The sequence below is a fragment of the Gobius niger genome, assembly GCF_951799975.1.
Source record: "Gobius niger genome assembly, chromosome: 11".
Classification (NCBI taxonomy): Eukaryota; Metazoa; Chordata; class Actinopteri; order Gobiiformes; family Gobiidae; genus Gobius; species Gobius niger.
This window is the reverse complement of record NC_136862.1, coordinates 12,072,197-12,940,909: the sequence shown is the minus strand read 5'-3', so window position 1 is coordinate 12,940,909 and position 868,713 is coordinate 12,072,197. Positions and strand designations below refer to the sequence as shown.

The 868,713-nt window shown below is 41.0% G+C and overlaps 27 protein-coding genes and 4 long non-coding RNA genes across 43 annotated transcripts in view; 13 read left to right on the top strand and 18 right to left on the bottom strand.

Annotated features, from left to right (window-relative positions):
- The window catches only part of LOC306970668 (scavenger receptor cysteine-rich domain-containing group B protein), a 5,296-nt gene extending 1,485 nt beyond the window's left edge, over positions 1-3,811 (top strand). Inside the window, exons 3-9 of the mRNA XM_079566697.1 lie at positions 1-9; positions 104-148; positions 1,592-1,666; positions 1,782-2,099; positions 2,238-2,267; positions 2,363-2,461; positions 3,342-3,811. The exon at positions 1-9 is cut by the window's left edge and continues 315 nt beyond it. Of these exons, the coding sequence (XP_079422823.1) occupies positions 1-9; positions 104-148; positions 1,592-1,666; positions 1,782-2,099; positions 2,238-2,267; positions 2,363-2,461; positions 3,342-3,658 (893 nt within the window). The 3' untranslated portion in view covers positions 3,659-3,811. The remainder of the gene's footprint in view (positions 10-103; positions 149-1,591; positions 1,667-1,781; positions 2,100-2,237; positions 2,268-2,362; positions 2,462-3,341) is intronic.
- Positions 3,812-5,975: 2,164 nt separating this feature from the next.
- Positions 5,976-11,700, top strand: ywhag1 (3-monooxygenase/tryptophan 5-monooxygenase activation protein, gamma polypeptide 1). Its single transcript, XM_079565890.1, has 2 exons — positions 5,976-6,220; positions 10,197-11,700. The coding sequence occupies exons 1-2, from the start codon at positions 6,134-6,136 to the stop codon at positions 10,851-10,853; spliced, it is 744 nt and encodes a 247-aa protein (XP_079422016.1). The 5' UTR covers positions 5,976-6,133; the 3' UTR covers positions 10,854-11,700.
- Positions 11,701-17,105: 5,405 nt separating this feature from the next.
- On the bottom strand, positions 17,106-19,421 carry hspb1 (heat shock protein, alpha-crystallin-related, 1). Its single transcript, XM_079566838.1, has 3 exons — positions 18,948-19,421; positions 17,814-17,877; positions 17,106-17,453 (listed from the first exon to the last, which is right to left on the bottom strand). The coding sequence occupies exons 1-3, from the start codon at positions 19,312-19,314 to the stop codon at positions 17,300-17,302; spliced, it is 585 nt and encodes a 194-aa protein (XP_079422964.1). The 5' UTR covers positions 19,315-19,421; the 3' UTR covers positions 17,106-17,299.
- A 2,221-nt stretch (positions 19,422-21,642) lies between these two features.
- On the bottom strand, positions 21,643-132,151 carry srrm3 (serine/arginine repetitive matrix 3). Its single transcript, XM_079565840.1, has 14 exons — positions 131,965-132,151; positions 83,131-83,410; positions 66,598-66,696; positions 46,153-46,236; positions 45,618-45,698; positions 43,354-43,422; positions 35,352-35,387; positions 35,200-35,250; positions 34,240-34,347; positions 30,370-30,505; positions 25,078-25,349; positions 24,729-24,965; positions 24,527-24,652; positions 21,643-22,388 (listed from the first exon to the last, which is right to left on the bottom strand). The coding sequence occupies exons 2-14, from the start codon at positions 83,403-83,405 to the stop codon at positions 22,199-22,201; spliced, it is 1,764 nt and encodes a 587-aa protein (XP_079421966.1). The 5' UTR covers positions 83,406-83,410; positions 131,965-132,151; the 3' UTR covers positions 21,643-22,198.
- A 1,207-nt stretch (positions 132,152-133,358) lies between these two features.
- mlxipl (MLX interacting protein like) lies at positions 133,359-144,650 on the bottom strand (the record flags this gene model as incomplete). The annotated part of the gene is made up of 17 exons (XM_079565836.1): positions 133,359-133,601; positions 133,676-133,805; positions 134,315-134,438; positions 134,520-134,647; positions 135,674-135,796; positions 135,858-135,949; positions 136,030-136,255; positions 136,347-136,417; positions 137,074-137,677; positions 137,742-137,893; positions 139,217-139,297; positions 139,474-139,648; positions 141,339-141,380; positions 141,457-141,546; positions 141,615-141,697; positions 142,346-142,452; positions 144,331-144,650. 17 exons carry the CDS (start codon positions 144,648-144,650, stop codon positions 133,438-133,440), a joined length of 2,712 nt encoding a protein of 903 aa, XP_079421962.1. The 3' UTR covers positions 133,359-133,437.
- A 1,022-nt stretch (positions 144,651-145,672) lies between these two features.
- Positions 145,673-148,270, bottom strand: c1qbp (complement component 1, q subcomponent binding protein). The gene is made up of 6 exons (XM_079565851.1): positions 147,879-148,270; positions 146,841-146,991; positions 146,680-146,770; positions 146,480-146,575; positions 146,270-146,395; positions 145,673-146,180 (listed from the first exon to the last, which is right to left on the bottom strand). Exons 1-6 carry the CDS (start codon positions 148,132-148,134, stop codon positions 146,031-146,033), a joined length of 870 nt encoding a protein of 289 aa, XP_079421977.1. The 5' UTR covers positions 148,135-148,270; the 3' UTR covers positions 145,673-146,030.
- Positions 148,271-148,792: 522 nt separating this feature from the next.
- dhx33 (DEAH (Asp-Glu-Ala-His) box polypeptide 33) lies at positions 148,793-153,521 on the bottom strand. The gene is made up of 12 exons (XM_079565838.1): positions 153,131-153,521; positions 152,675-152,835; positions 152,063-152,290; positions 151,795-151,965; positions 151,531-151,716; positions 151,287-151,398; positions 151,046-151,205; positions 150,817-150,905; positions 150,596-150,723; positions 150,306-150,509; positions 150,135-150,221; positions 148,793-150,062 (listed from the first exon to the last, which is right to left on the bottom strand). Exons 1-12 carry the CDS (start codon positions 153,342-153,344, stop codon positions 149,754-149,756), a joined length of 2,049 nt encoding a protein of 682 aa, XP_079421964.1. The 5' UTR covers positions 153,345-153,521; the 3' UTR covers positions 148,793-149,753.
- A 2,996-nt stretch (positions 153,522-156,517) lies between these two features.
- p2rx1 (purinergic receptor P2X, ligand-gated ion channel, 1) lies at positions 156,518-170,568 on the top strand. Of its 4 annotated transcripts, none has more exons than XM_079565847.1 (14): positions 156,518-156,769; positions 161,134-161,278; positions 163,097-163,168; positions 163,760-163,817; positions 164,833-164,920; positions 164,995-165,075; positions 165,880-166,021; positions 166,122-166,267; positions 166,597-166,687; positions 166,777-166,842; positions 166,924-167,022; positions 167,318-167,407; positions 167,528-167,569; positions 169,603-170,568. In XM_079565847.1, exons 1-14 carry the CDS (start codon positions 156,624-156,626, stop codon positions 169,606-169,608), a joined length of 1,272 nt encoding a protein of 423 aa, XP_079421973.1. In that variant the 5' UTR covers positions 156,518-156,623; the 3' UTR covers positions 169,609-170,568. The 4 variants fall into 4 exon arrangements, with proteins under 4 accessions (XP_079421973.1, XP_079421972.1, XP_079421974.1 ...); XM_079565846.1 differs by having other exon boundaries at positions 163,760-163,829; XM_079565848.1 differs by lacking the exon at positions 167,318-167,407 and having other exon boundaries at positions 163,760-163,829.
- A 1,793-nt stretch (positions 170,569-172,361) lies between these two features.
- Positions 172,362-229,164, bottom strand: camkk1a (calcium/calmodulin-dependent protein kinase kinase 1, alpha a). Of its 2 annotated transcripts, XM_079565844.1 has the most exons (17): positions 228,774-229,164; positions 208,137-208,509; positions 198,325-198,372; positions 196,234-196,287; positions 191,212-191,263; positions 190,081-190,214; positions 187,400-187,436; positions 187,063-187,084; positions 185,073-185,161; positions 183,065-183,264; positions 181,778-181,831; positions 180,317-180,390; positions 177,773-177,860; positions 175,824-175,952; positions 174,862-174,965; positions 173,462-173,509; positions 172,362-173,181 (listed from the first exon to the last, which is right to left on the bottom strand). In XM_079565844.1, the coding sequence occupies exons 2-17, from the start codon at positions 208,431-208,433 to the stop codon at positions 173,109-173,111; spliced, it is 1,503 nt and encodes a 500-aa protein (XP_079421970.1). In that variant the 5' UTR covers positions 208,434-208,509; positions 228,774-229,164; the 3' UTR covers positions 172,362-173,108. The 2 variants fall into 2 exon arrangements, with proteins under 2 accessions (XP_079421970.1, XP_079421971.1); XM_079565845.1 differs by lacking the exon at positions 173,462-173,509.
- Positions 222,937-447,268, top strand: LOC306970034. The gene is made up of 2 exons (XR_013793373.1): positions 222,937-223,055; positions 447,196-447,268. It is a non-coding gene; the product is annotated as an uncharacterized lncRNA (long non-coding RNA).
- On the bottom strand, positions 237,064-281,815 carry atp2a3 (ATPase sarcoplasmic/endoplasmic reticulum Ca2+ transporting 3). Its single transcript, XM_079565835.1, has 21 exons — positions 281,335-281,815; positions 271,881-271,898; positions 271,521-271,603; positions 265,359-265,463; positions 264,536-264,674; positions 254,919-254,999; positions 254,729-254,814; positions 253,958-254,422; positions 246,438-246,526; positions 245,771-245,873; positions 244,845-244,976; positions 243,692-243,808; positions 243,398-243,616; positions 242,894-243,229; positions 242,087-242,307; positions 240,523-240,725; positions 240,229-240,314; positions 239,601-239,734; positions 239,085-239,202; positions 238,832-238,949; positions 237,064-238,259 (listed from the first exon to the last, which is right to left on the bottom strand). Exons 1-21 carry the CDS (start codon positions 281,450-281,452, stop codon positions 238,216-238,218), a joined length of 3,015 nt encoding a protein of 1,004 aa, XP_079421961.1. The 5' UTR covers positions 281,453-281,815; the 3' UTR covers positions 237,064-238,215.
- Positions 284,782-292,957, bottom strand: LOC306970033. Its single transcript, XR_013793372.1, has 3 exons — positions 292,892-292,957; positions 286,130-286,349; positions 284,782-285,180 (listed from the first exon to the last, which is right to left on the bottom strand). It is a non-coding gene; the product is annotated as an uncharacterized lncRNA (long non-coding RNA).
- zzef1 (zinc finger, ZZ-type with EF hand domain 1) lies at positions 303,676-326,444 on the bottom strand. Its single transcript, XM_079565824.1, has 54 exons — positions 325,892-326,444; positions 325,411-325,555; positions 325,136-325,330; positions 324,830-325,013; positions 324,546-324,745; positions 324,192-324,402; positions 324,009-324,119; positions 323,657-323,835; positions 323,454-323,552; positions 323,286-323,377; positions 323,067-323,212; positions 322,869-322,974; positions 322,487-322,705; positions 322,267-322,337; positions 321,949-322,160; positions 321,394-321,527; positions 321,235-321,305; positions 321,052-321,166; positions 320,812-320,977; positions 320,599-320,720; positions 320,153-320,275; positions 319,883-320,043; positions 319,728-319,809; positions 319,452-319,653; positions 319,240-319,373; positions 318,886-319,126; positions 318,714-318,793; positions 318,549-318,639; positions 317,994-318,474; positions 317,756-317,920; positions 317,562-317,681; positions 317,302-317,463; positions 317,101-317,233; positions 316,898-317,036; positions 316,659-316,824; positions 316,321-316,583; positions 316,074-316,246; positions 315,803-316,004; positions 315,567-315,724; positions 315,203-315,483; positions 314,935-315,109; positions 314,732-314,864; positions 314,433-314,650; positions 314,048-314,359; positions 313,861-313,961; positions 313,652-313,787; positions 313,089-313,448; positions 312,872-313,015; positions 312,570-312,738; positions 312,391-312,489; positions 312,150-312,315; positions 311,687-311,834; positions 309,010-309,081; positions 303,676-304,764 (listed from the first exon to the last, which is right to left on the bottom strand). The coding sequence occupies exons 1-54, from the start codon at positions 326,303-326,305 to the stop codon at positions 304,684-304,686; spliced, it is 9,063 nt and encodes a 3,020-aa protein (XP_079421950.1). The 5' UTR covers positions 326,306-326,444; the 3' UTR covers positions 303,676-304,683.
- On the top strand, positions 326,545-327,759 carry cyb5d2 (cytochrome b5 domain containing 2). The gene is made up of 4 exons (XM_079565853.1): positions 326,545-326,847; positions 326,965-327,105; positions 327,190-327,376; positions 327,584-327,759. Exons 1-4 carry the CDS (start codon positions 326,607-326,609, stop codon positions 327,750-327,752), a joined length of 738 nt encoding a protein of 245 aa, XP_079421979.1. The 5' UTR covers positions 326,545-326,606; the 3' UTR covers positions 327,753-327,759.
- ankfy1 (ankyrin repeat and FYVE domain containing 1) lies at positions 327,809-336,846 on the bottom strand. Its single transcript, XM_079565833.1, has 25 exons — positions 336,808-336,846; positions 335,153-335,360; positions 334,953-335,071; positions 334,074-334,209; positions 333,869-333,992; positions 333,461-333,610; positions 333,233-333,398; positions 332,952-333,156; positions 332,803-332,871; positions 332,512-332,714; positions 332,285-332,382; positions 331,973-332,174; positions 331,768-331,866; positions 331,319-331,472; positions 331,010-331,178; positions 330,810-330,928; positions 330,561-330,717; positions 330,293-330,493; positions 330,037-330,213; positions 329,810-329,957; positions 329,640-329,730; positions 329,437-329,561; positions 329,212-329,358; positions 329,037-329,127; positions 327,809-328,953 (listed from the first exon to the last, which is right to left on the bottom strand). The coding sequence occupies exons 1-25, from the start codon at positions 336,815-336,817 to the stop codon at positions 328,821-328,823; spliced, it is 3,501 nt and encodes a 1,166-aa protein (XP_079421959.1). The 5' UTR covers positions 336,818-336,846; the 3' UTR covers positions 327,809-328,820.
- On the bottom strand, positions 337,172-341,543 carry ube2g1a (ubiquitin-conjugating enzyme E2G 1a). Its single transcript, XM_079565854.1, has 6 exons — positions 341,371-341,543; positions 340,518-340,620; positions 340,334-340,431; positions 338,673-338,851; positions 338,469-338,588; positions 337,172-338,349 (listed from the first exon to the last, which is right to left on the bottom strand). Exons 1-5 carry the CDS (start codon positions 341,414-341,416, stop codon positions 338,502-338,504), a joined length of 513 nt encoding a protein of 170 aa, XP_079421980.1. The 5' UTR covers positions 341,417-341,543; the 3' UTR covers positions 337,172-338,349; positions 338,469-338,501.
- Positions 343,714-350,075, top strand: spns3 (SPNS lysolipid transporter 3, sphingosine-1-phosphate (putative)). Its single transcript, XM_079565841.1, has 12 exons — positions 343,714-343,947; positions 344,520-344,585; positions 344,776-344,912; positions 345,752-345,903; positions 345,993-346,059; positions 346,761-346,903; positions 346,975-347,127; positions 347,195-347,384; positions 347,455-347,520; positions 349,270-349,368; positions 349,452-349,623; positions 349,930-350,075. Exons 1-12 carry the CDS (start codon positions 343,734-343,736, stop codon positions 350,004-350,006), a joined length of 1,536 nt encoding a protein of 511 aa, XP_079421967.1. The 5' UTR covers positions 343,714-343,733; the 3' UTR covers positions 350,007-350,075.
- Positions 361,946-444,941, top strand: spns2 (SPNS lysolipid transporter 2, sphingosine-1-phosphate). 2 transcript variants are annotated; one of them, XM_079565842.1, is made up of 13 exons: positions 361,946-362,388; positions 389,038-389,103; positions 409,780-409,916; positions 415,308-415,459; positions 418,596-418,662; positions 422,004-422,146; positions 422,809-422,964; positions 424,278-424,467; positions 426,770-426,835; positions 428,127-428,225; positions 434,717-434,880; positions 439,513-439,549; positions 444,376-444,941. In XM_079565842.1, the coding sequence occupies exons 1-13, from the start codon at positions 362,157-362,159 to the stop codon at positions 444,388-444,390; spliced, it is 1,524 nt and encodes a 507-aa protein (XP_079421968.1). In that variant the 5' UTR covers positions 361,946-362,156; the 3' UTR covers positions 444,391-444,941. The 2 variants fall into 2 exon arrangements, with proteins under 2 accessions (XP_079421968.1, XP_079421969.1); XM_079565843.1 differs by having other exon boundaries at positions 439,513-439,559.
- LOC306970313 lies at positions 440,643-441,179 on the bottom strand. The gene is made up of 2 exons (XR_013793387.1): positions 441,057-441,179; positions 440,643-440,814 (listed from the first exon to the last, which is right to left on the bottom strand). It is a non-coding gene; the product is annotated as an uncharacterized lncRNA (long non-coding RNA).
- Positions 447,269-462,188: 14,920 nt separating the features above from the next.
- On the bottom strand, positions 462,189-465,860 carry ruvbl2 (RuvB-like AAA ATPase 2). The gene is made up of 14 exons (XM_079566897.1): positions 465,771-465,860; positions 465,123-465,177; positions 464,824-464,879; positions 464,593-464,734; positions 464,382-464,511; positions 464,237-464,303; positions 464,051-464,157; positions 463,872-463,965; positions 463,568-463,786; positions 463,370-463,488; positions 462,982-463,101; positions 462,784-462,913; positions 462,578-462,692; positions 462,189-462,414 (listed from the first exon to the last, which is right to left on the bottom strand). The coding sequence occupies exons 2-14, from the start codon at positions 465,175-465,177 to the stop codon at positions 462,389-462,391; spliced, it is 1,380 nt and encodes a 459-aa protein (XP_079423023.1). The 5' UTR covers positions 465,771-465,860; the 3' UTR covers positions 462,189-462,388.
- A 368-nt stretch (positions 465,861-466,228) lies between these two features.
- ftr82 (finTRIM family, member 82) lies at positions 466,229-478,843 on the top strand. The gene is made up of 8 exons (XM_079566896.1): positions 466,229-466,273; positions 474,972-475,586; positions 476,853-476,948; positions 477,078-477,311; positions 477,638-477,797; positions 477,892-477,948; positions 478,103-478,174; positions 478,258-478,843. Exons 2-8 carry the CDS (start codon positions 474,996-474,998, stop codon positions 478,776-478,778), a joined length of 1,731 nt encoding a protein of 576 aa, XP_079423022.1. The 5' UTR covers positions 466,229-466,273; positions 474,972-474,995; the 3' UTR covers positions 478,779-478,843.
- Positions 466,580-474,996, bottom strand: ftr83 (finTRIM family, member 83). Its single transcript, XM_079566895.1, has 8 exons — positions 474,807-474,996; positions 469,581-470,194; positions 468,963-469,058; positions 468,580-468,813; positions 468,340-468,499; positions 468,185-468,256; positions 467,666-467,740; positions 466,580-467,242 (listed from the first exon to the last, which is right to left on the bottom strand). The coding sequence occupies exons 2-8, from the start codon at positions 470,157-470,159 to the stop codon at positions 466,716-466,718; spliced, it is 1,743 nt and encodes a 580-aa protein (XP_079423021.1). The 5' UTR covers positions 470,160-470,194; positions 474,807-474,996; the 3' UTR covers positions 466,580-466,715.
- Positions 478,844-480,625: 1,782 nt separating the features above from the next.
- Positions 480,626-482,497, bottom strand: atp5l (ATP synthase, H+ transporting, mitochondrial F0 complex, subunit g). The gene is made up of 3 exons (XM_079566467.1): positions 482,366-482,497; positions 481,840-482,000; positions 480,626-480,807 (listed from the first exon to the last, which is right to left on the bottom strand). Exons 1-3 carry the CDS (start codon positions 482,415-482,417, stop codon positions 480,709-480,711), a joined length of 312 nt encoding a protein of 103 aa, XP_079422593.1. The 5' UTR covers positions 482,418-482,497; the 3' UTR covers positions 480,626-480,708.
- A 1,747-nt stretch (positions 482,498-484,244) lies between these two features.
- On the bottom strand, positions 484,245-493,642 carry nherf4b (NHERF family PDZ scaffold protein 4b; the record flags this gene model as incomplete). Its single annotated transcript, XM_079566696.1, has 9 exons — positions 484,245-484,283; positions 484,388-484,584; positions 484,659-484,863; positions 484,936-485,072; positions 485,150-485,354; positions 485,428-485,639; positions 485,702-485,766; positions 486,026-486,050; positions 493,627-493,642. Coding segments are annotated over 9 exons (1,101 nt in total), but the record flags the coding sequence as incomplete, so codon positions are not given.
- Positions 493,621-513,083, top strand: cltca (clathrin, heavy chain a (Hc)). 2 transcript variants are annotated; one of them, XM_079565713.1, is made up of 31 exons: positions 493,621-493,929; positions 499,161-499,368; positions 501,247-501,515; positions 501,867-502,028; positions 502,115-502,228; positions 502,616-502,789; positions 504,423-504,620; positions 504,705-504,905; positions 505,129-505,281; positions 505,347-505,469; positions 505,641-505,778; positions 505,868-506,032; positions 506,112-506,292; positions 506,445-506,608; positions 507,296-507,421; positions 507,505-507,647; positions 507,757-507,991; positions 508,065-508,187; positions 508,269-508,414; positions 508,496-508,679; positions 508,751-508,943; positions 509,057-509,214; positions 509,297-509,569; positions 509,646-509,963; positions 510,072-510,203; positions 510,280-510,390; positions 510,473-510,643; positions 510,732-510,953; positions 511,098-511,118; positions 511,727-511,802; positions 512,028-513,083. In XM_079565713.1, exons 1-31 carry the CDS (start codon positions 493,888-493,890, stop codon positions 512,159-512,161), a joined length of 5,058 nt encoding a protein of 1,685 aa, XP_079421839.1. In that variant the 5' UTR covers positions 493,621-493,887; the 3' UTR covers positions 512,162-513,083. The 2 variants fall into 2 exon arrangements, with proteins under 2 accessions (XP_079421839.1, XP_079421840.1); XM_079565714.1 differs by lacking the exon at positions 511,098-511,118.
- Positions 513,084-513,335: 252 nt separating this feature from the next.
- Positions 513,336-514,408, bottom strand: ptrh2 (peptidyl-tRNA hydrolase 2). Of its 5 annotated transcripts, XM_079566416.1 has the most exons (3): positions 514,203-514,316; positions 513,976-514,055; positions 513,336-513,866 (listed from the first exon to the last, which is right to left on the bottom strand). In XM_079566416.1, exons 2-3 carry the CDS (start codon positions 513,996-513,998, stop codon positions 513,350-513,352), a joined length of 540 nt encoding a protein of 179 aa, XP_079422542.1. In that variant the 5' UTR covers positions 513,999-514,055; positions 514,203-514,316; the 3' UTR covers positions 513,336-513,349. The 5 variants fall into 5 exon arrangements, with proteins under 5 accessions (XP_079422542.1, XP_079422541.1, XP_079422545.1 ...); XM_079566415.1 differs by lacking the exon at positions 513,976-514,055 and having other exon boundaries at positions 514,207-514,408; XM_079566419.1 differs by lacking the exon at positions 513,976-514,055 and having other exon boundaries at positions 514,203-514,323.
- An 11,522-nt stretch (positions 514,409-525,930) lies between these two features.
- LOC306970032 lies at positions 525,931-556,594 on the top strand. Of its 2 annotated transcripts, XR_013793371.1 has the most exons (6): positions 525,931-526,302; positions 531,765-531,884; positions 535,461-535,615; positions 544,791-544,845; positions 553,213-553,274; positions 556,458-556,594. It is a non-coding gene; the product is annotated as an uncharacterized lncRNA (long non-coding RNA). The 2 variants fall into 2 exon arrangements; XR_013793370.1 differs by lacking the exon at positions 531,765-531,884.
- A 22,421-nt stretch (positions 556,595-579,015) lies between these two features.
- Positions 579,016-585,145, top strand: rps6kb1a (ribosomal protein S6 kinase b, polypeptide 1a). Its single transcript, XM_079566590.1, has 15 exons — positions 579,016-579,350; positions 579,996-580,042; positions 580,446-580,566; positions 580,909-580,977; positions 581,740-581,887; positions 581,965-582,022; positions 582,310-582,410; positions 582,489-582,579; positions 582,677-582,767; positions 582,973-583,080; positions 583,154-583,216; positions 583,300-583,377; positions 583,451-583,558; positions 583,861-583,973; positions 584,326-585,145. Exons 1-15 carry the CDS (start codon positions 579,267-579,269, stop codon positions 584,585-584,587), a joined length of 1,542 nt encoding a protein of 513 aa, XP_079422716.1. The 5' UTR covers positions 579,016-579,266; the 3' UTR covers positions 584,588-585,145.
- A 173-nt stretch (positions 585,146-585,318) lies between these two features.
- Positions 585,319-589,516, bottom strand: rnft1 (ring finger protein, transmembrane 1). Its single transcript, XM_079566836.1, has 9 exons — positions 589,357-589,516; positions 588,643-589,097; positions 588,488-588,564; positions 588,307-588,407; positions 588,047-588,200; positions 587,814-587,972; positions 587,680-587,745; positions 587,490-587,591; positions 585,319-587,402 (listed from the first exon to the last, which is right to left on the bottom strand). Exons 1-9 carry the CDS (start codon positions 589,383-589,385, stop codon positions 587,268-587,270), a joined length of 1,278 nt encoding a protein of 425 aa, XP_079422962.1. The 5' UTR covers positions 589,386-589,516; the 3' UTR covers positions 585,319-587,267.
- A 52,192-nt stretch (positions 589,517-641,708) lies between these two features.
- On the top strand, positions 641,709-703,158 carry med13a (mediator complex subunit 13a). The gene is made up of 30 exons (XM_079565825.1): positions 641,709-642,343; positions 654,954-655,188; positions 666,901-667,069; positions 683,887-684,032; positions 687,693-687,893; positions 687,967-688,161; positions 688,245-688,407; positions 688,992-689,102; positions 689,958-690,695; positions 690,885-691,098; positions 692,946-692,973; positions 693,135-693,253; positions 693,339-693,423; positions 693,898-694,109; positions 694,192-694,376; positions 695,222-696,120; positions 696,200-696,367; positions 697,637-697,860; positions 697,940-698,126; positions 698,281-698,656; positions 698,759-698,990; positions 699,103-699,294; positions 699,808-700,031; positions 700,174-700,316; positions 700,395-700,553; positions 700,991-701,179; positions 701,297-701,439; positions 701,734-701,898; positions 701,990-702,090; positions 702,166-703,158. The coding sequence occupies exons 1-30, from the start codon at positions 642,278-642,280 to the stop codon at positions 702,296-702,298; spliced, it is 6,402 nt and encodes a 2,133-aa protein (XP_079421951.1). The 5' UTR covers positions 641,709-642,277; the 3' UTR covers positions 702,299-703,158.
- A 534-nt stretch (positions 703,159-703,692) lies between these two features.
- Positions 703,693-712,694, top strand: ints2 (integrator complex subunit 2). 2 transcript variants are annotated; one of them, XM_079565930.1, is made up of 25 exons: positions 703,693-703,986; positions 704,564-704,866; positions 704,953-705,091; positions 705,175-705,277; positions 705,382-705,495; positions 705,769-705,899; positions 706,028-706,198; positions 706,271-706,491; positions 706,612-706,737; positions 706,818-706,889; positions 707,275-707,389; positions 707,578-707,646; positions 707,723-707,857; positions 707,948-708,124; positions 708,208-708,325; positions 708,688-708,792; positions 708,870-709,034; positions 709,441-709,642; positions 710,246-710,371; positions 710,491-710,692; positions 710,766-711,047; positions 711,121-711,228; positions 711,344-711,449; positions 711,834-712,010; positions 712,165-712,694. In XM_079565930.1, exons 2-25 carry the CDS (start codon positions 704,574-704,576, stop codon positions 712,344-712,346), a joined length of 3,639 nt encoding a protein of 1,212 aa, XP_079422056.1. In that variant the 5' UTR covers positions 703,693-703,986; positions 704,564-704,573; the 3' UTR covers positions 712,347-712,694. The 2 variants fall into 2 exon arrangements, with proteins under 2 accessions (XP_079422056.1, XP_079422057.1); XM_079565931.1 differs by lacking the exon at positions 703,693-703,986 and adding an exon at positions 704,131-704,382.
- The last annotated feature ends 156,019 nt before the right edge of the window (positions 712,695-868,713 follow it).

Sequence of the window (868,713 nt, the reverse complement as noted above, 5' to 3'; positions counted from 1 at the left end):
TGACTTGTGGTATGCAAATCTAAATCAATATTTGAATCTTATTTTGAACAAAAACATAAACCAGACAAATAGAAATCAATTAACATGTTATGACCCACCCTAGGTCTTCCAGCAACTGAGCAACCAAGTGGAACAGATATCCCAACAGGTATGAAAATTTGTATTAAATTTAACTTTATCCTAGAGCAATAGCATTATCTGACGCATAAGAAAAACTATTATGTCAAATTAATTCTTGTACTTATGATCTGTAATTTTCTTTTAGAAACAAACCAAGTTACTGTGACTAACAATGCAAATACGCCAACTCCAGCTGCAATCAGCACCTCTTCCCCTACTACCACTTCTTCTACCAATACTAATACCATCATCACAGCTACTCCTACACCCGCTGCTACCAGTGAACCAACTACCATCGCTTCTCCTACCCTCAGTGATCCAAGTACCACCGTAGCAACTGCAATCATCACTAATCCAACTACCATTGCTTCTACGTCCTCTCATCCAACTACCATTGCTTCTACGACCTCTCATCCAACTACCATAACTTCTTCAACCACTCATCCAACTACCATTGCTTCTACGATCTCTCATCCAACTACAATAACTTCTTCGACCACTCATCCAACTACCATTGCTTCTACGACCACTCATCCAACTACCATTGCTTCTACGACCTCTCATCCAACTACCATAACTTCTTCAACCACTCATCCAACTACCATTGCTTCTACGACCTCTCATCCAACTACCATAACTTCTTCAACCACTCATCCAACTACCATTGCTTCTACGACCTCTCATCCAACTACCATTGCTTCTACGACCTCTCATCCAACTACCATAACTTCTTCAACCACTCATCCAACTACCATTGCTTCTACGACCTCTCATCCAACTACCATTGCTTCTACGACCTCTCATCCAACTACAATAACTTCTTCGACCACTCATCCAACTACCATTGCTTCTACGACCTCTCAACCAACTGCCATAACTTCTTCGACCACTCATCCAACTACCATAACTTCTCCGACCACTCATCCAACTGCCATTGCTTCTTCGACCACTCATCCAACTACCATAAGTTCTTCGACCACTCATCCAACTACCATTGCTTCTACTACAAATATACCAACTACCATTACTTCTACGACCTCTCATCCAACTACCATAAGTTCTTCGACCACTCATCCAACTACCATTGCTTCTACTACAAATATACCAACTACCATTGCTTCTACTACAAATATACCAACTACCATTGCTTCTACTACAAATATACCAACTACCATTGCTTCTACTACAAATATACCAACTACAATTGCTTCTACTACAAATATACCAACTACCATTACTTCTACGACCTCTAATCCAAATACCATCACTTCTACGACCACTAATCCAACGACCACCGCTTCTACGACCACTAATCCAACGACCATCACTTCTACAACCACTAATCCAACGACCACTAATCCAACTACATTTACTACCACCAGTGCTCCTACTACTACTAGTGATCCAACTACCACTATTGCTATTACCACTACAGCTACCTCCGCCATTACTAGTGCTTATGCCACAACAGGTGAACCCGGTAGAAACAGGGATTTACAAGATACATCTACCACTGCAACAATAACCACAGGAACCACCGTCCCAGGTGAGCATGCTACGGTTGTTTGCATCAAAACCAATCATTAACACAAAAGAAAAGTTCAATCTTTGCAATTATTAACCAACTGATGTCCTTTTGTCTTTTTTTTGTTGCTGCACAGCGCTAGCCCCTGTTCGTTTGGTAGCTGGCGATCACTGGTGCAGCGGCAGATTGGAAATCCAGTACGCAAATGTTTGGGGGACAGTGTGTGATGATTACCCTTGGGGATTAGTCAGTGCTGAGGTAGTGTGTAGGCAGCTCGGGTGTGGCCCTGCTCTGGAAGCCAAATCTGAAGCATATTTTGGAGCTGGTTCTGGACCAATCTTTATGGACAATGTGGACTGCGATGGGGATGAACAAGGCCTGTCTGATTGCTTTTACCCTGGATGGACTGTGCATAACTGCGTTCACAGTGAAGATGCAGGAGTCATCTGTGCTTGTAAGTAGTTAAAGAAAATCATTGTAATAAACTTGTAAACTTCTTAATGCAATCAAATGCATCAGAAAAAAGCCATGTACGACACAATAATACACTTGAGTTTCCTTTTTTTCTAATGCTCTCACTTTCTCTCAACAGTACCGCCTCTGTCAACCACAGAATCTACAGGTATTGTATAGCATTCTCGCTATTAGACATTTTTATAGTTAAGATAATAAGAAAATATAATTCTTATATCTGTTTTTTTTTTTTGTGTGTGACAGAAGCATCATCTGAGGAACAGGCTCGTATGTTGGCTGTAGCAGGAAACATCCTCACTAAACAAGCGACCGCTGCATCTCCAACCACAACACCTCCCTCAGGTATTTTATGACAACTCCACTTCACTTTTAGAATTACGGGATGCGGGACTTGCAATGTTACTTGAGAACCAGAACTTGCATTGAAAGTCTTTAATAATAAGTACGTAAGTAATATATACAATAATATATACTTTAACATTGTTTCATCTGTTGCTTTTAATAGGCAAGTAAATCCGGGAGGAGATACAATGTGCCTTTCTACCTATGTCTGTAAGGCTCTCACTAATCCAACTACCATCGCTTCTACGACCAGTAATCCAACTACCATCACGCCTATGACCAGTAATCCAACTACCATCATGCCTACGACCACTAATCCAACTACCATGGCTTCTACAACAACTAATCCAACTACCATCGCTTCTACAACAACTAATCCAACTACCATCGCTTCTGCAACCAAGAATCCAACCATCGCTTCTACAACTAATCCAACTACCATCGCTTCTACAACTAATCCAACTACCATCGCTTCTACTACAAATAAACCAGCTACCATAACTTCTTCAACCACTCATCCAACTACCATTGCTTCTACTACAAATAAATCCAACTACCATCGCTTCTACAACCACTAATACAACTACTAATTTACTAATTAACTAATTCTTCAACCTATTTCTGCAGTTCTCTCAAACAACCAGGCCTGAGAGCATGTTGGTGTTATTATGTGTCAAATGTATAATATGTGTAACTGTGATGTTGTTGTGCAGAGAATGTATGTTTTGTATAAGGCACACGGGTAAAAGTCCAAACCAAATTTCTCTATGGGGACAAAAAACAATTAATATGTATGAAAAGTGCTATATTCTGCAAACAGAGTTCGATTGTTAGATGTAATATGTAAAAGCAATATCTAAATGTTCAAATATGTTTTTAGAAACACTTAGGCTTGTTGGTGGGAACCATTCCTGTGAGGGACGTGTAGAAGTGTACCTCAACGATACGTGGGGTACAGTGTGCGATGATGCATGGGATCTCCTGGACGCGCAAGTAGTGTGCCGCCAAGTGGGCTGTGGAAAGGCTGTAGAAGCTACGCAACAAGCCATGTTTGGGGCTGGCACAGGAAGAATTCAAATGGACAATCTCAAGTGCAAAGGAACAGAGATTTCCCTGGTCCATTGCTCCCACATAACGTGGAATGTCCACAACTGTGATCACAGTGAAGATGCTGGTGTAATATGCCTGACGTCGTGATCTAAACAAACAGGACTCAAGACTGGTGTGCCAAGCTTCAACCGTGTACACATTCTGTAAATAATATCATAAACATTACTGTTGCAACATCAGCGACTTTCTCAATAATTATTTCATTATGTGATCTCTTTCGTTGACCTGGCACAAGATTGATGTTACAAAGTGATTAACATTAACACAGCAATATCAATCTGGAATTCCTCCCACTCAAATCAAAGAGGACATACTTTTAGTCGAGCATTTGCAGCTGAATAGATCAAGTGATGTTTTTGGCACAGCCAAGTCTCAAAACAAAAAACTGCACATCCAATAAATATTTAGTTATAACAAATAATCTTTTATGCTTGTAAGTGTGTAGCAGCATACCTTGCGTTTTTACCCTGCCGTCATTGTGTTGTTAAAAAGTATCAATAAAGTGCTTGTTGTTGTCGGCAAATGTAAAAGTCGCTCCTCACGGCATTATTGCCACATGATTGACTCGAACCACCAGTGGTGCAGTTAAATAGAAATCAACAGGAGCTGCACGAGATGGATTCTCTTGTTTGTGAATTCACAGATACCATGATAATTCAGCTTGCAGGCAAGAGGTATCAGTCTTTAAACAATGCACTTTATGTATACATTGTGTATTTATCTACAGAGGCATTAATGAAACACTGTCGTGGACAGTGAGTTGATTATTCGAGCATGATTTATGCTAGATCAAGACACTTAATGGTTATGTATTTTTCACAAAAAACTGTATCTTGTGTATATATTTTGTGTGTGACTGAAAAAATACATGTCCATAAAATCTTCCATGTTACAAAGAATTGTGTAAAATAAATAATATTTTCCATACTTTGTATTGTATGTCCCATTGAACGGAATGTGAAGCCTTTGAAAACAAAGGAAAGGTAATTACTAATTATATATATCAAATTAAACGTCTTAAAAATGTCTATGTTATCTATATGTTATCTTTCCTCAGCATTCAAATGAGTAGACCCTGTTCTCTACATGTCAATTAAGTGAATATTTGTTTGTATATTCAATATGAAATGACATGGATGTAACTGAGCAGCCCTGACTGCAATGAGTGAAAGTGTCAAGTTTTAAAAGAAAAAGTAGTGCTGTGACAAAAGCTTCAGTCTAAATTGTATTATTCTAACTTCAATGAATGTGCACGTATCATATGATAAAGCTCTGTTCTGTCCCCAATGCTGTGGGTTCCAGTGCAGGCGACAACAACTTGCTCCTCCCCTTTTCATCTTGCTGAAAATAAATAAATAAAAAAGTCTCAAAAGAAAAGGTCACATATTTTTATTTCTGATTTAGCCAGAAAAGAAAGAAGAAATCCAGTGATGGAATAACCTGGTCATTCTGGATATTCAGGGAGTGTAGTTTTACAAAATAATAATAAATAGGTCTTTGTTTTTTCTGCACAATCACATTTTTCTATGTTTTGTCTATCAATTTAATACCACATTAAAACCTAAATCATCACTTAATGTTCAAATTATTTAGAACTCAAGTAGTATTTTCACCAAGCATTTTTAAAGAGAGTAATTATTTGGGTTAGGCTACTAAGGCATATTACCTTTCCTCTTACTTAAAGGGGCTAGATGCAAGTTCGTCATTTTATGCTCACTACTGCCACCTCAGGTCTTATGCGCAGCTGCAGCTTCTACATTAAGCTCATGCATGACGGCACTTCAGACCCGAATTAACAACTTTTTGAGTGACAGTGCAGGATTTTAGAGGCAGTTGTGGTGAACAGGCCTGAGCTCATTCTATACATTAGGACATGGCTGGAACATGTAGTAGTAGGAGGAAAATACAACATTTTTAACATTTTTAAACTGTATAGTCCCTTTAAGGACATTTGTCAGCTACAGACGCCTCTGCTGTTGAGTGCAATTAGACCATGTTTTTTGCGTCTTATTATTATTATTATTATTATTATTATTATTATTATTATTATTATTATTATTATTATTATTAATTATTATTATTTTTTTTATTATTATTATTATTAATTATTATTATTATTATTATTATTATTATTATTATTATTATTATTATTATTATTATTATTATTATTATTATATTAACAACAACAATAACAATAATAATAATAAGACTTTAAGGACGCAAAAAACATGGTCCATACAGTAGAAAATTAAACAATACATATTTTTCAAAAACATCTGGCGGGCCAAAGGATAAACGCTCAAGGGCCGAATTTGGCCCCCGAGCCTACCGTTGCCCACCCTGTCCTTTCTCCTCTTACGTCAGTCCGCAAAGACACGCCTTTTGGATAGATGGTGACACAACCAAGGCAAAGTGCTCGAAGGGGGAGGGGTGTCCCGTCGGCAGGCACAGACAGCAGGCAGCAGCTGCAGCGAGAAGATCTCATCTTATCTCTGCTCAAAACACTGATTCTACAAATTTAGGTCCAAACATATAGGACAGTTTAACATAACAGCTTTTAAAATGGTTGATCGCGAGCAACTGGTGCAAAAAGCCAGGTTGGCTGAGCAGGCGGAGAGGTATGACGATATGGCAGCTGCCATGAAATCGGTAAGGCTTCCGTTATAATGATCCTTTTTCATTGTACAATAGATTATTTCTGTCTTGTCTGTGAATTTGTCGCATGCTTCAGTATTTGGTTTGTGAACAGAATACAGTTTATTCCTGTGTTGTAGCACATGCCGTCTTCATTGGCTCACCATATAAAATGGTCTGTGAATTATTAAAATATTATGCCGATAAAGAACCAATTGAACTGATAGCCTATAGATATAAGAACTATAAAAGCGGAGATTGCAAGGCCTTATGCACATATAGCCTACTCGACTAGGCTACTATATCTTGTCGTTTCCCATATTCGCTCAAACAATTGATATGGCTATGGTTTGAACATCACATTTGCCAAAAACGGAGTTTAGATTTGATCCAGAGTGCGCCGCGGTCACAAATGTCTGTGTCTATATATGCGGGCTGTTTGATGTTGGGGCGGTGCCTTCCTACAATCTCCGCAAGAAACCATCAACTTGTCCATGACAGCTTCGGCTGAAAGGGAGATAAATCCTTCTTAAATGCACACCAGTGAAATATATGATATATTTATATAGCCTATATTTTTTAATCTAGTGGTGTAAAACATGACAGTGTGCGGAGGGGAGACTGTGTTCTTGCAATTTCACGTGATGCTGACAAAAGAGCAAGAGAAACGCATAATGGCCATCTCCTAAATATGCTTTTGTGAAGAGATCAGTTGCCTTCCTCCTGCACAGCACACTGATCATGTTGGCTGATGGCTCATTTCCACAGAACGAGAGAAAAAGAAACGAAGCGTTCACCTAACGTAGGTGGTGGTAGTGGGTGTGCTTCCAGAAAGCTCTGTGCATGTCATATTGCAGCAATGCGAATGATATCATGACAGACCGGGCCTTTTTGTTGGGATCGATGCTGCGGAGCAGCCGCATCGCTGTGTCCGCGACCTCTCACAGCAGCCTCCACAGAGGCGTGTCGCAGCGCAGCATCTGCCAAGATGCAGCATAGGCCCGCCCGTATGCACCATTTTACCTCAGCCAGGCTTCACTTAGCTCATACAATGTCAGAACCAAAAGAATCCAATGAGTGCTCAGCTACCGGCCTGAAATAGGCTACAATTAAATAAGGCGTAGGCCCCGGCCTCTTCAGCACATCATTTAAATAAATAATTATTTAAATAAGACCTTGTCAGTCACTGAGACAGAAGGAATGTGGTCTAATTTGACCATAGTCGACATGTGAGCGGATTATGTATAAATGACCAAACGTAGTAGTAGTAAACCACCAGTGGCAGGACCAGAGGGGCCAAGCTCCACCCCTCTATTTGTGCCGAGTCAGAGAGCTGCTCTTTCCCAGCCAGTCTCTCTGCAGCAGCAGGCAGCGGGGTGTGTCTCCTAGCTTGGTCCATCCATTCTGGGGAATCCCTTGCTACTGCTGGTATGGTTATTACAATTTAGCTGCAACTCCACATAATCCACATGACAGCTTCCAAATGGTCAATTGTGAGCAGCACTAATCTGGCACCATAGTCCTTAATGAAATTCATATCTTTTTTCTTACCAGTAAGACAAATAATAGCAGGGCTGCTCCTGCGCAGCGATGGTGAGTGCCGCTGGGCTGTTCGTCAGTGCTGCTCTTTCTAGCCATTGGTAGGATTTCTTGATATTATAAGCCCCTTCAGTTATGTTTTGGTTGTACACCCCATGTAGGGGCTTGTCCCCTGATGATGGCACCTCCAGCACTTCAGCCTCTGTTCCACATTGTCTGAGACATTCACTTAAAACATCATCTGTGTTGTGTTTGTCCTTGATTCGTCCATGAATCTGGGCTGTCAGATTGTGTGTGGCTCTCACATTCGCTAGTCCCCAGCCCAGCGCCAGCTCCAGAACAAACTGACTGCGGGTGCAACAGAGTTTCAAACGGGTGCATCTAGAGATTCTTGCCATCCCGATATTGTGATGCCACTAAAACTGAGGATGCAAAAAATTCAAAATACGGTTGCAGTGCACCCTTTTGCCCCCCTGTAGATCCGTGCCTGCCCCAGCCTTCTTCCTTACAGTTAGCGTACAGTCTCAGGGTTCAGAGGTCTGTTGCAGAGGAAGTTTCTGATCTTTGTTTTAATTATCACTCAGTCATTTGAAAGTTTCACTGCTTAGTGCGAGGATGAGTCACAAACGCACACCCGATTGATAAGCCTTGTGGGTAGACAAAGTCCTATTGTCCACAGCTTCCGTCAGGGCTTTCTGCACGCCCTGCTGAAACAGACAGCCATGTTTTTACAGCCGGGTTGTTTAGTAAGACTTACTGACCTCTCTCTGGCTCTTGTAAAGTCAGAGCGGGTTGACTTGAGGCCTTGGGATTTGTACTTTGGCTTTTAGTAGTCATGGGCTGTAAAATTCTTTGGTATATCAATGTGTGACCAAAGTGCTTCATGAGTGACTGGTTGGGGGCAGGGGGATGTTCCCCTGTGCCTGTGTGCTATCATCTTTACACAATCAATGTCACTTTATTGTGGGGACTGTTTGTTTGCTGTCTTTGTACAGAGGTCATTTTTATTGCCATTGTAAAAAGCCTTAGTTCCTTCGTAACACGTCCAGTGATGCTAGTTAAGGTGTAAAACTAAATACTACACTAGTTTTGTGGGACATGATGGAGACAGTAAAGAAGCCTGCCTTATAGATCCTTGGCTGTGAATGGCCAGCTTCTCCAAAGGAGGTGGCCTGGTCTTAAAAAACAAATATGGCAGTCACCATGGAAACAGATTATTGCATCATAAATGCTCATTGCCCTCTACTCCCCTTCACCCGAGGTCATTTATAGACCATCTCCACTGTCACTACCCAGCGTGGCTTGGTTCGTCTTGGGGCGTATTTACCTAGCCGTTTTTTAGCGTTTTGAATTGGTGCTGCACCTCAGACCTATTTCAGAACCAACTTCCCCTCCTGGGCCATAGGTGCTTACATAGCATGAGTTGACTGAGAGGACAAAAAGACAAGTCAGCCTTCTGTGAAACAGGTATAACATATTTCACAGAGGGCTGTGAAACATGTTAAAGGGGGGGTATTATGCAAAATCGACTTTTTCAAGCTTTACATCATGTTATTATGTCATTCCCTCATTAAAAACATGCCTGAAGTGTTGCCTTGGCACATTCACGTATTTTTGAGTAATCTGTGAAAACTCTGATGGCAGCCATTTTAGGGATAGGTTTGCCTGAGTCCTCCTAGGAACGCCCCCACCTCCTGGAGACGCCGCCGAGCTTTCGTCACCAGCCGAGTAACCAACCACTGCTCCTCAGCAGAACCCCCTCCCCACTGATGCCACAGACAGCGTGTGGAGGGGGCGTGTCGGAAAGGGTCAGAGGTTCTTAAAGAGACAGAGGCCTATTTCAAGACATTCACTACAGCCATTTTGAGAGAGCAATTATATACAAGGCAGTTATTCTAATTTACTGCATTTACAGACCAACAGAAGGTTTCGTCATCATTGTAGTGTGATATAGACTGGTGCTATGTGATTGAAAAAAGCATAATACCCCCTCTTTAAGGCTAGTCGACAGTGTTCACCTCGCACACTTCCCTGGCTTATGTGTCAAAATCAAAAACAGCCTTCATTTATGTGGTTTTCATTCTGTGCAGTGGCTTTTTTAGAGTTTAGACATGGTTTACATCCATCTTTGACACGGTTTAGTCCAATTCAGGTTTACTTCCGACTGCTTTTAGACCTGCTTTTGTCCTGGTTCATATCTTAATCTTGGCTTTACCTGAAAGGTCAAATTTCGTATGAGTTGTTATTTGATGTGAAAAGTTTAAGAACCAATGGAGTAGTGTATTGATTTGCTCTTCTGCATGCTCTAATAGCAAATAATTTGAGGAAAAGCTACAGAGATAGCTACACAAAAACACAATTCGTATTTTTGATGGTTCTGTCATCTTCTGAAAGAATGAAGCAAATACTTAAGCCTTATCTAACAATCCTTATTGTGTGGTTGTTCTTGCAGGTGACAGAGCTGAACGAAGCATTATCTAATGAGGAGAGGAACCTGCTCTCTGTGGCATATAAGAATGTGGTGGGGGCAAGGCGCTCCTCCTGGCGTGTCATATCCAGCATTGAACAGAAGACAACAGCTGATGGCAATGAAAAGAAGATCGAGATGGTCCGCGCTTACAGGGAAAAGATTGAAAAAGAGCTAGAGTCTGTTTGCCAGGATGTGCTCAACCTCCTTGACAACTTCCTTATCAAAAACTGCAATGACACGCAGAACGAGAGCAAAGTGTTCTATCTTAAGATGAAGGGTGATTACTACCGCTACCTTGCTGAAGTGGCCACTGGGGAGAAGAGGGCCGGTGTGGTTGAATCCTCTGAGAAGTCCTACAACGAGGCTCATGAGATTAGCAAGGAGCACATGCAGCCCACTCACCCCATCCGCCTGGGCCTGGCTCTCAACTATTCTGTCTTCTACTACGAGATCCAAAACGCCCCTGAGCAGGCGTGTCATCTGGCCAAGACCGCGTTTGATGATGCCATTGCTGAGCTGGATACCCTCAATGAGGACTCCTACAAAGACTCCACTCTGATCATGCAGCTGCTACGAGACAACTTGACGCTGTGGACGAGTGACCAGCAGGATGATGAGGGAGGCGAGGGAAACAATTAAATCCAAAGCTCACTCTGCCAAACAACACAACACGCGCGCTCACAAATGATGAAAAAATAATAATAGTTAAAAAAAGTTCTTAGTAATGAAAAACAGGGGTGACGGAACTTCGTCTGACGATTTAGCTAGCTGACGGTACTAATAAAGCTGCAGGTTTTTACCACAAACAAGTGAATGAAGGGGGGAAATTATGTTTGAGAGGTTACACAAAAGTAGAATGAACCTTTCCTTTTGCTAGACTCTCTGCAGCATTTGCCAAAACCACAGATTCACATGAAAGGTATATGATACTGATCATGAGCTGAGCATTCTGTAGGTAACGGTACCTCCACACTGGTAGTGACGGTTTATATGGTGCAAATGAAGTTGAGCTGTCTTATTATTTAAGGAAGGAGCATTCAGCAAGTGAGTAGTGCTTAGCAACAAGAAAATTCAAGTAACCTTGAATGTCATGGCCTAGCTTAGAAAAGAAAACGTGAGAGTTACAATGCTGAACCAAGAGGTATCAGGCTCACTTGTGTAACTACGCTGTACCAACGAGGCATCTTCTATTGCAACTCATATTGGTGATTGAAAAGCAGGTTGTATTTGTTATCAAAGTAACATACAAATGTTTTGTTTGCTTTGTGTCAGGTATGTGTCCAGTTCAGTCACACACTCGTACTGTAACTTAAATACAAGTCCATGGAGTAAACTTAGTGCAGCTTGTCCCTCTCATGTGCTGATGTGCTTTATTAAATAAATTAACAGTTTTTGGACACCTAATTTTTACTGTTGATAGTGTCGTTAATGTATCACCCTACAGTGTGTTTACACAATATCAAGATCAAACAAGACTATTTAATTTTAGTATTAAATTAACCGAGCAAAAATAAGAAAACAAGCCAACTGTATTTGTACTGATACAACAAGTCTAAGTAACGTATGTGAGACAATACACAATGTATTATTGTGACCCTAATATCACATTAGGAGGTTTACTTTGTCTTTTCAGATTGATCAATAATTGCACTTGCCTATTACAACAGTATCTTCAGACAGTTCAAATATCTAGAGCATTTCACAATACTGTGCATGCTGATGTATTTATACAGTAGCTTTATCATTTTTATGTTGCAGATGTTATTTATGAAAACCTAGATTTTATATTTATTTCCTATTTTTGCAATTGTCAACTTAATATTATTTTACCTGTGTTCTTTTGCTGCATTACGCTATACCAAACAGTGATTGATGACAATAAATTTATCTGTTCCAGACACCACATTGTGACATGCTATTCTTGATGAAAATATCGATGAACATTCGACCTTGGTATTGAGAGAAGGATCTCGAAAGGTTGGCAAGTGTCTACACATTAATCCTTGAAAGGGACATAAAAGCTGGAATAGTGTTCCGCATTATGTTTATTGGATGCGCTGAGGTTTAAAGCCCGGAGGCTTAAAGCTGCCATCACAATGCATAGAAGTCACATCACATGTTTGACACAAGTTAGCAAAGCACTATGACCTCTTCTGTGTTCTCTTTCTTGTGTTGTTTATAAGATGTTCAGTGACAGTTGGCAAGTTTTTAGTTCAGGAGAGAAACCAAGAAGGCCTATTGTCTCCATGACAATGGTAGTGAAATGCAGAATAAGCAAGGAAGTAAAGTCATGTGACAATTACGAAGATGGCCTTTTCAATTCCACAAGCCTGTAACCCCTAACCCTGGCCATATACAATGTGCCAAATACGTCCAAATTAATGAGAATTTACCTCTTAAATAAATGTTTTATGCTCCATTTCACAAATACCATACTAATTTCCGATATAGTCAAACAACCAGCAAATGGTCAGATTAATCTAGATCCGTTTATCAGATTAGCAGCGATTGTTCATAGGTGAAGCAATATAGGCAACATAAAACTAGTTTAATCTTATGTTGTCCTTCTCACCCCATTCAAGGATTTAATCTACAGCCTCTACTCAGTTCAGTTCAGTTCAGTGTGTTACTGCTGTAAGCCCCTCACCCACAAATCCTCACTACTGGCATCTCTTTATGCTACATTACATTGTTAAATAGGTCTTTTAAACATTCAGAAATACCTTATATATTTATTTCTTTTGCAAATAATACATTTGTCTATTTGAATAGGGCTTGAAGACAATAGGCTTAGTTTTCGGTTACTTCTGTTTCTAACAACCGCAGCCCAATAGCTTATACTTCTGCATAGGCCTACAGATTACAAATAATGGTTGCCCTGTGCATAGTATGAGAAGCCTAGTTGTGTCAATACAAGTGAAGCTGTCCTACATGAAAGTGCCTTTGTCGTCCCCATAACGCTGCGGACACAGACCCCGAGGATGTATGGAAGAACCCGATCATCCCGAGCTTTGCACGAGGCACTTCCCTTGTTAGAAGGGTGAAAAGCTTCTAGAAGGATGGAGAATGCAATAAATAATTCAAGGCCAATATTAGGAATGATGAGTCATTGAGGAGCAAATGTAAAACTAAAGGCAAATGCACAGTTAGAGTGACTTTGGTCTTCACTTGAGAAGACATGGTGTTGGAAAAGACCATTATTAATTGAGTTAATCATGATTAACAAAAAATAAATATAAGTAAATATAAGTGCAGGAGGTCAGTGATGGCCTCAAGTCTGACCCGTGATTCAAAAACCTGTATTTGACTCTCCCTTTAGGTTTGTGTGGGTAGTGAGTTCCAGGCTTTAGTGCCTTGGTCAGTGAAAGCTCAGGATGATTATCCAAAAGTAGTTTTACGCCTCAGGGCTTGACAGTTTCCACTTCTTTTCCAGCTTCTTTGGCCCTGGATCCCGCAGCTATTTAAGTGCAATTAAAATCTTAAACTCAGTCCACTTTGTAGTTTCCCTCGTATCACCCGTAAAGTGCAATATACAAAACGAGCAGCAACAATAAAACAAATCTTTTTCTCCAAATTAACAATTTCATCAGGTTGGTTACAGATGTTTAAATCCCCTTTCACCACATAAAATGATGGTGCATATTTAATGCTTCTTAAATAAGTGTAAAAGCTGTTCTTGGTTGAGCAAATGACTCGCCTCTAATGCGGATAAGTGGCCTATTAGTCACCGGTCTTTATCATTATGTATGAAACGTGGAGACTCAGGAGCTGTCTGCCCTGCGCGGCTGCAGCATGCTCAGTGCATTGCCAGGCCTTCTATTAATAGCCCTCCCCTGCAGCTTAGGAGTCACTGTGTGCATTCGAGGGCGGGCATGTCACATGAACATGACAGGGACTGAGGATGTGGCTGAAGTTTGCAAGTCAGGACAAGAACACCGGTTACACACCATCGACATTGGCTGAGTTGCTGCGGTGAAAAGGGATGGCAATCTTATTTCGTCTAGCGCAGAGATGTAGTACTCAAGTTCCAGACTCGGACTTGTGATACGCTTTCTAAGACTCAACTCAGAAAGACGTGGGACTTGTGAGTTTCTGAGGGGCAGTGACATCATGAGTCGACTTGAGGTTCCTGCAAGGGGACTCAGGCTTGGACTCTGGCTTGACTGGTTTAGCTCCCATGTCCTTGGCCCTGCAAACCTCTGATTAAATGCTTTTATAATGATAGTTAAAGGGAGTTAAAACTCACAGAAGAGTCCACTGAGTTTCACTTTTAAGGGATAGACTCGCCTTAGACTCTGACAATAAAATACACAAAATATACTCATCACCTTTTAAATTAAGACTGGATTGGACTCAGCTTGACTCAGACTAGTCCTAAGCGACTCGAGCGCGAACAATGAGGACTCGAGGGTGATTTAGTTGGACTCGAAAGATTATGACTCGACAACTATCTCTTTTTACGTGACACAACTCACACAAAGCGCGTCAGGTTATTAGACTATGCCGCTCCTCAAAGTTTCAGAAAGATGCGAAGTAGTACATAGGGCTGGGTACCGTTAATGTTTTTCTATACCGGCACTTTAAACGGTACTTGGTTTTCAATACCAATACCTGATACTTTTTCGATTTGTCATAAATAATCATAAAACAGATTAATAATGTTCATTTATTCCAAATTTCTCCCATTTTTTCTCCCCCCCCCCAATTAGTCTATGTGGCAAATTTTCCCAAAATTGTAAAAAAGAAAAAAAAGAAAATACAAAATTCCCCCCAATTCTGCCCCAAATTTTCAATTCCCCCCCCCCCAGGTTTTTCTCCTTTTTATTGTATTTTGTTTATGTTTTGCTTAATTTTTCCCAAATTTGCCTGAATTTTTTCCAATTGTTTTTCCCATTTTTTTTGCACTATTTTTTCTAAAAACGTTCCCCTTTTTCACTTTTTTTCCCCCTCTTCAATTTTAATGAAGAACAACATCAAAACTTGAATATAAAGATTCTATATTTCTTTCGGTTCCTGCTTTCGATACTTTCTACCAGTAGTACCTAAACCTATTTTGCTATACCAGACTGGTATCGTTTAATGGTACCCAGCCCTTGTAGTACTGCAGTGTAGTACACATAGCTGTTCATTCCCATTGACCATTTCAGCCGCACAAATCCTTAACCTCCTTTTGCCTTGTCCATTTACTCTTTTCCCTCTTGGAGCTGAAAACACACATATATATATATAAAGGAGAACTGTCAGCTTTATCCAAATAAACTATGAGCACAAAACAGAAAGAGAAGGAGAAAAATCAGAGGCAAAGATGGCAGAAAAATCACTCGTTCAGAAACCAAAGAACTAAACACATAGTAGTTCATTTCGAATACAGGACTTTGTGCTTTCCTTAATCATTGTTATTTGGACTTCACTCCATGTTTGTCTCGTCTAGCCTTGAAAGAAAACCCCCCAAGTATGAATTATACTGCCATCTTTCCCCTTTTGCAATGCTCTCTACTGTCCAGATTCGTTTGGAGTAGTTTTAACAGGGCTTGTGAGCTGAGTCTGGATTGGAAAGAGTAACGCTCACAGATGTAAGAATTATTCACAGCACAAATGAAGCAACAATTGGCCCAGATACATCAGTCTCTTATCTTTTAACTGTTTGTTTTAACAGTTTCCATGCAGTAAGTTAATGAGTTACTGCAGCCCATGGGAGTGGCAGGGGCAGAAGGTCAACTTCTAGATACTGCACACAATAGGGGGAAGAACAGACTGTGACTGTAATACTGATGCAATGAGTATTTCTGCTGCTTTATTGCTATATGGGACGTGGCATGATTGAATATAGAGACCAGAGGGGCAGGATGTTCCTAGATGTGCACAGATCCACCATTTTGGCTCCAGTAATTTTATAATGTTGTACAATCTTAATGTCATTTTTCATCAACAGAAGAGGTTGCCTGGTCATGCCTTGTCCAGGGCGCAAGAACGTATTTCCATTTCCCTAAACAGTTGTACCTTGTCTTTCTGAATCTTCCTGAAGGGCTCGTGCTCCTGGACCACTCCCTCCTCCGTCAGAAACTTTACAAGAAGCACCTGATCTGACCTCATTTCTGTGATTAAATTGTGATCTTTCTCATTCTTTTTCATAAATATTACTCCTCCACAAGGCTATGATTTGAACATGATTTTTAGAAACTACATGCAGGAACTTTGCTTTACTCGTGCCGCCCCTTTCCCCACGTGTCCGATACTCTTTCCCGGATCATTTCATCAAATAACCCCGTTTGATTAAAGGTGGGGTATTATGCAAAATCGACTTTTTCAAGCTTTACATCATGTTTTTATGTCATTCCCTCATTAAAAACATGCCTGAAGTGTTGCCTCGGCACATTCACATATTTCTGAGCAATCTGTAAAAACTCTGATGGCAGCCATTTTAGGGATAGGTTTGCCTGAGTCCTCCTAGGAACGCCCCCACCTCCTGGAGACGCCTCCGAGCTTTCGTCACCAGCCGAGTAACCAACCACTGCTCCTCAGCAGAACCCCCTCCCCACTGATGCCACAGACAGGTGTGGAGGGGGCGTGTCTGAAAGGGTCAGAGGTTCTTAAAGAGACAGAGGCCTATTTCAAGACATTCACTACAGCCATTTTGAGAGAGCAATTTTATACGAGGCTGTTATTCTAATTTACTGCAGTTACAGACCAACAGAAGGTTTCGTCATCATTGTAGTGTGATATAGACTGGTGCTATGTGATTGAAAAAAGCATAATACCCCCTCTTTAAAAGGAAAAAGTGAACTGAATGAATCCCCGCTCTTTATTATTGAAGCTTTTGCAGAAACATGCAGATGAGAAATTGAATCACAGGCCCATCCTTTAAAACAAACGCTTTAATAAATTCTCTGGTCACATTACTGACAGGCTTACAAAACACTTTGAGAACATAATGTGTGAGCGCTTCAGCTCATTCTACAACATTGTAAGAGACAGACAGAGGAGCCTAATTTATAAGATTTTATTTGTGTCTTTTTTTACTGGAATCTCATCTGGGGTAAAGTGCATAGTCTCCGTTCCTTTCGGGAAGAGGCGAAGTCTGATTTTTACTTCTTTGCTACTGCGCTTTTGTCGACAGTGACAGGGATCGTGGTCTCCGCACACTCCAGGGCTGGTCTGGCGAGAGGCGCCTCCACAGTGAGCAGTCCGTCCGGGGACAGGGATGAGGTCACCTTTTCCACATTAGCGGAGGGTGGAAGCCTGGAAAGACACAGAGTATGTTATTCAAACAGCTAAAGGACGAAAACACTTCAGAGTAAAAGACTGTAGACTGTGTTGCAAACTTGTAACTATTCTGTGAATTTGCCTCTAGATGGCAGCAAAATCTCACTTAAAGCAGACTGGTCGGTCTCTGCTGGAGGAGCACTGCTTGCTTTTCAGAGCATGAAATTCAGCTGTCAACAGCAGCCAGCCCACTACATGTCTAACAAACTCAGAACATGTCTTGATAGAAGAAGCACTCGGCTACTAAATGCAACTCTCCTGATTGGTTAAAACCATAACTCTGACATGTTTAGGATGTGAATGTCCAGTTAAGGCAAATAATAACAGTGAACTTACGTGTATTTTCTGGTGAAGCATCGGGACACAAATCCATGCTCGTCCTTCCTCTCTTCATGTTTGCCTATAGGTCAAACAGAAAGAAGTTCATTTGTTTTCAAATTATAACGACAGTCCAACATCCTTTTCCATTTCTCAGGTCAGATCTCATTCTTCAAACATAAAGACACAATGGCTGCATGAGCCAACTGCTCTGGCATGCATTTATTTATAGGCCTTCCTCTTGTAGCCCCTCAGTAGTTCAGTCTTATTCAGGTCCAATGTGTCATCCTCAGACAGTGGTTGGTTAGGTTTAAGTTGTATTATCAGAATCGTTTTTATTTCCATTTGGTTCACAAACTAGGATTTTTTCTCAGTGCTGACGTGCAACATGATTAAAACATATAAGGCTATAGGGGGCAGTCATACTAAAAACATGGGGAGGCCTGTGTTTGATTATCTTGTAGAGTTGGTTACAATAACACATCATCAGGTGCTCTTTCTATTTAAGATCTTTCCTCTGGCCTGTTCCAAATAAGAGGCTGAAAATCCCTCTTGGACTGAAACCCGTACCTATTGTTATCCGTTAATGTCCAGTCTCTCAGCTGTAAGATAGGATTGCTATTGTTAGGCCTGGAACTGAGGACTTGGAGTTCATCCAGGCCTCTTTTTAAAGAACCAGGCACAGATTATTTCTAAAAGAGAAGATAGACTAACTATTAGAACAGAGATGACAGCTTTATATAGGATGTAGTTCCACACTTGGATTTGGCCTGGCTCCAGGTAAAGGGCTGAGAATCACTCAGACATGGTGCCTTTTTAATAACTTTGGTCTTTTCTCATTGTCAACTGCCTATAGAGAATTAGCTCCCACGTGCTAGACGCTGCATTGTTTTGGATCCAAAAAGCCTCCACCCAACATTGCTCTGGACTGATTGTCTGATATTATGTAACTCTGAGGCAACATATGGCCTAAATGAACAAAGGATTTTTTCCCCATCATCCAACAAGGATACTTACTGAGAATCAGACATTTTAAAATTGTCTTTTTTAAAATCATAATACTGTCACTTTGCACATTCCCAGCTTGTTTCTTTTACTTTCTAGACTGTTTTGGATGTTATATGGCAAGAGAGAAGTCATCACAGTACATACCACTGATCTCCACGACACCATCTTTGGTCTTGACCACCAGCTCCTCAGGTGAGAAGTGATTGACATCCAGGGATACCTTCCAGTTGTCCTGGGTCTGTTTGATTTCGGACATGCCAGTGCTCATCTGGCGGGCCATGGTGCGCGCCTGCTGAGCCACCACGGGTGCAGGATACATCATAGGGCTCATCATGGAGCTCATGTCCGGAGCCCAGGGCCTGAGGTAGCCGGGCCAGTGGGATGTGTGGAGAGCTTCTTCAGGCATAACAGGCATTCCAAAGGCCTGGTCGAAAATGCGACTGTGCCAGTCACGGAAGGGCTCCCAGCTGGGAGAGCGCATCATGGTGAAGGGGATCCTTCTCTCTGCCATGGCTGAAGAGTTGCAGTGCAGTGCTGTGAGCGAGGAGCTCTCGAGTGATTTTGGAAGTCAGAGAATCTGCTGTACACTGTGAACTGGGAGGTTTTATATACGGACACCACCCCAGAGCCCTCCCGCCGGACCCCTACCCTCTCTCCCCCGACATATCTGTGGAACATACTGGAATATCTATTTGTGGAGAGCGTAGTAACCCATTGGAATCTGACAGGAAGGCCCTCCCAGAAACAGCTGACCGACACTGACAGACCTCCTCCCTTACTGTAGTAATGTTTTCAAATAACCATCACTCACTGGGCCTTAAAGAGCCAGAATGATCTGGAGACCTGCTGAGAACCATACAGCAGGAGATTTGGGGACTGAGCAGAGGGTGCTTGAATTAAGTCAGAATAAAAAGAAAAGAAAGAATCCGAATACTGTCTTTTCCTCATTTTGTATTTTTCCTGATCCCTGCACCGAAGAGCACCAAAAATACAAGGTTTTACTCCTCACTCCTATCTAAATCATTGGTCTTTCCAAGTGGATGCGTGACAAAAACAAATACACTGAACTGAATAATCTTAAATCTCTTCTTAAAAGTCAATTATTATGCACTTCTCGATGCTCAATAGCAAACTATGATTATATTGTGTCAAAGGCAATGAAAGACAAGAAAGAATGTTACTGCATTTCTGCCTGAACAACGTGTGCCATGTTTACACAGTGGGTATTTATTAATGGGATCTGCACCATTTATTTATGCCCTTTCAGATGATACTATGTTCTGATACAATGCTCCAACGAGATTTTGATGTTTTTGAAATGACAAAAAGCGATGATTGATAAACTTGTCACTTTATGTGAACAAATTCACAAAGTTGTTAATTACTACATTGTTCCAGAGAATTCCTGTTATTACCAGTTTTATTTACAACATCTAGAAATGCTGATTTTGACAACCCACAAAAGAGTTTCAGGATCATTCATCAGCCTTGGGACTATTCTATTACTAAAGGTACTAGTGCTTAGGTGCATAGTCTCGTAGTTACTCGAAACTTCCCAATAGTGCCATCTGCAGATGACTCCTGGCATTACACATACAAGCCTGGATGGGCAGAGAATTTCCAAGTCTAAGTTTTGTGTCTAAGTAACAACTTATAAAATATATTTAAAAATATATATATATAATTATCCACTCAATGAACCCTACTTTGAGTTCCGATGGAGCTCTTTCTAGTTTCTTACAGCTCTGCTTCTATATTCATTCACGCTATACTCAATACAGCTGTACAACAACTCACCCTCTGTGAAATTACCTTGTCATTCACGTCATTGCTCCACTCTGATACAGCTCCTCTCTGTACATGTTGCGATATATATTTAATTATTTTTCTATCATGTAAATGTGAATACACAGTATCCTCGGTGTGATGTTTGTGTGGCGTCATGACATGAAAAACGAGTGGAGAGCCCGAGGATATGATCGAGTTGCCTCCTACATCTCTGGCGATGGGAAACAGACAACATTACCACAAGTGATTCCCCATGTCCGTTTATTGTCAGTTATAGTAGTTTATACACAACAAAGGATGTCATTGACCTCAATATGGGGCAAGTTGGGTGGAGTCCTGTCAGGGATAAATGTATTACTCTATGGTTGGCCAAAACACTTAGAGGTATCCTTCAGTGCACGCTTTTCAGTGCACAGAATCAGGGCAGCTACGGACAAAAAAGACTCAGGACACAGTATAATGAAGTCCTGGCCTGTCCTTTAGTTCTGTTTGCCATTAAATCAAATGAAAAATACTATCCACAACAGCTGGCATTCTAATGAGCCATTGCAATAGGCCAAGAATGTCTTAACTGCAGAAGCGAAAGAGCAAGTGTGGAGGAGGAAGCTCCCAATGCTCCACTGGCAAAAGTCATAATCATAACGCATCCTCCTCACTTATCTGATAGCAGTGGTGGGCTATCCATCAAAGTAAGATTCAAAGGGAATGCAGCGGCAGCAATCTCATCTTGCAAGACGTAAAAATAGGTCTGCTTTGCAGCTCAAATAAGTTAATAAGTTAAACAATAAATAACATTATAAATAATACAATAAATACATAGCTTTTATAAATAGTAAAATGTGCATGGGTAGTTTGCAGACAGTTTTCCTTCGTACACATTCTTACACATTAAAGTTAGCGACATTATTCAGTTCAAGTGGGAAGAGAAAGCACATCACACACAGTTCGTTCAAAGGGAACAGCAGATGCGCGCTGGCAGCTATTGATAACTTCCCTATGTCAGTCTTTTGCATCATGCTATCCTTCGAACACCCCCATTCCAGGAACTCTATGGAATATACAGTGCATAGTTTACAAAGCCAAAACTTAAAAGATCTATTCACACAAACCTATACAATACATTTTTTAGCATAAAAAAATCTTTTTTTTCTTTTTCCTCTTTTTTTTTTGCTTCCTGTTTGTTCTCACTTTTGTTCAAACCCGTGCTTTGTTGAAATCAAACTATTCGGAGGGAAGTGATTATAAAAGCCCCGAATGGTCCGATTTTAAAACGCACAGTCAATCCGTTCTAATGCATTATGTTCTAATTAAAAAAGACTTGAGTTTATATATATTTATAAATAAGTACATATCTATAGATTTGTTATAGATGTTAATGCTTCATTTTTGGTTGCTTTGTGGAAGAGAAGAAAGTGCTCTTTAACAGATTTGTTCTATAGGCTTCACCAATTACTTTTCCACATGGAATACCTTGGTTAAGATATGAACAAGGATAACCAGTCTGAGATATCAAAGCGTATCCGCCTTTTTGTTCCTCGTATACATAAACATGGAAGTCCTGGTTGGTTCCTCGGCACCACAGTCCAGTCCATTTAAGGTATCCTCGCTCAGAAGCCCGGGCTGTCGTCGCTGCTATAGTAGCTGTGGCGTGTCCGTGAGCGGCTCCGGCTGCGGCTCCAGCTGTGGCTGCGGCTGCGACTGCTGTAACTTCGACTGCGGCTGCGGCTCGACGGGCTGCTGGCGGAGCTCGACGAGGACGGGCTGGGTCTGTAGTATGGGATGGGCCGCTTACGAGCACTACAGGCAGAAGATCACGTGTGAGTGGAGGCGGGCGACAAATGTGCTGTGTTAGTTTGGTCGGGCATGAAGTCAAAATAGTTAGTTTCATTACAGAGATGGCAACACGGCTACATGATTTTGGGGAAAATGCTATAATTATTAAAATACCTAATTATTTGATGATGATTTATGTTTTAAATATAACCCCCACCTTAACCGAGAACATTTCCTCTAGTTTGGCTTTACCCAGATCTAAAAAGTCACAGCCTACAGGCCAGAGTAACGCCTCATTTGAAAGCTAAGACGTCCCTTTTTTCACTTTCTTTTTCTTCCGTTTTTTTGGTCACTTTTCCTTTTCCAAATAAAACAGAACTAACCTCAATTTTAAAATGTATTGAAAGAACTTGAAGTGCACCAAAACTAGCCAAAGCCATATTTAGCCTCCAGTGGCTTCAGTATGTGTGTACCCCTCTATTATTCTTTTGCTGTTACGTTAAAGTTGCAATGATTTAAAGGGGCAAGATGCAAGTTAGCCATTTTATACATCCAACATGGGGGGAGGAAAATACTTAATTTTAACATTTTTAATCTCTGTATAGTCCCTTTAAGGGTTTATAGAAGTATCTAAATCAGAGCGTTAGAGGTGATGATATTTTGTTCGCAAAAGATTTACTGCTGCCAGAATAACTCCTGTCTTTGTGATTTAGTAATTGCACCTTTCAAATTGGGGAATGACATTGGTTGTAGTATTATAGAGAACCAACCACGTAACTACAGGTGCACTAAATGATCATGTTATGACAGGTAAAAGAAATGGTTGGATACAAATTAGTAATAGTTTTTAAAATGGGTCTGTATACATTTTTTTTGTCACTCTTTGATTAGGCAATATTCAATCAGGATTTTTGTTGGTTGAGTTAGTTATTGTTGCCCAGAGTTAGTATCCACACATTTTTGGCACTTAACAAAACCCCAGTGTTAGCTTTTGGTCAGTGCAGCGTCTGAAAGAGAGACAGGTGCGTGTTAAAAAGACAAAGATGTTGGGTGGCTCAGAGTAGACAGAGGCGAGTAGTTAGTTTAAAGCTCCCAGAATGGCTTGTTAGTCGCCACCCGCCAGTGTCTCCTGTAAAGTAATTAGCCATTATCACCCAAATGAGCTTTTTTCTTCTCCGCTGAGCCCCACAGACAAGAAAAAAATCATCAGTCAACAATCAGTGCAAGGCGAGACGGAAACGCTATCAAGGTATTTCTGCTGCTGTGCCCCTCCCTGCCATTTGAACAGACGTTGAGATAAAATTGCCTTTGTCTTCTCTATCTGTCCGGGGAACGCACAGCCGGTGCAATCTTGAGACACCTGCCCAAACGAGCCTTGATAGCGTTTTAATCTCCGCCCCCCAGTGTTAAAACATTAGTGCAGAGGAGCTTATCTATAGATGCAATGTGAATTTGGATGTGGTTAAAGACAGATGAAAAGGACAGAGAAGCCAGGAAGCGGCCAGGTTTTTTTTTTTACTCGGGGGATCTGGGCTGGTTTTGCTTGAGGAGTCAGACTTAGAAGGGGTCCTGCTGCACGGCAACAGTTACCAGGGTAACTAGCCCGCAGCATGATCCGCGGCTTCCCGTCGTCGCCAGGACCTTTACGACTGGAGTGAGAAAAATGACAAGGCACACGTATATAAAAGGCATTTAGTTTCTACAACATTTAGACTTCAGCAATGACGTGATTGTGCAGTCATGCATCATCGTTGAAGTCTGAATGCTGAAGAAAATAAATCAAAAGTAATGATAAGAAATAAAACAGCCTAAAATAACAATCTTAACGGCTTATGTTCATTGGAGAAAAAAAGATTGCTGTGATCCAAATGGAACAGCTTTAACCAGTACATGTATTTAAAAACACTGGCACATTTTCAAACACATTATTAGAATAAGTATCAGACATGTCATTGTAATTGAAAATTGACTAAACAGAGTGTGTTCTATACTGGACAGGGTCTTGTTTTAATGCATTACATTTGAAAGACATTATGGTTTCAGCTCGACTAAAGACAAAGATGTCCCGTTTACAAATGGAATTAGTTTGTATATCAAGAAAGTAGCATACACTACAGTCACTTAGAAACATTTCCATAGTAAAGTCAGAGAGGCATTTATACCTGGTGATCCTGCGCGCCTCCATGAAACTGGGCGAGTCTCGCCTCCTCTTGCGAATGGGCGAGTAGCTCCGTGAGCGGCGTCGTGCTCGGCTGTCTGTGTCTGAGCGGTTGGCGCTGTCCCTCTCCCTGTAGAGCACAGATATGACAGTCACAAACACGCTCATACACTTGTTCCTCTTCAGGCATCAGTCAGGAGTCAGACCTGGAGTTGTTCTGTCTGTGTGGAGACTTGTTCTTGCTGGGCCCTCTGCTCCTGGAGACAGAACGGGACGAGGAGCGAGCACTGCTCCAAGAGCTGCTCCTCTGCCGGAGGCTCCTGCCGCGGGAGTCCTCCCTCTTCTTCCCAGATGAGTGGCGGCCCGGAGACGGAGACGGGCTGCGGTGTGCCTGGCCACGCCCAGAGCGGTGGTGTCTCTTAGAGGAGTGTCCACTTTTTGTTCTGTAGATGAACAGAGTCACAGAGTTATGGGGATTCAACTCATCAAAGCAAAACAATAATCAAAAAGGTATAGAACAAATGACTGCACCTTTTGCAGAGGGATAAGACCTACCTCTTGTGTTGGTGGGATGCCCTGCCTCTGTGGGCGTGGTTTTGCTGGGAATGGGTGGAGTCGCTGCTGTGGGACGGTGAGTGAGAGCTCTTGGTTTGTCCTCGGTGGCCCGTCTTCCGCCCCGACGTTTGGGAAACTGAGTTTCTGCCGTCCAAACTCCCAGCTTCCGACGCCTGTCCTGCCTGGCTCCGGTTGGAGGCGCTGTGCACCTTGTGCTCTCTCAGCACAGAGTTCTGGTGATTGGAGGACCCAGAAGATGGCCCACGGTGCTTCTGTAGAAAAACGATGACCAACAAAGGAGGAAAAAAAGAAAAAAAGAAAAGAAGGACAGAAGCATTAGAGAGTTTCCAGGTGAGTGTTCAAGTGCTACGGTGTACTTGCCAAAAGAAGGTAACATCTAAAAGAAAAGATCAATGTTTTCTCCATATGGCTTAAAGATAGTCCTCTATGGTGCAGCGCATGCAATACTCGGCATGCAAAACCATAATGAGTCGAAGAAATCATAATCGCAAAACAAATAAAAACTAGGAAGAGGGAAGAGAGGAGAAATCAAAAGAAACATGTGAACTGAAAACGCTGAAGAGCAGAAAAAAAAGAGCTACAGATTTGAAGAGAAGAAAACAGAGGACTGCTCCAGTTTTTGTCATGATTCAAAATAAATGAAACAAACAGAAAGAGAAGACAACTGGACGGAACATCACAGAAATGGAAGGAACAAAAGAAAGATCACAATTATCGAATTATTGAATCAGAAAACAAATCGTCTGCTACTCAGTTTTCACTGTCTGGTTATTTTCCTGGAGACAATTGTTGAGATGTGAACAGCGACCCATTTTCTCTGATTTTAATGCTTACTCTTGTTTAACTCCCTTCTGGTTAACATCCACTTACCAATAAAGTGGTATTCCCTCCTTTAGTAGGTAAGGTATGAAGAAAAGGGAAAAGTGGGGCAACATAAGTGCATCATTAGATTCACAAAATGCAAGAGAAAAAGACACAAAACCCTTCCCTGCCAGTGACTCATGAGACATGTATGAAAATCAATGGTACAGAACTGAAAATAAAGAGCACAATGTGCAGGGAATACCTCACACAAAGTCAATCCTCAGGGCCTATAGCCGCCTCCATACACATCACACAGCCACGAGCTACTACGTATAACTATGTTGAAACCCTCCACGCATAGGATTATTTACTGTTTTTAACAGCGACTATGTGAAGGGCACACAGTTACAGTTACTGCTCATGGCATCAATAAAGCAGTGGCCAGATACTGACCAGTAAGTCATGACTCTACATAAAAAAAGGGCAGTGATGCTATGAGACCATTTTCTCCAATATCAAAATCCAGGGACTTGTCTACTTAACTGAGCTCGCCCCCTGACTTACTCCATGTGTTATATTTCTGCACTACTTCATAGGGACTGGACTTCCCTCCAATTACAGAGAGAGGACGGGGCGAGTTTCAACCAAAGCATTCGAAATAATGACCCACATTTGTCTGATTGGTTCACTCTGCACCTGCCAGTTTCACCATAAACTCAAAGCTCTATGGTACCAGACTGTTGTGCTTAATACATGGAGTTAGTCAGACGGCGAGCCAGGCTACTGTTATGTATTACGTTGCTTCTCCCTTTGCTCAGTTTGGCACTGTCCCACATTCTGCACCCTACGGCCCCAGAAGGGTCTCTGTTGCACATTTGTTAGGTGTTACACAGTGTTATTAATGCTGTTTTCTAAGGACAAAGCAACAGGAAACAACAATGTCTGCATCAACAAACTGTTTACCGAAAAGGGACACCTCTAAAATATCTAGTACAAAAATCAAATGCACCCCGATTTGTGAAACTGGCTGTGGTAAAAAATAAAACACTGACGAACAGAGATGCCAGACAAACAGGAACGATGCATTCGACCGAAAAGAAAAAAAGCAGTAAAAAAAATGATTATGAACCTGGAAGATAAAGCGGGACTTTAGAATGAAGATAATAGGAAGAGTTCTATGTACTCCAATCTCTGCAGAGTCAAATCATAACTGATGAAGGAACTTAATTTGACCATCGAGAGAGAGAGAGAAAGAAAGAGAGAAACATTGACGTCACTCAGGCTAGGGTGCTTGTCACATTCTCATTTGTATATATAGATCACGTGCGTAGGCAAAGCTTTACCTACCTTCCATTTCAATCAGTGACACGTATGCAATATCAACATAAAAACAGGAAAGAAAATAAAAATAAAAAGTAGAAAGGAATGTTCTCCGCAGCGAAATGGGAAAAAGACAATGACCTCTTTTAGTATCAAAGCTACAGATTTAAATCCTAAGGAGAATAAAGCAACCAAAAAAAGGGATGAACAAAAAACCATATCAAACCAAAAACTAAAATAAGATGAATATAATAACGCTACATGAGTTGATTTGTCTTTTTCGCTTGTACAAATGCAGCCATATTTGTATCAACATGGAGGGATGAGGAGAGTGGACAGAGTTATTATTAATCATTGTATTAGTGTAGAGACTGATAGGGACATAGAGGGAAGGCATGCAGAGCGGACAGTTGTGACAAAACAGCTAAAAGAAAGTATTAAAAAGCTAGGACACACACATGAGACATGGAGAGGTGAGGGGAGGGGGGGGTTAGAGGGACTTTCGGAGGGTGTACTGAGCTAACTGAGAGCGAGTGAACCCCCACTTCTGGACAAAGGGACCCCAGTCACATTTAGGCAATGGGTCTTCGACTTCCATATTAGTTATTGCAACTGTCTGGGAGGAAAATGGCTTGGGTCCCTTTAGAGTTTATCATTACTGTTTAGGATTTACCAGAGACTCATCAAAAGAGCGGATTAACATAGGAAAGCACATACAAAATAACCGTTGTTTGGTTGAGTTGCACCACCATGGACAGTAAGAACACTGGACCAATACGTTGTTGTTCGAAGTTTAATCTGTCTGTAATTAGCGACAAGTTGGGGAGACCGGGGCTATTTGTCATACGGGGTTATTTGTTCAATTGCTTTGTATAGCCACATTAGAGGGCACTGTATGCTGATACTGATATATAATATGTGTATTCTTCCTCTCTTACAATAATCATTTTCTCATTTGGACTGACGACCTGCGAACTTTAATGCCTTTCCTTTGGTTAGTGCCATAAACAAAATACACTGATCTGAAAGATGGAGATGTTAGCTTTGATTTGAGCCGTTTCTAGCTTACATTGTTCGTAAAGTGGACACTCGGGGTTAGTTGTCACACGGACTGAGGGGTTAGTTGTCACATAGGGCATAAATGGCGGCAAAAAGGTTTATTTTGTGTCTAATATGGTTTTATGGTCACTGTATTCTAACTTTAGCTTTTATAGAGGCCTATGTTTGGGTCATTTTAGTGACTTTGTACATTTTATAACTCATAGAGCATTTTGTTAGTTTAGATGAGTGTTGTGAACACATCTGGCATTGTGACTATTTTGAAATGTATTTTGTCCTTTATCTCAAAAAGCAAGAAAAGGTCACATAGGTGTTAACAGTCGATTTTGTTGTGTTTGACGGTTAATAACTATTTATAGCAATATGATAGAATAAAGTAAGCAATGTCTACTTCAAGTCAAGGGTTCAAGCTTTCATTTAATGCACGTCTGACTCTTGTGGAATTGTCTGTTGTTGAGCTACGATGTGAGTGTAATAGTCCCGGTCTCCCCTAAGTAGTCCAGTTCTTGATTGATATGGTAGAAAAAAGCTGTGCTCTACATTATAGCTTGTACATTAGCACAAACAATATTTCAGCCTCAACACTGAACATGAAGTATCTCTAACAGCGTGTGTGGTTATTGTTTAGCAGATGTCTGAAAAACCCACGAGACACACTCTGCCCCCACACAGTGAAATGTTCTGCTGGTCCACTATTCTTCAACTGTCTCTGGTTGATTTCGTCAGAATCCTTTCACAAAAAGCCCTGGTTATTATCAACGGTCTTGGACAGAATCTATCAGAAACATCGTGGACAGAAGACTGCCCTCCTGGGGGCGACATGCACATTGACAGTGAAGCATTAGTGGAGTTAAATCCTGCAGCACTTGGACGACTGGAGGAGACTAGGATCTAATATCACTGAGCAGAACATGTTCTTGAGAGAGAGAGACAACTGTATTGACAAGAAGAAACTATAAGACATACCCACTTTAACCTACTTGGTCCAGTTCCAAAACATTTGAGTGCTTTTTATATAAACAAGACAGAAAGGGCATTTATTCATGGGTAAATACCACTTACAATGTTAGAAGATGAAAGGAACAAGCAAAGAGAGACAAATAAATAGAGATTTATTAAAGAAACATGCAAACTGGCGTTAAAATAGCAGTTTCAGTCGTGTCTGCAACCCATTCAGGTGCACAGTCGTGTTTTCTTTTGACGCTGATTGCCATTCTGGGCTCACTTTAATGATTCATTTACGTTGAGGACAACCAAGGTTATTACTGTGTGACGAAAAGTGATTTAAAAGCCATCACAGGCCGTAATAATGGACACAGTTATATTTCAGCAGGTATTATCAAATAGACAAGTATCTTTTTGATTTATAATAAACGCAGCCTATGATGATGTGGAAGTGACATTAAAGGAGATCGGACGCTATCGCCTCAGACTCACACCTGGAATGATAAAATGTGGGAAGACTTTTACGCCATTTACAGAAAGTAATAGCTCAGATTGATAGACGACGACGAAAGCAGATGTCTGATCAGGATTATTGGCAAGTTTGTAATATTTTTGATAGACAGAGACCTTTGCAATCTCTGCACCTGCCTCTTCTCTCACTAACTTGTCTCACGGCTTAGCAGGTGGCCAAATTGGAAGAAACAACACATCTTTTTGCTCACTGGAGTGGAAAGACTGCGCCTGTGCTATTCGGATTTCCATTTCCGAGGCGTTCTATGCTAATGCCATGCTCTGACTCACAGCGCCGTGTACTGCATGGAAACACTACAGCTTTGCACTCTTCTGTTCCCTCCCTCTGTCACTGGTAAACAACACTAAAAGAAATAAAAGAAAAGAAAAAATAACAAGATGGCAGAGGAGTCAAAAAAGAGCCAGAAACAAAACAGCAGGAGCGGCAAGTTTTACACACGACAGAAATGTCTGAAATCCTATGGAATGAACTGAGCTACGCGCTAAGAGGAACTAATGAGAGGAGAAGAAAGAAAAAGTCAGTTAAGTCATGAGACACAGACTGATCTGAAGCCCGTGGTAGCACTGGGGGGATGGAGGGGGGTCAGGGCTAGAACAGGGGAGTGTACATACATCATGGACCTTTTCGGCGTCGGCGTGGCTGAGTCGGGCTCGACCGTTACGGCTCTGCTCCCCGTTGTGCCACGCCTTGGGGCTCGTGGGACCAGGAGACACCTTCTGCCCGTCCGCCTTGTGCTTGGAGTTGATTCTGACAGACGCAAGAGAAACGTGCGATTAAATGATATAGTGAACATCAATATCGACAAATACTCGGCATCACAAGAGCGTAACAGAACACAGGAATAAACAATAAAAGCGTGTTTAAAGGAACAGGCCGATTTTACCGTACTGAGATATGTTTCTGAGCTTTGACGAGTTGATGTGTACCTGTTTGGTCTTTGTGCGTGCGCTCAGTCAGGCAAAAAGACTGAAGATGTTGTTAGCATTTAGCCTCTCCTCCTCTCCTCTATGGGGCCAAATGAGGGTGAAATTCGAAGTGACCGAGCTCTTCCACATTTTCACTTTTTAAATGCAGTTACACGATTATTACTTGAGTCCCAGTTATCTTGGGACTCAAGAGACTGTGTCGAAAGACTGAACGCCTGTGGAAATCCACTAAACTTGAGGTGCACAGACTCTATCTCAGGGATCTTGTGTCATCATACAATGTGATGGTTGACAATGCCAGGTCTGAATATATCCGTCAGCTGGTAACATTGAATAAGAAAAATCCCAAAGTCTTGTTTGACACAATAAATTCTTTGGTTTGTCCTGCTGCTCCAGTTACCCCTGTCTTTTGTGAAGCTGACAGCAATGCCTTTTCGAGATTTTTCACAAACAAAATTAAGATGATTAAGGATAAAATCCCGCCCCTTCTGTGTGGTACCCCTGCTGAGTTTGAGCCTGTGTCCAGCATGTGGTCCTCATTTAAGACAGTGACGTTTGCTGATATTTCGGCACTGGTGTCCAAGATGAAGCCGTCCTCTTGTTCATCTGACGCCCTTCCTTGCAGGCTCTTTCAAAAAGTGTTTGAGGTAATTGGCCCTTGTGTTACCAAAATGGTTAATGTGTCTTTGTCAACTGGCGCGTTTCCTAGTGCCTTTAAACATGCCATAGTGGAGCCACTACTAAAAAGAGCAGGTTTAGACCCAACGGATCTTAATAGTTTTAGGCCTATTTCAAAACTCCCGTTCCTGTCCAAGATCCTTGAGAAGGTGGTCTGTGAACAGCTTACATTCTTCCTGGATCAAAATAACATCCACGAGCCATTTCAGTCAGGCTTCCGTAAACAACATTCTACGGAAACGGCCTTACTGAAAGTGTCCAGCGACATTATGATGTCTGCTGACTCTGGGAAACACACTGTTCTAGTTCTCTTGGATCTGTCCTCAGCCTTCGACACTGTTGACCATCAGGTTCTCCTGAAAAGACTGAGGGATCAAGTAGGACTGTCGGGGTCAGTTCTACAGTGGTTCTCCTCATATTTATCGGGGCGTAGCTTTAGTGTTACAGCTAACCAAATAATGTCTGAGTCTGTGGGTTTGTTGTGTGGAGTGCCTCAAGGGTCCGTTTTAGGTCCAGTCTTATTTTTGTTGTATTTGATCCCTTTGGGAAAGATCATCAAAAGGTTCAGTGATGTTTCTTTCCACCTATTTGCTGACGATATCCAGCTTTACTGCTCCTTTAAACCGTCCGAAATCCAGAAGTTAAACTCTCTGCTCCATTGTCTAGTGGAAATAAAACAGTGGCTCAGCGATAACTCTTTGCAGCTCAATGCAGACAAAACGGAAACCCTGGTAATCGCACCTGATGATTCAATTCCAGGGATTAAACAGTTCCTGGGTGACTTAGGCCAGTCTGCGAAACCAAGCCTTCGTAACTTGGGAGTTATTTTTGACAAAGACATGTCATTAGTGCAGCACTGTAAGCAGCTAACCAGGAACTGCTTCTTTCAACTGAGGAACATTTCTAAACTTAGGAATATGGTCTCACGTAATGATTTGGAGCTTGTCATCCATGCATTTGTGTCTTCACGTTTAGATTATTGTAATGGTTTGTTTTCATGTCTTAACAAGAAGGAGCTCTCTCGACTGCAATTAGTGCAAAACTCTGCAGCGAGAATTCTGACCCGCACAAACAGGAGGACCCACATATCCCCTATTTTAAAACAGCTTCATTGGCTGCCAGTGTCTTTTAGGATCAAGTTTAAAGTTCTGGTTCTAGCCTTCAGAGCTGTGCATGGTCAGGCTCCGTCTTATCTCAGTGCTCTGGTCCAGCCTTACACCCCTGCGCGGGCTCTGAGGTCTGTGGATCAGAACCTGCTTAAGGTTCCACGTACTAGTTTTCGTACTAGAGGCGACCGATCCTTCCAGGCTGTTGCTCCCAGGCTCTGGAATGATCTTCCACCCTCTTTGCGCTGTATTGACTCTGTTGATTCGTTCAAATGCAAACTTAAGACACATTTATTTGTTCAAGCTTTTAATTAGCTACTTTTGGGCTGCTATGTTTTCTGTGTTGCTGTGACCCCTTTTTTATATTGTATGTAATTTCTGCTTTTACTGTGTTGTGAAGCACTTTGTGGCCTTTGCCTGTGAAAGGTGCTATATAAATAAAGATTACTTACTTACTTACTTACGATCCAAGTATAGTCACACAAAATTAAACATGTCGATTTTCTAAGCGGATAAAAAGGGGTACTATATTGTGAGGCGTAATAACACCTTAGGAGCACTTTGACATCTGCGCAGTATCTTCACTCCGAAAAAATTCTGAAGATATTACTGTGTGGACGTCTTACAGTATAGTACCCCTTTTTATCCAATTAGAACATCGACATGTTTAATTTTGTGTGACTATACTTGGATCATGTAACTACTCACATGACCTTATTTAAATAGGGAAAACGTGGAAGAGCTCGGTTGCTACTAACTTCACCCCCATTTGGGCCCATAGAGGAGAGGAGGAGAGGCTAAATGCTAACAACATCTTTGGAGTGTAAAGACCAGACAGGTATGCATCAACTCGTCTAAGCTCAGGTAAGATCATATCTCAAAAACGGTGGCCTGTTCCTTTCAAGGGACTATACAGAGTTTAAAAATGTTAAAATGAAGTATTTTCCTTCCCCTACATGTTCCAACAATGTCCTAATGTGTAGAATGAGCCCAGACCTGTTCACCACAACTGCCTCTAAAATCCTGCACTGTCACTTAAAAAGGTGTTAATTCGGGTCCGAAGTGCCGTCATGCACGAGCTTAATATAGAAGCTGCAGTTACACGTATGACCTGAGGTGGCAGTAGTGAGTATAAAATGGCGAACTTGCATCTAGCCCCTTTAAGTGAAAAAAAGGTTTTGGAGAAAAAGCAGCACTAAGTTAAAGGCACTATACCTTATTTTCTAGTAGTGGAACGAAATTAGTTTTGAGCTCCTCATATATTGTAAGACATTTGTGGGGGAAACACTGTGCATCATATTATAAAGCATCTGTATCAATTTTCAGGTTAGTGCTCCAGCATTTCTGTGAAAGTGACCCTGAAAAGTGGCCTTGCATGTTGTGAATCATGCCTATAAACACGTCTCTGTGAACAAATGTGATGCTATAAATATGTTAGGAAAGTCAGGAAGGAGTTGAGACCACAGCTAACATTTTATTTCGGTGGTTTCCTCTCCTCAGTGTTTAACAAAAGAAATCAGCTGAGATGATACTGAATAATAATCATACCGTTTGATAAATTTCAAATGAGAAGCGATCGTTTGTATTACAAAAAAGGCGCTTTGTAAAATATCCCGAACAAAGAAGTGGAAGTTGTTTAATCGCAGTTATTAGGAGACGTTCAGGGAAATCCATTTGTAGCCGAATCTGTGCCCAGGGGCCCCGGCTTAAATGAGAAACAGTCACCTCGCGGCAGCCTCATGTTCATGCGGGTGTGTGTGTATCCGTGTACCTGGTGGGAGACTTGGAGGTGCTGCGTGCCGATGACACCGAGGCGCTGCGGGAGCTACAGCAGCTGCCTTGACGCTGTGAACTCCGACTGGGAGTCTCCCCGGGAGACCTGTCACATGACAACAATATGCACCGATGCACTCTCATTTATATACTGTACAGTCAAGTGTGTACACATGCACCACAGGGTAACCCGCTCATGCACTGATAAAGACTGGCAACATGGAGATCTCAAGCTACAGGGCCTTCCACTAAGATTGTCACTCTACAATACAGCTTTTGACATTTTGAACTTGGTAGAAAAAACACAAACATTGGCTGTATATATTTGTAGGCCAAAGCATCTTTTGATTTTCATTTGGAAGAGGACGTGTGTCGCCTTTTTCGCAAACACAGTTGAGCTATAATTGATTGACCCTGATGTCCCGGTGGCCCACAAAATCCCCACAAATCACTGCTCAGAAAGTACAACACCTACAATACAAAAATGACCTATATTACCACAGATACGGTCACGAGCGCAGGTATTATGACGCCGACCCACGCATGCACCGACAATGTGAATTCTAATGAAAATCCGGTGCAGTGTTTGGCATGGAAATTGTGCTGAACTGGGCCACCATTTGCCGAAGCGGCCCATTCTTCATGCTCCTTAACATTCGCCGGGAGACGGGCCTGAGATAATAGGTGTAAAATAGCAATATAAATTTATGAGACAGTAAGCGTGGGGCCAATTGCACGTATTGTCGCCAACCACGGACCGCCGCCACGGAGGATTGTTTTAGGTTTCTGCGCGCACCTGTGAAGTGCATTTTAACAGGCGCGCTGAATAAATATGGAAATGTGTTTTGCGTTAAAGACAGATATGTGTGTGCCAGCGGTGGACTGTCATTAAAATGCACCTGACGCTTTCATGGTAAATGAATGTGTCGATGTATGAATGAATAAATGCACGCCTCACCTCTTTTTCTGCTTGTTCTTGTCTTTGTGTTTGTTCTTCGGGCTGCTGGAACTAAAACCAGAGGGAGGGAAAAAGGAGTTTGAGGCATCGAAGACAGAAAAGTATTGATTATGCAAATTTGCTTTGAATATGAATAGAATCCAGACACATACCGATTTCTTTTCTTCTTCCTGGAGCCAGACGTTGATCTGGAATTAATAATAAAAAAGAAATACGAATGATTCAGACTGTTTTGACTGGGTTCATGTTGTTCAGGCTTAAGATTTTACGCAATACATACAGGAGTGAATAGATAATTAACCCATTCATCTTCATGTGTGAGTTCTTATTCATCATGTCAACCTGCTCTGTCTCTGCTTCAGTCACAGGTCGGGTGAAGCAGATCTGATCATTATTGTGATGCAAAATATGGCTGGGCGATATGGCCTAAAATCTCTATCACGATATAAAAAAGAAATATCACCAAAACGATACATTTGACGATATAATTGACAACGAATTACTTCAAATTTCCAGCCTTACGCCTCTTTGGAAGATTAATGCAAAGATATTTCATTATTTTTAAGTGCCATACTAATTTCCTCGCACCTGCCCCTGTGTCCTACAGTCAGTGTTTCTGCGGCTCTGATTTGCGCTGAGCGTAAAATAAATTATATTGTGTCCATGGCGATATAAAAAATCACGATATCAAAAAATTATATAACGATATGCGATACGATTTGGCCCCCAATGCAAAATTTATATTTTAGGATTTTTCTCCCACAAAATTCTATTTTTCTGTTTATAAAATGGTGTCTTATGCCATCTGAAAGAATAAAATGTGAGTAATAGGATACCAAAATAATGTGATAAAAATAAAACACTATTTTTGCAATGACGAACCATTGAAAATACAATTGATTTGTCCAGTGTTTTGATGTTAATATTTATGGGCAATACCACTGGAATAAGACACGTTATGTTTTTTTTTTATTTATTTTTTTATATAATTTCACAGTGGTAGCAAATAATGGAAAACAAGTAGCTTCGTGCATTATCAAAAACAGGCAAACCAGACGTTTAGTGTCCTTAAAGGGACTATACGGAGTTTAAACATATTAAAATTACGTATTTTCCTCCCCCTACATGTTCCAGCCATGTCCTAATGTGTAAAATGAGCCCAGACCTGTTCACCATAACTGCCTTTACTCAAAAAGTTGTTATTTCAGGTCCAAAGTGCCGTCATGAACGAGCTTAATATAGAAGCTGCAGTTACACATATGACCTGAGGTGGCAGTAGTGAGTATGAAATGGCCAACTTGCATATTGCCATAATGTATAATGCTCTATACTTCAGTGAAAAACAGATACAAAATATCAAGGCAACAACCATAAAATCTGTATGTGCCTGGGCGTGGTCAAAGATGCACAGGGAATTTCTGGTGTTTCCATGACGATCTAAAAGTTGTTAAATATGAATCTATGCACATGAAGGATTCTGACAGCGAGACACGCAGCGGGAACATGGCTAACGGTTTAAATTCTCCTACTTCATCCTCTAATTAGTCTACACTGAACTTCTGAGTGGGTAAATATCACTTTCCTTTTCCTTTTCAAATGAGTATTTCAACACCAATTTGTTCTTGTTTACAGAGCACAAACAACACATGGAATAGAAGTCCCCGTTGAGAGTCGAGTTTGATGAAGCAGAGTTTTACTGCGACAACAGATTATACTTTCTAAAGCGATTGAAATCAGTGGTTCTCAACGGTGGTGCGAGTCCTAATGATGGTAGACATTAGGGCCAGCTCTGATTGTTTGCATTGTTTGCTTTTATTGGTTTTTGTGAGTTGCGTGACAAAAACGCCAGCTGCAGCCATTTTGGATGTTTCTAATGCAAATAATGTCAAACTGAACCTGAATTGAAATCACAAAGCTACAAACTGCTCCTCTATCCGGCCTTTTTCTCTTTTTTACTGTCACAGAGAGGCAATAGGAATGACCACAAATACGGGGTACTGCACACAATGAATAAAAATAGCTATAATATGAAGTATTTTGGCTATAATGCTAATGAAGGATAAGCAACTGTGATAAGCTTAAATATAATGCAATGGAAGTATTTATAAAACCGTCTTCTTATGATAATGTGTAAAAAGACGTCCAGTGACCAATGGCTCACACCACTATGTTGCTTATTAATTTTATACACTTGGTAATGGTTTGAGAGATAAAACAAATGATTAGTTATTATTCCACAAACCTGATGAAACTGTGATGTCATGATCACTAAATAAACCTAACCCAAACCTTAACCTTAATTGTTTTCCTGTTTCTAAACCTAAGCGTTTTCCAATTCCCCTAACCTTAAACAGTCAGATATTGTTGAAATAGATTGTAGAGACTTCTTAATGCAATTTAAAAGTCTTCTGGCGACTGAAAGATGTTAATGTTTGAAGCTTTAAGTGTGTGTGGAAGTGCTGCAGGCCAGAAAGAGAATTTGTTTTAGTTACGCAGACACGGGGAGAACATGCGAATTCCACACAGAAAGGCCCTGTCCACGTGGGAATCGAACCCAGAACCGCCTTGCAGCAATAATGAACTAATCAAGATTTTAAAAGGTAAACACTGGAGTTATTGTTTACATTAAAACATTTCGACACTATTGTGTTCTAGGCTAGTGTGTTGGTCAAGTTACTTTAAAATTGTAATATATTCTATATTAGTAGTTACAGCTTCAAAAATGTAATATGTTTGTATAACATGTTACTGTTTAAAATATGTTATTGAGTTACACTACTTTGAAATGCACACTGTCGTTGTGTCCTTGGGCAAGACACTTCACCCTACTTGCCTCCAGCGTCTTCGTGCATTGGTGTATGATTGAGAGAGTGAATGGGTGGCTGGTTCCTTACTGTAAAGGGCTGTAAAAGGGCTTTGGGCCTGATAAAGTTTGAAAAGCTCTATATAAGTTGACTCCATTTACCATTTATTTTTCCTTCGCTTTCCCCAGTCTCTTATGTTTTGTTTTGACGAAGTTAGCTACACGCAACTGCAGATCTTATTCACCATTGTCCAACTTGATTTGGTGCTGCATTATATTTGGGCATCAATACAAATTGCACTTGTAACTCCAGTTAGTTGAATTGTAGCGACTACTATGTTCACGTATTTTAAGTAATATGGGAAAGGCTATTCCTCAGTTACTGAAAAAGTAATATATTTTTGCAACTCTTTACTTTTGTAATACGTTTCCCCCCACACTGGTGTTAGATGGATTTACCAGCAGTAAAAAGTCGTGGATATAGGCTTGGCCCTTTATTGTTTGACAAGGAAAAATAACTTGCTCTGCTGTAGAACGATAGTCATGAAAGTCAAACTAGTATCACTTTTTAATTTGATGGTGACAAAAACCTCCATATAAATTCACTCCATATTCATATCACTCCACTGCTCAATCAGAGAAAGCAGCTCCTCTAACCTTCATTTCCTCCGACTGCAGCCATTTGAGTGGATGGGTGGACAGCCTCTCCTCAGCCCTCACAGCTTGACTGACACCTCACGTCTGTGCACCCCTCACCCCCTTTCAGTTTCCATGGTGATTAGCCAGGCAGGTCGGTAAGAATTGTTGCTATTTTACCTGAAGGAGCTTTTTTTTTGTGTGTGTGCGGCAGAGCGTGGGAGGGAGGGAGCCCGGGCAGCGGTGGCGATGGTGGTGGCACAAAGTGTGTTGATTCACTGTAACTGGCTGAAAGCAGTGTAATAAAGCTGTCGCGCTAATGTACGGTATACAGCTGACGTGGGACACAGGGCCGTGGCCCCGGTAGCGCCCTGTGTTTTCCCCAGTGGAGGGAATCAGCTGGAGAGCGTGTGGGCCAGTGTTCTTGAAGGGCCATTAGTCTTGCCTTTCACACAGTCTAGGCGCACTACAGACTCACTCAACAGGGGCATGGTAGAGGGCATAATAACAGAGAAGAGCTCATTGAAGGAGTAAACACGGGATTCCCAAACTTCAAATCCAACTTCTAAAGAATAATCCTCAATAGACCAATCATCCAAGGATAAAACCGCAACAAAATGCACTAAATAACAACAAATGGCTAAAATTGGACTACATAGTATCTGCATGTAGTAACAGACATGGTTTGGGAAAAATGATATAACAATTATGGTGTGAATGAATAATGACTACAGTGTGGCACATCTGAGAAACTTGGTAACACGGGCGCTTTACAAGTGTAAGCCATTAGAATTTTTAGATTTAACAAAGAACTGCAATAGAGGCAATGGGTAAAAGATGCACACACAAAAAAAACTATACAAATTTGCTCTGTCCAAATACAAACAAAAACCATCTGGACTAAACAAGGACAAAGCCAGAATTGCTCTTGGACTAAATTTGTAGCATGGCTGGTCTAAACGTCTTAGCCAGGACTGAACAAGTAATAACACAGTCTCTATCTAGGACTTAGCCAAAGGACGGAAACTAAAACATGGGTTTAAAAAGCTTAAAAAAGCTAGGGTCCGATCTTGTGATTCTAAATACAGACTGCAGCTCCAGACCCGGCGCATTAAAAGGACTGTATGGCTGGACAGGCACCCATGACCAATGGCAATGTTACTGTAGAACAACCTTTTTCCTCCAGCCAGAGTCTTTCCGCGGCCGGGAAGGGTAAGGGAGAGGGGTAGAGGGGATAAACATGTGCTTTTGTTTGGATCGCGCTTCGGCCGAGTGCAGATAGCGGACCGGCGAATAGCCTATAATCTCTTTCTCTCGGGACAGTGTTTAAAGCAGCACTAAGTAACTCTTGTCCCTAGAGGCCATAAGCGCAACTGCAGGTGTCGTAGCAAGTTGCGATTTTTTAATGTTTTTTACATTGAGAGTAAATATCACACTGACAGAAAAGGCGAAAGGAGAGAGGGATATTGTACATCCAATTACAAAACGGAAATAATTGTTTTCTCAAACTTGGCTGTAAATACTATGTAAAGTGGCGCTAGCCCACAGTTAGCTTTGCCTGTTAGCCTATTGGCTGCTCCGGTCCGGTGGCAGTCAAGTTTGTGGTTTTCTGTCCAGAGACAGCAGGGGGAGATGAAAGACCCTCCAATCATCCCATTAACACTTGTATACGAAAAGGACTTATTAAGGTAAACAAGTTATTGCTTTAACCCACGGGGGGACAAATCAAGTATTTAGTTTGACCTATGAGACCTAATAAACGCCTGTAATGCTAAAGACACCACGAGGTAAACAAGGAAAACATGCGAGGCTGTAAGGAGATCAGCGCTCTTAGTGCCACTGGTAATAAACGACGCCTCAGTCGACTTTTTTTTAAATAAGCAACTCCCTCTAGTTAGTGGTGCAGGCACATAGCGCAACAGCTGTGCACATGCAAGATGAACAACTCGTTTGGAGCAACGCTGTCCTTGCACCAGGCGTCAGATCTGACCCCACATTTTCAAGTTATCTTTACGGCCAATCGCTACATGTAAAATACTACATATAGTAAACTAATATGCCGTTATTCCCAATCCCTCGACAGTACAAACATAGAAAACCTAAAATCTTAATATATTTACACATAAATTACAGTATATACACTTTTTTTCAGGGTTCAGTGTCTTTGAGGGAGGCAGGGAAGGAGGAAAGTTCAGCCTCCTGACAGCCTGATGAAGCCGTTCTACAGTCCCATTGATTTCAAGGGCTGTATTGTGAATTGTAAATCCTTCCCCAGCCGTAAACGAGACAATATATCACTTGACTGATCAATGTGACGTCCATAACAGGAGAAGGCTAATGTGAATGATCCCATGAGTAAACAGTTTGAGAAGCACGGCACTATTACTTAACTAAACAAGAGTCTGTTAGCTTTAGTAATATCCGGTGTAAAGAAAGGCGACAAGTGGCTATTCTCTCGAGGGAGAAACCAAGCGTGTTGATCTTTTCTGCCCTCTCCGATACATTATTCATACATCAACCCATACCTGCAATGCGCTTGGAGAAAGAGAGAGAACGAGAGCCTGCGTGTGGTGATGGTGGGGGCATAGGAAACAGGGGGGGGCGCGTGGGGACTAGGATGTGCGTAAGGATGGATGAGAGGAAGGGAATAGGAGGCTAGCCAGTGCAGTGATGCTCAGCAATTTGGTGAGAGGCTCATTTTTCTTGTGTTGTTGTACAGGACCAGGTTATTAGAGCAACTCATTTAGAAGCTGCCCCTCCCCCCCGAGCCAGTCGGCCAATCAGAGGGAGGGCCTGGTGCTATTTGTTATTGTTTGTGAGGCTATCCCAAGGCGCCCCAGCCAGGTTATTAGGCGAAGACTGTTCCATTTTTTCTTATCTGTAAAATGTCCTGCAACTTGTTCATTCCCCCAGCTTGGATCTTTAACTCAACCAAAGATTTCGTACTGTTTTTGATGTTGGTTTGCAAGATTTTAGCAATATAACATGAGATCATTTAGTAACTGACCAGCAATTAAATGACTGGGTGTCTGAGATGTATTGTCCTCTATCTTCAGGGCCGAAAGGTCCAGTGTTTGATTCCCGGACCGTGTGAGCCTTTATTGTGGAGTTTGCTCTCCCTTGTCTGGGTGAGTTTCTCCGTCAACCCAAAACATTCTCTATGTTATATTGTATGTTACTTTGTCAGTGTGACATGTTTAAGTTTGTGCTCCATGCCACGTATATGGTGAAGAGCAAATAAACAAAAAAACAAACAAATTGTAATCTGCTCTGTAATCTAATCTCTTTACCCCCACCCAAACTTTGGCTTTACCCAAATCTAAAATCCTCTGGAAAAAAGAACAACAAAAACGTGTCGAAAAAGGAACAAAAACACCAAAAGAGCAAAAGAAAAGCAATGAAAAGAAAGTCGAAGGTTGCGACAACACGGCAACAAAGCAAGGAAACCGAACAATTAGCGAGTGCTTTAGATCTATCTATGTGGTATTCAACAATGTGAGTAACACACACCAAAAGTGGTAGCACGTTTGGTGTGTGTTACTCCTCTTCTCTCCAGGTATAGATAATAATAATCTACTTAGCAAACAGCAAAAAAATTTAACAAGATTTTCCATACCTTACCATACTCTCATATGTCTCATCTCATACCTGAAGTATGTATGTAATATCCATACATAATATCACATGACTGGGTCTGGGCTCATTAAGCAGAGCCACATTTTTAATCGTATGCCCTGAAGAAGGTTGAACGCGATCGAATGTCCAGCAAATAAAGGACTTTTAAAGTACTGGAATGCCTCGGATTTTTTCCTCTTTTTGAAAGCAAAAAAAGGTCTGTTTAGATGAGGTTTGTAGGTCTTAGCTTTCAAATGAGGCATTACACAGGCCTATAGGCTGCAACCTTTTAAATTTGGGTAAAACTGAATTGGAGAAAATGTGCTCGGCTAAGGTGGGAGTTAAGAGGTTAAAAGAATTGTGTGCCATTACAAGATGATGATATATACTATTACAATATTGTAGGGGGGAAAAGCCAGACATAAAACCAGGACAATAAATGGAGAACTGTTTTTTAATCTTCATTATTATGCTTTGTGTTATGTAATGGTTATAGTGCCTTCATGGACCTTCATTCCAGTGGCTATTAGACAGTTCAATGGATAATAACGTCCACTTTTTTTATAAAAAGAGCTATCTATCTATATAGTAGTACCATCAAACATGATTAACCTCTGTCAATTAATCCATTTTCAAACTGAAATGGACTTCAATGGACATAAATGAGAGATGCATTTACTCCCCGAGCTGGATGGGAAACCCTGAGTCACGTACTTTTGTTATTACAGAGAGCATTTGTCTGAGAACCACAAGATCCCCTGTGAAAAAGTTAGTGTTGATGGATGTCTGTGCTCTCCCAGTGCTGCTTATTTTTAGCGTCCCTTCCCTTACTGTCCCCCTTCATCATTTCCAACATTTCTCATTTGTTCTGTCTGGCTTCCTTCGACTCTTTGCTTCCTTAATTTTAATAGATTCCAACATTTTAATAAGTGCCGCAGCGGGAGAGGCATAATAAAGTTTAACGTTCATTGTAATAAAACTGCGTTGGGATTCTTTGCCTCTGTAAAAAAAAATGCGAGAGCGTGCGCCTCTGAACCCGTCACGATAAGTTCAAGAGCTGGCAACCACTTTGAAACGCCGTATGTACAAACAGCACTCACCTGTCGCGCTTGTGCTTCTTCCCACTCTTCTTTTTCTTCTCACGGCGAGTGGGCGAGGAGCTGCCAAACCTAGTGACAACAGGGAAAGAGGGAAAAACACACTCAGACCGACGCCAAAATATTTCACAGCACACGGGGAATTGCATGAGGTTATAGAGGTGGATTGGTAGATCGGCCCAGCCATCCTCATCCAGCTAAGTGAAGGTGCCAGTTCCCGCTAATGTTTTTTGATTTGTAGCGACTCTTTTATATTCTCTGCAATGCACCTCACTAATAGTCTACGCTGAGTGCTTTTTGTAACTTTTGTGACGCTACAGCCGGGAGGTAAATTTCCTTTGAGACCGATAAAGTATAAATCTAATCTAATTGTTCCCCAGCCATCTTCTCCCCAGCGCAACTTTGCCATCAAATTATAACACACACTAAAGCGTACCGTTCCTCCTCCCATTTGTTTTTATTTCTGGCCAAAGCTTCAGGGGTGTGTCTGGGAATAGCACCGATGTAGACCAGCCCAAGTGCCGCCAAGGCAGTATATATTGGGGAGCAGTAACAATTTTACTGATCATTCAGTTTGACGAGCACCAAATTGTAATGAATACGGAGAAATGGCTCAAGTGTATTTCACCATAAGGATGAAAACTCTCCATTCAAATTTTGCTCAAAGCCTAATGACTTGGGCTGAGTGACCCTGGTAGAGCCCAAAAATAAGTCCCTCCCTTCAGTAATAACCTTAATTACCATGGTATTGCACTTTAAAAGGAGCAGGCCACCGTTTTTCCATACTGAGATATGTTCTTACCTGAGCTTAGACCAGTTGATGTGTACCTGTCTGGTCTTTGTGCCTGTTTTCAGCCTCGCAAAAAGACCAAAGATGTTGTTAGTATTTAGCCTCTCCTCTATGGTGCCAAACGGGGGTGAAGTTAGAAGCCACCAAGCTTTTCCACGTTTTCCCTGCTTAAATATGGTTGCATGAGCATTTACACAATCCAAGTCAGTAGTAAGATATTACTGCGTCGACGTCGAAGTGCTCCTAACGTGTTATTACGCCTAAAAATATAGTACCCCTTTTTATCCGCTTAGAAAATCGCCATGTTTAATTTTGCGTGACTATACTTGGATCCTGTAACAGCTCACGTAACCGTTTTTAAACAGGGAAAACGTGCAAGAGCTCGGTCGCTTCTAACTTCACCCCCGTTTGGCCCCATAGAGGAGAGGAGGAGAGGCTAAATGCTAACAACATCTTCCACAGGTACACATCAACTCGTCTAAGCTCAGGTAAGAACATATGTCAGAATGGAAAAAACAGTGTCCTATTCCTTTAAGTACCATATCACAGTGGTTCCCATCCTTTTTTTTTTGTCTTGGTCTCAATGTTGTGGCAGTTTATTTAGAAAGGCATCACTTAAAGTACTATTTATTTGTTGAAAGACAATGTTGTGTGTTCAAAATAAACCTAGACTTTCTCATAACCATACTTTTTACCACAAAAGTACAGCTTTTCCTTTCAAACTTACATACACGTAGAATCTAATTTCACCCTTCTTTTAAATCTGAAATAGTTCGAAGTACCCCCTGCTTAGTCCTTGAGTACCCCCAACCAAGGGTTTGGAGAAACACTGTCATACTACGCTGCATGATCAAAGATAAAACACGCCACAATGAAAAAAAGTCACTCTAAGAGTTTGTTGGATCGCCTTTAGCTTTGATCCCAGCACAAATTCACTGTGGAATTGTTAAACTTCTGTAATGTCAAAAGATCTTCACCAAGATCTTGTATTGACAATGGGAGAGCCAAAAGGGAAGAAAAAAAGACATTGATGATGGAATAACCTGGTCATTCAGGATTTTCAGATGTGCTGATCTCATTCTTTGGGCACATATGTTGCTAAACCTGGACCTGACCAACTGCAGCCCAGATTATAACAGTTAGTTAAATCAAGGTGGTGTCAGGCCGTGTATTTCCATCCTATTACAAATCCATCACTGCTTTGTGAAGTAAAGTGCTATGTAAATTCTCTCTTGGTAACTCCATTGTAAAATTTTATTCACAACCAAAGCATTAAACCCGGCTAATCTCTCTGTATTGTGTCGTCACTGCACTGAATTCCAAGTAGAACATTAGTAGTAGACTGCATGTAAAATGATGTAGCTTTTTCTTTCAAACTATTAGCATATGATCCGTTAAAATATCCGAGCTTCCACAAACCCTCACTCTGATTAGTTTGGCAAACCTCGCTCCTGCGCTCGACACTGTTCCCACTCACCGGCTCCTTTTGCGTCCAGATTTCTTCTTCTTCCGTTTCTTTGGCCGCGGCGACGGGGAGCTGCTCGATTTCCTTTTCACTCTGAATAAGATCGTTTACAAAAGATGCTGGTATATTACAACGTTCAGCACAAAGTGAGAAAAAAATGATTATAGTTATTAAGTTATAAAAAACAAGGGAAACTTATCAAGAGTAAGCATCAATTTTCTCATTGCCTCAAATCGGCCAGCCACAGGACACAATGTTATTGCAGTGAAGTGGCAGCAGAAACAGGAAATTGCTTTGAGGAAATTACCCCTACACTTAATCTGCTTTTGTCGAGTGACACAGGCAGGAATGTAAGTGGCCATCTCCTTTGTAATTCTCAAACATAAATGCCGGGTTATTTCCATGCTGCAGAGCCAAGACGCCTTCGGAATTGAAAAGCGCTTACGATCAAGTGAACATGCATATTGCCGACACAATAGCGCCGCTAAAACGCTAGTCACGACGCATTACACTCGAATGTCTGGGTGTACAGACATGTGTACAGTACCTGTTATCGCTGCCGTAGTCGTAGTCTCCGTCTTCATAGACAAACTCGGGGTTGTCCTCGTGGTGGTAGTGCAGGTGGTTGACCCTGGAAACACGAAGCAAAGACAGTAGAAAAAAAGTCAGTCGAAAACCACTTTATTGATCGATTTTGGTGTCACAGATACAAAGGCAGTGAGATGTTATGGTCATCGGAGAATCGCCAGACACTTCCACATTTTGAATGAATGAATGAGTTTAATTTTATTGTCGCTTTAGGGGATATTTGTTCTGGGCACATAGAGCATACGCGGCTGCCAACAGACGCACAACACAGGAACAGACAGCGACACAATAGTGCAAAATTGCAAGAAAATGAGTAAGTACAGACTTGGACAGAGCAATAGGTAAAAGGAAAATGTAAAAACCTGATCAATCGACCAATCACGGGCAGACAGTGATACATGAAGAGAATCAGGGCAGATTACAGAGCAGCAGATGAGGGTCTTTTTTCGTGGATCATTGATTTGAAGTTCTTTCGTTGTCTTTAATCAGTACATGTCGTCTGTAAAGGTCGTACAGCACTTTCTTTTTTACTCTGGACACTTTAACCTTTGTTTTACTGTGAAATAACAATAATGTGTCTAAAAATACCCCTATAGCAGGGTTAGTTGAGCACTTGATGGGGGCAATGTTAATTTCGCCGCCTAATATATTTTGTTATATTTTTGTAACTAAAATTGATCCAAAACATTTTTTTTTCATGACACTAAAATAAATATGACCGAAATAAAAATATATATGACTAAATAAAAATATGAAGAAGAGACTAAAATGATCGAAACCTTCAATGACAGAGCCTCATTAAAATCACAGCCAAAGGAACAGGTCTGAGCTTTGTTCATGTGGGAGAAGCTCCATGAAGCAGAGGAACAAGATTAAATATGATTATGATAAATATGATCATGCATATAAGTCATAAGTCGACTAAATTCGTCTTAAATTTAGTCGAATAAATGTACATGCAATTTTAGTTGACTAAAAGTAGACTAAAATTGAAGAGCATTATTTGACTAAATCTTGAAATCTTAAAAGGAAATTACATTTTTAAAGGGAAGGTAGATGATTTTCATTTGATATGGGATCCATTTCTTTAACAAATTCAAACAAGCAAATGTGCGAGTATGGAGAGTATGGAATAAGTAAATAGCCTGGCGAGAGTCGATATATTGGCCGATATTTTATGTAATTTATTTTTTTTAAATGTTTTTTATCTTTCAAATAGCCTACAGTGAAACATATTGTTTGAAACATTCAAAAGTAAACGATCAAGCTCCTCCCACTCCCTTCCTGATTTGACCTGACTGGCTGGTTCACAGGAAAAGCTTGTCTCATTGGTCGACGCGGGAGGATACTAGACTCTGATTAGTTGATGAGATCTGGGGAGGATGGACTTTATAAAAAATAATATACATACATTTTTACTTACTTTATCAAATTGCAAGACCAGGGGATCGATTTCGCACATTTTATAAAATTTGCAATACATTTAGACTAACAGATTATCACTTTAAGCGGTATGTCAGACAAACAAGTTTGGGAACAACAAAGGACAAACTATCCAGTTATAAAATGTATTGAAAATGCCAGCAGAGGGCGCCAGTCTGATCTGCACTGCAGCCAAACAGCAACACGAAACTTATGAAAGTTATGCAGCTAAAAAGCAGCTAAAATAGATGCACTAAACATGAGGGATTACTCAAACAAAGCAAAAAAGAAAAACTATAATTTTGATGACAGACAAAAAACCTCCAAAACGTCAGCTTTGCATAATGTCGGCTCATTACATGTTTTAAAAGATGATGCTTGTTTTTGCAGTCTTGCTGATTTGTTGTTTTGCTACATTTCTAATGGCTAAAGCTGGTGAAAAGGACACACTCTTGCATTAAGCCACAGACACTAAAACTCCTGGAAAAGTGAGGAGGATAATGAGAAGTGACCTGGTTTAATAGCACAGAGCCGGAGCTGGTCGAGTGCTATAATTAGAGTCGAACATCATTTACACAAGTGCCTGGTAATTTATTATAGATCAGACCTTTTAAATGAGGACCTCACTTGGGCAAACATTGATTTATCTTTAATGGTTTAAAGAACCCAGTGTTAAGCATTCAGCATTACTTGAACAATCAGAGCATCGAAAGCACGAATTATCAGGTTTAAGCGGAAAAGTGGTTTCTGCTTTGGAATATCGAGGGTATTTCATCTTCTTTCACAGTCTGGCTTTTATTTTCCTGCTGCATAAAAAACTCCCTTTGAAAAACTATTTTGAGGAACCTTTTAGTCTGCTGAGCCTCAAAATAAAGTAAAACTATATTCAGGCTTTTAGCTGCAAGTGTCCTCACTTTTTCAATGATTGGAAATTTACTGCAGACCAAAACGTTTACGAATTAACATTAATGAACAGCTCTGGGACTTACTGAGGACAAGGGAATGAGTCTGCAGTCATGTAGGGCAAGGATCCTTTTGTTACTGTGAGGATTTAGTTTGTCTATTTTCCTCAAAAAACATATTAAATGTGGATTTAAATACAGTGGTTAAATGACAGTAAACACAATGCAAAAGTGAGTCACACAACCATTATCAGTGGTTCAGGAGCCGTTTCCAGATAGTTTTTTAAAATGTTTATCCACTGAAATGTACCTGAGTCAGTTAAAATGGCTGTTATTGAGTTGTTTTGACCATGATTTCAGTATTATATGTTTATTCAAGGCTTAATCAACAATAACTTGTGTAAAAATACATAATTGTTATAATATTAAACAGATATTTTGGGTTGCCACTTTTATTATGTTCTGTAAATGGTCGCCTTTTGTTACTTGAAACAAGACCGTTCTTGTAATAGTGCTTCGTTCTGTTAATTATATGAACAGTTGAGTTTGGTCTGTGTTAATAAGCTGTTCTGAAAGGTAACAAGTTCTTCTTTTCAGTCAATGAGACTAATCACCAATGATGCGACCAAATGTATGAGCGAACATGTAAACTTATTTTCTTATTATTGCTGTGGAAACTGAAGCTTCAGGGGTCGAGAGTGATTCCAATACATAGAATTATCATTGTTATTGTTGTAATTAGGCCCGAGCGCCATCAGGGCTGGCGAAGGGCCTCTTGTAATCGCGTAGAGTGCGCGGAGCGAAGCGGAGCGCACTCCCCCAAAGTGCGCGGAGCGCACAAAACGAGCGCAAAGCGCTCGCCTCCTATCAAACATGCACTAACGCACTCCTCTTGACATGCACGTTCCGTGCACGTGCACATGTATCAGAAAACAAACATTGTAATTGGACAGTGCGCGGAGCGAAGCGGAGCGCACTCACCCAAAGTGCGCGGAGCGCACAGAAAAAATGAGCGCGAAGCGCTCCCCTCCTCTCAAACACTCACTAATGCACTCCTCTTGTTGTGCACGTCCCGTGCACGTACATATATAATGCAAAAATCAACATTGTATTTGTACAGAGCCCATAAAAGTCAATGGGCGACTGGTCACTGACGGGCACTTCGTGCCCGTCAGTGACCCAGGACCTCTACCATGAGGTAGGAATGCGCGAGCACTTTCCGAAAATATATAGTTTATAGTACCCGCGTAAGCGGAAACACTGTTTTCGTGTGAGAATATTATTAGGCCCGAGCGGCCTGCCGTCGCAAGGGCCTATTGTAATCGTAATCACAGCGCAGTGCGCGCAGCGCACTGAACCTAAGTGCGCGGAGCGCACAAAAACAGCGCGAAGCGCTGTCCCCATGTCAACCGTAAACTCACCGTGTAAAACAGTGACAGCCCACACCAGAGGTGTGGGCCCTTTATACTTATTATTGCATTAAAATGAATGGGGGTATATAGTGTGAATGGGGGTATATAGTGGATGACGAGCGCGAAGCGCTCGTCATCCACCCAGGACCCCCACGGGTGCGTGCGGTTCGTTGAAAGCTTTCCAAAAATGTATATTATGATATCGTCGCGAAAGCGACGATATTGTTTTTGTAAAAAATATTATTATTATTCTTTCTTTCTTCTTCTTCTGCTCTTTGAGCAGGAATTTGACCCCCTGAACATTGTCGAAAACTCACCAAACTTTGCCCAAAATTCAGGTCCGGTGAAAAATTAATTTAAATGTGTGTTTCATATTGGGGGAAAAAAAAATGGCGCGACAGCGCCACCTACATAAATCAAAATACATTGCGCCAATGGGGGAGGGGCCGAAGTAAACTTTGTCGTAGAGCGACGAGATTCGGTACAGACATTCGTCATGTGACGACAAACAAAAAATATTATTGTGGCCACGCCCCCTGACAAACCGGAAGTCCGCCATTTTGACAGGAAGGCCGGAGAATGCTGAGTCAGCGTTTTCGCTGACGTCGCATTTTAACGAACTCCTCCTAGGGCGTTTCACCAAATGAGCTCAAAATCGCTCCAGCTCATCTCCAGATGTGGGGCATCAAAAGTTATTCAAATCATTTGCCTATGTTTTACGGTTTGTTTGCGGCGAAGCCGCAATCTTTACGAAGAATTTTGCTATTCATCAAAAACTAAAAATTGCTCCCATTCGCACAAACAAACTCCGATTAAAAATCGGAAATATACATTTTATTGACCTTTCACCCCTGGACACAACAAATGTGAAAAAGTGACATTGGGCGCGATAGCGCCCCCTCCAGGTGCAGAAGAAAAAATGCATTATGGGAAAAAAATTAGTTTCTCAGAAATGGATAAAATTCGGTACAAAAATAGTTGATGGCGTCCCGATCCAAAAAGCCAATGAGACCCATATCGTATTTTGTACGGTGTTGCCATGGTGACGCCCGGGGCCCCCCATGTTATCCAATGGGGCTGACACATAAATTTCACATTATACAACATTACAGCGCGTTTGCGCCCCCTGTCAGGAGCTTGTGGACAGTGGTCATGGAAGTACGGCCCGTTAGGGCCGTCTGACGCTAATTGTGAAATTAAAAAGATTACGGGCGCGCTAGCGCCCTCTGCAGGCTGGAGCCATTACTCACATGGAGAGGCTAAAAATGTTGTTTTGATGTTTACTGACAACGATTAATGGCACATCAAGGCAATAAAATGCAGTGTGGCAACGCTGGCGCCCTTGGTAGGGTTGTGGCAACAGAGGCGCTAAAGGAGGCACGGCCCGCGAGGGCCGTTCGATGCCGCTTGCGGCTTTAATTCTTTCTTTCTTTCTTTCTTTCTTTCTTTCTTTCTTTCGCGCCGTCGTGATTTTCACCCAGTGAACATCGACGAAAAGTCCCAGATTTTGGCCCAAAATTCAAACCCGATCCGACGAAACTTTTGACTATTTCCAAATTTTTAATTTCAAAATAATGGCGCGTTAGCGCCACCTCCGTTTTTTTTTAACATTGCGAGATAGGACGCGGGCAAAAATGAAGTTTGTCGTAGAATCCTGAAAATCGGTACAGACGTGCATCATGACAAGTTGGGCAAAAAATATTATTACGGCAAGGCCGTCGGCCATATTGGATGTCGGCCATTTTGGATGAAAGCCCGCGAAGCGGGAATCTGCCTCTATTTTTCACTTCGTACAAAATCTATCTCCTCCTAGAGCGTTTATCGGAACAAGCTTATTTTGGGTGGAAAATAATCTTGAGAAGTAGAACTTTAAAAGTTATCCAAATTATTTTTCTAACTTTTACGGTTTTTATGCGGCGAAGCCGCAAACTGGACGAAGTATTTTGCGATTTTACGCAAACAATAAATGGCTCCCATTTGCACATATGAAGCCTGATTTCGTTCAAATTTTGACCCAAATTCAAACCCGATCCGACGAAACCTTTGACTATTTCCAAATATTTAATTTTAAAATAATGGCGCGATAGCGCCACCTCAGTTTTTTTTTGTATTGCAGGATAGGACACGGGCAAAAATGAAGTTTGTCGTAGAATCCTAAAAATCGGTACAGACGTGCATCATGACAAGTTGGGCAAAAAATATTATTACGGCAAGGCCGTCGGCCATATTGGATGTCGGCCATTTTGGATGAAAGCCCGCGAAGCGGGAATACTCATCTATTTTTCACTTCGCACAAAATCTATCTCCTCCTAGACCGTTAATAGGAACGAGCTAATTTTGGGTGGAAAATAATCTTGAGAAGTAGAACTTTAAAAGTTATCCAAATTATTTTTGTAACTTTAACGTTTTTTATGCGGCGAAGCCGCAAACTGGACGAAGTATTTTGCAATTTTTCGCAAACAATAAATGGCTCCCATTCGCACATATGAAGCCCGATTTTGATCATTTTTTTGTCAGGTGTTAAAGTCACAGTCCTAAACACTCTCATTAGGCAAAATTCAAATTTGGCGCGATAGCGCCCCCTATAGGAATTACATGGTGAGTACAAATTTTTGTTTCACGAAAATTAATATAATTTGGCACAAAATTCTATTTGGTCGCTCCGATCAGAAAAGTCAATCACACCTATGCCATATTTTTCACGGTGTTGCCATAGCGATGACCAGAATGTCCCATTTTATTGTGATGGAAAAATGTTAAACTCCATAATTCAGCGACATGTGCTTTTTCTATGTCCTCCGAGGAAAACCTGGTGAAGATCTAGAGAAGTGAGGAACCAAAGGTTATCCAAAGTACTTGGACAAACTAAAAGTATTTTCAACCCTTAGTAAAATTTAAAAATATGCTTCAGTTTGCAGATATAGCGTGATACAAATTCATACACCACACTCCAAATTATTATGCAAATTGTATTTCAGTATCAAAAAGGTAAAAAAAAAAGTTTCAATGAAACTCATGGATGGTGTCGTGTCTCGGGCTCTTTGAATCACTGACATTAATCTCAGACCTGGGATGATTAGTTGTCGGGTTAAGCCCAGTTAAGGGAAAAACTACTGAAAAAGGATGTTCCACTTTATTATGCAGATCATCATTTTCAAGCAATATGGGAAAGAAAAAGGGTCTTTCTGCTGATGAAAAGCATGAAATAGTTGAATGCCTTGGTCTAGGCATGAAAACCTTCGATATTTCATGAAAGATGAAGCGCAATCATCGAACTGATAAGAGATTTGTGGATGATTCAGACACACTCGGGTTTGTGCAGATAAAGGCACAATGAGGACGGTTTCTGACAGACAAATACATCAGATTAAGAGAACAGCAGCTACAAAGCAGCATACAGGTATGTGAAGCTGCTGGTGCCTCTGGAGTCTCCCGAACATGAAGGTGTAGGACCCTCCAGAGGCTGCAGTTGTGCATAAACCTTCTCTCCGGGCCTCCCCTAAACTGTTAATTGAAGCTGAAGCAGAAACGGCTGCAGTGGCTCAGAAATACATGAGACTCATTTTCAAACAGTCTTGTTCACTGATGAGGCCGTGTGACCCTGGATGGTCAGATGGATGGAGTAGTGAATGGTTGGTGAATGGCCACAATGTCCCAACAAGGCTGTGATGTCAGTAAGGAGGGGGCGGAGTCAGAGTCATGGTGAGAGAGCTGGTCGGCCCCTTTAGGATCCCTGAAGGTGTGAAAATGACCTCTTTCTGACTGACCACTTTCTTCTATGCTACAAAAAGAAGAGCCGTGTTTTCCCAAACAAGATCCTCTTCATCATGAAAACACACCATGTCCTGCTGTAAAGAAAACCTCTGCATCACTGGCTGCTATGGGCATAAAAGGAGAGAAACTCATGATGTGGACCCCCTCCTCCCCTGACCTCAGCCCTATTGAGAACCTTTGGAGCCTCATCAAGAAAAACGTCTATGAGGGTGGGAGGCAGTTTTCATCCAAATGGCAGCTCTGGGAGGCTATTCTAACATCCTGCAAAGAAATCCAAGCAGAAACTGTCCAAAAAAACTCACAAGTTTAATGGATTTAAGAATTTTGAAGCTGCTCAAAGAAGGTCCTATGTTAAAATCTAACTTGACCGGTTAAGATGTTTTTGATTGAAATACAGTGCCTCTCGAAAGTATTCATACACCTTCAACTTTTGCACATTTTGTCATGTTTACAACCCTAAACATAAAGATTTTATTTTTATTTTTTTACTGAACGTTCACACATAAGTAACCGACAACTGTGAAGTGAAAGCAAAATGATACATGATTCTGTTATTTTTCAAAAAATAGAAAAGTGAAAAGTGGGGCTTGCATAAGTATCATACAGCATGAATGAATACTTTGTGGAACCCCCTTTTACTGCAATAACAGCACAAGTCTTTTGGGGTTTGACTCTACAAGATTTGCACTTGTAGAGACTGACATTTTAGCCCATTCCTCTTTACAAAACAACTCCAGCTCTGTCACATTAGAAGGAGAGCGTTTGTGAACAGCAGTTTTCAGACCTTTCCACAGATTTTCATTAGGATTTAGGTCAGGACTTTGACTGGGCCATTCTAACACATTAATATGTTTTTATTGAAACCATTCCATTGTAGATTTATCTTTGTGCTCCGGGTCATTGTCCTGCTGAAGGTGAATCTCCGCCCCAGCCTCAGTTCTCTTGTGACTCCAGCAGGTTTTCCTCCAAAATGTCCCTGTATTTGGCTCCATCCATCTTCAAAACTATTCTTACAGTCTCCCCAGTCCCCACTGAGGAAAAGCAGCCCCACAGCATGATGCTCCCCCCCGTATATTTGACACTGGGGATGGTGCACTCAGGACGATGAGCAGTGTTAGGTTTGCTCCATACATAACGTTTGTCTCATCTGACCAAAGCTCCTTCTTCCACATGGAGCTGTGTCCTCCATATGACTTCTACAAACTTCAAACGGGATTTTTTATGTTCTCCTTTCAATAATGGCTTTCTTCTTCCACTCGTCCATGAAGGCCAGATTTGTGTAGATACGACTTATAGTTGTCCCATGTACAGATTGCCCCAGCTCAGCGGCAGGACTTCACAGCTCCTCCAGAGTTATCTTGGGGCACTTGGTTGTATTTCTGACCAGTGTCTCCTTGTTCAGTTTGTTAGTTTAGGTGAACGACCGTGTCTTGGTAAGTCTGCAGTGGTGCTTTACTCTTTCCATTTCTGAATGATGGATTGAACAGTTGCTCCGGGAGATGTTTAAATCTTGGGAAATCTTTGTATAACTTAATGCTGCTTTAAACTTCTCCACAGCTTTATCCCTGACCTCTCTGGTGCTCCTTGACCTTCATTATGCTGTTCAGTGACCAACACACTCCGACCACAGCTCTGAGGGCCTGAAAGAACAGCTGTAGTTATACTGAGAGTAGATTACACACAGGTGCCTCTATTTAACCGTTAGGCCAAGGTGTGAACATTCTGGAGTCATTAGGAATGTTTTAAAGGCAATTTAATGCACTCAGAAAATACTGTATGAATACTTATGCACGCCCCACTTTTCACTTTTCTATTTTATGAAAAATAACAGAATCATGTATCATTTTGCTTTCACTTCACAGTTGTCTGTTACTTGTGTGTGAACGTTCAGTAACAAAATAAAAATAAAATCTTTATGTTTAGGGTTGTAAACATGACAAAATGTGCAAAAGTCCAAGGTGTATGAATACTCACGAGAGGCACTGTATCTTTGATTTCCGTAAATATGACCTCCTAATGCTACAAATACAACAAATGACCATTTTCAGTTAATTACAAGCTTTAAAATGTATTGAAACAATGAGTTGCATAATAATTTGGAACAGTGGATTGAGTTTTAAATACCGTTTTCACTGGGAGATTTTTTCAACCACATTTAACCCTTGTGTGCCCCATAATTCAGATTTACACTCGTGGTCACCTGGGGTCATTTTTGACCCCATTTTGTTTCTCTAATGTCTCAGTCATAAAATAACCTTTTTCAACCAGTTTGGGTTCTATCTGTAGTGTAGCTTCAGACTAATGGCCTGATACAAAAAAAAATGTGTTTTTTATTTATTTTCAGTGTATAGACCTTCTTTATGTAAAAAAAACACCAAATCCTGAACAAACAACAGTCATAAAATATCAAAAATCGAATTCTGAGGATAACTCGGACTATCTGGTCAGTTTCCAAGTGGAAATAGTCAAACTTTTGAGTTAATGCAATTTTTGAATTTTCTCATACATTTACAAATAGTTACACTCGTGGTCACCTGGGCTCATTTTTGACCCCATTTTGTTTCTCTAATATTTCACTCATAAAACAACATTTTGAAATAAATGTGGTTCTATCTTTAGTTTGACTTCATAAAAATGCACTGATAGTAAATTTACCAGTTTTTATCATTTTTTGGGTTGGTGGGACATGTTTATGTAAAAAAAAGTCACATTTTGAGCCAAAAATGGCCCTGTAACACTGAAAATCCTGAAGTGGATATAACTCTAAGTATTTGGTGAATTGGGCACTGGGAGATCCATTTTCAGTGTTACAGGGCCATTTTTGGCTCAAAATTTGACTTTTTTTTAGGTCCCACCGACATAAAAAACGATAAAAACTGGTAAATTTACTATCAGTGCATTTTTATGAAGTCAAACTAAAGATAGAACCCACATTTATTTCAAAATGTTATTTTATGAGTGAAATATTAGAGAAACAAAATGGGGTCAAAAATGACCCCAGGTGACCACGAGTGTAACTATTTGTAAATGTATGAGAAAATTCAAAAATCAAAATAACTCAAAAGTTTGACTATTTCCACTTGGAAACTGACCAGATTGTCCGAGTTATCCTCAGAATTCGATTTTTGATATTTTATGACTGTTGTTTGTTCAGGATTTGGTGTTTTTTTTTACATAAAGAAGGTCTATACACTGAAAAAAAATAAAAAACACATTTTTTTTGTATCAGGCCATTAGTCTGAAGCTACACTACAGATACAACCCAAACTTGTTGAAAAAGGTTATTTTATGGCTGAGACATTAGAGAAACAAAATGACCCAAGGTGACCACGAGTGTAACTCTTTCTCATAACATTGTAATCACTTAATCAAAAAATGTAAAAAAAAAAATTATTAAATATCCGAAAATTCAGACCATTTGATAAAACTATGACAGAGATACACATCGACAAAGTGGCCACGACACAAGGGTTAAATGATCCTCGACAAGTTAAAGACTTTCATTTGAGTTGACAATTTAGGAAATCAGAGAAAAATGTCATTTGCATAATAATTTGGAATGCGGTGTACACATTTTTCTCTGTATAATGTATAAATTAAGAGCAGGGTTCTCAGTATTGTCAAAAAAGTGTTTTTTTTTTTTTTTGACAAAAACTTTGTCAGATACCAAGAGGGCACATTAGCGCATTCCAAAAATCCTAAAACTAAGACCCTCGGGAAAAAACTTAAAAAACAAACATAAAGGCAGTAGCAATACCGTAAATTTTGATTGAGGGAGACCAAAGGGGGCAGGGCGGTCGGCGAGGGCCGCTAATCGCCGCTTGCGGCTATATTTAGTATTACTTCTTTGGGGAAGGTGCAAAGTACATGACAGACATGTAATTTCAGACATGTAATCTTCCTTAACGTCAATGCCATCTTGCCAACCATGACCAGACTGAGCACTTCATCCTGTTTTGCTATTGTTCCTTCTTGTTGTTATTGTTCTCTTTTTATATCAGGCACTGATACACTTTGTTACCTTTTGTGTTCATGCACTTTTCAGTCTTAACACTTCAATAAAGGTCAAATGGCATTTGGTTAATACACTTTGGACACATGACCTGTCACACATTTTAAGGTAAACACATTACTTATCATATCGCAATCATATCAGATCGGCCCCTGTGTATCGTGATATGTATCGGATCGTGACAAAAGTGGATCGTCTCAGCCCTAATGTCTAACAGTCTGGAGACAATTTACTGTTATCAAACTCAACTCAAGTGTTAAAATACAAAGCCTTTTCCAGACTTGAGTAAAGTCTATCCCAAATCAAAATGCTAATCATCTCATATTAGATAATTGTAAAACCTAAAGCCAAAAGCAAAGACCAACTTCTGCATTAAGTTGAAGTTGAGAAAGTCATTTGTTTCATAAAAAAATGCCTCGGTCCATATTTGATGACATGTTGCTGGCTGACATTTAGCCTCTTCCATCACCCCGGCCGGGCGCCTCTCACTCCCAGCTTGTGACATTGATCTCTTCCCACTTGGTATTCACACACTCTGTACTGTACACTCAGACAGATGGCCGCAGCCTTCCTACAATCCTGATCCGCACGTAACCTACTACCCTCGTATACATTCCCCTTCCCCCCCCCCTCATGTTCGCAGTGCAACCCCGCGGCTCCGCAGACCTAAGGAAATGGGGGAAAAAACACTTCACTGACGATTTTATTATATGCAGCTCTGACCTTGTGAAATCCAGCTTTAATATGAAACCATCTGGCCGCACTGAGCAAAGGGAGTATATGCAGTATGTAAAGGCTGGTAATTTTAATGAGTTAAAGTAACCTTCACTGGCTGCCTTAAGCTTTCTCTGGGCTTCACAATGGGACGTCATAGAAATGTAGTACGAAACAGGACTGTAATAAAGAGTTTTTATACTCAGGTATAAATAAAAATACATAATTTGACATGTTCACACTGAAAGCCGGCTGTACTGGCTTGTGTACCAGTATCTGCTAATCCTATACCTCTGAAGATTTAAAAAACGTAATCGAGCGCAGAAAGACAGTTTGGACTGAGCGAGAAACTTGTGAGGGACTGGCGAAAAGCTTAATACAATGAAGAACATTTTAAAATAAGCTAATTGCAGGCTAAAAGCTAGATGGCCACAGCGAGAGGAACAAGTTTGCAAATGAGAGCTTGAATAATGTGCTGCCGGGAGAGGCTTGTCAACGGTGCAGATATGCCTCTAGGCCCAGGTGGTTGCCAAGCCTGGTGCGACTTATACTCTGGAGCGACTTATATATGCTTTTTTCTTCTTCATTATACATTTTTTGACTAGTGCAACTTATACACCGGAGCGACTTGAGTCCGGAAAATACCGTTTTTGAGCGTGACACCAGCCTGACTATTACCGCTATTTGGTATGTCTAAAACCCGCAGGATGATTATTTCCCATTGTTTTGTTATTGTGGCCATTAAAAACATGCAGAAACGTGTCCCGGGAAGCAGACTAAAGATGCTAAAAGAACAGATTTGTTTTTGTGAATGCTGCAAAAACCTCCAGCCCCCTTTTGCTCGTCGCTTGTGAGGGAAATCAAACAAAACGGGCGTGTTGGGCTCCTGTGAGATGGAGAGAAATAGGACGCTAACAATGGGAGAAGAGCTGCTAGTTGAAGTAAATGGTGTCTGAGAGGCGCATTTGAGTGGGGCAGCAGGCTGACGGTTTGTTATTGGAAGAAGATGGGTAACAGAGCCCCTAATTGGCTAAGGACGGCTGAGCACAGCAGGGAAGGCCTCGTACCAGCAAAAAAAACCTGCTTCTGCACCCAAAAGCCTGCACTGCCCAAACGGAGAAGTGCTCCGACAGCAGTCTTCTTCAAGACTCGTCCAGCCTGTCTGTGCTGCTGGAACGCAGGTCATTTTGATTTGTAACAAAAAAAAAATACTGTAGTAAGAAGAAGAGGGAATGGAGGAGCCATGATGTGTTGAAAGTTATGGCTGTAGGGAAAATGATAGAGGGGTGTATGACTGCAGCCGCCAATTAGATCAGCAGTTTGATGCGATGCATTTGATGAATCAATCAATCTATCTATCTATCTATCTATCTATCTATCTATCTATCTATCTATCTATCTATCTATCTATCTATCTATCTATCTATCTATCTATCTATCTATATATCTATCTATCTATCTATCTATCTATCTATCTATCTATCTATCTATCTATCTATCTATCTATCTATCTATCTATCTATCTATCTATCTATCTATCTATCTATCTATCTATCCTATCCTATCCTCCGGGTACTCCAGTTTCCCTATCCTATCCTATCCTCCGGGTACTCCAGTTTCCCCGACCACTAAAAAACAGGTAGCATTAGGATTCTCTCTGGGGCCAGGATTCTGTTGGAAAAGAGATTCTTCATCTCAGGGGGACTTTCCAATTTAAATATAGGTAAAAAAAAAATAAAAAAAAAGATTGTACTTGGTTGTTCAGGTGTTGGACAAAGATTCTGAGGACTTCAAAAACTTCTTGGGAAAATGCTCAGGTTAACGCAGCATGTAGAAAATACATGCAAACGCATAAAGTATTGCCATTGTGGATATATGCATAGGTTTTTCATTTTGAACTATAAATAAACCTTTTGAATCAATGGGGCAGGCGTATCATACTTTGACGGCTGAATGAGGTTAAAGTCACATATTTCCAAATGCATTAGGGGCAAAAAAAAAAAGTCAAATTGAAATAACCATACCACCCATGAAAGTTGCAAATGATCAGCTACAGTAATATTAGCTGAAACTCATTGTCATTGTCTATGCTCACTGCAGGCCTTTATGAATGACGCGCGCTGCCAAAAAAAGTGATTAAACACAATTGGAAGTATCCAGTGCTCCCTGTGCAATGCCATTAACCATACATCAACTAATTCCCCTGCCTTTCCTTGAGCTTTTAATTGATTATGTTGTGGTTTGAGGTTTGAGTTACACAGACGAGCGCTGCAAAGCTTTTAGAGTGCCTTCCCGGGGATGACAGGTTACTTTATTGAGCTCCAGTGTCTATGGGACTTGGCTCTGATAGACTAGACTCCAGGCGGCTGCAGTACAACTCATTCAGTCACTCAGGAAGGAAATTACACTGGATTTCAATGGCTGTGGAGTTATTGGACATTTTGGAGATAGAATTGGACCAGATTGAATGCTTTTGAAAAATCTTGGCTGATGAGAAGAAGCCACATTGTGTTTTATTTTATTTTATTTTATTTTAAATGAAGGCTGAATTATGAATCATTTGTCTGTATTTAATGAATATAAGAAGCATCACCGGTGTTGCTCTCTATGTCAACTGGAAAAAAAATAAAATCCGAAATCAAAATATGTAGCAACCCTTTCGGCTTTCTCTTTCTCTTTCTCTTTGTCAAATGTCACCACAGTGAAGTGAACCAGATGTTGTGCCAGATGACCTTGTTGTCATACAGTGGAGTGGGCACGGGGAGTTAAGTGTCTCCCCCAGAGAGGGATGAAGAAACCACACGGCTCAAGTAAATCACCTTTTGCATACATGGTGTTACAGGACAAGCACGGGGGCCAGGATTGTAAAAAAAAATATCTTGAAAAGCTCTTTAGAGTCACATTTGTATCATTCCATCTACGTTGAGTAATTTGAATCCAATTTACTCTCTGGATTTCTGTAGTAAAAGTTAATGGTATAGAGCAATGTTTCCAACCAGGGGTACAAGGACCTGGGGGTACTTAAGCACATAGTTCAGTGTATACATGGAATTTCCTCAGATTAAAAAAACAAGTTTAATTTCAATATTACTTTCAAAGAAAAGTTAATTTGAACGATGTTTTACATTAAAGTGATAGTCGGTAAGCGAAGTTTGAAAGCAAACAATCAATTTCCTCCCCTCTTTTACCAGATAGTCCTAGTTTGCAAAATGAGGAGAGCAGGAACAGCATTTTCAAAAGTTACTGATCAAGCTCCTCCCCCCTCTCTCCTGATTGGACCCGACAGGCTGCTTCACAGAAAAAGCGTGTCTCATTAGTCAATGCGGGAGGATACTAGACTCTGATTAGTTGCTGAGATCCGGGAAGGAGGGACTTAACAAAAAATAATACATATATAAATATATATATTATTACCTACTTTACATCAAAATGCAAGACCATGTAGACAATTTTTTTATAAAAATTGTAATACATTTAGACTTCCAGACTATGACTTTAAAAGGTTTGAATCTGAGATAAGTTTAGCTTTAGCTTTATTCTGAACACAAAACTAATTACTCTGACTTTCGTTGTTCACTTTAAAAGGGGTACATGAGTCAACAAAAACTTCTACTTTGCTTTAATTTATTTGTCACCCTTGGGAGAACACTGGTATATAGAGCAGTTAACATTTAACAGGGGGTACTTGGAATTATTTCAGAGTATAAAATGAAGGTGAAATGTTATCTTAATGATGTTTTTCAGTAACAGGCTTAAATTTTGAACACAACACTTAACTAAACACAGAATAATCTTGAGTTTCGATAACTTTGTATTAATACTGATAGGGTCCTTGAGGTATGGGTACTTGACTCAAGGGGTACGCAAGACAAAAAAGGTTGGTAACCACTGGTATAGAGGACGACACTGAAGCCAGTGACGGCAGTGAAATATCTTTTCATTCTGGGTCAATATTGAGCACTATCCAAATGTACTTGTACTTTCTGCAGTAATGGAGCTTATCTTTTGAACTAACACCAGCTGCGCCGCTCTCACCTTCAGTATCAAAGACACATTATGATCTTGCTAAATGTAAAGTGAAAAGATAAATATATTTTCTTTTGAATTAAAGGGATGTTTAGATTATTATCTACACCTAAAGTTTGCATCACTGTGTGAAACAAACATACTGTATCTTTGTATACTGTAAACATACTCTGTATTTTTGGTCAATGGAAGATTCAGATGTGAGTCTACTATTTGTATTTTTTACGATGCTTATGGCTTATCGGGGCAGAAAGACAACTTGATATGCAAAAATGTGTGCAGAACTTTTTCTTGTGCAGCCTTTCTTAATAATGGACAGTGAGGAGTCCTAGTGGGAGGTTTACAAGGTCCGTGTTTCTGCTCCACAGCCTGCTCAGTATGCAGCATGCAGGCCGACAGCACATCCCTGTTAGTCTAAATGAAACATATTTTTTGCTCTTTTAATAAAAAATAAAAACATATTTGCCTCAGGCTTTTAGTCAGATATCGAATGTGTGAAACCGGGGGTTAGCTTCAGTATTGATCCAGCTGTGATTGGGCAGACTTAGGAGTGCAAGCCTGACTGAATCTGAGCCACTGCCATCCTTTCTGTAGGAAATCAATGCGGTACATCGGTAAACAGAGTTATGAGCTCATGTGTCCACGCTTCCTGCAGGCTGTTTATTGCTGGTGTATATAAGACTATTAAGCTACTTCTGTCAGGCCTGCGCTGTCAATAGGAACAGTCCCCTCGGAGAATGAATAAAGCTGCAGTAAACTTCAACTCGATACATGCATCTGTTAGCTTCAGATAGTAATAAAAGTGATGCTGTGCTCCCGGTCAGTCATTAAAATCTCAGAGAAAATGGAGACTTTTACTTGCTCTCAATTAACATGGATGTTGGTCATTTTATATTGATCCAGTGTTGCATTAACTTTTCCCCAAGATCTTGTATTGATGATGCGAAAGTGTGACCACAGTGCAAAGCCTTCTCCAGCACATCCCAAAGATTCTCACTGTGGTTAAGATCTGGAGTCTATGATGTCTCATGCTCCTTGAACCCCTCTTTCACAATGTGAGCCCCATGAATCCTGGCATTGTCATCTTGGAATATGCCCATGCCATCAGGGAAGAAGAAATCCATTAACAAGGATGTTCAGGTCGTCATCTGGTCTCATTCTTTGGGCACATAGTGTTTCTGAACCTGTTTCTGTTAAATAAGGCAGTGGTGTTTTTTTGGGATGTCGAACCATTTAAAAAACAGGGCTAGAGAGTTCAGAGACATGTGGGAGACACACCTATCAATGTTACCAACCATTTACAACCAGGAGATATCAAAAATACGCTGAATGCACATTTTGAGAATGTCATTGAAAATACGCTGAATGCACATTTTGAGAATGTCTTTGAAGACCGTTTGCACTTTGCATCACAAAAGTCAGCTCAATTTCTCTTTGATAATGTTTGCTGATCATTTGTTTTAAACTGATGGTAAGTGAAAGACCTTAAAGGGACATTTCAGGATTTTTGACATAGGGCCTCATTTCCTAGTTATCCAGAGATATATATATTTTTAAATTTGTGCAGTCCTTATATTTGAAGACTTTAGTGGCGCTAGGCTAGTATTAGGCTAGCGCATGTCTATGGTAACTAGTAGCCTGTATTAAAACCTCTTCAAAATCATGGGGTCGTCCTCCAAACGTTGCCATATCTGATTTGTAGAAAGCTTCTTTGTGAACTTCAGGTGTAGTAATGTCGGCCACAGGTAAACACACTACTGTAGATCCGGTAACCTAGCAGATCACTTCGCCGCTGCGTAGCTTACAACCAGGAAGCTGATGCTGCTCAAATATAAGTTCTTCTAAATTCAAAATGGTTATATTTCAAAAATGATTCAGTCAACACAGACATTTATATGGGTAGTCTGGTGTTATAAGTGATTTGCCTCAGGTGCACTGTGCTTGAGACTGTTTTTAATGCAGGCTACTAGTTACCATAGACATGCGCTAGCCCAGCACTAGCCTAGCACCACTAAACTCTTAAAATATAAGGAACTGCATGAAATAAAAAAATAAAAAATATATATTATATATATATCCAGAAATCAACAACACTCTGGATAACTAGGAAATTAGGCCCTATGTCAAAAATCCTGAAATATCCCTTAAAGCACGAAACAAACTATTCTAATCAATGGAAAGGATTGGTCAGGAAGAACACTATTCACTATTGTTCACTATTACAATAAATGGACATAATCATGACAGTAGTAAAACATGTCCCCTGCTTTTAGGACAACATAACGTACATTGATGCAGGGAAAATGTATAAAGCTAAGGACAGTCTGTGCCTTGAGAAGAAGTGGATGTGCATGTTAAAAAAAGTCTATATTGGAAAAAGGTTTTTAATGTGGACAGAGGATGTTTACTTGTGAAGAAAGCCGTTGATTTGTCGAGCACTTGTGTGTGGTGAGAGGTGAGGGATAAGCACTCTGCAAATTACAACCGTCTTCAATTTTCCACATCAAGGCCTTTGGTGGAGGGAAAGCTGCGCATCCTGCTTCCGGAGCGCCCTTGAGACGCAACTAATGCCAGCAGAAACTTTTCCTGAACCACCGTATTCATCTTCCCCCCCAACCCCCCCTCAGATGGTCTCCCCTTTGCTGAAAATGTCAGGCCTTGGCTAAAGTGCAGAGCAGGGCCATTAGTCTATTCAGCGAGACAGGAAGTGCTAGCGTCATTAGCGGTTATTAGCTCGAAGACAGCAGGTCACACCACCGTCGGCGCTATGGCTTCACACAGACTCTGGCGGCTGACTCAGGAGAGCAGACACGCCCACACGCTGTTCCTTAATCACACATGGATGAACACACGAGTAGACGGTAATTGCAATATCATTTAGGCTTATGGAACTGCTCTGTCTCCCTTCCCGACAATTACGGTGTCAATGCAAAGCTGTACAGGCTTTGCGGATTTAAATATACATTTGAAAATTGCTTTTGCCGGCGCTACAGGTGTGTAATTGTCAAACACACACCTTTTATTACGCTGAGCAAACTATAATTATGATGCATGATTAAGCATTGAGCTCAGTTGTATTCTTTTTGTTGTAAGTTATTTATGTGAGACAGACACAACGGAAAATAATCAACAACTTATGTAGACATTTTCAGACCGGAACCCACACAAAAAATAATTCCAATAATTGCCACTTTTAGTCGTATCAAGTAATAATTATGTATTGACCTGAGACAACCCAAAAACTTTCTTTAGTGCTGTCTAACTAGGCATCAGGCATTAACCTCTTAAACCCCACCTAAACGGAGCACATTTTCTCCTGTTTGGCTTTACCCAAATCAAAAAGCTTCTTGAAAAAAGCGTCAAAACTGTGACGGAAATGAGATGAAAATCAGGCTGAAAAAGCAACAAAGAAAGTTGGAAATGCAACAAAAATGCCACGAAGGAGCAACAGAAAAGGGACAGAAAAGCAGCAAAAAGTGTGACGAAAAAAGAGACAAAAATGTAACGAAAAAGAGACAAAAATGTGACGAAAAAGAGACAAAAATGAGATGAAAAATGTGACGAAAAAGAGACAAAAATGTGACGAAAAAGAGACAAAAAATAGACGAAAAAGTGACGAAAATGAGATGAAAAATGTGACAAAAAAGAGACAAAAATGTGACGAAAAAGAGACAAAAAAGAGATGAAAAATGTGACGAAAATGCGTGAAGAAAACAAAAGAGCAACAAAAAGCGACGAAAGAGCAACAGAAAAGTGTCAAAAAAGTGGCGGCAACATGAGGAAAAAGATCCATTTCTATCAGTTCTTTATCTTAGCTTTCGAATGAGGTGTTACTCTGGCCTATAGATTTGAATATTTGCCATTTGGGTAAAGCTAAACTGGAGAAAATGCACTTGTTATGGCGGGGGTTAAGAGCATAAGATTTTATAAGCACAAGCTTTTTCTATTTTTATTCTGTATAAGTCGTACTTAATCTTTAGGAGCAGGAGAAAGACAGAGCAATTGACAGAGCAATATAGTGTTTTAAAAAGAGAAACAACTAAAACGCTAGATACATAAAGGATGAAGAAGCTGGACAGAAGAGTGATCGGGGCTGAAAAGGAAGCAAACCATAAAAAGGAGAGTTTTGAAAGCGGACTCACATCGGTGGCTGCGTGCCCTCTCTGGTAATGACACCCTCTTTGTCCATCAGCATCTGCCGGAAAGTGCTCACTTTTTGTCGGATCTCCTCCTCTGTGTACCTGAGAGACGACAGAGAAAAGAGCGCTGTTTAGAAGATTGGCACCAACACACTTGTGGTCACTGAAGACAAAAGGCAGCAAAAGTCTATTTCACACACACACACACATAAGAAATTCATCAAATACTTAAAGCATAAATGTTAGGCAAACCGTTTCAAATGATTATGGCATGAGCTGGATTTTGCCGAGATAGAAAACTTATTCAAGATTCAAATTTGGAGAGGAAATGTCTAATAAAGAGGTGCAAGAATCTGTCGCACTGTGTGAACGATGCGATGGCACAGAAAATACTAATTTCCCGTGTCCCATTTATAATTTCCTGGAGGATAATACTTTGCATCTTTCATTGCCGCTCCTCTGCGTGACGGCCGAACATGAAATCGACCTTTTACGCTTTAATTCCATTGTGAGCGTGAATGTGGGACGGGACATAGCGAATGAATCAAACATGGTTACACATTTTTTATGCATGCAGCCCGCAAGCGCCGCCGAGCAGGACGCGGTGACAGCCCCGGAGAGGTGGGCTCGAGCGGCGCCTCTGTCGGGCTCTCCCGCGGCGGCATTACTGAGCATGAGGCTGAACCACTGTCAGCGCTGTACGTGGTTATTTAGTCAGATCATCTCCTGGCATGTTCACACTTTCCATACATTTTTCCTCGACTTCTGGTAATAAGCTGTGATTACGAACGCAGTTATGAGATGACAAGGGTGTGACAAGGGTGGGGGGGGGGGGGGGGGGGGGATTTAATATAGGAAGAGTCTAGAGCTGCATAATACTGTATAGCACTAGACAGAGCATTGTTATCACAGTATTAGGGGATGCAGAGGTTTATAGGATAATGTGCAGCCTTACTGAGCTTTTACATGCAAGACTGACTCACAGCACTACAGGATATTGGAAAAGAAAAGTTTAGGTACTACTGGTGTCGAAAAATATTATATCTTTAGCGAGCAAGTTTTGATGCCTGTTGGGTCCAGGGACAGCATTAAAGGAAGTCATTGTTTCAGCTCAAATAAATTACACAACATTCAAATTATTTTTTAATGGACCAAATATACATTATTGTTCTGTTTTCTGGTTCTAGATGACACATATTTTAGTATAGGTATATAAAAAAAAAAGTTTCTTTCAGGTATCAGTATGAAAAACCAAGTATCATTCAAGAACCGGTATTGAAAAAAATATAACAGTTCCCAGCCCTACTCTCAGCTCTGCAATCATATTTTAATGAGCATGAGCCAATTGCTGTGAAATACAAAAACACTGGATGGACACTGTCATACGCAGTGTTACCTAGAAAAAGTAAAGTAGCACTGATTTCTGAATACTTATTTAAAGCAGTACTAAGTAACTTGTTTACCTTAATAAATCCTTTTCATTGTTCCTCTGGGGGTAATACAAGTGTTAATGGGATGAATGGGGGGTCTTTCATCTCCCCTTGTGTCTCTGGCCAGAAAGCCATTCTTGCAACTTTCCCTGCCTCGGGGTCGGAGGCCCCAATACACACTAATGGAATCACAAAGAAGAAGCTAACAAGCTAACGGGCAAGCTAAACAGTATTTACAGCTAAATTTGAGTGATTTTTTTTTTAATCCATTGTGTAATTGGATGTACAATATCCCTCTCTCCCTTTGTCTTTTCTATCAGCGTAGTATTTACTCTCACGGACAAGTAATGGGTATAAAACGCAACATGCTACGACACCTGCAGTGGCGCTTATGGCCTCTAGGGGCATGAGTTATTTAGTGCTGCTTTAACCTCACTGATGACTTGACTTTAAAAGTAACTTCGTTTGATTATAAGTTACTGTATTAGTTACATTCAGCAGCGGCCGACAACACCTCCACCGCCTCCACAGACAAATGCCACCACTCACTTTATGGGAAGTGCATTTTAACAGTAACATAAACAACGCTGACACAGACTCAAAATAGAGACGTATTTCCATCTCTCTCCTCCTCCACTACATTTGTGTTGTGAGTTGTCCTCATGTTGCATACATTATGTCACTCGCGAAGAAAAAAGAAATATATCTTTTTACTAAAGAAAATTACAAAATAGTAACTCACAGTGACTTGGATAAGGAACTTTTATCTGATTACTGGTTTGGAATAAGTAATGCGTTATACTCATTACTGACAAAAGTAATCAGATTAGAGTAGTGCGTTAATAACTCGCTACTGGCATCACTGATCATGTGACTCGTGGTTTGAGCATTACACATCTCTTTCTGTAAACCATTTCCTGCTATCAGGCCTTTCTTTTTAGCAGTTTTACACTATAATAATACATTACATAATTTTCCCCTTTGCCCGTAAGTGGTAGAAAAACAACATACAGAAAGATCCGAGGCACTATAACACTATAATTTTGCTTCTATAGCGCCTGCACAATATTATCTTAATGTCACATTTGTATAGCATCGTTTTGCGCAACAGCCTCATAGTCAGATAACATTTGCAGATTTTAAATATGTCAGATAATTGGGCATGCCTTTAGATAGCAAGTGCCTGTCATAATGACCAGCAGCTTGTAAGTAATTGTCTATCCCAAACCCCCCCCTCTCCATAAGCAGTCTGTAAATTACGGCTGCACATTTGAGCGTGAAAAGTGCATTAGCCCGGCTGAGTGTTTGCTCTCCTCGGATTAAATATAGAAGCCCATATCTTGCAGTGGGGCCCCCGGTGCTATCAGTCCGTCGACAGTGGGGAGAATGAGATTAAGGACAAGTGTGATAGAGCGCTGAAATAGCTGGAAGATGGCCCAAAATGCGAGGTATGAGGCAGCCCTGTGACAGCACCATCAGGGCCCGCTGCTGTAACCGCAATCTCTCTGCTCTGGCTCCTGTCAACTCAGCACAATGCGGCCCACAAATATGAGCTTGCTATTCACGGCCTCGCACCACCCATCACCATACGTTAAGGCTTCCATCACTACCGCGTCTGCTGTCGGTAGTGCACTCAAGAAGTCTGTACAATGGGAAGAATCAGAGACACTCCTGGCTGTGCTTTGTCCAAAAAAAACATAGGGCTGTCTCTTTTTTTATCCTTTTCCAACACTGTCCAGTGTGTTAGCGCCCGAAGCCATCCCCGTCGGCAGTCCACCGAAGAAAGGTCAAAAGAGCGAAACCAAAAATCAGTGTTTGAATTCCACCGGCGAAAAGCCCCATGTCTTCTTTGCTCTTTTTTTTTTTTCACAGCCATTTTTTTTTTCAGACAGCTTTCTAGTAACAAGTCTCACATTCTGCCGTTTTGAGGTGAATCAAGGTTCAATTGACAAGCATGCCGTGATGGTTTGAGCAGTCAGACGTTTTATATAGGAGAAAAACAAAATCGATGGTCAAATCAAGCTACAGAAAAACATCCTCAGCATCCCAGTGTGAGTCCAGAAACCATTTTGCAGCAGGTAGCAATTGATAGAGAGACGTGGGGAGAGAGGGGGGGTGCAGCGATGTCAGAGGCAAGCGATGATGCCAAGGATAAAGTACTTTTCTAGCTGTATAAATAATACTCTATTGTACACAAATAGGCCTCATTAACACTGTAAATGACGGTGATATGATATGTAGTAAATCAGACAGAAGCAGCATGAACGTTAATGGGCAGAGAAAACAATCAGTTTGAGAGATCATCTTTTTGACCACACCTGCTAAAGGTTTTTGCACGGTCAGGGTTAAGTTACATTTTTAACTTAATTAAATGTATAATAGCATATAATAATTTATAGTAATACATGGTCTGAGTCACAAGTTTTCAGTAAATATCTAAACACATATGACCCTATGTAGCTGGAGTTAGCAACTTTGAATGTATAGACCAGCCATTCCCAAAGTCCAGGACATCACATGACTTGGAGACTGCAGTACATCCAAAATGCTGCTGCTCGAGTCCTGACCAGAACCAGGAAATACGGCCAGATTAGTCCAGTGCTCCGGTCTCTGCACTGGCTTCTTGACGCTCAGAGAAAAGATTTTAAAACCGCTCTGCTTGTGCTTGTGTAGATACATATAGCTGACATGTTACAGCCATATGAACCACCTCAGGCCTTGAGTTCCTCAGGGAGGGGTCTCCAGGTGGTTCCTCAACCCTGACTATGTTGAAAGAACTGGCCATACTTAGATATGTTCTTACCTGAGCTTAGACGAGTTGATGCGTACCTGTCTGGTCTTTGTGTGTGCCCTCAGTCACGCAAAACGACCAAGAATGTTGTTAGCATTTGGCCTCTCCCAGTATATTCTTATAGCTCCAAACGTGGTGAAGCAAGAAGCGGCCAAGCACAAAGACCAGACAGGTACGTATCAACTCGTCTAAACTCAGGTAAGAACATAATCTCAGTATGGAAAAACGGTGGCCTGTTCCTTTAAGTCCAGGCAGAAAGGACACCTATTTAAAGTCTTAAAGTAGTACGTTTGAGCAAATACATATACATTTCCTTTCAAAATCCAATTTGTTCAATGTATTTGGACACCCGGACCCCACTTTGGGAACCACTGTAATAGACAATATCCTGAGATGTAGCTGTGCAATATCATCCACTTGTACAGATGGAAATATAAAACACAGTCTTGGAGCATAATGAAAGGCTAGGAAACCTCAGATAGACTTCATCATGACAGGTTAAATCCACTCGTTGCATGTTGAAGGCAGACCAAACGAAAAAGTAGTCGGTGAAAAGTGGCTGTGTTTGTACGAGAGCATGAAGCTGTATTAATCACCAGACCAAGACCAAAATGACATTATAACAATCTCTCCAAGATAGCAGGGTCAGATCATTATATTGTCATCATTGTCAGAAGAAAGAAGCGAGGACCAAAAAAAAAGGAACAAGCAGCAAACTCTTATCTGTAGATTTAATTAACACTTATTCCAGCTGTGACGCCCGCTGAATCCCCCCTCACCATCTGTTCTGCCCTGCCACTGGCTAACGCTCGCTACAAAGGAGCACGCAGCAGCTCGGCCACTGTGAACAAAAGCACGCAAACCGTTTTATAAATAGGCTCAGCGTGATTTACTGAAGATGATATAATTGGATTACCTGCAGTTGTTGACGAGCCACAAACAAAACACGGTGGTCTAATGAAGATGCGTTTTTGAGGAGATAAATCGGTTTTAAATTACTATGTCTCGAAGCAAGCTCATTTTATAAAACAAGAGAATGGAGAGTGGTTCAATTATACAAATTGTTCTTCTAAAATTATGCTTTAGCCAATTTAGGCTCATAGATTGAACGAGAGATTGATTGCCTTGCTTCAATGTCAATAACAGCCCGTCTATTTAAAAGTGAAATAAATGGTTTCACAAAGAAACTGTATTCACTAATACTGAAATAAATAGCAAAGGGATTTGGGATCGGGAGACAAATCTTTACTACTTTCATTTTAAACAAGCGCTCAGACTGATTCATTTACATAGATGTTTTAAAACAACCAGCCTTATAAATATGGGAACCGACAGACGCTGAGAGGCTCGAATTTTTAATTAAAATAATCCAGGCTTAGAGTGGAGCTGCTTTTTTATCCTTATTTGTATGTTATGTTTATGTAAATACAGTGAAGAAACAGGTTACATATGCCTAAGTTCTCAGCATAGACAGTAGAATAAGTGTGGCTTCCCCCATAGCCTTCAGCACGCGCGAACTGAAGCTCATTCATGCTAACAATTTGGTTGAGTTTTTGGAGCCAGCTCCTTTATTTACAAAAGGACAACACATAGGATGAGCCAGTTAAGACAATCACGTGGAGATAAGAATGACAAGCCTGTGTTCAATAAAGACTTTTACCATGGTCAGTGAGAACATTAATCACGTTCAATATCACCCCACTGTTTCCATAGTAACGATAAACAATTTAGCTGGAACTGGCTTCAAGTGAAACAACTGAAAAAGTGAAATAAATCGCGCCCAGGACGGTTAAAAAAAAAAAAGCAAACAGGCCCAAATGAACAGTTTCAGTTTGTGGGTCCATGGTATAAGCGGATTAAACAACTCAGAGCCGTGCATTAAACCGTTTTAATGGACTTTTTGACTCCGTGTCGTGCATTAAAACTATCTAGAGTGCGGGAATGTGATGTCATACCGCTAAGCATCATGGGATTAGCAGCAATAATAAACTAATGGAGATTTTAAAAGGTTAGATACTAGAGTTATTTTTCACATTAAAACACTTGGACACCACAGTGTATTAGATGTATTTACCAGTAGCTCGACAGCTAACAGAGTTGTTCCATGGCTTTTTTCTCCACTTTTTATACTGTTTTTAGCTCATGTTAGTCTATGGAAACAGCTGCAAAGATGGCGGATCTCCATGGTAACAGTGGAATTTCCCGAACTGTATGATGCAAGGCTCTGAGTTGTTCAGTCCTTACTTTGACATTGAGAATTAGCTTTGGCCAAAATGTTGTTGTATGTAACATGAGTTTATGTGACATACTTGTCCCTATTCAAATAAACTTAAAAATAAATAAATAAATACTTAAAGGCACACGGCGTAACTTTTTGGACTTTACTGTTCATCTGTAATAAACATGCTCCTACTGACCAGCTCAACACAGAAAATGCTATTTGTGCAGTGGGTAATCAAAGAATGGATTTGGATGTGAACCTAACGTGTTTAAATCTCAAATTCTGCTGCCTTTAGTTGACAGCTCCATGGAGACGAGCTGGAGACATACCCACTCCCAGTAAAATTACTCATGTCTTAGTAGAGCTGGGCTGCTTACAGCAAAAGTACATATTTGTTTGTGCATTCATGAGGCATTTTTCAATTATGAAAATATCTGTCATATAATAAATACTTGTATTTCAATTTTATTTTTTGGGGTAAAATCCTACGCAGTGTAGCTTTAACCTGTTATCTACCATCTTAGGGTTAGGGTTAGAGTTATTTTCTCCATTTATGCATCTCCAAATCGCAAAGCCTATTGCCTGGAGAGCTTGCAGCCTATATGCCAGTGTAATACCTCATTTGAAAGCCAATATCTTCCAGTAAAAATATGTGTATGATAAGTGTAATATGAGTTGAAAACACAATTTATATCAAACTTGCAAAGCCCTAACCCCAGTGATAACCCTAACCCTAATCCCCTGATCAGGGAGGACAGCAGGTAACAAGTTAAAGTGGGACAAAAAAGTTTTAATGGAACTGCCCCCACCTCCTGGCCTTCTGCAGCAAATAGCGATGCTACACTCAGGTTGTTACACTGTTTATGGTTCTCAGCTTTTCCGTGTCAGTCCAGTGCCCCCTTCATGCCCCTCTTCTGGCTCTGCTTCTGCTAAGAGGGCAAAAAATTACCCATTTAATTTCAATATGTAAAAGTACAAAATTGACTGAATAGGAAAATATGTCGAAAATGTTCTGTTAAGAAAGTACATAGAGTAAATTATTTCTTGAAACCTAAAGTGCACCTCATTTTGAATTGTAATTCGATAACAGCAGCCCATGACATGACCTAACTACAGATAAGTACTTCAAACCCCTCTCAGTGATCCAAGCACTGCTATTTTCATGTAGAAAAGTGCCAGCAGTTTCAGGAGTGAGTCAGTGAAGCCTATCAAAGCCATGCTACCTTATTTCCGACAACATCCCGCATTACGGTGATTTGAGCGGGACAGGGTACATTGATTGGTGGCAGGGTCTCACCACCAGTCCCTTCCCCCCGCCATGAATAATCACCACGATTAAAGAAGTTGATTGGAGTAATTAGACAGCTCTGAGCAGCCGCGGATTCCCTCCATTAACTCGCAGTCCTGGGAAATGAATAGTTGCGGCTCTTTCGCTGATAGCCATCGATTTGACGAGCGTGTATGTGGCTATAGCACGACTTCTTCTGTGCAGTCAAGCCGAGCACCTGTGAGACGCATTTTCCAACAAGTCTTCCCCAGGCTCCGTTCCGCGCCTTTAAATCACTATCAGACAGCGATGCGCGGACTCGTGCCAATGCCGTTAGCGAGATTGAACGCTGCTCAGACAGTGGAAGGCAAACCCAGACACCCCCCCCCCCTGCATTTCTCTGGCGGCGGCACAATTAAAGCGACCCGCCCGGTGCCGCAAACTCTCCAGTGAATAGGATTCAATTGGGGGGCCGAGATTCCCTGGTTGGATGGCACGCAGCAACTCGGGCCGAACACAAAGAGAGAGAAAATGAGAGAATGGACTTCCTCTTCTCGACGTAAAGCTGGCCTCTTCACCTCCAACGCGGTCCAAGCAGATCAATGCTGAGGAGAACACACTTGATTGCTCATCCTGTCACTGCCGTCCTTTAGCTCAGCTTTTCCCAGGCAGTTTTGTCTCTCACGGATCGACTGGATTGGCCTTAAGCCCCTCCAGTGACCAGTGGGCAAAATAGGTCATTCTCCCTGAAATGCTTTTCCTCCAATTTAGCGTCTTTACTTCGCACACGGCTTATCGTCTTAACGCAGGCCGGCACTCGTGGCCTTCATCGGCATCGTTGCAGAACTCGCAATTCACCAGTCGCAATTGTATGTCTCCGGTTTCACAGAAAGTGTGTTTCCCTGTCAAAAGTTAGTGTCGTTCTCAAGGGGTTTACATTTTAAAGTAGCCTAATAATTATGTCGCTGAGGTCAATGTAGCTTTTGTGCCATGAAAAGCTGGACAAAATGGATAGAGTTGCATCCAGGGTGGCACTAATGTCTGATTAATATGCAAATCAATGCACATTAGGAGGGAGATAATTAGCTGCGATAGAGGGGAGAGAAAACCTCAAAAGTAAGAATAATGGGGGTTATATATGAATATTCTCGTAATGTATTGAGATATTTCCATTCAAGAAGCCTCCCTCTCCTCAAACACTATCCTCCAGCTCTGCTCGGACTGTTATAATCAATAAAATCAAGCCTTTTAGTTTGAACATAACTACTGAAACAACATTTGCATCTCTGTAAAGTCGTCTCCCATGGCAACACCCCCCCCCCGCCTCACCTTTAAAGCAACACATTAATTTTTCAATATACAAATGCGCATCTGATTTATCTGCTGGGTCAAGCACACAGTGAGAATTACTTTATTCAGCGTGCCCCGTGCCATGCGTGATGTGTACATACACGCTGGGGCATGAATAAGTGAGGCGCGCAGAGATCTGTCGGCGACAACGCTGCAGTCCTCTTTTATATGAGCTTAAGCGAGTAGGAGTAAGGAGTTTTAATGTATGTAAGGGAAGCGGTAGTTCAATCTAAGTAGGGCTCATTACACAGGCTCAAAGACACCACGGGTCAGGTCATGCTCATCGTTCAGTTCAATTACGCCTGCAACAAACATCGCTAATATGAAGTCCAAGCATCTACAGTCAGTGTTAGGGGATACCACACTTTTTAGAATAGACTTGATAATGATCAGCTCTGGATAAACACAGATAATGGTAATAACAGGTGCTCGTCATATAATCAGAATATCATGAAAAAGTTCATTTATTTCTGTAATTCAACTTAAAATGTGAAAGTAATATATGGTAAATGGTATATGGACTCAACTTATATAGTAGTTTTCTACCTTTATCAGGCCCAAAGCGCTTTACAGTAAGGAACCAGTCATATATGATATAGACTCATGATATGCAAAGTGACAAATGTGAAGCCTTTGTTTGTTTGATGATTATGGCTTGCAGTCCATTTTCAAAATATTCAAATTTTATGAGATTTTTTATTTTTTTTTATTTTTTACAGGCTGAGCCATAATAATCAAAATTATAACAAATAAAGGCTATACATATATTATTCATTTATTCATATATTATTCTCACAGTTTTGGTTGAATAACAGAAGTGTTTTCATGATATTCTAATTATATGACGAGCACCTGTATATGGATCAATATCTTATTTATACATAAAACTGGTTATCCAGGTAACACAAAATGTTCAAATAACGTTAGCCTGCGGTTCTCAAAAACAAATGGTTTCTGAAGGCTCCCATAAGGTTATCCGACAACAAAACATTCCCACAGCGTTCAAACAACCATAAATCCAAAGGTTCTGCAGAGGTTGCTGCATCCCCTGTATCAACATTCCCTGGTGGTTTCATTTTGGTTAGTACGAACACACTAAAAAAAAACAACCTTCTGCAGCATATTCAGTCATCTACAGTTTGTACTTTGAAAAAACACTCTCTCGTTTACATCAAATTAAAACTAATTATCTGTATTCCAAAAAGTCCAGTTTGCCAGCTGGACGCTGTAGCTCCGCCTTTCAACAGAGCTTAACCAGTAATAGTTATTATCATATAACTCATTTAAAAATGGTATTACCCCAACAAGCCACTGAACTACATTAATGCGTAGAGAAGCCTAAAAATACCTGAATGGATCAGTCCACTATGCAGCTGGTGAGGGGTGTTTAAACACAAAACATCAAAGTGCCTCATCCCTAACATGCCTATAATTGATGCATGAGTTATTTTATTATTTCATTTATCCATTAACAAAGGATTGATTCAACTACACTCAAGTGAATATCGATGTGGTATCTGTATGGTATTGATCTGCACATCAATAGCCAGTTCAGAAAAGGACCAAAGGTGTTAGCTCTACCCTTCAACCATTTGTCAACAACAGCCTCAGGCCAGATCAACAGTGCAGTGACACAACGCAATGACATTCGCTACAAACAACAAGAATCCTGCCGGAAGAGATTTATGTGTTAGATGCTCTATGCAGAGCTGGTTTTCAAATGACCACATCACAATAACTATAAGACTTTATTATCTAAGTGAGAGCGGGACAGAGTGTCCATCATGACGATGTATATGTAGACACGATAATATCGACAGGAAAATATTGCGATAAACGATATTATTGAAGATCATTTTATGCCTCAGAAACGAACTCTAAAGCTTAAAAATTACAGAAAAAGCGACATGAAATAAACATGAAATGGACTCAACTTATATAGCGCTTTTCTACCTTTATCAATGAAGCACAACGTACTCAGTAGGAGTGTGACAATATATCGATTTTCCGATATATCTCGATATTTTGCGAGACGATGCAATACTTTTTGTTCCGATCTCGATACTTTTGATGACATCATGCATAATAATGAGCACATCATGCATAATAATGAGGCAGCAGTGCTCCACTGTTTTCACAGTCAATAGAGGCCAATAATGATCAAGAATTCAGTCAGGACAGCAGGGGGCAGCACTACAGTTTTAGTACTTGAACCAAACACTCACACGAATATTAATTTTAATGATAATCTTATTTATAATTATAAAAAACAAGTGGGTTTTATTATTCCCTTTAAAATAGGACTGTGGTTTCTAGTTAATTTAAATGTAAATGAAGTCACTGACAGATCTACCCATCTTCAGTGTGTGAGTCAGGGATCATTTATTTACACAGAAAAGTAGGTACAAAGCACATGGAAAGAAATGTAAATGTATGTGTAGTATGTTAAAAAAAAAGGTTAAAAGAGGCATGTGTTTTATCTTTTAATCATGATGTATCATAAGTAATTTTCACGCAATATCGATTATAACAGTATTGGCGTATCGTGAGATAATCGTTATCGTAAGCCATGTATCGCGTATCGTATCGTGAGGTACCCAGAGGTTCCCACCCCTAGTACTTAGACCTTAAAATATGGGAAAAATGTTTAAAAAAAAAATACAGACGATAAATATATTAGCCCAAAAATATATTGTTTATTGATAGTAATTATTGTGACAGCCCTTTGCATATCTCTTCAAATGGGCGATATGGCAAAAAAAATATAATCATATCACGATTTCCTTAGGCCTAGATCACGATTTAGATTTCTATCACCGTGTGCGTTTAGTTTCTGTATATATCACTTTTTAGAGACAACTAGAGACATCTGCTTCTTCTGAAATGTCAAACTTCACTACGGTTCCTCAAAAATTTGCTTGTCACTCAATTTCTTTTGCGAGATGAAGATTTTAATGAATAAATTATTGATTTTGCAGAGTCTTGAATAATGATGACCCTATGCAATGGTTTAACTAGCTGTCCACCGTTCTCATTTCGTCATGAGGCAAACAAAGCCTTTCTATGTCACTTCCCATATTCACTACCTTTTCAAACCCTCACTTCTGAAAATGTAAAGGTCTACTTTGCTGCTTGCTCTTTCCTTTGGTGCAGTGACACCCACTGAACGCCCTCGTGCTCTTTAGATCTGCTCTGAGCTGTGAACAAATGGCTCCGTGTTCGTAACCTCCTGCCCTCGTCATATACATAAAAGGCCAGTGTTCCCCGCGGAGACCTATAGCACTCTGAGGTCCGATATACGGGGTCTGTCAAGCGGCGCACGGCTAAATAAACCCTTTCTGTTAATTGAAGAGAGATTCTAATTGGCTCCCGGGGTGAGGCCGTCGATCCTGACAGCCTATTTGTTGAAGCCTCGGGAGAAGTGCATGCTGGGATAAAATGGGAGAGGTGTCTGCCAGTCTAAAGAGGAGGGCAGACATCCAACAAGCCCCTGAGCATAATCTTCTTCAGTCAGGAAGGGGCGGGGGTGAAGGGGCGACGACAAATGAAAACAGATTCCTTCTTAATTGTGTGTAATGCCCTGGCGTTGTTGTGACATGGCCCAGTGTTTCATCCCGGGGCTCGATCCCTTAATCCGGCACACATGCACACGGCACTCATTTAATATCCACATTAGGATTTGGAGTCGGGACATAAGGGGAGACTGCCAAATGAGATTGCGCTTTTAAAAGAAGAATGGGGTGACTCAGGTGTGTGTCACCGTCGAGATAGGGCCAGTTTTATCCGTCGCTATTAGACAAGATAAGGTAAATTGTTGAGGAAGGATTTTAATGGAATTTACAGGAAGCATCAGTAACGGGAAATGGGTCACAATTAAAGAGTATTGGTTTGAGACAGTGGACTAAATATCAGTCGGTCAATCAATCTAAACGCATGTCGCTTTACATGAATATATTTTTCATCCCTTCCACCCTCTCAACCCATCCCACTATAGGGCTGCGCAATGCTGGTATATTGTCATCATATAGCAAAGTGACACATTTTCCATATTCATATATTTAAAGCCACACTGCATAACATTTCACCCAACAAATAAAATAAAATACAAGCATTCGAAAATGAATACATAAACATGTTGGATTGTGAGCAGTGTACCTGTCCTCAGACCAGGACTGTCTCCAGCTCGTCGTCATGGAGATGTCCACTAAAAACAGCCAAATATGAGATTTACAAGTCCTCATCCAAATCCATTATTTGATTATCCGCTACAAAAATGGTATTTTTTTGCATTTTGGACAGTCCAAAATATTACACAGTGTGCCTTTAAATGTTCCTCCCTTTTATTTGCAAACACAACCTAAATCTAAAAACCACTGTCACTTCAAAATAAGGATAACCCTTTATTTTACACTACCCTTGATACATTGTACCTAGCTAAATTTAGTACAATGTAATGGGCTTTGTAACAATGTGTAATAACTTGTACCTATGGGTTAGATACACAATGGAATAATATGTATTTGTAGTTTGTAGGTACATAATGTAATAAGACATAATTCTAACTCCAACCAAAACCTTAAGCCCTAACCCTAAAGGTCTCGTGTCCTATTACATTATGTACTTACAAAGTACTAATACAAGTTATTCCATTGTGTACGTACTACATAGGTACAAGTTATTACAGATTGTTACAGAGCACATTATATTGAACAAAATTTACGTAGGTACAATGTATCAAGTGTAAAATAAAGTGAAACCCAATTGTGTTTTAATGTAAGGGAACATAATGAGTTGAAATGGTTTATAGAATATCACAAATTTTGTCATATTGTGCGACACTCTACAGGCAGCGGAAAAAACTTAACCTTTACCCATAGTTGAAAACTATCCTAGGAATAAGATAACCCTAATCCAAACATAATTCTAGCCACACACACTTGGTATGTGTATCAACTATCAAGTATCTATCTATCTCATCTTATCTTATTGTATCTGAGGGGGGAAAAAAAATCACACGCCGGCACAGCTTCATTTACACACTCCACTGACACACGCGCTAAATCAGTGAAAATGAGGATAAGTGCCAATGAACCAGGTGAGGAAACACCATCAGAGGAGCTGTCTGCAGCGCATCACCTGCAGCCTTTAGGGCGATGACACAGGGCGCACAACCTCCAGCGCGACCACAGGACAGCGCCCACACAGCCTCAGCCGATCACTGCTCCCAGCTGAATGAGTCAGTAAAATGATTTTAAATATTGTTATGCAGATTCCAAACACTACCTGAAGCCATGGTTGTGGGGATCCGAAGTTAAAGTCGATAATACATACGGTAATGCTCATTTAAGACTAAGGACTAGGGGAGAAGTGAGACAGTGCCTTTCTCTCAACACGACTGGGACTGTCCAGAGAGTAGCTGTCTCGTGTGGTCATTGCGCCTGTCTGCTCACCATGGCTTCTGTCATCATTAGCCGAGCAGCGGGCATAACATAGCAACGGATACATTGTTCTCAGTCCTGGAGCCCCGGAGTCTGAAGGCCATAGAGATGAGGGGTCCTGACAGATGACACAAGTGCACATACTCCTAACCCCTTCCAATAAAGTCCAGCAGTGTCACTCAGCCCACACATTACGGTGAAACCGGGCCTTGTTAACCAGATCCGATTGGACTGGAGTGCTTTGGGGAACAAGAAAGTTTGAAAAAAATGACCCCTTTAGAGAATCATATTGAAACATTACACGACACGAGAACAAACACAGCAGATTACATAATAAGAGAGAAACACACAAAAATAAGGAAGTGTGTACACTCCAAAATGTATAGGTTAATTTAAATACCTTGAGTTGTTTTGAGTAGACAAGATTGAGTTGTACAGTGGTTTGAACTGTGGTTACAGGAGCTTTGTGAACCTCACCTTTAAAACCCGCGTGAGATTTGACGGATGAAATATTCCTAATCTTTTAAAAACGCGTCTTTCTTCATCTGTCCACAAAGAGCACCTGGCACCTCTTTCATTCAGCCCGGGACACACTGACTAATTAGCCTGACCTTTGCGCAGTTACTACCAGCCTCCCCTTAATCTATCAGGGATTATCCGGCTCCTACAAGTGACAAAAGGGATGTGAATAAGAAAGATGTGTGTGGGAGAGGGGTTTCTCATCTCACGTCTCCAGATTATTAATTGCGCCTTCAAACCTCGAGTAGTCGTCCCAGTCGTCGTGTGGGGGGAAAAGCCCTGAGACTGCAACTCAGAGGCGACCATGCGGCGTGCGGGCCCGTAAATTACATGCGTGTGTTTTCAAATGCATGAGGCGGGCCTGGGTGAAATTGCACCAATTAGGGCTGCAGCGGGCAGAAAATTGGAAGTGAAAATGCAACACTGCGACACTGTAGCCGTTGCTTTCGGAAAGAAAACAGTGCGTGTACATGATGTCCTAAGATTTCTGATCTGGAGTTGTGCAAATTGCAGTCTGACGCCCACAATGATTGCCAGTTAACATCGGAGAGGCATTTATTACACACTGAGGTTGGTTGAGTGGGTACGATTATGGAGAAAGCAGGATTTCCAAGCGCAAGGTCATTCTCCAAAAGTGCATTCAAGATTTGCTTCTACGAAAGAAATAACATTATTGACGTATTCAAGGTTTAGCATTACATTTTTAATCTCTTTTCTTTTTAATGCTGACATCTTTCTTTCTAACTCCCACGGCCCCCCCCTGTGACGGAAGCATATGCAGCTCTTATTTTTACCCAGCGGCGAGGATCGTCACCTACACTCTCCGTGGACGTCTACCCAGTGTGTGGTCGGACGCATTGGCATCTGTCAGCACCCGTGAACGCTGACAATTGTGCTAAAATAGGCACCCGTCCTAGAAAGAAGCTCTCTAAAATCTCTGCCAAAGTGATGCGCCGCAGTTGACTTCAGCCTCTCCAAACATCACTTCCTATCATTTTATTCCGGGCTGGTTTTATTCATGGAGTGTACTTGATGTATAGCGTTGTGTTCTTAATATAGTGCGTTGTCGTAGCTATATCGGTAAACACAACAGTGCGGCACTTCTACAAAAATCAGACGTTGTTCGGTGTCCTTTTCTATGCAGTATTTCCTACAATAAAAAATGACTTGGCAGGAAACAGGCTTTGGAAAATCTATGCAATTTGTGTAGCTTATAAGCTCGACCTCCCCAAAGCTACAAGTCAAATTGAAGATTTTACTATTACCAAACAGTGCACTGTGCACTGGATATTAAGTGTTGGTGGGGGGAAGAAGTTTCATTTTCTTCAGTCGCTTCACTTCAAACCTTGAGGTTATATAGAAAATATGCAGTTATCATTCCATCATGGCAAAACAACACAACTCCAGTTATGATTTTGATGGGAGAACAACATTGTTATAGGTAAACAACTCTAAAACTCTAAAAAGGCCATTGTGCATAATACCCCCGTCCCCTTTAAAAGTTTGCACTGTGTCCTCACCCTTGCTCCTCCATCATCTCCTGCAGCTCCATGCACTTGAGCTCCACCCTCCTCTTCCTCTCGTGGTCCAGGATCTCTCTGTGGGGCTTCTTCACCAGGACAGGCTCCACAGTGGCGGGTTCCTCCTCCTCCACACCCGGCTGCCCGTCTTCTCCTTTGAGCACGACCACGCCGGACGTCTGACCTCCCGAGGCCGTCCCTGCTCCTGGAACAGCCGCCTGGGCAACTCCACTGGCACCATCCTTGGGAGACGGCACTCTGGCCTCATCGTACATGGTTACTGCAGAGAGAGAGAGAGGAATTCAGAGGGGTAAGAAGACGCTGGGATAAGAACATTATTCATTCACCATAGAACAAACAGCTGCTGATGTTGTTGTCCCTGCCACATATTTTCATGTTCTTGGGAGGTATATTTTGGAGGGTTGGAGGATGTGTTTTGAATTCAATGCAATTTAAAAAATACTTTGGTGGGATTAGTGTGCGCCTGATGCTATCTCTTTCCTTTTGATGTGTTGATTCAAATGCATGGCACACATTTAAAAGAATAAAAATAAAACAGTCTTTCCTCTGAGGGACTCTTTGTGGTCCCTGAACCCTTGTTTGGCTAACACTTGTATAAAATACATGGAAAAGCTGCCAGCTCACTGCAAATGTTTCCAGGCATAGACAAACACATATTGGTGTTTGGAATAAGTTAGCGCGGGGCTGCAGGGCACACAGTGAATCCGCAGTGAAAGGTGAGTTTGATGGTAATACCTGTGGACAGGCTCAGAGTTGTGCCTGAGCCGAGCAGCGCGCACACGTCAACAAACTGTATGCACAGATATATACAAGCGCACAGGCGCAGAGCGGAGCGTGACTACGTGTAGACATGCATTATCAGCGACAGCGCTGGCAGCAACTTCTGCTCTGTGAGTCAGTCCAGCGGTGCCTGCAGGCGCATTAGGAGGAAGAGGAGCCAGACACACAGGCAGCAGGAAAAGTAGCTTTTCGTTAGTAATAAACTCAAGCAATGATTCACATTATCTAAAGATGTGAACATTTGAATATGTTTAAAACTTTTATAGTGCTTTCATCCAGTTGAACAAGCCTCATATTAGAACAACCTTACTTTACTGTATGACAAATTTCAGATTCAGATTCATTTATTCAGGCTACAGATAAAGAGAGGAAACATTTATACATATAGTCTGAAATGGAATAGGCAGAAGCTAAAGCTTATTGGGCCTATCCCAGTGTATTTACAAAACAAAAAAACAATTGAAAACGCTGACATAAATTTTGCATCCTTAGCATCCATTCTCAACATATTTCTTTTTACAATGAATTGATCAATTAACAAAGATTTTTCATTTCGATGGTTTGCTTTTATCCCACAGAGAACGATCTAAGGTTCACATAAGGAGCAAATGATAATGTGGCCATCTGAGTGGATAAAAGCAGTTAGGAGAGCTGCAGAGCGGACCGCTGATTAAGATGGACTGTCCTATTTGGACCAGCATGCCGAGAAAAAGGAGGGCCTTCCTGATGACACGAACCTTGGCTGTCCTGCGCCTCCCCTCTCCTCCGCAACTAATGGCTTCATTTTTCAACAGGGAGCCAAAAAACCCAGACCACGCCGCTTCATCACTGTCACCATGGGAGAATACGGGACAGGATTCCACCGGGACCAGACAGACACACCTTCTGGACTGCAGATAAACCCATTCCAACTCTGTTCCCCCTTATCGGACCGGAGACTTTGAGATATTTCCATGTGAAGTGGAAGAGTCTTTGTTAATATCGCGGCGTTTGTGGTTGGAGAAGCTGGGCGTGCGTAGCGGCGCGGGTCTGGGCTGACGAACAGGTGGCGGGACAGCAGGAGGCATCATCACTGAATCTATTATACTCTAAATCAGCGCTTGATTTTCCATGACAGCAATCGCTCATCTGCACGCTTGTCACAAAGAGTTGGTTCAAAGAGGGAAAAGTGTGACTTATCAAGATCAGCGTGACGTGACATTGAAGTTAACAGCTAAATACAGCATCGTGTGTGAGACGATACAAGTGTGTTTTCAGATTGAGAGGACGGATTGTGGTGGAGTGAGATTACAGCTCTTGATTTCAGAGGAAGTTTTGTGGTGAATATCATGTACATACAGCAAATTCACCTGAAGATTATCACTCGGGATGCACCGATCTGATAGGCCTCGTGGTGTTGGATATTGGAGCCGATACTGGAACAAATACATTATCGGGTATCGGCTACAAGTATCCGATACTGGCTCTCACCGCTTTAAAGACACAACTTTCACCGAATAAATCTAAGTGAATAGGGGCATGCTGTACGTCATTTTGAAGCTAATATCCTGAAGAGTTTGATCGCAGAGTTATTTTTAACCTATTGCAACGACTAATGAAGATAGAAGTGATAGAAGTGACCTAATATAATAACATTGGTCATGGTCACTCACTGCTAGAGCGGCCAAGTGCTTGTATTTTAGTTTATGAAATGCTGTTTAAGAATAACTGATATAAGATATTTGTAATGCACAAGTTGCAATGATCACATCCCTTTATGTGAGTTATTTATATTAATGTAAAATAACCTCACGTATAGTGTCAAAAATCCAATGACCCTTTTTTAATGTTTTCCCATTAGTTTAAAGGGACTATGCAGATTTTAAAAATGTTAAAACTAAGTATTTTCCTCCCCCTACATGTTCCAGTCATGTCCTAATATGTAGAATGAGCCCAGACCTGTTTATCACAACTGCCTGATTTTATCCTGCACGGTCACTCAAAAAGGTGTTACTTCGGGTCTGAAGTGCCGTCATGCACAAGCTTAATATAGAAGCTGCAGTTATATGTAAGACCTGAGGTGGCAGTAGTGAGTATAAAATGACCAACTTGCACCCGGTCTCTTTAATAATAGATATAATTGAAAATTGATACAACTATGTATTGTTTAATTTTTATGTAAAGGCCCAACTCGGGACGGACATTGAGAATTAGCTTTGGCTAAAATGTTGTAGTATGTAACATGAGCTTGTGTAGCAAACGCGTCCCTACTCTTAAATAAATAAATAAATCATGACAAGAAACGAGATAAGAGGATCATTCACTCTTTCACTCTGAGAAAGCTTTTAAGAAAGTCACTTGGTATCGGTTAATATCGGATATCGGCAGATAATCATACCTCCCGTATCAATATCAGCAGCAAAAGAGCTGGATTAGTGCATCTCTAAATAAAACCATGGCCTTTTATGAACATTATAAAAAATATATCCTTATGCATGTTGTCATTGACATTGAGTACCTAACCAAATGTTTCTAAACACTAGAAAAATAATCACACCTTTTGCATTTGGATTATTGGACACAGTTTATGAAGCTCAACAGTCTCACAGACCTCTCCTGTTCCAGAAACAGAACCCTCATTAAATTTTCTCTAAACTTTTTGAAAAAAAAAAAAAAGAAAAGAAAAGAAAAATCGTTAATTAAGACAAGACTTGGAAAATTAGCAATGTGCTAATGACTGACCTTGGCGTGAATATTGAAAATGAAAGACAATACTTAAAAATACAGCAAAATGGTTTCATTACTTTTTGTTTTATAAAGTTTCTTCTTTGTAAAATTGTGTCAGTGGTTGAGGCTGGGGCACATATGGTGGAAAACTGTTTTGTTCAAAGTGTCGAGGGTTTCGGGCTTGGCTCAGACAATTTGCTGAGTGTGTCTCTGCACTTCACCTCCTTTCACCCCGTGCTGTCCTGTTTAATAAAGGCTACGGGTAAAAAAAAAAAAAAAAAGAAAAAAAGAAAAGCCTCCACCATTCTTTGAAACTCTTAAAATTATGATGTGTTTTTGGAAAGTCTTTGGGCAAAATGAATGGAAAATTTGCCTGCAGAACCTACACTGTTTTTTTTTTGCTTATGTGCATTAGCCGTTCGTCTATCCACAAGAGCACTAAGGCTGGTTTCTCTAGCCAGAGGCGACCGCCACAGCTAATTCCATTTGCACTGGACGTCGTGTCTTGGCCACTGAGACGTTCCGGTAATAACCAAACATCCAGCCATTCCCAGCACGAACACAGCACAACATCAACGGCTGCCTCAATATTAGCCTGAAATAAAATGAGGACGTCGCTCGAGAAATTGGGGAGAAAAATCTCCTCCCATCTCAAATTAAATTCTCCTCTCCGTGCCAGATGTGGGAGTCAGGAGCTGCGGGCCTGGCGTCTGTCTGTGTTAAACCATGCTGTAAATATCCAGGCTGCTCATTAAACTAATGCATCATCATCATTCACAAAGGTTCCCCTGAGGTCCCCACGGGGCGACACACACAAAAAATCCCCTCCTTTCAAGTTAAAACAACTAAATCACTTAATTGTGCAATGAAAACTCCAGCCAGAAAGGGACACTTGTCAGTTGAGGGTTGATAAGGTGCGGAGAACAGGGGTAATTGTGTGGGAGTCCTCCGCCGGGACTCAAGGTTATCTGCGGTTACTGTAATAACTGTGGCACCGAGCCCTTCTGTGTTATTGCCAGGGAGTTTCACACAAACCGGGCTCCTATAGTAGGTTCAGGAAGTTGTTGTTCATGTTTCATGTAAAAAAAAAAACAACAACATTAATTTCAACATAAAAAGTTTCAGTTCAGATTCCGAGTTAGCCATTTTATACTCACTACTGCCATCTCAGGTCATACGTGTAACTGCACCTTCTATATTAAGCTCGTGCATGACGGCACTTCGGACCCGAATGAACACCTTTGTGACTGACAGTGCAGGATTTTAGAGGCAGTTGTAGTAGTGAACAGGTCTGAGCTCATTCTACACATTATAACATTGTAGAAACATGTAGGGGGAGGAAAATACTTAATTTTAACATTTTTAAACTCTATATAGTCCCTTTAACAAGTGTTTTTTTTTTCTGTTCAAATTCCTACACTGACTACCTAATAACGTAGGTATTCAGATCAAATACAACATCTTCTGACCCAATCCTTTGCTCTCAATCATAGTGTCCCTTTTTAAAATTCAATTCAATTCAAATACCCTGTTACAGAAAGATGCAGCCCGTATAACAGAAAAAACAAATAAATTAAACCTTCTTAGTGCCAGACTTGAATACATTAGCATATAGATGAATAGAGGGTTATGAAAAGTTCCCTAAAACCAACCGTAATCACGCTGTTATATCCATCATCAATGGTAGAATTTTGTGAGAAAGTAAAAAAAAGAAACAAATTCTTTCACAATGTAGTCACATTTGAGAGACATTTTCCTTACAGATCGTCATAAAAGTTACCAAGTGAGTCAATGCGCGTTGGTACAAGACAGTTCCTGCGAAATGTGCCAGCTGTAGTGTCAATTAGCCATCTGGAGTGACAACAACACTTCAACATGCCCTGCATTTTTAAACATTACATGCACGAGAATTAATAAACATTTCCAAGACGAATTGTGAATATCGATTTGAGATGAATTCACACTGTCAAAATTATTGTCTGGAGTTTGATAGTTACTTATTACTGGGCACAAACTGTTCAGGTTAAGGGTATGGTTATTAAGGCCACTGATGCTGTTGTGGGAAAGATAGATTTGCAAAATTATTGTTCTCTATGAAACATATTTTTCTATGGTTGTAGTGAGCGTAAGGCCAACACAAACAAAGTGTATAATGTTTAGTGCGTCAGTACTACTATGTTGCTTTCATGGCGTTCATGGCTCAGAACATTACTAGACCTTATGTATCCACAGAACTCTATTGTTAGAGAATTTTCTAGCCCCTGCACAGCTTACCAAGGACGCCTCCAAGGCTTATATTAGATGCAATTATTAATAAGGAATGCCAACAATGGGCAGCACGAGAGGTGTCCTTGGTCGGCCGTGCAGGGACTAGAAAATCCATCAGGAAATCTTTTGGACAGTCCAGGTTCTCCTTCAAAGGGCCTGAGGGACTCTTATGCTACTTTGTTCACACACTTTGAACTCTACGGCTTATACAACGATGCGGCTGATTAATAGAATCATAGAGGTCAACCGATATATCGACCAGCCGATATATATATCGGGCCAATATAAAGATAGAAACTTCTCGCTTGTATTAGGAAGAGCTACATCAGAGTTTTAAAATGTTATCGTTTTTAGTTTTGGAATCCGCTGATTTTTGTCTTTGAAATGAGCTCCCTCTGAAGATCCTACTACACAGGAATGTTTCAAATAAATCAGCCCTATGCCTCTAGTACAGCGCCCCCTGCTGTCTGCTGTGTATATCCGCATCGCCCTATAAAAATCCTCAAAAATCGGTATCGGCCTTAGAAAAACCCACATAGATCGACCTCTAATCAAACTGAATATTGTGTCACGTTATCAACAACAAAGCACCTACATTTAATCCTAGATTGAGCTCTACACAAGTGCTTTAATACAAGAGGGTCCAAAAACACTCGGCTATTTCTCATGAAAGAACTCAGACTAAAGTCGCTTAAGTGTGCCTTGATTTGATCTCATTAGATAATGTTGTTTTACCTGTTGTAAATGAACACATATGCTCTAACGCTCAATATAACTGGTTCATCCAATGTCATTGCTGTGTCCATAGAAAAGGAATACAGATAATAAGAAATGTATAGTCCTGTAAAGTCTTGTAATGTAAAGACTTTGAAAATGTAATCTTACATTTGTCCTTGATTTGAGGCAAGTTAGATGAAAACTTAAATGAAAAAAGATCTCATCGTACAGAAAATGATTAAAACAAAAATCTTAATTTACTTGAAAAAGGACTGTTGTAGATGTTGTTTTTCTTAATTGAAGTGTTATTCAAATCGAGGACACATTTTTGCAGTGTCGCTGCTTGGAAAGGCCCGGAGAACGAGTGGCAGCTTCTGAGCAACTCCTTTAAAAGATCCCTGCTCTACAGAGTGACTGTCAGCTAACTCCTAACCTGCTCAAGTAAAGTTAACAAAGATCGAACATTTCTATTGGGAGAAAGTGGCAGAGTGGTTAGTCTTTTTGCCACTTTGGGCAGGACAACTCGATACCTGAGAGGCGCCATCATCTTGTGTTCATGGCCAAACTGCATGAACAACACACTTTGATTTCTATTTTTGATGTAACATGTAACATTAAACCATTAATGTGGAGTGAGAATAGAAAGTAAGTAAACAATTTCGCTAAAACATTTTTTCCATGTCATTATGTCACTGTGTTATAAGCCAGAGGTAGGACTGGTTAAATTTTTTCCCGATACCGGTAACGATGCTTGGTTTTCGATACCGACATCTGAACGATACTTATTTCGATACTTATGCTAAATTATGTGGCATATAGAACAATAAAAAAGATTAATAATGTTGATTTATTCCTTCCATTTCATTTCTTTTGCATTTGCATCATTAGTTTGAGGTGAAACAACCAAGAAACTGCCTTTAAATACAAAAGGGCAGAAAATACACTTACCAAGTTTTTGTCAATTTTTGTCAATTTTTTCCAAGTTATTATTAATAGTTTTTACCAATTTTTCCATTTCTTTTCCCCAATTTTTCCTCAAATGTTCCCCCATTTTTTATTTATTTTTCTTTCTTTTCCATTTCGTCCCCCCCCCATTTTCGCCACCACTTTTTGATGAACAACAGCATCAAAACTTGAATATAAACATTTAATCTTTCTTTCGGTACCTGCTTTCAATACTTTTTTTCTATACCGGTAATACCTAGACCTTTTTCTTCCATACCGCACTGGTATTGTTTAACTGTACCCAGCCCTGGCCAGAGATGAGGCAAACTCATTTCCTTTGAGCTTTTTAGTGATTCATAAGAAAGTAAAAAGTTGTGGTTACGCATCATTTTCTAAAATAGTCGTTCACACAAAAATCACACATCGCTCCCTAAATATAAAATCCTCAGCTCTGAATCCGAGCGCAGTCTCTCGCAGTAAGTTGCGAATGGCCCACGCAGGAATGATTCACGCGGCCCAGAGATGGACTTAACTCACTTAATACGAATAACATTGCCACATGGCCGTGAAAACTCCCAGCCTAATGAGGAACTGAACGTCACATTAGTCCGACGACAAGAGGGAGGTCTGTCTGGACACGAGCCGCCTCACCATTACAGAGAATGATATTTATGTTTTATGCGGGAGATGATCTAATTATATCAATTACAAGAAAAATTTAATCTGCGCTATACTGTTAACTTCATCAGTCTTTGGATAAACCGATTAGAGACTGACAGCCCATGACATTACAGATCCATTATGGGGAAAGAGGCAGCACAGGGAAAAAAAAACATATACAGGGACAAACAAAGCATTTCTGAAGAGGAGTCCAATAAAACAAAGCACACAGTGATAAATAATTCAGGAGATTGTGACGCTGACATTTATAATCCGTCGCGCTGTTTCTTGGAAAAACTTGTTGTCTTTGCGTGGCATTCATTTTGCAAACGACTATGAGGCCCGCCCAGTTTGGAGACAACCGAGGAATAAATAAAAAGAACACAACCATAATGTCGCAGAGAATCGCTCCGACCAAGCGCCAAAAGTTAAAGCGATATTTCAGGATTATTAGACATAGGGCCTCACCCGGTCCCCTTGTTATCCGGAGTGTTGTTGATTTCTGGAGATATTTTTTTTGTAATTCACGCAGTTCTTATATTTGAAGAGTTGCGTGGCGCCAGGCTAGTGCAAGGCTAGCGCATTTCTATGGTATCAGCTAGCCTGCATTAAAAACAGTCTGACACACACATATCGACACAGTGCACCTGAGGCAAATCACTTATAACCCCAGATTAACCATATAAATGTGTCGATAGAATAATTTTAACCATTTTGCATTTAAAATAATTTATATTTGAGCAGCATCGGCTTCATGGTTGTATAAGCTACGCGGCGGCGGAGTGATCTGTGGGAAAATAGTCCCTCAAAATGTGATTATTCGTGTGATGCAAGGTCAGTTATATTCCAAAAATTATTCTATCGACACAGACATTTATATGGTTAGTCTGGTGTTATAAGTGATTTGCCTCAGGTGCACTGTGGAGCGGGTCAGACTGTTTTTAATACAGGCTAGCTGATACTGTAGAAATGCACTGGCCTTGCACTAGCCTAGCGCCACGAAACTCTTCAAATATAAGAACTGCATGAATTACAAAAAAAATATCCCAAAAAATCAACAACACTGTGGATAACTAGGAAATGAAGCCCTATGTCAAAAACCCTGAAATATCCCTTTAAGCTATAGCTTGCGTTAAAGGAATAGTTCACTGTTTGTCCATACTGTGATATGTTCATACCTGAGCTTAGACGAGTTGATATGTACCTGTCTTGTCTTTGTGCGTGCCCGTGGAGGAACGTGGTAGCGTCTAACTTCACCCCGTTTGGAGCTATAGGAATACTTTGGGAGAGGCCAAATGCTAACAACATCTTTGCTCTTTTTGCATGCACAATGACCAGACAGGTACGCACCAACTTGTCTAAGATCAGTGAGTAAGAAATACAAGATTGGGCCCTATATCTTGAGAAATAGTAAAGAAAATACAAAGGACATAGCTTGTTGGCGCTCATAGCAAATTCCACCAAACAATTCACGGTGCCAAGGTGAGCGTGACCTTCGCGTGTGGCCTTGCTTCTGGCTGGAGCGGGAACACAAGACGCCCATGGCCACACTGTCAGCCGCGAAAGCCATAAATATTCATAGTTTGTGTCTGTGAATTAATAAGATGCGTATCAGGTTGACGTCAAAACAGCAGCTCAAGGGCCGCGTCTCGGTGGCAGCTACATATTGGAAAACGACCCGGGTTTGAGGCACGTCGAAGTTCGGAATTGTTTTCTCTTCCTCGCAGTCTATCTTTGAATAGAGGCCCCCAAAACATTTCTTTCCGCGCCCTACAGACCACATTTATTACACAACATATGTGCAACCATCTGTATTTGAGCATTCAAGCTATTTATGTGAAACACAGTTTGAATTAGGAGAGACAGGAGTGATCTGTATGCCGGTCGTGCCGCTGTAAATTTCTTCATTTTCAGATTTATTGCTCTGTAATCGAGGCTGTGCCAGAATGCAGCTGCACTATTGGATTTTTTATGAATATTGATTAGTGTACTATCGAAGATTTATCATCAATAGGGCGGAATACATTTGGCCGAGGAGACGGTGGCCTTGTTTTTCCGTTGGGGTCTTTTAGCATCCACTTCCTTGTGTCTTTTCTCAGCCCATCGAGGGGTCATTGTGTGCCAGCACAAAGGTTTCAGTGATTGGATCTCTCTCAGTGGTGGCAGCACCTCCGCAATGATTGTAGGGTGGCTGTAACAGGGGGGCCGACCTTGGCTGAAGCTGGCAGAGTGGCTGCAGAAAAGCATCCTGGGTAACAGCTTCCCTTCAGACGCATGGCGCAAAGACGGAGAGTGGGCTGGTAATTCTGGCATTCCGTGTGTTTTAGTACCACCTGGCTATGTCTCTCTGCGCAGCAAAACTTAGCTCCGCTCTAAAATTACCTGGCCTAGTGGCTGGAGGCTTGTTTTGTTTTTAGCACCTCGGCGCCCACAGGAGGTGTTTCACTCTCTCAAGGTCAGCCGGTCCTCATTCTAGGCACGTTGGTTTGCTATTGGGTGCCAGGAAAACAAGCAAAGATTTCACTCTCCTTTTTCAGAATGCTACTTGGATGTTCGGTGCATACGGAATGAGCGGTGCATGTCGGAGGAGCGGGAGGCGGAAAAAAGATCCCCCCGATGCACGCGGTGGCTCTGTTTTTGAAGTTCGCGGCGCGCACCTCTCAGCCCATTTGGACGGCAGAAAGACAGCAAACAGGTGCTTTTGTAAATACGCACCCAGGTTCTGCCAAGCGTTTAGACACTTTCATGCAAAGATACGCGCAGGAAAATGTTTCACTTTCTCTCTTCTGAGGAGCGTTGGGAGGCACAGTGTTGGGAACTCGAGAGCTGCTTGGAAAAAAGAGCAAAAAAGAGATTGTACGTTTCTTAAGGTGATACAGAGGCTAAGGCAGTAGAGGCGATGACGGCGGTGCGAGAGAAAGAACATCAAAAACAGCCATTTCAACACGCACAATCCGATGTTTTATTTTCCACGCTACGAGCAAAAACACTCATCTGGAGCGCGCTGATAAAACGTCTCATTTCGGATGAGTCGGAACTAATGAGTGCCACGAGACACACACGCACACACACACACACACGCACACACACACACACACACACACACACACACACACACACACACACACACACACACACACACACACACACACACACACACACACACACACACACACACACACACACACACACACAAGGAAGATGAATTGACAGAAATAAACCCCTTGCGTCCCATTTTGAACACACGGCGAATCCCCCTCGGAGGGGAGGCGCAGACGCCGCGTGCAGCAGGCGACATCTGGGCCGCCCTAGGTTCAGCCGTGGGTCGAGGCTCCCCCTTCAGAACCACGCTGAGAGCACTTTCGACTTCCTCGGCTCCAAACATGGATCAAAGGCCCCGCCGCTTTAATCTGTCGTCTTTTCTTGAGCGGGTTCACAAGCGCTCACCTGGCAAAGACTCTTGTGACAAAACTCTGCAATGTGTTGGGAGCGCGTCTCCAGGGGCTGATTACAGTAGCACCGCCAACGCCTGCCCCTGCTGCCATTATTTGGGTCAGTAACAGGGTACAGAGAGGCAGAATTAATCACTTTGATTTGCTTTTTTGATGTAGATGTATGGTGCATAATGTAACTTTTTTTTTCTCATAACTTCATTTGAATACTAAAGGTCGACCGATATTTGGGGATTTTATTGGCTCTCGGCCGATCTAGCGCCGATCAAAGCTGATATCTCTAGGACTAAAAGAAGTGAAGAGTGAAGTCAGGGCTTTAAAGGTCCTATATCATGCAAAATCAACCAGAGTGTTTTTTATTATATCATATAATATGATATATTATATTATATGATATAATATATCATATAAATGCCTATACTTTACTGTGGCATGGCTAAAATAGCATCACACAGATCCTTTAAAACAAGTCCTCCCACAACTTCCTGGGCCTGAGGGGAACAGAGAAACATCGTGATGAAAACTGGTTAGCTAGGTTTGTTAAATACAAGTTTCACTAAACCTCAGTCAATATGGCCATGCTGCAAGTCAGGATAATTCAATCACTGAGCTAGTTTTAACCTCCACAATTGTATTTTTGATCGCCGTGCAAAATTCCTCGGCTAGCAACAGTATGCTAATACTAATGGCAGCTAACCAAAGTTGGGACAGAAACTATGATTGAATCACCTAAGCTAATGAAATAAAATTGGCCACTGCAGGAGTGGCCAAGTAGCCTATTTCTGTTTTTATAGGATTAGACCAGACATTTTAAAAAATCGGCAAAAAAGTATCGGCTGTGCATTTTGGTATCGACCAGTACTACCACTATCCATGCACCAGACAACATTAACTTTAACAATTACAATTTTACTACTGAACAAGAGAGCACCACTGATTTGAATTTCTACCAATACTCGGCCAGTCCTGAAAAACGAAAGGTCCCTGGTCCGCAGCTGTGCATTGAACGAGAATGCAGTGTGACATTTCCACATGTCTAACTGGACTTGGACTATTCTTAACATCCACTTCTGACACTCTACTTCAATCATGGCATAATAACCCTGCAGTCCTCGGAGAACAATTTACATAGAAGTGAGCGGATCTCATTAAAAGTTTAGTCTGACTTTTCCCTCTCGGAGCCACTGAGGGAGACAGAACTTCAGATTTCGATGAAAAATGTGAGGCTTTCATTGAAGAGTGCCTTAATGGATTCCGCCTCCGTCTTGTGTCCTTGTTTACTCGCTCGCCAAACCCATCAAAAGCTCTGGCCTTGCTCCACTAATATTGGGCGTAATGTGATTTTGGCCACCAAAGTGGTTTTCTAAATAAGAGTTCTTTTCTTAGACGATTGTATCAACCTAAGATCAACTCTCGCTTAAGACAGGACAAAGTGAGCTGTAAAATTGCATTCTTCCATTTCTATAAGGTTAAGATGAAAGCAATTTCTTCTTCTGCAGCCCTTCTTTTGAGTTTCCCTGTCTGACCGTCTTACTGTGAAATGTCAGAAAGAGTCCAGAGATTAGCCTGTCCTCCCACCATTCATTACAGAACTTATCAGACATCCAACACACACTACGCTCAAATTAGCTCAATACCAAGCTCCAGCCAGACAGTCCTCCTTTCCTTTTAAATATGGTAAATCTTCAAATAGCGATATTCCCACATGATTTATCAAGTCTTTTCCTCCACAAAATATGTTTTAATAATGATCAACGATGCACTACAACTTGGTGGTTGGACTACAGAGCTTTCAAAAAAGGTCTTAACTAATTTACATTATCCATGCAAGGTCAGTTTCCAAGGGAGAAAAGTCAATTTAAAGTTTGCTAAGTGTGGACAGAGTAGGTTGCTTAAAAATAGCACGGAGTGTCCGAAAGGTCTCAAAGCACAAAATTACTCAGGGATTTATCATGACCTCGTCGTTATGCTCCAGAAAGCGTCAGGGACTTAACAAGGCGTTTGATAGATATATATTAAATCCTTATCGTCACCTGTCTTCCGCAGAACATGGCTGAGTGAGCAAAGTGTCTAAAAAAGAGGCTACCCCCGCAGCAAATTGTCCTCTTTTCCACCTGCCGCTCCAGCTCTGCTCCTGCTGCTCTTTAGATGAGGAGCCAAGACTGATCCACATCCAGATACGATGTGATGTCTGTGTGTTCACTCAGACGGATGTTTACGGCCTGGTGGCAATAACCCCCGGACGGTGCTTTGAAATGAATTTACAGAAAACAAAAGCCGCCAATCGAAACCTCTTCTGTGGGTTTGTTGGACACAGAGAAATGTTTTGCTTCGTTCTCGTTATTTTGCCCAATCACAAACTAAAGCAAGTGGTCATGTGACTTCGAAAGATTTGCCACCACAGCTTCCCAACGGTTCCCCAGACCTGAAATTCTTTAATAAAAGTGATATGAAATGGATTTGGCATATTTTTAATACAAAGGAGAGCTCTCTAACACTATGGGTTACGTATAGATTATACTATAACATGTTAATTCTATTTTGAAGGCAATGTAAGGTGGTCAGTTGGATCCTAATTTAGTTGTACAGTGGGGTGCAAAAGTTTAGGCACCCTGATCAAAAATCCTAAAAATGTTGAATAATGAAGCAAGAGGAAGGTGAAAAATGTTCCACAGTGGGATTTAGACGAGCCTCGTGCATTTTGGAGACTAATTTTTGGCCGAAATGAGCAAAGGTCAGTTTCAATGAGAGAACATCTGTCCAGCTGTTAAGCCTGGGGGTGGATCGATCATCCTTTGAGTTTGTATTGCAGCCAGTGGCGCAGAGAACATTTGTTAGCTAAAACGATGAATGGAAATGAAAATGTAAATAGTCTCAACTTATTTAGCGCTTTTCCACCTACATTAGGCACTAAAAGCACTTTACAGCACGGAACAACTCACCCATTCACACTTTCATTCACACATAAATGCACTTCACCTATGTACAATAGGGGAAGCTTCGAGCCAGGTGATACTGACCAGCCTGATCAGCCTTATGTGTTGCTCCAGCGGCATCAAAGGATGGGTCAAATGCAGAGGACAAATTTCCCTACAGGGTCAATAAAGTATACCTTAACCTTAAGTGTCTTGCCCAAGGACACAATGGTAATGTGCACCTGCAGGAGGCGGGATTTGAACCCCCTACCAGTTTTATTGATGATGGAAATGGGAATGTCTCATTTACAACGTTATGCCTTTTGGAGATCTATCTTCCCCTTGCTTCATTATTTACATTCTTAGAAATTTTGAGCCAAGAAGCTTAAACATACTGTACTTGTTCACATTGAGAGATGTTCCCACTGAATCAGCTGAACCTTTTGTATTAGCAGAACATCTGTTCTCTAGTGTTTCTTTAGTGAACATAAACTTTATCTAAAAAAAAAATCTGAATGCAAACTTACTGACTGCCACTTTACCTCCCACGCTGTGCTAACTTACCAGGAGTTTATGGGTGCATTGTTCCGCCAAAGGTTTGATTCTAATTGCAGGTTTATCTGCCTACACCACTTTAGCATCATAATCACCAGCAGCAGCCAGCGGCCCACTACGCCTGTCACACAGTCTCTTATTCAAAAACAAAACTCCACGTAGGCTGATGACTCACAGGGCTCAAAACCTCTGCTTAATTACACCAGGGACTTGGGCTCTGTCACTTGGCTCTGGGCGGATGAGCCAAATGATTGTGTCAGTGGCTTCCCGCACACGTGCACGCACACACACACACACACACACACACACGCACACACACACGCACACACACATACACACACGCACGCACACACACACGCACACATGCATGTTTGTTTGCTTAACTTTTCACAAGACCTACTTCGCTGACGGGGAAATTCATGGCCTGGTTTTTAATTATTAAGTGGGATCTAATAACAGTTTTAACCATCAGTTTCTGTCTGAAATGCGCTGTGGCTTGGCGGTATTTAGTGGATTGGTCGCCCGCTGGTGAATAAACAGCTCGCAGTCACGCAGGAGTGTTCTAACGTAATAAAGGCTGTAAATTACTTCCTATAGTCCTCACAATAAAAATCTGGTTAGCTGCACACTATATCACCAAATTACCGTTACTGTAATTTGCATATCGCAAGAAGCCACAAAAATATTTCTTTAAAAGGGGCTAGATGTAAGTTAGTCATTTTTAGACTCACTACTGCCACCTCAGGTCATATGTGTAACTGCACCTTCTATATTAAGCTCCTGCATGACGGCACTTCGGACCCAAATTAACAACTTTTTGTGTAACAGTGCAGGATTTTAGAGGCAGTTGTGGTGAACAGGTCTGAGCTCATTCTACACATTAGGACATTGTTGGAACATGAAGGGGGAGGAAAATACTTAATTAACATTTTAAAACCCTGTATAGTTCCTTTAACAAAAATCTGATACAATAACACACTTAAAAATGTACAAAAGTTCAGTTATACTCATGATTTTCATAATTTATTTCATTTATAGTCTTCTTTGTCGTTCCGATTTTACTCATTTTTGTTTACATTTAATGGACGACTTTAAAATACTATGGTATAATAAGCGCAATGATATGGTTATTGCAATATTTAAGCCAATTATTGAAAAATAACCCATCTTTTACCTCACACCGTGCAGCCCTAGAGCCGCTGGCTGTGTTTTGAAAACTGTTAGGGACACAAAAAGGTATTTTTGCCTTTGAGGATTGTTTTGTTCTTTCAAGACGTGATTACAAAAAAGCTACATGTAATATCTAATCCTCATATGAGAAATATTCTTCTGTAACAAATGAGATCTTCAGCTCTCGTTCCTCTCAGAATGGCACCGTTTTGGTCCAAGCATCTGCTGGTGAAGTGCAACATATGACTTGGTTTTGGAACAAAGCCAACAATGTTGTGCATATTGGGTCTGGCATGTGAGAAAGGCACATCCTTCATTACAGTAGGCTATATTTAGAGCCGTATGCGCTATGTCCATATGCATAGCAGCTTTACAGTCTAATTAGATGCTGTCTTGGTATTCATACACTTGTGAATTAGTCAACAGCTAAATATAAGGATGTCCTATTTTTACATAATGGTGTTTTAAAGAGATATATTGTAATTCTAAACTAAAACATTTCTCAGTTATTCACAGTGGAATAATAAACAATGTGAGATATTGTAATTGCGCGTGGTTTCAAGTTAAAGGGCAGCGACTTGCTGGTCCTTGATTCCAGTTCGTCAGGCGAAATCATGTAGGAGTGAAAAAGTTATTTATACGCTGTGTTTAATTGGCTTTTTTAACCCCGCTAAATGAGTCTGTGCCAGTTGCCATGGCAATAAGGAAATGTCAGCGTCTCGTGAAAGCACTACAGCAGTTAGTTTGCGTTGGCACCCAGTTGTCCAGGAATAATCCACCCGAAGTAGAAAGTTTTCAAAATATCGTTGACCGGACTGGGTTGATTGAGGCGAGGACGTTATGCTTTGTAATCTACTGGACTACAGCGGTCGTTTATTTAGCATTTTTTCAGGCACTGACTCGGCTTAAGACGCGGAGACAAGCAGTGCAAAAATGTGTTCGTTCTCCCTGCAGTGTAAAAAAAACAACTTAGTTTAATTAAGGTGATGGATTAAAGTCGGAACGGATTTCATATCTAGTTCAGTAATTATGGAAACACATTTAATTTGGGTATTACTCAAGCATCATTGGACCATAGACTGTGAAAAACAGTGATGCAGCATTGCTATTAGCCGCTGGGAGCCTAATAGGAAACGGGGGAAGGCTCCGGAAGTTCCTGGCTCCAATGGACTGTCCACTGAAACTTTTTTGCCCCTCTTTAAAGGTGCATTACGCAACTTTTTATGGGGGAAAAAAAGTTAATTTTAATACGGATTTGACCTTTCAATGTTGCAGTACCTTTAGCACCCTATGTTCCCACTTCCTTGATCCTGGTGGCCTCTGTGAACGCTCCAGGATCAATTGTTTTTAGGATTTCTAGTAGTTTTTTTTCTGCTGATGGATCTGTCTCCATGGTTACGTATACATTACATCCAGAAAACCAAAATCCCTAAAATAAAATTAGTTCTGGAGCGTGCTAGAGGCCACCGGTTTGGAAAGTAAAAGCGCCGGGCAAAGCCTCATACCTAATATCAACTTTTTTTCCAAATCAAAAGTTCCATAATGCGCCTTTGTCCTAACTTGCACAACATCTCCCTGTTTCTTTCTTTTGCTATTTTTATTTTCGGCATTATCCAAACGCTAGAAACTGGCTCTAAAAACCAGGCCAAATTGGTGGAATTGTTAGCAAGAATGAGCTTCAGTTAGCCCGCGGCGAACGCTATGGGGGAAGCCACCCTCACTTTGTCCATCGTTATTCTACAGTCTATGCACTGGACATTGAGCTCTGGCATATCTTCAGTCATCGCACAGGCAGCTGTCAGTGCATGGTCCATGAGCACTTCACTCCTTGTTTAAAAAGACACTGACATGTGTGGCAGGTGGAAGGGACATAGTCTAGTTTTCAGAGTTAAACAATGCTCAGCGCCGGCTCATCCTCAAAATCTACGGCATCAACTCCAAACTATCATTCATTTTTGACAAGTAACTGCAACCTCACACGGGATGAAGGAGACGCCTGCATGGGAATCTCCGCTTTCGTTTATTAACTCTTCAAAGAAAACGGGCGTTGATATTTGACCCAATCTTCAATAGTGCTTGCAGTGCAATCCTGTCGAGAGCAGAGAAAAACCACGGCCCCGGGGGAACTCTTCTCTGATCTTGGACTGGACTAGATAATGCAGCAGTTTCCAACCTTTTCCCGCTTTTTTCCCCCTTACGTACCACTTGGAGCTGTCACTCACTCACTCACCAAGCACGCCCTACCTCTGCGATGTCTTTTTCTTATTACAAAAAAGACATTGCATTGTGTTCATAATAAAGAGCTAAATACTCTCCCTGCACAATTTTACCTTCTTTTAAAATCTGCCCATGCCACATATGTCCTCCCGCACTCCTTATAGGGAACCACTGAGCTACAGTATCAGCCCATGTGCACTTTTTAGGTTTAAAAGGTTGGAGCTACTCAGAGAGAACTAAATTAATTTCACTGCTGTTTTTCCTTTTGTGAGAATTGTATTGAAACTGCAGTTTAGACAAAAGGATACTGGTAAAAGGGAACGTGTACGCCAAGAAAGCAAAGACCAAACACACATCGCAGAAGAAGAAAAAAAACCCTGCCTTTCTCACGGTTGGAGGAGGATACAATTTAATGGGAAGGGAAACGCGAATCAAAGGTAGAATAAGAACACGCTCCTCAAATGAACTACTTCAAAGAACATGATTTATTGCTCTTTGTGCGGCTGGAATTGTATTGATAGGAGCCCGGTTGCGTTTAAAGTCGGCCTACAGCTTGTCAGGAGCGGGACTCGCGCACACAACGCCGGCAGCGGAGTCTCGATATCAGCCTGGGTAATTGGATAAGAGTGAGACAAGCCGCACAGACAGGAACAAGTACAGAGGCCGGGGAAAGATGCGGCGAGAAATGAGGCTACAACAACAACTGTCACATCTGGAGCATCGCGCCGCGCTGCTGATGCCGCGTTTCCTCTTAATTAGAACGATTTTTTAGCTGCGGAGCAAAAAAAAACAACGCAAAAGCCGGGGAGAGCGAAGGGTTCAGGTTGAGAACAGGGTAGAAAGTAAACCCATTAGGGGAGGGGAGGGGGGGGGCTATTAAGGGAGGGTGCTTCGAGAGACAAGAGTCACGCAAATGAATTCTTCACCGGCTTCAAATGTGTCTTTCAAAAGCATCTGCTCTAATTTATGCCATTTTAGGATTCCTTAGCCTAATGTTCAGCGCCAAGTCGGCTTCCGTTCCATTAACGAATCAATGGACGTCAATCAAATCCCACAATAGTCGAAAAGAGGGAGATTTTCTTTTCTTTTTTTTTTCAAGGCAAGCAAAAAAAAAAAAGCAACGTACTTTAAAAATAAAATAAAATGAAAAAGCGCAGGTGAAAGTGTGCGCAGACAAAAGCTCGACAAAGTCAAGCGCCGTGACAACTCCTCAGTCGCCTCACCTTTTCCACGAGCGTTTGAACGACTATTTCTATTTCCTCTACGCGCTTTTCTCTGACAGCTCCGGTGACTTGCACGACGGCGCGCTTCCACCTGTGAGTGTCTCCAAGGCAACCTCTGACGTTCCCGAAACCGAAAATTAATGTGGACGAGAAGCTAACTCTTAAAATCGAGGAGCGCACTGAGACGGCTCGTTTCCATCATTTCGAAGAGAATGGAGGAGGGAAGACAAAACGGGGCAAAGTGTCACTCCATTAAGGCTTGTTTGTAGCCGTGCCATTTCAAATCGCAAGGAATTACTCTTTGTGCGGCTGAGTGCTTGCCATTTGTGTGCGCGTAGGAGGCTGAAGTGATGACACTCCTTTCGCAATCGCTTTCTGTATAAAATATAGTTTCATTATTTACAAAGGGTTGTCCACGCTGTCCGAGTTCCAACTAATGAAGCTAATTGACTATGGGGAAAACAGGGTATAATTTGCATGCGTGGTTCAATTAGAGACATTAGCTGGTTGTGATTGAGGAGAAGCGTTGCTGCAGGACAACATTAACAGGCCACAGACATTGACAAGAGAGAGAACAAGTGTCACATGGAGGAATGCGCTCGGGGCTGAAGAGACTGCCATAGCAAGGCTCCCGTCAATCACCGCCATGAAAAAGTGAAGAGTTTCCAGCAGATTGACACTGTCCACTAATGCGAAGCCAGGTGGAAAAAAAACAACCAAAAAAAACAACAGCATTATGGAAAAGGAAACAGGAAAGTCACAAAGTGCAAACGCAAGATGAACTTAATGTGAACTGCTGTTCTCAGCTCCAACTGTCCAAAGTCTTGGCAGTGATGTGACAGGAATCCTCTGTGCTCTGATGCTAAGTTAGCACTTGGCAGGAGGTAGCTCAGGATCGTGCACACAGACTGCTGCCAGAGTTTTACCGGGTACAACTGTGTCTCAAAGTATATGAATTTTACAGAAATGTATTAAAGGAGTAGGCCACCGTTTTTACATACTGAGATATGTTCTTACCTGAGCTGAGACGAGTTGATGGGTAACTGTCTGGTCTTTGTGCGTGCCCTCAGTCACGCAAATAGACCAAAGATGTTGTTAGCATTTAGCCTCTCCCAGCATATAGCTCCAAACTGGGGTGAAGTTAGAAGCGACCAAGCTCTTCCACGTTTTCCCTATTTAAATACAGTTACGTGAAAAGTTACACGATACAGGTATAGTCACACAAAATTAGACATCTCGATTTTCTTAGCCGATATAAGGGGGTACTATATTGCAAGGCGTAATAATACCTTAAGAGCACTTTGACTTTACTGTGCTGTGGAAGAGCTTGGTCGCTTCTAACTTCACCCAAGTTTTGAGCTATAGGAATATGCTGGGAGAGGCTAAATGCTAACAACATCTTTGGTCTATTTGTGTGACTGAGCGCACGCACAAAGACCAGACAGGTGCACATCAACTCGTCTAAGCTCAGGTAAGAACATAGCTCAGTATTTAAAAATCGTGGCCTGTTCCTTTAAGATTGATATAATTTGACTTAAACAGCCTAAGTTCAATAGATTAGTCTATGGCGGGGGAGGCAAATTTTTCTGGCCGATTTTCTTCATTGTTAAAGGACCAAGCAGACCAATTGTAGGCATCACTTTCTGCTAATGCCAGTGTTGTACATCATATATGGCCTAAATGGGTGTTCTGCAAAGAGATTTTAAAGGAATGAACAGTATTATTCACATTTCTAGAGTACTTTAGCAGGCATCTGTGATTCATGTAATAATAATATTCCTCAAAATCAGCTCAAGGGCCACAGGTGCTATGATGGAGGGCTGGTTTTGGCCCCCGGGCCTGACGTTGCCTACACCTGGTCTATGGTATTTAAAGCCAAAATTCAGTACTTAGTAAATAAACATAATCAAATCTCACTTTTGAATATTGAATAAGAATCAACTTCATTGTCATTGGGCACAACGGAATTCCATTTGAGGCTCGACGTAAGTGCATTAAAAACACAGAAGACATAAAAAACAATAAAAAGTACAGTAATAAAAAGTTACTTCGAGAGTCTTTGGGCCAAATGACTATTCAACGTAGAGATGGCTGTCAGGAAAAAGCTATTACTTAGTCTGCTGGTGTGAGACTTGGCAGCCCGATATCTCTTCCCTGAGGGCAGTAGTTCAAAGAGGTGGTAGCTCGGATGGGAGGGTTAATGTTTAAATATTTCACAGATTATCTCATCCGAAGTACATTTAGTGAGTTGTAATACTTTGTTCCGAATCAGATTTTAAAGTTAAATCTAACTAACCTCCCTAAGGACTCAACATGACACTTTTTAAACAACTTTGTCTTAAAGCAGTACTAAGTAAGTCATAGCATGTTACGTTTTTTTACTCATTAATTGTCCGCAAGAGTAAATACTACGCTGACAGAAAAGACAAAGGGAGAGAGGGATATTGCAAATCCAATGGAGATCATTTTTTTCACTCAAACTTGGTGGTAAATACTGTTCAAGTGGTGCTAGCCCGCAGTTAGCTTTACCCGTTAGCTTCTTCGTGATTCTACTAGTGTGTATTCGGGACTCCGGGTTGGAGCAGGGAAGGCTGCAAGTGTGGTTTTCTGGCCAGTGACACCGGGGGAGATGAAAGACCCCCCAATCATCCCATCAACAATTGTATTAGCCCTAGAGGAACTACAAAAATAATTTATTACGGTAAACAAGTTACTTAATACTATTTTCATGGCTTTATTTGACAGGACAGTCTGGGGTGAAAGGGAGAAAAAAGCGAATTGTTGAAGCCGGGAGTCAAACCCACGATACCGAGCAGAGAACGGTTTCGAAATACCATGGCAACACACTTTCTGGACGCACCAAAGAGAATTCACAATTTCATGAAAATCTTCCCAGACAGCAGTTTAATAACGGAATTTTCTTTTCAGGTTTCATGCAGCATTTTTAAAGGAGACGGCGAAGACTCCCATTGCACTTTTATGTTGATCGCGTGTGTTTTCCTCCTACAAAGGTGGGGGGATGGATAAACAACAGGAAAACCTGCTGACAGATCAGAACGCAGTCCGATGCGGCACCGCGGGGAAGCGATTAGAGAAGCTATTGTCATTTTTCTGAATATGATTGTGGCTTGGTTGTTTCATTTTTTTCACATCCACACAATTGCTGACGGGCGCACTGCCTGTCACGATAAGGAAGCATCCACTTTCTAGCAAGGACACTGATTAACCAACGCTACAGGACAGATAGTGCCAACAGGCTCAAGGTCAACCTGGAAATACCCATTTAATAGTGTTTAGTGAATAATGCAAAAATGTTTCTGTGAGGAGTAGATAGTGTTAAAGACAGATGAGGCCAGATATTGATGGGCTGAAAATGGAGCCGGGTAGAAAGTCAAGCAGGGGGAACCGTGAAAGACAAACTGATTGGGCGATTGATTTATGGGGAAGGAGCTCCTATCATATCTGATCTTTGCGTGACCTCAGATCTAACCGTGTGTCCGACAAACACTCGGAGAGGTGACGCACAAAACCGAACGTCCACAAAAAGATGAAAGATAAAGATGTTCAGACAGGAGCCTACAGAGCCTCGCAGGCGATAGTAACATACACACACATAGACAGAAGTTCAAAAAAAAGAAAAAAAAAAAGAAAAGAAAAGACTCTCCTTTCAACTGTCAAGGTGAATGAGGTCGCTCCCTCCCCCGCTTCCTTCTCCCCCGCTGCTCTATGTCTCAATCCTCCGCGCTCCTGTATCAGCGGCCAAGCGTGACGCGGCCGGGGCTGTGGCTAAAGGGAGATAACAAGAGACAAACCGCGAAGGCCGCAACGGGCATCCCACCTCTGTCCGTCCGCTCCGATCTCGCATCTCCTGCAGCCATCTGTCAGAGAACACTACATGCGATGGGGGCCTTACACGGGGCGGCATATCCCGGCGCCGGAGAGGAGATGCCTGTAATGCCTTTGATTTCACCGGAGGGCTGTTTCCTAACTCCCAAGTACAAAGCAATGTTTCAGGGGCTAATCAGTGTTGAAAATGTGTTTACTTGCCAGGGGAGGGAGATGATACTGGAGTAAAATCTTGCAAACGGGCCCTGTATAATCTGCAAGCTGGGAGCCGGATTACGGCACCTTTCAGATGAGACCCGCTGCGGTAATCCTCGGCTTCTGTACAAACAACTATCTGTATATTGCAGTTTGGGAAAATATTGGTTATTTACATTCTTAGCGCGTCATGCTGTTAACCGGAGGGGAGAAAATAATTACCATTTTTACAGAGATTAAAACAATGTGCAAACACTTTATTTACCTGATGAAATTTGCTCAACAGGCTTTTAGGAATTATTTCCGTAACAGCTCATCCAAGAGGTGTTGACTGTTGACGGTGAGGGGGAAGCCTGGCTCTTATATACTGTCAGCTTTCATATCATTCGGGCCGAGGAAAAGTGCAAAGACAGCTGTGCATGGAGGTCACCTTTATTCAAGACTCCGCCGCGCTTATTGAGCAACCAAAGCATTGCTCTTTACGGATACACAATGCCGCATTTTCTGCCACTTGCACATCAAAGCCAGGGATATTACAATTCACTTTTCGAGTCAAGAAAGTTTGAACCGTAAAGTATAAAGGAAGAATGTGAAATCCTGAATAGGGCGTTCCGAGTTGGTTTTTATGGAGTATTAAGATGGGGGAGTAGGAGATGTTCATGAAAAGTTTTTTGGAGCAAAGATTTGATTGACTATTGCTATAAAAATGGTCTGCCAGGCATCAAGTGTATGGTATTTTGACGATGACCATATTTTATTTGTGTCTAAATGCATGCACGCTTTAGGAAGAACTGTTTTATGCAAAGTACCTCAGATAGTAACCTACTTCTGAACTCAAACTGTCACCTTAAAGTTAAAAGGCAGAGTGCCCGGTCAGCTTTTGCTTGGTTCAGCTGCATCTATAATAGAAAATGGTCTTTGATAGGCTCCATTAGGTTTCTTGAAAGAAGCTTTACCACAAAGAAGATTAGATGTCATACCATAATGCATCAAGGACTGACCAAAGCATTTTTGTGAGGATGGTTTCCACAATAATGCCATAAGACAAGCGTCACTATTTTTAGCCTTTAGTGCACTTTGTATGTCAGTAAGTTCCCAGATGGACTAATCATTATCAGAATGCTATGAAGAGTTCCTGGTTTATTTGCAGAAAAGTATCTAGTGTGGAGCTGAACTGCCTTTTCTCCAGTGCCTTCTCTGTCTGCGCGCCGATGCCCAGAGATGCCCAGAGGCAGGCTGCTGTGGAGGCCGGCCAGATCTCAGGGGACCCGAGGACGGCGGCGCTTTCAGCGTGTCAGCAGTCCACTGGCAGACGGAGACTTGGCCTGTGCATAGGCTCCTATATGGGCCGGTGTGAAAGCACATGGAAAGGTCAGGTGCGCTTGGCTGCTGCTGCTCCTGGACCACTCGGCGCCTCAAAGGTTAGATCGAGCCTTTAGTCGCGCCGACGGTGGTGTGAGAATACATGAAATGTCACCAACACCAATACTGCTCCCAAAAGTCAATAGTGACACAGCGGCGGGCTCACAAAATGCTGCTGCTTTTGTTCGAAAGCAATCAAGCCGAGGTGAAGGGCAGTGCGTCCTCTGGAAAGTAGAAACACAAGACACGGGGCTCGCTTCTATTTTTTTTACGTCTTAAGGTGAGTCACTTGTGTTGTAAAAATAACCACAATACGAGCCCCTACCGTCAGTTAAGTGCTTTCACTAGACTTCTTTCTGCCCTCTATTACCAGACAAAGTGAAGCTGGACGGACACTAACATCTGCAGCCTAAACTGCACACTGCATTAGGCCAGAGAATTGTTTAGCGCCTCCTCGTCCCCCCCGGGGTGGACTCCATATGGGCAGCCGGCCTGATGGGCTTATTAATCCCCTGGGAGGCACGGCACAGAGGATGAGTGTGTCCAGGCTTGCTGTCATATCCTCTGACCACGCGCCGCAGCTATCTGTGCCCTGCACGCCCCCGCTGCCTCCACCACCACGCCATCTGTTTCCTGCCCAGCACTTTGCTGTCCTCCAATGGATAGCCCTCTCCTTATATCCCGCTTTGTGGATTAATGTGCCCCAAGCATCTCTGGAAAGTTAATTGGGTTAGAACTAAAACACCAGGCTTCTTCTTGGTAGATCCACTTAAGTCTATGACACTATAAAATGATTTAGCATAAAACAAATTCCATTTAGTATTGACTATATTTGGTATTTATCACAATATGCCTCAGAGAATGAATTCAAGTTGATTTGCTTAATGGCTCTAATGTATGAGCCACAGCTTTAATTGAGGTTATATCGATGATTAAGTTTAGCAACGATTTACAGTAAAAAATAATGCAGAACGTAGCCTTTCAAGTAAATAACGTAACAATTTCAAGTGTAATTAGTATTATCCATAACCCCAAAACATAATTTACAAAAAAATCTGTGTATATAGAAAAAAAAGAAAATAAACTGAGCTCACGTTTCTTTGTTGCAAGAGTGAACAGTATGTTCCAATCCAGTTGTGTTGTAACAAAATGTACCCTTCACACAACTCCATCCCTCTCTCCTTCACTTACTAACGCTGTCCATCTTCTACAGTAATCACATTTGGTTCCCGTGAAGAAATGTCCAAAGCAAACTCTATCCTTTTATCTCTGCTTTTAACAGGTGCAAGCCATAAAGCCAAGGTCCAAGTCGTCCAGAGGTAGGAGTAAATTTATCACAATCGACGCACAGATAACTATCTCCAAACTGCTGCCTTCGTGGGTGACGACCCCACACACTTCTGAATCATCATGACAAGACACCTTCAGGGCCTATAGGGTTCATGGTTCACAACGTTTAGCTGTATGCCCTGAGGGGGAAGATCTCACCATTTCTCCCTAATGGAAAAAGCATCAAGCATGAAATTTCCCCTGACAGCTGACTCCTTTAAAGTCGGCAAAAGATCTGCTCCACACTGTAGGGTTAATCGATGGGGTTGGAAGATTGGGAACAGAATACAGATGAGAACCTTGTGGAGATGCACAGCCAGACAAAAGAACCAAAATCCAATTCTTCGCCATGGTTTAGTGAAAAATCCACACGTTCAGCCTTGAGCGCTGTGCCACTGGTGAGTGTTTGCGCTGCAGGGCTTTGTGCACTGACGAGTGGGCCAAGCTGTTTGGCTCTGGCCCTAAGTCTGTCCTGGTGCAGCGTCCAAGGACCACTTGCTCTTTCTAAAGGTCACTTCCAACACTGTGACCAACATGTTGCAAACTTTTCAAAAGACAACTGAGGTGTAAAATTGAATGAGTTGAGATTTCGTATTGGGGAGAAATGTTTAAATGCGATCAGTATAATAACACATATACTGCCACAGTGTCTTTAAGTTAGCAAAAACAGGCACTAAATTAAGTTCATTTATATGTTGATGTTTTATGGATTGATTTGATCTATTTTCTTGTAATTTATGCAGCTGTGAAGCACTTTGAATTGCCTTGTGTATGAATTGTGCTCTACAAAGAAACTTGCCTTGCCTAAATATACCTAATATCAGTGTTGCCAGTAGTGGATAACTGAAGTAATCCACTACTGTAATAGATTGCTTTTGGAGTAACATAATAATGTAACAATGTAACAATTGCAAAACTAGTAATTAGTCATTAATAATTACTTTGTCAAGTAACTATTGATCACTTTTTGTAATATTTTTCCCAAAATGGCGGAAATAGGCTTATACTTATTATCATCATCAAACTTTTATTGCTCGAGGTCCAGGTAAAAAAAACAAACACACAACAATTTAGAGCAGACAACTGAACCAGTGTCGCCACGGTTCATTTATTTTATTTTTTATTCCTCGTAAAATGTCTGAAATTTTGAAAAACAACCAAAAACTACAAGTCTGGCTGTAAATACAGACATTGTTTTGAGTTTATTGACTTCTATTTAACCAGGAAAGTCCCGCTGAGATTAAGAATCTCTTTTTCAGGGGAGCCCTGGTCCCAGTGGGGAACCTACTGTACATGTTTTAGTGGTAGGGGAAACCGGAGTACCCGGGGGAAACCTACGCAGACACAGGGAGAACATGCAAACTCCTCACAGAAAAGCCCCGTCCAGGTGGGAATCGAACCTGGGACCTTCTAGCTGTTAAGCATGAGCGCTACATTATTATTACATTGTTATGTTACTCCAAAAGTAATCTATTACAGTAGTGGATTACTTCAGTTATTCACTACTGGCAACACTGATATTAGGTATATTTAGGCAAGGCAAGTTTCTTTGTAGAGCACAATTAATACACAAGGCAATTCAAAGTGCTTCACAGCTGCATAAATTACAAGAAAATAGATCAAATCAATCCATAAAACATCAACACAGACTAAAATAACACATCGTAACTTAAAAATGTACAAAAGTTCAGTTTTAGTCAGGATTTTCCTAATTAAAACAGAATGTAATCTTTCTTGGTACTGGTCTATTCCCATTTTTATTAAATTTTTGTTTAAATTTATTTGAAATGGTGTTGAAATGGAAATGAAACATTCAAGACAGTTTTCCACCATTTTTCCTCCTCAAATAAAGAATGTCTGCCCCATCTGAAATGTAGTTTAAACTTTGAGCGTTATTATAAAGTTGTGTCCCAATTTCAGACAAGAAAGGCCCATCAAACCCCCGACAAAAATTATTCATGGACTGAAAATGTATTTTAATGAGACTTACACTGCATTTTGCAACAGCTGACTTTGAGAAAGGCCTTATGATATTGCATATATGAATCCGCCTCATTTATATTTCCTTCTGATCACCCGGGAGAAGCTTTGAACCCCTCATTTGTCTAGTTCCCACTAATGACATTCAATAACATCAATACCGGCGCCGCTCTACATCACAATGACTATGGGCTGCTGATGTAAGAAAAGCTACCAATCTTGTAACCCCAATTCTCTTCACAATCACGCACTCCGAGAATGCGAATCAACAAAAGACCTTTCTATGGCTATACAGCGGGCCTTGGAGATAGAAAAGCTGTCACTTCGCCTCTTTTATCAGATTGCTTAATATAAGTGGCTCCCTGCGGTAAACAGCGCTGCTTTATTGCCGACGACAAATGCTCCGACTCCGGCTCAAAAGCAATAGTAAAATGTCCCACTTCATCTCAATCCGAGGGCCCTGCCTTGCAGCTTAACAAGGCCAAAGAGGGAGCCTATTCACCTCATACCAAGGCACCATTACCGACACTATAGAACCAATCAAGTGCAACGATCGGCCCGTAGCTGTATGGACAGTCAGGCTATGGGGCTGTGCGTCTCTCAGCTGCCTGGCCCCATTCTGTATTAGCTTTTCCCCCCCCTTTTTTCCGCTCGACTTGTGCTCTTGGGTTGCATTGTTCCCTTGTTGGTTCTGCTCATTACGAGGATGCCGCTGTATTGTTCTCTCTGTAGCCCCTTATCTCCGCCGAATATGAACTCATCCTTTATTGTTTCCTTGTTATTTAGTTTCCAGCCTCAAATGATTTCACGGAATACAGTATAATGGTCTCATTAGCATTACCACTGCAAACTGTATAATTTCTTGATGACTGTCTGAAGTGCAAATTTCCACTGATTGCAGAAGTTGCGTACGGAATCAAAGGCAGAACTTTGGGCAACTTTGATGGCAGGCGTGATCTAATTGCCGTGATGTGTGGGTATTGTTAAGTAAGAGAAAGATGCTCAAAACGACAAACTGGGATATCACATTTAATTAGATGAGATAAAATATAAAAATAGTGAAGTTGTTTTCTGCAAATAATCATTTTCAAACGCAATATTAAAGAAATGTAATAAGAAGCTAACAAGATATACCCGGCATTCTTGCAAAAAAATAAAGCCGTCAGCATATTTAAATGATCAATACATAGATAGTATTGCAGCCAAAGGAGGAAGAGCATTATGAAAAGCCAATAGCCCTGGTAATATCATTCAGCCACACTGCTGAAACGAAATATCATCGTCAACTGCACAGCTGCAGATATAGGCTACTCTAAGTGCTGTGGTCCATAAATACGGGATCAAACTAAAACTCACTCACTGTTGCTAAGGAAGGTTTCTCCTCCTAAAGCGTCAGTTTGTGAGGTGAGGCTGATGAAGTAGTGAGGTTGGAGGTACGGCCGGGCCACCAGTGCCAATGCAAGTTCACTCCAGTTTTATGTCCACTCAGAGCAGATAATTGAAATTACACAGTATTTAGCAAAAACTCAAATAGCAATGCATTTGATGAAGACAGTTTAATAATAACAATAATAAAAAATCAACAAACAAGCGAAGACAACATGGATTATTACACTCACTTTGAAAGTAAGGGTTGTTGCATTGGTCTCTCAGGTAAAGACAGTAAACACTGGGCAAGACAACAGGAAGTAAAAGATTCAAGTTGCAGTTGCAGCTGCAGTTGCTCGTACTGCGTTGAGTGTTTGTGCTACTGGAGCAAGACGATTGTGGTTTTGTAAAATGAAGACTCTGTTCAAAACGCTCATCCAGGCACATTAAAGCTACACCGAGTAGAATTTTACCCAATAAATACAACTGAGATACAAGCATTTATTTTATGACATATGTAAAAATACCTCATAAATGTAACATGTGCTTTTGCTGTGAGTGGCTCAGCTCTCCTAAGACATGACTGTTACCGGGAGTGGGTACGTCTCCAGCTTGTCTCCATGGAGATGTGACTAAAGTCAGCAGAATTTGAGATTCAAACAGGTTAGGTCCTCATCCAAATCTATTCTTGGATTAACCACTGCAGAAATAACATTTTCTGTGTCGAGCATGTTTTGTACTGATGGCAACAATACAGTCCAAAATGTTTCGCAGTGTGCCTTTAAATGGACTAGATACAAGTTGGTCATTTTATGCTCACTACTGCCACCTCAGGTCTTATGCGTAACTGCAGCTTCTATATTAAGCTCATGCATGACGGCACTTCAGACCTGAATGAACAACTTTTTGAGTGACAGTGCAGGATTTTAGAGGCAGTTGTGGTGAACAGGTCTGAGCTCATTCTACACATTAGGACATGGCTGGAACATGCAGGGGGAGGAAAATACTTTCATTTTTAAACTCTGTATAGTCCCTTTAACAAATAAAAAAGACGGTAATATGAACTACATTTTTAACCACAGATTTAGCAGGTTTTATAATGACTTAGACAAAGAAAAAAAAGCGTAAACACGAAAAACGAGACCCATAAGGAGAAAGGATATTTTATTTTTTGCAAAAGTTCATCATAAAACCTAAATCAGTGGTTCTCAACAGGTGGTGGGACCATTGACGGTATATTTTGCAATGGACTGTGTGGGTCTAACCCACCATCAACCGCAAGATGACCTGCTCTAACCCAAATAAGAGTAATAAGATTTACAGTGGGGAAAAAAAGCATTTGGCCAAAATCTAATAGAAACTGACCAAATACTTTTTTCCCCCACTGTATTTCAGAAACAGCACTTTGCACTATAAATTTGTTCTATAATGTATTTTCTTAAAATTGTAAATAAATGTAAATGTAAGATATTATATGTTTTATTTTTGGCTAAGATATTTAAACTACTATATATTATAAAAGGTAAAAAGTGTCTAAAAATCTTCTACTACACGATATATAGTATAAAACAAAAGCACCCCGAGATGTGTGGAGCTCAATAGTGAGGCTCATTCAGAAAAGTCAGATATAGTGAGTGAGGCCTGTCTATATCTGCCTCAAATGTGTCACTGAACTGGACAAAATAAAGTTGTTAAAACAGCCAGGTTTTTGTCTGATCTTTTGGAGAGTGTAACATATAAACCTGCAAAGTTGAAATGGTCAGAAGAGCTCAGCAGCGGTCATTTTAACAGGATGCTGAAAGTATTTGCTTGTCGTCCTATAATTGTGGCATCAGCAAATCATGTGATACTGACTGAGTGTGGACGGACGTGTATATTTTGAGACAAAGCCGCCGCATTCCTTGTCCCGGTTGTGCTGGATATGATCCTCCCCTGTAGTATCAGCCGCCAGCCCCTGCTCCTGACACTAGATCCCTCTGCAGTGCTTGCTTCTCTCTCGTCTCTGTGATTTGCAGACTGTGTGGAGCAGGAAATACAGACCTCAGCGGGAGACACCTCCTTCTCAAACTCACTTCTTCTCTCACATCGGTCTATGAGTACAGACTTCGCAGTCGGGCCCCGGGTCTGCGACACACTGTCTGATACAGCTCCTAAATAATTCACCATCATCTACCCATGTCCATTACCTGGGCACGCGCTCCCCGAAGGGCCTTGTTGCCATAGATACGTACAGTTTGAGGGGTGCAGCCATGTTACATCTTCTCAATGAATCGGCGCACTTTACACACAGCGCTGTATCAATAAGGCCTGCTCCCTACTAGCACAAGAGGGCAATAAGAAGGATGTTTTCTGCCTTTAACTTCTCTGTCTCTGTCTCTCCCTCAAGAGTAAACATCATGCGCTCTGCAGGAGGCCACGCAGCTTAAAGGAAACTACTTATGTGTTGGTAAAGCACTCACGTCAAGTGGGTAATATCCAGCTACTATCTTCTGGCATTTTTACAGGAAAGGTATGAAAATAGTACAAGAAAAGAAAAATGGGTCCAAAAAGCCTGAAATGACATCTGAATTGAGTGTTAAAGGATAATACTAATAAAGAATTGGTTTTATATAGCGCTTTTCTGGAGACTCAAACTCGCTTTACAGTACATTATTCATTTACTCCATACTTGGTGATGGTAAGCTACTACTGTGTTATAGCCAGTAGCCACGGCTGCCCAGAGGCAGACTGACGGAAGCGAGGCTACCAGTCTGAGCCATCGGCCCCTCCGACCACCACCAACCACTCACTCACACATTGCATTCACCCAGGCCTCCTGGTGTTTCCCAAACAGTTTCCATCCAAGTAACAACCAGGCCCTTCCCTGCTTAGCTTCAGAGATCTGACGGGATCAGACATGGCAAAAGCGGTATGGCCTATGATGTGAGATTAAAGGGACTATACAGAGTTTAAAGATGTTAAAATTAAGTATTTTCCTCTCCCTACATCTTCCAGCAATGTCCTAATGTGTAGAATGAGCCCAGACCTGTTCACCACAACTGCCTCTAATATCCTGCACTGTCACTCAAAAAGTTGTTCATTCAGGTCTGAAGTGCCGTCATGCATGAGCTTAATATAGAAGGTGCAATAACGCGTAAGACCTGAGGTGGCAGTAGTGAGTATAAAATGGCCAACTTGCATCTAGCCCCTTTAATGAAGCTGAATTTCACTTGTAATGGCAGCAATATGCACAAGTACGTGGTATAATTTCTTCTGCAAACCACAAAATACACTGCCCGACCAAAAACACGCTTTAAAATATTGTTGGATCGCCGTTAGCATTAACTACAGCACACAATCGCTCTGGCATTGTTTCAATAAGCTTGTGCAATGTCATTAATCTTTCCCCAAGATCTTGTATTGATGATGGGACAGTGTGATCACTGTGCAAAGATTCTCAATGGGGTTAAAAATCTGGACTCTATGGCAGCCAATCCATGTGTGATAATATTGTCTCATGCTCCTGAACCACTCTTTCACAATGTGAGCCCTATGGCATTTTCATCTTGGAATATACCCGTGCCATCACGGTTAGCTCAAAGGTTAAGGCTACAAATCTAATGGCAATTACAATCACTTGTCTGAAAAATCGCAAACACAATTTCCTCCAGAATCACATAGCCCTGGATGTTACGCTACATCACTGGTGTTCACCATAGTAACCAGACTATAATTCAGTAAAACGTCAGTTCCTTGGCAGTAGTTTTCAATGATTACTTAAAAGAAAGGACTCGCGGATCGATAAGAGCCCTTTGCGCTGCAGGTAAATGTATGAAACATTCTCTCAGTCTCCTTTTACCGCTTAAAGCCATAATGTACGTGTGATGGTAAGTGGCCTGTAATTGTGGTTACAAGTGCCATCAAATGATGAAGTAAAACTCAAGCTGCCGGGGAAGTGGCTATGAATATTAAGTTCCTTTGCTGGTGCCCTCTTTCTGTAGGTGACAATTTATCTCAAGATATTATTGTCCGGTTAGATTACACAACGTGAACTGTGGGGCATCCTACACAACACTGCTTTACATAATCGCACGGAGGGGAAATTGATTCTCCCCCTCCCCCCACGGCAGCTGGATGACTATCTTTGACACAGATGAACGATTTGATGTGATTCGGTTCAAATCGGCGTCGCAGAAGAAGAACATAAATCAAACTCAAGCACCTGATTTACATGGAGGTCGATGCAGCGGCCGGAGCTGTTATTTTAGGCCCGCTCCAAATAGCACACACACGGTGACCGCAGAACTCAGGGCAGGTATGAATCGCGGTGGAAAAATGAGAGCTATCAACAGCGGTATTCATCTTTATAAGGTCTTTTTTTCTTCTTTTCTATCTCCTTTTCCCAGTGTTTTATGCTGCCACGTCCTTGGCCTTTTCCCCTCGTTTCTCAGGGGATAAGTAACTGGAACTCCGCCACTCAACGCAGCTCAGAGCGGCTGACATTTTGAAGCTTTCGAGCACTTTCACTATGAGAATCCAAGGCCATCTTCAAGGCATTTGTGCACCCTTGAAATGTTATACAACCGGTTTCTTAATTCACTTTTAATACTTAAGACAATACCCCTAGGAAACAGAACTGTACTGTAGTTATGCAAGATGGCCAGCAGAGGGCGCAAAGCTAAAGGCGACGGTAATGACAGTCTCATACTCAAAACTGAGCAAGGAAGTGAATTAGACCACGCGATCAGGACAAATCTAATGAAGGATTCTAGATTACAACACAGTGGCAAATACGCAGGACTGAAACGAAAGGTTTGATTTTGATAGTGATATAACGTGTCAAAGTGCGTAATATTGAACAGACTTTATTTTGTAAAGTTCAAAGCTGTGATTCACAGGTAAAAAACACATAGCTTTTATAAGAGCATGATGAATGGGGATTTTCAAGGTTCTGTCCTTTTCTTTCGGTGGCAATGGAAAGAAAACATTCACAAAAATCCTCATATTAATTGGTTAATATTCTTTATATACTTTATTTACCCAAAGCTTCAGAAAGCTTTATTGATCCCAAAGACCAATTAATTTGTAGCAAACCTCAGAACATTCCACAAATACATCACAGGCACTGATTAACAATAGTCCTATAACAATAATACAAGTAGAGCACATTTCAAATTGTCTGTGTTGCTTAATAAACACACTCCCTTCAGAATTCAAAGGTTCAGTGGCAGTGAGGACAAAAATAAAAACGATGTCCAGAAGGCATGAACGAAAACTCTGAGGGTGACCCACGATACATTTAGCCTTCTTTAGGGCCTGCTCCTCCCATAGAGAATGTAAGTCTCTTTGTTTAACTCCAATGACTTTAGAGTAGGTTTTGACAAATTTTCACTGCACTCAGGGCCAGTTCTAGCCAATTTGGCAAGAACCCATCCCCCCCACCAAATGCTTTTGGACAGACTTTGGACATGGAAAAAGCTAGTTTTATTTTATTTTATTATGATTATCATTGTTGTACCTATTCACCCATCCTAGAACCGCCACCTTAACGTGGTGGATGGGTTTGAGCGCCCGAATGATCCTGGGAGCTCTGTGGTCAGGAGCTTCATGCCCCTGGTAGGGTCTCCCAGGACGGGTCAGACAAAGATCGGTTCAGAAGCTCCTTATGAGAGACCAACAGGCCCGGTTAGAATCGTGAGGCCGTCCTTCTGTGGAGCCACAACCTGCAGGAAGAGCCATAAGGGGCTGGTACAAAGTGGAAGAAAATGGAGGAATGTTTATCTATTCATTAAAAAATCCAAACATGGGCTTCATTAAATGTGAGCACAACAGTTATATTCGTGGTGGAACCTCTAATTAGTTAGTAACTTTAAGCAAAGAAGGACCATCTCTTTCTGTTCCAAAGTTATGTCCAAAAATAGGCAATGTTGTAGATAGGGTTCAAAAATTAAAGCGCAATTCCACGCCTCCTCCAGCAGATGGTGCCCTATGCGGCCACCTTGTTCGCCTATGCCTAGGCCTATGCCTGACTGCACTGACCATCAACCAGTGGCCCTTCACACAGTAATAGTATACACACATCAATATGCAGCCCTCAATGAATAAAGTGTGGACACCCCCTTTTAAATAAACCAAAACATGAAAGCTTTCTGCTCCAGTATGATTCAACTCAGAATAATCTTCCATTTCTTTAAATTCCAGATAACATCACACGGTTGGCTTTAGACGTTAAGATGGCATTTTTCTATTAAATCTTGATTGATTGCACTGCCATTCAGCATAATTGGCATTGGTATGATTAAGCACGTTTAGTAAATTAGAGATGTTCACACAATGTCACAGGGTTACTTATTTCTAATAGAGGGAGACTACAAAGGCCAAACACCGCATTCCTCCTGAGCCTCTGTTTTTTCACTGGCAGAATCACCTTTTCCCAGTGTTTTACGGCTTCGTGTCCTTGGCCTTTTTTCCATCATCTCTCAGGGGTAAATAACTGGAACTCCGGCACTCGGCGGCGCAGCTCCACACGGGTGACATTCTGCTGCCGTCTTCTGCCTTCGCCCATTACGAACAACAATCACACGGCGCCACATGAGCCTATCAACAATGTTCATCCGAAGAAATTAAAATGATGTTTATTAAAGGAAAAATGGTTTGGATTGTGAACTCATTGCGGTGCATTGCTGTAGTTTACTTGTATAAGAGCCAGGTTATTAGTTTAACAAACAAAGCTTTATGGATGCCTGGTCTCATTTCCTCCTCTGTCAGGGCGCCTCTAGACATCATCTTATCTCTGCACTGATCCCCCTTTTTTCTCCCCCCTTCCTCTCCAGCTCTCCCCCTCCTCCTCCTCTCAGGATTATCACCGCTGTGGATGGACTGCTGAGAGCATCATTCCTCCGCCTCAATATTAGCTCTGTATCCGGCAACACAATAAAAGTCACTGAGAAGAAAAAATGATTTCTACTGTGGGCGCCTGCAATTAAGGCACAAGGCTTTCTGTATTGAGATAAATAGCCATGGTCCAAGTTGCCTTTAAGATCCCGATGTTGCATTGGTTTTGGGATAGATTTATTAATTAAAACAGGCCAAGGGAAGCCAATGCGATATAACACATGGATGCCAGTGAACTAGCTCATCGATCTTTGTCTATGCTGAATAAAGAAACAATTGGGTAGTTAAAGGTAAGGCTGTTCTTTCCCCATTTTATACAAAAGCCAAGAATCAACCGACCACTGTGCGGTTATTTTACAAGAAAGAAAACACTTGAAAATACAGCAAAACTACTTTAGAACTTTTCAGTTTATAACGTTTTAGACAAGGCCTCAATATAAGCTTGTATTTGAAGTCCATGAGTTAGCACATAACGCGTTTAAACTCTTAATATTTAAATTTTTCCGAAAAGATCTATGTTTAAAGCAGTACTAAGTAACTCATGCCCCTAGAGGCCATAACTGCAGGTGTCATAGCAAGTCATAGCGATTTTTTTATTAATTATTAATTGTCCATGAGAGTAAATACTATGCTGACAGAAAAGGCGAAGGGAGAGAGGGATATTGCACATCCAATAACACAATGGAAATATTTTTTTTCACTCAAACTTGGCTGTAAAAACTGTTTAAAGTGGCGCTAGCCCGCAGTTAGCTTTGCCCGTTAGGCCTGTTAGCTTCTTCTTCATGATTATATTGGTTGGTATTGGTGGCCCCGGTCCGGTGGCAGTCAAGTTCCAATTGTGGTTTTCTGGCCAGAGACACAGGGGGAGATGAAAGACCGTCCAATCATCCCATTTTATTTATTTATTGGTTTATTTTTACAGTGCATGTTAATGAACATACATGGGTCTCATGCATCTAAACAAGCCACACCATTAACACTTGTATTACCCCCAGAGTGACTACGAAAAGGATTTATTAAGTAAACAAGTTACTTAGAATTGCTTTAAAATGACGGGGATCCCGGCACATGAGCGGAAGTGGGTGGGACTGTGGAGATCTACTCACCTTATTCTGCCCCGCCCACTTTTGCCTCTTTTTGCCCTGGATCGGCACTTCCGCTGTATTGACACTTCTGGTCGAGCACGAAGTCCGCTCATTAAGTGGAGAACGAGGGAAAATATTCGGCACTATAATCTGATGTATAGTAGAGTGATTTGTGTAAAATGTCCAATGTTCTTTTGCACCAACGAGTCGACACTGGTTTCTCTGCGTGGCCTGAAAAACGGCTTTGTGTCCGTGTAGAACTGATTTTATCTGGACTTCTCCAGCCCTATGTAAACTAATACGAGGGAAGGGGCGGGCACAATTAATGGTGCCACCAACGCAAACTTAGGGCTAGAAATCTTTCCGTTGTTTCACAATGACAAAATTGGTGCTGCTTACTGACCCCTTGTGGCTGGAGGTATACCTTTAAAATAATAGCTGGGTTTAACAGTTACAACAAAACCATTATTCAGCCCTTTAATCATTTCTGACTGTTAAAACTGGAGTGAAACAATACATCCTTGCAAGAAGTTCACACACAGTATCCAAAACAACTGGAGTGACGAAATGCGCTGCTCCACTGTGAGATTTCAATCAAGAAAAGGCAGGTCAGGCTTTAATGGAGACAGATTCTTTAATGCTTACATGATTAGCTGATATTGATGTGAAGGGTCAATGTGCTAATTGACATAATGATTAAGAATAAAATGAAAAATGCGCGATTAAATTGTTTTTGTCAGTCATAATGGGGAAAATGCTGAGCTGCTGTTGCTATGAAGACACCAATGATTCTCAAACCGTGTAGTGGCGAATGGTTGCTCTTTTTGGTGGAGTAATACCTTTTTCATGCCTGTTATTTGAATTAGACACTATTCATTAATGCTATAGTCCTGTAATATGACATGGCTTGTCCTGGATCTCTTGCTTTAGACTTGGCATTATCAAAAGTTGGTTTCGAATGCAAAAATGATGCAAATATCTGTCATAATAAACCTCTATCTTACATATAAATTACAACAACAGTTATACTCTTCTTGCAGACTGCCTAAATAACATAACCACGGTCCTGAATCTTAAGTGGCGTAGATATGATATTGTTTTGAGTACATATGTTCGGGAAAGGGCAGGACGTGCGCCTCCTTCGGTAAGCCCGGCAGATGGCATTGTGTTGGGGATGAGTCGGGCGCAGCAGCTGCTCTCACCATAGGTCTCTCCATTCTCCTCCATCCCCCCCTTCCCACCCTCTAACGCTTGACGGGGGGGCTCCTGAAAACCGCACCGGCCTCACCTGATGGCCCTAGACAGGGATCTGCTCCATTATTCATCAGCCTTGTCCTGACCGGATACACGGTGACGCTAATAGGCCCCGCGTTATAAACAAAACATCATCTCTCTGCGGCGTCCGCTCGAACACCCAGCCCCACACTCCCCAAACAAATGTAGCCTTCAAGAAATTACTCGTATGTGGAATGTCAATGTCCTTTTCACCGCACAAACAAAACACTTCTCCTTCGAATAGAAACAAAAGCCTGTAATTTGTTTACACAGCCACACACTGCTTTTAACAATTCAGCCACATGCAAAAAAAGAATTCAATCCTCCAGCCCACAGTGGTGTTTCTCTGCAATTGTTCAGTAATGGCAAAGCTGAGCCAAACCATAGCCATGAGCAAAATGCAACAATACAGTGAAATGACATAAACTTTCAGCTATGTGAATGTATTTTGAAGTGGTTCTGAATCATTTTTTAAATATCTCTACAACAATAGAGCATTCCTGGATGACTGAGATAACAGAATTTGGAAATATTAAGCTCTGAAAAGCTTAAAAATAAGCATGCGTCGATCCGATACTGGAAAAAAGTACGATATCAGGTATTGGATATCCTACACTGAACCGATACCAGTTTTGTTTCTCAATGCCACAACTTTTAGTTTTAGTTTTAATCTCTGCAAATGTATTTTTGATCGCCATACAAAATGCTGCGGTTAGCATCAGTATGCTAAAGCTACCGGGAGCATGCTAATGCTAACGAAAACTAATCAACGATGGGTCAGAAACTATGATAGAAATACCTAAAGTCGCCTAATAAAATAGGAAATAGCTGATCTAACACATTTGTACTGATCAGATCACTTCATGTGAGTTGTTTATATTAATGTAACCTGAAGTCTAAAACTAAGTCATTTACCCAAAGATATTTTAGTGTAGAAAAGTCATCCTTGTTAAATGTTTATCCAAGAGTTTATCATGATATAATTGGTCTGTAACATCATGACAACAAAAATATTACTTTATTGATCTTAAAATGGAGAATTCAATGTTTCACTTGGAGAAAGCCACTTTTAAGAAAGTCTCTTGGTATCGGTAAATATCGGATATCGGAAGATACTCCAAACCCAGTATCGGTAGCAAATAAGCTGTATCGGTGCATCTCTACTTAAAAAAGTTAATCTTATTTCTTAAAATATCTCACTTTTCTTACAACTACTTTGGGTAAATGTGTAATGCAAATAATTTTACAGACGATAAATATTGAGCCCAAAAATGTAGTGTTCATCTGTCACTTATTGAACGATAAGTTGATATATAATTATCGTGACAGCCCTACTGAGAGCCTACACAAACAAACGTAACGACTGCAACTGCATCTAGAGGCAGATAAAGCTCCAAATAAAGAGTATTCCCAAGTACTATGTATAATAAATAGGCTATAGTTAAAGGAAATTACTGAAGCCAGATTGCTTAAGTTGAAAGAGCACAATTTGATACGAGCTAATAATGCTAACAACTAAACACAGTATTTCTTTTATCCATGTATTTGCTAAATGCATGGTTAAAGTGCATAGGACACATTAAACACAGTTTTTGCTAAAACATAGTTAACACAATTATATTTAAGATTTTGCTAAAGATTGTACCCAGTTTTCTTTAGGTTGGCCATTTTGTAATGTGTATAGATTCACTTCCTTATTGTACACTGTCAGGAAGTGACATAGATGAAGGTAAACAATTTTTATCTGTTGCCATGCCGACCCGAAACTGCTAGGAAATGTTACCTTCTTCTGTGCCACTTCATGTCAGCAGCTTAAAAATTCAATTACAAATGACCTTTCTGCCCAACATTTCTTCATCAAAATTGCTGCTTCCCTGAAATAAAATTCTACTTATGCAACTGATGAACTTGCAACTGATGCTATCCTTCTAAACTAATGTTGCAAGACATTGTACTGAAGAAAAGATGAGATAAGATAAAATAAGATGATTGATCTCAAAATGGAGAAATTCACTTGTTACATCAGCTCTCTAGAAACACTCAGGGGACAGACAGGAGATGTGCAATCAAAGACTGATTAAATAGTAAATAGAGATATCTTATATACAGTACAATGAATGAGAAAAAAGCTTTTAGGGGCAAAAAAATATAAATAATAAAAATTAGAGTAGAGCAATCTGTGTTATTTTATTTTAATGTAAACCTCCTTTAGTTGAAAGTCCTTTCTTTGAGCTGGACAGTACAGAATGAAAGAGGATGAAGAGCAGGGAGAGACATTCAGCAAACTGTCGAAGTCGGGGCCCGCTTCCACGGAGCTGCGGCTGGAAAAGCGTTACACGTGCAGCTATGATCGCAGTCTAACCCACACACAGAATCATTTAAATCCATTTCTTCAAACATCACTTGGATTTGCGTGTTTCCAGTCGTAACAGATGAGCGTTTGAGTCTGGAGTCTGGTAAAGACGGCATTTGTCACATCGCGAGAACGACATCATTTTCAAATTGGCAGGAAAAAAAAAAAAAAAGCCCTAAACATGGGTGGATTGAGGGGATGAGATGATATTACTGTTCCCTCCCCCTTTAGCTCTTTTGTGCCTCTCTTCTCTCCCCCCCTCTTCTCTCCCCCCTTCTTCCCTTCCCTCCTCCCCCTCTCAGCTCCTCTGAGGAAGAACTTCAAAGCATCTCTGAAGTCAGTATAGGGCTCCAGCAAAGGGGGATCCCTGGGGACACGACGGCACACTTCTTTACACACACACATGCACATGGAGCCGAGCGAGTGCACATTGCGATGGCTAACAAGCAGTCAGACAGTGGCCTTTGAGGAGTGACAGCTTCAAACGCTCCCGCTCAGAACAACTGATTCTGAAGTCAGCGTATAGTCTCAAGATGGCGTTGACTTCCGTAATGCGGCTTTAAGGAGGGGGGGCCACCAGAAGAAGTCTAATGAAGCTTATATTTAATTTAGAAATAACAGATCAGAGAGCGCTAATGAATAAAACAACAACTATTATCGCGGAGAGCGGGAGGACAAAGTTCATTAGAAACGCCCCTGCCCATCCCGGCCCCTCAAAGAAAGAAAGAAAAAAAAGTTTGTCTGAATTATTTAGTTTTCGGTCCTTGATCTAAGTTTTATTTAATGTTTTTTCTGCTTCTTGATGAGGATGAAACTGGGGCTAACTCCGCTTTGATCCGAAGATGAAGAAAGGCCCTCTCTTGATCTTCTTGGCTCCGCTTCTCCACAGAGGGCTGACCTCAAACCTAAGTCACGCTGCGGGGAGGTGCGGATGAAAATTGCAGAGCGTCATGGATTTCTGAATGTCAAGTGCGGTTTCGAGAGGACGGGTTTTTGATAGCGGGGAGGGGGATCAACAGCGGCTAAACATAGCATCTTTATCCCTACACAAAGGGACTCAAAGAATGTTTTTGTTGTGGAGATGAGTCACAGTTATGCAAGCCGTGCCAGCGTTTGTGGGCTGCGGTGCCAAGCCTTTTGGATCAACCGCAGAGATGAGATGACACCTGTGTTCCGCTGCAAGACTTGCGCTGTAACGGGATCAAACTTCAAAAGGGATGCAAGGGAGAGCACGTGGGTTCAAACGGGATGGATTAAACATTTATAAACTTTTTTTTTTTTTTTTCACACTGTATACGCAACAGGAGACATGGGAGCTATGCCTCTTTTTAGGGAGACGCTGTCGTTCCGCAGACTGGCGTGTTTTATTAAGATGACATCCTGGTAACTCACAGTGTAAACATAATAGCTACATAACGGCAAGCAGATATATTGGAGATGCTTGACAAGGCCAATATGGAATGAATTACCATTTTAAAATCTCTGTATCAGGTTCCTTTAGTTTGCATAAAGATGAGACGGATGAAAGGAATTTTAAGTTGTTTCCGAGGGGCTTATTTCTTTTTAGTATTTCTTAGTCAGGTCTTTTTTGATGAGAATATGTTAAAACAAAGACCTGACTTTTGCTTGACCTCAGAACCCCCACCTGAACCAAGCATATTTTTCTCCAGTGCGACTTTACCCAAATCTAAAAGCTTCCTGAAAAAAGTGTTGAAATAGCAAGAAAAACGAGAGTGAAATGAGAATGAAAATGCAGGGTGGAAAAAGCATCAAGAGTGACAAAAAAGCAACAAAAAACACGATAAAAAAGCAACAAAAATACAAAGAATAAGTGAAGACAACACGAAAAATCTTAGATCCGTTTTGTAGGTCTTAGCTTTCAAATGAGGCGTGACACTGGCCTCTAGGCTCTAAGCTCCAGTCGAGAAGCTTTTAGTTTTGGGTAAAGCTGAACTGGAGAAAATGTGCTCGGTCATACCGCCTTTGCTATGCCCAATCCCGTCAGGCCTTGGATGCTAAGCAGGGAAGGGCCTGGTCCGTACTTGGATGGGAGACCGTTTGGGAAACACCAGGAAAGCCAGGCGAATGTAGTGCAGACTGGTTGCCTCGTTTCCGTCAGTCTACCCCAGTGCAGCTGTGGCTACAATAGTAGGTTACCACCACCGGGTATGGAGTGAATGAATAATGCAATGTAAAGCGTCTTTGAGTGTCCAGAACAGCGCTATATAAAACCAATGCATTATTATTATTAATAGTAGGTTACCACCATCCAAGTATAGAGTGAACGAATAGTGCAATGTAAAGCGTCTTTGAGTGGCCAGAACAGCGCTATATAAAACCAATGCATTATTATTATTATCACTATTATTAAAGCAGAACTAAGTAACTCATGAGGCCATAAGCGCCACTGCAGGTGTCGTAGCATTTTGTGTTTTTTTTTACTCATGAATCATCCGTGAGAGTAAATACTATCCTGACAGAGAACACAAAGGGAGAGAGGGATATTGTACATTGTGCAACAACTCAATGACACAATGGAGATAGTTTTTTGTCACTCAGACTTGGCTGTAAATACTGCTAAAGTGGTACTAGCCCAACGTTAGCCTGTTAGCTTCTTCTTCATGATTCCATTAGTGTGTATTGGGTCTCCGGGTCGGAGCAGGGAAAGTTGCAAGCATGGTTTCCTGGGGAGATGAAATCATCCCATCAACATTTGTATTACCCCCAGAGGGACAACGAAAAGGATTTATTAAGGTAAACAAGTTACGTAGTACTGCTTTAAGGTGGGGTTTAAGAGGTAACTTGAGTAAACAGTGCTAGCCTGTGTTACACTGGCACTTGTTGATGTTTTGACCTCCAAAAAACCATCTAGTGTTGCCATGATACTGCCATCTTTCCGTTTTGGAGTCGAAATGTCTTGCAGTGACCTCAGAAAGTAAAAAGTAAAGTTATTCCCTGGTAACAACTGTGTGTGTGTGCTCTCTCTCTCTTTCTCTCTCTGATTAGCAATTTCTGATGTTTACTTCAACACCATCTAATTACGAAGTGCCATAAAAGCACAGCTGCTGAATCTACAGATGTGGTTTGTTTTAGAGCAGAAACGAGGACGCTGCAGGATTACTTGTTGATTTCTGTAATGACACTATTGTTTGCTCTGTTCGTGCTTCCGAGAGAGATCGTTTACAGCGAGTCGTTATCAGCATAGCCATCCATCATCAGGCTGAACAATAAGAAGAGGAAACAAGTGCAAAGGGGTGTGCAAATATATACTTGGTTAAGATAATATACACACAATCTCAATCAGGAAATGCGAAGTTTTCAACCTTTCATATATTTGGAGAAAAGGATTAAACAGTCAACCTTTGGGTGCGTGGACGAGCGCTCTACCAGACTGACGCCTACTGCAAGTCTCAGCGGCTGTGTGGCATGACAACGATCCAAATCTGCGTCTGAAACTTTTCAAAGGGAATGTGAAAAAATAAAACCGAAAGTGACTGACGTTTGCAAGACCAAAAGATCACATATCAAAATCTGTGACTGCGACAATACACTGCTTCCCTCTGACAACATGACAACTCCCCTAACCGCGACTTTGCACCCCTCTTTTCACAAACCTCAAATGATTCATCATCAAACAGCTCACTCTTATGGGGACATTGCTTTTTTTATGGGCGTCTATCTAAAAAAAAAGAAGAAGAAGAAGAAGAAGAAGAAGTCCAAATTGGAATAAAGGGTTGTCACAGACTCTCCCTTCTCTCCAATGACGCAGCAGTAGAATTAAAACCACCTCCGCGAAGTGAATCTGAATTGCAGACAGCCACACACACACACTGACAACGCTTTTAAATAAAACATAAAGGAATTACCACCTGCAGCGCTAGCATACAGCCCGGCATCTCGCTCAGAGTCCTCAGCCAAACCGCTAAAGTGCACTTTCAAGGAGAATCGTACAGTTTTCGCGCCTCTTGTCGAGTAGCGCTGGCACGGCTCGCTTTGAATTAGCATAGGCACCCTGGAGAGTCTTGACAGCGCATGGATTTGCAATAACATCGTTTTTTTTCTTTAAGTGAACCTTATCGGACGACACCACAAGGAATTACGGCTATTTTTGTTCCAGATGAAGTTTGCTGTCACTAGTTCGTCAATGGGTCCGTTGAGTGTCCTTTAAGATTGAAAGAAATAGGACATTGGTGTTTGTCTGTGGGATCAAGTGTGGAAGGAAGAGCAAGTGGAGAGGAGGAGCAGAAGAGAAGGCTGCATAAGAGCCAACAGGACAATTTAAAGGCACACAGTGGAACATTTTGGATTCTACTGTTGCCAATAAAAAACATACTCCTAATGACCAGTTCGATATTTAATCAACATCTCTACGGATGTGATAGATATGTCCCCGCTCACAGTAATGTTACAAGTTTGTTTCAAGTTCTTGGGTGTTTTCTATATGTATTGTAGATTTATCAATTGTTGCTATAATTATGTTGTAATATTCGCCCCGGGCAGCACAGAGCGGGACAAAAGGAGGCTCCGTCCTGGGCTCTGGGCTCTGTGGAGGAGGTGAGGGACAGGAGGGTGTTAGGCAAGATCACCTCCATCATGGACAATACCTCTCACCCACTGCACGGGACTGTAGAGGAGCTGAGCAGCTCTTTCAGTGGCAGACTGAGACACCCTCAGTGCAGGAAGGAGAGCTATCGCAAGGCCTTCATCCCCACTGCTGTCAGACTGTACAAGACTGTAAAGTAACTCATCTGCAAAAACTACATGCAATAATCTCTGTATCAGCGTCACTTTATCAACCATCTGCACTAGGACTGTAAAATTTGCAAGGCCACTGCTGACGTTTTACAGTCTTTTATTTTATTTTTTATTATTTATACTTTTTACCCCTTGGAGCTATTTTATCCATTGTATATATAGCAGATGCCTCTACTTACTGTTCATTATTAATTAATATTTGCACATTTCTATTCTGTCTATTCTGTACACCCTGAGTGTTTCTTGAGAGCTGATGTAACAAGTGAATTTCTCCATTTTGAAACTAATAAAGGCTTATCTTATTCATAGTTTTTGTCTATTGTATTCACTTAGGTGCTCATGTGTTTCACTTTAAATGGAGGTAGGCCCTCAGACCCCCTCCCTATATAAGGTGGGTCACTCCTCTGATCCGTCTCTGCACCCTGACGACAGCCACGTTGGCTGAAATGCGTTGGTGCATATTTTAGTTTAAAAAAAAAAAAAGACATTTTACAACAAAGCGGTTTTAATTCTTTCATAATGGACAGAGTGTCACATGTTTGTTTGTTCATTCTTCAATGATGAAACTATCTATAATAGAATAAATGCTTTTATTTTATTCTATTTATTCTGCGATATTTTTTTTCACAATAATAAATGTAAATCATGTTATAAAAGATACCAAATTATGCGTAAATTAGAGGCTTTCAACAGTTTTTATGTGGTCTTTAAGGCCAGTGAATCAAGAGCAGGTTTTTGTTCACAGTACCATAACAGTTCTTTAACAATACTTGGTTTTCGATACTTGAACGACACCTGTATTGAAATATCTGTCATCTAGAACCACAAAACAGAACAATGATGTTAATGTATTCCATAAAAGACCATTTATGCTAGATTTGTGTCATTTATTTGAGCTGAAATAACCTGAAGTAACTTCCTTTAATGTGTTTCCTGGACCCAACAAGTACCTTCAGCACCTACTTTTTGATACTTTTATTTTTTCAATAGCAGTACCTACATTTTTCCCCCAATACCATACTGGTATCGGTGCCCAGCCTGACAGCATACTACATAGATAATAGCATGTTTGGTTTTGAAGAAAGGCACTTTCTAGAGAGCGACTGCAAAAGGCACAAGGCTGAGCCGCACTACTCTCGTTTGTCTATGCGCCGCCTAATACACCCTAATCCCTCTATCAGCCTCTTACCTCACCTGGCTCACAATCTCACCAACAGGAGGGACAAAATGGAAGACTGCCTTTCTGAGTGTTTTACTTCGAACTGGCACAAGTCAAGGATTTGGTCAGTGCTGTCACTGCCCATCGCGCACACAAGCTCTCCTGCAGACTTTCCCTTTCTGCTTCAGCCGCATGTCATGAACCGATTACCGATTCATGTGGAGCCGAGATAAGGTCCGCCGGAGAGAAAACAGATGATTTGGTTTGTCGGCATGAACAGCAGTGGGCAAAAAATATATATACCGAGAGGAAAATTATTAGACTTCTGTATATAGCACAAATACAAAACAAAGCATTGGATTTTTTGATTCAAAAACCCAATTTAATTTCAGGAAACAATACCATGTGTTGAGCTTTTTTTTAATTACTTAAGCCTATCTATAGATCAACTTTAGCTCGGGAAGAAAGTACTCAATATGACTTGAGAAACACTTACCAAATTAACTCATTGTCAACCTGAGGTGTGTACAGACAGTGGACAGGTGGCACTGCACTCAGAGGGGCAGAGCAGCCAAACTCAAATCAAAATGAGGAATAAGCCCGAACATATGCATACAAGTTTGCCAAAACGGTGAAATGTAAGTGTTCACTTCTTGATTCATTTTGCTTAAAGACGTGGACTGGTCCTATGCCAAGCTAGAAAGAGCCCCCCACTGGACCGCCCCAATAAAAAGGGCAGTGGACGTCCTTGTTCTCAACAAACTACCGAACTTTCAGCTTCAGAAATGTAGTATTCCCTATGATTAGCATTATTATCACTACATGCCAGTGTGAGAAGTAATATCCGACTACTTCTATTACAAAATGTTTTTTATCCTTCAATTAACCAGGGAAGTCCCACTGAGATTACTATTCTCATCTCCAGGGGAGTCCTGGCCCCAAAGGGGAACCTATTGTACATGTTTTAGTGGTGGGGAAATCGGAGTACCCAGAGCGAGCCTACCCAGAGACGGGGAGAACATGCAAACTCAACACAATAAAGCTCAGTCCGGGGATCGAACCCGCGACCTTTCTTGCTGTGAAGCCCTAACCACTGCGCCACCGTGCCGCCCGTGCCACCTTTACAGTAGCTATATTTGTAAAACATAAACTTTGTCAGTGAGGTGTGCTACACAGACACAAGCGCGTGCGTAAAGCGCCACTTTCACATTTGGACAGTGCGGTTGAACAGCACAACATTAGCCCGACTATTCAACAAAAGGAGAGCGTGCGCGTGCGGCTGATATCCGATATCACTCAGCGAGGACAGGGCACTGAAAGAAACACCAGCTGGCCACAGTGTAACGTTAGCTTCACTGGGCTCGACTTATACAGCAGCACCATCTGCAAAGCGAGGCATCCCAGTAAAACGTGGTCTCCAAACACTCTTTTACACGGTTACTCTTTCCTCTCGGATACACAGCGATGCAGAGAGAGAAGTGCTAAGAACAGCACAAAAGGCCACCGTAAACACCGCCTTAATCTAGTCATACTGTATTAATGAACCAGGAAGGGAAGAGGGGGCTTGTTGTTCGTGGATGCACAACCTTTAACTTGACTATTCTACGCTGTGCCAAAAGTCTTACCTTTGAGGAGCGGGTCTGTCGAAAAGCCGTGCGTACGAGGCTTCTCTTCGGGCTCTTCCGTGCTGGTGAGCGGGGTCGGGGCTGGTGCTGATGCTGAGCAGAGTGATGGTTCGTCTTCGGGATTGTTAGCCTGCTGCCTCTGCTCGGCTTGTGGTGCTGAAGTGGACAGCGCACCGAGGAGCTCTGGGAACAAAAAGCCTCAGCTGCGCCTTCACGGCACGGGGGCAGAACAGCGCCCCCTGCAGGGTCGGAGGGGCATCAGCGACATGCGGTTCAGCACTGGGACAGCGACACCTCGTGCTGAAACCGAAACGTGTCTTTGTCGTCTTAACCTCTTAACCCCCACCTGAACCGAGCACATAAAGGCTGTAAAAAAAAAAAAGCGACGAAAACGAGGATGAAAACGAAACAATGTGACAACAAAAACGACAGAAGCGGCAAAAACACGACAAAACGCAATGAAAATAAAACATTAAAAAGCAACAAATAAGCCACAAAAGCGTGACCAAAAATCAACAAAAAAGCAACGAAAAATCAGCAAAAAAGCGACAAAAAATCAACAAAAAAACGAAAGAAAAATCATCATAAAAGCAACAAAAAAATCAACAATAAAGTGAGACAAAATTAACAAAAAAGCGACAAAAAGTCAACACAAAAGCAACACAAAATCAACACAATAGCGACAAAAAATCAACAAATAAGTGTCAAAAAAGCGTTAAAAAATCAGCAAAAAAATTGATGCAAAATCAACAAAAAAACTATGAAAAATCAACAAAAAAGCGCTAAAAGCACTTCAAAAGCTATGACTTCTGTAAGTCTTAGCTTTCAAATAAGGAGTTACACTGTTGCTCTCCAGTCGAGAAGCTTTTAGAATTGGGTGAAGCCAAAAATTGTGCTTGGTTTAAGAGGGGGGTAAGAGGTTAAATGCTCAAAAGCTGTAATTTGGGTATTTGTGCGTTATTTGCTCCATCAAATGTATCAGAAATTTACTTTTGAGCTACTTATGCTGCGAAGACACTTGTGTAGCTATGTGACTTAGGTGGATTTACTTGATAATTCTTCAGTTCAAAATATTCAGAAGAAAAAGAAAATGCATCTTAAATGTGACTCATCAAGGGTAGGCCTATGTAGTTATACAGAAAGTCTCTGGAGAGCGACTTGGGAAAGGCTGGAGAGCTACTGTAGCTCCCAGACTACTGGTTGGAAATCCCTGGTCTAACTACAAGTAGCCTACTCAATTAGCATATCAACGCAAATGACACAATATTGCCAAAGACCAAAAATACTTTAATAATTTTAGAGAAAAATTACATTCAAACATAAAAAATAAACGCTAAATAAGTAAAACATAGGCTGGAAACATAACATTCAGTCTTCCAATTATTTAGCGTCATAGTAAAATAGTTCCTTTTAGCATCTGGGGAGTTGTATTTAAACAAGTAAAGATAAATAAAATATGGCGAGTCTCCTGTGTTACATGGGGCGCAGATTCTCCCGAGTGGTGGGTTGTAAGGAGGGGTCCAGAGCAGTAATCGGGGTGCCTCGCGTGACCGCCAGCGTGGCCTGCTCAGGGAGGAGGCTTGGATCTGTCAGGATAGCAGTGCTGGTGCTCAAGAGCCGAAGGGAACTCAGAACCACTAAAAACAAAAAAAAGATTCAAAGATCAAAGACATTTTCCTGACTGACGCGTCTCAAATTAAGTTGTACTTACTGGGTCTGAGGGCAGGAAGGGAGCAGTGCTGATCCAGCCACGACAGAGTGGAGCGGCAAAGGTCTTCAACGCTGGCTGTGGAAACCATGCCATTGTAGGACTCAAAGAGAGGCTCGATGATGATGCTGAACTGATGCTGAGTTAAGAAAAACACTCACATACAAGAGCAAATAGGAGAAAGACAAACAAAAAAAGCCGATCAAGCCAGCATTTCTATACGGACCCTTTGATAGTTGCTGAGAGCCTTAAGATATAATAAGGAAGAGATGAATATTCATGAAGTCAGCTTTGGGGTATTTCTATGCAGACCAAAAAAATAGAACCATGATTTAATCGTCTTATCCTGCAGATCGGGGGGAGGTGGTCATTACAGAAAAGTATTATAGGCTGCATTTGCATATGTTAATGCAGCCTGCGCCTGCAACACAACACATTTATTTCATCTACTTGATTACTCACAGATGCTGAAGATGGAAAATGTCATATTAAAACTGACATTTAAATGCTCCTCTGTCTCTACTTGAGCTGTTTTTGTTGTCTGTAAATGAAGCTATTAAACATGACCGAAAAACAACAACATTATTTTGCTGCGTTATGCATTGTTTTCCAACTGCAGTGAAAACTTCATGAAAAGGATACTATCCAGAACTTCCAGTTTTGCAGAGTCTGTGCCTGCACATACTCTCTGAACTTCTGCCTCATGTGATCAAAGCGCTGCCGTGTGATGGGCACTCCGGTGGCAGGGAGCTGCTGCTGGCAAGTGCTGCATAAACAATAAAACAAAGTTAAGGAGTGTAAAACTAGACGTCTGTCACTCATGATTAAGCAAAGGTCAGGGCCTGACTTAATGGCAGAGTTGAGCAGCTGTATCTCCTCTCGTAGCCTCTGAGCCTCTTCGTGCAGCTGCACTCTCTCCTGCTGCATCTTACTGATGTACTCGGCAGTTTTCTGGAGGGTGGTGGCTTTGCTGATCTGCGCCAGAGGGACATGAGCAAAAAATGTCAATCATTATAATATTGCTTGTATGTATAACATTTTATTACAATAGAAATTAGTCACATACAGTGGTGGAAAGTAACTAAGTAAAAAGTACAAATCATAGGTACTTTTACTTAACTTAAAGAGACTAGATGCAAGTTGGTCATTTTATGCTCATTACTGCCACCTCAGGTCTTACGCGTACCTGCAATCTCTATATTAAGCTTGTGCATGACGGCACTTCGGACCCGAAGTAACAACTTTTTGAGTGACAGTGCAGGATTTTAGAGGCAGTTGTGGTGAACAGGTCTGAGCTCATTCTACACATTAGGACATGGCTGGAACATGTGGGGGGAGGAAAATACTTAGTTTTAACATTTTTAAACTCTGTATAGTCCCTTTAAGTAAATTTTATGATGATGATACTTTTTACTTTTACTTCACTACATTTTAGAGCAGGTATCTGTACTTTCTACTCCACTACATTTTTAAATTGAGTTAAAAGTAAAAGCATTTTGTTTACCTTTCTACAATAAACTGGTTTAGTGCCAGTTTAGTCTTGTTTTAGTGGTTTAGTCCTTTAGACCTCGTTTAGATCTGGTTTAGTTCCTGTTTTTGAGTTAGTAGTTTACTCATTTAGACCTGATTTGATTCAAAAGATTTAAAAAACCTGCAGCTAGTTGCAGTTTGTAGCTCCACTTTAATCCATTTGAACATTTTATTCCATAGTCCCGACAAGTATACACTGTGGAAAAGGATCATTTACATACTGCTGCAATTAATGAAAGTTCAGTGCAGTTTGTGGAAGATGGTGGGTTTGCTGATTTGTGCCTGCATTCAATGCGTAAGCAGAAATAGCTTAAAACCTTGCGCATAGACAAAAGTAAATTATTCATAGGCCGCATTATTAGGGGATTTATATAGCTATGTCGCTGAAACCGGCTGCTCCTCGGAAACGCTCTTTGCTTTTATCCCTCCGCACATCTATGAGTGATGCTGCTGCGCGTCTTGTGAAAGTACCTTTATGCTTGGCTGAGAGCTGAGTGTGGTCACGAGGTTATGTAAAGTGTCAAATCCCAGTCGGATGTTGAAACGCCTCTTCTGTTCTGCAGAAATGTGGGTGATTCTTCTGCTGTCTGTGTGCTGCAAGAAGCCCACTTTAGGAACGGACATATGAATCCCATTTGTTAAAACTGTCTCATACCTTACTAAAATCCAGTTTTCCGTGTCCTGGGAAGGCCGACTGAGGAGATTCAGGGTTTGGTAATTTGTCTAATGGAGTTGGCGATGTCTGATCTGCATGTGAAGTAACATAAAAACAATTATACAAAACATTCTCTTTCTCGAGTTAGATAACCACAAGAAATGTATTGAACCAGTGAGGCTGCTCTGGTCGTTTCCGTAGATGTGCACAGGGGACAGCTTCTCCGTCTTGGGGATGAGCAGAGTGGAGCTGTGGGTTGGCGTGGTGCTGTGGGTGAGGAGGGCGGCCACTGCATTTCCTCGTGATGTCCCAGCGTGGGCAAAGCTTTGGCCCACAGAGACATTCTGACTGAGGAGGGGGGTCAGGCTGGGGATTCCAACAGACCAGGCTGCTCCGTGCTGCTCCAAACATCGTTCGAAAGCAAAACACACATAACTTAATAAAACCGGCCTGAAGAAAATGGCTTAATGCCCAAAATAAAAGACTCACTGTGGAGGCTGTAGGTGACGTCCTCTGACCTTTGGTAGAGACTGTTGGATCAAATCCTATGGATGGTTTTCCTTTTCCAAATAAAATAGAATGAACCTCAATTTTAAAATGTATTGAAAGAACATGAAGTGCACCAAAACTAGCCAAAGCCATATTAAACCTCGTGGCTTCAGTATGTGTGTACCAGTCTATTATTCTTTTGTTGTTACGTTAAAGGTTGCAATGATTTGAAGGGGCTTGATGCAAGTTGGTCATTTTATACTCACTACTGCCACCTCAGGTCTTACACGTAACTGCAGCTTCTATATTAAGCTCGTGCATGACGGCATAATTAACAACTTTTGGAGTGACAGTGCAGGATTTTAGAGGCAGTTGTGGTGAACAGGGCTGGGCTCATTCTACACATCAGGACATTGCTGGAACATGTAGGGGGAAGAAAATACATAATTTTAATATTTTTAAACTCCGTATAGTCCTTTTAACAAGGGTATGGATTTGGCAGGTGTTGTATCTGGTCTGAATGTAATTATTTTTTCTGAACTTTTTTTGTTTCTAAAGTATTATTGTTGTGTAATCAATGTAGAATCTGTACTCAATATGCATGTCATCATTCTTAGCTTGCCATTTAACAACATAGAAATAATGTAAAGAGGTTTGAAAACTGTCTGCATATTATCACAAAGTCAGACGGCTGCTCAAATATATGGAGAGATATAGTCTGACTCACGTTCTGGGGCGCGAGATGACAGCAGTTTGGCCAGGCAGCTCGTCGGGGTGTGTGCTGTAGACGGGGATCCAGGGGGAGCAGGCAGAGCCACAGCACTGACTCCCCCGGTCTTCTGCTTATGCTTCCCTCTGCCCCCGGTACCCGCCACCTGCTCGGGCACAGAGAAGCAGTGCGCCGCCGTGACAGAGGGCAGCGCAGCATGGAGCGGGTCAGACACGCCAGCTGGATAACCCAGAGAGTGGCAGGCGGTTTGGGTGTACGCGCTCCCCGTGTGCATGTAGGTATGGGGCACCAAGCCTGGAGACCCCATCGAAGAGCCGGTGTGGGTGATGACAGTGGAGGTCATGCTGCTGGGTGAATAATAGCCAAACTTGTGGCATGATACGGGATACAAGAAGGGGACACTTGCAGAGGAGGGCTGTGCTACAGGAGAGGTTAGTGCCACTGAAACAGATGGATCCGGGTAGGACTGCAGCATGTAGGGCATTGCTTCAGGTACAATGCTAGACGTAGGGTATTCGCTACAGTCCTGGCTTGACCTGATCTGCTCTGGACAAGGATTGGAGGACGAAGCTTGTGTCAAACTGTCCGACGAAAGGCTGGGCTGAAAAAGGAAAAGTTTTTAAGTACTGATAGTTCAGGCGCAGTAAATAGAGACAGAGCAGTACCGGAGGCAGTTGAGTGTCAATAAGAAGCTGAGGAGTTGTGACCACTGGAGAAGCAGCCGGAGCAAAGGCAGCACTGGAAGAGCTCTCAAAATAGCCACAGTCTGTAAAACTGGTCTGTTCAGAGGACTGGCCTCGGTAGTTCATAAAGATGTCTGAGAAAACACACAGACAGGAAGAAATACCATCATTTAATACAACCAAGTTTGCAGGATAAATGGGTCAGTAAATACTGTAGCTTGGATTCACATAACATCACAACAATAAGAGCCCATAGATTAATATACGTATAGGTTTAATGTATTATCTGCAATAGAGTGAAATATTTAATATTCAATATGCTTTATTTATCTTTTCATTAATCTATTTGTGCAGTTGAATTGCCAATAAATCTGATTGAAATAACAAACTCTTTGTTACTGTCCATACACAAATAATTACTGATAAGGGATGGCATTATCAAGTCACAAAGGTGTGTCTATTGGTGGTGTCTTTTATGCCACAACATTGATATGACAATGTTGTGGACCAAATTCCAAATGAAAAACAAACAAACAAAAACTCAAAAAAATGTGATGACTCTTTAAAATTATATGGAAAACAAACACACAAAGAAATACCTGTGCCTAGATAAAGACTAAATCCACCACAGGCTGGATGTGGCTGTGTAACTTAAAAAATATTTTAACAAGACATACAACATGAACAACTCTAGTTTTGACTGCCAAAGCAAATCAAAGCATTGTTTTCAAAAAAGTATAATTTTACATAATACTGAGCAGATCCATCAGCAGCGTTGGGCATATATTATCTATACACAGCAAATACAGCTGCGATATCTTCACAGTGTCATCTGACCCAAACAGCTGCATCCTCCAACAGGAACAATGTAAATCCATCGGCAAATATTTACCACATACACACCATTAACATCTTGTCCTTGCATATCAAATACGGGAAGCTCTAAAAATGTGCATAAATTAAACCCATGGCTGTCCTCCCTGACAGACCTTCAGCAGCTCTCTGAACCCTGAGACTGAAAGACAAGCAGACAGCTGGCCTCCTCCACACTCGAGACCACACACTCACACAAACACAGGCAGGGGCAGGCTGTCTGGAGATCGCAAAAGGGTCACATGTAGCCACTGGGCTGCTGGGCAGTTGCACTTTAGAAACAAAGGGCCAGACAAAGGACCAGGAAACTTGACAACAACCTGTTCCTGACTTTAGAACCGTCAATGACAAAAACCTTTTAACCTTTGAGGAATCAAATATGACATTTTACAGTGTTTGTAGTAGATCTGTATCTGACTCATTCATAATCAGCATGTATTTATTTTAGCAAAGGTTTTGCACCAAATTTAACCGCCAAATGTCAATAATCTAAGCCTTGCATCAGCACCACCTTCTCTGAAATACACAATATTACAAATACGCAGCACATCCACATAACATATTCAGAAGGATGACATCAGTACCTGGTATATCCATGAAATCATCCAGATTGGGTTGCAGAGGGGTTAGACCCGGCTGGATGATATCAGCATTGCTTGTGTATGCTGGGGATTTAAAATTGTTACAAATTGTTATTCTTTTTCCTTTTGGCAAAACAAACAAGGCTTGAGTAGCTTTTACAGAATGGAAGTGCAAGCCGTGAATAGTAATACAGTCAGTATTTCAATCTCGTGCCTGACATAAATATTCACTGTACTAAGAGAGAAAGTTTTCTACTCACTGTTGTGTCGGTCACTGGCCCAGGGGCAGGGCTTCTGTGTCATGGTGAAGAGTGTATCCGAGATGTCAGACAGGAGACAGTCCAGGTCGAACATGTGGGCCTCTGCCGGTGCTGCCTCAGGCTCCTGGTACATAGGATGGGTCCATTTCTCCAGCTTGCCCTGGCAGATCTGACCCTGGATCATATCAGCCTGTGATCAACACACTTACAGCACCAACTCCTATTAAGGCACATATACACAGTCAATGCCCTGGATGTCCATTAGAGGGCTCCACATACGTGCCAAGGAAAAAGAAATATAAAAAACACTAAAAATGTATAACTAATGATTAAAAAGCAGTCATGTTAAAGATGTTTGTTGCACTCACAGAGTCTGACAGTGTCTTTCCCTCTCTGATCCCTCTCCCTCATCCGCCTGACTCCTGCACATACTCGGAGGCAGATTTTATAGGAGCCCCAGACCAAGCCGGAAACTGTTTTGATTGCGTCTGAACACACGACATCCCTCCATGTAATTTGTTTGTTTCTCAGATTGTCTACTTTGAGGGAGAATATGCGCTGTGTGCAAGTAAAAGCGAGGTAAGATTGTTGTGTGCATATAAAACATGTCTATGTGCCAGGCCTGTCTGTGATGAAAAAGCACTTTTGGGGGGTATTGTTCCAAAACACTAGGCCCTTAGAGGATGTCATTATGTTGCCTTTGTTCATTTCTTTATTTTGATGTCTCACCATTTCAATAAAGGCTCCGGCCCTTTGTCCCTGACCTAATTCCAGCTGTCTAAAGTCACGTGCAGGCAAATGGGGAGACCTCCGGCTCGAGTGGGGAGAAGAAAAAAAATCTTGTTGCCATGTAAAAATATAAATGCAGCATCAAACTGTGCACTTCCGATTGTATCCTTTTGCATTGGTGGGCTTTTTCCTTCTTCGGGTTACACATTTTAATATCAGACGATGGTAAATTTGCAGTAATAGGAACAATATAAGCGCAAAATGATATAAGTGCAGGGGAAATGAAATATTGAACTCTGTGAGATTGAACAATGATATCCTTTTATGGAAGCTTTATGAGTGAAACTAAGATATTGGCTTTGTGTCTATGCCAAGATAAACCGTGTACCTCTTAGAGCACGATAACAGAGTGTGATCTTTGACTTATCTGATAAAATTTTGGGTGGCGCCAACACTATCAGATGGCAAACTTGCCTGATAGAGCCCATGTTTTTGTCTCGTCTTACAATCAATATAGGCAAATGCAGTTCATGGTAATATGAAAAGAAGTAAGTAAGGAGTAAGAAATGAGAAGTAAGAAGAAGGATGATGATGGCCATGTCATCAGGGAACCTACAGCGTTGCACTGAATTCACAAGAAGTAAATAAAACCAAAAGTGTGGCAGTGATTTAAAGTTCAGTCTATCCCTCGACGTGAATGAGGTGCTTCCCCAAACTCTCTCCCTCTCGCGTTTGTGCCACTGTGACGTCAGATTCATTGTCAGCGCGTCCCCACCTCAGCGCGCCGTGGAAGTAGGTCATATTTGATTAAAAAGCATTAAGTTTTCAATCCGCTCAACGTGAATAAACATATACAGCCTGACATTTCAAGTGTTGTCGCTGCTTTGCAATCAGGGTATTGAATTGCTTACACATGCTACAGGATGACGCAGACTGTTTCGATCTTTGCTTATCGTATTGAATGGTTCATCGGGGCCGTCGAACCTTGAACTAAAAATAGGACTTTCTTGCTATGTTTGAGTTTGCGACACAAACCCAAACAATGTTGTGGGGTCAGGGACTGAAACACTGACATACAGTACATGGCGGAATCCTATTTTATTTTATTTTTTTGTGTAGAAATCTGTGCGTCATACCTCTTGGAACATCGAGAGAATATCATCCTTCTTTTTCTGAAGCTGCAAATGAAAGCGTGCACAGATTAAACAAAAAGCAATGCAATATTCAATTGGTATACATGTTTATCAATGTTACCCTCTTCTTGTAATAAATGCGCCATTTGTGGTACTCCTTTATCACCACCTCGATGCGACGCTTCCAGTAGCTGCCCTCCAGGACGATTGCCTATTTCAGCCTTAGTTAGACATCGATAATGCTAAAATACTTCAAACACTGCAGTGAAGTTCACCCACTTCAGGTTTCCGATGTGCGTCTGCCTCGGATCCCTCCAGTGGACTCACAAAGCCACACACTGGGTTCTTCCTTTTCTCCACGTCTAATGAAACATATGTGTATTTTAATGAAACACAGCTATAAGACACATAGGTTTAAACTATTCAGCTACGTAAGATAAAACTCAAAGGGTCTCACAGTGTCATCATTATGTTGAGTTATATGCATATTATACAACACATACAGTATCAGCTTTTCTTTCTTTTCAACACTAATTACATTGTGTGAATCTCATTGAAGGCATTTAACTATGAATGAACACATGGATTTTTTTATTCTTACATTTTCTCAATGAGCTTCATAAGGTCGTCACCTGAAGTCCAAATCCTTTCTGGTGATTGCATCATGAAGTCCATGGGGAGAATGTCAAAAGTGTCCAAAAGCAGAAATCAAAGCTGTTTTGAAGAATCTATTGAATCTTTTTTCGTTTAAAACGTAATTCCATATGTGCTCATTCATAAATGACGCCTTCAGTGAGAATCTACAATGTAAATAGTCTTGAAATGAAAAGGAAAAACAACACATAATAAAGCATTTCCAAACTTTAGACTGGTACTTTGTATGGATTTATGGCATTATGACACAAAGCCCTTTGTGCGAAAAACAAAGTGTCTGCTGCAGACATACAGATTTGATGTGCAACCCGGTTATTTCCATGGGGTGAGGTGTATGTACATGTGAACAGACTCACACTGAATGAACCAGGCTCTCCAGATGGCATTGTTCAGTCGAATCTTGTCCCTCCACAGTAAGCGCAAACCCTTAAAAGACTTCCACTTTGGAGACACTATCTTCCCACTGAAGAAAAAAAAAGTGTGTCAATAGATTTACTTTTTTTTTTTTTTAATGCAGAACTGGAATTCTTCTGAAAAGCTTCAGTTCCCAATACAGTCTGACCAAGCACCATTTCAATCTTTAACTAAAGCTAACTCACGATCTCTGTGCACTCTGGATGAGTGGTGAGAAAAGCCTCCTAATGTGAGATGCATCAGGGAGTTGCTATGGAGCCAAGAAGGTGTTTTTGAACACGCTTTTAACAGGCCAGCATTAGTGCACGTTCCCGGCTTTCAAACAGCCCACATGGTCCATTTAGAGAGAAACAGGAGGTCCACTTAACTAACATCAGTCCTGTTAATATGACAAGAAATCATGCAGTAGGCTAGGGACACACCTGACACCTTTTAACACTTTGTTACAGTAGTCGAGCTCCTGGGCATTTTTAAAATTCTACAAATCTAATCACAATTAAGAGATGTTGAATTGTGGTTTGAAAGCCTTAATTAACCACTCAACATCTGTTTGATGGCCATAGTTAGACTTTTAAACAAAACAGTGATGCTGTGTATTCATCAGCAGCTGTCTGGATCGCTTTCAGGCTAGATAGTCAGATATTTAGGCATGTCACTTACATTGTCTTGATCTACTAAGTCCGACTTAAGTGTGTTTTTACAAACCAGGAGACAACTCTTGCTCCATACAACATCTGGTATGAGGTGTTCTCAATCTGAAAAAACATCAATAGCAATTTGTCTGCATTTTGAGCCCTGAGATAAGGAAATTCACAAGTCTCGAGATTCACTTAATTATTTCATTCAAAATCTCCTGATGAAAGGCAGGTCTGTGCATTTTAGCCAATGGAAATCCTAGGCTACAGGGGAGAGTGGGGTAAGTTGAGCCAATGGGTAAATTGAACCACCTATTACATTTTTATGTAAGATTATAGATTTGAGCTTTACATGATTTGAACTTACCTTAGGCTTACTTTAATGACCACACTGAAAAAGTTTTTTTTTTTTTCACAACTCCAAGTGAAATTTTGGCCTGATCACAAAAACTATCACAAATGTCATAAAAAAACAAATACACGTAGGTCCATTTATTTTTTTCTGATGGTGGTTGATCATTTTGTTAGGTATAAAAGCAGATTAATGGGTAGATTTCTTCTTAATAAACGCAACTATCTTGGTGTTTTCAAAGAAGAATAAATGGTGTAAAATGACTCTGGCTTTGGGGCAAACTAATCCTCTGCTCCATAAGAAACAATGAATAACAAACTAACAGACAAACAGAACATTTTAATGTTCAATTATTTTTGCCTTGTGTATTGCTGGTTCTGGGTCTAATAGAGACAAGCAAATTAAAATCAAATATTACATTAAATTATTTGGGGGGGTTTTGCTAATGGGAAACACTTGATGATTCCCCTTGATGATAAATTTGATGATTCCATTTACCTCCAGGCCACAACACAACTTTTTTTCAAGACCAACATCTTTAAAACCATATTTTCCAGACGATTATTGAGGATGCAAATAACTAGAAAACATCCCAAAATGTATGTAGTACAATTTTACGCTGTTTTTTACCCAACAACCACCAAAGCAAGAAGTGGCTCCTCTTACCCCACACTCTCCCCAATGCCAGGGAATGTTGCACTGCAGGTTTGACGAAATCAACAATTGTTCATTTTTCCCCAGAATATTTTTACACCACAACCTCCAGCAGCAAACAAGAATCAAAGTCCAGTTGAGTTTGTTGAGCAAGACACAGACAAGTCTTTTTCTCAAATCAATGTCATTTGAGGCCAGGGTGAACAGAGTAAAAGCGCAATCCCCTTGTTTTGGGGTTATTATAACTCTTCCTTATATGTCATAAAGTCTGCACCACAGAACTCACCTGTAGGCCAGGGACATGCACTCGAAAAGCCGGGTGAGAGTGGGGTCTATGTTGAGCCTGGCGGTGCTGAGCGGTCCGTAGTGATACGTCTGGCACCACATTCCCTTCACCGTGTCAAAGTCGTACCTCGCCGCGCTCCTGCTCACCGCCGAGTCCGTGTGCGGCGAGGAGACCATGAAGTGTCCGCTGTGGATGACCTGAGAGCGGGGCCAGCACGCGGCGGAGGGCCCGCTGCTGCACACTCCCCGCGCGGCTCCCCGCTCCTGCTCCTGCTCCGAGTCCGAGGAGTCAAGGGACACAACTTTCCCCTTACTCGCCATTGTCTCTTTTTGCTTTCAAAACCCGGGAGACTGTTTTAAATTAATTTATAAGCTGTTATGTCTTTAGATTAAAAGGGCACCACCAGAGAATGAGAAAGCCCTAATAGGAAAGTGCAGCTCTGCAGATGGGGGCGTTGTGAAAGAGCAGACTGTCAGACCTCTGTCAACTTCCCAGGGAGCTAAAGTCCTTAGGAAAGCAGCGGGGGTGGTAATAATTAATAGGAAGTCAAGCATCGACTGTTTTTAGAGGAAATGTTCATAAGGTTAAGGAAAGTCTATAAATGACACTGCTTTACTGCCTGTCGACTTTTTAATGTTGCTGCCATTAATTATTTTTCTTAAGTCATCTTCTGTACTCCATAGATGGAAGTGTACATAAGTACTTGTACGAGTCCTTTCAGGTGTTAGTCCTGAGTCGCCACTGTGGACAAACCTGACAAGCATCTCTTTGGAGGTAGGGGAAACCGTACTGCCTTCAGTGCTCCTTGTCCCAGTTTCAGAGCATGGTGTCCTGCACTGGTCAGCTCCACCACGTTTCGCTTTTTATTCATACTGTAGCACTTTTGAGATTTGCGTGCATAGTGTTATATAGAAAATGCATTATTATTAATATAAGCCAACTAATTCAGAGCATTATGTGTGACTTCTTACGTGTAAAAAAAAAAAAAAAAAAAGTTGATATTTGTGTGTATTTGACCTTGCAGTGACCAAGCTGCCTTTACTTTCCATCACAGTGGTTTCTAGGATACTCCAGGATCAATTGTTGGGAAGGTTTGCACTGCTGACGGACCCTCTCACCAGAAAACCTACAAAATAATTGACCCTGGAGCGTTGTAGAAACCACCATAATCGAAAGTAAAGGTGCCATACTAACCACTCATACAGCCTGTGGGTCCCTACAAGGTCAAAGACACACAAATATCTACTTTTTTGCCACATAAGTTGCATAAAGCACTATAAGAGAATCTACATTTGACTTGGCTGCGAATGACAAACACACATACAAAAGATTACAGTTTTATTGTACAATGTACGATTGTTATTCACACAGTCTGATCTTTGGGAGGAAATTAGTGATAATCAATATCACATCTTGGATAGTGTAAGACATTGCTTAAGTGACATGACACTTTATCTTATTAGTAGAATTTAACCATTATCACAGTAACATTCACATCTGCGCTAACAGAAATTATATTTCAACATGGTGAACATGAAGTACTGAGTCAGCTGAAGGTGGCCCACTGTCACCTGAACCGAAGAGTCTTTTAGAGATCAGTCTGTGTAATAAGTTATGCAACCCCACCTTTTTGCAGTGTAACCAAGGACCTGGACTATGCAAACTGGAGAAAAATAAACTGACTTCATATTAAATACACATTAATTACATTTAACAAACTTCTGTAGGTCATCGAGAAACTTGATGTATTCTTGATGCTCAATGGCAGTGCTCAGCTCCATCAGCTCATCAGCAAATGTGTTGTCAATTCCACGGTCAGCGAGGAAGTCCATTAGGTGGTCATAAAGAGCCTAAGAAACATAATAGTGTACTTATGAAAAAGACATAATATAAAAACAACAAACCAAAAGCAAATAGGAGCAGAAAATCTCAGCCATACCCAGTCCAGAGCGTCTGTGTTCAGAGTGTAACTGGTTTCCTTCCAGTCCTCGTCCCCTTCAGGCTGAAAACTGACCTCGCGAATGGCAAAAATATCACTCTCCTCTTCTCCGTCACCGTGACTAATCTGTAGAAATAAAAAATATACACCTTTCAGTCTGAGCAAAACAAACTATTGAAGACAAAATGCGCTCCACAATTAATATTTTACCTCATCCTCTGGGAAATTGCAGTCAAACACGAGTGAATGCTTGGCACCCTGTTTCATAACTTCAACAACAAAGTTTGGTGTTGAAACGATTTCTGGCTAAAAACAAAATGAGAAAAACATTTGTAATCCTTGGCATTAAGTCTATATTTGACTAACTAATGTTTGATTTGGAAATAATGAATAAATACACGTTTTAGTACCTCATCTTCAGCTGGTTTCTGCTGCCCTTGTTCCATTTCTTCCGCAAAATTAGGAGGGACGCTGTTATTGATATTGAATGTGACCGTAACTCTGGAAAAGACACAATGTATTTCAGCAACATGTGTGAATGTGTTTAGAGTTTTCAGTGAACGCGTCTTACTTGTCCCCAGAAACAAATCGGACCAGCTTTGCCTCTGTGCCGTTCATCTCAAGCTCCCATCCTCCAGACATCTTTGGAAGCACTTTGTTCTTTTGAATCTTCCTCTCTTCTTTGATTTCATCGGAAAGGAAATCACCAAAGGCTTTATCACCTGAATACAAAAAAAAAGAAAAACAAATTAAATATGCTACTGGGCTGCAGTGCAAACATGTATGGTCCATTTTTTGAAGGGATCTTTATTTGATTCATTTCTATTATAGGAGATTCGAAACATAGAGTAAAGTCACTCTATGCAATTGCCATAATGTTAACTGTCAATTTCCCCCCAATATTTGTTCTTGTCTTAATGCATAAACAAACAGGACACATTGACAGGGTTCCTACACACTTTTCAATGACTTTTATGTGTTTAGTAAGTCGATAGATGGATGGAGATAGACAGGGAGGATGAAGATGCACAATCGTGAAGGCTTCTTTTGCCATGTAGAAGTTTAAAATGATGGATAACCAATAGAGTTCGGGAATGTGATGTCATATTGCTAAGCATTATGGGATTAGCAGCAATTGTAAACTAATGGAGATTTTTAAAAAGTTAAAATACTGGAGTTACTGTTCACATTAAAACACATGGACACCACACTGTGTTAGATGTATTCACCAGCAGTAACTCAGCAGCTAACGGAGCTGTTCCACGGCTATTTTCCCCACTTTTTGTACTGTTTTTAGCTAATGGTATTCAATGGAAATGTATGCCAACAGCTGCAAAGATGGCGGATCTCCATGGTAACTGTGGAATTAGATAGACAGGGAAGATGAACATCCGAGCATGCGTCTCAAGGTGAACTGATGCAAAAACCAACTCCTGAAGGCTTCTTTTCTGATGTAAAACTTTAAAATGATGGATAACCAAATAACGTTCCCGTACGTACGTCCTCACACACGTTGAATCCTGATCACGCAACATGACAGGACTTCTACCCCCTTTACTGCTGAGCTAAGGCTAAGCTACACAAGTCTGATCCTAAAAGTCTCAGTTACCTTCTGTGTGCAGTCCACCGCACCCGCATGAAATAGAGGGACTCAGGGCTTTCGAGGCGAACAGTTTGGGTCTGTAACCAGAAGAGGCTCCGCTGTTACTGAGCATCCACAGGGACCGGGTGAAGGGGCGAGCTGTTGCCGAGTTATGGGCACTCAAGACGGGACAGCTGAGAGGCGCAGCTCGTAGCGAGGAGGAAGCGGTGGCACCGGAGAGGCGGACGGCAGAGCCCACGGCACGGACGACTGATTTCAACATGACTTCACAAAATATAGCTACCTATAAAAATAAATGTCAGGAAGAATCTGCAATCTTCTCGCCTGTTCTGGTGCTTCTGGGGGATTACACCGCTACACACGTGTGGAGAGGGCACATTGACCTCCCGCTACTATGACCTCCGCTCCGGAAACGCTTTACTGACGCATTAAACACAAATTAAACAAAATATGTGTATTGCCTGGATAAATGCTTATGAACATTTATAGTTCTAATACTTCGGGCAAAAGAAGAAAGAAAAAAATATGTACAATTGACCGAGCAGATTATGATACATTACACAATCACGAGCGCCCCCTGTGGTCATATGGATAAAGTTGTTTATAAGGGGAAAAAAGTAATTCATATTTTTCAATCGTTTTACAGTGGTGCACATTGACAGTATGTTTTGAAAAATATACTGTCAATGGTGGTGCCCAAAAAATAAAGGTGTGAGACAGTTAAAACTTATCTTAAATAATGTATCCATTTGAATGTTTCACAGGTTTCTGGCCTCAATTCTGTACAAACTTCAAAATATGGTCCTTGATTAAAATTTTTGGACACCTCTTGTTTAAAGTGTCACTTAAATCAACAAAGAACATATTAATCATTAAATAATCATAATAAACAAACAGATTTTTGACCCCAAGTTTTTATTTGTTTTTTTCAATGGCCTCATTAAACCTCTTACAAAATGTTGTACTATTCAGCAGCAACAACAAAATCGCATTTTTTCGCCATAACTTTGAGATTTCTTTTTATACGAGAAAACTTATGATACAATTTTCTATTACTGGATACTTTATTCTGCATAGTACCTGGACCAAATCCTAAAACGTAGTCAAAAAAGTAAAAAAAACAAAAAACTGCAACAACTTGTGCCTGAAAATTATATTAAGAATAATTCAATAAAGATCATGCATGGGTCACAGTCCATGCACATTTTAAAATGTTTGTCAGAGCATTTACATACCGTCTCAAACTTCTAAACAGCTTCTCTTAAACTATACACTACAAAATCTCCACAATTACTTGATTTTTGGCATTTTGAAAAATAGAAATGCTGTGATGCCTCATAATTTACAATCCTGAGTACATTCCTTAAAGAGTGAAAGACCTGAGAAATCAGATCATGAACTACAATCGTCATGCATTGCATCCATAAGAATACACCAGTGCTTTGTCCGTGCAGAGCAAATAATCTGTGCAATGTACAGTATGTACAACAGCAGAGACCACTATCTGCGGAAAAACACATGCGGCTTCTTTAGACGTGCATGTGGAGAGAATTGCATTGATAGGTAGACAAATAATGTAAATACAATAACATTTTGGCTAAGTTCTAAGAAAGGTGGAAGGAATGAAGAAACGGTAAAAAGCAGGTCTGTAAAGTGTAGTAATGGTACATCACATGACGACCCCAGACAAAGTTGTGAAGATAAGTTACAGCACATGTGGAAAGTTGTGGAGTCTGCTGCAGTAAAACATTATAAATGCCATCCACTTGGATTTTTTTTATTTCTTATGACCAATTAGGTACAAACAATAGACCTGCACTTTGATGAATGTGTTTTCCCAGATTACATTTCTCGTCTATAGAGTCTTTAAGTCATTTTTAGTTAACTTTTAGTGAGATGTAGTTTGCGTCCGAAGTACTCTGGTGCTGCATCCAAAAGCCAGTCAGCATCCACCAAACACAGGTCCCTCATGTAGCAGCGTGATGTGTGCAGCAGCTCATTGAAGACCACATAGGCTGGCTTTGCCTGGAAAAGGACCGAGGATGGATGGATAGCTACAGGCTGATGGGTATCCAGTGCTAAATAGGTCCCATCTGGCTGTAACTCCGCAGCGTTGACAAACATGCCGTGTGCAAGACAGCGGCGAACGTTTTCTGTGTTGGCCCCACAAGACTCCAGTTTCAAATTCAACTAAAAAAAAAAAGCAATAAAGTTATATATATTAATGGAAAAAAAGCAAAAAAAGCAAAATGTTTTGTTTACCTTAAGACATATTTCTTTAAGTTGTGATTGAACTTCTTTTACTAGACTCATGTTTCTGCTGTTGACAAAGTTCTCACGACACCAGTCCTACAACAACAAATGTGTCTGTCACAACTTGGACCATTTATTATCCCTTTATTCATTGTTTGTGTGCGTTTCCATTTCACTCACCTTATTGCCACTGACTTTCTTGAAGGCCCTGTAAATCTGGAGTAAAGTCATGTGGTCTCCTTCACTGGAGGTGAACTTCTTTCGCGCTGCCTGGACGTCATCCCGCCGAGCAGGAGGATTGTATAATACAGTATCCACTGACAGTAAAGACACAATGCTAATGACCTCCTCTGAACAGGAAAACTCTGGAGAGATTAGAATGGTCTGAAAGAGCAGAGACAAGATAGAAGGGTTCAATTAAAGATCAGACTGTAAGGAAATGGTAAAGACCTTTACTGAACAGGAGTCACCTTTGCGTATCTTGGCTCTAGAGGAAAGCTGGCCATTTTCTTCCCCAGAGCAGTGAGAACAACTGCTCCATCTTTCTTCTGTACAGCTCCCAGCAGCTCTAAATGCTCCATTGCAGAACGAACAGCCTCTAAAGGGAAACCACACACACACACACACACACAGATTAGTCATTTAGGCCAGGTTTGCAGACATATTAATACCATTGCAACCTGCGTTTTACCTGGAGAGGGTTTGGACATGAAATCGAAATTTGTCACATCTGGAATCCCCAAAGCCATAAGCTGTAGCATTACTCCAGCCAAGTTACACCTGCAGCACACACAGGAGGAGAACGATGTTCAATCACAGCGACCTAAAAACATCTACATAACAATGGCTGAATATTCCCCATCTGGTGTAGCACTGTAGTTTTCTACAGAGTTTTAAACATAACAAACGCATTGTTACACCTTTGTATCTCAGGCACCGTCATGGGGATGAGGTTGTCAAATTCATCCTCCGTGTAAAGACGATAGCAGGAGCCAGAATCCTCTCTACCAGCTCGTCCAGCCCGCTGCCACGCCTGAGCCTTCGAGACCCGCTGAACAGCCAACACTTCCAAACCACTATCTACAGACACAAGAAAAAATGTATAATACCGGTCTGAAAATTATTTCATTCAGTGTTTGATATGATAAAAATTAAACTTACCAGGATTGAAGCGTTTGGCCTTAACCATGCCTGTGTCAACAACAAATTTGATCCCAGAGATCGTAACTGAAGTCTCAGCAATATTGGTTGAGAGAATAACCTTTCTACTCCCCTAAAATACAGCACAAATTGTGTTTATTTTACATATTCTCTAAGTTATCTAAAATAAAAGCCTTTAACATTCTTTTCAATGAGCTTAGACTTTTCGTCTCAGTGGGTCATGTCAGGTTGAATGTGCCTTTACCTTGGGAGCAGGCTGGAAAACTCTGAGCTGCTGCACTGGGGGCAGTGATGCGTAAAGAGGAATAACAACCATAGGACCACAGCCGTCAGGAAGGTGCTTTGCAATGTCTCTACACGTTCGTGCAAGGGCCTCAATCTCTTCTTGGCCAGTCATGAACACCAAAATATCTTGCGACAACGGTGCTTCCTGAAAATGCATAAGACTGCTTTATCTGTCATAACACAAAATCTAAAGTAGCTCACTGGATTTCAACAGAAGCACTACCTGATGTATCTGAAAGATGGTGACAAGTGCAGCCTGTAAATAGTCAGACTGAGGCTGCTTGGTGTAATAGATTTGAATGGGATGTTGCCTCCCCTCCAAGTACAGCACCGGAGACTTGTTAAAATACTCAGAAAATAAATCCACATCCATCGTAGCTGACATCACTAGAACCTGGGATACACAGAAACAAGACCCTGTCTTCATATTTGGAAATTATTAAAGAAACCACAACATAATCCCGTTAGAGGAAGAGAGTCACCATTTTTACCTTCAACGGGATCTTGTTCAAGTCTTTACGGCGTCGCTGAGCAGTCTTGACAACACCAAACAGCACATCAGTGTGAACTGTGCGCTCATGAGCCTCGTCCAAAATCACGACCGAGTAGCGCAGGAGTAAGGGGTCTCCAATAGCTTCACGAAGTAGCATGCCATCGGTCATGAACCTTAACTTTGTCTCAGAAGATGTAATATCCTCAAAGCGAACAGTGTAACCCACCTACAAGAATGACAGAAGATAAAATCAAAAGGGAATGTATAAATCACATTATAAAGAAATTCACCTGGTCTGCAGTATGATGTAATAACAGGTTTAAAGGAAAAGGCCACCGTTTTTCCACACTGAGATATGTTCTTACCTGAGCTTAGACGAGTTGATGTGTACCTGTCTGGTCTTTGTGCGTGCCCTCAGTCATTTGGCCTCTCCCAATGTATTTCTATGAAGTTGGAAGCTACCACGCTCTTCCACAGGCACAGACAAAGACCAGACAGGTATGTAATCAACTCATCCATGCTCAGGTAAGAACATATCTCAGTATGGAAAAACAAGCAACTCAACCTGCAAGGAAAAAACATCTTAACATCTCAACAACAATCGTATTACCAGTTTGCCTAGTTGGGTCCTCTTCTCATCCGCCACTCTTCCTGCCAGTGATATGGCAGCAACCCTACGAGGCTGAGTGATGGCAATGATGCCCTGTCGCCCAATGCCAGCTTCATATAAATACTGGGGAATCTGAGTAGTTTTGCCAGAACCTGTCTCACCTGTGGAAAAAGTAAAACACACACAACAGTCAAGCATAACACAACTAGGACCTTGGGCAAAACTACAAAACTTATTACTGAACACTGCAGGCTGTCATGGGTTTGACCTGAAGTGATCTGTCTACACTGCATCATAATGAGGGCATGGACTATTTATATACTGCAATTACAAGATCAAGGAAAATATGCTCAAATTTACATTCAAACTTAAATCCACTAACAGTCACTTAAGTGGAGTGCAGCTGCGATTAGCACATGTTTAGCATTTAGCCTGACAGCACGAATAGCAACTTACCAATCAAAATAGCGTTGTTGAGCTGTCGGAGCTGGTTTAGCAGCTGGGGTTTAGCCTGGTAAATAGGCAGCTGTTTTCGCTGAACTTCTATAGGCGTGGATGCATTTCCTTTTCTCGGCAGCAGCATGCCAGGTTTCTTCTTATAATTGAGGCTTAAAAGAACGGACCCCGGCTTGAATTTTTTAGCCGGAGGAGGATCGGGATCGTGGGGCATGGTCTAAAAAAGCGTAGATGCAAGAGTCAGACCTTAGCGGCTGCTCCTTGGACTTTTATGCTGGATAACACCATTAAAAGTTCTCTCATGTCCCCCTGTGGCTGACACGCCAGTCTCCCTGGGTTGTTGTTTTGCTCCGGAGACGGGAAAAAAAAAAAAAAACATCCCACGTGGTAAAACGATGTCGCAGTTGTTTGACGTCATTGCATGATTTACGTCTATAATCCCTCGGTCTGGACTGTCAGGAGCGTAATAAGTAATATTTTGGCTGACAAAAAATGGAGTAAAACTAAATTCAAAGTTTTCCATGAGACTAAAACTATGGCTAAAATTTCCAGATATTTTCATCGACTAAAATAAGACGAAATGAAAATGAAAAGAAGAGACTAAAATCATCCAAAACTTTCAATGACAGCCTCAGATCATTTAAATTCTCTGCCAAAGGAAAAGCTCTGTGCTGCTTTGTTCATGTGGGAGAAGCTCCATGAAGCAGAGGATCTTGATTAATCATGATTACAATAAATATTATAAATACAAAGTCGACTAAATTTACATGCAATTTTAGACTAGTCTAAAACTAGACTAAAATTGAAGAGGATTTTTTGACTAAATCTCGACTAAAATCAAATAAATTATTTGTCAAAAGACTAAGAATAAAACTAAACTAAAACATGTAATGCCTCTACATCAAGGGCAATGTCAGGCCCAGGGGCCTAATCCGGCTTTCCAGCATAGAACCTCTGGCCCTCAAGATGATTTTGAGAAATATTATTACACAAATTAAATTGTACTTTAACATTTTTAGAGTTAAAGTACAGTCAGTAACTTTAAAACTTCCAGACAGAACACCCAATCAGGTCATACATTATGTACAACACTGGCATTAGTAGAAAGTGGTGCTTTACTTTGGGCCATAATTGGCAGGTTCGGCCCTTGGTCTTTTTTACAATGAAGAAAATCGGCCCTTCACCAAGCAAGCTTGCCCTACCTTCTACATTTGGCTTTTCCTTTTCCTTGTGGTCACTTAGAAAGTATGCTCTAACTTTGTGGTTGGATGCAAATTTGCAATGTCTGATATTGCAAATGTGTGGTCCTAGAAGTCAAATATTGGAGCCCATATGCACCAGAAATCTACCACTATGATCATTTTTTAGCTTGCGTGCAAAGCCACCAAGGACACCTCTCGTACTGCCCATTGTTGGCATTCCTTATTAATAACACCATCTCTGCCTGGCGTCATCTTAGGGTGCTATTTACCCCTGACAAACACTTATCTGTTTTGCTAGCATAACAAAAGCCTTATAGAAGAAGCCGTCTGCCACGCACTCATCAATGTGCCTCTGCCAACTTGTCTCTGCACCACCTCTGGGACTATTTAAACCCTCTTGCTGTGGAAGCATAGTTTGACTTGAATGACCAATACCACCACGATATGTTGAGACTTTATCTCTCTGGGTCCCGTACTGATGGTAAATAAACTTCTCCTGCGTCAGACATCCAGCATCTCCTGCCTCTATTTGCAACTCTACATTGGAGAGCATCAAATCGAGGTTGATATGGATGATGTTTCCACTACACCCTACTGATCTGACGAAGTAGAGGTGCCGAACAAAAAAGAAACAATCAGTCAATCAATAATCTCCTGGAGCAGCTTTGTTTTCTACAAATGATGCCCTGTGTGTGTCTTCCATTTAACTGCAATGTAGGGTAAATATTGCAATTTAATATAGCGTATAAAGTTTATGCAGTGAAAACAATACCATTTTGAAGTGTGTTCAGCACAAAATTAGCCTACTCCTTCTCTTTTTCATTTATATATTTAGTTGTGTGGTAATAGTGCAAGTTCAAGTATGCCAATACACATGCCCAGGCAGAGCAAGAGTCACCCACTCATGATCCCCTGACACCACAATGACCTCATCCTGTATCAGAAGACTTGCACTAACATGTAATAGGATTGTTCCTCATTGCACAACAATCTAAAAGATTATGTAATTTATGCAAATGCTTTGACTTGTAGAACAAATTTGTTTTAGAGGAACCTGCCAGTCAACCATTTCATTTCATTATAGAATTGTAGCCTGTCCACTACTGCCTTTTTAAGCTCAATTAATTAAGGTTTAATTCACTTATGGTACAGATGATTCTCCTGGACATTCACCCCTCTTGGAGGTCTATTCTTAACGTGCGGACCTCTAGCAGGCGCAATTAAGTCTGTCTCTGTCTCAGTGCTGACCTGCAACACTCATTATTTTTGCCCATTTGTCTCATTTGTTGTGTATTCTTTTTGAAATAACAGGTAAATTATATCACATAAGTATTCTATCTTGCAGAGATTAAGGAAGACCTCTGTCCAAGGTTGCAATAGCTCATTTCCTGTTGCATTTGATGTTGTAAATTTGACAGCTTTTAAAAATCCACACAAAAGCCTCCAATCCTGTGAAATCCGTACAATCCACTAAGCACTGGCACAATACTGGTCCCTTCAAAAGCACAGTATCAGCCTGTTCATATGTTTTAACCCGATTTAGATATTAAAATATGATTATACGATGCCATATAATCGCCACAGACTCTGTAGTTGTCTTTAGGAAGCCCTTTCCTTATCAGTATACAGACACCTGCATTTTACATGTGTTTACTTTATTCTTTATTGCACTTTGATATCAATTGTGCTCCTTGCGTCTTTGAGAAGGCGCAGATTAAGAATGCAAAGAAGGTAAGTGCAAGGGGTGCTGGAAAGCCGGTGCACCGTTCGCCTGTGAGCCCCCCCAAAAAATGTGATAAAATATAAGAAGGCTTAACGTCTCCAAAACGGTGACACGAGAAGAGAGGCGCGCGTACCGAGAGTTTGTTTATGTCAGGGCTTGAGTTGAGTCTATCTGTACTTGCCACACAGGAAGAGTGTGTCAACCCAAAAACGATAAGAAGAGGAAGAGGAGGTGGGAAGTTTAGTACAAAGTCATCTTATGGCCTAATTTTAAACAATGCAGCGAAATTGTGACCATATATTGTGACAAGGCAGGACTGTGAAAGCATTCTTCATGGGAGACAGACCTTGCTCTCAGAAAAGGGAGGGGTTTTGGGAGTGGGAGGGGATCTGGAAGTCCTCCACGAGTGACTTCTGCTGAATGCAAGCAGAAGACCTTACAAGAGAGGACACACACACACATACACACACACGCACACATCAAGAAGTCCCAGAGGAGCTGGAGGAGACAAGCGTTTTGGATGCACCCATAGGCAATAGGACTGACCCGGAATTCCAATATAGGGTCAATGGAAAAGATGAAAAACAAAATTACAAATGCTCTCTCGGACTTCTTTTTTGAGTACGAGACCCCACGTCAGGTGCTGGTGAGGAACAGGAGGGTGGGAGTGGTGTGCCGGTTGATTCAACTTGGAGTTCTGGCTTACATCATTGGGTAAGTTTTTTTTTGGAACGCAATGGAATAAGTGCTTATATAGTCAATGCATTGTATTGTCTGGTGAGTCACTGTGCTCGTAGAAGACCTCAACGTGACACTATTCTAGATAATATAATCTTGCAAAGATGCCACGCGCTCCGACGATGCCATTTATTTCCACAATCTTGCAAGAAGCCGGTGATTGTAGGTGCGTAATTGGCATCAGGGCGCGTATAGTTTTGCCAGTGGTGACTTATTTGGCGCTGATATGGACACAGTTGGAAAAGATAACATCACTGCATTTGTTTCACTAAACAGCTTGTTAGGACCTGCAGGCCTTGTTCGTAAGAAATTCCTACAAAGAGGATTTTCTTTGAGAGGAATTCTTCCCCAAGCTTTGAGACCAGAGGAGGTGCGTGAGATGAACAAGCGGAGGCATATGTTAACTCAGATAACAATCAAAGTGCTGCCCAATTTGCCGGGCGAGCTATTGTTGAGACCTGGTACCTTCAGCTGGTGATGCAAGGGGATAATGGAAATGGTTACGGACAATTGCCAAACGTCAAATGTCGCTAATGGCAAAGAGTAGGCAAACAGGACCCCAAAAAAACAAAGACAGTGATTCAACTTGATGGGACAGCCGCTGGTTATTTGTTATTTTGGTTGTGTGTCAAATTTGAGCATCTTCACCGTGACTGCGCTGATGCTGCGTGAGAGTCGTACTTTCGAATGTATTTGTCAAAACTCTGAGGTAATTTCTATGGAAGCAATTATTGTTGAAAGAGGTGGTCGTCTTCTGTATCGTGTGGTCACCTGCCTTTGAAAGCAGTGCAGCCACATCTGGAGAACCTGTGATTGGCACCTGAGAAGATATGATTATAGAGATGACGGCTGACTTGACCCTTGCATTGTCTGTCTTTTCAATGTTCCTGTTGGTGTTACAATGGTGACCTCAGTGTGGACAATGGAACATGACGGTCTGGATGTGGAAAATACAGTCATTGCATAGAGATGTTATTAAAAAAAACAATATAGAGTCTATTTTCTTCATGATTATGTGGTTGTGATTGTACTGGTTTTACTAATTGATGCCTTTCACACTGTAGCACTTATAATTCATATCTTATAATGAAATCTATCAATAGAACGTTGGTTTCTTTTACATACATATCTATTCACTCTAAATAAGCTGACGTACACTATTAATATTGTCATTAACTAGTTCAGGTTGGATTATATATTGTATATTATTGTATGGAAAGCAAGATAGAGATGAGTGCATCAGTGGGTCCAGAGTAGTGCTCTTTGAGGACAAAACCAGTGAAAACATGTCTTGAGAGGAAAAATACAAAGTCCGAGGCCCTCTGATAGTTTAGATAAAAGTCATTTTCCTCTCAGCACATTATTGTACTTCTACATCACATGGAACTGTTGTATTTGCAGACTTTTCTCTGCGCTCTTAGGGAAATGTGTCCTCTGCATTTGACTTGTCCTTCAACCTGTCAGCAGTGGGTGACCGCGGCGCAGGGCCCGGGGACCCAACGATTTTTTGTCATGATTTTGGTCAGGAGAAAGAGGTTTTTAGCCCTTCTGTGTTTGTTACAATACAAAATACACAGAGTACTTCTCATACTTGAAATTTAGCATTATTTTTATTCCAAGTTCTACGACAAATTTGAAAACAATCAACCCTTTTCCCTGCATTTCACTCATCTTCCATGTTCTCTGGAAGTTGACATTTCCCCGCCGTTGATTTTAATTAGACAGTGCTAAATGTACATTCACATTCACACACCATTATCTCACCCCAGCAGCCCCATTAGGCCAACAAAGCCTTTAATTATTTCCCATTTTTCTCACACTATTGTTTCAGTGTATTTTTTAATTCCTACACAGAATGAGCAATATTGGTGCGATGTGGCGCACAGAGAGGAAGCCTTGAGCGCTGTGTTCCTCTTGTGGCACAGATAGTCATCTCTCTTAGCCGGCTGTTTGAGAAGCACACGCCATTTCACTTCACGCTTTTTTTCATTAACATGCTCCATTTTTCCTCTCTTCTCTTTGAATGTGCTGCTATAAGCTCCAGCGTTGAATAATTTGATTTGTTCAAGTGATAGAAGTTGAGTTGGTGGTTTTTCTGTGTTCATTGTGCCTCACTTGTTTCTTGTCTTTGTGCTTTTGTTGAATAAATGGGAGCAGTTACATGTTTCCAGAGGGCACTTTGCCGAGGGGTAATTGCTTTTCACAAAAAAAAAAAAGTTGCACGCCAACGACCTGTTTGTGCGTACAATATTTGGTGTGTGCACTTGCCAGCTGATGCCTATAGCTCGCAGTCACACAGAAAGAGAAGCTGGACACACTGCCGCTGTTCTGTACAATGTTAAATCTACTCATGAAGGATTCACACATTGTTTTCACCTGTGCAAACACACTTCGATCTGGTACACAAGCAACGAACTACGAGATCATCACAAAGGAATGTGGCCAGTAGGAAGGGCTCAGAGCAAAAACATAGAAAAAGGTTTCAAATGTATCATCAAAAGTAGATAAAGAATGATTTTAAAGCCACACTGCGGAGCAACTACTCTGATATAAAGAAACATACCAGCAATACCAATCGTGCTACTATTTTATTTTATTGGTCGGGACAGTGCATGTTAATGAACAAACATAGGTCTCATGCATGTAAACACGCCTCCAGAAGCCAGAACACCCAGAGGAAACCTATGCAGACACCGGGAGAACATGTAAACTCCACACAGAAAGGCCCCGTCAAGGTGGGAAACTGGGAATCGAACCCAGGACCTTCCATCTGTGAAGCACAAGCGCTAACCGCTGCGCTATCGTGCCGCCCAGTAGGTACTAATGATCAGCCAGACACCGATAATGCTATTTTTGCGGTGGGGTGTCAGAGTAAAGCAAGAGGTCCTTATGTACCTGGCTCTCAGTCAAATCAAAAGCAGCAGCATCTTCATGGAGACGGGCTGGTGATGTCCCGCCCCCAGAAAGTTGTAAGAGCCTGCTTCAAGTGAAGTGAAGAAGCATGTTTTAAGTTTTTTCCAGATATAAACTCTCCTGTAATTGAATGAATGCTTGTATTTCACTTTATTGAGTGAAACTTTAGGCAGCACAGCTTTAACTAAACTAAGCTTGAATAGAGTCTTAAATCTACTTAAAAAATGCTGAGCGTGCAAAACTAGGTAAGAAGGTTGTACTCAAGCATCACTATACAATTTATAGCCAATTTCAGTGGTTCTCAAACTGTGGTGCCCGTACCACTGGTGGTACTTGGGCTTCTTCAGGTGGTTCTTAAGGTCATCATTTATTGTATCTATTTAATTTAATTAGATTATTACATCATACATATTTAGATCCTGTTTGGCCCCGATTTCATCTTGGTTTATGCTTGGCAGTACTTGGAAGGTCAAATATTTTATCAGGCGGTGTGAAAAGGTGGACTACAAAAGCTGACAATGCAGTTTATCATTTATTTATCTTTCTGAATGTTAGGTTTTACAGCGATGTTGCATAAGCTGATTGAATGATTCAATCTAAGGCACCATTCAAGGTTTGCTTTAAATTCCTGAAGCGAAATCTACTCATGGCAAATAACTTTATCAGTAGGGCTGGGGGATCACATCTGATCGGACTTGGATTGCAATGCTTTGTGCTGCAATACCAAGTATCGATACTTTATCAAGTATTGCAATACTTTCAATACATGTGTTTGGAGGCATTTTGATCATACACTCTTTTGTTTTCCAGTAACAATTACACAACACTTTGTTACTTTTTACACATCAGTAAATGGCATTTGGTTTATAAACTTTGGACACATGACTTTTTACACATTTAAGGTGAACTTGTAACTGTATCACAATACGTATCGGGTCGTGACAAAAGTGGATCATCCCAGCCCTGTTAATTAGTGTTTATAAGATTATTTCATCCATAAATGATTTTAGGACAACTCTATTCCACATCCTGGCACCTTGTCTAAATGTTGATGTTGGTGAAAACAAGAATGCGTCTTGACAGTCGGACAGTCAGATTTGTCCTCACAGAAAGTTCGGCCACTGTGACATTTCTGAACCACATCCAGCTGAAGTGTCTGTGTCTGCATTTGTCTCTGGCGCCTCCACACATGTCCCTGCCTGGGGACCGTGGCCATATTGTTGTGTTGGGTGTGGGACAAGGTTTATTTAGATAGCACATTAAAAAAACACTCATCACTGCCCAAAGTGCTGCACAGGTCTGAGACAAAGTGAGACAAACAAATACAAGAGTGAGTAGCAATAGTAGTGGCGGGGGTGTGAAGCAAGGGTGTGGGTGAAGTAACTGCTGACCATTGTGACACATGCATTTCCCTTTGACATTTGTAGGTGGGTGTTCATCTATGAAAAAGGCTACCAGTCCGCCGACACCGCAGTCAGCTCGGTGTTCACCAAAATGAAGGGAGTGGGCTACACCAACGTGAGCAAGGTGGAGAAAGTCTGGGATGTGGCGGACTATGTGTTCCCACCGCAGGTAATGTAAAGTATGTCACATGGCTGCGGCTAATTGAGTCCAAGCAGATGACCAATGTGAGGATTAAAGCCATGTGGGTCAGATGTCTTCACTTTCAAACACATATGAATCAAAGTGTCAGACTGGGTGAGGATTAGGCTCATGCACACACTGCTCACTGAAACATGTAAAGCGATAGAAAAACTACTGGAACAATGACAGTGGACCTTAATGCAGCTTATGACCAGGAAACGCAAACAACAGTGATCCACAAAGAACCATACGATTGATTAACTAACGTTTTAATTCATTATTCTTGTCAATGACCACACAAAGGTTTGACATCTCGGTCGCCTGCGCCATGTTTTGACATAGTTGATTCTGAACACTGACATGGTCATTTCAAAAACATCCACAATGTCATGACACTTAATGTGAGTTCAACAGGACCTTATTATTAGTTTATTTTATTAGGATCCCCATTAGCTGTGCTTCACAGCCAGCCAGTCTTCCTGGGGTCCTTGTTCTTCCTGGGGTTAGTTAGTTTAGTTCAATATAATACTGTTCCCAGTGTGAAGTTTGTAAATTACCAGGACACATGATCAGTATTTTACTTTTCATTCATTTCAGCGTATTACCAAGTTATTATTGTGCTGTGAGATAAAATAAAATAAAAAAAGCTGCAACCAAATCCACCCTCATACTTCTCCTTAAGTTATTGCATTTCACTGGTTAGTTATCGTGTTAACCGTAGCACTGAAATCACCATTAATGACACAGAAACCACTGCAAAGTCTACCTACCACATTGACTTAATTGGTCACTTAGAATTATAAAGAAGGAAAGTTTTAAGTACAAAGAATATGTGGTGGATATGACCAGAGCATTTGAGTAATAGGTCAACATCCTGGTTCCTGTTTAGACTGACATTTCTGGTCTCTGGTTTTGTTGTTTAAGCTTAGGCTATTTAACAAGAAGGCTCTGTTGTCGAGTTTTCTCTGTTGTTAAATCTATACAAGCAGCCAATATAGTTTAAAGGTGCATTATGGAACTTTTTTAATGAATGTAAAAGAGAAACATCTTCCTATTAGTGCACATTTGAGCTTTTAGTGTTAGCGGTTAGTATGGCGCCTTTACTTTCCATCACAGTGGCTCCAGGGTCAATCGTTTTGAGAGTTTCTGGTAGGTTTTAGAAAACAATTGATCCTGGAGCGTTGCAGAGGCCACCATGATCGGAAGTAAAGGCCCCATGCTTCACCACCCATGCAGCCGTAGGGTCACAAAAAGCTAAATTACCCAGAAATGTATAGTTTGTGTCCTTATTATTTGAAATGTCAGTCAGTGTAGCCCCACCTTCCCTCACATGTGCAAACATCCAGTGTGGAATGGTAATTAGTAGGTAAAATGTGGCTCAAGGTGGAGCTTAATACTCATGGGTCAAATACACCACACAAATACTTTACAGAAAACCAATGGACACAGTATTTTGGACACATTTTCTCATATTGTCGTATTTTATAAAATGCTAAACTGGCTCTAGTTGGTTTCAGTGGTTAAAAAAGATATAACAAAGATGATAGACAGAAGATAAGCATGTTTGTTTTTGATAGGTGTGTCCCTTGATACAGCTTTAGCACATGACTGATAAACTATTCATGTGAAATACAACATCTGCAACAAACTAACAGCAGTTGATGTTCTTGAGCCCAACATATGACCCACAAACCATTGCTAATTGCTAATTGAATGCTAATTACATGTAGCATCAGAAGCTAACAGTCTGTTATTACTGCTGGTTAACTCATGCCAAGTGATCTTCTCTTGCACATCTGTCTACAGGGAGACTCGTCCTTTGTGGTGATGACAAATTACATCATAACTGAAGGCCAGTCGCTGGGAAAGTGTCCGGAGGTATTTGGATAAGCTACTTACTTGGTCAGCATGTCTCTCCTCTCTCTGTCCCTCTGAAATACTGCTTCCAACAACAAGTGCTTCCATAAATAGTCAAGTTAAACGGAAACGGTCCTTCATTCCACGACTGTTTGTGTAATTGGCCAATTGTCCTTCAGAAAACTAGCCCTTAAAGTAACTGTGTTTATTAACATGATCTATTTATATGCTACAGCCTGGGATTGTAAGGTTTTTTTAAATTGATATGATGAATAGTGAAAGTGGAAGTTAGCAGCATAATATAGGCTAATATCCAGTTGTATTTGTTGTTAATACATACAGTATGTGTACTACTCCTATAGACAATATAGTCTATGTATGTAAGCATTAATAGTGCCTATTTGGCAAAGTCGGCCTATTATTATCCATATATCAGTTAACTGTCTCCATCTTTTAAGTAGTGAATGATTATTTGAGGAATTATGTGCTCATTCCTTCTCTGCAATTCTATTTTGCAGCTTAAACTTTGGATTTTGACTTGACTTCTGTTTACATTAGGCCTTCGCGTAAACATTGTGCTCTCACTTCACAGTAAATGTTCTTTCCTTGTAGCTTCCTGGCAAGCACAACTGTACCTCGCCAACTCAGTGTGAAGGAGGGAGTTACAAACGTACGGGACACGGTAAATTCTACTTCATAGATTATGACCCAACTTTTCTTAACAACTAACTTTCTCTGTTGTTGGGCAGCGCTCATGTACTAACTCTGTTGATTTAGATGATAAGTTCTAAGAGCAAAATGTATTCTATGCTTTGTGTTGTATTTGTCAAGCAGGCTGTGGCTTCTAAAAACACGTTGCCTTCATTTACTTTTAAGGCAAACATTTAGACATGTTTTCTTTATTCTGGAAAGGGAATAAAGATGGTTAACACAAACAAGCGACCAAGTCCTGTCCTAGCAACCAACTACTAGAGTTTATATTATGACTTGTTGAGTAGAGCAGCATGCCCTGCCTTGAGCAAGCAGACAGTCACATATGCTGCATGTTAGCACAGGGGTTAAGAGAAGAGGACATCCTCCTACTTGTACAGCGTGCAAATAAAGTTTCAAACACACACAGCCTGGCTGCGCTTACATAAATGTCTCATTCTCCAAGGTTATATTAAGTCATCAGCTGTAGCATCTGCTTCAATAAAGCCCAAGTGTCCTAAAGCCTTAGATGTGTCCAGTTGAGAGCAGTCTCATTCACCTTGAGGTGCTCTGAGAAGCGGGAGCTGTCATTATGCTGTAGACAAGTAAACAGAGCTGGGCGCCCCCATAACCATGCTCAAAGATCAGTGGACACTAATAAACTGCCACAGACACACGTTCACGCACACTGACCACAGCAGTAGATTAACTGGATGTGCAATCCAGATGTACATGGCAGAAAAATCTAATTAAATGCTGAAGATTGTATATTGGACTCAAGTGCAGATAAAGAAAGAGTGTTTCAGCATTAGCTCTGCTGCACTTCATATCTCACTGCCTGCTCTTGATGCAAAGTTGAGATAAGGAGTGCACGCAGAAAACTTATAGCTCATGTTTAGAGATGCTTTCTGTCAGTGCCAGTGGACTTTTGTCTGACAGTCGTTCCACCCTGACTCAGATTTAACCACTGGAGCCTGTCATTTGTATATTGTCAGGTACCATGACGGGGGCATGTAATTACACTACAAACACATGTGAGGTGTATGCCTGGTGTCCAGTGGAGGACGATTCACATATCCCAGAGTGTGTATTGAAACAAGATCTTACATAAATATCTCATTTAAATGAATGTCTTACCTATTGTCTCTTCTCCACAGCCCCCCATTGTTGATGTCTGCAGAAAACTATACACTTTTCATCAAAAACTCTGTAACTTTTCCTTTATTTGGGGTCATAAGGTAATGTATCAAATACAACTCAATAGATGCTTTGTCTATAGCAGCCACCAGTTACATTGATAGATCTGTAGTTATGAAGTGCTATTGAAGTGTGGCATATTTCTGGTAACGGTTGCTTTTCAGGGGTTGATGCCTGATGCCTACCATTGCATCTTTTTTGTCCAGAGGGTGTTTAGGGGAGGACCGGGGGGGTCACAGGCCGCCACCCCATCCAGAGGGCCTGTATATAATATTGGGGGTCAATTACAAGTTCAATTACATTTTCACTTATAATATAGATAATAATACATTTTCAAAGTGAAACTAAACTTCTTCATCTCTGCTACCCGAAACAACTGTCTTCTTTTCAAAGCTTGCACACTTTCCTTTCATTCTTGCTGAAACTCTCACATTCAAAACACAGACTGTAAAATGAAGAATAGACTTATGTGACCGACCTCTTCCTGTAACCAAAAGGAAATGGCGGCTGGAAGTTCCTGGCTCTTATGGCCTTTAAATTGAAACGTTTTGTCCTCTCTTTAAGTCATTATTGAACACAGGCTTGTCATTCTGTCCTCCACGTGTTGTATTATATATAGTGGAGCTGGCTAACACGGCTGAGTTATGGGGCACCCTCTGTCCATTGCTATTTAACTCATACTTGAATCAAAATCCATTATCTGCACTGCTATGTTTTTCTACAATGCCATCATACCTAAGACTGCACCAAAACACTGTATGAACTTCTTAATGTGAACATCCACTGTGCTTCTTGTATCATCATCTGGAGGGAACATTAATAGGCCTCTTTTGTTGTTATTTCAGGAGTAACCTGGTTGAAGGTATTGATGCAAAATACATAAGCAATTGCAGCTACCATCCAGAAAAGGCCCCACTCTGCCCAATATTCAACCTGGGAGACATAGTCAAATTTTCCGGCTTCAACTTTGAAACGATAGCTAAAGTGGTGAGTTTGACCTCAGAGCTTTTAAACCAGAATGTCACTTTCCTTTAGTGCTCTGTGATCTTTGTGAATGTGTTATTGTTCCCGGCGTCTGATGCTGCAGGGAGGCGCCATAGGCATTGTGGTGGACTGGACATGTAACTTTGATTACGATGTGCGACACTGTAAGCCTCAGTACAAATTCCACGGGCTGTACGGTAACCCCACAGAGAAGGACAAGGCTCGAGCATCCGTCGGATACAACTTCAGGTTTGGCCTAATCCGCTACTTCATCAATGTGGACGGCATTTGCTCTCCCATGACCCCACCCCCACAGGTTTTTATTGAGTGAAATGTATCTGTGCTGCTTTCATTTTGAGCTGGTCAATTGTGCCCTCACTTTACAATGTTTGCTTGCCTTCATTTCAAAGCCACACTTGTTATACACATATTGAGACGGTTGTGGTAAAAGCGGTTTCGGTTCAATGAGTTTGCAAAAGAACAAATGTTAACTTCCTTTCTACTTTTGCAAAATTGAAAGAGACATGACTATGGGATAGATATAATTTGGAATAACCTGCTTTATAATGTGCTTGTAGGTACGCAAGACATTATTTTGAAGAAGGAGTTCAGAAAAGGACGCTCCTAAAAGTGTTTGGAATACGGATTGACATCATTGTACAATCACTGGTGAGTCTATCTTTTCAATCTAATGCTGTATGCAGGGTTTGTATAGCATTTAAAAGCAATAACATAGAAATATATTATGTCTTTGGCAGGCCAGAAAATTTGACATCATCCCAACATTAACAGCAATAGGCTCCGGTGTGGGAATATTTGGAGTAGTAAGTTTTGCAGCCTGGTTGGTTTAAAAAATCTCCCATTTGCCTGGATTTGTTTCATGTTCTGTTTCCGTGTTTTGAAAGGCAACTGTGGTTTGTGACTTGGTCCTGCTGTATTTGTTACCGAAAAGAGAATTTTACAAGAACATGAAATTCAAATACACGGATCACTCTCAAGACCAGGTAAGACATTGCGTGTTGTTAGAATAACCATCGTGTCCATGGTTTGTTCATTATCACGTTTGAACAGCAGATGGCAGCAGATCAATGCGTGTAATGTAGTGTGCTCCACCAGCTCTTATTTAGTCATATATTATTGTCATTCAAACTGTGGAAGCCATGGCCCGTTTGTTAGTGCCAGATTAGAACATAAATAACAATAGGCCAACCATCACCCCATCATCATCCCATCCCATCTTTTGTCCCATCCACATGGGTTCTCCTTAACTGAAACAGGCGGGACGTTTTGTATCCACAGCCCGACAACGACTCGTTTGATTTAGACTCAAATGCCTATTACGGCCTGGGAGGCAAAGCAGGAAAAGTCCAAGACACTGGGCGGTGCCATGTGAGTTCACGTGTAGCTGCTACATTATAAAAGGAGATTATAGATTGTTCAGGAGGATGTGCTCATTATGTCTTTGCCTGAGTTTTGTAAATGCATTGGTTTGACCTCTGACCTCTACAGGACCCAGAATCAGAAGTTGGTTCCATAGAAACTGACACACCAGTAAGTCTTTCTGAGTGGCGCTAGAGCAGGGGTGCCCAAAGTGCGGCTCGGGGGCCAACACATCACCATAGATGTTCTTGTTCAAGTTTCATCTTTCCACACAAATAAAACCTCAAAAGCGAACATTTTATTGTAAAAAACATCTGGAATTATGGTTCCAAGCCTGAATAAAGGTATGAACTTTTTTTTTAAACTAAACTTAAACCTATAGTTTAATGGCCCCCACTGAAAACCTTTGGACACCCCTGAGCTAGAGAGTAGAGTAGATCAACATTTTTCAGTACCAGCAGAGTAAAAAAAAAAAAGAGTCTTTCTGTGTTTTGAGTACCCATCTACGGTCAATGCTTTATTTGTAGGAGGGCTGCTTGTATATAAAGTATGTGTTAAACAGCGCAGGGCTCATTCAAAACAGGTGAAAAGGCGAGAAACTGAGGAAAAAGCCTTTATTTTGCATGGCTAACTGGATTAAAAAGAAGGCACTCCGGTTCACAGGCCTTCCTCAGGGCAAACTCGAGACGGCTGCCTGAGACCATCTTATAAATTAGTTTGCAGGAGTCACATGCATAAGGTTGGCTGGCACATACCTTGTGCAAGTGTATTTTGTGACTGCAAACTAGTTTAAAAAATGGTCTCAGACAGACATCTCGAGTTTACCCTGAGGAAGGCCTGTGAACCGGAACGCATTGTCTTTTTAATCCAGTTAGCCATGCAAAATAAAGGCATTTTAACCATTCCTACCCTTTTGAGTGCCTCGCTTTTTTGCCCTAAAACTGGTCAGGTATAAAACAAGCACTAAAGTAGAAGAAGACAAAAACATAAATATCTGAATTAAACACACTAGTCCTGCAAAGAGAGATCACCTGATGTAGTCTGGGTCGCAATAGTGGTACCGCATTTTCTGGACTATATGTTGCACTTTTTTCATAGTTTGGCTGGGGGTGCGACCTATACTCAGGTGCGACTTATATATCAAAATATGTAATTTCATATGTTTGTTATTTTTACACTAACAGCCACTATGGGGCGCTCTAGGCTTGTGTAACAGTATCTGCTACTACTGTACCACTGAAGATTTAAAAACTTTAATGAGCAGCAGAAAGAAAGTTTGGAGTGAGCGAGAAACTTGTCAGGAACTGCAGAATAGCAGAGGTTACTCTTACTGCTATGAAAAAAACAAAATCAGCTAATCGCGGGCTAAAAGCTCTAGATGGCCACAGCGAGAGGAACGAGTTCACAAATGAGAGCTTGAACAACGTGCTGCCGGGAGAGGCTTGTCAACGGTGCAGTTGCGCCTCCATGCCCAGATAGTTGTCAAAGGCTGGTACGAATAATACCCCAGAGTGACATATATGTTTTTTTTCTTCTTCATTATGCATTTTTTGGCTGGTGCGACTTATAGTATGGAAAATACGGTACTGTGCCACATGTTGAGAACCAGGAGTAGAGAAATTCCGAACCATTGTCACATAAACTTAATATAGGGTACCACATTCTACTAGTTAATCCCGTCTTTAAAGGGACTAAATGCAAGTTGGCAATTTTATACTCACTACTGCCACCTCAGGTCATATGTGTAATTGCACCATCTATATTAAGCCCGCGTATGACGGCACTTCGGACCCGAAGTAACTACTTTTTGAGTGACAGTGCAGGATTTTAGAGGCAGTTGTGGTGAACAGGTCTGGGCTCATTCTACACCTTAGGACATTGCTGGAACATGTAGGGGGAGGAAAATACATCATTTTAACATTTTTAAACTGCGTATAGTCCCTTTAATCAGAACATTAAAGAGGTCAATTCCACACTGTTGCTACAAAATGCATGTACCTGTTACCACCAAACCACCAACTATATCTCTTTGTGAGAAATTAATCCATGTTAAGCTTTGAACCAAGCAGGATCACTTTCATTCTACTCATTTGAAGTGAAAGGGGAATTCAGAAAATATCTTAAACACACCTATTAAACTTACTTGAAAGCACTCTATTCATTGTTATGCCCAAGGTTTTTTATCTGTTCACTTTTCTTTTTAGAAATGACCAGAGGGCAGTCCTGGCCTATCCCAGCACACCTTTGAAGATGCACCACAACAGACGCCTGCAGCCTCCTTCAAAGAACACTCACTCACACGGACCATAGGGGATTATGGGGACAATCAGCCAAACAACAGATTTTTATTTATTTCTTTTTGCCTATGAACTTGAAAACACTTGGCCCCAGGGACTGCATCTCAGACTCTCAAAACACCTTTCGGTTTTGTTGGTACAGAGCCACCAATAGGCGCCGGCGCTGTGTAGCTTTTGGGTGTAGCCTTCTCACTGTTGTTGTTCTTTCTTTGGGTGTAACATGTTTACTGTGACCGTACGGATGAATGAACAGTTACAATACAATACACACACACACACATTCAGATGACTTCTATTACCTCGTCATTGTGGAAGCCAGAAAACACCTTACTGTTAACAAACCGTACCAATAAAACAGTTGTATTGGAATGCGTGTGGGTGTTTTTGTGGGTGTAAGGAGCACACGAGCAAGCCTTTCCTGCAATGTTTTATTTATGCCTGGTGTACAAAAGCATGCAAAAAATAGCTTCATATATTGGTACATATTTACAATGCATTCCATAATAATAAGCATATGCTGTGCTCGAGTGAGAGACAAGTACATTCAGAAAACAGCACAAGACAATGACAGACAGGCACTCATGACACCTCTGCACATTTCGACATTCCCCGTCTCACCGAGAACGAACATTTGAGCACGGAGACAGAGAAAATACAGGAACTAACGTGAAACTTTTTTTCTTGTTAAATTTCAAGGCTGCAACATCTCTGTAGCAAGGTGCACTTTCAAAACACTTTTTCCACAGTTTTATTGGTTGTGAAGACAATTTTGAGCAGGTCCATTATCGGGAACACTAAGATAAAATGTCACTTTACAAAATGTGGGAAAACTTTAGCAATTTGTCTCCCATTAACTCGAGCTTAGTCAAATATCATTAAGAAATATTCAATGCATTTTTATCAAAGCCTTACTGCTTATCAGGGGTTGATGATCTAGATATAGCAAAATACATGTAATAACATTAAGGATGTTAGTGTAACGCAACAAAACAGGCAGGGCATGTAAACAATCCATGTAAAGTGCTTCATAAATCAACAAAGTAATGCACCATAAATCCCCATGTCCAAACACTATAGGAGCAGGTCATTTTCAGTGATTTATCTGCTCTTTTTTTTTTCATTGAATATATTTTGCGTATCGCCTTGGACACAGAAACATGTCACAGTAAAAGTGCCCTTTTGTTTAATGAATATGCAACGAAAGGATTAGCAGCTGGAACTAAAGTGCGCCACAGTTTCCCGGAACATCTCAAGCTTCATTGTGAAAACATCATTCATATTCGGCGACATGCAGTTACATACCAGAAACAAAACAAGAGAGCCAGGCCAGCTAAGGACAGACATCAAGACACAGTTTACAGGGTCTTGGCAGGCAATGACAGGTGAAATGAAACTATGTACACTTATATACAGTACAAATTAGAAAGCATAATCCATTTTGTCACTCAGAACATATTAGTGAAATAAATTATAACGCACTGAGACAATATTGGACATGTCTGTATAAATAAAAGGTAAAGCCACTTTGAAATACGCTGTTTTTGGTTTTAAAAGCCCTTCATTTTGTTATCCCGGACGTTTCCTTTAAACCACCCTTCAGTCTTCATATAAAACAAACCAAAATCAAGCATAAAGAGGTCGTTCAAAGCCCACAGCCCCAAACGGACACATATCAATCAACATATACATATATACAAATCTCTACATTCTTTCCGACTCCATTTGATAAACATTCTGTATTGTATGCAGATGTGCAGAATCCCAAAGCTCTCAAAACCGAGGCTCAGTATCAGCATGCAAATTGTCTTCCCATCCATCCATCCATCCATCCATCCATCCACCCACCCCTCTGTGTCCTCCCTGCTTCAGCTGGCACCATCCGCTAGAACAGACTGAGCCAAAGATTGATAGAGGAAAGCGCAAAGCAAAGCAGTTCCTGTTTTCTAATCAGCTGCTTTTGGGGACAGCACTGGCTCGAGTGTTGTTTGCAGCTGCAGCCTTAATCACAAAGGCATTGAAATGCTCCTTTTTTTTACTCCCGACTGGGAGATCGGGTTACTCCTCGTGATGGGCACAGAATCACTTCGTTATGTAAACATTGAGAGCTTATTTAGCTAATTCTGATTTACCAAAACGTGACTTGAAGTAAAATTGGATTTAAATAGGCTAAGCTAATGAAATAACCCTGAGCCTAATTCTGCTTTAAAGCCACACTGCGGAACATTCCACGTTTTGCTTTGCTATACAACAAGAACCTTTAAAACTGCAAAATGCTGATAAATAAACAAACATCACAATGCCATGCTTCCTCTAAATGGTCAATTAGACACTGATGAAGCTATTTTTGCGCAATCATCAGCATCATCCAAATAAATAATGATTATTTCGTTTGAAGAGAACATAACATCAAAGCAAAAACAAAACCCTCTCCATGACGAGCTGGTGATTACACGCTCTTAACAAAAGTACGAGTTAAGACTGAAGAGAAGTGAGTTTTTTTGTTTGTTTGGTCATTTTCACCAACAAAAACCCACGTAATTAAATAAATGCTTGTATATAACTCAATCCATGTGTGAAATGTTACACAGTACGGCTTTAACAACCCGTTTAGTGATCTGAAGTGATCTTAGAACGGCATTCCCCCCCCCCCCAAAAAAAAACATCCATTTGCTGCAAGAAAAGTGCAAACTACATTAAAATAAAAGCTCCCATTTGTGGACTTCCAAGTGCACCATCTTCAAGGACACCCACTGACTTGTTAAGCCAAAGGAATACTTGTGCTTTCTGCTCCCACACGTTATTTGTCACTTCTTAAATGCGTTTTAGTTACATAATATACTCTGTTTTAAAGGACACAGTTGGGGAGGGAACAAAAAATAAACAAAAAACGAAAAATAACCCAAGTTGGAATGAAGTTGAAAATAAATAAATAACAGAAAAAGTCTGGTTGACATCTTAAACATTCCCTGCTGTGCCCTTTTTGATTAAATTTCACAAACAATGGCACCCAAAAAGGACAACAACACTGACTCCTATGTACAAGTTTAAATAGCAAAGTAAAGCCCTGTATTTCTTTGAAGAGACTGAAGTGGTTTAAATGCTTAAGGTTCAAAAGCTTTTTTTTCTAAATAGGTGACATTTTCTGAACCACTTTTTGATTTTTTTTTTGTATTTTTAGAACAAACAGGAAGCATGCAAACAACCATCTTGGTATCGAATGTTTACAGTGATAACAGTAAGACCTGGTAACGTCGTGATGTAGGAAGTTCACAAAGCCTGAGTGAAATTATAAATGCCAGAGCAAAAGTTAAGTGTCCCTTGTGTTACAAATGCGTCGATGAGTGCACAGTGGTACGAGCAACAACTTTTTAAGAGGAAGTGGTGTCAGACCAAGCCACTCCGTGCATTAAGGCTCAAGACGAAGGCTCATCTTCATGAAGGTCCTCCAGCTCCCCTTCTCTGGGACCATCCCCTGTACTGGTTTTTCTGTAAAGGGCAGAAAAAATGTAAAATCTCTGTCAGCTTTTGTGAAACATAGCAAACAGGTTCCTCTGGGGATGAAGATTAAAAAATAAATAAATACAACCTATTTCTTTTGTATTTGTATTAGGAGACAGTGGGAGACATGGCAGCGGATTTTCCAATAAAATGACAGCTTGGCACTTTTTATGACAATAAGCAAAGCAGAGGAGACGGTGATGAAAGCAAATGCGCGCAGATTTCGACTTTAGCCACATCACTTGAAGCCACATTGCATGTAGGTTACCTTAAAGAAGGGTGCAGTTTTAAAGATGGCCGGAAAGGCCATGAATCCCTGCAGCAAGTGGGAAAGAAGATGAGAGGTCACAGGTAATAGAGAAAATGTTTGTGGTTTATTGGAAAGACATGGTGCTATTCGTGTCTGAATATAGAGGGGGAAACTTGGAAAATTAGAATATCGTTCAAAAGTTCATTTATTTCTGTAACTCAACTTAAAGGGACTAAATGCAAGTTGTCATTTTTATACTCACTACTGCCACCTCAGGTCTTACGTGTAACTGCAATCTCTATATTAAGCTCGTGCATGACGGCACTTCGGACACAATTAAAACATTTTTGAGTGCAGGATTTTAGAGGCAGTTGTGGTGAACAGGTCTGAGCTCATTCTATACATTAGGACATTGCTGGAACATGTAGGGGGAGGAAAATACATAATTTTAACATTTTTAAACTCTGTCTAGTCCCTTTGTGAAACTAATGATATAGATATAGATGACATGCAAAGTGACATATGTCAAGCCTTTGTCCATTTTCAAAATATTTTCAAATTATTTTATTTTTTTACAAACTGAGCCATAAAAATCAAAATTTAAACAAACAAAGGCTATACATATCTCACTTTGCATGTAATGTGTCATATTCGTTTCACAGTTTAAGTTGAATAACAGAAATGAATGCACTTTTTAACGATATTATAGTTTTCCGAGTTTCACCTTCAAGTTGTTTTATTACATCTCTGGTCAAGGTCAATGTATATGTTCTCCCAGCAGGGGTCAGTGTTGTTTCATATACTAATGGCGACAGTCACCTAAGGTAACTGCAAGCACTCAACCCAATGGAAACCTGATGCAGAAGATGGAAAATTATCTAATAAAACTGGAACACAAGGGAAATAGATCCACCGATACCCAAAGATAAACGTACCACTTGAAACAGTCCTACAGCGGAATATTCTCCACATTTTGAACAATACAATCTTCAAATTAAATTACAACTTAATTACTTTTTATTCATAAGATAAGTTTCGTTGAGGCAAATATCCAAGGTCACTCCACTCCTCTTGCGAGCTTTTCAATTAACCTGTATGTTCATCCCTCTAAACCTTTTAAAGCAGAAAGCAAAACACAAAGAAACACTTATAAAAGCGGTAAGCCCTGGCGCACACAATTATAGAATGAATTACGGTGCTATGGCAACACAAGGCAACAGCTGCTGCCTCGCGAACCCGTGCTAGTTAACCTGATACAGTAGAAAGGAAGGAGAGGCGAGTGTGAAGCATTGTCTCCGGCAAAATCCGAGGAGATTGCCGCCGGCGATTGGATCAGTGGGCAGCCTGAAGAACAATTAAATGTGTGGTGCGAATGTAGGTGGGCGACCAGATGGGCTCTTCCCGGACACTGCGCTTACATGAGGAGGCTGCCAGGTGCGGACATCGACCTCTCCTCCCGCCGGCTCGGACACTCGAACGGATTACTGAAGGAGCGCTTCCTCAGCATCGCCTTCACCAAAATCTGAAACATGGGGGAGACATGTGAGAGCGATGAAAGGAGTGGTGGGTTGTTTATGTAAAGGAAGGGTGTGTAGCATGTGCTCTTGCTGGTTAAAAACGCCACCATGACCACGACTGAACCTGCATACATGCAAAATATGAACATGCCCTACCTTATTGAAAGCTAAGAACAAGAGCTTTAACTAATGGAGGCCTGCATTAGGAAATCCTGATCGGTGACAGGTGCTGGGGACACAAATGTGCAATATTTCCCTCCGAAAAATCAACACACACAACCCATAAGTACGGAAAATGGACACCTTTTTAAATAAACTGCTTTAAAAACCACAGCAATCTGTTGGTGCTTTTCGAACAATTATGGTGCACTCCCTTTAGGGTTAATGCAGGTGTAAAGCAATTATAGCTGCATGTGCTAATTAGCGGTCTGTACAGTCATGCATATATCATTTTCCACCCATTAAACACATGAAAGCAAACTGCCAGGATGTTCTGTTGGAGGAAAAACAGCTACATGTCCTTCATCCTTTAATTAGTGTCGGCAGTGGAGACAGAATCCAAGCTCGATCTACATCATGGTGGTTCAAGTATGGGGCATGGCATGCTCTATTTACTAGGTGTATTGCTAAGGCAGTCAAATCATTTATTACCAGTGCCTCTAACAATCTAATTCATTAGGAGAAGGTTGTCTCTCCCACATGGACAAAACAAGTTGCCCTCTGCTGATTAGAAGCACTACAGCCTTTCATTTATTTGTGCTTGCAGGTGCAGTTTAATTATGAAACTTTCTCTCTCCTACTGAGCAGGACCTGAGCGTGTGCGATCAGTTCAGTTTCTTTCAAGGTCATGGTGATTTTCTTACCACTGCAGATAGGCTGGGCACAAACTTGACGGAGTTCTGGATGTCCTCCTCGGTCACCTCCACCACAGTGCAATGCTCCTCCTCCAGCGGCAGCGGGTCAGCGCCACACTGCGTCACCCACTGGTCCAACTAAAACACACGAGGATTCAAATGAGAAGCACAGGACGTTTTCAGACTTCTCTTGACTATTTTTTTAAGTCTAACACTTAAAATTATGCACATGTATTTACTTATAGATAATTCCTCTGCCCCCTATTGTGTACATATATTTGAGATCACTCTGCGAGAGAGTAACAGTGTTGATGCACTATAAGCTTAACATTTGGTACATTAACAATAAATAAAACTGAACTGCACTGAATTTGAACATTTTTAAAACATATTAATAAACAGAGGGATATGAACATAAGTGCTGATCTATGTTTATCCCAATGGGCGCCCAGTCAAACGCTAGAACTACCACAACACAAATACTTGGATGAGTGTCAGGCTCCATCTTACAATGTCCTGCTCATAAATTCGTCACTCTCCTTATTGAGCTAAAAAGCGGGGAGTTACATTCCTGCTGCAACTTTATAAATGTAGACTGACCGGCGCTCGTATGTGAGAAGAACAAAGAAAGATTTCGTGTTTCATAGGTTTTATCTATTGAATCATTTTGTAATCAGGGCATATTCTCCTGGGTGCCCAAAGATTTGGGGAGGTGCTCGAGCCCTGCAGATCCCACTGGATCAGCACCTATGGATATGAATCTTTCATGAACCCATAGTAAATGGATACAATTGAGGTATAGCATAGAGCTTCCCCAAAAACTGCAGCTGTTGTGAGGTGTTGTGAGGCCAGTATTTCGGCACATCAGATAAACTGTGGGCAGGTGGTCGTAATGTTATGCCTGCTTGATGTGTATACTGTAATGTAGTTAATGCGTTATGGCAGTCTTGTATCTTTAAGCTGCAGTTCTGCAGTCTAGTATTTCATGCATTAAATTCACTGAGCATTTTTTATTTATGATTCACCCATTCCATCACTCTACCGCACGCATTAAAGCAGACATAGATTTATGAATGGGTTCTTCGTGTTCCGGCCAGGCAGCCATTTGTTTTGATTAATTGTGGATTTGCAGAAAAGCTCATCTGAAAAGACATGGCAAACTCGAAACATGTAATCCATCACGCTGTCCAAATGTGTCTTTTTCACCATGTTGATCCACAGAGCGACAACAGAGATTCTAGCATTTATTCTCACGGCAGCAAATGTGACATTTAGGAAGAAGGCTAGAAAAACAATAAGCAAATACGAGCTTTGACTTCAGAATCATGTGGATATTAACGGCAAGTCACTGCAAACTACAAGAAATCAACTTTATACAACTAAAACACTTTTATATTGACAGCCTCACTTCAGTCAGTCTACTCCAGGGCAACTGTGGCTGTAATAGCTTATCATGGAGTGAAGAAAGAAGTAAAGAAATTGTAAGTGTTTATGAGTGTCCAGAAAAGTGCTATATCAATTTCATCATAATCCAAAAGAGGAGACACTGTGGCTCAATGTAATTCAGAAGTGAAGTTCCCACTGGTTCTGAATACACAGTGCTATTAAATATTTGGCAGCTGGTTATAATGTCAGGTTTACCGCACAATAACAGTGATTTTAAAATGTGTGTTGCCTAATTATCTGCTGTTCCATAAACACAGTGTCTCATAGCTGAATGACTGCGCTGTTTCATGGAAAACAGAAGGCAGAATAGGGGAATATTATCAGTGCAGGGGTTGTTGTGGGACCGGCCTGTGTCACTAATACTAACTAAGGGACGGGCAGGTTCTATCATGCCCCGCAGCACGAGAGCACCACACGCTGATCCCCGCAGGACCTCAGAAAGTGCCTTGAATACCAGGAGGGACATCTGTAAAGTGAGTGATATACTGCCATAAGCTCGCAGTAGTTCAAACCTTGATCTCGGGAAGAGTGATTCTGCTGTCGGGGTTTTTGTCCAACATCCGCAAGATCAGAGTTCGCAGCCCTTCACTGACTTCAGGCCTAAGAAGAAAGAAGAAAACACATCAGTGTATAAAATGTGAGGTGAAGTTTGTCTTTTGACTAAAATATCAGTCCATAGCAGCAAACAATCTTTTCATATGAATTTTAGTATCATGTAAATAATGAGCTTTTCAAAATAGCAAATGTATATTCACAAACTGCATTAAATCTGAAGCACAAAAACACAATCCTTGATGGGAAAAAAGCTTGTTAGTTTCTAATGAGTCATAGATATGTTTGTTGCCTGAGAGAAAGTTCAAAAAACTGTATGCACAATAACTGTAAGCCATCCAACATACATATTGTTAATGTTGCATAATGTTGAGCAAATCTCCCTTAAGCCTGAGATGTATTTTACGAGTCTGAGAAACTCACATGAATCACTCGACATGGCCTTTTACAGGCACAATCACCCGGGCCAGATGCTGCACAGAGCCATCTGCACGGATTTTTCACAGCTGTATATGACATCACCAGACTATACACTGTAAGTGCCATGATCAGTTAAACAGCACTCAAAGTCATTAAACAACAACCTACACATGACTTATTTCTCTTGACTTCTATTTGGAACTTGTAATTAAAACAAAATGCACACGGTGGCTACATTTAGATTGTGCAGTAGAAGCAGTGGGAGTAATTCAAACTGAATGTTTTTCCATCCAGGGAAATAAAAGCCAAGTTCATAGTTTTAGGATGAATTAGCATCAGGGGTGTTCAAAATTTTTCTTTTTTTTTTTTGGCTCAAATGTCAAAAGTTCATCATAACATTGATAATAACCTTTTGGTGTAAGACAGACCTAATATGATTTCATGTTTAGTGACCTAATCATCCAATTAAAGCACTGATTTAAATGTTTTAATGCAGTGTTTCCCAACCAGGGGTACAGGACCTTAGGGGTGCTCAAGGACTTAGTGGGTAACTTCACTTGAAGAAATAAATGTTGTAATCAACCGAAAATGTGAACTCTTTACACCTAACCCTATAAATTAAATAAAAAAACAAACCTTTACCATGTTTATTTGTTGATTAATTAACATGTGTAAAAGGTTGACATAACATTTTAAATTAATTTCAGCATGTCCTCTAGTTAGAGGTGGGCAATTTGCCAAAAAAACTATTTCACGAAGTGGTTTATTTCAAAAAATGGAGAAAAAAAAAGGTGAACTTGAATGCTATTTGAGTAAGCTTATTTAAAAATTATATTTTGCAATTATCAACACAAAAGGTCGTCATTTTTTACTGATAAATAATAGTTTTAATTGAGCATTTTATAGATAACCGCTAACATCCTTGAGGGAGAGGGTGCACGGAGCACAAAAAGAAGGTTCAAGGGTTACTACGCAAGTCAAACATTTTGAAAATAAAAAATGCTTTGGCCACTAGTTTATAGTCCTCCACACATGGTTCAATGCACCGCTCTTGATGATACAAACCAAGGAGCAGCTCAGCTTAAGTGGGACTAAGAGTCAAAAGACAGCAAATCATCTTGTTTAAAGGGGCTAGACGCAAGTTGGTCATTTTATACTCACTACTGCCACCTCAGGTCTTACGCGTAACTGCAGGTCCTATATTAAGCTCGTGCATGACGGCACTTCGGACCTGAATTAACAACTATTTGAGTGACAGTGCAGGATTTTAGAGGCAGTTGTGGTGAAAAGGTCTGGGCTCATTCTACACATTAGGACATCGCTGGAACATGTAGGGGGAGGAAAAAACATATTTTTTTCACATTTTTAAACTCTGCATAAACAGAGACCTAGACAAAGTATATTGCCTTGACTTGCTTTGTCCATGTACGAATACTTCTTCGTGTAGAATTTTAAATTGTTGTTGCTGTGCCCAATTTGAAGAGTTAGAATTAAGGCTAGATAATCATCAAATGCTCATTAATCTAGTTCAGTTAGATAATCAACAGTATTTCAAGCATGATATTTACCTCTTCCTTTCTACCTCCTCGTAGACGACTATCATCTGGTGCAGGCTGAAGAAGCTTTTAACAGAGCCTTATTACACCTCATGTCTAATGACAGAGGGCAGTTATCATTAACGACACAACACTCTGTCCTAACACATACACTGGCTGCCACTCACGCGCCCTCCAGATCTGCTGCCTCAATGCCTCGTGTGCTTGTTTCCTGACGGTCTCACATTTACTGTATCCCTGTGACCAACCCAGACAGACCTCAATATTTTTTCCTCTAACCTCTGGGGTCCAAGGTGAGATGAGTGGAGTAATAGAGGTTGCGGGTAACCAAGCCGTCGACACATTTTTTTTTTGATTAGATGCAGGTGACATTTAACGCGCTGTAGCCAGCAATTCATTTCCCCCTCGGAGAAAAGCGTTTTATTTAAAAAGTCAGATAGGGCGACTTTTCTGTGCGGTGTGCTTACGGCAGCAGCACCATTGTCTGTTCTTATTAGAGGCAGAGAGGGAGGCAGGGGATGTACTCACGATTCTGGGAACTCCACGGGCTTGGTCCTTATCTTATTGTGCAAAGCCAATATGTAGTCATCAATAAACGGGCACTGCAGGGGAAGAGGGGAGAGAGTGAGCAGAAAATGAAGGAATTACCACTGAGCTGGAGGACGAGCAGTGTCCCTCGAGACAATCTGAGAGACAAGCAACAACAGCAAACCAGATGAGGATGTGTCAACAATGTTGCTCGACCAGGCATATTAATAATTTAGAATGAGCATTGAACACATCATCTATGCATCTAAAATCCTTGATAGGGCTGCAGAATCTTGGAAACAACCATTTTCTGACCACATGGCAAAAATATTGACTTAAGTAAGAGTAATGTTACTTTGAAATAATTTTACTCAAGTACAAGTAAAAAGTAGTGACCCCAATAAATACTCAAGTACTGTTTCAGTGCAAAATCTGATTTATGTTTCAACTGCAGCAAAAATGACGAGAAACCAAATTGATATTTCCCATGAAAACACCCTAACCCTAACTCATGCCCCTAGAGGCCATAAGCGCCATTGCAGGTGTCGTAGCATGTTGCGTTGTTTTTTGCTCATTAATTGTCCGTGAGAGTAAATGCGACGCTGTCAGAAAAGACAAAGGGAGAGAGGAATATTGAACATTGTGCCACAACCCAATTACACAATGGAGATAATTTTTGTCACTCAAACTTGGCTGTAAACACTACTAAAGTGGGGCTAGTCCACAGTTAGCTTTGCCCGTTAGCTCGTGATTCCATTAGTGTGTATTGCGCCTCCGGGTCAGAGCAGGGAGACACCTGGGGGAGATGAAAGACCCACCAATCATCCCATCAACACTTGTATTACCCCCAGAGGGACTACGAAAAGGATTTATTAAGGTAAACAAGTCACTTAGTACTGCTTTAATGAGCTTTTGTAACTTTAAAATGTGCTCACAGTGGCACAAGTAACTTTTTTTTAAGTAAGAGTAAAGACACTTCATGACAATATTACTCAAGTAGAAGTAAAAAGTACTGAATGCTATAACTACTCTAATAAAAGTTACTGAAGTGCTTGTACCTGAGTAAATGTAACTGAGTACTACCAGCCTCTAACTATACAGCAATTTACGCTTTTAAGAACAAGTTTGTGGTGGTGTAGTTGCTTTTCAGGGATATGTCTCAACACAACTAAATATTTGTTTAAGTACTTCAAAAATACTGTAAATAGTGTCATGCACTAAAACATTCCCCTAGGAGGACCTGTCACCCCCCTTTAGTCCAAGTTAGTGATTAACGATGGACATTTTTGTGCAAAGTAATGCCTGGGTTTGGGTCACCATGGGTCGGTTTGACCGCCATCATCGACTTGGAATACAAGTGGTCTGCCAGTGAGCAAAATTGCCAACCGTTGCTGTACTTGCAACCATTCAGGTTCTGCAGCTCTACCTGACATGATATTCTGTAATACTGTGGATACTTGCCTTTCCGAAGACAAAACAGTACAGAGTGACTCCCATCGCCCACACGTCCAGCGCCTGTAACAACAACAACAAAGTCTAAATCAACTCAAGTCATTACAGCCCTACTCCTGTGCCCTTTCAAGTCCCTAGCAGGGCCAAATTAAGTTATTTGAACGATTGATTGATCGAGAACGACACTAAATCAAGTGTCGATCCAACAATAAAATGGATTGTGTCAAAGGAGAAACGTGCTGCAGGCATCCATTAAGTGTTATTCTTTCCTGCGCTTATGTAAAGAATCAACTGCCCACTCTCAAGGAAATTTACTATTTATACAATCACATTAAATGATAACGCGTTGCCTTGAAAGCTGCACAGCCGGGACCAGCGCCAGCGTGTTCAACTGTGCTGCCAAATGACCATAGACAAAACAGGACCGCGCAGAAGAAAGTAGTAGAACAATGTCTTACCAGAGTGAAATTCAACCTGAGCCGAGTATGATTCTAACCAAATGCAACTGAACAGCCCTCAGATCCCGGAGGCTTTTTGCAATTACATATTCTCTGTTGCCCGAGCGTTTTTATGGGCACACAAGGTCCTTTCTCGGCCAAATTCATCACCTCTGGCAGCTATTGATGGGAGGAAATCGACTGTGTCTGATTGCTCAGAGTGGGACGTTGGGTTTTAAAGCACTGGCTGTAGGCGGATGAGGAGGTCATTTGTGAGTGAATCAGCAAGAAAGGTAAATGCTCAGGTCTTTGCACAATGTATGACAGGCGGAGGCTTTCTTACTTTGACAATATAAGGGATAGGAATACGAGCGTAGCCATAATTTCAACCAATGTTTGTGAACAAAGTGTACCATACTACATACATACAGTACTTAATAAATAACATGGTAAATAACATTCTAGTAAATGTCTTCTCCAATAAAGCGTACGAGACATCTATCCAACAAGAAAAAAACAAAAAAAGACCCAACTCCTGATAGTGAATACTAGTAATAATGAAAATTGTCAAGACAAATCCCTAAAACATATTCACTCATCAACCTGCTGAGGAGCTGTTCTATTTCACTATGTGTAAAGAAAAGCTTCTGAGCAATCAATTTCAGCTAAGGCGTGGGTGAAAAGGAAAGTTTACTCTTCAGATTAGTAAGCCAGAGGTCTAAAATCTCATTTCGACTTCTAATAATTTTCAATTTCAGATGTAGCCTTACTCATTCACCTGCAGAAGCTTAAGCCACAGGAGCATTTATTCACATCAAGTACCATTCGCAGTCTTCTGTGATAGCTTGTGCTAACTTACTTTGCCGCTGAAGCTTTTGCGTTGGTCTGAGAGCGTCTCTGGCGCCATAAAGGCCGGTGTGCCTGCGGTGCCGGACAGTAAGGCATCGTTCCCCTCGAACTGGTTACTCACGCCGAAGTCTGCAATCTTCACATGGCCGTCATCTCCCAGCAGCAAATTCGAAGGCTTGATGTCCCGATGGACGATCTTCTGGTAGTGCACTGGGTAAAAATAGAAAGAAGCACTTTACACAATCAATACGCATTAATAAGTGTGTTCATGTACTGTGGGTCATTGCAGAAATAAATGTGCTTGAATTATAATTTATTATGGCAGATACAAGTACAGTAGCGAAAAGGTGTAGTTTTATGTTTTTACTTCATATACACTTCTGTCAGTGGCAACAAACTACACAGCATTTGCTTCACCAAAATAAGTACATTTTGGATGTTCCTAAAATATGAGAGGTAGTAGAGACTTTTCCCGACTATGGAACGGTCTCCTGTGTTCGTCAAGTCTCAGTCTGTTGGACAGTTCAAGTCTAGTCTGAAAACACACTTCTTCTCCCTGGCCTTCAATAATAATAACTTTGAGTGTATCTTGGTTTTTATCTGTTTTTTATCTCTATGTGTCTCTAATTGTTGTTGTCAAGCACTTTGGTCAAGTGTTGTTTTTAAATGTGCTAATACAAATAAACTTGAAGTGAAGTGAATTTAATTTATACAGAGTACTTGACTGAATGGAGGGCGCCTGAAGCTGATAAATACCTCTGACCTTGGTTTGATTGTTTCTGTGTGTTGCACAAAAGAACACTTCAAAGATTTCACAAGTGTTTTTATATTAATTTTTTCATATTAATTTTTTCATAACTAATAAATAGAAAGAACATTTTTATTGACCATTCTTTCCAAATCAGTATCATTTCTGCACAGGGTACATAGAGCCGCATCATGTAATAAAAGTTCAAAATGTCATGACATTTTTACTCAATTGTGCAATAAAATCACATTTTGAAAAAATGCACCGTGACATTTGTGACAATTCTCTCATTTTGCAAAGTGCTTATAATTCACAATGTTAACTAAAGTGTTTTTGCCAATTCGTTGCTGCTGCAGCTGCAAAGGGCTTAGGGTGTAGTTATTATATTTTTAACAAAATGCATTGAAAGAGTTTAAGACAAGATGCAGCAACAAAAAGTTGTTTCATTACACAATGAAGAGAAAGTTTAATGTGGTGCTGTTACAAAATGTTCAAAGGGTCAAACATATGGGCTGATTCAGTTCATATATAGAACATATTATAAGCTATAAATAAACTGAGGAGTAAAGATATTGTCTTTGGACAGTAGTTAATTAGATAGAACGTCAGGCAAAAACAGTAACAGATAATTTACAAGTCGACTTACTCGTGTTGCATAACGTTTAACTTGTTGCCTTCAATGATGGCTTACACACAACAATTACCGTGTGAGGGACAGCGCTTTAAACAACAGCGGCTCATTAAATCAAGGGTCCGAATGCTGCAGTACATCATTGTTTCTAAGGGTTTCAAGAAGCACCTCGAGGCAGAGAAAGAGGCTGCATTGATCAGTAATGATTGGGCTCATCGCCCTGTGAAACAGATCCACTGCACAAAATGAGCACACAGCAGGAGAAAACGCTGATCAGGTGGACAGCGCAGGTAGGTAGAAATACACTACCTGACCAAAAAAAGAAGCCGTCACAAAAAAAAGGTCACATGCGACAATATTTAATTGGACAGTTTATCTACGTATTTGGTTTTAGTACAGCAGGCATTCTCTGCGGCCTCGTGTCAATAAGCTTCCGCAATAACAAAAATATCTAGTGTGCATCTTTCACCAAGATCTTTTATTGATGATGGGAGAGTGTGACCACTACGCAAAGTCTTCTCCAGCACAATCCAGCCTGTTTTCACTGAGAGCAGCCCTAACAAGCCCCTGAACTGCTCAACAGTTAGGTGGCAACTTTCTTTTTTTTCGGGCAGTATTTCCTCAACAGGAGATACTTACAGTACTCTATGCCGAGGATGACGTCTCTGAAATACTGACGAGCCTGCTCTTCTGACAGAGGGTTTTCTGTGGGCACTTCCATCACTGGACTGAGACAAAAGAGCACAAACCCACATCCTTCTCATATCAATGTCCTCCAAACTACTGTGTGGGGGTCATTTATTAAGCAAGGAGCTAAATTGCAAGTAGCACTTAAAATTAGCGAGTTGCACCTGATTTTCTATGAGAAACTGTGCGTATTATTAGTGCCGCAAATGTGATATGCGGGATGAGCGGCAGGTGAACAGCGGACATACGGCTCGTCAATACGCCGTCGCTGTTGTGCACGGACCTCGCAGATTTCTCAAGGTTTAAAGACTTTAAAAGGACGTGGGACAGACTCGTGGAACCTTTTTAATGGACAGCGGCTGTGAATGCAGTTCGATATACAGCCAAATAATGTTGCACTGTCTTTATAACCATCCAAATTTTGCGCATTGTGGCAAAATTGACTTTGTTTGCATATTCATAAGGACCCATGCACTAAGTTTGCTCTGCGGCCTCTGCCGTTTTTTAGAAACGCAAATATCAGCTGTGCTTTCTCTTTGCTCCATTTTAGTACACTCTACCATGTTTGTACGTGTTAACACGCTCAGTAAATGACCCCCTACTGTATGAGTGAAGTTTCAGATCACAGACAAATAGCACATTTTACACAGCGATACAATACAATGCTCACAAGACATATGTAACATAAAAATGCTTTAGTACCAAAAATGTACTTTGTGCCAGGTACAGTTGTGCTGAAAAGTTTATATATCCTGGCAGAATGTTGTTTTTTTGTGACTATTTTCCAAAGAATATGAAAGAAAATACAAAAAGTTTCTTATCACTCACAGTGAGTGGTTGTGTGAAGTAATTTGTGGTGAATCAACCGAGTTTGTTCTTTTTAAAACATCATGAAAAAAGAACAATCACTAACTATGAGTGGAAAAAAAACCTTTTTGTGTTCTTTGAAAAAACTGTTAAAAACTGTCAAAAATTCTGCCAGAGTATAGAAACTTTTGAGCACAACTGTATATTGTATTTATAGTGTCTTGCCCAAGGACACAATGACAGTGTGCATCTTCAGGAGCTGGGATTCGAACCTATGACCTTTCCGATCATGATACGACCAGTTTTACCAACTGCGCCACGTTCACCCTTTATGAGATAAAATTAAAATATTTTGTAAGTAAGGAAGCAAGTAAGGAAGGAAGTAAGGAAGTGCTTTATTTGTCATTGTACAATGAAATTGCGTTCAGGAGTTGGGTTAGTCCTGAGCCAACCTGGCAACCTGACCAGCATGTTCTTGGCGCGAGGGGAGACCTGAGCCCCCAGAGAAAACCTGGCTGGCTGCCTTCAGTGCTCCTCTGAAATGGTGCAGCGTCTCCTTTGCTTGTCCCTGTTCCAGAGCGTGGTGTCCGCCCTGGTCATAAGGTATGTTTATTGTTTGTCAACCTACTTATCAATAACTTGTTTTTACAGAATTGACTGCCTGTCAAACGCTTCATCATGTCCACATCAGGGAAAACCATTGTTTTCATTTTCTGACCAAAAGCAAGCAGAGTCTGCTTTCCTCTTTAATACTCACATCACACCTATTTATTAACATATGCGAATTAATAACATCCTTCCTCACACTCCCACCTTCATTCACTTGTTAAGTCCTGGAATATTAAACGATCACTATTTTTCTTGCGATGTGGGAAGAAGAAACGAATTGTGAAAGAGAGCGTTTACAGGGCTGACTGCCATTGGTAATAACTGTGAAAACCTAAGAACATTATGAATCGCTTTGAAGCCCTGGCAGGGAATAAACACAGAGGCTTGTCAAACCGTTGACAAAATGAGAGAGAGGGAGAGAGAGAGGAGACGATGGAGAGGAGGAGGATGGATGGGATGGAGGTGGTTAAGGTGCAGTGAGGAAATTCCGGCTGAATTATTTAAAAAGAAGTGTGTCTTGACTCACCCCTTCCGCATCAACTCAAACACTGTCAAGGAAAGAGAAAATCATTAATTCATTTGTCCACAAGCAACACCCCGCGGCATCAGCACATCATCACCACTTCATCTTCACAATCATTTAATTAAGAAGCACAATGAAGAGATAAAGACGGTGACATTTCACACTGACTCCAGGACGTGCCCCGATGGAAACTTTGAACGTAATGTGTTTTATGAGAGCCCTGGGGAGCGAGGCCACACATGCTCTGAATAATGAAGGCATTATTAGGACAGTATGCGCACAGTGCCTTGGAGGGAATATGGAGAGATGGGAATTGGACAGTAGCGTGAGCAGTGCTTACCCATATGAAGGTTGTCCTCAGCCGGATCATCCAGCACCTGGAAACAAGTACATTAGAGTATATTACATTCACTTTTAAGCCCAGCCATACTAGAGAGAGATCAGTCATTAAATAAAAGGAACATCCAAAATACACCATTGTCAGTGCTGTTTTGCGAAAAGAATATAATAGATCTTACCAATGCCACAATGACTTGGGTATTGTACTTAAAAAGTTGTTGAAATATATTACAGTCAGCTGATATATGGAGCTGACATGTGGGTATTTTACAACATCCTGTTTTTTGCATTGGAAAGAGCTCAGTCACAGCCTTAAAATGAGCCCTTCAACTTCCTAGGCCACAGGGGAGCGTAGAAACACTGCAGTGGAAATCGGTCACAAGTTCATATTTTATATATGTTGCGGACTTGTCGTTGGAAGTACCTACTAAACATGAATGTCCTGGATAAATCAGCCCTCTGCTTCTAATTAAGCGCCCCCTGTTGTTACAGCTCAACACTGACACATTTTATAGCTTATAGGCTTCATACACAGGATTATAGACGAGACATTTTCAAAAATCTTGGCGAAATATTGCCTCGGCCAATCCACAAAAATTGGCACCGCCTTAAAAAACCCATATCAGTCGACTCTAGAACTCTCTCCAACAGATATTTAACCTCCAAATTGTCTTGGAACTTTTATAGCATTATGTAACATACCTAATGGAGTCTTATTGCAAAAAGCGGCTCTACACGCCCTCTGTGTTCGGACTAGATTCTTTATTGTCAAACCACAACATTAAACACTGTATTTTCTGTATAAAAATATTCTTCAGCAAAAGCACAGAAATATGATCCATCATTCAACATAAAACCAGACTTTAACCTCTTAACCCCCGCCCGCCTAAACCAAGTGTGTTTTCTCCAGTTCAGCTTTACCCAAATCTAAAAGGCCAGTGTAACACCTCATTTGAAAGCTAAGACCTACAAAACTCATCAAAACTCATCTTTTTCCTCATGTTACTTTATTGACATTTTTTTCAATTGCTTTTTTGTCACATTTTCGTGACATATTTTTCACTTTTTCCATCACATTTTTGTCACTTTTCTATCACTCTTTTGTGGCTTTTTGTCACTTCATCGTCAAGTGTTAATGGGATGATTGGAAGGTCTTTCATCTCCCCCTGGTGTCTCTGACCAGAAAACCACACTTGCAACTTGACTGCCACCAGACCGGCGCCACCAATACACACTAATAGAATCACGAAGAAGAAGCTAACATGCTAGTGGTCAAAGCTAACTGCGGGCTAGCGTCACTTAAACGGTAAGTTTGAGTGAAAGAAATTATTTCCATTGTGTAATTGGATGTACAATATCCCTCTCTCCCTTCGCCTTTTCTGTCAGCGTAGTATTTACTCTCAAGGACAATTAATAAGTTAAAAAATCGCAACTTGCTACAGCACCTGCAGTTGCGCTTATGGCCTCTAGGGGCAAGAGTTATTTAGTACTGCTTTAAGATGCTTTTAGATTTGGGTAAAGCCAAACTGGAGAACGTGTGCTCTGTTCTGGTGGGGGTTAAGTTCAGTTAAATTTGACTAATCTCTTCGGACATGGGCATTTTATACCTAGTGCACTCTAATGTCTGTTTAATGCCGTTACTGCTTTACCAATAAACACTCATCACACACAGGCGCTTCCCTTTCTCTATTAACTGTACCATTGCCCCCACGCTGAGAAAACCGCCGGTTTGGTCCATTTGTCCAGGCGTCTGTGACAAATGACCATATCAGTTTCATCAGCCTCAATCTGTTCCCGTCGGGCCTGCGCTTTGGTGTTTCGAAATAACAGCCAACCAGACCATGATTAGACTCTCTGAGGAATGACTCGAAACAAGCAGTAATGAATGCCATCCCGACCGTTACCTGTGACATAAGGGAAGGCGGTAGAAGTGGAGGAGAGAGCGTTTTCTTCCAATAGTCACTGGAAACTTATTATTAGGGCAGCAGAACAGGAAAAAAATATGATGGGGAATATTTTGTGATTACTATTTTAACAATTCTATGAAATTCAAGTTACTTTCAGCCCCAGCTCTGACTTTCTCTCTTACATGCAGGGGCGAATGAAGGGCTGTAATGTTCCCTTCTTTGTGTATTGCTGCAGTGGCATACGAATACCAATATATCACAGAGGATGTGGAGAAAAGGGGGCAAATAACCATGCGTAGTTAAATCTGTGTATTTTTGGATCCGACTTGGCCCAGACAGCCGTCCCACTCAGTGAAGCTGAACTCCCCGAGCAGGACGAGCGAGCCCCCGCCATCTGGCCCGAAGATTGAAAACAACTCTGATGCTATCGCGAGGGGGAGCGGCCAGTCACACAGTTGAAATGGCGTCTCATTTTTCATAAACAGCCGCCTCTTCGCGAACTCCACGAGACTTTCCATTTAGAAATCTCAGCGGGAGAAAAGAGGCTTTGCGTTTGATGTCGCCGATGTCTCTCATCGATTAAAGTGACAGTGGCAGATGTTGGATACTTTTTGACAAAGTGGGATGATTTTAGAGTGCAGTTAAAAAAGCACTCTGGTATTAAAAGCACAGCGGATGCCAAATGCCAAAAAGCCATCTCCGAGCAGAACACATTTGTTTTATCCCGAGATTATCAAAAAAGAGTCAAAAAATAGAAGAGAAAAAACAGACTCACTTCCACCAGTTTGACAATGTTGACATGGTCCAGCTTTTTGAGAATGGCAATCTCCTGGTAAACCCGCTCCAGAGGTCCTAAGATCTTTGGCTGCTCTCCCTGGGCTGCCTTGGGTCCTCGTGGAGGGGGTCGACCTGTGGGAAACCAGTCACAACATGTTTTAAAAGAATATTAAGTGTATATTAACACATTGAGTGCCACAAATGGAAAAAATAGTTTTTGTGTTTTTTTCCCTTTAAATTACGAAACTAGATGTTCTAACGTGATTTTGGTAGCTCTGTGATGAACAGAAGTGTTATAAATGACAATCAAAAACTTGTGAAAAGTTACGCTCTGGACATTTTATATGTATTATTGCGTTTCTTTTCTTCTTCTTTCTTGTCCGAGGGGGCGTGGTGTTGCGTAGCGAACAGCTGTAAACCCGACACTTCTCTCTCGCTCCCTGGAGCGCGTTTGACAAAGCAGAGCGGCTTCCCATGGAAAGATCAAAACAGTTGAGATTATAACATTTCACTGAGTTTTTAAATGGTCAATATCGGTCCAAAGACGGCTAAGAAACATCCTGTTAAAGTCTTCAATCCAAGAACCAGGCTGTTTAAATGCACACGCGATCGATAACACGCGGTGTTTCAAAACGTGTCAACAATGTTGTCGTTGAAAATTGACTTGAAACGAATATATTTAGGCATTTGCCTCTTCCCATAGCATTAGTGTTTGTCCAGAGAGGAGAGAGTTGGAGAGAGGAGTTAATCAGAGAGGAGAGTGTTGGATAAAACCCCCGTTATCTCAGTTTCTAGAAAAAAAATCTGTGATTTTGATTAAAACTAGCCTCTGTTTAGCTTAGATTTCTCAGGAACCGAGGCACATAGAATTAAACTGTTTTCACCTACGGAGAGCTTAGAGTCTCACCTTTCAAACGAGCCACAGCATGTGTCCATAGCGATGACATAGAATATGATGTGGTGCTACAAATATCATGAAAAATGGTCTGGATTGTTGCCACTCTTCAGCTAAATCCCCAAAACAGCGCAGCACTCAATGTGTTAAGCTGTCGTACAAGTTACTGAAAGTTATGAACAGGAGGTAAATGATCAAGCATATACAAGATGAGGACAAGCAAATTAGACTTACGAGGAAATCCACACTGTTTCATGAGTCTCTTCTTGGACACCAGCTTCATTGCCTGTGAGAGCGAATCAGAGAGTCACAATTTGCATAAAACAAACTTTTTGCATAACACTGAACAGTTTTCAGGAGGTCACGAAGGCGCTACACGATTCTGTCACTGCGTCGCAAAATCCAAATGCAGAATAGCTACTGTAACTGCAGTGACGCGTGTGATTTAAATTTCAAAACAACATGAGGTGACGGTAAGTTGCATTTTTTTCATCCTACGTGCTGTGAAACAAACACAACACAAACAGTAAGTCTGAGGTTACTCATTAGTGATGGCGTATATTTACACGTTCGTAGATATAGCACATTTTACAGACAGGCAGCAGTATGTCAAACTTGTGTTTTAATTACTGAATGTGTATTTCCTCTCTTGTCGTGTGTGTGATCTACAGCTCAGTGCTTGTTTAAAAAGAGTGGTCACCATGGCTATGACTGAGCACAGGCCTGATTTGGCAAGGGCCCGTTCTGCTGGACATGGTTTCCATGGTTTGTTTGTGCTTGCACGAGCATGGAGTTCAATCTAGGGAAATGATCATCTCTCAGACACATCACACAATGTCATTCAGCAGAACAGAGAAAATGTCCAACAACAACTTGTCCAGCATGTGTGGCCAGCCTTACTGGTTGATCAGCTTTTATCAATCACATTATGCTACTCGTCATATTTTCTACAATAATGCCCCGGCAAGTGCATAGTTGACAAAGCCTGATTGCTCTATATTTGATACCAGGGGTCGTGAATGTATTTGCATGATGTGTTAATAGGGAAGATCTTGCCTGACAACAGATACCAACATGAGATTGATTACAACTACTCCCCCCCTGTTTATTGTGGGTGTTAATTTATGGGCAGCACAGTTTTAATATAAGCTGTATTTATGTGTCAATGCACAATTCTATGAAAGTTTTAGCAGTCATGTATTGTGGTGCATTTGGACCATATATTTTAAGATCAGTATTTCTGCTCAAATCCGCATGACTCTCCTGAATCATTAAAAGTAGAAAAATATATGTTCCACGCAGAGTGCCAAAAGTGGCACTCCGTCAAGCTTTGCCGACTGCTTTTCTATAGTGTAGCTACGTATGTGCACTGACCTTCCACATCGATCATGTTTACTTGCCAATTAAAACATCTCTTTTATTATTGTAATAAACTCCAACTATATCTCATACTTAAGCAGCTTAATGGATTGCTAAGTGAGACCAATATTATACTGCGTCAAGCACAGGACTTTATCTTTATAACTGAAGAAGAAAAGACAGATTTCTTTACTTTTTATTGGAGCTGTCACTCAAGAAAATGGCACTTCTGAATGAGGCGTGTGGAGGTTAATGACTCAACCTTGGCTGGCTTTATTTGTTTGTTCTGGGATTCATTGCACTTTCCATATAATAAACCAATGCAGACTTTAAAAGCAGTAACTGTGTGCATAAAAGCACTTGGAGACTATGTACCAGGGGTAGGCAACGTCAGGCCCGGGGGCCAAATCTGGCCCTCTAGCACAGAACCTCTGGCCCCCAAGATGGTTTTGAGAAATATTATTGTGCAAAAAAGAGATCAAATACCTGTTGAAGTACTCTTAAAATGTGAGAAATAGTGTCAGTATTTTAAAAATGTCCTGTCAGAACATCCCGCTTGGTCATATATAAGAATAAACAGAGATTCTCTACTGGTGGGTCGGGACCCAAAAGTGGGTCACGGAACCATTTTCAGTGGGTCGCGAGACTATAGCGAACTTTGTTTCAATATTTTCCATCTGAAACTGCATGGAAACAATAACTGTGTCTGCTAAAATAAATGTTCTTGGGTTATTTTGATCATAATGTCAGTCTTAAAGGGATATCTGCTGCTTGCGTTGAAAATCCAATAATTTATACGATATATGACAGTTTTATTTGGGTCCTCTGCTTGTCATCCAAGGGTAATGGTGGGTCCCAAAGCCCTGCCACTTGGGAACCACTAATGTAAAAAATTGGAATATAATTCTTTACTTTAGGCTACAATGTTAAGGTTCGGCCCTTGGGTGTTTTGGCAATGATGAAAATGGGCCCTCCACGACACAAACTTGCCTACCCCTGCTATATACTAGATTCACCTCATACCGTTTTAGCCATACTAAATCAATAGACATTGCAGTGTTGGCCAAAAAACTAAAGAAAATCCTAAATCTCGCACCTGATATTGCAATAAAACAGCTTAAGTGGTATACTGTGCAATCTTAGCCTAAATTAAACCCCCTCACGCTGTCACTTGCACAGTTAAAGGGGCGTTGAGGATAACCCTGCTGTTAGTGCAAATAAGAGAAGCGCCCCGGCCACAGACAGAGTGACTGGGCAATTATTAAGTGCCGTGTTCCACATACTGAGATAACAGTTACAGTGTTTGTATCATCTCCAGAGAGAGCTGTTCTCATTACGCAAATGAAAAAGAAATCAAATCACTGCCCCCACTTCTGAGAGCCCATGTGGGGCAGTAATTAGCGGTGTTAAGTCACAGTTCCACCAGTTTGACACAGGTTTAAGACGCATGCAGCTAATCCTTGTCCTAAAGGCCACATCATGTTGCCTGAGTGTGAAGCCTATGTGGGTTAACAGGGTGGAAGGCATTTTGTCACAGTTATTACAGGCTGCAAAAAGATGTGACCCAGTTTGACCTTCTTTGCAGAGTCATTTGCAGTTTTCTGTCAACGATTAACTTTTCATCGTAGAGGAGATTTTCAAATATCATCGACTAGACTGGACTGATCGTCAGAAGTCATGCTCTCAAATGTTACCTTTTCATCCAAGCTCTAATACAGTGTGCTGCTCACATGTCAACTTTTAGTCCCCTAATGGCATCATCAGGGAGCAGTGAGACGAAGTGACGAATGAAGAACGTTGTGTCCTCATCCAGGGCACACCAGGAGTTGTGCTTTGAGTCGCTCACAGTAATCCAACATATTTTTTTTCCTCCTCTCCAGAGCTCAAAAAACATGCCCCATCTGATTAAATGCTCAGATAGGTTGCGTTCACGTGACATCACAACATTATAACGAGCCTATAGTTTAAAATTGAGGTGGTAACTATGATGGTAACTATGGTAACTGGCAAATTGTAGTTTTTTTTGTCTTAGTTTTTGCTTAATATCTCAGTCATTACTGGAAAAATCCACATGAAACAAAAACAGCTTCAAAGTTCATTGTCTCCTCTATCAGCACATTTGAACTAATGTGTGAACTATTTTCTCTGAAAGGGATAGAAAGGACTCTCAGACATAAAAATAACATGCCAGGTTTGTGAATCCAATCACTATCAAATACTGATGAGGAGAATCATTTGTTAAAGGTCCTATATCATGCAAAAACTTTTTTGAGCTTTTTGCCATGTTGTTAAGCTACTTCCTTATCAAAACACCCTCAGAGTGGTTTTTGGCTTCCTTCACACAGTTCTCCTGAATCATCTCTCCGCCCTCTCCTGGAAAACGACTGAGTTGTGATGCTCCTTACGGCCTGATTTTAATTTGTAAAACAGCGATTTCTGTCTAAGAAAGAAATAGAAAAATAAAAAAATAAAAAAATAAAAAGAGGAAGTGCCCGACGCTGCCCCTGCAGTGAAAACAAATGCATCCCCTGAGCGTCTGAACAGATGTCATGTTTGCACTGAAAGCTGTGAAGAAGGAGCTCTTTCTAACCTACTCTGGACACACCTATTCTATTTTCTTACCTAACGATAATGTCATGGCGAAAATGCACTTTTGGGTATGGGAATACAGGACTTTAACAAGAGGCCACTCGCCAGAAGTAGGAATTTCTTTCGGGGATTCAGCGACTATTAGCCAAAATAGTGTTTTTCTGTGACTGTCACTGTTGAATGCTTTGTGAACCTTAGCCAGAACCAAAGTAGATTAACTCTTATAACCAGCGATGGTGGAGCGGCCAGAGCGGTGGTGAGGCAAAACGTGTGTTAGCCATTTATGAAGCTGTGTTGCAGATCTCAACTTCTTATAACTGCATTGTGAAGTAACTTCACCTTTTGCTGTGATATTATATTTCTACTATTGCAAAAGTTGCATTGGCTGTATCAACTCGGAGAGAGGGGGCGGAGTTAACTGAATCGAAGCGTCTTGTCTTCCAGGTTTAAAAAATACCCCCAGAAAATACAAATACAAAAATGAGTACTCCATAGTGGTACAGGTACAATATATCATATAAACGCCTATACTTTACTTTGGAAAGCATGATACAGATCCTTTAATTTTAGTTTTGTATATTGTATTTGTATTTCTCCCACAGAGGTGTATTGGCCCCTGCCCTCCACCTGACATCATCACATTCTAAATCGTGAACGTAACCTATTGCCTCCACTAACTACTTCACTTGTAAATACCCCACTATATGCAATCCAAGGGATCAAGCTTAAGGGCTCCAGAGTAGATCAAAAAGGCTGAATAGGACCTTTAATCTTGTTAGAGTTTATTATTTTTATGGCTTAAAACCATTCAAATTCACAGGGCCTGTCACAGCCTGGGGGGTTGGGTACACTAAAGACAATGAAGTCACAGGACTGACCTTTACAGACACAGACATCCATTTACTCACTGTGAACACTTCAAACGAGCACAAATATGTGGAATAATCAATAGTTTGCTTGGCACACACTCAACATGTTATTGTTACAAAGCACATTGGATGCAGTTGCCTAAAATGACCTCATTCTGGCGCCATATTGGCCGTTATCCAGATCGTCAGAGCGGCCTCTTGAAGTGCGTCACTTTGAAGATTGATAATAAAGTCCTGGAGGCTGTTGGAGTGTCACTGCAGGCCACTTTCATTTCCAAGTTTCTGCTGATGGATGAACTGAATGACTACTCCCAGTGAGCCTTTGGAATCAATAGGTCCAGTCAGATTCTCAAAACTTTGTTAGTGGTTTGTCGAGGAGAGGAATCTGCTCTGTTTGTTGCAGAGCGGAAAATCAAACGGAACGTGTGGAGCAACTTACATAATGTCTGTCGTCGTCTTCGTTGTAGGCGAGTTTGACCACACCATAGGAACCCTGGCAGAAAGAATACATGTTTTCAGATTATACAAGATAAGCAAGACAAGAAAACAAATTGTATCAAGAATTATTCATAAAGGCACAGGCGCATTGAGTTGCCTTGCGTTTGAAATGCGCTGTATAAATAAAGTGGCCTTACCATGACTATCTGGCTATAATAAAGCACAAAATCTGTGAAACATGCAAGATGCATGCACTATATTATTGTGACACTTTCCCAAGAAGTTTGGACATACACTGACCACTGTGCAGTGGAGTAAAAAAGGTTTGAGTATATACCTTATATTAAGGTGTACTCGTTAAGATTGCTATGCATTAATAATTTGCTTGTAAAGATATTAATAGGCTGATCATTATATTGTTATCAACAACCATGATACCATGCCATGAATAATATGCTTTTTCATAGCCAACCCTAATCCTAATCCAGGGGTTCACAAACTTTTCAGGTCGCGACCCCCAAAATCACCAGACCAACACCTCGGGACGCCCCACTGTAACATAAAATTACTATTTATAATAAATTCAGGTGCACAACATATATGTTAGCTTAGTCATAAATCCAAAATACATCAAAGTCAATGTCAGAAATGTAAAACATTTGTCAATGTCTCAAAATCAACTTGCAACCCCCACTTTGGGAGCCCCTGTCCTAACCCTCACCTTAATCCTAACCCTAACAAGATTTCTAATGCTTAGTTCGGCTTCACCCAAATCTAAAAGCTTCTGGAGAGCAAGAGTGTTTTTGTCACATACTTTGTCATTTCTTTCATTGCTTTTATTTTGTGTTTTTGTTGCTCTTTTGTATGTTTTTAATTTTGTTATTGTTTCATTTTGTCACTTATTTGTCACATTTTTCTTGTGTTTTCATCCTTGTTATTTTGACACTTTTTTCAAGACGCTTTTAGACTTGGTAAAGGCAAACTGGAGAAAATGCCCTTCAAGTGGGGGTTAAGAGGTTAATCTAAAGTGATGCCAAGATTTGTAATTCATTAAGTATCATATTATGCCAAATCTGCTAAAGGTAATCTGAAGGATGGGGCCTTTTTGTGTAGATGTGCACATTCTAAACATTTACAATAGGGTCCACACTGGGGCTTGGACTCCCCTGTAAAAAGATTCTGAGTCTCAGTTGAACTTTGAGTTAAACAAAAGATCTAATGAACACTCTAAGTATTCAAAGACTGATCTGAACTTTTGGATTGGGTTGAACCGACTTTGAGGGTTTGTGTGTTGAAATGCGACACATGCATCGCTCTGGTGAACAGACGGCAGCACCATACTGGCTGCATGTTCTGAGGGCTGCAGCTCTTCCATTCAAAAACTACATTTAGATTCCCTGGCACAGAAAGGCTCCTCCCACACACTCTGCCGCAGGGCGCGTATTTTCTTCCACCATTTAGTCCGCTGACACACAAAACTGACCTGAATATTGATCAGTCTCTGTGCATTTGATGGAAATCCCCATAGTGGCAGGGACACAACAAGGGGGTTCATTATAAACATTATAAAAGCTCATGAAGCCAATTTTTCCTTCTACTGGAAACTGTTCTGTTCACAATCAATATACATTTAACATAGATTGAACCATTATCCAAGGCCCACATTAAATGCCTTAAATCACAGTTTTGACACAGGGAGATCAAAAAGGCATTTGTTCTGTTGTTTTTTTCCTTTTTCTGGGGAGTCCTCTGTTGACTTATGTTAAACGCTTGGCCATATTTGATCACATACAGCATTTTATGATGAGATCAGAAAAGCCTCTGTGCTGTTTTTTCTTCTGGGAAATACTGCTTCTGAGTGAAACACAATTTGACATCTCTTGTTTCTTTCAAACGTGACAGCTGTACTGACAAACTGCTGACATGCTTCTTTTGTGTGTGCATCACAAAGACACAGAGATAAACACGTCCTCTGTCGACTCGGTTGCTATGCTAATAAGATTGTGCTTCAGATTCATAATTCATTGGTGCAAATCACTGGCTGTGACTTTCGCGACAATGGTTTGAGACATTCTTTAAAAAGTAGGCTTACCTTTCCAATCTCACTCTTGAGCTTGTACTGGTTGAGCTGGATGCAGTCCTGTAACGACAAGGGCAGATAATCGATCAGTGCGTCTGGCCCTAAGTGAAACGTTTCCTGCGATGCGCTCACATTGTCAAAGTCATTTTTATGTTTGACACAAGAGCAGGCCGGTGGTTTCTGTTTACTGTCTGGAAATCCATTAGTGAGCCGCTGCTTAAAAGGCTGATTAGCAGCGCCATAGCAACGGCTGTTCGAGAGCGGAGTCAGACAGAGCCGAGCAGACCAGACCAGAGCGGGACCGGGGGATTTACAGGTCAGGGGCAAAGTTGGAGAACACTTAAGACCAGCAGAACTGTTTTTTTATAAGATCAAATCACAGGATGTGGAAAAATATATATGATGTGACATGACGTTGCAATTGACATAAATATATATCATACAACTCATTATGACTTTGCGTGCTGACTGATTTACTACACAGAGAGTACAGAAAGTTTTCAGACCACAAATTCCTTTGATTTAATTGTGGTACAACTGGATACTAAATTTTATAACTTTATGGCATGTTTATTCCTATTTACACTGATTAAACCATAAAGAAAATCTGAAAAAAACTACAGTCTACAATGACTGAATATTCAGACCCTACACATCCAACTGATGATGGTGACTGATCCTCTCTATTTCAGTCAAACATAGCTGTGATGCTTCTGCGCCTTCACTAGAGACGTCTTGCCTGGCCAGACACTCCTGCTTTTTGTTTTTGTTCAAAAGCAGGACCGCGTCTTTGTAAAGAACAGAAAAAGCGTGTATTGTGGCTGGTCAGGCAAGGACACCTCAGGCGACTTCCACAGATTGGCCATGATTTGGAAAGGTTCAGCCTCGAAAGGAGAGCCTCCAATTCCCTTCTGAAACAAAACATAATCAATGATTATTATCCAACCAGACAGATTCATGGGAAGAGAATGGTCTTTGAAAGAGCTGAGCAGTAACTTTCCATCTGCACATGGGCTCCGAGGAGCTCAGTGGTCTCTTACCCTGCTCTGCTCTCCTGATGGCTCATTGACTCATGAAATTATTCTCTTATTCATGAACTTCTCGTTATATGGCGGAACATGGTTGAGTGGTGAGCATTCTTGCTTCACAGTACACTAAACAGTAAGGTTGGCCCCACACATCTGATCTACATAATTTCAATGTACAAAGACAACAAAAAACACCCTATTCTTCCTTTATTGAGATTTAGAGTCCAGCTGCACCATCATAGAAAACCAAGATTATAAAGGGGGTCTACAGGAAACTTTTATTCACAAGTTAAGCGCTAACGAAGTTTGAAATGTGGCACGACCAGATTTTAACTTTCCGACTGACTTTTCTGAGGCTAATATAGTGAGTTACATAAGCGGCTTGCGCTGAACATGGCTCTAAGTGCTGCAGAGATGAGAGCATTGTAGGCACTATGAGGGTGTAACGCAGTAAAGGCTGCAGGGATTATGACTAAAAGGTGAGGGATAGGAGAGGATTCGCCATTGGAAGGAGCAGTGGGTCTTATAAAAGGGGGCGCTTTGAAGGCTTGGTGAGAGAACAGAGAGTCAAAGAAATAGGCCAGCAGAGGATAAAGAGAAATTAGGTGATTCTAAATCAAAAGAACAGTGTGGGGCTGGGAGAGGACGTTTAACCTGGTTTGCATTTTGGCGACACACACTCGGATATTACACGGTCACTGCAGATGGCCGCTATGAACTGGACATCTTCCTCGCATGTACAGTGCACTGAAACGACTAAGAAATGCTGGAATGAGTGCATGCCTTGAGTTTCTTCCGGCTAAGCAGCTGTGTCCTTGAGTGTGTATTTGCCCAATTATGATTTAGTCATTTTGGTGCTAAAACAATAGAAGCACTTACATAAGGGTTTTCACGCCAGTCCAAATGAACCACATAATGCAGCAAAAGATTCATCTTCAGCGACAACTCATAAGAATAAGAGGGAAACCAGATAATGAGGCAACAGAGCGACACTTAAGAATCAACACTTTTGAACAATAAACCACTGATTAAGGATTTTGAGATTTTGAAAGGCCGAAATGTTTTTGTTAAACAACGTTCAAAAACGTCTTGAAAACAAAAACCTTTTATTACCGTATATAATAAATATTCAAGTCATAATGATGCTGCTTTGAGCAAAATAAAGTAAATACATTTGGCCTCATAAAGTTGCAGTACAGTATTATTATATCAAAACCCAAGTCTGCCAAGTATTGTAACTTTGTGTTTAACTTATTAACAGCAGAATGAAAAACAGCTAAATAGAGCAGTTTCACCATTAAAAAGTGATCTAAAATTAGAAGTGCTTTTTAGGGTGAACGGCTCCCAAGTGTGGACATGTTGGTACACAGCCGAGGATCATTTATTTCACTAATGTGCTGTAAAAACATCAGACCACCATAAAGGCTGCCTCAAGGTTACAGCCAGACTCATTACGGATTCAGTTCTGTGTACACTTTATCAGGCCACACACAAGGTCACACCATGTTTCTGAAGATCGCCATGTGTACACTGTCATAACGGTAGAAAAGTATGTCTTGTTAGTAGCATTGCACCGTGTATTGCAATTTAATCTTATAGCTTTAGTTTGCAGTGACCATTTACACACAAAACAAGGTTGCATGCTCTGATGTTTTGTTGGACTGCCTTTAGCTATGGCATTGTTTCAAAATACCTTCTGAAAGTCAAAAGATCCATTTCAACCTGGATAGACTCAAACAGACAAAAGCAGCGATTAGGAAGATTTATTGACATGTATATTAGTTTTGGTGATCAGACCCCGGTGGTAGACATCAATGTATGTATGAAAGTCAGTATGGATGACCAGCTTGGAGTTAGGGATGTCTTCCCCTGGAGCCTGGACACTGGGGGTGGTATGGAAGACCCGTGAAGTGACAGCAGGTAGAAGCCATTGACGGAAGAGGCGATGCAGCTGGGAAGCGAACGAACCATGATTGCTGGGGCTTAAAATCAGGACCGAGGGCGATGACTGGCTGCTACGGAGGTGCGGCTCTTATATTGATGGTTGAGGTGGAGGTGTGGTCCTCTCGGAAGTAATCTTTGGCTGGAGGTGATGCTGAAATTAGTCTATCAGGTTGAAATAACGCCTAGCCTTTATTTTTCCCCAAGATCTTGTATTGATGATGGGAGAGTGTGACCACGGCGCAAAGTCTTCTCCAGCACAAGATCTGGAGTGAAAATTATGTCTCATTGAACTCCTGAAACACTCTCTCACAATGTGAGTCCAATGAATTGTCCTCTTAGAATATGCCCGTGCCATTGGGGAAGAAGAAATTCACTGCTGAATAACCTGGACGTTCAGGTCATCAGCTGATCTCATAGTGTTGCAGAACCTAGACCTGATCAACAGCAGCAGCCACAGATCATAACAGTGAGTTAAATCAAGGTGGAGACTTAAAGACATGCACAGAGACATGCATTTCAAAACTTGTTGATAGTGCTCCAACAAGGTTAGCACAAGTCTAGCCCAGTGGGACTGTTTTTTTTGTTGTCGGAAGAAAAAAAAAACATTTCTTCCCATCTCCGCCGTGTTTTCTGGCCCTATATTCCTCTGCCATGGCCTCTGCCCATCTGTTCTACAACATTTCTGTCGGTTTCAAATGCCCGTGAGCAGGTTTTTGTTTATTTTCAGCAGTAAAAGAGAAAAGGTTGGCAGTCTCAGATTGTGTCAGCAGAGGTGAGTGAACTGGCACGGCTGCAGGCTCACGGAGCAGCCTTGTGTGGGAGAGTTTAATCCGATAGCAATCTTATCTTAATAGCGCTTCTGTCTTCATCACCCAAGCACATATAAGGCTATATTCAAGTGTGCAGCTTACATGAGCCAAGATTGAGCAAAATAAATAATTACAGTGTCAGTTCATTATAAAAAAAAGAAAGAAGTTTGCACGCTCTCATCTTATACAAATACTGTACAGCAGAGGTAGACATGTTAACTTAGTGTCATCAGGGGGCCAGTGGTTCCATGCTGGAGGGACGGATTTTGCTCCCAGGCCTGACCTTGCCAACCCCTGCTGGTCAGTGTAGTTGCTAAAACATATTAATATTAATACACAAGCCTTTCCCTTTAAGTAGGAGACACTTTTTGTCAAAAAGAAAACTGTTTATTTTATGGCTGCAAAATCGATAACCCCAGAAATAGAACAACCCTTTACTTCGTACGTGCGTCGATGTGATTTCACTGTTGCCAGCGTGGTATCGTAATGGCAACAATAAAACGGTGGCACTAGAAATCATTTGTGAACTCAGAAGATTATTACTACACTGCCAAAGACAGATTTTTTAGCTTAAAGCTTCATTCAAATTAGATTTTCTCCTGGGATAAATATGTCAAATTGAATACAAGTCCATTTTCAGTATCCATTTATCTGCTCCTTGTACAAAAGCATATGACTGACAACCCACTCACCAATAAACCCGGTGCCTCACCCTTTTTTTTTTTTTTTTAACACCTAAATAGCTACCACTCAAGTGATACAGTATTTAAAGAAGCTGTGGAAAATCCTGCTGTGGAAAATCCTGCGGTGGTTCTGCGGTGTCAAAACACGTGTAGCGAGACTTGAACGTTGGAAATACAAGCAACGCGAGTCCTTTTACGGTTCATTGGCAGAACTGCAGCGCTGCTTTCAAATGGGGAAGGACACAATGACAGGTCTGTGAGGCTGTGGCACCAGGCTGTTCAACTCGGGGCTTCCACGCGCCACCTGGCACATGTCATGAATTTTTAATGTCCTGTCTGAATGGGAAAAGTCAGAGGAAAAGGGAGATTTGGAAGTCACATAAAATTGCATAACAGACTTTCTGGTTATACGGTGCAAAGCAAATTGAAAATATCAAAGTTTGTAATACTGATGGTTGGGTGCGTTTTGAACATTTACACTAGATATAAAGTGAATATATTGGGGTTTTTACTCAGTAGAAAAAGGTTTCAGAAGTGGTTATTCGTTTTGAAGGTGTGGCATGCCCTCCAAATATTCATACAGCAGCCTGGCAGCAGTTAACACTTGTGCTTCACAGTTAGAAGGTCCCGGGTTCGATTCAAACCACCTGTGTGGAGTTTACATGTCCTCCCTGTCTCTGTGTAGGTTTCCTCTGGGTTAAAGGGATATATCAGGATTTTTGACATAGGGCCTCATTACCTAGTTATCCAGAGTGTTGTTGATTTCTTGAGATTTTTTTTTTTATATTTTACTTATATTTGAAGAGTTACGTGGCGCTAGGCTAGTGCTAAGCTCGCGCATTTCTACAGTATCAGTATCAGCCTGCATTAAAAACAGTCTGACCCGCTCCACAGTGCACCTGAGGCAAATCACTTATAACAACAGACTAACCATATAAATGTCTGTGTCGATAGAATAATTTTTGGAATATTACTGACCTTGCATCACATGAATGATCGCATTTTGAGGGACAATTTTCTAGCAGATCACTCCGCCGCCGTGTAGCTTATACAACCATGAAGCTGATGCTGCTCAAATATAAATCATTTTAAATGCAAAATGGTTAAAATTATCCTATCGACACATATTTATATTGTTAGTCTGGCGTTATAAGTGATTTGCACTGTGGAGGGTGTCAGACTGTTTTTAATGCAGGCTAGCTGATATCATAGAAATGCACTAGCCTTGCACTAGCCGAGCGTTTCGTAACTCTTCAAACATAAGAACTGCATGAATTACAAAAAAAATATCTCCAGAAATTAGCAACACTCTGGATAACTAGGAAATGAGGCCCTATGTCAAAAATCCTGAAATATCCCTTTAATCGTCCAGCCAGGTGATTCTGACTGTCAGGTGATGGGTTCAAACACAGTATACCTTACCTCATCACGATTTTCATTGAGCCATGATTACAATTTCAATTTCAATTTCATTACTATGCACGTGCACTTGGTATATATATATGTTGCCTTCAAGAGATAGCAAAAATCAATAGCTGCGTCTGAAAATTCACACTTCATTGTCCAGGGTCATTTAAAGGCCAAACACAGAGTGGAAGTGGAAGTGAAAGACAAGGAACATAATAAAAACTATAGCACCTAAACGCATCAATTATACATGGGTTTGAAACGAGCACGTAGAACGCACAGGTTTGTCATCGCCTAGTTACATTTTCATCTCTAGGAGTAAAATCTAATGTTTTGCTGCACAGTCAGTTAAATGTCAGGTGCAGAGGGGGTTTAAAGCTCTGCTATGTAAGCATGTCAAGTTGACGGTAAACTACTTTCCCATGTTTGGGGATGAAAGCGTTGCCTGTAGCTACAACAGCGTAAATGTGTCTCTCCAGAGCGCGAGGCAGCTGAAGTGTGGTGCGTGTGTCGCCAGTGTTTCGCAGTTTACCCGACACAGAGCCGCCACACGTGATTGCTATGGTAAATAATGAGCTGTTTCACACACACTCTACACGCTCGTCTCTTCCAACACTGTCCCGGCTTTGATTAAGGCGTCAAAGGGCTCTCGTCTCATGTATAGCACTGACAGACTGTGATAATGATGAACAGGATATACAGTGCCTCTCGAAAGTATTCATACACCTTGAACTTTTGCACATTTTGTCATGTTTACAACCCTAAACATAAAGATTTTATTTTGATTTTTTTACTGAACGTTCACACACAAGTAACAGACAACTGTGAAGTGAAAGCAAAATAATACATGATTCTGTTATTTTTCAAAAAATAGAAAACCAAAAAGTGGGGCGTGCATAAGTATTCATACAGCATGAATGAATACTTTGTGGAACCCTCTTTTGCTGCAATAACAGCAGAAAGTCTTTTGGGGTTTGACTCTACAAGATTTGCACATGTAGAGACTGACATTTTAGCCCATTCCTCTTTACAAAACAACTCAAGCTCTGTCACATTAGAAGGAGAGCGTTTTGTGTGTCAGGACTTTGACTGGGCCATTCTAACACATTAATATGTTTTTATTGAACCATTCCATTGTAGATTTAGCTTTGTGTTTAGGGTCATTGTCCTGCTGAAGGTGAATCTCCGCCCCAGCCTCAGTTCACTTGCTGACTCCAGCAGGTTTTCCTCCAAAATGTCCCCATATTTGCCTCCATCCATGTTCCCAACTATTCTTACAATCTCCCCAGTCCCCGCTGAGGAAAAGCAGCCCCACAGCATGATGCCCCCCCCCGTATATTTGACACTGGGGATGGTGCACTCAGGACCATGAGCAGTGTCAGATTTGCTCCATACATAACGTTTTGCATCTGGGCCAAAAAGTTACATTTTTGTCTCATCTGACCAAAGCTCCTTCTTCCACATGGAGCTGTGTCCTCCATATGACTTCTAGCAAACTTCAAACGGGATTTCTTATGGCCTCCTTTCAATAATGGCCTTCTTCTTCCACTCGTCCATGAAGGCCAGATTTGTGTAGATACGACTTATAGTTGTCCCATGTACAGATTCCCCCAGCTCAGCGGCAGGACTTCACAGTTCCTCCAGAGTTATCTTGGGGCACTTGGTTGTATTTCTTACCAGTGCTCTCCTTGTTCAGTTTGTTAGTTTACGTGAACAGCCGTGTCTTGGTAAGTTGGCAGTGGTGCTTTACTCTTTCCATTTCTGAATGATGGATTGAACAGTGCCCCGGGAGATGTTTAAATCTTGGGAAATCTTTGTATAACTTAATGCTGCTTTACACTTCTACAGAACATTATCCCTGACCTCTCTGGTGCTCCTTGGCCCTCATGATGTTGTTTAGTGACCAATACACTCCGACCACAGCTCTGGGGGCCTAAAAGAACAGCTGAAATTATACTGAGAGTAGATTACACACATGTGGCCTCTATTTAACCGTTAGGCCAAGGTGTGAACATTCTGGAGTCATTAGGAATGTTATAAAGGCAATTTAATGCACTCAGAAAATGCTGTATGAATACTTAGCTTTCACTTCACAGTTGTCTGTTACTTGTGTGTGAACGTTCAGTAAAAAAAATCAAAATACAATCTTTATGTTTAGGGTTGTAAACATAACAAAATGTGTATGAATACTTTCGAGAGGCACTGTATTAGGGTATCTCTCTGCTTCCTATCAGTCTGTCCTGTGGCCTTGTGCTGTCTGAGCGCCGCTACATTGTACCAGATACAAAACATGACACTTGTGGAGTGATGTCAACGCAGCCTCGTAAACACAGTGAAGATCCCAGCTCACAGACTGCTAGGGACAGAGCTCTGGCAACGGAAAGCAGTCCTCCTCCAAGACGCCAGCCCCATTTCAGTGGTAATTGCGCTCACACTTGGATAATCCTTCTCTTTAGCCACAAAACCCTTTTGCATGGGTAAATAATTCATTCAGTTCGCTTACTGGAATCATGAAACTGAAATTTGTGTCTTCACTTCAGTTTTGCAATGATGCATAATCTATTGTATACACCGGGAAAGCGAATAGTGAAAGCTGCGAATACACTGTCAGACCAAAAAATAAATAAAAATGTTTCCACTTAGTTTTAAACCAACTGTTTTGATCGGGGTTGCTGCTGTTGGTCAGGGTAACACTACATATGTGCGCAAAGAATGACATCAGCTGATGACCTGGACATCCTGAATGACCAGGTTATTTCATCAATGGACTTCTTCTTCCCTAATGGCAGAGTGGTTCAGGGAGCAGGGGAAATCATTTTCAAACATGGATTGGCCACAGAGTCCAGATCTTAACCCCATTGAGAATCTGTGGGATGTGTTGGAGATGGCTTTGCGCAGTGGTCACAGTCTCCCATCATCAAGACAAGATCTCGGTGAAAATTAAATGCAACACTCTCTTGTAGAAGCTTATGGAAACAATGCCATAGTGAATGCAGGATTTAAACAAAGCTAAAAGCAATCCAACAAAATATCAGCGCAGTCAGCAGACAGTGAACAGTATTTTCTGGACTTTTTTTTATTCATACATGTATATATATAATATCACAGGCCACTAGAGGGCACTGAAGGCTAATTGAGCAGCAGAAAGAAAGTTTGGAGTGAGCAAAAAACTTGTGAGGGACTGGCGAAAAGCTGAGGTTACTCTTACCTCAATGAAGAAAGCAAAAAAAGCAAATCAAGGGCTAAAAGCTAGATGGCCACAGAGGAACAAGTTTGCAAATGAGAGCTTGAAAAAGATGCTGCCGGGAGAGCTTGTCAACGATGCAGTTACGCATCCGTGCCGAGGTCACCGAGGATGAAGATTTCAATGGATTTAGTAATTTGGAGTGTTTATGTGACGTTAATGTACCAGACACCTATTTAGTTTGTTGTTTAAAGGGGATGCAAGTTAGCCATTTTTTACTCACTACTGCCACCTCAGGTCATACATGTAACTGCACCTTCTACATTAAGCTCGTGCATGACGGCAATTCGGACCCAAAGTAAGACCTTTTTGAGTGACAGTGCAGGATTTTAGAGGCAGTTGTGGTGAATATGTCTGGGCTCACTCTACACCTTAGGACATTGTTGGAACATGTAGGGGGAGGAAAATACATAATTTTAACAGTTTTAAACTCCGTATAGTCCCTTTAAGCTTCATGTAGCTAACCATCTTTTGTTTTTACGTTAGCAAACCGTATGCCTATTCAGCCTGTTATTTTTTTCTTCATTATGCAATTTTTGGCTATATTCCGGAGCGACTTATAGTCTGGAAAATATGGTATTTAGTAAATATTATGTGCTCTAAAAACAACAAAATAGTCTATTTGTGTAAAATGTATTAATTTTAGTTTTCACCAATATAAAAGTGAATTAGGTACTTTCTCTAAACGGTTTATCGTGTGGCTGCTGACCTGTGCGTCTGATATGGACACCCTCTTGGACTCCACGGTGGGTCTACGGGCCACTCGGGGTGAGGTGTGCGGGGGGTGGTACGTGCCCCTCTCTTGCAGGGACAGCTTCCTCCCGCTCAGGTGAGGCCGTGCAGGCTGTGTCCTCCTGCCCTGGGCGCTTCCTCCGTTCCTCACGCCGTTACTGCTGCTGCTGCTGGTGCTGGTGGTGGTGTCCTTCGTGGTCATGGCAGAGATGGTGTCCGCCAGGCTGCTGGTCTGCTCCTCCACATCACGCACAGGCTCGCCGCTCATTGCCATGGTGAGAGGGACGAAGAGGGAGGAAGAGGACAGGGGGCATCAATGTGAGCCGGGCCAGTCTGAGGTGATGGCGTCACTGGAAAGACAAAGAAATCCAATCAAAACAGTCCCGGTCATTTCAGTTCAAATTGTTGAGTTTTAGCATAGCACTTCCCTGGTTTATAGAGTTGATGCTGGAAAGTTTTATAGATTATTGAGAGCTTTGTGAGCTTATTGAAACAATGCCAGAGCGAACAGTGTGACTTTCCTGGTTAAATAAAGGTCAAAGAAAAACACGTGCTGTAATATCAAAGGCGGTCCAAGGAATTATTAGAGCGTGTGACCTTTTTTCGTGACACTACCCTTTCGTTCAGGCAGCGTATTTCTTAAAATAATTTGAGGGCCCGTGGATATATGCTGCGGGGGGGTGTTTGGCTCCTGGGTTTGACGGTGCCCACCCTTGTTTTAGGGTATTGGCTACACTAGATACAGTATATGTCCCACCATTTGACTATATCTACTGCTTTATGCTTTATATTCTTTTCTCCTCTTATCGTGCACTGTATTGACTTTGCCAAAATTATTTCTAATTTCATGTCATGCTTGACCTGTTGTTCGTTCACATTGGTCACTGGCTACTCTGGAGTTTAACTCTCATATTGGTTTATCTTTACTGCTTCCCTCTTGGGTGGAAATACGGTATCTGTTTATGGATATTGTATTTAAAGGGATATTTCAGGATTTTTGACATACAGGAGGGCCTCATTTCCTAGTTGTCCAGAGTGTTGTTTCTGGAGATTTCTTTTTTTTTATTCATGCAGTCCTTATATCTGAGAAGTTTAGTGGTGCTAGTGAAGGCTACTATAGTCATGCACTAACCTAGCACCACTAAACTCTTCAAATATGAGGACTGCATGTATTAAAAAATATATATATCTCCAGAAATCAACAACACTCGGGAAAACTAGGAAATGAGGCCCTATGTCAAAAATCCTGAAATATCCCTTTAATATAGAGGGTATGCGCATCATTTCCCTTTTAAACAGAGCCCTCAGCGTTCCGGACTGAGTGTCAAAACAAATAATAAAAAATATGTACAAGTTGACAGTCATTTCTGCTTGTGTTTCCATGCTGTGACATCACCTGCAAACCCTCTGCAGCAATGGTTCCCAACCTTTGTCTCATGTACCCCTTGGGTCGTTTATTTACTGTATACCCTGAGTACCCCTACCTCTACTAAACTCAGTTTTATTAGCGATTCGTAGAGTGTTGTGTTCAAAATGAAGCCAAATACTCTCAAATTCAAACCTTTTAGTGAAACGCATGACTAATGTTCACTTTTATTTGAAAGTATTATTGAAATACAACCATGTTTGTGTGAGCGCTGTCGGGCAGATCATGTTACCGCAGTCTGTGTGTGTGTTTACAAAGTGCTTCTATAATGAAAAGAATAAAAGATTAATTTCATTATGTTTACGCCCGAGGTCTGGCTCTAACGCAGACATAAAACACTAGGGACAGTGTACAGTAGTGCGCACATTTAAAAGGGTGTTTATCAGGCTCGTCGCTTTCATCTTTTATCCTGTCACAGGCACGTTGTCCCAGACTGAATATTATCAAAGCATCGCTGTACATCTGGTTCAGATTGAACTGAAGCACAGTTAGTATGCAAAATGATTCCACCAGGGGCAATCCAGGGAGTACCACTGCTCAAGTTTCCTGTTGCTAAATGTGCCCTGGTTTGCTTTTATCTTAAAACACAGCGGACTTTTAATATGCGACATACAAGGCGGTCACACTCTGAGTCAACTCGACGGATGTGTGACAAGGAGGCCTTAAATGGGCCGTGACTTGCTATTCCTGAAGTGTGTCAAGACACAGAGCATCATATTCAAAAATATCACTATGCTCCATTTCATCTACATGGCTCAGATAAATTCATGCAGTGATGACTTAGTGCAGTTTTAGACAGAAGGGTCAAACGGAACCACCACTCCATTAGTGAGGTAAACCAAGGAAGGTCAGTCATTACAATACCCAAATTAAGAAAAAAAAACTTAAACTATTCTCCAGGGATTATTTTGTCATACAGTATGTGTCAGCAGTAAACCCTGTCCTGCACAACTCCTCCCCTCACCTGGTTTTTCCTCCACACCCCTCACTCCCCTTTTCTCACGCTGCCCTGATGATGCATTCAAAGGGAAAAGGAAACCTCAACACACATTTATCAGCAGATCAACATGTTACCGTTTGGCCCCACAGAGGAGAGGAGAAGAGGCTAAATGCTAACAACGTCTTTGGTCTTTTTGCATGACTAAGCGCACGCATAAAGACCAGACAGGTACGCATCAACTCGTCTAAGCTAAGGTAAGAACATATCTCAGTATGGAAAAAACGGTGGCCTGTTCCTTTAAAGACAGGGATCCTACTGAGCATATTTTTAGTAGAGGAACAGAAGCAAACCTATCCAGAGACAGGAAGCACATGTAAACCCCACACAGAAAGGCTTCACCCAATCTGGGAATCAAACTCAAGACCTTCTTGCTGTCAGGCCAGAACGCAGCGCCTCATAGATTTTCATAATCCATTATTTAACTCGGCTAAACACACAAAGCGGAGTACAGTTGTGTAATAAAAGGCTGCTGAGACTTGAGGATCCCATCTGAATATGCTTTCAGTGCCTCTATCTCTCACCCGGTTCACAGCCAATTACAGTAAGAGGAGAGAGCGCTGCCAGGACCGACAAATGAATCCATTAATAAAACCTCTCACCCTGAACCCAACCACCATTTGTTTTGTCTCCGATTTGTTGCCTGTAAACAGACGAGCGAATAGGCTAGGATATAATGTGATTCAGCCCATTGCACACAGAGGAGGGACAAGCACGGGGCGCAGTATTGGTTTTGTAATTCTTTTTTCTGGGTCTCTCCAAAAGGTTAGATCTCGTCCAGCGACTCATCATCATCATCATCTGCAATGTTTTACTTCATACACTTTCCTTAGGGACACTTTAATTAATCCTTTAGTATTGCATTTAAGTCAGGTGTTTTTCATAACTTTACTTCAGTTATCTCACGGTTCGATGCGTCACGGTGCAAGTACGTTACCGATAAAGTTTTTGAAATAAAACCTAAATGTTCATTATTAGGCACTATTTATAATCTCAGAATAAAAATGGAAATGCTTTCTAATTTTTCAAAACTGCTGTATGATGAAATATGCTTTAGGGCTCAAAACCGTGGTTCTCTCTCTTTAAAAAAAAAAGCACCGTTTCTTGTCGGCCATGTGCTTGTTAAGTGTTACGTTTTTGGCTTTGCTTTTCATGGTCGGCAATTAAAAGACACACTGAGCAACGCATTTGATGTTTTGTTTGTATGTTTTTAGAATCAAAGCTTTTGGGGCCGGTCTTGAGTTTCTGTAGTGTTCAGTTTAGCGATGAAGACACACATGCGCTCCGTTTGGCTGTGCGCATGACCAGTGTTGGGCAAGTTACTTAAACATTGTAATATATTCTATATAAGTGATTACACCTGTATTACATGCTACTTTTTCAAAAATGTAGCCGAGTTACCTTTGAGTTACTTCTGGCAAAATATAAACTGAAAATAGTAATAAAGCCACCAATCAATCAATGTCCAACTTCTACAGAGGGACTATAAAGAGCATCCTGACCAGCTCCATCACTGTGTGTCACGGCGCCAGCACTGCCTCCTGCAGAAGGAGCCTCCAGCTCTGAGAGCAGCGGAGAAGATCTGCGGAGCCCGTCTCCCCTCTATTAAGGAGATGTACTCCACCCGTCTCACCCGCAAAGCCGTCAAAATCGCCAGGGACCCTTCGCACACAGTCTCTTCAAGGTTATGCCTTCAGGGAGGAGACTGCGGAATCTACGGGTCAGCTCCAGTCGACTGAGGAACAGTTTCGTACACAGGGCCATCGGGAAGCTGAACTCCCTGCCCTCCCACCCCTCTTCCCCCTCCCCCCGCTGCACAATAACACATGGTTTAACAAATAAAAAATCTTGAATCTCGAATCAAAAATGCAGTAAGAGATTTCCTTTTACTTCACTTTCCCCCATTCTCTTGTGCTTTGTTTTGAGGACATTAACTACAGACTGCAGATCTTATACACCAGTGTCCAACTTGATTTGGTTCTGCATTTTATTTGGGGGGAGTTTGGCTTTTTTTGCTCATACATTTAAATGCTGTTGTAACTCGCGTTACTTGAATTGTATGATATAATAATATATTCCCGTATTTTTTGTAAGTAATGTGTTATAATTACTGAAAAAAGTCATATATTTTTGTAACTCATCACTTTTGCAATACGTTACCCCCAACACTGAGCATGACACGCGCCGCGGAGCTTCTAATTTAGAAAATATAGGTTACAACCTGCACTTTCACTTTGGTACGATGCATTTTGTCGGATTTGGTGCATATTTTTTACCCCTACAGTTGAGGTCAGACCCTTTTAAGACTGTTTACTTCTGATTTGATCTTGATCAAGCACTTGAAAGGTCAAATGTATTTTACGAGCTGATATTTGCTGTGAAGGTTTGAGAAACACTGATCTAGTCTATATGTGCACAGCAAATCATTTTTCACTGAAATACAGCATAAATAATCCTGGATAATGGTGTAAGCTACTGTGTTGGCAAAAGTGCATTTTCTCTTCCCATGCTCCAGTGTAATTGCCCTGACATCACACAGCTTTGATCCTAATGCCTTACAGCGAGTGCTAATTTCCATAACAGCCACAGAAGTCATGACGGTAACACAGAATGAACTCCTGGATCATTTTAGTGCGTTTGGTAATTAGGTTCTGGTCAAAAGTTGAGATCAGAGCCAGGGGCACCATTAGTTAGAATGTGAACCGCGGCAGCTCGTAGCTGCTGCTCGACCATTAGCGTCTGCAGTGAAAAGACAAATGTCAGCATCAACTGAGAGTTTAATTAAAGGGTCCTATAATCAATTTGGAACAAATTAGTGCACATTAGTAGAGTTCTAACGAATGTCATTAAAGGAAAAATTATGAAAGTACCCCTTAGCAAAATAAAATGATAAATTAGTTTATAAATGATTTAACTGTACAGAGTTCAGGACACAAATATCAAAACTTTACGGTAAAATCAGCCATTCTCCTGTGTTCGACATCAAGCATCTCCTGCCTCTCTTTGCACCTCTAGGACTTCTTAGGAGAATATCAAATATCCCACAATCTTCAGAAAATATTCCCAGTGTCGTACTTGCGTTCCAATCCCGAGGCGCTGCTCCCATCCTGCTGTAGGTGCACCCACCCTGCAGGCCTCCCTCCGCCCGTTTCCCTCTGTCACTCTTGATCTCCCTCAACCTTTGTGAGGGTCACGTTCACCGCTGAGAGGAGGCCAGTGAGGAGAACTGGAGGTCCCCGGTGTGTGACTGCACGACTGTGGAACAGCTTGGATCAGCATGCTTCACACGCGCACACAAGCTTATTGCCCTCCTTATAACACGCACCGGAGGAAGAATTATGTTTTCTCATAACGCTAGAGCTGAGGAAGCGGTTGGCTGTTTTTAAAGCCCATCAAGTTGAACCTAATCTCACTTATAATGAAAATACACACAATACGCTTGTGAGAGTTCAAAGAAAATGGGAGCCCAACTTGTAAAACCAACCTTTCCTAATAAAATTCAAGTGCAGTCCAACAGTGATGGGAATGGCAGGGGGGCCAGAGATTTGTTGGTCAGGGGTTCAGATCAAAAGAAATATTATTTGAACAAATCTAATTGAATAACATAATCACATATGATTAAGAAAGGACAGCGTGTGCAGAAAACACTTCAAATTCAACTTTGCTTGCTTGAAATAAATGCTATTTGGTCATTTATTTGATGTTTTATTGCATTAGGGGGGTTGCAGTTTTAAACCGAGGGGGCTCAGCCCGTCTCCATCAAAGCAGGGGGGTTAAACAGCCAGCAACCTCCGTCTCTTTTTCTGCGAACTGCATTTTTAGTTTCTGTGTTCCACATTGTTTTACTGGATACCTTTGTTCGTCTTTGCCGTGTTTTGTGGAGTTCGGTAGATTTTTTTGTACTGCAGAGTCCATAATGGTTCTGAAGAAAGCAGCTTTTTAAAACAGTTATCAGCTAAACTGAGACCAACAAATGTCTTCTTCTGAGACACTAAAGAGGCACTGAGAGCCCGCTGCACCTGCAGTGGCGGCGTCACAAAAGGAGCTACAGGAAACAAGGAACCGACAAACAAGGAGGTATCTGGGCAAGACTCACAGCTACGCCACACATGCTTCTAGTTTTGGCTACTTGTTCTGGCTACGTTCACTGGAGAATAAAACAGACTGCTAAGTTCTTCCCAGCAGATGGTGAAAGACTGTTGTGGAGATGATCCACTGCTTGTACAATTCTTTATAACCATACATGCTCTAATTATTTCTTCAATGGACCATTGCTGATAAACTTGTGATTCTGAAAGGAAACTAACATAATTTTGAGTCTATAATTATATTTCTTTTCCTTTTCTGCAATAAAAATGTCATGCCTCCTGGGGGTCTGTTTTTCAGCGCTGTGGCTTTTAGCTTTGTCTTCGTCCAATAACAAACTGGCATATTCACCAGGAGCTCGTCTCCACCCGGCTGTCAAATTTGGAAGTCTCCTCTTTCTGCTGTCACTTCATCCTGACACACGTCACAACCTCCTCCAGACTCCAGACCGTCTCCTCCTCGCCACCGGACATGTTTCTCACGCAACGGCCATGCAAGCACCTCCTGTGGAAATTATTTATTATTTTCGTCCAGGATTTTTTTTGTGTTTAGGGATTTCTTACTCTGTCCATGATAATGTCTAACTTGTTTTCATTTTCTGTAAACCACAATGAACACGATTCGATGTAAATGGTCAATACCTCACAGGAGACATGTTTTCTTATTTTTCTTTGTTGATGGTGAAGTACATTTTGAGGTTCTCTGTCAGTTCAATTACTATAAAGGATATTTTACTGCCTTTTTATATCAAACTTAAAATGATATTGTGGCAGGTCTACTCGTATCTCACTGAAGACAAAACAAACAACAAATGGGATTGAAATCTGTAAATTGCTGTTGATGTCCCTTGCCTACATGCACATTTGGTTTAGAGATTATTACAGTAAACAAATGTCAGTTCAGCCTCCCACACGAGAGAACAAATGGCATGAACATTTGTCACTGACTGGATATGAACCGATCTCCGTGCCAGTCTCTAGTACCCGCTCGGTTCGGCTTTAGCACACACTGTACACCCCTATAGAGTCCATCAATGAGCAGCGATGCAGAAGAAGACAGCCATCACTGCTCTCTCTCTCCACTCGACGTGCTGATCAATCCGACTGGACAGAAACACACCGCAGGACAATCCCGGGTAAATCCAGAGTCCACCTCCTCTCAGCGGCAGCCCCGTCTCGCACAATAATAAGACCGGGATTACATGGATTCACCGTACGGAGTGGCAAGGTGGAAGAGCCAATTATTTCTCCTCAGCTCCGGCATACGATGTGTCCGAAGTATTCAGTGCAGATGACCTCCAAGGAATGTGAGAAATGCAGCTTCGCAATAAGGTCCCACTAACAAGGACAGGGCTCAGACTGGCTGAGATCCCGCCTCACAAGACAATAGACACATAAAAACATTTGCTGATTGTATTTTCATATGCTGGGTACCCATTGCATTAGTCATCCTCCAGCTGCAGAGCGAAGGACAGTGAGGGCTATTCTTATACACCACGTTTCAAATTATTGTGCAAATGACATTTTTCTCAGATTTTCTAAACTGTCAGCTCAAATGAGAGTCAGCATAATTTTCAAGTCTTTAACTGGTTGAGGATCAATTAAATGTGGTTGAAACAGTATTTTTTTCAAAAATGAATGTAGTAAAACACTCAAAATCTACTGTTCTAAATTATTATGCAACTCATAGTTTCAATACATTTTAAAGCTTGAATTTAAATGAAAATGGTCATTTGTTGAATTTGTAGCACTAGGAGGTCATATTTACTGAAATCAAAAGCTTTTTCAATCAAAAAAAAAATGCAACAGGCCATGTTATATTCTAACATAGGAGCCCTTCTGTGATAGCAGCTTCAAAATTCATAAATTCATTAAACTTATGAGTTTTTGGAGAGTTTCTGCTTGGATTTCTTCGTAGGATGTCAGAATAGCCTCTCAGAGCTGCCGTTTGGATGAAAACTGCCTCCCACCCTCAGATGTCTTTTTTTTTTTGTTGAGGCTCCAAAGGTTCTCAATAGGGTTGAAGTCAGGGGAGGAGGGGGTCCACATCATGAGTTTCTCTCCTTTTCTGCCCATAGCAGCCAGTGATGCAGAGGTTTTCTTTACAGCAGGACATGGTGCGTTGTCATGCATGAAGAGGATTTTGTTCGGGAAAGCACGGTTCTTCTTTTTGTAGCATAGAAGAAAGTGGTCAGTCAGAAACTCCACATATTTTTCAGAGGCCATTTTCACACCTTCAGGGAGCCTAAAAGGGGCCGACCAGCTCTGTCCTCATGATCCTGGCCCAAAACATGACTCCGCCCCCTCTAACGTCACTGCCTTCTTGGGACATGGTGGCCATTCACCAACTATCCACTACTCCACTGATCTGACCATCCAGGGTTACACGGCACTCATCAAACAACAACAACAAGACTGTTTGAAAATGAGTCTTCATGCATTTCTGAGTCCGTTGCAGCCGTTTCTGTTCATCAGCATTCAATTAACAGTTTAGGGGAGGCCCGGATAGACGGTTTATGCACAACTGCAGCCTCTGGAGGGTCCTACACCTTGATGTCCGGGAGACTGCAGAGGCACCAGCAACTCTAAATACCGGTATGCTGCTTTGTAGCCGCTGTTCTACTCATCTGATGCATTTGTCTGGCAGAAACCGTCCAACCCATGTGTGCACTGAATCATCCACAAATCTCTTATCAGTATGATGATTACACTTAATCTTTCATGAAATATCGAAGGTTTTCACACCTAGACCAAGGCACAATTTCACACTTTTCATCAGCAGAGATCTTTTTTCTTTCCCATATTGCTTGAAATGGTGGCCTGCTTAATAATGTGGAACACCCTTTTTCAGTAGTTTTTCCCTTAACTGGGCTTAACCCGAAAACTACTGTGATGAGTAGTTTTCGGGTTTTCGTCTGAGATTGATGTCAGTTTTTACCTTTTTGACACTGAAATACAATTTGCATAATAATTTGGAACGCAGTGTACTATGCTTCCACCGCTGAATGCACAAAAACTAAAATAAATTATGATTATGATCATATTTGATGGCAGCAGCATATTGCAAAAATCCTACTAATGGCAGTGCCTTGATTAGCAGTAATTAAGGGAGGAAATACTGAGCAATTTCAGATTCTCAGCTGACAAGAGCGTTGCAATAACACACTAGATGCTTGTGCTGTCAACACTTTTTATTGTGATTGCCAAGTAATTAGATTCTCCTGAATAGTAATATCGTAAAATGCACAAACAGTGTAGTCACTTTAAAACGTGAGCGTGAGACCTGACGCCAGATATTGGACCGGACCAATATTGCCCCGTCCACGGAGGCACGGGGGAACCCCTGCCTACAGGGACTGGACAAGAAGAACTGAAGCTCCAACAAGGACTGGACGTTCTGCTGTGGTATTGGCTCGTCGGCTGAGGGACTCTCATCGGGCCTGGGTCTATCTATAGTAGGGCAGGGCAATATGGCCTAAAATCTAAATCACAATATAAAAGAGAAATATCATGATAACAATATATTTGACTTCAAAATCCCAGCCTTACGCCTATTGGGAAGATTAATTCAGTGATATATATATATATATATTTTTTTTTAATGGCATACTAATTTCCTTGCAAATATGACCCACTCAAGCAGTTAACATCCCTCATTTCATTTTACTTTTTAAGCACCTGTCCCTGTGTTCTACAGTGAGTGTTTATGCTGCTTATGCTGATGGAGCGTAACATAAATCATATCGTGTCAACGATATAAAAAACTACAACGATATCAAATAACTATATCGCGATGACAATGGGCCCGATCTTGTGCATCAAAACGGAGACGATAGCGTGACATTTTGCGCTCAGTCGGGGCGCACTTTGTGATCTTGCCACTCCAGACTTGGCGCATTTAAGTGGGTTGAGACCATGAGACACACACATTTTCCTCCAACCAGATCGACTCCGCGTCCAGGAGAGTGGTTGTGTGAGAGTGGGGGGTGAACATGTGCTTTTGTTTTGCTTCGCGTTCACGCAGAGCGCGGCCGATCCGCGCCACAGCGGACGCTGTAGCTCTTTTTCTCTCGAGACGTGAACATCGTTTAGCTCACGATGGGGTAAATAAAGTTTTTAGTTTGACCTGTGAGAGCCTAAGGCTTAAGAAAGAACGCAAGACAGCGCAATGTAAACGAGGAAGTGAATGTCAGCCGTGTTTCCATCAGTGCAGTCACCTCCTCTTGTGACGCCCCCTCACAGGTGGCGGAGGCGAATGGCACATATAGCTCCGCCACTCGGAAAATAATTCGCCAAGAGCCTGCGCCGCCCCGTGCGCCGCCACAAGATCTGGCCCAATATGCGATACGATATGGCCCACCCCTACTCTATAGTCTGTCCATCCACGGGACTGGATCTCTCCTTCTGTGGTTCTCCCCGAGGTTTCTTTTTTCTCCCCCTGGGTTTTGAGTTTTTCTTCCTCGCCGTGCCGGAGAGTCTACGGATGGGGGAAACCCACGCACCAACTGACGACGCTTATTTGGACTTTATGTTTGTCTGGATACTTCCTTTGCCTGAACTTTACATTGTCTTATTTACTGTTTTGTTTCATTGCTTTAATGTAGTGATATTGGGCTATATAAAACTATTGAGTGATTGAACAAGCTGAGAATCAAATATGTGTAAAATGTCTCAATTTCAGTGATGACCTGAATAAACTTGATCAAGATTTTACATGAACGCGTTGTGAAAGGCTGACCCTGAACACAAACTGATGTCTTTTTGTGACAGCCTTCCCATCTAAAACCAAGAAAAACTCAGTGTATTTTAGGTATTTTTCCCCTTTATAACTCACTTCATATAATATTAAAAAGACAAGTCCACACAGAGCATTTGGAAATTATACAAAGCGAAATAGGCCATTGCTTTGAATCATTTCCCTCAGCATCATGCTCGAACAACAAACACTCTGTAGGGACAAAGCAGGAGCAGGATTAATCTGCTGCTGCTGAAAATGAGAAACCATCTATCTGCTCCCATGAGAGAAATACTGAGTGACCTTTAAATCTCAGTCATGTCTATCGTCCTCGTCACTTTTACTGTATAAAGCTTTGATCAGGACGAGGGCACACAGCTGGATGAGACCGACGTGACTCTCGCATTGAGGATACATTCAACTTCAACATGTCTGAGAGACAGTCGGATGGTTACGCTACAGAATGTCCATGTAAATATCATTCTGTGCTATTTATTCTAGTATAACAGTTGGCAGCATCAAAGCTACTAACAACAAAAAAATTGCAAAACCTTTGGCAGAAAGCACATACGCAATGCTTCAATCTTTTCCAAAACAATTTTTTAACACATCAGGTCTACACGTGCTTGTGCCTTTCCTAATCCCTAAAGGTGTTACGTAGACCGATTACAGCTCACCTCAGAGTCTTATAACCTTCAAAGTTTGGTACTAATGTGGCCAATTGTTGGGCTTTTGCTGGCTAAGTTATGACTTTACACAGCTAATCTCTCTCTTCGAGCCCCATAAACTAAATGTTAATTCGCTGAGCTCTTATCTTTTGGAAACACGCACATGTGGTTTAAAAAAGTAGGCTGTAAAGACAAACAAAGTTCTATCGTCGCACAAGGAGCTGAAAAGTGACTTTGAGGAAAGGTCACGGGGGGGAATACGGCTGCCAGCGTCGCACTGATATCACAGACGGAGCAAGTGTTTAGCCCAGCAGCTCTGCCATGACTCAGACTAACAACTCTATCCACCTGAACAAAGTGCGACATTACTCATGTTACTGCACTTCACGCGTGTTTAGAGCTGGGGCTGAATACTACCGGCTCTACTGTTACACAAAGAGACACCTGATACAGTAATAGTGGGGAATACGGCTGCCCAATTAATTGCAATTAAACTGAAGGTGAAATCTTATTAGCAGTAATTTTGCATTTTGATTATAATATCTAATATAGACAATCATATCTCCTTGTTAACCCGGTTGATGTAAACAAAATGAATGTGATGGTTGATTAGTTTAGCAGATTTATTTTCCTTCTCTCTAATGTTAACGCTCATGTTATTCTTCAAGGTAGTTTCTGCACACTTTACCCTACATTAAAGATCCCATTGCTGTGGCATTTGAACAATCAGCAGTTTCTTTGAAGTCTGAAAAAGACCCAAGTCTGGCTAAATTCATGGTATATTTCTTTACATAACTTGAAAACTAACCATGGCAAGTTGATGACACTCACACATTGTATTGCTGAGTAATTGTGCTAAGTGATGACATATGTGTTGGTTTTGGAGGAAGTAGTGAAATAAGTGAAATTATAGCATGAAAAAGGAAGGCACCATATTTGAACTTAAACCTAAAGTTAATTAGTTTTGTCTTACAGTATATTCTTGACAAAAGAACCAATAAACCCTAGGACTATATTTTGATGTTGCCAAAGGGTATTTTTAGTAAACATTTTTAGGCAAACAATATTGAAGGTGACTCTTTTAGGCAAACAATATTGAAGGTCACATTACAAAAGCTCTTGTCTATGACAGGTGTGATCATTCAAACATCAATAACACAAAACACAACATCTCCTGAATACCAGCACCCCCGAGGCATGAAAGTACTTTTACTTTTACCAGTTTCGGGCAAGGAACCAAATATGGTAACTTCGCTCACATTGATTTTCTGCATGATAATGAAAAATTTTGAAAAATGTTACAACACTTGAAAAATAGCTTCCGCACACTGTCTCACTCTTTTACTTGGCTTTTATTGCAGCAACGTTTTGAAACATTGCTGCAATAAAAGCCAAGTAAAAGAGTGAGACAGTGTGTGGGAGCTTTTTTTCAAGTTAAGTAATCTATTCTTTTACCTGTCGCCTTCTCGCGTGTGCGGAGCTTCCACATATCAACAGAAATAAACTTGTGCTATATCACCCAATAACACTCTTAAGTTGAAATTATTTATTTCTAAGTATTACAGTGAGTGCCCTATAAAAGGGTTAAGGACAGTGTAGCCCAAATAATAAGATTACTCATCTCATTTGGCAAAAAACATATGCTAAAATCATAATAAATAACTATTAAAGGAGGAGTGACAGCCCTAATGATTTCCAGACGAGGACACATTTAATCAAAGGCCTTGAGGTGTCAATTCAATGGAGAATTTCCCCTGAACTAAAACATACACATGTGTGATACAGAAAACACCTTGCTTTGGTTTGATGTGTCTATAAAGAGTCTGAGCCAAATGCTTGAGTACTTCAGAAGAAAATGTGAGCCGCAGTGTTAACTTCTCTCATTCGCACAGTGCAGGCTACAAAGAGAAATTTTGATGCCTGGGCCAGAAGAGACACGTTGAGGTCGACTCGACTTCAACTGAATTTTTTTTTGACAGGCTTTGTTCATACCTTAAAATACTTCTCTGCGGTTTGTTGTTTGTGTCCGCTGACCCATGCCAGGTTCTGCTTTTTGATCCCCGTTGCAATATAGTTACAAAAAACATTATGAAAGAAAGGAAATATCGGGGGATTTCCGCATCTGCTTGCGCTACACGTTGCTTTTGGCCTCACCAGCGCAAAGTTAGAGTTAAATTCAACATCAATCAAGAGCGGAGGATATCAAAAGAGACTCAAAGGGATGAACAGCTAATTACCATAAAGGGAACTGCTGTGCACAAACTTAAAGAGAAGTGATGAAAGCGAGGGCTTTTCCGACAAATTAAGCGCATTTATGTAACCAGGACAACAAAGCAAGCAGCTATTGTGAAAGATGACAGTGGGAGATAGTTCTGCCAACAGTCTCCAATAGCAGCTTGCAAGTTAATCAGAAAACGTACAATTAGTTTTCGAAAAGATACCGCACATATCTGTAATGCTGAAAAATATTCCTTCTGACCAGCACCGAATGAATTTTACATTGACCTGCAGCACAGCGCTCGTCTTTGTGCGCCACACAGCAGCATCTCGGTCAATAACTATATGCATCGTCAGGAAACATGCTGCCGTTGAGTCTCAGCGGTCCAGTGTACACACAGAATCCTCCATCTGTTAATGCACATCCACCCATCCACTGAAACAACATGAGGAAAGCCAGTGAGCCGTGATTTGTGCCATTTTGTAGAAGAATTGATCCAATCCCTGCAAAGATCACAGGTTTTTAACTAAAGCCGATTTCTTTCATGCACCTAAATCAAAAACAACATGAGGTTCAACGCAATGTTAGCAAAAATAATCACTATAGTTTAGTTTAGTCTATAAAAATGTTCAGATTATGCATTTTCCTCCCCCTACATGTTCCAGCCATGTCCTAATGTGTAGAATGAGCTCAGACCTGTTCACCACAACTGTCTCTAAGATCCTGCACTGTCACTCAAAAAGTTGTTACTTCGGGTCTGAATTGCCGTCATGCATGAGCCTAATATAGAAGGTGCAGTTACACGTATGGCCTGAAGTGGCAGTAGTGGGTATAAAATGGCCAACTTGCATCTAGCCTCTTTAAATTGTGGAATCATGTAAGTTTAGAATAAAATTGAAGGTTTAAGATTCTACACATAATTCAATGTGCCTTCAATGTGGGCAGGTACCGTTAAATGATACCAAGATGGTATCGGAATAAGAGTTTAGGTACTACTGGTATCGGAAGTATGGAAAGCAGGTATGTTTTGACGCCTGCTGTTCCAGGGACAGCATGAACTTAACCCTTGTGTGGTCTTCGGGTCATTTTGGCTGCAGGCTCCAATGGCTAATCAAAATGACCCCAAAGCCATTGAACATTTTTGTACATTAGGGTCTTGAAAGAGTGCTAAATTGAAGGATCACACTGAACCATTTTCTCCAGTTTGACAACAACACGAGGAAAAAGATCCGTTTGCGTCAGTTTTGTAGGTCTTAGCTTTCAAATGAGGCACTGGTTTAAAACTCTCCAGTCAAGAAAATTTTAGATTTGGGTAAAGCTGAACTGGAGAAAATGCACTCGGTTAAAGTGGGGGTTAAGATGTAAAGGAAATTATTTGTTTCAGCTCAAATAAATGACACAAATTTCAAATAAATTGTAATTTTATGGAATAAACTAACATTATTATTCTGTTTTATGGATCTACATGACAAATATTTTAGTACGTAGGTAATATTCAGTTCATGTATCACCGTAGGTATTGTAAACGAAGTATCGTTTAAGTAATGCTATCAGAAAAAAAAATAACGGTACCCAGCCCTAGTCTTACAATGCGTGTTTGTATTATACTGCAGCAACACAAAACATGCTCCAAATGGCCAGCTCGACACAGAAAACGCTATATTTGCAGTTGGTTGATTAAAGAATGGATTTGGATGAGGAAATAACCCATTTAAATCACACATTTGGCTGCCTTTAGTCGACATCTCCATGGAGACGAGCTGGAGACAGTCAAGACTTAGGAAAGGTGAGCCGGTCATGTTTGTTTGGTCAATTTTAAAGGTATATTTCAACAATACAAACGTCTGTATGCTTGTATATTAAACTATCTATTGGCTGAAATGTTATGCTGTGTGGCTTTATAGCTCTTATAAACACGTTATGGAGAGGCTGACGTGTTTAACTCACAGCACAGGGCTAGATTTACAGAACCCTTTTCTGTCTGGGCGTTCTGTTTTCCCATCATCCTAAACATAGAATATACAGTATATGCAAAACCTGAACCTCGGCCAAGATCTGGATACAAGTCTCTGATCCTGACTGTCCTCCTGCATTTGACCCATCCTTCAAACAGTGCGGCTAAAAGAGGACAATATCCACACAAGTGTTACTGCCCTCATCACATTCATAGTTTTCAAACATCCCAGCTTTAACAAATCTAATGTTTTTGTGTATTTCTCTTAATGTCTAAACTGTGTTACAAAAGCTGTGTTTTGGCCGCGGCTCAGCGGAGAGAAGGCTAACCTGATAATGAGGCAGAGCTCCAGCTGTCTAAGCCCACAGGAGCCCAGTGTTTCAAGTGGCCAAGGAGGAACAGTGGGTTTGGTGAAGGGTTTTTGGACAGGATGGGAAGGCATTAAATGTCGCTGGCTTCACCGAGCGGCTCATGCACTGGAGATGATATGAGTTTATAGCATCGTATTCAAGGAAAAACTAAGTAAGCCGGGTCTAGTTGATGGTTTTAAATACATTTTCAGCTGATAAGAATGAAATATGTGATAGATGGTACTTGTTGTTCCGACAAATATTATTTTCAGTACCAAAGGCATCCATCTAAAAGATAAGCTATTAATAAAAATAGATGAACAATTGCACAGATAATTAGTGTCTAACTTGTCAAGGTCTATTGATGAACCAGAAACCCATCAATGCTATTAGCAAACATAATGTAGTCAAACTAATTGGCAACGTTCGCTCTTACAGTCAAGGAAGTGTGATGTGTGCGTGAGCTGGGAGGATACACTGCAGGCAGATGAGGTCAGTTCAAAGCTCTGAGGACTCCACAGCGCATCCTGCCCGTGCTCAGAATTAATGAGATGAACACTAAACTAATGCATCATGTGGCGTTAATGATGCTAAAGAACTAAAAGCTAATCATGCATAGTTACATATATTATTCTTTAGGCTTTATTTGATGAAAACGCTGACAATAGTTGTTGCAAATAATAATGGGTCTCATTCTGGACACATTCTTACATTTTTGGCATTCACAAAAATGTTTCTTGGCTAAAAGTGTTCTCCTGGAGGACTCCAATTCAGCAGTTTTATTATTTAGGTTGAAATGGACAAAAACATTTTAATTAATTTCTTACAGATTTTTACAAATAACAGTTTGATAAAGTACCAGTCTCCATCAGACAGCTGCTCTCAGACTGTCCTGCACAGGTTATGCTCAATGGTGAGTAATAAGGCAAACATATTTACTTAAGAGCAATGTTACAATATTAAATGTACAAAAAAAAACAGCCAAATAATTACACCTGACCTTTAAAACAATGCTGCTTGTTGGGAAATCACACTGTAATTAATGCATGAAATGGTGGTGACTGCATGTACCGTACCTTAGGAAAAGGATTATAATAATCTCGTTTTAGGTGACATAAGACTCTCACTGGATTATTATTTCACATCGTGTCCACTACCTGTGTACTTAGCCTCAACCAATTGTACTGTAGAAATCCTGAGAAAATAAAGTATGCCATCAATAGTGAGTCTACTTGCCACATGCTTCTTTTGGAAAGGAATTAATCTCTTTTAGTTGACACAAGACTCGCACTGGACTATTATTCCTCATTATGTGTATTTAAAAAGGGACTATACAGAGTGTAAAGTTGTCAACATTATGTATTTTCCTCCCCCTACATGTTCCAACAATGTCCTAATGTGTAGAATGAGCCCAGACCTATTCACCACAACTGCCACTCAAAAAGGTGTTAATTCGGGTCCGAAGTGCCGTCATGCACGAGCTTAATATAGAAGGTGCAGTTACATGTATGACCTGAGGTGGCAGTAGTGAGTATAAAATGGCTAACTTGCATCTAGCCCCTTTAAGATTGCACAATTTAGAGAGACAATTCTGAGACAATTCAAGTTGTATATGAAGTCAATTAGGGTCGGTGAAATGGCAAAGAAATTTATATCCCGGTTTACTTTGATCAAGATCAGATCCCCCCCACAAATGTATAAAAACATGAAAACAATTGCTAATAAGTATTTTTTCAAACAAATAGACTGGAATTGGAGTGGTTTTAATACACCTGTAGTCTTTTCTCAGTCATATTGGATGATCTTTAACTTTCTTTATCTTTATCATTGCTCAAATAAAATCATCTATGACCTGACCCTCTGACCAGGCACAGCTCTGCCCCCCCCCCCCCCCCCCCCTGCAATCCCCCACGCACCCCGTAAAGCAATCTTCTTCTTCTTTTGAAAGTCACACACTCAAAGAAGTGTCTGTATTTGAGCTACATAAATCCAAAATGCACTGAAAATCGATGTGACAATGTCTACAAAATAAAGATCCTCACAGGGACCAGATCATAATTTGTTTTCTATTGTGTCGCCCTTCCCTATAGTATTCAGTACATCTGTGTCTAAGAAGAGTTTTCTTTCCCTTGACTGCGGATCCACAAACACATTCTAAGAGTTTCCAGGAACAGAAGTTGCATCCGAAGCTGTGGGAGGACACGGCACCAACAGTTAAGCTTTGTGACAGAACACACGAGCCAAGAGTCATTCTCAACTGTAGCATCAAAGGCTCCCAGACCGTAGACGCAGAGCTCAGTGCACAGGCAGCGACGGAGCTAAACGTCTGAACACTTGAGATGCAAAAGAAGTCTTGCATCTTTGAAGGGAAATAGTGCTTACTCCAGTCTGACCCATTTTAAATCATCCCTATTCAGTGGCTGCACTTCTCTTTGATACTGTCCATTGGCATCAAAGATAAGCGGCTCTGGTTCTGACATTCAATCCTCAGAAACCCAAAACATACTCAATAGGGAGAACAACATAGCAATAGGAAGGTGCTTGACCATAAACCAGGAGATGGGTCTTTGGGCACTGCACTGCGGCTTTATGCTAATCCTCACAATCCCCCCCAAAACTTGTACTTTGGACATGTAAGTGAGGACTGGAGGGGAGCAAAGACTATTGTTGAAGCCACAGTGCACCACAGATATTCTAGAAATGGACTGGTCTTGCAGTAGATACTTTGAATGTATGTGATTAGCTATAACAGGACCATTACAGGACCATTCAGCCGGCGGAGAATGACATGGGAAGAAGAAAAGACTCAAATGTAATGTCCGTCCAACTGCTTTCCAATCACTGACACTGAGGGGCTATTCCTTCCATAAACCAGTGACGGCTAACAGACAAAGAGCTAGAGGTTATTGTGGATTCTTCTAATAGATAGACAAGAACGTAGCAATCATAGTGGGAAGCCTGTTCGGTGTGTGTAGCAGGCACAGACTTCAAAGCACCACTGACTTGGTAAATGTTGAAGTAGAAGTTTAGGCAACAGATCCAGCAGACTGTAGTGAGAAAGTCTTTTATATTGTAAATTGGCAAAAAAACAAACACATCATGTTTTCTAAATTGATGTTGTAATGACTGGAGCCTGGGGAAAGGCTTGGGACGTTTTTACAGACATCAGCACCAAAGGGGACACAAGGAACATGCATGGACTGCACTTCAAAGCTGTTTCTGCTTTGTAAACTGTGCAATGCAAAATACCACTGTTGACATGTTATGGGCAAAATACGCCGCCCCTGTTTTCATACACGAGCAGTCGACAGAGAGGATCACATCAGAGACATAAAATATTAAAGTCACAAAGATTTGCTGCATTTCAAAATACAAACATGTTGTAAGTACTGAACAGTTGTTGTAAAGTAAAACTGTAAAAGGAAAAGAAAACAATCTTTCTCCGTGGCTGTTTTCAGAGCAGCTGAACAAATTGAGCACATCCACTGACAAGGGCCAGCCCCAACCCACATCCCAACACATTATTATCCTTAGGCGCTAATTAACTGTATGACTGTGGCCTGTCCTGTTAATCATTAAGCATGACACTAAAGTCACTCTATAAAAGGAGCTGCACATTCATGGGGAATCAAGTTCACAGGACACTCCAGTAATGTATTTTGCACAGAAAGTAAACATTTGCTCAGCTGTTTCCACATATACATTACTGAGATGTAAAAACCAGACAAGCCAGTCTTCACCTTTACTTTGGGAATTGGTTTACATGCCATGTGCTGGAGAGCTGATTGTGGATGCAGAGAGACTGAAATGCTAATGTGCGATTGGAAACCTGTCAGATCCCTGGCCTGGACTGAATGCTGTTTAAAAATAAGACCCCTCCTTCCCCAGAGGAGCAGGCGCTGAGCCCACACGGGTCCATTATTCAACTGATGCGGAGATGTGACAAGTGGCTTTTATGACTGCTCACTGCTGTCTGCTACTACAACCCACTTTCATACAGGCTGCATGAGCGAGTTTCAGCTGGGTTAAGTGTAGACAATAAGTGCACACAGTGTTCAGGGTCTGAGAGAAGAATACACATCATAACGCACGTGCCTGCAGTTGGCTACAATAGTACTGACTTGGTGATCACTGAACAGCAACTCTTCATAAGCAGATTTTAATCATAAAGTTTGACTTACCAAACGCGTGCGGTGGGTCCTTCCCGCGGCGGATCCAGGGGGGTTGCCCCGTTAGACGCAGTGCCTGCTGTACCGACTGTCAGCTGGGCGCTTCACACGGGCTCGCCCTGCGTGTATCCCGCAGTCAGCGGCTGAACAGGCTCAAGTCCCATGGTCCACCGGCTTTCTTCCGGAAAACACGACCAGTGTAGCCCCAGCCCCAGTGCTGTGCGTGCAGCCCGGTGTGGTGCGCGAGGCGGACCAAGTACAGTGGGCTACACCACAGCTGCCTATTGTTGCAGCAGCAGCACTGCAATGTGCACCGCGAGAGCAACGCCAGGCAGACAACAAACACACACTGCCCTCTCACAGTGACACACCGCACACACACGAGCCCAAGTTTTCTAATTCGACTGAAATGAACCCGGTCCTAAGATCCGCCTTCCCCAACTGCGACCAATGACACGGCACCATTAGAGCGGCGCTTGTTTAGGAGACACGCCTGGAAAATTTCCCTTGAAAAATAATTATGCAAAACACAAACACAAATTTGTTTGAATGACAATATTGGATATATTTTCTCCCATTAAAATTTGCCTAAACGACACAATCAAATGGCGCCTCTAGTGGCAGCTACGTGTTATTGTTCTGTTCTATTTCAGATGAGCTTCTGAAAACAACAAATCCATTATTATTGCCAATACTTAAAATGTTGTGGGTGTCTCGTTGGACGCTGTTTTGCTTACTGCACACGTTTTATGTAGTAAAAGCTCAAATCTGCACCTGTCCTGTCTGCAGCACTATTTCCCATCTTCTTATGGATGCTGTTTTAATTGCTTTATTACTACATGCAACTGCAAATTATTCATGACCACATTTCTTTAGCCACGATAGTAAGGACTGCTGGGAGTGTTTCCTTTTAAAATGTTTCTTAAGGGGTTATCGAGTAAAACTGTCTGTGTAATTTTCGCTTTTCAAACTTCTTCAATATAATACTTAGAGTCTACAGATATTTGTGGCTAATCCTAAAAATCAATAACAAGCCACAAGCTACACCCCAAGACAAAGAAAATGTAACCAGATTATCTTATGCAACATGCCTATTCTTTATTTTTGGTTGTCTCAGTGCATGTATGTCCCACAGATTCATCCTCTCAAAAACATATTTCATAACTCCATTGAACCGAAAACTCCCACTTTTTACTTCCCAAATGTACCACTCTTGCTTTGTTTGACTCACCAAAAGCGTGTAACCTGCTGTTATGCAACTAGGAATGGGTCATCTAAATGTGGCCGTGTTCTGTAGTAGCTTTTCAGGAGGGAAGCACTTTTCCTTTTGAAGCTTTATGGCTGAAGTTCACAGTGAGTTCATTTAGTGTCTTGGCAACAGTTTGGGCCTAAAGAAACAAACTCAATCTACACCAATGCTTTTTTTGTCTGGAGGTCACTTGACAGGTGCACATCCTTGCAGGTGGTTAAGTGTGTGCTGTGGTTTTCCTGTGAGTCATACAGCCTTAAGCCACAGCACTGCCTTGTATGTCTGGGGTGAGATTCAGAACTGACCCTTAAGAAACACAAAACGCACATGCTTATCTGCAAGACGTATGGACGGTTAGAAATAGATTAAAGCTCAGTTTCAGTGATGTCATGTGAATTCAGAGGTGGGCAGAGGAGCCAAAACATTCACTCAAGGAAGAGTAAAATTACTTTAGAGCAGTGGTTCCCAGCTTTTTTGTGCCACATTCCCTTTAAAGTGATAGTCTGTAAGTTTGCAGAGTGAGGAGAGATAGAGGGAAATCTGAAAGTAAACAATCAAATTCCTCCTCTCTTTTACCAGAAAGCGCTTCTTAGTTTGAAAAATGAGGAGAGCAGGAACAGAATTTCTTAAAAGTAAATGATCAAGCTCCTCCCCCTCCCTCCTGATTGGACCTGACAGGCTGGTTTCACAGGTAAAGCTCGTATCATTGGTCGACGCAGGAGGCTGCTGGACTAGAGATTGGTTGCTGAGATCCAGGAAGGAGGGTCTTTCCAAAAAACATATTTATTACATACTTACTTTACATAAAATTGCAGGACCAGCTGGACGATTTTACACATTTTGCTAAATTTGTAAAACATTTAGACTTCCAGAGTGTCACTTTAATGCATTAATTTATACTTCGAGCATCCTGACACATTTTTAACAGAGTGAGCAACAGGTTGGGAAAAACTGCTTTAGAAGTAAAAGTAGAAGTAAAAAAGTATTGACCCAATATTACTCAGGTTAAAAGTCCTAACTACTTAAGTACTGAGCAACTGAGTGTAAAAGACTGATTAATGTTTTATTGTTAGCCTGAAGATTTGAAACCTTCCAAAGCATAACCAGTAAAATGACATATCATAAATAACGCTTAAGATAAGACATAAGAATGTTAATTGTCACATGAAGCTTTTGTCACTTACATTACGTACTCACTGTTACTTCAAAATAACATACCAGAGGTGAGTAGCCAAAGTATTTACTCAAGTAAGAGAAACGTTGCTTTGAAATAATTGTCTCAAGTAGAAGTAAAAAGTAGTGACCCAAACGGTTACTCAAGTAAAAGTAAAAAAAAAGTACTTGGAGAAAATGTTACTTGAGTACTGTGAGTAACCGAGTAACGTAAAGTCTGACTTACTTTCAATGACGCGGCCATAAATTGTGTGAAACAAAACATAAAATCATGTGGAATTTGTAATGTTTCCAAAGAAAATTCCAAGAAAATGGCATGAAAATACAGAAAAACTTCTTCTACTACTTCTTCTAAAATACAGAAAATCTAATTAATTCTAAAGAACACGGCACGTGACACGATTTACATGTATTTATGATCTACATGAAGCATTTGTCACTTAAATATTACATATATATATTATTTTTACTCAAGTAAGAGTAAAGATACATAGAATTTGACTTAAGTAGAAGTAAAAAAAAAGATATGATAAAGCTACCCTGAGAAGTACAATTTCTTGTAACTGAGTACTACCCGCCTGTGAATATTACTCAAGTAGAAGTGAAAGGTTGAAAAGGTGAGAGATTCAGCGGGTAAAACATGTAATCTCAGAACAGTAATGCTAATGTCAGTGAGTACTACCTGCCTCGATGTGAATCTAAACATGACGTTCTCCATGGGATTTCCCAAGGAGTTTACAGTTTCATCAATCTTCATGAAATATATATGAAAATGAAATATGAAATGAAGAATTTGCCAGAGTTTTTCCGGTTACTGGGAGCAAACGTAACACCTTTACACTATTTTGTGTCGCCACCCACTTTTCCAACTTGTGGGGAGCCAGTCACCAACCGTGGCCCTGGAGAATGAATTTTCTGAAACATTATATAAATTATAGACAATATAGATTAGCTGTATCATCTCTCTGCTTATTGATCTACCTGAAAGTCTGAGAATTCTTTATTCAGAGGAAATGTAAAGTATTTGTTGTGCAGTAATGTAGCATCTTTCAAAAGGTGAACATGACTCAAATTACATCTCAGGTCTGTGCCTTCAATGACCACTCAAATGCACAGGCCTAACTTTAAATATAGTTTGTTTTCCATGGTGGTCTGAGAATAACATTTATTGTCTGTTGTATATAAATAAATATTCAGTGTTTAAAATAATGTTGTCTCTTTTGTCTACCTTTTTTATTAGCCTTTTAGACCAACTTATGCTTGTAGGACTTTAGCAAAACAAGGGCTGCAATGACAATCTCGTGTTTACTGTGTATATCAACTTTATTCCAAACTTCTATTATTATTATGTTTTATCTTGCTTTTGTTTCTTTTGTTTATGATTGAACGAACGACGCTGCTGCTTTTGTGCAAGAATGTGTCTTAGTTTGGACAAATACCACTTTTTTTAAAGCCACAAAGAAGCCAATGAAGTCCCTCCACAGTTGTCTCCTCTCATTACCCGGGCCGAGGACGCTGCGTCAGGTCAGGTGCTGCTGTGTTACCTGCGCTGCTGTTTCAGTGGGACGCACGTCATGCTGAGGTCCTCTTTTTACGCCCCCTCCTGGGCCCGCGCGCGATGGAAATACACGCGGCACACAGCCACTAATGAGACGCCCTTGTTTGAGCACCTTTGCCAGGAACAACCACCCCCAAAGGATGTGCGTCCGTCTCTCGAGTGGCTCTAGACTTGCTCAGATTCATAATGATTGGCATAATGGAAGACTGCGATTTTCTATTTGTGCCTGTGCTGCTTTGTCTAGAAGAAAATTGGGGGTTAATGAAGTCTGCATGAACGGTAGTGAGAGAAAGTCGTTGTAAAAAATGACGAAATTGCTCCCTCTGGTGGCCAGGCCTATAAAAAACTGAAGGGATTTGAGAAAACATTTTGTCAAAGCAAATGTTTCCAAGAATTGATAGTAACACTGGTCAAACTCTGGTGGATTGCTATTTTGGCTGGAAACCATTTTACTCTAATGAGCCTTTTCGGCCAAATCAGTTTAGTGTCTATTTCTTATTTTGGAATGAACTCTGGGGGAACTCACAAAAGACCAACCCCCCCCAAAAAATGGAGAAAGAAAAATTATAAATATATTGTAATTTCTCATTTTCTCTCCGTCTGTGAAGCGTATTGAACGGCACTTCTGTAAGAAATGTGCTATAGGCTAAATAATCCTGCCTCACATTACTTTTATATAAGATTCAACATGATACTCTCAGGTTTAAAGTGCATATGACAGGTTTTAAAGCAGCACTAAGTAACTTGTTTACCTTAATAAATCCTTTCCGTAGTCCCTCTGGGGGTAATACAAGTGTTAATGGGATGGTTGGAGGGTCTTTCATCTCCCCCTGGTCTCTCTGGCCAGTAAACCACAATTGCAACTTCGCTGCCTATGGGTCGGAGGCCTCAATACACACCAAGAGAATCACGAAGAAGAAGCTAACAGGCTAACGGGCAAAGCTAAGTGCAGGCTAGCATCACTTAAACAGTATTTACAGCCAAGTTTGAGTGAAAAAAAATGATCTTCATTGTGTATTTGGATGTACAATATCCCTCTCTTACTTCTGTCAGCCTAGTATTTACTCTCACGGACAATAAATGAGTGAAAAAACAGAACATGCTACGACACCTGCAGTGGCACTTATGGCCTCTAGGGGCATGAGTTACTACTGTAATGCTTTTGAAAATATGACTTATTTAGATGGATAACATCAGTTGCAAGTTCATCAGTTGCATAATTATCATTTTAATTCAGTGAATTTTAATTAAGAAGTGTTGGGCAGAAAAGTTATCTGTATTCGAATTCTTTAGCTGCTGACAGGAAGTGACATAGATAAAGGCAAAGTCCCAGAGCAGTTTGACTCATTTCCCATTGACACAACATGGTCGGCACGGCAACAGTTACAACTGTTTGCCTTCATCTATGTCACTTCCTGTCAGTGTCCAATAAGGAAGAGGAACTATAAACATCACAAAAATGGCCAAACTAAAGAAAACTGGGTACAATCTTTAGAAAAATCTTACATATAATTGTGTTAATTATGTTTCAGCAAAAATTGTGTCTAATGTGTCATATGCACTTTAAATTTTGATGGCATCTTCAGCAAATTCAGATTTGCGAGTATCTGGAGCATTTACAAGCTTTATATTTACATATGCGGGTGATGTTTTTTATGTTAATTGTAGAATGTGATACAGTGATCAGTGAATAAAAGCGTTTACATCCTAGCTGTTGTCTTAAAACAATATTCAATAAACATTGTCGCTGTATGTAGAGATACAGTAGAATCTTACCCATCATGCAATTTTCTTTCTCAGATAATTCAGCTCAAAATCACTCATAAATATAATGTACTCTGTAGTGAGATCAATGTCATCAAGGGAACATACAAAAAAATACACAGCTCTGAATAAATAACAAGATAAAGAATCTTTATTTCCACATCTTTGACTTTGTCATTTATAAAATATGTGTCCACATTTCATATTAACAAGGCAGATACAGAGATCCTTGAATTGTCAGTGGTGGAACAGAGGCTCTAGAGACAATGGTTACGGAAACAATGATAAAGGGCTTTAGTTACATGAGGCCAATTCAGTGCCTTGTATTAATGGATCGTTACAATTTAGTCTAAAGCGTATTCATATTTCTAAGACCCTGTGGATTGTCAAGGATCTCTAAAGCCTGTATCCTCACCAAGCCCTTCAAAGTACAGTTATTAAACTTCATATCCCATAATTCCTCACTGCTTCGTGCTCAGTGTAAACCGGACACAGGAACATCCTCACAGCCTTTTATAGTACACCGCAAAACCATCGTTATCTTAAGACTGTAGTTACCATAAGCAGGACTCTTCCCTATTCTAATCACGTTTGTACTCTTCCCCTATGATAAAAACGTAGTACCCCAGCAACTGTAAAAACCAAACACAGAAGAGAAAAGTCAACAAAACAAGTCAGATTCTACAAACCATGTGCTCAAAGAAAATGTAAAAAGGATTCTTGCTGTTCTGGTGTAGTTATGTCCAATGGTGTGAAATGAAAAAAATCTAATATTACATACTGTCTAGGTTATTATTACAGTAACAAATGTCTCGATGGAACAGATCAGTAGTAATTTACAGCATGTTAAAGGGCAATGGAGACCAGGGTCAGGGACAGATACTGCTCTCTCAAACGCCATCTACACATTTGTTTGCACTTTTTCCAAAATAAATAGTTTATACATCAATCGTCAAATCATTTCCTTGTAGTTAATAACAGGCAACAACTTAGTGACGATAAAAATGATATGAACATCTGAATTAGCCAGTGATCCCTAGTGGAAGAATGACAATGATCAGCAAATGCACATTGTTACATTCAAGTCTTTAGTGGTGGGTTTTTCTTAAAATTTTGTCATGCCACGTCATGCGTTTACATGTAATATGGAAGCCATAAAAGTCACCAATTTACATATTGCCCCATTAAATATTCTACAAATAAAAAATTACTAGCGCTATAGACACATAAATATACATTATATATCGATCTATAAAGCACCTTATTGTGAAGCAAAGAAAGAACCCAGGGGCGAAGAGCTGGAGTATGAGCCTGCCCCGTCTCACCGAGCTCCAGAGCCAACAAACCGGGATTAAGACTTAACACACACAATTTATGCCCCAATATGGTGGTTCCTTCAGTCATATAATCATGTATATTATTAATTATCATTGTATTAAAACAGTAAGACCCAAGGGGGGTTGTAAAGCACTGAGAGGAGCTGAGGAAGCAGCCAAAGTGCACAGCAAACAGGCTTTCTAACACCGTTAAAAGGGGAATGTCAATGGCAGGAAAATGCACAGGCAATGTCAATAAATTAGACATGAGGAAAGCTGCTATTATTGCTCATATGTTTTAATTGGTGTTAATAAATTGTTTTTTCCAATAACGTGCGACAACAGCAGTTTCTAAGTTGAAATCTTGATCAAAGCCATTACTGTTGTGTCACTGGGGAAACCACTTATCCACATTACCCAAACCAGTGACTGAATGTGGCAGGAAGCGCATCTGGAGTAAACATCTGTCAAGTGCAACCGACCTGATAAAGCCAACAGCCAAACGCAATTTTACTTTTCCTTAATCATCTCTATAAATATAAACGAATAAATGTGACTTGTTTAACAGTACTTTTTGTACTGACTGAGTCTATAGAACAATGGGTCTCAACCGTTTTTGTCTCACAAGTTTTTTTTCCACTCATAGTTAGTGGTCGTGTGAAGCCATTTCAGTTTGCTTTTTATCAAATAATGAAAAAAGAAAGTACCAAAATGACCCTGATCCAAAGTTTACACACTCTCGTTCTGTGTATTTCCCCCTTTCGCATCAATGACAGCTTTTGGAGAAAGTTCTGTACATAATCTAAAAGTAAAGCGGCCTATTCCTCTTGATCATAAACTTTTAATCAGGGTCACTTTTGGTGCTTTCTTTTTCCATTATGATTTAAAAAGAGCAAACTCCGTTGTTTCACCACAAATGCTAACTATGAGTGAAAAAAAGTGTGTTATCTTTCACATTCTTTGAAAAATAGTCAAAAAGTTCTGCCAGGGTATGTAAACTTTTGAGCACAGCTGTATCTCTAAAGTCTTTCATTTATATTCTGAGTATTCCGAACTCGACTGTGTTGCCAATAATCTAGAAATGTGTCAACTAACCTCAGATTTATCAGTATTAAGTTAATTGATGCGAAAATGAAACCTTGCAAGACAAAACAGAAATGGGCTTTCCTAATACTTCTTTTTTAATCTGAAATAATCCCAAGTACCCCCTGATAAGTGAACACGTACCGCCAAGGATCCCCATACATCTCGCCACAGAACATGAACTGAGCTCTCAAAATGAACATTTCCACAATATTTCAATTGTATGAACAAATGCCTGTGCATCAGGGAGAGGGAGGGGAACACATTCATTTTACCACATGTTTACGTGGCCGTGCAGTGAGCTGTATAAGGCATGGAAGTTCAATGTAAAAAAACAAAACAAAAATCAAGCAGTTGGCACTTTTAATATTTGGTAATTTAAAGCCTCAAAAAGCCAATCATTCAGATACAGTTTAGTGCAATCTTTACAATAACTGACACAAAGTGACGCACATAAATAGATGAATATTTTACTGAGGCAAAAAACACATTAAAATTTAAACAATTATATTCGCTGTGTTTTGTGGCGAGCCAAATTGAAGCGGCAGTGCAGCAGCGGATGGACTCTAAAGTGGGGCCTGAAGGGACCAGCTGATCTTCTCACATTTCACATTTCAACTATATCTTTATCCAATCAACCTCAGTTCCATCGATGAGCCAGAGAGGGCGGCCAAGCAGCAGCAGTGTAAAGCTATTCACACCTGAAAAATATCTACAATCTCCACACGACTAGCCCAACGCAAGGACAAAAGCTGCCTCCACAAACCGAAGAGATAGAGAGGTAAGCCACGAAACTAAATCTAAAAACAAACAGGAGTGAGTGAGTGGTTCGAGTGTGGACACAGAGGGGTGAACGAGGAGCTGTTGTGCTCATAAGTCACTGCCAACACAGCGTGGGTGAAGTCCTGTCCTGAAGATGCAGGTGTTCTCACGCAGTCCACTTTCTTCTTTTGCTAGTGCGACCCTGTGGCCAGCCTCGCCACGCCACTTCTTCTCTCCCCCGCCCCCCCCCCCCCCCCCCACAATCCCCACATTCATTATCTTTTTTTGTTTTGTTTGAATATCCACGTGTATATTTACACTCCAAAGCAACAATAAGCATCTTAAAAAGCAGATCGCTAGGCAGGTTTTCTCCTATTGATGCGTCATGCACACTTACTCATTCACTCACGCGCTCTCTTCACTCGTGCAAGTCCTGCTCATGTCTAGTGGTGGGTGTTGGTCTGTCGGACATGCAGGAGTGAGTGGGGAAAAGGGTCTAGTCGTCCTAAAGGGCAGAGTTCTAGGTGCTGGAGTGTTGTTGGAGAGGATCTAGTTCAGCTGCCATCTCCGCCGATATTTTGTCTCCTCGTCAGCTGCAGATGGAAATAAAAGAGCAATAAATATTACAAGTATTTATGAGATAATACTAAACTATGGCACTAAACTGATGACATTTAATGTGCAGTGGGTTTTAAACAACAACAAGCCGATATTGACAAATTTCACACAACTGCAGTCCTTATTCATTCACTTCACACTCATGGGTGGTTAGCTTCTATTGTAGCCACAGGTGCCCTGGAGTAGACTGACGGAAACAAGTCTGCCAATCTGCGCCATCACCAACCACTCACACACCACATTTACACATAGGTGAGGTGGGTGAGGTGACACAACAGGCTTATCACACGAATGTAATGTGACTGTGTCGGAAACTACAGCTATAAAACTACAGCCACACACGCTAAGGACTACGAGGAGCAAGAGTTAAGTACCTTTCCACAGAGTGGGAGATACAGACTTTAGGCTGCATCAGAAATACAGAGGAGCAGAGAGAGAAAAGAAATGTAATATATGCCTTAAATATACATATACATTTATGAAGACAATAAACTGTTCAAACTTTTGTGTGAAGAATAGTTTGTAGTCGTCTAAAGCATAGATGTACCTTCTAGATGATTCCTGGACACAAATTTTAATGCCTCATCCAGGAGAATGACTGGGATGGATATTTTCAAAACCACAATCCACTGAGACCACCGCAGAGGAGTCACCTGAAAGATAAGCTGCGGAACAGACACACTTAGTGATTATTTGTTTATCTTTGATCTAGGATCATCTTCTCAGCAGAGGACAGAGGACGCCTCTGAGATGAGAGATGCACCACAGTGTGCACAGCTGTCCAACTGAGCAGCACTCACCGGCAGCGGCTCCACGTACAGGATCAGGAAGTGAAGTGACAAGGACAGGACGATAGCTCCCAGCAGCCAAATATTGACCCAGGGAGGCATCCGCAGCAGCGACTGGTTCTCTGACAGACTGTGGCAGTCAGACAAAACATGTATTCAATTTATTCACCAAAACAAAATGAGTTTATGTTTGTCATATTCAAAAAGACCAATCAGAAAACTGTCTACATGCGAACAGGCGTTTCTTTGTATTTGTTTCATTATGGAACATACATATAGTACTCAAATCACAAATGCCATTTTGCATTTATCGTCTCTAATACTCCCCCACCATTTGCATGCATTTCTTGGACAAATGTCTTGCAAAAAATATTGTGCATATTATTATTGTGTGTAAGTTTTGTGATAAAATAAACTCTGGGATATCAATCAACCCACCTCAACATCAGTAAAGCTTATATTCACCACCCTAAATACAGTGTTGGCTAAATCAAAGCTAGTACCACAAAAACACAATACTTGACGAACCTGTTAAGTGCATTGAACATTTCTATTGTGACCAGCACAGACAGAGCCATAGTGGTCGGGTAGCGAGATTCAAACACGTCACAGTCCATGTCCTTAAACATGGGGTTGTCCTCCGTACACTGCATGAAATGTCTCTGAAAGAGGACACACACACAGACACAAACGGTGGTTAGACTCTGGGATGTTCTTGACCCAGCCTGATTGGGCTCACATCCGATGGGGAAACAGCTGGGGAACTTGGCTCTCTCCCCCGTTTGTTTTTCTATTTGTGTGCTCAATGAGAAACAAGCAGCACTTTTTTATTTGGGCTTTTGGGCAACTTACCATCACTTTATCATCATGTACGTATGAGCAATAATGATAATAACTCCTGATTTCTGAACTCATATTGACTGGAATAAGGTCTGCTGGCATGTAGGAAGAAAAGCAGTTTAAATAAAGCTAAAAACAATAACTGCCAGCTATTTATAATTAATCTTGTAAAGCCGTATGAACATCAAAACACACTAAAAGCATCACCTCATGACATCAGCAGGTTGCTCAAAAGCTAGTTGAGTGTAAAATGGGTCCTAGTGAATGCAAATTGGATTAGAAGTACATAGCTAACTACACAGTATTGCCCACTCACCAGCTGATAAAAGGACACTTGTGGACCCTCTTCATCAAACAGGTACCACCACGTGGCCGCACTCACTGTCCCAAGACCCACATATCCTGAAAAAAGATCGAAAGCATTTGGTGCAAGTGTCACAGCAACACACCCGACTGGAGACATGTACGTTAGTTAAGTAGACATCTCTGACCAGTAGCTTGAGAACTGCCTTAGCAAAACAATTCATTGCATGTATCAAGTCACATTTATAGACGTCCTTTGTGTCTTACTACTAGGCACAATTAGAAGCTGTTGCTATGAAGAGAGTACCTCCAATGGCCAGGTATCTGAAAAAGAGCCAGCCAGAGATGAGCGGCTCTTTGGGATTGCGAGGAGGTTTGTCCATGATGTCCAGGTCTGGAGGGTTGAAGCCCAGAGCAGTGGCAGGCAGACCATCAGTCACCAGGTTCACCCACAGCAGCTGCACAGGGATCAGTGCCTCAGGAAGACCCAAAATGGCCGTCAGGAAGATGCTGCATGACACAATACAACATAAGTAGTTTAATACTTAGGTGGAGGGCAGGCAACTCGAGTCTACAGCGGTCAAAATGCAGATGTTTTGATCTGGTTTATGGCTAATGTTCATTAAAACTTGAATTATTAATCCAAGATAACAGTGCCAGGATTTATAGGGCTCACATTGTGAAAGAGCGGTTTAGGAAGCATGAGCCACCATTTTCACACATGGATTGGCCTCCACAGAGTCCAGATGTTAACCCCATTGATAATCTTTGGGATGCGCTGGAGAAGACTTTGCGCCGTGGTCAAACTCTCCCATCATCAATACAAGACCTCGGTGAAAAATGAATGCAACACTGGATCTTTTGAAATTGAAGAGGCTTATTGAAACAATGCCACAGAGAATGTGTGCTGTAATCAAAGCTAAAGACGGCCCAACCAAAATATTAGAGCATGTGACCTTTTGTTTGTAGTGACATTTTTTGGTCCTGCAGTGCATTATATCAGTAAAAAATAACTAAGCAGAGTAGTGGCATGATTACTTTCAGTATTTACAAGTCTATTTAATTGATTTATGCTTACAATCAAAGACTGAATATAAGCGAGAACATGCAATAAAATGTTAAAAACATCATTCTGTTGTGAACTGACAAAACCTCAGCATTGATGTTAGAAATAATGTCTATGTAAGGAAAAGACTGGACTAGACAGGATTTCAAAATGACTTTTGAATAACAAATACAAGCTTTTACTTTTAGCAGTGTGTGCGCAAATTGATTGTGCCGTGAACACACTTTGGGGTAATTTATTAAAGTGCAGCAGAGCCATTTCTGCGTTGTTTTACTCATACGGCATTTTCTTATTTGCATATTCGATTTGTAGGCCTATTACTAGAATACACATCACTTGAAATATTAAATCAGGTACTGCACACCCACAAAAGTAAAAACATCCACAACAGTGTGGAATAAGTAAGTGAACCCCAGTATAAAATAGCTGGCTGACCCTTATTTTGTAGCAATGACTGGTTAGGTGTGCACAACAATCAGGATGAATCTTGGACCATTCCTCTTTACAAAACTGCTGCAGTTCAGCAAGATTCCTGGGTTCACTTACTTTTTCAACCCTGTCCTGTGAATGTTTACATGTTATGGCCAATAAAAATATGCTAACATGTAATTGTTTGGGTGGTGTTTGTATTAGTCTTATGATTTTGATGAAGATTAGACCACATTTTATGACCAATTTAGGCAGAAATGTGAGAAATTCCAAAGTATTCAAATACATTTCCTCCCACTGTAATGTGGATAACAGCCACTGCACCCTCCGTCTGAAATTATGTCACCAAATTCCAAAGTGTGTGTTTTACTCTTACCATACGACTTCTCCTACGTTCGAGGAGATAAGGTATCTGATGAACTGTTTCATGTTATTGTAGATGGCTCGCCCCTCCTCCACAGCAGCAACAATGGTGGAGAAGTTATCATCAGACAGGACCATTTCAGACGCAGACTTTGCCACCGCCGTCCCAGAGCCCATCGCAATCCCGATCTCCGCTTTCTTCAGGGCAGGGGCATCATTGACTCCATCACCAGTCTGATAAAAATATCATCGCAATGAGTTAGCAACTTTTTATTGAATTATGCTTTGGGTACCATTAGGAGCATGTGAAGGCTTTTACAGTTTGACCTGTGTAAATAGTTTACTGTTTTGTCAGTTTGTAAGTGTTTATTCAGAGTTGTTTATCCTGAGATAGACAGGATTAAGTGAACTGAGATCTGTATCAATATCAATAGTGGAAGGGTTTAACAGCTTTGCACTACATTGATTGGCGAGGTAAGTCTGACAGGCAAATGGTGATACTGTCGTCCCGTCTCCCCTTAAGATCACGCTGCCTGCTGAGACATATGTCAGACGGGGAAACTGCACGGCGACTTGGAGATGACAGCTTGTGATAGGAGCAGGGGCGTGAAGCGTGTCACGCCTCAGCTGCCTCCTCTCATGCAAACTGCTCTGCCAAATGTACAGAGGAACGCCGCTGGAGTCTAAAACTGCGTAGAGGAAGATGTTTGCTGTTGTGTACAGAGCAGATACATAAACATGGAGGGGGGGGGCAGATAGAAATGTCACAACAGAGAGGTCTGTATGGCTGTTTTGCCCAAATCAAGCTGTTCCTTCTTACCATAGCTGTAATCTCATCAAAAGACTGCAGGTATGCCACAATCTTGGACTTGTGAGCTGGCTCCACCCGTGCGAAACATCTGGCCCGTTTGACAGCCTCCCTCTGGGCCTCGGTCGACAGGTCATCAAACTCACGGCCAGTGTAAGCCTTCCCTGTCACATCCTCCTCCTCGGAAAAGATGCCAATGCGTCTGCAGATCGCCACAGCTGTGCCCTTGTTGTCTCCAGTGATCATGATCACACGGATACCTGCCTCATTACACAGCTTTATTGAGCCTATCACCTCCTTCCTGGGAGGGTCCAGCATGCCCACGCAGCCCACAAAGGTGAGACCCATCTGAGGCAAGAAAGTGAAGAGGTCAGAATCTTCAGCTACACAGTGTTTTATTAACCTCCAATCAACAAGAACATACTGTATCTATAATATGTATGTAAGAATGCTTATTGGTATTTCTATTATTACTATACGCTGATCGGCAGAATTTGCAGCTCTCAGATATTGTACCTCATACTGTGCAAACTTGGTGGAGTCCTCCAGGTTCATGTCCTCTTTCCGTGGAGGAGAGTCATGAGTGGCGAGAGCGAGGCAGCGCAGTGTGTCCCGTCCTGTGCCCCACTCCCTGATCTTAGACAGAAGCTGGTCTCTTAGAGCAGGGGTTAGTGTGACCCTGGATGACCCCACTCTGACGTACTGACAGCGCTCGATCACGCTCTCAGGTGCACCCTGAGGTTACAAGGGGAAATCATCAAGCACATTGTAAATTTTCCATTTATATTAAAATGTGATATTCAGACATACTTTGATGAACATCTTGCTCTGGGAGCCCGGTTTGACAGGGGTGCAGAACACAGACATGGACTTCCTGTCTCGGGAGAACTCCAAGGTGAACTCCTTATTCATCAACTGTCTGATAACCTGAAGGATGACAGAGAAGGAGAAGTGAAGAATAGAGGAGAGAGACAAGACTCTAAATAGCTGTGTTTGTGGGCAGCTGTCAACATGGCAACTGGTGGGTGACTGAGAGTTTGGGCTACGTTCCTGACAGCTGAAGGATGCCATTTGAGACAAAGCACTCATCCACTTCGTCTGGGCGAGCTTTATATTCCCACAACAACAGTCCCCAGTGATGGCATATAATACAAAAGTGCCAACAGAGCCGGGAGAATGGAACCAGTAAAAGGTTAAATGAGTTACATCTTTATGCAGTACAAGTATTCCACCACTTGGGGTCCTTCTAGTGCAAAGCCTGTGTCAAAACGTTTTCTTTTTTCAGTCAAGACACAGCTTATATCATCTCCCTGTGATGTTAATGTGTCCTGTCAGGGGACGTCTTTGAATGATGATCTGCTATCTGTTGCTGAGACACAACATGAGTTCTTTAAGTTTGAGAAAATCTTGCTTATTCCAAGGATAATGCAAGAAAATGCTCGGTATCTAGTTTTGTAGTTTCTAATAAGACTCATACATCAGCTATGTAGCATACTTCTAGAACATGGTGCATTTTGACATTTGTACAGCCAAAACAGTGTCAAGATGAGCCACAACAAGCTCAAACACGAGGTAGGACATTCTACTGTTTTGCAGCTGTTTTGTCTCCTATACAAATAATCCCAGGTTAACTCCCCGTAGTCAAACATCAGCTTCTATCAACAACCTTTAAATGTCAAACAGTCCTTGAGTGAGACAATGTGAACTTTTGACATGTTGGCGTATAGTGCGGCACCGTGGAGCGCAGCCAAAACAACATTTGCATTTCAAATATATTCAACGAAAAAAGGTATAACAAGGTTAGGTCAATGTGTTCGAAGGGAAGAGCACAGCATACAGAAATAGCATCATAGGAGGAGAATCCAATTAGCCTTCCGCGTAAAATGACTATAAAGAAGATGGACTACTTTTAAGATTGCAGAGAGAGAGATCCCTATCATGCCCGAGTGTTTGTGCAGCTCACCGAGTTGCAGATGCCGGCACGTTCCACCTTGGTGAGTCCTGATAGGTCGGTTTTGAACACGTTCATCTTTTCCACTAGAGTTGTGAGCGCAGTCTCCGTGGCTTCACCAACCTTCTCGTAAACCCCTTTGGCCTGCAACACAACCACAATTACACACCGTTCAACCACCACTGTGAAACTTTGTTGTTGTTTACATTATATCCAGGACTAATGGTGTCAACAGAATAAAACGCAATTATTCGTTTCAACACGTTCACAATTGACTGTAATAAAAAGAAATGACCTTAAAAGCATGCTATTCACAGGACATGCAAGCTGTTATAGAATGCAGCACCTACAGTATTGTGGGAAAGCTTTAGTGAGGTGTGAAAAATGTTGTTTAAGCTTAAATCCATAAATGCTTTTTTATTATGGCTTTATTTTGCCAAAGTCACGAATAGGACAATTATAAAATGAGCTAAAAAGTTGAGTTTGAATGTTCCCCTTCAGGTAGTTTCTTATAAGCTTTAATTTTGTTTAATATTTGCACAGCACAGCAAATATTAAACTGCAAATCTCAAGACCAAAACTACTTTGACGAATGTGACTTTGGTATGTTTCTCTCTCTAAATGTGCCTCTTCAAAAGTGTGCATGCATGGTCAGTATCAGTCTGGGGAGGACATGAGCTGAGAAATATCTTCTCGCTAGCCTTTCTCCTTAGCATGGTTACTATGATACCATGGTGATGACAAAGAGGTGAGAAAACCAATTTGAAGCAGAGAAAAAGAGTAAAATTAACTCATGCAGGAGAAATGGCTTTACACAGCATGTAAAGTATGGAAGCAATTGTTGCTGCTGCAGAAGTGTGAGCGCATAGATAATCTTACACAATATACAGAAATGGTAAAGGTGGACAGAAAAGGAGGGAGTATATGTAGGCTGTGACCTCATTGAAATCGAGTGATGAGTCGTTGCACATGGAACACACTGTCGCCAGCTCCAGGAGTCCATCATAGTCTCCACACTGGACCGGCCTGTCTCCCTTCAGTCTTCAAGAAAACACACAAATTAGTGGCAGCAGGGAAAACACTTGACTCTTCACGACACGTCACTCACCAGAACTTCTTCTATATTTATGAGCAGTGGCTTAGCAATACCAAAGTGGAGAGACAACAGTGACACAGTAGTAAACAGCGTGTACTGTCCCTGACAAGCGCCTGCAGATTGCATGACAACCGTGGATCTTTTCCCAGTAGAGAGCGCAACCGTTGCTAGTGAAGCTCCCACACAATAACCCACACTCCGCTGTTATGAAATCGACAGGTTTACTCAAACTCATCACAACAATGAGATAAATATAAGACAAGCTAAAGATACTGCAGAAGACTGTACTATTGGTCTTGTCAAATGCATTTTACTGGGATGAAATAGTGCTTTCCGTCAGAAAGAGAAGAAGAGATGCCCAGAAGTTAAATATTTCAGCTCCAGGCTCTGACATTTATTTGTCTGTAATAAAAGGATGACTGAACTGGAATCCCTGCTGCTTAAATTTGAAATGCACTTCTGCAAAAGAACATTCATTGACCAGACTTTCGAAGAGCAATGCAACCTACATTTGCCCTTCAGGTGCGTATGTAGATCCTGTTATGTTGAACTCATGGAGGGTACAGCCAGAGTCTTCCGCTTTGTCGGTGACGAACATCTGGAGAGAAAGTAAAGCAAAATCATGATCAAATTTGTAATCTAGACTCAAGGTGAAACTGTGATATTACTTTCTTTTTCTTTTTTTTTTAAATTGCCCTCCCTAACATACACCTCCACAAATAAAGGCATTTCCCCTCGCCTCTGACAGACAGTTTGTGGGGTATTCTCTGGATCGCCAACCCCACTCCCTCCACTGTTTGAGTTTCCAGACACGCAGGCATCATGGGAGTTTGTTCTGTTCACATCTAAAGCTTCATCAGTCACTCACGCTGCCATGCACACTTCAGTAACCTGCTGCAAAACAATGCCCAAGTCAGAATCCCCGAGCTGTCCACAATCTGCTTTGTTGGCAAGTCTTCGGTGTCAAATTGCCTCGAGAAAAAGTCTAATCGTGACTGAAATCCCAAATTCAAATGAAGAATATTTTATGCAAGCACAGAAAATTAGGAATGTTTAGCGCAAAAGCACATTAATAAAAGTAAATTAACTTTAATGTTTTGTCTTGACTGATAGGACACCGTTTCTGACACACAGATCATTTTAACACCACACAATAAATTCTTAATAAGGACTCAATCAAAGCACTGTCAAGTCAAAAAGTCTCTGCTGTTAAAAAAAACCACACGACATACTAAACACCAGGGAATCTTCAATGGCAAACAAACGTGTGTTCACTTTCTGCATTATTTGTCAAACATATGAATTAAAAATGTTTCCCCCGAGCTCCGACAAAGACAGTGTTTTGGGAAATAAGTGCAAAACCATGAATTGTGTTTGAAGCTCCCCCAAGAGAGTCATGTTTTCGGGAAATGAATTCAAGCAGCTGCTGGCTTGGTGCAGTTAATTCAATTTTATCATTGAGAAAAACTCTAAGTGAAATTGCATTAAAATATAATTCTTGGGATAATAGTTACTTCCCTGGAGACAAAGCCTTTAAAAGACTGTTTTCTTTTACCAAGTACTTATTTAGTTGAGTTTAGAAAGATCTAAAATGACCCAGTAAAATAGCTATTACCGGTACATGTTTAGATCACGAGAGCTCACCAAGGGAGTGATGGCCATTAGTATTAGTGTAATGTCACCATTTCTTGTAAACAAAAATACCCACGAAGGATTTTAACATTTTGCTACATAACAGCTGTGTTCATTTTGAAAACACAGTATATTATATTTTAGTATCAGTCTTGGAACTTTTAGGTTTAAGCCAGTATGTATAGCTGTTTTATTCAAGCACTTCTTAATCACATGGCACTGCATAGACGTTCACCCTCACTTACAGAGCACCAGACAGATTGATACTGCATTTAAAGCCACACCACGTAGAATATAACCCAATAAATAAAATTGAAATAAAACATTTATTTTATGACATATACAAAAATACCTCATAAATGTACAAACATGCATGTGCTTTACTGTGAGCGGCTCAGCTCTCCTAAGACCGTAACTTTACCAGGAGTGGGGACATCTCCAGCTCGTCTCCATGGAGATGTTGGCTTAAAGCAGCAGAATTTGAGATTTAAAAAGGTTAGGTCCTCATCCAAATCCATTCTTTCATTTTGAGCATGTTTTGTACATACATACAACGCAACAGAATAGTCCACAATGTTACGCAGTGTGCCTTTAAATGTAATGTTTCAATATATTGTAAAAAATACTGTGCATCTAAACAAAAGACATTTGTATCAAGTGACCCTGAAAACGTATAAACTCGTCCCTGGGAAGGATTTGGAAGTTAGGAAATAGTTTGAACGCAACTAATGATGTAATTTATTTGTGCCCTCTTTAATTGTTTGCAAACCAAAAATCAGCTACAGGGCCTTTAAAAACAATGACAAAACGCTTCAGTTTACGAAATAAACATCACAGGAGATCCATTCAGGATCCAATTGAGCAAATGTCTTCTTTGCCCCGGTCAGACACTAAAAAGAGCACACACTTCTCGAGTAGCGTGTGAAGGAACAGAGGCTGGTCTGGTGGAGGTTTTTCTTTGACTGATCCGAGCCGCTTTGGTCTCCACGGAAACAAGACTCGGTGTGATCCGTGTGGCTCGACGGCCCGGGCACAAGTCTGAAGTCTTTTTTTTTACTCGCTTCCTCCATCATCCGACTGCTGTCATGGGTAACCCTTTTAGCGAGTGAGCGTGTTGAAAAAGCAAAGGGAAGCATTGCGTAAAAAAACAGAGGGGAGTCCCGGGATCCAGCAGAAACGGGGATACCCTTTCAGAGATGACGCAGAAAGACGTGCTCTGAATTCAGGAAAAAGTACTGTATGAATGCATGCCATGTACTTCCTTAAACCAATTTTGCTACCACTGCAACTACTTTTCGGACGATTATGAGATTATTTGTGATGAATAGGTTTGCAATTTTCAGCTTTCAATTCACAGTGCACATTTTACCCCTGCATTGCACAACATGTTTTTTTAGAGCTCTGAACTACTAACATGGTTTAGACCAAATGAGACGCCATGGAAACAGGATTTGGTTGTTTACAGAGGATATTGGTCGTTGTAGTTGGCTCGGTCTAGGTTTGGCAACATTATGTGGTTTAAGAATGAGGTCAGCTGAAAATACATAATGAGCAGGATTTTCCATCAGTGGATTTTTACTTCCCTGATGACACGAGCATTTTCCAAGATTTCAGGTTTCATCGGGCTCAAGTTATGAAAGGGTGGTTCAGGGAGCGTGAAATACATTTTTCACACATGGATCGGCCTGACCCCATTGAGGATCTTTTTGCGCAGTCAATGCAATTTCTTAAGGCAACACTAGACCAGAAGAACTCTTGTGACATTGCAGAAGTCTATCGAAATAATGCTACAGCAAAAAGCTGAATCAAATCTAAAGGTGGTCCAACGAGATGTTCGTTTTTATGTGGTTTGACTTTTCTTTTTATGGCATTTTCAGGCTTATTGTAATCATTCAAATTGCCATGCTAATTGTCCTGCTAACACCATAACTAAGACCACAAATGCTTCACAGTAAAAAGAAAAAGTACCAAGGTGAACAAGGAACTTTAACCAGAAAAAGTAGGGTGTTGTAAAAAGCCATAAAAGGAAAACTAGCTGCCTGTCAAAGATAACTATCAATATGCAGCTATGACTGGTCTAATTATGAGAAGTATATTGAATGATGATTTGCAGGAAAAAGATATTAAAAAACATCTCAAAAAGGAAGTGAGGCTTATCTCGGAGTGTGCAAGAGCCAGCTGCTTATCTCCTCTTAGAGCTGAACGCGGGAGGCAGGGCACATGAGGAGGGCAGGGTCAATATTTACCCCCGTCCCTCTGCTAAACACTGTGAGATCAGCCTGCATCATGTCCCTCCTACACGAGGGAACTCCCTGGCACTACGCACTCCCAGACATATCCCACGTCATCACAGACAGGGAGGGAAGGAGGGAAGGAGGGAGGGAGGGAGGGGGGGGGGGTTCTCGGAGCAGGAAGTCTCATAGAAACACCTCCATTTTGAAAGAGTCTGACAAATGCATCTGCAGAGAGGAAACAAAAGCTAAATTGCAGTCTGTGTTGGTGTTGCGGTTTACCAATGACAGTAAACTAAATGAGCAACCGAATTCATTTAGCTAATTGCTGCTAAAGCTGTAGTAGTGCACGAGTAAAAAAAAAAAAAAAAAAGGCAACGCCGCACAGCCGAAATGTGCAGATTTACAAATGAGTGTGATCCAACTTCACGTGTCAAGCTGTTTCTACCGTTAAACTATCTACAAATGACATGTGAAAAATGCTGCACCTGTCTGTTCTAGCTACAAATTCAGATCTTGCTTCAACTTTCTATTTCAATTTATTAATGGAAAACCCCTTGAGATGCAACACATAATCCCACAAACACAACCACAACACAAAGACGTAATAAACATAATACAGAGAAACAAAACGACAAAGACAAACACTACAGGACAATCTTGCGTGCACAACCCTCTCCCCTTCCCAATCATCCAAAAATAGAACTACATACACATAGTATAGAATTACAAACTTTTCAAATAGTTTTCAAAAGAGCCTTGACAGTCTAAAAGGAAAACAGTGCACTACAGACATAAGCAGACATAAGGTGTGTATGAAGAGGAGTTCTAAAGAGTCCCTAAGTGGTTATCGGCCCTATTGCTATTGGCAGATGGTTCAAGTCGTTAGGGGCCTTGAGAAAGACCTTCGACCAGCCTCTTTCCACACAGAAGGCATACTAAAGGAAAGAGTGTCTAAGAGAGCAAGCTGGAGCTAGAAAACGTTTCAAATATACATAGACATAAACACATTTGAAAATGAATTGCAACCAGTGTCGTCTTTTGTCGGGCTGTAACCAGTTGTGTTGATCATATAATATATACAGTGTTGCGTTCGAAAGGGACATTTAAGAATAATCTGCAGAGTATTAAACAGGTGTCTGCATAGTCAATAATCGGCAAAATTAACTGTGTGATAATTTTTTCTGTCTTATTTGCAGTGTGAAACAATTAGATGAACAGTAAAGAGGCACTAGACAAGCGTATGTACGTTTAATTGCTATATAATCAATATGTGGTTTTAAATTTAGTTCTGGGTCTCGCCAGACACCTCGCGTCTCATTTGGTCTAAACCATGTTAGTAGTTCAGCGCTCTAAAAAAACATGTTGTGCAATGCATATTTAACCGTGGATTCTCTAGTCATTGAAGAGCCATTATCAAAAGTGATGTTTAAATTCGCTGAATAAAGAAAATGAGTTATAGTCCATCTGTAATAGGCCTTGTAACTGAGGTAAGCTTGAGACAAACAAATAGACAAATAGAATATCAACAAATAGACAACAGTGTCATTGGCGTACAAATAAGTTTGACAATTGGTGCACATTTGATCACTGATGAAAAATAGAAAATAAAAGGGGGACAAGAGTGGAGCCCTGTGGCACTCCTTTTTCCATATTACCATGACTCGACTGAATATCTTTAAAAACTACAAACTGTTTATTGTGAAGATGAGTGTTAAACCATATAAGAGCATTCCTGGTGGGTCCTATCGATTTGAGTTTATCTGATTGTAAATGGTGGTCTACTAAATCAAACTAAATCAAACGCTTTTGAGAGGTCGCGGAATATGGCACTTGCTGCATATTGCTTTTGATCAAAGGAAGAAAACACATATTTTTGTGAATTTAAGTAAGGCAGTGGTTGTAGAGTAGCCAAAGCGGAAAATGTATTGATAAGGAGATAAAATATCAAACTGATGTAAAGTTACTGCATGTTAACAGTATTATTGTGCAAGTATATAGTTGTTGTACGTAACTGAGCATCTCGGTTTTGTAAGCCATTTAGAAATAATATAAACACACTTCAAAGCATTGTAAAGGTCATGTTAAGCACTATAGTTTATGATTCCACAATACAACCGTATAAGAGAGAGCCACGTTACAATATAGGTTCATATAATTCACAATCCAGTCGTAAACATCTTGCTTCTGTGCTTTGGAATAAAAGGGATTTTGAAACAAGAGCCTCCACCTGAATTAGGCGAGTGCAAAACCAAAGACAAACAGGGCAACTGGCATTTACTTTACGCTGCAAAAACACCCACACACATCGAGCCACACGGCGGGAAGGAGTGAAACCGTGTGATAAGGAACAAAGCACAACTTTCTGGGAACTAAATTTAGTAATGGCCGCGTGTCTTTACCCAATAACATAAAAATGGTTCCCACATGTGCCATAATGTGATACTGATCAGAGTAATTTAGAAATCTCTAGTGGCATCATGTTAGGGGGTGCACGGTCATGCCAGCTTGTACTACTCCTGCAGCAGCTATCTCCTATCTGCCAGATAAAGGAGGTAAACACTCTCACGCAGAATTTTCCACTCCTCTCTGACTACAAGACTGCACTAAAAAGTAGCACTCTGCAAAAGCCCTAAAAGATGGATGAAGATTGGCATTAATAATGAATACAGGCCCTTTGGAGAATTCACCTCCATATAACATTCTGAGAGAAATCCCCCAAAGTATTTTTAGATGTGTCAGTCAGTCACAGCCAGGAAGTGGAAATTAAATGCTTAGCTCTCGCCTTTTCTGTCAAAACATTTTTGCTGCAGCAGTGTTTATGTTTTTATCAGGCATATTCAAGAGTGAGACCAAAAAAGGCAGAGACAGGAGGTTATTTTAGTAAAGAACAACCTTCCATCCAAGTGTTGCTGACAAAAGTGCTTTGCAAGTAAAAAAACATATATTTTCTTTGCATTGCTACAACTAATAGTTAAAAATCAAGTCAAGAGATGAGTTAATTGTAAAAAACATTATTCATTATTCTTTTTTAATTTGGGTCTGTGTCTGGATAAGGAAGGCACTTCTAACTTCTGACATGGCTTGCTCAATGAGAAAAAAGTAATAATAATACAGTATTGTACTCTAAACCAAATGATCAGTGTTTGATGTTTTTTTTTTAAGGTTTCTTTTTGAAGTTGAGAGAAAGTATTTACTTTTTAGAACAAAGATGGTGGTACTGGCAGTTAAGCCCCCACCTGAGGTTTATATTTTGTCTGCTGCCAAAACTAAGATCATTGGTGCTGCTAATGAAGCTTCTCTGATGAGAGCCAAAACGCTTAAACTACACAGTATAGCTTAAGTACTAGGGATGAACGATAGATACAGACAGCATCTCTGGAGTCGCCCATATATGGTCATTTTTTAAAACAATGAAGGGGGAAAACAATTTGTTAAGCAGTTTTTGAATAATTAGAGAAAGTTTACATTTTTCTTCAAACGCTGAATTATGAATATAGTTTTCTACTAAACAAAGATACAAGGACATGGAGAGGAGCAAAGTGGTTAAACAGCCCATAAATACATAAATAACGGAGAATGCTAACATGGTGCTTCATGTTAGCATCGTGCTAATGCTAACGCTAGCTAGCGCGAGCTATGACTGCCCTTATTTCATCTACTGAACAATCTGCTGTCAATAAACATCCATATAGACCTGATGTAGACTTGACTTTATTTGCATGTGATAGATACGTTTATATTTTGCCAGAAAATGGCTAAAAAGAGTGAACAATTGTGTTTAAGGATTCTATTTTCCCCCTCGGCGAAGCCATGCCCCCTTCTATGACAAGATGCCGTCTGTATCTATATGGACAAAATGTCATATCTCGATATTCATGCCAGATATCTCGATATTGATACGATACGATATAACTATGGGTTTGGTGAAAACCAAGCATTCTTCAGAAAAATAAAAACACCATAATACAAAAGAGAGCGGTTTTATTGATGAAAATCTGTATCGTTTATATCTTTTTTTTTTTTTTTCGATTTTAATATTTTGACTGTTCATATCTCGATATCGATACAATAACGATATATCTTTCAGCCCTATTAAGTACCTTTTTTTTTTTTTTTGCCAATCCTTGCCAGTAAGGCTGCCTGTATTAGAAAATGCCACTTACTCTGCACACAGACATCTGGTTGGTGGTGAGCGTGCCCGTCTTGTCGGAGCAGATAACGGAGGTGCAGCCCAGTGTCTCCACAGAGGGCAGACTGCGGACAATGGCGTTCTTCTTGGCCATGCGTCGTGTCCCGAGTGCCAGGCAGGTGGTGATGACAGCGGGGAGGCCCTCTGGGATGGCGGCCACAGCCAGGGCCACGGCTATCTTAAAGTAATAGATGGCCCCTTTGACCCAAGAACCCCCATGGACTGGGTCACCGAAATGCCCGATGTTGATGACCCACACGGCCACGCAGATGAGGGAGATGACCTTTGAGAGCTGCTGCCCGAACTCGTCCATTTTACGCTGCAAGGGCGTCTTCTCCTGCTCCGTGGCTGCCATCTGATTACGGATTTTGCCGATCTCCGTGGAGACACCGGTGGCAACGACGATGCCTATGGCACGGCCGGCGGCGATGTTGGTGCCCTGAAAGGAGAAACCCAAGTGGATATAAGAAAAAAGTCATTTGTTATTTGCATTTTCCAACACAAAATAAATTGATTACAGAAAACGCTTTGCCTGAACAAGTACGATCTGAAAAGCAACAGACTAATGTGGTTTCTATGGCCAGGAATAGTTTATTTTTAGGCTGCATGTAATACATATTGGTCTGGCCACTTATACAACCAAACCTCGGAGTTACTGAGTGGTACTTGAGCTGAACTTGCATCAATTTAAGTTTGTTTGACAAGTTGTAAAAAAGGGAAGTAGGCCACAGTGGAGGATGCTTACAGAAAACAGCATGTTCTTCTTGTCCTGGTTGACAGCTCTGGGGTCGGGAACTGGGTCCGTGTGCTTGATGACAGACACAGACTCTCCTAAAGAGCAAAACCACACTTGAACAAGGTGAGCTCGCAGAGATTTAGCTCACATTATGCGGCAATAGGATCAAGTGCTTGTAATAAAAAAGACAAGTTTATACCTGTGAGAATGGACTGGTCTACTCTGAGCGTGGTGGACTTTATAGATGTCAGCCTGATGTCTGCAGGCACCTTGTCTCCCACTAAGGACAAAAACAGTTATATTAAAGTAAGTAAGTTATATAAATACAGAATATGTGCACACAAAGGGACATGATGCAAAAGGACAAGTGAAAACCTAAAGCTAAATGTGAATCAGCAGGACTTGGTTGTGTCAGAGCTCCGTTCTCACTGCTCACACAATAAATCCTTGAGCAAAGAAACAGTGGTGAGTTCAGCCCTGGCTCATGCTGCAGGTAAACAACCGGCTCAATACAACCTTGATGGAGTCACGTCCACGTTGCTCCTTTAAAATTGATTGATTTTTTTTAAGCCTGGCTTTTGTTTTTGCTTCAGTCTTTGTGAGGACTGAGATCATTTTCCCCGCACTTGTCAAACAAATGGATTCAACGGCTTCTTTCATACAGGCTCATAAGCCACACAGTCAACTAATTAATTCTAAGTAGCTAATGTCCCAAAAGAAAACACGCAGAGGTTATAACCAGTCTCCTCTACAGACAGATAGATAGAAATATAATCCATTTTTGGAGAACAATTTGTGAAAGCTGATTAAAATCTAATTAAAACAACCATTTTACTCTATTAAAAGTCCTACCGGATAGAGAAAGGTAAAATTAGATGTGAGATTTACAGCGATGTCATCAGGTCTGAGGGCAATTTAATGTATTCAATAAATAATACTAGATCTATGATAGGCAAAAACAATGTTCACAAACAATCGGTGCAAAATTCTACGAACAATCTCATTGATAATTTTTTTCTTCTTCTTCCATTCATCAAGTTTTAATTTTGAAATGACAACCAGATTACTGTAATAATGTTATCTTAAGTTTATGTTTTGTATTGACATTGAACAAACTGTTGCACTTTATTATTCTGCACTTTATGACTTGTAAAGCCAATATTGCACTTTGTAACATGCGCTTTGTATTTGTATATGGTAGTTGTAAATTGCCTTTTGTTATGCAATTTTAATTTTGTAATGTAATTTTTATTGTGTAGGACAACAGATGGAAATCAGCATAGTGCTAAATCAGGTGCAGCCATCTTTTAATGTAACTGCACACTGTCCTTTCAATAAACTAAACTAAACTAAACTAAACTAAACTAAATTTACTGGACTATACCACACCAGCCAAAAAATGCATAATGAAGAAGAAAAAATTATAAGTCGCATCCGGCCTCCCTGGTGCACAGTTGACAAGCCTCTCCCGGCAACACGTTGTTCGAGAATTCATTTGGCTCTCACTGATCACTCATCGAGCTTTTAGCCCGCGATTCTCTTTTTTTGTTTTCTTCATTGCAATAAGAGCAGCCTTGGCTTTTCGACAGCCCCTCACAAGTTTCTCGCTCACTCCAAACTTTCTTTCTGCTGCTCGATTACCATTTTCAGCTGCATATTTCACTACTTGCAGCTTGTAATCTGCAGAACATGATCTTCTTTTTGGGGGCATTTGTGTTCAGTCTGAGCAGATACTGGGACACAAGCCTAGAGCGCCATCTATAGGCTGAAAAAAACAAACATGTGAAATTATATATTTTGATATACATGTCGCACCTGAGTATAAATCGCACCCCTAGCCAAAATACGGGATTTGGATTATAGAGATTAAAAAAAAAAAAAAATCTTCTTCTCTTCATTTTGTACAAGCTGCCAGCTCATCCCATACACCCATGCTAGCCTAAAATAGTTTTAAAAAGAAAAGAAAAGAATATCCTGCTCACGCTCTACCTGTTTTTGTCTGTGTTTCATATAAACAGTTCAAACTAATTTCGTAAAAGATTCTTCAAAGTAATTTTTGGAACTCACATTCACAAAATCTGTCCACTTCAGTTGGAATATACTCCGCAAGTTACTTTCTTGGATGATTGGCGTAAGAAAACTCAAGCATAATAATCATCTCATTAATGCCAACTCATAGTCCAAAGCTGTCAACACCTTCGCCGCTAATTACAGCAAAAACAAGCATTTACACAATTTTTTTTCTCAACACATGTAACAGTAGACAGCTCGCCGAGTTTCTCCATTTCCTCCCTCAACATTTATAAACAGGACCTTTTCCTGCTCTGTAAAAACTTTTCACAAGGGCTTCTCACACTGATAACTTTCTGAGTGCTCTTTCCAACGACTTCTTTTGGCTTTGGCTCAGTGGTCTGGAAAAATGTGAAAGATTTTGTCCTGATAAAATTGGGAAAAGTCAAACAGAGAAAGGACAGTGTGTTGCTGAGTAATCGACATCTGTGCCCAAGTAAAAGAAGTGCTATTGATAGTACTAAATTAAATAGTCAAGTGAAGAATCGGCATAGAGCGTACTTGCCTCCGCCGGAGCAAAATATGTGTAAAAATTAGTCACTATTCACCATAAATTTCATATCTTCTTTCTATAATATAAGAAGACGTATCTTGTTTCTCTCATCTCTGGCTGGGCACCAGGTGTGGAGGAGCCGAAGTGTTTGTGTAGGAGAAAGCTTGGGGCTAAAGGACGGTCCAAGGCCACAGAAGGCGATTTCAAACACCTACCATCAAAAACATGCAACATCCTCCTACTGCTGCACACATTCTGTTAGCTGAAGGCATTTGTGTTTGTAACATTACCATTTAGATAAACAAGGAAATAAAAATGTGCCAGGCTATTACTGCGTTCGATTCGAGTGAGAAAAATAATATCACTTTATAAACATTAGTAATAGCTCACGACTCCTGCTTTAAGGGATATTTGAGGATTTTTGACATAGGGGCTCATTTCCTAGTTATCCAGAGTGTTGTTGATTTCCGGAGATTTATTTTTCTTTTAAATTCATGCAGTCTCTTATTATTTGAAGAGTTTAGTGGTGCTAGGCTAGTGCTGGGCTAGTGCATGTCTATGGTAACTAGTAGCCTGCATTAACAACAGTCTGACCCAAGCACAGTGCACCTGAGGCAAATCACTTATAACACCACACTACCCATATAAATGTCCGTGTTGACTGAATAAGTTTTCAAATATAACCATTTTGCATTTAAAAGTACTTATATTTGAGCAGCATCAGCTTCCTGGTTGCAGGCTACGTAGCGGCGGAGTGATCTGCTCGGTTACCGGATCTACACTAGTTTGTTTACCTGCGGCCGACATTACTACACGTGGAATTCACAAAGGAACTTTCTACAAATCAGATATGGCAACGTTTGGAGGACGACCCCGTGATTCTGAAGAGGTTTTTAATCCAGGCTACTTATTACCATAGACATGCGCAAGCCTAGCATTAGCCTAGCACCACTAAACTCTTCAAATAAAAGGACTGCATGAGTTAAAATACATATATATCTCCAGAAATCAACAACACTGGATAACTAGGAAATGAGGCCCTATGTCAAAAATCCTGAAATATCCCTTTAATACCCTAGCGAGGCAACTCGATAGGTATTTCTCATCTCTTTCTACTGAAACTCTGCAAGTGAAAACAGGACCATTGCAGTCGCTTCATTTAAAAAAAAAGCCTAGGAAAGTTCCAGCGTAGGCGCGAATCACAAGTATTTCATAACCAAAGCTGGCACTGGCCACTTCTTGTACCTACACGAAGGCCTGGAAACTTAAGTAAATATATTTATACCCTTTTTCTCACCCAAAAAGGTACTTGCGGTCAACACTGTCCTCCCCCGCCCCCAATGCCTTGCTTTGGTTTATTTTGCCCCTGCCCCCCCTTGGAGTGGTTTCCCATGGAACGAGCGGCAGGCAAGTCTGCAGCATGGGAAATCAGTAGAGGGAAAGAAAATATTTATAGAATCAAATTTGTTTTCGTTGCAGCCATATCCAAGTTGCGGCGGCGTGTGGCTCTGCAAGCTCTGACACACATTTATTTTCTATGGGAGATGAACGCGGCCTACACACATGGCTGTTTATCACTGTTTAAAAGCTGCTTAGCAACAAGCTGACGACAGGCGCTGACAGTTGAGTGTGTACTTTTGCATAACAGCGCCATGACATAACTTTGTAGAATGAAGAAAAAAAAAAATCTTTTCATTTAAGGACAAAGAGAGTAGTCCTTCCGTATGTTTTTCACAGCCACTTATCATTCCATTCATAAAAGCTATGAAGACAAGTTTTATCGAGTATCCTTGGTGAGGCGTAAAAAGCGGCCTTGAATTAGAGCAAAGAAAGAATACTGCCTGAAACCAAAATGATTACGAAAACCGACAAGTGAAGTTGGAGTTATGTTTCGTGGTCATCTTTATAGCTTAACATAATGGCAGCAGCAGTCGTTTACAATGTTAATAATCAGTGTTAGAAACATTAGGCAGCGAGTGAATCATGATGAGATCTGATGGCTGCAGCGTTTCCAGGAGTGACTGGTCTGCACCTTTAGCATAAAACATTGTAATGCGAATCCACCCCAGCTCCCGTTGTTGCACGCTGCCATTGTGTTACTGGCCAAGACACTTCACCTAACATGCCAAAGTAAATGTAGTGAGATGCTGATGCTGATGGTGGAGACTGGCAGTGCAACCCAGGGCAGCTGTGGGTATAACAGTAGCGTACCCCCTCTGAGTACTGACGGCATGAGCAATGACTACAGTGTGGTGCTTTGAGAAGCTTGTCAACATAGCAACGCAACACAAGTGTAAGCCATGAAACCTTTTTTGATAGAAAGGCCTGTTTTCAGTTGCACTGGAGTTTTTATAGGTTTCAACATAATGGGGTTACGATTTAGGGCTGAGATGATATGCTTTTGACAAGATACATCACAATACAAAGGGGCTGAGGTTTGTATTGTGTTTGTAGTGTAAAGGTGCATTATGGAACTTTTTATGTGAAAAAAAAAAAAACTTATTCATTATTATAATTGCGTATTTGACCTTTCAGTGACGTATGAGTGGTCAGCATGGCGGTTAGGTTTTCTTTGCAAAACAATTAATCCTTGAGCGTTGTCACTGTAATGGAAAGTAAAGGTGCCATGCCACTCGGTCACAAGAAGGTCAATAACACCAATCATCATATTTTTTTATATATATATATGTTGTTGTTTTTTCAGCTCCATAATGCACTTTAATACATTGTGATACAAGTATTATGATTTGATATTATAAAGACCAGAATAAAATGAAAAAGAAAGCATAAGCCGAATTTCCAAAATTTAGAAACCAATTGTTAATCTGTGGGGTGACAGTGGCGCAAATTGTAGGGCGGGTCGTCTCATGATCGGAAGGTCGGGGGATCGAATTCTCGTTGTGTCCTTGGGGCAAGACCTCCCGGGCAAGACACTTCACCCAATGCCTATGTGTGAGTGGTTGGTGGTGGTCGGAGGGACCGTTGGCGCAGGTGTGAGCAGCCTCCAGGGTAAACTGGCCCCTGACATTGCTTCCCTCGCTTGTCCTGGTAGAAATCTAGAAAACCTTTTGACTGAGAAAGCACTGGAGCATTGTCAATATGCATGATGTCATTAAAGTATTTCACTATCAGTGTAAAACAATTCCGATTCCACATGACACAAATGTATAGCGATATATTGCAAAAAGATACACTGTCCCTGCCCTATTATGCATTCTTTTCTTTGCTTGGGTTCAGCTTGCCAGATCAGCAAACCGTTTCACCAGCCAGAAGAGCGCAGTTTGGTAAATCATTGTTTATTTTCAGCCCGTCACTGAATGTCGCCGGGGGCCATTGATGAAAACTAGTGTCTCCATCACGGAGTCCAAACGGCAGCAGATGGCTCATTTTACCGCTCCCATCAGAGGTGTCATCAAACTGGAGCCCTTGTGAACTACAGCGTCTCCCGATGAGCCGAAGTCGGAGCGCACTGGGTTGTCATAGCGACGCTGGTGCTGTTGACAATGACGGTGAAGGCGCTGGCGTTTCTAAGGGGCAGAATCGGTCCGCTGCACCGGGATGGCCCTGCCTGAACGAGCGCATTTGCCATCAGAGGACCATCCCGAAGAAAGTGTCAGGTGTCACAATGATGCCGACACTTAAGAAAAGTATTATGAATGGGAAATATAGTGCAATTTTTTTACTGAACAAAGCTATATCTGGAAGGAGGGATTTTCTCTCTGCTGTCCCAGGACAGGAATTGTTATAACTTTGTTGTTGCTTATTTGTCACGTTTTTTCTCTCGTTTCCGTCGCTATTTTGACACTCTTTTCAAGAAGCTTTTACATTTGGGGAGTGCCTGGATACCTGGATAGTAACTGGAGAAAATGTGGACGGTTGAGGTGGGGGTTACGAGGTTAAAGTCTATCAGGGTTTATACAGCTAGCAACAAATCAAATGTAATCCTTTTTAATGCCAAAACACTATACTTTAACGTCTTACCCCTCGCCTTACCTGAGAGTTTACACCTTATAGGCCAGAGTAACACCTCATTTGAAAGCTAAGACCTACACAACCACTTTTATGTCGTGTTGTCACCGCTTTTTAGTCACCTTTTGTCTTTTGTAGGTTATTTTGTTGTGTTTTGGTAATTTTTTCATCGCATTTTTGTCACCTTTTTGTCACTCTTTCCTTCGTTGCTTATTCATCACTCTTTAGTCGTGCTATTGTTGCTTTTCCAGCACATTTGGAAGTGTTTTTGTTGCTTTATTAATCGTTTTTTTATTGTGTTTTTGTCACTTTTTTGTTGCAATTTTTCTGGATTTTTTGTTGCTTTTTCATCACTCTTTAGTGGTGAGTTTTTGCCGTGTTATTATTGCTTTCCCCGCACATTTTTGTCGCTCTTTCGCCACTTTTTTGCTTTTAGATTTGGGTAAAGCCAAACTGGAGAAAAAGTGCTCAGTTCCTGTGGGGGTTAAGAGGTTAAAGCGATAGTCAGTAAGTTTGTAAAGTGAGGAGAGATGGAGATGAAATGTGAAAGTGAAACAATCAAATCCCTCCCCTTTTTAACCAGAAAGCCCTTCTTAGTTTGCATAAAGAGGAGATCAGGAACAGAATTTTCAAAAGTAAATGATCAAGCTCCTCCCTCTCTCTCCTGATTGGACCTGACCGGCTGGTTCACAGGAGCAGCTCGTCTCATTGGTCAACACGGGAGGATACCAGACACTTATTAGTTGCCAAGATCCCGGAAGGAGGGACTTTACGACAAATAATATATATATGTATTGCTTACTTTACATCAACATGCAAAACCAGGTGGTCGATTTTGCGCATTTTAGAAGATTTGTTTAAACGTTTAAACTTCCAGACTATCACTTTAATGTCACAAACCTTGGAAAACCATGACATTTCTAGACTACTTTAATTGCCACGAAATTTTGATGTAATGCCAGTTTGGATCCAATTTACTGCTTCTTAATCACCTTTAGGGCATTCATTTTTTGGCTAAATCAACTTTACAATTTAATGAGCCCTGCAGAAATCCTGTCTGTGCACTTGAATAATTATCTTTGCTGAATGTCTAAGAATAATTCAACATTTTTTTAAGATACAGTACCAAATGTTTGCCTCTTCACCCCTGTATGAAGCGAACGTGTAGCTCCACAGAGATTATCAATGAACACTGCATCCTCTCCCTGCCTTTCCCTTTTCCCACACACTGCTTCAAAAACATGAATCGCTGGTCATGCTTAGCCAAAGACTACACTCCCCCCGCAGCCCCCCCAAAACAACACCAGTCATGTTGATGGAGGAGTAGTGATCTCCTGCCACTCGTGCATATTAACTTTTGCGCACACAGATGTTGGGAACGAGAGTGACAACAGGAGTTATTTATAGAGCCGGCTGCCCACACACGGGCGAGTTTACAGCACGGGAATTATGTGTGTGTGCGAGTGCGGAGCTGACAAACATCCAGGAGTGTCCAGGTGGCGAGACTGAGAGCATGGAAAGCGCGTAGAGGGAGGAAAATTAAACTAGGCCGAAAATACAGGGTGACCGCAACCACTTACATAGGCACAAAAACAGACACAAGCGGACAGCAGCTTTGGCACCTGCATTTGTCCACAGAACAGCCGCTCATGCAATGTATAGCACTGTGCAAAAGTTTAGGAGGGTTTCAAGAAAGAGCGTGAATGACTTTGTTTCCATGGTTATCCCAAGATTTCACACCTCCTTTCTGTGTGGAGTTTGCATGGGTTAAGTTTTCTTTTCTTTTCTTTTCTGTTTTTATTTTTATTTTTTTTATTTTTTTTGTCCTGGTTGCCCCATACACCCAAAACATGCACAATATACTGGAACTGGCTTAATATCTGGAGGGGTCCCACTGCTCTTGGCAGACCGTCCCAGCGGCATCGAAGGAGGAGACAAAAGCAGAGGACAAATTGCCCTACGTGGACAATGTAAACTTTAACCTTAAAATCCTTGGAGCTAAGTACCTTAATCTCTTTAACTGCTTTCAAGCCAAGTTTAAGATCTGTTGTTTCTGATCAGTGCAACTGCTTCTGAAAGCTCTGCCCTATTATACACTAGAAAAAGTACACTAGAAACACTTTAACAGGGTTGTATATCGACAGCCTGATCAACAACATAAAAAGTCGCCAAATGGATTTAACTTATGTTATGATCTGGGGTTGCTGCAGTTGTTCAGGTCTAGGTTTAGCAACACTATGTGCCCCAAAAAATGAGATCAGCTGACCACATGAACATCCTGAATGAAAGTTATACCATCAATGGGTTTCCCTGATGACTCGGCATATTCCAAGCTCACATTTTAAAGAGTGGTTCAGGGAGCATGATATATCATTTTCACACATGGATTGGCCAACAAGAGTCCAGACCTTAACCCCATTGAGAATCTTTGGAATGTGCTGGAGAAGGCTTTGCACAGTGGTCGCACTCTGCCATCATCAATACAAGATCTTGGCAAAAATGAATGCAACACTGGATCTTGTGACATTGCAGAGGCTTATTGAATCAATGCCACACCGACTGCGCGCTGTAATTAAAACTAATGGCGGTGTAAACATGAGGTAGTGTCTACCAAAGTAAGATGTAGTGGCCAAACTGGAACTCCAATGGAAAAAACAAACTCTTTGGTTCTGATCTGTTCAATCTAATAAATCAAAAACTCCTCCTGGATTTATACCAAAGTTTGTCTTTTTCGTTTCTTTTACCCTTCGTCAATACTATTAGTACATTTTCATATTAAAAAAATTGTTTGGTTCTCATCAATAACCACATCTTCTAAACCAGTGGTCGCCAAATGGCAGACCTGGGTCCAGATCCGGACCTCCGGAGGCTTTAGTCCGGACCCCAAAGCCTTTTCAATGTCTAAATATACTTCATTTTTAAGGCTGAATTGAAAATTATCTAAACAATGTGAATAACACTGAAATAAAATGGCAAAATGATTGATTCATTGCTCTGCTATGTAAATAGACAACCTCTGCTCATGTTTTAACATTCTCAAGAGCAATGACTGCTCATGTCCGGACCCTGGACACATGTGGAAAGTCTGCGGACCTCGAGCTGATTTAGCTGGGGACCCCTGTTCTAAACCGTTGCACTAGTGCCGTTTTTTCTGCCTCATGAATGAGCGAGTATGCATGCATGTCGACACGCGGCGCGGTGACAGCAGCGGGACCTCATCTGGAACAAGTCAAAGCATAAATGAGTGCGTTTGAGTGACAGGGTTTGGGGAAGGCACCGCTCACCTGCCACCTCCACTATGTCTCCCGGGACGATGTCTCTGGCTTTGATCCTCTGGACAGCTTTGCGGTTCATGCGGTACACCTTCCCCATCTCGGGCTCATACTCCTTCAGAGCCTCGATGGCACTTTCGGCATTACGCTCCTGTGCAGGGAGAGGAATCCCACAAATGTTTAAGAAAGTGGTGAGGACGGTTTATGCAGATATCGTGCGTTCTCAAATAAAGTCAAAACTGTAATGAGCAAAAGATACAATGTTGTAAACAGGATCACATTAGCACAAATAATAAATATTTCTTAACAATGTTCTCATAACTTTCAAATACCACCAGACCTAAAATCAGCACTGCACTTTGGCTCAGTGCAAGTTTATAAATCCAAGATGTTTACTTTAAATGGGCATAAATTGTGATGACTGATTTACTAAAATAACGTCACGGCATATTGCTTGTTATTATAATTTCAGTTTGGCATGTAACCGAATACATCATCCGTGAATTGCCCTATATAGAAGACCACACACTCATTTTAGAGGGCTCTCCAGCTTCTGCAGTTATAAACAGCATAACTTTGTGTCGCATACGTGTTTACGCCCACAAAGAGTTTTCATTACACTGGTGGATAAAAATATTGCACTTCATACTTCATCATATGCACGTTATCACTTTGCATTACTGAGTCGTAAAACAGCTGCAGGGCAGAAGAAGTGAAAAGTTTACAGTCTTCTTAAACAATGTTCAGTGTCCTATTACCTGGACTAATTATAGAATGAGAGTACTTTATGTGTGTGCTCTTGACACGTCTGCGCTATAGGAGGAGAGAATCTCACCTGCCAGACCCCGATAACAGCGTTGGCGATGAGGATAAGGAGAATAACAACGGGCTCGACAAAGGCGGTGGTTGTCTCCTCTCCCTCTTCAAACAGAGCCAACACCTACATGAGAAAACACATAGACTTAGCAAACACATTAAAACAGCCACTCCAATGTGCAAACACGCGGGAGAGACGAGGGAATAAGCACAAGAAAGAAAATTACTGTCTTTATAGGAAGTTAGTGATGTCGTCGATGGGGAAGAAATATGGTAAAATTGTCCATGTGAAGCAATAAAGTCGGTGCAAGTCAACTCGTATTGCCTCAGAGCATGCGAGATGTTGGCATCGCTTTAGATTAAGGTGTGCTCATTAAGTATTAAAGGAACTATACAGAGTTTAAAAATGTTAAAATTAAGGCATGTCCTAAATGTGTAGAATGAGCCCAGACCACAACTGCCTCTAAAATCCTGCACTGTCACTCTAAAATTTCCGGGTCCGAATTGCCGTCATGCACGAGCTTACTATAGAACCTGCAGTTACGCCTAAGACCTGAGGTGGCAGTAGTGAGCATAAAATGACCAACTTGCATCTAGTCCCTTTAATAAGCATTTGAAATCTTTTTAGGGTAGGGGTTAAAGTGAGAGTTACGGTTGGCTATGAAAAAGCATTATTATTCATGCAATAGTAGAGTGGTGGCTGAAAACAATATAATGATCCGCCTATTAATATCTATAAGCATATTAATAATGGACTGCTATGATGACAGATAAAAGTATAATAAGCAGCGTATTGATATCTTATCATTATGGTTACATGGGCATTAACACAATCCAAGTATAGTCCCACAAAATTAAACACATCGATTTTCTAAGCGGATAAAAAGGGAAACTATATTGCAAGGTAATATTACTTCTATCTAAAATCGACATGTTTAATTTTGTGTGACTATACTTGGATCGTGAAAGGTTCATGTAACCATATAGGGAAAACGTGGAAGAGCTAAATGCTAACACCATCTGTGCTCTGTTTACGTGACTGAGCGCATGTGTAAAGACCAGACAGCTACGCATCAACTCGTCTAAGCTCAGGTAAGAACATAACTCAGTATTTAAAAACGGTGGCCTATTCCTTTAATATAAAGTGCTACCGAGATGTTGGCCTACTAACGAGAAATGACAAGATAATAATACAGCCTCTATCACACATTACTGTATTTAGACTAAAAAGTTGGTGCAATATGTAACCGTAGCAACAAGATGACAAACAAAATGGAGACTTTATAAACAATAGACTTCGGAAAGGTAAAATGTCCAGTAAGATGAACCGTGGCCACAATGAAAAACATGTTTACAAAGTGTTTCTTTCACAAAGGCTGATGTACTCTTCTCGAAACAAGTCTGTGTGAACAAAGAAAGGGCAAATGCTGTTTAGAGAACGTCACTAGCAGACAGTTATACTTGCCAAAAAAGTATTTTCTTTGTCTGTTCAGTCTCGGTTTTGCTGCCTTTTGTGGCATTGGCGTGACGCATATTTTCAAAAGGAAACTTTAAAACACTTTTTATATCAGAAATGAATTCGGCTGAGACTCTTTATTCCTACTTTTTTTTATCCTCCATGTGTTTTTTTCTGTTTTGTCCAATACATTTCTTATTGAGGAAATAATTAAGAAAAATATTACTGATTTGTATTGCTCTTTCTGAATAAGATGGTGACCAACATTCAGTAGACTTTGAACAAAGCCTTTTAGCCGTGAAATCATCATAAGATCATGCCTGGTTTTTATAAGGTTCAGGAATGTGATGTCATATCGCTAAGAATTATGGGATTAGCAGCAATTGTAAATTAATGGAGATTTTAAAAGTTAAAATACTGGAGTTATTGTTCACATTGAAACACTTGAACATCACAATGAGTTAAATGTATTTACCATCAGTAACTCAGCAGCTAACGGAGTTGTTCCACAGCTTTTTTCTCCACTTTTTTGTATACTGTTTATAGCTAATGTGAGTCTATGGACATGTATGCTAACAGCTGCAAAGATGGCGGATCTCCATGGTAACAGTGGAATTTCCCGAACTCTATACAGTGCTGCTCTAGGACATGCAGCATCTACAACAACAGAAAAAGCTGTTTTACTACAAATAATTGCAAACTTAAAAGGGCATTCAGCCATTTGTGTGTGTAGAGCGGATCAGCACAATAAAGAATGTTTCTAAAAGACCGGTGTGGGGGAAAGTCAATGATCAAATGATGCAGAGGTGACTTCAGTGCAGACTATTGAGCAGCGCAGTACGTCACGCCACACTGAGCCAATCAATAGCTCATCATTCCCATCGTTTGTGGAGGTAAATCTCGCTCCTGACTTAGAGGAGGGCGACAATGGGCTTCTCTTAAGAGGTGACACGGGAGACAATCAGCACGCCATCACACAGGGCTGTGAGCACGCCGCTTCAACGTTTAGTCAGGAGAGGAGCATAGACTGTGTCCCGAATCAATACAAGAGTGGAACATTTAAACGCAGTGGGTTACAGAAGTGTCGCCGCAATAGAATTGGCTCCAGCTAAGAAAATCTATTATGAAACTGATCACTTTAAGATTGTATATCATCAGTTTCAAAGCACAGTTGTCTTTTTCCATTTCGTTCACAAACTTTGATTTTCTCAAGCGTGGCATTACCCTCGAAAAAAGCGACAAAATAGCGACAAAAACGAGATGAAAACATAGAGGAAATTGCAACAAAAAAGTGATAAAAATCAGACAAGTGAGACACAAGAGGAAAACGCAACAAAATATGCCACAAAGAGCAAAAAAAAATAGCCAAAATGACAACACTGCAACAGCGCAAAGGAAATGATCCGTTAAGATCAGTTTTGCAGGTCTTTGCTTTCAAATGGCTTATAAGAAGCTTTTCGTTTCGACTTGGGTGAAGCTGAGCTGGAGAAAATGTGGGTGGTAAAGGCAGGGTGTTAATAGGTTAATGATTTTGTTTTTTTTGTTTATTGCTTTTTTTTAGGTCTTTTGTTTATTTTTTTGTCTCATTTTTGTCACTTTTTTGTTGGTCTTTTGTCTATTTTTTCTCACTTTTTTTGTTGGTCTTTTGTTTATTTTTTCTCACTTTTTTTGTTGGTCTTTTGTTTATTTTTTCTCACTTTTTTTGTTGGTCTTTTGTCTATTTTTTCTCACTTTTTTGTTGGTCTTTTGTCTTTTTTTTCTCACCTTTTTTGTTGGTCTTTTGTTTATTTTTTGTCACTTTTTTGTTGGTCTTTTGTCTATTTTTTGTCACTTTTTTGTTGGTCTTTTGTTTATTTTTTGTCACTTTTTTGTTGGTCTTTTGTTTATTTTTTGTCACTTTTTTGTTGGTCTTTTGTGGCTTTGTAATCACTTTTTCATTGCTTTTTTGTTGCATTTTCGTCACAGTTATGTCTCATTTTTACCAAACTGGAGAAGATGTGGTCGGTTCAGATGGGGGTAAAGAGCTTAAAAAATGAGCTTATAGACAATGAATCCAGTTAGCTGCTGTAGCTCCAATACAGACAAACGATGTTACTTTGCTCCCTTAATTGTTTCTTATTTATTTAATAGTCTTATATTTTAAATATGGCAAGTGAACATTTATGCCTGATGAACTTTCTACACTTATTGTATTAATTAAACCTTACAAAGACATAATATAGCTATAGGGAAACTATTAACAGCCGAGTCTACTTTATCTATAATTCCTGAGTAAATTGAAGCTGCCGAATTCGTGGTTGAAAGCAGGAAAAACAAACTCATCGCTGAAGCTTGGAAGCGCGTTTGGAACCGAGTCGCATGATTATTAGGTTCACTGATGTGCCATGCAAAGAGGACGCCAGCCCTAATGACCAAGTCAAATGTATTCAAAGTGAAGTCAAATGAGTTCCTTTGCACAGAAAGTTCAGGCCACTAACGCCACACGTCAATCCGAACAAGGCAGTGTGGTAAATTTTAAAACAGGCCTCGACGTAGGTTTTTGTATGTGACAGTGAGGGGTAATACATGAAAATGAGATCAGAACTAAAAATGAGGTCATCGCCGTACAGCATAGAGCTTGAACAGAAAATATATAGAACTAACCTTTCTAATGGCCTAACCGTGCAGAATGTGTAGTGTATCTCATCCTTGTACTGCATGTAATAAGTAACCGAAGAAGTATGAATAAATAAAAGTGTGTTCACTACCTTGTTGATGACCTGGTTTTTTATTTTACAACATTTCACTTGGCGATGACATTAAACTGTGAAAGCGCCGGCTGGTTCCACTGCCACTGTAAACACTCTAAACTTAGGGAAAGCCTCATTTACACCAGGGAAAGTCAGCCCTTACTCCAAACCACAGCTCCATTTGGAAACACGGGGAGATATATTATGTCATATACAGTGCATTTATAGAGCAACTTTCCTACTTTCAAAAATAGCAACACCACTTCAGTCCCGGGACACCAGGGATGGAACAAAGTTATTATGGAGTCAGGATTCCCCCTCCCCCCCTCCCCTTTGCTCCACCCTGGTCCGACATACACAGCCCCAAAGCTCCAACCGCCATAACAATTTAAGACACAGCAGAAGAAGAACGACTGTGGATTGATGGTTATGTTTCCAGTCAAGCAGAAGAAGTGCTCCCTTCTTTGAAACCCTATCAGCAGAATGGAAAAACCTATATTACAGCCGAGCAGTTTCCACATGAAAAAGGCAACATTAACTAGATTGGAGAAGGCTCTAAGTGACAATTTCCTGACCAATTTGGGCCTCAGTTCTCTGGAGGAACATCTGAGAACTATGAGCGAATATGTGGTTATTAGTGGAGGAATGATTTTGGAAAGAACATGTTTTCACCAGTGACGATATGTCAATCTGTTGCGCGATTCCAGTTTCTTTTGCATGCAGTCCATACAAATAAGATTATGTTAATTGAGTTGTTGGCTATATTTGAAAATCTCCACTGGAGGTCAGCCGGCTGATATTTCGGTATTTTAATGCCAATAAAAAGCAGAAATCTCCTGAACCGAGACCTCTTCTTTTTTTGCATTGGAAAGCCTTAAAGCAGTACTAAGTAACTTGTTTACCTTAATGAATCCTTTTCGTAGTTCCTCTTGGGGTAATACAAGTGTTAATGGGATGATTGGGGGGTCTTTCATCTCCTCCTGGTGTCTCTGGCCAGAAAACCACACATTGCAACTTTCCCTGCTCAGACCCGGAGGCCCCAATACACACTAATGGAATCACGAAGAAGAAGCTAACAGGCTAACGGGCAAAGCTAACTGTGGGCTAGCACCACTTTAGCAGTATTTACAGCCAAGTTTGAGTGAAAAAAAATATCTCCATTGTGTAATTGGATGTACAATATCCCTCTCTCCCTTTGTCTTTTCTGTCCGTGTAGTATTTACCCTCCTCACGGACAATTAATGAGTAAAAAAACACACAACAAGCTATGGGAGAGAGGGATATTACAATGAGCCATAACCCAATTACACAATGGAGATTTTTTTGTCACTTAAACTTGGCTGTGAATACTGCCAAAGTGGCGCTAGCCCACAGTTACCTTTGCCCGTAAGCCTGTTAGCTTCTTCTTCGTGATTCCATTAGTGTGTATTGCGCCTCCAGGTCAGAGAAGAGAAATTTGCAAGTGTGGTTTTCTGGACACAGACACTAGGGGGAGATGGAAACCCCCCTACTAATCCCAGAGGGACTACGAAATGTATTTAAGAAAAACGAGTTACTTAGTTCTGATTTAAAATTGCCTTAAAATGTGTCCTTTCACAACTTCGTAGGCCTCAGAAGAGCTGAGGAATATTGTACAATGTATTTTATATATTTTATGTTGCAGACTTTTGCTTATAATTTTAGAAGTACCCTCTGAAGTACCTACTTAACATGAATCAGTCCTATTCCCCTAATAAAGCGCCCCCTGCTGTCAGAGTTCAACACTGACACATTTTTCAGTTTAGAAGCATCATGGATTATAGTGGAGACATTTGGAAAAATCGGCCAACCCATATAGGCTGACTTCTAAAGACTACTATGATAGATCTTTCCTGGGTGTATGTAGTAAAATTACAGTATATTCAGTACAATGGCCTTTGTGATTTGAAACAGCTTTATAAATGTTTTTCATGGGGTAGCAGATGTGTCAGCCCTTATGTATGTGTGTTGGACTTACAAAGGAGACACATGCGGCCAGCAGCAGTATCCTGACCAGGAGATCCTCAAACTGCTCCGCCACCAACTCCCATAAGGATTTGCCTGTGATATGGACAGACAAACAGTCAGATTATTGTGTGACGGCATTTCCTCGGGTGTTACTCGGTTTGCGACATAAAGTATACAGCTCGTGTTTAGATGTAGCTGAACTCTGGGTTGGCTTATGGCTACTAAGCCCACTGTGTATGCCTTTGTTACAACAGCACAGCGTCCACTCCCAAAGTTTACTCCTCACAGACAATAGGATCCTTGGTTAAGAAATGTAAGCCGGTAGTTTAAGGGAGGGGAGGGAGTGCAGGCTGGAAAAATCAATATTTACCTTCTTCAGCTGGGAGCTCTGTGGATGTTCCAGTGTGTCCGTCGTAAAGGAATCAGGCGGAGGCCGGGCATGCAGGAGATAAAGAAAGAGCAGTAAATATATTTGAAATGGGATGCTTGGACATGCACAGTTATGACGAATTTATTTGGACAGTTTGATTAGAGTTCATATTAAGCAAGAATGTTCAAACATCCAAGAAGACAAACACTGAGGAAATGACTAACCGAGTCCCTTCTCCAGAGCCAAGGCTTGTGACAGGATTCCCACCAGCTCGAAAAGTGGGTGATGACACTCAACTGGGAGCACTGCCTATGGCTCCCAGTCAATAGGAAACACTGCACAAATAATGATTCACAACCCACTTTTCAACCTTGTGAGAATCCTGTCCCAACTTAAGTTTTGGCTCTGCAGAAGAGACTTGGTTAGTCTCTCAGCTGTACTGATTCATCAGACTTTAAACTTTGGTCAACATGAACAAACCTACAGCAATTACTGCATTATGTATGGTCAAATAATTGTAGTTTGGGAGCAGAGACACCTTGAAGTTAATTTCACATCATTCACATCAGCAATTTTACAGATTTCTTTTAACAGCTTTTGTAAAGTCGATTGATTGGGTTATACAGGTGCTTACGCTTACCTCAGCAAAAAGGATCATTTGAGCTGTGGCCTTTAAAGCCAACCTCTCATCCACAAGTAAATTAAAAACTTAAAGCTAACTTAAACATGAATAGTTTATTAACAACAGTACCTCCTGGCTCGAACATACATGTCGAAAGCAATTTGTGTCTTTCTTAAAATGTTTCAAAGTCTGTATCAACATATGATCGTATAGATTTTCCATTGAGATTTGAAAATGTGCAAATCTACGAATCTACCACTCCTTTATCTCGTCAGTTTCCACTGCAAACCAAACACGAGAGAGACAAGGAAAGCAGCTGTGCACTCTCATTTGATTAACAAAACCCATCAACATGAAGGACTTTAGTGTAAGTAGAAATTATTTGATGGATGTCGCCACAATGAGCGGCAGCAGCAGTTAGTCATGGCATGTGTCAAGTCCACTGCGCCCGAGCACAAAAGCTCTATTTCTGCAAACTGCTCAAGAGCAATCATAACTCTCATCATGTAATCCTGCTGTGTGTGGAGCATGGGGTATAATGACAGGGGAAACCAAGGGTAGCACCACTGCAATGACATCACTGAGCACTGGAAATCCCTGGGCATGTTTTGAGCGGAGCCGGCTCCACAGGGACCAACCGTGACCCCGCAGGAAGAGAGGCTGGAAAGAGGCCAGAGCATGATGTAGTCTGGCCTGCAGTCTCCTTCCAAAAACAAAACACACTCTCCACTCACTTTACACTGCAGGACAAAAACAACTTAAGGGAACTGCTTTTTTTATTATCATACATGTAAGTTACAAGTATTTTTCTCTGTGGTCAAGATTAAGTGTTGTCATTTTAGCCACAAGGATGACATTGTCTGGACACAAAAATACAAAATGCTGGAGAGTAGAGCAGCAGAGGCTGGACAAGACATTTGTGCCATCACCGACTGTGAAGATATGTGTGTCCTCCCTTGATATTGTTATAAATATGATGACTCATAGTGAGGACTGGTTCACTAAGCCATCTACTGCCGCACCATCGGACACGGTTGAAGACACACGGGACATTTGGCTGCACTCTCCAGCACAAAAGTGAGGCAAACTCCGAAGTGAATTTTTATGTTTCCATGCTGCGCCAGCCTGACAAAAGCCTGTTTCCCCACTACAGTGCCTCTCCCGGTTGTATAATGTTTTTATGGCAGACAGTCTGGCTGTGACTCAAGAGCTGCAGACAAACACAGAGTGGACAAGACAAGGGAGCAGGGGCACCAAAGAGCTGCAGTGTGGAGTGGGGTTCCCCGCCGTTCCCCTGCCAAGGATTCCCTCACAGTCATCTGGCTTGTGTCAACTCGAGGCTTGCCCAAGCAAATTCCTCAACACTGACTTCAGCTCTCCCGCAGTGTCCCCACACCACCTCATGCTCCATGGCCCAGACAATGAATAAAAGGCCTTGTTTACGTACAGCAGCGCCCGGAGCAGCAGGCCTGAGCAGAAGGGAGACACTTCCTGGAGACAGTTACCAACAACAGCGAGTTGCTCTGCCCAGAGAGTCGGGGACAGGAAAATGGACATGTCTGTCCAGATGAAAAAAACTGCTGTGATGAACAGAAAGGTCATGTCTTCCCAGTCAGACATTATTCATTTATTAGGCCCCCATCTGAGAATGATTATAAGCCAGTTCAAGCCCTTTTGTGTAAACTATTAACATGTGAAAGGTTCCAGCAGTAACTTACCAGAAGGTTTTACTGAAAGATCACTGCAATGTCTATTAAAACGAACAAAGAATAATGCTTATGCCATCAGTTCAACCTTCATTTGAAATGGCAAAACAGTCTGCAATGGGCTGCAGAGCATGTGCTAAAGAGATACACGTCCCAATCAGCAGCTGGCAGCCAACCGCTCAGGTAATGACTTAAGAGGACGTTCACATCTGTGGCTCCTACTCCCAGAAAAGGACGTAAAACAGGTCTATAAATACTGTAATGGGAACCCCTAATGACAGACTGTAGGAGGAATCCTATATCCTCCTCGCTAATGTATTCCCCACCGGAAAAGGTCAGAATGCATTAACCATATTAAATGTGAATTAGAAATTCAGCCCATTCTCCTGTCGGAGCCATTATGGGAGCTCGGAGGGCATCACAGTGCAGGACTGCAGACGCTGCTTCATTAACATACGCGTCAGTGGAGGGTTTCCCTTCTCAAATGATGTCATCCACAGGTATTTTAGGCTCCCCTCTGACCAGATGCCCCTGAACGAGTACTCAGAGTTTATCAGGAGGACAGGACGTGCGTCCAATGTTACACTGAAAAAAATATACCGTTGTGCTCAAAAGTTTACATAACCTGGCAGGATTTTGACAATTATATGAAAGATAACACACTCATAGTAAGTGGTTGTCTGAAGCCATTTGTGGTGAAAAAAACGGAATTTGCTCTATTGAAATCATAATGACAAAAAAAAAAGTACCAAAATGGCCCTCAAAATGGCCCTGATCCAAAGTTTGCATACCCCCATTCTGTGTGTTTCCCCCTTTAGCATCAATGACATCTTGTGGAGAAGGTTCAGTATATAATCTAATGGTAAAGCGGCCCATTCCTCTTGATCATTAATTTTGGATTAGGGTCATGTTTGGTACTTTTTTCATTATGATTTAAAAAGAGCAAACTCCATTTTTTTTATCACCACAAATGGTTTCACACAACCACAAAGTATGAAAAAAAAATGTTATCCTTCATATTCTCTGAAAAATAGTCCCAAAAAAAATATCAAAAATTCTGCCAGGGTATGTAAACTTTCGAGCACAACTCTATTTCTAATCTGGGGATGAAAATGTATAAAATACAACATTCAGAGGATTGTGAGTGTTTGCTGTAAAAATTGAGGTTCCTGCTACCATGAACATTTAAAAATGGCATAAGAAAAACATCATTTGATAGAAAAAATAAAATATGAACGAGCAAAAACATGCCAAAGGATTAGCAGTAAGAACCAAGAGTACCAAGAGTATCAGTAAAAAGTATTTTAGCCCATTTGTTTATTGTGACCATTCAAATTATCATTTGTTTTGAGTCATTTATGCAGCCCTCATGTTCAGTACAGTTTTCAATTTCAAGTTTCAAGGCCGTATTATTGTATGTAATTGGTTAGCGGAAAGTTTTTGAGCAATAAGAAGTTGCTTAAGGCAAACTTTATTTGATTAACTGTTCTGTGATCTGTAATAGCGCCGTACTGTGACAGTGCGGATGAATATCTTTACATCTTTGAGTGACTCATCTCCAGTCGAAAATCTCCAGTCGCTTCTGGTAAAGTTAGATAGAGAAATCAAATTAACTTTTTCAAGGCCTGGTGCATCAGGCACAACAACAGCTATCTTACAGCTCTGAAGGTCAAACTAGCACCATTTCCTAAACCCTCAGCAAACTGAAGGCAGCCAGACACCCTGTAGCCAATGGGATCAGATGTACACAGTAAAAAAGTGTGCTATTCCCCAAACAGCAGAGTGAAATCTGTGCTGACACCGGCTATTTATAGAGTTTATTCTTCATTTAGAAATCAGAGCAACACTTCTGACCAATCACATGCTTGAAACCGTACAACTTCAGACTCGAATACGCTGTCACTGAGCAGGATGTCATAGATCTGTGGCATATAGTAACATGTGGCTGCTGAAGATATGATGGCCTTCTGTATGCATGCACCTGTATTAGGAATCAAATACAACTCGAAAACATAAAAGCATAATGTCAAAATCATAATGCTACTAAAGAGGTCACCCCCTTCCTGCTTTAACGACAACACTTCTGTTTCACTAACTCCAGTTCAAATGAAGTGCTTCGAACGACTATTCATGGACCACATCAAATCTATTCTCTCTCTAAATGCGCCGAAGACAAAGGAGGTTGTTGTGGACTTCGAAGATGCAGCATGCACCTCTGACAATCATCGGTGCTAATGTGGAGAGGGCGACCAGGGCGACGAAGTTCATGCACATCACAGAGAGCCTATCCTGGTCTACAAACACAACATCACCGGGCAAGAAAGGACTTCAGCGTCTCTGCAGAGTCCCGGCCCGTCATTTGCACCTTCGACAGAGGGACAATAGAGAGCATCCTGACCAGCTGCATCAATGTGCGGTGCCAGCGCTGCATCCTGCCCCTCAACCCCCCAACCCTGGCCACTAGGCACCACGCAGGAGTAACACCATGAAACTTGTAAAGTGACAATAAAAAGGCCAATAATTCTTATATGAACTAGTTTATGCACTGAATAGTTTTAGTACTTCCTGTTATAATTTCAGATGAAGGGCAGGGGCCTATTTATTGTTTTGGGCGACAGAACATCCACAAATGATGAACGTTTCCATGTCTGTGATTGGGCAGGGCTGGGCAACATTCATTTACCCCAATACCGTTACTTTAGCAATGCTTGGTTAACGATACTTTTTTTGATAATTACAGGTGAAACTCGGAAAATTAGAAAGTGCATTCATTTCTGTAATTCAACTTAAACTCTGAAACTAATATATGATGCAGACTCATGACATGCAAAGTGAGACATGTCAAGGCTTTATTTATTATAATTTTGATTATTATGCATCACAGCTTGTAAAAACCCCAATTTATAAAATTCTGAAAATTTAAATATTTTGAAAATGGACCTTAAGCTATAATCATAAAAATCATATCAAATAAATGCTTGACATATGTCACTTTGCATGTAATGAGTCTATATCATATATTAGCTAGAAAACAGAACAATCATGTTCATTTATTCCATAAAAGACTCTTTACTTTAATTATTTGAGCTGGAACAACCAAGTAACTTCCTTTAATGCTGTTCCTGAACAGGGAGCTAAAGAAAGAAATAATGTTGTTGTTTTTTCTCAGCACCCGCCTTCAATACTTTCATTTTTTCGATACCACACTGGTATTGTTTAACGGTGCCCAGTCCTATGATTGGATTTATTTGTTGTATTAATCGCTTCATACTATATAAAAAGATTTGTTTTTTCTTGCCAACAGAGACTACTTTGTGCCAGTTTTTGTTTCACATGTAAAGGGCCTAGAAATGACTGTGACAAAACACCATCAGTTTGGTCATTAAGAGGCAAATCCTGCCCTAGATTTCCACCACCTTAATATTAAAACACAGGCTCTTTGCGTGCAGTTTTACAAGCACTAAACAGTGAGGCAGCTTTAACATTTCTACATAAACACCAACCAAACCAGCTCTTTACTGTCAACGCCTGCACACAATATTGGATGACTATTTTTAGATCTTAACTTTTAGAGAATAGGATTTTGGAGGAAAACCTATAGTACAGTATCATTTTTCAACAAAACAAGGCGCACCTTTGTTCCGTTAAATCAACTTAGACCACATCATTGCTCAACGTCATAAGAGGACGCAAAAGCCGCGGTGCAGTGTGACAGACGCAGAGGTGGGAGGCAAGAAGTGGCTGAGAACAAGCTCCAACAGGACGGCGGCTCCTCTGAACGCCGCGGGGGCACGCACACACACAGCCCATGAGAACAAGGAAGTGACTCAATAACCCAGAAGGACTACAAATTACTTCTCTACAACTTGACTCACTTCTAAGCCACTGAGGAGTTCGCACTAAGTAAGGGGTGGTTTAAGAGGAAGCCTAAAGAAGAGCGTCGACTATATTTTGAGAAGAGTGTGAAGGAGGAGCAGGAAATTCATAATGCACCATTGTTGCTTTTATGTCAAGTTGCAGAACAGGAAGAGATAGAGAGCTGCGAGCCAGTTCCTACCAGGGGAAGTTGTAACAGTAACGTGTGGCACAAACACAGAATAGTAGCGTACAATAATAGCATTGCATACTTTTCCAATGATGAAATCAGCGAATGTCCCAGAGCTCAAGTCAAACATGTTTAGAGCTGCATCAGTGACAAAAGACAACACACGCCTTCAGATTCCCAGCAGAAGAAGAAACTAGATGGGGAAATTGGACATGGATAAATGGAAATAAATAAGTGATTATTGGAAAGGGAATTAATTAGCGTAAAGGCATGTCTCATTGTTCAGACAGTGACTACCACAACGCTGGATTAAGAAACTAACCTGTTTGTTTTAATGGAACCAGCATAAAAAGAATAATTAAAAGGATTAAGGTGTTGTCACCTATTGTAGTAATGGGAGCGTATGTTATTTTAAATACCCCACACCCTGAATGAAAAGATGACCTGTTAATGTTTGAGATAAAGTTTAAAATCTTAATGTTTTATTGCTAAGACAAAATTCATAACAGTTTTTGAGTTATTGGTGCCTTCGGAGACACCAACAGGTGGAAGTAATTTGCCCTTTCCAAAAAAAAAAAAAAAAAAGAATCCTTTGATGGCTCTGGACACAGTCACTGCACACCAAAAGGTGAAAACGGTCTCCACAAAAGAGGCCTGCTACTTGTACATCACCAACTACTATTTCACAGTTTCTGTGATTAACTGCCTTGTAAATTGAAGTGTTTGCTTTTTAACAGTTAATTAGCCCGATCCTCTAATGTGTGTGATGAAAGTTGCCAAAAAGTGCTGCCAGCGGACCATAAATGGAAGGTGCGAAGGGAATAGCCAGACATCACCTTTCGGCAGCGCAGACAGCTTTGTTGTACAGTAAAAAGCTAATTATTCAAAGGAACAGAAAAGGGGACACAGTTCACTGCTCATGTGGGTTTTCCAATGAAAGAAGTGACAAATACAGCAAAGCAGTGGCACTTATCACCAGTTCGACGTTTAGACAAATCCAACTGGGTAAAACTTCAAATAAATGAATGTAGTGTTGTGTAAAAAGGCTAAAATGTCAAAGTAGATGAAGCAAAATGTAAACATCTGCCAAAGGCCTTATGACACAACTTCCTGCTGGTTCAGGACACAAATGCTCATTGAGCCATTGAGTTTGGTCTCTCACAATGGTTTAGAAGTTAGATTTTTTTTCTTCATTCCATCACAGAATGATGCAAAATCCATAGAAATCTGATCTGGATCCACAGTTCCACTCAAAGCAATAAATGTCTCGCACTTGGCCCACTACTGAACTTTCCCCCAAAATCTCACATTTTTAAGAGGACAATATACTTTGGTGCAGATGTGAAATGGGGACAGCTTTACTGCATTAATGGCGATACCAAATACCCACTAAAATATAGACTCTGAGGGTTATCATGTTTCTTGACGTCCACGTGAGACAAATATTGCAGAGCGAGCTGACCAATTGTCTGCGGCGCTAGGATGGATGCCCCTTGTAACAAAACACCACACCTTACAATCTCGCAAAGGCACTCATCTCAAGTCTGCAGAAGCATAGGGGAAAAGCCAACGCGCTCTTTTCAGCCGTAGGAGTGAACCTGAAGGAACCAACTAAAGTCAAGTGGCTCCCTTTAGCAGAGAATGAAGGGTATCCCCATCTTTCACCACTTATCTGCACGCACTTCTGCAGCAGGAAGTGCGCTTGCTGAAAACCAAAAGAGATGTTATCTGTGGCAAGACGTTGCTTTTTCCATGAAGTCATCACCGGCCTATGGGTAGAGCGGCGGGCTGCAACAAAAGGGCTACTGTTTGAGTGGCACAATACTCCACACAGCTTGGCCACACATGCAAATGACAGGGCCAGTGCGGCGAGCGACGAGGTAAGTGAAGTCAGGTTCCCCAGTCAAAAAACACACCTTGTGCTACATCACACACTCAATAGGGGATGCAGTTCATTTAAAGAAAAAAAAAAAAGCAGAAGTAACATTGTTCCTTTTCTGCCATGGCCTATATTGTCTCGGTGCGGAGTAATTTGATCGCACAAGTACACACCATGCGCTTGTACAATTGCTGAAAGTGAAAACTGGTTGTACAGGAATGTCTGTTTCAGTATCTTCGCCTTCATCATCGCTTAGCTGTTGTGCACTTCCGGATCCGTGTGACAGCTAGGAATGCCCATGTTCAAGCACACACATGCACACAGCCAGATAGTTATTGAGCACTTAGGCCAATGGTTTTTTCTTTTCTGACTGTTAAACAAGTTTGGCGTGGAAAGATCATGAACGCGGCGGCAGCAGCAGATCCAAGATTCACGCTTCAGTGACTGGTCATGATCAAAAGAGAACCCGTATAAGCCTTATCATTTGGAGCTCTGATAAATGGTGTTGTAATGGCATAAGAACAACAACAACATCTGCAAAGTGATTAAAAAAAAAAAACTTTGGAGAAGTAGTGGAGCCATTATTTCCTCATCTGTGGTAGTGGTACAAGGTTCATCTGCAATTTTAGACATGATCCATTTTCAGCGAGAATAGAAAACAAGGATCAGCCTCACTTCAAAATCCTATAAAAAATCTATTTTCATGAGATAATCCAAGTTACACTTTACTAATGCATTTACTTCTTATATAGACATTGTTTACACCCAGTCCTGTCACAATTTAAGTCAATTTCACACCCTTTTTAGACCCGGTTTAGACCTGATTACATCTTGATCTAAGGCCTGTTGGTATGTGGGGAGTAAAAAAAGCCATTCGTATTAAAAGGTACTTGGTGTGGAAAGTTTGAATATCACTGCTCTAATTGAAATGTCATAAATTATGTGCAGTGATGTGACATAACAGCCATATGGAAATGAATCAATGAATGTGTTTCCACTGACTCCGCGCCATAGGGGAGTATAGGACACTTGTCAACTCACGACTTGCACAAAAAAAAAAAAAAAAGCGCACAAGAGAAACGCAGTGACTGAATGGATCGATCTGTCACACAGCAGCAGCAGCAGCAGCAGCCGCAGCGTAGACTGAAGTTGTGAGTGAGTGAGTGAGTGGTGCGAGGGTTTTTTGAAGAGGAACTACTCACCGTTCGCTCCGAATTTCTCCAGGTTATTTTTGACCTGCTCTAGAGTCAGACCAGTGTTCTCGTTCACACCGAAGGAGTCCAAAACTTCAGTCGCCGATTTAGTGTGCGCATTTTCCATCTTGGCGAGGGAGGTAGAGCTGGGGGGGGGGGGGGGGGGGGGAGCTATTTACTTGATCAAGTCGAAGTGCATGTAGTGGAGAAGTAGCATGTATTGCAGGAAGCGGTAAAGGTGATGAAGAAGGAGGAGAAGGAGAAGAAGAAGAAGAAGGGGAGAAAGGTATATGCGTCAGTAAATCCAGCGAAGGGCGTCCCGGGGAGGGTTGCTCTCGTGCGGCGTCTTCTGTGTGCTGTGTCACCTGTCCCCCCAGAAAGAAATCCTCCGCCACAGACAGACACACACACACACGGCGCGGCTTCTGCTGGTTGACTGCCGCTGCTAGTTCATCTCCATCCGAAGGTGAGCCGTGTGGCCGCGCACTTGCACCGCCTCCCGTCTGTTCGGCACTGCCTCCCGCGCTCCCATTGGCTGCGTTCACCTGAGCGCAGCCGCCGGCCGCCCACAAAGCGCCATTCAAAACGTTTCAACTCAATGAAGTGTGTTTTTTTTTTTTCTCTTTCTCGAGTTTGTTTGGTTTGCACTCACAATCTTTACATGGCGTTTCATCACTGCGTTTTTGGATTTCACCCACGGAAGTTTTTTGTTTTTTTTGTTTTGTTTTTCTCAATCTTGGCAGCAGTGTTCTTCCAGGAAACAACTTCACATTTCCCCGTCAGCCTCCTTTTGCTGGTAACACTATTATTAGAGTGTAATCTTTTGCACGTTTTACCTGTTTCATCATCAGTATAGTATGAAATCAACAGTGCTAAGCCTAATAAACTATGATTAATGCTCTGTGTTCCTTTCTAGTATTTGTTTTGATATCCTCAGTGAAATGATGAGGACATGGGAGGTGTATAATTGGACCCTACTGGAGCATCTCCTCTCTTGACAGCTGTGCAGTGTGTCCTTGTGTGGATGCCAGACTGTGCTCTCTGGGGGAGTTGGCACGTCTTCCTGCCTGTTTTTTATGTGCAGGAATGGCCAGTGACCACCAAAAGACCCAAGGTTTAATAACTCTGTGTAAGGGATACACAAGTGCATGTGCCAAGTTGCAAGAAACACTGAGCAGAAGGGCTCAATGGCTGGAAGGCAAGGTGATAGGCTTCTACAAAGAATGGCCGAGCGAAGTTTAATATCAAATGGCTGGGAGGCTTCCAGTGCAGCCCTCCAGCTCCACAAAGGCTCTATATTTCAAAGCTTGATGAGAGGAAATGTATTGCAGTTTTGGAGAAACAACTTGTGTGTATCAAGCCACATTTATAGATGCATTTTCTCTTTGTTGGCAAATGATTGAGTTCTGAACATGCCTGATGTCACAATCTGCCATCAATTATGTAAATGTAGTGACGCATTAAGAGGAAATTACATTTTCTTTCATTACGTTGAAATGTGGTCTTAACTAATAAGCACCATGTACTCTTGAAAGCATCTTCAGAGCATAATAGCACTCTGCCATTTTAATTACATGAATGTGCGCTGGTGTCAGATTTATCAGAGCCTTGATGAAACTGCACATCACAAAATCTGCCATCTTTGTTGTCTCAGCACCATACTGAGAGAACGCAAGTCATAGTTTCAGGTAACTTGGGTGAGTCATCTCGCGGAAAATCCTCCTGCGTAGTGCACATTATGAAATATAGGTCCACTGTGGAGATCACCTGATTTAGACTCAGAACTTTATGGGCTCAGTATAAAAGGAACAAGGTGCTCTAATTCTGTCCCACCCCACAGCTGTCCTCCTCTCTCGCACACGCAGAAGGAGCTTATGTAATTTTGGGAGCTGCTGTCTAACTTTATGTGAGGTTCTAAGTGCCTGCAAGTGCACTGCTTGTTTGGAGGTTCCTTTTGTGTATTAAGGTTGTCAGAATTATCATCAGGCAAATGGAACGCAGCTAGATCAAAACCAATATTAAACACCGAGATGGTCTGGGTTAGAATGATTGCATTTTAAGTTTCATAACAAATACAGATACAGCGAGATGATGCTACAATGCAATACTAAGTAAAAACAATTGTGAAGCCACAGAGACTCATATTCAGAAAGACCCGAGGGTTTTTGATAAATATATACCAGACTGTCATGAGAGGTCCTAATACCGCATCATTACATGCAGAGAGAATCCCTATGGAGCCAGAGCCCTTCTGCAGAGGAAATCCCCACCCGGACCCCCTCTTCTGTTCTCTCCCTCTCCTCGCGCCACACACTGGGGGACTGTGCCGCTCTCGCCTCCAGTCACACAACATTTTCCACACTGTGCCATAGCATTTGCCTACCCCTCTTCCCTTGCAGCTTTCATTTGCATAAGGGAAATGAGCCGTGGACTCCAAAGAAAGAAAAAAAGGAGAGTTTTCCTTCAGCCTCATTACATTGCACTCAAACCTCCAGAAGACATTAGAGACAGTTACATTCTATAGAAACAGAGACATCCACAACAACAACATGCTCGACTTAAAGCCACAACGTTTGACACTTTGGAATAAAATAAAACACAGTTCTTCATGTGATTCTGAAGGGTTTTATTGGCAGGCTCGACACTCTTGAAAACTGACCTCTCCATAAAGATATTTCTGCTTTGTTTTGACTACAGATATCCAAACATTAAACACATTCATCCAGGTCTTTTTATGCTTTATTTATTTGTTTGGCCTTTCACTCACAAGCAACACAACCTCAAAACAGAGTGAAATAAACTTTAGGAACAAGCAAAGATGACGACTGAAGGTGAACGTTGTGACCATTGCCGCTTTGGGGCTTCGGTGGAGACGAAGAGCTCTTGGGCTTTCATTACCCCCTGACCTAAACCATAGAAGGAATGAGAAAGTAGTGAAATATGGGGAATATGACTGAGGGGAGGGAGAGGGAGCTATATTATAAGACAGACCGAAAAAGGCGAAGATGTGGTCCTATACTGAACTTGAGATAACACACTTATCTTCATTTATTTGACAGCACTCATATCTCAGAATCTTAGTCTCTGTAACGGCATCTGTGTCTTTTGCTGCCTCTTGGCCAGGACTCCCTTGAAAGAGAGGTTTTTTTCAATGGGATTTTCCTTGTTAAATAATAGTTAAATTAAAAAAAACTCCACACAGATCCCACCCAGTCGGGACAGAAATCGAACCGAATCGAGTATTTGGAGTATTTGGTATCACCGGTTTGTTGCTTTGACTTTTAAAACAGTTTAGTTGTTCTTGTGATATGGCAATATAAGACCTTGAATATTCCACTGTGTGACCTTACAAATGAAGTTGCATTCAGCATTTGTTTTCTAGGCTGTATTCATTAATTTCTACTGATTTAATTAAACCTATTCAGAGCTGGCAGAACAGGATAAATGGACGGCGAGGATGAGCTTTGAGCGTGAAAAAACATCCCGGACAAATATTTTCTGAATGACCTGTAAAGGGGAGGCGGGAGAAGAGATATACAAGCGACCCTGCCCTCAAACTGAAACATCACTTATTCAAGAGGCTCATAGCTAAGTGGGGGCATCTGCTGTTGCCGTTGACTTTGAATCTGGGGAATATGAGTTCATGGCCGAGCGGGACAGCCGTACCTGACAGGAAACCCAAGTGTATGCAGCGAGCGGAGAGGAGGGCCCAGCAAGCGCCTCTTCATTACTAAACCTGTCCCTTGTTTCTCTTTGTCATTCAGCCCTCACCACGCAGGGGGAGCTTGGCACATCTGTGGTCCACTCATCATTTCACAGTCTGGCAACGCGCTGTGGCACTACACTGCTGGCAGCCTGTCAGGAACAAGAGAGACAAAGATAACGTTATGTCAAAGAGAGTGGCCATTTCAACACCAGCACAACCATTTATGCACTTCTGTTCACAGGAGACAGTCTGAAATGACGATAAAGGAATGGGATTTTCTACGCTGAGAAACCAGGATTTTGCACTTTTGTACTGCTTTTCTTGACACCACTCAATGATAATATTGATCCACTTGTGACGAAAAAAGAAAAAACTGCTACCACAACTAGCTGCTATGACTGTGAATGCTAATACTAATCCATATAAAAAAGAGGGAGAATGAGTCATGTTCATTTAACCTCTTAACCTGAACCAGGTGCATTTACTCCAGTTCAGCTTTACCAAATCTAAAAGCTTACGGGCCAGTGTAATGCCCCATTTGAAAGCTAAGACCTACAAAATTAATCTAAATGGATTGCTTTGTTGCTATGTTGTCACTACTTTTGACGATTTTCATCTCCATTGCATATTTGTCACGTTTTTGCTGCTTTTTTGTCTCGTTTTTTTTTGTTGCACATTTCTTGCCTATTTGCACACCCTGAGTGTTTCTGAGAGCTGAATGTAACAAGTGAATTTCTCCATTGTGAGATCAATAAAGGCTCTCTTATCATCTTTTCTTATATTAGTCAGTTTTATATGTATAAGAGGGAAAAACTCACTACAACCAAACAATGCGATAATGTGGTGAGATTCAAACCTGACCAACACTTGCACAGCTCTCAATAATTTTTTGACGCAGACAAATTGTTTAGGAGTTTTCTCACTCACCAAGTACATATATAACACATGAATCATTCAAATGAAAATGACTCACTCCTGAGCCCTCGCTAAATACTGATATATCGGTGTTAGACGCACAGCTTAGCCCACTTTCACCACTTGTCAGAATTCATTATCCAATTCCTCTCAATCAATGCTTTAAAATGGAACTGTACCCACTTCTCGTCCTCCGCCCCCTCCATCGCCGCCACCACCACCAGGCCCCATTGCATTGTGGACTCTCTACCATTTAGAGGGCTGAGTCACCGTAACGCCGACAGTCATACTGTGGGTCACGGCATTCGTCACTGGATGGAGGGCTGCATACGAACCCATCAACACCGTTCAGTGTGTGAGTAATTGGCTCGGCATCAGGGTCAACGACATACTTGATACAAACCTATAACACAATTTGAAGGTTTCGGCATTAACGCGTGTTGAGGTATTTTCAATGGTTTTGTTTTTATCTGTTGAGATGTTAAATGGAGTTATAGCTGTTTTGCCCGGAAAGTCAAGCACCAACAAAATAGGTAAACATGAAGAGACCAAAGAAGTTAGCATTAAACAATACCACTAAAGTTTAGGTTCTATGTCAGTGGGAAAACAGGATTATCAAGTTTTGATGCTTGCTGGTCATTGACGAATTTAACCTCTTAACCCCCACCTGAACTGAGCACATTTTCTCCAGTTTGGCTTTATCCAAATCTGAAAGCTTCTTGGAAAAAAAGCGTCAAAACAGAGACAAAAACACACTGGAAAAGCAACAGTAATACAATAAAAAAGCAACAAAAACATGACTTAAAGGAATAGTTCACCGTTTTTCCATACTGAGATATGTTCTGAGCTTAGACGAGTTGATACGTACCTGTCTGGTCTTTGTGCCCGTGGAGGAGCGTTGTAGCTTCCAACTTCACCCCCGTTTGGAGCTATAGGAATACATTAGGAGAGGCCAAATGCTAACAACATCTTTGGTCTTCAACATCTTTGGTCTTTTTGCATGACTGAGGGCACGCACAAAGACCAGACAGGTACGCATCAACTCGTCTAAGCTCAGGTAAGAACATATCTCAGTATGGAAAAACGGTGAACTATCCCTTTAAGACTACTGACAAAGCAGCAAAAAAGCGACAAAAACATGTCAAAAACACGACAACAGCGTTACAAAAAGTACAATCGCCTTTGCTATGCCTAATCCCGTCAGACCTTGGAAGCTAAGCAGGGAAGAGCCTGGTCGGTACTTGGATGGGAGACTGTTTAGTAACACCAGGAAGCCTAGCGAATGGAGTGAGTGAGTGGTTGGTGGTGGTCGGAGGGGCCGATGGCGCAGACTGGTTGCCTCGCTTCCATCAGTCTACCCCAGGGCAGCTGTGGCTACAATAGTAGCTTACCACCACCGAGTATGGAGTGAACGAATAGTGCAATGTAAAGCGTCTTTGAGTGTCCAGAAAAGCGCTATATAAAACCAATGCATTATTACAAAAACACAACACAAAAGCACAAAAAAACTGACGAAAAAAGCCCGTAAAAAAGCAACAAAAACACGACAAAAACATGGCAAAAAACCCTAAAAAATGTGACAAAAATGCGGCGACAATGCAACAAGAAAAGTTCAGATAAGTTTTGTAGGTCTTAGCTTTGAGGGAAGCATAAGCTCCAGTCACAAAGCTTTTAGATTTGGGTAGTGCTGAACTGAAATGTGCTGGGTAAGATGTTAAAATGGATTCACATTATTGTTCTGTTTTAAGGTTCTAGATGACAAATACTATAGATAAAAGTATTGGTCAGGTATCAGTATCACATTCATCATTAAAGTACGGTACTAGTATTGGAAAATATTCAACAATATCCAGCCCAAGAAGTGTCAAGCCTTTTAAAAAAGAAGAGCAAGTGCTGCTGCATGCTTAAATTATTGCAACATTGAAACGCTCTTGATGTTTTGCTGCTACAGAGAAATAAAAATACCTGCACTAACACAGAGTTCACCTTGTTCCACATCCAAATTATTGCCCCATAAATCACCAGCAAATGACCTCTTCTGAAACACGCGCGTTCCGCTGGGCTGGCCTCAGGCGAAGCGCAGGCGACACTGAATAATAAATGTCAGAGCGTCTTCCTGTCTGAGTGGGTTCTTTTGCATGTGGGATTTGCCGTTGCCACTCGTGTCTTAGCCATGGTGCTTCTGATCCTATTAATAGTGGTGATAATCAACCTGTAAAGGCTGCCTCGATCCGTTCATCAGCTGCTGCTCTGACAGGTCATCTTCAGCAATTAACTCTGGCACCGAGCTGTCAACAAGTGAGGTCGTGAGCCTTCGGATGTGACATTACCGCAGCAGGAAGTGATTTAAAGTGTCCAAAACTGCCCCGAGAAAGTGTTTTTGAATAAATGATCAAGGTTTTTTTAAATGACTGAAGTTCTGTGAGGTCACGTTTAACCTCAAACTGTCACATTTAACCTCACAGACTTTTGTTTTCTCATTAAAGGGATATTTGAGGATTTTTGACATAGGGCCTCATTTCCTAGTTATCCAGAGAGTTGTTGATTTCTGGAGATTTATTTATTTATTTATTTATTTCACAAATCAGATATGGTAAGGTATGGAGGACTACCCCATGATTTTGAAGAGGTTTTTAAAGCAGTACTAAGTAACTCTTGCCCCAAGAGGCCATAAGCGCAACTGCAGGTGTCGTAGCAAGTTGCGATTTGTTTACTTATTAATTGTCTTGGAGAGTAAATACTACGCTGACAGAAAAGGCGAAGGGAGAGAGGGATATTGTACATCCAATTACACAATGGAAATCATTTTTTTCACTCAAACTTGGCTGCAAATGCTGCTTAAAGTGGCGCTAGCCCGCTGCTAGCTTTGCCCGTTAGTCTGCTAGCTTCTTCTTCATGATTCTATTAATGTGTATTGGTTGCTCCGGTCCGGTGGCAGTCAAGTTGCAATTGCGGTTTTCTAGCCAGAGACACAGGGGAACACTTGGATTACCCCCAGAGGGACTACGAAAAGGATTTATTAAGGTAGACAAGTTACTTAGTACTGCTTTAATGCAGGCTATTAGTTAGTATAGACATGTGCTAGCCTAGCACTAGCACTAGCACTAGCCTAGCACCACTAAACTCCTAAATTATAAGGACTGCACAAAATCAAAAACACTCTGGATAATGAGGCCTTATGTCAAAAATCCTAAAATGTCCCTTTAATTGTCCGTGAGAGTAAATGCTACGCTGACAGAAAAGACAAAGGGAGAGAGGGATATTGTTCATTGAGCCACAATGGAGTTGATTTTTCTCCACTCAAACTTGGCTGTAAATACTGCTAAAGTGGTGCTAGCCCGCAGTTAGCTTCGCCCGTTAGCCTGTTAGCGTCTTCTTCGTGATACCATTAGTGTGTATTGCGCCTCTGACCCGGTGCAGGGAAAGTTGCAAGGGTGGTTTTCTGGACAGAGATACCAGGCGGAGATGAAAGACCCCCAAATCATTCCATTAACACTTGTATTAGTCCCAGAGGGACTACGGAAAGGATTTATTAAGGTAAACAAGATCTTCTTTAACCTTGGTTTAGATGAGAAGATTTTTAAATAAATTATACCCATGAATATATTTGGTCAGGCTGTGTAGATGACAAGTGCAGATGACACTCTTGGCAAGTGCCGCCCTAAATGTCATTGTGAGTTGATAGTTTTTGTCTGGAGCCACTTGGCACTGTCTTTTGATAACGATGATGTCTGATTATCATATCATTATCACGGCACACTACTTCAGACAGGAACTGTGTCGCTGCAGCTTACCAAAGAGACAGAGGATATGTAAATAACCAATGAGCAGGTTTCTTCACGTCATAACAGAGGTTATAACAAGAGCTCAGACTGTCACTTCTCATCATTTGGCTCCAACTGCTCAAGACAGGGGCAACAGAGGATAGTTTTATGTTAATTTAGGACATTCTCGTGCATTGTGGTTAAAAAACAATCAATGTTCTTTGTACAGTAGGCTTGAAATTGATTGAAGGCCGCTTGTAAAAAGAGAAATTGTGTATTGGTATTTTTTAAATAATTACAAACGATGATAATCAGTTATTATACATGTGAATAATTTCTATCTGTGGGGAGTTACAATACAGCTGGTGAACGGCAAAGTGACAGCAAATTCTCCCGTGACATTTCAATACTTTGAAACGATCTTCTCATGTTTCCTTTGATAACACGCCTTTGAAGTTGGTGACAGGAAACTGAACCTATTTCAACACTTCTGATCCTCTCAATGTGGAAGCCGCCTGAAGATTGTCTAATTGTTTTTTGTTGTTGTTTTTTTTTTTACAAAATTCAAAGTACAACAAAGGCACACAAACACATGCTTCTGGTCAATTGTTGAATTTTTAAATGTGTGAAAGCCCCTGAAATAACCCACCTCTTACCAGCATGTGCCCCACAGAGGGTTTGAGATCAACTGTGACGTCACAGACAGAAATAGACAAACATTAAACCTTACTTGGCCACTCAAACATGTTCTTCAAAGAGCTGGATAAACCTGTAAGAACTGCAGCGAAAGTCACGGACAGTAGGCGTTTTGGCAGCTCTTCACGCATGCCTTTCTCATTATCCTTACATGGAAGCAGGTCTCATGAGTGTGTCCGTACTCCAGACAAGGAGCGCTCCCTGCTCTGGCGTCCCGCGGGGAGCGCACACGTGCTCGGGATGACCTGGCTTTCACTGTCTAATCAGTTTTAATGAGGGCCAGATGGCTGACTCTGTCTGTGCTTTGGGTGAAGTCAAGCTACTCACCGATCCAGGATTAATTACATCTACGTCAAATATCAACAGCTTCTGGCAAAATTCAAAAGTATTGTCCAGTGGTTCCCAACCTTTATTGTCTTGTGGACCACTTGGATCTTTCAGCGGTGTCTGTGTGCCCCATACCGCAAGAGTGCAGTTTATTTAGAAAGCAATTACTTAACCTTTTAACCCCCTCCTGAACCAAGCACATTTTCTCCAGTTTGGCTTTACCTGAAGTGTCTTGAAAACAGTGTCAAAAAGCAACAAAAAATAGACAAAAACAAGGATGAAAATGCAACATGAGTAACAAAAGAGTGACCAAAAGAGTGACAAAAAGAGTGACAAAAACGTAACAAAAAGCCACATAAGAGCAACAGACATGGGACAAAAACGCAACAGAAAAAGTGACTAAAATGCAACAATAAAGCAACAAAAGAGTGACAGAAACGTGACCAAAAAAGTGACAAAAATGTGTGACAAAAATGCAACAAAAAGGCCACAAAAGAGCAACAGACATGGGACAAAAACGCAACAGAAACTAAACAGTAACTAAAATGCAACAACAAAGCAACAAAAGAGTGACAGAAACGTGACCAAAAAAGTGACAAAAATGTGTGACAAAAATGCAACAAAAAAGGCCACAAAAGAGCAACAGAAAAGTGACATAAGAAATGAAAACACTGTCCTATAGGCTGTAAACTTTTAGATTTTGGTAAAGCTGGACTGGAGAAAACGCACTTGGCGAGGGTTAAGAGGTTAAAAGGACTATTTGTAAGTAAAAAGATGTTGTGTTCAAAGTAAATCTGAAGTACTCCCAAAACTATGCATTTTACAGCAAAAGGTAGCTTATCAAAAATGATGTTCAGTTACCCCTTTTTTCCAGTGTGAAATTGTTCCAAGTACCCCCTGCTAGGTCCTCAAGTACCCCCCTTGGTATGCCCACTGGTATAGTCTAGGAATTTGTTTGACACAATATTGAATAATTTGTGTGCGATTAAAAATGCTTCTCCTGAGATATTTCAAACAAACAAAGAGAGAGTAACTGTAGAAATACACCTGTTTTAAGTTTAATTTTACGGAATCATCTTAACTAACACAGTATTATAAGCCTTGTTGAGCGTTTCTTTGGCTTCACAATAATCTTCACAATCCCCTGATAGTAGCTGTACAGTTTGAACATCATTACTTCCGCTTTGAACAAATGTGCCTCTTGATTCAAACAGAGAGAGAGACACTTCCTCTCAGACCTGCCTCCTTCAGCTCCGGAACAGCAGCAGGTTTCAGCGCGTATAACAGCGGCTATTTTTCATGTTCCCCTGCCTCTAATTACATTTGTGTGACAGTAACTCTGCCTCCTCACAACATGATGAAGAGCTCTTTCAACAACAAGCTCCTCAAATGTGACCGACAATGACGGTATATGCCAGATCTGTGCTCACTTAGCTCCATGATAAAACAAACAAACATCTAAAATAAATGTGCAAAAACACTTTAAAGCACAGTCATATCACAGTATTTAAAAGTGTAATAACATATGATTACATGGAAACAAGACCTACACCTATTGCATGATAATGGGATTAGTTAAATTAATCATAGTAAATAACAAGGATCAACATAATAACTTGGACACAGGGTGGCAAAAAATGTTCTTTCCTCGCTTTATGCTGTCTCCACTCTATTACAGTGTTGTTATTGTGCTATGAAGTAAAGCGTGACTACAAAATTTAAAAATAAGTTGTTATTTAGACACAGGAAACTTAATCAAATTCAAGAGAATGATGCTTTGGTTTCATTGCTTTAATCATTGAACGAGATTTAATAAAAACACCAAGGCTTAATTAATAATTTAATCTAATTTAGCATCAAATCAATAGTAAAAGAAAGAAAAAGAGAAGCGCTGAACTATAAATGAAACAAAACAAAGCTTTTTTTTAAATTCCAGACAGAGTGCATTGGTTTGTGTTGTCAGTGGTTGTATCTAATTATGTTTATTTAGATTCTTACTCAACAGAGAATGACCCTGTATATCAGACCACCCACTTAAAGCCCATAGTCTTACTGCAAACATTGAATGGCATCAGCAGCAGTGTACAGAACGTGCTACATTGGTCCATAAAAGAATAATGAAGCTGAAGTTGTTTTATTCAAAAGTGGAAATATTTACCATTACATGTCCTCGGTTTGGCCTGAGAGAGATAGAGGGTTGAGCGCTGTCACGACCCGAGGGATTTTTCAGTTAGAGAAAGAAGTGCAGAAGGGGAAGGAGTCTAGACAGGTGGGGCTGAGTCTCGGTCAAAAAGTCACATACAATGATTAAAATGCTGTTGACGTTCAGTGCATATTACAGTATATTGCTTATTACAAAAACCTTCTATTTTGTGGTGTACCTACAAACCACAGAGGTACTGTGCAAGTTGTGAGGGAAAAAGTCAACACAATTTAGAAATAAACACAGAAACTTCATATAAATGTATATATGTCTGCAATAAGCTTCTTAATCCACATCCTATTGTCATCTCGATTGGTTCAAAGCACCGTCTTGAAATGGCTTGTTTTGTTGACAGTGGCAGCTGGTCGTGCTGTTGTTACACAGTGAAGCGCAGGTGGAGAAGACGCTCTCAGAGACTCAGACCAGCGGATGTTGGGTCCTCGGGGACAACTGCTCCTCTGGGACGTTTCACTCAACTCTCACGCTCATGTTAACAAGCACTTGCCTGACTTTTAACTGACTCTGGTCTATTTTTACAAGGGAGTCACTGTTCACAGCAATGTTTCCCAACCAGGGAGACAGGGACCTATCAGGGTGTAGAATTACATCAGATTAAATTTAAAAAGCTATTATTTTTTAATATGAGAGTACTACGGCTTAATTTTTAACAAAACACACTTCTAGATGCTCATAAATCTAAGTTTTATTGACTTTACAACGAATCGCTCCCTGAGGAAGTGAGCACTTGGAGCAAAAACGAAAGACTCAAAGGGGACGCAAAAAAATATCTGTGAACCACTGGTTTAGAACCATTGTTGTCTCATGTTCTTAATTTCTACTCAAAGAACCCCTTAAACACCAAGGTGCAGACATTTATTTCGAAAATTATCCACTAAACTTAGATTTATTGGTATTTAGTTAGTTTAGTTTAGTTTAGTCTAGTGTATTATAATTTTAAAAAAAATCAGCAAAAACACAATGGGCCAGATCTTGTGCCAGATCTTTCCCGAGTGGCGCAGATGTTGCTCGATGTGCCTGCGCCACTTGCGCGTCGCTTATAAAAAAGAGAAAGGACTGAGGCGTGGTTTACAAGCAGCACTAAGAGTGGTGCTCACATTCATTTACATCGCGCCACCTTGTGCAGAGTCGGTGGTGGTCCTTGGGCCCTAAGCAAAAATCCACACGGGGGCCCTAGAGTGCGCATCCCATGGTTATTCGACGAAGAGCGAACCCACGGTTCCACTGTGCAGTAGTTCAGGCCCTGCCCCTCTGTGTACCCTCTGTGTAAGAACCACTAACCACTAAGCCACTGTGAGACTGGGATTGAGGACTACTGCTAGTCTATTATGGCAAATGGTCCCATTCTCTCACCTCTGGTCCCTGACCCACAGTTTGGGAATCGCTGATTTCAAACTGAAACCTGCAACTGACGGTTATTTCTGTCTTACCACTGAGAATTAGCCTGAGAGTAGCCCAATTCATTTTAGACTGTGCAGATTCGGAGAACCAGAGTTACTGTAAGTAACTGTTCTCATGAGAACTGTGTGGATTCAGCTCATCAGACCACGTAGAACAGCTTTACTCTCGTCTATTCGCCAAACTACTGTCCTGATACTCAGCTAGAGACATAAGAAGAGAATTTAAATCAGTGTTGCTTGTTTGTTTCTATCAGAACTATTTCCATCCTATTCATCCATTAACTATTATTCTTACTAATCCTATTATTACTATGAATGGTGGTATAATGTGATGATTATGTCGCCATTTTTGTTTGTCTCCTTGTTTTCTCGTCGCTCTGAAGGTTTTCTTTATTATGGTTATAATGTCTCTCTTTGTTTTGTTCCTGTTACTAGGGTTTTTCATGACTACTATGATCAGTTCTATTTCTTTTCATATATATTTTTTGTTATATTGTTATTTTCTTCTCTTTTCTTTCTCCTCTCTCTTATGACTTTGTATCATATGCATCCACGCACACATTCACTCCACACACCCCAGTATTTCACAGACACAAAACACTCAACTGATTGTACATCCTATTCCATCTACCTCCTATTTGTGACCTCATGTGTTTCTCCTCATATGTCAATAATTGTCAATAATTGTCAATTATTGACATATGTCAATTATGTCAATAATTGACATACACAATTATTGACATAATTGTGTATGTCAATTAAAGAAAAAAAATAAAATGAAAGAATTTAAATGAGTGTGTGGCTGATGCAGTGACAGGGGGAAGGCGGTAGGTCTCTCCTGCTCATCCACTTCAGGAGACTGCTCCATTTTGGTGTTATATGTGGCAAACTAGGCGGAGAGTGAGTGTGCGCTGTCAGAGAGCCTGTCCCGTAACAACAGGTTGATTAATCAGTGAAACAACACCGTAGTTGGACTGAGATGCAGGGCTCTTGCGGCTGCGAGGCCCAACACACCTTGCCTAGTTTGCGTCCTTCTTTAAGATAATAGGCTCTCACAGGTCAAACTAAAAACTTTATTAGCCCCATCGTGAGCTAAACTATGTTGGTGTCCCGAGAGAAAAAGATGTCGCCTACAGCTGTGGAGCGGGTCGGCACTCGTTCGGCTGTAATTGTGTTAACGTGACCAAAACAACAGGCCAACCATCTCCCTCCCCCTCGCCGTGGAGTCTGATTGGAGGAGAAAAGCTGTTGTATATACTAACATTGCATTGGGCCATGGGTGTTTCTCCACCCCACGTACTTCCCACTTAAATGTGCCAACTCTAGGAGCTCTAAGCGCAAAATATTACGATAGTCGGCGTTTAGAAACACAAGATCGGGCTCTATGAAATTAAGACCTTTTGCTGCAAATGACCATTAAAAAGACGTTTTCTTTTGAAATAATATTGAAATACTGTACTGTACTTGGCTTGCATGCCCCTGGTTGGAAGAACAGATATCTGATGTAAAGTTCATGTGTGATTCAGGCTACGTACAGTTACACACATTGCAAAGTCAGCGATTGCAGTGTGAAAAAGCATCGCCCCTGAACTGACTGGAGGGACGGCTCCGAGCTGCTGGAATAGGGAGAAAGTTGAATACTGTCAGAGCCAAAATGTGAGTGCCGTTTAACAAGACTCACGCAGATCTGATAGGACATGCACCACCACACACTGATTGATGTCCAGGATCTGCTCTGCTCTTTTAAAAATCTGCACAACAGAAGTCAGGTTTAGTTGGGGATAATATGAGTGTATGTGGTCATTCTGACTTCACTCACTTTACAACCACATGCATGTTTTAATTTTGCTTAATTGAATTGGTGCCAAAGGTGAACACTGACTGACTACAGCCTCCAGCCCAATTAACCAACAGAAACCCCAAACCACTGACTATGACATACCTGTAAAGAATAATGGAGCATACATTTTTGGAATATGAATAGTATATAATTAATAAAGGATTTCATAAGTGGAGATATTTGATAGAAAAAAATAAAATCTAAAACACTAGGGCAAAAAATCATATAAGAAGCGTTATTTCAGACTGCTGTACAAGTGAAGAACTGGAGGTTATGACAAACATTTCTGTGAAAGGGAAAATACCTTTTTATCTTTACCTTTTATTACAATTACAAGCACATAAGAACATGTTAGTTTGATTGTTTTAATAGCGAGAGAGTATGTTATGAATAAATGACCTGGGATTTAAGGTTAGGAAGCGGTTCTGTTCTCTAAGTGTCATTAAGTTTAACTGTGATTAATTCTATTGGTTTTTGTCTTCGCGTCACACATAGTGAATTAATCTCCTTCTTTTGTGTTTTAGCTTTAGAGATCCGTGGTATGTGTTCATGCCTAAGTCTAATTAATCAGATTTTAAAATGTGTGCAAAGGCAAATGCTGTTGACATTTTCCACATCCGTCAATTTCTACTGATCCTACAACCATGAACCTCAGTACATTTGCCAAGCACTTGTTGTAAAAGCAAAAACCTGTGACAAATGTCCTTATGTTCATTCTAATTCAGTACATAGCAGATTTTTTCATTTCAGGCTCCTCAAGCCACTGACCAAAAGGGCTGAGATGCTTAAAGTCGGTTGGGGGTCTGATCCCCTCAATGAGAGGTGCAGAGTAAAGCATCAAAGCCCAGAGGAAAACTGCTGCCCACGTTACAGTCTTTAAATAAAGCACTGTCCTGATTCTAGCGCTGGTTCCCAGTGCTCAGCTTCAGAGGCAGCAGAAGGCAGCAGTGATCATGGCCTAGATGCACGGACAAGCTCAGGACTTCCACAGCATGGTACATCATGACACAGAAAGTAAAAAGAGGCTGTCAGTGATTGAACACAACTTCAGAGAAGTTCAGGCAGTGTTGGGTTTAACATTTTGACATGAGGTAAGGTTTGTCGGTCCGGAGGCATAAATGCATTTGCCAAACAAATGATGGCCAGAAGGGTTGGACCGTGGAGGCAAATGAGGTTTAGATAATAGGCTCTTTGGCGGCTGTGGCTCTGAGTGGACAGGGTGAAAGGCCAAAGCAGTCAAATTTAAAAGTAAAATGACACCGCACATGTCCGTCATCGTCTGGTGTTTGTAAAAGTCCTCACACGGCACTTTGTGGAAGCTGTTTGCTCCTCAGGACAGCTGAGCTGGAGCTTTTCCTGTGGCCTCCTTTATACAATCATTACAACAAGTTATAGCTCCTCACATCCTTTTTCTTTTTTTGTAAGAAATAGGCCATGCCTGACCCCATTGACTAATTAGAGATCCTTGAAAGGTCATTTCTGGTGTTAAAAGTTTAAGCACAAAATTGATTTGGAGAGACATTTCCCATCTCCGCTCATGCCCTTCATTATTAGGTGATGAGGAATAGAAAATGTTCTCTAAACGTGTGCGCTCTCACAGGTGGATCAGACACACGACACTTACCTTCAGAACCACAGCTGCCTCTGACACAGAGCCCGGGGGCCGCAGTCAGTAACTTGGAGTAAAATTACAAGTACATGCAACACAAACAGAACAACAAAGGCAGAGTCAAGTTGATGAAATAATAGCGATCACTTAAATTATTAACACGGTTTAATTTATCCCTGCCAAGGCACCAGTGTCTTTCCAGTTCACTGAAGGGGAGAGAGAGCTCTATGAAAGAGATATTAAACCATTTAATCTTTCAGAGCCTGATTCCAAGAAACTGCCACTGTTAAACATAAGTTTGCGTAAATTAAACATCGCACTGTACAGAGAGGAGAATTTGAACTGGACAAGAGCATCAAAAGTGTGGCCTGGATTGGAACAAGCTGCATATCACTGCATATCACTGCAGCTTCAACATTAAAAATAACACATGAACAAAATACAAGCTGCATCTTATTTTCTTTTTAAACATGGTTTTATAAAAATAACATATCCTTCAACGTATATCCTTCAATATAATATTAATTATAGATGCAGAACAAAGCCTACTCGTGGTAGAACTAGTTCCCGTCTATACAAGGCTTCATACACAGCTAATTAGTAACATCAATTGCAACAGTGCGTAACAGAAGACGTGACCTTGCTGTACATTGTTGTTTTGAAAGCAGATCATAAATGCTTTAATAACCTGTAATTTTAAGTTATGACGAGCCATGCAGTCTGTGTGATCAGCAGCAACATCTTTACAAACAACTCCTACAGTACATGTAACTGCAGTTCTATGCGCTTCTCATCTATGGGCTCCTCCAACATAGTTAACATTTCCTCAGCGTTTAACATCATTTGTCAAAAATATAAAAGGGGGTTTGTGATCACTCATCAAGTAAACTATGACATTCTTCCACTCCCTGAGTTTGTGCATCCTTTGTGAATTGGACCATAGAAGCAGAGGGAGCACAAGGGGCCACATTTGCTTCTGGTTAAGTTTGTTCTAGATGTGCAGTATGTGCTGGTCTCACTCTGAGAGAGGGGCAGGAGCCATAAATAGATTAGGGCTGTGCATCTTGACATTTGCACATACATTCTGTGTGGCTGTAAAATTCAGTTCAAATGACTTTATTGTTCTTGTTGGGGAACTTAATTTATGGTCTGGTACATTCACTCTCCCATACCAACTACTGTATATATAGGTACATAGGTTAGTAAAGATAAAAAATGAGGATGCCTATGCCTTGCTCTTCTCCAATGTTAATTTAAGAGTCAGATAGATGCAGGGCAGCACAAAAGAGGACATGGCCTGTTTGGTTTTCAGAACCAGAGAGGCAGCTGATACTGGACATGGAGGTTATGAGTCTGATTCGACAAGCGGGCCCTTTTTTAATGACATACCTTGTTCCGAGAGGTCCCCGTGGTATCCTCTCACTCATCCTCATGATCTCATTGAAAGGGCTTTTGGTCACTTCACATAAGGAGCCAAACCATCCCAGGAGGCCAAAGGTGAGGGTGGACCAGATAAAGCTGTTATGAAAAAGCTGCAGGATTGACTTGTCGACCTGCAGCCGTCTAAGTATGTGAAGGAAGAGCAAATGTTGAGTCATCTTGAAGATACGGTCAATGTAGCTCTTGAAGTTCAGTTTGTGGTCAACAATCATTCCTCCATTCTCTCAAGTGTCTGGCCATCTATATGCAATGTCAGAAGGTCAATGGAGAAATGACTAAAGTAGATAACCGTCTCATTGATCTTAGAGAGGTTCAAATTCATGTGGTTTCCTTTACACCAGCCAGCTTTGCTCTACCTCCCATCAGCACCACCTCTCGTCACCTTTGGGCTCCAATCGGGTTGATAAATGCACTTTGGCAGTCATGTTGGAAACCTCAATGATCCATTTCAGCCAGTGGTGCCACAGGTGGTTATTCCCATAACAGGCTTCGTCTAACCTAGATAGAAGACGAGCAGAGAATGAGATCGAAAACTGCATCTCGCACCTCTCCAGTGCACTCTCACAATAGCATGAGCAGAAGTTCCAAGTATGAGCACTGGGATTACCGTACTTTATCCTCACTGGATTATTTAAACTACCCAATTATGCCAGGCCCTCTGAGAGCCGACCCGCACCGAACCTCAGTCCCAGGAGGGGCACAGAAAGTAGGGCTCGATCCTCGATGTAAAAGGGTGCACTGCCACAAGTCTTACTGCGGTCACAAAGCGGACTCGATTTGAGGTCAAAGGTGAACAACAGTGGCATGGTGAGTGTTCGGCTCCTGCATATGTGTCAGGGCAATTGCAGCAGATGGCAAGTGAAACAATATGACAGGCTAATGGGGGTTAAAGGTTCCATTTCTGTAATGTGAATGGCTTTACGTGCAGTTTCCCCTCTGTGCTTGGGGGAATTTCATCATTTGACCTGGTATCTTTGAGGTAGGGGTCAAAAGCGATTGACATGATTCTCTGTGGGACAATAAAGTATATTGCAAGTTTTGTTTTAATGCAGCTGTCCACAACTTGCAGGGTCACTTTTCACGGTCACAGAAATAGCCAGCAAGATCACGACAAATGCATCAGAACGCAGATAGAGACTTGGGATACTAAGGGGACGACATGTGTCTCAATTTTACTTAAGTCCCTGTGCTCCTGACCCCAGCACTTCTTTTCCCCCCAAAAAAAGCCACAAAAGGCTTAATTCACTCGTATGCACTTATTAGTTTCGCATAAAAATGATGGCAATGGTGCAGCTGTCATTGTGAATCAGGGGGAGCCTTCATTAGGGATGCGTGGTGGTCCGTAGACTGTAAGGTTGCATACAAGTCCATTTTTAGTCCGTTGAGGCATCTGCTCTTTCAGATTGCATTCATTTTATAGAGATAAGTCAATTTATGCTTTAGTAATGCATATATAGGCATTTCTCTGTTTTGGACCTAGTTTACATCCAGTTTAGCCATGATTTAATCCAAATGAAATCAATTTTGGACCTGGTGGCACTTGGAAGGTCAAATATTTTATGGTGTGGAAAAAAATGACAACCATAGACATTTTGTTTTTTTTCTGTGAATTCCGAAAGGCCCCGTCCAGGTGGGAATCAAACCCTTGACCTTTTGCTGTGAGGCACGAGCGCTAACCGCTGTGCCACCGTGAGTGAAGGACGAGAGGAGACGTGAGCCGTTGGTTTTTCAGGATGTTTCACGAAGAGAACACGTTTCTGCACAAGGACGATGGAGTTAACAGGTGAGAGAAGGTCTACAGAGTCAGAGGAGGAGAAGCTCTCTCCTCAAACGCCTGGTCTTCGAGAAAGAAGAGAGAACACAGGAGTCGAAGGAAGAGAGGTCGGAGAGGTCAGAGAGAGAGAGACGACCAACCAAACGAACAAAGAAAAAGGAAAAAAGAGAGGATGAGAAAGAATGAAACAACAAACAAAACAAAGAACAAACAAATAAACAAAATAACAAACAAACACACACACACACACACACACACACACACACACACACACACACACACACACACACACCCATTTACACACCAGTGTCAGACACTACCTGGGTGAATGTAGTGAGTGAGTGAGTGAGTGAGTGAATCTAGTGAGCGAGTGGTGGTCGGAGGGGCTGATGGTGCAGATTGACAACCTCACTTCCGGCAGTCTACCCCAGGGCAGCTGTGGCTACAATTGTTGCTTATCACCACCAAGTATGGAGTGATTGAATAATGCAATGTAAAGCAACTGTATAAAAAAAACAATGTATTATTATTACTACAACCTTTGTTATTTTATGCAAGTTCATTTAATACAATTCAGTGTTGATGTTTAAAAACAAGTGTGCGTTGGGAAGTCTGGATGTCTCTGCTCAGACTATACTGATGAACGGATGGATTTTAAAAAAAATCAAACTCCAATCACAGACGCCTTTTGTACCAATAACACCTACAGTCCACAGTTAGATTTGTATTACCCATGAGGTGTCATCTACACAGCACTACAGCTATGAACTAATATTTGGTTACAGTACATTACCTAAAACTATGTAAAATTGTGCTTGATTCATGCTCTTGTGTTGCAGAATCCAAAGGTTTTAAGGTATTCAGACGACATTTCAAATGATCAACAATATCCATCATCTGGCGAAACCAGATCGTTAAATGACTGAGTTAACAGGAACACCAGACCAAAGGGAGTGTGATTTGTGTATTTCAGGATGTGCGCAGGAGGGAGCCATGTTACTGCTGAAGGCAACAGCATTCTGATTCATTAGCACTGAATGATTTGATACAATAGTCTCAATGATGAGCGATGATTCATGAGTGAAGGTGCCCAGAGGCCTGGGGGTAGAGCGCTGTAATAGTGCTCCTATAGCTTCCTTTACTGATCTACAATTTTGAAGTAGCTTATTCTCATATATGTCTTGGAAAAGTGCTGAAAAATAAAGTTCTTACTCTAGAGAAGAGCAGTGCATCACTAGATCTTCTGTTAACATCAACATGGAAACTTTTGTCAAAACTTTTTTTTACAATAAATTATTTTCGACACTGATATTAACTATTAACTATTTTGCACAGAATTTTATCCAGTGATTTTTATTTTCAAAGATTTTTTTTGTAAATTGGATGTGTAAAAAGAAAATTTGGTTCACATAATTCAGATGTAAAAAGTGAAAAACTCATCTCAGATAATGACTTTGTTTTAAACCATAATTATTTTACTAAACAATGACCAAGTTCTTAAATCTACCTTGTTTTGTTTATACAAAGCTTGAGTGCCATGTCGCAGCTGAAGTATTTGTAGCTGGGAAACAGTAGGAAGGGAAAATAGTGTGAACTGGAGCAGTAGAAGTCAGGGCAGAAGAGTGCTGAGTCATCGTCCCGTGAGAGCTCGGGGACACAAGAGGGCACTGAATCAACTGCTGCCATATTGAATATTTCCTCCACCTGATGTCATTACTGCTCCAGTGATCACTGTTCCCATCAGGACCATCATTATCTCTGGCATTAGGCTCAAAGGCAGAGGGCAGGCAGATCAGAGGGGAATGGCTGCAATCATGCAGAGTTCTACTTACTGTACATACGAGAGTTTGATTGTAAAGACCAAAGGAGTGTGAAAGAGAACTATTGATGGGTGAGAGATGCTGGTACTCGAGTGAGTGAGTGTGGGCACTGAGTACACGTCAATGTGGACTGAAAGCACAGAAACCCACATAAAGAGGCAAAAATACTTTAAAGGCATTTCTATTTTTATTATAAATGGATCACAATTTAACCCAAGCAGCACTTTTAACATCCAATTTGCCATGCATACAAAATCAGAATCAAAGTGTCCATCATATAGTGACCAATAAAGATTATATATTTGCAAGGGCCGGTTATCAAAGTCTCTCTTCTGTGCAATTAATATTCACAGATATGTACATTCAAAAGAATCAGCCTCAAATACCAAGCATTTTCATGAAAGGAAACATTAAAAGTAAAAAGTTAGAAAACCCTCAAAATAAACAATATATTTATCTTTAAAATAGAATTAATTCATAAACTAACTTGAGTTAAATAATGATTGCTTCATTTTAACTATAGGCACATTGTAGATACAGTATGTGAGGTGTAATAGAGCCCAATGAAGGCATGGATCTCTCTGCAGCTGACGTTTGTGTAAACAAAATCACCTACCCTTCATTCAGTCCACGTAAGACCACTTCAAAAACAAGTCATTAATAAAAATGAATAAAACAAGGTTTTCCTCTGCTCCACCTTCACAGGTTTACTGTCTGATATGTGGTAGACTCTACTGGAGCTGTTCAGAGATGTGGCATTGCTCACAATAATTAAACTCTTTGGCGTTTAAATAAATGAGAATATAAGCAAAAAAACTCAACTATTTAAAAAATGTCTGGCTGCATTGTGTTTTCACAATATTTGAAATTCTAAATCAAACTTTTTTGTTTAACAACAAAAACAAATAAATTAAGAATTATTATTTCTCACAAAATATAGAACTGATTTGTTAGATTTAGTGTGCATTGTACAAAGCTCCTGTTTGAGTTACAGTGCTCTCTTTTTTGGTGTAGAGGGATATAGGACAGCTAGTATTTTTCTTCTGGTATTTGAATGAAGTACACTCTGTGAGGATCTGCCGCAACTATAATAATGAAGAAAACTGTCGATAGATGAAACAGCTAAAATCTGACATCATGAGATAAGTTTCTATTGACTGAGGTGCTGTGAATCACTTGAGAGGAATAATTAATCACAGTTTTGTCCCTGTTGTCGATTTCCTTATTTTCCTATGTAAAAACTATGGCTATAGTTTTATGGGCTACTCGGTGATCATGATCATAAATGTGTATATTAATCTGAGATGCAGAGATGTTAAGTGCTTACAAGACTTTGAAACCCATTACGAAGTGCCCCACCTCAGTACCAGAGAAGGCGGTTGGGAAGGAAGGAAGGAGTGATTGAACAAGCTAGTAGGTCAGTGCTCACTCCCCACGGTGACTAATGAGGCTCCACTGTCCTGGCCAGTATTTTTAGGATGCTCTACATGTCCACTGAGACATTCAAGTGGCCAAGGTGACCGCAATCCACCAAGTAATCTTGTGTGGCTTATGTTTGGAAGAGAATAAGGCCATAAACATCGGGATACATAGACATCCCCTCTGAAATTGTTGGTATGGCACTCCCTGTTATTCTTCAAACTTCCAGTGAATGCATTTGTCGACATCTCGGATTTACCAAAGGCAGAAGAATTGAGTATCCGTGTCCAGATATGGAGTTAGCAGGTGAGGAGGGGCCTGTCCCAAAGAAAGAAAGTGTCCACGGGCCAATCCCCTTCACACGCAAAGAGGAACCATTCATCGGGATGTGTCGTCCCCGTGTCACCTCTCCGCCTCCGCGTCCTCTTCAAGCCGACATGTTGAGCAAGTTGGTCGATTTATTTGGGTAATTGATTGCCAGGCTAATGGCAGCAATGTTCTTCAGAGCCTGTATAAAAGAAAACACAATTATTATGTCATTAAGTCACAATCATATAACCATTTTAATAAGGTTGAACCAACATGTCTGGGAGTAAAGTGTATCACAGAGGTTTATGCATGTTTTGTCATCTTACAATATAGTCCCCCTTTTGATCCGCTTAGAAAATCGACATGTTTAATTTTGTGTAACTATACATGGATATATACTACTCACGTAACTGTATTTAAATAGGGGAAACGTGAAAGAGCTCTGTCGCTTCTAACTTCACCCCCCTTAGGCCCCATAGAGGAGAGATGGAGCTTTGGTCTATTTGCGTGACTGAGCGCACACGTAAAGACCAGACAGGTACCAATGGCCGCTGGCTGCTCTGCTTTTTGACAACGACACTAGGGCCGCCATTGCTGTAGTACCTCCATATGGCCGCTAGTCTCCCATTGGAAAGCATTGGACTTTAGACACGTTAAAAACAACTTTAAAGCCTGGTCCAATTTTTTTGGAACTATCTAGAGCTAGATATTGCTCCTGTGATAACGCTGGGTTAGTTACAATTAAAGAGACCAGGCTGGTTTTCGTAAGAAAACATTTCGAAATCCCGCACTAATAAGGGCTGGACTGTTAGCATTGGAGCAGCATGAATTACACGTCACACGCCGAGTCTACAGTGAAGATCCCGCCCTGATGTTTAGGAACATGCCTCGTCAGAGCTGGGGAGGGGGAGTCTGTAAACCTGCCATGATTTCCCCCTCGAGCGTGGTCATTATGTTAAACGGGGAGGAGTGAGGAGGAGACGTCCATTATATTTACAGTCTATGACAGGTACGCATCAACTCGTCTGAGCTCAGATAAGAACATATCTCAGTATGGAAAAACAGTGGCCTGTTCCTTTAAACAGAATCAACTTTACCAACACATATAGGACATGCAGTATGTATTGATTGATTGATTGATTGAGCTGTTTACATTCATATTTTTACAGTAGTTAAACATTTCATCCCAATAAGGCTCAAAAGGAGGAGGCTGAAGCAGAGCTTATTGGTGCCTACACCTCATTCATCATAATTAATAACCCTCATGCTAAACATATTCATTCAGTAGTGACTTTTCTTTTCTTTTTCTCTCTTTTGTTCAACAGCAAGACGATTTGGAATTAATTTTGTTTCCACACGCATGTACAACACACAATAACACGCGTTTCGGTGATACAACAAGATCATAGACTGACATCATTCACATTTTATCGTACATTGTATATTACATGATGGAAAGCATTGTACAGGTTATCAGTGAGCATCAATATGGTGCAAGTATCTGTGTTGTGGCATGGAGTATTTCCTTAAACTGTATAATACCAATCATTACTGGTGAACCATTAGCCTAGTTGATTGAGTTATTATGAAAGTTGGCTATACTATAATCAGTAAATTATTTAGAAAGTTGGCTATTACATCACTATTGTGTTGGTAAAACTTCAAAAGTATCCTGCTTTCAAGTCAAAGCAAAATCAAAGGTGTGATGGGATTTCCTTTATGATTGTAGAAGGGTAAAGGTGCTTCAAACTACCTTGCCTGGGATACGGGGAAATCAGTGCAACAAACATGAAAGGATGACTTTTGACCTTATACAAAAACACGATTTAACAAGGTGCATTATGTAACTTCTTATTGCAGAAAATAAGCTGATATTACTAGTGTGTATTTGAACTTTCAGTGACCCAGTGGCTGTATGGGTGGTCTCCAGGACAGGGCAGGAATAGTTTTTTAGAGTTTCTGCTAGATTTCTGGATGGAATGTATGCGTAACCATGGATACCGATCCATCAGCAGAGAAAACTTATTTTCTGCAATAAAAACTTGCATAATGCGCCTTTTAAATAGTATTTTTGTATCCATTTTTATCACATTAAAAATTCATCCTTTGTTCCATGTTTGTTGCACTGATTTCCCCCTATCCCAGGCAAGGTTGTTTGGACTGGAAAACCTTTACAACAATAAAGAAAATCCCGTCACACCTTTGTATTTGCTTTGACTTGAAAAGCAGGATACTTTTGAAGGTTTGCCAATACAAAACAAACTGTATGTATATTTGTGCAATGGCCATGCAGATGACAAAACATACATAAACCTCTGTAATATACTCCCGGATATGTCTATATACCTTATTAAAATGGTTATAATAGAAACTAAAATCAAAAAAGTTCCATAATGTGCCTTTAAAGCAGTACTAAGTAACTCTTGCCCCTAGAGGCCATAAGCGCAACTGCAGGTGTCGTAGCAAGATGGGATTTTTTAACTTCTTAATTGTCTTGGAGAGTAAATACTATGCTGACAGAAAAGGCGAAGGGAGAGAGGGATATTGTACATCCAATTATGCAATGCAAATATTTTTTTTCACTCAAACTTGGCTATAAATACGGTTTAAAGTGACGCTAGCCCGCAGTTAGCTTTGCCCGTTAGCATGTTAGCTTCTTCTTCGTGATTCTATCAGTGTGTATTGGTGGCTCCGGTCCGGTGGCAGTCAAGTTGCAAGCATGGTTTTCTGGCCAGAGAGACCAGGGGGAGATGAAAGACCCTCCAATCATCCCATAAACACTTGTATTACCTCCACAGGGACTACGAAAAGGATTTATTATGGTAAACACGTTACTTAGTACTGCTTTAAAGAGTGATCTCAATCTCAATATTATTACTGCAAAGTCTATTTTAAGCCAATGGTTAATGTAAGAAGCACAATGCAAAACCTCTGCATTCCAGTGTGCAGTAAACATCGGCAGTGGAAGGACTGCAGTCTCTAGTGAAATACCTTTTGGATGGAAACGATAATTTAGCACCTTTTTTTTATGTTTTCTGAAACAGAACCTGAAGCCAATTTACTCATGACTGCACAACATGATTACCGCGGTGCCCGCTGCCTAAGGAGCTGTTGCTTTTTGGTCTCAACCTGACAGATATTAAATAACAGAGCAACAAAACCACCCACACAATCCAACCACCTCCATCGCGGGCACCTCTCCACCACCTCCAGGCTGCTCCGCTGTGGATACGGGTCAGGAGAGCGCCGAGTGGTGACGCTCTCAACCACACATCACATACTAATGGGCCATAATTACCAAAAACATTAATACTGAGTGCAGCCTACATGTGCTACAAAGAGAGGAGGGGGTGTCAGGGGATAGACTGTCAACAGCACGGTGACTCACGGCAAAGGAAGTGTTCCAAAGAAGTTGTGTAATAAAACTAAACTTTATGTGTGCACTTTAAAGTTTTGATTGTTTTTTTGATGCAGTACGGATAACATTGTGTACAGAAAGGAAAGGGAGTGTAAGAAAATATGACATTATTTACCAAACTGTCATTGTATCGGACAATAAAATTATCTGAGGGAGTGTACAAAATTACATTTTCATGTTGGGACTTGAAATGTTGGTTATGTTGAAAGACAACTTGATTATGATTTTGTGTGCAACGAAGGATACATTTTAAATATACTGTACTAGTTTTTCCACGCTTTGGCTGACACTATGGTAGCATAGGTAATAGTCTATTGAATAGATTTAGTTTTTGGTAAACACAGCCAGGGCTGGGTACCGTTTTCGACACAGATACCTGAACGATACTTTTTCCGATACCTATACTAAATTATCGGTCATGTGGAGCCATAAAGTAGATTAATAATGTTAATTTATACCTTTTCCTTCCATTTAATTTCTTTCGCATTTGCATCATTTGTTTGACGTGAAACAACCAAGAAACTTCCTTTAACTACAAAAGGGCACAAAAACACTTTCCAAATTTTTCTAATTTCCCAACTTTAACACAGTTTTTCCCAATTTTCTTTTCATTGTTTCAATTTAACAAACATTTTCCACTTGTTTTTCCAAATTTTTTCCACTTTAAAATTTTTTTTGCAACTTGTGTTTCACTTCTTTTTTTTTCCAACTTGAATATAAAGATTTTATATTAATTTCCGGTACCTGCTTTCGATACTTTTATTTTTTCGATACCAGCATTACCTAAACCTTTCTTCCGATGCCAGACTGGTATCATTTAACGGTCCCTAGCCCTAAACACAGCTAGTATTTGCACATTAGGAAGCCCTTTATTGAACAGTAGAGTTGACTTTATATGTTGACCCTAAATTGAGACAAACCTTTTTTCTAAAAAAGTATAAATGAACTTCCTGCTGTTTATTGCTCAGCTTGTTTAGACTATGGGGGACCACAGTCTCCTTTACAAATGTAGGTACAGTGTCTCACCATGGCTGTGTGGTTGTGCAGCTCTTCATCAGTTGTCATGGCTAATAAATACTCCTGCAGAACACCTTGCACCTGAAAGACAAAAACAAAAAAAACACATGTCGATTTCTCTTCTCATTGAAATACACCACTTTGTTTTAGGGTTACTTTGGTTACAAGCAGAGTTTCCTGCATGTACTCTTCCGTACAGCCAAAACTCCACGTCAACTAAACTGATGAAATGCACGTCAGTTAATATAAGCAAATAGAGGTTGGAAACACAGATAAGCTACATAGCAGCTAAATGAGCTGTAACTGTCCAAATAGTGCAGGAAACACAGTCCAGAGGTCTGTTAGTCTGCTTTAATTCCATTGCACCCCTCGTGTTTATACAGTAGGACATCCTAAGACCATTTGTACAGGACCTAGTGCACGAGTGAAAAGGCCAAAGTGACTCTGCAGTTAAGACAGAACGATGTCTGTGAATGTTTAAGTGAATAACTATGATGCTTGGATGCTGTTGAGAAATGAGAAAACCTAAATGCCTTAACCTCTTATCACGCCTGAATCGAGTGCATTAATTCCAGTTTACCCAAATCCAAAAGCTTCTCAACTGGAGAGCAACAGTGTAATGCCTCATTTGAAAGCCAAGACCTACAAAAAGATCGTAACTTTGCCGTCACATTTTTAAGCGTTTTTGTTACTCTATTTTTTGTTTTGTTTTGGTCACGTTTTTGTGTCACTTTATTCATTGCTTTTATGTCATGTTTTATGTTTGTTTTATGTTATTTGTTTGTTTTTGTTGCTTTCTTCTATTGCTTTCTTTGGTCATGTTTTCACTTTGTTTTTGTTACTTTTTTCCTGCATTTTCATCCTTGTTTTTGTTGCTATTTTTATGCTTTTTTTTAAGCTTTTAGGTTTTGGTTAAAGCCAAACTGGTGAAAATGTGCTCGGTTTAGGTGTTAAAAGTAGACAAGATTTTTTTTTAAACATTTTTCTTAAACATGGTCAATCTGTGTCCCCAGATATGAAGTAGAGTTGTTCAACCTCTTAACCAAGCGTAATTTCTCAATTTTGGCATTACACAAAATTAAAAGATTCTCGACTGGAGGACAGCTTACAGCAGTGGTCCTCAAACTACGGCCAAATCCGGCCCGCCAGATGATGACCTGACTTGTAGAGAACAAATCCCTAAATAACCAGTATCCTCATTCCAGCCACTAGGGAGTAACTTAAATACATAAAAAAGAATTCCACACTGGGGCCACTGACAAACAGGATATAAACAACACATTATAGGCATGTGGTAAATGAAGCTTACCACCACAGAGTGTGGAGTGAATGAATAATGACTACAGTGCACTTCAAGAAACTTGTGACACAGGCTTGTACAATACAAGAGTAGGAGTTATTACTTTGGTCACATTAAGCAATGATGCTTTATTTGGAAAACAAAAATAAATGGATTACCTGTGGTATTTCAAATTAAAACAAAGTGTGAAAACTTTGAAAAACTATTTTTGCAAACCACTACAGCTAAACAAATGTGCCTGGAATCAAGTGTTGATCTTGTGGATATAGTAGTGCGGATGACAGTGCCAAGCCAGTAAACTCTACTTCACAATGAGGCCTGCTGCATTTTGGTCTAGGTCATATAATTCTTTGTTATAGCCTACCCGGCCTGGCCCGGCCCGGCCCCCCATCACAGTCAGGAACGATAATGTGGCCCCTAGAGAAAAAAAGTTTGAGGGCCCCTGGCTCACAGCATAGGCCAGAGTAACGCCTCATTTGAAAGCTACAAACTTGATCCAAGCTGATCTTTTTCCTCCTGTCAGTTTTTCGTTGCTCTTTTGTCACTTTATTGTCACCTTCTAGTCATCTTTTTGTTGTGTTTTTTCCATCACTTTGTCATATTTTAGTCACCTCTTCGCTGCTGTTTATGATGCTTTTTTCAAGGAGCCTTTAGTTCTGAGTAAAGCCAAACTGGAGAAAATGTGGTCAGATCAGGTGGTGGTTATGGGGTTAAATCACATATTGGTTTTACTGACTACAACTTTTGTAATGCTGAGTGATTTAAAGATACACATGCACATTCAACATAAAAGTTGTTAATGTTTAAGTTCTTAATTAGATCCTATGGCTTAAAGAATAATAAGGTCTCTCATGCTGCCTCAATCCTTCACCCACTCTGCCCCCAAACAAGTACCTATTTGTGCTAGTGCAGCCTCCAGTGATTAAAACTCAGTGACTTATTAAAAAACAGGAATGTCATGTTTGAGTTCAGTTGTACTGTAGTATTTACCACTGAGAGCCCCTCTAATCTAAAACACAGTTACTGGCCCCTGGTGGCTAAACATGTTCACTGCATCATAAGCAAAAATCTTCTTCTGTAACAATAAGTCTGATGCAACAGAGAAGTCACAGCAGTTGCTTTGGGCCGCATCAGAGTGAACTGTACCAGGAATTAAACTGTCCAGTTCAGGCGCACCTGCAGGAAACCGCCTGGTGACTTAATCTGCAAGACTTTCCTGAATATATATTTCAAGACAATACAGAAAGACAGCTGGAAAAAACGCCACAAAGAGTATCTCATCACAGTGTAAAGATGGACTCAATAGAAAGCGTGAATTAGAAACACTATTATCATTGTTGTATCTTCCAGATGTTCAATTGTTTGTCATTGGTCTGCGTTACTCACAGTGGCCCGCGCCTCTGCGATGAAGAAGAGCTCGGTCAGGGCTCGATGAAGAGGCAGCAGCACCGCGGAGGTGGGATCCAGACTCGCACTGTTCTCCATCGACATGAAGAGTTGCCACAGTGGACGTAGCAACGTGAGGTCACAAGTTCTGAAAAATATATAGGAGGTTTGAACATGTTACGTTTGGTAAAGGGTGCGTCGATTCACGTGAAGAGAGAAGTTCGCCACAGAGCTCGTTTGTTTCCATGCAAATGTATTTGGATATAAGCTTTACCTCATTTCCTTGCTTGTTGTAAGTAAACCAACAGAACTATTTCAACTAAAACACCCTCTAGGGTTATTCATAAAGGGATCAATAGATTTGTCCAATTAAATGTACAGAAACAGCTACACAAATGCTGTGTAGCTGAAGTAGCCTAAATAAAGATATGACTAAAAGAGGAAATGAAAAGAGGCGACTTACATGTGAGATTGACACTGCAGGAGACGGAGCAACAAGTGAATAGCTTTAAGGCGTGGGTTTCCCGTTTGCCGACACCCCACACCAACCTGCCACTCCCAGATGTCGTTTAGTGGCAGGTGACTTAACACTTGTTCTTCTGCTAACATTTGCTTCAAAATCTCAAAACCTGGATACAGGAAAAAGGAGACTCAGTACCTGAAATATTCTTTACAAAATCTCATGTGCGGTAAGCTTTTTTAACCTGTCTGGAAGCGCCCTCTGTGACCTCCAGTGACAGTGAATTTGTAGCCCCACTCTGTGTTGCTCATGTCTGACATAAACCGGTAGTAAAGGGTGTCACCTGAAGACAAGAAAGTGGTTACAACAGGCACTCAAACAAGGCACTGCTAATATAAAAGCCTAAGGCTGTTTTGCCCTCACCAGGGATTTCAAAGTCAGCCCATTTCTGCGGAGAGCCACTGAAATTATGGACATCCTGGACAAAATCACTGCTGCTGGACATGATGAGCTCGTCACAGCCCTCTTCTGTGTAACAGCGCGAGTCAAACTTTATTGACAAGTAGATCGCTCCAGGGATGTGCACTTTATCCTGAGGAGGGATTGGAAGAACAATATAAAACTGAACATTGAGTAAGGATAAGGTTATTATCTTTAAAAAAGATTCAAAATTATTGAAATGCAGTCTCAATCACATTAAAGATAAAGATTTTTTTCTCACAGACCTCAAAGTTTGTGTTGTTGTCATATGGATGCTTTGATTCTCGGACCTGCACAGCCATACCAGGCTCTTCCATAAACTGGCAGGCGGTCAGAGATAAACTACACAGCATGCTCTGACTGCAGCCCTTGAGCACCCTCTGAAGGATCTGAAGAAATATTACAGGAAATATAAGTGAAAATACGAAGCTGCAGAATAATGTTGTAAACACCTGCGCTCACCTTCTCCCACAGCGGCCTCTCCTCCAGCTGCATCAGCATGTCTAGGATGTAGGCCATGTGGGAGGCGCTGCTCAGCTCCAGGGCGTCCTCACTCAAAGGCGTCTCGGCGGGCCAGTCTGCCAGCAGTGTGGCCAGCACGTGACGGGCGTAGAGTGTGGAGATGGCCTGGTTCACCTTCACCAGGTACTGCCTCACGGCGCGATTGCTGCGCACATCCAGCTCTTTGTGCAACAGGGCAGAGCTCTTAGTGCGTCTCTGTTTGGCATAACTGAGCTGCAGGTCGCTCTCTGAATTGGTGATGAGCTTCTGGGCCACGACATTGATCTCCTCTGTGGCTTTTTCACAGTGACTGGGCTTTGACTGGGGAGTCAAATCAAAAAGAGAAATGAGTCTGGATGATTTTTGAAAAGCCTTTTTTTTTTAACCAAATGTTAGAATCCACATCATAATTCAAACTGAACTACAGACACAAACCATGCACTATGTGGCATACTATTTTTCACTTATTTTATTTTGTTTAAGCATGACTGAGTAGGATATAAATTCAGTAATGGAAAACTCACCACACAGGACACTACAATCATGTCAGTATCCACAGCCTTTGTGTTCCTTTCTTCTGACTTAGGTCGTCTCAAGGGCTGCCACTTCTGGGCAAGCGTCCGGATTGTCTCATCTGTTTTTATTTCCTCTCCATCAAATCTGCGCCATAACAGAAATAGAATATTACATCTGTAGTGCGAGATATTATAATTATTTATAATTGAGAACAAACCTTTTTTGAACCTCCAGGAAAAAGGAGTCAGTTCGTTTCATTTGTAATTCATACATGGCTCTCAGGATGGGCAGAGGCGCGTTTAAGGCATCATGGGTAATCTGAGACATGAGGAGGTGTGTGTGTATATATATATATATATACGTTAGATTCGTTCACATTCATAAGCAACAATATTGATTTATACCTGAAAGCAAATCTTGGTCTCCTCATCAAGGCCGTCCAGCGGGTCTGGCTTGTTGATGACGTCTGTGTCGTCAGCACAGTTGCTAGAATGGTCTGAGTCATGCTCCTTGTCTTGGTCTCTTTGTTCTCGATCAGGGTCCTGGGCCATAGAGTGGATTTCCCGTTTGGAGGAGTAGAGCATGATGGAAAGGATTTCCAAATCGCGCAGAAGCCACAGTTTGCTGAAGCCCGTTCCTTTGCTGCACTTCCTCACCAGCAGCTGCGTCAGGCCTGCTTGGTGAATGGCCTTTTGGGCTTCTGCAACTCCATATTTCTTTACAATACGAAATAAACACTTTAATGTCATTCCATACTTTATAAAAAATAAAAATCAATAAATATCAAACCTTTAGAGTGTTGTAGAGTCCTTTCAGAGCCAACGAGAGCACCCAAGATGCTTCAACAGCATTAGCAGCAGTGTTTTCTGGACTTGCCTGAAGTAGTTGGCTAATTATAGAGGTAAAATTGTTCAGGTAACGAACAAGAAGTGCATTTTGGCATCCCTCCGGCTGTGCTGGAGAGCCTGGTGTTGAATCTTGGGACTGAATTAGTTGGTAGTCCTTCACTACAAAAGAAAACAGATTGTTTTAAATCTAGAATTGTTAAAAAATGTTTCAAGCTTTGGAGAGCTCGACACAAAACCAACCTGTTTTTCGCTTTCTTGTCTTAACATCAACCACTGCAGCATGATTCTTCTCCGTGAAGTGTTTGAGTAGGATCATATTGTGTTGCTCATTTGCATTGTCAATAAAAACAGTCTGGGTACCAACACAGAGAACCTGAGAGAAGCAGAAAATAAAGCAGTGCTCATGATAGTTAGTGTTATTTACACTCTTTGCTTTAACTTACCTCAGGGAAGCCCACTAAGACCAACAGAGTAAAGAGATTGGTGCGTTTTAAAGAATTTGGCAGCTGCTGGATACAATGATCAGTGAAAGCAGCAATGACCGTGCCCCATTCTGCCGAGGTGTTCAAATTGTGCAAAATATCTGCCACAGTGCACGCCCAATCCAAACCAATCCGACTGCAAAAATATGTGTTTAATTAGCTACTGATCACTGGATTGAAAACAAAGCAAAACACAAAAAACATGATTTACATGCAGAGGAAAATGTACCTGTCTAAACAGACAGCCCCAAGGCTAAACAGCAGTTGGGTGGTCTTCCATCCCTGGGCATCTGAACAAGGTGCATCTACTTGGGCAAACAGATCATACTTGTCAGCCAGTGCCTCGGTCACAGCAGCGTCAGCCTCATCTGGAGTAATCCGAAGTAAGAGCTGCCCCAGCAGACCCAGGGTTAGGTGGAAGGTCTCATTAAGAGAACCAGCATTGGAAATAACTGCTCTGAAAAGCTGAGGCAGGATAGTATCCAAACTTGGCAAAGCAAGTGCGCACCCCTGTGGAGGCACAACAGAAGTTCTTCATATGACGACCAACATTTCACATTATTTCTTTAACTTTTAACTATGTTAATGCCTACTGGTGCGGCAGGTGGCAACATGGCAGCCAGAAGTCCAAGGATTCTCTCTTTGGAGCACTCAGAGAACACATGCTCCTGAAGGGGAACCGGGGGAAGCCTCTGGTCTTTCACCTTCAGAGAATCAGATTCAGGAGAAATGGCAGGTTCAGGGCCAGATTCTGAAAAAGAGGAAACCCCACAAAGTTAAAACAGCATTACTCGCAATACAACAGCAGTTCATCTTTGTCAGAGCTTACGTCGAACTACAGGAGAGAGAGCATCCTCACTGGATACTGAAGGTGTCTGGCTAAGGCTGGAGGAGTCCAAAGTGTCTTGTGCAACAAGCTTCTTCTTTTCACCTTCTTTCTCCCCACTATTTAAGAGGGACAATGTCTCTGCAGAAGCATTTGGGATAGAAGAGATCTCCTTTGCCTTCTTTTCTTTTCCAGACTGTTTTACCTGAAAGAAAGAAACAGCCGTTGCTTGCGAGAGGTCCTACACGTGGCAATCTTACACACCATTTCCTACCTTGTCTTTTGGAGATGTCGGAGAACATATGGCAGCAGTACTTCCAGCAAGAGAGGAACTATCAGTGGTTGTACTGAGCTCCTGAGAAGATTCTGGAGATACCAGACATGTTTCGCTATCAGACCCAGATTCATTAGACAGCAACAGAGCGAGCAAAGCTGATGAACGCAGTCCTAAATACAGGAGTATTGTTATTGTTAGTTGTCTTTTAAAGAATCAATAATGCCATTAACATTAACAGTGTTACCTTTTCCAGTCTGCCCTTTGAGCAAACAATCAGTAATGAGCTGGGAGCAGCAGGTTTGCAGGGCTAAAGCCTGGTTCAGTGAGTTGGCATCAAGACTTTCTCCCTCGCACTGTTTCTCACAGCTCAGGTCAGAGGTGTAGAGAGCCAAGGCAGCAAACAGCAGCCATGAGTAGTTGTGAATGTAAGGCTGGATCAGGCGATGACGGTCACTGATGCGAATGGTCACCATTGGGTAAACCGTGATCCTGTGGGTTGGCAGGTGGCTGGAAATAAAAAAGTATTTATATTATCAAAACAGCATAAATGAGTAATGTATCTCAAAAGATGTAATGTGTCACCTGTCGGGATATTTTTTGGCGTTGTAACAACCAAAGCACAGATCAAAATCCTCACAAACATTACAGTTGATCCGACTGCCCACAATAAGGCCCTGGCAATGGTCACACGCATACTCCATGTTGACCATCTCATGGTCGTCTTCATGGCCTTCTGGCTTAGCTCCACCTGTTTGGAAATTAACATCTGCTCAGCAACAATGATAAATAATGTTTCATGCAAAATTGAGACATTGACTCACTTAAGAAGCATGTCTTGCAGAGATCCATGTCCATACACTGAAGGCATCTATAGCGGTGCCATGGTGCCATTCTCTCACAGCCATCACAGGAGATCACCACATTCAGAAGGTCACAGTAGCGTGCAATAAACATGTGCATCTGTGCAATATATTAGTTAATTTAAATGTATTAGTTAATTTACCAAGGAAAATGAAGATCATACCTTTCTTCTGTCCTCCGTGGAATCCTCTTCATCGATTTTGTCATACCATTTCTCAAACATCCCGTCCATACACTCATCCATCCATTCTTGATTCTTCTTATAGTCTGCGATTTCATCTTCCTCTGTCCATTGACTAAAGAACAACTATGTGTAAGTCTCACATTGAAAGATACATCCCTGAAGTGAGTTGTTCAGTTCTACCTGATGGCAATGTCATGAACACTGATGTTCTCCTGTGACATCGTCAGCAAGAGCTCAGGAAGCTTCACGGACGAAAAAAGAGCGAGGTCCTGCATGCTCCAGTTCATGTCAAGAAGATGCAACAAGCAGGTTTGGACACAAGACAGCCCTGGAAGCAAAGCCCTGAAAAGGGAAAAGGGAGCAAAAACATTAAACTCTCTTTAAATGAGCAAACAATAATTATAATAATCAAATAGTTATTTTCTTTAATCTGAGTTTACTTTTCATTTAATTTGCTAAAGCCTTGAACAGCCTCGACCAGCATGAGGACCAGCTGATGATATGAACGCCTGACATCCTCTCCGAGCTTCTGCCCACTCTCGGACAGCTGGGAAAAGTAACTGAAATGACCAAAAAAGCAGTAAATATAGTGCAACAGTGATTCATTGCCAAATACATAATAAACTGGATGTACCTTGTGAAGTCTTTCTGACAGGCTAAAAGCTCCTGCAGGAATAAAATACAAGGAGGCTGAAAAAGATGTGGCTTCCCCAGTGAGAGTAAACACTGCTGGATCATCTCCAAGACGTTGCAGACACTCAGAGCTTGGGCTTTGTTCAGGGCCAAAGCATGCAAAATGCTGCAAGACAGAGAACTTAAGAGTAAAAATACATTTCTCAATGTGGGGAAAATGACTTTCGAGATATAATTACCTAGCTGTTGTGAGTGCTTGGTCCTTTATAAAATTCAAGATGTGTTTAAGAATCGGATACCGGTCCTTTACCAATGGCGTCATACGAGGTTCTTCTATTGAGCGACAAGACAAAAGGCGTAAACGTGCTCGACTGAAGGGAGCTTTCCGTGAGAAAGTGGAAGGGGAGGTTGGCTCTCCGGGCTGAGAGGACAAGCTCTCTGTGGACCCCCTATGGCCTCTCCTGTTTGAGCCACTGGAGGTTTGGGTCTGAAGGACAGGGGGACCGTTTTGTCCTTCTTTTGTCCTGCTGCTTTCTTCGTCTCCGAGTGATGCAGGTCCCGGTGAAGTACTGGCCTGGAAGTCACTTTCTGAAATAGAACTGGAGCGGAAAAGTGGAGGACCTCTGCCCTCTGACCCTTTACTAGAGTCGCTTTCCTGATATGTGACTCCGCATGGAGGAAATCGGAACAGCAAAAGGCTCTTCTCAATACACGTATCAGCTGGTTACGGAAAAAAGGAAAGGTTTATTTTAAAATAGTATTAGTTTATTGAAAAAAGTTTCAAGTATTCTTACCAAGTGTGTCGATTGTAACCTCGTCAGAAGCTCCTTGCTTCTCATCAGGAACATTCATTTTGCCAACCAGGTATCTCTGTCTTATTTCCAGCTGCAGAGAACAATGTCACTCTTTAAAATCAAAAGGAGGAACATAGGGCAGAAGGTAACTCTGATGACGCTCACCATCCAAGTTCTAATGCTGTCCGCCAGCAAATACACAAGTGCAAACTCTTCACTCAACTGTGACTTGCATTCTTGGTTAACTAAAAAAGAAATAGACATTTTACGTCAAGTGTCACAATTGGAGGAAAAAGAAAGATTTGTTTATGACTTTGTTTTGCAAAGTAATAATTACCATAAGCTCTTAGGGCGTGGTTGAGGGCTGGTGTGTGGTATACCATAGCTGCCCATATTGCATTAACAGCTTGGTCTGCTTTAGGACCAGATGCCACCTCATTTCTCATCAGCTGTTTTCTACAGCAGTGCATCAGTGTCTTCATTAATTCTGTTCTACCACTGGAGGCTTCCTGGGACGGGTTCCAACGAGCAAAGTCCTCCAGGAAGTTTGACAACTCCTCATGAGTGCATGTACTTGTCTGTGATAGACAAATAAGATATGTGTAATGATATGTCGTAAAAGTCATTGAACTTTTAGCCAAAACCGATACATAATTAACAACATGTAGATTCAGGTATAAATCCACTGCACCTGTTCCGATGGTGCTTTAATTTGGTCACTGGCTCTGGACTCACACAACCCATGTCGCAAAATGGGTTTCCATAAAGGGGAAGTCTGAACATGAGACACTTTTCCAGGTGACGACTCTTTTAAGCTGCGTATTTCTGAGAACAAGATATAAAGAACAGTATTTTAACTACAATGGAAAGCTCTCAAATAACAGAATGGACCAAAAATCTTACCATACGGTGATTTTAGGCCCAATGTTCTTGAAGCAAACCGCCCCATAAGCCGTGCTACAAGAAGCTCCAAATCTGACATCCAGGAAATGGTGATGTCTGGCAGACCTAAGGCTGTGACTGCAAACTTGTAGCCCCACTCATTATTACTGCTGTCAGAGTGGAAAAGAAACTGCAGCTGAGGGCCAGCATCAAACGTTACTTTCTGAACAGAAGAGAAAAACGTTTAGTGAGCTGAAGAGGATGGTGCAAAGTGATACCGTAAGACATTTCTCATACTTTTGGCCATTTCTCTGTTCCAACTTTCATGTCATATCGAACTTTACCACCACGAGAATCAGTGAATTCCAAGTAGTCATATCTGCAGAAATTCCAGGTTAGGGCAACACATAAAGAACATCACAACATATAGGATATATTTTTTCAAAAGTCACCTCTTTTCTGTTTCACAGCGTTCATCAAACTCCAACTCAAAAACAGTTGCTCCAGGACAAGCAAAGATGGTGGTTTCATGACGGCTGTTTTCATAGTTGTGTGGGGACTCCATGTTCCATGTCCGCAGCACTACAGGCTGCTGAGGTTGCTGCCAACTCTCCTGATCAGCAAAGAAAACAGATGTGCATTATTATGCGTAACCGAAAGCCTACATTTTTATCACTTTTACATTTCAGGGTAAAACACAGTGAAGAATGTTAATAGCCAACCTTGGAAAGGATGTCTCCAGCATCTGAGGACAGTTTTCTGAGGAGCTCCATGAGTGAGGAGAAACTCTTCAGGAGCACACTGTGTGGGACGTCCAAAGGACACAACTCCAGCAGGAAAATCATCTGCAGGAAAAAAAACAATTCATTTTTAATAATTTCTAGACGTAAATGGCAAAATGGTGCTATATACATTTACAGTATATAGCACTTTTCTACCTGCTTTAGACACTAGAGTGCTTTATATCAAGGAACCCTCACCCTTTCACACTCTCATTCATACACCAATGTGTGCAGACACTGGAGGCAAGGTGGGTGTCTTGCCCAAGGACACAACAGTGTGCACCTGCGGGATTCGAACTGCCAACCCTCGGTCACAAGCCGACCCGCTCTACTCTCTGCACCACTGCCACCCCATGTATTGTATCAGTGTAGGGTACATGTCTTACCAGCTGTCTAAAGACAGTGACCAAGATCGAGTTGCCCAGTTTCTCTGTAATTTCAGGACCAAAATTCTTCTCTTGCATAGAAGTAAGAACACGCTTAATGTTTCTCAAGAATTGCTCCACATCTATTGAACAGACAATAGAAATACAGTAACATATTAAGTATTATTTCAGTTTTGTTAAATCATATAACTTATCTTTAAGTAAATGTCTCACATTTTATGAGAATCTCTTGGGACAGTTCCATTGTCACATGCGTAGAAGCAATACCCTTGAGCTGCAGGTAGCACCACGAGAGCATACTGCTCTGCAGAGCCCAGAATAAAGACAGCAGCACTGTCCTACTGCCACTGCCACTCTCATTAGCCATCATCATTTCACACTGAGGAAAAAGAGTTAGGGTATTAAATGACAAACATTAGAAAAGCAGAAAATGAAATATTTCTGGAGACTCACTTCTCTAGTTGCAACTAGTAGCAGTGTCTCCATCACTGACAGAATGGGATTAATGTCAAAGTCCGAGGGTGCTCCTTTGGGAGGAAGCAACAGCAACCCACTGGGATCCTGATCACTAAATACAGGAAAGAATGTTATGACCAAACTCTGCTATGTGGACATTTCAAATCAAATTAAAGTTACCTGAAGTAATTACAGAGAGACTCAAATGTTACTTTGACGGACTCAGGCTGATCATCTTCCGTTATGGTTTTCTGGAAATCAAGCAGAAAAATAATTATACATGGAAAAGACAAAAGTCAAGTAATTAATTCTCTATCAGGCAAAAGAATCACGCCTGACCATCATGTGGAAGAGTTTTTCCCTTCTAACACTTTTGTCTGGGAAGAAAACAGGTGCTCCGTTGAGAATGGCCTTCACAGCTTCTTTGTGCAACGCTTTGTTCATCAGTGAATCCCCCTCAGGACTATCAACAACTGTAGAAACACACAGCTTTCATGTATTAGTGAATTTCTCAGGTTTTCAAGTTTATCAACATTTTACACAGTTTGTTGGGATAAGGTCGGTGGCGGACGGTGCTAATCAATATTTTACACTAGTGTGAAATCTTCCTTTTTTTTAATAAGAGATGTATACTTATTGCAAGGACAGCGCTGAACTAGTTTATGGACTATACATAGGTATATTATGATAGCACAAAGAACAATCCCCTTATGTCATGAGGCCATATCCAATAAGGAAGTAAATAAAAGATCATAAAAGGTGTCAAATCAGAGAAAATGTAAAAAAGTGAAACTCCTATAATTGTATTAACTGTATAGTATTGAAAAGCCATGTGCATTTTAAAGCTAAAATATAACTAAAATACTCGACAAACTGAAACAACAATGCGCTTACTTTGGCAGAGATGCAAATACAGTTCTTGAACAGCTTTCACTGAGTCAGACACATTGTTAGTGGATGAGGAGGTGGAGGTGGAGGCAGCTTCTTCATCCACCTCTTTGGCTTCATCTGAGGCCTGAGGTTCAAGTGGATTGGGCAACATGGGGAAACAGTTTTGCATCAGCTGGAGGAGGAGAACTCTTGCCTTTAATACTTCATCCTCATCACTGAGACAAAAAAAAAATTAAAATAGAAGAATGCATGTACAATAAAATGTTAGAGTCTGACATGGAGTAATGTTTAAGTAAGAAAGGCTGCGTTTTAGATACTCACATCTCCCTGAGTTTGCTGTAGAATTCCCAGAAGACGTTCAGGCTAAGACCACCAAAGCTAAGCATGTATTTCTGTTTAAAAGGAGAGGCATCCTTTAAAGTTTCAATACCTTGATATGTTTAATAACTAAACACAATCTAGAAGCTGGAATTTTACAGTTCAGGTCGAATATCTACAGTTTCTTTGTTGTTGTTTAGTTTTACTAAAGCATTGACGTTACCATGTCCTGGGTCAGCTGCTGTATGAAGAACAGTGTCTTGTTCAGGAGACAAAGCCCAGAGACGACATCGGTGCCCGAGCTCTCTCCTTCTGGACTGAGGTCATCCAGGTCCACCAGCCGCTCACCTTTGGGACACAGGTACCCACTGCAGCTGAGAGCCTGCACTCCAAGGCGCTCTGCTGTATCCTGCCTGGTGCAGAGAAACTTTACCATCAAGAACTAAAGATAAAGGAGAGCAAAGAGAAAAAAAGACCAATATAAAAATTAGAACATTTCTCAATATTTGTTTCCATGTTTTTCTGTCATCCCCAGCACCATTTGGATGTGTCAGCGTAACTTTACAGATGATACAGCACAATCATTATATAAGGCCATCATTCACCTTTGCAACGCGACACTGCTGTAGTTTGATTTCAACATCATTCCAGTCTTCCTCGAGCTCAAACCAACCGATAGGGTCGTCTTCAGAGAGTCGAGCACTCTTCACACTGAGGGTGAGGTCATGTTTTATTATAACAATATTTTATTACAAAAAACACAAGTGGAAAAGGAGTGCCATCTTTGAATTTTTCAAACTTACTTGTTCAGAGCAAATTCCTTGTAATCTTTGTAATCCCAGGAGTCGTACTTTTTAAATCTCTTAAAATGTTTTTCAGCATCAAAGGGGTCTTCATCCTTGTAGGCAAAAACTAAACCACATTTTGCTCCAATGGGTCCTTTTCGCACCTTGACACACCAAATATTTTTTACTCATGGCTTCAATTAAACAAGAGTTACACAAAAAAGAGAAAATACTTACTTTGATTTTCATCAAAGTGACTTGGAAATTGCTCTGATCTTCAGTTGACAGGATTATGCTGGCTTTCCGCTTGCCATTTTCTGAGAGAAAACCTTTACAACAAACATTCAGCTTTGGTAACAAGGTTTCATTTCATTTGAAAAGTAAAATATAACAGAAACATTTTACCGTCTCCTGTTGAGTTCTCAGCCAGCATGTTGTCGGGGCCAGATTTTTCCTCTTTGCTCTTTACATCACAGGCCTGTAAGTGCAACTGCAGATGCTTCCCTGTTTAATATCATAATAATTCACATCATATAGCAGCATTGTAGTAGTAATAGCATTTGTTCTTCATCTGTCATTACAAGTAGTAGTTTACAGTGCTTTCTTACCATTGCGGTAGAGAAGCCGTAGTCTTACTGTGGCCATCGATGAGATGAGGGATGAGGCTTTATACTGTGTCTCCAAATGGTCGCTTAAACTGGACAGAGCATGGAGAACCTTTGCAACACTGCCTCTAGCCAGAGCAAAGGCCAGGAGGGTCAACTCTGCATCAGGACTCATACAGTAACTAGGAAAGAATGAAAAAACATTGGTAACATGATTAAAGATCTTTCAAAGGCGTCATGTAACAATCAATGCCTTGATTTTAGCTTGTTTTTAGCTTTTAACTTGTGATTATGTCAGCATTACAGACTGCGGCAGAGATAAGCCAAATTGCTGATATCACCATAAGGACCTTACTCAGCTATCCTTAAGAGAAATCCATCAACTTCTTCCAAGATGTTCAAAGAGAATGGGAACTCAGCAGATGACGGCGTTAGAGACAATGGTGGCATGTGCCGTAAGGTTTTTCTGGAAAATACACATTGATTTATACGATTTGTATTCATACAAATCATCAGAAAAATTGAATTAGCATCTTACTGTGTGCTCTGAAGAACTGTATGTGCAAGAGCCGGGTTGGACTCCATGGAAGCAGTGACCAAAGAGGTGAGGAGAGACAAGTACCAGATGGCTGAAGCATCAGAGACAGACACCTCTTTACTCTTGGTAATCTGATATCCCAATGTCTTCAATCCATGAATCCTTGTGTCACATCCATCACTCAAACAACGCTTAATGTTGATTTGAACATCTGTGTTGTGGAAAATACTGAATTTTAGGCACTTATAGGGAAAATGTAAGTAGCAACAACAACAACCATCAACAAAATCCATAACCCAAACATTCAAGGTAAAAAGAAAACAGAAAACTTCGCACAGTCAGAGGATGACTCACATGGGTGTGTGATGTTAGCATTTTCCAAGAGAGCTACGTAGCCTGTAACATTGCTCGGGATACGTATATCTTTTATCTCCTGCAGTGACCGTCTGTTTTTCCCGACAGCTACAGAGACCAGCTGAGGCATATAACTGTGATCATTAGAAGCAACAGCAATAGCCAAGCGCCTCAAAACCATGTCTGGTTTCATTTTTAATCTGAGAAAAGAGAAAAGAGTGAGCGTGTTTGAGGATTCAACACCATTGTTTATCAAAAAGATAAAATCTCAGAGATGCTCTTGCCTGATCCAGTGTGAACGAGCACTTCCATCTGATTGCCAGAAAGAGGTTGTTTCACCATTAGTCATTTTGTATACGTCAGTAATATTAGACGAAGCTTCAATAGTGCTGTAGCACTGAGTGACCACCTTGACCTTGTCTACATCGGGATCACGGTTTAGCTCTGCTCTGTACTGGACGTCCAAATCTGACACAAATAATCACAAATAGTCCATTGTGTATGTGCACGTGAAGCCTCTTATAGCCAGTATTTGTTCAAGCAAACAACAAAATTCCATTTAAATCATGTAAAGCATTCTTATTACTCACCTTTCTCCTTCTGTAGAAGAATCTCCAAATAGTCCTGGACCACTGTGGACCGCATGGTGCAGATACTGTTGTAGGCCTCTAAAAGAGGGAAAGGGATGGCACTGCTGGGAATGCGATTCCTATGTAAAAATTTGAGGATCTTAGAGGCATGTGCCCCTAATCTGTCTTTGGTCTTGGAGAAAATGTCAACAAAACCTAAGAGCAGAAAACAACAACACAAAACACACATGTTTATACTATATTCAATAATTACAACATAAGGTGTCAAATAATACCTGGAGTTAGTGAGCATGCCTGCAGTTGTCTTATTACATGACTAAGCTCTCCCAGCAAGTTAGCGCCATTAGAGTTCTTTAAGGCAACCAGCATGGTTTCTACGTCCACCACCCCATCTCCTTCCGCATCAAACTGGCCAAAAGCCTAGAATACAGAACAGTTACAGTGTCATTAAGACTGAGTCATTTGTCCCTTATTTCAGAAGACAACATTATTGTAGATCAGGACCAACTTTTGGAACAATGCATTTCCATGCTGAATAGATTACATAGCAGCATTCATCCATTCACGTGTAGGAATAAAAGAGAACACAGTGACAACAAAACTGTTGTTACTGAGGGCCATCCAAACAAAGTGAACTGGTCTGAGACGATTTGTGACATCAGCAGACGAGGTTTCAAAAACACAAACACAGCTGAAACTTCATGAAACATTAGATGACACATTCGCTGTGAAAGAAAAAATCTGCTTTCACTTTACCTCTTCACACTCTTCTCTGGGAGCATCTCTGCTCTCCAACATCTCACAAAACTGTTCAACATTGACAGTCTCATCTCCGCGGTTCAACCGGTCTTCCAGCCACCGCACGAGTACACCTTCGTTCCCGGCTAAAACGGACTCCTGGATAGCCACTCCTGAGTCACTAATACGAGCTGCAGCTTCTCTCAGTTTAACTTGTTCAAGGAGAGCCTCTGGACTGGGTGGTCCACCAGTGGGTACCGACAGGCCATTTGATCCTCTTCCGCTTCTGCCAGAACCAGTGCCTCCGCCGCCTCCAACACCGACGCCAGTGGCCGCAGAGGCCGGACTGTCTTCCGCGAAACCCGGACTCTCCGTTTCTATGTCCTCCTCGTCACCGCTTCCACCACCACAGCCACCTTCTGAATTCCCCATTTTGAAGTTACCGACCTATAGTCTCCCCTAAAATCACTGCGGCCCACAAAGTGTCACTTTGGAGCGAGTGATCGCAGACCTCTCTAACCTACACCCAAAGCTCCGAGAGGATCCGAGCTCCACTACCGCATTGACGTGCCGTACGTCACTTTGCTAAAGGACGTGTCTTACGTTACTTCTCTGCGCCTGCGCAGATCTAATATACAGGAAGCACCTGCTCCGTGGATCTATAATAACATAGTTAAATTAGAAATAGACATGAAACTCTCCCAGAAATCAGCGATATTATCAGACGATTACGATGTTACGCTGTGCGTTGGTCGCGTTTGTATCTGTTCTACTGGCAGTGATATTTTTTCCACGTGAGTGGTCTTTCACGTTTGGAAATAAAGCTGCATATAATATTGGACTTGATGAATTATCACTTTACAATGGGAAGCAAGGCAGCAAAGGCCTTTACCTAGCCTTGCTAGGCCAGATTTTTGACGTAAACAAAGGGGAGAAGCACTATGGTCCAGGAGGGGCTTATCATTTTATGGCAGGTGAATTGTTAACTTGATTATTACCATAATAAAAGTTCTCCGTGCCTACGCAGGGCAAAGGGCCGTTTATCTTAAATATATATATTTTTTATTTCATTATATTTCTAATCTTTTCAGGAAAAGATGCTTCACTGTCTTTCATCACCGGGGATTTCACAGAAAGTGAATTGACAGATGATGTGTCCAGTGTGCCTCCATTGCAGGTGGTTGCTTTATACGATTGGTTGTCATTTTACCACAGGGAATACAAACATATAGGTATGTGTAGCATCTTCAAGAAAAGCACATTCACATTTAGGTCTGTGAAAGTGAAAGATACTTATCATTATGTGTTTAATTAAGGTTTTGTAATTGGGAGGTATTACACCGCTACTGGACAGCCTACAGAAACTCTGCTGCAGGTCGAGGCATCACTGGCTGAGGGCCGCAGACTCAAAGCGCAGTCTGAGGCTGGCAAGGCTCGCTTTCCACCATGCAATTCAGAATGGAGTGCCTCTACTGGAGGAAGAGTGTGGTGTTCTACCAAAAGGTATTCACTGAAACTACCACTTAACTAGACCGCACAAGTTCTTCTTTTTTTTTTTTTGAAAAGGGACAATGCACAGTAATCAACATTATACAATGTAAATGTCCCCAAGTTAGCAGAAAAAGCTAATTCTCATAGGTAGTCCCTTTGCCAGTTGTCAAAGCCAGCCCTTGTTAACTATAACAGGTGTTTTTTGTTTTCTTTTTCCAGTGGTGGTGTGGAGAGAACGTGGACAGGTGTTCCAAGACAGCTCTATATCCCTGGATCCCGTGGTGCACGTTGTGTCTGTGTTGAAAACCCCTCTGATGATGATCCTAATTTAAAGAAATATGAAAGTTGCCCATTATATTCGTCATCATGTCTTGTTGAAGACGATTAGTTTGTGAATATTCCGGAACCATTCAAGTGAAACAAAAGATGAGACCAAAACCACACTTGTCTTTGATAACCTTTATGTAAAGTTGTCCCCCCTTTCTCTAAAAGGATACATCAGAAGAGACCGGCTAGATATTTGAGCATACAGATACAATACAATGTGCATAAAAGATTAAACAATGTGCATAAAAGATTAACAGAGGCTAGATTTAGATTTGTCACAATGACAAGCACAAACTGCATTAGGTACAAAACTGTTGTAGTGGTCAAAAATATTACACATTTATCTGTACATTTTAACAATACCTAAATCAGCCCCGTTACCTGGCTATCCCGCATCTCCCCTTTCTCCCAGATGATCAGAATGAAATGTCATGAAATCTTAATAAAGTGCACCCGTTAGGCTTGGAAATGAATTAAAAACAAATAACTTGATTTGAGGGATTATGATTGTGTTAAATGTCAAAGTAGAAAGTATTAGAACAAGTTGAGAGATGTGACACACAACTGATCGGTTTGATAAGGGTGTGGTTCTGTATACAAAAACCTCTGAACATTATCTAGTTTCTTTGTATCTGATCTATCCGGTTTAAAATGTCACACATGGAATGTCAATAAAGGGATGCATGCCACTTACTTTTCATTGTCCACCCAAATTTGCAAAATCTTAAAACAAGAATGGCTTAAATAGAGTATAACATTTATCTTGGTCCAATATTGGTCAATATTTCATTTTTCTTCTTTACATTTGAGTCGACTTGTGTTCTTTTAAGACAATAGCCTCAGGGGGTAATATAAAATGTGCAACTAGCAACTTTCAAAACAATCACTGAATTTGAAATTACAACAGATGTCGGCTACAGAAAGTGGCCAATATGGGGAGTCAAAGTTGGAAGATATTGTGTAGTTTAAAGTAATATTTTTTCTCATACTCCTAAAGAATCGAGACGGTGATCCAAAACTCCCGCTTGTTATTGTTGCTACTGACGTTCTTGTACTCACGAATAACTGTCCAATACTAGGCCGAGCAAGAGCAGGGCAATTTTGAGTTCAGGAAATTGAGACACTGTCATTACGATACCCCTCCCAAAGTTAGTACATCAAAGCAGATGTCGCACACCCTCACAGGCTTGTTCAAATCAAACTTAATTATAGGGATCTCCTTTATTGAGCACTTGTGGCACAAAAGGCGCCCACAGTGGCGGCTGCAAAGAAAAACAAAACGACAATTATAAAATGTGCAATAGACGTTTACACTGTAATAAAGTATAAAAGACGAAAACCGTACCAGTGATGCTTTCGTGTTGTTACACCAAATTTGGCAGCACATTCATAGCAGTTTGATCCATCACACCAAGGGGGCTCTTTGGAAAGCATGTCTAAATCAAATAAAATTACGCATTTATCAACTCAAGCAAGTACAAGCATGTATGATAAAAGCAAGATTGTATTAAGTAACTGACCTAAAAGGCGAAAGAGCAACTGTTTGGTTGCAACTTGGTAATTAAAAATGTTAATGCCCTGATTATTATTGACGCCAAGCCGGGCTCCTGCTCTAACAATGGCCCGGCATAAATTAGCATTTCCCTTCATGTATGCCAGTAGAAGAACTGCAAAACAAACAAGCATTTACTCATTTTCCATAATAACTCGAAGCAAACAAACTACATTTGTATAGACTAGAGTACCTGTGTTCCCTTCATTGTCTGGTTTGTCCAGTGGATATTCAGGCATACACTCCAGGAACAATTCGAAAATAGCGGCCGCGTTCTCCTTCCCGTAATGGCCCAATACATGCATTGGTGACTGACCCCTTGGGATAATTAACGGCAACATACATTATACCATATGGAACATTATGGCATGGCAAGGTATAACAAAAGGAAAATACCTGAGATTAAAGGCCTCGGCATCAATAGTGGACTCTGTGAGAAGCACTCTAACATTGTTAAGGCGGCCCTGCATCACAGCCAAATGTAGAGCTGCAAAGAAAACAATTCTTAACTTCTCCTCTATTGGTACTAAAACATGCATGTTTTCAGTTAAAGTTAAAACACATACCATTGTTACCATTTTCATCCTCAGCAGCAAAGTCAATACCATTTTCTATCAAAACAGAACAAATGGTGGAAAGGTCCTGTTGGGCAGCTAAATGTAGAGCAGTCTGTCTGTGCTTGGTCATCTCATTGATTTTGGCACCAGCTAGTAACTAAAATAAAGAAACATGCATCAGTGTTTCCTAATCCCAGTTTTAGCAAGTTAGTATGAGTATTGATGTATAGACATACCAAGTTCCTAACAATGATCTCAGAGCCAGCTTGGACAGCCAGATGGAGAGGGGTTAGTTTGGCTGCATCCTGAACTCTGGAGTTGACATTTGCTTGGACGCTTATAAGGAACAAGACACTTTCAATGTCAGAATTTTGCACAGCTAAATGAAGAAAATTGCGTCCTTTGTTATCCACCTAAAGAAACAAGGGCAAAAGTCATCCACCATGTTCTTAGTAAAATAGTCAACCAAACAATGCTTTCTGACTGGATCACCTGCTCAGCAGCACCAGGCTCACGCTTAAGAATAGCTTCTGCAGCTTTGTTGTTTTTGTGCGTCATGGCACAGGCAAAAGGGGTCATTCCTTGACGGTCACGAATGGTGAGACGTATATCCGGATGGGAAATAAGTAACTGTATTATCACGTTGTGTTGGTTGCTGATGGCAGCATGAATGGGAGCTCTCCCCTCTGCATCCTAACAACAAAGACACTTGCTGTATTGTTCCATACTTCAAAATACACAACTGAACTAACTAACTTACCTGTGCATTAACATTTGCTCCAAACTCCAGAAGGCACTGCACCACCTCCTCCAAGCCCCAGCTGCTCGCCAGGTGTAGAGGTGTTTGTCCATCTCGGGCTTCTTCATCTCCTTCTCCATTAGGTCCTGGTCTCCGGGGACTGTTCACGTCACATCCACTAGAAATGTATAGAAATGCATGTCACCAAGGTCAATAGACAGTAATAATTGTACAACAAAATACTTGTCTAAATATGCAGCTGTTGTATACCTGCGTACGAGAAAGCAAGCAATGACCTCATTATTCTCGTCAACAGCTCTGTGCAAAAGTGTCTGCTGGCAACTGGAGGGGCCCGAGCTCCAACAAGTGGCATCACATCCATGTCGGACCTAAAAGGGAGCATTGATAAACATCCTAAAATAAAATATGAACCATTTTCTAAACAGAAATGCATTTATTTATTATCTCACCAGGGTGGATGCAATATCCTCCAAACCATTGACCAGAGCTAGCCACAGTGGTGGATCTCCTTTATCATCAACAACAGACATATCGGCTCCTCTTGTACAAAGAGCATCAACAACCAGAGGCAGCTGGTTACTGATGGCTAACTGCAGTGCTGTTTGTCCCTCTTGAGTCCTATAGCAGGGATCATCAGCAAAAATGTGGTTGTAGCATATATTACTGCTTACGTTTAAAAATAACAAACATGTTGTGACCTTTACCTCTTATTTTTTATCCAGGTTAAATCTATAGTCTGGTGTAATATAAAAACGTACCTTACATTGATGTCTGCCTGGTGCTCGAGAAGAAAAAGTGCACTTTTACTGTCTTGTCTTTGGATTGCCATGTGAAGCAAGGTTTGTCCATTGGACATAGTGTCATTAATTGATGCCCCTGAGCCTAACAGCTGTGCTGCTATGGTGTGCATGCCTATAAGAAAAGAGAAGTGTTACTTCAAGGTTTTATGCATGTCTATAGTTTTTTCTTTAAACATATAGCAGAGCTAGTATTCAGAAAAGAGTTGACCCCTTCATGAATATACCTAAAGTTCTAAAAGGAAAAGGCGTCTGATTCTGATGTGCATCTGACCACATCATAAAGGTCACTAAAGTCTCTGCCTCCTAATGGGAGTGACTGAGACACATGTCAGGTCATCATGAGGTGAGGTTCTCATGATATATTAGAGAGATGCAAGTAGAAACACACTGTACTGTGAGCACTGTACCTGTCCACAGTGCCAATCCAAGCACCGTCTGGTCAACTGAGTCTTTGAGGCTGAAGTCAGGAATAATCTGGAGGTTGTTTGTGGCATGAAGAGCATTTGCTGCAACATAACAATTTAGCACATTACCTAATGACTAAAATAACTAATGTAGAAATAAAATAGATGTTAACAAAATCAATAGTTGATGTAAAAATGTATTCCAAACCTTTTTGTTCAAGAATGACTGAAACAACATCTGGGTGATTGTGTGCGATTGCCATATGTAGCGGGGTCTGCATAGACACTTCATGGCTGTCATCAGGCAGCGTTTTCTGTGTTTGCAGGTTGGGGTTGGCGCCCTGCTGGAGCAGCTCTGCAGTTAAATTTGCAAGGCCACAGCGACAGGCCGTATGAAGTGGACTTTCACCCTAGGAGTATTCCAAAGATTTTACACATGTCTGCTCCAAATGTTTGTTTTTTAAAGATGCATCACAAATAAAATACGTAATATGCAAAATCCCCAGAAGTTCATACTTACCAACTTGTTTACATGATTCACCTTTGCCCCATGTGTAGCTAAGAAAAGTGCTGCTGCCTCATTGTATGCTAGACCTGCTCTCTGCAACAAGCAATTTTCTATGAAGGGAAATGGAGAAAAAAAGGCAAATAATCAAACAAGATCTAATAAACTTGCATAAAACTAATGCTTTGACACCAGCCAGGTGACTTTGAAGTTCAGTGTTAACAGCCCCTTATATACTTTACCTGTGGTTATGTCAGGTGCATCAGGGTTGCTCCCTCTTTGTATAAGCTGTGCAGCAAAACTATTCTCATCAAAGCAAGTGCCATTTACTACAGGAGCATCATCTTCAAATGGGTTTACAGAGGAATCTGCAGAAACCGTGATATACTGCAAGGCTAGCCACAATGGTGTGCTGCCTTCGTAATCTTTAAGTTCCAGGTCAAGTCTAATAAAACAAGAAAATATCAACAGCATAGCAGAATAGCCCTTTTTCACACTGATGTTTCACATTAACCACATATACATCTTCTTACTGTTTGCATTGAAGAAGCTGGTTGAAAACTGGCTCATTTCCTGACGCTACAGCTTCATGTAGAGGTGTTCTGGACACAAACAACATAGAAACAAAATCTTTAGAATGAATATCTTTTTCATTAAGGAAAGTTCAACTGCTGTACTTTACCTGCCCTTGCTATTCTGCATGTTAGGGTTGGCTCCAGCCTTAAGTAACGCTTCTGCAATGCGTGCCATGCCGGCCATTACTTCTGCAGAGTGTTTTTTAGGACTAAAAGAGCACACCAAGTGTAAAGGTGTTTCGACAGCACCCACAGTGGCAGCATTCACCTGAGCCGAGTGGCGAATTAGAAATATCGAGGCAAATTCATCACCTAGTATGAAAAAAACCCAAAAAATTAGCAATCAGGCAATCTGTCTGGAAGTTCTGTATACAAACCAACTCCTGACCTCTCTGAATGGCCTTATGCAGCAGGCTCCAGCCGCTCTGATCCACCATATCCACATCAGCCTTGTTGTTTACAAGGGTAGTGGCAATGCTCTCCAATTTCCGTGAAAGTGCCAGGTCGAGTGCCAGATCACCGTTGTTATCTAGTTCATTTAGCTTAGCAGGTAACTACAATAGAAAATTAAAGTAAGAAAAAAAAATACTTAAGCAGAATGATGCGGGGAACTAACCTGTGAATCCATTTCAATGAGATAGAGAAAAACCACATCTTCTCGCTCCACTTTGATGGCTTTATGAAGAGGATACTCGGTTTTAGACTTGATCATTTTGTACAGAAGTTGGGCACTCATGGTACTAAAATCCTCTTTTCTGAGGTCATCCTAAAAAAGCAGAAAAAGTAAATACCAGTAGGAAACAGATGCATGAACTGTCAGATAAAACTCATCATCAAAACAATCATGTACTAGATTTGTTGTTTTAAGGTTTATACTGTTGTAAATGGGGAGAAAAAAGCACTACAGCTTAAAATTATAAATATCTTATAACATACAACATGACATAACATACAATGCCCAATTACACTCAATACAAATAAAACAATTACAAATAATTCCATTAAAATAATTAGAAAAGCTTACCCAGTGACTGGCAATAATCTCTCCACAATAGTTCATCAATGTGGTCGCGTTTAGTTCTTCTGCCGTTTGATAGAATCGTATGCAGTTTCTGACGTTTACAGAGGACATTACGCCTTTTTCACATCTATGTATGAAGACAAATATTTTAGTATACAATAATCTTGCAAGACAATGTATTACACCAATGTTAAATCTGTTCACTGACCTCTCTCTAAGCAACTGAAGTTGAAAACGATTAGCCAGCTTCATTAGGTCGATAAGAAAGGCATCGTCTTCAGTAAGTTCTAAGTCATCCGTGTACGCCCAACGTAACATAGCGATGGCAACATCGGGTTTGCAATCTTAAATCAGAGCCAGTAAAAATACTTAGCTTGCATTGCTCTAGTTTAGGACACTTTGATTTTCAAGTTAAAACAACACTATAACTATAATAGAAATAGAAAACACTTCTATCCTCAGCTGTGCTTGCTAAGTGATTATGTCATAGTTCTACTTCTGGGTCCAATGGAACTTAAGTCCTATTCACTATAATGGGATTTAGCTGATTTTAATCGGCCTCAGAGCTTTGTACAAGGTTCTTTCTAAACATCTGATTTACTCTGGATTTTATTTAGTAATTTTTTTCTGACTTTATCAAATATTTTTTCCACAAAGAAGTTGCAAAACAGTTTTTGGCCTTTTATTTGTCGTTAATTTGCCCGGACATTAAGATAAAGTCGCTGTTTTTTGCTGTTGGAACTTTCAACAGTTTGGACTCAGAAGTAGCTTGGTTGTCATGTGTCATGAGACACTAAACAACCCAGTAGCCGCAGGAGCACAAGGACTGCTGGCCCACAAAGAGCAAAGCGGTTTTACCGGGACATAACTGCAGGTGTATCCACTTTGTTTTAACACTTTCAGGACTCATGGGACTAATCCTATTGAGCTTGGGAGACAAACACCATCTTACTGTATATGTAATTACTGAAACAATACAAAGCTGCGACAAAACTCTTAATTAAGTCTGTAATGTGAGGCTGTTGGATCTAAATGAAACTGTAAATAGTCTTGGTGTACGACAGAGTTCAGGAAAGAATAGAAATACCAGTTAGGTCCAGTTCGGATGTTGAGGACATGTTAGTCAGGCTCCAGACGTCACTGCGTGCTGCCAACACAAACTTGTGGGCGAAGAGCTCTTCACCAGCCATCTTTACCTTCAGGTCACTACAAAAACAAAGCAAGTTCTTGTTAAGCTGGGTGTCCTTCAGTTGTATCAGTTATTAACAGCCGGACAGTTATCAACACCTGTATTGTTCTTGCCGGTAAAGATCAGCCACTATCTCCAGTAAACGGCTGATGAAGGTATCTGCAGATGTTTGGCCAGTGGAGCTCTGACCAGGTGCCTGAGCCGCCAGCACCGCACAGCGCCTCTCTGTGTCGGCCAGCTTCTGCTGCATCTTCACATACTCCTGCCTGAGCAGGGACAGGTGCTTCTGCAGCTTGGCCACCTCCTCTGTACCCCAGAGCAGAGAATAAACAAACAAAAAAAACACAAATAAAAGATTAGACAAGGACCAGCATATTCAATATAGTAAATAGAACAATGTTAATGTTAATGTTGGAGAGACAGTGCATGTTATGTGTATGTTAAGCATTATATTCTTAAAAATAGTGCTCAAGACAGAGCGAAATAGTGCTCAAGACAGAGCGAGTCCAAACAAGACTTAAAAATAGTGCTCAAGACAGAGCGAATCTAAACAAGACTTAAAAATGCATATAACTGAAAGAATCTTATCTGCACTCTTGCCTCTTATTGTAATTGATTAATTCTATGTTGATGTTTTTATTGATTGTATTTGTTTTCTTATATTTATGCAACTGTGAAGCACTTTGAATTGCCTTGTGTATGAATTGTGCTCTACAAATAAACTTGCCTTGCCTTGCCTATTCATTCAATGTAATAACGTTCTGTTATTACAGTGAAATTAATTATGGAAAGTTCTTAATGTGAAGGGTTTGCATGTTCACAATTTACAACCTTAAAAATAAATAAATAAACAATGAAGAGGTGAAAGAAGAAAAAGGCTAAAACGACAAATAATCCTCGCCTGGGCTGAAAGCTGAGTCTACAGAATCCCTTTCCTTCCTTTTAAACTAGAATGTTTTAGTGACGAAATAATGCTGAGAAAGCACATTACTTGTCCTTTCTCGTAAAGCCTTACTTCTGGTCATGAGGTACACTCGGATAGGGGTGTTTCTCAGATCCAACTGATCAGCTTACTACAGGAAGGGTGGTTCTGAGGAGCAGCAGCACTGCTGCCAAACATACAGCACGCGTATCTACTAAAAGTCAACGCATTATAGAGCAATCAAATAAAAGGTGTGTCGTTTTGCCTCGTACACCAGCCTTGACTCACGTGAACCATGTCTTTCTTACATGATGAGAGTGATATAAAATCTGCAGTTTGTTGAGAGTACTAGTCCTGCTGTAAAATAAGATTAATAAGGACTATATGATCATCTTGTCATGTGTCTAAGAGTTACTGATCTACCTGATCTTAGGATAAGATTTTGCCAGGATCACAAAAAAATATGGTAAGGTTGTATCACTATGCAGAGGCTCCAGAGTAATACGCGGTTCTCGTTCACTGAAGGCATCGATAAATCAGATACATAACCTCCGATACACAACTGCCTGCAATGAAAACAAAATGTTCCCACTATCCAGCTCATTAAAACCCACCCTGACTTGCTCAGTTCGGCTAACTCAGCTTTAAAACCAGCTAGCAACATAACGAGCACCAAGAGAATTGAGTTTCCAAACGCCCCACATACGGCGTTTTCTCAGTAACGCAGCGCTGTCACAATAGAGTAACGCGATGCACGTGCGACAAACAAACTGTTGAACCTGCATAACAAGGTGAAGGGCTGTGTTAAAGACCAAAAATTCAATCTCATACCTTCCGCCATGTTGCTCGGCCCTGGCTCTGTGGCCTGACGGTGTCTATCGCGATATGACTGAAGACACAGCGTAGCACTGCCGCGTTCACGGAACTCCAGTAAAGGCTCATATCGGATTTTTAAAATTTAATTAGTAGTAGTATTTCTATTAAAATTACAACCCATATATTTGAATACATCCTCAAAAATATTAAGGTTAATGGCTACGGTTTACTCTACGGTCCCATATGATTATTTTTTGTTAACACCATATAATGGGAAAGTGTACAACTTTTGGTGCCGATCTTCCAAAACATACTTCTAAGACCGTGTCTACCCAAAATATTGGATGAGTTTATGTATCTGAGGTCATAAGTTATTACACTATTCCATCATAATGCACTCTGTATTAAACTCACATGCATTTGCAATTAGCTTTCCACTCCATCCAAATATGAAAATAAATAAATCACATTTTAGAAGTCGCTACAGAATACATTTTTTATAACATTAAAATATACATTCCTTTACACATAAAGGAGGCCTGTAATAAACCTGCTCGACTGTGAATCTACGTGGTCAAAAAAAGAAAACAGCAACACATCTATACATGGACACACGCTTGCAGAGTCCCAAATCATTCATCAAAAATGATATATTAAAAAAACAAAAACTAAAGCATGCTCAAGAATTCCTACAGACATCGCAGTTAAGTTAAAAAGTTGCTAAAAACAGAAAAAACAAACAAAAAAAACCCATCAGATTTTATCACGAAGACAAAGAAAACGTGTGTATAATATATCTCTCAAATTATTGCTATACCAAAACTCATTCTTGGTATTACGCAATTTAGAGCGTTTCAAAAATTCGGTTAAGCCAATTGCTCAATTATTTAAGTTTAATGTAATAAATGCAGGGTTAAGAAGCCAGGCATTTCATTAGGAGGCACTTCAGAAAAAATGTCAACAGAAGAAACATGCACTGGTACAAGAATCTGTGGACTTTGCAGCTACGTTTTTAACTGATGACAAATTAAACTGTAGTAGTTTAATTTAATTGGTGTAAATTCAATATAATTTCTAATGGTTTAAAAGCATAGACACAAACAGTAGTGCATTTGAAGAGAGTGTTGAGCTCATGTCAGATCATAATAATCCAAACTCATCCACCATCATGTAATAAGGACATCCATCTAAACAATTACACACTCAATTTGTAAAAGTGGAAGAAAAAATAAAATAAACCAGTGCTATTTATTTGGTCAAATATTCCTAACAGATGGAAAAGAGTGAATATATTATCCGGTTTAGTTGGTGCTATATACATGTCTTTACAATATCTTCCTGAAAGTTGAAGCAGTTCATAGACACGAGAAAAGGGCATTTATTATGTTTCCTGTTTTGTTGGCACTTGCTTGGCAACTTTCCTTCAGCCTCGGTATGTTCAGTTGCAGCCTAAAAAAAGCCAGGCTGGTACTGCTGAAAATAGGAGGACAAGTCTGAAAGTCTGGCGCCAGATGGAAGAGTACAGGAGAAAGTGCCATGTCAAATCAAATTTGAAACCTGGTGGAAAACAGAGATGAAACAAAAGGTATCATAGAGGGTGTTGCAACATGAGTTTAAGTTCTGTTAAATTTGAAAACATCTTTTGAGAGATTAAGAGGAGACATTTAAGGACTCACCCTGAAAACATTGAGCTAGAATCATGCTAAATATCACTCAAATGCAGTCTCTTGGCTTTTTCGTACACAACGAGACACTTCTCTTTTAAATTCACCATTTCTGTCCTCTCTCCATTGTTTCTACAAAAAACAAGAAAAGATACATATGTTAAGATGATTTTTTTTTTGGCAAAGCACTTAATGAACTTGAGAAACAGCCCTTACTGCAGCATCAACATTAGCTGGGGAGTCACCATTTGGGTCTGCCAGCATAGAGATAACGCTAATCATGATGGTCTCCACTGTGTGAATCGGCAACCAACGCTCCTCAGGTTTCTCATAGCCATACTTATCTTCACCAGGCTCGTGCAAAATAGAAATACATACATCTCCATTCTTGTCGACTGAGAAAGAAAAACATAACTATTGGTCCAAGCTTTCATAAATGTACTGTAAATATATATACACACATACTTGTCCCCAAAAGTTTTTATACCCTGGCAGAAATTTTTTTTTCAATCATAATAATTATTGAATCTACCAAAATGACCCTGATCAAAAGTTTACATACCGCAGTTCTTAATACTGTGTATTGCCCCCTTTTTCATCAATGACAGCTTGGATTCTTTTGTGGTAGTTGTGGACGGGCCTCTTTATTTCCTTCAGTTCCTGTGAATTCCTGGGCTGTCTTGCATGAACTACACGTTTGAGATCTCCCCAAAACGGATCAATGATATTAACTAACAGGACCTTCACTTTATTCGGTGGTAGCCAATGAGGACGACATGGCCTTGTGCTTTGGATTGTTGTCATGTTGGAACGTCCAAGTGCGTCCCATCATGTGCAGCTTCCAGGCTGATGAGTGCAACTTTTTCTCCAGTATTTTTTAATAACATGCTGCATTCATCCTGAAATCAATTTTGACGAAGTTCCCTGTAGCTCACACATCCCCAAAATATCAGTAATCCATCTGCGTCTTTCACTGTAGGAATGGTGTACTGTTCATCACAGGCCTTGTTGACTCCTCTCCAAATGTAACGTTTATGGTTAGGGCCAAAAAGTTCCATTTTGATTTCATAACTCCAAATGACATTGTTTCAGAAATGTTGAGGCTTGTCTCCGTGCCGTTTGGCATATTGTCAGCGGATTCTTTGTGGCATTTGTGAACTAATGGCTTTCTTCTGGCGACTTGGCCATGCAGCCCATGTTTCATCAAGTGCCTCCTTATTGTACATCTTGAAACAGCTTTACAACTTTTTTTTAAGAGAGTCCTGTACTTCAGCTAAAGTTATCTCTTGGTTTTTCTTTTCATCCACAATTTTCCTGCCAGTTGTTGCTGAAATATTTGTTGGTCGACCTGACCGTGGTTGGTGAGTCCTGCATTTTCCACTTTGAGCACTGCTGATTGATACTCTCAGTACCTTGGATATCTTTTATTTTTTATCCTATCCCATTTTATGTAGTTCAACTACCTTTTCTTGCACATCCTCTGACCATTTTTGCTTTCCTTATGACTCAGAAACCAGAAACGCCAGTGCATGCACTGGATGAAAGATGCAAGGGTCTGTCAGGAGCCCAAAATCTCACTGACCTTTTATTCACACACAATAATTACAAACAAAGGTCACAGGTGAGGACGCTTACCTTTAGTAGAAATTCAAACCCGTTTGTGTCAACTTGTGTGCATATTATTAGGCCAAGATCACCAGGGTGTGTAAACTTAAGAACAGGGTCATTTTGGTAGTTTTGCCATTAACATTTAAAAAGAGCAAAGTCAGTTGTTTGCATATACATACAACTGTGTTGTCTGTTAAACCAGCAACATTTCCTTGTTCACAAGTAGTGACTTATGTGAGTTTGTGTGTATTAGCAGGAGCTGTACTTACCATTAGGATGCCAAATATCTGTAACAAACTTCATTTTGGGTGGTCTTTGAGGATAGTCTTTGGGAAAGGTCAGGTGAGCCTTGAAAACACCACCCTCACTATGGACAAAATAACGATGTGCACAGTACATGAAAGAGATGAAGAGGTTCACATTGTCTAAGTACAAATAACAACAAAGACTTACTATAGTGTGTCTGGGGGACCAATTATGAGAACTTCCCATCTGTAAAGGTCACTTTCATCAATCAAGCCTGCTGAAAATCCCTCAACTGGGTTTTTGTTCAGCTCTGAATATAGAGTAATATCAATTAATTATACAAGTATTACAAGGTGTGAGCTTGAGTGTTTGGACAATTCAAGATAGAATATTGTTTAAATAAGCAATATTTTAGGTTTCTATATATTACACTTAAAGGATAGCATTTTCTAATTTAGCGTACGATCGAGGATCCTTTTTAATATACCCTGCACTTACAAATACCAAGACACGTTTGCATTTACAATGAGCAGGGCCGAGCAGCGAAGAAAAAATACGCTGAATGAGTTATAACATATCGTTTGTCTCCACTTGAAAGCTTGTCACTTACGTGGTGACACTGGGTTAATTTACAATGACACCCTTTGCCTTGAATTTGATTTGCGATTAACATTATTTCCCATCCAAATGCATCAATCGCCGAGCGTTGTGCAGTGGGAAATGTTTGTAAACACAGGCGATGCTAACCGCTAGCCGCTAACTGAGCTGCACAGTGAAAGCCGTTGAGAGTTGACAGCGGCTTTCAGCTGAACAACGAAAGATATGAGAAAACAAGTTGAAGCAACAGCGAACAGGAGTCCACCAGATGTCAAAAAGATGCGAAGTCACGCGCGATAGATCACTGCTGCTGCCCCCGAACCGTATGTATAATTTATTTTGGAGCAGTGTGAATGGTTGAAAAAAGCAGTTTGCGCCAGCGTCGGTCTTTCACTTAACAGCTAACGGCTGAGGTTAGCGCAAATGCCGTTACCAGAGAGCGTTCGGGTGTTTGTTTAATTACCTGCAAGCTGTTTCTTGAGCAACAATGCAGACTGAGGCTCTGTCATACTTTAACAAATTCAGAGCTCCGGTGTTGAGTATCAATAGTTAGATATAATGGGTAAACAAAGCGTTCAGTCAGAAGCGGTCGGTCTGGAGCTCGTCATTCTCCGTCCGGGTTCTTCTTCGCGCTCAACGCTTCTACGTTTACCACAGCGATGAGGCTGCGCGCGCCTCTACTGCCCTCGTGTGGCAGCAATACATTTTCTGTTTAGGCTTCAGAAACTCTTGTGGCGTGTACACGGTGGACCACTGATGGTGCTTGGGCTTCTCCAGGTGGTACTCTACAATTTTAGATTTTATGCACTATCTTTTAAAATATCTATATTTTACTTTAAGGATGCACAGTAAAAACATGTAAAATAGGCCAGGATGAATGAAAGAGAATGTGCTTAGTGTGCGAGTGTGGGTGAACGGATGCAGATTAGCCCATGTGGCTACAATCCGGTGTGTGTGTGTGTGTGTGTGTGTGTGTGTGTGTGTGTGTGTGTGTGTGTGTGTGTGTGTGTGGTGGTGGTCGGAGGGGCCAATGGCGCAGACTTGTTGCCTCGCTTCCGTCAATCTACCCCAGGGCAGCTGTGGCTACAATAGTCGTTTACCACCACCAAGTATGGAGTGGATTAATAGTGCAATGTAAAGCGTCTTTGAGTGTACAGAAAAGCGCTATGTAAAGCCGATGCATTATTATTCATTAACATGCACTGTCCTGCAGGCCCGGAGCCGAGGCAGATCCATGATGGTGAGGCGGATTCGCCATGATAGTGCGCCCTCTGCTGGTAGGAGCCGATCCGCGACGGCATTATTTGTTAATATTTTATGTTTTACAATTCCTGTTAGGGTTAGTTTAGGGTCGTTTGGATCAGGGTTAGGTTAGAGACGTTAGGATTAGGTTATAGTCATTTGGGAACAAGAATAACAAGCAATTCATAATTCCTGTTAAAAGGTATGTAATCTTTATCAACAGAAGCATCAAGTTAGGCTTTCCAAATGTGTTTTTATGAAAACATTTAAATAACTCCTACTAACTCCTCATGTGCATTAATAGATCAACATCATAGATCAACATGTTTGATAAGGCTCTCATTCAACTTGACCTAAACCCAGTCCAGTTGATGATTTCACCTTTTCTACCACCATAGATCAACGTCTACCTTCCTAAAAGCTGATCGTCTAGATCCACTTTATCCAGCAGAGGGCGCACTATCACAGTGGATTCGCTTCATATACAGTCTATGGCTTCATGGCGGGTCTGTTGTGCTGCTTTCCCCTACTCATTTCTACCAAATAAACCAATAAATAAAAAATAAATACTTTTGTTTTAGACATAATTTACACCCAGGTTTTAGTCCAATTTATTCGTATTTAAGGAGCTATTTTTGCTACCAACAGTACTTCTCAGAGGTGAGAAGAGTGGTGAAAATACTACTTTTGAGTAACTCTTTTGGCCTACTACCATTACTATAATAATAAAAGTCTTGTTGTACATTACATGTTCAAGGATTAAGTCAAAAAACATTCATAATTTTACACTGTCTTGAAACATGGTTCAAATATCATAACACCCAAACAGAAAAGGGAAGGAGGTAAATAGTGTGTTTACAGCATTGCATCACAGGGTCTCTCTAAGCAGATGACCGTCCCATTGTGGGCAGGTCTCTTCTCTAACTCAATATTTCCTCAGGCATGTTAGAGCAGAGAGTTCTCTCTCCAGAGCAACACTCACCATCATCTGATGAGCAAAATGGAATAACTCAGCTGGACTGAAACTTTATCAACAGTGAGTGTGATATTTTCCATTGATTACTTGATTCACCATTTGACTTATAAACACATAACACATAGTTTTTTGGTTGTAAACCTTACTTTTCGGCTACAAAGACCTAAAACAAAGACCTACTACTACTCTGCTTTTCACGCTTACTAATGGTCACTCTTATCACAACACTTATATGTGCACATAAAACTGACTTCTCAAATATCAACTGCTGCCACTTATTTACGACAGATTGTACATGTTCGCTAATGTAATTTTGTGTCTTAAGGACTTACTAAAAGTGTTGTCACAACCACCACCAGCTCATGTAGGTTACCGTGATTATATGAACAGTAGAGTGCAGTGAAATATCAAAGTGCATCTTTTATATAGTTTTCACGTTATCTACTTTTTGCATTTCACTAACACAGTTATAAAGTCATAAAGTCATTACTGTGACTTAATTTGGACCAATTTGTTTCTGATGGTGCCGAGGGCTTTCTGAGTACATTTGGTGTCCATACTAACTTCATCAATGTTCTATCTCTATTTGATCAGTTCTCAGGAGAAACATGGAGCCAAAGCTTTCGGTCAGCTCTTTTCAAGAAGTGGCGTTACCTCGACGCAGTTTGAGTGCCAGTTTTCGCTATGGCTCCTTTGTCAATAGCGCCTCTTCATTGGAAAGAGAAGGGCCACCAGTTGTCTCCCCTGCAAGAGGATATGTGGCCATAGCTGTGCTCTGCTATGTTAACCTGCTGAACTACATGGAGAGATACACTGTAGCAGGTCAGATGATGGCAGGCTTTACTTTTAACAGATAATTATTATCATTACAATCACAGATGAGGGGAAGGAGCCAGTATTTCCACTGGGTCCAATCACGTTATAAAATTTGGTTTAATATTTCTAGATGGGGATGGGGCCGATATAACACTGTAAAATAACAAACAGAAAGTCTTATATATATAATAATGAACATGAATAGAATTATTTGGGACTGGGTTCACAAACTTGCCATATCAAAGTTCATTTATCTGACAACAATCGCACCAACTATAGTGAAGGTATATTTTTTACTTCAGTATGCACCTGCATTTTGACAATTAAAGGCAAATTCGACCACAAAATTCTGGCCGGTCTTTTGCCTCAATACTAATATAAGCTCTTCAAAATGTGTGATGTCACGTGAAGCCTATGACATTTACTTAATGAATAACCAAAAGAAAAATCTACAAAGATGTAACATTATTATGACAAGATCTGTTTTGCTATCCATCCACCACATATGCAATACCCATTCCTAGTTGACCTGCTCCTTGATGTCAAACTGACTAACGACTTTCTTGTTGTCACCATAGGAGTGCTCCTAAACATACAGAAGTTTTTTGATATAAGTGACAGTACAGCAGGACTTCTGCAGACAGGTATGAGGCACACACAAAGCATCACATTATTTAGGATCTATAAATGATTTTCTGGTAAATAAATAGTGTAATGCATACTGTGCTTTTAAAGCAAGACACTTCACCTGAGTAAATTGTCGTAGTCTGCATAGAATGACAATAAACTAACACTAAAATTAGTGTCATGTACTGTATACTAATGCACATACAGTCTTTATCTGCAGCTTTCTGCTTTTCGCACCACTCTTTGGTTACCTTGGAGACCGGTACAACAGGAAGTACATCATGATCGGTGGTCTGATTGTGTGGCTCATCACAGCGTTGTGCAGCTCTTTTGTTACCGAAAATGTAAGTATGAAATGTGGCCAAACAAAATGACATGAGGAAACTTCCTCTTATGGCACCTCTTACTGGACCCTCCCACCTTAACCTTCACTCTGACATTATCTGGCTAGTTTCACAAGAGAATGTATTTGAACACACAAGCAGAAGTAACAGTTTGGCCACTGCAACCGATGACACTTTGACTGCTTAGTGGAAATAACAGAGTCTTATCTATAACCATTCTGCTTAACAATTGAAACACCCAATGGAAATGATAAAATGCAAGAAATAATCTTATCATGAGTATTTAGCTTTTTGGGAATCATTTTTGGTGTAAAAGCCCAGACCTCACTCGTAACTTTGCTGGGAGCAGAGTGCAAACTGTCATTGTGTCCTTGGGCAAGACACCTCACACACCTTGCCAGTGTCTGTATACACTGGTGTATGAATGAGAGTATGAATGGGTGAGTGGTTCCTTGCTGTAAAGCGCTCTGAGTGCCTAATGTAGGTGGAAAAGCGCTATCTAAGTTGAGACCATTTACCATCACCAGCTCGTCTCCAAGGAGATGTTACTGCATTGCTTTGATTACAAGTAGCAAAACATAAAGTTTGAATACATTTGGTCCTCCTCCAAATTATTTTGATCACCAGCTACAAAAATATTGTTATCATTAGTTTAGGTTATGGATTGACAGCTGTTAGTAGCCTTTGTGATCTGGCAACATGTACTGTACCTGGAGACTTTTCCAGTTTGGCTTTAGAGACTATAAATACTCTATGAATAAAATAAATAATTATCCCTCACAAATTGGATAGTTCTCGTGTAATACAACATAAAACAACTGAGTATGTTCTCTTCTCAGTTATTCTGGTTGCTGATGCTGATGCGGAGCCTGGTTGGAGTTGGAGAGGCCAGTTACTCCACTATTGCCCCCACAATCATTGGAGACTTGTTTACTGGAACCAAACGAAGTATAATGATTTCTGCCTTCTACATCTTCATCCCAGTGGGAAGGTTTGGGAGCACTGCAGCTTGAACTCCACTCTTCAACCTACCTTTATAGCCACTGCTTTTAATTCATCAAACGTTTTCTGTTCCGTCAGTGGCCTTGGATATATCTCAGGGGCATCCATTGCGTCGCTCACAGGTGACTGGCGATGGGCTCTAAGGGTGAGTTAATCAAGGCCTTAAAGGACAAAAACATTTTTGCTATGATTTTCAAATTATTCCAGGAGATTACCACATCTAAATGAGGAAACCAGTTAAAAAAAATGTTTCTTAAATTTGCCAAAATGTTCTTGGTACTTCTGAAAAGTGGATAAAGCCAGGTTTATGGGTTTGTTTTGTCGATATCTTTCTTGTGTAGACTTTTAATTAAAAGGGCTAGATGCAAGTTGGCCATTTTATACTCACTACTGCCACCTCAGGTCATACGTGTAACTGCAATCTCTATATTAAGCTTGTGCAAGACGGCAATTTCGGACCCGAAGTAACAACTTTTTGAGTGACAGTGCAGGATTTTAGAGGCAGTTGAGGTGAATAGGTCAGGGCTCATTCTACACCTTAGGACATTGCTGGAACATGTATGGGGAGGAAAATACATAATTTTAACATTTTTAAACTCTATATAGTCCCTTCAACTAACGTAGTCATTATTATTATCTGTAAAATAAAATAAAAATTCAAAGCTTAATAAATCAGGTTTGGAATCAGATATTAAAAATTCCTCTTAAAAAAAAACTTAAGTTCAAGATTGTTAAATATTTGTTTCCAGGTACAAATTAAACTTTAAGGGAGCAAACGGGCCAAACATCAGAAACATCCTGCTGTGTCTTAATGTGTTCTTAATGTTCTTTTGTGTGTATTACCAGATTACTCCCATCCTAGGAGTCATTGGCCTTGTTTTGCTTGCTCTCTTGTGTCCCAATCCCCCACGAGGCGCTGTAGAAAGCCATGGCCAGTCAAATACTGAAAGAACATCTTACAAAGAGGACATCAAATATCTCCTGAAAAAGTAAGGCTGCTGCTAAATGTTGTGTATAGCATTTTAGTGATGACTGATTGTAATATGTTTTCTTTCTCCAGTAAAAGCTTTGTGTGGTCAACTTTGGGGGTGACGGCTCTGGCTTTCTTGGCTGGAGCCTTGGCATTCTGGACTCCGACGTTTCTGTCCAGAGCTCAAGTAGCCCAGGGAGTGGTGCAGCCGTGCACTGTGGAGCCTTGCAACAGCATAGACAGGTACAGAGGGTTCTCGGACCTGATCCACTGGTTTCATATATGTATTTACCCTCGTTTGTATCTGCAGTTACATCTTCGGAGGCATTACGGTGGTGACCGGTATTTTAGGAGTGTGTCTCGGTGCGGCTCTGTCCAGATTCTTACGGAACAGAGTGGCGTACGGCGACCCGGTCATCTGCGCCATAGGCATGTTCGGGTCTGTCCCGTTTCTCTTTGCAACAATCTTCACAGCATCAGTGAACATCCCAGCCGCTTATGTAAGTGGCACAAAATCTGTGTGATTAACCATGAAAGAATATTAATATTTCTTATCTGTGTCTCATTCAGGTTTTTATTTTCCTCACTGAGATAATGCTGTCCCTGAACTGGCCTATTCTGGCTGACATACTCCTTGTAAGTTTTAAAACAACTATTGTGTAGACCTGTCCTTAAGGCGATGTTTGCTTAGGTACTTACCTTTAGCATTAAGTTTAGGACATGCCTTTCAAACGTGTCCTGCAAGATATTTTTGTACACCATTAAGTACAAGTGAAAGATCAATTGTAGTTACATGTTCTTTAGGCTGGGGAGTTTTCATTTCACTTATTCATTTATTTGTATATGACACTGCATATTAATGGACAGACAACTAGTTCTGTAAATAAGCTGGATTTAGTGTTAATTTCCAGTCGCATCCCATGAGATAAAAACATACCACCAAACACAGAACATACATGAGTGCTACTAAACATGTGTGACATACAGTACAAAACATACATACAAACAGCACAGCAAACAAAAAACACTTTGTCCGTAAATTGCTAGCATGAAGGTGCCTTATCACACATTCCAAATATTACGCCTCACACTCATGTACACTCACCTAATCATGGTAAAATAATGATATGTCTCCACTGCCCCCACTGGCCAATGTTATATTGAGTCTTTGTATTTGGGGCACATTCAGACCCCACAGGCAAACATTACTTTGTGTCATTTTTAAGTAAGATTCAGATTCAAATATATTTTATGCAAACATTTAAACATTTAACAGATAAAGACATAAATAAACATAAAGTCTGAAATATTTATAACATAAAACATAAACAGTAAAAGCTGCCAATGTCTCATGCATGCAGTTATACATTTTTGTCGTCACAAAGAAGAAAAGAATAATCTATCATCTTAATTTTGCATCCTTAGCATCCATTCTCAACATATTTTTTAATATTTAATTTCTTCAAAAGAAGTTTAAATTGAATTAAGGTTTTTTAGCTATCTTTTAGCTCTTGGTCCAACTCACTCCACACATTAATCCCAACAGAAGAAACACAATGCTGATTTGCACTAGTTCTCACATAATATAGAAATGTTTCAAAAACATATTATGTTTTTGAAACATTTCTTCCTCTCGGAAATTATAAACACAGTCTTGTGTTTGGAACAATCCCTGAATATGCACAGGTAACTTGTTATAGCTTATGTTTTACATAAATTGTGCTGTTTTAAAGTCAACCAAATCCTTCAATTTTAGTGCTTTTAGTTTAATGAAAAGCTCATTTGTATGAGCCCTGTAAGCCACTTTATTCACCATGCGGATCGCTCTTTTTTGAATGATACTTATTGGATTAAGATTGGTTTTGTTAGTGTTTTCCCAAACTTCTAGGCATGTACGGGAGAACCAGGGAACAGTGCAAAATATATATGTTTTTTATTTTATTTTAAGAGTTCTTTAATTTGAGATATTATTGTAAGAGCTTTACACAGCTTTGCCTTGATGTAGTTTATATGGGGCTTCCAGCTGAGCTTAGTGGCAAAGATAGAAAGACTTTCATTGACCCACAGGGGAATTTGTTTGTGCAGTCTCCGTCACAGTACACATAGATCACAAACAACTAGCAACATAACATGCAGTATTAAGTATGCACACATTAAGATTACACATAGATTACAGGCTGGTAAATGCAGCAGAGACAAAACCTTTGCTGAAGTGTGCCCGCCTCCACCTCAGAGTCCCGTACCTGCGGCCTGATGACAGCAGGACAAACAGAACAAACTGCTCTCACTCTTCTGGGGGACAGTGTGGACTCATTTGTTCCTTTATTTTTGCTTAATCAAGAAGAATATCTTTGCCACTGTTGTTTTTTCCACTGTATGTTTCAGTACGTAGTGGTCCCAACTAGAAGAGCTTCAGCGGAGGCTCTGCAGATCACAGTGGGACACCTCCTGGGAGACGCTGGCAGCCCTTATCTGCTTGGAGTGGTGAGAAAAGCTTTGTCTGCCATGACTCACGGATATTTTTAATGAAATCATATTGTCTTATTTTGCTTTCTTTGTACCTATAGATCTCTGATGCTATCAAAAACTCTAAGCCTGTCTCTCACGAATGGAGCTTCCTGAGCCTGAAGTACGGTTTCCTCATCTGTCCGTTTGTTGGAGTTTTAGGAGGAGTGTTTTTTATGATGACAGCTGCTTACATCACTGAAGACAAGAAGGCTGCTCTACAACTGATACAAGGTAAACCTGCTTACCCCTGCGTTTGTCCCAATAACATTCACAAGATTGCGCCAGAGTGTCAGGCTGTCAGGAACAATCATCTTCTTCCCCACTCCTTGTGTACAAGATTGCACTCTTCCTCGTGCCTCTGAGTAACAAACCAGAGATTCCACCACCAAACCACATAAAGGCAACATTGTTTTTCTCTTATTAGATCTAGAAAAAAACATTCTCCTTTTGTGGCCCAGATACAGAAATCTAAAAGCTTAAATGACACCCTCTCGGTAAGACTGTATTTAATCCACTCTGTACTTTTTTTTTCTACAGATAAACCTACTTTCCAACCAGATCCTGCTCCAGGGTCATCTTTAGAGCTGCAGGCTGGAAAAACTGAAGACAAGTAGTATTTACAAAGTTTTGTGTTGTGTGTGTTGTGTTTGTATGCGAGAAGATGTTGTTGAAGAATGTGAAATTGTAAAGTGGAAAAAATGTCCAAAATACTGTACCTCGTGTGCATCAAAGCTGTTGGCGCATCGGGTTGCCTTGTGTATACAATGCGCGGTATAAGTATATGTGCCTTGCCTACTTGAAATGCAAACAGTGTTCGAAATCAACTTGTTTTTTATCTTTATTATGACTAAAGATGTAAATGTGGCATCTAAAATAAAACAAAGAATTACTTGTATGGAAAGTGCTTTCGTGTGATGCTGAGTACTTTTTCAACAACTTGACATTTGAGCGTGTGGCAATGTAGTGGCAGATTGAAACACAGGAAACTCTTGCAACGTATGTGTTGCCTAAAGTTGACAAACTATAGACTGTATTCATATCAAGTTAGTTTACTGTACTAGAGATGTTTAAAGACTGAAGGTATCACGCTAATGCAGTAATTCAAATGTCTATATCAGTACTTGTACATATATACTTTTTACGTATTGGAATCGTTGCAGGTTCTAGATAAATGAGGGAGCGCTTCAAGTCTTTCATAGTTTGCTGGAATTGTCGCTTGGGCTTTCTAGTTCTGAACAACGTGCCTGTGTAAAGACTGCAGTCCCTGAATCATCTCCAACTGAGGTCTCAGCAAGATCTTTGGAGGCCTATATGAGCTGATAATCATTGTACATCAGGTTGTACAATGTGAAACATTAATGGACCACAGCCAACGTTGCTTCCCTCTTTCTTTCTTTCTTTCTTTCTTTCTTTCTTTCTTTCTTTCTTTCTTTCTTTCTTTCTTTCTTTCTTTCTTTCTTTCTTTCTTTCTTTCTTTCTTTCTTTCTTTCTCTCTTTCTTTCTTTCACATGTAGTAGATGACTATGGCCTCTAGATGGCAGCGCTGCACTGTAAAATGACGCAGGGTGTCCACCATAGAAGTGTCCGCACTCAGGACGTCCCTCGTGCACCCAGTGAAGCGGACTGTTGAGTCAGCCTCATACAGGTAAAGTATAGCACTGAACAGCCCGGCAGAAGCAGCTTTAACCAGTAACAGGCTGAGAATTTATCAATTTTGCGAAGTGTGAAAGTTCAGGTTTAGTGATAGCATTTATTTGATTTCTGGGTTGTGCCATTGCGCTAAAACAAAGCTTAGGTTCTTGACCTTAGCGCTTGCGCAAAGATCTTTGACTTGGGTTTAGTTTGGAGATCTAGGAATAATTTGATGATTTTGTGGACAACAAGAGGTCACATTCAAAGATTCAGCATTGGTGACAATATACATCCAGATAAATGAGCCACTAAATGTACCCTTTCCTTTTTTTTTTTTTTTTTTTACATTAGATTTAGGCAATTTTCAATTTCAATATTTTTTTTGAAGATTTTCTTGAGAAAGTAACGATTTTGTCACACTGACAGAGCAGATGAAGTATTACAGTAGTCCTGGAAGCTTAGGAGCTTCTTCCACCTCTGCACAGTGCAGGCCAATAAACTCTGTACTGGAAAAGGTTTGTACAAAACTGGCAAAACATTTCTCACAAAAAGGTCAGACCCTGTTCTGAACTTGACTTACCGTCAATAGAAAGCAGGAGTTCAAGGGCACTGGGACTGGTAAAACCCTGATGTCTTTGTTGTACAGTGTTGGAATTTCCTTTTGTTTTGAACATTTGTAGCTAAAGCTGGTCACTTTCCAGAAGCTGCTGCCACTTTTTCAATTGCCCGGGAACCATATCTGTGACCAAAGCGGAGTGTGTGGAACAACAAGCAAAAAGGCACACACGCACTTTAAAAGGTATGTGGAAAATATTGTAACAGTCCAACGTGCAATCAAAACACAATAGGTATTGTATTGTGAGGCTTAGTTCAGGCACTTTATCTGCATAGCTCTGACTCTGAGCTTCCCCTGTTGAGCCTCGCCGTGCAGGAAACTGCCACAATAGCTAATAAATTGTGCTGCTGATCAATGAGGGAGTGGAGCCAGGAAGACTATGCCAATGTTTGGTGCTGTTGCTACGTGCAATACTTGACTGTTTTATCCCACTTTGCCCCCATTCCATTTAATGCTAAATGGTAATGCTAAATGGTCTCAACTTATATAGCGCTTTTCCACCTACATTAGGCACTCAAAGCGCTTTACAGCAAGGATCCACTCACCCATTCATACTCTCATTCATACACCAATGTACGCAGACACTGGGGGCAATGTGGGTGAAGTGTCTTGCCCAAGGACACAACCACAGTGTACACTTTCAGGAGGTGAGATTAGAACCCCTGACCTTCCGATCATGAGACAACCCGCTCTACCATCTGCGCCACTGTCATCATAACCAACATTATTTATGTTCTTCAATTGATTTATGGTAAGCTCATGGTAACCCTTTATACTAAACATATCTTCTTCTGAGACACTGAAGAGGCGTCAAGAGCCCCCACACCTGCAGCTCAGTGGAGGCGACACAAGAGGAGCGACAGGAAACAAAAAAGGGACAAACGAGAAAATGGTGAAAGACTGTTGTGGAGCGTAGCAAGCCGCAGGAGGAAGAGGAAGGAGGAGGTGGAGCTGACCAGTGCAGGACACCACGCTCTGAAACAAGGACAAACCCAGGCGCTGCTGCACTGTTTCAGAGGATCAGAGGAGACAAAGGGCAGCCAGCCAGGTTTCTTCCAAGTGCTTCAGTTTCACCGACCTCCAAGGTCATGCGGATCAGGCTGACCCACAGTGGCAGCGCGGCTCAGTCGCAGAAGCTCAGGAAGGACACCTGAACACTATTAGACAATAAATCACTTACTTACTTACTTACTTTATAATAAGTTACCACTTCTTCATTTTTAAGGAAGTGTGTTAAGTGTTACATTTAACTAATTGATTGTTCATGATAAATTTAGTGTAGCTCATCATCAGTTAAGGCTAAAGAAGGAGTAGTTATTATTAAGTGTTACTGAAATATTGTCATTGAAATATTTTCTGTGACATTTAATTCTATTAGTCAATCCAATCCACTTTATTTGTATAGCACTTTTAAACAACAAAACGATATCGAGGGTATGCCATGAGTGTCAGAACAAATAGCGATGTGGACTTGACTCACAATTTGGCTGCTTAACCCCCACCTGAACCGAGCATATTTTCTCCAGTTTAGCTTAACCCAAATCTAAAAGCTTCTTGGAAAAAGTGTCTGAATGGCAACAAAAATAAGACGAAAAGGAGAATGAAAATGCATCAAAAGAGCCACAAAGACGTGACAAGAAAAGCGATGAAAAAGTGACAAAAATGTGACAAAGATGCAAAGATCTTTTATTAGTCGATTAATTTGTCAATGAATTGAAATGATCGTTCTCTCGTTCTTGATTGTGGAGTGGGGGTTTGGGGAGTGAGGGTTGAGAGCACAGGGAGGGCAGGGAAAGGAGGTAGTTCAGCTTCCTGACAGCCTGGTGGATAAAACACCACAAAAGAGCAACAGAAAAGTTACGAAAACATATCAAGAAAGCGCAGGAGATAAAGTGACAATGGTGACAATGATCCACTTAGATTAGTTTTGTAAGTCTTAGCTTTCAAATGAGGCGTTACACTGGCCTGTAGGCTGTGCAAAGATGATACAAAGATCAGAGGTTAATACTTCCTTTCCACATCTGTATGTCATACGTTTCTTCTTTCAGGTTCAGCTTTGCTTAAAATGATTTAGAGATAGTGTCAGTTTTTAGTCTAGTCCGGGCATATTGTATTTTTCCTGAGAGCAGGGAATACAGTGGGTTTAAAAGCAAATACAGTGAACCTCTTTACATTTCAATTATCCTTTATCCTCGCAATGTAAATACTGTAAACTGAGAAAACCTGCGGCCACACAACGGCATTACAGGACACCGTGTCTTTGTCAGCAGGCCCAGCAGCACCAGGATAAAGGGCGTCAGACAGATGTGGAAGTGAAGATGTTTCTCTGTTTCCTTATCAAACTGCTGCAGTGACATGACATCATCAGAGGAAGAGCCCTGTCCGCCCCAGCACTGCCCTGGTGAGGACGATTACATCACACACAGCTCTGAATAGCACCGATCGATGGGCATTTCCAACTTAAACTCAGCTTTTCATTGTAGTAACTATAGCAGAACATTCAGATCCAGTTAAAGGCGTAGATTAGAGTAAGATTAGAGTGCAATTCTCAAACCAAACAAAACATGCAAGATTTCAGTCTGTGTTGATAAGAGGAGGATGTGCAGAAAGAGGTGTCTTGTTGTAGAGTTTAATTCGTCATACAAATGGTTTATCTGGCAGAATTAAACTTTTGAACATGATTTGTCAGTAAGTAACTAAAATGACAGCATACAATAATGTCAATAATACAGTGCAAATTTCCAGTTTATTATAATGTACATGTAAATAGATTATTGTCTCACTAGGGCATCATTTTATCAGCCTAATACTACTTTCGAAATGAAACTGGTTCAACGCCAGTACATTCATCATCTATCTATGCTGCTTGCTGTTTTTATTCATCTTTTAGCATAACAGATTTCACATAGTAATAAATATCATCATAAAGACGACGCTTGGCTCTATACTATTTGTATTCTGAGGACATGACCGGTCACACATCCAATAGATTTGTGTGCTCGTGTAACCAAATTAGTCTCACTTCGGAGCCCTGACATTACGTCTGTAAATAAAGTAAACAAAGACAATTGGAAAATAATTAGAAAATCTTTCACTTTATTGTATTTATTAAAGAATACACAATTAAAGGCGAGGCAAGTTCATTTGTAGGGCACATTTATACACAAGGCAATTCAAAGTGCTTCACAGTTGCATTAAATGACAAGAAAGCAGATAAAATACAATGAATTCATTAAAAGTAAAAAGGAAGAGTGCAGATAAAATACTTTCAGTTGTCATATGCATGGATAAAAAGAACTGTTCGGCCTGGATTTGAACCTTGTCAGAGTTGAGGCCTGTCTCACATCCTCATGAAGACTGTTCCAGATTTGAGCTGCATGAAACTGAAACGCAGCCGTGTTTAATTCTGAACCATACGAGATAGAGACTCACCATTTCTAGTTTTGGATTGTTGATTTTTGAAATTAAAATGAGCTCTCTCTGAAGAACCGACTAAACCTGAATGCCCTGAATAAATCAGCCCTATGCCCCTAATAAAGTGCCCCCTGCTGTTCAACACTGACACAGTTTACAGTTTAGAAGCATCATTGGAAAAAACATCAGTAAAAAGTACCAGCCATGCATAACAGCATCAGCCAATAATATTCCTCAAATATTGGCTTCGGCCTTATAAAAACCATATCAGTCGACCTCTACAATCTACGCCACAATATAAATCAAACTGCTGTCACTGTCACCCGAGTGAGTTTTTCATGGCATTTGGACAAATGTGGTCTGTAGTTAAAAAGCAGCTGAGGTCGGCTGTATAATGGTCTAGGTTGGATCATTCCGCTTCTATGTATTTAGCATTCCGGATAGAGAGGTCTGCTGCTCCACGAGAGCTACAGGGTAATTACAAAGACCAGCAGCAGTCTATAAATATGATTGGGAGTAAGTCGCAAGTAAAAATGCATCATGTTCGCCAGACAAAGATTAAAAAGACTCTGTGAAGTTTAGAGCGTTTTATAATTGTGCCAAATATGCAGCAGTGATATGAATATTTTATGAACAGCTCGAGTGGTGAAGCAAAAGTCTAGTGGGTTTAAGGTTTTAAAAAATATGGTTTATATACTTAAAGGAACAGGCCACCATTTTTCCATACTGAGATATGTTCTAGACGAGTTGATGCCTTACTGTCTGGTCTTTACACATGCACTCAGTCACACAAAAAGACAAAAGATGTTGTTAGCATTTAGCCTCTCCTCCTCTCCTCTATGGGGCTAAACGTGGGTCAAGTTCGAAGCAACCAAGCTTTTCCACGTTTTCCCTATAAAGCAAAACTAAGTAACCACAGTTGCAACTTGACTGCCACCGGAACAGAGCAACCAATACAAACTAATAGAATCACGAAGAAGAAGCTAACAGGCTAACTGCAGCTTAACAGTATTTACAGCCAAGTTTGAGTGAAAAAAATGATTTCCATTTTGTAATTGGATGTACAATATCCCTCTCTCCCTTCGCCTTTTCTGTCAGCTTAGTGTTTACTGTCACGGACAATTAATAAGTTAAAAAATCTCAACTTGCTACAACACCTGCAGTGTTGCTTATGGCCTCTAGGGGCAAGAGTTACTTAGTACTGCTTTAAATACAGTTATGTGAGTAGTTGCACGATCCAATTATAGTCACACAAAATTAAACATGTCCATTTTCTAAGCGGATAAAAAGAGGACCTTAGGAGCACTTTGACGTCTGCACAGTAATATCTTCACTTTACTGCGCGGATGTCAAAGTGCTCCTCAGTGGCCCTATACCTGATTCTTTTTACGTCTTCAGTATATTGCATGTGCCGTGGTTTGTGAAAAATGACTGTCCACGAATGCGTTAGAAAAGTTAGAAATGAGTTTGGACACAATTAAGAGTTAAAACTTTCTTTTCCCCTTTTATTGGCCTTTAACTTGAGCTTTCTATGACTAAGACAAAGCACCTTAGTCTCCATGGAAGAAAGATCCTCCCTTGTACTGGAAGCCCATTCAGGTTTAATTAATTGCAACATGATATTTAGGTAAAGTATTGATTTCAAATGCCAGCACCATTATTGCCGTTGCATCAATAACATGTAAGACTTGTAAGACAGGCTGCATCTCTTTTACGATAAAACTAGTTTAGGCTATAACCAGTGCCTCGGTGGGGTTCTCTTTTTGTGCTTCCAATTAGATTAGTTTTATGTGAATTTCTGCATATGTTTTTGTCTTGTCCTTTTGCTCTTGCCTTTATGGGGTGACCACCAAAGCCCCAGATCAAGAAGTCCAATTTGGATAGAGATGTCTAATAAATAATTGAAAGAGCAGATGAAGACTGTCCCCACAATACTATATTTAGTCCAGTCTAACTCAGTGCACCTGTATGCTATAGTGGCCGAGGAGAGGAGACATCAGGCCAGATCTATTCAAATCCTCAGCTGCTCCGCTCCAGACTGTGCCAGAGCCAGCCTGCATTACCACATAGCAGTGAGAGGGGGGGGGTAGGGGGGTTGTCCACAGGTTGCACACTGCGGGGAGGTCAGAATGGGATAGCCCACACCTCGAGTCAGGGCTAGACGGCACCGACTCCAAAAACAAATGAGAGCAGCGGAATAGTAGAGAGTGGGGTGGTCTGGCCGGACATGGACCAGGGTCTCTGTCTCCACTACAGACATGTGTTAGGATAAGATATGCTCTAGATTAGACAAGCTGGAGCTGCATATTTTCTTTACACGCTGTATATTGATTGGATCATTCAGTTCAGCACACCTTTTGGAGTAACATTACTTCTCAATACATTTTGGAGCACTTGCACCACCTCCGCTGAATCCAGATAATCCTTACAATAACCATCTTCTAACAGGACAATGAGAGAAGCCTCCATTGAAGATTTGCATTTATATTTAATTGTGTGTGCGCCGGCAGAAAGACAGTGATGAATGCTTGCTGTGTTCTTTTGGAGACCAACCAAACAAAGATGTGTTTATTCTGTCCTGGCAGACTTTACATAGGGTGTGCACAGGGCAGAGCGGCCGTCCAGTTTCAGGGAAAAATAGGAGTCTCGGTCCAAGGCTTATTTCTCTGGTACAGGAAGAGGAAGCGCGTGGACTTCACACGTGACGCCACTGCGGAGAATCAAGCAGCACTTTGGAGAATCCCAAACTCTTCCACGATAACTGTGGCCATGTCAGTCAAAGCAGCATATCTAGAAATACAGTAAGGCTTTTTACGTGAAGGAAATGGAATTATGTGGTCATTGTTTTAGGGAACCAGGAATTGCACATAGAAGGACATGGAGTGAATGTCTGTAGAGGACTGTATCTCAAACATTTCAATTAGTTTTGGTCATTTCATTTTAGTGTAGTTTTAACCTCTTAACCCCCACCTCGCATCAAAACAATGATGAAAATGAGGATTTCATTCAATTAGTCAAATTTACGCTTGTAATATTTTATATAATTACATATAATCAAGGTGCACTGGGTTTGCTCCTCCCACATAGACAAGAGACCAGACCTGTTCCTTTGGCTGTAAATTAAAACAATATGAGGCTCATTCAAAGGAAGTTTTGTTTCAATCCCTTCTTATCTGGATGTTTGAGTCATACTGTAGTAATATTCACATGAACAACTTTGAATTTAGTTTTAGTTTCCAAAAATATGACACTGACGAGAATCATGAGGAAATGTTTTGTCAACAAAGTGACTCTGCATCAGACAAACCTAGTATCGGTTGTGGTAGGAGTCATTAAACAGCGTCTGTAATAATAGCAGTCTTGCAATAAATCAAACTGCGGCCGGAGCAGAGGGAGGAGCTGCTTATCTTTAACATTCCCTATTGTTAGTTAGTTCTAAATGTAACTGATTACACATTAATATGACACTCATTAGTCACCCTTTGTGACTTTTGTTTATATCTGTACAAATTGCCTTAATGAGCAAAGGAAATGAAACAATTACCAATGAATAAACAGCATTTTATTTAGCAAAGATGACTATTACTCACAAGGATGATCAATGTCAAAGCCAGGTTGAAAAAATCCCTTGCTGCTTTGAAGTTTTCCTTTGTAATTTGTTTTTTTATATCTTATTCTCTGTATTATGCAAATGAGCTAGCCTCATAGTTAAAGGGACGTGCTGTAGGCGTTGTCCCGAAACCCAGCTGATAGTCGCTCAGCTGATTGTCGCACGTGTCACTTGGACATTTAAACTTTAAAAGGCACCACCTCATGTGCGTATGCAAACCCTTATCGCTCTCCAGAGGGGCATGGGACCGGTCGATTGCAGGGTTATCTCCCATCATGCTTTGCAGCCTCGGCCCTGAAGCGCAGGCAGGAAGGAAGGCAGGGCTGTGAGCCACATAGCACAATAATCTCAGGACCAGCTCCACCAAGCCACCATGTTTTGTCCAATAGAAAAAAAAAAAAAAAAAGGAAAAAAAAACACACACACAAGATCCAGATGACATGAGCAGCATATTAAACACATCCCAAAGAAAAGGGAGGGTAGAAGGGGCTCTGAATGGGTAGACACAAGGCTCCCTCCTAAGCCCTCTGCATTAGACCACAAGCTGGGCTGTGCGCTCTCCACTTTTCCTGTATCTTCATGTGCACTTTGGAATTCCTTTGTGTATCTATCGACTATAGCATTGTATTTAGAATAAGTAAACCTATCTGTTAATGGAATAAAATGGTTTAAAAAAATGGGTTAGCAAATACAGTGACAATGGTGTAAGTAGGCCTGTCACAATTATTATTACATCGATAAAATATCCAATAAAATACAGAAAAACAATATAATTTTAGGCTCAATTATTACCGTCAGTACATTAATTTGCATTAAACAGGTTTACTGATGTACATTGTGTTAATTGCAGCCCGTTTGTTTTAAAGCATACATACTTTTAGAACAAGCTATGACTGAAATTTCCATATTATGAATTGGTTTCAGTGGCATCAAGTGGTCCTCCATTATCGTATATCGTGATATTTTCCTGCCTCCCGATATCGAACTTCAAATGTTGTAATCGTGACAGGTCTTGCTGTAACGACTTAAAGGAATAGTTCACCGTTTTTCCATACTGAGATGTTCTTACGTGAGCTTAGACGAGTTGATGTGTACCTGTCTGGTCATTGTGCGTGCCCTCAGTCACACAAAAAGACCAAAGATGTTGTTAGCTTTTGGCCTCTCCCAATGTATTCCTATAGCTCCAAACAGGGGTGAAGTTGGAAGCTACCACACTCCTCCACGTGCACGCACGAAGACCAGACAGGTACGTATCAACTCGTCTAAGCTCAGGTAAGAACAGATCTCAGTATGGAAAGACCACATCCAGATCTAAAGCTTGTGGGTGTTTTCCCTTTTGCACATTGGGCTGCATATAGGCTGTGTGTTAAAATATGATTGCTATGTGACTATTTCAAAAGGGAAGTGCTACACACAGGAGACCTTACAGTGTAAAACGATTAAACAAAGCAGGTCGAGGCGAGCAGTGTAAGTTCAGTGCCTATAGGCCTCTACGCTGATGCACAATCAATGCCAGTTCCTGCAGAGCCAGGCAAACACCCAACCTTCCCCACAGCATGTGCCAAGATGTAGCCCACCGCATCCTCTCTCTTTGCATGGGACTTGTCCAACCATTCATGGATTAGATATCATCAGTGTATCCTCCATTATTGCTCATTTTAACATGCGAGACAATGTTGGCTCTTATTGTCCACGTTAATCACCATCTCTCCGCAGAGTAAGTAAAGCAGATTGTAGAGATGGATAACCGAACGTGAGGGCTGTCATTACTTTTGACCATCGGTATTCCAAAGTTTGGGGAGATGTTTTTTTTGTCTGGAAACGGTGGTTGCGGCGGAACATTCCTTGTGGTGTTGACGACAAACAGCATTATGCAGTGCGACAGGGCGCTGCTGCTGTCTTGAATGGCTGATGAGAAACTGCTGAAAGAATAGAAGAAGTGATCCCAGGGCATGGCTCGCTTTCATCTTTCCCTGCTCCAAAGTTGCCTTTTTTTTTTTTTTTTTCCCTGTTTGGTTTATACTGTAACCACTTGGAATGCCACAGACAAACATCTCGACATGTGATTCATCTCTCTCGCTCTCTGTTCAGTCCAGGGCTGACGTAATAATGTAGTGCATAGGCTATTGATTTACGACTAATGAAGTACAAATGGCTAAGGCAGCCCACACGCAACTATTTAATGTATCTAAAAGACCATCTATGGAAATGTTAAGTGTGTATTCATGATAAAAAGGGAACTGCAGAGGTGTCAGTTTGAGTGCTACATACATGCAAACACAGTTAATGGTGAGTAATGGGCTATTCAGTGCTTAATTGTATCAATCAAGGCTAGTTTCTCTTCCAATGATGAGTTTATTCAGGGGCCAGTCTGACAGTGCTGAGGAAGCAGATTCGAAAGACAGTGATAAGATAGTGTCTTTATGCAGTGTGGTTTTGCACTCTTAATTTGTGATAATCATAGTTAAGTCAAAGTTTAGACATGTTCCTTCAGTCTTAAAACATATCATTCCTTGTATGCATCATTACACTCGGTTACACTTTAACTTTGATACATTGTACCTAACTAACAATGTAATACACTTTGTAACAATGTGTAATAACTTGTACCTGTTGAACATACTCGATGGAATAATGTGTATTAGTACTTTGGAGGTACATAATGTAATAAGATATAAGACCCTTAGAGTTATGGCTTAAGGTTATGCTTAGAGTCGTGGTCTTACTGTATACCTTATTACATTGTGTACCTCCACACTACAAATACATATTGTTCCACTGTGTATTTGACCCATAGGTACAAGTTATTACACATTGTTACATAGCACATTACGTTGTACTAAATTTGGCAGGGGTAGTGTAAAAGAAAGTGTGAATATATAGATTTATACATTTCCATGTTGTCCTTGTTTACAAGCGTTTAGAAGTCAATAAGCAAAATAACTGTAATGCTATGAAATAAGTCAGCTGATTTGACAAATTTCCACATTTCCATTGGTACAAATTAATGCAAATCAGCATCACATAGTGTAATACTTGTGTTCTCCAGTGGGATGATAGTAGCCTCAAATAAATAAACAAATAAATGAATAATCGTGGTCACGCCCACTGCATGTCATCGCTGTTTCTATTGTGGGCCTACTACTGTGGGCTTGCATTTCCCGCATCTGCAGAAGGGTCAGGTGCGCCTATGAACATATTGGGGGCGGAGTCTCCGTCTTCAGGCCACACCCCCCGCACTAATAGCGCTCTGTCTATTGGCAAAAAAAACTAAGGAGCGCAGCGCCCGTCCGTCACTGCACTCTGCTGCTACAGAATTATGATACCCCAAAGAGCGGCTCCTGCGTTTCAACACTTGACAAATAAACCCGCCGCGAGCCGTCCACAGTGAACCACGAGTCGTGTCGCTCAACCTTCTTCTTTTTTTTTACTGTGTTTGTCTACGGGTGTTTTTTGCTTCTCTCTTTTACGCTGGATTTCTCGTGTAAAAATATGTGTGTGGAGAGCGATGGATGCGAGATTGAAGGCTGCAGCAGTTCGGACGAGGTGCGCACGCTGTCTGGAAGCATGAGCCCCGCTCTCAAATCCAGCCCGGACCTGCACCCGTGCAAACCGGGACACAAATTCCGCGCCGCGCTGCTCCGGTGCCGCTCACCGGCTGCTGCTGCCGGGATCCTCACCTTCGGGAACATCCTCAATTACATGGACAGATACACTGTAGCCGGTAAGTCCCCTCTCGCCGTGTGTTTTACAATATGAAGTAGCATTGAGATTTGTCTTTGATTTCCACGCGCTAATTGCTGGAGCAGTCTTGAGGAGCACACGCGCACCTCCGCTGAGACGGGCGGAACAATGGGTTTGCTAAAGCGCAGTGGACAGTCTATCCACAAGATGTTTACAGTGAATAGAGCAAGTGTGATTAAATCAAACTGTTCCCCAAATCGATAATACACTATGCGGTATCTGCAAATTGTTTGTGAGTGATTAATCATTACAGCCTAATACACACTTCAGCAAAAGCCAGAGCCTCTTGCCCACCAGTTTCTTTGCTTATTCTTGATCAGTGTAGTTGTGGAGTGAGGACAAATCTCTGTCTGACTCTGACAGACTGGTTGAGCTGCATGCTGTTGGTGTGTGATGCTGGGATGAGGCCATGTGCTTTTAATCCTCTCCAAGCCTCCTTACTCTGTAGCCTCAGATCTGCCTTTAAAACAACAGCAATGAAAATGGACTGATGAAAAGTGCACTTAGAACTGTAGGCTATATATTAAGTCAAAGTCACAGATCTTTCCCCTGTGCTGTTTCAAAACCACATCCTTCTTTACTGCTAAGAAAGTTGAGTTAATTTTGCGTGTATTATTTTAAAGCCCGGTTTAATTTCAACTGTTTGTACAAGCAGTGTCTTTCTCATCCGGACTTGTCTGTTTCCAATGTATCTTGGCAGTGAACGGGTTAAGGAATTGCTGCGGCACTGAGAATGGAGGGAAGTCTGTTCGCTGTGGGAGATGTATCACTGGGCAAAGTGCAGTTTCAGCTCATACACAGCAGTCGCATGCGCTTCGAGACATAGTAACAAAAAAACAAAGTCGACCTTTTGGCAATTGTGTTGATTTTCGGGGGGGAAAAAGTGACTTGACATTCTGTTTTTCCCTTCTGAGAAATAGAGCATGATTTTATGTTGTAAGAGAAAGGAAACTGAAAATGTACCTGTGCTCTTGGTTCAGTTTGAGCTTTGTGCAGAGGGAGGTGGAGGACCTGAGCAAGAATCTGTTGATAAAATGCCTATTTCTGATCCTATCTTTACACAACAATAGATCACATCAGCAGCGATTTCCCCACACTTCAAAGCCCTTATCACCATTAACTACTCTGTATCATGCTTAGCCGTGCACCTGTTCATACGGCGTGATGAGATTCCTGTCTGCAGTGCCGCTCAGTTTGCTGGAATTTAGCGAAATGAAGATGAATAGGAAGGATTGGAGGCTGGGTGTGTGGGTTGGGGAGGGGGGAACAGTGCTGCAGCTTGCCTTGGACCCAGCCACATGGGGAAAAGACACCTATTCCTGTCACCTTTTTTTTTTTTTTAATGTAGTTCATAATCTACAGGCCCGCATTGCCAGCACTTTGAGTTACTTTGTGCTTTTAAAGGCTTTTCTCTGTGTCCCGCTGCGTGAGTGACACTGCAGCAGTAATTAGGCGCTCGAGCACATCTGGTGATAGCACTACAAACCAGGCAATTTACTGTGGCTTCCCTATAAATACTTCAAGATAAGGGAAAAAGAGGGGATGGCTGCGTGTAATTAGCCGCAATCTCGTACTACTGCTGATTTATTATTCAAATTTCCTCTTAAGCAGTGAGTGTAGTACACAGCAGATCTCCCCGTGTTGCACGCCTGAACGCACAGCCATAGAAAGCACGGGTGAAAAGAGGAATGAATGGGAGGTGTGGGGAGATGTGAGGGGTGGTATGGTGCAGTATAGTGGCGAGCAGCACAGGGGAGCGGACCAGTGCATGTCAAAAGGCCTTTGTGCCACCAGCTATTACTGTAGTGTGGGGATCACTAAAGCATTGTCACAGGGAGAGACATAGGGTGACCCGTCCAGATGTGGGGGCTATTGGTGGAACAAGCATGGGGAGATATAGTCTGTCAACTAAACTATTTTGGTTACAAGTGGAGATGTTCGAAATGACAACAGATTCTGATGTTTGATGACTGCGAGAGTGAATGAGAGTGTATCCATCCATGTGTCCAGTATATTTATCACTGACTTTGTGGATAATATTTACTGTAATGTCATTATTTTTACTCCATGATGTAATATCGGAGTTTGCCTTTGTTTGTCGGTGTCATCATAGTTAAGTAACGATCCTTTGTTTACATTTCTGACTTCTACGGCTAGTTAATTGCAAGCTATAGAATCAATTTGCATAAAAACAATGCTTGTGTGGGTTTGTCTTTCTGAACCAGAACCAGCATGTCATTTTCAGCCAGCCTTGAGTATTTCTGCATGCTTTATTATTCCACTCTTTCCACTACCCCGTAACCACTGACGAGAGACCAGGAAATCCCCTATAACGTCTTTAAATCTTTGTGTTGGCATGAGACAAATGAACTGGATTTCCTCACACACTCTCGCGGTGTTCAAGTGTGAAAGTCAGTCACATTAGGGTTGAGTCAGGCGTGCACTGAGGAGTGGAGTGGAGGGGCGTGACCGGCAACTCCGCACTGTGTCTTTTTAGGCTCAGCTGTTCAGGCCTGACCCTCAGTGCTCCCTTCTGAAGCCCACCGTAGTTTTACGACCGGCCCAGACGCTGAAATGGGGGAGCGTCTGGGACATTTCAGGGGTGTACCTGCTGTAGGTCTGGTCTGTGCACTTGCAGGTGTTATACCAGGTTTGATATGCTCAGACCGTGTTGTAGTGTGTTAGAAAGCATTACAATATTTCCATACAATTTATCCCATTCACTTTCAATATGGGCTACTTTTGATTTACAATTAGGGACATGCTTTTCATTCCTTTGCCTTTTATCTGTTCAGATTCGCCACAGCAAATCATGTGTTTCCGAAGCCCTCCAAGCATGCAAATAGATGTAATATTAGATTTTTTTTGTCAGATGCCCTTCCCGACCCTCAAAACTTACTTCATCCAGGGTTGGTAGGGCTGCACAGTAAGAGCATCACACTTGGATTATTTCCTCAATAGGTGTATCTATAATTGGCAACAGAAAGAGTGCTCATGCTTGTCAACCTTTGTAACATAAAGTACATGTAAGATTTTAGCATCAAACTTGGCTGTTATTGAATATTCTGTACATTGAAATTGATTGGAATTACTTTAAGCTACTGCACACTTGGCGTAGCACTTTTTTGTCCACCCCGACAAATTGCTGAATGTCTCTCCTCCTTGCTCCTCTCACCCTGAACTCTCCTGTCTGACGACGTCGGGCCATAAAACCCTTTAGAAAAAAAGGAACAGATTGAAATGACCTCATAGTCTCAATATAAAAATATGATTTGCTTCCCATATTGGGGCCGTCATATATTTTACACTGAGGTCTCTGCGTCTGACCTCCGGACATTGCAATTTAACCTGCAAACACCACTTTTAGAGCTAGGGGGAGATTTAGAGTGCCACTATGTTTTTAATTTAATTCGTGGTGGCTTTGAAACCTTAAATCCTGGCGCTGGTCTCATATAGTCGCGCAGCAGACAGTCGGGACTCCTCCGCCGCTTATCATTAAGAAGGGGATTAGACTTTTTTTTTCTTCTTTTTAAGAGAATATAAGGTTAGAGCAGACAGTAAGTACTTAAGGCTAGACTTGCAGGTGAGAAGAAATGAATGCAATGTTAAGAATATTCTCTGTTTTTGTTCATGCATTTAATATTTGACACAATTAAAGTCTGGAGTAAAAATAAAATAGCATAAATTGTATGTGCCCAAATCCACCCAGAAGTGTTCGAAGTTTGGGACATGAGCTACGAATCTGAGAGTGTGAAAAGTGTCTTAAGGTCATTTTCTTGCTCGAGTTACCTCATTATCCACCCCTTGCGTGCATACCATCAGTCTTCCCCATCTTACAGTAATCTGGCTGACAACAATATTAGGGGTGTTGCAACAGATTAGTCCATCTTAACTTGTCTTAGTCGAGCTGTCATGCATGTCCCCCCCCCCCCTTCCCCTGCTCCGGAAAACGGGGTCACTTCCCATAGGACACCTGTTGAAATCCAGCACAGTGAACTTTTGGCTTTTCGCATATAGACGCAGATGAAGTGCGGAGTGGTAATCCTCTTATAAGACAAGCGCGTCACGGTGAAGATGGCAGTATCTCGGAGCGGATCTATCCAGTCCGACAGGCTATGCAGATTAATGCCTGATAGCTGGGTCCAGTTGCTGCAGGGGTTACTTATTGTCACTGTACGCACACATGCCCTGGGACATTCCTGTGTGCAAAAGACATCCGAGTGGAAACCTTTTAATAGGTTGCACATAGTTTCATTTCTTTTGATGCTCCTTAGTTTTAAAGACCTGTAGGTATGAGGTGACGACAATCATTCCAAAGAGCCACAACACAAGATCTTTCAACGCTCTATCTATAAACACATGGGGGGTCATTTCATTCATTTCAGTGTTTGCTCATGTGCACAGACATTTTTATCAGACCTGTCACGATAACACATTTGAAGTTCGATATATTGAGGCAGGAAAATATCGTGATAAACGATATTATTGACTGTAATGATACTTGATACTGTCAACTCTCAGGCATAAAAATGACAGTAAAAGTCGTTCTAAAAGTGCATCATCATATCCTAAAACACCACATAAGCTGCAACAAACATGGAATATAATGTAACTCAATTTGCTTCTGTTAGAAATCAAAGATTTACAAAGACAAAATAGTGGGGAAATTCTAATATTTATAATCACAGTATTGGGTCCGTCCGTCCATCCTTGTTTCAATTCACACTACACTCACGTCTAATCAAAAATGAAAGAAATAATCATTTGTGGATTATTTTACAGATTTTGTGACTAAGGGGGATTAGACAGTCGGTACAAAGCAGTATTGTCCAATTTATGTACAATGGCGGCTGCAAGTCCAGCTGGGAAGTTGCCAATAGCGATTCTCCAAACGACAGACCCGATAAACTAATTGTGTTCAACAAATTTAAACACAAAAGCATTAAGGAGGAAGAGACTAGATCTTTTTCATGTTCTCAGAAGTGCTTTTCTTGCTAAATATTATGTAAGATACGTCAGGCTTATTCCACTACTTTTACAGCCCATGAAAACAGCAGCTCTAAGCTTTGGCAAACGCGTTACAATTTTCTTTCTAGTCGCTGTTCAGTCTTTTCCATATGTTTTTGAGCTGTTCCAAATTATCCAGAGCCTCACTCGGCGCTCTGATCCTTTGGCTTCTGTTCTTGCAGCTTCTTCTAACCGTGTTGACAGGGAAAGCTGGGCACCGTGCAGCAGATGTAAAGAGACGTTAACAATGAGTTTAAAATGCACTTTCTCGGCCTCTTTCCCACAGTGTGTCCTGGCGCAGAACTCCCACTACTGTAAGTCCAAACAGTCTGTGTGTTCCTTGGGCTCTGATTTAGCCAGCGCCTGTAATAGTAGACCCTGGCTTTAGACTGTGTTTCTTCCTTGGGCCAATGATGAGTGAGCTTTAATGTGGTGGCTACGGATTTAACCATGGGCCAGACACACTTCCCTTAAGGCAGAGTTCACCCGCGGAAACCGTACATATATGAATGAACACGGGCTGGAAATTTATGTGAACACCAAAGAGAGAAGGTACACGTTATAGGACTTGGTTGGTTCACATTTACTGCCAATGATTAACTTATAAAACAGAAGCAAAGCATGAACATGAATTATGTCATACACGGCCACTACACGGTTTTATATGCCGGTGGTTCTCATTTGTAATGTCAGCCTTGATTAATTTTAAAACAATTATATTATTATATGCTTTAGACCAGGGTTGTCCAAACTTTTTTCATGGAGGACCGCATATTGAAGTGTACACAGGGTGAAGGGCCACAGATTGGTGGTCAGGGCCACGAAACCCTCGACTAGGTGTATTTTGAAGAGGTTTAAAGGGACTATACAGAGTTTAAAAATGTCAAAATGAAGTATTTTCCTCCCCCTACATGTTCAAGCCATGTTCTAATGTGTAGAATGAGCCCAGACCTGTTCACCACAACTGCCTCTAAAATCCTGCACTGTCACTCAATAAGTAGTTAATTCGGGTCCGAAGTGCCGTCATGCATGAGCTTAATATAGAAGCTTGCATCTAGTCTCTTTAAACTGTGCCCCACACCTTTATTTATGATTAAAACCTTAATGCCAGCTCTGTCTCACAATAAATTGTTATTTGTACGGTTAAAATTGCATAGAATTATTGAACTAGGAATAAAAAGGAACATCTCTAGTGATCCCGGGGGCCGCACTTTGGACACCCCTGCTTTAGACCCTTGCAGATTAAAGTACATGTGACACATTAGACACAATCTTTCCTAAAACATAGTTAGCACAATTCCACTTAAGGTTTTGCATAAATCTTTCTCCAGTTTTCTTTTAGTTTGACATTTCTTGGGATTTTTTCCCCTGGACACTGACAGGAAGTGACATACGTAGAGGTAAACATTTTTGCACTTTAACATTTCTGATTTGATCTTGATCTAGGCAAATGTTTACGTTATATGTCAAATATTAATGTAAAAACTCAGGTCAAAGTACTACACAATTGACGTGCATGTAAATGTTGAACTACATGACAGCAAGTACAAGTAGATTTCTTTTCCCTTGACGTTCCTTATTTGAATTAAAGATAATAATTTTACAAAATGATAAGAAATAGAATTAATTTTTCATACTTCTGCAGTTTTCTTGATCTGTACACTTTTAAACAGAATACAGATCTAAAATTGGCTATCAGGTCTTATAGCATTGCCCCATTACAGCATACGCTCATTTCTTCAGCTGCTCTTAACCCCCTCCTTAAACTTCACTTCCTAAATCCATCAACAAAGCTAAAAGGCCAACAGATGCAGGAGATATTTTTACCCGCATCTACTTAAGTTATCGAGGCTGAGTGGCAATTTCCACATAGAGCGCCTGCATTATTATTCAAATTAACCAACCGGTTCCTATCTCTGTACCTTCCAGTAGCCTGACGAGTGAGACCGCACCAGATAAAGACACTTGTCCTGAAGCGCTGCTGAACTTTGACACGGGGAGTTGAGTGGCCGACTGATAAACGCCGCTCTCCACTTTGTCTGCAGCTGTTGACACCAGGACTGAGCGGATAGGATTTTATTTGCGCTGGATGAAAAACAAAGCAAAAGATTAAGATTTGAAAGTATGAAACTGTTATCTAGCCCTGCCCTGTGATCTTACGGCTGCTCTATCTCTTGTTTACCAGTGAAATTAGCTCTGTTGAGGTGCGTATCCAGCGCGCGGTGACGGCACGAGAGGTTCTGGGATGAGTGGAAACATTTGCCATGTTTGAGTTGTGCGAAACATCTGACTCTGTTTTTGAAAAGTGATAGGGAAAAATTTATTCGTGGTCACTCCCTGCATTCCACCTGTTTATGAGCGCAAGATTAGTTCAGTTCAGTTTGTTTCATTGTCAGTTCTTGCACATGTAAAGACACAGACGGTGAATTGAAATTGTGTGACTCTCAAATGTACAGTACATAATAAGGGGCTGCAGAGGGAGGGGAGAGTTCAGCTTCCCTACTGCCTGGTGAATTTAGTTCCTCAGTCCAGTAAGAACATCGATTTACAGTTTGATATCTAAAGAGGGCAGTTTACCCTTTTTCTCTCACCATTGATTTTACATAATATGGGGAGGTGGTTCTTAATGAGTGGGTCGCGGAACCATTGTCAGTAGCTTTGCAGGAAACATTGCTTTCGTATTTATCCATGGAAAAAGTATGTGAGTCTGTTAAAATGACTAGGGCTCATAGACTGTGGAAAAGAATAGACAGCTCCTCCTCACTCCTCCACGTTTACGTTAATAACCATGTTCGAGGGGGAAATCATGGCGGATTTACAGACCCCTCCTACCCTGCTCTGACGGAGCATGTTCCTGAAAAGGGCAAAAGAGCAGATCTTCACTGTAGACTCGGCCCTCGCGGGGCGCGTAGTTCAATCGTAGCTGCGCCATTAGCGCTAATGCTAACGGCCTGTCAATCAAAGTCTGGCACTTATTAGTATACGAGATTTCTTAAATGTTCCTTACGAAAACCAGCCTGGTTTCTTTAATTGTAACTAACCCAGTGTTTTCACAGGTGGAATATCTAGTTGTAGAAATTTTAGGACAATTAGAAACCAGGCTTTAAAGTTGATTTTAACGTGTCTAAAGTGCAATGCTTCCTAATGGAAAACTAGCTTGTTTTGCTGCCTGTGTATGGTGGTACTGCAGCAATGGTGTCATCATGAAACTCTGCTACAAGCAGCCATTGCTAATGCTGAGTTTTTTATAGCAGGATTTCAGCTTTATAGGTTTATTAGATTTCTAAAGTTTATGTTAAATGCAGTATCTATTTGATGAAAACTGCAAAGTGTTTAGTGGGTTTCAAATAAATATTTCTTATTTGTTTCAGACTTGTCATCTTGGTCTGTGTTTAGCTTGCATGTATACCCCGTGTCTGTGTGGGTTTCTTCCATTTGCTCTGTTTTCCCCATCACTAAAACATGTACAATAGGTTCCCCTCAAGGACAAGACGTTTTGAAATCTCAGTGGGACTTTCCCAGTAAAATGAGGATCAAATAACTAAATAATAAACATTCGTGGGCCAGCCATCGACCATCCAGGATTGTAAACAGATCCACTTATTGTGAAAGGGCTTTGGCTTTTGATTCACCATTATCTTCCCATTTTTATGGATTGGACGTGCAGTATTCAGGAAGACTTTAGTCGATTGCTTACCGCCTATCTAAATTGAAATCGAATGCATAAATGTGGCAGTACATATCTCATGCTACACATTACAAAACAAATGCTATCTTGAGAAATTAAATGCTCCAACAGGCAGAGACGCTGAATATTGATCAGCGGCAGCAGCAGCAGCTTGGAATTCGCTACGAGAGATGAAACTGTATCGTCTGGGGACACGCTGAGATTGGATTTTTCTCTGACACATTAACAAGTTGTTCTTGAGAGGTCGCGGATCTAATATTGACCTGCTCTCGCGAAAGGATTGTTGCTCTCTGTGGCGGCCATTTTCGCCTCCCTTTAGGGTCCTTATCTGGCCAATATTTGAAAAGCTGCTCCGAGAACGGCATAATCAATCCCACAATTACACGGGATAGGATAAATAGTCAAGGCCGTGGATGGATTATATGATCTTGTTTGATACGCCACTCAGTGTTTCATCACCTGCACTTCTGATTCGATTTGTGGATATCATTTATGGTGTCCTCCCGGAGAGATGTGATTGCAACAGGATTTCATTACGGTGCCTGCGGAGTGGACGGAGCGGAGGTCGTATGAGGGCTTGACCTGTCACAGACGCTTGAATAAGTGTAAATAAAGTTTCTCACACAGGCAGTGCTGTAAAAGGTTCACACACAGGGTTTCATTCCAGAGAGCTGTGTCACTGTCTGCTAAGATGTAATAAGCAAACAAGGACTAATGTCATCGGTGCATTCTTTAATCATTATTCGACCGGCTTTCAATCAGACATGTCCAAAGTCCAGATCAAAGCACAGTCAGGAATGATTAGTAAAAGTAGCAACAAAAGGATTACAAGCAAGTGTTGTCAGTGCCAAGAAGAAAATGATCATCCAACATAAACCCAATGCAAATCCTTATTCAAATCAGTTCATCCGCAGAGGCAAATGACTTACTGCAGCAACACAGGACCAATATGTTTGCAATATATAAACAAAAGCCAATGATCGACATTGTGCTTTGTAATGTTTTGGGTACAAAAAATAGGGAATACTCTGGAGACATTTGAACCCACAAAGCTGAGGCCGGGGCTAGGGTTAGTTAACAGTGTTACCCACTTAGCCAATACCCTGTGTTTAACTGTGCGGGAGTGACAGGCAATCATTTGTTGTTTAAAGTGGCTAGGTGCAAGTTGGCCATTTTATACTCACTACTGCCACCTCAGGTCATACGTGTAACTGCACCTTCTATATTAAGCTCGTGCATGACGGCAATTCGGACCCGAAGTAACAACTTTTGAGTGACAGTGCAGGATTTTAGAGGCAGTTGTGGTGAATAGGTCTGGGCTCATTCTACACATTAGGACATGGCTGGAACATGTAGGGGGAGGAAATTACATAATTTTAACATTTTTAAACTCTGTATAGTACCTTGAAGGTGATGTTTATTTGGGAACAATCTCATGAACAATACAAGTGAAAGTTATTCGTTTTTTAATCTCTTAACCCCCACCTGAACCAAGCACATTTTCTCCAGTTTGGTATTACTTAAAACTAAATTAAAAAAAGCAACGAAAACAAGGATGAAAACGCAACAAAAATTTGACAAAAAATGTCTTGTGACGAAAAAGGCAAAAAGTAAGCAATGACAAAAAGTGACAAAAAAAGCAACAAAGTAGCAAGAAAAGAACGACAAAAAGGTAGTGAAGCCAAGACAAAAAAGAAACAAAAACATGAGGAAAGACAGTTAAAAAATGGGACAAAAAACATGGTGACTACACAACAAAAAAGCTCCGATCAGTGTTGTAGGCCTCAGCTTTCAAATGAGACATTACTCTCTTAGGACAGGAGAAAATGCACTCAGTTAATATTGAATAATAAAATCTAGCTAATAGTTTAGCTTGATGAATACGAGGAAGACATTGATTTATATTTTGCCAAGCCCTGAAAAGTATTATTCACCTCCTCAAATCCGTATGACGTCTGAACGCCTCGAGTCTAAACAAACCTTGATTCATGGACGATTTTGATTCTTTGTGTTATTTTAGTCACCGCGGGAGAATGTCCGTAAGACACAATGACAGGCTGAAATCGGGTGCAGGTTGTTCGACAAAACGCTCGGTTGCATCTCACTGCCTCTCTTGGATTATCACAACATTCTTTTGAAGCTAGAATAAATCACACTGGTTTACATACACAAAGCTGCAAAGACACAGCTGGTATCCAGAGAGAGAGGGAAAAAAATAACACTGCAAAAAAAATCCCGATGTTATGCATGAAGCAGCCGTGATTGAGAACTCCCCATTGTGGCTGTGGCGGGACGTTTTCTTCATCCCAGACCATGTTAGGCAGATAAGATCGCTGTAGCTGGGGAGTTGTTGATGGAGAAACCTGCACAGTTCATTTAATGCCTGCCCTGATAAGCTGATGGGGAGCCCCGGGTGGTGTGTGCGGAGAGCTGGAGGTATGAGAGGTGCTTAATGAGAGAAACTGGTTTGGAATGCAGAGCGAGGATGCCTTCACTTTGTTTTCTCACGGCAAGAAAAGAATTTCGCTGAAGTCACCTGACGCACTAGCACACCTCATGAATGAGAAATGTTGCTGAGGAAGTTTACAGACACATGCCTTTAGAGTGACAAAGGTGTTTGCTTTAGTAATAGCGCTCCATAATAGGCTTCAGGTGTGACCTTGCGGAATTGGAAAAGAGACACGACAGTGCTAATAAAATAAACTTTTCAGGGCGAATCCATTTACATTTTTTGGAGTTAATTACAATTGTGTGCAATTATCTTCATAATACTTTGCATGAGTTCTTTGTCTACAATGGAAACTGTCCAACCCATGACTGGAATGAAAATTGAGTTGAAATTTCTGTCCGCCAATGTTAATGATGACACTGTGGCATTGAGAGAAAAGGACAGCAATAGATCTACGCAGTGTCCGGTCACCTTGGCACATTAGTATTTAAAAAATATATATAAAAATGTGAAAGGAATCACATGTTGAGCCTGAAGAAAGGAAATGATTTAAACTTGTGCATGTGTGAACTCCCATCATGCCTTGCAGTATGTGAAGCGGGAAAGGAGACAGTCTGTGCATATTGTGATGCTGGTTTGGGTGACATTTATTATGTCCCATTAGCAGCGGCACAGAAAGCACTCGAAAGCTGTGGGCAATGTTGATTGACGTGTGGGAGTTAAAATACACTCTGACATTCGCTGTAGATCTCTCTGCAGATTATTTATTACACTGTGTCCTGATTTATAGATACTCATATGCGTCTGCTGCATCATGGCGCACTGTGATATAAAAGTCTATATAGAGTAAAAGTATAGTATTTTATTTTCATAAACCATCCATCAATTGTTTCTTTAAAAAGGTTCTGAATTGATTTCCAAAAGTTACATTAAATAATTTACAAGATGTTGCGTCCTTTGTCCTTGTCCCTGTGTCCTTGGGCAAGACGCCTCACCCATGCTTGTAGTGAGGGATTGGAGGTCGAAGATAACGATAACAAAATCTAGAATTAGATATATTGCGAAATAATAATGATATTATTGAAGACCTCATATTGCAACCGAAACTAAGTCTAAAGCTTAAAAATGCTGTACTTAATCTTGAAATATCCCACAATGAAGATGAAATACAATGAGACACAACTTACTTTGGGTAAAAAGTAAAGTATTGCATTAGAAAAACGGGAAAGAAGTGCAAATAAATGGTCTGAATAATAATGAGCTAAAAATGTCTTGAAAGATGAGTCAATATAGTAATTATAGTGACATGCCTAACTACAACAGACTGGGAGTGAATGGATAGTAACTACAGTGCAGCACTTTGAGAAACTTGTGACACAGGCTTGTAAAGCAATTCATTAATTAACCTCTTAACCCCCGCCTTAAAGGTGCACTATGTAACGTTTTATGTGGGGAAGAAACAAAACTTGATATTTGTGCATATTTGACCTTTTAGTGACTCAGTGGCGTTATGAGTGCAGCATGGCACCTTTGCTTTCCCTCACAGTTGCGTCTATGATGCTCCAGAATCAATTGTTTTGGGGTTTCTGGCCAGTTTCTGGTACGAACCCCTAAAAACAATTGACCCTGGAGCATCATAAAGGCCACTGTGAGCCAAAGCAAAGGTGTCCATAACGCCACTGAGCCGCTAAAAGGTCAAATATGCAAAAAATATCTATATATATATATATTATATTATATATCTATAATCTATATATTTTTTTGTTTTCACCTAAAAAGTTGCATAGTGCATCTTTAACTGAACACATTTTATCCAGTTCGGCTTTTCCCAAATCTAAAAGCTTCTCGAGTGTAGCTTACAGCCTATAGGCCAGTGTGACATCATTTGAAAGCTGATCTAAGATTTGTCCTTGTGTTGTTGCCGTGTTGTTGTCTTATTTTGTGGCTTTCATCCTCGTTCACGTCTCGTTGTTGCCGCTATTTTGAGTCTTTTTTCAACAAGCTTTTAGATTTGAGTCAGACTGGAGAAAAAGTGCTCGGTTAAGGCGAGGGTTAAGAGGTTAATTAAGTTAGATCCATTTAATCAAATCAATAATTAACAAGGTCATTAGGAAAAAAGGCTTGGATACCTCAAACCGTAAGCCTCTGAATCTGAATCAAAACCTGAGATGCCGCTGATGTGCGTGATAAAAACATGCGATCGAACATGCAGATAAACCCAGAGGGAACGGCTTTGCTGCGGCCGTTTGACGCTAAATTGAGCTGAACGCGCAGATCTTCACCAATTCTCGTGTCGTTTCATCACATTCCCCGGGCCGGTCTTTCAGCAGCTTTTCAAAGACACGGCTCTGCGTCTAGACGAGCTGTGGACGCCCTGTCGTCATGCAGAGCGACTCAAAGCGGCATACCTATAGGTCAGGAGGAAGTCAGACGAGGTAGCGCGCTGTCAGGTGTAGGGCAGAAACATACACCGTTTATTTATGGTTAAGAGGAAAATACACCAAAATGCGCCTGAATGAGTAGAGTTCAGAGGGAAAATGTGCTCGTCGTTAAGGGAGATTATGCTTTCGAGATTATCGTAACTGTTAAAATAATTGTGGATTTCCCCATTGACGTGTGTGAGCTTAGAGAAATCTTATCAAAAACACGACATGATGACTTTAATCCTTCACACGGTTACGCAAAACAAAGATGGGGCCGCGATAACAGTTGTGGAATTTGCAATAGTCCACTTCTAATTCGTTTAATCAAATTCGGTGACACTTTAGACACTTTACAGCCTGTATGTTCTGCGTTTAGGTACAAGTAACAAGAATTAGTAATTTCCACATTGAAGTGCAAGGTTTAATGAAGTAGATAGATAGATAGATAGATAGATAGATAGATAGATAGATAGATAGATAGATAGATAGATAGATAGATAGATAGATAGATAGATAGATAGATAGATAGATAGATAGATAGATAGATAGATAGATAGATAGATAGATAGTGCTGAATGTTTTGCCTTTGTTCTTTGCAAAACATGTCCTGAGTATAAACTAGGGCTGAACCATATAAGAAAAATCGGAAAATCACTAAAGTTTGCACATTTTAAAGTGCCGCCCATACTGTCGACTTCATACACCAAAACGAATGTTAAACTTGTTCTGAGAAAAGTACGTCTTCCCCTAAACCTCCATAATAAATCATGATTGTATATTTTCATGGGCTGACTAAGAGAACTGAATGTCTCCTCATTATTAAACAAACTGGATTCGTTTTGCACACTTCTCTCAGGTCGGCCCGACTTCTTTTCATAATTCTGCTCCCTCCTCCACGGGTTCACGTTCGAGTTCAACTGCTGTTCAGTATTCCTCCGAGATACCCCCCCTGCTCAAACGCGAATCCCCTGCCAGTCCGTCTGTCTCATCTCATCGCAAATACCTCCACTGCGCTCCACTGCACCCCTGTCCCAATAATGCGTTTTGGTACAAGCAGCGTGCCAGCCCTAAATGCATTATTGATAAGCTATAGGTTTAGTCGGCCCCTCTTACGCGCAGGCTCCACTATCATCAAATATTCAGGACGTACCGGCTGGGGCAAATGTGACGGCACTGCCCCGGAGATGAATACAAGTGTTTGATTAATAAAAAGGAGACATTGTTAACAACAGATCGCGTTAATTCAAAGTGGGGCTTCGAGGCTGGCACATCGACGAGGCCTAATGTGATTCACAGTCACAGTTTGGAAGTCATACAGTTGTAAGATTAGAAAGAAAGCTGTCTGGACTGTCAGGGTGCTTTTGTAAATGAGTTAAGAATGGCATTTTGATCAGTCACAAAGACCCTTTTGCAACGCAATATAGCAACACAGATAACTATAAAACGTCAGAGTTTGGCAATGGGGAAGATTCTCACAAACGGTATGAAGGTGTTATTTGTTTATTATAATGAACAAAGGGGCTCATGTGCAAAGCGAGTGTCATTTATGCATTTTTTATTCACACAACATTGTCTTGTTTACATTTCAGATTTGGGGTAACACAGGCAACATCAAATGGTTAATTGAGTGCAACATGGCCACAAAATTGCAGGTTTTATTTTTCAGCCTCCACCGGATATTGATAAATGACCCCACAAATCTTAAAAATAATCTTGCATCCACGTTATTGTTAGTGATCTTCCTAAATGTGATGATTGTTGGTGTTTATCCAGGCTTGCCAAACCCCCAACCAATTCAAGAAAGCTAATTATTGAAAATCAATGGACAGTTGACTCGTCTAATTGATTCTATTAAGAGACTTCTCTTCTTTATGTCCGAGGCCAGATTCACTGTGTATCCCGCTTAAATACTTTGTTTCGCTTTTGAATTTATTCCTATTGCAGGGTTTCCGCTGGGCATGTTTGCCTAAATCAAGGCCTTAAATGTCATTAAAAATTCTAATTTATTGGAAAATTATGACATTGCTCCAAAATCTATTCAGTTCCAGTTGTGGCTGAAATTGACCACATTTTTTTCCATTTCTCTTTCTATTGTTTGATGAAATGCTTGCAAATGTTGAGAAATTAAATTTTGCATTTGTGGCATTGAAATATAGTGTTATTAAAGAAGAACTAAGTAACTTCTTTACCTTAATGAATCCTTTTCGTAGTCCCTCTGGGGGCAATGCAAGTGTTAATGGGATGATTGGAGGGGTCTTTTATCTGTCCCAGGTGTCTCTGGCCAGAAAACCACAATTGCAACTTCCCTGCCTACGGGTCAGAGGCGCAATAACACTAATAAAATCAGAAAGAAGAAGCTAAGAGGCTAGCGGGCAAAGCTAACTGCAGGCTAGCGCCACAGTGTTTACAGCTAAGTTTGAGAGAAAATATGATCTCCATTGTGTAATTGAGTTGTGGCACAATGTACAATATCCTTCTCTCCCTTTGTATTTTCTGTCAGGATTGTATTTACTCTCATGGACAATTAATGAGTAAAAAAAAAAACGCAACATGCTACGTCAACGGCAATGGCGTTAGTTGCAGAGTTACTTAGTTCTGCTTTAAAATGACATTAAAAGCATCATATTTGAGGCATATTTGCTTCTGCCTGTATAAACCCTGTATTGATCAAAAATGTAAGCCTTTTATCACTTGCTGTCCTTCATTTCAAATTGAGCGGCGTCACAGCTTCTTGCCTCATTGATCTTCCACTCCTGGGTGCTTGGTCAGACTCTTGGTCAGACTCACATGTGCCCACAACATGTCAGGCGAGCACACGGGAGTGATTCTACTCAACTGTTGACTTGCACTCGCTGTGCACTTCTCTGATCCCGCACCTCCCAGCTCTCCTGTGCGCTTCTCTATTTCCCCGACATCTGCAGTGCGTTTCCTTCAGCTCTGCGAGGAGAGGAAGTGAAATGGAAAAATCTCTCTCCCGCCCAGAGCACGGCCACATGGCACCGGGAGGAGAGCAGTCGGTCAGGAGCCCGCCGGCCACAGGCGGACATATTTGTGGTCGGCTCTCTTCGCTTGCAGACTAAGCCCTCGCTCTGCAACTAAAGCTTCTATGCGGCTCATGCTTCTTTTTGAGTGTTTCCCTACTCTCTCACGCACTCCCCAGACCAAAAAGCATCGTTTACAAGAACAAGCCCAAAAGAACGCACTTTCTCCTCACTCATTACCAAAACCTCATTTCTTCCTTTCCCAGACTATTTATATCAGTTGATACAAGAGCCGGGATCGCCTCCCTTTGCAATGGCCACATCAGCAAAGTGGCTCACCGCTGACTAACTCACTCAGGCCTGAATGAATGACTTCCACACAGGCAAACCAGCGGTGAAGGGGAACACACACATACACACATTTAACTCGCTTGTGATCACATATTTAATCAACGCGCCAAATAGTGGCAACTGCATGTATCTGAGCGCATGGTGGCTTACGATCAAAATAAAGCATTTCAAAGACTAATTGTCCCACAGAGAGTCGCTTGAAAAGAGAAAATGTCCGGTGAGGATTAATTGTTGAATGTCTTAATCTGATGCCATAAAAAATTAAGGCAGTTCTGTGGGCAAAGCTTGTAAAAAACTGTTTTTACACCAAAACACCACCTCATATAATATTTAACCTTCCAAGTGCCACCAGGTCGAGCTCAAGGTCATATCAGAACTAGCGTGTCTTATATAGACCTAAATTGGACTTAATGACGATAAATTTAATGAATTCAATTAATTCATGCTTTTAAAAACAGATGATTTGGAACATTTTGCAGCGTTTTAGACGCTCCCTAACGAAATGACACCATTGGAGAAGAAAGCGACCTTCTGACGATCTGCTGCTTCACAAAGGCCACGTGTTGTGTTTTAAGAGGATGCGGAGGAGTTTTCTTCCACTAAAACAGAGTTTCTCACTTTCCTCCGGTCTGCTCCTGTGCCTTTCTCTCACTCTGGTCTGAGTGGACCATTTAACTCCACCCCTTTCCCTTGAGTCTCCATGGAGGCGGTTGTCAATCACAGCAGAGGCATGAAGACGATAAAACTAAAACACTTTTGAAAACTCCATGGCTTATTAAGAGGTTTTACTTTTGAGAGCAGACGGAAGGAATATCTAAAACTGAAATAACCATTTTTAAATAAAGGGTTATGTTTTCTTAATGGACTTAATTGTAGCTGCATTATGAAATATTAATGAGCAGGATTCGTAATTGTCCTGTGTAAAATCTATATTTTATTTTTTGGCCATATCGCCCAGCCCTACACACAGCTTAAATGCATCACTACAGTATAAAGAAGTTGTATCTATAAAAAGAAAAAAATTAAAAGCCTAAAATTGCACCTGAAGAAGGCAAAGTGCCACCTATTCACCTCGTCTTTTCGTGCGGCTACGAGATTCGTGACTCTCTCAAAATGGACTGTTATTCCTTTTAGCCTAGATTCGATGTTCAGAAATAGAAGTTTGAGACCCGCGAGTGTCTTCTGGGGATGGTATGATATGATGGCTCTCCTCTTAATAGGATTCGTTTTCGCTGCTGGGGTGTGGTGAGTTTGAAATCAAGACAACCCATAGCCACTTGTAATGCCCGGCTCGTACCTGATGATCAAATATACCCAGTTTCCAGTGATTTATTCCGACACTGGAAGCTTTTTTACTGCTTGGGTTAAATGTGTTACTCAGTTTGACAGATCACCATTCACACGTGCTAAATGCAGCGCTTGTGGTCTGCTCACCAAATTGAGTCATTTCTTTTTGTTGAGGAAAAAAAAGAGCCCATAAAGGCAGACTTTATGAGCGACGGGTGGAATAAGTGTCAGCTATACACAGGGGCCTCGACTCAGCTGTGTGTGCTCAGACGGCAGCGGGCAGTTATTTAGCACGTACACAATAAAAAAAAACTTGACGTATTTGCCTTCCTTGTTCTTACCTAACCAGGGAGGTGATTTATGCTTTCATTTTGTTTGCCGCGGTATCAGTGATCTAATGTCGGAGGAGTCAGTGAACAACAAAAAGGCTAATCTTATCCATCTTATTACAACTCATATTCTGGGTGTTACATTGTAATTCCAAACAGCACAGTGAGCTCACAAGTACGGAGGTTACTAATCTTACTATCTAAGTTTATGATCTGGCGTTGCTGCAGTTGGTCATGTCTCGGTTCAGAAACACTATGAGCCCAAAGAATGAGATCAGCCGACGACCATCAATGGATTCCTTCTTCTCTGATGGCACGGGCATATTCCAAGTTGACATGCCAAGATTACAGTGGGACAAATTGTGAAAGAGATTGACCGCCACAGAGTCCAGATCTTAACCTCTTAACTCCGACCTGAACCAAGCAAGTTTGGCATTATCCAAATCTAAAAGCTTCTTGAAAAAAGCGTAAAAAATGTGGCGGTAAAGCAACAAAAACACAATGAAAAAGTGACAAAAAGCAAAAGAGCGAAGAAAAAAAGAAAGAAAAAAGCCACAAAAGAGCGACTAAAATGTGAGGAAAAAAGTGCCACAAAGAGACGATAAAAAGCAACAGAAACATGACAAAAATACAACACAAGACACAGATAGCGCGACTAAAAACAAAAAATCTGGAACGACAAAAAGGTGAAACTATGAAACACTGCAAAAAATGTGACAAAAACGTGGCGACACAAAAGTTGCTAGGAGTTTATAGCTCCAGTCGAGAAGCTTTTAGATTTGTGTAAAACTAAAATGGAGAAAATGTGCTCGATTAAGGCGGAGAGTAAGAGGTTAGCCCCATTGAAAATCTATGTGATGTGCTGGAGGAGGCTTTGCGCAGTGGTCACACTCTCCCATCATCAATACAAGATCTTGGTGAGAAATACAACAAATACAACAAATACAACGCTGGATCTCCTGACTTTACAGAAGCTTGATTGAAACAATGCTGGGGTAATCAAAGCTAAGTCCAATGACATATTAGAGGGCGAGACCTTTCATTTGTGGTTAGGTTGGGTAATTCCAGTAAACAATTAAAAAAATTAGTTAATCAATGATGGTACATAACTTGTTTTGCAGGTTACATTCAGCCTATTATTTGATGAGTATTAAGTTGTAGCAGATTGTTCATAATTGTGCAAACTATTATGTACATAGACTCATATACTATCAAGGTTAGGTAGCCTAAAACTGGAACCAAAAGTATTATTGCTTGGCCAAAAAACACCTAAACTTTCCTACTTCTCTTTCCCTTTTATGAGTTTGCCAAGCCCTATTCTTCCATTTCCTTTAAGCCAGATGCCCTTATTGACACCACTGCCTTCATATTTTAGCCCATACAGAAAGAATGCTGACTCGTGACCCCAGTAAAGCAGCGACTCTCCACACAAACTCCTGGTGATTAATCCAATGATTAACTTTTCACATGTAAAAGTCAAACAAGAGGAGTATATGTGATCGCAGGGAGTGTCTCGACGTAACTGCGCAGTTCCTTAGAATGATGATCGAAGCCGTCCAGCCGCATTCCTGCCATGTTTCTGACTCGGTATCCTGTTCAGATGCTCCGCAGAGACTCATTGACATTGTTCAATCGGTTCCGCTCTCTAATGATGTAATAATATTTCACATGGACAGGGGACAATGAAGACGTATGAACCATTCAGACAGTAATTTCCGTAAATGTTGAACTTTATTGCTACTTGTTGGCGAATGAGTCCACAGTTTTGTCATATTATACAAATTTCTATGTGTTAATTACTTTTTAATGACAGCAATTGCGCCTCAGTAATAACACTAAACGAAGGGAGATGACACTAAGCTTCATGCCAGTTTTGTTTCATGTTAATAAATCCTATAACGGTGACAATGCAGGTCAAAACATCTGCATTTTCAGCAAATTCTACCATAGATACAGACGGCATCCCTGGATTCGCCCATATATGGTCATGTTTGAAAACAGTTAAGGGGGACAACAATTTGGCGAAAAATCTAAACTTTCTCTAATTATTCAAAAACTACTTTAACAAATGCTGAATTATGAATATAGTTTTCTGCTGAATAAAGATACAAAGACATGGGGAGGAGCAAAGTGGCTCAACAGCACATAAATATATAAATAACAGAGAATGCTAATATGATGCTTTATGTTAGCATCGGGCTCATGCTAATGCTAGCCAGTGCTAGTTACGACAGCCTGTTTTTTTTTTTTCGCTTCTACTGAACAATCTTCTGTGAATAAGCATCCATATGGACCCGATTTACACTGGACTTTATTTGTATGTGATAAATAAGTTTATATTTCGCCAGCTAAAAAGAGTGAAAAATTGTTTCCCAAAAGATTCTGTTTTCCCCCTCTGCGAAGCCACGCCCCCTTCTATGACTATCTATATAAATCTGGCCTTTCCACCACTTTATTGTTACACTACTGTACGAGCTCTTTAGAATAATGTAATGTCGCATAAACACAACCCGTTAGCTGCATTTACAGGACAGGCCGCTAAGTCCTATCCCGAGAGTTAATACATTTCTACAATGTGTCGGTGCCGCTGCGGTCTCCCATTCATCAGCTTTTGGATAATTTATGAGCCGGTCTTAGCCGATGCATTTGGTGGAAAGGGGCTGTTTCAAAATGCAGGAGGACAGATGTTCATAGTAAATCAATACAGTGGGCGCAGCTTGGACAAGTGGTTGCGAAACGTATATTAAAGAGAGATGTTTTTTGTGGGGGAGACGGCGTTCCTTTGTGGTCTGACCTTTTTTTTTAGAGGGGGGGGGTGTGTGGCTCGACGCTGGTATCCACGGCAACGCAGGTGAGCGACTTTGAATGCATCGGTGACTCCAAAAGTGCAGACGTCGCCCCTGAAGTCCAAAACATGAGACTTGAGCTAATTCGGGGCCTTGTTAGGAGAGATAAAAGGGGAGGATTTGACTGCCTGCGGTCTTTAAAAAACAAAAAGGTCTATTTGGGAGATGATAATCGTGATATAATACTACACCGTGGATACACAAACACAGTGCTGCCGGCTTTTGTAATCCCTGACAGATTAGCAGACTTCATTACACAGCCCACTGCACTCCAATCCACTGTGACAACACGCTGGCCTCGATGATGGGACTCCCGTTTTTTCTGAAATATGCCGCAGAACAAAGACGATAGGGTACTCGAGGATAAACAAAAGACAATGTCATATTGTGATTTTTGTTATATGTCATTGTTGTTTTCCAAAATGAATCGAGCCGGAGAGTTTATCATGTGTTCAGAATTGATTGCTTTCTATTTCATTTCGTGCGGAAGTCATTGTTGATGTTTCCTCCATTTGTTACACCACCGGGAAATAAAACTCTGTCTAGTCATCGTCGATTTAGCACAGAAGACCACAAGTGCAATATGCCCCATGCTGATATGAAGTTTGACATGCCACTTTTCAATCAGGCTGTGGAATATATTGTCCAACAAAGACTTAAAAACACCCAAAAGTTCAGTTTTATTTGTGATGATTCTCCTAATTTAGTCCCATTTTAGCCTTGTTGAGGTCTTGGACACTTTTGATATAATTTGATAAAAATAAAAGACATTGCTGACTTGCCACTCAATTTGCTGCTGTTGCCTTGGTGGGATGCTGAACTGCCATGCTGTTGCTATGCTATGACATCACACGATAAACAGTTTTTCACTCTTTTTAGCCATTTCCTGGCGAAATATGAACTTATTTATCACATACAAATAATGTCAAGTCTAAATTGGGGCATATGGATATTTATTCACAGCAGATTGTTCAGTAGAAGCGAAAAAACAGCAGTTGTAGCAAGCGCTAGCTAGCGTTTCCATTAGCACGAGGCTAACATGTTGCATCATGTTAGCATTCTCTGTGTTTTTGTGTATTTATGGGCTGTTGAACCACTTTGCTCCTCTGCATGTCTTTTTATGTAGTTATTTATTTATTTAGTAGAAAACTATATTCATAATTCAGCATTTGTTAAAGTCGTTTTTGAATATTTAGAGAAAGATTCGATTTTTCTCAAAATTGTTTTCCCCCGTTTCCAGAGATGCCGTCTGCATCAATAACTTCTAGGGCTGTTACAATAAATACTATATCGACTTATCGTTCAATAAAAATAGGCAAAACATGCATTTTTGGGCCCGATATTTATCGTCTGTACATTTTTATTAGCATTTCCCCACATTCTTTCTTTGTAAACCTTTGATTTTTAACTGAAGCAGTTTCATAATATTTCATATTTATTGCAGCTTGTGTCGTATTTTAGGATATGATGATGCACTTTTAGAACTACGGTTTGCTGTCATTTTTATGCCTGAGAGTTGACAGTTGAGAGTCAATAATATTGTTTATCGCGATACTTTCCTGCGTCAATATACTGAACTTCAAATTTGTTGTCATGACCGGCCCAATAAATTGTATTGCAAAATATTGTAATATCCATATATCCTGCAGCTCTATTTTCCAATATAACCATTTAAAATTAATCATACTTGTTGTAGTTTCTCCACCTCCACCTGCCCGGGCAGCGTGTTGTGTCTGTGGTGAGTAGAGGAGACGGGTGTGGCACAGATAAATGCAGCGCGGTGTGTCCAGGAGGGATGCACTACCATCTGGTTGAGGAATCCCCCTCTCAGCAGGCCACTGTTTGTGTGTGTGTACTTCTACCAAGCTAATTATGCTGCCGCAGCACTTATCCACTGTTTTACAATCTGTTTGACAGTCAAGAGGACTCAGGGGGCACGGGCACAGCCAGCATGTCTGCCAAGGGCACCAGGGACTGACCGTATTTTAGGACTGTGTCTCTCTGTAAGTGCCAGGGTTGCCATTAGCAGCAAAATTAGCAAAGGATAATTAGCTACCGGGAAACTAATCTGGGTGAAACTTATTTGTCCTTTGAGTTTGCTGTTGAAAAAGTGTTTACTGTGTATTTCTCGAGTGAAGTATATAATATCTTATCTTGATTATGGTAGGGCTGCACAATCAAACCACAAAGACTGCCTTTATGTAGGTAACGTTTTATAGATTTATACAGTGGTGGAAAGTAACTAAGTAAAAAGTACAAGTAAAAAGTACAAATTATAGCTACTTTTACTTCACTACATTTTAGAGCCTGTATCTGTACTTTCTACTCCACTACATTTTTTAATTGGGTTAAAAGTAAAAGTATTTTATTTTCAAAGTGACCTCTATACAGTGAACTGGTTTAGTCTTAGTTAAGACTTGGTTTTGTGGTTTACTCCTTTAGACCTTTTTTTAGATCTGGTTAAGACCTGGTTTAGACCTAGCTTAGTCTGGGTTTAGAACAGATTTAGTTCCTGTTTTTGACCTGAGACCTGGTTTGATTCAAATTATTTAAAAAAAAATCCTGCACATTAATCTCTTAAATACTTTTACTTTTTACTTCTAAAGAACATTTTACAATGTATACTTTTATACTTTTACTTAAATAAACATTTTAACATGGTGCTTTTATTTTTACTTAAGTACATTTTTGGTCCTGTATCTGTACTTTTACTTAAGTAAGAATATTGAGTACTTCTTCCACCACTGGATTTATCTGTAGTCTATACTTTTACAAGGATCTTCCCGAAAAATGTCCAGCCCTAATTTCAAATCAATTCGAAGAAACTTGTGAATGTTAACACTTTTCTTAAACGACAAGGACATCTGTGCCTTGAGGCTTGCATATTATAATTCACCACTCTGGCTTTGCTGACTGGTAATAAGCAATAGAGGTCACTGGGAAAGTTGTTTTCACTAAATGCAATATTCATGACCCCCTTTGTCCCTAAAGTGGTAGTCAATATAGTGTAATTGTAGAGAAGTACTTCCTTGGGCTGCCGGTGTAGAAGTGCACTGTGGAGTATGCAAACACGAGCAGGTGGTTTGTCTCAAATGACAAAGAAAATCTTACGTATGTTTCAACCCAGACACAGTCAAAAACACAATGGCTTCCTATAGCGGGCTCCCTTTGATGCTCTGCTGACAAATGAAGAAATGCTCATAATGGAGATAGCGTAAACTGACAGCTTTCATCTCACACTCATCGCTGCAGCTTTGGTCGAGAGATGTTTTTTACGGAATATTTCCAAACTAAATCCCCGTGAGGACAGGAGGGCTCGTTTTGTGTTTTGCTTTTTAGTCACTCGCTGTAATCCCGGGGTCAGGTTATGCAAGGTTACGCCGGAGCTGAGATCACTTGTAGCTTTTTTAAAATGTCAGTCACGCCGCCGTTCCATTTTCATGAGCCTCGTGTTGCAAAATCTAACCTTCCGGCTTCACAGAAAGTCTGCGCCGCGCCGCATCTGAACTCCGCACAAATATTTTATTCCCTTTTCCTCTTTCTCGCCTTACTCTAAAAAAGAAGAAAAAAGGGAAAAAAAAGTCTAGTCTTTGAAATGTTTGAAACCGAATTCATTAAAAAGTGTTGCTTCATGTTTACCAATGCCTCCAATGAAACGGTTAATTCACCACAAATTTATCAAGCTCTGATCCCCCGTTTTTCTCTGATGTTTACTGGCTATTAAAAACTTTATGGGGTTGTACCGTCTCGCTACACAGAACACCCACATGTCTATTACTTGCGCAGCTGTTGGCATGTGTTTTGCGTTGCACCTCTGGACCAAAACCAGCTGCTGTTTTGCCGCATTCAAAAGCATTAAAATGATGCGCACTATGCGGACGGGCTCCATTCCTACGTGACTGCTCTGGGGTTAACTGTGGCAGGTGCAGGACGACTTCAAAGACTTCTCGCTGTTAAAGACTATTGTGAATGACAAGTGCCTAATATATCGTCTTCTTGATTGAGGCGCTGCAGTGGAAGTTCCGTCTGGTTGTTTATTCGCGTAAATGTGGGTCTGAGAGTTAGCTTTTTATAGTCTGTTTCAATCTCTTCTTCTTCTTCTTCTTCTCTTCTTCTTCGTCTTCTTCTTCTTCTTCTCCAGGCTTTTCAGGCAAAACAGGCTTTTTATAGCCTGTTGCAATCTCTTCTCCTCCTTTTCTCCTTCTTCTTCTTCTTATCCTCCTCTTTTCTTCTTCTTCATCTCTTTGCTTCTTCTTCTCTTCTTCTTCAACTTCTTCTTCTTCAGGCTTTTCAGGCAAAACAGGCTTCAATCTCTTCTTCTCCTTTTTCTTCTTTTCTTCTTCTTCCTCTTCTCCTCTTTTCTTCTTCTTCTTCTTCATTTTCTCCTCTTTCTTCTTCTCCTCTTTTCTTCTTCTTCATTTTCTTCTCCTCTTTTCTTCTTCTCGTCTTCTTCTACTTCTACTTCTTCTACTTCTTCTACTTCTTCTACCTCTACTTTGACTTCTTCTTCAAGCTTTTCAGGCAAAACAGGCTTTTTATAGCCTGTTTCATTTCTTCTTCTCCTCTTTTTCTTCTTTTCTTCTTCTTCCTCTTCTCTTTTGTTCTTCTTCATTTTCTTCTCCTCTTTTCTTCTTCTCGTCTTCTTCTACTTGTACTTCTTCTACTTTGACTTCTTCTTCTTCAGGCTTTTCAGGCAATCTCTTCTCCTCTTTTTCTTCTTTTCTTCTTCTTCTACTTCTTCTTTTCTTCTCTTCTTCTTCTCCTCTTCTTACACCCAGATTAGTTTCGTGGTTGGTAATTATCCTTTGCTAATTTTGCTGCTCATGGCAACCCTGGCACTTACAGAGAGACACAATCCTAAAATACGGTCAGTGTATTTGAGAACAATACGTCGATACATTTGACTTTGTTCTTTGGCCAAGATAATGAATGAACCCTGATTTATCCCATTGTTGTTCCATAAATACGTTGCACCCAATGCACTGTGTGTCTGCTTTGTTGCTTTGTTTATGCCATCTAACTACTCCCAAGTAATTTAGTTTTTTAAGACCCACTGCTACACCATTACAGCCATTTACAACGCGTCAGTGCCAGCCCAAGAACACTCACCCCGACAGCGCATGCACTTTGGGGATGTTGAATGAATGATAGGCTTTTAGTATACGCAACCTCATATCCACAACGGGATGCTCCATAGTAAAGGCGGTATTAATTTAACAGTGTTTGTGTGGTCAGCTCTTCATCCTCCTCCTCCTCTTGTGTTCACAGGCGTGGTGCAGGACATCCAGAAGCACTTCGACAAGACAGACAGCGGAGTCGGCCTGCTGCAAACAGGTTAGCCTTTCTTAATTCTTTAATTACAAGTGACAGGAGCGCACACAAAAGAAAGCTGGGCTCGAGAGGCGCAGCACAATTACGCTGCCAACCTCAGCTCAAATGAAACAAAAGATGCTGAATGGTATTGTATATTAAACTGGTGTCTTTTGTGCTAACAATCTTCTGTCAAATACAGGAAGAGAGGAGTTTGTTTTTAGCTTATACTTTAAGGATTCTCTAATGATCCATTTCAGGCTTTGTGCCCCAAGGCATGGATACATGGGAGGGGCTCTTAAGATGTTCTGGCAATAGTTCTCATGTAAACAGCTTTGTGACCATGGCTGTGAAAGGCGATACACAAATAAAGTTTTTCTTCTTCTCCTCTTCTTCTTCTTTTCTTCTTCTACTTCTCCTCTTCTTCTTCTTCTTCTTCTTCTTCTTCTTCTTCTTCTTCTTCTTCTTCTTCTTCTTCTTCTTCTTCTTCTTCTTCCTCTTCTTCTTCTTCTTCTTCTCCTCTTTTCTTCTTTTCATCTTCTTTGTCTTCTCTTTTCCTCTTCTTCCTTCTTCTTCTCTTCTACTTCTTCTCTTTCTCTTCTTCTTCTTCTTCTTCTTCTTCTTCTTCTTCTTCTTCTTCTTCTCTTATTATACTTCTCTTCTTCTTCTCCTCCTCCTCTTTTTCTTCTTCTTCCTCTTCTCCTCTTTTCTTCTTTTCATCTTCATCATCTTCTCTTTTCTTCTTCTTCCATCTTCTTCTCTTCTACTTCTTCTCATTCTCCTCTCTCTCTCTTCTTCTTCTTCTTCTTCTTCTTCTTCTTCTTCTTCTTCTTCTTCGTCTTCTTCGTCATCCTCTTCATCTTCTTCTTCTTCTTCTCAAAATATGTTCCTTACCCCACACAATGTAATTTCTGTGTGTACACTTTGTGCTGATGTCAAGCCAGGATAAATTGAGACCAGTGCATCAGGAATAGCATCTGATGTAGTGGTGTGTATAATTATTTCATCTGGACTTAATACAGGCACAAAAATAGCCCTGGTTTGTTACCCCCTGACAACACCCAAACACAAGTTATTTAAAATTGTGCAACCAAAGGAAATACATTTGTGACGATGAGGTACCGTGACAAACATTTGAACTAATATTTGCTGTTCTATGATTGCACAGTTACTCAAAGAAACAAACTCTTCCCTGGTCAAGGTTGGCAGGCAGCTCTGACCCCATACCCAGCAGCAGCAGCAGTAATAGCAGCAGTAGCCGAGGAGGTCAATAGCAAAGAAAACAAGGGTGCCCCACAGTGTCCTACCCTGTGTATGTTTGCCTGTATGTAGTGTATGTTCATAGCCTGCTAAAGTCCACAGTTCAGGGCTGGGTTTCCTTTCCTGCTGCACTTGTGTATGAATTTACCTTGCGGGGAGATACACCGCAAAGCCCTCTTAGTTCAGGACAGGGCCCGGTCTTGTCTCCCCTCTGCCCTCAACCCCTTTCAAACACCAACAAACTCCCCAACTCACACAAAGTGCCATTGAGCCAAAGAAACCTGCTGAGAGCGTGCGGGGGAAGAATACCGCCCAGTGTTTCCTCGCCACGTCATGTTTGTTGACTAACTTTAGTGAGCTGAATCGGGCCGAAAGACAAAAATACCCACTCGCTATATTGGATGTTGACTCTGCAATGAATGAGCCATTTAATCTTCGGAAAAACTCAATCTGTTGTATCATACTTCCTATATATCAGACGGATTGTGGCGCAAAGGGATAATAATTACCATGGCATGCTCAATACATTAATGTGGGAAAGTTCTTCAGCAAGCCAAGATTGATCTAAAGTAACCTGGTACTGTATTGTCTGCTGATGTGGAAAAACATTTTGAGGTAGGACTTTTCTAATGAAATATGTTGAGGATTTCCTTGTGCTTAGTCTAGATTTTCTAATGTTTGGACAGTCACTCACCAATGTAATGATGGCATTTTGCAAGCACTGGATTTGACTTCTGTTTTCTACTTTTTCATGCTAAAAAGGCCAACTCAGTTAATTCATCATGGCTTAGAACAGTGGTTCCCGACCTTGTTTCCTTGAAGCCTCCCCTGCACACGCTATAGTCATAATTGATAATAAGTATTTACTTCAAACACAAAAACAACACATTTCGCCACTCATTCAAAAGGCTTCATCAGCACAATAAGGTTTCAGCTCAGACGAAGCATTTTGTATAAGAGGCAAAACGTTCTACACTTCTACTACAGAGTACAGAAGATGACTCAAGAACCTTCATTGAAGATGGACAACTCCTGTACAACTGAGAGCCTACACAGACAACAAACAGATAAACTAAAATTGGAGTGTTTAATGCACCTCTAGTTCTTTCTCAGTCATATTTGATGATTTTTAACTAGGCCCCATCTAGGTTGGGAACCACTGGCTTAGAACCAGCTCAAAGATAGACTGTTCAAAATCTTCGCACCACATCGGAAAGTTGCCACTTTGAACCCAGCTTGTCCTGCCCTCATGCTAACTTTATTAGGAAATGACATTGCACTATAAAAGGGAACTAATATTTTCATATTGTATAAAACCGTGTATTCCCGCTGTTGCAAAGTCCTTTATTTCAACTTACACAGGTGTAAAAAGACAAACACAAAATGCTGTCTGGACCGATTTCAGAAGTCTGACCAAAGCAAAACATGAAGGTGAGAGAAAGACCTGATTAGTATTTAGTCAGCATCGCGCTTGCATCTGTGAAAACACGCCTGCCCTTTGAGCCACCAGACGTTCTGCCCTGGATGCCTCGCTCTATAGACGCAGGAAACCGTAAAAGCTCTCGCACTTTTTTAATTCTGTTTTCATTGGCCCATTGTACCGGTTATGCACATTCTCCCAGACGGGATTCTGTACAATGTGTTTATGAAACGGAACGCGTGGGTTGATTCTCACCCTGGTCCCAGTCGGGCAGGTTTCCACTTGGTCCCAGATCTCCGCAGCGTGCCCACCCCCCACGTCCACAACTGCCCCCCCACCCCTCCTCATCCTTCGCATGGGTCTGAGGAATGTCCAGGTCTGTAGCTGTGAGGGCGGCCCGCAGCAGACGGAGGGACCGGGGCATGAAGGAGAGGTTAAGGGGCTGACGTCAGGCCTGTTTGTCAGTACAGACGTTCACTGTGTAGACCCCTGTGTTGGAGTTGGTAATGATTTAAGTGCTGCTAAGTTAAGCTGACCACGGTGCATTTGTAGTGGATGGATTAGCTTTGACCGCCATTTGTTTTTATCAATATCAGTCAATATCAGTGCAGAGGTAGCGACAGGCTGCTTTATTTATCCAGGCTGTGGACTTCATGGTAAAATCTCATGTCCAAAAGCAGTTTTAGTTCTCAGAAATCAATGCCTGTTATGCAACATAGATCTGCACAATATTTTTGATTGTGTCACCCACGTATCCCCATCCCCCGACCTCTCCTTGCTCTCCCCTGGGTGAACAATCCCTCCTTCTGTGAGCACCTGCAGACCAGCCACTGTTGCCTTCTGTCCTGGCAGCGTGGGTCCACCTGGGAGCCCAGTCTGCAGGCGGAGGTGTTTTATAGCCCACACTGTGCCAGGTCACCCTCACACATATGAAAAAAAACAAAAAAAACACAGCCACTGGCCACGCACTGCAGATTCCAAGTCTTGAAAACAAACACAAGAATGACTCAGAGGTTCTGCAGAGTTCTGGTTCAGCAATTGGTCGGAACTGCTGGAAATAGATGTTTCACAAATCTCCGACTGTCCAACATAAGGAAATCTAGACTAAGCACAAGGAAATCCTCGACATATTTTCATTTTAGAAGTCCTACCTCAAAATGTCTCTCCAAATCAGCAGAAAATACAGCACCAGGTAATTGTGTTTTGAATTCAAATTACTTTAGATTAATCTTGGTTTGCTTAAGAACCTTTTTTGCAAGAAAAACACTGGGTTTCCTTACAAATTTTCCTCTCGCCTGTTAGAGTGTTGGAGAAAATCCAGCAGCACAAATGACATGCAAAGGCAAAGTGTTAGTCCTAACTAGTGTTTGCCTTGTAGCCTTTGAACCACTGCTACTGCCTGGCCTTTGCCTTTTGCCCTCAGGCAGCGAATAGAAGCAAAGCAAAATCCCATGAGAACGGAGTCGCGTGTTTTCATAATTCAGTAGAATTTACTTCAATGGAAACTGTAACGTAGAAATGGGCAAATGTCTGGGACATATTAGGAGAAAAGCTTCAAACAAGAATGTACAACTATAAGAAGTTATAACCAGAAGCACTTTAGAGTGTAGACCTTTGCAAAGGCACTGGCATGGGAGTCAGAATGGGGGATGAAGAGCTTTTACGTACTTCAAAAAGCCTGTGTAATGAGCATGTAGTCAACATGTTGTAAGGGCCCACCTTTGGGTCCTAAATGTCAGGCAATTTCAATGATTAATATATACAGCCCAAAACTCTTTTTTCAGTTTCTGTCTTAAAAATCTGTATCATTTAAGAATCATAAATCTGCAAAAAGTAGAACTGAGTATTATTTGAATCCTGAATGAATCACATATCTAAATGAGTTAAAGTTGAGGAGACAGCTTCAATGTGGCGGGTTATCGAGCCACTTAAGAAACTCCTTTCACTCCATCTGGCATTGGCTAATAACCTCTAAGCTCTTACAAGTCCCCAAACCTATTTTACACTTAAGGTTGGTTCCTCAAAGACAAGTGGAAAATTCTCAGTGAGTCTTTCAGCATTTTCCCTTACGCACTTCTGCATGTGTTTGTGTGTGAGAATGCGCTGCGTAGCTGTCAGTCAGCCTGTAAGACCAGCCTGCAGCTCTGTGGCCCATCCATCAGCGCCGCCTGGACAGCGCCTCACCTGAGCTGAGAACTGTCACGCCGTAGACGCGCACTCACCGGGAATGACAGGCTATGGGCGCTAATGGCCCCCAGGCTGCGGCTATCCCAACACACAGCTGCACGCGGGACCCCTCCTGAGGGTGCGAGGGGTGACGGGGTTAATGCTGAAGGTAGGGAGAGATGGGCCTCACCTGGATGGTATTACCTTTGGCTGCGGGACTTGAAGATCCTTTGTTGGGGATGTAAGAGAAGGCTTTCCCCTCTTGTTAACATGTGAAGGTTGCTGTATGGAAGTGCTCTGAGGCAGATCAGCGCTAATGGGTTGAATTATCGCAAAATGAAAGATGGCATTTTAATCATCCTTTTAGCTCAAGGTGGACTTCTGTGCACCGTACAGTGAGGAGATGATTCAAACTGACTCCAAAGTGTGGCATATGGGCCCGTCATGCACCGTACAATACTTCATGGGGCGTTAGCTTCATCGACGCACCAGGCTGTAGCACTTTAGTATAATAATAACTCAGGATGAACATTTTGCTCTGTCTCAAAGCTGATTTGTTAGAAGTCGTAAACGTGCATTGGGGGGAATCTGACCTAACGAGACGGCTCTTATAGGGAGTTCCTGAGTGTCCTCTTTCAAATGTTGGCCATGGATGAACTTTTGACAACTTGTGAAGGGAGTCCCACGTAGGGCTGGGTACCGCTGCCTTTTTTGCGATACCGGTGCTTTAACGATACCTGGTTTTCGATACCGATACCTGAACGATGCTGTTTTCGATTTCTATTCTATATTTGTTCCATCTAGAACCAGAAAGCAGAACAAGGTTTGAAAGATCTACAATGTCAAGAAATGTGTGAAAAATGGGGAAACATTTTGAGGATAAATTGGAGAAAATTTGAAGAAATTGTGGTAAAAATAAGGAAAAAAAATCATTAAAAATATGTGAAAATTTTGAAAAAAATTAAGGAAATAGGGAAAATATTAGTTTTAAAAAAAATAGCTAAAATGAGGGGGAAAATTGGGAAATCAAGAAAAAAATGGGCAAAATTTAAAAAAAAGTGGGTTAAGCAAAAAACATGTAATGTAACTGTAATGCTGGACCAACTACATCAAAACTTGGATAAAAAAATATATGGTGGGTTTCGGTACCTGCTTTCGATACCGGCTGTTGTCTTTGTCTGCGAGTGTGTTTTTATTATTCATTATTGAGACTTTGAGAGCCAAACAAGTTTCATTATGCTTGTGTGTAATGACAAATAAAGCATTCTATTCTATTCTATACCTAAACCTTTTATCGATACCATACTGGTATTGTTTAACAGTACCCAGCGCTAGTCCCATGTGGTATATAAATAACACATCGCTGAAATTGCTGAAGACACCCCAATATCTTATATAGAAAATAGTTACAGATACAGTATGTGCTTGTGCATGTTGTAATGATTTGGCTATTTCATTGTGTATAAAACAGGACATTTGAACGGACAGCACAGTGCATTTTTTATATTTTCAGATGAGGTTCAAACACCCCTGGGCAAATGTGTTTCTGCCTGTCCACCTTCTTTGCAACAAGACACCGGCTCGTACACACATACTCCCGCCGACATAGACTTAACACGGTGTCAGTCTGCTATTCAGCCACTATATAGCGGAGCTGTGTGGAATGGGGCCACAGGTGCTGCTGGCAGGGCGAGACCTATGAAATGAGCTCCAAAATATTTACATCCAAATGCCACACAAAGAGCTTTCAGCCAAAGCCGCGAAGGCAACCCAGTAATCTCCTCCGTGTTTTTGTTGCAAGGGGCTCACTCTAGTATGATGTGTTTGGGCATTTTGAACAAGAACATGTAAAGTGTGGTGAGTTGTGTAAGTTTTTGCAGTCTTGGGCAATATAACATTATGCATTAGTAGTGACAGGCTGTATGTTCCGTATGGTCTCTTTGGTTTTCTGTAATGTCTCTCTCTTTAACTTTAGTAAGATGCTTGGTAAAGTCAGTGAATTGCCTTTAGCAACAGTGAGGTATAACACATAATAATAATATACTGCTGGCGGGACTATGTCTCCGAGCTGGCCTGGTGTCGTGGTCCCCCCAGAACAGCTGGAGGAGGAGGTGTGTGTGGATCGGGAAGTCTGGGCATCTCTGCTGCTGAGACTGCTGCCCCCGCGACCCGGCCCCGGATGAAGCGGAATAAAATGGGTGGATAGATACAAACATACTGGCTACATATTGAAACAAAAACTCCTACAAATAGTCAGGGGCGAACTGGGACTGAAAAACGGCCCTGGACTCTGATCCGCCTGGCTTCTCGACTGGAGAGCAACAGAGTAACGCCTCATCTGAAAGTTGAGACCTACAAAAGTGATCATAACTTCTTGTCACCTTGTCATTACGTTCTTGTCACATTTTTGTGGCTTTTTTATTCTTTTTCATGGCTTTGTCATCGTGTTTTCATCTCTTTTTTTTGGTCATGTTTTTGCTGGTTTTTCATTGATTTTTTCCATTGCTTTGTTGTCCTGTTTTCGTTACTTTTTTTTGTTCCGTTTTCATCCTTGTTTTCGTCACTATTTTGACATTTTTCTTGCAAATAGCTCGGTTAAGGCGGGGGGTAAAAGGTTAAGGAGAATATTGAGAGGCCAGACCGACAGCCCTATTGCCAGTGGCCCTTCTGTGCTCTTCCAGAACAGACATATGGTCCGCCCTTACAAATAGTACTACAACTTGAGTTACAATCTATACCACCCTTTTTACTGCTACCCCCAACTTTACAGAAGTACTACGACTATACTTAAAGGCCCTATACCAGATTTTGTTTTTGTTTTTATCACAAATAATGAAAGAGGAAGCCACTACATTAATATTAGTTGCGGTCTAAACTCATTCTTGACCTTTCTATCATATTAGAAATATCCCGATTCTTCACAGGGACGACACAGGGACATTTCAAGGGTCACTTTCCAGGGTCATGGTTATAGAAATGCTCGAAAACTCACCACTGTTTTTCCCCCAAATGTCTGAGTTCACAAAATACTAAAGGAGGACAAAGCTAAATTTGTTCCTAGAAAAAAAAATCATATATAGTGCCTTTAATCATGCAGAATTAGACTTCAAAATTCTAGCTAATACTCAGCCTGACCTATATACAGTAATTGCTCCATTAACTGGTCTTTGCACTTGATGCTATCGCTTGAAGCATGGACATAAATTTTATTACCTAGCAACCACATAAGTTTGTGTGTGGTGTCGATCCCTAACAACCTGACTCCCCTTGCGCGCTGCGAAGTCGAGCCATCAGTGCTTGATCAGCTGTTTTGGCCTGTCATGTCGCTACTATTTTGTCTCGCAGACTCTCTCTCTAACCCTGTGTCTCTCTATCAGCGGTCTGGCAGCTGCTGTTGTCTCGCTCTGAACGCCACCTTATGAGAGTTTTAGGAGGGAAATGGAAGGAGAAGGGCGACCACCTGTGTCTTCCTGCTTTCAGTCATGCATGGCAGTCTAATCTTTTACACTATTGATTCCCCAAGCCAAATAATTGCGTCGGGCCGGTGTCGGAGCAGGAGCAGTGGGATAAGAATAGAAGGATGACCTGATGGAGCGGCGACATCATAGGCCCAGTGTGCGTGCGTGTGCGTGCGTGTCCATGGTGGACTGTTTTTATAGGCCAAGTCTCAGTGGAGGGCAGCTGTTCAGTGATGATTGGCACCGTGCGCCCCTTATTTCCTTCCCTCTCACTTCCTGTCCGCAGAAACCAGCGCGTCTGAGTGACAGGATTTCACGGACCATTAAGCAAGCATGCTCTTAACCCGCCACTTTCGCTGAAAATACTGTTATTTCACCAGCTACTTTGGTATGCTAATGTCATTCTCGGTGATATTTTTACCCCCTGCTTCTGTGAATAGAAATCGATACTCTCTCACGGGTGCCACGGGAGGCCCAAACAAATCAATCAGTGGCCCGCAAACACGCCACGCCCCTCCTTGTCAACTGCGAATGCTCCATTCAAGCTCTACCTGCCAAGGTCAAAGCAAAGGCCAATGATCATTAAAAGCCCCTGGTTTTTTTTTAAATCCATTAGTGCTAATAACAAGGATACAGACATCTACTCAGAAACTGGGGATGGCCCCTGTCATTGCTAATGGGGCTTGTCATTAAGTGGCTGCTCCTTTACTTAGAGCAGGAAATAGGCTCTCCTCACTTCTTTGGAGTTGAATGAGAATGCAACATGCCGTCTGCCACTGAGAAAAATGGCTCTCAAGACAAGCATCTATTCTCATTGGTTTGTGTCCAGATGAGCAATTTCTCACTGTTCCATTGGAGTGTTCTCAAAATACACGTTTTATACAAATTTGCATGTGGGCCTAAGCAACATATTTATGTAAATGCCAAAACAATTACACAAATATGGCGTCAGATGTTTCAGATGCTCGGTCAATGAATTGCCATTAGTTTCACACCTGTTATGAGAAACCAAAAGGAGGAACGCATCCAAATCAAATATGTGAGGAATGCACATGAGAAATAGAGTTTCCACCACAAAGGTAAAATGTCCTGTGTCCTGTTCAGGCTGAAGCTATGTGTCGCACCTACCTCAGGCAGTCACATTAATCATTAGAGGAAGGAGAGACACGGCTGCCACTCCTGTCTACTCCACACCTGCTCGGAAACACCGCATCTTTCTGTACGCAATGACTCCTCACATTTTAAAGGACTTTTAGGCCCGTTGGCTTTATTAGACCGGACAGTTCAGGGTGAAAGAGGATGAAGAGCAGGGAGCGAGATTCAGCAAATTGTCAGAGCCAGGACTCAAACCCACAACGCTGAGGGCAGAACCTAGTCCCTCCAAAAGTATTGTTACACCATTTTTCAGCAATATTATTCCGTCTGTGCCCTAAAGGACTAAAGGAAGTATATATATTTTAAACTGGGTTGCATTGCGGCATATGGTGCTGGTTTCTGTTGAGTTTGGGTTGTTGCAGCAGAAGTAGAAAGTAAATCGACATTCAGGAGCCTTCTGCACACTATGGTACAACTCTGCTTTAATCTAAACAACTACTGCTTTGAAAATGTAGATGATTTCAGAAGTCCAGAGACCTACAATGAACATAATTATCCTAAACTATGCAAAGTAATGCAAATAACCATAAAAGGTCAGGTCTTGCTATGTCAACTCTGTCACTTCCTTCCTGGAGGCCAATAAACATTTTTGCACCTGCATCATAAGCCAAATGCTTTTCAACCTGAGCAATTAAGGTACGCGGTGACCTCATCCTAAACACCTTGCTTCCTCATTTCTCCGCGGCATGAGCCATTGAGCACTTTCATAATTAAAGGCTAGGCGTTTAAAGCTAAAGTATACAGAATGTGGTTTTGCCAGGTTTAGAGGGAGGTGCTGTGGCTTAGCCAAACAAACCTGCTGCCGATACACTTTTTTTTTTCCCATGGGTCTTATATAAAAGGAAGACATCTTTGCAATGTACGATGGAGCGTCAGTTTTCTTTCCAGAGAAGGGTTAACAGATGCCTGAAGTGCCACGCATAGTCTGTCATTGATGAGTTCCTCGTCAGTGGTATGCGGTGTTCACTTACATGTTCAAATTACAGAGCTCCGCCTCGTTGACTGTGCAGAATTTTAATAATGAGAGGCGTTGCGGTGTAATTGTTAGTATTATTTTAGTTGCAGCCATAAAGGTTCACAGTGGCGTTGTCTTTGAGAATGCGTTTTAACCAAATTAACCAAAGCCAATGACCAATGAGAGTTAAAGAGGGATGCAGAAGAAGGACATCTATGTTTGTGTAAAGGCTGTCAGTCTGAAGTACGATTTCACATTGTAGTAGAGGTTTTCCAAATATTGTCGATATTGGACTGGATTAATTAACCCTTTAACCCCCACATGGACCGATGCAGCAAAAACACACGAATAAAGAGTGATGAAAAAGCAACAAAAAAGAAATGAGGAAAACACAACAAAAAAGAGACAAAAATTTGATTTAAAAATGACAAGAAGCAAAGCTTAAAGCAGAACTAAGTAACTCATGCCCCTAGAGGCCATAAGCGCCACTGCAGGTGTTGTAGCATGTTGCGTTTTTTACTCATTAATTGTCCGTGAGAGTAAATACTACACGGACAGAAAAGACAAAGGGAGAGAGGGATATTGTACATTAAATGACCCAATGGAGATCATTTTTTCACTCAAACTTGGCTGTAAATACTGCTAAAGTGGCACTAGCCCGCAGTTGGCTTTGCCCGTTAGCCTGTTAGCTTCTTCTTCGTGATTCTGTTAGTGTGTATTGGGGCCTCCGGCCTGGTACAGGAAAGCTGCAATTGTGGTTTTCTTGCCAGAGACACCAGGGGGAGATGAAAGACCCTCCAATCATCCCGTTAACACTTGTACTACCCCATAGGAACTATGAAAAGTATTTAACAAGTTACTTAGTACTGCTTTAAAAAATGGACAAAAAAGTGCAGGGGTAAAGAGGTTAAGTAAAGGATGGCATGACTTCAAATGACTAAAGAAGTCATGCTGTTTTTAATATAAAGGTCAATATATTATTCGTATTTGGCTGCATTATGCTATTCCCGTAATCACTTGCTCATAATGTTTAGGCTTTGTTTACTAACATGCAAACTTTGTCCTTGATAGTCAGTTTATCCACCTACTCTTGCAGCTGATAGACAACCTGGTCATGATGAAAGAGGCAGTAGACACAGGTGGAGGCAGGTGGGGAGTCAACAGCGAGCAAGGGAAGTGCCGTCTCTGTGGAGGCAGAATGTTTGATGAGCGCTGACAGTCGGGAACACAGCTCATCGGGAGGTGAACAGGTCCGTGTGACACTGAGAGCCGCTGTAAATGGCACCAAATGACAAGACGTGCCGGTTAGACATGCACAGACTCGCAGGCTCTTCTCCCATTCCTCTAAACGTCTCTGCGGCAGAATCGGGTTAGACTGTCTGCCTACTCTGTCAGCTTTCATGAGGGGACTGACAGTGCGCTCTACGAGAATACACAAATTGCAGCTGAGGATGGATGTCTGTAAGAAAGACACAAAACAGAAGACTTTTAGAACAACTATGGTGCAATACGCAGCAACATCAAGGGGTGCTGATTTAAGAGCATCTTTACAATTATATAAGTTTCAACATTGCTTGTTCTGAGCGCTAAGTAAGGATCAAATACTAAGTGTAATGATGAATACAAACTGAATAGTTTAATTCCATAGTCTTTTCTTTTTTAAATTGGTCTAAATGAACAGTACATGTACAGTAGGTGTTAAAGCATTAGAGGCACAACTCTGAACTTTAAAAATAGCTGATCTACTGTATTGTATTAATAGTATTATTATGTACCTCGCTGCCCCTTTATAAATCTCAAACCCACTTATTTAAACTCGCCTGCTCCCTTTGATTTGCTTTTAATGTCCTTTTGGGTAATACTTTATTTTACGCTACCCTTGATACATTGTACTCAACAAATTTAGTACAATATAATGTGCTCTGAAACAATCTGTAGTAACCTGTTCCTATGGGTCAGATACACAATGGAATAACTTGTATAGTACTTTGTAGGTACATAATGTAATAGGACACAAGACCCTTAGGGTTTGGGCTTAAGGATGGTTAGATTTAGAGTTATGTCTTATTACATTATGTACCTACAAACTACTAATACATATTACATACATTGTGTATCTAACCCATTGGTACAAGTTATTACAGATTGTTTCAGAGCACATTACATTGTACTAAATTTGGTGAGTACAATGTATCAAGGGTAGCGTAAAATAAAGTATTACCCTAATGGACATTAAAAGCAAATCAAAGTGAGTAGGCGAGTTTAAATAAGTGGGTTTGAGATTTATAAAGGGGTAGCGAGGTACATAATAATACTATTGAATACAATACAGTAGATCAGCTATTCTTAAAGTTTAGAGTTGTGCCTCTAATGCTTTAACACCTACTGTACATGTACTGTTCATTTAGACCAATTTGAAAAAAGAAAAGACTATGGAATTAAACTATTCAGTTTGTATTCATCATTTACACTTTTTATTTGATCCATACTTAGCGCTCAGAACAAACAATGTTGGAACATGAGAACATACTGAACTAGAATTCAATTGAAAGCATGTATTTTCAAGTGTGTATCCTCTGCATTAGTATTATTATCAAGCGGCAGTCGTCAAATCCATGACAAATCATATTCCTGTCGAGTCTTATCTGGAGATTGGAGATATCCCGCTTTAATCCCTTTAAGAAGGCATATTATGATCGAGTGTGGATCTGTGTCAGTGCATTATGGATTATCGAGGATGTGAGATGAAACTGTTAGAATAATCCAAATGTGAAATACTCAGACTTTCCAATGCGCAGGTGTCGGGAAACGTGAATATCAAACAGGCATCTGCTTCCCCGGACGCTCTATTCACTGTAGGGCTGAATCACAGACACAGTGAGTCATCCTAAGTGGTATTGTTATGATGTGGACCAATCGCAAACAGGAGCTGGACGTCCGGTGAGGAGCCCCCCTCATTGTACGGGGGATCCGACTGTGGGCGGGCCCTCGGGTGCAGATTTATATTCAGCTCAAGTGCTTTCGATGTTTTTTCACCTGAAATATCCAGCTTTATATCAGACAGGCCTTTCATACCATGTTTGGTTTTGTGATGAGCTGCCGTCAATAAAAGGTCCTTTCAGTGAACCATCTGAAAGATCTTTAGCACAATGGATTTAGCGCTTTTGAGTAGACAAATATATATGTGGCTGGTCAAATTGGGTTTTCTCATTTCATTATTTGACTTTTCTTGACTTTTTATGGGTAAAAAGTCTATATCACTGTGAAAAGTCATGCCTAGATAAATTCAACTTACTTGAATTAAGTACATTTTATCCTAATTTGAGAAATTGTTGCCTGCCAAGTACCAAAATCTGCCAATGGAATTAGTATTTATGCACTTAAAATAAGAAAAAGCATCTATTTCAAGTCAAATGAGATTCATTGTCTAATTTTAAGAGCTATAAGATCGTTTTTCTTGTTTTATGTGCAAAAATACTTGTTCCATTGACAGATTATTTTACTTTCCTACTCAAATCAAGGGAAATATGCTACAATGCAAATCATATAATATAGAACAGTGGCAATCTTTTTTGTTGTTCTTTGTGGCATTGTTCTCTAAACTTGAATTAGACAGTAGTCAAATATATGTTTAATAGTATTGGGAGGACGATTACTATTATTGCACTTGCTTTACTTTACTTTACTTTACTGTACTTTAGAATAAATAAATAAATTAAATATGTGAATAATAATGTTAACATAGAATAAGAGTGAGTTCAGTTCTTCAGTGTTAAATATAAATAACTTCCTCTTTAAGCTATACTGTAAAAAAGAAGCTATTTCTATGTGTGTTGAGGTCGTTCAAAGTTCCTCAGACACAGATTCAACATTAGTCACCGCTGTCTCGCATCTCGGCGACGACAAACTCCATTTAAAGCTCAAAGGACATCAACACCTTTAGAGCTCTCTGTGTCTGCGTTTGTTTCTGCTTTTTGTTTTGCTGCCGAATGTCCTGGGACTGTGGTAATTGATGTAATTCTTTTACTAAGGGAGCAACAAATATGCTCAGAATTTCAATGGGAATTTAGACAACAAGGGCGGCACTCTGGTGTCTGACGGATTATGAGCTGGAATTAGCATCATTGTGACAGAATACAAGCTTTGTGGCTTTTTTTGTCTAAAGGCACATGAGAGTTAGAAAGAACAAGAGGGTTTGGCAGCAATAGCTGTAGATAATAGATGTAAAAGCAATTGCTAGTGAGTGCAATGTGATTCTTGCATTAGTTTTCTCCATGTTGCTGGTTCTGGGCTCAAAAATGAACTATATGTTGATTTCAAGACACAAATCGTCCATCCAGTACTAGAAATAAATGCGTTTTCATATTTTCATATATTCAAGTTTTATATATTCTCCACGTCACCACGACTTTAGTCATTGTTATGCTCTTGGAGTCAGGCAGGGTGAGATTAATAAATAACCACTAATACTTCTAACAAGGCTATAATGAATGGCCTTTGCTTCATTGTTGGGGCTCTTACGCCGATACTGCGGTACAAATATGCCAGCTATAGTTTACATTAACTCTGCAGCTTAATGAGGTAAACAGGTTGTGTAAAGGAAGCGCATGTTTGTGTGGAGTTATTAGGATGAATACGTTACATAAGGCTAACGATAAAGGCAGGATGTCGGGAGGAGCCGATACTGGGACGCTTTGTTTAAGGTCTCGGTCTCCATTTGAGGTCACTTCCTCTAGAGATACTACACATGAGGTCCTACGGTTATACTAATTATATGTACAGAATTACAAGTCTGTTACCTCAACAGTGTTACAGGAATACCAGTGAGTTACCTGACAAACTATAATTATGAGGGACAGAAGGAAAATGCTATGTTCGCAGTTATGTACAGCAATGCCAATGTATTACATGCAGGTTTTACATACATGATCAGACTGAATCATTATTCACATTACTTAGGAATTGGATTTGGTTGGAGTAAAGTGAACAAAAGCATTTCTCTAATACGATATTCCTTTTGAGCGTTACCATGGTTGAAAAAAAATATTCAAATTTTGATGTAAAATATGTTAATTATAGCCAGATTCTTCATTAAAAAAACTATTGCAGATGACCAGATCTGAAATCCAAAGCAATCAAAGCCTGCTCTTTCTGTGAGAGTGGGAGAAGTGGGCGGGTTCTTTATTGGATTAGTAAAACACATTGAAAATTACATATTGTCATGGGTTTCAGTGGATTTTCAGAAGCTTTTAAGTGAGTTTGGCTGCTTTACATATTAGCAACTCTCCAACAGTATAAAACACCAGAGCATTTAAGTGATTGTTGTTCTTAAACACCGTTGCCAGGCATTTGTTATCATACAAGCTCTGAGGTTAAGGATGTTATGTCGACCTCCTGTCTGTTCCGCTAGCCCTCCTCGTGTCTCTATCTGCGGCGCACTTGCACTCATTTGTCGTCCATCCATTGTAATGCTTGGTCTTTTGCCAGTGCTTATCTCTAATGGCACCACAAGATCACACAAACACCGCCTGGCTGCATAAACAGTGAAACAATGGTGGTCAGCTCAGGAATGTGACCAGTGTGGACACACCACATATTCAAATGTGTGTCATATTTGGGCGCTGTTTACAAACTTAAATCTATTGACGTTGCATCTACTGTTCGTGTGATTTCCATTTAAGGTATGATGAAGCACTTCCTTGCACTGTTCATTGGAGTACTTAAGGTATTATTATTGTTGAGTTTTGGGTGTGACTGTGTCTCTAAGCTATGTCTACATGCTTGTTTTTCCTTTGTCTCGATTCCCAAAAAAGATGTTCATTTTCTTGTCATCGCATAGCTGTCAAAGGAATGCTTTTTGTTTCATGTTACACCTAAATACCATATAACCATTAAGACTCAACAAAATTTGCTTTTCTTTGAGGAAGAAGTGAGCGGCGACCAAAGTGTGACAGATTGTGGTATGAGCCGATGGAGACAGACAGTGTTTTTTATGGAGGCTCTTAAAAATGACGGGGAGTTTCCTGGGAGTCAGTGAGCCTCTAAAAAGATTATATGTGACATAAGTCGGCATGGGCTCCAGCACACCGTGTGCTGCTCACAGTATTTTGGATTTGGCTGCTGAAATGATACCGTGCTCAATCTGCCTTTTACCTTTTCTTCTGTATTCTGTTCTAGACGGGATTACTGGCTCAACTTGTGACACTTATACTTTCGTCTTACAAAAATATAAAGAAATGTATATTTTAGTAACACATAATTTAATTTTTGTCCGGAATTTAAAGGGACTATACAGAGTTTAAAAATGTTAAAAGTGTTTTCCTCCCCCTACATGTTCCAACCATGTCCTAATGTGTAGAATGAGCTCAGACCTGTTCACCACAACTGCCTCTAAAATCCTGCACTGTCACTCAAAAAGGTGTTACTTCGGGTCCGAAGTGCCGTCATACACAAGCTTAATATAGAAGGTGCAGTTACACATAAGACCTGAGGCGGCACTAGTGAGCATAACAATTACCAGCCTTCATCTAGTCCCTTAAAAAAGTATGATCGAGTTCAGGACTATGATGTCATATCGCTAAGCATCATGGGATTTGCAGCAATAATAAACTAATGTAGATTTTAAAAGGTAAAATACTGGAGTTATTTTTCACATTAAAACACTTGGACACCACAGTGTGTTAGATGTATTTCCCAGTAGTGACTCAACAACTAATAGAGTCGTTTCACGCCTTTTTTCTTCACTTGTTTTACTCTTTTTAGCTAATGTTAGTCTATGGAAAATGTATGCCACAAACATGGCGGAACATGGCCGCCCACTTTTGCCTCTTTTTGCCTTGTCTCGGCACTTCCGTTGTATTGACACTTCCGGTAGAGCGTGAAGCCCGTTCATTTAAACGTTAGCAGATTGATTTGTGTAAAAAGGCCAATGGTCATTTGCACCAACAAGTCAATACTGCACCGGTTTTGTTTTCGTTTAGTAACTGATTTTATCTTGACTTCTCCAGTCCCATGTTGACTTATAGGAGAAAAGGGGCAGGCACAGTTCATGGCGGCGCCCACGCAATCCTCCGGAATAAGGTGAATATTTTGCCTTTCTCCAGAATTTAAAGAGGTGCATAACTCATGTTTCACCTTTTTTTTGAGGACCCCAAAAAAGATGACAATGGCATTAATCAGTTGCACACAGTTCTCTCCCAAGTGCTGACACCACCAAAACGTGATAATGAGCCTCCACATGGCACACCTTATAAACAAATTACACAACACCCTCTCAGATAAAATTGCCTGAATGGTCCTGTTAATGACTTTTTAAAGGCCAGTTAATGATTAAGGATTTGTACATAACACTTCGTTGCTGCATAGTAAAAGTATGGTGTATGTGCACTACTACTCATCTTTTAAATGAACAGCAGAGAAGCCCAATCTGTGGGAAATTAGGCATGAAAAATGTTTAATTGAGTTTAGATCGCTCATCAAATGCATGGTTCAATATTGATTGAAAGGAAGTGATTTGGAAAATGCCTCTAATTTAGCGTTTAATTTGTCCTCATGCCTTCCACATTGAAAGAGCTATTTTAGCTACGATTAATGTTTGTGTGAATATTGTTATTGTCTTCATCTGTAGCTTATTTGTATACCATAATATGGTTTTAAATTGCTGTGTGTCCAAGCTAATTGTTTTCTCCATTCATCTAGTTAGTAATAAGAAAATGAGCAATAAAAAGTGGACTAAAAAATACAAAACAGCTCATTATTAGATGCCCCTATTTTCCATTTGTTGAGTAACTGCATGGTTCAGAGAGGGCCTTTAGATTACATGTATCAGGCTATTATATCACACACCCAAACTGCATTTGCGCAGTGATCAGATTATCTTTTTGCGCAGCTGTAGCACCACGACGCTGCCTTATAGCCTTACATAACAGTCCCCTCTATCTCTCTCCATCCCCTCTCCGCTCTCCTCTGTATTTGTGTGTTTATGCTGATGATGTGTCAAAACACTCCCCAACTCCCCTCGCCGCTGTCAACGGTAACATCTCCTGCCCTTTCTCCCCCTGCAATGGCGAAACGCTCTGCATGTAAAAAAAAAAAAACACAGGGCAGGATGGAGTCGAGCCTCATAAATATTGACTAAAAGCCTTCAAAAAGTGGCCTTGTTGTCCGGTGCGAAGGCGGCAGGGGCAATTAGGCAATGCGTTTGAGGAGCACTTATGTAGCTTTCACCGCGACATGAGGCGCAGTTGTCGCAGTTCGAAAATGGGGAATTATTTAGAGCCGTGTGTCAGTGATGGCGCTTCCTCTTCTCTCTTTCATCACACAAGATAGCCTTTTCAAATACATCAGGTTCTCTCTTCTCTGCTGTGTGAATGGAAGATTTTTGTGTTCGATGGAGTGGAAAGTATTCATTCGTATGTTGTATTTTTTGTGAATCTGAATACAAAGAGGGTCATTTACCGAGCGTTTTATTTATTCATGTGCAAAACGAGTAACACGTGCAAAAGATTATTGACAGCCAACTCATCCAACTTTATCTGTATAGCACATTTAAACAACAAAAACGTCCTCATAAGATCATAAAAACAATGCAAGACTAATTAGCTCTGCCACTAAAAGAAACAGACTGAAAATGTAAAAAAACAAACTAAAACGTAGTTGTACGTAGTATTTATGCTTTTTGAGGTGATGGTGGTGCAGTTGGTAGAGCAGGTCGTCTCATGATCAGAAGGTCGGGGGTTTCAAATCCCAGCTCCCACAAATACACACTGTTGTTGTGTCCTTGGGCAAGACACTTCACCCTACTTGCCTCCAGTGTCTGCGTACATTGGAGAGTGAATGGGTGACTGGTTAATTACTCAGTAAAGCGCTTTGAGCCTGAAGAAGGTAGAAAAGCGCCATTTAAAGTAGTACTAAGTAACTCTTCCCCCTAGAGGCCATAAGCGCAACTGCAGGTGTAGAGCAAGTTACGATTTTTTAACTTATTAATTGTCTTGGAGAGTAAATCCTACGCTGACAGGAAAGGCGAAGGGAGAGAGGGTTACTGTGCATCCAATTATACAATGGAAATATTTTTTTTCACTCAAACTTGGCTGTAAATACTGTTTAAAGTGACGTTAGCCCGCAGTTAGCTTTGCCCGTTAGCATGTTAGCTTCTTCTTCGTGATTTCATTAGTGTGTATTGCTTTCTCCGCACCGGTGGCAGTCAAGTTGCAAACATGGTTTTCTGGCCAGAGACACCAGGGAAGATGAAAGACCCTCCAATCATCCCATAAACACTTGTATTACCCCCACAGGGACTACGAAACGGATTTATTAAGGTAAACACGTTACTTAGTACTGCTTTAAGGGACTATACGGAGTTTAAAAATGTTAAAAGTATGTATTTTCCTCCCCCTACATGTTCCAGCCATGTCCTATTGTGTAGAATGAGCTCAGACCTATTTACCACAACTGCCTCTAAAATCCTGCACTGTCACTCAAAAAGTTGCTACTTCGGGTCCGAAGTGCCGTCATGCACGAGCTTAATACAGAAGCTGCAGCTACACGTATGACCTGAGGTGGCAGTAGTGAGTATATCTTGCATCTAGCCGCTTTAAGTTAAGTCCATTTACCTTCTTTTTTTTTTTTTTTTACTCACGCAGTATTGTCTTATTTAGATGTCAAATTTGTCACCCTAATAATGTAAATCAGGCAACGTCAAAAGGGTAAATTAAGTGTAACATGCAACAGAATTTACTTTTTCGGCTTGCCTTGATAAGTGACACCCAAAAAGTTATGTTAATTTGTTTTGAATCGAGTGGGAAATCGAGATTGATCAATACGAAGAAAGTAGCTGTCTTTTTTTTTTTTTGTCCTTGCTCCACTCAGCCTCTTGATATTAATGGTCTTTCTCTCCGTTTTATATCTCGTTTTATGTGTGGGAATCGCTGCTCCTCCGTGCAGCTCCTTGCAAATTGAATCTTTTGAAACCCACACAGAGCTATTCCCAATGCCATCGGCTCACGCACTATTAGCTATTCTTTAGCTATGGGTTTTCTGAGTGCAGATTGGGTTTAGTGAAAGTCTGATTGCCAGCAAGCAGTGAAGTCCTTTGGCCGTCCTTCACCACTATCACGCGGTTGATCCGGTCCAGGTCCTTGGCTTATTAAGCTGACCTTCTGGCTGACACCGAGGTCTCAGGGGGATTTCAAACCAAAGGATTTTAATGTCAGCATCCTTAAACACTTTCTGCATCTCATTAAGTAACACTTTCTCGCTCTCTTTTTTTTTGTGTGTGTCCTCCACAGTCTTCATCTGTAGTTTCATGGTGGCGGCTCCCATCTTTGGTTACCTTGGCGACCGCTTCAACAGAAAGGTCATCCTGAGCTGCGGTATTTTCTTCTGGTCCATTGTTACTCTGATGAGCTCGTTCATCGGCAAAGAGGTAAGGCTCTCAGTCCGCACACACTCAGCCTCTCTCTCTGCCTATCACATTATTCTATTAGCCTGCCACTGCCTCTTTGAACTACAATGACAAGCTAATTATGCTCTTATGATGTGGATATGCTTGATAGTATGGCTTGTGAAATAGGAATGACACGCTCGCTCCGCTTCTCTAGACGTCTCGCTTTCTTTCTCCTATAGCCGGAGTTCTCTGGCGGCATGCCAATCAACTAATGAAGGGCCATGCGTCAGACTTGTCTCCATTACAATGCTTTAGAAGATAAGAGCCTGTTGTTTTAGTGCCCTTTGACAAGTGGATTTGGATTCATTGTCAAGAAGTGCCCCCCATGCAGCGTGCACCATGGCACCCTTTTTGTATGCAACAGCTGACAGCTAAACTAGAAACACTAAATCATCCCACACTTGATGAGATAGAAATCCACCAGCTCTGCTTCTTATTCGTAAAACCCTATAGGTCACACAGGTTAAGAATTTTATGTTTATGTTCATTTCAAACAAGCAACAACAACATAATTTGAATAGATAAGCTCAAACACAAAACACCCCAGGGTCCAAGTTTTGTATGAAAATTCCCCTGCCCCACAACGCAATCTTTAGCCATGAACAATAATTAATTCCATCAATTTAAATGTGTAAAGAATTTTATATTCACAACAATAAGCAACAGAATCAAGATTAAAGATGAGTGCTTCTGTGGGTCCAAAAAAATGTTCCGGTGCTCTTCGAGGACAAAAACCTTGAAAACATGAACTTAGAGAGAAAAAAAAAGTCAGTCTTCATCAGGGCAAGTGAATAAGCAACAGAACGTTTCATTTATAAATACTTGTTTTAGGTCCTCATTGTATCCAAAAGCTCCCATTATTTGCCCTATCTCAGCAATGTTTTGACTGACAAGTTTATTTGTTTATTTGTTTATTTGAGCAGTTAACAATCTGCTCAAAAGGAGTGGGCTGAAGCAAAAAGCTTATGAGTGCCCACCCCCGATCATTACAATAAAACATATCACAATAGTACAAAGGAACATATTACAAAATACATAGGAACATAGGAACACAACATGCACACACAACATACCTGTTTATGATTTAACTTTATCCAATTGTAAATACTTTATCAATCATTTAATTAGCAGCATTACACTTCAAAGCGGCTGTTTTAACACAGGCCAAACCCTACAAAGCATTGTTTGAAATGTTTATGTAATTAACAGAAACAAAACACAGCCACAACAATGGTCTCGTTTCATGTACGATGACCAGTACAAAGCAAGTAACAAAAGGCGATCATTAATATATTTCTTTCCGATGGTTACCATTGCAAAACATTGTTAACATTACCCAAAGTCACTAGGTTCATGTAAAAACGGTGCATTATTATACTCCGTGATCTTGCTACTCCGTGATCTTGCTACTTTCCAGTTGTCATTACCATCCTCAGTATAATATTAATTTGTGCACAATTTTCCTTTTTTTTAATGTACAATGTACTAAGTAAAGCCTACATAGGAGTGTAGTGCGTTAAAAAGCCAGGGTGTAGAGCGGGCCAGTTGAAGAGGGCCCCCAATTTATCAATTATGTCCCTCTGAAAGACAGGGTTTTTATAATGAACACATTTTGGAACAATTCTAAAACACATCATCAGATTCGCTAATGCAGACTCCAAAAAACAAACCAAAATCACTGAACAGCGTTCTTCTGAAATCCCCCTGATTCTGTTGCCGTGTGTTGGTAGCGATTTTCTAAATTCATAACAAAGCCTCGTATGGGTAATAAAGTGGAAGTATGCAGTGCACGCCTGTATGAAGTGCCATGGCGGCCCACTCTGTCACGTCTCCAGTGAGTAATCCCTCTCACAGCTGACACTTAGCCCAAAGCCATGTGCACCAGTGCTCTCATGGGCTCACCCTTTGCCTAAAATCTCCTCTTGACAAAAAATACTCCAGCAATTTGCCTGAACAGGAGCCCTACTGAAGACGCTAATGACCCGACTGGAAGTGAACGTGTCATGTCAGGGAGTGATGGCGACCTCTCAATGCTCTGGCCCAGGCTTAACCCCGTCCCGACAACTCCCAAGGCCTGAAACGGGACTATAGAGTACATGACTGTTATGTAACCGACACACGCGCCTTTGACATGAGAGACTGAAGATGTGACGGCCAATGAAATGTTAATAACCACTTGTACTGACTGCTGTCGTTACACATTTAAGACCCTGCAGTTTATTGTAGCGACTAAAGGAATAAAGGACTCGTTTCGTAAGGAGCTATTGGATCAAGATACTTCGAAAATCCCTGCAGGACATTGGGGAATAAAAGCAAAATGTACAGTTTATCCATTTGCTTTTAGAGTAGATGAAGTGACTACAGCAGTGACTACATTGCCAAAACACCAATTGCCAAACCTCCAGGCGGGGGCCCCTGGGAATACTTGACCACTTAGCAGGGGATACTTGGAATTATTTCAGAAAGTGAAACTGAGTAGAATTTCAATTATTTATTTCAAAGGAAAGTTACTTTTAACTGATTTTGAGAGTGATTTAGCTTCACTTTCATCACAGCACACTATTAAATACAGATTAATGTTAGTTCAGTTGGGCACTTTGTAGTAATATTGGCACGATCCTCAAGGTAGGGGGTACTCGGAGTATAAATTAACGACTCAAGGGGTGCGCGGGACAAATAAAGTGATCATATATGACTTGTGTGTTTTGCCAGGAAATGCAAACAATATTGACTGGTGTCTGATAGGGCTGGGACAAAATATCATATCATAATACTTTTTACTGCTATGCCAAGGATCAAAACTTTATCAAGTATCGCAACACTTTAAATACTCGTGTTTGGAGGCATTTTTATTTGTTTTCCAGTAACAGTTACACAGCACTTTGTTACATTTTGTGTTGATGCGCTTTTCAATGTTAACACTTTGATAAATGTCATCCTTTGGACTGATGACTGTTTTCCTTTTACACATTTTAACGCAATACTAAGTAACTTATCTACCTTAATAAATCCTTTTCGTAATTCCTCGGGGGGTAATACAAGTCTTAATAGGATGATTAGAGGGTCTTTCATCTCCCCCTGGTGTCTCTGGCCAAAAAAACACAATTGGAACTTGACTGCCACCGGACCGGAGCCACCAATACACACTAATAGAATCACGAAGAAGAAGCTAACAGGCTAACGGGCAAAGCTACCTGTGGGCTAGCGCCACTTTAAACAGTATTTACAGCCAAGTTTGAGGGAAAGAAATTATTTCCATTGTGTAATTGGATGTACAATATCCCCCTCTCCCTTTGTCTTTTTTGTCAGCGTAGTATTTACTCTTACGGACAATTAATGCGTTAAAAAATCGCAACTTGCTAAGACACCTGCAATTGCACTTATGGCCTCTAGGGGCAAGAGTTACTTAGTACTGCTTTAAGGTAAACATATGAATTATTTATTGTATCATAATACGTATTGGATTGGCCCTTGAGTATCGTGATACATATCGGCTCATGACTAAAGTGCATCGTCCCAGCCCTACTGGTTAGTGTAATAATATTCTCAAAATCATCATGGAGGCCAGAGGTTCTATACTGGAGGGCCTGACGTTGAAAGAGAACTAAACTAAAAGAAGCACTTTTTATATGGCTCTTTCAATGCAGATACTTACATTTTTGCAATGTTTTTGTGCCGCATCTCCATACAGCGTGTTGTTGTTTTCACTCAAAATACAGTTTCAAAACACCCCAAAGATATTATGGCTACCATCATGTACCACTAACAACAGAGCAATAAAAATATAAAATAGACTTTCTGCAAATCGTTTATCATCTGACAAACACAAAGATATGCAGCAGCGGTGTGGATAAATCATGATTTCGCCACCTCATATGTATTTCAAAACAAGAAGCCTTAGAGGAAGAAGGGAGACTAGATTGATAAAAGATTATAGGCTTATGAGTTGCTATTGAAATGAAGATTGGCTAAGAGTAAAAAAAAGTTGAATTGGAACAACGGATTGTGTTGCGCGAACCATAATTTGGAAGCGCCTCACACTCCCTTAGCTTTTCTTTTCGCATTGGCTTCGTGTGTGTGAGAGATTCGGTGTGCGTCTTCGCAGCTTCACGTGCAGACTCCGGAGTCAGCAAGTAGTAAAGTCGTTGCCGTGGAAACAGTTAACAATCCAGCTGCCTACACAGGTGCTCCCAGCTGCGAGCCTGCTCCTTTGTTTTATGGCCTTTTACAGCATTACTTACTGCACTTAGCACAACGTTAGCCCCGTAAGCCTGGAGTAAAGGCCTTTGTCTCATTATTTGGCCCAATAACATCAGATTTACATTCATTTGAGCTTATTGAAACAGCCTTGAAAGGGCATATTTAGAGGCACGGGGGCATAGCGCTCTGCAGGCATGTCGCAATAGAAAAATGTGAAGTTCGATATATCGCGGCAGGAAAAAAATCGCGCTAAACGATTTTATTGACTCTAATGATACAAGATGCTTTCAACTCTTAAGCATAGTCTAAGCTTAGTCATCTTAAGCATAGTCTAAGCTTAATCATATGCTTAAACCCCACACAAGCCGCAATAAACAAAAATCCAAGCTGTACAAAGAATTAATGTACAGATGATAAATACTGAGCACAAAAATGTATCGTTTATCCGTCATTTATTGAACGATACGTCGATATAGTAATTATTGTGACAACCCTAGTGGTTCGGTCCTTTCGATCTTTGACTGGGAAGGACATTTAGTAATTACTACAGTATACCGACTAATGTTTCAATAAATTACAGATAAACGATACATTTTTGTGCTCTATAGTTATCATCTGCACATTGTTTTTTAGCATTTTTCCACTCTTTTCTTTGTAAGACATGATTTTTACCTGAAGCAAATTGGGTTACATCATATTGTATGTGCATTTCAGCTTGTGTTGTAAGTTAGGATATGATTAAGCACTTTGAGAAGGTTTACTGCCATTTTTATGCTTTAGAGTTGACGGTATCGCGTATCTTTAGAGGCGATAATATTGTTTATTGCGATATTTTCCTGCCTCAGTATATTGAACTTCAAATCTGATATCGTGACCGGCCTAATGCTCTCAGTGGGACATGAGTTGAGGAATGGTGTCACGAGAATATCACACCTCAGGTCACTTTCTATGAAGGAATTAGCATGAGCAGATAAATAAAAGCAGCGTGCATCAAGTACATGAGCAAATCCGATACAGTAAAAGAATCAGTCTGCATTAAAAGTGTTAAAACATGTGTATTTCACTATAGAAACCAAACTCTTCACTCCGTATTCATTGCACAGCTTTATGGAGTTCTAGAAATTTAAAGTTTACCCGTTTTGACGTCAAGTTTGTTTTCCTTCCCCGCAGCATTACTGGCTGTTCGTGCTGTCCAGGGGATTGGTGGGCATCGGCGAGTCCAGCTACTCCTCCATCTCGCCCACAATCATCGGAGACCTGTTCACCAACAACAGCCGCACCATGATGCTGTCCGTGTTCTACCTGGCCATTCCTCTGGGGAGGTAAGAGCAGAGAGCGAGCGCGAAAGTCTATAATGCAGTACTCGGGACTTCAGATCTTGGGTCTTTTCCAACCCATTTGCAGATAATAACGCAATCTTCAGCTCAGTCGGTCATAAAACGGGCCACAGGGAGAAAACGAAGTCTGTAATAAAAGATGAGCTGGTGGATGCGGTTTGGAGGAGCCTCTCTGGGTTTATTATGCTACTATGGAGTGGTTAACGACGTCTGGCTCAGTTGCAGCAAAGATTAAACAATACTGTACAACGACAAGTGCAGTTTGCTAACACTATACAATGTAGATTTAAAAAGTAAGTCTTCATATGAGTTAGAAGCATTGTAGAGCGTAATAGGCTTTTGGTAAACTGCCCGGCGACAAATGACAATAGGAGGCAAAGGAGTGGGCCTCTGCCTAAGTGCCGCATCCGTCTCTAGTTTGTTTGTGTCAGACTGTTATGACCATTTCAAGGAAGTCGCCCAGCAAATTAGGAAGGCTTCGAAGGAAATGGGGTTCCCTCCGCTCTCTTGATTTTTCTTCCCATAATTCTGCCGCAGTGACAAGTTGACTAAGGCATTTGATTTCTTTATTGTTGTAGCTGAGGTTTCCAAGCGCGCCCTGGTGCGAGGCGATAAGCTGTTAGCCAGGCTGTCTGGATCCGTTACCTGTTATTTCAAGGGAACTTACTCCTACGGCTCATTTCCATCATTTCTTTTACAAAAGTGTGCGTTGTGCAACATGTTTGAAGCAAACTGATAAGAGAAATTTCCTTAACAACATCACTCATTAATCAGCTATCTGCTATTCATATTAAAAATGCACCACTCCGGGCCAAAACCTGGTTTGGAGAATTCTAGGAAGCCACAAATCTTGCTGATCTTCCTACCCAAGGCCAACCAAAACTATTTAAAGCGAGTGCAGATGGAAAAGGATAAAAAGGGTTGAGGTGTTGGAAGGAGATGGATTTATTCAAGAATTGGACCATGATATACTGGAAAGCACACAGATAAATGTACTGCCTGGATGTTGATTGCTATTATTAGGGCAGGGTACCTTTCAATTGTTTCAAAACTATTACTTTACTTGGTGTATTCATTATCTACAATAATAAAACAGAAAGGTCATGTTCATGATTCCATAAAAAAAAAAAGAAATATGTATCATTTATTTGAGCTGGTACAAGTAGTTACTGTATGTTTCTTTTTTGTTTCTTTTTTTATTACAATTGTGTGAATCTTTTCCTTTACCAGTCGTGTAACTCTTTTGATACTGGCACTTTTTATAGATAGATAGATAGATAGATAGATAGATAGATAGATAGATAGATAGATAGATAGATAGATAGATAGATAGAGGTGCAAACAAATTCTCTCCAATTTTAAAAGTTTATTGAAATTAAAATTGCTCTTAACTGGCTTTTGCACTCACTTATGCCTCTTTTGTTGTAACAGCAAGGACTAAGAGCCTCTTCGCGTAATCCTTTCAAAACGGTTATTATTCGGCAGCTAAGCGAATCACAACACGAGGGATCATCTATCTTATCTGATCCTCACCTTGCGGCTTGTTGAACAGCATTTTAATTCAAATTTGCACTGTCACCTGAAAACCTCCTGCTATGATAACTACATCAGATAAAGAGCTGTCTTTTTGCACTCGGGGAAAGATTGTTTTTAGCATCAAAACAAAGTCGGATGCCGGTGCTTTGATCAGCAGTCCCGTCATAAGGCCTGCATGTCGAGTGGACAAGCTCTCAGCGCGACGGTAATGAGACAGCAAACAGGATGTGTGGCGTGTAGGCGAAGGATAAACGGGAGAGTGACAGACAAGGATAAGTCAAGTCTGAATCATGCACTTAATATACTACGGCACGACATGCAGTGGGTTCAGGATGTGCTCATGCCCTTCTTCTTATCCCTATGTTATTATGATAAAGTTAGAACAAAATCAACTCTCATGTTTTGGTCTCTTAATTTTCTATTCTGTGTCAAATTGTTATCAGTAGAAAATATTCTAAACATTTCTTTCTTTTTTTATGAGAATGCTACATAATAGAATATAAATGATTAAAAGTAAAAAAAAAAAAAAAAGGAATTTAAATAGAAAAACAAAGGTACACATGTTACAGAATGATGAAAAATTGTATCATCTGTCCTTGACTGCAGTGGTCTTATTGTTGTTATCGTCATTTACCTATAGGTTTGTTAAGTGGTGACGTCCGGGTCCACAGATGTGCGAGAAACTACAAAAAACTCTTTAATACCACAATCAATATTTCTGAAACTCAACAGAGAGTTACTGAACATACTTATTTATCAGGCCCATTAGCCAAAATTGCTGTACCTACTGCTATAAAAGTAATATTTATCAAAATTGCTACATCCGGGTTAGCGGAGATAAATGCTAACGCTGCAGCAGCCACGCTAACCCCGGAAGTAGTGACTTTAGTAAATATTACTTTTTTAGCAGTTGGTGCGGCATTTTTGGCTAATGAGTCTGAGAAACAAGTAGGTTCAGTAACTCTCTGTTGAGTTTCAGAAATATTGATGGTTGTTTTTAACTGTTTTTTATGTTTTTTTCTTGCATATTTGCCCGTCTGCTAGTACCCAGAAGCAGAAGTCATGACGTCACACTTAGCAAACGTATACTCATTGAATCAGAAACTACAAAGTCTAGTAGTAACAGACATTATTTGGCGTTTATCTCGTCTACAGCAAAGAATATTGAGGTCCATTATCAGCTCTGTGTTTTTCAACTGCGTAAAACTAAGTGGGGAAGATCTAAACATTCTGGCTTGATTTTTTAAACCTTTAGCAGCTAGTTATTAGTTTCAGATACCTTTTGAAATAATATAATCAACGACGAGATTACTTTTAGAAGGAGGAATCAGTAATCAGTGGCTGGATTACTTTTATGGAGTAATCCCAATTCCCAACAACAAGTCATGTTGATTTGCTGATTTTTGTGGTGTGGTCTGTGTGTAGTTTGCTTGATATCTTGTCAATCTTAGACAATATCTTGTCTTACAAAATGTCTCACCCTTCTACTGTATCCTGAGAATGTAACTTTATTTCATGCTTCAGTCTGGAAACAGCTTTGTATAACCCCATGTTTGTTAAACTGTACTTTTCGTTCTCGTTGCAGCGGTCTGGGCTACATCCTGGGCTCGAGTGCGAAGGTGGCAGCGGGAGACTGGCACTGGGCGCTGCGGGTAAGACAGTCATTATCATCAGCTTCATAAAATCCATAAACATAAGACGGGGGCCTCCTGGGGGGGGTGTGATGCTGATGCTGTCATAGATATGTGGTCAGAGGGCACGGCGAGGGCAGGGAAGGCCAGGGGCGCGGCACATGGTCGTGCTTCATGACACTGCGCGGAAGTGACACGAGGGAGAAGTCAAGGCCGAGACTCTTACGCACACGAGCAAACGATCATCATCTCTCAGCATCATCTCGGTTTAGATTCTGCAACGAAAATGACTTTAAACTAAAGTGCCACGCCATCTTGTTCCTGTAGTCGCGGGAAAACGCCGTTATCTCATTTAACACCTACAGGAGTGAGCTGAAGGTGTCGACACATGTGAAAATAACAAGCTGCCATTAAATTCCCATAATGTTAACTCGTTCACTCCTAAGACATTCACTCTCCGGTGTGTTTAGTCACCGTATACTTCATAGGTTGCACACATGCCATTAAAATTCTCCCTTAAGAAACGTCTTAAAATCTGTACTTGCGAAAGTAGTGTCAGGAAACTGCACCAGATTCATGAAACATTCTTAACTAGAGAAAATACTTCGCACCTGTGTTCTGAAGTTGGTGAATCCCAGCTTGGAAGCACATGCATGTGAGGACTAATTAACATAAGTCACGGTGACATAATGCTAATTAGCCTATCACTCACCAGTTAAGGACAAAAAGTGCCTTACGCTACAGGCAGCCAGAGGAGGAGATGAATGACAAAACACAAATCCAAACTAATAACCATCCTAAATCTTTGGGCATGCGACTTTGCTCTCATTACAAAATGTTTAAGTAGATATAACCAGTGCATCACGAAAGGGTTTAATTTCATTCTCAGCAGTGACCCGCGTAGCTCAATGAGTAGAGCGCGCGCCTCTGTAAACACAAGGCTATAAGATCGAGGCTGACGTTTGTCCTCATCAAATAACGTTAACGCAGCGCATTTAATGCAGCTCATGAACAGTGGCATTCAAAAGTTTTAGCTGTAATACATTTATCCTTTACATGCCATTAATAAAAGTAGAGAAAGATGATATCACCAGATTATTTCTGAATAAACAAGGAATCTGTAATTGATTATAGTTACAGTACATTTATGTTCTGGAATTAATTAATACATGATTTAATATTCTTCTTCTGGAACCGTCATCATCTCCATCTCCACCTCAAAGTGGTGGTGGGGTTTGAGCACCTGAATTATCCTGGGAGCTCTGTTGTCGGGGGCTTCGTGCCCCTGGTAGGGTCTCCCATGGCAAACAGGTCCTAGGTGACAGGTCAGACTAAGACCGGCTCAGAAGCCCCTTATGAGAGACCAACAGGCCTGGTTAGAACCATGAGGCTGTCCTCCCGTGGACCCAAATGAAGGAGGAGCCATAAGGGGCAGATGCAATAGGATTTGGGCAGCTCCAACAGTTGCCCCCATGACCCGGCAATGGAAAAGTGGAACAAAATGGATGGATGGATTATTTAATATGTACAAATATGTATGACTCAGAGCAGATCATGAACAGAACTGGAGACTTTTTGAAGACCTCCTGACTGTTCTCAGGATTTGTTCTTACATAGGAACGTTTTCATCTAAGAACAAGTTTTGTGAATGCCAAAAACCTTGTTAAGAAAGCGTTAAGAACAAATTTGTGCGTAAGAATGTGTCGTGAATGAGGCCCATTGTTATTAGTTTACCTAGTGCCCAAATGCCCAACCAAGCTTCATTAGCATTATGAAATGAATTATTAAATATGGATTGAAGAGAGTGTATAATAGGCTTCCTTGAATATAATGGAGATTTGCTTATATAGGAGTATGATTATGATTAAAAGTGATTATGTGCCATTGTTTCCCAGTAATGAGGCATTAACAGCCAGTCTGTGTATAATTAAACACAAAGATTCCCTGTACCATTGATTAAAATTACACAGATTTCATTTTCTGTGGTACATTTGCACATTTCGTCGCATATCTTGGGTGTAATAAGACACATAAATCACTGATGTCACTGGCACATTTTATTGGGACTCTGCTGAGTAGGAGACAAAACATTTTGCAGCGAGCAGCTCTATAAGGAATACCAGCTGTAATGTGGCGGTCCAGTGAAAGAGGCATCTCTGCAGGAGCTCGCCGGGGTCAGGCTTATAAAATGTTCTGAACAAATTGCAACCCGACAGCAGTAGCCATGAACGGAGTGACGTCGGCTCGAGTTGGAGGAGATTTCCGTGCGTGGAGAGCGGGCACGCCAATCTTCAGGAAACGGGAAGTCGATTTCGAACACAAAACGTGGAGCACTTTGTTCCAGCCACAGTGACATTCCTATAAAACAATCTCACAGCATATTAATCACCGTTGTGGCATGCCAAGGGGAAAACACATCCTCAGACTTGAAACGGCTTCTTCGGGACACATCCTGCTTTGAGGAAATAACACTAGGAAGCTTCCGCGTGTTTTTGACCCCTCTGTCCCTCCAGACTTGCCTGTTTTTTTATTCAAAGATACATTTTGGATAAACAAGGTCATGCATAGGAATAAGGGGCAAGGGTGGGCACTTACTAATTTGGGTTTATTGGAAAGCGTCCGCACAGGAAGTGTTTTATGGGCACGGAGAGAGTCGAGGTCAAGAGTCATGCAACAGTGGAAGTGTCCGTTCCATAAATGTAAAGGTTCTCGTTGCGTAAATGGAAATTGTATTCTTCTGCGTATCTCAGAAGCCACACATACTGATGCGTTTTTTTTTTCTTCTCCTCCCTTTGATTTCATCCAATTACGCTCAGTGCTTGCGTATGGAGAATGGGAAAACAATTAATCACTGAAGGTGTATATTGAGCCCACACCACGCAACACAATGCACCCAGCCAAGAGCTTTATCATCCCCAACACAAGCCACATCCACCGCAGAAATCCTCCTATAATGAGAGACCATAAGTTCATGCATATCAATGATTCTGTGCATGAACTGCGTATTATCCTATGACAAATGTCCTGTGACGGATGAAATTATTTTACATTTGTGAGCACATTCTCCCCCACTCTGCTTTTGTGTCCCTCCCCCGCCTCAAATCACACGCTAAAACATGCAACATATCAGGGTATAGAGGGAATAATAGCATTTCTACTGACAGCGCAGACACAGAGAAAGCAAAGGGCATGTACTTGGTTGCAGAGGGCCTGTATAGGATGTCAGGCGTAACAGCAAACAGTGTCTCCCCACAGAGCTTGTAGACACACACTCCTTTGTCCTGTATTCGACAAACCGCTCCCATTGAACGGCTGTGAGAAGCTGAGAAGTTTTATGCATGTGTGTGTGTGTGCGGTTGTAGGTTTCTCCGATGCTGGGGATCACGGCGGGAACGCTGATCCTCGTGTTCGTCCCGGAGCCGAAGCGAGGCTGCGCTGACCAGATGGGGGGCCGCATCAGAACCCGGACCTCCTGGTGCTGTGACATGAAGGCGCTCGCGAAGAAGTAAGGCCCTGTCAGCACCGCTCATGTCCACAGATCTAAAAGTGTCAGAATGTGGGGCTAAAAGTGTCCTGGGATGTAAAGGTTTTTCCTCTCATTATGTGAATCAATAGAATACACAGGGAGATAATAGAAAGGCTATTGAGAACATGGTCATTTTAAAGCAGTGTATTATGGACATCTTCGTTGTGGCAATGCTTCGATATTATAAAATATTTTCAATGCAGAATCTCTGTTTGTTTGTTTGTTTGGTCCATGTTAATGTGATGATTTACTAAGCACATGCCATCATGACGTGCTGCATATGATTTATCATTAGAGACCGATTATATTGTTAGTGGTGCAAATCTGATATGTTAATGAGTTTATGCTGTGGTCGTTTAAGAGAGACAAAAATATCAACTGCACCTGCTTTTTGCACACACTACTTTATCTGTAAGTGAAAACGCTTCGTAAATAATGCCCTTAGTGAGTACTGTCAACAGCAATACATTAAAATGCCTTTGTGATAATAATCTCAATGTAACTAAAATAGATATATTTTTTGTTCTTATCTTAGGCTGTTTTTAAACCCAGACATAAACAAGCGATGGTTAAAGATAATCATAGTTTGTTTGTTTTTGCTGGATGAGATAATCAGATGTTTTGATTTTGTCTGTCCACAGCCGGAGCTATGTGTTTTCCTCCCTCGCGTCGGCGGCAGTGTCCTTCGCCACAGGTGCTTTCGGTATGTGGATTCCCTTGTACCTGACCAGAGCCCAGGAGGTTCAGAAGACAGCGGTGCCGTGTGGAAAGAGCCAGATCTGCAACAGCACAGACAGGTGAGCGGCCGGAGACGTCACGAAGACTCACAAACCCAATCATTCATTTCATGTACAGTTGTATGTATACAGTAGATGTGCTATGTCCCTTGTAGAGCGACATGATTTGTGAAGAATATCAAATGCCTCGGCCTGTCACTATAACAACAAGGATATATTGAGCCCTTCAATAACTTTATTATTGAAGGGTTTTTAATGCAACAGAAACTAATTCTAAAGCTTAAAAAAACATAAAGCTTTGTTTGAAAAGTCTCACAATAAACATAACATACAATAAAACACATCTTACTTCAGAAAAATAGGAGGGGAGGGGGCGGATAAATGTACAGGGGATAAATATTGAGCTTTCATCTGTCATTTATTGAACGATAAGTCAATACAGTAATCATCGTGACAGCTCGTACTTGGTATGCACCGATTCGATACTGGTATTGGATATCGGAGCCGATATTGGAAAAAAATACAACATCGGGTATCGGCAACAAATATCCGATCCTGTTTTGGCTCTCACCGCTTTAAAAACACAACTTTCACTGACTAAATATTAGTGAATATATATTTAGTTTTAACCTCCGCAAACATATTTTTGAAATGCCGTGGCTAGCAACAACATGCTAAAGCTAGCGGGAGCATGCTAATGCTAACGGCAACTAATCAAGGCTGGGTTAGAAACTGTGATAGAAATACCTAATGTGGCCTAATAAAATTAAATCGGCCACTGCTGGTTGCCCAGAGATTGTATTTTAGTTTATGAAATGCTGATAAAGAATAACTGAAATGAGATATTTATAATGCACAAGTTGTAATGATCAGATCACTTCACTTTGAGCTGTTAATGTAAAATAACCTGTCTTAAAGATAGTGTCAAAATCCAGTAATTCTTGTTAATTGTTTTTCCATTTGTTTATTAATAGATATAATTGATAATGGATCTGTAACATTATGACAAGAAAATACTTTATTGATCTCACAATGAATATAAAAGGACCATTCACTGTTTCACACAGAGAAAGCCACTTTTAAGAAAGTCTCTTGGTATTGGTTAATATTGGATATCAGCAGATACTTATACCCCCAGTATCAGTATGGGAAGCAAAAAAGGTGGATGAGTGCATCTCTACCTCGTACTACTTGCTGCCCCCCATTAACAAAGCCATGTTAGTTATGTACAAGTCTGTGTATGTTTCCACCTCATCCCCATTGTCTAGAAGAAGCAAACAAGTCTGTATTATGCTGATGTTAACACTGCACCATTTGCTGTAATCCCTGATGTGAGTGATCTGACAGCTTTTTCCACCGCTCCTCTGTCGCAGCATGATCTTCGGGGCCATCACCTGCGTCACTGGGCTGCTGGGCGTGGTGATCGGGGCGGCCACCACTCGTCTGTGTCGCCAGAAGACGGAGCGAGCCGACCCCTTGGTGTGCGCCGTGAGCATGCTCGGGTCGGCCATCTTCATCTGCCTCATCTTCGTCGTGGCCAAAAAGAGCATCATCGGAGCTTACGTAAGGGGCCATTTCCTCTCCAGCGTTCGGCATGAGCAGGAAGGAAGAGGCGTGAGCAGATAGCGAGGACTTGTTTATGGCCAAGAGAGGATGGTCAAGTCTCTAGAGCTGTGGTTCTCAAACTTACCTCTGCATAAAATATATTGGCTTACCAGGATTTCACCAAGACCAAATCAAGATCTTATGAAAAACTAATATAGACAGAGAGTTGACCTTCTAAATCAGTGTTTCCAAACCTTCTTCTTATCTCTTGTACTTTTTGAGTTATTCATTTCATTTATGTCTTTGAGGGTGAGAACCACTGCTCCAGAGTCCAAAAAGTCCATGAGAAAAACATTTAGAAATATTTCGTCTGAAACGAGTCATTGTAATTCATGGGGTAGTCAATTAGTGGGTGTTTCCTGGCATTTCTTAGCCTTAACTGCATGTTTAGAGTCGCAGCCAGGTGCCAGTAGATTGTCTATAATGCTGTGATTTTCCAAGCAAAATAGCTGGCACACTGTAGAAGAATTTGAAAGCAGGAAAAGGGTGGCACGTGTTATTCGCAGCTTTAGAACAATGGTGTAAATGGACCCGAAGTGTAGATTTCACGCTCTTATCACGAAATGAGACCACGGAGCCAAATCAACCCATTTTCAACCAAGCAACAGGCCTCAAAGTTTTGGATCCGTGTGGTGTATGTATAATGTGAGGGGATTTTTGAAATACAGCACGTGTTCAAATTAGTCCGAGTCTTTGTACAAATGAGTGGATTTGTTAGTGCAGTTTCAAAAGTGTTAGTGGTTAGTTAGTAGATTAAACTCTGGTATGAAAAGGGGTTTCCATGGGATCCTAATATGTAAAGATTAAACAAGGAGGAGCCGTGCGTTATACAGTTTTAATGCACGATGCGGAGTCAAGAACACTACAACGCCTTAACCGAGTGTATTTTCTCCAGTTCAGCTTTACCCAAATCTATCAGGTCACAGCTTATAGGCACGTTTAACGCCTCATTTGAACGCTAAGACCTACAAAAATCATCTAAATGGAGCTTTTTTCTTGCGTTGATGTCACTTTTTTGACATTTTTTTCCAGCTGTTTTTTGTTTTTTTGTCACATTTTAGCCACATTTTCGTCGTTTTTTGCCACTTTTGCATCACTTTTCGGCTGCTCTTTTTGCCGTTTTTGTTGGGTTTTCATCACATTTTTGCCACACTTTTGTCACACATTTTCATCACGTTTTCGTCTCATTTTGACACTTCAAGGAACTTTAAATTTGAGTAATGCCAAACTGGAGAAAATGTGCTCGGTTCAGGTATTTGCTTATACCATGGTCCCGCAAACTGAAACTTTGAATTCGGGCCTGTGTTTTGTTGTTTTTTTTAAGTCCTGGGCAGGAGTTATTTCACTTTTTTCGCAGTTTTACCTGAAACTAGTTCCAGCTCAATTGTTCGTCGGTGCTATGGAAACAGCTGCAGTGGAGTGATATAGAACGTGATATAATTGTAGCCGGACTAACTGTGGTTATACGAAAATAATGCATTAGAATAAAATTAGCATTAGAATCTCACTTACCATGATATAAACAACATTCCTGCTCAAATATTAAAACATAAGGTACAGTGATCTGCGCTTTCACAGCCGAACCACTGACAGATGCGTAAAATCGCAGTAAGACGTGACGCGGCCAGTTCTGCCCAATTGATCGATTTGACAAGACAATCGGATAATCTGCAAAAGACCAGCTATAAATCATCTTAAAGTCCATACTGTAGCCTGACCAAAGGGTAATTCCCCGGTAGGAAGCACTCTTCGCCCAGCCGTTCAACCGTGCCAGATTAAACCAGTCAATTCAGATATATGAGATTCCACGGTAAGCGAGGCCCATATGTTTTTAAGTTACACCAGCTGCTGACGCTCCATATACAGTACTGCATCGAGAAAACATACACGCTTCAATTTCACACTGTTATTTAAAGATTATATTTGTGCTCCACCTAAGCATATATGCAAAAAAAAAAAAACTTCCACAAATTTCTATGTTTATACGTTTCACCAGACTCCCCTTATCATGCAGTCGGCCAAATACTTAACCGAACCAAAATGAAAGCCCTGTGTGTCTATGTATAATTGGGCCACAACATAATGACATGTTTCGGAACCGCACTAACCAAAGCTCTTTTAGACAGCAACAAATTTACACACAGCGGCAAGATCCCGGAAACAAACCCCTCATTTGGATGATGTTATTTGATCCTTTATGAGTCTTTTGTTAATTTGTAAAATGACTGTTTTGATTAGAAGGCTGTGTTTTGTTCCATAGGTTTGCATCTTCATCGGAGAGACACTGCTGTTTCTGAACTGGGCCATCACTGCTGACATTTTAATGGTACGTCATAAAGCTCTACAGCCGCTGGAAATTCCTGTGATGCAAAAGACTATATGTATCAAGTTTAAGTTATGAGTGGACATAATAAGACTGGATTGTTTTCATATGTGTCCATTATTGTGATTTTTTTCTATATATGCAAGTTTGGGTCACTAGAGCCTTTTACAAACTGTGTGCACACGGTTTATCTGAGGCTTTTGTAGAATGCTATTCTCCTCTCCATACATATCAAAACACCCATGATACTTGGTGTTTTGCATATGAACAAATGGGGAACGTCTGCTGCTCACACAAGTGGAGTGAGGGGGAAGAGAGTAGCGCGGAGGCACCATCTCAACTGAAGAAATGAGCAAAGTTCTTGACAGACATGGTGATATAAACGGTGCTGTTTTCTATAAACGTCCCCGAAAAGAGGAGCATGAACAAATGGTGGGGCGCATGGGGTTTCAGGAGGAGTTAATTTGCCCGAGCCGCTCTCAGCACTAGGGTAGTGTCTCCTCAAGGTGGGAGAATCCGACAGGACTGTGTACAAATCAATGGCCGCTAGCTGCTCTGCTTTGTGACAACAACGCTAGAGGCCGCCTTTGCTGTAGTACATCCATATAGCCGCTAGTTTCCCATTGGAAAGCATTGCACTTAAGACACGTTAAAAACAACTTTAGAGTGTGGTGCCTATTTTTTGGGAACTTGATGCAGCTAGATATTCCTCCTGTGATAACACTGGGTTAGTTACAATAAAAGACACCAGGCTTTTTTCGTAAGAAACATTTTAGAAATCTCGCACTAATGAGGGCCGGACTGTTAGCATTGGAGCTGCGTGAGCTACACGTCACACAAGGGCAGAGTCTACAGTGAAGATCCCGCCCTTATGTCCTTTTTAGGAACATGCTTCATCAGAGCTGGGGAGGAGGAGTCTGTAAATCCGCCATGATTTCCCCCTCGAACGTGGTCATTTCTGGTAAACGGGAAGGAGTGAGGAGGAGTTGCTCTTCTCGAATCAGCCGTTTTGTATCCGTCTGATGGTGCATGTTTGTATAAAAGGTTGTGCCTCCCTGTAGATTGCTTGATTAATTGTCTGCAAACCATAAGCGCTGTATCTACTTTTAATTCTGTGCTAGACAAGGTTACTGCCTCGTTTTCAGTCTGCACAAAAACCTCTTGAGGGGTTACAGCCCGATGAGTAGCAAATACATAATTGAAGATTCCTTCGACCTGACTGAGAAACTCTTGACCTAATTACTGAACCCGATCTCATGCATTTTTCACATTTCTCTTTCTTGTGTCTGTGCAGTTTGTAGTCATCCCGACGCGACGATCGACGGCGGTGGCTTTCCAGGGGTTCACTTCTCATCTTCTGGGAGACGCAGGGAGCCCGTACCTCATTGGACTTGTAAGTACTAGAGCCCCACAATATGAGGGAAATGTTCAGTAATAGAGTTTGTTCCATTACATCAAAACAAAAATGGAAAGTAGTTTGCGTGTCAAAATGAACTCAAAAACAAGCATAAATTCAGAAGATATTGACTATAATGTGATTTTTTTTTTCATTGTTTACTTATTTTTATCCTTTTGGGACAAGCTCTATATAAGACCAATGCATTATTTTCAATCATTATTTTTGTCTTTGGCTCTGTAATGCTCATGGTCAGATGCAAGACCTTTTTTTGATTACCTGCCCCTAAACCTGCTGCCTTCTCTGGTAAGACTCATTACATAAGACCTTGGTGCATACATAATACATGGCGGGACATATAGTATCTTTGAGCGCACCGTTCCTCATATACACAGGACACATTGAGACGGCAAATGAGCTTTAAGTGGGCCAGCGCGGAGAGCAGAACAAGTGGAGCTTTTAGCCGCGCTCCCCGGAGTACGGCCTGAACACAGTCGTGATTTCACCAGCGGTCTTCAGCCTGTCAGAGCGTCTTCTAGTAAATCTTGCGGTTCCCAAAAGGGGCCAGTGTTACTGTATTTGATTGGTCTGGAGAAGGCGGGGGGCACTTCGCGGGGGCACTTGGTCTGTCAAGGTCGCAGTAAACACCACGCCGCAGTGCTCCCCCCCCCCCCCCCCCCAAGTGGCACTCACTTGTTCGTTATGGGGGAACACAGTCAAGTGAACAGAGCACAAGTGAATGGCTAATTTATGTATTGAGAATGAAGGTGAGATGCCTAATAAGTATGCAGTGGGTCCTGGAAGTATTCATGCCCTTCTTTTTATACGTGTTTTATACATTCAAATTACTATCTTATACGAGGACTACAAAATATATTATTGAATTATTGTTATCTCAATGTTAGGTGAAGCCACAATAGTATTACGAAGTCACTGAGGTTTTCTATCTGGTTGCTTACTCTAAAGTGTGAAAACATTTCGGTTTAGTCATGATTTTCCTAATTCATTCAAGTCTTTGGTTCTGATTTACTATTGTTGAAGTCTTGTTTTGACACAATTTGATTAAAAGCTTCAGATTTCGCTTAGTTGAAATTTAACAGGACGCACTTTGTTGAAATGGTTTTGTGATAGTTATCTCTATGTTCGAGTCAAATATGGCATTATTTCTCATATGCCACTCTAATAAAGGTTGAACCTTTCTGTATCCAGGGCAAATAATCGGATTTACCAAAAATGAAAGCTTTTATGACAGTACTGGAATGAGTCTGCAGTTGTTAGATCGGGTGTGAATACTTACATCTGATTTTTTGTTCTTTATTTACCAGGTATGTCAATTGAGAACCAATTCTCATTGACAATGACGACCTGACCAAGCTGCAATCGAAAGCAGTACAGTCAGGGCATAAAGCACATTTAAAGCAGTACTAAGTAACTTGTTTACCTTAATAAATCCTTTTCGTAGTCCCTCTGGGGGTAATAAGTGTTACTGTGACGATTGGGGGGTCTTTCATTCATCTCCCCCTGGTGTCTCTGGCCAGAAAACAACACTTGCAACTTCGCTGCCACCGGGTAGGAGCCACCAATACACGTTAATAGAATCGCGAAGCAAAGCTAAGTGCGGGCTAGCACCACTTAAACAGTATTTACAGCCAAATTTGAGTGAAAAAAAAAATCTCCATTGTGTAAGTGAATGTGCAATATCCCTCTGTCGCTTTGTCTTTTCTGTCAGCGTAGTATTTGCTCTCACCGACAATTATTAAGTGAAAAAAACACAACATGCCACGACACCTGCAGTGGCTCTTATGGCCTCTAGGGGCACGAGTTATTTAGTACTGCTTTAACAAAAGGCTACAGTAAAAACATTAAAAACAGAAATTTAGTTTTTGAAAGATGCAATTGACACAGATGAATTAAGTTTTAGAGATTGCTGTATTGATTCCAGTCGTTAGAAGCACAGAATTGAAATGAGAATTGACCAAAGGATGTGTGTGGAACAGAGAAGTTTACTGTATGTAACTACTGGAAGAAAGCATGCGTCTGGGGTTATGGATGTTTAACAGAGCCAATTCAAGATTTGTAAATGAAGAACAACCAATGAGTTTGCCTGCGAATAAGGAGGGAAGACCATTTCACCAGGGAGTATAGACACCAGTGATGAGTGTGGTATGGGGCACCTGTGACAAACCGGATGGATTTGTAAATGAATGCAATACTTTACAATAATCCGAAATGTATGCAATGTTTGTACCACAGTGCTACATAAATACAGCAGAAAACTTTCCCAGTACATATATTTATACATGAGAGACCAAGGAAGTAGGCTAATCACTGCACTGCTTTACTGAACTACTTTTGTCTGTGTCTATGAATCAAAGCCCACACACAAACTGTAGCCGAGCCAAACTTTTACATCTGTGGTTATTGTATTGTGCAGCCTCAAGATAATAGGCTGACTTTAGTCTGTCTGTTTGCATTGTGTTATATCGCCCTTGGCTTAGTGCCGAGGTCAAGCTCACAAAGGCAGTGGGAGACTTTTGATTAGGGAATCCGCCGATCCTCTGGTGCGGCCCGCCAGACAAGCGCAACAGCTGCGGGGACGGCTGTGTGTATTTTTCTTAAATGGAAATTGTGGTGAGCGCCAGATGAAAGAAACTGTGAGATCTTCATGTATTGACAAGCGCTTCAAAAGTTTGAACGATCCCACAGTGTCAGTTTACAAACGGCGAGCTTCCTGAACCGTATTGACAAAGCAGTAGATGAATGAGCTTTTTTTTTACAACACTGCTAAAATGTATGGCTTTGTAAGTGAGTATGTGAACATTTCAAGAGCACATGAAGAAGCCTCAAGAAATATATATTCACACCTCTCTATTTATCTTGTTATTACGATGTCTGATAAAAAAAAAACATTTCAAAATTTCAAGAGCACACAAGTTTCATCATATTGCCTCCAAGGATGATGCATACAAACACGCAGCCTGCCAGCCAGAATTACTCAACTCCTGCCCCTCAGTGCCTCCGATCCTCTGCACGGGCTGACAGCCTCCCCCTCGAGTGACACACGCCAAATGTCCCGGGACTTTCTCACTTCTCCACAAACCTCAGAGTGCGTCACATTCTGCTGCCTCTGTTCCTGAAGCGAGGTTTGGCACCGCAGCGCGATGAAGCTCTGGTGACGTTCGCCCAAAACAGGCGCTGTGGCGGTCACCCGTGCACATTGGGAAAGGTTTTTTCCCCCGTGAGCAAAGTCGAAACACAGCGCTTAGGAGTCAATCTGGGGATCAACTAGTTCTGGGGTAAATGCTGAGTTTTGTGATAACCATTAGGACTCCCAAAAACATGAATGTGTGTTGTTGCGCAGCTCCTTTCTGCTGCATCAGTGCATTGGTGCAAAATTGTAGAAAAAGATCAATTATGTGGTGATCCGAATGTAGTGTAATGTTTCTCAAACTCTGGTACTTTGGCTTCTTCAGGATGTACACAGGGCCATATATTATTTATTTTACCATTTTTTTTAAAGTGCATATGACACATTAGACAGAATTTTTGCTAAAACACAATGATATTTAAGGTTTTGCTAAAGATTGTACCCAGCTTTGTTTAGTTTGGCAATTTTTGTGAGGTTTATAGTTTCACTTACTTATTGGACACCGACAAGAAGTGACATAGAAGAAGGTAAACCATTTCAAACTGTTGCCGTGCCAACCATGTTAAGTCAATGGGAAATGAGTGAGTCAAACTGCCATGGAATTTTACCTTCTTCTATGGCAGGGGTGGGCAACGTCAGGCCCGGGGGCCAAATTCAGCCCTCTAGCACAGAACCTCTGGCCCCAAGATGATTTTGAGAAATTACCTGCTAAAGAAAGTACTAAAGTAGTATAAATGCGGGTCAGTTTTAGGGGGGTTTCGTACAGGACATCCCACGAGGTCATACATAATGTAAAACATTGGCATTTGCAGTAAATGGTTCTTTCCTTTGGGCTACAATGATGAGGTTCGGCCCTTTGTGTTTTGGCAATGTTGAAAACCGTCCCTCCATGATGCAAACTTGCCTACCCCTGTTCTATGGGTTAATGCTAGATTGTCTGCTCGTGAGGGAGGGTCTGCTTTTTTTGTTGTTGGTTTGTATAAAAAATAAATACCTAATACTAACTCTAATATCCTAACCTTAAAGTTAACCATTTTCCTTGCCCTAACCTTAATTTGTGTCATGATATCTCACGTGTTCATAGCAGACTGTCCCTCCGGAGGAGACAATCTAGCACTAACCTCCTGTCAGCAGCTTAAAAATTCAAATTGAAATAACGTTTCTGCCTAACATTTCTTCATTCAAATTGCTGCTTCACTGAAATAAAATGATAATTAAGCAACAGATGTCATTCCATCTAAATAAGTCAGATTATCAAAAGCATTGAAACCTGTCATATGCACTTTAATGCTTTAGTAATTTAGGTTAGGTTTTTCTGTAGTTTAGACATAGTTTACACCAGTTTAGGTCCAAGTTGATCTTTTTTAGACACTGTGGACCCGGTTTAGTCCTGATTTTAGTTTATAAATTTAAGTATTGCCTTTATAATCTCACCGCGGCTAAAAAGCAAAAGTCCTGTCATTGAGCAAAGTCAACACTACTTTGTTTCTTTTCAAACCAAAGTAGTGTTTTATGGCTCATACGATGCCGTCCATGAACTGTTTCCAGGAGAATTTGCTTGAGCCCGGAGCGCCCTCCACTCGCTCGTACACACGTGTGGCACTTGTCCCATAAGCATCCCCCGAGAAGCACATAATGGACTTTTGCAGTACAGCAGCGCGTGGCGGACGACAATCTCTGTCAGTCTTCCCAGAAATGCCTCTGCGCTTGACAATCTGAAGTACAGCTGCGTATTTTTAGAACCGTTACATTGTCCAACGTTTCTGCAATTTTCTCGGATAAAAATCACAGCTACTTAGGCCACACACAGCTCAACACACAACGTTTTTTCACTGTTAGCGTGCAAGACATGGGCGGTTTTTAGTACATCCACAAGAGCCTTTGTGAATTAAAGGGCCTTTCCCTGTAACATCTGCCTGTCAGCACATTTCAAGCTCTCCCCATAGAGAAGCGCATCTTGCTGACCGCAACATATAATCAATGTTCTCCAGCCCGGGTGACCTATAGCTCCTCATACTTACTCCCAGACATGCATCTCTACTACGAGCAACATACAGTAGATTGAGACTAGTCTAATCTGCTAAAAGCTGTACCCCAAAACAGCATCCGGTCCCAGCCATGATGTGATGTGTTTTATGGTGATTGCACAGTGATGGATACAGGAAGGGTCACACGACAGCTGTTGTTTTCTTCAGCGCAGTCAATCTACTGGTTTATGTGATTCATGTTTCCAAATCGAGATTCAGCTCACAGTGCACATTTTTTAACCTCGTTCGTTATTTACTGCCCTGCAATACAAGGATTGAAAGCATTTCAGTTCATGTTTGGGTTGAGACGCTTTACACATAGTGAAACCACAGGCTGACTGTATGGGATCCTTTGTAATTTACTAAATGCAGCCCCAAATAATTACAGTCAGTGTTAATTTTGATTTAGTTTTAGTCATTGTGTTTCCATTTTTGTCAAATAAAATTTAATGTACATTTTGTCGACTAGATCTAAAAATCTTTTAGTTAAGTGTATATTATTTAAAGTGGCTAATCCTAAAATGTATAAAGTAAAGGCACCTTGTTATCCGCCCATGCAGACGCTGGGTCACTGAAAGGTCAAATGCACACATTCCACAAAAAGTTGCATAATGCACCTTTAATATATCAGGCAGTGAAAATGGTCTCTTCTTTAACCTCTTAACTCCCACCGTAACCGAGCACAATTTTCTCCAGGTCAGCATTACCCAAATCTAAAAGCTTCTTGAAAAATTGTGTCAAAATAAAGACAAAACAAAGATGAAAGGCAACAAAAAGAGTTAAAAAAAAGTGACACAAAGGCAACAAAAAAGAGACGAAAAATAACAAAAAAAATACACAAAAAAATACAAACTTTTTTTTTTAAATCACAAAAAAAATACATAAAAATTACAAAATCGACATAAAAATTACAAAAAAATGCAACACAAGGAAAAATATTAGAAAATGCACTCGGTTAAAAGGCAGGGGTACATTTTTTATTTAGTGCTTATTAGTCAATGAAAACGTATGGGCATATGAGTCACACATTTGAGTTTTAGTCTTTATAAACTACTATTAATTTAGTTTTAGACTCATTTTACATTATCCGCAAAAACGTTACGTAGTCGACAAAATTACCACTGATTGTAACCTTGAAGTTTGAACTGACTGCATTTCAGCGGCCATCTTTCCAAATGACCTCATGCTGTTTGTATGCTGTACGGTTCAGTAACAAATCACAACGGGACAACTTTATAATAACCTTGTCTCGAGTCAGCTGAGGTTTTGGTTTGGCCGCGTTTGTCATCGCGTGTGTTGTGTTGGCGTTTCAGATCTCCGACTCCCTCCAGGAGAGCTACGCCACGTCAACCCTGTGGAAGTTCTTGAGTCTGGGATATGCCCTCATGCTCTGCCCCTTCATCATCGTCCTGGGGGGCATGTTCTTCCTGGCCACGGCGCTGTTTTTCCTGGACGACAGGGAGAAAGCTGAGAAACAGTAAGTGACGTGCACATTGTTGGACTAACTCATCATTATGTCATCTATTATTTAGTAATTCATTCTTTAAATAATTGATAGCGGCCTTGGATGTCCCTGTGGTGAGTTTATGAGTAAGACCTAAGTGCCAAACATGAGACGGGAATAGATTTCATCAAAAAGTTTGGGCAATCCAGCCACGAGAGGTCAAAAGCCTGTGTATAGATGAAAAGTTTTCTGCCATAAAATCTTGCCCAAGTAAAAAACACAACAAATTCCCTTCTGTTATACGAAAGACAGTGAAATATTTAAAGATAAGTCACAAACAACACACAGCCTGTCCTCTTCTGTGCAGCTTTGGGACCCACTTTCAAGCAAACAAAGCCATGACCCAGATATAATATTAATTTCAACTTATACTAAAAAATAAAATGCAGTTTGATCCTGTTATGTAACAGTAAGACATGGTGAGCTTTCTTTTGATTCAAGCATTGATCATTAAAGCTTACTCTCAAAAAGCATCAAAACAATTCATCTGCAGTGATTTTTGTGGCGATTTTTTGATCCCCAAGCCACTGTCCTTTACTCCAAGTGCTCCATCATGTGAGAGGTTTATCATATTGAGGCTTTTGTGCCCCCCAAGCAACGAAGGGACAGAAGAGTGAAGTTTCATAAAGTTGTGGTCAGTGCTGCTCAAACACTTTTGACAAGTATAAGTGGAATAGTACGCTTGACCAGTGCCAACAATGATGCCAGCTCTGCACGACTGAGACTGGCCCAGGAGCCAATAGAAACTCCTCGTCAGCTAAATCCGCCCCAGAGCTGACACAAGCTGTTTTATCCATCAATTTCTTAAAGCATACTCTTGAGTAGTTGTCGCTTCTACCACCCTCATGCCTCATGCATTCAAACTTTCCTCTATGAAACAAGGAAATAAGGAACAGTAGCAGACGTGACCTTAAAAGGCGAACCCAAACACCCTCATCCTCTTTTAGACGGCCAGACATGACTTCTTCCTATTTTTTATCACGCTGACCTGGTCCCTTGGTGCCAGCGTTCTCAGAAATGGCTTCCTTCCTGTTGAAGATGTTTGAGGCGGGATGGCAGCCTGATGTCTGTCTACAATCTCTTGTCTTCACCAGCTCAGTGCAAACTTCCCACGCCAAAGCTAAAAGATTAAGTATGTTAGCAGTAATAGCGTACATGGGGGGACAACCTCATTTTGCTGGGAAAGCCCCTACATCACTTTGAAAAATGTTGGCTTAAACTACCTCCAAGTTATAATATTCCCATTGTTAAGAACATTTCTGAAAAATATCAGATCTAGAGCCAACACCAGTAACCCCACTGTGGTTTCTGCAGAGGACGACTCTATAAAAAGAGAAAAAGCAGAACAATGGCGAAGAGAAGTTTCAGTAACGGCGGTAATAGATAATGGGGTCATGGCCTGTTGTGGTTAAGCCCTTCTGACCACATTAAGGCGCAGTGCGGCCAAATGGCACATGTTCACTTGAACTGTTCTCAACCGCTAAGCCATAACTTTGAAACTGCTGTGGAGGCGGGAAGTTCTGCTTTGCAAACACATGCAGTTCTAAGTAATTACGGGTTAGGAAAAAAAAGTTTTTAAAAAGTAAAGAAAAGAATGTAACTTTGAATATGTTCATAGTCAGTCTTGTTTCAGGGAATATCAATAATATATCAGCTGATGTTAATGTTCATTTTAATTTACACATACATACTAGTGGTGGGACTCTATTAAAAATGATACTTAAGTAATTGATTGAATTTTTTGCGAAAAAAATCCAAAACAACATTTTCAATTGCAACTAAATTATTGAATAAATAGATAGACACATGATCTCAACAACTAATACATTTATTGTTGTTACTCTGTTAAACTATTCAACAAACAGATTATTGCAGTGTATTTATATCTATTCAGCTTCAAATGTTTCAGGAACTCCTGATCATACGTGTAGCTTTTAAACAGTAACTAAACAGTAATTATAGTGGCACGTTTTTAATTGTATATTAAATAAATGAAGCAAAAGGGGCATAAAACATTGCCTTTGAAGGGACTAGATGCAAGTTGGCCATTTTATACTCAATACTGCCACCTCAGGTCATACGTGTAACTGCAGGTTCTATATTAAGCTCGTGCACGACGGCAATTTGGACCCGAATTAACAGCTTTTTGAGTGACAGTGCAGGATTATAGTGACAGTTGTGGTAAATATGTCTGGGCTCATTCTACACATTGGGAGATGGCTGGAACTTGTAGGGGGAGAAAAATACATAATTCTTATTTTTTTTTAACTCTGTATTGTCCCTTTAAGAGAAACATTTGCTGAACACAACAGTGGTCTTTTCTATCGTTCCATCAGGATATTTTTGAAGCAAAAATGAGCGCCTTCATCGCGTGTGAGTCAGATTTGCAGGCTGACCAGGAACACGCGAATAGAAAGGTTCTTGTATGGAGTAAAATCGTGGAAGATGCGATTGATTGTGTTTAAGATTTCAACGCATTAAAATCTTTCCCAGTCCCAGCCCTAATACAAACACAAAGCTTAAAGTGCATATGACAGATTTTAATGCTTTTTAATGATAACAACATCTGTAATAATAGAGTTATTTCAGTGAAGCAGCAATTTTAATGAAGACATGTTGGACAGAAAAGTTATTATTATTTGGATTTTTAAGCTGCTGACAGGAAGTGACATAGATAAAGGTAAAGTTCGATAGCAGTTTGACTCATTTCCCATTGACTTAACATGGTCGGCATGGCAACAGTTTGAAATTGTTGTCCTTCTTCTATGTCGCTTCCTGTCCAATAAGGAAGTGAAACTACAAACATCAGAAAAAATGACCCAACTAAAGAAAGCTGGGAACAATCAAACAAAATGTTAAATATAATTGTGTTAACTATGATTGTGTCTAATGTGTCACTTGCACTTTAAAAATGCTGAAAGTAAACATGGGAATAGAAAGTAAAGAACGTCCCACTGAAAACCAGCGTTATTGAACAGTAGCAACAGCAGCTCTTATGTAACGCCGCTCAGAGAAACCCATAAACGCGTCTAACAGCTACAACTCGGAACAAGCGGGGCTGTTCCACGACCGGGCTATTTTTAGACCTCCATTCACACCATAAAGCCCCCATTTTTAAAATCCGCCCAGACTTTACAGCTTCTCCAGTGTGTCCTCAGATACTCAGGGCTATTTATAAAACTCGGGGCACTAAATGTGTTACTCGCCGGAGCAAAACGTGCTATTTCTGGACACGGGCTGCGCTTTATTATTTCTGAGCTGCCGGTAATGGCTTTGTTAAAGTGTCTGCGCCCGCGCTTTTATACGTATTCACCGAGTCCTGCATTGAAGTTACTGATGTGTGAGAGGACTATCTATCCGAGCCCGTCCCAGCTCGATTCGTGGAGAAGCTGTGTGTCGTCAAGTGTGACAAGAAGCCGGGGCACTAACAAGCAGTGAAAATGCTGAAAAAACAATAGCGCAGGGGAGTCCAACTACGTTTTATCATATTCCCACTCTGTTATGCAGTGGTTCTCAACTGGTTGGAGCCCAAAAGTGGATTCCAGTACTATTTGAGAGAGTATGACTATTGATGAATTGTTTTGATGGGGTTTTTGAGTGTCAGCCTTTATGATCAAAGCTTGAATCAACAGAACTTAGGAAATACTGCAATTCAATACTTAAGGTACAACTGCAGAGGGTTTTTGTTATTGAAATTCATATCTTTATTTGGGTTCTGCAGCGACTCCAGATGAGAGCTTCTGATGTTTTATATTGAAGGCACATGATGAAAGGAAATTATGCCAAACCACACTTGCCAACTCTAAAACTCTCTTAACCCCCACCTGAGCTGAGCACGTCAAGTTTGGCTTTAACCAAATCTAAAAGCTTTTTGAAAAAAGTGTCAAAATAGCAACAAAAATAAGATGAGAACGAGGATGAAAATGCAGCAAAGTGACAAAAATTTCTCCAAAAAAGGCGATGAACAAGTGACAAAAATGTGCGACCAAAGCGCATCAAAAAAAAGTCACAAAAGCGTAACAAAGAAAGTGACAAAAGAGAAATAGAAAAGTGACAAAAAAGTGATGAAAGAGCGACGAAAATGCAACAAAACAGCGACAAAAGAATAGAATAGAAAAGTGACGAAAACGCAGCAACAAAGCAATGAAAAATAACTGCACTTTTCGAAGGCCAGTGCACATGTTTTTAGTTAACTATTCATTATGAGTGAATGCTTTTTATTCTGACTGTACTGCCTTGAGATTCACCTTGACCAGGTCTTCACTGTAAATGGGAGCAGGTTCTCAATTGATAAAAAAAAAAAAGAATAAATAAACAAAGAAAAACATTTCATCACAGTGGTTCTCAATGGATTTAGCTTCATAGTACTGCATCATGACAAGCCGTAACCTGAATATTACTTTAATTTGTATATTTGATATCAAAACACAGTATTTCCACACAGTTTTGTTCCAAGCATTGATAAGAAGATTCATCGGCCAAAAACTAGAGCAAAAAAATAAATAGCAACTGTCCTGCAACCCAGTGTTGAGTTCCATCTTGATTCAGGGGGTGTGTTGTGAAAATATATTTACTTTCCTTAATCTGTTATTTTTTCCTCCACAGCTTGAACCAGCTCACACAGCGGCCGTCCTCTGTCAAGGTATGACAAGGTAATTTCCCTTTATCTGTGCTTTTCAGATCACTCACTCTACAGGCAATCCAAGAGGCTGTTAACAAAGACACACACACTTTTATGTTTCCTCATTAATAATGAAATCGTAAAAAGGACAAATATCGATCGATGGCGTTGAGTCTCTTGACACTGTATCGAGGGAGTGTTGTGTTTGAACAAGACATTAAGTCAAAGTTGAGTTTCTATCTTTTAAAAAAACACACATAGTTCACCGTGTCTCGCAAATTATTAACTGGGAGAAAAGACACAATTATTGGCAGCTGGCCAGTCCAACCTTGAGAAGTAGGACAATGGAGGTACAGTAGTGGCCGCAAAAGAAATAACAAGATTAAGCTTCGGGAGATAAGAGGGACAAGGAATGTGTTGTGACGCTTGTAAAGGTTATCGCGTAGAGCCAAAAGGCCAATGTTTTAACCCCTCCTAATCATTTCTTTGTTTCACTGTCTGTGTGTGAGGCTCCTAAGAAATCCTGCATATGACTCGAAAGGGACATTCAGGATTGGAATTGTATGAATGCATCAAAGGTGTCCGTAATAAGTTGGAAGTTGGGTGGTGGGACTGGCATAAAGTTGCACCAAAAAGCGAAGTCAAGGGAATCAAAGAACCAGGTCAAATATTTCAGGAAGCAGCAGTAGATTGATCCCTTGCCATTTGCAGCTACATGCAGTATTTGAGAATGACAGTGATGGAAAAACATCACAAAGGTGCCATGGTGTGCGAAGGATGAGCTAATCTCCTGATGTTGGCGTATTGGCGGGTCGAGCAGCAAGTGAACAAAATGAAGATCTTGAACCAGTAAAACGTTTATGGATCTAAATGAGGGAAAACGTTAGTACAGTCAAGGAAGTGAAAGATTCATTCTAAAGGGGTGAGAAACAAAATGTACTCTTTAGAGCTTTTTTCCAAAGTTGCTCTCTCATCAAAAACAGACCTGGGGCAGTGTTTTAACACACTCACAAATCTTTGAGCAGTTTTTTAATCTTCTTCAGTGGCCATTCTTAGTCGTACGAGTTGCAGGTTATGATTTTTAGTTATCAGTTATGATTTTTTTTTTTAAGAAATTACCAGAATGCTCACTCCAGCCACTAGAGGGCAGCTTAAATAAAAATAAAAGGAAAGAATTCCACAGGTGTCCAGCAGAGGGCACTGACATAATGAGAGATCAGGATACAAACAACACATTGGCTACAGTCCTGTCAGGCTCATTATTTTTCATTTATTGAAAAAAGTTCCTTAATAGTATTTTCCCAATCAAAACATATTTTTATTTAGGAGCTTGTGTTAATGGACCCCGGCAATACACTCCCCATGTATGTTTTGGCCCCCAGGGAAATTTACTTGTACTTGGAGACCCCCGCCTGCTATCGCTTCACTTCCCAGAAACTCTATTTGAAGGAAGCACAGAGGCGCTTTCAGTGCGATGGTAGAAGTTAACGAGTGTAAGAAGTTGAATAAGCTAAATAATGATGCACACACATGCGCGTCCTTGGCTTGATATGGCTAAATATTTTCAGAAATAATTGTCCTACTAAATACCAGTATCAGATATTCAAAATACACAATTTAGTGTAATGCACAATAGGATAAAGTTGCAGAATAAGTTCAAGTTATTGTTGGTACGGCCTTCCGACTCAACTCAGGCTTCTTATGTGGCGCCTTATTAAAATTAATTGCCCACCCCTGCTCTAGTCCCTTTAAACACTATTATATTATCCTTTTTTGTGCTTACATACATATAACATACATGACATAGGTCCTGCATATCTAGGAAAGGTTGTCCTCACCTCTCAACATCTTGCTAAGCTCAGTCCTTTCATCTTGAAGTAGAATTGCTACCACACACCACACAGTTATTTTTTTTCTTTTCTCTTTATTGAAACAGCTGCGCAGCGAAGGGGAGCCAAGGCAGGGGGGAGGTGGGAGGGGCTTCATTGGAGATTGCGAGAAAATCAGGCAGAGACGCTACTGGATATTTTTGTATTCCAGGGTGTTTGGGGGCATATTTTGTCACTCGCTGCAGTGATAACTAAAAAAACTAAAAAAACAAAAGTCGATCACAGGATGCTGTAATTTTTTGAAGTAATTTTTGCGGGAGATCATACCTTGGTGTGTGTGAATCACAGATATTGTGATATTGTTTGTGATTTCATTTTGTTTTTCTTATTAATTCCACCCTCTATACCCTGTGCCCCTAATTCATATTAAGACATAATCCTGACCTCACTCCTGGGACACAGTATACAATGCAGCCCACCAGCTTTTAATAATGATTACTTATTACATTATGAATATTTAATGCTAAAACCACAGTACTTTTCTGCATTTGACAAAACCCACACACTGCTGACTGACTGGGTGGATTATGTGTCCCACGTCCTGTCAGAGTTTCGTGCTGATTTGCATGTCACACGGATAAATGAGAGGAGATGACATTACTGCAGGGAGGAAATCAATCTTAAAGAGCCAGTGATATTTGGTGAATTGCAAAACGCACATTATTATGCGGCAGGATACAAAATACTGCAGAATGGTGCAGAACTGTGGCACCACAATGTACAAGGCCATGAGCAGCAGAGGAGACGGCTTTCTCTCAGTATTAAAAGAGGATATTGGTGGGGAATATATATCGTCTACAAGATAATATCGAAATTGCTGTTTGGAAGATATGCAAATTTACAATATCGATTGAAAAAGGGTGTCAAGTGGGGTTTTCTTTCTGCAGATTTGTCGTTTGTTCAAGATAATTGTCTTTTTGGGCGACAAAGCAATGTAAATGTAGATGTCCGTGAGCACAGTTTTTGCGTATTTTTAATGGTATTTATCGAGCAAGTCCCCAAAAGTACTGAGATTTTCATTTTTCACCCCTAATACTTGATGTAGATAAGTGAGTGTGTGGAGTTGTCTGATCATTTGTACTGGTGGTACTTCCAAGTGATGAAGTTCAAGTGCAATTAAGTAGGCAACAATAGAGTAAAAAGTATTAGGTTAGGTTTTAAAATATATCAGAAAAACTCTCTCTCAAGACTGTGTGGACTTAAAATCGTATTGACATTTTAGTGTTGCTGTAATCAGCTTGACGAGTAACACAGTAACTCATGTAAATGTTAAATAGTAAATCATTACTCAAGTTTGATTACTGAAGTGCTACTATGTACTTAAAAACTGGCATTAAACTATACTAAACTAAACTATGAATACATACATAGTTAGAGCTTTGGAAATTACTTGAGTAAATCTATTTCTTTTGTGCAATGTCTACTAAAGGAAAATCATCTTTTTACTTTCCGCATCTGGCCACATGGGATAAAAAATAAAAAAAAACCTTCCCACTATGCTCTGCGCCAAATTGATTTCCCTCATATTGTTTGGAGGCACCTAATCCTCTGAGTGACAGGTTTATATTTCCTCTGCGGGGATGTTTTGAGTCACAGATCAATAGAGTTCATCGTTGAGCCGCTGCCATGGCTGGTTCTCACCCCCTTCCACCCTCTTTTAGCTCCGGCCACTGCTCCCAAAGCCGCTGCTACTGCTCCACGACACGATCAACCCGACGAATAGTGACATTTTCTCGAGTCGATTGAAGTAGAGATGGAGTAGAAAGTGAAGCAGGGCGACTTCTGTGTAAATTAGGATGAAGCGGGCCACTAATCTGTTATGCTGTTATACATCCATAGCTATTAATCTCTCGGGACCGATGCAATCCCAGCCCGGAGATTAAACGCATTGAGATCCAATTAAGTTTCCATGGCCAGTTTTCTCAACACCCTCCTCCACCCCCTCCCCCCCATTTCAAGTGGACGTCCCAAAGCTCGGAGACTTGACAAGCAGCCATTTCGCTTTCATATATTCGATAACCGCAGCCCTGCATTACGCTCCATAGGGAGGAAGCTCACATCAGAAGGTGACGGCGCTGTAGCCTAAATGCCTTTAAAGTGTTTATACAGCTGCAGGCTCGTAGCGCTGCTCCCTCGCACTCTTATCTCGGGCTGAGGGTTCGAGCAGTCGGGCTCCAAGTGCCGGGTAGCGCAGAGACCGCAGACCACACACAAGTGCAAAAAAAGGGCTATTGATATTAAGCACTGGCAGATGGGCTTTCCAATAAGCTACTGATTAAACTCCTATGTCTCTGTCCTTTATTGCATTGGTCAATTACATGGCTTTCAGCTTTACAACAATAAACACAATATATTGCGTGCAGTTACTTTCTTCCCCGTTTTCAAACCCTGAAAGAAGGCGGTATTTAAGTTTAAACTGTTAGCTGCAGCCCTGGCTCATTTTTTAGCTCCCACACATGCCAATTGCTCTCATAAATTGCTTTTATGCACATTGTGGGCATGTGCAAAGTTTTACGAGAGACCTAAGCTAAACTGGGTGGACCGCTATAGAAATGAATTGCGGTGATTAAGACTTTTACTTCTGTGTCTTTTCTCTGTGATGTTAAATAGTATTATACTACAAGAAAATAGGTCAGGAATCCAATCCCAGCTACGTTTTTTGTACTGTGTGATTTGTTGATCTTTTGAACTGTAAGATGCATGATTTGGATACCATTGCCAAGTCTGTTTAATGAGTTTAATGGGCCCAGGGCATCCATTGATTTGAAAGTAGCTGCAGTAAACAGCAATATGTCGGTGTGAGTGTGATAAATATTTAGGTCAGCGACTGGTCCTGTTGCGTGGGAGTGATCACAGATGGCCCAGGAGTCTGTCTCTCTACTGCACAATAATCACAAGTGAAACGTCCCACTTAGAGGACAGACACTGACCAAACACTTCTTCTTTTATCGTTCTCAGGTGGGGCAGATTTGAGGTGCTTTCTGAAGGAGCCACCAATATGGATATGGCAAGATGAAACGGGCAGCTTTTCCCTCTTTAGTCCATCCTCAACATCATCATCATCATCCTTTTTTGGCTCTTTTTTTTCTGCAAAAGGAAGCTGCTCCAAACTGGAAGGAGGGCGCGTCTTGCCCCTCCGTAAAAGACTCTTTCGATCACAGATGGTATGTGTCTGTGACGATCCACTGAACCTTCCACAAGAGGACGAAGGGTGAGCTCCTCTTCCTCAGATGCCATACTACTGAATGCTGGCCATGAACCTGCCCTGTCTGCCTGCCTGCCTGTCTGTGTGTATGTCTGGTAAATAAGTTGTCTCTTCGCACCAAGTGCCATAACATTACATTCCGACGGACTTTGCACTGATCGCCAACAACCCTCATTATGTCTTCATTAGGCCGCGTTCACATGCGCCTGAGAATACAGGGCTGCAATTATGGTATAGTGAAAAGTGTTGGATGGAAATTGGCTGCAGCCTCTTGTGGCCCCAGATGAGGAAAAAGTACTAAAGAGCAAGTAGAATTATGTTACTTTGCTGAGGTATTTGTAAAAACTAGGGCCGGGACTTTTTTTGATTCATTACGATTAATTAATTACATATGGTTTAGTGCGATTAAATATATTAATCGAAATTAATTGAACTTAACTTTCAACACTTCAGTTTCTTATTTTCCTGCAGATGTTGCTTAGGCACAAACAACACGTAAAGGCTGTCAAACGTGTTTTGTTCTCACAAGCCTCACATTTCCACTTCAGATGAGTTCAAATGCAGGAAAATTCAAAGAAGCATCTAAAATATACCTCTAAAAAATAAATACAACCCCTAAATAAACAATGCTTAAATGCGATTAATTGCGATTAATTAATTACAGAGGGCATAATTAACTCGATTACATTTTTTCATCGAGTCCCACCACTAGTAAAAACATAGAAGTAGAAGGACAATGTCTGACCAAAAAAAAAACTGATGATCTGAGGTTGCTGCAGTTGGTCAGGTCAAGGTTCAGCAACACTATGAGCCCAAATAATGAGATCAGCCGACGACCTGAACATCCTGAAGGTTATTCCATCAATGGACTTTTTCTTCCTTTATATACCAAGATGATAAAGCCAGGATACATTGGGCTTGCATTGTGAAAGAGTGGTTCAGGAGCATGGATACAGACGGCATCTCGTCATAGAAGGGGGTGTGGAAAACAGAATCCATGCCCGAAACACAATTTTTCACTCTTTTTAGTCATTTTCTGGAAATATAAACTTATTTATCACATACAAATAAAGTCAAGTCTAAGCACGATGCTAGCATGTTAGCATTCACCGTTATTTATGTATTTATGGGCTGATGAACCACTTTGCTCCTCGCCATGTCTTTGTATCTTTATTTAGTAGAAAACTATATTAATATTTCAGCATTTGTTCATGTAGTTTTTGTATAATTAGAGAAAATTTAGATTTTTCTCCAAATTGTTTTCCCCCTTAAGTGTTCAAACATGACCATATATGGGCGATTCCAGAGATGCCGTCTGTATCTATGACTCAATTTTCACGCTTGGATCGGCCTCCACAGAGTCCAGATCTTAACCTCTTTATGTATCTTTGGGATGTGCTGGAAGCTCAAGGCGGTCCAACAAAATATTAGAGCGTGTGGCCTTTTGTGGCAACTTTCTTTTGTTCAGGCATTGTACAATTCCGTAGTATTATTCATAAAACTAACTCAATACTGTAATCGTTGTCCATCAGAACACATAGATAAAATAATCAAACGGATTACAGCTCTGTATTCTCATTACATGTAATCACAGCCTTAAATCGAGCCAAAAAAAAATGTTACTGTCATACATCCAAGAACCAGCCTTAAGTCAAACTGGAGCTTTTTCATTGTTAACATCGAGTCGTGCGTTTCTTTTGACCCTCCTGTGTTATAACTACTAGCTTTTAGCACTTAGCTCAGTGCACAGTGCCAGAGAACGACAGAGACAAGAGATTTATGCACATTATTGTTATTATTAATACTCACAAGATTTTTCTCCTTGTGATATTTTCCTGTTGTGTGTGCGAATGTGTATGTGTGAGATGTTACTGCCTATCTGAAGGTTTATGATTTTGAATAGGACACTGGATTATCGCTTGTTTTATAATTTAAATCATATATGCTTTTTCCACACTTTTATTAAGAAAGCAAAATCTAAAAAAAAAAATATCCCTCCATAGGCGACATTTCCAAACCACCTCAATAGCGGTTTTGGATTTTCGGGACTGTACGCCCACATAGAGAGACACTGGTTTAATGGCTGACCCCTGTCCGTCCCAGTCACAATCGAAGCCTTTGTGACTGGAGCGCCCTAACACTCGTGCGTATCCCGTTCCACCGATAGATGGGGGGAAAAAAGCCTTTGAAAAGAGCCAGTCATCGCTCAAAACACGAACAGACCAGAAATCAGAAATCGCAGACAGGAAGAGGAAATCCATCGGCCCGGGTCGCTCTGATGAGGAGTCCTTTCATTGATAACAGATAAGACAGGAATCCACCTTTGAAACCAGACCAGAAAATCTCCAAAGTCGGTGTAATTGCCTGCCTTTAAATACCGGCCAGGGGAAACTTGCAGAAATCCATCAGCACGTTGCTTTACATCCGTGTTGCATTTACATCCCCAACTTCTGAAAACATAATATCAAATTCCTTCATTAGTTGAAGGGATACGGATTTAAAAATCCTGCACTGTCACTCAAAAAGGTGTTACTTCGGGTCCAAATTCGCATCCGTCATGCTTAATATAGAAGGTGCAGTTACACATATGACCTGAGGTGGCAGTAGTGAGTATAAAATGGCCAACTTGCATCTAGTCCCTTTCAGGCAAGACACTGCAGGTGAATAGGGATTTTTTTTAACTGAAAGATATCAATTTGAAACTTTTTCTGGCATAAATATGAAAAAAATAAAATGTATCACATATACATTTTATGTCATATTCTGTTTTATAAAAATAAGGCGTTTTATATACCTAAAAATGCCCCAAATTTCCAATTTGATTGAGGATTGAGTTAGATTCATATTTCATTGACTAATTGTTACAAAGACTTTTTCAGAGGGGATTATGGATAGCTGTTTATTAGTAGAAAAATCTATCAAAAATGTAAATTTCACCTTGTTTTTAGAAATTCAAAACTCAATAAATCAGGCTTGGAATCAGATATTAAAAAAATCCTCTGAAAAATCTTTTATCTACTCTACATACTCTATATATCTACTCTACTGACAAATTGTCAAATTGTTGTTATTATTTTGAGAAAATTACAATTTTCTATATAAATCTAAGTCTCAAATATTGTCTTTTCCTCAAGATTTCTTGTTGAATAAGCCAAAAAAGATGAAATTATGATCCAAACAACACAATAACAGACTTTAACAGACTCAAGTAGTGATTCTATACTTTTTATTTACATAAATATTAACCTCTTAACCCCCACCTGAATCAATAACATTTTCTCCAGTTTGGCTTTATCCAAATCTAAAAGCTTCTTGAAAAAAGCGTCAAAATAGCGACAAAAAACGAGGATGAAAATGCAACAAAAGGACACAAAAATGTGACAAAAAGCAATGAAAGTGCAGCAAAAAAGTTTCAAACACTCAACAAAAAAGTGAGATGAAAAAGAACGTGAAAAAGGTGGCCACAACGCAAGTAAAACAATCCGTTAACATCAGTTTTGTTGGTCTTAGCTTTCAAATGAGACGTTACACTGACCTATAAGCTGTAAGCCCCAGTCCTGATGCTTTTAGATTCGGGTAAAGCCGAACCGGAGATAATACACTTGTTAAAATCAATGTTTTTTCTCTGGGAAAGACCCACCAGTTGAGAACCGCTAGTCTAGATTTCAGTTCTGACGTAAAAACGACACATTGCGCGTAGATTCCTGTTGCGTAACACTTTCGCTCCGTCTAAAAGCAAGAAAACTTCAACGCTACTTCTAAAAGCCTTGAAGTCGCCGCGTGAGTCAGTGGTTCAAAAATACATCTGAAAGATTCTTTATGGATTAAAAGCACTCGCAACAAAAGGCAGTGGGCAGAGGCTGCGGCGACCTTAAGCATAAATGGGAGATTGGTGTTGCATTGATGTAAGAGCGTGACTCACCGGCGCTCCGAGTGTCTCTCCGAGTGTCTCTCCGAGTGTCTCTCCGAGTGTCTCTCTGAGTGGGCTGCGTCCTTGTTGCCACATCATTAGCTTTAGCTCAAACTGAATGTGATTAGCGTCCAACCCGGTATACTTCTTAAGCTTCTTACTCTATGAACTTGTTTTTTTTTTATGTTACCAAATGAGTTTTCTAACTACAATAGAGATCTTTATATATAGCTATATTATGCAGCCACTTTAATATATTGTAAATGATGGCTTCGATGCAATGTATTTATTTGTTATGAAGAATTAAAGGGACGTTTTGTTTTTTTTTCAGTATGAATGCCTGTACCACAACACAATACCTTTCATTATATCCACCCACTTTACTGTGATCATGAATGACATTTTACTCACAAAACTATAGGAAGAGATGTGTTGTAGTAGCTCTTATGCATGATTTTTTATTTTTTTTGAACCATTTTGCACATGTTCTGTTCAGGGATTTATTTGAACCATAGCCTAGCGTTAACCTCACGTCACTTCATGCTCACAGTAAGACAGGCGAGTATTCGTAAATCAGAGTACCGTGGGAAAAGGACATGAATGTGGCTTTTCTATAGTATTCTCATTTCCGGATATGTGCCCTGTTGTTGTGTCATATCTCATACAAAAAGGGAAGTTGAAATAAGTGTCACTTTGCCAAATTGAGTTAAGAAACCTGTCCAGCGTTTAGGTTAGTTAATGTCTTCTTCATCACTGCGACGGTGATGTACTGAGAATGTGCTTTTTCTTGTCATACAAGAATCCTGTATAAAGAGACCTATTTCTGATGTTGAGCAGAAAACAGAGGTTATTTTTATTTTTAGAGGAAGTACATGAAATACATGACACGTGTCTGATTTAAAAAAGAAAAAAAAAAAGATCTAAGGATATTATTTAGAATTGAACTGTGATGCTCCGTTGGTGGGCTGATTGACAAATGTACATGTCTGTAAATCCAATAAACCTATTTAATCTCTTCATACCTCCATTTGGGCTCGCTTTGTTTTTATTTCTGATGATGGTATCCTCTTTCATAACACACGTTTGTAGGTGGCTGGAGTCTATCAGAGCAACTACAGGGCTGGAGTGGGGTGATCGAAACACCAGTGATTCAACACACGCTCATACTCTGTGAGCAATTCATTTCCAGCACTTTTAGTTTTTCTTTCTTTTCTTTTTTTTGTTTTGATGTGGTGCTGCCATTCAGGAAGCAACAATCTGAGCACATTCACGTTCACTACCCAACACTTATTATCTTGAAGGCACTCGGTTTAACATTTTTGATTCTACTGTTGCAAATACAAAACAGGCTCCTAATGACCAGTAGTAAAAGTTTAAGTAAGTAAGTAAGTGCTTTATTTTATTTGTCCGCCATTGTGGGTCAACCTGACCAGCATGTTTTTGGAGGTAGAGGAAACCGTAGCAGCCGGAGGAAACCTGACTGGCTGCCTTCTGTCTCCTTTGATCCTCTGAAACGGTGCAGGTTTGTCCCTGTTTCAGAGCGTGGTGTCCTGCACTGGTCAGCTCCACCTCCTCAGAACAGCCTTTCACCATGTTCTGGGAAGAGCTTAGCAGTTCATCTGTTTTATTCTCCAGTGAACGTCCTTGCCTGGCCTGTCAGACACTCCTCCTTTCTGTTCAAAAGAAGAACCGTCTGGACAGCTCCTCGCAGCCTATCATTTCACGATTTTACCCACATCAGTCCAATCACGCACCGAGAGGCGGGACTTCATTCCCCCAAGACGCGGAAGCCGTCACCACACTCTACCAAAACAATAGAGATGCCGTGCGCAGCGAGTGATGCTTTTGAAAGGGATCCCCACAAAAACACAGCAAAGACGTACAAAAGTATCCAGTGAAACTATGTGGAACACAGAAAACACAAATGCAGTTCCTAGAAAACGAAAAAAATGCAGCTGTACAGAGAGAGTGACTTATCTGCCTTTAGTCAATGTCTCCAATGAGCTGGAGACGTCCCGCTCCCAGTAAAGTTACAGTCAGGTGTAGGACAGTGTGAGGAGACAGTAGCCATTTTTTAGATACTGCTTGTATTTCATTCTAATTACGGGGTGAAATGTTAATGTATTTCACAAATGGTCACTAAAACTTTAAAGATCACAGTAGCCTTTTTTATGACATTTGCAACACAGAAATACCAACTCTGCTAAAAAATAACAAAAAAACATTAACGGTAATAATAATAATACATACGTGTATAGCACTTTTCAAGACGGGTGCTTGAAAATCAGGAAAAGGACATTACAGTGTAACCCATGCAGTCTCTTTGCTGTGAGTCTATCAGATGTGCTGCCGTTCATGTTTATTGAGTGAAGCACAAACTCAAAGAAGCCTGTATTCTGCTTTTAGATGTTAATCAGATAAACGTTGCTTTTAAGCCCTGACAGGCCGCAGGTCTCTTGTCCTTCCTTCATCTTCCCTCACAAAGAGTTGATTTTTATCTTGACCGAGGAGGGCTTAGGTCTGGATGAAGCGGAGCATTGTTCAGGTGCAGTGAGCCGGGTCTCTGTGCGGCCCTGTTTGTAAAGTAATCTGTCGGTGCCTTAGTGGTTTAACCGACACATGACAAGCTCCTCTGTGGACGCCATAAAGGAGAATAATATTTACCTTTGCTGGAAGTCTTCAGGTACTGGCCCCGTGTGTGCTGACAGTCATGCAATGTGGTTAACATGGGAGTTAATTTCTGACTAATGGGCTTGTCTATGGCAGGGTTGCAAAACTACGATAGACAGTGTTTACTTCAAGGGGTATTCAAACTGTGATGGAGGCTTTAGATTCCCGTGTCATGCTCAATTTACCTTTTTGGAACTTTTAACCATATTTTCATGCTGCTTTCCCCATAGAGACAACTTCATAAATCAAATAACTTATACCTTATCTTATTATTTGTCCTACTTTAGTCTGTTGTAAACTCAAACATGTGTGTTGTTGGCATTTCTGTGACAGTGACCCTGAAAAGTGACCCTTTAAGTTGTGAAAAGTGCTTATAAACTCTTCCCTGTGAAGAAGTCGGAAGTTGGGAAAGTTAGGAATGAGTTTGGAGACAACCAACAATTTGATTTATGTGCTATGGGTTTGATTGTTATGAGTGGGCTGCGTCCTTGTTGCCACATCATTAGCTTTAGATCAAACTGAATGTGATTAGTGTCCAACCCGGTATACTCATTAAGCTTCTTACTTTATGAACTTGTTGTTTACCAAATGAGTTTTCTAACTACAACAGAGATCTTTATATATAGTTATATTATGCAGCCACTTTACTATATTGTGAATGATGGCTTCGATGCAATGTGCTATGGGTTTGATTGTTTGTAAACAATAAAATCATGGTATAGGTCCTTTAACCTCTTAACCCCCACCTGAGCCGAGCACATTTTCTCTAGTTTGGCTTTACCCAAAGTGTCAAAATAGCGACGAAAACAAGGATGAAAACGCAACTAAAAAGGGATGAAAAAGCCACAAAAGAGCGACAAAAAAGTGTCCAAAAGAAAGTTGAAAAGAGACAAAAATCAGTTTTGTGGGTCACATTCTTGTCACTTTTCTGTTGCTCGATTTTTGTTGTTTTCTTGTCACTTTTTCAATGCTTTTTTGTCACTTGTTGTTGCATTTTCATCCTCGGTTTCGTCAAAGCTTACAGATTTGGGCAAGGCCAAACTGGAGAAAAATTATTTAATCTTTATACCTCCTTTTCAAGAGCAACCCTTTTCAACCCTTGTCCCACATGCTGATGTCATGAAGTGGTTCTCCTCTGATTTTTATATCCAGATATTCTCCACTCACATTTCATTCTAATAGCTGACACTCCCTTATTGTGCCAACAGAGAGTGAGTCCCTAAACGTGCTCAGAATGAAGTACCAATGTTAAGGTATAGCAAAGAGGTTGAATAAGAAGACTCTGTTTATTTAAGCGATTCTGCACTGTCATGTTAAAGCTTAATAATTTAGACTCCTGTATAAAGCGCAGAGAAAACAAGAGGAAACTCAACGCCAAGGCTCTGTTCGGCGGATGACCCAAAGCGACCACCGCCCATTCCCACATCCAGAGTTGTACCCCAATGTTCGACAGAGCAGCTCCAATCCAAAAGTCAACACACCTAAGTCACGAGGCGGGCAGGAAACAGCGGGCGTCGCCAGGAAAGGAGGCAGCCATTCTAGCCAGCTCTGGAATTTCCATTTGCACTTTGCCTCTCTCGCTCTCACAGAGGGCAAACTCTGTACACGCCGCCGGGTGATTTCAGGTTCCACATAACTGCTGGTGGAGGTAATGCCCGAAAATGTCATCGGTCTGGGAGTGTCAAAGCAGCATTGTCCGTCGCATCCATTTATAAATGTTAATGGTCCTATTAAGGAGTTGGAGTAAATACTTGGTTTCTAATGCTTGCTACCATAAATTAACCAAAATACCACTCTAAAGTCAGGCTTATTGAATTTAGGGTTATGGTCACTTTATAAATATTTATACTAAAAAAATAGCCCCATTTTATGACATGGACTTTCAGTCTCCATAACCATCTTTTCTTCTGCCATGTGTTTACTTGAGGAGGCAGAATAGCAGTATATGGGTGTACAGCAGTGGAAATGTGGCAAACAGAACTTAACTTCTATTCACAGAAGCTTCTTCTTAGCTCTTGTGGTCAGATTACTTCCTGGACGAATGAGAGCCTTCACAAACAATCTTTCATGGCATAAATTAACATTACTGTTCTGCTTTATGGCAGAGGACAAGTGCTTGTATAGGTTCAGGTACCGGTATCGTAAACCAATTCTCATTAAAGTACTGGGATCGAAAGCATGTTTACGCAACTCTATTTATTATCTTATGAATTTAATAGTGCAATAGGATATTTCATCTTAGTTTAAAGGTGCATTATGGGACTTTTATAAGGTTATTTGTGCGTAAACTACCATTTTGTGACACGGCTGTATGAGTGGTGGTCAGCATGGTGCCTTTGCTTTCAATCACAGTGGCCTCTAATACGCTCCAGAATCAATTGATTTCTGGGTTTTCTGGTGAGAGGGTCAGTGAAAACCCACCAGAAACACTTCTTTTTACAGGGACATTGAGCAACAAATGTGTTTTCAGACCAGAGAGAGCTACAAGATCATTTTCATCTCTAGTCCCTGGGCAGAGGCAAAGTGACAGCAGGTTTATACAATGGACTATGAGCATGTTTACTCGAGTCCATTCACAATATATTTTTTTTAAATTTTACATTCTTACATTTTTAACACTACCCCGATTAACCAGTTTTGTGCAAATGATCACAAATCTGACCGTCTTTCAACCACTTCTTCAGGTTAAGTTTACACTGTTGCAAGGTGCTACTCTCTTGAACAGTTAATGGTGATGAGTTCCACATCCCTGCAGCTTTCACAGAGAAGCAATTCTGCCCAAAGGTAAACGACCTACAGTTCACAGAACAATCTCCTCTGGAGGAGGCTCGCCTTGTTCTACGTCCTGCTTCTTCACACAAGAGTTCACAAACATTCTCAGGGGCTGTGGGGCCAAATCATGAAGAATCGCAAACACTAAACAGACATTCAAAAGCAAAATGAAATTTTCAAACGCTAAAAATTTATTTTTCTTCACAATGTTACAGTAGTAAAGACAATTGATCCTGGAACATCAGAGGCCACTGTGATGGAAAGTAAAGGCGGCTTGCTAACCACTGGGTCACTGAAAGGTCAATTACACACTAATAAAGAAAGTGTTTTGTTTTATTGTTATTTTGCACATAAAAAGTTCCATTATGCACCTTTACGTGCAATGGGATGTTTATTCTGATATGCAGAAAGATCTATTCCATTGGCCGAAGATTTTACTAACCTACTCAAATCAAGGTAAGTTTAGTGCAGCATCAGGCAGCAGCATCAACAGTAAAATAGTTCCAGTCACTATTGTGGCTGCAGTCACTGATGGAATTGACAGTGACAAGACAACCATTAAAATAATTGTATTCATAATGTACTTCAGCCATTATTACAAGGGTGAAAAGTAGATGAAAACTACACTTTACTAAAAAGGCAGTAAAATGATTGTTTGACCTGTCCTAATAATCAAAAATAAAACCCTCTCTGATTGAGTAACTTCATTTCTAAAACAGCTCTGCCATTGATAACATCACACAGTCAAAATCTTTTAAAGTGTTGATCACACAGTTTGTCTCCGATCCGAATAGACTATTTGTACAGTGACACATACAGCTCAAGTATCTTCAGCTTCAGCATCACACCTCCACTGCGAATGTCTCACCTCACTCCTCCCGGCACACACGGATCTTTCCAAAACGCCAACACAGTAACCTCCGCAGTCAGAGTGTGGTGGAAGTCGTGGTTTACACCTGGTGGGAAGAAGAAGCCATGTGCTATCATGTCATCTGAGTGAATGAGTCAGAGAATTGCGTATTAAAGAAGAGCCACTGGCCTGTGCCACACATTTCATCTCTCATAATGAGCGATTACTAAAAGAAACACGGGGAAAACCAGCCCGCCACCTCCGGGCTTTTAGTGCAATTGAGGGGAAGTGACGAGAATAGCTCTTTGCTTCATTAGAGGCCGACTCGAGGCAGAATGAGCTGAGAATTTACACACTTTACCCAGTACAGTTGTGACAGTGAGGAGTTATCACTGCTTCATTGAATCCAGCTTCATCTGCTTACAGTCTTACTCTGGAGCTTCATTTCATGCTCTCTTTGGGGAAATGCGTGCAGTTTTCGGATCTGCCAAATATCTGAGACAACATATTAGTGTTTGATCTAAATTTTACGGTTTATGTTTTGGCCTTTTTCCATGTTGCGTTTAGCTATAGGTGGACATGTTGCACCGAATTGGTCATTTGAAATTTCCTATATTATAGTTTTGGGCCCCAAATCCACTCATGTGCACCTGGTTTTGCACATGGGTAAACGCTCGGTATTTGACACCTTAAATGTTTTCATCATCTGTTAAAGTGGACATGTGTACTTAAGGCTTGAAGACATTAGTTTTGGTACCTCAGCACAGGTACCAACTTAGATATTTTATATATCAAACAATGTAATAATGGCCGGCCCGTCAGGATTTTGAATTGATCTGAAGCGCCTCTGCAGGCAATAGCGTGAATGACACATAACAGTAAAAAAAAACAGCACCTTCAGCGAGAAGCATGCGAGCAAATCGATGACACGACAATGAACACACTTTGACTGCAGAACGGCTGAGAACAGGTCCAGTGATAGCCTGGTTTTACCATACCCTCATACTTACTTCGTTTCGTACAAGGGTGAATTTAGCTCCATTATCAGGTGGGAGGGGTGAACTCCTTTGAAACAATTGGATCTGATTTTCGCTAGCGTTTGGTCGTGACGTATGTAATGCGCCCGAGTGAGTGAAGCAGCTATCATAACTCTATCATAACTCTATCATAACTTTATCATAACTCTATCATAACTCTTTGGAGCATTCCTTGCACATTCCAAGGCTTCAATTTTAATTTCTGGATATTTGGGAGCTGAGCCAGAACGGATTGAAGAGCTTCCATTACTTTCGTATTCGCCGCCATTGCCAAACTACAACGAGCAAATGCGGCGCAAATGCTTGACGTCACCTACAAGCCCCGCCTCCCCCGCTCGCTGAATGTTAGGTTGAAATTCAACCGATATAACGTAATGCAGCCACTGAGATCAGACCCAGACGTACATGCAGGGAAATGATAATTGACCGGAGTTTACAGATGGCTAAGGCTCGGCTAGTCCAGTGATGGACTCTGGGCTTTAAAAATGTTGAGAACAGTTCTGTTTGTCCTCTATGATGCAAAATAGAAATATTGCAGCGCTTCAGCCGCAGAATAAACAACCAAGGTGAACAGGGGTTACGCAATAACTGCATGAATGAAGCAAAGAACTTCAAATGTGATGTTAAATCCAATTTGTATAATATGTCTCCTTTAAATCCTGTCATTGATGCTTTTACCTACCACGCCTTAACATGTTGATCTAAAACCTTTTAGGCCAAGATGAGTGAGAGCGGGTTTGTGAGTGCGAGTGGCGTGGCGTGTTTACATGCATGTAACCCATGTGTGTTCATTAACATGCATGTCCCGACCAAATAAACAATCAATTTATTTGATTAATTAAACAAAATCTTCTGGGGTTTATTCATAAAATGATGTTACATCTTTTTTCTGAGGCTGATTTACAAAGAAATAGCACAAAGGCACCAGAAAGGAGGAACTTTTGGTACATTTTGTTCATGTAATGTCATGCGGAACAGCTTGGTCTGACAGAACATTGAGCTACTAGAGCGAGACCGTTAAAGAGCACATATAATGTTGCATGGCTTTGTCAAGAACCACTGAAATATCTAACTCCCAAAAGCTCAACTCAAAACACTATTTATCTTTATCAGTAAAACATGATGGAGTAATGTTAAGACAGTTGTGTTTAAAGATCAGGGATTTTAGGCATCAGGTTTGGGTGAATTTTCCAGAAACGTATTCAAAATATGCAATTTATCATCTGTAAACAACCTCTAGGTCTGATCTTCTCACTAATGGTTGTCATGAAAAGCCAATCAAGGATAAAACATCTGAAGAATACGCCGAGTTCCTCTTCCCCCCCATTATTGAGCATGCCATCTTTCAGCTCCACTGCCTTCATGTTGGACAGAGCTCTCGGCCTGAGGAGTTGACTAACCTTCATCTGTCAGGGAGCACATCATTCAGCAACAGCACACTGTATCTCTAATGAAGCCAACACATGTTCTTCTAGTCTATGTCTGTCCGTGTGGAATGAACGAAGGAGGAGACTTAAGAAGATGTGAATGGTAAGTAGCATTGGGGCCTATTATCCTAGAACAAGATGTAATTACCCCATGGCAACTTCTAATGATCACTCCTGGCAGAGGTCCCTAGATTGCTGATTTGCATATTACTAACGAGAATGTAATGTAAGCTGACAGTGATACCACAATGGGTGCGCCGCGCGGGTTATACGAACACCAAGGATTTGTGAATAAATCATAAACTCATGCTTGACTTGGCCAGAATGTTGCCTGACTTTAGCTGCTTTTTTTAGCCCGCGTGATGCTACTTTTAGGTGCAGTGTTTTCGCTGCGTGTAAAAAGAATTTCTAGAGGGCTATTTCTGCATGGATCGCTGTGCATGAGGGCAGTCATGTATGCAGTCGTGTATACAGTCATGTATGGCGCACGTGGGCCATGAATGACTTATGTATGGGGAAAGGGAGTGAATGGGGTTGGGTTTAGATGAATGGGCAGAGCAGTAATTCACATGGTGCACAGATCACAGGGACACGCACTACATTACCTCAAAAATGCAGACAATAAAGACAAATAAATGTAAGTTGATATCTTTGGGAGATTGGAAGTGCAACATAACACACATTTCCCAGGTACTTTTATCAATAAAGATGTTACAGCAAGAGAACTATTATTTAATACAAACAAATTCAATAGACATTAACTTCAAGAACTTAAACGGAAATTATACAAATACTTTATGCATGTAGGTTACAAAATACTTCCCTTTGGACTCTACTGCATCATCAGACAATCATGAGGAAATCCATTGAATGAATTGTGATGAGATCACACACTCAGATGAATAGGACTTTCTTTAAATAGAAACTACTGAACCCAAAATAAACCACAATCAGGGCTTCCTGATTTAGCACTTCTTAGACGTATCCAAATGCGTATGCACATGTTTTTAAGAGTGCATGTTCCTAGCTTGCTTTACCTCTGAGAATAAGGCCTCAGGATAACAGGGCAGAGGTTTTGAGAGCCTCTGTTCAAGAATTATTCATTTGAAATCTGTGGAATAAGGGCCTGGAGGGGGTCAGGATAGGAGGAGGTTTTGATGAGATACACATTGGCACAACAATATGCTGCACACTGAATGATTTGAGAAGATAAAATAACCTTTATTGATCTCACAATGGAGAAATTCACTTGTTACATTCAGCTCTCAGAAATATATATAATTGAGGTATCAATGATGACCAAAAACTTTAAGGGGGCAAAAAGTATAAACAGTAAAGAATAAAATAAACAGATTATGATAAAAATAAAAATAAAATGTCAGTATTAGCAGTGCATATTTACAGTCATTTTGCAGGTGGTTGATAAAGTGACATAGATAGAGATAATTGCACGTATTTTTGCAAAGGGATTATTGCACATGTTACTTTACAGTCTTGTTGTGCAGTCTGACAGCAATGAGGATGAAGGACCTGCTCCTTCCTGCACTGAGGGTGTCTCAGTCTGCCACTGAAAGAGCTGCTCAGCTCCTCTACAGTCCGTGCAGTGGGTGAGAGGTGTTGTCCATGATGGAGGTGAGCTTGGCTAATACCCTCCTGTCCCTCACCTCCTCTACAGAGTCCAGGGGGCAGGACGGAGCTGGCCCTCCTGACCAGCTTGTACAGTCTGTTCTTATCCCGCTCTGTGCTGCCCGGGGCCCAGCACACAGCAGTGTTGTGGAGAGCAGAGGCTACCACAGAGTCACAAAAGGTCCTGAGCAGAGGCCTGCTCACTCTGAAGGACCTCAGTCTCCTCAGAAGGTGGAGGCGACTTTGGCCCTTCTTGTTGGTGCGTTGTGGGACCAGTCCAGTTTATTATTGACGTGAACACCCAGGTACTTGAAACTGTCCACCTCCTCAATGTCTGATTGTCTGATGACGGCTGATTTAAGTGGTTTAGTGTTTTGTGCTGCTGCTTAATGTTACAAGACCAGTGTATATAACGTAACCTTTAATAAACCCTTAACCTCTTTACTACTTGGTAAGAAAAATAACAATATATTCGTACATGTCAGCCTATATGCGTGCCATCATAGGCTTCTAAAACTGTGATAATAAACGAACTTGTCTTTCTCTTCAGCCCCCTCAGAAAATACCTGCACGTTTACACTGGCTCCTGAAATGAATCTCCTTTTGAGAAGAGCAGAGGTAGGATAAAGAAAAATAAACACTAAGTTAAACGTACATGAAGTCAGCAGTAGCAAATTGCATGTAATGAAAAAGTATGGTGCACTTCCACCGACCCCTCTTTTAATTATATCCTTTGCGTTTTCACATATGGCGGTAAAACGAGGATGATGGAAGAGGAGGATGAACATTTATTTTTTCTCGAGAACCTCAGGAAATGGACACACGTGTCGTCTGGACCCTACAAATTGTGCAAAAATGCTCAGAACATGCCGCAGAATGGAAAACGAGGAGCGGTGGTCAAGAGAAAATACTAAAGAGGAGCATGGAAAACATTAAAATATCACCATCAGTCAACTTTAATACTGGATAAATAGAGACCGACGTCGGCTGCAATGATAAATGCAAAGTGGACTCTTTCAAAGGCTCTATTGAGGTAAAGCTTTTGGAATTGGTTCTGGTGTCAAACCCAGGTCAACATGTGAATCTATTCGCTTAGGCCTGACGATATTTGGATGGGGATCAAAAACATGGATTCTGATTTTTACTGATTGAGTGGAGTTTGACGTGGCACATTTACTTAATGGAACTGATGCTGAAGGCCTCATTAGAGATGAATGTCAAATGGCCTTGACTTGACTCTAATAAGAGGTTTTGATAGTGGTGTTGTTGATTATTTCAAGACACACAAAGGAAAGATACACTTTTTACTGTAACTTACTAATTTTTATGTTGATGTTTTATAGAGTGGTTTCATCTGCTTTCTTGTAATTGAATGCAACTGTGAAGCACTTTGAAATGCCGTGTGTATGAAGACTATTTTATAAAATTCTTCTGAAAACAGCATATATTCATAATTAAAGGTCAAACTGCTAGATACAGCCATATTGTTAATCCAGAATTTTACAATGTTGTTGCTTGATGTTGTTAAAAGCCCCTAAAACGTTTTAAAGTGAGGTCCTGAACCACTTGTGAGGTCATTTTAGGGATCGTGGCCTGAAAGGTTTGGGGGCCACTGGACTACAGCCTATAGCAAAACATTGCCTGTATATAATAATAATAATGCATTGGTTTTATATAGCGCTTTTCTGGACACTCAAAGATGCTTTACATTGTATTATTCATTCACGCCATACTCGGTGGTGGTAAGCTGCTATTGTAGCCACAGCTGCCCTGAGGTAGACTGACGGCAGCGAGGCAACCAGTCTGCGTCATCGGCCCCTCCGACCACCACCAACCACTCACTCACTCACTACTTTCGCTAGGCTTCCTGGTGTTACTAAACGGTCTCCCATCCAAGTACCGACCAGGCCCAATTCCCTGCTTAGCTTCTGAGATCTGACGGGATCAAGCAGAGCAAAGACGGTATGGCCACAATATGATTCAGATCTCAAATTTCTTTTTCTGACTGCATAGTTGCATTTATCACGCATCAGCACTAAACCTGGAATGTTCCGCATTGTGGCTTTAAGTGTGTTCAAAACACAAGCGTTAATTCCATATTCTCTAAATAAGAACGGTGCCTACAGTACTGTATGCTGCAGGTCAAATGCCACCACATGTTAACATGCTGAGCAGGAATGAGGCCTGTGGTCAGTGACATGTGGACCAATGCATGTGCCAACTCAGAAATATCCTCCTGGGAATATAGTGACACATAAATAATGTGTTGGAGAAATGCTGATCAAATGTATTCCAGTAATTCTGCTCATGCCACAGCTGATAGTGACACCTGATAAAGGTAAGCATGGAGAATTTAATTTGATGTAGGAATATGTAATATATAGCAGGCTTAATCCTTCCAAATGAATCAGATGTGGAGGTAAACAGGTCGCAGCTGACAGGGCCTCATGGGACTGAGGAGATTCATGGAACAGGCTCCAACAATAAATCTTTACTCTTCTCTTGTGTGTGGTGATGATTATAATTATAGGAAATGTGTAATCAGGAACTATACTTATAATTGTTCTAGTTACTGTATACTTGCTTACTGTACAGGTCTTGTCGGGTAATTGAAAAAGCAGGTGTGAAAAATGACATACAGATTGAGGTCTAGAGCAGTTTTTATTTACTTAACAGCTTCAAAGCCCCTTAAGAGCTCAATAATAAGGAACAGCTTTGGTATTTATTTAAGTAACCGTGAGCAATTCAGTAAAAATCAAGCATTTAAGGTTTACAGGTAAGAACTGGCAAAAATTGCTTGTGTTAGAGCTCCACCTGCAGGCAGCGATTAAAACTACAGAAGACGAGACAAAATTGGATATTACAATTAAGGAAAGTCTTCCCCTTTACATTAATTAACTATTGATAATTAAAACTATAATAAACTTAAAGGAACAGGCCACCTTTTTTCCATACTGAGATATGTTCTTACCTGAGCTTAGATGAGTTGATGCGTACCTTGTCTGTGTCCGTGGAAGACCTTGGTCGCTTCTAACTTCACCCCGTTTGGAGCTACAGGAATACATTTGGAGAGGCCAAATAGTGACATCATCTTTGGTCGTTTTTCACGACTGAGGGCACGCACAAAGACCAGACAGGTACACATCAACTCATCTAAGCTCAGGTAAGAACATATCTCAGTATGGAAAAACAGTGGCCTGCTCCTTTAAAGAAGAATATAGATACATAAAACCACACAACAAAAATATGCTTTGGAAGGCAGATTTATTTTAATAAAAATAGGACAGTCAAATGAAACAACAGTAATTTGAAATTTCCTTTTCGAAATATCTCATTACACCGTTGGATAAATTGAATTTCTGGGCTTAAATGAACATTGTGCGACAAACATAACATGGAAAGGCAAAGAATTTCAATGGCATTGAGAATGACCACATCACATCAAAGGAGCACGGAAAACACAAGGCGACATCATTACGAGGTGTCCATGGAACCAGACTCTGTAAAGTAAAATAAAAATATTATTTATTTATTACAGTTTGCGTATTTTAGTTTACAACAATATTAGGAGACAGAAAAAACCTTTACTTTTTGACCAATTAACCTTGTAAATTCAAAACATTTTAAGAGCATACATAGAGCAATTTTACAAGTAGAACTTACGTGTTTCATTGAAGAGAAAAGAATCCTGATACTCCTTCATGTACTGGGATGATCTAGCCTCGTCCAAAAACAGTGAGTAAACTCGTTTGATGTCCTCCACCTGTACCTCTGTGCCCTGAGAACCATACAACACAGATGACATGAAAACATAAATGTGTGTGATAGAGCCGCATGACATTAATTAAAAATGTCTAAACTCTGATTACCTTGCGTTTGCGGCAAACCAGGCCGGCCGTGCTGATCAGCTGAATTGCATAACGAAGTGAAGTCTCCATACCAATGCGAGTAAGGACGGTGTGAGCCTCCTCGCTCAGCTCGACATCTTCCTCTTCACAACTGAATACAGACAGATTTAAACAAAAGAGCAGAAAATGAGCCATTATCAATTTAAGAGCAAGACTTACCGGATCTTCAGAATCTGTCTTGTCTCCTTTTCATTGTAGGGAGAAGTGGCAATGATAAGTAGCCGGTCCAGCAGGTCGATGGGAATTCCATGTGGGCTCTGGTAATTTGTGCCACGAATGCTGTGGAATAAAATGAAAACAATGTATTAATTGTTGTTTCTATAAATCCCAAACCATTTATACAACTACAAACTACAGAGTTGGGCAAAAGGCATTTAGGCTACACAATATTCACAAAATGGCAGATGAAACGTTTAGTTTTAAATTAAGACTTGGAGTCATCCTTGTCTTTTTGTGTTTTGATCATAATTCGCATTTTGCTGCACAGTGCTTATATTCAGAGTTTTATAGTTTTGTCAAATATAAACATTGCAGACATAAACATTACCGAGTGATGCCTCTGTTGGTCGCCATAATAAGAACGGGAGACAAGTCACTCTCCAAGGCCCGATTTAGAAATGAAAAACACTCCATATCCAGCATATGAACCTCATCAATAAATAGCACCTGAAAGCAAAATACATAAAGATACTTTGATATGCAGAAAATAAACTTTCAGAAAAATATCAAACAAAGGAATACAAACCCCAGGGATTATTTCTGCCTTGCCTTCTTCTCTCCATTCACAGACTTTGGCATTAATCTGCTCACGGACCTCAGATTTGATCTCCCCGGTGTCCCCTGAAAACAGGGCTAAGAAACCCTGTGTGCGGCTGTTGATGACATCGATCTCATGAAGGGAGACTGTGTGCACCACCTCTTTTCTTTTCTGAAGCTCACCTTCAGGACACTGCACAAACTGGGTCTGAAATTACAGACATCAGAAGTTCAATTTTAATCATACCTCAAGGTGGCAACGCATTGATCAATACACGGGAAACACTACAAACCTGAGCTCCCATGGCATCATAATCTCTGGCTCGGGTGAATGAGCGGCCCAGTTTGCTTATCTTTCCAGTTGCTTTGTCAATTGTAATAACATCCCTGTGTATATGATGAAAAATAAACACTAAAAACTGGACATTTCAATAAAATTTATTCCGAAAAATTATTCAATGGATCCACTTACCCTGCTTGAACTTTTTCTTTGCTGAGACTTTCAATCATCTTATTGCCCAGGTCATATATCGTCTCCATCTCAGTGGTCTTGAGAGTTAACTTGCCAACCTTAGCACCCTAGATCATCAAAAAAGGTAGAATAAGAAGTGTTTCTTGCAAAACACAAGTTAACAGGTAAAGCATCAAAGTATCTTACTGTTCCAGTGGCTGGTCGATCAATTTGTATTTCCACTACCTCACCCTCAATGATTTCTGTTTCCTCCCTGTCAGACAAAGAAAAGAAACTCAACAGTAAATAATGACATTATAATGAAAAATTAAAGCACTTTGAGTTGTCTTACTTTATTCTGACACCAATAGCTTTTCTGAAAGATTGACTAAGTGCCTCTGTTTTGCTCATTTCAAGAGAGAAGATCTCACTTCCTGCTAGTGCTGTGAAAGGGGTATCAGGGCCAAGAGACTGGGCAATGCCTGGAGACGAAACAAAATACAAATTGACTGTAATAATCATCATCATCAAAATTTTTTACTTGATCAAATGCAAAAAAATACCCATTGCAATTGCGGTTTTTCCAGTGCCTGGTTGCCCTGCAATAAGCACAGCTCTACCAGCAATATGGCCATCTTTGATCATTTCCAGTATGACACCTGCTGCTCGACGGGAGGCCAGCTGACCCACCATCCCCTGGGACACCTGTAGGGAAACAGAAAACATAATGTGTAAAAGCTCTATAATAATAAAATCCTCATATCATTTTAAGAATATGGAAAACCTATGGTCACCTGTCTTGGCTCCAAAGCATCATCCAAACCAAGACCACGAATGTGAGAATGTGCACCTAAAAACAAAATCAAAGCAATGAAAACAAGTTAGAACAGGTTCACAACTAGGATTTTTTTTGCGGTACAATCGTGCAACATGAAACATAAAACATACAACACATAACTTAGATAAATAATAAACTATTAAAAAATTAAACTTTAATTAAATTCAAGCTATGATAAAGACAACAACAATTCGACATGGAACAACAGCAGGAGTGTATATACAGATGTGCAGGTGTATAATGTATAATGTTTACCAATTCTCTCAATTCGTGTTATGTCACGAACTTCTGGCACCTTTGTATTCGCCATCTGCACATGAGACAAAACAAAAATTCACAACTCTGTTTTAATGGTCAAGAACAAGCGACAGAAAGGACTTCTATGAAAGAGGGCTGCGAAGGACAAGTTCTATGAGTATTGAGTGGCTTTCATTTCATATTTATTACACTAAAACTATGAAAACTAATGAGTTAGGTAGGTCAGCAAATAGTGCTGAACGTTTCTTCCAATGAAGAAAATAAGAAAGACCAGTAGCCTTTCTCTGGTTGTTAGTGTTGTCATAGTTACAGGTAGCCCACATCCCAACAACAAAGCAGGGATAATATAACGTTACGGTTTTAGACGTCAGCTTTAGACCTAGAGACATGATTAATTATAACAACAAACAAATGTACAGGCGGAGATACATAGATTAATAACTAAGAGATGAGGCATGCATCCACACGGCATTGCTAGCAAACCAGTTAGCCCGCCGCGACCATTCATCCCGTTCTAGAAAATACAAGTTGTTGTACCTTGTATAATCTTAGATGGAAAATAAATAACACATATAAAACGTTGGCATTATCTATGGCAGTTGGGGCAAGTGCTCATCTAATCTAATAGAACAAATAAAGACTCACCTGTACCGCCACACTTTACAGTTGAATGTGGAAAATGCGGCGCTTCTTGTGTGTTGTGCTCTGGGCAAATGTGACCGACTAGAAACAACGCATTCTCGCTTCAGATCCTCCTGTGTGTTTGCTGAACGTGAGACCGACGACTTGGGGTCTCCCATTCAGACAGGACGGTGCAACATACAAATTAGGTATTGCATATTGTAAAATATTGAAGCCAATCATTCAAATGACCAAATACTATCAGATTTGCGTTGCCAGTTTGACACGTGATTCGACACTTGTTTCACAACAAGTGTCGAATCACTTTCGATCGATCAAAGATTGAAGTGCAAACGTGACACCAGTAGATGGCGTAGCACAGCGTTACTTGTTACATGTTTGTTTTTTCTCTTCAGAAATGTTACTATGTTAATATTTAACTGTCTCATGCGTCTCATTCTTTGTCTCTGTTCAGTTAACGTAAAGAGAAACCAAGTAGAAGTTGGAGTCACACGTTCCTGGTTCGGGTAAGCTAAAAGGATTTAGATGTTCAGCTGCCTTACATCTTTTTTAATATATATTTTTTGTACATTCATCTGATGTAAGCAATAAGTCAAGAAGTATTTAGCAGATTGTTGAAAGTTGAAAGATAGAAATATAAGCCTTCATAATGTCCCTCTATAAGTCACACTCTTATGAAGGCACATTTATATTGTGCTTAAATTGAGATAAACCATTTTTGAATCATAAAACTTTATTTGTGGAAATAGCAATGATCAACAACAATTACATTTACAGTACAGCCTGTCATATGGGCCTGTAAGGGCAAAATTAAAATAAAAGACAATAAATCATCACGGCTACTTCATACACATTAAGTCACATTTTAATCATTAAAGTCCAGAAATATTTTGTAAAAGTAAACCATGCACAATATAAGTAGCTAATATAATCTTTTTTTTAAATGCATTACAATTGGACGAGTTTGACTGCTGAGTCGTACCAAACCCAGAAACCGACATAGACTGGCTCACTAAAGGTGGCCTGGAAGCGGTGGATAAGAGACATGGTTTCACCTACAGTATAGAACGCCAGAGTACCCCCAACATGGTCGAGGAACACACCAATTCGAGAGGAGTAAGGTGCATTGATCTCTATCTGATCTTTGCCGTGACGAGCTGAGTAACTGCTGTCGGAGCAGAAGACGCTCCAGGACTTGCGGTTGTACCCGATGCGGCAGCTGTCCCCGTAACCCATCCTCTTAATGCCTTTGTAGGTGATTCCAATCGCTGCTCCCTCCCCACTCCAGTCCACCTCCCAGTAGAAGGCCCTTTCACTGAGGGCCTCCCTGCACAGGACCTGGGGAAGGGAGTCAAATCTGTCGCCACTGTCATTGTAGCTCTGGGGATCTTTCTTTAGCATGGCCTTCTTGTCGCTTTTGGATATGTAGAGCTGTCTGTAGGCTGTGTTTCTGTCCAGAGTGAGGTCTTGGTAATCTAGGAAGGAAACAATGGATTGCTTTAGCTTTCAATAGCTCAGATCAAATTTCAGTGAGAAAACTCAACACTAATAGCCTCTGTTTAGAGCACAATGGGAGCAACCCTTCTCCATCAAGGCCACTATTGTTTGCCGATAAACGTTCTTTAAGTTTGGTCGGATATTTAACTTGCGATATACTAGGTTAAAGGAAAAGACCCTCTGGCTGTACACAGAAAAGAGTGACTTTAGGGGGTAAGTGTCACCTGGCTGCCTGTCTTCTGCAGATCACAGCTGGTGGGACACCCGCCGGGGTCGGCTATGTCTGTCCGATCTATGATCTGCAATGCCACAAATATTAATTTGCTTAGGATTTGTGGTCAGCCAAAGGGTCTGACAGAGAAGCTTACTAAAACATTAAAGAGGCTTTAACTAAAACTTACATTTCAAAAAGTCATCCCTGTATTGAGGTTCTTGAACTGGCACCGGCACAGACTTGTACATGGCAGCTTCGTCAGCTGTCAAAAACAATACAAAGCAAAGTTAGTGACGGACAATGTTGACCCTTTCCCATTACTCCCATTATTTACACTAACATTATGGTCTCTTGAAAAGACTGGGGCAGTTCTACACCAATAGACTGAGCTAAAGTCCATTATAGTGGAATGTGCTCTTGTAAACGCACCACTAGTTTGACTTCCTAATCAAAGTAAACATTTAACCATGCAGCTACCGAAGGAACTCAGACTAGCCCCTAATGAATACTCTCATGCTTGAGCTCAGGCCAAACACCAAACAGTGCTTCACAAAAGCCCTGTTTCAGACAAAGGAAATTGTAAATCTCTCAAGAAATTCCTGCGCATGGCTTTGCAAAAGTCACAGTGTACTGTACGCTGTCCATTTGTTAAAATATACACTCTGTCCTGTACTAATGTATATCTTGTGGGTTCTTAAGGCCTCACCTTTTTGGGCGTCACCTTTTCGGGATTTCTTCTTTGTAGCATCCTCAAGTTCACAGAAGGTCATTTTGTTCACTGGAAAAATAGCGACATATTTAGTTGTACTCTTTCTATTGCATTTTGGACTTTTGCCCAGTTGTAGCAAACCTCTTATTTACCTATTTTTGCTACTTTGACCAGCTCATCATTGCCAAATTCATGCAAGTGTTGTTTCATCTCTGAGACGGCCTTTGTGACTGGGCCAAAGCTGAAATAGGGGTCGACGCTCACTCTAGGCAACAGCTCATTCTCAGTTTGTTCAGTCAGCATGTGGAAGACCTAAAGAAAAACATGATGGTTGCTTTTCGATGTCTTTCTATGTCTTCATTTGGTTGTTTTCATTTATTTTATTTTTTTACCTGGATAAAGTGGATATGGTCATCAGTTTTGGACAGTTGAGTTATTTCATTGTCCCTCCTCTTCAGATCTGCAATTTCATGGCTTAACCTTTCCATGTGGCCCTCTGCGTTGTTCAGTGCTGCCCTCTTATTGGACGAAATCAGCTTGGCCATTTCCTGCTGCATTCTTTCGATTGAGCGCATCATGTCGCTAAACATCTTCTCACATTCCTGCAGTGCTCTTTGGGCTGAGTGCTGCGCAGGAGGAATGGGGACGTGTCATTAATTGGGTGTCACAAGGTGTATTTTTACGAGCACACCGTCATCACTACGGCATGAAGGAATGCTGTCTCTGTAGTGGTTGGTCTGGTCTTATCTGTATGACAAATTATGCTGGCACAAACCTTAAGTGCGTCCACAGCATGTTTGAGATCCTCCATTTGCTTGAGCCGCTCGTGAATCCTCTCTTGGATCTCGGCCTGGGTGGCGCCCAATCGTTGCTGCGGAGATAAAACAACACAACCATTGATGTGGGCGTTTTGACAATATCATTTTTATCAGACTTCAAACATCATGACTGAACGCTACATGCAGGTAGCTACGGGTGTGTCCCAAAGAGGGCTTGACAGGCTTTTGTATTTCCTTCTGTGTTGCAAGTTAATGCAAGACTTACCACATTATCCCCATTGGAAATACAGATGCAATGCTTTTGGTCTACAACTCTTAATATATATTTAAGTCCCAGCCTGATGCCACTTCCATTTGCAACATTAGATACAAGAAAAATAACCCTGATTATATAGTTTACGTTTGATGATTTGCTGCTGAAACTAAAATATATATTATTTTTTTTCTGAGGTTAAAGTGCCAAGTGGGTATTGCATATTCTGGAGATTTAACTTTTAATTCTGAGACAAACATTACCCACCCACTTTACTCAACAAAAACAAATTTCAACATAGAAAATGAGCAAATGCTCCGGGTGGGTGGATGTTAGATTAGTAAATGTTAGAGATACTAACCTGTTCGTCAGCTCTCTCCTGCTCAGCAGACACCATGTCGTGACCTTTATGTTCCTTGACTGTACACAGCACACAGATGCACATCTGGTCAGTGCGGCAGAACAGCTCCAGGCCCTTCTGATGCTGCGGACAGATCTGCCGGTCCAGGTGCCCGATCTCGTCCACCAGCTTGTGCCTCTTGAATGTAGCCGACTCAAAGTGAGGCTTCAGGTGCTTCTCACAGTAGGATGCCAGACACATCAGGCAGGTCTTGATAGCTTTGTGCTTCCTTCCGATGCAAATGTCACATCCTATATCCTGGGGTCCAGCGTAGTTGTAGTCCGGGGACGGCGGAGGTGGCGGGTAGGATTCGGTGGAATTGCGCTGCATGCTGCCAGATCGTGAGCCTGCAAGTCGTCTGGGAGTAGGCCTCTTGTTGTATGTGACCCTGCACTGCGGGCAGATGTATGTGTTGGAGTGGTCAGCGTGGTCCCAGTAAGTTTTGAGACAAAGGGAGCAAAAGATGTGTCCACAAGGTATGGAAACTGGGTCCCGGAGATATTCTTTGCAGAGATAGCAGCTCTCCTGATCTGAAGACATTGGTAGATTCTCTGAACACTGTGACAGCCGAGACACTGTGAAGTGGCTTGAGTCAGCGCAGTAGCAAAGTGATCTCACAAAGTACAACAAGCACAAGTTATATAGAGTAAACATTGAGAGGCTCAACAGGTTGAGCCGAAACCAGTAAAACAAGGCGGGGCAGGCAGAGGTCAAAGCGACAGCCTCTATTGGGGAATGAAAGAAATGTGTCATTTGAATGCAAATGCGTGTTCTTGATTAAGAAAAGTGAATGTTTTGGGGCTTTCTCTTAGTTTTGCTAAAAGTGTCTCCTTAAAGGTATAATAAGTTTATGCATGTCTTAAATGAGGAGCTGTCAGAAGTCTCAAGGTTTTTACTATCCAGTCTCTTTACAATATTAAAATTTAGGCAGTTTGTTAATCAATAATTGTGTTACTCCAAAACATTGCTCAAGGTGTAGAAGAATGGCCTTAAACCAGTGGTTCTCAACTGGTGGATCGGGACCCAAAAGTGGGTTGAAGGTCTTAGATACATTTTTTGATCATTTTGATAGAGTAATTGATAGTCAATGCCTAAATCAACTGAAATCTGTCAAGAAATATGTTTGCTTTTAAATAATTAATTTCCATTACTAAAAAAAATGCCAAAATCCAATATATTTGAAGTTGAAAAATTTAGTTGAAGGTTGAAATTGACATTTGAAATTGACTTGTCATGGTACGTTGAAGGTGTGTCCTGAAGCCACACCAGTTGAGAACCACTGCTTTAAACTATGTTTGATATTTTTGATAGTTTAGACAAGTGTATAACTACAGCAAAAAGATACTCAGTAATATAATGTATTAAGATAGATTTCATGAATTGTAGGACTTTTTCAAAATACTTGCCATTAATGCTAAATCACAGGGAAACGGGTGAATCATAAGCATTTCACAATCATTAGTGAAGTATTATTTACTATAGTGTAAAGAATTTTAAAGACAAAAGGCTGTGATTTGACAGATACAGTAAGTCTTTACTGTGACTCTTTGTTAATACAGTCATCTTTCATTAGTGAGACGACTTCCTCAATCAGTGCATGTGGATAAAGTGCAATAACAAAAAGATTAGATTAGATTAGAAAATCTACATTCACATGATGTTACTTTTCCTCCGTTGAACATACAAATTGTTTACTTCCTCAAAAGAATTTACTGAATGTTTCATCATCTGATTTTAAAGGCTGTGTCACTTTATCTTTACGCTGAACGCGCCTCTCAGCTGAGTTTCAGGTCTGTTGAAATGGAGATAGGAATGCAACTACACTTGATAGCCCAGATAATAGCAGGGCCGAGAAAGCCTGTCTAAAAGATTCCATTGTGTTAGAGCCAGCATGGAGAAGCAAAGTGCCAGGCATTTTAGGGCCAGGGACCATCCATGCAACTAAACTAAGCTCAGTTGTTTTCAACCGTGGAAAAACAAAAGAGTCCACAATGAAATAAAACAAAAACAGAGGTGGAATTTTGAAAAAACTGCACCATATAATAATAATAATAATAATAATAATAATAATAATAATAATAATAATAATACAAAACTCAATATAAAATGTTTTCAAAATATGAGACAGACAACTAAGATATTTATAGTAAAAAAAATAAACCTTAATAAGTACAAATAAAAATACACACTGTTATGACCATGTCTCGATTTTTGAGTCGATTAAATGTTTTTATAATAAAATATATATTGTGCGTTGCTGTTTCATGAACTTTAATACAAACCTCAGCTCAAGCAAAACTAAATACTTTCCTCTAATGTCATTTAACACACAAAAATCTTCCATTGTCTCTTCCAAACTCCAAAACTAAGTGCCGTTTCTCCCAAAGAAATGGCTGTAAACCTGACGATTATTAAGTCTTGTGAGGATTATTGAGATTGACCAAAATGAAGATAGCAATTTCAATTACATTTCGATCATTTGCCCAGCCATGTATGTAAACAATAGACTTATGCAAAAGAGGACAAAAACATAATTTAAATAGTCTCTAAATGAAGCAAAGATTCAAACTAGCGAGGGGCTTGAGTGCCTGAAGCAGTCCTGGACCACAGTTTGAGAACCACTGCTATGGCAAACTAGCATTTTAGTTAGTTAACAAACTAGATGAAAAAATAATTGTACAAAATAGAAATCGATTTGACCCTTTTATCATGTTTATTATTTATCACAGCTCATTCTATTACAAGACTTATGTCAGGTGAAACTAACATTACTTAAAAAATGTAAACCAGCTCACTGTCCTTGGATCAACTGTTTGTGCATGTCATCACTCACTTCTTGTATAAACACGAACAATGACATTTACAAATGGTCTCATACTTTATATTTAGAAACGATGTAGTTTTAACCACAAGCATCTTCATGCTTTTTATACTGCCTCACAGGACAACTGGATTAGATTGTTATTGTCAAAAATAAGTATTTCAATAACATTCAAATAAACCGAAACCTCCTTTAGTCCACATAAACTTAGACACTTTCAGAAGAATAGTTTCTCCGGACCTGAAACATTCCTGAGTTTATTTTGTAATAATGTAATGTTTCTGCACTCAGAGGTACAGTATGTTCAGCTGTGGCAGAGGAATAAAAAGAGGAAATTAAAGACACAAAAAAAATCTAATTTGGAAGAATTCCAGTTTATTTGTCAGAGATGGAGAGCTTAGGTTTCAGGTAATCGCAAGTAAAACTTTCCCAGTGCTTTTGCACAGAGAAAATAAACAGTACACATTCATGCTCCACTTTGCTGAAACCGTTTTAAGCTTTGTTAAAGTTACAGTTACTACCAAGCCCAGAAACTCCACTCCTGATTAGATTTGCGTATGCCATGAGCAAACATTGTTGATTATTTTTTAACATGACTTTGCTCGGTTTAACCTTTGTGTCAGCACATTTCAACTTTGAAGCCAAACGAAAGGACAAATACAAGAGGCAAAAATGTACAAGATAAATTCAGTTCATATCAGAAGAAAATAATATAAAGCATATTTTTTAGAGTCCAAAATAAGAAGAATAACAGTAAAAGTTTTGGAAATTTACTGTATGTTACATTTCAGTGCAGTAGTAATAACATCAGGGATCAGGCAGTTGCAGCTTTCTGAACATTTGTCGACTTCAACTCCAAATCTGGCCATTGTTCCTGGTACTCGTTCAAATGGGGTGTCTTCCTGTTTTGATTCCAGCCGCTCAGTGAAACGGACCCCTGTTTCCTTTGATCAAACAGCCCTTGGTGCTCTGCCCACTCGCTGCCTCAGTTTAGTGTCCCTGCAATGTTCCACGCACCTTGTGTGTCGAATGAAGTTCGACCTTTTTCACCTTGAACTCTGGTGAACCGAGATAACTACCGAGAATCTGGCAGGTATGATGCTTAATTAGAAAGTTATCGAAGTGTCTTGTATCATTAAAACCCCGATCAGGGCACATTTAAGGATCTTATGGAACTTGTAGCTTTTTTAGATCTATTCCCACAGCAGAGATCCTCTCCAATAACAGGTAGTTAATCTGTAAGCACACGCAGAGCATTTCTGACTCCAGAGGAAGGAAGGAAAACTGGCTTATCAGAGACTAGACCAAATATGGCGAGGTGAAACTACCAATTGTATGAGGTAATGCCCAGAAAAAGGTGGGGCTTGGGCTGTTTTTCTTTTTTTTTACTTTATAAGATTTTTTTTTTTTAAGACGAATGGTGTATACACTACTTGGAATGAAACCAAGAATTTCATCTGATCCTAAGTGGCATAGAAATAGAAGTGGCGCATTAGTATTGGCGAGGACTGGTGGCCTTGGCCTAATTGAAATGCTAATTAGGGGCCGTGATGTCAGCAGAGACTTCATGCTGCACAGGGTGAAGAGCAAAACAGGGAGTCAGCTTTTCCTATGCGCAGTGCTCAGTAAACTTGAGGCTAAAAGTGCCAAAGCAATGCAACAACATGGAGTAATGTTGCAAAATAAAAATGCTACATAGCCTGTTATTAGGCAACTGTGAATAGTAATTGGACATGTGAAGCATGCTCAGCCACAATGCACATCACTGAACAGGAATGTAGCATTAGAGTATTTGTACATGCTGCACAAACAAAAGTAATCTGCCCACAGTTACATGACGTGGGTTACAGCACTGGTCTGACAGGTCACTGGACAAACACAACATCCTGAACTTACTGCAAATATTTTTATTTTAACGCCGCTGTAAGGTTAGACGATAACAGTCAGGATTGTTTGAAATCAAGGTAGAATTGTGCAGAGTATGTGTATGTTTGCTTATAGGGTGGTCCCTAAAAATTCCTCCACAACCACAGGCTGCATGCGTGTTTGTTGAACTGTAACCGGTTTAAGACAATGGCAATTCTGTCGGATAACAATAGGTGGAAATGCAGCTGCGAGAAGTGTGTGCGCAATACATCCACAGATGAGCCACTAGAGAAAATGAGGAATAAAATAATGGTTACTTGGAAAATGTGATAGCTCTGAGGCATAGTTATTGTGATCCTTTACTTTTCATTCATTCATTATAATTTCACTAGTGCACTCTCTTTCCTGTAGGCTGCTCCCTTTCTGCCTGCCTGCCTGCCTCTCCCTCCTCTCCTTGCTCAACCTGCTTATCTGAACTGGGCAGGGCTCGATATACTCACGGCACAAGGGGAGGGCCTTGTCTGCTTTCAATCAATAACCTCTGGAATTCAGAAATACAAGTAGGTCCTGTCTGTGGCAGGCTGTACCACACTCGAGAAGGCGGGCTCCCAGGCGCACTATACGAAATCCTCTTTCTGCTTCAGCACTGCTCTGCTTTCCCACAGGTCTGCCAGAGTTGGGAGTTCACAATGGCTGACCGCACGTCTCCAGATTACTTCAGCTGCACTCTGTGCCTGAACCTGCTGCGGGACCCTGTGGCTATCCCCTGTGGGCACAGTTTTTGTATGGACTGCATCAGCGGCTACTGGAACGAAGCGGACTACACAGGGATTTACATTTGTCCACAGTGTAAGATCACGTTCACCCAGAGGCCTGTGCTGCGGCCCAACGCCACTCTGACCATGGTAGCTGAAAAGATCAAGAAGAGTGGTCTCAACCTGAATGTCAACGCCACACTGGGGAACGGCATTGCGGGCCCTAGTGACGTCGCTTGTGACTTTTGCTCTGGGAAGAAACTAAAGGCGGTGAAGTCCTGTCTGAACTGTCTGGCATCCTATTGTGAAAAGCACCTGAAGCCTCACTATGAGTCAGCCACGTTCAAGAGGCACAAGCTGGTGGATGAACTGGGGAACCTGGACAGGAAGATCTGCCCTCAGCATCAGAAATCCCTGGAGCTCTTCTGCCGGACAGACCAGATGTGCATCTGTGCCATATGTACTGTCAGTGAGCACAAGGGCCATGACATTGTGTCAGCTGAGGCAGAGCGGGGAGAGAAACAGGTAAACAACTTTTGATTCTTCAGTTGTGAGGGTTTATGAAGGAAATGTTTGTATTTACTCAAGGAGGCAGTACATCAGACTGTGCTATTATGCCTTTGGCTGCTTGTGCACCTGACTCTAGGTAAACACTCAAAATGTTACACAGCCTTAATTACTGGAGTGAATGCAGCTTGTTTTTCAAAACCTCTGCCCTTGTAACACAAATAGCAATTGTACTTTGACCCATTACACCAGTGCTATCAGCTCCCCTGGCAGTCTTTCACCACCAAAACAACTCCAGCTTTCTGATTAGCTGTTTCAAAGCCGGGGGAGTGTCTTACTTATCAAAAGCTGCTTTTCTGAGAATGTGTTGTTCCAGCTGTGGGCTAGATACACAGAAACTTCCTTTTCTTCACCGTTCTGTGCTGGTTCCCACCTGTGGGAGTGGGCTGTGCAGTCAAGTGATACTGAGAGCAGGGAGTCAAGGCCTTCAAAGGCACATGATCATGTAGCAGGCACATACCTTGCATTACAGGCATGCATGCTGAAGTGATGGAACAATGCCTGTAAAGCAAAATGAGATAAGACAGCGTGAGTGACAACATTCTGTGGTTTACAGTGTTGTGGATGAGTAACCAGGTGGGAGGGTGCTTTTATGGCCTGCTCTATATGGGATAAAGGGTTTTTAAGGCTCACTGAAGTAATAAGTCATCAGTTTGTTTCCCCCTGCTACACTCAAGGTCTGGTTTCTCTCATCCGGAGATTTACAACCTGACTCTCCAACACATCTCATTCGCTCTCTCCCCCGCAAACCCTCCCCCTCTCCCCCTCATGTTCATCATCCCCCCTCCCTAGATTCCCAACATTCCTCAAGCTTATCTTGAAGAATGGGTTTGTGGGCTCGAGTAAAAAGCTGAATTAGAAAAGCCCTCTATTGGGGTTGTCACTGCAGCGTGCACCTTGAAACATCTTTTTAAAAGTCAGACAGCAGTAGTTTCACATTCCTGACATGACGGGGATGCCATTAGAGATTTTTCAGCCCCCCACTCTCTCCCCCTGAGATAAAAGCTGAGCGTATTAAGAAGTCGGGTTTATTAAACATGGCAAAGGGCCCCTCTGGATGTTCTTTGATGGAAAAGAATGTTAAGTCTCATACAGTGAAGTAAAGAAAACCACACCTCATAAATTACTTATGATTAAGCATTGATGCATTGTCTGCCATGCCCAGGTTTGACAAAAGCAGGTGCATTGTAAGTCATGTTCCTGTCTCTGTTTTTTTCCCCACAGAAACTTTTGGGAATCTCCCAAGCTGAGATCAAGCAAAAATGCCAGGAGCGAGTGAAGGAACTAGAAGAACTGAAGACCGCTGTAGATTCTCTGAAAGTAAGGAGTTTTTTTTCTTTTTTATATCTCAGACAGATATCTTCAGTGTGACACGTAGAGGTGCTGTGACGTCAGATGCTTATCATAGTTGCACACAAATGAGACTAACATCCTGGATTTCCTGTGCAGAACTCGGCGCAGAGGGCCATGGTGGAGAGCCAGAAAATGTTCGAGGACATGATTCGCTCCATTGAGAGGATGAGGTCAGAGGTGACTAAGCTGATTGGTATCAACGAAAAAGCCGCGTTTAACCAGGCCGAGGCTTTGATGGAGAGACTGGAGCAGGAGATCGATGAGCTGAAGAAGAAGGAAAGCGGACTTAAGCAGCTTTACAGCACCGAGGACCACATACATTTTTTACAGGTAGCATGTGACTCCCTGCCCTAATACACCAAAGAAATCCTAAATCCTCCAAAGAAATCCCATGCTGCAATAGGAGGGCTTGACTTTAACACAAGTCAAATAGCCAAATGCTGGTGTCTGGTTACAGTGATTCTCAGGGGAAAAAATGGCTTGGAAGTACCACCAGAATTAAATCATGTCTAAAAGAAATGGCCTAAAAATGTAGCAAGATGACCATATGCAAAATGATGACAAGTCCCAATTAAAGTCAGGCAGCGAAATAAATTAACTAACACCATTTCAGAAGGATGAGCCAGGGAGCTGAGTTGTGTTTATTTTCCCCACAGAATTTCAACTACCTCTGTACCCCCACTGATGATGGCTTCATACCCAGAGTATCACTAAACCCAGACTTCTCCTTCGGCACTGTCCGGAAGGCTGTGGCTGAGATCAAGGATCGTCTGGAGGAGTTTGGCAGAGAAGAGCTGCACAAAATCTCCAAGTCAGGTCTGACCTCCGCAGCTTTGCTCAGACTGGAGCAGAAAAGAGCATTGTATTCTAAACAAAAGCGCCTAATTGTCGCTAATTGTATGTCTTGCAGTGAATGAAGTCCCAGTCTACACTACAGAAAGCAGAACACTGGACAGAAGGAGCAGAGGTGAGTCTTGTGGAGTGTTTTAGAAATATTTGGTTGGATAATGGTGAGGCATGAGACAGGAAATGTTTAAAGGGAGGCGTATGACATCATGATAACAAATAACAGAGGAACAGTGGGAGTAAGGTTGTGCTGACACTGTATTTTTCACTTCCAGTCAAAGAGATGGTAACTGTTGACAGTGCACCAATAGCTCCAGAGCCCAAGAGCAGAGGAGACTTTTTAAAATGTAAGCAACTACATTGTGGTATAACAATGACTCAGTATGTATAGTTCAGAATGTATGACTTACTATGATACCGTCCCATTTAGATTTCTGCCAGTTAAAAATGGACCCCAACACTGCATACAAAGAGCTATACATTTCCGACAGCAGTAGAAAAGTCATCCGCACCAGAGACCTACAGTCTTATGCAGAAACCCCCGAGAGGTTTGATAGCTTCGCCCAAGTGCTGTGCCGGGAGGCCCTGTCCGGAGGCCGCTTCTACTGGGAGATCGAGTGGAGCGGGGAGTTCTCCATTGGCGTGGCCTACAAAGGCATCAGTCGTAAAGGCAAAGGCTCATTGTGTCTGCTGGGCTACAACGACAAGTCCTGGAGCCTGCTCTGCTCTGACACGGGTTACTCAGCCTGGCACAACAGAGTGGACAAGGCGGTCAGTGGCCCACATTCGCCCAGGATAGGCGTGTACCTAGACCACACAGCTGGTGTACTGGCCTTCTACGCCATTGGCAGCAGCATGACCCTTCTGCATAGGTTTGAGGCTAATTTTGTTGATCCAGTCTACCCAGGATTTGGTGTAGGAACATCTGTGAAGATTTGTAATGTCAAATAAGAGCTGCAATATTTAATTTTTATAGCGTGCCATTAGTCTTTCAACACTATATCACTAAATAATTTACTGAACCATCATTATTTTGTAGATGTACATACATGTATACTTTTTTTTTTTACTTTGTCACAGTATTTAAGCTTGTATTAAATCACATTTTCAGAACCATATTGAAGACATAAGCACAATATAAATTAGTCATCAGTGTTATCTTTATGCATCTGCTGACAACTGCTAAAATATTTTTTGAGTTAAAGTTTGTTCACAGGCAGGGCATAGTATGACTCTAAGTCATGGGTACACCAAGACCCTGTGTGTCTACTCCCACTACAAACTTGCAATGTTAACTAAATAGTGTAGCAGTCGTTCAGATGGTTTTGAAGTTTTTCCACCCACTTGAAAAAAAAGTCTTTATTTAATTTGTTAGACGAGTTGTATGAAGTTGTTGATTTTGACTTGTTTTGTTATAAAATTGCTCAAAGTACTTAAATAAAGAGCTGGATGAATGTTGTCAGCGTTCTAAGCTTTTATTCACAACTATCTCACTTGATGTAGTTATTACACTTCAACAGTATAATGAGATGAGTCTGCCCTCTGCTGGCTAAACACAAAATATTAATTGAACAGCAGAACTGCAGTTTCAGCACCACACTCAGCACTTACCTGCTGCAGCACTTTTCCTCATGCACTTGATCAACTTTTCTGAAGAATCTGCTCTTCTTGGAGAAGTTTATCACACTTACTTTGATATTTATTTTTGAGTAACAGTGCTCATGAATAAAACACTTGGTCTTGACTCTTAACTCTTAGTAAATAATCACCTCTAATCTGATTATTATAGTACATCCTTAGTAAATCAGATCTTTAAGTGGCAAGTTACATTTTGCCATATAAATAAATGTAGTTTGTGTTTTATGTAATATATGTGAGTTATTTTGTTAATATTTTTCAAGGTATTTTTGGGGGGAAATATTAGGATTTTCATGGCTCATGTTTCGTTTCTCAAAATCTTTCACTCCTGCAACATAAATCACACTTTTACATCAACAGTTGCTCAGTACTCACAGTGGCATTTCACCAAAGTATTTTTTTTCTCCTAATTATTTCTGTAATTATTATTTTGACCACTACTCTTTACTTATACTTGAGTACATTTATTTTAAAGTAACATTACTCTTATTTTAATATTTTGGCTACTCTACCCACCTCTATTACACTAAAGGATGAATCTGGCTATGACTTGGTTAATTAGAATGGTCAAAAGGTACTTCTTTTACTTGAGTATATGTACACACACACACATCATATAATTAGAATATCATGAAAAAGTGCATTTACTTCTGTTCAACTTGAAATGTGAAACTAATATATGATACTGACTCATTACATGCAAAGTGACATGTCAAGTCTTTGTTATAATTTTGATGATTCTGTCTTAGTCCATTTTTAAAATATTCTAATTTGAGGCTCAAGCTGTGAGTCAAAATAATCTAAATGATAGCAAATAAAGGCTATACATATCTCACTTTGCATGCAATATATTACTTTCACAGTTTAAGTTGAATAACAGCAACAACACATTTTCATGATATTATAATTATATGACGAGCACCTGTATTTTGTATTTTATGACTATATTGTACTTCTACTTGACCAAAATGTAAAATAACTCTTAGACTCATATTCTGACTACTTTACCCAACTCTAATCAAGAGGAAGCTGTTCTGAATGTACTCTTCAAACAGTGTTACAGGTTTTTCGGTCAGTGCTTAACAAATGAGACGCACGCAGTTGCTTATTTGTACAAACCTCTTCTTAGGAAAAAAAAAAAAAAAGTCTCATTAAACAGGTTTATTTTAACATAGATATTTATTGATTCCCAAGATGAACGGAATTTGAGCATAAAACGCTCAGAGGAAAAACAGTCCAGACTTCAAACATCGTAGCCAACAAGACCCCCTTTGCCGATGCACTCTCCAATGTAGAACCACATCAACACCTCTGTTGCCACCAGTCCATTTCTGAAGGCGTCCTGGAAAAGCAGAACAAAAAGTCCTTCATTATCGTTTTACTCATTAATGACACAGATTTGATCCCTTCACCATTCTTTCAACTGTGCCACGATTTATATAAGTAATTACTAACCCTTCATCTGCAAGAATTAAGACAGTGCACTTGTTTACAGTGGTGGAAGAAGTACTGGATATTCTAACTTAAGTAGAAGTGCAGATACAGGACCAAAAATGCACTTAAGTAAAAGTAAACAATCTGATAAAATTTGTACTTAAAGCCACACCGCGTAGAATTTTACCCAATAAATAAATTGAATTAGAAGCATTTATTTTATGACAGATATTTTCATCATTGAAAAACACCTCGACTCACCCCTCCTAAGATATGACTCTAAACTTAACCAGGAGTGGGTACGTCTCCAGCTCGTTTCCATAGAGATGTGACGAAAGGCAGTAGAATTTGAGATCTAAACAGGTTAGTTTCTCATCATCTTTCATAACACACTGCAGTAATAGCATCTTCTGTGTTGAGCTGGTCATTAGGAGCATGTTTTTTTTTTGCCGGCAACAGTATAGTTCAAAAATGTTACGCAGTGTACCTTTAAAAGTACAAAAGTACACATTGTACAATATACTTTATGAGTAAAAAGTAAACGTATTTAAGAGTTTAATGTGCAGTATTTTTTTAATCATTTGAATAAAACCAGGTCTAAGCGAGTAAACCACTAACTAAGGTAAAAAACAGGAACTAAACCAGGTCTAAACCCGGACTAAACCAAGTCAGGTCTAAACCAGATCTTAACAAGGTCTAAAGGAGTAAACCACTAAATCAATTCTAAATTGGGACTAAACCAGTTCATCGTAGAGGTCACTTTGAAAATATAATACCTTTAGTAGACAGTATAGATACGGGCTCTAAAATATAGTTAAGTAAAAGGTATTCATCATAAAATGTACTTAAGTAAAATAAAAGTACTAATAATTTGTACATTTAACTTTGTTACTTTCCACCACTGCTTGTTTATAATATTACTGCCTACATTAATACATACCCTGACTGTTGTTTGACCCAGACGTCCGGACTGAAAAGCCTTCAAGAGATTGGTTGCCCCTGCGATAGCTTTGGGGATCTCAGCAGGAGATGGGGGAACAAGTTCAACACGGGCGTAATACCAAAAGGTCGCAAGTCGAGGTTTGGAGTAGGTGACAGCGGCTGAAAAAGAAGACAACATTGCGTTAAGATCGTTAATAACGTTAGCACTACTGTAGATGCTACGTTGTTTTGGTCAAAGCTAGCAAGACGCTAGCTCTGCAGATAATACAGTGAATTAAATAGCCAATCTGATGAGTTGAATGAAAAGAAACAAGACCTTAAATACAATAAACTTGCAAAGGTGTGCAGGATGCAGTTGATAATGGCTTGGTGAAACTAAGGGTTCAAATGAAAGACAAATAGCTCTAGGACGGCTGTCATTAGCATTAGCCATGTTAGCTAGTCACACGGCGAAAAAATGTGCTCACAAATGTTACTCTTAAGTTTACTCCACCACGCAAAACATAATGATGAAAGTAACTGACCGCTGAGAAGAGTCGGTACTTTAGCGACCAGTTTCTGCGCTGCTTGTGCCATGTTGAAGATCTGTCTGTGCCCACTCGTGCTAGCCGACTGAATGTCACCTCCAGTGGAAGGACCCGTGGAGTGACCGCACCGCTGCCTGTACTAAAAAGAAGATCTACTAAGTCAGGGGTGTCAAACTCAAATACACAGTGGGCCAAAATGTAAAACTTGAACAAAGTCGCGGGCCACCATTGAACAAATGAACCTTTTAATATGGACCCAAACAAGATTTGCTTTAACATTGAATATGGAACAAGCAACACTTATTACTATACAATATATAGGCCTAACTTAATAAGATAAGATAAGATAAGATAAGATGTCCAGATAATAATAAGATAATAATAATATAATAATAAGATAATAGTCCAGATATGCAAAATAGTCCAGATATGCAAAATCTGAAGAAAAAAAAGTATAATACCGGTGGGCCAGCTCGAGTAGTCATTTGGTATAGCCTCGCGGGCCAAATATAATTACATTGCCAGAGTTTGACACCTATGTACTAAGTAGTAGCAGTAATAGTACTCATGTGTTACTAGATTTATGGCGGGTTTTTTGAAAGTCTTTAGATATAGTGCCAAATTGATGGAAAAGATTATTTAATATAAGATTAGATATTATGGTGGGGTCTAGGGTAAAGGCGGGTAGTACTCAGTTACATTTACTCAAGTACAAGTACATGAGTAGCTTTTTTTTTTGAAGAAATTGTACGTCAGAGTAGTTTTATTATACAGCAATTTTTATTTCTACTTGAGTAAAATTAGAATTAGAAGTATCTATATTCTTGAGTAAAAATAGTTTACTTGAGTAAATAATGTGTCAAATGCTTCATTTTGATTGATAAAATAGATCTAGTTCATCTTGTGCACCTTGTTCATTAGAATAATTTTGTTTTTCTGGGGAAATATCACAATTGTGATCAATTGTGTTGTTTCACACAATTTATGGCATCATTGAAAAATAATTTAGGCTTTTTCCCTCAAATAGTTTGGGCCACTACGTTACGAGTAAAACAATTTGTTATCAACATACTCTTACTCAGTGTTTGGAAGTAATCAAATACATGTATTTAGAACATGTATTTTGAGTGAGTATTCTGGTAAAGTTACACTTTTACACTTTTATTTAGAATAGTTACTTTCCAAATATCCAGGGAATACATACCAGTATACTCCTTACATTTTAGTTCCATATTGCACAACATTAAGAGCTTTTAATGCTGACCTGCTTTTCCTCCTAGAATAAAATAAAGATGCCTTATGCCACAGTTCACACAAACACTGCACACGTGCATCACATGATGTGCTCTGCTGCTCCTTTGCCGAGAGTTTGAGTTTGGCTTCTTTTCCTCTGGTACAGGGACCCCTGGGGGACCTCCATTGGTTGACCAGTGATTATGCACATTTTCAATTAATCCCTTTATGTGTATGAAGTAAGAACAGGTGCTACAAATACCCATGTACAGTATATGTAAGAACACAACAATATGTCACAAACTTTGACAATGATAATACATTTTTATTAGGCTACATCTTGGCAATACATTTAACACTTGAAACGCGTGAAAACTTTCATCACAGAAAAACAATTGATATTTCAAATCAGCAAAGTGTATAATGCGGACAATCAAAATGACTATTGCTTATATGGCTGCCATTTACAAATAGGTTGTCTCATCATCTTCCCCCTGAAAAAAATATCTGATCAGTTTATGAACATAATGAAACATTGTCAATGCTATGTTACCTCATGTGAGCAGGCCGCAGTGACTGACTGTTTTTTGTCACTTTTCTCGTTTATCATAGAGGCTTTCACACTGCCATCTTGCTCTGTAACCACGACCTCCTCACAGAAAAGTAAAGGTGATAGACCCAACTGTAGGGGGGTAAAAAGACAATTTCAGTCATCAGGAAAACTCAGGCTGACACGTTTATGTCCATTGCAGTAATAAAATTGTGATCAGTGCAAAAAAAGCCTACCTTGGTGTAAAAGTCCAGTCCTTCAGGTGTAATAGTGGTGAGACTGATCCCTTGTCCACTTTGTCTAACACTCTCTGTAATCTCCTCATGTTTAAGACCCTCCACTGCCTCTCCATTCACTTCTAATAGCAGATCTCCAACTCGCATCCCTGCCTTCTCAGCTGGGCTACCCAAGACCATCTCACGCAAGACATGAGCTATACAAATGTCACCTGTGTTACGTCGGTCTTAAAAATGATATAAAACGAATATACAGTTAGTGTTCGCTTACCAACACGTCCTGTTGGTGACCGTTCCAGATTTAGGAGAAAGCCATAGCCATCTACACCTGGCAATAAATGGAGTTTTCTTGCTGTATATGGAAGATTATGTGTTTTAGCCATAGCTGGGAGGATCGGTATCCCTTGGGAGTTATAGTATTTCTCACTCTCAGCGTCAACCACAAGAATAGTGATCTGACTGCCACATTTTTTTAACTGAAATATATCAAAGATGATTATTGTTATGCCAAATTAAATTATAGCAACATCTAAAATAACATTGTATACCATTGTGCTTATTGCAGCGTGCGATAGATCTTCTACAGTCGCCCCACTCATCCAGACTAGTCGATCTCCCTTAAACACCCCAGCCTTCTCTGCTGCGCCTCCAGCCACCGGGTTCACAGTGAAGTGACCCTTTTGCCCTGAGGAGCAAATTATATGAATTATATGATCGCCCAATTATGTGCATCTAAAAGTACTGTAATCCTGCCACTGTTACCTTCTACAGGAGCAAAGGCGATTCCCAGACCAGACCCTGAATTCTTAGTGATGTGACAGAGTCTTGGAGGTTTACAACGCTCACTTTTGTCGACCATCGACAACTTTTTAAAGTCATATTCTATAGACTTACATTGTCCATACTCCTCTTCACTCAACACTAGTAAAGATAACTGATTTCCACTTAGCTTCATTTTCAGAGAAACCTGTACAAAACCACACATTTTTATCATTTGGCATTCTCTTGTAAACTTTGATATTTGTGTAATCATATCTCACTTCTTGATGTGACATGTCATCCACAAAGCAGCAGTTGACTTCCAGCAGCCTGTCTCCATCTCGAAGGCCACTGCACTCTGCAATCCCTCCTGGCGCTACTTTTCTGATTATGTGGCCTGGTCGGTCTTTCTCCATGCGAAGGTAAAAACCATATGACTCCCCATCTTCACGTTTGAGAACACACAGACGTGGATGAGCTGTTGTCTCAGAGTCTGACAAAAGAGAAAAGGTTTGTGATCTAAAAGAAGAGCTTTAATACACTTTAATGAAGTACCTGTATCATCTGTGATGACCATGGCTGGATTGTCTATTCCCTCTTTGGCATTAAAAGAAAAAAATCTTTCAAAAAATAAAACAAAATTATTGTTAAAAGTCTATAGTCCTGTCTATAATTATCATGAGCAGATTCCATGTGCAGTAGTAATCAGTACCAAGCAGTCCTTATCCTGGGGCCAAAGTCTTTTAAACAGTACATCAAAACAGTCATGTCAGCAAGCAAAGTATTAAATCAAACAAATGTGTTTAAACAAATACTATAGGTATGAAACAATTATTATGGCGAGTTTTTGTTTAGATTTTTACATATTGAGCTGCTTACCTTGTGAGGTTGTCATCCACGTTACCTGAACACAGAAAATAATGCATGTTATTTCCTGATATATTCCCTCTCTGGACAGAACACGGCATGTTGTCAAAACTGTTTGCCCATTGGTAGAACTTACATGTGTTGTCCTGTCATCGAGTCACTGAACTGTGAGACACGGCAACAGTCACTTTTGAAACCTTGACAAGCAATTTCAGTTTATGTCCGTCATAAAACTGGGTTTGACCACGCAAGATTAGTTCTAGTCTTTAGTCTGCGATTTCCAATTTCAAAGAATAATTTACAACCATGCGAGAAAAGATACACACGCTTTTTGTGTTCTTGAGGGAAGGGGAAATGTCTTTATTAAAATCGAGGAGTAACATCCTGCTGATCTGTGGTAAGCTGACATAAGTCACCCAGTACCGCTTGCAGTGATTCTCAAAGTGGGTTGTAAAAAGAAACTCGTAGCATTAAGGACAATTTAAGTGTATTTACAACAAAGTTTGAATTCATAATAACATTGAAAGGAACAGGCCACCGTTTTTCCATACGGAGATATGTCCTTACCTGAGCTTAGACGAGTTGATACATACTTTTGTACTTGCCCTCAGTCACGCAAAACGACCAAAGATGATTTTAACATTCAGCCTCTCCCAATGTATTCCTATAGCTCTAAACAGGGGTGAAGTTAGAAGCGACCACGCACAAAGGCCAGACAGGTACGTATCAACTTGTGCAAGCTCAGGCAAGAACAGATCAGTCTGGAAAAACGGTGGCCTGTTTCTTTAACATGTCTGGTAAGAAGCACATTAGAATATATGTGTAGAAGCAAGATATTTTAGCAAATAAATACATACAAATTTTTCCCTTTTAAAGGAATAGGCCACCGTTTTTACATACTGAGATATGCGCTTACCTCACTTTAGACGTGTTAATATATCCCCGTCTGGTCTTCTGTCCGTGCGCTCTGCCAGGCAAACGGAGCACATACGCAGCCTCTCCCACATATCACATAGCTCCAAAAAAGCTCACGATAGAAGCTACCAAGCTCTTCCACGTGTTCCCTATTTAAATAAAGTTACGTGAAGTGTTTTCATGCGAAGTATATTTACACAGAAATGTAGCATGTCGATTTTATAAGCAAATAAAAAGGGGGACTATATTGTGAAGCGTAATGATACGAGGAGTAAAACGTCCGCGCAGTAGCGTGGTGTCCTGCACTGGTCAGCTCCTCCATCTCCTCCTTCCTCTTCCTCCTGTGCAGCTCCCGCCGAGGCACAACTGTCTTTCAACATCTTGGGAAGAGCTTAGCTGTTAATTTGTTTTATTCTCTATTGAATGTCCATTAGCCAGAACTATAGAAGGCTTGTGTGGCTTAGCAGTAAGTCTTGCCCGGATACCTCCTTGTTAGCCCCTCCTGATGTCTCCACTGTGCTGCAGGTGTGGGGGGGCTCTTGGTGCCTCTTCAGTGTTTCAGAAGAAGAAATTTGCCAGTCTCAGATGTCTTCAGCTCATAATCTAGCTGTTGGTTTAACTTTTAAAAAGCTGCTTTCTTCAGGACCATAATGGACTCTCTGCAGTACAAAAAATATCCCCCAAACCCCACAAAAACAAGGCAAATATGCAAGACACAAAAGCATCCAGTAAAAACAATGTGGAACATAGCCACAAATGCAGATTGTAGAAAAAGGCCAAAAACATGCAGCTGCACCAGCTATATATTCTACTGTTAAATAATCGTGAGTAATTTGATCCTGTTTACAATTTAAAAAGTAAACAGTAAATTTAAACAACCAACTGGGCAATTTAAATAAACCAGAAAGTAATCACAAATCTATTTAATGTCTTTAGTACCTTTTGACAATCGCTTGCGCGCCTCTCCACGTTTGCTCAGCTTCTGCTCAAACTCATTCAACCGAGCAGAGAAGCGACTTCGAAGTTCACGTTGCGCTGATTGTAAATAAACTTCACATGTGGCGCTGCCGCTCTCTTCCCCACAGAGAGGCGGGGCGTGGGCAGCTTCCAGCAATAGTGATTTTTTAAATGTATTTTTATTGGCCTATTAGTACCATTTTTGTACTCAGCAGCAAAACACATACATTGTGATTATTTTATTTGCCATATTATATACAATGAAGGGTGGAAAAGGCAATGTTTAGCTTATGTTATTGTTTTAACATAAATTACTATTGAATGCTACTTAAAGGCACACTGTGTAACATTTTAAAGTTACCAAACCCAAACCTGCTCCTCATGAACTGCTTGACACAAAAGACGCTATTGTTGCAGTGGGTAATCGGTGGAAAAAGAATGGATTTGAATGAGGACCTAACCTATTTAAATCTCATATTATCGCCTTTAGTCACATCTCCATGGCAGAGGTGGGGGGCGTCCCTCTCCCAGTAAAGTTACAGTCAGGTCTGAGGGGGCAACCTGAAATATGCTTCAGTTTGCACATATAGAGTGATATAAATTCTCTGTGTAAGGTCAACTAAAACTGAGCACGGAGCGCTCAACATTGTGGGCAAGTTTCGTGAACTTTGGTGGCGGTGTGCTCCGCTTCACTCCGCTCACAGCTATATGATTCTAAGAGGTCCTTCGCCAGCACTAACGGTGCTCGGGCCTAAAAACCAACAAAACTCAGGCTCAGCCATTGGGGCTCGCGCTCAATGACCCACCTAAATCATTGGGTGCGCGAACTTGTTCCCAAATGATTAAATAGATGTAACCAGGACATCACAAAAGAGTTTTCCTTCTCTTCTCACTCACTCACTCACTCACTCACTCACTCACTCACTCACTCACTCACTCACTCACTCACTCACTCACTCACTCACTCACTCACTCACTCACTCACTCACTCACTCACTCACTCACTCACTCACTCACTCACTCACTCACTCACTCACTCACTCACTCACTCACTCACTCACTCACTCACACACTCACACAGTCTTCCTGGTGTTCCTACACAGTCTCTTATCCAAAAACCAAACAGGTCCTTCCCTTTTTAGTTTACCAAATCTGGCGGGATCGGGCATAGCAAAGGTGGTATATAATAATAGGTCATCTAATAAACCTAATATTGCCAACTTATATCTAAACAAACAGGGTAGGCCTATCTTCATTAATTAATTCATACAAGATTTAATATGTACAAATATAAATAACTCAGAATTTTGAGCATGATTGTGAACAGAACTGAAGACTTTCTTTTAATATGAGTCCTCCTGACTTTTCTTAGGCTTTGTTTTGACAGGAACGTTTTCAGCCAAGAACAAGTTTTGTGAATGCCAAAAACCTTTTTTAAAAGGCGTACGTGTCATGAAATAGTCCCAAAGACTATGAGGGGCAAAAGTGGACCACTCAGTTGAAAGCAGAGGTAGGGAAGAGAGTTCAGCATCCTGAGTCTGGTTGATCAAGCAGTTGTCTTGACTTGACCTGGACTGTAGAATTCGCAGTCTCCTCCTTGAAGGGTGAGACAGGTGGAGTAAATGTTTTGAATATAGGAGCGAGGGGATGATACCAGTGATGCAGCTGGTCAGGATGCGGCCAGAACACTGATTCTCCTCAGATGTTGATATCCCGTCGTTGGTGAGTAGTGGGGTATGACACGTGCACTCTTCAGAAGTCCGCAACTATCTTCATCTGTCGGTGTAGTGGCATCTGATGAGACCGACCACTGTTGTGTCACAGTCATTCGCAAACTCAATGAAGAGGTTTGAGAATTGCGTTTGCGTGAGGTCATGTGTCAGCAGAGTAAACAGGAGGGGGCTCAGCGCACAACCTTGGGGGATTCCTGTACACAGCATGATGTTTCTGACATGTACTGCCTGTCCATATGAAAGTCTATCAGTTTGTACATGAGCTTCTGCAGCAGTCTCTTTGTTTCCAGGTGTGTGAGGGCTGAATAAAAAAGGATGCATGAAGCTCATTCTGTTTATGTTATATGCTGCCTACAGGAGTCCTTGCTCCCCCGTCATGTTGAAACAAAAATCTGTTTGCTCAGGCCACACTACACAAGGACAACTGTGCAATAGCAGGGCGGCATTCTCTTCTATCCAAGCAGCCCTTCTCTCAATCAGTCTGTTCTGACCACACAAGTCCAGCTAATGGGTGTCTGTTTGACTTTCCTCACAGCCCAGCTTTTACCAGGATACCTACCTTCAAAAGCATTTTACACAACAATTTGCTGGTTCAAAGTTCAGATCAAAGTTGTTTTAAGAACACGGTACATCACTATGATAATACTCTTGTACACATTTGACTAATAAGTAGAACAACAGATCTATACATTAACAGAAAGACTATTTCAATATCTATTTTGTTTTTATTGCTGAAGTTAGAAAGGAAGTACCTGCAGTTGGTGTCATCTTTTCTTTTTTCCACATCTCTCCTCAGTGCTGTGACAGCGAGAGCACACACAAAAAACTCCAACACTCCACAGACCAGACATGGACTGACTCCTCCCAGAGCCTCTGAGATTAATGTGTAATCTGTTGTGACAGGGTCGTCTGATATTGTTCCTTTCTAAATTAATCTTCAAAACATTTTCACTTCTAAATTGTTGATGGTTGTGACCTTTTGTGCACAACACTGTATCTGCGATGATTTGGGTCAGAGCACTGATAAGCTTGATGTTGCATAAATCAACATTGTTCTGCATATTAGTGGAGGTCATTGCCCTGCACAGCGCTGTATCCACAATTAAAGCCCCAATGAATGCTAAACTGACTGGTTTTAACTATGTTGTCATATGTTGTGCTTCCCACACGAAAACATACCTGGACGTATGGTTATTTCCTTTGTCTTTTACTCAGGCAGCTTCACCAAACTTGTCCCGATCAGTTCAGAACTTAAATGGACATCACAGACATTTCTAAAGCAAAAACACTGTATAATCAGTTTATAGCTGTTGTTACATCTGAAAGAAAATGCAAATGCCTTTCATGAGTGAAATTCACGTTGAGTCCACTAGATGGCAACATTCAAAGTGTTACCAGTGTTACCAACCAGAGGAACTTGACTCTTCCTATAGTCAATGTACTTTTTATTGAAATTATCATTCTTTATTGCATAACTATTTTATGGCACATCTTTTTTCCATGTAAGAGCTTTCTTCTCAGAGGGACACACCACAGTCAATTGTAACCTAATTTGTTCTGTACAAAGGTTTTTCTACAACAAATGCAAAAATAGAGCTGAAATGTAAAGATACAGAATGTATAGTGTAGTAGCATATAGACAGTAATGGGGGGAACACTTTGAATTTGTATTTAATTAGAATACTGAATACTTACTGAATACTATGTCTGTGAAAGGCGCTATATAAATAAAGATCTTCTTCTTCTTCTTCTTCTTGCCTAAAAATGTATTTTGTAATGTATTCTGTTACATTAGCATTTATATTTATGTATAAATACAGTGTGCACTTACGCCTGTTATGAACTTATTTGCCACTAATTTGGAAGGCAAAAAGAACTTTGCAATATCACACTGGGAACGCAGGGGAGATCACAAAACTTTTCCCTGGTCATTAATATTTTTCCTCTCGATATCATGCAATATGAAGCTAAAATGTAGTGATGGAGTACTATTATAATGAATCCCCTTGATTTTTTTTAAGAAAGTAAATTAATATTTTAAATACCCTCAAGTGAAAGAGTAGTTGTACCTGAATACAGTTACTCAAAATTAGTATTTAGAATACATTCTAAATACATGTATTGCATTACTACCCAGCATGGGCTATAGATTAGCCAGAGTGGTGGAGCAGCAGAGAGGAAAGACCATAACCTTGTCGTGCATATTTTGAGTTCTGGGTCCAAGCTTGCTCTAAGACACTTTTGATGAGGTCTTGATATCTCAGAAGACAGCGCTCCCATCTGCACCCAAGTCCCTGTGATTCAGAACCTGCGATGACAACATATTACTGAGAAATTAGTGTTTCCCCATTCCCATTTCAGCCCTACCCTAAACATTGCAGTGATTGAACAAAACCAAGGTTGCCTTTCAGTGTCTGGAGTGGACCCTAGGGTTTTGTGTGATATCTTTGCAGAGACCTAAGGCTGCTCTTTAATCGTGACACACAGCTTCTCTGAGAGCGGAGTGTCTATTTTATAGGCCTTTGAATCCATGGCAACTGCAGCTTGAATGGGTCATTCAGGATGGCCTCCCCTATCCTCTCTGCCTCTGAAACAAGATCATCAAAGAGATTTGGGCTTGGGGGATTTCATGATTAAGACTGAAGACCATATACACTTTTGATTATATGCTTTAAATTTTAAACACCAGTGCTTGGTAGTTGCTCAAGCAGACAACCATATAAAGTCATATAGAAGGACAGATTTCCCAGCATTCAGTGTGTCATTGAGCAATATAGGCTACATCTACTGCATTTCAGGATTTAAAATGAGAAAAATAAGTGTCACTGAAACTGCAAATAGCCCTAAGCAATCAAATTTAGTATATTGTTAGAATAGCCATGACCGATGTAGCCTAACTATTTACTTTGTAGCAAAGTTAAATTAAAGTAAATACAACAATGGCGTGCAGTGCACTGCAAATCTGTACTTGTCAGTAAAAGTTGTTGCAAAATGATTGATTCATTTCCCATTGGACTGTCAGCATATTTTACTGCTTTCTTGCTGCTTCCCCAAAACTGACTTCCTTTCTGGATTTTGTGTTCTACAGCTTAGTTTCCTGGGCAGATGCGTGATAAACTTCTTCAGTAGACAAATGCAGAAGCCCTTGGAAAACAGAAGCACAGACAGTGTGAAACAGCTCTGCTTGTGTACAAGTCTTTTCACGGTTTAGCGCTGAAGTACATCTCTGACATGTTACAGCCGTATGAACCAACTCGGGCCCTGAGAACCTCAGGGAGGGGTCTCCTGGTGGTTCCCAGAGTGAATAATAAACACAGTGAGGCTCCGTTTCAGTTTCATGCAGCTAAAATCTGGAACAGTCTTCGCGAGGATGTGAGACAGGCCTCAACTGTGACAATGTTCAAATCCAGGCTGAAAACTGTTCTTTTTGCCCATGCATATGACTGAGAGTATTTTATCTGCTCTCTTGCCTTTTAATGTAATTAATGAATGTTATGTTGATGTTTTTATTGATTTTATCTGTAATTTTATGCAACTGTGAAGCACTTTGAATTGCCTTGTGTATGAATTGTGCTCTACAAATAAACTTGCCTTGCCTAATATCAAGGAGTAGGCTATCAAGATGTAAATAATATGCGTAATTGTTTTCCACGCATTTTCATTAATGTCATTCATTCTTCAGATTTTTTCCATACAACCTGTTCAATGATTTGATTGGCTGAAAGAAACAAGTGTATCTCACGTAGCAATGACGTTGCTTTACGAAGACGAATGATGTGGCAAAAATCAAAGGGCGAAAAGAGAGAAATAGTTCCAGCTTTAATAAATTGTGCGTGGGTTAAATTGTTGTCCCTAGCACTTTTTAGATAAATATGTGATAAAACAACACAAATGTAACCATTCCATTAGTCACCTTTGTTCTGTTCTGCGCGTAATCTAGTTGTAAAAGTCTGTATTCCTCCGCCTCACTGAATTCACTTCCATTTCCGGGATGTTTTCTGCGCTGACCAGCCTCCACCGCCATTGCAGGTCCAGGGAGTCGGTGTAGTGGCAGCCAGTGTAGCCAAGGGTAGCCCTCAAAGAAACAGACGAGAAGGGACAAATATAAAGTAACACCAAATTGACAGCACCTAATAAGTAACATTTAGGACTTTAGACTAGGATTTTAGGTTAGCGACTCCTCGGCCGTCCGGCTAGTTTCTGACAGAAAGTATCGTTAGTTGGTTAGCATTTGAAGAAACCCGGAGGAGAGTGAGAGGCACCACCGCCATGGCTCAGATCCTACCTATTCGCTTTCAGGAGCACCTGCAGGTTTGTGCATGAATGAAAGGGTGGCTTGGCAAGGTTGTCTGTCCTTTTCAGTGTCTTGCTTGTCACGGCGAATGATCTCTGACTTAAGCCAATTTTAACAGTAGTGAGTAATGCTAACGAGCTAAGTTAGCTTTTACTGGCTATGCTAACTGGCTTGGTTGGTTGGGTGGATGACGTTTATCTTGGTTAGCATCTAGCCTGACTGCTAACTGCTGTATTATTTGGTACTTTTACTATACTATACTATATTTAAACTCTGCTTGTTATTGTCTAGTTACATTATGCTTGCTTTATTCATAATCCATTGCTCGTGTACCAAAAAATGTTCGTCTTTCTGACACTCTTTACTTGATTTATTTTGAACTGATCAGGTTAATAGATTATCGAAACATATTAGAGTTAGGTTTTTGCTTGATATTTGTGTTAATATCTATAATCTCTATACGATATTTTAGTCATTTTGACACAACTTATTCCTAACCACGTATGAATACCAGCCTGTGGTGGTGAGGCTTTAGTGGTAAGACTAGACTTGGTGTACAGTATGGAAGTGCTTTATGTGCAGCTTTGACATGCTTCGATAATTCATTGTGTCCATACAAAAGAAATCACGTTGGTCGGTTGTAAAAAAAAAAAAAAAACGTCATGTGGTTTGAGGGCTTGTCCTTCAGGCCTCTTCCTTGTTTGGTTAACATCTTGTATGTCTAATATCTTACATTGCTTTTATTGATTATTGTGTGAATTAAATTGCTGACTTCTTATCAAATAGACAGAAATAGGAATGCTGGGCTTGGTAACGATATCCAAAATACTTCCAGAATCCAACAAACTGAATATTTATCCATCTTGATTCTGACACTGTGACCATGGAATACTGGCTTACAAGATATCATGAATAATGGATGAGTCTTTGGTCGCTCAGCCCAGCTTATTACAAGTTATCCGATCTACCATGCCTCATATGTCAAGAAACAAACTGTCCCACTTGATGCGCCTCCACGGGCCGCTCTCTTCTTTGCGCTCCTGTTTTTGACTTGGCTTTCGAAAGTTACTTGCCACTCAATCTATTTCTTACTTTAAGCAACAAGATCATGAAGAAGTTGCTCTAGACTTTTTAACAACCTGCTGACATATTAGAACTACATATGTATGGATTATTACGGTTTATCTAGAAGTTGTCTGTTTGCTTTCTCTGATTTGTGTCACCCCCTACATTTTCCCAGAGAGGGTTCAGTTCTCAGGCCTGTAATGGTGTCTATCATTTCTATGCTGACTATTTCCCATTTAGGAAGTACCCCAGCACCCCCCCCTGACACCCTTGCTTGATTGCCTTAACGATGTCAAGCCAAGGTTTGGTTGACTCAACAATTTTTGAATCTCAATGAAAATAAAACTGAAGTGATCATGTTCAGGGTCGACTCCAGCGCTCCTTCAGCCGAGATTCGACCATTTTTGAAGTTCAAATTATTCAGACTTTCAGTGGGTCTTGCATAGTCAGCTTTTATTTTGTCACATGTGGACTAAGCACTAAGCAAAATGCACTTCACCTACTGCAGTTAGTCTTGTAGCCTTTTAACTGGGGGCAGAAACATGTCACTCCAATCTTTGCGTCTTTACATTGGCTTCCTGTAAATATTAGAAATGAGTATTGTTTTGTGCAGACTGCCCATAGTAAATCATGGGCTTTATCCTACTTTACACTGCTGCACTCGCACTGAGGTCCGAGGGCTGGCTCCTGGTGCCTAAGACGAGAATCTTAACTAGAGGGGGCAAGATCTTCTCTGTGACTAGACTCTGGAACGCTCTGCCCTCCCACGTGGATTGTTATGAGTTTCATCTGAAGACCCACTTTTATTCTGTGGCTGGTCCTCTGTTGTCTTTTTGTATTTTGAGCGACTGATTGAGGCTTATACTTTGCGTATTTCACCCCAAGCAGCACTTTGGAAATGCTCTGTTGGTCAAATGCACTAAATAAAGTGGATTGGCTCATCACAAGGCCATTATGTGTGACAATAAAATCACAACTGATTTCCAACCGCTATGACTAATGCATGATCTGCATATGTTTCATAAATGTTTAAAGTTTTAACATTACTGACAGTGCTGTGACCCAATATCTGATTTGTGCTTTAGGCATCTTCCTAAATAACTTCAGTTCATGCCTTTTAATTATTGCATGTGGAAAATGTTTGATGGATCATGTTGCCCTGTCTCAGTATTGAGCATTGTAGTTTTGTTGACACCAGCTGATTTTATTTTATAGCTGAACTCATAAACTCTTTTTTACTTTGACCAAGGTGCTCATTGAGCCCTCGACTACTGATCATTCTGCTGATCTTGCCTTTTATACATCATCCATCTAAAGAAGTGTAGTACTAGTCTTTTTTTTTACAGATCAAATAGCATATTACACAACCTGTTAAACATTGGTTTGCAGTATACATTCAATGCAGTGATTATTTTGAGAAAAAAAAGTTGAATAATTTTATATTTGCATGTTTGGGCAGAACTTGGAATGTGATTTAAAATGCATGGGCTGAGCTTCATAGGCCGCTGACTCCTCTTGTATAGATTTACCCAGTGGCCTGGTGTTTGCACTGCGTCTCTGTCCTGATGTCCTTGCATATTTGATAACACATGGCCAAGTTGTAAGTTTGTGATAACACATGCTGTGTATAGTATATTATTGTACTGCTTGCCCCAGAGCAGATGCATGTGTCTATTGTGTCATACTCTCTTAGGTGTCACCTTACAAGATTTCCACAGTGCCCTTTGAACTGTGCAGGGACAGGTCCGGCTGATACCTCGTGACACGCTAGTGAGGATTCAGAAATGCTGAACACTTGACATTCTGCTGCCTGAACTGGAGATAAAGAGCTTCTAAAGGAAAGAGGAAACAGCAGAACCAGCTTTAAAGCCTGTAGCCTTTTATCCCTAGAAATGCTATCAAATAATGAAGGCATCGCTGCTGGTCACATGCCCCCCGCTGCAGTCACATGGTTGTGAAGGAGGCAGTGCTTGGACCAGCCTGTTATTTCAGTCTGGGTGTACAATGGGTCCCTGGTTTCCTGTTGTGGAGGACTGCCATCAAGCGCTGCAAGCCTCAGCACATTACAGAGCACATCCTTCCCTGCTCTGCCTTGAACTCAACGGGTGCTGGACTCACAGAGCAGATTTTCTGCTGAGCAAGATGATGCTTTCCTACCAAGGAAGAGCATGCAAGTTAAACTAACAGATGGGACTCTAGAGGAATTGTGCTGAACTGCTATTTTGATATTTTTGTCCATACAACAGAATTCCGGGATTCCTGGCCCATTCCATAATAATTCACGAATAGAGATTTTGTTAAAATACAGATTCACTTATAAGCAGGCAGCTTATTTCTTACATTTACTTTGTGGGTGCTGGGTTTCAGGCCAAGCCTGTACTTCAGTCTGTGCTGTGCTCAGATCAGAGGCACCAGACCAGCGCCGGCCAAAATAAATAAGTGATTTTCCACATTGTTTGTGGCTCCTCTGGTTTGACCTGCTTTCACATAAATACTTCTTCAATGATGTCATGAAGTATTAGCCAATACACAGTTTACACAGCAGGCAACATCTGGGTGGGTGTGAAACTTATTTGGGTGTGCTACTAGACAGAAGCAGACAAAAGATCAACCTTTAAAACAAATGATTTTGTTTGCACAGCAGCAGTGCCTCTACAGACTGCTTTACGTTAAAGTTATTACGGCAAATAACTTCGTAGGTCAGAGGGAAAGGAGTGCAGATCCAGTGTAACTGAGGTCACTCCGTGAAAGCTTCATGCAAACTCTGTGTTATTTCCTCCTCTGTGGGTTACACTTGTTCTGTGAAAGACTTTTAACCCAATGCCATTGAGAAACTGTGTCAGTCGGGGTAAAGAATGTGGGTGGGCTAACGCTGCTGGAGGGTGTGACATTAATTGATAAAAGGTGGACACATTTCGTTGAAGTTCCTGGAACTGTGGTTTGTGTTTGCTGATTAGGATTATGTGACAAAGGCCTGCAGAGCAAAACACACACTTTTGAGCATAAATATGAGGTACTTTAAAGTCATTTTTATATCCCTGTAGCTAAGGGCCGTTATTTGTAGATTGCCCCACTTGCATTTTTACTGGATTGCAAAACTAAGGAAGTTGCAACATCAGACAGAAAATTGGTCTGTCAAGATGTAGTAGTTTCGTTTCCTTCAGATTACCTAACAGCATGTTACTGTTGCTGCTGGAGAAGGAAGTGCATGATTCAAGTTTTTACCAGTGTAATACCTGACACTGTGGCTCCACTCCTACACAGGTTTTTCGTCTGACTTACTCCTAAGTTACTCCATATTATTAGTGGAGAGTGCAGTGTCAGGGACACTATAACAGGCAGGATGTTCCCCTTTTACTAGAATGAAACAATGTTTTCTTTATTTTGGTTTCCCACTGAAACATTTAATTTTAAACATGATTCATGAACTTGGTCTGTTCCCATGTTACAGTAGATGTAGTAGCTTTTTCTTCAGTGGCATTTTAAATGTATAATGAACTAAATGGAGCAAGCATAATCCTTTGCTCCGTTTCAGTACAAACAATATAAAAAAAACACATCAATATTTATTACATCAACAATATTTATAAAAAATATTTGTCACGTAATTTTTTTTTAAATGACACTGACTGCACACATAGTGACTCTATGGGTACTTAACTGGCAATATCATTTCTACAATGCCCTCTCCGAGCCACCACAATCCAGCAGTCTGGGAAACACCCTGATAATAACTAGTAAATAGCTACACCCTGGTACTGGCGTCGTCAGAGTATACACACCTACACATCTCGACCTATTTGTGTAAAAGCAGATCCTGTAATACATTTAATACTGTCACTGTATTAGATTAGAAAGCCTGAAGGTGTTGTACTTTCAAATACTGGTTAGTTTCCTGTCTGGCTTGTGCTCCCTGGACTTGGCGTTATATTTGCTCTCCACCCAAGTGACCGCACTGTCTCATATGACTTCATCACCTGCTGCTGGGGCTAAAGCTATGGCCAAAGTCCACCCATTATTGCAGTTTCACTTACTGCATTTGCCTTTTAATAACTGTATTTGACAATTATTAAAATGGCTATACGATGATATTAAAATGTTAAGCTTTATAACGTGTGTCTTATCTATCACTGTTCTAACTTACATTGTACTTCTTTGCCTTACTTTTCTTTCCTTTTTAAAGCTCCAAAACTTGGGCATAAATCCGGCTAACATTGGCTTCAGCACCCTCACCATGGAGTCGGACAAGTTCATCTGTGTGCGGGAGAAGGTGGGCGAGCAGGCCCAGGTGGTGATCATAGACCTGGCCGACCCCAACACCCCCATTCGCCGGCCCATCTCCGCCGACAGCGCCATCATGAATCCTGCCAGCAAGGTCATTGCACTGAAAGGTATGTAACAGACTTTTGCTGTTAGAATAGCACTTCTCAGAAATATCAGCGTGACTGTTAAAGAATTCAGTGCATTATGTTTGCATTTGGAGTAACTCTGAGGGTCATAAGCAGTCGTGTTTTGAATTAACCTGCCGTATGTTTATGTCCATCACATCCAGCTACCGTAGGTTTCTGCTGTAACAGTTTATCGACCCGCATGTTTTAAAAGGCATTTTAAAAAAAAGATATGAAACTATTTGCTTTGACTTTCTGTTGTTTTTTTTGTTTTTGTCTTTTCTATGTTCTTTTTCCTTTACTGCTTTCTTATATGTTTGCAGACGGTGAGTTGAAATTTAACTACAGTATTGTGGAAGTGAAATCCTGTTTAAAAACAAAACATACATAAGGGGCATAACCTTTTCTGAAACTTAAACTTGAAATTGGTTCAATTCAGTAAATATGAAAGTTAGAGGCAACTTTTGCTGTATCTTCGTGATGTTAAAAAAAAAAAGGCAATGTGTGAATTGTTCAGTAACAGGGTTTATCTTCCACATCTTTATGGCTTGCTGGCATTTCATTGTTTTATAATGTGTTCAAATGAAGTAATTTCAATATATGGGATTTTTTCATGTAATTATCAATTTCCATTTAAAATGTCTGTCATTGTGCAGTAATTGACCAATAGGCATCATTTCACGAGTCTCACCAGCAAAAAGCTAATTACATTTATTAACCTATCACCCTTACATTTAATTAGGACTTTTGGCATACAAATACAAACCTATATTTGGCCCCTATTTAATCAGAAAATCCACGGAGATTTCAGATTCTCTTTCAGGGGAGTCCTTGCCCCAGAGCTGAGGACTTCTCATGTATTTGATGATTTGGGATTTGGTGGATTAGGTCTGAGATTTAAAGCTCACTGGTTGAGGGTTTTAGACCCACCTGCACCCACCACCTACAGTACCTTACTGCTGACTAAAGTGTTTTTCATACTCTGTATGCTATAGCACCTCAGTTAGTCTGATTCCAATTTAAAACGTGTCACCTGACACTGCTGTTTTTCTTGTTATTCATTCCCTTTGATTGTACAAATCATTTTATTTTGCATCCGCTTTTAATAATCTCTCATTCTACAAATATTAATGATTAGTAAACAATTCTCACAGTGCATTAAATCATAAATCAGTTAATCCAACTAATGACAAAGTCCAGGTAAGTAATGCACTTTGAGTAATTAATTAAATTATTCGTTGATTGTTCATTTGTCTGAATCAGAAGTGACTTCAAGTGATCAGCTCCACTTTGGGCTAGACTGAGTTTTGTTTATATCATAATATTGTTCTGTTTGCTTTTCTCATGAGGTGTTTCTTGCTTCTACTTGCTGCTGACTGCTTACCAGTAGATTATGTTGGGGTGGGTTCAGGTATTCAAAAACTAAATTAGATTAATATGATTATACTACTACTATACTAAATACTGATTTCTTTGGGCTATACAAGAGTTGGCATCAGTCTAACTCCCAAAATGGTCAGCATTTATTAGGAAGAGTCCTGCATATATTTCAGACCTGGTTCATTTTGCTGAAAAATCAATACAAAAACATAAACGTTGACACAGTGGAAACATTAATTAGTCTGTCCTTTCTGTGTTTTGACTTTGTCAATTGTCTCAGGACAACTGAGATAAGATTTCACCGCCTCCGACACTGCATGTATGGCACCTTCTGTCAGTCATGGCGCCATTGCTTGATGAACTTTATACCATGACTGCTACTTTTTTAAATTGTTTCTTTCATTCTACTAGAATATGTTTCCTGTTGCTTTTATGTGTGTTGCTAGAAACTTCGGTGAAAATTAATCATGGATTAAGACTAAGCCGTTTTTATTCTTTTAGCTGCCAAAACTCTTCAGATCTTCAATATTGAGATGAAGAGCAAGATGAAGGCCCACACGATGACGGATGATGTGACCTTCTGGAAGTGGATCTCCTTGAACACTGTTGCTCTTGTGACTGACAACGCCGTGTACCACTGGAGCATGGAGGGAGACTCGCAGCCAGTCAAAGTCTTTGACCGCCACTCCAGCCTCGCCGGCTGCCAGATCATCAACTACCGCACTGACGCCAAGCAGAAATGGCTCTTACTTATTGGTATCTCAGCACAGGTAACGCACCAATAAACTGATCACTGTTTCTTATAGGGCTGCACAACATATCGCCACTTTATCATAATATTAGGTGACTATTTTTATATCGGTAAAATCACAGCAATGGTTGTCTTTTTCTGTTGAACAAAAACCCTTTGTAACCTAAATATGTTTAGTCAGGACAATTTCATTCAACTCAGTAATTCAGCTTATATTTAATGTAACAGTAATATATAATAATATTGTTATTGTTGGCACTCAAAACAGCTATTACATATTGCAGTTTCTGTCATCCAGCCCCACCTACCAAGTGCCTCAGTTATTTCTGAAGAGATTCTATATTTACACTGTGCCTTAATTCACTTTCAGCAAAATCGTGTGGTTGGAGCCATGCAACTTTATTCTGTAGACAGAAAGGTTTCCCAGCCCATTGAAGGCCACGCTGCCAGCTTTGCCCAGTTCAAGATGGAGGGCAATGCAGAGGAGTCCACATTGTTCTGTTTCGCTGTCAGAGGCCAGGCTGGCGGAAAGGTAATGACAGCAAAACCAAAACAACTTCATAATTCATCTGAAAAACGTATCCCCAGCTCGTGTTAATAGTTTGCTGTGTTCCACAGTTGCACATCATTGAAGTTGGAGCCCCACCAACCGGGAACCAGCCTTTTCCAAAGAAAGCAGTAGATGTCTTCTTCCCCCCAGAAGCACAGAATGACTTCCCCGTGGCCATGCAAGTATGTAACATTTGTCATGGTGTAACAATAAAAAGATAATATTCAGTTAGTTCTTAAAGTGTCTGAATTTTCTGAATAAAAAGAGAACATATTTTAGGAAGTCTTTGCTGCCAGGGGTAGATGGGAGAGTTTTTGATGCTTTTATTGCTCAGTGGGCCTCAGAAAGTCAGTGTCAGGGAGGATATTGCTTTGCATGAATGAAAGAACTTTACTCCAGGTATGTTTTTGATGAAGGAACATCACTGTTGCGTGGTAGAAAGCAAAAACGGAGGGTAGTATATTTCTCAAAAGAAAAAAAGTGTTGCTTTATATCTTCTGTGCAGTATTTTCTGTGCTCTGTATTTTTAATGTGACCATAATCACTGACAAAATCATTTGTTCTTGCAGATAAGCGAGAAAAATAACGTGGTTTTCCTCATTACTAAATACGGCTACATCCACCTGTACGACTTGGAGACTGGTACCTGCATCTACATGAACCGCATCAGTGGAGAGACCATCTTTGTCACTGCTCCACATGAGGCCACCTCAGGCATTATTGGAGTCAACAGAAAGGGCCAGGTAAGAATGAATATACATCCTTGATGATGTGTGAAACTGGAAGAAACGTTCCGCCTAATGCTTTGATATGGAGACAAACTAGTGTGTTATTATGGGCCTTACTAGACGTATAACATACAACACCACTGTATTAGCTGTATAAACTAAAATTAGCCAAACTCTAAACATGAGTAGCGCTTGTAACAGCAACAACTGCAGTTTGTCTGTCATTATGAGCAAGTTCAGACTTTGCCCAGAATTAATGGAGATAATCTAGACCAGTGATTCTCAACTGGTAGGTCAATATTTTCCTCCACTTGAAACGACATGGAAACTGTAATTGCAATTAGGTTGTTTTGATCTTAATTTCAGGCTTAAATCAAAGGCATATCTGCTGCTGCTTTGATAAAAATGGAAAAAGTCAATATTTTATTACGACATATAACAAATTACATTTTTATTTGGGCTTGTCATCCTTGGGTAATGGTGGGTCCCAACCACTTGAGGAACGCTCTAGACACAGTTTCTTATGGCCCTTGTTGAACCAGATGAAAACTAGACCCAACCTGCTGATGAATAATGTTCCAGTCGGGCCACACAGGCCATGAATAATTGAGCAAAGAGGTGAAAACTGATCTGAGGCTGTGACGTTTGGGCTGTGCACTACGTTTGTTTTTGTCTCTACAATCTTTACCTTCACACCGTGTCAATCAGACTGTTTTAGCTCTCGCTTATCGCTGGCCTGGACAATGTCAAGAGAATTTAGTGCAAAATTAGCACATGATTCCTAGTCACAGGTTCTGACTGGTGCACTTAATCCTCTTAGAGCTCCTTCTCTCCTTGTAATCACTACCTCTACGTCACCAGCACGTATAGGTTACCCAACATGGGATTTGGGAATCAAAGTTTTATTTCTTCCCATTTGCCTTTTTTATATATATTATGAGTTTCTCAAAGACTGTGGTCACACTGTCGTCATGATTCATTCACTCTAAACTCGGTAGTGGTAAGCTACTGTAGCCACAACTGCCCTGGGGTAGACTCAAGGAAGCGAGGCTGCCAATTTGTGCTATCGGCCCCTCTGATCACTACCAACCACTCACTCACTGCATTCACCCCAGGCTTCCTGATGTTACTAAACAGCTTCCTATCTAAGTACTGCCAGGCCTTTATCTGCTTAGCTTCCGATTTATGACGGGATCAGGCACTAGTATTTATGTACTTTACAACCACCATGTACTGTTGTATGCTCCAATGCTGTCTCGTTGCTGATTATTTTTTAATGACAATGACAATAAACATTGATTGATAGCAAAGGCGATTTGACCCCAATATAGGTATTATCCAAGTCTACCTTCAATGTTCAAAACTGGCTAATAAATGTGCTTTCGTGTAAGTAACCTCAACCCATTCTGCCGTTGAGTTCAGCATGCGTTGCCTCCTTCTTTAATCCTTCTCTTTGATCTGGGTTGACTTCTTTCAAAAGCTACATTGACCTATTTTCAAAGTATGAAAACCCTTCACTGCACTTACTGTTAGTTTTATCGCAGACTTCTGCATTTTTGTTTTGTTGGTGGGATATGTATAATTGAAAGAACATTGTTAGTGTTTTAAAGATTGCATAACTTTAAAAAAAAAAATCTCTTCTGAACAGGTGCTTTCTGTCTGTGTGGAGGAAGAGAATATCATTCCCTACATCACAAATGTGCTACAAAACCCTGACCTGGCTCTTCGTTTGGCTGTTCGCAACAATTTGGCTGGCGCTGAAGAGCTCTTTGCGCGCAAGTTTAACAACCTTTTTGCTGCTGGAAACTACTCTGAGGCTGCTAAAGTTGCTGCAAACGCTCCAAAGGTACCCATACCCCTTGATTAGTCATTGTTATATGTAAAGAGAAGAGCTGAAAAGTGCTGATAAGCTTTATGTTTTGGCCCCTAGGGAATCCTGCGTACTCCAGACACCATCCGTCGCTTCCAGAGTGTTCCTACACAGCAAGGCCAGACCTCTCCACTTCTGCAGTACTTCGGGATTCTTCTGGACCAGGGCCAGCTCAACAAGTTTGAATCTCTGGAGCTCTGCAGGCCTGTACTCCAGCAAGGCCGAAAGCAGCTGCTGGAGAAGTGGCTGAAGGAAGACAAGGTATTCGCAGCCTCCGTGTTAGTGGCTACAAACAGGAAAGGGCTTTTCCTGAGCCGCAATTTTGTTTACACAATTTCCCCATTATCTCAGATTGTATGAGATCATGTGTTTATGAAAGCGATTAAGTCTAATTCTTGGAGGAAACCTGTTGAGCTTGGGAACAACTTGCATGCATCTTCTCCGACATACTGTATTATTAAATCACTGTTAAATTATGTTTCAGCTTGAGTGCTCAGAAGAACTGGGTGACCTGGTGAAAGCAGTGGATCCCACTTTGGCTCTTAGTGTCTACCTTAGAGCAAATGTGCCCAACAAGGTCATTCAGTGCTTCGCCGAGACTGGCCAGTTCCCAAAGATTGTACTCTATGCAAAGAAGGTCTGTGTTCTGGTTGTTAGATACAATATGGTTATGGCAGTTTGTAGTAATTATGGCACTTTTAGGTGGGATATACACCTGACTGGATCTTTCTGCTGAGGAATGTGATGAGGATAAACCCCGAGCAAGGACTGCAGTTTGCCCAGATGCTTGTTCAAGATGAGGAGCCTCTGGCTGACATCACACAGGTTTGACTTTGTTCCATTATTACAGTTTCAGCTCTTTGGAAGTTATATATTGAACAAAATTAAAAGCTATAACTTAAGGGATTTGCAGCTGTCCATTAGCGTGGTTGCCTTAGTTGTTCGAGTGGTGCACAAGATGCATGTCTTTAAAGGTAAACCTTTCTGTGTGTACAGATTGTGGACGTGTTCATGGAGTACAACTTGATCCAGCAGTGCACTTCCTTCCTCCTCGATGCTCTTAAGAACAACCGCCCAGCAGAGGGACCACTGCAGACTCGCCTGCTAGAAATGAACCTCATGCATGCGCCTCAGGTAAACATCCACATTTTTAAACATTTGTTTATAGAACCAACGTGGTTTCTTCTGTATATCATAATAACTGTTTGATGTTATCCTTGTAGGTTGCAGATGCTATATTGGGCAATCAAATGTTTACCAACTACGATCGTGCCCACATTGCCCAGCTTTGTGAAAAAGCCGGCTTGTTGCAGAGAGCATTGGAGCACTACACAGACCTTTATGACATCAAGCGGGCCGTGGTGCACACACACCTTCTGAACCCAGAGGTACACGTCCAATACCATCTATTGCACATCTGACTGTTAGAAGGGTCAATATAATAACATGTGTTCCTCTGATCGTCAGTGGCTGGTGAACTTCTTCGGCTCTTTGTCAGTGGAGGACTCTCTGGAGTGCCTGAGGGCCATGCTGTCAGCCAACATCCGTCAGAACCTGCAGATCTGTGTCCAAGTGGCATCCAAGTACCACGAGCAGCTCTCTACACAGTCCCTGACTGAACTTTTTGAGTCTTTCAAGAGCTTTGAAGGTGTTGCTTCACCTGTTTTCTTAATCTACTTTAAAAAAAACAAAAAAATCTGCATACTTGAGTTAAGCAAATGTCACGTGTTTTTATTGATTCGTTATTGCGTGCTGTGGGCATTATTAATTTGAAACTAAATTTTGTAATTTTGTGTACAGGTTTGTTTTACTTCCTTGGCTCCATTGTGAACTTCAGTCAGGATCCTGAAGTCCACTTCAAATACATCCAGGCGGCTTGCAAAACAGGCCAGATCAAAGAAGTGGAGAGGATCTGCAGAGAGAGCAACTGCTATGACCCTGAGCGTGTCAAGAACTTTTTAAAGGTAACGATGCCGCATCCAAGAGACACATTTTTTTAGTAAAGGGCTACTGTCATGGTTTGAGAACGCAGATAAACTATATTTGTTCTCTTTTTTGTTTTGTTTTGTATCAGTTCTTTCAGTTTGGTGTTTGATTCAGATAAAGTAATTTAGTCTTCCATGTACTATATTAACTTTTGTACTTTCCTCCATCTTTGTAATGGCAGGACATATCTGAGGTAAAGTTATCCTTCCTCCAGTGAAAAACATCCCTGACCCTCCACCCTGAACCCATGAGTGTGTTTAATTGGACTTAACATTTGTATGGTGCTGTACTATTCATAACAAGCCCATACATATGATGTGTTCCCAGCGCTGTTAGAACTACAGTAGTTGACGTAGCTGGATGTTGCGCATTTTAATGTAGAAGTAAAATTAGACTTGTGCGCAGTCTGTAGAAAAAGGTAGAAGTAAAGGAAGTATGTGTGCATAGTTCTCTATTCAGCGCAGCATGTGGCCAGATCATAGGGAATGCACAACAGACCTAGTGTCATCAATTGTGGATGTATCTACCTTGTGGTAAAGTGTTTAGTCCAAATGTCCTCTTATCCAGCATTTGTAAATCTATTTTTAACATGTAAGTGTGAAGTTGTAATTGTTTATTTGAAATTAAGTGTATTATAACTACTTTCTTTTTTTCTTAATGAACAGGAAGCCAAACTGACTGACCAGCTCCCACTGATCATCGTCTGCGATCGTTTTGACTTTGTCCATGACCTGGTGCTTTATCTTTATCGCAACAGCCTGCAGAAATACATTGAGATCTATGTGCAGAAGGTAAGCTTTGTCTTCACACAGATGGTAACTACTGCAAATGCAAATCTTCCTGTTATGTAATATGATGTATACTTTTTAATTAGGTCAATCCTAGTCGTCTGCCTGTTGTGGTTGGAGGACTTTTGGATGTGGACTGCGCTGAAGACGTCATCAAGAGCCTGATCCTTGTTGTTAGAGGACAGTTCTCCACGGATGAACTTGTGGCTGAAGTGGAAAAGCGAAACCGGTATGTATCGATTTGCTCTCTAAACTGGGACAACATGCTCAGTATTGGACCAAACGCAGCCCCTGACTCAACCCATCAAACCCTTGACCTCATCTGCTTCTACTTTCAGACTGAAGCTGTTGTTGCCTTGGCTGGAGTCTCGCATACATGAAGGTTGTGAGGAGCCTGCTACCCATAATGCATTGGCCAAGATTTACATTGACAGCAACAACAATCCTGAGCGGTTCTTAAGGGAAAACCCATTCTACGACAGCCGTGTGGTTGGAAAGTACTGCGAAAAGAGGGACCCCCATCTTGCATGTGTGGCTTACGAGAGAGGGCAGTGCGACCAGGAGTTGATCAATGTGAGAATCATTGATAGGATGCGTTTTGTTTTTGTTGTGATAAAATGTACTAAACATGTGTTGTTTGCTCCAGGTTTGCAATGAGAATTCTCTTTTCAAAAGCTTGTCTCGTTACTTGGTTCGTCGCAAAGACCCTGATCTTTGGGCCAGTGTTCTCCTGGAGAGCAATCCCTTCAGACGGCCACTTATTGATCAGGTATGTCTAAACTTCACTATGAATGTGGCCACTCAATCAATACATTTGAGAAAGTCTAATGGTGGTTGCCTCTGCTTTTAGGTTGTGCAAACCGCCTTGTCAGAAACCCAGGACCCAGAGGAGGTTTCTGTCACAGTCAAGGCTTTCATGACAGCTGACCTGCCTAATGAGCTTATTGAGCTCCTGGAGAAAATTGTATTGGATAATTCTGTCTTTAGTGAACACAGGTATCTACATATTATATATTTCATAATATTGAATTGTGTTTTGTATGTTTTTTACTCAATTTACATTTTCGCATCAAACAGAAATCTTCAGAACCTGCTGATTCTGACGGCAATCAAAGCAGACCGCACACGTGTGATGGAGTACATCAACAGGCTGGACAACTATGACGCTCCTGATATTGCAAACATTGCAATTAGCAATGAACTTTTTGAGGAGGCCTTTGCCATCTTTAAAAAATTTGATGTCAATACCTCAGCTGTACAAGTACGTCTTTTAAGCATTTTCTCTATTTTATACCTTTACAAAAATTAATTGGTTGCATTATTTCCCCCAAGGTGCTTATTGAACATATTAGCAATTTGGACAGAGCATATGAATTTGCAGAACGCTGCAATGAACCAGCAGTCTGGAGCCAGCTGGCCAAAGCCCAGTTACAAAAGGGTTTGGTCAAGGAGGCTATTGACTCTTACATCAAAGCTGATGATCCTTCTGCGTATATGGAGGTAGTACAGGCTGCTGATAAGAGCGGTAAGAAATGTTGCTTAAAATAGTCTTTATACTCTACATTGTCTTAAGACACTACAACAAAAGTGTAAGTAAACAGACATTTAAATGGCCTCAACCACAATATTTCTGTGTAGGAAACTGGGAGGACTTGGTCAAATTTCTTCAGATGGCGCGCAAGAAGGCCCGTGAATCATACGTGGAGACAGAGCTGATCTTTGCTTTGGCCAAAACAAATCGCCTGGCGGAACTGGAGGAGTTTATTAATGGACCAAACAATGCACACATCCAACAGGTTAGATACTTTTATTTAGTTTGCATAGATATTTTTAGAAATGCTGTAGCTGGCACTTACCTTTTTGGTGTTTTACACATAGGTTGGAGACAGATGCTATGATGAAAAAATGTATGAGGCTGCTAAGCTGCTGTACAACAACGTCTCCAACTTTGGCCGTTTGGCCTCAACACTTGTGCACCTTGGAGAGTATCAAGCAGCTGTGGATGGCGCTCGTAAGGCCAACAGCACACGTACCTGGAAGGAAGTGTGCTTTGCCTGTGTGGATGGAGAGGAGTTCAGACTGGCCCAGATGTGTGGCCTCCACATTGTAGTTCACGCTGATGAACTGGAGGAGCTCATCAACTATTACCAAGTAAGACAGAACAGAAGTCTATTTAGACTCTTGGAGCCTCTTCCACATAATGACCTCCTCTTTCTGTCTCTGCCAGGACCGAGGGTACTTTGAGGAGCTAATCACTATGCTGGAGGCCGCCCTGGGCTTGGAGCGTGCTCACATGGGCATGTTTACAGAACTGGCCATTCTTTACTCCAAGTTTAAGCCACAGAAGATGAGAGAGCATCTAGAGTTGTTCTGGTCCAGAGTTAACATCCCCAAGGTCCTAAGAGCAGCAGAACAAGCCCACCTGTGGGCTGAGCTTGTATTCCTCTATGACAAATATGAAGAGTTTGACAATGCTATCATTACCATGATGAATCATCCTTCAGACGCCTGGAAGGAGGGCCAGTTTAAAGACATCATCACTAAGGTTGTTATTGTTAACCTTCAATTCATGTGTTTTTGTCAATACTTTCTTACTGTTGTTTGTAAGTTATTGTTTTGCTAAAAAATGTATTATTGTTTTTTATCATTGTAGGTTGCAAATGTGGAACTGTACTACAAAGCCACCCAGTTTTATTTGGAGTTCAAGCCCTTGTTACTGAATGATTTGCTCATAGTGCTTTCACCGAGACTGGATCACTCCCGCGCTGTCAACTTTTTCTCCAAGGTCATTGTGAATTACCTTTTAACTAAATCTAAAAATAGTTTGCATCTAGTGTATTAATTTGGATTTGTATCTGCAGGTTAAACAGTTGCCTTTGGTTAAACCATACCTGCGATCAGTGCAGAACCACAACAACAAATCTGTCAATGAAGCACTTAACAACCTCTTCATTGTAGAGGAGGATTATCAAGTAAGAACAAAAAATGCAAATGGTAATTTTTTTATTTTTGCTGCTACTCTCGGATGTAAATGTTTTTCTTTTCTTCCATTAGGCACTTAGAACCTCAATAGATGCATATGACAACTTTGACAACATCTCACTGGCCCAGCGCATGGAGAAGCATGAGCTGATCGAGTTCAGAAGAATTGCTGCTTATCTCTTTAAGGGAAATAATCGCTGGAAACAAAGTGTGGAGCTTTGCAAGAAGGATAAGCTCTACAAGGTTTGTTTTTGTTCTCTCCAATGCCTGACATTGTTCACTCTACCAGATGTAATATATGACGAGACATCTGTGGCATTTGTTCTTGTAGGATGCCATGCTCTACGCGTCTGAGTCCAAAGACACAGAGCTTGCCGAGGAGCTGCTGGCCTGGTTCCTACAGGAGAACAAGAAGGAGTGTTTTGCTGCCTGCCTCTTCTCCTGCTATGACCTCCTGCGGCCTGATGTGGTGCTGGAGACGGCATGGAGACACAACATCATGGACTTTTCTATGCCATATTTCATCCAGGTCATGAGAGAATACCTCAGCAAGGTGAGTTGGAGTTGTGCAAGTTTAAGTCGTAAACCTTTATGCATCTAATGTCTGCCAAAAGAGCCACTTGAAATGATGCTCACAAACTGAACTATAACTGTAAAGTTATATCAATGAATATTTCCTTATCCTTTTCCATTTCAGGTTGATGCAATTACGAATCAGGTGAAAGTGCAAAAAGTCTTGGTTTAACCTGAAAGTTTAGTTCAAAGAATGACCTTGTATTTGCATGAAGAGCTATTTTGCATAATACTGGATGTTTTAAAACTCCGAAACAATTCATAGATTTCGTTTACTGGCAAGTCAAAGATAGAAAAATGTTTCATAAGCCATAATTTCACATTTTGGATACAATACCAATCTTCTAATCGTAGAACACATAAATTGCACAAGCATGTAAAACACCTGAAAATGATTTTGCAATGTTGGTTACTGTTGTCACAAAATAGGTCAATTGAGCTGCCTGTTGTTTGCTGTAGATTTTGAATTTGCATGTTTTCAATCATGCTTTTGAGCATATGTTTCAAAACGAAACTCGTATTGGCATGGGAGTTTGCTTTATGGTAGATGTATTGCTAAACAAAAGCCTCTTGTCATACTTAAAGTGTATTATTATACGATAAAAACAAACTGGAGATCAGAGGAAGTTCAGGCTAAGAGTGTATTTCATGTTGCTAAGTTTGCGGCACCAACAGACTGGTTTTGTGGCATTCAGCTTTGAGGTTTGTGATTTTTATTATCATTGATGTGTTTTTTTGTTTTTGTTTTTATAGGTAGATAAACTAGAAACATGTGAGACCGTGAGGAAAGAGGAAGAGCAGGCAACAGAGACGCAACCTATTGTTTATGGTAAGTCAAACTGTCCTTTAGAGCTGGGTATGGTCTTGGGGGTTACATTACTACTGGTATTGGCTATAATGTTAGCCCAGGAATGCGCAGATGTAGTTTTGTTAGTCTCGCCTAGTACATTAGATTTTGATGCCTGGCAGGTCCTCAGCCAGCATCAAAGTTACACGATTGTCTCCACTCAAAACACATCCATTAAAAATCTACGTAAACTTTGTGTCCCGGCAGGCACACCACAGCTGATGTTGACGGCAGGCCCCAGTGTTCCTGTGGCGCCTCAACAAGCCTATGGATATGGGTACCAGGCCCCTGCGGGTTATGCTCAGCCGGCTGCTCAGCCAGGTTTTGGCTATGGCATGTAAGGCCCAAGAGTCACCTCTCCACGAACAGGCTGGAGCTACCATCCATCGCCCACAGTCCTTCACCAGACCTCTGCCTTTCAGGATACAAAACACCAACATCGTTTTTATTTTGTACTTTCCCATTTTGCTATGAAGGACTTTTTCTGTTTAACATAAGTAAATCACAAAGATTACTTTTTCCACATTCCATACTGATGAGATTACTTGTCTTCTGTCATTTTTGAATGGGTAATGGCTAGTGTACATTGGGGAAGGGGCATTGGAAGAGCGAGCCCTCTTCAATAAAAAAGGTCTTTTGTGAAGCATCTGATTTGCACTCTGTAGTAAGAAGAAATGTAGAACCTCTTGATGTGTGAGCAGCTTTTTCTGTCCACCTGTAAAATTCATTTATTGTATATTCAAACAGTTTGTAATTGAATATAAAACTGCCGCTTCCAGTACCACAATCCTGAAACACTACTTTTATTCTCACTTGCTTCATGGCAAATGACACAGTTTTAATATAAAGTTTTCTTTCCAGCAATGCCTGTGCAAGATGTCCATTGCATCTGCGTTAATTGATTGTGCTTTAATTACTGCTTGTATGTGGGGGCATTTGGGCATCAGGGATAATCGATCTGTTTGACTGACGCGTTCTCGCCCCCCATTCTACCGCAGTGTTTTGCTGGATGATTCATGGTTCCTGTCTGATTGCAAGAATAATTTCTGAAGAACCTTGCTTTTAATGTTGACCAACTCATTCATTTCAGAAATTATGTTGCAGGACGTGGTTATATGAAGTTTTTATGATAGGCTTGTCTATACAAAATTAACATCGAACTTATCTGAATGACTTTAGAATTAAGGCAATGCACTTATAAGGATTGATTGTGCATAATCAGGATTATATTGAATGAAACTGCAGTTTTGTTTTCCACTCAAATAAAGGCTTCTTGTTTGTCCGTTTGTTTAGTTTATTGGATAAAGCTTTACATTTCAATAAGTTCTGTTCATAAGCAATTGAGCTGTTTAAAGCAGTTTATGGATCCAGAGACCAAAACACATGGCATAGAATAAACCTTAAAATTGACAGTAAATTGACAATGCAGCACTAGAGTAGGAAGAAGCCATGTAGCTTGTGAAATAATTATGCATTATAAAAATACAAAATGATATGAGAAATCTTCACATACTGTAGGCACAAATGTTTTAATAGAGTTTCAACTCTCCAGTGACCATGTCAACCAAATCAGAGGGGCCAGGGCCAATGCCCAAAACAGTGCGTGAACCCGGTGCTATTTGTGTTCGGCCAGCGTCCTGGATTAAACTGACAGGAAGTCCCATTTCTTTGGCGCGGGCCAATAGATCAATGAGGGTTTCTTCGTCTGGGGCTTTGACCACCACCTTCGGCTGGCCGCAGTACTCCCACTCCTTCAGCAGCTCCGGGTGCCTCCGCTGGACCTGTTTGTAAGCAGACACAGCCGCGTGGGAGCACTGGGCAGCCACTTTCCCTTTGCCCATCTTCAGGTCGTTTCGCACAACCAGAATCATCTTGTATTCTCCGCCCTCTCCCATAACACTGGCCTCTCCTGCGTTGTTCGCCATCGCTGCAGCTACACTTTTAGAGGCTGGAGAGAAACGACCCCGAAGGTACCAGCCGAGGAGCAGCCCACATCCCGCCACAACACTCAAGCCCAGCGGGCCATACACAAAGTCCATCGTAGACCTGCAAAACATTGAACACACAGTGTAAGATGCGTTGTAAAAACAGACTGTTCACAGATCAACCTGTGCGCAGGTTTACCATTGAACCGTTTCAAAGAAGCTTTTCTAACCTGATACTCCTGGTGATAGTCATTTCAAGTTAAACTTGGTAGTTTCTTGGAAGCTAAAGGTGCTAGCCTCGCCTCTCAGACTCTGTCAAAACATTGTCCTGATGCTCAAATTTGAAAATCATAACAGCATAACTCCTTATTAATCTATATTACAAACATACAATTGGCATTAAGTTGTTATAACATAAGACTGATTGTTAATAACACGTTTCTTACATGTTTCTTACCTACCGGTCGCCTTGACGCGTTGCCAACGTGCCCCGGAAACAGATGTTCGGAATTCTTCCGGATTCTGAAGCGATAAATAAATATATCGGCTCCATCCGAAACCTCAAATGCGTAGCTTCTGTGTCCGGATCCTCGCTCCTAACCCTTCTGACGTGGTGAGGTGAGCTGTTACATCCCTGTACAGTTTGGAACCAGAGCTACAGCAGCGTTTGTTATTTTTTTTTATTTTTATTTTTATTTATTTTTTATTTTATTTTTTTATTGAAAAATATACAAAATTAACATAAACAAGGCTCGAGGCTCAGGTGTGCAAGGCTTTACAGCGTTTGTCCAGGACGGAAATCACAGGGGAATTGACGTCATCAACAGCTGATTCATGAAAAAACTACATTACCCATATAGTTTTGGACTACAAAAAGCACTCCTGAACACTCCTTGATTTTATATGTTAATGATAGTCAAAAATATAATACCAAAGACAGAATTACAGCTTGGTGGACAATAAAGTTCAGCTTGTTTTTAGACTACTGGAGATAAAATTCAACTATGAAGGGCCATCATAGTGTCTTCTATGAAACACTCTTCCCCCACTACTTATATTTGCACTATACGTTTATATATAAAAATGCTACTATTAATGCTGCTTGTTTATTTCAGATGGTGGTGACCCTTGTTCTCCAGCTAGAAAACACCTGGTTCATTCGTCATAGGACTTCACAACGTCATACAGGATGGTCCAGAGGTCACAGTCAGGGACGAAGAGAGACGTCAGGGCTGACTTCAACATCAGCATACAAAGGCTGGACAAGGTAATGGTTCCTGTCACCTCCAAAATATAATTCACACACCTGAACAGACCAACAAGAAACAAGCTGATTACGTTCAAATCTGCTCATGTAAGTAAAAAAAAAAAAAGATTTCTCTGTTATGGAACTCTATGGCCAGCACATGAACTATGTCCTCACAGTGATGGATAATGCAGGATTCATTTGACAAGGAAATGGTGGCTGGGTGACAGAGTGATAGTATCTACTGAGGAAGTTTGATGCAACTTTGTTGATGTGTGGTTATTATAACCTTCAAATGCCAAAACTACCTTCTTGTTTTTGAGATTTCCCTTTCTTGAAACTGCTCGATTACTGGACCCTTGAAAGCAGAACAATAATAAACACCATTCATTTTATAAACTGTTTCTTGACCAATAATTTTTTGTCTAATAAACTGTACATACTGTAGCTGTTTGGAGTGACTGTAGAATTGCTTTCTTCCTTTCATTACATGAGTTCATGATGCTCCTATGAAACAGAAATCATCTTTTGCAAAATATATCATTGACTTAATGAAATGGTAAATGATATTTACATCACGCGACTTTGTCCTTTTTTCATCTCTTCAAAATTATCCTTCACATCTCGAGTCAGTTCCTTTGGGGAAATGTTGTTCCATATTAGTTTCTTTTGTCTTGTGCCTCCAACATCTTAACTAAACATTTGATATGGTGATATACCCTGATGTCACAGTTGCTTATCTTTTGCATTGCGACTCTCATATCTATGCAAGTCTGATGTATGTCCTTATCCTTGTCACCTATGGCTTTCCTCATTTCTTCCAGTTTGACCTTCAACAACAAATCCATGACACTGTTTAAAGTGATTGAGAGAAAATATATAGGTTTTACCTTCAGTGTAACCTCAGCCGCTATACACATGGACAGGGAATCAAGAGTTTTCTTCCTCTCGGAAACCAGTCGATCACGCTGAGGAGGAGAAAAATAACATTAACATTTTTTGATGTTTAAATATATGTACATTTTAGAAGAGATCTTACTTGAATGGTCAAACGTCTTCTCTGCTTTTGAAGTTCTTTGAAATCCGCTTTCTGAGAGTTAAAAAATCACAAGTTTCATCATCATTTGTTTATTTATACTTTATAAAATGGCTACTCACTACTTGTTTTAGGTGTTGTGCCTGTTCTCTAAGGGTTTGATGCAGCTGTGTAGACATAACATCAGGTTTTTCTTCTTCTTTTAACAGTCTTGTAGTTTTTAATCTGGCAACCTCCTGCTCAAGCCTGTACATTTTACACACACACAAAAAACCCACACAGAAATTCATAGATTTTCAAGACTAAGTTTGAAATGTTACGTTATGTCTCACTGCTTCACACTGTTCACAAGAGCCTTTTTCATACTTGACTCTTCATTCATCCTGATTTTATTTTTCTCCTCCTGCTCCATCATCTGGTCATGCAGCTCCCTCTCCTGTCTGCATGCAGTCATAGCCTGCTGCAGCTTGATTCTCAGCTCTGCGTGTTCACTGGACAGATCACATTGTTTACAGTCAATGTGTAATGTCGTCTATAGTGTCAGACTGTAAGGTAAATGACTTACATAACACGTTCCTCTTTTTCGGTCTCCGCATTCATTATTCTGTCCTCTTCTATTAAGTATGCCCCGCTTTGAGACATTTTTATCTAAACTACCCCTTTAAACACCCAAATAAACAGCCTAACCTGCTTCAGTGGTTATTGTCATGGAGTTTTACAACAACATTTTCAAATTTAAACAAAGCTCTCTTATGGTGATCAGAGTTCGATAAATGCATTTAATTTGAAGCCAAAACATGTTCAAGAGCAACACCTGAGCTCTGATTTGTTATTTATTTATTTTCACATAAATAACTACAGAAATTTTGATTACATTAAAAAAAAAGAATAAAACGTGATGTAGTGTGACAGAAATCCCAAACGGCTTATACTTCGCGTCACACCCCTAAACAAATTACAGATCTCACGTTGAGAGAGAGAACATGAACATTTCCTTCTGGTCAAATGCATAACAGATGAAAAATCATTCCATTGATGGTGACATGATTCATCAGTAGATCATCACAAAGTATTTTAATTACATGCTTAAAGTAAAAATACTGCGAACTGTATTTTTTTCTATGGTGATTGAGTATCAAGGCTTATATTTAGTGAGCATTAGATTTTTTAGGCTCTTTTTGCTGTTAGTTGTTATAAACTCTCCATGCTAATTCCATAGTTTTGCTCCACGACATCGAAAAAGAAAATTGCACTTGTCTCTTTTTGCACAGTGGAAGATATCAAGGCCTGTCTGGTATTATAACAATGAACTTGACGTATCTCAAACAGTTTCAACTTTCTACAAGAATTTCATTTCAAAGACATGGCTATCACAAAGGCTGGTTTCAATATTTGCTAACCCCTAATTGCATCTATTCAAATGTACAGTATCTTTCTGTTCCAGCTGACAGACCGGTAACACCAGTTCACTGATCAAACCCACAACATTTGCTGGGTGCCATCTCTCCCCCCTTTCCTCTCCTCTGTTGTGTTTCATGCGCCGGTGTTCGTTTTTGCTATAATTGTTAGACTAAAATACCTGTGGGATTTGACGTTGAAGTGCTTTTGCCTTGCCTTTTGTACTTCTCCTCGCTGATTGAGGTCCTTATGTACTTTAACTGAGTGACCTACAAAATCATATGTCCTCAGGAGTTTTTCTATTACTCTGGGACACAGCTGAAGTCTCTTCGCCAAAACGTGGTTGATTCATTCTCTGTGTAAACTCTTCTGAGGGCCAACAAGTGTCAGAAGTGTGCTCCAGGAAAGTCATCCACTGCTTATTTATAGGGCTTTTAATTAGACTGGCTCTCAGGAGGTTTGAAGAGGCAAATGATAAAATCGTCTTTGCCTTTTTTCCTTCTCTGAGTTACACTTGTGCCTGCCTCGGACCCTCCTCCCCTGCAGTAAACACTGTATTTCTCTCAGACGGGCCCCCTCCACCACCGCCACACCCTGCATTCAACTTATGACGCTGTTTGTGGCCGGTATTGCCCTACATTTCACTTGCGCAGCGCAGAGTTGTCACTGTGGATTTATTGTGGTGAGTTTATATCTGCATCTGTCGGTTGTAGCCTTTTTATTATGTGCAAAATTAGAGCTTTTGAGCTACTTTGCAAAGTCAGAACTTTTCTTTTCAGGGATTAAATTATTTATGGCCTGTTATATTGAATTTCTATCATTTTCATTGTCCCTCACAAAAGAGTTACTCAACAGGTCGAAGTTGTTTTGCAGAAGCAATTGCGCAATCACCAGTTGCTGGGCTACTGTGTCCTGTACAAAGGCTATGGAGTTGTTTTAGAGTTCACCAAATCCTACCAGACAATGAGGGTGTTTCCCCTTAGAGAATAATATACTGTAAAGCATAGTTTAGCTTTATTCCCATTTTCAAAAAGCCAATGCTGCTATTGTTTTTTTTTTTCTTCCTTTCCCCCCCCCCTTCTTCTTGACTTTCATGTCTGAGGCATGGTCCAAAATGTTACTTACACCCGTTTGGTTCTCAGGGCCTTTGAGGGACCCATAAAAGTTGATTCACTTTCTAGTATGTCTGGAAAACCTATTAAAATGTTAGCACTGAATGTGTGTTCTTACTTAAAGGTTATATTACTTTTTATGACGTGATAACTGCTGCCTGTGGACGACAACCAGAACTTCACCTATTGCTCAATCAGATTGTGGCAGCTTTGAAACGTGTGCATGTAACATGACAGCGGTCCACGTGTGTGTGTGCCAGAACACACAGGAGGCCCACCATAGGGGAACACAGGGCCCAGACACAGACACAAGCATTTGTTTAAATACGGGTGTTTTCGTTGTTGGAAGATGACTCTCCTCTCCTCAGACCTGACTTGTAACTTTGCTGGACGCAGGACATTATCATCTAGTTTCCATGGAGATGTTCCTGCTTTGATCTGAATACTGCCCACCATTAGGTTTGTGCCATGATAATAAACCAATGGATATTTTTGTTCACATAGATAAATTATTTGGACACAACGGTGCATTAGATGGACCGTAATAACCTGTGACCCGGCAGCTAACAGTTGTCCCGCTGTTTATAGCTATACTTTTTAACCTCTCTTAACCTCCCCGTCTTAACCAAGTGCATTTTCTCCAGTTCAGCTATACCCAAATCTAAAAGCTTCTCGACTGGATGGAGCCTACAGCCTATAGGCCAGTGAAACGCTTCATTTGAAAGCTAAGACCTACAAAACTGATCTGAACTTTTTTGTTTTGTTGTCGCCACGTTTATGTCATGTTTTTGAAGCATTTTTGTCTGTTTTTTGTAATTTTTTGCCTGATTTTTGTTTGTTTGTGTGTGTTTTTTTTTGTGTGTCTGTTTTTCTTTTTTCATGGCTTTTTTTTTCGAGCTTTTTTGTCATGTTTTTGTCACGCTATTGTCACTTTTTAATTGTGATATTGTTTCTTTTCCGCCACACTTATGTTGCTTTTTTGGGTCACTTTTATTGTTGCATTTTCCTCGTTTTCATCTCTGTTTTGACTCTTTGACTCGTTTTTTTAGATTTGGGTAAAGCCAAACTGGAGAAAATGTGTGCTTGGTTCTGGGGATTAAGAGGTTAATAGTGTTTTTAGCAAATGTTTGTCTATGGAAATTGTCCCTACAATTTCCCTACAAAATAGCGAATTTCTCAGGTAACGTTCACTTTTGATCTTTCATAGAGCTCAACTGTCCCACCCACTTCCGTTCCTTTGCCGGGTGCCGCAAGTAAAAAGTCCTATTCATTTTATGCAATGACTTAAAAAGCACGACACAGGCTCATCAGCTAAACTTGAATTTGCACCGAAATGTTCTTCATAGTAACTTTACACTTATAATAGCTAGTTTTAGTTTAATCTTTCTGCTGCTTAGTTCCTGCCTCCTGTTGATGTTACTGATGATGTAGGCAGGGAAAGGGTCTATAGAGTTTGGGAATGTGTCATATCGCTAAGCATTATGGGATTAGCAGCAATTATAAACTAATGGAGATTTTAAAAGTTAAAATACTGGAGTTCTTGTTCACATTAAAACACTTGTGTGTTAGATATATTTACCAGCAGTAACTCAGCAGCTAACAAAGTTGTTCCATGGCTATTTTTTCCACTTTTTATACTGTTTTTAGCTTATGTTAGTCAATGGAAATGTATGCTAACAGCTGCAAAGATGGCGGATCTCCATGGTAACTGTGGAATTTTACGATCCATTGCAAATGTGTTTGTTTGTTCCAAACCTTGTACCTCATGAGGCATTATATTTATCCTGCCAAAATATAAAGAAAGTGAGCAACTAAACACAGTAGATTATTCAGTATTTAGTGTTTCAAAATATATATAGCTTAAAGGAATAGGCCACTGTTTTTACATACTGAGATATGTTCTTACCTTAGCTTTGACGAGTTCTTTAGGACCTGTCTGGTCTTCACCCGTGCCTTCAGTCACGTAAACACAGCGCAGACGGCGTTAGCATTTAGCCTCTCCCTCTCTCCACTATAGCTCCAAAACTGGTCAAGATAATAATAATAATAATAATAATGCATTCATTTTAAATAGCGCTTTTCTGGACACTCAAAGACGCTTTACATTGCACTATTCGTTCACTCCATACTCGGTGGTGGTAAACTACTATTGTAGCCACAGCTGCCCTGGGGTAGACTAACGGAAGCGAGGCAACCAGTCTGCGCCATCGGCCCCTCCGACCACCACCAACCACTCACTCACTCACTACATTCGCTAGGCTTCCTGGTGTTACCAAACGGTCTCCCATCCAAGTACTGACCAGGCCCTTCCCTGCTTAGCTTCCAAGGTCTGACGGGATTGGGCAGAGCAAAGGCAGTAATCTTCACTTTACTGCGCAGTAATCTTCACTTTACTGTGCGAATGCCAAATTACTCCTGGTATTATTACGCCTTACAATATAGTCCCCCCTTTTATCCGCTTAGAAAATCTACATTGTTTAATTTTGTGTAATTATACTTTGTAGTGTAACACTTCACGTAACCATATTTAAATAGCGAAAACGTGGAAGAGCTTGGTAGCTTCTATCTTGACCTGTTTTGGAGCTATAGTGGAAGGGGGAAAGGCTACATGCTAACGCCGTCTGCGCTGTGTTTACGTGACTGAGGGCACGGGGGAAGCTCAGACAGGTCCTAAAGAACTCGTCAAAGCTAAGGTAAGAACATATCTCAGTATGTAAAAATGGTGGCCTATTCCTTTAAAGGAACACTGCGTAACATTTTGGACTTTACTGTTGCCTGCATAACAAAACATGCTTCTAATGACCAGCTCAACACAGAAAATACAACTTTCGCAGTGGGGTAATCAAATAATGCATTTGGAAAAGAACCTAACATGTTTAAATCTCAAATTCTTCTGACTTTGGTCACATCTCCATGGAGACGAGCTGGAGACGTACCCACTCCCGGTGATGTTTTACAGTCATATCTTAAGAGAGGTGATTCTCAGAAAAGTTTGTTTGTACATTTTTGAGGTGTTTTTCCCAATGATGAAAATATCTGTCATAAAATAAATGCTTGTATTTCAAGTTTATGTATTGGGTAAAAATTCTACGCGGTGTGACTTTAAATCGAAAAAGTCTCCCGTACCCCTTGTTGGGAAACTCTGTTCTACGTTTAACAGTGATATTGGTGCTTTAGTGACATTTGCCCTGGAACTCTCCGCAGTGTGGGTTTATCAACAGCATAATAAGATCCTTCAGCTGTGAGGGAGAGTTCAAATTATAGTTTTTTTTTCCTGCAATTGTAATTATTCTATATAATTATGTGTGTGTTCAAACATAGGGGCGTGCAGGTGTGTACAAGTGGGACTTGCATGAGCTTCCAAGAGTCAACATCAGTGCCAGCAAAGTAGTGGGTAGGTCATGCACAGACCTGATTAAGTTACCAGTAATTTTGAGGAAGTAGCGAGAGGTGCACGAAAAAAGACCAGTGTGTGCGTTTAACATCGGCCCCAAAAGACCTTCAGCTTGAAACTGTTTTTGTCAGATAGTTGTTGCTTAATAGCTAGTTTTTGAAAGCTGGGGGTAAAGGTGGATTCTTTTCTCACCAGGCTGTCTTTTTGGAGAAGAGATGGACACAACCTGAATGGAGTCTATTGGCATCACAAACCAGGAACTCGCAGGTAAAAAAATAACAGTCAAACCTATACATGATAATAGCTTTCATTTGAAACATTAATCTAAGTTTTAACTCTGTGTATTTGTGTTTTATTTGATCATATCAGTTGCATGGTGTTCTTCACACTCTCAGAAGCATGCAGCCGAGTTAACATTAATTTTCTTTATACTGTCAACCAATACACTCTGAGTCAGTCTATAAAGATGTGTTATATTTTATAGCTGTAGGGTGACAAACTGAAGTCATACCCACATGGACCTACAGTGTCACGCGTGCTTCCTTTGCGCTGCACAACATGCTTTTACGCACCTCGTATAATCTCTGTTGACACGCAGGGTCTGAAAGAAGGTCAGAGTGTACTCACGGGGAGGTCTGTGTGGTTTACTGTGAGAGGACAACGTGTTTATTTTCTAAACTACAAGAGGATGTGGTTAGCCACAAGCACCGCAAGCCGTGTTCAGAGTGAGAAGCGCCACTGGTAGCACGCGCTGTGTCTGCTGGGGACAAACAGTAACGCTTTAATATGACACGGTGCTGCAGTCAGACAGTTAAACATAAGGAATTGAGAAACAGTAGTTGTGAATGATTGACAGGGGTTATCCTCTCTATTTGGAAAAGTCACTGTGTGGTAAGATGTGTCAGTCGAATCCCACCATATTTAGTTTCAATATCAGCCTATTAAAGTCATTTTAATCCTGGCAGTAATGATAAACATAGATAATAATAGTATTGAATATTTGAAATAAAAAAAAGGTCTCAATGTATACAGTGGGAAGAAAAAGCAAGTTCACCGTTTGGAATTTCTCATATTTCTGCCTAAATTGGTCATAAAATGTGGTCTGATCTTAATTAAGATAGTAAGAATTCAATTCAATTCATGTTTTTTATTTGAGCATCTGAGTTCCACAAAGTTATTCAGCACAGTAAGCAATAAATAACATGGATATGATGCTCAAAAGGCAGAAGCTTCAGCTTGTTAGCGCCGACCCCCTACATGAACAGTAGATACATTCATTTACAATAATCAAGAAGATATATGACACAAAGTTACTTTGTCCTATTCAATATTAGCGTCACAACTATTCTGCTGCTCCCAAACAAGGAAAGAAAGAGAAAAAAAAACTCTCTAGCGTTCTCTTCAATAATTACAAATACCCATCACTGCCAGTAGTCACCAATCTTTTAATTTGATCATTTGTTCTTTATTGTTATCAATTAAATCTACTAAATGGACACAATACTATTGATTGTGTATTGTGTTTTTAACGACCATATTATATCATTTATTAATATTGTATTTATTTCATATTATTTACTGTTGTCATTACTGATTAACTAAGTTATTATAATATTTGTAAATCTAATCCGATCATAATCAAAAATATAATATGATTGTATTATTTTGTTATTGTTAATGTTATTAATTCATATTCAGTCACTTCATTGTCACCATCTGCAGCAGACCATGTGATAGTGTGAGCCCTATTCTGTGAGGTCCATTAAAAAGCAGAGTGTGGGCCAGCCGGGAGAATGAGTAAACAGTGTCTGCTTAAACTAATACCATCCAAACATTTACATTTTATCATATTTTTATGGGCCATAACACGTTAACATTCACAGGAGAGCGTGGGATAAGTAAGTACACCCCCTGCATCTCGCTGAACTGCTTCTAATCCGCAACTACAGAAAAGCAGTTATTTCTCCAAAAGAAGGGTCAGCAGCTCTTTAATACTTATTCCACGCTGTTGTGAATGTCTCAGGTTTTTCTGCAAAATATCTTGATAAACTTCTGAATTAATTTTTCTATTGATGATGCACGTTGTCCTGGCCCTGATCAACAAAACAGCCCCGCACCACGATGCTCCTGCTCCAGACTTCACAGTGGGGATAAGGCTTTGATGTTGGTGCTGTTCCATTTTTCACCACACATGACATTGGGTTAATCCGTCCGCTGAATATTTTCCCAGTAGTGCAGTGGAGCAGCTCTTTCGCAAACCAAAGTTGAATAGTTTGGGAGGAACACCCAACGTCATGTATGGAGGAAAAATGGATCAGCACAGCAACATGAGAACCCTATCCGCACTGTGAAGTATGGAGCAGGGAGAATCATGGTGTGGGGTGTGTATATTATTATTGAACTTGTTTATGTGGTTTTATGTGGTAGAACAGGAGCATGGGGGTCTCACAAAGCTAGAAATATGCCTCCACCAGCTTCTTTGCAGCCCAATTCTTTTTCCCTGTTCAAAAGATGGGGGACCGAGCCTCTCCTTGGAGGCCCCTCAAACTGATGCTTTGTACAAAAAATGGTTCTGTTGTTCCTCATAGATGGGCTTCTAAATTGGCTCTCTGGGTGGTCTCGCTCAGATACAATATGAAGGAATTGAGCATATTTTTGGAGTATGTGTGCAGGAATTTATGTCTCAATATCATCCGAGGGGCCAGGGGGGGGGCACGATTTGGCTCCTGGCCCTGGCAAATTGCCTACACCTGCCCTTAACATAACCGAATACAAAACGAAATTCACCGACGTTGTTTTTTTTAGGCGGTGATTTGCATCTATTAAGCTGATGCAAGTCAAAGGCAAAGCGTGATTCCGATAAACCTGACATAAAGTAGTTCCCTCACTGCTGTGCCTGCTGCGCTTGTAAATGACTTGTGACGTCGGACGAGCAAACGGAAGAGGGAGGGCTGTGGTTCACTGGGTTCACTCTCATCCACGATCACAACAAAGGTATTATCAGCGTTTTTGACGAACAAACATATCAGTTTATAGCAGCAGTCTGGTGGGTGGCACATCATTTCTCCCTATATCGACTTAAAATTATATTATAGACCTAAGGCAGCCAAGTTTGATAAGATTTCTTCTAAGCAAACGTTACCTTTTGACTTACAAAAAGGTATGGATTTCAACTTCAGCAAGTCTTAGGAAGTGTTACTTAGACTTTTGTGTCCAATCTTAGCTAAATTTTCAACATACTCGATGTGTTTTGTAGTTCTTGTGACGCACGTGTGAATGGCACGCCGCCATTTGCGCCTTTAACATTTTAATGTATTTTCAATTCTTCATTTGCCTGACATTATCCAGTAACAGCGCAGTGTTACAACTCCCCTGTCATTAGCTGCACGCGCACGCACGCACATGCACAGATAGGGCACACACAGCACATGCCCTGTTTTATTATCCCCATCCTTTTCCCTGGTTCTGGCTGCAGTGTTTTGTCCTTTTCCTGGTGTTGGCGACCTCATTACGCACATCTAAAGTTGTTCTGGTATATATTTTTTGCTATTTGCAAATGTACATCTCCGTTTTTACTACAGCTCCTGTTTTTCCCAACTATTCTCCATTATGAAACACAGTTTATGGTAAACGCAATGACTCAAGAAGTTGTGTAATAGCTTCTCAGTAACCACACAATTGCCCATGGCTGGTACTGCACTTCCCAGGATTCTGTCAGAAGACATTGAGGCTGGACCTGATGTGTTTGTTTTGCCAGGTTTCCTGGGAAATGAAGTCCTTGGTGAAATATATCCCCCTCCAACTCAACTCCACCACCCTCTATCCCCCCTCCCTCCTTCCCGTAATCTACACGCTCCATGCTTCCTCCTGAAAACAACCTGCCGGACTCTGGGGAGGAGGTGTCAGTGGGCAGATAGATGGTGATAATGATGAACACTGAAAGAAAGATTTCTGAGCGTGATTTTTGACTTGTTGTGTAAGAGCTGACTGCTTGTAGAAAGAATAATGGCACTGTTCTCTAGTCAGTGAACACTCCTACCCTACGGCTCTCAACTCAACAACACGCTTCTCTCTTGAGTAGTCGCTCTCTCCCAGCCTCTAAAGCACCTTGTTTTTACACTTCTTGTACCCTCTCTCTGTGGCCCTCCCTCCACTCCCCCTCCTCTGCTTGTTTTGCTCGCACTCTATGCATGTGTCTCTGCCATGTGGTTGACCGTCCCTCTCTCTGGCCTCTGCAGTACGTTGAGTACATGGAGAAGACGACACGCTGCTGCTGCTGCTGTTGTTGCTGCTGCTGCTGCTGCTGGGCTCTGGCATCTTCTCCCTGGTGCGTCTGTGACTGGCACCGTTTTGGACACCATCCTCTGCCAGGTAAGTCTGCCTGTACTGTCACTTGGACTAGAGTTACTCACCTGCCTGTGCATGTTTAGTTCACAAATCAAACCCATGCAGTTTTGCAATGGTGAAGTAGTGACGCAGGTCTCCAAATCTCTAAAGCCTCATGCTGTTGCAGGTTGTTTCTATGGTTGTATAAACAATATATATCAAGTTTTAGAGCATCCTCACTCTTACACATATATGCTCCATGTGTGATCATGTAGGTGGGTCTGTTTCTTACACATATGAAGAAGTCTGTTTCTGCTTTCATTTTTATACTGGGGCGGAGATAAACAGGCGCTGTGGTAGTTGCGCAGTTTTGACAGGCAGTTCAGGAACAATCGCACTCGCTGACCCCTCTCATTGAGTGCACGTGGGGATAAAAACATTCTCTCTCCCCCTCCAATTTCTTTCTCTTTACTCCCCACTGTGCCACTAACTCGATTTTGTAACTCAACCACCCTTTGTTGTTTGCATTTCTGCATTGAAACACCTGCATTTTTTTTTTTAGCCTCATCTCTTTTCTTCCTGAGCTCATTGAGTGTGAGGATCTGCTGGTATGAAGTTATTCTCAGCTCAACTTCTCAAAACATCTGCCTTTATTCACTGTTATGCTGCATGATCTTCATGTGACACTTGGTAGACCTCTGGCAGGTCTGTGTGCAGTTTTCTGTGAGGCTGATGGGGCAAGTGGCAGAGCATGTCTCTAATGCTGCAGTTAAACTGGCCAAATGCGTTTGCTCCAAATGACGTAACATGCCAAGTTTTGATTTACCACGAGTGGTTGTGGACCGTGTTTTGAAAGCATCGTGTGTCTATGTAATGTCTCCATCTAGTGGAAATGTTTGGAACTGCAAGTAATGGTGTCACTGAGTTCATGGCAGAACTCTGTGCTCTTTGCTGGTACTGCAGTCATGCATTTGTGAGGACTGATGGATTTATTTTAGGATTTTCTTTCTTTCTTGCCTTTTCTTTTTGTTTTGTTTTTCTTCTTCTTCTTTCTTACAAATTCATTCATTGTTTTGTTGTCACGACTTTTCTGGTTTCATGACTAAGCATTTATGTTCTATTTTTAATACATGTACATTATTTGATTATGTAAGGATGCAGCCTGTGTGCATGCGTTTGCATTTAAACTCCCCCACACACGGTTAAGATTACACATTTGTCAAGGAGTTAAAGGAGACACCATTGAGCGCATTGATTTGTAAATGTATGGACTTTTTAAATGTTTGTATATTAAGTGTTGTTTCAAGAGAAGAAGATATTGAAGTGTATTTTTGGAAAACAGGACTCGGCTGCTATTTTTGGCTTTGTTGTGTTAAGACCATTCACTATGACTACAAAACAGCATTTACTTTCTGTTTTTTGCCAAATTACATCTTCTATTTTGTTAGGTTGTGTTATGCAACAAAAAATCAAATCTTACAAGAATCTGCTCTTTATCTTTACATGCAATATGTCTATTCTCCTTTCATAAGTACGAGCTGCAAAAGACAAACACGCAGAAGTATGACATCAGCTCTAATCTCTTGTGGTTTACTGTGAGAGGACAAGAAAAAGACCAAGTGACAGATTTTTACAAGCTCAAACTAGATCACATTAAACAAACATTTGTCTTGAGGAATAAAGCATTTGTTATATGTAATTCATTTCACACAAGCATTAGGTTTTCACATTTGCCTTCCATAATGCTCATTCTGGAGGACCTTCCACAAACACCCACTAGATGGAGCCAGAGACCTATATAAGATTGTCTTATTTGATTAAGTTAATTTAAAGACGGTACAGTGTTATACAAACCTCTTTCTCTTTGTTTTATATATTAACTCTTATTTCACATGTAAGTTTTGGAAGCTGTATCTGCTTTTTGTGCTTTTGAATTGTACCCTCTTTATTGATGGACCAGTGATGACGTATCTACACTGTTAGATCATTGGTGGGTGGAGTGGTGCTGATGCTGAACAGAACGGGTCTCATAAATGTCTGAGTTTTTATATAATATATGGCTATTGTTAATACTCGGCAGTACTGAAAAGCTGCCAGAAGATGGAAGTAAAGAGCTGGTTTTGTCAAGTCCCGTCAATGAAAGCAGTAGTGTGTGTGTCACCCCTCACGTCCCACTGAGACCACTGGAGATCTTTGTTCACGGACAGAAATTAATATTGAAAAGCATAAAGAGCAGAGTAAATCAGGCGTACAAAGACGGCAGGATCACACTGACACGGCACGGCTGCTCCCAGGAAGGAGGTGGCGGCGTATTACTTACAATACAGAGCGTGCAAACAATAAAATCACTACACAGATCTTATTTCAGCCCGAGCTTGTGGAGGCGGGCTCCGGCGCACGCACACCACGCATGGCACCGGAGACTTTACACCTTTGTTTTTAGTGACCGTTCGTACCACTGTCCTCCTCCTCCTCCCCGCACTGAGAGAGGAGCCAGTCTGAGAGAGAGAGAGAGAGAGAGAGAGAGAGAGAGAGAGCCTCCAAAACTCAGGAATGCTGTAAATATTTGAGGAAAGAGCTCATCTGAGTCATCCACCATTAAATTACTTTGAGTAATGAGTATTGCTATTAAGTCATTATGGGCAGCAGGAAAATTGTTGTGCCCAAAGTTAAATAAACAGCAACAAAGAATTAAAGTCCTCATCATTGGAGCTGGGCATGTGCTGTTAACAACAATAACCGGGCACTTTTCTTTCATGATAATTGCATGTTTTACGGAGGGACGATGACAGCCCGAGTCTTTCTTAAATCAAAAAACAATGCTACATCTTTAGCTTTTATTCATTTCCTGGCACTTTTTTTGTCCTAAAATGTTTTTAATGAAGAAGAGAGAGCCACAGAGTTCACTGAAGCAACCTTTCGAATAGATGTTTTGTTGGGAATAGGTTAATATTTCAATAATTTCTAACTCTTATCAGTGGATCATCAGGTCTTGAGATGTAGCTGGTCTGAAAGCGTCTCGCCCCCGCGCCGCCCTGACGAGGCGTGTGGGTGACATACAAAGAGCGCCCTCTGCACTTACCTGACCATTGTTTAGAGTGTGGAGTCACAAGTGCAAACAACAATGGCGTGGACAGAAACAAAAGTCGGTCACATTTGTTCAAGCGGTGACTCACTCTGAGCTTTTTGTTTGACCTGGAGTAAATATTCCACTGCTCACGAAACCGCCGTCGTATTCTGTATTCTCGTCGCGCCTTATCTCCGTTTGTGGATGACTTAACGTATTTAATGAGTGTTAATTCTTAACAATACGTGAGTCAGCGTCGCTCCCGTGATACTGGATGAGACGGGATACCTGACATGCCTATTTACCCGGAACATGAGTGACACATCAGGATCAAATTCAGAGGCTCTTTGAAAAGCTGAAAATCTACTCTTTGACTCATCGCTGGCGAGCAGTAACGGATCTCGCGACTCGGACTGCAACACCTCTTAAATTCAATTAGAAGACATTCATTTTTAACTACGTCCAGATACTGTGTCAGAACATTATCGCTTGATTTGATAATACTCTTGAATGAGCTCTATTACTTTTACCAAACTTTGAAGGCACTATACCTGATTTTGTTTGGTCCTCCTTTTACTTTGTTGTAAACTCTTTTCTCTTTTGTGGGAAAAACCCTGTGCATCTGATAATAAAGTTTCAATTTCATTCAATTTTCAACTTACAGGTTAGTTTTTGTATCATTTCTGTGAAAGTGACTCTGACCCTGCAAGATGTGAAATGTGCCAATAAACCTGTTACAAATATGTTCGGAAGTTAAGAATTAGTTCAGTCTAAAGCTAACGTTTTACTTCTGTGGCTTCATCTTTCATTGTTTGTAATAAGGGCATTTAGCTACAGCTTCAACAAGGTCAAATTGGACCTCTTGTCTGCAACAAAGTTTGATGATGATGATGATGATGATGATGATGATGATGATGATGATGATGATGATGGATGCTGACTTACTTAAAAATATCAGTTTTATGTGATGAAGGTCAAACCCACAACCTTTGTCAGGGCAAAACCCGCCCCCTTCTCAAAAAAGTAAATTTATTCAAAAGTTAAATTTGGGTAACACTTTACATTACCCTTGATACATAACTAAATTCAGTACAATGTAATGGGCTTTGCAACAATGTGTAATAACTTGTGCCTATGGGCTAGATACACAATGAAATAATATGTATTTGTAGTTTGTAGGTTCATAACTGTGTACATTAAGCCCAAACCCTACGGGTCTCGTGTCCTGCTACATTATGTACTTACAAAGTACTAATCCAAGTGATTCCACTGCGTACGTACTACATAGGTACAAGTTATTACACATTGTTACAGAGCACATTACATTGTACTAAATTTAGTTAGGTACAATGTATCAAGGTACTATAAAATAAAGTGATACCGAAACATGACTTAAATCATTGTTAAACTTTTGAATACTTTGCACAAACATGACAAATAAAGTTACATAATATGAATCTGTTGGGCTTTAGCTTTGTAGAATTCTGGATAAATAAGCCTTTCTCGAAAAATACTGACAATATTTCAAATGGTGAACATCAAAAAAGTGAAATAAACTAGCTTTGTGTTCATGAATGTTCACTGTGTTTTAAATCATATCTGCTCAGCGGTAAAGCATCATAATTGTTCTACTGTCTTTTTGGAGTGATTATTGTTAACCCTCTTTTCTCTGATTCACTTGAGTCGCACCTCCCTCGCGCTTCACGTGCAGCTGCAGTGTTTCCATTCAGTTCATGTTTTTGGGAAATGGAAATCTTCGCTACAACTATTTTTGTGAACCGCCATTTTTTATTGGCAGATAGTGGGAGCTTGTATTTGCTCATCTATATACATCCCATTGCACAAATGTTAAAACTAAAATAAGCATCTTTTGCAGAGTGTGTCGCGGAAGGTTTTCCTTTTAATTAAAATGAATATCTACAATGAAATGCAATTATTCTTTGTTTAGCAACTGCTTATTTTAGTTGTTAGTGGGAGTGCAGTTGTGCATGGAGTGAAGCGATAACGACCAAAGCCTATATTTTTCTGCACATCCGAACTCCCCTGGTCTTCTCCGAGGCTATGCGTGTAGTTCGTGCCCAGGAGAGGGGATCCCACTCATTTTGGAGGCCAGGCATTGGTTTCCGCAGGTCACCACAGGAATGTCAGCAATGCTGCTTTCATTGTGGATCCCATCCAGTCAAAGAGTGTGTGCTCTGTCAGTTCGGATGTATTTTTGGTGTCCCAAGCATCGTAAACATTAGGTAGATGTTAAGCAGTACACAGTAAAACAGTTATTTTAGCACACGCACTAAAATAGCCGCAGCCACCACCGCTCTTATGGCCGTGTAATTGCTCTTTTAGCTGTAACTTGTCTTAATGGTTTACATACTTGGAAAATGAGCGCTCCTGTTGCTTCTTGATTTGTGTAACGCACATGTCCTTGGTGTTACCTGGACAGGTATCGCTGAGTCACAGTCACGAGGTGCGGGTCGTTTCTGTGAGATCACTGACACAAGAGTAGCCTGAAGGAGAAGAAGAGTGAAACTGCGTGTCCTTTAGTCACGTCGGACACTGTTGGGTAAACATCTACAGGACATAAGTTTCAAAATATTCAGTTCATTTTTGATTGCAGTTATCACTTATTATGTAGCATGTTAGCGCTCAACCTTTTTGAATCCCCCTGGTTATGTAACAAAAAGCTACTTACTAATAGCTTCTTTTTTATTATTATTATCACTGCTGGAGTTTTAATTGTATAAAAAGAAATGAATATCTCAATATTTTTGGGGACTAACTGGATAACGACGATTAACCTTTTACCCCCGCCTTAACTGAGTGCATTTTCTTCACTTTGGCATTACCCAAATCTAAAAAGTTCTTGACTGGAGCTGACAGCCTATAGGCCAGTGTCACGCCTCATTTGAAAGATTAGACCTACACAACTCATGAAGTACTTAATACTACATTTAGGCAGGTACAATGTATCAAGGGTAGTGTAAAATAAAGTTTTACCACAATAATCTTTTTCTTCAGCGCATTTTTGCCAATTTTTCATCATGGATTTGTCACTTTTTTGTCGCACTTTTGTTGCATTTTCATCCTCGTTTTCGTCATTTTTTGTGGCTTTTTTGTCACGTTTTCTTTTCGTTTTTGTTCCTCTTTTGTGGCTTTTTTGTCATGATTTTGTTGTTCTGCTGCGTTTTCATCCTCGTTTTTTGTCTTGTTTTTGTGGCTTTTTTGTCGCTATTTTGACACTTTTTGAAGCTTCTAGATTTGGGTGAGGCCAAACTGGACAAAATGTGCTCGGTTCAAGTGGATGATTTTGGCAAACCATCACGAAGAAGAGAATGTGCTGCAAACCTCTTAATTTACATACTGACATCACTTTGACAATTTTTTTTCATCTTTTCTTTCTTTCTTTCTTTTTTTTTGGTCTTAATTTTTTTTCCTATTTTTTTTTTTTTCTCAGTTTGTTTTTTTCCACATTTCTTGACGTAGGAGATAGACTTGATGTGGTCAATTTGCATACCTTCCAAACAGCAATGTCGATATAATCTTGTAAACAATATATTCTTCTACCTTCATGATGTCAGGACCAGACAAGTGCTTTAGTTCCTCTGCAGATGAAGTGTGAAGTCTTTTCCATTAACCCTTGTTCTTCTTCCCACGTATGTGCCATCGTGCCATGACTTGGGAAGTTGCAACCGCGCCCGAAAATTGCCAGATCATTTGGCCAAACTTGCACATAATATTGCGCAATGCCAACAGTCCTTGTGTGAATGTGCGTCACTGGGAGCACCCTTCCTTCACGTTCATGCACATGAGTTTAAGCGGGGAAAGTACAGTGTGAGACGTCGGTGGCTCTGCAGGTGTTGATGATAAGATACAGGATGTTTTACTAAAGGCTTGGATATAAATTTGAAATGATTTTTGTGATTCTTTAACATTTCCCACCGAATACTTTTATTAAAACGACAGTGCAGGAATTCATAATGAAAACAAAGAACCAAAAGACACGACTACTTGATGATAAACCACTAAAATATAACAGGGTTTTTCCGTTAAAGTAATTTTAGTTTATCTTGAGCAATTTTATATTAACTTTGTCTTTCAAAATTCATACAGTTGTGGATGCTCAAAATGGAGGAGGCTGAAGCAATAAGCCTATAAATGCCTTCCCCATATTCAATTCAATATACATTTACATAACATAATAAATAATAATGTCTAGATTACATTGACTTTAGATACAAATCGGTCCTTCCTGAGCTGAACAGATACAGATTAACGATACAATCATCAGATTTAAACTTTGACTTAGCAACATTTACCAAGAAGAGCATTTAAATGCATAACACTGCAGCTCGGTACAATTGTTGCAGATGTTTATAGAATTAACCAGAAGAAAAAGAAACAATTGATAGGACGAGGTATACCTAAAAAAGCACTACAGCGTTGTTAATCTCACTATTGAAGATGTAATTCGATTTAATCACAGGTTTACACTGTAGTTCTTTCAGGTGTAGGTTCCAATACCATTCTAAATTTGCCAAAACCAAGGCCTTAAAGTCATTAAAAAGCATTCAATTGGATTCAAACTGGCATTGAATCTGAATTCATTGAAAAATGATGACATCACTCAACTTTTTTTTTTTAATATTGTGTTTATTAAGCAATTTTCTTTATAATAAAACAGAGAAGAGCAACAACAAAAGAAAAAAAAAAGGTAATAGCTCAGCATGAATACACGTCAATAGCATTTAAGCAAGTAAGGAAAAAACAAAATAAAAATAACTTACATTTACTTCAAAGAAGTAGGGTTCTACTAAGATTATACAGTAGTAACACAATTTCACAGAACAGACCTTTTAATTTTAAGACAGTCCAAGATTTTCTTCTATTTTTTAAATGCGTGGGATTTCCCTTTGAGACAATATCTCAATCTCTCCAAAGTTACAACCTCCACCAACCAATTTTATTTTTCCATAGCTGAACAGAAGGAGGATCAGCACCTACCCATTTAAACATTATGACTTTCGTGCCAGCATCAGAAGGAATTGTATAATCTCTTCGTGAGTATCATGTTCAGTTGCAGTTTCTTTTGGCTGAAATTGCCCATATTTTTTTTCCCTCTAAAGTTTCTTCTTTTGTCCAATTATCTTTCCTCTGTTTGAAATGTTTCCAGATCTTAAGAAATGAAATATGTGGTGATTTTTTTTTCTGCATTTGTGGTGTTGAAATGTAAATAAAACATACAATTGGTGTTGCTTCTGCCTGTGTAAACCCTGCATAAAGTCTTACCAGTGGTTCTCAAACTTTTCACACCAAACCCCACCTCATAACACATTCAACCTTTCAAGTTCCACCAGGTCCAGCTCAAGATCAAATCAAGGCTAAACCAGGTGTAAAAAGAACTTCATTGGACACGATTATGTGAACCGTGTCTAAACTTGAAGAACGACTAACTTAAAGGCCCTATACCTGATTTTTTTGATTGCAAACAATGAAAGGGGAAGCCACTAAATTAAAATGTTATCTCCAAACTCATTCGTAACTTTCCTAATGTATTTGTAGCATCCAAATTATTTACAGGGACAAGTTTATCAGCTAATTCCACAACTTGCAGGGTCACTTTTCAGGCTCACGTTCACAAAAATGCTGCAAAAATAGCCTGAAAGTTCATGAAATTGATACAAATGCTTTATAATTTGCTGCACGCTGTTTTCCCTATAAGCGTTTGAGTTTACAATATACTAAAGGAGGATAAAATAATTTTCATTCCATTTCTAGAAGTAAAATCAGGTATAGCTCCTTTATTACTAAAGCTCTGCTGTGAACATTAGTGCATGGACATGACATGAGAGTCCAAAACTGCAGATGACCCTGAGTACCACATGAAGAAGCCCAAGTACCACCAATGACACACGTTCCACAGTTTGAGAACCACTTGTTCATCTGAGTTCATCGCCCTTTGCTCTGTCTCACTTTTGCCTCTGCAAAAAAACCCAAGAGTCCAAATTTGATTCAGTCTTTGTAGTGCTAATGAGGGATCTTCCCATGACTCAAATCAAAGTCTTTCAAGAGTAACTTTACCTTGTTTTTTTCCCCCTTTCTCCCCATGCACTAACTTGATATGAATGTATTTCTTTTCCAGGCACGATGCATTCACCGGTAACTGCTGCCGCCGGTCTGTGTGACTTGGTGGCTCTCCCCAGCAGGAGGCACCAGTATCAAGCGTTCAGGCCGAGTGGGTGAAGAGGTCGGAGGCAGATGACGGAGTGGGATCGTCTGGAGGGTGTGTGAGTGTGGGTGAGTGCAGTAGTCGCCTAGTTTGCCGGTGTTAAGTATTAATCATAGTTTTACACCAGAGAAGTGGCAAATTCATGAAGAAAAGTAACAACAAATAGTTGAAATTCCGATGTGTTTCTCAAACTGGGAAATGTTACCACTGGTGGCGCTCGGGCTTCTTCAGGTGGTCGTCAGTGATTCAAGACTTTATTCATTTTAGTTTGGGATATTTTTTATTTATGCTTTAGTTGTAAATTTAAGTTGGATTTTTCTCAAGTTTAGACACCAGTTTATGCACAATTTAGTCAAAATTTTGGTTTATGTTTAATCCTGATTTGATTATGGTTTAGACATATTGTGTGTTAGTGCATAAAAAAGCACAGAAAAAGTGATGTGCCAGGTTGGGATGGGCACTGTTAAACAATACAAAAAAAAAAGGTTTAAGATAGATAAGAGATCAACTTTATTGATCTCACATTGGAGAAATCTCACTTGTTACATCAGCTCTCAAGAAACACTCAGGGAAACAAACAGGATAATGTGCAAACAATAATAGTCAGTCGAGGTATTTCATGTACAATAAATAATAAAAACTTTTGTAAAAATGGGGGAAAAGAATATAAAGAGTAATACAAATTTTGAATAGAAGATATAAAAAGTATAAAAATGTCATCGCAGGTCAAAGTTGACAATTGGTATCGGAAGTAAAAAGGTATCGAAAACAGTTACCGGGAAAAATAAAAAGTTCTTAGTTCTAGATACCAAGTTTTGATTCCTGTTGGGTCCAGGGAGAGCACTAAAGAAAGTGACTTGGTTGTTTCAGCTCAAATAAACGATAAAAATGCAATTTTGTAAATTACTATTCTGTTGTATGGTTCATCTAAAAATCGTTTAGATATTGATAAAGTACTGACATAATTTTTTCTTTTATGGTGCCCTATAGTGCGAGAATACTGATCATATGTGTCATGTATTATAATTTACATATTGAGTGAAGAATAAACTACTTTTACAGCTACTGCTATTACTAGATCTACAAAGGTCAAATATCTTATGAGGTGATACTTGATGTGAAAAGTTTTAGATTTACTTAGTTTGCAGACATAGGAAGAGAATACCATAGAAGTGGAAGATGCTCTGGACCCACAGAGTGATTTAATAATACTTATCTTATTTTCATATTGTGTGTGTGATTTGCTCTTTTAAGCATCTTCCTCTGCCCTTGGACACAGGTACAATAACACATTTCACCATTGTCCCATGTGTGACTGTACTCATGACAAATAAAAATACTCATCTTATCTCCGTGGTAACACAGCGACAGTCACAGAAGGTCTGCTTCCTTTTATGCCTCATCTTATTGTCCATTTGTACACAGAAGTAAATAATCTCAAAACACGTCAAACCAGGAAAAGGATTGTACCATCCATCAGTGGAAATAAATCCTTTGTTATAGCAGCTTTTAAAAAACAATAAAGGGCAGAAGAGAGTGTGAGAAAATGTGCAGAGTAAGGTTAAAACATATGAGGGGAATATTAACTGGAAGAAGGAAGCAAAACAATTGATAATATAAAATCACAGAAAAGAAACACTGTGTAAACTAAAGCCATATTAACCACACTTGATGGGAGCTGATAAAATAATAGTCTAATATGCCATAGGTGCTTTAAATTGTTCGTTAAAGATGATATTTATTTAGAAATCATATTTAAATTTTTAATCATTACCTTTCTTCAACTTAATTTGCCGTGAGAAATTAAAACAGCATCACAGCTTAGAGTTATTTGAGTATTAAAGCAAATCCAAAGTCTAAATTATACAACAAATAATTTATTGACTGTTGCGTAATCATAAGACGTACTTTCACAGATGTTGAAACTTATTTTTGTCATAGTTTCTGTCAAACATAGTATTTTTTATTGACTAAATTAAAACAAAATCTAAATAGAATGAAATTCATAATAAAACAAAACCTAAAACTGTAATCTAAATTGAAATTTCTAGTTATTTTACTGATAAAGATGAAGCAAAACTATCCAAGAGGGGACAGATGAAAAGAGCTGTGATTTCCTGATGCAACAAATTTATTTAAATTCATTTTAAACAAAAAAAAGTCAGCTTCCCCTTTTGATTGAAGTTGAAGGCACTATGGCACTACACCTTATTTTTTTCATTTTAAACAATGAAAGAGGAAACCAATACATATAAATATATATATATTATAGTTGACGTCCAGACTCATTCCTAATTTTTCTACATCCCAATTCTTCACCGGGATGAATTTCTATGTTCATTTCTCAATTTGCAGGGTCACTTTTCAGGGTCACTGTTACAAAAATGCTTAAAAACCAGCCTTTAAGTTCATGAAATGGACACAAATGTTTCATAATTAGATACACAGTGTTTTCTCCATAAATGTCTGAGTTTACATTATACTAAAGGAGGGCAAAACTAATTTTATTCCATAACTAGAAAAAAAAATCATGCATAGTTCCTCTCAGTACCAGCTGCTATTAATAACACTTTTGTACTGACTAAACACATTTCTGATGAGTAGATTTACGTGACATTGTGTGAAGCTAAACTAAAAACTGGAATTTAGTGACTAATTCTTTAACTGAGAGAAAAAATGTATAATTGTATAATAAAGACGGGAAAGAAGCAAAGAGGTGAAACCCCCACGCTCTTTCTCTAAACATGAAGGATTTTAAGGTCTGTCTCTCAAGTCCAGTCGTGTCAAAATGTCCAATAAAAGGTGTCTCTCTGAAGTTTGTTTTCCTCTGGCAGAATGCTGGATTTTCTCCCATGTGCAGTGAAATAATAGTTTGTTTGTTCATCGTCTCTGACTGGAGGCGTCATTAGCTTCCCAGCTCTTAAGGATACACTTTTTGTCTGGCATTTCTTGTTAAAAGATAATTTAAATGGTGCAACATCTCCAAGTATCCAATTTACGAGATTAAACATACTTCAGTCGTTATTGCGAGGTCGTAATTCCAGATCAAATACAAGGTTTTACTTCTTAGACTAAAAGTAACTATGTCAAAAGACTAAATGACATTGTTGTGAAATTGAACTGTGCTTTAAAAATGGATTCCTATATGAAGAAGTTTCCGGAATGGAGAACTTGTAACGGTTATCTGTATGTTTCCCTTTTCTGCTTTAAGAGGAAGATGTAACGTCCAGGGGAAATCGATCAGCACCAATCAGCATCTTCAGTGTCACCGTGACCATCAGTGCAATACATTTTTGCTTCTTTATGGCTAATTATACATTAACCATTGACTTGGTGATCATAAACAGGATGGTTTTCTCATCATTCGTTCTGCTTTTACACACAGTGGGTTCAGAGAGTTTCAGACTTCTGTAAATTATTTCTATTTCACAGCAGTAAGAGCTGTAATCTACATTGGCTCCCCCTCAGAAATACTTAAGAAATCCAAAACGTCATGTTGGAATAAAATAGGGCTGCACTTTATGAGAAAAAGTACTGTCTTCAATATTATTTTATAACTTACACACATGTTTAAATGAATGTGTGGGCCAAAACTATGTAAATCTTAGTCAGATGGAAAACCTCAATGATTATGCGATTTATTGTGACTCCTTGCGGTTGCCAAAGTAGAGGTCGGGACCCTACAGGGGGTCGCGAGGCAATGAGTGTTGGTCCCCAAGAGGATTTCAAGACACAAAAAGATATTGATACTGCATTATGAATTGAAAACTGCATTTATTTGTGAATAAAGATTAAAGAAGAACTAAGTAACTTGTTTACCTTAATAAATCCATTCCGTAGTCCCTCAGGGGGTAATGCAAGTGTTGATGGGATGATTGGGGGGGGTCTTTCATCTCCCCCTGGTGTCTCTGGCCACTATTGCAACTTTCCTGCTCCAGGTCGGAAGCGCAATACACACTAATGGAATCATGAAGAAGAAGCTAACAGGCTAACGGGCAAAGCTAACTTCGGACTAGCGCCACTTAAACAGTATTTACAGCCAAGTCTAAGTGAAAAAAAATATCTCCATTGTGTAATTGGATGTACAATATCCCTCTCTCCCTTTGTCTTTTCTGTCAGCGTAGTATTTACTCTCCAAGACAATTAATGAGTAAAAAACCGTAACATGCTACGACACCTGCAGTGGCGCTAATGGGTTCATGAGTTACTTAGTTCTGCTTTAAATTCTAAACTATGTAAATCCATATTGTTAACTAGACTTTGATGTTGACTTAATCATAAGCACCAATGTTTTTTATTTTTTTCAAAATCAAAGGTTGAACTGCTTGACTGGTCATTTTGGGAGTCGCAGCCTGAAAAGACTGACATAAATTAATGCAGGAATGGTAATAATAACAAAAGCAACAGGTATATTTCATGTAGAAAGTACACATCCCCCATAATAAAGCCTGATTGTAGATGTTTCAAGAATAACAAGGATAAATTGAACATTGTCAATGTGAGACTCCACCTTGGACTATTCAGGGGTTGTGAGGGGTGTGAATACTTCCTGAACCCTCTTTAGTGCCTGAATCTGTCGTGACGTGTGTGTGTGCGACTTGTGCGTGTGTGGGTGGATGGATTTTTCCGTGACCCTTGGCAGCACCGGGCTCAGCTGACACAGACCTACAGTTGGAGACACCTGTTGCGCCTGTGCTTTCACTGCGCCCACAACAGAAAACCCCCCTCCTCCGCCTGGTCCTGCCCACCGGCTCTGCCCTATCTAGAGACGACGAGACCAGCGGCTCCTCTCTTTCCCCCTGTCTCTGCCTCCTTTGTCTTTTTTTTTTTTTTTTTTAGGCCTTCTGTCCATCACTGCGGCCGCCTTAGAATTAAGCGTCCCACTTCAAACCGCTCCTCTGTGCAGGTGGACAGATTTCGCTGGCACGCTCCTTTCTTCAGAGTTGCAAATGCTTACAAACAGAGGCAGGGCCCATGAATGGTGCAGCTGCCTACAAGATTAAGGCATGTCTCTATTATGAAGGAAACTGGCAGAGATCATCAAAGAGTGTGGCGCTAACAAGGAAAGTGGTGTCCGTGAATATAAAAGAAGAGGCCTGCCAGCGTCTTATGAATAATCGTGTTTGTTCTTTAAGTTTTCCTGTTGATGCTCTTGTGGCGCTTACTGCTCATTAATGATGTCTGATTAAATGGTGCTTCTATGGGAAAGTATTGTGCATGCAAATGACTATGTTATTCAAACAGGCCTTTTTCCATGTAAAGCATCTTCATTAGTCTCGTTTGTATGTGAGTGAACGACACGGTGGCGTCCGTGCCTCGCAGCAAGAAGGTCCTGGGTGGGATTCCCTGGTCCAAATGTGAACTTTCTGGCTCGAATTTGCAGGTTTTCCCGAGTGCTACGATTTCCCCTATACCACAAAAGATAAAACACGTATAATAGAGTTTCCTCTGGGGCTGGGACTCCCCTATAAAAGACATTCTAGGTCTATCCAGTTAAAAGAGGAGCTTATAGTCTATGGTCAGGGGTGTCCAAACTTTTATCATGGGGGGCCGCATATTGAAGCGTATACAGGGTGAGGGGCCACAGATTGGTGGTCAGTAACGCGAAACCTTCGATTAGGTGTATTTAGCAGAAGTTAAAATTGTGCCCCACATCTTTATTTATGATTAAAACCTGAATGCCAGCTCTGCCTCACAATGAAATGTTAGTTGTTAGGTTAGAATTGTGTAGAATTATTAAACTTGAAATAAAAAGGTGATGTTTAGTGATTCAACAACAAGTCTGAGGGCCACCAAAAATTGTCTGAGGGCTGCATTTGGCCCCCAGGCCGCAGTTTGGACACCCCTGGTCTATGGTATCGCAGTTCATTGTTCTGTCCTAAGCATCGTGGATCCGAGTCCTGGATTAACCTTTTAAGCCCCTCCTGAACCAAGCACATTTTCCTCCACTTTGGCTTTACCCAAATCTAAAGGCTTCTTTAAAAAAAAAAGTGTCAAAATAGCAACGAAAGCGAGGATGAAAAAGCAAAAAATAAGTGACAAAAAAGTGACAAAGAAACAACAAAAGAGCGACAAAAACATACCAGAAAAGCAACAATAACACAACAAAAAAGTGACTAAAAAACAACAAAAAAGGTGACCAAAAAAAAAATTTACAATGTAATTTACAATTTACAACTCACAATGTAGTTGTAAATGCCTGTGATATGTAATTCTTAATTTTGTTTTGTAGTTTTACTTATGTAGGACTACTGATGGAAATTACCATAGTGCTAAATCTGGTGCAGCCATCTGTTTAATGTAACTGCACACTGTCCTTTCAATAAAGTTTAGTTTAGTTTATTTGTTTATTTGAGCAGTTAACACTCACACAAAAGGAGTGGGCCGAAAAACAAGAGCTTATAAGCGCCCACCCCCAAAATCCATACAATAAAATAATACAAAGGAACATAGTACAAAAGAAAAGGAAACAACAGCAAAAAATAGATTATACATACTCACAGAATCCGATCACAGTGGAAAGTTGAAGTTACTTTATCAATTATACAATTATACAATTAGCAGCATCGAGTTTTGATTTGCCTCATTAGTAAAAGAGAACCTTACATTTCAAAGCGGCTATTTTTACACAGATTAATAAACTAAACTAAACTGAAACGATGAAACACCAGCAAAAACACAACAAAGTTAGGATCAGTTTTGTAGGCCTTAGCTTTCAAATGAGGCATTACACTGCTCCCCGGTCGAGAAGCTTTTAGATTTGGGTAAAGCCGAACAGGAGGGTTAGGCGGGGGGTAAGAGGTTGAACAATTTGCTGAATGTCTCTCCGCTCATCGCCCCCATTCAGCTGTCTTGTCTCGCCTAATTCCTTAAAAAAAGCATCAGTGAATCAAAGTGGCTTGTGACGTACATGAAAGCTGCTGCCAGCAATAAAAGAATTGTAAACCTTTTATACAAAGTACCACCTCATAATATGTTTGACCTGGTATTCAACCCTAGATCAAATCAGACTAAAACCGGGTCTACAAAGGGTTTAACTCTTTTTTTTATTATATTTTTATATGACAGGGAAAGGTAGAGAAATAAAATTGGACTAAACTTTGTCTTAAAGCTGCACAACCTTAATTACTCAGTTATTACACCGTGAAAGTCAGAGGCAGAATTAGAATCTCGTTCATATCGCTATGAACAGAGAACGTTCTGACAGAGTAGAGACGTGAACGGGGCGGACCGCCAAAGCTAACACTGTGCTAATTTCGTCTCTGACTGGAGGAAAATGCGCTACATTTTGACACACAATAGTGCACATGCATGGTCTGTTTTTCTTTCACAGATTTAACGTTAACAATGTAGATCTAAGGTGCAAAATGAAGCTTAATCTACTACAAGAAAATGATCTGATTGCCACAGCTGTCTGGAAAACACCCTTTTGTGCCTAGAGCACCCCTTGAGTCTCTCATTTCTTCTCAAAGTAGCCTTTAACTGGAAGGGGCAACCAATTATTGAGAAAATGATCCACTAACTCAGATTTATTGGTATTTAGTTGAGTATTGCTTGAGTATTTTTCTCTTAACACACACCTAAACAGAGCACATTTTCTCCAGTTTGGCTTTACCCATATCTAAAAGCTTCTTGAATAAAGCAAGTGTCAATATGACAACAAAAATGCCATAAAAGAGTAACAAAAAAAATCAACTAGTGTCCATCCAGCCTTATACAGTGTTGGGCAAGTTACTTCAAAATTGTAATATATTTTATATTAGTGACAGCTTAAAAAAATGTAATAAGTTTGTATTACATATTTCTCACAACTGTAGCTGAGTTACACTACTTTGAGTTACTTTTGAGTTACTTTTGGCAATATGTAAACTGAAAATAGTAAAACTGCCACGAGCAAAAGTGCAGTAGGAGATTTCTTTTTCCTTTGCTTTCCCCCATTCTCTTGTGTTTTGTAAATGCAGATCTAATACACCAGTGTCCAACTTGATTTGGCACGTTGCATGTTATTTTTTCATGAGTTGCTTAAATTGTAATGACTAATATATTCCCATATTTTGTCTCAGTAATATGTTATATTCCTTAGTTACTGAAAAAAGTTTGAGTGTGTGTAACGTTTGTTTATATCCGGGATGTGAGGGTTCGCCAGGTGTATTGTTTTAAATGTTGTAATCTGTGAAGCGCTTTGTGATAGCTTTCGGTATGAAAAGCGCTTCATACCGATTTGATTTGAACTAAAGGCAGCAAAAAGTGAAGAAAAAAAAAGATCAACAAAACAGTGATGAAAACCAGACGAAAACAAGGATGAAAAAGCCACAAAAAAGGGACAAAAATGTAATTTAAAAAAAACCCCTCAAAAGTGACGACAACACGGCAATAATGCAAGGTATAAGATCCGTTTTCTAGGTCTTTGCTTTCAAATAAGGCTCTACACTGGCTCCAGTCGAGAAGCTTTTAGATTTGGGTAATGCTGAACCGGAGAAAATGCACTTGGTTAAAAAGACTCTGAAACTCTGGAACTGGAAATTTATATTTACAATAAAGTTGAAACACTGTTCAGTTAAACCTTCCTCTTAGATCTAAATTAATTCCAATCACTCCCTGCTAAGTGCTCGCCCAATCTCTGAGGTTCCCGTACCCCTTGCTGGGAAACTCTTTACTGAAGCATAAATTATTATCCCAAACTTAAAGGAATAAAGTCAAAAAATGCAGCTGACTCTAAAGAAGCACCAGTGGTAAATGATGCCCAGTTTGAGAAGCACAGGTCTAAAGGAAACCTCCCGGTCTCCCCACACTCTCCCGTCCTCACGCTTAGACTGCATGAACCCGTTGAACCGGCCGAGAAACCAGGATTTATCTTCCTCCGAATCATTTCCGCTTTTTTCCCCGTTAAGCCTCCCCTCCGTCGCACATGTTTCGGCACTTTACAGCTACCGCCTTTAGGTTCTCGGATATTGATATGTTGGTTCTGCGAGACCCCCCTGAGGTTGTTAGCACTTCCTAAATTTTCCAGAACCTCTGCATTCCACATGTCCAAAGTGGTTTTGTAGTGTAGCACTTAACCGTGAAGAATTTTGATATGCCGTTTAGAAGTGGCATCTGGTTTTTCACCTCTGCTGACCTAAATGTTTTATGTGTGCCTTATTGTTTAATAATCAGCATCAATTTCCTTCTCTTTTGTATAATTAACATTTGAAATATTTTGACAGTTTTTTTTTCTGTGTTTCCCTTTCTTTGTGTAAACAGGTTGCCGTCGAAAGCACCGGTGATTTCAAGAAGTCAAAGGTGTTGCTGGACACAGGTGACAGTCCCTAATATCTACAGTAGTCAGAACTCTTCCAAATGTATCAGTCTATCAAAATACTAGAGAAATGTCGCCCCATACACGACTTCAGAGTATTTAGATCGAGCATATCTTTAAAACGTTCCTCTTAGATAATGTCCTTGCGTCATAGCGGCTAATGTCTCAACAATGGAAAGCATTTCTTTGTAAATATTTAGTTTCCACCCTCTCATTATGAATGGAAGAAAGAGTGGGAATATGCCTGTGGTTCGGGCCAGGCATTTCATCACATCTGGCAGTGTCTTCATCCTCGGGAACACGCCACTCGCTGCAGCTTCGGGCCAGACGGGTCAAGTACCGTCAAAACACTGCCCAGAAATGTGCAGTACACGCTCATGTGTTACATTATCACATGTTCTGTATTAAATCGGGACTTTGACAGTAATTTATAGTGTGCTATAGAGGCTACGTTTATTCCACAGGGTTTACTTACTAAACATTTAAAGTTATTACAGTTAAGTCCTTAAAAGTAATTAAATCGTATTGGCATTAAATCTAAATTTCTTTCTTTTTTTTCCCTCAGAGACAGAATCCACTCCAATGACATTGTTGAGCTATTTTTACTGCGTAGATTCGTCAAAACACAAAAGCTGTTGCCTGAATAAACAGCAACATTTTCCTTCTCTCCCATTTGATTAAATGTTTACAAGTCTTATTCAATTAAATACGCCAAGATTTTTATTTGTGGCGTTAAGAATATAGTAATTAGGCTTTAAAATGTCATTAAAAAGCATAAAATTTGACTTAGTGCCATCTGTAGAACACCCTGTTCCAAGTCTAAGAACCGGAGTAACTTGTGCTCTTTTATCACATAGTACTTTTTGTTAAGTACTCTTTCTTGAGTAAAACATGAAGTTACCTTTTTTTTTTAAATATATATTAAAGGAGCTAGATGCACGTTGTTCATTTTTATACTCACTACTGCCACCTCAGATCATACGTGTAACTGCACCTTCTGTATTAAGCTCGTGCATGACGGCACTTCGGACCCGAATTAACACCTTTTTGAGTGACAGTGCAAGATTTTAGAGGCAGTTGTGGTGAACAGGTCTGGGCTCATTCTACACATTAGGACATTGCTGGAACATGTAAGGGGAGGGAAATACTTACTTTTTACATTTTTAAACTCTGTACAGTCCCTTTAAGCGATAGGTAATACACAGGTATAAAGTGATGGGTATATGAGATATAAAGTGCATATTTATAAGCGAGGAGGACACAGGACACAATAGAAGAGGCAAATGGGATACATATGGGGATGGAGGATTGCGTGATTGGATGAATAAGTAAAGCGGAACATAAAACATAAAGTTACTGATTCCACAGTGAGTTAACCTGACGTCAGTGCTCGATGATGACGTACGAAAACTGTTCTAGTATATTATCCATTCCTTTTATCTTTTACCTGAGTAAATATTTGGGTCTCTACTTTCTGCTTCTGCTTGATTAAAATTAACATTACTCTTACTTGAGCAAATATTTTGGCTACACTACCCACCTATGGTTTTAGGTATTTAATATGTCAGCATAAAACCCTCCATTTAAACACTGGCAACACTGCGTAACATTGTGGATTATACAGCATTATAAAACGTGCTCCTAATTACCAGCGAGACACAGAAAATGCTATTTTGTGTAGGGAATGGATTTAGATGAGGCTCATGTTTGGCTGCCTTTAGTCGACATCGCCATGGAGACGAGCTGGAGACGTCCCGCTCCCTGTAAAGTTACAGAAAAGTCAGGTCGAAGGGGACATGACTGTGTGGCTTAAACAAACTCAATTTGATTCAACTGAAAGCTGGGGTACCTGATTTTTTCTGTTCAACCAGTGACATTGTTTGTTTTAGCCCAAACTTGTTTGTAGCTCTCGCAGTCCCTCCTATGTATTCAATTTGTTAAAAGAATGTAATTATATGCACATTTCACACCCATATACAGCATTGAGTGGTGACTCCAAGATAAATTCCCCTAATTTAGAATAGACTTCTATCATCCATTGCTCAATAAAACGTTAGGTGAAGACAATACAACAACTGTGTTTTGCTGTGTTGAAACTCTGAGGTGGCAAAAATAAATGTCAAAATCAGGTATCCCAGCATTAATATAATAATGGGTATCACTTTATCGTACAGTACCTTGATACATTGTACTTAACTAAATTTACTACAATGTAATGTGCTGTGTAACAATCTGTAATAACTTGTACCTGTGTAGTACGTACACAATGGAATAACTTGTATTAGTACTTTGTAAGTACATCATGTAATAGGACACGAGACCCTTAGGGTCAGGGCTTAAGGTTAGGGTTAGAGTTAGAATTATGTCTTATTACATTATGAACCTACGAATGACAAATACATATTATTTCATTGTGTATCTAACCTAGGGCTGGGCAATATGGGCCAAAAGTCATATCCCGATATATTTTGGTTGAACAACGATATACGATTATATCCCGATATCTTTTCCGCAAAATGAGAGCTGTGAAATGAAATGTTAAGCAGTTTTATTGAAAAGTCTTTATGAAATGTAAACATAAACACTGTATAAAGCTCCGTAAGGTGCACATTTAAATAAATTTAAAAAAAAAACATCTTACATAAAATATCCTAGAAAGGAAACTAGGGCAGCATTTATATATTAAGAGATAACATACATTGCTCAGTTTAAGAATAAGTAACTTTAAAAAATAAAAAAAAATCAGCTTGAGATTACGTGTTTCTTTTTGTTAATTTAAAAGCTTATCTGAATTTGAAATATCCCAATGTGTGCTATATGATATGGTCTAATTCCATATCTCATTCAAAAATATATCGATATATCTTAAATATCAATATATCGCCCAGCCCTAATCTAACCTATAGGTACAACTTATTACAGACTGTTACAAAGCACATTACATTGTACTAAATTTAGTTAGGTACAATGTATCAAGGGTAGTTTTAAAAGAACAACAGAAAAGTTACTCAACATCCACACAATAATGATAAATTATGATTTCACTGGATATCATTTTCAAACAGCATGTGTTGTTTGAGTTAAAACATCCAACTACATGTTTGTGCTGTAACACAGACAGATCACCTGATAGCAACGTTGTTCTGGAACGTTGCACATATTTTTGGCCATAAATTCATAGTAATTTGAAATAAATGGCAAGTCGGTAACGCTTCTATATACCGCCTAAGACTGTATTATTTCTTTGGTCAGCGGTCAACTATTAATACAGCTGTGGACATCTGGTTTGGTTGGCACCAGAAGCAGCTATTGTGTTCAGACCTCAAGTCAGAGTGGACCGCTTACATCATCTGCGCTGCTGGTGCTGATACAGCGGCTCTTCCCACTTAAACTCTGAGAATTCAGCAATGCGCAACGTGAAGACAGGCGGCTGTGAGATGGACCGAGGCATTCGGCTTCATGCATTCTTCTGTGGACCAGGGTTTCTTTGTCCTTCTTGCAGGAAAGGAGCATCACATTTGCGCCGCAGCAGCAAAGAGAAGCCACGAGGGCTGCTGTTGCGCTGATGCATCTGTACTGGGCTGTTTGTCAGTTGTCTGTTTTATTGTGAGTCAGTCAGGGTCATTTATCATAACTGGTTGAAAGTGTGCGGCGCTCTCTCTCCCTCGGTGTTCATGCGAAATATGCGTTGGTCTGATTGGAGCGCATCTGGAGGCAGGTTGTTTTCATCAGCTCCGCACACGGAAACATTTTCCTCTGGCCAGGGCTTTACCATCATTTGGATGTTCTCAGGGTTCCCTGTTTTGCCTGAAGAGATTCTCCAGCATCCGGTGTTTTTTTTTCCAACAACCTTTGGACTCAGAGCCAAGCACCTTTCAGGAGATTTATCAGCTCGTGTCATGCGCTGAAATGAAAAGAGCGAGTGCAACCTGGATTTGAAATGTTACTGGATTATATTGGCTTGTTGTGCACTGATTAACCGTAATGCAACTTCCTTTAGTAGCACAGCATTTTAACAGAATCCAGTTAATAGTGCGTAGTTGCCAACTTTTTGACCTCAACAGAGTGGTATTTTTCAGCAGCCTACACATACCAACTTCCTTCCTCATGTGCACGTGATACACTGCTGCAAACCCTACTTTTTTTTTTCCTTTTTTTTTTTTTTTAAACCGTCCATTCATTCACAGAGCTATTCAAGAATTATGAAGTCATGCTTTTCATGTCCCAGACAATGGTGTCCTGTACATGGACTTTTTTTTTTTTTAGCGCCCTCCTCTCATAGCTTAGAGGCTTTCTGGGGTGATGCCACATAGATCAAGCCTGGCGTTTCCTGTAACTTGATAGATCAACTTCCTCACTTGTCTTTTATCATCTGGCACGGAAGGGGTTAACAGGCTGTGAATTCATGATTGCCAACTCCCAGGATCGTATCTCCTGTAACTCAAATCAGGGCCATCTGCGCTGGGCGTGTGCTGCCTTCCCCCTGGCCGACTGCACTCAAAGGCTCTCTGTGCTGTGGTTTGCCTGGCTTGGTCACGTGACTTCTCTGAAAATGCCCCCTCCTTTCTCCTCCCTCTTTATTTCCAGTAAACTGTTTGAAAGGAGGGGGGTGACTCAGAGTAAAACCAGCTTCCCTTTAACCACAGCTTGTTAAAGAATTTGTCAACGTGGACTCAGGGGTGCGTTTTGTGTGTGCGTCCGGACAGAATAGGATGTGCTTGTATCAATGTCCATTTTAACCCCCCACCACCCCACCCCTCCTCCTCATCTTGAAAGGCGTCCGTGGCTCCGGTTGCGTCAGGGCGTCCTAATCGCTCCGCTTCCTGTACATGTGAGGAGGGCGGGGGCTTGTCAGGAGTTAATGAGATGAACTTTAACCGTCTTTGAGGCAGGGGCACACAGCTTCTCCGGAGATGTGTGTCCTCTGTGTGAAAGAGTTTCATTGAGAAAAAAAAAGAGAAGGCAGCGAGCGGGAGGTGGAGAGAGAGAGAGAGAGAAAAAAAACCTGCGTGGGTGTTGACTCTTGTATAGGCTATGCATAGATTTTTCCTTGTCTGACACTTGAATTTTCCACATGTAGCAGAGTGCCTTGTTCCTGCACATGTTTTGTCTGTTTGAACTCTGTACCCCGAAGCACTATCAAAATCTTCAGAAAACATTGTGTTAATAAAGTGAAATAAATATTTGAACTTTTAAAAACATTTTCACTATTCATCTTTGTCATTTTAAACGTTTTTAAAGCAATACAGTGAATACATGACGTGTGTGATGTTATAAGAGGAGTTACATTGTGCATCGACTGACAACTTCCCCAAGCGTTAAGTGTTTTGCATAAACAAGACACTCATAAGTGTGTCTTATTCAAATGTAAACCAGGTGATGACGTGATCATTTCAACCACCTGTGTGCTCAAATGGAACTACTGCTCCCTCTGAGGTCATTTCATGTGGTAGAAGTGTAGACTGCTGAGTAAACCAATTGTGTCAAGCAGCCAAACCCAATACCAAAGCCTCCATGGCTTTAATGACGCTGCACCCTTGACAAGATCTTCCCAAATGTAATTGCTCCTAAGCCCAGCCCTACAGGCCGGTAGTGAGGGGGGTGGTGCGGCGTGGTGGGGAGCAGCTGGCAGCCTTGGCGAGGTGCCCGGCGTAGATGGTGATTTTCCATAAGCCGCCAACAACAGAGTCTGGATGTCTGAACCCCAGTCATCTTCTCTGATCCAGAAAGGCACAAGAAAGGGAGAGCCTGAGAGTAGTTCAAGTGCAGTAAATCAGTGTCACTCGTTCACTCACAAAGCGCCTCCCCTCTCCTCCTCCGGGGCCAGAGCTCATGCTGCGGCGATATGACACGGCTCCAAGCGTCTCTAATGTCAGCAGCGCTAATGTCCTCATGTCACACAGTGAACTAGGAGCACATCTGCCTCAGACACACATGGTTTTTGTGGCATTGGCTTTGTCAGGTGTTCCCATCCCAGACAGCACTCGGTGGTTCAGCTGTAAACTAACCATAAGCATTCCTTCCCTTCCTCTGTCCCACCAGCTGAGCAGGACACACATGCACTCGCTCACATCTGCATGTGCACGCTCAGGACGACCAATTAAAACTCTTCAACTTACCCAATGAGAAGCGCCACACGATTGGTTACTGGTAGAAAGACAAATTCAAACTGTAAACCAATGAGATTTGTGGTCCATTTGCTCCCCCCACCATGACCTTATTAGGTCCCCTCCCTTGTCTCTCAAATTTCCTGGCTGCTGGGCAGCACTGCGAAGAATGTACCTCACTGTACTCGTTCTATTGACCATATTAGGTCAGATCGAGTATCAGCCCTCCCCTCAGCACCTCAGTGTTTCGGGCTCACAGAAGGCCCTACTTTGGATCCTCAAATTCATCTTTATGCAAAGTCTTTATATCGTTGCAGAATCCCCTTTTTACCCATGATTTTTTTTTTCCTCGTCAAATACTATTTCACACCCCGAAAAAAATCACGGTTTGTGAAGAAAAGAAATCACAAAAACCTTTTTAAAACATGATTTAATCTGAAATATAATTGGTAATGCACTAAAAGAGTTGTGTTCAGTGTTTGCACACATTTATATATTTGCCTGGCTGGAAACAAAAGTCTGTCTTTAGATGTCTGTAATTAGCAGCTGCTAAATTTAACTGTAACCTCAGAGAAATGTAAACTCAAGTTGTTTATTAAGATGGATAAAAGAAAAATGTTTTTGCTGAACAAAATGTAAATCAAAATCCACTTGAAATTGTGTGAATAAAATTGTAAATTTGGAGTAAAAAGTTAATTTCTATACATTTGAAAACCAATTACTAAGAAAACAAATATTTATTTGCAAATCTCCAGGTTTAAAAATACAAAGGTATTGTCAGCTCCGTCAGTCGGTCACAAAACCTTTTTTAAATGTGTACTTCTAAATTCTTACTGTTTTTAATTTATTGTGGCCATTTCAATCATGAATAATAATTATATTATAATTTAATGTAGTAAATTGAGCAGGAACACATGTTCTGCTTCTTTGCTGAAAGTACATTTTGTCTATTGTGTCTTTAAGGGTGAAAAGTCCTTGGCGCTCAGTCTGTTCCCAGAAGCAGTTTTCAGTAAAGTCCATAGAGATTAGGGCTTGTGTTTCCAGAAAGTGTTCAGGAAAAAATCTGTGTCATTTTGGTGCAAAGGGTCTTTTGTGTGGCTGTCAGGAAGACGAGGTCAGACCGGCCAAAAAAATAAGAATTTGTGAGTCACAGGGTGAACAAAATGTTTTCTTTGTTTTGACAAGAAAAGTATAATATGGCACTAATCAAAGCTGCCTAAAAATAAATGTTTTTTTTAAAGTTTATATATAAGCTGATATGTGAAGTATATAGTACAGCAGGTTTTTAATTCAGCTGTGATGACAATCTGCCATTTAGGTAATTTACAATTAGAAAACAAAAAAAAAGTGAATTATATTCCTAAAATATATTTTTTTCAATACATTTTAATCAGATTAATAAGCTCTGACTATTTTTCTGTGCCCTTTTTAAATAGAAAATAGACAAATAATTGACAGCACTTACGAAAAATTGGGAAGAAAATCTGCAATATATTTTAATAAATATATACATTTTGTGGTGACAACAATCTGCACTCTTTAACAACTCACGAGAAATAAGAAAAATCAGTTTTATTTAAATTCCTAACATTTGTGTCAGTTGTGAAGTGGTGCAGCCGAGGCTCTGAGAGCAGAGAACAAACTGTTGCAGCAACTCTTTTAGATTTAATTACAAACCGTCAGAGCATTACACACTCACAAAAAGCATTTTTTTCGTTTGAGAACAAAGTAAATGTAGCTATTATTAAAGTTTGAAACGAATTCAGACTGTGTTTAATTGTGTAAATAACTTGAGAAGTCTGAGAGCAGATCAAGGCCTGAGCAGAGACTCTGCCTGAAACTCTGTTGCAAAACAAAGAATATTAAAGTGGACATTATTTACATCAGATTTATATTTTTATCTAACTATTTTGATAGTTTTTTCCGCTCTGCTACTTCAGGAGATAGATGCAAAAATCTGTCTGCAAACTCAAGCTTTTTCATGCTTTTCAAATGATATTTCCTGATCCCCTTTAACATCTTATTAATTATGTCCAAATATTTTTTGTTTCAAATTTAAAAGATGTAATTAATTGAAGAATGAAAGTTACTTTTTCACAATGTAATTATTGTATAATTCTTTGTGTATTTCCTGTTTTATTGCTGCTGCTGCTGCCACTGCTGACTCAGTGTGAACTATCGTTATTCATAAATTATAAAATAAACCGACAGATGTGAGTAAATCAAATAGTCTCATCTTTTCCCTCTTCTTTCTTTGCAGGAATCGCACAAGTTTGACGACTGGAAGAAACTTTGAAAAAGGGCGTTTAATTCTGTCTCTTTGTAAGTATTTGCAACAGACACAAGGATGTGGTAAAATCTACATTTAAAATAAAGCCTGTTTAAAATACAGAGTAAAACAATGTACAAAAGTCTTATACGTAAAAGCAGGTGATAGATATGACCCAAATGCAGCAGAGCGTGCAGATTATTCAATCACAGAGGAATACACAATTTATTTAGTATTTAGTTATATTTTTACTGGCCTCATTTACTGTCTGTGTAATGTTTGATTAGAGTTTGTGGTTGAAATATTTACAGCCATTCTTTAGTGAAGAAGGTTTTTGTTTTCTTTTTCAAATTGCTTGAACTGTCCAAAAGTAAGTAAGCTGAAAAAATGACAAAAATATCAAATATCTATGTTTTAGGCCAAGACAGAAGTAATTCACTTTAATTTTTTGCTTCTATAAAAAGGAGGAAAAAGTGTGAATATGTCTCTGCCAGAATCTGTGGAATCTGTATTTGAGAGATTAAATAGATTTTCATTAACGGTGCATTTAATTTGTTGAAATAGATCTATGTAAAGATCGAATATACCACTGTGCAGGTCAGTCTAAAAAAACGGCTGGTGTACTGTACAAGCATCTCTGCACTCTACTGTTCCCAGATGGGATTAGGGAGGCCATTTTGTGCTGCCAAAGAAGAGGGGAGTCAACCATTTTGTGTCAGCAGCTGCAGGAGTTACAGTGCACCTTAAGTACACTGTCAAAGTACGGCAGAGTGCATTGTATGAGTGTAAGAGCAGTCAGGGAGCTTAACAGTATGTTACGATGAGGCTCAATGAAATGAAACTGCCCTATAGTCGACAGAAATGATGAAAAATGATGTGTCTCTGTAATTTGTTGCAGTAAATCGTTCCTTAAATTGCAACATCCACAGAAGGCGCTAGAACATATTACCAGTGTTGAACAGCATTGTCCATGTGAGAAGAGGTGCAATGGGAGGTGATTTTTCATAAAACTTTGTCTGTGGGTGGTGAGAAAGAATGACACAAAAAAGAGAGAGATGGGGGGGGCAATAGGAGGGGCCCCATCGCACAAACACCGGAGCGGATTACACTCAGGGGTCCCATGGGCCCCCTGCGAGGTGTGTCCTTCTTCCCAAAAGAAACGCTTCACCCAGATTTCCAGTGTGTCCACATGTGCCCTCTTCTCATTTATTTAACGCCCTGGTTTTAATTGGTCCGAGCTCGGATTGACTGTTCATGTAGAAACTGGGGAAAGGTTTTAAATAATGCATGCGGGCACGTTAATGTACCAATGGGGCGCTGATAAAGGGGGGTGTGGACGCCTCGTCTGTGACAGAGCACAGCTGCTGTTTTTTGGATCCTGCTCTGTACCTGGTCTTCAGGTGTGTTCGGTCTCAGAGGAAAAGCGTGTGTTTTTTTTATTCACACACATCGGCTCGGATTGTGCCCGGGCTGAAAGGCTTGCGGGGCCGCGGGTCACTGGAGAATGATGGTGATGTCATGGAAATAAATGTCGGTGCCTCTCAGGGACGTGTGCGTTTTGCTGAGGACAAAGAAATGGGAGGTGTGTCAGAAGAAGAGGGCTTTGATAGGCCAAATGTGCTCCCTAAAGTTAGAATACAATTTATATTCAATCAGCGGCGCTCTTACAGTCACCCTTTGATACTCCACAACTGCTCGAAATTAAGCACTTGTTCCTTTTATGAGCTGATTCTGAGAGGTCAGCCTGAGCAGAATGGAGAAGTGAATGCTTCCTTCTTTCAGGCCTGCCCCGTGAGTGCGTCGCAGTTCTCATCAGTATCAGTAAACCCAAATGATTGACTCAAGACTGTGTCACCCTCCTTTCCCAGCAGACATCGTCAGCATCCGCGCAGAATTGTCTAAAGATGCTAGATCAAGATAAACCGTTTGCGTTAATCAGAGATGAGCGGCGGGAAAATTGCCTTGTTGCAGTTGAAAGTATTGCGATATTCAGTGTGAAATGTGTGTTTAAACATGTCCAGGTGCATTAAAATATGAACTGCTGAGACAAATGCAAAAATCACAGCATTTCAGACCATGTTTGGAGAGATCTAGGCTACAGGTTTAGCAGGTTTCATCCACAAAAGACCCCATTAGGAGAGGGTTTTTTCTTCTTTGTTAAGGATATTGTGCTGTGTAACTAATTGCAGTCAGATATTTTAATTGCAGTGATTCTGATTTGATTACGATCAATTCATCATCCCGAGACAAGCATCATTATTAGGTCTGTAATGTCGCATGTGTTGGTCAGTAACGGTAGCATTTTAATGTTTGAAAGACAACAGTGTGACCTACTTGACGAGTTACATAAACTCTCCTCGAAGCGCCCTTTGTTACGGCTCCCTGCCTGTCACTTGAAATTACACTATGGTATTTCTAATATTGATACACAGTTGTGTACTGCTCCCTTTGTGTCAGTCCCTTGAACCAGAAAAACATATTTTCGGTTCAATTAGTCCAGCTGTAATTGTTCTGGTTGATGTACAGTGGGTGGAGGAAGTCGTACCTCTGCTTATTCATGTGTTGTTTTATAGCGTGACTGCGAAAATGTCCAAATTATTCTACTTGTGTGTTATTGCAGCTCAGTCACTGCAGAATTGTCTTCATCAGCAAAGCGATTCATAGAGTTTTTGGTCAAATGGCTCCAGTGAAATGAAAATAATGATTAAAATAAGTGTGAAAATTCTCTGAACTCCACAAGCACATGAGTTGATCCAGGTAGTTGACTGGTGCCAGCATGTTCCTACCTTCTTACAGGAGGGACACTGGTCTGGACTTGAGCGTGCGTCTCCTCCGGCCCGGTGACTAAGCAGGAATCAGGCCGGACAGGAGCCAGCAGCCAGACCCCCCTCTGGAGCAGTGACACATCTCCTTTCATCCCCACTCTTTTCCCCCCTCAAAACTGCCTGTTCTGACAAAGCCGGTAGGATCTGCTGACATGGCTGCGCTTTGTTGTTGCAGGGCTCAGACTTTTAATTTAACATCATTCTTGGCCTGTGTGACACAAAATTAGCTCCACGGCTGCCTCTCGACTCACTGTCTGTCGGCACCAAGAGTCTGAGGTTTTTTGGCTTTGGGCTTCGTGATGTGGAGGGTGTGTGTGTGTGTGTTCGTGGGAGGTTTGGAATTACTGATCAAAACTTTATGCTTTCACTGAGCTCATGTGTAAGTCACTGACCATGTTGCTCTTGTTACAGAAAAACATGGTCACCTCCAAACCGGCCCACGGGGAAGAAGGGCTGATGCACTGTCGTCAGGTGAGTACCAAGCTGCGCACTGAAGCTGTGCCAGGAAGGACTATGCATTTATTGTATCGCTACATTCAATTTATGGGTAAAGCACAAGTGGCATAAGTCTAAAAAAGAAAAGAGGCCACGTGCCAGGTGATCCACTGCAAAAAGTCATCTTGAGATAGGTTCATTTGTGCTTGATTTGAGTCATTAATTTCAAGAAATCTGTCCATGGGATTGTTTTTTTTACTCTAAGATTAAGAAAAAAAGGTCTACAACCATCTTCAGGCACATTAGAAATGTTTATCTAATTTTGAGTGCGATTTTCTTTTTTCTTTATTTAACCTCTTAACCCTCACCTCAACCAAGCACATTTTCTCCAAGTTGTCGTTACCCAAATATGAAAGCTTCTCGAAAAAAGCACCAAAATAGCAACAAAAATTAGATGAAAATGAAGAAAGAAAAAGTGACTAAAAAGCAAAAAAAAAAATGACAAAGCGATGTAAAAAGTGGCAAAAATGTGACAAAGATGCAACAAAAAAGTGATAAAAAAGTGATGGAAAAAACGTGACAAAGATGCAACATAAAAGCTACAAAAAGCGATAGAAAAAGTGTCAAAATTATGAAAAAAAAGGGGAAAAAACAACAACACAGCAACAATGCAATGAAAATGATCCGTTGAGATCAGTTTTGTTGGTCTTAGCTTTCAAATGAGACTACACTCATGGCTGTAAGCTCCCCAGTCAAGAAGCTTTTAAATCTGGGTGAGGCCTGCCGGTTATGAGGTTAAGTGTAAAACAAAACTAGCTCCGTGGACTGATTTCTTAAAAGGAATTACTCAAATCAGGGACAAATTCAAATTCAATTGTTACTTTTTTGCAGTATAGCAAATATATATATCCAGGATAGGTTTCAAAAATACAGAAAAATGATCAATTGTTATTTTACTTGCGTCTTTAAACCAGTCCCACTTCAGGAAAGGATCGAAAACACTCACCAGCATTCATAACATTCACATCACAGTCACTCAGTGCCAACACGTTTGCTTGGAAGATGAATTGAAATAGAAAATGGCAAAGATCGGGGATTTTTTGGCAGTGAACCCTGTTGTCAGATGCTTTGGGGCATTCCTACACTGATACACCAAAAATATGTCCTGGTGCACCTCACTCTTACTCACACAAACTGCTTTTTTTATTCTTATACAATATACACTCAAGTTTATGCACCTCTCTGTATCAGTGAAAATGAGCTTAACTCTTATGAATCAGCAAAACTATGACGAGAGCAACGGGAAGGGTCGGGCCTTGTGTCACTGGTGTTTTATATTTCTGTTATTAATAAAGGATCATCATAGCAGATATTTTACTAATTGAAAAGAGATAGGATAGTGTATGGTCTTAGTATCAATCTGTGACAACAAAATAATAATATTCAAACGTGGTCTGGAAACTCTCCACTGCAGAGGCTGATTTATAGACTCTTTTATTGCCTTTGTAGTGTCTTGAGCAACAAAAATGCCGTTAATTATCATGAGTTTGTGTTGCATTTTTGTTTTTTGGTAGTTCTGTTTCTTCTCTAAGCTCCTCACTCTGAGGTAATGGCCCAGAAAGGTGATTAATGGCGTGGATTTTTCCGCTCTGCGTCTATGGGCATGGACATGTTTTGGCTGTTTCGCAGGACAAGATGAACTAGTGTCTTTGCTCTTGAACCTAGTTTGTTTTTTTGTTTTTTTTTGTCTCGTGCGATACACCTCAGACTCCGGCAGATATGGTTGTTCTCCTTTTACAAGAGCTGCATTTGTTTGTTTGTTTGCTGAAGCATCTGCAAATGTTAGCTTGTTCTGGTAAAAGGTTGTTGATCCCTGAGCGGCGGCGGCGACGTCTTTGAGACACAAGTTTACATCCAGCTACAAATCGTAGTGAGATAATGTAGCGGAGAGTTTGACCTTGACGTGGGTGCTGCTGCCTGCTTTTGTAAGAGACAGCGTTTTGAAAGTACCTAACACACCTATACAACTATGACACACATTATATTGCACACACGTTCTCGAGTTGAATTTGGTCTTTCAATGATTCACGTCGTTTGGAGACATTTGTGATTTCTTCATTATTTCTCTGTTGTGTGGGTGTGTGTGTGTGTGTGTGTGTGTGTGTGTGTGTACGTGTGTGTGTGTGTGTGTGTGTGTGTGTGAGAGCCCGGGGCAGCGTGGTGAAAAGCCCGCGTCTTCCATTCACAGTTCACTGAGCCGCAGAAGGGACACATCATTGGTTATTGACAGGTTTCACTCTGACTCTGAATGACTTTTCTCTCACAAGGAAGTTTCAGTCTTTACAACTTTGTAACCGTCGCTTCCTTCCTGACTGGGGCCCCTGCTTTTACTCATTCTCCTCCTTTCGCTCTTTATCATCAGAGATTGCTTTTTCAGCTTAAACGGGGACAGATCTGAATCATCCGCGTCTGACACTTTGCGCTCACTTGTTCCACAAATCCTCAAGCTCATTTTCGAAAAGTTTTAATGTGATTTGAATGTGGAGAGCGCTTTATTTTGGAGCCGTTATCGTCTCCCCGTATCTCTGGGTTGCCAGTGGCACGGTGACACCGGCGCTTTAGTGCTTTTACTGATAGTAACAGTTGGACTTTGGCAACAATGATTTCACTCTCACATGACATAATACAACACTACGCTAGTCACTTCCTGTTCCGGTCGGTCAGGTGACTTTACTGACACAGATCCACACATGGCACACTTCACTCCAGCTCTCAACAGGTTTCTCTATTGTGTTTTCTTTGTTTGAGCTGACAGTACTTTTTTTTGGTACTTTTAGTCCTGTTATTTACACGTGTCATTTGTAAACAGGGAGTGTCCTGCACATACATCATGGAGGAAATATGAGTTTTGCAACACACAAAGGTTAATGTGGCAATCGATGCGTGCTCCTCTGCACAGTCATCCATATGACTCATGCAGCTGATATTTCATTAGAATTTTACATACTCACTATTTAGGTCAAGTGTTTTTTTATGGCCAGGCTTATGTTTCCATAGAAGCTTCGTTTAATTGTTGGAGGATGAGTAGTTCATTTTCCGTGTGTGTATCTTTATATCATAGTACTATTATGTTTTATGTTTTTATCAGCCACTTCTTAGGGCGGCCAGATTATTTGCATTTAAAGGCCCTGTATAAAGGCACTTACAAACAATGAAAAAAGGAAGCCACTAAGTTATAATATTGGTTGCTGTCTAGATTCTTTCCTAAGATATTTGTAGCACTCCGTTCCCCATTGAGTTACCTTGTGTGTGAAATGCTTCGTATAAATAAACATGCCTTGCCTTGCCAGTGCTTCACAGGGATGAGTTTATTGGCATATTTCTCAACTTGCACTTGCGTCGCTCTCAGGATTATTGTCACAGAAATGATAGAAAACCAGCCTGTAAGTTCATCAAATTGATCCAAATGCTTACTTAATGTACAGTGTTTTTCCCTCTAATGTCTGAGTTTATGAGGGGGACCAAATGAATTTCGTTACTTCAAAAAATCAGGTGAATTTAAATGAGGAATTAAAATATTGAATGGTTTCTATCAAAATCTACGGTTATTTTGATCAGTGGTTCCCAATCTTTGTTTTTCCTACAAAGTGAGTTATTAGTGACTAGTAGATTGTTTAAAATACTCTCATGTTCAAACCTTTTACAGACATTTTTGAAAGTCATTTTGAAATTAACTACAATGTTTCACCATCTTTTATTAAATTTGAAGTAATTCCAAGTACCCCCTGCTTAATGCTCCCCGCACCCCTGGTTGGGACACACTGATTTAGACAGTAATTCTCTGTGTGCTTGTGTCTCACTGGGGTTTTATTCTTCTTCTACCTAAGGTGCCAACCCTCTGCAATCATGGTCTGAAATACATGGAGCAATTCGTCTCTAAATATGATTTATTGGATTAATTTATAAATGGAAATCAACATAAATCTCAAATCTACTGACAATAGCAGAAACGATTCTACTCAAGATGTTTTTTTTCCAGTATTGTTCAGCCTTAGTGCTTTTTTTTTGCTCACACCAGCAGATCTATTTTTATCTGAAGCAGAGTGGCTTATGTTTTCCACTTGTTTGGAGTTTTTTCAGCTTACTCTCAGTATTAAAAGGATGATAATAAAGATATTTTTAACTTTGAACTGGCTAAATGTCTCAATAAAACACTGATAAACAGAGACATTTAGGAGTGGCTGGTCGATCGATTTGGCTTTGTTGACGTCAGTAACTTCATCGAGATTACACCTAGAAGCCGCTTGATCGAGATCTGTGTCGGTTACGTCACATGTGTTAAAAGTTTAGTTCCAGAGTATTACACACATTTCACAAGTATGTTGAGGTATGCTACTGTTTCATTCCTTCCTTTCTCTGCGCCGACATTTTGGGGCCGTGAGCTGGAGACACTGTAGATAATGGAAAAGGGCCTTTTTTTTCCTGTGTTTGGTCAAATGTGTGTGTGGGGCCCAAAAATGGGGCCCCATTCCCCTCTTTTGATCTGCTTTGTTTGAGCTAAATTGCCAAGACAGTCTGTTTGCGCACATTTCTCATCTGCCGTATACTACAGCATGGACAGTTAAGAGAAACCGTGAAGAGGACATTTGGGTAATGGCTTGAGGGACTTGTGATTCACTATCTGTCCAAGTCTCCTGTGTTTACACCTAATCTTTGGTCATTTTAACTCTGTAAAGGCCTTGGAGTGGACAATTCAGTGAGAAAGTGTGAAACGAGCAAACATGTTTTCTTATCCTGCATTCCATTTTTATTATTGTTCACATTTTTCTAAGAATCAATAATGGATAAGGAGGATTGTCCATCAGTGTCATGCATCCGAGGAGGCTCTGTCGGTGTCAGGGTCTCAGGGAGACCCCTTTTGAGATGCAGCGAGAAAGAGCCAGGAGCTGGGCCTTTGGAGCAACAGGCACGTCTCCATGAGAATGCACCCATTCCAATGCAGGTCCATCTCTGGCGCAGGGTTCATTACCAGCACAAAGGACATGCAGATGACTGTCTGCTGCACTGGCAGGTTTGTATGGAGAGTTCACAGCAGGCAGGCAGTTCAGACAGAGGGAGGCACATCGCCACTACAGCTAATTTATCTTAAATGTATCTTTTACTTGAAAACAACTGCTTGATTTGTTGCCTCCTTTTCTTTAAATGTAAAGAAGAGAGGCAGTAAAACCATTTGATCAGATACGTAGTTGCTGTATAATGTAGTCAAAGTTTTACATTTGCATTCATAGCCATAAAAAGATAAAAAGAGTCAAGAGATACTTGACTATGGTAACCTGCTTCCATGCGTATTCCTCTAATGGGGGAAATGATGATTCTGTGTGTAAGTGATGTATATATGTTTCTCTTATTCTCGAGAAATGACAAAATATGAGTAAATTGACTTAGAACTGTAAGCCTTATATTTCTGGCCACAAACCTACTTTTTCTCACTGTGATAAAAGAAGGCGAGGCTCTGGGAGTGTGGGATGGAGCGGCAGGTCACTGCTTTTAATACACAGTTGTTAAGTTTAATGCCAGGCTCAGCAGGACGCCTGTTCCTCCTATGATTACCTCGGTAATGCAGTTTGACTCCGAGAACAAAGATCTGAACACCCTAAACCTGTACAAGGGTAATTGTTGTATTTACTAAATCTGAAGAGTGAGTTTTTTGTTGAATGTGTGAAAGTGTAGATGATAAAGAGGGAGTGGCTGGATGTGTGTGCAGATACGGTTTCATATGTGCCTCCGAGGACTTATTCATCCCTGATTCATTTGTCTTGTCCTTAGTCTCACTTTGTGCCATTGAACAAATGCTGCTTACTCACCAAACTATTAGTCCGAGCTCATGAAGTCGCCTATTCACTAGGACGGCAACTGACGCCTCTGTTCCTGAATAAGCACCACTGATTCACTTCTGGGCCAGCAGAACGTGTGTTGACCAGAGGGCCTTATTCAGCACGATAATCCACTGTACTTTCCTCACTTGCATGTTCTTTCAGCAGTTGTCATGAATGTGTGACTGTGTCTGTCTGAGTATTGTTGGAGACTCATTCTAGACGGAGCTGAGTCACCCAGCCACCCGGACCCCCACCCTGCAACAACCGACCCCAACCACATCTAAACACGTAGACTGTGCCACAACAGCCGTAAAACACATACGAGACTCTGGACATTTATAGCTTAATGTCAAGGCTTACACCAATGATTATTATTGTTCACAGCTTACTGTATATTTACTTATGGGATAGTTTTGTGTACTTTTCTGTTGTTATGTATTGTTAGATATTTCGTCATTTGTCTACTGTAATATATCATTTAGATTTCAGCCTCTGAAAACAGAGTTGTGCTCAATCGGAAGATGTGGCTTTTCACAGGTAGTAGTAACCTCTGTGGTTGTCAGAACCACACGCTGTTGAGCTGCGTTTTACACACTGTGCATCGGTAGTAACGACAATACAGATATAGACATGGCAGAATATTTGGAAATATTACTAATATTTATTACATATTTTAATGTGTGTTTTTATTCTCAATAAAGGTTGTGTTTGTTTAATTGTTCCACATGTTGAAGCTGAGTCTGACTGGTCCCTCCAGACCACACAGTAAAGTGCGAGACAATGTCCCGCCGGTCAATGTTTTCATCTTTGAGCCAATATAGCGACAGTGACGTCATGGGATAGATGTGTTCTGTTTATGTGAGTTATGGGCAGCACCAGCAGCTCCTTGTTGTCTGTTTGGAGACAACAAGGAGCATTACTACAACTACTGCTGCTGCTGGCTTAGCTGTGGCACCATCTGAGCTGTGTCCATCACAGTCCCGGCTGCACTGGTCACCAGTGCACAGATCCACAGCAGAGGTGCAGAGGTGCAGGGTCCGGGTATAGACCTGGGACCTGGGGGGTCTCACAGGCTGGAGGTCTGTTTTATGTAGTGTCTGGGAAGTGAGGGGAATAATAGACTGCAGTAATTGGTGGCCCTGATTTCCTGGCAGCACCTTGAGAGTGCATGTGTCTGTGTGCGAGCTGCTGACACAGATGGCTCTGAAGCAGCGCAGTGATAAACACCCTGGACACGGGGATCTCCGTCAGGAGTGGACCATGCTTTAGTGGTGAAGTCATAGGGGAAAGGCCTGGGTGAAATGCAGGGGAACAGACATAACCTTTCAGCTCTCACACGTGAAATTTTCCTTTAATAAAACATATATTCCTCAATATCCTATTTGCCCATTGAGGCAGATTTACCCTTTCCATGATGAAAGTATGAATGTATTTTATTGACAGAGATAGTGGCTGTCAGGTACTCAGAGTGTGGCAGCTCTGTTGTGCTCAGTGTGAACTGTAACGGCGCGTTGGGTAACACACCGATTGCCCAAGCTGTTGTGATGGTGTCGTAACGAGTTGGATCTGGCCAGTATTTGGTTGTCATGTGAGCCCTTGTTCTCTATCTCCAGTGCCCCGGACGTCAGGGCACGTGTGCGTGAGCTTTTAGGATTTCATTAGCAAAAAGAACAAGAGATTTGCATTTTTTGAACAAGTGTGTCTTCAGAGGTGCGGTTTCTCAAAGGGCAGAGGTTACGTTTGACACATGGCCTCTGGAATTTAGGTTTTCACACAATAAATAGAAAACTAGCCCCACGCTCAGTATTACAACAGGAAATTATAGGTCATTATAGATTAAGAAATTTGATGGTTCTCACAAATGTAGCCTTTTATATGAGCAACAGGAAACTTAACACATGGGGCTTTCCCCAGCACTTCTACTTTGACATACCGTACCTATTCAACTTTAAATCCTTAAGTTACCTTTAAGTTATTTTATCATTTATGGTGTCATGGGCTAAATACATACAAATAAGATATAATATGTTTGTTTTTTTTAAAAGGGAAATTAACAAAAAAATTAAATGAAAAACACACATGCCAGTGTAACGAGAGCTTACAGATACAGTGTGTTTTTAAACTGTGTAACAATAAGTTAAGTATAAATTTACATTTGAGTGGCTTTTGGCAAATAATTTTGATTTTCACATTTTGTAATAATATATATATATGTTGCATTTTCTGTTAAAGGAATTAGTGTTTTATTTTTACTCATAATTTTTACTCATTTCTAAACAATTGTTTTTGGTTTCTCAACAATACCTAAGACTAAATATGTAATGCACTTATTCAATATAATAAAAAAGGTCTTTTGCCAGCTTAAAGTAGAAACAAAGCATTGTCTCACAAAAACTGTAAATTATATTTTTAGTTTGTAGCTGTGGACCGATCGACAGACATTGTTTCCAGGAGCTGCAGTTTGATTGTTAGGTTTTGTATCGTCATTTCTATAGCAGAACCTCAGTTTGATTTTATTTTTCATATGTGACTAAAAGCTTGTAATTTATAGAATGAATGATTTTATACATTGCCTTGTAGTTTGAACTTTTCTGAGTAGCTTCTTCTTTGGGAAACCTACAGCACATAGCAGCCATATCCCTGTATCAAGTGTAACATCTGACCTGTACATTGTACGTCTTTCCATAAAAAGTGATTATCACAGGGAGTGCCCAGAAGCTCCTGCAGCAGCTTCTGGAAGTAATTTCATCAATTGGGCAACTACAGTTATAAAGTTTGATAGGATTCACGCATGCAGAGTTTTATGGCAGTAAAAATAGCTTGGTAAGACGTTAGCATTATTGCTTTGACCTTCATGCATTTTTCATACACATTATGAACAATGCCTTGTTTTAAATGTCTTCATTTGCTCCCAGCCTCTCGCACAGGAGGGGATTGTGTATATAGAAATATATATTTTGTTTAGCAACGACATTTTACACTTTAATGTTTAAAAGTTTAACATATTTCTATATTTTTTGTAATAATTTTACAGTAAGCAATCAATTGGCTTCTTCTCAAACAAAATTTGTTTTGTTCATATAAAATTTCCAAGTTTCTCTAAGTGATTTTTTCCATTTTCTATTGTTTTTTAGCCTCAGCACATTTTTGCTCAAATCTACATAGTAACAGATTTACAGCACCATTTAAGTTTAATGCCCACTAATCTTGGAAAGATTTAAAACACTCGCTTCTCTTTTGAACCTTTACTGAACATGAACAAACTGTATTCTACAGGAACATAAATGAAATGTTCGCATGCACAGCAAATAAACTTAATCTTTGCTACTTACAGTACATTTTCCCTCTACTTCATGGCAAATTATGAACAAAGACTTACAACAAGTAATTTCCAAGCTCTCACTTCCTCAACATGATGAAAGGATCAAAAATTACACTCCAAACAGCCTAAAGACGATCATTTTCAACATAAAGGTGCAGAGTTGCTCCTGAGCGTGAGACTTTAAAATGTGTTTTAGACGGGTGCTTTGAGTCTCTTTGTTAGTGGATTTGCCCAGGCTCATGACTCAGTGTTGCTCATCGTGTAGGAGATGATTCGCCCGCCATTTCTGAAAACGCTTTCTTTGTTCTTACCCTGCATGTTTACTTTTACCCACTAAACTATTTAACATATTTAAACTTAACGTAACTTTTGTTGGTCAAGATCTCTATTTCTAAATCATTCAACTACCTGATATAAAAAATTAAAAAAGAAGTTTGGAGTTTCTAAAATGGGGGATGGGAGTACAGGACATTTCAGTTTCCCTCTCAAAAACTACGTCTTGATTTTTGACTGTTTTTTCCCCCCTAAATCTTTTTCGTAAATGACAGCTCTCACTTCCTACATGCTTTATCCTCATTCATGTGTATCCATTACCTGCTACCAAGTTAATCATTACTGAAGGGCTTCACTGGTGGTGTAAATTGAACCATTTCACAACACAACATAGGTGTAATCGCGGGCTTGTAGGAGGGAAGAACGGAAATGAGTTCCCTCCTAAAGAGAAAGTTATCTGCCATAAAATTAACTGTATGTGCCATGCCTGCCCACACAAAGCGGAACGGAAAAAAAAATCTTTTGATGTGTCCGAGCTTCGAGGTTTAACTCCCAAACTCGGGGGAAAAACAGGTAAACATGATGAGTGCTTTGAAATGAGAGGATAGCAAGTGAATTTGACTTTGTGTTGGGACAAAGGAGAGTAGGTGAAGGTCTTTAATACAGTATCCATTTGTTTGGTGATTAAGTTGAGCTTTGGGATGGGCAACCACTTTTCTAGGGCATTCTCTGCTAAGTCTTTTTTTTTTTTTTTTTTTTTTTTGTGAGGGAGTGGAGGGTGATCGGTAGTACGTTGTAGTTGGTGGCTAAATCTTGTAAAGGGTTTCCTAATATGGGCCGTCTTACAAGAGTGCCCTCCCCCTTGGGCCATCCCCTCCAGATCTCAGCCAGTGATGACACAGCTCGGGTACGACTCACTTCCTCATTAATTGGCTGAAACCAGTTCTTACAGGAACCGCCTGTGATAAATGTGAGAGTTCTGAGAAGTCATTCATTTCTCCTCGCTGCAGCGGCAGAGGAGGCACTGCAGGGGAGTTGAACGGGTTCACCGATGTGCGTGTGTGTGAGAGAGAGAGAGGGAGAGAGGGGGCTGAGCGTGTGTGTACGGCAGACTGAGTGAGAGGAGCAGAGCGCACTCAATACTGCTGCCACCACAGACGCACCAGCAGCACACCACGCATTTCTGCTTTTTCTCCTTCTCTACTCTTTAGTCCCTTGCCTTTTTGGTGAAAACTCTCTGGTTTTGCTGAAGCTGGGGCACATTTTGTACTTTTTTCTCTTTCCTATGAGTGTGTGTGGGGGGATGCACCCGTTGATCTCTCCGTCTTTCTCTGTTCTCGGAGAGGAAGCGAGAGGCCAACACTGTACAGGAGATAGGACAGCATGCCTCTCTTTGTTGCTGCCCTTGGGCTGGTAAGTAACAATGATGTGACGTGATTTGTACCCCCCACCCGCATCTCCCCTTCCTTCCCTCCCTCTTTCCCTCCTTTTCCTCTCCCTCTCTTCTCTCTTGTGTTGTTGGACATAGAGCTGTTCCACTGCTGGGTGCGGCACTGCAGAAGCCCTTCAGAGACTACTTGGAGGCCCAAAAGGCCAAGCGGCTCATCACCCCTGAAAGAGGTCCCAACTGTAAGTACAGGGGCCTCACATCTGCGCGCCAAAGCAGGAATGTGGCCCCTCACTCCTGCCTCTTTCACTCTCTCACTCTACTGTTGTCCCTTCTCCTCTTTATCTAATCCTCCTTTTAGAGCTTTAAGCCCTCTGTGACTTAATCCTAGGACCACCAACAGCTTGTCAAACTTTGTTTTTATTTACTTTCATATTAAGTCACTTTTGCAAATACAGGCTCCAGTACTTTGAGATTTTACAACTTCAACAATTTAGAGCATGGGGCTTATTTAGGGCCTGACGGAGTCTGAGCGCTGCACTAGGCGGGCTGAAGGGGAGGAGGAGAGAGGGAGGGCAGAGGAGAGGGGCCACAGAGGGGTCTGCCTTCTCCCTGTATTCAAGTGTACTACTGTAGCAGGGGCGTGCTGACTCATGCTCCGTCTTACCAATTGGGAGAGTGTGTGAGTGTGGTCACTCCCCTATGTGTCACACACACACTTGCACTCAGTGCCCCGCCTGAACTCGGCGCTGACTGTAGACCGGGGCGGGGGCCCCTCTACTAGTGACAATCCATCAAAACCCCCTGTCTAGAACAAAAAGGGCCAGTTGTAACAGTCGTCTATTTCCCTTTAAAAGCCTCTTTTCTCTTTGCCATAGCTCACTCTGCTTTCTCTCACTTGATTCATTGTCTCTTTGCTGATTCATTGAAAACCATCATTCTTTTTTATGCACTAACTCGGATGGACCAGAATAAAGGATAGACTTTGAGTTGCACAAGGACAGATTAAGGCATTTCTAGAACAATGTTCCTTTTTTCTTGTAACTTGAGCCTCCTGCAGTTACAGGGGAGAAGCAAGGCAATTTAAGTTGGTGGAGGCAGGCTGCAGGCTGGGGTCACTGGGGGCGTTTGGAGCGAGGTGGTGGGGGCTGCTGCGTGTTTTATTACCCCTGATCTCTATCTGTCCTGCACATGGAGCTGTAGCATCAGAAGCCCCTCACGTTACTCATGGACTTCACTGTGTCGTCTGTTTCCTCACAGGAAAACGAGCGGCTGTCACGGATCTTCAACAAGCCCGTGGTCCTCATGATGTGATTCTTTGTTACATTGTCCACTCTGCGCTACATCGGGCTCAAGTCACAGGAAAAGTACAACAGGAGAGTGGCTCAAAAAACAGCATTCAGTCATAAAGCCAGTAGAAGACTGTTTCTCGGCGCTCCCACCTCTTCTTCACTAATTTCTACTCTCCTTTCAGCTGATACCCCACCATTATCTGCCTCCGTCTGGTTTCCTTCTTGTTGTAGCAACTTGTTTATGTTGAACTTGGACTTGCAGTTACTTGCTTGCGAAGCCTTTGCCTTTTGGTAGAGATTTCTCTTACAAGTTTTTCAAAGGTTGGATCTCGTCCTGCCTCTGAATATTGGGATTTTAGTTGGACTTTCAGGCCTTTTTTCCATCTTGGGGGATGACTCAGTGGTATAAAGTAGTTACTGGAGCATGAAGTTGCATTGTTGAAGGACTACAAGTAGCAGCCTCTTTCTTTTACTTTCAAACATCCTTACTTGATTTTTGCTTTTTTACTATTATTTCATCAAATCTTTTACTTGCTGCATTCTCGTGTTTTTTTTTTCAGGCAGGAGTAATCTACATATCTAAAGTTGAAACTTGTAGAGCAGTAGGTCAGTAGTAGCAATGTTACAAATGCAGTGTCCCAGACTGTGCAGTACTTAGTCTGTTGGAATAACTGTTGAGTACAGTTTACTTTTGGCTGAGTAAAGATAAATTGTCAGTCAATCAGCCTGCTGGTCCCTTTGTCTGGTCTTATTGTTCTCCTTACAGGAAGAGCACATGAGTCAGTCCGGAGCAGCTTACCAGATGCACTCCTATACCCCAGTGTGCCAGCCTGACTTTTCCTCTTTGCCAGGATTAAAACTGAAAAGCATATTCGAATTGAAAAAGTCCGCCTCAGAGTCTTCGTCTTGTCAGTCAGTCACTGGTCTTTTTTTGTTACAGAGTCAGAGAAGCTGCTTTTCTTTGTCTCCACAGTCAGGGAGCTTTTTTTTTGCCTTTCACACCTTACATCATCTTTTGAGCGTCATCTAATGCTTTATTTGTACTCCCATCTTTGTCTCTCTTTGCTCAATGGAACACAAATGTATCTTGTCCTTTATTTTCTCCAAAATTACCCTGGAAATGTAGTCTTTTTTGTACCGCCGCTGTGCTACGCTGGACTGAGCGCAGTGGGCGCCAGAGCAGGCACGGGCGGGAGGGGGAAAAAAAGCCTCCAGCGCACAGTGAAAAGCGTCTGTGCCGTTACCTCAGCTGAACCTTCGAATGAACTCGTTGCACTGCCCCAGTCACGGAGCCAGGAGACGAATCACTCGAGTAGATTCAAAACAGAGGGGTACTGTTGAGCGTGTTGAACCCTTTGCTCTGCACTAGCTTTGCTCAGAGCATTCACATTTCCTCCCTCCTGCCACGGTAAGTAGGATTAGGGCTTTCTCTTTTTATTGTTGCTGTACATGTGTGTCGGAGGCATGTTCGTCACTCTCGACCTGTAAGATAGCTTATCAGACTGGTGTTGGCTGTTAAGATTACAAGGCGACAACAGTCTGTAGGCTGTCTGACATTTCGGGCTTTTTCATCAAACCAACATCCTGTTTAGTCCTCTTCTCGGATTGTCGCCTCAGTTAGCATCAGTTCCCGTACGGAGGTGTGTGCTGCAATGTCACTTCCCTTTATCCAACGGCTTGTAGTACATTGTGAACAGCCTATTGTTTATTTCGTCTATGCTGACGTTCTCATGGGTTTTTTTTTTTTTTTAATAAGGAACTCTTTCACACTTGTTAATGCACATGCCGTGATGTTGGAAGTCTACCTCAGTTATTCACACCTATGTCACCTGTGTACTTGCCTATTAGTTGGCTTAGTGCTCTTGTATTTCCAGAGAATCCAGACGGAACACACCTTGTTGCAACACATTGTATTGTGACACCATTCCTAGGTATGGTACACGCAGTCCTCAGCCAGCTCCCCTTCCCTTTTTACACTTCCCTCTTTTCTTTGACAAAGAACTTCCCGCTGTTGCCCAATACACACTTTTTATGTGACGCTGCATTTAATTTGAACAACCTCTCTAATAATGGGGTTGTTTTGTGAAGACCGTAAATGCGTAATCATACAAAACAATTCATTGCTTTTCCACTGATGGCTCTTCCACAAAACCTCTTTTTTTTTTTTATTCTAGATTTCTTCTAAAAATACAATATTGGGGTGAAGCGTTTTAAAGCAAAAATTAAATAATTGAAAAAACACAAATGAATTTCTGGCTGAGGGCCTGAGTTTTTCTTGGCAGTTTCAGAATGTCCTGTTCCATAAGGGAACCCCCTTTTGGCATGCGCCTCAGGACGTGTTTGAAAGCTTTTAGAAATGGGCTTTGTACTCCAATGTGTTTACGTCATGTTTGTACCTGGCTTATTTTAAAAAACAAAACTTGTTTGCTTTGTTCTTGTCACCTGCCTTCACTCTAAATAAAGTCGGTTAAAAAAGAGTTTCCTTGTCTGTGTTCATTTTATGTGATAAGCCTTGACCGCGTCGGGCCAGAGAGCTGACCCCCGGGCCTCTGAAGAATCTCACATGTCAGCCGGGGCGAGGGACAAGGAGGATACCAAGTCCATCACAACTCCAATTTCCCCGGCTAAGGTTTCACATGCAAACGGTTATCGCATTACCCATTTGCTCCCTGCACTCTGACATCATCTCCATTTCAGATTCCAAGTCAAACCTTTAGTGTGAGTTATGGAGAATCAGAGCTACACTCGAGATACTATTGCAAAGCTTGGCATGTTCTTAAATACACCTCTCACTTGACCCCGGCAAGGAATTTTACTAGTATTACAACGGAGTAGGATAAAACAAACAGATGGGCTTTCGATAAATGTAACACGCTATGTAACATTTTCTCAAATTTCATTACCTTTGAATATTATTTTCATTGCCTGGACTGTGTGGACTGTGTGCACTAAATATATGAAACAAAAATCACATTGGGTCAGCCATATTTGACCTGAGAGACTGCCTGTTCCCATTGTGGCCACACCCAGAGCACCCAAAGCACTATTTCCACCTAACAACCACCCACCACCCCTCCTCGCTACCTCATCCACCTCAACCATCTCACAACGCCCCAGGGCTCAAGCTGAAAACCCAACATGCAAATCCTGCTTGTCCAAACAGGCTGGGGGTCTGATATTCAAATAACCACACTGGCTTTTGTCCTGGCTCTCTTCCCTCCATATGCTACACATGATCGGCGCATTGTCAGTTCCGGTGGCACTGGTTTTCATTTCGGGCACAGGGATGGGTCGACACCCTCCCCCCCCTTCCAACACTTTACCTCCCTCTGTCTCTCACTCCCCTGGTTTTTTTCCCCTTGATCACTGAAGGATGCTGAAATATCACTGGCTGTGTCCTGCACCCACCCAAAAAAAAACACTCCACTCACAGATAGCCACTTAGTTCATCTCACAGTCTGTTTTATTACATTATGCTGGCCACGAAGAGGTTTTTGCCTTTGGTTTGCCATTACCAAAAACACATTAAGATCCTTTTTGTCTTTTGGAACAAGGGAGATTGGAAGGCCTAGCCAAACTGATATTCAAGTCAAGATGAAAAACTGCTTTTGAGTTTAATTAAACATTTAGCTATCAAAATAACTGCATGATTATCACTCAAATGCAGAAATGAACATAAACATCTTTAATACTGTAATAGTCACCAGTCACATTGCTAATAATAGACAACCTGAATACAAGTCACTCTAATCCACTTGAAACTAATGTGTTAGGGCTATTATAAAGTACTTGTAAACTTATGATGTAAAACCACAAGTCAAAATCACTTCTCAAAGTCCTGAAACTATCATAATATAGTTCTCAAAATGGAGCAGCACTTTTCATTTCCATAACTGGTTGTCTTCTCTTTCACATATGTGCCATACGGTATAATTATTGGCGCTCACATCCTGAGCCATAACGCCGAAGGCCTTTGAGTCTTCTATTGTGGTTACAGCACACCCAGATCAAACAAGACTTATCAGTAACTTCAGCCTCCTCATAACTCAGTCTGAAAGAAGCTATTAGAGGTCTTTTTTTTAATGCATCCCCAAAATGTCTCCACAACAAGCTGTGCGCAGGCCTCTGTGTCACTGCGGGACGCTTAAACGCCAGCATCACTTTTATTAGAGGGAATAACTGTGTGTTGCTTCAAACATAATATAACTTGGTTGAAAGTGGTGGATCAGAATGACAAATAATACACACATTTCAAGAGTTCAGTAGAAAAGACCTTTGGAAAATGTATAAAAAAGTACTACCATACCACTTATGAATACACTGTGGAAAATGGTGCAACTAAACTACTGTAAAACTCAAAACATAGACAGATATGACTATAGTGCTCCTATAGTCACAGACAATGTTGTTTTACAATGGGTTATATAATGCATTCCAGTGTGTATCTTATTTATTTTGTATCTTCTTGATCATGGTTTGTGTGTGTGCCCATTTAATGTATTATGTGCTCAGTTAACTCGTATCGTAAAGTAACAACTTCCCTCTGGAGAGCTGGTGTGTCCCGCTCCCCGCTGGGTTACAAGTCAGGTCTGAGGAGAGGCAAGTCCACTTACAGAAAAGTTATTTTTTGTTAATTTCACCAGTTAAATTATTGTTTGTATTTTAGCATGTTGACATAGTAAAGCATTACACAGTATGACTGTTACTATTGATCCCACTTTTCTCCTGTTACTACATCTGATTTACAACTAAAATGCAATAAGTATTCTTTCAAAATGGCTCAAAATCATTTAGAATGTATGTAGAAGTTGTTGTGGTTGGACTCATTGTTAGTAGACTGATCTTGGATTTCTTTCCCGTAAGATTCAGCTTTTTCATTAAACTCTCAGTGCAAAAGGTAGAAGTTGAACCGTTGTCCAAAAACGCATAAGTTTGAACAAGTTTGTTTCCCTTTTTAGACTTGACTGTAACAGGGAGTATTGAAAGTTTACCACAAATACCGGCCCCGGTATGGCTCACACATGACTGAGACGACACTGTGGTATTTGCAGTTGTACATGGCTGAATAACATTCGTGCTTACTGCTTTATCAACCTTTGTTACAGTGTGTAGAGCAGTAGGATGGCTCAGCTTACATTTGTTGCAAGACATGGGTTTATGGCATTGTTTAGCGAAATGACCCAGTCTCAGACATTTAAAACAAGCTCCCTTTTCTTTCAGAAAACTTATTTTGTCACGATGTTGCTTTTCATTGAACTGTTGACAGCTGTTGAGCATATGAGTTTGTGAACAAAACAAACATTTGAATGTATTTGCATTACTTTCTTTGCTTCTTTCACTTTTATCCTTGATTTGTGGGTTACTAGTTTGACACACATTGACTGCAAAGTTGTCATGTCTTGGCTTTGGTTTGAACAGTTCTGTTGCTTTAACAGGCTTAGTACGGTCCACATTTTGCGTTTGTATGTCTCCAAAAATTGGATCCGAAATTATCCTTAGTTGTCGTTCAACAAAGTTCACAATGTCATTAAAGTTTAGTCTGCGGTGGTTGGCTTCTTGAATATCACATGCCACGTTCCTGAATTGTTCTTTCATTTTATATGGGAGTTTTGAAATGACAGTTTTCATGTTTGATGACATGTTCAGTTCATTAAGGTTTGTGAGATCAGACATCGCATTGTTGCACCCACGAAGAAATAATGCATAGTCTTGTAAGAGAGACACGTTTTCAACTTTGATGACTGGCCAGGTAAGTACTTTGTGCATGTATGCATTTGTGAGTCTCGTTTCATTCCCAAAATGTTCATTTAATAATGTCTTTGCCTTTTCAAAGCCAACTTCAGGAGCCATGTGTAAACAAGACTGAATCAGTTCCTTAGGACGCCCCCTTGTGTACCTTTCCAAAAAGTACAGACAGTCACCTTTGTTTGCACATTTATCTTCCACACAATGTTTAAACGCTTGGATGAATACTGTGAACTTGAGTGGATCTCCGTCAAAAATCGGGATGTCCCTGGCTGGAAGCTGTGCAGCATTTTGTTGTTGTATTAGCAGATCTGAAATGTCATTTTGCTTTTGGAGAAATTGAACCAGCTCTGGTAATTGTACAGGTGAGTTTGCAGGTAAGTTTTGAGTCCCTTGAATGTTTGGCTGGACAGCAGGAGCAAAAGTTCTTATTTGCAGACTTTTTGGTTTGGTTGCAGGAGTTATTTCAACTTGAACAGGTTTCGTTTCAGTGGTAGGAGTGGTGATGCTTTTCCTTGTCTTTGAAAGGTAGGAGTTCATGCCATCGCTGTATTTCTCCAGGACTGCAAGTTCGGCATCAGCAGCTTTAATTTCAGCCTCCAATTCCACCGTTTCAATTTTCTTCCTCATTTCCTCCTGTTGTGCTTCCCACTCCTGTTTTTCTTTTATTTCTTTAGCTTCACGCTCTTGTTTTTGCTGTATTGACATTTGTTGAAGTTTGTGTATTTCTTGTAATGCAGTTTCTTTGGCAATTAAGGCTGCCCTTTTTGCCTCTGCTTGGACCCTTAAAGTTGAGGATCTGGTGGAGCGATTTGATTTTGAGGATTTGAAGCTCACATTAGATGCACTGTCCCCTGGTTTTATATCATCTGCATGTTTAAGTTCATGCTCATTTTGGCTGTATTCCGTATTCGTTGTACCCTTCAAATACTCTGTCACAGACTCAACACAGTCAGTAACACTTAGAAGTTTTGCTTTAAACCACACTTCATTTTTGTCTTTGTCAGAAGCAGGTAAAAACTCCAATAAACATTCATGTGCATCTTTGGCATCATTAACAAGAATTTCATATTGAGAAAAGATACCTTTGACTTCATCACATGACCCATTATCAGACATCAACTTACATATTTGTTCTTTAACATTAGCAGCTTTATTCAACAGAGATTTCCTTCTTTTTTCCAGTTCATCAATTTTTGCAAGAAGTGCTTTTTTTGTTAATTTAATCACTCTTTTGCTTTCAACAACCTCAGTTTTTTCACAGACGTCATTGCCACCGTCTAACAAAAGTGGCAACCCAATGTCACTCATTTTGCAATCAAAATTGAGTTACTTTATACAGTTCAAAACAAAAATGCAGGTATAGCTTTATAAACAAAATAGACCGACCCTTTAAATGTATACCTTTATAAATCAGTCTTTAATTTATTCTTCTTTGTTTTTAGTACAGTTCAGTCGTCTTCACCAATGCGCATTGGAATTACGTAAGCTTTTTTAATTTAGGCTTATTTAATTCATTGGTTTAGTTCGTGTGCACACATTTTATTCAATGGCCATTTATTTTATAACCGTAGCGCCTTTTGTACCTCAAATTTGAAGAACATTCGCATGGGCTACTGCAGGCGGCAGGCCAGACGCGCCCGCAGAATCTCCGCTCCAAGAACTATTTGCCGACTTGGTTCGGCTCTCCACACGTCTACTTCTTGGCCGCCCTAGGCACGACCTTGCCGACTCGGTTCGGCACCGACCGTCCCTCCTCCGGCCCCGTTCACCGAGCTCCGTGGCCCACGAGATAGATCCGACCCCGTGGCTCCGCGATCCGTCTCCAGCGAAACCCAGCGCCTCCGTGGCTCCGTTTCGCTCTCCGTCTCCAGCGAGATGGCTCCTCTTACGCACCAGGTAGACCCAGTCTGTCCCGGTGGCTCCGCCGCTGCGCCAAGCCCACCTCGGTCAACACGCTCCGTGGCTCCGGTAAGACCCAGTCCCCCAGCGTTTCACCACGAGCTTCTGACACACCACGCCCGGTAGTTTCCAGGTCGCGTAGGCTCTTTGCACCCAGTGCTTAGTCTGCCAGGTGGTCTTCAGCGTAGGCAGCGATAGGCGAGTGCCCTTTACTTCTCCAACATCACGATGAGAGTTGGTTTTGACATAATGTTGTGGCGTATTTTAAGTGTTGGCAGAACGCGTGCTGGCTATGTGCAGGTGATTAAGTTTGGGTAATTAGATTAATACACAGCACACGCACGGTCAAAACCATTGGCCTCCATTACACCACACCTGGTGCTGGATTGGCGCACCCTTTAACCTTTCTGGGGTTAGAGCCTCCCAGAGCGCCCTCTACCTGAATTGGCTCCACCAGAATTCTCTGGCCTGCGTATACCTGCTTGTTCATCAGGATGCAGCGAGTCATTGTGAACTTATTAATCATGTGTCATGTCCATCTTTTGGGGGCCTGTGATTCCTGCCCACTGTCACTCTATAACAAGTATTGAAATCCCTGAATACCTTTGAACAGAGAAAATCTATTGCAACAACTGCATGCCAATGCAAAGCGTGGGTGTAAAGACTTCGGAGCAAAGCCACATGAAACACACACGCCCCTTTGAAGTGAGCAGACGTCACTGACTGAAGCAGGAATGTTGGAGATCTGACTGGATGGACTTTCCTGCTGCTCAGAGCACACTGTATCCCTGCCTTAGGGCCAACTGAGGCCCACAAGAACTATACATGTCTGCACATGTTTCTGTGTCATGACATGATGCCATTTCACAAATATTACTGAGGAATGCCCCACGCTGTCTTCCAGGATTCCAGTGCTGGGAATGTGTTAAGCTTTTTTAAGACTGCAAATTCAAATCAAGCATGCATGAGTGACAGAAACATTGAGTAATTGTTTAAGTATTGGTATAGTCTAATAGATAAAAGGAGCGGAAGATAACTAAATGGTTGGTGAATCTGGATTATGTGACCTACACAATGAGGCCCGTTACAGAGAAATACTCTACTTCATTATACAGATATTACTGTATGAGGTATCTGTGGCTATTTAACTGGAGACACACATTATGATGTTTGAAGAAAAGATCTAAGTTATGGCAGTACATATTTTTGTAATGCAATGCACCCTCTTATAAAAGAGCTCCTTTTAGCCCTGTCCACACACTGGCAAAGGTCTGTCTGCCCCCTATATTGTGGTTTTCTGTAGCAGAGTGCCAGTGCATTGCGCCAAGGGGTATATAAAGCATACATGCTACACTTCTCTGATTCTGTAATTATCATATCTGTTGAAAGTAGGTTCAACTTGGCCTTTCCCCAAAACACTCGTACTTTTGAGTGAGTTGTTAAGCAGGAAAGACTGAGCCTGTCCACACTCAGCACACACCATAATTTCAGCACTGCAAACATTCTGACAAATAAACAGACCTACGGTACACCACCTCTGCTGGCTCCTTGTCTGCTCCCAGACATTTTTCTGTTTTATTTTCACACACTTTACAAGCAGTTTTTATGCAAAGGCAACTGTTTGTTTACAAGGTTGATATAGGCCGCATATAGGCCTAATTGTTGTGGCCTATAGTTGTGTTTCTTTTCATTTTGGGTGTATGGAATTTTACTTTTTATATTGACAAAGCCCAAACATCATGGTCAGTGGAGATCCAAAGTGACTTTGTATGAATATCATCCTGGCCTCATGTCATCACAAAGAGCCACAATAGAGCCGTAGGACTTTCTTCCCGAATGTGGTCTATCCTTAAACATAAACACTCCCAAACAAACTGGGAACATCAGCTATGTCAGCCTGTACAGCTGGGTTTCATCTCTGATCCAAAGTTACACTATAGCTGTAGCCATAAACACTTAAATCACAATAATTTAATGGGCATTATGCCAAGGCAGCCAATATCCCATAGGTATGTTATGCTTTTTGTTTTGTTTTTCTGCTTCAACTTTGGACAGGCTATTATGCTAAAATATTATAATCATGCCATGTAGTGAATCAGGCAGCTCCAGACATCTCTGTTTGCGCGCCACCTACCGACCTAAACGGGGTTGTGTTCTACTACAATGGGTTGTAGCTATTTCTGAATTTCCTGTTGTTTGGCTTTCATTATAACCAAATTGAACCAACCACGTGACTGATCGATCATAATGATTAAGATGTTCTTCAGGTAGGCTAAAGTAAGGCTTTATTGTGTCTTCCATGTGATTTTATTTATTTACTTTATCTTTTTTTTCCCCCCTACGCGTGTATCCCAGCTTTTCTTATTTTATTTTTTTGGACTAAGAAACATGAATGTGAGGGTTTTTAACTTTAAACAACACATTGTATTCTTACAAATAAAGTTAGCTGATATTTTTTTAAACCCAGTGGCACTTCAGCCCTGTTCTCGAGACTCTTTGACTATGTAAAAAATAAAATAAAATAAAAAACTGTGGAAAAATAAGGGCCCAATATAGTCTGAAAAATAAAACTAAATTGCACCAAACCCTCATTTTCCAGTTGCGTCGCGGCTCTTGACGAAAATGAGTATTGTCCGGGATAATCGGCCCTTTTGATCCTAAAGGTCACAGACTCTCAAGGTGTACGTGAGTCGCGTGAGACCCGTGAGTCGCGTGAGACCCGTGAGTCGCGTGAAGTTGAGAAACACTACAAAAGAAGAGGAGTGGGGTTAATGGTGTAATATCAGAGCAGCTCCACCGCGGGGCGCTCTTCTCTGCTGTGTTGTGGTTAGCCGCCTGGTCGCGGTGGGAGGGGACCAGCCCATGCCGCTTGTTGTACGGGTGGCGGTAGGTAGCGCTTTTGCCGGGTGCGTTGTTGTGGTGGGGATGGCTCTCACGTGAAGCGGCTGAGAGGGATTTGTGCTGCTGTCCGGGACAAACGCTCGTAAAATGACAGTGGAAATGGCCGGTGTTTTCGACATCGATCTGGACCAACCGGATGACATCGTGTCCGAGGACGAGCTTGAAGATGGAGTGAGTGTTGTGTTGCGCTGTTGCTGCGGCTAGCCGGTTAGCTTGTAGCTAGCATGCTAGGCGTTAGCTAGTATGAGGCCTCTCCTGTGAAAAGCGTAGTAAGTCCAGCGTTTTCAGTCATATGAGCGGGATTTAGCTGATCGGAAACTGAGAGGAATGCCACTGAAATGTTTTGCGGACGCTTCACTTTGTTTCACCCGCCATAATGACAAAAAAAAATGTGGTTCTCTTGTTGCGACGCCGATTCCCCGCTAATATTACTGTAACCGGTGTTTTCCCATCCACAATCGCTATTCGCCTCAAAATGTAAAGAAACTCACTTGATTTGTCGTTGTGCTGTATAAGACCCGCTAAAAAACTGTAGTGTTAAACATTTACAAGTCATCACCAGCATAACCTTGATATATTGGGTGTAGTACAGAAGCAGCATCCAGTTTCATCGTCACACAAAAAGGCTGTGGTTAAAAAGTAAATAAAGTTAGTGTTGTGTGTCTTAGTGGGTGTGTACCTATGAGACATCAGCTGTGATTTTCAGCTAATACTTAACCTACTTTGACTTTAAAGTGCATTGCATCTCATTATAAGCATACAAAGTAAATGTCGGTAAGTGTACTGTATTAACATGTTTTTTTTTTTACCCCCCAGGTTGGACTAAATGAATATATGGACCAATCCAGTAGTGGTTTTGAATTGTAAGTGTCAATGTTCTTGTATGTTATTGAAATTATGCACACTATGTACTACAGTGTGTCTAGTAGTGGAAAATAAAAGGGTTTTCTCTTTCAGTATAGTGCATCTAATTAAAACCATTTATCCATTGTAATCTATAGCAATGTGGATACTGTTATTGTTTTTAATATGCTGTTAAATTGAAACTTTTCCCTGTGAAGAACTGGGGATGTGTTAGCAATGCGAAGAATTAGTTTGGACTGGCATTACTCTTTTACTGCTTTGTAAACAAACCAACAGAATCAGGCCTTTAACTCACACGTGGTGTTGCTTACTACTCTGTGACGTTTTGTTTTGAAAGACCTGATTCGCAACATGCCATTCCTGTGTTTAATCTTTTCTGCTCCACTGCTGTTGTTTTCCCAGCAACATGGACGGCTGTGAGAAGTTTGAAATATCTGAGAACAGCGTCAACAAAGGAACGGAACTGATTAGACCTGAATGCTTTGAGTTGCTGAAGGTTCTGGGGAAAGGCGGCTATGGAAAGGTATGGAAAAGCAACAACAGTGCAGATCCGCTAACATGTAAACATTTCAGAAATAGCTTTAGTTTGACCATATTTGAGCCTTGATTTAATAGTAATAGCTTTATTGTTTTTGCTCAGAAACAGCTCCTGTGTAAATCTGTATGTTTTTAAAATTCATCATACATATTTTATACCTATTTTTTCCCAAAGAGCCCCAATGCTACTCTGTGTCTGTTCGTTCCTTGAAATGTTAACATGTTGCTAGATGTGTAACTTTAACGTGTAAATCCGGTGTTTTATGTGGAGACATTTGCAACCAATGTGACTTTTCTGAATAGTAATCAACGTACAACTTATTTCCAGGTGTTTCAGGTTCGTAAAGTAGCCGGTGCTGCTTCTGGGAAAATCTTTGCTATGAAAGTTCTGAAGAAGGTATGTATCTCATCTGCAACCTACCGCAGTTGCTTGTGTGGGTGATCTTGTTGTGGTATGAGGACTGTTGTATCCATTCTATTCTGGTGACATTTTGATACTTTTGCTATAAACCTAGATAGTCCAGTCAGTCCATGAAAACAATCACATCCTTTTCTTGGAAAATGGATCTATGGTCCTGCCGCGTACACTAATGTTCAACAGATTGGGGTCACAAGTTTATGTTTTCCATGGAAACTTGTATGGAATAGCCCTAATTTCTCAGAACAAGAATAATCTGTCGAGTTGCGGAATAAAGTTCAGTTTTCCTCATAGCTGGAAGGTCCTTGGTTCGATTCCCACCTGGACTGGGCTTTTCTGTGTCGAGTTTGCATGTTCTCCCCGTGTCTGCGTAGGTTTCATCCAGGTACTCCGGTTTCCCCGCCACTAAAAAGATGTATAATTGGTTCACCTCTCGGGCCAGGATTCTCATGAAAAAGAGATTATTTAAACTGGAAAGTCCCACTGATGCAGATCAAATAAATGCTGATGCTCCAGATACTCCACTAGCTTAAAGAAAGGTGTTTACATAATTGCACACAGGCTATCTAATCATCAATTAGCCATTAACACGATTATCTAACATAGATAATCTGTGGGGGTGGGTGATGCAGCGTTCGACCATGTCACTTACCCCCTTATGTTTGGGCATTATTTGTTTTCTCTTCAGAAAACAATTACAGATTTCCAACTGTTCCTCCTCTGTGTCTTTTACCCTCATAGGCTATGATCGTTCGTAATGCAAAGGACACGGCCCATACCAAAGCTGAGCGCAACATTTTGGAGGAAGTGAAGCATCCTTTTATTGTGGACCTGATCTATGCCTTTCAGACCGGGGGAAAGTTGTATCTTATTCTGGAATATCTCAGTGGTGAGTGTTGTGATGCCGAATAATCCAACATGCCACATGTGTTTCTTTAAAATGTACATTATATGTGTTTTCTGCAGGTGGGGAGTTATTTATGCAACTAGAACGAGAAGGAATATTTATGGAGGACACGGCATGGTAAATCACTGGCATCTGCTGAACAAAAAGCAATAGTTTAAATTAAATCACTGGAATTCAGCCAACTAGAAGAATTTGCCCTTTAAAGCAGTGTTCACTGCATATTAACGTATTGCAAAGTGGACTGTCCTGATGAGTGCTGCAGGCTGTGGACAGTGCTGATGTCTTTAATATCCTCATAGTTATTTCAAGCCAGAACAAATACTGTGCATTTTGTCATAGTGAAGAGGATCTTGTTGAAAATATGCAAATGAGTGGAACTAATTAACAATGAGTTTTGTTTACAGTTTCTACCTGGCTGAAATCTCCATGGCCTTGGGCCACCTACACAAGAAAGGCATCATCTACAGAGACCTGAAGCCTGAGAACATAATGCTCAACAACAATGGTAAAACAAAATAAAGATATAAAAAAAAATGTTGAATGCACATGGCCACAATGTAATGCATTTTATTTAATATTCTAGGGCATGTGAAGTTGACAGACTTTGGTCTGTGCAAGGAGTCGATCCATGATGGCACTGTAACCCACACCTTCTGTGGCACCATTGAATATATGTATGTGACATCTCAAGATTATAGCTGCTCTTCTATTTTAGGCCTCTGTCGGTGCATTACAGTGGAGTATCATGTTATTTCCTCCATTCTTTCTCAGGGCTCCAGAGATCCTGATGAGGAGTGGACACAATCGAGCTGTCGATTGGTGGAGTCTCGGAGCTCTCATGTACGACATGCTGACAGGCGCAGTAAGTCACACCAATCAATACTGAAGCAGGAAAAGCACTCATTATTTTCAAAGATGAACATTTCCACAGCCTACAACAATAATGGTTCATTCAGGGATATTTGAAAATTACCCATAAAATCTTTTTAACTTTCAGGCTTATTAATTATCTGTTGAGCAGCTCTTGCAGTTATCTCACCAACATTTATTAATGTTTCATTGTCCAGCCTCCATTCACTGGTGAAAACCGAAAGAAGACAATTGACAAAATACTGAAATGTAAACTTAGCCTTCCACCATATCTGACGCAAGAGGCTAGAGACCTTCTAAAAAAGGTACGGCCATTTTAAGTTTGATCATTTTGAAAACGCTGAAGAGTTTTTAGTGACCGGATTCCTTTGTTGTCAGCTGCTGAAGAGGAATGCCTCGTTGCGGCTCGGTGGTGGCCCTGGAGATGCTGCAGAGGTCCAGGTAAACAGTGTGGTTAAAAGTAAAAACATAAAACGTAAAGTCAAGAGTGCCATAAGTTCTCTAAAGATGCTCTTCATCTTCAGGCTCATTCTTTCTTCCGACATATAAACTGGGATGACCTGCTTGCTCGTAAAGTAGAGCCTCCATTTAAACCATTTCTGGTAAGTCTGTTTTAAAAAAAAACGTATTTCTGTAATCGTTCTGAGAAGCTAAAGTTTCTAATATGTCTAACAGCAATCAGCTGATGATGTCAGCCAGTTTGACTCCAAGTTCACAAGCCAGACTCCAGTGGACAGTCCAGACGATTCCACACTCAGTGAAAGTGCTAATCAAGTCTTCCTGGTGAGTCAAGTCCTACAGTAAAACAGGACTAAGCTTTTGAAAACAATGGAATTTCTCCTTTTGTCTAAATTAACACATAGACAGGCCGTCAGTGTTTTATTGTTTTCATGATCCTTTCAACGTCTTACAAGAATTGCATAATGTGTTCCATCTGGTTTTGAACTCGTGCTTCTGCTGGAAACTTCGCTCACTTTAACCACATTGCATGATATACTTTACTCAGTGTTGCATTGCTCATCATCAGCTGTGGGTTGTTTTTGGGAAAAGGTGCACTCAGATTTTGTTTTCTCATTTGTTCCCAGGGTTTCACATATGTGGCCCCGTCAGTGCTTGAAAATGTCAAAGAGAAGTTTTCTTTTGAACCAAAGGTTCGTTCTCCACGAAAGTTTCCTGGAAGCCCAAGAACACCTCTAAGGTAAACCCCTTAGCAGTTTGTTTTAATGAGCTGAATGACACGCTGCATGTCATCGCAATCCATTTAAAATCACTATTTCAATTAAATTTAACAAAAATAATGTTGGTAGAAGATGGTCTCCATAAGGATTAGTCAATAGTTGTGTATAAAACCTGGTAGCTCTGTAGTTCACACTTTTGCAAACATGTTCTTAAATGTATGAGATAATTAATGATTGAAATTGTCATCAAATAATTTGGTAATCAAAGAATCTTAATCTCTAGAATATGCATTACATTACAGCATGTCGTAATCACTTAGTGTGATTAGCCTTTTTCAATACGAGTACTGTTAAATAGTGAACTCTCCACAGCCCAGTGAAGTTTGCCGGTGGAGGCTGCTGGCCTCGAGGCCCCGCCCTGAACGACTGCCCGTCTGTGCTGTCTCCTGGTGTGTCAGTGGAACAGCCGATGGAGGTGTCCGTGGACCAAATGGACTTCAGCGGCAGTGGGACAACAGAGGCCTCTGCTCCACTTCCTATCCGACAGCCGTCAGGCATCAGCGCGGGACAATTTAAAAAACACTCCTATCCTTTGAATTCCAAGAGACCAGAGCATCTAAGAATGAACTTATGACGCTTGGCTTGTTGCTGACATTTAGAATTATTTAAATTTTCTTTCAAATTGGTCATTTCAAAAAAAGACTTAGTAGTTATTTTTTTAATTGACTGACACTGTCTCCGCTGATCACCAGCTCTTCCAGCAGCGCCTTCTCTCTTCACGTCCAACCTGCGGCCACCACCGTCTACTGCTCGTGATGGGCAACGGTCAGGAATGTATGAGACATGCTTTTCAAATTTGACTTTGGCTGAAATGTCCAGCCAATGCCTCCTCTTAAGTTACTGCATTATTATTGGTGCTCCTCTGTCCATGGGGACAGTGTTCTGTCAAATGTTTACAGCTGGTTACACATGAGGGGGAAAATAATTTACCGTTTGGAGTTTAGTCTCCTCACGTTCAATTATTTAGTATCAGCATTAGAGAAGCTTTCACGGGCTTGAATGTACTTTACAGCAGTGGTTCTCAACTGGTGGGTCATGGGTAAAGGTACTGTGGGTAGTACTGTTACATTTACTCAAGTACATGTAACTGAGTAACTTCTGAAGTTTCTGGACTTCTGAGAGAAGTTTATCACACAGTACTTTTTATTTCTACTTCAGTAATTTAGTATATGTACTCTTGAGTAAAAAAAAAGTGACTGTTTCCACAGTCAGTAAATCTTAAGTGACAAAGCTTCATTTTGACGCATGAAATAGATACATTTTATGTTTTGTTTACTTAATTCTTCATAATTTCAAATTTAATTTATGCTAAATCAACAATATGCTAACAAAAACTACAGTATTTCACATTATAAATCACTTATTTAAACTGCATAGTGTGTTATGAATTGCACAAAATATTAGTATTCGACTTGCCGTCCTATGAAGGTGGGTCTTCAGGCCATACAAGTTGAGAACCACTGCTCTTCTGTACGAAAAGTGATCAAAGGAAACTTGTGTTGCTTTCAGCACAATCAAAGACGTGTTATTCTGGTGCTGCTTCTTATTAACGGTTTCTCTCCAAAGTACAGGTCAACTTGTGGTGGATGTAAAAACACTTCAGATGTTACTTGAATGCATTGATTTGGAGGCGGCATTACCAACGTGTAGTTTTGTTGGTTTAACGGTTGTAGGCTCATGAAACAAAGCGCAGCATTAAGTAGGATCAGTGTCACCTTATTGATCTCCCTTCACGTCTTGCTTACGAATCTGCAAATTTACTACTTCTGCTACAGTATCACGTGTACTAGTATTATGCAATATGAGACTCTGGAAGCAGCATTTTGAGTCTCAGACTACACATGCAGATGTGTAATCTTCCCGTCTGTAAACAGTCAACAGTACGACGACCAGAAAAAGAACTAATACGCTTTGGCAAAACTGTCTCTGGCTTTTCAGCACATCACAATCAATTTAATAATTCCATTTTAAACAATTAAGACCTTCGTATTTATTTTAAGTGCCATTGCTTTTCCGCTGATTGTTCACTCTATGCAAATTATGTATTTATTTTTTAATATTGATAAGGCAGCAGAATGTCCTCCATTCCATTTATTTTTACTTCATTTGTTCCATTAAGATTTGATATTGTTTTTAGGATTTCTTTTGAGTTTCTACAGCACAATGTTTATTTGATGAAACCTGTATATTCCTTTTACAAATGTTTTCCAAGAGGCAGTGTTTCCATCACTTGTAAAAACATGTTGCAGACAGTGCTTTAAGAGACGGCTTGTGTATTATGAAAACGCTGATCCAAGTGGAAATGGCATTGTGCCTTTGTCATAGTAATATGACTTTGTTCAGTATTTAGAACAGGGTAAAAACCTGTATAAAATGTATTTGCTCCCAGTTTATCTGCACTGGGATGAGAGAATTCTTCTTTTTCTCCATGACTTTATGATTTGTACGGATCACGTTATTCCACTGTGGTTAATACCAACTATGTTGGCGGGTCCATCTCATACTCATAAAATAGATGGGTATTCAGCGACTGTGGTTTCCTCTTAATCCTATGACTTAAGAGTTAAATATGTAAAATGTACATAAAAAGGTCACTCTTCTTCCTTTTCACCATTACAACTGCTTGTAAAAAAAATTGAGTTACTGCATTATCTTTTATTCATTTAACTGGATAAGAATGACATGAGTTACAATAAAATATTTTTATTCTTTGGTTGTTTTAAACAGTGGCTCAAGCACCTCTGTAGAAAAATAATTTCTGTAAATACCTCATAGATGTAGAATCCAAACATACAGTCTGATGTGAAAGAACTTCAACCTCACCCTCTTAAATGTCACTAAAATATTGCAACATCAATGTTTCAAAAGGTAAAAACAATCCTTAGTAAAAGCCCATACAAACTGGAACACTGCTAACAAAAGGTGACTGTTCCAAACAATCACTTCTTATAAAAATACAATTTTTAAATCTTAAGACATAATCTTATTTACATTTTAGAATCACTAGAGGCAACATTTACATCACAGTGACATTGATATCAACCTAAGAAGGAAAAAAAATCAAAACATAAAAATAATGAATATACTGGTGTACGAGGCAGTAATCTGCCTACTCTGTAGAGGCTTTATCTCTGACATGTAGCTGCAACAACAGCCTTTAGCTTTAAACCAGTGCAGAAGACAACTTCTCAGTGGGGTTTGACAAGTAATTATTGTCAAATATGACAATGAAATACTAAAGGCCCAGGACTGTGTCAATAAATTTGCAGATGTGGAGATGTATCACCGTCTCTCCATTTGTAGACCTTCTCTGTGATTACAGTCCGGCACATGGGACAGTTCTTCTCTCGATTGAACCAAAGTGCAATACATTCGTCACAGAAAATGTGCTGCACGGCAAAAAAAAAGATAATTCTGTCAGCATGTTCTGTATTAAAGATGCATCGACTGGTCAATGAGGACTAAAGAACATTTACCTGACAAAGCAGAACACGAGGCTGTCTGTACTCTCCTTGGCAGATGGGGCAGATCTCTCCGGCTTCACTGCACTGACTCCTAGTGGCTGCTGTTCCCGTTTGCTGATAAAAACAAACCAAAAACAGACGGTCACTTGGAGAGTTTAATGTGGAAAGCCATCAACAGGTTTCATATTGGAAGACCATTTACCTCGCCCTTTAGACATACGCTCACAGTTTTCAGCAAAGATGAGCCCTGTCCATACAATCCTAAAAGCTGAAGACACAACACATTGGTCAACGTTTTAGAGGCATTTGGTACTTGCAGGTTCTGTGTTTTCTTACTTTCATTATGAGGTAGAGTAAAGCTAGCACAACCCCCAGTGTTAGTCCGGGGGTGCCATCATCCTCTTGGTAGGTGACCAGGTATTGGAACCAGAGCGGGACGGGGGCAACTGCCTGGTACACTTGACCCAGCTCCTCGGTCAGCATTAACATTCTTCCCTAGAAACAAAACGCCCTTTTATGAAGAAATCAACAGTATTACCTTTGTCGTGATCTTATATTAGATCTCTTACTTGACATCGGTAGGTGACTAGTGAGGAGGGCAGCAGCAAAATAAGGCACTTAATACCCATTGACAGGAATTTAATTATACAATTTGTGATGCCGATTGCCCAAAGCACCTCCCAGAAACCTAAAGGCTCAATGGTTGGGCCAAGGAAGATGAGACTGAAAAGACAAACAAATTTAAATAGCACCGTGAAACATTAAACCCTGAGACTCTGTGTAATTAGAACAATTAAAGTGTTGTCCATCTGAAACATTTTAGTCATACCAGTAGAACAGCGTCTCATCATAAAATGTGTAGTAAAGCAGGATTGTTGAGGAACTTAGGAAGATGAGAAACCAAACACACTGCAACTTTGATTGGTGATCCTGTCAAAAAACAGAACAAAGGTTAAACTAATTAAATTAAGTACAATTTCATTATATATCTTCCAGTGATCAATTCTTACCTGGTGAAACACTTGAGCTCGAATACCTTTATTCACATATAAAAAGGTTGTAAAAAGGCCAACACCAACAGCTAAACCTTTCAAGTTACCGGAGAAAAACACAATATGAACAACTGTAGAGGTATTTGATTTCATTATTAATGTACAGCACCTACCAAGTGCATGCTGGATGACCAGTTTAGCACACAGTATAATGAGGAAAGGAAGACTCTTCTGAAGCCAGCGAAGAAGATATCGCAGCTCGGACAGAGAGGCACTGGTCTCCCCAGACTCTGGATCAGAGTCGGGTGGCTCCAGGTCAGTGTCAGGAGGCTGGTGCTGGGGCCGGCTGTGTCCGTGTGAATGAGAGCGGGAGTGGCTGTGGGAGTGCGCCCTGGGCCTTCTGGAGGAGGCGCCACTGCTCGTCTCTCCAGGACCACTGGCGATGGGGACCCGCACCTCTGTCCCTTCAGGTATGGCAGCAGGTGAGCACAGTGTCGGTGTCCTGGTTTTTATCTCTGGTTGTACAAATACTTTTACATCAGAAGGTCCTGTTGCAGCACCCTGTGCACTTGTAGGCTGCATAACAGCAGAAGATTCTCTCAGTGTTGACGCTCTTCTGCAGTCACTCCTAAAGACAAGTTAAACAAGTCATTAGTAACTAACTACAATGAATGGCGGAACAAATTCCCATTTTAGTTCACTCCAGTTAACAATACATTCAGCGTCCACATGGACTTTCTAAAAAGCTACATCTCAGGCACGTCATGTTGATAAACTTGAGCTGTAAATCTAGGTCTCTGCTTGTCAGAAACCGTGATAGTTGAAATAAACAGATGTTAGCATTAGCCGCTAAAGTAGGTCACACCTATCTGTTTAGTGCAACTCACCTCGCATTATCCTGCATTCGGAGTTTCATTGTCTGCGTTTAGGCCCCATCTAAAGTGACATTCATATCGCTATATTAAACCACAACATAAACGAAACCCAAAGGAAATCAGACGTTGGAGCTAAACTGACAGATGTTTGTTCATCTTCTGTTTACGACAGGAAACAACCTACTTCGTTTACAATTACAGCGCAGTATACGTACAATGACACACGGACTCCCCCTACTGGCGACTTAGTGGATAAAACATCAGATGTTCCACACAAGTTCTTACGTTTTGTTACCAACTTTACACCTCTCTCTCAGTATTTAATAATTATATTTATTTATCTGCACGATGTTCCAAACCGTGTTGAACGTCGACGATGGCAGGCATGATGTAACTACAGGTAAGTCAAGAGCAGGTAAGGACATCATTAGTTTCGATTCGTGTGTTGTGGGAGTGGGACCCTCGAGTAAAGTAAACGATTTAACAATCTCCTGAATGGTCTTGGAGAGGAATCTAGACTCTAAGTTTAGAACAATCAATGTACAGTGGGGAAAAAAAGTATTTGGCCAAAATCCAATAGAATGTCTATGTGAAACTGACCAAATACTTTTTTCCCCCACTGTATATTACCAGTGGGGGGAGAAGAATTGCTTAACTAAAAGTAGGCTACAGATACGTAAAACATTCTACTTTTTTTCTTTTTGTCCAGACAGATACAGACTGAAATCTTGAGACGTAAAAGTAAAAATTATTAATCTCAAAAGTGACTTATGTAAAGTAGCAGTACAGAAAAAAAATATTTGTACTTGTAGCCTACTTAAAACCTCAATACCTTCCACCACTGTTGCATATACACTGCCTCACCTGGCCTTGTTTCAATAAGCCTCTTCAATGTCCAAAAATCCAGTGTTGCATGCATTTCCCGCAGTAGCAAATTCAAAATTAAATGTTTAACTTTAATATGAATTTAATAAACACCTTTCAAATCCTGTGGACACTGTGGAGAAGGAGGTGGACATGAAGAGTGTCTTGTTGTCGTTTGCTGCTCAAAGTTTTGGGATCTTTCAAACTCCCCCATATTTTTGTCACTCCTGCTAATGCACGTGTGGAAGAGATAAACCTTAGTGCCAACACCATTCAGCTATTCAGCTCCACTTTTGTTGCTCGTTTTCCCTAACTTTCTGTCCACTATCATTAGTTTTGTTTACTCTGCCCACTGACACAACTGAAAATATCCTAATTAAACCAAACTCCAATGTTTAAATGAACTAATGTAAAATTATGTTTTAAAACGTGCAACCAATGGAAATATGTTAAATCAATGTTTACTGAAATTTCGATAAAAGAATCTTGAATATTGAAAAAGTTCTGGTCTTTTCTCTTTTTAGGTCACACTAAATGGAATGGGCGGGACTAAAGATAGATGCTGATTTTGAACTAGAAACCGCTGCAACTTTCTTCATACTGAACATATACACACACATTTCATTGCATATTGTAGGGGTTACTACATCTTTCCACTTAAACTATTTACTTGCCTTTCTATTGAGTTTGAAAAATTTATCCACATACCTACACAATGTGAGCCCAATGAAGCCATCATCATCTTGGATTATGCCCCTGCCATCAGGAACATGAATAATCATTGATGGAATAACCTGGTCATTCGGGATGTTTAGATTGTCAGCTAATCTCATTCTTTGGGCACATAGTGTTAATGAACCTAGACCTGACCTACTGCAGCAACTGGTGACTCTTTTTTTTTGGTCAAGCAATACTGTATACTACACATGAGTATAGGCCTCATATCTTTTCATTGCTGAGTAACCTAAGAGAAGCAGCCCAACTATTGTAAAAACAATACATAAATAAAACATCACTGCTGGGATGGTCTCATCGCACTTAAAGGTCTTATAGATCATGCTGCACCTAAAGCTACACAGTATTAGGCAGTGTCGGCTTTAGAAAGATACTCACCCAAATCTATTCACAACGACAGCACAGATATTTATCGTTTGTAAGGAAATCCATTCAGTCTCTCACCGTTCAGTATTTGCATTGACAGCTGCCAGGTCAACACTGGTCATGTTGTGACCTAAGTAACTATTCAAGTAAAAGTAAAAAAGTATTTGGAGAAAAGGCTACTTGAGTAGAGTGAGTCCTGAGTAACTGCTTAGATTGTAAAAGTCTTATTGATGGTCCAAAAGCGACAAACATGATATCAAATTTGTAAAAAATGTTTAAAAATTCTTCTTTTAAAGATCACACAGGTTCTATACTATAGAATGTCCTAAAGGATTTTGTTTTACAGGATTCCAATAAGAATCCTATTAAAAAAAAACATTTAGGGGAGAGTTGTACAGTCTGACATCAGTGAGTGATGAAGGATCTGCGGCATCGCTCCTTCTTGCAACATGTACAAACAACTTATACATACATGTTATATTTTCGGATAGTGACGTAGTGATTCTTCTTGCTTTTGTCTTCAGAGGTAATATTAAAAGGGAAGCATCCTCCACTCAATAAACCCAGACCAGTCAGCGAGAGTTGTAAATCTTTACTACGATGACTAAAATATGCATATATATGCTTATTCTCCAGCTCTATCTTTCTCAATCCTGATTCAAGATTTCAAGAAAGGTCCCTGAGCAATATCTCAGACTGCTCGTGACAGGATGTCCGGGGAAAAAAAGTATTTGGTCAGTTTCACATAGACATTCTATTGGATTTTGGCCAAATACTTTTTTTCCCCACTGTATGTGTCAATGCAGATTTTTTTGTTTTCTGAGAACAAAAGGCTTAATGGAGCCACCCAGTATAAAAGGTTAGTAATATACCATATGGCAATACATTTTTCCAGTCAATATATGCATTTATTGATCAGACTAAAAACAATAATAACACAATATTTGATCATTCATAAATATTGTCGATGTTTTAATTGTGTATTTATTCAATTAACTACCAATTTCAGGCCGCACTCTTCGAGACATTATTTTTGGCTCATAGCAATACAAGTCAGTGTTACTCTCACATGCAGCAAATATCACCTCGGGTCTCGCTGTCATGTTGTATGCATCATGCAGAACAGGAGAGGGAGAGACTGAAAGGGTCAAAGACAAAGGACAGAAAACCTCTTGATGCTGATACCTTTAGTGCCCAGTAGGTGGCGACACAACACAAGTGATGAGAGGTTTAGCCAAGCTGCAACACAGGAATGCATCATTCCATCTGTGTGACACGGGCCAGTGGTTCCCTGCCTCTTTGGCCTGAGTTTACCCATTTGCTCTCCGAGTACCACTGCCTTGAGGGCGCTGCTGATTATTTAGAAAGTGATCAACTAAACTCAGGTGTATAGACCCTTTAATTGTTTGTAAACATTCTGGGTTTAGCTGGAGGCGGGAAGCTAGATTCATTTCTAATTCCATTGTAGCTGTTGTCATAGTAACGATCAACAAATGTCTGATAGTTGTTAGACATTGATATGATAAATCTTATTTTATCGTCTCAAATGTCATTCCTCTTGTTCTTGCACCTTAAGCCGCAATAGGCACACATTTTTAGTCGTAGTTTTACACTTATAATCTCTAGTTTTAGTTTAATCTTATTTCTCTTGATCACTTCCTGCCTCCAGCTGATGTCACTGATGATGTAAGCAGCGAAAGGGTCAAAATAAAGTTAAAACACTCTCAAATTCCAATCATTTCTTCCACTTGAAACGAATATAGAAATATGATAAAGTTTAATCTTTATTAATCCTAAACAATTCTTCAAATACCCCCTGTTTCTTTAATTAAGTGTCTTATTTGTTAATCTGTTTGTTTAGTCAGCGGTAAAATTAAATAGGAAGGCAATATTCACATCATAGTAAGCCACATTATTTCACATTGCTGTGTACAGTGCAAATACTGTACATTCGAGGACCAAGCCGGGCCACTGTACAGTAATGTATCTCTGTTCTCTTTGTGCATCACAGGAGCAATGGCCACCAAGGTGAAAAGAATCGTTTGATGGTGACCTCTGTGTGTCGGAGCTTTACTCTGAGGCAGCCCCTCCTCCTGCCCGGCTCTTCCTCCGGCCTGGTAACTACTCACGGCGCTTTGTTACAGCTGCCCTGACATGGCTGTACGCACATCGTCCTTTTCCTTTCATCTTAGATAGATGGGCTTGTGCTGGACTGTCGAAAAAAGCCTTATCAGCCACGACATGGGCCTCTCAATTGTCAATCTGATCGATGTCTCCCGCCTGGATCTGGGCCACTGCATTAGTCCAGAGGCTCCTGGACTCTCCGCACAGACGCACCTCGCTGCACGGGTTTTGTAGCTGTTATAATATGCTGTAAACGTTTTTGTTAAATTTAGGACCCAGTAGACATGTCTACCTGATTTTTGTGTTTATTGTAAAAGTAATTGTCGGTACAGTTAAAGCCACACTGTGCAACATTTCACCCAATAGATAGAATAAAATACATGCAAAAATGACTGAAATTGAACAAACAAACATGTATCTTTGCTCTGAGAGGCTCACCTCTCCTTGACTTACTTTATTGGGAGCAGGGACGTCTCCTGTTCGTCTCCGTGGAGATGTTGACTAAAGGTAGCCAAATATGAGATTTAAATAGGTTAGGTCCTCGTCCAAATCCATTCTTTGAATAGCTTGCTGGTCATTATAAACATGTGGTTCATATCAATCCAAACTGTTACACAGTGTGCCTTTAAGAAGATTAACAGCTTGAGATTTTGTTCCCCTCAAAATAAATGGGCATCATAAACTATAGGCTCTTTAGAATGTTGTGATGTCACGTGAACGCAACCTTTTGAGGAAATGTATTTTGTTTTGACCAAGTTTACTTTGCTAGTTTGAGGACACTTCAGACTTGTTCTAAGTAGGGCTGGGCGATGTGGACCAAAAGTTATATTCTGATATATTTAGGTTGAATATTGATATACAATCTATATCCCGATATTTTTTCTGTGAGTCAAAGTCAAAGCCAAATATGAATAATTTTATTGAAAACTCACTTTAAAATGTAAACATAAACACTGTATAACAACATTTAAATAAAAAAATATCTTGGATAAGAATAGCCTATAAAGTAAAATAGGTCAGTCTATTTCTGAGGGCAGCATTTATATATGAAGAGATAACGACATAAAGTACTCAGTTCAAGATAAACGTTTTTTTTTAAATCACCTTGAGATTACCTGTTTCTTTTTGTTAACTTAATAGCTTATCTGAATTTGAAATATCCCGATATACGCGATATGGTCTGAATCCATATCTCATTAAAAATATATATCAATAGCCTATATCTTAAATATTGATATATCACCCAGCCCTAGTTCTAAGGTAAATCTCGCTTTAATTGGTTTAGGACAGAAGATGAGATTATTATTATTGTAAAGTAAACAATCCGTTTCCTAACAAATTTATTTCATGTACAGTTTAGAGTCTTTAAACTATTTTATTAGTTTGGTCACACATTCATGTTTGTTTACCTGATTTGCTTATTCATTACATTTAAAGCAGGTAAACAAACACCTGCTGATATACTGTTAATTTGCTTTGGGGCATTTACTCCTGAACTACTAAGTTTCCTGGGTCAAGTACCACCGCACTGTATGTTTCTGTTATAATTACTACCTAAAAATCGTCCCCAGGCTAGAAGTACTTAAGGTGTGGAGTGGGCACAGAGAATTCAATAAGACAGAAGTCTTTAACCAACTGCAGCTTGTGAAGAGGCACCATAGTGTTTTGTATTGACGTCTTGTAACATCGCAGCGTAGGTCCTCTTTTCTCACCACCTCCTCTCTCCCCATTAGCTGGAGGCCAGAGGCTCAGGCTGCAGTGCCAGTCCTAATAAATCCTCTGTCAGGAGCAGCAGCAGCAGCAGTGGACCCACATTCTTCAGGAGCCAGCACTTCCCTAATCTGCCCCGGAGATGGAGCAACAGTTGGCCCAGCTGGCGGAGAGAGGAGAAGGCAGAGGGAAGAGGTGGGGGCTCCCCTGGTGACACAAGTTCAACGTCCCTGTGAAAACTCTGTTGGAATTGGATACACGCACACACCCCTGCTCTCCTTTGTTGTTAGGGATGCAAAGGCTGATTTAGGCAGATGTGTTCATTTTCTCGAAACACACAGGCAAACAGGAACGCATTACCCTTACCTGCCACATTCGCTTTTTCCAGGATGCTCAAACCCTCTGCGCCCCCCCTCTGGTGTTAGTTTAGGGAACGCAGGCGAAGAGAGGAGGAACCTTCATGGGGCTCGAAAATGCCTTACAGATGTGTGTGCAGCAGTGTAGCCAGTTGTGTCAGCCAGGGGATTTTTTGTTGGCGCGGGAGAGAACATATTTCTATCTTGTAAATGGCTCTGAAAGGCACCATATACCGCGAGAAATGGCTTGGATTTATTGTTGCCTCTTCAAAGTGCGAGGCCATTAGCTGACTCTGAAAGTGATTAACAAGGCAATTGTGCGTCGGACCCTGGTCAGCGTCCACAGTTTTGTCTGGTTATATAGCTGACACAGCCTGCGCGGTCTTTATTAAGGAGATCAGGCACTCGCGGATGTATTCCTCTCTGCTGGTCTCTAGTTTCAATTGATTGCTTTAATTTGGCCTATAATGAGTGGGATGCCTCCTGCCTGCAATTAGCGCTAGCATGTGTGTGTGCGCGTGTGTACTCTTGTGCGATGTGTTTAATTACTGCAGTAAATGAAGAATGCTATGTGACCCGGTGCGAGTGCGCTGGAAATAGGACGATCCACCGCTGCGCTTGGCATCCGCGGACACCTCTGCCCCACGAAAGAGCAGAGATTTGATTTAATGCCTTCCGGTCTCAGAGAAAAGATTGTTTTGACTTTAACGCCATGAATCTCTGCAGTTTGGCCTTGTGAACCACTGAGCGCAGTTAGACCCGTGTGTGAAGTTTCAGAGCGCGTAACTCAGCGAGGACAGAGCGCGAGTTCGAAAGACAATTCCACACAGACTTGCCTCATTGAATCAAGGAGTTTGGCCTAAGCTGTGCGGCGGCGATGTCAGCGGCTCGTGATGTAGTGCGGTGCATCGGAATGAAAAGCAATGAGAGGAGGAAGAAGAAGAAGAGGAGAGGGAGGTGTGTCATGCTTGAACTGTTGGATCAGGCACTGCCCCAAAATCCTGGAGTGTCAGTGATTTAGATTTACTACTGGGACACTTGGGACACATCGAAGCCAAGTCCACATTTATTTGATCCCTGACTCCAGATGGAAAGCAGAAGGGAAGCTGATCGTAACAAGTGCTATCATTTAACTCCGCTCTCAGTTTTACATCCGTATTTGTGACTAATGCAGTCGTTCATTTACATATGCTCTTTTAAGATTATGTGATGCAAATACGAGCCTAACATAGCATCTGCAAAGCATGGTTTAGCCCTGCTTCTGTGGCTCTTTGGAATAAAGTGAGAGATATGCCGGGGGTGCGATATTTTTCTGTGTTTTTCTCATTTGGATCAGTTCGTCTTCAGACACTATAAATCCTCCTGTCCACACTAAACATACTAATAAATGTGGTTGCTGTTCTTAACAGGGGGAAAAACAATTGTGTTTGTTTTTTAGACAAAAGTGACTCCTTGGATTTATAGATTGCAAACCCTTGACCTAATAGTTGGAGAAATAACAAAGTAGTCCAAGAGGGTGTTGATGAAAACAGCCAGGAGTTTAAATGTCTTTTGCAGTTTATTACCATCAGTACGAGACCCGGAGGCAAGAATTCAAGACATTGTGCAAGTCCAGGGGTCTGCACTGCAAAAAATAAACATCAAGCATTGGCCTAAATGACTTGAATAGGAGGCGTTTACGATTTAGAGTGTGATGATGTCATAATGTCAGGTAAAGGGCACTGGCTAATAGATACAGACGGCATCTCTGGAATTGGCCATATAAGGTTTGAAAACAGTTAAGGGGGAAAACAATTTGGAGAAAAATCTAAACTTTTTCTAATTATTGAAAAAACTACTTTAACAAACACTGAATTATGAACATAGTTTTCTACTAAATAAAGATACAAAGACATGGAGAGGAGCAAAGTGGTTCTACAGCCCATAAATACATAAAACACGGAGAATGCTATCGTGGTGCTTCATGTTAGCATCGTGCTAATACTAACGGCAAGCTAGCGCCAGCTACGACTGCCGTTTTTTCACTTCCACTGAACAATCTGCTGTGAGAAAATATCCATATGCGTCCGATTTACTCTTGACTTCATTTATGTGTGATAAATAAGTTCATACTCCACAAAATGGCTAAAAAGAGTGGAAAATGGTGTTTCCCAAAAGATTAACAAATGATTATCCTCATCACTATTTGATAGTGATTGGATTCACAAACCTGACATATTATTTTTATGTCTGAAAGTTCTTTCTATTGGCCAACATCACACTCATGTTTTCGAATATTGTCACCTTTCAGAAAAAATAATTGGACATTACTTCATATGTGCTGACAGACGAGACAATGAACTTTGAGACAGTTTTTGTTTCATGTGGATTCTTCCAGTAATTATTGAGATATTAGCCAAAAACTAAGACAAAAAAATCTGCAATTCACCAAAGTTAGTCATAGATTTTTCAGCTGCTTTAAACTATATGCACTTTATAATGTTGTTATGTCACGTGAACGCAACCTATTGAGGAAATGTATCTTATTTTGAGTGGTTTTCACTCATTTAGACACTTTTCCTGATCGGACGAAGTTAACTTTGCTAGTTTGAGGACATTTCAGACGAGTTCTAAGTTGAATCTCGCTTGAAGTAAGAAAGTAAAATTGCCAGAGATAAGACCATTTTTCTTCCCCATTGGCAAAGATAATTACCTGAAATAAGGAAGAAATGTATTGACATGAGTCAGAAACATCTCAGAACATGTCAAATCATCTCTAAAATGTTGAATATTATGCTCAAATTGAGATGTTTATACTAATCTTGTTAATTACTTTTTGCAGTGTGCCACAGTTTAAATCCCCAAATACTTTTTTTATAACTCCATTTTACTGCATATGATTTGTATCTGTTCACTGTTCTCATAGCTTAGTCATATGGTGCACAAAGTGAAGATTCATCAGGAGGAATCAGGTTTATGTAGAAATGTAAATAGCCTTTGGAGAGCTGCTTGGAAAGAGGAGGAGAGCTACTGTTAGAGACCCAGAGAGTACACCTTTGTAGTTGGAAAGTTTTAGGCATTGAGTTTGGTTTGTCTGGGTCTGACATGTTTAATAATAATAATGCATATATGGTCTGTAACTTTGCACTGCCACTGCCGACCTTGATATTGCATTTTTTATAGTCGGTTCTAATTTTTATTTTATTTACTTATTGTTTATATTTCTGCCCCTTAAGATTCCAGCTTTTACTCACTGTACATAAGATACCTCTTTTTACTATTTAACTATTTGCACATTTCCTGTCTATTTTTCACACCCTGAGTGATCTTATTGAGAGCCAAATGTAGCGGTGAATTTCTCCATTGTGAGATCAATAAAGGATTATCTTATCTCATCTATCTTAGTTTTTTGTTTTCTTTTAAGCATGCAAATTAATAATTAGACACAGCTAACAATTACTCTGCTGCAGGGTTATGCAAGGCCACTGTGTCACATTATTTCTTTGCTTTTTAGCTTAAATCTCAGGTACAGACACACAGAAATATATAATATAGCAAGAGATAGAATGGGAGTTTATCAATCTGCAGAGACTCTAAGGCCCAAAAGCTGAAATTTCAAAAGTTCAAATGTTGAGTGTGAAGCCCCCGGATTCCCTGCTCAGCTGCAAAAAATGAAATGCAATTGTCTCATGAATGAATGAAGCTTATACAATACAATACCTTATAAATACGGCAATATAATGCCATTAAATGAACTTACATAGTCAAGAAAATAAAAATGCTGTTGTCATAGTATCTGGTGGTCGCACACTCAGATATGATCATCTCATGCCAACCCATGCTCTGTTGCTTAAAACACCAAGAAAGTATGAATGTTAATGCTTTACAGTGAGCACTTACAGCAGCCAGAATCCACTGGCCAACCATCTTGTAGGCATCTTTGAATCTCTAAGCACTCTGTTAAAGGCCAAGTCTATATGATGTGAGTAAAGAGATATTGACTAAAGCCCATGCAGTAAAACCATATGGTGTAAATAACTAGTCAAATCCGTAATGGCCTCTTAACAACCGCTATGTATGCAGCTCTAATTCTCAGTCTGCCTCTCTGTGTGTTGGCTGATCAGATCCTGCTCGCTCATCAGCAGACGAGGAGGGTGATCTTTTTAGCCTTGGAGAGAGCAGCCTTCCCCTGGGGCAGAGCGCTGCTGCTGGTGGGCTCCGTCGGGCTGAGCTGTGGGTATGTAGTGAATGCAAATGAACCTGTGCCGCCTCTGATATACTCTGTGTACATCCCGGCTCTATCTCTCACCATCACTCTCCCCCTCTCGCAGCTCATCCTATCTATCTCAAGGTCCTAGAGGTGCACACCATCCTCTCGCTTTTGTTTAAATCATGATAACAAGGTGCAGTTAGCAACCACGGCTGTCACACACGCCGGCTACAGCGCTGGCTTTATTACGCCATAGACATGCAGATTACGTGAAAGAAAGATACCAGATTGTCATTATGCAGATCCGGGATGCTCGGTGACTCACTGCGGGCCCAAGGTTGCTACATACTAATGCTTCCTAAACTTACCCCGAGAAATATGCTGGTTCATGCAAAAATGTATTGAAAATATGAAGCATTATTTTACGTTTGACACTTGTCTCATGTGACGTTACATTAGCTGCTGTGAAAGGGCTAAAAGGGCTTGTAGTAACACACAAACATATGTTTACATACACTTCATAAAAAGACACATTTGCATTTTTTTTCTCACTGTCAGACATAAAACCAGAATTAACGTTTATTTTTTTTAGGTCAATTAGAATTTGAACAATTATTTCCATTTGTCAAATTCCAGAAGAACAAGAGATGGAAATCTGTTCACAATTTTGTATTACTTTTTACAAAACCAAAAGTTTACATACATTTCATTAATGTTGCGTAAAATTGCCTTAAAAGGGACTATACAGAGTTAAAAAAATAAATTAAAAAAAGTATTTTCCTCCCCGTACATGTTCCAGTCATGTCCTAATATGTAAAAGGAGCCCAGACCTGTTCACCACAACTGCCTCTAAAATCCTGCACTGTTACTCAAAAAGTTGTTACTTCAGGTCCGAAGTGCCGTCATGCACGAGCTAGAAGGTGCAGTTACATATATGACCTGAGGTGGCAGTAGTGAGTATAAAATGGCCAACTTGCATCTAGCCCCTTTAAACTGTATAACTTGAGTCAAACATTTTGGATATCCTTCCACAAGCTCCTCACAATAGTTGGCAGTAATTTAGGTCCATTCCTCCAAGCAGAACTGGTGTAACTGGGACAAATTTGTAGGCCACCTTGCGTGCATATGCCTTTTCAGCTCTGCCCATGCATTTTCAGCTGGATTGAGATCAGGACTTTGTGATGAACTTCAAAACATTGATTTTGTTATCCTTAAGCCACTTTGTAACCAGTATTGGCCATATGCTTTGGGTCATTGTCCATTTGGAAGAAACATCTGTGCCCAAGCTTTAACTTCCTGTCTGATGTCTTGCGAAGTTGCTCCAATATTTCCACATAGTGTTCTTTCTTCATGTCTAATTTTTGAAGTGCACCAGTTCCTTCCGCAGCAAAACAACCCCACAGCATGATTCCCAAAGAATGAGATCTGCTGACGACCTGAACGTCCTGAATGACCAGGTTATTCCATCAATCAGGGTTTCCGCAGGGAATTAAAAAGCATTTAAAGTCATTCAATCAATTATGCCAAACTTAAAGGAACAGGCCACTGTTTTTCCATACTGAGATTTGTTCTTACCTGAGCTTTGTCGAGTTGGTGCATACCTGTCTGGTCACGCAAGAAGACCAAAGATGTTGTTTAGCCTCTCCTCCTCTCCTTTATGGGGTCAAATGGGGGTGAAGTTAGAAGCGACCAAGCTCTTCCACGTTTTCCCTTTTTAAATATGGTTACATGAGTAGCTACAAGATCCAAGTATAGTTACACAAAATTAGACATGTCGTTTTTCTAAGCGGCATGTTCTCCCCGTGTCTGCGTAGGTTTCTTCCGGGTACTCTAGTTTCCCCTACCACTAAAAACATGTGCAATAGGTGAATCCTCCAGCCAGGTGTTTCTGACCACCAGCCTGGCTCCACATCATAGAGATGGATCCCTGGGCGCGGCACTGCCGTCGACCACTGGATGAGTTAAATGTCCCTACGGGGACAATAAAGTATACAAAAAAAATAAAATAAAGAGGTGTACTATATTGTGAGGCGTAATCTGTGGGGTGTGCTGGACAAGGCTTTGTGCAGTGGTCACACTCTCCCATCATCAACACTTGATCTTGGTGAAAGTTAATGCAACACTGGATCTTTTGACTTTGCAGAAACAATGAGAAGGCTGTGACCAAAGCCCTTTCCTTGTGCTGTTTTTTAAATTTTATTATTTTTATTTATTTATTTTGTGTATTTTGTGTACTTTGGCCCATGATTGTTCTGGAAAGCTGCATATTAGCTCTAAGCAGCTGGACCTCTCACATATACAGTACTACAGTACCACATGTACAGTACTACAGTATATGTGAGAAGACTAGATTACACTTTCAATGATTTTTTTATGCCTCATTAATAAGGTACTGTAATTATTTGTTCACAAATCTCCCATCTCTACTAGGCCTAACCTCCACCTCAATTTAATTATCGCTGAGCTGTTTCATGCTAATTTGAAGTGCAAATCAGGCTTTTTAATGATGTTCTGTGTTTGATCACTATGAAGCTGCCGCAGTGGGACGGATACCATTTGTTTTCCCTTGTTATTAGGCAGATAATCTTATGTTTATTTTCAGGAGCTAATTAACATAGACACTACTGGATTGTCTGCATTGTAACACAGTGATTACAGGTGGACCAGCACCATCTGAATCCTCTTCAAAAGCACAAAAGCACACAGTGGCTCACATGGTAGCGCAGGTCAATTCCGGCTCCCGCTGGTGTAGACTGTTGTTGTGCCCTTGAGCATACGTCTGCCCCAGGACAGCTGTGGCTACAACATTCACTTAGTGCGTATGGAGTGAATGAAACACAATTCAAACACAAAAAGATTTACGCGTAAAATTACTAGAAGGCAGATCAAATCGATCCAAAAACATCAATATACCGTAATTATTAATCAATCACAACTCTCCTTTGGGAGTTTGTTCCAGATTTTAGCTGCGTAAAACTGAAATGCAACCTCATCGTGTTCAGTCCTGACTCTGGGAACCACCAGCAGACCTCTCTCTGAGGTTCTCAAAGCCCGAGGCGGTTCATATGGCTCTGACATGTCAAAGGTGAATTTAGGTGTCGAAGCATCTTTGAGAGTCCAGAAAAGTGAATGAACTTGACGATCTTTATTATTTGTCTTATAAGTATTTTTTGGAATATATTGGCAAATAATTAACAATTAGCAGGGTCAAAACATTTGTTCTGAAATCACAAATCAATGTGTTTTCTAAATTACATTTGTTCAGGTATTTGTTTTAGGTTTGTTCAGGTACACTTCAGGTCTCAGGTTCGTTTCAGTGATGCATCTAAAATATATTCTTTCTCTATAATACTTGATAAAAGGTGCAGTCATGAAAATAAAGGTATTTAATACGCTCTTAATAGCATTGTCCGGATGGGAGCAGCTCATACTGGGAGTGCAGGTCATGGGATAGATCTGAGTTCATTTTCGTTGCCTGTTCCATCACAATATCCTCAAATACTGTATGTGCTGAAATGATGGATTTTCTCATTTTATTTTCACTGTCAAATTACCGAAACTCTCAGATATACCATATCTGATTACTGTTTCAATAACAGCAGGATAAAAAATAAGCGTAATTTTCTGTTCAATACCAAATACTCTTAGTTCAGACTGAGTTTACATGAACATCTCACGTGAGGCTGGAGGCAATGTGGTCACTCAGGTATTTGTACGAATGAACTTGGGTGACCTCAACACTCTAAAAAATAAGCTGTAGATGTGACAGATAATAGTTTATACTTATGCTTACTTATAACTTGCTACAAAGACATGGAACTGTACTCCACTCCATCACAAATAACTGTTTAACCTGAACTTAAACTTTACTAGAGGCAATACATGATTTACCACAAAAACTGTACAAACAAAAATCTTTAACATTTAATTGCCAGTCCCCCATAATCTCAGCAGATACTGAATCTGTGGGCTATGGAAAAAATTAAATCTTATCTGACTCAAAAGTGCTTGAAATAAGACTTTTAATGCTGATTTTGATACAGTTTTGACTCGTCTTGAAATAAGATTGCCAATGGAACGAGACATATTTTTCTTGTATTTGATTATTTTGTCTCATTTCAAGTTTTGTTTGTCTTGTTTTAAGCGTTCAAGTAAATTTCTCTTATTTTAAAGGGGCAAGATGCAAGTTAGCCATTTTATACTCACTACTGCCACCTCAGGTCATACGTGTAACTGCAGCTTCTATATTACGCTCGTGCATGATGGCACTTCGGACCTGAATCAACACCTTTTTGAGTGACAGTGCAGGATTTTAGAGGCAGTTGTGGTGAACAGGTCTGAGCTCATTCTACATACTAGGACATGGTTGGAACGTGTAGGGGGAGGAAAATACTTCATTTTAACATTTTTAAACTCTGTATGTAACTCTGTGTAACTCCTTTAAGCAAATGAATGCATGTTCCATTGGCAATCTTATTTCAAGATGAGTCCAAACCTGCTCAAAATCAGCATTAAAAGTCTTACTTCAAGCACAATTGAAGCATTTTTTCTAAGATAAGATGGCATTTTTTCTATTTCTTTGTATACTTTTTAAAATTAAATTTGTCCTTTGATGCCACTGGGGCAACCCGCAAGGAGCAGTGGGGATCCATCTCCATGATGTGGAGCCAGGCTGATGGTCAGAATCACCCGGCTGGAGGACTCACCTATTGCACATGTTTTTAGTGGTAGGGGAAACTAGAGTACCCGGAGGAAACCTACACAGACACAGGGAGAACATGCACACTGAAAGGCCCCATCCAGGTGGGAATCAAACCCATGACCTTCTAGCTGTGAAGCGGAAGCTCTAACCGCTCCACTACCGTGCCGCCAATCACATTTCAACGTGTGCTTTTGGCAACAGTGCACTTGGAAGTGAGTAGGGGTTGGAAGGCGTTTTTATTTGCGCAATATAAATGTTTAAAACCCTTCTGTGATCTCTTTAGCTTGAGCCGCAGTCATCAGTGTAAGATAAGAGCACTGCCTATCTGTGCGCTTACCTCCTCGGGGACAAACACAGACAGGTGCGGCTGGCTCTGGGTTACACTGGCTATCAGAATGGTAAATATTCCTATTAGTGCAGCTTACCTTTGTAGCAGCCCGCTTAGTCTATCACTGTATATAATAAGACGCACTATCACACTAACTAGAATGGATTTGGAAAGCATCCCGGTAATTGAAGCGCCAGATAAGCTCCCATGTAGGTTAACTGCTTGTGCTGTGATTAAGCTGTAAAGCAATGCCGCTCTATACAGCTGTGCACCGCTGCTGCATAAATAGTCTGAGGCGGGGAGTGTTTGCAAATGAGCCCACACAGCAGAAATTGAGTAAATGAGATGCATATGTGCGCCTCTTTGCAGTAGCGTTTGTCTCTGCACCTGTGTGTGATTGACTCCACGCGCCTTGCCCTGTTTGTTTTAAAGCTGAATTCTGTTGATGCTGAGAGGCGGCCCGTGCGCTGCCCTCCAGCTGTGGGGCCTTAACCCGAGCCGCGGCGAGCCCTGTCACCCGGCACATCAAATGCAGACAGTCGTTCGCGAACACACACGCATCCCTAAACACAGATTTCAAGCTCTAATTTATGCAATTACTGCTCCGAATTTACATACATTTCCATATTTCATACGTGGGGCACCAGCTTACAAGGTCATTGCAGGAACGCTCCCTCCTAATAAAATACTCGGATGACAACACGCAACACAGCTGCAGCAGTGAATGTTTGATTTACTGAATTCGCACTAAAGGGTTTCCGTAACATTTTTCTTCTACCTTTCAATACTCAACCAGAGACATAAGAAATGAATAGGCATCATTAGGGCGTAATTGCAGGGTGCACCAGTAAGATGCCTCTCTAAGTGTAAGTGCTCTTAACGCTAAACAATAAGCCCTCTGTTTCCTCTCTGGAGGTCTGTAATGACGAGCCAGTGGGCGAGAGGGGGAGTGGGTGATGGCGTCTTCGCTGCACTTCCCTGTCCCTCCTTCCCACTCCTCTCTGCTGGTTGATATGCATTTTATTAGGCAGCCTGCTGTTGGTGAAACTATGCGGCTTGTCTCTTCCACTCGCAGCACGAGTCCCCCCGACGTCAGATGTAATGATTCTGGCTGGAGACGATTGACCAAACATTGTATACTTTTTTTTTGTTGCAATTTTTCTCTAAAAAGCCTTAGTTTAGGTTCATGGTGCTTAAGAAGAGAAATGACTATTGCACTTCCTTAGAGCTGGGCAAGATGTCACAAAATCTCTAGTCATTCTCACTTTTATTCTTTATATTAAAGGTGACGGTTTATTTATTGATCCCGTAGGGAAATCCATTCTCTGCATTTGACCCATTCTCAGTGCCACTGGGGCCACCTGTAAGAGCAGCAGCAGTGCTGTGCTCGGGGACCCAGCCCTGATGGTCAGAATCACTTGGCTGAAGGATTAACCTGTTATACATGTTTTTAGTGGTAGGGGAAACCAGAGGAAACCGCAGACACAGAGAGAAACAGAAAGGCCCTGTCTATTCCAGGGATGGAACCTGGGACCTTCTAGCTGTGAAGCACGAGCGCTAACCACTGTGCTACTGTGCCGCCCACTTGGCGTAACATTTTGCATTATACTGTTGGCAGAATCACAAACATGCTCCTAATGATCTGCTAGATACAGAAAACGCAACTTTAAATGAGGACCTAAACATTTAAATCTCATCATTGGCTGCCTTTAATCAACATCTCCATGGAGACGAGCTGGAGATGACCTGCTCTCAGTAAAGTTAGTGTCAGAGAGAGATGAGCTGCTCAGCAAACACACGTGTTTGTTGTTTTGTCAACAATAAAATATCTGTAATAAAATAAATACTTATATTTTATTATGAAATGTTACATGGTGTGGCTTTAAAGACAAAATTACTTTAATATGATAGACGTTTCAAAATAAACCTCAACTTATAGAACTCCCCTTCCCCCACTTACTTGCTATTAATTGAATGATAAGCAATATTCTATTACAGCCATTCCCAAAGTCCAGGACATCGTGGCCCCCTTATTGTTCCCAAAATCTCTCAGGGCCCCCCACTAATAATAATTTACACTATTTGAAATAATTAGTTATTATTTTACAGCTAAAATTACATGAATATCATCTACAATAGCTAAATACTGATTTAAAGAGGTACATTTTAGCAAAAAAATATACATTTCCTTTCAATGTACTTGTTTTGTAAACAAGCTTTGGGGGTCCCCCTGCTGCCCTGGACCCCACTTTGGGAAACACTGTTCTATTCATTTTTGAATATCATGTAAATGTGTATGTGTATGAATTATCGGTTCCAATCCTGCTTTGTTTTGTTCATTTTTATTTTCTGTTTACTTGGATTTTAAGATGATTTTGAGTTTCTGTGACAGCATTGTGTTCCTCATGGATACATAAAGTTTGTCTAAGTCTAATTGCGCATGTCTGACAATGCTGATGTTATCTTGCGATGTAGATATTGCTATAGCTGCAGGTCCAGGCACACTTTTGCATCCGGCAGCAGAGAAGGCTGTGGGTAACTCACCTCCTTGTCTTTAGCAGAGATGGATGCACAATCAGGGATCCTCCACAGCCCTGACTGTGTGTGTAGGAGGCGGAGCGCCCTAAGCTAGAAATGGATTGGTCTGTGTCTGTAGCCCGGGCCGTGGTGAGGCAGGCGGAGAGAATAATCTGATTTAAAGCATGTCAAGGATTGGGAATAATTTCCTCATTACCCTCACCCCACCCGTCATGTTCAGCCCATATTTAATTTAACAAGAGCAGGCCCACAGTCTGTGTGCGTTCACTTTCCGGTCCCATCCACAATACAATCAGAAAGACCTCTTTTAATTATTTATGTTTTATTGTGCAGCAATATTTCGATCACATTTCTTTTCTGTTTGTAACAAAACACAGTGATTACCCTTCAACAAAACCAACCTGATGAATTCTGAGTCACGATTATTGTGAGGAAAAATGCAGTCTGATGATCACCATTATCAAAATTAAGCAAGAAAATACCGATAATTTCTCAAATTAATTTACAGTACTGTGTTCACAAAAAAGAAAGGAGACATTAACATTTTTATGTTTATTTAAGGGTTGTTTTAATTGAAACCTTTTGAACTTTCAGCCTGTGTTATCTTTAACTTTATGCAGTTCTTACGATTAACCTACCAAGAGTTTTTATTGCCACCATAATTGAAAAACTGGTTAATCTTGACATCCCTAGTGGCTAGAGTCGCTAAAATATTAACAAATGTTATGCCGGTTTTCGTTTCATGCGTATAGGCTTTGTAATAACAGCGATATTAACCATACCCCTCCTGGAAGCGCCACCTTAACCTGGTGGAGGGGTTTGAGTGCCCGAATGATCCTGGTAGCTCTGTTGTCGGGGGCTTCGTGCCCCTGGTAGGGTCACCCATGGCAAACAGGTCCTAGGTGATGGGTGAGACAAAGAGGGGTTTAGAAGCCCCTTATAAGAGACCAACAGGCATGAGAACCATGAGGCCGTCCTTATGTGGACCCAGCACCTGCAGGAGGAGCCATAAGGGGCTGGTGCAGTGTGATTTGGGCAGCTCCAACAGCTGCCCCCATGACCCGGCAACGCAAAAGTGGAATAAAATGGATGGATGGATGGATGGATGGATGGATGGATGGATATTAACCATAAACCAGGTCAAAACAACAGTATTTTGAAGGCTAGTTACCACTACCTCAATTTGAAACTATAGTTGTAACATCACATGAACATAACCTATATAAAGAGGGACACGCCTGCCTCTTGAACCCTTGTGCCTCTGTGCTGTGCTCTTCACTTGTGCCCCCCCTCTCTCTTCCTGCGAGCAGGATCTACACACTCCTCGAGTCTTCGCTGTCTCTCACTTCGCCTCTCCCCGGTGGACCCCCTGAGAGCCGCAGCTGTCAGCGCATCACGTTTTCCATCCATAATTGAGGAGCACGCACCGCACAAAGCCCATGAAACCATGTCAACCCCTTCCAGTTGCTTCTGTTAAATAATCAGGCAGAACCAACAGAACCGTGGGGAATCTGTGACTGGAGCGCTGCTTTGTGCAATCAGTCCTCAGCTCTGCCCCTGTGTGTCACCTCCTGCAGACCGTCACTACAGCTCTCCAGCACCCAGACACAGGCAGCCGTCCTGGGGTAGGGCTGTGATGACCTGTCGACTATTTATCCAATCAACAACTCATTCGGTTATTGAATGTTGTTTGCTTGTTAACAACATAGGTTTTATATCACTTCAGAGAACGCAATGTCATTGATAATAATAATGGCTTACTCTTCACGCTTTACGAGCCTGTGTTACCAAGATTCTCAAAGAACCACACTCTAGTCATTGCTCCATACTCGGTGGTTATAAGCTACTGTTTCAGCCACAGTCGCTCCAGGGGTAGACTGACGGAAGCCAGGCTGTCAATCTGTGCCATCGGCCACACTCTCATTCATTCTGCCCTATTGGTGCAAAATGGTTATAAAATATACATATAAATATTAGTTATACGAAATGTGTTAAGAGACTGGGCCAAGCTGACTTTTTGTTGTTGTAGAGTAAATGTATTATAGCCACCTCAGAGTATGTTGAAGAAGATAGAAGTAGAATCTAAATTAGTGTAATTTATTTAGTTTATTTGACAGGGACATTGTGCATTAAAGGGATATTTCATATTCATATTTTTGACATAGGGCCTCATTTACTAGTTCCAGAGTGTTGCTGATTTCTGGAGATATTTTTTTGTAATTCAAGCAGTTCTTATATTTGAAGAGTTTCGTGGCGCTAGGCTAGTGCAAGGCTAGTGCATTTATACGATATCAGCTAGCCTGCATTAAACAGTCTGACCCGCTCCACAGAGCACCTGAGGCAAATCACTTATAACGCCAGACTAACCATATAAATCATGTGTCGATAGAGTAATTATAACCATTTTTCATTTAAAATAACTCATATTTGAGCAGCATCAGCTTCGTGTTTGCATAAGCTACGCGGCGGCGGAGTGATCTGCTAGAAAATAGTCCCTCAAAATGCGATCATTCATGTGATTCAAGGTCAGTTATATTCCAAAAATGATTCTATCAAATGATTCTATTATTCTAATTTAAAAAGACTCGATGCAAGTTGGCCATTTTATACTCACTACTGCCACCTCAGGTCATACGTGTAACTGCACCTTCTATATTAAGCTTGTGCATGACGGCACTGAAGTAACATCTTTTTGAGTGACAGTGCAGGATTTTAGAGGCAGTTGTGGTGAATAGGTCTGGGCTCATTCTACACATTAGGACATGGCTGGAACATGTAGGGGAAGGAAAATACTGACTACTACTAATTTATTCATTTATTTCAGGCAGTGGCACAGAGGAATACCTGAGAAGATCCTGAGAAGCTGGACTATCCAAAAGAAGGTCTGAACACTGAAACTACTTTTTACATGTATGTGATTTGGTGAATGAAACGATCACGAGTCGCTGGATCCTGGTGGTCAGCTGGCTGTCTGGGTGGGCACTGGTTGTGGATGGGGGTGAATCAGATGTCGTTTGCTTGTCACATCCTCGTGGTTGTAAATACGCCCTGACAGCAGCCTCACGTCAGATGCCTGAGCTGTCGCTGCCGCCAACACAGTGTAGCCTATATATGAAGGGCTAATTGCTTTTTTGCTTCTTCAGGCACGTCTTTGCAGAGGCGTATGTCATTTTCACATGAAGTCTGTGATAATTAGATCAGTATTACCATCCTGATTATGGCGCTACATGGAAAGAGTTTTCTCGTTCTGCACAACCCCCCCACCTTCACTGTGCCAGTCTTTGTCTTTGTCAATTTCATGTGTTACCTTTTCCCTTTTAACACTTTTTCTCCTCTTACTTGTTGGCATCTCACAATACTAGGAATCAAAGCAAGTGTAACGAGTATCTTCCCCCCCCCCCCCCCCCTACCTCTCTGCATAATTAACCAAACACCCCACCTTTTTACACCCACTGCGGCGCAAACTGTTTGCAGATACGACCGCTTCCATTTTGAATTTATTCTTTACAACTTGGTGATCGCTAGACACACATTTGATTCTCTCTGCATGGTTTCTTCTTTGCAGAGGCTGGGCAAAAAAAGGAAAAACAAGTCTTGTGTGGTGCTGCTGCTGCTGGGGAAGCGTAACATGAAAGAGAGCCTAAACCACTACTGGCATGATGTGAATTGAAATAATAGAGTAGGCTACATACGGAAATGTCCCGCGAGTGTTGGCACTGTGATATCAAAAGAGCTGTCTGGAAAGGCACTCCCTCCACAGAAAGGTATAGCGGAGCTTAGTAATTACTGTCGAGTGAACAGTAATGGTTACCTCCCACTCCACGGGCTTTTGACAGGCCTATTGCTCGCTTTTGGACACGGCTCTTTTACGTAGCGCTGTCACCGAGTTTATGGGAGAGGGTTTGTGATGCGTACGGGATCACTTTGGGGGAGAATTCACTAAGCCAGTGTTTTGTTTAAACTGTGGTACTTGAGGGCTTCTTCAGGTGATACTCAAGGCCTTTGGACATTTATTTAAATCATTTCGTGGTGACACTCGATTAAAATTAGGGCCTTTGTAATTAATTAATCGCAATTAATCACATTTAAGTATAGTTTATTCAGGGGTTGTATTTATTTTTTAGAGGCATAGTTTAGATGCTTCTTACATTTAACTTATTTTAAGTGGAGATGTGAGGTCTGTGCTATCATTTCAAACACGTCGAAGACAAAAGCAGTTAAATCAAAAGATCATTAATTAAAAAGAATGATCTTTTGAAATAAGTTGTGTGAATAAACCAATTTGACAGTAAAATAGTTTTTTACTTTACGCAGTGTTTGTCCCTAAGCAACTTCTTGCAGGAAAAAAGAAAAAGTGTCTGTGTTGCTCAAGTAAAGTGTGATTAATTTTCATATTTTTAATCACACTAAGTGCTTTATTTGTCATTGTACAAGCGTACAACGAAATAGTGTTCAGGTGTTAGTCCTGAGCCGCTGCGACTGAGCCGCGCTGCCATTGTGGTCCGACCTGAAATGCATGTTTTTGGAGGTTGGGGAAACCGTAGCACCCAAAGGAAACCTGGCTGCCTTCAGTCTCCTCTGATCCTCTGAAACAGTGCAGCGCCTCCTGGGTTTGTCCCTGTTTCAGAGCGTGGTGTTCTGCACTGGTTAGCTCCTCCACCTCCTCCTTTCTCTTCCTCCTGCACAGCTCAATCCGCTCCCTCCACCCCACAACAGTCTTTCACCTTCTTCTCCGAAGAGCTTAGCAGTTAATCTGTTTTATTCTCCAGTGATTAATCGGAATTAATCGAAAAAGGTGCCGGCCCTAAAATAATTTCATTTATGGTTTGTAATGCATTTAAGTTACATGTTTTAGAACAAATTTAGTCCTGATTTGATCTTGAGGGCGCTTTGCATAAAAAGTTTGAGAACCAGTGCCTGACTTTAGCAGGGGTTCCCAATCTTTTTTGGCTGAGACCCTATAAATGTGCACCTAAACAACTCGGGAGCCCCATTGTATGAAGTTGGTGCGTGTTATGCTACTTAAGGGCATAAAAACATTTTAAAATAGCGTCAAGAATGAGAAAACAGGGATGAAAAGGAAACAAAAAAATATTTAAAAAGTGACCAAAAAAGCCCCTAAAAAGTGCAACAAAAAGGCAACAACAATGTGACAAAAAACTATGAAAGTGCAGCAAAAAGTGACAAAAACTCAACGAGAAAAGTATCAAAAATCGGACAGAAACTGGATGAAAAATATCCACTAAAGCCCAACAAAAAAATGACAAAAACCCAACTAAATAGTGGAAAAAAATAGATGAAAAAGAAAGTGAAAAAAGTGAAGACACTATGGCAAAAACGCAAGGAAAAAGATCAGTTTGTAGGTCTTAGCTTTCAAATGAGGCGTTACTTTGGCCTATAGACCTAAAGCTCTCCAGTACAGAAGCTTTTAGATTCGGGTAAAGCCGAACTGGAGAATTATAATTGTTTTTGCGCGGTGGTAAGAGGTTAACGTAACCAGTAATCCACATTGTATAAACAGGCCTGATTTGAATGAGCTTCAAACTCAAACACACGTCTTTATTGTTACATGCTTAACATTCATAAAAAGCGGCTTGTGTTACTGTGCTCCTAACTCCTGTGTGATCTACTGCGTGCAGGTCAAACGTTGATGCCTGGATAACAGCGCTTCCCCACCAATTGACTACTTTGTTATTTGTGGTGACACATGAAACGCCTGGAAAAGGTCAATGACTCCCCTCATAGATGGGAATAAGAACGGCCCGGGCTCGTAACGTGCGCCTATCTGTAAGCTGCAGAGTGGCTTTGTGCGGATTTATTGACAAACACGTGAGTCTAAATGGGGACTCATAATTGTGCGGAGTCAAAGGGATCCACAAGCAGACTATATTATGTAAATGTGGCGTCTGCTGCTGGAGAAGAAAGGCGCTTGCTGTAGTATTTCTGTTTTCCTGCCACTCACTGCCTGCGTCTCATGAAAGGCTTCAAGGTTTGCTCTGTGCTGTGTTGTGTGCGCAGTTATTCATAGCGGTGATTGGCCCTGAGCGCTGTCTGTGGGACTGACGTACCAAGGCATATCATGTCTGAGGTGGGGGGAAAACTATTCAACATGTGTGCACAAGTAAAAGCACTGTTAAGTGAGGGTAGTAAACCATAAAGGTTTAGTGCGTTAAAGCTTCACTGTTATGACTGTTATTGACTACTACTACTACCACCACTGTGCATTTGACCTTTCCTCCAAAGCCCCAGGGGCATTCTGTCTGGAGAAGGGATCCCTCTCTCCAAGTTAAGCTTTGTCAGTATTACATCACTGGAGGATTAGTCTATTGCAGTGGTTCTCAAAATGTAGAAGCGTGACTGCACACATCTGCGCCAACGCTCCCTCTCATCACCACACTAACGCATTCACACACGCATCATTCATAATAATAATAATAATAATAATAATGCACTGGTTTTATATAGCGCTTTTCTGGACACTCAAAGATGTTTTACATTGCACTATTCGTTCACTCCATACTCGGTGGTGGTAAGCTACTATTGTAGCCACAGCTGCCCTGGAGTAGATTGACGGAAGCGAGGCAACCAGTCTGTGCCATCGGCCCCTCCGGTCACCACCACTCACTCACTCACTCACTACATTCGCCAGGCTTCTGCCATCCAAGTACCGACCAGGCCCTTCCCATGCTGAGCTTCCAAGGTCTGATGGGGTTGGGCAGAGCAAAGGCATTACCGGACAGATTATACATGATTATTCATCCCTATTATACATGTTTTAGGAGTACCTTTCATTCACTGCCGACATCAACAATATTTCACGCACAGCCTTCTTCCATCTTTGAAACATCTCTAGTTACTTCACGCCTGGACTATTGCAACTCCCGTCTCACTGGTTTATCAGAAACACACCCGCCGTTTACAACATATCCAGAACTCTGCTGCTCGGGCCTTCAGCCGCTCAGCACCAGGCTCTGGAACACACTCCCGCTGGATATCATTGGACTCTTCTTATTATTACCTGGAGGAATGGGTCCTCTGGGGAATCATCACCAGAGGACCCATTCCTGTGGAGCCAGGCTGATGGTCAATATCACCTGGCTGGAGGATTAGCCAAGTTCACCTCCATTGTGGACAACATCTTCCACCCACTGCAAAGGAATGTAGAGGAGCTGAGCAGCTCTTTCAGTGGCAGACTGAGACACCCTCAGTGCAAGAAAGAGCGCTACCGCAGGTCCTTCTTCCCCACTGCTGTTAGACTGTAAAACACCACTGTAAAGTAACTCATGTGCAATAACTACTATGCAAAAACTACGTGCAATAATTTCTGTTATTAGCGTCACTTTACCTGCACTAAGACTGAACGAATTTGCACTGCTGACATTGTATATAAGATACCTTTATTTACTTTTTAATTGATTGCACATTTCCTGTCTTTTTTTTTGTTTTGTTTCTTGAGAGCGGATTAGTGATTAGGACTAGTGAATTTCTCCATTGTGAGATCAATAAAGGCTTATCTTTTCTTATCTTATCTATTACACATTTTTAGTAGTAAGGGAAACTGGAGGAAACCTACTCAGACACGAAGAGAACATGTAAACTCCAGAGAGAAAGTTCGATCCCTGGGCCCTGTCTGGCCCAAAAGAATGAGATCGGCTGATTCCTGGATATCCTGCACATCAAGGTTATTCCATCAATGGATACAGGCATATTCCAAGATGACATTGCCAGGCGTTCAATAAGAAAACAGATAAGTGATACATTTTTGGGCTCGATATTTATCGTCTGTATCCTTTCTTTGTAAAACTTAGATTTTTAACTGAAGCAAATTCAGTTTCATTATATTTCATGAAACTAAATTACCACCACAGAGTATGGAGTGAATAAAATTGTCTCATTTTGTGACCATGCAATTTTAGAACAAAGGTTTATTGTCATTTTTATGCCTGAGAGTTGGGAGTTTCTAGTATCGTTCGAGTCAGTAATATCGTTTATCGCGATACTTTCCTGCGTCAATATATCGAACTTCAAATTTGTTATCGATGACAGGCCTAGCCAAGTCCAGAGCTTAACCCTATTGAGAATCTTTGGAATGTGCTGGAGAAAAAGAGTGGTCACGCTCTCCCATCATTAATATAAGATCTTGGTGAGTGCTACACTGGGTCTTTTGACACAGCGAATGCTACAGTTAAGACACCACCGTGTAAACCGTTGCCACAGCTACCGACAGTGCCATAGCTCTCCTACCAAGGCTGAAAAAAAATGCTGCACTTTAAGGGCTCGAGCCTGGGGGACGTTGTGTCTGTCTGCTGTGGTTTCTGTTGCTGTGTGGAAGGAAGGATGTGATATAATTTATTATTTCTGCCAAAGCCCAGTGATATTAGCGGCTGTTTGTACAGAGCCAGTGCCTCTGACTCAGCCTCTGAATGTTATTCTACCTCGGCCGCCTCAGATCGTGGATTTCTCCTGGTCGTGCTCTGACTGTCTGGGAGGCAGCTGTCTTCCCTGATGCCAGTCCTCATTACCGACTCAAATGGAGAAAATTGATTGCAAAGATTTTGTTATTTTCTCCGAGCTGACTCCAGAAGAGCTGCGCTAACAACACGCAGCCTCTGTCCATCACCGCGTGTTTATGTGGAGACACACGCTGTACCCATTGACCGCATGGGAGGAAACTGGAGCGCCATATGAGAATATAGTAATGCAGTGATCAATTACAATAGCATTACACTAAATCCTACTCAGCAGTTAAGACGCTGCATCCGTTTATTACATTCATATGTCATTCAGTTCTCAAGAAAACCCAGACTGGATCTCTGGCTTTTTCAAATATTCATGAACCAAAGTGATTCCCAGGAGATCTAAGCAGGCAAGGTCACTGTGTCCCGTTATGAGAAAGTGCCTTAAAATATATTTGCGAAAATGGAGACTTCTGAAGTAGCAGATCTTTTATTGTGTGTGTGAAATGTTTCAAACGTCTGTCTGTGATACTGTAGAAAAGTTTTTGTTTTCTGTTGCCAAGAAAGTATGCAGAGGATTCCCCAGACTGCCTCAAATCCTGTTGCTCTATGTTAACATGAGACGGATCCCGGGATATGTATATTGGTGCATCACAACATTCTAGTGAGAACCCTTAGAAACTTAAAAATAGTCAAATACCTTTTTTTTTTAATCAATAAAAGATGACAATCATCGGCAAACACATTGGTTGTTGTGATGCTTTTGAAGAGACGATGAGCCCCCTTTACCTGAACAATAGAAGAAAAGAAACTATAGGGACCACACTAAAAAAAACTGGTCCAATTTACATGATTTCATAATGTACAGTGGTCGCAGGGACTATTTGGGACCAGGTGGTATTCGCCAGAAACTAGAAAATGCATGCGACCAGAACTAAAAAAATAAATTGTTACATTTCTGCAAACAACAAAATATCTCGTCACTATGTCTTTCTATACGTCTTAAAACATGTTCTGAAATGCATGGGATTCTTGTATTGGTTTAGCAGGTCATGTATCAATTTTCTCTCAAATGTCAGTTACTCCTGGATGTTTAATATATAATATAATTTAAAAAATATTAATTATATATTAATTATTATAAAATATTTTCAGGGCTAGGTCATCTTAAGGGTAAGTATTAATGAGGTATCAGTAAGCATTAGTAATGAATAGGCCATGAATATTATGCTTGTAAAGACCCCCCCGCCGTAACCGAGTGTATTCTCTCCAGTTCAGCTTTACCCAAATCTAAAAGCTTCTCGACTGGAGTTTACAGCCTAAAGGACAGTGTCGCGCCTCATTTGAAAGCTGTCGCTTTGTTGCTACGTTGTCATCACTTTTTTGTCACTTTTTTAAATGTTTTTGTCAAGTTTTCATCCATTTTTCATCAAAGTTTTGTTTTTTCTTTTTTGTTGTTTGTGTCGCTCTTTGTTGTATTTTCTCATCCTCGTTTTTGTCAAATTTTTGTCTAGGTTTTGTCACTTTTTCATGGCTTTTTATCAAGTTTTATGTCACTTTTTCAAAGATTTTTTCTCACTTTTTTGACGTGCTTTTGTTGCGTTTTCATCCTCGTTTTTGTCTCAATTTTGTTATGTTTTTGTCACTTTCTGTTGCTCTTTTGTGGGGGTTTTTGTCACGTTTTCACACATTTTTTTTCTCACGTTTGTGTCGCTCTTTGTTGCATTTTCTCATCCTCATTTTTGTCAATTTTTTGTCAAAGTTTTGTTGCATATTCTATGTTTTTAGTCACTTTTTTGTCACTTTTTTAATTTTTTTTTCATTTCATGTTTTTGATACGCTTTTGTTGCGTTTTCATCCTCGTTTTTGTCTCAATTTTGTTATGTTTTTGTCACTTTCTGTTGCTCTTTTGTGGGGTTTTTGTCACGTTTTCACACATTTTTTTTCTCACGTTTGTGTCGCTCTTTGTTGCATTTTCTCATCCTCATTTTTGTCAATTTTTTGTCAAAGTTTTGTTGCATATTCTATGTTTTTAGTCACTTTTTTGTCACTTTTTCAATTTTTTTTTCATTTCATGTTTTTGATACGCTTTTGTTGCGTTTTCATCCTCATGTTTGACTCAATTTTGTTACGTTTTTGTCACTTTCTGTTGCTCTTTTGTGGGGTTTTTTGTTGTATTTTCAATAATCTTTTAGTCTCTTTTTCATAATTTTTTCATCGCTTTTTCGTCACTTTTTCGTCACGTTTTCATCTATTTTTTCTCACACTTTTGACGCTCTTTTGTTGCGTTTTCATCCTCGTTTTCATCTAATTTTTGTTGCTATTTTGACACTTTTTTTCAGACGCTTTTGGATTTGGGTAAAGCCAAACTGTAGAAAATGTGCCCAGTTCAGGCAGGGGTTAAGAAGAGTTAATAAGCTGATCATTATACTCATATCTACCATGCTAATTGGCCAAGAATAATATACTTATTCATACTCTAACCCTAGAAGAATTCTGAATACAACAAGTCTTCATTTTGTGCTTGGTTGTTGACTGTGAATAATCTGGAATAACCACACAACAAAACAAAGCAATAATTGAACCTACTGTGTTCCTTCTGTGTGAAAGAAGTGATTTCGAAGAACTGAATTTGCTGAAACTTTTTACCTTAGCACATTTCTTCACGCTCCGCATAGTCTTGCCAACTCAGCACCTGCTAATAGGTTATGTGAGTGATCATTTTGTCTGGAGGGTGGGAGTTTTTAGACAGAAACGCACTGCTGATAGTAACAGGAAAGTGCTACGTGTCTGTAACCTTTTTTAATTGTTCACAACACAAAGAGAGAAAAGCCTCCATGGGTGAAATGGAGGTTTGCTCGTTGACATGTTGTTTTGTGAAAACCTTATTGTGCGATTAAGAGAAACAGATTGTGTGTCGGCGCGTCCCATGCTGAGCCCAAGACAAATATGTGCGGAGTGTATGAACAAATAGTCTTCCTCGGTGGTTGGAGGGATAGTCTCTGTACACAGCGCTTCCAGAGCCAAACACGAGACAGCCCCTGCTCAGCGTGTTGTGTGGAATCAGATGTGACATGGAAGTGGATACAGGGGATGTCACCGTCTTTCTCTCTGGGTGCGGGGTATCTCTGCGCCAGTGTAAAATGATTTATGGACTTGGAAGCTCTTCAGGGGCTTTTTTAGAGGTCAAGCTGCATTTTAGATGTTGTGAATTTTTCATGTGTGAGCTATATGTGACAAAGTTAGTTAGCAGTTGTTCCTTTGGGGTGGCACTTAAGTATGTGAGAGTGGCATGAGCGCCTCTAACATAAGAGTCTTTAAGCCTCACAAAAGTTTGAATTAAGCACTTGGTTTCAACATTGTGGTACGTTCAGTATACAGGAGATAGAAAAAGTTCTTATTTATGCCCTTTTCCACATATTTGCTGTTCTTTAGTGATTAATAATAGCAATAAATGTGAAATTGAATTCTGTGTGTTAGGGGAAACTCCTCACGTGACTCATCAGATTCTGCACTACGTCTGTGTTGCTCAATACTATCTGTTTCTCTAATATTCTTATTTTCATAGTCCACAGTCTGAGCCAGCACCACAGTTTAACCTTCTTTATCGTCAGCTTTGTTTTGTTTAGCTTTATCAAAACCTAATTTCTGTCTTTTAAATTTGACAAATGATTATCTTTATATAGGCTATTGATTAGTACCATGTACTATGTTAAAGTTCATCTGACACATTAGACTCAAGTTTTGCAAAAACATGGTTAGCACAATTATATTTAAGATTTTGCTAAAGATTGTACCCAGCTTCCTTTAGTTTGACAATTTTTGTGATGTTTATAGTTTCACTTCCTCATTGGACACTAACAGGAAGTGACATAGATAGAGGCAAACAATTTTCAACTGTTGCCGTGCCGACCATGTTAAGTCCATAGATACAGACGGCATCGCGTCATAGAAGGCGGTGTGGCTTCACCAGCAGATTGTTCAGTAGAAGCAAAAAAGAAAAAACGGCAGCCGTAGCTAGTGATAGCTAGCATTAGCATTAGCACGCTGGCACTGCTAACATGAAGCATCATGTTAGCATTCGCCGTTATTTATGTATTTATGGGCTGTTGAACCACTTTGCTTCTCTCCTTGTCTTTGTATCTTTATTTAGTAGAAAACTATATTCATAATTCAGCATTTGTTAAAGTACTTTTTGAATAATTAGACAAAGTTTAGATTTTTCTCCAAATTGTTTCCCCCCTTAACAGTTTTCAAATATGACCATATATGGGCGAATCCAGAGATGCCTGTATCTATGGGAAATGAGTCAAACTTTACCTCCCACTATGTCACTTCCTGTCAGTAGCTTAAAATAAAAATAAAAATAACTTTTCTGCCCAACATTTCTTCATTAAATTGATTTTCAAAAGCATTAAAACCTGTCATATGCACTTTAAAGGCACCCTGCGTATATATTTTTTAAATGGGGTTCAAAGAATGGATTTGAATGAGGACCATATGAGGACCGACCCTCTTGGCTGTCTTTAGTCAACATCTCCATGGAAACGAGCTGAAGGCGTCCCACTCCCAATAAAGTTACGAGTCAGGTCTTAGGAGAGGAACACACATGTTGAGCCACTCATAGAAAAGACATGTGTTTCTTTGGTCATTTTACAAGATATTTCCCATGATAAAATATCTGCTTGCATTTTATTCTATTTATTGGGTCATATTTTACGTGTGTGGTTTGAAGTTCTTTTCAAGTATTAATATAGTTTAGAGCAGTGGTCCCCAAAGTGGGTGTGGGGATCCCCTGTCGGGTCGCAGGACACTGAAGTGGGGGTCACAAGATGATTTTGAGACAATATTTTTTACATTTCTGACTTTGAATTTGATGCACTTTAGATTGAAAATAGCACATTTTAGTGAAATTAAGCCAAATATCAAAATACAGTGTCCGATCTAACAGCATTAAACTAGATTTTAAATGTTTTGCACCTCAAATCGTTCTAAATGCTAATTACCTTTTACAGTAGTCAGAGTGATTTTGGGGGCCGCAGTCTGAAATGTTTGGGAACTCCTGCCATAGAGGACCAGAGTTGGGGGTAACACATTACAAAAGTAACGTCTTTTCAGTGACTAAGGAAATTAACATATTACTTATACGAAATACCGGAATATATTAGTCATTACAATTCAAGTAACTCGAGTTACAAATGCAATTAAATGTATGAGGAGAAAAAAAAGCCAAACTCCCCCCAAATAGCAGACGCTGGTGTATAAGATCTGCAGTTGCCTGAAACAAAACAGAGTAGGGGAAAGAGAAGGAAAAGGAAATCTTTGACTGCAGTTTTGATCGGTGACATTATTATTATTTTCGGTTTATTTTTGCCAAAAGTAACTCAAAGTAGTGTAACTCAGCTACATTTTTGAAACAGTAATATGTAATACAGATATATTACAGTTTTATAGCTGTAACTTCTAATGCAGAATATATTACAGTTTTAAAGTAACTTGCCCAACACTGTCGAGGACAAGCCCCAGCCCAAAGGAAAATATAATGCAAAATACTGTATTTTTCAAAAAGAAGTTGTTGAATAGGCATTAAATAAACCAATAAAGGTGCTAATTATAATAATAACAGCTCAATTATAGTAATTTTAATGAAGTCGGGTGTGTATATACTTTGTCAATGGTAACATTTTGTTCCCTGGGAAAGGCCGAATCATGAAACTTTTTCCACTTTTGGATTCCACCCACCAGTTGAGAAACACTGGTGTAGAGTTTCAGTCATCATTTGCTCTGGGAGAAACATTTCATTTGATTACTGCTGCATTTGTAAAGCATGATTATCCAGGAAGTCTGACTCTCTCCACTGAAATGAAGAGGTGCCAAGAGGCCAAAAAAAGCAGATCTTTTTTTTATGCTTATTTGCTTATTAATAACATATGATTATGACTTCAAAAACTGGCTATCACAACTAAATAAGGACGTCCAATGCTGTTATGTATCTTCACGTTTATTGCCCTCAGGTGAGCATTTCTCACAGTAACACGGCAGTTATCAGCAACCATTTTATCCCACGCACTGACGTCTCATTGGCTTCCTTGTGTTTTTCTGCAGCTAGCTTATATTTGTCCCTATATGACTGAACATGAAAGCATTTATTAAGCCCGTTTAAATATTTGTGTCTCGACAGATCACACCCCAGCCTCCGCGGCCGCCGCCTCCTCCAGCTCCAGCTCCAGCCCCAGACGCTGCACCTCCGACATCTTGTGGTGAGTAATCAGGTAATTGATCATACAGACAGGTAATTATTCCTGTGCCAAGCTCACTGGCAAATGAAAGGTACGGCCAAGCGCATTTGTCTCATCTAACACAGCCCGCAGTAAGAGGATGAGAAAGGGCTAAAAAATGTGCTCGTGGGAGGATAGATGGCAAAAAGAGAGCCACCTAAATCACATAAAGGGATTTTTAGAGCTGTTTAGTGATGGTGTGTGTTAGACTGAGCTCTGTATTTCAGATAGTGGTGAAGGCAGGATCACAAGTGACTTTTTTGGGACAGAGACTAGACCTTGACCTTGACATCATGGAAGACATATAGATCTATAAAATAAGTAGGAATTAAAGCAAGGGTAAATGTCCTACAATTGTCTAAGCAGTTGTGTTTAACAGCTTAACCGAGCACATTTCTCCAGTTATTATCCAGGTATCAAAGCATTACCCAAATCTAAAAATGTCTTGGAAAAAAAGCATCAAAACAGCGCCAAAAAAGCGGCAACAAAAAACAAAAAACCACAACAAAAAAGTAATGAAAAATAAACAAAACAGACCAAAAAATAGTTACAAAAAGAGCAACAAAAAAGCAACGAAAAAACTCATGGAAACACAAGGAAAAATCTAATTCAGTTTTGTCGGCCTTAGCTTTCAAATGAGGCGTAATACTGGGTTGCAAGCTGTAAGTGGCTTTTAGATTTGGGTAAAGCCGAACCTGAGAAAATGTACTACCCGTTAAAGAGAGGGTTAAGAGGTTAAAAAGCTACTCATCCACAAGGTTCTCCCATTATCACAGCTCCCATCATCAAAAGACCATATTTCAAAGACCAAACTCTGATTTGAAGTCAACATTACACTCGCAATATTAACATTTTCTACTTGTTGCGTTTCACTTTCGCTCTTCATTCTTTCAACTTTTCTCCATTATTAATGTTTAGATCAGTGTTTCTCAACCAGCCAGGGCCATGGGGAGTAGCGCATACCCGAGCATTTAGAAGGGTCTATTTGGAATTATTTTAGAATGAAAAGATAGAAACTAATACAAATTGATATCATATTCAAAGGAATTCTTTTTAGATTGCTTTTTGCTGTAAAATTATATCGGGATTAGGATCTTCAATGCAGGTTCTTGAGTCATCTTCTGCACCCTGTAGTTTAGATGTTGAATGTTCAAAAGGCTTCGTCAGCGACACTAAAGTTAAAGCTCAGCCTGCAGACTACATATAGACCACTGGGAGGTTAATATTGTATTTAGGAATGCTTGTAGTTCTGAGTCCTAACGACCTAACTCACACCTGAGTTTCAGTCTGAACGGCCTATACTCTCAGCTGATCTCTGAGTTTCAGCCTCATTAGAATGATGAGCTCTCCAGGCCTGGGCCGCAGGAGGCTGCTGTACAGGAAGTCCACCATTCCTGTTCCTGGAGGGATTTTGTTTCTTCACAAAACTTGCTTCTTTGACACCTCTTTCAAACCAACATTTTTCTTTAGCTACGATTTTAACCTTTCTGTCCTTAAAGGAGTGGTATGCGGCATTGAGGTGGACAGCAGACTGAGGGCCACTTGTGCTTTCCCTGCTGTGTTGATAAAGCCTCTTCTGCAGCTGATGTTTAGTATTAGGAGTATTTTATAGTATTTATTTTGAACACAACGCATTGTCTTTAAGATCACTTTTGAAATAACAAGCAACACCCGTGAGGTGTGGCGCTCTCTTGGGACAAATGAAAGGTCAAAGAGGTATGTACTCCTCCCTCACAGTTTTCCGAATTTCTTCTGAACAGCCGCAGAGCATTCCAGGTCATATAGATCAATGTGTTGGATCAACTCATTTCTGGCAAAACCCGAGGCGTAAACATGGCCTAATGATCAGGTAGACACCGACAATGTAATGGTTATCTAAAAGAAGTTGAATGTTGAGTGTAATTTTAGGGGCAGTGTGAGATAGTGTGATGAATGAGAAACGTCATTGTCTGGACCGTCTGAGATTTCACACTCTTGTGGACGGCGATGATGCATGATTGTGGAGGTGGTAAAGGTGGACTTGAGGGGTTTCTCTAGATGGAGCTTGAATCGTCGATGGGAATGGGTTTGGAAGCGCCGAGGACGTTTCGCTTCTTCGAATGAGAGCTTTCACAAGCATTTCTAGAGATGGTGTTGAGGGACGACCTCTCCTGGACTCCAGCCTCAATAACTTGCTGTTGAGTAATTGTACCCTGCCTGACCCTGAAAAAAAGGTCACACAATCATTTCGTTTGACCACCGTTAGCTTCAACTACACCACACATTCGCAGTGGCATTGTTTCAATAAGCTTCTGCAATGTCAAAAGTGCTGCATTAATTATTCATCAAGATCTTGTATTGATGATGGGAGATTGCGAGCACATACCAAAGATTCTCAATGGGGTTAAGATATGGACTTTGTGGTGGCCAATCCATGGGTGAAAACGAAGCCCGGTGAATCCTGGCTTCATCATCTTGGAAAATGCCCGTGCCATCAGGGAAGAATAAATCCATTGATGGAATAACCTGCTCATTCAGGATGTTCAGGTCGTCAGCTGATCTCACTCTTCGGGGCACATAGTGTTGCTGAACCTATACACCTGACCAACCGCAGTAACCCCAAATCACAACAGTCCCTTTTGCGCTGCAGGTTGCAAACAGCAGCTCTGTTGTGACAAAATGCTTACGGGCTGGGTTTACGCTCCCCGTGCCTCGTACATCTGTGATCTCCATCGCTTTGCTTCATTGGTGTCATTTGGGTCAGTTCTGGAGCGGTGAGTAAACCAATCTCCTTACGTACACCCCTGTCTGCTGCTGGCCTTGATTTATGAACAGGGAATAACCCGGGCCAACTTCAGGCTCATTTGTCAGCTGTCATTAAGCTGTACTGGTGTAAGGTGTTTTCCTCTCTCAACACCCCCACCCTCAATGCCGGACCCTGTGACGTTGGGGGGCAGATGGGCGACCGCTGGTGCTGCAGTTGTTGTTAGTGGAGGTGGATAATCATTAAGCTGTAACATTGGTTGCACTTTACATTACAGCACACTAATAATGTGGTAATAGGATGGAAATAGCATGTTAACAAGGGAAAACAAGGGATAATGCCTTTTCCAGCCCTGTTTAGCAAGATTATGCTCAGTCGTGTTGCCAAGTAATTACTGTCTTTATATTGGGTTAGGATGACGGTAGAGCAATGATTCATCATTATACCATTAGTTAAACTATAAGTGTGTCATGGTTCTATACCAATTATCGTGCAACTTCTAGGGATTAGATTACTTTCATCCTTTTTCCAAGCTATAACTGTTTGGCAAAGTAAAAGGCCACTGCTATATCTACTCATATACAGTATATTTGTTCAGTATTTAATAACTGGTGCCAATTTAGTGCAAATGCAGTCATAATTGTAGAAGCTAATAAAGAGTAATATCCAGAAATGTTCATATATTGACATGCATTTCAAAATAAATGTCCAGATCCCAAAAAATAAAGGTTGCAGTAAGTTGCTAATATGATAATTGGTAACTAGTGTAAATGTGGTGCCACTACAGTAAAAAATGTAGAAGGTATTGAAGATGATCCATACATTGTCATATTTGAAATGTATATAAAGATATTTGTTGATATACATTTCAGAATAAAGGTCCAGACCGTAAAAGTAGTGGTTGTAGTAAGTAATAATATGATAACATGATAATTGGTAACTGGTGTAAATTTAGTGTCACTACATTGAAAACTGTAGAAGCTATTGAAGAGCAATATACATACATTGTTATATTTTGGTATGGATTTCAAAATAAAGGCTCAGATCCAAAAAATAAAGGTTGTCGTAGGTTGCTAATCTAATAATTGATAACTCGTGCAAATTTAGTGTCACTGCATTGAAAACTGTAGAAGGTATTGATGATTATCCATACATTGTCATATTTGAAATGTATATAACGATACTTGTTGCTAAACATTTCAGAATAAAGAGTAATATCCATACATTGTTATATTTTGGTATGGATTTCAAAATAAAGGCTCAGACCTGACCTTGGGCAAATGTTACTGATGGAGAATTACAGTTAATTCGGCCTTCACATATGCGTCGCAAATTTTATCATATTCTCCTATCAAATGGGAACATTTGTGCGCCGACCTTTCACATGACTTGTTGCCTGTTCATCGTGACACATTGTCTGTGCGCAGACTGTTAGTGTCTCTGTGTAACCGAGCTTATTTGACTCTCTTCATATGGAAGTATCCTCAGACTCTGATCAATGCCCTGAATACTGTATTGACTGTTCAAATGTCTCCAGGCCTGTAATACGGTAATAAACGTCTTCCACTTAAGACATCCAGATTGTGCCCCGTCTCTCCATTCACATTTCCCCTGGACTCCTTTAGTATTTCCCGAACAGTTACGTAAGTTGTCTTTCACTCACACAGAACTTACACATATTTTTAGAAACTAGAAGGTAATTGTGGGCTATATCATGTCGTATATTTTTATGATTTTTTTTATATTGTTGTAATTTCTTATATCGTTATGGACACAATATAATTTATGTTACGCCCAGCTCCATCAGCATAAGCAGCAAAAACACTGATGTAGAACATGGGGACAGAGGCTTAAAAAGTAAAATGAAATGAAGGATGTAAACTGCTTGAGTAGATCATATTTGTGAGGAAATGAGTATGCCGTACAAAAGAAAACAAATAAAATATCACTGAATTAATCTTCCCAACAGGCAAAAGGCTGGGATTTTGAAGTAATTTGTCCATTGTCGATTATATATCCAAAAATATCGTTATTGTGATATTTATTTTTTATATATCGTGAAATAGATTTTAGGCCATATTGCCCTGCCCTACTCGAAGGTCTTGGCTTCTAAATGATGTATCACACTGGCATAGGCTGTAAACTCTCCTGTTGATACGCTGTGAGATTTGGATATGCATAATTGGAGAAAGGACAAGATCGCGAATACAAGCGGCCGAAATGAGTTTCCTTCGCAGGGTGGCTGGGCGCACCCTCCGAGATCGGGTGAGGAGCTCAGTTACCCGGGAGGAGCTCGGAGTAGAGTCGCTGCTCCTTCACGTTGAAAGGAGCCAGCTGAGGTGGCTAGGGCATCTGTTCCGGATGCCTCCTGGTCGCCTCCCGCGGGAGGTGTTCCAGGCATGTCCTAGTGGGACAAGGCCTCGTGGAAGACCCAGGACACGGTGGTGGGACTATGTCTCCGAGCTGGCCTGGTGTCGCCTCAGGGTCAGAACAGCTGGAGGAAGTGTGTGTGGATCGGGAAGTTTGGGCATCTCTGCTGAGACTGCTGCCCCCGCGACCTGGCCCCGGATAAAGCGGAAGAAAATGGATGGATGGATGGATGGATAATTGGAGAAAATAACTCTAACCCTAACATGGCAGATAAAAGGCAAGGCAAGTTTATTTGTAGAGCACAATTCATACACAAGGCAATTCAAAGTGCTTCACAGTTGCATAAAATTACAAGAAAACAGATCAAATCAATAGAACATCAACATAAAAAATAATCAATTACACAGTAAAAGACAAGAGTGCAGATAAAATACTGTCAGTGGTCATATGCATAAGGTTAAAGGCTTCTACTGTTGATAATATACAAAACATGCTCGACACAGAAAAGGCTATTTTGTGCACTGGGTTTATTAAAGAATGGATCTGGATGAGGACCTAGTCTATTAAATCTCCTGTGTGTTTGAGTGCCTTTAGTCGACATCTCCATGGAGACGAGCTGGAGATGTCCCGCTCATAGTAAAGACCAAGATAAATGTTTTTATTTATCAATTAGGTGAAATGTTACATGGTGAGGCTGAACCTCTTTCATCTGTTTACACAAACCTTTACACTAAAACAGAGGTCTTCATCTTGGTTATAGATATTTTAAAGTCGCATCACTCTCTTACTTGAGTGAATATTTTGGCTGCTCTACTGTGGCTGCGTGCTTTAGATCAGTGGAGGCGAAGAGACTAGAACAGAAAGCTGCCCAGCCTCTCCAGCTGCGTGTAGGATGTAATGTGTTGTCCAGTTTGTCTGCTGTAATTGCGCTGCCTTCCCCTCACCAGAAAATGCAGTTTCCCTCACGGCGATCACTCATTGTCATTTTTCATCTTTTGCTAGTGAGCCTGCCTTCTTCACCTCCCCTCATGCCTCACCAGCCCCCTCCACCACCACCACCACACGCAGACGGGCTCTTGTGGGTAGAAACTCCCACTGGACACAGACTCTTATTTGGCTTCGGGAGAGAAAGCTCGATGTGCGCCGAATTGAAATGCTAAGTCTAGCATGAAACTCCGGGGCCATGGGAGACTAATCAGTTGTTGAAAGGCAAATAAATAAAGGCGTACTGCAAATCCAATTTAGCCCGGTCATGTGCTCCCGCATTCTGTGAGCCTGACTGCTGCTAATGCTGCGCATGTAATACGCAGGCATTTGTACGAGTGCAGTTTCAGAGAGATGGGGGAATGAGGGAGGATATGACCTGGAGACAAAAGACCCACTCGAAGCAAAATGAGATACTAGCACTACTTATGCAACTACAAGCCAGTTAGTTTGAGTAAATGTGCAGTGAAGAGTAGGACATAATGTAGGCAGTGCTAGCTTACAGCATCCTACCATAATAACAATATAGTCTCATCATAGAATTATACAAATATATGTCATTTTCCACTTTCTACTTTACACATTTGCCCGTAACTCATTCATCATAATGTGTGACCTGCTGTTCCTGGATTGATATTAGACGTGATAAATACAATAATAATTAAAAACAAATCTTTGTAGCATGTGCAGGTGTATCGACAGTGGCACATCCCCCTGAAATACCAGACATGCAGCACCTCGATATAGTGTCTGTTCCCACAGAGTCCTGGTGCCTCGCAGATTTATCATTTTGCATCAATATTCAATATTTTTGCACATGAAGGAATGTTTCCTGGAAGAGTAAAATATATTAATATCTCTAACCTGCGAACCCCCAGCAGCAGAGAATATAGATCAGATGCAAGGCTTGTTGTCTTTATAACGACAGGAACATTTCTCTTCTCCTGACCTGAAAACTCACAGGTTGTTGTTCTCCACGGCGGTGCACAGACATATCTGTGGGCTGTAGCAGTCGTCCCTGTGTGCACAGCACTGCTACATGTGAAACACCAGCTGAAAGCAACAGGTGAAGCTGATGTTCTGCATCGCTGCACTACCAAGAATTTGTGAAAATATAACAAATAACCAAAGTAAACTGTTATAATCGACTGTATAATTTACCATGCTTTTGCATATCTTTAACCCTTTAATAGTTTGCTCAACTGTTTGGTAGAGCCCACTGTATCGATATGTTGTTTCTAATTCTGCCTATCACTAACATTCGGTTCAAGTTTGCAATACTCAAAATATCCAGTTTGGACTAGTATAGGTTGGGGTTGGACTAGTTAGGGCTGGTTTATGCTGGTTTAGAGCAGGTTTGGGCCTGTTCAGACCTAGATTGGACCGGTTTAGAGCAGTTTAGGACTGGTTTTGACCGGTTTTGAGTGGTTTTAGACCGGTCTAGACCTGGTTTGGACCAGTTTAGACCAGGTTTGGACTCGTTTATGCTGGTTTTGACAGGTCTAAAGCTGTTTTTCACTGGTTTAGAGGAGGTTTCGATTGGTTTCGACAAGGTTTAGATCAGGTCTGGACTGGTTTAAGGTAGGTCTATCAAAAAACAAAATAAACATGAACTAATAACATTGATGTTTGTCCTCCAAATGCTTAGAAAATACAAAAAAAGGGTGTGGGGAGTAACATTAAAGGGTTAAAGTTGTAAAGTACGTGCATGTTTACCTTACCACTTCTGAAAAATCTGTTGCTCTCATCCTGATGTTTCGCTCTCACAAGACAACTGTGACAATTGCAATGTTTCAACCAATAGAAGTAGCAATATATTATTACTTCTGCTACTTCCACTGTTTTTGTTTCCTTTCTCAACTTTGATATTTTTATATATTGTCCCAATTTTGATCTATTTAAATTTGTTGCTTTCTTTTTTTAAGCTTTGTGTATTCATTGTAGCATATCTTTAAAATAAAACCAAACTTATTTACTTATATGGCACATATTAAAAGCAGCTGTTATTGACCAAAGTGCTACACAGAGGGTCAACAAATAAAACAAACAGAGAGAATACACGATATAGAGGCAGCAAAGCACTAACAGCTTCCTAACTCTTTGCACCCCCTGTGTGATCTCAAGAGCGTCTGTAACAAGTGAATTTCTCCATCGTGAGATCAATAAAGCCTTGTGTTATCTATCTTATCTCACCGTTATCCTGCAAAACACTACACAGTTACTGCTTCTCCACTACAGCTGCTGCAGTTTGCACTTGAATACTACCACAAAAACTCACAGCGTTTTTTTTTCTGTTGTTCTTACTCCCACTTGGAACTACTTTTGGCTACTTAAAATAAACTTAGTCAAAGTATCTTTTGTATTTTTGTTTCTCCTCGGGCTGCTTCTGTTTCGCTTCCTCTTAATGCCCATGTGTCCCTGCACGGTTGTATATGAATGTCCATTTGTCCAGAAAAGAAAAAAAAAAAGAATTCTTTCTGGGACCTTGGTATAAATATGTTCCATGAATTATTCAGTATAGCTCTGTTTGTCCCTCTGTTGGTCCCTTTATGCCCATCTACCGGGATGTGTAGCCTGCATTCTCCTATCACTTTAAACTAATATGTGAAATGCATTGCCCTGCAGCACTTATGCAAACACAAGAGTTTATCCTCACAGCTTTAATGTCCTGTTGGGAGTTCTCTATAGTGAAGTACGCTCCAGATATTTGTATTAGGACCGTAAAAATCACATTTCCATATATTTAGCCGTTGGACGTCTGTGTATACTCAATAAACCCTGTGAAAAACTTAGATGCGGGAATCAGGGCATTGGCTTTATCATCTGTCACTCAAACTAGCTGACAGTATTGGAGGACTTTATCACCGCTTCCCTTGCCACACGCCAGACTTAACACCAGTCTAGGGATTTTTTTTTTCTCCCCCCGGTTAATCATATCAAGGAAACGTCAGGGAGAGTCTTTTAAAAATGCGCTTCGTGTGTAAGTCGCGCCTCTGTGAAGAGTTAACTGTGCTTTTAGTGGCCGGCGCAGATAGAGACGGTTTTCATCTGAGGCTCCATGCTGTGAGTGATGGCCACAGAGACATGGAAATTCCATTCGGAGGCGCGCGGGGAAATGTGCGCCTCCTCTGTGTTGGTCCAGCCTCACGAGGGCTGCAGCAGAACCCCCACTGTGCGGCAAAACAGTTAAGAAACATTTGCAGTTCGCTGCTTTGATGTGCTTTTCAGATTGTCTGGTTTTCTGGCAACTTCCGACCCACATGTTGGTTGTTTTGTGCTTATATATGTGTCAAACTGTCTCAAATCCATTGGAGTGTGTTATTAAAAGCTTCTTTCTTGCGTTTTTTAAGTACTACAGCTTGTCTGGCCTTGGGACACAATATCTTTTTTGTAGTATTTCTTATAGTTATAGGCATAGGTTTGTATATTGATTTTGTCATGTCTTTGACCCACTACTTCTTCATTTCTCTACAGTGTGCTGCCTCACCGGTTGAGAATTTCTGCCTATGGGTGCATTATGAAACTTCATATGTGCAAAAAGAAACTTGATATTTGTGCGTAATTGACCTTTTTGTGACCCAGTGGCTGTATGGGTGGTTAGCATGGCGCCTTTACTTTCGATCATGGTGGCCTCTACAATACTCCGGGATCAATTGTTTTGTAGGTTTTCTGGTGAGAGAGTCAGCAGTGAAAACCTATAGGCGACTCTACAAACAACTGGAGCATCATAGAGGCCACTGTGATGGGAAGTAAAGGCACAGAGCTAACCACAGGGTCACTAAAGGGTCCAGTGCTCACTAATGAAAAGGTTTTTTTCCCCCATATAAAGTCTCATAAAGGTATTAGGTATTTTAAATTAGATATAGTACCCGTCAATATATTTGTAGATTAACACTGAAGAAGGCAATAATTTATGAATGAAGACATATGGAGTTATGTGTTAGACAAAAAAAAGTTGACATAAATTCTTAAAAATAGCCGCCTTTTGCTTTGCTTTGCACATGTTTGACATTTTCTCAATGGGCTTCACGATGTCGTCATCAGAAATGGTTTTCACGTCACAGGACTTGTAAACATTTTCTTTTAAATCACAGAAGACACGTCACAGTAACATGAAGTGACCAACTCTGAGGAAAACTGCAGAAAACGTGCAGTCGAAACTGTCAAGTGTGAAAAGAAAAGCCACACCGGTCTGATTTAAAAGAAAATGTCAACACAAGAGGATCAAATGAACTTTTTTGGATTACTTCACAGGACTGCTGAAAACCATAACTCATTGGGAAAATGTCGAGAAGAATTTACGATATAAAACATATTTTGAGTTATTTCACCCTTTTTTGTTTCCTACATAATCCCACGTGTTCATTCATTCATAGTTTAACATCTTCAATGAGAATCACACAATGGAAACAGTGTTGAAAATAAAGAAACGGCTACTGTATCCAAAAAAATGCTGTTAAATAAAACTAAAAACAACTACTGGTAGATATGCTTTGTTGTGGAAGCAATTTGAGAGCTGAAATTACTGAATGAGGTGGATTCATCTGTCTCACCACACCACATCTTTAACACAACACCATGTTTCTCTCAAGGGAACACTGTTATATAGTAGATGTATTCATTATTATGCAAATTATAGAGGGAATAGCAATTTGCAATGTCTGTGAGTCTTTTGTTGCCCGTGTCTTAATGTTTTGAAGGTGTTGCTGATATCACTATTAAACTGCGCAATAATAATGCATTAGTTATGTATTTGGCTCAGTCTTATTACACAGACGCATTATACTTCTGTAGAGTCGTTATGGCTGCTGTAGTATCTTTTCATTGCAACATCTGCCTTGACTTTATGTTTTTAATTTTTTTTTGCAATCTCTTTTTAACATGCACTGTGCTCCACCTTTTCTAATACTTGATTTGAAATAAGTAGCCAATTTGTCATGTCATATTTCCCTGTGTTAATGACCTCACAATAATGCTGCAGTTTCACTTTGTTGTTTACAGCGCTAAAAGGTCGCCGTGACAAAGAAGCCATCCGCCTCCCACCCCTCATTCATGCTCCGCTGGGGCCGGCTCTGACTCATCAAGACACCCAAAGGCCAGATGAGCTGCCTGCACTGTATGTAAGTGCACGCGCCTATGTTTGGGGCGGTTATAAACGGGCTGATACGTATATGGCCTCAAAGCAGTACTGACCAGATGTTTATCTCCGATCAATATGGACACAAAGAGATTAGAGCGCTCTCCTATCAACTGATCGTATGTCGTCTGGCACGCCATCGACTGGCTAAATATACAGTTATTGTGCACGGGAGCCAAGGCGCTGGGCAGGTTAGAGCCTCAGATGGGCCTCGGTGGCAGCGGTCCAGGCTAAACCAGTAGCAAGTAGCAGAAGCCCGGGGAGACTGCCAAGGCATTACATTTCCACTCTGGATGGTGAAGCACTGAAGCAGTTCCAAAGCCAACATTTAGAGTTATGCAGACAAAATGTTCCTATAATTCGGAATTTAACATATACAGTGTTGCACATCTACACTCTTTGCCAGAGACGGGTAGTTGCAGTTGCTCAAATACCTGTGGGAACTGTTTTTTTGAATATTTTTTACAGTTTGCTTGACTTGAGTAACTATTATGAAGTATCATATGGGTTAAAAATAAGTTATTCCGACTGAGAGTAAGTCTCTAAAGCTTCAGGCAGACAAAGATAGAAATAAAGTTTGTAGTGTAATGTGTTCTTTTCATTTGTTGAAGACATACCACATAACATTTCATACATTCATAATACAATGTTTGTTTTATTACAGATGTTTTATTTTTGAAAATTACCTAAACATTTGGCTCCATCCCGTTGCCATGGAGATGTCGACGAAAGGCAGCCACATATGAGATTTTGTGGTGCGTTCATGTGGTCCTCGGGATCTTGGGCAAACGACTTCCCCGAACGCTCGCTCAACTGGGGATATGACTGGGGAACTCAAAACGAGCTTCCCGACCTCCGCACCTGACTGCAGAAATCAGCTGTTTGTTCTTTTATTGTCTAATGTGAACTTTTTAGTTAAGTTAAGCGTAGTTAAAGGGATTATACAGAGTTTTTCCTCCCCCTACATGTTCCAGCAATGTCTAATGTGTAGAATGAGCTCAGTCCTGTTCACCACAACTGCCTCTAAAATCCTGCACTGTCACTAAAAAGTTATTAATTCGGGTCCGAAGTGCCGTCATGCACGAGCTTAATATAAGAACATGCAGTTACGCGTAAGACCTGAGATGGCAGTAGTGAGCATAAAATGATCAACTTGCATTTAGCCTCTTTAAGCCTCGTCATCCTTTTAGTAGCAAAATTGCAAGTGAAATGCCTGACATCAACGTCAGCAAAAAGTACATTTACATGATTTTTTTAAAACTAACAAACTAACTTTTAGCTTTTGACACATTTAAATGATTAGCTGAGAAGCCATCAGAGATAACATCAAAATCCCTACTTTCCCACATAAAAAACACATGAACACAAACCAACTGGGGACAATGACGTCACATCTCAGGGAAAAACGAGCACCCCGGTCCACATGAATGCACCATAAATAGGTTAGGTCCTCATCCAAATCCATTCTTTGATCACCCACTGCATAAATTGTTTTTCTGTCTTGCATTATCTATCATGTTTTGCGTTGCTGCTGGAAACAGTAAAATCCAAAATGTTGCGCAATGTACCTTTAAACGTCACACTCTTCACATTATTATTACTTTTTGACTTTTACTTGAGTCATTATTTGTATTGCTACTGTTTTGCTTTGTTATTCTACTTGGGTAAACTTGTCTAAAGTAACATTACTCTTGCCTAAATATTTTCTCTGCCCACCTTTGCAGAGATTTGAAAAGGAGCCAAATTCCGAGCATTTCTTTTTCCACCTACGAGACAAACAAATCGACAAACACGCCACACTTTTCCAGTCTGACAGAAATCCTGAGCTAAACTGCAAATAGACATGCAGTAATTAGCTCCATTTAGGTCTGGATCCAAATGTATTATTTCATCACCCTTCAGCTGTAATATATGTGATACGCTAATCAATACCAAAAATCATTACCTCCCTCGTGGCAGCAAATAGAAGAAAGTGTTTCGGATGTGTTCCTGGCAAGTTGGGTCATAAAAACTCCGAACATGTTTGGGCACATGCGCACTCTGAATACCCTACAGCCACTTTGTCAAAGAAGTCATTGTTACCAGGGATTTCATACATTCACTGGTATGACTGCAGCCGAATGAAAATATCGCTCATTGCCTCTCCTCTCCATGTAATTTACACATTCATTTGGAGCTTGTTGGATAAAAAAAGAGAGAAAAATCTTCACGTCTCTCCTTAAACATAAACAAATTCGTCTTCTCGGGGGCTAAAACCGACGAAATATATGATGAAACATTCCGGCTGCAAATGTAAGCCGGAGCCTGTTTAGCAGTGGAAATATTACACGCTGATCACACGCGGTATTTGAGGCGACTCTGAGCATATTGCCCCCTCGGAACAAGACACTCTTCACAGTAAATGTAAGCCACAGATGCCGACATACATAATGCATGAGAGTTGAGCAAGTGTTCGTAGAGCAATATGAGTGCGCATGTTGAGGGTATTTATGCTTGATTGTGGCATGAATAATGACTGTAAAACGATGCAAACATCTTCACAAGAACACACGCGCTTCACAGACCAAGAAGCCACCTTTGACGCTTTTCTCCTGCCAACAATGGATTAGAAAGAATAGACTCTGTAGTGATTGAGAATTACATTCCGGAAATTAATTTGTTATCAAGCGGTAATTACGAGAATCCTTCAGGTTGGAATAGATTCGATTGATCCAGAGGAATTGGAGGATGCAGTGTCAGTCTTGGCAATGTTTTCCCAGACCTTGGATGCTTGGATGCACTCTATAAACGTATTGACCAGTAACTAGTTAAAAATCAGTCCCATTCATGAATATTGACTAACATCCAATAAATTATTGATTGGGGGAGTGTTGCAGGAGCCATGACTGTCTGTTTGATCGGACAAGTAAAAAATGCACGTTTGGATAAAGGCTGATTGAAAAGGTTGCCATTTTTGGCTGGATTTCATTATAAGCTTTGTAACATTCAGTTTCAGAAAGTCTTCATTTGACAGTTGAGTATTTTGCTTAAGCAATTATCCTTTTGGTGTATTCATATTTAACTGGGCATAATATACATATAATCTTATCATGATTAGATACATATATGAGCAAACAAACATGATGTAACTGTTTCCTGTACACTTTGATTCATCTTTAGACATTTTATATAAACAGTTTAGTTATAGTTTATATGCAATGTAATGAATGAAGCTGCTGCAGATTTTTTTGTTAATGCTTTATCTGTTGACGGTGCATTATGCAACTTTCTATTTATGGGGATATTTTTATTGTAGAATCAATCCCATGAGGTGAATCATCTCGCTTACTCAGTATCAGATGCGGGAGAAAAAAGTGCATATCAGTGAGTATTTGACCTTTCCGTGACCCAGCAGTTGTGACATTGGCACTTCTGCTTTCCATCCCGGTTGCCTCTAGGACGCAACAGGAAAACATTTATTTCAGGTTTTTAGGCTTTCTGAATGGAACATAAATGTAACCATAGAAACAATCAAAAAACAATTGATCCTGGAGCGTCCTACAGGCCACCAGCATGGAAAGTAAAGGCACCAAGATAACCACACGTACGGCTAAGTTTCATAATGCACCTTTAAACAAAGTAGGCCAACAGAATAACCATCTACTTATAAATATACAGGTGTATGTGATGTATGTTTGTTAATTACTCCTTTGCAGATGGTGCCTGACCTTGTATTACAAGCTACCTGAGGAAATGTTTTTCAAATATCAGACATATACTATTAGTGGTGATATTTAAAATAATTTGAGAAACTGTATTGTGTCCAGACCTGGAGAGAACTAAGTGACCCAAATAAGGACTTTGCTTGACAGAGCCCAGCTATACCCATCCATCATTTTTCATACTGATTTCTGCAAGTACTGCATTTTCAACATCACAATCATGTAAAGTAATGGGTTTGATGAATGATGGTCGGGCTGAGGTTTGGATGTGAGTGGATGCTGATATGGCAGTCAAATGGTATCACGAGGCCATACAGGACCTTCATAAAGAATCGCTGCTGATCAGCTGAGGCTGGATCTGGAGTTTTCTGCATCCCACGCACAGCCTCCAATTAAACGATTAGAGGCAGAGGTGGCTCTAATTGAAAGCACGACTGGCCCCGCTGCTGCAGGCTCTCCACAGCCTGAACAGCTCTTGAGCCAGCGCAGTGGCACTCAGCTGCCCTTGACTTGAACTCTAGCGGTCTCAGCGCCCCTCCTGCCCTCACTTCCCTCCTCTTTGCTCCACACTGTCTGTCTCCTGCCTGAGCCTCTGTATCTGATCTAATTGCAGCAGTCCATATGGATGGTGGGAAAACTGCAGTGTCGGCAAGCCTTGGGTGTGTTTCCTGTGGTGCCTCTGTCCTTTGTTATGCTGCCATAATCCAGGAGCAAGGATTCAGGACAGGTACAAGTGACCTTTTGTGAACACTTTTCACAACTCGCTCTGTAGCCAGCAGCATGTTTCCCGCCAATAAAATGCTGATGACAATCATGATTTGTCGCCACAGTTATTGTAGCGAGACAATGATATTGTGAATGCTAAATAATTATCCTCACTGCCTCTACAGACTTGGATCTGCCCCCCTGTGTCAATATAAAGAAAATGACAAAGCACCGTGTCACTGAGGAATGCTGGGCATGTTGTAGCCAGTCACCCAGGTCAGCCTCCTGACAGCGGGCCACTTTTACGCTTCTGCTGACTGCTGCTTTTGATGGTGTAATTCCAACAATGATCTCACTCTCAGCCGCCCTCGCGCCTCTCATGGAGCCCTGTGTTCAGCCTCTCTCCCGGGGGCTGGTGTCTGCAGGGAGAGCAGGGGGAGCACATTAATAGCTGACAATTTATATTGGTTTTATTAATCCAACGTTGGTGTTACAGAGTGGAAGGCTGCTTAAGATGGGGGTAAATATATTCAATATAGACACTTTTTCCCCATCTGTTTGCAATGTGTGCATAAAGTGTATAATGGAGCGGAGGGAGGGGGAGGGTGTGAAGGAGCCAAGAAGGCGGGAAGGAGCATAACAACGAAAGCTTAACAACAAGGGCTTGTGAAAAGACTGCAGCAGGAAAAAGTGTGTCAGATTATTTACCAGCGGGGATGCACAACTTCTGCGTCTTTTACAGGCAGCAGCCCTGCAGAAAGGCGCTTGTTTAGTCAGCACTGCAACAAAGCCACATGGCTTTATTCGTGAGCCCGGAATGTTCCTGCACGGGCCGAGTGCACAGGGCAGCACCCAACAAGTCACCCTCCTACAAGGCCAGGGGCGCAACACAAGACTTCCTCTTAGCCCTGAGCTGACAAGCACTTTAGAGTATTTAAGCACTCAATGACTCCTCAAAAAGGAGCTCTCTGCTTAAATGCCTCTGAATGTGACACTTGTGTTGTGTCTTTCTGCGCCTGAACAAAGAACTCTAAAAAGACCAACAAGCTGGTATTATCGTTGTTTATTTAGCTATACTCTTGTTGACCTACAGAACTACCAGGACATCAAGTTTTTACAGCAAAACCTCTTGTGGTTTACGTTCTCTTTTGCATATGGCAGTGAGCGGCGCTCCCATCCCTGCTGTTCAGGACGGAGGTGGAGGGCACAGAGCCAGCCTGTCTGCATCCTCAGCACTCTGCAGTCCTCTCAACTTAATGACCAGGGATCTGCTTCCACTTTGTCCTATAACAAAAACTCTTATTTGTTGTCTTTAAGTGGGAACCAAAAGGCTGTGTTAAACTAGAATAAAGTGGCTCTTCTCATTTAGTGACAATTAAAAAAGCTCTGTCTCTGATGGTTTTATCAGAACACCAAACAGCTGTGAGTCACCCTCACAGTGCACCGTATCTGGCACAGATCAAACTGGCAGGCTCTGTTAGAGCTGGGAGCACACAGAGAATATCCTCTTAAACCCCTCTAATGGTTTCATGTGCTGAGGAATAGTGGCTCTTCAGTGCTATCACACATCATCCACTGAGCACTGTCACACAAGGCTTCTTGGGGGAGTTAGGCTTTAATCACTCTGAAAGCTCTCACATCATAAAACACCCTAAGTTCATTCTTCTATTGTGACTTTTTATTTACACAAGTTCTACATTGTATACATGGAATAGAAATCAGTGTTGCACAAGATTTGCATTTTTTTTTTGAATGGAGTGAATTATGATGATAATATGATTTCTAATTTGTACATTCATGCAAAAAGATTATCTCGCTCCATGGTTAGTTTAATAAGGGAAAATCCTGTTAAACGACTCCTAAAATTAATATTACTATTCAAACACTTTACCCTTTGATAATACACAGAATGTAATCAGTATTTTTCTAAGAAGGTGTCATGTACTGGAGCAGAGGGATACGTGCGTGAGTAAGTGTGTGAGTGAGACAGGCCAAAAGGGTGAACTCAAGGGGCAGCATCTTTATTTGAACGTCTGCTGACCCCTTCACAACTGCTCCTCCTCTACTGGGCCACGGAGGGGATATAAGTACTTAGCCTCTGTAAACACAAGTTACACATCTTAACTGCTCAGCGGCTTCCTGCCTGGGTGGTCCATTTTTATTGATTTACAGACTGATGTTCAGGTATGCCCCATGACTTATGTGATCTTTATTTACAAAGTAGTCAATAATAATAATACTCTCACTGGGCACGTCATTATTTAGGCATACAGTGCACTTTAATTTGTGCTGAATTTAAAGTATATTTATTCACACTTTGATGAGTCAACACATTGATAGTCCACGGAAACAATCTTCCATCAACAAACATTCTTAAAAGTTGCATGTGTCAGGATTGTGGATAGGCACCCTATTGCACCCCCTCTCCTCCCCCAATTAGCAAATAATATCTTTGTAGTTGTTATTATTATTTCTCTCCACATGCAACAAGTCGAAGTCGCCTCGTGCACCGAGTACAGGCACAAATCCTTCATAACTGTCTAAGCAAATTTATATGGGTGTATTTCCCTCAGCGTCACGTGCTGTTAGGATGCAGTATACAGTCGAATGTTTATGTAGGACGTAGATAAGAGAGAGCAGGAGATAAGTGAGAGAAAAGCATCAGCGCATTTGATAACATCAGCTCTCCCATTAGTTACCCTGCTATGACAACTGGGCTCACCACTAGACTTTTAAAACAATCTGCAGATACTATCGGGGCGCCATTGTTTTAAATATAAAAGATAGGAAGTACAAAATCTTAGATATTCATTCGTTTGATATGATGGAAGTTGTCTATTTCAAAACCTGTGTGAGAGACAATGTCATAAGAACACAAAAACAATATCATATACAATACAAGATAAAATCATATTAGCTATCTTAATTATAAAATGAGTAATGCAATTATTTTACATTCATGTGTGTTGGGTTGCATAAAGTGATCGACACGGAATTCATTGGAAACTGAAATTTCACTTTATGTGTGTGTGCTAGTTCTGGTAATTGCCAAATTCCTTGTAGATATCCGATACGAGGAATGAATTGTTGAAATGTAGCTTTCTGAATGCTGAAGGAAGTGTCTGAAGTCAGGCTTCACTAGATAAATTTCATTCATTCAACATATGTGTGCACCAGTGAAGTTAAGTGACAAACCAGTGTATCCATTACTTTTCATTTGCATCTTAATGATCTAATTTCCCCTTTGAATTTTTTTTTTTTTTTTTTTTTTTTGAGGAAGTCGGCCTCTATAGTATTAGCCTAGTTTTTTTTTTTTTTTTAAATCAAACTGTACAAAAACCCCTTTGAGGAAAATGTTGGATTGTAGCTGAAGATGTTTTATCAGTATTTTATGCCCACTTTTAAATCAGCATGCATGCTTTTCATAGTCAATGCAATAGTATGTTTATTTAAACGATAAATAAAGTCTGGTTCACATTATTTTCATTTTCTCCTTGTTGCAAAGTCAGATGCAGTGATTTGAATGCCACAACTTTTAATCAGCTCCTTCTGCATCCCGTTGATCCGATAACACATAAAAGACCAACATTGCATTTGCTGTGAAATGTTAATTCCAATCGGTAACATCACAAGCGCTAGGTGGTGCACTGTGTAAGTGAGCAAGTTTATAGGGCTAGGGATCATTAGTAACAAAATCTGTTGCTCAGTAGCGCCACTTGCGCTGGCCTAGCGGCAATACCTATCAGTCTTGTGTTATTACAGCCCTCATGACCACGACAACGTCAAAGCAGCCACGTTCAAGGTTCGTTTCCTGTAACCCCTGTCTAAATAAAACACAGTATTCATTCCAAGCCTATATTTTCGAGCCGGATATCGCAGCAAAAGCCGGCACGCGCGTTTATGAATCAGGAAAAGATGAAGTCGGTGTGGGTTTGTGGGTCATTTTACGCGCATTTTACGCACAGCTCTGGTTTAAAGAGGGATGTGCGGCGCGTGCTTTTATTGCTCCGGAAGTGTGTCCCGCTCCCTGGCGTGTTTGTGTCGGGACAGCGCAGCCTTGACAGCGCTTTGACCACGAATGAACCAATAGGCTGTGGAAGGCAGAGTTGTCCCTGTGGCCGCCATTAAAGAAAGGAATCCGTGAATTCAAATGGAAACCAACAGGAACCGAAGCTGAAATAATGCTCTAAACGATCGCCCTAGCGCAGCCCAATGGCTCACATCGAGAGGTTTTTAAAGGATTTATTTCGTTTTTAGAATGAATTTTGCGATGGACGACTGAGACAGGTCGTTTTATTTTTTTTTTAAAGCAGAGACCGTTTTAGGGCTAAGGGGGAGGGGGAGAGTTGCTTCTTTTGCTCCCCCTTTCTTTTTGTTTTCTGAATATTTTTATGCTTCTTGAATGAGTTTTTTCGCGTGCTTTCGGCATGTCTATGTAAGAACAACCGGTCTCTGTAATGCGCTTTTAGCTGCGGCGGGGAATTGCCATCGGAAGGTTGTTGAATTAACTATCCTCCAGCCAAATGTTACAACAAAATATCTCTCGCTGATTAAGCCTGCACATCTTTGAAAACACAAATCCGACAATTGTTCTTTATTTCCCGATGAAGTGAAATGATGGAGTTTTGGATTTTGCACTGAAGAAGGATGAGTTCTTGTTTTGTACCAAACGGGGCCAGCTTGGAGGATTGCCATTCCAATCTATTCTGTCTGGTAAGAGATTTAAAACTAAAGGAAAGCAGCCATTTTTAACTAGCTGCACAGGGCTAAGCTAATGTTAGCTATAGAGGCGTCAGTGAATAGTGCAGGGCTCACGGGCCTGTCGAGTGCACATCATTTATCCCACTTTGCTAATGCTACGTTTGATCATTGCTTTAACACTTTGTCAGTAAGTTGTAATACGCCGTCTATTACAGCCTGTCCTGTTACGTGTCTCGCACTTCACATTCACGCCGCTCGTTCAGCGCTGCTCCGCTCAGCAGGACAAACATAACAAATCACTTTTCTACTAAAAGACACGTTTGGCATTTCAGCACTTTCCCTTTTGCGATAAAAGTCGTTTTTGTTAACTTGCCATCTTTGCTCTTGGTATCGCTCTGGTCCATCCTAAGCGCTGACTGTCATAAAACATAAACTATTCTATGTGAAGTTTTCCACTTTTTCAGGGCTAGTGCGAGTCATTGTCACAACACAGTATTTACAGGTATTTTTCCGAGACAGTGACATCATTTTCTAATGCTAGACTTTTCTAGTCGATGCGATCAGTGCGCTTGTTTTCTCTCCGGGTTAGACAGCTGTAGCTCACTTTGAGGGGTTGTTATTATTGGTATTTGTTTGCAAACCCAGATTGTTTATGTAAACTAATTACCACCATGTTTGACAGTGGTTAAATCTCCTTGGACTTCATTTTGTTGTATTCAGACCAACTAGGGCACAGCCCCCGGGTGATTATATAATCTCTGGCATTTATTGCTGGTTTTTCAAACATCTAGGTGGCTCCACGCCTTATCTGCACTTTCTACTAATACTGGTTTGTGTCATGTAGTCTGGAGGAGGTGTGGTTTGCTCCTTTTTTGGGCTGTCAATAATTTTTCAACCTGTCAGTGGAGTGTTGTCAGTGCTCCACATGACCCACAGTAGTTATGCAACTGTTTACATACAGTTATGACTGTTTACCTCACTGTTTTCATCCTGCGTTTCCTGCAGAGTTTAAGCTTCGACAATGTGAAAATGTTGGAAGGGCATAGGATTTCTTCTCCCTGGATAATCTGGACAGGAGCGTGGTCTGAATGTGTTTGTTGTTGCAGTTAATTGGCTTGTCAGCGAGCTTAACTACAGTTTCACTTGTAGGTGAGCTTGGAGGGTAATGCTGCTCTCAGGTGCCTCACTTAATATCCTGTTTGCACAACTGGTAGCAATAGACATTATTACCGCAAATGATGAGCACTTGGATAAAAGTACATTTTTGTTTTATAGTAATTGATTCCGGCCCACATTGCTGCGCAACATGGAAAAATGTACTAAGCACATCGACCAGAGAATTGATTTGTTAATATGAGCGTGTTAATATGTTGTTAAAGGTTAAGGATGTTTAAAGATTAGGAGAAGAATCACATCAGCCGTAATTTTACAGGAAATCCAATATAATAACAGTAGAGTGAAATACTACACGGCTTTTACCACAAATTGACCCTGGGTTTCAAGCTGTCCACCCCCTGAACGTAACATTTCATTGCAGGGAATTCACACTCTCCTGGTACCGCTCCATTGGGTCGATGGTGCGCGCAGAACTCGTAATTATAATGTTTACGACGGCGCTTGAAGGTAGCGTTGGCTCACGGTGGGCAAGTGAACTGGAAGCTGGTAGTTGTGGTGCTATGGCTGTCTGCCTGACATTTCCCTGCACGCTGAGACTAAGCATAACACCAGCGCTGCTATGACTCATGGACTGAACAGACTCCACTTTGTGGCTTTATGGAGAAAGAATGTGAACACTTTGTGGTCATTTCTCCCCCTTTTCTGTTTCTCACTGGACAGTCTCCCTGGAGTTGGCCACTGCTGCTCGGAGCTTGTTTTTCCTCCTTTTGATTTAAGGCTTCGGGTATTTTAGAGTCGTTGGCTCAGTTCTGATATTTTGATGATGTGGTGTCTCAAATGATATTATGGCTGTCCATTAAAGTTTAAGTAAGTTTATAGGAGCTATAAAAAGGAATATCTTAATGCAATAAATAACATTGTGGTTTAAAAATCAGTTTTCTCTTCGATAACACAAGCAACTTTTTAATGTTCAGTTGAAGCTAGGCAACGCATCACTAAATAATGCATGTAATGTAACCTATAGCTATCAGAGGCTTGTACACTGTCAATTAGTTGCAGGACTGGCATTAATTGTAGTTGTTTGCAGACTTTTTAGAGTTTCCAAGTCACCAGCATATCATTGGTGAGACAAAGTGTGAAGAAAAGACTGAACTCAAGGACAACAGGTGCGCTCCACTCAGAGCATCCGCACCGTCTACGGTCTGAAGTTACAGAGTTACAGGCCTGACAATGATGCAAATGCTGAAAATAATGAATGAATGTAAGGGTTATTAAATCAGATGGAAAGTACAGTAATGCATGATCATTATCTGCACATTTCTCCACAGAACAAGGCTTGAGCACACTACTATAACAGGTTCTGGTTTGGTGTTTGTTGAGAGGTGTCGGGGGGTGTGATGTGAAGTAAGTTTGCTCCACAATGTCTCGATGAAAGGCTCTGTAAAGATCTGCATCTGGGGTTAGTCGACCCTGAAGAGCTTGAAGGGACCAGAACAAAGACATAGCGTGGTCGGTCAAACTAGCCGCGTAAATAGCACGAATGAAACCTCTCATTTGCATGACTTTTAACTGAAACAATGCAAATGGACACTTGCTACTTTCACATCGAGGGCGCAGCGAGGAGAGGGGAACGTGTGCAGCGCGTCTTCACCTGTTGCTCGTGTCACATTCTTCTGATGGTCCTGATAGAGGCAGCTGTGTTCCCCACTGAGCCGCCGCGTCCTCCGAGGGGCCAGGGGGAAGGTGAGCATCTGGCGAAAGCAAAGAGCGTAACCCCTCCGTACATGTCACCTCCCGAGTGCGTCCCGCTTGGACTCGGTGACTTAATGCGGACTGATGGCTTATATTTTTGGCTCCCGATCACTGTAAGAAATAACTTCCCTCCGCTCCGGCTGAACTGGGACGTCCATTCGGCTGTTGCTCACATACCTCTTCAATTATAAAGACACAGACGGGAAATTGTGCAGGATCATAAAAAGACTTTAAATCAGCGAGGCCCTCTCATGTCCACAGTCTGCATTTTATCCCAGGCATCCCTTATTTTATAGCAGCGCATTCATTTCGAATAGACAGACTGTACAAGCGCAGCAGCCGGGAACATTCATCTCTGATAAAGCCTCTCAGACTGTGCTGCTTTTGTTTTTTAAAATATGCAATTAGGGACGGACATAGCATTCCTTGAACATCTTCTTAAGTTTATTTATTCGCCAAATGGAACACTTTCAGAAGCAATGCTCTAATTACTTACTCCAAAACTAGCGCAAAGTCAACACCAGATTTTGTTCATTTTTTATTTTGACCTCATTTTTCAAATCAGACATTCATTCTTTGTTTGCTCCGAATCTGCTCATTCATTACCAACAACAAAGGCTTTTGATCAAAACTATTAAATGAATTTCAGATGAATTCTCCACTTGCTCAGCACGTTTTTCTGTGTCATGTCAATACTACACATAACGCCCTTGAATTAATTTATTTAAAACATCAGAATTTCAGGTCAATAGCAGCACTTTTAGAAGTATTACATATTCCAGTGGTTACTGTTTTGCAATACGCTTTTATTCTTTTTACCTAATCTCTCCCGAAAGCTGTTGGAGCCACGCTTTTGCCAGCCTTTTTGAATCGCACACTGCACATCTAAAGTGTTTTTCATTAGTTGCATCCTGGCTGAATGAGCAGTACAAAAACCTGGCTTCCTTCCTCTGTAAACAGTTCAGACTCAGACTCCGGAGTGTGATTCGGCCAAAACACGCCGTCGAGAAGCGTAAGTGTAAGAAAAGTTCCTCTTTTCTTTCTCTCTCTCTCTCTCTCTCTCTCTCTCTCTCTCTCTCTCTCTCGGATGTGACCCGACCCGAGGCGCGCGTTGACCCCGAAGTCCGCGCCACCTCACGGAAAAGTCCGACACATCCGCAGCCCTGAGCTCACACTCTGGCGGCAGCGAAGGAGAGGAGAGAGCTGGAGTTTGCTGGCCTTGTGATCCGCTAGGTTTAAGTGTTTCCCCTGAATGTCAGCGAGCAGGGATTGACCGACGCGGGAAAGCTGCGAGCCACGTTCTCCTTGTTTGTTGCACATGGTGGCGCAAAAGAAAGTGTTGTAGATTAGTTTTTGGATTCTGAGACCAACTAAAAGCTAAATATCAGCCTAATGTGAGATGTTAGTTGTGCTTGTTTGTTATTCTTTTAGGAAGATTTAGAAATACATGGGCCGATTCTGATGCTCTGTGTAATGAATACTTTATTGTCTTGCAAAATGAATAGAGAAGTAATAGAAAAGTTTGTGACATTCTTGCCTGCGTGCATAAAGATTTGTTTCATTGACAACATTGCAAAGCACAACAGAGCACTTCATCAATATTCTTTGTCTATTCTTCTTTGTGATTTAAAGCGGTTGGCAACAAGCTTAAAAGGTGCACGACCGCCCTCATACTCAGACTGTTTGGGCAAAATCTATATCCTTCGAAAATAGCAAGCCTCAGTCAGTGTGATGTAATCTTAGCATTTGTTGTTGTTGTTGTGTAACAGGAACAAAAATGATGTAGAGACTGAGTGGTGGGATCGTGTTGCTTTAAAGTGCAAATGCTTTTCATTATGACATTCTTCTTCCTATTATTACTTACTTGCTGGATTTGAAAATGCCGGCGGTAACTTATACTGTATCAGTTTTACACCAGGAACCCCGTGGCTATTTCAGTTTGACAAAAAGTTTGAATTGTTTTGCACTAAAGCCTTGATTCCCAAACCAAGTACCAAAAGAGCTAGATCAAATGAAGGCTTAACTTTGTAGTGAAAAGGGTTTATAATAGTCTCAAATCCATCAACTCCAACAACCCAGTCCAGCTGAGGCTCTGCTAAAGTGGTACACTTTTAACCTCTTAACCCCCTTTTGAACCGAACACACTTTCCCCAGTTTGGCTTTACCCAAATCTAAAAGCGTCAAAATAGCGAACGAAAACGAGGATGAAAACGCAATAAAAATGTGACACAAAAGCGACAAAAGCACAACAAAAAAGTGCCAATAGCTTGAAGAAAACCCAACAAAAAGCTATGAAAAAGGCCACAAGAGAGTGACAAAAAACCCAACAAAGCAGCAAGAAATGAGCGACAAAAACGTGCCAGCAAAGCAATAATAACACAACAAAAAAGTAACAAAAGAGCGACGAAAAAGCGGCATAAAAAGAGACGAAAACATGACAAAAACTGATTAAAATGCGTCAATAACGCTCAATATCAACTCAACAAAAAAGTTTCTCTCTAATGAAGCATTACACTATTGCTCTCCAGTTAAGAAGAAGTACTTTATTTATATAGCGCCTTTCACAGACATAGTCACAAAGCGCTACGTTTGTAGCTTCAGTTTCGCTCTGGCCACCACCATACATTCACTCACACTGGCCTATTGTACATGTTTTTAGTGGTAGGGGAAACCTATGCAGACACATGCAAACTCCACACAGAAAGGCCCCGTCCAGGTGGGAATCGAACCCTGGACCTTCTAGCTGTGAAGCGAGAGCACTAACCGCTGCGCTACCGTGCCGTCAAGAAGCTTTTAGATTAGGTTAAAGCCAAACTGTTAAGAAGTTAACTGAGTGTAAACCAGTCCAGTCCACAAAACCGTCTAACTTAGTACATGCATGTTTAAAGTACAGATAAATTAAAATGGATGAAGTTGAAAGTTGCGGAAGACCCTGAAGTACCACCGGAGGGACACACACCACAGCTTAGGAAACACTAATATAAACTGGTGAGATAGGAAGGAAGTGGCAAAAAATGTAAAGCATTGTGTCACAGCGACAGTTATTCGCAATAAGGAAGTGAAATAGTAATAATAATTTGTAAAAAAAAGGTGCAAGGTGTTTTTTTGTGTTAAGAAGACCTTGTTCACCTGAGCTTCTCAAATACAGTATCGGATCTTTCTCATATATTTCCCTTAATAAGCTTTCACGAAGACTGTAATAATGGAGTTGTCATTTATTGCTCTGCCGAGGAACCTCTTGTTCACACTTCCACGTGCTGCTCCCAGCCTTTACTCATCCACATTCTCCGCACTGTAGGGATTTTCTGTCATTGAATCTAAAGGCGTTTGGCAATAATCTATTCAGCTGGCAGACAGAAAGTGCGGCATAGATGCAAACAGCCCTGATAGAGATGAGGAATACTCCAGGAAGAGAAATGAAAAAAGAAAAAAAAAAATCTGATGAATACAGCTGTAATGTAAGACGAAGAGTGTAGCCTTCTGCTCCCATAGTATTTCATTCATACATTTACCAGCACAGCAGCATTAATCAGTGCGGCGGAGTGCTGAGGCAGTAGGTAAATCTGGGTTTCATGTGCCCACGCGAAATGATGATCCGGACAATTGCTAATAGAATTGTGGGTTTTGCCAAAGTTCACGGTGACCTCCGGTGTGTGAGGAGAAAAAAAAAGAGGCGTTCAGTGTCGCAATTTCAGACGAGCGGCTCCACCACTTTGTGATGCAAAAAGTTGTGGCAAAAAAAGTATTTCGCCTTATTTCATTTTTCAGATCGGCTTCGTTTCTGTCATTTCTTCTACCACAGAGAATGAAAAAATAGCTTTACTCTCACACCTTTATGTGGAGGAATATCAAAAGGTTTTCCACATCAGAGAGACAAACGCTGAAGCCAGTTTTTGTTTCATGCGGATAATACAAACACTCCTAATGTCACGATATTGTGTGTGAATGCAGCCCCCCCTTACTGACAGAATCCTACGTTTTTTTTTTGTCAAAAGTTCACTGTGACCCCGGCTCAGTGTGCGCGCGCGAGAGAGAAGCCTGTAATTCATTCATGGCTTTGACCCGGTTTGTACCTTTTGAGCTGACAGTCAAAGTGAGTGAGCCGCTACTTGAGCTATTATTGTTGAAAACTCCCTCTAACGTGACTCATTGCATTCTTTCTCGACAGCTGTTTCGCTCCCGACACTGTATCCGCTCCTCCTGTGCCGCGGCGCCGCTCGCGACCCGGCCCCGCCGCCCGCTCGCAGCTATAGAGTGGTAGATGTGCGTGTAGGTCAGCTGACACGGAGCAGTTGTGAGACGCGTCGGGGAAAAGGTCATTATTGTGAAGTGATAATAATGTGGTGAAAAGTTGACGGAAAGGAGAGCGAGAGTGTGTGCTTTACAATGACATGTTGGGTGAATGTTTCAGCAATGTATTCAAAATGTGCTAACTACAGTTTGTTTTAGGGCTCCAACTAACGATTATATTTGTAATTAATCAATTAATCGCTATGAAAGCTGTGGCCCACATGAAGCTAAAGCGACGTCACCTGAGGACATGTCGAGGAGTGAACGTTGAATGGTTTTAAGAGGCGCTTAGTGCTTTAAAAAGTCATTGCAACTGAACCTGGTCTGCTCAAAGCTGCACATGAACACAAGCACACGTTTCAGTGAACAGGGCGTTCCTCATTTGAAAGCTAAGAACCTTGAGAGTTGTGCCACTGAACGACAGGAGGCTGCGGTGGCACTGATTGGGACTTGTTCTGGGACAGGAGCTGGGATTGAAGAAGTGAGAGAGAGTTATGTTATCTATATTTCCAAACTGGTTTAAACTTAAGGAGCTGGTAACAATAAGAGTGGAGCTAATTCTGCTTTCTGATTGGATAATCGTCCTGAGACACACGACAGGTTGTATTTATGAAATTTACATACATGCCCTTACTTTTCCCATTATAAATACAAAATGTTTGCTCTTTTTCAGTCTGTGTAAACCAGAAAACGATTAATCTATTACTAGAAGAGTTGTAAACTATATCAATGATCAGGTGTTGATTAATCTAATAACCCCAATCTGATCCAAGCACATTTTCCCCAGTTTGGCTTTACCCAAATCTAAAATCTTCTTGACAAAATCGTCAAAATATAAACGAAAACGTGGATGAAAATGCAACAAAAAAGCGTCAAAAAACGAGCCACAAAAAAGCGACAAAGAAGCAATGAAAGAGCAGCAAAAAGTGCGAGAAAAACAACAATAATACAAGAAAACACTGACAAAATGTGGCAAAACCAGGACTAAAAAAAGCAACGGAAAAACAAAAAGATGAAAAAGGCAACACAAACATGGCAAAAGCGCTTAAAAAATGTGACAAAAAGTTAGGAAAGGTTTTTTAGGCCTTAGCTTTCAAATGAGGTTCTACACTGTTGCTCTCCAGTCGGGAAGCTTCTTCATATTTCACTCTTCTCCCAAATGTTATTGCTCTGGATGTCTTTGAAATGCGCACAGAAAACTGGATTTCTGTTTCAGAAAATAAGTAAATAAGCAAATTAAAATTAAAATTAAAAAGAAGATATTATTCTTCTCATTGTGCAGCTTGAGTAAATAAAGATATGAATGTACAGCGTAGCATCGTCCCATGACAGTAACAGGTGGGAAGAAGCATTTGAGGATAAGACTCTCAAACCTTTCACACAACCAGAAAGTAAAACATCTCCCACTAAAACTGAATCAGGTCCAAAATGCAAGGTTAAAAGGCTAAAATATAAAACGCTTTTCTTTCTTTTTTCTCAGTGTTAATGGCCATTTCTATTTTGCTGCAATACAAACTCCTTCTTTATCCCCAAGTAAGTTTCAGTGGTATTACAATTTATTCCCATTTGCACTGGTAAAAAAGCACATTGGAATTCTTGTTGGTTTCTCTGGAGTAAATCCAAGACATAAAAAAGAGTTTCATAAATAGTAAAAACACGTATCTGAAAAGGCAGTGCTGCAGAAATAAGGGTCCATTTTCCATCCATATTACCTGTAGATTGCAGTAATTAAAGGTTCCGGGTTCCATGTGGAGTTTGCATGTTTTTCCCATGTCATGGTGAGTTCCCTCGAGTCGATCATCAAACCTAAACATACACAGTAGGCTAAACCTTCTTGCTAGGACGCTATGTACTTGTGACCCTTTGCTCAAGATCTGGGGATGGGTCGGCCCCTGCTCTGGACCGGTTTCCCTGAGGCACTGGAGGGTTCAAGTGCAGAGGAAAACAAACTCTAAAACAGCTTCATTATGACCAGAGGAGACTCGTACTTCAGTTCAGTTTGAGGAGCACTGCGTTTGACAGCTCTGAATGATGAAGAACACAAATGTTTTTTACCCAAATTGTCCGTTCCTACCCCTTTTCCCCATCAGGCCGTTGTGCGCTGTCACCGTCCTGATGCCGGCCTGTCTACACACAGCGTATAATCACATCTACAAGTGTGAAACCAATATCCACGACGGGTGTAATAAAATCTGCCGGGCACTTAGGAGCTAAACTTCTCACACTCGGACGGACCGGCTCAGAATATCACAGGGGCGGCCGCGGAGGGAAAGCTAATAGCCCGCCTGCGTTTGTCTGGCGTCCCCAACAACCCGCGCTACCTTCAGCCTGCAGATGTTTCCTCAGAGGCAGGTGTTGAAGTCGTCGTTGCACTTATAGGGCACGAAAGATCTGTGGTTAAAACACTTGAGTGGTTTGCCCTTACAACGTGTCATTTTGATACTGTATCTATAAATAATACATTAGTTGTGCATTGAGATTAAGTAGGTGTTAACAGAAGCATACACTGCTGGGTTGCTTTCGTCTTTTTGTTTTAGACACATGTTCATTTGGAGCGTTTATTTTGTGTTTGACCACAGTCTAAACCAAAAGCAATGAACCATAAAATAAAATCAAGAAAATAATAGTTGAATTTGTCCTGTCACAAAAACAGAATTTGAATATTCAATACGTTGAGCCACGAAACAATTGCATAAATACCCTTCTTATAGAGTTTGGCAGTGTGATGTCATATCGCTTAGCATTATGGGATTAGCAGCAATTGTAAACTAATGAAGATTTTAAAAATTAAAATACTGGAGTTATTGTTCACATTAAAACACTTGAACACCAGTGAGTTAGATGTATTTACCAGCAGTAACTCAGCAGCTCACATATTTTTTCCCTCCACTTTTGATACTTTTTTTAGCTAATGTTAGTCTATGGAAATGTATGCTAACAGTTGCAAAGATGGCGGATCTCCATGGTACCTGTGGAATTTCCTGAACTCTATAGAAAGTAGCTACAAAAAGGTTTGCTTTTAAGTACTAGTACTTACTAGTACACCATTAGTACTTAATCTTAAAATATTGTAAACTTGATATTAGGTCGATATTTTGGGGATTTTACAATATCGGCTGTCGGGCGATCTAGAGCCGGAAAAAGCCGATATATCAGGTATCGAAAGTAGTACAAACTTCCCGTTTTGCAATGGAAAGAGCGACAGGGCTTTGAAACAAGTCCTCCCACAACTCCCTAGGCCTCAGGTGAACAGAGAAACTTCGCAATGAAAATTGGTTACCTACAGGTTAAACCTCAGTGAATATGGACATGCTGCATGGCATTTTAAAGTGCATTACCCGGAGAATTCAATCGCTGAGTTGTTTTAACCCCCGCTATTGTATTATTCAGCGCAATGCAAAATGCTGCGGCCAGCAACAGTATGCTAATGCTAGCAGCAGGATGCTAATGCTAACGGAAACTAATCAAAGCTGCGACAGAAACTATGATAGAATCACATAAAGGAATAAGATAAAATCGGCCACTGCTGGAGCGGCCAAGTATTTATGTTTTTACATTATTATAGACCAGCCATTTGGAAAATTCATTCATATCGGCTTCAGCCTTAGAAAAAAACTATATTGGTCGATCTCTACTGTAAACATGAAATATAATGATGTTATGCTAGTAAAAGTACAGACGATGAGCCCAAAAATGTAGCGTTTATCTGCTCTTTATTCAATGTTAAGTTGATATAGTAATTATCGTGACAGCCCCAGTCCAAAGTGCAGATGTTTTGACCCGGCTTGTGGTGACTTTGTCTATAATTTTTGGGCCTGTCCACATGAAAAAACGGATATCATTTTTAATATCTTCTCTGCCAGCAGTCCCATCAATCACATTTGTTTTCAGTTGAAACTAGCACTTTGTGATGTGAACCTAATCCCGGAGGGGAGAAAAAAAAAATTAAACATGTGGATTTTCTGTTTGGGGATTTCTATGAAAACCTGTCCTTGATCTAATTTCTGATTGTATAAAGTTGTGAACACAGTTTATTACATCAGGAAACCAAAGCCAGCTGTTGTTTTTATGTTGTTTAGCTTGTTATGGTCTGACCTAAGTGACTTTTGTGATCTGTTTGCTGCCCAGGACCCAGAGTGTGTGGCTCCATCCTCAGAAAAAAAAAAAAGCCTCCGTTTCGCCGCAGCCACGAGTCGACTTAAGGCTCGCTCAGGCCTCAGCGGCTTTGCTCTTTAAGTGAACATATCCTCTAAATTGTAATAGGCTAATTGGTTGACTATAGAGGGGAGATCTTCTGCTTACTCAGCCTGAACCGTAATAAAAGGATGTCTTAGCGCACATTACTTGAAACGTCTGGAAGGGTGGACAGAATAGTGAGAATGTCAGGGTAATGGAGATGCGTGCCCTCAGGTCTGGTTAGTGTTTTTTTTTCCCTGAATGTTTTTGTCAACATTTCTATCCTGTCAGCAGCAGCAGCAGCAGCAGCAGCAGCAGCAGCAGTGCTATGGTAGTCGCTACTGGCAGAGCCTAATGTTCCTGGTTTAACACTTTAATAACCCCACCACTGATTTACTGCTCAAACCCCTTCCTTTGTATTTTGTTCTCGCCATAAAGGGCAGAGGGTGTTTATAGAAAGCACCCCCCTGCGCCATTTTTTGGAGGATTCAGATGTTTTTGTCGCTTGTTGAGTTTATAAAACATTATTCATTGTGAGGTTGTAAACACCTGAAGCACTTATATGTCGAGCTAAACACAAATGTGTCGTTTAAAACAGGGCAATTTCACTTTTGAATAAGCAGGACATTATGGCGCTCCATTTTCCATCTCATCATTTTTCAATCTCAGGCCTCCCCCTGTTGTGTTCTTCTCTCTGCATAATTCTGGTGGTCAGGTGTCAGTAAGTAGTGGGGTGGCTGAAGTGCTCCATAAAAGAGGATTAATACCTTCTCTTTAAACTCTGCTCAGCACATGTTTGTTCAGGGGTGCTGAGTGGATCCTGAAGTAGCAGCTCCACTGCTCTCACTGGCTGCTTTTCACCAGCGAGTGACTATACACATGTGTTTTTTTTAATGTTGGGTCAACCTGCCAAACAATTGACTCCTCACATCCCTCCCAGAGCTGGCAGCCCTCGATCTGATCTCTAGAACAGGCCTCTGGTGTGTCGTTTTAGACCTTATTACGAACACTCCCTGTTGTGTGTTTGATACTGAGACGCTGAATGTATTGTTTGCGGATCATGTGGGTTTCATATCGAGTGGATTTCAGCCCTGCATCGTGTGAGAAAATATCATTGAGATTCATATGATTATCACAGAAAGATAAACAATATTCCGTAAATATATAATGAGGATATAGTGTGAGAAAATACTATGTGCAGGGGAATTTGACTCTCTAAAACTGTGTAAAAACATATTTAATTTTGCATGGTAAGAAAAATCTAACCCTTTCGTTTGTGTCCCTTTAGGCTGATCTGACCGGGATAAAATGGAAGAGGTTTGTGTGGCAGGGCTCTCCCTCTGCTCCCATCCTGTTCCCGGTGACGGAGGAGGACCCCATCCTGTGCAGCTTCAGTCGCTGCCTGAAGGCTGACGTGCTGAGCGTATGGAGGCGCTGCCAGAGGCAGGGCCGCAGGGAGCTGTGGCTCTTCTGGTGGGGAGATGATCCCAACTTCAGTGAGCTCATCCACCACGAGCTGGCAGGTGAGAGGGGGCGCCCAACTGGACACAGTTGTTTTAATTATCACTGTATTTTAATGACAGCAGGCGGATCAGTGTCCACTAGATGCTTTGTAGCGTTCAGTAATTTAGCTCAGTAGCACATGACTGCTCTCACACACAAAGCTGCTAATTTAACTTCTGTTACAGTCACCAGTCATGTCTGAGAATCAACCCGACTCCGACATAAGAAATAATCTATGAATATAAAACTCACCTCTCTTTTGAATGCGCCCTTTGAGGCATTCACTCAAGGTGATATAGCTCAACGAACGAAGGCTGTAAAAAATTATAGCAAATGAAGAGGGCTTTCAGCTTTTGTACCAAACGCACCTGAACGTAGATCACCCTGTCGAGATGTTATTGCTTTTACAATGACAAATGGTTCAGATTTTACTGGATGATTGTCAGGTTGATAGAGGAAGTCTCAAGTAAAAATCTTTGGGGCGGTGTTAAAATCTGTGTTATGCAAAGCCTGCCCCGGGGTTTCTGCGTGGTCAGGCTTCACCACCTGTAGAGCAATTATAATCGAAAACATTTACATTGTTTATTTATTATTCCTTATTCCAGAGGTGAATACATTGAGCTGAGCGCATTCTCAAGCTACACCGATACATCCCACCCCCAGTTCTCCATCTGCAGTAACAGTAACATTAGCAGTGAAGATGGATTAGGGCATCCTTATTCATGCCCCCTGTCTGCTAGATTGAACTTTGGAGCCCGAGCCGAGCCCAGCCGGTGTGTGACCTTCCTTCATTATGGGACATTGTGCCTGAAGTGGACTCAAAATGGGAGCTGAAGGCTACGATGGGCAGCTCATTCAGGCCTAACGGGTCCTGGTAATAACCTCAAGTGTCTGGCTCAGGCCCTCTAATGGAGTGTGCTACATTTCAAGTAGGAGGGGGGTGCTATAGAGAATCTATATTTGGACAGTCGCTGCTGTGTTCTTCCAGTGGCTTTGGGGAGATTAAATGTAATATGTTTTGTGTTTGAGTGGATGGGAATTAGATAATTGAATATTGACCACAACATCTGAGCCGTATTGTGCTCCGAGGTATTTTAGACCAAAATGATGAATCATGTTTTCACAGGACAGAGCGCAGGGCTGGTTTCTGAACTGGTGCGCTTGAATTTTTAATAACGCAGTGTGGCGCAGTGCTTCCCTCCCTCCCGGGAAACGCTCGACATGAACAGGCGCCGTCAGAGCATCCTGAGCACCTGCTGTGATTTTTGTTTTGCAGCTCTCCCCACCTTCCCAATGTGCTCTAGGTGTTTTTGCTCCCTCGCTAACCGCCCGCACTGTGAATGGCTCCCAGATGGGCGCTGTTGTAATCCTGGCTTCCTGTTTGGAGAGCTCCCCTCCTCTCCCGATGCACGACAGCGTTGCCTCTCCCTGTCTTCCCTTGTCCATCGCGAGCCCTTCCTTCTGCTGGAGCTGCCGTGTGATTCTGTGAAATGAAGCGCTGTGGACTTTGTAAAGCAGCCAGAGGGCTTTCTCTCTGCAATGGCCTGTCAGGCTGCTCATGCGGCTGTGTCCATAATAGCTGCAGCATTGATTGCAGTCAAATCTAAACCACAGCTTTGTAATTAGCAAATCACAGTCATTTAGATGTGACAGTATTCTTTAGCAAACAAGACAACATCCTGTCGCCACTCGCCGTGTTCCCTGCGGTGTTTTTTACGTATCTGCTTCCCCTGTAGACCACAAACACGTTCTGAAATGGACCTGATTTGTCCATTGCTGTGGTTCTCAAACCTTTCAGTCCAGGAACCACCTCAGAAAATGTTGGACCTGGGCGATGTTGAGAAATATTTATATCTCAATATTTTTCAGGACTTTCTCGATGACAATGATGAAGTGATAATTTTCCATTTTCCATACACAGAATTATCCAGTAATGTGCTGCAAACATCTTGATTTACATTGCTTGATCGCGCAAAAAGATAATTGTTCTGGACAGACTACAAGAGGGCAGAAAAAAATATATAATGTTGGTCTGGGGAATTAATTTAATTAATTAATGCTTTTAAAAACAGACGATTTGGAAAAAGGCTAAATCGGGCAATTTAGCGTTTTAGACGCTCTGTAGTGAAGTGACTCCAGTGGAGAAGCCAGAGACTTTCTGATGATCTGCTGTTTCACACAGGCTGCGTGTTGTGTTTTAAGAGGATGCGCTGGAGTTTTCTGTCTCTAAAAGTTTCCCTCTTTCCTCTGGTCTGCTCCTGTGCCTTTCTCTCACTCTGCTCTGAGCGGACCATTTAACTCCGCCCTTTTCCCATGAGTCTCCATGGAGACGGTTGTCAATCACAGCAGAGGCATGAAGACAATAAAACTAAAACACTTTTGAAAACTCCGTGGCTTATTAAGAGGTTTTACTTTTGAGAGCTGACAAGGACTATCTAAAAAAATAATAATTTAGGTTTTCTTAATGGGCCTGTTGTAGGCTTCATTCTGAAATATTAATTTATAGTATTAATTTATAATATATTATTATATTTTCTTCATATGAAAGATCAGGAGATTTTTTAAAGTTTATTTCAAATAAAATCGATTAAAATCGTAATCGTCCAAACTGAGTAAAAAAATAGAGATTTTATTATTTGGCACAGCTATTTTGATATTACCATATATTGCTCACCTAGAGAACAGCGCAGATCACTTGCACAAATGTTTTTACCTGATGAAAAATTGCTCTGGAGTCTGAAATTGAGAAATTTAGCAATGTTTATTTTTGGTTAGTTTTTAAAATATTCTTTGTGATGTAAATTTCCCCACAAACGTTTACATCAACCTGCCCAGAGACGACAGGTGGACATTAGCAGCACTTGTGCTATAACCAGGGCATAATGCATCCCTTCTGCTTCTCCTCTCAAATAAATAACTAAACTAAACTTTAAAGTTCCAAGCACCATCTTATGAAACATTTCACCTCTACGTACCAGCAGGCCAAGCTCAAGATCAAATCAAGACAAATAAGGATCATAACGTGTCTACAAAAGACCAAATGTGTTCTCACTGTGAATGGGAGAAATAGTAATAAGATTGATTGTTATTTAGGAAATTGTGCAGCCATTGTCCATAACAGCATAACAAAAGAGATGGGACGCACGTAATGATTTAAGCTGCGTTTATCTGACTCAAGACAAGAATAATAAATTAATATGGATAAAGATAAACAAGTGTAATGGACGTAAATGAAGGCAACAGTAACAACTAAAACCAGCCTCATTTTCGTGCATAAACCTGTTGAGCCACCGCACATTCCACTCTCCTCCTTTTTTAAACACCCTGCTCTGGCCCGTTCCTTCGCTTGTGTGTGTGTGTGTGGCTGGCTGTGGACATAACAAAATGATTGACAGTCCCCAAAGCTCCCCTGGGTTCTCCCACCGTTGAGGTGTGATTCAACAAATAGCAGCCGGAGCTGGAGGGGCAGAAGGTGGCAGGACGAGCCCGGCCCTTCCACGCAGCTGGGAGGGCTGTGGGGTGTCGCGCGCCACCGCTGCCTTTTAACCGTCATGCCCTTTCGCCGGCAGTCTGATGGATTGTATTGCCTTTGATCCCGGGCCGTCCTGGGAATACGAGGAGGGAAAACTTTTTCTTTTAATGTTTTTTTTTTTGAGACCCATTTAGCCCTCAGCACAGTGTTGGCGGTAAACACGAAAATCCGCTCTTTCCTTTTATTTTAGCAGCGGAAAATGCTCAGTCCCCCACCCTTTTTCTATTCCCATTCCATCCTCATTAGATTAGCAGCCTGTGAGAGTCTTTTAATTTTGAGTAATGCCATTTCTGTATACCAGTGTGTGCCGGTAATCCCTCCTCCTGGGAGATGAGCAGAGAGGAGAGAGATGAGGACCAGCACGGGGACTAAGGGGAAACTTGAGTGATCTTTTAGCACCTGACGCTTAATCGCCAATAAAGGAATGTGAGGGTAACAAAACTTAAAGACCCTTTCTTACAATGTTGAAAGAGCCGCCTTAGTTTTAGGAAAGGCACTTCTAATCTTCCCTCTTATTCCTGAAGTTGCTGAATTAAAGGTTATCCTCCCCCTACCACAGGAACCATATAATCGAGTATTGTTATGCAAATGCCCCCCTCTCTTCCCAAGAAAGCGGGTGGAGCCTTCTGACCAGGGGCATCCGAAGTAAAAGATAAATGGCTGCCTTTTTCTAACCTCAAAGACCCACTGATCTTTTTGTGCTGAGAAATTAGGAATGGGTGTCACTCTTTGCGCATAATTGCACAGTTTTTCTTTTACCACTCGAGACTCTTCTCATCCTCACTTGCTTTCCAGCGCACTCTCAAATCCCACAAGGTTTCCTTCATTGCAAGCTTGACACCTTTTTACTTATTGGAGTTTGGGAATCTCTTTCCTGGCAGGTCCGCCTTCACTTTGAGCCTAAAATGCATCTCTTTGCAGAACTGGATCAACCAGGATTACTTCATTACAAGATGCTTGACTTGGTTAAATCTGCAGTTGTATTTGATCAAGTGGCTGAGGTTCATTTCATCGCATTGGTGTGTAATGACAAAAGCTGTGAAATCGTTTGACTTCTCGATACAAGTTGAATTGAATTTAAAAAGATAGACTTGTTTGGCAGCGGTTTAGCAACAAGGGCTGCCCAATTTATCCCAAATGAATCGGAATTGCAATTTGCATGGTTTGCGATTGCAAAACAAAAGGAACAAAAATATCCAGTCGTCATTAGGTTTGCAAAAACCTGCTGACGCTGAAGTTTAGATCTCTTTAACCTCATAACCCCCGCCTTAATCAAGCACATTTCCCCCCGTTCAGCTTTACCCAAATCTGAAAGCTTCTTAACTGGAGAGTTTACAGCCTATAGGTCGTGTCATTTGAAAGCTAAGGCCTAAACTCTTTCCACGTTTTTGTCCTGTTTTTTGTCACGTTTTTGTAGGGCTGGAAGATTTTGAAAAAAAAAAAAATCACAATTATTTTCCCCATATTGATCGATCTCGATATTCGATTCCATTTTTTTGTATAAAAGAAAAAAACAATTGATGTGGTCTTTCCTGGACGAGCATGTAAACAGATGCTGCGGCCAAACTGAAAACTGTAGCTAACTCAGCAGCAAAAACAAACTCCACACTTCTAGCGTCACAGCACAGCCTCCCCATGTCACCCCTTCACCTGGACAAGCAACACAAACATCTGCAAAGGAAACGCAAACAATTGGAATGTTTCAAGAATGTCAGAAGCGACAAGGCGCACATGTTTATCCTCAAAAGGCCACGACGTCACAGAGTGAAGCGCTAACAACTTACAGTATTATATACATAAAGAAACGAGTAAACCGTGCATTTATTAGTCAAACTTACAATTCACTGTAAAATCACCAGGTCCTCTCCTCTGGCTGCCGCATGTGCCGTCCTGTGCTTCCTGTTTGTTTGGGCCGAGTGTTTCCCTGGGATTGACCTGACAGGTGCTGCAGCATTGCACCGTCCATATTTTTTTCCAGAATGCGTCAGGTCAGGCCAATTCTCCTCGAGTAAAACGCACCAGGCGTTTATTGTGATCGACCTTTATTAAAATCACGATTAGATTAAAATTCAATTAATTGCCCAGCTCTACATTTTTGTTATGATTTTGTCACGTTTTTATCCCGTTTTTGTCCCATCTTTGTCACGGTTTGTCACACTTCAGTTGCTTCATCACAGTCACATTACACAATAAAACGAAATGCGTCCAGAACGCTACAAGAAAGTAATGAGAACGTGACAAAAACGCAACAAAAATGGCTAAAACTTGACAACTAAAACAAGGAAGAAGCTTAGATGAGTTTTGTAGGTCTTCAAATGAGCCATTACCCTGACCTGTAGGCAGTACGCCCTCAGGTCAAGAAGCTTTAAGATTTGGGTAATACTGAACTGGATGGTGTGGGTTTAGAGGGTAAACGTGTTCTGAAACGCATGTGAGTCTTGTGCTAGTTTTGAGATCCACATTTTAGTCGTTAACGCTCCTGAGAAAGGTTTAAGATCTGCACAGTGGTTCGATTATTAGCTTATTTGGCCTGTTGCTCATCGCTGCAGCCGCCTGTGGCTCCTCACTCGGTGTCACTGGTTGCGATTCCCGAATAAGAGCGTCTCCGAGGAAGTCATTCTCACAGTGAAATATCAGCGCAGTTCAGTCTGACTCTGTAATCTCATTTTAAGAGTTTTGAATGTTGTGTTTGCGCTCTCGGCAAAGCGGCAGGAAAAGATGGCACCACAATTGACTGCGATACAGATTTAGTCGCGCAATAATGTAAGAGCCATTGTATGCACTGTGGCCCTCTGTGTGCCCCGGGCAAGGAGAAATGCCACACGCTCTTTAGAATTTCAAAATGTTACCCACTCGCTTTGCCTTTTGATTCCAAACCGACTTGAAAATATGGTTACACGTAAACCCACATTTTTTTTTTTTACGACTTATTGGCTCGCGAATTATTAGTAAGTGATACTCCTGTTCTACTCGGGCTTAACAAATACGCTGCTTTCTGCTTCAAACATGGTATTAAAATTCAGTGCGCGGTGTAGAAAATGATGAATAGATAAGGCCGGAGCAGCTCTTAGGAGGAGAAAGTGGAGGTGGCTGATGGCTTTTGTGCTTGGGGATCAATTTTCCCGGGCTAATCTCCTCGCTGTGTGAACCACCCTCCGCTTCCTCCAGCCTCACCGCGGCCCCTCTCCTCCGCCTCCTCTGATGGATGCAGCACAGGGACGGCCGTGTGAGCAGCAGCAGCAGCAGCGCCAGTGCACGGGTTCAGCCTCTCCCCTTTCCCTCTTCCATCCGCCTTTCTCTAGCTCAAGAAATTTTCATTAATTAGTAATGGAGACTTTACAGAGGCACACACGCGCTCTCTCTCTCTTCCCTTGCAGATAAGGAGCAAAAAAAGAAGGAAGCGGAGGAGAAAACCTTCTGGTCAGGCTCGGCGCAATCCCCCAGAGTCCGCGCGATCACAAGGCATTAATCTTGCTGTTTAATGACCGACTGCTGCTCTAATTGCTTATACACAGAGATGAGAAACAGGGGGGCGACCACCTCCAAATTTGCCCGAGCTTTTAGAAAATTCTTGTTCTTTTTATAAGCTCGGGAGCCTCACATCTTATTTCATTGAGGTTTATTTTTATTCTGACTTCCACTGCAAGTTTATTGACTTGTTAAGAGTTGCTCGCTTAGATAACTTACTTGTGTTTTGTCTACTGAAGCTGGTCAGCCGGCAGAAATATGAGAGAAAGGATAAAAGCAAGACATTTCATTAGTGTAATAGTACTGAAAGGGCCGTACCATCGAGTGAGTAGGGCCTGTTCCTTCATGTGAAGCCTAAATACCCGAGATACGCTGCTCTGCTGTCCAAAACATGGATGTATTTTCTCTGGAAGGGTGTTTGTTGTTAAAACAGTGACTGATTACTAGAGTGCCTATTGATGTTTACTGTACTACACATTGTCAATATTTACTGGGAGCACACTGAAGTTATACTCGCTGGCAGTCCTCGCTCTAGCTCTTTCTTTTCTCTTTAGATGAGAACATTCTTTGGAGAACGAACCAAACTTAGTGAGCTACACTGGGAACAGCTTTTTTGTGTTTTCTTTTTTGGAACATCAAGCGTTTTCAAATTATCTGTCATTATTGTGTCTCTATTGACGACGGTACAGCGCGTACTGGCTCCGAACAACCATCTGATTTAGGAGTTTCCACAGTTTTTCACGATGAACTAGGAAAGCATTGTGTAAGTGTAGTGACTGTTCAGCGTTGATGTGGTTTGTGGGCCCACATGTGACTGTAAGGATAGTTCAGGCGAGGGTGGCAGCATAGGATAACGGTTTTTACGGCGGCATTATCCATATCTTGACAAAGTATCTCTGTTGTGGGAAAGATCTCTGTTTATTTTTTTCATTTCTGTACAGCCCAAAGCAACAAAAAAAGTTCATGTTCTTAATGTCGGTCTATGTTAGTTTTAGTCTTTTAAAGTGATAGTCTGTAAGAATGCAAAGCGAGGAGAGAGTGAGAGTGAAATTTGACAGTAAACAATCAAGTTCATCCCGTCCCTTCTGGATTGAACTCCTAGTTTTCAAAATGACAAGAACAGGAACAAACTTTCAAAAGTAAATGAACAAGCTCCTCCCCCTTCTCTCCTGATTGGACCTGATAGGCCGCTTCTGAAATCAGGAAAGGGAGGTACTTTAGAAAAAATATTTGTATTTAATATTCCTTATATTACGTCCAATTTAAAGCCACACCACGTAGAATTTTACCCAAATAATAAAATTAAAATACAAGCCTTTATTTTATGACAAATATTTTCATCATTCATCATACCTCGTAAATGTACAAACAAACATGAGCCTTTGCTTTGAGCGGCTCAGCTCTCCTAAGACCTGACAGTAACTTTACCGGGAGTGGGTACGTATCCAGCTCGTCTCCATGGAGATGTTGGTTGAATTTGAGATTTAAACAGGTTAGGTTTTCATCCAAATCCATTCTTAGATTATTCACTGCAGTTATAGCATTTTCTGTGTCGAGCTGGTCATTAGGAGCATGTTTTGTCCTGATGGCAACAGTATAGTCCAAAATGTTACGCAGGGCGCCTTTAAGACCCAGGCGGTCAATTATAAGCAGCTGTAATAACCCTCTTGAAGTAAAATCAAATATAAGGCTTTCCTGAGAAATTAAACATGCCTCTCAGACCTGATGTAACTTTGCATTGCGCGGGACATCAGCAGCTCTTTTTATGGAGGTATTGCTGCTTTGATGTGAGAGCGAGCCAGACATGAGCTTTAAATACATTAGGTTTTTCTCCAAATGCCGCTTTGTTTTGGTGATTCACTGCCAAGCCGAACATTAACATGTTTGTTTATCAGGGTTTTACAACTATTTGCTTGCTCATGCGATGCAGAACAATAATATCACTAGAGCAATACTCAGCGTAGTCAAATCAAATATTCATTTTTATACCATACTGTGCGGCCCAAGTTCAGGCAGCGGCGGTCAGACGGGCTCACCTCTGAAGTGGATCTAAAAGCGAGCTGGACTTTGCCGCTCTTTCATATGTTATCTCTGATCTGGCTCTCAAGTATTAGAGCTAAATCCTGTGTTGTTTTTCATTTTTCTCCCTTCTCCTAATCTGTTGTCAGAGCGTGGCGGGATAACTTTTTCCTTGTTGACTCTTTGCCTCTTGTCTGCCCTCCGTGCACAGGCACTAAACACTCCACGCAACAGTTACGAGCCTTTGAACAGACTTTAGCCCTTCCACTGCGCACAAGGTCGTTTTTTTTTTTCTTAAGCTTTGCTGTTTTTGCCTGTTAATCTCCAAATAGGAAATTATCACCTTCCTTCCTCTTTCCTGCCTTTTACTGGCACCTACTTGTTCCCGATCTTATCCGCGGCGGAGCTGTGTGCGCACCTGATGAAATGGTTCTCACAATCGCGGGGCATGTAGTTCCCCCTTCCTTGGCAGCTGGCCTGGGGTCGCGTTTCCTCGGGTGAAGCCAATGCAAAGCTGCGGTGTTTTAAAGTCAAGCGGGTTAAGTTTTCCCTCATAAAACCAGCTATTACACGCTATGCTTTAAATCAGACTCTGCACATTTCCCCCCGCCATAGCTGCAGTCCTCACAGCAAGGTCTCAATTTGAGTTAATATGCACAAAGGAGAACCAAATTGCAGCTTTTTGCTAGCTATTTTTTTTCTTTTTTCTACCAGCAGCAAAAATGGATTCATTTCAAACCTGACTTGCGTGTTTGAACATCTGTGCTCACCTGCTGCAGGATGACCACTGTATTTCATCTCAATAGAAAACAATACACCAACAATGTACTTCATCAAGTTTGTAGCCAGAATTGGAGTACTTAAAATGATTAGCTTGTACGCTGTTTCTGCATCGCTTATAAAAAGTTCAAAGCTCTCAGCAGCTGTACTTACGCTTGTGTTTCTGGTTAAGACCGGCTTAAGGCCTGCAATCTCTTCTTTGGAATAGTTTTAATTGGAATTTCCCTTCTCAGAAGCTCAGAAAACATCTTATTTAGGTCTACTTTTCTAATCTATTATGCTTCTTGACTTTGCGGTTGTCTGTTGTTTGATGAGTGGTGATTTTTACTGGCCAGGTCACTCTGAGAGGTTTACAAGCGGTTCGTCTCAGGCGCAGACTCTGGGAGCTGCTTGCGATAGACTTGACTCAAAGACATTTAAGTGCGGTAAGGAGTGAGCAGTGGCTGTTAATGAGATTAAAGCTGCGTTCAGGCCGGTGCCAAAAGAGAATCAGAAACCAGTATGGACGTGATGTAATCCCTACGGCGGTGTACAGAACATGCAGTCCGTATGTGGACGTCCCTCTGCCATGTTATGAGCTAAACGGCCGCAGTTGTGCGAGTCAAGCGCGGCGTAATTACGGTTTAATTCTTTGCAGGTGCCGAGCTGGAATTCCAGAGTGCGAGTCGAGCGGCAGAGATTTGGCAGACAGTCAGGTGTTCATACAAGTCAGATGCAAAAACAGAGCGAGGCAGTCTGAGATAATTCTCCTGGTGGAAAGCAAAACAATACGTTGTGTTGGGAAGAGCTCTCTTGGAAATCATCCACAGGTGCTGCCAAGTACTTGTGATTGGTGACTGTCTATTTAGGATGATCTGATGGCAGTGTTACAGTGAATCGTTTTTCAACCTCCTGGACCAATTATTTTCACTAGTTTGATTTTTGTTTTCCAGTTATGTGTCTAGATTTTGGTCCATTTCAGTGTTTTTGAGAGGCTATTAAGGCTGGTATTCATTGCATTTCTTGTTTTCAAACTGTGAAAGGAGAAAGTGGTGGAATTCAAGTGCCAGCTGTGATCCTATCATCCTGTAGTCATGTAAAATAATTGATTTTATGTCTTTTTGCGTGGAACCCTTTGGCAAACCAAAAGGCGGGCTTTTTCAAGCTTTTTTCAACAAAGGTCAGTTCCAAACCAGCCTGACCAGGTATAGGTTTTGGGAACGAGCTCTGGCTGTGGCCAAAGCCCGCTAGCTCGAGTCTGATGGGATGTGAACAGACTGCTGGCCTCTGATTGGCAACGAGAGAGTGACCAGCCCTTACTATTGACACGCAGGTCATATGGATTAAATATTTCACAACATCATACCACTGTCCTAAAAGGGGATTTTGCCGATATTAGCATTTAGCTGCTGTTAGCGCAACTTTAGCTGATGTTAGCATAACATTTGCATGTAGCTTACCTTCATAGTTGTATATAGCGGTTTCTTTTCTATTTTAATACAGCACCTGTCAATGATTCCACAAACCCCACCAGAAGGCAGCATTTGTCCACTTTGTTCTCATCGCGGCTTACAAAACTTTTAATGACGATCTGTACAGCGTGCTCCTCTGTGGGGGCACCTCCCACAACAACTGTGGGTGTGTTTGTTGGAAACAGAAAGGTGTAGAGTCGATAATTGCACTTAGATCGTGATCAGATGCTTTGTGGAACGACGGCTATAGAAGTCAATCGGGCTTAAACTTCCACATTTGTGATTGATAAAAATGCACAATTTAGAAGCAGATTGCGTGCATGCTGCAGCCTTTTCTTTGTCGCTCACACAAATTACTACATTGTCAATATATTCTATAGTTTCAAAAAAGTCTATTACTCCAGTTTTGTACCAGGGCTTGTTATAAATATAATGATCGAGTCAGTTTCTTGTTGTCTGACATGTCTCCCTCTCATTCACAGCTGAGGATGACGGTTTATGGGAGAACGGCCTTTCGTACGAGTGCCGCACGCTCCTGTTCAAAGCCATCCACAACCTGCTGGAGCGCTGCCTCATGAACCGCAGCTTCGTCCGCATCGGCAAGTGGTTCGTCAAGCCCTACGAGAAGGATGAGAAGCCCATCAACAAGAGGTGAGGTTTAGCTGTTTGGAGTTTCCCTCTCTGCAGAGCCCGCTGTGGTCGAGACGCGATGCGGTTTGCTGCAGTTCAGCGGGCAGAGTGGTCTATTTTCCCTCAGTTTTGTTCGGCTGTTCAATAGGGCGTCAAAAGGTTAAAACGAAGCGGGTATAGAGTAACACATAGTAACGTAGCCGGTTCGATAGCCTGCACTATACAGGGGTGATATGAGAAAACTGAAGTGGTGCAGCCGACTATCTTCCCTCTGGCCTCGAGTGTGTCTTTGTGCAAGTGAGACGCCAACACCTCGTCTCTGCTGAGCTGGACCTCTCGCCGTCACTGTCTGGGCTTATTGATAAGAGATGGAGACTCTTGGAGAGAGCAGAAAATGACCATAGTGCACTTTTTTCCCCCCGCCATATACAGATATCCATGGCTCTCTGCATGGCACTGCTTATAATAACTACTTCCGAGCACACACTAAACAGAATTTCTTCATTGCCTTATTGAATTTTTAAAATCCAATGGCTTCCTAATTGTTGTACAGAGGAATTATAGACAATAGAGCGTAGGCATCGTTTTTATTCTAAACAGAACACTCGTCAACAACAGGATTGGAGAAAATGAGCTTGGTTAAGCCGAGTTGTAAGAGGTCAAAATGTGGTAGAAATGGATAATTTATTTATTTATTTAAAGCCACACCGCGTAGAATTTGACAAAATCAATAAAATAGAAATTAAGCATTTATTCTATGATGGATATTTTCATTATTGAAAAAAAGCTCATAAATGTACAAACAAACATGAGCCTTTGCTGTGAGTGGCTCAGCTCTCCTAAGACATGACTGTAACTTTACCGGGAGTGGGTACGTCTCCAGCTCGTCTCCATGGAGATGTGACTAAAGTCAAAAGATTTTGAGATTTGAATAGATTACGTTCTCATCCAAATCCATTCTTTGATTACCCACTGCAGTAATAGCATTTTCTGTGTTGAGCCGGTTATTAGGAGCATGTTTTGGACTGATGGCAACAGTATAGTCCAAAATCTTACACAGTGTGCCTTTAACAGGACAATGCATTTCTAAAAATAAAATGATGTACTTTTACTCTTGGTGTAATGCTTTACTGAGTGCTATAATTTAAAGATAAGCTCTAAAGGTAAAACATGTTGCTGTGGATTGACAGGAGAAAAAAAAACCTGAAGTGGTGTTTTGAAAACGTTTCCCAGTTAGTCTGCAGACGTTCACCGGGCCTATTAGTTGAATATCTGCACCTGTTTTTGTTTTTGCCCGACCACAGCGCTGTGTTATGTCACCCTGTCACAGTGTTTACGTCCATGTGAGGCCTGTTGTTACCGTTTGGAGCGCGTTGCCTCGCTTTGTGAGTTCCCTGTCAGGTGACCAAGAGGCCTTGCAGCCGCATACTCTGGAGTGCGCTCGGACACGTGTTTGTTTACAGGCCAGTGGCTCTGTTCACGATAGAAATGACCAGACCTCCTTTCACTGTCAACATGTTGTTTTTTTTTACCAGCACCTGCTTCTTGTTAGGTGCCACATAAAAGTTGCCAATTGCGCTTTAAGAAAAAACCCAAAACAAAACTCAATCCTTATTGATTTTTCTCTTAGCTCTATTTTGGATGAAGAGACAGGATATTGCTGGAGACGTGCCCACTGCTCTTTAAACTATGCCTTGTTTCCAGCTCTTTGACTTCTTTACAGAGCGCGCAGGGCCCCAGTCAGGGGGTTAAAAACAATGGTCATTTCCTCTGCTCTGGAATTCACTGCGCCGCTCTCACTCTCTGCTCTCCGCTGTCACAGAGCAGACTGCCGGCCGGGTTATAAATAGTGGCGCAACCACCCTGAATCTCACTTGTCGTCGAGGATGTTTTTGCCTCCCTCTCCGGTGTGTCCCCGCCGTGCCCCCGAGCCGTGCAGGGATTTCTTCGAATAAACCACTGCAAAAAAAAAAAACGGTGGCGGAAATTTACCAGACCCCCCTTTGGTGCTGCGATGCTGCTCACAAATGCAAAGGAGCCTGGATGACAATTAATGGCTTCCTCCTGATGTTTTTGCATGCAGCACCGCTGTGTCTGCGGTTATTAAAAGGCTTGCAGGAAGAGATTGATAAACCTGAGGAATTCATCTGTGCATAATGAACTACAAGCTAAAGTCAAGCCCACTCTGGCAGGCTACAGACTTGACACTTTCTCACTGTTGTTACCCGGCACTTCTTGCTCTTTAGGTCAGATGCAAGGATGACATTTGGCATGAAAGTGTTTGCTTGACCAGACTCATTTAAAGCTTTCAAACATTGTATCCACTGAAAGCATCATGCATTCTCTTCTGCAGTAATATGCCTCAGTATCCATGGACAGTTGGTGGAGACTGCAGCCAGCTGACAATGTTCATAACCTCAACCCCAGACCTCAGCTTGTTTTGAAACGCTTACATCATCGGTTCCTCTGCACCCCCCACCCCCCCCACACCCACCCTTACTGTCTCCATCCCTGGCTGCTACACACTTCTCTCCCGCGACAACGGGCGCAAACTCCCGCTGTATCAGAGCAAATCGCGTTGATGTGAAAAGCACAATACCGAGGGTCCGACTGTTTTTACGACGGCGCTCGATCTCGCGTGCGGGCGCTGCGGTAATTGCCTTTGTCTGTTAGCGCACGCGGCTCTAAGTTGTGAGCGGAGGTAGACTGGCATCGGGAAGGCTGCATGCGCGAGAGAGAGCACGAGGGATAGGAGGAGGAAGAGGAGGAGGAGGGTGGGGGGGGCTGTGGTGGGGTGGTGAGCCGGGGAGAGCTGCTCTTGGTTGTCATGGCAGCAGGGAAATGCACCCTGGGATGGTGTGTTTCCAAGGTGAAGGGAGATGCTTGCGCTCGATTGGTCAGCTCCAGGCAGACTGACTCGTTGACTGGCTCCCATCTAGCTGTATTTGAGAGCGGCATTGCACCCCGTCTGTGCAGATGTTGCATTCCAGAACAAAGGGAACGTCATTTGTGAGAGCCGCGCGATTCCGGGGAGAGAATATCTATCGCGGTTTTTGATTTGTGGTATATCCTTGAAATTAAATATGAACTGCTAAATGAATACAGGAATCGTATGCAATGCAGAACATGTTTGTGGGGGTCTACACTACAGAGTTGGCCGGTTTTATACAGAATAATTCTAATACTAGATGAGTTGTGTCAAAAAGGCCTGAAATGTAGTAAAAAAAAATATTAAATTGGACTCCAGCTGGCATTAAATCATTTTTTTTTTTTGACAAATAGAAAATGATGCTATTTCATTGTTAACACATTCAGAAGTGATTGTCCCTAAAGTTGCCCGCTGTCTCTGCTTGTTTTTGAATATTGAAATTCCACATTGTTGCCACAGATTTGAGGATATTTGATTTATTATTTGTGGCACTACGATTATAGTAATTACGCATTAAAAATTGCATTCAAAAGCATTATAATTGACTTGGTGCCACCTGTATGAACCCTGAAAGGATTATTGTTATGATATGGTATCAGAATGAATGATTTGCTAATTGTGGTCATTCAAGTTGCGATTCTGATCCAGTTGCGATGAATTGCGCTGCCCTAATTTGTCCTATGATCTTCTCACAGTGAGCTTGCGTGCAGTCTCTGATGTCGTCCCACAGCGCTGCAATCAACTTGTTCTCGTACCCTCCAAGTACCGTACAGTTCCGCATTGTTGACAAGGCTCGAAGTGTCATTATTAAATCAAGCAGTTGGGAATTGAGGCCAGCTCTCTGCAGCAAACCCAGAATGACGTAGTTATACAACCGCACATGTAACACGGCACCGTCCGCTTTTACTTTGGTGACATTTGAGCGGTATGTGGACAAAACACTTTCCGGCATTGTTCTGGCCAGACTCTGGAGGTGGATGTGAGCGGGACCTGGTGGCAGAAGCGGAAGCAGCAGAGAGCAGCGCTCTGTTAAGTAGGACAGCGCAGGATAAAGGGCCACTGCCTCCAGTCTGGGGCTAAAGCGCTAAATTTATCCCCAGCACAACGCAAACACACACAGGGACACATGCTGGTCAACATGCGGCCGACCAAGCAATGAGCCTTTATTCTTAATCACTATTATTATCACTGTCAATAAGTAGATCGACGCTGCATATGCTATAGACGTTTATTTATTTTTTAACAGCAGCAATATGTAGCTTTCAAAGTACTATCTGCATAAACCAACATTTTGCAACAAGGACGTCACTTAAATTAGGTCTCAGAGCCGCAAAATCAATTGCAATTGATTGAAATTTTAGTGGTTGCAATTAGCAAATTACAAAGACTGCATAATTAAAGCTGCACTATATCGCTAAACAACAAAATACTCGGCCCATAAAACCATAAAACCCTAGAGTTTAGACCTCGGCATGTGTTTAATTGCTCCTGGAATAAATAGACTGTGAATAAATTACAATATCTTTTTCCAAATTTACACAACCCTTTAAAAAGATTAACTAATATTACACCACACGATCCGCAGCACCGCAGTTTGAGAAGCACTGTCTTGCAGCTCATCAGTGAAGCACCTCCAGCAGAGGCCGTGGACCATGTGACCCGGCTCTCTGGATAGATCATGTTGCTGGAGAGATCCCGTTGGCAAGATAAATATGGCTCTTAAAGGAAAATGTCAGTGTTTCGCCTCTACGACTAATTCTCCTAATTCCTCCTCCAATATTAAATGTAATTATGATTAGTTAGAACTTCCTATTGATTTAACTAACTTTTTTTGGTAAAATGTTAAATTGCTCGGTCATTAGTTGCTATTGAACAGAATGGAAAGAGTCTCTAATTGTGCGCATCGGACAAGTGGTTAGCGCAGTGTAAAGAAACAAGAGACCATTAGAGACTTGGCAGAACAATATTATGAGATTATTCCAGCAATTTCGCTCCTGAATGCCTTCTTAATTTCCTCTAATGCCAGCGAGGAGCCCCCGGGAGAACAAAGACTTCATCTACCCCATGCTAAAATGAACAGGCTTCATCATCAGAGGCTCTCCACTGGTGAGCGAGCGTGCAGCGGGTTAGGGACCAACTTGACTATTCACGAAGGGAGCTGCGTGTCCTTACATTTCCTCTGCTCCCTTTCTCCCTCTCTCTCTCTCCCCCGCCTCCCCTCGTCTTTCCGATTTCCCCATTCCCGTCGTCTTCCAATGTGACTGCGGGCCATCTCCGAGCGCACGAGGCCAAGCGAAGGTCTAAAGGAAGTCGTCATAGTTAATTCCTCAGGCGTCACTCCCTCATTCCTTTCCCCGGCCCACTTCAAGTAACTTCTGATTCCTGCGGCGACATCTGTAATCCAGAGGTTGGGACCGATTTGAAGCCTAATCCCTTATATAGCGCTGGGCCTCTCACCCCCAGCGCCTCTGAGGTGGACACACTGTACCATTAACAGGCCTAAAATGGTAAGAGACTACCTCAGATTGGAGAGGAGTTAGTGCTGTAGAAATCACAGCGGTCCGTGGAAACAGACAGTGTGGGGATGGCAACGTAAACAAAGAGGAAACTTCTGAACTTTTACTGCTCATGTTTCAGTTACTTGATGTTTTCCTAGTCGTGGAGGCATCAAGAGGATGTTTGACAGTTTAGTAGTTTGATTTGTTCATTAGGACTTTCTCAGAACCAGAGCTGCATTTTTGTGCCACATGTTCTTAGCTTTTACAACAATCTTAATTTGTATCTCATGGCTTTAACTGTATCTCTTTACATTAGTGGTAATCTATGTTTTGTACAAAGCTGATTGTTATTTTCTAAGGCCAGCACATACACTGACTTCGTTTACATGCCGTCAATATTCGGGTTAAGGTCAATATTCGGCTTTCTGTAGCCATTTGTAATAACCCGTTTACATGCGTGAGCAGACAGAGGTACTCCTATATGGTCTTTATAATCATGACGCAAATATGCTTTGTCGATGCTTTCTACAAGTGTCAATATTGATGTATTTCTCTTCACTAATAAAGTAATCGGTTTCTTCCTCGCTCTGAAAGTGTGGTGCTGTGCTGCACACTTGTCTTCTTCTTCTTTAGTTTATTGGTGGGTGGCAACCAAAAGCTTAGGTGCATACCGCCACCCACTGTAATGTGTCTCAGGACGCTACTTCTGGGTGTCTCCCATAGATATACAGTTATTATGTTATGTTTAGCTGTTGTTGTTTTTATCAAAGTTTTATTGAACAGATATGTAATTACAGTAAGAATAAAAGCGCAACAGAAATAAGTATAAACATGGAAACTTGCTTCATGTGTATTAACGAAAGGCTGCGCACTAGACGGCGCATACAAGTACTTTCTGTAGTTCAAAACACCCAGATTCCTTGGTGACAGAACATGCGCAGAACACAAATGAATGTTCCTTTCGATGGCGATATTCTGATTCACGTTTACGTGACCAAATATTTGGGTAAGAAAAGGAGTAACCCAGGGCTCATTTTAATCCAGGGCTCATTTAAGGGTTTTTAAAAACTCTAATAATATGAGCATATTCCAGTTTTTGCTGGTGTTTATGATGATGGTACTTTATTGATCTCACAGATGGAGAAATTGCATTCGATGAGAGAGCATCCGACAGCAGCACCCATTCAGTGCGCACCACTCTTTTTTTTTTACATGGCTGTGCGTAACCGGGTTATTGCTATTATTCCGGTCATGAAAGGGTTATTGGCTGCATGTAAACATAGTCAGTCTGTAACCCTCGTATTTGTGCTCAATTGTAAATGTAATTTAATGCAACACTTAAGGCTGAGTTAAAAGAAAGCTCTAAAACTAAACCAACAGCCATTTATGATGTGCCTGTTAGAGAGATATTTAGTGCAAAGCTCATAATGGTCATACTTTGAGGAGGAAAACACTCTGTAAAGGTCAGTAAATGCCCAGGTCCATTGTCTAACCGGAATATCTTTGCTTTGCATAATATTTTGGCAGTCGTCTGCCCTCAACTGATGCTTTTTATTGCTTTCAGCTCAGGTTGTTCTACTACATTACTCCTTAATCAGCACATTGTTAGAATATTAAACAACAAAAGCCAGAAGATAATGCCCCAAGTCTTTGAGGCTAATAGAAAAATGAAAAGGGCAAAGTGTGCGCGTGTGCTAACTGCCGAGGCCTTACTTTAATCCAGGCTGAAGCTGACTAATTGGTCACGGCTCTAGGTAATGAATCTTTATTATTACTTCTGCACCACTCATCGCACTAATGCTATGATGACCTCATGACTTATTGTGGTCTATATCTCTGCACATTACATGCTGCTGTGAGGTTACTTAGGTGTATTGACTGGGCCAGACGTGTTCGTTATTGCAGAGGCAGCTTGTTTTGTGTTTACTCCCTCCTTCTGCGCAGCAAACGTGTGTCTTTGAAGAATACATATGTAATTACAAGCCAAGATTAAACATGTTTTGTCAGACCGGAGATGTTTAGCGCAGAGGAGACATTTTTTTTCTCTCCCAGCTCTCTGTAGATGTAGAAGGGAATCTGTTATTGTGTGCATCGCCGCCTAAAAAAAGGGAAATCGCCTGATCTTGTTGTCTGAGGTTATGTCAGTATTATCTTTAGTCTGCGCCGACTTTATCTGTGCGCGGCTATGATATACTCGCTCAGGAATCGAATCCCCTCTTTTTATGGGCTTGTCGTTCTATCTTTTTCATTTCTCTCTCCCCTCCAGGTTTAAGCTGACATGTATATATAGAGGCTCAGCCCGGCCCCCGTTTGTGGTGGAGGGAAATCAATTCAAAGTAATAGATCTCCCGTGTTTGCATGGGTGATTGTGCTGGCCCTCTTCAGTTTTTTGCGCAGGCTTTTCTCTGGTGTGGATGTGCTCTGACGCTGGAGCGCCTCTCGGGGCTCACTGCTGTGTTTCTTTGGCAGCGGAGTCGGCTGTTGTTTCCCAGTGGTCAGGTGGCCAGACAGTAGGGAGGATTATGTCACCCTCACACTCACTGCTGTTTGTCTGCCGTGTTTTCTGTTTCCCATCAGTGACTTAACCAGGCAGCACATGGTCGACTGATAAACAAATACAACTTTAGTGGATACACTCCAAAGAATGAATATCTGCATTAGTTTAAATGTCTCAAATTTAGCATAATGATTAAAAAGTGAGTTGTTTTGACTAGTTAAGATTTATTTGGGCATTTGACCTAGATTACTCTCTTGTTCTGAGATGTTTCAATGCATTTAGTCTTTATTTCAAGTTCATTTATGTATCAGTGGGGTACGAAAATTGCACTTGTCCCATTGGCTGTTTTACTTTCTTATTTCAAGCTAGATTATCTTAGAACCAGTGAGAGATGTCTAATTAGTGAAAACCGCTCAGAACTAGGCCTGTCACGATCACAAAATTTGAATTTCGATATATTGAGGCAGGAAAGTATCGCGATAAACAATACTATTGACTCTAACGATATTATTGACTGTATCGCTACTCGATACTGTCAACTCTCAGGCTTAAAACGGACAGTAAAAGTTCTAAAAATACCACACAAGCTGCAATAAACATGAAATATAATGTAACTCAACATGCTTCAGTTGAAAATCTAAATAAAAAAATAGGGGGGAAATGCTAATAAATGTACATATGATAAATATCGAGCTAAAAAATATATCGTCTATCTTTTATTTATTGAACGATAAGTCGATATAGTCATTATTGTGACAGCCCTACTCAGAACAAGTTTCTCAATTCAAGTCCTTTAAACCCATGCTTGATATTTAGTTGTTGTGACAAAAAGTAATGACAATTTTCACGCTAGTTGGGTAATAGTTTAAAAATTTGCCATTTAAAATCCCTGCTAATGGGGATCTGGACAAGTGCTGACCGTCAGAGCGGCAGTGTCTTTCCCAGCAACAACAAACACTTGTATTGTGGAGGAAGTGCCCCGCGACTGGGAGGAAGCACAGTTCTTACAGCTCAGTCAGCCCCAGCCCAACAAACATCCCAGGAATGTCGCAGCGTATCCATCTTCAGATATTCTGGGTTGTAAATAAATAGCCTTTCGTTTCTTTGTAAATTAAACCATAACAGGTATTGCACAGTATTTTGTAGTGTGCAAAATAACAGCCTTTTTACCAGATACTAAATATATTTGTAGTTACTACGTGGGGGAATTTGTCAAGGCAGGCAAAAGCAAACAGAACAATCCAAAGTTTATTCAGTGAATCGCTGTTGACATTTATTTCAGCTTTGAGCAGGTTCTTGACAGTAACTGTTTCTGTTGGCACAGCTCTAAAGTCATAAATTCATTCATTGGCAGCAGATAGCACAAAGAATAAGACCTGATTGTTAGACTCAGTTACTTGGGCTCTTGTTATACAGTATGGCTTAGTGACGGCTTTTGCAGTAATTTAACTCCGTAGCATGATCTATAAACCTAAAGTATATTTTTGCAAGCTAGTCGTGCACTGTGCATATATTTGTGTGTTAAAAGAAACATACAAGTGAACTGCAGCAGGACTTACTGAATCAAATGCACCCATACACTTGTAAATGGCCGGACTCATCTGCGTGATATTGATGGGAGCTGTCAGTAGCAATCAGCTGCCTCTCTGTGAAATCTCCCAGCCAGAGCACAGGTCGCCACTGGCCTCTGGCACCTCATTTTCATACGCTTCCAGCTGAACGCAAATATGCCCACCTGCACGCCTTTGTGTGTGAGCCTACTCCACATCCTCCACATTATTTTATTGTCTCCTTGATAAAAGCCACTGGACATTTGCAGGTGAGACTGAGGAGCTGCAGGGAGCGAGTCCCAGTCAGAGAGCGGCTATTTGTGAAGAAGATGGTTTATTTGTCAGAGTGAGGTGAAAACTGCATTGGCTGATGATGAGATAATGTTAGAAAGATGTTTTTAATCATTGTCAATATGAGCATGATTCGAGCCAAGCTTTTTCAAGATAAGACAAGTCTTTATTGATCTGACAGTGGAGAAATTCACTTGTTACCTCAGCTCTCAAGAAACACTCAAAAAAATGTGCAGTCAAAGAACAGGATGATTTGCAAAGAACTAGAGATATCGTATATACATTGAGTAAAGAAAATAACTAAATATAAATAATACAAATTTGATTTCACAATATCAGAAAGCCAACAGTGGCAGAAGTAACTGAAGTTATATCGTAAAAACTACTACTATGATGGAGAGGACTGACTGAGAACCTACCCGAGCATATTGTGTGAGTTAGTACCACTGATTTACAGTTTTGGGACATATATAATACAGAGGCTACTGCAGGCTAATTGAGCAGCAGAAAGAAAGTTTAGAGTGAGCGAAGAACTTGCGAGGGACTGGCGAAAAGCGGAGGTTACTCTTACAGCAATGAAGAAAACAAAAAAAAGCTCATCATGGGCTAAAAGCTCGATGGCCACAGCTAGAGGAACAAGTTAGCAAATGAGAGCTTGAAAATCGTGCTGCTGGGAGAGGCGGGTCAACGATGCAGTTACGCCTTCGTGCCCAGGTAGTTGCTGTGGCGATTGTTCAGAAGTGACACCGAGGATGAAGATTTCAATGGATTTAGTGATTTGGAGTGAGATCGAGAGTTTGGTTTGTTCTTTATGCTATAGTTTTCTGAACTGTTCATGTAATTTTAACATACTAGACACACATTTAGTTTGTTGTTTAAGCTTCATGTAGCTAACCATTGAGTGTTACGTTAGCATACCATACGCCTACTCAGCCTGTTGTTGTTTTCTTCAGTCTGCATTTTTTGGCTAGTGCGTCTTATACTCCGTAGCAACTTATGTATGTTTTTTTCTCCTTCATTTAGCATTTTTGGGCTGGTGCGTCTTATAGTCCGGAACATACGATAACCTCAATCTGAACATTTTTGCGATGGTCTGTGACTGCACACGCAAAGCCACATTTCTTCTTTGTAAAAAGTGTGTTATCGACTGTATTATGGGCAGTATTTCCATAATTTGACTCATCTTTAGCTTCATTAGTGTTAAGTATATAGCGTAATAAAGTGTCAGTTGAAACCTCGTGAATGATTTTTTACGGGATTCGTGTGTCCATCTTATTGCACCGCGGAGTTGACAGGTGGTGTTTTAATCACACACATATTTCAGCTGCTCTCAACATACGCTGCCGGAGCGGCTCAGCCTGAGTTTTGCTGCAGGGGAGATGGCATTCAGAACTCCCCGAGAACCTGAGTCTGGAGGCAGGTTCCACACTTTGTAACACACACAACATGTTACTGATCAGGGCCTCCCAGGAGCTCCTACGGGGCTTCCTCGACACCCAAAGGCACGGCAAGAAATGGTTTTATAATGAAATCACGGTTTTATTATGAATTTCAATTTAAACAAGGGCAGCAGGGGAATAGTTTGTCCCCGTTTAACTTCTCACTTTACCCTGTAAAACAAGTTCACTGCATCAAGGAGACGACTAGTGCCAGGGATTTGTTTGAAATCAGACCAGCACTGAGGAATGTGCACCTCCGGCCTAAACTAATCAGATTTACAATCACAAGTCAGCTATTATACGTATATAAATGTAGTAATTGTTATTGTTTTCAGGTCCATGCAAAGATTCTTACACTGGATTAATGCGAAAATGGCCCAATTTACAGAATACTTGTCATAGGTACAGAGATACCAGACCACCGACATATTCATCAGCCTTTCTGTACATCTCTCCTTTCCTTTGGCACGGCCCCATTTATGTCACACGCTCAGACACTCGACACAGTAGGCCTATACTGTTTCCATTTTCGTCCCGTTGTTAACTTGGCCAAATCCCACCTCTTTTGTGTGTCCCAGGGAACACGTCATGTGGCCCTGCTGCTGTTGGCTTTAGAGTGAGAGTGTTGACTTGGCCTGGTCCTAACCCGGGCACCTGTTGACACGTGAACCACCCGTACTGTCGGCAATCATTCACCAGCGCAGGACAGTTGTTGCTGGACCAGTGATCACTACAGAACGGCTATTCACTTATTTATTCTGGAAACACAATAACTAGTGAAAAAAAGGGAGATGCATGTAATGAGGATGTATTGAACACGCCAGGAAATGAAATTCTTGTTTGACAAATATGTTTCTGTGAGAAAGGCAGTGATTTTGTAATTGAATTGAATTGCAATATTACAAGTACAACTGCTAATAGATTTGCAAGGGTTTAGTTCTTTTATTCATCAATCTCAATTTTAAAATGTTTTCATACAAAAAAAACAAATAACCATAACTTGTACCATATGATTGAGATGCATTAAGAACATTGATCTATTAAAACAGTGACTTCCGTCCATCCATCCATCCATCCATTTTCTTCCGTTTTATCCGGAGCTGGGTCGCGGAGGCAGCAGTCTAAGCAGAGTTGCCCAGACTTCCCATCCACACACACCTCCTCCAGTTGTGGACCCTGAGGCGGCACCAGGCCAGCTCAGAGACATAGTCCCTCCTGTGTGCCCTGGGTCTTCGAGGCCACCAGGAGGCATCCAAAAAAGATGCCCGAGCCACCTCAGCTGGCTCCTTCTCGTAACTTGTTTACCTTAATAAATCCCTTCCATAGTCCATGGGGGTAATACAACTGTTGATGGGATGGCCAGAAAACCATGCTTGCAACTTTCCCTGCTCTGACCCGGATGCGCAATACACACTAATGGAATCACGACGAAGAAGCTAGCAGGCTAGCGGGCAAAGCTAACTGTGGGCTAGCGCCACTTTAGCAGTGTTTACAGCCAAGTTTGAGTTACAAAAATGATCTTCATTGTGTAATAGGGTTGTAGCACAATGCCCTCTCTCCCTTTGTCTTTTCTGTCAGCGTAGTATTTACTCTTACAGACAATTAATGAGTAAAATAACCTGCAACATGCTACGACACCTGCAGAAGAGTTACTTAGTTCTGGTTTAAATGAGCCTCGGCATAAAAAAATTTATGCTTTCCACTATGTTCCACAAAAGTCTTCCACTGTAGTCGTTCAAACTCAAAACCGGGCGCTTTTACTGCCACAGACCTGACGATTATAAAGCCATTGAGGTCATTTAGATTGTCCGAAGTTGAGATTGTGATAATAGATTAAAAATGTATTTATTGCACAGCCCTAAAACTGAAATATGAACTGATGAAATAAGTCAAGAATCACATGCATTTCAGAATATGTTTGTAGAAATCAAAACTAAGCAGGGATTTCAATATTGTACCAGTTAATAGCTTCTGACCAGTAAACTGTACCAATTATTCCTTACTGGTGAATTAAAAAAACTTCATCTGGCCTTTTTATCAAGTGAACTTGCTTAAGAAGAAAACTCTGTTGGCAGTGTGGCCTTTTGTGTGGCGTTTTGGATGGTGTTGAGTTGTACTTCTGCCTGCTGAGCCACAGATGGCAGTCCTCTTCCTCGAGCGCGCGGGGAACGTGTGCGTTTTCTGTGTGTGAGAGAGAAACATGGCCAAGTGCAGTTGTGATGATGTCTGCAGAATGCACCACACACAGCTCCTCTCTGTGCAGCAGCAGCAGCAGCAGCTTTTTATCTTCTACCCACTCATCATAACGCCACTTCATTTGTTGCAATGATTTGTCTTGGATACGTCAGAGCGTCTGTGGATTGTGTCAACTCATGGCTTGCGTTCACGTGACATCAATCTAAATTCCACACCATTGCCTGATGTGCCCAGAAAGAGTCTATAGATTAATATTAAGGGGGTTTTCTATGGTGCAATCTGCCTCTGAACTGTCAAAATGCCGCCAATGTTTTGATCTGCGATGGCTAATATCTCTGCAGTTACTTGGCTTATCCACATAAAACAAAAGCTGGCATGGAGTTCAACGTCGTATCTTTCAAGTATATTATCTCAGGTGATTTTGTGGGTAGTAATAAAAAGTAGCGGCATCATTCAATCACAAAGGCTCAGTTTTCTTTTTTCTGTTTCCTTATTTTTCCTCAAACAATGAATTCACTTGCCTGCAAAGTTCCACTGACCCAGCTCTCTAACATCAATTTCTATAACGTCATGAATGCAGCCTTTTTGTATGCACGCATTTCTATTCATTTCAAGAGTCGCTGCACCCATACACTCTCTGTAATTCTATTGGAAGTCATCTCTACAGTACGTAAATATTTTGTTACATTGTGCAGACTACAGTAGAGTTTTTTTTTTACAAAGCCTATTCAAAATGCACAGCCCACTCAAAGAAGCCCCGGTGTAATTTACTACCTCCTCGGCAGCGGCGGAGTTGTCGTGACACACCTCCCAGACAAAAGGCGTCTCAGCTCTCTGTGCCAACATGTGCCCCACTTCCCCTCAAGTCTTTGTGCCGCCCCACCCGGCGGCTCACTGTGCGCCTTCTCCTGCCTTTTATTACTGTATGGAGTCAGGCAACTGCGGCTGGGGCACTTTGAAACTACTCTTCCCCTTTACTGTGGTGTTTATTTTTCCAAATGGAAGTAAAATACGCATATATATTATTTCATAGGACCGCCCAATTAAACCCCATAAGTCAAAATCGCAATTTGGATTGTTACAATAAATAAATTACAAAGACGACAATTATTTAGTTAAGATAATTGATAATAAGAACAACCACATTTCCTGTCCTCTGAGTCTATGGAGTCATATTTTTTGTCCTCTCTCAATAAGTCCTAGTATTTGATATAGTCTAATAACACTTTCTAATGCACTTATGCACCGTCTAGACCAGTGGTTCTCAACTGGTGGGTCGGGACCCAAAAGTGGATCACGGAACCATTTTCAATATTTACCTTGTATAAAAGTCTAGAAATGTCTGAATCTGTAAAAAATACTGTTGTGGTCATAATTTCACCTTTATAGATTTATTGAATGTTTATTCAACATGGATTTGTGGGGAAAATACCGTATTTTATAATCAAATTTAACTCTTATTTCGTACAAAATGAATTATCTGCTGACATAGAGTGGAGTGAAACAGTTTAAATAAAGCTAAAAAGAAAATGCTGCCACAACAAAATTGTGTTCAGGTGTTACATTAGTCCTGAGCCGCTGCATGTTTTTGGAGGTTGGGGAAACGGTGGCACTCAGAGGAACCCTGGATGGCTTCCTTCAGCGCTCTTCTGAAATAGTGAACCGCCTCCTGGGTTTGTCCCTGTTTCAGAGCGTGTTGTCCTGCACTGGTCAGTTCCTCCTCCTTCCTCTTCCTCCTGCGCAGCTCACTCCGCTCCACAACAGTCTTTCACCATCTTAAGGGAGGAGCTTATTCTCCAGTGAACATCCATTAGCCAGAGCTAGAAGGCTTGTGTGGCTTAGCTGTGAGTCTTGCCCGGATACCTCCTCGTTTGCCCCTTTTTTGTTTCTTGTAGTGCCTCTTATGGCGCCTCCACCGTGCTGCAGGTGTGGGGGGCTCTTGGTTCCTCTTTTGTGTTACAGAAGAAGAAATGTGTAGGTCTCAAATGTCTTTAGCATAAGCTAAATTAAAGGCAATGTGAGCACAAAAATGATCTGAACAGAATAGCCCCCACCTCATGACATCAGCAGGTGGGAGCATCCGTTTTGAGCTCTTGAGAAGGTAAAAGAGAGAAGGAAAATGTAGGATTTGCATTTAAATTTCTTAGCATTTAAAGTAAGTCCTCTATGATTGATAAATAATGTAATATAAAATATGTGTTTACAATGGCTGCTGTAAAATGATTAGTCTCCTGGTATGCTCTGTGCAGCTCCTGATAAGTGCCAGGGTATGTTCACTAACTAGCTCTTCTGGCAGCATCTTATTTCACAGAACTACACTGCGCGCGGTGAATGTCAAGCTGCGGAGAGCTCAGGGCATGTCTGCGCTTCGTAGGTGGTATTATCTTATTGAAGTGCTCTCTCTCCCATCGCTCCTGTTCTTTAATCCTCTGCAGAGTAGGTGTGTGCCAGGGAACGAGACGAGCTGAGAAGACTGATATTTGCTTAACCAAATCCTCCCGAGGAAGCAACCCACTTTGATCCACTTCCAAATTCACAGCGTCCACTTTCATTTGGTCATCCGTCACCGGGGCTGTCTCTTGCGCTCTAAGTGACTGCGCGCGCTTGACGGGACGGGCTGAAGGAGAGAGCGAGCTGCAGAGACAATAGCCTGCACTTCACTTTCTCCTCGCCTCCTCTGTCCAATGCTCTCAGTTCTGCGCCGAGGTTAGGCGAGCGCGGACAGGTGTTGCAGACTGGTTTGTTATTTTTCGTGTGGGAGAATGACTTATTGTTGTCAGAAGAATGCCCTGGTACAGTCAGGGCTTGTCCGTTTGATTTACAGACAGCGCACAGCGTAACGCACGTTGGCACAAAGCACAAAAGCGTTAACTCCAGGGGAAAAGCTGCCTATATACCCCTGGCCTCCTCGATGTGTAATAATGAGATTATTGTCATACTTCCCGTGGCACTGAAGTAGTGCAGCGGGCGCACTGTTATCCTCAGATTAGACTTGTCCAGCCTTCACAACAATTTAATATGGGCAAACATGATGCATCTTCATATCACCAGAGGGTGCGCTGATAAGTCGCTGCCTATTCTTACTCAGACTCGCACATCTCTAAAGCCTCTCCCTTCTTTCTGTGTGTCCGATCAAGCGGCTGTCATGTCAAAACGGGATATAATAGACTACTGAATAACTGGGGGATTTTTTATTGTGTGCTCTAAAATAAAAGAAAAAGAAAAAGAAAAAAAAACGGATTGTTGTATCATTCAACTTTTCTCTCTGTGCGTCTCTCATTCCTGATTCTTTTTCTTTTCTCTGAACACAGACATGAACCGGACTGTCTGAGTGGTGCTCCTCTGGTTGACTTATTTATTGCACAGGCAGCGCTTTTCAAAGGTGCATGTTGAAGCGGCCTGATCCCAAATGACCGTTGCCTTGTCTCTTCTTCACAGCGAGCACCTCTCCTGCGCCTTCACCTTCTTCTTGCACGGCGAGAGCAACGTGTGCACGAGCGTGGAGATCAACCAGCACCAGCCGGTCTACCACCTGACGGAGGAGCACCTCACACTGGCACAGCAGGCCTCCAGCCCTTTCCAAGGTGGGCTCATTAACAACAGACAACTGGATTATTTATAGTCTCTCTGATAGGCAAGTCTGTGCGTTATGTCCGATTAATGTGATGCAAACATTTGACACTAGGGGTGGGAACCTCTGAGTACCTCACGATTGTATACGATACGAAATACATGGCTTACGATAACGCTTATCTCACGCTACGCTGATGCTGCGATAATCGATATATTGCACAAACATAACCTACCCCTGATACCCCTTTTTTCTGTGTCCTTAAATGATCCCGGACTTACACACTGAAAATGGCTCTATAGATCTGTCAGTGACTTCATTTACATTTAAATAAACAAGAAACCACTGTCCTATTTCAAAAGGAATAAATCAACCCCAAATCAATCTTCTGTATAAATTAAAAGTAATGCTGCTGCTGTCCTGACTGAATTCTTGATCATTTTTGGCCTCTATTGACTGTGAAAACCAATGGCCGCTGACTGCTCTGCTTTGTGACGACAACACTAGGGGCCGCCATTGCTGTTGTACATCCATATAGCCGCTAGTCCCCCATTGGACAGCATTGCACTTTAGACACGTTTACTACTAACTACTTTAAAACCTGGTTTCTAATTTGCATAAGATTTCTACAGCTAGATATTCCCCCTGTGATTAAAGAACCCAGGCTGGTTTTACAGTGAAGATCCCGCCCTTATGCCCTTTTTAGGAACATGCTTCGTCACAGCAGTGTAGGAGGAGTCTGTAAATCCGCCATTATTTCTCCCTCGAACGTGGTCATTGTGGCAAACGGGGAAGAGTGAGGAATGACGGTCTATTAATAATATGTCTATGGTGAAAACAGTGGAGCACGGCTGCCTCATTGATATACATGTCATCAAAAGCATCTCTATCGGAATAAAAAGTATTGGCATCATATCATCCCGTGATATATCGGAAAATCGACATATTGTCACACTCCTATTTGACACTGACTACACAGGCTGGGAGTTAACCCACATCAGTTACTGTACGTCTGACTTGTCGGAGTGTGTAGGTCGATAATTTGAGGAGTCTGTGTTCTCAAGACAATGCAAACCGCGCTGTATCTGGCAGTCTTTTATTAGCGCCTGGCTTACATCCAACTTAAAAGGAAAGTCTCCGTAGTCTCTTTAAATTACAGTGTAGCGTAGTTATAAAAACCTTGGCTCAGATGATTTTCTATTGTTGCTCCTAATTCATTGCTGCTCTCTGTGTGAGTGCAAAATGACACACTGCTCAGATTGCAGATTTTGGACCTGTAGATTTTTATTAGATATGAGAAAGGAGGGGAAGAGTGGGGGGAGACATTCAGCTAATTGTCAGAGTCGGGAGTGAATCTAGCGGTGCAGACTGGAGGCTGACAGAGTGCCCAGTATATGTGCTGCTGCCTTAACTACTAGTCTTTCATGTATATACAATGCTTATAATGCAGAGGTGGACAAACTAAGCAGCCCGGAAAAACATGATCAAGCCCGATGTATTGACTAAAATCATCACCAATGTTTGCACCGATATAAAGAAAGGCACTGCTGCTGTTTTGTTGCTTTTTTTAACCTCTCAACCAAGCACATTATCTCTAGTTTGGCTTTACCCAAATCGGGAAGTTTCTTGAGACAAAGTGTCAAAATAGCGGCAAAAACGAGAAGAAAACAAGGACGAAAATGCAGAAAATTTGTATCAAAAACTGACCAAAAAAAAAAAAAAAACTGAAAAAAGCCACAAAAAAGCACAGCAAAATAGCAATAAGATGTGACAAAAAAGTGATGAAAGTGCTACAAAAAAGTGACAGAAACCCAATAAACAGTGGCAAAAATGGAAGGAAAGAAGCTCAGTTTAGATTGGTTTTGTCGGTCTTAGCTTTCAAATGAGGGGTTGCTCTGGCCTATAAGCTGTAAAGTCCAGAAGCCAGTCCAGAAGCTTTTAGATTAAAACTGAAATAGAGAAAATGCGCTCGGTTAAGGCTGAGGTTGAAGTGTGTTTAGGTGGTTCTAGACTTTTTGCTGATTTTATTGATTCTCCCAGCAAGTCACATTAAGAATCAAGCTGTTTTTAGATTTTACTTAACAGTCTCTACTGTCAATATTATACAACCAGCTCACAGTGTTTATTGCCTCTTCAATGTCAATCCAGGTCCACCTTGCTTCGTAGTATTATAGTAATGTATCTTCTGACTGTCTAACTGAGGATCATGTAGAGGCAGGGCTTACTTTGATCCATCCTTCCCCTTCTTCTCCTCCTCCTGCTCCTCCTCGTCTGCCAGGCCTGGTTTACTGTGTGGCAGAGCGGCCTCTCCAGGATGTGACCTCATAAAAGGGCGCAGAGAGAATATAATGAACTCTCAGCCCATTACACTGATCTGAGCACATTTGGCGTGTCTTCAGGGAGCCGCGGAGAGAAGCTACAGCGAGGAGGGGTGGGATGGGCAGGCACACGAGTGAGAGAGAGAGGGGGGGGGGGGGGGGCAGGTAAACCCTTAATGGTGCAGAGTGTGATCTCTCTCTGCCGACGCTGCCTCAAGCCCTGGGTGTCCCACGCAGTCAGGAAAGCCAGGTTCAGCTTAATCAAGGTTAATAAGGTCGATCTTTGCTGAATATTGTTGTCTTTCCCGTCACAACGACATGAATGCAAATGGTAACAATTAGCAAAGACTGTAATTATTATAATCCTCTAATGTAGGTTGGTCACAATAACAAAATTTGAAGTTCAACATACTTGGACAGAAACATTTTTGCAATAAACGGCCTTTTCTTGCCTCAGCAACTAACTCTTAAGGTATAAAATGACATTAAACCTTTGTCCGTAACGGCTGTAATCATATCTTAAAATATTACACAAGCTGGAGTAAACAAGAAAGATTATGAAACACATTTTAGTCCAGTTCAAAAATAAATGATTACATAAAAATGGCAGGAAAATGCAAATAAATATTGGGCTGTTTATCTGTCATTTAATTATTATTAAGTCGATTATTGGGACAAGCCCACTCTTATGTTATCAGAAACTATGAACTTCTGTGTCTGTCTCCATAAGGGTTTGTCATGAATAAAGTTTATGCAAATCTAAAAAAATCATTATCTCAATATTATAAAGTCAGACAAACAAGGCAAACTACTGTATATCCCATATGTAGTTTTATATATGATTGCATGGGTTGATCATATATAGATGTTTTTCTTAAATTGTTCATCTCCTCGGTTGCTGCTTTTTCCCATCTGGAAGGTTCTACCCCTTAGTCACACAATCGATAGCTCCGTCCAAACAGAGGCTATGACAAATACTCCCCCTCTCTTCCAGCGCCTGTGATAGAGCCCGGCACAGAGGAGCAGCGGGGCGTTTCATGTGTGTGTGTTTCTACATGTAGTTGATTAGCATTTGGTTTACGTTCTCGTTTGAGCAATTTATACATTATGCATGTTAGCTGTACAGCCGTCTACATCAGCCGATGGATCTAGGTCTGCTCTTTATGCAGATGGCCTCTCGCCATGACTGCTGTGCTGAGAGCAAAGCCATGGCTGTTGCTGAAGCCCCTGTTTATGAGTTATGGGCTTAAACAAGACTTACCTTTAAACCAAGAGAATCTGCTCTGAACACATTTGTTTTTTTTTAATTAAGTGTTATGTAATCATTGTCTTGTCTTTCTCTTTTCCACATTTAGTTATCCTGAGTCCTTATGGCTTAAATGGAACACTAACTGGACAGTCATTCAAGATGTCAGACCCTCCCACTAAGAGGCTGATTGAGGAATGGAGCCAGTTTTATCCCATCAGCCCCAGTGCCAAGGAAGGCGTGTCAGAAGACAAGCTGGAGGACATGGACTGGGAGGATGACTCCTTAGCGTCTGTGGAAGTCCTTGTTGGTGAGCGTTGTTACTTGTGAGGTAATGAGGCAATGTCTAGTGCTCCCTTTGCTGATGGTTCTGGTGTGAACAGGTGGTGTGCGGATGGTGTACCCTGCCTGTCTGGTGCTCGTGCCTCAGTCAGACATCCCTGTTACTGCCCCTGTGGGGTCGTCCCACTGCACTGCCGTCTACACTGGTGGCCACCAAGTGCCTGCTTCCCAGAGAGAGCCTGCCATGTCTTTGGTGACGCTTACACCTCCAACATCTCCGGAAGAGACGCCGCCAGGTATTCAAAGAGTGTTAACACTTCACTTGAAACGTTTTTGGGGGGTTTTATGTCAAATTTACTGTGTTTGCCTCCTTTTTCAGTGGAATCTCTCACAGCCCAAAAGTGGGTCAAATTGACTTCATCAACGGATGCATTTAGTGTGGACACAACCAACCATCATGGAGGCAAGATACCTCGCAGACTAGCCCATCAGGTGGTGAAACGGGTCTGGCAAGAGTGCAATATCAACCGAGCACAGAACAAGTACGTTTCTGTCAGGCCTTTTTTCTGGCATGTTTACAGTTGCTTCAATTAATTGATTGTCTCAGTTTTTCTCTTAGATAAATTGAGGAAATTTGTTTAAAATTACTTGATCTGATCAAGAACATGCACAGACAGACAAGGGGTTTAATTAGTAGGATTTTATAAGTACATTTTAGTACATTTTAGTATTTGTCTAGTCACATTCATAACATGTGCTCCCTTGTAATTATATAGTTCTTTTATTTTCTCCCTGTAAATGTTCATCATCAGTGAGTCTGACACATTGGGAGCACCCCAGGATCTGTTGCCCCTTGACCAAGCACAGAGTGTCAGCTGTAGTTAGCTGTTGGCTTGTCAGTAAAATGTAATTCTGCTACGAGGAAACTATGAAGTCTTCCTTGGTGTAAACAACTCTCGCTGGTTTTAATGAAGCGTGAGAAGCTGTCACATCTTTTTTTTTTTTTTTCACTTTTTATCAAAACAGTAGCATAGCAGCCTTCATTTTTTGGGGGTAATTTTGAACTACATTGCTGCTTCATGTTAAAATCATTACTAGTATTCACTGCTCTATTATCTCTCCCCAGGCGTAAATACTCAGCAGCAACTAATGGTACCTGCGAGGAGGAGCTGACTGAGAAATTGGGAGTGTGGGATTTTGTGGAGCCTTCTAAAAGGTCGCACTGCAGCTGTTCTAGGTGAGTCACTGGATATGAGGGCGACGTTAGTGTGTGCGTGGCTAATCCCCTCTGTGTGCCCTCACATTTCAATATTAAAAGGAGGAGTCGCCGGAGATTTGCCACTGAGCAGCAAAGTCAGCAAAATAAGACTTCTATTCATTTCAAGATTTGACACGTGAATTAATCTCCGTATATCCCAGTTTAAAACTATTTTCTCGAAGTGACAAGATAGTTGTGCCTTAAATCTCTGCTGGGTTGGGATGTTTTTTTTGTGATATTACTATAGTGTGACAACAGCGGAGGCTTTTTACATGACGCAGTGAGTTTGTCATATACATTGTGGTGTCTTTTCATATAAGTAACTAATAGAGAAGCACAGTGTTCTGCTGGCCGGGGAACGCCTCGGGATTCCCCCCAGAAGAGCTGGAGGAAGTGTACGTGCATGGGAAAGTCTGGGCAAAATGATAGATGGAGTGTTCTGCTATCGAAACAAATGAGCAGATTCTAGTTTGGAAACCCTGTAGTTGGGGAATCCTAACAGTATGTATGGATAAGTCGAGCAGCCTTGGACCACAACAAGACTTAAGTGGATTGGCCCAGTCAACTGGAGCATGTTAATAGGTTGGACGCTAACCAACACTTGCGGGACATTGAAATGAGAGGCTGTGCATTGCCAGTGTAAAGCACTGTTGTCTTAATTTTGTGCTGGGTCTGCTGATGCATATAAATGGCACACCTCATAAAAATTAAGAGTAGCATTATTAAACCACACGGTAGATGACAGTGTCTGGTGGTCACGGCCTCAATTATAAGCTGAATTAAATTATGCATGCTTATTATTTGTGTATTTACCTGTTACCTTGTCCCCTGCAGACACAAATCGGGGAAGCAGCGGACAGGAAACACCCCAGGTCAGCCACAGTTACCGGGTCAACCCTTACAAACTCCCACAAAGCACAAAGCAGGGGGAGACAAACCAGAGAAAGGCGACAAGCAGCAGAAAAGGCCTCAGACACCTTTTCATCATCGCAGTTTGACCTGTGAGGATGCATCGATAGAGAGCGAGGCCACGGCCAACCAGAGGTTAGCTATTCGAAGCCAAGAAGCAGGACGATTTACAAGTATGCGCTCTACAGATGTGCCCAACATTCAGAAAGCTCCTCAGCTTCACAGTGCAGCCATAAACAGCGGGCCATCCGAGGCCAACTCCCCACCACCCCCACCACTGAGCCCCCATCCCTGTGAGCAGAGTGAGGAGTCCGGAGAGGGCATGAAGAACCCCTCAACCCCCAACAGTCAACACTTCTATCAGCCGCCAGAGCCCTGCCTTGTGGGAGGGAAGAATGGCAGCGACGAGCCGGGTCCAGAAGGCTTGAATCAGCACTTCCACCATCACATCCCTTCAGCTGTCCCGGCTTACCTCGAGCCACCAGAACCTACTGTGTATGTGGGCTCAGCAGTCAACCTGGAGGGGGACAGCTCCCATGCTCCATGGCGGTTCTTTAACCTGCCCCGCAAGAAAGACATTGATCTACCAGCTCTTCTGCTGCCGGGAGACAAGCTAAGGGACGATGGGTCATCTTCACTGGACAGCTTAGTGTCAGTCACAGAGTAAGTTTTTTATACACTCTCCACAAATTCAATATACTTGATATATAATTAAATTAAATAAAGTGATTATTATACAAACTAGTGCTGTATATTCATAAAGCTGCAAAATGTTTTTTTTTGTGTGCAATTTGTGGAATTTGGGCTTGAGCTTTCAAAAAAGTAATATGACATTCTGATCTCAACTTTCAGAGTGATGTCTACATCGAAACATCCACTAAAGGTATCAGACGAGCGAGTCCAGATGTATCGAGCCCGGAGAAATCAGTACTTATCTGCTGCCATCAGTGATGGAGACCATGAGCCAGAGGTGGATCCTTACGCTTTTGAGGAGGGGGATGTGAAATTCACTTTCTCCAGGAAGGATAAAGCAGGAGATGGACGTGAGCCAGGCAAGAAGCATAAGGTAAGAATACAGATTTTTGCAATATTTTTTCAGGTTATTATAGTCTATTTAAATACCACAGATTACAGTAATGACTGGAATGTCATCAGGTCAATAGAAGCCAGTGCCAATAGAATAAATTAAAGGCAATACAAATTTGAAATGATGTTGTCCATGTATCAACAAAAATGTCAGCTGATGGATTATTTATTTGGAGCAAATTTAAATAAATAATAAGAGAAATAAGTGAGTATGGCTGGGCAGACTACATCAATGTTACACTAAAGCAATTGACACAAGCATTTGTGACATGTTTCCCTCCAAGGTTTAATTGAGCCCCTGTTTTTAGTTAACCCGGATTTACAACATATTGTAGTATTTAGTCTGTTCATTTTTTTTTTCTTTCCACTTTTGCAATGTGTTCCTCTGGCCCACCTTAGCCTGTGCGGTTGTTGTTTCCTGCTGGCTCTGTTTCCAGACAATGGCCACCTGTTAGCAATGGATTGCCCCCAGCGTTTGAAAGAGACTCGATGTGTTCATTCACTGACTGCAGCTTTGCAGCTGGCTTCACAGGGGCAGGAGTCTAACCACTGTAACAAACTTGGTCCAGTGGAGCATTCAGTTCAAACATAACATTTTGTTAGTCTGGGGATGTCTGTAGTGTCAGCCTTTGGTCTGTGGGGGGATTTAAGTGTGAGTCCAGCTCCCAGCAGAGCAGTTCTTCCAGACTGTGTGCTCTGAAGCTTTTCTTTTGTTGTGTGGTCCTCTGTTCAGACATGTTCTGTGCATGCTGGAGTTTGTATTAATGGACCATATTATTTTTGTATTAGCCACATTTTATCTAGATTAAAGCTATGTAAACTTAGTGATCTTGTTTTATGCAGAATTTGTGCAAAAGGTGGAACTTGGAGACGCAGTATTATAACTCCGATTTTAGTCAACTGTTAGGTGTTTTCATACTTAACATTTCCTGCCAAGGCCAGGTTATTGATAAGAAGCTGAGACACCATTAGTACCTATAGATTGTGGCCTTCTAGTGGATTCTGTGCAGAGCTGAGGATTGCTCCTTTAAGGGAGACAGATTAAGGCCTGCACAGCACAGAAAAAAGCCTTGGAGCGTAATGAAATCAATGGCTAGAAGAACATAACATTCCTATTCCCTAGGTTGAACTACTCAGCACACAATGTACACAGCCCCATCATAAGAGCACACAGGCTCTGCTAACCTCACAGACACACAGCATACTGGCACACAGAGGCCGGCCCTCCCACATATTGATGTCTGGGCTGGAGCCGAACAGACCATTCCTTCCTGATTTCACTCGGACCCACACTGGAAATCTCATTTCCCATCACGCTGTTTTCTATTATTCCTCCCACACTGTCTTAGAGCGGTTTTTCCATTGTCTGTTGATTTCTGTTTAATCAATTTTGTAAATTGGTACAACTAAACAAACTAAAGACTGTAGTTCTTTTGGTTAAGGCAATCTTTGGAATGAAAAATAACTCTTTAATTTGAACCAATTAGTCAAGTTTTTTTTTTCAGTTGGCTAATATTATTTATTCAAATGATCAGAGTAAAATGTGTGTATAATTAGGTCACTATAACAAGATGGATATATTGAGTCAGGAAAATGTTGCAATAAATGATTTTATTGAAGACCTTTTAATGCCACAGAAACTAACTCTAAAGCTTAAAAATGACCATAAAGCTTTGTTTGGAAAGTACTTAAATCTGTCATTTATTGAACGATAAGTCAATATAGTAATTATCGGGACAGCCTTATGTATAATAACACAACTCTTAAGGTCTGTTTGCACTAAAATATAGAAAAGGAAGTTAAGTGTTTTTTTTCTCCATTTGACAGGGCGAAGATGGAGCAAGTCTATCTGATGGTGAGTCTTTTTCTGCCAGTAATTCCCAAGACACGAGCAATAAATTCAGCAGAGTTAATGTATAACTTTAACTACCATATATCGACCATTTCAGAAACTCTTTTAAACTCAAATACACTGAAGTATTACATTCCTTTCAAAATGTGGCACTTTTCCCACAGATGCTCAGAAGGGGTCGAACAACCGCGTGGCTTCTACCAGCCTTATCCATGAGACTGATCTCGTCGTGTCCATCAATGATCTGGATAACCTTTTCAACTCAGATGAGGATGATCTCGCTGTAAGTTGACGACGACGCTGACAACAGATAACGCTTCTGTTTCGAGGCAATCGGAGAATCAAACCTGCTTTTTTTGTGTCCACAGCCTGGTTCCAGACGACCGGTGAACGGGACTGAGGATAAATTTGGGAAAGAGCCTAAACCGCCTCTGGACCCTGTTTCATGTATAAGTATGTGTCTCACTGGCTCATACAAGGGTCAACACTGTTGGATGTGTTTAGTTTGTCTTGGGACCACGTTTTCTTCTTGCCTGGCTAGGTTTTAAATTTTAAATAGCTCTATTAGACACTCCCCTTCATACTGCTCTTTAAAGGCAAAGAAGGTGCTGTCTATTGGCTTGCATTTTACGAGGACACCTAGTGGTGAAGTGCACACAATGCAGACACAACCATGTTATCTCAGTAAACAATGAAATCTTCACACTAAATTTCTCAATCAACAGATCTTTTCAAAGTAAACTGTAAATAAGTAAATGCCTTGATCATTGTTTGCTTGTAGGAATTAGCAAAATCAGTTCTCAAACGTTTTACCTGGTTAAATAAAGGCCAAATGAAGAGTAAAAGTAAAAGCATTATTAGTACAGCATGATATTATTTCCTAACAGTCCCTTGTGACTGATCCCGGTTGTTTCTGTGTGGTTTCAGGTTCTGCAGACCTGCATCAGATGTTTCCTACACCTCCCTCGCTTGAGCAGCACATTATGGGCTACTCTCCGATGAACATGTGCAGCAAGGACTACGGCAGCATGGACGCCAACCTCGGCATGACCACTTTAGACGGCATCTCGTCTCTGGGAGGGCACTTCAAAATTGAGGTGGAGGAGAGCTTCTGCAGCCCGAAGCCATCCGAGATCAAGGTGAGCGAGTCCAGCCTGATTTAGTAGTAGAAATGTGCAGCGCAAGTGAATTTCAAGCTGAAGATTTGCTTTTTATGTGCAGGACTACTCGTTTGTATACAAGCCCGATCTGTGCCAGGCCTTTGTGGGCTGCACTATGTTCGCTCCTCTGAAGACGTTGCCCAGTCAGTGTTTACCTCCCATCAAACTCCCAGATGAATGTGTTTACAGGCCCAGCTGGACAATGGGCAGAGAAATGCCTGTCATGACCTTCATCAACAAAGACAGGTACCACACTTATCTTATTATGTACTGGTTCATCTTTGACTATGCCGTAACTACCTCTGTTTATTTATATATCCTTGAAATATGGGCATAACCAAAGTGTTTAATCATGCATTCAAGCATTTAAATAATGAACTGAACCTTTGAAAGATTAGAATTCAAGAACATGTTGATAGATTTGTAAAACTTTTCTATGACATACCTACTTTCCAGACTATAAGCCGCTACTTTTTTCACACGCTTTGAACCCTGCGGCCTGTACAGCGATGTGCAACTGAATATTGTGTCATATTATCAATAACAAGACACCTACATTTAATCATAGATAGAGCGCTACACAAGTGTGCGTGTTTTTAGCTTTCAGCAGTCCTGATCTACCTTTACTATGATAGACTCAGCAGACAGATTAGCAGTATGCACTTAGGTACACTTGGCAAATATCCAGAAGCTTCTTGTCTGTGCTGCAGCCTCTTGCAGCCTGCCCTGGCTCAGTGAATGCTGCCTTGGGACTTCCTCCTAATGGCCCTCAGTGAAGAGTCGTTTCCCACATGCAGCCTGGGACATTATGTGCTCTCTCCACCTTTCTCTACCGCGCCGATATTTCCACTTGTGCTCTCTCTCCCTTCCTATGCGTTAACACACAGCTGCCTGCCAAGCCGAAAATAAACCTTAGCTCATGTTAATGCTGTTTCCACATTTTTTTCTCTTTCATTATGAACTACTTCTTATTGAATTTGTACATCTGGGGAAAAACATTTTTATATATCAACATCAACATGCACTGGATTATGAATTGTTGAATGGTAAAGCCTAATCAAGCCCTTGTTTTGTTTTGCTTACCTTCTCAGCAATATCCCGAGTGTGGGCAGTGTGATAGAGCAAGACTACACTCCTCAGACACACGCCATGTCCAACAGCGCCCCGCCGAGCAACAGCGGTGCCGGGATCCTGCCATCGCCCGCCACTCCGCGTCTTTTCTCCGCGCCCACTCCACGGACTCCCCGCACTCCCTGGACGCCGCGCGGGCCCTCCAGCGTCCAGGGCTCGCTGAAGTACGAGAACTCCGACCTGTACTCTCCGGCGTCCACGCCCTCCACCTGTCGTCCCCTGAACTCAGTCGAACCAGCAACGGTACCCCCCATCCCCGAAGCCCACAGCCTGTACGTCACGCTCATCCTCTCCGAGTCGGTCATGAATCTTTTCAAAGACTGCAACTTCGACAGCTGCTGCATTTGCGTGTGTAACATGAATATCAAAGGAGCAGACGCGGGGGTCTATTTGAGTGACCCCGTCGCGGAGGCTCAGGAACCGTGCAGTTGCGGGTTCAGCGCCATTGTCAACCGGCGGTACGGCAACGACTCGGGCCTCTTTCTGGAAGACGAGCTGGACATCATCGGGCGCGGGTCGGACGCCAGCCGGGAAGCGGAAAAAAGGTTCGAGGAGCTACGGCTGGCGTCGCTGGAGGGAAGCAGCATGGCGAGAGGAGAGCGCGTCCCGGACGAGCTGGTTAGCCTCGTGCAGGAACTATGCACTAACCCCTTTTCACCCATTTCAATCCTGGAGGAGAACATTGTGACACGGGGCTTAACCAGGACGTCCTGTCAGAGAGTGGAGGAGAGAGACTATCGTGGTGACTGTTACATGGCCTTAGAGCGCGGCAGGCAGTTTATGGACAACATGTCGGGAGGCAAAGTGGACGAGGCACTTGTCAAAAGCTCGTGCCTACACCACTGGGCCAAACAAAATGGTAAGGAATCAGTTCCAAATGTTTTTGAGTGACATAAGAAAAATTAACCATGATTTTTTTTTTTTTTTTCTCCCCACAGTTGTAGATGCAAATACGTTATGCTCTCAGGATGTGCTGAGGGTACTGATGTCGCTACAACCTGTTCTTCAAGATGCAATTCAGAAGAAGAGGACGGTGCGGTCGTGGGGTGTCCAAGGTCCCCTCACCTGGCAGCAGTTTCACAAGATGGCTGGGCGAGGGTCCTACGGTAATGCAAATTGTTATTGCAGTATCCATGTCACAAGAATCTCAAATGATTACAATTTTACTGAGGTGCTACATCTGACAATGACAAAAATATTATATTAAAAGGGGGGGGGGGGGTATTATGCAAAATCCACTTTTTAGAGCTTCACACAACAAAGAGGAGCAAGAGAAGGAAGGGCTTACGGGAAATTGCGTAAAAAAACAGGAAGTGAAACCGCTGGATATTTTGTTTCTGCTGACTTAGTTCAAAATTGCATTTTCTCGCCAACAAGGTAATAAAGATGTGTTTGAGATTATTGTCAAATACTAACCTGGCTAACACCATGCTGCTGTGTGCGCTCGAATTATTTCGAACTGCACAACAGCCTGGGGACCATGGCCGAAATCTCCGGTGGATTTGGGAACCAATCACAGAGCGAGGAGGGACGGCAAGACGATGACGCGCTATTCGATATATGGAAGCTTGTAGTTTATTTACGGATAATAAAAAAAAAGTTTATTTACGGATCCAACGTGACAGCAGCAGACACGATGGTATTTTTTGATCAAGCTTTAGACCTTGTTCTAAATAATTTAGCTCAAAAGTTTACAGCGGGTACGTCATACGTCATCTCATACGATGATACCATTGGCCATGGCTACGTGCAGACGCATGAGACTTTTTTTTTTTTTTTTTTCGTATCGCCCAATAAACGAGTATGGACGATCGTAAACCACACCTCTCCTACGAGAAAATGAATTGGTGGTCCCCAGACTAAATATCACTTGTGATTTTAGTCTGGTGTTAGCCAGGCTAGTCAAATACCTGCAAAAATACAAAATTTGTAGTTTGATGTAATGAGGCAGGAAAATATATTGAGATTTTTATGCCGACAAAACTGTAACTCTGAAAATAAGATAATCCTTTATTGATCTCAAAATGGAGAAATTCACTTATTCGGCATTCAATAAGCAATAAGGAAATAAGAATAAATAAATACCTGAAGCATAACACTGTCATTAAACTTTAGTTCTAAATGTACCTAGTCACATATAGTTTAGCTCTACAATTGAGTCACCCTCTGTCTTTTTGGAAGGTGGAGGTAGAAACTGAACTCCGGCTGTACAACTTGTCTTAGGTGTAACTGGTGTTGTCTAAACCCTTAAGGAGGTGCTGTCAGATCTCGGTGACCTCACCCTGTAATGCCCGGTGGAAGTGGATCTGACCGATTTGCTCAGTTTCTCGTCTGACCTGCTCCTGCTCTTGTCTTTTGTCTCCGTACTCCCACAGGCACTGATGAGTCCCCCGAGCCCCTGCCCATCCCCACCTTCTTAGTGGGCTACGAGTACGACTTTGTGGTCCTGTCTCCATTCTGCCTGCCCTACTGGGAGAAGCTGTTACTGGACCCCTTTGGTTCCCAGCGGGACGTCGGGTATCTGGTGGTTTGTCCTGACAACGAGGCTCTGCTCTGTGGTGCCAAAAGCTTTTTTAGAGACCTCACTGCTGTTTATGAGGTACAGTTTTCAGACATAAGGGTTGTACAGACAAGCAAAATTATTGGCAAAACTCACCATCATGCTTTCTCCTTGTTAGTCTTGCCGATTGGGCCAGCACCGACCTATTTCAAAAGGTTACGCAGATGGGATTGTTGTTGTTGGTGGCACAGCAGCTAAGAATCATTCGGACCAGCCAGTAAGCGACTGGTTTCTCAAGGCCGCCAGCAGCAGTGATGCCTTCACAAAGCTTAAACTCTATGCACAAGTCTGTCGCCATGACCTTGGTAAGTGCCATTTCCAGCATCCTTTATTCATTTCCTTTCTAGCAATAGATTTCTTTTACTAACAATGTAGCGACTCCATTATGGTTTCTCTGTTGATGTAAGCCTGTGATCCTTTGTCTTTTTGTTTAATCTTTGTTTAAATATTCTTTTCCAGCTCCATACCTCGCATCACAGTCTTTGGATGGGTCTCTCCTCACACAGCTTTCTCCTGCCTCATCTGGTCCGACAGCATCCTCACAACAGTCTAGCTCCTCCAGCTCAGCGGGTCAGCAGGGCTCTAATAACAGCAACAGTGCGTCGGGAAACACTTCTGCAACATCAAACACTCAGAATTCCTCAGGCCAGTCTGGCAGTGGGATGGCGTCTGTCAAGCCAGGCTCCTATCCCCCTTTTGGGAGCATGGGTACTCAGGTCCAGGGAAGTGGTTCCCAGAGTGGACAGCTGGGACAGCAGGCTGGGGCCCAGAACAGTGGGCCCTCAGGCGATGGCTCCAACAGACAGGCTCAGCCGTCCACTGAGCCTCCTGAAAGGTATTGCTTAACACAAACACGCTAAACCTCTTCATTCTGACATTTGTGTATGAAAAACACTAATCACCTTTGCTAATACTAAAGAACATCTATTATTTACAGCACTTTGGACAGGGAAAAGGTTGGCATCCCTACAGACGGGGAATCCCACGGTATTACATATCCCCCTGCTATTGTGGTTTACATCGTGGATCCCTTCAGTTATGAGGAAGCCGACAGTGGTGTTGGTGCAGTGCCAGGCCACTCCAGTGTTTGGACTCTGGGTTTGCTCCGCTGCTATTTAGAAATGCTTGAGTCCCTGCCCCCTCACATTCGCAACGCTGTCTCTGTTCAGGTGAGCGCATGTCTCTCTAGAGAGCCACTACACAGTATTGCTTCATTATGGCTGTGATGAATCTCTTAACTACTTTCACGTCATCAAAACAAGTAATGAATCTCTCTTTCAGATCGTCCCCTGCCAGTACCTGCTACAGCCTGTCCGCAGCAAAGACCGCCACATGTACGCACAGCACCTCAAATCTTTGGCCTTTACCGTGTTCGCCCAGTGCAGACGACCACTGCCCACCTCCACGCATGTCAAGTCTCTGACCGGCTTTGGCCCTGGCTTAGCCCTCGACACTGCCCTCAAGTCCTCAGAGGTAAACGCCGCATATGAGACTTTGCTAAGGGCAGCCACTGGTTCCTTCTGTTGACGTTAGAAGATATCAGTGTGTAGTGTTTAATGATCCAGGGAAAAGTCAAACTGTGTAACTCTGTTTAAACAAGCTTACACCATTTAGGCCTGATCAGACGTTTGTCTAATGATTAATAATTAAAAAGGAGATGCAGATTTTAGTTCACAGTCATCACCCTTTATTTTCCCTATTGTATCAAGTGTGCTGGTAACCCTCTGCTACCCTTTGTACCAATTTGCGTTCTATTATCTGGCTGGGTAACTCTTAGGGATTTCTATAATGGGATTCTGAGTCCAAGTTTAGACAAAGGGGCTCTTTCGATCAAGTCTAAATTTGGAAGACTTTTGCGGCTCAGACTGCTGTTTTAAAGATCAAAGGACAGTGACTTTTTAACACCATGAAAATTAAAATATATAGTTTGACTTTTTCCTGTCCTATAGTTTCCTGTCCTGATCATTGTTTTCTCCCACCACCCAGAGGCCAGAGTGCGTCAGACTGTATACGCCTCCCTTCATCTTAGCCCCGGTAAAGGACAAGCAGACAGAGCTTGGCGAAACATTTGGAGAGGCATCGCAGAAGTACAACGTCCTGTTTGTGGGATACTGTATGTCGCATGACCAACGCTGGCTCCTGGCGACATGCACTGACCTTTATGGTGAACTCTTGGAGACCTGCATCATCAACATTGATGTACCCAATAGGTATGGCAACCATCATCTAATGTGTTTTTCGCTTTTATATAGATTTCAGTAACAAAGCCTGAACTACTTCAAATAAATAATTAAATATTATATTAATATATACTGATTCACTTACTGTAGTTTTGTGGTTCTTTCTTTACAGGGCACGGAGGAAAAGGGGTTCAGTTCGAAGGTTGGGGCTGCAGAAGCTTTGGGACTGGTGTTTGGGCCTTGTGCAGATGACGTCGGTGCCATGGAGGGTGGTGATTGGGCGATTAGGCAGGATAGGGCACGGCGAGTTGAAAGGTAAGGAGGAGTTAGCTTCTTTTATTAGTTTATGTTGTGTTTTATATTTTGCATCTCCTACATCCTCTAACGTTACAGACTGGAGTATCCTGCTGAGTCGAAGGAACCTACAGTCACTCAGTCGTCGTTTGAAAGAAATGTGCCGAATGTGTGGCATCTCTGCCTCCGATACTCCCAGCATCCTCAGTGTGTGTCTTGTCGCTATGGAGCCTCAAGGATCCTTTGTTATTAGGCCAGGTACAATGTTTTTTTTTATTATCACGACTATATTTAAAGTCAAATCATGGACAAGAATAATGTTTTAGTTTGTTGCACATAAAGGAGTCATTCTATTTTAGCAGTATGTTGTATCCCTGGCTTTGTGGGTGATAGATGGTACTAAATCACACTGTGTGTCACCTTGCTGTTCAGAGTAGATTGATGGCTGGGCAGATCATGTACCGTTTGCTCATAAAGCTCTACCTTTCACCTCCCCATTGATCTTTTTGGTTTGTGATGGAAAGCCAGATCGATGGGTCTATTTTTGGAAACAAGTGTGGGGTTTTCATCATTATAGGGTTACGTTGAGCCATGCTGTCACTTCACCCAACTTTCCTCACACATTGTGTGTTTTATTACATTGAATTTGCTTGTTTTAAAGACTTGTCTCTTTTCCCTCTGCTTCTCTCCCTTAGACTCAGTGTCAACGGGTTCAGTGTTTGGCCGCAGCACCACTCTGAACATGCAGACATCGCAGCTCAGCACTCCCCAGGACACCTCCTGCACTCATATCCTGGTCTTCCCCACCTCTGCCCATGTCCAAGTAGCCAGCTCAAATTACACCAACATTGATCCCAACCTTGATATCCTCAATGCCACCACTGGTCAGTACTTCCAAAGAATGATAAAATAAATGTCAACGTGGGCATATTACAATGGATAAACAAACAAACAATACAATACAAATTAACTAAATTTATGTTGATGTTTGCACTTTTCAGATGGTTCAGACGCCATTGGAATCTTTGACCTGCTAGACCAAGAAAATGAGTTGGTTGATCCAGACATGATAATTTCTCCAACCACCTCCCCAGTTCACTCCCCGGGGGGCTCACATTACCACCATGGAGGAGATGGCAGTAAGGTAAGGATTCATTTGGTAAATGTAACATTACGATTTAGCACATTTGTTATGGGCACAAGAGCTTCTCTGTACAATGGCATTAATTTTCTAATCAGTAGAAAGATATTATTATTATTTATAAATTATTAACATAGACCTTCATCATTTCCAACATGTGAGAATTAAAAAAAAAAAAAAACAATATATGAAATATGCAAACTATATACACTGTATATGTATATAAGTGTAATTATATTGATTCTGTTTATATTTTTCCACACTTAACAGAACTGACATTTTTATTCTTTGTTGTAGGGCCAAAGTACGGATCGTATGGAGTCACACGAAGAGGTCCCCAACCTTCTACAGCAGCCACTGGCCCTGGGCTACTTCGTCTCCACTGCTAAAGCTGGACCACTGCCTGACTGGTTCTGGTCAGCCTGTCCACAAGCTCAAAACCAATGTCCACTCTTCCTCAAGGTAACACAGACGGCTAATTCACTTGAATAATGCAGCGTGTAATATGACTGAACTGCTTTTGTGACTAATAGCACATTTCCCTTCTTCTCAGGCCTCTTTGCACCTCCATGTGTCTTCAGTGCAGTCAGATGAACTACTGCACAGCAAACACTCCCACCCCCTTGATTCCAATCAGACCTCAGATGTACTTAGGTAAACTATATCATTTTGTTAATACCCTTTGAACATATTTGTTATTAATCACACATTGCTGTTCTTACTGAGCAGATATGTCCTGGAACAGTACAACGCCCTCTCCTGGCTGACATGTGATCCAGCAACGCAGGATCGACGCTCGTGTCTACCCATTCACTTTGTGGTGCTCAACCAGATGTACAACTTCATCATGAACATGTTATAACCCGGAGCCTGTTACAGTAAAGAGAAAGAAGGCAAATTTCAAAGAGGTGGCACCAGCACAACAGTGTCCAAAGACCGAAGAAACAAGTGCAAGAAGTCGACTGCAGCACGGAGCTGTGTCCTCAACAACAGCTGATCGTGTTGGAGATAGTTCTGCGAATAACGGGGAACCTGAGAAAGTATCATGGCAGCGCGGTCACTGGCCAGTTTGTATCGGGAGGAAATATCAGTAATTGTAAAGAAATTCAAAGAAAAGGGACATTTAATCATGGAAATCTTAAGAAAGGATTTATGGTTTTAAGACCTTTCATTGCTTTTATTCCTTTGGATAGAATAGTATCCAAATGAAATGCCTGCATCTTATCTTATTTATTGTAAGTTTTTAAATGTATAATTTGTGTTATTTCTGAACATTTTATATAAATAGAGAAGGTTTATATTACCTTCCTGCTTTAAAGCAATTGGTCTAAGATATACGTAATTGTCTTAATTAAAAAAATCTACGAGCAAAAAAGCAGATAAACTGAACAAAGTCCCAGTAGGTTGCTTTTAGAGTATTATTTTTTTGTAATGAGACAGATATTTGTATTGTCATAATGTACAGAAGAGTTAAAGGAGAATTATCTTTCATGCCTTGGAGCATGAAGGACTTACAGCAAAGCTGTAGCTACAGAGGACTTGTACAGCAATGAACTTCACTGTGTTCAAATAAAGAGGTACATTGTTGTCAATAGTATTTTATACCACACATTTAGACACAAAAACCAAACTGCAATATATAAATATATAAATAAATATATAAATAATTATATATGAAAGCCATACCAACAGTTGATGGTTTGGCCTCTGTTTTAGGAATAAAGTGCATCAACTTAATGCTTTGTGGTTGTGTATTTTCTGGGTGGAGATGAGCTCATGTTTGACTTTTTAAAGGAAATAAAATTGTTACGTAGCTTGTTACTTAAAGAGCAACCTCTTTAAGTAACAAGTTACATTTTACATCAAAGTCTATGTTAAATGTGTGCCTTTTGTTTTTTACATATTCAGCGAAAGACTGGTAGTTCAGAGAGCCCATGTTGTTTTAACAGGTGACTTTTACAAGTTTAATATCAACCTGTCCAGGAACTGCGAGTGGAAATAAGCTTTTTATATATATATAACCTGGCACTTGACATCTCTTCATTTTAGAGTAATGTCTTTTGTGCATTGTCCCTCATCAAATAAATAAATTCAAAATTTTAAAATTGGCCAAATTGGTCTTGAATAGCATTTAAATTATTACTTCATGAGTTCATACATAGTTATTAAACTTACTATGAGTTTTGGATTCATATTGGGCATTAACACATACAATCTCTCTTTATGTACACCTTGTAGACATCACTGAGTGGCTGCTGTGATTCACTCTGTCAGGCTCTCCTCAGAAGGACTGAGCACTGTTTCCATTACGGCGCTTAGAAACACCTCTTACCTTTGCCAATTAGCCTTTGTTGGTTAAGAGGAGATCATTGGTGTGTTAAATGATTGGACGGTCAAAGTAAGCAATAACACCATATTTTACGTGAGTAACTAATAACAATCGCTGAGGCTGCTCACCAGTTTATCTCAGTGAGAGGACTACACAGTCCGAATCAAAGGCCTTTATGTCGAAGGGTAAAATAAAGGCATAGGTGTACATCTTAATAAAAGGTAAGAACCACTTTGAAAAAATGTTTTATATGTCAAAACGGTACCGGCGTGATCGGTTAGCCAAGTAGCTTAGCATTGGCTAGTTTAGCTCAGCACCAAATGCGTGACACCATAGCACCGCTAACTAGCTTAGCTGTGCAATGAATGACAACAATGATGAGTAGCGGTGAACAAGTAGCTTTCAAAGCTGCATAGTTAGGCTAATTTAAAACGTAAACGTCTAGTGGCTATACGGTTTGTTTTTGGCGAGTGAACTTTTGCAGCAGTGTCGTTATTTGCTACATCGTCTCATTTATAAGACATAACGCTACAGAACTGTCAAGGACTCCACTTGCTAGCTAGCTACTAGTAGCAGCTAACGTTACATGTAGCGTTAAGCCAAAGATACCTAGAGATGTAAGTTTCGTTCTTAATGATAACTACGTTATCCCTCTTTAACTAAAATACATATATTTGCTACTTTATTAACATTGGCATCTAAAATATTTGCTTGGTGTTGTAGCATTCTGCTATCGGAGAAAGGAGTTGAAAGAACGTGAACTTTTGTGCATGTGTTTATGTGTGCTTGGTTTTACAGAACATCAGAGATGGCAGACAGTTCGTGTCTACAGTTTGTGAGCTCCTTTGCTTTTGAGGCCATGCAGAAAGTGGATGTTGTGCGGTTAGCAGCTTTAAGTGACCCGGAGTTGAGGTTGCTGCTGCCCTGCCTCGTGAGGATGGCTCTGTGTGCCCCTGCGGACCAGAGCCAAACCTGGGCACAGGACAAGAAGCTCATACTCCGTCTTCTCTCAGGAGTGGAGGCTGTAAACTCGATAGTTGCCCTGTTGTCTGTTGACTTTCATGCTTTGGAACAGGATGCACGAAAGGAACAACAACTGAGGTAAAGCTGATTTAACTGGTCTTGCAAGTACTCATTATGAAACACATAATATTTATCTGTGATTTTTGTTTTTTTGTTTGTTTCAGACATAAAGCTGGTGGATCTAATGGGGAAAGCATATTAGTGTCACAGCTACAACATGGCCTGACCCTGGAGTTTGAACACAGCGATCCGCTTAGGAGACTTCGACTGGCCCTAAGTGAACTATTGGCCATCATGAATAAGGTTGATAATGCAGCATTTTTCCTTCTTTTGTCCACATAAATGTGTCCGTCTTTTTGGCTTATAATGAGCTCTTCTTCCTGAAGGTTGCAGATTCAAATGGAGAGTTTTTCCTTAAGTCCTCAGAACTTTTTGAAAGCTCTGTTTATCTGGAGGAGGTCGCAGATGTACTTTGCATTCTGCAAGCAGGTAAAATGTTGTCTTTTGCCTTATCATGGCAGCACTCTATATATATGCATAACCTTCTGAACACCTGATATACCAGTAAATGTATTTGTCTTTATTATTTTCAGAACTTCCATCCTTACTACCCATTGTTGATGTGGCTGAAGCTTTGTTACACGTGCGCAATGGAGACTGGTTTCTATGTCTGTTGGTGGCTAATGTTCCTGACAGTTTCAATGAAGGTAACCTGAGAAGATATATCGTTGTGGTGTTACAAAAAGATCATCTTTCTTTGCTTAGGTCTCAAGACAACTAATCTAAATGTAATAAAATTAATCTTAGTCAACATGTAATACTTAAAACGCAGGTCTATTGTTTAGGATTCATGCAATATTTGTAATAACAACCAAGTCAAACATGTACATCTCGTTGCACAGTAATAACAGTCTTTAGGTTGGAGAACAAGCCTGAATGGTGTCCTTCAGTACTCATGAACTAAGGGTTTATATCTACAGTTTGCAGAGGTCTAATAAAAAATGGTGAGCGTCAAGATGAAGAAAGTGTTGGTGGTCGTCGTCGAACAGAAGCTCTCAGACAACTTTGTCAGATGAACCCATCACAAGCCTTGAACATCAGAGCGATGGTGGTCAGTTACACTTATTTATACACCTATTTCCACATGATTTAAATGTGTCTTCGTTGGCAAGAGACGATCGCAATAGCAATTGTAACAAGGTACTTATGTTGTTTTCTCTTCTCTTCGTGTATTCTCAGGTGGAAGAGTGTCATTTACCTGGTCTAGGTGTGGCTTTAACTTTAGATTTCAAACCAGATGCAGCTGATGATGCAGTCAGTCCCCTTGTTTCTTATGTCAGTGGTTTGCTTTTGGGAACAAACCATAAAGTACGCACTTGGTTTGGCATGTTTATTCGCAATGGACAGCAGGTAAGGGTTCACTATTTTATGAAAGTTTTTTTATTTTAGAATTCATAACAAAGTTATTGCTGTTTTCACCAGCGTAAAAGGGAAAGCAGCTCCGTGCTTTGGCAGATGCGGCGACAGTTGTTGCTGGAGCTTGTTGCCATCCTGCCTCGTTCCCGCAGCACCCATGTCCCCAACAATAGAGACATGGAGGAGAGCTCCAGCTCAGAGTGCTCTGGCCTCAGAGAGGAGCATGTGGTGAAGGCCAGTGCTCTGCTGCGGCTGTACTGTGCTCTCATGGGAATAGCAGGGCTCCGGTGAGTCTCCATTACACTTATCACTTACACGTATCAATGTAATAGAATGTATATTCCACAGTTTATAGTTTCAGTGTTACACCATACAGTGTAAGTATCTTCCTCATATAACTGTTATAGACCCACAGACGAAGAATCAGAGCAGCTCCTCCAGCTCATGACCAGTCGTCCTCCCGCCACACCTGCTGGAGTTCGCTTTGTTTCTCTTTCGTTCTGCAAGCTGCTTGCTTTCTCAACTCTCGTCAGGTACAAAGTAAAGTGATTTTTATGGCTGTCTTGACCAGAAAGGATCTTAACTATTATTTTGTTTTCATTGTTATGTCTAGTACTCCCGAGCAAGAGCAGCTCATGGTTATGTGGCTCAGTTGGATGATAAAGGAGGAAGAATACTTTGAGAGGTAAAAAAACAAAGCAAAAGTGAAAGTTAAAGTTGTATTCTTAGCTTCATTGATGTGTAAGTTGTAGGATTAAAGTGAAAGTTTGCAGAATGAGGAGAGAAAGTGAGACATTCTAAAGCTCGATGATCACATTTCCTCCTTCCTGATTGAACCTGAAAACCACTCCTTGTTCTCTGTGCACGTGAGTGACACGCCGGTTCACAGGAAAGCTCGTCTCATTGGTCAAAGATAAGGCAACGGAGATTCTGATTATTTGTTGTGATCAAAAGGGAGGAACTTTAGTAAAAATATAATTACATAAAATTGCACGCCCAGAAGGTCAATTATATGCATTTCAACTTAAAAACAGCTCTGACAAGTCTGGCTTCTGTGTCCTTATCCACAGTGCCGCAGGCGTGTCTGCTTCTTTCGGAGAGATGCTATTACTGGTTGCCATGTATTTCCATAGCAACCAGCTTAGCTCTATTATTGAATTGGTGTGCTCTACTTTGGGGATGAAGGTAAGATGGAGGTGGGAGAGAGTCAGTAATCAATGTCTGTCTGACTGACCAGCTCCAGCCTTTCTTTTCTTCTCATTAGCTGTGATTAATCAACTTCCGTTTGGTTCATTATACGCATCAATACATTAATATAAAGAAATGACAGTATTAACCTTGGTCTATTTCTTTGGTTATTTGTTTTTATTCAGATACCCATCAAACCCAGCTCTCTAAGCAAAATGAAGACCATCTTCACACAAGAAATATTTACAGAACAGGTGATTTGTGTAAAACTGAAGTGTCTTTTGTTTCAAACATTGCGACAGTTCAATGCTTACTCTTTTTTTTTATTAGGTTGTCACAGCTCATGCGGTGAGGGTCGCTGTGACCAACAGTTTAAGTGCCAACATCACAGGATTCTTGCCAATTCACTGCATCTATCAGCTGCTCCGGAGCCGTGCCTTTACCAAGCACAAAGTTTCCATCAAGGTTGGCCAATGCTACAGTATAACTTCTAATGATTGCCCAGAGGTTGTAAAAAGTATTTCTTTCTGTGATGGCCTTGTCTTTATTTTTTAGGACTGGATTTATCGCCAGCTCTGCGAGACCACTACGCCTATTCACACTCAGTTGATCCCTCTCATTGATGCATATATCAACTCCATCCTCACGCCAGCATCCAAGGCCAACCCTGAGGCCACCAATCAACCAATCACAGAGCAGGAGATTCTCAATGTCTTTCAAAACTCTGCAGGGGTATGTCCTAAACAAACTGATTATTTTAAATGCTCTAATGCAATCTTTTGTTAGTTCATTGACTTTGATCTTTTTTCAATTAGCAAAGCGACAGCAGTCGGGGAGCAGGGCGCACACGTTACTCCATCACAACCCAACTTCTCATTCTGTATTACATCCTGTCTTATGAAGAGAACCTGTTGGCAAGCACAAAGCAATTAGGTAATTGAGTCATGTGCCCTTTTCTGCTACTGAACAGATGCATGGATGACATGGGGGGGGGAGGTGTAATGACTGAGGGTGGTGAGCTAAAGTCAGATTAAGCAGTTACAGTTTGCCTTGTCAGTGTTTATTTCCTCCCATGATGAGCTCTCATACCGCCTTTCATTAGGCTAGATTTATGTGCAACTTCTATGCCCAGGTCTTTAATTGCTCTGTTTACCCAACTACGCCTGTACTGAGCCAGGGAAGAAATAATGATGGCTATCAGCAGCCCACGTCTATGAAAAATCACCTGCACTTTAGCTCACCAACACTAAACTTTTTGTTTTTACATAGCGTTAATTTCTTTCTATATTTTTCAGCTGCCATGCAGAGGAAGCCCAAGTCCTATTCAGCTGCCCTGATGGACCAAATTCCTATTAAGTACCTAGTTACCCAAGCTCAGGGATTGCAACAGGAACTTGGAGGCGAGGCATCCTTCACATCATCTATTTTTGCTTGTGTGAGATGTAAAAAAGTGTAATCCATTTCCTTTTTCCAACAGGACTCCATTCTTCCCTGTTGAGGTTGCTGGCTACAAACTACCCCCACCTCTGTCTTGTGGAGGATTGGGTCTGTGAGGAGGAAGTGACTGGTACTCTGCCACTACTGAGAAAGATGATGCTGCCAAGCAACACCTGCCGATACACTCAGAGCCAGCTTCACCAGGGTGAGAGGGAACCTGAGGACACTGCATTGTTACGTCACAGATTATAGCAGCAACAATGAAAAGGAACATCTAACCTGACTAAAAATGGGAAACCTTCACTATTTACTCCAAATATTTGAGTCTTTTTTATATACTGTATGTAACGAAAATGGTTTTAATAACAGCCTAATTTCTTAGCATTCAATTCTAGAGAGAGTCAGAGGAAACGATTTGGTTTTAAGATGTGCATCATCTCATGACAGCTATTTGGAGGGATGATGGCATATTCAGGATTAGTAGTGCATGAGTTATACATTTATTGATGGCAGAACATAATGAAAAACTCTGCTTAATGTAATATGCAACCTTAAAGCATTATTGTAGTTGGATTATGGTTTTCAAAATAGTTTTTTTTCCGTCTCTGCAGCTTTCCAAAAGTTACCCTCGAGCAGTCCAAGGTTGATGCGGATCCTGGAGCACCTGTCTCTGCTTCCACCTGCGGACCTCATCCCGTATGCTGAGGCCCTCACCACCAATATGGCTTTGCTGCTGGAAGCGGCTGTGCCACGGAGGATCCTGCAGACCCTCAACAAGCTCTGGATGGCCCTGAATACGGTCATGCCCAGGAGGTATGTTCGAGAGATGTTTGAGCGAAAGCGTGAGTGAGATACTGTATGTGCCATAAGACAGTGGCAATTCACACGGCACTTAAACTAAACCTAAAGCGTGGATCAACGATAATTCCTCTGAATCAGTAACACTAAATACTTTGTGGGATCACGGTAATCCCCCACAGTGAAAAGGTCAGCTCAGGCACTTAACTTGGTGTTGTGCTGCTTCAACGACTGAAGTCGCTCCAAGAGTCAGTAAATTGATTAAATGAAGCCCTCTGGAACCCTGCAGTTGTTCCTCCTAAACCCAGGCTCAATGATTGTTGTTTAAATAGACCTGTGATATTGAGCCAAGCATCTATGTGAACATGAAGAGAGTGACCCCCCCGTCTGCCCAAGGCCCACAGACGCAGATACAGAAGCTCAGCAGAGATGTCCTATTGATTTAAAGGGAATGTCTGTAGCATGAGCAACTTTGGGATTCAAAATAACTGATACATGATCAAGCCTTTACCACGTCCTTTCTTTGTCTCCTTTTGCACATACTTAATTTGAATGGGAGAATTTAACTTTGTCATTTTTCATTTGTAAATCAGTTACGACAAAGTGTTTGTGCTGCAGGTTGTGGGTGATGACTGTGAATGCTCTCCAGCCTTCTGCCAAACTCCTCCGGCAGCAGAGATACACTCAGAACGATCTGATGGTGGACCCGCTGATTGTTCTCCGCTGTGACCAGAGAGTTTTTAGGTAACGCTTAATGTTTGGCGTTACCTTTTAATGGCCATTTTGTCTTGCACATCATGAGTGACGTGTGTTTTTGTGTTGTTATTTTGGCACAAATATTAATTGAAGTAACGCTTTGTTAGGTGCCCTCCTTTTATGGATGTTGTCCTTCACATGTTGAATGGCTACTTGTTGGCTTCCAAAGCATATCTCCATTGTCACCTGAAGGAGACGGCTGACTTTGACAGGCAGAACCAGACAGTGTCAAGCCTGGGGGTGCCCGGACAGCCAGACACACCTGAGGTCACACGAGAAGAGCTCAAGAATGCCCTTCTAGCAGCACAGGTATTTTCATATAAGCTCACATGTTGAGCCTTTCAAAACCAGTTAAATAATTAACACATGGCTTTGATCACAGGACAGTGCAGCAGTCCAGATCCTCCTGGAAGTGTGTTTACCAAACTCAAAGGAGCAACAGTTGGTAGCCAGCACAGAGAGCCTGTTGAAAAGCATTCGTGGCCCAACGCCTGGGAAATGCAAAGATGAGGCCCTGGGATCAAGGGCCAGTGCAAACCTGGAGAGGGAGGAACCAGAGGCCAGTCTTTTCAGTGACCTGAGGGAGGTGCAGTGCCTCATCTGCTGTCTGCTGCATCAGATGTTCATCGCTGATCCTAACATCGCCAAACTGGTTCATTTTCAGGTAAAATTGTACTTTTTAATAACTTATTAAAAAAGTGCATTGATGACTCAAGTGTGTTTTGTTGCTCTGTCAGGGTTACCCTCAGGCTCTGCTGCCTCTGACTGTGGCAGGCATCCCCTCCATCCATATCTGTCTGGACTTTATCCCAGAGCTGCTGGCTCAGCCCCAGCTGGAGAAGCAGGTGAGGCCTTTGTCTGTAACTGATGAAGATCTGCACTTGGCTCTTGTATTACAACATTTTAGCTCCTTGACAATTGATACATAATATACTATAATTCATATATTTCATCCAATAGATCTTTGCCATTCAGTTGCTTTCTCACCTGTGTACGCAATATGCACTTCCCAAGTCGCTCAGTGTGGCCCGTTTAGCCATTAGTGTCATGGGGACACTTCTCACAGGTGAGTCAAGCTGAATATTGATTTGTATTCAAGTACTTGTTTATGTGCTGCTTGTTGTGATTTTTGTCTGCTGATTGATTTATTCTTTATTAGTTATAAAAATGTAGTTATGCACTTTTGAAAGAGTAGAGAACACTCTTAAATATCATCCATAATTATATCTACAATTACCATAATTATTCTAATTATATGAATAGTCACCATTGTACCATCTGTAATAGCCAATAAGACATAAATATAACAGTAATGTTCTTTGAACTTGGGTGCCATCTTCTGGTGGTTTTCTGTTAGTGCACCATTTTTCCATTCAAAACTTTGCTGTTATTCTCTGAGTATTGTTATTATCTGGAAATGCTGATGACGTCCTAATGCTCTTCTTTCCAGTCCTGACCCATGCCAAGCGCTTTGCCTTCTTCATGCCCACCCTGCCGTGTCTGGTTGCTTTTTGCCAGGCCTTCCCCCCTCTATATGATGATGTTACTGCCCTCCTCGTACAAATAGGGCAGGTCTGTGCCTCAGATGCTGCCACCAAAGCAAGAGACATCGACCCTCTGATTGCACGTAAGTACACTCTTTTCTGGCGTCCTTTATCTGACATGTGCTCAATCGAATAACTCTGTATGAAGATACATTGTGCTTTTGGACTGTTATTTTGGGGTTAATATAGCACTGTTGTTTGTATTTCAGTTGTTGATTGTTTTTGTTTTGTTTTCAGGCCTACAGTACATGAAGGAGAAGCCCCCAGAGGCTGTTGCGTCCGGGGGAAGTGCTGCGACCATAACGTCAGCTCAGCGAACAGCAGAGGAGTTGGGCGGCTCAGACCCGGATGTGCAGCTGTGCTACTGTGTGGAAGCGACTTTTATGGACATTATCAGTTCCACACTTCACCGACTATAGACTCAACACCTCCGCTCTCTGAAAGACTTTGTCACTGCCGTTTTTGTTTTTTATTATAATATATACAAATAAAATATTGTCAGGATTCAAAATACAACTACTGCAAGACATTGGACAATTAGGTTTTTTTTTAGAGGTCATTCGTCACCAGCCAACAAGCCAAGTAGAACAGGGTTACATTTAATTGTAGCCTACACATTTTTGTAAAAACAAAGAAAACCATTTTTAACTCTGAATTGTGAAGAGGATGTTTGTAGAACTTTGTAGAAAACCTAATATGTGGCAGAAGTCTATTGTAAATGTTTTTCTATTTTGTGCGCTCTTCTCTAACTAAAGCACATTGCCTTAAATTGTTGAACTTTTGTATTTTATTTGTTTGTAGTAAAACAAGTGTCATTATTATCAGCTTGTGTGGCTTTTTATATACAAATGTAGTTGGTGTTTGCATTGGCTTTATGTGCTTTGTTTTGCTGATATTGTCAATTTCCAATTGGTGCACCAGAGGGCACCCTTGCTACACGGAACTTTCCATAAAAAAATATTGTTAAGGGGTTTAGTATTGTAATGCCACTGACTACAATTCACCTTTTAATTTTCCAAAGAATTTTAGTCTCGATGAAAACCCTTATTTACCATGTTTTTACTTGGTTGAAGATTTAAGTACACATTAGGTTTCGGGTTATTTTTTTTACTGTTAATTCAAATTAATCATGAAGCACAAGACAAATAGTTTAGAGAAAACAAACCCCCTGAGATCTCAATATTAGTATTTGTTGCAGACAGCAGTTCTCAGCCCCTTCAGTTGCCAAATGCATGCGCACCCTCCACACATATTTGATAGGGCTGCAGCACTGTGTTGTGCTGTTGTGGTTATGGGGCTGTGAGACATGCCTGGAGCAAGAGTGGGTGAAATCACACGGCACATTTGTTTCTACTGTTGTTTTGCGGCAGAGCTTAGACCCAACACATCAATTACAAAGCACCAGTGAGTGAAGGAGGCTTGGCAGAAAACAAAAAAATGTTGCCTTGACTTGAGCAAGGCAGACAGGCTACTCAATTTTTAAAACTAAAAATATCACAAGCAGCTCCATACAACTAAATGCATTCCATCCATTTGAATGAAATTGGCACAGTACAAGTTTAAATCTCGAGATGTAACAACCGAAGACGTGCAATTGGTGTTCTAATCAAAACCTTAGGAAATATCAGAAAAAATCTCTAAAATAAGTGGAAAAGGGTCATGTAAAGGACATACCTGTAGATCATTGAAATTACAATATATTCAATCCTTTGGTGCAAACAACAGTCAGTTAGCAGTAGCCTTATACAGAGATTAAAAGAAAAAATAAAGTATAATGGGCAAATTGTATGAATGGGCTCAAACATTTGAGTTTTTGTCGAAAATATACTCTGAACTCCAGTTTTGCTCCAGAATAATTTTCTTCTCTATTTACACACCATCAACCAACTTTCTCCTCAACTCCTCTGCGCTCTACTGGCTTCTGCCGTTTATTCACTGGGTAATAAAAAAATGCTCGCAAAGAGGCAGCAGAAAACCCTCTTGAGTTTGATACACGATTGAAGTAAGCAGCACATTCTCTTGCTTTTTGTTGTCTTCTATGCAGCTCTTTGACAGAAATCCACTTCAGGTATAAAGCACTGACACAGCCATTGCTCCCTCTATTGCAGAGCCGTCTACAAGGACAATGTCGTCTTTCTGGTGCTCGCAGAGTGTTTGACTTGCTGCTCTTTGAATTTCTTCAGTGTGTGTACAGTGCCCTGCATGCCTCTGCACAATAAGTGGCATGTGTGGCTGCGATCTCTCCAGAGTTCTTTACATTCCCCTCTCTGACAGCACCTTTGTTAATGCTTTGCTGAACAATATTGTGTAGTGAAAGTCACACGTTATGGATGACCTCCTTCGGGTCTGCTAATCTGCTGTAGGGTTAAAAAAGCATACAATTCACAGACCATTAAAATTCCAAACCTGATGACAAAAAAAACCTTACATATGTAACAATGTAACATTTCTACCTGTTGAAGCAGCACAATAGAAAAGCTGGTTTCTTCTACAGGAGTCTGAACCTTTGGTAACAGCTGCAGAACATAGTGCGTTAGGTTCAGTAGGTCACCAGGTTACTAGGAAACTAGGAAGCAGGTTTTCAGTGAGTTCTTGGGGCAGTTTGTTGGGACATTGAGGGACTGGCACCTCCGTCACAACCTCTCAGGGCTGCAGTCCGGTTTCAGGGTTCAGGGTAGGAATGAACCAAGACCAGTTGTCAATCCGGGGCGAGGCTTGGCATCAATCAGGTGAGCTTCAACACAAGTGAATTACTTAAGTTAAAAACACTGTAGGCCTACTTTTAAGAAAGGATTGATGTCTTTGTCTAGACTTTTTGAACAGCATATAGATAGTGCTGGCCAATATATCGTCATTTAAGATATATCGATATATTTTTAAATGAGATATGAAATCAGACCATATCGCGCGCGTGTATTGGGATATTTCAAATTCAGATAAGCTATTAAGTTACCAAAAAGAAACAGGTAATCTCAAGACGATTTTTAAAAAGTTTATCTTAAACTGAAAGCTTTATTTTGTTATCTCTTTATATATAAATGCTGCCCTCAGAAAAAGATTTCCCTATTATATTTTATAGGCTATTTTTATTTAAGATATTTTTTTATTGAATTGGCACCTTACGGAGCTTTGTTATACAATGTTTATGTTTACATTTTATAGAGAGTTTTCAATAAAACTACTTGTATTTGGCTTTGACTTTGACTCAACATTTAATTTCACAGCTCTCACCTTGTGGAAAAAATATCGGGATATATATCGTATATCATTATTCAACCAAAATATATTGGGATATGACTTGTAGTCCGCATCGCCCAGCCCTAGATCTAAAATGGTAATGGTAAACTGTCTCAACTTACACATCAGTTTTACATCAAATAACCATTCACCCATTCACACCCTCTTTCAGACACCAAAGTACTGGAGGCAAGGTGGGGAAGTGTCTTGCCCAAGGACGCAATGACAGTGTGCACCTGCAGGAGCCGGGATTCGAACCCCCCACCCTTCAAATCATGAGACGACCCGCTCTACCATCTACGCTACTGTCTCCCCAGTACCTTTGGGAATGTATGTGTAGGTCTCCAGCTTTATCCAAATCTATAATCGACTGGTGATCTTACAGCCAATAGGCCCATGTTATGCCTCATTTGAAAGCTAAGACCTAAAAAAGTCTTCGTTTTTGTTTACGTCATGTTTTAGTAGTTTTTGATGCATTTTTAATCAGGTTTTTGTTGCTTTTTTGTCACCCTTATTTTGTAATGTAATGTAACTGTGAGCAAGCCACAAAACTGTAACCAAAACCTGTCAAATAAGCAACAAAAACGTGATGAAAACACAACCACAAATGACAATCATAACAAGGATGAAGCTTAGATGAGTTTTGTAGGTCTTCTGCTTTCAAATGAGCCTGTAAGCTCCAGTCGAGAAGCTTTTAGATTGGGTAGAGCCTAATTGCACAAAATACACTTGGTTAAGGCTATTTATTAAAGGGGGGGTATTATGCAAAATCTACTTTTTCAAGCTTTACATCATGTTATTATGTCATTCCCTCATTAAAAACATGCCTGAAGTGTTGCCTTGGCACATTCACGTATTTTTGAGTAATCTGTAAAAACTCTGATGGCAGCCATTTTAGGGATAGGTTTGCCTGAGTCCTCCTAGGAACGCCCCCACCTCATGGAGACGCCTCCGAGCTTTCGTCACCAGCCGAGTAACCAACCACTGCTCCTCAGCAGAACCCCCTCCCCTCTGATGCCACAGACAGCGTGTGGAGGGGGCGTGTCGGAAAGGGTCAGAGGTTCTTAAAGAGACAGAGGCCTATTTCAAGACGTTCACTACAGCCATTTTGAGAGAGCAATTTTATACAAGGCAGTTCTTCTAATTTACTGCATTGACAGACCAACAGAAGGTTTCGTCATCATTGTAGTGTGATATACACTGGTGCCATGTGATTGAAAAAAGCATAATACCCCCTCTTTAAAAGCCATAAAGGAACAGGCCACCGTTTTTACATACTGAGATTTGTTCTTACCGGAGCTTAGACGAGTTGATGCGTACCTGTCTGGTCTTTGTGTGTGCCCTCAGTCACGAAAAACAACCCAAGATGTTGTTAGCATTTGGCCTCTCCCAGCATATTCCTATAGCTCCAAACTGGGGTGAAGTTGGAAGCTACCACGCTCTTCCACGGGCACGCACTAACGACAGGTACGTATCAACTCGTCTAAGCTCAGGCAAGAACATATCTCGGTTTGTAAAAAACGGTGGCCTGTTCCTTTAAGAGCTTAATAATGGCTAACACTTGTAATGCTTCCAACATCTGCCCTGGGATAGACTGACGGAAACGAGGCTGCCAATCTGCGCCATCGCCCCCTCCCACCATCACCACCAGCCACTTTGTCACTCATTACATTCATGCGGTGAGTGAAGTGACACAATGACAGAATCCACCTACCGGGATTCAAACCTCCAACCTCTCGAGTAGTGGGCAACCTGCTCCACCATCTGAGCCACTGTTTTGCCACATTTAACTGAAGACCCATAATTGAAGGATTTTGCATTAATCTAGGTCTACTTGTGGATTTGTGTAGGTATTGGACGAACAAGGTGCATACAAAATAAAATAGGACAACACAATGGTAATCCTCCCAAACTAAGCATGCCATTATATTTCACATTGACATTTGTTTATTTCTTCCTACCTTTCTAGGCCTATAGCACATTTCCCCTTGCCCCCGTTATAAAAAAAAGCAGTGGTTTGATCAAAGACACATGCAGGCTGGCAGCAGAGTGAGATGAGTGAGCTGCTGCTGCCTCAGATCTGCCTCCACCCGCTCTGCTCCTCTAGAAGCTCTGGGATTTGATTACACAGAGCAGGAGCACTTTGTCGGGGCCTGAATACATTTTTTTTTTCCACAAAGTGTTTCCAGGAACAAAGAGATGCTATTAAAGCTCTTGTAACACCCCCTTAAACTTCGGATTTTTTTGTTTTTGAGCCCCTCAGTTGGGTTGAGCGATGAAGCGCCAGGAAGACCGCGATTGAAAATTAATTGGCAGCGTGTCAGGGACGTATTTACATTCTGTTCTTTTAAAGATGCAATTAATTACAAGATATGAACAAATCTATGGAGAGATGAAATGCGTCGCGCTGGGTATGATCTCAGTCCCTGCAGATTTTCTCTCAGAGGGAGCGTAGACAAGTTTGCCAATTAACCACAGCCTGGAAAGGAAAAAAACGCACCCCAAGTGTCAGGTGAGGGGGGGGAAAAAAAAGAAAAGAAATGTAAACTACTTGCCTGGCGGGAGTGAGGAGAGTCACGACAACACGCGGTTAGCATACTCTACAAAAAAAAAAGAAGTGCCTTTTTATACGTGTCTCTCCAGGAAAACTGCAAATGAGGTGCAACATCGAGGAAACGTTGTGCGCAATGAGGTGCTGTTGCTTCTGTGTTTTGAAGTAAGATCCGTTTTAGACTTTAGCTAACCAGGCAGAACAAACAAACGTGTATTTTCGCTCATTGGCATTCAACATGATCAAGAGAGTCGTTTTCAAAGCCTACACATCATTTCGTGGATGCTGTGCAAGTAATAAACATTTGGTAGTTTGCATGTTTTTAATTATTATTATTATGTGTTAGAAAATCAAAAAAACACACATCCAGTCTGAATTAGTGTGCAGGATCAAAGTAGAACTCAAGAATGAGAGAAAAAAAGTGTCCGCACAACTGTATTCATCTTATTCCGCCCCGCCCACTTTTGCCACTTCCGGTCGAGCGCAAAGCCCGTTCATTTAAACGGAGAACGAGGGAAAATATTCTCCGCTCAAATCTGATGTTTAGTAGATTGATTTGTGTAAAATGGCCAATGTTCACTTACACCAACATGTCAACACTGCACCGTTGCTCAGCGCGGCCGAAAAACGGCTTTGTTTTCGTGTAGTAACTGATTTTTTGTGGATTTCACCAGTCCCATGTTAACTGGTAGGAGAAAAGGGGCGGGCGCAATTCATGGCGGCGCCCACGCGAACTTCCGGAATAAGCTCCCAGAAAGTATTTATTACTTTCACCAGATGTAACGTTTCGGGCATTGGCCCATGCCAATCTGACCCACTGTCTCATTTCCTGCTCTTTAGGATAACCACCACTTGGGGATGATCTGTGTAGCTGCCATTTGACTGCCCTTCACTTCACAACATCACCCTCCATCTCCAGCTGTGAGTAGCCCACACACCCGTAAACTGTTGCCTGATGGAGGAACCACAAAGTAGGGACCAGCTTGACCTTATGTTCAGGACAAAAAACGTCTTTGACCCTGTGTGAATGCATTGCAAGTGACACTCTTGATTATGACTTGACTCCGAATCTAAGTCAAAACAAAAAAGACCCACAATGGTGACCCCCCATAATAAGCATTACTGGGAAGAATATAATTGCACAAAAAAGTTTACAAAAATACAGGTTGAAGAAGAACACAGCAACACATCATTATGGGTTTGAAATACTTTTATTTTTGCCAGTGCACTCTGCTCTGTGCTGGTTTGATAATGAATGGATTTCGCTCACAACAAAACAAATTTACCTCTCACTTCAAATGAAGTACTGTTCCTATTTCCTGCAACCTTCAACATCAAAAAAGCCACTTGAGCCCATTTCAAGAGCTAAGAGCTGCAATGAAAATCTGTATCCGCAAACAACAAAGCATAGCATATGTATTTTTTTTATTAATGGTAAGTTGAAGTAAATGATTTAAAATAACTAATTTAATGTTCTTTGAAAATGTATATTATATTCGTAGGAAATATATGGTGGTATTTGGAATGTCCTTTCTCTGAAAATTTGAACAGACCTAATTGTTCATTCTGGCTCAGATGTAGACTAATAATACACTTTGGGGTCATTTATCAAGACATGTGCTAAATAGCGAGTACAAGCACTTCCTAGTCAAGTCAATTTTCAACGACAACGTTAGTGACAACGTTCGATCGCCTTTTTTATCGCGTGTGCATTTAAACAGACTGGTTATGGATTGATGACTTACCCCGGAGGTTCCTCAGCCGTCCTTGGACTGATTTTGACCATTTAAAAACTCAGAGAATCGTTTATATCTCTGTTCATCACAGAGCTACCAAAATCACACATAAGGTGTACCTGGAGACTCGCCTTATCTCCAGGAGACGTCTCGTAGACACCTCCGAGACCAGCTGCAACTCAAGTCTCCAACTAGTCATCGAGTCTCCAGGCCGGTGAGATAGGCTGTAATTCAGACATTTTCATAAGCAAGGGGGAGAGCAGGAGGAGATTATTGAAGTTTGGCAGTAACATCTGCATTGCCCCACATTTTCACTCTGGCGCCTAGAATGGAAAAGTTTGTGCACTGAGACGGAGAAAGTTTGATGTTGGAAGTTAAAACGGAATAATGTTAGATACCTCGGGAGTCTGCTCGCTTTATGCGTTTCTGTGAAGACAAAAGTGGGCCTATTTAAAAGCCTTGTATAATTGATTCCACCCAGAGCTAACCCACGGCGATCAGCCACCTCACCGAAAGAGAGCACCGCCGCCCCGTGCAAAGAGAGAAGCTGTTTTCATGCGACACTAAAAGGGAGTACTAGTAACCATTAGCTGAAACAATCGAGTTTAGGGTGTTGGTTACAAGCAAGCATTGTCCATAGACTAACATAAGCTAAAAACATTAAAACAACATAGAAAAGAGTTGTGGGACATCTCTGTTTGCTTGTGGGTCACTGCTGGTAAATGCTGTATATTCAATCAGCAAGAAATACACTGGCGTGACGTATGAATGTAGGAGAGTCTTCCCCCGGAGTCTGGACACCAGTGGTGGTAGAGGATGAGGTCTGAGGCGGCCAAAGTACGATGAGCCTCGACGAGCAGAGTGGAGATGAAGCCAGGTGGAGGAAGGGCGGAGGAGGGTTGCAGCACGCTGGGAATAGGGCCAAGGCAGTGACCAAGGGGAATCCTGGTCGATGATTGGTTGGAGCAGGAACGTACTGCTGCAGTGATTGGCTCGCCTCTTACGAAGATGCGGCTTGAGGTGAAGCGATGATTGGATGATTGGTGGAGCGTTGTCGGAGATGATGTGATGATTGGAGTGCTTCAGGTTGAATTTGCGCTTAAGCTTCATATCTAAAGCACCATCAGACTATTTTGATATGAATGCTTAATGGGTTTACATTTTATAATCTCCTTTGGTTTGACGTTACTCTGAGAAATTGTATTGTGTTTTGTTAGACGGAGTTGGCATTAGTAAGTTTTCTTCCGCCTTCTCCTATTGGGAATATTGTTATGCTGTTTTACAATTCATCTATCTGTGACTTTGCAGCATAGATGACCAAAACTAAACTAGAGTTTTTAGATCATGGCTTGACAACCCCAGAAAATTATGAACGAACAACTGGTTTTGTGCAGCTAATTGCTTTCTCTTTTGAATAAATTGATTTTTTTTTATTTGCCACTTTGTTTACAGAAACAGCTCTGCTCATATTATGGGGTTACTGTATTTCTTCATGTTATGTTTAGTCTTTTTGAAGTAAAACCAGTGATCCAGGCAGGGCAGTGCCTCCAGAGAGCGCTCCCCTCTTTTTATGTCACCTGAAAACTATTGGCCGCCATCTTTTTTATTAGCGCTTTCATCTGGGCGTATGAATGACTGCGGCTGAATAAACATTGTGTGAATAGGTGATTGATGAATCAATTTGGGTCGTGCGATTCCCAGCGCTGGTGGCGGCGGTCTCATTGATTATGTTGCCCGTGGTCCGCTGCCAAAATACAGTCCTTGAAATGAGTGTCGCTTGGAAAATGTCCAGCTCTGCCTCAGCCAAACAGATGGCTCTCAATGAATGCAGAAGTCATATCCATATTAATGACGTGATTACAATGCATTACAATCAAGTAACCTAGTCATTAAGGTTTTGATCTAAAAAGCAATTATAGGTTTTGATGAAGCCCAGTTGCAAGCTTTATGTCGTGGGTTGCTTTGTTGCTCATTCTAGAGGTGCAGAAATGATAATGCCATGGCCTTCTGATGTAGACGTGCATAATGATTTAAGCAAGCGGTATTCAGGAATAAAATGAGCCGAAGAACAAAATAAGCAATTCTCTTGTGTATGGTTGCTTGCTTGGCATCTATGTTTTTTATATTTTCCGTCTTTGCCATGTTTTCTTACGCTGTATAGTTTTATGTGTCTGGTATTTCTGTCCAAAGCCACATAAGCTGAAGTTTGGACCTCTACAAACATTTTCCATAGGCAAATGGCTAATGGATCCTTTTACAGCACAATGAAAGCAATTCTCTGTTTATGAATATTGATTTTGGCTTATCACAGAACTATTATTTAATACATTCATGTTGCCTACAAAGGCTAGCCTGGCTATCACCAGACAAAATATCACAAGTTATATTTAGTCTAGGGGCCACCAATTCATTTTCTCGTAGGAGAGGTGTGGTTTATGATCGTCCATAGCCGTTTATTTGGCGCTACGAATGTCTATCTATGCATCTGCACGTAGCCATAGCCAATCGAATCAATTGTATCCGATGAAATACCCACTGTAAACTTTCGAGCTAAATTATTTAGAACATGGTCTAAAGCTTGATCGAAAGATGGCGTTGCATCTGCTGCTGTCATGTTGGATCCGTAAATAAACTTTTATGTTATTTTATCCCAAACTACAAGCTTCCTTATGTCGAATAGTGCGTGATTGTCTTGCCGTCCCTCCTCGTTCTGTGATTGGTTCCCAAATCCATGCGAAAACTTCGGCCATGGTCCCCAGGCTGCTGTGCAGTTCGAAATGATTCAAGCGCACACAGCAGCATGGGTATTCAAAAGCATAACGATCACTCATATTGTTTCTTGCACTAGTTTAGCAGTTCATATTTCGATGTTTTATTGCTTTGTTAAATATAAACGATCATATTTTAAATTTTTTGAGAAAGAAAAAAAAAACACTTTGGAATCTTCTCTTAGACCAGTAGTTCTTAAACTGTGTTACGTGTGTCGCTGGTGCAACCCTGCTATTTTAGACTTTATTCATTTTAATTAGAGATAAATTCAGGACCCTCTTGAAAAAGAGATGGTTCTCTCAACAGGGCTATCCTTGAAATAAATCAAATCAAATAGCTTCATTTATGCTTTAGGAATGTGCCTATATTAGGAGTTTTTCTCGTTTACACCCAGTTTAGACTCCAATTAGATCTGCCTGGTTTAGTCTTGAGTTGATCCTCGTCTTGGCCTGGTGATACTTTGAAGGTCAAATACCGACGCTACCCTGAACCCTGAATGATGATTTAGAGTTGATATTTTTGCAAGCCCTGACCAGTGTGGACGTATTTGACCTCAGACATAAGCTTGTACATTGTAACTTGCTCGGCGAAGAAACACGCGTGCTTGTTAAAACCTTGTAAGGGCACAGTGTCTTCCTGATGAAGAAAAAGCCGGAGTGTAAGAATTTGATCCCATCCTCCTCTATGTTATTTCCTCAGGTGTGAAATCCTTCTGCGCTCGTGTCGTAGAACTAAGCGGGCGTGCTCAGCTGTGAAATTGTATCTTTCTGCTTCAACACCGCCCCTTCCTCCCTCCCGACGTCTCCTTTGGCTGTCCTCTGTCACTGTGGCGCTTTTTTCTTGGCTTTCTGAAATACTGGTTTCTGTTATGAGCAGGAGTGTACTGTCAGTTGAAGGTAAATAATACAAGCTTGTCTGAGAAAACAACAGGAGAAGAAATAGGCAGACAATTGTTTACTGTTACAATTGTGGAGTAACTCTCGCATCGCAATCATTATCGAGGGAGAACATGCAATTCATTAACCACCATCAATTACCCAAAGCAATCAAAGTTACTTACTCTCTCACGATCAATTTCTCAACTAATTTAAATCTAATGTGCTAGATCAAAGGTGTGGTAAACAAAAAAATCAACTAAATGGATCACAATGAAACTGAATTGAGACAATATATAAGTTACAAGAAGAACCTAAAACCTGCCTCACTTTAGTCTGGAAAGCATCTATTCTTTTGTACCTACTTTCAATGTGAAGCCCATAGAAATATGTGGACAGTTAGTAAGCTGGCTAGTCTAGTTAGTTGTCTTTTCCCTATAGCCGTTACTATTTAACCATCAAACATCCCAAATTATGAAAGATCCAGAAGTTTTCAACTGTTGTCAACCCATCACTGCATTTAGGTGATGTCAGATTAGAAATTAGATTGAAATGCTAAATCATATTCCGTTAAGTTTCTGCTTTTTGTGGGGTCTAATACACATCCAATGGCAAGGAAACAGTATCCCATAATATGAAGCCTAGGCGTAAATTCTCAGCCTATCAGCACAGAGCCACACTTTTGTCACAGCCAATCATTGCCCTTGGTCCCGCGATTAATCCTCCGGCGTTCATGGCTCGTCTGCTTCCCAGCTGTGCTCTGACCCACCTCCACCCCATCACCACCTCATCACCATACATCCTTCACTGAGTCCAGGGGAAGACATCCCTAACATTAACCTACCCATCCATACTAACTTTAATTCATATACATGTCTACTGCCGCTGCTTTTGTCTCTGTTTGAGTCTATCCATGTTGACATGTAAATGATAGAGAAACTACTGTACCTAACCATACTTTAATATAGGGACTGAATAAGGATAAAATGCTCAATTCAAACAGGTCTGGGGAGGCTTTTGGCTACAGACGCACACATTTGTAGGAAAAGGCTCAGATATCTAACCGGGCTTCTGTGATTGCTATGCCACAGCCTGCTTTACAAAGCCCAGAACAAAGAAAAACAAGATGCACAAGACAAACAAGATATTTTGGGTCGATATTATCATTGCGTTCCAACAGAACAACAAAACAGACATCTTGCACAAACCTGTTAAAAACACAAAACATGTAGAAAATATTTTAACATCTGCGCCAAAACGTACAGTACACACTGGTCTTGTTCATAATGACCTGTTCAAACATGGTTCCCGGCATGTGTTCTGTCTTCCCTGGAATTGACTAGGGACACACAAATACACACTTGCACACGCCACACAAGGCACACGTCTCCGCGGTCTCTTTGAAGGAGCTGAATGCTTCCTCCTCTGTGTGTGGCCCTCTGTCTGTGCATCTCTCCAACTACTCAAGCGCACACGGAGCTGTCCATCAAACCTCATATGAAGTGACAGTTTAAAGCTCACAGGCTTTACACTTTTCAGCAAAGGCCTAAGCGATTTGTGCCGAAAACCTACAGCCACTTACTCAAGCCCTGTTGAAATATTTAATATTTCTTGTTTCAGTTAAGGAGGTACACTTCATGGCTAAAAACGCTCCAATATTTTTATGGACCACCTTTAGCTTTGTTTACAGCTCACATTCATTGGGGCATTGCTTCAATAAACTTCTGAAATGTCAAAATATCCAGTGTTGCATTCATTTTTCACCAAGATCTTGTATTGGTAATGGGAGAGTGTTTCTCCAACAATTCCCAAAGATTCTCAATGGGGTTAAGATCTGGACTCTGTGGTGCTAATCCATGTGTGATGATGTCACATGCTCCCTGAAACACTCTTTCATAACGTGAGCCCCATGAATCCTGGCATTGTCATCTTGAAATAAGCCCTTGCCATCAGGGAAGAAGAAATCCATTGATGGAATAACCCAGGATGGTCAGCTGAGCTCTTTCTTTGAGCACATCGTGTTGCTGAACCCAGACCTGACCAACAATGGCAGCAAACCCAGATCATAAGTTAGTCAAATCAAGGTGGCATTTCTTTTTTTTCGTTTTTTGGGGGGTCGGGCAGTGCATTTTTACTCCCACATATTAATCCAGTTTATATTCCACTCACACAGTCTCTCTTACATAAACATCCGATACAAGTGCTGGCTATCTGGGTGTCCCTAGCTCTCCACAATCAGCGCTATTTGAAAATGTCAAGCTCCCTTGTTAGCAATTCCAACCGGCAAAGAGGCAATTATGGCGTTTTCATGTTTCATCCGGAGCCCCGCTGCCTCCGACATCACTCTGACACGCTGGCCCTGTGTTTTTAATGGCATGCACGGCACATTCCTCCGTGAAAAACTATATTAATGCACCTCCCCTCGCTGGTGGCTCCTCATGCTATCTCTCTCAATCACCCTTATCTGTCTCTTCAACCCGCGCCTCCTCTTTCATTTCCCACACAGTCTATCATTTGGGGAATGCGCCGGCGTGATTGTAGCTTTTCCGCTGGAGGGGGAGCGCCGAATGCTATCATCACTCCCGGGGCCATAATCAATAGTGTCAGTAATGGCAGCGGAGGTGGCGCAGCAGTGGATTGCCGCCGGGTCCTTGGAGATCATCTATGGGGCTTTGTCTTTTCTCTGGCTCTCCCCGCGGCCCTGTTAAATTATTCTGCAGGCGCTTCCACTGTCGGCCCCGCTCCAGTGAGGGCATTCCAAAAGGCAACACTATTCTGTTAGAAATGGCTCGCAGACTGTGTAGCCTGTTGAGACGCTGCCAAAGATATAGTTATTGGCAGCAGGAACCCGTATATCAAATTTATATCATCTGATTTCAGACATTGCACACATTCAACAAAAATGGATCACACAGGGGACCAGCAGACGACACCAGTGACCTGATAATATTATTATATCCTGCAATGCAAATACACGAACCTGTCAAATAGTCTTATGGATGGTATGAGAAAAAAGGGTTACAATATATAACTGTCATGATTGTTACAAGAATTATTCCAATGATTTCCATCCATCCATCCATTTTCTTCCACTTGTCCGTTGACGGGTTGTGAGGGAAGCTGTCCAAGCTGCCCAAATCACATTGCGCCAGCCCCCTATGGCTCCTCCTGCAGGTGGTGGGTCCATAAGGGCCTCATGATTCTAACCGGGCCTGTTGGTCTCTCATAAGGGGATTCTGAACCGTTTGACCCGTCACCTAGGACCTGTTTGCCATGGGAGACCCTACCACGGGCACGAAGCCCCCGACAACAGAGCTCACAAGATCATTCGGGCGCTCAAACCCCTCCACCACGGTGAGGTGGCGGGTCCAGGAGGGGGCGATGATTTCCATTATATTTAAACGAACATCAAAAGAAATGTGTCATTACATACATAATCATGACTAAAACAGAACTTAAGCACATTTTTTTAGTAAATAATAGTAGTAAGTAAAAATTGTGTAAATATCATTAAAGATATCAGAGAGTTTGCAATTTTACAATACATTGGGTGACAGTGGTGCAGTTGGTAGAGCGGGTCGTCCCATGATCGGAAGGTTGGGGGTTAGAATCCAGTGTCTGCGTGTGTGAATGGATGACTGGTTCCTTGCTTTAAAGCACTTTGGGCCTAACAAACAGTTGAGTAATTTTGCTTGTAGACAGGAGGTGTAGCACAACATTTTAGATCATCTTGGTGGGCCTGTGCTTCACATTTCTATATGGCAAAACATTAAGCAGGCTTTTGGAGGGGCCCTCTTTGAAGTATTAGACAATAAACAGTGCCCTTAAACAGTGCCCTCCCCATCCTGTCGAGCAAACCTGCTTAACAACTATTAATGATGAGCTTGGAAAGACTGTTGTTGTGTCCTTGTGCAAAACACACTAACAATCCTTCTTGGAGTTACAATAGGTTGTGCCAAGAACGACATTCAGCAAAACAAACAAAAAAATGTTTTTATTCCGCTTTTTGTAACATCATGACAGATTACTGAAGAAAGGAGTTGGTAAAGTCTTGGAGCCACCCTGCCAGCTCTCTGATGTGTCATTGTTCTGGCCTGTAGCTCTGGATGAGCGGTAAAGCTGCTCTCGTGGCCCGCTGGCAGTGCTGAGGGGTGTGGAGGAGCAATCTGTTCACACGGGGGACGCAACTGAGAATGTAGGCCGCTGCTGTCGAGAGTCACAGAGGACCAGCCTGCCTCACTGCACAAGACGATGAGCCGCTACAATGAACCAAACCTCCACAGCTTTACTTTCATATATCTCAATATTCTGCTTTTGTTAAGCATTTGAGGTTCAGAGTTACAGTATGTAAGGTGGAGTGTAATCAATTACAATATTAATGCAATACTTTATTTCAATACAGTATGTCCCTTTAAAGCAAGCACTTACATCCATCCATCCATTTTCTTCCACTTTTCCGTTGCTTGGTCATGGGGGCAGCTGTTGGAGCTGCCCAAATCACATCACACAGCCCCCAATTGCTCCTTCTGTAGGTGGTGGGTCCACAGAAGGACGGCCTCATGGTTCTGACCGGGCCTGTTGGTCTCTCATAATGGGCTTCTGACTCGTCACGTAGGATCTGTTTGTCATGGGAGACCCTAGCAGGGGCACGAAGCCCCCGACAACAGAGCTCCAGGATCATTCGGGTGTTCAAACTCCTCCACCACGTTAAGGTGGCGGTTCCGGGAGGGGTAAAGTAACACTTTGTTTCATTGAAATTGTCAAAACAAGACTTACAAATCAGAGCGAAAACAGGGCTGAACAGAACTTCTGAATGTTTTTAAGTTGTCTTATATTTTTATTTAGGCTGATAGCGGATGAAAGACTTTGATGGATATTGTCTCCTAATTTTGTGATAATGATCATTTTCATTGGCGCATCCCTATTAGGCATGCTCATATGTGTGCGTTTTCTGTAATAATTACTGTATCTTCTTCTAAAATACTGTATTTTATGTCTGTATTCTTCTGTAGATGAATAGAGAAGCCTTGTTGAAAGCTGAATCACAGGTAAATGCGCTAACTCTCTTGCAGGTGCAGATCCATCAAAGGCGTAGATGAAAGGCAGACCAGGACAGCAGGGCTCTCACCCTTCACAAACATATGCGGCCGGGGGAGAGCAGATGGCTCGCGGTCCGAGAAAGGTACGAGCCTCTGGCAGATGTGCGTTAGATGGAGGTAGACAGGCTTGAGAGCTAGTTTCCACTGCTCTGTTTTATATGTGCATTTTGATACACACCTGTCACAGCGAGCTGCACAGGGCTGTCCAGATGCTGTGTTTGGAATTCATTAGAGCTAATTGGGTCAGGACCCACAGCCCACAAGTCAGAAAATAACATTTGCTAGAGTGAACTTATGTTACAAAAAGCAAAACAATATTCTGGAAGTATTTTGAGGTAATAAAAGATGATTACAAAATAGAGGGTTCACAGACACATCATTTTTATTTGAAAAACACCTCCAAAAACCTCGACATTCCAAACACAACATATACTGTATTATCAATGCAGTCTGATTTGTAATTATATTGTGCTGTTGCTTCAGTATAATGAAGCGAGGAAATCACATTCAAGAAAAAGCTCTCTGGGTGTGTGGTAAATTAATATCTTCAATTATACATCCGTTTATGAAAACTGATGCAGCTGATCTCCATTGTAACACTGGACAGTCAGCTCCATACTGGGGGATAATGACAGCTTTAAAAAAACGTATGCTGCGTTCATGTGAATTGGTGTGTTCGGTTTCCCGAGATTTGATGCCACTGTCCCCAGTTGTTCATTTGCTTTTTATGTCAGAAAGTCATGATTTTGCTGCCACAAAATTAAAGCAGTGTTTTTTCACTGATTAGTGCTTTAACTGAGCTCATCATTTAAAATTGGCATTAGCATCTCAAAAGCTAAACTTTTATGTTGGTTTGTTAATTTAAAAAAATATTGCAGACATTTTTTTTTCCGCTAGCATCAATGTCGGGCCTCTCTCTCTCGCAATTATGTTGCTCCAAGAACAGCGACAGCTCACACTAAACCAGGGGTGCCCAAACTTTAGGTCTCTGAGGGCCAAAATGAAAAAGTGCCTGTGGGTCGCGGGCCAAATGCGGCGATGTCAAGCGTGAAACACATATAACTGCATATAATAATAGTTACTTTACTTTATTTTTCGATAGCCTATACATTTGCATTTGATTCTATCTACGCAAATAACATGCTATATCAAAACAAATGTTAACTCTGGGAAAAGCCTAATTTGTAGCATATAGTGCAAAATGTAAAAAAAAAACACCTGTATCTACAGCACCTACAGTTACTTTACCTCATTCATTTAACTCAAAGAAAATGCAACATTAGATCATTTTGAAAGTGTCAGTTCAGCATAAATTATTTTATTTTTTAAGTCAATTTTAACCTGTACCTTTGTTAAAATGTACCTTTGTTGATGAACGACCTTTGCAATAAAAGTTGGAAAACTGGGAGTTGATGCAACAACCCTCTGTGAGAAACACCAATACACCACAACAATGTTTCCTTAACTTTTGCGAAAGGAGAGAAACAGTGCCCCCAATTTGACGCTGGTGGCCAAAAAGTGTACTGCATCCATATTTACCATTGAGGATGAATGGAAGAGAATTAGTATTAACCGCACACAGCGCAAAAGTTGGTCACTCTCTGGCGGGCCAACAGAATTGTTTCGGCGGGCCAAATTTGGCCCGCGGGCCCCACTTTGGGCACCCCTGCACTAAACTCAATAAAGTAGCAGAGTTTAATTTAAAAGCTCACATTAGAGAGGAAATGAACAATTCAGCTGTATTCAGTAGTCATGTGCGGAAATCTGGCAGCTTGTTTTGACCCGAGTTCCCCTGTTGTTTTCCCCAGTTGAGTGAGCATGTGCATTTTCCAACTGGAAAAATGTATCATTAAAGTTAAAGTATACAAATTTTATATTACTCAATTAAACCAAACCACCACTTCATTGCACACGTAAAGTTCCAAATATTGACACGCTGTGTTGCCAGAAGACTTTTTATATTGCATGTGTTTTATATTCCATTCCATTCCATATATTGCATTGTGTTAGACCTGTAAAAATTGTTGTAAATATTCAGTAGCTATATTTTAAAGCTTTAAGATGTTTCTCTATTATGTGTAGCACTCCCTGTGGTTGAATTAGTCCCTGTTGTTTCTCTCTGAGAGTAAAAAGGTGAGATAGGTAGAATAGGAGATCAGTAGCTTTGTGATTTCAGAAGCATGATGCAATATGGTGGGTGGTGGCTTTTTGTCAGATAACAATACTGTTTAGCAATTGTCTGCTTCCATTGTTCTTGCTTTGGCATGTTTACTGCAGTGTTTTTTTCAGGATATGGCTTGGTTATTCAGTGTGTAAGTGTTCCCTAATCACAAGTTTGAAGGTTGCTATACTTTTAGGAACCACGTAAGCTGTCTGTAATGTTTCATAATCCTTTAACACCAATTTGATAAAAGAAAATGTCCTCTGGATGATGAGTCTCATGATCGATGGGTCATCAGTGTCATTAATGTTCACCTGACGGAATCAGCTCCGGGAAATAGAGGATTTGCGGAGATTAGACGACGTGAAAAATGGGCCATTATGAGCAATACACGGCTTCCATTTAATACTGAATATTGACAAAGATGGATCTGGAATAGAATTTTCTGCCTCATACATCAAGGAAAATGTCCTTCACTGTCAAATAAATTGTAGATACCAACTCCATTGTTACACAACCCTATTCAATTATGTCTGGTTATGCTTTAGTGTATCAATGTATTACCATTACGATGGGGATGTAGGGTTGGATCTTTGAGTTTTTGTCCTTGTATATAAGCTTTGTACATTTCATACCTATAAAAGTCTTATAGTCTTGAGATTGTAGACTGCTCTTTTTCCTAATGCGATAACACACTAAACAAATGTAATGCCATTTAGAGCTATACGCTGCATCCGACGTGGCTCCGGGCTCATGAAGATAAAGGACGCTCCAACAAGTTTCCAGCAAGCCGCGCATAATCACATCAGTGGCCACTCGCATTTACATCGCTATCCATCTTTAATAGCAGGGTCCGCAGTCTGTTTTTGACCAGAAGCATCTCTATCAGGCACAACAGTTGCTTTCTAAACACAACCAATTGGGATGACGGATTACTCGAGCTGCGGAGAGGGTCCCGCGAGACACGTGAACACACAACTCGAGTATCGATGCAAACAAAGGAAAACAAAGGACAACATCAGAGTGCAAAGTGGAATATTTGTCATCCTGGGAATTCTGCAGCTTTCCCGTCGGCCGATGCTTCTTTATCACGCCTGACACTGTGTTCTATTTGAGGAGGATTTGTAGCGCCGACTTTTGATGCATAATGGATGGGGGGGGGGCCTGGAGTTGGAGCGGTGCATTGTGGGAAGACGGAGGAGATCTCGGGAGGGCGTGCCGCAGTTGTTGATTGCCTCTTATTGAGCACAGGCGCCCTTGGGATGGGTGTTATGAGGGCGTGTGGCAGGCGGAGGCACAGCACTGTGTCCCGGCTAATGCGATGACCTACATGAGCCGCTAACAGTAAACCAGCCTCTGCCACAGCTCCTCGTGTGAGTTGCCGTTCAGTAATGCACCATGATTACAGTTAATGTCACATTCTGCTGGAGACACTCGGGGTCTCCGTGGAGAAGTGAGAGAAACTGTAAACAGTGTGCAGCCGGGGAAAAAATCGCAAGTTGTGCAGGAAGTGTTGGATTTAAGCTTTATACGGAGTTACAGTGTTGTCTCCTAATCAAAAACATACTTGGAGTTGTGTTTCGAGGCACTCACACATTTTTGAGGTATCTTTGAATCTTCATCTTCAGGTCCCATGTATCCAGGAAATGCTTTCTTCACCTCTTGATCCTGAAGCTTAATTTGTCTAATTGCAAATTTAAAACATTTGCCATAGTTCACTACAGCAACAGACTTTTTTCCCCTTTTCCTCCCCTCTTAATCGAAACAGCTGCACAGCGAAGGGGAGCAGGAGGAGGGGGGTGGGAAGAGTTTATGGAATATGACGTGAAAACCAGGAATTGAAACTACTAAATATTTAGTTTCAGCTGTTTCTGATCTGATACCCTCAAAAAGCCTAATACTCCATCTTTAATGTACTGTACTTACTCCTTAGTTTGGGTTTAGTCAACGGCCTAGGGTTGGGGGATAGATTTTGGCAGCGGTTTGAGTCTTTAAATGACCTAAAATGGCTTAAATAAAGCTTTTTTTTTTTGTCTCTGAGAGAGAGGCGGGACATGGCCACACTGCAGACCCTCCAGAACATCCTGAAGGTCAGACCCCCTCCATTGGATACCAGCTCAGGCACCGAACATCATATGCAACCAAGAATTTGAACTAATCTAAGATAAGATAAGAGAAAAATGGTAATGGAACAAGTGGGAAGAAGAAAAAGTAAGCACACCATTTGGAATTTCCCACATTTCTGCCTAAATTTGTCATAAAATGTAGACTGATCTTCATCAAAATCATATAATGAGTAAACAGTGTCTTCTTAATGATACTTAATGATAATAATGATAGGAAAAAAATCTGAATTAAGAACAAATGTACTTACTTACTTACTTACTCCATTATCTGATGTAAGACTAGACCAGATCTACTTTTATCAAACTTTAGATTTCATCTCTTAATGAATTTCTTCCTTAAAATTATAAATCTATATCCAGTGAAGAAATACTTTTGGTGTGGTTACAGGGAACCTTTAAAACCACAGTGCATATCATTGCAAAATGAGGCGCTATCAAAGATACCACTCTGAGCTGGCAAGATCATTTTTTTACCACCAGATGCAGTAAGGAGATATCAGACTGTAGTTGACATCCGGGGAAGATAAAATCATTGCTGTGGAGGCTTTGAAGCTTTGAACACATTTGTTGAAGCTGTTGAAACCCACACAAACACATATGTGTTCCGCTAAAAGGGGTTATGTTCAGTGATGACAAGAATTGATTTCCAATTTCCTCCACAATGACTGCATCGTTTCCAGTGGCTGAAGCAGTTTGGCCCACATTAGTGCGTCTGCGGGGGGCCGTAGATCAGGGTGACAGCTGTCTTCACCTGCGGCCCCTCTCCCATCAGAGCAGAGTGGAGCTTTACTGCCTTTTACTCATGGCGTCTTTTCATCAAGTTGATTCCTTTACACAATTTATGAAACGTGGCTCAAATGTTACTCATGTCTCTAGGATGTTATTAGGCTTTTAGTGGAGCTATAACACAGGCGTTGGCTCTGTGTTGGATTGGGAAAGTGCCAGAAGTGAACTCAAAGTGATGAGGTAAACGCTTTCTCTAATGACCAATATCAGAACGTTTACAGTATAGCCAAACACTGGTAGATTTCCTTTAACTCTTTCACTCACAATCCACTTTACCAGAGAGGTTTTATAATACATAGATCTCATTTTGTATGCACTAAGAATAAAACGTTTATTGGGGCTATTAAAAACATCAGTGATTGATCAGAAAAGGTTCATGTTTAGGCCTTTCCTGTGCATTTCATTGGAGAAAGTAAACAGTGCTTTGCGTCGGTTTATCTCTTAATCCCGCCTGAACTGAGCACATTTTCTCCAGTTTGGCAAAACCCAAATCTAAAAGCTAAAAATAAAAAGTGTCAATATAGCAATGATGATGAGGGATGAAAACATGTGACAATAACGCAACAAAAGAGTGACAGAACATGACAAAAATGTGGCGAAACCAAGACAAATAAAGCAAAGGGGGAAAAAATGAAAAAGCAACAAAAACACGACCAGAAAACTATGAAAACATGCCCAAAAAAATTACAAGAACACAACAAAAAAGCAGCAAAAATGTGACAAAAAAGTTCAGTTTTATAGGTCTTTCAAATGAGGCGTTACCCTGTTGCTCACCAGTCATACTAACGTCATACTATATACTAAGAGATCAAAGGCAAAATTGTATTCAGAAATAAGAAATTGAACGTCAAACAGTTATTTTTTGAAAAGAGAGACATTTTCTTGCTACACCTTCTTCTTGTGTATTAAAGCTGCTGTGACAAGTGAATATCTTTATTATCTTATTCTTATATCTCTTTACACACATGGAAACCATTCTCAAGCACCACCAAAACTTGACTTCAGCTTAATCAGCTTAACATTGGCAGAGACGTTCCTTTCTCCTCTTAACTCCCAAGGGTGTTCGTTCACCTCTTTCTTTATAGATTTGTCCTCTTCTTCTCTGACAGTCGCCGTCTTAAATCAGCCTGGCACCGTGTTGAGACTTCTTCAACAGAAAATAGCCACTCTGTCGTGTGAAGTGCTGGTGATTGGGCCGTGGCTGATTCAGTTGATTTTCCTCTTGAGTACTCGAAGGTGTTGTGTGGACAGACATTTTACAAATTTGTGCCCAATGGCGGGTTTTCATCGACAATCAGCCCCCAGTTGTTCGCTCTTCCAGTCACATCCACTTGTGCAAATGTCAGAACTGTTGCACGACTGGATGCAAGGCCTTTTCTGTATTCTGTTTATTCTACCTCTAAACTAGAACTAAATCTGTATTCAGCTTTTGTACCTCATCCGTCAGTGGTATGAAATCCACAGGGTAGGTTTTCGTCCATTCGGAGGTCGTCATTATTCAGTTGGGCAGGTCTGTGTTAAATAGTCCGTCTATAAGGTGAGGGTGGCTCCTATTAGCTGCAGTGTGCGCTGGGCTTTATCAAACGGCTGTATGGGCCTAAGTGGGAGACCATTTGTCAGCGGTAACGCATGGCCCACGGTTTTAATCAAAGAACAGCAGCGCTTTGTCCTGTTGATGAATGGGGAAATCACTGCTCAATAAGGGTCGAATTAGAGCTCTCTCATGGTGGTTATCTAGGTAAACCGCAATCACTTCATGGTCACACTTTGAATGTTCTTGAAACCTGTGGTGGACTTAAACGTGTTCTGGAATATAATGGCTGCTCTCAAATGTTGAACTGGGATCTGAATTGTGGTTTTAAACGTATCAGAAAATATCCTGGATTGTGTCTGAACAATTTGACTTTAATTTTCCCTACATTGTACACTAAAAAAAAAAGCTGCCACCTGGATATATTAACTAATTGTTATGATGTGGGGTTGCTAAGGTCTAGGTTCAGCAACACTATGTTCCCAACGAAGGAGATTAGCTGACTGCCTGAATGACCAGGTTATTCCAAGAGGGTCTGAACGCAGTCGATGGAGAGTCAGTCGAGCTCCACACCTCCACAGGAAATGACTTCACCTCAGCAACATTAATTTAAATGAATCTCAATAAGACGCCTTTAGTAAATGCCACTATTTTGAAGGATAGGATTAGGGTTAGTTTGGAGTAGTTAAATCTAGCATTGTCCTGTGGGGGTGATGTCATTTGCTGTGGAGAAGTGGAGCTCCACTGCTTACCATCGACTGCATTCAGACCCTTCTTGGTTAAAATAATAATAATGCTCAGAGTGCTACAGGAAAAGTCACACATTTAAAAACATGAACAATTATGAGCTTAATGTTTTCATTTTAGCTTTAAATTAGTCGAGGTTTTGTATGTCTCTCAGCTCCACGGGGAGGCTGTTCCAAAGCCTCGGCGCAGCAGAGCAGAAGGCTCTATCCCCCATGGTTCGGCGCTCGGTGGAAGGAACATGAAGGTGGAGGCTACTGGATGACCTGAGGGTGCGGGTGGAGGGTTTCCGTGGTATGAGGTCCTGCAGGTATAATGGAAAGTGACCAGTGATGCATTTATGGGTGAGCAGCAGGATTTTGTAATCGATCCGAGCAGAAACTGAAAGCCAGTGCAGTTATTCCATCACTTTCTTTTTGCATATTTCAAGATGACAAGGCCTGGACTCAATGGGAATTGTGAAAGAGTGGTTCAGGGAGCATGATACATAGTTTTCACACATGGATTGGCCACAGAGTCCAGATCTTAACCCCACTGAGAATCTTTGGGGTGTGCTGGAGAAGGCTTTCCACAGCGGTCACACACTCCCATCATCAATACAACATCTTGTTGTGAATGGAACCACTGAATCTTTTGACATTGCAGAAGCTTATTGAAACAATGCTACAGCGAATGTGCTCTGTAATCAAAGGTTATGGCAGTCCAAGAAAACATTAGCATGTGACCTTTTTTTGTCAGGCAGTGTTGCTTGCCAGGTCCAAAAGGGTGTTTGTCAAAGGATTCCTGAATAAAATAGGGATCACTGTGGGGGGAAAAAAGGACATACCAACACATACATGCCTGTAATAAGGATAACAGTGTCACCCCTTCTAAGATAAGAGCTGTCCCTTTTGAATCCCAAAGACTATTACCCCACTCCCAGGGATGCTGTAGTCATTTAGAGCTAAATTCATTACCTCTTTTACGGACAGCAAAGGTTGTTAAAGATATTTTGTATACTTAAGGATCGCTTTACTGTCTCTAACACATAAGATTAGAAGCAAAGAGGCATAATTTGTCGAGCCAGCGCACAAAAAGAGATGAGGTGTGTGGATTTTGAAACCGACTTACCAAAGCGTTTCATTAAATTTCCCTCCTCCCAGACAGGACTCTCCTCCACCGAGCCGTGTAATAATCTGGATAGCTCCAGATCTCTAATGCTGTTGACTAATGAGTTGGCTAATTTGAAGCTTGTGGTAAATCAATGAGGGAAACCAGCGCCGGAATGAATAAGATGAGCAGTTTAAAGCGCCCGGGTGCTTTGTGGTGGCGCAGCGTGTGATAAAACGGAGAAAGGGCGAGCTCCGGAAAATCAATATCACAATTCATGGCTGTGATCACGGGGATGTATTAGTGTAGTTAAACACATTCCACTTAAGGCGGCAGATGAGATGAGAGTGTTTCAAACACCAGCAGTGACTCATCCTTTTAACCATTTTATAGTACATGATATTAACCCAGCCGCTCCAGACTCTCATAGAATATTTCTGTCAGGAGCACTCACTCACAGACGTCTGAGAGATGAAAGAGCCTCGTCAGTTTCACCTGTAATATTAGCCTTAATCCATTCCCTTTACGCTCATAATGTTTATTAAAGCACATTAAGCTTGTTCCTCTATTGGCACAAAAGCCCTGGGACGTGTTCTTTTTATAGCATCATTTACAAAGTGGCTGTAAGTGGATTTTAACAGACTGTTCAGTGGGAGCTCTTGTTGGCCACAGGGTGGAGATGTTCACCTAACAATATTACTGGAAGCACATAGTCTTGTACTATATGAAGTCAGTAGCATATTAGGAGATGCAATTATGCAGATTTTCGTCATATAAGGATTATTTTCTTTGGCTGGTAATTTACAGCAGCTCATTGTTTGGAGTAATGTTCAGATTTAAGGGGAATGCTAAATGTTTTTTTGTACGTATTTGATTTTTCTTTTTTTATATTATGGCTTTTCATTAGCTCGATTCCAGCACAATTCCAGATGCTCCACCATTCAAATAAAAGGTAGAAGTGGACCCGCATGTGCTCTTTCATTGACAGTAATGGCTTCGTATCAAGACGCCTGGGACGGGACCTGTGTAAAAGTGAAACAAAAGCACATGTGTATCTGTCGGGACCCAACACAAAAATTCTAGGCAAATTGCCTTGTTTGGTCACTCCAGTGGTTACTTTAGGCTAGGGATGGCCAACTGCAGGTATCCATCTTGTAGAACTATATTGTACTTTTCTTTCTGAGCATCATCATCTGAAGTTGCCTTGAGCCGTGAAATCTAAAGCTCACAGAACTCACATTTCTAAACCGGTCTGTCTCTGTGTTTCCAAATCAAGATGTGTTTTATTTTATACAAGAGATAAGAGGGATGTTACTGCCAAGATCTGAACCACGCTGTGATTCTGAACTGCTCTATCTCCAGACAGATCAATACACACAATGTTATCAAGCTTTTGGCTGCAGTCACAAATTTACTGAAACAATATCCCGTTTTCCGTTGCTGAATTGGATCAATATCTGCAGCTTCTGGACACAGCTATTTGTTTCTCCATCATTTTTATGTTAGTCATTTTCAGAGAGTGAAGTTTATTTATCGAGGCAGCAGCAATGGACTCAACTGCACATTTTCCATTCAATTTCCCATAGGCCTTTTGGACAAAATATCATGCAATTTTGAGCGACAGTGGCGCTGTTAGTAGAGTGGGTCGTCACATGATTGGAAGGTCGAATCCCAGCTCCTGATGATGCACACTGTCATTGTGTCTTTGGCCAAGACACTTCACCCACCTTGTCTCCAGTGTCTGCGTACATTGGTGTATGAAGAATGTGAATGGGTCACTGGTTCCTTGCTGTAAATCGCTTTGGGCCTAATGAAGGTAGAAAAGTGCTATATAACTTGAGACCATTATAGCCATTTTATAATGTTATATCCTCATCATAAACATACTTTAAGTGTTTTTTTTGTTGCATATTATATATGTCCATGTTTCAGCAATCCTGCATATTCAGTTCATCTCCCTTTTATGCTCTGAGAATGCCAGCTCATACGCCGAAGAGCGTCACACGGAATAATCCATGAAGTTTCTTTGAGTTTCTCCAGAATATGTGTGGTCAAACGCTCTTCCTTTGGCAGATTAGCTGTGGGTATTTTCCTGACACATACATTATCTTAAGTTGTACGACGACGTTATCTTAAAGGAACAGGCCACCGTTTTTACATATTGAGATATGTTCTTACCTGAGCTTAGACAAGTTGATGCGTACCTGTCTGGTCTTTGTGCGTGCCCTCAGTCACGCAAAACAACCAAAGATGTTGTTGGAATTTGGCCTCTCCCAGCATATTCCTATGGCTCCAAACGGGGTGAAGTTAGAAGCTACCACGCTCTTCCACGGGCAGTTTAAAGAGTTTATGAGCATAAAATCACCATTTTGACATATGAAGCCCATGCTTGGATAACCTATATGTCACCTCAAATACCTTTTGGCCATTGATCTGAAAAGGTGCTTTATTTGTCTTCTCATTAATCTTAAGAGCACTCTGAATGCGCTTAAAACATGTCTTTTGGAAGTTGTTTGTTGCTTTTAAAGATTTTTCTACCCACCACTGGTGAAAGTCTCCCAGCAGCTTCCACCGTGATGCCTTTACCTTCAGCCGTAGAATAAAAGTGTACAAGAATATCAATCTGAACACAGTTTCTTAAAGTATTATGTTTTGTCTGAGCGCCCTCAGCACAAGCCCGGAGTGCAACTACATTTTTCTGAAGTTTCAGTGTTTACAACTAAATGCCTACCAGGAGTCCCAGCCAGACTCTGAGATCAAAACGCTACACATTTGTTTTGTTCTATGCTGAAATCTGTTATAGCTGCGCGTTACAAGGGAAAGCGTTGCCTCAGACGTATGGTGAAGGGCAGAGCTGTCGACACACTCTGCCATCACAGGAAGCCGTGTTGATGAAGCAGAAAAACACGCCTCACCTTGTCGAGCTCTGCATTATTCATATCTACAGCAGTTATGGCGGAGCACTAGGCTGGCGCAGCTGTTTGTGTTGTCTGAATACTTCATGAGGATGGCAGGAAATGGGCTAACGCGAGCGTGTCCATTTTGAGACATTCGGGGAGTGCGCTTTTGCGTCATAAACACAAGAATGGACGTTATTGCAGCCTGTTCCCAGTGAAGATTGTAGCTCAAACTTGCTCTGTTTCTATAGTCGGCAGGTGATGTTTGGCCGTTTATATACAGCAGTGTTTCCCAACCAGGGGTACGAGAACCTTAACAGGGGGTACTTGGAGAATTTCAATATTCATTTCAAAGGAAAGTTAGTAGCAATTATGTTTTTCAGTAAAATGTTTGACTTTGAGAGTATTTTAGCGCAACATGCTAATAAATACTGAATAATCTTTGTTTAGTTGGTCAGTTTAGTAATAATATTGTCAAGATCCTCAAGGTACGAGGTACTCGGAGTATAATTGAATGACACAAGGTTTGCACAATATACAGGATAATCTTTTTCTAAATGATTAAAACTACTGATCTTGAGACGTAGGTTAGGTTTAGACGGTAAGCCGAAGCAACCCAAGTCCTGGATTTATTTTGCCCCATTCAACCTGCATCTCATCTTTTCTTGAGTCTTCACAACACAGATCCTATTTTTTCCAAATATGACCAAAGCCACTACGATGTGTTATCCTGAATTGGATGCATATCAAGATGTACAGGTATGGCTGGTTACTGTTGTTAAACATTACCGATGTGGTATCGGAAACAAGTGGTGGGAAGGAAACAACATGCAGTGCTTGTTAGAATGAAGTCTGCGTGAGTGAAACCGCTCACATCCACTGCTGGACTCTTCAGCTGCACATTTCTCTGTACAGACACCACATTTCAATTCACTTCACTTTTAGTTTTACAGTATTTGTTCCATCCATTATTGTCAACTAGAGCATAAATACTTGTCCATGGGTCCAAAGAGATGAAATGACAGGACCGTTGTCACAGCAAATAAGGATTTAAAGAAGAACTAAGTAACTCTTACCTGGGGGTAATACAAGTGTTAACAAGTGTTAACATTAACACGTCATTCATCTCCCCTTGGTGTCTCTGGCCAGAAAACCACAATTGCAACTTTCCCTGCTTCGGGTCGGGGCGCAATACACTAGATAGAATCACGAAGCAGAAGCTAACAGGCTAACGGGCAAAGCTAGCTTTAGCAGTATTTACAGCCAAGTTTGAGTGAAAAATATGATCTCTATTGTGTCATTGAGTTGTGACACATGGTACAATATCCTTCTCTCCCTTTGTCTTTTCTGCCTTTTCTTCAGCGTAGTATTTACTCTCGTGGACAATTAATGAGTAAGAAACCCAACATGCTACGATACCTGCAGTGGCGCTTATGGCCTCTAGCGGCATGAGTTACTTAGTTCTCAAAATGGCGCCCTCAACAGGAAGCGTATCTGTGATTGAAACCCATTTATTTTGTTTGTTTACTTTATTGTCCCCGTAGGGAAATTTGTCCTCTGCATTTAACCCATCCTTCGATGCCACTGGGGCAACCCGTAAGGAGCAGTGGTCGATGGCCGTGCCGCGCCCTGGGACCCATCTCCATGATGTGGAGCCAGGCTGATGGTCAGAATCACCTGGCTGGAGGATTCACCTATTGCACATGTTTTTAGTGGTAGGGGAAGCCGGAGTACCCGGAGGAAACCTACGCAGACACGGGGAGAACATGCAAACTCCACACAGAAAGGCCCTGTCCTGGTGGGAATCGAACCCGGGACCTTCTAGCTGTGAAGCGGAGGCGCTAACCGCTGCGCTACCGTGCCACAAAGAAAATGATTTGAGCAGACGAAATACACAGCTAATATTACATTTTTGTTCAAGCTTTCAGTCACGCAGCACGTTTCTGTGTTTTCAAACAGTAGCCATTTGGACTGTTTTGTTCAGAGAAGACGTTTTCCGTCTTATCCAACATGGCTTCCCCTGCACTTGTAGCCTACGTTACATTGAATGCTCCAGAGTCACTCAAGTCATTGTGACATGTTAAATCAACACAAATATTGCTTGTTGCCTCCCACACAGCTCCTGCGTTAAATTCATAAATCGGTTGTTGTTGTGTCTGCGCAAAGACAGGAATAGAGCGGAGTATTTGGAAGCTGCCATTGTGTTGTCATTCACCGCTCTGTGCTCAGGGGGGCTTCATCTTGAGCCCAATCACGCCCCTCATTGCTTTTGATTGCTTTTTATGACTAATAACACCGTGGGCATATGAAAGAGAGACGTGTGTTGACGTGTGACAGCTGTGATCCACTCAGGAACGTCGAGCCTGTGCCAATGACGCCAAAACGAGCGTGCAGCATGTGTGTGTGTGGGGGGGTGCTCAGTCAAATTCATTTATTCCAGCGATTTGCCAGTCAAAGCTTTTTTTTTTCTCCCTCCCAAGCAGAATGAACATAAACAAACACAATCATGTGCAAATGAGTCCAAATGAGATGTGACACTTCTATTGGGCTTAATTTATTAGCGGTGATTATGCACGGCCGCTCTCCGCTGGCAGCCACTGGGCGTAAATAAAAGAAATCATCGGCGTTATGAAAAGTGGATATTATTAATAGTGATGGCTGGAGCTGGCAGCATGATGAGATCCATTCAAGCGCTTTATGAAAGGAATTCAATATTTTTAGCTTCACGAGCAGCACTCACTCCCAAAGTAGGAAAAAAGAAAGAGCTTTCAAGCAGTGCTCCGGGCTTTATTGACACAGCGGGGGTTAAACGGACACAATGAATTTTTAATGCACTATTTTGGTTTTCCGCATCAGATCACCCCGTGTGCAGTCGACTTGATGGACATTTCTATTAATGATTGTAATGCGGAGATGGATTGTGCAATAACAAACCGAGTGAAGCTGATTGGGGAATGTTTTGTGGCTTGCGACAAAAGGAGTTCAACTAACAGCAGGGATGAGAAATATTTCCTTTCACGGCGAGGCTTCATCACGTTTGCTTTAGAGAGATTCTGTTCCTTTTGGAGACTCAAGATTGTTTACTTTCGGGATGCATTAGGGTTTTGTGGTTCAGTGGAACGAGCAATAGAGCTCGCAAACATGTGATATAACAGACATTATGAGCAATCTCCGTAGAAATGCATTAGCTAAAATGGCAGATGATAGTAAAGTGAAAGTAAACAAAAGACACTAGCACACTGACTGAGAATACTAACAACATTATTTACTATTATATGCTTGGATGTTTATTGCAGCCTGATGACACTTGAACTAGAAGGTCATTCAGTTTCAGTCCAGTACTGTGTTGTTTATTGAAAATATTTAAAGTGACTTGGAAAACAATGGACAATTTCCAACTAAAATAGTGGTTAAAGCTAGAGATGCACCGATCCAGATTTTTTGCCACCGATACCGATACCAAGAGACTTTCTTAAAAGTGGCTTTCTCTGAGTGAAAAAAATGTATTGAATCTTAACCTTTAAGATCTTTACAGTCATGTTTTAGTGTCGTGTTACAGATCAATTATCATTTATAGCTATTGATAAACTCTTGGATAAACATTTGACAAGGATGACTTTTCTCCACTAAATATCCTTGGGTATAGAGTTCGGGAAATTTCACAGTTACCATGGAGATCCGCCATCTTTGCAGCTGTTAGCATACATTTCCATTGACATTAGCATTAGCATTAACATTAGCTATAAACAGTATAAAAAGTGGAGAAAAAAGTCGTGGAGCAACTCCGTTAGCTGCTGAGTTACTGCTGGTAAATATATCTAACTCACTGTATTTTAATGTGAACAATAACATTTTAATAATAGTATTAGTAAAGTATTAGTATAGTAGGCCTAATAGTATTTTAACTTTTAAAATCTCCATTAGTTTACAATTGCTGCTAATCCCAGCGATGCTTAGCGATATGACATGCTCCCGCTAGCTTTGGCATGCTATTGCTAACCGCAGAATTTTGCATGCCCATATTCACTTAGATTTAGATGGTAAAAGTCGTGTTTTTAAGGCGTTGAGAGACAAAAGTGGCATCGGTTCAGTATCGGATATTTGTAGAAAACCGATATCGTATTTTTTCCAGTATCGGCTCCAATATCGGATCGGTGGATCCCTAGTTAAAGCTGCTCTACCTGAATCAAACCGTGAAAGTCGAACATAATTGATTAAAATCTGTCGCCTAAATGCGTTTATAGCTCCCACACATCCCGCTTGTTCGCTTGAGTGTTGAGTTAATTAGAAGCTCGACTCAGCCGGAGTTCATCGTGAAACAGAGTTGAGACGTGAACAAGGCGGTCGTGCTAATTTAGCTTCTGACTTCTTGGTTCGTGCTGGAGGAGAATTTAGACACACAACAAGCACACATGGTCTGTTTTTCTTTCACAAATGTCACGTTTACAATGTAGATCTGTGGCTCCAAATGAGACAGACCTCACTGTGATTTGTTTCCATTGAGATTTCCTGCTTTGTCAAACACGTTGCACAATACACTGAGTCCTCTTCAATAATGCAGTATTTTGGTGACCCTTTCCAAAAAGAGCATTGTCGATGTCTGCCTGATCATGGGAGCAGAACATTGCTGGCAAGTTTGGTAATTTATCAGCTTTTTACAACAATTTAGTTGCTCCTGTGACGTACTAGGAACATACACTGGAATTTTATGCAGTATGACATTGATAAACAATAGAGGTTTAAAACACATCAATTCACTGGAGAGAAGAATAATCGAGACACTAATGTAACTGGACTCGTGCCCATACAATACATTTAGCACATAATTCCCCTCATTAAGCTTTTTAATTTGCAGTCAACTTGCACAGCCGCCGCCTCTTAATAATTTCACTAATTTGTGCCAGTCTGTGTCCTGAGGCTACGAACGCCTTTCCCTATAATCTAATGCAGTCCACATGGGGTTTATGTGAGAGACAGAGGCATTGATTTCACACTATGATTACACCGCGCTGACAGCTCACCGTTAATCATCTGAGGGGCTGCCGCGGCCTCACATCATCGCGCATTACCGCATATGAGACGGTTTCACCTGCCACGGACCCCAGCAAACTCACCAGTGATCAATGCCACGGTGTGCGGGACGTTTAATCAAGCCCAGAGTGTCCGGCTTCCCCCCGCCCCCCCCTCCCCTTCAGGACTTGGCCTGATTTCTCCCCAAGCCTCTGCTGCTGCACAAAGGGCAGCAGGGCCGGGTACCGTCGGGGTTTGGGTTGACAAGTGGACAAAGTGCTTGGCTCTGACTTTGTGTGGTTTTCATAGAAGCTGAAATGTCGTATTTTGAGAGAGAATGGGAGAATGTTTTGAAACTCTACAATACAGTACAATCAAAGTTTTCAGTCGTAATACCCATCGAATCAAGGGCACTTTTTGAAAGCTTTCTTCTTGTGTGCAGTTGCGTATGTAGTCCTAACCACATTATTGACAGTGACCTTCCACAAACTCATGCTTCAAGATAAATGGAACATAATTGATCAAAATAAATGCTTTTAGACATTGTTAAAGGCCCTATTCCTGTTTTTTTTAAATTACGAACAACGAAAGAAGAATCCACTAAATTAAAATGTTAGTTGTGGTTTAAGCTTATTCCTAAATTTCCAACACATTTGCAGCACCCCGACCCTCAGTATCTAAGACATCCGTCCAACCTCAGCAGTGACTGTGAGAGGCCCTGCTTATGCAGCTCAGCAACCGGACCAAAACAAGAGTATTTTTTTTGCCTTTTCCATGAGGACGTCATGACAGTGTGAATACCTGACAGAAAATGACACTGAATCCACATTTTTTCCCCACAAATTTGGCCAACCATACAAGATGTGATTTTTTTTCCATTTTTCAACTGGTCTTAAAGGAACAGGCCACCATTTTTCCATAATGAGATATGTTCTTACCTGAGCGTAGACAAGTTGATGCGTACCTGTCTGGTCTTTGTGCGTGCACTCAGCAAAACGACCAAAGATGGTGTTAGCATTTGGCCTCTCCCAGTAGTCCTATAGCTCCGAACGGGGGTGAAGTTGGAAGCGACCAAGCTCTTCCACGGGCACAAAGACCAGACAGGTACGTATCAACTTGTCTAAGCTCAGGTAAGAACATATCTCAGTATGGAAAAACGGTGGCCTGTTCCTTTAAACGTTTGATCGGGACTTAATGAGGACAAAACTAATTATGCTCCACTACTAGAAGAAGAAGAAATCGGGTATAGTGCCTTTAAATAATAATGCTAGACATTTTTGTTGATAGTTGCTCAGGAAATCAACAACTAGAGAGATAGACTGGCTAAGTTAGCTTGATTTTGTTCCTGACAAACTGTGGGACATGTCTCTGTTTCATCTGTTTCAATGCTTTAGCGCTATAGTGTATCATAAGCCTGTGTACACGAGGAACAAAATACTTTACTGCAACCACTGAATTTGGTTACACTGCAGTCTTCTGTGAGGCTTATATTGTGGAAACTATATCACACGCTTTACCCTCCATTCACATTTGCATTATTGTGTGAACATAATGCTGCTTACCTGTTTTCAAACTGTAATCATTTTAAGATCTGTGCAGATTAGATCAGACAAGATGCATCATTTTGCAGTTTGTGATGATTTTCTGACGGAGAGAAAAGCCCGGGCTGGATGCAGGGCTTTAATTAGGCGTGTGGTGATGCTGTGTAATTGCTGGATCTTTGGTGTTATTGTAAACAGCTCCGGCGTTGTCTCTCTGTAAATACATCTGTTACACACTGAGCACATTCACGAGGTGCAGGGTAATTGTAGCGGTTTACAAGTGTTTAGATTACAGCAAATCTCATCATTAGTCAAGACGCCGCCAAGAAACTGTGTGGAAACGGCAACGTCAGCGCTTGGAGTTGTCCATACCAAGTAGCTCTTAAAACCTGATCCACTTTTTATGTTGTCATTAAGAGGAGGTGTCCTGCTATTAAAGCTTACTGAGGGGATAACAAGGCCAGAGGATCTAATGGATGTTTTATTATAAAGAATTGTATTTCATTTGTAGTGCACAAGCTTGCTCGACTAGAGTTGGATATACTCTGTATTAAAATGGCATTTCAACAGTTACTGACCTTTAATAATGTCTTTCTACTCATGTATGTTTCTATTGAAATTATGCCATTTGTATCGCTGTAAAGAAAGTGTGAAAGACAGGAGGTTTTTGAGATTAGCTTCAAAAAGACAAGGATGAATAAGGTTAGGAGTGAGAACATCAGGCGATACATACAGTGTTGGGGTGAATACTTTGAAATTGTCTTTAGTTACAGAATACTTAAAATTGTACAATCAGAGTATTGTATTCTGAATATTTTGGATACTTTCATGTTGATTTGCATTATATTTATTAAATGCAACGTAATAATTTAAAGCATGTAGGCACCGTTTGTTAGAACGCCTGTTTAAAAACCCTTAGCAAAGGTACAGGAGCAGCAGGTCACATGATGCACATTGTAAGAACTGTGGCATAAGGCGTTTTAAATCATTATTTAGATTTAAGAGGAAAAACAGAAAAGAACAAGTTCTTTCTTAATAATGTTGAGCAATGTGAAGCTAAAATGTTATGACAGAGTGCTGTGGTGTATTCCTTTCGGTTTAGGAAAGTAACTAACTAATACTGTTGCGGCAGTCGTCAGTCCAGAGGAACTAACCCTCAGCCAGCGGCGTGCGCCCAGACGGGTTTTAGCAAAACACTTCTGCTTAGGAGGGGACAAAACAAATAAAAGTGGATTTGCACCAGAATACAGGTACTCAAAATGAGTAATCTAAATACGTGTATGTACCCAACACTGCATACATATATCACGCAAAACCCGACTCTTTTGACCTTTTAACGTAATGTAATATCATTGTTCCATCAGTAAAAACATACCTGCTGTGCGACCTTTGGTGGTAATTTATCTGAATGCACAGCTGAAACTGAACATTGGTGCCTTTGCCAACCTTGCATCATTCACGTATGTTTGAATAATTATGCTTACTTTGGTTGTTTCTTTTTCTTCTCTTTCTAGGATTATGTTGCAAACTAAATAGTATTCAGAAGTGCCCACCCCATTTTTAAAGCCCTTCAACCATCACCATACCCTTTCTGAACTGCTTTGTACTCAAATCGTGTTTTTCACAGCGCCGTTGATTTGTTCCCGTGCTTTTGGCTAAAATGATATCTTCAATTTTGTGTTTACTTGGATTCCTTCCCTCTGCAGCCAACAGGGGGCGTTCCAAGCAACACACAAGATGCTGAAAAGAGAAGTCTTCCCTGATCAAATCTCTTTTCTCTCCCACATCAGTTTTAAATTTGTCAGTGCCGGACGTCGTCAAACGGGGCAAGAAGAGAGAGCTGATGTTGTTACACTTTAAGCCTTTAAGCGCTGAATTTGAGATGTCCACATTTTGTTAGTCAGATGGTATCTCATGCTGTCACGGTGTCAGTCCAGCTCTCTAATTGAAAGTCATCCCTGTGCCACTTCCCATCAGTGCCAATTCTGGAGCGATTTGGAGATAATTTGCACAATGAGGGCTTGGATCACCAGAGACAAACATTTTCGCTCTCATTAAGGAGCACATTAAAGATGATCCCCTCTTCTGGCTCTATCTAATCTGATTTACTGCGGAACAATTTAGCCGCCGCGATCCGGGGAGACTTGTACTCTCTCTCCTCGGCGGCGAGAGACCTCTTTGATCTTGTCTGGTTTCGCGACAATACTCCAGACTGAATTTGAATCGCGAGGCGCCCACTATTTTAAGAACAAAGCTGCCATCCCGCTGAACAAGGGAAAAAGGAGATGGCTTCTTCGACACTGGCAGGGGGACGTTCCTATTAAGGGGTATGTTGTTTCAGTGTGTCATAGTGAGATATAGCCCCGCGGTCAGATATTATGGGAAGGTAATGGCTATGGGGGAATTGTAGAGAAGGGATGGATTGCTCTTGAAAGTAAACGGGAAATATCTTGTGGTAATTGCAGCTCTTAAGCAGCGGTTGTGAAGAGCTTATGAGGCTATTAGTCCTTAAAGATGTTTGTGTAAGCTCTTCTTCACCTTGGTCATCTTGGCTGGGTTGTTTCACCTCTCCTCCAAGAATCTTCCTCAGTTCAGATCATCTACTGGTCTAGAAACAACATGGCAGCGTTAGTAGCCGGTTAGCGCTAAAGGTATGCTGAAAGTCCTCCCATCAGGAACATAAATCCCTTTTTCAGGCCAGAAAAGGACACACAGAGGAAGCTTCTTCGTTACTATGGAGGCAAGATGTCTTCAATCGTAAAGATTTTTGCTACAATAAATAAGAAACTGTAATCAAACAACTATCGACTTCCACACTTAAACACTAGGTCAGGGGTAATCACGAAATAAAGTGTTCATTTAAAAAGGACCGACTATTTACAGTGAATTTCTGCTGAGGTCAAGTTTCTCCGGAGTTAATTACCTTTTTTGCTACTCTGTGTTTAGTGCTTGCATTGCATTGGGTTTAATTAATCACAGCACTTATTCAAATGGCCTTGTATTATGGGAAAAAGAAAGAAATGTAGCTTTTTTCAAGGAACTGTAATGAATAATCTTTTGAAACTTAAAGGCTGTACATCAACTGGAAGCTATTTTTTAAACTCTTACAAATGCAACTAAAGAAACAAATCCTATGACTTTGATTACGAGAGGTTTATAAGCTGATAAATGTACACAACAACAGTGGTTGCTCACACTTAATGCTTTTTGTGGACACAACCAACTAGGTTAATATGTATTTTTATTTACTGCTGACTAATACCTAAATAACTCTGATTATGGTCTGCAGAAATGGAAACAAAACCAGCTGCAGTAAGTCGACTTTCTTGCTACAACTTTTTAATGCATTTCCTGCCCTACATTTTTATAATCATGTGTATATTTATTCCCCTATACACTTATTTAAGCCTTCTGCTGTACACTTTTTCCATCCTTTACAAATGCCGAAATCTTGCCGGGAGAAAGGTCAATGCTGTCTGAGTCCGTCTGTATCCTTCAGAACAGCCATCCATTTGTGCTGTGTTTGCGCCGGTAAAGATGTGTCCTCAGACCAGTGCACAGCCGACAGTGACAGACTCCTGGCTCTGCTCTCGCCTTTATTTTGCTGACTGACAGGAAATTTACTGGCAGAGCGCCGCTCATCGTAAACAAGGAGCCGGCGTGTCAAAGGTGGGAGCGATAGGGATTTAGAGCTGACAGGGGATCCGCGCTGAAAAGCCCAAACGCAAAGCCGCGCTCATAAAAGGCCTCTCTCCTGCAGGTGTCTGACAGGAAGATGCATGTAATAGCCGTGCGTTTGGCAGACACTGAGGCGCGGCTGCTCACATGGGGGCAGTGTTGCACCACCTGTCTCAAAGCCCCTCCAATTCTCCATCTATCCTCAGCATATCCCCACCTCCCCTCCACTGCAGAGGCATGCAGTGACGCCTGTGTTCCGCAGTGGGTCTCCTAAGGTCTACTGTGCAACTGTACGACTCCCGATGATACTGCAAAATAGCGACACATCGGCATGGGGAGTGGGCAAAGCGACATTATGTAACATTTTAGGATTTGCTGCCAGCAGTTAAGGCTGTCTACATGACTGCATTTCTGTAATATGGCTAGAATAAGCCTGAGAACTGGCAGGAAAATGATCAGAATATGTAACACAGGTATGAGTTGGCACTATAAGGCAGACATTCAGTCAGAATCACCAACTTTAGAATAATCTTTCCCCCACAATTTATTGATATACTTAGAGCTTGAGGCTGAAGTTATTATTTTTGATCCTATCTTGTATTTAACATCAAACCAATATGCAATAAGGTACTTTTTTTCATATTAACCTCTTAACCCCCATTTTATTGGGAAAAATGTTTCATAAAGCTAACTTTACATACAACTCCATCCATCCATTTCCACTTTTCCATTGCCAGGTCATGGGAGCTGCCCAAATCACATTGCACCAGCCCCCTATGGCTCCTCCTGCAAGTGGTGGGTCCAAGGAAGGACGGCCTCATCCGGGCCTGTTGGTCTCTCATAAGAGACTTCTGAACCGCTCTTTGTCTGATCCGTCAACTATGACCTGTTTGCCATGGGAGACCCTACCGGGGCACGAAGCCCCCGACAACAGAGCTCTCAACATCATTCGGGCGCTCAAATCCCTCCACCACGTTAAGGTGGCGGTTCCAGGAGGGGTACATTCAACTATTATGCCATTATGAGAAAATTGATAATGGTAATTCTAATGACATATTCCCTTATTTTATACAATATACATTAAAATTACTATATGGATGACTAAAAGATGACTCCGAGAGGTCACTTCAGGTTGCAGAGTTTGTTGAATCAGATCTCTGTGCACTTACTCTGACCTCTCGTCTTACCCTCCGGCTCATATTCCACTCCTCTCCATCATTCATCGTGCAGACAGTTGAGACTGGGGCCAGATTGTCAGTGTTTCCCTCCATGAGAGGATTTTAAGTGTCTCTCCTGCGCCACGGGTCCACAGGTGGTTGGAGGCGAGGCGGCGCGTCAGTGTATCACAGCGGCCTCTTTTCCTCCGTGCTTTGACAATCCCCATTGATTTCGGAGACGGCGGCGGCAGCAGCGGTGCCCTGTTCCCCAGGCTGCCTGATTCCCTGTCTGCTTACTGAGAGGCTTACTCAGGCTGGCACTGGTCATATGAGGATACTGCCGCTGGGTGTGTGTGCTGTGCCGTGTTTCATTAAACATGACCCTGGAGCAGAAAGGAAACAGCTCCTCGTCCACACGCACATGTACATTTATTTAGCCGCCAGCGCTGCAGCAGAGAGATGATGCTTACAAATGATTTAAAAGTCTCTGCATCTGGATCCTAATGAGAAATTAAAGGCTCGCAAAGTGAGAGCAGCAGGAGATACTTCCACTTAAATAACTCACGGCCGGGATGTAGTACTCGGCTTCATGTTTTGCATTTATATTATTTATGGAGCTATTATTGTTGTAAAACGATTTGTGCAGGTTAACCTATAAGTTCAACACTATGACTGCAGTAACAATCAGGCTAAACATTATAACCAGTAACAGGTGAAGTGAAGAATGCACATGGTAACTGCTGGTGAGCCCTATACGTATGCATATGCAGTATGTTAGCAGGTGGTCCAAGCCAATGTGTAGCACAAAATGTCAAATAGGTTATGGCCTCCTTTCGTAGGTATAAAAAGGACTCCTGTCACGATAATTACTATCAGGGCTGGGTCAATAAACATTTGTCACGATTCAATACTCACAGGCCATATTGCGATACAGTAAACAAAAATTATAAGTTATATGTTTACCTTGAAATATGTAAAAAGAAAGTGGTCATGTGTCCAAAGTTTATAAAGCAAATGATATTTGACATTCATTGAAGTTTTAAAGGGACTAGATGTAAGTTGTCATTGTTTTTACTCGCCACTGCCACCTCAGGTTTTAAGCGTAACTGCAGCTTCTATATTAAGCTCGTGCATGACGGCACTTCAGGCTGAAGTAATAACTTTTTGAGTGAGTGACAGGTGCAGGATTTTAGCGGCAGTTGTGGTGAATAGGTCTGGGCTCATTCACCACATAAGGACATTGCTGGAACATGTAGAGTGGAGAAAATAAATAATTTAAACATTTTTGAACTCCATCTAGTTCCTTTAAGATTGAAAAGTGCATTAACACACCATGTAACAAAGTGCTGCTGTTACTGGAAAACAAAAGACTGCATGATAAAAATGTCTCCAAATACAAGTATTGAAAGTATAGCGATACATGATAAACTTGATATCGATACTTGGTATTTTAGAAAAATGTATTGCGATATGATATGATATTTTTCTTGTAGTGACTGGTCCTTCAATAAATAACAGATAACAGTGCATTTTTGGACTATATACTATAGTATTTATCGTATTCTGCATTTGTCTAATGTAATACTTACATTTTTTACCCAAAGTAAGTTGTGTCTCATTGTACATCATGTTTATTGTGGGATATTTTAAAATGAAGTACTTTTCAAACAGTACCTGTCATTTTTAAGCTTTATAATAAGGTATTATAAGGTCTTCAACAATATCGTTTATCGCAATAGTTTCCTGCCTCAATATATCAAACTTTAGATTTTGTTATCGTGAAGTACTTTTGTGCATAATGGTATTAAACAGGTGATTGTCATTAAAGCCTTTTCTTTATACAGTAAATTGGCATTGTCAGTATTGAACCCAGAGAGAAATGACTTTGGGCGCTGATCAAAAGCACATTGTTTATCCTATGGGAGTTAATTAGATGTAGCTTACAGCCTCTGCAATAGACTTTATTGGAAGCAGACAACTTTCTGTGAGCACAGGTGAAAGGGATTACGCCACTAACCCATATTTCACACTAATTGTAGGGAATTTTGCCATGGTCTGTACTTTTTCCACCAGCTGGCCACCAAATCTTTCTTTATCTGTCCATCTGTAACAGCCTCGCTCGGGTTGTTAAAGCTCCAGGATAGATGGAGGGATTTAAAGATAGACTGACTCAAAGAGAGCCAAGTCCCCGGCTCCGGGTTAAAATGCGGCCCTGGTTTAAACGCTGTATTTTTAAGACGACACCAAAGAAGTGCGAACCTGATAACTCCAGATTTTTCCTCTTTGCCTCTCGCCTCTTATCTCCGCCGTCCTGCCTGCCCGAATTTAATTCCCCTCCGCAGGATCCCTACATTCCTGCGGTTTAAAAAGTCCCTTCTGGATCCCATTTCCTCCCAGTCTCTTGGACATGGCCTGAAACACATGGAGATTGTTACATGTTCAAAAGGAAGGCCGTTTCCTGTAGGGCCTTCCTGCCTCTCATCTGGCCCCATAACAATCAACAGCCTTGCATTGACTGATGAAGCGCTTTTCTAATGACCGCCAATCAATAGGCATGCATCAAGTTCCCCCAGCAGACTTCATTTTCGCTATACTCTCTCCATAAACGCTATGCTTTTAGTGTTCCCGTTTGACATGAGCCGCTATTATTGCACTGGTCAGTGTCTGATCACTCGTTACGGTCACTTAACTGCGTACTTAATCCTCTGCAATTAAACTATTAGGGGGTAATGAAAGCTAACGGGCCTTTCTCTCCTGCCGGACAAGAGTGGCTACATCTGCTCCATAAAAGACACACCATATAAAAACTCTCTAAAAGTGAAGATTATCTGCGCACCACAAAGCGGATCATTGTCTTTTTACTCATAAAATAGTGCCATAACTGAAGGCAGCTGTTGTTGGTAAGAATGTGGGTGCATAAGTCTTAAAAACTTGTTGAATGGCACTGGCTGAACTTGAAGAAATCCTGTTTTGCATGGCTGTGTTGATAGATTTTAACTTTTTTTTTTTTTTTTAAATATGTGACTATTCTGCGTCTGTATGATTTTATAGTATGAGTATTTGATTTGATTTGAGGGCACTTAACTTGACCCTTCGATGTTTTGCATTCAGATCAGCGGCTGGTGTGACCTTTTATAATCTGAGTGGGCTGCTGCACATACGAGATTAAATAGTGTGCTGAATATTTATTTTATACCATTTTGGATCTCACTTTGAGGAGTTTAAACCAGTCGATGAAATTTAAATCCCACATCACTTGACCCTGCAAAGCTACGTAGTTTGTAAAATAGCTACTTCCTACACATGCTTTGTAGCTTGTAGAAATGTTGTTTCAGTTTTGCTTTAAGGTTTATTATCTCTATTTTTCTAGATGAATTGGCTTCAGCCCCCGTCCATTATTTTGTATGTAGAAGCACATCCATCTGACCATCCTGCTGCCCCGGGTTTGTTTATTTATGAGTCACTGTTGCTTCCTGCAGCAAAACAATTTTATATTTCACAAATTAAAGGTTCACTTGTTGTATTAGTGTAATTGAAAGACAATGTTCAAGTCAATAAAAACTTGTTTCCCAACTCACTATCGTAGTTAACAACAGCAGGGGCATTTAAACGATTTTGTGCAATCTCTTCACAGTTTGAATGTGCAAATAAGCAGCAATTATAGACTGTAGAAAGCAAACATTTCCTTCTGCAGGATAAACCACCATTTAACCGCTGTGCTGTTTCTGCTCTTTATTCCACCTTCACTTTATATCACCGCTCTTTACATCTCTATGTCAGCACTGACAGGCGGCACTGCCCCGTCTGCCTGTGCGTCACTGTTGTAAATCATTAGGCGGATTCTCCATGGCAACCACGTTGGTTAATGCCAGTGCGGCAGCAGCCTGATGATTATGTGTGCGAGATAATGGGAAGGCCCCATGAATAATCATTCAATTAATGTCATCTCCATCCAGCGCTAGTCAATAAGTGTGAAATTAAACATGACGCCGCTTTCGGCAGCCATTAATAGTACATCTAATTAGTCAATTCAATAAAGAGATGTCTCATTCTTCCATTTGTTGGCTTTACAAATCAATGCAATTAGTAGGAGGACATGTGAAAGGTAAAGATAAGATGATGCAGGTTGTTGTGACAAATAAGAGATACCACAGATAAACAGCACTGCTAACATAATTCATTATTTTTCCAGACATTGCACTTTTGTTTGTATTTCTGTCTGACTACTGTATTTCATTCCTTCACTGCTCTTGATGAAGCAGATTTCTAGCACCTGCTTGTCTCATCCACTCGTCTCACATAAAGTGAAAAACTGCTTCTAAACGATGCTTGATTAAGTGTGATTCTGGGTAAGAGCTCTCTTAGTCATCAACAAGCCACTAACAGCACTGATGGCTGGCTAAACATCTTAACATGCTGCGTGGGAGGATTGTGCGCACAAAAGCGCAACCAGAGATGGAAACATACTGTCAAAAATACTAAATAATTTCTGCTACCCGTCTAATGATTCGCATAATGTTTGGAGAGAGAGAGGGCACCGCTGGGACCTCGTCTGCACTTCATTGCGCCTCTCACTTGCTCACCGGGGTCGTAGGTCAAACAACTTATGTGCTAAGTCAACAGGCCGCTCATCTGCACGGCATGCTAATTAGCACTGCTGGCCTTGTGCTGGTTAAAGGGCAGGAATGGGATGAAATGAACCATACAGTAAAGTCTTCAGCCACATTATTATGACCATTAGTTTCGACACAGGTAGATGTCAGTTTACAGAGGAATGCAAAGATTTGGAGTAAATGCCCGCCATTAGAAAACATCTCAAAAGACTTTATATAATGAATCATGAACCACTTTATTCTCCATTAAAGCAGTGTTCTTAAGAGGTTTGAAGGACCATTTTCTGGGGGCTGGTCTTTGCCAAGAATGAATGTTGATAAATTGTTTTAATGTGTTTTGGATCGTCAGACTCAAGATTAATGCTTATCAACAGAACTTTATGAGGACATTTTAAAATGTATTATGTGTGTACTAAGTTGAACTGAACATTATTGTTAAAGAATATGGTTCGAGAAAAGATCTGTTTAGGGATAAGTGGACTTTTAATGAGTTTGGATAAATAAGTGTTGCATACTAAATCAATATGCAAGCCGTTCAGCCATTAAGTTTTTCAGATTATTTCAGGAAAGACCACAGAAGCAATCATAGAGGAGATTTAAAGAGGTAATGTTAAGTGTATTGTTAAGTTAAACACTCTGGCTCAAAAGGCAAAAGATTTCATCATGCCCTATTCGAATCCTGTATAGACACTTTCTGAGTTGGTACAGCTAAGAATTCTATTGTGGTAACTATGGTAACAGTCAAAAAGCTTATTTTTTTCATAAAGGTGTCCAAAAGTGGTGGCAATATTCAAAAGGATGTGCTTGAAGTTAGTCAGATGAAAGGACTTAAGATCCATAAGATCAATGTGGCAGGTTTTTGAGTCACATCCAAATAATGAAGATCACTGTGTCTCTCCCATTGAGATGTATACACTTTCTAGAATGTCGTGAATGCAACCTATTAGGGGTGTAACAATGCACCCTGCCACAAATATCTGATGATATGGACCGTGCCAAAGTGACGGTGCAAGTTTTAGTCTATATTTCTTAATATTTAGACTCTGGGGCGCGTGCCGCTAAATTACCGCTAAATTGAAGGCTGTAGACTATCCACACCTGTACATTCTCCAAAAATACATGAAATCGGTGTGTCCTTGTAATAGTTTCTCCTGCTGGTGTAAATTATAGATCCAGAGCACCGCACTTTGTCAGAGGTGTGGACAAATGCGTGAGATCGAATCCTGTTCATAGGGTGATCCATTAAACCACTGCAACCTATACAGTAGATGCCCAATAAGATTCACAAGCTGTTTCCAGTATAGTGTGTATCCGCTATTTTCTACTGTACAATGTTGCCTGCAGGGCCGTTCCCCCAGTCAGTCTGCAGAGGTGAGGAGGGAGTGTAATGCTGATACTGTGAGGTGTCAGGATCAGTTTTGAGGAGCTGGCCCAGAGCAGCGGCCTCCACCCGGCCACCTGGTCTGATTTCACACAGTCATGAATGGGGTGAGGGGAGGGTGATATTTCTGGCCCGACATGAGTGATTGGAGATAAAGACGGGGTCGATATAGGGGGTAACGATTGTGATCTCAGCCTCCATTTACCTCGCAGTCCGGGTTAATGGGAGTCAGGGCGCCAGGGCCAGGCCGCACTCTGATGGTCATCTGGGTTTTCTGCACGGCTCACTTCGAGCAGACAAATACACGGTGTCGGCTAACTCACCGTCTGTGGTACAGGTGTCTGCTGCTGACTCTGAGGAGGCGGCAGGAGATATGGAGTTATGTTATTTTATAGCTGCATGCATTTGCAATTCACCTCACTAGTCTGAACATATCTGAGAATTTAGTCATAATGTGTGAACTCTTAGGCAATGCAATTCTCTTTATAGAGCACATGTCATACATCATTGTGACACACAGTGCATTAAAATGGAAGAATTAAAGGCATTGTTAAATCAGGCTTTAAAAGTTGCAATACTGTAGATGGTGCAAAGCTTAGCTCATCTGGCAGCAGGTTCCTGAGTTTATCTGCATAGAAGCTGGATGCACATTCTCCAAGTTTACTCCTGACCCTCTGCACGATGAGTAACCGGGTTCCTTCAGACCTCAGGCTTCTGCTGGGGATGTATGGGATCAGTAAGAGTACAGTAAGTAATAGTTTGGTCCAGATCCATGCATGCATCTATAAATTTGAAAATAAAACTTTAAAATCGATTCTTTTTGCAACAGGGGAGCCAGTGGAGAGTTTTCAAAACTGTGGTGGTCGTATTTTTAGGTTTTAGTAAGTACCCTAGCAGCAGCATTTTGGATTAATTGCCGTTGATGTATAGCTTTTTGAGGGAGACCAGTTAAAAGGCCATTATTAATCAATTCTATCTCTACACATTATTGTTTTACGACTCTAAAAGCTCCACATTTTTGTAAGATCATGTGAAAATTTGGAGGTTCACCATTATACACAAATACTCAAAAGACTTTGCAAATGCGCTCTTACAGCCTTAAAGCTTCTTTTCTCAGTGAATCCAGCTTCCTTTCAGCGCTTTCCAAGGGGCTCCCTGTGCCTCAGACTGGGAGCGATGACTGCTTTAGTGCCTGCTTTAGTGCCACTTCACGCTGGTGATGTGAGGTTGATGCTGTGTGACACCTGCGGCAGTGGGCAGCCCTTTACGTCCTCGCTGTGGGAGTTTTGATTCGCTCTGGCACTCTGCTCCGCTGTATGCTCCACTGTATGCACTGTATGTGTGGGTATGTGTGAAGAAGAACAAGCAGGGACTGGTGTAGACAGACGCTGACCTGCTGTATGAATTAGTGGGGCTGTCCAACATACTGAATATTGCCAAATTAGTGAAAGTAAGTCAAATCGGTATTGACTTACTTTAGATGTTTTTGAGACCAGAATAAAAGGTCCACCATCTGGATTTAACTGCTGGTCAAGTCTAGGTTCAGCAACACTGTGAGCCCAAAGAATGAGATCAGCTGAACATCCTGAATGACCAGGTTATTCCATCAATGGGTTTCTCCCTCCCGGATGGCACAAGCATATTCCAAGATGACAATGCCAGGATTCATCAGGCTCACGTTGTCAAAGAGCGGTTCAGGGAGCAGGAGATGTCATTCTCACACATGTATTGGCCAGATCTTTACCCCATTGAGAATCTATGGGATGTGCTGTAGAAGCATTTGTACCGTGGCTCAATACACCAAGATCTTGGAGAAAAATGAATACAACATTGGTTATGTTGAAATTGCCACAGCCAACGAATGATGTAATCAAAGCTAAATGTGGGTAGTGTATACCTGTAGTTCTTCTTCTTTGATTTATTTTAGTCGTTCTTTTGATTTTGACCTGCAAATTTTTTCCCATTCTTATTGTGATTCAATGTATTTTTTGGTGTTAAAGATGAATTATGCAACTTTGTATGTGGAAAAAAAAAGTTGATATTTGTGCGTATTTGACCTTATAGTGGCTCAGTGGCTATGAGTGGTCAGTATGGCGCCTTTACTTTCCATCACAGTGGCCTCTCGGACGCTCCAGGATCAATTGTTTGGAAGGTCACTGCGGACGGAGCCTCTCACCAGTAAACCTACACAAATTGATCCTGGAGCATAGAGACCACCGTGATCGAAAGCAAAGTGGCCATGCTAACCACTCTGCTGGGTCACTACAAAGTAAAAATACACCCAAATATCAACTTTTTTTTTCTCGCATAAAAAGTTGCATAATGCAGCTTTAAAATGAGCTTGTAATACCACATATTCCAATAATATTTTTTTCACACTAATCAAGACAGTTATTAGATGTTACGCACAGCCCCATTTATTTGACAGTGTTAATTCTCCCCATATCTCGGAGCGTTTCTCATTACGGCTCAGTGTACGGCCCAAGGGCAGGCAGTGGAAATGAATGGTGTTGTCAGTGCAGTTGGTAATACACAGTGAAAGTGATGTCTCATTCTGCGGTGGGATGAAAACATGCCCGTGGGCTAACAACAGCCTCTCTGATACTGTACACAGCATACTCTCCGCCATATGGAGCTGGTGAGTGGCGCGCTGAGCCCAGATGAGGTGCGGCTGTGGAGTAATTGTTTTCTTAATGACAGCAGACAGCAGGAGAATGCTCGACATGCTGCGGAGGAAATGAATGTTCGAGTAACACAGGCTTTGAGCATAGGTGTCAGTGAGTGGGAAATGGGGGCTGGTGGGCGCAACTAAAGATATAAGCTGTGTCATCTCATGTGCAAGTCAAGCGAACGCAGGTGAAAAAGATGAGATCCGTCCTACTTTCTTTTTTTTGCAGATTGAAAGTAGCCAATTTTGTCAGTAAATCCTTTTGATTCAGGCTAACAATCAAAAAATACAGAATTCTTTTGGCCCACGTTAGCTTCTTTTTTTTCTTCTTCCACCATCAGTATATCGTAAACTCAGTAATCGGTTTTTTTTTATTACTTCATTTTTAGAGTTTTTCAAAATAAATATAAACAATATACCATAACTAATATACAAAAACATACACACAGATGTGAAAGAGACAAACAAACAAATATACAACAAAAAAGAAGACAGTAATAATATACAGTATATAACGAGGAGGAAAGAGTTTAGTTGTATACTATTGTTTACAGTTGAAGTTTTTGCAAAATATAGATGATATAAATAATATAAATGATATAAATGACGTTGAGAGAGTAAACTCAGTAATAGTTAAGTTAGAAATACTGTGTATCTAAATGGAAAGTTTTTATTAATTTCATAGACCTGCTAGTGTGGTAGCATTTCTGTGACAGTGACCCTGAAAAGTGACCATACAAATTCTCTCATTAAAGTAAGGAATGAGTTTGGAAGTAATAATTTCATTTACTCGCTCCTCCTTTTCTTCTTTGTATACAAAAAAAATTGGTACATGGCATTTAATGTGTTTTTTATGATCTAATTGTTGTTGTTGCTGTAATTCGTTAATTTCTCGTCTGTAATTTGCTATGTTCCGCAAACAGTAGCTTTTCATTCCTGCGGGGAAACCATCACTACATTTTCTAGCTATTTTCTCATATTCATTTACTGAGAAATCCTCTTGCTAAATCCTCAAAGTGCCCAAACGGTCTCTGAGCGCCGGGACGGCGTGTTAAGTTGTTCTGTACACACTTATTAAAGGCTTGTTTAAGGGGAAGGAGTGTGTTTAAACAAACCCACGCTCCACTGCCCTGCTGCAATTCTCTGAACATGCGGCGGCCATGTTCTCATTAGGGTTAACAAAAACACCTGTGCGGGCATTAACCCTCGACACACAATCTTTTTAATGTGCTGCTATAAGTGGTCATATGCTCCCCATTTCCTGTGCTGGCATTTTAGTAGCATCTCGGAATGGATTATTCATTTTTTTATGTGTAAGAATTTTACTTCTTCACTTCTGTGACAAAATTAAGTTCGTCCTTCTTCTTCCTGCTACTTTTAGTACCACTTATACTTCCACTCTATGATGGAGTGCAAAATCCTGAACTGCTTCAATACTGGAGGATTCTTTAGTGGAGAACCATCACAGTCCAGTTTTATTATTGATACTAATTCTTACTTTTTTTCATTACTTATTTATTTGTTAATGCAAAAAAAAAACTATTTATTGTTAATTACTACTTACCTATGTACTTTCCCTCACTTACTGAATACTTAATTATACAAATTAGGCTTACTTACTTGTTAAACTTACTTATTCTTCAGTGTTGATGCAGACAAGGCTGGTATCATTCATGCACACACCTGCTGTGTCAGTGCTTGCGGCCTTTTTTTCACTTAGAAAAAGAAGAGGTCCACTGAGGCGTGGTGTGCTGCGAGAGCCACTGCTTTTCATTTGCGGTGTCGTCTCATCTCATCCTTTACATCGCGCCTTATATACTTCATTCAACATTTAGGCTACATCCTTTTTAAGCTCTCACAGGAGAAACTCCAAACTTGATTTATGTCACTGTGAGTTAAACCCTGTCCTGTTCCCGAGAGAAAGAGGATACACGATGGTTCTGCTCTAGCGCTGGTATTTAAGAGTGATGTGCTCTCCGTGCAGCAAAAACCCTCCCCTCCACCCCCGCCCCCGTGCACGGAAAATGTTCAAGTCTGGGAGGAGAAAAAAGCTTGGAGGACCACGGCTCTATATATATGTCCAGCCCACATTCAGCCCACATGAGGTGTCTTTCCACAGGCAGGCGCGTATCAGCCGAATGCCTGGTCAACACGCTTTGGAGAGATTTTCCATAAGTAAGGCCAGGGCCAAGTTATGGGACCGACCTCTGACTGTGGCCAATGCGCGCTAACCTGTGTCTGATGTGACGTGAACAGACTGCTGGCCTCTGATTGGCGAGAGTGAACAGCCCTCACTATTGACAAGCAGTTCATACGGATTTAATAGTTCACAACATCATACCACTGTTCTAAAAGGGGATTTTGCAGATATTAGAATTTAGCCACTGTTAGCGTAGCTTTAGCTGGTGCTAGCTTAACATTTGCATATATTTGACCTTCATAGTTGTATTTAACAGTTTCTTTTCTGTTTTAATACAGCTTGGCACCTCTGAATGATTCCATAACCTCCACCAGAAGGCAGCATTAGTCCACATCTGTTCTCATCATGGCTTACAAACTTTTAACGAAGATCTGTACAGCGTGCTCCTCTGTGCGGGCGCGGCCCACAACAAATGCGGGTGTGTGTGCGGTGGAAACAGAAAGGTGTGCAGGATAGAGTCGATGCGTGCACGTAGATCGTGGCGTACGCGGTTGGGTCGTGCTATGTGGAATGACGGCTTTACTGAGCACCCCCATCAGGACTGAAGTATAGTCTACAGCCTGGGTTTGGAAACACACGCATGATCCCATAATGTGGAGTGTGAGGCCTTCCTAACTTATTTCCAACATATTGGTCACTTTGATGACAAACTGTCGGAGGTAGCGGCTGAGGGCTGCCCACAACCAGTCTTGGATATAGTTGTTAATACTGAGAATTATAGTCTGAGGAAGCTACCAGGTGTTACCGATGACTACAGGTGCATCACCATATGCTCAATACTTTTATTTATTTCAGTAACGACGCCCTCCGGTTAATAACACATTACTGATCTCTCTAAATACATGATTTATAAAGTCTCATGTGCTTCCTCTTGTTATGGGCCTACAAAACTGTCACTTTTCCTCTGTGTTCTGTTTTTGTGTTGAGTTATCATGCAGCATAGAAAGGCTCGCCTAAAGCATCAGCAACTTTTCTTTTTGACAAGACCCTCGTAGGATTTGTACAGATCCCTGAGCTAAGTGCCAGGGGATCGAGGAGGTCCATCTGGGCTAAGCAGACCACTGTCTCCCTCACGACAGCCGAATCCATTTAACTCTCCTCCGCAGCTCCATCCTCTGTCCCACTGGATTCACTCCATCGGGAAGCACCAGAGGCAAAGGCGAATGAACAATGAGTAGGGGAGCCTTCCCTTGGTGAGAGCAAATGTCTGATTTGGGGGTATATAGAGATTTAAGCAGGGATGAATGAAGCATTTTTGAGTGATTTCTTAACTTAAATCAATATAATTTAGCGAAAGGCTAAGAAATAAGGTCCTAAATCCATTGTCTTTCAAACTAAATATTGTTTATTCTCACATAATCCTTTGTTGGCTAAAGAAGAAAAAAAAGCTCAAAACCTTAAATAATATTTTTGTTGTGAACTTACTCAAACACCCATTTCCTGTACTGCCTTTTAAAACCTTGCAGAAATGTGATGTTATGTGTATGGGCTTACAATCTCTTTAACCGTGTTCCTTAATGAGGAGTCACAAAGCTCCTGCTAATTAACTGACTTTGATTCACAAACTTGCTCTTTTGACGTTGATTAAAACATTTGCTTTGTTTACACCGATTAAAACTAAGCGATTTCTCTTTTTTGCTTTCCCTTTTTTTTTTTTTTTTTTAGATCAGGATGAATGGGCATGAAGTGAGTATCATTAGCTTTAATAAAAATATCCCTTTTCCATTTAGCTTTTGCCACACTCTCAGGAAACTAATTCCCCGTGCGCAAATGAAATATTCAGTAATGCTTTCAACTCAATTAGGGCCAGCGTGCAACTGCATCCCGCTCACTTTAGGGACTCTTTTTTTTACATAGGCTACTTGAAGCCATGCCATCAGCAGCTCTACAGAGAACCATCACACCTTGTCAATAACTCTTTTTGACAGTAATGCTTGTGGTAACCGTAATGCTGTCTGGCTTTTGCAGGACTAAAATCTCCCTATAGCCAAGGCACAGCCAAGCTCCAGTGTATTCTCCAAAGACACAGCTGATAAGAAGCCACAAGAGAGTCGCTCCCTGGAGGAATACATGCTTTCGTCTTCAGCCTTCTTCCACGACTTCAGTTTTTCTCCCTGCTCAGCTGAGGGAAAAGAGGATTCTCCCAGAGGTTCTCAATCAAAGGGAAGCTCAGAAGAATAAAAAGCTATATAGAAATGCAAACAATCATTTCATTTGACTCTATTGAGGTCTGTTGTGTACAATGACACTACAGACCTCACTATTGTAATGCAGTACTGCAAACCACTACTGCATTACAGTAGTGGTTTGTTTTTTCACAAATTGTACTAGAGATTGAAGGGGGCACAATTTTGATCAAATGCTGTTGTATATTTATTTCAACCTGGATAGAGTCAAACAGATAAAAACAGCGATTATGAAGATTTATTGTATATATTTTTGGCGATGTATAGATTAAAGCAGAGCTGCACAAAAATCTTCTGTTACCTATGTACTTGTAAGAAGCAAAAAGAAAACATTTCGACCAATCTTCACCAATTGAAAGGGACTAGGTGGAGTTTAAAAATGTTAAAATTAAGTATTTTCCTCCCCCTACATGTTCCACCAATGTCCTAATGTGTAGGATGAGCTCAGACCTGTTCACCACAACTGCCTCTAAAACCCTGCAGTCACTCAAAAACGTGTTAATTCGGGTCAAAATTGCTGTCATTCACCACCTTAATATAGAGCCTGCAGTAGTGTTAGGGTTAGGGTTGCGAGCTGCAGCTGGCACTGACGCTGGTGTGCACTTACACTTACTCTTTCACAAAGCTGGATGATTGTTGCCGATATTAGGCATGTTTTCGCTGAAAAAACTCCAGCAGGTTATCAGTGTGACTGGGGTTTCTTTAAGTGACGCCTTAATTTATTTGGCTTCATACTGTCTACTGCCAAGACAGTAAACACACCTGGTCACACAATTTGAGAAGAATTAGATTAAAGTTAGTGTGGACGGGCAGGTTAACGTTAGAGACGTCTTCCCCCGGAGCCTGGACACTGGTGGGGGTACGGGAGACCGGTGAAGGAAGTAGCAGGATGTAGCTGTGGATAGAGGACAAGGTGGAGGTGGGTCGCAGCACAGCTGAGAAGCAGACAAGCCATGAACCATTCATGCTTTTAATCAATAATTTGGTTGCATTTTCCTGATGGCAAAGGAGTGATTGTATTTAAATGGTTATAAATGAATGTGAAAGCTCCTGTGCACTGATACAGTACTACTCAGAGCAGCAGAACAGGTGTCTACAGCCACAGATTACCACATATTGTATTGTTCAAATGGCCTTTTTGTGTGAAACAGTAATTTCAGGTTGACACACATTCTCACAGATTTAGAGAAGCTCTTTGAGTTCCACCTAGATACATTTTTCAACAAACATTACAGTCTTGGTCACGTTTTTTAGTTTTTCCCTCACACAAAGGAAGAGTGCTTCAGTCACAAATTCAGAAGTCTACTTTGTAAAACCTTATGTTTTATTCCCACACATTCTGAATTGATTTTAAGCCTCACGTGTGCCCACTGCGTAATGATAGAAGTTCAGGCTGATGAAGCGAAGCAGGCTGTGAGAGTGTATGTTTGAGGAACCTACTGTCTCCTCTCCATCTGTTCAGATCAGTCTCATTAAGATGAACAAGAATCATCTCTCTCGCTCTGCGCTTACTACCGTCCCGGGGCAATGATTACATGAAGCCTAACCTTGTACAAAATGACATTAGAGAAAGAATAAGTGAGGTAATGAGAGCTGTGTTTAGTCGCACGAGTGAAAGGAAAGTGTATCAAATGTAACTCCTCTGCCATTTAAAGTTTAGGCACATCTTGGTTATGAAGAATTATTAGATGGAGTTTTTAATCATCTTCAACTGATTTATTGAGCTTTGAACTGTCAAAAACTGTTTTAACTTGCTTATTTAAAAACAATCTTTGTACTCAAAAAACAAAGTAAAACCATAAATTTAAACCTAACTTGATCCATTATTTTTGATTTTGCCGCTGAATATTGGCAACTTATCCGTTTTATGCATACATTTCTTTACTGTATACAAATATAAAATGACAATTGACACATTTTTTCCTCATATTTATATCAATAATCTACAGCAAATGTTTCAAATTGGTGTCTCTAGTAGTAATTTATTTCCTTATCCACCTGTGTCTCGCCTGAAGTACAGCATGTAACTCTTTGAGCAGGCAGTACTCAGCACAAGCACTATGGAAAATAACATTTAGTGAAAGAGTTGTTTGGGTTTCAATAGAGCGACAGTCTAATGCAGCAGGTGGAAAACTCTACTTTTGCAGCTGCCGAGAGGTGTTTGTTTGTTTGTTTTCTCCATAGCAGCTCTTTGAACGCACTTATTCTCAAGGACGGCGCATCGAGGCGAGTGCGTGTCGTCACTGCAGAGGGACAAAACGTCCGCCCTTGTTCGAAAGCCTGGTTTTTCCTCTCTCACTGAGGTTGAACGTAATGTGTTTTTGGGAATGGCAATGAGAAAAGCGCTCTGTCTGTGCAGTAAAGTAAAGTGTCTCTTTTTATGTGGCTTCACAGTGAGTGAGTGTCAAGGGTGAACTCCACTGGAATATTTAAGCACAGCGGACGCTGACCTAGACACTTGTACATCACACGCCTGCCAAAGTACTTTCTGGTGTGCAGTCTAATTAAAATCTCTCACTGCTGTAACAAAATACAGATTTGTGGGTGTTTGGGGATTTATTTTAGGAATATAAATGTGCTTGCACTATTAGATGTCTGCTTTAAAGGGGCTAGATGCAAGTTAGTCATGTTATACTCACTACTGCCACCTCAGGTCATACGTGTAACTGCAGCTTCTATATTAAGCCTATGCATGACAGCACTTCGGACCAAATTAACACCTTTTTGAGTGACAGTGCAGGATTTTAGAGGCAGTTGTGGTGAACAGGTCTGAGCTCATTCTATGGCTGGAGCATGTAGGGGGATGAAAATACTAACTTTTAACATTTTTAAACTCCGTATAGTCCCTTTAACAATAAATGTACATAGGCCTAGAACTGATTCCCTGTTTTTGACAAATGCACATTAAATTTAGATTTTTATTTTAGGGTTTAGGCCTACAGATTTACTGCAGTTACAGAAACTGTGCCTATATTCTGATACTGACTCAGAAAGTGTGAGACTTTGCTCCTGCTTTAGTCCAGTGTAGATCGACCCAGAGATATTAACCATAAACCTGGACAAAAGTCTACCATATAAAAGATAAAGATTAAGAAAGAGCGAGGTGGGGGGGGGGGAGGAAGAGGCAGGAGGAGGTGGAGGAGCTGACCAGTGCAGGACACCACGCTCTGAAACAGGGACAAACCCAGGACCGCGCACCATTTCAGAGGATCACAGGAGACTGAATACAGCCAGCCTGGTTTATTCCGGGTGCTTCCTCCAAAAACATGCTGGTCAGGTTGGCCCATAATGGCGGCGCGCTCAGTCTCAGCGGCTCAGGTCTAACCCAACACCAGGAATCACCTTTGTTACAATTGTACAATGACAAATAAAGCACTTAGTTCATTCTGACACCTCAATATGAAAATACTGTCAGCTTAGAATAATATTACACGAATGCGACCTGTGGTATTGTAATCATTGCTTGTTATAGAAATGCACCTGGAGTCTCGTGGCCGCCTCTGGTTTCGCACTTCTCTCTTCACATGTACGCTTGAGCAATTTTCTAATCAAAGCTTAATTAGAGAGGGGAAGCAACGTCTCCTTCCCTTAATGATCGACAAAGCAGCTAAATTGTCAATGATTCAAATGGGAGAAGTTGAAGGGCCCTGGATGGCATTGCGTCCTGTAAGTGCCTGCAATAAAGGAAGATGAATGACGCAATCGAAAAGCTGTCAAGAGTCCAGTCTCTAATTGCACGCAACAGCAGGTACAGCAGTTAACATGCAAGTGGAGATATTAGATTTATATTAATTGTTGTGCATGTTATGGATTCATTTTGAATAACAACACTACAAAAACTGGGTAGCTTTTATGACTTGCATATATCCAATAAGTGTGAAAGTTGTTCAGGAAAAATGACTGAATGAGTGCACATTCACCAAGCATTCATTTTGTTGAGAGCTTGCCAGACCACTGGGCAACCGAATGATTATTTTATTCCCTTGCGTTACTGTGGCTTCCTCCACTGCGGCTTCTTTTTCATGCATCCAGCCTCTTCAAATGCAAAATTCACGGACGGCGGATTGAAATACCAAGTGCGAACAAACCTATACGTTTTCCTTGAGGAGCCCCTTAAAGTAACGTGACAGATGCGTCCAGAGCGGGGCCTCTAATACTCGCTGAATGCCAGTGCACTTTGGGTAATGCAAAGTAGCCTGACATTTAAGGAGCCAGGGCTGTGTGTAATTGGAGCTGTGGCCTTTGGGTGGCCCAGCTCTCCTCCCACCCACTCCGTCAGGACAAAGCCCACGGGAACGCCGCATGAACAACAGAGAGGCCAGCCAGGGCAGGCCGAGTCCAGCTCGTACCCGCTTTTAACGATATGTGCAAGGAATGGGGGCATGTCGCCATGGAAATGCATTCACAGTAACACTTTCAGATCAAAAAAAGACTTACGTGCTGCAAAATGTGGGATTGATTGGACTGAAAGAATTACCACACAACTGGTTTTGTAGTACTTAGCATTTGTAATTTTAGTTTTTAAAGCAATATTAAGTAGCTTGTTTACCTTAATAAATCCTTTTTGTAGTCAGGGGGTAATACAAGTGTTAATGGGATGATTGGAGGGTCCTTTCATCTCCCCTGGTGTCTCTGGCCAGAAAACCACAATTACAACTTGACTGCCACCGGACCGGAGCAACCAATACACACTAATAGAATCACGAAGAAGAAGCTAACAGGCTAACGGGCAAAGCTAACTGTGGGATCGCACCACTTAAACAGCATTTACAGCCAAGTTTGAGGGAAAGAAAGTATTTCCATTGTGTAATTGGGTGTACAATATCCCTCTCTCCCTTGTCCTTTCTATCAGCGCAGTATTTACTCTCTCGGATAATTGATAGTTAAAAAATTGCAACTTGCTACAATACCTGCAGTTGCGCTTATGGCCTCTAGGGGCAAGAGTTACTTAGTACTGCTTTAAGTCTATAAACGTATGGAAGAACAAAAATACAGCCCTAATTTCTACATCATCCTCTGTTGGCAAAGTGAAGTGAAGCAGTTTCTAAAAGAGATCCTAACTTTGCAATGTGTGTGTTTAGAGCAAGAGCAATAAGAAGTGCCCAGTTGACAATATTAAATCTATACAAGTTAAAATCCGGCATCACCAGAAGAATGACAAATGTATCGCCATGACTTCATAAAACTGCCATAAATTGTCCCATAATGTAAATTTCATATGTGGTCCTGCGCGTAAAAATAATGGCCGTTTATTGGCCTTGTATAAAAATGTAAGGACAAGGGCCATAAAGGATTCAGTGCCACCGAGGGCGAATGGTGTCTGTCTGTACGCTTTAACGGCCCATATGTCATCATCGAAAAGATGGACAAATGCCAAGTACAGCTCAAGGACAATGATTATGACCGATCATTTTACAAATCATATACTTGCTTGTTATTTTATCAAATATAGATTGCACCCTGACCATTTTTCCCTGGCTATTTGCTCTTTTAGGAGCTGTTAACCTTGTAGAAAGAAGCCAGTAGGGAGGCTCTGAAAAGCTCGTGCCAGTTCATGCTTTGTTCATAATATCTTAAATCTCTTACTCTAATGACTGTTGTTTAATTTCAGGTTTGCTTTGTTCAGCAAGTTCATATCAAACTCAAATGCACTCTCAACCACACTGTAAACCAATTAGTTGTTATCTTCTCATTGGAAACACAAGAATGAGAATAATCGTATGAAGATATACTCAAGTGATTAATTATTCAGAAGTTCAGTTTAGGATCCCATCTTCTTTATCCGGGGCTGGGTCACGGAGGCAGCGGTCTGAGCAGAGATGCCCAGACTTCCCCATATATGCACACTTCCTCCAGCTCTTCAGATGGGATCCATGAGGCCTTCCCATCAGCATTGCCGTTTGTATTCACTGCTTATATTCAAAACTAATCACGTGGTTGTTCTTTGTTTTAGTCTAAATCCTTCATGTGCAAACCTTGAAACATGCTTTGAGAGCAAACACTGCGAACTGTTGTTTCCACTTGTCAATCCATGTAATGGCGCGTTCTTAATAATTTATCTTCCCTTGTACGGCGCTGTGTTTCTGGTGAGTGCGCGGGGCATGTCTTGCTCGCTGAAGCCTTATCGAAACCGCTGTGTAAAATCTCTCTTCGTCTCGCTGTCTGAGCTGAAGGCTGTTCCAGACCATGACCCTGTAATTCCCCCATTTCACCACCGGAGCGGCCCACCCAATTACACTTTTACACTCTGCCTCCACGCGCTGTTGCCGGGGCTCAATTCCTCTCAATTTACCCCCCGTCTGTCAATATGAATAGAGATCTTGCGCATGATGGGTCCAGTGTGGCAGTCAAAATGATATATTATATTATTCCACGAGTGTCATCAAATTACCTGTGCGGAAATGGCTTATGCAGCATGCCAATAAAAGCTCGCCTGGAGCCTGTCTGTGTACTATGAGAACTGTGGGAGCTGTAACGCCGCACGCTCTATCCGTTTGTGTAAAGCTCCTTAGTATCAAATCAAATTGGTGCTCGCTTATAAATTAAAACGACGGGGGGGAGGGGGGGCACCGATCCCCCTCCGCGATCTAATCAATAGTGCCCCGCTTGTCTGACAGCTTAATCGCCTATACGGCCTGACCCGACAAAATAAAAGCCCGTTTCGCCAGCCCAGCACTTTTTACTCCCTCCTCTCACAATCTGACCTTGCTAAAGCCAATAAAGCGCTCCATTCAGCTGCCTGCGCCGTCTCATTTAGAGGACAAACGGCACGTAATACATGTAATAAGTGCGTCTATCTCCTCCATCCATGTCGCCGGCGATCTTTAGAGCAGACTGAAGCATCACTGATATTGTTATCGATAAGAGCCCTCTTGTCAGTGCAAATCAGACCTACGACGGCTCCATTGTCTGTCTCAGATCCTCGGCCGCGCGCTCCTCCCCAATCGGCGCACACGAGTGACCCGAGTGGATCGATGGAGCTTGGCGCATTCTTAAAAAGCGGGCCTCTTCTTTCACTCGGCCGCCTTTTTAGCAGAACACAATTCAATCTGGCTTTATTGACTCCTAAGTAAGTGTTACGGTGATTGCTCCTGATGCGCGCGCTGGGTTAATGGGAAGAGCCCGGGCTGGAATCCAACATTTAGACCGCACTTGCGAGGAGAACCTAGACTGATATTTATTTCACTTAATTTCACGCTCGCTCTTTCAATCAAGGACTTTTTATTGAGTGTTGGATGGTTTTATTTTATTTCACAGTGACAGTAAAGACAAATGCAAATAAAAACTTTTGGAAGTTGTGGTGGCACAGTTGTACCTGCAGTTGAAGATGCTGTAGTTTAAATGTCTCAAATTGAGCATAATAATACATTTTTGTTTTGTTTTGACTAGTTAAGATTCAGTTGGGCATTTGACCTAGATTATTTATCTTGCACTGAGATGTTTCTGCCTCGATTCAATACATTTTGTCTTTATTTCAGGTTGATTTATCTGCCAATGGGGTAAGAAAATTGCAATTGGCGGTTTTACTTTCTTATTTCAAGCAAGATTACATTAGAAACAAGCAAAGTATTCTTGATAAAGTGAAAACTCTCCAAAACAAGATTCATATTCTCAATTCAAGAGTGGTTGCCAAATACTAAGTTAGTTGTAATTGCAATTTAAAGCCAACTATCTTGTCACTGTCATGCTACACTACCTGTACCTGTACCTGTATACTTTATTGTCCCCGTAGGGAAATTTGTCCTCTGCATTTAACCCATCCTTCGATGCCACTGGGGCAACCCGTAAGGAGCAGTGGTCGACGGCAGAGCCGCGCCCGGGGACCCATCTCCATGATGTGGAGCCAGGCTGATGGTCAGAATCACCTGGCTGGAGGATTCACCTATTGCACATGTTTTTAGTGGTAGGGGAAACCGGAGTACCCGGAGGAAACCTACGCAGACACGGGGAGAACATGCAAACTCCACACTATTGCACCGACAAAACCTGTACAGTTTGTCAACCCTTTCACTCACAATGGCATTAAAAGTCTTGATTCTGAAGCCGCACATAGGGTCTATTACAGGGATTCCCAAACTTTTCAACCCCCCAAAATGTATTTATTAATTTATTTGATATGGATGATGCATATTATGATCATCAGTAATGTTTGTGATATATTCATATGCATGTGTACGTGTATGTATGTGTACAGGTATGTATATATGTGTATGCATGTATGTGTATGTGTGGATATGTATGGGTATATACGGGATGTATCTATATAATGGGAACTCATTTGCAGGGGCAGATATATTTTTTCAAAATTGTCTTGGATGTTTTTTTACTGTACTGGACAAATGCCATTTATGAAACTAAAGTTGCGTGAATTTAATTAAGAACGAGTGACTTTATATTTTTAAGGCACTGAAACAAGCCTGGCAATGAAAAACACTGCTATGTGAAGAGTTCTTGGCACTTATCTGTTTTTGCAAGTGGGCCATTCATGTGTGTACGTATTCATTTATTTATTTTTATTTGATTTATTTTTGATTACATCCCCGGGGCAATTGTTTGTTTGTCTCCAACGCTAAAATAATCAAATATATTAAAAAATCAATTCAAGACCACACTTTAACAGGTTATTAAGCTTATAATGATAGTATCAAGCAACAAAACTTCAAAAATCTGGATAAATAATATGGATTTACACAGTTTATTGAACCGTTGTCCACAAATATTTTAGGTTTTCAATTAAGAAGTATGTGGTGTCAATAGTTTTCTTCTGTTTTCTTCTATATGTTTATTGAATTCATCTTGGGAATTCAGTGCCTCTACTGGTCTCTTGTACAACACTTCTGAAGTTGCCGCGTCAGCTTCTTAGTTTTCACTTTGTCAATACACTTCATCTGCTATATTAGTCCTGTCTGTAATCCGCGACGTGGAACACATCGCTACAGCAAAAGAAACAACACACTCTTATTGTTTTGGGGGAGGAGAGACAGGTAGGAAATGAACCGAAGCGATAAAATTGAAGCGTGGATCCCAGTGGAAATTAGCATGCTAAAACGGGTCTGTAAATATTTATGATCCCGCACACAGCTGTTGGTTTGTTCTTTTGTTGTTGGTTTAATTAAAGCTACTGCCTTCAATGGCTCGCGCTGCAGTGCATTACGCAGGTGACACATCAAATAGGCCTTGGCGGAAGCTTTATAGAAGAGATAAACCATTGCAGGAATAAGGTGTTCGAGAGAATTCACACGGCAGGTCGGGAATTATAATAACTAATACTAATCGTACTTGCTTAGGATGAATAGGAGTTATCATGAATAAAGCGTCAGGTGAACACACTGGTATAAGTTTTTATCCATTTGTCAATAGCTTTTAGTTCCTGCTTCCTCAGGCTTTTTACTTCAACAGCTTTTTCTTGGATCTGCTATAAAACACCAGACATATATTTTTATGTAGACTGCCCCGCGCTCTCTGCATATTTAAGTGAGAAGGTCACACTGAGTCTGTGAAATGTATTTTTGAATCCGATCAACCAAGGATAGCCCACTTGTTATGCCTATAGAGATCATGTGGTGATTAATATTTATGAGAATGCACTGCCTACCTTTTAGATACTTAACCTTAGTCTAGTTTGCTTTATGTAAATGCCCTGTCAATGTACTGTATACATTATTAAGATTAGCCGCAAAGATATGCAAACCTTATGCCGGCCTACAGATGCCACGGCTGTCGCATCAACTGCTGACTATACAACAAAAAGCTTTTAGGAGACACTTTCTGATTCCGTTTTGTAAGTTTTGAAATCTGTGTTAAGTGAATTTTGCATGTCTTCTCTTCGGCTGACTGGCTTTCTCCTCCGTGCAGCGGAGCCAAGCGGTATTTTGGCATTACTCCTGCGTCACTCGACTGAAAATAGTTTGGCAAGTGGATGGAAATGTGGACGCACTATTCTGAATCTTAAGCGCAGTCACAGATTGATGCTCGGGCTGAGGTCAAATGTGAAATTGCTGCCAAAGTTATAAATCTGACAGGCAAGAAATATTGTCTCCGGGTTATTGGACGATCGCTGCACCGGATGGAGTGAGTCTGCGTAGGATTCAGATGAAGGCTGCAAGAGTGATTCCAAATCAAAATCGCACTTGGAATGTACTGGCAAATCGCGCAGGCAGCAATTATTTTGGGAATTTAATGCCCTTTACAAACAACTTATTCCTTTACTGTGGGGTCTTATTATGAAACCCTGCAGTCAATGATTCAAGCTTCAGTCAAATATGTATTACCCTGGATGTGTTTGATATGTCCAGAATCTTAAAACATTAGCCACAAATCTAATTTAATTTGCAATCACAAGCAAATCACAGCAGCAGGGACAGGTTTGTGCCATCTGCTAACATTTTGTGTAAGTACCTTAAAGCAGTGATTCAAAACTGGCGGGTCGTGAGGTTTCTATCTGAAACTGCATGGAAACACTACCAGAGTCTGTCAGAATTAATGTTATTGGGTTGTTTTGAGGCATTTGTCCTGCTTGTTCAATAAAACCTTGTGTGGAAAATGCAATATTTTATACCATATATTTCTATTTGGGTTGTGACTTGTCATCCTCGACTCATGGTGGGTCCCAAAGCCATATAACTTGAGAAACACTGCCTTAAAGGAACAGGCCGCTGTTTTTCCATACTAGACATGTTCTTGCCAGAGCTTAGACGAGTTGATGCGTCCTTGTTTGGTCTTTACTTGTGTGCTCAGTCACGCAAATAGACCAAAGATGTTGTTAGCATTTAGCCTCTCCTCCTCTCCTCTAAGGGTAAAGATATTAACTTCCTGAAGTAATACGGTGCTCATCATATAATTAAAAATATCATGAAAAAGTGCATTTACTTCTGTTATTCAACTTACTTATTGCGCTTTATCAGCCTGTGTCACACGTTTCTCAAAGTGCTACATATAGTCATTATTCATCCATGCCACACTCGATGGCAGTAAGTTTCTATTGCAGCCACAGGCGCCCTGGGGCAGACTGACCTTTTACCACATGGCTATAATGGGCTGTTTATATCCTGATCTCTTTTTATGTCAGTTCCCTCTTCCCACTGGTGGCTGGAGTGAGCATTCTTGCTTTTCTTTAAAAATCCATAACGCTGCACAGGAATGGGCTAGAGACTTTCTGCATGTGGTCTTGTGCTTAACACATGTGCTTTAAAGTACACCCTGTTTTCTCTTGTTGTATTGTATTTGTAGCCTATTTGTGTTGCTGTATGTTTTTTCGCGGTCACCTTAGATGGAAACTAGCTTCTTTACTATAATCTGGCATATTTACATCAGAAACATTGCAGACAATCATTAATATTAATCATTAATAACAGTCCCTATTAAATGAATTAATAAATAAACAATATCCTGAGTTTATGTAGTTTGTTGACACGTTATTTTCTTCTACAAAAAACTACCAAAGGTTAAGGCGTCCAAAATAGTTTGAATAGCCTGAATAAAGACATACTGTTCCGCTCAGACAATATTTGAAATGTATGAGTTAAGTGTCGGCACAGAGAGCCTCGACCTGCTGCCCATTCACCTACATTTATCTATATGATTTATTGCTTTCTCCTCTCACAGAAATCAGTCCTTCCAGATATCTATTTTTATTCATGTGTTCAAGAAACGCCGAGTAAACATTGTCAGACCGTGGTGATAACATCAGAGGCTGCAGAGCTGTACTTGTAGCTTCTGTCCACGTAGCAAACAAAGATAAAGGTTGTTGTTATGTAGCTCAGTTTATGCTCCAGGTTCTATAGATGTATGTTGTTTTCAGCATAATGCTATGGGGAATGGATAACACAACCTTGGCATCTTAACAAGGCGTCCGCTTTTTCTGTATTCTGAATTTATAAACATGTTTACAAAGTGTATAAAGTAGCATAAATATTGCTCAAAGCACAGTAAAGCATTAGACACGTTATTCCATTCATTAGTCAGTAAGCATTATTAGAGAGGCTGCTTTTATTTAGCATGAAAACGATTGGTCTTCATTGGGATTTGATCAGTAAAACCTGGTAAGCCTGTAGTTTAGGCATCTACAATGTGTTCTGAAATGCCTTATATGATTGTTGTATTAATTGTATTAGGTCAAACTCGTGTGCAATAACTTTAAAGCAAAACTACATGCAATAACCTCTGTATCACTTTAACCTGCAATATGACTGTTAACTTTGCACTGTGTTGATTGCTACTTTTAGATTTTATAATTCTGTTATATTCCTCCCTTTAGAGTTTTTATTATTCATTGTACATAAGATACTCCCTGTTTACTATTTTTCCTTTCTATTTACACCCCCTGAATGTTTATTTAGAGCTGATGTAAAAAGTGAATTTCTCCCTTGTGAGATCAATAAAGTTCTATCTTATCTTAATTGCATACCATATTTTGCAGCCCAATAAATTATAGTCCGGTTCACTATATATTTTTGGAAACCTTATGACATAAGCAATGGTAAAATTATGCTGTTATACCATTTTTCCATTAGAGTAAATGGGGAGTGCAGGTCATCACTACGGCAACACTGTGAGAAATATGACACGGGTTTCATTGACTTGTTTGATTGGAACATCGAAATGTCATTTTCCGTCAAATTTTGTAAATTTCCGGCACACTACGTTTTTTACTCCCCATATATATGTTATTATCACTGTAAGCCAAATCAGTCATTGTCAGTACAAATGCGCTGTAATGTTCCGGTCAAAGTTTACACCTACCGTGTCAACAAAGCCCAGACTATCATAGCAGAACAACCAACTATTTAGTGACTATTACGTCGCTTAAGGTGGTTTTACGGCGAAATGCCAGGTTCGCATTCATTCTCCATTGCAGTGCGACTGTCCACGTGGGCTTTTCAGGATTTTTGACATAGGGCCTCATTTCCTAGTTATCCAGAGTTTGTTGCTTTCTGGAGATATTTTTTTCTTAAACTCATGCAGTTCTTATATTTGAAGAGCTTAGTGGCGCTAGGCTAGTGCATTTCTACAGTATCAGCTAGCCTGCATTAAAAACAGTCTGACACTCTACAATGCACCTGAGGCAAATCACTTATAACGCCAGACTAACCATATAAATGTCTGTGTTAATAGAATCATTATAACTATTTTGCATTTAAAGTAACTTGAGCAGCATGAGCTTCGTGGTTGTAAGCCATGCAGAGGCGGAGTGATCTGCGAGAAAATAGTCCTTCAAAATGCGGTAATTCATGTGATGATTTCAAACATGTGCAACACTAAAAACATGTGCAATAGGTGAATCCTCCAGCCAGGTGATTCTGACCATCAGCCTGGCTCTACATCATGGAGATGGGTCCCCGGGCGCGGCACTGCCGTCGACCACTGCTCCTTACGGGTTGCCCCAGCGGCATCGAAGGATGGGTTAAATGCAGAGGACGAATTTCCCTACGGGGACAATAAAGTATACAAAACAAAACAAAAAAACATGATTCTATTAACACAGACATTTATATGGTTAGTCTGGCGTTATAAGTGATTGGCCTCAGGTGCACTGTGGAGCGGGTCAGACTGTTTTTAATGCAGGCTAGCTGATACCATAGAAATGCACTAGGAAATGAGGCCCTATGTCAAATATCCGGAAATATCCCTTTAATCAGTCTATGGAAGAGTTTTGCTCTATTCATCACAATGTTTATCTGATTGCTTTTTTAATAAAGTTTTCAAAAATGTATAGTTTTGATACCCTCCACTAAACCCGACAGAATTACATAGTGAACCGGACTTATTTTAGGTTAATATTTGATTAGCCTCATGTTTCAAAAATGTGATTGAATAGAATACTTAAGTAGTAGTAATAATAGATAATAGATAAGAGAATGATTAGATACTGTTTTGCTACCATTATATATAGACTTGACTCTTCAAGCACTGGAATTTACAGTGTCCTTATGGTTTATCTATGAATGACACTAACTCTGCCGAAATGTGGTTGCCTTGACACTTTTTTTCCAGGATAGTCTGTTTTATTACATTTTGCAAGCCACGCCGTGTATTATATAGTCATGACCACTGCTCTAACACTACATATTTTGATTGTACTGCTGTACTTTGTCCTCAGTCGAAAGTTCACCTATGCCGTATTTACGTACACTCAAAGTTCTCTCTCACCCCCTGGCCTCCTCTCCTCCTGTGTCCTACTGAGTATCCTTATTAAAATGCTGCCTGGGCCACGGGAACATGCCTTTGCTCTGTCAGAATCTCTCTTTGAATTCCATATGCAGCAGCGGGCCGTCCCTTTTGTACTCCTCCTCTGGGTAATAAGAAATAAAACACACAGATACTGTTTGGCCTCGTCTCTTTAGAACAACCTTTGCTTTCATTGAGACGGGGGGAAAAAAAGCATTTCTTCTCTCCGGGGTTTGATCCTTTTATTTGTTCATTGTTGTCGGCTGCACACAGAAGGTCTTTGGCGCTGGTGGAGTTATTTTCTTGATGGATTCAGCGATGATTCTCAGCGGACAAGATCAGACCCGTGTGTTAAAAGTGGACAAGTGTATTTGTATGGCGAGCTGAATCAGGGAAAAGAACAAAGTGGAAAAGATGAAGAGCGGTGTAATGGAACATTCTCAATAGTAAAGAAGCTTCCAGTGTGGTTTTTGATTTCGTGTATATTAGCATACAAAGATAGTAATTCCTCAGTCCTATTCATGATTATTTGGGCTTTTACAACTACTTTACTTTGTAGATGTGTAGATAATATCCTGTTTGATGTTATAAAATGTGGTTATGCTAAAGGCCAGCAGAGGGTGCACTTCTGGCAAACATGAAAATCAGCGAATATAGTCTGGGTGCAGGATCAGAGCAAGTTTGGTCAAGGTGTTTGAATCTTAAAACACTTAGGAACCTTATGGATAACTCATGACGTAGACCGGAGTGTGGGCAGGCCACACTGTGTAGAATTTTACCCAATACAAGCATTTACTTTAAGACAGATATTTTCATAATTGAAAAATACCTCATAAATGTACAAACAAACATGCTCTCCTAAGACATGACCATGACATGTAGCTTTACCGCGAGTGGGTGCGTCTCCAGCTCGTTTCCGTGGAGATGTGACTAAAGCCAGTAGATTTTGAGATTGAAATAGGTTAGGTCCTCATCCAAAGTAGTAAAGTAGTAAATTTATGTTGCAGTAGTGTAGTGTAATTCCAGCAATTAGTGAAAAAAAGCAACTAAACAACTGCAACAAAATATTGCGCATATTTATCATTGGGTCTACATTTGTGCAATTTTTTTCCAATCGCTGTACACCCTACATCGCCTCTCCAAACCTGTACATGTGCCAGAAAAATGTATTTAATGTGGTCACACTTTTTTACACTACCTAAATCTAGTACATTGTAATCTGGTTTGTAACAATCTGTAATAATAACATGTACCTACGTACACAATGGAATAATGTGTGTTAGTACATTGAAGGTACATAATAAAGTAAGACATAAGACCCTAAGAGATAGGGCTTAAGGTTTATAGGGTTAGAGTTAGGGTCCTATGTGTTGTTACATTATGTACCACCAAACTACAAATACAAATGATTCTATTGTGTAGGTACAAGTTATTACACATTGTTACACTTCACATTACATTGCACTAAATTGTTGATAGATTGTTTCTTTTTAATTTAATCCCTGTGAACAATCATGATGTGTGAGATGTACTGTGACCTTATAAACAAATTGGGGCAGAAACCAGTTTATTCTTTCAATATTTTGAAAATGTGAAAACACAGGTGACCGAGCATATTTTCTGTGTTGACTCGCACTGAAAACGCTTGTCATCCGGGAGAAAAGTATGTTTTCTATTTTGTTTTATTTTGTTTTTTGTTTTGTTTTTTACAACTGATTCTCTTCCTGATGCAATTGTCTCTGTTTTTGGGCTTGGGATTGATATGAATATTATACTGAATGTTACCCCTGGGTGAACAACATATTGGGTGAGGTGTGCTTCGACAACTTTATTGATCCACAAGGGAAAACGTGTTGTCACAGCAGCCCAATAATAGCCTGTACTAGAGACAATCTTAAAAGCCAAAAACCCAATAGAATAATGATGAAAATGAATTGAAATATTTAGCAGGAAAGAGGTGTATACACATGATAGAAACGTGCACATTTTACGGTCCCTTTAATTATATGTATTTTAGTGGCTGTTGTTGTTTGTGGCTTTTGCGCCTGTAGTGAAATAAACAGAGGAGCAGCGACCCAAGCAGTTTTCTATTCTCTTCTTCACAATATCACATTTTATTCCCAGGTCCATAGTTGTTTGTTTCGGGTTTTAGCTTCATTAAACGAAAAGCATAAACAGGAGGATTTTAATGGATGAATGATGTGCTCTGATTATTAAAAAGGGAAATCAACATTGACTGGCCTTCCTTCTCTCTCCACCCCTCCTTGCATCCGCGGTCTTGTATAATTGTAATGGGGAATAACTGTGTGCATCCAGGTCGGCTTGTTGAGCCCATCTCGGAGTCCTCTCACAGCATTGTCTCTCCGCTGTGCGTCAGAGGCACCAGACACAGCTCATTAAATTGGATTACGGAGCCGTGCCAGCCCCATTGTCTGACGCAATATTTCTGCAAACACAACACTAACAGAAGTGCCATGTCCAATTCTCCCCTCTCGCTTTTGTATTCGGCGCATGACATGTTTGTATAAGGCGCAGCTATTGTTTGTGACACATCAAAAACACGCAGATTACGCGCAGATTACTGGACATTGTTAGGAATTACAGGCATTTCCTCTGTAAGATTTTTACCATTTTCATTTCAAAGATGAACAGTTGTGAAGCGCGTGAAGAAAATCCATACATCGCAAACCATAAGTAGTTTTCTGTATTGCTGGAGGGTTATCTTTTTTTTTTATTCCACTGGGGAGACATACTTTGACAAAACAATGTCTGTGATGTCCTTTAGAGCTAATAAACAGGGATTCTCCTGGGTAATAGGCTCTTTTAATGCTCTGAGATAATGTCGGCCTATTGCTAAGATTACACACAGTTAGTTATAGAGTTTATGCAGTGTACCAAGTGACACCAATTATGGAAATGTGGTGTGTGGCTGGTTAGAAAATGCCCCGAACCTCTGCTCTCATTAAACGCTGCTCGCCTGTAGCGCATTTTTAGATTTCTTCACTTAAAGCCCAGAATAGGAAACGGTAATCAGTGTAATCCTGCTTCTTTCTCGAACAAAGACCTCCAGGAAATACTCTGAGCCGCTTCATTAAACTTTACAAAAGGGTTTCAAATCTTCTGTGTTTACAGTTAATCTTTCCAAGTGGCTTCTCCCCTGCTTAAACTTCTTTTAAATGCAAAAACGAGGAGCGCGTGGTCTATTTCAGAATCAAACGGTTTATAGTTAGGGACACACAAAAGTGGTAAGACTTCGGGCAGACGAGATCGGGACCAAAGCAAGTCTGAAATAGAAATAAATATGGAAAACAATCTCTACTGCTGAAAATGTGCTGCCCCAGCGGCACTGAGGACGGGTCAAATGTTGAGGACAAATTTCCCTACAGGCATTAAAGCAGAACTAAGCAACTCATGCCCCTAGAGGCCATAAGCGCCACTGCAGGTGTTGTAGCATGTTGTGTTTTTTTACTCATTAATTGTCTGTGAGAGTAAATACAGAAAAGACAAAGGGAGAGAGGGATATTGTACATCCAATTACACAATAGCGATACATTTTCTCACTCAAACTTGGCTGCAAATACTGTTTAAGTGGCGCTAGCCCGCAGTTAGCTTTGCCCGTTAGCCTGTTGTCTTCGTGATTCCATTAGTGTGCATTGTGGCCTCCGACCCGGTGCCTTCAGTGCTCTTCTGAAACGGTGCACAGCCTCCTGGCTTTGTCCCCGTTTCAGAGTGTGGTGTCCCGCACTGATCAGCTCCTCCTTCCTCTTCCTCCTGCGCAGCTTCCTCCACTCCCCCGGCTCTGACACCAATCTTCACCTGAGGGTCAGCTGTGAAACTCTGCCTTAAAGTTGAGCCAGGACTCAGTGAATATAAAAACACAACAGTCTTTCACCATCTTCTGGGAGGAGCGTATAGGCGACACATAAAATAACTGTCAGCATAGTTGCCTTCTCACTTGTTATCTTCCTGTATTCCTCCCATAGTATTTTATCACATATTAAGTGAGCTGCTTCCTTTAAATGACCTCTGTAACAAAAAGTAAGTACATGAGTTTGTTGCTTGTCGTAGTTTGTCAGTGTGTGGCTATAGTCTTTTGATCATTGCCTTGTGCTGTATCCTGCTGTGTCAAAGTAGCTGACGGATTCTCTGCCTTACGAAACACGCCTTTGTACACGGTTGGTGGTTTACCTGCCAAAAACAGTAATGTTGTGTGGAAAATCAGAACTCCTCCAAGGTTTATTTTTGCTTCTCAAGTATTATTTTAGGGAGATGGCTCCATCATACTGAATATCTCTCAAATGCACGTTGGAAGTGCTTCTGTTGATTTTAATACTTTTTTGTAACAATAAAATAAATTGGATTGAATTGAACTCGAACGTTAGTGATCCTTTCTATTTCCAGCATGTACGAGTGTGACCTTATTATCGAGTCTGATTGTTTTTACCAGTGTCAACAGCACACTTTATGTAGACAGTTATTATGACTGAAGAGCTCTCTCATGTATCTCCTCTTAACAGGCTCTTCGCATTGTGTCAGAGGTAACGCGTGGCAGCACCCCGCTGGAAGACGCAGATGGGTGAGGCAGCTGGTGAGCCCCCATGGGTGCCATGCTTCTCCACCTGCAGTCTCTGTGGGCCTCACCTGCTGTTCCCGCTCTCCCACTCCCACCCAGTTCAGAGCGCAGGATCAACTCACAGAGCAGCACTCACACTGGGGCTGCCACTTAATCAGCTTCATTAGAGACAGTCACCCGAGGCTGCAGCGTGGGAGGCGAGCGCGCCACAGCTTCTCTTTCAACACACCTCCATTTTACACTTGTAGTCAGACGTACTGAGCGCGTTCGCCTCAAGATCGTTAGCTCTGCCAGTATTTTCAGATAAGGATTAAAAACCGCTATGATTGTTGAGTGCAGGTGTAGTTCAGTGCCTCTGTAGTTAGGGCCCGTTAGGCTTATTATGGTCTATTGGATTACAGTTACTAGTCATGTTGAGGAAAAACATTGAACTTGTTAGGTTGATGAGTGGGCAGCGCAAGTGGAAATGTGTGATAAAGAGTATTAGGAGGTTAAAGTGTAGATCAGCGTTTTACCATCCAGGGGTACAGGGGAGCTCTGGGGGAACTATTATAGCTTGAAAATGAAGGTGAAACTGAACACTACTAAAACATTCCTTGAATTGAAATGCTATACTTGTGGTAAATTGTATGGCTGTGAGGGTATTTTTGATTTATTTTGAACACGCAACATTGTCTTTTTTACTTAGAAATAGTACTTAAAGGAATAGGCCACCGTTTTTACATACTGAGATATGTTCTTACCTTAGCTTTGACGAGTTCTTTAGGACCTGTCTGGTCTTCCCCCTTCAATCACGTAAACATTTAGCCTCTCCCTCTCTCCACTATAGCTCCAAAACAGGTCAAGATAGAAGCTACCAAGCTCTTCCACGTTTTCCCTATTTAGATATGGTTACGTGAAGTGTTACACTACAAAGTATAATTACACAAAATTAAACAATGTGGATTTTCTAAGCGGATAGAAGGGGGAACTATATTGTAAGGCGTAATAATACCAGGAGTAGTTTGAAATCCGCGCAGTAATCTTCACTTTACTGCGCAGTAATCTTCACTTTACTGTGCGGATGCCAAACTACTCCTGGTATTATTACGCTTTACAATATAGTCCCCCCTTTTATCCGCTTAGAAAATCCACATTGTTTAATTTTGTGTAATTATACTTTGTAGTGTAACACTTCACGTAACCATATTTAAATAGGGAAAACGTGGAAGAGCTTGGTAGCTTCTATCTTGACCTGTTTTGGAGCTATAGTGGAGAGAGGGTGAGGCTAAATGCTAAAGCCGTCTGCGCTGTGTTTACGTGACTGAAGGCACGGGTGAAGATCAGACAGGTCCTAAAGAACTCGTCAAAGCTAAGGTAAGAACATATCTCAGTATGTAAAAACGGTGGCCTATTCCTTTAAAGGGACTATACGGAGTTTAAAAATGTTTAAATTATGCATTTTCCTCCCCCTACATGTTCCAACAATGTCCTAATGTGTAGAATGAGCCCAGACCTGTTCACCACAACTGCCTCTAAAATCCTGCACAGTCACACAAAAACGTGTTACTTTGGGTCTGAATTGCCGTCATGCACGAGCTTAATATAGAAGGTGCAGTTACACCTATGACCTGAGGTGGCAGTAGTGAGTATAAAATGGCGGCGAACTTGCATCTAGCCCTTTTAAAGGTGCCTTATGCGAGAAAAAAAAAAGCTTGATATTTGTGTGTATTTGACCTTAGTGACCCAGTGGCTGTATGAGTGGTCAGCATGGCGCCTTTACTTTCCATCACAGTAGTCCCGAAAACACTCCAGGATCAATTGTCTTGTAGGTTTTCTGGTGAGAGAGTCCGTCAGCAGTGAAAACCTTCCAAACAATTGATCCTGGAGCGTCCAACTGGCCACTGTGTGAAGTAAAGGCATCATGCTGACCACTCATACAGCTGTTTGACATAAAAGTTACATAATAAATGAACTGCAACACCATTGAGTTATGGGATACTCAGGTTACCACTGAAGGATCAACTAAACAGTGTGTGTTGTTCTGCTTACAGACACAAATACCATTTTTATAAACATAGTATTTCTTTGCTTTACTATTGTGGGGCTTTGTTGTTTAGCTGCATTTGGAGACTTGGCTATAATTGGCTGAAAAGAAACACACTTGATCCAACTGGCACTTAATTCTTCTCTTCACAAGCATTTACAGATGGACTTTACTGTAATTGACATTTACATAAAGTAAAAACATACTGTGTTCAATATGTTCATGCACAGATTTTCTTATCCAGAGTTCCACAAAGTTATACAATACCAGCTGTGACACAATAAGAATTATACATTGACATTTACACAGCAAGCAACAAGTGTGTTTCAGGTTTTCATTTAAAAATGCCACTCGTTTTGAAACACTTGTAGCCTTGGAGCCGTGTTTTGAGATTCCAAAGGATGACACTGTTTTCTGATACTTGTGATACTTGACTCTGAACCTCTCATCTGGCAATTTGCAGTGCGGTGAGCTTTACAAAACAGCCCTTACCCTTTGGAGTGTGTTTATTTATTACCTAAATCACTGTAGTGGTACATTTCAATATCTCCTCTGAGTGGGTCATTTCCTCTGCCCAGGCTCCACTGCTGTTTGTGTGCGATACCTGCAGACAAGCGCGGCTAAAGGGGAGATGGGAGCACAAAATTGGTCCAATTCAGATTTTATAGCGGCTTTTGTTTTCTATTGTATTCCATTATCTGGGGGCTTGCTGTAGCGGCTCAGTGACCAGTGATTTTCTGTCACAGCCCATCACATTCAATAGTCCCCCCTCCCGCTCCTCTCCAATAGCGACACAAAGCGTTTCTTAGGGCTTTTAAGCACTTCTGTGAGACTTATCTATCGCCCTGATGGCCTGTCCACACTAATCCATTTTACCTCTGTACTTCCCTCAACTCCTCATTGATAAAGTGGTACTAGTCTTTTATTATTGACCCGAAGCTGGCAAAACTGCACTTTGGGGAAATGTAGTGTTTTATACGAAATGACTTTTGAGAGTACGGAAAACTCATTGGCATTGGATAAGCTTGTATTTCTTGAACACAGCGACGAACTCCCTGCTTTGCAAGTATAAGCATTTATAGTAAACCCATGTGGTTTCTTTTTGATGAAATAGCACAGCGTTCACTGTTGCGATTGGTTTAGGTGACTTTGAAAACATAGAGTAATCAAAGTTAAATTGTACCTTTCAGCATTGCCATATATTACTAGCACTAAACCGATTTTAGCAATGATTTAATCCTATGTTCTTAGATAGTCGTGTTTGGTCAATAAAATACTAAAAACGTCAGATTATTACAATAAGGCAAGGCAAGTTTATTTGTAGAGCACAATTCATACACAAGGTAATTCAAAGTGCTTCACAATTGCTTAAAATTACAAGAAAATGTATCAATTACAGTAAAAGGCAAGATTGCAGATATAATACTTTCAGTTGTCATATGCACGGGTAAAAATAATTGTTTCAGCCTGGATCTGAACATTGTCAAAGTTGAGGCCTGTCGCTCATCTCAGTTTAGTTGGACAAAGTTATTTTGCATCCACAAACTGACCTGTTTGATGCAGTGACAGAGTTTATCTACAGGCCCCTTTTCCCTGCCGGACATAGACCTGAGTGTCATGTGCATAGATGTGGTTAGACACATTATTGCTATTTATTAGCTGACCCAATAGAAGCATGTACAAGTTGAATAAGAGGGGTCCCAAGATTGACCCCTGGGGGACCCCACTGGTCATGGCAACTTTGTCTGAGACTTTTCCAAAGGATGTTTTGGTCATAGCTTAGGCTTTATTTAATATGACAGAACTAGAAAGAGGGTGAAGAGTGAGAGGAGGCATTCAGCAAATTGGCTGTGCCAGGAACTGATGCAGCTTCCACAACACAGAATCTGCATCAGTGCACATACAGCAGATTTATCCACTAGGCTATAAAGGCATCAGACGTTTTTAAGTAACAATGAAAACGATATGTTAGCGCATAAAAAATACACACATTTTATAAAATGAAATAAAGCCCTGGCCATATCTTAACACATTTATCTATTTTTAAGCACATTTCTTCACACCTCACTGCTTCTTTGTCCTATATTTGTATGTTTTACTTTTTGAATCACAAACCATTTTGATTCTGAGTTGTTATGTGAGCTATGGTGTGTTTAGCAGGTCTATTGACACTTAGCCGGAGAAAAGTAATTGAAGAGGAGAAATAGGCTGAACAGTCGGGCGGAGTGGAGATAGAGCGCGGTGTAATCTATGAGGTGTCAGGCCAATGCCAGATGAGATCCAGCTCGGCTTTGATGAGCCAGGCCTGCAGGCACACGTCTAATGGAGGGGATTGGGAGAGGGATAGCTCCAATCTACAGGTCAGTCCAGCTCACTGTGCCAAGCCAACGAAAGGAATGGGGTTTGCTGCTGCAGGGATGTGAATAGTGAGAGCCAAAGTAAATTTAAAAAAAGATCTTCTCCTACAGACTGAATGTGCCATGATAACATGTTTTAAAATGTGATATGCCATGGAGATAAACACTATTGAAGACCACATAATGCCCCTGATACTGTAGTCTAAACGAATGAACCATATTTTACATTTTACACATGAGCGAATAGATCAGTAGCAGAAAACAGACTTTTTCTTCCCTAAAATTCTTGTTTTTTACATGGAAGAATTAAGCTGCATAGGATAGATTTTGGGGGTGAGATAATATTAGTTGTGAAAGGGGAGATCACAACAAAGGGTGTTCAGAGGATGTTAAGGTCAAATGGCATGTTGTTAGATTATACAGTAGGTGCAACTAATTTATTTATTTTTTCATTCTATTGTTGGCCCACCGATGTTAGATAATGACAAAGCACGATGAGGCCACAGGGACTTGTTTCTGTCCCAGTCATTGATTGGCTCTTAAAGCTCACATATTGATGGAGTGCAGTCAGTGTGGGCTGTTTTTAGCTGTTTTCATCCAGGACTCTGCCGAAAAAACACAGTTAATAGGACGGCACGTGCTGATATGAACATGTTTAAAGGTTGGATTAGCAAGATGTAAGTTTATGTCTTTGTCATTTCAGCAGTTGTGGCAAATAGTCAATCATAATACATATAAAAAAAGATGCGACCCCGGTCACAGGAAATTGAACCTGTTTTTAGACGCACAGGAGCATCGTGGGCTAGTTCATAGACCCAAATGTGAGTCCATCAGCCAATAACATAGTGGAATAAATACAGAAAATAGCGTAGCCATAGCTCCCTCTCATTTCCCAATCGTAACAGCCTCCCGCAGACCAGGCCAAACAGCAAACTATACCAAAATTATAATTTCCCTTTGAGAGAACTAAACACAAGCTCAAAAACACGCCATGAACAGTTTGTGAGCTGGTTAGTTTCGGAAGCAGCGATCACATGACACTGTTGACCACCTCATATATTTCTCCAAAGAGAAAAATGAAGCAGGAGGACAGAGACACGCCGCAGTATAGATTACATGATGCATCAGCTGTTTGCAGACTTGTGGCGTGTGGCCTTTCTCACAATTCTCACTAATTATATGAACCACCAGTCTTTCTATAATTGTGGTATATTCACCCGTGTAATGTGGACCCCCCCCCCCCAGTCTTTACAAAATCTCTTAAGATTGGAAACATTGCATGTGTCCTCAGCTGTATGGTTAGAGTTTCAAAGGTGTGGCATGAGGTAAGTCTACTTCTAAAGAACAGCAAAAGGCAGACCGGTGGGCTGAGGCACAGGCCGGAACGTAAAGGATCAGACAAGTTGACAGACAGCATCTGGACACATGAGGAGATAAACTTGCCCAAAAGAAAGTCCAAAAACCTGGTGCTTGAGTAAGACAGCGAGTCAGACAACACACAAGAGAGAGTGGAAAACACAAAGACAAGAAAAGGACTAAAACTAAAAGTGGATCGTGACAATTTAATCATTTTAGTCACATTTCACACATATTCCTACCTTCATTTCCAAGTGCATTTGTGTGTGGTCTGTTGTTGCTTCGGCGCCGTTGGTTCGCTGCCATAACTGTTGGAGCACAACGGCAAGAAGAAACTGAAAACAGGTTTGATCGATGCCACAAAGAAAAGAGTCTGCTTTCATCCTTTTTATGTTTATTTCTCTGTGGCTATTATGAGAATGTCTAATAACTTCCAACAAGGAGTACAATGGAGAGGAATACAAATGCTCTTTTATATGTCTGAGAATCCTGCGCAACATTTTTATTATTCTTGGTTTATGATGTGGGGTATCCATGTGGTAGTCTTCGTGTAGAGAGGAAAGAGCAGATATATAGTATAAGCAGGCTGTCCTTGTGGAGATCTTGAATTCTGGAGTTACTCTCATCCCAAGAGCCACTTTAAGCCTGTTAAGATACAACAGAAAGTGCCTGAACAATAGGCTGTGAAGTATAGGTTTGTAAAGAGGTGGAAGAAATATAGTCTGTGCTTATGTTAAAGTGCTACCACTTACTATCATGCAAATGAGTGCTTAAAATTTCTATGTGAATCTTTAGTTTTTCTCCTTTATGAATTGCACAAAGAAATCATTTTACATAAGGTTAAGTTAGGTACAATATTACCTAACTGTAGGAATATCTAACCAATCTGTCAGTCCTGTTTAAAGTCATGATTACCTAGCCGATTAGTCTATTGTGCATGTTTTTGGGTCGATGAAGGAGACTGGAGCACTGGAGAAAACCCACCCAGACAGAACAAAGTTTAAGTATGTTGTAAAATAGTACTTGAACATTGCTTTCTAAAATTAAATAAAACACTGCCCAGTATAACAAACCAGACCTAAAATTGTGTTAAAGGTCTGTTGTAATTGTTTCGCTTTGGTCTTCATGGCGGGGGGCTGACATTGCTGCAATACCACCCCCTAGTGGCTCGAGGCGTCTCCAGTATGTACAATATCATGTGTTGGAGCCATATATGCTTTGATCTGTCCTTTAGCCTCCTGCCACTGTGTGGCGCTGTGTGTATCATATGTGATTGATTACCTGCCCTATATAAGGGGGAAGGGAAGGGCACGCAGGTGTTCCAGTGTAGAGGTATACCGTTTTTCGACCGTGTCTATGAGTTTATTGTCTGTGAAGCTGTGTATTTGTGGATGGCTAAAGGGAAAAAAGGGAAAAAAGGGGAAAAAAAAGTAGTGCACTCAAAATTTCTCAACACATTCTGAAAAGTAGTGAGCGGCGATGCATTGAGAGAGTTGGAGGAGAAGGGCCGACTGCAACAGGTCTCTCGGGCAAAAAGACAATAATCCAAGCCATTTTCTTCATTGCAGAAATACATTATTCCCTGAGTTCAGCAAACTTATAGTAGATGTAGTAACTCGTAATTACAACCCACACAAACAGAGGAGCCACTGAAGTAATCACAAATATGTCATGAACATACACACCGGGTTGGCAGACACCAGGGGAAAAAATAGTCCATAGCACGACAGTTTTTTTTTTTCCATAAATGACAGATCCAAAGCTTTTAAACAAAGTAAAGCATAATTAGCCTCATCAGTCGCTCTTGACATTTAAATGGTTAGGACACATTATAATAACAGTCTCTTTAGGACATCAGTGGGACAGGCTGAATCAGATGAGTTTTGAAGTTTTCTCTCAGGACCTTGGACCCCCACACACTCACATCCTTCTGTCTGCTTCGCTGCTTCATGTCAGCTCTCTTTTCTGTGTCCCTTGTTCATCCTGTTCCCAGATAAGAGGACATTTGTAAGCTACGACTTTGAACATTCATAAAATGATTAACTCAATTAAAAGCTGGCCAAGAAACGCTTCTGTAGTGCTAAATTATCAAACTGGAGTGATCTCTTTGAGGCTCGCAGCGACTATGGATCAGAGATGGAGGAATATTATGGCTATGAATACTTATACTCAAGCAGAGGTGGTCAGTAAGGTAATTTACTAAAATACTGTAGAATGGGGAGTTTTTGAGGATCACTTTACTTCAGTAGTGTTTTTTTGGTCAATCTTACTTCAACTCCACTTAATTTGAAAGATACAGTGAAGGTGTTACATCTCACGTTATCATTTTAACCTGCTCCACTCACATCCTAGCTTTTACTCGCTGTCCTTAAAGCAGTACTAAGTAACGTGTTTACATTAATAAATCCTTTTCAAAGTCCCTGTGGAGGTAATACAAGTGTTTATGGGATGATTGGAGGGTCTTTCATCTCCCCCTGGTGTCCCTGGCCAGAAAACCATGCTTGCAACTTGACTGACACCGGAACGGAGCCACCAATACACACTAATAGAATCACGAAGAAGAAGCTAACATGCTAACGTTCAAAGATAACTGCGGGCTAATTTAATCTAATTTAATCAGCATTTACAGCCAAGTTTGAGTGAAAAAAAATATTTCCATTGTACAATTGGATGTACAATATCCCTCTCTCCCTTCGCCTTTTCTGTCAGCGTAGTATTTACTCTCCAAGACAATTAATAAGTTAAAAAATCGCAACTTGCTACGACACCTGTAGTTGCGCTTATGGCCTCTAGGGGCAAGAGCTACTTAGTACTGCTTTAACGAAATCGTATTGTCCAGATCACGTGGGGAGCCTGGGTCTTATTTAGGTTTAGGCTGGATTTGGCCTATACTCTCGATCATGATATAAAAAAAGAAATATCACGATAATGATATATTTGATGATATAATTGACAACAGACACATTACCTCAAAATTCCAGCCTTAAGCCTATTGGGAAGATTAATGCAAAGGTATTTCCTTCTTTTTTTTTAGCGCTGTTCTAATTTCCTCGCAACTGTAATCCACTCAAGCAGTTTACGTCCTTTATTTCATTTTACTTTTTAAGCACCTGCCCCTGTGTCCTACAGTCAGTGGTTATGCTGCTCTGATGGAGCTAAGCAGAACATACATTATGTCGTGTCCACAGCGATGTAAAAAATGACAACGATATCAAAAATTATATCGCAATAATGACGATATACCATACGATATGGCCGAACCCTAATTTAGACTTAGGCAGTTTGAGTAATAGTGTCTTTTCTGACTTTAAGAGCTAAGAAGGAGCTTCTGTGACTAGAAGCGAAATGTCCTCAGCTTTACCAAAATCCAGCAGTTTTCGTAATGGTACAGCTGAGGTGGAGTTGTATTAGAAACAAAATAGAACAAGCAGTAGTAATGTTTCTTGTCAAAGGCATTATATTATTTTGCCTTTGGATAAGGGCATAATAGGGTGACCATCTGGCCCTCTTTGGCTTGTACTGTACAGCCATTTGTCCCAGAAAATGTCCCACTTTTTCCAATGTAGCCAAGTGACCTGTAAAAAAAAGTTAAGATTTACATAATATCCATATTTCTTGTATAAAAGCACAATATCGGGTGCCCTGACTTTCTGGTTAGGAACATTTTGGTAGTTGTTAAATTGTATTAAATTCTCTAGCAGTGGACTAGAACCTCTCTGTCAAATCCATCGCACTAATTGTCACAACTTGTCCCACATTACTACTTTTAGGGGTTTCAGTGCATTGTCCGAAAAAACACGATGCAATCAAGCTTCTCATTGACCATTTTTTAAATTCATTTTATACTAACCATATTAATGTTTTCAATCATCCTCAAATACCAATTGTAGTGAAATATAATTGTAGTTGACTGTACTAAAAACCTCCCACATGAAATGAAGACATCGCTCCTCTCGCAGGGACTGTCCCATCAGTTTCCAGCACAAATGGTCCCTGACACTGGATCTGTGTTCTATAGAGTAAGTGTCTGTAAAATGACTGAAAGCCTAAGGGGACATGGATATCCTGTCAGAGCTACAAGATATCGCTTTTCTTACTTTTCTCTGCCTCACGCACACAGAAATCGCTATGATATAGTCCTGGGTTTATGACTAGCACACACTCATGTCCAATAAACTAGAAGCAAATCAGTGATAGTTGGATTTATTCCCTTGAGGAAAAAATGTGACAGGGTTTAAGCGCCACTGAGAATATGTACAATTATAATATACAACTACAGCAACAACAAAACTTACTACTGTACATGGCAGCCACAGAGCCTCCCATGAGTTGTTGTTGCTCATTCACTGCCGGACCAAGGACAAAGTCACCACCTGTTAGTGTTACGATCTGGGGTGGCTGCAGTTGGTCAGGTCTGTATGTTCAGCAACATGTGTCCGAATGAGAAGAATGAGATCAGCTGAACTTCCTACATTACCATGTTGTTCCATCTTCGTTCTTGATGGCACAGGCGTATTCCACGATGGCAACATCAGGATTTATCAGGCTCACATCGTGAAAGAGTGATTTAGGGAGCGTGAGACATCATCCTCGCCACAGAGTCCAGATCTTCACCCCACTGAGAATCTTTGAGATGTGCAGGAGTCTCTCCCATCATCAAGTTTAGTTAAAGGGGCAAGATGCAAGTTGGCCATTTTATACTCACTGCTGCCACCTCAGGTCATACGTGTAGCTGCAGCTTCTATATTAAGCTCGTGCATGACGGCACTTCGACCCAAAGTAACAACTTTTTGAGTGACAGTGCAGGATTTTAGAGGCAGTTGTGGTGAACAGGTCTGGGCTCATTCTACACATTAGGACATGGCTGAAGCATGTACTGGGAGAAAAAATACATAATTTTAACATTCTTAAACTCTGCATTGTCCCTATAAGTTATATTTTATGAACCTCTTAACCCCCACCTGAACCAAACACATTCTCGAGTGTAAAGCAACAAAAAGAGACCAAAAATGTGTGACAAAAAAAAATGTAGAAAAAGACATGAGAACTTAGCTTTCAAATGAGGCGTTAACAGATCTATAGGCTTTCAAATTTGGGTAAAGCTGAACTGGAGAAAACGCACTTGGAGAAAATTGTTCTTGTATTTGGACCATGCTCAAAGCCGCTGGGGCGACCTGCAGGAGCGCAGGCCGGCGCTCAGGGACCCATCTCCAGATGTGGATCCAGGCTAATGGTTAATTGGACTAACCTATTGTAAATGTTTTAGTGGTAAGGGAAACCGGAGTATCTGGAGGAGACCTGTGCAGACACGGGGAGAACATGCAAACTCCTCACAGAAAGGCCCCGTCCAGGTGGGAATCGAACCCGGGACCTTCTAGCTGTGAAGCACGAGCGCTAAATGCTGTGCCGCCCATCAATACAGGATCATAGTGAAAAATAATACACCGCTAGATTTTTTGACATTGCAGAAGCTTATTGAAACAATACTACAGCAAAGGCCTGCTGTAATCAAAGCTAAAGGTGCTTTAACCTGTATTTTGTGACGACTTTTATTTTGGCCGGTTGTTGTATGTGTCTGTGTGTGATGAGATTAACAGATCATCACTGGAGGTGTTTATAAAGATGATACTTCTCTGAAAGGTGTCTTACTGTACTGGTTGTGAGTCAGAGCTTAAGTGTTCGCCCTCCATTATTCTGAGTGCTTAACCTCCTCTTGGCCTCTCTTTTCACAACTCCCTATTGCTGTCTTCTCCCACGCAGACGTCCTGACAGGCGCTACCTTGAGTGATGAGTCAATGGCAGCAGACTTTGATCTCTAAATAAACGACCACTAAAAAGACCAAAGTACAGAGCATTCTCTGCATTTTTTTCCTCTCAAAGGTAGCAGCACTTGGTAAAAGCATGAAAGGTGAATGATGATGAGCCAAGTGAAAAAAAATTAAAAAATGCTAAGTTCACACAAGGCTAATTGCAAAAAGAGGCGACATATAATTGGCCCAACGTAAACAGGAATTCCAAATGCCACTTTTAATTATTGAGTTGATAATAGCTGTATCACTCAGAGAGAAGTGACTGTTGTGGTGTAATTCCACACATCTGTTTGTACTGCGTAAGCTCTTGTATTTAATTAGATGATGATTATCGCTTCTGTTGCAACATCTTGGCTAACAGAATTAAAAATGAAAAGGAAAACAGTCTGCGTAGACATTTTTCACTGACTCAAAGCGGCGGTAATTACACATCGACGTATCCTACAATTATGAGGAAACATTTCAAAAACAGTTTGAGTTTGAGGATTTAAGATGTTGCAGGAGATATTGAGAGAATGGTTGACACATTAACCTACATACTGAATTCACAACTAATATTAAATACTGTGGCCGGAAACCGTATCATCTGCATCTCTTTTTGCACATTAATTACCATGTTTTTGTCAACCACACAAAAAGTCATGGTCTGTTTGGAGAATGATGATGTGCAAATGACCTGTTTTAATAATAGTGAAGTGGGAATTTTGTGAAAGATTGATAGAACAAACTTTATTTCTATTGAACCTTCCACAGATGAAACCACAAAGTGCTTCACAATGAAACAAGTGAATGAAAAACAAATTAAGATAGAAACAATGGTAGGCCATTCTGAACTAAAAGCTCATCTGAATAGCAGCGTCTTCAGCTGCTTTTTGAAATAATATTTTCAATCAAAATATAAATGTGACTCACAAATTTCTCATTGGTGTAATGTGGCTCCACAGGAAATTTTACCTCTTTGTACTTCCTCTGCCCGAGGATAAATAATCAACAAATAATGATAATAAACAAAACAAATAATAAACAAAAATGATGTACATGTTACTGTATGTACCAATAATGTGCATTTTAGATCAATAAGTGTTAGATAGTGATGAAATATTTGAAATTATCATTAAATACTACAAAAAAGCATAATTAAATATGACTTTGTTTACTTCTGAGAAAATTAACACAATTCACAACGCAATTCACTTTGAGAACACTCCCTTGCATAACAGCATGAAATACATAAAACATCAATTAAAAATCTGTATAAATATCATAAAAAGTCATTTAAAGAAAGAACTAAGTAACTTGATTACCTTAATAAATCCTCTTCATAGTCCTTCTGGGGGTCTTTCATCTCCCCTGGTGTCTCTGTCCAGAAAACTACACTTGCAACTTTCCCTGCTCTGACCCGGGGGCCCCAATACACACTAATAGAATCACGAAGAAGAAGCTAACAGGTTAACAGGCAAAGCTAACTGCTTGCAAGCACCACTTTAGCTGTGTTTACAGCCAAGTTTGAGTGAAAAAAAAGGATCTCCATTGTGTATTTGGATGTACAATAGGCAAGGCAAGGCAAGTTTATTTGTAGAGCACAATTCATACACAAGGCAATTCAAAGTGCTTCACAGTTGCATAAATGTAAGAAAACAAATACGATCAATAAAAACATCAACATAAAATGCAATATCCCTCTCTCCTTTTGTCTTTTCAGCGTAGTATTTACTCTCACAGACAATTAATGAGTAAAAAAATATGCAACATGCCACAACACCTGCAGTGGCGCTTATGGCCTCTAGGGGTATGAGTTACTCAGTTCTGTGCTGACGAGCAATTTACTCACTGGCCTCATGACATGTCCAGTTAAACTTAAAATAGGGCCGTCACCCTGTCATTTGCGCTTTAATTGGTCGGTAAATTTTAGTTTAGCGGCATTGACATCTGGAGTATTTTTTAAACAATATAAAGCTGAAACAAAAGCAAATGCAATAAAGAATATGAACTGTGCCTGGCATAACAGTGTTTAGTGTATTTTAACTAAGAGGTGGAACATCGGTGACCAACTTCCATGATAACATGTTCAGGAATCTAAAAGTCTGGTATTATTTTTGAATTTAAGATTTGAAAGGCTATTCCAAAGCTTAACAGAAACCATGAAAATCATTAAAAATCTGCTCGCCAGAGGGTATTCTCAGCTCACTCCCTAAACAGCAGCTGTTCCTTGTGTTGCGTAATGCTTTGATAACTGTCTCAACAACAAGCGTCTGTTTTAATAAAGTGCTTTAATTAGATGCGTAACAGAATAACCACAACAGCGTTTATCACACGGAAGGCTGTGGTCGTGGTAAAAACAAGTTAGCGGTTTGCAGACGCATTTTACTTACTCCTGATAGTCATTTCAAAACTGATTACAAAGACGACTGACCCTGACTGAACTTTAACTGGAAAATACCAATTCCAATCAGCCTTGAAATATCGAAAACAAAGGCGCACTAAGGAGTCAGGCGGACCCAGTTTGGCTCCAGGGGGAATGCCATCAAAATGCATGACTCCTTTAAAGGATTATATTATGAACACTGCTATTTCCCTAAGCAAAAAGCACACAAAAACATCTCGGACTAGACTTGGACTTGCATAATAAGGCTAAACAGACTGCAGGCTACATATTTACACAAACAGGGTCATAAAAGCAGCAGCAATTTCACTCAGGGCAAAGAGCTCTCAAGGAAAAAGATTTATTAAGCTTCATTATGTTTGCATGGAGAGGCCGCTGCTGCCGCCATCATTTCTATTAAGACACTTTTCTGGCCCATTAAACCTCATTATGCATTGATCCTGTTTCTGCGGATGAGAATGTACCAGTCATTTCCAGCGCTCCCGCTTCCATCTCCTCATCTGACACCGCTGATAAACACGCAAAGGTTTTACGAGCACTTTCCAAAAGGTTTTCCCTATAAGTGCACAGAGGTGGGGAGAGCAGCCAAAATATTTACTCAATAAAGTAACATAGGAGACAAAATGCATGTACAGTAGTGTGTTTCTGATATTTCCAAAGATTACACAACTCGGGACCCCCCACTGTAAAAAATAATTTGTATTTATAATAAATTCAGGTGCAAAACATTTAAAATCTGGTTTATTAACCTCTGACCCTGCCTTAACCAAGCACATTTTCTCCAGTTGAGCTTTACCAACATCTTAAAGCGTCTCGATTGGAGTTTACAGCCTATTGGCCAATGCAACACCTCATTTGAAAGCTAAGACCTACATTTTTTGTTGCATTTTTTTTTTTTTTAAAGAAATAGGCCACCCATTTTTTACATACTGAGATATGTTCTTACCTGAGCTTAGACGAGTTGATGCGTACCTGTCTGGTGTGCGTGTGTGCTCAAGACAAAAGGAGGAGAGGCTAAATGCTAACAACATCTTTGGTCTTTTTGCGTGACTGAGAGCACACGTAAAGACCAGACGGGTACGCATACACTTGTCCAAGCTCAGGTAAGAACATATCTCAGTATGGGGAAAAAGTAGCCTATTCCTTTAAGCATTTTTGTTGTGTTTTTGTAGTTTTTTGTCATGTTTTGGCCACTTTTTCATCACTTTTTTTTTTTTTTACTTTGTTGTTGCACTTTTGTGTTTTTGTCGCTTTTTATGTTGTGTGATTTTGTGTGTGTTTTAACATTCGTTTTTGTCACATTTTGTTTTGGTCTTTTAATTGCTTATTTGTCATTTTTGGTTGCTTTTTGTTGTTGTTTTTTGTTATGTTTCCGTCACTTTTTCATCTCATTCTTGTGGCATCACTCATTAGTCGTGTGTTTTTGTCACTTTTTTATTGTGTTATTGTTGTTTTTCCAGCACGTTTTTGTCGCTCTTTTGCCACTTTTTTGCTTTTAGATTTGGGTAATGCCAAACTGGGGGAAATGTGCTCGGTTCATGTGGGGGTTAAGAGGTTAACGTATGTTTGATATTTGGCTTGATTTCACTACAATAAACTGCTTCCAATCAAGTGACATCAAATTCATTGTTTTGATTTTTTTTTTTTATATTGTCTTGAAAATGTACCCCCACTTTGGAAACCCCCGCCTTAGAGTAATTACTTTACAAAAAGATTTAAATTACATCTTTTGAGAGTAAACGCCAGGAGAATTAATATTTCAAGTCACATGTCAAAATACGCCATACAGAAAATTAAAAAAAGTCTCTCTCTGCTCCCAAGACCAATCCACTGCACATTTTTGTAGCTGCAGAATTCTCAGCTGCAGTTGTAAACACTTTCAATTACACATCTGACTTTATCTGTTGTGCCTCTTGCCACAATCTGAAGCTTTTAATATGATTTTTTTCCCCCCCTCACTCGTGCTTCGGCGGTGGCTGGCATCTCCCTGCGGGGGTCGTTAAAGTTTCATCTCATCGCTCCTTGCTTAAAAGCGGTTTACTCCTCGGGATGTTCCTCACAACTATTACAGTCCTGGACAGTTCTCTCGACTGCTGCTGGAAATCATATCCGACAGATAATGCCCAGTGTGCCCAGTCTGTCTGACACTCAGTTTGAAGTAACCGTGGGTTTTTAAGGGTACAATAACTGCGCTCTGTCTCTTTGAAAACATGAGCGGTGCAGTTTGATGTAAGTGGAACGGCCCCTGGCGCAGCTCACGCGTTTGACAGTAACAAATCTTTCCTTTTTTTTTAGGTTTTTGTGTGGCCTACTTACCGTGTTCTGCTGACTTGAATGTTTTTTATCAAGAGATGGGGAAGTTGTGAAAACGTGCACTCAGGTAAAAAGACTGCGATCGGCTTTTTGAGTAAATGTAAAGACTGACTCCACCCCAGCCACAATTATCACTACTTCTGTGAGTTAATTCAGTAAGCACTTCCCCTCTCATTTTTGCAACGTGCACCTGTGCTTTCTACTTGCACTGGAAGAACCAGCTGAGATATGTTCTTACCTGAGCATAGTCACGCAAATAGACCAAAGACGTTGACCAGCTCCAAACTGAGGTGACGTTAGAAGCAGTTCCCTGTTTTCCCTAAAGTTACATGAAAAAGTTGAAAGTGAAAAGATCCAAATATAGTTACACAAAAATAAACATGTTGATTTTCTAAGTGGATAAAAGGGGTACTATATTGTACGGCGTAATAACACCTTAGAAGCACTTCAACGTCCGCTGTGTTATTTACAATATAGTATCCCTTTTTTTATTGGCTTAGAAATTCGATTCAATTCGTTTAATTTTGTGTAACTATATTTGTAACTTTTCACGTAATTTAAATAGGGAAAATGTGGAAGAACTTGGTCGCTTCTAACTTCCCCTCATAGAGGAGAGGAGGAGAGGCTAAATGCTATCAACATCTTTGGTCTATGTGCGTGGCTGAGCGCACTCACAAAGACCAGACAGGTACACATCAACTCATCTAAGCTCAGGAAAGAACATATCTCAGTATGGAAAAACGGTGGCCTGTTCCTTTAAAGCAGGGGTGTCCAAACTTTTTTCATGGGGGGCCACATATTGGAGCGTACACGGGGTAAAGGGCCATGGGTCGGTGGTTAGTTCCACGAAACCCTTCGAGTAGCAGAGGTTTAAATTGTGCCTCATGCCTTTATTTATGTTTAAAACCTTAATGCCAGCTCTGTCTCACAATAAAATGCTAGTTGTTAGGTTAGAATTGTGTAGAATTATTACATATTAAATAAAAAGGACTATCTCTGATGATGTGAACCAATTCAGCAAGCAGCCCAAGGGCCACCAAAAATTGTTCTGAGGGCCACATTTGGCCCGCGGGCCGCACTTTGGACACCCCTGCTTTAAAGGATAGCAACATCATGATGTCCCAGTCCCAGCAAAGTTATGAATAAACATGAGTAATGAAATTTTAAACTTTATTGAGAGTGAATTGTCATGCAGTATGGCTTAAATTACAGCTTGGTTTCTCTTGGTTACTGTTACAATATAGCAATAAGTCAGATGCAGACTTCACTAGAACTTTACAGTATAATCCTCCCCAATGATGAGAAATGCACTTGTCAGAACACATAACATTGCATTAGGACATACAGTGTGTTTATTTGTACTTGGACCTAAAGCACTTGGTCCACTATACTGTTACTGCACAAACAGTGACTTGGGCCACTGTTGTAAAAAAACGAAGCTAGCCCATTACTTGAGTAAGCATATCTGTCTGCTTTTCACTCATCACTTCATGTTTGTCTTGTGGCTCTGCGGTCGTGCCTCGCTCTGCAAAGACAGTGTCGTCTGTTGGCGGGAACATGACAGGCCCCGAGTGTCACTGAGGTGGTGGGTGTGTGGGGGGGCACACCTGGTGTCCCCCGGGGGACATAATTCATGATGTTAATGAAATGTGAGCATGCGGAGACTGTGTTAGAGCGCGTGTTAGAGCAGTGATGAATCCCCACTGCTGAGATAGTCATCCATCATGGAGGTGCCCCTACAGGTTCAGGACGTCCCAGTCTGCTGCTCCCTCTCTCTGATTAATGTTCACACGCGGCTCCTCCAAGATTATCTCCTCTGATTGTGTCATCTTCATCTTATTGTGGCTGTGGGCCTGCTCCCATTACATCATGTACTTTTTACTACAGTCATAGAAACATTTGTAATAAAAATGATACATGGGACAATCATCTGAAGTTTGGAAAGGCAGACGGTGTCAATGTACTTGTAGCAAGGAAACATTTCCATCCTTGAAAAGAGTGGGATAAAATGTGGCGTGAAAAATAAAGCTTTTATATAACAGCAATCCGTTCAATGTGAGTATGCTAAATTAGGAGTCTACAATCTGTGACTCAGCTACATTTACACAAACGTAAAGCAGAACTAAGTAAGTCATGCCCTGTACATTGTGCCACACTCAATGACACAATGGAGATACATTTTGTCACTCAAACTTGGCTGTAAATACTGCTGAAGTGTCGCTAGCCCGCAGTTAGCTTTGCCTGCTTCTTCTTCGTGATTCCATTGGTGTGTATTGCGCCTCCGGGTCGGAACAGGGAAAGTTGCAAGTGTGATTTTCTGGCCAGATACACCGAGGGAGATGAAAGACCCCCCAATCATATCATTAACACTTGTATGACCCCCAGAGGGACTACGGAAAGGATTTATTAAGGTAAATAAGTTACTTAGTAGAGCCAATGTGATGACTGTCTAGCAAAACCACTCTCCACGATTTGATACAATGAACGAAATTAGTCACATTTAAAATAGGGCTGCACAGTATATCGCAAAAAAAATTGTATAGTAACATTAGGTGATTCAATATCAAACAATATAACGCAAACTCTAAACTCTAAATTAGAAAATTGTATAACTGTGTCGAAGTTCCAGTTTAAGTTTTAGTTAAAAATTCCTGCTTTAGTTCAATTTTAGTCTTGTTTTTTATACGTTTTTTTTTACTTGATTTTAGCCTTGGTGTGGTGTTGATGTAGTGTTTTTTTAAGTCTTGTTTTGACACATTTGCTGAATAACTATAGTTACGTACAATTTGGGTTTAATTAGAATGGAACAAGTCGTGTTGAAATGGTTTAGTGAAATATCGCAATAATATTGTTATCACAATATTGCAAAGCCATATCACATACTTCAATATCGTGCAGCCCTAATTTAAAGATATATTTTTTTATTTGTGCACCTAAATGTTGAGTTGTGCACACATAGAGCAAACATTTAGTTACTTAGCAGCAAGTACCATCTTCCCTTTATTCATTTTCGTACCGGTGTGAAGAAAGTCTTGACTACCATTCGGAAAAAATAAACTCTTTCCACAAACATTTATCTTTTGTAGCAGTCATAATTACTTAGCTTAGGCTGCCTGTACTTTTTATTACTCGTGTGCCTTCTCAATTGCTTTTGGCTGCTGGTGGTACAACTACTCATTTAGTTGTTTTCTAAATGCAAGCTACATGCCCATTCTGCCTAATGAGTGCTATTGTTTGTGCCCAGATTGCGTTCATTTGTCTCACTTGAACTGCAAACATTTGAAAAGGGAGTTGGGGTTTTTGCAAATACATTTATCTTGTCCACGTCTTTGTGCGCGGAAAGTAATTTCGGTCAGCGGAGATCTCTTCCCGCAGCTGCTAAAATGAAAGAGTCTCAGAGGCGTGGTTTTTATGTGCCAATATTTATCTATGTGATACAAGTTGTACCCTCCGGAACAGCAGCCATAATAAAGAGCTACAAATGTATGCAAATGTATGCCACTTCCCCTCAGCCGTTTAACTGCCCGTGGACACGCTTCATTTTCATAAAGGCTGGATAAGAGCAGGCTTCTCTTCAAGCTCTCTGTTTCAGGGTCACGCTACCATTTTAGTGAGGTCAGGGGACGTTTAACAGCATTTAAAAACTGTACAGAAGCTTTTCGCAAGTCACGAGTCGACAGCATTGGTTTGTTCACTTTTCCGCAAGTATCATTTACCTGATATTACGGAACATGCATGGCGGCTCTCATAGCTAACAAGCTAACAAAAGTAACGTGTTCCAAAAATATGTTACTTTTTTCAGTAACTATGGAATATAACATATTACTTACACAAAATATAGGAATATATTAGTCATTACGATTCAAGTAACTTATGTTACAAGTGCAATTAAATGTACGGCCGAAAAAATGCCGAACTTCGTTCAAATAAAATCCAGTCCTGCCAAATCAAGTTGGACACTGGTATACTAAATCTGCATTTACAAAACACAAGAGAATGGGGGAAAGTGAAGGAAAAAGAAATCTCCTACTGCACTTTTGCTCGGTGGAATTATTACTATTTTCTGTTTACATTTTGCCAAAAGTAACTCAAAAGTAACTCAAAGTAGTGTAACTCAGCTACATTTTTGAAACAGTAATTTGTAATACAAACTTATTACATTTTTAAAGCTGTAATCACAAATATAAAATATATCACAATTTCTCAGTAACTTGCCCATCACTGCCAGCTCCCATCAAAACATGAAAATAATTGCTAGTAATAAGAATTTTTTGTTTTTAATGCACCTGGAGTCCTTACGCAGTCTTATGTGATGATGATGCATTATTAGACTGTGACACACAGTAATTTTGCCCTCCTTCTAAAAATTTGACAGCAATTCTAGAGTAAAAAGATCAGTTTAGATCAGTTTTGTAGGTCTTAGCTTTCAAATGAGGCATTACTCTGGCCTATGGGCTGTAAGCTCCAGTCAAGAAGCTTTTAGATTTGGGTTGAACTGGAGAAAATGCACTCCCTTACGGTGGGGTTAAAGGGACTATACCTGATTGTTGTTTTCTAGCTGTGGAACAAAATGATAAAGTATAAAGCATCTGTATCAATTTCATGATGGCTAGTTTTCCACTATTTCTGTGAAAAGTGACCATGTTGTGAAATGCGCCCATAAACTCATCCTTGTGAGGATTTAGGATGTTGGGAAAGTAAGGAATGAGTTTGGACCACAACTAACATTTTAATTGAGTGACTTCCTCTTAAATTCTTTCTAATAATAATAATAATTATAAAAAAAACATGTATAGGGCCTTTCATTTCTCGCATTTTCAGTATAACTTACCAAAACCCTAACACATTTATATTGACGTTTGTATCAAATGGAAAGAACAAATTCAGATCTACCTTATTGTGGTTATGCAGATTCTGTGAGAACATAACAACAAAGGCCAAATGAGTGTCATCGTTTGAGTTTTAAAAGGCATTATGCTTTTGAAAGAGAAGAGAGAAAAAACAAGGCTGTCTTCTTCTCTAACATCTATTTATTATTCTTTGTTGTGGCTCACTGTCTGGGATGCAGAGGCCTCTGATTGTTATCAAAACGATGTAAGTGTATATCCTCTGGCACCCTACAAGTTCAACACAGTGAGAATGAGCAGCGTATGACTTAGATTTGAATCTGCAAAAATCCATCTGTATTTCCTTCATTATGGCACTAATGCAAAGGAAACTGACCACTTCTACTCTCGTGTAAGTCTCACGCTTGCATAACAGAGCATGTTTTCAACCATCTCCTCACCCCTCCCTTCATCTGTACTAACAACCTTGGCTTCCTCATCTCGTGTCCTCTCCCTCCGCCTCCTCCTTGGCGTGATGAAGTGCGCCGCTGTGCCCTCTGTGCCCTTTGTCGTGCACAAGACCGGTGAGACAGCAGAGCACACAGCTGGTCTGAGACGCGAGGCAGAATCTCCGCCGCCACCGGAGAGGATGAGGACGATGATGATGATGATGATGTGTTGTACTGGCTCCACTCCATTCAAACTCAAGCATCTCGGAATTAATTAGCAGCACTCGCAATGCTGATGAGCGGGGGAGCGGCAGGAGTTATTGTGTGGATAAATGCGAGGGAAATTATGCTGGGTCCTTGTTATTTTTCTAAACTGACTTTTTATTAGTGTATGATGATGTCATTGACGCACATATAAGTGATCCTCCAAAATCATAATCAACACAGGCCCCTTAGCTGCTCTCGGACTAATTCTGCAGATTTCAACACTCAAATGACCTCAACTACAATGCATGTTTTGCCAATAGGTTACCAGTGCTGTTAAAAGCCTGAATAATACAGTACAGGATCTTTATAGATAAACAGTGTAGGAATATATAACCCAGATTTTAGATTTTAGAGCTTTTTCTCTAGCCCACCTCATACGCAAAGTTGTTGCACACTGCAAAAACTTAATTTTGAAATGAGTGACATTTTCTTTATCATTTGTCTTTCATTTGAAAGTCTAATTTTAAGAAATCTGTCCATTTCAATCCACTTCTAGAGCTTTTCAAATCAGCACAACAGTTTTCAGCAGTGCTAGCATAATTGCACGAGGGCTTTCTTTAGCCTCTAACACAATTAGCCAACACAATGTACCATTAGAACACTGGAGAAATGGCTTCTAGAAATGTGCCTCTGCACACCACGTATATTGTATATACTATTAAAAATGCCTCATTTCCAGCTAGAATGGGTAATCACAACATGAACAATGTCTCGGCAAGGCAAGCACAATTCATGCACAAAGTGCTTCACAGTTAAATAAAATCACAAGAAGGCAGATCACATCAATAACACATCAACATAAAAAAAACAGCCTCTGTATTTCTGATTAATTTACCCCAAACTTTTGAGCGGTAGTATATGTTAAGATGAAACACCTACAACAGTTTTATTTCAAGTAAATGAAGCCTTTTTCTGTCCAGTTTTGAGTGTAAACATCTTTCCCGTGGACCGATTTCTTGAAATTAGACTTTCAAATGACAAATGACAAAATGACTGATATCAAGAAAATGTTACTTATTTCAAGATTACTTTTTGCAGTGCAGCAGTCCCCAAATAGCTACTAAATTGATTTTTTTTTCCTTTTCAGCTTTTACCTTCTATTTTTGCCACAACAAATCAAGTTCCTCCAAAGATGCAGTGTGTACATTTCAAGCTTTATGCCAGATGCCTTTCTTTGAGCTATTGTCCATTTATCCTGGCTTGGGACTGCCTCAAAAACATTTGGTAAACAGTAGATTTACCAAAACTGAGCCTATAAATCTCAGTTCTATTTTTCAGACAAACCCTTTGACAGAACTTGAGGCTGGTGAGAAGTGCCGAGCATTAGTTACAGGAAAAACACGAGGAGAGATGCACTAACAAGCGGCACACAGCAGTATTTGTCCATCTCTGAGCCCAGCGAAGGGGACTCTCCACTGTTTATGAAAACTGCATTTGTCTGTTGATGTGATCCACAATGACAGCTCCGGTTTTCAGTCGTCAGCCATGCACTGTCGCCTTGCTCAGTGTCAGGGGCTTCATGCTGACACACGCGTAAGCACATTGGATTTGAATTAGATGCAACTAATCGCACAATTTAGCCCTAACCCAGCACAACTTATAATTTCACTCTAATTTTCTCCTCTGCCACTAGTCGTTACAACAAGAAAACGAGATCCTAAATCCTGTTTGGCGAGGGCTGCGTTAGAGCTGATGCTGTGCACTGATGCATTTGAGTGCACTTTATAATTCGTAATTGCTATCAGGGCCATGATTGAAGAGTTATTATCACATGCGCTGGTGCACGGGGATGACAATATCACATTTGGACTGGAGACAGACAAGAAATGACTTCATGGGCAATGCGGTAAGTGTATTATTTGTTATGGAAACAGATGTTGTCCTGCTCTGCTATAGAAGAGCATTGTGTTAATGTGAGCCTAGATTTAGATTAGAGTCAATGAACTGTGTAAAAATCTATTTCTGACTATGTAGCACAACATACAACTTCAGATCTTATCCATTCCTTACTTATATGACATTGTCTGAACATGAGGAAGATGTTGAGTGAACATTTTAGTTGTGACAGGCTCTTCCGGAGTTGCACTGCCTGCTGAGGAGAGTCTATTTTCGTCCATATTGTACTTTCTGTCTCTGTCCCTGTAGTGCCACAGTTGTGCACATGTTTTCCTCTAAACCATGCTCCAGCTGATCACTCACCGTAGCTGTACTTAAGAGGAAGTGACAGAGTGATGAGTTCTAGACAACACACAGTGTTCCGGTGTAATGCCTGTATTTGTAGCCCAGCGGGTCGAACCATAACACTTCCATTTAATAAGGCTCAGCCTGCAGGGAGCCCTGGGCCGCTGCGTCCTATAGGAGCTCTGAGCTGAACACGAACCTCTGAGGGAGCGGACAGGCAGTCGTCTGTGGATCTGCTCAAGGACACACTCACTGGGCTGGACTTTACAGAGGCAGAGGAGAGATGTGTTTTGAAGCTAAATCATTGAGTCACTACCATATTCTGTGCAGGCGCTTGAGGTTACTGGTGGGTTAAGACATCGCAGCGTTCGAGACCTGAGGGGTTAAACTGAGATGGACACAGGCAATACCAAACAGTACAACTTGATACTGAATTAATCACTGATGTGTCACTCTGGACTGGCTGGTTAGAGGAAGCCATCGACACACAGAGGTCACCAACAGCAGCCATTGTGAGACAGCATGCTTACTGATCAGAATATTAAGCTTCCGTCAATCTAAACTACAACACTTTATTTACATAAAAAAACATCACAAATACCCTTCATGTGCCACAGTCTAAGAGCGAGCTGCTTATGTCTTCCTCCATTGATATTCCCCTCACACAGACTAACCTAAGGATTCTCTTTTAGTCAACACTCATTTTTCTTGGCCTGATATCTCATCTCTCCGGCTGTCACCACTCTGCTCTGGTCTTTAGCCCCTGGCGGCACCTCTCTCTCAGGCAGGGCTGCTCAATGTGACTGCGGTGTGACTGTGGTGCTTCGAGAGTGATGGAGCGGCGACACCGGCACACGTGCAGAGTAAAGGCCTTCTCTTCCTGTGACAGACGAGATGACACATTTCCTATCACAAACTCCAGATCGCAGACAGGAATGGCTCATGTCACACCAACGAGCAGAAGACAGGACTCTTACTCTATGTGACAAGAATCACATTTTATGCTGTCTTTAAAGGCACGAGTCATAGAAGGAAGTACTGTGGTTCCTAAATGATGGTTTAAACTTCGCTTTGACAGTTCATGATAAAGTCTTGAACCACTCAAGTTAAGGATAAGACTTCAGTCAAAGCCATGAGTCAGCTCTTCTAGCTCTGTGAAGGCCCTACGCAAAAAAAAAAAAATGTTCAGAATCAGAACGGTCTACAGTCATTTATGATTTGAGAATTATTCCAAACACACTTTAAACTTAAAAAATGAATATGCAACATCCTCAAGTATCAAGAAAATAACTTAATATGGCGAATCTTCAGCGTGTTGTGGACACAATGTTAGTCCTGGTGTAAATCCAGCTGTGAAGTGCTTCTCAGAGTAAATTGATCATTCTTTTCTCATTGATAAACATTATTTCATGTGATATGAGCTTGTGATAAAAAGCCATTCCCTAAGGCATTTTTCCCTCTGAGCTTCTATGCAAAGCTAAGGCTGTTTAAGTTAAATCCTTTACTGCTGAGACTTATGGCCCATAATCCTTCACTTATGCAGCGACACAGAGTGGATCCTCCTGGAGATGCACTCTCAATCTTCAAGCTTACAAACTCAGTGAATGTTCTAATCGCTTTTATCCCTATTCTCTACCATGTTTCTCTTTCCTAGATGGACTCTGGCAGCCGTCCTGTTGCATTTGTCATTGAAATTAGATTAGCTTCTTAGATAAAGCACTAGTCCTGCACACTTAACCTGCATGATGGTGTTGTGAAAGTGTTCTGTAGTGTGTGTTGAAGAAATATGCACACGTTGGCCACTTGCCAACTGCTGCATTTTAATAGCTTCAAGGCAAACACATTTTTGTATTGAACCAAGCCTTACATGTAGATTATATAAAAGCTACATAGACCGTTTAGCTTGTTGTGCAATGAGGCAAGACCACAATGCATTTGTGAAATCTCAGAGTGTGAGTTAAAACAAGGAAATCATTTCTGTAAAGTGCCACGATGGAAATGGATGGATGAAGAAACTACATTACCACGATTTGCTTTACCCAATTTCTTCCTTTTTCAAACATCAATAGAGGGAAGAAGTCAAATTTAAATTGTTATCATGGCTCACACTCATTTTGAGCAATCATTCCAACAACTCCCTGATGTCCATCTGTCTATGTTCCGGTTCACAGTTGACAAAAGTGTTTTATAAAAAAGATCCAGCTGAAAGGATAACTCTCCTATAGGGAAACAGATGAGGTACGAGAGCCTCAAGCTAATTGTCTTTGTATTATTTTCATGTAATATATGATGTATTGTTGAGCTCCTGTAAACAGTGGTCAGCTGAGGCATCTGCTGTACGCTGGTAGAACCTTGTCAGAGAGGGAGCTATGTTTGGATTGCACTCCATGGAAACAGTCAGCTTTATAGCATAGGTTATAACATGGGTTCAGGAAATTGGCCAATATTTGAATTGTTTTGTCAGCACGCAATGAAATCAAAACAACAGAGCTACAACAGGTGATCGCTGTTATCTCTGCAACACATGCAGTGCCACGTGGAGTCCCTGAACACCTCGCAGAGACAGGTGTGCATGATGTGTTCAGGTGCCAGCTCAACAAAGCAGCTCCTTTCAGTCCCACAGCCTCTATCTTTATTCCAATCCATATACATGCGTATTCTCTGCCCCTCCTACCACCACTCACTCACTCAAACACCTTCATTGGGTGAAGTGCTTAGCCAAAGAACACTCCACCAGTATGCATCAGGAGGATTCAGACTGCTGACCTTTGGATTCGTGGACAAGTGCCTTTAACCACTGACACACTGTCGTCCATGGCACCATTTTGAGCTTAGAGCAGTTTTAATTGCCTTACGGGCCTTGACTGACCATTTTCAATTTGTGCTTAGCCTTTGTCTTGTCCGTCTGGCGTGGGCACGGCTTCAATCAATGGCCTCAGTATCTAATTAATACGCGGCCAGCCCCGGGCATTTAGCTGCACTCTATTATTCATCTTGATTATCTTGAGGAAATGATAGATTATTAGAGCTTTTAATGACTTTGGCAGCCCCGCGTGGATTATCTGCTGATGAGGAGCACTTTAATCATGGCCTCGCTCTAGACGTAACCCTCGGAATCTCCGTCTGGGTGTTAATACAAGCCGTGCGCGCAAACAGGTTAGGGAGGCTCGTGCGGCAGAGAAAGAGCAACATGGGGCCGTGGGCAAATTAAAATCCATGATTAATATGGTGAGGCCCTGGAGGGGGGCGCTTTACTGGACCTCAGACGCTGCCGGAGAGAGCGCTGTGTACTCCCAGCAAAGGTAAATAAGTTAACAAGTGCTGACACTGTGTGCTGCTGATATTTGCTTTTCCCAGGGACGGAGGGTATTTATTATGCAGCGAGAAAATATCAACACAGCGAGATGAGTCAGAGAAGCACGGCCAACCAGTTTGTAACAATGGATTTGTCTCTTGAGGAAACGATTGGGATTTCGCTTTTTCTTGGGGCTTTACTGTGTGTGATAATGGGGGGGAGAGAATGTACATTGAAAAAGGGTGCTCTCGCACAATGGTTAAGATATCGACCTGTCAGCGGAGGCGTTCAAGTTCAAGGCCCTGGTAATGCGTTTGAAAACCCGACTGAACTCTCCTCCACTTTGCTATTTGTACATTTGGCTCTGTCTCGCAACCATTTAACAAGCTGGAATCAACCTAAAAATGAAAAATAAAGTCTTGGATCAGGCTTTTATTGATTTGTTTTCTCCTAAAAGACAAAGCACTAAAGCAAATGTGTTTTAGTGTCAGAGAAATGATTGTACTTGGGTGTTTGACGTGACATCCATTTTTGGGGTTATCAAGTCAAGACTGTAATCTCAGAGCCTTTTACTAATTAAACACAAAAGTCTTTCTATTTCAGCCAAGGATAATTATGTCTTGTTGAAACGAGTACCAAATGTAATTGTGATTTATTTCATGTCGGCAACAAAAAGACCGCTTCTGATTTATCTGATGGCACAATATCAATGCCAAAGTTATGGAACCTCTCAACCCCCGCCTTAAAGGAACAGGCCACCGTTTTTACATACTAAGATATGTTCTTGCCTGAGCTTAGACGAGTGGATGCCTAACTGTCTGGTCTTTGTGTGTGCCCTCAGTCACACAAAACGACCAAAGATGTTGTTAGCATTTGGCCTCTCCCAATGTATTCCTATAGCTCCAAACGGGGGTGAAGTTAGAAGCTACCGCGCTCTTTCACGGGCACGCCCAAAGACCAGACAGGTACGTATCAACTCGTCTAAGATCAGGCAAGAACATATCCCAGTATGGAAGAACTGTGTGCCCTCAGTCACGCAAAAAGACCAAAGATGTTGTTAGCATTTGGCCTCTCCCAGTTTATTCCCATAGCTCCAAACGGGGTGAAGTTAGAAGCGACCAAGCTCAGGTAAGAACATATCTCAGTATGGAAAAACGGTGGCCTGTGTCTTTAATAGCTTGCATCACGGCGCCATTGAAGTTTTCATATTTGTAATTATATTCATGTTTGATGTTTTTATTTATTCAATTAATTTAAGTCATTTTTATGTGTCACTGGAGGACATTTTGGTAGGAAAACTATGAGAAAAACTCATACAGATTGAAAATTAAATTGTTTCAAAAACTACTGACCTTTAGGATGACAAGTCAAATGAATTGGCTTTTCAATAAAAACTTTGAAAAAACAAGTTGGTGTAACTAAACGTCAAGAACCCAACTACTGCAAGCTCATATTTCACAGATTCATAGTCGACTTTTATGCATCACCAAATCCAGTTTTGAGTTGCAAACCACTTGCCTGCTGATGTACAGCCATTACAAATCACAAGACGTGTTTCTCTTTACGCCCAAATAAAAAACAAATGATAGGGCTTGTATTTCCTGTCCATCCTCGACTGTAACATTACCTCCTCAATTCCCCCGTCAAACTTGATATATCTCACACCAATGACGACAATTACTGTATTTTATTTCCCTGGGCGTACAGTTTATAAACTCAGTCACTCCCTCATATACTGCACATGCGTGACCATAAAACACCTGCCGTCTGCTGGAGCTTATAAAACGTACTTATTGCTGAGCTAGCGTCACCTCAGGCGTATTGGTTGCATCATAAACATAGGAGGAAGCAATAATAAAGACTATATTGCCATACAGTGCATGCATATCTCCACTCTCCCTTGGCTGTGAGGGTAACCACTATAATTTGAAGTTGTGATGGAGAGCGGGTATAAACAGTGGCTTTAAAAAAATGTTCAGACCCCTTTTAGGATGTTTTTTTTTTTCATTAAAGATTTAAAAAAGAGACATTTTGCACAACTGCACTATTGCTCTAAATCAGAAGTTCATTAGTCTTTGCATTACCCATACTTCATAGTTTCTAATGCAAATAATGTCAATCTAAACCTGAATTGAAATCACAAAGCTACTAACTACTCATCTAATCTGCTTTTCTCAGGAATTACTACAACCACGGGGCTCTGCACAGACGCAGCGACATCTTAAAGCAGTACTAAGTAGCTTGTTTACCTTAATAAATCCTTTCCGTAGTCCCTCTGGGGGTAATACAAGTGTTAACGGGATGATTTGGGTTGGGGGGGGGGGGGTTCATCTCCCCCTTGGTGTCTCTGGCCAGAAAAGCTCAATTGCAACTTCGCTGCCTATGAGTCGGAGGCCCCAATGCACACTAATGGAATCAGGAAGAAGAAGCTAACAGGCTAACAGGCAAAGCTAACTGCGGGCTAGCACCACTTAAACCATATGTACAGCCAAGGTTGAGTGAAAAAAAATATCTCCATTGTGTAATTGGACGTACAATATCCCTCCCTCCCTTTTTCTTTTCTATCAGTGTAGTATTTACTCTCATGGACAATTAATGAGTAAAAAACCACAACAAAGTACGACACATGCAGTGGCGCTTATGGCCTCTAGGGGCATGAGTTACTTAGTACTGCTTTAAATCTTAAAAAAAAAAAGCTGTATTCTGACGAATTTTGCCTAAAATACATAGCAAATGATTAGCAACTGTGATTAGCGTACAGGTCTAACAATATAAACGGTCTTCTAGTGACTGAAAGATGCCGTGTAAATGTTTGCAATTTAAGTGCTGCTGGCCAAAAAGGCAAGTTGGTTTAATTATGTCATTTCAAACTTTTAGAGATAGATATGGATCAGTTTCTGCCATCTGTTATCCTCCAGTATGGCGCTGACTTTCCTGCGTTGCCATGGAGATCAGCTCTGACACATTAGTTAATAAACCGATTTAGTCCAAGTCCAAGTAAAGACGAATTTAGTCCTGATTTGATCTTTATCTAATCCTGGTGGTACTTGTATAAGGCGCTGCTCTAAATCATAGTTGTGCTGTTATTAAAAGTCATAATAATAATAATATCTTTAGCATTTTCAATATCAAAGTTGGACTTACTAACATAGAGATAAACAGAGAAGAATCCTGAACCTTCTAAATTGTTCGGCTTGATCACAGTCACGTAGACGTTAATCTGACCGATGCTGCCCTGGCCCGCACACTCCAAATTAATGTGACAAGTAAATGACAGTGGTTTCCTAAAAAGGTGCCCGAATCAATTTACAGTCGGCAGCAGCCTGGCCTGACCCAGCCTCCCCCGCCCCTCCCCTGCGCTTCCCCCTGTAGGCAGAGCGTGGTAAATCCAGTCCGGAGCATGGGGCTTGAATAAATCTGCATTCAATTAACGGATTAGCCACTGTTTAAACACGGCTTCCTCTCCTCGACGCTAATCTACCAAGTGGGTGTCTGCTGAGGACACCGTCGCTGCACAGATTTGTGTTTGAAAGATATGCAGAGAGGTGGGTATTTTCACTCAAGATATTTTCAAAGTTTCTTACAGACAGACTCTTTGATTTGAGTTAAATCTTTCATGAAAAATGTCACCTTTGAAGTACTTCATTAGTTTATACTTGAAGAGCATTTGCCTTGAATAAACTGGGAAATGCGCAGTCACAAAGGGTCATGGGATTATTTATATATATTTTTTTTTTATATTTGCTTGTTTGGCCAGGAATGTGCATGTTAATAGACATCCATGAGTCGCATCTGCAACTCGGAAAATTAGAATATCGCTCAAAAGTGAATTTATTTCTGTAATTCAACTTAAAATGTGACACTAATGTATGATACAGACTTATGGCCTACAGTCCATTTTCAAAAATATTCTAGTTTCCTGAGATTTTTAATGTGGGTTTTTTCAAGTTGAGCTATAATAATCAAAATGATAACAAATAAAGGCTATACATATCTCACTTTGCATGTAATGAGTCTATCATATATTAGTTTCACAGTTTAAGTGGAATAACAGAAATGAAGGCACTTTTGAACAAGTTTCACCTGTATGTAAACATGTATTGTAGCCATGGAATAATGTGCGTCCATTATCACAGGTTCTAACTCACTAACCCACTCTGGTTCATACACCGGTGCACACAAACCCTTTTCTGGAGCTGGAATTAAACCATCAGCGTTTGAATTGGGTAAATGCTACTGTGCCACTGCCACCCCGAGCTACATGTCCTGTATATCACCATACCTGATATTCCCACATATTGATATTCCATCCTGGTACTGAGCAAACTTTGCTCAGTGTCAAAGGTCAGATCAGGTGGAGCAGAGGTTGGTGCTTGTGCTTCACAGCCCGAAGGTCCCAGATTCAATTCCCAGGTCAGATGTGTCTTTCAGTTTGGATTTTGTATAGTTCTCCCCGTGTCTACGATGGTTTCCTTCGGGTTTTCCAGTTCCCTTAATAATATATACAATAGGCCAGGTTGAGTGAGTCCATGGCTACAATACGGCGTGGCCTGTTTACATGCATCCAATTGACAGTATGTTCATTCCATGCATTGTCCAGACGTGGCTTGTGCTAAGAGTGACCATAAACATCCTTGAATTCGCTGTATCATCTCAAAAGGATTAAATATTATCCCTTTCCAAATGTTGCATATTACCCGTGAATTGATTACAATGACTTTTTCTCCTTTATTTTCTGAAAATAGTATGAAAATGTACACATATGTTTTGTTAACATTTTTTCTGCAGAAAACACATCCATACTACTATTCAGCTAAATGCTTGTTTACCTTTACTTCTTTTATTTTCATAAGTTGCAAATGTAGTAATAATAGATGTAAAAGTAACTATAGGCACAGTATGTACAGTATATAGAGAATGTAACCTTTACCACTTCTCCGTCTACAGTATTACCTGGTGATTTCACAGCAAGGCGCGTGCATATATTTTCCATAATGCATCCATGAGAACCGGTCTAGGCTTGACATGCTGCGACAGTGAGGTGCACACACTCGAACGTGTTGAGTTTGTGGGGTCATAAATCATCTGGGGCTGTAGGATGTTGTAACAGGAAAGAGCTGAGAGAGGCGCGACGGCAATTAGTCTGACTGTCAAGAAACACACAGGTTATAAAGAAGGACATGCAGTCATTTTGGATCGTTTCAAGGCCTCGCAGCTCATTATTCCTGTTCGCTGACACACTTTACCCTCTGTCTTCTCAATTTCATGCAATTTTTAGCTCTTTCTCCTCCTTTGCACGATCACGTTGCTTTAAGAATAGTGCCGCTTCATTAGCAGAGGTTGAAGGCCCAGTCTGGTATGTTCTTAGCCTGGTTTACTTTTCATACATACAAGGGCTATGGTGAATAGTGGTTTTACTGGTAACAGTCGTGCATCAATCCTACTCTGCCTTTTCCTGCTTTGAATTGGTCGGAGTTTACTTTGAGTCATACACTTTCAATGGGACAGACGTTTGTGTTGGCTCTCAGTCATCCAGGGTAACTAGAATTTTCAAAATAATCAACTGCAATGGGTTTTATTTATTTCTAGTTGCCTGGTGTGGCACAGACTAACCCAATAAAATACCAATTGTACAGAGATTGCAAATAAGCTTTCCTCAGGCAGGTAAAACCATCAGTGTATGAAACAAATACACAGTTTTGAGTTGAGGACGTTTCACACCCCATCCGAAAAGCTTCTCACGGTTTATCTGTCAATCCACTGACAAGCAAGCTGCTTTTAAGAAATCCCCCTGAGACGAGGAACTAGATCTATGTGACAGAAAAGACATTGTTCTGTGATAAGTGCTGCATTACTTAATAACTCCAAATGTTTGACCTGTCTACAGATCCGGTCTTATATTGACTCAGCATTGCAAAATAACAACAAAACACAACATAAGCCTGCATCAACAAATGAAAAGCATTGCCTAGTATGTAGTAAGGTGGAGTAAGGTGCCTCTGCATTTAGCCAATGGAATGAATAGCGCTATAAAAAGAGCTTCTTCCACATCACCAATTCTCTCACTTCTTTGACGTCACACCTGCTGCGGGACTCAGCTTGGCTCGTGGCCAGTCTGAAGTTGTGTAGTTTATGCGTCGTGTCGGGAGTGCCAAGCCGGCGACGTAGGCTTAAGGCCAGCAACTTTGCATGCAACTTCTATGCTTCGATGGTAAGCACCTCCTCTTGTTTGATGATGCCGGTCACTGCACTTCATTGTACTTCCTGGTTGGCTCTTTATTGCTCTTTTTGTTTCACGTAAACTGTGTCCTGTTGCGCTGAATGCACCTTCTTCTCCGGTTGTGACCTGAGTTACGCTCTGGAGTCGAAACCCAGAGAAAATGGGACAAACTTTTAAGAAACTAAACTTAAATAAAGCAATCTTTTTTTGCAAAATACTTGTCCTTTGCTCGGTCCTTTTAACGTACCTGTGTTATTTTCCCAGTTATTCTGGGTGGCTTTGTGGCAACTTTATTTAACAACTCCTAAACATCTCCTCCACTCTGCTACACATACAGTACCTATTCATCAAGCTCTGAGTGCTATTAGACTCTGGTAGAGTTTCACTGCTGCATTTTTCACTTCAATTTTGCTGTCTTTTATAGTTTGCAGTGATCTGGTCAGTATTTACAGAGCACTATGTACGTAACTGCTGTCTGACAGGGTGTTTGTCACTTGTTTTTGTTTTAGAGCTACTGTGGCTTGTTTTGGAGACGCCCATTAGTTACTGGTAAAACCTTCATTTAGCTTCAGTTACTTTTGTACACTTTTTGTTGTCTTAGTTTAAGTTCATTTTTGTTAACCTTTGTACATATTGTAAATAGCCTTAGTTTAGTCATTGTTGTTCATCATGTGTTAAAGTGGCTAGATCAGGGGTGGGCAATTCATTTTCATAAGGGGCCACATGAGGAGCCTGAATTGAGTCGGAGGGCCGCACCAACAATAACACAAACTTATATCGGGATATAAGTATAATATATCGGGAGTGTATCGCCGGGGTCCATGAACAAAAGCTCCAAAATAAAAAAAATGTTTTGATTGGGAAAATACATTGAGGACTTTTTTTCAATAAATCTATAATGATGAGCCTGGCAGGACTGTGGCCTCATAAAAACGGCTTACACTTATTGCACTTCACAAGCCTGTGTCACAAGTCTCTGCTACATTGTAGTCAATATTCATTTACTCCGCACTCCGTGGTAGTAAGCTACTATTGTAGCCACAGCTGCCCAGGGGCAGACTGTCCATATCCCACTTGCAAGTCACACAATGTGTTGTTTATATCCTTATATCTTATTATGCCAGTGCCCTTTGCTGGACACCTGTGGAATTCTTTACTTTTATTCTTATTTAATCTGCCCCCTAGTGGCTGGAGTGAGCATTCTGGTAATAAAAAAAAAAAAATCATAACTCCGCACAGGAATGAGCTAGAGACTTACTTTTTTTTTTGACATGCTTATGAATTTATGCCCTACAAGTTATGGGCCGGACTGAATCATCTCGCGGGCCGGATGTGGCCCGCGGGCCGTACTTTGCCCAGGTCTGGGCTAGATGCAAGTTAGACATTTTATACTCACTACTGCCACCTCAGGTCATACGTGTAACTGCACCTTCTATATTAAGCTTGTTTATGACAGCACTTCAGAACCGAAGTAACACCATTTTGAGTGACAGTGCAGGATTTTAGAGGCAGTTGTGGTGAATAAATCTGTCCAGAGACACCAGGGGGAGATGAAAGACCCTCCAATCATCCCATAAACACTTGTATTACCCCAACAGGGACTACAAAACTGATTTATTAAGGTAAACACGTTACTTAGTACTGCTTTAACCTTTTAACATCTTGGGTTTGTTACAACCTACCACCTAGCTGAGCCGGATTGTTACACAGGGCAGCTACAATGTTTTACAGTAATCACTTATCAAAGGATGTCGACAGCAAAAATCCAAGAACAGCTAATAATAGGCCGCTGTAGCGTGTCACTGTTTTTCCCACCTGCTGAGTGGCTGTGAAGGCAACACATGCACATTCAACATGGGCAGACATATGAACCCACACATGCTTGTCACATTCACTGACGAGCTGGCAGTCTCCCCCCGACGAGCATGCAAACATACTGTACACCCAGCTCGCTCCACCCCCCCACCCCTCACCCCTCCCTCCTCCCAGCGTCACGGCGCAGGAGACGGATCCCTGTGCGCTGCATCCGACATCATGTACTTTGGGTGTCATACAGATGTCACAGTGATGCCTGCGAGCGCACTGGAGTGTGAGTGGCAGCAGAGCAGATGAATTCTACCGTCTGCCACAGTCACTGGACCGTCACAGAACCACCCCCCTCCGAATTACACAGATAAGTGGCTTTGGACGTCTGTGAGGGATGGGATAATGGGAGGGTATCACATGTCTGCCAAAAGATGGAACAAACAAATACGAGGAAGGTGATGTGTTAAGCGGCATGTTTGACAAGCAAGGTGAGACGAGGAACGCCGTCTTGTCTTCCCAACGACACAAAAGGACACATTTCCTGCTGTTATTTTAGACTTGGCTGCTCCATTCTCTTCCTTGTTGCATTACATGGTTACATTGGCAGCAGTTTGTCCCTTATTTTACCCTTTCTGGCACATCCTTAATATATCTCTGCATGTGGAATAGGTGCATGGATACTGACATGTCATAGAGATATCGAAGACACCATTGAGTCTGAATAGCCTGGTTTGATGGTCTGCAATATTCTGCACTGTTCAGGTTTCTTTGTTTGAATAAACCAGAGGTCACGGATAAGCAGACCTCTGTCCCTTCATGGCCAACCCCTCCAGAACCGAACCTTGGATCCAAACTTTGAACCCAACCATAAATCCCCTCCGTCGAGCACCTGTGTGGTCTCTCTCTCTGTCTCTCTGCAGCAGAGCGGTAAACTACAGCAAAGATAAACAAAAAGAGAAAGAGCTGCCCCTTAGCTGCTTGACAGTTTTATTTGTTTGGAAATGGTTGAGGAATGACTGAAATATGGTTTGTGATGGCGGCGCAGTTGGTAGAGAGGTTTGTCTCGTGATCGGAAGGTCGTGGGTTTGGAATCCCAGCTCCCGCAAATGCACACTGTCGTTGGGTCTGCGTACATTGGCGTATGAATAAGAGAGTGAATGGGTGACTGGTTGGGTGACTGGTTCCTACTGTTAAGCGCTTTGGGCCTGATAAAGGTAGAAAAGCGCTATATAACTAGCCTGGCTCTAGCCATCCGTAAACTCCGGTCAATTATCATTTCCCTACATGTACGTCTGGGTTTGATCTCAGTGGCTGCATTACATCGGTTGACTTTCTACCTACCATTCAGCGAGGGGGGGAGGCAGGTGTTGTAGGTGACGTCAAGCATTTGCACCGATTTGCACTTTGTAGTTTGGAAATAGCGGCGGATAGGAAAGTAATGGATGCTCTTCAATCCGCCCTGGCTCGGCTCCATAATATCCAGAAGCCTTGGAATGTGCAAGGAATGCTCCCAAGAATTATAATACCTGCTTCACTCACTCGGGCACATTGCATACGTCACGACCAAACACTAGCGACGATCAGATCCAATCGTTTCAAAGGAGTTCACCCCTCCCACTTGATAACGGAGCTCAATTGTGAAGTTCCAGACCCTCGTATAAATCGCAGTAAGTACGAGGGTATGGTAAAACCAGGCTATATAACTTGAGTCCATTTAAAGTTTTAAAACAAGACCCTAATTATCTAATTGAATATGCACAATCATATGCGACCCTTAACCACAAATACACTACTGTTTCCTAATTGTTTTCTTTTAAAACATGAGTTAGAAGGTCTGAACCTGGACTAAACCAGGACTAAGCAAGGCAATGAGGAGAAACACAGGCAACATTGTGTAATAGGGATTCTGTCCTTATTTTACCAGGACCATTTTTAAGCAGTCAAACCATGACAAGAGATGTTTCGCTCAAGAGGCATACAGTATCGCCCATGGTGGAAGAAGCTCTTATTGAACCTCTCTGTTGGTCATGATAGTGGATTTAAGTTGAACTCTCATATCAACTTGTTGGCTGTTACTTGTTTACCAATACATGGACCGATCGACTGTTTAAAATGTGGTATATAAGTTTCCGTAAATAAAAATCTTCTTTCAATCTTCTTGAAATCTGTATTCAGACCATCAGCCTCTTCACTTATTCATGCTGTAGCTCTGCCACGAGGGCCCCGCTCATTTCCTGGGTATTTGCAAAGCATCGCTCTCCAAAATCTCCTTTTCAAATCCTTCTAAATGATCGCCCCCGCAACGCCAGACAAATTAGTCTCGGATGGCACGGCGCAAAGGCAAATAAAAACAGGAAAATGCCAAAAGTCATGTTGAAGTGTAAAAGTGCTGTCGCTGATAATGAGGTGGAGTAGGAAAAACACCTTGTTGGCTGCCGCGGCTGCTGGCGCTAAGACAAGAGGCTGTAATGGGAGCTAATGAAGCGTCCCCCGGGGGAGAGGAAAGAGATGGGGGGATGTCCGTTGTCTCGTTGAGGAGGTGGTGGTGATGGTGGTGGCAGTATTGATGCAGGAGACAGAGGTGTAGCCACAACAACACGCCTCACCTCCAGCACATCCTGTTAGCGCCGGCGGGAGGAAGGCACCAATTAATTACTGACTGCTATAGTTCAATAGCAATTAGCCTGCTAGTATCCACTTCAGTTCACACACTTCCCTTCAAGCACTCCATAATGGTGTCCGTCTAGATTCGGGTTAAGCACAAATGAGCAGATAGCTGCACATTTTAAAGTTAACACTGATATCAACAAACATATTCATGATAAAATTAGACTAAGACAAGAAGTGCTGAACAATTCATAATGTTTAAACCATAGATTAAAAAAAAAGTACATCAAACATTAAAGCAGCAGCTAATGAATAATAATATGAGAAAGCAGGTGACAATGTGCTTTATCGCCTTGCTTGAATGCCAAAGAAAAAAAGGTGTGTTTTTAGTGGAATTAAAAAAAAAAAAAAAAAAAATCTGTATATCATCTGCAAGACTGTTGTGAAATGTTCCTCTATGGGCGTTGTTGCCTAGGTATAACAGAATGACGCCCAAAACATTTAATTTAAAACAATCCCAAACTCAAAAATCAGATTACCACTTGAAAGTCAGGGATGATGGGGGGGGTCTTTCATCTCCCCCTGGTGTCTCTGGCCAGAAAACCACCCTTGCAACTTTCCCTGCACCAGGATACACACTAATGGAATCATGAAGAAGAAGCTAGCATGCTAACGGGCAAAGCTAACTGTCTTCTAGCGCCACTTTATCAGTGTTTGCAGCCATGTTTGAGTGAAAAAAATTATCTCCATTGTGTCATTGAGTTGTGGCACAATGTACAATATCCCTCTGTCTTTTCTGTCAGCGTAGTATTTACTCTCACGGACAATTAAGGAGAAAAAAAAAACGCAACATGCTACGACACCTGCAGTAGTGCAGGGGCATGAGTTGCTTAGTTCTGCTTTAAAATAAAAAAAATATTACTATTATTTTTACTGTGGGTCTGCCAGTAGCATCCCAGGTGCAATATCCAACTTTTGATCAGCGTTGTTCACTGAACCAATGGGCGCTGAGCCTATACAGTGTAGAAAAAACAAAGCAAGAATTACAATAGTGACTTGCAATTAGGAGAACAAAGTGTTACGCCGAAATTTATAGTTTAAACTGTAACGGCAGCATCTGCACCACTTGCAAAACGATTGGAATGAATTTCTTATGTAGCAAATGCAATTATACACACAATTGCTAAGAAAACTGAGGAGCTTGTTATATCCCAGAGGAAAAGAGATTAGATGCATGCTTGTGAAGACTGTCGATTCTGTCACCCTTTGGCAGCGCGGCGGAGTGATGTGAGGGGAGTTTGCAGTAATATGTAGATGCAGACAGAAATTAAATCACAGTGCTGTTGTTTCAGCCTGTGATATGAGCCTCATCTTGTCTTTTTGGCTTGGCTTAGAGCGACAAAAAAGAGGACAGGGAAACAGCAGACAGTGGATCCTGCCAATATACAGCCTTGTTACACGCGAGAAATACAGGAAAGAAGCAGAAGCGAAAATTAGAAATGGTTTCAAGACTTCGTGGTCTTTGGAGAATAGGGTTTTCAGGTGGAACCAATCCATCTGGCGACAGGTGACACAGGATCCTTTCCATAGTTGGCCCGTATTAAACTTTGCTTGGATATAAATCAAGAAGCGATGATCGAATAATTGACCTAAGAGTTGTGATTTTCAAAGCCCTGGCCTATTTACTTCAGTGTTGAGTCAAAACAAAGATTACACAAGTGTCACCGCTCCACATTTTGTATAAATCTGGCAATATTAAATGTGTTTTGCTTTGTATTCTTTTGACGCTTCTTCCGCTTCCTTTCATCTGCCTTATTCTGAGCTTGTCGCAGTGGCTTCTGGTGGAGGAGGTCAGACACAGGCGTTTGAAGCATACACAAGTGGAGCCTAGTCAGAAACACACCAGGAATATGTATTCAAATCAGTGTCCTCTGGCGAACAGAGAATTAATATTTACAAAGATGAGCGGCACAGAGTTTAACAGTAGTCCTACAGGGGGCCTCCAGCAAGTGTCAGCTTTTCTATTAAATATTTACCGTGCTTTCACAAGGGTGAGGAAAACCTTGAAATTTCAAATGAGCGTTATTAAAATGAACACTATTTGCAAAGTGTGAAAATAACTTCAATTCCAGAAAAGGTTGACCCAGAGACATTACTATCTTCTCTGTCAAGTGGGTTTATTTTTCAAATTTCGGTTCACCTGACCATAAAAAAAGTTTTCAATTCAACCTTATTCTGTTTTAAATGGGATTTGCTCCAGTGAAGTCAGAGGTGTTATCCAATCATGTGGTTCGCATGTGGTTTCGAACTTCAACAATATCGTTACAACTTGAGTTTGAGCCAGCACACATTTGATCTAATCTTCCCTTACTGATCAATTATTGGCCTATTCTTGGGTTTCAGATGACGTCACAACATTGTAAATGAAATACTGTTACAGACTGGCTGGAGTGTTCCAGTTTGTTCTCTCTTTGGGGGAAGACACTTGCCTCTGTATGAACGTGGTGTGAGTGAATGCTGGTAGTCGGAGGGGCCATGGGTGCAGATTAGCGGCTCCGATTTTTTCAGTCTACCGCAAGGCAGCTATGGCTATCTTGACCTGTTACTTGCCATCCACCTGATCAGGGAGTTAGGGTTAGGTTTAAGGTCAGGGGTTATGATAAGGATCAGGAACAGCAAATGTGGTGTAAATGTGTCAATTGTGTTTCCCTCACACAGATCTTTTTAGAAACTAGAAGGTCTTGGCTTTCAAATGAGTTATCACACTGGCATCGGATGCAAGCTCTCCTGTCAATATGCTTTGAGATTTGAGAACCTAACCCTAAACCCTAAACTGGAAGATAACAGGTTAACTGTGGACTCTGAACTTTCTTGTTATTGCAAATATTTAGGGGGCGTAAATATAGCCAAATATATAATCTGCCTGACCAAAAAGAAAAACCCCCACCACAACAGAAAAAAGGTCACACGCTCTAATTCTTGGTCCGCCTTTAGCTTTGATTACAGCAGGGATTCACTGTGGCGTTGTTTCAATGAGCCTCTGCAATGTCAAAACATCCTGTGTAGTGTTCATTATTCATACCAAGATCTGTTATAGATGATGGGAGAGTGTGACCATAGCACAAGGCTGTCTCCAGCACATCACAACGATTCTCAGTGGGGAAAAGATATGGACTCTGTGGCCAATCCATGTGTGAAAAGGACGTCTCATGCTCCCTGAACCACTCTTTCACAATGTGACCCCTTGTCGTTTTGGAATACGCTCATATCCAGATCAATTATTGAGAATTTAGCACAAAATAGTCCATCTTTTGAATGATGAAAAAAAAATCCACCAAATTGAAATCCATCTCCACTCTGATACAAAGGATCAGGTTCAACATTTGGGGATTCAACAGAAGAGTATATGACCCTTGGTTTCTGTAGAGTCGGCAAGGTTATAGATCTGAGGCACTCTGAGAACTTTCAACGATCTACTTATCCTTTTTGTTACAACCTCTTAAATGGTTTATAGCTTATTGTGTTTTTGAAAGTATTAAACATGTTTTTCTATCGGGTTAGTGATTGAGTTTACCCTTTGTGAATCCTTCTCCAAGTTGATGTATCTGGGCTGGCCACCTGCTCCGTACAGCTGACAGGGGCGGTCCCTAATCTGACAGGTAATCTTGCTGCGGGACACGGTGACAAATGACCCCCCCCGACACAGTACCTCCTTCCTCTGCTCCCGGACCAATCGACAATCGGCTGCAGAGAAAACTCAGACCCGACTAATGGGCTAACGAGAAACTATATGCTTTGAACAGCCTCTGAAGACCCATTCACCATCATGACAAACGCTCTATTAATGGCAGCAGGTATATCCAACACAATTACGGACGTCTCCTTCATCGTGCTTATGTCTCTTAAGAGGCAGAAAGAGGAGAGGCCTATTCTCTGCGGACTTACAGTCTTTAAAGCCTGTTCAAGTGCACTCTTACATCAATTCAAACCATCCACTTCAGTCGCTCTTCTATTTGTGCAGCACTTTATACGGATGAGCACAGATGTACAACTTTAGTCCTTTGTTGCATGGACAGTATAATAAGTAAACGATTTATTTAGTAAGCATACAACCTCTGCTGGTACATACTTTCTTAATCTTATTTCAAAATTTCCATGATTTACCACCAATACATTCGATTACGACAAACCATCTTAAATAGGTGCGATGGGGCTGTAAAATGGCATAGTAGTTTGAAGTTAATGAGCACTTTGCAAGTAATTACAGGCAATTGTCAACACTGCAGTACAATTGGATACAATAAAAGGAGCGGCAGAAAGGAGAGAGTAATCTACTCTCCGATAGATAATAAATATTTCAAGCCTCTTTAAATGTTCCCTTCAACCCTTCCTCTTTGCATGCCCCTCCCTTTACAGATGAGCGCAGATCTACTCGGGCCACGTAACTAATAATCCGGTCTCTGGAAAATAAACAGTGTTTGGCTGCAGCGCATGAGATATTACAGGTGAGCTGCCTCCGTGCTAACCCTCGGGGACAGGGGAAGCTATCTGGTGTGGAGCAAATTGAACAAGGCCCCTGTGTTTCTAAATTTACTCTGCGAAGAACAAATCGCTCAAGGGGCTGGCTTACTCCACAAGTTCATTCCCCCCAATTATTTAGTGGCTTAACAACAAAGGGCTCCTGCAATTTAAAGATAAAATGACCGTGGATATAGCTGTGGGCCATTTAAAAAGGACTTGAGATTGCGGGCATGGGGGTTAAATGAGGACTTTTGGCTCGTGCAAACATCAACACAAAACTACCAATCAATTTCAATAAGTTTACGTTTGGCAAAAGCTTTAATTCATTTGGATCAACAATGTGTTTTTGTAGTCGTTGGGAGATAGCGATCAAGCCAGACATAATATTTTAAGTTGTGAAACGAAAATGTGGTTAAAAGCGAAAAGCTGTTAGCTCAATGTCTCTGTCTGCACTTCACCCCATTCGCCCTGAACTGTCCTGTCGAATAAACTAACAAATCCACAAAACTTTAAGGCCATTAACCTTTTAACCACCACCTGAACCCAGCACATTTTCTCCCGTTTGGTATTTTCCGAATCTGAAAGCTTAAAAAAACACATCAAAATAGCGACTGAAACAAGGATGAAAACGCAAACAAAAATGTGATAAAAATGCGGCGATAACAAAAAAGTTACAATCTCTTTTGTAGGTCTTTACACTGTTGCTCTATGGTTGAGAAGCTTTAAAGCAGCACTATGTAACTTGTTTAAGTAACTTGTTTAACTTATACCTACAAGTGTTAATGGGATGATTGGGGGGGTCTTTCAATCGCCCCCTGGTGTCTCTGGCCAGAAAACCACAATTGCAACTTCCCTGCACCAGGTCGGAGGCCCCAATACACACTAATGGAATCACGAAGAAGAAGCTAGCAGGCTAACAGGCAACGCTAACTGTGGGCTAGCGCCACTTAAACAATACAGAAAAAAAAAAATATTCATTGTGGTATTGGATGTACAATATTCCTCTCTCCCTTTGTCTTTTCTGTTGGCGTAGTATTTACTCTCACGGACAATTACTGAGTAAAAAACGCAACATGCTACATTACCTGCAGTGGTGCTTATGGCCTCAAGGGGCATGAGTTACTTAGTTCTGCTTTAAGATTTGGGTCAATTGTAGAAAATGCTCTTGGTTCAGGCAGGCGTTAAGAGATAATCTTAGACATATAATTAACAGTTAAGACTAAAACAAGAAACTGACACAATAGAAAATAATTGTTAGATTGAGAATGTACCTCTGAACTACAGTAGAAGATTTTTTAGTGACATTATAGTATTGACCAGTCTATAAGTCCCTATGCTTTGCCGTGTTATGTTCAATGCACTTATCCACCTATCCTTAACCATATTTTATGGATAGGTCGGATCTTTCCTTTATGATTCCTTAACACACTACATAAGGTTTTCTATGTATCACGTTGGCCAGCCCAGCACAACACTATTCCAAAGAAGCCATTTCTTTGTCCCGGCTGCGGAATGGCCATTTCCATTGTCATTCCTCCTCTCTCTGCTCACTGATGCGTCACAAAGCAGCTGCCCGGCCACTCACACATTTAATCCATCAGTGAAGGTATGAAGACGCTATTACCAAATGAGAACCTGCTGCAGCCGCTCCGACATGACATTTCCACTCTCTCCACACCAATGCTTTGTAAAGACCGGCCCATTTAGAATGCATTATACAGCTTCTCCGTTTGTGAATAAAAACCCGAGGCTGTGATCGGCAAGAGGTACTCAAAGCTTGAGACGAAACTATATTGAAAACACAGAGTAAGACACTGCAATATACAGTCTGCACTGCCATATGTACTGCCACTATTTCTATGAGGCATCTTTAGAAACTCCCATAAATGGACTCATTCGAGGAATAAGAACAACTCTTTCACTTTTGACTCCATAAATGCTTTAAATAATGCTGAGCTATAGATGTATTTTCTACCAAATAAAGATGGAGAGGAGTAAATTTGTACATTTATGAGGGAACACTAACCATAATCACCCGCAAAGCCATCAAAGTCGGCAGGGACCCTTCGCACCCATCACACAGTCTCTTCAAGGTCATGCCTTCAGGGAGGAGACTGCGGAATCTACGGGTCAGTTCCAGTCGACTGAGGAACAGTTTCACACACAGGGCCATCGGGAAGCTGAACCTCCTGCCCTCCCTCCCACCCTTCTTCCCCCTCCCCCGCTCCGCAATCAAGGATGAGAGAAACATAATTTCAAACCATTCACATGGTTTGACAAATGAAAAATCTTGAATCTTGAATCATAATACTAACATTAGCTTCATGCAACATGCTAATGCTAGCTCTGAGTGCCGTTTCTTCACTTCTCCAGGATAATTTGCTGTGTCAAAACATTTATGTGGAGCCATTTTGTGTGCTCAGTATATTTATAGTTAGCCATAAAACGTACAAAAAGAGTGAAAAATAATGATTTGACATGACTTCCATCCCCTCGCTTGGCTTTGCCCCTTAGTATGATGCGTTGCTGTCTGTATCTAGTCTAAACAGACTATCACAGCAAATATTACAACGGTCCAGTCCAGATCATCTGTGTGTGAATGTAACTGGTGTTGTTTCACCGTGAGACACACGCATTTGAGTGCCTTCACACGCTCTCACGCCACACTCCTCATATCACACGCTCAACCAAAAAATATCCCTGACTTTTTGCAGTGAGCGGCTGCAGACGCTTTATTTTGTCTGTGTGCCTGTCCACGGCTCCTCTGGCATGTGTGTGTCTGTCGGCGGCTCTAGTGATGTGTCGGTCGTGAACGATTCGGCTCTGAACGGGTCTTTACAGTGAACGGTATGAACTCGTTCGCGGAGGTGAACGGCACATTTTTTGATTGCTGGTGGACAGAGAGGCTGTAGGTATGAGCTACAGTATGAGCTAACCATCACCACCAAGTGTATATAATGCAATGCAATGCATTATATAAATTATTGCTACTATTTACCACGTGGTGACCAAAGCTTCCTGCTATGACCAAATAGAGACATTTACTAGGTCTTTTTCGCTTACTTTACTGTTGTACAGTACAGTCAATTTCTTAACCTATATTAAATGTTACACATTTCGGTACCACTTTATTACACAGTAACTATGACACATTGTAACTACTAAATGTAGTACAATGTAACATGCTCTGTAACGATGTGTAATAACTTGTGCCTATGGGTTAGATACACAATGTATAATAATGTATATAATGTATACATTATTAATAATGTATTTGTAGTTTGTAGGTACATAATGTAATAAGACATAACCCTGACCTTAAGCCCAAACCCTAAAAGTCTTGTGTCCTATTTCATTAGGACAAGTTATTACAGATTGTTACAGAGCACGTTACATTGTACTTAAGTTTGCTAGTTACAATGTGTCATGAGTGCTGTAAAATAAAGTGTTACCATAATTTGTAACATTTAATAGGTATGTTTAAGAAGTTGACTGTACTTTACAAGAGCAAAGTAAGAGAATAAGACCTTTTCTCTATTGCAATGTAACAAAGCAGTTCAGTGAATGTTGTTCTTAATGTTTATGAAGCGCCATCCTTTTCTATCAGGCACTGCCGATGGCTTATTTTCATTTACATACAGTACGCAGGCAAATGAGGCAGGCAAATTAGAAGAGAGAGAAGCCAAAGTGGTTCCAGGTGGCGCACAGTGAATGTAACAGGGTTGGAATAATTGGGGGTATTATGAAATCATAAAAGATTCATTATAGGCGGTATGCAGGAAACGCGATGAGAGCGTGTTTGTTCTGTGCGCTGTGTAAATCAGGTGGCTCCGACTGCAGTGGCACAGACCGGCGCTAAATGGTTATGTGGCCGTTTATCCTGGACGCGAGTGCCCAGCTGAAATTTAATAGGACTTCATCATAACTCCCACGGTAATTATGCTATCCGCTAGTTTGCAGTCTCATTTCACTTTGCAATAGATGCTATCTGGAGCTGTTACCCTAATGTGCCTCTTCCATATGGGCGCGATTTAATATATCCTATATTAAATCGCGCTTTAAGGGAAATTGTATGTTCTGCTACTGATACTTTTCTTAGAGCTTGATGGGACCAACCAGTTATGGGGCTGAAGGCACTAACTACAGGCAAGGTATTTCACTGCAGTGCTTCACTGTTACAGAAAATTACAAGAATGAAGACACGAATAAATCCATATCACATCAAAATACTTGAGAGATGAAACGTTCGAGACTTCAACTACAGAGTACAGAAGATGACTCAAGTACCTTCATCAAAATAATTGTTCATTAAATTTTATTAAAAGGAAAGAAAAAATGCTTTGAGCTGTCATATGCACACTTTTTGCACATTGCCAGGGTTGAGGCTGGTCTCACATCCTCTGGAAGTCGGATTTTAGTTACATAAAACTGAAATGCAGCATCACCATGTTTAGTCTTGATTCTGGGACCAGCAGGAGACTCCTCCCTGAGGATCTCAGATCTTGTGATGGCACAAACATGTCAGAGATGCACCTTAGTAAACCATGAAGAGACACAAGCAGAGCTGTTTTAAAGTCTATTCTCTGAGCAACAGGAAGCCAGTGCAGTGACCAGAGCACTGGACTAATATGGTCGTATTTCCTGTTTCTTGTCAGGACTTGAGCAGCAGCGTTCTGGATGTTCTGCAGCTCTGACAGCTGGTTTAGAGAGGCCAGTGAGCAGCCGTTGCAGCAGTCGAGCCTGCTGGAGACAAACGCATGGATCAGATGTTCACAATCTGGTTTAGACACTTTACCTTTGATCTTGATCATGTTTTTAAATGGGTTAAAAAGCTGTTGATGTTATTGCTTTGATGTGGCTGTTGAAGTTCAGGTCTAAGTCCATGTTTTCTCTTGGATCTGTTATCAGAGAGACAGACTCGAGCTGATTGATAACACTATACAGACGAGAAGGCCTTTGAAAAACAGAAGTCATGGTTGTTCCTCAATGGTAGCTACTATGTGTTATAGAAAATAGGATGCAAAATAAATGTAAATAACCAACTCAAACAAATGAGGTTGGTGCTCGGAAAGCTATTACTCTCATTGCATGAACTTTTGGAGTTCGAGTTGAGGATTGTTTGGAGCCATATCTTATGTTTACAAATTTGTAATGTACTTATGCTTATTTACGTAAAATTTTACCAAAAGAAGAAACCCCAGAAATTGTGTTCTTCTAATCATTCCATTACACGAATTACAGAACGCACACATTGCACAAGATTAGGCTAATATATAAATCCCAGCATTGTCGGATGGTGAGAAATTTCTGAAAGCTAATTAACTCTTGTCGCTGTAATAGGCGCAGCTCTGTTCATCATTAGGAGACTCATCACATATTAATTATCAGACTAATTGTGTCTTCCTTCCAGCTTTGGTCCAAAAAAGCTTTCCATCCAAAATAACTGCAGTGGATTCAGTCTTTAGGGACATGTTTAAATGACTGTGGTAATGGCACTGTAACTTAAGGCTCTGCCCATTAGCCCTGTCTAGTTCCTGCTGATGCACTATATTCCACAGCTGCTCATTTTATCAATCATTAGACGTAAGCCCGTGGTGCATTCACTTTATGAGGCAAAAATATGTCCAGGAAGGAAGTACATTTGGGCCAGTCTTTCAGGTTTATTAATACTTTGCTCAATTATGGACAGTATTAGCGAGATCGAAAAGTGCATAAATGTTTGAGAGGGCTTAGAAATCATCATGATTCATATGAGAGTTTAGATGAGAATTTGGCTTACATTCATTTCCGCAGATTTTTCCTAATTACAGGGAAAAAAAATACTTAACTACCGTAATTCCAGAGTCTTCAATGTGGGGTGAAAAAAATGCCTAAGCATCCTGAAGCTCCAAGATGGACGCTTGCTCCACAGCCCTATCTGCAGAGGGACTCCCATCCCCCCTCCCCTCTGCCTTTGTGAGGAACTATACCTGCATCTTCCCTGCGGACGGATCAGCAATATTTGGAAAACCCTGTGGGGTAACTGCTGATTTGGTTAGACTTTATTGACATTTATCTGCGTGTCTCCAACATGGGGGGCATGATCCCTAGAGGGACTTCAAGGGGGTCTTGAAATCAGTTGAGCTATTGGTTGATACTCGATTATTAAATTGATACGCTTTATCTTACAGGATCACCTGGATCATCCTGCAGAGACACAAATAGATACACTGAAACGCCTCCTCAGTGCATCTTGTCTACATTTTGGGGGCCTTGGTCTGAGAAATGTTGAAGACCCTTTGTCTGGTTTAGCTGCTGAACCTCAAATGAGACAGAATAAATACTATAGCAAACATGTAATATTAATACCTCTTGACTTCAGTTGCTCATGTATGAACAACCGTCACTGCTGGAGGCTAACTTGAGCAAACAAAAACAAACAGCGGTGAGTGATAGTGATGTGGAGCAGGCCTGCGGGGGGCCAGTCCTGTGATGGTGTATGTACTGGAGAACTGCTAAATCCTGCTTTGAGGCCAGTTAAACCTACAGAGACCTGCTCCCTGTGGATTATCTGTTTCCCCTGAGCTGCTGCATACACCTCATGTGTGAAGTGGTTTTACACACCTCCTTCTCAGGCACTTTTTCCTCCCATTTGTTCTAATCTCTTAATCCAGCCGCAGCCAATTCACACATGGCATGTTGCTTAGTGAAAGGATCGTGAATTCCTTCATCCTCTGTTCAAGCTTGTTGTTTAGTGTGAGGGGAGCATATAGCGCCTATGGGCCTGATGCGGGCTCCTCTATCGTCAACCGGCCCAGGGTCATGGTCAGTGTCTTGTTATGCACTGTCCCTGTTCAAACAAACGCTTTCCATAAGAAGCCTGTAAAGTGGAGTACAAGTGCGAGCCTTTGTGTAATTGTATGTCACAACCTGTGCTTATGTCCAATAAGGAAATAATGATAATATCTTATACAGGGTAACAAATCAAACCCAGCTCTTTTTGTGTACATATCACAGCAGCGGTTGCCTCAGGACTGTGAAGTCAGCTGACAAAGTGAAACAAACAAATTACGTCCAAGTGAAGACCTAGCAGTGAAGCAGATAAATAGTTGCCCTGAACATCCCCCATCCTTCACGACAAGGAAAAAACAAAAAACAGTGGGACAGAAGAGAAACCTCAAGGAGAACCACACTGAAAGAGAGATCCACTCCTATGGACGGACAGGCAATAAATAGGCCCATGGTTGTTGGGAGTCCAACTGATAGGCCTGAAGACTGTGGAGCTAACATGCAGTCCTTGTAGGAGCTTCGGGACAGCGGGGGAAGCAGAAAGCCCCTGAGTCCACTGGTTGCTCAGACACTAATAGGGTCAGTCAGTCAACACTGGGGTATTGAGCAGCCAGTGGCCAGGCTTCTCAAACATCCTCCAAATACTTTTTATTTCTTGTGCTCTAATCACTGTGCGCCTTGACATTTTTAATTTCCCCTCTTCTGCATAACCAGTTGCAAATAAGGATATTTTCACCTTAAATAGAGCCTGTGTGGTAATACAGCTTTGGGGCACAAGCATTTAAAAGGCTGATTATAAAAAATGAGCATATTAAAAGAGAAAACCCTGTAATTGTTTTCAGTAAATTTGTTACCAAAATACAAAACTACAAGCGAGATCCTTCCCCGCACTGCACTCCGACTCACCATCCCACTTAATGAATTCCAAGCAGCATTCTCTGGCATAGAAAAACAGAGCAACAGCGCTGCACTATAGCGCTTATTTATGCCTGCTATTACGCGCCAGCAGGAGTTCATCTGATTAGCAAACACATTAACATTTTCCAGCGCGGCTGCAGACTCGAGCGCACCTTACATGATTTACACTTGTCTAACTGCGAACAGACAGGCAGCTCACACATGAAAGAGCAGCTGGTGTTTTTCTACATGTGTGCGGTTCCTATTGGCTTCAGAGCGTGTTGATGTCGTCTTGCCGGTCGCTATCAAAGGCGCGGGGTTTATTTGTCGCCATGAGATTCGCAGCACATTTGTTTCCCCTCACTTGGTATGCGACTATAGGGATGTCAATAGCCCGCCGTGTGTTCTTTACTGCCTTATGTAAACAAAAAGTTAGATGTGGCCGCGCCGGTATAAATAATGTATTTCATGAATGGATGCACAGGGGAGAGAAAAAAAGGTCAGGGAGAGTTTACACAGCGATACACCAGGCAGATGGAGGGGGCACAAACGACAAGTGAATTATTTAGAATGAGAGGCGACGCGAGTGTGTTTGAGTGAATGGGGGGGGGGGGCTGCAAATGTATTTAAACATTCAAACGGGTTGGGGCTGCACGAGTATATGCCAATATTAGCGGACTCACTATCCATGTCACAAAAGCCACAATGTTTCGCCAAATCAATGAGGTTTTCTATCTAAGATTTACACATTTGTTACTCAAATAGGCTGAAACAAAAACTTGAAATGTACAAAAGGTCCGTTTAAGTCATGAATGTCATCATGTTGTTCCATTTACCCCAGATTTGGGCTTGTTTGGACAAATTTTGATAAAGAAAACAATTGGTTTGATTTAATGGAACATACTGACATGGTTTGAAATGGTTTAGTAAATAAATTGCGATTGATTTCATTACAATATTCAAGACAGTCAGTATTGTATAAAATATGTATAGAATTACGCAAAGGAGCTAACATACATTTGTTTATTTATTGGTTTATTTGGTCGGGACAGTCATGTTGGTGAACATACATGGGTCTCATGTGTCTAAACACACCACGCCAGAGTGTAGCCATGGGCTAATTTCTATCCGTCATCCCTCATGCACTAGCCTGGTTTTACCTTGTATTCATTGCGTTTCGTACAAGGGTCTGGACCTTCACAATTGAGCTCCGTTATCAGGTGGGAGGGGTGACGTACATGTAGGAAAATGATAATTGACCGGAGGCCAGACTACTCATGCGCACTCTCAAGCACACTCTTATTCATCCTGACCTATTATACATGTTTTTAGTGGCAGGGGAAACCGGAGCACCCGGAGGATACACAGACACGGGGAGAACATGCAAACTCCACACAGAAAGGCCCCGTCCAGGTGGGAATCGAACCTAGTACCTTTTAGCTGTGAAGCACGAACTGCTACCGTGCCGCCGTGCTTTCTTGTTTCTTGTTACTGATGCAAAACTATAAATGAATTGCACATAAAGGACTAACAACCAGAAAAGAGCAAGTTGAAATATACAAGGCTAAAATGATTGCAATGTCAGAAGGAATAAGAAGTACATGGTGGCTAATGGGCTTCCTTCCCGAAACCTTTACTCTATAAGCTGTCTATAGCTCTACTGCTATATTTTCTGTATTGACAATGTTGTACTTTGTAATGCAGGCATATTTGAAAGAGGCTATTTAAGTATGTTGACTTGGACTTGAGCCACCATGTCTTTCCTGCTTCTCATGTAGGACGTATAGCTCCCAAAAGGTTTGGATTTGTATTACTTATAGCCTATGTACCAGACTGATGATGATCAACTAAAAGCATCGATAATGCACCTAAGCACCTCTGCAAATAAAATCTAATGTGTCATAAATATTTGGAAATGTAATAAGGATGTCAGCTTGAAAGAGTTCTTGGACAAGCACAATCAAACCACAATCATAACACAAATTCTCCCATTGATCTGCTCTGACGTCCCATAGGCTACATACTAAAGCACTGAGAAAGAGAGGCAGTCTGTCAAGCAATTAAATCTATAGCAAGGTATTGATTCCTTTCGTCAGCAGAGGGTAGAGAAACTGACTTGGCTCTTTCTGTTTTCTCATCAGGCAGCACAACAAAGCCCTAAAGCCAAACTCAATACAGCCATGTCCTGGTATGAACTTACTCGCCGGGTGCTTAAATGTAAATCACGTTTGTATGTCTAGTTGCGACTGCGTGTGGCGAGAGCAACGTCGGGTCCTGGACACATGTCAGCCTCTTTCATGTTTTATGAGGGCGCCGGCCCAGGGCTTGTTGGCGCGGTGTGAGCTAAAGGCACAACAAGGGCACCTGTCACTTGATAGCGGACCTATTGTGTGCTCCTTTCTCCCAGTCGCGTTTGAAAAGAAGCCCTTAAGAAACAAGGGAGAGAGGAATGGAGGCAGGAGCAGGTGACAAAGACAGACAACTGGCGTCTCACAGCTCACACTCTCTTGCAGGCGGAAAGAATGATAATGATGATGGAAAATGATGGTTGTGTAAGCTCCCAATCATGGGAATGGGGACTCCTGGGGGTGTGCGAGCACTTAACAGGGAGTGCTTTGAGTTATATCAGACTAATAGGAAGTTCCATTTTATATATTTTTCTAATGTTTTATAGCAAGATTTGAAGCGTAAAAACCTTGTTAAAGTAACCAAATGGAGGATGTTTCGAAACATGTCGCTTGTTCAGGGCTAGACACTGTGACTAAATGCCACAAAATGCAACAGCAGACAACATCACACACTTGACTTTCTCCACCCAACCGAGGACAACAATTGTGCCTTGTGCATGTGAAATATCACGCTCATTCATGTAGACGTGTGCACACAAGCTGGCTCGCGATTCAAGAAAGTTGAACATTTTTTGTCACCTTGATCTACAATCAGTAAGAGCTTCTTACATTGACAAATCAAAGAGCTGAGAGCATGCGGTGCACAGTGGTTCCTGAATATAGGTCGTAGTTAAAAAGATAATTCCAGCACACTGGCAAAACTTGCAAAACGTTTTCAGTCCTGAGACCTTCTACACGCAAATTGCTCCACAATTGATAGAAAAGCAGGGAACATTTTTGGTGAGTTCTTTTTTCCCACACTTTATGATTATTCACATAACAATGATAGAAATACGGACAAAAAGAAAACATGTAAGTTCACTCAGGCATTATTAAGTTCCTCAATATTAACGTTGACTTTATTCCACCAATGGCCTGTCGATAATATTTAATGTATTTTATTCAGTTTCATTGCCCAACAAATCTCTCAAACTACTGTGAGCTAATGGAGGGCGATGAGTGACGTTTTCATTGGTCGCTGCTGTTTCTTTTGTCCCAGTGTCAAACTTGTGGGAAACACAGTCACCGACCTTGAAGAACCTGCATTGTTTCTGGCAAAACACCAGCTTCAATTCAAGTGGCTGGTCTGGCTGTTATTTCATGTTTCTCCATTTCTCTTGAGCTCTTTTTAATCATCATGTAAATACTGGTGTTACATAAACCATATGAGCAATTTGTTTTTCCAACTAGTAAAGCCGCAAATAATCTTTAAATAATCCCAAAGCACATTTTCACTTTCTGCAGCAATTAGGCAAACAGTCAGCAAATGGTAATAGTCATTATTCCGGATGAATCCCGCTGAAGGCTTTTTTTTTTTTTGCTGTCTCAGAAGAGACTAGAGTGCAGGTCCGTCGGCAAAGACACCACACTATTAGTAGATCACTTTGACAAAGCTTTTAAATTTCACTCCTGGGGCACTTTTAACATCCCCCGACATATGTTCCTCTCACCCATTTGACACCAGAACAATGTTGTGTCATCTGGCAGCTACATTCATTCATTCCTATGCTTTCCCACTAACACATTACAGGAGCTGTAATGTAATATGCCAGTGTTGCATCAGGCTCGTGTTTCTGCTGCGAAAGCACCTCTCTCCCAATTGTAATTTAATCCTCTGCTTTAGAGCTTTTATTACAAATCATTGGCTCGGCTGTTGGCTCGCGTTGTAGCTCTGGCATTTACAGTTCATAAACAATGCCTCGCTTTCATAACTAATAATTATTATGCGCTGTGCTATCCAAATTCCTGCATATCTTGGCACCGCGCATATGATTATATTTCTGATTGCACAAATACAGATTTGTTGGATGGCCGACTCGCAGTTTGGATTTGGGTGATGCTTTTGAGGATTGCTCCCCCAGAGTGTTGAATAGTGTTGCTTCAAGAATCCACTTCTGCAGTCATAAAACATCAGCAAACAACTCCAGGTTTTGGTCATTATTTATCCCCTTTACCCTTAAAGAACAGGCCACCGTTTTTACATACTGAGATTATGTTTTTACCTGAGCTTAGACGAGTTGATGCGTACCTGTCTCAGTAATGCAAAAAGCATTTGGCCTCTCCCAATGTATTCCTATAGCTCCAAACAAAGTGAAGCTAGAAGCGACACCAAGCTCTTCCACGGGCACGCACAAAGACCAGACAGGTACGTATCAACTCGTCTAAGCTCAGGGAAGAACATATCTCAGAATGGAAAAACGGTGGCCTGTTCCTTTAAAGGGATGTAGAATATAGAATAGGATGTAGAATGAGCCCAGGCCTGTTCGCCACAACTGCCTCTAAAATCCTGCACTGTCACTCAAAAAGGTGATAATTCAGGTCCGAAGTGCCATCATGCACAAGCTTAATATAGAACTGCAGTTACATGTAAGACCTGAGGTGGCAGTAGTGAGCATAAAATGATCAACTTGCATCTCGCCCCTTTAACCAAGTGCATTTTCTCCAGTTCAGCTTTACCCAAATCTAAAATGTTACAGTCTATAGGCCAGGTAGCGCCTCATTTGAAAGTGGAAAAGGATAAAAACGTATCCTGAATGTTTTTCTTAATATGTATGCTCAATACTTTGCCTCTCGCTGACCTTTAAAGTTGTTTGTCAAAGATGCTTGTAAAGTGCCAATTGCACGTAACTGTGCAGGAGTGGAGAAGTTGCTGTATCATTAAGAGAGCTCGCATAAACAGGCACATACAGCACACTTCACATAAAAAAGTGAACAGAAACGAGTCTGAAGTTAGTTTCAAAACACAACTACATTAGGTGTAGTCCTGTTTGCAACAGGCAACTACCAGGAAATAGTTTAGGGCAAGAAAGCTGGAGCTAAGAAGAAGACAGCGCGATTTTGTGAAGCCTATGTGACACCCTTTATGAAGGTGCAGCAGGAGAGAGGACTGGAAATCGAACTTAGAGACTGATCATCTCTGATGCTGATTTTCAAGTATCAAGAATCAATTCAAGCTCATTTAAATCTCTGTAATGTTTATATGTTCAGTTTATCATTGTTGATGTGTCCAATACTTTCCACCACTGAGCAAAAGAACTGGGTCAAATTAATCAATTTTTAGTATATCATTTGACATTTCTCTTGTGGTAATTTGGTATTTTTATCAACAGCTTCAACACTTCTGTATTTGGTCTCGACACAACAATGCAGAGGACAACAAATTACTGAGAAATTCTTTCCCAAAAGCTAAGACCCACAAAACTTATTTAAACAAATCTTTTCATTGCTTTTTTATTGCTTTTAGTCTTTTAGTTTTGCCTTTGTGTTTGTGCCTTTGTGTCGCTCTTTTGTTGTGTTTTCCTCCTGGTTTATTAGCTCATTTTTGTCGCTATTTTTGACCCTTTTTTCACGAAGCTTTTAGATTTGAGTACAGCAAACTGGAGAAAATGTGCTCTGTTTCAGGTGGGGGTTAAGAGGTTGTAAATGTTGTAAATCCTTGTATAGCTACAGTATAATCCTTGCATGGCTTGTATAGCTACAACATGGTGTAAGAAGAATGAGTGATCTCTTAGCTTGTTTTGATGAAGAAATGCAAAGCGACAGGACTGGCGTGTGATGTGCGGTTGTTTTGCTGCATGCTCACTCTGGATCTGGATCTGGACATTACTTGGTTTTGGCACCTGTTCTCCGATCAACCACGTGGGTATTTCTCCCTCTTTTATAACAACTTGTAATGGTGGACGACGTCTACTTCATTCCCCACGTCAATACTTCGAAACACTACAAGCTTACTGAAAAACACCACTACTTAAATACCTCTTGAATGCATTTGCCTGAACTGATGAAACCTCCCGCTGTGAAGGTTTTAATCAAACTACGATCGCCGCCCAACTGTGCTCTCTCCGCGTCATTTACAGAAAGTGACATTTTCTTCCAATCTGTTCCACTTTGTTGCACTTAATTCTCTAACTAGCAGTGCCGAACCATTTCAATCTCTCCTTTGAAAAGCCCTCTCTTTGCAGCTGTCCATTAATCTGTCAGAGTCTGCTGCCTGCTCCACATGACTGACAGTTGTGACAATGACACAATTCTCCTCTACACACCGCGGCCTTCTTTCTACTCGCAATCACACGCTGGATGAGAAGACAGGAGTTAGAGGAGGCAAAACGGGGCTCTTTGCTTTTCTCTTTCAGCCCGGGAGCGGTCCTTTCTATTTGGTGTGACAGTCGAGCGGTTCTCTCTCGCCCCCCCCCTCTCTCTCTGTCGTATACTGTTGGGTGGGGGGGGAAGCCTAGCGGCGCATAGATCAGTGGAGGGATTCACAGAGAAACAGCGACTTGTGATCTCCAGGAAGCCGCTTTAAAAAATGTGAGGGCTTTAATGTCTTTCTAGGGATACAGGCAGGTGGGCACCTCCTCCTGCTCCCCTGAAGAGATGGGGTGAATATATTAGACGGTGCAGTGTTGATGCTCCAGGAGATAACCAAAGTGGAGAGATTCCTCGGCAAACAGTTCCCCAAGGTGCAAACCGTGAGAGCGATGGCAAACTATTCGTCTTTGCGTGTTTAAGTGCGGTGCGGATATGGTCTGAGCCCGGGGCGGTGCGCTGGTGATTTATACTCATCTTACTTTGCTTTAGGTTATTTCTCCCTGTGGCCAATACCCCTTTAAACCCAAGGTAGATTGTACAAATGTAAAAGAAACTCTAAATGTTCAGTATCGATGCAACGCTAATGTACACATTCAGAAACTAGACATTGACGCGCCATCCATCTCGCTGAATATAAAAGCCCAAACGTCTTGTTAAACGACAAGCAAAATGCAAATACCCATGAGGTAGGAGGCCTTATCAATAATTCATGAAGAGTCCCCATAAGCAACAACGAATCAATACTCTGCAGTGGGATCTGTGCAGCGCTGTTTGGGCTGCCTATAATCAAAACTAGAGCAAACTTAATTTTGAGAGAGCGAATGGACACAACCGACCGGCTTACCTTGCACACGATGGAGAAACGAGATTTAGAAGTTTGCAAACTTGCCAGGCTGAAGATTTGCCGTAGTTACTCAAACAGTGGGTGTTTAATGAAAGAATTACAGATCGAGGCAGGTGTTTTGAATGATATTCTGGTGTAATTTCCTTATTTCTGTCTCCATCTTGGCTTGGAAATGGCTCAAAGAGAACGCAGATTGGCTGAAAGTTACACCGCCTGACCAAAAAAAGAGTCGCCACCTGGATTCAAAGGGGCTGGATGCAATTTAGCCATTTTATACTTACTACTGCCACCTCAGGCCATACGTGTAACTGCAGGTTCTATATTAAGCAATTCGGACCCGAATTAACACCTTATTGAGTGACAGTGCAGGATTTTAGAGGCAGTTGTGGTGAACAGGCCTGGGCTCCTTCTACACATTAGGACATTGTTGAAACATGTAGGGGCAGGAAAATACTTAGTTTTAACATTTTTAAACTCCGTATAGTCCCTTTAACTGACCAGTATGATCTGAGGTTTGCTGCAGTTGGTCATGTCTCGGTTCACTATGCGCCCAGAGAATGAGATCAGGGGATTATCTGAACATCCTGAACAGGTTATTCCATCAATGGATTTCTTCTTCCCTGTGGGCATATTCCAAGATGACAGTGACAGGATTCATTGAGCTCATGTTGTGAAGGAGTGTTTCATGGAGCATGAGACTTCATTTACTACATCATTTTTACAGCACCGTGGCGCAGCGGTTAGAGCTCGTGCCTCACAGCTCGAAGATCCCGGGTTCAATTCCCACCTGGACAGTGTGGAGTTTGCATGTTCTCCCCATGTGTGCAATAATCCTCCAGCCAGGAGTTTCTGATCACCAACCTGGCTCCACATTATGGAGATGGGTCCCCGAGCGCCAGCCCATGCCCAGCGACATTGAGGATGGGTCAAATGCAGAGATTTCTCTACAGAGATTAATAAAGTATAACTTAACCTATAACTTAACTTAATTTTCAGAGTTCCCATTGAGAATCTTTGGGATGTGCTGGATGAGGCTTTGCGCAGTGGTCATCAACACAAGATCCTGGTGAAAAATTAATCAAACAACTAGATTACAACTAGAACTTTTGATTTTTTGCATTGGAGAAGCTTTTTAAAACAATGCCACAGCGAATGTGTGTTTCTACAATAAAGGCGGTCCAATGGAATATTAGAGCCTGTGACTGAGCAAACATTTTGGGTTGGTTCATTCAGGAACTAATTTCAGATAACCACTGTACAACCAAAAACAAGATTTAAAGCCAATACTTTGACTTTTGTGTGGATGTTTCAGTTTGATATAACCATAATCTTCACATAAATGATCAATGTAATCTGACAATGAACTCATTATTATTTTAGGCTCTCCTTTGCTCTATACTGTATCTATCTATATGTTGATGATGCAAAGACGATTGAAGTTTCTTTTGCTGCGGTGTCCAGGAGGGTTGTGACATGTAGCTCACAATGAACGGCCTCAGGCGTGAGGGCAGAGATATCAAGTTGTGAGTGACTGTCAGAGACATGTGATAGGAGGACTGGCAGGGGTAGTAACATCTCTCACATACTGCACATCTTCATCGAACAGTTGAGGAACAAATCTATCAGTCTGTATCGCAATGATTTCCTCATAACGTTTACTCCATAACTTTGGAAGCATTTTAATGAAGCAAAACTCTCCCTAATATTCTGTGTTACCACTGCCTAATTTACCTGCGGTGCTGCTGTCAGAGCCATATGTTTCAGGGCCTCACTTGGAGCAGTGCAGGTGTTTAGTATTCATAGTAGTCTGATAGACATCTGCCCGGGGCTCTGGTTTTTACTGCCTCCTCCTGCTCCTCATGTGTGTTCCTGCGCTCCCTGTGGATTCGCTCAGGTCCTGAGCCAAATCAAATCCCAATGCAAACTTTGGAAAAGGTCATTAACAGCACACCACAACACTTTCTGCGGTGGGTCACTCAGAGCCATTAGTGGAACTGGTGCAGATTTGGGATTCATTACCTGGCTGTCATTTGACCGTCCTGGTGGTGTACAGCAGTAACAAGCTGCACCAAGGCTTTGCAATGTTTTGCACTATACTATTCTGACAATAATTGTTACAACCAACAAAGTAGCTGTGTTTTCATTTTCATTGAGAGACATACATAAATTGATGAATAAATGATTAGGTGCGCAAAGTGCTCATTGACAGTGAACAGAGAGAGAGGGCACAAGTGGGACGTCTGGCACTACATTAGCCCGCTACTGGATTATTCCATCATAGACATATTTATTCACTGCTCCAAGTGAGCACTCTTCATCACTGTCAAGCGTTTCTACACACAACATGAATTACAGCCACTTAGCCCAGAGTGATGAGATTAAAGTGTGTATTAGTTAAAATGCTGCAGCTGATGAGAGGTGACACATGAAATAAATCATATATTTAAATAAATGTACATAGGAACAGTATATAGACCCAGGTTAGCTGCAGTCAGAAGGGGCAGTACATTACCTTTTTTTGAATTGCAATGATAAGACTTTTTATTGCGCCTGTAGAGCAGCGGTAGGCACATTTGCTTGGTGGAGCGCTGATACAGAGGACCAAACCTCACCATTGTCGCCCAAAGGTAAGCATTACTTTTAACTAATGTAACATCATATGTGACTTAAGTGGGTGTTCTGCTAAGAAATTGAAAGGAATTGACTGTTTTTTTCCCTTCACATTTTTGGTTACTTTAACCTCTTTCCCCGCGCCTTAACCGAGTGCATTTCTCCAGTTCGGCTTTACCCAAATCTAAAGTTTACAGCGCATAGGCCAGACCAGCCTCATTTGAAAGCTAAGAACTGATAGTCATACCGCCTTTGCTATGCCCAATCCCGTCAGACCTTGGAAGCTAAGCAGGGAAGGGCCTGGTCGGTACTTGGATGGGAGACCGTTTAGTAACACCAGGAAGCCTAGCGAATGGAGTGAGTGAGTGAGTGTGTGGTGGTGGTCGGAGGGGCCGATGGCGCAGACTGGTTGCCTCGCTTCCGTCAGTCTACCCCAGGGCAGCTGTGGCTACAATAATAGCTTACCACCACCGAGTATGGAGTGAACGAATAGTGCAATGTAAAGCGTCTTTGAGTGTCCAGAAAAGCGCTATATAAAACCAATGCATTATTATTATCATTATTATTATTATAGTAACTTTTTTGTCACGTTGCCGGCATGTGTTTTCAAATTTTGTTCCTTTTTTGTTGCTTTTTTGTCTCATTTTTGCTGCATTTTCATCCTTGTGTCCGTTGTTACATTGACACTTTTTCAAGCTTTTAGATTTGGGTAAAATGTGCTTGGTTCAGATGGGGGTAAAGAGATTAACAGAGATTTGTCCTCTGCATTTGACCCAACCTGTCAGGAGCAGTGGCCAACGATAATTACTGTATCAATTCAACTCATTGTCCAATACAGAAAAACGATACATTTTTTGGCTCAGTCATTATCGTCACTACAGTTATTTAGATTTTTCCTTAATTTTTATCTTATACTTGAACAATTTTATTGAAGTAAAAGATATGTTGGTGTCGCTTTAGATTAAGGTGAGCTCATTAAATATCAATAAGCATTAGTAAGGTTAGGGTTAGGTTTAGGGTTTGCTATGAATAAGGGCATTATTAATGGCCTATTAGCATGCTAACAGATAAAAGTATAATAAGCAGTGTGTTAATACTTTACAAGCATATTATTAATGCTTATTAATACTCAACGAGCACACCTTAATATAAAGCGTGACCAATTATGTCAAAATGTACTTAGAATAAGGTATGGTAACGCTTTATATTAAGGTGTGCTATTATTAATAGTATTAATAAGAGTTGATAATATGCTTGTTAAGTATTAATAAACTTCTTATTATACTTTTATCTGTTAACATACTGGTAGGCCATTAATTATATGCTTATAATGATGTTAATAGGCTGATCATTATATTGTTAAATCAACTTCCATGCTAATAGGCCATGAATAATTATTATATTATAGCCAACCCTAATCCTAACCTTAACCTTAACCTTAACCCCAACCTAAAAATATTACAAATGCTTGTTAATACTTAATGAGTACACCATAATCTAAAGCGATGCCCAAGGTATTTCTCAGATTTCCTTTTTTTTGAAGTGGCATCAGTTTTCCTCAACATTATCGTTTATCGCAATATTTTCCAGCCTCAATATATCGAACTTCCAATCTCGTTATCCGGACAAGCCTATAGCGACTGCAGAGCTGTGTCCCGGGGACCCATCTCCACGTCTCAAGCCAGGATCCTGGTCAGAATGATCTAGCTGGAGGTTTTCGCCTGCTGTACATGTTTTTTTGTTGATGGGGGAAACCGGAAAGAAACCCACAGACAGGGGAAGAACTTGCAAATTCCACACAGAAACAGCCCACCCTATGCAGGAATGGGTACTCGTCACTCACCGGTGCCACATGCTGCCTTTTTGGGTGCCTTAGGAGAGCGTGAGCTGTCTACATGTCGTTATAGAATCAATCACACCGTTTGAAACTTTTTACACACCCCATACTTCAAACACAGCCACTCTTCTGTCTGTCAGTGATATTAAATTTATATGTACACTGAGTAGTCTTTTAGCATTTACCTAAGACAAATAAACTCGCTCTTGGTTATAAATCACGTTTATTAAAAATCTATTGTTTGACATTTAGGACATTTTGTATTGTTCGCTGCCGGGACTTGAAAAGGTAAATTGACTTTGAGCAATTGTTTCATCGGGGAGCTGTCAGAACGGCGGACTCATTCATTCAGGCACAAACCGTAAATGACATTGTGGAGTTGTGCTAATGTGCAGAGAGCAGGGTGTGTTTTTATTAAAAGTCAGTTCAATAACAGAAGGAAACAGAGCCATCTCTCACTGTCAGCGTCTGCTTTGACACTTTGCCTCATATTCCACATATAAAAAGAGTCAGTGAACGCCTCGTCTCTGTATCTACTTTTACAGGCCTGTAAAAAAAAAAAAAAAAAGGATACTGGCGATGCAGTGTCAGCTTGCACTTTTTAGATACTGTCCTCAGGTGTCTTATACAGCACCGGATAGACCAATATAATGATAGAATATGATCATAATAAGCACGGAAAGTGTTATGGCCCCAAATCAGCTTGTAAGCGCAGAAAAGTGAAAAGCCCTGACAAAGCAAACCTTAAGGGGCCCATGTACACACAGCATTGCAGCATTAGGAGCTTGTTTCACACACATTGCATCATACATGCCATATATCACACAGATTGGGCTACAGCAGTTATGTAGAGCTCGGTGCCGTAGAAAAAAGCAGGAGTGGAAACTGTTTGCTAACTCGCACTAACGTTCAACAAGGAGAAGACGAATTGGTAACAAGCCCCAAAACAAGATTAGCGTGTTCCAGTGCAGTGTTTTGTATTCAATGTCATGATTTGGTTCGGTTGTATCCCCATGTAAGTTTTATTATGTTGCGGAAAACATCCCACTGGGCCCTCCTTCGCTTTTTAGGATTCTACAGATGGGAAAGCGAGTGGAGACGACGAGTGAGACTAAGCGGAGTGAACTACATAGTATTCGACAGGCGACATTCCCTGGTTCTTTGATCGCAACTCGGAAAGGCAACAATGAGGAGTCACTTTTCTTCAGCTTGGCGCGAGCATTGTCAGATATTTGTCGATTTTTTTTGGTGACAGTGGCTCAGTTAGTGGAACTAGTGTCTTTCATTTCACTCAAATTGCTGGTGTGAATGATTGATGGTGATTGGAGAGGCCAGAGCACGGGTCACATGACTCTGTTGCCGCACTTTGAGAAGCTGCAAAAGACAAAAGTGGAAGCATCTTCATTTTAAATTGCAAGACTTGGTCCAAACTCATTCCTAACTTTTGCAATTGCGTATTTCCAAAGTCCTAATTCTTCACAGGGATGGGTTTCTAAGCCCATTTCAATCCTTTCAGGAAGCAATGCTGTTACGGTAATATGAGTGGATCAATAATAATGCTTTATATTTAGATCCACAGTGCGCAATTGTGCTTTTTTCCCCCACAATGCTTTTACAATAAGGCCAAAACAAAATCTATTACACTGCGAGAAAGAAAAAAAAGTCAGGGCTTTTAAGGTAACAACAGGACATCGACCTCCACAAAGGCACACGTCTCATATGGCAACAATATGGTGACAAAACCTGAATTGCTTTGGCAGAGTGTCATGAGTTCGGTCAGGCGGACGAACTTAACCAACAGATCACCAGCAAAGTTCTGAAGTTGGCAGCTAAACCGTCAAATTGAGAGAGCAAACATTTTGTCTGAAACTGTTAATGATTAGTTCTGCTCCTGTTGCACATTACTGCAGATGGAAGAAGACTTACGAAGTTTGACATCATTTAAAGTATTGGCACAAGTCAGATGGATGAGATCAGAGAATCGGCAGCATGGGTTTGTGCTCGGCTGGAAGTTTTCCTGATTGCACATATGCTACAAGTTTAGCTCACAGAGTTCGCAGTGTGTTTTATATGTTACTGGCAACAGAGCACTGAATTCAACGTATTGAAGCTTACTGGAAAAATACTACGTTCCCAGGACACATTATTCAATGCAGCAGTGTCCCGGCTGAAATACAGTTTGGGCTCATGAAGTGAAGTTGTTACCCTACATTTAAAAGCATATATATATAAAAAAGAAGCTTTATTGTGAATTCAGACGTTTGACAACAGGGGATTCCAAACTTTTCTCATCAAGGGCCACATGTTAAAACAGTACTAAGTAACTCTTGCCCCTAGAGGCCAAAGTGCAACTGCAGGTGTCGTAGCAAGTTACAATTTTTTTAACTTAGTAATTGTCTCGGAGAGAGAAATACTACACTGACAGGAAAGGCGAAGGGAGAGAGGGATATTGTACATCCAGTTATACAATGGAAACAATTTTTTTCACTCAAACTTGGCTGTAAATACTGTTTAAAGTGACGTTAGCCCGCAGTTAGCTTTGCCCGTTTGCATGTTAGCTTCTTCTTCGTGATTCCATTAGTGTGTATTGCTTGCTCCGTTCCGGTGGCAGTCAATTTGCAAACATGGTTTTCTGGCCAGAGACGCCAGGGGGAGATGAAAGACCCTCCAATCATCCCATTAACACTTGTTTTACCCCCACAGGGACTACGGAAAGGATTTATTAAGGTAAACACGTTACTTAGTGCTGCTTTAACGTGTACTCGGCATGGACAGCCTCAGATTAATGGTAAATGTAGTGAAACAAGAGCGTTTTAAGCCATTCCCCCATGCCTTTATTTGATTTATTTATTTGGTTTATTTGATAGGACAGATACAAAAACATAGACACACTGTAACTGAAGTCTGATGTGTGCATCATAGTGCTCATAACAGAAGCTAATTTGCAACACTTATCCCTAGATGGGATTTTCTTAACAGTTTAAAGTGCAAAACATGTTAAAAAATGGATGCGAGGATGATAACATTTACAGACACATTACTGTACACGAAAAAGAAGACGGAAACACAGCACTAAGCGTGAGAGCAACGCTGCTGCTGGCAGATTTTAATGAAGCGGCACAAGTTCCACAGATTGGCACCTTTCACTGAATATGCAAATGGGGCAGTGAACCTTATGCCAGCACTGTCTCACAACAAAAGGTTTTGGATGGTTTGGTGGTTTTGATTGTGTGGAATTATTGAACTAACTGTAAAAAGTACCGTCACCTGTGAAGTGTGCCAATTCAACAATTCAACATTGGTCTGAGGGCCTTATTTTGGCCTTACTTTGGGGACCCCTGTATAACTGCAGACCCATTTCATTGCTCTGAATCACAGCAGTTTTTTTCAGTTTTAGACTTCAACATAATAACGCTTTTATAAACTATGAATGCTCCCCGAACACACAGTATATGCCTAAAACTGCCTTTTATCGACTCGCTCTGATCTTCTGGCGAGTTTCTCTTTTCCTGCCTGCGCTTAAGGTTCAAGTCCTTTTCCTTTCTCTAAGCGCTGATGGGTAAAAAACGCTGTTGGCCTGACCCCATCAGCGCAGGGGTCAGTGCAGAGAATAGACAGAGCCAAAAGGCAGCTCTCTGTTCAGCTCCCAGCAGGACTCTGACAGCAGCCCAGCTATGAGCTCAGCACAAAGATTCCATTTGACACAATGTTTAGCCTGGCCGGGACATTCACTGTGGAGGGTCTTACATGTGGTGTCTCTGAAGCAAAAAGCAGTGCTACATTGTTGAACACTTCGAGTCAAGGGGTGAGCGACAAAGAGAAATATCAATGTCACGCGTTTTTGTTGTTCTCAATGACAATAAGCAATGTTTTATAAACTGGTTAACAGAAGCAAAACAATGCATGGTTTAAAAAATATGTCTGAAAGATTACACACCAAGTATTTTTGGTTTGAAATGAAGATTTTTTTTTATTTTTTTATTTTTATTGTTGCTATTCAATCATATTTTGTTGGTGATATATTACTCTTACCAGGCATGTGTGTTTAGCTATGTAGGTTTAGGATCTTAAAAATGGTCCGTCGGAATGAGCAAAGATGACATTGTATCAAAATAGACGAACCAAGCCTGGCCATTCTCCTGTATGAGATTTTTCATTTTTTATATCTGTGCACAGTATTGTGTAATAATTGAATACATGTATTCAGAACGTGTGTATTTTTCGAATACTCATTTTGGGTGTTCAGGTACTCTTTCATTTCAGGGTATTTAGAATACAGTTCTTGATATCAAAGGATTACATCCCAGTCAATCAGTAAATTTCAGTTTCATAACCATAACATTAAGAAAAGGATCAAAAGAGCCGGGGAAATGTTTAGCTCTGTCTTTCTGGGCTGGGTGAGCTTTTTTTGCATTCTAAATTAGTGTTAAATAAGTTTTTTTAACAGGTGAGTAACCAGTGTAGCCCAAACATCCCTCTATCATATGTCGCTTTTATGCATGAATATTATGCAAATCAACATGAAAATATTTGACTCTGATTAGCCCCTCCTGGAACCGCCACTTTAACGTGGTGGAGGGGTTTGAGCGCCCGAATGATCCTGGGAGCTCTGTTGTCAGGGGCTTCGTGCCCCTGGTAGGGTCTCCCATGGCAAACAGGTCCTAGTATAGGTGACGGGTCAAAGAGCGGTTCAGAAGCCCCTTATGAGAGACCAACAATTGGTCATCAACAGCTATTTGAATAGCACTTTATGTAACAGCACGGTATATACATACTGTGTAACTTTTGCTAATTATGTGGAAACCTAATTGATCTCATTTCTAGTCATAACCTTTGCTCTAACCCCAACCTGTTTATAGACTATTTGGGATCATTTTGCAACAGGGCAGCTAAATACATTATCCCTAATTGTCCCTTTGTTCTCATACCATTACCAGGTTATCATTGTGCTGTAAAGTAAAGTGCAACCAATCCCTTTCCTGTTTTCTTCTCAGGTCTTCCATCACCATGTTATTATTATTCTCATTTTTTTTAAAGTTTGGCTCATTATGATAATCAAAGCATTGCAAAGGCTGAAATTAACAATTAGTATTTGCCATTCCATTTGTCTTAATCATGTGCCTGTAGCAGTAATCCTGTACATAAATTGAAGAGCATGTCAAAAGCATTTGAACGTGTACCTAGCATTAAGAAAATATTTCCTTGGACTGGTTTTCATGCTTGTTTAGTCTTCCAGCTTTAGTATTTGTGGAATAGACATGTTACAGCCTTTAATCCCTGTAGTTTTGACAGCGAGCTGCTTTCCCTCGCGGTTCCTTCTCGGTTTTCAAAGTGATGCAACATCCACCACCAACAACATGCGTGCTCTTTGTTATGCTGAGCAGCCTGGCCTCTTTTCTGCATGTGTTTTCCCCCTCTGTCACACCACCACTATCTTCCCTTGACACAGCTTGTTACATTAGCATGGCTGTGTATATGGTAACCGAAAATATACCCACGCTGTTTGCACACATGCTTGCTCTCCTCATTGCCGTAACTGCGGCGCGCTGTGAGGTGATGTGGGGGGGGGGGGACAGGTCTGACAGGAGACAGCGGGCCATTGCACATCATGCAGTCAAATTCATGGCAGGATAATTGCAGTGAAGGGAACATTTGACAGCTGTCGCGATATGATAGCTTACAATTTTCTCATTCTTGCCAAACATTCACTCTTGACGCATGTGCTGTTAGCTAATGAGGCTTCGTGGCCAAAATTACCCAGAACTTTTAGCTTCTGAACGGATGCATGCTCTTAATATGACCACCTGTTACGTTGGGTTTCAACCTCTCAAGATAAACTACTTTAGGCTTCCCTCCTTGTGCCCTTGTTCCCCCCTCTTAGTAGATACTGGAAACTAAACACTTGAATAAAATGTATCCATCCTTTATTTTTTTCTGTGCTAATTTAGGTGTTCAGGTTCAAAGTGTATCATGCATAGTGTGTTTGAGAAACTGTAAACAGAGGCTGTGTTCTGCCCGCAATCACTATATCCTGCCACACTATGCAGTCTTGCTTTAATTAAGAAAACAGCCAGGATTATTTCAACTCTTTTCCTGAGAGGGGAGGCTATTATCACAAAAAAGGTAAGCAGCTTCAATGGCTTATTTAAGCGTTTCATTCATAATCACAGCTCAACTTAAAATAGCTTCTCTAAGTGTTTTTCTTCAGTCGTGTTGTGTGCAGTTCAAAAGACCCGTCTGTCACGACTGACTGTTCTCTGACAACTGTTGCAATGCATCGTGGTCTACGTTGACTCTTCTAGTGACCATCGATGTTCACTACTTTTCAAGATGCATGGAAAATTCTAAGTCCACTACAGAATGGCGTGACCGCTAGTGTTTGCAAAGGGCATAGGATGCACATTTGGACACTGCCTCATGGTAATAAACTTTGAGTACTTGAGCTGGTTTTGTTTGATTAAAGGAACAGGCCACCGTTTTTCCATACTGAGATATGTTTCTTTCCTGAGCTTAGACGAGTTCATATGTACCTGTCTGGTCTTTGTGCCCGTGGAAGAGTGTGGTAGCTTCCAACTTCACCCCCATTTGGAGCTATGGGAATATGCTGGGAGAAGCTAAATGCTAACAACATCCATGGTCGTTTTGCGTGACTGAGGGCACACACAAAGACCAGACAGGTACGCATCAACTCATCTAAGCTCAGGTAAGAACATATCTCAGTATGTAAAACAGTGGCCCTTTCCTTGAAGCTTATTTAGTTAGAAACATAGACTGTAAATGATTATAGATTCCGTCTCCTCACTCCTGCCATAATAACCACGCTCGAAAGGGAACCCATGGCGGATTTACAGACTCCTCTTCCCAGATCCAGCATGTTCCTAAAAAGGGCATAAGGGCGGGATCTTCACTGTAGACTGGGCTCTCGCGGGGAGTGTAGTTCGGTCATAACCTCACCCGCGCCACTAGCTCTAATGCTAACGGCTTGTCAATCAAAGTCCGGCCCTCATTAGTATACAAGATTTCTAAAATGTACCTTACGAAAACCCGCCTGGTCCCTTTAATTACAACTAACCCAGCTTTATCACAAGAGCAATATTGAGCTGTAGAAAGTTTTTAAAAAATTAGGCATCAGGCTTTACAGTTGTTTAGAACGTGCATAAAGTGCAATGCTTTCTAATGGAAGACTAGCTTGTTTTGCCGCCCACATATGGAGGTACTACAGTAATAAAGCGGTCATTGGCTAGAAACAACAATATTATTTCTGGTCAGGGGTTTGGGTTAGGAACATCAAATGTGATCTCACACACATTTGTAGAAACTAGAAGGTCTTTTTCAAATGAGGTATCAGACTGGCATATAGGCTGTAAACTCTCCTGTCAATACAGTTTGAGATTTGAATATGCATAATTGCTAAACCTAGCCCTAAGATGGCAAATAACAAGTTGAATATGTATTTACTATATGAACCAACTTCTCCTATGTTAATAATATAAACCTTAACATTTTGAGCTGAATAAACTTCCCCGTTCTACTCTAACAGGTGCCATGATGAGCCTGAAGTATTCCCTTCACCCGTCATAATGCTACCTGACTGATGTATAAATCTTTTTGTCCTCAAAGAATAATCACACAGACACGGCGAGCTATTTGACTGAAAGCCTCGGTGCCACAGTGGTGTATTGTGTTGGGTTTTGTTTTCCGAGAAGGTTTCAGTTGTCATTTTATCTTGACTGAAGGCACAATTCATCTCTTTCTCTCTCTCTGTGGCGATGGGTTCTTTAAACAATGCCGCTGAACCATTGCTCAAAGCCCGAAAACAACAGGACGGCACACACAAAGAGCCCGCACCTGCGTTACATGTTGACTCTGCCCAAGACAAAATGGATATATGGGAGTGGTGTGTGTGTGTGTCTGCAGACTCAAGGACATGTGGCTGAATGGAGCGTAACTGGCGCCCTGTCATCTCCGAGGGGATGGGCGCCGGATGGGAAGGGAAATGGGAAATTCTCAGCTCTGTGTGTTTGTCTGCAGACAGGAAATGAAGGCACATGAATATATCAAGGCCTATGATTGGCAGCCTCAAATACACCTGAATGTAACTTTTAGATTGCAAGTTACATCAGAGTGTGGGAGCCATAGTCATACTCTATTAAAAGATTGTACAGTATATTAGCAGAGGTAGTACTGTTTGTAATGAAGTTGGTAAAAAAAAAAAGCTACTCTTCTTACTGTGAGTAAATGTTTAAAGCTTCATGTGACATAAAATCATGCAACTTCATGTAACTTATTCTTAACAGTTGTATCTTTTTATATATTTTGCAATTCCTTCAGAAATATCATAATTTTCTCGTTATTTTATATGTTGTTTCACACAAGTATAAGTCACTTTTGAGACATAAATCAGATTTTAATATTCAAAGAACATTTCCAAGTACTTTTATTCTCTTACTTGAGGAATTTCCTTGAGTTTATTCCGGTTCACTATATTTAGATTTCCACTGTTATGGGATTTTCCTATAGAGTATGAAAACTATATATTTTTGGAAATCTTATGATGTAAGCAATGAGAAAAACAATATTTCCATTTGCCCTTGTCATTTGGTAAAATTGTGTAATTATACCCTTTTTCCATTAGAGTAAATGGGGAGTTTTGGTTATCGCCACGGTAACACCATGAAAAATATGACAAGGGTTTCATTGACTTTTTTGATTGGAATGACCAGATGTAATGTTCTGCCAAATTTCGAAAATGTTTGCCCCCTATATTTACTTATCAGAGCAAATGGAAACATTGTTTTTCTGATTGCTTATTTAATAAAGTTTTCAGAAAATGTATGTGTTTGATCCACAAAAGTCCGGAGAAATTACATAGTGACTAGTTCTTAAAATTACTTCAAGTATTGTTTCACTTACTTGAGTAAATATTTACACTACTCTACCCATCTTGATAAATTGATAAGTTCATGAACAGTAACAGTTTTATTTAATAAAAAGCAACTTCAGAAACATAATCGACCACCACCTCTCAGTTGCTTTTCATTTCTGATGCTGGCAACAGATTTGATCACTTGTTCAGCTACGATAAAGAGGTTCACTTATTATACAGTGGGGCAATATATAGTATTTGGCCGAAAGAAGTCTATGGGAAACTGACCAAATACTTTTTTGGCCCACTGTATGTGGTAATTTCTTTATGCTTGAGATTTAAGTGTGTTAAACGAATAGACATGTCCAAATGAGTGCCTTTTTAAAGTAGGTAAGTGGCACACTCACTGGCAAAGTCGTCTAAGTTGCCCATAAAAATACAGCCGAGATCGGATGCACTGCAAATTCAAAATCTCAAGGCTGATACAAAACCCTTTAAGAAGCACCAGTTATCCCCTGAATCTTCGAGTGTTCGAGTACTGCGTGTAAAAATACATCCTTGGATGACTGTGCCAAGTGGCCTGTCTTATCTTAGCTAATAGAGCTGCTTGTCTGTGTAATCACACTGTAATCTGCCTGATCTTAATCCGCGGCGCTGATCTGCTCTCTTGTTAACAGTTATCTCAGCTCCATCCCAACCCTGCGTTACTAATTTCTTCATCCTCACTGCTCTCTCCTCTTTCGTGTCTCTTCACAGGCAGTGCCCTGACAGCCCTCGTGCGTTGTTTGACTTTGCTCTTACAGCCCCTGAGCCACAGTCACCCGCACATTCATCTGCAGTCGTGACCTGGGAGGACACTGTCAGTCTCAAACAAGCACTCTACTGTTTTGTAAAGAATAGTAGAGTTTAAAAAAAGCATCTTTCATCATCCTGCACTAATTGGAGGTTTGTCCGATTGAGCGTGTTTTAGGGGCAAATCCGATCAGATTGAGTATTTTAACAAACTGTCTCATGATCCTCAAGTATTTAGACCCCCTGTTTTACCTTGTCTTTGTTGGTTAAAGGGAGTTTGAAAATGTTAAAATTATGTATTTTCCTCCCCCTACATGCTCCAGCCATGTCCTAATGTGTAGAATGAGCTCAGACCTGTTCACCAAAACTGCCTCTAAAATCCTGCACTGTCACTCAAAAACGTGTTAATTCGGGTCCAATATGCCGTCATGCACGAGCTTATTATAGAAGTTGCACTTACACGTATGACCTGAGGCGGCAGTAGTGTAAATGACCGTAATAATATTTCCCCCATTTTGTAAATTGCTTCTAAGGTGTTATTTTGTTGCATTATAGTTTACGCTTTTACTTTGAAGGAGCTTAGATAAGGCTCAGCGTGCGGATGTAACTATGGCAACGCAGAGGGAAGTCCTGCTGCTAGCGTTATAGGCGGAGAAAGGTTCGCGTCCTGTAAAAAGATGGACAAAAGATTTATTTAAGATTTATTGCTTTATTGCTTACGGTTCCCTAGCGCCCGGTTGATGAGGGAACAAGGTTGGTATTAGTGTCTTGTCATGACATTTTATATTTTAATCGTTTTTGCGGAGTTTATATTTATAACTGTTGCGTAACGGTAACTTTTACCCACTAGAGGGTGCCAACGCTCTTCGGTTAAAGCCATAAGTAACGCAATGTATTGTAAAAAGGCAATGATAATTCTTTCACGGTACAGATATAAGGTTAAAGGACCAGGTTTGAATGTTTAATGATTATACATAGAATTTACATAATTATAGCACTCAAATTAGAGATTGTCACATGGTTAAAAAGGTTTAAGGTAAATTACATGCTGTATGAGTTACTGATTGTATTGTTTTCTGTTTGTATTGTAGCTCTTACGGTGTGTTCACATGCAAGGCAAGGCTAAATTAAAAACAATGTGAACCATCAGTTTGAGAGACCATCTTTTCGACCGCGGCAGCTACAGTAAGAGCTTGACCCAAGCTGAGAAGAGCTCCCCCAAAGCCGAGGAAGAGCTCATCCAACGCTCAGCGCTGAGGTCACAGTGAGAGCCGCTCAAAGGTTTCATCTTCACGGCTCCAATCAAGGTAATCTAGGATCCGATGGTCCAAGGCATCTTCCCATCCTCAACATGTCGAAATCTGAAGATGAAACGGATCACACCGAGGATCTTCAGGCCAATGCGGAAGAGGAGCTTCCACACTCTTCTCGTCAAAGGAGGCCCACAGAAAGGATGCAAGTGTATCAGGAGGAGGTAGCGTTCAGAAAGGAAAAACGGCTTCTACATGTTTATGATCAATGGAAAAAAGAAGTACGTACAATGCGAGAGCAATTAAAGGGAGACATATCAAACAGTGAAATTATATCACTAATGAACATCATAGAGAAGGAAAGAGACAGTGTCATTAATTTGTACACAGAAATAAGAGATCACATTACTCCATCCAGTGATACAAGGCGATTCGTAGATACATGTGAAGCTGTCACCAGAGACATTATTAAAGTTTCACTTGAAAGGCTATCAGGCATGGATGACTATGATAGTGTCCAAGTCAAAATACGTCTTCGTGAGCTTCGTGGACCAGACTACGCTAAATCCATTTACAGTTCCTCAGTCTCACACTCAAGTAAACACTCGTCAGTCAGTAAGTCAGACTCTGCCGCATCAGTTGTCATTGCAAAAAGAGTAGAAGCTGCAGCAGAGTTAGCAGCCAAGGAAGCAGAGTATGAAATTGCAATTGAAGAGGAAAAACAAAGGGAAAAGATTGATCAGTTGCAGCGTGAGTTAGAAAGGCTAAAGGCAGAAAAGGATGTAAAGTCTGCACGAGCTAGACTAATGACTTATGATCAAGAGATAAAGAGTGAGAGTAGTGTCCAAAATGTAAGCATTAGGAAGGTATCTCAGCAGCCCCCAACAGTTTCTGCTCCCATTCAATCTCCAAACAGTAATGTAAAGTCCTCCTCACCTCTGCAAGCAGACGCACTTTTCTTAGCACAAGCAGTACAGGACAGTATTGCCATGAACAGATTGCCAATGCCAGAGCCCTCCACATTCACGGGTGACCCACTACATTTCATTGAGTGGAAAGCTTCATTTACTGCACTCATTGATAACAAGAACATTTCACCCGCTGACAAACTACACTACCTGAAGAAATACATAGGAGGTGCAGCTCGAAAGACACTCGATGGCATCTTCTACAGAAATGACAGCGATGCATACAAGGACGCATGGGAACGACTCGGTGAAAGGTATGGACATCCATTCGTCGTACAGAAAGCGTTCAGAGAAAGGCTGGCAAAATGGCCAAAGATACATACAAAGGACTCTACAGGATTTAGGGAATTTGCTGACTTCATTCAAACATGTTATGAGGCCATGCCCCACGTCGAAGGCTTAACCATTCTCAACGATTGTGAGGAGAACCAAAAACTTGTCCAAAAGTTACCAGACTGGGCAGCTGCAAGGTGGAATCGTCAAGCTACTCGGTTCATGGATGAAAGTGGGAAGTTTCCAAGCTTAAGGGACTTTGTCGCATTCATGTCCTCTGAAGCAAGGATTGTGTGCAACCCGATTACATCGTTTCAAGCACTCCACTCAAGAGACTTCACCACGACCACAGGTAAAGATTCTCAAAAGGAGAAAAGACCCACCTTCAATGTTCTCCACACACAAGCTGTAACAGAGACTGAAAATACAAAACAAAAGTCAAATGTTAAACCACCATGCATGCTCTGTCAAGACAATGGACACAAACTTCACAGTTGCCCGCAGTTCAAAGGCAAATCACTTGAAGAAAGAAGGAAATACATAAAAGAGAATAAACTGTGTTATGGCTGTCTCAAACCCGGACACAGTGCAAAGGACTGTCGTTACAGGCTCGTATGTGAAATGTGCAAGAAAAAGCACCCTACTTGTCTGCACGACTTCAGCTATAACAAAGACAAATCAGCTACTAACACAACTCAGAACAATACAGAACAGGCTGCAACTACCCTGTCTCTCAACGCAGAAACCAACGATCAATGTGTCAACACTGCAATGATAGTACCAGTATGGGTTTCTTCAGAGCAACATCCAGCTACGGAAAAGCTTGTTTATGCACTCTTAGACACCCAAAGTGACACAGTGTTCATTGACCAAGATGTAACTCATCATCTCAAAGCTAAGTCCACCCCAATAAAGTTAAAGCTCACTACAATGCTTGGTAAAGATGCAGTTGTGCCAAGTGAACGTGTCTCAGGTCTCAAAGTGAGAGGCTACAACTCCTCAGAAATGATCAAACTCCCTCCTGCATACACTAAAGACTGTATACCAGTGAACCGCTCCCACATTCCTACCTGTGAAACGGCAAGGCAATGGAATCATCTCAAGGTAATAGTGAATGAGATTCCACCGCAGTTCGAGTGTGAAGTTGGCTTATTAATCGGCTATAGTTGCTCAAAGGCGCTGGCTCCAAGGCAAGTAATCTTAGGAGGAGAGAATGAACCCTACGCAGTCCTTACAGCATTGGGTTGGAGTATTGTAGGCCCCACATCATCTCACAACGACTCTTTAAGCATGTCTACAGTGTGTCACAGAGTCACAGTCAAAGAGCTCCCCCTAGTGACTCCAGCAGATGCACTCAAGGTTCTCGAGTCTGACTTCAAGGATGATAACAAGGATAACAGGTCAGTGTCTCAAGATGACATTCTCTTTCTCAACACGTTAAAGGAAGGCATTTACAAAAATACAGAAGGACATTATGAAATGCCACTTCCATTTAAGGAGAGACCGCACCTACCGGACAATAGGCAAATGGCCACTGTGCGACTTCAAAGCCTCAAAAACAAGCTGTCAAAGGACCAAAGGTATAAAGAGCAGTACGTAAAGTTTATGAGTGAAGTCATAGAAAAGGGAGATGCTGAGGAAGTCCACAGTGAAGCAAAGGAAGGAGAAAGGTGGTATATTCCCCACCATGGGATATATCATCCCCAAAAACCAGATAAACTCAGAGTGGTCTTTGACGCCTCAGCAAAATACAAAGGGAACAGTCTCAATGATCATTTGCTGTCTGGCCCAGACTTGCTGAACAATCTCAACGGCGTTCTCATCAGATTTAGACGGCATCAGGTTGCATTGTTGTGTGACATTGAAAAAATGTTCCACCAATTTCATGTGTATGAAGCAGACAGAGACTATTTAACCTTTCTGTGGTGGAAAAATGGCAACCTGAGTACTGAGCCACAAGAGTTCCGAATGAAAGTGCACCTATTCGGCGCCACGTCCTCGCCAGGGTGTGCCAATTACGGCTTAAAGTATCTTGCTAAAGAAAACGAGACACAGTTTCCCCTCGCTTCACAGTTCATAATGAAAGATTTCTACGTGGATGACGGTGTAACGAGTACAGCAAGCATCAAGGAAGCTATTCAGCTTGCACAGGAGGCTCAGAAACTCTGCGCATTAAGTGGCCTCCGACTGCACAAGTTTGTAAGTAACAACAAAACAGTGTTAGAAAGCATTCCTGCATCCGAACGTGCCACACCACAGCTTGCATGTGACCTAGCCTTTAATGACTCTAAACTTGAGAGAGCGCTAGGCATTCATTGGCACATTGAATCAGACACACTCAGGTTTCGCTTTCACTCCAACGACCAACCTGCTACAAGGCGTGGCATCCTGTCTATGGTTGCATCTCTGTACGACCCGCTGGGATTCATCTCCCCCTTTGTGCTCACAGGCAAAAGAGTGCTTCAAGAGACTTGCAAACAAGGCACAAACTGGGATGATCCCCTTCCCAGTGAATTAAGGCCAGTGTGGAATAACTGGAAAAGTGATTTGGAGAACTTACAGAAAATCACAATACCACGCTGTTATGTTCCCAAAGACTTTGGCCAAGTAGTAAAAACAGAATTGCATCATTTTTCTGACGCAAGCTCCTATGGTTACGGTCAATGTTCATATTTGAGACATGTAAACAAAGATGACAATGTGCATTGTGCTTTAGTTACAGCGAAGACCAGAGTTGCTCCTATTAAGGTAACAACAATACCAAGACTCGAACTTACAGCTGCTGTTGTCTCCATTACTGTAAGTACCATGCTAAAGGATGAGCTTGGACTGTCACAGGTAGATGAGTATTTCTGGACGGACTCTAAAGTAGTTTTAGGCTACATCAGTAACGAAGCACGTCGTTTTCACACATTTGTCTCCAACAGAGTTCAAAAGATAAGGCTTTACAGCTCACCCCAGCAGTGGAGATATGTCCCTTCTGAGCAAAATCCTGCAGATATAGCCTCCAGAGGTTCAAGTGCAAGCGAGCTCATCACATCAGACTGGTTCAAAGGGCCACAGTTTCTATGGGACAGAGAATTACCTCCAGCTGCTGACATTGACACAAATGTTCCTCTCGGTGATCCAGAGTTAAAAAGGGTACATGTGCTGAACACGCTCAAAACACAACACAAAGGTTTATCGGACAAGTTAACAAAGTTTTCTTCATGGTACAAAGCCACTCAAGCCATAGCTCGGCTCGTTCGCTTTGCCAAGAAAAACAAAACAACAGGTCACAGTACAGTACAAGAAAGACAAAACGCACAAAGTGTTATTCTAAAGGACATACAAGCATGTGAATATGCCAAGGAGATCAAGATGCTCAAAGACGGAAAGGCACTTCCTCACAAAGGTCAGTTGTTTCAAATGGACACATTCCTTGATAGTGATGGACTCCTTAAGGTGGGAGGAAGGCTCAAAAATGCATCATTCTCCTCCACATTAAAACACCCAGTGATAGTTCCCAAAGGTCACCATGTCACTCAGCTGATAATAGCTCATTTCCACAGTAAAGTGCAACACCAAGGAAAAGGACTGACAATCAATGAGATCAGATCAAATGGATTTTGGATCCCAGGCATCAACAAAGCCGTGGCAAACTTTGTGCACCAATGTGTAAAGTGTCGCAGACTCAGGAGAAATACAGAAGAACAGAAAATGTCTGATCTCCCAACGCAACGTTTAGATCCAACGCCACCATTCACATTTTGTGGAATGGACTGTTTCGGTCCCTTTCTTACCAAACAAGCTCGCAAAGTGCAGAAGCGCTATGGACTTCTTTTTACATGCCTTTGCTGCAGAGCAGTTCACATAGAAATGTTGGACGACATGACTACAGACGCCTTTATCAATGCACTCCGCTGCTTTATAGCCATAAGAGGAGCAGTCACTGAGATAAGGTGTGATCAAGGAAGTAACTTTGTCGGAGCTAAAAACGAACTTCAAGAAGCTTTAAAGCATGTGGACTCCAAACGCATAGCCACATTTCTTGCTGAGAATCAGTGTGATTTCAAAATGCACACACCTCATTCAAGTCATACAGGAGGTGTATGGGAAAGACAGATCAGGACAATTCGAAACATTCTGCGCTCAACAGCTTACCTTTCATCAGGCAGAGGATGTAACTATGGCAACGCAGAGGGAAGTCCTGCTGCTAGCGTTATAGGCGGAGAAAGGTTCGCGTCCTGTAAAAAGATGGACAAAAGATTTATTTAAGATTTATTGCTTTATTGCTTACGGTTCCCTAGCGCCCGGTTGATGAGGGAACAAGGTTGGTATTAGTGTCTTGTCATGACATTTTATATTTTAATCGTTTTTGCGGAGTTTATATTTATAACTGTTGCGTAACGGTAACTTTTACCCACTAGAGGGTGCCAACGCTCTTCGGTTAAAGCCATAAGTAACGCAATGTATTGTAAAAAGGCAATGATAATTCTTTCACGGTACAGATATAAGGTTAAAGGACCAGGTTTGAATGTTTAATGATTATACATAGAATTTACATAATTATAGCACTCAAATTAGAGATTGTCACATGGTTAAAAAGGTTTAAGGTAAATTACATGCTGTATGAGTTACTGATTGTATTGTTTTCTGTTTGTATTGTAGCTCTTACGGTGTGTTCACATGCAAGGCAAGGCTAAATTAAAAACAATGTGAACCATCAGTTTGAGAGACCATCTTTTCGACCGCGGCAGCTACAAGTAGTGAGTATAAAATGACTAACTTGCATCTAGCCCTTTTAAAACGTGGCACTCTGAACAAGGCATATGATAAAATAGCTGACACTCCAGCCCACTTATGCTGAGGGACTTTGCGTTCCACTTGAAATGGGAAGCACTGCTTCTGGTTCAGCCTTGAGATACATTGCACGTCTGTGATTCTGTCTGATGATCTGCATCGCTACAACACAATCACCGCATTTATCTCTTTAGACAATGAGTATAATAGAAACAATTGGTTTCACAAACTCATTGACCATATCCTGACCTCCAGTGAAAAGAACACGCTGCTTCTGGATTAGTCAACAGTGTTCATTCTTGGAGCTTTTTCTACTCCATAGAGGTCGACGATATGTCGGCCGGCCGATATATATATAGCTGATATTTGGGGATTTTACAATATTGGCTATCGGACGATAAAATAAAATAATTGTTAATAAGTAATTATTTCAAACAAATAAACTGAAATTGGAGTGTTTAATGCACCTGTTGTCCTTACTCTGACCATTTATTTTGCTCAAATAATATCATTTATGACCTGACCCTCTGATCAGGCAAAGCTCTGACCCCCCCTGCAATCCCAGGCGCCTGCCCACCCCAACCCGGGAGGGTGATCTAAAGTAAAAATACAAAATCGGCCACTGCTGGAGTTGCCAAGTATTTTTATTTTTTTTACAGGATTATAGACCAGACGACCAAAAATATCGGCCAAAAATGTCGGTCGAGCATATCGGTATCGGCCAATAAATAAATAATAATAAATAAATAATCCCCAAAATTGGCATAAGCCTTAGAAAAACCCATATCGGTCGACCTCTACCATGCACCCTGCACCATCACTATTTAAAAATTGAGCAATACATCTATTCATTCATAATATACAAGAATACATTCAATATAGAAATGAGAAAATGAATTTAACAATTTACCGTGAATGCGCTTTCACGCGGGAACAATCAATATCCTGTTGAACATTATCTTTCTCCCTCGAGGTCACTCCATTCAGTGTATTCAGTAAAACTCAGTAAAAGTCACTTAAACAGCGAAATCTCTGAGGCGAAGTCAACGGTGTGTGTACAGTCGGGAGCGGAAAAATCCTACGCTTGAAAGTCAATAGATTTCTGCCACAGCGGTCGCACCACTGTGTAACATATTAATGACAAACCATGTTTAAATACAGCAAGCGTACCATTATTCACGCGCATTAGAATTCCCCACCACGGTGAGATCCCGGCCAACGGAAATCCATATCCCGCTGTTCGTCTAATTGCTCCGCTTGAAGTGATCCCTCCGACTTCCTTGTAAGGTCGACATGCAGCTGCTGCGAATGTGCCAGTGAACACGGTGTAAAACAGCGAGATAGGATTTGAGGGTTTCAATCAAAATGCGAGCGATGTGTGTGAAAGATTTAAGAGATGTCAATTTAACTCGTGATATTTTCGATGTTTTACAAGATATTTCAGCCACAGACTCGAACAGACGCAGAGGGGTTGAGATGAGGTTTATTGAGTAGGAAAAACTACAGCGCCTATAGAGACCCAGCAGTGATGTAAAGGAAAAAGAAAAAAAATCTTTTCCAACTCACTGGCTTTGAAGAGGCGCAGAGGATGGCTGAGATGGTTCTGCAGCCACGAGGGGAGAAGGCATGATGCTAACCAAAACTGTAAGAATATACGAGGCTAGGGCTAATGGCATGTCTAACTCAGCCTCTCAGGTGTATGTGAAGCCAGTTTCTAGAATCAAAGTAGGTTTTTGGCCGAGAACCGACCCTTTAAATCAAAGGAACCCAGTCGGGATGAGGAAAAATAAAAATGCATGTGTTGCTCGAGGAAAGACAGTGTGAGGCATATGAGGCAGGTTGTATTGAAGCATACAGTGTTATGACTGTTTTGGAACTGAAAGACTCCATCTCTGTCACATCCACACCAAATCGGGGAAAATTGGCCTCAAAACTCCAAGGAATAATCTGCTTGTGCGTGTCAAATAGGCTTGTGACAGACAGAGGATTGTGGCCTAAATGTGATGTGTCCTGGGGGCTTTGCTGATTAATTGGTAATGACTTATTTTTGTCACTACCTGAAATTGAATTATTCATGTCTCTCCCACACACTGAGCCTTCCTGCTCTCAAACGCTGCTCTCGTGCTTTTAAGCAGGATTCACCACGACATGACCGCGAAGTGTTTAGTTTGCTCTTACTTATAATTTTTGCCATTCGTTTGAGTTTAAGATTGTGCGTTCTGTTGCTCTTAGAAGCATACTTATCATTGGAAACTGATAAACTGGCGGAACGGCAAGAAGGTCCTGGGTTCAATTCCCACCTGGACAGGGCCTTTCTGTGTGGAGTTTGTATGTTTTCTCTGTGTCTGTGTAGGTTTCCTCCGGGTACTACGGTTTCCCCTTACTACTAAAACATGTACAATAGGTTCCCCACTGTGGCCCTCCCCTGAAAAAAAAGGACTCTTTATCTCAGTTGGACTTTCCTGGTTAAATAAAGGTACAAATAAATGAATAAATAGATAAATAAACCATAGCATTAGTAAGTAAACTTTATGATACATAATTCAGTAACACTTTATAGTAACTACACCTTATGAATTAACACTTAATTCATCATGAACAATTCATTAGATAAGTGTGACTTATACTTAATAACTACTTAATACTACAGTTAATGCCTAATTAATAATGAATAATTCTTCACACTTCTTCATTGTTAAGTAGTTATTAAGTGTCACACTTAACTAATGAATTGTTCATAATGAATTAAATATTAACTCATCATTTATTTAAGGAACAGGCCACCATTTTTACATACTGAAGCATGTTCTTACCTGAGTTTAGATGAGTTGATGTGTACCTGTCTGGCCTTTGTGTGTGCCCTCAGTCACGCAAAACAACCAAAGATGTTGTTAGCATTTGGCCTCTCCCATGTATTCCTATTGCTCCAAACGGGGTGAAGTTAGAAGCGACCACGCTCTTCCACAATCACACACCCAGACCTGACAACATATCGCAGTATGGAAAAACAGTGGCCTGTTCCGTTAAGGCATAGTCAGGTTAATTAAGTAAGGTTATTTTTTGCCCATAATTCTAGTGAGAAGCATGCGGTATTTGTCTGATGTTTAATGTAGTGCATGAACCAACCCACACCTTGTTGCACTGTGGATGCCATTTTGTTGAACCAGGGTGTTGTTTCTCCTTGCATAAGTTTGCAGAAGGCGACTAATGAGGCTCTGGCTGCTGGAGCTGTGACTTCTGCAGCACACTGACCGGGGCTTGTGGGCAACCTGCCTAAGTTTGAGCCCCCCCACACACACACACTGGGCCCCCCCACTGGGATACTCTCGACTCGCTAATATTTTCCTCTTTGTTCAGGACAGTGTTGTCCTTCAAGTTTTATATTACTTACAACTCAAAAGGCCTGAAAGATTCACCTATTCTTCCAACTAACACTTTGAATTCCTTGATTTTATAATGATATTGAAAACGGCTAACACTTTTATGGTGCTTTACAAGCTTCTCAAAGTGCTCCACAGTCGTCATGATCCAGTCACTCCAACCAACACCAACCAACTACATTCACACAGGCCATCTTGCCACGGGAACAAGGTTTTAAGACACCACGCTCTACCATCTGAGCCACTGTCGCTGTTGTGCCTCACAGCAGCCATTATCGGGCATCATCTGAAAAACAAGCTGCTGCTTCAGACTTAAATGGATGCTTTGCTGACTATTATTGGCTTTCTGCAGTTTGAGGAGAGACGCAGTAAATACTTCACACTTTATTTACCTCTTTATAAGGGAGAGAGAGAGTTTCCTCTGAAGATTAGTGGAGTGAAGATAAAGTATTTGGGGCAGTTGGACCAGATCAAAATACTATTTACAGCAAACTTCCCTTTGCACCTATAGGACACATCGACTGAACTCGGAATATACTTTACATAACTTACATCGAGGTTCACGTAGTGGTTGGTGTTTGCTGCTGCTGCTGCTGCGTATAGTCTCTCTCTGAAAAGTCATTCGAGGACGCGCCTGGAGTGCTGTTCTCATTAGGAAGTCAGAGTCTGTCTGCAGATGACGGTCTGGTCTGTGGTAACAGTCTGTACATGTACTGATTATAGCAAATGTCAACTACATGTGGTCTGGATGGCCTGGATGGATCTGTTCCCTATCTGTCCCTACAACTTACAACTTATTAGTCTCCACTGCCAGACAGTTGTTCATTTAAACCAATCATATTTTGCCTACAGAGAATACCATACATGAGAACAAACATGGGTAAAGCACTTGAATTACCTTGTGCTTTATTTCTCACATCTCTTGTTTTTCCCCTTTCAAACAAATCCATGTTTCCTGTAGGATGTTGCCATTTCCGCTGCTTCCCACTCATATTTGTATCGTAAATACCCCTCTTCAAAGTTTGATGCCGTGGATTTAAGCCTAAACTTTGTATCTAAATAACAGCGAGGGGTAAACCGAGTAAACACGAATTACGGAAATCTGATTTAACATGCATTACTTCTATTTGTCGTCCTCGCCGCGTTGAAAACATTTGTGTCGGAGTTGGACCGCGCCGTGGAAAGCTGCAGATCATCCTCCTGATCCACATTATCTTTCCAAATCCTCAAGAGAACCCTGGCCTTCTATTACCAAAATGAAAACCAGGAGCATTACATCGTCTCTCTCCCCGCCGCGTTCCTCTGATCATTATAATCCGAGGGACCACAGACCAGTGTTTTATCTGTGTTTGTCTTCCCCCCGGTCTGTTTATAAGCGCCTAATGAAACACATGTTGTAAAGCGCCGTCACCCTGAGGTCCCTCTCTGATGTCGGCGGCTGCCTGCGTAATGGAGTGCTCCTGTAGGTGGGCCGCTAAATTAACGACTGGAAAACGAGCCGTCTCCGATAATGCGAGCGGGCGGGTCATGGCGGCGGCATAAAAAATGGGAATCAAATGGACTTACCCGTCTTTACAAGTGGAAGGTCCCAGATTTGATTCCTCTATGTGTCACGGGTTTCCTCTGAGTGTTTTGGTTTCCCCTCATCCACCCAAAATGTGTACAATAGAGTCCAGCTAGTACTTCCGACAAACCTCACTCAACATATAAAGATGAGTAGATTTTAACCTTACCACTAGTCGCATTACTTAGTCTTCTGCTTTGTTTAAGAGGCTTAACAGTTTATGATCACAGGTGTGTTTGTGCAAGCCCTCAGTTGCTCGGGAGTTGTCAATTAAAGATTCTCAAAAGAGTCATTTGGATTGGGTTGTGAAAAGAGGGGAGTGTTTTGTTTTGTTTTGTCTCCCATGCGCCTGAAATGATGAAGCACTGGGTTTTAAGATGGAGAAAAATCGGCTACAAGCCTGCTCTGGGGAACAAAAACAAAGAAATACACAGGTGCTAGGTTTATGTTATTTATAAAGTGCTTTTCCTATATTTCATGTCACACAAAGTACTTTACAGAGTTAAATACATTCTCTCACACCATGCACCCTCCTCGCACTTAAACAATGTCACTCCCCAGAGACACACAAGTCACACAGGCAACAAAATCATGGACATAATGAACAGAGACGTTTTTTCTATACGCAAACTACGGCGCAAGGGCCCGGCATCTCAGTCAAACTCCGGTGTTGTTTCGCTGATTAATGAACGGGTTGTTACAGTCTGTGAAGTGAATGAGCAGGAGAGACCTACCACCTTCCCCCTGTCACTTCTCCGCTTGTGCCCTTGCTTGGCTGTCTGTCTCCCGGTGCTCGCTTCGCCTCATGCGCGGCTGCATGTCGCCCATGTCCCCGTCACACACTCATTTAAATTCTCTTCTCATTGTCTCAATCAGGACAGTAGTTTGGTGAATAGACGAGAGTAAAGCCATTCTACGTGGTCTTTTTGTCTCAAACAGGAGATGAACCACACGGTTCTCATTAGCACAGGTACTTCCAGTAACTCTGGTTCTCTGAATGAATTGGGCTACTCTCAGGCTGGGCAGTGGTAAGACAGAAATAACCTTCAAGTGCAGGTTTCAGTTTAAACTGTGGGTCAGGGACCAGGAGTGAGAGAGTTGGACCATTTGCCATTTACTGTTTTAAAAAGGGGGGGAAATAGACTAGAAGTAGTCCTAAACTCCAGTCTGACTGTGGCTTGGTGGTTAGTGGTTCTCACACAGAGATGCAGGGCCTGAATTGAGATCATTATGTTCCACTTCTGCCCTGCACTAATGTACAGTGGAACTGTTTTTGACCATAAATGGATTCGCTCTTCGTTGAATAGCCATGGGATGCGAACTGTACGGCTCCCGTCTGGGTTTTTGCTTAGGGCCCCAGAAGGACCAGCACCGGCCCTGACAATGAACATGGGGCTGAGCACAGATGAGGAAACACCATCTAGGGAGTGTCTGCACCAGCACTTTGTCTGCAGCTGCCAGGGCACCGACACAGAACGACACAGACGCTACACCTCTAGTTTGTGGGTGGTCAGTGAGAGAAGGCAGATTAAACCCTCTTCATAGTGTGTGTACTGTATAGGAGTCAGTAAATCTGGAAATGTGACAATATGCAGTAGGACATATTTTCAGATCTCTTCATCACTCAGTTCACTTTCAATTCATGACTTTTTCTAACTTCTATATAAAATACATAAAATAATGATCTTTTGTCAGAGTGGAGAACCTGCAGCAAAGGTCACTCTCACTCATCTTCATTCAGATGCCAATCTATAGAACAGCTTTGAAAGGTATTTCAAATGTGAACAATCCAGATCGTGAATGCAAAGGAATAGTTTTACAATGAATTGCAATAATTAAAGACCTTTACTGAGGCTGTGTCCCTGTTCCAACATGAATGTGTCAACATGTTGGCACAATTTCATAATATTTTCGTGAATCATTAAGCAAAATAACTACTGCCCGCCACAAGAGGTCCAGAACAAAACAAATGATTCTTTTTGAGGTCATAGAATGTTATGTCCCTTATCCACAATCCACTTTATTTGTTTTACAATGTCAACTAAAACATTCGGTGGGTCTGAGGCTCTTATACTGACCGCTGTGGCTCAAGTTTGCATACCACAGGCTTCTGCAGTAATAAATAATCCTTGAAAATCAGATAATGTTATGCTATTATTATACAACCCATTATACGTAAACCAATGCGGAGATTTTATTTTCAGCATAAACATGTAAGGAATCTACCACTTCACCAAATAGCTGCTCTAAAGTCTGTATCAGTAAATGTATACAGTAACTCTATTCAC

Bases quoted from the DNA above. Each gene is read 5' to 3' on its own strand.
- ankfy1 (XM_079565833.1), bottom strand. The intron at 334,210-334,952 runs GTATTTCTATTC...CTCTGATTTAAG, and splicing joins ATCCGAACTGGACCTAACTG to ATTGCAAACCCGATGTTGCC. The intron at 329,359-329,436 runs GTACTCTAGTCT...TTTGTTTTGCAG, and splicing joins AGACAATGAAGGGAACACAG to TTCTTCTACTGGCATACATG.
- dhx33 (XM_079565838.1), bottom strand. From the start codon at position 153,344: ATGCCCCACGATCCCGATCCTCCTCCGGCTAAAAAATTCAAGCCGGGG. The intron at 150,724-150,816 runs GTAAAACGCAGG...GTTTCCCTTTAG, and splicing joins CATGTCCAAACCCTCTCCAG to AGGCTGTTCGTTCTGCAATG. The intron at 150,510-150,595 runs GTGACTCCTGTT...CTGCTCTTTCAG, and splicing joins TAGAGCCAAGATACGCAAAG to ACCATTCTAATCTCTCCAGA.
- spns2 (XM_079565842.1), top strand. From the start codon at position 362,157: ATGTGTGTGGAGAGCGATGGATGCGAGATTGAAGGCTGCAGCAGTTCG. The intron at 409,917-415,307 runs GTAAGGCTCTCA...CCTTCCCCGCAG, and splicing joins GCTCGTTCATCGGCAAAGAG to CATTACTGGCTGTTCGTGCT. The intron at 422,965-424,277 runs GTGAGCGGCCGG...CCTCTGTCGCAG, and splicing joins ATCTGCAACAGCACAGACAG to CATGATCTTCGGGGCCATCA.
- p2rx1 (XM_079565846.1), top strand. From the start codon at position 156,624: ATGGAAAAGATGAAAAACAAAATTACAAATGCTCTCTCGGACTTCTTT. The intron at 165,076-165,879 runs GTAATGTATCAA...TTGTTATTTCAG, and splicing joins CCTTTATTTGGGGTCATAAG to GAGTAACCTGGTTGAAGGTA. The intron at 167,408-167,527 runs GTGAGTTCACGT...TGACCTCTACAG, and splicing joins AAGACACTGGGCGGTGCCAT to GACCCAGAATCAGAAGTTGG.
- hspb1 (XM_079566838.1), bottom strand. From the start codon at position 19,314: ATGGCAGAGAGAAGGATCCCCTTCACCATGATGCGCTCTCCCAGCTGG. The intron at 17,878-18,947 runs GTATGTACTGTG...TTTGACCTATAG, and splicing joins TGGTGTCGTGGAGATCAGTG to GCAAACATGAAGAGAGGAAG. The intron at 17,454-17,813 runs GTAAGTTCACTG...GTGTCTTTCCAG, and splicing joins TGCTTCACCAGAAAATACAC to GCTTCCACCCTCCGCTAATG.
- atp2a3 (XM_079565835.1), bottom strand. From the start codon at position 281,452: ATGGAAAATGCGCACACTAAATCGGCGACTGAAGTTTTGGACTCCTTC. The intron at 242,308-242,893 runs GTAAGAAGGAAC...TATTTTTATCAG, and splicing joins TTGATGAGATTACAGCTATG to ACTGGTGATGGAGTCAATGA. The intron at 240,315-240,522 runs GTACTCTCTTCA...ATCTTTTTTCAG, and splicing joins CAGATACCTGGCCATTGGAG to GATATGTGGGTCTTGGGACA.
- atp5l (XM_079566467.1), bottom strand. From the start codon at position 482,417: ATGGCACAAGCAGCGCAGAAACTGGTCGCTAAAGTACCGACTCTTCTC. The intron at 482,001-482,365 runs GTCAGTTACTTT...CTTCTTTTTCAG, and splicing joins AGTACCGACTCTTCTCAGCG to CCGCTGTCACCTACTCCAAA. The intron at 480,808-481,839 runs GTATGTATTAAT...CTGCTTTTCCAG, and splicing joins TGGGTCAAACAACAGTCAGG to GACGCCTTCAGAAATGGACT.
- ruvbl2 (XM_079566897.1), bottom strand. From the start codon at position 465,177: ATGGCGAATACAAAGGTGCCAGAAGTTCGTGACATAACACGAATTGAG. The intron at 464,158-464,236 runs GTAAGATACTTT...TTGATGATCTAG, and splicing joins ATCGACCAGCCACTGGAACA to GGTGCTAAGGTTGGCAAGTT. The intron at 463,102-463,369 runs GTAATGTTTATG...TTTATTCCACAG, and splicing joins ACCAACAGAGGCATCACTCG to CATTCGTGGCACAAATTACC.
- cltca (XM_079565713.1), top strand. From the start codon at position 493,888: ATGGCTCAGATCCTACCTATTCGCTTTCAGGAGCACCTGCAG. The intron at 502,029-502,114 runs GTAATGACAGCA...TGTGTTCCACAG, and splicing joins GAGGCCAGGCTGGCGGAAAG to TTGCACATCATTGAAGTTGG. The intron at 507,992-508,064 runs GTGAGAATCATT...TGTTTGCTCCAG, and splicing joins GCGACCAGGAGTTGATCAAT to GTTTGCAATGAGAATTCTCT.
- zzef1 (XM_079565824.1), bottom strand. From the start codon at position 326,305: ATGGGGAATTCAGAAGGTGGCTGTGGTGGTGGAAGCGGTGACGAGGAG. The intron at 324,120-324,191 runs GTAAGATGCTAA...TGTATTTTCCAG, and splicing joins ACAGTTCTTCAGAGCACACA to AAAAACCTTACGGCACATGC. The intron at 322,338-322,486 runs GTAACGTCAATG...CCTTTTAAACAG, and splicing joins AGCAGCTGACCCAGGACATG to AAATACATGCTTAGCTTTGG.
- rnft1 (XM_079566836.1), bottom strand. From the start codon at position 589,385: ATGAAACTCCGAATGCAGGATAATGCGAG. The intron at 588,408-588,487 runs GTAAGAATTGAT...GTTTTTTGACAG, and splicing joins GAGCTCAAGTGTTTCACCAG to GATCACCAATCAAAGTTGCA. The intron at 587,403-587,489 runs GTAAATGTTCTT...TTTGCCGTGCAG, and splicing joins CTCGTGTTCTGCTTTGTCAG to CACATTTTCTGTGACGAATG.
- ywhag1 (XM_079565890.1), top strand. From the start codon at position 6,134: ATGGTTGATCGCGAGCAACTGGTGCAAAAAGCCAGGTTGGCTGAGCAG. The intron at 6,221-10,196 runs GTAAGGCTTCCG...TTGTTCTTGCAG, and splicing joins TGGCAGCTGCCATGAAATCG to GTGACAGAGCTGAACGAAGC.
- ftr83 (XM_079566895.1), bottom strand. From the start codon at position 470,159: ATGTCTTCAGATCAGGAGAGCTGCTATCTCTGCAAAGAATATCTCCGG. The intron at 468,814-468,962 runs GTTTGTGCCAGC...CCTCCTGCGCAG, and splicing joins ATGCTGTGGACGCACTTAAG to CACTCAGCCCAAAGAGCACT. The intron at 467,741-468,184 runs GTGAGGCCTTAA...TGTTTTTGACAG, and splicing joins AAAAGGTGACGCCCAAAAAG to CTGACGAAGCTGCCATGTAC.
- ftr82 (XM_079566896.1), top strand. From the start codon at position 474,996: ATGGCTGACCGCACGTCTCCAGATTACTTCAGCTGCACTCTGTGCCTG. The intron at 476,949-477,077 runs GTAAGGAGTTTT...TTTCCTGTGCAG, and splicing joins CCGCTGTAGATTCTCTGAAA to AACTCGGCGCAGAGGGCCAT. The intron at 477,949-478,102 runs GTGAGTCTTGTG...TTTCACTTCCAG, and splicing joins ACTGGACAGAAGGAGCAGAG to TCAAAGAGATGGTAACTGTT.
- ints2 (XM_079565930.1), top strand. From the start codon at position 704,574: ATGGCAGACAGTTCGTGTCTACAGTTTGTGAGCTCCTTTGCTTTTGAG. The intron at 705,900-706,027 runs GTCAGTTACACT...GTGTATTCTCAG, and splicing joins TGAACATCAGAGCGATGGTG to GTGGAAGAGTGTCATTTACC. The intron at 706,738-706,817 runs GTACAAAGTAAA...TGTTATGTCTAG, and splicing joins GCTTTCTCAACTCTCGTCAG to TACTCCCGAGCAAGAGCAGC.
- camkk1a (XM_079565844.1), bottom strand. From the start codon at position 208,433: ATGGCAATGAGCGGCGAGCCTGTGCGTGATGTGGAGGAGCAGACCAGC. The intron at 198,373-208,136 runs GTCAGCAGCCAC...TTGTCGTTACAG, and splicing joins TGTCCATATCAGACGCACAG to GACTGCATCCAGCTCAACCA. The intron at 190,215-191,211 runs GTAAGTCTAATT...GGTTTCCCACAG, and splicing joins GAAACAGTGTGGATTTCCTC to GTCGACCCCCTCCACGAGGA.
- ube2g1a (XM_079565854.1), bottom strand. From the start codon at position 341,416: ATGACAGAGCCTCAGTCTGCATTGTTGCTCAAGAAACAGCTTGCAG. The intron at 340,432-340,517 runs GTAAGTCTTTGT...TTTTGTCCATAG, and splicing joins GGTCCCCCAGACACACTATA to TGAGGGTGGTGTTTTCAAGG. The intron at 338,589-338,672 runs GTAAGGGCTGTT...TGTTTTTTGTAG, and splicing joins CAGCTAATGTTGATGCTGCA to AAACAATGGAGAGAGGACAG.
- ptrh2 (XM_079566415.1), bottom strand. From the start codon at position 514,298: ATGGAGCCGATATATTTATTTATCGCTTCAGAATCCGGAAGAATTCCG. The intron at 513,867-514,206 runs GTAGGTAAGAAA...AATGTTTTGCAG, and splicing joins GCAACGCGTCAAGGCGACCG to GTCTACGATGGACTTTGTGT.
- srrm3 (XM_079565840.1), bottom strand. From the start codon at position 83,405: ATGTACGATGAGGCCAGAGTGCCGTCTCCCAAGGATGGTGCCAGTGGA. The intron at 24,966-25,077 runs GTAGGTCTTATC...GTTCATCTACAG, and splicing joins GCATCCCACCAACACAAGAG to AACAAAAAGTGGACACTCCT. The intron at 22,389-24,526 runs GTATAAATGCCT...TTCTGCCTGTAG, and splicing joins GAGGCGCGCAGGATCACCAG to TGCTCGTAAGCGGCCCATCC.
- med13a (XM_079565825.1), top strand. From the start codon at position 642,278: ATGAGTTCTTGTTTTGTACCAAACGGGGCCAGCTTGGAGGATTGCCAT. The intron at 642,344-654,953 runs GTAAGAGATTTA...GTGTCCCTTTAG, and splicing joins ATTCCAATCTATTCTGTCTG to GCTGATCTGACCGGGATAAA. The intron at 693,424-693,897 runs GTATGTGTCTCA...GTGTGGTTTCAG, and splicing joins GGACCCTGTTTCATGTATAA to GTTCTGCAGACCTGCATCAG.
- rps6kb1a (XM_079566590.1), top strand. From the start codon at position 579,267: ATGACAGTGGAAATGGCCGGTGTTTTCGACATCGATCTGGACCAACCG. The intron at 582,768-582,972 runs GTAAGTCACACC...TTCATTGTCCAG, and splicing joins ACGACATGCTGACAGGCGCA to CCTCCATTCACTGGTGAAAA. The intron at 583,217-583,299 runs GTAAACAGTGTG...CTTCATCTTCAG, and splicing joins GAGATGCTGCAGAGGTCCAG to GCTCATTCTTTCTTCCGACA.
- spns3 (XM_079565841.1), top strand. From the start codon at position 343,734: ATGGAGCCAAAGCTTTCGGTCAGCTCTTTTCAAGAAGTGGCGTTACCT. The intron at 345,904-345,992 runs GTTTGGGAGCAC...CTGTTCCGTCAG, and splicing joins ATCTTCATCCCAGTGGGAAG to TGGCCTTGGATATATCTCAG. The intron at 349,624-349,929 runs GTAAACCTGCTT...TTTTTTCTACAG, and splicing joins TGCTCTACAACTGATACAAG to ATAAACCTACTTTCCAACCA.
- cyb5d2 (XM_079565853.1), top strand. From the start codon at position 326,607: ATGTTACGCTGTGCGTTGGTCGCGTTTGTATCTGTTCTACTGGCAGTG. The intron at 326,848-326,964 runs GTGAATTGTTAA...TAATCTTTTCAG, and splicing joins GGCTTATCATTTTATGGCAG to GAAAAGATGCTTCACTGTCT. The intron at 327,377-327,583 runs GTATTCACTGAA...TTCTTTTTCCAG, and splicing joins GTGTGGTGTTCTACCAAAAG to TGGTGGTGTGGAGAGAACGT.
- c1qbp (XM_079565851.1), bottom strand. From the start codon at position 148,134: ATGTTGAAATCAGTCGTCCGTGCCGTGGGCTCTGCCGTCCGCCTCTCC. The intron at 146,771-146,840 runs GTAAGACGCGTT...TGTCTTTTCCAG, and splicing joins CGATTTGTTTCTGGGGACAA to AGTTACGGTCACATTCAATA. The intron at 146,181-146,269 runs GTATGGCTGAGA...TATGTTTCTTAG, and splicing joins ACACAGACGCTCTGGACTGG to GCTCTTTATGACCACCTAAT.